This window comes from Pristiophorus japonicus, chromosome 14 (genome assembly GCF_044704955.1).
Source record: "Pristiophorus japonicus isolate sPriJap1 chromosome 14, sPriJap1.hap1, whole genome shotgun sequence".
Lineage (NCBI taxonomy): Eukaryota > Metazoa > Chordata > Chondrichthyes > Pristiophoridae > Pristiophorus > Pristiophorus japonicus.
In genome coordinates, this window is record NC_091990.1 from 131,640,377 (window position 1) to 132,793,809 (window position 1,153,433).

The following is a 1,153,433-nucleotide window of genomic DNA, read 5'->3' on the forward strand; positions in this document are numbered from 1 at the left end:
TTGTTTAAGGTCTCAGCCATTTCCACGTTTCCCATTATTAAATCCCCCTTCTCATCTTCTAAGGTACCAACATTTACTTTAGTCACTCTCTTCCATTTTATATATTGGTAAAAGCTTTTACTATCTGTTTTTATATTTTGCGCAAGTTTACTTTCGTAATCTATCTTTCCTTTCTTTATTGCTTTCTTAGTCATTCTTTGTGGTCGTTAAAATTTTCCCAATCTTCTAGTTTCCCACTAACCTTGCCCACCTTATACGCATTGGTTTTTAATTTGATACTCTCCTTTATTTCCTTGGTTATCCACGGCTTGTTATCCCTTCTCTTACCACCCTTCTTTTTCACTGGAATATATTTTTGTTGAGCACTATGAAAGAGCTCCTTAAAAGTTCTCCACTGTTCCTCAATTGTGCCACCGTTTAGTCTGTGTTCCCAGTCTACTTTAGCCAACTCTGCCCTCATCCCACTGTAGTTCCCTTTGTTTAAGCATAGTACGCTCGTTTGAGACATTACTTCCTTACCCTCAATCTGTATTACAAATTCAACCATACTGTGATCACTCATTCCGAGAGGATCTTTTCCTGGGAGATCGTTTATTATTCCTGACTCATTACACAGGACCAGATCTAAGATAGCTTGCTCCCTTGTAGGTTCTGTAACATACTGTTCGAAGAAACAATCCCGTATGCATTCTATGAATTCCTCCTCCAGGCTACCCCGTGCGATTTGATTTGACCAATCGATATGTAGGTTAAAATCCCCCATGATTACTGCCGTTCCTTTTTCACATGCCTCCATTATTCCCTTGATTATTGCTCGCCCCACCGTGAAGTTATTATTTGGGGGCCTATAAACTACGCCCACCAGTGACTTTTTCCCCTTGCTATCTCTAATCTCCACCTACAATGATTCAACATTTTGTTCATTCGAGCCAATATCATCTCTGACAACTGCCCTGATATCATCCTTTATTAACAGAGCTACCCCACCTCCTTTCCCTTCTTGTCTATCCTTCCGAATTGTCAGATACCCCTGTATGTTTAATTCCCAGCCTTGGCCACCCTGCAACCACGTTTCTGTAATGGCCACCAAATCATACCCATTTGTAATGATTTGTGCCGTCAACTCATTTACTTTATTTCAAATGCTGCGTGCGTTTAGGTAGAGTGTTTTAATACTAGTTTTTAAACCATGATTTTTAGTTTTGACCCCTCCTGTAGTCCCCTTATATTCATACATACTGTCCCTTCCTATCACCTTGTGGTTTACCCTTACCCCAGTGCTACTCTGCTCTGTTGCCTCCTGCCTTTTGCATTCTTTATTGGGATCCTGTTCATCTGAGCTCTCACCCACTCTAAATAGCACTGTCGGCGCGAATACACGACCTCATCTCTCATCTGGAGGGAGGAGAGCATGTCGGGAGATCTCGGAGATGCAGTGATCATGACCATCTTTAAAAAATGGGACAAGTCTGACTGCGGCAACTACAGAGGAATCTCCCTGCTATCAGTCACTGGGAAAGTCGTCGCTAGAGTCCTCCTCAACCGTCTTCTCCCTGTGGCCGAAAAACTCCTCCCAGGGTTGAAGTGCGGATTTCGTGTCCTATGGGGCACAATGGACTTGATTTTTGCAGCACGACGGCTGCAGGGGACAGCGCCAGCCCTTATACATGGCCGCCTTCAACCTTACAAAGGGTTTTGACACAGTCAACCACGAGAGTCTATGAAGCGTCCTCCTCCGTTTCGGATGCCTCCAAAAGTATGTCACCATCCTCTGCCTGCTCCACGACGACATGCAGGCCATGATCCTTACCAATGGATCCATCGCAGACCCAATTCACGTCCAGACCGGGATCAAGCAGGGCTGCGTCATCGCCCCAGCCCTCTTCTCAATCTTCCTCGCTGCCATGCTCCACCTCACAGTCGTCAAGCACCCCGCTGGAGTGGAACTAAACTACAGAACCAGTGGGAACCTCTTCAACCTTCTCTGTCTCCAAGCCAGGTCCAAGACCACCCCAACGTCTATCGTCGAGCTACAGTATGCGGACGACACCTGTGTCTGTGCACATACTGACACTGAACTCCAGGGCTTAGTTGACATATTTACTGAGGCGTACGAAAGCATGGGCCTTGCGCTAAACATTAGTAAGACAAAGGTCCTCCACCAGCCTGTCCTCACAGCACAGCACTGCCCCCCAGTCATCAAGATCCATGGCGCGGAGCCTCCTGTGAACAAGAGCAGGCATTGATGACTAGATCCAACACCGCTTCCAGTGCACCAGTGCAGCCTTCAGCCGCCTCAGGAAAAGAGTGTTTGAAGACCAGGCCCTCAAAACTGCCACCAAGCTCATGGTCTACAGGGCTGTAGTAATATCTGTCCTCCTGTATGGCTCAGAAACATGGACCATGTACAGTAGACACCAAGTCGCTGGAGAAATACCACCAACGATGTCTCCACAAGATCCTACAAATCCCCTGGGAGGACAGATGCACCAACATTAGTGTCCTCGACCAGGCCAACATCCCCAGCATTGAAGCACTGACCACACTTGATCAGCTCCGCTGGGCAGGCCACATCGTTTGCATGCCAGACATGATACTCCCAAAGCAAGCGCTCTACTCTGAACTCCTTCACGGCAAACGAGCCAAAGGTTGGCAGCGGAAACGTTACAAGGATACCCTCAAAGCCTCCCTGATAAAATGCAACATCCCCACTGACACCTGGGAGTCCCTGGTCAAAGACCGCCCTAAGTGGAGGAAGTGCATTCGGGAGGGCGCTGAGCACCTCGAGTCTCATCGCTGAGAGCATGCAGAAATCGAGAGCATGCAGAAATCAAGCGCAGGCAGCAGAAAGAGCGTGCGGCAAACCAGTCTCACCCACCACTTCCCTCAACAACTATCTGTGACAGGGACTGTGGTTCTCGTATTGGACTGTACAGCCATCTAAGAACTCATTTCAGGAGTGGAAGCAAGTCTTCCTCGATTGTAAGGGACTGCCTATGATGATGATGATGACAATTAGCTTAAAGGTAACTGCAGAAATTTTTTACATGCCTTAATCTGACAGTCAATATATCGCAACTCGCTGGGCAGGCCACATAGTTTGCATGCCAGATATGAGACTCCCTAAGCAAATGCTTTATGTGGAGCTCCTTCATGGTAAACAAGCTAAAGGTGGGCAGCGGAAGTGTTACAAGGACCCTCTCAAAGCCTCTCTGGTAAAATGCGACATCACCACTGACACTGGGAGACCCTGGCCGAAGACCACCCGAGGTGGAGAAAGTGCATCCGGGAGGGCTTTGAGCTCTTCAAGTATCAATGCAAAGAGCGTGAAGAGGTCAAGCACAGACAGCGGAAGGAGCGCGCGGCAAACATGCCCCACCCCTTCCCTCGACGAATGTACCAGGGTCTGTGGCTCTCGTATTGGACTGTTCAGACACCAAAGAACTCACTTTGGGAGTGGAAGCAAGTCTTCCTCGATTCTGAGACTGCCTATGATGATGATGATGATGAGCGACAATGATGTCCACACCTTCCTGTTTATGTTTTTCGGTAGGTTATTTTCAAAAATCTATTTTATTATCCAATCCTTCTTTGCAGCATTACAGTTTTAGCAATGGTAATCTGGACTCTCAACAGCTTGGCTGTTCCATCAATCCATTTAGCACAGCACGCTAATAACCTACAATAACTCATTTTAAGAGTGGAAGCATGTCTTCCTCGATTCTGAGGGACTGCCTATGATGATGACTAATAACCTGAAGTAAAAATGGAAATGCTGGAAAACGCAACTGGTCCTCCAGCATCTGTAAAGATTAATGTTTTAAATGTTGACTCTTCAGCATTTTTTTTCTCCAGCATTTGCAAATTTCAAATTGCATATTTCTTTTTGCCTTTTTATGTTTTTACTGCAATAACCCACAAGTCTATTTAAAAAAAAAAATAAAACCTAAGGATCGTTGTTGACTAAAAAGTATAAACCCAGCAACAACTTGTATTTATATAGTGCCTTTAATGTAGTAAAACGTCCCAAGCACTTCATGGGAGTATTAGAAGACAAAAAATTTGACATCGAGCCATGTAAGGAGAAATTAGGGCAGGTGAACAAAAGCTTGGTCAAAGAGGTAGGTTTTAAGAATCGTCTTAAATGAGGAAAGAGAGGTGAAGAATTTTAGTGAGGTGATTCCAGAGCTTGGGGCCGAGGCAACAGAAGGCACGGCCACCAATGGTTGAGCGATTCAAATCAGGGATGTTCAAAAAGGCAGACTTAGTCCTTCAGTAAAGGGCACTTTGGTAGCCGCATTTTAGAGCGCTGTTCGAGAAATGATTGGCACAGGAAGCCGATTGTGGGGAAAAAATATATAAAGGAGCCGTGGCTGCAGCAGTGGCTGGAGGTGAGGCGAGGGCACAGTGAAAATGAAGGCGATGGGTGGATTGGGTGGCGTGGGGGCGGGGCAGGTTTCAAATCACATTCCTCCTGCCGATTGGTAAAAGCCATGTGACCAGCGCCTCATATTGAGCGCACATCCTCTGGCGCCGCACAGCGAGCTTTGCGTTTGCACCGTGCTGATTGACTCTCTAACTAGCGGCTTTTAAAGAGAAAATTTACCTTTACTATCTGCAGCTATTAGCTTGATGAAACGTTGACCACTTCGTCCTTTCAAGAGCTGCAGATTGTTTTCCTTCCCTTCCACTGACGTTTACATTTTTTTAAATATATATATTTAAAACTGTACTTTTTGACGTATAGTTCAAAAGGAATAATTTTAAAATAGGGTTTTTTTTTCTTGGGTGCGGTTGTTTTGATGAGGTTTGATTTTTCTCTCTCTTCTCACTCCCTTTGTCTTTCTGTTTTGAGCACCTTGACATTGCTGGAGTAAGAGTGACGGGGGTTTATTTCAATCGTTAGGGAGTCTTTACCCCCTTCCCCTCCCCCCTCATCTCTCTCTCTCTCTCTTTCTCTCTCCCCCTCCCCAAGTTATAATTGCAATTTTATTCTTTTCCGATACCGCGTCAATATAAATGAAAACCAAATTCTCCAGCGCAGTGGACACTCCGGGGATGGGGCTGCTGATCGCACAGAATGGGCTCCGCGTCCAGCATGAAGAAGTAACCGAATACAAAGCGGGAAGACAGGACGCACCCGACCAGCAAACCAAGCACAAAGCTTATCTTTGGTGCAAAGAGTTCCTTCGAGGTGCTTGGAAAACCTTGTCCGAGAACGAATTTCAAATTAGTATTATAAGGTTTGTATATATGTATGTGCGTGTCTCTTTTAATTTTTTTCCCCATAAGATTTGGGGGATTTTACAGTGTGATTTTTAAAATGGAGTAGCCTTGGTTTCTGAATGAATTCGTGACGGGGGAAGAAAAAAGGATAGAGAAAAAAAAATTAGACGAGTTGGTTAAAAATGGAGCCCATACAACACCCTCCAAAAGGGGTAAAGGATCCCAGATGAGATGGCGGTTGTTAACCGAGTACAATCCAGACCAATCATTTAAAAAATTCAAGATCTCAATGCATAGTTAGAATTTTTCAACCGGAACTGTCAATGAGGCGTGCAGAAAGAAAGGAAACCGTGAGTGGTCGAAAAGGCTGCCATTAACTCCATGGTAACACGATCTGCTCAACGTTTTGCGTTATGATTAAATGGTGAAGGAAATTATAAAATATTAGGGGGGGGGGTGCAATAACTTTTTGGATTATTTAAAAATCACTGACAGTCCAAATACTAAGTGTTTGTAATGGTGGAGGACAGGATTGGAAAGATTATAGAATTAAATAAATGCGCATTTTCCAAGATAGGGTATTTTTGACGAGGTGAATTTGATCCTCCTCAGCATTTATTTCACAAGTTCCGCAAATCATGATGCTCAGAATGCATTCCATTTGAAGCCTATTTCTACTGGACTTGTAAATGCTTATTTGATAGGAATTTGAAGTTTGCCGTTAATATATTTACAAATACAAAAAATTTAGTTAATTAGTCTTCTAATTTGGATAATAAAGTTCCACATGGGTTTGGGGCTAGATGGTATTACAAAGCAAGAATTTGGGGTATAAATAGAATAACTATATTTATGTAAAACTCTCTCGTTTTTGCAGCAAGTAAACACTTAACAGGTACATCAGCCTTGTCATAGGTTCACAGGAGTAGGCCATTCATCCCCTCGGGCCTGCTCTGCTTTTCAATTAGATCATGGTTGATCTGCAACTAACGCCATTTTCCCACCTTTGCTCCATATCCCTGGATACCCTTGCCTAAAAAAATCTGTCTCCATCTTGAAAGCTCCATTTTTCCTAGCATTCACAGCCTTTCGGGGGAGAGAGTTCCAAATTTCTACTACCCTTTGTGTGGAAAAATTACTTTCTGATTTTGCTCCTGAATGGCCTAGCTCTAATTTTAAGATGATGTCGCATGTTTGATCAGTTCAGCCGTCAATCTCCTATACTTGAGGGAATACAAACCAAGTTTATGCAACCTGTCCTCTTAATTTAACTCTCTGAGCCCCAGTAATTTTCTGCCAACTAACAAAAATAAATCATTGCACAGGTAAGTGGAAATGCTGAACATTCGCTCTGGATAGTTAATATGACATGGTTACAGAGCTTAAAACATTCATGTGATGCAGAATACATTGTAGTAATGTGAAACACTGGGAATAAACAGTAATGTAGAATTCCTCAATGTGTGGCTCAGAATGCATAGCAGATGATTGAGAAAAATATTTGTTGCATGTGTTGTAAAACATCCAATTGCACCAATGCATAAATTACACTGCCAAGTTTGCCAGTCATAAAAAAAAATTTTGCATCAATTTGTGACTTATTCACCAAATTTTTGTTTTCAGTAGCATAGCATTCACATTTAACTTGGTAAGACTTGATCGAAACAAGTTCTTTTGGAGGTCAAAAATCATGTTTGGACATTGTTACAGTTCAGGTTTTCTTCCAGTGCTTTTTTGCCTTGCGGTCACAGTAGAGATAGTTCTCATAAGCAGGCCAAGTCTCCTATGAATTGAAACCTGTAATCTCTTGCATGATGGGTGCCACAGAACAAACAATGAAGGTAAAACACTATGTGGATGCTTGTTACATTTCTATGTCGATTAACGGAGATAAATGCCACTAGCAGACCATTGTATCCAGATTTACAAGTAAGATTATACACAGAAGCAGTAAGAAATGTAAACTGTATCATATTGGATTTTATAACCTAATATAATATAAACTGATTTCAAGGAAAGAATCCCAAAACTTTTTAGTTTTTTTTTAAACTGAGTCTCCTGCCCTTTAAGTGGGATATACCTCCAGTGGTCCCCTGTTAGCTTTTCCACATGGTATAGACAGTGGGAAGCAGGGAATATGGGGACCACAGGGCTGCTCCCCAATTATGTCTGTTATTTTGATGATGGAGCAGGTGCATTGGACTATCAAATAAATTCTTCTTGACGGTAAGTGTAATTTAGATATAAGGTATGAACAGTCATGTCCCGTTTTTAATAACTGCCAACATGTGAAATTGTGTCTTGTCTAGTTCTTGCGTATCTGTCACTGCTCTTGGAACAAATTTCCCTTAATGGTTCAATAATTAAAGATAATAAATGTTTCTATGTCCCCAGTCTTTGGACTTGCATCTGTTAACATTTCAAAGCGGGGGTGTGCAGCCAGCAAGCAAACTTTGATCTAATTAAGTTGTTGAGTACTACCTGTGGTGCCAAAAAATAACTTTCATCCCTGGGTTCCAAAGGAATTGGCTCAAACAATTGCAATTTCTCTTTCACTCAGGCCAAATCCTAGAGGGTTCAAAACTAGCAAATATGACTCGTGTTCAAAAAGGTGCAAGGGATGAACCATCAAATTATAGTCTTGTTAGCCTTAATTCCAATGTTGGAAAAGTGTTTGAAAATATTATGAAGGATAATATAAGGGAGTATCTTGAGGGGCATGAGCTAATCAGACAGTCAGCATGGTTTTAGGGGTGGGAGGTCATGCTTGACTTACTGGATTTCTTTGAGGAGGTAACTGACTTAGTAGATAGGGGAGAGACAGTGGATCTTGTGTGCTTGGATTTCAAGAAGGTATTTTTCACAATCACACAAAATAGGCTAATATATAAATAAGGTCCAAGCTCATGGGATAGATGGGAGTGTATTAAAATGGACTGGCAAACAGTTGGTAGAAAATGAGTAGTAGTGCATGGGAAGGTATCTGTTTGGCATCCAGTTATAAATGGAGTGCCACAAAATTCAATGTTGGGGCTACTGTTTATATATTTTATTCATGATTTAGAAGAAGGTATTGTGTTCAAATTTGAAGACCATACCAAATTGGGAACAGTGGCAAATGATAAATATCAATGCGCACAAATTCAAAAGGATTTTGACTAGCTGAATCGATGGGCGAAAAGGTTGAGATTCAGTAGAGGGATGGTTGATGTCTATTATTTGCTAAATGGAAATATACTTGTGGTATTGGCGCTGGAGAGAGATATTGGCATTTTAGTGGACAGGTTATTAAAACAGCACAATGTTCCCAGGTTTTTTTTTAAACAATAGAATTTAGGGTTGCATTACAAGCGGTATAAACCTAGGAATCCAGAGAGGTCATTTTAAGAAGTCTTTTGGCCCGTGTGAAACTGCGCCTGGAGTACTGCATGCAGTTTTGATCTTTCTATTTTGACGAATATTCAGTTGTTCGAGGGACTACATTGTTGGTCCCAGAACTTGAGGGAATGATGTATGAGGAAAGATTAACTACCCTGCTTCTTTACTCTCTCTTGAAAAGAGAAGACTAAAGATATGATATAAGTGTTTAAAATCATGAAAGGTTTGGAGAAATTTGATGGAAGTAAGAATTTAAGCAGAAGTGGTTATATTTATAGATTAAGGACAGCAATAGGAAATACAGGATTAGTCTTAATTTTTTATTAAATGGGTGGTAATTATGTAGAACTAAGCATCAGCACAGATTCAGGGTAATTGGAAAAGCACGAAGGTAATAATAGATGGACTGAAAGTCTTCTCCAAGCTGAAACTCTAGCTATGTTTAAGGAAGGCTGGTTAACTCTGATTTTGAGGATGGATCTGCCAGTTTCGTGTATTGGATATCCCCTCTCCCCATACACCCCGACAGTGACAGAGGAGTTACTTTTCATCTGCAAATGGCTGAAACTACATTTTAAATAACATTTATCCCACTTATCTGAAGATATAAAAAATGCAATCCAGAAATTTTCCTTCTGATGCAGGAGAAAAAAATCTGTTGCCTTCATCACAGTAAGTTTGTGGGAAATATTTCGGCAGGCAGTCTCCTAAATCATCATCCAACCCTAATTAATTGGATAAAAGTGGCATTTTTAAAAAGATTTTCTTATTTCCGTATAAATTTTCTGTCCTCCGCCTCCTGAAAGAGTTGCTTTGTTGCTGATGTATGGTTAAAATGGCAATGTGTGTTTTCTCACATCTACCCAGTTGGCCATTATTAACATGTAACAGTGAGATTTGGCAAGCTATTCAACTTTTGGGAACATCACAGCTGAGCCCAATCCTGTCCTCATTCAACATGTACACGTGCAATTCCAGCAGGGCTCACTGGATATCAACAAGAAATGGGAACTGTAGATTGATGTTTCCACCCTAGCTCAGGCACTGAGCTTAGTTGTAGCACCACTACTGCCACCCGGTCTGATATCAGTGGACTCGGTAAAGATTGGGGATTAGGCCTGGGAGGGGTTAGCTACTCGCAAGTAAAATTTGTGGAGGCATTATGGCAGACTCAGGAGCATTTTAAAAATGAACTTTATATCAAGAGGCCATTAATTTCAAAAAAGGGGTACATTAGTATAGTGGTTATCGTAGTGGGCCAGAAACTCAGATTGAGTTCAAGTCCCATCGTAGAAAATTGGATAATAACATTCAATAAATCTGGTAAATTGTGAGTTACAACCAGAAACAATCAATTACTGGATTGTTGTAAAGACCCATTTGGTTTAATAATGTCCTTCGGGAAAAGGAATGTTCCATCCCTACCTGATCTGATCAACACATTCAAGAATAGACTGAATGGGACTCTGAGTCTTCTGAATTGGTCTAGTAATTGCAATGACCCACCAGAACCTCTTTGGGCAACTCAGGATGGGAAATAGATGTGGCCTTGCTCGGGTGACTTATGTCCTGAGAACAAACCAATCCAATAGTAATGTAGATTTGCATATATATCTCTGATTTTTGTTATGTTGTACAATTGTCGGGCTATTCTAGTTCCTGCAAAACCTAAAATGTTTCATAAGACAGAAACAGGGAATCACAAAATATACAGAAAGTCCATCAGCATTTGACACATAAGAAACAAGTTAATGTTTTGTATATGGAACTTTGTTACCCAAATTATTCATCCCTTTTTCTTTCTGATGTCGGCTGACTTGTCCATTTCTAGCATTTTCTGCTTTATTTTATATTCTCTGAATTTGCAGTTTCTTCAACTCTTTAAAAAGTTGCAATGATTGAGAACAAAGTTGAGCAATGTGATTAGAACTTTGATTTGAAATGTGAAACTAAATGGCTAGATTCAAAATTCTTGCTCTTTGTGAAATATACAAATATCCAGTTCAGATCATGTGGTCCTATTGTTACACCCCTTAGTTAATATTATTGTTCAGTTAGATATTGGGCAGTATGGGCACAGCCCTAAACATGAGGAGGTGCAATTTCTGGTTTGGGCACAAATTACGCCCACAATTATGCTAGTTTTGAGAAGTTTTTTTTCTTCGTTTCAAAAGTTTGCTGGATTCTGTGCTATATTTAAGAATGGTAACTTGATGCAGTTTGATTAATACAACTGGGTTTATCACAAAAAGAAGCATTTTAATCCGTGTCAATCCACCACCTGTGAGTATATCGGTTTTAAATGACTGAAAATGACTTAAAAATTATACAGAGCCATTTTCTAGTTATATTGGGATACAGTAGTCAGTTTTTTTTAGTAAATTGAGAAGAAATGATATTGAAAAGCTTTTAAAATGTGCTAATTGGCATCCATGCGTCCAAAAGAACCAGCTTAATTTTTAGAGCCACCTCAAACAAGCGCAATTAGCAGAAACTTCCAATCGTGACTAATTCAGCCTGGGGCCATGGCCAGTTTTGTGGACAGGGCCTGCTTCTAGCGTGATGATTTTTTTAGACTAGCGCAAAAGATGGCAGAAACTCAGTTTGCGCTTAAAATTCCATAATCTTTTAAGCGGATTATGCTGATCCAGGGCGAATAGCGCTGAAAAACTAGTACAACCAAGCAGAAACTACCCCAAGATGGTTAGACCACTTGTAGGAGTAACCAGCACTGCTGTACCTGTGAGAATATCGAAAGCAAGATCTGAATTTGTAACAATTATATAATAAAACATTTTTGTCTTGCTTATGATAGGAAATCTTCAACCATCCCATTTTTAATAAGTGTACTGGTCTTGTTTAATTTTCTTTTCTTATTACTTTGCAGGGGTGGCCTTAGTAATCTACTTTTTCTGTGCTCATTACCTGATACTAAAAGCTGTGTAAAGGATGAACCACGATGTGTTCTCCTTCGATTGTATGGTGCGATTCTTCAGGTGAGATTGGGTTTCTGGAGGTGTGATGTTCATTTATGATGTGTGTCTGTCTAAGAGCTAAAGTTGTTTCCATTGAGTATTAGAAACTAGTGGGAAATTGTAGTGGAGTAAATGATTTGTTTGAGTAATCAGTTTTCATTTTGATAACCATTTTTATCAATTAAGAATTTTTATTTCTGTGTCTACATATGAATCAAAGCCATTCTGTATCAACAATGAAGTTTTAAAATGTTGTAGTGTTAAAATTGCACAAACTATTCTTTTGCTTTGCTCTAAGCAAGAGTAAATGACAATATTGGAACAAATGTTTCTCATTGTTGAAACTTCTTTAGTATTAAAACAATATACTCTGAGCTACAGTTCTAGTGTTAATCTACAAGATGAACAGAAACAGAAAATGACCCACATAATAGATTGAGATGCTGGATAACATTAGAAAATGTCTTTATAATTAAATTAAAGATTTGTATTACCCAGTTTGCAGAGAAGTGCATTGAAAAATAAGGCAGATTCGTCATTTTGAGAGACATGGAACATTTTAATATCCAATAACTGGTGAAGGTGTAGAATAGAGTAAATGGCAATCTCGGTTGATGTAAAGCTTAATGAAACATTTAATAGTTCACAGGAATTGAGAAATATAGTAGCTAATAAGAAATTTGCTTCTTTTCAGAAAATGTGCAAGTGAAAATGACCACTTACCCAGCAGATTAATGAAACATTAATCATGGAAATGCATATAAAGGAAAATTCTTTTTTTTTAATATTTCATTTTGAGTACTGTAAACTGCTAGGCATGTCACTGATTGGCTTTGCAAACTTCAGGTCGTTATGACACAACTGTTTGGCTTAGTTCATGTTCTTTAGAATAAAGACCAATAAACAAATCTTTGAGTTTAGAAGAGACACCTGTTACAAATGGTCAAAAGGTAGGATTCTACATTTATACAGTCACGTCTGTGTTGAACTTTATGCTGAGTGTTCTAAAAATTCATGATAGTAGTGCGCTTATTGGATACGTGGAAGAGTAAAAACAGCAAAGATGATTCATTCATCTTATGATGACCTTTGTATATTGCTATGGCAGTTAATCATTACAAGAAGTGCACATTGCCGTTGACTTGCAGTGTTTGTCATACAATTGGCAAATAATGGGAACAGATGCAATTAGAGAATTTTGGATGTTCCTCTTGTAGGTTAAAATGATCTGCAGACCACCACGCATGCATTCAAGCCTTAAGATCCTAATGATAATACACACAGATCTGACTGATCCCTACATATTACTGATAGAAACAATAATGGAACTACTGCATTATTTATAAATACCTCTGTAAATATAATGCATTGACCAATTTGTAGCTGTTGTAATTGACTTGTCACAGAAATGCTATGAAATGACTAAAATTTAAACACTGATTGACGAGTGAAAAAACAAATTATTTTCAAATATTGATTGGATGAACTTTGCACTAATAGTCATAAAAATTATCCTGAAACATGCCATCCAACTTTTTCTTAACTTTCTCCCTATCCCCGTCCATCTTTTCTTGAACTTGTTGGCGTGTGCTGAGATAGAAGCATAAATTTGGTTACACTCCACTTGAGCCTCGCTTGACCTAAGGGCAGGTTGGAAATCGGTGTGTCCGAGTCATAGCACTCCTAATTTTCTGACGATTTGATGGAGCACAGAGGTCTTCTTTCTGTGTATGGCTGAGACCTATACCATATGGTACATTTTCACCTTTAATGTTCTGTGGCAGAGCTTTCATGTTGGGAATTCAGCCCCCCTAAAATGTACTTCCAGCATGCAAAGCTCTGTGCCAATGCGAAACCAAAGATTTACCTTGTGTTTACTGACTGACCATCAGAAGCTGGCTATCTGACTTGATCTTTTCTATTGCATCTAACTTGCGTGCATTGCAAAAACAATTATCTGTTACATCCACAAGACTGTTCCCATATGATTTACAGAACTGGAAGTTACATTTTACAACAACATACAATTGAAGTTTCATAGTCTGATGACCCCAATCCTCATTGTACACTAATGTCAATTGTTTTTGGCAGTGAATAGATTCCTTGGGAAAATAGGAGCACGTGACATTCAGCACCTCGAGCCTGTTCCACCATTCAGTTAGATCATGGTTGACCTGCACCTCAACTCCATTTACCCACCTTTGCTCCATATTCCTTGATACCTTTTACCTAACACAAATCTCAATCTCAGCCATGAACATTTCAGTTGACTCAGCTATTTGGGAGAGACAATTACAGATTTCCCCTTGTAGAGAGATTTTTGTTTGTGGTAAATTAAACTTGATTTTTTTGTCTTCAGTTACCATAGTGCTTTAATTATGCATGTATGGGACTTATATTTTGGTGACTATGTTCCTCTATTGCGACTTGCATAGTCAGATGGCAAATGAAATTAATGATTCCAAAGAAGTGGTGAATCAATGAATGGATCAATTTTTCAAAATATGGAGTGGGCATATGCACATGATCAAAAAATGGAGTCATCCAGTTAAAAGACAAAATTGTCAAGTCTTTCATTCCGTCAATTATCACATTGTCCATTTCGGAGCACAAAGTTAGAAAAACAATTTTACGATTGCAGTATGATCCATTAAATGGGATGTTTCAAATATGTATTGGATCAATATTTAAAAAGATAAAATTAACTTGTGAAGCAATTGAACTAGCACATCCATCACGTAAAATAGAGTGACTTCTTGAAATTGTAGCACATTAAGTGTTATAAAAACCAAAGTAATCAACATCATACAAAAGAAAAATTGAAGAGGGGAGTGGGGGGAGAGGAGGAGGAGGGAGGAAAAAGCTGCTTAGTGGGACTGAGTATGCCCAGGGATATACAGCTGCACCTGCACATTTGATAAAATGTTGTTAAAAGCATTTATGGCTCCACAATATTTATTGCAGTAGAACTGAGGTAAGAATGCTATATTCAACCAAATTATGAAGCAGAAAAATATTTTGTGGCTCATACTGAAATGTAGCAATGTGTAACAAACCTTTCTTCAGTAATTTCAAAATATGAGCATTTATTCCTTATACCATTGTGCAGAACAATCTTGTTGATCACAAGCACAGTAAGTTTTCTTTCAAAGTTTCAACAGTTTATTCATTGATGTGAGTGGAAAGTGTGTTTTTGTAAACTGCTATTTTAATCTGATGTAGATTCCGAACAGAACATTTTCCACTGATGCTTTATGACACTGACATTTTTAAATCCGCATTTTATCTACACAAGGGTTCAAAACTATGATTCCTGCCCCCCCCCCCCCCCCGCTACCACATTTTTAGGGTGATCAAAATAATTAGCGTGCTTGAGATTTTCCCCACAATTTTGATATTTTATACTGATCTCTCGATCATTAGTAAACTGTTGTGTGTGATAAATTTACTATGACTTTTGCTTATCATTTAGCAAAAACAAGTACTGAATGTTTATGTAACAGTGACAGTACAAATCTTCACTGGCAATAAAAACACCCTTCATTTGAGACATGCTTATGATGGACCAACAGAAATGGAATCCTAGCTGGAGCCATGCGGTTCCAGCTTGGGCAATTGTACAAATTAACTCCCATTTACATTGGAACTAGTCATTTTCACTATTTGGCTCCAAAATACAATTTGCTTGCCCGATGAGAAAAGGAGACAAGAATCTGGATATGTACTGGAGGGGTTTGCGAAGGCAGGGGGGCAGAATTTCAGACGGAAAACCTGGAAGTCTGGGTTTCTCTGCATGCTGTGGATATTTAAGTCTTCCAGTCAGGCAGAGAGTTCCAGAGGATGCTGCAGGACCAGATAGATCCGATCCCCAACCCGGGTTTGGCGGGGGCAGGGGGGGGGGGGGGGTCCCGAGCTAGGGAAACCCAGCCAACCACAATAAAACCTGCAAAACCAATTAAATCCGAAGCCTCCTGGGAGTGGGTTGGCTGCTCACCACCTGTCCCACCTTAGTAAAACCCAGAAATGGCCGGGTTGGAGCTGGCTTCCCAACATGTTTGTAATTTTGGGCCCCTTTAAACCCCGTATCTACATCCGCTCACCCAATTCCTCCCGATGTGTCAGAATTTCAGTGTGATTCATGATTGGTTATTTACAATATCTGGTCTGCATTTTCATCAGCAAGCAAAATTAATGTTCTGACCAAATATAGGATTAGGGCATTCAGCCCTTTGAGCCTATTCTGCCATTCAATTATATCATAGATAATCTGTATCTGCTCCAGATTTCCCCAACCCTTTGTGAAGAAATGATTCCTGAATGGCCTAGCTCTAATTTAAAGCTTATACCCACTTGTTCTGGACTCTCCCACCAGAGGAAATAGTTTCTCTCTATCTACCCTATCAAATCGTTTGATCATCTTAACATCTCAATTAGATCCCTTAATCTGCTAAACTCAAAGGAATACACGCCTAGTCTATGCAACCTGTACTCGTAATTTAACCCTTTTATCTCCGATATCATTCTTGTGAATTTGCACTGAACCCACCTCCAAGGCCAATATGTCCCCCTGAGGTGCAGTGCCCTAAACTGAATGCAGTTATTAGCATAAACTTTGTGGAAGTTCAATACAGCTTGGATCCAAAGGTTGCTTTATTGAGTTGGAGGTTAACTTCTTAATATTTTGTTTTGAAGGCAATTAAACCTTAGAATCAATTTAAAGTCTGCCTATATGAGTCTAGTTTGTTCACTGCTGTGTCTCAACTTTCATTTTAATTGTACACACGAGACTTCAGACTGCAATGTTACAAGGCTTGTGTGCAGCAAAATGCCAAATGAAAGTAATTAGCAGTTCGCTAATTGGTAACTATTTTTCAGTAGGCTTTAGGCTTTTAAAGTAAACTACAGTCTTTATTTAAGAGAACTGAAGTCCCGTATTTCTATCTTGTTGTAAAAAGTTGATATTTTTTGATATCTTAGCACTTTGCCTGAGTACGTTGGATATCGTAAGTTGAATAAAGTTTGTTCCTTTTTTGTTAAAGCTTTTTTACAGAATAAAGCAACGGTGGCTATTCTTTGCTTATTTCCTATGATAGTTTGAGAAAACCGAATAGTAATGGGCGATTCTAATGTGTTGCCAACTGTATTATTTCTGATTTTTCAAATATGTTTAGAGTTTTCTTTCCCTGAGATTCTAGCCAATGCTTTATTTAGTTCACCTAAGAGTTTGGTAGACCACAAAGCAAAAAGGTAAAGTAACTTGAGACATTCTTGTTGTAAATTACAAGTTGAAAGTCAAACAGTTGTATCTTGTAATTCTTACCAATTCCAACTATAGGAATGTATGGGGTTTAATAATTAGCTTGGAAGAAATGCCCATGGCGTTTACTAGCTTAATTGTTCCAGTTGGTGTGCAACGGCCACCACGCGTAAAAAAAAAAAAAAATTCACGCACAGGCATCTTCCACCCTTCAGGATATAGTTCGGGTTCTTCATTCGAAACACCTGTGAACTCATCCTTTTTTTTGGCGTGGAAGCAAGTCATCCTCGCTTCAAGGGATCACCTAATGATGTTCCAGTTCATTCTGTCTAGGTGAGGACTGGCATAGATCATACATTTTGCCCAACAATAAGAGAGATCTGTGGCTCTTTTCAGGTGTTACAGTACTAGCTATGCTGTAGCAGTTTAAATGTTTGCTCCTAATTTTGTTTTTTATACAGCTTTTCATAACATTTTAAAAAGCGAGTTGGATGAAGTGCTGTCTTTCTAATTTTGTCAGTGTCAAAATTTTCATCAGTTCAATTCAAAGTACCAGATTTGTATGCCCACTGCTACTTATCTATTCATTATGTATCTGTGTAGAAATTGTACTGTTAATTACTTTCAAAAACATTCCCAACAGTGAATATGAATTTTGTGTTTGAAATAACAGACATGTTCAGTGGTAAGCTTAATCTGTTCAGCATTTTCACACCACAGAGAAAAGTTGAATAAGCACTAAGTTTTTTTTATTAGGACCTAAAATTAATTTACAAGACTGCTGCAGTTTAGTTTGTTTGAACACAGAACTCCTCTTTGCCATTTGAATGGATCTTGCCAACAAAAACAGATATGGGGGTGGAGGCAGAGGGAGCGAATCATATGACCAAGTGAAGTTGCTATAACCCTGAAGCTTTGTAATAAGTAGATTACATTGTTGTGCAAGACATTATTAAGAAACCTGAAATAAACTTGTGTACAATATACCCCCAAAATCTTAAGTGGCATTTTAGTTGGCAAGATTAAACCATTTTAAATTTACTCAACATAGCTGCAAACAAATGTGACAAACAAATTTATCATGTCACTGTTAAAAGTTCAAGATCAAGGATCAAGTAGCTCCAGTGGTTGGACGCTCAACTCTTAACTCAATGTTATCTATTGAAGTCCTATCAAACAGGAATTTCTGTCATGCACCACACAATGTTAGGGGAGGGGAACAGAAAATGCATTTTTCTGGCTTTCTGTACTTGCATTACACATCCAGCCAGCCTGTTTGTAGTACTTGGAAGTATTTGTGGAAAGTTCTCCAGGACAGTTAGCTGAATATTTATGCTATAGCACTTCTGAATGACTAGTTAGAAGTTATGTTTTAGTAATATTTGTGGAAGCTTTAAGAAGGTTTTCCTGGTAAACGATAACTGGGTTATAAATTCTGTAGAAATTAAACAGAAAATTGATGACAATGATACTTAGATTCTGAAACTGTGTGACATTGGAGTGAATTACAGTTTGTAAACCTACAATTCAATTGAGTATTTAGGAAAATCAGTTTTGTAATGTTTATGGTCTCCACCAACGTTCAATTTTTTAATTCTTCAACATACTTTCAATTGTAAATGTTTGTTGTAATCAAATGAAACATTGACAGTAAAAGTCAACGTGGCCCAATTTTGTAATTGTAGCTCTAGATTCTATTTTATGTTGATACTTCTGATTGCATTCTCTACAGAATGATGCAGTAAGTATTCTACAATATATCTTTTTTCCTATTTTATCTTTCTACAGAAATTCCGGATAGTATCAGAACTTCATGTGCCAAAGCTGACATGATATGTCGCATGTATGCTTGCAGTTCTAACTGTACAAGAGTGCACATTTTTTTAACTTGTATAATGCAGTATTGAAACCATGTTGATTGCTGTATGATACAGCCTTTATTAAGATTGTGCTTTCTCCATTTTTCCTTTCAGTAAATATTTGATCTTAGTTGCTGTGTTTAGGGAGGTGTAAATTGGAAACAAGAAGGTTGTCCAGAGGAACAGAAAAATTAAGGGTCTGTGACTAAAACCTTGCCTCCCACCCTGGCCCCACAATCTCTTGTACATTACTTTGCACCAAATCTGATTGTGGAAGAGGTATGGGAGCAAAGTGCCTGTCTGTCCTTTTTACTCACTGAATGGTGCGGATGGACATAAGAGGCAGAGATAAATTACCTTTATGTAAAAAAAAAAAGGACCCATTTTTTCCAAATAAAAATTGAATAAAAATGGTAAATTATATATAATGCTTGCCATTTTAGAGCATGTACTGAATAGAATGATGCATAATGTCCTATAACTTATTTCAAATTGGGCTTAGAAGGTTCAAGTTAAATATTTAAATCAAGATGCCAGTTATTCTGTCAAGCATTATAAAATGAGGCAAAGTTCAGCAATGTCAAATTATTGTCACATGGTCACCTCCACAAACTGAATAGTCATAGTCCCTTTCCCTCTTGAAGCCAATAAGTAATCCATTATTGAAGACTTAAAATGAGCTTTAGACTTCATCTAATACTTGTTTTGCAGTCCAACTTAATGGTTTGGGGTTTGATTTGGGAATAACTGTTCTATTGGAAATAACATAGATCTTTTTTGTTTCTGTAGCTGATGTGAGAATCCATGCCAACTTGAGATTAAATGTTCGGGTTCAGAATGACAGGGCATAGATTTTTTCTTTCTGTACCTAATGTTGAGATTAAATGTTCGCATTTCAGAATTACAGGGCATAGAAAAGGCAACTTTTTTCACCAGTTTTCTCGCCTGCCTCTTTCTTGAATGTGCTGATTTATGCAGGTGGTAGTTCCTTGTGTGCTGGCAGCCCTCCGGTGGCTCATTCAGGTATGCGCCTAAACAGTTAATGCTGCAGGCTGTTTGCCCTGGGGATGCGGTTATAATGGAGTCTGATTCTGACCTTCACCATTGATCACATGCACATGTTTTCCAACAGGATTTCTGAAAAATGATTAGGAGCAGGATCCTTGGTTGATTTCCACCTCTCTTTCTGCTCGCAACCACCCCCTCCCTGTACACACACACACACACACACACATGTTTTTATACCTTGCATAAGGGAAAGTTAATCTTCAAAACTGTTTGAGAAAATAATATTGTTTATATTCTCAAAGGATCATGCTTGTTTGTACCTTCTGTAGAATTTCTCAGCTCTGGCTATTTACAAGAATCCATTTTCTAACTACCAAGTTTGATTTGAAATATATTTAATTTGCTGTGTACATGATTTTTATATATTCAAATTATACTTGCAAAATCCCAGTGCCTCCAGTAACCATAATAAAGGTTTAAAAGTAAATTGAAAAAAGCATTGTCGTGAAATTGTGATAGTGTCACCTTATCGTCATGCTACATTATGCATTCAATTAATGACTAAAAAGGGCAACTGATTAATGAAAATCATAGATACATATGTTGGTGATTTTACTTTGTGGATATGCTATAGTACAAATTGGTATTGAAATATATGACCTCAGTATGAAAGATGATCATCCGTTTTATTGTGTGCTGTGTTTGGTTAAGCTAATGTTATGGCACCAAAGAAATAAATGTATTATAAAGTAAGTAAGTGTATTATAATCATAAATGTTACAGATATCTGTACATCGTCTCGGTGTCTCTCGCAACTTCTTGTTTCCTTGTTTAATGCTTTACGACTACTGGCTCAAAGCCTCCTGGAAGCAGACAATTTGTGTAAAACTACCCCTACAGTGGATATTGGGCAATGTTCCTGATTTTACTGGAGCAGAATTTTGTAATTTTGCATGAAGGATTGTTCAGTACAGCATGTCTCCTTCTAGGCTGCCTTGAAACATAAAATGTGGTAACAAGACATGGAGAGACGTGGATAAGTATATAGTTAGCTCCCTTAGTAAGATTTGGATTTGTCAGGCAATTTAATAGAGTATACTTCACCTTTAAACATCGATATCCTTGTGCTGGCATGTAACACACAAAATAGTCACAATCATTTTTTTCTTTAATTGCAAAAATCTTAATGGGGATAGTTGTAGGAGTTCTATACAAGCTCTCGGTGCTTACAGGCTTTATTTAGGATGAAAAAGCCACTTTTTTTGAGTACTTGCAGAGGATTTCTGATTGGGGAAGAGGTGTGATGAGACTTAATCCACAATTCCAAAGGGTGAGTGAGTTATGTTCCTGATGGCATGAGTTGAATTTGTTTCCAGTAGATCTCAACTCAAGTTGGTAATTTTATTGTAACCCTGTAATTATTCTGTACAATAGAATAACATTATAATAAAACAAATGACACCCCAAAAGTCTCAGCAACCATCCAGTGCATAGCAAGCTATGCAAAGCAGAAGATCACAGGTTCAATCTTAAATCTCTGCATAGCTAGCTAATTTCAGGTTGAGAACTGCAATTGACCTCTGATCTCTTGGTTAGATTGGTTCCTGAATCTTTGCTGTTCCTGACCTCAATCTAGACTTCCCTACTATAAGTGTATGAATTTGAACATTAGATGATGACAGGATCAGCTCAACTGTGATGCTCCCCCACAACCAAATAGTCTGCTGACACTCATGGCTCGGTTCACACATGATGAATGGCCACTTGGGCAAGGTATCGGAGGGAGCCTGTAACCTGTCGGAATGTAATAGGAGAAAAATTGGCAAGACAAAAGCTTGGAATTAAAAAAAAAAGTAAATGTTGGTTACATGGCCTGAAATCATGTGACAAACTTTTACTTCTGAGTGCATAATCCAGAGCAAATAACTTGGGATATCTATGATAACACACACACTTCAAATTCGAGCACAGGTTTATCACCTAATTATACTTGTGTTGTGCAAGAAAAAAACTTCTGTTAAATGTGTATTAATTGGAGACTAGCAGCCATGTATACTGAAATATGAAGTATAGTTGTAACTTTAAAGGCACTGGTAAGTAAATCTAGCCGCCTTCTGATGGTAGGAAATTAAAATAGTTTGCCAAACTAATTTCATTACAGATTTCTAACTAATAGAAATTTATGGAACATGATAAAAAGCACAAATTTGTGTCTCTTCCATTTTGCTGTTATATAATGTTGCATGGTGAATGGGTGAGTTGTAGTGGCTTGTAAGAAGTTTCACGTCCAAATAACATGGCAGTGTGCTGAACATAACATCTTTGGATAGCAAAATGGAAGATTGATGTGTAAATTGCTGTTTGTGTAGTGAGTTAAAAGGCTGAAACACAATGGAGAAGATTGGATGACTCAGTAAATCTTTTGCTGTTGCCATATCTTTTACAGCTTTGAACCTTGAGTTCCACCATTCAAACAAGCTACAGTTGTGTAGTATGCATTGTTCTTTTTCAAGATAAACAGTAAAAATACTTGAAAAAACATCAATTAAATCTGCTTACATAACAGTTTAGAAAATAACTATAAACAAGAACAATATGGCAACTAACAAAACACTGAGGCTGCAATTTTGTGTATAAGATGGTAAATATTTTATTTCAACAAATTGGATGTTTTTCAAGAAAACCTCACGATGTCCAGAATTATACTTGATTTTATCTGCTTACATTAGTAATGCATTTTTAAAACAAATTGTGTAACTTGGATTTAGTTAATTTGCCTAGGAAAAGCCATCTGGACCCATATACAAGACTGAGGTAGCCTCATCTAACATGATGGGCCATCCCTCAAGAATTGAAATATGACCAGGTGAAATCTGACTAGGCAAAAGCAGCTGGTTAATTTATTGGTGACAGTTTTTAACATATCTTGTAAATATTACATCATTTAAAATGATCTTTTTGTGAAAGAAACCAGATCTCAGACCTCAATCTGTGATGAGTCTTTCCAGTAATGGCTGTTGTGTGGAGTTGAGTATGTTGTGGGGGTTCTATACCACCTTGGCTGTACTTGCATATGTTCTCTGCTGCAGGCTTGCCCATGCGATCGTGCCTTTGCGATCGTGCCTTGAGCACTCTGGTTTCCAGGTGACAGACACGATTCACGGTACAGTATCTGACGTTGCAGCATCTTCTACAGTTGTAAACAAATCCTACTTTATTAATTTTTGTCTCTATTTAAATTGGACCTTTAAGTTCATTGTAAAATATTTTGCTCATCTGTTGAGTTTTTTCTGTACTTTCGGAAGTCATTTCTACATAGGCTTTTGTATAACCGGTTTACATAAGTTTTGTAATGTGCTTGTTAGCAGACAGTACAGTACAGCAGACAGCTTAGCACAAAAAAGTCTTTCTGTTCTCAAACTTCAAAAATAAGATGGCCACGTAGTACAATTCATTGACTTATTAAAGGAGAGTGTCACAGAGTGGTCGGATACAGGGCCATAACCTGTGATTCCTCACATCGTGAGTTCCCAATCTCAGAAGAGAGGAGCACTGCCAAGTGAAAGAAAAGCATGTCCTTTGTGGGTGGGTGGGGGGGGGGGGGTTGTGGGCAGGGGGGGAGGAAAAGTAAAATTGGAGAGCAAGTCACCCTGGGCTGCTCTCTCATACAGCTACTTTAGCTGACCAACAGTGGCATTGGTAGATCTCTGGGAGCAGGGTGCTTGATTGCCCTCGGTCAGAGAATAATGCAAGGGGACAGAAAGATAGAGAAAAATTATCTTTTGTAAAGAAAAGAGAAGAATGAATTAAATATTTTTTTTTTGTGTAAAAAGCTACGTGCCACCTAGGGAAAAGCTAAACCTAATAAAGCATTATACATGTAAATAATAATGGATGGCTGGTTAAATTAAATATAGTTTTATTGTTTGTATATCTTGGAAAACAAAAAACTAGCATAAAATTTCAATAATGCTGAATATTTGGCAAATTATTAACCATGAATATGCTCTGAGTCTTGCACTTAAATTCCTCTCTATCCAATGAGAACCTGTATTGCTAGTACGGTCAATGGAGTCCATAGGTAACTGCTGTTTACAATTGTTTATATTGATGATAATAATGTGAATTTAGTCAAATTTCTGACATCAAATCTGCTTTAAAACATCTCTGGTGTCTCCATCATACTAGCTTTCACTTTCTACTTTATAATCCAAACCTATAACTGCCTCCTTGTGAAGTGATTAAAATGAATATGAATTTTTGTGGCATTCGACTCAAATACTTATTTCATTAAAATTCTCATACTCGTTCATAAAAGCGTTGTTCCTATGGATGTCAGTTGAAAGACTTATGAAATCTTCAGTTTTTCTAATTTCTGTTAAATTTGATTTTAAAAATTCTTACTATTTGAAATACATTGTTTTCCCCAAGGTTTCAAAAAACCCTGGTTTTAAAAAAAAGTATTTTTTGGGGAAGTACTATTTACCCATATATTAAAAAAAATTAAAATGTTACTATAAATTAGCAGTATGGTTCCCTGTGCATGTGTTCTCTTGTGCACTTTCTCTGTGTGTGTCTGTCTTTACCTATCATTTGTTTATCTATCTCTATAGTATAGGTACTTGTGTGTGTCCATCTAGCTGTAACACACACAGATTTTATATGGATATCTTTTTTTTTAACCTTTAAACTTCTAAACTTAAAAAAACCTGTATTGTATGGAATGGCTCTGTGCATTTCTTTTGCACATTGTGTATGTGTGTCTCTCTCCTCTCTATGCTTTTCCAAATGTTATTCTTGCCAAAGATTCCATTTTTGATAACAAGTGCTACCATAAGATTCTAGGGGGAGTGTAACATAATGCAAGTAATGACAGTAGAATAGTAACAGTGTACTTTCTTCTCCAAAGGACCCAGCTCAAACCCAGATGGCACTACTTTTTACAAAATTTACAGTAACCAAATTAAGCAGTTGTCTTTAATGGCACAGCATTGTATTTGTGCCCTAGCATTAGAATGTTATATTTTGGATCTCAGATCAGTTTTAATAAAGATATTAGTGTTTTTTTTTCTGGGGGAAGGAGAGGAGCAGCTAATATAAATGGAACTTAGGCTTGCTTTACACTTTATTTTTTTAAAAATGAGTTGCTTTCTGTCTTGTTGATAGATGACCTGTAATAAAGGGGAGTCCAAACAGAATAACCAGGACAGATATGATATTCGGGTAAGTTCGCCTTAATTTGAAATTGTCTTCAGGGATTAATATATTTTTGTACGCATTTGTAAGGGAGGCTTCCTTTTTCCCCCAAACACTCTCAGCTTGTACTTGTTCAGTTGCGCTTCCCTTTCTTCCCCAGTCCACCGGATCAAATTTCCTCGAAAGTTCTTCTCTGCCCGAGCCCAGAACTCACATCTTTCTCTCGTTTCTCTTCTATCTCGTTTCTCTTCTATCTCCCTCCATGCTCTCTGAGCTCATCTAGTCCATGAGACCCACCTCCTGTTCCCAACCCTATTCCTGCTAAATTGCTGACCGCTCAACTTCCTTTCTTGCCCCCATGTTAGCTGATAATTGTTAATGGTTCTCCTCCAGTACTGCCCCCCCTTCCTCTTCCAATCTGCAGTCATCACCCTGCTCAAAAAAGAAACCCTTGACCTCTGTGACCTCGCAAACTACTACCTCATCTCCAACCTTCCTTTCCTCTCTTGTCCTTGAACGTGATGTCGCCGCCCCCGCCCCCCCCCCCCCCCCAATCTGTGCCCATCTTTCCCAGAACTCCACGTGTGCATCCCTCCAATCAGGTTTCTGCCTCTGCTGAAACAGTTCTTATCAAAGTCAGAAATGACATCCTATGTGACTGACCATGGTAAACTATCCCTTCTTGTCATGTCTGCATGCAGCTGTTGACAGGGTTGACCACATCATCCTCCTTCAATGCCACTCTGTCATCCACCTTGGTAGGACTGCACTCATTTGGTTCCATTCTTATCTATCCAGTCGTAGTCAGAGAATCACGTACAATGACTTCTATTCCCAATCCTGCACCGTTGCTTCTGGTGTCCCCCAAGGATCTATCCTTGGCTCCTTTCTATTTCTAATCTACATGCTGCTCCTCCGTGACATCCAAAAGCACGGCAGGTTCCATGTATACACTGATGACGCCCAACTCTATCTCACCACCATCTGTCTCTACCCCTCCACTGTCTCTAAATTGTCAGATTGCTAGTCTGACATTCAGTACTGGATGAGCAGAAATTTCCTCCAACTAAATATTGGGAAGACTAAAGCCATTGTCTTGTCCGCCACTGATTCCATCTCTCTCCCTGGCAACTGACTGAGGCTGAACCAGACTATTTGCACCCTTGGTGTCATATTTGACCCAGGAATGTGCTTCTGACCACATAACCGCGCCATCAATAAGACAGCCTACCTCTAATATCACCCAACTCCGTCCCTGCCTCAGCTCGTTTGCTGCTGAAATCCCCATTCATGTCTTTAACCTCTAGACTTGACTATTCTAATGCACTCCTGGTCGAACTCCCATCTTCCCCCCTCCATAAACTTAAGCTCATCCAAAGCTTTGCTGCCCATATCCTGACTCTCACCAAGTCCCATTCAACCATCACCCCTTTACTCACTGACCTACGTTGACTCCCAGTTGAGCAATGACTCAATTTTAAAATTCTCATCCTTCTTTTCAAATCCCTCTATGGTCTAGCCCCTCCCATCTTTGTCACCTCCTCCAGCACTACCACCCTCCGAGATATCTGTGCTCCTCCAATTCTGGCCTCTTGCGCATTCCTGATTTTAATTGTGCCACCATTGGCGGCCGTGCCTTCAACTGTCGAGGCCCAAAGCTCTGGAATTCTCTCCCTAAACCTCTCCGTCTCTCTACCTCTCTTTCCTCTTAAGACGTTCCTTAAAACCTATCCCTTTGACCAAGCTTTTAGTCATCTGCCCGAATATCTCCTTATGTGCTCGGTGTCAAATTTTGTTTGAGAACGCTCCTGTGAAGCACCGTGGGACGTTTTACTACATTAACGGCGCTATATGAATGCAAGTTGATAATGTACTTGATGTGCGATATAGCTCTCAAGTTTTAGAAGTATTGAATTGGGGTGACCATCTTGTCTGGCTGTAGGGGATTTATGTGAAATGAGTTTGGACAGTCTCAATCCAGTTCCAAGTGGTCATTGGTCCACTACACCTAGTTTGTATTAAACTGACCATCTCACTCAAGCCACAGGAAATGGAGAAGTGATATAGTGGGCAGTGCCTTTGAGGTTAGAGTTGAAGTATATTGCTGGAGCAGCACAGAGGGAGCTTAACAGATGCTATATTTTATCTGGGATTGCTTGATGTGGAGACTGAATGCTTGAAAAAAATGTTCCATTCTTCAGTACTAATATACCTTGCATTGATGCACACAAAATTCAGGAAAAAAGGGAGAAGCATCAGAATCTTTTGTTGTCGCTCATTACAGACAAGCGTCCTCGACCAGGTCAACATCCCCAGCATTGAAGCACTGATCACACTTGATTAGCTCCGCTGGGCAGGCCACATTGTTCGCATGCCAGACATGAGACACCCAAAGCAAGTGCTCTACTTGGAACTCCTTCACGGCAAACAAGCCAAAGGTGGGCAGAGGAAATGTTACAAGGACACCATCAAAGCCTCCCTGATAAAGTGCAACATCCCCACTGACACCTGGGAGTCCCTGGCCAAAGACCGCCCTAAGTGCATATGGGAGGGCGCTGAGCACCTCTAGTCTCATCGCCGAGAGCATGCAGAAATCAAGCGCGTGCAGCAAACCTGTCGCACCCACCCTTTCCCTCAATGACTATCTGTCCCACCTGTGACAGGGACTGTGGTTCTCGTATTGGACTGTTCAGTCACCTAAGGACTCCTTTTAAGAGTGGAAGCAAGTCTTCCTCGATTCCGAGGGACTGCCGATGATGATGATGATGATGATGAGACACACAATGCATAAAGTTTACAACAGTCATTAAACTTCAGTATTGATCCACCATCTTTGACAAACATGCAAGAACCACAATAGTGAAGTGGCAGGCAGGCAATTACTAATCTTGTATAGACACACAAAAAATCATTTATATAGCGCCTTTCACATCCTCAGGATCCCCAAGGAATTACTTTTGAAGTATAGTTGACTTGTTAGCTAGGCAAATTTGACACATCACGGACCCATAAACAATAATGGCATATCGACCAGTTAATGTTGGCCATTACACTTTTATAATTGTGGATGAGATAGAAAGTCACTTACTATTAGAAAGCCATCAGAAATTGCAGGTACTTCAACTGGGTAGTGAAAAGGAGAGACAGGGTTAATATTGATGTGGTAACACACTGGAACAGGTTAAGCTGTTGCCACAGTAACACTATCTCCTGAGGTCATCAATAATTCTAAACACAGAACCATGCTTAATTTGCTTTCACTCTCCAGTCAATAGTCGTAGAGACTGCAGGCTTATACATTGTAGCTGTAAATGTTGTTAAGTATCATGTTGGCACAATTGAGATGGTTCAGATTTAATACCTGATGCACATTCAAGATGGTTGGCAATAGTGAATGGCTGTTCTACTTCATATTTTTATGTCACTAATCCCTTATCAATTGGCACATCTGTTACTGAATTTGCTTCCAGTTGTCTATATTATTAGAAATTTGAAAGGCTGTGAACCAGTATATTCTACTGCAATTGCTTTTGTATCTGGTTTAAAGAAAATCTAAAAATGTTGATAAAATAAGATTGATGCTGCCACTGCCTTTCGTTTATTGCACATTACCAGTCACAGCAGTTGTTGTTATGCCAACCTATAAAAGTCAGTGACAAGCTCAACAGCTTCAAAACAGCTAACCCAGCCTCCTAAAAAGCTGACAATGCAAAAACCAATGTATAACTGAGAAGTATCCCTGAATAAAGGTCTTGTGACTAAGGTCACTGTTTCAGGGTCATTGAATAAATTCAATTACTCTTTATTACATTAGATTTAAAGGGCTAGAAATTTATTTTTTGGCAAACGGTATTTTTTTCGCCAAAAATACCGCCTTCACAATTACTATGAGGCCTAAAATTCAAGCTTCAATTTGCGCAGCGGTAAAAATTGGCGTTGCATGAGGATTCATGGCGCAAACTGCGAATTTTCTGCAACTTGACTCCAAGGCTGATACTGCGAAAAGGCCTTGGGAGGGGGGAAAACGCACACAAAAATTACAAAAAATCACAAAACATTCACAACATTGAATTATCGAATCGCTGAAAAAGAATTAAATAAAAACTTTTAACTTATCTTTTTTGCTGCTCTAAGGGCTGCAACACAGCTTTTTAACCTGCCGGTATTTTTCACGCTAAATACGGGTGTGCGCTGAGCCACATCTTTGGCGAAAGCGATATTTCGAGTTTTGCACGGCGGCGGTCCACTCCCCAGCGGTACATAAAAAGCACCACCGTAAGGCGTCTCTGAATTTCCCACTGACTGGTTTTTCGCCAAAAATGGCAATGTTGGCAAAAATCCGGTTGCAAGTTTGGCGAATGTTTAGACCATCGATTTTTATTCATGCTTTGAGATCACATTCCACAATTATGTTTGTGTTTCTGCAAATACTGTGGATGATATAGAAAAAGTAGTTAAGAATGGGAGTGCAGTGAGACATGAACTTGTGACTACTTGCTATATGCAATGTTCTAGCAGCTGTATTATTGGGAAATAAAACCTAAAATAGGCGTGTTATTTTTGCTGTGGTGGATTAATTTTTTTAATGAACATCTCTGGCGTGAAACATTAACTGAGGAAGTATGACTCCAGACTTCCATTAGAGATTTTGACACTTTTTTTTGCATTTTGAAGATTATTATGATTTTAACATTTGAAACAAATAATTTATTTTGTAGTAGTTGTATATTAAATGTTAAAACAAAATGGGTTACAATTTGCAATTATCTCTTGATATTTGCACCATCAAAGCTTATCCAAACTACTGAAAATGGCAAATTTCTGTCTTCACTTGCATTGAGAAACTAAAGCCATTGTCTTCAGCCTCTGCCACGAACTCTGTTCCCTAGCTATTGATTCCAGCCCCCTCCCTGGCCAATATTTAAGGCTGAACCAGACTGTTCACAATCTCGGCATTCTGTTTGACCCTGAGCTGACCCCATATCCTCTTCATGTCAGTCAGTGGCTCTGTTGGTAGCACCCTCACCTCTTGTGTCAGAAGGTTGTGGGTCCCACTCCAGGACTTGAGCACAAAAATCTAGGCTGACACTCCAGTGCAGTACTGAGGGAGTGCTGCACTGTCAAAGATGCCGTCTTTCGGATGACGCATTAGACATGTCTGCCTTCTCGGGTGAACGTAAAAGATCCCATGACACTATTTCTAAGAGCAGGGGAGTTATCCCCGGTGTCTTTGCCAATATTTATCCCTCAACCAACATCGTTAAAACAGATTGTCTGGTCATTATCACATTGCTGTTTGTGGGAGCTTGCTGTGTGCAAAAGGCTGCCGCGTTTCCTACACTTCAAAAAGTTCTTCATTGGCTGTAAAGTGCTTTAGGATGTCCGAATAGTGAAAGGCGCTAAATAAATGTCTGTCTTTGTCTTTCACCAAGACTGCTTACTTTCATCTCTCCGTAATATCGCCCATCTGTGCTCCGATCTCGGCTCCTCTGCTGCTGAAATCCTCATCCATGCTTCTGTTGCCTCCAGAGTTGACTATTCCAATGCTCTCCTGGCCGGCCTCCCATCTTCCACCCACCATAAACTTGATAACATCTAAAATTCTGCTACCCGTATCCTAACTCGCACTAAGTAGGACCTCAAAAGTAGTAATCTCAGGATTGCTACCAGTGCCACGTGCTAGTCAGAGTAGGAATCGCAGGATAGCTCAGATGAATACATGGCTTGAGCAGTGGTGCATAAGGGAGGGATTCAAATTCCTGGGGCATTGGAACCGGTTCTGAGGGAGGTGCACCTGGGCAAGACCGGACGATCTGCACCTGGGCAAGACCGGAACCAATGTCCTAGGGAGCGTGTTTGCTAGTGTTGTTGGGGAGGAGTTAAACTTAATATGGCAGGGGGATGGGAACCTATGCATGGAGACAGAGGGAAATAGAAGGGGGGCAGAAGCAAAAGATAGAAAGGAGAATAGTAAAAGTGGAGGGCAGAGAAACCAAAAGCAAAAAGGGCCACATTACAGCAAGATTCAAAAGGGGCAAAGTGTGTTTAAAAAGACAAGCCTCTGAAGGCTTTGTGCCTCAATGCGAGGAGTATTCGGAATAAGGTGGATGAATTAACTGCACAGATAGCAGTTAACGGATATGATGTGATTGGCATCACGGAGACATGGCTCCAGGGTGACCAAGGCTGGGAACTCAACATCCAAGGGTATTCAGCATTTAGAAAGGATAGACAGAAAGGAAAAGGAGGCGGGGTGGCGTTGCTGGTTAAAGAGGAAATCAATGCAGTTGTAAGGAAGGACATTAGCCTGGATGATGTGGAATCGGTATGGGTGGAGCTGCGGAATTCCAAAGGGCAGAAAACGCTAGTGGGAGTTGTGCATGACCACCAAATAGTAGCAGTGAGGTTGGGGACAGCATCAAACAAGAAATAAGGGATGTGTGCAATAAAGGTACAGCAGTAATCATGGGCGACTTTAATCTACATGTAGATTGGGCTAACCTAACTGGTAGCAATGCGGTGGAGGAGGATATCCTGGAGTGTATTAGGGATGGTTTTCTAGACCAATATGTCGAGGAACCAAACAGGGAGCTGGCCATCCAAGACTGGGTGATGTGTAATGAGATGGGACTAATTAGCAATCTTGATGTGCGAGGCCCTTTGGGGAAAAGTGACCATAATATGGTAGAATTCCTTTATTAAGATGGAGAGTGACAAAGTTAATTTGGAAACTAGGGTCCTGAACTTGAGGAAAGGTAACTTTGACGGTATGAGGTGTGAATTGGCTTGAATACACAGGTAGAGAATTCTTACAGGGTTGATGGTGGATAAGCAATGGCAAACATTTAAAGATCACATGGATGAATTTCAGCAATTGTACATCCCTGTCTGGAGTAAAAATAAAACTGGGAAGGTGGCTCAACCGTGGCTAACAAGGGAAATTAAGGATAGTGTTAAAACCAAGGAAGAGGCATATAAATTGGCTAGAAAAAGCAACAAACCTGAGGACTGGGAGAAATTTAGAATTCAACAGAGGAGGACTAAGGGTTTAATTAAGAGGGGGAAAATAGAGTACGAGAGGAAGCTAGCAAGGAACATAAAAACATATGTGAAGAGAAAAAGATTAGTAAAGACAAATGTAGGTCCCTTGCAGTCAGATTCAGGTGAATTTATAATGGGGAACAAAGAAAAGGCAGACCAATTGAACCAATACTGAGACCTTAAACAATTATTTTGCTTCTGTCTTCATAGTGAAAGACACAAAAACCATGCCAAAATTTGCAGGCCACAGGAATGTGGGAAGGGAGGACCTTGAGACAATCACTATCACTCGGGGGGTAGCGCTGGACAGGCTAATGGGACTGAAGGTAGACAAGCCCCCTGGTCCTGATGAAATACATCCCAGGGTATTAAAAGAGATGGCGGAAGTTATAGCCGATGCATTCGTTATAATCTACCAAAATTCTCTCGACTCTGGGGAGGTACCAGCGGATTGGAAAGCAGCTAATGTAACGCCTCTCTTTTTTTTAAAAAAAAAGGGGGCAGGCAAAAGGCAGGTAACTATAGGCCAGTTAGTTTAACATCTGTAGTGGGGAAAATGCTTGAAACTACCATTAAGGAAGAAATAGCGGGACATCTAGATAGGAATAGTGCAATCAAGCAGACGCAGCATGGATTCATGAAGGGGAAATCATGTTTAACTAACTTACTGGAATTCTTTGAGGATATAACGAGCATGGTGGATAGAGGTGTACCGATGGATGTGGTGTATTTAGATTTCCAAAAGGCATTCGATAAGGTGCCACACAAAAGGTTACTGCAGAAGATAGAGGTACACTGAGTCAGAGGAAATGTATTAGCATGAATAGAGAATTGGCTGGCGAACAGAAAGCAGAGAGTCGGGATAAATGGGTCCTTTTCCGGTTGGAAATCAGTGGTTAGTGGTGTGCCACAGGGATCAGTGCTGGGACCACAACTGTTTACAATATACATAGATGACCTAGAAGAGGGGACAGAGTGTAGTGCAACAAAATTTGCAGATGACACTAAGATTAGTGGGAAAGCGGGTTGTGTAGAGGACTCTGAGGCTACAAGGAGATTTGGATAGGTTAAGCGAATGGGCTAAGGTTTGGCAGATGGAACACAATGTCGGAAAGTGTGAGGTCATCCACCTTGGGGGGGGGGGGGGGGGAACAGTAAAAGGGAATATTATTTGAATGGGGAGAAATTACAACATGCTGTGGTGCAGAGGGACCTGGGGGTCCTTGTGCATGAATCCCAAAAGGTTAGTTTGCAGGTGCAGCAGGTAATCAGGAAGGCGAATGGAATGTTGGCCTTCATTGCGAGAGGGATGGAGTACAAAAGCAGGGAGGTCCTGCTGCAACTGTATAAGGTATTGGTAAGGCCGCACCTGGAGTACTGCATGCAGTTTTGGTCACCTTACTTAAGGAAGGATATACCAGAAATGAGGGGGTTACCTTATGATAGATTGAGTAGACTGGTTGGAGTTCAGAAGGATGAGGGGTGATCTTATAGAAACATTTAAAATCATGAAGGGGATAGACAAGATAGAGGCAGAGGGGTTGTTTCCATTGGTAGGGGAGACTAGAACTAGGGGGCACAGCCTCAAAATACGGAGGAGCCAATTTAAAACTGAGTTGAGAAGGAATTTCTTCTCCGAGTGTTGTGAATCTGTGGAATTCTCTGCCCAAGGAAGCAGTTGAGGCTAGCTCATTGAATGTTTTCAAGTCAAACAGATAGATTTTTAACCAATAAGAGAATTAAGGGTTACGGGGAGCGGGTGGGTAAGTGGAGCTGAGTCCACGACCAGATCAGCCATGATCTTGTTGAATGGCGGAGCAGGCTCGAGGGGCTAGATGGCCTACTCCTGTTCCTTGTTCTTATGTTCTTAATACTTCGGTTCTGTCTTCACAAAGGAAGACACAAATAACCTTCCGAATGTACTAGGGGACAGTGGGTCTAGTGAGAGTGAGGAACTGAAAGATAAGCTTATTAGGTGGGAAATTGTGTTCGGAAAATTGATGGGATTAAAGGCTGATCAATCTCCGGATCCTGCTAGTCTGCATCCTAGAGTACTTAAGGAAGTGGCCCTAGAAATAGTGGATGCATTGGTGATCATTTTCCAACAATCTATCGACTCTGGATCAGTTCCTATGGACTGGAGGGTAGCTAATGTAATGCCACTTTTAAAAAAAAAAGAGGGAGAGAGCGAGCGCGTAATTATAGACCGGTTAGCCTGACATCAGTAGTGGGGAAAATGGTGGAATCAATCATTTAAGGATGAAATAGTAGCCCATTTGGAAAGCAGTGACAGGATCGGACCGAGTCAGCATGAATTTATGAAAGGGAAATCATGCTTGACGAATCTTCTGGAATTTTTTGAGGATGTAACTAGTAGAGTGGACAAGGGAGAACCAGTGGATGTGGTGTATTTGGACTTTCAAAAGGCTGTTGACAAGGTCCCGCACAAGAGATTGGTGTACAAAATCAAAGTGCATGGTATTGCGGGTAATGTACTGACGTGGATAGAGAACTGGTTGGCAGACAGGAAGCAGCGAGTCGGGATAAACTGGTCCTTTTCAGAATGGCAGGCAGTTACTAATGGGGTGCCGCAGGGCTCAGTGCTGGGACCGCAGCTCTTTACAATATACATTAACGATTTGGATGAAGGAATAGAGTGTAATATCTCCAAGTTTGCGGATGACACTAAACTGTGAGGAAGACGCTAAGAGGCTGCAGGGTGATTTGGACAGATTAGGTGAGTGGGCAAATACATGGCAGATGCGGTATAATGTGGATAAATGAGAGGTTATCCATTTTGGAAGCAAAAACACGAAGGCAGAGTATTATCTGAATGGCGGCAGACTAGAAAAAGGGGAGGTGCAACGAGACCTGGGTGTCATGGTTCATCAGTCACTGAAAGTGGGCATGCAGGTCCAGCAGGCGGTACAGAAGGCAAATGATATGTTGGCCTTCATAGCTAGGGAATTTGAATATAGGAGCAGGGAGGACTTACTGCAGTTGTACAGGGCCTTGGTGAGGCCTCATCTGGAATATTGTGTTCAGTTTTGGTCTCCTAATCTGAGGAAGGATGTTCTTGCTATTGAGGAAGTGCAGTGAAGGTTCACCAGACTGATTCCAGGGATAGCTGGACTGTCATATGAGGAGAGACTGGATCAACTGAGCCTTTATTCACTAGTGTTTAGAAGGATGAGAGGGAATCTCATAGAAATATATAAGATTCTGACAGGACTGGACAGATTAGATGCGGGAAGAATGTTCTCGATGTTTGGGAAGTCCAGAACCAGGGAACATAGTCTTAGGATAAGGGGTAGGCCATTTCGGACTGAGATGAGGAGAAACTTCCTTCACTCAGAGTTGTTGATCTGTGGAATTCCCTGCCGCAGAGAGTTGTTGATGCCAGTTCATTGGATATATTCAAGAGGGAGTTAGATATGGCCCTTACGGTTAAGGGGATCAAGGAGTATAGAGAGAAAGCAGGAAAGGGGTACTGAAGGAATGATTAGCCATGATCTTATTGAATGGCGGTGCAGGCTCGAAGGGCCGAATGGCCTACTCCTGCACCTATTTTCTATGTTTCTAACTCATTCACCCATCACCCCTGTGCTCCCTGACCAACATAGGCTCCAGGTCCCTGAGTCTCGATTTTAAAAAAATTTGCAAACTGTTTAAATCCCTCCATGGCTTTGCCCCTCCCTATCTCTAACCTCCTCCAGCCCTACAACCCACTCAGAACTGTTTTTTGCTCCAACTCTGGCCTCTTGTCCATCCTAAACTTCCATTACCACATCATTGGCACTGTGCCTTCAACCGTCTAGGCCCTTAACTCTAGAATTTCCTCCCTAAACGTCTCCACCTCCTTTAAGACCACATTTTTGGTCATCTGTCCTAATGTCTCCTTTGGCTTGTCTGATTATGCTCCTATGAAGCGCCTTGTGACATTTTGCTATATTAAAGGTACTATAAAAATGCAAGTTGCTGTTGTAAAATCAGTAACAGAATTCAATACCTCGTTGTTACAGTGGTTGAGAAATGCTATATTACAGAAAAAAAGTTTTTTTATTGTAAATGGCAACCAAAGCTGCAGATATCAATGTTTGCAACACTTTGAATAGTAATTTAGAATAGCCAACTTTAGGTGCTTTCCATCTGAGCAGATCGAACAAAGGAATTCGAATAGGCTTTAGATCAGCAGCACCTCAAATCAATGGGACAAACTCTAAAGAGCTCAATAATGTAATCACTCATGAAAAAGGACATAAGAATACCTCACCCTTTCCCCTCTGGAATTCATAGTTCAGTTAGTTTCTTTTGACCAAGCATTTGGACATCTATCCTAATATCTCCTTATGTTGCTCGGTGTCAAATTTTCTTTGGTAACGCTCCTGTGAACGTCCTTGGGATGTTTTACTAAGTTAAAGGTGCTTTATAAATGCAAGTTGTTAAACTTTCTTTTTTGGAAAAAAGCGCTAGTTGTTACTGATTTGTTGCATCACAGTAAAAATATGCAATACAATATAATGTTGTTAGATAATACATTTTTGGTCTTTTGTAAACAAATATAAGTTGATTTTGTTGAGAAACTGCATAGCTTGCACATTACGTAAGATGGCAACCCTTTCAGATGTGGCAACTCTTGATAGGGTGACACCTAGCCACCTCCTATAAAAATAAGCACACGCATGAAGTATGATGCCTTGGTACACAAATTCAAGGTTAGTGAAAGATTTCCACTGGTTGGGGAATTGATATTTTGGTATAGAGTGAGGAATATTACTGGAACAGTGAATTGGCAAATTTAGAATTCTATTGACACATGATTATTAGAACATGCAAGTGGCCAATAAAGCAGAAGATGCATCATTTAAAAAGGATTTGGAGAAGTATGTGAAAGGAGAATGAGGATTTAAGGAAAGGGTACAGAAATGGGGATCAGTGTGGATAATTCTGGTTGAAGATCCAGCCACCAGTTCAGGTGCAATTGATAGAAATATCTCATTCTACTGCACTTTCTATGATTTATTTGATTCTAGAGCAAATAATATAATCCATTTAAATAAGAAATGCCTTTGGGAACATCAATTGCACTTTTATGGGGAGTGAGCACTGTTTTTAGTTCTTATGTTACATGTTTAGAGGAAAAAGCATGTTTTTCATGCATAATAGATGGCCCAGGAGTGTGAGTCTCCGAACAAATAATACACTATGCTCGTACAATACCGAATCTGATCAATCAGGCCAAATGTATTTTATAGAAACACAAAATATTTAAAGAAATTGGATGGGTTATACAAACATTGAGGTTTAGGTGATGTACCTTTTACAACATCAGCTTTACCTTGATTGTGCATTTATCTCATTACTCTGAGATTCATCCATGATTGTATGTGCACAACAGTAACCGCTAGTTTCCACAAATGGTTGATATTTGTTCTCTGATCTTAGTGGTTAAATAGGAATTAAACCACTATCTGCCATCACAGTAAACCAGTTAAAGCTGACCTATAAATTCATTGCCAACAAATTTGGAATGCAAAGAACTTGTGCAAATAAGACCATTGAGCCAGTAATTCAAACATACAGAATTACTGGCTAATACATGGTTGTGCCTTGCTGTATTAGTTGCTACATTGTCCTGATCTGGCTGGTAATAGCTACCAAAGCAGTTGATTTATACTGAAATTTGCAGAACATTTGGAATCCGCCTAATTGCTCTCTGCGTGGCATTCTGTGTTTCCATATCTCCTGGGTTCTAATCGCACCCCAATGACCTAGTGGCCTGCCTTTATGCAAGTAGTTGGCCACTATGCAGTTGCTGTATTGAATGAACATTGTCTGGACAACTCACCTGCTTTTCTTCAAATAGTACCATAAAATCTTTCATATTGCCCTGAGAAGGCAGATGGGACCTTAACATTTGATCTAAACAGTGGGTGCACTCTATCAGTACTGCATTAAAGTGTCAGCATAGAATATCGGCTCAAGTCCTGCAGCGGCACTTGAACCCGTGACTTTCTGACTCTGGCGAGAGTACTACCACTGAGCCAAGTCTGCCACTAACCGGCATTATAGGGTAAATGTACACTTACTGATCTCTTATAAATGTCGTCTTTTCTTGTTTTTCTTCTCATTTCCTGGAGACACTGACTTGTGGAGGGATACAAGCCAAATGGTGTTTTTCATGAGAGCTATTTAACTATCGGGGACAATGTAGCAAAATCCAAACTGTTCCAATATTCACACACATGAACCTTCAGCAAGGGTGATTGGGATACTGATAAGGATTTACTTAAAACATTTTTTTAATTACCCTCTTCCCCCAAACTCGAGCAAATGTAGCATCGTCCGTGCCACCTAGCTCAAATCAGTTAAGTTAGCCCAGACCAGAAATTGACCCGAGAACCTTGCCGACTCTACATTTTGGGCTATATTCTGCAGTTAATTTACTCAATTATCAAGGCAATCACTTTTTTTTAAAATACAGAAAATAATAAAACTACTTAGGGAAAGTAGTTACTTTTGAGTTTGTTAAAATGTAAGCAATTTTTGTTGTTGACTAGCACCCTGGAGTATATTTCTTTAAGAATTCCAGCTTTATCTCACTATAACTTGGCAGTAGTTGAAGTGCCAGTTAAATCGAGTAGCTTTCTGTGCATTTTAAATGTCTAACAGTTCGTCCTAGCGTAATATATTTTCATTTCAAATATTTCTGAACCAAAAGTTGTGAGCAACTTTCTAATTTTTATCGGCACAGTGGCAGAGAAGAGGCTGAGTTTTCAAGGTCAAATTCCAAAGCTGGCATTTTTGGCATAATTATGAACCAGGTGCATTAGCACAGAAAATGAACACAGATTATGAGAAATGGTCTCAAACATTTCTAGGTATCAGAGGTTTAGAAAAAAAACTCAATCTGAAAGAAACTTAGGATGAGCAAAATGGTTGTGGATTGAATCACAGAAAGGTGACTCTTAATGTGTAGAGATAAAAAGCAAAATGAGTGGTGGAATAGAGAACAGTACTACACATTCTTATAAAGCAGGAACAATGGAAATTACAATGAAAAGGCTGTTCTGATTGTATTTGGATTATACAACTTATTATTGAATCAGCAGATTTATGAAATCCTGGATGGAAAATGTGTGGATTGCTAACAGTATTCAGGTGGCTCAACAATGGCTAACAAGGGAAATTAAGGATAGTGTTAAAACAAAGGATGAGGCATATAAATTGACTAGAAAAAACAACAAACCTGAGGACTGGGAGAAATTTAGAATTCAACAGAGGAGGACTAAGGGTTTAATTAAGAAGGGGAAAATAGAGTACGAGAGGAAGCTTGCAGGGAACATAAAAACTGACTGCAAAAGCTTCTATAAATATGTGAAGAGAAAAAGATTAGTAAAGACAAGCGTAGATCCCTTGCAGTTGGATTCAGGTGAATTTATAATGGGGAACAAAGAAATGGCAGACCAATTGAACCAATACTTCGGTTCTGTCTTCACAAAGGAAGATACAAATAACCTTCTGAATGTTCTAGGGGACAGTGGGTCTAGTGAGAATGAGGAACTGAAAGATATCCTTATTAGGCGGGAAATTGTGTTAGGGAAAATGAAGGGATTAAAGGCCGATAAATCCCCGGGTCCTGATAGTATGCATCCCAGAGTACTTAAGGCAGTGGCCCTAGAAATAGTGGATGCATTGGTGATCATTTTCAAACAATCTATCGACTCTGGATCAGTTCCTATGGACTGGAGGGTAGCTAATGTAACGCCACTTTTTTAAAAATGAGGGGGGGAGAGAAAGCGGGTAATAAAAGACCGGTTAGCCTGACACTCAGTAGTGGGGAAAATGGTGGAATCAATCATTAAGGATGAAATAGCAGCCCATTTGGAAAACAGTGACAGGATCGGACCGAGTCAGCATGAATTTATGAAAGGGAAATCATGCTTGACGAATCTTCTGGAATTTTTTGAGGATGTAACTAGTTGAGTGGACAAAGGAGAACCAGTGGATGTGGTGTATTTGGACTTTCAAAAGGCTGTTGACAAGGTCCCGCACAAGAGATTGGTGTGCAAAATCAAAGCGCATGGTATTGCGGGTAATGTACTGACGTGGATAGAGAACTGGTTGGCAGACAGGAAGCAGAGAGTCGGGATAAACTGGTCCTTTTCAGAATGACAGGCAGTTATTAGTGGGGTGCTGCAGAGCTCAGTGCTGGGACCGCAGCTCTTTACAATATACATTAACGATTTGGATGAAGGAATAGAATGTAATATCTCCAAGTTTGCGGATGACACTAAACTGGGTAACGGTGTGAGCTGTGAGGAGGACGCTAAGAGGCTGCAGTGTGACTTGGACAGACTAGGTGAGTGGGCAAATGCATGGCAGATATGCAGTATAATGTGGATAAATGTGAGGTTATCCATTTTGGGGCAAAAACTCGAAGGCAGAATATGATCTGAATGGCAGCGGACTAGAAAAAGGGGAGGTGCAACGAGACCTGGGTGTCATGGTTCATCAGTCACTGAAAGTGGGCACGTAGGTGCAGCAGGCGGTAAAGAAGGCAAATGGTATGTTGGCCTTCATAGCGAGGGGATTTGAGTATAGGAGCAGGGAGGTCTTACTGCAGTTGTACAGGTCCTTGGTGAGGCCTCACCTGGAATATTGTGTTCAGTTTTGGTCTCCTGGTCTGAGGAAGGACATTCTTGCTATGGAGGGAGTTCAGCGAAGGTTCACCAGACTGATTCCAGGGATGGCTGGACTGTAAAATGAGGAGAGACTGGATCAACTGGGCCTTTATTCACTGGCGTTTAGAAGGATGAGAGGGGATCTCATAGAAACACACAAGATTCTGATGGGACTGGACAGGTTAGATGCGGGAAGAATGTTCTTGATGTTGGGGAAGTCCAGAACCAGGGGACATCGTCTTAGGATAAGGGGTAGGCCATTTAGGACTGAGATGAGGAGAAACTTCTTCAGTCAGAGTTGTTAACCTGTGGAATTCCCTGCCGCAGAGAGTTGTTGATGCCAGTTCATTGGATATATTCAAGAGGGAGTTAGATATGGCCCTTACGGTTAAGGGGATCAAGGGGTATGGAGGGAAAGCAGGAAAGGGGTTCTGAAGGAATGATCAGCCATGATCTTATTGAATGGCGGTGCAGACTCAAAGGGCCGAATGGCCTACTCCTGCACCTATTTTCTCTGTTTCACATCCGTTGCAATTGTTTGTTGGTTACTATAGCTGAGTTTGACCTGATGGGTTAAGCTTTACTAAAATTGAAATACCATGGCTAGTCCATAATATTGAAACATTTGTGTACAAGAGTGAGCAATATCTTTTGTACCAGTGCCACCATCCTAAATCAAAAAACTATTTTTTTAGAAAATGAAAATCCAAATACATTGACAATTGTCCAACAAGTGGGAGGGACCATTTTATGGTCGAGTACCACACATACCAATCAGTTAGGATCTTGATGACCTAAGCAGTTAATTTTTACAAAGAATACCAGTCCTTAATGTACATGTTATTTAAACAAACAAAATCATCTGTTATAGATTTGAAATTCGGTCTGATGTGCCAGTGCAGACATAGAAACACTGCCACATGGTGATGTTTGAAGGGGACTAAATTTGGTGTTTGTGGGGGGCCGAAAGTAAAAAGAAAACAAATGTTTGAGCTCGCTCATATAAATAGTATACACCTTGAGGGAGGGTCTTTTACAGAAAAATATAACTAGTGGTTTAGTGCAGGCATTAATCAGTAATATAACCTAAGTTATATTAATGGTTTATACCTTGATAATACTGCATAAATAGCTTGATAGAAATGGTGTCTGACTTTACGGGTGGAAAATTCTGATCGTCCATTCGTTACCAATGTATCTCTTAGCAGCACTCCTAGTTTGAATAACCATCTCTTAATTTGAAGCGGGATGTGTATGTAGCTTATTTGCAACAAGGAGTAAATCAAATTCATAATCGGGAGATAATGGGATTGTGCTGCGCTACCTTCTGGTGACATTCACTAACTCTCAGGATCATGGGGAAAGTGCGTATGTTTATATAAATGTCCTGCCACTCCTTCCTTAATAATCAATTCCAGCATTTTCCCAATGACAGGTACCCTGTATTAGGCTAACTGGTCTATAGCGGATTGGAAAACCGCAAATGTAACACTCCTATTCAAGAAAGGAGGGAGACAGAAAGCAGGAAACTATAGACCAGTTAGCCTAAAATCTGTCATTGGGAAAAATGCTTGAGTCCATTATTAAGGAAGTAGTATCAGGACATTTAGAAAATCACAATACAATCAAGCAGAGTCAGCATGGTTTTATGAAAGGGGAATCATGTTTGATATGAGTTCTTTGAGGATGTAACGAGCAGGGTGGATAAAGGGGAGCAAGTAGATATAGTGTATTTGGATTTCCAGAAGGCATTCGACAAGGTGCCGCATAAAAGGTTACGGCACAAAATAAGTGTTCACGGGGTTGGGGTTAATATAATAGCATGGATTGCGGATTGGCTAGCTAACAGAAAACAGTCAGGATAAATGGGTCATTTTCAGGTTGGCAAACTAACTAGTGGGGTGGCGTAGGGATCAGTGCTGGGTCCTCAACTATTTACAATCTAAATGATTTAGATGAAGGGACCGAGTGTAATATAGCCAAATTTGCTGATACAAAGATAGGTGCGAAAGCCATTTGTGAAGACGACACAAAGAATCTGAAAAGGGTTATAGATCGATTAAGTGAGTGGGCAAAAAATTTGGCAGATGGAGTATAATGTGGGAAAATGTATGAAGAATAAAAGCAAATTATTTAAATGGAGACTACAAAATGCTGCGGTACAGTGGGATCTTGGGGTTCCTTGTATATGAAACACAAAGTTAGCATGCAGGTACAGCAAGTAATTGGGATGGCAAATGGAATGTTGGCTTTTATTGCAAGGGGGATGGAGTATAAAAGTAGGGAAGTCTTGCTACAACTGTACAGGGTGTTGTGAGACCACATCTGGAGTACTGCATACAGTTTTGGTCTCTTTATTATCTCTTTATTTAAGGAGGGATATACTTACATTGGAGACAATTCAGAGAAGGTTCACTTGGTTGATTCCTGACATGAAGGAATTGTCTTATGAAGAAAGGTTGGGCCTATACTCATTGGAGATTAGAAGAATGAGAGGTGATCTTATTGAAACGTCTATAAGATTCTGAGGGGGCTGGACAGGGTTCGATGCAGAGAAGATGTTTTTCCTCGTGGGGAATCTAGAAATAGGGGACATAGTTTCAGAATAAGGGGTCTCACATTTAAAATGGAAATGAGGAATTTTTTCTCTGAGGGTCATGAATCTTTGGAATTCTCTACCTGAGAGCTGTTGAGGCTGTGTCATTGAATATATTTAAGGTGGAGAAAGACAGATTTTTGAATGATAGGGGGTCGAGGGTTATGTGGAGTGGGCAGGAAAGTGGAGTTGAGGCCAAGATCAGATCAGCCATGATCTTATTGAGTGGCGGCGCAGCCTCGAGGAGCCAAATGGCCTATTCCTGCTCCTATTTCTTATGTTTAGGGCAGATTGTTATATTTTTAAAACAACTGACCTGCTTTCATGCTCTTGTGATGTTTTATTATCCGTCTGTAAGTAATAACTGCAGTGCGCAATTCGTACGAGATGATGAGCAACATCTGATCTCAGTTTCTCACTGCAGAATGTACTATTATTTTGCTGACTGGAACAGGAGTCAAGAATGAACTCCATTTTATACTGCATTGCAGTCCAGAGTCTATTGTCCTCTATTTTGTAAGTACTGTTCTGTTCTTAGTCTGGCTTCTGAAAGAAACATTGTGATAAAACAGAAGGATTATAATTGTTGGTCTTGATTCGAAGCTCGCTGTTTGTTCAAACATCAATTGCTTCTATTTTAAAATATTTTCTGTAGAAATATGTTAACATAGAAAATTTACTGTGACTATTTGAAACCCCTCAAATATAAAGTATGCATATTATACTCATCTGTGTGGTCTCTGCCCTAACCAGCCTCCACAAAGAATAATATTCACGAGTGGAATAATCAGCAAAAGATCTGCGCAACTATCATCAGGAATTCATATTTGCTGTTAAATCATAGATTACATTAAAAAAATAAATGTCTTTTACCAGAAATACTCCTCCTCCTGCTCATATTTCTTATGTTAAATTATTTGAAAAAGGTCTGAATTACTATGCCAATTTTTGACTGGCAGAAAACTGGGTTACTTACAATCCCTCTGCGCTAAAGGTGTCTTGAGATGTTAAAATATGACAGATTTCTATACTGTAGTTCGGACCCATCATGCTAGCAATGTTTTTTTTTGTATTTTTCAACAAGGCCATATTCAAAGCTTAACAGATGTTGGAATTTGGTGTTCAGACGCATCTCTGGATTCTGTACAGACTATATGCTCTAGCTGTGAGACTGTCATATCTGTTATGGCTAGGGTAAAACCTTGAATTATTTCAATTAAGAATTGGTCAGTTTAAGTGCTCCAGGGTAGCAAGATATGTAGAATAGTTCAGGTTCTATTTGCGTCGAGAGCCTGTGAAACCATGGGGAGTGAATAATATTTGCATAGAATCTCATTTAGTCTGCTTGAATAAACCACAGTGGAAAAACATTGTATGTAAGTAGACTATGAAAAGAAGTAGGCACAGTTAAACGGATCAAGGGGGAAAACTGGCAGTGGATGGCAAACTGCAAAATATTGGAAAAGAATTAGTTTTGTTAACAGCTGCTGAAGGATTATACATTGTTAATAATAGTAAAATTTCCCAGTTTGAATTGTTTTATGTAATGCCAGTACACACAAGATTTAGTTGGCAAGTAATTTGTGTTGGGTTTTCAGGAGGTAGCATTGCGCCATTGCATTTGCACTTGCTCTATGCATTCCCTGTTGTAACGTGGCATTTTTAGTGGTTTCCGAGCTGTGCTAGTATGTGTCTCAACTGTTGAGATTATAATGACAAGAATGGCACATTGGTATGCTATTTGTGGCTCTCCCACTGCCTGCAGGGATTTAATGGATTTCTGTAAAGCTGAAGCTAGCTGACAATGGAAAAACTGATGTACCATAAAAATGTTGCAACTCAGAATTTGAAATTGGACAATACTTGATCTAGATATTCTCATTATTGAATTTTTAAAAAAATTGGTGCAGATTTTTCTGTTCCTAGCTTGGGCATATTGAATCGCCTATGAGCAGTGCATAGAGAAAAATTGGATGGGCAGATCATATGCCCATGAGGGAGCCAGCCAATTTCCCATCCATTCATTTAAATGGACAGAAAATTGGGCTGGTTCCTTCATGACCCTCTCAACCAATTTTTAATCTTTGTGCTGTGCCCAGGTGAATCGGTACCCTCAGGTGCAGGAACAGGAAAATCTGCCCTATTGCATTTTAAAGGAAAAACTGAAAGCCAATTCCTGGTGGCTTACCTCTATATGTATTGCTCGCATGTTTGAAATGGGTGCTTGGTGATTTCCATACTGTTTGCTTAGGATCACCCAGGTAGAGGTAGAATCGACTGTTTTTGGGAAAGTTGTTCTTTGCTTTTTTTCGACCTGCCACATTACATAGCTGTTTCTACATTATTACTTTCACAAGTTATTTCAGCTGTTTGCTGCTGACTATTTGTAATACAAGGCTCCCTTTGTACAGACCTCCAGGCTCAGCATTGTTGCTGCCACCAGGTGTCAACCTCCGCTCCAACCACAGTGCTCAGTATTGGCATTCCATTCAGCCTGCTAATGGCCATCATGGATTTGCAAAAAGAGTACAGGCAGAGGCAAAAAAAATGTTTGCACCTCTGGTATCTGGTGCCCACTTTCATTTGGTCCAGGAATTATGTGTTTAGACTCTGGCACACCAATTGGCCTTCTCTGCTTCACAAGAGACATGGTGATCGAGTTATACTGTCTGCTGGAGTCTGATCTGCAGACAAGATCTAACACATGGATAGCCCTGCCTGTTGCTGTGCAAGTTATTACTGGATTGAACTTTTATTCCACTGGATCCTTGCAAGCCACCAGTGCTGCGTTAGTCCACCGATTATTTGAGCAAGTAACAGAAACCATGTTTATCTGGGACAATGTTTTTGTTACTTTCACCATGGAACGGAGGTGACACTATTAGAGGATGCAGTACTTTTTAAGCAAGTGTCCGGCTTTCCTAAAATATAGGACTTTCATTGGCACACATGTAGACATCAAAGCCTTCGCCCACTCCCTCTACGGCCTCCATCCAGTGATTTGGTGGATGAGGCATTGAAATTTGGCATGTCTGTCACTAGTGCGATAAGTTTGGGCAGCCTTCTTTAAAATCAGACAAAACAGATGTTTTCAGCATTAGCTGTGACATGAGTTGCACCTCAATGGCCAGCCTACCAAAAGTGTGAAAGAAATATTACAGATCATGCAAGTAGTTTGAGAAGCCATTGTTGGCCTGGTCGAGGACGCTAGCGTTGCTGGCAAAACATGCAACAATTGGGTGAGGCAAAGGTTAACTTTCCTTTTTGGCACCCACACTTTATAGACATGATAACTTGGGGGCAAGGGTGATGTGTGAGGGGCACGGCCAGTGCTTTCTAGGCTGTGCTGTTGTGGCACCACGCTCTGCTCAGTGCACACACAGGAGATGCATTACTATTATTTTGAATGGGCATATGTTCGAGAACCGTACCTTTGGCGGTACTCTTCCTCAGACTGGAGAAATTGCTTCTTCTTTTCTCCCACAACTTATGGACGTGGGAAACTGCATTTACATGGTTGACCACCTCTTGCCATGCTATCTGTACATTAACTTAGATGGGCCATCTACTTCTGCTGCACCTCAAAAGGATAGTGATGCTTCTGCTGCACCTCCCCATGCTCATCTCGACTTTCTTCAGTGAAAGGGCTGTTCTCCCACTAGCTCCGCACATCTAGCCTTATACCTAGTCAGGCACCACGCAAAACAGCCAGCAAGCTTGTAAGAATCACTGGACACTTATTTTTTTTTCCTCGAATGTTGCAGTAGTGCTCTCTGCTTACCTAGGAAATGCACAGAACATTTAAAATATTTTGCCTAACACAGAGGTTTGCACATTGGTCTAGGAGCATGGGAGCTGATCCAAAAGCAACAATCCTGGATGCCTTTACCTAAAATCAAGGAGTCGTCCCTGAGGCCTGCATTAAGATCAATACCTTTTATCAGGTCCAAACTATCTTATTGAGAAAAGGCACATGACTGGTAGCTATGGGTCCCATTTCCTAATACCCTTTTGTGGGATACTGTTTATTTCAAACTAGTGCCAAATGTCAAGCTGACGATTGGAAAATTATTTAAAGGAGTACAGTACAATGTGCAGTGGTGTGTCCATGCATGTGCATTTTGGAACTTTTCCAGAAGGAATTTGTACCCTGCTAATTTTTAGATTGTTTGAAAGTAGATGTACCTTTGTGAATGGCTTAAAATTGTATAACTGGAGCTACATTGAACCTATTGACTTCATAGTTCCAAAAATTTTAATTACATATATAAGGTTTAAGTTGAATAACATGGCACATGTTGCTATGACTTAAATGTAGTTCTGGTTGATCATATTTGTGACCTTAGATTGTGGGAAATAAAAATGCTTTTTGATGTCGTGACATTACAATGACAAATTAATCCTTTTAAAAAGAAAATGCTACTCAGCCCAAGTGTTTAATTCTATGCTAAACTAGGGTGGTAGTCATATTGGAGGAAACCGTCGGGGATCTACAAAAGGAGTTGTATAATATCTGTAAAGAGGCAACATAATGGTAGACGAAACAGGGTTTTTGTCAAACCTGTACCAATGTTACAGCGGCAGAGAGGGAGTAGCTCCAAGGAATTTCCCCATGGTATTCTAAATATGTTTTGTTAATGAATTACAAGTTCTCCCTATTTTTATTTGGAATTATATCTGATATCTACCTAGATATTTATAGTTTGAAATTATATAGCAATTTTCCCCCTCCACTATTTTAATTGAGCATGAGCTCGTTTAAGTTTTCGTACAACTTTATCTTACAGTAATTTCAGTTTTGTAGACCCAGTTAAATAAAATCTTCTTTTTAATGCTGGCCAAAACTTGAAGGTTCTGTTCACAATGTACTCTTAAAGGCCATTGAGAAAAAAATGAGAATAACCAAGACACTCCGGCTGATCTCTGGGACTTTGCTTATCACAATGTGCCAATTTCAATGGGGCAGAAATCTTGACCTCCCCGGGTCCGTAGGGGGAGTGTACGGATCCGGGAAGGAATCGCAAAAGCCGGTTTTCGGCACGCAATGCGCATGTGCTGAAAACCGGCTTTTCCAATTTGTCAAGCTCTGGTTTGACAGATCCTCCGTCTCCCCACAGCCAGGACAGTCACATGGGCAAGATTGCAGTATTTACCCATCTCTTGCCCAGCAAATGTCCTGAAAAATCTTGCGCCTGGTAAAAGCAATAGCCTACTTTTACCAGCGTAAGAGTTTTTAAAAACATACAAAAACATAAAAATTAAATTTTAAGAACACATTTGAATGTTTTAAAAACCCTGCCAACTAAGGTAAATTTATTTTTAACCCTAATTACAAAACTTTTTTAAAAAATCGTGTGTGTGTGTGTATATATATATATATATATCTAAAACATTTATTAACTTTAATTTCAATTAAATTTAATTGAGATATTTTTTATTTTGTGTTTAGTGTGTTTTTTTTCTGATTAATAGCAATGAGAACTCATGGAGTTCTCATTGCTATCAATGAGAATGGTGTGGAATACTTTACCTGATGGTGCAGTCACGTGGAGGATGGGAGCATGCTCCGTAGCCTGGGAAGAGAAGGCCTCCCCACCGGATCCCAGGTGCCTCTGGGACCACCAGGTAAATTTGTAAAAATTCTCCGGTCGGAGGCATTTGTTTGAAAGAAGCCTCCGACAGGAATTTCAGGGCCATTAGCTATTATTTATAATTACTGTCTGCTTTCTGTGAAGCCATTCTTGTATGCATTTTGCTATTTTTATGCCTGGAGATTTCATTTTAAGTTTCATTTCTTTTGTTGGGGACCTTGTGGGGAAAAAAAATGTCAGTTTTATAATGGTTGCTTTATCATTCATTAATTATTACTTCCTCAAACTGGATGATCGTTAGATATCACTCCCCTCTCATAGACCTGCAATGGCTTCCAATTCTTCTGACATATGTAAGTGTGTAGCAAGGAGGATTCCAGTCTAGGAGTTGTGGTATTCTATGTGTCTGATGTTTGAGACTTTAAATCAAACCATTGAGAAATTCATGTAAATAGAGTTTCTGTTTGACTGATATGTTGTGCACACTTTATCACCATAGGGAAGTTCTCTAGTAACCTAAAATTAGGCACAGGTTATTGAATATTGGCGTTTAACCAGTTAAAATTACACTTTACAATTGGAGTACTGGTAAACATCCCGCTGCTTGTCCTGTTAGAACCACCCTAAATGTGAAATATTCCAATGCCCTGTCATTGGTCTATTTCTCACATCCTATCATTGAACCAGAGTGCTGAGGACCTGTCTGGCTCAGGTATTGGATTATCAAGTCTGACACAGAGCAGTGACTTGATCCCAATCATCCATCTTGGAGTCAATTTGACTTGAGTCCAGCTTCCCCCTCAAAGGATGGTCATCATTCAGAAAACTTGAAATGATCAGTGGTAATGTCCTAGTGATGAGGTAGGACAGGCTATTCTTGAGGTTGGGATCAAATAGAGTGTTCAGGTGTTGCAGGTGTTACCCTGAAATTCCAACCCATGTTACATTCGTCTTGGTGAGCATAAAAGTTCCCAAATTTAGTTTTAATTTCATTTTTTAATAATGAAAGGGTTTAGTTAGATCCAAAACTCATTTCAAAACATCGATCTAATGTATTACTAAAAAGTTTTTTTTAGATCATTAAAAATTAAATTGTGGTATTCACTTGTCTCTTGCATAGGGAACTGAAGCCATGGTGTTGGAAAGTGTTATGTTTGCTATCTTGGCAGAACGATCACTTGGTCCGAAGCTATATGGAATCTTTCCTCAGGGTCGTTTGGAACAGTTCATTGCAGTAAGTCTGATTATCTTTGATAATGCGAATCATTGATTGTGTTCTGTTGTCTTTGCGTTTTCACTAGGCTACAGCTGCTTGTGGGAAAAATATTTTGGCAACCAGTGTGCTGTTAGATTTTTTGATAATAGCAATACTATCAGTCTCGGCCTTGAGTATACTCAACGACTGAGTCTCCACCGCCCTCTGCGGCAGAGAATTCCAAAGATTCATCACCCTCCGACTGAAGAAATTTCTCCTCTTCTCTGTCCTAAAATGGCTGACCCCTTACCCGGAGACTTGAGACCCCTGGTTCTAGACTCCAGTCAGGGTGGGAAACCAGCCTCTCCGCATCTACCTTGTCAATCCCTCCCTCAGAATCCTGCGTTTCACCGCGATCGAGCCTCATTCTTCTAAACCCCAGGGAGTGTAGGTCGGGAGAGGGAGGTGGAGCACAGCCATACTGTGCATCCCACCATGGTGAGTGCAATCGAGCTCCGCCTAGTGGCCGGCTGTGGTAATGCAACTGCTGCTGTAAACGTGATTAAAGTCACACGAACATAAGAAGCAGGAGGAGGTCATATGGCCCCTCGAGATGGACTTGGGTTCACTTCCCTGCCCGTTCCCCATAACACCTTATTCCCTTATCGGTTAAGAAACTGTCTATCTCTGTCTTAAATTTATTCAGTATCCCAGCTTCCACAACTCTGAGGCAGCGAATTCCACAGATTTACAACCCTCAGAGAAGAAATTCCTCCACATCTCAGTTTTAAATGGGCGGCCCCTTATTCTAAGATTATGCCCCCTAATTCTAGTCTGCCCCCATCAGTGGAAACATCCTCTCTGCATCCACCCTGTCAAGCCCCCTCATAATAGAAACATAGAAAATAAGTGCAGGAGTAGGCCATTCGGCCCTTCGAGCCTGCACCGCCATTCAATGAGTTCATGGCTGAACATGCAACTTCAGTAACTCATTCCTGCTTTCTCTCCATACCCTTTGATCGCTTTAGCTGTAAAGGTCACATCTAACTCCCTTTTGAACATATCTAACGAACTGTCCTCAAGAACTTTCTGTGGCAGAGAATTCCACAGATTCACAATTCTCTGAGTGAAGAAGTTTCTCCTCATTTCGGTCCTAAATGGCTTACCCTTTTATCCTTAGACTGTGACTCCTGGTTCTGGACTTCCCCAACGTCGGGAACATTCTTCCTGCATCTAATATGTCCAATCCCATCAGAATTTTATGTTTCCAAGAGATCCTCTCTCATTCTTCTAAATTCCAGTGAATATAAGCTTAGTCGATCCAGTCTGTCTTCATATATCAGTCCTGCCATCCCGGCAATCAGTCTGGTGAACCTTCGCTGCACTCCCTCAATAGCAAGAATGTCCTTCCTCCGATTAGGAGACCAAAACTGTACACACTATTCAAGGTGTACAACTGCAGTAAGACCTCCCTGCTCCAATGCTCCAATACTCAAATCCCCTAGCTATGAAGGCCAACATGCCATTTACCGCCTTCACTGCCTGCTGTACCTGCATGCCAACTTTCAATGACTGATGTACCATGACACCCAGGTCTCGTTGCACCTTCCCTTTTCCTAATCTGTCACCATTCAGATAATAATCTGTCTCTCTGTTTTTGCCACCAAAGTGGATGACCTCACATTTATCTACATTATACTGCATCTGCCATGTATTTGTCCACTCAACTAACCTATCCAAATCACCCTGCAGCTTCTTAGCATCCTCCTCACAGCTCACACTGCCACCCTGCTTAGTTTCATCTGCAAACTTGGAGTTATTACATTCAATTCCTTCGTCCAAATCGTTGATGTATATTGTAAATAACTGGGGGCCCAGCACTGAACCTTGCGGTACCCCACTAGTCACTGCCTGCCATTCTGAAAAGAACCCGTTTATTCCTACTCTTTGCTTCCTGTCTGCCAACCAGTTTTCTATCCACGTCAATACATTACCCCCAATACCATGTGCTTTGATTTTGCACACTAATCTCTTGTGTGGGACCTTGTCAAAAGCCTTTTGAAAGTCCAAATACACCACATCCACTGGTTCACCCTTGTAGACTCTACTAGTTACATCCTCAACAAATTCTAGAAGATTTGTCAAGCATGATTTCCCTTTCATAAACTCATAGACTTGGACCGATCCTGTCACTGCTTTGCAAATGCGCTGCTATTATGTCTTGAATAATTGATTCCAACATTTTCCCCATTACCGAAGTCAGGCTAACTGGTCTATAATTCCCTGTTTTCTTTCTCTCCCTCCATTTTTAAAAAGTGGGGTTACATTAGCTACCCTCCAATCCATAGGAACTGATCCAGAGTCTATCGAATGTTGGAAAATGACCACCAATGCATCCACTATTTCTAAGGCCTCTTCCTTAGACTGCATCCCAGAGTACTTATCAGGCCCTGGGGATTTATCGGCCTTCAATCCCATCAATTTCCCAACACAATTTCCTGATTAATAAGGATTTCCTTCAGTTCCTCCTTCTCGCAAGATCCTCAGTCCCCTAGTATTTCCGGAAGGTTATTTGTGTCTTCCTCAATGAAGACAGAACTCAAGTATTTGTTCAATTGGTCTGCCATTTCTTTGTTCCCCATTATAAATTCACCTGATTCTGACTGCAAAAGACCTACATTTGTCTTCACTAATCATTTTCTCTTCACATACCTATAGAAGCTCTTCCTTGGATTTAACACTATCCCTAATTTCCCTTGTTAGCCATGGTTGAACCACCTTTCCTGTTTTATTTTTACATCAGACAGGGATGTATAATTGTTGAAGTTCATTCATGTGATCTTTAAATCTTGTACGTTTCGATAAGATCACCTCTCAATCTTCTGAATTCCAATGAGTAGAGGCCCAACCTACTCAACCTTTCCTCATAAGTCAACCCCCTCATCTCCGGAATCCACCTAGTGAACCTTCTCTGAACTGCCTCCAAAGCAAGTATATCCTTTTTGTTATTATGGAAACCAAAACTGCATGGAGTATTCCAGGTGTGGCCTCACCAATACCCTCTACAGCTGTAACAAGACTTTCCTGCTTTTATACTCCATCCCCTTTGCAATAAAGGCCAAGATTCCATTGGTCTTCCTGATCACTTGCTGTATCTGCATACTATCCTTTTGTGTTTCATGCACAAATACCCCCAGGTCCCGCTGCACTGCAGCACTTTGCAATCTTTTTCCATTTAAATAATAACTTGCTCTTTGATTTTTTTTCTGCCAAAGTGCATGACCTCACACTTTCCAACATTATACTCCATCTGCCAAATTTTTGCCCACTCACTTAGCCTGTCTATGTCCTTTTGCAGATTTTCTGTGTCCTCCTCACACATTGCTTTTCCCCCCCATCTTTGTATCGTCAGCAAACTTGGCTACGTTGCACTCGATCTCTTCTTCCAATTCGTTAATACAGATTGTAAATAATTGGGGTCCCAGCACTGATCCCTGAGGCTCCCCACTGGTTACTGATTGCCAACCCGAGAATGAACCATTTATACCGACTCTTTTCTGTTCGTTAGCCAATCCTCTATCCATGCTAATAATATCCCCAGTCCTGTGAACTTTTATCTTGTGCCGTAACCTTTTATGTGGCACCTTGTCAAATGCCTTCTGGAAGTCCAAATACATGATGTACTGGAGCCGTTTTGTAGAGTCTGTGTTTGTGATGTTGTAAAAAATATATCAGTGGGAGTGTGGCGATTTTGGGGGGAGTCCCGGTGGAAAATGTTTGGGGGAGAGGTGTGCAGGGGGTGAGAGGTTTGCAGCCCATGCCCCAAAGACCTGCTGCATTTGCACCCTGGAATATCGGAGGACGAGCGTGTCTGGAGCAGTCCCCAATAGCGGGGGCTAGTGGGGAAGCGGGGGGTGGGGGGGGCGGTGGTATTCAGTCCAACTGCAGCCTCCTGTGCTGAGTGTCTCGTTTCGTTTCCCGCACCGACCATCGTGCATCGGCTCCATATTAATTCTGCCGTTGCTGCTGCTGTTCACATCCCTACTGAATTGAATTCATTTTGTTAGTTGGTGTTTGTTTCTGCTGATGATAACCCTTGAACTAGGCTGGAGTTTAATATTTTTATATTTCAAATAACAGTGTCGATATTTGATGTCTCCAAGATAAGAGGAGACTAATTCATGTCCTGTTACTGACTGCTCCATTTTTGATCGGAGCGGAGGAGTGGAGAGTGTTCGGGGCCCAGAAGAGGCGAGGGCCCAGGGGCAGCACGGGCCAGCCCACACTGCGGTCTATGCACAGTAGGAGTATGCGTGGGCACTAGGTCCATGCAGCAGAGCTTGGTCTCCAGTCGTCTTGGTTAACCCTTGCCACTGGTGATGCCTGTGTGGTGGCTGGTGTGCAATGACCATCCCACGTTAAAAGAATCCAAGCACAGGCATCTTCCACCCTTCAACATGTAGTTCTGGACCTGGAATGTCGGGTCCCTCATTGAACCACCTGTGAACTCGCCCCTTTTTGGTGTGGAAGCAGGTCATACTCGATACGAGGGTCTGCCTAATACGAATATTAGATATTGCACAGTAAAAATTCTGGATCTCTTCCAAAAGAACTATCTTAGTTGAGCACAATTAAACAGAAAACTCAGTTATTGCAGTTACATTTTACTAAGGCAGTAACACCTGCCTGCATGGAGGAAGAAATCGACTCCTCACCAAAACAGAAATTGCTTCCCAATCTCGAAGTTACAAATTTGTTTTTGTGCCGAACTACGGAGCAGTACAATGAATATAAACATATAAAATATATACTTACATAGTTAAAAACCAGTGAACACCTTTAATTAGAAAATAATTTGTAATCAACAAGATATTTACTGAGGTAAATTTCATGGGATTTTCATAAGAAGCCCCAATTCAATTAGATTTCCTTGGTGCGCTGCAAGTGTTTCCAAATAGCAACATTAGTTGAGAATGATTATACAAAAGCAAAATACTGCGGATGCTGGAGATCTGATCTGAAAACAGAAAATGCTGGAAAGGCTCAGCAGGTCAGGCAGCATCCGTAAAGAGAACTATTAATGTTTCAAGACAATGATCTTTCGTCAGAACTGGAATATTAACTGTGCTACCTGACCTGAGTATTTCCAGCATTTTCTGTGTTTATTTTGGAATGATTATGTTCAGCTATTAGGCCTTGTAATTGATTCAGGGTTTCATCGTCTCCTGTATTTGTATACCCCTTGTTACCAGTTTGGTGCATACCAACAAATTGATTGCAGATAATATTCGTCAGGCAATATATAATAATGAGTAAATGTGCCAGAGTTATCAGATGTTTCAATGAACAGGCAGGAACGGTGAAGATGCTTGCCGTTTTCTCCAGATTTGAGATTACACTTCCCAGTCTTTTATCTATGATATACATGTAGGTATTTGAGTACAATTAATAGAAGAGGTAGCGTCTAAAGTTAATTACAAAAAGCGTTTTGCATTTAAATGTATGAAAAGTTGTGAATGTTAAAGTATACTAAATGTTTTCGGACTGTACTCTGGCAGTTTGCATACATAGACATTTACTGTATATAAATGCTGTGTATTATTATAAAATAACAGCTAGAATTCAGCATATTGTAAGTATTTGACTTACTACATGAATATTGTATCACTTTACTTTAGAGTCGGAAATTGGAGACCAGAGAATTGGCTATTCCAAGTATTTCAGCAGAAATAGCAAAAAAGTTGGCCACATTCCATAGAATGACGATGCCATTTAACAAAGAACCAAAGTGGTTGTTTTGTACTATGGAAAAGTGAGTACTTAACTGGCACATTTAGCCTGTACAAAATATTTGAGTATGACTTTTTTTATGGGCGAAGAAAGTACATTTTTGAAGGAAAATTTAGATTGACATGGTTCATTGTATTTGTATAAATTTTAGAGAATTAAAAGTAGAAAGTAACCAAGCAAGTACAGACCCCTCCACTTACACTGGCCACATTTATAACCGGCAATTAACAATAGCCATTTCCATCACCATATTACAAAGGCGCTGGCTATTTTTGGCAGTTCAGTAAGCTAAATGTGAGACCATGATAGGCCATTTGCCTAGAGAGATCATCAAAGCCAAGTCCAATCTGACCTGAATCCCCATTCACATAAATTCAATGATCACTCCAGGAGAGGGAATTGTGGCACAATTATTTCGCCCTCCCCCCACCCCAGCCTGGGAATTCTAATGCCAATTGCCGTACTCCACTGCTGCCTAGTTGAAATTACACAATTTAACACAGACCAGGGATTCAACCTTGGTCTTTGGTACCTTCGCCTTTAATAAACTAAATGGCAATTTTTGGTTGCTATTTATTGTATAAAATAATGATTCTTTTGAACATATCCCAGCTTTGCTATTCAATTTAAATTGAACAGATTGATTTATCTATTTGTTTTAATTGTATTTAACAAAACATAATGGGTTCTTCAGATTGGTATGTGTAGTAATATTGTCAATGTGCTTGTGAAGATTTCTTTTGTTATTTCTAATGGAACCATAAATATGTGATTTTGATACACATAGTGAACAGAGATCTTCACAAACACAGTTATCATAGGCAGTCCCTCGTATTCGAGGAAGACTTGCTTCCACTCTTAAAATGAGTCCTTAAGTGGCTGAACAATCCAATACGAGAACCACAGTCCCTGTTACAGGTAGGACAGATAGTCGTTGAGGGAAAGGGTGGATGGGACAGGTATGCCGCACGCTCTTTCCGCTGCCTGCACTTGCTTTCTGATGCTCTTGGCGATGAAACTCGAGGTGCTCGGCGCCCTCCCGGATGCACTTCCTTCACTTAGGGGGGTCTTTGGCCAGGGACTCCCAGGTGTCGGTGGGGGTGTTGCACTTTATTAGGGAGGCTTTGAGGGCGTCCCTGTAATGTTTCCTCTGCCCACCTTTGGCTCGTTTGTCGTGACGGTGTTCCGAGTAGAGCGCTTGCTTTGGGAGTCTCGTGTCTGGCATGTAAACGATGTGGCCTGCCCAGCGGAGCTGATCGAGTGTGGTCAGTGCTTCAATGCTGGGAATGTTGGCCTGGTCGAGGACGCTAGCGTTGGTGCGCCTGTCCTCCCAGGGGATTTGAAGGTTCCTGCGGAGGCATCGTTGGTGGTATTTCTTCGCGACTTGAGGTGTCTACTGTAAATGGTCCATGTCTCTGAGCCATACAGGAGGGCGGGTATTACTACAGCCCTGTAGACCATGAGCTTGGTGGCAGTTTTGAGGGCCTGATCTTCAAACACTCTTTTCCTCAGGCAACTGAAGGCTGCACTGGAGGCGGTGTTGAATCTCGTTGTCAATGTCTGCTCTTGTTGATAAAAGGCTCCCAAGGTATCGGAAATGGTCCAATTTGTGCTCCAAATAGCAACCAGAGAAATTCTTCCCCCAGGGGCACAATCCACGTCAAAAAGAACACTCAAACTATTCACGTATTCCTGTTGAGACAAATGATATTTTGCACTCCATAAATCTTCAGAATTCTTGAAAGCCTCACCCAATAAAGCATGTCTTGAGGATTATGGATTTATATTTTAGAATTATATTTGGAAGTTCAATGCTTATATTGCTTTCTGCAATTCAAGCAAAAATTACTTGCGTGGAAACAAAGCATTTGCAGTTTTTTAAAATCTCAACAATATCCTTGTTTATTGTTAATGACAGGTACTTGCAGCAAGTGATGCGAATCAGCTTCACAACAGAATCTCACATTGTAGCATTCCATAAACTTCTCAGTTACAACCTGCCACAGGAGATTGAGAAGCTGAGGTAAGGCTTTAATGAATTAGTAATATTTACATTTGTGCTTTTAAAACCTTAAATACTACCTTTTACATTTTAACAAATGAAACGGATGAATTCATGTTGAGTGGGACTTGACTGTTGTAAAGTTCTTACAAATTTCACAGGTCTGACACTATATAGGTTCCGTGTCTGCAGTCACACTCATCAGCAGATCTTCTATCTCCTATGATCTGGAATGCACCTTTACAAACCAATATCTAATTTTTGAAAAGTAGTGACCCAGGGATCGCAACAGTACCCTTATTGTGTGTAGTGGCTATGGTAATCTCTCGTGTGTTGCCACTTGTGTTCTAATTTTATGAAGGCAGACTGAAAAATACTTTAGTGAAATGAGGCATAATTGTAAACCAATAAATTGTTTGTTTTACATAAATACACAATTGACCAGAATACAGTTTTCACACTGTGATTCACCTATTTCCTATGCTTCTTGTACCAGAAAGGTGACAAACACTCAAACTAATTGGCTTTGAGTTCCTGTTACAGTCTGTACCTCCTTCTTTGTCACCTTGGAGACAGATTGAGACACAAAATTAGCCTCTGACCCTTCTCTCAACTGTGTGCGGACGATATTGGTCTGCTGAGCTGTCAATTAAAGTTATCACTTTTAATGGCATGCCTCCCATTTGATGTAGGTGCTTGCAGTGCCTGTGTGTGTGATCAGATAAGACCACTACCAGATGTTTTCAATGAAAATCTTTCCATCCTAATTGTGAGAAGTACTTGGTTTTAATTCTAACGACCCTAATGGTCTCAAAGCTAAAATAATTTGCAAAAGTAAAGAGTCTCATGGTTGCTCCTCTCATTTTGAAAAGCTCATTTGTACATCAAATCATGCTAGTCCCATGTCTGCTGACTTTAAATGTTAAGTCAAAACATGCAGTGTCTCTGGCAAGTAACCTTTTATAACATAAATTAATACAAACTACCAAAGTGCTACAATAGAATCTCGTTTATTCTTAGACTTTTTTTTTAGATTAGCTATACCAAGTGGCCTCATTGTTTGGTTTCTCCCTATCAGTCTGGTTTTATATTTATTATAAGATATGTCACACCATTTCACAAATAGCAGAGACAGTACACAGGGTGCATTGGCATAGCACCTGGATTCTATCAATCCTTCATCAATATTCACAGATGCATCGCCATCATTTAGATTTTTGAAAATAGAACAAATTTCCAAGAGTGACATGGGGACCAAAATTGCACCTTTCCTGAAGGCCTCTTACCACCTGAAATTGGCAGCCACGCTGCGGTGTGCAATGGCCGCTGAATTTTTGTGGAATGGCCGCCGTTTTGAAAATTCCGCTCCTGTGGTATCCCGGCAGTGACCCCCTTCCCCCACTACCACTCCGCTGCTGCCAATCTGTCCTAAGTGCTTCATCAGAGCGTGCACCGCCAATGCCTCTCTCTTTCTTTCCCCCCCCCCCCCCAATGGCATAATTTCCCCCAAAAAATCTTGCTGCCGCTGCTTGGTGCCACCACAACTTTTTCTGCTGGTGCACTGAGCTTGGAGAGTGCTCAAAATGGCAATGCCACTGCCAGTAAAGGGAAGGACCTACTGCCGCGACCAGCATCTTTTTTATTGGCAGACTGCCAGGTCAGGCCAACAATTATTCCTTCAGGTTCAGCCGGGCCATCAACAGGCAGCCTGGCACCCCCTCTTAGGTGGCCCAGTGGGCCGAACTTAAATAATCGCACCAATCTCTCCTTTAAGTGAAGGGGAGAGACGTGGTGACGCGGCACCGCGGTGACGTCATCAGCGCTACACTGATGACTGACAGTGGCGGACACGCTTCCCGCCTCCCCAACTTCCGCTCCTGTAGTGTGCGAACTTCTGCTCACCGCCGCACATCCGCCTCCATTATGACCGACTTCTGGTCTGCTGGAAAAAAAAAAGCCAAAGAGCGAAATTTCGCTTGAGGCCACCGCATCAACCGCGTCGGTAAAAACAGATGAAACACAGTAAGTGCGCCCTGTTTCCAGTGGTAGACAATTTCAGCCCCATGGAGTCTTAACGATTTAGTAGGAAATTCTGCCTAGCAGATCAAATCTTCCAGAAGTCAATGTGAATAATTATTCTAGTTTAAAAAAAAAGGTACATGTATAGTTAACTCCAAAGAAGAAAACTTAAAACATCCAAAATTGTGACTATTCAGTTGAATTTTGCTACTTTCCTTTAGATAGGTTAGTAGAGGCTGCTTCTTGGGGAGAACAAAACTAATGATGCCTATGCTGTTGCTTGGCACAGAGGGTAGTGCTCCCACATAAACAAGCATTCACTCCAGAGATAGGCTGCCATCTTTTCAAATGCTCTCCAGTACACCTGCAGATGCGGGTGTTTTATGGTATCTTGGTTAAATTTCAGAACTCTCTCTTCTGGGGTTAGCCTATCTGAACTGAAACTGCAACATTAGGCTTCACCTGAGTTGGTAGAGTCGGGTAAATTTTATGAATACGTGTTGTCGACATCGAGTGTTGCTCACCGAGATTAATCGCAGAGGAGTTCCTCAAGATTTTTCATCCACGAATGGACGGATAATAAGAACATAAGAAATAGGAACAGGAGTAGGCCATACGGCCGCTTGAGCCTGCTCCGCCATTCAATAAGATCATGGCTGATCTGATCATGGACTCAGCTCCACTTCCCCATCCGCTCCCAATAACCCCTTAATCCCCTTATCGTTTAAGATCAAAATATTTGGTTTTCAGAATGGGGATGTCCCTGCGATTTCCTGATCTGCACCCGCTGCAGTTGAGGCATCACACCAGCAGTGCATGCTTATGAAATCAGAATCTGCTCTAATAGCTATACCAGTAAAACACTCGCGCCATGAATAAAATTCCCAATGCTTCTTCAAATATATGGAATAACACTGACACTCGACAGAACAGGGAAGGTCTGAGAATTATTTTATTCCAGATCAAATAAATTAGTAATTTAAAACTCTGTTTATAGATGTGCAATGTTGCTATTTACTGCATATGCTGCACCTATAGCTGGCAGAATTTTAATAATTCGTTCATGAGGTGTGGGTGTCGCTGGCAAGGCCAGCATATAATGCCCAATCCTAATTGCCTTTACCCTTGAAAATAACACATTTTAATCTACCTAATGGGGAAGATAGCTTTAATGTTTTAAATTGCAAAAATTTTTCTAACGAGCACAACTTTTAAATAGCAAGATTTGTACCTGTTTTACCATCAATCCTTCAAATTAATTGGGTCTGCCATTATATTCTCTCCACTGGCTAAGGAAAGGTATAGTTATTTTCAGATAGAACAGTAAGTTTTCCAAGGAAGTGGTATCTGTTTAGAGAATCCAACGTTGGAAGCACAACTTTTACCATGTTGTTTAATGTCATTATTTCATTCTGCTCAGGTCTTTGCTTCAAGCAACTCCTTCACCAATTGTTTTCTGTCACAATGACTGTCAGGAAGGTAAGAGTTTATACTTTATGGTTGATTCATTTGTTGTACCATAATGTTTAATCTCCTGATCATTTTAAATTGGAAATATTTGTAGTGCCTAATTAGACCAAGTGTAAATTCCTCACTAAGTTCATATCTCAGCATCACGAAGATAACTGGTGTGGAAAATGGAAGTGCAGATTGGGTCAAGGCAGATTGTCGGGCAGTGCATCCTGTGTCTAATGATTTGACTTTTACTTTTCATCCCAGGTAATCTGCTGCTGTTGAAAAACACTGAGAACTCTGATGTTCAGAAGCTGATGCTCATTGACTTTGAATACAGCAGCTACAACTTCAGGTAATTGCAGTTCTGTTTTAAATGCAGATGAGATTAATGGAAGGAAGCTGTATTGTAACTCTAAATGTGCACTCAGCTACTTGGAGCCTTTCAGTGTCTGATAACCAACTGTCACCTGACAGTTGAACAAATAATCAGATGTAACATTCATATATGAAATCTTAACTTTTAGAATGATATGCTCAACCTTTTCTGCCAATCCCATTAACCCTTTAAATTTGAGTATTTATCGCATTTCTTTTTGGATCTTGGATCTAGAATTCAGTCTCCTGGTTATAAAGTCCCAAATGATTGACTGGGCATTTTATCAGTTCCGGGTATAGGATTGAGAATATTACTACAAGAAATGTTGTGGTTTCAAAGATTGTGTCCACTTTAGCAGAAGCATTTTGGGGGCGAAATTGTTCCTTGCCCCGTTTGGGGTGGTAAGCTTCTGGGGCTGGGACTCTCTCACCCAGCCCGGAGATCTAGTCCCCAACGTGGAATTGGGCCTAGCGCCCCTCAAAGGAAGTGGAGTGCTTTCTTCGCAAAGCTGGTGTTGACATCCGCCCGCGCCAGTCTCCTGACCCGTGGGGCGTTAAAGGGTCGGAGCGGTGAGGGGTAACTGCGCATGAAAATGACATCATCGCCAGTTGCACGGTGGCCTGGGGCATGGTGCTGCCGGGACAGCACCTCCCAAACCACCGGGGCAATTTCCCGGGAGATGGTCGTGTCCCCCCCACACCTCCCCGGGCGAAAACTGCCAACTGGACTTTACATGACTAACTCAAACATGCGCCATATCTTAATCTATTCAATTTGATCGAAAATTGAAAAAAGAAACAGGAAATGCTGAAGATACACACCATTTTTATTTTGATGAAAATTGGGGAGTAAATGTATACACAAATGAGGGTAATTAGAAAACAGACATTTCCATTGATCTCAAACTGTTAGTTCTATCTTTATGGAAAAAGAAAAACTGTTAATTATATAGTTTTGTTGAATTAGATATGGTTTGCATGTGGAAGTTGAATTTGAAGTAGATTCTCCTGTCACTTACAAACTAAAGGTCTACTGTATAAAATTAAAATAGTTGTAATGCTAACCTAGTATGCTGTAGCCTTTTAAAAATATTTTAATTAATGTTTAATCATTTTTTATACTTTTTCTACAACCTTTCACACGTGAAGGAATCTTTTTCCAATTACACAAACTGAACCGGTGTAATAATTAATGGGGCTGGTATTCCTGAGCAAAGACCAATCGTGGATCCTTTGGTCATACCTTATGAAGTTATTAAGCAACAACACAATTTTGTGTTATGTTGTAGAAACATGGGTTGTAGTTTCTCCCTATTTTCCACTATTAGTAGTGTATGACAACGCCATTCTAAGTGGAATTGATTCTTTCAATTTAAATTTCAAATTCAGAGGCAATATAATAATTTATGCATCTAATCATTTTATTGTTTTCTCAAACATGAACGATGCGCATGTGGAAAAATGAAATACCATGACTGAAAGGGTTAACAAAAGTACAGACTTAATTCCTTGTACCAGAAGTGTAGCATTTTTGTATTTTGAAGGCTGCTTCGGAATGGAGCTTTGAGGGCCACATATTCTGTTTAAATCAATGTTCCCATTAACTTGCATACATCTCAACTTACTGATGTTAACAAGTAATAGTGTTCTAATTTAGGATTTATCAAGAAGGCAACATTACCAAGGCTCTTTCCAAACTTTTAGACCCACAAAATTCATACAGGACAAACCACCAAATAAAAATAAAAGCACTTAGAACGGAGTGCCTGGGCTCCATAGAGACCAGATTACCATAATTTGGGGTTACATGCGGCCCACAGGTCTATTTGGACACCTCTGCCTTACACTATTTAGGTGGTGTGCTGCTGTTGCCTTTATAATAGACCCCTTTTGTAAGAGTATTCTTCAGGGAATCATGAAATGCTATGGCTAAAATAATAAGCCAGTAGGTCTTATCAGGTCTATGCCAATGTTTATTTTTCTCCACACGAGCCACTTACTCTAATCTGACTCACCTGCTTGCTTCCCATACCTTTTAATAATCCTCTTTTTCAAGCAACTACCTAATTTCCTTTTAAAATAATTTATTGGCTCTGTTTCAACAATAGTTTGTGACTGCAAATTCTACATTCTAACTACCCTTGTGGAAACCTCCCCATGAATTATTTTTGTGCTTCATCATATGCTTATGCCCTCTTGTTACTATCTTGCTGACTAGTTTAAATGATCTCTTGCTGGTGACCGTATCATAACCTTTCTTAATCTTAAAAACTTCTATCGTATCTTCTCTTACCCTCCCTGGCCAGTGCCTGAGGCTAAACCAGGCTGTTCTCAACCTCGCCGTCCTATTTGACTGAGCTGAGCTACCGACCCCATATCCTTACCATCACCAAAACTCTGTACTTCCACCTCCCTAATATCGCTCGTCTCCACCTCTGCCTCACTCCTTTGCTGCTGAAACCCTCATCCATATCTTTTATTACCTCGAGACTTGATGGTTCCAATGCCCTCCTCTTCGGCCTCTCGCCTACCACCCTCTTTAAACCTGAGCTCATCCAAACCTCTGCTGCCCGTATCCTAACTCTCATCAAGTCCTGCTCACCCATCACCCCTGTGCTTGCTGACGTTGGCTTCCAGTCCGTCAACACTGATTTTTAAAGTTCTTGTGTTCAAGTCCCTCCATGGCCTTGCCCCTCCCTATCTCTATAATCTCCATCCCTTTATGTAGCTCGGTGTCAAATTTTGTTTGTTAACTCTCCTGTGAAGTGCCATGGCACATTTTACTACGTTAAAGGCACTATATAAATGCAAGCTGTTGTTTAACCACCTCTGCTCTTGTGAGAAGAAACCTAAACTACATGAGTGTCTCTCCATAACTGTAACTCTCATCCCTGGTACCATCCTAGCAAAACTGTGCTGCATCTTTTCCATTGCTTTTATATCCTTTCTAATACGGTATGCCCAAAACTGCATGCTATTAATTTTGGTTTTAAAGCCTTTCACAAGTACAACATCGTTATTTCCACACCATGGTTACTCAACTCCGTTTAAAATCTAGCCATTTAAGGTGCACTTTCTTCCCCTATCATTCCATGCAAAATAATTTACTTCACATTTTTCTACCTTGAACTATACCTATCTGCCCACCAGCTAGAATATCTATATTAAGAACGTAAAGAACATAAGAAGGAGTAGGCCATCTAGCCCCTCGAGCCTGCTCCGCCATTCAATAAGATCATGGCTGATCTGGCCGTGGACTCAGTTCCACTTACCCACCCGCTCCCCGTAACCCTTAATTCCCTTATTGGTTAAAAATCTATCTATCTGTGATGCACAGTGTTATGGGTTAAGTGTCAAGCAAAGACCAGGCATTTCCTCACCAGGAAGGAAGGGCAACAGAAGGTTAATCGTGTGTAGGCCATATGTTCTAATGCTGGTTCACAGTGACATTAGTGGAGAACTTTTGCCCAAAGTTGGTATATGATCCAGGGTGACTAGAAAATGAGGAAAACATCAGAGGGAGTCTTGCCCTCAAATATATACTTTTAAATTTTGATGCAAATGGGTCAGTCCTGGCAAAAATATGACACTAACAACAATAAAAATACAAAGACCGTGTTTCTTATGTCTATGTTTATAGTGATTAATATTTGTTGTTAAAGATGTAGATAATGGGTGAGGATCAAGTCCAACTATTAGGTTCTCTACAGTGGATTGGTTGTAGTCGATACGGCAATATTAATTGAACTAACTCTAAATTGTAGGTTTTTTTTGTTGGTCAATATGCTGATAGCAGCTTGTCTGATACATGATTTGTGCAACTAATGCAACAAAATTAGTCTTGGCTTCCTCCCCAAAAAACACATTTCTCATCATCCAGTTCTGATTAATGTTATAGAAGAGCTTAAATAATTACCTGTCAGTATTTTCTTAGCAGCCCTAGTGGGTCAAAATTGAAGAGTAGATTTTTACCAGAAGAGACAGTTGCTAAGAATATAAAATGCAGCCTACTGTAGGCTAGGAGTTAGACTGTTATCAGTCAATATTCATTTTGCAGTTAAATTCCAATATATGTAAATCAGCATGCACAATAATTCACATGAAGTTGTTCTCTTGCTGTCTAACAAGACTAATTCTTGACCACTATTATTAACTAGATATTCTCCTGCAGTGTTTCACTGTTTGCTGTACCATACCCCCAACCAATTTGATGTCCTTTGCAAATGTTGATAATTTCACCCTCCATTCATGAGTCCATTATAGTGGGTTAGAACACACACCTTGTGAAACACCACTCACCACTTCTTTCCAAACCAGAATAACAAAATACATTAATGAGTTTTCTGTTGGCAAGGGATGTGAACTATATCTAAAGTAAGTATTGTAGTAAGGGGCTAAGAGACTAATTGGGTAACCTCACTTATAGAAACTGGGAAATGCTCACAGCAGAGATAACATAATATCAATGCAGAATCACCATAAATATTCAGCTGTGACAGTTTTTGGTTCTTCGTTTCATGCAGTAGTGGGTGTGATGCTGAATAAATAAAACACTCCAGTTGCCAATAATTTTTTTTGTATTCTAGAGGGTTTGATTTTGGGAATCACTTCTGTGAATGGATGTATGACTACAATTGTGACGAGTATCCATTTTTCAAAGCTGATATCAAGAAATATCCCACCAAAATGCAGCAGGTATGTTCTTTGAGTACTGAAATTTCAAGTGAGTCCTCCTTAATCCAATTTAGAAGTGCAGAGAATCAAAGGATTTATTTTCATTTCATTTCAAAGCACAATCTGTAATGATTCTACATCTCATCCTAAAGCTTTCGATCATAATGCTGATGGTAAATCATTCATTTTCGTGGCTTACTGTTGACATTACAATCAGACACTCTCAACCCTTGTGCTATATTTCTAGATTGTCACATATAACAATTTAATAGATAAAGGAAAGGGACCGATATTGGTCTCCGCCCCAAATGGCGCACTTACCGTTTTTTAAATGTTTAGTTCGCTGCAATGCATGGGGCGGATAATCCGGTGAAATTCAGGACTTTACTTTTTTTTCCCTGGTCGGAGTGGTGTTGCAGTCGTCAGCGTGGCGGATCGGAGCGGCTGTCGTCAGCGGTGCAGAAGTGCGGGCGGGTCGGAGCGACACTCACTTCCAAGTCATCAGCGTCGCGCTGACACATCACAACATCCCTCCCCTTCAGTTAAAGGGGAGGGCTGCTGCAAACTCTGCAGCCACTTTAGTGGCATGAACTGGGCCACCAGGAAGGTTTCGGCTGAACCCGTGGGTATAATTGTCGGCCCGACCTGGCAGTCAGCCAACAATAAAAAATAACATGGAGTCGCCGGCAGCGTGACCTCCCCTTTAAGGGCAGACGCGCCGCCCAGCCACTCTCAGCTCCCCGCTGGGGAAAGCTCCCAGTAGCACTGACCGGCGGCACCACCTCTCCCGCTGGGATCGGAAAGGGGGTTGCGCCGGTCAGTAAGGAGTCGGCGCATGCTCGATGCAGCGGGAAAACTGGCAGGGCGGTAGCCCATTCCGGCCTGGGGGCAACTTTAGTCGGTCGGCTCCCAGTCGGTAAGGCCTCTCCACTCCAATCCCACCTCTTAGAGGTGGTAATGGTGGTAATGGAGCTTATGGAGGGGGCGATTTTGGCCCCAAGATCTCTTCAAATGGAGATTTAAGATAATTAATGGATTACATTGCATTTTCTGGGACCTATGGCCTACTCCTCACCTGATGTACTGATCACTGTACAATGTGAGCAGGAGGTGCTTGAAGCATCAGGAGTCTATGCACCTACTGTGTGTAAGCCTCATCAAATTGGCCCTGCTCTCCATTATACATCTGGCATGCATGAGAAAGATACCAACCAATCAGTGAAAATAGTCACTGCAAGGGCAGGAAAGGGAGACATTTTTATGTAAATGACCTTGACTCCCTGCTTGGGCTACCAAGGTTAGCTGCCCCTAAGCAGTTTGGCCTGAAATGGGCAACATAGTGACATCATCACCTGCAACCCCAGAAAATGATAGTCATGGGGCCAGCAGATATATGTAGGCTGCTGATGCAGGAAATCCTGCCCCATGACCTCAGTGATGTTCCTGCATGCTATGAACAAAGTGTTGGAAACAACATTGAAATATTGGCATGAGCTGAACATTATCATGCTCACTCATTTATGACAAGCTACACATAGAAGCTCTGGAACAATCACCTAGCATTGCACATCTGGGGTTGCAGGTGGAGGTGGATTTCCATGTAGGGAATGTTCGTGAAATAAGATAAGTGAAGATGAGGGCGGCATTGGCCCATCTACCTCATCCCCAAACCCCCATTAAAACCTACAATTTCATACATCAAAACATCCAATTGTTTCTTAAATATTCAACTCGAATTTTTGCCTCCACCTTTCCACTTGGAAAACCATCCTGGGTAGTAATTACGCTTTGTTTAAAGAAGTGTCTCGTAATATTAGTCCTGAACTTGCTATTTGCCACCTTGTACCTACATCCCTTTTATCTTGCAGTTGTCGTTTAACTCAAAATAGTGTTCAGGATTAACCTCTCCTACTCTACCTAATTCACACGTATCTCAAGCTGCAGTTATTAATAGATCGAGGTGTTAGATCTGATGAGAAATTTATCTACCAATGGGGTCCAGCCAACAAATAAAAAAAATACAGCTAGAACTGAGTTGCATGGGCTTTGTTTAATTTGGATAACTCTGTTCCAGACCATATAAAGTGTACCAGACTGATTTATCATCAAAATAAATCTCTTAATAATGTTGCATTCCATGACAGCTCCGTTTTATCAGAGTTTACAATTCTGAGTGCCAGAATGAGTTTGACGACTTAGATGACAAACAGATGGCAAAAATGGAGGACCAAATGCTGGAAGAAATAAATAGGTAATTATTATAATTGGTGATACTTTGCTTAAAAATAACCTTTATTTATCCACTGTGCAGTTTAACCACACATATGGTTAAAAAGTACAACCTGCTTATTATGAATTTGTATGGTAAAACCTAATTTCAAAGTGAGAAAACATTCCAATGAGTCAATTCACTTAATGAGTAACTGGATGCAATAACGCTCCTGTTAAAGTAAACCTACTACCCACTTAGGAACTTTTATACTGATCTTGGTGCCAGTATTGGGGAAATTGAACACATTTGCAGATTTTTCTGATTGGTTAACGCCAAATTAATGAATATAAAGTGCACATAACTGATCAGAAATATGGGGAGAGAGCTGTTGGCTACTTAAGTGTTTAGTCATCTAGCTGTAGAAGTCCAGGAAGCTTGCCATCCACCTCACCCCCCCCACCCCTGCAGTCACACAACTCCTGCCCTGAAATAAAATCTGCACTTGTATATCTATAGTAATGGTAAAATAGATTTCCAAATAGGAATGCCTATTTGCTCACTTCTTTGGAAGAGGACTGCTAATGGAAAATACTAGGCAGGTCAGGCTGCACTAATAAGTTGACTCTGGTTACCTGCTGAAACCCAGCCATTTACATTTGCAGCTGTGGGCGCAATGACCATAGGACAGCTTTGTGACATGCCAATACCATTCGAGTCAGTTGCACCCTTTCAGCCTTTTTCTCCACTTCCTTTCAAGGGTGCTTCGATGCTGTACTATTGAGAGGGCTCTCTGAATAGCAAGCTGAACTTCCCTCCTTGCTGCCACCTCAATCTGCGTTATCTCTACTTTACCAGCCAACAGATTTGAGTGCTGCCTTGCCACAGACTCTGATTCCTGCCCCAACATTTATTGTGCCGGCCACTGGTTTTTGCAAGTCATTCTTGTTACCCAAATAATCTTTGCAGAGGCTGAAATATACATTAAATATTACTGAAATGAATACTTCCATATGTAGCTAGTTATTTTTGGGAGGCTGGACTTCCTTGTAAGCAGCCACAACATGCAATTACGTGTTACCAACACCAGGCCCAACATGCACTTGGGAGAGTGCAAGTGCAATTGACCCCGAGCAGGATCAATGCACTAATGATGTGGGTGCCAATAAAGCCTGATTAATGTTAGATGTGAAAATTTACCTAATTAACTCCGGACCTCGAGCACTCCTTGCTCAGGTACCATATATATAGCCAGATACACAATAAATCTCCTCCTCTCACACTGTTAAGTCAGCTTTAGAAGAGAATCTCCTACTGCACCAGTGTGAATTTTACCATTTCCCACACACCACATCCCTTTTCAGGGTTCCGCTTTTTAAATTCAGTGGTGATCATCTGTGCTGAATTATGATCAGCTTTGTGCCATATACTGATGAATTAGGAACTGTTCTGAGGTTGTTATAGTCAACGGATACAAAGTTGATTTTCATCCCATTAGATCCAGTTGGATTCAAACCCAGCGTTTAGTGCTGCAAGGACAGTATTTGAATCCATTGTAATCTCCAGTCCTCTGGCACACTATTATCTGTCATTCAAAACATCCTCTGTCACAATATATAAATTGAGCTATTTTCTCCTGAGTAAAACATTCTTTAAATTCTGTTGCTTCCAAATACTTTTTAAAATATAAAATCTGTCCCATGGTTTGCTTAAAGCACACGGAATATAGGCTATATGGAGATAATGCAATAGGCAGCAAAAGCAACATAGCCATTGCTTCATATTACAAAATTCCATCATCCCAACTGCAGAATATAAATGGTGATTCTAGCAAGTTTTTAAATGATATTTTAATAACTAAAACATTACTAGTAAGAATTGGAATTGTATTTTTATTGCAATACATTTAACCATTTTAATCACTTAATTAGCAAATAAGTTGTATCTGGGATATTTATGGCACATTGTCCTTTTTAAAATACTTAAATGCACATCTGCTTTTGACAAATTAGGATAGTTCTTTGGTGGCAAAAAAAATACAAGAGTAATGAGGTAGTGTATGGAATAGAATAGGCGGTGAAGAAGGCAAATGGTATGTTGGCCTTCATAGCTAGGGGATTTGAGTCTAGGAGCAGGGAGGTCTTACTGCAGTTGTACAGGGCCTTGGTGAGGCATCATCTGGAATATTGTGTTCAGTTTTGGTCTCCTAATCTGAGGAAGGACGTTCTTGCTATTGAGGGAGTGCAGCGAAGGTTCACCAGACTAATTCCAGGGATGGCTGGACTGTCATATGAGGAGAGACTGGATCAAATGGGCCTTTATTCACTGGAGTTTAGAAGGATGAGAGGGGATCTCATAGAGACATATAAGATTCTGACAGGACTGGACAGGTTAGATGCGGGAAGAATGTTCCCAATGTTGGGGAAGTCCAGAACCAGGGGACTTAGTCTTAGAATAAGGGGTAGGCCATTTAGGACTGAGATGAGGAGAAACTTCTTCACTCAGAGTTGTTAACGTGTGGAATTCCCTGCCGCAGAGAGTTGTTGATGCCAGTTCATTGGATATATTCAAGAGGCAGTTAGATATGGCTCTTACGGTTAAGGGGATCAAGGGGTCTGGAGAGAAAGCAGGAAAGGGGTACTGAGGGAATGATCAGCCATGATCTTATTGAATGGCGGTGCAGGCTCGAAGGGCCGAATAGCCTACTCCTGCACCTATTTTCTATGTTTCTATTAAGTATCTGTTGAACTTTGGGACCAGTAGAATGGCCTGTCATGATCCTTTCCGGTCCTGTACTTTCCTATGTTGCCATGTTAAATAAAGCTGTTCCTTTTGTGATTTGTTGTTTCAGCTATGCACATGTGTTGATATTGTATGTATTTAAAATTTGCAGATATGCACTCGCATCGCATTTCTTTTGGGGCCTATGGTCCGTTATTCAGGCTCGAATTTCAGCAATTGAATTTGGATATTTGGTGAGTGAAATATAACGGTTAACAGTTATCTTTTGGTGAAATGATACACATGGCTTTCATTTACTTTTATATACTTATTATACAAGCAAGTAGTAGTTTTGTTCTTGGCAGGGGGATGGGAACCTGAGCGTAGATTCAGAAGGGAGAGAAACAAAGCTGGAAATGGAAGTCAGTAAATTAGTAAGTGAGTTTGAAGGCAGAGGAAACAAAGGCTAGAAAATAGACAACAAAGGGGTTTGGCAGTGCTTAATGATATATACTTCAAATCAAGGAATCTAGAAAGTAAGATAGTTGAGTTAAGGGCACAGATAGACATGTGGAAGTATGATCTAACTATTACTGAAACATGGCTGAAAGAAGGGCAGGAATGGCAGCCCAACATTGCTGGTTACAGGGTTTTCAGACAAGATCGAGAGGGGGATAAAAAAGGAGCAGAGATTGCAATATTGGTGAAAGAAACAATTACAACTGTGCGGAGAGATGATATGTTAGAAGGACTATCAAATGAGATCGTGTAGGTCGATTGCCCCTTTTTTTTTCTTCAATCACATTGCTAGGAGTGTGCTATCGACCCCCAAATAGCCAGTGGGAAATAGAAGAGCAAATATGTAGGCAAATTGCTGCGAAGTACAAAAACAAGAGGGCAATAGTAATAGGGGAATTCAACTACCCGAATATTAACTCTGATAGAATCCATGTAAAAGGTATAGAGGGTACAGAATTATTGAAATGCATTTAGGAGAGCTATTTTAGCCAGTACGTAGCAAGCCCAGGAAGAGAGGGGGCAGTTCTGGACTTTGTTTTAAGGAATGAAGCTGGGCAGGTGGAAGGGGTATCAGTAGGAGAGCATTTTGGTGGTGGTGATCACATTTCAGTTAGATTTAGCATAGTTATGGAAAAGGACAATGGTAGACCAGGAGTAAAAGTTCTCAACTGGGGAAAGGCCAATTTTACTAAGTTGAGATGTAATTTAGCAAAGGGGACTGGAAACACCTACTTGAAGGTAAATCACTGGGAGGCGTTCAAGAAGGAGATAGCGGGTTCAGAGCAAGTATGTTCCCAATAAGAAAAGGGCGGGATTCCCAAATCCAGAGCCTCCTGGCTATCGAGGGGCATACAGGGTAGGATAAGGCAAAAAAGGTAAGCTTGTGTTAGACACTGAGGGCTAAATACTGCAGAAAGCCAAGAGGAGTACAGAAAGGGTGAAATTAAATAGGAAATTAGGAATGTCAAGAGTGGGCATGAAAAAATATTGGCAAGGAAAACTCATGTTTTATAAATACATTAGGAGCAAGAGGATAACTAAAGAAAGAGTAGGGCCTATTAGAGACCAAAAAGGTAACTTGTGTGGAGGCGAAAGACGTAGATATGGTTTTTAATTACTACTTTACATCTGTCTTCAGAAAAGAGGGGGAATGATGCAGACATTGTAGTTAAGGAGTGTGAAAAATTAGATATTTATATTAGAAACATAGTGAAAGAGGCAGTATTACAGTGTTTAACAGCTTTGAATGTAGATAAACTACCAGGCCCAGGTGAAATGTATCCCAGGCTGTTAGAAGTAAGGGAGGAAATAGTGGAGGCTTTGACCATCATTTTCTAATTCCCTCTGGCTGCAGGTGTGGTGCCGGAGGACTGCTAACGTTGTACTGTTTAAAAAGAGAGGGATAGACCGAGTAATTACAGACCAGTCAGCCTAACCTCGATCCAAATTATTGGAAAAAATTCTGAGACAATGTGTTCATCGTCATTTAGAAAGGCACGGATTAATCAAGGACAGTCAGCATGGATTTGTTAAGGGAAGGTCATGTCTGACTAACTTGGTTGAATTTTTTGAGGAGGTAACAAGGAGGGTTGATGAGGGTGAAGAGGTTCATGTACTCTACATGGATTTTAGCAAAGCTTTTGATAAGATCCCAGATGGCAGACTAGTCAGAAAAGTAAAAGCCCATGGGATCCAAGGGAAAGTGGCAAATTGGGTACAGAATTGGCTCAGAGGCAGGAAGCAATGGTTAATGGGTGTTTTTGTGACTGGAAGGCTGTTTTCAGTGGGGTTCCACAGAGCTCAGTACTAGGTCCCTTGCTTTTTGTGGTATACATCACTGGTTTAGACTTTAATGTAGGGAGCATGATTAAGAAGTTTGCAAATAATATAAAAATTGACCGTGTGGTTGATAGTGAAGAGGAAAACTGGAAACTGCAGGAATATGACTGGACTGGTCAGGTGGGCAGAAAAGTGCCAAATGGAATTTCAATGTTGAGAAGTGAGGTAATGTGTTTGGGGAGGGTTAACAAGGCAAGGGAATACACAATAAATGGGTAGGACACTGAGAAGTGTAGAGGAACAGAGGCACTTTGGAGTACATGTTCATAGATTCCTGAAGGTAGCAGACCAGGTAGATATGGTGGTTAAGGAGGCATACAGGATATTTTCCTTTATTAGCCGAGGCATAGAATATAAGAGCAGGAAGCTTATGCTTGAACTATAAAACACTAGTTAGGCCACAGTTAGAGTACTGCGTACAGTTCTGGTCACCACATTACAGAAAATATGTGTTTGCACTGGAGATAATACAGAGGAGATTTCCGAGAATGTTGCCAGAACTCTCGAGAATTTTAGCTGTGAGGAAAAATTGGAAAGGCATAGATTTAACGTAATTGGTAGAGGGATTAGAGGGGAGTTGAGGAGAACTTATTTTGCCCAGAGGGTGGTGGGGTCTGGAACTTGCTATCTGAAAGGGTTGGCGAGGCAGAAACCCTCAGCACATTTATAAAGTACTTTGAAGTGCTGTAACCTACAAGGCTACGGACCAAAAGCTGGACAATCGGATTGAGCACGAACACGATGGGTCAAATGGCCTCCTTCTGTGCCGTAAATTTTTATGATTCTTGGAATAAAACATTTTCTGAATAATGAGACCGAATATAAACAAATCATGAATTTCCATTCTGAAATATTTTTGTTAATTGTAATGGATTTCTTCCACAGGATTATGCTTTAGCAAGATTTGAAATGTACTTTGAACAGAAGAAGCAGCTGAATGTTTGATGATTAGAAACCCTGTGGGAGGAGCCAGTGGTGTGAAGTGAAGACAAAGACAGGAGAATAATTTCAAGTGCCAGGACCAACTATGGAAAGCCACAGCAGTGTCCAGCAGAGATGACTGTGTGGATTTGTTTCATGTGGTAGAAGTTTAGAATGCGGATTTGTAGACTTAAAAACAAATAAAATAAATTCATGGACTGCAAAAGTTATGACATGTTTACTTTTTTAGAAATTGCTTTATGAATAGAACTTTGAAAACGCACTAATGTAACATTAATTCAGTACAACATTGCTAATTAATTCTCTGACTGGAGTAGCTTCATTTGTTAGGTAGATGTTCAGTGAACAAAGTATTGGGTAGTGTACATCAAGATATTCCGCTAGCTGGAAAATTTGATTAGTTGTCTTATTTAAATGCTTTATACATGTTTTTTTTTGGCAAAGCAACTTTTAGGTGAAGTAACAATACAGGTCACAGAAAAGTTGATTTTAAATTCTGAAATACTTGCCTATAAATCTCGATTAAAAGACAGATTAATCGCTTTATGTAGTACAATGTGGAAAACAGTAAAACTACTGAAGTTAAAAAGTTTGGGTAGACAAAACAATATAATTTTGCTTTGTTAATGATGACACACCTAGTGAAGGAAGATTGGAACCAAGCTGTTCCAATTCAGCAGACTGATACTTGAGCCAGACAGGGTAGCAGTACCCAAGCCCCTGTTGATGATTGACCAGTTAGCTTGGCTGACTGATGGGACCTAGAGGGGTAGACCTGTCACTGGGGACTGGAATCTTCCCAGTTGTCTCCAGATAATCTTGCAATAAGATGGTCCTCGCTGCTTAAGCTCCAGAATGTTTTTTGGTGATCTGTGCTGGTATCTGCACAGTTTTAGCCAGTTAAACTCTAGACTATTCCCACACACACTTGGATAATCTCTAGTTCTTAGCTGGTGCCAACCTGTGCCTACTTTTGATCTTGTATGTCGCTGTGGGGAGAACGTGCACTCCACACCTGGCAAATAGAAAGTCCACTAATGTGCATTTCTCAGTAGATTGATTGGGAGAATGTGAAGTGTGATGATGGTTTCTGACATGTTAGTCAGCCAGCTGATGTTCTTAAAAACAAATTATAGTTTAGAATATCAAGTTGTGGTGGTTTTGATTTTTTTCTTTGATTTGTTTGTGTTATGTCATTACATAGTTATGCCTCTGCTTTAGAAAATATACAGTCGCATTAACTTTGCTGTTCCCTCATACTAAATAATAAATGTAGAATAAACAAGGTAATATGCGCTTATACTATTAATAGTTGGTAACGGGTTGAGAGTTTTGAACCTGTATTATTTGCACCCAAATCCCTGAGATGAATTTGCATAGATTCTCTTCTGCTTCAAAACTAGAGCCAATAGCAAATATGTTGATGTCAAAACAAATCAGGAAGGATGTATAACGGGCTGCTATTTTGCTACTACGTGTGCTGCGCTTTTGTTGAAACTGAAATTTTAGCCCCAACACGTCACTTTCTAACATTTTCTGGAATGACCTATTCTGCAGTTTCATTGGCAATTTTTAGTTTCCTGACCAACTGCGTTGTGAACTTTGAGTACTACTGTTGTCAGTTTGCTGCGCATGAGGTAGAGCAACAGTGACTAATATTTATTCAAAATTTTGTATTCTATTGCTTATTGTCTGTAGCTCATTGATGTGCCCACATGGAGGCAAATAAGCTAACACCTGAGCCATTTCCTTTGTCTTGTTAAACATGGTATATTTTGTAAATAGTATGGTGGAGCTCTGAAGTTAAGACCAAAGCCAAAACTGATTGGAACGAGGTATTTTCCAAATTAATTAAGAACGTTTCTGATGATGCGTCTGCATTGATGCTACTTACTGAAATATCTTGAGCAAAATATTAATGAGGCTACCACTGACATACAAGTTAATATGTACGTATGTTTGTACATTTTTTTTGAAGTAGGCGATGATTAGGTTTTAACTCGTACTGGTTGAATTTCTTACTAAGATGCAGACATAATAAAAGCCAGTGTCCAGTAAAATTCTAAATCATATTTAAAAAAAAAAGTTTTGTAATAACTTATTTGTTTAAAATGCTATTTCCAATTCAAACTATGCGAATAAAACTAAGATTGAAGTTTAAAATTTTAGTACAGTATTTTGTTTGGTAGCACTGAATAAATCTTGGTGTAACAGTTGCACTGTTTGTGACAATAGCCAACAATGTTACTTTTGTGTAATACTTCTGCTTTACTGGTCAGGTGCTGGGGAAGGTACGTGGCAACCTTAATCCCATCCTTTTCAGTAAGACAGTAATTGCACTTGTGGAATTGCAGTATAAGCAATCAGAATTTACCTTGTGTGTTGAGGTATGATTTGTTTATTGCTGTAAAGAAAATTGATGATTGATTTTAATTTTTTAATGCAGTGATGTGGTGCATTATGTTTATTATGTTAATGCCAAATCAGTTGTATTTTTGTAAAATGTCATTGTATGCACAGTTTATGTACTGACATCAAATCTTTTAATAAAGCTTTCTTTCCTAATGGCATAAGGAAATACGAGTCGAAGGGTGCACTTTACTGTCTTAAAGTGGCTAAAGATGATGATCAATTCCTATAAAAGTAATGAACATTTCTGAATGCAATTGGTTCCATTTGGTACTGTGCTTGCAATGAATGCAGTGCTTAAACTAAAATCTCCATAAAGTGGATACAATCTCATTGTTCTTTCCTGCCTTTTTTTAAAATTGTGATTCCCACAACTCAATATGGCATATATATGTGCAGCAGTTCAGATCTTGTTGCTGAGTCTCAAATAGGAAACGTGAAAAGCTAATAAAACAAAAATGATCAAGTCATATAGTTCCTTTCCAAATCCGGGATGGAAAACCATAATATACTTTTACTACCTGTGTAAACTATAGCTCTCAGATCTTTTGTTCTGCCTGGTGACTGTATTTTCACTGTCAGATATCTTCGGGAAACATGAAAAATGTTGCCTCTGGTCAGCTTATGACTATTGGGCTGTTTCAAACTAATAGATGCTACCCCTTCAACTATTGGAGTAGATTTTCATTTTCCCACCTAATGTAAAACTGCGTGGTATATGTATTAGCCACCTTTTGTGGGAAACTGCCTGATTTTCATTGAATTTTGCCCAGGTAACACATTGAAATTCTTCTCCATTGTTGCATTCCCAACCATCGGTGACACTTCCAGATAGCTGCCATCTGAGTAGAAAATTTGCATTTAGAAAAAAGGTTCACATTGTGGAGTTTTTCTGCAGGAACTAAGTTTAAGCTGTGATCTAGTTTGAGTGCACACAGTGGCTATTGCCTGTTTTTCAAGTACCTGTGGGGTGAGAATCCCTAGGGAACTATACCATAGGATGTTATCTGAAAATCTTTCTCCAATCTACATTAATGTGAGTGGGAAATACACAAAATGATCAATCTTTCAATATCATGGTTGTTGTAGATGTTGAGCTACTACCTTGAAAATTTAGTACCTTCAGCTTACCCAATGTGAACTCTTAATTTGGGGTGGTTGCAACAGCTTGCCGAGGGGATGAGAATGTTACTTTGTATAGCTATAACTTAACACCCAAAAATCAAAACACATTTGGCACATTGTGCCTGTGCCAGGTCTTTTGAAAGAGCTATCCAATTAGTCCTACTCTGCATAATTGTTCATAACAGATGCAGATGGGTCAAAGAGGGCATGAATCATGAGTGGAAAATTTGATGCAAGTCAAATATAAAAGGATTGCAACAATTTAAAAGTGAGTACCATAATGGCGGTCCAAAAATTCCAAAAACTTTGGAGATTTTCAAAAGACATCTCAGTCCATTAGCAGCCTACACAAAGGCTGAAGGACCATTAATTAAGAGGCAAAAGTCCAAAATCAAGGATCGAGAGACCAGGAATAGAGCAGCAATTTTCTTTTGCTGCCTACCAGAGGTGCATACTCTAACAGTGCTCTAAATGGTCTTGGCACTCAACTAAAATATTTGAAAGCTTCTGATACCAGGACATGAGCTTACAATCCCAGAAATTGTCACCATTGCGGTAGACCATCAGCCCCAGTTGCTTCAACTGAATGAGTATTTTTACCATTTTTTCTCATTCAAATGTATCGGTCAAGGGGTTTTTTAAGGACTGATTTGGGTCAGTTTTCATCATCATACTCTTAACAAAATCAACGTTGCTATGGGAATTCTTTTTGGGGTTGCTTGAAAGATGAAGAATGCATGCATGCAAGGGAAGCCAATTTGCATTACAGGAGAAGAGCTCTAACGCCTTGTCTGTCAACTCATCAATCGTCAATGGTGGATTTATGTGGACTTAGTATGTGCAAACAATGCTGTCACATACTTCTATTTGGCAAGAAAGTGGTGACAAAGTTGTGTTGCATGCTTCAAGATGACTGTTGGATAACTCGAGGGCACACATGACACTGCCCGTTTAACCCTGAACTTTTTTGCTTTTGACTCTAAGGCTGGCATAGAGTAGATCTGCAATGTCAACTCAATCATTTATTAATCAGGTGACTGACACACTACCAGAGCAAGCAGCTTAAACCCTTTACCCATGCAGAACTGGCTGTAGCAGAAGAGAGCTGTCCATTTTTCTTAAAGCCTCCAAAATGAAGAGGAAAAAAATGACAAAAGACCTATCTAAAGTTTCCAGCATCTGCAGTAAGTTGCTTTTATAAATCTAACAGCACAAAGAAACAACAATTCATCTTTAAAGATTCCAGCCTTAGGTGTGGTTCTTAGTTACCTCTATAATAGGTGAATAAGTTAGATGGGTGACCCTAGGGCAGATATGACAGAAGTTAGGATTGATGATGCAATTTGTGCCTAAGCCCATCATTTGTCTTACTGCATCCTTATAATGGAGGATACATTTTATACCCTCCCCTACTTCTGATGGAACATGTGGCAGAATTTGAATGATGTAAAACTGATGGTTCCTGTCCCCTCCTCAAATTCTGTTGTGTATCTGTAAAGCATGCACTCCCATGTTTCACCACCAGGGAGTGCATCCCCGGAAGTCTCAAGGGATCCCAGCATCCCTTGGGAGCACTGTATATAAGTCGGCCCCGAAGGCCTGTTCCTCTGGAGTGTCTTAATAAAGACTGAGGTCACTGTTATTTTATCCTCCTTGTCTGCACCCTCATCTGTGTTAGGAACACAATAACTGGCGACGAGAATACGAATCCAACGCAAAGATGCAGCAAACTGGAGAAGTTCTCGGAGGGTGAGGACTGGGAAGCCTATGTCGAACGGCTAGACCAGTACTTTGTAGCCAACGAGCTGGATGGAGAAGGAAGCGCTGCAAAAAGGAGAGCGGTCCTCCTCACGGTCTGCGGGGCACCGACCTACAGCCTCATGAAGAATCTTCTGGCTCCATTGCAACCCACAGATAAGTCATATGAGGAGCTGTGTACACTGGTTCGGGAGCATCTTAACTCGAGGGAGAGCGTGCTGATGGCAAGGTATCGGTTCTACACGTGGCAGCGATCTGAAGGTCAGGAAGTGGCGAGCTACGTCGCCGAGCTAAGGCGACTTGCAGGACAATGTGAGTTTAATGGCTACCTGGAGCAAATGCTCAGAGATTTTTTTGTACTGGGCATTTACCATGAGACCATCCTACAAAAACTTTTGACTGTAGAGACACCGACCCTCAGTAAGGCCATTGCGAAAGCACAGGCGTTTATGTCCACCAGTGATAACACCAAACAAATCTCTCAGCACACAAGTGCTAGCAATGTTCATAAATTAACGGGAACTGTGTTTGCGAGCAGAAATGTACAGGGCAGAACCCACAAGTCTGCAACTGCCAGCAGGCCTCAGGTGACCCAGATGACTCAAGAGTCCCCAACAAAGGATGAATGCAAGGCATTCACACCTTGTTGGCGTTGTAGAGGCTTCCATTCAGCCTATTCATGCCACTTCAAAGGGTGTGTTTGCAACAGCTGTGGAACAATGGGGCACCTCCAACGAGCTTGCAAATGGGCTGCAAACCTGCTAACCACCACATGGCAGAGGAAGATCGGTCCATGGTGGATCAAAGCAATTTCGAGCCTCAGAGAGAGGAGGCAGATGCTGAAGTACACGGGGTGCATATACTTTCGACTAAATGTCCACCTATAATGCTAATCGTAAAATTGAATGGCTTATCCGTAGCCATGGAACTGGACACTGGCGCTAGCCAATCCATCATGAATAAAAAGATGTTTGAGAGATTGTGGTGCAACAAGGCATTCAGATCAGCCCTGAGCCCCATCAACACGAAACTGAGAACGTACACCAAAGAGCTTATCACTGTTCGGTGCATGGTCACCTACGAGGGCACAGTGCACGAACTGCAACTCTGGATTGTCCCGGGTGATGTCCCCACACTGCTTGGAAGGAGCTGGCTGGGCAAAATCCGCTGGAACTAGGATGACATCCGAGCGCTATCACATGTTGATGAGGCCTCATGTACCCAGGTTCTTAACAAATTTCCTTCCCTTTTTGAGACAGGCATTGGAAACTTTTCCGGGGCGAAGGCGCAGATCCACTTGGTCCCAGAGGCACGACCCATTCACCACAAGGCGCAAGCAGTACCTCACATGATGAGGGAGAGAGTGGAAATCGAGCTGGACAGGCTGCAACGCGAGGACATCATTTCCCCAGTGGAATTTAGCGAGTGGGCCAGCCCGATTGTTCCAGTACTCAAAAGTGATGGCACGGTCAGGATTTGCGGCGATTATAAAGTAACTATTAATCGTTTCTCGCTACAGGACCAATACCCGCTACCTAAGACAGACGACGTATTTGTGACGCTGGTAGGAGGCAAGACGTTCACCAAACTTGACCTGACTTTGGCCTACATGACGCAGGAGCTGGAGGAGTCTTCGAAGGGCCTCACCTGCATCAACACGCACAAGGGACTGTTCATCTACAACAGATGCCCGTTTGGAATTCGATTGGCTGCAGCGATCTTCCAGAGAAACATGGAGAGCCTACTCAAGTCGGTACCACGCACGGTGGTTTTTCAGGATGACATATCACCGCCGAGCACCTACAAAATCTGGAGGAGGTCCTCCAGCGACTGGATCGCGTAGGGCTGCGGCTGAAGAGGTCGAAATGCGTCTTCATGACAACAGAAGTGGAGTTTTTGGGGAGAAAGATTGCGGCGGACAGCATTCTGCCCACAGACGCCAAGACAGAGGCTATCAGGAACGCGCCCAGCCACGGAATGTCACGGAGCTGCGGTCGTTCCTGGGACTCCTCAACTATTTTGGTAGCTTCCTACTGGGGTTAAGCACCCTCTTAAAGCCCCGATGTGTGTTATTGCGCAAAGGTGAGAACTGGGTATGGGGAAAAAACCAAGTAATTGCTTTTGAGAAAGCCAGAAACATTTTATGCTCCAACAAGCTGCTTGTATTGTACAACCCGTGTAAAAGACTTGTGCTAGCATGTGACGCATCGCCGTATGGAGTTGGGTGTGTATTACAACAAGCTAACGTTGCGGGGAAGTTGCAACCTGTCGCCTATGCCTCCAGGAGCTTGTCTAAGGCCGAGAGGGCCTACAGCATGATTGAGAAAAGGGCATTAGCATGTGTGTTCGGGGTAAAGAAAATGTATCAGTACCTGTTTGGCCTCAAATTTGAGCTGGAAACCGATCACAAGCCCCTCACATCCCTGTTCGCTGAAAACAAGGGGATAAATACTAATGCCGCAGCCCATATACAAAGGTGGGCACTCGCGCTATCAGTATATAACTATACCATCTGCCACAGGCCAGGCACTGAGAACTGTGCGGATGCTCTCAGTCGGCTACCATTGCCCACCACGGGGGTGGAAATGGCGCAGCCTGAAAACTTGTTGATGGTGGCGCAGACGGCAGATTTGTTGATGGTCATATAAGCGTTTGAAAATGATAAATCACCTGTCACGGCCCGCCAGATTAGGACTTGGACCAGCCAAGCTCCTCTGCTGTCCCTCGTAAAAAAAACTGTGTACTGCATGGGAGTTGGGCCAGTATCCCCATTCAAATGCAAGAGCCAATCAAGTCGTTCCAGCGGCGAAAGGACGAGCTGTCCATTCAAGCACACTGCCTGTTGTGGGGCAACCGCGTAGTGCCACCGAAAAAGGGCAGGGAGACGTTCATCTCGGATCTCCACAGCACACACCCGGGTATAGTAATGATGAAAGCGAATGCCAGATCCCACGTGTGGTGGCCCGGTATCAACTCTGACTTAGAGTCCTGTGTACGGCAATGCAGCGTATGTGCTCAGTTGAGTAACGTGCCCAGAGAGGCACCATTAAGTTTGTGGTCCTGGCCCTCAAGACCATGGTCGAGGATCCGTGTCGACTATGTGGGCCCGTTTCTCGGTAAAATGTTCCTGGTGGATTGAATGTGAAATAATGTTGGGAAGCACTGCCACCGCCACCATTGAAAGCCTGAGGGCCATGTTTGCCACCCATGGCCTGCCTGACATACTGGTCAGTGACACGGGCCATGTTTCACCAGTGCCGAATTTAAAGAATTCATGACCCGCAATGGGATCAAACATGTCATCTCGGCCCTGTTTAAACCAGCCTCCAATGGGCAGGCAGAGCGGGCAGTACAAACCATCAAACAGAGCCTTAAATGAGTCACAGAAGGCTCACTCCAAACCCACCTGTCCCGAGTACTGCTCAGCTACTGCACGAGACCCCACTCACTCAATGGGGTTCCCCCGGCTGAGTTACTCATGAAAAGGACACTTAAAACCAGACTCTCACTAGTTCACCCCAACCTGCATGATCAGGTAGAGAGCAGGCGGCAGCAACAAAATGTAAGCAATGGTCGCGCCTCTCTGTCACGGGAAATTGATCTGAATGACCCTGTGTATGTGCTAAATTATGGACATGGTCCCAAGTGGATCGCAGGCACGGTGATCGCTAAAGAAGGGAATAGGGTGTTTGTAGTCAAACTAGATAATGGACAAATTTGCAGAAAGCACCTGGACCAAACGAGGCTGCGGTTCACAGACTGTCCTGAACAACCCACAGCAGACACCACCTTTTTCGAGCCCACAACACACACCCAAAGGATCAACGACACCACGCCGGACCAGGAAATCGAACCCATCACGCCCAACAGCCCAGCAAGGCCAGGCTCACCTAGCGGCCTTGCAGGGTCAACAACACGCCAGCCCAGCGAGGGCACAGCCAACACACCAGAACAGACATTTGTACCGAGGCGGTCCACCAGGGAAAGAAAGGTTCCTGACCGCCTCACCTTGTAAATAGTTTTCACTTTGACTTTGCGGGGGGAGTGATGTTGTGTATCTGTAAAGCATGCACTCTCATGTTCTGCCACCAGGGAGTGCATCCCCTGAAGTCCCAAGGGATCCCAACATCTCTTGGGAGCACTGTATATAAGCCAGCCCCTAAGGCCTGTTCCTCACTCTGGAGTGTCTTAATAAAGACTGAGGTCACTGTTACTTTAACCTCCCTGTGTGCAGTCTCATCTATATTAGGAACACAATAAATTCCAACCCCATTCCACCCCCACCCCCATAGTTTTACTGAATTTACACCTTATCAAATCATCAGATTTTTGGGGCCCAGATATTCTTATGAGACCAAGCAACATTTTATTAGAATCATAGAATGATGCAGCACATAAGGAGGCCATTGGACCCATCCTGCCTGTTCTGGCTCTTTGGTAGAGCTGTCCAATTAGTCCCACACCCCTGCCCTTTCCCCATAGCCCTGCAAAATGTTCCCCTTTGAGTATTTATCCAATTCTCTTTTGGATAAGAAAGCTATTATCGAGTCTGCTTCCACTCCTTTCAGGCAGTGCATTCCAAATAATAACAACTGTTGAAAAGAAAATTCTCATTTTGCCTCTGGTTCTTTTGCTAATTATCATAAATTTGTGTCATCTGGTTACTGACCCTGCTGCTACAGGAAACAGTTTCTCTTTATTTACTCTCTCACAACCCTTCCTGATTTTGAACACCTCGATTAATTCCATTTCACCTTCGCTGCTCTAAGGAGAACAATTCCAGCTTCTCTAGTCTCTCCATGTAACTGATCCCACATCCCTGGTACCATTCTAGTAAATCTCCTCTGCATCCTCTTTAAGGCCTTGACATCCTTCCTAAAGTATAGTGCCCAGAATTAGACACAATACTTGAGTTGGGGCCTAACCAGTATTGCACGTTTGATGCCTTTTCTGTGTTTTAAGAATATAATTTAGCGGGCATGTTGCTGCCATCTCCTGGTTACTTTAATGTTATCATTAAGATTCGAATAACCTTATTATTTAAAGGTGAAAAATGTTTAAGCCTTCCAAGATCATTGTGGCCACCTTGAAAAATCCTTAGTTGATAAGCAAATTGAATGCCCTGCAACCTATCATTATCCAATACTTAATTGCATTTTGATCACACCTTTTTTCAAATTATGTAAGCTCAAATTGCTGGGAAATTTCACTCATTAACTCAGAGTATGTGTATACTATATTTCAGATACAGGAAAGCAAAAATAGAGAACTATGCTGGTAGTACAAGAGCTAGCTCACTTTGATTGACATTGCACTGAGTAGAATCAAGTTTACAGGAGAGGGACAAATGGCGGAAGTGACACTGACAATACTTTGTGGTGTTGCCAAGCCAATGCGGTGCTGGGGTAGGATTTGCGATTCACAATGACATTACCATAAAGTTGGATTGCCTGCCAAAAGCCATCAACGTACATCTGATGCCTGCGAGACTCATCATCATCATTATAGGCAGTCCCTCGGAATCGAGGAAGACTTGCTTCCACTCTTAGCATGAGTTCTTAGGTGGCTGTACAGCCCAATACGAGAATCACAGGTGGGATAGTTGTCGAGGGAAGGGGTGGGTGGGACTGGTTTGCCGCATGCTCTTTCCGCTGCCTGCACTTGATTTCTGCACGCTCTCGACGACGAGACTCGAGACTACCACTGAAACAAAAGCACCACTTTCATTCGCGTCTATGTAACAACAATGGCATCATTGCTGAAAAAAGGTGGTGCAGCAGAGATCTGATGCTATGCTTATTTCATCACCATTTGCATGCAAACTAATCATCATGGGAGACTTCAATGCATAGCTTGGCAGGGATGTCAGCAGCTGGGGTGTTGTCATTTGTATTAACGGTACCAGAAAGGCCAACAGTAATGGTTTCTGTTTTGAAAGCAAAATGTGTTGAGCATGAGCAGGCCATCACCTGTATAGTCTTCCACCAACTAGGTACCCTGGGCACCATTTTCTGCTGGAATTAGGCCGGTTCCACCCCGCACTTCCAGGAATTTCTGCCGGAAGTGATAGCAGACATTGAACATGTCACACTCGACCATGGGCAGGCACATTCTAATAAGATACAAAATATGTCATCCAACATATTTCCCATCATCTGCACCCTAATAATGCTGGACCTGTGTGGTCCTGGCATTTGGAGTTGCTCTGGAGCAAGGTTGGGGAGTTTAAAATTAATGGGCTGCCTAATATACAGCCTAATATAAAGCCAGTGATCGAGAGATCTACATCGGCCCCAATCAAAATTTCAGCGTTTATGGCTCTGGGTACAAAACATTTTTATGTCCTTCTCTACTTGTGTCATTTTTAATGAAATGTGAATCTGCAAACCATTCCCCTTAATTTGCCATAAGTTTCTTTTGTTGGAGGATGAGACCGGGGAATTAGTAATGGGGAACATGGAGATGGCAGAAACCCTGAACAAATATTTTGTATCAGTCTTTACGGTAGAGGACACTTAAAAATATCCCAACAGTATGTAGTCAACGGGCTATGGGGGAGGAGGAACTTAACACAATCACAATCACTAAAGAGATGGTACTCAGTAAGATAATAGGACTAAAGGCAGATAAATCTCCTGAACGTGATGGCTTGCATCCTAGGGTCTTAAGAGAAGTAGCAGCAGGGATAGTGGATGCATTGGTTGTAATTTACCAAAATTCCCTGGATTCTGGGGAGGTCCCAGCTGATTGGAAAACTGCAAATGTAACGCTTCTATTTAAAAAAGGAGGCAGAAAAAAAGCAGGAAACTATCGACCAGTTAGCCTAACATCTGTGGTTGGGAAAATGTTGGAGTCCATTATTAAAGAAGCAGTAGCAGGACATTTGGAAAAACATAATTTAGTCAGGCAGAGTCAGTATGGATTTATGAAGGGGCAGTCATGTTTGACAAATTTGCTGGAATTCTTTGAGGATGTAACGAACAGAGTGGATAAAGGGGAACCAGTGGATGTGGTGTATTTGGACTTCCAGAAGGCATTTGAAAAGGTGCCACATAAAAGGTTATTGCACAAGATAAAAGTTCACGGGGTTGGGGGTAATATATTAGCATGGATAGAAGATTGGCTAAATAACAGAAAACAGAGAGTCGGGATAAATGATTCATTCTTGGGTTGGCAATCAATAACTAGTGGGTTGTCGCAGGGATCAGTGCTGGGATTACAACTATTTACAATCTATATTAACGACTTGGATAAAAGGACTGAGTGTAACGTAGCCAAGCTTGCTGACGATACAAAGATGGGAGGAAAAGCAATGTGTGAGGAAGACACAAAAAACATGCAAAAGGACATAGACAGGCTAAGTGAGTGGGCAAAAATTTGGCAGATGGAGTATAATGTTGTAAAATGTGAGGTTATGCACTTTGGCAGAAAAAATCGAAGAGCATGTTATTATTTAAATGGAGAAAAATTGCAAAGTGCTGCAGTACAGTGGGACCTGGGGATCCTGGTGCATGAAACACAAAAGGATAGTATGCAGGTACAGCAAATGATCAGGAAGGCCAATGGAATCTTGGTCTTTATTGCAAAGGGGATGGAGTATAAAAAAAGGGAAGTCTTGCTACAGTTATACAGGGTATTGGTGAGGCCACACCGGGAATACTGCATGCAGTTTTGGTTTCCATATTTAAGAAAGGATATACTTGCTTTGGAGGCAGTTCAGAGAAGGTTCACTAGGTTGATTCTGGAGATGAGTGGGTTGACTTATGAGGAAAGGTTGAGGAGTTTGGGCCTCTACTCATTGGAATTCAGAAGAATGAGAGGTGATCTTATCAAAACGTATAAGATTATGAGGAGGCTTGACAAGGTGGATGCAAAGAGGATGTTTCCACTGGTAGGGGAGACTAGAACTAGGGGGTATAATCTTAGAATAAGGGGCCGCCCATTTAAAACTGAGATGAGGAGGAATTTCTTCTCTCAGAGTGTTGTAAATCTCCGGAATTCACTGCCTCAGAGAGCTGTGGAAGATGGGACATTAAATAAATTTTAGACAGAGATAGACAGTTTCTTAAGCGATACGGGAATAAGGGGTTATGGGGAGTGGGTAGGGAAGTGGAGCTGAGTTATGATCGGATCAGCCATGATCGTTTTAAATGGCCGAGCAGGCTCAAAGGGCCATATGGCCTACACCTGCTCCTATTTCTTATGTTCTTATCAAATGCTTTTTCTTTATCTTCAAAAAATTCAATTAAGAAAAATAACCTCACTGTTCCAATGAAAATATTTTAATTAAGATTTATATTTTAAATATACAATATGTTATTAGTTTAACTGATAATTGATGTCAAATAAACAGATCATTGGAATAGTATATCATTGATGGTACCAGTGATTTATGAGTCATCGAAACTTGCTAATTAGAGCAATATATGTTAAAACCACACGATAACCATAATTAAAGCCACAATAAGAAGGAACAATTTTCATTTCCTCTAATTTTCCATGTAGCGAGATTACAGAAAAAATGCAGAATATGTCACCTGTACTCAATTTTAAAAATATTTGTGGATTTTAGTTCTGATCCACTAATGTGGACAGCATGTTTAAAGACTGGAGTAGTGGGCAAGGAAATAAAAGATGATTGCTTTAAATTCAGTTCAAGCCCTGGTTGCTTACTTTTATGAGAGTTATGGATTTCAGTAATCGAAACTGTGGGTTGGCGGAATGTTTAATTTGTCCCTCCAATTGTCTCCCTTTTTCTTGTCAAGGTGTTGACACCTGCTGGGTATGGTTCCTCAGATGTTGGGTCAATGGATGCTTCCACTTTTACAGAGCCTTTCCTGTTTCAGGTACATTTTTGATATTCATAGGAACCCAATTGCCATTTTAAGATAGCACTGACTCTGACTAGTTTTACTGGCATTAGAGCCCGAGAGGCTTGGGGGTAATATACCAGCATGGATTGAGGATTGGTTGATGGACAGAAACAGAGAGCAGGAATAAATGGGTCATTTTCGGGTTGGCAGGCTGTAACTAGTGGGGTGCCGCAGGCCCAGCTATTCACAACCTACATCAATGATTTGGATGAGGGGGCCAAATGTAATATATCCAAGTTTGTTGATGATACAAAGCTAGGTGGGAATGTAAATTGTGAGGAGGATGCAAAGAGACTTCAAGGGGATATAGACTGGCTAAGTGAGTGGGCAAGAACATGGCAAATGGAATATAATGTGGAGAAATGTGAAGCTATCCATTTTGGTAGGAAAAATAGAAAAGCAGAGTATTTTTTAAATGGTAAGAGATTGGGAAATGTTGGTGTTCAGAGGGACTTGGGAGTGCAACAAATGTTCACCAGACTCATTCCTGGGGGATGGGGGGATTGTTTTATGAGGAGAGAATGAGTAGACTAGGCCTATATTCTCTAGAGTATAGAAGAATGAGAGGTGATCTCATTGAAACATACACAATTCTTACAGGGCTTGACAAGGTAGATACAGGGAGGATGTTTCCTCTGGCTGCGGAGTCCAGAACTAGGGGTCACAGTCTCAGAATAAAGGCTGGCCATTTAGAACTGAGATGAGGAGAAACTTCTTCACTCAGAGGGCAGTGAATCTTTGGCATTCTCTACCCCTGAGGGCTGTGGAGGATCTGTCTTTGAGTATAATCAAGACAGAGATTGATAGATTTTTGGATATTAAGGGAATCAAGGGATATGGGGATAGTGCAGGAAAGTGGAGTTGAGGTAGAAAATCAGCCATGATCTTATTGATGCATCTTATCTTATAGGTGCAGGAGTAGGCCATTCGGCCCTTCGAGCCTGCACCGCCATTCAATAAGATCATGGCTGATCATTCCCTCAGTATCCCTTTCCTGCTTTGTCTCCATACCCCTTGATCCCCTTAATCATAAGGGCCATATCTAACTCTCTCTTGAATATATCCAATGAACTGGCAGGCATCAACAACTCTCTGCGGCAGGGAATTCCACAGGTTAACAACTCTCTGAGTGAAGAAGTTTCTCCTCATCTCAGTCCTAAATGGCCTACCCCTTATCCTAAGACTATGTCCCCTGGTTCTGGACTTCCCCAACATCAAGAACATTCTTCCCGCATCTAACCTGTCCAGTGCCGTCAGAATCTTATATGTTTCTATGAGATCCCCTCTCATCCTTCTAACTGGGGAATTCATGATAGGAAACAGGAAATGACAGAGATTTTGAACAAATATTTTGTATCAGTCTTCACGGTAGAAGACACTAAAAGCATCCCAGTAATAATAGATAATCAAGGGACTATAGGGCGGGGGAGCTTAAAACAATCACTATCACGAGAGAAAAGTACTAGACAAACTAATAGGACTAAAGATGGACAGTCCCCTGGACCTGATGGCCTACATCCTAGGGTCTTAAAAGAAATGACGTCGGAGATAGTGAATCTATTGGTTGTAATCTACCAAAATTCCCTGGATTCTGGAGAGCTCCCAGCGGATTGGAAAACCGCAAATGTAACGCTATTCAAGAAAGAAAGGAGACAGAAAGCAAGAAACTATAGACCAGTTAGCCTAACATCTGTCATTGAGAAAATGCTGGAGTCCGTTATTAAGGAAGTAGTAGCAGGACATTTAGAAAATCATAATGCAGTCAAGCAGAGTCAGCATGGTTTTATGAAAGGGAAATCACGTTTTGACAAATTTACTGGAGTTGTTTGAGGATGTAACGAGCAGGGTGGATAAAAGGGAACCAGTAGATGTAGTGCATTTGGATTTCCGGAAGACATTCGATAAGATGCCACATAAAAGGTTACTGCACAAGATAAGAACTCAGGGGTTGGGGGTAATATATTAACATGGATAGAGGATTGGCTAACGAGCAAAAAACAGAGAGTCGGGATAAATGGGTCATTTTCAGGTTGGCAAACATTATGAACGGGATGCTATAGGGATCAATGCTGGAGCCTCAATAATCTATATTAATGACTTGGATGAAAGGACCGAGTATAATGTAGCCAAATTTTCTGATGATACAAAGAGTTGTGAAGTGGACACAAATAATCTGCAAAGGGATATAGATAGGTTAAGTGAGTGGGCAAAAATTTGGCAAAATGTGAAGTTACCGCTTTGGTGGGAAGAATAAAAAAGCAAATTATTATTTAAATGGAGAGAGACTACAAAATATTGCGGTACAGAAGGATCTGGGGGTCCCTGTACATGAAATACAAAAGGTTAGCATGCAGGTACAGCAATTAATTAGGAAGGCAAATGGAATGTTGGCCTTTATTGCAAGGGGATGGAGTGTAGAAGTAGGGAAGTCTTGGTACAACTGTACTGGGCGTTGGTGAAACCACACCTGGAGTACTGCATACAGTTTGGGTCTCCTTATTTAAGGAGGGATATACTTGCATTGGAGGCAGCTCAGAGAAGATTCACTAGGTTGATTCCTGAGATGAAGGGATTGTCTTATGAAGAAAGGTTGAGCAGTTTGGGCCTGTACTCTTTGGAGTTTAGAAGATGAGAGATAATCTTATTGAAACGTATACTTTTCTGAGAGGGTAGATGCAGGGAGGGTGCTTCCTCTCGTGGGAGAATCTAGAACTAGGGGGCATAGTTTCAGAATAAGGGATCGCACATTTAAAACTAAAATGAGGAGGAATTCCTTCTGGCAGAGGGTCGTGAATCTTTGGAATTCTCCACACCAGAGAGCTGTTGAGGCTGGGTCATTGAATATATTTAAGGTAGAGATAGACGGATTTTTGAACGATAAGGGAGTCAAGAGTTATGGGGAGCGGACAGGTAAGTGGAATTGAGGCCGAGATCAAATAAGCCATGATCTTATTTAATGGCAGAGCAGGCTCGAGGGGCCAAATGGTCTACTCCTGCTCCATTTCTTATGTTCTTATGAAAGGCTTTGGGGAGTCAGGAGGTGAGACACTCGCCACAAAAAACCCAGCCTCTGACCTGCTCTTGTTGCCACAGTATTTATGTGGTTGGTCCAGTTAAGTTTCTGGTCAATGGTGACCCAGGATGTTGATGATGGGGGATTCGGCGATGGTAATGCGTTGAATGTCAAGGGGCGGTGGCTCTACTCTCGCTTGTTGGAGATAGTCATTGCCTGGCACTTGTGTGGCACGAATATTACTTGCCACTTATCAGCCCAAGCCTGAATGTTGTCCAAGTCTTGTTGCATGCAGGCATGGACTGCTCCATTATCTGAGGAGTTGTGAATGGTGCATTCACCAGCAAACATCGGCACTTCTGACATTATGATGGAGGAAAGGTCATTGATGAAGCAGCTGAAGATGGCTGGGCCTTGGATACTGCCTTGAGGAACTCCTGCAGCGATGTCCTGGGGCTGTGATGATTAACCTTCAACCACCACAAACATCTTCCTTTGTGCTAGGTATGACTCCAGCCAGTGGTGAGTTTTCCCCCTGATTCCAATTAACTTCAATTTTACTGGGGCTCCTTGATGCCACATTCGGTCAAATGCTGCCTTGATGTCAAGGTCAGTCACGCTCATCTCACTCTGGAATTCAGCTTTGTTGTCTATGTTTGAACTAAGGCTGTAATGAGGTCTGGAACGAATGGTCCTGGCGGAACCCAAACTGGGCATCGGTGAGCAGGTTATTGGTGAGTAAGTGCCGCCTGATAGCACTGTCGATGACACCTTCCATCACTTTGCTGATGATTGAGAGTAGACTGATGGGGCAGCAATTGGTCGGATTGGATTTGTCCTGCTTTTTGTGCATAGGACGTACCTCGCAGTTTTCCACATTTATTATTTTTATAACTAATACACAAATGTCTTCAATGAAAATTTCTTTAGTGCTCCTGTGAATTTCTCCTGGGTTGCTCGCAACAGTGCTTTGGAGATTAATGTTCCATTCCTGCAGACTCCAGGACAATCCTGGAGGGTTTACAAACCTAGACAAATCACCTTTGACAAAATAGATTGTGAATAACCACTGCACGTGCCGTGAATGATGCTGTCGATTTCTGCACATAATCCAGGCTGATACTTCAGTGCAGTACTGTGACAATGCTGCACTGTTGGATGTGGCGTCTTTCAGATGAGACGTGAAGCTGAGGCCTGTCTGCCCTTTCAGGTGGACGTAAAAGATCCCACGGCATTATTCAAAGAAGAGCAGGGGAGTTCTTCAGATGTCCTGGCCAACATTTCTCTCAACCAACACCTAAAGTAGATGATCTGGTCATTTATTTCATTGCTTTTTGTGGGTGCTTGCTGTGCGCAAATTGGCTGCTGTGTTTCCTACGTTACAGCAGTGACTGCACTTTTAATTGGCTGCGGTGCACTTTGGGACTTCCTGAGGTTGTGAAAGGTGTTATCGAAATGTAGAGACAATTCCCCCGCTCTTACAATGTTTTTCCCTCGACCAGCATCACTCAAACAGATTATCTGGTCATTGTTACATTGCTGTTTGTGGGAGCTTGCTGTGCGCCATTGGCTGTCACATTTCCTACGTTGCAACAGTGGCTACACTTCAGGGGGTACGTCATTGGCTGTAAAATGCTTGGAGGATCCCGTGGTCGTGAAAAGCGCTATAGAAATGCAAGTCATTTTCTTTCTTAACATCTGTGTCATAGAACATCGCAGCATTCTCTTGGCCACAATGCTGAAATGAAAGCCACCACAAAACAAACATTCCAAACCATATTTGTAAACCATTCAATCCAATACTACAAACAAAGTCAACTAGTCACCCTGGTGCATTCCCTTAGTGCCTGTCGTCTGTCTGTCTTTGCCTGTCTTGGTGCTTCTACGAAGTACTACACTCGTGGCTGCAGCATGGCTGCTGGAAGGCTGCTGAATTTTAATGGGGGAGACGACTTTTGAAGGTGCATTCACTGACTTTGACCACTAGTGTGAGGTCATTAAACTTCTTTCGGCACTTGATTCAGGTCCTCGGGCAGGACTGCTGGGCTTGACTGCTTCGAACAACTGATCCCACTACCTTCTGACTGTGAATCTGGAGGACCTCCTGTTTCCTCCTTTCTACCCCCTGCACTAAGACCTCTAGTGCTGCATGTGAGGGTCTTGGTACCCTATCTCTGCCCTGTTGAGCCAATACTGAATCGCAGTTGCCTTGACAAGCATTTCTGCTGAATGCAGAATGCATCTCACTTCTAAAAGTGGAGGCTAGCTTTAAATAGAGTTAGCCTCACACGAACTTCGGCCCCCTGCTGAGCGCTCAGCCATGATTAAGGCTACATGCATTAATCATGGTAATTAGCAGGCCTTCCCTAATGCAGAGGAGCGGAAGCAAGCACTTGATTCACTGCTCAGCTAATTCAGTACGGATATGATAAGCTCTTAATAAAGGATGAAACTGAGTACTGTTTACAATGAGCAAGTGTGACCTTAGCTCCTTTAATGAGACTCCAGAGTGCAGGTACCTCGTGGGTGACCTGCTTATATACCGTGCTCCCAAGGGATGCTGGGATCGTTTGGGACTCCAACAGGTAGGCCCTCTGGTCGTAGTATAATACAGGTTGCAAGGGGTTAAATACAGAATATCACTCCCCTGTGAAGTCAATAGTACACTTATTTACAAGGTGAGAAGATCTGGGGCTTTTCGCTCCCTTGTCGATCGTCTCGGTATAAGTGTGAGTGTGGCTGAGTTGGTTAGTTCTTCACTGGGCTGCTGGGGATGGTGAGTTCGGCTTCGTGGTCAACCATGATGTCAGTTGCCACTTATGTGTTTGTTGGAGGGTCAAAGTTGGTGGTGTCTTCTTCGGTTTGTTTGTAGCTGTTGGTGAACCGCAGTTTGACTTGGTCCAAATGTTTTCTGTACGTTAGTCCATTGGCCAATTTGACCTGAAACACCCTATTCCTCTCCTTGGCTGTGACCGTGCCAGCGAGCCATTTGGGACCATTTCCATAATTGAGTAAGAACACAGGATCAGTGATCTCAATATCGCGTGACAAATTTGTGCGGTCATGGTACACACTTTGTTGAAGCCGCCTGCCCTCCACGTGATCATGGAGATCAGGGTGGACAAGAGAGAGCCTTGTTTTGAGCGCCTTTTTCATGAGCAGCTCGGCTGGGGGAGCTTCGGTGACTGAATGGGGTCTGGTGCGATAGCTGAGCAGCACTCGGGACAGCCGGGTCTGCAGGGAGCCTTCCGACACACGTTTCAAGCTTTGCTTGATGGTCTGAACTGCCCGTTCTGCCTGGCCGTTGGATGTGGGCTTGAACAGGGCAGATGTGACGTGCTTGATCCCATTGCGGGTCATGAATTCCTTGAATTCAGCACTGATGAAACACGGCCCATTGTCATTGACCAGGACATCAGGCAAGCCGTGCGTGGCAAACATGGCTCGTAGGCTTTCAATAGTGGCCGTAGACATGCTTACAGACATTGTCGCACATTCAATCCATTTTGAGTAGGCGTCCACGACAATCAAAAACATTTTGCCTAGAAATGGGCCTGCATAGTCCACGTGGATCCTCGACCACGGTTTGGAGGGCCACGACCACAAACTTAGCGGTGTCTCTCTGGGTGCATTGCTCAGCTGAGAGCAAGTGTTGTACTGGTGCACGCATGACTCTAAATCTGAGTCGATGCCGGGCCACCACAAATGGGATCTGGCTATGACTTTCATCATTACGATGCCTGGGTGGGTGCTGTGCAGTTCACAAATGAACGTATCTCTGCCTTTCTTGGGCAAGACCACACGATTACCCCACAACAGACAGTCCGCCTGCAGGGACATTTCGTCTTTGCGCCTGTGGAACGGCTTAATTGCCTCCTGCATCTTCGCTGGGACACTGGACCAGCTCCCATGGAGGACACAGTTTTTTTACCAAGGACAGTAAAGAATCCTGGCTGGTCCAGGTCCTGATCTGGCGGGCCGTGACGGGGGACTTACGTTCTCGAATGCATCCAATACCAGGAGCAAGTCAGATGGCTGTGCCATTTCCACCCCGGTGGTGGGCAATGGCAGCCAACTGAGAGCATCTGCGCAGTTCTCTGTGCCCGGTCTGTGGCGGATTACATAGTTGTATGCCGACAGCGTGAGCGCCCATCTCTGGATGCGGACAGAGGCATTGGTGTTAATCCCTTTGCTCTCAGAGAACAGCGATATGAACGGCTTGTGGTCAGTTTCAAGCTCAAACTTGAGGCCAAATAAGTACTGGTGCATTTTTTACCCTGTAAACGTATGCCAGAGCCTCTTTTTCAATCATGCTGTAGGCCCTTTCGGCCTTGGACAAACTCCTGGATGCATAAGCGACCGGTTGCAAAATCCCCTAATCGTTAGCCTGTTGTAACATGCACCCGACCCCGTATGATGACGCATCGCAAGCCAGCACTAATCTTTTACAGGACAAGCAGTTTGTTTGAACACAGCAGATTTCTGGCTTTCTTAAAGACAGCCTCTTGTGAATTCCCCCATACCCAGTCGTCTCCCTTGCGCAGTAGAGCATGTAGGGGTTCTAGCAGGGTGCTTAACCCAGGTAGGAAATTATCGAAATACTTAAGGAGTCCCAGGAACGACCGCAGCTACGTCACGCTCTGTGGTCTCGGCGCGTTCTTGATGGCCTCCGTCTTGGCGTCGGTGGGTCTGATGCCATCTGCTGGGATTCTTCTTCCCAAGATCGCGACCTCCTGCACCAGGAAAACAAACTTTGATCATTTCAACCTGAGCCCCATGCGATCCAACCGACTAAAAACCTCTTCCAGGTTCTGCAAGTGTTCGATGGAGTCCCGACCTGAAACCAATATGTCGTCCTGGAAAATCACGGTGCGAGTAACCGACTTTAGCAGGCTTTCCATGTTCCGTTGGAAGATTGCCGCGGCCGACCGAATCCCGAATGGGCATCTGTTATAGATGAACAGTCCTTTGTGCGTGTTGATGCAGGTGAGGCTTTTCGAAGACTCCTCCAGCTCCTGCGTCATGTAGGCCGAGGTCAGGTCCAGCTTGGTGAACGTCTTCCCTCCAACCAGGGTCGCAAATAGGTCGTCTGCCTTGGGTAGCGGGTACTGGTCCTGCAGCCAAAAATGGTTAATCGTTACTTTATAGTCCCCATAAATTCTGACCGTGCCATCCTCTTTAAGTACCAGGATATTCAGACTGGCTCATTCATTGAATTCCACTGGCACGATGATGCCTTCTCGCTGCAACCTGTCCAGCTCAATTTCCCCTTTCTCACGCATCATATACGGTACCGCCCATGCCTTGTGGTGGATAGGTTGTGTACCGAGAACCAAATAGATCTGCACTTTTGCCCCCGAGAAGCTTCCAATGCCTGGCTTGAACAACGATGGAAACTTGTTCAGAACCTGGGCACATGAGGCATCGTCGGCAGACGAAAGCGCTCGGATGTCGTCCCAGTTCCAGTGGATTTTTCCCAGCCAGCTTCTGCCAAACAATGTGGGGCCATCCCCTGGCACAATCCACAGCAGGAGTTCATGTACTGCTTCATCATAGGAGACTTTGACTTCTGTACTGCCAATTACAGGGATTAGTTCCTTGGTGTATATCCTTAGTTTGGTGTGAATGGGGCTGAGTTGGGCCTGTGTGCCTTGTTGCCCCACAGCCTGTCGAAGGCCTTTTTTACTCAATATGGACTGACTCGCACCCGTGTCCAGTTCCATCGATACTGGAATTCCGTTCAGTCCAACTTTCAACATTATTGGTGGACATTTCGGGGTGGATGTGTGTACCCTGTACACTTCTGCCTCCCTGGTTCGAGTCTACAATTCAGTCTGATGCACAGTGGATCGATCTTCCTCTGCCACGTGGTGGTTTGCAGGGTTTGCAGCTCACCTGCACATTCGCTGGAGATGTCCCATTGTTCTGCAACTGTTGCATGCATAGTGCTTGAAGTGGCATTAATGGGGCCGATGATCACCTCCACAGCGCCAACAAGGTGTTAACTGCCTCGCATTAACGATTGATGGCAGACTCTGGGTCATCTGAGGTCGGGCAGCAGCAGCAAGCATGTACGTTCTGCCATGTATATTCTTGCTCGAAAATGAGGTTACTTTTTTCACAGTACTGGCCGAAACTTCTTCACTCTGCAAAATCTGTTTGGTGTTGTCGCTGGTGGACATTAATGCCTGGGCTATCGTTATGACTTTACTTAGATTCGGAGTTTCAATGGTTAACAGTTTGCGAAGGATTGCCTCATGGCCAATGCCCAGTACAAAAAAGTCTCGAAGCATTTGTTCTAGGAATCTCTTAAATTCACAATGTCCTGTGAGGCGCCTTAGTTCGGCGACATAGCTCGCCACTTCCTGGCCCTCCAACCGTTGACAAATGTTAGAACCGATATCTCGCCATCAAAACGCTTTCCTTAGGATTTAGGTACTCCCCGACCAGCATACACAATTCTTCATAGGATTTAGCTGTTGTTTTGCCGGAGCTAGGAGATTCTTCATGGGGACATAGGTTGTTGCTCCACAGACCGTTAGGAGGATCGCCCTTCATTTGGCAGCGTTCTCGTCCCCTTCCAGCTCGTTGGCCACAAAGTATTGGTTGAGTTGCTCCACGAAGGCCTCCCAATTGTCCCCTTCTGAGAACTTCTCCAGGATACCAACTGTTCCTTGCATTTTCGCGCGGTTGTTTGTTACCTCGTTGCTAATTGATAAGCTCATAATAAAGGATGACACTGAGTACTGTGTGCAATGAGCAAATGTGACCTTAGCTCCTTTAATGGTACTCCAGAGTGCAGGTATCTCGTGGGTGGCCTGCTTATATACCGTGCTCCCAAGGGATGCTGGGATCCCTTGGGACTCCAACAGGTAGGCCCTCTGGTGCTGTGTAATACAGGTTTCAAAGGGGTTAAATACATAACAAGATAGGCATCAAAATTCATTTTTTTCCAGCTCAGGAATGGTGATGTTATGTTTAAGCCATTGGGTGTGGTGAATGGCAGAGAAGAGTTGAACATAGCTGCTTTTGACATTACAACAGCCTTCGACTGTCTGGCACCAAGGAACCCTAGATAAACTGAATTCCTCAGGGAAACATTTTCAGCTGCTTCATCATTCACCTTCCCTCCATTATAAGGTCAGCTCTAACTAAAGGAAAACACGAGCCATTGTTTATTCTGTGCCCCCACACACACACAACTCTCCCATCAGACAATATCAGTGGGCAAATCTGGTGGAAAGTTAGAAAATTGTTGCAGTACTGGTTTTCTCTAGCATTTGAATAGCTCACATCCAGTTTCCAATTATGAAACTAAGCAGACTGTTACGTTTTGTCATAGATTCATAGACACTGTCAAGTACTTGCAGGTTTACTTGGGTGGAAAGAGGACTCTATCCATGCTTGGTTTGGACGGCATTCAGTAGTCTATGATCAACTGTAACTTGTAATAAAGAGCGCGCATTGCTTCTAGCTCCCTCTCTAATATTGAAACCATGTTGGATACACTGCTCTTGGTGCATTGCCACTCAGTGATTTCTGTAATTACTAAACTGACTGAGAAAGGAGGAACAAATCTCTGTCCTTTGTAAGCTCACACTTGTGTGTGATGTTTAGTTTTTCTTTTATGGCCCCGACCTGCCACTGGTGTTTCCTCGCAGGTCGGGGCCTCGACGATGCTCCCAGGGCCGCACGCCGCCTCCTTTTATGGGCGGTACATCAGGAACGTTGTGTTTGGGGCGCAGGAGTGGCGAAAGATCGTGGAGTGCAGGAGAAGGATGAGTTCGGGGCCCAAACAGGCGAGTGCCCAGGGGCAGCACGGGCCAGCCCACATTGCGATATGTGTGCGCACTAGGTCCATGCAGCAGAGCTGGTCTCCAGTCGTCTTGGTTAATCCTTGCCACTGGACCAAGACCTAGCTCTGCCAAGCCTGTGTGATGGCTGGTGTGTAATGGCAACCACACGTTAAAAAAATCCATGCACAGGCATCTTCCACCTTTCAGGATGTAGTTCGGGACCTGGAATATAGGTCCTTCATTGAAACACCCATGAACTCATCCCTTTTTGGCGTGGAAGCAAGTCATCCTCGATACGAAGGACCGTCTATGACGATGATGATATAAATGTAGATTTTTTTGTTTCTTTTTTCTTTTTTCAGGCGCACAGCAGCCAAGCCAGTAGTCCTTCAAGGGACTGCTCAAGGCTGGCACTCTTAAGCTAAGTCTTAAGTTTTTTGCTTACCTTAATGTGGAGCCAGGGGACGCAAGCCTGCTCCTCCCAACTCCACACTGGAACCGCAGGCCACTGCTGGCCGCAGAATACCCAGCCTCTGACCTGCTCTTGTAGCCACAGCATTTATGTGGCTGGTCCAGTTAAGTTTCTGGTCAATGGTGAACCCCCCCCACACCCCCATAGTACGTGGATGGTGGGGGAGTCAATGATGGTAACACTGCACTTGCTGTGAATGCTGCTGTCGATTTCTGCACAAAATCTAGGCTGACACTTCAGTGCTGCACTGTTGGAGGTGCCGTCTTTCAGATGAGGCGTGAAGCTGAGGCCCCGTCTGCCCTTTCAGGTGGACGTAAAAGAACCCACTACATTATTCAAAGAAGAGCAGGGGAGTTCTCCAGATGTCCCGGTTGTAGTCAGCTTATGGGACAGTAATTGGCTGGATTGCCTATTCTCCTGAGACCCTTGGCTAGTATCTAAGCCGGGCGATTTTGCTGCCTCCCTGCGAACTGTCTCTGGGGCCGCGAATGGCAACCCCAGCTCCACAAATCTGTCCTAATGATGCCGTCAGACCTTTTTGCCTTAGGCCTGCCGCCGGCCTCCTAAGGTGCATGTACTGTGTGCCGCACCAGGATTGTACCCCGATTCAGGTACAATCCAGTTTCTAGGCCAACATCTCCATGTTTCACATACTGCCTCACTAATGATGCACCAGCTTAGGTGTCAACTGTCTGTGGCATGAATGCTATAGTCCAGTAGTAATAGTCGTCCAAATCTGGCCAGTTGCATTTTTTCACTTTCTTGATACCAAAAACCTTTTCTGCAATGCTAGATTCCCCCAATAAAGTGTACGCATAACTTTGGCGCCAATTTTTCACAGAATATTTGCATTATCTGAAAGAAATCATCGCAATATAATGGCCATGAAATTCATTTTGGCCTTCCCGCGGGCATTTTAGAGAAAAAGAGACTTTCGACTATCCGATGCTGAGGCCTGAGCTGACTGCGAGTCGCAGCGCGTGCACGTGGGGACATGCGCAGGCCTGGAGCTGGAATCACATGGCTCTGGGCAGCCAAATCAGGAAAAGTATCACAGTAATAGGAGTTCCGAAAGGTCCTAAACTATTACATTGATTGAGAAACAGCCCCAAACACCGAAAACACTCATAAAAAATAGAAAATATACACTACATTCATTTAAATTAAAGTTATTAATGTCTTATATTTTCGTGATTTTTTAAAAAGGTTTTTAAATAAACTTACCATTGTGGGAGGGTTTTTAATGATAAAATATGTTTTCATAACTTTATTTTTATATTTTTTTGTGTTTTTTAAAACACTTGCACCTGTAAAAGTAGGCTATATGCCTGCTTTTTCAGGCGCAAGATTTTTGAGGGCATTTGTATGCATAAATATCGTAAATTTGCAGTTACAAATGTCCTCGCTCCCGATCTGCGGAGGATCAGTCAAGCCAGAAACTTGACAGATCGGAAAAGCCGGTTTTCAGCACATGCGCATTGCACGCCAAAAACCGGCTTTTCCAAAACTTCGCATGGACCCGGTGAGGCCGGAATTTCAGGGCCAATGTTTTATATGACAGGCATTCTTCTGCAGATAAAGATATTAATCCGTTCTATATTAAATTGTATTTTATTACTGTTGAGAGTCTGACTTAAGCAAAATATGTACCCTTGGTTCTGGCAATCATTCCACTCTCATTAGTTGTTGATTACTTCAATAAACAGCAAATATTTTATCACATGAAATGGAGATGCATTTCTACAATTTTTAAAAATGTATTCATTCACAGGATGTGGGCATCACTAGCAAGGCTAGTATTTATTGACCACCCCTAATTGCTCTCGAGAATGTGCTGATTTTGCCTTCTTGCAGTCCGTGTGGTGAAGATATAACACTCTTAGGGAGGGAGTTCCAGGATTCTGACCTAGAGATGATGAAGGAACAGTGATATACTTCTAAGTCAGGATGGTGTGTGATTTGGAGTGGATCACGAAGGTGGTGGTGTTACCATGCGCCTGCTGCCTTTATCCTTCTAGATGATAGATGTCGCAGGTTTGGGAGGTGCTGTCGAAGAAGTCTTGGCAAGTTGCTGCAGTGCATCTTGTAGATGTACATTCTGCAGCCACTTTGCACTGGTGGTGGAGGACGTGAATGTTTAAGGTGTTGGAAGGTGCTGATCAAGTTGGCTGCTTTGTCCTGGATGTTGTCAAGCTTCTTTAATGTTGTTGGAGCTGCACTCACCCAAGCAAGTGGAGAGTATTCCATCACATTCCTGATGTGCCTTATAGGTGGTGGAGAGGCTTTGGGGAGTCAGGAGGTGAGACACTCACCGCAGAATACCCAACCTCTGACCCGCTCTTGAAGCCACAGTATTTACGTGGCTGGTCCAGTTAAGTTTCTGGTCAATGGTGAGCCCCCCCCCACCCACAACCCCCTAGTACGTGGATGGTGGGGGATTCAATGATGGTAATGCCATTGAATGTCAAGAGGAGGTAGTCACTGGTTGTAGTCAGCTGATGGGGCAGTGTTAGCGTGAATGTTTTCTCAGAAGAATCACTCAACACTCAGAGTCGGTTCCAACGCCAATGCGGCCTTTATTAACGCCAGCGGGGAGGAAGCCTCAGGACTGGATCCAGGCACTTCACTCCGCAGAACAAAGGGTTTCATGGATCTTTATATGTTTTACAACAGTTTACTACAGTTACATACAACAGTTTACTACAGTTACATTAGACCAATAGATAGAGTTAGTCTCTAAACGTAAAGTGGCTCATGTGTTGCCAAGAGATGTGTTGCTAAGGGGTGTATTGCTAGGAATGACTCATGTATCTTGTAACATGGCCTGGGCCTCCCTTATCTTACTGTCCTTGGATGCTGTCTTTGGTAGCCTCCTTATTAGAGTTACATATTCGGTTCTTGTCAGCTCGGGCTGATTCATGCCCTCGATATGTGATGTAGGCCCCCCTTATCTCTATTTCTCGGGGCTCTGCTGTGTGGAGTTATAATGGTTTGTTATAGTTATCTTGTATCCAAGGCATTCCTGGCAGTGGGCCTCACAGGGTTATTGCTCGGTCAGCCTCAGTCAATAGTTCACAGCTTGACTACCTGATTTCCCATCATGCCTGGGCAGCCATTTTATGTGTGGCCACTTTAAACTTATATGAGTTTAGATATATTCAGCAGGTGCCTAATGCCTACAACAGGCAGTAATTGGCTATATTGGATTTGTCCTGCTTTTTGTGGTCTGCATCTACCTGGGCAATTTTCCACCTTGTCGGCTGGATGCCATTCTTATAGCTGTACTGGAACAATTTGGCTAGAGGTACTGGAGCATCTGGAGCACAGCAGCTGGGATGTTGTTTGGACCTTTGCTGTATCCAGTGCGTTCCGCCATTTCTTGATATCATGTGGAGTGAATTGAATTGGCTGAAGACTCGCATCTGGAGGAGGCCAAGTGGGATCATCCACTTCTGGCTCAAGATGATTGTGAACGCTTAACCTTGCGCTCATGAGCTGGGCTCCACCATCTTTGAGGATGGGGATATTCATGGAGCTTCTTCCTTCCATTAGTTGTTTAATTGTCCACCACCTTTCATGACTGGACTGCAGAGCTTTGATCTGATCCAGTGCTCTGTCTGCTGCCTCCCACCCAGAGTGTACTTGCTCACTGTCCTTCTGTGCCCTTGATCAGTGCTTCCCTTAAGTGGTGTTCACCATAGAGGAGTACTGATTCATCAGCTGAAGGCTGAAGGAGGGCGGTAGGTGGTAATCAGCACAGGAGTGTAATGTTACAGAGCTGGAAGTAAATAGTCTTAATGATGGATAGGACATTGGGTTTGAAACTGAACTCTGGTTGAAAAGGATGTATAGATTTTGCATGACAAGGGATAACAATCAATTCATTGTACGTGAACCACTTTGACATGTTCCTGAGAAATACAGTACGGTGCTATATAAATACATCTTTCTCTGGGACAGAAGGAGGGAACAATAATTTATGGAAAAAGAAAAAAAGGCAAGGGTGGGGGTGGGGGGAGTTAATGAGAATTTTGAAGAAGCCTTAAGCAATAAAGACAAAAGCAATAAACTGTCACCACTTCTCCCCCCACCCGTCCCCCCCCACCACCCTGCAAGAATGATTCTAAAAATATGAGCAATAGTGTAAAATAAGTATTTATATTTAAAAGATCTGTCTAGTTGTTGTTATTATGGTACCCCAAACATCGGAAAGATAAATCTTCATATACTAATGAAAGAAAAAAAAGCAAGACTCACATTTATATAGTGCCTTTCACGACCACCGGATGTCTCAAAGTACTTTACAGCCAATGAAGTGCTTTTGGAGTGTAGTCACTGTTGCAATGTGGAAAACATGGCAGCCAGTTTGCGCACAGCAAGCTCCCACAAACAGCAATGTGATAATAACCAGATAAACTGGTTTGTAATATTTATTGAGGGATAAATATTGGCCAGGACACTGGGGATAACTCCCCTGCTCATCTTTGAAATAGTGCCATGGGATGTTTACATCCACCTGAGAGGGCAGACGGGGCCTCGGTTTAACGTCTCCTCTGAAAGACGGCACCTCTGACAGTGCAGTACTCTCTCAGCACTGCACTGGAATGTTAGCCAAATTTAAGTGCTCGAGTCCCAGGAGTGGGGTTTGAGCCCACAACGTCTGACTCAGAGGCAAGTGTGCTACACACTGAGCCACAACTGACACACTAGTGTGCACCAATTCAAAAAGTTAGTCCCTAATTAATAAGCACAGGTATAGCTACCAAAATTAAATAGTAGATAACCTCCCCACAGAGAGAAGTGGGAAATCTAATTTGTTCTTGGCAAGAAGCCTGGATAAAGCAGTATAATAAGGCTCCTCACCCCTTGATTGATCTCATAATAGAGTAATAGCAGCCTAAGTTCAGGGACCTGACTCAGGTTGTTATCAATAGAAGATTCTTCCCATTCGACCGCCAGGTGGAGTCTTGAAAGCAAAGAAGAAGTTCAAGATGAAGAGTGATGATCCCATTGTGAACAAAGAATAGCATGGCAGCATCAGGTAAGGAAATCATTTTGACTGCACCAAAATTAAAGCATTGTTCAAGGAAATGAGTACAGATCTTCATAAATATAGACTACCCACTCGTGCCAGAACAAGTTAACTCGAACTCTTGCTTTGAAAATGACCCTTTCTTAAGATTGGAAAAGTGTGAGGTAAACCATAATCATCTGTGGCTGTTTCAGGCCATGAGTTGTGAGAGGGCCACTGATGACTTATTTGGGTCCCTGAAAAGCTAGCTGGTATCAATCAGTTTATACAAAAAGGAGATGGTGTTGTTCTCAGCACTTCTGAAATGAAATTTCTCATTCCCACTGGATTTATTATCACAGTCATTAACGTTTGTGGAGAGGGCCTTTTCTCAATCCATAATCAAGATGAAATCCAGTTTGGCATACATTTAAATAAAGGCTGAATCTGTTTGAGACGTCAGTCCCTCAGCTATACCTAGGCCGGAATTTTCCCGTTGCCATGCGTTCGGGTTTGGAGGGGGGTCGGTTGTAAAAATTGCGGGAAAAGGCAGTGCGTCGGGAACCTGCCCTCATCCCGCCTCCCTGTGCCTTTAAGTCGGCACGTTTGCCAACGCGCCACAATCCGATCGGGGGAATGGGGGGGGAGGGGGGGGCCTAATTCAATTCATTAAATCCTTGTTATCAGACCCTCAACAGGGTTTTAAACTGCAGCTTCTGAATTTAACAGAATGAGCACGGGAAGCTCATCTGTGATGGGGAGGCGGAAGTTCTGTGGCTATTGTGTGAGGACAACAATTGACAGCTGGGATTACCACATAAATACATCTTACACCTCATTAGTTGTTTGAGGGGAAAGCAGTTGATGATGCCAGGCTGTGCACAGATTTAGGTTTCTGGAGTTTGCAGGTCATTTCTGCAACCTCCGAAGCCACTCTCACCACACTGCTACTCAATATTAGAACATTGAGGGATTGGCCCTCTGATCTCCACTTCACCTGCTATCTACTACATCAGCATGGGTGCTGCTTATATTGTCGCACCCTGGTCCTTAGACCAAGATGAGCACTACCACCAAAAACACCCGCAGCAACAGCAGCAATCACAACAGCAGAAATCACAACAGCAACCTTCTCTTCAATGATCTTACGAAGCGATACCCCCAACACTAGGTATACAGGCAGAGCATAAGCTTCCACAACATGACTGAACAGCAGTGCTTCAGGAGGCTCAGGCTATTGCGCCAGGTCATTGCAGACATTTGTAGTTTGCTGGAACAAGACCTGCTGCCCAGAGATCCTGGTGGACACTCCTTGCCAGTGGCTGTCAAAGTCACTGTCGCCCTCAATTTCTTCACCTCAGCCTCCTGCCAGGGATCTGCAGCAGACATTTGCGGCATCTCACAGATACATCACCCAGGTCACCGTGCCATGTTTCACAAGTCAACCAATTATATCAACGTTGCCACTGATGAAGCCAGTGTTACTGAGTGGGCGCTCTGCTTTGCGGCTCTGGCTGGCTTTTCACAGGTGCAGGGCATCATCAACTGCTCACATGTGGCCATCAAGGCACCCATCATCACCCAGGAGTCTTTGTGAACTGCAAAGGCTTCCACTCCTTCAATGTGCAGATCGTTTGCAACCATAGGAAGATGTATGCGCCAGATTCCCTGGCAGCTGTCGTGACTATTTCGTGCAGCGCCAGTCCACCCTTCCTCAGCTCTTCGCACCAGCTGGCTGCTTGGAGGCAAAGGCTATCTACTGACGACATGACTCATGACACCCCTGAGGAGGCCAAGTACCAAGACCGAGGAGCGTTATAATGAGAGCCACATCTCCAACAGATGTGTCATAGAACAAGCAATAGACATGCTGAAGATACGCTTCAGATGCCTTGACAGATCTGGAGGAGCCCTTCAGTATGCTCCAGAATCATCGTCGTCTGCTGCGCGCTTCACAACATAGCGCAGCAGTGAGGATTGGAGCTGCAGGAGGAGCATGGCACATAGTACACAGCCTATTCAGAGGAGGAGGAGGATAAACAGGTGGAAGACAAGAAGGAGGAGGAAGCTGAGATGTAGATGCTACCAGCAGTAGCACACATTGCTTTCCAGGAGGCCTGGGATGGCCTCATCATGGCCAGATTTAATTAACTTGCACCAATTCAGCCACATGGCTGCCACATGCTGTACTAAGTTCCCCCCCACGCTCCTCCCCCCCCACAAAACACAAAAAGATATCCTTACAATGACCAAGCCATTGCTCTTACCCAAAGCCCCAATGCTCGAGGTTAAGTAATATGTCACCAATCACTCCAACTGACAAAGCCACTTCCAAGGTTTGAGGCAAAAATGGACAAGAACCGAAAGTGGTGCAAAGAAAAACATTTATGTGTCCAATCAAAACAACTGAAACTTAGTACTAACATTTATTGATACACCCACGTGCTTACCCTTGTGCATCTACTTTTATGTCATTTGTTCTTTTGCGTGTGCCTCTACGAGGTTCAACCCCGGTGGCTTTAGCAGAGGTAGTTGCAGGCTGCTCACTTCCCTGCTGCGACTGTGTAGACATTTTTGGGGGACGTCCTTTGGGTTTAGGAGCCTGTGATGGTCCCACCAAAGTCTGGTCCTCCTGCGACTGTGCAGAGGCAGACTCTGCCATCAGGATCCGAGGAAGCATGTGGGGCTCTGACTGAGGGGGTGGCAATGGGGGAGAAGTGGGAGTGTTTTGATAAGAGCCCCCATTCCATGTCTCATCTCACCATCATCCCTCTCATGGACCACCCGCACTTCCCTGCTGGCAAGGATCTGGCAAGCACCTTACTCACAGCAGTGGGGCAATGAAGGCTGCATCAACGTTTACATCCCTCCTTGCGAGGAGGTCTATGAGTGCCTGCCATCTGTTGTCCACAGCTAGCATGTGGTCATGTGACTGGCGCATTAGTTGCTCCATGCAAGTAGCCATCCCTTCTCATTGTCTGCAACATGGTGGTGCTCATGTTAAAGATGGACTCCTCCATTCTCTGACATCACGACTGCAAAAGATGCCAGAGCCTTATGCAATTGTTGCTGCCCCTCCAGGATCACCCTCTTTCTCGATGGCCCCCGAGGCGCAGTGTTTGCATGCAGCTCAGCAGAGCTTGGAGTGTCCTGCGCCCTCCGGCGAGGAGTTTCCACTGCTGTCCCTGTCAACACCACCTGTGGGACACCACTGGTGACCAGTCTCCAAACAGATCCAAATCCATCTATAACTGCTCTTTGCCCGCGTCCTGTCAGCCAGTTCTGAATCCAACTCAATAACGTTCCGCCAATACCAGAGGCCCTAATCTTATGCGGTATCTTGTCAAAAGCTTTATAGAAATCTAAGCAGATAATGTCTACTGGCTTCCCTCATCCACCAACTTTGTAACCTTTTCAAAAAAAACAATTAGATTTGTGAGACATGACCTCATTATTATGAAGCCATGTTGGGTGTCCCTAATATATCCCTCCCCATCCAAGTATTCATATATTTCATCCCTTGTGATTTCTTCAAGTGTCTTACCTATTACTGATGTTAAACTGATGGGCCTATAGTTACCCGGGCCTGTCGTGTGACCTTTCTTAAAACTGGGGACTACATTAGTCTCCTTCCAATCTGTAGGAACCATCCCAGAGTGTAGTGAGCTATACAGGCCAAGGGTTCACACAGCATGTGTCCCATTTCCCGGAGAACCCTCGGGTGGATATCAGATTCTGTCACCGGGTTGCTGGGATGTGCCCCTCTCTCCGTCTCCCACTGCCAGCGTCTCTCTCAAGGTCCTAAAATTTCCAGAGCCATCTCCTCTGTTGCTCTGAGTTGTGCAATTATTGAAGGGCCATCTCCAGTTCTCTCCCTCTCCCTGTTGTGGGCTCTCTTGTCCTGCAAGGAGGGAAAGAAGAAAAGTGATGGAATGAGTGTAAGGAATGGATGGGTTACATCTGTAGAGGGTGACTAGAGAAGGAGTGGGGTGCCAATGCCAAATGGTCTCCCTCCGTGGTATTACTATGATTGCATTAGGAGGAGGGTGAGTTTGAGGGGTGATTAGTCACATGGGGATGTATGTACATAGAGAGAGGGATGGATGGGCGTGCAAGGTATGTTGGTGTGAGGAATGATGTGCAGGAGTAGGCTTGGGAAGGCAGAATGATAGAGATGGGTTGACAGGCACATCAGGATAAGGGTGAGTGTGGCATTGCACTCACCTTTCCTGACCTCATGAGATCATTGAAGTGCTTCCTGCACTGTAATCAGGTCCTCCTGGCCACAGCCCTGCTGCTGAACTCCTCAGCAATATCCAGCCAGGCTCTTTGTTGCTTGTGGAGGTCTCCTTTGTCTGTCAATGGGGAAGAGGACCTCCCCACGTGTTCTGACAGCCTCCACAAGAGTATGCGAGGAAGAATCTGCCTTGGGTTATCCATGTGTCAAAGGTTTTATCTCTCCTGTGGCCTTTCTTTCACACCTTCAAGTGAGTTCAGTGCAAGTCTGCTTTAAATATGGGCGCTGGAAATGAGTCATTGATGACATCATCAGACACGCACCATTTAATACACCGGGAAACGCACATAACTCTTTCACTTGGGGCCATTAAGTGAAAGTCGCTCTAAGCAGCACGTTGCTCAGAACATCGTGTTCCCGACCCGCTACGCCATCTGCTCGCACCCAACCCAATGCAAAGGTGATTATTCTGGCCAGAGTTTTCCTTTGTCTTTGGGAAAATGTTTGGGGATTTCTGATGCCTCTACTTTGAAACCAGTGATAACAGAAAACTTTATTTTATGGATTAAAGTTGCACAAGAAATTCTAATGTGAGCTGAGAAGCAACAAGAATCCTGGACCTGTGATGATTACTATCAGCTGGCCCTACAGGCATCAACTGAGAAGGTGAGTGGGGGAGACACCAAGGGCTGGATTTCCCTCTTACCACTTCTATATGGTCGGGCTAGAACATATCCCCGTCTCCCCGACTCCAGTCTAGTTTCCTGGGTTAGAGGCCATTCAGAGTCCTCAAAGACAGTTCAACAAAGATCAGTGATGATGAACTTCAGTTATGTGGAGAGACTGGAGAAGCTAGGATTGTTCTCCTTAGAGCAGAGAAGGTAAAGAGAAGATTTGATAGAGGTGTTCTAAATTATGAACGGTTTTGATAGAGAAAATAAGGAGAAACTGTTTCCAGTAGCAGAAGGGTCGGTAAGCAGAGGACACAGATTTAAGGTAATTGCCAAAAGAACCAGAGACGACATAAGGAAAAATGATTTCACACAGCAAGTTGTAGTGATCTGGAATGCACTGCTTGAACGGACGGTGGAAGCAGATTAAATGGTAACTTTTAAAGGGGAATTGGATAAATACTTGAAAGGAAAAATATACAGTGCTATGGGGAGAGAGCAGGGGAGTGGGACTAATTGGATAATTGGAAAGCATTTGACAAGGTGCCACATAAAAGATTACTGCACGAGATAAAAGTTCACGGGGTTGGGGGTAATATATTAGCATGGATAGAGGATTGGCCAACTAACAGAAAACAGAGAGTCGGGATAAATGGTTCATTCTTGGGTTGGCAACCAGTAACTAGTGGGGTGCCGCAGGAATCAGTGCTGGGACACCAACTATTTACAATCTATATTAACGACTTGGAAGAAAAGATCGAGTGTAATGTGGCCAAGTTTGTTGACGATACAAGATGGGAGGAAAAGCAATGTGTGAGGAGGACACAAAAAATCTGCAAAAGGACATAGACAGGCTAAGTGAGTGGGCAAAAATTTGGCAGATGGAGTATAATGTAGGAAGGAGTTAGGTCATGCACTTTGGCAGAAAAAAAAATCAAAGAGTAAGTTATTATTTAAATGGAGAAAAATTGCAAAGTGCTGCAATACTTGTGCATGAAACACAAAAGGTTAGTATGCAGGCACAGTAAGTGATCAGGAAGGCCAATGGAATCTTGGCCTTTATTGAAAAGGGGATGGAGTAAAAAGCAGGGAAGTCTTGCTAGTTATACAGGGTATTGGTGAGGCCACTGGAATACTGTGTACAGTTTTGGTTTCCATATTGTAAGTGGTTTCCTTTAGGTGTTTTCAATGCACCCCCACGCTACAATAGTTCTCGACCTGGGAGTGATTACTATACTGAATCACTGGCAATGCTTAATTCAAGTTAAAACACACCTGCACCCAGTAAGAACACATCCTGGCAGTGTAATACAAACAAACACAGTACAACACACAATCTGGCCTGTCTAAAGAGGCCCCTATCGTGAAGTACCCCAATGTCTAAAACCTCCCCCTTAAAACCCTTACTAAGATTTGGTTGGGCGAATACACAATACTCCCTCACACGGTGGTTGTGATCTTAAAATTGCATGGGCAGAGATGTTGCTCACCGATTCGTTGGCTTATTCGGTGAAAACATGTCTCTTCTGGTTTCTTCTCTCCGTCCCACGCGGAGTGCTCAGTTCTTGTAGAAACGAAGCAGCGAGAGCAAGAGAGAGAGAGATGTGGCCACACGGCTCCTTTTATATCCCCACACTGTTTGCCTTTACAGGCCGAATAAAGTTTGTTCTTGTTTCGAAGCTTCCTGTTTGTGTGGCTTCTGGGTATTCCACTGATGGCTGGTGTGGGGTCTGGGGCTTAATGACTTTCTATTGTTGGTATTCCCGTCTTTCGGGGTTATCATCCAGGTAATGGCTTGCTGACTGATTAGTTCATCTGAGAAATCCTGACCGCTCCGGTAATCCCACCACCCTGACTAGCACGCACCCAGCCTGAGTACCTGTGTTCGCTCACGTACGATGAGTGGAGTAGACCATGCATGAGGATGAGGGGTGGAGACACCAGGGCTTTGAGCACGGTGATCCATGCGAGTAACCCGACCGATTCACCCTGGTCCAGCAAGGTTCCATTCACAGCAGCATCTATCCTTCCCTGCTCTGGCACAAAAACTGTCCGAAGGGCGGCCACCAAAACAAATTGTTCCGCGATCGGTCCCTTCGCCTTGGCAGGTTTCGTCTTAGGCACTGGAGGATCCACTTTGCCTTGCCCCCTCCTCGGGGCCGGGCAGCCTTTCCTCCAGTGGCCTGGCTCCCACACCTGAAACACGTCCTAACCCTCTCTGAGCTACCTCCTTCCTGGCGCCATTCCCTTTTTCTACCCCCACTGGGCTTCATCTCGTGAACCTTCCCTTTAACTGGTCTGACCCCCTCCTCCACGCCGGCCTTAACTGCCAGACTCATGTGACGGAGCACATCGGCCATGTTCTGGAGATTCTCAGGGTCAAACCAGTTCTCGGACTTTACCCTAATCCGGGGCAAACTCTTTGATACTAGGGTCCTGAGCCAATGGTTCCTTGGCTCCCCCGCAACTGTGCTCGGTCCAGCATTCCATGACAGGATTTATTATAGACCGGCCAGAGCCAGTCCACAAAAGCCTGAGGTGCTTCCCCGGCCAGTTGCAGCGTCCTTTCCACCCTGGAGAATGGACTACCTTGGGTGTGACCCATGGATCTTAGGATTTCCTCCTTTAAGCCCTCTATGGTTCCCTACCCTCTCTTGCTTTCAGCAGATAGGGCCTGATACATCTTCCCCTCCAGGGAAAATAATAGCAGCTTGTGAACCTCCGCTTCGTTACAGCCATTAATCCCTCCCACCTGATCGACCTCTGTGAACTGGACCAATGGGTCTCCTTCGTTGGTAAGCTTGGGCACCCCTGAAATCATATTTTGCAGCTGTGGGGTTGTGAATGAGACCACAAAATCGCTTTGCAGCGCCCCCTGACCTTGGCCGTCTGTGGGCGCACTGTATTTCTCCTGCCATATGGGATATATGGGTCCCGGCGCCTCTGACGGAGGTCATGTGTCCCTGTCCAGCTCCCAATCCTCACTGTCTTCCCTTTCTTCTTCCTAGTCCACCCGGGCTCCCCCCAGGGTCATTCGGCAGACCATTCCTTTGGCCTTGGATAGAGTGTGGGTCAAGCTTTAGATTTTCTCTTGGCAGGACCCCTGATTCCCACTCTCAAAACTCTTACTGGTGGCTACCCTATATGCTGTCTTAATGTCCTTCAGTTGCCCCTCCAGCCTGTTCATTTTACCCGTTAGACGAGCGGTCTCCTCACGTGCAACCTGCTCATTGAGCTTGGCCTTTGTTACCTGACACTGCAGGTACTCCCTTTTGTTGAGGGGGGTTTCCTCCTGAGTGTGCCTCTCCTGCTTTTCTTCATTCAACTCATCTAAAAGCCCCATTCCTACCATGGCCCTTGCAGCTGACTACTTTTTGGACTCTTTGAACTCTCCCTAAGCAGTTGGACTTGCTTCTGCAGACACAGGGGCCAGATGGCCTTTTCTTTTGCCTTTCTATGCTCCTTACTCCCCATCCACTCAGCAGCTTTGTCCTCCGGATTCTCAGCCCGCAAAAGGTCTAGTACCCACTGTTGTGTTACGTTAACTTTCCCAAAGATATATGAGGAAATCCTATCCCCCATTGCCGATCTCTTGGCCTTAATATCTTCCATAACTCTCTGTTCAGTACACCCAGGTCCTACCGCGATCACCAGATTCTGTAAGTGGTTTCCCTTCGGTGTTTTCAACACACCCCCACGTTACAATAGTTCTAGACCTGGGAGTGATTACTGTACTGAACAGATGAATGAGTCACGAACAAATACCCCGGTTTCAACCGGCAATGCTTTTACACCTGCACCCAGTAAGAACACATCCTGGCAGTGTAATACAAACAAACAAAGTACAACACACAATCTGGCCTGTCTAACGAGGCCCCTATCGCAAAGTACCCCAACGTCTAAAACCTCCCCCTTAAAACCCTTACTAAGATTTGGTTGGGAGAACACACGATACCCCCTCACACCATGGGTGTGATCTTAAAATTGCATGGGCAGAGATCATGCTCACCGATTCGTTGGCTTACTCGCTGCTTCTCCTGTTGAAAATCTGTCTCTTCTGGTTTCTTCTCTCTGTCCCACGCAGAGTGCTCGGTTCTTGTGGAGGCGAAGCAGCGAGAGCAAGAGAGAGAGAGAGATGTGGCCACACAGCTCCTTTTATATCCCCACACTGTTTGTCTTTTCAGGCTGAATAAAGTTTGTTCTTGTTTTGAAACTTCCTGTTTGTGTGGCTTCTGGGTATTCCACTGATGGCTGATGTGGGGTCTGGGGCTTAATGGCTTTCTATTGTTCTGGTATTCCCGCCTTCCGGGGTTATCTCATCCAGGTAATGGCTTGCTGACTGATCAGTTCATCTGATCTAACTCTGACGAGTTCACATTACTTAACAATGGAACCTCCATTTCAAGTCCAACATGGAAAAGTACCTGGGCCCCTCCCTCAAACAGTCTTCCAGTTTTTCTTTGCAGTGAGAAAATATTAAAACGCAATGTCCAGATAATGTCCAACAATTCTTGGGGACCCGATGATTACAATATTTACGAAAGGATATACTTGCTTTGGAGGCAGTTCAGAGAAGGTTCACGAGGTTGATTCCGGAGATGAGGGGGTTGACTTATGAAGAAAGGTTGAGGAGGTTGGACCTCTACTCATTGGAATTCAGAAGAATGAGAGGTGATCTTATTGAAATGTATAAGATTATGAGGAGGTTTGACAAGGTGAATGCAGAGAGGATGTTTCCACTGATGGGAGAGACTAGAACTAGAGGGCATAATCTTAGAATAAGGGGCCACCCATTTAAAACTGAGATGAGGAGGCATTTCTTCTCTGAGAGTTGTAAATCTGTGGAATTGGCTGCCTCAGAGAGCTGTGGAAGCTGGGACATTGAATAAATTTAAGACAGAGATAGACAGCTTCTTAACCGATAAGGGATTAAGGGATTATGGAGAGCGGGCAGGGAAGTGGACCTGAGTCCATGATTGGATCAGCCATGATTGTATTAAATGGTGGAGCAGGCTCGAGGGGCCGTATGGCCTACTCCTGCTCCTATTTCTTATGTTCTTATGTTATGTTCTAGTTATACAGGGTATTGGTAAGGCCACACCTGGAATACTGCATGCAGTTTTGATTTCCATATTGAAGAAAGGATATACTTTCTTTGGAGGCAGTTCAGAGAAGGTTCACGAGGTTGATTCCGGAGATGATGAGGTTGACTTATGAGGAAAGGTTGAGTAGGTTGGGTCTCTACTCATTGGAATTCAGAAGAATGAGAGGTGATCTTATCGAAATGTATAAGAACTTGAGGGGGCTTGACAAGGTTGATGCAGAGAGGAAGTTTCCACTGATAGGGGAGACTAGAACTAGGGGGCATAATCTTAGAATAAGGAGCCGCCCATTTAAAACTGAGATGAGGAGGCATTTCTTCTCTCAGAGGATTGTAAATCTGTGGAATTTGCTGTCTCAGAGAGCTGTGGAAGCTGGAACATTGAATAAATTTAAGACAGAGATAGATAGTTTCTTAACTGATAAGGGAATAAGGGGTTATGGGGAACGGGCAGGGAAGTGGACCCGAGTCCATGATTGGATCAGCCATGATCGTATTAAAAGGTGGAGCAAGCTCGAGGGGCCGTATGGCCTACTTCTGCTCCTATTTCTTATGTTCTTATGTTCTTATAACTTCAGCAAAGAACCAGCACAGACACAATGGGCCAAATGGCCTCTTTCTGTGCTGTATCATTCTATGATTCTATAAGATCAAGGTTTGGGGCATAAAGTAAAATTTGAGGTTCCTGCTTGCAAGGTGTATATAAAAGATGGAAAATATCAGCCAACATGGACCTTTAACTTCGATAAAAGCTCAAAAATGTCAACAGCTTTTATTTGCAGTTTTGGCAACATATGCTTACATCATGTAAATAGAATATGATTCATGTGCTAATGAAAGCTTCTTACATGTTTGAGTATTTAAATTCTTGCTAAATCGAGTTGATGGTTGTCATTAAAACGATAATTAACATTGAATAATATTTTTACTAACTTTTGGACTTCAGCATCTTAGCTGTTGCTACTTTTGTACAAAATAAGCAGCAGTTCTGTATAAAAATGAAATTGTTTTATAAGAAGCTGTGGTGGACAGCTATGTCCTTTTCTATGTGTATACTATTATGGTGATTAAAACTTACACAACATAAAAATATTTCCGTCTTCCAATTTAACTTATATTTTTCTTAATAACAGCAGTAGTGTCCTGGAGATTGTTTGCAGGAGAGTCTCCTATGATTTAATCTCCAACATTATTAAAAACAGGCTAATCACAGATTCACACTAATGAGATGCTACTTGTCCTGACCTTCTCGTGTCGATATACGGTCACATATGAGTCACGAGGCCAAAGTCATGTGAGCTTGGCAACAAAAGTTATGGGGCTAGAAGCTCCACTTTGAGCTTATCGCCCAAAAATGGGCGTTATTTCTGGTGTGGGCAGTAAAAAAGGGTTTTCAGATCGCTGGCTTCTCGGCCATTCTCAAAACACCTAGTTTACATTTTTGAAAATGGGCGTTACTGCGAGCGATATCAAATGGGCGGTAGCATTAAATTTTTCTGACCTTCTGCTGTAAAGTGTGGCCGTCCTTAGCAATGGCATGGCAACGCTCAATTTCCGCGATTCAGGAGGTCAAGGCAGAAGAGGAGACAGAGAGAGAGGGAGCTCAGAGGTACTGAAAGCGTGTGTGGCTGTACTGTGTGCTTGTTTGGGTGTTGTGGGAGGCATGAGGGAGATTCACCAGTAGCAAAAAGCGCACTAAGCACCAAGAACATAGTTGGCACTGAGTTTTTGTCCAACAAATAACATATAAAATGGAAGACCCTGGAGCTGGTAGCCAGGAATACTGGTGGTAGAGGGCGCCCAGTGGTCCCGGTGTGCCGCACTGCATCCCAAGGCGATGCACCTCTATTGCCAACCACACATAGAGCCAACAACAACATCTTGCTTATGGCTTGGAGCATGCTCCCACCTTGGGACTGTCCTCTTCCGTATTTGTCCAAGTAGCACTTCGGCCGTCACCGCCCACCCCCCCCGCTCTCCAATGAAGCATCGCCTGAGGACCTCCTCGGCCAGGCGGCTTAGAGTCAGGAGGGGAAGTGGTACAGGTGGGGAGGAGAAGCGGGGGGGGGGGGGGGGGGGTGGGGGGGGAAGGGTTGTTTTGTACAGAAATACTAATTATTATAGACTAATGTTTGGTTTTAATGTTTTTTATTTAACAAAACCTTGCAGCACATTGGCTCAGATAGCTGCACCATTTCACACTGGTGATTCCTTAACATCAAAGGGTATAATCACACTTAATTTCAAGGGTCAACTTAAACTTTAACTGTCACCAAGATGATGCCCACCATTGATGTATGACCCGCACACCCAACAATGTGTGAGCCTTGTAAATAACACCAACGTTCTTTCAGGCAAATCAGCATCATCCTGATTGGCCTGATGTCAGTGTCCGCCTCCTTGTCCTCCTCTTCCTCTCTCTGGTGAGGTGGACTGTCAGACTCATCAGGCAATTCTTGTCCCCTCCTAATAGCCAACTTGCGCAACATGGAGCAGACCACCACGAATTCAGCTACCTGCTCAGGATGGTATTGGAGCTCGCCTCCTGAGTGGTCCAGGCATCTGAAGCGCTGCTTCAGCATTCCAATTGTTATCTCCACGATATTGTGAGTTGCTCTGTGGTTCCCGCTGTATCGCCTCTTGGCCTCGGTATGGGTGTCATGCAGGGGGGGTCATCAGCCAGCTGGCGAGGCCATATCCTTTGTCCCCAAGCATCCAGCATTGACCTTGTGGCTCATTGTTAAACAAGTCAGATACAGTGCTCTCAAGCAGGATGTGTGCATCATGGGTGCTGCCGGAAATTGAGCATTCACTGCCAGTATAAGTTGCTGGTGGTTGACAACCAGTTGGATATTCAGGGAGTGGAATTGCTTGCAGTTCCTGAAAACCGCAGCATCCTGAACAGGTGCCTGCATCGCGATGTGCGTACAATCTATTGCTCCCTGCACCTTGGGGAAATTTGCAATTCTGGAGAAACCTAGAGCCCTCTCATTCTGTGCCTCCCTGGTCATACGGAACCTGATCAAGTCCCTCCTGCATGTGTACAGGGCTTCAGTGACCTGTCTAATGCAGCGATGTGTGGCATGCTGAGAAAGTCCGCAAATGTCACCAGCTGTGGCCTGAAAAGAACCCGAGGCATAGAACGACAGTGCCGCGGTGACTTTGACCTCGACGGACAGTGCAGTTCTGATGGCGGGGCAGGCTGCAGATCTGCCCTTATCAGCTGGCATACCTCAGTGATAACCTCTTTGTGGCAGTGCAGTCTCCGAAGGCAGGTGGTGTCGGGCAAGTTGAGGTAAGAATGCTTCTCCTTGTACTTGCGGTGGGTGTAACGTCTGGTCCTCCTCGTCTGTCTGTCACCTCGTACATTGGGCACGTAATGCAGTACAGCGTTCCTTCGGCGATGTCGAGTCTGCTGCATGTATTTGGTCACCAAGAGAGGGTGAGAAAGGACAGGCCCCATTGCAGTAGCCCTCTGTTTCCCATCGATTACACACAAACAAGGAATGTCCCGACGAACAAACCTCTTCAATTCCAATCGGTCACAGTGTGGTCAAGATGTTTTTAGAGATGTTCACATCAACTCCAATGACCTGCAGAGTACATCCGCCAAGGTTGAAGCATAGCAGCCTTTTAAAGGACGCAACATGTGATCTACAACATGGCATCCATAATGCTGTGATTCGTTCCGGTTAATTCCACTTTTTATGGGCGGTTTTTTGAGCGAGCGAAATTGTGGCCGATATGTGTGCAAGGTGGTGAAATTGACGAAGGGTGATCTCCATAGCCGCTAGTTTGGGTAAATATGCTCTTTACGACAAAAAACAGTCGCCGGGCGCTAACATTGAATCTCGCCGTTAATTCTGTGCGGAAAGTAACGCTGGGCGATATTATGGCCGTTAAATCCTGCTGATTCCGCCCCAAAAACGTGGGCGGGCGGTAATATTTTTTCTCAGCGTTAACTACATGGGGAAAGTAAAGCTCGGCGAAAAGTTTCTGAAAAATGCCCGCCAGTTTCCATTTTGTGCCAAAATGGCCAATATATGGGTGTTATACGTCATTTCAGCGGTAAAATGGGCGTTAAGTGGGCATTAAGCAGGCAAAAAAAGTGGAGGTTCTAGCCCGTGGAGTCAAAGATTATGAGGGTGGAAGGGGCATATCTCATCAAATTCCAGTTCAACCACTGCATAATCCAACATTCTCTTCCAATAATGAACTTGGTTAAAAGTGATTTTGCTGTTGCTTTGACAGGTTAAGATATTTTTTAGACATTAGCAATTGAGACAAAAGATGTATTTTTTCTCGTGAGTAACATTGAGGGACGAAAGATGTTAGTGGGAATAATTTACATTTCAATAGAGATGGTTTTGGGAACCATGGGGCATTCTAATATTTATGAGTCAGGAGTGACTTGCATGACAACATTGCAACACAGCCCAAGATGGTACTGATTTTTATGTCCAAAGTGACTACTAGTTCATCCAATCACTCAATGTGTAAATGTGCAGTTAAATCCTACAGATTAGGAAGGTTGCAGATTCAGTCACTGGTCTTCGATGATTTAGTTGATCATACAAAGCATTACAAAGTATTTACAGCACAGAAACAGGCCTTTCGGTCCAATAGATCCATGTCGGTGATTGAGCTCCACACGAGCCTCCTCGCACCCTTTTTCATCTAACCCCATCAACATATCCTTCTATTCCTTTCTCCCTCATGTGCTTTCTAGATTCCCCTTGAATGCATCTATGCTATTCACATCAACTGTTACCGACAGGTACAGCGTCGAAAATCCAGAGTTCCGGAGTCTGTACAGTTCCGGAATCTGGACACCATGATGATCCGTGGTGGGATCGTCCGGAATCCGAAAAATATTCCAGAATCTGGATCCCCGCATTGGGCCACTGCTGACCTCTCCCCGGCCAACCTCCCCCTGCCGACCTCTTCCCCGCCTCGAGCCACCGCTGACCTCTCCCCAGCCGACCTCTCCCCACCGACCTCTCCCCCGCCTCGAGCCACCATCGACCTCTCGCCCGTCGACCTCTCCCCCGTCGACCTCCCCCGCCTCGGCCACAAATTTTGAAATTGTACTCCCAATTCCAGAGTCCAAATCGTTTATGTAAATGGTGAACAGAAGTCCCAGCAGCCTTGTGGAACACCACTTCCCACTATTTGCCAGTCTGAGTAAGTACCTTTAACCCCTACTCTCTGTTTTCTATTTTGTAGCCAGCTTTTCATCTATTCTGCTACATGACCCTTGACTGCACATGTTCTTACCTTAGGCATTAGTCTACTGTGCAGTACCTTAACGAAGGCTTTTTGGAAATTCAAATATATTATGTCTACTACATTACCCGTATCTATCCTTTCTGTTGCTTCTTCAAAGAATTCAATAAGGTTGGTCATGCATGATCTTCCCTTTTGGAATCCATGCTGACTACTCTTTATTATATTTTCAGTTTCTAGATGTTTTTCTATTACGTTTTTGAGTCAGGATTCCATCTTAGTGCATTGTGTGGAATGTTACAACGGGCCTCAGAACTCTTGGATTTGGGCTGATATCAGGCATGGCTCCTGCTCTTGATTGCTAGCTCATAACTCCTGCTGGAAAACATATATAAAAGAATGGCAGATGAGGACAAGGACTGGCTCAGGTGTGATACAATCAAACAGCCTGCTGGCATTCACTGTCAATGTTCACATATAAAGAGTGGCCATATGGATGAGACACTAGAGCGGTTGGTGCAAGTACAACAGAATGTTCATGAGAGGAGGAGAACAAAGTTGGAAAAAGAAAAAGTCAGCTACTATTTAGGCTTTATTCTAACTGCTTAAACCTCTAATATTGATACAGAAGGGCAGATTGCAATCGTAAAGAAATATGTGATGGTTTAAACAGTACATTTTAATAATTCTGGTTCAAATAGGATTGTTTTCATACAATATTAAGTGGAATTATAAAAAAATGAATCAGTGAAGATTACTGCTTGACACTATTCATACATTAACTAAATGCTTAGAATAAAACTGTTTCTAAGCAATTCGATGGCTGTACCAGTCACAAAAATGAACCATACACGAATCATGTCCGGTTAATGCCCAGATCTATGAAACAAAATCCTTCTTGCTACACAAAAGGCTACACTGCCGATGGTTCATTTGGAATTTTCTGTTTGAACCTCTGAATAAGCATTCCACAGTTCAACAGAAAGCTCAATATTTAAACACTATTTTTGTTTAGTTACCTGACTTACTTTAGTAAGTTTGGTGAGTTTCCCTTTGATCATTAATGGCCTGCAAGTGAGTCATGCCTTGATGTGTTGACATTATGAGCAATTGCAAAGTGATAAGTGGTAAAGTATTAATATTTCACCCTGTCGGACACAATCTCAAACCTTCAGCAATTGAATGGTACTTAGTTGACATATCTTTTTGAAGAAAAAGCAGTGTCAGTTTTATTGTGTTCAATGAATACTAAAAATACTAAAGAAATAAATGCAGTAATTTAGTGGCATGTTTAAAATAATACTAGGTTGTATCAGTGTGACATTGGAATGATTCTGCAATAAGTAATCTTATAACTGTTAGATCAAAGGGTCAAAAAGATATGGTAGAAGAGTAGCTTTGTAACGACAGCAGTTAACATGGCGACCTGATGGAACCTTGCCAGTTATATTATCAGGATATGTAGAAGAACTAGTGAAGTATGAATCCCTACATGCACATTATGGTGATATTGTTAAAATAGAAAAGTAATAATAATCTTGGCTGGCCCCAATAGGGTCTTCTTCAGTATTGCTTTTCCTTATTATCTAAAAGGAGAAAACAAATTAATCAGCTTTCTCAGTGAGATCTATATTGTGCGTGGAATAAATACATTGACTGCAGACTTTGCTTTACATTCTGCCACTGAATCTTCAAATGTCTTGCCACACTTAATTGAAATTTCAGGTTTAAAGTGTAAACAAAGGATTTCTTCTGAAAATATAGCCACAGTAGTTTGAAGGAACACATTTATGTTACACAAGATAGGCACATTTAAAAATAACATTCTCACCCTGTCTGTAAAAATAGAAATTCCTAAGAATACATTTCAGTGTGGAAGAAATGAGTTGTACCTCTACAAAATCATCTCCAATTCTCTGTTACCATTCCTTTATTTACCCAGCACAGAATGGCATTTACCAGTCTCCTCTTCTGCCCTCTAAAAGCTTGCATTTACGATGGATTCTTCCACAGAATCATAGAAATTTATAGCACAGAAGGAGGCCATTCGGCCCATTGTATCTGCGCCGGTTGAAAAAGAGCTTTTCTAGTCTAATCCATCTTCCCAATAGAATCATAGAAATTTACAGCACAGAAGGAAGCCATTCAGGTGCAGAAGGAGATTATTTGGGTACAGAAGGTCTTTCAGGCACTGAAGGAGGTCATTCCACTTCCCAAACAAATACTACAGTAAATAACCAAACTAAGAACTTTGTACATAGGATTATATAGTATTTACAGCACAGAAACAGGCCATTCGGCCCAACAGATCTCACCCGATCAACAGATTCTTCTATTCCTTTCTCCTTCATATACTTATCTAGCTTCAGACTGTTCGCCACCTTGATGTCATATTTGACCCTGAAATGAGCTTTCGATCACATATCTGCAGCATAACTAAGACCGCCTATTTCCACTTACGTAACATTGCCTGTCTCTGCCCATGCCTCAGCTCATCCGCTGCTGAAGCCCTGATCCATGCCTTTGTTACCTCTGGACTTGACTATTCCAATGCATTCCTGGCTGGCCTCCCACATTCCACCCTACGTAAACTAGAGATGATCCAAAATTCGGCTGTCCGTGTCCTAACTCACACCAAGGCTCGCTCACCCATCACCCCTATGCTCGCTGACCTACTGTGGCTTCCGGTTAAGCAACACCTCTCTTTCAAAATTCTCATCCTTGTTTTCAAATCCCTCCAAGGCCTCGCCCCTCCCTATCTCTGTAATCTCCTCCAGCCCCACAATCCCCGCGGGATGTCTGCGCTCCTCTAATTTTGCTCTCCTGAGCATCCCGGATTAAAGGCGCTATATAAATACAAGTTGTTGTTGTTTCCCTTAAAAGCATCTACACTATTCGTCTCAACCACTCCATGTGGTCATGAGTTTCACGTTCTCTGAGTAAAAAGGTTTCTCCTGAACTCGGTATAGTCACTATCTTGTACTTATGATCCTTAGTTTTGGCCTCACCACAAGAGGAAATATCTTCTATATGTCATAATTTTAAAGACTCTATCAGGTCCCCTCTCAGTCTTCTCTTTTCCAGAGAAAAGAGCCCCAGTCTGTTCAGCCATTTCTGACAGTTGTACCCACTCAGTTCTGGTATCATCCTCGTAAATCTTTTTGCACTGTCTCCAGTGCTTCTATATCCTTTCAGTAATATAACAACCTTCCATGTGTATGTGGAGAGACAAGCATCAACAGCTCCAAACAGAATGTGAATAATAACTAAGAGAGAAATAAAAGAACTGAGGCTCACTTGTTTCCTCTTTCTTGCCATTCTCTTTGCCTGTTTTACACATGAAGAAGGAGGGAAGAGGGATTGGAAGGAGGGGGAGGAAGGTGGAAGAGGGCGAAAGGTGGGAGGGAGTGAGAAAAGGGAGAAGGAGGGTAGGAAGGAGAAAGTATAGGAGCAGAGAGGGAGGGTAGTAAGAAGGATTAGGGATGACGGGCAACGGAAGGAGTGACAAAGGAAAGGGGCGGACGGGATGAAGGAATGGAAGAGAGTGAAGGAAGAAATGCAAGGAGGAGAAGGGGAGTAAGTAACAGTTATTTAATGCCCTTCAACCAATTTTTTTATCCATTCTTTCCACACTGCACTTGGGATGTCAGGAGACACAGGATATTCAAACAGGATCTTCACCTTCGACATCTATGTTGACACCTTTTTTATTAGTTCCTCGGAAGTGGGTGTCGATGGCCATCCCTAATTGTCCTTGAGAAGGAGGTGGTGAGCTGATTTCTTGAATCGTTGCAGTCTATGTGATGAAAGTACTACCATGGTTTTCTTAGGGAGGGAGTTCCAGGATTTTGACCCAGCGATGATGAAGGAACGGCGATATATTTCCAAGTCAGTATGATGTGTGACTTGGAGAGGAACTTGGAGGTGATGGTGTTCCCATGCGCCTGCTGCCATTATCCTTCCAGGTGGTAGAGGTTGCGGGTTTGGGAGGTGCTGTCGAAAAAGCCTTGGCGAATTGCTGCAGTGCATCTTGTAGATGGTACACACTGCAGCCACGGTGCGCTGGTGGTGGAGGGAGTGAATATTTAAGGTGATGGATGGGATGCCTATCAAGCCGGTTGCTTTGTCCTGGATGGTGTCGAGCTTCTTGAGTATTGCTGGAGCTGCACTCATCCAGTTCCACTCCTGACTTGTGCCTTGTAGATGGTGGAAAGGCTTTGGGGAATCAGGAGGTGAGACACGCATCGCAGAATACCCAGCCTCTTGTAGCCACAGTATTTATGTGGCTGGTTCAGTTAAATTTCTGGTCAATGGTGACCCCATGATGTTGAAGTTGGGGGATTCAGAGATGGTAATGCCGTTGAATGTCAAGGGGCAGTGCTTGTTGGAGATAGTCATTGCCTAGCAATTGTGCAGTGTGAATGTTCAGCCCAAGCCTGAATGTCATCCAGGTCTTGCTACATGCAGGCATGGACTGCTCCATTATCTGATGAGTTGCAAGTGGAATTGAACATTGTGCAAACATCAGTGAACATCCCCATTTCTGACCTTATGATGGAGGGAAGGTCATTCATGAAGCATCTGAAGATGGTTCGGCTGAGGACACTGTCCTGAGAAACTTCTGCAGCGATGTCCTAGGGCTGAGATGGTTGGCCTTCAACAACTACAACCATTTTCTTTTGTGCTAGGTATGACTCCAGCCAGTGGAGAGTTTTCCCCCTGATTCCCATTGACTTCAATTTTACTAGGGCTCCTTGATGCCATACTCGGTCAAATGCTGCCTTGATGTCAAGGGCAGTCACTCTCACTTCACCTCTGGAATTCAGCTCTTTTGTCCATGTTTTAAACAAGGCTGTATTGAGGTCTGGATTTGAGTGGTCCTGGCATAACCCAAACTGAGCATCAGTGAGCAGGTTATTGATGAGCAAGTGCCACTTGATAGCACTGTCGACGAAACCTTCCATCACTTTGCTGATGATTAAGAGTAGACTGATGGGGCGGCAATTGGCCAGATTGCATTTGTCCTTTCTTTTGTGGACAGTTTTCCACATTATCGGGTAGATGCCAGTGTTGTAGCTGCACTGGAACAGCTTGGCTCGAGGCGCGGCTAGTTCTGGAGCACAAGTCTTCAGCACAACAGCCGGGATGTTGTCGGGGCCCATAGCCTTTGCTGTATCCAGTGCGCTCAGCCATTTCTTGCTGTCACGTGAAGTGAACGGAATTGGCTGAAGACTGGCTGCTGTGATGGTGGGGACCTCTGGAGGAGGCGGAGAGGGATCATCCACTCGGCACTTCTGGCTGAAGATGGTTGCAAATGCTTCAGCCTTGTCTTCTGCACTCACATGCTGGGCTCCATCATAATTGAGGATGGGGATATTCATGGAGCCTCCTCCTCCCATTAGTTGTTTAATTATCTACCAGCATTCATGACTGGATGTGGCAGGACATCCAGTCGGTTGGTTGTAGGATCGCTTAGCTAGCTGTTTACGCTTTTTAGCATGCATCTAGTCCTGTGTTTCAGTTTCCCCAGGTTGGCACCTCATTTTTAGGTACGCCTGGTACAGCTCCTGGCATGGTCTTCTACACTGCTCATTGAACCAGGGTTGGTCGGCTGGCTTGATGTTAATGGCAGAGTGAGGGATATGCCAGGTCATGAGGTTACAGATTGTGGTGGAATACAATTCTGCTGCTGCTGATGGGTCACAGATGCCCAGTTTTGAGCTGCTAGATCTGTTCTGAATCTATCTCATTTAGCACAGCGGTAGTGCCACACAATACAATGCAGGGTGTCCTCAGTGTGAAGATAGGACTTCGTCTCCACAAAGACTATGCGGTGGTCACTGCAACCAATACTGCCATGGAGAGATGCAATTTGGACAGGTAGATTGATGAGGACGAGATCAAATAGGTTTTTCCTGCATGTTGGTTCTCTCATCATATGCTGCAGGCCCAGTCTGGCAGCTATGTCCTTCAGGATTCAGCCACACGGTTAGTAGGTGCTATCAAGCCACCCTTTGTGATGGACATTGAAGTCCCCCACCCAGAGTACATTCTGTGCCCTTGCTACCCTCAGCGCTTCTTCCAAGTGGTGTTCAACATGGAGGGGTACTGATTCATCAGCTGAGGGAGGGCAGCAGGTGGTAATCAGTAGGAGGTGCTCTTGCCCATGCTTGACCTGAATCCATGACACTTCATGGGAGTCAATGTTGAGGACTCCCAGGACTACTCTCACCTGACTGTATACTACAGTGCTGCCTTCTCTGGTGGCTCTGTCCTGCCGGTGGGACAGGACATACCCAGGGATGGTGATGGAGAAGTCTGGAACATTGGCGAAAAGGAATGATTCTGTTAGTATGACTATGTCAGGCTGTTGCTTGACTAGTCGGTGGGACCATGTTCCCACTTTTGGCACAAGCCCTCAGGTGTTAGTGAGGAGGACTTTGCAGGTCGACTGGGCTGGGTGTGCCGTTGTTGTGTCCGAAGCGGATGCTGAGGTCGATGTCGGGTGGTCTGTCCGGTTTTCTTATTATTATTGTTTCTTGTAGCGGTTTGTTACAATTGAGTGGCTTGCTAGACTATTTCAGAGGGCAGTTAAGGGTCAACCAGATTGTAATTTACCAAAATTCCCTGGATTCTGGGGAGGTCCCAGCAGATTGGAAAACTGCAAATGTAACACCCCTATTTAAAAAAAGAGGCAGACAAAAAGCAGGAAACTATAGACCAGTTAGCCTAACATCTGTGGTTGGGAAAATGTTGGAGTCCATTATTAAAGAAGCAGTAGCAAGACATTTGGAAAAGCAAAATTCGGTCAGGCAGAGTCAGCATTGATTTATGAAGGGGAAGTCATGTTTGACAAATTTTCTAGAATTCTTTGAAGATGGAACGAGCAGGATGGATAAAGGGGAATCAGTGGATGTGGTGTATTTGGACTTCCAGAAGGCATTTGACAAGGTGCCACATAAAAGCTTACTGCACAGATAAAAGTTCACAGGGTTGGGGGTAATATATTAGCATAGATAGAGGATTGGCCTGCTAACAGAAAACAGAGAGTCGGGATAAATGGTTCATTCTCTGGTTGGCAACCAGTAACTAGTGGGGTCGCAGAGATCAGTGCTCGGACCCCAACTATTTACAATCTATATTAACGACTTGGAAGAAGGGACTGAGTGTAACATAGCCAAGTTTGCTGATGATACAAAGATGGGAGGAAAAGCAATGTGTGAGAAGGACAAAAAAAATCTGCAAAAGGGCTAAGTGAGTGGGCAAAAATTTGGCAGATGGAGTACAATGTTGGAAAGTGTGAGTCATGCACTTTGGCAGAAAAAAATCAAAGAGCAAATTATTATTTAAATGGAAAAAGATTGCAAAGTGCTGCAGTACAGTGGGTCCTGGGGGCATGAAACACAAAAGGATAGTATGCAGGTACAGCAAGTGATCAGGAAGGCCAATGGAATCTTGGTCTTTATTGCAAAGGGGATGGAGTATAAAAGTAGGGAAGTCTTGCTACAGCTATATAAGGTATTGGTGAGGCCACACCTGGAATACTGCGTGCAGTTTTGGTTTCCATATTTAAGAAAGGATATACTTGCTTTGGAGGAAGTTCAGAGAAGGTTCACTAGGTTGGTTCCGGAGATGAGTGGGTTGACTTATGAGGAAAGGTTGAGTAGGTTGGGCCTCTACTCATTGGAATTCAAAGGAATGAGAAGTGATCTTATCGAAATGTATAAGGTTATGAGGGGGCTTGATGAGGTGGATGCAGAGAGGATGTTTCCACTGATGGGGGAGACTAGAACTAGAGGGCATGATCGTAGAATAAGGGGCTGCCCATTTAACACTGAGATGAGGAGAAATTTCTTCTCTCAGAGGGTTGCAAATCTGTGGAATTCGCTTTTTCAGAGAGCTGTGGAAGCTGGGACATTGAATAAATTTAAGACAGAAATATCATTTTCTTAAATGATAAGGAGATAAGGGATTATGGGGAGCGGCAGGGAAGTGGAGCTGAGTCCATGATCAGATCAATCATGATCTTATTGAATGGCGGAGCAAGCTCGAGGGGCCAAATGGCCTACTCCTGTTCCTATTTTCTTATTGCTGTGGGTCTGGAGTCACATATAGGCCAGACCAGGTAAGGGCGGCAGATTTCCTTCCCTAAAGAACATTAGTTAATCAGATGGGGCTAGAACCCCCACTTTCTTTGCATGCTTAACGCCCAATTAATGCCCATTTTACCGCTGAAATGACATATAACACCCATATATCACCCATTCTAGCACAAAATGGAAACTGACGGGCTTATTTAGGAGACTTATCGCCAAGCGTTATTTTCCCAATGGGCTTAACGCCGAGAAAAAATATCACCGCCCATCCAATTTTTTGGGGCGGAATCAGCAGAATGGATGAATTCAACGCCCATGATATTGCCCAGCGTTACTTTCCGCACAGAATTAACGCCGAGATTCAATATTAACGCCCGGCGACTGTTTTTTGTCGTAAAGAGCATATTTACCCAAACAAGTGGCCATAGAGATCATCCAGCATCAATTTCACCACCTCGCACACATATCGCCCACAATATCACTCGCTCAAAAAACCTCCCACAAAAAGTGGAACTAACCGGAACGAACGCCAGCAGTGTGGCTGGCATTTGTTCAATCCCACTCTTACATGAGGAGCTGATATCGGAAAGATTTGATTGAAAGAGCGCTGATGTGAGTGATAATGCTGGCACACTGCTGTGTGTGTGCAGCTCAGAAATCAATGGTGCCCATCACCTTGGTGCCAGTTAAAGTTTACGTTGAATTATGTTAAGTTGTATTTAACTCTTTCGTGGTAAGGAATCACCAGTGTCTTAACGGTCCAGCTATGTGAGACAATGCGCAACAAGGTTACTTTCAATAACAAAAGGTTTAATACCAACATTGGTCTGAAATCATAAGTATCACAGCCAAAAACACCCAACCCCCGCCCACATACTTTTCCCACTATTGACATGTCCAACATGTCCAGCATCACAGAATACAAAGACAAAGCAGGAGCATGGTCCCCACCCCCCATACATTGCAACAAAATTGCATACACCCAGATGGAGATATAACACAGTCATCATCTGCGCACATGCACCTCACTTTCCTTCCTCCCTCTCCTTCTTCTCCCCACCTCCACCCCTTCCCCATCTCGCTCCATGGTGCCTGGCCGAGGAGCTTCTCAGACGGTGACTCATTGGGGGGGATGAAGGCAGCTGTGTTGGTTGGACGGGTACGGGAGCGGGAGGTGCTGAGGGGGCAACATTCTCTGATGCAGAAGCAGGATCTTGGTCCTTGCTCTCATCTGTCATTTGCAGTGGTGGTGTAGAACCTAGGGGTGGAGTGCCGCGCTCTGGGATCACTGGCAGGGCTGTGGCAGCTGTGTTCCTGGCTGTCGCATCCAGGGACTCCGCCATGCGCGGAATGTACTCGGTCACGGTGGCCAGGTGTCGGGATATGCCCCCCAAAGCTTCGATGAGCTGGTCACCAATGTCTACAGTCCTCCTGGACAACTGTACCATCTCTCTGCTGTCATGTCGCGCTCGTGGAACAGACCTGCCATGTCCACAAGATTTCCGTGAGGTTGGCGCCGTCCTGGGGACAAATGGGTGTCCTGTGGAGAGGTGCTTGTGGCCGGGCACCTCCAGAGTGGAGGCAGGAATGACCGGAGGACCTTGGGGTGAAATGGGTTCTGGAGCGTGGCGATGCAGGATCTTTGAAGTCCGAACTCTCATCTGTCAAGAACAGACCCAGCAGATTGACGGGCGACAATCGGAGCTCCTCAGCACCAGATTTAGCAGCATCGTCTGCCGACTCCTGCCCCGCGCCCCCATCTTCTGGCCTCTGTGGCCTTGCCTGGCACCGTGCTGCTGGCTGAGCTGCAAGACACAAATGAGGTTGTTAGAGGAGAAGGGGGTGCTAGGGTGACAAGGTGAGTCCAGCGCTATACACAGCATATGCACAACAAAAGCACCACCGCTCTCAAAATCATCGCAGACATCACAATTCATCACCATCAACACATTGTGCATTGCAATGATTTTCATTAGGCCAGCATTATTTCTATGATACTTTTCGAAATCATCTATCATATATGATTGGTCGCATATGAGTTGGTGTGGCATCTATTGACTTTACATCACGCAATGATGTAAGCTTTACTCACGTGCCATCACTTCAGGATCTACAGATGCATCTGTGGCTGTCTGGGGATGCTTCCCCATGAGTGCTAGCAGTCGCTCCTCTATCTCTGTGATGTCACTGGGGACTGGTGGCCCCCCCCACCCCACCTGTTCGCCTCTGCAAGGACCTCATCGTCGATAGCTTCTTCTGTAAAAGGTGACAGGATGACATGGCATGAGATCATTGTGTGATATCATTGCTAGGTACTGTCACAGAGACTGATACAACACATAAATGACAGATGTAATCATTATTATTATGATTATTATCATTCTTTATCTAAAGACGTACACCGTGACCGCAGGCTTTGAGTAAAACATTCCCGGTAAAATCAATGTAATACTTACGCTTGCGGATCCCACAAGGTCGTTTCATCGTTTGCGGCATTGGTTGCCCTCATGCACCTCGTTGTTCGCTGACGAGACCACCTCTGCTATCTTGGTTCATATCCTCTGGTAGGCCTTTGGTGTGGGCTTCCCACACCCTCCCCGTGTCAAATCACCCCAGCGTGACTCGACCTCCTGCAGGAGGGAGGCATTTGCCTTATCCGAGCACCTCCTTGCTCTTTTGCGCCCTCCAATGTGCTCCTCTCCCATCTTACTGCGTCAGTCTCCACAGCGTGCTGTGATGCCTCCTCCTCTCCCTCCATTATAGGGCAAATTCAGTCAAATATGTGGCTGATAACAGCTACTTTTTGTTTGCCTAATTGCTGTGAAGCTCTAAAGTTTCCCTCCCTCCTTCCAAAGCAGCCACACCACATCCAGACACATCTTCAGTCCCTCTGAGCTCCCTCTTTCTCTGTCTCCTCTTCTGTGCATGTCATGGTGACCCTTGACCTCCAGAATCACGGGAATCGAGTGTTGCCATGCCGTTGCAAAGGACGGCCACACTTTACGGCAGAAGGTCAAAAAAAATTTAACGTTACCGCCCATTTGATAGCGCTCACGGTAACAACCATTTTCAAAAATGTAAACTAAGTGTTTTGAGAATGGGCGAGAAGCTGGAAATCTGAAAACCCTTTTTTACCGCCCACGCCGGAAATAACGCCCATTTTTGGGTGATAAGCTCAAAAGTGGAGGTTCTAGCCCATGGATTTTTACAACAATCCAATAGTTTCATGGTCACCATTACTGATACACTGGGGGGGTGAAATTTGATATTGTCCTGTTTGGGAGTGTTAACTGTGGCAAGGTGGAACTTCCTGTGTCCGGCGCTCCGGCTGCAGAATTGGGGTTACACTCCCCGACAGGAAGTGGAGCACAATGTCAGTCGCTCCACTTCCCCTCAGGGGTGGGACCAGGGCGGAAAGCATACAAGTTTTCCAGCGCTACGGGGGTCTCTCTGCATAGCGCTGGTGCGAGCACAGGACCCTCCCCTTCTATTAAAAGAAGGGCACGCTGCGAGCTCTGCAGTGGGGCGAGGGGGCCACCACGATGCACCCAGGGAGCAAGGTGCTGTGGCCGCAGCCTGGCAGAGAGACAGAGTGCCGGGACACACCATCACAGCACGGAACTCGCAAAAATCAGCAGCAAAAGATCCGACCGGTAAGTCGGGAGAAAGAAAATTGCGTCGCACACGTCCCCTTTACTTTTTGCTCTGTAAGATTTCTAAATCACTGGCATTAAATTTGAGAGTGAGACAATTGTTTTAAAACAATTGAACAGTTTATTAAAAAAAACACACACACATGCACACCCACCTTAGTTACAACAGATACAATGGGGTTATAATAAAGAGTGATATACGTTACTTCCCTTTGGCTGGCTGGTTCAGGAGAGAGAGAAGAACCTTTGGCTGAGTTCTTTATACCTCTCAAAAGCCATTGTCCCTCAGAAAGCCTCAGGATTGGCTCTCCTCACACATGTGGCTGTCTGGCCTGGCTCAGCCATCTCTTGATTAGATTAAATGCCTTTCCAATACACAAAACCCATATGGCAGCTCTGTGGGCTTCCATTTTGTTTCAACACAAACAGGCCTCTCCGTATAATCTACACTTTTAACATTTATACATACACAGAATCAATTTTAATCATTAATTAACACTTTTATTCTTACAGCTCTGCGAGTGGAGTGCAGCCCGATTCGCAATCCATGAGACTGGCGCTGGCATCGCACTCCGCGGCCTTACGGGGCACTACCCAATTTCCGCTCCGGGACGAAAACAGGCCGCTGTGCACAGCGGTGACATTATCATTGCTGGCGCAGCGACCCGGGGTGCTACTTGCGAGAGAGGGGCGCTGCCTGTTTGCGCCTCCACAAACTCCAGCACAATTTCGAGGGAGGCGGTAGCAACTCCCAGGTGAGAAATCATTTGCGCCTTGTCACCGCGCCCCCCCGGCAGCGCTAACAGGAGGTGCAAACTATGCTTATTTCACCGCCTAGCTTTTTATTCCAGATTTATTTAATGGACTGAATTTAAATTCCACAACTGCCGTGGTGGGATTTGAACTCACGTCTCGGATTATTAGTCCAGGCCTCTAATAATAATAATCTTCTCATAAGTAGTCAAGGTTTGCTGCTTGGAAGAACCTCCTCCTGACTGCATGTGCTGCCTTCTGTTACGTGCAGTCTTTTCCTGTAAGCAGCTATAAAAGAGACACATGTTGGAAAGAGGAATGCAAGAGTAGATGTGTGCTATCCAGGAGCTCAAGACAGTAGCCACCTTATATGAATGTGTTAACCCGAAGCATTAAAGAACCTTATACTGGATTCCCACCCACTTTTGGATCTGTCTGGATTTTGCACTCCAATTTTTCATGTGGGCAGGAAGCAACTGGCAGCTTGTGGCCAGATACACACAGATGAAGCTAAAATTATATCATGACATTCCACAAATAATTTGCTGTTGCTTGCAGCTGGTTAGCACGATTTTCTTACTCACTCATATAAACTGGGCTGCTTGGCACTGAGCTTCTAAATAAATACATTTAAGGAGCATAGTAAAAAAAATTGGCAAATTGTCAGGCCATTTATCAACAGCTTTGCTTTTTTCCCTGTTGTAATTTAAGTTTTTGGGCGTCTTTTTGCCAATATTTTTTGCCATTGGCCCTCCCCCACCCCTCCCCCCGCAACTGCTCCAAGAATGCAGTAGTTGGTTTCCCTTTACATCTTTGCATCCTGGGAAATATAAGAGACAATGGAAGTATGCCAGGCAGGCCAGGCTACAACAAAAGCACTCTGTACGCACACACACCCCGCACTGGAATCTACAGACTGAGGCAGAGGAGCATTACTTGCAATGTACAAAGGACACTGTTACGTCTAGAATAAAGAATCTGACCAGATACTGTAAGCTCAAAATAATGTGTGACCGTAGTCCTTTATTACAGGTCTCCAGAGTGCTTCTCCAGCCTGTGAGGCCTCCTTTTGTACAGGTGCTCCCAAGGGATTGTGGGATCCCTTGGGACCCCAGGAGATGAGCCCTCTGGTGGTTAAACAAGATATTTACAGATTTACATATATAACACTCCCCCCGCCCCCCCAACCCCCTCCCCACCCCAAAGTCAATAGTGTAACTATTTACAATGTGAGTCGATCTGGGGCCTTCCTTTCCCTGGTTGATCGTCCCGGTGCAAATGCTGGTTTTGGTGAGTCGTTTGTTGGGCCCTCGCTGGGCTACTGTGCAGCTGGCCTTGCAGGGCTGCTGGGTGTAGTGAGTCCTGCTGGGCTGCTGCAGGTGATGGGTTCTGCTTCGTGGTCAACTGCTGGGTCGGTTGCCACTGGTGTGTGTGTTGGGGGGGTTGAAAAAAGTAGAGTCTATTGTGGGTTGCTCTGGATAGTCCATGAATCTGAGTTTGGTTTGGTTCAAGTGTTTTCAGCAGGTGAGTCCATTTGAAAGTTTGACCAGAAATACCCTACTCCTCTCTTTGGCCACAACTGTGCCGGGAAGCCACTTGGGACCTTGCCCATAGTTCAACACAAATACAGGATCATTAATCTCTATTTCGCGTGACACATTTGCACGATCATGATATGTATTCTGTTGAAGCCGCCTGCTCTCTACCTGTTCATGTAGATCAGGGTGGATCAGGGGAGCCTTGTCTTAAGTGCCCTTTTCATGAGCAGTTCAGCGGGGGGAAGCCCAATGAGCGAGTGGGGTCTTGTGCAGTAACTAAGCAGGACTCGGGATAGGCGAGTCTGCAGTGAGCCTTCAGTTACCCTCTTCAAGCTCTGCTTGATTGTTTCCACTGCTTGCTCTGCCTGACCATTGGACGCTGGTTTAAACGGGGCAGATGTGACATGTTTGATCCCATTGCGGGTCATGAACTCTTTGAACTCAGCACTGGTGAAGCACGGCCTATTGTCACTCACAAGGACATCAGGCAGGCCGTGCGTGGCAAACATGGCCCACAGGCTTTCAATGGTGGCAGCGGACGTGCTTGCCGACATTATCTCACATTCAATCCATTTGGAGTACGCATCTACAACCACAAGGAACATTTTTCCCAAGAATGGACCTGCATAGTCGACATGGACCCTGGACCACGGTTTGGAGGGCCAAGACCATAAACTTAGTGGCGCCTCCCTGGGTGCATTGCTTAACTGTGAACATGTGTTACATTTGTGCACGCAGGACTCTAAGTCTGCATCGATACCGGGCCACCACACGTGGGATCTGGCTGTCACTTTCATCATTACGATGCCTGGGTGGATGCTGTGGAGATCACTAATGAAGGTGCTTTGCCCTTTTTTGGCACCACTACCCAATTACCCCATAGGAGGCAATCTGCCTGTAAAGACATTTCATCTCTGCGCCGCTGGTACGGCTTTATTTCTTCCTGCATCTCTAACGGGACATTAGACTAACTCCCGTGGAGCACACAGTTTTTTACTAAGGGGTCCTGGCTCGTCCAGGTTCTAATCTATCGGCGGTAACAGGTGATTGCTCACTCTCGAATGCTTCCATTACCATAACTAAATCTGCGGGCTGTGCCACCTCCACCCCTGTGGTGGGAAATGGCAGCCTACTGAGAGCATCGGCACATTTTCCTGTGTCTGGCCTGTGGCGGATGCCGCAGTTGTATGCGGACAACATGAGCGCCCATCTCTGGATGCAGACTGATGCCTTCATATTTATCTCCTTACTTTCAGAAAAGAGGGATATAAGTGGCTTATGGTCAGTTTCCAATTCAAATTTGAGCCCAAACAGATATTGATGCATTTTCTTTACCCCATAAACACATACTAACGCTTCTTTTTTGATCATGCTGTAGGCCCTCTCAGCCTTAGACAGACTTCTGGATGCATAAGCAATCGGTTGCAATTTCCCAGATTCATTAGCTTGTTGCAATACACACCTGACACCGTATGACGACGCATCACATGCTAGTACCAAACGCTTACATGGATTGTACAACACAAGCAATTTGTTTGAACATAACTGCTTCCTAGCTTTCTCAAAGGCATTTTCTTGGCTTTTACCCCATACCCATTCATCTCCTTTACGCAGTAAAGAGTGCAGTGGTTCTAACAGTGTGCTAAGACCCGGTAAGAAGTTACCAAAGTAATTCAGGAGTGCTAGAAATGACCGCAGTTCCGTCACGTTCTGTGGTCTCAGTGCGTTCTTGATTGCCTCCGTCTTCGAATCGGTGGGCCTGATGCCGTCTGCCGTGATTCTTCTCCCCAGGAACTCCACTTCAGGTGCCAGGAAAACGCACTTTGAGCGTTTTAACCTGAGCCCCACGCGATTAAGCCAACTAAGAACCTCCTCCAGGTTCTGCAGGTGTCCTGACCTGTAACCTGACCTGGAAGACCAGGGTGACGGGATCGACTTCAGCAAGCTTTCCATGTTCCTCTGGAATATCGCCGCGGCTGATCGAATCCCAAACGGGAATCTGTTGTAAATGAATAGACCTTTGTGCATATTGATGCAGGTGAGGCCCTTCGATGATTCCTCTCGCTCCTGTGTCATGTAGGCCGAGGTCAAGTCCAGCTTCGTGAACGTTTTTCCTCCCACCAGCGTCGCAAATAGGTCGTCTGCTTTTGGTAGCGGGTATTGATCCTGCAGGGAGAAACGATTGATAGTTACTTTGTAATCATCACAGATTCTGACGATGCCGTCTTCCTTGAGGACTGCACAATCGGATTGGCCCACTCATTGAATTCGATCGGCAAAATGATGCCCTCTCGTTGCTGCCGGTCCAGCTCGATCACCACCCTCTCTCTCATCATGTCCGGTACCACTCTCGCCTTGTGATGGATGGGTCACACCCCCATAATCAAGTGGATCTGCACTTTTGCTCCTTGGAACTTCCTGATGCTCAGTTCAAACAGTGAGGGGAACTTGTTTAGGACCTGGGCACATGAAGTGTCATTGACGGACAAGAGCGCTTGGATGTCGTCCCAATTCTAGCGTATCTTTCCCAGCCAGCTCCTGCCGAACAGCGTGGGACCATCACCAGGTACCACCCAGAGTGGTAAATTGTGCACCGCTCCAACATAGGAGACCTTTACGTTAGCACTGCCGATTACGGGAATCAATTCCTTTGTGTACGTTCTCAGTTTAGTACGAATGGAAGTTAGGACTGGCCTTGAGGCCTTGCTGCACCGCAATTTATCGAAAGTCTTTTTGCTCATTATGGACTGGCTCGCGCCTGTGTCCAGCTCCATTGACACCAGGCGTCCATTTAATTCAACCATCAGCATTATTGGGGGAAACTTTGTGGTAAATGTGTGCACCCCATATACCTCTGCCTCCTCAGTCTGAGGCTCTGCTTCGTCATGATCCACCATGGATCTGTCCTCTTCTGCAACATGGTGGTTTGCAGGATTAGCAGGGTTTGCAGCTTGTCTGCACATACGTTGGAGGTGTCCCATTGTTCCACAGCCCTTGAAAACGTATCCTTTGAAGCAGCATGAATGGAAACGATGATCACCTCCGCGGCGAAAAAAGGTGTTAATGGCCTTCTTTCACCATCCTTGATGGTGGACTCTGAGCCATCTGCGGACGTGCAGCTGCAGGCATGTGAGTCCTGCCATGTACATTACGATTCGAAAACAACATTACTTTGTTCACAGTACTTGCAGCAGCACTCGTGTGCTGATAGATTTGTTTGGTATTGTCACTGGTGGTGATGAACACCTAGGCTATCGCTATGGCTTTACTCAAGGTTGGGGTCTCTACAGTCAAAAGTTTGCGAAGTATTACTTCATGGCCAATGCCAAGTCTAAAGAAGTCCTTGAGCATGTGCTCCAAGTGTCCTTCAAATTCACAATGTCCTGCAAGGCACCTTAGCTCAGCGACGTAGCTCGCCACTTCCTGGCCTTCAGGTCTCTTATATGTGTAGAACTGGTACCTCGCCATCAGAATGCTTTCCTTCGGGTTTAGATGCTCCCGGACCAGTGTGCACAAATCATCGTACAACTTCTCTGTGGGTTTCGCTGGAGTGAGCCGATTTTTCATGAGGCCATACGTTGGTGCCCCGCAAACGGTGAGGAGGATCGCCCTTCGTTTGGCAGTGTTCGCTTCTCCTTCCAGCTCGTTGGCCACGAAGTATTGGTCGAGTCGCTCCACGAAGGTTTCCGAATCATCTCCCTCCGAAAATTTCTCCAGGATGCCCACGGTTCTCTGCATTGTTGCATTGGGGGTTTGTCACCTGTATCTCGTTGCCAGTTGTTACATCTACAATAAAGAATCTGACCAGATACTGTAAGCTCAAAGTAATGTGTGACCGTAGTCCTTTATTACAGGTCTCCAGCATGCCTCTCCAGCCTGTGAGACCTCCTTCTGTACAGGTGCTCGGAAGGGATTGTGGGATCCCTTGGGACTCCAGGGGATGAGCCCTCTGGTGGTTAAACAAGCTATTTACAGGTTTACATACATAACAGACACTATGATGTAGTTAGGTTGCATACTCCAGTCAGAACTGCAGCAAAACTGCTCCTGATGGACAATGCTGCCAGTAATTCTATCAAGGTCACAACTGCCCTGAGTTTTTATGTTTTGAGATTTTTTAGGCTTACACTGGGGCCATCAGCAACATAATCGACATCAGCACCATAGCGACAGCCAATCAGCTGTCGATAGTTGTGTCAAGCAAGTGACCAATGCCTTGTTTGATTCATAGTTTGGAGGAATATCCTGCCGTTGATGGGGCTTTGGAAAAGCCTATTCATGCACAAGGCAGCCTCTAAATCACTGAAGCACATTATCACAGGGTCATCAAGGCAGCCACCCCGATCTGTGGACTGTCAGATAAGGATCGTCATAGAAAGATTTCGAAAGAAAATAAACTTCTTGGATTTCTGTAGTATTGTCTACTCTTAAGACATGCTGCCACTGGTAGAGTAGGATTGTGGGTGAATAGGTGGGACACATTTACCGCGAACATATTTTAAGATGCATTGATGGAGATGTTTTGATTTCTAATTTCGTGCAGAATGCTCCTTTTGTGGACATTTCAGAGAGCTTTGCAAGAGGAGGAAGGTTGAGTTCTGACAGATGAGCTTCTCATCAATCTCTCTGTGCCATCCCTCTTCTACTTTTCAATGTATTTTTCCATTTTCTGCAATCCTATCTTACAGGCTGAATTGTTTATTTCGGGCAATGTCTTTTTTTTGTATGATGTCTAATCTGGGTATGTCCCTATTTGTATTCTTAATCATTCATCGCCCCCACGGCCCTTCAAAGTGGAGAGGTTCCCTCAGAGGGTGGTGTGGGTCTGGAACTCACTGCCTGAAAGGGTGGTAGAGGCAGGAACCCTCGCCACATTTAAAAGATACTTGGATGTGCACTTAAAGTGTCATAACCTACATGGCTACGGACCAAGAGCTGGAAAGTGGGATTAGGCTGGATAGCTCTTGGTTGGCCGGCATGAACACGATGGACTGAAATGGCCTCCTTTCGTGCTGTAAATTTCTATGATCCTATGATCTCTTTCCCCATGGACAAGCATTCTGATCAAGAATCTTGAGCAATTTTATAGTGTCCCAGAGGGTAAACGATTGTGCCCATTTGGTTCTATAAGAACATAAGAACATGAGAAATAGGAGTAGGAGTAAGCCATTTGGCCCCTCACGCCTGCTCCGCCATTCAATAAGATCATGGCTGATCTGATCCTGGCCTCAACTCCACTTTCCTGCCCGCTCTCCATGGCCTCCTTGACTCCCTTAACATTCAAAAATCTATCTATCTCCATCTTATGAATCAGCCTCCATGGCTCTCCGAGGTAGGGAAATCCAAAGATTCACGCCCCTCTGAAAGAAGAAATTCTTCCTCATTTCCATTTTAAATGGGCGACCCCTTATTCTGAAACTATGCCCCCTAGTTCTAGATTACCCCATGAGAGGAAACATCCACTCTAATCATCATCATCATAGGCAGTCCCTCGAAATCGTGAGTTCTCAGATGACTGAACAGTCCAATATGGGAATTACAATCTCTGTCACAGGTGGCACAGACAGTGGTCGAAGGAAGGGGTGGGTGGGGAGTCTGGTTTGCCGCACCCTCCTTCTGCTGCCTGCGTTTGGTTTCTACATGCTTTCGGCGATGAGACTCGAGGTGCTCAACGCCCTCCCAGATGCTCTTCCTCCACTTAGGGCGGTCTTGGTCCAGGAATTTCCAGGTGCCGATGGGGATGTTGCATTTAATCAAGGAGGCTTTGAGGGTGTCCTTGAAACGTTTCTTCTACCCACCTGGGGCTTGCTTGCTGTGTAGGCATTCCGAGTAGAGCACTTGCTTTGGGAGTCTCGTGTCGGGCATGCGGATGATGTGGCCCTCCCAACGGCGCTGGTCGAGTGTGGTCAGTGCTTCGATGCTGGGGATGTTGGCCTGATTGAGAACATTGGCGTTGGTGTGTCTATCTTCCCAGTGGATTTGCAAGATCTTGCGGAGGCAGCGCTGGTGGTATTTCTCCAGCACTTTGAGGTGTCTACTGTAGTTGGTTCACATCTCTGAGCCATATAGGAGGGCGGGTATCACTATTGCCCTGTAGACAATAAGCTTGGTGCCAGATTTGAGGTCCTCTCTACATCTACCCTGTCAGGCCCCCTCAGAATCTTATGTGTTTCAATAAGATCACCTCTAAGTCTTCTAAACTCCAATGAATATAGGCCCAACCTGCTCAACCTTTCTTCATATGACAACCTCTCCATCTCAGGAATTAACCTTGTGAACCTTCTCTGAATTGCCTCCTGTGCAAATATATCCTTCCTTAAATAAGGAGACTAAAACTGTACACAGTACCTCAGGTGTGGTCTCACCAACCCTGCTCGTTACATCCTCAAAGAACTTGAGCAAATTTGTCAAACATGATTTCCCTTTCATAAAACCATGCTGACTCTGCTTGACTGCATTATGATTTTCTAAATGTCCTGCTACTACTTCTTTAATGATAGACCCCAGCATTTTCCCAATGACAGATGTTAGGCTAACTGGTCTATAGTTTCCTACTTTCTGTTTCCCTCCTTTCTTAAATAGGCGCGTTACATTTGCAATTTTCCAGTCCGCTGGGACCCCTCCAGAATCTAGGGAATTTTGGTAGCTTAAAACCAATGCATCTACTATCTCTGCAGTCACCTCTTTTAAGACCCTAGGATGCAGGCCATCTAGATCAGGGGACTTGTCCATCTTTAGTCCCATTAGTTTGCCTAGTACTTTTTCTCTAGTGATAGTGAATGTTTTAAATCCCCTTCCCCCCCCCCAATAGCCCTTGATTATTAATTATTGGGATGCTTTTAGTGTCTTCTACCGTGAAGACCGATACAAAATATTTGTTCAAAGTCTCCGCCATTTCTCAGTTTCCATTATTAATACCCCAGTCTCATCCTCTAAGGGACCAGTGTTACTTTAGTTACTCGCTTCCTTTTTATTTACCTATAGAAGCTCTTACTGTCTGTTTTTATATTTCTTGCTAGTTTACTCCCATAAGTTATCTTCTCTCTCTTTATCATTTTTTGAGTCATCCTTTGCTGGTTTCTGAAAATTTCCCAATCCTCTGGCCTTCCAATGTTGTTCGCAACATTGTATGGCTTTGTTTTCAATTTGATACCATCCTGTACTTCCTTAGTTAGCCATGGATGGTTCATCCTTCTCTTAGAGTCTTTCTTTCTCACTGGATTATATCTTTGTTGAGAGTGTCTTAATTTTAAGGCAGTTCACGGTCCCACCATTATTTGATCCACAAAGGCAAGTTTCAGGGTAACTCCTTAATGATTCAGGTAACACGCTGGAGCTACAACTCATAGCACATTTACAATATCCCAGGACATCAGACGAGCACAGGAATAATGAGGTGCTGGTATATACAATACTGATCATCATGGATACCCATTAATAGGTTCAAGGAGTGCTTCAGATCTGGGAGCATTCGACAACACAGCCTGACAAGTGTTTCAAGGATTATTGGTATATGGTGTACAATTTTGCCCTGCAAAGAGGTACCATCATGGAGAATCAGGCGGAGAAGGCTGCCTGGCACATCACAGAGATGGCAAAGAGAAGAACAGGAGGAGGGCACAGAGCAGCAACTAGTGTTGGCTACTGCAACTATTTGGCAAGACACCTAGGGCTGGATTTTCATTATTTTTTACACCGTTTTTCAGGCAGTGTTTGCCGGTAGAATGTGATGGTATGGCATACCACCCCAAAAAGGTGGCATTAAGATTCTCCTCCTTACAATGCACCAGTCTTCAGTGCTGGCACCCAGAGCCCACCCTACTGTATGTAAGTGAGGTCAAGTGGGAATGGCCCTTATTATAGCCTAAACTTGACTTCTGAGAATAGCACTACTATGTAAGTGGTGATATGAGCAGCACTGCAGCATTCCTGAGGCAAACCCCTCATGGAGGATTTTGGATTGCCCGACTGCAGCTTGCCAAATCTTTACCAAAACAGTGACATTTGGTTAGTTCTTGCTCTCGAGTTTCTCTGATGACTTCTTCTGAGAATTTCTGTCAGTACTTGAGAAAGCTGCACTAGGACACTAGATTTCCAAATGGAAATCTAGCCATTCCTGCTCTAAGAAGGGAAGAAAGTTAGATTAGAAACTCTTAGAATGAAGCATCATGGAAGAGATTTCCTACACGTCATTGTGTGTGAGGAGGACATACAGAGGCTGCAGGAGGACATAGACAGGCTAAGTGAGTGGGCAAAAATTTGGCAGATGGAGTATAATGTTGGAAAATGTGAGGTCATGCACTTTGGCAGAAAAAATCAAAGAGCAAGTTATTATTTAAATGGAGAAAGATTGCAAAATGCTGCATTGCAGAGGGACCTGGAGGTACTTGTGCATGAAACACAAAAAGATAGTATGCAGGTACAGCAAGTGATCAGGAAGGCCAATGGAATCTTGGCCTTTATTGCAAAGGGGATGGAATTTAAAAGCAGGGAAGTCTTGTTACAGTTATACAGGGTATTGGTGAGGCCACATCTGGAATACTGTGTGCAGTTTTGGTTTCCATATTTACAAAAGGATATACTTGCTTTGGAGGCAGTTCAGTGAAGGTTCACTAGGTTGATCCCGGGGATTCGGGTTGACTTATGAGGAAAGGTTGAGTAGGTTGGGCCTCTACTCATTGGAACTCAGAAGAATGAGAGGTGATCTTATCGAAACGTATAAGATTATGAGGGGGCTTGACAAGGTGGATGCAGAGAGGATGTTTCCACTGGTGGGGGAGACTAGAACTAGAGGGCATGGTCTTAGAATAAGGGGCCGCCCATTTAGAACTGAGATGAGGAAAAATTTCTTCTCTGAGAGTTGTGAATCTGTGGAATTCACTGCCTCAGAGAGCTGTAGTAGCTGGGACATTAAATAAATTTAAGACCGAAATAGACAGTTTCTTGAGTGATGGGGGGATGAGGGGTTATGGGGAGCGGGCGGGGAAGCGTAGCTGAGTCCATATCAGATCAGCCACGATCTTATTGAATGGCGGAGCAGGCTCGAGGGGCCTTATGGCCTACTCCTGCTCTTATTTCTTATGTTCTTATTATCCACCCCACAGAATGCACAGACTTAGAAGGTATTATTTAGGTTTCTCTGTCTGTCAATGCCCCAGAAGGCTGCACCTCCACCAGAAGCTATTGGGGAGTATAGCCAGCTGCTGGTTGAATATCTGCAGTCTACTTCCACCAGGAGAACAGCATTGTGTGTAGTAGTGACAGAAGCCACTACAATACCAGCTGAGGCAGTCTTGCATTACCTCTGCCACATTACGAGCATATGAAATTGACGGGCAGGAAAAGACCAACTGGACCATCAAGCATGCCCCACACCTCATGATGGCTGAATCATGATGACTCGGCACATCCCCTCACCATCCCCCATGTAATTGCCTGGGAGAGGCAAAAAACAAGAAAAAAAATCAGACAGCAGCACACAGAGTACTGCACAAAGAAGATCACTGATACCCTATTCAGGTGGGCATCATAGGTTATTACCTTGCTCATGGAACCTGTGAAAGAGAGAGAGCAAATCATCCAACTGTGTAGATTGGAAGGGTTCCCACAGGTACAAGGAACAATTGATGGAAAATGTGGTATTAAAGGCCCCATACGATAACCCTCTCAATTTCATTAGTAAGGAAAGCTTTCATTTAATGAACGTCAAGCTAATGAGTGATGCCAATCATCTTAGTATACATATTAGTACCCCCTACCCAGGAAGCTGTTCATCGTACCAGTTCTGAAGACTCAGACCATATATCAGGATGGTTGATTTGGTGATCAGGAAATCCCTGTAGTCATGGCTTATGATCCCAGTAAGGCATTCACAGGGGAAGGGAAGGGGAACAATTATAATAAGGCCCATGGGACTAGTAGAATTTTAATAGAGCAGACCATATATATTTTTAAGCCTAGCCATCCCTCTGGCAGAAGTTATCAAATTCAACTTGTGAACCAGGAAGGTTAGTGGGACAAAATACCTAAAAAAACATATGTGCACATTTAACTATTTACCTTTCCTACTTTTTGTCATCATTGAGTTTCCCCAAGTCTGATATTCTTAAGAATGAAACAAATAAAATAAATGGGACCCAACAAGATCCTCAAATGCAGTCAAATCGTTGAGAAAAATGCTTTTTATATATTTTTTTATCCGTTCCTGGGATGTGGGCATCGCTGGCAAAAATACAAAACTACAAGCAGTGAAGGACTTTGAAAGCACATCAAAAATGGAAAATTACTGCATATCTTAGATTGATCTTTAACAGAGGTTATACAAAGGTAAGAATGTGCCATTTATCACCTTTAGCAAACCAATTGCACAAAACAGTTTAATATTTAACATCTACACCAGCAGTGGTCAATAGTGAGGCAACAATTTAAGCTTGTGCAGCAACTTTATTGTTAATAAATGCCCCAAGGTGATTCACCAATGACTGTATAGGCACTGAGCCAGGAAGAGAGAAAGATTGGGAGGGGTGCTGAAACCTTGGTTAAAAAGATGGGCCTTGAGAAGATTTTTCAAGATGGAGAGAGGTTTAGAGGGGGAGTTCTAGAGAACTCTAGATGGTCGGAAGTTGGGCAGAAGGAGGGAGATGATGAGCAGGATTCCAGAGTCGAAGGAATGGAACATTCTCAATGGTTTATAGGGCTGAAAGAGCTTGCAGAGGTAGGGTTGAGAGAGGCTGTGGAGGGAATTAACGTTGAGGGGCTGGATTTTCGGTTGTCTATAGCCTCAGTTAGCAGCCAGACGGGGCATTAATGCGAGCGTTAGAGCTTAGCGACTGGGCGCACAGCTTTTAGTGCCCCGATGGAAAATTCATTAGAGACTCATTGGGGACACAAACCATTAGCGCCTGGCTGCTGATGATCACGCCGATCATGGCGTATTCCTGATGCAACATGCATGCTTGCGCCCCGGTTGGTAAATTCGGTGCGTGCGCCTCATTGAGTGCCCGCCAATAACAATGTCTGGAAAAACAGTCGGTACAGGCTTGCAGAGTCGCTAACTGGTGGTTACTTAAAGGGATGAGGAAGCGCTTCTCTTGGAGGTCACAGTCAGTGCAACGTTTACACACAGAGCACGGTGCGTGAGCCTCTGAGTTTGCAGCGGCAGACAGACATAATAGTACAGGTTGAAAAATTTTATGGGTGCATTACTATGCTGCACCTTTGAGACTCGGTTTTTCCTGGGATCTGATTCGGAGTTCCGCACATGCACAATGGGTCTGCAATATGTACTGACCAATCTTTCGTTAGCGACCCCCCAGTTCTGGTGTGCAACGGCTGATTTATCACCCCTGTCAGCTCTTCGACCGATTCAGATGAATTTCTGGCCGGGAGGGCGCAAACTTTTTCAGGCGCTAAAAGTACCGCTCTGCCTGGATTAATGCCGCTACAGAGGCACAACCGAATTTCTCCCCCGAGGAGTTTAACCGTAAAATGTTAAGGGATGGGGAACCAGTGAAGCTTGGAGAAGGCCGCGTTGGGCTTATTGTGGGACAGGACATGATTGGTAGAGTTAATGGAGGAAGGAGAATGGGAGACCAGTCCCATCATCAGAGGCAGTCCCTCGAAGCGAGGATGACTTGCTTCCACACCCAAAAAGGGATGAGTTCACAGGTGTTTCAATGAAGGATCTAATATTCCAGATCCCGAACTGAATCGTGTAGGGTGGAAGATGTCTGTGCGTGAATTTTTTTAACGTGTGGTGATCGTTGCACACCAGCCACCACACGGGCTTGACAGAGCTAGGTCTTGGTCTCGTGACAAGGATTACCCAAGACTAACTGGAGACCAGCTCTGCTGCACAGACCAAGCACGCACGCATATCGCAGTGTGGGCTGGCCCGTGCTGCCCGTGGGCCCTTGCCTCTTCTGGGCCCCAAATTCACGCCGCTCCTGGGCCCCGGTCACTTCCCTCTACAAACTCTTGCCGCTCCTTCGCCCCTCCTGCTGTGCCTGCCCGCACGGCAATCAGCGACCTGGCTTTGTAGCCATCGCCCTCCTGCAGCAGCACGTGCTGCTCCCTGCAGTGGTATGCCGTCGAACGCTGCTCCCTCCAATGGTTCCGGCCTGCTGATGGTCTTGCAGGCCGGGACCATGCCGATTTCCGGGCCGGGCTACCGCACAAACACACACACACAGAAACACACACATACATACACACACAGAAACACAGACACACACAGAAACACACAGAAACACAGACACACAGAAACACACACCACAGAAAAACAGAAACACACACACACAGAAACACACAGACAGAAACACAGACAGACAGAAACACACAGACAGAAACACACACACAGAAACACACACAGACAGAAACACATACACAGACAGAAACACACAGACAGAAACACACACAGACAGAAACAGACACAGACAGAAGCACACACACACACAGAAACACACACACAGGCAGAAACACACACACACAGACAGAAACACACAGACAAAAACACAAACACAGACACACACACATACACACACACACACACATACACACAGACTCACACACACACAGAAACACACACACACACAGAAACACACACACACCAACAAGAAAGGGTTGAATAACCAAGCCTGGACATGACAAAGCTATGTATAAGTGTTGTGTATCTGTAAAGCATGCACTCCCAGGTTCCACCACCAGGGACGCATCCCCTGAAGTCCCAAGGGATCTCAGCATACCTTGGAAGCACTGTATATAAGCCGACCCCTAAGGCCTGTTCCTCACTCTGGAGTGTCTTAATAAAGACTGAGGTCACTGTTATTTTAACCTCCCTGTGTGCAGTCTCACCTGTGTTAGGAACACAATAATAAGGGTTTCAGGGTGGCAGATGAGGTGAGGTAAAGGTATAGGCAGGCAATGATGCAGAGATGGAAGAAGGCAGTCTTGGTGATGAATAAAATGTGAGGTTAAAAGCTTGGCCAGGATTGAACAGGATGCTAAGGTTGCAAATGTTCTAATTCAGCTTCAGAGAGTGGCTATAGAGGAGTGATGCCATCAGAGGCAAGAGATGGAAATTTGTGGGAGGTAAAAAAGACAGTGGCTTTGGTCTTACTGATGTTAGGCTGGAGGAAGCTGTAACTCAGACCTGACGTCAGACAAGCAGTCTAACTGCACAAAGGCATTCGGTTGGTGGTTGGGGGGGAGGGGTTGGGGGGGGGAGGTGGCAGAAATGATGGAGAGATAGAGCTGGATGCCAACAGAATACATGTGAAAGTTGGCTCTGTGTCTGCAGATTATGTTGTCTAAGGGCAGCATGTAAATCAAGGAGAAAGCCATGGCTCGACCCTTGTGGGACTCCATAATTGACAGTGCAGGGGAAATTCTGCATGTGCTCTGCTTGGGTTTGGATAGGTACGAATGGCACCATGTGAGGATAGTCTCATGGTGTGGGCTGGCAGAGGAGAGGCATTGGAGGAGGATGGCAGAATTAACCATGCCAAACTCCACAGAAAGACAAGGAGGTATGATGCACCCGGATCATAGTCACAGAGGATGTCATTCATGACTTTGACAAAGGCCATGTTTGAACAGGGAGCTTTGGTGAGGTAGCCATGAAGCTGGGAGTGATAAAGAGCCTTCAAGTGGAAAGGAAGGTTGGAGATGAGGTGATAAATTGTAGGAGAAGTGCCTTAAGAATTGTTTCAAATGTGTCCTCAAAATGGACTCAGAAGTCAGACTGAATGATGGGGGATAAAATTGCAAATGCTAATTAAACTATGAAGCCTGATACAATCACAACATTCCTTACCAGGAACAGAAGATAGGCTTTCAAGACCGCAGGCTGAGAGACAGCATGTTAAGGGGGGACACAAAATGTCCTGCCTTATCTGGACCTGTATGCAACCGCTTTGTAAGCAAAGACTTGAGAAGCTAAGGAGTAAACAATTTCTTGTAGTAATCGTTGTTGTAAAAGGTATAGGAGATCTTTGTCTTGTATATGTAGAACGGTGTCTCTGTAAAATTAGCAATTGCGGAGGCTAAATTCGATAGCGCCAAGAAAAAGGATGCGCGATGCGTGATTAACCCGCGCCTGTTTTTTCTGATGTAGGCACCACGTAAACTTTTTGTAAAACGTTCCCATTATTATCAATGAGAATACTGCAGAGTGATTGCTGGCCCAGCTTTTTCAGACGTACGGGGAAGCTGTCTTCCCGTTCGCTGCGCATGGAATGAAGGCCTCCGACCGGAATTTTACCCCCCATGATTATTGGAACATTTTATTTTTAAACAGTGGGTCAGATTTTGAGGCGGGTATAACGGCGTACTCTGAGCGTTTGCGTAACATCATCTTTGAAATTGACCGCAAGGTCGGGATTTCCGCATGAGCTTGCGAACTTGCAATCTGATCCGCACCGACGGGGAAATCCTCATTGCTGGCGCAGAGTTGGACTAATTGCCCACCAACTGCCCAGTAATTACGGATGCGTCTCGGATGAAAATGTTACGGTTACTGAAAGCAGGCACAGGAGCCTGTTACACTGTGAAAGGAACCCGGAAGACCTTGCAGACATTTTCTGCCGTGGTTCCTGACAGCGGTCGCACTTTGCAAGTTGCCGCCGAAGTTTGTAGAGTGACTTCAATCATTTCATATTGTCTGCAAAATTGCCCACCAAACATAATTTGATTAAGTAATAAATACCATTTAGCCATATGGTAATGACATGATTCTCAATTACTATAACCAACATTTTAAGTGGCAGAATAAAATGTAACTGTGTACATATACTTTCCAATTACTTTAAAACTTAAGTATTGCTTCTTATGTCATTGTATGCAGACCGGAATAATTGTTACTTTCCGTTTTCATCCTCATCGTTCTCCTTTTTCTTTAAACTTGCGGAAAGTCCAGTGAATACTGTTACAGAACTGAGGTTTCTGAACCACTAACACAGCAGCACCTAACAAAAGTACAAACGACTGCATTCACATTCGTTAATCACCGCGAAATGTGCACCTCACATTTGGTTATAAAAATGACCAGAGGCGCCATGAAGCTGATAATTCACAATATATTTGTTGCTGCACATGGCACACTGACAGGGGACGGTGGCCTTTCTGAAAACTTCCAACATTTCCCTTGCACCACCTGTACAAGCCTGACCTTCCCCACACTATTTAAATCTGAAGAAGCTTCAGTGTGCGACATCAAGTTAGCTTGTGTGTTTTTGTTTCAAGCTTCGTTATGTTTCCATATGTTCGAATGCAGCAAAATCCAGGTCACGTCTGATCCTGCATTGCAAATAATGGGCTGTTATGCGCTATTATGGTTGCAAATGGCTGCCTATTAGATTTATTTATTAATGATGTACATCTACATATTTTTACTCACATACATACATGCTCCGTTTTAAAGAATTTGAGTATGCATATTTCAAATAAAAATATAGGAACTTTTAAAATTTTAGTCAGGGAAATGCCAATAAAGAAAATTTAAAGGCAAAAAGATGTTGATATTGTCTGAGCACGATTGTCTAAAGACTCAACAAAGAACAGATATTGCATTTCAAAAATCAACATGTTGGAATATTTTTATATCATTTTAATAAAATGCTGATATATGAAATAAGGCCAAGCACTAGTTTTGGTAATTGCAGTTCTACATATTTTGCCAACAATTTTATCTTCTCCATTTGTTTTTGTTTAATGCATTCAGTAACTGCCTTGCAATGAAATATGTAACGTGAATGTTCTCTAAAGTACATTTAAATTTAACATTAAGGAACAATTTTCCGTTTAATAAAAGTCTTTAATGGGAAACAGGGAAATGGCAGAGACTTTGAACGAATATTTTGCATCAGTCTTCATGATAGAAGACACTAAAAGCATCCCAATAATAATAATCAAGGGGCTATAGGGAGGGAGGAACGTAAAACAATCACTGTCAATAGAGAAAAAGTACTAAGCAAACTAATGGGACTAAAGACGGACAAATCCCCTCGACCCGATGGCCTGCATCCTAGGTTCTTGAAAGAAGTGGCTGCAGAGATAGTGGATGCATTAGCTGTAAAATACCTTGAATATACTCAACAACTGAGCCTCCACAGCTCTCTGGGGTATAGATTTCCAAAGATTCACCACCTTCTGAGTGAAGAAGCTTCTCATCTCAGTTGTAGGTTATCATCATCATAGGCAGTCGCTTGGAATCGTGGAAGACTTGCCTCCACTCTTGAAATGAGTCCTTAGGTGGCTGAGCAGTCCAATACGAGAACCACAGTCCCTGTCACAGGTGGGACAGATAGTTGTTGAGGGTAAGGAAGGGTATGATAGGTTTGCCGCACGTTCTTTCCGCTGCCTGTGTTGATTTCTGCATGCTCTTGGCGATGAGACTCGAGGTGCTCAGCGCCCTCCCGGATGCACTTCCTCCACTTAGTGCGATCTTTGGCCAGGGACTCCCAGGTGTCGGTGGGGATGTTGCACTTTATCAGGGAGGCTTTGAGGGTGTCCTTGTAATGTTTCCTCTGCCCACCTTTGGCTCATTTGCCGTGAAGGAGTTCCGAGTAGAGTGCTTGCTTTGGGAGTCTCGTGTCTGGCTTGTGGACAATGTGGCCTGCCCAGCGGAGCTGATCAAGTGTGGTCAGTGCTTCAATGCTGGGGATGTTGGCCTGGTTGAGGATGCTAATGTTTGTGCGTCTGTCCTCCCAGGGGATTTGTAGGATCTTGCGGAGACATCATTGGTGGTATTTCTTCAGCCACTTGAGGTATCTACTGTACATGGTCCATGTCTCTGAGCCATACAGGAGGGCAGGTATTACTACAGCCCTGTAGACCATGAGCTTAGTGAAAGATTTGAGGGCCTGGTCTTCGAACATTCTTTTCCTCAGGCGGCCGAAGGCTGCACTGGCGCACTGGAGGTGGTGTTGAATCTTGTCATCAATGTCTGCTCTTGTTGATAAGAAGCTTCCGAGGTATAGGAAATGGTCCACGTTGTCTAGGGCCACGCCGTGGATCTTGATGACTGGGGGGCAGTGCTGTGCGGCGAGGACAGGTTGGTGGAAGACCTTTATCTAATGGATGTTTGGCATAAGTCCTCTGCTTTTGTATGCCTCAGTAAATACGTCGACTATGTCCTGGAGTTCAGCCTCTGTATGTGCACAGATGCAGGCGTCGTCCGTGTACTGTAGCTCGACAAAAAAGGTTCGGGTGGTCTAGGATCTGGCCTGGAGATAGCGAAGGTTGAACAGGTTCCCACAGGTTCTGTACTTTAGTTCCACTCAAAGAGGAGCTTGTTGACTGTGAGGTGGAGCATGGCAGCGAGGAAGATTGAGAAGAGGGTTGGGACAATGACGCAGTCCTGTTTGACCCCGGTCCAAACTCCCAAAGTCCCACCCCACTGCTGGCCAAGAACGGGAAAACACTCATCAAGAATACCGAGGCAGACAGGGCCTGCTGGAAGATCTCCTCAATCAAGACTCTGCCTTTGACTCGAGTGTTCTCGACTCCATCCCGCAGCATGCTATCTGCCACCACCTCAGTAAAACCCCAACACTGCACGAGGTAGAAAAAGCCATAAGACAGCTTAAGAACAACAAGGCTACGGGAGCAGATGGAATCCCTGCTGAGGCACTGAAGTATGGCGAAGAGGCACTGCTGGTGCGAATACACAACCTCATCTATTGTGTTCCTAACACAGATGAGACTGCACACAGGGAGGTCAAAGTAACAGTGACCTCAGTCTTTATTAAGACACTCCAGAGTGAGGAACAGGCCTTAGGGGCCGGCTTATATACAGTGCTCCCAAGGGATGCTGGGATCCCTTGTGACTTCAGGGGATGAGCTCCCTGGTGGCGGAACATGGGAGTGCATGCTTTACAGATACACAATATCACTCCCCCCCCCCAAAATCAAAGTGAAAACTATTTACAAGGTGAGGCGGTCGGGAGCCTTTCTTTCACTGGTGAACTGCCTCGGCACAAATGTCTGTTTTGGTGTGTTGGCTGTGCCCTCGCTGGGCTGGCGTGTTGTTGGCCCTGCAGGGCTGCTAGGTGAGCCTGGCCTTGCTGGGCTGTTGGGCATGATGGATTCGATTTCCTAGTCCGGTGTGGTGTCGTTGATCCTTTGGGTGTGTGGTGTGGGCTCGAAAAAGGTGATTACGGCTGTGGGTTGTTCAGGGTAGTCTGTGAACCGCAGCCTCATTTGGTCCAGGTGCTATCTGCAAATTTGTCCATTGTCTAGTTTGACTACAAACACCCTATTCCCTTCTTTAGCTATCACCGTGCCCGCGATCCACTTGGGACCATGTCCATAGTTTAGCACGTACACTGGGTCATTCAGATCAATTTCCCGTGACACAGTGGCGCGACCATCGTTTACATTTTGTTGCTGCCGCCTGCTCTCTACCTGATCATGCAGGTTGGGGTGAACCAGCAAGAGTCTGGTTTTAAGTGTCCTTTTCATGAGTAGCTCAGCCGGGGGCACCCCTGTGAGCGAGTGGGGTCTCGTGCGGTAGCTGAGCAGTACTCGGGACAGACGGGTTTGGAGTGAGCCTTCTGTGACTCGTTTAAGGCTCTGTTTGATGGTTTGTACTGCCCGCTCTGCCTGCCCATTGGAGGCTGGTTTAAACTTGGCCGAGGTGACATGTTTGATCCCATTGCGGGTCCATGAATTCTTTAAATTCGACACTGGTGAAACATGGCCCATTGTCACTGACCAGTATGTCAGGCAGGTCGTGGGTGGCAAACATGGCCCTCAGGCTTTCAATGGTGGTGGTGGCGGTGCTTCCCGACATTATTTCACATTCAATCCATTTTGAAAAAGCATCCACCACCACCAGGAACATTTTACCGAGAAAAGGGTCCGTATAGTCGACATGGATCCTCGACCATAGTCTGGAGGGCTAGGACCACAAACTTAGTGGTGCCTCTCTGGGCGCGTTGCTCAACTGAGCACATACGCTGCATTGCCGTACACAGGACTCTAAGTCAGAGTCGATACCGGGCCACCACACGTGGGCCCTAAGTTTCCACATGATTTGCTCCTGATTTTTAGGAGCAACTGGTGGAGAACGGAGTATCTTAGAAATCGGAATTCTCCACATTTAAGTTTTCTGCAGTTCTAGTCAGGTAGAACAGTTTCACTTTTGAACAGAATTTTTTTTTCAAAAGGGGGCGTGTCCGGCCACTGACGCCTGATTTGAAAGTTTCCACAGTGAAAACGTACTCCAAACTAACTTAGAATGGAGCAAGTGAAGATTTTTGTAGGCTTGAAAAAACCTTGTCTACACATTAAAAAATCAGGCGCAGGTTACAAATTAGGCGTCCGGAATGAGGTGGGGGGGGGGAAGGGAAGTCATTACATTCTACAATAAATCCTTAGTTATACTTATACAAATATTATACAAATAAATCCAACCTGAATAAAAATGTATAAGCAAAGAAAATATTAAATAAATCATGTTCCTACCTGTGTGAAAGTGCTTCAGGCATGCCTTTCAGGCAGCAGTTTGCCGTCGGGACTGACCGATGGCAGGGGGAGGCAGGGAGAAGGCTGCAGGAAGCCTCAGAACTTGAGGCAGCCGTTCCCGACGGCAGGGAGGGGGAAGCCTCATTACTTGAGGCAGCCGTTTGCCGTCGGGCCCGACGGACGGCAGGGGGAGAAAGCTGCAAGAAGCCTCAGTACTGATCATGGAAGGGCAATGTGGTTTTATTAAAAAATGTTAAAAATTTCAATCGTCTCAAACAAGTGCATGTGTCCCGTTTATCACAGTCTATCTTTAATTACAGAATGCACTCCCTCACCCTCACACACAGAAATATCAAGAAAATTAAAATACAAGGGTTCAATAAACAAATTTTCACTTTTTCTGCAGCACTTTTTAAAATGGGTGAGTGCCAATGTTTCTTTCACACTGCGTGTGCGCGAACGCTCCAACGCGCACGCACAGGGTTGCCGGCACGAAAAAAACTAATTTAAATTGTACCCGCCCCCTGCCTACTTACAAAATCGGCGTGAGTGATAGGCTCCGCCCCCTGGGCGCCGCGCCAAGCAGACATCGAGCTGCAAAGCGCTCGAGAATAGCGCGTTTTTTTTCAGACGCCGTTTTCGGCGCGAAAAACAGGCGCCCAGCTCGGAGGGGTGCCTGTTTTGCCGCGTGTGGAAACTTGGGGCTGTGGGATCTGGCTATTGCTTTCATCATTACTATACCCGGGTGTGTGCTGTGGAGATCCGAGATGAACGTCTCCCTGCCCTTTTTTGGTAGCACTACGCGGTTACCCCACAACAGGCAGTCTGCCTGAATGGACAACTCGTCCTTTAGCCGCTGGAACGGCTTGATTGTCCCTTGCATTTCAACGGGGATGCTGGCCCAGCTCCCATGCAGTATACAGGTTTTACTAGGGACAGCAGAGGATCTTGGCTGGTCCAAGTCCTAATCTGGCGGGCCGTGGCAGGTGATTTATCATTTTCAAAAACTTCCATGGCCATCAACAAGTCCGTGGGCTGCGCCACCATCAACACGTTTGCAGGCTGCGCCATGGTGGGCAATGGTAGCCAACTGAGAGCATCCGCACAGTTCTCGGTGCCTGGCCTGTGGCAGATGGTATAGTTATATACTGATAGCACAAGTATGCGAGCTGAGGCATTAGTATTTATCCCCTTGTTTTCAGCGAACAGGATGTGAGGGGCTTGTGATCGGTTTCCAGCTCAAATTTGAGGCCAAACAGGTACTGATGCATTTTCTTTACCCCGAACACACACGCTAATGTCTCTTTCTCAATCATGCTGTAGGCCCTCTCGGCCTTAGACAAGCTCCTGGAAGCATAGGCGACAGGTTGCAACTTCCCCGCAACGTTAGCTTGTTGTAATACACACCCGACACCGTTCGACGACGCGTCACATGCTAGCACAAGTCTTTTACATGGGTTATACAATACAAGCAGCTTGCTGGAGCATAAAATGTTTCTGGCTTTCTCAAAAGCAATTACTTGGTTTTTTTCCCCATACCCAGTTCTCACTATAAAGTCCTGTCCCCTCAGTACAGATTCACACAAGGCATGTAGTGAAGTCAAGGTCACTCTGGACCTGCACCTTTATTTCACAGCTCTGGAATGCTGCACTTGCCTGAGACCTGCCCTTATATACCTGTCTCTTACAAGTGCACCCCCGGTGGTAAGGTATGCTGGTGGTTACAGGTCATATCTTATTACAGTCATGTTTTGCATGTTAGGATACAGTTATATATAATAATGTAAGATACATGACATCACCCTCCCCCAAGGTCTTATTGTCTTTATAGGTTCAGTCTCTCAGGTGGTCTACGCTCTCGCATGGAGCGTCTGAGTTGTGGTTCAGTTGTTTGCCTTGGTGTCTGTTTTTCTTTGGGTGTGGTTTCTTTGGGTGTGGTATCTCGCCTGGGCTGTCTGTTTTGATTGGTGTGATTGTTGTTGACTCGCCTGGGCTGTCTGTTGGGATTGCCCTTTCCTCAGGTTGTTCCCTCTGTCTGTCCACCAGGTGTGGTGCGAGTTCCACATTGTAGTCTGCCTCTGGTTCCGCAGTGTTGTTGGTAAATCTGCTTTTGACTTGGTCTACATGCCTCCGGCAGGTTTTGCCATTGTCCATTTGTACTACCAGTAGCCTGTTTCCTTCCTTGCCCGTTACTGTCCCTGCAAGCCATTTGGGACCCCTGCCATAGTTTAGTACAAACACTTTGTTCCCTATCTCATTCCATCTCCCCCTCGAATTTCTGTCATGGTATTCAGTCAGCTTACGGCGCTTTGCCTCAACTATTTCGTGCATGTCTGGGAGGATTAATGAGAGCCTTGTTTTTAAAGTCCTTTTAATCAACAGTTGCGCAGGGGGGGATCCCAGTCAGTGAGTGCGGACGAGATCTGTATGCCAGCAGCAGTCGCGACAGGCGACCCTGTAGCGTGGGACCTTACATTTTAAGCATGTCTTGTTTAATGAGATGCACTGCTCTCTCCGCCTGGCCGTTGGAGGCCCGCTTGAACGGTGCCGTCTTGACGTGATTTATGCCGTGGTCAATTATAAAGTCTTGGAATTCTGCGCTGGTGAAGCATGGACCATTGTCACTGACCAATATGTCAGGGATTCCGTGCGTTGCAAACATGGTTGCGAGGCTCTCCACAGTGGTGGAGGTTGTGCTCGAGTTTAAAATGATGCATTTGATCCACTTTGAAAATGCATCCACAACTACGAGGAACATTTTGCCCATGAATGGGCCGGCCTAGTCTACGTGCACCCGCGACTACGGTTTGGTAGGCCAGAGCCAGGGGCTCAATGGAGCCTCCCTAGGGGCACTGCTGAGTTGGGCACAAATGGTGGACCTTCGGACGCAGAGCTCCAGATCCACGTCAATACCAGGCCACCAGACGTGGGATCTGGCTATGGCCTTTATGAGAACGATCCCCGGGTGCACGCGGTGGAGTTCCTGGACAAATGCCTCTCTGCCTCTCAGAGGCATGACTACTCGGCTGCTCCACAGCAGGCAGTCTGCTTGTAGTGATAGCTCATGCATGCGCCTGTGAAAGGGTTTTAATTTCTCGGGGCAGGCATCGCGAGCCTCTGCCCAGTCACCGGTTAGGACACATCTTTTTACTTAGGATAACGTGGGGTCGCTGGCCGTCCAGGCTCTGATTTGGCGAGCCGTCATGGGTGAACCTGTGGACTCAAAGGCATTGATTGCCATGACTATCTCACAGTCCTGTTCGTCAGACCCTTCCGTGGTCGCCAGGGGTAGCCTGCTGAGCGTGTCGGCACAGTTGTCTGCGCCTGGTCTGTGCCTTATGTTATAGCGTAGGATGCCAGCATGAGTGCCCACCGTTGAATTCGCGCCGAGGCGTTGGCGTTTATTGCCTTGCTCTCGGATAGGAGGGACGTGAGGGGCTTGTGGTCGGTTTCTAATGCGAACTTGGCCCCGAAAAGGTATCGGTGCATCTTTTTGACACAGTACACGCACGCAAGCGCCTCCTTCTCGACCATTCCGTACCTGCGCTCCGCCCGCGAAAGTGACCTGGAGGCATAAGCTATGGGTTGTAATTTGCCCGCACTATTGAAATGTTGCAAAACGCACCCGACCCCATACGCTGACGCATCGCATGTGAGAACTAGCTTTTTACCTGGGTCAAAGAAAGTCAAAACACTGTTGGAACACAGAAGGTCGCGTGCCTTATTGAAGGCGCGTTCCTGGGCGTCCCCCCAAAACCAATCGCACCCCTTCCTGAGTAGCACGTGGAGAGGCTCCAGCAGCGTGCTTAAGTTCTGCATAAAGTTCCCAAAGTAATTGAGTAGCCCGAGAAAGGTACGCAGTTCTGAGACATTCCGGGGCCTGGGTGCCAGGCGAATTGCTTCTGTTTTGGACTCTGTTGGACGGATTCCATCAGCGGCAATCCTTCTGCCCAAAAATTCAACCTCGGGTGCGAGAAACAGGCACTTGGATTTCTTGACTCGTAGGCCTACCCGATCCAACCGCTTTAGTACTTCCTCCAAATTACGGAGATGGGAGTCGGTGTCCCTGCCCGTGATAAGTATGTCGTCTTGAAATACAACCGTCCCCAGGATGGACTTGAGCAGACTCTCTATGTTGCACTGGAATATGGCAGCTGCCGACCTGATGCCGAATGGGCATCGATTGTACATGAAAAGGCCTCAATGTGGGAATGCTGGGGAATCTCCGGGGACAATCCACAGGGGAAGTCGGTTCACTGTCCCTTTGTGTGTGACAGAGAGCATGGCGCTGCCGAGGACTGGTACGATTTCTTTGGTACAGGTCCTTAGTTTGGTGTTGACCCTTGTGAGTTTTGATCTCTCTCTTTTATGCGGCCACAGTTGTTCAAATTGTTGAGCGCCCATGAGAGATTGACTCGCTCCCGTAACCAGCTCCATGTTGACAGATATCCCGTTGAGTAGGACCCTCATCATTATAGGAGGCGTCCTGTTGTAGGAGCAGTGGCCATTGATCTTGTTGACCCGCTGTACACCGGTGTCCCGGGTACTGTCCCCACCATCTTCTGGTCCGCTTTCCGACCCATCCGATTCGTATACCAGCCGAGCTGTCGTTTTTTTGCACATGCGGGCCAAATGCCCTGTATATTCACAATTTCTGCAAACAGCCTGCTGAAATCGACATCCCCTTGCCGAGTGCCCACCCCCACACCTCCAGCACAGACCTGTTCCATTGTTCAAAGTGTTTCCAAAGAATGAGCTGCGTCTGGCTGATCTCTCTTGAGCTTCTCTCAGTTTGTAGTTGATTGCTCGCATTGTGGGTTGATGAGATGTGAACGGCCGTTCCTGTGGCCCTTGATGGCTTCTACCTGCTGTCGAGAACCTGTTCTCCCGGTTTTGTCTGTGTGTGGGGGTAGCAGCTTGTTTAATGCTATGAACTTCTTGTTCCAATATTTCGTTAGTTGTCGTACCTGCATTGTAAATCAACCTCGTTTCTTCTTCCCCGACCAAGAATGTCTGTGCAACCAGTGCTGCTGCCTCTAAGGTCAGGTTCTTGGTCTCTATGAGCTTTCGGAATATGCCTGCGTGACCTATTCCTTCAATGAAAAAGTCTCTCAGCATTTCTCTCCTCAGTTCATCGGAGAACTCACATAAACTAGCCAACCTCCGAAGTTCCGCCACGAAGTCGGGTCTGGCCCACACAGCGTCTGTAGTTGTAGAACCTGTGTCTGGCCATGTGTAGGCTGCTCACTGGCTTCAGGTGGTCACTTACCAGTGTGCTCAATTCTTCAAACGACTTGCTCGCTGGTTTCTCGGGTGCCAACAGATCTTTCATTAAGGCGTATGTTTTCGAGCCACAGCTGGTCAAGAGATGGGCTCTTCTCTTGTCTGCCTTATCGTCGCCTAACCAGTCTTTGGTTACAAAGCTTTGCTGGAGCCTTTCTATAAAGTCCTCCCAATTGTCTCCCACATTGTACTTTTCATCTGATCCGTTGTTTGCCATTCTGTGGATTCTGTAATCCCGTAACCCGTCGCCACTGTAAAGTCCTGTCCCCTCAGTACGGATTCATGTGAGGCATGTAGTGAAGTCAAGGTCACTCTGGACCTGCACCTTTATTTCACAGCTCTGGAATGCTGCACTTGCCTGAGATCTGCCCTTATATACCTGTCTCTTGCAAGTGCACCCCTGGTGGTAAGGTATGCTGGTGGTTACAGGTCATATCTTATTACAGTCATGTATAGCATGTTAGGATACAGTTATATATAATAATGTAAGATATATGACACTCACCTTTGTGCAATAACACATGTAGGGGCTCTAACAGGGTGCTTAACCCCGGTACATAAGAACATAAAAACATTAGAAATAGGAACAGGAGTAGGCCATCTAGCCCCTCGAGCCTGCTCCGCCATTCAAAAAGATCATGGCTGATCTGGCCATGGACTCAGCACCACTTACCCGCCCGCTCCCCATAACCCTTAATTCCCTTATTGGTTAAAAATCTATCTATCTGTGATTTGAATACATTCAATGAGCTAGCCTCAACTGCTTCCTTGGGCAGAGAATTCCACAGATTCACAACCCTCTGGGAGAAGAAATTCTTCTCAACTCGGTTTTAAATTGGCTCCCCCATATTTTGAGGCTGTGCCCCCTCGTTCTAGTCTCCCCGACCAGTGGAAACAACCTCTCTGCCTCTATCTTGTCTATCCCTTTCATTATTTTAAATGTTTCTATAAGATCACCCCTTATCCTTCTGAACTCCAACGAGTAAAGACCCAGTCTACTCAATCTATCATCATAAGGTAACCCCCTCATCTCCGGAATCAGCCGAGTGAATCGTCTCTGTACCCCCTCCAAAGCTAGTCTATCCTTCCTTAAGTAAGGTGACCAAAACTGCACGCAGTACTCCTGGTGCAGCATCACCAATACCCTGTACAGTTGCAGCAGGACCTCCCTGCCTTTGTACTCCATCCCTCTCGCAATGAAGGCCAACATTCCATTCGCCTTCCTGATTACCTGCTGCAGCTGCAAACTAACTTTTTGGGATTAAAGTTTAATTTGTTTTAATTGCCGGTGCTTTTAGTGTCCCCCTTCCCTTTTATAGGGGGCACTGGGGAAAAATTGCGATTTTAGTGCCCAAAAAAAAAACCAAAAAAAAAAAGAAAAACACAAAAAAAAAACCAAAAAAGGAGAAAAAAAAAAAGGGCTTTGTAAATGTCTGGTGTGTCACCCAGGTCGGGTGGCACGGTTTAATGTTTTTTGTTTTGCAGATAAACTCCAAAAAGAGTTTCATGCAAAAGGACCCCCAGGTCCCTTTGCACCGCAGCATGTTGTAATTTCTCCCCATTCAAATAATATTCCCTTTTACTGTTTTTTTTCCCAAGGTAGATGATCTCACACTTTCCGACATTGTATTCCATCTGCCAAACCTTAGCCCATTCGCTTAACCTATCTAAATCTCTTTGCAGCCTCTCTGTGTCCTCCACACAACCCGCTTTCCCACTAATCTTTGTGTCATCTGCAAATTTTGTTACACTACACTCTGTCCCCTCTTCCAGGTCATCTATGTATATTGTAAACAGTTGTGGTCCCAGCACCGATCCCTGTGGCACACCACTAACCACCGATTTCCAACCTGAAAAGGGCCCATTTATCCTGACTCTCTGCTTTCTGTTAGCCAGTCAATTCTCTATCCATGCTCATACATTTCCTCTGACTCCACATACCTTTATCTTCTGCAGTAACCTTTTGTGTGGCACCTTATCGAATGCCTTTTGGAAATCCAAATACACCACATCCATCGGTACACCTCTATCCACCATGCTTGTTATATCCTCAAAGAATTCCAGTAAATTAGTTAAACATGATTTCCCCTTCATGAATCCGTGTTGCATCTGCTTGATTGCATTATTCCTATCCAGATGTCCTGCTATTTCTTCCTTAATGATAGCTTCAAGCATTTTCCCCACTACAGATGTTAAACTAACCAGCCTATAGTTACCTGCCTTTTGTCTTCCCCCTTTTTTAAACAGAGGCGTTACATTAGCTGCTTTCCAATCCACTGGTACCTCCCCAGAGTCCAGAGAATTTTGGTAGATTATAACCAATGCATCTGCTATAACTTCCGCCATCTCTTTTAATACCCTGGGATGCATTTCATCAGGACCAGGGGACTTGTCTACCTTGAGTCCCATTAGCCTATCCAGCACTACCCCCCTAGTGATAGTGATTGTCTCAAGGTCCTCCCTTCCCACATTCCTGTGACCAGCAATTTTTGGCATGGTTTTTGTGTCTTCCACTGTGAAGACCGAAGCAAAATAATTGTTTAAGGTCTCAGCCATTTCCACATTTCCCATTATTAAATCCCCCTTCTCATCTTCTAAGGGACCAACATTTACTTTAGTCACTCTTTTCCGTTTTATATATCTGTAAAAGCTTTTACTATCTGTTTTTATGTTTTGCGCAAGTTTACCTTCGTAATCTATCTTTCCTTTCTTTATTGCTTTCTTAGTCATTCTTTGCTGTTGTTAAAAATTTTCCCAATCTTCTAGTTTCCCACTAACCTTGCCCACCTTATATGCATTGGTTTTTAATTTGATACTCTCCTTTATTTCCTTGGTTATCCACGGCTTGTTATCCCTTGTCTTACCGCCCTTCTTTTTGACTGGAATATATTTTTGTTGAGTACTATGAAAGAGCTCCTTAAAAGTTCGACACTGTTCCTCAATTGTGCCACCGTTTAGTCTGTGTTTCCAGTCTACCTTAGCCAACTCTGCCCTCATCCCACTGTAGTCCCCTTTGTTTAAGCATAGTACGCTCGTTTGAGACACTATTCTCTCACCCTCAATCTGTATTACAAATTCAACCATACTGTGATCACTCATTCCGAGAGGATCTTTTACTAGGAGATCATTTATTATTCCTGTCTCATTACACAGGACCAGATCTAAGATAGCTTGCTCCCTTGTAGGTTCTATAACATACTGTTCTAAGAAACAATCCCGTATGCATTCTATGAATTCCTCCTCCAGGCTACCCCGTGTGATTTGATTTGACTTTTAGGAAGTTCCCAAAATAGTTGAGGAGTCCCAGGAACAACCGCAGCTCCGTGACATTCTGTGGCCTGGGCGCGTTCCTGATAGCCTCTGTCTTGGTGTCTGTGGGCCGAATGCTGTCCGTCACGATCTTTCTCCCCGAAAACTCCACTTCTGTTGCCATGAAGATGCATTTTGACCTCTTCAGCCGCAGCCCTACGTGATCCAGTCGCTGGAGAACCTCCTCCGGGTTTTGTAGGTGCTCGGCAGTGTCCCAACCCGTGACCAATATGTCATCCTGAAAGACCACCGTGTGTGGTACTGACTTGAGTAGGCTCTCCATGTTTCTCTGGAAGATTGCTGCAACCGACCGAATTCCAAACAGGCATCTGTTGTAGATGAACAGTCCCTTGTGCGTGTTGATGCAGGTGAGGCCCTTCGATGACTCCACCAACTCCTGCGTCATTTCGGCCGAAGTCAGGTCGAGTTTGGTGAATGTCTTGCCTCCTGGCAGCGTCGCAAATAGGTCGTTTGCCTTAGGTAGCGGGTATTGGTCCTGTAGCGAGAAACGATTAATAGTTACTTTATAATCGCTGCAAATCCTGACTGTGCCATCACTTTTGAGTACTGGAACAATCAGGCTGGCCCACTCGCTGAATTCCACTGGGGAGATGATGCCCTCGCGTTGCAGCCTGTCCAGCTCGATTTCCACTCTCTCCCTCATCATGTGAGGTACCGCTCGCGCCTTGTGGTGAATGGGTCATGCCTCTGGGACCAAGTTCATCCCGGAAAAGTTTCCAATGCCTGTCTCAAAAAGGGAAGGAAATTTGTTAAGAACCTGTGTACATGAGGCCTCATCGACATGTGATAGCCCTCAGATGTCATCCCAGTTCCAGCGGATTTTGCCCAGTCAGCTCCTTCCAAGCAGTGTGGGGCCATCGCCCTGGCAATCCAGAGTGGCAGTTCGTGCACCATGCCCTCGTAGGTGACCTTGACCATGGCGCTGCCCAGGACAGTGATAAGCTCTTTGGTGTACGTTCTCAGTTTCATGTGGATGTGGCTCAGGGCTGGTCTGAATACCTTGTTGCACCACAGTCTCTCAAACATCTTTTCACTCATGATGGATTGGCTAGCGCCAGTGTCCAGTTCCATGGCTACGGGTAAGCTATTCAATTTTACGTTTAGCATTGTAAGTGGACATTTCGTCGAAAATGTGTGCACCCCGTGTACTTCAGCATCTGTCTCCTCTCTTTGAGGTTCGAAATTGCTTTGATCCACCATGGACCGATCTTCCTCTGCCACGTGGTGGTTAGCAGATTTTGCAGAGCTTGCAGCTCGTTTGCAAGCTCGTTGGAGGTGCCCCATTGTTCCACAGCTCTTGCAAACATACCCTTTGAAGCGGCATGAAGAGGCTGAATGCTAGCTTCCACATGCCAACAAGGTGTGAATTGCCTTGCATTTATCCTTTGTTGCGGACTCTGAGTCATCTGGGTCACCTGAGGCCTGCTGGCAGTTGCAGACTCGTGGGTTCTGCCCTGTACATTTCTGCTCGCCAACTAAGGTTCCAGTTAATTTATGAACATTGCTAGCACTTATGTGCTGAGAGATTTGTTTGGTATTATCACTGGTGGACATAAACGCCTGTGCTATCGCAATGGCCTTACTGAGGGTCGGTGTCTCTACAGTCAGGATGGTCTCGTGGTAAATACCCAGTACAAAAAAGTCTCTGAGCATTTGCTCCAGGTAGCCATCAAACTCACATTGTCCTGCAAGTCGCCTTAGCTCGGCGACGTAGCTCACCACTTCCTGACCTTCAGATTGCTGGCACATGTAGAACCAATACCTCGCCATCAGCACGCTCTTCCTTGGGTTAAAGTGCTCCCAAACCAGTGTACACAGCTCCTCATACGACTTATCTGTGGGTTTCACTGGAGCCAGAAGATTCTTCATGAGGCTGTAGGTCGGTGCTCCGTAGACTGTGAGGAGGACCGCTCTCCTTTTTGCAGCGCTTCCTTCTCCATCCAGCTCGTTGGCTACAAAGTACTGGTCTAGCCGTTCGACATAGGCTTCCCAGTCCTCACGCTTCGAGAACTTCTCCAGGATGCCCACAGTTTGCTGCATCTTTGCGTTGGATTCGTATTCTCGTCGCCAGTTATTGTGTTCCTAGCACAGATGAGGCTGCACACAGGGAGGTTAAAGTAACAGTGACCTCAGTCTTTAATAAGACACTCCAGAGTGAGGAACAGGCCTTAGGGGCCGGCTTATATACAGTGCTCCCAAGGGATGCTGGGATCCCTTGGGACTTTAGGGGATGAGCTCCCTGGTGGCGGAACATGGGAGTGCATGCTTTACAGATACACAATATCATCCCTCTCATCTGGAGGAAGGAGAGCATGCCGGGAGATCTCAGAGATGCAGGGATCGTGACCATCTTTAAAAAAGGGGCGAAGTCTGACTGTGGCAACTACAGAGGAATTTCCCTGTTGTCAGCCACTGGGAAAGTCGTCGCTAGAGTCCTCCTCAAGCGTCTTCTCCCTGTGCTGAGGAGCTCCTCCCGGAGTCACAGTGCGGATTTCGTCCCCTAAGGGGCACAACGGACATGATTTTTGCAGCACGACAGCTGCAGGAAAAATGCAGGAAACAGTGTCAGCTTTTATACATGCCCTTCTTCGACCTTACGAAGGCCTTTGACACTGTCAACCGCGAGGGTCTATGGAGCTTCCTCCTCCATTTCAGATGCCCCCAAAAGTACGTCACCATCCTCCGCCTGCTCCACGACGACATGCAGGCCGTGATCCTTACCAGCGGATCCATTGCAGACCCAATCCACATAAGGTTATAAATTTTCAGAAAGACACAGAAGGAGACCATGAACAAAAAATTGATTAACACAAGCTTTTGGAATTTAATACAAGCTTTTGGAATGAAACTGGACACTGGGAGCAAAAAGGCGCCAGCCTTAGGGCAGGTGATGACTCTCCCCAATTAAGAACACTCTGTGGTCAGGAACCAAAACTGACTTCATGCATAACAACAATGGAGTTGTTACATGAGGCCCTGAACTTGATTAACCAGCGTGGGGAAAAACAAGCTCACTGGAGACGCCAAGTCTGCAAAAAAATCAGACAACAAAGGAATCACCACAGGTGCACATTTTTGGGGAATGAGGTTTTAAGATGTGGAGTCATTTTGAGTCTCCCAGGCTCTATGTGCAAACTGGGAACAGTGGAGTCCATTATTGCAGTCAATCAACCAGGATCACCACAAAGCAACGTATCGATACAAATACTTTATCAGAAACCACAGTGGCGGAAGATCAGTCAAAACATGAATATAAATATGGAAGCTAGGAGCAGCTCAGTGTGCATGCACAGAAAGACATACAAGAAGAACATACATGGGAGGAACAGCATTGCAGAGAACGGCCAGAAGAATAACCAACCGGTCACGGAACCAACAATCACGAACTTGCAAGCTACAACCAGGAAGGGTGATTGTATGTCTCTGGTCGATTTCTCTCAGAAGTCTAGTTCTGTAGTTTTGGTAAGTTTTTCTATGTAATAAAACTGACACTGGGTTAAGCCTAAATTTTGTGCCACGTGTTGTCCTTTTCCTCTAAGTTCCGAGGTCAAAGAATCAGGGTAGAGGGAAAAACAAATACACGCCCTACACAGTACTAAATGGCCGACCCCTTATTCTGAGACTGTGACCCCTGGTTCTAGCCTCCTCAGCCAGAGGAAATATTCTCCCTTCATGTGCCCATGCTGCCAGTAATAACATGCAGATGTGGTTCACTGTTAAATTAGAACCCCAAACACATTTCACGTTTGAAAGGGACATTATCCACAGCCAAGTTAAACTGCCACAGGCTTTACAGACCGGGCGGGAGAAGTGTACTTTTGTGCTCCTTCTCTCTGTGACTATCAGACCCTGATTCAGAGCAGAAACCCCAAAAATATTTTTGTCAAGCATTTTTAGTCAGGACAAAGCTCAAGGATCCAGTGTTGACAACTGGAAGAACTTTTGTATATGTCTTCTACCCACATTTATATGGCAAAAGTTAAATCAAGAACAAGCAGTAAGTCATTTGCCCTACGAAAAGTGCAGTTAAGAGTCAACTGCATTGCTCTGGGACCGGAGTCACATATCAGGGTAAGGATGGCAAGTTTCCTTCCCTAAATGTGGTGTGGTTGGCGTGGCTCCGGGTTGGCCGGGGCTGGGAACTCGACATCCGGGGGTGTTCAGCATTTGGGAAGGATTCTGACGGGACGGGGCAGGTTGGGTGCGGGGGGAGTGTTCCCGGTATTGGGTGGGTCCGGAGCCGGGGGGTGGGCTGTTTGGGGCTGAGATTGGGAGAGACTTCTTCACTCAGGGAGTTGTTGGCCTGTGGGGTTCCCTGCCGCGGAGAGTTATTGATGCCAGTTCATTGGATGTGTTCGGGAGGGAGTTGGATGTGGTCTTTGCGGCTGGGGGGGTCTGGGGGTGTGGAGGGGGGGGCTGCTGGGGTGGGTGATCAGCCATGATCTTGTTGAATGGTGGTGCAGACTCGAAGGGCCGAATGGCCTACTCCTGCACCTATTTTCTATGTTTCTATGTTTCTAAAGGACGCTAGTGAACCAATTGGGTTTTTATGACAATTTGACAGCTTATGATCACTTTTACTGAGACCAACTTTTTATTTCCAGAATTGCTTTTTAAAAAACTGAATTTAAATTCTCAAACTGCCATGGTGTGATTCTTTGGAGTATTAGTCCGGGCCTGTGGAGAGCTAGTCCAGTAATATAATCAGTACACTACTGTACTCGCAAGAGGTGCATGTACTGCTTTTGTCCGAGATCACAGGCCAATCATCAGCAAAGCAGCGGTGAAAAAATTCAGCTTCAGGTTTAAATTAATTGTTGTCCTGGATTGGTGCTGGGCAGATCTCCTTGGGTTTTGTCCTCGGTCTGGTGGTCACATTGTGCAAACTATGGGAAGATTGAGAGTGCGGGATGCCATAAGCAATGTTTGCTTCCAATGTTCCTCTCTTTATACATTGAGTATTCCCATGACTTCAAAGTTCTTGCCTTCAGTGTTTAATTACAAGTTTGATTTCTTCGGATGAGACGTTAAATCGAGATACCATCTGCGCTCTCAAATGGACGTAAAAGATCCCATGGCCCTATTTCGAAGAGCAGGGGAGTTATCCACGGTGCCCTGGTCAATATTTATCCCTCAATCAACATAACAAAAACAGATTATCTGGTCATTATCACATTGCTGTTTGTGGGAGCTTGTTGTGTGCAAATTGGCTGCCGCGTTTCCACACTACAACAGTGACTACACTCCAAATGTACTTCATTGGCTGTAAAGCATTTTGAGACGTCCAGTCACTCTGCCTGCTTCTCTCTGGCAAGAAAGAATTAAATATATTCACCTCTCTTTGCCTACAGAGCCTCAGTGGCCTCCCTTATGCAACAGTGAATGGTGAACAGTGAGATGTTGCAAATGGCACCTGCTCCAGCCTGGAAAGAGCCCAACGCATAAAAATTCACAGCCACTGATAATGATGTCCTCACCATGCTCTACTACCCAGGTTGGTGAGCACCTCTTTAGTGAAGCAGAGACATCAAATGCACTATTCTTCGCTGAGGTTGAGGTAGGAACATGCTCTCTGAAGATCCTGGGTGGATATGGCTTCCTACTGAGAACCCTTCTTCCGCTCCTCCCTCTTGGAGCAGCTTGTCCTCCTCTGTGTCGCCTCTGCTCATTCTCCCTATCATGCTTATGGCCAAGGGGGATACAGCACCCATGTCTGAGCAGAAGTCTTGCAGTAACCTGCCACACCACTCCCATGACACTTCAGTAACTTCAAACCAAAAAACACCTCTACAAACTCACCAAGGGCCAGTAGAAATCAATCAGCAACTAAGCTGAAAGCAGGCGATGATCCTGTTACATAGCACTTGTGGGTGTTCCTTACTGCTGCTGAACGCATGTTCAGTTGTGCGAGGTTAAGATGTTGGTTGCAGCATTGAGGTCAAAAATGGCAGGGCTGGCGTCAATTCAGCATTACATGCTGGCATCACAATCTGCATACTCTGCATACTTCTGGAGCATGCTCCCAGTGCCAGTGCTAGCAGCCTCAGCAAAATGGCGTCCGGCACAGCCTGCACCAATAGTGCACGTGTGCGGTGCGAACACTAATTTGGGCATGAAACAGCACCCGCACCGCCTGAAAACCGGGCTCTATGGTGCCAAATTTCACAGCCATTATGTAGGATAGTTAGGAATTATACTGATACTAAGATGTTTGGAACAGTTAAAAGTATTTGTGATACATGGTTAATCCTATAATATAACTCAAGATTGCTTTGATCCTTCCTATCATGCCTTAACACATAACTCAGAATGTCCCAAAGTGCGACACACCCTATAAATTACAAAAGATTAAAGTAAAAGAAATCTGAATGAAAGGGACTGCGAACTGACATCTACAGACAATCTGCAGAATATTTTGATAATGCATTAGCCTGTCTGTCAAATGTTTTGTTCAAAAATGTTTTGAGTTACTTCTTAAACACATGGTAGCTGTAAAATATTTTATGAAATTAGTTGGGCTCTGCCAAAGGTTTATTTAGTGATGTTTGCTGTTAAAGTAATATCGCTTGCAGCTGTCGCGCTGTAAAAATCATGTCTGTTGTGCCCCGTAGGGGCCGAAATCCATACAGTGACTCCGGGAGGAGCTCCTCAGCCATAGGGAGAAGACGGTTGAGGAGGACTCTAGCGATGACTTTCCCAGTGGCTGATAACAGGGAGATTCCTCTGTAGTTGCCGCAGTCGGACTTGTCCCTTTTTTAAAAGATGGTCACGATCACTGCATCTCTGAGATCTCCCGGCATGCTCTCCTCCCTCCAGATGAGAGAGATGAGGTCATGCATTCGTGCCAACAGTGCCTCTCTGCCATACTTCAGTGCCTCAGTGGGGATTCCATCCACTCCCGTAGTCTTGTTGTTCTTAAGCTGTTTTATGGCTTTTTCTACGTCGTGCAGGGCTGGGGTTTTACTGAGGTGGTGGGGGTAGCATGCTGCGGATGGAGTCGAGGACACTCGAGTCAAAGGCAGAGTCTCGTTTGAGGAGATCTTCGACGTGCTCTTTCCAGCGGGCCCTGACTGCCTCGGTGACCTTGATGAGTGTTTCCTTGTTCTTGGCCAGTAGGGGTGTGGGGCCTTGGGTGTTTGGGCAGTAGGTGGCCTTGACTGCGGTGAAGAATCCTCGCACATCATAATTTTTACAGCACGACAGCTGCAAGAAAAATGCAGGGAACAGCGCCAACCCTTGTACATGCCCTTCTTTGATCTTACAAAGGCTTTTGACACTGTCAAGCGCGAGGGTGGATGAAGCGTCCTTCTCTGTTTCGGTTGCCCCCAAAAGTTCGTCACCAACCCCCGCCTGCTCCACGACGACATGCAGGCCGTGATCCTTACCAACGGATCCATTACACACCCAATCCAGGTCCGGATCGGGGTCAAACAGGGCTGAGTCATTGCACCAACCCTCTTCTCAATCTTCCTCGCTGCCATGTTCCACCTCACACTCAACAAGCTCCCTGCTGGAGTGGAACTAAACTACAGAACCAGTGGGAACCTGTTCAACCTGCACCGTCTCCAAGCCAGATCCAAGACCACCCCAACCTCTGTCGTCGAGTTACAGGACATGGACAACGCCTGCGTCTGCGCATATACAGAGGATGAACTCGAAGTCATATTCTACATATTCACTGAGGTGTACGAAAGCATGGGCCTTACACTAAACATCTATAAGACAAAGATCCTCCACCAACCTGCCCCCGCCGCACAGCACTGCCTTCCCCAGTCATCAAGATCCACGGCGCGGCCCTGGACAACGTGGACCATTTCCCATACTTCAGGAGCCTCTTATCAACAAGGGCAGACATTGACGACGAGATTCAACACCGTCTCCAGTGCGCCAATGCAGCCTTCAGCCGCCTGAGGAAAAGAGTGTTCGAAGACCAGGCCCTCAAATCTGCCACCAAGCTCATGGTCTACAGGGATGTAGTAATACCCGCCCTCCTGTATAGCTTAGAGACATGGACCATGTACAGTAGACACCTCAAGTCACAGGAGATATACCACCAACGATGTCTCCGCAAGATCCTGCAAATCCCCTGGGAGGACAGACGCACCAACGTTTGCGTCCTCGACCAGGCCAACATTCCCAGAATTGAAGTACTGACCACACTCGACCAGCTCCGTTGGATGGGCCACATTGTTCGCATGCCTGACCCAAAGCAAACACTCTACTCAGAACGCCTTCATGGCAAATGAGCCAAAGATGGGCAAGAGAAAACATTTCAAGGACACCCTCAAAGCCTCCCTGATAAAGTGCAACATTCCCACCAACTCCCTGGCCAAAGACCACCCTAAGTGGAGGAAGTGCATCTGGGAGGGCGCTGAGCACCTTGAGTCTCATCGCCGAGAGCATGCAGAAATCAAGCGCAGGTAGCGGAAAGATCTTGCGGCAAACCTGTCTCACCCACCCTTTCCCTCAACGACCGTCTGTCCCACCTGTGACAGGGACTGTAACTCTCGTATTAGACTGTTCAGGCACCTAAGGACTCATTTTTAGAGTGGAAGCAAGTCCTCCTCAATTCCGAGGGACTGCTTATGATGATGATGAATATCGCTAAACTTGTACCACTTGTTTTGATTTAATTAGTGAAAGGTTCTGCAAAACCAACCACGGAGACATGTGGCAGGGAGAATGGGAAGAAGCCATGTTTAAAATGACCAACTGCAGCCAACAGCCTGTAAACCGCGGAGGATGATGGGACTCTGGCCACCCTGTACAGTAACAGACAGTGTTGCAGGGGCACAGAACCGGACGGGGGATGAGCTAGCTCCCGGAAGGGGGAAGAGTGTACATTCGGTTCTTCCAGGAAAATGGATACAAGGCAACTTTATATTTTAACAGGACATTTCTCCAGCTTTTCGTGTAAAACCCTCACAGAAGAGGCAACATGTCCAGGCAAAATCTCCCCAGTAATACACAAGGCAACACAAAGCGTACCAGTTTGAATAATTAAACAAAGATCCACAGGTCTGATGCAATCATTTTGGCCAGCCCAGACAGAGTGGCACCTCTGTCGAGATAGTGGACAATCATCTTCATTCACCCCACCAGCGAGCGACAGGATACAGGAGGTGTGGCTAATCTCCCATTCCAGACAGATCGATACACATCGAACTGCCATTCACACCCCATGTTATTCAAGGAAGACCCAAGACAATGGCCTGCAGTTTTGGCGCGAAGATGAACAGACTATAGGAAAAGCTGCAAAAACACACAAGGAGGTTGGAGGTTGGAGTCAGCTTTTGCATTGAGTTGTAGAGTTGAGTTAAGAAGGTGGGAGTCAGTTTTCGTTGTGGTTGAGTTGAGTTAAAGGGGAGTTGAGTCAGCTCTTCACAGGACCCTCACTCTGGGGAAGGTGTGCTTAACTCCAGCAGCTTTTTTGCTTAGGAGCCAACCGAGAGGCAAATAGAAGAAACCGACGCAACATCGAGGAGGAAAACCGAACTGACCAACAACGTAAAACCCACCCCAGAGGGACCCCGAGCTGAAATAAGTGCCCCCCAGAACCCCGGAGTTGATAGGATTGAGAGTGTAGCCCAAACCCCCTCACAGACTCAATTTAGGATAGGAATTGGTAGGAAGGGTGGAAGTGGGAGGTGGGATTGTGTGTGGGTGGAATGTTTCAACCTCTTATCTTCCCCTTCCCTGTTGCGAGAATGGTTCGTGGTGTTGAGTGAGATTGTGCCATTACTGTTTTTACGACCTCTTCCTATGCCCTCTATCTTTGTTTTTACTATTCTAAATAAACAACATTAGCCATTTTGCACTCTTACCCACTGTGTCTGGTGCCTCGTTACTCACCCATCCTCATAAATCGCACGTACAGAACCTCCGGGGAGTGTAGATTCGAACCCACACCCCAAGCTCCCCTTACAATGGCGACCGCGGCAGGACGTGCATTGAGTGAGGGTGAAGAGACAGTCAGTCTTGGTGGAGAGGAGTATAAAATGGAGGGGAGGATAGCTAGGTATGTAACAGCAAGGATAAACTGCTCAAGGAAGTGGGTGCAGGTGCTGCTGAGGGCTGAACGGCCTGAGGACGCAGCAGCCAGGTGGACCCAGAGTAAAGATCATAAAAGATCAGTGGAAAAGGCAGTGTGGCTGATTTGCTTTTGGAAGCAAATACAGGTCTTGGACAGGCAGGTAGACATCCTGCAGACAGAGTTAGCTGAGCAGAGAGAGGAGCTAGTAAAGACCAGCAAAGAAAGGGAAAAGCTGGATCAGGATTTAAAGTGGGAGAGGCAGGAACGGGAGAGAGATAGACAAAGCTATCGCAACCACTGGGAGTACCTTCAGTCCCAGGTAACTGAGGGAATAGGTCACATCAGGGGATTGCAGAAGGAACTTGCCCAGGCTCAGAACCAGGGAAGGTTGGGGGAGGGCAAGACTCTCCAGCTACAGGCTGCGCTTCAGGCGTGCCACAGCAGGGCAGAGGCAGATCATCGTTCCTTTCAGGAACAAATTGATCGGCTCACCCTGGCTCTGGCTGAAGCCAAAGCAGCCCTTGTTCTAGCCGGAGCAAAAGCTCTGGAAGTGCCCGAGACTCGAATCCCCACCCGGCCCGACACCAAAGCTCTGGCCCTAGCTGAGGCAAAAGCCCTTGGCTGGGCTGAAAGCAAGGCACCCAGTAAAGGGGTGGTGTGCCTTATCAGCCCAGCCGAGGTGCGGAAGGGGGAGCATAGTGAAACAGGCTGTGGGGAGGAAGATAGGGAGGAAGAATCCTACAGGCCCTCTCCCACAGCCCCATTGGGGATCCCGGAGGAGAGGCAGGGTGAAATGCTGGAATCTAAACCTCCGGGACCAGCCCCAATGTGCCCCATCAGGCAGAGTAGATTCGGACCACCCGCAGTGGGTCAGGCTGAGGGTCCCCTACAGAACCAATACGTGCTTCCCCACAGTGCGACCCAGCTGCGGCAGATGGTGGCCCATGTGTATAAACTTACCCGAAAAGGAGACCCCTCTGTCCACTTTATGGAAGTAGAGCAGGTAGGAGACATAAATGACTGCAATGAGGCCGAACGGAGCAAACTGCTCCTGTTCTCACTGGACCCAGCCCTGTGTCAGGCTCTCTCTGCTGAGAGCAAGAGGGGTCAGCGAACAGAGGCTACTCTCCAGGAGGATATCCTGGAGGCCATGGGGTTGAATGACGGCTGTCCGTTCGACCGGGTACAGGCCACTGTCCAGAGACCCGGGGAGACCCCCCCAGGTGTTCGCTGATCGACCGTGGCCAATGTATGAGAGAGCCAGTGGGGGGAATTTAGACCAAACCCAGCTGGATGCACACCGACGTGGTCGCTGGCTGCGTGCACTGGTGGCAAACAGCCTCCCGGAGTTGTGCACCCAGGCCAACCTGTGGTTCGATTTCAGAGACCCCCAAGCCACAGAGGAGACGGTGCTGAGGCAGCTGACCCTCTCTTTTCGCAATGGCAGAATCGGGGGGGGAGAAACCCACCAAGGGGAAGGTGTGTGAGATCCGCCCCGGCTCTGATAAGAGAGAGTGGAGGCAAGAAGGGAATTGGCAGGCAGGCAGAGAGGTGGTTTGCTACGGGTGCGGGAAGACAGGGCACATGAGGAGGGAATGCCGGGCTCCGAGGCAGGAAAAGAGAGATCCACAGGCCCCAACCTCAGCTCCAGTCCCTGCGGCCGCAAGCCCTCCCAAACCAGCTGTGCCCAGCCCTGCCGCCCACTCGAGGCTCTCCTTGCGGCTCTGCAGACACTCTTTACCCAGACTGGGAAGTTCGCAGCCGTGACCGGGGGAGAAGTCCCTCAAGCCCAGACCAACACCCCCCAATAACTAGACCCCAAGGAACTCGTGTACCTCTGCCCGGTCACCCATGATGCGTGGAGCAGACCACGAGACATGATGGGGGTTGAGGGGGTACAGGGGGAGTATCTGCTGGACACAGGGGCCTCGTGCACCCTGGTTCATGTAGACGACCCGACCACCTCACCCCTACCCAGTGGGATCCCCTACTGCCTAACCAGCTTCACTGGAGAAGAACGCGAGGGCTTCTCCTCCAAACCGCTGCAGATACACATAGGCACCCTCCACACCATGTGGAAGTGTGTCCTTCTGCTGTGGGAGGGAGTGAGTAAAGGCATCCTAGGGGCAGATTTCCTCAGCGGCCAGAAAATTCTGGTCGACCTGAGGAACCACTGTCTGTGGGGCACAGCAGACACCGGGGAGGGGGAAGGTACAGCAGTCATCCAGGGGAAGCAGGGGAAGGGTTCCTTCTACACTGTAAAGCCAAAGGCACCCCGATGATCTATCAGGCTTTTGTGCGGGCCAACCTGGCGGCATTTACCAGGCATAAGCACGACTGTGGACGGGTAAATGGGGTCGAGGTCAGAGTAGATGTATAATTTTCCCAGGGAGGCTGAGGCAGACCTAGAGGTCGTATTGGGATCTCTAGTCAGAAAGGGACACATGTGAACTCTCCACTTTGTCCGGTTAGGAAACCGGACAATTCTTGGAGGGCCACGGTGGACTACCGAGTCCTCAATAAAAATATCCCTGCCTGTGCGCCCACAGTGGCAGCCGTAGCCGACCTAGTCGCAGCCATCCGCAGCCGTCTTTACGGTGCTGGACATCTCGAATGGGTTCTGGTCCATCCCGCTGCGGCGGGAGGACCAGTACAAATTGGCCTTTACATTCAAAGGACAGTAGTATACCTGGAACTGTCTTCCCCAGGGCTTCCACAACAGCCCGAGCATTTTTCATCAGTGTATGGCCAACTGCCTGAAAGAGTTCAGCAGACCCAGACAGCTAGTCCAGTATGTGGACAACCTGCTGCTATTCTCCGATTTGGAGGAAGAGCACGGTCCCCTGCTGGCAGAGCTGTTGGGACTGCTGCACGAGGAGGGTTTTAAAGTAAACCCTAAGAAAGCACAGATCAGCCAGACAGAGGTAAAATTCCTGGGGCTGACTGTGTGGGCAGGGGAGAGAGCTATTGATGAGGCTAAGAGGAGGGCAGTTCAGGAGTTACTGGCTCCGACTACAGTTACAAGGTCGTTCCTGGGTCTGACCAGTTACTGCAGGGACTTCATTGAGGATTACACAGCCATTGCAGCCCCCCTACTCCGGCTCCTGCTCAAAGGTGTGGAGAGGGAGTGGGATGAGGACTGTGATGCAGCGTTTACCCGCCTCAAGGGAGACCTGCAGAAAGCTCCGGCCCTGGGAGCGGTAGATGAGGGCGAGGAATTTTTCCTGGAGGTAGCAGCCAGCGGGGATAGCTTTAGTGCTGTGCTGATGCAACAGCGGCACGGCCAGCTGAGACCAGTGGTCTACTCCTTCAGGGTCCTCACTGAGGTTGAGAGGGATTACTCAAACTGTGAAAGGCATCTGCTGGCCACCCACTGGGCTGTGAAGCAGTCGCAGGTGTTTACAGGAGTGACCCCAATCACCCTCCTCACTCATCACACCCCCACTCAGATGCTGCTGGATGGGACAGTGAGCAGCGCTGGACCCTCGTGCTCTCACAGATGGATTTGAGAGTAAAAGGGATGTGTGAGCCCCGACTGGCAGCCAACATGCTGTACCCCGGGAAAGCCCACCATTGCTCTGTTGAGGGGGTCTGGGACGTGGACATAGGGCTCCGGGTGGGGATCCATCCCCACGGCCGCGAGATCTATGTTGACGGGTCCAGCGCGGTGGTGGCGGGGGAAAGGCTCACAGGGTGTGGGATTTATGATCCCCAGGCAGGCATTGCCAGGGCCATAAAGCTCCCAATCACCATGAGCGCCCAGCATGCTGAACTGTCGGCAGTCATGTATGTAGTCACCCACCCCGATGAATTCCCACAGCCCTATACCATCTGTTCAGATAGTATGTTCACCTGCAATGCCTGCACGGAGTACCTAGCCATCTGGTTCCGTCTCGGGTATACATCTGCAGACGGTAAGCCCCTAGTCATAAAACCCCTACTGCAACACATCATGCAGGCAGTAGGGACCGGGGCAGACACTTGCATTCACAAAGTAAAGGCCCATTACAAACATGAGCTCAGGGCGGCAGGGAACCAAAAGGCAGATCAACTGGCCAAAGAGGGAGCCCAAACGGGAATCAAGTGGAACTCGCTCGAGGCAGGCCCCATAGCAGCTATCCGAGGCGGACAGGGGACACAAGGGAGCGCAGGGGTGGCTTTGGCCCCGGACCTCCAGCAGGTACAAGCGCGAGATCCCGTCCTCAAGTCCGTCATGGACAAGCTGACTGCGGGAGAAAAGGTCGAAGGACCGTATGGAGGCACAGGCATGTTAGGGAGAAGATGTTGTTTAAAGGAGAGCAGTGGATAGTGCCCCAGCAGCACCAGAGGGAGTTCCTTCAGCTGGCCCACGCAGGCCCTGGAGCTGGACACCCCGGACCAGAGGTAACCTGGCAACAGGTGGAACAGGTTGGGTGGTGGCCCCAGCTCCGGGAAGACAGTCGTGAATTTTACGCGAACTGTCTTGTCTGTGCAACCAATAATCCAGATCCCCAGAAAAGAAAGGTGTCTCTAGGACATGCAAGGAGGGTAGAGGGACCACGGCAATCGATACAAATCGATTACATAGGGCCCCTACCTGTGGCTAAGGGAGGGTACCGCTATTGCCTGGTTTTGGTGGACACTTTCACAAAGTGGGTTGAAGCCTTCCCTTGCCGAACAGCCACAGCAGCGGGGACCGCCAGAGTATTGGTTAGGGAGGTGTTCTCCAGGTGGGGACTTCCACAGTACGTGGAGTCCGACCGGGGGAGCCACTTCACGGGACACGTCATGCAGGCAACCCTTAAGGTGCTGGGGATTGAGGGGAAGTGGCACGTCGCCTACAACCCCCAGTCCTCGGGGCTAGTGGAGCGTATGAATAAGACCTTGAAAGAAAAACTGAGGAAGGAGACTGGAGATTCACCGCAGAGGTGGGTGGAGAGGTTGCCCTGGTTTTGATGGGGATCTGGGCTAGCCAGTCGAAAAGCACGGGTATTCTCCATACAAGCTCATGACTGGAAGAGCCATGCGAACCCCCACCCATGTACTTTCCCCGGTCCGGACAGAAGCTCAGGTAATCGAGGTGAATAGGGACCGCTTTACCAAGAGTATGTTGGAGCACCTCAAGCAGATTCACTGGCAGGTGGCCACTAACATGGGGAAGCAGCATCAGACCAACCGATTGCTGCTGGAACCGAGCAAACACCACGAGTGGCAGGTGGGGAACCAGGTCATGGTCCGCAACTTTGCTAGGGTGGGAGTCTTTGAGCCACTATACATGGGGCCTTACAGCATTGTCGACAAGGCAAGCCCCATGGTATACGCAGTCAAGATGCCCCGCCAGGTTAAATGGTTTCACATTACCCCAACAAGGCAAAACCTCGTGGGAAAGGGCAGCCCAGAGGGATAATCCCGACGGGAAGCCCAGGCCCTCAACCCACCACAGCAGCCCCACCGATCCCACCACAAGGAGCAGTGAGTTGCTTCACAGGTACAAACTACCCACAGATTTGGGACCCACAGGAAGGGGGATTCCCACCTTACATATGGGATGAGGACTCACCTCCACCCGTTAGGAGATCCGCTCGGACTCCGCAGCCAAGGGTGCCACCGTCCCTAGCAGCCTGTTTTACTTTCCCGAGAGGTACTAGGGGAAAAAGGCCGCGCAGGGCAGGCAGCCAGTCACTGGACGTGACCCCGCAGCCAAGGTCTCCTGACGGGGAAGGGGTTGTACCGGAGACAGGGGCCGCCGACAGTGAGGAGCCTGGCGGGGATAGCCTAGCCTTCGGTGCGGACAGCCTAGAGCCTGCAAGCGACATAGTGGCGGCAGGTCCCAGCAGTGAGTGGTCCCTGGAAAAATGAGAGTCTCCTGACAGGGAAGGGGTTGTACGGAGGAAGGGGCTGCCGACAGTGAGGAGCCTGTCGGGGATAGCCTAGCTCCTGGTGCAGACAGCCCAGAGCCTGCGGGAGAGAGGGTGGCGGCAGGTCCCAGTGATGAATGGTCCCTAGAAGAACTGAGGAAACGCTGTGAGAGTATCAGCTGCGAGTGGTTTCGGGTGGAACCCTTGTACAACCCAAAGCCCCCAGAGGATATAGGAGTCCCCGGCAGTGAGGAGCCTACCGGGGGAATTTTCGTTGCTCCCGAGGGCAGTGAGCCATCCCTGGAGGGGGTGAGGGGCTGTACCAGCCCAGTGAGCACCACCCGAAGCTCGGGGGACACCTTGGCAGGGGAGACAGAGGGGCCGCGGAGGTCGGTCCGGCCCAAGAGGCCAAAGGAGAGGTAGTCTCCCCCCTACATTCCCCCGCATAAAAGAAAAACCAAGGAGCGTCCCAGGGATTAGCACAGCCACCTGGGAAGGGCGGCAAGCAGGTTAAAAAGGAGAGCAGTAGGTGTGTACAGATATATATATATAAAGATTTCTCTAGTGTAGTGGAGCTCAGGTGGCCTCTGCAATATAGGGAGTATAACAGTGAGGCTTTTGAGCCAATAGGATAGAGAGCCTGGACTTCTTTTTTTCTCTCACTTCCTCTTTTGTGTAAAGTTTGTTTGTTGTTTCAAGTGTTTATTAGTTGAAACCCCTTGACTTCCACAGTAAAATTGAGGCTTGCGGTCAGACCGATAGGCACACACAGTTTAAATCCGTGCAGGGGTATTGTGAGGTGTAGACAAAGTGGAAAATGGGGAAGGGGGGCACAGGGTTTTGAACCAAATGAGGTTTTGTCTTTCAGAAGAGGAACCAGAGATGAGGTAAATCCTGCTCCTGTGCACCTACATCAGAATGTGCATCGGCTACCCGGGAGAGACTGAAGAAGCCTTCATTTTTGGATGCTCAGGGGGGGCAGGCACCGACTGTCACCACAGGAGCAGGGACACCAGGGGTAGAGGAGACCGCAATATATACCCACAGGGGAAGGTGGCCAGGGTGGTTGGGGTCCAATTCCACTAGATACTAAAGCCACCCCGGGGTCACGTATGGGGAAGCATCAGTCTCCTGCCCCAGCATTGAGGTGACCGCATCCCGGGTTAGGGTAGTGGTTGGGAAGAGGGTTTGCCTGACCTGTAATGGGCACATCCCGGTGGGAAGATGGTGGTGACTCAGGAAGCTGAGCAAGGACATGGGAAACCCGACAGCAGATTGGGAGAGACTGAACAACAGCACCTACCGGACCATCACGGGCACCCGGGGGGAGTGAGTGTGTGTTGGGATAAATGGTGGAAGGCGGAGTTAGGAGTGTGTGTGTGCATGTGGGGATCAGAGAAGATATGCCCGGCAGGCATCTCCATAGCATTCTCCCGACAGTGGCGGGATGAAGGGGAGGGGATGGGATGGGACCGGAGCATGGTCGCATGCATAGTAAGCCACCCCAGCTCCATCCACGCCACCGAGTTAAGCGCACACCCCAGACAGCCCCTGCCCACAGCCCCAACCGAACCAACTGAGACGGACAGATGCCCTACCACCACCCAGGACCAGATAACGGTTTGGTTTTGGTTCCCACGGACAAGCTGCTATACCAGGGGGTCCACTACGCCGTGGCCTCCGTATTCCTAAACCTTACCGAGGTGCACCTACCTGAGTGGTGCCCAAAAGAGACACAACGCCTCTATCAGGCTCTCCTTCGAGAAATGTTCAGGACATTCTACGAGCTCGATTTTGGCTATTTGAATAAGACTTTGCTGTACCGTCTACAACCCAAAGACAATGTCAAACCGAAAAGACACAGAAGAGGGATCTGGAATGATGTTTCAACATCGGGGCATCAATGATTAATAGCATGGACAATTATGTAGCACATTTCAGATACCACATTCCATTTTTACCAGAGCACCTGACAGATCTGTTCAAAGCAGCACAAAAATCCCAGAAACATTATTTCACCCTACAAGAAAAATAACAATAAAATTGGAAGCCCAGGTAGCTGACTTAAATTCAAGGCCCTGGTGGGATTGGGGGTTGGACGTAGATGTCCCGGCCTGGGGCCGCATCCTCTCTCATGCCCTGGTAGTGGCACAGCTGATCATCGTAGCCGATTTGCTGGCAATCCGCTGCCAGCTTAGGATAAAGGGCCGTCGTTTAAAAATTGAGAAAGCTATGCGGGAGGCCAAGTCAAAGGCCAAATGAAAAGGGGAGGGCTAGCAAAATCTATGCAGTATGATGGGACTGATTGTACGAGCCGAATGTATTGCACTGTAAAGAAAAGTCTGTACCTTGTAAAAGGTCCGTACCTCCCTATCTGTAATACTATGATGTGTGATACTATGTACTATTATGATTTTGGTGAAGGGTATACTTGGCCATCTCAATTGTTCACTACCTCTTGGTACTGTCTGTTACTGTACAGGGTGGCCAGAGTCCCATCGTCCTCCGCGGTTTACAGGCTGTTGGCTGCAGTTGGTCATTTTAAACATGGCATCTTCCCATTCTCCCTGCCACATGTCTCCGTGGTTGTTTTTTCAGAACCTTACAGTCCCCCATTAAAACACTCTGTCTCAGGGTGTTTTCAAAATGTGAAGCAAAACCTTTTCCCTCTCACAGAGCCAATCTTCCCCAAATTTTTCCTAAACCCACGATAAAACATTAAAATACACCAATGGCATTCATACATTTGGAATCAATACAATACTGAAAATGTAAAAATGCTTCTCAACCAATACCCTTCAAACACTCGCCGTGTTATTTTCACTCAGGCACTGACTCACACCACACACACACACACACACACAAGTTTCCTTTGTCCAGCAGCTGGAGGTGTCCAACGATAGACTCCTGCTCAGCAGCAGCTGCCAGATACAGGGAGTGGTCGCTTCTCGCTGTGCACCGAACTCTTCCATGTTGAAAGTGAAAATGCATTGCTAAATCTGAAACTACCAGAGACTGGCGGTTGCACTTTCCCGAGACTGGGGGTTGGGAGGGAAGGCAGAGATCTGGGCCAGGCGCCAGCACACCCTGCTGGTAGCTCACTCACAGCGCTGTGCAATGTGCTGCAAGCGAACGGCGAGGGGCAGGCTCTCGAAAAACCACACGTTAAACTTTAGAAACATAGAAACATAGAAAATAGGTGCAGGAGCAGGCCATTCAGCCCTTCTAGCCTGCACCGCCATTCAATGAGTTCATGGCTGAACATGAAACTTCAGTACCCCCTTCCTGCTTTCTCGCCATAACCCTTGATCCCCCGAGTAGTAAGGACTTCATCTAACTCCCTTTTGAATATATTTAGTGAATTGGCCTCAACTACTTTCTGTGGTAGAGAATTCCACAGGTTCACCACTCTCTGGGTGAAGAAGTTTCTCCTCATCTCGGTCCTAAATGGCTTACCCCTTATCCTCAGACTGTGACCCCTGGTTCTGGACTTCCCCAACATTGGGAACATTCTTTCTGCATCTAACCTGTCTAAACCCGTCAGAATTTTAAACGTTTCTATGAGGTCCCCTCTCATTCTTCTGAACTCCAGTGAATACAAGCCCAATTGATCCAATCTTTCTTGATAGGTCAGTCCCGCCATCCCGGGAATCAGTCTGGTGAACCTTCGCTGCACTCCCTCAATAGCAAGAATGTCCTTCCTCAAGTTAGGAGACCAAAACTGTACACAATACTCCAGGTGTGGCCTCACCAAGGCCCTGTACAACTGTAGCAACACCTCCCTGCCCCTGTATTCAAATCCCCTCGCTATGAAGGCCAACATGCCATTTGCTTTCTTAACCGCCTGCTGTACCTGCATGCCAACCTTCAATGACTGATGTACCATGACACCCAGGTCTCGTTGCACCTTCCCTTTTCCTAATCTGTCACCATTCAGATAATAGTCTGTCTCTCTGTTTTTACCACCAAAGTGGATAACCTCACATTTATCCACATTATACTTCATCTGCCATGCATTTGCCCACTCACCTAACCTATCCAAGTCACTCTGCAGCCTAATAGCATCCTCCTCGCAGCTCACACTGCCACCCAACTTAGTATCATCCGCAAATTTGGAGATACTGCATTTAATCCCCTCGTCTAAATCATTAATGTACAATGTAAACAGCTGGGGCCCCAGCACAGAACCTTGCGGCACTCCACTAGTCACTGCCTGCCATTCTGAAAAGTACCCGTTTACTCCTACTCTTTGCTTCCTGTCTGACAACCAGTTCTCAATCCACGTCAGCACACTACCCCCAATCCCATGTGCTTTAACTTTGCACATTAATCTCTTGTGTGGGACCTTGTCGAAAGCCTTCTGAAAGTCCAAATATACCACATCAACTGGTTCTCCTTTGTCCACTTTACTGGAAACATCCTCAAAAAATTCCAGAAGATTTGTCAAGCATGATTTCCCTTTCACAAATCCATGCTGACTTGGACCTATCATGTCACCATTTTCCAGATGCACTGCTATGACATCCTTAATAATTGATTCCATCATTTTACCCACTACTGAGGTCAGGCTGACCGGTCTATAATTCCCTGTTTTCTCTCTCCCTCCTTTTTTAAAAAGTGGGGTTACATTGGCTACCCTCCACTCCATAGGAACTGATCCAGAGTCAATGGAATGTTGGAAAATGACTGTCAATGCATCCGCTATTTCCAAGGCCACCTCCTTAAGTACTCTAGGATGCAGGCCATCAGGCCCTGGGGATTTATCTGCCTTCAATCCCATCAATTTCCCCAACACAATTTCCCGACTAATAAAGATTTCCCTCAGTTCCTCTTCCTTACTAGACCCTCTGACCCCTTTTATATCCGGAAGGTTGTTTGTATCCTCCTTAGTGAATACCGAACCAAAGTACTTGTTCAATTGATCCGCCATTTCTTTGTTCCCCGTTATGACTTCCCCTGATTCTGACTGCAGGGGACCTATGTTTGTCTTCACCAACCTTTTTCTCTTTACATACCTATAGAAACTTTTGCAATCCGCCTTAATGTTCCCTGCAAGCTTCTTCTCGTACTCCATTTTCCCTGTCCTAATCAAACCCTTTGTCCTCCTCTGCTGAGTTCTAAATTTCTCCCAGTCCCCAGGTTCGCTGCTATTTCTGGCCAATTTGTATGCCACTTCCTTGGCTTTAATACTATCCCTGATTTCCCTAGATAGCCACGGTTGAGCCACCTTCCCCTTTTTATTTTTACGCCAGACAGGAATGTACAATTGTTGTACTTCATCCATGCGGTCTCTAAATGTCTGCCATTGCCCATCCACAGTCAACCCCCTAAGTATCATTCGCCAATCTATCCTAGCCAATTCTCGCCTCATACCTTCAAAGTTACCCTTCTTTAAGTTCTGGACCATGGTCTCTGAATTTACTGTTTCATTCTCCATCCTAATGCAGAATTCCACCATATTATGGTCACTCTTCCCCAAGGGGCCTCGCACAATGAGATTGCTAATTAATCCTCTCTCATTACACAACACCCAGTCTAAGATGGCCTCCCCCCTAGTTGGTTCCTCAACATATTGGTCTAGAAAACCATCCCTTATGCACTCCAGGAAATCCTCCTCCACCGTATTGCTTCCAGTTTGGCTAGCCCAATCTATGTGCATATTAAAGTCACCCATTATAACTGCTACACCTTTATTGCATGCACCCCTAATTTCCTGTTTGATGCCCTCCCCAACATCCCTATTACTGTTTGGAGGTCTGTACACAACTCCTACTAACGTTTTTGCCCTTTGGTGTTCTGCAGCTCTACCCATATAGATTCCACATCATCCAAGCTAATGTCTTTCCTAACTATTGCATTAATCTCCTCTTTAACCAGCAATGCTACCCCACCTCCTTTTCCTTTTATTCTATCCTTCCTGAATGTTGAATACCCCTGAATGTTGAGTTCCCAGCCCTGATCATCCTGGAGCCACGTCTCCGTAATCCCAATCACATCATATTTGTTAACATCTATTTGCACAATTAATTCATCCACCTTATTGCGGATACTCCTTGCATTAAGGCACAAAGCCTTCAGGCTTGTTTTATTAACACCCTTTGTCCTTTTAGAATTTTGCTGTACAGTGGCCCTTTTTGTTCTTTGCCTTGGGTTTCTCTGCCCTACACTTTTCCTCATCTCCTTTCTGTCTTTTGCTTTTGGCTCCTTTTTGTTTCCCTCTGTCTCCCTGCATTGGTTCCCATCCCCCTGCCATATTAGTTTAAATCCTCCCCAACAGCACTAGCAAACACTCCCCCGAGGACATTGGTTCCAGTCCTGCCCAGGTGCAGACCGTCCGGTTTGTACTGGTCCCACCTCCCCCAGAACCGGTCCCAATGCCCCAGGAATTTGAATCCCTCCCTGCTGCACCACTGCTCAAGCCACGTATTCATCTGCGCTATCCTGCGATTCCTACTCTGACTATCACGTGGCACTGGTAGCAATCCCGAGATTACTACTTTTGAGGTCCTACTTTTTAATTTAGCTCCTAGCTCCTTAAATTCGTTTCGTAGGACCTCATCCCTTTTTTTGCCTATGTCGTTGGTACCAATGTGCACCACGACAACTGGCTGTTCTCCCTCCCATTTCAGAATGTCCTGCACCCGCTCCGAGACATCCTTGACCCTTGCACCAGGGAGGCAACATACCATCCTGGAGTCTCGGTTGCGGCCGCAGAAACGCCTATCTATTCCCCTCACAATTGAATCCCCTATCACTATCGCTCTCCCACTCTTTTTCTTGCCCTCCTGTGCAGCAGAGCCAGCCACGGTGCCATGAACTTGGCTGCTGCTGCCCTCCCCTGATGAGTCATTCCCCTCAACAGTACCCAAAGCGGTGTATCTGTTTTGCAGGGGGATGACCGCAGGGGACCCCTGCACTACCTTCCTTGCTCTACTCTTCCTGCTGGTCTTCCATTCCCTATCTGGCTGTGGACCCTTTCCCTGCGGTAAGACCAACTCACTACACGTGATACTCACGTCATTCTCAGCATCGTGGATGCTCCAGAGTAAATCCACCCTCAGCTCCAATTCCGTAACGCGGACCGTCAGGAGCTGGAGGCGGATACACTTCCCGCACACATAGTCGTCAGGGACACCGGAAGCGTCCCTGAGTTCCCACATGGTACAGGAGGAGCATAACACCCGACCGAGCTCTCCTGCCATGACTTAACCCTTAGATACACTTAAACTGGTAATAACAATGTTAAAAGTTACTGACCAATATAAGAAGAAAAAGAAAAACTACTCACCAATCACCAGCCAATCACTTACCCCCTAGGCTGTGACGTCACCTTTGTTTTTTTTTTGCCTTCTCCCTGTAGCTGCACCGGTACGCCTCTCGCCGACCCCGGACTCGCGCTGCTCCGAGCTCCCGCTGGCCTTTATAGGCCTCTCGCCGACCCCGGACTCGCGCTGCTCCGAGCTCCCGCCTCCTCGACTGACTGCTCCGAGCTCCCGCTGGCCTTTATAGGCCTCTCGCCGACCCCGGACTCGCGCTGCTCCGAGCTCCCGCCTCCTCGACTGACTGCTCCGAGCTCCCGCTGGCCTTTATAGGCCTCTCGCCGACCCCGGACTCGCGCTGCTCCGAGCTCCCGCCTCCTCGACTGACTGCTCCGAGCTCCCGCTGGCCTTTATAGGCCTCTCGCCGACCCCGGACTCGCGCTGCTCCGAGCTCCCGCCTCCTCGACTGACTGCTCCGAGCTCCCGCTGGCCTTTATAGGCCTCTCGCCGACCCCGGACTCGCGCTGCTCCGAGCTCCCGCCTCCTCGACTGACTGCTCCGAGCTCCCGCTGGCCTTTATAGGCCTCTCGCCGACCCCGGACTCGCGCTGCTCCGAGCTCCCGCCTCTTCTGGGCCCTAAACTCACACCTCTCCTGGGCCCCAATTACATCGCTCTGCAATCTCTCGCCACTCCCTCGCTATGTGGTCAACTGATACAGACTCCCACTGTGGCTATTGTCGAATCACAACAGGTAAACTACTTCACATGACCAAGAAACATTGTCATTGGTTAAAAAGCAAATTGCCACATTTAAAAAAAAGCCATTATGGCTTTCATTATTCAAAAACATTATTCACAATATTGAAAGCCCCTCAAGTTTTTATAAAAACAACTTAGAAAAATGATCAGGGAGTCAAGGGTTATGGAAAGCAGGCAGGGAAGTGGAGTTGAGGGCAAGATCAGATCAGCCATGATTTTTTTGAATGGCGGAGAGGCTCGAGGGCCCAAATGGCCTATTTCAGCTCCTATTTCTTATGTTCTTAAAAAAAACACAGTTAAAAAGTACAGTTCAACACACTGACCAAAAACAAGGTCACAAGATACATACTTGCCAACCTAAAAATAATCATAAAGGCAAACAAGCAAACAACTCAAACACAGCCTTAACGTCTGTGACTTTAACGTGACAGATTGATGAATTCTGCAATTTACTTTGTTTTTCCGTGAGAGCCCGAAGGCCTCATCTATGACAACAACTTGCATTTATAGAGTACCTTTTAATATAGATAAATAGACCAACATGTAATCTTTGAAAATTCACTTTATAGCTTTTAAGCTATAGTCTTTCCATTATTATCGCTATCGCCCAAAAATGGCCGATATTTCCGGCGTTAGTGGTCGTTTTATTTTTCAGGATCGCCGGAATATCGCCCATTTTAAAAACCGCTAGTTTCACCTTTTTAATTTGGGCGATAGCCTTAGCGATGTGGAATGGGCGATAGCAATGTATTGAGTCGTGCAAGGCCAGCGTCCATAGCAAAGGCCATTTTGCTCATGCGCATTTTTGTTTGATTGGTCAATTAACTTTTCCTGCGATTTGGGTGGTCAGGGGTCGTCAGGGAGGGAGAGAGAGAAGGAAGGTTGTGTCGAGGCAATGGAGATGGAAGATGAGGAGTCGGGAGAGAGTGATGTTGTGGAGGTTGCAGGGACAAGGAGGGCGGAAGTCTTTTCTGATGAAGCCAACGAAGCTCTGGTCCACGAGGTGGAGACTCGGTGGGGCCAATTAACCTGAGGTGGACGGGGAAACCCTGCTCCGGATATACCAGCAAATATGGGCAGATATCGCCGAAGTGGTAACTTCAGCAGCCCACGACGTGAGAGCACTAAACCAGTGCCACAAGCGCTGGAACATTCTGGTGGCTTCTGCAAGAATAATTATTAAATTATTACATTTATAATTTAATGATGCACTGACTCATTAATTAGAATGAAAATCTGCCGGATTGTAATTAAGCTGGTTAATCTTGGGTAGCATCCTTGTTAAGATTTGGATTAAGGTCAGAACCTGCACCCCCAGAACTCTAACCCTGGGAGGGCAGGGCCCAGGACTCTAACCCTGGGAGGGCAGGGCCCAGGACTCTAACCCTGGGAGGGCGGGACCCAGGACTCTAACCCTGGGAGGGCGGGACCCAGGGCTCTAACCCTGGGAGGGCGGGACCCAGGACTCTAAACCTGGGAGGGCGGGACCCAGGGCTCGAACCCTGGGAGGGCAGGTGTCCCAGGGCTCTAAACCTGGGAGGGCAGGTGTCCCAGGGCTCTAACCCTGGGAGGGCAGGACCCAGGGCTCTAACTCTGGGAGGGCAGGGCCCAGGATTCTAACCCTGGGAGGGCAGGGCCCAGGGCTCTAACCCTGGGAGGGCAGGTGTCCCAGGGCTCTAACCCTGGGAGGGCAGGTGTCCCAGGACTCTAACCCTGGGAGGGCAGGTGTACCAGGACTCTAACCCTGGGAGGGCAGGGCCCAGGATTTTAACCCTGGGAGGGCAGGTATCCCAGGACTCTAATCCTGGGAGGGCAGGTGTCCCAGGACTCTAACCCTGAGAGTGCAGGTGTCCCAGGACTCTATCCCTGGAAGGGCAGGGCCCAGGACTCTAACCCTGGGAGTGCAGGTGGACCAGGACTCTAACGCTGGGAGTGCAGGTGTCCCAGAACTCTAACCCTGGGAGGGCAGGTGTCCCAGGACTCTAACCCTGGGAGTGCAGGGCTCAGGGTCTAACCCTGGGAGGGTGGGACCCAGTGCTCTAACCCTGGGAGGACGGGGCCCAGGACTCTGACCCTGGGAGGGCAGGGCCCAGGGCTCTAACCCTGGGAGGGCAGGTGTCCCAGGGCTCTAACCCTGGGAGGGCAGGTGTCCCAGGACTCTAACCCTGAGAGGGCAGGTGTCCCAGGACTCTAGCCCTGGTAGGGCAGGTGTATCAGGACTCTAACCCTGGGAGTGCAGGTGTCCCAGGACTCTAACCCTGGGAGGGCAGGTGTCCCAGGACTCTAACCCTGGGAGTGCAGGTGTCCCAGAACTCTAACCCTGGGAGGGCAGGGCACAGAACTCTAACCCTGGAAGGACAGGGCCCAGGACTCTAACCCTGGGAGGGCAGGTGTCCCAGGACTCTATCTCTGGGAGGGCAGGGCCCAGGACTCTAACCCTGGGAGGGCAGGTGTCCCAGGACACTATCTCTGGGCGGGCAGTGCCCAGGACTCTAACCCTGGGAGGGCAGGTGTCCCAGAACTCTAACCCTGGGAGGGCACGGCCCAGGACTCTAACCCTGGGAGGGCAGGTGTCCCAGGGCTCTAACCCTGGGAGTGCAGGTGTCCCAGAACTCTAACCCTGGGAGGGCACGGCCCAGAACTCTAACCCTGGGAGGGCAGGGCCCAGGACTCTAACCCTGGGATAGCAGGTGTCCAAGGACTCTAACCCTGGGAGGGCAGAGCACAGGACTCTAACCCTGGGAGGACGGGACCCAGGACTCTAACCCTGGGAGGGTGGGGCCCAGGGTTCTAACCCTGGGAGGACCGGGCCCAGGACTCTGACCTTGGGAGGGCAGGGTCCAGGGCTCTAACCCTGGAAGGGCAGGGCCCAGGGCTCTAACCCTGGGAGGGCAGGGCCCAGGGCTCTAACCCTGGGAGGGCAGGGCCCAGGGCTCTAACCCTGGGAGGGCAGGTGTCCCAGGGCTCTAACCCTGGGAGGGCAGGTGAACCAGGACTCTATCCCTGGGAGTGCAGGTGTCCCAGGACTCTAACCCTGGGAGGGCAGGTATCCCAGGACTCTAACCTTGGGAGTGCAAGTGTCCCAGAACTCTAACCCTGGGAGGGCAGGGCCCAGAACTCTAACCCTGGGAGGGCAGGGCCCAGGACTCTAACCCTGGGAGGGCAGGTGTCCCAGGACTCTAACCCTGGGAGTTCAGGTGTCCCAGGACTCTATCCCTGGGAGGGCAGGGCCCAGGACTCTAACCCTGGGAGTGCAGGTGTCCCAGGAGTCTAACTCTGGGAGTGCAGGTGTCCCAGGACTCTAACCCTGCGAGTGCAGGTTTCCCAGGACTCTAACCCTGGGAGGGCAGGTGTCCCAGGACTCTATCTCTGGGAGGGCAGGGCCCAGGAGTCTAACACTGGGAGGGCAGGTGTCCCAGGACTCTATCTCTGGGAGGGCAGTGCCCAGGACTCTAACCCTGGGAGGGCGGGTGTCCCAGGGCTCTAACCCTGGGAGTGCAGGTGTCCCAGAACTCTAACCCTGGGATGGCACGGCCCAGGACTCGAACCCTGGGAGGGCAGGTGTCCCAGGGCTCTAACCCTGGGAGTGCAGGTGTCCCAGAAATCTAACCCTGGGAGGGCAGGGCCCAGGACTCTAACCCTGGGAGGGCAGGGCCCAGGACTCTAACCCTGGGAGGGCAGGTGTCCCAGGACTCTAACCCTGGGAGGGCAGGTGTCCCAGGACTCTAACCCTGGGAGTGCAGGGCGCAGGGTCTAACCCTGGGAGGGTGGGACCCAGGGCTCTAACCCTGGGAGGACGGGGCCCAGGACTCTGACCCTGGGAGGGCAGGGCCCAGGGCTCTAACCCTGGGAGGGCAGGGCCCAGGACTCTAACCCTGGGAGGGCAGGTGTCCCAGGACTCTAACCCTGGGAGTGCAGGTGTCCCAGGACTCTATCTCTGGGAGGGCAGGGCCCAGGACTCTAACCCTGGGAGGGCAGGTGTCCCAGGACTCTATCTCTGGGAGGGCAGTGCCCAGGACTCTAACCCTGGGAGGGCGGGTGTCCCAGGGCTCTAACCCTGGGAGTGCAGGTGTCCCAGAACTCTAACCCTGGGAGGGCACGGCCTAGGACTCTAACTCTGGGAGGGCAGGTGTCCCAGGGCTCTAACCCTGGGAGTGCAGTTGTCCCAGAACTCTAACCCTGGGAGGGCACGGCCCAGGACTCTAACCCTGGGAGGGCGGGTGTCCCAGGGCTCTAACCCTGGGAGTGCAGGTGTCCCAGAACTCTAACCCTGGGAGGGCAGGGCCCAGGACTCTAACCCTGGGAGGGCAGGTGTCCCAGGGCTCTAACCCTGGGAGGGCAGGTGTCCCAGAACTATCCCTGGGAGGGCTGGGTCCAGGACTCTAACCCTGGGAGGGCAGGGCCCAGGACTCTAACCCTGGGAGGGCAAGTGTCCCAGGACTCTAACCCTGGGAGGGCAGGTGTCCCAGAACTCTAACCCTGGGAGGGCAGGACCCAGGGTCTAACCCTGGGAGGGTGGGACCCAGGGCTCTAACCCTGGGAGGACGGGGCCCAGGACTCTGACCCTGGGAGGGCAGGGCCCAGGGCTCTAAACCTGGAAGGGCAGGGTCCAGGACTCGAACCCTGGGAGGGCAGGGCCCAGTGCTCTAACCCTGGGAGGGCAGGTGTCCCAGGGCTCTAACCCTGGGAGGGCAGGTGTCCCAGGACTCTAACCCTGAGAGGGCAGGTGTCCCAGGACTCTAACCCTGGGAGGGCAGGTGTACCAGGACTCTAACCCTGGGAGGGCAGGGTCCAGGACTCTAACCCTGGGAGGGCAGGTGTCCCAGGACTCTAACCCTGGGAGGGCAGGGCCCAGGACTCTAACCCTGGGAGTGCAGGTGTCCCAAGACTCTAACCCTGGGAGTGCAGGTGTCCCAGGACTCTAACCCTGGGAGTGCAGGTGTACCAGCACTCTAACCCTGGGAGGGCAGGGCCCAGGACTCTAACCCTGGGAGGGCAAGTGTCCCAGGACTCTAACCCTGGGAGGGCAGGTGTCCCAGAACTCTAACCCTGGGAGGGCAGGACCCAGGGTCTAACCCTGGGAGGGTGGGACCCAGGGCTCTAACCCTGGGAGGACGGGGCCCAGGACTCTGACCCTGGGAGGGCAGGGCCCAGGGCTCTAAACCTGGAAGGGCAGGGTCCAGGACTCGAACCCTGGGAGGGCAGGGCCCAGTGCTCTAACCCTGGGAGGGCAGGTGTCCCAGGGCTCTAACCCTGGGAGGGCAGGTGTCCCAGGACTCTAACCCTGAGAGGGCAGGTGTCCCAGGACTCTAACCCTGGGAGGGCAGGTGTACCAGGACTCTAACCCTGGGAGGGCAGGGCCCAGGGCTCTAAACCTGGAAGGGCAGGGTCCAGGACTCGAACCCTGGGAGGGCAGGGCCCAGTGCTCTAACCCTGGGAGGGCAGGTGTCCCAGGGCTCTAACCCTGGGAGGGCAGGTGTCCCAGGACTCTAACCCTGGGAGTGCAGGTGTCCCAGGACTCTAACCCTGGGAGTGCAGGTGTCCCAGGACTCTAACCCTGGGAGTGCAGGTGTACCAGCACTCTAACCCTGGGAGGGCAGGTGTCCCAGGACTCTATCTCTGGGAGGGCAGGGCCCAGGACTCTAACCCTGGGAGGGCAGGTGTCCCAGGACTCTGTCTCTGGGAGGGCAGTGCCCAGGACTCTAACCCTGAGAGGGCATGTGTCCCAGGACTCTAACCCTGGGAGGGCAGGTGTACCAGGACTCTAACCCTGGGAGGGCAGGGCCCAGGACTCTAACCCTGGGAGGGCAGGTGTCCCAGTACTCTAACCCTGGGACGGCAGATGTCCCAGGACTCTAACCCTGTGAGTGCAGGTGTACCAGGACTCTAACCCTGGGAGGGCAGGTGTCCCAGGACTCTAACCCTGGGAGGGCAGGTGTCCCAGAACTCTAACCCTGGGAGGGCAGGGCCCAGGGTCTAACCCTGGGAGGGTGGGACCCAGGGCTCTAACCCTGGGAGTACGGGGCCCAGGACTCTGACCCTGGGAGGGCAGGGCCCAGTGCTCTAATCCCGGGAGGGCAGGGCCCAGGACTCTAATCCTGGGAGGGCAGGTATCCCAGGACTCTATCTCTGGGAGGGCAGGGCCCAGGACTCTATCTCTGTGAGAGCAGTGCCCAGGACTCTAACCCTGAGAGGGCAGGTGTCCCAGGACTCTAACCCTAGGAGGGCAGGTGTACCAGGACTCTAACCCTGGGAGGGCAGGGCGCAGGACTCTAACCCTGGGAGGGCAGGTGTCCCAAGGACTCTAACCCTGGGAGGGCAGGTGTCCCAGGACTCTAACCCTGGGAGTGCAGGTGTCCCAGGACTCTAACCCTGGGAGTGCAGGTGTACCAGAACTCTAACCCTGGGAGGGCAGGTGTCCCAGGACTCTAACCCTGGGAGGGCAGGTGTCCCAGAACTCTATCCCTGGGAGGGCAGGGCCCAGGGTCTAACCCTGGGAGGGTGGGACCCAGGGCTCTAACCCTGGGAGGACGGGGCCCAGGACTCTGACCCTGGGAGGGCAGGGCCCAGGACTCTAACCCTGGGAGGGAAGGTGTCCCAGGACTCTAACCCTGGGAGTTCAGGTGTCCCAGGACTCTATCCCTGGGAGGGCAGGGCCCAGGACTCTAACCCTGGGAGTGCAGGTGTCCCAGGAGTCTAACCCTGGGAGTGCAGGTGTCCCAGGACTCTAACCATGCGAGTACAGGTGTCCCAGAACTCTAACCCTGGGAGGGCAGGGCCCAGGACTCTAACCCTGGGAGGGCAGGGCCCAGGACTCTAACCCTGGGAGGGCAGGTGTCCCAGGACTCTATCTCTGGGAGGGCAGGGCCCAGGAGTCTAACACTGGGAGGGCAGGTGTCCCAGGACTCTATCTCTGGGAGGGCAGTGCCCAGGACTCTAACCCTGGGAGGGCGGGTGTCCCAGGGCTCTAACCCTGGGAGTGCAGGTGTCCCAGAACTCTAACCCTGGGAGGGCACGGCCCAGGACTCTAACCCTTGGAAGGGCAGGTGTCCCAGAACTCTAACCCTGGGAGGGCACGGCCCAGGACTCTAACCCTGGGAGGGCAGGTGTCCCAGAGCTCTAACCCTGGGAGGGCACGGCCCAGGACTCTAACCCTGGGAGGGCAGGGCCCAGGACTCTAACCCTGGGAGGGCAGGTGTCCCAGGACTCTAACCCTGGGAGGGCAGGTGTCCCAGAACTCTAATCCTGGGAGGGCAGGGCCCAGGGTCTAACCCTGGGAGGGTGGGACCCAGGGCTCTAACCCTGGGAGGACGGGTCCCAGGACTCTGACCCTGGGAGGGCAGGGCCCAGTACTCTAACCCTGGGATGGCAGGTGTCCCAGGACTCTATCTCTGGGAGTGCAGGGCCCAGGACTCTAACCCTGGGAGGGCAGGTGTCCCAGGACTCTATCTCTGGGAGGTCAGGGCCCAGGACTCTAACCCTGAGAGGGCAGGTGTTCCAGGACTCTAACGCTAGGAGGGCAGGTGTACCAGGACTCTAACCCTGAGAGGGCAGGTGCCCCAGGACTCTAACCCTGGGAGTGCAGGTGTCCCAGAACTCTAACCCTGGGAGGGCAGGACCCAGGACTCTAACCCTGGGAGGGAGGGACCCAGGGTCCTAACCCTGGGAGGAACGGGCCCAGGACTCTGACCCTGGGAGGGCAGGGCCCAGGGCTCTAACCCTGGGAGGGCAGGGCCCAGGGCTCTAACCCTGGGAGGGTGGGACCCAGGACTCTAATCCTGGGAGGGAAGGGCCCAGGACTCTGACCCTGGGAGGGCAGGTTTCCCAAGACTCTAACCCTGGGAGGGCAGGTGTCCCAGAACTCTATCTCTGGGAGGGCAGGGCCCAGGACTCTAACCCTGGGAGGGCAGGTCCCAGGACTCTAACCCTGGGAGGGCAGGTGTCCCAGGACTCTAACCCTGGGAGGGCAGGGCCCAGGACTCTAACCCTGGGAGGGCGGGTGTCCCAGGGCTCTAACCCTGGGAGTGCAGGTGTCCCAGAACTCTAACCCTGGGAGGGCAGGGCCCAGGACTCTAACCCTGGGAGGGCAGGTGTCCCAGGGCTCTAACCCTGGGAGGGCAGGTGTCCCAGAACTATCCCTGGGAGGGCTGGGTCCAGGACTCTAACCCTGGGAGGGCAGGGCCCAGGACTCTAACCCTGGGAGGGCAAGTGTCCCAGGACTCTAACCCTGGGAGGGCAGGTGTCCCAGAACTCTAACCCTGGGAGGGCAGGACCCAGGGTCTAACCCTGGGAGGGTGGGACCCAGGGCTCTAACCCTGGGAGGACGGGGCCCAGGACTCTGACCCTGGGAGGGCAGGGCACAGGGCTCTAAACCTGGAAGGGCAGGGTCCAGGACTCGAACCCTGGGAGGGCAGGGCCCAGTGCTCTAACCCTGGGAGGGCAGGTGTCCCAGGGCTCTAACCCTGGGAGGGCAGGTGTCCCAGGACTCTAACCCTGAGAGGGCAGGTGTCCCAGAACTCTAACCCTGGGAGGGCAGGTGTACCAGGACTCTAACCCTGGGAGGGCAGGGCCCAGGACTCTAACCCTGGGAGTGCAGGTGTCACAGGACTCTAACCCTGGGAGTGCAGGTGTCCCAGGACTCTAACCCTGGGAGTGCAGGTGTACCAGCACTCTAACCCTGGGAGGGCAGGTGTCCCAGGACTCTATCTCTGGGAGGGCAGGGCCCAGGACTCTAACCCTGGGAGGGCAGGTGTCCCAGGACTGTGTCTGGGAGGGCAGTGCCCAGGACTCTAACCCTGAGAGGGCATGTGTCCCAGGACTCTAACCCTGGGAGGGCAGGTGTACCAGGACTCTAACCCTGGGAGGGCAGGGCCCAGGACTCTATCTCTGGGAGGGCAGGGCCCAGGACTCTAACCCTGGGAGGGCAGGTGTCCCAGGACTGTGTCTGGGAGGGCAGTGCCCAGGACTCTAACCCTGAGAGGGCATGTGTCCCAGGACTCTAACCCTGGGAGGGCAGGTGTACCAGGACTCTAACCCTGGGAGGGCAGGGCCCAGGACTCTAACCCTGGGAGGGCAGGTGTCCCAGTACTCTAACCCTGGGACGGCAGATGTCCCAGGACTCTAACCCTGTGAGTGCAGGTGTACCAGGACTCTAACCCTGGGAGGGCAGGTGTCCCAGGACTCTAACCCTGGGAGGGCAGGTGTCCCAGAACTCTAACCCTGGGAGGGCATGGCCCAGGGTCTAACCCTAGGAGGGTGGGACCCAGGGCTCTAACCCTGGGAGTACGGGGCCCAGGACTCTGACCCTGGGAGGGCAGGGCCCAGTGCTCTAACCCCGGGAGGGCAGGGCCCAGGACTCTAATCCTGGGAGGGCAGGTGTCCCAGGACTCTATCTCTGGGAGGGCAGGGCCCAGGACTCTAACCCTGGGAGGGCAGGTGTCCCAGGACTCTATCTCTGTGAGAGCAGTGCCCAGGACTCAAACCCTGAGAGGGCAGGTGTCCCAGGACTCTAACCCTAGGAGGGCAGGTTTACCAGGACTCTAACCCTGGGAGGGCAGGGCGCAGGACTCTAACCCTGGGAGGGCAGGTGTCCCAAGGACTCTAACCCTGGGAGGGCAGGTGTCCCAGGACTCTAACCCTGGGAGTGCAGGTGTCCCAGGACTCTAACCCTGGGAGTGCAGGTGTACCAGAACTCTAACCCTGGGAGGGCAGGTGTCCCAGGACTCTAACCCTGGGAGGGCAGGTGTCCCAGAACTCTATCCCTGGGAGGGCAGGGCCCAGGGTCTAACCCTGGGAGGGTGGGACCCAGGGCTCTAACCCTGGGAGGGCACGGCCCAGGACTCTAACCCTGGGAGGGCAGGGCCCAGTGCTCTAACCCTGGGAGGGCAGGTGTCCCAGGGCTCTAACCCTGGGAGGGCAGGTGTCCCAGGACTCTAACGCTGAGATGGCAGGTGTCCCAGGACTCTAACACTGGGAGGGCAGGTGTACCAGGACTCTAACCCTGGGAGGGCAGGGCCCAGGGCTCTAACACTGGGAGTGCAGGTGTCCCAGGACTCTAACCCTGGGAGTGCAGGTGTCCCAGGACTCTATCCCTGGGAGGGCAGGGCCCAGGACTCTAACCCTGGTAGTGCAGGTGTCCCAGGACTCTAACCCTGGGAGTGCAGGTGTCCCAGGACTCGAACCCTGGGAGGGCAGGGCCCAGGGCTCTAACCCTGTGAGGGCAGGGCCCAGGGCTCTAGCCCTGGGATGGCAGGTGTCCCAGGGCTCGAACCCTGGGAGGGCAGGTGTACCAGGACTCTAACTCTGGGAGGGCAGGTGTCCCAGGACTCTAACCCTGAGAGGGTGGGACCCAGGACTCTAATCCTGGGAGGGCAGGGCCCAGGACTCTGACCCTGGGAGGGCAGGTGTCCCAAGACTCTAACCCTGGGAGGGCAGGTGTCCCAGAACTCTATCTCTGGGAGGGCAGGGCCCTGGACTCTAACCCTGGGAGGGCAGGTCCCAGGACTCTAACCCTGGGAGGGCAGGAGTCCCAGGACTCTAACCCTGGGAGGGCAGGGCCCAGGACTCTAACCCTGGGAGGGCGGGTGTCCCAGGGCTCTAACCCTAGGAGTGCAGGTGTCCCAGAACTCTAACACTGGGAGGGCAAGGCCCAGGACTCTAACCCTGGGAGGGCAGGTGTCCCAGGGCTCTAACCCTGGGAGGGCAGGTGTCCCAGAACTATCCCTGCGAGGGCTGGGTCCAGGACTCTAACCCTGGGAGGGCAGGGCCCAGGATTCTAACCCTGGGAGGGCTAGTGTCCCAGGACTCTAACCCTGGGAGGGCAGGTGTCCCAGAACTCTAACCCTGGGAGGGCAGGGCCCAGGGTCTAACCCTGGGAGGGTGGGACCCAGGGCTCTAACCCTGGGAGGACGGGGCCCAGGACTCTGACCCTGGGAGGGCAAGGCCCAGGGCTCTAAACCTGGGAGGGCAGGGCCCAGGACTCGAACCCTGGGAGGGCAGGGCCCAGTGCTCTCACCCTGGGAGGGCAGCTGTCCCAGGGCTCTAACCCTGGGAGGGCAGGTGTCCCAGGACTCTAACCCTGAGAGGGCAGGTGTCCCAGGACTCTAACCCTGGGAGGGCAGGTGTACCAGGACTCTAACCCTGGGAGGGCAGGGCCCAGGACTCTAACCCTGGGAGTGCAGGTGTCCCAGGACTCTAACCCTGGGAGTGCAGGTGTACCAGCACTCTAACCCTGGGAGGGCAGGTGTCCCAGGACTCTATCTCTGGGAGGGCAGGGCCCAGGACTCTAACCCTGGGAGGGCAGGTGTCCCAGGACTCTAACCCTGGGAGGGCAGGTGTCCCAGAACTCTATCCCTGGGAGGGCAGGGCCCAGGGTCTAACCCTGGGAGGGTGGGACCCAGGGCTCTAACCCTGGGAGGACGGGGCCCAGGACTCTAACCCTGGGAGGACGGGGCCCAGGACTCTGACCCTGGGAGGGCAGTGCCCAGGACTCTAACCCTGAGAGGGCATGTGTCCCAGGACTCTAACCCTGGGAGGGCAGGTGTACCAGGACTCTAACCCTGGGAGGGCAGGGCCCAGGACTCTAACCCTGGGAGGGCAGGTGTCCCAGTACTCTAACCCTGGGACGGCAGATGTCCCAGGACTCTAACCCTGTGAGTGCAGGTGTACCAGGACTCTAACCCTGGGAGGGCAGGTGTCCCAGGACTCTAACCCTGGGAGGGCAGGTGTCCCAGAACTCTAACCCTGGGAGGGCAGGGCCCAGGGTCTAACCCTGGGAGGGTGGGACCCAGGGCTCTAACCCTGGGAGTACGGGGCCCAGGACTCTGACCCTGGGAGGGCAGGGCCCAGTGCTCTAATCCCGGGAGGGCAGGGCCCAGGACTCTAATCCTGGGAGGGCAGGTATCCCAGGACTCTATCTCTGGGAGGGCAGGGCCCAGGACTCTATCTCTGTGAGAGCAGTGCCCAGGACTCTAACCCTGAGAGGGCAGGTGTCCCAGGACTCTAACCCTAGGAGGGCAGGTGTACCAGGACTCTAACCCTGGGAGGGCAGGGCGCAGGACTCTAACCCTGGGAGGGCAGGTGTCCCAAGGACTCTAACCCTGGGAGGGCAGGTGTCCCAGGACTCTAACCCTGGGAGTGCAGGTGTCCCAGGACTCTAACCCTGGGAGTGCAGGTGTACCAGAACTCTAACCCTGGGAGGGCAGGTGTCCCAGGACTCTAACCCTGGGAGGGCAGGTGTCCCAGAACTCTATCCCTGGGAGGGCAGGGCCCAGGGTCTAACCCTGGGAGGGTGGGACCCAGGGCTCTAACCCTGGGAGGACGGGGCCCAGGACTCTGACCCTGGGAGGGCAGGGCCCAGGACTCTAACCCTGGGAGGGAAGGTGTCCCAGGACTCTAACCCTGGGAGTTCAGGTGTCCCAGGACTCTATCCCTGGGAGGGCAGGGCCCAGGACTCTAACCCTGGGAGTGCAGGTGTCCCAGGAGTCTAACCCTGGGAGTGCAGGTGTCCCAGGACTCTAACCATGCGAGTACAGGTGTCCCAGAACTCTAACCCTGGGAGGGCAGGGCCCAGGACTCTAACCCTGGGAGGGCAGGGCCCAGGACTCTAACCCTGGGAGGGCAGGTGTCCCAGGACTCTATCTCTGGGAGGGCAGGGCCCAGGAGTCTAACACTGGGAGGGCAGGTGTCCCAGGACTCTATCTCTGGGAGGGCAGTGCCCAGGACTCTAACCCTGGGAGGGCGGGTGTCCCAGGGCTCTAACCCTGGGAGTGCAGGTGTCCCAGAACTCTAACCCTGGGAGGGCACGGCCCAGGACTCTAACCCTTGGAAGGGCAGGTGTCCCAGAACTCTAACCCTGGGAGGGCACGGCCCAGGACTCTAACCCTGGGAGGGCAGGTGTCCCAGAGCTCTAACCCTGGGAGGGCACGGCCCAGGACTCTAACCCTGGGAGGGCAGGGCCCAGGACTCTAACCCTGGGAGGGCAGGTGTCCCAGGACTCTAACCCTGGGAGGGCAGGTGTCCCAGAACTCTAATCCTGGGAGGGCAGGGCCCAGGGTCTAACCCTGGGAGGGTGGGACCCAGGGCTCTAACCCTGGGAGGACGGGTCCCAGGACTCTGACCCTGGGAGGGCAGGGCCCAGTACTCTAACCCTGGGATGGCAGGTGTCCCAGGACTCTATCTCTGGGAGTGCAGGGCCCAGGACTCTAACCCTGGGAGGGCAGGTGTCCCAGGACTCTATCTCTGGGAGGTCAGGGCCCAGGACTCTAACCCTGAGAGGGCAGGTGTTCCAGGACTCTAACGCTAGGAGGGCAGGTGTACCAGGACTCTAACCCTGAGAGGGCAGGTGCCCCAGGACTCTAACCCTGGGAGTGCAGGTGTCCCAGAACTCTAACCCTGGGAGGGCAGGACCCAGGACTCTAACCCTGGGAGGGAGGGACCCAGGGTCCTAACCCTGGGAGGAACGGGCCCAGGACTCTGACCCTGGGAGGGCAGGGCCCAGGGCTCTAACCCTGGGAGGGCAGGGCCCAGGGCTCTAACCCTGGGAGGGTGGGACCCAGGACTCTAATCCTGGGAGGGAAGGGCCCAGGACTCTGACCCTGGGAGGGCAGGTTTCCCAAGACTCTAACCCTGGGAGGGCAGGTGTCCCAGAACTCTATCTCTGGGAGGGCAGGGCCCAGGACTCTAACCCTGGGAGGGCAGGTCCCAGGACTCTAACCCTGGGAGGGCAGGTGTCCCAGGACTCTAACCCTGGGAGGGCAGGGCCCAGGACTCTAACCCTGGGAGGGCGGGTGTCCCAGGGCTCTAACCCTAGGAGTGCAGGTGTCCCAGAACTCTAACACTGGGAGGGCAAGGCCCAGGACTCTAACCCTGGGAGGGCAGGTGTCCCAGGGCTCTAACCCTGGGAGGGCAGGTGTCCCAGAACTATCCCTGCGAGGGCTGGGTCCAGGACTCTAACCCTGGGAGGGCAGGGCCCAGGATTCTAACCCTGGGAGGGCTAGTGTCCCAGGACTCTAACCCTGGGAGGGCAGGTGTCCCAGAACTCTAACCCTGGGAGGGCAGGGCCCAGGGTCTAACCCTGGGAGGGTGGGACCCAGGGCTCTAACCCTGGGAGGACGGGGCCCAGGACTCTGACCCTGGGAGGGCAAGGCCCAGGGCTCTAAACCTGGGAGGGCAGGGCCCAGGACTCGAACCCTGGGAGGGCAGGGCCCAGTGCTCTCACCCTGGGAGGGCAGCTGTCCCAGGGCTCTAACCCTGGGAGGGCAGGTGTCCCAGGACTCTAACCCTGAGAGGGCAGGTGTCCCAGGACTCTAACCCTGGGAGGGCAGGTGTACCAGGACTCTAACCCTGGGAGGGCAGGGCCCAGGACTCTAACCCTGGGAGTGCAGGTGTCCCAGGACTCTAACCCTGGGAGTGCAGGTGTACCAGCACTCTAACCCTGGGAGGGCAGGTGTCCCAGGACTCTATCTCTGGGAGGGCAGGGCCCAGGACTCTAACCCTGGGAGGGCAGGTGTCCCAGGACTCTAACCCTGGGAGGGCAGGTGTCCCAGAACTCTATCCCTGGGAGGGCAGGGCCCAGGGTCTAACCCTGGGAGGGTGGGACCCAGGGCTCTAACCCTGGGAGGACGGGGCCCAGGACTCTAACCCTGGGAGGACGGGGCCCAGGACTCTGACCCTGGGAGGGCAGTGCCCAGGACTCTAACCCTGAGAGGGCATGTGTCCCAGGACTCTAACCCTGGGAGGGCAGGTGTACCAGGACTCTAACCCTGGGAGGGCAGGGCCCAGGACTCTAACCCTGGGAGGGCAGGTGTCCCAGTACTCTAACCCTGGGACGGCAGATGTCCCAGGACTCTAACCCTGTGAGTGCAGGTGTACCAGGACTCTAACCCTGGGAGGGCAGGTGTCCCAGGACTCTAACCCTGGGAGGGCAGGTGTCCCAGAACTCTAACCCTGGGAGGGCAGGGCCCAGGGTCTAACCCTGGGAGGGTGGGACCCAGGGCTCTAACCCTGGGAGTACGGGGCCCAGGACTCTGACCCTGGGAGGGCAGGGCCCAGTGCTCTAATCCCGGGAGGGCAGGGCCCAGGACTCTAATCCTGGGAGGGCAGGTATCCCAGGACTCTATCTCTGGGAGGGCAGGGCCCAGGACTCTATCTCTGTGAGAGCAGTGCCCAGGACTCTAACCCTGAGAGGGCAGGTGTCCCAGGACTCTAACCCTAGGAGGGCAGGTGTACCAGGACTCTAACCCTGGGAGGGCAGGGCGCAGGACTCTAACCCTGGGAGGGCAGGTGTCCCAAGGACTCTAACCCTGGGAGGGCAGGTGTCCCAGGACTCTAACCCTGGGAGTGCAGGTGTCCCAGGACTCTAACCCTGGGAGTGCAGGTGTACCAGAACTCTAACCCTGGGAGGGCAGGTGTCCCAGGACTCTAACCCTGGGAGGGCAGGTGTCCCAGAACTCTATCCCTGGGAGGGCAGGGCCCAGGGTCTAACCCTGGGAGGGTGGGACCCAGGGCTCTAACCCTGGGAGGACGGGGCCCAGGACTCTGACCCTGGGAGGGCAGGGCCCAGGACTCTAACCCTGGGAGGGAAGGTGTCCCAGGACTCTAACCCTGGGAGTTCAGGTGTCCCAGGACTCTATCCCTGGGAGGGCAGGGCCCAGGACTCTAACCCTGGGAGTGCAGGTGTCCCAGGAGTCTAACCCTGGGAGTGCAGGTGTCCCAGGACTCTAACCATGCGAGTACAGGTGTCCCAGAACTCTAACCCTGGGAGGGCAGGGCCCAGGACTCTAACCCTGGGAGGGCAGGGCCCAGGACTCTAACCCTGGGAGGGCAGGTGTCCCAGGACTCTATCTCTGGGAGGGCAGGGCCCAGGAGTCTAACACTGGGAGGGCAGGTGTCCCAGGACTCTATCTCTGGGAGGGCAGTGCCCAGGACTCTAACCCTGGGAGGGCGGGTGTCCCAGGGCTCTAACCCTGGGAGTGCAGGTGTCCCAGAACTCTAACCCTGGGAGGGCACGGCCCAGGACTCTAACCCTTGGAAGGGCAGGTGTCCCAGAACTCTAACCCTGGGAGGGCACGGCCCAGGACTCTAACCCTGGGAGGGCAGGTGTCCCAGAGCTCTAACCCTGGGAGGGCACGGCCCAGGACTCTAACCCTGGGAGGGCAGGGCCCAGGACTCTAACCCTGGGAGGGCAGGTGTCCCAGGACTCTAACCCTGGGAGGGCAGGTGTCCCAGAACTCTAATCCTGGGAGGGCAGGGCCCAGGGTCTAACCCTGGGAGGGTGGGACCCAGGGCTCTAACCCTGGGAGGACGGGTCCCAGGACTCTGACCCTGGGAGGGCAGGGCCCAGTACTCTAACCCTGGGATGGCAGGTGTCCCAGGACTCTATCTCTGGGAGTGCAGGGCCCAGGACTCTAACCCTGGGAGGGCAGGTGTCCCAGGACTCTATCTCTGGGAGGTCAGGGCCCAGGACTCTAACCCTGAGAGGGCAGGTGTTCCAGGACTCTAACGCTAGGAGGGCAGGTGTACCAGGACTCTAACCCTGAGAGGGCAGGTGCCCCAGGACTCTAACCCTGGGAGTGCAGGTGTCCCAGAACTCTAACCCTGGGAGGGCAGGACCCAGGACTCTAACCCTGGGAGGGAGGGACCCAGGGTCCTAACCCTGGGAGGAACGGGCCCAGGACTCTGACCCTGGGAGGGCAGGGCCCAGGGCTCTAACCCTGGGAGGGCAGGGCCCAGGGCTCTAACCCTGGGAGGGTGGGACCCAGGACTCTAATCCTGGGAGGGAAGGGCCCAGGACTCTGACCCTGGGAGGGCAGGTTTCCCAAGACTCTAACCCTGGGAGGGCAGGTGTCCCAGAACTCTATCTCTGGGAGGGCAGGGCCCAGGACTCTAACCCTGGGAGGGCAGGTCCCAGGACTCTAACCCTGGGAGGGCAGGTGTCCCAGGACTCTAACCCTGGGAGGGCAGGGCCCAGGACTCTAACCCTGGGAGGGCGGGTGTCCCAGGGCTCTAACCCTGGGAGTGCAGGTGTCCCAGAACTCTAACCCTGGGAGGGCAGGGCCCAGGACTCTAACCCTGGGAGGGCAGGTGTCCCAGGGCTCTAACCCTGGGAGGGCAGGTGTCCCAGAACTATCCCTGGGAGGGCTGGGTCCAGGACTCTAACCCTGGGAGGGCAGGGCCCAGGACTCTAACCCTGGGAGGGCAAGTGTCCCAGGACTCTAACCCTGGGAGGGCAGGTGTCCCAGAACTCTAACCCTGGGAGGGCAGGACCCAGGGTCTAACCCTGGGAGGGTGGGACCCAGGGCTCTAACCCTGGGAGGACGGGACCCAGGACTCTGACCCTGGGAGGGCAGGGCACAGGGCTCTAAACCTGGAAGGGCAGGGTCCAGGACTCGAACCCTGGGAGGGCAGGGCCCAGTGCTCTAACCCTGGGAGGGCAGGTGTCCCAGGGCTCTAACCCTGGGAGGGCAGGTGTCCCAGGACTCTAACCCTGAGAGGGCAGGTGTCCCAGAACTCTAACCCTGGGAGGGCAGGTGTACCAGGACTCTAACCCTGGGAGGGCAGGGCCCAGGACTCTAACCCTGGGAGTGCAGGTGTCACAGGACTCTAACCCTGGGAGTGCAGGTGTCCCAGGACTCTAACCCTGGGAGTGCAGGTGTACCAGCACTCTAACCCTGGGAGGGCAGGTGTCCCAGGACTCTATCTCTGGGAGGGCAGGGCCCAGGACTCTAACCCTGGGAGGGCAGGTGTCCCAGGACTGTGTCTGGGAGGGCAGTGCCCAGGACTCTAACCCTGAGAGGGCATGTGTCCCAGGACTCTAACCCTGGGAGGGCAGGTGTACCAGGACTCTAACCCTGGGAGGGCAGGGCCCAGGACTCTAACCCTGGGAGGGCAGGTGTCCCAGTACTCTAACCCTGGGACGGCAGATGTCCCAGGACTCTAACCCTGTGAGTGCAGGTGTACCAGGACTCTAACCCTGGGAGGGCAGGTGTCCCAGGACTCTAACCCTGGGAGGGCAGGTGTCCCAGAACTCTAACCCTGGGAGGGCATGGCCCAGGGTCTAACCCTAGGAGGGTGGGACCCAGGGCTCTAACCCTGGGAGTACGGGGCCCAGGACTCTGACCCTGGGAGGGCAGGGCCCAGTGCTCTAACCCCGGGAGGGCAGGGCCCAGGACTCTAATCCTGGGAGGGCAGGTGTCCCAGGACTCTATCTCTGGGAGGGCAGGGCCCAGGACTCTAACCCTGGGAGGGCAGGTGTCCCAGGACTCTATCTCTGTGAGAGCAGTGCCCAGGACTCAAACCCTGAGAGGGCAGGTGTCCCAGGACTCTAACCCTAGGAGGGCAGGTTTACCAGGACTCTAACCCTGGGAGGGCAGGGCGCAGGACTCTAACCCTGGGAGGGCAGGTGTCCCAAGGACTCTAACCCTGGGAGGGCAGGTGTCCCAGGACTCTAACCCTGGGAGTGCAGGTGTCCCAGGACTCTAACCCTGGGAGTGCAGGTGTACCAGAACTCTAACCCTGGGAGGGCAGGTGTCCCAGGACTCTAACCCTGGGAGGGCAGGTGTCCCAGAACTCTATCCCTGGGAGGGCAGGGCCCAGGGTCTAACCCTGGGAGGGTGGGACCCAGGGCTCTAACCCTGGGAGGGCACGGCCCAGGACTCTAACCCTGGGAGGGCAGGGCCCAGTGCTCTAACCCTGGGAGGGCAGGTGTCCCAGGGCTCTAACCCTGGGAGGGCAGGTGTCCCAGGACTCTAACGCTGAGATGGCAGGTGTCCCAGGACTCTAACACTGGGAGGGCAGGTGTACCAGGACTCTAACCCTGGGAGGGCAGGGCCCAGGGCTCTAACACTGGGAGTGCAGGTGTCCCAGGACTCTAACCCTGGGAGTGCAGGTGTCCCAGGACTCTATCCCTGGGAGGGCAGGGCCCAGGACTCTAACCCTGGTAGTGCAGGTGTCCCAGGACTCTAACCCTGGGAGTGCAGGTGTCCCAGGACTCGAACCCTGGGAGGGCAGGGCCCAGGGCTCTAACCCTGTGAGGGCAGGGCCCAGGGCTCTAGCCCTGGGATGGCAGGTGTCCCAGGGCTCGAACCCTGGGAGGGCAGGTGTCCCAGAACTCTATCTCTGGGAGGGCAGGGCCCTGGACTCTAACCCTGGGAGGGCAGGTCCCAGGACTCTAACCCTGGGAGGGCAGGTGTCCCAGGACTCTAACCCTGGGAGGGCAGGGCCCAGGACTCTAACCCTGGGAGGGCGGGTGTCCCAGGGCTCTAACCCTAGGAGTGCAGGTGTCCCAGAACTCTAACACTGGGAGGGCAAGGCCCAGGACTCTAACCCTGGGAGGGCAGGTGTCCCAGGGCTCTAACCCTGGGAGGGCAGGTGTCCCAGAACTATCCCTGCGAGGGCTGGGTCCAGGACTCTAACCCTGGGAGGGCAGGGCCCAGGATTCTAACCCTGGGAGGGCTAGTGTCCCAGGACTCTAACCCTGGGAGGGCAGGTGTCCCAGAACTCTAACCCTGGGAGGGCAGGGCCCAGGGTCTAACCCTGGGAGGGTGGGACCCAGGGCTCTAACCCTGGGAGGACGGGGCCCAGGACTCTGACCCTGGGAGGGCAAGGCCCAGGACTCGAACCCTGGGAGGGCAGGGCCCAGTGCTCTCACCCTGGGAGGGCAGCTGTCCCAGGGCTCTAACCCTGGGAGGGCAGGTGTCCCAGGACTCTAACCCTGAGAGGGCAGGTGTCCCAGGACTCTAACCCTGGGAGGGCAGGTGTACCAGGACTCTAACCCTGGGAGGGCAGGGCCCAGGACTCTAACCCTGGGAGTGCAGGTGTCCCAGGACTCTAACCCTGGGAGTGCAGGTGTACCAGCACTCTAACCCTGGGAGGGCAGGTGTCCCAGGACTCTATCTCTGGGAGGGCAGGGCCCAGGACTCTAACCCTGGGAGGGCAGGTGTCCCAGGACTCTAACCCTGAGAGGGCAGGTGTCCCAGGACTCTAACCCTGGGAGGGCAGGTGTACCAGGACTCTAACCCTGGGAGGGCAGGGCCCAGGACTCTAACCCTGGGAGTACAGGTGTCACAGGACTCTAACCCTGGGAGGGCAGGTGTCCCAGGACTCTATCTCTGGGAGGGCAGGGCCCAGGACTCTAACCCTGGGAGGGCAGGTGTCCCAGGACTTTCTCTGGGAGGGCAGTGCCCAGGACTCTAACCCTGAGAGGGCATGTGTCCCAGGACTCTAACCCTGGGAGGGCAGGTGTACCAGGACTCTAACCCTGGGAGGGCAGGGCCCAGGACTCTAACCCTGGGAGGGCAGGTGTCCCAGGACTCTAACCCTGGGAGGGCAGGTGTCCCAGAACTCTAACCCTGGGAGGGCAGGGCCCAGGGTCTAACCCTGGGAGGGTTGGACCCAGGGCTCTAACCCTGGGAGTACGGGGCCCAGGACTCTGACCCTGGGAGGGCAGGGCCCAGTGCTCTAATCCCGGGAGGGCAGGGCCCAGGACTCTAATCCTGGGAGGGCAGGTGTCCCAGGACTCTATCTCTGGGAGGGCAGGGCCCAGGACTCTAACCCTGGGAGGGCAGGTCCCAGGACTCTAACCCTGGGAGGGCAGGTGTCCCAGGACTCTAACCCTGGGAGGGCAGGGCCCAGGACTCTAACCCTGGGAGGGCGGGTGTCCCAGGGCTCTAACCCTGGGAGTGCAGGTGTCCCAGAACTCTAACCCTGGGAGGGCAGGGCCCAGGACTCTAACCCTGGGAGGGCAGGTGTCCCAGGGCTCTAACCCTGGGAGGGCAGGTGTCCCAGAACTATCCCTGGGAGGGCTGGGTCCAGGACTCTAACCCTGGGAGGGCAGGGCCCAGGACTCTAACCCTGGGAGGGCAAGTGTCCCAGGACTCTAACCCTGGGAGGGCAGGTGTCCCAGAACTCTAACCCTGGGAGGGCAGGACCCAGGGTCTAACCCTGGGAGGGTGGGACCCAGGGCTCTAACCCTGGGAGGACGGGACCCAGGACTCTGACCCTGGGAGGGCAGGGCACAGGGCTCTAAACCTGGAAGGGCAGGGTCCAGGACTCGAACCCTGGGAGGGCAGGGCCCAGTGCTCTAACCCTGGGAGGGCAGGTGTCCCAGGGCTCTAACCCTGGGAGGGCAGGTGTCCCAGGACTCTAACCCTGAGAGGGCAGGTGTCCCAGAACTCTAACCCTGGGAGGGCAGGTGTACCAGGACTCTAACCCTGGGAGGGCAGGGCCCAGGACTCTAACCCTGGGAGTGCAGGTGTCACAGGACTCTAACCCTGGGAGTGCAGGTGTCCCAGGACTCTAACCCTGGGAGTGCAGGTGTACCAGCACTCTAACCCTGGGAGGGCAGGTGTCCCAGGACTCTATCTCTGGGAGGGCAGGGCCCAGGACTCTAACCCTGGGAGGGCAGGTGTCCCAGGACTGTGTCTGGGAGGGCAGTGCCCAGGACTCTAACCCTGAGAGGGCATGTGTCCCAGGACTCTAACCCTGGGAGGGCAGGTGTACCAGGACTCTAACCCTGGGAGGGCAGGGCCCAGGACTCTAACCCTGGGAGGGCAGGTGTCCCAGTACTCTAACCCTGGGACGGCAGATGTCCCAGGACTCTAACCCTGTGAGTGCAGGTGTACCAGGACTCTAACCCTGGGAGGGCAGGTGTCCCAGGACTCTAACCCTGGGAGGGCAGGTGTCCCAGAACTCTAACCCTGGGAGGGCATGGCCCAGGGTCTAACCCTAGGAGGGTGGGACCCAGGGCTCTAACCCTGGGAGTACGGGGCCCAGGACTCTGACCCTGGGAGGGCAGGGCCCAGTGCTCTAACCCCGGGAGGGCAGGGCCCAGGACTCTAATCCTGGGAGGGCAGGTGTCCCAGGACTCTATCTCTGGGAGGGCAGGGCCCAGGACTCTAACCCTGGGAGGGCAGGTGTCCCAGGACTCTATCTCTGTGAGAGCAGTGCCCAGGACTCAAACCCTGAGAGGGCAGGTGTCCCAGGACTCTAACCCTAGGAGGGCAGGTTTACCAGGACTCTAACCCTGGGAGGGCAGGGCGCAGGACTCTAACCCTGGGAGGGCAGGTGTCCCAAGGACTCTAACCCTGGGAGGGCAGGTGTCCCAGGACTCTAACCCTGGGAGTGCAGGTGTCCCAGGACTCTAACCCTGGGAGTGCAGGTGTACCAGAACTCTAACCCTGGGAGGGCAGGTGTCCCAGGACTCTAACCCTGGGAGGGCAGGTGTCCCAGAACTCTATCCCTGGGAGGGCAGGGCCCAGGGTCTAACCCTGGGAGGGTGGGACCCAGGGCTCTAACCCTGGGAGGGCACGGCCCAGGACTCTAACCCTGGGAGGGCAGGGCCCAGTGCTCTAACCCTGGGAGGGCAGGTGTCCCAGGGCTCTAACCCTGGGAGGGCAGGTGTCCCAGGACTCTAACGCTGAGATGGCAGGTGTCCCAGGACTCTAACACTGGGAGGGCAGGTGTACCAGGACTCTAACCCTGGGAGGGCAGGGCCCAGGGCTCTAACACTGGGAGTGCAGGTGTCCCAGGACTCTAACCCTGGGAGTGCAGGTGTCCCAGGACTCTATCCCTGGGAGGGCAGGGCCCAGGACTCTAACCCTGGTAGTGCAGGTGTCCCAGGACTCTAACCCTGGGAGTGCAGGTGTCCCAGGACTCGAACCCTGGGAGGGCAGGGCCCAGGGCTCTAACCCTGTGAGGGCAGGGCCCAGGGCTCTAGCCCTGGGATGGCAGGTGTCCCAGGGCTCGAACCCTGGGAGGGCAGGTGTCCCAGAACTCTATCTCTGGGAGGGCAGGGCCCTGGACTCTAACCCTGGGAGGGCAGGTCCCAGGACTCTAACCCTGGGAGGGCAGGTGTCCCAGGACTCTAACCCTGGGAGGGCAGGGCCCAGGACTCTAACCCTGGGAGGGCGGGTGTCCCAGGGCTCTAACCCTAGGAGTGCAGGTGTCCCAGAACTCTAACACTGGGAGGGCAAGGCCCAGGACTCTAACCCTGGGAGGGCAGGTGTCCCAGGGCTCTAACCCTGGGAGGGCAGGTGTCCCAGAACTATCCCTGCGAGGGCTGGGTCCAGGACTCTAACCCTGGGAGGGCAGGGCCCAGGATTCTAACCCTGGGAGGGCTAGTGTCCCAGGACTCTAACCCTGGGAGGGCAGGTGTCCCAGAACTCTAACCCTGGGAGGGCAGGGCCCAGGGTCTAACCCTGGGAGGGTGGGACCCAGGGCTCTAACCCTGGGAGGACGGGGCCCAGGACTCTGACCCTGGGAGGGCAAGGCCCAGGACTCGAACCCTGGGAGGGCAGGGCCCAGTGCTCTCACCCTGGGAGGGCAGCTGTCCCAGGGCTCTAACCCTGGGAGGGCAGGTGTCCCAGGACTCTAACCCTGAGAGGGCAGGTGTCCCAGGACTCTAACCCTGGGAGGGCAGGTGTACCAGGACTCTAACCCTGGGAGGGCAGGGCCCAGGACTCTAACCCTGGGAGTGCAGGTGTCCCAGGACTCTAACCCTGGGAGTGCAGGTGTACCAGCACTCTAACCCTGGGAGGGCAGGTGTCCCAGGACTCTATCTCTGGGAGGGCAGGGCCCAGGACTCTAACCCTGGGAGGGCAGGTGTCCCAGGACTCTAACCCTGAGAGGGCAGGTGTCCCAGGACTCTAACCCTGGGAGGGCAGGTGTACCAGGACTCTAACCCTGGGAGGGCAGGGCCCAGGACTCTAACCCTGGGAGTACAGGTGTCACAGGACTCTAACCCTGGGAGGGCAGGTGTCCCAGGACTCTATCTCTGGGAGGGCAGGGCCCAGGACTCTAACCCTGGGAGGGCAGGTGTCCCAGGACTTTCTCTGGGAGGGCAGTGCCCAGGACTCTAACCCTGAGAGGGCATGTGTCCCAGGACTCTAACCCTGGGAGGGCAGGTGTACCAGGACTCTAACCCTGGGAGGGCAGGGCCCAGGACTCTAACCCTGGGAGGGCAGGTGTCCCAGGACTCTAACCCTGGGAGGGCAGGTGTCCCAGAACTCTAACCCTGGGAGGGCAGGGCCCAGGGTCTAACCCTGGGAGGGTTGGACCCAGGGCTCTAACCCTGGGAGTACGGGGCCCAGGACTCTGACCCTGGGAGGGCAGGGCCCAGTGCTCTAATCCCGGGAGGGCAGGGCCCAGGACTCTAATCCTGGGAGGGCAGGTGTCCCAGGACTCTATCTCTGGGAGGGCAGGGCCCAGGACTCTAACCCTGGGAGGGCAGGTGTCCCAGGACTCTATCTCTGTGAGAGCAGTGCCCAGGACTCTAACCCTGAGAGGGCAAGTGTCCCAGGACTCTAACCCTAGGAGGGCAGGTGTACCAGGACTCTAACCCTGGGAGGGCAGGGCGCAGGACTCTAACCCTGGGAGGGCAGGTGTCCCAAGGACTCTAACCCTGGGAGGGCAGGTGTCCCAGGACTCTAACCCTGGGAGTGCAGGTGTCCCAGGACTCTAACCCTGGGAGTGCAGGTGTACCAGAACTCGAACGCTGAGATGGCAGGTGTCCCAGGACTCTAACCCTGGTAGTGCAGGTGTCCCAGGACTCTAACCCTGGGAGTGCAGGTGTCCCAGGACTCGAACCCTGGGAGGGCAGGGCCCAGGGCTCTAACCCTGTGAGGGCAGGGCCCAGGGCTCTAGCCCTGGGATGGCAGGTGTCCCAGGGCTCGAACCCTGGGAGGGCAGGTGTACCAGGACTCTAACTCTGGGAGGGCAGGTGTCCCAGGACTCTAACCCTGAGAGGGTGGGACCCAGGACTCTAATCCTGGGAGGGCAGGGCCCAGGACTCTGACCCTGGGAGGGCAGGTGTCCCAAGACTCTAACCCTGGGAGGGCAGGTGTCCCAGAACTCTATCTCTGGGAGGGCAGGTCCCAGGACTCTAACCCTGGGAGGGCAGGGCCCAGGGTCTAACCCTGGGAGGGTTGGACCCAGGGCTCTAACCCTGGGAGTACGGGGCCCAGGACTCTGACCCTGGGAGGGCAGGGCCCAGTGCTCTAATCCCGGGAGGGCAGGGCCCAGGACTCTAATCCTGGGAGGGCAGGTGTCCCAGGACTCTATCTCTGGGAGGGCAGGGCCCAGGACTCTAACCCTGGGAGGGCAGGTGTCCCAGGACTCTATCTCTGTGAGAGCAGTGCCCAGGACTCTAACCCTGAGAGGGCAAGTGTCCCAGGACTCTAACCCTAGGAGGGCAGGTGTACCAGGACTCTAACCCTGGGAGGGCAGGGCGCAGGACTCTAACCCTGGGAGGGCAGGTGTCCCAAGGACTCTAACCCTGGGAGGGCAGGTGTCCCAGGACTCTAACCCTGGGAGTGCAGGTGTCCCAGGACTCTAACCCTGGGAGTGCAGGTGTACCAGAACTCGAACGCTGAGATGGCAGGTGTCCCAGGACTCTAACACTGGGAGGGCAGGTGTACCAGGACTCTAACCCTGGGAGGGCAGGGCCCAGGACTCTAACACTGGGAGGGCAGGTGTCCCAGGACTCTAACCCTGGGAGGGCAGGTATCCCAGGACTCTAACCCTGGGAGGGCAGGGCCCAGGACTCTAACCCTGGTAGTGCAGGTGTCCCAGGACTCTAACCCTGGGAGTGCAGGTGTCCCAGGACTCGAACCCTGGGAGGGCAGGGCCCAGGGCTCTAGCCCTGGGATGGCAGGTGTCCCAGGGCTCGAACCCTGGGAGGGCAGGTGTACCAGGACTCTAACTCTTGGAGGGCAGGTGTCCCAGGACTCTAACCCTGAGAGGGTGGGACCCAGGACTCTAATCCTGGGAGGGCAGGGCCCAGGACTCTGACCCTGGGAGGGCAGGTGTCCCAAGACTCTAACCCTGGGAGGGCAGGTGTCCCAGAACTCTATCTCTGGGAGGGCAGGTCCCAGGACTCTAACCCTGGGAGGGCAGGTGTCCCAGGACTCTAACCCTGGGAGGGCAGGGCCCAGGACTCTAACCCTGGGAGGGCGGGTGTCCCAGGGCTCTAACCCTAGGAGTGCAGGTGTCCCAGAACTCTAACACTGGGAGGGCAAGGCCCAGGACTCTAACCCTGGGAGGGCAGGTGTCCCAGGGCTCTAACCCTGGGAGGGCAGGTGTCCCAGAACTATCCCTGCGAGGGCTGGGTCCAGGACTCTAACCCTGGGAGGGCAGGGCCCAGGAGTCTAACCCTGGGAGGGCAAGTGTCCCAGGACTCTAACCCTGGGAGGGCAGGTGTCCCAGAACTCTAACCCTGGGAGGGCAGGGCCCAGGGTCTAACCCTGGGAGGGTGGGACCCAGGGCTCTAACCCTGGGAGGACGGGGCCCAGGACTCTGACCCTGGGAGGGCAGGGCCCAGGGCTCTAAACCTGGGAGGGCAGGGCCCAGGACTCGAACCCTGGGAGGGCAGGGCCCAGTGCTCTCACCCTGGGAGGGCAGCTGTCCCAGGGCTCTAACCCTGGGAGGGCAGGTGTCCCAGGACTCTAACCCTGAGAGGGCAGGTGTCCCAGGACTCTAACCCTGGGAGGGCAGGTGTACCAGGACTCTAACCCTGGGAGGGCAGGGCCCAGGACTCTAACCCTGGGAGTGCAGGTGTCCCAGGACTCTAACCCTGGGAGTGCAGGTGTACCAGCACTCTAACCCTGGGAGGGCAGGTGTCCCAGGACTCTATCTCTGGGAGGGCAGGGCCCAGGACTCTAACCCTGGGAGGGCAGGTGTCCCAGGACTCTGTCTCTGGGAGGGCAGTGCCCAGGACTCTAACCCTGAGAGGGCATGTGTCCCAGGACTCTAACCCTGGGAGGGCAGGTGTACCAGGACTCTAACCCTGGGAGGGCAGGGCCCAGGACTCTAACCCTGGGAGGGCGGGACCCAGGACTCTAACCCTGGGAGGGCGGGACCCAGGGCTCTAACCCTGGGAGGGCGGGACCCAGGACTCTAAACCTGGGAGGGCGGGACCCAGGGCTCGAACCCTGGGAGGGCAGGTGTCCCAGGGCTCTAAACCTGGGAGGGCAGGTGTCCCAGGGCTCTAACCCTGGGAGGGCAGGACCCAGGGCTCTAACTCTGGGAGGGCAGGGCCCAGGATTCTAACCCTGGGAGGGCAGGGCCCAGGGCTCTAACCCTGGGAGGGCAGGTGTCCCAGGGCTCTAACCCTGGGAGGGCAGGTGTCCCAGGACTCTAACCCTGGGAGGGCAGGTGTACCAGGACTCTAACTCTGGGAGGGCAGGGCCCAGGATTCTAACCCTGGGAGTGCAGGTGTCCCAGAACTCTAACCCTGGGAGGGCAGGTGTCCCAGGACTCTAACCCTGGGAGTGCAGGGCTCAGTGTCTAACCCTGGGAGGGTGGGACCCAGGGCTCTAACCCTGGGAGGACGGGGCCCAGGACTCTGACCCTGGGAGGCCAGGGCCCAGGGCTCTAACCCTGGGAGGGCAGGTGTCCCAGGGCTCTAACCCTGGGAGGGCAGGTGTCCCAGGACTCTAACCCTGAGAGGGCAGGTGTCCCAGGACTCTAGCCCTGGTAGGGCAGGTGTATCAGGACTCTAACCCTGGGAGTGCAGGTGTCCCAGGACTCTAACCCTGGGAGGGCAGGTGTCCCAGGACTCTAACCCTGGGAGTGCAGGTGTCCCAGAACTCTAACCCTGGGAGGGCAGGGCACAGAACTCTAACCCTGGAAGGGCAGGGCCCAGGACTCTAACCCTGGGAGGGCAGGTGTCCCAGGACTCTATCTCTGGGAGGGCAGGGCCCAGGACTCTAACCCTGGGAGGGCAGGTGTCCCAGGACACTATCTCTGGGCGGGCAGTGCCCAGGACTCTAACCCTGGGAGGGCAGGTGTCCCAGAACTCTAACCCTGGGAGGGCACGGCCCAGGACTCTAACCCTGGGAGGGCAGGTGTCCCAGGGCTCTAACCCTGGGAGTGCAGGTGTCCCAGAACTCTAACCCTGGGAGGGCACGGCCCAGGACTCTAACCCTGGGAGGGCAGGTGTCCCAGAACTCTAACCCTGGGAGGGCACGTCCCAGGACTCTAACCCTGGGAGGGCAGGGCCCAGGACTCTAACCCTGGGATAGCAGGTGTCCAAGGACTCTAACCCTGGGAGGGCAGAGCACAGGACTCTAACCCTGGGAGGACGGGACCCAGGACTCTAACCCTGGGAGGGTGGGGCCCAGGGTTCTAACCCTGGGAGGACCGGGCCCAGGACTCTGACCTTGGGAGGGCAGGGTCCAGGGCTCTAACCCTGGAAGGGCAGGGCCCAGGGCTCTAACCCTGGGAGGGCAGGGCCCAGGGCTCTAACCCTGGGAGGGCAGGGCCCAGGGCTCTAACCCTGGGAGGGCAGGTGTCCCAGGGCTCTAACCCTGGGAGGGCAGGTGAACCAGGACTCTATCCCTGGGAGTGCAGGTGTCCCAGGACTCTAACCCTGGGAGGGCAGGTATCCCAGGACTCTAACCTTGGGAGTGCAAGTGTCCCAGAACTCTAACCCTGGGAGGGCAGGGCCCAGAACTCTAACCCTGGGAGGGCAGGGCCCAGGACTCTAACCCTGGGAGGGCAGGTGTCCCAGGACTCTAACCCTGGGAGTTCAGGTGTCCCAGGACTCTATCCCTGGGAGGGCAGGGCCCAGGACTCTAACCCTGGGAGTGCAGGTGTCCCAGGAGTCTAACCCTGGGAGTGCAGGTGTCCCAGGACTCTAACCCTGCGAGTGCAGGTTTCCCAGGACTCTAACCCTGGGAGGGCAGGTGTCCCAGGACTCTATCTCTGGGAGGGCAGGGCCCAGGAGTTTAACACTGGGAGGGCAGGTGTCCCAGGACTCTATCTCTGGGAGGGCAGTGCCCAGGACTCTAACCCTGGGAGGGCGGGTGTCCCAGGGCTCTAACCCTGGGAGTGCAGGTGTCCCAGAACTCTAACCCTGGGATGGCACGGCCCAGGACTCGAACCCTGGGAGGGCAGGTGTCCCAGGGCTCTAACCCTGGGAGTGCAGGTGTCCCAGAAATCTAACCCTGGGAGGGCAGGGCCCAGGACTCTAACCCTGGGAGGGCAGGGCCCAGGACTCTAACCCTGGGAGGGCAGGTGTCCCAGGACTCTAACCCTGGGAGGGCAGGTGTCCCAGGACTCTAACCCTGGGAGTGCAGGGCGCAGGGTCTAACCCTGGGAGGGTGGGACCCAGGGCTTTAACCCTGGGAGGACGGGGCCCAGGACTCTGACCCTGGGAGGGCAGGGCCCAGGGCTCTAACCCTGGGAGGGCAGGGCCCAGGACTCTAACCCTGGGAGGGCAGGTGTCCCAGGACTCTAACCCTGGGAGTGCAGGTGTCCCAGGACTCTATCTCTGGGAGGGCAGGGCCCAGGACTCTAACCCTGGGAGGGCAGGTGTCCCAGGACTCTATCTCTGGGAGGGCAGTGCCCAGGACTCTAACCCTGGGAGGGCGGGTGTCCCAGGGCTCTAACCCTGGGAGTGCAGGTGTCCCAGAAATCTAACCCTGGGAGGGCAGGGCCCAGGACTCTAACCCTGGGAGGGCAGGGCCCAGGACTCTAACCCTGGGAGGGCAGGTGTCCCAGGACTCTAACCCTGGGAGGGCAGGTGTCCCAGGACTCTAACCCTGGGAGTGCAGGGCGCAGGGTCTAACCCTGGGAGGGTGGGACCCAGGGCTCTAACCCTGGGAGGGCAGGGCCCAGGACTCTGACCCTGGGATGGCAGGGCCCAGGGCTCTAACCCTGGGAGGGCAGGGCCCAGGACTCTAACCCTGGGAGGGCAGGTGTCCCAGGACTCTAACCCTGGGAGTGCAGGTGTCCCAGGACTCTATCTCTGGGAGGGCAGGGCCCAGGACTCTAACCCTGGGAGGGCAGGTGTCCCAGGACTGTATCTCTGGGAGGGCAGTGCCCAGGACTCTAACCCTGGGAGGGCGGGTGTCCCAGGGCTCTAACCCTGGGAGTGCAGGTGTCCCAGAACTCTAACCCTGGGAGGGCACGGCCTAGGACTCTAACTCTGGGAGGGCAGGTGTCCCAGGGCTCTAACCCTGGGAGTGCAGTTGTCCCAGAACTCTAACCCTGGGAGGGCACGGCCCAGGACTCTAACCCTGGGAGGGCGGGTGTCCCAGGGCTCTAACCCTGGGAGTGCAGGTGTCCCAGAACTCTAACCCTGGGAGGGCAGGGCCCAGGACTCTAACCCTGGGAGGGCAGGTGTCCCAGGGCTCTAACCCTGGGAGGGCAGGTGTCCCAGAACTATCCCTGGGAGGGCTGGGTCCAGGACTCTAACCCTAGGAGGGCAGGGCCCAGGACTCTAACCCTGGGAGGGCAAGTGTCCCAGGACTCTAACCCTGGGAGGGCAGGTGTCCCAGAACTCTAACCCTGGGAGGGCAGGACCCAGGGTCTAACCCTGGGAGGGTGGGACCCAGGGCTCTAACCCTGGGAGGACGGGGCCCAGGACTCTGACCCTGGGAGGGCAGGGCCCAGGGCTCTAAACCTGGAAGGGCAGGGTCCAGGACTCGAACCCTGGGAGGGCAGTGCCCAGTGCTCTAACCCTGGGAGGGCAGGTGTCCCAGGGCTCTAACCCTGGGAGGGCAGGTGTCCCAGGACTCTAACCCTGAGAGGGCAGGTGTCCCAGGACTCTAACCCTGGGAGGGCAGGTGTACCAGGACTCTAACCCTGGGAGGGCAGGGCCCAGGACTCTAACCCTGGGAGGGCAGGTGTCCCAGGACTCTAACCCTGGGAGGGCAGGGCCCAGGACTCTAACCCTGGGAGTGCAGGTGTCCCAGGACTCTAACCCTGGGAGTGCAGGTGTCCCAGGACTCTAACCCTGGGAGTGCAGGTGTACCAGCACTCTAACCCTGGGAGGGCAGGTGTCCCAGGACTCTATCTCTGGGAGGGCAGGGCCCAGGACTCTAACCCTGGGAGGGCAGGTGTCCCAGGACTCTGTCTCTGGGAGGGCAGTGCCCAGGACTCTAACCCTGAGAGGGCATGTGTCCCAGGACTCTAACCCTGGGAGGGCAGGTGTACCAGGACTCTAACCCTGGGAGGGCAGGTGTCCCAGTACTCTAACCCTGGGAGGGCAGGTGTCCCAGGACTCTAACCCTGGGAGGGCAGGTGTCCCAGAACTCTAACCCTGGGAGGGCAGGGCCCAGGGTCTAACCCTGGGAGGGTGGGACCCAGGGCTCTAACCCTGGGAGTACGGGGCCCAGGACTCTGACCCTGGGAGGGCAGGGCCCAGTGCTCTAATCCCGGGAGGGCAGGGCCCAGGACTCTAATCCTGGGAGGGCAGGTATCCCAGGACTCTATCTCTGGGAGGGCAGGGCCCAGGACTCTAATCCTGGGAGGGCAGGTGTCCCAGGACTCTATCTCTGTGAGAGCAGTGCCCAGGACTCTAACCCTGAGAGGGCAGGTGTCCCAGGACTCTAACCCTAGGAGGGCAGGTGTACCAGGACTCTAACCCTGGGAGGGCAGGGCGCAGGACTCTAACCCTGGGAGGGCAGGTGTCCCAAGGACTCTAACCCTGGGAGGGCAGGTGTCCCAGGACTCTAACCCTGGGAGTGCAGGTGTCCCAGGACTCTAACCCTGGGAGTGCAGGTGTACCAGAACTCTAACCCTGGGAGGGCAGGTGTCCCAGGACTCTAACCCTGGGAGGGCAGGTGTCCCAGAACTCTATCCCTGGGAGGGCAGGGCCCAGGGTCTAACCCTGGGAGGGTGGGACCCAGGGCTCTAACCCTGGGAGGACGGGGCCCAGGACTCTGACCCTGGGAGGGCAGGGCCCAGGACTCTAACCCTGGGAGGGCAGGTGTCCCAGGACTCTAACCCTGGGAGTTCAGGTGTCCCAGGACTCTATCCCTGGGAGGGCAGGGCCCAGGACTCTAACCCTGGGAGTGCAGGTGTCCCAGGAGTCTAACCCTGGGAGTGCAGGTGTCCCAGGACTCTAACCATGCGAGTACAGGTGTCCCAGAACTCTAACCCTGGGAGGGCAGGGCCCAGGACTCTAACCCTGGGAGGGCAGGGCCCAGGACTCTAACCCTGGGAGGGCAGGTGTCCCAGGACTCTATCTCTGGGAGGGCAGGGCCCAGGAGTCTAACACTGGGAGGGCAGGTGTCCCAGGACTCTATCTCTGGGAGGGCAGTGCCCAGGACTCTAACCCTGGGAGGGCGGGTGTCCCAGGGCTCTAACCCTGGGAGTGCAGGTGTCCCAGAACTCTAACCCTAGGAGGGCACGGCCCAGGACTCTAACCCTTGGAAGGGCAGGTGTCCCAGAACTCTAACCCTGGGAGGGCACGGCCCAGGACTCTAACCCTGGGAGGGCAGGTGTCCCAGGGCTCTAACCCTGGGAGGGCACGGCCCAGGACTCTAACCCTGGGAGGGCAGGGCCCAGGACTCTAACCCTGGGAGGGCAGGTGTCCCAGGACTCTAACCCTGGGAGGGCAGGTGTCCCAGAACTCTAATCCTGGGAGGGCAGGGCCCAGGGTCTAACCCTGGGAGGGTGGGACCCAGGGCTCTAACCCTGGGAGGACGGGTCCCAGGACTCTGACCCTGGGAGGGCAGGGCCCAGTACTCTAACCCTGGGATGGCAGGTGTCCCAGGACTCTATCTCTGGGAGTGCAGGGCCCAGGACTCTAACCCTGGGAGGGCAGGTGTCCCAGGACTCTATCTCTGGGAGGGCAGGGCCCAGGACTCTAACCCTGAGAGGGCAGGTGTTCCAGGACTCTAACGCTAGGAGGGCAGGTGTACCAGGACTCTAACCCTGAGAGGGCAGGTGCCACAGGACTCTAACCCTGGGAGTGCAGGTGTCCCAGAACTCTAACCCTGGGAGGGCAGGACCCAGGACTCTAACCCTGGGAGGGAGGGACCCAGGGTCCTAACCCTGGGAGGAACGGGCCCAGGACTCTGACCCTGGGAGGGCAGGGCCCAGGGCTCTAACCCTGGGAGGGCAGGGCCCAGGGCTCTAACCCTGGGAGGGTGGGACCCAGGACTCTAATCCTGGGAGGGAAGGGCCCAGGACTCTGACCCTGGGAGGGCAGGTTTCCCAAGACTCTAACCCTGGGAGGGCAGGTGTCCCAGAACTCTATCTCTGGGAGGGCAGGGCCCAGGACTCTAACCCTGGGAGGGCAGGTCCCAGGACTCTAACCCTGGGAGGGCAGGTGTCCCAGGACTCTAACCCTGGGAGGGCAGGGCCCAGGACTCTAACCCTGGGAGGGCGGGTGTCCCAGGGCTCTAACCCTGGGAGTGCAGGTGTCCCAGAACTCTAACCCTGGGAGGGCAGGGCCCAGGACTCTAACCCTGGGAGGGCAGGTGTCCCAGAACTATCCCTGGGAGGGCTGGGTCCAGGACTCTAACCCTGGGAGGGCAGGGCCCAGGACTCTAACCCTGGGAGGGCAAGTGTCCCAGGACTCTAACCCTGGGAGGGCAGGTGTCCCAGAACTCTAACCCTGGGAGGGCAGGACCCAGGGTCTAACCCTGGGAGGGTGGGACCCAGGGCTCTAACCCTGGGAGGACGGGGCCCAGGACTCTGACCCTGGGAGGGCAGGGCACAGGGCTCTAAACCTGGAAGGGCAGGGTCCAGGACTCGAACCCTGGGAGGGCAGGGCCCAGTGCTCTAACCCTGGGAGGGCAGGTGTCCCAGGGCTCTAACCCTGGGAGGGCAGGTGTCCCAGGACTCTAACCCTGAGAGGGCAGGTGTCCCAGGACTCTAACCCTGGGAGGGCAGGTGTACCAGGACTCTAACCCTGGGAGGGCAGGGCCCAGGACTCTAACCCTGGGAGTGCAGGTGTCACAGGACTCTAACCCTGGGAGTGCAGGTGTCCCAGGACTCTAACCCTGGGAGTGCAGGTGTACCAGCACTCTAACCCTGGGAGGGCAGGTGTCCCAGGACTCTAACCCTGGGAGGGCAGGGCCCAGGACTCTAACACTGGGAGGGCAGGTGTCCCAGGACTCTAACCCTGGGAGGGCAGGTATCCCAGGACTCTAACCCTGGGAGTGCAGGTGTCCCAGGACTCTATCCCTGGGAGGGCAGGGCCCAGGACTCTAACCCTGGTAGTGCAGGTGTCCCAGGACTCTAACCCTGGGAGTGCAGGTGTCCCAGGACTCGAACCCTGGGAGGGCAGGGCCCAGGGCTCTAACCCTGTGAGGGCAGGGCCCAGGGCTCTAGCCCTGGGATGGCAGGTGTCCCAGGGCTCGAACCCTGGGAGGGCAGGTGTACCAGGACTCTAACTCTGGGAGGGCAGGTGTCCCAGGACTCTAACCCTGAGAGGGTGGGACCCAGGACTCTAATCCTGGGAGGGCAGGGCCCAGGACTCTGACCCTGGGAGGGCAGGTGTCCCAAGACTCTAACACTGGGAGGGCAAGGCCCAGGACTCTAACCCTGGGAGGGCAGGTGTCCCAGGGCTCTAACCCTGGGAGGGCAGGTGTCCCAGAACTATCCCTGCGAGGGCTGGGTCCAGGACTCTAACCCTGGGAGGGCAGGGCCCAGGATTCTAACCCTGGGAGGGCTAGTGTCCCAGGACTCTAACCCTGGGAGGGCAGGTGTCCCAGAACTCTAACCCTGGGAGGGCAGGGCCCAGGGTCTAACCCTGGGAGGGTGGGACCCAGGGCTCTAACCCTGGGAGGACGGGACCCAGGACTCTGACCCTGGGAGGGCAGGGCCCAGGGCTCTAAACCTGGGAGGGCAGGGCCCAGGACTCGAACCCTGGGAGGGCAGGGCCCAGTGCTCTCACCCTGGGAGGGCAGCTGTCCCAGGGCTCTAACCCTGGGAGGGCAGGTGTCCCAGGACTCTAACCCTGAGAGGGCAGGTGTCCCAGGACTCTAACCCTGGGAGGGCAGGTGTACCAGGACTCTAACCCTGGGAGGGCAGGGCCCAGGACTCTAACCCTGGGAGTGCAGGTGTCCCAGGACTCTAACCCTGGGAGTGCAGGTGTACCAGCACTCTAACCCTGGGAGGGCAGGTGTCCCAGGACTCTATCTCTGGGAGGGCAGGGCCCAGGACTCTAACCCTGGGAGGGCAGGTGTCCCAGGACTCTAACCCTGAGAGGGCAGGTGTCCCAGGACTCTAACCCTGGGAGGGCAGGTGTACCAGGACTCTAACCCTGGGAGGGCAGGGCCCAGGACTCTAACCCTGAGAGGGCAGGTGTCCCAGGACTCTAACCCTGGGAGGGCAGGTGTCCCAGAACTCTAACCCTGGGAGGGCAGGACCCAGGGTCTAACCCTGGGAGGGTGGGACCCAGGGCTCTAACCCTGGGAGGACGGGGCCCAGGACTCTGACCCTGGGAGGGCAGGGCCCAGGGCTCTAAACCTGGAAGGGCAGGGTCCAGGACTCGAACCCTGGGAGGGCAGGGCCCAGTGCTCTAACCCTGGGAGGGCAGGTGTCCCAGGGCTCTAACCCTGGGAGGGCAGGTGTCCCAGGACTCTAACCCTGAGAGGGCAGGTGTCCCAGGACTCTAACCCTGGGAGGGCAGGTGTACCAGGACTCTAACCCTGGGAGGGCAGGGCCCAGGACTCTAACCCTGGGAGGGCAGGTGTCCCAGGACTCTAACCCTGGGAGGGCAGGGCCCAGGACTCTAACCCTGGGAGTGCAGGTGTCCCAGGACTCTAACCCTGGGAGTGCAGGTGTCCCAGGACTCTAACCCTGGGAGTGCAGGTGTACCAGCACTCTAACCCTGGGAGGGTAGGTGTCCCAGGACTCTATCTCTGGGAGGGCAGGGCCCAGGACTCTAACCCTGGGAGGGCAGGTGTCCCAGGACTCTGTCTCTGGGAGGGCAGTGCCCAGGACTCTAACCCTGAGAGGGCATGTGTCCCAGGACTCTAACCCTGGGAGGGCAGGTGTACCAGGACTCTAACCCTGGGAGGGCAGGGCCCAGGACTCTAACCCTGGGAGGGCAGGTGTCCCAGTACTCTAACCCTGGGACGGCAGATGTCCCAGGACTCTAACCCTGTGAGTGCAGGTGTACCAGGACTCTAACCCTGGGAGGGCAGGTGTCCCAGGACTCTAACCCTGGGAGGGCAGGTGTCCCAAAACTCGAACCCTGGGAGGGCAGGGCCCAGGGTCTAACCCTGGGAGGGTGGGACCCAGGGCTCTAACCCTGGGAGTACGGGGCCCAGGACTCTGACCCTGGGAGGGCAGGGCCCAGTGCTCTAATCCCGGGAGGGCAGGGCCCAGGACTCTAATCCTGGGAGGGCAGGTATCCCAGGACTCTATCTCTGGGAGGGCAGGGCCCAGGACTCTAATCCTGGGAGGGCAGGTGTCCCAGGACTCTATCTCTGTGAGAGCAGTGCCCAGGACTCTAACCCTGAGAGGGCAGGTGTCCCAGGACTCTAACCCTAGGAGGGCAGGTGTACCAGGACTCTAACCCTGGGAGGGCAGGGCGCAGGACTCTAACCCTGGGAGGGCAGGTGTCCCAAGGACTCTAACCCTGGGAGGGCAGGTGTCCCAGGACTCTAACCCTGGGAGTGCAGGTGTCCCAGGACTCTAACCCTGGGAGTGCAGGTGTACCAGAACTCTAACCCTGGGAGGGCAGGTGTCCCAGGACTCTAACCCTGGGAGGGCAGGTGTCCCAGAACTCTATCCCTGGGAGGGCAGGGCCCAGGGTCTAACCCTGGGAGGGTGGGACCCAGGGCTCTAACCCTGGGAGGACGGGGCCCAGGACTCTGACCCTGGGAGGGCAGGGCCCAGGACTCTAACCCTGGGAGGGCAGGTGTCCCAGGACTCTAACCCTGGGAGTTCAGGTGTCCCAGGACTCTATCCCTGGGAGGGCAGGGCCCAGGACTCTAACCCTGGGAGTGCAGGTGTCCCAGGAGTCTAACCCTGGGAGTGCAGGTGTCCCAGGACTCTAACCATGCGAGTACAGGTGTCCCAGAACTCTAACCCTGGGAGGGCAGGGCCCAGGACTCTAACCCTGGGAGGGCAGGGCCCAGGACTCTAACCCTGGGAGGGCAGGTGTCCCAGGACTCTATCTCTGGGAGGGCAGGGCCCAGGAGTCTAACACTGGGAGGGCAGGTGTCCCAGGACTCTATCTCTGGGAGGGCAGTGCCCAGGACTCTAACCCTGGGAGGGCGGGTGTCCCAGGGCTCTAACCCTGGGAGTGCAGGTGTCCCAGAACTCTAACCCTGGGAGGGCACGGCCCAGGACTCTAACCCTTGGAAGGGCAGGTGTCCCAGAACTCTAACCCTGGGAGGGCACGGCCCAGGACTCTAACTCTGGGAGGGCAGGTGTCCCAGGGCTCTAACCCTGGGAGGGCACGGCCCAGGACTCTAACCCTGGGAGGGCAGGGCCCAGGACTCTAACCCTGGGAGGGCAGGTGTCCCAGGACTCTAACCCTGGGAGGGCAGGTGTCCCAGAACTCTAATCCTGGGAGGGCAGGGCCCAGGGTCTAACCCTGGGAGGGTGGGACCCAGGGCTCTAACCCTGGGAGGACGGGTCCCAGGACTCTGACCCTGGGAGGGCAGGGCCCAGTACTCTAACCCTGGGATGGCAGGTGTCCCAGGACTCTATCTCTGGGAGTGCAGGGCCCAGGACTCTAACCCTGGGAGGGCAGGTGTCCCAGGACTCTATCTCTGGGAGGGCAGGGCCCAGGACTCTAACCCTGAGAGGGCAGGTGTTCCAGGACTCTAACGCTAGGAGGGCAGGTGTACCAGGACTCTAACCCTGAGAGGGCAGGTGCCCCAGGACTCTAACCCTGGGAGTGCAGGTGTCCCAGAACTCTAACCCTGGGAGGGCAGGACCCAGGACTCTAACCCTGGGAGGGAGGGACCCAGGGTCCTAACCCTGGGAGGAACGGGCCCAGGACTCTGACCCTGGGAGGGCAGGGCCCAGGGCTCTAACCCTGGGAGGGCAGGGCCCAGGGCTCTAACCCTGGGAGGGTGGGACCCAGGACTCTAATCCTGGGAGGGAAGGGCCCAGGACTCTGACCCTGGGAGGGCAGGTTTCCCAAGACTCTAACCCTGGGAGGGCAGGTGTCCCAGAACTCTATCTCTGGGAGGGCAGGGCCCAGGACTCTAACCCTGGGAGGGCAGGTCCCAGGGCTCTAACCCTGGGAGTGCAGGTGTCCCAGAACTCTAACCCTGGGAGGGCAGGGCCCAGGACTCTAACCCTGGGAGGGCAGGTGTCCCAGAACTATCCCTGGGAGGGCTGGGTCCAGGACTCTAACCCTGCGAGGGCAGGGCCCAGGACTCTAACCCTGGGAGGGCAAGTGTCCCAGGACTCTAACCCTGGGAGGGCAGGTGTCCCAGAACTCTAACCCTGGGAGGGCAGGACCCAGGGTCTAACCCTGGGAGGGTGGGACCCAGGGCTCTAACCCTGGGAGGACGGGGCCCAGGACTCTGACCCTGGGAGGGCAGGGCACAGGGCTCTAAACCTGGAAGGGCAGGGTCCAGGACTCGAACCCTGGGAGGGCAGGGCCCAGTGCTCTAACCCTGGGAGGGCAGGTGTCCCAGGGCTCTAACCCTGGGAGGGCAGGTGTCCCAGGACTCTAACCCTGAGAGGGCAGGTGTCCCAGGACTCTAACCCTGGGAGGGCAGGTGTACCAGGACTCTAACCCTGGGAGGGCAGGGCCCAGGACTCTAACCCTGGGAGTGCAGGTGTCCGAGGACTCTAACCCTGGGAGTGCAGGTGTCCCAGGACTCTAACCCTGGGAGTGCAGGTGTACCAGCACTCTAACCCTGGGAGGGCAGGTGTCCCAGGACTCTATCTCTGGGAGGGCAGGGCCCAGGACTCTAACCCTGGGAGGGCAGGTGTCCCAGGACTCTGTCTCTGGGAGGGCAGTGCCCAGGACTCTAACCCTGAGAGGGCATGTGTCCCAGGACTCTAACCCTGGGAGGGCAGGTGTACCAGGACTCTAACCCTGGGAGGGCAGGGCCCAGGACTCTAACCCTGGGAGGGCAGGTGTCCCAGTACTCTAACCCTGGGACGGCAGATGTCCCAGGACTCTAACCCTGTGAGTGCAGGTGTACCAGGACTCTAACCCTGGGAGGGCAGGTGTCCCAGGACTCTAACCCTGGGAGGGCAGGTGTCCCAGAACTCTAACCCTGGGAGGGCATGGCCCAGGGTCTAACCCTGGGAGGGTGGGACCCAGGGCTCTAACCCTGGGAGTACGGGGCCCAGGACTCTGACCCTGGGAGGGCAGGGCCCAGTGCTCTAACCCCGGGAGGGCAGGGCCCAGGACTCTAATCCTGGGAGGGCAGGTGTCCCAGGACTCTATCTCTGGGAGGGCAGGGCCCAGGACTCTAACCCTGGGAGGGCAGGTGTCCCAGGACTCTATCTCTGTGAGAGCAGTGCCCAGGACTCTAACCCTGAGAGGGCAGGTGTCCCAGGACTCTAACCCTAGGAGGGCAGGTTTACCAGGACTCTAACCCTGGGAGGGCAGGGCGCAGGACTCTAACCCTGGGAGGGCAGGTGTCCCAAGGACTCTAACCCTGGGAGGGCAGGTGTCCCAGGACTCTAACCCTGGGAGTGCAGCTGTCCCAGGACTCTAACCCTGGGAGTCCAGGTGTACCAGAACTCTAACCCTGGGAGGGCAGGTGTCCCAGGACTCTAACCCTGGGAGGGCAGGTGTCCCAGAACTCTATCCCTGGGAGGGCAGGGCCCAGGGTCTAACCCTGGGAGGGTGGGACCCAGGGCTCTAACCCTGGGAGGACGGGGCCCAGGACTCTGACCCTGGGAGGGCAGGGCCCAGTGCTCTAACCCTGGGAGGGCAGGCCCAGGACTCTAACCCTGGGAGGGCAGGGCCCAGTGCTCTAACCCTGGGAGGGCAGGTGTCCCAGGGCTCTAACCCTGGGAGGGCAGGTGTCCCAGGACTCTAACGCTGAGATGGCAGGTGTCCCAGGACTCTAACACTGGGAGGGCAGGTGTACCAGGACTCTAACCCTGGGAGGGCAGGGCCCAGGACTCTAACACTGGGAGTGCAGGTGTCCCAGGACTCTAACCCTGGGAGGGCAGGTATCCCAGGACTCTAACCCTGGGAGTGCAGGTGTCCCAGGACTCTATCCCTGGGAGGGCAGGGCCCAGGACTCTAACCCTGGTAGTGCAGGTGTCCCAGGACTCTAACCCTGGGAGTGCAGGTGTCCCAGGACTCGAACCCTGGGAGGGCAGGGCCCAGGGCTCTAACCCTGTGAGGGCAGGGCCCAGGGCTCTAGCCCTGGGATGGCAGGTGTCCCAGGGCTCGAACCCTGGGAGGGCAGGTGTACCAGGACTCTAACTCTGGGAGGGCAGGTGTCCCAGGACTCTAACCCTGAGAGGGTGGGACCCAGGACTCTAATCCTGGGAGGGCAGGGCCCAGGACTCTGACCCTGGGAGGGCAGGTGTCCCAAGACTCTAACCCTGGGATGGCAGGTGTCCCAGAACTCTATCTCTGGGAGGGCAGGGCCCAGGACTCTAACCCTGGGAGGGCAGGTCCCAGGACTCTAACCCTGGGAGGGCAGGTGTCCCAGGACTCTAACCCTGGGAGGGCAGGGCCCAGGACTCTAACCCTGGGAGGGCGGGTGTCCCAGGGCTCTAACTCTAGGAGTGCAGGTGTCCCAGAACTCTAACACTGGGAGGGCAAGGCCCAGGACTCTAACCCTGGGAGGGCAGGTGTCCCAGGGCTCTAACCCTGGGAGGGCAGGTGTCCCAGAACTATCCCTGCGAGGGCTGGGTCCAGGACTCTAACCCTGGGAGGGCAGGGCCCAGGAGTCTAACCCTGGGAGGGCAAGTGTCCCAGGACTCTAACCCTGGGAGGGCAGGTGTCCCAGAACTCTAACCCTGGGAGGGCAGGGCCCAGGGTCTAACCCTGGGAGGGTGGGACCCAGGGCTCTAACCCTGGGAGGACGGGGCCCAGGACTCTGACCCTGGGAGGGCAGGGCCCAGGGCTCTAAACCTGGGAGGGCAGGGCCCAGGACTCGAACCCTGGGAGGGCAGGGCCCAGTGCTCTCACCCTGGGAGGGCAGCTGTCCCAGGGCTCTAAACCTGGGAGGGCAGGTGTCCCAGGACTCTAACCCTGAGAGGGCAGGTGTCCCAGGACTCTAACCCTGGGAGGGCAGGTGTACCAGGACTCTAACCCTGGGAGGGCAGGGCCCAGGACTCTAACCCTGGGAGGGCAGGTGTCCCAGGACTCTAACCCTGTCAGGGCAGGTGTCCCAGGACTCTAACCCTGGGAGTGCAGGTGTCCCAGGACTCTATCCCTGGGAGGGCAGGGCCCAGGACTCTTACCCTGGGAGTGCAGGTGTCCCAGGACTCTAACCCTGGGAGTGCAGGTGTCCCAGGACTCTAACCCTGGGAGTGCAGGTGTACCAGGACTCTAACCCTGGGAGGGCAGGTGTCCCAGTACTCTAACACTGGGAGGGCAGGTGTCCCAGGGCTCTAACCCTGGGAGGGCAGCTGTCCCAGGACTATAACCCTGTGAGGGCAGGTGTACCAGGACTCTAACCCTGGGAGGGCAGGGCCCAGGACTATAACCCTGGGAGGGCAGGTGTCCCAGGACTCTAACCCTGGGAGGGCAGGTGTCCCAGGACTCTAACCCTGAGAGTGCAGGTGTCCCAGGACTCTAACCCTGGGAGGGCAGGTCCCAGGACTCTAACCCTGGGAGGACAGGTGTCCCAGGACTCTAACCCTGGGAGGGCAGGGCCCAGGACTCTAACCCTGGGAGGGCGGGTGTCCCAGGGCTCTAACCCTGGGAGTGCAGTTGTCCCAGAACTCTAACCATGGGAGGGCAGGGCCCAGGACTCTAACCCTGGGAGGGCAGGTGTCCCAGGTCTCTAACCCTGGGAGGGCAGCTGTCCCAGAACTATTCCTGGGAGGGCTGGGTCCAAGACTCTAACCCTGGGAGGGCAGGACCCAGGGCTCTAACCCTGGGAGGGCAGGGCCCAGGACTCGAACCCTGGGAGGGCAGGGCCCAGTGCTCGAACACTGGCAGGGCAGGTGTCCCAGGGCTCTAACCCTGGGAGGGCAGGTGTCCCAGGACTCTAACCCTGAGAGGGCAGGTGTCCCAGGACTCTAACCCTGGGAGGGCAGGTGTACCAGGACTCTAACCCTGGGAGGGCAGGGCCCAGGACTCTAACCCTGGGAGGGCAGGGTCCAGGACTCTAACCCTGGGAGTGCAGGTGTCCCAGGACTCTAACCCTGGGAGTGCAGGTGTACCAGGACTCTAACCCTGGGAGGGCAGGTGTCCCAGGACTCTATCTCTGGGAGGGCAGGGCCCAGGACTCTAACACTGGGAGGGCAGGTGTCCCAGGACTCTATCTCTGGGAGGGCAGTGCCCAGGACTCGAACCCTGAGAGGGCAAGTGTCCCAGGACTCTAACCCTGGGAGGGTAGGTGTCCCAGGACTCTAACCCTCAGAGGGCAGGTGTCCCAGAACTCTAATCCTGGGAGGGCAGGGCCCAGGGTCTAACCCTGGGAGGGTGGGACCCAGGGCTCTAACCCTGGGAGGAACGGGCCCAGGACTCTGACCCTGGGAGGGCAGGGCCCAGGGCTCTAACCCTGGGAGGGCAGGGCCCAGGGCTCTAACCCTGGGAGGGTGGGACCCAGGACTCTAATCCTGGGAGGGAAGGGCCCAGGACTCTGACCCTGGGAGGGCAGGTTTCCCAAGACTCTAACCCTGGGAGGGCAGGTGTCCCAGAACTCTATCTCTGGGAGGGCAGGGCCCAGGACTCTAACCCTGGGAGGGCAGGTCCAAGGACTCTAACCCTGGGAGGGCAGGTGTCCCAGGACTCTAACCCTGGGAGGGCAGGGCCCAGGACTCTAACCCTGGGAGGGCGGGTGTCCCAGGGCTCTAACCCTGGGAGTGCAGGTGTCCCAGAACTCTAACCCTTGGAGGGCAGGGCCCAGGACTCTAACCCTGGGAGGGCAGGTGTCCCAGGGCTCTAACCCTGGGAGGGCAGGTGTCCCAGAACTCTATCTCTGGGAGGGCAGGGCCCAATGCTCTAACCCTGGGAGGGCAGGGCCCAGGACTCTAACCCTGGGAGGGCAGGGCCCAGGACTCTAACCATGGGAGGGCAGGGCCCAGGGCTCTAACACTGGGAGGGCAACTGTCCCAGGGCTCTAACACTGGGAGGGCAGGTGTCCCAGGGCTCTAACCCTGGGAGGGCAGCTGTCCCAGGACTATAACCCTGGGAGGGCAGGTGTACCAGGACTCTAACCCTGGGAGGGCAGGGCCCAGGACTATAACCCTGGGAGGGCAGGTGTCCCAGGACTCTAACCCTGGGAGGGCAGGTGTCCCAGGACTCTAACCCTGAGAGTGCAGGTGTCCCAGAACTGTAACCCTGGGAAGGCAGGTCCCAGGACTCTAACCCTGGGAGGGCAGGTATCCCAGGACTCTATCTCTGGGAGGGCAGGTGTCCCAGAACTCTATCTCTGGGAGGGCAGGGCCCAGGACTCTAACCCTGGGAGGGCAGGTCCCAGGACTCTAACCCTGGGAGGACAGGTGTCCCAGGACTCTAACCCTGGGAGGGCAGGGCCCAGGACTCTAACCCTGGGAAGTTGGGTGTCCCAGGGCTCTAACCCTGGGAGTGCAGTTGTCCCAGAACTCTAACCCTGGGAGGGCAGGGCCCAGGACTCTAACCCTGGGAGGGCAGGTGTCCCAGGGCTCTAACCCTGGGAGGGCAGCTGTCCCAGAACTATTCCTGGGAGGGCTGGGTCCAAGACTCTAACCCTGGGAGGGCAGGACCCAGGGCTCTAACCCTGGGAGGGCAGGGCCCAGGACTCGAACCCTGGGAGGGCAGGGCCCAGTGCTCGAACCCTGGCAGGGCAGGTGTCCCAGGGCTCTAACCCTGGGAGGGCAGGTGTCCCAGGACTCTAACCCTGAGAGGGCAGGTGTCCCAGGACTCTAACCCTGGGAGGGCAGCTGTACCAGGACTCTAACCCTGGGAGGGCAGGGCCCAGGACTCTAACCCTGGGAGGGCAGGGTCCAGGACTCTAACCCTGGGAGTGCAGGTGTCCCAGGACTCTAACCCTGGGAGTGCAGGTGTACCAGGACTCTAACCCTGGGAGGGCAGGTGTCCCAGGACTCTATCTCTGGGAGGGCAGGGCCCAGGACTCTAACACTGGGAGGGCAGGTGTCCCAGGACTCTATCTCTGGGAGGGCAGTGCCCAGGACTCGAACCCTGAGAGGGCAAGTGTCCCAGGACTCTAACCCTGGGAGGGTAGGTGTCCCAGGACTCTAACCCTGGGAGGGCAGGTGTCCCAGAACTCTAATCCTGGGAGGGCAGGGCCCAGGGTCTAACCCTGGGAGGGTGGGACCCAGGGCTCTAACCCTGGGAGGACGGGTCCCAGGACTCTGACCCTGGGAGGGCAGGGCCCAGTACTCTAACCCTGGGATGGCAGGTGTCCCAGGACTCTATCTCTGGGAGTGCAGGGCCCAGGACTCTAACCCTGGGAGGGCAGGTGTCCCAGGACTCTATCTCTGGGAGGGCAGGGCCCAGGACTCTAACCCTGAGAGGGCAGGTGTTCCAGGACTCTAACGCTAGGAGGGCAGGTGTACCAGGACTCTAACCCTGAGAGGGCAGGTGTCCCAGGACTCTAACCCTGGGAGTGCAGGTGTCCCAGAACTCTAACCCTGGGAGGGCAGGACCCAGGACTCTAACCCTGGGAGGGAGGGACCCAGGGTCCTAACCCTGGGAGGAACGGGCCCAGGACTCTGACCCTGGGAGGGCAGGGCCCAGGGCTCTAACCCTGGGAGGGCAGGGCCCAGGGCTCTAACCCTGGGAGGGTGGGACCCAGGACTCTAATCCTTGGAGGGAAGGGCCCAGGACTCTGACCCTGGGAGGGCAGGTTTCCCAAGACTCTAACCCTGGGAGGGCAGGTGTCCCAGAACTCTATCACTGGGAGGGCAGGGCCCAGGACTCTAACCCTGGGAGGGCAGGTGTCCCAGGACTCTATCTCTGGGAGGGCAGGGCCCAGGAGTCTAACACTGGGAGGGCAGGTGTCCCAGGACTCTATCTCTGGGAGGGCAGTGCCCAGGACTCTAACCCTGGGAGGGCAGGTGTCCCAGGGCTCTAACCCTGGGAGGGCAGGTGTCCCAGAACTATCCCTGGGAGGGTTGGGTCCAGGACTCTAACCCTGGGAGGGCAAGTGTCCCAGGACTCTAACCCTGGGAGGGCAGGTGTCCCAGAACTCTAACCCTGGGAGGGCAGGACCCAGGGTCTAACCCTGGGAGGGTGGGACCCAGGGCTATAACCCTGGGAGGACGGGGCCCAGGACTCTGACCCTGGGAGGGCAGGGCCCAGGGCTCTAAACCTGGAAGGGCAGGGTCCAGGACTCGAACCCTGGGAGGGCAGGGCCCAGTGCTCTAACCCTGGGAGGGCAGGTGTCCCAGGGCTCTAACCCTGGGAGGGCAGGTGTCCCAGGACTCTAACCCTGAGAGGGCAGGTGTCCCAGGACTCTAACCCTGGGAGGGCAGGTGTACCAGGACTCTAACCCTGGGAGGGCAGGGCCCAGGACTCTAACCCTGGGAGGGCAGGTGTCCCAGGACTCTAACCCTGGGAGGGCAGGGCCCAGGACTCTAACCCTGGGAGTGCAGGTGTCCCAGGACTCTAACCCTGGTAGTGCAGGTGTCCCAGGACTCTAACCCTGGGAGTGCAGGTGTACCAGCACTCTAACCCTGGGAGGGCAGGTGTCCCAGGACTCTATCTCTGGGAGGGCAGGGCCCAGGACTCTAACCCTGGGAGGGCAGGTGTCCCAGGACTCTGTCTCTGGGAGGGCAGTGCCCAGGACTCTAACCCTGAGAGGGCATGTGTCCCAGGACTCTAACCCTGGGAGGACAGGTGTACCAGGACTCTAACCCTGGGAGGGCAGGGCCCAGGACTCTAACCCTGGGAGGGCAGGTGTCCCAGTACTCTAACCCTGGGACGGCAGATGTCCCAGGACTCTAACCCTGTGAGTGCAGGTGTACCAGGACTCTAACCCTGGGAGGGCAGGTGTCCCAGGACTCTAACCCTGGGAGGGCAGGTGTCCCAGGACTCTATCTCTGTGAGAGCAGTGCCCAGGACTCTAACCCTGAGAGGGCAGGTGTCCCAGGACTCTAACCCTAGGAGGGCAGGTGTACCAGGACTCTAACCCTGGGAGGGCAGGGCGCAGGACTCTAACCCTGGGAGGGCAGGTGTCCCAAGGACTCTAACCCTGGGAGGGCAGGTGTCCCAGGACTCTAACCCTGGGAGTGCAGGTGTCCCAGGACTCTAACCCTGGGAGTGCAGGTGTACCAGAACTCTAACCCTGGGAGGGCAGGTGTCCCAGGACTCTAACCCTGGGAGGGCAGGTGTCCCAGAACTCTATCCCTGGGAGGGCAGGGCCCAGGGTCTAACCCTGGGAGGGTGGGACCCAGGGCTCTAACCCTGGGAGGACGGGGCCCAGGACTCTGACCCTGGGAGGGCAGGGCCCAGTGCTCTAACCCTGGGAGGGCAGGCCCAGGACTCTAACCCTGGGAGGGCAGGGCCCAGTGCTCTAACCCTGGGAGGGCAGGTGTCCCAGGGCTCTAACCCTGGGAGGGCAGGTGTCCCAGGACTCTAACGCTGAGATGGCAGGTGTCCCAGGACTCTAACACTGGGAGGGCAGGTGTACCAGGACTCTAACCCTGGGAGGGCAGGGCCCAGGACTCTAACACTGGGAGGGCAGGTGTCCCAGGACTCTAACCCTGGGAGGGCAGGTATCCCAGGACTCTAACCCTGGGAGTGCAGGTGTCCCAGGACTCTATCTCTGGGAGGGCAGGGCCCAGGACTCTAACCCTGGTAGTGCAGGTGTCCCAGGACTCTAACCCTGGGAGTGCAGGTGTCCCAGGACTCGAACCCTGGGAGGGCAGGGCCCAGGGCTCTAAACCTGTGAGGGCAGGGCCCAGGGCTCTAGCCCTGGGATGGCAGGTGTCCCAGGGCTCGAACCCTGGGAGGGCAGGTGTACCAGGACTCTAACTCTGGGAGGGCAGGTGTCCCAGGACTCTAACCCTGGGAGGGCAGGTGTCCCAGGACTCTAACCCTGGGAGTTCAGGTGTCCCAGGACTCTATCCCTGGGAGGGCAGGGCCCAGGACTCGAACCCTGGGAGTGCAGGTGTCCCAGGAGTCTAACCCTGGGAGTGCAGGTGTCCCAGGACTCTAACCCTGCGAGTGCAGGTGTCCCAGAACTCTAACCCTGGGAGGGCAGGGCCCAGAACTCTAACCCTGGGAGGGCAGGGCCCAGGACTCTAACCCTGGGAGGGCAGGTGTCCCAGGACTCTATCTCTGGGAGGGCAGGGCCCAGGAGTCTAACACTGGGAGGGCAGGTGTCCCAGGACTCTATCTCTGGGAGGGCAGTGCCCAGGACTCTAACCCTGGGAGGGCGGGTGTCCCAGGGCTCTAACCCTGGGAGTGCAGGTGTCCCAGAACTCTAACCCTGGGAGGGCACGGCCCAGGACTCTAACCCTTGGAAGGGCAGGTGTCCCAGAACTCTAACCCTGGGAGGGCACGGCCCAGGACTCTAACCCTGGGAGGGCAGGTGTCCCAGGGCTCTAACCCTGGGAGGGCACGGCCCAGGACTCTAACCCTGGGAGGGCAGGGCCCAGGACTCTAACCCTGGGAGGGCAGGTGTCCCAGGACTCTAACCCTGGGAGGGCAGGTGTCCCAGAACTCTAATCCTGGGAGGGCAGGGCCCAGGGTCTAACCCTGGGAGGGTGGGACCCAGGGCTCTAACCCTGGGAGGACGGGTCCCAGGACTCTGACCCTGGGAGGGCAGGGCCCAGTACTCTAACCCTGGGATGGCAGGTGTCCCAGGACTGTATCTCTGGGAGTGCAGGGCCCAGGACTCTAACCCTGGGAGGGCAGGTGTCCCAGGACTCTATCTCTGGGAGGGCAGGGCCCAGGACTCTAACCCTGAGAGGGCAGGTGTTCCAGGACTCTAACGCTAGGAGGGCAGGTGTACCAGGACTCTAACCCTGAGAGGGCAGGTGTCCCAGGACTCTAACCCTGGGAGTGCAGGTGTCCCAGAACTCTAACCCTGGGAGGGCAGGACCCAGGACTCTAACCCTGGGAGGGAGGGACCCAGGGTCCTAACCCTGGGAGGAACGGGCCCAGGACTCTGACCCTGGGAGGGCAGGGCCCAGGGCTCTAACCCTGGGAGGGCAGGGCCCAGGGCTCTAACCCTGGGAGGGTGGGACCCAGGACTCTAATCCTGGGAGGAAAGGGCCCAGGACTCTGACCCTGGGAGGGCAGGTTTCCCAAGACTCTAACCCTGGGAGGGCAGGTGTCCCAGAACTCTATCTCTGGGAGGGCAGGGCCCAGGACTCTAACCCTGGGAGGGCAGGTCCCAGGACTCTAACCCTGGGAGGGCAGGTGTCCCAGGACTCTAACCCTGGGAGGGCAGGGCCCAGGACTCTAACCCTGGGAGGGCGGGTGTCCCAGGGCTCTAACCCTGGGAGTGCAGGTGTCCCAGAACTCTAACCCTGGGAGGGCAGGGCCCAGGACTCTAACCCTGGGAGGGCAGGTGTTCCAGGGCTCTAACCCTGGGAGGGCAGGTGTCCCAGAACTATCCCTGGGAGGGCTGGGTCCAGGACTCTAACCCTGGGAGGGCAGGGCCCAGGACTCTAATCCTGGGAGGGCAAGTGTCCCAGGACTCTAACCCTGGGAGGGCAGGTGTCCCAGAACTCTAACCCTGGGAGGGCAGGACCCAGGGTCTAACCCTGGGAGGGTGGGACCCAGGGCTCTAACCCTGGGAGGACGGGGCCCAGGACTCTGACCCTGGGAGGGCAGGGCACAGGGCTCTAAACCTGGAAGGGCAGGGTCCAGGACTCGAACCCTGGGAGGGCAGGGCCCAGTGCTCTAACCCTGGGAGGGCAGGTGTCCCAGGGCTCTAACCCTGGGAGGGCAGGTGTCCCAGGACTCTAACCCTGAGAGGGCAGGTGTCCCAGGACTCTAACCCTGGGAGGGCAGGTGTACCAGGACTCTAACCCTGGGAGGGCAGGGCCCAGGACTCTAACCCTGGGAGTGCAGGTGTCCGAGGACTCTAACCCTGGGAGTGCAGGTGTCCCAGGACTCTAACCCTGGGAGTGCAGGTGTACCAGCACTCTAACCCTGGGAGGGCAGGTGTCCCAGGACTCTATCTTTGGGAGGGCAGGGCCCAGGACTCTAACCCTGGGAGGGCAGGTGTCCCAGGACTCTGTCTCTGGGAGGGCAGTGCCCAGGACTCTAACCCTGAGAGGGCATGTGTCCCAGGACTCTAACCCTGGGAGGGCAGGTGTACCAGGACTCTAACCCTGGGAGGGCAGGGCCCAGGACTCTAACCCTGGGAGGGCAGGTGTCCCAGTACTCTAACCCTGGGACGGCAGATGTCCCAGGACTCTAAACCTGTGAGTGCAGGTGTACCAGGACTCTAACCCTGGGAGGGCAGGTGTCCCAGGACTCTAACCCTGGGAGGGCAGGTGTCCCAGAACTCTAACCCTGGGAGGGCAGGGCCCAGGGTCTAACCCTGGGAGGGTGGGACCCAGGGCTCTAACCCTGGGAGTACGGGGCCCAGGACTCTGACCCTGGGAGGGCAGGGCCCAGTGCTCTAACCCCGGGAGGGCAGGGCCCAGGACTCTAATCCTGGGAGGGCAGGTGTCCCAGGACTCTATCTCTGGGAGGGCAGGGCCCAGGACTCTAACCCTGGGAGGGCAGGTGTCCCAGGACTCTATCTCTGTGAGAGCAGTGCCCAGGACTCTAACCCTGAGAGGGCAGGTGTCCCAGGACTCTAACCCTAGGAGGGCAGGTGTACCAGGACTCTAACCCTGGGAGTGCAGGTGTCCCAGGACTCTAACCCTGGGAGTGCAGGTGTACCAGAACTCTAACCCTGGGAGGGCAGGTGTCCCAGGACTCTAACCCTGGGAGGGCAGGTGTCCAAGAACTCTATCCCTGGGAGGGCAGGGCCCAGGGTCTAACCCTGGGAGGGTGGGACCCAGGGCTCTAACCCTGGGAGGACGGGGCCCAGGACTCTGACCCTGGGAGGGCAGGGCCCAGTGCTCTAACCCTGGGAGGGCAGGCCCAAGACTCTAACCCTGGGAGGGCAGGGCCCAGTGCTCTAACCCTGGGAGGGCAGGTGTCCCAGGGCTCTAACCCTGGGAGGGCAGGTGTCCCAGGACTCTAACGCTGAGATGGCAGGTGTCCCAGGACTCTAACACTGGGAGGGCAGGTGTACCAGGACTCTAAACCTGTGAGTGCAGGTGTACCAGGACTCTAACCCTGGGAGGGCAGGTGTCCCAGGACTCTAACCCTGGGAGGGCAGGGCCCAGGGTCTAACCCTGGGAGGGTGGGACCCAGGGCTCTAACCCTGGGAGTACGGGGCCCAGGACTCTGACCCTGGGAGGGCAGGGCCCAGTGCTCTAACCCCGGGAGGGCAGGTGTCCCAGTACTCTAACCCTGGGACGGCAGATGTCCCAGGACTCTAACCCTGTGAGTGCAGGTGTACCAGGACTCTAACCCTGGGAGGGCAGGTGTCCCAGGACTCTAACCCTGGGAGGGCAGGTGTCCCAGAACTCTAACCCTGGGAGGGCAGGGCCCAGGGTCTAACCCTGGGAGGGTGGGACCCAGGGCTCTAACCCTGGGAGTACGGGGCCCAGGACTCTGACCCTGGGAGGGCAGGGCCCAGTGCTCTAACCCCGGGAGGGCAGGGCCCAGGACTCTAATCCTGGGAGGGCAGGTGTCCCAGCACTCTATCTCAGGGAGGGCAGGGCCCAGGACTCTAACCCTGGGAGGGCAGGTGTACCAGGACTCTAACCCTGGGAGGGCAGGGCCCAGGACTCTAACCCTGGGAGGGCAGGGCCCAGGACTCTAACCCTGGGAGGGCAGGTGTCCCAGTACTCTAACCCTGGGACGGCAGATGTCCCAGGACTCTAACCCTGTGAGTGCAGGTGTACCAGGACTCTAACCCTGGGAGGGCAGGTGTCCCAGGACTCTAACCCTGGGAGGGCAGGTGTCCCAGAACTCTAACCCTGGGAGGGCAGGGCCCAGGGTCTAACCCTGGGAGGGTGGGACCCAGGGCTCTAACCCTGGGAGTACGGGGCTCAGGACTCTGACCCTGGGAGGGCAGGGCCCAGTGCTCTAACCCCGGGAGGGCAGGGCCCAGGACTCTAATCCTGGGAGGGCAGGTGTCCCAGGACTCTATCTCTGGGAGGGCAGGGCCCAGGACTCTAACCCTGGGAGGGCAGGTGTCCCAGGACTCTATCTCTGTGAGAGCAGTGCCCAGGACTCTAACCCTGAGAGGGCAGGTGTCCCAGGACTCTAACCCTAGGAGGGCAGGTGTACCAGGACTCTAACCCTGGGAGGGCAGGGCGCAGGACTCTAACCCTGGGAGGGCAGGTGTCCCAAGGACTCTAACCCTGGGAGGGCAGGTGTCCCAGGACTCTAACCCTGGGAGTGCAGGTGTCCCAGGACTCTAACCCTGGGAGTGCAGGTGTACCAGAACTCTAACCCTGGGAGGGCAGGTGTCCCAGGACTCTAACCCTGGGAGGGCAGGTGTCCCAGAACCCTATCCCTGGGAGGGCAGGGCCCAGGGTCTAACCCTGGGAGGGTGGGACCCAGGGCTCTAACCCTGGGAGGACGGGGCCCAGGACTCTGACCCTGGGAGGGCAGGGCCCAGTGCTCTAACCCTGGGAGGGCAGGCCCAAGACTCTAACCCTGGGAGGGCAGGGCCCAGTGCTCTAACCCTGGGAGGGCAGGTGTCCCAGGGCTCTAACCCTGGGAGGGCAGGTGTCCCAGGACTCTAACGCTGAGATGGCAGGTGTCCCAGGACTCTAACACTGGGAGGGCAGGTGTACCAGGACTCTAACCCTGGGAGGGCAGGGCCCAGGACTCTAACACTGGGAGGGCAGGTGTCCCAGGACTCTAACCCTGGGAGGGCAGGTATCCCAGGACTCTAACCCTGGGAGTGCAGGTGTCCCAGGACTCTATCCCTGGGAGGGCAGGGCCCAGGACTCTAACCCTGGTAGTGCAGGTGTCCCAGGACTCTAACCCTGGGAGTGCAGGTGTCCCAGGACTCGAACCCTGGGAGGGCAGGGCCCAGGGCTCTAACCCTGTGAGGGCAGGGCCCAGGGCTCTAGCCCTGGGATGGCAGGTGTCCCAGGGCTCGAACCCTGGGAGGGCAGGTGTACCAGGAGTCTAACTCTGGGAGGGCAGGTGTCCCAGGACTATAACCCTGAGAGGGTGGGAACCAGGACTCTAATCCTGGGAGGGCAGGGCCCAGGACTCTGACCCTGGGAGGGCAGGTGTCCCAAGACTCTAACCCTGGGAGGGCAGGTGTCCCAGAACTCTATCTCTGGGAGGGCAGGGCCCAGGACTCTAACCCTGGGAGGGCAGGTCCCAGGACTCTAACCCTGGGAGGGCAGGTGTCCCATGACTCTAACCCTGGGAGGGCAGGGCCCAGGACTCTAACCCTGGGAGGGCGGGTGTCCCAGGGCTCTAACCCTAGGAGTGCAGGTGTCCCAGAACTCTAACACTGGGAGGGCAAGGCCCAGGACTCTAACCCTGGGAGGGCAGGTGTCCCAGGGCTCTAACCCTGGGAGGGCAGGTGTCCCAGAACTATCCCTGCGAGGGCTGGGTCCAGGACTCTAACCCTGGGAGGGCAGGGCCCAGGAGTCTAACCCTGGGAGGGCAAGTGTCCCAGGACTCTAACCCTGGGAGGGCAGGTGTCCCAGAACTCTAACCCTGGGAGGGCAGGGCCCAGGGTCTAACCCTGGGAGGGTGGGACCCAGGGCTCTAACCCTGGGAGGACGGGGCCCAGGACTCTGACCCTGGGAGGGCAGGGCCCAGGGCTCTAAACCTGGGAGGGCAGGGCCCAGGACTCGAACCCTGGGAGGGCAGGGCCCAGTGCTCTCACCCTGGGAGGGCAGCTGTCCCAGGGCTCTAACCCTGGGAGGGCAGGTGTCCCAGGACTCTAACCCTGAGAGGGCAGGTGTCCCAGGACTCTAACCCTGGGAGGGCAGGTGTACCAGGACTCTAACCCTGGGAGGGCAGGGCCCAGGACTCTAACCCTGGGAGGGCAGGTGTCCCAGGGCTCTAACCCTGGGAGGGCAGGTGTCCCAGAACTATCCCTGCGAGGGCTGGGTCCAGGACTCTAACCCTGGGAGGGCAGGGCCCAGGAGTCTAATCCTGGGAGGGCAAGTGTCCCAGGACTCTAACCCTGGGAGGGCAGGTGTCCCAGAACTCTAACCCTGGGAGGGCAGGGCCCAGGGTCTAACCCTGGGAGGGTGGGACCCAGGGCTCTAACCCTGGGAGGACGGGGCCCAGGACTCTGACCCTGGGAGGGCAGGGCCCAGGACTCTAATCCTGGGAGGGCAAGTGTCCCAGGACTCTAACCCTGGGAGGGCAGGTGTCCCAGAACTCTAACCCTGGGAGGGCAGGACCCAGGGTCTAACCCTGGGAGGGTGGGACCCAGGGCTCTAACCCTGGGAGGACGGGGCCCAGGACTCTGACCCTGGGAGGGCAGGGCACAGGGCTCTAAACCTGGAAGGGCAGGGTCCAGGACTCGAACCCTGGGAGGGCAGGGCCCAGTGCTCTAACCCTGGGAGGGCAGGTGTCCCAGGGCTCTAACCCTGGGAGGGCAGGTGTCCCAGGACTCTAACCCTGAGAGGGCAGGTGTCCCAGGACTCTAACCCTGGGAGGGCAGGTGTACCAGGACTCTAACCCTGGGAGGGCAGGGCCCAGGACTCTAACCCTGGGAGTGCAGGTGTCCGAGGACTCTAACCCTGGGAGTGCAGGTGTCCCAGGACTCTAACCCTGGGAGTGCAGGTGTACCAGCACTCTAACCCTGGGAGGGCAGGTGTCCCAGGACTCTATCTCTGGGAGGGCAGGGCCCAGGACTCTAACCCTGGGAGGGCAGGTGTCCCAGGACTCTGTCTCTGGGAGGGCAGTGCCCAGGACTCTAACCCTGAGAGGGCATGTGTCCCAGGACTCTAACCCTGGGAGGGCAGGTGTACCAGGACTCTAACCCTGGGAGGGCAGGGCCCAGGACTCTAACCCTGGGAGGGCAGGTGTCCCAGTACTCTAACCCTGGGACGGCAGATGTCCCAGGACTCTAAACCTGTGAGTGCAGGTGTACCAGGACTCTAACCCTGGGAGGGCAGGTGTCCCAGGACTCTAACCCTGGGAGGGCAGGTGTCCCAGAACTCTAACCCTGGGAGGGCAGGGCCCAGGGTCTAACCCTGGGAGGGTGGGACCCAGGGCTCTAACCCTGGGAGTACGGGGCCCAGGACTCTGACCCTGGGAGGGCAGGGCCCAGTGCTCTAACCCCGGGAGGGCAGGGCCCAGGACTCTAATCCTGGGAGGGCAGGTGTCCCAGCACTCTATCTCAGGGAGGGCAGGGCCCAGGACTCTAACCCTGGGAGGGCAGGTGTACCAGGACTCTAACCCTGGGAGGGCAGGGCCCAGGACTCTAACCCTGGGAGGGCAGGGCCCAGGACTCTAACCCTGGGAGGGCAGGTGTCCCAGTACTCTAACCCTGGGACGGCAGATGTCCCAGGACTCTAACCCTGTGAGTGCAGGTGTACCAGGACTCTAACCCTGGGAGGGCAGGTGTCCCAGGACTCTAACCCTGGGAGGGCAGGTGTCCCAGAACTCTAACCCTGGGAGGGCAGGGCCCAGGGTCTAACCCTGGGAGGGTGGGACCCAGGGCTCTAACCCTGGGAGTACGGGGCTCAGGACTCTGACCCTGGGAGGGCAGGGCCCAGTGCTCTAACCCCGGGAGGGCAGGGCCCAGGACTCTAATCCTGGGAGGGCAGGTGTCCCAGGACTCTATCTCTGGGAGGGCAGGGCCCAGGACTCTAACCCTGGGAGGGCAGGTGTCCCAGGACTCTATCTCTGTGAGAGCAGTGCCCAGGACTCTAACCCTGAGAGGGCAGGTGTCCCAGGACTCTAACCCTAGGAGGGCAGGTGTACCAGGACTCTAACCCTGGGAGGGCAGGGCGCAGGACTCTAACCCTGGGAGGGCAGGTGTCCCAAGGACTCTAACCCTGGGAGGGCAGGTGTCCCAGGACTCTAACCCTGGGAGTGCAGGTGTCCCAGGACTCTAACCCTGGGAGTGCAGGTGTACCAGAACTCTAACCCTGGGAGGGCAGGTGTCCCAGGACTCTAACCCTGGGAGGGCAGGTGTCCCAGAACCCTATCCCTGGGAGGGCAGGGCCCAGGGTCTAACCCTGGGAGGGTGGGACCCAGGGCTCTAACCCTGGGAGGACGGGGCCCAGGACTCTGACCCTGGGAGGGCAGGGCCCAGTGCTCTAACCCTGGGAGGGCAGGCCCAAGACTCTAACCCTGGGAGGGCAGGGCCCAGTGCTCTAACCCTGGGAGGGCAGGTGTCCCAGGGCTCTAACCCTGGGAGGGCAGGTGTCCCAGGACTCTAACGCTGAGATGGCAGGTGTCCCAGGACTCTAACACTGGGAGGGCAGGTGTACCAGGACTCTAACCCTGGGAGGGCAGGGCCCAGGACTCTAACACTGGGAGGGCAGGTGTCCCAGGACTCTAACCCTGGGAGGGCAGGTATCCCAGGACTCTAACCCTGGGAGTGCAGGTGTCCCAGGACTCTATCCCTGGGAGGGCAGGGCCCAGGACTCTAACCCTGGTAGTGCAGGTGTCCCAGGACTCTAACCCTGGGAGTGCAGGTGTCCCAGGACTCGAACCCTGGGAGGGCAGGGCCCAGGGCTCTAACCCTGTGAGGGCAGGGCCCAGGGCTCTAGCCCTGGGATGGCAGGTGTCCCAGGGCTCGAACCCTGGGAGGGCAGGTGTACCAGGACTCTAACTCTGGGAGGGCAGGTGTCCCAGGACTCTAACCCTGAGAGGGTGGGAACCAGGACTCTAATCCTGGGAGGGCAGGGCCCAGGACTCTGACCCTGGGAGGGCAGGTGTCCCAAGACTCTAACCCTGGGAGGGCAGGTGTCCCAGAACTCTATCTCTGGGAGGGCAGGGCCCAGGACTCTAACCCTGGGAGGGCAGGTCCCAGGACTCTAACCCTGGGAGGGCAGGTGTCCCATGACTCGAACCCTGGGAGGGCAGGGCCCAGGACTCTAACCCTGGGAGGGCGGGTGTCCCAGGGCTCTAACCCTAGGAGTGCAGGTGTCCCAGAACTCTAACACTGGGAGGGCAAGGCCCAGGACTCTAACCCTGGGAGGGCAGGTGTCCCAGGGCTCTAACCCTGGGAGGGCAGGTGTCCCAGAACTATCCCTGCGAGGGCTGGGTCCAGGACTCTAACCCTGGGAGGGCAGGGCCCAGGAGTCTAACCCTGGGAGGGCAAGTGTCCCAGGACTCTAACCCTGGGAGGGCAGGTGTCCCAGAACTCTAACCCTGGGAGGGCAGGGCCCAGGGTCTAACCCTGGGAGGGTGGGACCCAGGGCTCTAACCCTGGGAGGACGGGGCCCAGGACTCTGACCCTGGGAGGGCAGGGCCCAGGGCTCTAAACCTGGGAGGGCAGGGCCCAGGACTCGAACCCTGGGAGGGCAGGGCCCAGTGCTCTCACCCTGGGAGGGCAGCTGTCCCAGGGCTCTAACCCTGGGAGGGCAGGTGTCCCAGGACTCTAACCCTGAGAGGGCAGGTGTCCCAGGACTCTAACCCTGGGAGGGCAGGTGTACCAGGACTCTAACCCTGGGAGGGCAGGGCCCAGGACTCTAACCCTGGGAGGGCAGGTGTCCCAGGGCTCTAACCCTGGGAGGGCAGGTGTCCCAGAACTATCCCTGCGAGGGCTGGGTCCAGGACTCTAACCCTGGGAGGGCAGGGCCCAGGAGTCTAACCCTGGGAGGGCAAGTGTCCCAGGACTCTAACCCTGGGAGGGCAGGTGTCCCAGAACTCTAACCCTGGGAGGGCAGGGCCCAGGGTCTAACCCTGGGAGGGTGGGACCCAGGGCTCTAACCCTGGGAGGACGGGGCCCAGGACTCTGACCCTGGGAGGGCAGGGCCCAGGGCTCTAAACCTGGGAGGGCAGGGCCCAGGACTCGAACCCTGGGAGGGCAGGGCCCAGTGCTCTCACCCTGGGAGGGCAGCTGTCCCAGGGCTCTAACCCTGGGAGGGCAGGTGTCCCAGGACTCTAACCCTGAGAGGGCAGGTGTCCCAGGACTCTAACCCTGGGAGGGCAGGTGTACCAGGACTCTAACCCTGGGAGGGCAGGGCCCAGGACTCTAACCCTGGGAGGGCAGGTGTCCCAGGACTCTATCTCTGGGAGGGCAGTGCCCAGGACTCTAACCCTGGGAGGGCAGGTGTCCCAGGGCTCTAACCCTGGGAGGGCAGGTGTCCCAGAACTATCCCTGCGAGGGCTGGGTCCAGGACTCTAACCCTGGGCGGGCAGGGCCCAGGAGTCTAACCCTGGGAGGGCAAGTGTCCCAGGACTCTAACCCTGGGAGGGCAGGTGTCCCAGGACTCTATCTCTGGGAGGGCAGGGCCCAGGACTCTAACCCTGAGAGGGCAGGTGTTCCAGGACTCTAACGCTAGGAGGGCAGGTGTACCAGGACTCTAACCCTGAGAGGGCAGGTGTCCCAGGACTCTAACCCTGGGAGTGCAGGTGTCCCAGAACTCTAACCCTGGGAGGGCAGGACCCAGGACTCTAACCCTGGGAGGGAGGGACCCAGGGTCCTAACCCTGGGAGGAACGGGCCCAGGACTCTGACCCTGGGAGGGCAGGGCCCAGGGCTCTAACCCTGGGAGGGCAGGGCCCAGGGCTCTAACCCTGGGAGGGTGGGACCCAGGACTCTAATCCTGGGAGGAAAGGGCCCAGGACTCTGACCCTGGGAGGGCAGGTTTCCCAAGACTCTAACCCTGGGAGGGCAGGTGTCCCAGAACTCTATCTCTGGGAGGGCAGGGCCCAGGACTCTAACCCTGGGAGGGCAGGTCCCAGGACTCTAACCCTGGGAGGGCAGGTGTCCCAGGACTCTAACCCTGGGAGGGCAGGGCCCAGGACTCTAACCCTGGGAGGGCGGGTGTCCCAGGGCTCTAACCCTGGGAGTGCAGGTGTCCCAGAACTCTAACCCTGGGAGGGCAGGGCCCAGGACTCTAACCCTGGGAGGGCAGGTGTTCCAGGGCTCTAACCCTGGGAGGGCAGGTGTCCCAGAACTATCCCTGGGAGGGCTGGGTCCAGGACTCTAACCCTGGGAGGGCAGGGCCCAGGACTCTAATCCTGGGAGGGCAAGTGTCCCAGGACTCTAACCCTGGGAGGGCAGGTGTCCCAGAACTCTAACCCTGGGAGGGCAGGACCCAGGGTCTAACCCTGGGAGGGTGGGACCCAGGTCTCTAACCCTGGGAGGACGGGGCCCAGGACTCTGACCCTGGGAGGGCAGGGCACAGGGCTCTAAACCTGGAAGGGCAGGGTCCAGGACTCGAACCCTGGGAGGGCAGGGCCCAGTGCTCTAACCCTGGGAGGGCAGGTGTCCCAGGGCTCTAACCCTGGGAGGGCAGGTGTCCCAGGACTCTAACCCTGAGAGGGCAGGTGTCCCAGGACTCTAACCCTGGGAGGGCAGGTGTACCAGGACTCTAACCCTGGGAGGGCAGGGCCCAGGACTCTAACCCTGGGAGTGCAGGTGTCCGAGGACTCTAACCCTGGGAGTGCAGGTGTCCCAGGACTCTAACCCTGGGAGTGCAGGTGTACCAGCACTCTAACCCTGGGAGGGCAGGTGTCCCAGGACTCTATCTTTGGGAGGGCAGGGCCCAGGACTCTAACCCTGGGAGGGCAGGTGTCCCAGGACTCTGTCTCTGGGAGGGCAGTGCCCAGGACTCTAACCCTGAGAGGGCATGTGTCCCAGGACTCTAACCCTGGGAGGGCAGGTGTACCAGGACTCTAACCCTGGGAGGGCAGGGCCCAGGACTCTAACCCTGGGAGGGCAGGTGTCCCAGTACTCTAACCCTGGGACGGCAGATGTCCCAGGACTCTAAACCTGTGAGTGCAGGTGTACCAGGACTCTAACCCTGGGAGGGCAGGTGTCCCAGGACTCTAACCCTGGGAGGGCAGGTGTCCCAGAACTCTAACCCTGGGAGGGCAGGGCCCAGGGTCTAACCCTGGGAGGGTGGGACCCAGGGCTCTAACCCTGGGAGTACGGGGCCCAGGACTCTGACCCTGGGAGGGCAGGGCCCAGTGCTCTAACCCCGGGAGGGCAGGGCCCAGGACTCTAATCCTGGGAGGGCAGGTGTCCCAGGACTCTATCTCTGGGAGGGCAGGGCCCAGGACTCTAACCCTGGGAGGGCAGGTGTCCCAGGACTCTATCTCTGTGAGAGCAGTGCCCAGGACTCTAACCCTGAGAGGGCAGGTGTCCCAGGACTCTAACCCTAGGAGGGCAGGTGTACCAGGACTCTAACCCTGGGAGTGCAGGTGTCCCAGGACTCTAACCCTGGGAGTGCAGGTGTACCAGAACTCTAACCCTGGGAGGGCAGGTGTCCCAGGACTCTAACCCTGGGAGGGCAGGTGTCCAAGAACTCTATCCCTGGGAGGGCAGGGCCCAGGGTCTAACCCTGGGAGGGTGGGACCCAGGGCTCTAACCCTGGGAGGACGGGGCCCAGGACTCTGACCCTGGGAGGGCAGGGCCCAGTGCTCTAACCCTGGGAGGGCAGGCCCAAGACTCTAACCCTGGGAGGGCAGGGCCCAGTGCTCTAACCCTGGGAGGGCAGGTGTCCCAGGGCTCTAACCCTGGGAGGGCAGGTGTCCCAGGACTCTAACGCTGAGATGGCAGGTGTCCCAGGACTCTAACACTGGGAGGGCAGGTGTACCAGGACTCTAAACCTGTGAGTGCAGGTGTACCAGGACTCTAACCCTGGGAGGGCAGGTGTCCCAGGACTCTAACCCTGGGAGGGCAGGGCCCAGGGTCTAACCCTGGGAGGGTGGGACCCAGGGCTCTAACCCTGGGAGTACGGGGCCCAGGACTCTGACCCTGGGAGGGCAGGGCCCAGTGCTCTAACCCCGGGAGGGCAGGTGTCCCAGTACTCTAACCCTGGGACGGCAGATGTCCCAGGACTCTAACCCTGTGAGTGCAGGTGTACCAGGACTCTAACCCTGGGAGGGCAGGTGTCCCAGGACTCTAACCCTGGGAGGGCAGGTGTCCCAGAACTCTAACCCTGGGAGGGCAGGGCCCAGGGTCTAACCCTGGGAGGGTGGGACCCAGGGCTCTAACCCTGGGAGTACGGGGCCCAGGACTCTGACCCTGGGAGGGCAGGGCCCAGTGCTCTAACCCCGGGAGGGCAGGGCCCAGGACTCTAATCCTGGGAGGGCAGGTGTCCCAGCACTCTATCTCAGGGAGGGCAGGGCCCAGGACTCTAACCCTGGGAGGGCAGGTGTACCAGGACTCTAACCCTGGGAGGGCAGGGCCCAGGACTCTAACCCTGGGAGGGCAGGGCCCAGGACTCTAACCCTGGGAGGGCAGGTGTCCCAGTACTCTAACCCTGGGACGGCAGATGTCCCAGGACTCTAACCCTGTGAGTGCAGGTGTACCAGGACTCTAACCCTGGGAGGGCAGGTGTCCCAGGACTCTAACCCTGGGAGGGCAGGTGTCCCAGAACTCTAACCCTGGGAGGGCAGGGCCCAGGGTCTAACCCTGGGAGGGTGGGACCCAGGGCTCTAACCCTGGGAGTACGGGGCTCAGGACTCTGACCCTGGGAGGGCAGGGCCCAGTGCTCTAACCCCGGGAGGGCAGGGCCCAGGACTCTAATCCTGGGAGGGCAGGTGTCCCAGGACTCTATCTCTGGGAGGGCAGGGCCCAGGACTCTAACCCTGGGAGGGCAGGTGTCCCAGGACTCTATCTCTGTGAGAGCAGTGCCCAGGACTCTAACCCTGAGAGGGCAGGTGTCCCAGGACTCTAACCCTAGGAGGGCAGGTGTACCAGGACTCTAACCCTGGGAGGGCAGGGCGCAGGACTCTAACCCTGGGAGGGCAGGTGTCCCAAGGACTCTAACCCTGGGAGGGCAGGTGTCCCAGGACTCTAACCCTGGGAGTGCAGGTGTCCCAGGACTCTAACCCTGGGAGTGCAGGTGTACCAGAACTCTAACCCTGGGAGGGCAGGTGTCCCAGGACTCTAACCCTGGGAGGGCAGGTGTCCCAGAACCCTATCCCTGGGAGGGCAGGGCCCAGGGTCTAACCCTGGGAGGGTGGGACCCAGGGCTCTAACCCTGGGAGGACGGGGCCCAGGACTCTGACCCTGGGAGGGCAGGGCCCAGTGCTCTAACCCTGGGAGGGCAGGCCCAAGACTCTAACCCTGGGAGGGCAGGGCCCAGTGCTCTAACCCTGGGAGGGCAGGTGTCCCAGGGCTCTAACCCTGGGAGGGCAGGTGTCCCAGGACTCTAACGCTGAGATGGCAGGTGTCCCAGGACTCTAACACTGGGAGGGCAGGTGTACCAGGACTCTAACCCTGGGAGGGCAGGGCCCAGGACTCTAACACTGGGAGGGCAGGTGTCCCAGGACTCTAACCCTGGGAGGGCAGGTATCCCAGGACTCTAACCCTGGGAGTGCAGGTGTCCCAGGACTCTATCCCTGGGAGGGCAGGGCCCAGGACTCTAACCCTGGTAGTGCAGGTGTCCCAGGACTCTAACCCTGGGAGTGCAGGTGTCCCAGGACTCGAACCCTGGGAGGGCAGGGCCCAGGGCTCTAACCCTGTGAGGGCAGGGCCCAGGGCTCTAGCCCTGGGATGGCAGGTGTCCCAGGGCTCGAACCCTGGGAGGGCAGGTGTACCAGGAGTCTAACTCTGGGAGGGCAGGTGTCCCAGGACTATAACCCTGAGAGGGTGGGAACCAGGACTCTAATCCTGGGAGGGCAGGGCCCAGGACTCTGACCCTGGGAGGGCAGGTGTCCCAAGACTCTAACCCTGGGAGGGCAGGTGTCCCAGAACTCTATCTCTGGGAGGGCAGGGCCCAGGACTCTAACCCTGGGAGGGCAGGTCCCAGGACTCTAACCCTGGGAGGGCAGGTGTCCCATGACTCTAACCCTGGGAGGGCAGGGCCCAGGACTCTAACCCTGGGAGGGCGGGTGTCCCAGGGCTCTAACCCTAGGAGTGCAGGTGTCCCAGAACTCTAACACTGGGAGGGCAAGGCCCAGGACTCTAACCCTGGGAGGGCAGGTGTCCCAGGGCTCTAACCCTGGGAGGGCAGGTGTCCCAGAACTATCCCTGCGAGGGCTGGGTCCAGGACTCTAACCCTGGGAGGGCAGGGCCCAGGAGTCTAACCCTGGGAGGGCAAGTGTCCCAGGACTCTAACCCTGGGAGGGCAGGTGTCCCAGAACTCTAACCCTGGGAGGGCAGGGCCCAGGGTCTAACCCTGGGAGGGTGGGACCCAGGGCTCTAACCCTGGGAGGACGGGGCCCAGGACTCTGACCCTGGGAGGGCAGGGCCCAGGGCTCTAAACCTGGGAGGGCAGGGCCCAGGACTCGAACCCTGGGAGGGCAGGGCCCAGTGCTCTCACCCTGGGAGGGCAGCTGTCCCAGGGCTCTAACCCTGGGAGGGCAGGTGTCCCAGGACTCTAACCCTGAGAGGGCAGGTGTCCCAGGACTCTAACCCTGGGAGGGCAGGTGTACCAGGACTCTAACCCTGGGAGGGCAGGGCCCAGGACTCTAACCCTGGGAGGGCAGGTGTCCCAGGGCTCTAACCCTGGGAGGGCAGGTGTCCCAGAACTATCCCTGCGAGGGCTGGGTCCAGGACTCTAACCCTGGGAGGGCAGGGCCCAGGAGTCTAATCCTGGGAGGGCAAGTGTCCCAGGACTCTAACCCTGGGAGGGCAGGTGTCCCAGAACTCTAACCCTGGGAGGGCAGGGCCCAGGGTCTAACCCTGGGAGGGTGGGACCCAGGGCTCTAACCCTGGGAGGACGGGGCCCAGGACTCTGACCCTGGGAGGGCAGGGCCCAGGACTCTAATCCTGGGAGGGCAAGTGTCCCAGGACTCTAACCCTGGGAGGGCAGGTGTCCCAGAACTCTAACCCTGGGAGGGCAGGACCCAGGGTCTAACCCTGGGAGGGTGGGACCCAGGGCTCTAACCCTGGGAGGACGGGGCCCAGGACTCTGACCCTGGGAGGGCAGGGCACAGGGCTCTAAACCTGGAAGGGCAGGGTCCAGGACTCGAACCCTGGGAGGGCAGGGCCCAGTGCTCTAACCCTGGGAGGGCAGGTGTCCCAGGGCTCTAACCCTGGGAGGGCAGGTGTCCCAGGACTCTAACCCTGAGAGGGCAGGTGTCCCAGGACTCTAACCCTGGGAGGGCAGGTGTACCAGGACTCTAACCCTGGGAGGGCAGGGCCCAGGACTCTAACCCTGGGAGTGCAGGTGTCCGAGGACTCTAACCCTGGGAGTGCAGGTGTCCCAGGACTCTAACCCTGGGAGTGCAGGTGTACCAGCACTCTAACCCTGGGAGGGCAGGTGTCCCAGGACTCTATCTCTGGGAGGGCAGGGCCCAGGACTCTAACCCTGGGAGGGCAGGTGTCCCAGGACTCTGTCTCTGGGAGGGCAGTGCCCAGGACTCTAACCCTGAGAGGGCATGTGTCCCAGGACTCTAACCCTGGGAGGGCAGGTGTACCAGGACTCTAACCCTGGGAGGGCAGGGCCCAGGACTCTAACCCTGGGAGGGCAGGTGTCCCAGTACTCTAACCCTGGGACGGCAGATGTCCCAGGACTCTAAACCTGTGAGTGCAGGTGTACCAGGACTCTAACCCTGGGAGGGCAGGTGTCCCAGGACTCTAACCCTGGGAGGGCAGGTGTCCCAGAACTCTAACCCTGGGAGGGCAGGGCCCAGGGTCTAACCCTGGGAGGGTGGGACCCAGGGCTCTAACCCTGGGAGTACGGGGCCCAGGACTCTGACCCTGGGAGGGCAGGGCCCAGTGCTCTAACCCCGGGAGGGCAGGGCCCAGGACTCTAATCCTGGGAGGGCAGGTGTCCCAGCACTCTATCTCAGGGAGGGCAGGGCCCAGGACTCTAACCCTGGGAGGGCAGGTGTACCAGGACTCTAACCCTGGGAGGGCAGGGCCCAGGACTCTAACCCTGGGAGGGCAGGGCCCAGGACTCTAACCCTGGGAGGGCAGGTGTCCCAGTACTCTAACCCTGGGACGGCAGATGTCCCAGGACTCTAACCCTGTGAGTGCAGGTGTACCAGGACTCTAACCCTGGGAGGGCAGGTGTCCCAGGACTCTAACCCTGGGAGGGCAGGTGTCCCAGAACTCTAACCCTGGGAGGGCAGGGCCCAGGGTCTAACCCTGGGAGGGTGGGACCCAGGGCTCTAACCCTGGGAGTACGGGGCTCAGGACTCTGACCCTGGGAGGGCAGGGCCCAGTGCTCTAACCCCGGGAGGGCAGGGCCCAGGACTCTAATCCTGGGAGGGCAGGTGTCCCAGGACTCTATCTCTGGGAGGGCAGGGCCCAGGACTCTAACCCTGGGAGGGCAGGTGTCCCAGGACTCTATCTCTGTGAGAGCAGTGCCCAGGACTCTAACCCTGAGAGGGCAGGTGTCCCAGGACTCTAACCCTAGGAGGGCAGGTGTACCAGGACTCTAACCCTGGGAGGGCAGGGCGCAGGACTCTAACCCTGGGAGGGCAGGTGTCCCAAGGACTCTAACCCTGGGAGGGCAGGTGTCCCAGGACTCTAACCCTGGGAGTGCAGGTGTCCCAGGACTCTAACCCTGGGAGTGCAGGTGTACCAGAACTCTAACCCTGGGAGGGCAGGTGTCCCAGGACTCTAACCCTGGGAGGGCAGGTGTCCCAGAACCCTATCCCTGGGAGGGCAGGGCCCAGGGTCTAACCCTGGGAGGGTGGGACCCAGGGCTCTAACCCTGGGAGGACGGGGCCCAGGACTCTGACCCTGGGAGGGCAGGGCCCAGTGCTCTAACCCTGGGAGGGCAGGCCCAAGACTCTAACCCTGGGAGGGCAGGGCCCAGTGCTCTAACCCTGGGAGGGCAGGTGTCCCAGGGCTCTAACCCTGGGAGGGCAGGTGTCCCAGGACTCTAACGCTGAGATGGCAGGTGTCCCAGGACTCTAACACTGGGAGGGCAGGTGTACCAGGACTCTAACCCTGGGAGGGCAGGGCCCAGGACTCTAACACTGGGAGGGCAGGTGTCCCAGGACTCTAACCCTGGGAGGGCAGGTATCCCAGGACTCTAACCCTGGGAGTGCAGGTGTCCCAGGACTCTATCCCTGGGAGGGCAGGGCCCAGGACTCTAACCCTGGTAGTGCAGGTGTCCCAGGACTCTAACCCTGGGAGTGCAGGTGTCCCAGGACTCGAACCCTGGGAGGGCAGGGCCCAGGGCTCTAACCCTGTGAGGGCAGGGCCCAGGGCTCTAGCCCTGGGATGGCAGGTGTCCCAGGGCTCGAACCCTGGGAGGGCAGGTGTACCAGGACTCTAACTCTGGGAGGGCAGGTGTCCCAGGACTCTAACCCTGAGAGGGTGGGAACCAGGACTCTAATCCTGGGAGGGCAGGGCCCAGGACTCTGACCCTGGGAGGGCAGGTGTCCCAAGACTCTAACCCTGGGAGGGCAGGTGTCCCAGAACTCTATCTCTGGGAGGGCAGGGCCCAGGACTCTAACCCTGGGAGGGCAGGTCCCAGGACTCTAACCCTGGGAGGGCAGGTGTCCCATGACTCGAACCCTGGGAGGGCAGGGCCCAGGACTCTAACCCTGGGAGGGCGGGTGTCCCAGGGCTCTAACCCTAGGAGTGCAGGTGTCCCAGAACTCTAACACTGGGAGGGCAAGGCCCAGGACTCTAACCCTGGGAGGGCAGGTGTCCCAGGGCTCTAACCCTGGGAGGGCAGGTGTCCCAGAACTATCCCTGCGAGGGCTGGGTCCAGGACTCTAACCCTGGGAGGGCAGGGCCCAGGAGTCTAACCCTGGGAGGGCAAGTGTCCCAGGACTCTAACCCTGGGAGGGCAGGTGTCCCAGAACTCTAACCCTGGGAGGGCAGGGCCCAGGGTCTAACCCTGGGAGGGTGGGACCCAGGGCTCTAACCCTGGGAGGACGGGGCCCAGGACTCTGACCCTGGGAGGGCAGGGCCCAGGGCTCTAAACCTGGGAGGGCAGGGCCCAGGACTCGAACCCTGGGAGGGCAGGGCCCAGTGCTCTCACCCTGGGAGGGCAGCTGTCCCAGGGCTCTAACCCTGGGAGGGCAGGTGTCCCAGGACTCTAACCCTGAGAGGGCAGGTGTCCCAGGACTCTAACCCTGGGAGGGCAGGTGTACCAGGACTCTAACCCTGGGAGGGCAGGGCCCAGGACTCTAACCCTGGGAGGGCAGGTGTCCCAGGGCTCTAACCCTGGGAGGGCAGGTGTCCCAGAACTATCCCTGCGAGGGCTGGGTCCAGGACTCTAACCCTGGGAGGGCAGGGCCCAGGAGTCTAACCCTGGGAGGGCAAGTGTCCCAGGACTCTAACCCTGGGAGGGCAGGTGTCCCAGAACTCTAACCCTGGGAGGGCAGGGCCCAGGGTCTAACCCTGGGAGGGTGGGACCCAGGGCTCTAACCCTGGGAGGACGGGGCCCAGGACTCTGACCCTGGGAGGGCAGGGCCCAGGGCTCTAAACCTGGGAGGGCAGGGCCCAGGACTCGAACCCTGGGAGGGCAGGGCCCAGTGCTCTCACCCTGGGAGGGCAGCTGTCCCAGGGCTCTAACCCTGGGAGGGCAGGTGTCCCAGGACTCTAACCCTGAGAGGGCAGGTGTCCCAGGACTCTAACCCTGGGAGGGCAGGTGTACCAGGACTCTAACCCTGGGAGGGCAGGGCCCAGGACTCTAACCCTGGGAGGGCAGGTGTCCCAGGACTCTATCTCTGGGAGGGCAGTGCCCAGGACTCTAACCCTGGGAGGGCAGGTGTCCCAGGGCTCTAACCCTGGGAGGGCAGGTGTCCCAGAACTATCCCTGCGAGGGCTGGGTCCAGGACTCTAACCCTGGGCGGGCAGGGCCCAGGAGTCTAACCCTGGGAGGGCAAGTGTCCCAGGACTCTAACCCTGGGAGGGCAGGTGTCCCAGAACTCTAACCCTGGGAGGGCAGGGCCCAGGGTCTAACCCTGGGAGGGTGGGACCCAGGGCTCTAACCCTGGGAGGACGGGGCCCAGGACTCTGACCCTGGGAGGGCAGGGCCCAGGGCTCTAAACCTGGGAGGGCAGGGCCCAGGACTCGAACCCTGGGGGGGCAGGGCCCAGTGCTCTCACCCTGGGAGGGCAGCTGTCCCAGGGCTCTAACCCTGGGAGGGCAGGTGTCCCAGGACTCTAACCCTGAGAGGGCAGGTGTCCCAGGACTCTAACCCTGGAAGGGCAGGTGTACCAGGACTCTAACCCTGGGAGGGCAGGGCCCAGGACTCTAACCCTGGGAGGGCAGGTGTCCCAGGACTCTAACCCTGTCAGGGCAGGTGTCCCAGGACTCTAACCCTGGGAGTGCAGGTGTCCCAGGACTCTATCCCTGGGAGGGCAGGGCCCAGGACTCTTACCCTGGGAGTGCAGGTGTCCCAGGACTCTAACCCTGGGAGTGCAGGTGTCCCAGGACTCTAACCCTGGGAGTGCAGGTGTACCAGGACTCTAACCCTGGGAGGGCAGGTGTCCCAGGACTCTATCTCTGGGAGGGCAGGGCCCAGGAATCTAACCCTGGGAGGGCAGGTGTCCCAGTACTCTAACCCTGGGACGGCAGATGTCCCAGGACTCTAACCCTGTGAGTGCAGGTGTCCCAGGACTCTAACCCTGGGTGTGCAGGTGTACCAGGACTCTAACCCTGAGAGGGCAGGTGTCCCAGGACTCTAACCCTGGGAGTCCCAGAACTCTAACCCTGGGAGGGCAGGGCCCAGGGTCTAACCCTGGGAGGGTGGGACCCAGGGCTCTAACCCTGGGAGGACGGGGCCCAGGACTCTGACCCTGGGAGGGCAGGGCCCAGTGCTCTAACCCTGGGAGGGCAGGGCCCAGGACTCTAACTCTGGGAGGGCAGGGCCCAGTGCTCTAACCCTGGGAGGGCAGGTGTCCCAGGGCTCTAACCCTCGGAGGGCAGGTGTCCCAGGACTCTAACGCTGAGAGGGCAGGTGTCCCAGGACTCTAACCCTGGGAGTGCAGGTTTCCCAGGACTCTATCCCTGGGAGGGCAGGGCCCAGGACTCTAACCCTGGGAGTGCAGGTGTCCCAGGACTCTAACCCTGGGAGTGCAGGTGTCCCAGGACTCTAACCCTGGGAGGGCAGGGCCCAGGGCTCTAACCCTGTGAGGGCAGGGCCCAGGGCTCTAGCCCTGGGATGGCAGGTGTCCCAGGTCTCTAACCCTAGAAGGGCAGGTGTACCAGGACTCTAACTCTAGGAGGGCAGGTGTCCCAGGACTCTAACCCTGGGAGGGTGGGACCCAGGACTCTAATCCTGGGAGGGCAGGGCCCAGGACTCTGACCCTGGGAGGGCAGGTGTCCCAAGACTCTAACCCTGGGAGGGCAGGTGTCCCAGGAATCTAACCCTGGGAGGGCAGGGCCCAGGACTCTAACCCTGGGAGGGCGGGTGTCCCAGGGCTCTAACCCTGGGAGTGCAGGTGTCCCAGAACTCTAACCCTGGGAGGGCAGGGCCCAGGACTCTAACCCTGGGAGGGCAGGTGTCCCAGGGCTCTAACCCTGGGAGGGCAGGTGTCCCAGAACTATCCCTGGGAGGGCTGGGTCCAGGACTCTAACCCTGGGAGGGCAGGGCCCAGGACTCTAACCCTGGGAGGGCAAGTGTCCCAGGACTCTAACCCTGGGAGGGCAGGTGTCCCAGAACTCTAACCCTGGGAGGGCAGGGCCCAGGGTCTAACCCTGGGAGGGTGGGACCCAGGGCTCTAACCCTGGGAGGACGGGGCCCAGGACTCTGACCCTGGGAGGGCAGGGCCCAGGGCTCTAAACCTGGGAGGGCAGGGCCCAGGACTCGAACCCTGGGAGGGCAGAGCCCAGGGCTCTAACCCTGTGAGGGCAGGGCCCAGGGCTCTAGCCCTGGGAGGGCAGGTGTCCCAGGGCTCTAACCCTGGGAGGGCAGGTGTACCAGGACTCTAACTCTGGGAGGGCAGGTGTCCCAGGACTCTAACCCTGGGAGGGTGGGACGCAGGACTCTAATCCTGGGAGGGCAGGGCCCAGGACTCTGACCCTGGGAGGGCAGGTGTCCCAGGACTCTAACCCTGGGAGTGCAGGTATCCCAGGACTCTAACCCTGGGAGTGCAGGTGTACCAGGACTCTAACCCTGGGAGGGCAGGTGTCCCAGGACTCTATCTCTGGGAGGGCAGGGCCCAGGACTCTAACCCTGGGAGGGCAGGTGTCCCAGGACTCTATCTCTGGGAGGGCAGTGCCCAGGACTCTAACCCTGGGAGGGCGGGTGTCCCAGGGCTCTAACCCTGGGAGTGCAGGTGTCCCAGAACTCTAACCCTGGGAGGGCAGGACCCAGGACTCTAACCCTGGGAGGGTGGGACCCAGGGTCCTAATCCTGGGAGGACCGGGCCCAGGACTCTGACCCTGGGTGGGCACGGCCCAGGGCTCTAACCCTGGGAGGGCAGGGCCCAGGGCTGTAACCCTGGGAGGGCAGGGCCCAGGGCTCTAACCCTGTGAGGGCAGGGCCCAGGGCTCTAGCCCTGGGAGGGCAGGTGTCCCAGGGCTCTAACCCTGGGAGGGCAGGTGTACCAGGACTCTAACTCTGGGAGGGCAGGTGTCCCAGGACTCTAACCCTGGGAGGGTGGGACGCAGGACTCTAATCCTGGGAGGGCAGGGCCTAGGACTCTGACCCTGGGAGGGCAGGTGTCCCAAGACTCTAACCCTGGGAGGGCAGGTGTCCCAGAACTCTATCTCTGGGAGGGCAGGGCCCAGGACTCTAACCCTGGGAGGGCAGGTCCCAGGACTCTAACCCTGGGAGGGCAGGTGTCCCAAGACTCTAACCCTGGGAGGGCAGGTGTCCCAGAACTCTAACCCTGGGAGGGCAGGGCCCAGGACTCTAACCATGGGAGGGCAGGTGTCCCAGGACTCTAACCCTGGGAGGGAAGGTGTCCCAGAACTCTAACCCTGGGAGGGCAGGTATCCAAGGACTCTAACCCTGGGAGTGCAGGTGTCCCAGGACTCTAACCCTGGGAGTGCAGGTGTCCCAGGACTCTAACCCTGGGAGTGCAGGTGTACCAGGACTCTAACCCTGGGAGGGCAGGTGTACCAGGACTCTATCTCTGGGAGGGCAGGGCCCAGGACTCTAACCCTGGGAGGGCAGGTGTCCCAGGACTCTATCTCTGGGAGGGCAGTGCCCAGGACTCTAACCCTGGGAGGGCAGGTGTCCCAGAACTCTAACCCTGGGAGGGCACGGCCCAGGACTTTAATCCTGGGAGGGCAGGTGTCCCAGAACTCTAACCCTGGGAGGGCATGGCCCAGGACTCTAACCCTGGGTAAATGCGTTGGGTAAAAGGTCTCCTCCTCCTAGGCAGTCTGCCACCTCTTTGATTGGGAATGCTTTTCAATGAACCTTCTCCCATCTCTCTTCTGCAGCATGTGAGTAGTTATCAATACTGGTTGAGAAATGACAGGCCCCATCTGTCTTCAAATATTCTTAAATCATCCTCAACAAATACAATATAAACTCAAAATTGACCACAATGTGATTAGATCATTGGCAAGATTCTAAATGCCCTTAAAATCACTCAAGAATTACTTTAATGCTCCCATCCACTTCAAGCAGTCTTTTATTAAACTTCCTCTGATTTACAAAATGGTGTCAATACTGGGTTAAGGTCAGGTGAGTGCAGCTTTTCTTGAGCGTTTTTTTGGGCGAGTGATCATTTGGGTGCAATATGGACAAAATGCTGAAAGTAGCGCTCGGCGATATCTGGGCACTAGTTTCCATTGTAAACCGTATTCTGGGCCTTGCACGAGTGATGACGTCAGATTTTATTTTAAAAAATAGGCCGGGTGACTCAGCTCATTCCTGTGTGCAAAAGTTGCGCCAGCAATAAATGGGCGATAATCAGGTGCTAGTTTCTATTTATCATCAAATATGGGCAATAGCCTGCATCTCGGCACTTATATGGGCGCTAAATGGGCAAATATGTACCGAAAGTCTAGCCCTATGGACTTCCTGTTTCCTGCTTCTTGTAGCCTTAAAAATTCTTGTCCCTGGAAAGGATTCTCCCTGATTCTGTTCTCATTAGAAATGCTCTCTTATATGCATTACAATAATACCAAGAATACTTTGTCAGAGAATATACTACATTTATTGATTGCAATAAACTCCTATTAAATGGGAATAGCAAGGCCCACAATTCGTCCAAAATGTTATCCTGTGGATCAACTTAAAACAAAATTGTGGGGAAGTTACTGGAATCTATCATGAGGGACAGAGTGAACCATTAGATAGGTGTCTGCTGATCAAAGAGAGTCAGGATGGATTTGTGAATGGTAGATCATATCTGACTAATCTAGTTGAATTTTTTGAGCAGGCACTAGCATAGTGGGTAGGGGAGTGTCGATGGATGTTGTCTGTATGGACTTCCAGAAGGCATTAGATTATTAGCAAAAATGAGAGTGCTTGGAATCATAGATAATCATGTGATGTGGGTCGCGAACTTGGTGGAAGCTAAGTTCCGCTCAAGTGCCGCCCAAAGGTCCGCTGACATCTTGACGGTACTTTGGGCGGAACTTTCATGAAAAAGACCTGCAAAGACCACCCGGCAGCAAAAAAAGGACTTACGCCATGAATCTGGGAGGCAGCGGGCGGGTGCTCCCATTCTCGGCGGCAAATGCAATCCTCAGCGAAGTACCGCTGAGGATTGAGTTGGGCCCAGGGAGGGAAGAACAGATAAAAATTAAAATTTCCAAAAATAAAAAAAAACACAGGAAAAGCTTCAGGGGAACCCATCCACCTGAATCGCTGGAAAAAAATTAAAGAAAACAAGTTTACTAACCTTTTTTTACAAGTCTTCATCCTTACCATTGAGGTTAGACCTGCCTCCACGTGGCGGTCCTTCTCCCTGCTGCAGCGGACTCCCGCCTGGACCAAATTGGCATCTCAGCGGGCGGGAGGAAACTTATGCATGTTGCACGCCAGCGGATGTCAGTGGGTGGTCTCCAGCAATCTTCCCTCCCACTGGCGGGAGGCCTCCACCAAACTCGCTCTGAGGGAAGACCGCCCAGAAAACGCGAAGACAGCAGGCGGCAGCGGGCGGTAATTCCACCAAGTTCAGCCCCATGGGTTCGTAATTGCTTGGGTGGTATGAGAGTAGGGATAAAGGGCTGGATTTTCGGCTTTTCCGATTTCGGGGCGGTAATCGCGGTGGGGCGGTAAAGATACTGCCTGAAAAAAGTTTGCAATCTCGACTGGAAGATTCGGCCAAAGATTAAGATGCATGAGCATTGGTGTTAAATCAGGCGTTACACAACGGACTTTGTGCGCCCCAGCCAAAACTCGCAGTGGTAAAATAGATGGCCATTTTAAGCACGTGCAGTTGTTTTTTTTTCCAGTCGCAAATGCTAATTCAGGGCACGACAGCTTCCAGCGCACATGCGCATATGATCCGCCCCACTTCTGCCACATTTGCAGAGATGGAGCTGCAGGAGGAAAGGCAGCGTGCCAGCCACTTTTTGAATGAGGCTTCTGAGGCCTTAGTGGACACTGTAGAGAGGAGATGGTCTTCACTCCATCTGGCTGGGGGAGCCAGACTGCTGCCATCAATCTTCAAGCGATTATGGAAAGAAATTATCCAGGAGGTCTCTGCAACAGACACTGTTTCCAGAACTGGGACATAATGCAGAAAAAGTTCAACGACCATACCAGATTCATCAGGGTGAGTACCATTCAACTGAAGTATGCCTCCTATCCTTCTAACATGAATCTCAGAGACTATGTGAAGTCTTTCATGCATATGGCCAGTCTCAAAATTTTGCAGTCTGTGGGATGGGTTTCACAATCATAAGAAAGATGAAGGATGACCTCTCTACCTATTGCTTCTTAATGAACGAAGCACATACACTTTTTGTCCCTATTCATTGAGAACCTTCCTCACAATACACTCCCACTGCTGTTATGAGTTTCATAAAGATCACCTGCAGCCCCTATATTACATCCCTCTCTCCTCCTAACAATCACTCACAAAGCTCATGCAACATCCACACAGATTGAAGTGAAGTCATGAGAACATCCACACAGTCTCACCTGTTGAATTATGGTAGGCAATTGTGGCACAACAGGAGATGAGCCCTTTCTGAACCCCTCCTATTTTTCTCTTTGCAGTCGAACCACTCTCACAACAGGAGGGAGCAACTGTGCACAGGCGGGGGTCTGCCTTAAATTCTTCCATTGACTGATGGCACTCATTGGAGCACCAAATCAGGCAGTTTCCGGGGACGATGCCGAGTTCCCTTCAGGTAGTGAGGGTATGTAAATTGATTGCGCGACTGATGTGACTTCATTGAGACATATAATGAAGTGACGGCAGGCCTTCAAATGTACATGTGCAATGCCACCTTCCTCCTGTCACCCCCTTCCCTGATGCTAGCCACACGTATGTTTTTTTGTGCTTGCAGAAGAACAGCTACAATCACAACAGCCTTCCCATGAGGCATCAACATCTGGCCATGGCGGAGATGATGAGGCTGGTGAGGAAACTCAGATGGCTGAACCACCAAGCAAGACATCAGATCTGGGGACGAGGACAATTTTGCAGGTTTCGAGTCGTTGGAGGCTCCTGACCCCAGTCGCCCATAGCAACGCAGTGCGAGAGGGGAACCTTGCAGGCCTGCTCTCCAGAGGGTGAGTCGGCAGAGTAGGTTTGCTCAAGAACAGGCAGACATGGAACTGGATTTTGGTGGAAATGTCCAGGGAGAACACAGGCATGTACCGTGAGGCAGCGAGGCCATCATTGCCCACACACAGTACACACCCCAGCCACCAGTGACTGCTTCCGCCGATGATGAGGCACAGCAGTCCACAGCTGAGTCTTCTAGGCCAAGCGCTGGTCCAGGGCATTGTCATATGCCATCTACCCCCCTAACACAGCAACCTTCAAGCAGCCTTGCTGTAGGCACTGAGACCTCATTGAGGAGGAGCAGCAGGCGTGGGAGGAAATGAGCGTAAGGAGCGGGGGGTGGGGGGATATGTCAGGGAACGTCCCATTAAGGGGTGGCACAACGTTATGCAGATGCATAGCTCAAGAATGAGGAGACCTGTAAATAGTTGTGTTTGAAAAATGTACTTGTTGTTCAATGACTTGATGTACACAGTTTATTGTTTAGTTTGGTTTTGTTTGTTCATTGTATCATTTGGTGTTGTTGGGGGGTATTATTTCTGACTAGTTTTAATAAAAATTTTACTTTGACCTTTGCCATTGATGTTGTGTGCCTCATTCCAGAATTCAGTGTAGATGAGCCTTTATGGTGACACAGCTGCATCCCCACTTTCCCCATTCAAGTAAAGCAGTCCATTATGAGCTGGCGATGTGCGGCTCTTGCTGCGGCAGCATCATCACGCTGCCTCCCCTGTGGATGGGGCGGCTCTGCAATCGGTGCCTCGCCAGGCTCCTCTTCATCCTCCTCCTCCTGAGCTGGGCCTGCAATCCCCACTGGCAATGCCTGGCCCCTCATGATCGGCAAGTTGTGTAGCATGCAGCACACCACAATGAATTCGGAGATCTGTTGAGGGGTGTATTGAAGGCTGCCTCCAGACTGGTCCAGACATCGGAAGCTCTGCTTCAGCAAGTCAATTGTCTGTTCGATGATGTTGCGGGTGGTTGCATGGCTGTCATTGTAGCGCTGCTCGGCTTCTGTGGTGGGGTTGCGGAGGGAGTCATGAGCCAGGTAGCTAGGCCGTATCCTTTGTCCCCAATCAGCCAGCCGTGCCCTTGCCTTTTCCGCTGAAACATTCATGAGACACTGCTCTCGTGCAAAATGAAAGCATCATGTGCGCTCCCTGGATAGCGAGCATTCACTGCTAGAATGCGCTGTGTTGTGTATTGATGTCCGCAAGGCGACATGTGTGCAGTCAATGGCTCCTTGAACCTTCGGGAAGCCTGTAGTTCTGCCAAACCCTAAAACCCTCTCATTCTGGCTGTCCCTGTCCATAGGGAACTTTATAAAATCCATTCTGCGAGCGTACAGAGCCCTTGTAACCTGGCGAATGCAGCTATGTGCAGCGCGTTGAGAGATGCTGTATGTGTTCCCTGCTGCTACCTGGAAGGAGCCAGAGGCATAGAAGGCCATTGCCACAGTCACCTTCACTGCGACGGGCAGCGCAGCCCTGTTAGCGTTGGTAAACTGTAGGTCTGCCTGTAAGAGCTGGCATATCTCTGTCACCACTTCCTTTCGGAAGTGCAGCCTTCTGACCTACTACGCCTCAGAGAGCTGGAGGTATGAGCGATGATCCCTTTAAACCCGTGGGGGGTAAAGCCTCCTGCCCAGATGTCTTCGACCTCTCCTCATTTGACATGGCCATGAGCCCTTCTTCTAGCTTGAAACTGCCTGCCAATAGCAACCAGCATGATACGCTGGCGAACTAGTAATGCCTCCATTCAAATCTCTCACTGACCTTGTAAAGGAACTGTAATGGCACATAAAAGTACCGCTTGAAATTCGGAGCGTCACACAGTGTGCTGTGCGCAACCGTAACAGTCAATGACAACTGCGATGTCTGATCCTCCAGCCTCCTTTTAAATTTCGTGCCAATACCGCCTGCTGCACCCTGGGAATGCCTGTTTTTTTCAGGCGTTTCCTGGAGCAGGTGTTAAATGAAACGTAAGAGCTGAATGTTCCATCTGGGGCGCTAGCACAGCATTGCACGACGATTGACGTCATCATCTCACTAAAAATGGATGGCAGGATGGTAAGTTTTTGCACAGCCGTAAATGAGTAGCCGAATCTACTGACTGGGCGGTAAATCCTGGGCATCCAATAACAGCATTTACCGTCCAACCGGGGGGCAAAACAGAGGCGCAAAAGAGCCGAAAATCTGTTCGCTCTCTGGTTGGCAGGATGTGACAAGTGGTGTTCCCTAGGGATCTGTACTGAATCCTCAGCTTTTTACCATATATTTCAATGACTTGAATGAAAGAACAGAGAATTATATATCCGTGTGTATATGGGGCGGTTAGCTCAGATTGTTAGAGTGTGGTGCTAAGTTGCAGGTTCAATCACAGTATTGGCCTACTATACTGCCTGATGTCACTTTGCCTGAAATGCAGTGATTCATTTTCATGAATGACTTGGACTTTGGGATATCGGGCACAATTTTGAAATTTGAAGATGGCATAAAACTCGGCAGTGTACTGAACAGTAAGGAATACAGCAATAGACTTCAAGAGGACATAGACAGACTGGTAGAATGGGCGGATACATGGCAGATGAAATTCAGTATAGAAAAGTGTAAGGTGATACATTTTGGTAGAAAGAATGAGGAGAGGCAATGCAAGCTAAATGGTTTAATTTTAAAGGGGGTGCAAGAACAGAGAGACCTGGGGGTGTTTCTGCACAAATCTTTGAAGGTGGCAGGACAGGTTAACAAAGCAGTTAATAAAGCATGTGGGATCCTGGGCTTTATAAATAGAGGCATAGAATACAAAAGGCAGGAAGTTATGCTAAACCTATAGAAAACACTAGTTTGGCCCCAGCTGGAGTATTGTGTCCAATTCTGGGCACCACACTTTAGAAAGGAAGTGGAGGCTTTGGAGAGGGTACAGAAGAGATTTACGAGAATGGTTCCAGGGATGAGGGATTACGGTTACGTGATAGACTGGAGAAGCTGGGGTTGTTCTCCTTCGAGCAGAGAAGGCTAAAAGGAGATTTGATAGAGGTGTTTAAAATCATCAAGGACTTAGATAGATTCAGTAAATGGTTGAAGGGCCAATAACCAGAGGGCACAGATTTAAAGTGATTGGCTAAAGAACCTGAGACAACATGAGGGAAAAACATTTTACGCAGCGAGTGGTTAGGATTTAGAATGCACTGCCTGATAGGGTGATGGATATAGATTCAATTGTGGCCTTCCAAAGGGAATCAGATAAATATGTGAAGGAGGAAAAATTGCAGAAATATGGGTAAGGAGAAGAGTGCGACTAACTGGATTACTCTTCGAAAGAGCTATCGCAGACTCGATGGGCCGAATGGCCTCCAGTTAGGAGGCAGAGATAGTTGTGTAGATGGGAACAAAAAGTTACAAAGTGACATAGAATAACTGAACTATGGCAGGTGGAGTTCAATGTGGGGAAGTGTGAGGTTATCCACTTTGGATCTGAGAAAGACAAATAGGAATATTTTCTTAATGGTGAGAGATTGGGGGCTGTGGATGAGCAAAGGGATTTAGGTGTCCATCTACACAAGCCACTCAAAGCCAGTGCACCGGTACAAAAAATAATCAAGAAGGATAATGGAATGTTGGCCTTTAACTCAAGTGGGCTGGAATTCAAAAGTGAGGAAGTGAAGTTTCAGTTGTATGGAGCCTTGGTCAGACCCCATCTAGGTTCAGTTTTGGGCACTGAACCTCAAGAAAGATATATTGGCCTTGAAAGGGTACAGGGCAGTTTCACTAGCATAATACCAGGGCTTAAAGGGTTAAATTATGAGGACAGGTTACATAAACTTAGCTTGCAGTCCCTTGAGTTTAGAAGGCTCATTTGATTATCTAATTGATCTGTTTAAGATAATAAAGGGATTCGGCAGATTCAACACAATTAAACAATTTTCTCTGGTGGGGAAATCCACAACAAGAGGACATAATCTTAAAATTAGATCTCGGCCATTCGGAAGTGAAATCAGGAAACAGTTTTTCACACAAGGGGTAGTTCACTCCTCTAAACGCTATGGGTGCTGGGCCAATTAAAACTTTCAAAACTGAGATAGATAGATTTTTGTTACATAAGAGTATAAAGGGATAATGAACAAGGGTAGGCAAATGGAGTTAAGGTACAGAGCAGCCATGATCTAATTGAATGGAGGAACAAGCCTACTTCTGTTCCTATGTTCGTCAGATATTTTAAGGATGAAGTTGAACCAATTTAAAATAACAGAAAGACATTTCAAACACATGTAAATGTTCTTATGATGGTATCCTGCAGCATATTTTCAAGGCCAAAAATATTATTTGGCTCCATTGCAATGCCATACGCCTAACTAAAATGGAAAAGACTTCCACCTGGTGTATGTAAAGGATTACTACATGAGACTTCAGCAGAAGCAAACTCGCAGTGCTATCCACAGACTATCATTTTCGATTTTCTCTACGACATACAGGAATTTTGTTCCCCAAATTAAGTTTCAAAATTATAAGTTATAAAATTAATTGATAGACTGTTGATAGTGGAATGCTCTGCTGTGGCCTGTTGATAGTGGAACTTGGTGATTAGAACATAAGAACATAAGAAATAGGAGCAGGAGTAGGCCACCTGGCCCCTTGAGCCTGCTCCGCCATTTAATAAGATCATGGCCGATCCGATCATGGACTCAGCTCCACTTCCCTGCCCGCTCCCCATAACGCTTTATTCCCTTATCGCTCAAAAATCTGCCTATCCCCGCCTTAAATATATTCTATGATCCAGCCTCCACAGCTCTCTGGGGCAGAGAATTACATAGATTTACAACCCTCTGAGAGAAGAAATTCCTCCTCATCTCAGTTTTAAATGGGCGGCCCCTTATTCTATGTCCCCTAGTTTTAGTTTCCCCCATGAGTGGAAATATCCTCTCTGTATCCAGCTTGTCGAGCCCCCTCATTATCTTTTATGTTACGATAAGATCACCTCTAATTCTTCTGAACGCCAATGAGCCCAACCTGCTCAACCTATCCTCATAAGTCAACCCACTCATCTCCAGAATCAACCTAGTGAACCTTCTCGGAACAGCCTCCAATGTAAGTATATCCTTCCTTAAATACGGAGACCAAAACTCGTAATAAAGGATGAAACTGAATATTGTGTACAATGAGCAAGTGTAACCTTAGCTCCTTTAATAAGACTGTAGAGCCTTATTAAAGGTGGCCTGCTTATATACCGTGCTCCCAAGGGATTGTGGGATCCCTTGGGACTCCAACAGGTGGGCCCTCTGGTGGTCAGGTGTCATGCAGGTTACACAGAGTTAAATACATTACATCACTCCCCCATGAAGTCAACAGTACACTTATTTACAAGGTGAGACGATCTGGGGCTTTTCGCTCCCTTGTCGATCGTCTCGGTACAAATGCAGATGTGGGTGAGTTAGTTAGTTCTTCACTGGGCTGTTGGACAGCGGGCCTTGTCGGGCTGCTGGGGATGGTGAGTTCAGCTTTGTGGTCAACCATGATGTCAGTTGCCACTTGTGTGTGTGTTGGAAGGTCAAAGTTGGTGGTGTCTTCTTCGGGTTGTTCGTAGCTGTTGGTGAACCGCAATTTGATTTGGTCCAAATGTTTTCTGTACGTTTGTCCATTGGCCAATTTGACCTGAAACACCCTACTCCCCTCTTTGGCTGTGACCGTGCCAGCGAGCCATTTGGGACCATGTCCATAATTGAGCACAAACACGGGATCATTGATCTCAATATCGCGTGACAAATTTGCGCGGTCATGGTACATACTTTGTTGATGCCGCTTGCCCTCCATGTGATCATAGAGATCAGGGTGGACAAGAGAGAGCCTTGTTTTAAGCGCCCTTTTCATGAGCAGTTCGGCTGGGGGAACCCTGGTGAGTGAGTGGGGTCTGGTGCGGTAGCTGAGCAGTACTCGGGACAGCCAGGTCTGCAGGGAGCCTTCCGACACACGTTTCAAGGCTTGATGATCTGAATTGCCCGTTCTGCCTGGACGTTGGATGTGGGCTTGAACGGGGCAGATGTGATGTGTTTGATCCCATTGCGGGTTATGAATTCCTTGAATTCAGCACTGGCGAAGCACGACCCATTGTCACTGACTAGGACATCAGGCAAGCCGTGCGTGGCAAACATGGCTCGCAGGCTTTCTATAGTGGCCGTGGACGTGCTCACTGACATTATTGCACCTTCAATCCATTTGGAGTAAGTGCACGACAACCAAAAACATTTTGCCGAGAAGTGGGCGTGTATAGTCCACATGGATCCTCGACCACGGTTTGGAGGGCCACGACCACAAACTTAGCGGTGCCTCTCTGGGTGCATTGCTCAGCTGAGAGCAAGTGTTGCACTGGCGCATGCATGACTCTAAATCTGAGTCGATGCCAGGCCACCACACATGGGATCTAGCAATGGCTTTCATCATTACAATGCCTGGATGGGTGCTATGCAGTTCACATATGAACGTATCTCTGCCTTTCTTGGGCAAGACCACGCGATTGCCCCACAAAAGACAATCCGCCTGCAGGGACAACTTGTCTTTGCGTCTGTGGAACGGCTAATCGCCTCCTGCATCTCCGCTGGGACACCGAACCAACTCCCATGGAGGACACAGTTTTTTACCAAGGACAGTAAAGGATCCTGGCTGGTCCAGGTCAAGATCTGGCGGGCCGTAACTGGGGACTTTTTATTCTCGAATGCCTCCACGACCATGAGCAAGTCCGCTGACTGTGCCATTTCCACCCTGGTGGTGGGCAATGGCAGCCAACTGAGAGCATCTGCGCAGTTCTCTGTACACGGTCTGTGGCGGATTACATAATTGTATGCCGACACCGTGAGCGCCCATCTTTGGATGCGGCAGGCGTCGGTGTTAATCTCTTTGCTCTCAGAGAACAGCGATATGAACGGCTTGTAGTCAGTTTCAAGCTCAAACTTGAGGCCAAATAAGTACTGGTGCATTTTCTTTACCCCATAAACGCATGCCAGAGCCTCTTTTTCAATCATGCTGTAGGCCCTTTCGGCCTTGGACAAACTCCTGGACGCATAAGCGACCGGTTGCAAAATCCCCGATTCGTTAGCCTGTTGTAACACACACCCGACCCCATATGACGACGCATCGCAAGTTAGCACTAATCGTTTACAAGGGTTATACAGGACAAGCAGTTTGTTTGAACACAACAGATTTCTGGCTTTCTTAAAAGCAGTCTCTTGTGAATTCCCCCATACCCAGTCGTCTCCCTTGTGTAGTAGCGCGTGTAGGGGTTCTAGCAGGGTGCTTAACCCAGGTAGGAAATTACCGAAATAGTTAAGGAGTCCCGGAACGACTGCAGCTCCATCACGTTCTATGGTCTCGGTGCGTTCTTGATGGCCTCTGTCTTGGCGTCGGTGGGTCTGATGCCGTCTGCTGCGATTCTTCTTCCCAAGAACTCGACCTCCTGTGCCAGGAAAACACACTTCAAGTGTTTCAAGCTGAGCTCCACGCAATCCATCCAACTAAGAACCTCTTCCAGATTCTTCAAGTGCTCAATGGTGTCCTGACCTGTAACCAGTATGTTGTCCTGGAAGACCACGGTGTGAGGAATCGACTTTAGTAAGCTGTCCATGTTCCACTGGAAGATAGCACGGCCGACCGAATCCTGGACGGGCACCGGTTATAGGTGAACAGACCTTTGTGCGTGTTGATGCAGGTGAGGCCTTTCGAAGACTCCACTAGCTCCTGCGTCATATAGGCCGAGGTCGCAAATAGGTCGTCTGCCTTGGGTAATGGGTACTGGTCCTGTAGCGAAAAATGGTTAATCGTTACTTTATAGTCCCCACAAATTCTAACCATCCTCTTTAAGTACCGGGGCAATCGGACTGGCCCAGTCGTTGAATTCCACTAGCACACTGATGCCTTCTCGCTGCAGCCTGTCCAGCTCAATTTCCACCTCATGTACAGTACCGCCCGTGCCTGGTGGTGGATGGGTAGTGTACCGGGAACCAAATGGATCTGCACTTTCGCCCCTGAGAAGCTTCCAATGCCTGGCTCGAACAACGATGGGAACTTGCTCAGAACCTGGGCACATGAGGCATCGTCGACAGACGAAAGCTCTCCGATGTCGTCCCGGTTCCAGCAGATTTTTCCCAGCCATCTTCTGCCAAACAACGTGGGGCCATCCCCTGGCACAATCCACAGCGGGAGTTCATGTACTGCTCCATCATAGGAGCCTTTGACTTCTGCACTACCAATTACAGGGATTAGTTCCTTGGTTTGGTGTGAATGGGGCTGAGCTTGGGCCTGTGTGCCTTTTTGCCCCACAGCCTATCGAAGGCCTTTTTACTCATTATGGAATGACTTGCACCCGTGTCCAGTTCCATAGATACTGGAATACCGTTTAGTTCAACTTTCAACATTATTGGTGGACATTTCATAGTGAATGTGTGTACCCTGTACACTTCTGCGTCCTCGGTACAAGTCTCCAATTCAGCCTGATGCACAGTGGATCGATCTTCCTCTGCAACGTGGTGGTTTGCAGGGTTTGCAGGGTTTGCAGCTCACCTGCACATTCGCTGGAGATGTCCCATTGTTCTGCAGCCGTTGCACGCATAGTGCTTGAAGCGGCAATGATGGGGCCGATGATCACCTCCACAGCGCCAACAAGGTGTTAACTGCCTCGCATTAACGATTGATGGCAGACTCTGGGTCATCTGAGGTCGGGCAGCAGCAGCCGGCATGTACGTTCTGTCATGTATATTCCTGCTCGAAAACGACGTTACTTTATGCACAGTACTGGCCGAAATTTCTTTACTCTGCGAAATCTGTTTAGTGTTGTCACTGGTGGACATAAATGCCTGGGCTATCGTTATGGCTTTACTTAGATTCGGAGTTTCTACAGTCAACAGTTTGCGAAGGATTGTCTCATGTCCGATGCCCAGTACAAAAAAGTCCCGAAGCATTTGTTCTCGGAATCCCTCAAATTCACAATGTCCTACAAGGCGCCTTAGTTCAGCGACATAGCTCGCCACTTTCTGGCCCTCCGATCGTTGACACGTGTAGAACCGATATCTCGCTATCAAAACGCTTTCCTTAGGATTTAGGTGCTCCCGGACCAGCGTACACAATTCTTCATAGGATTTCTCTGTTGGTTTTGCCGGAGCTAGGAGATTCTTCATGAGGCCATAGGTTGTTGCTCCACAGACGGTTAGGTAGCACTCTCATCCCCTTCGTTTGGTAGCACTCTCATCCCCTTCCAACTCGTTGGCCACAAAATATTGGTCGAGTATCTCCACAAAGGCCTCCCAATCGATCTTCTTCTGAGAACTTCTCCAGGATACCGACTGTTCTTTGCATTTTCGTTACCTCGTCGCCAATTGGTACACTTGTAATAAAGGATGAAACTGATTACAGTGTACAATGAGCAAGTGTGACCTTAGCTCCTTTAATAAGACTCCAGAGTGCAGGTACCTCATGGGTGGCCTGCTTATATACTGTGCTCCCAAGGGATGCTGCGATCCCTTGGGACTCCAACAGGTGGGCCCTCTGGTGGTCAGGTGTTATACAGGTTACAAGGGGTTAAATACATAACAAAAACTGTACACAGTACTCTAGGTGTGGCCTCACCAATGCCCTATACAGTTGTAGCAGGATTTCTATGCTTTTATACCCTACCCCCTTGCAGAAAGGCCAACATTCCATTTGCCTTCCTGATTACTTGCTGTACGTGCATACTAATTTTTGTGTTTCATGCACAAGGACCCCCAGGTCCTTCTGTACTGCAACACTTTGCAATTTTTCTCCATTTAAATGTTATGTAGCCTGTCGATATTAGAATGTCAATACAGGGCCTGGAGCGCTGAAGGCACAGTTGCCAAAGGCGGGGGGAAGGGCTGGGGAGATGCAAGGCAGGCCAGAATCAGAGGAACGCAGAGTCTGGGAAGGGTTGTAGGGCTAGAGAGGTTTCAGAGATAGCGAGAGCGAAGCTGTGAGGAATTTAAACATACGGATGAGAATTTTAAATTGGAGGATTTAGGGAAGCAGGTGTCAATGTAGGTCAGCAAGGACAGGAATGATGGACAGCAAAATTTTGGTTGAACTGAAGTTTATAGAGGGTGCATGATTAATCTAATGGCGGGGGGAAGGGAAGGGGGTGGGGGCTGCAAATGAGACCAGAATCAGAGGAATGCAGGGTCTGGGAGGGGCTGTGGGGTTAGAGAGGTTTCAGATTCAGGGAGCTCAGAATTCAAACTGACATTTCAGTGCTTGCTGCATTGTCAGTGGTGCTGTCTTTTGTATGAGATGTTAAGCTAATCTTCCATTGGCTAAGGTGGATATTAAAGACCTTGGGACTGATTTTCACTTTCGGTACGGGCGGAAAGCTAGCAGTAGCGGATCGGCTGCCCATTATACACTCCGCCTGATTTTCCTTTCCGTTGAACTCCTGGCCAACATTCCTCCCCAATCAACTCCACCAAAAACATAGTAACTGGTCACTCAGCTCATTGCGAGATGATGATGGGGTAGAATCGTTGCTGTATTTGTCTTGACACAGTTATAGCACTTTAAAGTAATTCATTGCACAAACTGTTTTGAGATGTTTTGATGTGTACAATGCAAGTCTTATTTGTTACTAATTGCTGATTAAGAACCTGTGGGGAATCTGCTAGTTAAAGTGAGCAATGTATGACATCCACCTGAGGTGGTGAAAGCCTTTTCAACAAGACCTTCTCTACCAACTATATAACACGTCCTCACAGAGAAAGGACAGGGAGGTGCATTTGAAAAAAAGTACCTTGATTGAAAGAAAATTTTGAACATTGAAGTTAAGAAGTTAAACTTAATGCTTTACTTAAAGTTTTCACAACGGATCAAATTTTGCTGTAGCAGGTCACCTAGAGGCATTTGCGCTAGTTAGATTCACCCTTTCATGTTTAGGTTTTAGTATTTGTTTCATGGCAAGTTGATGAAAGTGCGTGCAGCGAGGGAAACAGGTCATCTGGGACCTGAGTGAACAGGGCAAGCAATTGTGTATCGCCTGCATCAGATTGAAGGATTGCGAAATTAACAGAGCAAGGACTGAGAAGGAAGTGTACATTAGAGCGGCTGAATTCAATGTCAAATCAGGTACAGAAAGAGAAATAAAGAGGAAAAGAAAGATCGGATTAAGCGAGATATAAAAAAGTAAAGTAAAAAAAGGTTTAATCTTAAATTTGACATTTTTAAAATCTCCAACAATTAAAACCTGAAGGAATGAGATTCCAAACTTGTAATAATTATTTTTCGGTGCCAGAAAGGTTGATTGACAGTAATTATCACGTCTTAAAAGGATATTTAGACTTGAAATGACTAGACTTAACTTTCTGTGGCAAGTTTAGGTGCAAATACTGAACTTCACAACATTCAATGTATTGCAATGATAAGGCAGATAGCGAGATGCTTGTTTCTTGTGAAGCTAACAGTGGAGCTGGGACAGTAGCTTTTGGAGTTTAATCGTGTATCTGCACCTTGCCTGAAGTTGCTGTACCATTTCCGCATAAATGATGGAGTGTCATTACCCTCAACATTATTTTGACAGCAAAATCTGAGCCTATGTTCCAATTTTTTAAGAACATAAGAGATAGGAGTAGGAGTAGGCCATCTGCCCCTCGAGCCTGCTCCACCATTGGCTGATCATCGACCTCAACTCCACTTTCCCGCCCCATCTCCATGTCCCTTGATTCCTTTAATCTAATCCAAAAATCTATCTATCTCAGCCTTGAATATACTCAAGCACTCAGCATCCACAGCCCTCTGGGGCAGAGAATTCCAAAGATTCACAACCCTCTGAGTGAGGAAATTTCTCCTTATCTCGGTCTTAAATGGCCTTCCCCTTATCCTGGGATTATACCCCCTAGTTCTTGACACTCCAGCCAGAGGAAACAACCTCTCAGCATCTACCCTGTCAGTCCCCTTTCAGATTCTTGTATGTTTCAATGCGATCACCCCTCATTCTTCTAAACTCCAGAGAGTAGAGGCCCATTCTACACAATCTCTCATCATAGGACAGCTCTCTCATCCCAGGAATCAATCTAGGGAACCTTTGTTGCACCGCCTCCAAGGCAAGTATATTCCTTCTTAGATAATGAAACCAAAACTGTGCACAGTACTCCAGGTGTGGTCTTACCAAGGCCCTGTACAATTGTAGCAAGACTTCCTTCCTCTTATATTCCAACCCCTTGCAATAAAGGACAACATGCCATTTGCCTTCCTTATTGCTTGCTGTACCTGCATGCTAGCTTTCTGTGTTTCTTGTACGAGGACACCCAAATCTCTCTGAACACCAACATTTAAGAACATAAGAACATAAGAATTAGGAGCAGGAGCAGGCCATTCGGCCCCTCGAGCCTGCTCTGCCATTCAGGAGATCATGGCTAATCTTCTACCTCAACTCCACTTTCCTGCACTATACCCATATCCCTTGATTGCCTTAATATCCAAAAATCTATCAATCTCTGAGTTGAATATAATCTAAGACTGAGCCTCCACAGCCCTCTAGGATAGAGAATTCCAAAGATTCACCATCATCTAAGTGAAGAAGTTTCTCCTCATTTCAGTCCTAAATGCCGACCTCTTATTCTGAGACTATGACCACCGGTTCTAAACTCCTCAGCCAGAAGAAACACCCTCCCTGCATGTATCCTGTCAAGCCCTGTAAGAATTTTTTATATTTCAATGAGATCACCTCGCATTCATAATGTGAAATTCTATCATATTATGATCACTCTGCCCCAGAAGATCCCTTTACTATGAAATTGCTAATTAACCCTGTCTCATTACACAATAAAATTCTAAAATAGCGTGTTCCTTGGTTGGTTCCATGACATATTGTTCTAGGAAATGATCCCGAATGCATTCCATGAACTCATCCTCCAGACTACCTTTGTCAATTTGATTTGTTCAGTCTATATGAAGATTAAAGTCTCCCACGATTCGTGCATTACATTTGTTATAAGCTCCTACTATTTCTTGATTAATATTCTGTCCAACAGTATAGCTACTGGTAGGGGGCTTATATATTACTCCCACCAGTGTTTTCTGCCCCTTGTTATTCCTTATCTCCACCCATACTATTCTATTTCCTGATCTTCTGAGCCGAGATCCTTCTCTCTACTGTCCTTATGTCATTCTTTATTATCAGGGCTAGCCCCCTCCTTTTCCATTCTGCCTGTCTTTTTGAAATATCAAATACCCTGGAACATTTAGTTGCCAACCTTGGTCACCTTGCAACCATGTCTCTGTAATGGCTATTAAATCAAACCCATTTATCTCTATTTGTGCCACTTGTTCATCTATTTTGTTGCGAAAGCTTCACGCATTCAAATAAAGAGCCTTTAATTTAGTTTTTTTTACCATTATTCCCTGCTTTGACCTTATTCTCTGCTGCACTGCTAGCGGTAAACTCTGTCCCTTCCTGTCACACTTTGTTTATTTTTACCCAAATCGCTACACTGCTCTATTTGCCTTGACTTTTCTCTTTAGATTTCAAAATTTCCCCTCACCTGACTGCACACCACCTTTGCTAGTTTAAAGCCCTGTCTACATCCTTAGTTATTCAATTCGCCAGGACGCTGGTGCCCGCCTCGATGGAACAGCTCCCTCTTTCCCCGGTACTGGTACCAATGCCCCATGAATTGAAACCCTTCTTCCCACACCACTCTTTGAGCCACACATTTAACTCTCTGATCTGCTTGACCCTCTGTCAATTTGCACATGACTCAGGTAGTAATCTAGAGATTATTATCCTTGAGGTTCTGCTTATTAATTTAGACCCTAGCTTCTCAAACTCCCTCAGCAGAACCTCATTTTTAGTTCTATCTATGTTGTTGGTTCCTACATGTACCACGACAACTGGATCCTCCCCCTCCCACTCCAAGATCTTCTTCAGGCGCGAGGAGATGTCCTTAACCCTGGCAACAGGCAGGCAACACAGCCTTCGGGACTCTCTTTTGTAGTTCCGGGAATAGTATCTATGGCCTTGACTATACTGTCCCCTACCACTACCACATTCCTTCCTTCTCCCCCCCACACCCCCCCCCCCCCCCCGCTTGAATGGCCTCCTGTGCCACGGTGCTGTGGTCAGTTTGCCCATCCTCCCTGCAGTCTTTTTCCACATCCATACAGGAAGCCTCGTACCTGTTGGACAAGGTCAAGGGTTGAGGCTCCTCCATCACTACATCCTGGGTCCCCATACCAGCCTGACTTACAGTCGCACCCTCCTGTCCCTGACCACTGACATACTCCAAAGTACTACTTAACCTAAAGGGTGTTACTGCCTCCTGGAACAAAGTGTCCAGGTAACTTGCCCCCTCCCTGATGCATCACAATGTCTGCAGTTTGTTCTCCAGCTCAACAACTCTGAGCTGGAGTTCCTCGAGTTTCAGACACTCACTGCGGATGTAGTTGCTCGGAATCGCAATGCTCTCCACAAACCCCCTCATGCTGCAGTTACAACACACCACCTGCCTTGCCATCTCTAACCTTGTTTTATTTATTAATGAATTAGTTAAAGCTTTTATTCAATCGATATTTTAGTTTTATTGTTTGATTATTTTATCTAGTTTAAGTTATTAATTTAATAAATACTAGCAAGTTACAGTTTCTCAGCTCTTAATTTAACCCCCTTCCCTAACTTACAGAGCAAAAAAAAGCTGTAATACTCACCAACCAATCACCTACCTGCTCTCCTGTGACATCACTTTTGATTTTTTTTTAGTTGTTTTTGAATCCAAGCCTCGGCACTGCCTCTGATTTAATTTAGGTTCGCTCTCGGGCCTGTTATATGTGCAGACTATAGATATACTCTCTGTGTCCCGACCTGTAACCAGACTCGAGCAATATTTCGTAGCAAACGACCTGGCAGGGGAGACGGACACATTGGCGGAGAAGCGCAAGGCTATACTGCTCACCAGTTGTGGGCTCGAGATCTGCCACCTCGTCAGGGATTTGCTGGCACCCACGAAGGCCAAGGATAAGACATACGATGAGCTGACTGAACTAATTCGCGACCAACTAAAACCAAAGCAGAGCATCCTCACGGCCAGGCACAGATTCTACACTCACCGCAGACCTGAGGGCCAGGAGATTGCAAAATATGCTGCCAACCTCAGGAGACTTGCGGCACCGTGTGATTTCGGCATGCACCTCAACGAAGCATTGCGAGACATCTTCGTTATGGGAATTGGCCACGAAGGCCTCCTTCACAAGCAATTATCTGCCAACACCACAGTCCACCTGCAGAAGGCCATCAGCACCAGTCAAGCGTTCATGACCTCGACCTGCAGCACCAAGCAAATTATTCATCCTGTGGACTCAAACCCAGCAAGTACTGTACACAGAATGGTGCCTTTCACAGGCAAGACTGTAGAACGTGGCTCTGCCCAGGGCAGAGAGCACAGACCTCAGGGTTTCAGAACTCAGAGTCCGCCGAGAGGTGCTAATCGAGTAGCACCATGCTGGCGCTGCGGAGGAAACCATAGGGCTCACCAGTGTCGGCTTGCTGAGTACGTACGCAAAGCCTGTAACATGAAGGGCCACCTCCAGCGTATGTGTAAAAGAAATACGACTCACTGTCTAACAGAGGAGTTGGTAGATGACTTTGAATCCAGTTGGTAGATGACTTGGCCAGAGAGGCAGCTCAGCCCCAAGAAGAAGTGTATCGAGTGTATACCTGCACCACCGATTGTCCTCCAGTGAAGATGGAAGTCGAAATAAATGGCGTTCTAGTCTTCATGGAATTGGACACGGGAGCGAGCCAGTCAGTGATGAACCAGGATGCCTTTGAGAGGCTATGGAACGAAAACCGACTCGAGCTGGTTCCAGTACAGGAAAAGTTGCGCACCTACACCAAGGAGCTGATCCCAGTCCTTGGTATTGCGGATGTAAGTGTAATCCATAATGGCGTGGTGCACAAGTTACTTCTGTGGATTGTTGCAGATGATGGTCCAACATTACTCGGAAGAAGGTGGATGGGGAAGATCCAGTGGAAATGGGAAGACCTCTTCACTCCAGCAATCGATGTCCCCCCTGCTCAGAGGCAGAACGAAACCTCAGCTTCGCTTGGGCCAGGCACCAGTGAACAGACCAGCGCAGTACCTGAGGCACAGACTGTCCATCTCGACTGTGTGACAATGATCTGACTGGAACGACCTAAAAATACCTTCCTGGCTCCAGTGGCAGGACTCCTGGGGAGGAAGATCGAATTCACAGGCACTCTTCCAGCTTTTCTGGCAGAATCGCGGGAGAGAAGGATCAAGGCAGTCGACCTTGAGGACAGAGGCAAGTTGGCGTCCCTGCTGCAGCGAGGGGCAGTGTGGCTGAAAAAAAAGATGGCCACAGCAATATCATGAGGTACAATGCTGAGGGACCAACACGTGGTCTCTAACAAAGGATTTGATTGGGGTAAGGCCAGCAGGGTTCTCTTAAAGGAGACCTGCAACCAACTGAACTTAAAGAGACATTGTATGCATGGCAATCAATGTAACGAATCGATTAAGATTGTGAACAAAATGTTGTTGCGAGATGTCGGGAATAGAGTGTCCTCAAAAGTAGCAAGCGAGTGAATTCGGGAAGGTAAAGGCGTTGATCCTGATGCCCTGCCCCAGGTGTCCCCACAAGTTATAGGCCAGCGACCTCAGGAGAGTGAAGGCACTGATCCTGATACCCTGCCCCAGGTCTATCCCATGCTGCAGGCATCCGATGGCACTCCTCGCCACGGACCTGGAAACGAAAGCGGCGCCAATACGCGCAGTCGGCCGCCGTTGCCCACTACCCGGGTGGAGACGGCGCAGCCCCCAGACCCAGTCGCTACCTCGGCCATGTCCGGAAGCAAAAGTTCAGAACCAACGAGTTCCCTAAACGGGACCTGGAACAGCCAGGTTCTCAACACCATTAAAGAGCAGGTAGAAGATTCTGCAGCCCTCAAAGGAGGACAGTGAGGCCACACACATCTGTGGCTCTGCCCACCGCAACCGCAAAGGCCCTGAGTCCTGGCTAGGTGAGTGAACCAAGTCCACCCCGCTAGTAGGGGGCGAGGCGCCGCTCTCAGAAGACTAGGACCCCATCCGTTTGCTCTGGAATCTGCGTCCTCGCATACCTGTGCTGCTACCTCAGTACTTACCATGACTGAACCATGAATGCAATCTACCCAATCCTGGCGCACAACTGCAAAACGTAACCAATGTAAGTCACTGAACTAAGGTGTCACAATACAAACTGTAACTTCCTTTCTTTGTACTTGCACTGTGTCCGATCCTGTATGTTAGTGTAATGGGCCCGTTGCATGATCTCGCTGTGGGGGGGAAATAGATGTATGTAGCCATGGACACACACATGGATCACACCCAGAACCCATTGTAGCCGCCACTGCATCATTGTTATATATGTATACATGTATTTACTCTGTACAGCCACCAGAGGGCTCATCCCCTGGAGTCCCAAGGGATCCCACAATCCCTTGGGAGCACAGGTATTTATGGAGAGACACTCTGGAGACCTGCAATAAAAGACTATGGTCACACTTTACTTTGATCTCACAGTATTCAGTCTGACTCTTTCTTCATACATAACAGTTACCTTGTAGTCTCCGCAGATTCTGACCGTCCCATCACTCTTTAGCACCGGCACGATTGGACTGGCCCACTCGTTGAACTCGATTGGCGATATGATTCCCTCTCGTTGAAGTATGTCCAGCTCGATCTCGACTTTCTCTCGCATCATATATGGGACTGCTCGGGCCATGTGATGAATGGGCCATGCCCCAGGAACAAGATGGATCTGCACCTTGGCGCTTGTGAAGTTGCCTGGCTCAAATAACGTCGAGAATTTGTTTAGCACCTGGGCGCACGGGGCATCATCCACCAAAGACTGTGCTTTGATGTCGTCCCAGTTCCATCACAGGTTGGAGAGACACTCTGGAGACTTGCAATAAAAGACTACGGTCACACTTTACTTTGAGCTCACAGCGTTCAGTCTGACTCTTTCTCCATACATAACAACTAGCGACGAGATACAGATAGCGAACCCAAAGATGCAGAGAACAGTGGGGATCCTGGAGAAATTCTCGGAAGGAGACAATTGGGAAACTTTTGAGGAGCAACTCGACCAATACTTCGTGGCCAAGCTAGATGGGGGAAGAGAGCGCTGCCAAACGAAGGACGATCCTCCTCACCGACTGTAGGGCACCAACGTATGGCCTCATGAAAAATCTGCTCACTCCAGCAAAACCCACTGAGAAACCGTACGACAATTTGTGCACATTGGTCCGAGAGCATTTGAACCCGAAGGAAAGCGTTCTGATGGCGAGGTACCGGTTCTACACCTACAAAAGGTCTGAAGGCCAAGAAGTGGCGAGTTATGTCGCCGAGCTAAGATGCCTTGCAGGACATTGCGAATTTGAAGGACATTTGGAGCACATGCTCAGAGACATTTTCGTACTTGGCATTGGCCATGAAACCATACTTCGCAAACTTTTGACTGCAGAGACCCCAATCTTGTGTAAGGCCATAGCAATAGCCCAGGCGTTCATTGCCACCAGTGACAATACTAAGCAAATCTCTCAGCACACAAGTGCTGCTACAAGTACTGTGAACAAAGTGATGTTGTTTTCGAATCGTAACGTACAGGGCAGGTCACACATACCTGCAGCTACACGTCCGCAGATGTCTCAGAGTCCACCATCAAGGGCGATGAATGCAAGGCCATTAACAGCTTGTTGGCGCTGTGGGGGTGATCATCCTTTCCATTCATGCCGATTCAAAGAGTACGTTTGCAAGGGCTGTGGAACAATGGGACACCTCCAACGAGTGTGAGGGCGAGCTGCAGAGCCTGTTAAACCTGCAAACCACCATGTTGCAGAGGAGGACAGATCCACGGAGGATCACGACGAACCAGAGCCTCAGATCGAGGAGGCAGAGGTACATGGGGTGCACACATTTACCACGAATTGTCCCCCGATAATGCTGAATGTTGAACTAACTGGACTCCAGGCGTCAATGGAGCTTGGCACGGGCACGAGCCAGTTCATCATGGGCAAAAAGACTTTCGAAAGATTGTGGTGCAACAAGGCCTCAAGGCCAGTCTTAACTCCAGTTCGCACGAAACTAAGAACTTACACGAAAGAACTGATTCCTGTAATCGGCAGTGCTACCGTAAAGGTCTCCTACGATGGAGCGGTGCACAAGCTACCACTCTGGGTGGTACTGGGCGATGGTCCCACGCTGCTCGGCAGGAGCTGGCTGGGAAAGATACGCTGGAACTGGGACGACGTCCGAGCGCTATCGCCCGCTGACGACACTTCGTGTGCCCAGGTCTTAAACAAATTTCCTTTGCTGTTCGAACCAGGCATCAGGAAATTCCAAGGAGCAAAAGTGCAGATCCAACTAATTCTGGGGGCGCGACCCATCCATCCCAAGGCGAGAGCAGTACCATACATAATAAGAGAAAGGCTAGAGATTGCGCTAGACCGGCTGCAAAGAGTTTCCCCGATCGAGTTCAACGAGTGGGCAAGTCCGATCGACCCAGTCCTCAAGGGAGACGGAACCGCCAGAATCTGTGGCGATTACAAAGTAACTATCAATTGTTTCTCCCTGCAGGACCAATACCCACTACCAAAGGCCGATGACCTCTTTGCAACGCTGGCGGGAGGAAAGATGTTCACGAAGCTGGATCTGACTTCATCCCACATGACGCAGAAATTGGAGGAATCATCAAAGGCCCTCACATGCATCAACACGCACAAAGGTCTTTTTGTTTATAACAGATGCCCGATTGGAATCCGACCAGCGGCGGCGATATTCCAGAGAAACATGGAAAGCTTACTGAAGTCGGTCCTGCACACCGCGGTCTTCCAGGACGACATCTTGGTCACAGGTCGGGAACACAGTCGAGCATCTGCAGAACCTGGTGGAGGTTCTTAGTCGACTCAACCGCATGGGGCTCAGGTTAAAACGCTCGAAGTGGAGTTCTTGAGAAGGAGGATTGCGGCGGACAGCATCAGGCCCAACAACGCGAAGACGGAGGCAATTGAGAACGCACCGAGGCCACAGAACGTGACGGAGCTGCGGTCGTGTCTGGGACTCCTGAACTACTTTGGTAACTTCTTACCGGGTCTCAGCACACTGTTAGAACCACTGCATGTCTAACTACGAAAAGGGGACGAATGGGTTTGGGGCAAAAGCCAAGAAAATGCCTTTGTAAAAGTGAGAAAATTGTTATGCTCGAACAAATTGCTTCTGTTGTATGATCCATGTAAGCGTTTGATACTAGCATGTGATGCGTCGTCATATGGCGTCGGGTGTGTATTGCAACAAGCTAATGATTTCGGGAACTGCAACCAGTTGCTTATGCATCCAGGGGTCTGTCTAAGGCGGAGAGAGAGCCTACAGCATGATTGAGAAAGAAGTGTTAGCGTGTGTCTATGGGATAAAGAAAATGCATCAATACCTGTTTGGGCTAAAATTCGAATTGGAAACTGACCACAAGCCACTTATATCCCTGTTCTCCGAGAGTAAAGGGATAAATACCAACGCATCGGCCTGCATCCAGAGATGGGCGCGCATGTTGTCCGCATACAAATATACCATCCGCCACAGGCCAGGCATAGAAAACTGCGCTGATGCTCTCAGTAGGCTGCCATTGCCCAGCATGGGGGTGGAAATGGCGCAGCCCGCAGATCTAGCATTTGAGAGTGAGCAATCACCCATCACTGCCCGACAGATCAAAACCTGGACAAGCCAGGGCCCCTTATTATCTCTAGTCAAAAGCTGTGTGCTTCACGGGAGCTGGTCCAGTATCCCAGTGGAAATGCAGGAAGAGATAAAGCCGTTCCAGCAGCGCAAAGATAAAATGTCTATACAGGCAGGCTGCCTTCTGTGGGGCAATTGAGCAGTGGTCCCCAAGAAGGGCAGAGACACCTTCATCAATGACCTCCACAGTACCCACCCAGGCATTGTAATGACGAAAGCGATAGCCAGATCTCACGTGTGGTGGCCCGGTATCGATGCGGACTTAGAGTCCTGCGTTCACAGATGTAATACATGCTCGCAATTAAGCAATGTACCAAGGGAGGTGCTGCTAAGTTTATGGTCTTGGCCCTCCAAACCGTGGTCTAGGGTACACGTCGACTATGCAGGCCCGTTCTTGGGTACAATGTTCCTTGTGGTTGTAGACACGTACTCCAAATGGATTGAATGTGAGATAATGTCGGCTAGCACGTCCGCTGCCACTACTGAAAGCCTGCGGGCCATGTTTGCCACACACGGCCTACCCGATGTCCTGGTGAGCGACAACGGGCCATGTTTTACTAGTGCTGAGTTCAAAGAATTCATGACCCGTAACAGGATCAAACATGTCACATTTGCCCCGTTTAAACCAGGGTCCAATGGTCAGGCAGAGGGAGCAGTGCAAACCATCAATCAAGGCTGGAAGAGGGTAACTGAAGGCTCACTACAGACTCGCCTATCTCGAGTCCTGCTTAGCAACCGCACGAGACCCCACTCACTCACTGGGATCCCACCTGGTGAACTGCTCATGAAAATAGCACTTAAGACTGTAAGGGGAGCTTGGGGTGTGGGTTCGAATCCACACTCCCCTGAGGTTCTGTACGTGCGATTTATGAGGATGGGTGAGTAACGAGGCACCAGACACAGTGGGTAAGAGTGCAAAATGGCTAATGTTGTTTATTTAGAATAGTAAACACAAAGATAGAGGGCAAAGGAAGAGGTCGTAAATACCAGCAATGGCACAATCTTACTCAACAACACGAAAAATGCTCGCAACAGGGAAGGGGAAGATAAGAGGTTGAAACGTTCCACCCACACACAATCCCACCTCCCACTTCCACCCTTCTTACCAATTCCTATCTTAAATTGAGTCTGTGAGGGGGTTTGGGCTACACTCACAATCCTATCAACTCCGGGGTTCTGGGGGCACTTATTTCAGCTCGGGGTCCCTCTGGGGTGGATTTTACGTTGTTGGTCAGTTCGGATTTCCTCCTCGATGTTGCATCGGTTTCTTCTACTTGCCTCTCGGTTGGCTCCTAAGCAAAAAGCTGCTGGAGTTAAGCACACCTTCCCCAGAGTGAGGGTCCTGTGAAAAGCTGACTCAACTCCCCTTTAACTCAACTCTACAACTCAGTGCAAAAGCTGACTCCAACCTCCAACCTCCAACCTCAAAAACCTTCTTTGTGTGTTTTTGCTGCTTTTCTTATAGTCCGTTCACCTACGCGCCAAAACTACATGCCATTGTCTTCGGTCTTCCATGAATAAAATGGGGTGTGAATGGCAGTTCGATGTGTATCGATCTGTCTGGAATGGGAGATTAGCCACACCTCCTGTATCCTGTCGCTCGCTGATGGGGTGAATGAAGATGATTGTTCACTATCTCGACAGAGGTGCCACTCTGTTTGGGCTGGCCAAAATGATTGCATCAGACCTGTGGGCCTTTGTTTAATTATTCAAACTGATACCCTTTGTGTTGCCTTGTGTATTACTGGGGAGATTTTGCCTGGACATGTTGCCTCTTCTGTGAGGGTTTTAAACGAAAAGCTGGAGAAATGTCCTTTTAAAATATAAAGTTGCCTTGTATCCATTTTCCTGGAAGAACCGAATGTACACTCTTCCCCCTTACGGTAGCTGGCTCATCCCCCATCCGGTTCCATGCCCCTGCAACACTGTCTGTCACTGTACAGGGTGGCTAGAGTCCCATCATCCTCCGCAGTTTACAGGCTGCTGGCTGCAGTTGGTCATTTTAAACATGGCATCTTCCCATTCTCCCTGCCACATGTCTCCGTGGTTGGTTTTTCAGAACCTTACAGTCCCCCATTAAAACACTCCGTTTCAGGGTGTTTTCAAAATGTGAAACAAAACCTTTCCCCTCTCACAGAGCCACCAATCTTCCCCAAATCTTACCCACGATAAAACATTAAAATACACCAATGGCATTCATACATTTGGAATCAATATAATACTGAAAATGTAAAAATGCTTCTCAACCAATACCCTTCACCAAAATCATAATAGTACATAGTATCACACATCATAGTATTACAGATAGGAAGGTACGGACCTTTTACAAGGTACAGACTTTTCTTTACAGTGCAATACATTCGGCTCGTACCATCAGTCCCGCCATACTGCATAGATTTTGCTAGCCCTCCCCTTTTCGTTTGGCCTTTGACTTGGCCTCCCGCATAGCTTTCTCAATTTTTAAACGACGGCCCTTTATCCTAAGCTGGCAGCGGATCGCCAGCAAATCGGCTACGATAATCAGCTGTGCCACTACCAGGGCATGAGAGAGGATGCGGCCCCAGGCCGGGACATCTACGTCCAACCCCCAATCTCACCAGGGCCTTGAATTTAAGTCAGCTACCTGGGCTTCCAATTTTACTGTTTTTTTGTTGTAGGGTGAAATAATGTTTCTGAGATTTTTGTGCTGCTTTGAACAGATCTGTCAGGTGCTCTGGTAAAAATGGAATGTGGTATCTGAAATGTGCTACATAATTGTCCATGCTATTAATCATTGATGCCCCGGTGTTGAAACCGGTAAAAACATCATTCCAGATCCCTCTTCTGTGTCTTTTCGGTTTGACATTGTCTTTGGGTTGTAGACGGTACAGCAAAGTCTTATTCAAATAGCCAAAATCGAGCTCGTAGAATGTCCTGAACATTTCTCGAAGGAGAGCCTGATAGAGGCGTTCTGTCTCTTTTGGGCACCACTCAGGTAGGTGCACCTCGGTAAGGTTTAGGAATACGGAGGCCATGGCGTAGTGGACCCCCTGGTATAGCAGCTTGTCCGTGGGAACCAAAACCAAACCATTCTCTGGTCCCTGGGTGGTGGTAGGGCATCTGTCCGTCTCAGTTGGTTCGGTTGGGGCTGTGGGCAGGGGCTGTCTGGGGTGTGCGCTTAACTCGGTGGCGTGGATGGAGCTGGGGTGGCTTACTATGCATGCGACCATGCTCCGGTCCCATCCCATCCCCTCTCCTTCATCCCGCCACTGTCGGGAGAATGCTATGGAGATGCCAGCCGGGCATATCTTCTCTCATCCCCACATGCACACACACACTCCTAACTCCGCCTCCCACCATTTATCCCAACACACACTCACTCCCCCCGGGTGCCTGTGATGGTCCGGTAGGTGCTGTTGTTCAGTCTCTCCCAATCTGCTGTCGGGTTTCGCATGTTCTTGCTCAGCTTCCTGAGCCACCACCACCTTCCCACCGGGATCTGCCCCTTACAGGTCAGGCGAACCCTCTTCCCAACCACTACCCTAACCCGGGATGCGGTCACCTCAATGCTGGGGCAGGAGACTGATGCTTCCCCATACGTGACCCCGGGGTGGCTGGAGCATCGAGTGAAATTGGACCCCAACCATCCTGGCCACCTTCCCCTGTGGGTATATATTGTGGTCTCCTCTACCCCTGGTGTCCCTGCTCCTGTGGTGACAGTCGGTGCCTGCCCCCCCTGAGCATCCAAAAATAGTTGCTTCTTCAGTCTCTCCCGGGTAGCCAATGCACATTCTGATGTAGGTGCACAGGAGCAGGATTTTCCTCATCTCTGGTTCCTCTTCTGAAAGACAAAACCTCATTTGGTTCAAAAACTCTGAGCCCCCTGGCTTCCCACATTTTTCACTCTGTCTACACCTCACAGTACCCCTGCACGGGTTTAAACTGTGTGCCTATCGGTCTGACCGCAAACCGCAATTTTACTGTGGAAGTCAAGGGGTTTCAACTAATAAACACTTGAAACAACAAACAAACCTTACACAAAGAGGAAGTGAGAGAAAAAAAGAAGTCCAGGCTCCCTATCCTATTGGCTCAAAAGCCTCACTGTTATACTCCCTATATTGCAGAGGCCACCTGAGCCCCACTACACCAGAGAAATCTTTATATATATCTGTACACACCTACTGCTCTCCTTTTTAACCTGTTTGCCACCCTTCCCAGGTGGCTGTGCTAATCCCTGGGACGCTCCTTGTTTTTTCTTTTATATGCGGGGGAATGTAGGGGGAAGACCACCTCTCCTTTGGCCTCTTGGGCCGGACCGAACTCCGCGGCCCCTCTGTCTCCCCTGCCAAGGTGTCCCCCGAGCTTCGGGTGGTGCTTACTGGGCTGGTACAGCCCCTCACCCCCTCCAGGGATGGCTCACTGCCCTCGGGAGCAACAAAAATTACCCCGACAGGCTCCTCACTGCCGGGGACTCCTGTATCCTCTGGGGGCTTTGCGTTGTACAAGGGTTCCACCCGAAACCACTCGCAGCTGATACTCTCACAGCGTTTCCTCAGTTCTTCTAGGGACCACTCACCACTGGGACCCACCGCCACCCTCTCTCCTGCTGGCTCTGGGCTGTCTGCACCGAAGGCTAGGCTAGCCCTGACAGGCTCCTCACTGTCGGTGGCCCCTTCCTCCGGTACAATCCCTTCCCTGTCAGGAGACTCTCATTCCTCCAGAGACCACTCACTGCTGGGACCTGCCACCACTATCTCGCTTGCAGGCTCTAGGCTGTCCGCACCGAAGGCTAGGCTAGCCCTGACAGGCTCCTCACTGTCGGCGGCCCCTGTTTCGGGTACAACCCCTTCCCCGTCAGGAGACCTTGGCTGCGGGGTCACGTCGAGTGACTGGCTGCCTGCCCTGCGCGGCCCTTTTCCCCTAGTACCTCTCAGGAAAGTAAAACAGGCTGCTAGGGACGGTGGCACCCTTGGCTGCGGAGTCTGAGCAGATCTCCTAACGGATGGAGGTGAGTCCTCGTCCCATATGTAAGGTGGGAATCTCCCTTCTTAAGGGTCCCAAATCTGTGGGTAGTTTGTACCTGTGAAGCAACTCACTGCTCCTTGTGGTGGGATCGGTGGGGCTACAGTGGTGGGCTGGGGGCCTGGGATTCCCGTCGGGATTATCCCTCCGGGCTGTCCTTTCCCACGAGGTTTTGCTTTGTTGGGGTTAAACAGTTTACATTGGTTTATGTGAAACCATTTAACCCGGCGGTGCATCTTGACCGCGTATACCATGGGGCTTGCCTTGTCGACAATGCTGTAAGGCCCCATGTATAGTGGCTCAAAGACTCCCACGCTGGCAAAGTTGCGGACCATGACCTGGTTCCCCACCTGCCACTCGTGGTGTTTGCTCGGTTCCAACAGCAATCGGTTGATCAGATGCTGCTTCCCCATGTTAGTGGCCGCCTGCCAGTGAATCTGCTTGAGGTGCTCCAACAGACTCTTGGTAAAGCGGTCCCTATTCACCTCGATTACCTGAGCTTCCGTCAGGACCGGGGCAAGTACATGGGTGGGGGTTCGCATGGCTCTTCCAGTCATGAGCTCGTGCTTTTCGACTGGCTGGCCCGGATCCCCATCAAAACCAGGGGCAACCTCTCCACCCACCTCTGCGGGGAATCCCCAGTCTCCTTCCTGAGTTTTTCTTTCAAGGTCCTATTCATACGCTCCACTAGCCCCGAGGACTGGGGGTTGTAGGCGACGTGCCACTTCCCCTCAATCCCCAGCACCTTAAGGGTTGCCTGCATGACGTGTCCCGTGAAGTGGCTCCCCGGTCGGACTCCACGTACTGTGGAAGTCCCCACCTGGAGAACACCTCCCTAACCAATATCCTGGCAGTCCCCGCTGCTGTGGCTGTTCGGCAAGGGAAGGCTTCAGCCCACTTTGTGAAAGTGTCCACCAAAACCAGGCAATAGCGGTACCCTCCCTTAGCCACAGGTAGGGGCCCTATGTAATCGATTTGTATCAATTGCCTCTACCCTCCTTGCGTGTCCTAGAGACACCTTTCTTTTCTGGGGATCTGGATTATTGGTTGCACAGACAAGACAGTTCGCGTAAAATTCACGACTGTCTTCCCAGAGCTGGAGCCACCACCCGACCTGTTCCACCCGTTGCCAGGTGACCTTTGGTCCGAGGTGTCCAGTTCCAGGGCCTGCGTGGGCCAGCTGAAGGAACTCCCTCTGGTGCTGCTGGGGCACTATCCACTGCTCTCCTTTAAACAACATCATCTCCCTAACATGCCTGTGCCTCCATACGGTCCTTCGACCTTTTCTCCCACAGTCAGCTTGTCCATGACGGACTTGAGGACGGGATCTCGCGCCTGTACCTGCTGGAGGTCTGGGGCCAAAGCCACCCCTGCGCTCCCTTGTGTCCTCTGTTCACCCCGGATAGCTGCTATGGGGCCTGCCTCGAGCGGGTTCCATTTGGTTCCTGTTCGGGCTCCCTCTTTGGCCAGTTGATCTGCCTTTTGGTTCCCTGCAGCCCTGGGCTCAAGTTTGTAATGGGTCTTTACTTTGTGAATGCAAATGTCTGCCCCGGTCCCTACTGCCTGCATGATGTGCTGCAGTAGGGGTTTTATGGGCAGGGGCTTACCGTCTGCAGATGTATACCTGAGACGGAACCAGATGGCTATGTACTCCGTGCAGGCATTGCAGGTGAACATACCATCTGAACAGATGGTAAAGGGGGAATTCATCGGGGTGGGTGACTACATACATGACTGCCGACAGTTTAGCATGCTGGGCGCTCATTGTGGTTGGGAGCTTTATGGCCCTGGCAATGCCTGCCTGGGGATCATAAATCCCACACCCTGTGAGCGTTTCCCCCGCCACCACCGCGCTGGACCCGTCAACATAGATCTCGCGGCCGTGGGGATGGATCCCCGCCGGGAGACCTATGTCCACGTCCCAGACCCACTCAATGGAGCAACGGTGGGCTTTCCCGGGGTACAGCATGTTGGCTGCCAGTCGGGGCTCACACATCCCTTTTACTCTCAAATCCATCTGTGAGAGCACGAGGGTCCAGCAAACAATGTGTGTGCTGCTCACTGTCCCATCCTTAATTCTCCCATCCAGCAGCATCTGAGTGGGGGTGTGATGAGTGAGGAGGGTGATTGGGGACACTCCTGTAAACCCCTGCGACCACTTCACAGCCCAGTGGGTGACCAGCAGATGCCTTTCACAGTTTGAGTCACCCCTCTCAACCTCAGTGAGGACCCTGGAGGAGTAGACCACCGGTCTCAGCTGGCCGTGCCGCTGTTGCATCAGCACAGCACTAAAGCTATCCCTGCTGGCTGCTACCTCCAGGAAAAATTCCTCGCCCTCATCTACCGCTCCCAGGGCCGGAGCTTTCTGCAGGTCTCCCTTGAGGTGGATAAACGCTGCATCACAGTCCTCATCCCACTCCCACTCCACGCCTTTGCGCAGGAGCCGGAGTAGGGGGGCTGCAATGGCTGCGTAACCCTCAATGAAGTCCCTGCAGTAACCGGTCAGACCCAGGAACGACCTCACCCTTGTAACTGTAGTCGGAGCCAGTAACTCCTGAACTGCCCTGCTCTTAGCCTCATCAATAGTTCTCTCCCCTGCCCACACAGTCAGCCCCAGAAATTTTACCTCTGTCTGGCTGATCTGTGCCTTCTTAGGGTTTACTTTAAAACCCTCCTCGTGCAGCAGTCCCAACAGCTCTGCCAGCAGGGGACCGTGCTCTTCCTCCAAATCGGAGAATAGCAGCAGGTCGTCCACATACTGGACTAGCTGTCTGGGTCTGCTGAACTCTTTCAGGCAGTTGGCCATACACTGATGAAAAATGCTCGGGCTGTTGTGGAAGCCCTGGGGAAGACAGTTCCAGGTATACTGCTGTCCTTTGAATGTAAAGGCGAATTTGTACTGGTCCTCCCGCCGCAGCGGGATGGACCAGAACCCATTCGAGATGTCCAGCACCGTAAAGACGGCTGCGGACGCGGGAATGGCTGCAACTAGGTCGGCTACAGCTGCCACTGTGGGCGCACAGGTAGGGATATTTTTATTGAGGACTCGGTAGTCCACCGTGGCCCTCCAAGAATTGTCCGTTTTCCTAACCGGCCAAAGTGGAGAGTTCACGTGTGTGGCTATTGGTCTGAACTCTCCCTTTCTGACTAGAGATCCCAATGCGACCTCTAGGTCTGCCTCAGCTTCCCTGGGAAAATTATACTGCTTCTGGGGCTTAGACATGGAGTCCCCATCTACTCTGACCTCGACCCCATTTACCCGTCCACAGTCGTGCTTATGCCTGGTAAATGCCGCCAGGTTGGCCCGCACAAAAGCCTGATAGATCATCGGGGTACCGTCTACCAGAGCGTCGAGGTCATATCCCTCCTTCGGCTTTACAGTGCAGAGGGAACCCTTCCCTGCTTCCCCTGGATGACTGCTGTACCTTCCCCCTCCCCGGTGTCAGCTGTGCCCCACAGACAGTGGTTCCTCAGGTCGACCAGAATTTTCTGGCCACTGAGGAAATCTGCCCCGAGGATGCCTTTACCCACTCCCTCCCACAGCAGAAGGACACACTTCCACATGGTGTGGAGGGTGCCTATGTGTATCTGCAGTGGTTTGGAGGAGAAGCCCTCGCGTTCTTCTCCAGTGAAGCTGGTTAGGCAGTAGGGGATCCCACTGGATAGGGGTGATGTGGTCGGGTTGTCTACATGAACCAGGGTGCACGAGGCCCCTGTGTCCAGCAGATACTCCCCCCGGACCCCCTCAACCCCCATCATGACACGTGGTCTGCTTCTCGCATCATAGGTGACCGGGCAGAGGTACACGAGTTCCTCGGGGTCTAGTCATTGGGGGGTGTTGGTCTGGGCCTGAGAGGCTTCGCCCCCGGTCACGGCTGTGACCTTCCCAGTCTGGGTAAAGAGTGCCTGCAGAGCCGTGAGGAGACCCTCGAGTGGGCGGCAGGGCTGGGCACAGCTGGTTTGGGAGGGCTTGCGGCTGTGGGGACTGGAGCTGAGATTGGGGCCTGTGAACCTCTCTTTTCCTGCCTCGGAGCCCGGCATTCCCTCCTCATGTGCCTTGTCTTCCCGCACCCGTAGCAAACCACCTCTCTGCCTGCCTGCCAATTCCCTTCTTGCCTCCACTTATCAGAGCCGGGGCGGATCTCACACACCTTCCCCTTGGTGGGTTTCTCCCCCCGCCCCCCGATTCTGCCATTGCGAAAAGAGAGGGTCAGCTGCCTCAGCACCGTCTCCTCTGTGGCTTGGGGGTCTCCGAAATTGAACCACAGGTTGGCCTGGGCGCGCAACTCCGGTAGGCTGTTTGCCACCAGTGCACGCAGCCAGCGACCACGTCAGTATGCATCTAGCTGGGTTCGGTCCAAATTCCCCCCACTGGCTTCCTCATACACTGGCCACAGTCGATCAGCGAATGCCTGGGGGGTCTCCCCGGGTCTCTGGACAGTGGCCTGTACCCGGTCGAACGGACAGCCGTCGTTCAACCCCGTGGCCTCCAGGATATCCTCCTGGAGAGCGGCCACTGTTCACTGACCCCTCTTGCTCTCAGCAGAGAGAGCCTGACACAGGGCTGGGTCCAGTGAGAACAGGAGCAGTTTGCTCCGTTCGGCCTCATTGCAGTCATTTATGTCTCCTACCTGCTCTACTTCCATAAAGTGGACAGAGGGGTCTCCTTTTCGGGTAAGTTTATACACATGGGCCACTATCTGCTGCAGCTGGGTCGCACTGTGGGGAAGCACGTATTGGTTCTGTAGGGGACCCTCAGCCTGACCCACTGCGGGTGGTCCGAATCTACTCTGCCTGATGGGGCACATTGGGGCTGGTCCCGGAGGTTTAGATTCCAGCATTTCACCCTGCCTCTCCTCTGGGATCCCCAATGGGGCTGTGGGAGAGGGCCTGTAGGATTCTTCCTCCCTATCCTCCTCCCCACAGCCTGTTTCACTATGCTCCCTCTTCCGCACCTCGGCTGGGCTGATAAGGCACACCACTCCTTTACTGGGTACCTTGCTTTCAGCCCAGCCAAGGGCTTTTGCCTCAGCTAGGGCCAGAGCTTTGGTGTTGGGCCGGGTGGGGATTCGAGTCTCAGACACTTCCAGAGCTTTTGCTCTGGCTAGAACAAGGGCTGCTTTGGCTTCAGCCAGAGTCAGGGTGAGCCAATCAATTTGTTCCTGAAAGGAACAATGATCCACCTCTGCCCTGCTGTGGCACGCCTGTAGCGCAGCCTGTAGCTGGAGAGTCTTGCCCTCCCCCAACCTTCCCTGGTTCTGAGCCTGGGCAAGTTCCTCCTGCAATCCCCTGATGTGACCTATTCCCTCAGTTACCTGGGACTGAAGGTACTCCCTGTGGTTGCGATAGCTTTCTCTATCTCTCTCCCGTTCCTGCCTCTCCCACTTTAAATCCTGATCCAGCTTTTCCCTTTCTTTGCAGGTCTTTACTAGCTCCTCTCTCTGCTCAGCTAACTCTGTCTGCAGGATGTCTACCTGCCTGTCCAAGACCTGTATTTGCTTCCGAAAGCAAATCAGCCACACTGCCTTTTCCACTGATCTTTTATGATCTTTACTCTGGGTCCACCTGGCTGCTGCGTCCTCAGGCCGTTCAGCCCTCAGCAGCACCTGCACCCACTTCCTTGAACAGTTTATCCTTGCTGTTACATACCGAGCAATCCTACCCTCCATTTTATACTCCTCTCCACCAAGACTGACTGTCTCTTCACCCTCACTCAATGCACGTCCTGCCGCGGTCGCCATTGTAAGGGGAGCTTGGGGTGTGGGTTCGAATCCACACTCCCCTATGGTTCTGTACATGCGATTTATGAGGATGGGGAGTAACGAGGCACCAGACACAGTGGGTAAGAGTGCAAAATGGCTAATGTTGTTTATTTAGAATAGTAAACACAAAGATAGAGGGCATAGGAAGAGGTCGTAAATACCTGTAATGGCATAATCTCACTCAACACCACGAACCATTCTCGCAACAGGGAAGGGGAAGATAAGAGGTTGAAACATTCCACCCACACACAATCCCACCTCCCACTTCCACCCTTCTTACCAATTCCTATCCTAAATTGAGTCTGTGAGGGGGTTTGGGCTACACTCACAATCCTATCAACTCCGGGGTTCTGGGGGGCACTTATTTCAGCTCGGGGTCCCTCTGGGGTGGGTTTTACGTTGTTGGTCAGTTCAGTTTTCCTCCTCGATGTTGCGTCGGTTTCTTCTATTTGCCTCTCGGTTGGCTCCTAAGCAAACAACTGCTGGAGTTAAGCACACCTTCCCCAGAGCGAGGGCCCTGTGAAGAGCTGACTCAACTCCCCTTTAACTCAACTCTACAACTCAATGCAAAAGCTGACTCCAACCTCCAACCTCCTTGTGTGTTTTTGCAGCTTTTCTTATAGTCCGTTCATCTTCGCGCCAAAACTGCAGGCCATTGTCTTGGGTCTTCCTTGAATAACATGGGGTGTGAATGGCAGTTCGATGTGTATCGATCTGTCTGGAATGGGAGATTAGCCACACCTCCTGTATCCTGTCGCTCGCTGGTGGGGTGAATGAAGATGATTGTTCACTATCTCGGCAGAGGTGCCACTCTGTCTGGGCTGGCCAAAATGATTGCATCAGACCTGTGGGTCTTTGTTTAATTATTCAAACTGATACCCTTTGTGTTGCCTTGTATATTACTGGGGAGATTTTGCCTGGACATGTTGCCTCTTCTGTGAGGGTTTTAAACGAAAAGCTGGAGAAATGTCCTTTTAAAATATAAAGTTGCCTTGTATCCATTTTCCTGGAAGAACCGAATGTACACTCTTCCCCCTTACGGTAGCTGGCTCATCCCCCGTCCAGTTCCGTGCCCCTGCAACACTGTCTGTTACTGTACAGGGTGGCCAGAGTCCCATCATCCTCCACGGTTTACAGGCTGTTGGCTGCAGTTGGTCATTTTAAACATGGCTTCTTCCCATTCTCCCTGCCACATGTCTCCGTGGTTGGTTTTGCAGAACCTTACAAGAAAAGGCTCTCGTTCGTTCACCCTGATCTACATGAACAGGTAGAGAGCAAGTGGCTTCAACAAAGTGCATACCATGATAGCGCAAATGTGTCACACGAGATTGAAATCAATGATCCTGTATTTGTATTAAATTATGGACAAGGTCCCAAGTGGCTTCCTGGCACTGTCGTGGCCAAAGAGGGGAGCAGGGTGTTTCAGGTTAAACTTTCAAATGGACTCATTCACCGGAAACACTTGGACCAAATCAAACTCAGATTCATGGACTATCCTGAGCAACCCACCTTGGACCTTACCTTTTTTGATCCCCCAACCGGCACTACGGTTGACCACGAAGCAGAACCCATCAACCACAGCAGCCCAGCAGGGCCCAATACACCAGGCAGCCCAGCAAGGCCAGCTGCACAGCAGCCCTGCGAGGGCCCAACAAATGATCCCACAACAACAGCTTTCACACCGAGACGATCAACCAGGGCAAGAAGGGACCCAGATCGACTCACATTGTAAATAGTTACACTCTTGACTTTGGACGGGGAGTGTTATATATGTATACTTGTATTTACTCTATACAGCCACCAGACGGCTCATCCCCTGGAGTCCCAAGGGATCCCATAATCCCTTGGGAGCACAGATATTTAAGGAGGCTTCACAGGTTGGAGAGACACTCTGGAGACCTGCAAAAAAGTCTAAGATCACACTTTACTTTGAGCTCACAGCGTTCAGTCTGACTCTTTCTCCATACACAACAGGACCATCGAAACTGGTAACTACTGCCCAACGTTGTGACAAAAGGACTCGGGGGGTTAACAGGGAGAGAGCCAAGCCAAAGCACAGCCAAGGTGCAAGGGCCATTGGCACTTAAGTCTGGGGAGAGCTAAGCCAGAGCACATTGTGCAACGGTAATCAGGACAAAGGACTTGGGGGAGTGTGATGTTATATCTGCAGACTATAGATATACTCTCTGTGTAGTCACTGTATAGTTGCATAAGATGGAGACTTGTTACGTGATGTACTATCAATAAGGTTTACACTGTGTATATACTATGCTGGCACCACTAGAGAGAGCAACTGGTGGAGACTGGGGTTTCCTGCCCCTGTGGCAGAGGCTGTCCACCAGAGGGCACTGCGGTGGGAGACCTGAGAGTCACCTGCATAGGTGTGCAGGGCCCAGTATAAAAGGCTGCCCACCATGCTTGTGCCTCACTCTGGAGTTACGAAAAAAGGACCAAGGTCACTACAGTTTGAGTACAACACATTGCCTCGTGGAGTCATTCATAAGTGCATTACAGACATAACAGAGCCACTCTTTACCCTCTCACCACTGCTTTAATTCAGGGCCGCTCTTTACCCTCTCGCAGCTGCCGTTGCTTCTCCTAATACTTGTAGTTTAAATATTACAAGGCTGGACATGGAAAAATATTGCAAATTTCATTTTTTTCTTTCTTAATACAAAACAAATCTCAAGTCATGATGGTTAGAGAAGAATCAATGTTTGCATCTTTGGTATTTGCAACTGTGTTGCAATCAACTAATTGAGTGTCTCCTGAGCAATATTCCAGAGCAGTATGCTATTCAGTATTGACTTGCAATGGAACACTGCCTGCTCGAAGACTCGGTGCATCACATATCGTATGATAAATGTGAAAGAATTTAAATTCACTCACAGCAACAGGAGCAGTAACACTGTGGAGAGGGATTTTCCTCGACATAGAGAAGCAGCTATGATCAGAAAAGTGTGAAATCTCTGATGATCAACAATATTCCTTAAAAAATTTGAAGTTTTAGGACACCTAAATGTATTTTGGACCATGTGACAACTAGGAATCCAGCAGGTCCTCCAACTTGCCCCCCCCCCCCCATACAATATGTAATTAATTAATGAATGGACTGGTACATAACATTTTAAATAGCATCATACTCTTCTCTAAAGTGCAAAACAGCACCATCTAGAGGATAAAGAGTATCATTGTGTTACTGAGAAGTTGCATCTGAAAATAATCAGATTTTAGTCCTTGGTAGTTTGCAATATTTTCCAATTTAAAGAGTACGCATATAATTGTGGGTCATGCAGGGATAGATGTTTAGGGCATGAGAAACTATTAATTTAAAAAGAGCTGGGCACATTTACCACAGAGAGTTGGTTTGTAAGAAACCATACTGAAAGGTGTGATTTTTTTTAAATTGCTGTGGACTAAGTGAAGAATGGAACTATACAGATTGGTAACTTTGCAAGTCACAATTTTCCCCTGTGTGCCATAAAGATTTTATTTTAAAATTTGCAAGTATAGTATTTGAGTGACTGGACACCATATCAATATTATTTAAAGCTTGCCAGAATACAGAAAAGTTTACCTCACAATATTTGATTTAAAAGGTTGTTTCCCTTAGGCTCCATTACTTATCCTTTTACTTAGTCCTGAACATAACCCCACTGAAATTATTGCCCTGGGATTCTTCCCTGGGACCTGAGGCAAAAGCAGAACTTGTATGGCCACCATCTTTTCTCCCTTGAGTCCAAGGGGCGCCGACATGACTGGTTTAGCCATCTATCACCAGTTCTGGCTGGACCACATCAAGTGTTATTGGGTCTTACTCTCCTCTGACAAAACCTTTGGCTGCACAAGGTTCATCCTGGAGAGCAAAGATAACCCCTGGCTTCCAGGGATGGATGAAGGATGCCTCTGGACCCGGACAGTACCCCGACCATGGGCCCCCTACTCCCATTCACATCCTGCAGTAAATTACATTAGTGAGCTAAGTCACAGGGCACTATACTGAGTCTGCATCAGGTCAAGATCAGGTCAGGTCTACATCTCAGTTTATGTTCTCATTGATACCATGACGACACTCATTTAATATTTTATTACGAACAATCAAACCGATACCTTGATGAAATCCTGTATAAACAGTAAACAACAACACTTTAATAAAAAAAAACCTTACATTTTGAAACCAAATCGACAATGATAACAATTTAGAACAAGACAGCGCAATTCTGTTGGAAGACCATCATTTATCATTTGCATTCCATTTTCTCCACAGAGGCAACTACAAGTATAACATTACATCGGTCTTTACCAAGATTTTTGTCGCTAAACTTGTCAATGATTTTTGAGAAGTCAAGTCCTCTCATTACTTCGCTCTTGATGCTCATGATTGAACGACTATTAAGTTGATCTTGTCCCATTCGGTTCCTGACCCCATCCTTGATGTGTTTTAGTTTCGAGAAGGACTGCTCACCGCTGCAATTTGATACCATCATCGACAGATATATCCGAAGAGCTATTCCAATGTTAGAAAAGGTTTGGGTGAGGGCTTGTGTATGGAGGAATTGGTACATTCTCAGCTCTGCTGACTTAGTTTGTTTGACACAAATTGAGGTTTGAATCTCTGTTGAGGATGCCCCCAAACTAGAAAACTGGATGAATTCACTTTCAATCATAGGTTCCAGATCTTTGGGATAGGAGCGGACAAGATTTGCTGCAGCTTGCTTAATTTCATGAGTCGAGAGAGTGGCTAGCTTGGACAGGAATCCAAACTTACAGTTGATTTACTTGTATGCTTCAAGGCAGTATTTCAAGCTACTGATTAGTTGATCAATGATGACAAGGAACACTTCAGTTTTGAATTTCCCCTTGGGTGATAGCGCAGTGTTTTCAGCATCTCCATCGTCATAGCGGCAGTTGCATACCCGGACACGTCTCTGAGCTGAATTGTACTCGTTGTAGCCATACAGTTTAATCCCTAGGTCTTTGAAGTCCTCAAACTCTGTCTGCTGGGTCTTGACAAAATCGACAAGGGTCTCGAGTAAAGGCACCATGACATTCAGATTCAAGCCGGTCTCTTGAAGCGAGAGATTGGTCAGATGAAAGCGCTTCAAGACTGCTCCAAATAACAATGAGAATAGCTGAATCCAGTTCGCCCAGTTTGTCAAGGATCAACTGAGCTTCATTTTGGCATTCAACTTTCTGTTCCACGCAGTTGCCAGGGATTCCAACCTTTGAGCAGGGCTGACACTGCTTCATACCTTGCTGACCATTGAGTTGCAGAAAGCTGACGACAAACAGCCCTAAAGGTTTTATAAAGCCAGTGATACGTTGATGCAGAGAGAAAAGTGTACAACTTTTGTGCAATGTCAAACAATCTGACTATCACTAGGCTACATTCGGCACTGTTTTTCCCCACAAGGTTGAGTGAGTGCGCTACGCATGGTATACACATCGCATATGGGCATTGCTCTTTGATGATAGTTTGGACACCAATGTATTTCCCACTCATATTTGAAGCATTATCATAAGATTGTCTGCGACAATTTTGTATGTCGATCCTGTTCTCATCCAGAAAGGCCAGCATTATTTCTGCTATTTCTTGTCCAGTATGACCGATTATCAGCAAGAACTTTAGGAACCTTTCCTCAGGACTAGTCGGTAGAATATAGCGGACGGCAAATGTCAGCTGATCTGAGTGTGTGACATCTGGCGTTGAATCAACAGATACTGAATAGAACTTCACTGATTTCAAGTCCTTTGCCACCCATCAGACTAATCAGTTCTTCACAAGTGGTGGGAGACAAGTATGAAGTATGCCCCTTGATGTGTTCAGCAAGAAATGCATCATAGTTTGCGAGAACCTCCAACATATCCAGATAATTACCATTACTTGGAGACCCAACAATTTTGTCTCTGCCTCACGATGAAAGACCTCGTTCACAGAGAAACGTTATCACACAGACAGCCTGCCATTTATTTTCAAACTTGAAGACAATATGACCATCCACACAACCAGTGCCTGCTGGTCTAGTGCACATTACTACCATGGCTTCTCTATGCTGGTGGCTGTTTTCGTGAGATGCAATCCTCTCATCTCCATGTTTCCAGTCATTAAACCCATGAGTAAAGTGGCTATTTGTCTGTGCTGTGACCTTGCAAGCAAAGCCGTATACTCTCTGTTTGAAGGGGAATAACAGAGCCACGTTCGCTCCACACGTTCCCCTGTCAGCGGGTGCACACGTGTGAAGAAGGACTTCAAGCAGTATCGGCGACATCCTTCCTTGGCATGAATCACGCCAGAGTTCTGAAGTCTTCATCACAGTTTCAGCAGTCCACATTACCTTTTGAAATCCAATGGTTTTGCATGTCTTCTGAGATATTGTCTCCCCACAGCCCAATGTCACTCGTAAGTTGCGCCTCTTTCAGCTCAGTATGCACCAGTTGGTTTTTATCTTCTTCAACTTTTTGGACTTGGAGCTCCAAATCAGCCAACTCCAGGTCCGGTGCCACTAGTGGTTTCATTGTTAAAGTTGACTGCACAGTGTCGTCTTGGCCTTCATCTCCATGATCTTGAGTTTTTAGTTGGAAAAGATTATCTAGTTTACACAGTTTAGCTACTTCTCGTCTCTTTTGCTCCTTGTGTAGCTGGTGCTCTTTCCTTTTTTCGCCCCTGATTTGTATGCAGAATGCATCTCTAGAAAAAGGGCATCGAGAGTCTGTTTACATCAAGTCGAGAATAACATGTGCCTGAGCCCTCGTGGCTTCGCTCTGCTCTTGCTACGTCACTTATGTCAATACTGTTTACCCTTAAACCGACCCTGTATGGGCCCCACTCTCGGCTTGGGCCCCGGCAACTGCCCCATCTGCCCCCATTAATCGATCCCTTCTGGCTTCTGTTCTCCACTATCAACCATCTCATTAAATCCTTCTCCTTTGCTCCTTCCACCTTCACCATCAACTGCAAGTGTTAGGAATTAATGGACATATTTGTCACTAAGGTGAAAATCATCTGTCAACAGAAGAACATAAGAACGTAAGGAATAGGAGCAGGAGTAGGCCATTTGGCCCCTCAAGCCTGCTCCACCATTTAATAAGATCATGCCTGATCTGATCTTGGGCTCAGCTTCACTTCCCTGCCCGCTCCCCATAACCCTTCACTCCCTTATCGTTCAAAAATCTGTCTATCTCCGCCTTAAATATATTCAATAAACCAGCCTCCACAGCTCCCTGGGGCAGAGAATTCCACAGATTTACAACCCTCTGAGAGAAGAAATTTCTCCTCATCTCAGTTCTAAATGGGTGACCCTTTATTCTTAAACTATTCCCCCTAGTTCTCGATTCCCCCATGAGTGGGAAACATCCTCGCTGCATCTTCCTTGTCGAGCCCCCTCAGTATCTTATATGTTTCAATAAGTTCACCTCTCATTCTTCTAAATTCCAATAAGTATAGGCCCAACCTGCTCAACCTTTCTTCATAAGTCATCCTCTTCATCTCAGGAATCAACCTCGTGAACCTTCTCTCAACTGCCTCCAATGCAAGTATATCACTCCTTAAAGAAGGAGACCAAAACTGTACACAGTACTCTAGGTATGAACTCACCAATACCCTGTACAGTTGCAGCAGGACATCCCTGCTTTTATATTCCAACCCCCTTGCAATAAAGGCCAATATTCCATTTGCCTCCCTAATTACTTGCTGTACCTGCATACTAACTTTTTGTGTTTCATGCACAAGAACCTCCAGGTCCCTCTGTACCGCAGCATTTTGTAAACTCGCTCCATTTAAATAATAATTTGTTTTTTTATTTTTCTTGCCAAAGTGGATAACCTCACACTTTCCCACATTATACTCCAGCTGTCTTCTGCTTCCCCCCGCCCCACCCCCGGTCACCAAACCAATACTCTCCCATGTCCCCCTGGCCCAGCACTGTAGCCGCATTGTATTCTTGTGTCCTTCCCATCTCCCCATATGCCCTCTCCAAGCTCATCTTATCCGTGAGACCCACCTAAAATTTAGTTTAGATTTTTAAGACAGAAAGGTTGAGCCTCACTCCAAATAAATTAGACTTGATGGATTTGACCTCTAGATTTGAGACAATTTTAAGTTTCCTCGTTCAATTTGGAAAAAATGTCTGGAGAGCCGTTCTAATTGGCAGCGGCCAATCTGTCAGCATGCTCAGCCTTTAATCCCTTTTGTGCATGTCATGATGGGAGATCACTATTTGTACACCCAGCCTCTGCAGTTTGCTCACTTCAGTTTTGTTAAGCATGTCTCTGGGAGAACACTGTTGCAGTGTGCTCTATTTAGATGTGTCAGCACCTTGGCTCTTTTTACCAGATACCTATCACCACATTCCAGGACATGTTTGTCAATCATTTTGTTAGGCTGTATGAGACTCATTTCCATCTCTGAAACATTCCAGCTGTTTATTGCAGCGAGCAGGGTGTAATTTGTGCATCTGTTCACCAATGGAGAAATGTTGTATTTTGTTCATTGTCTCCACGAACAACACAAAAAGCAAAATAAACCAGCTGACCACTTGAGATCTCCACAACCTCTCTGAGGTGAGGATAACAGAAAAACGCAAGCAAACAAATTTAGACCTCAAGAGGACCAGAGGAACCATTTCACTAATGCCCCATGTCCCGTGCTGGATTATAGTTGGAAGAATATAACCAGCTCAACTACTTTTTTGGGGCTAGACTCTCCACCATGCTCGCTGGGCGATATTTCTGGCCATAGTGTTTTTTTTATTTTTCAGGATCGCTGGAATATCGCCTGTTTTAAAAACCGCTAGTTTCGCCTTTTTAATTTGGGTAACCTTAGCGATGTGAAATGGGCTTTAGCGATGTATTCAGTCGTGTAAGGCTGGCGTCCATAGCAACGGCCGGTCTGCAATTCGGGAGGTCAGGGGTCATCTGCACATGCTCAGAAGACTGAAAGAGAGGAAGAGAGAGAAGGAAGGTGGAAAGAAGTGTGGGGAATGGTCAAGATGTCAAACGAAGAATCTACAGATATTATGCAACAGAAGCTTTCAGGGAGAAGGCGAGTGAAAGCCTTCTGCAATGAGGCCCTGGTGAATGAAGTGGAAAATTGGTGGGGCCAATTAACCCGGGGTTGGTGTGAGAAACCTCCCCCCCGCATTTATCAAAAAATATGGGGCGATAGTGCCGCCTTGGTATCATTGATGACCCATAACAGGCGTGAGGAAGACCAGTGCAGCAAGCGATGGAACAGTCTTGCTGCATCGGCAAAAGTATTCAATTTTTACATTTTAAATTGTAATGATGCACTGATTCATTAATTAGAATGTAAATCTGCCAGATTGTAATTAAGCTGGGTAATCTTGGGTAGCTTCTTGCTAAGATTTAGACTGGGATCGGAACGTGCGCCCTTTAAGTCTAATTTTGCTGAGATGCCTTACATTTAATCAACAGTATTAATTATTATTATTTAAAGGCTTTGATTGAAAATTGTGGCCAAAGGAATGACTGGAAACAGACAGACTGCAAACATTCGGCATTTCTACCACTTTAGTTTAGAAGGAGAATTCTTGTGTACCGTGAGCAACTCTTTAACTTGGGCACCATCTCCTTTTTGGTTTCGTTGATGGATGGGGCATGACTGAGCACTGAGAGGTTCGGTCAGCTTTGCCCAGACTGTGTGAGTCGCTCTGCTGCTGTCACTCATACAGTGACCCAGCCTGCACTGGGGGAGCGCTGCCTTGGCTCACTGTCTGCCCTGGGACACTTTGGGATATTAGCTCCGCCCACATGGAGGTCTCCAAGCACAGCCCAGGGACATGGTGCCCCCTCCCATTACAGTCCTGTCATTGCCGAGCTCACCAGCTCACCAACAATCCTGATTCCCTCCCCACGGGAGACCGCCATCGATTCAAATAAACTGTCTACTTCCCTTCAGGCGCCGAATGGCATGGCCCGTGGATGGGGCCTTTCCTGGAGATTGTACGCGAGATGTTTGTTCATAACCACGATCTTATTAAATATTTTCTTTGAATGTAGATGTTATAACCATGCATCCATTGTGGATACAAATCGTATTAGCATATAACTTTAACAATGAATAGCATGTGGGGTGACTAATTGTGGATTACAATATCTGTTGTGTTTCCATAATAGTACTTAGTCAATTAGCTTATGCCATGCTCTTGTCACATTTGCAGAGGAAGATATCTAAGAATCATGCCAAGCAGAGGCGAACCAGAGGAGGGCTTGTTGAGCTGCACCCACTCACCGATCTGGAGGAATGTGCCGCAGCATTAGTGGGCACCCATAATCGTTCTGCCACTCGTGGTGTTGCGGATTCTGTTGTTGCGCCACGTGAGTAATGTGTAAAGCAGTGGTAATTTAAAGTAATTTAATGGCATTTGATTATAATATTTGAATGATGTAATGTTATGCATGCAGTTTCTGTACTCTTCTGTGCTCTCATGTTAATCATATGTAACATCTCTCGTTCACATTTATTGCAGTAGCATTGCTCCTCGTACATATGCCTGCGCAGCGCAAGCATTCTCAAGTCTCTCCTCCTCTTCTAATAACCTCAATTATGTTTTTGAGTTCCCCAGACTCCGCCGGCGCAACGGGAGGCCCCTGGAGCATCACCTGTACCGCTGCAGGTCATCATCACCACGGGTGACAAACAGCAAAGTGAGGAGGAGGAGGACAATTCCGAGCCTGATGTCTCAGCTGCAGTACCTGCGGCCACGTCATCCTCAACGGATGAAGTAGCGGGGCTAAGCGGCTTGCAACAGGCCACTCCAAGTCGTCCAGTGCCCACACCGACCCTGCCGAGGTTGAGTCGGCGAGGTAGGCACGCGCTGCGATGGGCAGATGTCAATGAGGACATGGTGTCACTGTTGAGGACGAGCGTCGACATTGGTCGAGAGCTCCTCCAGGCGATTGGTGGGTTGACCAGCAACATTGCCACGCTGTCTGCGAGAATTAAGGAGAGCATGGAGCAGATAGTTGCGACAATGGGGTGAACGGCCGACTCTGTCGAAGCCTTGCGGCACACGATATTTTCGGGATACGGCACTGCACCCCAAGGTGCCGTACCACCAACCACCACGACAGATGCGAGACAGGAGGAAGAACTTCCTGCTGACTCGGAAGATGTTTCTTCGCAAACGTCTTCTCCTCAATCCACTGAGGTCATTCTGCTGACGTCACCCCCCTCCCCACGGCAGTAACCCTTGAGGTGCTCTGCTGCAAGACGTCTTGGTCCCATTACTCGGGGATTACGTGGGAAATGGGAGGTTACAACAAGGGCGGATCAAGTTACAGGAGGGAAGCATGGCCGCAAGTAGAGGAGGGGGGGGGTTTCTTATTGTTACTAAAAAAAAATTGTTGAATGTTGACTGATGGGAGGGTATTCTTGTTATATTGTGTTAAAAATGTTGTTCACTGTTGGGGGTTGGGGGAGGGGGCGGTGTTATATATGTTTGTTAAAACAATTTTTAAAGTACCTGTTAAATTATTGAAATTTTTTATTTAACTTTACAATTGTTGTGAAGTGTCTTCTAATAACCATGGCCAGCCCAGGCAAGGATGAAATGTAACACAACTGTAACTGTCACCAAAGTAACTTCACGCAAAGCGTTAATTTATCAGCTGCTGACGCAAGAGTTTTGCAGCTGTGTAACTACCACAGGGCTTTTCCAGTGGTGTGGGGGGGCCATGGGAGCATGGGTTCATCGCCAGACTGATTATCCTCCCTGAGATCCTCGTCCTCCTCTTCTGCCTCCCCTTTCTGCTGAGGTGGACCAACGGTCCCATCTGGCAATTGTTGTCCGCTCCTGATAGCTAGGTTATGCAACATGCAGCACACCACAGTTAACTCAGCGACCTGTTCAGGGTGGTATTGTAGGTTGCCTCCTGAGTGGTCCAGGCATCTGAAGCGCTGCTTCAGAACCCCAATTGTCTTTTTGACGATATTGCGTGTAGCTATATGGCTTTCGTTGTAGGGGAGTCATGAGCCAGCTGGCAAGGCAATATCCTTTATCCCCAAGCATCCAACCATGACCTTGTGGCTGACTCTTAAACAGGTCAGAGACAGTGCTGTCATGCAAGATGTGTGCATCATGGATGTTCCCTGGAAAATTTGCATTTACTGCCATGATTATTTGCTCGTGGTCGACAACGAGCTGCACATTCAGGGAGTGGAATCCCTTTCGGTTCCAAAACACCTCTGCATCTTGTAAAGATACTCACAGGGCGATGTGTGTACAGTCTATTGCTCCCTGCACCTTGGGGAAGTTTGCTATTCTCAAGAACCCTAAAGCCCTCTCGCTCTGTGCCTCCCTGGTCATAGAAAAGTTTATAAAGTCCATCCTGTCTGCGTAAAGGGCTTCAGTCACCTGTCGAATGCAGTAATGTGTGGCGTGCTGAGAGATACCGCAAATGTCGCCAGCTGAGGCCTGAAAGGAGCCCGATGCATAGAAGGCAAGTGCCGCAGTAACCTTGACTTCAACGGGCAGTGTGGTCCTGATGGTGTTGGTAGGCTGCAGATCTCCCTTAATTAGCTGGCATATCTCACTGATGACATCCTTTCAGAATCGCAGCCTTCTAACATACATGCTATTGGACAAGTCCAGGTATGATCGCTTATTGTAAATACATTGGGTGTAACGTCTCCTCCTCGTGAGCAGTCTGCCATCTCTTTGATTGGGCACATAAAGCTCTTCAATATACTTTTTCCCATCTCTATTCTGCAACATGTGATTAGTCATCAATACTGGTTGAGAAATTACAGGACCCATCACTATAAATCACTATAAATGCCCTTAATCTCTCTTCTTAATTTGTCCTCAACAAATACAAATCTGCTTAGATGAGTGGCAAGAGTCAAAAAAGCCCTTAAAATCACTCACAAATTGCTTCTCCTGACAAGCACTTCAAGCAGCCTTTTGTTAAAGATCCTTCGAATTACAAAATGGCATCTGTATTGCTGAGTTAAGGTCAGGTGATTGCAACTTTTCTTCAGCGTATTTTTGGCCAGCGATCATTTGTGCGAATTATGGGCAAAATGCCGAAAATAGCACTCGGCGATAATCAGGCGCTAGTTTCCATTATAACTAGTATTCTCAACCTTGCATGAGGATGACGTCATATATTTAAAAAAAATAGGCCGGGCGATTCAGTTCATTCCTGTATGCCGAAAGTTGCGCCGGTGATAAATGGGCGATAATCGGGCACTAGTTTCCATTTTTCATCAAAAATGGCCGATAGCCTGGATCTCAGCGCTTATATGGGCGGTAAATGGGCGATGATGTGCCAAAAGTCTAACCCTTGGTCAAGTGAATTTCATAGTCATTAAGTTGAGGAGCAATAGTGTGGAGACTTAGATAATTTTCCCAACTTTGCAATTGGCTTCAGCATCCATTATTCCTGTGTCAAGTGGGGCTTAGGTCTGATGTGGAGTAAAACTTCCCTAATGAAAGACCTTAACTTGAATCTCAGGAGAGAGTAGCAGTATGCATCTTTTTGCCCCAAAGCTATTTTTGTGGACCCTAAATGAGACTGTCAATTTAGTGGCAATTATGTGCCCATTAAAGCCAGATTGGGATGTCATTTATTTTTGTTTTGCACTGATGCAGAGCAGACAGCACAAGCAGCAGAAACAGAATACAAATGATACTATAGCACAGCTTTTATCAGTAATAAATGCCAGAACCATTATTTAAAGTTTTGTCATTTTTATTGTTATTTCTCACTTTTTTTACACTAAATTTTCAAACACATTAAATCTTTATTGTCCTCGCATTGTACATATTAATGTAAGTACATAGTGCCCAAGTTTTAAAAATGAATTTGAATGAAATTCTTAAGAACGCGAATAATGCCAACTTCATTCTCACCCCCACAATTTTGTTTTTGAAATTTGTCTCCTGCTCGCTTGAATGCATTGATTCATTGCTGGAATGTGAGTTTGAAGGCATTGGATACCCAAGTTGTTATTATTTATGTATGAACCAAGATGACCTGTGTCAGGAGACTAATCAACTATCGGAAGTACTACAGCAAGAATGAATCCTGTATTTGCCCAACATCTATATGGGCATGTCCCTGAATAGCAGTCAGTCAGGAACCCTGGCTGTTGGTTTATTTCCTTTCAGAGCCACGAGGTGCAACAGCCAATTGTAGTACATGTACTGTACCTTTACCACCATTGCAGCTGATATCAGTAACTGTGGATCAAACCTGGGAGCTATCTGCTCACTATCACACTCTGTGATGCACTTACCAACTGAGCCATCAGGAGAAGCCAGGCACCATTTTTCGCATACTTTGAGAGAGTTTGAGCAGTGAAATTATTGAATATCATGCATCATTTTGTATTTGTGACAGAAAATCAAAGTCAAGACAGAAAGGTGTAAATGTAAATAATAAAGTAGTGCAAAATTCACAAATATCATAAACAGTGCAATGGGGGATGAGGTTGTAAGGACAGCAAAATGATGGTGAGATCAAGCAGTCAGTAAGATTTGGCAGTCAGTGAGATTTGGCCGTGTTTGCAGATCACTGTGTGCAGAACCAAACTCCACTGCAAAAAGCGATCTGATTTATTGTGCGTTGATGTTACTGTAAGATGGTTCTTCGAAATATCTCTTAGAGGGAAAGTAGGTCCTATTGGAGTGAAGCCATGTTATCACATTGGGCCAGAAGTTACTGGCAAAGTAACACCAAGTTTAATGTGCATGCTGCTATTAGTGTGCAGAAAATCCATCAATTTGTGGCGAGAAAGAGAAACGCCGTGAGTTGCGAATACCACAAATTGCTGGATTATATGTGCTGCTCCACTGTTAACCTCGCAAAAATGGGAGCTTGCTGTCAATCTCCCTGTGAGTTTCAAGAAATTGCTGCAGAAAGTTAAAGCTGGTATTTCATGATGTATCAACCCTTTTAATAATGAGATTTATGTTCTTGCATTGCCACTGAACCTCCTTGGCCCAGAAAGGGAACAATTCGTTCTGTGGAGTCTCACTCCTGTAAATTTATCCTAGAGGTTTTGAAAATGTTTATTTTTTTTCTTACTTTTCCTTTCTGTCTCCTCTTTTTCTCTCTCTTAATCTAGTCGTTCTTTCCCTCTCTTTATTTCTCTTCCTGTATCTATTGCGACTTTAATTCACCCTATTTCCTTCTCCGTTGTTCACTATTTCTTTCTCTATCCTTCAAGTTAATTGGTTAAGGTGATTGACTGTTGGTCCCATCTTTCCCCAAGGTCCCAGATGCCCCGTTGACCTTACTGCACCGATAGCAATTCGCACTTCCAGGAATTTGCGGCGCAAAATTAATTGGAGCTGAAAGGTGAGGAAAAGAATCCAACGGTATTCAGTGCACGATGCCCAGCTCCAGCAAATTCGGGACCATTATCTGTGTTGCTATGGCAAATCAAAAGTGTCACTAATTAGAATGAATACAGTTTTAAACTGTTAGTTTGGTTGTCTTTTATTCTTACAAATATCTGGAAGTCATTGATGTATTTACCCAAAGATTCTGCAGCCCTAATTGTGGGTTTTGTCCAAATATGATATTTGTATGGCAGAGCTCTGTGGGTTGTGGGCCACTAAACAGAAAACAGACAGCTGTGGTAAACTCAGAGATGCAAATAGCCTGGCTGGTAATTTCTTCCAGTCAGGATGTTAGAAGAAGCATTAACTCCATCCAACTAAAACACCATTGCCGAACCACCCCAGAAGAAACCTCTTAAGAGGTAAGCATATTCGACTGGTATTTGCATTTACCTTTTGTGAGAGATTGTATTTCATCTATCTTCACCATGGGTCTGAACCTGTACTCTTCAAAAATGACAAATTTGATTCGTACAGCTTTTTAAATTAGCTATTTGATTGTAAACTGGATCTCGTGATTTGATTTCATAAATGTAAAAATACATAATTTGATGTTTTTAACAAGCCTCTGATTGACTAAATATTGTTCTTCAAACTTGATTGAGAACAGTTGTGAAAACACTAGAGATACATGAATAAATGATGAGCTGTCAATCAGCCAGTGTCAGTGGAGGCTTTTCCACAACTGCTCCGCTGGGGGGGGGGGGGGGGGGGTTCTAGCTGGCTCAGCTACTTCTAAAAGCTGCAGTAACCAGAAAGAACGTAGCTCATGCAGTGATTGAATAGGGATGCTGGATTCTCTTTGTGCTATTATCATTTAGTCATACAAGCTAACTCCTGGTTAACAGGCATGGTGCTGTAGAAGCACTCAGTGTTCAATGTTCTTTATTTTACGATTCAGAATCAATCCTCTGATTCCATTGCATATGTAATTTCTCTTCAGGTTTCATGAACATTTGTGAATATTTCAGTTTATGCTTTTTGCAAAATCATACGTTACACACAATAAAGAACTGAACTGGCTTGAAAAGAGAGTGTGTACCCTGTGCTCTCGGCTTCTGCTGCCACATTTCTGCTGTCTTCAAGAGATAATTAATGGTGATGGTGAGACAGATCCCAGAGGGTGAGCTTAGATTAAGAGGGGATGCCACTTTGGCACAGGCTGCCGTAAGGACCGCAACATAGAGTGCCAATGATCATCCTCTTTGGATTTCTTCCTTCCCACGTATGCACGACCTAAAAGACGCCTTGCACTGTCTTTGGAGAATGAAGTTTCATACACAGAGGTTATAATCATGGACTGATTAATAACAGAATCTGACACAGTGAACAAAATAACTTCATCAAACACAGTTATTTCAGACTTGGGCTTTGCTGGTGTTTTCAGGTGCTTCACTTTGCGTTGCTTGACATAGAAATCTACTCTTGTGTAAATACCTGAAAGGAAAAGAAGCAAACAAGGTCAGACTGAACCAGCTGGGCTTATACCGGGCAACAGCAAACCCTATACGACACTGCCACAGTATCTATATTCTAAGTTGATAATACACAATATTCAGTCGACCAGAACACGATGAATATTTTTCAGCAATACCATTTATTTTGCTTTATAGAGATGCTTCTGTTAGAAATAATTTTCAATTTAAGAGCAGATTTAGTTCAAAAGTTTAACTATCCATCAGGCTAATCCACAGGTCACAGATATTGTGACTGTCAAGTTTAAATTAGGGACGCAGAGGCACACAAGTACAACAACAACCCCTTGCATTTATGTAGTGCCTTAAATGTAATAAAACATCCCAAGGCCCTTCACAGGAGCATAATCAGTCAAAGGTTTACACCGAGCCAAAGGAGGAGACATTAGGAGAGATGATCAAAAGCCTGGTCAAAGAGGTAAGTTTTAAGGAGCAAACAAGGTCAGACTGAACCAGCTGGGCTTATACCAGCCAACAGCAAACCCTGTACAACACTGCCACAGTATGTATTTTCTAAGTTCATATTGAGAGAGAGGTAGTGAGGTGGTTTCGGGAGGGAATTTCAGACCTTAATGCCTCGACTGCTGAAGGGACAGCTGCCGATGGGAGGACAAAGAAAGCGGGATGCACAAGAGGCCAGAATTGGAGGAACGTGGAGTTCTCGGAAGGTTGTAGGCAACGTGTCCTCTAATTTTCTTTTGTGCGCAGTCCCTTTAAATTTGCTGCCCAGCGGCGGCTGTGCCTTCCACCGGCAGCAGCTTGTGAGCGGTCTGCGTGGGACTTCCCGACTGATGCGTGGCCGTGCGTGGCCGTAGAGGGAACATTGGCTGTGGGGCTGGAGGAGGTTACAGAGATAGGGAGGGGAGAGACCATGGAGGGATTTGTAATCGAGGATGAGAATTTTAAAATCAAGACAGCTAGCCAATGTGAGACTGCGAGCACAGGGGTGTTGGGTGAATGGGACTTGGGACGAGTTAGGACACGGGCAGCAGTGAGCTGACGTTTACGGAGGGCAGGAGAGCATTGGAATAGTCGAGTCTGGAGGTAACAAAAGCATGGATAAGGGTTTCAGCAGCAGATGAGCTGAGACAGGACTGGAAATGGGCGATGTTACGAAGATGGAGGTAGGTGGTCTTGGTGATGGAAAGAATTTTGGGGTCAGAAGCTCAGCTCAGGTTCAAATAGGACATTGAGGTTGCAAACAGTACAGACACTTACAGAGAGACCCGCAAAAACAAACCGATGGACAACAAATAGAAATGCACAGATACCATCATCATAGGCGGTCCCTCGTACTGAGGATGACTTGCTTTCATGCCGAAAAGGGATGATTTCACTGGTGTTACAATAAGGGACCTGATCTTCCAGGTCCCGAACTACATGTTGAAGGGTGGAAGATACGTGGATTTTTTTAACGTGTGGTGGCCATTGCACACCAGCCACCACACGGGCTTGGCAGAGCTAGGTCTTGGTCCAGTGGCAAGGATTAACCAAGACGACTGGAGACCAGCTCTGCTGCAGGGACCTAGTTCGCACATACATATTGCAGTGTGGGCTGCCCTGTGTTGCCCCTGGGTCCTCGCCTCTTCTGGGCCCCGAACTCGTGCCTCTCCTGGGCCCCGATCACATCGCTCCACGATCACTCGCCGCTCCTGCGCCCCAACCTCACCACTCCTGCTGTACCTCTCCACGCTTCAATCAGCGCCCTGGACCAATCCAGTCGCCCTCTTCACAGCCGTCGCTCCCTAGTACGCGCTGTACCTTGAAGTGGTATGCTCCTTTGAAGGCCCCGACCTGCTGATGGCCCTTGCAGGACGGGGCCACCGCACCAACACTACAGAGATTTGCATACAGACATGAACATGGATATACATACACAAGCACACATAGATATTGGTACACATGTGCAGAGACACCCAGACACCCACACATGTCCAAATATACAGCCACAGAAATAAAGAATCTATAGATATAAAAGCAATCCCATTGTTATAAATATGCACGTAGACAGATAGATATTCACACATACATAGCTGCATTAGCACATTTGCTGATACGAGCATAAGTACACACACAAACTTACCATGACAGAGATTTGCAGAGATGCACACTGTCTTATAGATAGAGGCATGCTGTACAAATATGTTCTTTCAGACCTCAGTAATACACAAACACAAAGAATCCAGTTGAATATAAATGTCTATAACCTTTTTGCCTTTCATATTATACAGATCACTCCACACTGATGTAAATGACTTAACCTTCAAATTTTGTCTTATTTCATAAATGGGGACTTGCAATATCTGAACATTGGTCCTCTCACATATCGCAACTCGATGGAGTGGAATATTTTTTTTTAAATCATAATATTTATTATTGTGTTCCTAACACAGGTGAGACTGCACACAGGGAGGTTAAAGTAACAGTGACCTCAGTCTTTAATAAGACACTCCAGAGTGAGGAACAGGCCTTAGGGGCCGGCTTATATACAGTGCTCCCAAGGGATGCTGGGATCCCTTGGGACTTCAGGGGATGCACTCCCTGGTGGCGGAACATGGGAGTGCATGCTTTACAGATACACAACATCACTCCCCCCCAAAGTCAAAATGAAAACTATTTACAAGATGAGGTGGGCGGGAGCCTTTCTTTCCCTGGTGGACCACCTCGGTACAAATGTCTGTTCTGGTGTGTTGGCTGTGCCCTCGCTGGACTGGCGTGTTGTTGGCCCTGCAGGGCTACTGGGTGAGCCTGGCCTTGCTGAGCTGTTGGGCATGATGGGTTCAATTTCCTGGTCCAGCATGGTGTCGTTGATCCTTTAGGTGTGTGTTGTGGGCTTGAAAAAAGTGGTGTCTGCTGTGGTTTGTTCAGGGCAGTCTGTGAACCGCAGCCTCGTTTGGTCCAGGTGCTTTCTGCAAATTTGTCCATTGTCTAGTTTGACTACAAACACCCTACTCCCTTCTTTAGCTATCACCGTGCCCGCGATCCACTTGGGACCATGTCCATAGTTTAGCACATACACAGGGTCATTCAGATCAATTTCCCGTGACACAGTGGCGCGACCATTTTGTTGCTGCCGCCTGCTCTCTACCTGATCATGCAGGTTGGGGTGAACCAGCGAGAGTCTGGTTTTAAGTGTCCTTTTCATGAGTAGCTCAGCCGGGGGCACCCCTGTGAGTGAGTGGTGTCTCATGCAGTAGCTGAGCAGTACTTGGGACAGGCGGGTTTGGAGTGTGCCTTCTGTGATGCATTCAAGGCTCTGTTTGATTGTTTGCACTGCCCGCTCTGCCTGCCCATTGGAGGCTGGTTTAAATGGGGCCGAGGTGACATGTTTGATCCCATTGCGGGTCATGAATTCTTTAAATTCGGCACTGGTGAAGCATGGCCCGTTGCCACTGACCAGTATGTCAGGCAGGCCGTGGGTGGAAAACATGGCCCTCAGGCTTTCAATGGTGGCGGTGACGGTGCTTCCCGACATTATTTCATGTTCAATCCATTTTGAGAAAGCATCCACCACCACCAGGAACACTTTACCGAGAAACGGGCCCACATAGTCGACATGAATCCTCGACCATGGTCTGGAGAGCCAGGACCACAAACTTAGTGGTGCCTCTCTGGGCGCATTGCTCAACTAAGCACACACGCTGCATTGCCGTACACAGGACTCTAAGTTAGATTTGACACTGGGCCACCACACGTGGGATCTGGCTATCGCTTTTATCATTACTATACCCGTGTGTGCTGTGGAGATCTGAGATGAACGTCTCCCTGGCCTTTTTCGGTAGCACTACGCGGTTACCCCACAACAGGCAGTCTGCCTGAATGGGCAGCTCGTCCTTTCGCCGCTGGAACAACTTGATTAGCTCTTGCATTTCAACGGGGATGCTGGCTCAGCTCCCATGCGGTGCACAGTTTTTTACTAGGGGCGCAGAGGATCTTGACTGGTCCAAGTCTTAATCTGGCGGGCCGTGATAGGTAATTTATCATTTTCAAATGCTTCCATGACCATCAACAAGTCTGCGGGCTGCGACACCATCAACAAGTTTGCAGGCTGCACCATTTCCACCCCTGTGGTGGGCAATGGTAGCCGACTGAGAGCATCCGCACAGTTCTCGGTGTCTGGCCTGTGGCGGATGGTATAGTTATACGCTGATAGCGCGAGTGCCCACCTTTGTATGCATTGAGGCATTAGTATTTATCCCCTTGTTTTCAGCGAACAGGGATATGAGGGACTTGTGATCAGTTTCCAGCTCAAATTTGAGGCCAAACAGGTACTGATGCATTTTCTTTACCCCGAACACACACGCTAATGCCTCTTTCTCAATCATGCTGTAGGCCCTCTCGGCCTTAGACAAGCTCCTGGAGGCACATGCGACAGGTTGCAACTTCTCCGCAACGTTAGCTTGTTGTAATACACACCCGACTCCGTACGACGACGCATCACATGCTAGCCCAAGTCTTTTACACGGGTTATACAATACAAGCAGCTTGTTGGAGCATAAAATGTTTCTGGCTTTCTCAAAAGCAATTACTTGTTTTTTTTCCCATACCCAGTTCTCACCTTTACGCAATAACACATGATGGGGCTCTAAGAGGGTGCTTAACCCCGGTAGGAAGTTACCAAAGTAGTTGGAGTCCCAGGAACAACCGCAGCTCCGTGACTTTCTGTGGCCTGGGCGCATTCCTGATAGCCTCTGTCTTGGCGTCTGTGGGCCGAATGCCGTCCGCCGCGATCTTTCTCCCCAGAAACTCCATTTCTGTTGCCATGAAGACGCATTTCAACCTCTTCAGCCGCAGCCCTACGTGATCCAGTCGCTGAAGGACCTCCTCCAGGTTTTGAGGGGCTCAATGGTGTCCCGACCCGCGACCAATATGTCATCCTGAAAAACCACCGTGCATGGTACTGACTTGAGTAGGCTCTCCATGTTTTTCTGGAAGATCTCAGCCGACCAAATTCAAAACGGGCATCTGTTGTAGATGAACAGTCCCTTGTGCGTGTTGATGCAGATGAGGCCCTTCGAAGACTCCTCCAGCTCCTGCGTCATCTAGGCCGAAGTCAGGTTGAGCTTGGTGAATGTCTTGCCTCCAGCCAGCGTCGCAAATAGGTCGTCTGCCTTAGGTAGCGGGTATTGGTCCTGTAGCGAGAAACGATTAATAGTTACTTTATAATCGCCGCAAATCCTGACCGTGCCATCACTTTTGAGTACTGAAACAATCGGGCTGGCCCACTCGCTGAATTCCACTGGGAAGATGATGCCCTCGCATTGCAGCCTGTCCAGCTCGATTTCCACTCTCTCCCTCATCATGTGAGGTACCACTCGCACCTTGTGGTGAATGGGTCATGCCTCTGGGACCAAGTGGATCCGCACCTTCACCCCGGAAAAGTTTCCAATGCCTGGCTCAAAAAGGGAAGGAAATTTGTTAAGAACCTGGGTACATGAGGCCTCATCGACATATGATAGCGCTCGGATGTCATCCCAGTTCCAGCGGATTTTGCCCAGCCAGCTCCTTCCAAACAGTGTGGGGCCATCGCCCGGGACAATCCAGAGTGGCAGTTCGTGCACCGTGCCCTCATAGGTGACCTTGACCATGGCGCTGCCCAGGACAGTGATAAACTCTTTGGTGTACATTCTCAGTTTCGTGTGGATGGAGCTCAGGGCTGGTCTGAGTGCCTTGTTGCACCACAGTCTCTCAAACATCTTTTTACTCATGATGGATTGGCTAGCACCAGTGTCCAGTTCCATGGCTACGGGTAAGCCATTCAATTTTACATTTGGCATTATAGGTGGACATTTCGTCGAAAATGTATGCACCCCGTGTACTTCAGCATCTGCCTCCTCTCTCTGAGGCTCGAAATTGCTTTGATCCACCATGGACCGATCTTCCTCTGCCACGTGGTGGTTAGCAGGTTTTGCAGAACTTGCAGCTCGTCTCCAAGCTCGTTGGAGGTGCCCCATTGTTCCACAGCTCTTGCAAACATACCCTTTGAAGTGGCATGAATAGGCTGAATAGAAGCCTCCACAACGCCAACAAAGTGTGAATTGCCTTGCATTCATCCTTTGTTGCGAACTCTGAGTCATCTGGGTCACCTGAGGCCTGCTGGCAGTTGCAGGCTTGTGGTTTCTGCCCTGTACATTTCTGCTCGCAAACACAGTTCCAGTTAAGTTATGAACATTGCTAGCACTTGTGTGCTGAGAGATTTGTTTGGTGTTATCACTGGTGGACATAAGCGTCTGTGCTATCGCAATGGCCTTACTAAGGGTCGGTGTCTCTACAGTCAAAAGTTTTCGTAGGATGGTCTCGTGGCCAATGCCCAGTACAAAAGAGTCTCTGAACATTTGCTCCAGGTAGCCATCAAACTCACATTGTCCTGCAAGTCGCCTTAGCTCGGCGACATAGCTCGCCATTTCCTGACCTTCAGATTGCTGGCACGTGTAGAACCGATACCTCGCCATCAGCACGCCTTCCCTCGGGTTAAGATGCTCCTCCACCAGTGTACACAGCTTCTCATACGACTTATCTGTGGGTTTCACAGGAGCCAGAAGATTCTTCATGAGGTCGGTGCCCCGCAGACCGTGAGGAGGACCACGCTCCTTTTTACAGCACTTCCTTCTCCGTCCAGATCGTTGGCTACAAAGTACTGGTCTAGCCGTTCGACATAGGCTTCCCAGTCCTCACCTTCCAAGAACTTCTCCAGGATGCCCACAGTTTGCTGCATCTTTGCATTGGATTCGTATACTCTTCGCCAGTTATTGTGTTCCTAACACAGATGAGACTGCACACAGGGAGGTTAAAGTAACAGTGACCTCAGTCTTTATTAAGGCGCTCCAGAGTGAGGAACAGGTCTTCGGGGCCAGTTTATATACAGTGCTCCCAAGGGATGCTGGGATCCCTTGGGACTTCAGGGGATGCGCTCCCTGATGGTGGAACATGGGAGTGCATGCTTTACAGATACACAACATTTATTATTTGCTTTTGGTTAATATTTAGTCTGGGAACATTTTTTAAAATTGCTACGGATTGTTTAAAAAGCAGCAAAATCTTCAAAATAAAATGTTTCTAGCTAAAAATATAACTTGCTCAGAAATGTTTTCACACACAGTTATGTGTGCCTTTTGGTAAATGAGCAGAGGTCGAATAAAGTTCAGAATATAACAGGTCAACAATCGGGAAAGCGAGCACAGCATGTGAAAGTGTTTGTAATCTATGATGTTAGATACCTGTTGTGTGCTGAGTAACATGTAGAACAATATATAATTAACTAAAGAAGGGCAATGGTCCTGTGACAGTTAAAGCACGATGAGTAAGCACAATTAACATCTCACTCTATAAATAAGTAATCTAATGTTCCTCTTATTGTCATTCTGGGATTTTGACCAACTGGACTGGAGATTTTAATGTAGTTCCCAGAATAGAATGAGGAGCGACTGGGCATTCACGCACATGCCTTCTACCTTGATCACATCCATTTAATGAGATTTTCCTTCTTTAAACAAGGGAGGGAAGGGATACCCTGTACTGAAATGCATTTTCTGTTGTATTCTGAATTGTATCAATCATTTCTTCAACTATGCCGAATATAGATGTCTCAGTTAAATTGAAACAGAAGATAGTGATATATAGAGTAAAGTCAATCCTCTTAGCCAGATGTTAGCCAAATTTATCTATGATTTAAGAACATAAGAACATAAGAAATAGGAGCAGGAGTAGGCCATTTGGCCCCTCGAGCCTGCACCGCCATTCAATAAGATCATGGCTAATTTGATCATGGACTCAGCTCCACTTCCCTGCCCGCTCCCCATAACCCCTTATTCCCTTATCGCTCACAAATCTGTCTATCTCCGCCTTAACTATATTCAATGACCCAGCCTCCACAGCTTTCTGGGGCAGAGAATTCCACAACCCTCTGAGAGAAGAAATTTCTCCTCATCTCAATTTTAAATGGGCAGCCCCTTATTCTAAAGCTATGTCCCCTAGTTTTAGTTTCCCCTATAAGAGGAAATATCCTCTCTGCATCCACCTTGTCGAGCCCCCTCGTTATCTTATAAGTTTCAATAAGATCACTTCTCATTTTTCTGAACTCCAATGTGTATAGGCCCAACCTACTCAACCTATCCTTATAAGTCAACCCCCCCCATCTCCAGAATCAACCTAGTGAACCTTCTCTGAACAGCCTCCAATGCAAGTATATCCTTCTTTAAATACGGAGCCCAAAACTGTACGCAGTACTCTAGGTGTGGCCTCACCAATATCCTGTACAGTTGTAGCAGGACTTCTCTGCTTTTATACTTTATCCCCCTTGCAATAAAGACCAACATTCCATTTGCCTTCCTGATTACTTGCTGTACCTGCATACTCACTTTTTGTGTTTGATGTACAAGGACCCTCTGTACTGCAGCACTTTGCAATTTTTCTCCATTTACATTATAAATTACTTTTTTATTATTTCTGCCAAAGTGGATAACCTCACATTTTCCCACATTATACTCCATCTGCCAAATTTTTGCCCACTCACTTAGACTGTCTATATTCCTTTGCAGATTTGTTGTGTCCTCCTCATAATTTGCTTTCCTACCCATCTTTGTATCATCAGCAAACTTGGCTACATTACACTCGGTCCCTTCATCCAAGTCATTAATATAGATTGTAAATAGTTGAGGACCCAACACCGATCCCTGCAGCACCCCACTAGTCACTGTTTGCCAACTGGAACATGACCCATTTATCCTGACTCTCTGTTTTCTGTTAGTTAATCAATCTTCTATCCATGGTGATATATTACCCCCAACCCCATGAGCTTTTAGCTTGTGCAGTAACTACTTATGTGGCACCTTATCGAATGCCTTCTGGTTCCTCCTTATCCACCCTGCTCATTACATCCTCAAAGAACTCAAGCAAATTTGTCAAACATGATTTCCCTTTCATAAAACCATGCTGACTCTGCTTGATTGAATCATGTTTTTCCAAATGTCCTGCTACTGCTTCCTTAATAATGGACTCCAGCATTTTCCCAATGGCAGAAATTAGGCTAACTGGTCTATAGTTTCCTGCTTTTTGTCTGCCTCCTTTTTTAAATAGGGGCGTTACATTTGCGGTTTTTCAATCTGCATAGACCGCTCCAGAATCCAGGGAATTTTGGTAGATTACAACCAATGCATCCACTATCTCTGCAGCCACTTCTCTTAAGACCCTAGGATGTATGCCATCAGGTCCAGGGGACTTGTCCGCCTTTCGTCCCATTATTTTACCTAGTACTACTTCATTAGTGATAATGATTCCTCCCTAACTATACCCCCTTGATTATCTACTATTGGAATGTTCGTAGTGCCTTTGACCATGAAGATCAATTCAAAATATTTGTTCAACGTCTCTGCCATTTTCCTGTTCTCCATTATTAATTCCCCAGTCTCATCTTCCAGGGGACCAACATTTACTTTAGCCACTCTTTTCCTTTTTATGTACCTGTAGAAACTCTTACTATCTGTTTTTCTATTTCATGCTAGTTTACTTTCATAATCTATCTTCCCACTCTTAATCATTTTTTTAGTCGTTCTCTGCAGGCTTTTAAAAATTTCCCGATCCTCTGGCCTCCCACTAGTTTTGGCCACATTGTATGCCTTTGTTTTCAGTTTGATACCCTCCCTTATTTCCTTAGTTAGCCACGGATGGTTATCCCTTCTCTTACAGTCTTTCCTTCTCATTGGGATATATTTTTGTTGCGCGTTATGAAATATCTCCTTAAATGTCTGCACTGCTCATCAACCACCCCATTCTTTAGTCTATTTTCCCAGTCGATTTTAGCTAACTCTGCCCTCATACCTTTATCGTCTCCTTTATTTAAGCGCAGGATCCTGGTTTGAGAACCAACTTTCTCATCCTCCAACTGAATTCACAATTCAACCATATTATGGTCACTCATTCCTAGAGGATCTTTTACTACATTTATTAATCCTGACTCATTATACAGTTCTAGATCTAAGATAGCTTGCTCCCTGGTTGGTTTCGCAACATACTGTTCAAGGAAACTATCCCAGATGCACTCTATGAACTGCGCCTCAAGGCTATCCTGGCCAATTTGCTTTGTCCAATCAATATGAAGGTTAAAATCGCCCATGATTATTGCCGTACCTTTATTACAAGCCTCGATTATTTCTTGATTTATACTCCGTCCAACAGTGTAGCTACTGTTAGGGAGCATATAGATTATGCCCACCAGCGACTTCTTCCCTTTATTATTCCTTACCTCCACCCAAATTGAATCAACATTTTGATCCTCTGAGCCAATAGCGTTTCTCACTAATGCACTGATCTCATCCTTTATTAACAGCGCCACCTCCTTTTCCTTTCTGTCTGTCCTTCCGAATTGTCAAATATCCCTGAATATTTAATTCCCAGTCCTGGTCACCTTGCAACCACGTCTCTGTAATGGCTATCAGATCATACCCATTTGTATCTATTTGTGCTGTCAACTCATCTATTTTGTTACGAATGCTATGTACATTTAGACAATGAGCTTTTAAATTAGTTTTTTTACACTTTTTTCCTGCTTGTTTCCTTTGTCCTTCAAACTCACTTTCTTTATTTTTGCTTTCTAATTCCAGCTTTACTTCCCTCCCTACTGAATCTATTCTCAGGTTCCCATCTCCTTGCCAAGCTAGTTTAAACCCTCCCCACAGCACTAGAAAACTCACCTCCACCCCCCGCCCCGCGAGGATATTGGTCGCTGCTCTGTTGAGGTGCAACCCGTCCGGCTTGTCCAGGTCCCACCTCCCCCAGAAGTGGTCCCAATGCCTCAGGAATCTAAAGCCTTCCCACCTGCACCATCTCTCCAGCCATGTATTCATCTGCTCTATCCTCCTGTTTCTGTACTCACTAGCTCGTGGCACCGGGAGTAATTGTTCTTGTTTCATTCCTCAGCTGAATCTCAATTGTATGCAAAAGTAACCTGTATATCGTAAACACCTTGGGCTGGATTTTCTTGTTTCAGGGCAGAATAGCAGTGGGATGGGAGTACTTCTCCCTGCACCTCCAACTCCACCATAACACATTTCCCTGGGGTTAGAAACATAGAAACATAGAAAATAGGTGCAGAAGTAGGCCATTTGGCCCTTTAAGCCTACACCTCCATTCAATATGATCATGGCTGATCATGCAACTTCAGTATCCCATTCCCGCCTTCTCTCCATACCCCCTGATCCCTTTAGCCATAAGGGCCACATCTAACTTCCCTTTGAATATATCCAATGAACTGGACTCAACAACTTTCTGTGGTAGAGAATTCCATACGTTCACAATTCTCTCGGTGAAAAAATTTCTCCTCATCTCAGTCCTGTATGGCTTATCCCTTATCCTTAGACTGTGACCCCTGGTTCGGGACTTCCCCAACATCGGGAACATTCTTCCTGCATCTAACCTGTTGGAGGTCATTTGGGATGTACAGCGGGCTCCCGACAGAAGAAGCTCAACAGTTGCAGTGAATGGAAGGTGGTGGTGCAATGCGACTATTGCTGCATCAGCAGAAGAGGCGGCAAGGGACCTTGGACCCAAGTTTCCCTAAAAAAAAAATGGTGTTCACTTACCTGGACGCCCGTTTTTATTTGGCCCCTCAGCGCTGAAAATAAAAAAAACGAGGTCTCCTTCCATCATGCGCACCTTCTGGCACCGGCACTACCCGAGGTTAACTGGCAGGGTGTGGCTTCAAGTGTGCGCCGGAAGCGCACAGCACACGCGTGCCAGAAAAAAAAGGGCAAGTTGCGCATGCGCAAAGAATTTAAAAAAAACGCACAGCGCATGCGCACAAAAACACCCTGCGCATGCGCTGTACAATGTATAAAAAACAGCACACGGGGACTTTGTGAATCACCATTGGGAATCCATAGGTGGCAGAGGTGGATTTGCAGGTAGGAAATACATGAAATGGCTGCAATCGAAGAGCGCAGAGAGGGCAAAAGGGGCAGAGATGGAGAAGGGGAAGCAGTAAGGGCGAAGAGATTTCTCGTGGAAGAAATTGAGCCCCTGTTAGACGTAGTTACGACTAGGTGGGAAGTTATTGAAAATAAAGGGAGCTTCGGTAAAAAGAAACTTAAATCCCCTGTACTCGCAAAAGTTTGGGATCAGGTCGCAGTCGAGTTTAATGGAATGTCCCTCACCCCGAGAACTGAAAAAGTGGTAAGACCTCGGACAAGCAGTGACTGTAAGTAAAAGTTATATTTACATTTATGTGGGTTTTTAAGCATATGTATATTTATGCACTGTAATATCATTTGTAAATGTGATCCGAGTGTGTTTGTGTGCTCATGTGTTCAGAAGGACCCTCTCTTTAAAAGTTCCATTTTCATCTTTGCAGAAGATGGTTTCACAGATCAACCAAGAATGGTCACAAACTGAAGGAGGTCCACTAAGTAGGCTGCAACTAACAGCCGTGGAGCAGAGAATAGCCTCAATGATTAAATGTCACAGGAGAAGACCAACCATCAATGCGGAAGCTGGTCCCAGTTTCCCAATTGAAGAGATGGCAAAGTTTCTGTTTAAAGAAGGAACTTAGTCGAGAATATTTTGTGGATTTTATTTTTTTCTGAGGGTATTTTCCCTGTGCTGGGGTCACCCTGTGCAGATAAGTGAAAAAGCTGTTTTTTGTTAAAACTCCAGAGACCGCATGGCAGTTAGCTGTGACAAAAGAACTGTCAGTCATCCATTGACAAAAGAGCTGTTGACAAAGCCACTCTACTATGCAAAAGCACCTCTCACCTCCACCTCAGAAGAAGAGCAGAAAAATGAACCCACTAGCCTGGCCAGCCAAAGAGGAGCCAGGTCTTTCCCAACACAAAGACTGAGAGAAATGTCCAGACTAAGGGCCATCAGTCCAATACACATGGGTTGGATGGCCCATCACTGACTAAGTACACATGCTTAGAAACAAAAGGATTTTAAAGATTAGCGGGAAAGATAGGGGGTAGCACAACTCCCATAAAGACAGGCTCTTTGCACTTTATTTTTAGCTTGGAGCTTGGAGCTTGCAGCTTGAAGCTTGTATCTAGAAAGAGCTCTCTCTCCCTCTCGCTCTCGCTCCACCAAGATCGATGTACCAGAGGAAGAAGCCGCAGTTCCGCAGAATAAGCCGCCGAGACTGAAAACCAGGTAGTGACTTCCCACAGCTGAGCTGAGCGAGGAAACCAACTGTGTGTGTAGTGGTGAGCATGATCGCTAGTGTCCCAAGCCAATAACCAGATCCCAGGTGAGCTGGGTGAGACTAAGGGCTCAGGGTTTTCTCAGAAGTGAAGCTTTTCAGGGCTATTCTGGGGAGGAAGCTTCGACTGGGTAATTCGTTGATAGAGGAGGAGTTAGAATCCACCAGGGAATTACTGCCTGTTACTAGATCTCAGTTCTGTACTGTATGTATGTTGTTTGTAACCTGGATTTTATTCTCCACAGAGACAGTGATTTTGTTTTAGTGGTGCATGTTTTTAATCAGTGTATGTTAGACCAAATAAATAAGTGCAATTTTTCACTGGAGCATTCCTGACTGTGACTTAATCTATTTACACTCTGAATAATAATCCCTGGGTATAGAATTTTCATAAGGCGGGGGCGATTTGAACCGTCCGTCTAGCAATTGGGCTCGTATTAAAACCGCTTACACAATAGAGGGTAAGCCCTGCAAATGGCACAGTCTGGGTTGGCTAAATGTTACGTACTGTGTGTGCTGCCTACGCTTCTCCTTCCTCAATGCTGCTAACCTGCCATCTATCTTTTGTTTCGCAGAGGTTGAGCATCAGGAGGAGACAGAAGGTGCTCCTGAGGTTGAAGGAGAGAATGTTCAGGAAACTGCCATTCCAGATATTCCAAATCAGGAGAATGATGGGACACTAGAAAATGTCAATGACGATGACATGGTTACCTTGGATTTGGAGATGATGAGCCCCTTGAGCATTCCAAGCCCTCTCATGAGTGAGTCAAGCGACGGGACTTTTCTGGGTGTGATGTCTGAGGGCTACGGGTCCAGGTGTGTCGCAACAAGCCACACCTGCGTGACATCAAAGGAGGATGCACTGTAGATCTGATGCAGAAAGAATGGATTCGGAGAACATAGGGCACCTTGTGGGGATGAGCGGGGAGAACATCCAACAATCGTGCTTGCTTCTGGAAGCCATTGGTGAGGGCAGATTTGGGGGGGACTGTCATTACAGGATGAAAGACTTTCAGGACAGTTGAGCGAGGTTGTAGCGGCAATAAGGGGGCTCACCCATGCTGTCATTGATGCGAGGAACGCTTTCTGTTCTGCAACAAAATCAAGGGTTGATCCTGAGGCTGAGGATGGTAACGAAGAGCAACCTGGGCCTTCCACAATGACTCTGTCCCTGTTGTAACCCAGCAGCAAGAAACACCGCAATGGAAAAAATCCAGATTAAACCTGGGGTTAAGGGGGCCAAGGAAGCAGAAGTCTGCAACTACTGGCACGCGCGGGGTAGCGGCATCTACTGGGGCAAGATTGGCGCACAGCGCTAAGGAGGAGGATTGATGGCTTGCTTATTTGTTTTTTGGTTGGTCCGGTTGATTGCTTTTTATAAAGTTTGCCACTGTAATCATTAAAGTTTCTAAAGGTACAAAGGTTTTAATATAAATCATGTTCAGCTAATTACCACTGTGCTGTACAAATGTTTGATAAACATTTATTTTGGACTTTTAACCTGACTCCTGCACTTCATTTCTTAATACTGCACTCAAACGTATTATAGGATAAAGGGATGGACACAACATGTAAAATGGCCTCAACCCTTGGAACATATTAGTGTAAATGATACAGGGGCAGGTTCCACTACAGAGGTGTTCATGGATCCTAACCTTTTCTGGGTCACTGATACATGAACCGCAGGACCATGGTGCATGTATCAGTGACCCTGACCCAGTGTTATAAGATCCATCAACAAACTTGCACAGGAACATGCAAATGTAATATCTCCACAAATATATTGTTGTACATTATTGTTCACACTCCATTTAAAGATTAAAAATTTATGATGGGATTATTTAATAATAATGTAATGTCCAATCTTTATTATAAATCACTGCTGCTTTCCCATGAGCCTGGAGTGTCTTGCACTTTCTTCTGTGTGTAGACCTTTGGCCTGGGATATCAACGGGGCCGTGTGGATGGAGGACCTGCGGCCTGGGATAGCCGCGTTGGTGGAGGACCTTCGACTGGGATAGCCGTGTGGATGGAGGACCTGCGGCCTGGGATAGCCGCGTTGGTAGAGGACCTTCGACTGGGATAGCCGTGTGGATGGAGGACCTTCGGCCTGGGATAGCAACGGGGCCGTGTGGATGGAGGATCTTCGGCCTGGATAGCCGCGTTGGTGGAGGACCTGCGGCCTGGGATAGCAGCGGCTGCAGTCGAGGAGGAGAAACAGCAGAAGGCTGCCCTTGCTGCTCACAGAAGAAAACTTCATTTTTCCAGCTTTTTTGAAAAACCTGATGGATGTCTTGGAAGATGGAGCCTGGTGGATTAACTTTGAAGAATTTTTGAAGATTTTGGTTGATTTTGGGACCCAGAAACATCGATGGAAAAAGGTTACATTTTTAAAAATTTGATTGCCTGAATGCAGTTTAACATCGCAGGAGCAGCATTATTGGTAAGTTTTCATTTAACATTTTTATTTTTATACTTACTGACAGATAATGTAGCACTTTTAATTGTGCTGAAAGTTAAAGTATTAGTGAGGGAGTCCATTCTGCCGGAAATAGGAGCGTGCCAGCGCGAGTTTCTCCAACTGAAGGTAAGGCTTTTTCCTGTGGTGATTTTAGGTGTGCGCCGGCTTAAAAATATTTGTAGGGTGGAAACTTGACCTTAAGCCCAGAAATGGGGCAGGAACCTTCGCAGGTACACCAGTGCCAGAATGTATGGCACCAAACATTCTGGCGCTGGTAGTAGACGTTGGCGCCCCAACACTGGGAATCTTTGAACTGGGCTTCGGTGCCAAAAAGCTCACTGGGTGCCGAATAAACGATGCCCAGTGCTGAGGAAAATTTGGGCCCTTAGAAGAAAAGAAGAGCCCTAAAGATGAACAAACTTATTTGCTTTGTAGGATTTGGCAGATACCGAGACCCACTTAGCTGTGAGCTAAGTTAGAGGGAATGGAGGCCTCTCCTTGGTCTTCTCCCTCAACCAGGAAACTTTGGAACCATTACCTTGGGCCTTTCTTCAGGTGGCCCCGAGGAACAAAGGTAAGAGATGTGGACAGATGGAAAAATCTTCTGGGAACCCAGGCTCCACCTCCCTGCTGGCTTTTGCATGCGACAGGCAACGAGGGGCTGCCTGCAGTGGCCCTGGAGGAGGGAAGGGAGGGGATGGAAAATCCAGCTCACCGTTGTCTCCGTGACCCATTTCTGGCTGTTTCTGCTGCTATCCCGCCAGATCAGGAGTAGGATAGTGGAGGAAAATACAGCCCATTATCTGTCCCAGACAACAGATAGATCAGACCCGAGCCCTTGGTGTCATATATTTTCCCTATTTTGATTCAATATTAGTATTGATAATTAGTGGTGCTTTGGAACCGAAAGTAAGAAGTGCTATAAGTTGGATGTTCCCAAAGCTGACAATATCATGAGTCTCTTTATACCACCAGTAATTCTGAACATATTTCTCCCTTCCTCTGCTCTGGCTGTAACGCTATGCTATGGAAAGCAAGCTTATTGACCTGCACACAAGAGCTCCCTCTTCCCCAATAAATTATCAGCATTACCTATAAAAACGGATCCAGACTTTAGACTAGAAGAAATCAGTCCACCGAAAGACACACACATGGACATACTCTCACATATACAGTAGACCCGGGTACATGATTATTGGGGATCAGATGCCCTGTTATTATGTTGATAAAGATTAGGCATCTTTCAGAAGCCTACATAAAAAATGAAACAAATTTATCTCTGGACCATCAGAGATGCAGTACATTACAATAAACCAATCAGACTACAAGACAACCAGCTCATTATATTAAATAACTGTCGGGCTTGGATCATGCAGTGTATTAGATACTAACATTTCAGCTTTGCCAACTAGTTTCAAATCCAGCCTAAACTCGTGGAATGAAAATCCCCGCCATCAGCTGGCTGTAAAGGTCCTAAATGAAAAGCAGTTCACCTTCAATCCAGTTCCTACTTGGCATGGGCCACAGCACTAGCACCCCACAATTCAGAACAAAATTGGCTCTGAGAGTGAGAAAAAGAAAAATATCAGACTAACGGAGTAGAGGGTGCTCTTCTAAGGTTGGAGCTGAGGCACATTGTTTAGGTAAAATGAGGGAGCTTTACTCTGCATTTTACCGTACTACACCTAGCCTGGGAAGCATCGGATGTCTCAAATGAAAAGTGTCCAATTCCCAAAGCTAGCATCCATCACTTTAATGGGCACAAATATATCAAAGAATTAAACAAAAAGCTATCGAGCGAACTAAAAGTTGTAGTTAACTCTCCTTGTTGCTGTGGCTTCAGACACAGTTGGCAACTTACTTTCCATGTGGGTGGCAGACTAGCGGTGGGATATACGCAGTGGGATACAAACATTTTATGAAGGAACAGTTCAACCCAAAATGAAGATTAGCAGAACTGGAAAAAAATATCAGTATTTGCAGATCGATCCGAACTTATCCAATTTCTGGCCCTTCAGATTCTGAATCTGGCTGGTGCTTATCCCTACCTGGCAAATGCACAAATTCCTCAATATTTTCCAAGATTTATTTCATCTCTACCTGTGTTTGCCGCATTAATGAATATCTGAACAGAGTCTGAAATTTGTTTCATAGCCAACACGGCACCCACCCCCATTTCATAATATTAATAAGGTACTGTGTGCTGAACAACTTTAATTTTTACAAATCCCACTTAATCAACCTTCATTAACCTTTCAATATATCTTCCAGATGTCTATGAAATTGATATAGAGGAGGGTTATGTAGTTATAGCTCCCATGCTGTGTAGAATCATTGTCTTGTTTGGGGCTGAAATAATTACCTGATTAAATCTAAGTGGAACTAATTGCTTAGATTGAATTTCCTTGTGAAACTTTAAATGACTGAATGCTGGTAGAGTATTAAGTACATAATGGCCCAAAAATCCCAGTCGGCTACTTCCCACAGGCGATTGGGTAAAAAACTTAAAAAAGAAGCGCACTTACCTGAAGCTGCTGTGCCCTGGTCCTGAGGCCTCCATTGACTGTGAGTCGCAGCGCGTGCACGTCAGGACATGCGCAGGGCTGGAACTGCAGTCACATGGCTCTGGGCAGCCAATCAAGTAAAATATGTTCTCGTTCATAATAAAGGGAACTGAGTTTGAGTTCCCATTATTATGAATGAGAACCCCCCCAAACATCAAAAACATTAATAAAAAATAGAAAAACTACACTGCATATTTAACATTAATTTAAATTAAAGTTATTTATGTATTATTAAAAATATATATTTTTCCGATTAAATTTTTTTTTTAAATTATGCTTTAAACTAAATTTAATGTAGTGGGCAGGGTTTTTAAAAAATAAAATGTGATTTTTAATTTAATTTTTTATGTTTTAAGTGTGTTTTAAAACTCTTACGTTTGTAAAAGTCGGCTACGTACCTGCTTTTATCAGGCGCAAGAGTTTTCAGGATATTTGCTGGCAAGATATGGGTAAATGTCCAGGCTGTGGGGATACAGAAGATCTGTCAAGCTTGCGCTTGACAGACCGGAAAAGCCAGTTTTCAGTGCATGCGCATTGCGTGCTGAAAGCCGGTTTTTGCGATGCCTTCCCAGGTCTGTACACACTCAGTACGGACCCAGGAGGCCGGAATTTCTGCCCCAATAAAATTCTACTGTCCACCTGTGCAGGGGGGCGGGGACCTTGAGAGGAGAATGTAATTGTTTTCTGAATTTCCAAAGCTGAAATTTGTTCTTGCATTTTCTTATATTCAGGTAACATGTTACATAAGAACATAAGAATTCGGAGTCGGCCATTCGGCCCCCCGAGCCTGCTCCACCATTCAATAAGATCATGGCTGATCTTCTACCTCCATGTTCCTGCATGATCCTCATACCCCTTGATTTGCTTAATATCCAAAAATCTATCGCTCTCTGTCTTGAATATACTCAAAGGCTGAGCCTCCACAGCCCTCTGGGGTAGAGAAGTCCAAAGATTCACCACCCTCTGAGTGAAGAGGTTTCTCCTCATCTCAGTCCTGTATGGCTGACCTCTTATTCTGAGACTGTGACCCCTGGTTCTAGACTCCCCAGCCAGAGGTAACATCCTCCTTGCATCCATCCTGTTAAGCCCTGTAAGAATTTTGTATGTTTCAATGAGATCATCTCTCATTCTTCTAAACTCTAGAGAATATAGGCCTAGTCTACTCAATCTTTCCTTATAGGACAATCCCCCCATCCCAGGAATCAGTCTGGTGAACCATCATTGCACTCCCTCTGTAATGTATTTGCTTCATGGGTTCTTTGCTTGAATTCATAGCAACATAGTTGACTTATGAGCAATGGTTTAACAATCACACCAGGCTCACAATCACCTGCCTCATCGTGGATCCCCTGAGCCCAACTGGCTGGGGTTTTATTGGGTCTTGTGAACTGGTTAATTCACTTCCAACTCAGCAGCTCTACAAACCTGTGAGCATAATCGGATGCATACATTACACCCTCTATGGCAAGTATATCCTTCCTTAGGTAAAGAGACCAAAGCTGTACACAACACACCAGGTGCAGTCTTACCAGGGCCCTGTATAATTGCAGTAAGATATCTTTACTCTTCTACTCAAATCCTTTTGTAATAAAGGCCAATATACCATTTGCTTTCTTAATTGCTTGCTGTATCTGCATGTTAACTTTCAGTGATTCGTGTACAAGGACACCTCTGAACACCAACATTTCCCAATCTCTCACCATTTAAAAAATACTCTGCTTTTCTATTTTTCCTACCAAAGTGGATAACTTCACATTTCTCCACATTATATTCTACTTGCCATGATCTTACGCACTCACTTAGCCTGTCTATATTGCTTGAAGCCTCTTTGCATCCTCCTCACAACTTACATTACCACCTAGCTTTGTATCATCAGCAAACTTGGATATATTACATTTGGTCCCCTCATCCAAATCATTGATGTAGATTGTGAATAGCTGGGGCCCAAGCACCGATCCTCGCGGCACCCACTAGTTACAGCCTGCCAACCCAAAAATGACCCGTTTATTCCTACTCTCTGTTTTCTGTCCATTAACCAATCCTCAATCCATGCTCATATATTACCCCCAATCCCATGAGCCCTAATTTTGTTTAATTTGTTTTCAAATGCAGGGGATATGTTAGTCATTCCGAGCGATGCAATTTCCGGAGAATTCAATATGCCAATTTTCCCATGGACTTGCCCTCTGCACAGGAATTGTCCTTCGTTTTCATAAGCTTCCCTGGAAGCAACATTCCTACCTAATTGCCTTGTGTAGTCTCTTGTCTCAATATAATATGAATCCTGAATTGGTGATAATTATTGAATTTAGATTATACTAGTTGATTTTTTATGCATCGCACATGGAGAAAGCCAAGAAAAATATTGGTTTGGACTAGTTTGGTGTCTTTGTCGATTAGTTTTAATAAATAGTAATGAAATATATTTTTTTAATCTTTCAATTTCAATAAAATGACAGTTTTCCACATTGAAAAAGTAAATAGGTAGAACATTTTTAATTCAATAAAATATTTCTTGTTTTTGTGTTGAACAAAGTGAAATCTTTCAAAAAGCCTGCCACAACCAGGTCGATATTTAAAAATGCATCCAACTTCTGTCAAGCTTGGGAAGGTTTGAAGCTGTTTTCTGATGCCATCCATGGATATATAATTATTTCCACTGTTTGTCTATTCTCACAGACCAATTAAAGCACTCATAAATTATCATTGTGCAAAACAACATTCAAAATGAGTACGTTTATGTTTCAATTTGGATTTTGGTCTCAATCCATTTTTTAAATAGTTTTAAAATTAATTTTTCACTTTATCGAGGTGAGGGATGTGCTGGGGATGGGCACTCAGGTACAGCACAGTCAGCTGCACAGCAAAGCTCCTTTCATCTTGCCTTAGCCTCAACTTTAACAGAGTGCCTCTACAACACTAGTGTGGCATGTTCCATTTCCCACAATCATCACTGCTCACCAAATCAGTTTATGAATTTATCCTACAAGAATTGGGTGGTAGTTGATTCAAATGTATTTAATGTAGGACCATTATAGTAGGCCACACATCCCACCAGTCTAGTCTAGCTTCAAACACATATCTCAGAGGTTAACATGTAAACTCACCATGGCATTCAACAACAATATATATTTATATAGCACCTTTAATGTAGTACAATGTCCTGCAAAGGAGCAATGGATGCTGAGCAGTAATGGAAGAATGAAAATAGGTTGAAAAATTGGTTGCGAGGAGGCTTTTAAATACAGAGAATGCAATATTAAGGTGAAGGGATTTAGAGAGGGAGATCAGACAGTAGCGCTGAGGCAGCTCAATGCTCTGGTACAAATGATGTGCTAGAGTCTGGGCTCTCAGACTTGAGTGGGCGGAGGTAGGAATTGCACTGGGGAATGTAGGAGTGAGAGCCTGTGAGTGACTTTGTGGGGACAAGGGTGTAGTCTGAAGAGATAGAGGTAGTGGAGGGCAAAATGAGTGTGAGTTTGAAGTTAGAGTTGACGTTAGTAAGGCAGCGAGGGAGGAGTAACTGTTTAGAGGTGGGCAGGGTCAGGGATGGCGAGGGAGATGGAGAATTCATTGGAGACGGCTGTTTTGGTGATTGAAACCTCAAAGATGGTGAGGCCCCGCATGATAGCAAGGTTGAGAGGGTGATTAACGGTTTGGGTGAGGTTAGATGAGGACAGAGAAGTAATCAGAAAAAAGGGCCCGCAGAATTTAGATGAAGGTTGAATCACTCAGCGCAAAGGCGAAATGACAAATCCAATCCTTTGTAATCAGTATTTTCGTAGGATGTAACGTGAGGGGCATCCCAGTGAGCAGCCTGCATTCCGCTTGGTGCAGAAAGAGGAGTACACAGCTTGCAAGTAGTTTGAGGATTCACGGTGACTGGGTGACAAAACATGCAACAGTTACATGAGGCAAAGGAAGCCTTTATCTTTGGCAACCATCAGGTTGTAGCTGCAGCTTTGCAGGCATGGTAGTGAGAAGTAGGGGTAAGATGTGTTTCGGGTGCATTGCTAATGTGGCAATATGCTGTGGGCTGAGTGCTTGGTGTATGCATAATATAGGCATTCCCTTCCTTTGAGTTGGAGCACTTTAAACAACCCTACCTTGGCATTCTTCCTCAGCCCAGAGAACAGATTTTCTATTTGTATCCATGACCTATGGGCATGGGATGGGTGACTGCACTTTAATGCTGGCTACCTCTTGCCATGCGCACACAACCCATTGGAACTCTAAAATGGCAGCGAGGTTCTATCTATGTCCTCGGACCCGATTTGCATTAGTTAATGAAGCTCCTGCAAGATCCTTGTCTGCTTATTTCCTGGCCTGGGTCAAAATGGGAGAAGCCAGACATTGGCTGCAATGTCCAGTAAATCTCTTAGAAAGTTTGAGTATAGTACTACCCCAATCCCATCGAGAAATGATTCCATAGAGGGATCAAAATTGTATGCTAGAAATTCCAGACTGCTCAGCCATTCACATTCCACAATGAAGCTTAAGATGCAAAAATGCATTTTATTTTCATTATCAGCCACATGCCTGGGAGAGATGATCACGCCCGACTAGGTTTTGCCTGAGAACTGTTCATATGCTCCCACTGAATAACTTATTCCAAACCTGCCCTACAATTAATTCTTAACATACTAAGAAATAATTGTAGGGCAGGTTTTGATCCCTTTGTTTCCACACTGTTATTGTTACTTTTCGGCCAATAAATCCCCACAGATAAAGGTTAAACAGTTGAAAAAGGACATGAATCTTCTTTTCAATTTAGAACCTACAAGGTCTCTCATAATGTTGTTACCACTTGAGATCTAAACCATGAATATAGTAATGACGGGTCTTCTCGTTGCTGTTTTAATTTCTACACATTTTTCTCTGTTCTCCCTGCTCCTCCCTGCTTGTTCGATCCTCCAACATACAGTCCTCTTCATTCTGATCACTGATCCTCTTGGGCCTTTTTACAAAATATTATTATTTTCTCAACCATTGCATCTATTGTTTGACTATTGCTTCCTTAGAATCATAGAATCAAATTTTACAGCACGGAAGGAGGCCATTTCGACCCACCGTGTCCGCGCTGGCCAACAAAGAACTATCCAGCCTAATCCCACTTTCCAGCTCTTGGTCCATAGCCCTGTAGGTTACAGCACTTCAAGTGCACATCAAGTATTTTTTAAATGTGGTGAGGATTCCTGCCTCTGCCATCCTTTCAGGCAGCGAGTTCCAGACCCCTACCATCCTCTGGGTGAAGAAATTTCCCATCAAATCCCCTCTAAACCTCTTACCAATTACTTTAAATCTATGCCCCCTGGTCCTTGACCCCTCTGCTAAGGGAAATAGGTCCATCCTATCCAGTCTATCTTGGCCCCTCATAATTTTATACACCTCAGGTCTCCCCTCAGCCTCTTCTGTTCCAAAGAAAACAACCCCAGTCTATCCAATCTTAAATAATTGTGAAAACATACTCAAATTCACTTCATTGTGAATATTACTTTTGTTCACTCAGCACAGCCTTTCCATTGCCATCGAGAAACAGTGTCCTCTAGTGCCCTTAAAACTATTTGTCTTTCAGCTCTGTTACTAGCCTTTTAGGATATGTTGTTAATCATTAGCTTTCTCATACCTGGTGTTTATCAGCCTATTATAATGGCTGAATCGATAAGCAATTAATTAATGTTAAGTTCCACTCAGAAAAATGTGCTTTACTTTTTTTAAAGATTTATTTTTATGTGCTCCTGTTATTTTCCTTGCTCTTTCGGGTTCAACACACAATTTGAATCACGAGAATGAAAGCTGACCTGACCCAAGCCTGTACCAGTGCAACTCTCTCCACCCCCACTCCACTCAATAATTATTTCCCGATATTTTAGAGTTTGGGAAGAAAAGAAATATTCATTAAGTGATAAAAATGAACCTGGTTTCCTCGCTTATAGTTTTCATCGCTGCAGTAACTGAACCTTGAAGGGTTTGTTTTACTAAAGGAAGATAGGAGAACCACTTCTGATAATCTCAATCACACATCACTGTGATTAACCTAGCTTCTCTTTGGGTGTACGAGTAATTACACCATTATTGAGCTGACAGTGTACATTAATAAGTGTACACTTTGGTGTATGGACCTAGTCCTTCAGCCATACTATTCCTTCCTGATTGCCCTCCTTATCTAATCAGGGTTTTAATGCCTGCACAGTTCCCATAGGAGCATTAAACTTTAATAAGCAGCTGTACTTTTGTTAGCACTGGAAGCCGCCACAAAACAACACTCACATAAAGCAGAAATCACTGTGTATGTTATAGGAACATAGGAACAGGAGTAAGCCATTCAGCACCTCGAGTCTGTTCTGCCATTCAATGAGATCATGGCTGATCTGCGACCTAACTCCATATACCCGCCTTGCCCCATATCCCTTAATACCTTCGGTTAACACAAATCTATCAATCTCAGATTTAAAATTAACAACTGATCGAGCATTAATTGCCATTTGCGGAAGAGAGTTCCAAACTTCTACCACCCTTTGTATGTAGAAGTGTTTCCTAATTTCACTCCTGAAGGGTCTGGTTCTAATTTTTAAACAATGTCCCCTAGTCCTAGAATCCCCAATCAACAAAAATAGTTTCTCTCTCTCTCCTCTATCTCCCCTATCCCCATCATTTCTTGAAAACTTCGATCAAATCACCCCTTACCCATCTAAATTCTAGGGAGTACAACCCTATTTTGTGCTAAGACACAAAGATAGGATCTCATTTTCTAATCAGCATCCAGGCACTGGAACCAGTATTCTCAACTTGCTCAACACTGGAGCAGTGAAAGAATACAGTAAAACAGGAGAACAATTAGCCTTGTTGTCTGTGAGCATTTGATCTTAGAATCCTTTAAGTTATGTTTAAGCATGTCTCTTCAGATTTTTGAGACGTCGCAATATTCATTTCTGCCTTCACATGTCTATGTTGTCTGTGAACGGTCTCCAGCAAGTTTTAATTCCTTTTTATTATCTCTCAGTTTATCTCTTTTCACTGCCTTGGGCTAATGTTCCATCTATCCACTCATCATCATAGGCAGTCCCTCGGAATCGAGGAAGACTTGCTTCCACTCTTAAAATGAGTCCTTAGGTGGCTGAACAGTCCTATTTGAGAAACATAGAAACATAGAAACATAGAAATAGAAACATAGAAACATAGAAACATAGAAACATAGAAAATAGGTGCAGGAGTAGGCCATTCGGCCCTTCTAGCCTGCACCGCCATTCAATGAGTTCATGGCTGAACATTCAACTTCAGTACCCCATTCCTGCTTTCTCGCCATACCCCTTGATCCCCCTAGCAGTAAGGACCTCATCTAACTCCTTTTTGAATATATTTAGTGAATTGGCCTCAACAACTTTCTGTGGTAGAGAATTCCACAGGTTCACCACTCTCTGGGTGAAGAAGTTCCTCCGCATCTCGGTCCTAAATAGCTTACCCCTTATCCTTAGACTGTGACCCCTGGTTCTGGACTTCCCCAACATTGGGAACATTCTTCCTGCATCTAACCTGTCTAACCCCGTCAGAATTTTATATGTTTCTATGAGGTCCCCTCTCATTCTTCTGAACTCCAGTGAATACAAGCCCAGTTGATCCAGTCTTTCTTGATAGGTCAGTCCCGCCATCCCGGGAATCAGTCTGGTGAACCTTCGCTGCACTCCCTCAATAGCAAGAATGTCCTTCCTCAGGTTAGGAGACCAAAACTGTACACAATACTCCAGGTGTGGCCTCACCAATGCCCTGTACAACTGTAGCAACACCTCCCTGCCCCTGTACTCAAATCCCCTTGCTATGAAGGCCAACATGCCATTTGCTTTCTTAACCGCCTGCTGCACCTGCATGCCAACCTTCAATGACTGATGTACCATGACACCCAGGTCTCTTTGCACCTCCCCTTTTCCTAATCTGTCACCATTCAGATAATAGTCTGTCTCTCTGTTTTTACCACCAAAGTGGATAACCTCACATTTATCCACATTATACTTCATCTGCCATGCATTTGCCCACTCACCTAACCTATCCAAGTCGCTCTGCAGCCTCACAGCATCCTCCTCGCAGCTCACACTGCCACCCAACTTAGTGTCATCCGCAAATTTGGAGATACTACATTTAATCCCCTCATCTAAATCATAAGGAACAACAGTCCCTTTCACAGGTGGGACAGATAGTCGTTGAGGGAAAGGAAGGGTGGGACAGGTTTGCCACACACTCTTTCCACAGCCTGCGCTTGATTTCTGCATGCTCTTGGCAATGAGACTCGAGGTGCTCAGCGCCCTCCCAGATGTACTTCCTCCACTTAGGGCGGTCTTTGGCTAGGGTCACCCAGATGTCAGTGGGGATGTTGCACTTTGTCAGGGAGGCTTTGAGGGTGTCCTTGTAACGTTTCCTCTGCCCACCTTTTGGCTCGTTTTCCGTGAAGGAGTTCTGAGTAGAGCGCTTGCTTTGGGAGTCTCATGTCTGGAATGCGGACAATGTGGCCTGCCCAGCGGAGCCGATCAAGTGTGAACTATGAATGGGAGGAATTTCTATGTCTATCCCTTGAATTAACATGGTAGAAATTCCAGTCTGCTTCGCCAGTTGTGCTTGTGTGAATCATGTGATCAAAGGTCAGAATATCAGGTAATCAGGCCTGAGGCCTGTGTCTCAGGCAATTCTAAGTACACATTATTTTGTGGTGGTATGTGAGCCTCATTAACGAGCACCAAATTATTTTAAAATATTTAAATTGAGCGAAGGTGCAGATACCTGTATTTTTCCCCACCAGAATTGTGCTATTTGCTTTAGATTGAGCCAAGGAAAGCTCCATGTGCAATGGGACTCTATGGCCCCAAGTTTCCACACGCGGCAAAACAGGTGCCCCTCCGAGTTGGGCGCCTGTTTTTCGCGCTGAAAACGGCGCCTGAATAAAAACGCGGTATTCTCGAGCGCCTTGCAGCTCGATGTCTGCTTGGCGCGGCGCACAGGGGGCGGAGCCTACCACTCGCGCCGATTTTGTAAGTAGGAGGGGGCGGGTACAATTTAAATGAGTTTTTTTGGTGCCGGCAACCCTGCGCATGCGCGTTGGAGCGTTCGCGCACGCGCAGTCTGAAGTAAACATTGGCACTCGGCCATTTTAAAAAGTGCTGCAGAAAAAGTGAACATTTGTTTATTGAACCCTTGCAAAGGCTTGTATTTTAATTTTCTTGATATTTCTGTGTGTGAGGGAGTGCATTCTGTAATTAAAGATAGACTGTGATAAACGGGACACATGCACTTGTTTGAGACTATTCAAATTCTTTGTAGCTGTTCAATTTTTAACATTTTTTAATAAAACCACATTGCCCTTCCGAGATCAGCACTGAGGCTTCTTGCAGCTTTCTCCCCCAGACGTCCGTCGGGCCCGACGGCAAACCGCTGTCCGAAAGGCCTGCCTGAAGCACTTTCACACAGGTAGGAACATGGTTTATTTTTTCTTTGCTTATAAATTTTTATTCAGGTTGGATTTATTTGTATAATATTTGTATAAGTATAACTAAGAATTTATTGTAGAATTTAATGACTTCCCTTCCCCCCCCCCCCCCCACCTCGTTCCCGACGCCTCATTTGTAACCTGCGCCTGATTTTTTAAAGTGTAGACAAGGTTTTTTCAAGCCGACAAAAATCTTCACTTGCTCCATTCTAAGTAAGTTTGGAGTACGTTTTCACTGTGGAAACTTTCAAATCAGGCGTCAGTGGCCGGACACGCCCCCTTTTGAAAAAAAAATTCTGTTCAAAAGTGAAACTGCTCTACCTGACTAGAACTGCAGAAAACTTAAATGTGGAGAATTGCGATTTCTAAGATACTCCGTTCTCCACCAGTTGCTCCTAAAAATCAGGAGCAAATCATGTGGAAACTTGGGGCCTTAAAGTGGGAGGAGCTTTTTAGGTCAATTTTTATTTCCACTTTTAGAATATATTTTTAGTATGGGGTTGTGTTATTAAGTTTTTTTGTCACTTTTAATTTAAAATTTTAGGGGGAGAAATTTTGTAAATTTTGATAATTTTGATAATTTAGCACCAGGCGCAAAGGATTCTCAACTTCTTCTAAATTGGGCTTTATCGCTCCAGTAAGGAAGGGGGCAGTAAATCAAGAGCTAATGATCTCAGTGGGGCGATACAGGGGTGCTACCACCAGAGCACTACCCAATTTCAGGTGACTTGCATTCAGCAATCATCCTTCAGTCCTTCACATTGGCTCATTCCAGCTCTTAAAGGGGCAGTTCTATCTGTCACATATGTATGCTTGGGGTTACTAGCCACCAGGTGGCGCCACTGTCGGAGGTCATTGGGCTGTACGCACATGTGTGTGGCCCAGGTATAAAAGGCAAGCCATCATGTAATGTAATCACTTTGGGCCCTGATAAAGCAGAGCCAGGTTTGTACCTGTGTTAGTTTATGGTATTCAGTCGATCGAGTTATTACATACATAACATTTGGTGATGAGGTAACTTAAGAACCTCCCCATACAAAAAATGAGCACAATTGGAATTCTGGAGAGATTCGTGGAGGGAGAGGATTGGGCAGATTTTGTAGCTCGCCTGGACCAGTACTTCTTGGACAACAAAATGGAGGAACCCATTGATTCAGTTAGGCGCAGGGCGGTCTTCCTCACGGTTTGCGGTCCGAAAATCTATGGATTCATAAAGAATCTTCTCTCGCCTGCAAGTCCAACGGACATGGACTATGAGGAATTGTGTGCTCTGGTATGTAACCATCTCAAACCAGAAGAAGGCATCATCATCTCACGATATCGATTCTACATGCACGTTTGTTCTTAGGGCCAGGATGTGTCAGAATTCGTTGCCGACCTAAGACGTCTAGGATCGTGTAAGTTCGAAAACGCGTTGGGAGACATGCTGCGGGACTTCTTTGTAATCGGCATCAACCAGGAGGTGATCCCGGGTAAGCTACTGGCGGCAGAGATGCTGGATTTGAGCAAGGCCATCACGATCGCCCAGGCATGCATGACAACGGACAAAAACTTAAAACAGATATCATCGAAAAATCGAAACTCGGCATGTACTGTAAACAAGATTGTATCGTCGTTTGGCAGAGCTGCATATGGCAGGGCCTACTCGACTGCATATGCGAAACCTGTGGCTGGCCAAAGCCCAACAATGGGAATGAATCCGATTTCACCGTGTTGGCATTGTGGGGGCAATCATCGGCTTCATCAGTACATTTGCAAAGGCTGTTCGAGACTGAGGCATCTCCGGCGCATGTGTCCGCAACTGAGCAAGCGTGTTGCAACACACCACGTGGAGGATGATGACCAGTGTAGCGCGGATCCGGATATGCAATCCGAGATACCAGAAGAGGAAGTGTATGGACTGTATTCATTCCTAACAAAGAGCCAACCGATAATGATTAATGTGAAACTTAACGGTGTGCTGATACCAATGGAATTGGACACGGGTGCGAGTCAATCAATAATGAGCCAGAGAACATTCAACAAGCTGTGGGATACTAAGGCTGTGAGGTCTAAGCTGAGTCCAGTCAATGCCAAATTGTGTACGTACACTAAAGAACTCATAACGGTGATTGGCAATGCAGTAGTCAAGGTGTCGTATGATGGTGCAGTTCATGATTTACCGTTATGGATTTTTCCAGGGAATGGTCCAATGCTGTTCGGCAAGAATTGGCTAGAAAAAATCAAATGAAATTGGAATGATATCAAAGCATTGTCGTCAGAGGATGATACTCCATGTGCTCAAGTGTTGAGCAAGTTCCCCTCACTGCTTGAACCAGGCATCAGCAATTTCATGGGATGCAGATCCATTTGGACTTGGATGCAAGACCCATTCATCATAAAGCTCGGGCGGTTCCATACACGATGAGGGAGAAGGCCGAAACTGAACTGGACAGACTCCAGTGTGAAAGGGCCACATCACCAGTCAAATTTAGCGAATGGGCCAGCCCCATTGTTCCTGTGTTGAAGAGTGATGGCACTGTCAGGTTTTGTGGAGACTACAAGGTTACGATCAACTGAGTTTCAAAACAGGATCAGTACCCGATACCAAAAGCTGATGACCTGTTTGCAACGCTACTGGAACTGATGTTGGCCTACATGACACAGATGGGGGGGGGAGGAGGTGGAGGCCCAGTAGCCAGGTACAGCCGCCCAGTCGCTGCAAGAGGTCCAGCTGGGAGGTCCAGGTCAAGTCGAGTCGTCCAGCCACTGCTGGAGGTCCAGCCAGGAGGCCCAAGTCGCGTCGAGTCGCCGCAGGAGGTCCAGCCGGGAGGTCCAGGTCACGTCGAGTTGTCCAGTCATTGCAGGAGGTCCAGCCGGGAGGCCCAAGTCACATCGAGTCGCTGTAGGAGGTCCAGCCTGGAGTCGACGAGGTGCGGTGTGGCGGGAGGCCTGAGGTAGGCCTCTTTTGGGATTCGCGGGGTTGGGGTTAGGGTGGGGATTTAAGTCTTTAAAACCTCCACCTCCCCCCATCTGGACCTCTCCTTCCCCACTGATGACCTGGTCTCCTCTCTTCCTCCAGCACATGATGAGCACAATGGCTGAGACCCCCCTGCCCCCCCATTCTGAACCCAGTGCACCACTGGCCCCCCCCAATGCCTGCCCCCAACTAAGCCTTGGACCACCTAACATCAAGGACGCTACCCAGCACCGAGCCTGCAGCCAACACCTCGCTGTAGGCAAATAGGCCCATATAGCAGTGCCTGGTCTCCAGTCGTCCTGGACCCCCTTGTCACTGGACCAAGACCTCGCTCAGCTAAGCCTGTGTGGTAGCCGGTGTGCAATGATCACTCCACGTTGAAAGAAATCACGTACAGGCATCTTCCACTCCTCTAATATGAAGTTCGAGACTTGAACGTCAGGAAACTTATGGACAACATAAGAACTCATGCTAAGTCTTCCTCGATTCCGAGGGACTGCCTATGATGATGATGATGATGATAACATGACACAGGAGCTGGTCGAGACGTCGAAGAAACTTGCATGCATCAATACTCATAAAGGACTGTTTATCTACAACAGGTGTCCTTTTGGAATTCGCTCGTCTGCAGCCATACTTCAGAGGAACATGGAGAGTCTACTGAAGTCTGTCCCTAGAACCGTCGTGTTCCAAGATGACATCCTGGTCATGGGTTGTGACACCGCCGAACATCTGAACAATCTGGAAGAGGTTCTACATCGTCTGGACAAAGTGGGACTCAGACTGAATCGTTCGAAGTGCATCTTCATGGCACCGGAAGTCGAATTCCTGGGGAGGAAAATTGCTGCTGATGGCATCAGGCCTACAGACTCGAAAACCAAGGCCATCAAAAATGCACCCAAGCCTCAAAATGTGACAGAGCTTCCTTGGTCTACTCAACTACTTTGGTAATTTCCTGTTATGTATCCAAACCTCACCAATGTGTAAGACTTGCCACTAGGGGGCACACCTGTGGGAGACCTAAGGGTCACCTGTGCACCCTGGGCAAGCAGGTATAAAAGGCAATCCATCATGCTGCTGCCTCACTTTGGAGTTACATTAAAGAGATCAAGGTCACAATGGTTTGAGCTTACAACACAGTCTCGTGGAGTTATTCTGAACTTAACAACTGGCGATGAGTTACAGATCATGAACTTTCACACGATATTGGCCCAACACTTTTTGGCATAAGCTTGCTAGGAAATATCCGATGGAACTGGGACGACATCAAAGCACAGTCTTTGGTGGATGATGCCCCGTGCGCCCAGGTGCTAAAAAAATTCTCGACGTTATTTGAGCCAGGCAATTTCACAGGCGCCAAGGTGCAGGTCCATCTTGTTCCTGGGGCACAGCCTATTCATCACAAGCCCGAGCAGTCCCATATATGATGCGAGAGAAAATCGAAATCAAGCTGGACAGACTTCAGCGAGAGGGAATCATATCGTCAATCGAGTTCAACGAGTGGGCCAGTCCAATCGTGCTGGTGCTAAAGAGTGATGGGACGGTCAGAATCTGCGGAGACTACAAGGTAACTGTTACGTATGAAGAAAGAGTCAGACTGAATACTGTGAGATCAAAGTAAAGTGTGACCGTAGTCTTTTATTGCAGGTCTCCAGAGTGCCTCTCCAACCTGTGAGGCCCCCTTAAATACCTGTGCTCCCAAGAGATTATGGGATTCCCTTGGGACTCCAGGGGATGAGCCCTCTGGTGGCTGTACAGAGTATATACAAGTTTACATATAAAACAACAGTCCCCCCACAAAGTCAGCAGTGTAACTATTTACAAGGTGAGTCGATCTAGGGCCCTTCTTGCTCTGGTTGATCGTCTCAGATTAATTGCTTGTATTGGTGAGTCGTATGTTGGGCCCTCGCTGGGCTGCTGTGCAGCTGGCCTTGCTGGGCTGTCTGATGTGGTGAGTTCTGCTGGGCTGCTGTGGATGATGGGTTCTGCTTCGTGGTTAACCGCGGTATCGGTTGCCACTGGTGTGTGTGCTGGGGGGTCAAAGAAGGTAGGGTCCAAAGTGGGTTGCTCAGGATAGTCCGTAAATCTGAGTTTGATTTGGTCCAAGTGTTTCCGGTGAATGAGTCCATTTGAAAGTTTAACCCTAAACATCCTGCTCCCCTCTTTGACCACAACAATGCCGGGAAGCCACTTGGGACCTTGTCCATAATTCAATACAAATACAGGATCATTAATTTCAATCTCGCGTGACAAATTTGCGCTGTCATGATATTGACTTTGTTGGAGTCGCCTGTTCTCTACCTGTTCATGTAGATCAGGGTGAACTAATGAGATTCTTGTCTTAAGTGCTCTTTTCATGAGCAGTTCAGCAGGTGGGATCCCAGTGAGCGAATGGGGTCTTGTGCAATATCGAAGCAGGACTTGGGATAGGCGAGCCTGCAGTGATCCTTCCGTGACCCTCTTCAAGCCCTGCTTGATGGTTTGCACTGCTCTCTCTGCCTGACCATTGGATGCTGGTTTAAACGGGGCAGATGTAACAGGATTGATCCCATTACGGGTCATGAATTCTTTGAACTCAGCACTGGTAAAACATGGCCCGTTGTCGCACACCAGGACATGGCAAACATGGCGCGCAGGCTTTCAGTGGTGGCAGCGGCCGTGCTTGCCGACATTATCTCACATTCAATCCATTTGGAGTACGCATCTACAACCACAAGGAACATTTTACCCAAGAACGGGCCTGCATAGTCGACATGGACCGTAGACCACGGTTTGGAGGGCCAAGACCATAAACTTAGTGACGCCTCCCTGGGTGCATTGCTTAGCTGCAAGCATGTGTTACAGCTGTGAACGCAGGACTCTAAGTCGGGCCACCACACGTGGGATCTGGCTATTGCTTTCATCATTACGATGCCTGAGTGGGTACTGTGGAGGTCACTGATGAAGGTGTCTCTGCCCTTCTCTGCCCATTACCCGATTTCCCCACAGAAGGCAGTCTGCCTGTATAGACATTTCATCTTTGCGCCGCTGGAATGACTTTATCTCTTCCTGCATTTCCACTGGGACACTGGACCAGCTCATGTGAAGCACACAGTTTTTGACTAGGGACAATAAGGGGTCCTGGCTCGTCCAAGTTTTAATCTGCCGGGCTGTGACGGGTGATTACTCACTCTCAAATGCTTCCATGACCATGACTAAATCTGCGAGCTGCGCCATTTCCACCCTCGTGGTGGGCAATGGCAGCCTACTGAGAGCATTGGCACAGTTTTCTGTGCTTGTCCTACGGCAGATGGCGTAGTTGTATGCGGACAACATGAGCACCCATCTCTGGATGCGGGCCGGTGCATTAGTATATATCCCCTTCGGAAAACAGGGATATAAGTGGCTTATGGTCAGTTTCTAATTCAAATTTTAGCCCAAACAGATATTGATGCATTTTCTTTACCCCATAGACACACGCTAACGCTTCTTTTTCAATCATGCTGTCAGCTCTCTCAGCCTTACACAGACTCCTGGATGCATAAGCAATTTCCCAAAATCATTAACTTGTTGCAATACACACCCGATGCCATATGACGACGCATCACATGCTAGTACCAAACGCTTACATGGATCATACAACACAAGCAATTTGTTTGAGCGTAACAATTTTCTAGCTTTTACAAAGGCATTTTCTTGGCTTTTGCCCAATACCCATTCATCCCCTTTACGCAGTAAGGCGTGCAGTGGTTCTAACAGTGTGCTGAGACCCGGTAAGAAGTTACCAAAGTAGTTCAGGAGGCAGGGAGACGGACTATTGTCTGAATGGTGACAGATTAGGAAAGGGGGAGGTGCAGGGAGACCTGGGTGTCATGGTACATCAGTCATTGGGGGTTGGCATGCAGGTACAGCAGGCGGTTAAGAAAGCGGGTGGCATGTTGGCCTTCATAGCGGGGGGATTTGGGTGCAGGGGCAGGGAGGTGTTGCTACAATTGTACAGGACCTTGGTGGGGCCACACCTGGAGTATTGTGTACAGTTTTGGTCTCCTAGCCTGAGGAAGGACATTCTTGCTGTTGAGGGAGTGCGGCGAGGGTTCACCAGACTGATTCCCGGGATGGCGGGACTGACCTGTCGGGGGGGACTGGATCAGCTGGACTTGTATTCACTGGAGTTCAGAAGAATGAGAGGGGACCTCATAGAAACGTTTAAAATTCTGACGGGGTTAGACGGGTTAGATGCAGGAAGAATGTTCCCAATGTTGGGGAAGTCCAGAACCAGGGGACACAGTCTAAGGATAAGGGGGAAGCCATTTAGGATCGAGATGAGGAGGAATTTCTTCACCCAGAGAGTGGTGAACCTGTGGAATTCTCTACCACAGAAAGTTGTTGAGGCCAATTCACTAAATATATTCAAAAAGGAGTTAGATGAAGTCCTTACTACTAGGGGAATCAAGGGGTATGGTGAGAAAGCAGGAATGGGGTACTGGAGTTGCATGTTCAGCCATGAGCTCATTGAATGGCGGTGCAGGCTAGAAGGGCCGAATGGCCTACTCCTGCACCTATTTTCTATGTTTCTATGTTTCTATGTCCTAGAAACGACCGCAGCTCCGTCACGTTCTGTGGCCTCGGTGCGTTCTCGATTGCCTCAGTCTTCGAATCAGTGGGCCTGATGCCGTCCGCCGCGATCCTCCTCCCCAGGAACTCCACTTCAGGCACCAGGAAAACGCACTTCGAGCGTTTTAACCTGAGCCCCATGCGATTGAATCGACTAAGAACCTCCTCCAGGTTCTGCAGATGCTCAACTGTGTCCCGACCTGTGACCGAGATGTCGTCCTGGAAGACCACGGTGTGCGGGACCGACTTCAGTAAGCTTTCCATCTTTCTCTGGAATATCGCCGCCGCTGATCGAATTCCAAACGGGCATCTGTTATGTCATGTATGTAACCACAATGTAACACTACTGTATTACTGTATACACTCAACCGAGATGCACACCTTGACCACAAGGGGTGAACTTGTGGGAGACACTCCTTACCTGATCACACGGGTATAAAAAGGGAGGTCCCATGCAGGGTCATCGTCTTTGGAGTCCTGTGAATAAAGAGTTAAGGTCACAGAGTGACCTTGCCCCCAGAATGTGCCTCATGTGGTTTCATACTGTAGAGTAAGGACTTTACATTGGCGACGAGAAACGGGAATTCACGACCCACGAGAATGGCCACCGGTAGCACAGAGGAACGGTACTGTGTTGGGGAAGACTGGGACAATTTTGTCGAGAGGCTTCAGCAAAGCTTCGTTATGAAAGAATGGCTGGGGGATGCAGCGTCCGACAAGCGAAGGGCTCATCTTTTGACCAGCTGCGGACCAAAGACTTAAGCGCTCATGAAGGACTTAGTAGCAACTGAAAAGCCAGCGGACAAAACCTTTGAAGAACTTAGCAAATTGTTCGGGGAGCACCTCAAACCGGTGAGTAGCATACATTTGGCCCGACACAGATTCTACATCCACCGACGTCATGAAGGACAGAGCATACCGGACTTCATAGCGGACCTCCGGCGTTTGGCCAGCCTCTGTAAGTTCACAGACGCCTGCAGGGGGGAGATGCTAAGGGACTTCTTTATCGAGGGCATCGGTCATGCGGGAATTTTCCGCAAATTAATCAAGACCAAGGATTTGACCTTGGAAGCGGCGGCGTTGATGGCTCAAACTTTCATGGCGGTGGAGGAAGAGACGAAAATAATATACATGTGCAATTCTGCCTCTAACGCGGCGATGGATTAGGGAGTCAACATCATCAATGCGACTCAAGGACCCATCTACAATGCCGCTTATCGTGCCTCTTGCTGGCCTATAGATCCCGCCGCACTCACTCATGGAGGTCCTGTCCGCAGAGCTACTAATGAAACGGACACTCAAAACTCAGTTGTCCCTCATTCACCCAGTCCTGACCGACATAGTTGAGGGCAAGCGCAAGTCACAAAATGAGTACCATGACCGTAATGCGAGGGGGAGATGTATAGAAATAAATGATCCTGTATTCGTCCTCAATCACGCCATGGGGCCCAAATGGCTTGAGGGCACTGTAATTGACAATTGTGGTAAAACTCAACAATGATCAGATATGCCGTAAGCATCTGGACCAAGTGAAAAAAAAGTTCAGCATCGACACGGAGGAACCTGAAGAAGACCATGAGATGGAGCTCACAACACCGCCAGTGAACGTGCAACAAGAGCAATCAGAAGAATGCACAGTCCCTGCGGTCAGCCCGGTCAGGCCGGAATCACCACAGGTGACAGACACTCACGTCAGTGTCCAACAACCAGAGCCCCAACTGCGGCGCTCCACGAGGGAGCGTAGACCACCTGAAAGACTAAACCTATGATCCCAATAAGACTTTGTGGGGGGAGGTGATGTCATGTATGTAACCGCAATGTAACACCACTGTATTACTGTATACACTCAACCTAGATGCACACCTTGACCACAAGGGGTGAACTTGTGGGAGACACTCCTTACCTGATCACACAGGTATAAAAAAGGAGGTCCCACGCAGGGTCATCATCTTTGGAGTCCTGTGAATAAAGAGTTAAGGTCACAGAGTGACCTTGTCCCCAGAATGTGCCTCGTGTGGTTTCATGCTGTAGAGTAAGGACTTTATATGTTATAAATGAAGAGACCTCTGTGCGTGTTGATGCAGGTGAGGGGGGCCTTCGATGATTGCTCCAGCTCCTGAGTCATGTAGGCCGAGGTCATGTCCATCTTCGTGAATGTCTTTCCTCCCGCCAGCGTTGCAAAGAGGTCGTCGGCCTTTGGTAGTGGGTATTGGTCCTGCAGGGAGAAACGAATGATAACTTTGTAATCGCCACAGATTCTGACGGTGTCGTCTCCCTTGAGGACTGGGACAATCGGACTGGCCCACTTGTTGAATTCGATCGGTGAAATGATGCCCTCTCTTTGCAGCCGGTCTAGCTCGATCTCGACTCTTTCTCTCATCGTGTACGTTAAGACCTGGACCAGCCAGGGCCCGATATTATTGGTTGTGAAACATTGTGTCCTTAGTGGCGATTGGTCTGCCATACCCAAGCAAATGGGTGATGAGACCAAACCTTACAACCGTCGCAAAGACGAACTATCCATTCAGTCAAATTGTTTACTGTGGTGTAATCGTGTTGTTATGCCGAAGAAAGGCAGAGAGAAATTTGTACATGATCTACATAGCATACATCCCGGTATTGTCATAATGAAAGCCATTGCCAAGTCTCATGTATGGTGGTCCAGAATTGACTCTGATCTGGAATCATGTGTGCATCAGTGCAACACTTGCATGCAGCTAAATAAAGCACTAGTGGAATCGCCGCTGAGTCTGTGGTCGTGGCCATCTAAACCATGGTCCAGGATCCACATCAACTTTGCAGGTCCCTTCCTGGGAAAGATGTTTTTAGTTGTGGTGGATGCATATTCCAAGTGGATAGAATGTATAATCATGTCATCCAGTACATCCACAGCTACCATTGAGAGCCTTCGTGTCATGTTTGCCACTGGGTTTGGGGTAAATCTCAAGAGACAGCCTTTAACAAGGCCAGAAATCTGCTCTGCTCTAACAAGCTACATCGTTGTAAACGACAACTTGCTTCACTAGTCCGGAGTTTCAAGAGTTCATGAAACTCAATGGTATCAAACATGTGAGGTCAGCACCATTCAAACCTGCATCTAATGGTCAAGCAGAGCGTGCTGTCCAAACCATCAAGCAGAATATGAAATGTGTAACTCAAGGTTCACTGCAGACTCACTTGTCATGCATATTGCTTAGTTACAGGACAAGACCCCACATGCTTACCGGGGTCCCCCCTGCTGAACTATTGATGAAGAGAGGTCTCAAGACCAAGCTCTCTCTTGTCCACCCTGTCTTGAACGACCATGTTGAATACAGACGTCAAAGTCAGCAATGATATCATGATCATGCTGCCATGTCACGCGACATTTCTGTTAACGACCCTGTGAATGTATTAAATTATGGTCAAGGTCCCAAGTGGATCACTGGTGTTATGTATGCAACCCTTAGTAACCTGTATCATATCGCCACCAGAGGGCATACCTGTTGGAGTCCCAAGGGATCCCAGCATCCCTTGGGAGCACTGTATATAAGCAGGCCTCCCATGCTGTACCAACACTCTGGAGTTTGAATAAAGGAGCTAAGGTCACAATTACTCATGTCTACAGTACTCAGTTACATTACTTTATTATGAGCTTAACAGCTGGTACTGTTACGGCGAAGGAGAGTAACATAGTGTTTATCGTCAAGGAGGGAAGCGCTCTTCCTGGCAAGTGGAAAGAGGCCAGTGCCCAGGTCTTCAGGGCAATGCGGAGAGAAGTGGCGCAGGAGGTCTCGGCCAGTAGTATCATGGAACGCAGCCTCACACAGTGCCGTAAGAAGTTCAACAACCTCAGTCGGGTGGTCAAGGTGAGTACATGCTTCAACAGGTCCTATATACCAGCCTCTGAACCTCTGTCTGTGCACACTGCGCAAACTACCATTCCCCACCACTTGCTCACCAAACATCTGCAACTACTCATCTCATGTCGTGCCTACATTCAGGGCTATTCAACGACGGCAGGCATATCTCCGAGACACATAGCTGGACTTTGACTCACACACATTTCATTTTTTTGCAGGCCAAGATGTCACACAATAGGAGGGAGCAGCAGAGAACAGGCGAGGTGAACCTCAGCTCCAGCAGCTCTCTGACCTTGAGGAGCGAGTGCTGCAGCTCTTTCTGCAGCAGGTGGTGGGAGCTGTGGCCGCTGGGGGCAACAACGATATCTTCATCCACTTTTCTTTTCTTATCCCATTTCCCCCTCAAAGAAGATTTTATCTCATTCCAGCTCCTGATACTGTCTGCATTCCTTGCTCCATTCCTGCCATTTATGCTTTCAGATAATCGGCCAGCAGATGACCAGCCTGTCCCTGAGTCCCCTAATGACAGTGATGAAGGAGAAGAGGAGGAGGACCCAAGCACCGCGTCAGTGCATCATACCCGCAGGCACCACCTCAGAGACAGGTAGTACCCATTTGTTAGAGGCAAGCTTCGTAGAGGGGTCTATACTGGGTGATGCACCAGGGATGAGCAGGCTGCAGCAAGGCCAGGGGTAGCTCGGGGGCCAGCTCCCGAAGGGAGAGTTCGCACGTGAGTTCTGCTGCACAGAACTCAGATGAAGACATCGATGGGGAGGCATGATGGCCATGCACTCCGAGATGATAGGTGCAATGGCAAGGGTGCCCGAGAGCCTCTCGGCAATGGTAAGGAGCATGGAGGAATCTGCCTCCAGCATTGCAGAGAGCTCTGCGCACACCAAGGAGCCCATCATTTGCAGTCTGCAGACGACGGTGGACTTCCAGAGAGACCGTGCAGATCCAGACCTCATGATGCGTGTCATCGGCAATGTGGCAGCTTCCATTGCAGCACGTAGAAGCAAAGCAACGTCTTAGTGCAGTAATGCAGACAATGGTTACTGGTATCGCAGCTCAGCCTGCTCTCATGCAGTCTCAGCTGGATGCCATGCGAGCTCTGACTGCTGCCATCGTCACTGGGGCCACCACAGTCGACCGGGGATCTCACGGTGTTGCAACAGGCCACCAATCTGTGCTCCAGCAAATTGGTGGGGATGTTGTGGAGCTCCCCCGGGGGAGAGGCAGTGGGTCAGTGGAGCAGTAAACTGCTGTCCTCTCTCAGGATGACAGCATTCTAGAGCCCACCACTCCACCATTGCACTTGTTGCTGCCTACACCCACCTTGAGGTGGTGCAGTCTACAGCCGGGCCTTCCAGGCCCACAGCTGGTCGAGGGCGTCCTGCAAGGTCATCTGTAGTCTCTGACCCTGATACTCAGCAGCTTTCCACCAGCCCTGCTGTAGCCACTGGGGAGACACTACATAGGAACGGTAAAGGCAGTGTTAAGAGAGGATATAAGATTTTGCACAAGGGCGAATAGTAAATTTAATTGTATATATATATATGTGGCTCATGTTTTATGATAAAAATTTAATAGCGATATTGCATATTTGGTGCTGTCTCTCATTTCAGTTTTGGGGCTCTGCCATGGAATGAGAAATTGATGTAATGATGGGGACGTGCAGACCAACCAGGAATTGGCGTGGAATTCATTGGAACCGAAGTCTGATGAGGTACTTGTGGAACTCCCTTGCAGAAGGCCGATTGAGAGCCTGGCTCCTCCATCGCTACTGCTGCAGCTCTTGTCCCTCCTCCTCCTTGTCCTCATCCTCCTACTCGTCCTGCTCCTCCTCATCCTCGTCCTCCTCATTCTCCTCCACCTGTGGTAATGGAGCTATGCCTGGTGGCAATGGCTGTGCCCTCATGATGGCCAGGTTGTGCAGCATGCAGCAGACCACGACGAAAAGGGACACCCACTCAGCCGAGTACTGGAGGACTCCTCCCGAGCGGTCAAAGGAGCGGAACCATTGCTTGAGCACTCCGATGGTCTGCTTAATGATGTTTCTGGTGGTAGCATGGCTCTCATTATATGAGTGCTGGGCAGGCATGTTGGGGTTGTGGAGAGGAGTCTTGAGCCAGGTGGAGAGCAGATAACCCTTGACTCCCAGCAGCCAGCTGCGAGCTTGATGTGGGGGATGAAAGAGAACTGACACACAGGTCTGGCGCAGGATGAATGCACTGTGGCTGCTGTCAGGACAGCGGGCATTGATGGTGAGCCGCACACCAACTGCACATTAAGTGAGTGGTAGCCTTTGCGGTTACAGAATACCTCAGTATTGTGATGCGGTGCCCACAAAGTGACGTGGTTTCAGTCAATGGCGCCCTGCACCATGGGGAAGCCCGCTATCCTGGCAAAGCCACATGCACACTCGTGCTGCTTCTCTCTGGTGATGGGAAAGGAAATGTATTCCCTCCTCCTTCTGTACAGAGCATCTGTGACCTCGCATATGGAGGAATGCGCGGTAAACTGGGAGATGTTGGAGATATCTCCTGTTGCACACTGGAAGGATTCGCTGGCATAGAAATAGAGCAGGATGGTGACCTTGACTGCCGCTGAGAGAGCTGTCCTCACCCTGGTCTGAGGCTCCAGGTCTGAGACTATGCCCCCTAGTTCTAGTTTACCCTATGAATGGAAATATCCTCTCTGCATCCACCTTGTCGAGCCCCCTCATTATCTTATATGTTTCGATTAGATCACCTCTCATTCTTCTGAACAGGCCCAACCTACTCAACCTATCTTCATAAGTCAACGGAATCAACCTAGTGAACCTTCTCTGAACTGCCTCCAATGCAAGTATATCTTTCCTTAAATACGGAGACCAAAACTGAGCTCTAGGTGTGACCTCACCAATACCCTGTACAGTTGTAGCAGGACGTCTCTGCTTTTATACTCTATCCCCCTTGCAATAAAAGCCAACATTCCATTTGCCTTCCTGATCACTTGCTGTACTTGCATACTAACTTTTTTTTTCATGCACAATACCCCCAGGTCCCTCTGTACTGCAGCACTTGCAATTTTTCTCCATTTAAATAGTAATTTGCTTTTCTATTTTTTCTGCCAAAGTGGATAACCTCACATTTTCCCACATCATACACCTTCTGCCAAATTTTTGCCCACTCACTTAGCCTGTCTATATCCCTTTGCAGATTTTTTGTGTCCTCCTCACAATTTGCTTTCCCACCCATCTTTGAATCATCAGCAAACTTGGCTACATTACACTCGGTCCCTTCATCCAAGTCATTAATATAGATTATTAATAGTTGAGGCCCCAGCACTGATCCCTGCAGCGTCCTACTAGTTACTGTTTGCCAACCGGAAAAAGACCCATTTATCCCGACTCTGTTTTCTGTTAGTTAGCCAATCCTCTATCCATGCTAATATATTACCCCCAAACCTGTGAACTTTTATCTCGTGGAGTAACCTTTTATGTGGCACCTTCTGGAAATCCAAATGCACCACATCCACTGGATCCCCTTATCCATCCTGCTCATTACATCCTCAAAGAACTCCAGCAAATTTGTCAAACACGATTTCCCTTTCATAAAACCATGCTGATTCTGTTTGACTGTATTATGCTTTTCCAAATGTCGTGCTACTCAACCGTCTTCTTCCCGTGGCTGAGGAGCTCCTCCCAGAGTCACATTGCGGATTTCGTCCTCTACGGGGCACAACGGACATGATTTTTACAGTGCGACAGCTGCAGGAAAAATGCAGGGAAGAGCACCAGCCCTTATATATGGCCTTCTTCGACCTTACAAAGGCCTTTGACACTGTCAACTGCGAAGGTCTGTGGAGCGTCCTCCTCCGTTTCGGATGCCCTCAAAAGTTCGGCACCACCTCCGCTTGCTCCATGACAACATGCAGGCCGTGATCCTTACCAACAGATCCATTACAGACCCAATCCACTTCTGGACCGGGGTCAAACAGGGTTGCATCATCGCCCCAACCATCTTCTCAATTTTCCTTGCTGCCATACTCCACCTCACAGTTAACAAGCTCCCCACTGGAAAGAAACTAAACTACAGAACCAGTGGGAACCTGTTCAACCTTCGCCGTCTCCAGGCCAGGTCCAAGACCACCCCAACCTCTGTCGTCAAGCTACAGTACGCGGAGGACACCTGCGTCTGCGTACATACAGAGGCCGAACTCCAAGTCATAATCAACGTATTTACTGAGGCATACAGATGCATGGGCTTTATGCTAAACATCCGTAAGACAAAGCACCTCCACCAACCTGTTCCCGCTGCACAGCACTGCCCACCAGTCATCAAGATCCACAGCTTGGCCCTGGATAACCTAAACCATTTCCCATACCTCAGGAGTCTCTTATCAACAAGAGCAGACATTGACGGCAAGATTCAACTCCGTCTCCAGTGCGCCAGTGCAGCCTTCAGCCGCCTGAGGAAAAAAGTGTTTCAAGACAAGGCCCTCAAATTTGCCACCAAGTTCATGGTCTACAGGGCTGTAGTAATACCCGCCCTCCTGTACGGCTCAGAGACATGGATCATACATAGTAGACAGCTCAAGTCGCTGGAGAAATACCACCAACGATGTGTCCGCAAGATCCTACAAATCCCCTGGGAGGACAGGCGCACCAGTGCTAGCATCTTCGACCAGGCTAACATCCCCAGCATTGAAGCACTGACCACACTTGATCAGCTCCGCTGGGCAGGTGATAGAGAATTCAAGCTCTGCAGCCCGGCTGCAGTTTTGAAAAAACACAGACCACATTGCATTAAGTCATCAATCAACTTGACATTTTAGGACCTTGGGTAGCGAGCCAATTAAAGGTTAACAGACTATCAATTGAGCCAATAAGGTCAAAGAAGGCGAGTTCTTTTCTGTAAATTGAACCAGGTATAAATACAGCCATTTTGGCCATGTGGTCTCAGAAGGACAAAGGCCAGGCTTAAAACCAGAAGCTTGTTGCTGCTGCCAGAATAAAGTTACATTAAAACTACAACCGGAGTTCGTATTTCATTGGGAATTAAGAGATCTAACAATTTTGGCGTCACGAACAGGATAGCTGAGGAAAGAAACTGAATTTTGGACATCGGACCTACATACTGAGGTAAGGACTCCTCTTTATAAAAGTCCTCGGTCAAAAGTCTAAATTCGCCTCTCCTTCTACACGATTCCGAAAGCCTCCGGTTTGCGAACCGTCCGGTTGGTAGTCGGCTTGAGTTCCCATAGACGTCTAACTTCGGCGGTGTGTTAGTTAATTAATCACCAACCCACTGATCAGCTGGAAAGCCTACGACTCGAGACCCCAGTAAAGAAATCAGTATTATGGCAGCAGGAGGTAAGAGCAAAGAAAGGTGGGCAGGCACCACCTGAGGTTTCGATAGATGAAATCCTCCAACAGTTGAAAGAATACATAGAGCAACAATTCAACTTATCTAAATCCTGTATTAAGATCGAACAAAAATACGGTACCTCCAAAGGACAATGGTCCTTGGACGAGATTAAAAGGGTCTGGGGAAAAACGACCCGTGTGAAAAATAAAGAGAGAACTTACCCAGGATAGAACTGCAGCCATTCGGGCTGCTAAAAAACCCACCACTATTCAGGAACTAAGGTCTTTTTTGGGATTGTGTGACTTTAACAGAAATTGGATTGACTCCTTTACACAGCTTGCTCAGCCATTGAATGATATCTTAAAGGGGAAACGTGCCTCTAAAGAAGCCATCACCCTCACTCAGGAACAGCAAGAGGCCTTCCTGAGTTTGAAAAAGGCTTTGTGTTCGGCACCGACTTTGGGAATCCCCGACAGTTGTAAGCCATTTACCCTGTTTGTCCATGAGAAAGAAGGCTATATGACAGCTATACTGACACAAGAACATGGGGATCGGCAAAGACCTATTGGCTATTATTCGGCAAAACTGAATGCGGTAGCCCTCGGATGGGGAAGTTGCCTAAGGGCCATGGAAGCTACATGTCGAGCGGTAATGACCACTGCGGGTTTAGTCCTTGACCAAAAGCTGATTGTCAAGTGTCCCCACACCATACACGTTTTGCTGTCTATGAATAGAATGTCTCAGATAACGGCAGCTAGATGGACCCGCTGGACAGCAGTTTTGGAAGCTCCTAATCTCCATATCGTCCGGGCCAGCCCGGTTAATCCCGCAACTATGCTCCCGATGTCAGAATCAAGGGAGCAAGAGGGGGGAGAATGTGAAGAGCATGACTGCGTGGAGATTTTAAAAGAAACAGAAGAAGCAGTATTAGCAGCAGAGGAGCCACTGCACAACCCAGACCTCATCCTGTTTACAGATGGTTCCTCCTTTGTTGACAATGGTACCAGAAAATCAGGATGGGCAGTTACAACCTTATATGAGGCAGTGGCAAAAGGATGTTTACCCTCAGGAACGTCAGCACAACAAGCCGAGTTACGGGCCCTGTCAGAAGCATGTCGAATAGCAAAAGGACAGACAGCTAATGTCTACACAGATTCACGTTATGCTTTTGGAGTCGCTCACGACTTTGGTCTGTTATGGCGGAAAAGGGGATTCCTCACTGCTGCTGGTACACCTATCCGAAATGGAAAAGAAGTCCGAGACTTACTGGAGGCCATACAATTACCTCAGGAAGTGTCCATCCTGAAGTGTAAGGCCCATACCAAGGAAAATACCATGGAAGCACAGGGAAATGCCCTAGCCGACCAGGCAGCTAAAGATGCCGCCTCACAGGGTGTTCCCCCAGAAGAACCAACACAGATGTGCAGATTGAAAGCACTCAGGACTCTGATATGAGACCTTCAAACAATGCAAGGCGAGTGTTCCCGAGAGGAAAAATGGACATGGATTGAGGCAGGAATTAAGCTATGTGAAGATGGTGTCAGGAGACAAAGAGTTACCGACAAGCCAGTCGCGCCACAAGCACTTATGCCTTTTTTAGCCCAACAGATCCACTCGTGGGGACACTTGGCCTCACAACAGATGACGGCATGGTTCCAGAAAAGCTGGTGGGGTCGGGGATTTAAAAAACATGCCCAGCTGGTAGAAGACCGCTGTGTGGTCTGCCAGAAAAATAATTCTGGATCCATCACGGTAATGCCCCAACTGAGGCCCCCTGCCCCTGTCGGACCATTCCAGCATCTGCAGGTTGATTATATATCTCTTTCTTCATGCCAAGGATACACTAACATTCTTGTCATGGTCGACAGATTCTCTAGATGGGTAGAAGCTGTCCCAACTAAAAGAGCCATAGCCAATCACACTGTCAAGGTCTTGTGTAAGGATTACATTCCCCAATGGGAAGTCCCGAGTAGCATTGACTCAGATCAGGGAACACACTTCACAGGTGCTGTCTGCCAAGAAGTCTGTAGGTTATTGAACATTACGTGGGATTTACACTGCCCTTATCATCCATAATCATCAGGACAAGTAGAGCGAATTAATCGAACTCTGAAACAACAGCTTGCCAAATATCACCAAGAAGGAACACCATGGCCCCAGGCACTACCAATAGTGCTATGTAGCATTAGGGCAACCCCGAACAGAACTACAGGTCTAAGCCCATTTGAAATTATAACAGGAAGAACCATGTCGCTGCCAAGAACTATTGATTTACGGAAAGCTGATGTTCACTTAATGAGTGACACTTTTTTATCATACTGTCAGAACCTAACCAATGCTATTAGTTCTGTTTCCCGACAGGTATCGGCAGCTTGGGGTAATCCACCCGAAGGAGGACACGACATTGTCCCGGGAGCCTGGGTGTATGTGAAAAAGTTGCATAAAGAACCTTTGGGTGCCAAGTGGGAGGGACCTTATCAAGTGTTATTGACCACCCAGGCAGCTGTTAAAGTCCAAGGAAAGAAAGCCTGGATCCACGCTTCACACGTTAAATGAACACCCGTAACTGAAGCTGAAATGTAATAAGGACAATTACTTTTTGCCAAAATGTATAAATTTACTGTATTACTAACTGTAGGTATTCTAGGCATTTGCCTACTTCTTACTAGCCAACCCGCTGCACCAAAGGGAAATAGTAGGGTAGCAAGGGAATTACATGTAAATACCTTTTTATATATGTCATACATTTATGCTAAACAAGGTAACATTTCTAGTTGTTGGGTATGTGCGCATATTCCTATTCACTCAAAGGGAGGGATTCCCTTGAGGCCAGTTGCCTTGAATATCTCGGAAATGGCTGAGTGGATAATTAATCAAAACAAAACAGGCAATGCGTTTCAGGATACGGAAAACTGGGCACGTAAATGGAAGTCAGCAGGTTACAATCTGACTACCTTTGAAGGGGGATACCAACCGTGCTACAATAATTCCAAATGGCCCCCATTTTTTGTTATCACTAATACAACGGGAATAGGAAGATCGGGGGAATCGGTCTGTCTGATTAGAAACATCAAAGGAGGCCAAAATATGGGGTATAGTAACTGCTCCCGGAATTATAATGTAATCAAGCCACAGAACCGTCCAAACTGGGCCGATGTGGGAGTTCTTAACGCAACAGGGATTCTGAATAAAACAGATGGAAAAGCCTGGACAGGCCCCGGAGTGTTGCTGACAAAGAAACAGCTAACCTTCATTGCTTATAATGGCACCTATTGGGTGTGTGGCCACAAGGCCTACCCTTGGCTGCCCCAGAATTGGACGGGATCCTGCTATTTAGCCTACATTGTGCCATATATGTATCATATAAAGTCACTGTCAGAACATTTACACCGTCCTAAGAGAGCTATCACAGAAACAGAGAGGTTCTTTGCCATTCTGATCCTCACGTATGGGACCGCCAGACTGGCAAGGGAATCCATTAACATGGCATCTGTTGTGGAACGGGTAGCCAATGATACCTCAGAGGCCCTAGTTAAAATCAATGCAGAAATGGTAGCAATCCGCACAGTAGCCCTACAGAATAGACTGGCCCTTGATTACATCCTGGCTGAAAAGGAAAGTACTTGCGCCCTACTCGGAACTGAGTGTTGCACATATATCCCAGATAGCTCCGAAGAAATTACCCACTTAGCGGAGCATATCCAAAAGGAGGTAAGCAACCCCCATCATTCACTTTGTGGAGCGGACGCACTGAATGGCTAGGTTCAATAGGAACTTAATTGGTGGAAGGTTTAATTCTATTCATTGTAATTATTTTACTTTTATATTGTTTGTTTATGTTGATTAAATATTGTTGCGACCAGGCGGCTGCAGCTGCTGTCCCGCAGGTGAGACACCTTGCAGGTCCCAGCAGACTGTCTGTACATGGCACAGGGGTATGTTATGCTTAAGGTAAGGTTGTTTACTGGTTGAATTAAGATATTGATTTGCATTAAATTGGAATAAGGTTAATTAACCTACTAAAACCAGACTTCCATTGTGGCCACGATGGAATTCGGGTTGGTGTACATTTGTGTGGAAGCTACTAGTCCGGACATGTGGCGAAACACATCAATGAATTTTAAAAGGAAACTCTATTAACATGTATGAAATTATTTTTTAGAATGTTTAACCAGTGATACCTGATGTTTTATGATTCAGTTTGTGAAAGAATCAAAGGGGGAATTGATAGAGAATTCAAGCTCTGCAGCCCGGCTGCAGTTTTGAAAAAACACAGACCACATTGCATTAAGTCATCAATCAACTTGACATTTTAGGATCTTGGGTAGTGAGCCAATTAAAGGTTAACAGACTATCAATTGAGCCAATAAGGTCAAAGAAGGCGAGTTCTTTTCTGTAAATTGAACCAGGTATAAGTACAGCCACTTTGGCCATGTGGTCTCAGAAGGACAAAGGCCTGGCTTAAAGCCAGAAGCTTGTTGCTGCTGCCAGAATAAAGTTACATTAAAACTACAACCGGAGTTCATATTTCATTGGGAATTAAGAGATCTAACAGCAGGCCACATCGTTCGCATGCCAGACACGAGACTCCCAAAGCAAGTGCTCTACTCGGAACTCCTTCACAGCAAACGAGCCAAAGGTGGGCAGAGGAAACGTTACAAGGACACCCTCAAAGCCTCCCTGATAAAGCGCAACATCCCCACTGACACCTGGGAGTCCCTGGCCAGAGAACACCCCAAGTGGAGGAAATGCATCCGGGAGGGCGCGGAGCACCTCAAGTCTCATCGCCAAGAGCATGCAGAAATCAATCGCAAACAGTGGAAAGAGCGTGCGGCAAACCTGTCCCACCCACCCCTTCCCTCAATGACTATCTGTCCCACCTGTGACAGGGACTGTTGTTCTCGTACTTGACTGTACAGCCACCTAAGGACTCATTTTTAGAGTGGACGCAAGTCTTCCTCGACTCCGAGGGATTGCCTACGATGATGATGCTACTGCTTCCCTAATAATGGACTCCAACATTTTACCAATGACAGATGTTAGGTAAATTGCTCTATCGTTTCCTGCTTTCTGTCTGCCTCCTTTTCTAAATAGGGGCGTTACATTTGCGGTTTTCCAATCCGCTGGGACCTCCCCAGAATCCAAGGAATTTTGATAGATTACAACCAATGCATCCACTTTCTCTGCAGCCACTTCTTTAGCTTAAAGTAACTTGCTGCCAGTTACTGCTATGTTTGTTTGCAGCTATCTCTGCGGATCTTTGGTGTTTTGTAATTGTTAACAAAATCATCTGTTCAGCTTCCAGAAATTATTTCAGAGACAGCATCTTAAAGGTACACCTCATCTGTATCTATTCCAGTGAAAAAGAAGGGCGGTAAGAGAAGGGATAACCAGCCGTGGATAACCAAGGAAATAAAGGAGAGTATCAAATTAAAAACCAATGCGTATAAGGTGGCCAAGATTATGGGAAACTAGAAGATTGAGAAAATTTTAAACGACAGCAAAGAATGACTAAGAAAGCAATAAAGAAAGGAAAGTTAGATTACGAAAGTAAACTTGCGCAAAACATAAAAACAGATAGTAAAAGCTTTTACCGATATATAAAACGGAAAAGAGTGACTAAAGTAAATGTTGGTCCCTTAGAAGATGAAAAGGGGGATTTAATAATGAGAAATGTGGAAATGGCTGAGACCTTAAACAATTATTTTGCTTCGGTCTTCACAGTGGAAAACACAAAAACCATGCCAAAAATTGCTGGGCACAGGAATGTGGGAAGGGAGGACCTTGAGACAATCACTATCACTAGGGGGGTAGTGCTGGACAGGCTAATGGGACTCAAGGGAGACAAGTCCCCTGGTCCTGATGAAATGCATCCCAGGGTATCAAAAGAGATGGCAGAAGTTATAGTAGATGCATTGGTTATAATCTACCAAAATTCTCTGGACTCTGGGGAGATACCATCGGATTGGAAAGCAGCTAATGTAACGCCTCTGTTTAAAAAAGGGGGCAGACAAAAGGCAGGTAACTATAGGCCGGTTAGTTTAACATCTGTAGTGGGGAAAATGCTTGAAGCTATCATTAAGGAAGAAATAGCAGGACATCTAGATAGGAATAATGCAATCAAGCAGACGCAACATGGATTCATGAAGGGGAAATCATGTTTAACTAATTTACTGGAATTCTTTGAGGATATAACAAGCATGGTGGATAGAGGTGTACTGATGGATGTGGTGTATTTAGATTTCCAAAAGGCATTCGATGAGGTGCCACACAAAAAGTTACTGCAGAAGATAAAGGTACGCGGAGTCAGAGGAAATGTATTAACATGGATAGAGAATTGGCTGGCTAACAGAAAGCAGAGAGTCGGGATAAATGGGTCCTTTTCGGATTGGAAATCGGTGGTTAGTGGTGTGCCACAGGGATCGGTGCTGGGACCACAACTGTTTACAATATACATAGATGACCTGGAAGAGGGGACAGAGTGTAGTGCAACAAAATTTGCAGATGACACAAAGATTAGTGGGAAAGCGGGTTGTGTGGAGGACACAGAGAGGCTGCAAAGAGATTTAGATAGGTTAAGTGAATGGGCAAAGGTTTGGCAGATGGAATACAATGTCAGAAAATGTGAGGTCACCCTCCTTGGAAATAAAAACAGTAAAAGGGAATACTATTTGAATGGGGAGAAATTACAACATGCTGCGGTGCAGAGGGACCTGGAGGTCCTTGTGAATGAATCCCAAAAAGTTAGTTTGCAGGTACAGCAGGTAATCAGGAAGGCAAATGGAATGTTGGCCTTCATTGCGAGAAGGTTGGAGTACAAAAGCGGGGAGGTCCTGCTGCAACTGTACAGGGTATTGGTGAGGCCGCACCTGAAGTACTGTGTGCAGTTTTGGTCACCTTACTTAAGGAAGGATAGACTAGCTTTGGAGGGGGTACAGAGACGATTCACTAGGCTGATTCCGGAGATGAGGGGGTTACCCTATGATGATAGATTGAGTAGACTGGGTCTTTACTCGTTGGAGTTCAGAAGGATGAGGTGTGATCTTATAGAAACATTTAAAATAATGAAAGGGATAGACAAGATAGAAGCAGAGAGGTTGTTTCCACTGGTCGGGGAGACTAGAACTCGGGAGCACAGCCTCAAAATACGGGGTAGACAATTTAAAACCGAGTTGAGAAGGAATTTCTTCTCCCAGAGGGTTGTGAATCTGTGGAATTCTCTGCCCAGGGAAGCAGTTGAGGCTAGCTCATTGAATGTATTCAAATCACAGATAGATAGATTTTTAACCAATAAGGGAATTAAGGGTTATGGGAAGCGGGCGGGTAAATGGAGCTGAGTCCACGGCCAGATCAGCCATGATCTTATTGAATGGCGGAGCAGACTCGAGGGGCTAGATGGCTTACTCCTGTTCCTAATTCTTATGTTCTTATGTTCTTGTAATATTTCTGGAATTTTGAGCCAGTTCTTCTTTAAAGATGACGAACAACTCTTTAAGTGCTGCTGGTGTTGCATAACCTGTGTGCTCTGAACTCATAATGTGCTTTGTGCCAAGAGCATCATGCAAAGACTTAACTAAACTAACCTTACATTATAGCACACTTGTAGGTATTCCTGAGAAATGTTTCTGTGATGTGTGTTTGTCTGTGTGACAGTGATTAAGAAGGGGCAAAGAAACTGAATAGTACTAACCCTGAGATTGAGTTGACCTGCATCTTTACCTTTCCCTACTCCATCATGCTCTTATATGCAAGATGTCCGAGATGGTCTTCTCCAAGGAAATCTGGCGCTTGGAGTTTTTGAGCTGCCCTCCATTCGAGTCTGCTCCCTCTTATTATGTGCCATGTTGTCATGCAAGCAGAGAATTAGCCCTAAGACATTGTAAGTTGAAGGTGTCATACTTACGGACAGACGTATAGCCAACCTTTAATCCATCCTATATGTCAGTAAGTCATCATGCATCACGTGACTAAGGTGTATTACAATGATTTGAAGACCCATGGCAATGTGAGTATACTAAGGCTTTCTTTTGTAATTTCAACCTTGAATGTGTGTCTTGTGGGTATATGGGTAGCATGGCAAGCAATGAAAGCACCATAAGTTTGTGTGAGGGCATGGCATGGGCCAGTAGCAAATGCAGAACAGGTTGACAGGTAACATTTTGTTACATATATATTTCGGCCATCTACCTGATAATTAGTACAGCTGGGTAGTTTTGTTTTTGCAGCTTCCTTAATGGATGCCACTGCCTTCTGCAACTTTTCCCAAATTATGTTGGTGAGCGTGGCATTGAGACTGGCCGCAATCTCCTGCAAGAATTCTGCTGTGGTTCTCTGGAGTGCCAAGCTTGCACCCAAATCATGCAGCAACATGCCCGCTTCACCAGCTGTGAATCAGGGCGGACAAGCACTGCATCACTGTTACAGTCGCTCACAGACTCCGTTTCTTGCCTCCACATTTGTTACGCCTCCCCTTGGTATTTACCAGCATCTTCTTTCTTTCCAACAGCTTTGGAGAGGTTGGTTTTCAGCCTTTAGAAAGGCTATAACTGTTATGTATGTAAATATTACCAAAGTGTAAAACTTGCCACTGGGGGCGCACCTGTGGGAGACTCAAGGGTCACCTGCACACCCTGGGCAAGCAGGTATAAAAGGCAGTCCACCATGCTGCTTCCTCACTCTGGAGTTACAATAAAGAGACCAAGGTCACAACAGTTTGAGCTTAAGATGTACAGTCTTGTGGAGTTATTCTGAACGTAACAATAACAATTCTTGTCCCTTTAAATATTTGCTGCAGCCCTTTAGAGGCTGCTTACCTGTCTCAGTTTCCATCCCCGTCAACAAACTCTCAGGTGCAAGCACAAAACAGATAGAAAACTGGATAATCAGGCCAATGGTTGGTTGTAGGACTGTCATTATTTGCCACAAAGGGGGTGGTGAGGTGGGGGGAGGAGGGGTGGCGGGGGCTTAATAATAAAGGGGGCACTGCTACAGCTGCTTTCAGAGGATTGGTTCAGCTTGATGTTTGACCATCATTCCACTGTGGTATAATTAGCTTCCAGATATTAGGGTTTAGTTCTGTGCAGATATTGGACTTTCTTGTATTTTTTTAAGTTAATTTAGAATGATTTTCTCATGAATATTGTCACAAGATTCTTCCAGCAAACAAACTTTCAATTTATAAATTACTGGTTAGCCCTCAGCTGGAGTATTGTATCCAAATCTGGACACCACACTTTAGGAATGATGTCAAGGCCTGGCAGAGGGTGCAGAGAAGATTTAGTAGAATGGCACCAGGGATGAGGGACTTCAGTTATATGGAGAGACTGGAGAAGCCAGGATTGTTCTCCTTTGACAGAGAATGTTAAGGGGAGATTTAATAGCGATGTTTAAAATTATGAAAGGCTTTGATAGAGTAAATAAGGAGGAACTGTTTCCACTGGCAAAAGGCTGGTGCGCTTCAACGCCCAGCCCTTCGGTTAAAGGGGAGGGCCATAGCGCACTCTGCAAGGCCTCTAATGGCCTCCACTAGCCTACCAGGGCAGCATTGGACCTGGCCAGCACCCCGTGCCCAAGACGGAGTGCCGGGCTGCACGATGGTGGCCCGGATCACGCTAGGGCCACTATCATTGAACCGACCCAAGAGTCGGCTGACAAAAAAAGATAGTGGCCCGGGGCGCTGGCGCCCTCCCCTTTAAGGAGCGCCCCGAGAGCAGTTGTCCGCCCACTTCACGACCCACAAGGCTGATGTTGACATCCGCTCGTGGCAATTTCCCCCACGGGGTGTTGAGTCGGTGCGGGGCGGTGAGGGGTCGCGTGCACAGTGATGACGTCATTGCTGGTTGTGCAGTGGCTCAGGACGCTTACTGCGGGGCACGCCATGGGTAAGTTCATTTTCTACAGCGGGATGGAGCCAGCAGTGACATCATATCCTGCCACCGACACCAGCCGCATTGGACCCACCAAAGTAAGGAGAATTCTGGCCACAGTGTTGTAGGGTCTGTTCCTCCCCCAACGGTAAAAATTGGACTATGAAATATAAAATCCAGAACTGCATTACAGCCTGCAAAAGGAGCTGGGCAGTAAGGGGTTAATTCAGACATTGCAGCCGAAAACCATGAATTCTTAAGAACTGGACAATCCACAATGGGACAGATTGCTATACAAATGTTTTCTGTCTGAAAAGATACAAGAACATTTACACATTTGTTTACCTTAAGGGGTTGCATTGTTAAAGGACGGTACTGTGGACCATGGCCCCAGACAGGCTGCTACCAGTAAAGGCCCAGTCAAGGGGCCGGATCCACGAGACATTTGAATACGAATGCTACTAAAAGCAACATTTACATATGCAGTTACCTTTGGAAGGTTGCATGGTCAGAAAGACCTTATCATACAGACAGGCTGTGGTCAAGTTAATCATGGACCTTAAACGAGGGACAATTAGCATCAAGAGTGTTTCTGCGAGAGACATTCACACATTTAATACAGCACATCAACTGCCATCGTTCACACGAGGTCAACAGGAAATCTGTTTCAAGATATTGCAAGTTGGATTTTGTATAAGCAGGAACCACCTCAAAGAGGGAAGAGCAATTTGGACAGTCGAGAAGAAGGACGCAAGCTGGTAACAATGGTCCAGGCCTACAATCAACATCAGGAAACAACCGATGAGAGGTGATTGTATGTTTCAGTCAAATCATAGAAGGTTTTTTGTGATTCAGTCTGAGTAATTGTGTGTATGTAACAGTCGAATCGCGGATGGGTTTAACTGTGTCATATTGTGTTGATGCAAATTACCCTTGTGTAGGGGTTTGTATTTTGGGTTTTGTTATTCCGATATAAATCGTAGGGATTTATACTGGGGAGGTAATTGTGTGTATGTTCAAAAAACAACAAATCTAAGGTTGAGCCAAAACCCTATGTGTTTTGTTCTTATAACTCCGGAAGTCAAACAACTGTGTGTAATGGGGGACTAGTATTTGAAAACCTTACAGTGTGGGACTGGAGTCACATGTAGGCTGGACCAGGGAGGGATGGCTGGTTCTCTTCCTTGGAGCATAAAAGTGAACCAGTTGGGTTTTTACAACAACCCATCAACTTTCATGATTATTTACTGGTGCGAGCCCACAAATGATCAGATTCATTGGCCGGAACTTTCAGTAGCTGAGCAGGTTGCGTGCGGGCGGTCATCGTGTTGGGTCATATCATGCCACGACTAAAATCGACCTCTATTAATGGCACCTATTAGGCCCGCCCTGCGCGTTACCCAGCCCTATTATATGGTGTGGGTCTGATAACGTCAGTGATGATGCGTTTTCAGCTGGGATATTTAAAGCAGCAATGGCCACATTGCATTTGATGGTTCATCTAGGATAGTGCAAGCAGCACACTACATTATTGGACTTCTACAAATAGTGCCAAACATGACTGCAATCAGACAGAGGGCACCCAGGTTCTCAGATGATACCCTTCATATCCTTGTGGAGGGAGTCAGAGCAAACAGGAGACAAAAGGAGCCTGGCTCCAAATTGCAGAGGAGGTCAACAACAGAGATGCGGTCAGGAGGTCCTGGGTGCAGTGCCGAAAACGTTTCAATGATCTCATTAGATCAGGAAAGGTGAGTGCAAAGCCACACTCAACTTCATCCTGCTGTTCCTCACATCACGTCCCCATCACTCTGCCTTCCCAACCCTACTCCTGCACATCATTACACACACCAACAAACCTTTAACATACACTGATCTCTCCCTTTTTACATTATCACATCCCCACACTAAATAACAGTACACATGAGGCCACTTGGCTTTACCACCCCACTCCATCATAGCCACCTTCTACAGGTGTAACCCATTCATTCCTCACACTCATTCCATCACTCTCACTCAACCTTCTCTTCTTTCACATGTTTATCATGTGCATAATGGTATCTGTACCCATTCTTCATAGAACATATTTCTTTACTCTCTCATAGAGCCCCTCCCCCCCCCCCCCCCACCCCACTGTCCAGGAGGAAGAGGAAGATGACTCCTCAGAGGAGCCTCCAGCCTCTGACGGCACACCATCACCAGACATAAGTGCAGCCAGCACCACGCAGATACGCACACTTTAGTGGATTCCACGGGACATAGAGTTGTGATGCCACCTGTTGTCTCACAACTCCTCGCCAGAGGGCACAGGACACTCCCAGCTCTGCTCAGCTGCATGCAGACGCTGAGCCTTGGGGGCCATCCAGAAAGAGGGTGATCCTGAAGGTGCAGCAAGACGTGCAGAAGGCTGTGACAGGTTTTGCAACCGTGATGTCTGCAAATGTCCTGAAAATGTCCATCTCCAACAGGAGCACCACTGTGTCGCAGGCAATAGCGACTGTAGGCTCTTCCATGGATAGGATGGCCACCTGCGTGGAGTAGCTAATGCACCACTCACAGGAGCACATGGTCTCTATGGAGAATAGATGGCAGAGGCCCATAGACCTGCTCTCTAGGAGGGGTGTCAATGTAGATGTAGGTCCTCATGGCCTCACTAATGTGCAGCAAGGTGCTCTCCAACTCCTTGCTAGCAGGGAAGTGTGGGTAGCTCTCAAGAGGGATGATGGTGAGAGGGAACCTGGAATTGAGGGCTCCTCTCAAAGCGCTCACACTTCTCCCCCGTTTCCTCCCCCTCAGTCAGAGTCTCCTGGGGATTGCGATGGCCGAGTCTGCCCCTGCAGGAGGAGCAGACTTTTGGATCACAGGCTCCACAACCCAGAGGACATCAAGCAAAAAGGTCTGTGAGGTTGCAGCAGGGGAGTGAGCAGGCTGCCTCTATCTCTGCTGAAGCCACAGGGGTAGCAGCTCGTAGAAGCACGCACAAAAGAAAGATGACACACAAGTAGATTCACAAGGGTAGCCATTTGGGTGTTTTATTAAATGTTTCTGTAAAGTTTCTGTTACCGTGATGTCACAGATAAAAATCTTTATTTTCACCACTTTCCAATCATGGACAAATTTGTGTGCGGCTTTGGAAGTGGTTTAGTGAGTTGGAGTGAATGATGAGACATATGTTACCTCCAGCAATGGTTATCAGTGTGAAAGGAATGGCCTGGTCATTGTAGGGATGCTTTATGATATTGCTGTAGGGTAGTGGGAACCTGGCGCAGCATGTGGCAGCCATATGGGCGTAATGCCTGAAGTTAAGCAAATCTCACCATGATGATCCCATCCCTGGCTTCCTGGGCGCCATGTGCTCGGTTGCTGGTGGGATCTGGACCTCAGGTTCATTCTCCTCCTCCTCCTTCTCTGAAGAGGCTGTGTGCTCAGTACCTTGCTCCTCATGCAGCATTAATCCTCGCTGCTGTGCTATGTTGTGCAGGGTACAGCAGACCACGACGATTCTGGAGACCCTGCTGGTGTGTACTGAAGGGCTCCTCCAGATCTGTCCGGGCATCTGAAGCGGATTATCAGCATGCCTATTGTCTGCTCTATGACACATCGGTGGACATGTGGCTTTCATTATATCTCTCCTGGGCCTCAGTACCTCTTCACTGGATAGCCCTTGTCTCCAAGCAGCCAGCCATAAAGTCTGTTTGGAGGAGCGAAGAGCTGAGGGAGGGTGGACAGGCGAAGAACGAAAGAGTCATGACAGCTGCCAGGGAATTTGGAACACACATGCATGATGATCTTCCTATGGTTGCAGACCAGTTGCACATTGAGGGAGTGAAAGCCTTTGCGGTTGACAAAGATGTCTGGGTGATGAAGGACTGCCCTGATGGCCACATGTGTGCAGTCGATGATGCCCTGTACCTGTGGGAAGCCAGCCAGAGTGGCAAAGGCCAGCGCCCATTCAGTAACACTGGCTTCATCGAGTGGCAAAGTTGATATAATTGGATGACTTGTCAAAGGGGGCATTGGTGACCTGTGTGATGCATCTGTGCGCGGCTGACTGCGAGATGCCACCACAGGGTTCAGTGTTGGGACCCCAGCTATTTACAATATACATTAATGATTTAGATAAAGGAATTGAATGTAATATCTCCAAGTTTGTAGATGACACTAAGCTGGGTGGCCGTGTGAGCTGTGAGGGGGACGCTAAGAGGCTACAGCGTGACATGGACACGTTAGGTGAGTGGGCAAATGCATGGCAGATGCAGTTTAATGTGGATAAATGTGAGGTTATCCACTTTGGTGGCAAAAATAGGAAGGCAGAATATTATCTGAATGGTGACAGATTAGGAAAAGGGGAGGTGCAATGAGACCTGGATGTCATAGTACATCAGTCATTGAAAGTTGGCATGCAGTTGGCGGTGAAGAAGGCAAATGGCATGTTGGCCTTCATAGCAAGAGGATTTGAGTATAGGAGCAGGGAGGTCTTGCTGCAGTTTGTACAGGGCCTTGGTGAGACCACACCTTGAATATTGTGTACAGTTTTGGTCTCCTACTCTGAGGAAGGACATTCTTGCTATTGAGGGAGTGCAGCAAACGTTCACCAGACAGATTCCCGGGATGGCAGGACTGACATATAAAGAAAGACTGGATCGACTAGGCTTATATTCACTGGAATTTAGAAGAATGAGAGGGGATCTCATAGAAACTTATAAAATTCTGACGGGATTGAACAAGTTAGATGCAGGAAAAATGTTCCCGATGTTGGGGAAGTCCAGAACCAGGGGTCATAGCCTAAGGATAAGGGGTAAGCCATTTAAGACTGAGATGAGGGAAACTTCTTCACTCAGAGAATTGTGAACCTGTGGAATTCTCTACCACAGAAAGTTGTTGAGGCCAGTTCGTTAGATATATTCAAAAGGGAGTTAGATGTGGCCCTTACAGCTAAAGGGATCAAGGGGTATGGAGAGAAAGCAGGAATTGGGTACTGAAGTTGCATGATCAGCCAGTGGTGCAGGCTCGAAGGGCCGAATGGCCTACTGCTGCACCTATTTTCTATGTTTCTATGTCTGCTGCAGATCTCTGGAAAGTGCCTGAAGTGAAGAAGTTGAGGGCGCTTGTGACTTTGACAGCCACTGGAACGGCATGTCCACCCGTTACTCTGGGCTGCAGGTTTTGCTCCAGAAATCTGAAAATGTCTGGTGTGCTAGCCTGAGCCTCCCTTGGCACGGTTGCTCCATCATGTTGAGGAAGCTCATCTTCTGCCTTATAACCTGTGTTTGGGGTATCACCTCTGGCACGGTGCAGCCCTGCGCTGATGCCTTCTGTCCTGTGCAGTATCTGGTGGTTGCGGAAAAGGATGTTGGTGGTGTTGTTGCTGCTGCTGGTGTGCCCGGTGCTGCTGGTGTTGGGGCTCATCATGGTCTGATTGTGAGGACCAAGGTGAGACAGTATAAACAGCACCTATGCTGATGGAATAGATTGCAGGACAAGTAGAGAAGACAAAAGTAAGCTGTCAATGGTGTGATAAGGTTCTACCAATGAGGTGACATTGGATACTGACATTACTGGAAACACTTGCAACCACTAGAAAGCTAAAGATGTGCTGACAATGGAGTCAGCAACAGCATCTGTCTTAGGAAGGTGGGCAGCTGTGAGGTGGGAGCTTTGATAGTACATTTCATGCTGTCAACTAATCAGCTGGAGCAATGGCCACTTAACTGCTGCCTCAGGTTCACAGATGTGGTTCCTGAGCTGCGTGATTCCTGGGCTCATCCAGGGAAATTTGAAAGGTAGGGTGAAAAAGGTGCTTAAGTATCTGACAAGTACCTCATAATGATTTAAATTAACTTGCCCTCCTCTGCCACTCAGGTCACTGGCAAACACGCCCGAAGGAAATGCACATGGGGGCAGGATGACAGCAGGTTCCAGACCCGCTGCAAGATATTTCAAATTTCTCACCTGACATGCCTCCAATTGTGCACGCACAGACCCAGGAAATTCCAGCCATTGACTTCGATTTCACAACTTTGAACTCCGAACCTGTTTTTTTAGTCCAGTGCCATAACCAGTGGGCTATAGTATCCTATCTTAATTCATCCATTTGAAAATTATGACTTAGCTCATCTAACTGGATCTAAGGTTTTATCCTGCACAATCCTGCACAATCACGCTTTGCAGGAAGAATTTTTTCTTGACATGAGTCTTAAATTGACCTTTCATCAATTTAAATCTATATTCCCTTGCTCTAATGTATGGGCAGACCTTCATTTAGTACTCCAGATTGTCTTGTATCTACTTTATTTTCAGCACTTATCTTAGCAATGCTACTTTCAAAATTACTGCATCAAAGGAACAACCTAAACAAAGTAATACTGACAAACGCAGTATATATTGTACAAAATAAATGGCAGTTAAAGACAGTAATCCCATCTCGGGTATTACTCCAGCTTTGTTCTTTCAATTTTTACAATGTCTTTTCCAACCCTTCTATGGAATCAGTGTTTTCTAATTACTCTCTTGTATCTATTCTATATATTAAGCGGTTGAAATTTGGTTCTGTACACCTTTCGTCACTGCGCGCGGGACGTGGCTAACGGACGGCAAAGGCCTACCGTCGTCGGTAAGCGGTGTCGACACCTCACCCTAAATTGAGCCGACTCTTTGGCAGAAGCACCAAGAGGCAATGCTGCGCCGGCTAACGCCACCCGCGTGGTGACGTCATCCAGCCTCTTTGACACCTCTGTCGCGACATTTGCTTTGTACAGCTGTCATGCAAACTGGCGGCTACACAGCCAGGAAAAAGTGGTCGTAACAGATCAGATCTCGGGCAGAATCGCCTAGAAAGGAAGGTAAGTTTTTCTCTTTATTTATTTCTGCATGTTTTCATTTGTTTTCAGAGTGCGGAAATGTGTCTGTGGATCGGAGAAGTTTTAGTTATTTTTCTTTTCTTCCAGTTTTTCTTCGAGCATGGCGGCAGCCTTCTGTCAGCAAATTCAGTCAGCCACTTTTAAGCGCTGCTCCCTCACCTTTGGGCGTAAAAACTGAATTTAAGACTTTGAGGCTGAACCTGACGTCCAGCACTCAGCAGGTGACACCGCATCAAAAACGGCGGTACCAAATTTCGACCCCTAAGTTTTCTATAAGGTGTAATATGCTCATTTTAAAAAAATGTGCCACTATTGGGTGCCATTTTTTGGCCTCCACTGATTTTTTTTGGAACAATCATGATTTTGCAATTTTGTTCAAGGTTTGTACCCCAGCGGCGACTGTCAGCGTTGGATTTTTGTACGCAAGATTTTTTGGCGCAGGTCTGGTTCGAAAAACTGATTTCCGCGCCGTGTTTGGTCCTTTAAATGATTTTCGCCAACAACGATTTTTTTCAGGGCGGCGCACAGTGGCCTTAAGTACCAATCAGAAAAACCCTACGTTAAGTTAAGGAAATCGGCGCAAAGTATATTTCTGAGTTTTTGGAACTAGGGAAGAAGACAATTTAAAGCACAAATTCATGATGATTTTTGCAGAGGGAATTCGGAAAATAATTCGGAAAGTACATTTTTCCCAAAGAATGTTTTTGAGAATGGGCAAATTGCGATTCCACCCCACCACACCACTGAATCTCTGCTGACGGGGCTCCAGGCATGGGTCGGAAGAGTGTCAGCCGGCCAAAGGATCGTTCTCTCGGCCGGACACAAGCACAGGAGCTCAGTGCTTGTATCCCACCCACGCCCCCCCACCCTGGGCTTCTTTCCAAGCGGAGCGACCTGAGTGGCAGAGGCGGGCGAGCTAATTTAAATCATTATGAGGTACTTGTCAGACACTTAAGCGCCTTTTTTACCCTACCTTTCATATTTCCCTGGATGAGCCCAGGAATCACGCAGCTCAGGAACCACATCTGTAAACCTGAGGCGGAAGTTGAGTAGCCATTGCTCCAGCTGATTATTTGACAGCATGAAATGTACTATAAAAGCTCCCACCTCACAGCTGATCACCTTCCTAAGGCAGATGCCGTTGCTGACTTCATTGTCGGCGAAGTTTTAGTTTACTAGTGGTTGCAAGTGTTTCCAGCAATGTCAGCATCCAGTGTCACCTCATTGGTAGAACCTTATCACACCACTGACAGCTTACTTCTGTCTTCTCTACTTGTCCTGCCATCTATTCCATCAGCATGGGTGCTGTTTATACTGTCTCACGTTGGTCCTCACAATCGGACTATGATAAGCCCCAACACCAGCAGTACCAACAACACCAACATCCTTCTCCTCAACCACCTGATGCACCACAGGGGGACAGAAGGCATCAGCACAGGGTATAAGGGCAGAGGATGAGCTTCCTCAACATGACGGAGCAACCCCGTGCCAAGTGAGGCTCAGACAGTTGCAGATTGCTGGAGCAAGACCTGCAGCCCAGAGGAGCAGGTGGACATGCCTTGCCAGTGGCTGTCAAAGACACCAGCGCCCTCAACTTCTTCACCTCAGGCACTTTCCAGAGATCTGCAGCAGACATTTGTCGCATCTCACAGTCAGCCGCCCACAGATGAATCACACAGGTCACCAATGCCCCCTTTGACAAGTCATCCAATTATATCAATTTTGCCACTGATGAAGCCAGTGTTACTGAGCGGGCGCTTGGCTTTGCCCCTCTGGCTGGCTTCCCACAGGTGCAGGGCATCATCGACTGCACACATGTGGCCATCAGGGCACCCCATCATCACCCAGAAGACTTTGTCAACCGCAAAGGCTTTCACTCCCTCAATGTGCAACTGGTCTGCAACCATAGGAAGATCATCATGCATGTGTGTGACAAATTCCCTGGCAGCTGCCATGATTCTTTCATTCTTCACCTGTCCACCCTCCCTTAGCTCTTCCAAACAGATTTTACGGCTGGCTGTTTGGAGACAAGGGTTATCCAGTGAAGAAGTACTGAGGCCCAGGAGAGATATAATGAAAGCCATATCTCCATCAGATGTGTCATAGAGCAGACAATAGGCATGCTGAAAATCTGCTTCAGATGTCCGGACAGATCTGGAGGAGCCCTTTAGTACGCACCAGCCAGGGTCTCCAGAATTGTTGTGGTCTGCTGCGCCCTGCACAACATAGCGCAGCAGCCAAGGATTAGTGCTGCATGAGGAGCAAGGCTCTGAGCACACAGCCTCTTCAGAGGAGGAAGAGCAGGAGCAGGAGGAACCCGAGGTACAGATTCCACCAGCAACCGAGCACATGGCTGCGCAGGAAGCCAGGATGGGATCATCATGGTGAGATTTACTTAACTTCAGGCATTACGCCCATATGGCTGCCACATGCTACGCCAGGTTGGCACTCCCAACAGTAACACCATAAAGCATCCCTACAATGACCAGGCCATTCCTTTCACACTGATAACCATTGCTGGAGGTAACGTTATGTCTCATCACTCACTCCAACTCACAAAACCACTTCCAAAGCTGCACACAAATTTGTCCATGACTGGAAAGTGGTGAAAATAAAGATTTTTATCTGTGACATCATGGTAACAGAAACTTTACAGAAACATTTAATAAAACATCCAAATGGCTACTTTTGTGAATCTACTTGTGTGTTATCTTTCTCTTACGCATGCTTCTACGAGGTGCTACCTCTGTGGCTTCAGCAGAGATAGAGGCAGCCTGCTCACTCCCCTGCTGCAACTGCACAGACCTTTTTGGCTGATGTCCTCTGGGTTGTGGAGCCTGTGATGGCCTCGCAAAAGTCTGCTCCTCCTGTGACTGTGCAGGGGCAGACTCAGCCATCGCGATCCCCAGGAGGCATGTGGGGCTCTGACTGAGGGGGAGGAAACGGGGGAGAAGTGTGAGCACTTTGAGAGAAACCCCCAATTTCATGTCCCCTCTCACCATCATCCCTCTCGAGGGCCACCCGCCCTTCCCTGCTAGCAAGGAGTCGGAGAGCACCTTGCTGCACATTAGTGGGGCCATGAGGACCCACATCTACATTGACACCCCTGGCCATGAGGATCCACATCTACATTGACACCCCTCCTAGAGAGCAGGTCTATGGGTCTCTGCCATCTATTCTCCATAAAGACCATGTGCTCCTGTGAGTGGTGCATTAGCTACTCCATGCAGATGGCCATCCTATCCATGGAAGAGCCTACAGTCGCTATCGCCTGCGATACAGCGGTGATCCTGTTGGAGATGGACATTTTCAGGACATTTGCAGACATCACGGTTGCAAAACCTGTCATAGCTTTCTGCACATCATGCTGCACCTCCAGGATCGCACTCTTTCTGGATGGCCCCCAAGGCTCAGCGTCTGCATGCAGCTGAGCAGAGCTGGGAGCATCCTGCACCCTCTGGCGGGGAATCTCCACAGCTGTCCCTGTCTCCAGCATCTCCCCTTGCTCACTTGTGAATTGTGAGACACCAGGTGGCATCACAACTCTATGTCCCGTGGAATCCACTAAAGTGTGCGTACCTACGTGGTGCTGGGTGCACTTATGTCTGGTGACGGTGCGTCCTCAGAGGCTGGAGGCTCCTCTGAGGAGTCATCTTCCTCTTCCTCCTGGACAGTGGGGGGGGGGGGGGGGGAGGGGGGAACGGGGGGGAAGGCTATTGATGGACAAGTTGGAGAGTAAAGAGATGAGTTAGATATGTCATATAAAGAATGGGTACAGATACCATTATGCACATGATAAACATGTGAAAGAAGAGAAGGTTGAGTGAGAGTGATGGAATGAGTGTGAGGAATGAATGGGTTACACCTGTAGAAGGTGACTATGATGGAGTGGGGTGGCAAAGCCATGTGGCCTCATGTGTGTTGTTAGTTGGTGTGGGGATGTGATAATGTAGATAGAGAGGGAGGCATGCAAGGTATGTTGTTGTGAGTAATGACGTGCTGGAGTAGGGTAGGGAAGGCAGAGTGATGGGGATGTGATGAGTTGCACAGCAGGATGAAGTTGAGTGTGGCTTTGCACTCACCTTTTCTGATCTAATGAGGTCATTGAAACTTTTTTAACACTGCACCCAGGACCTCCTGACCACATCCCTGTTGTTGGCCTCCTGTGTTTCTGTCCTGCCAGCATGCACTCCGAACTGTGCATCGGAGATGGCACAACACAGCAGCAAACATAAGCATTTCGGCACAAGCTATAATTAAAGTGCCATAAATCTCTGTGCATCACGTCTCCATAGAGACAGAGCTTAGTGTTACAGATGCGTGCAGACCATGGTGTGGTCCGTTCTGCTCGGGTGTCACGCAGCAAAGGTGTGCGCGTGTGCTGTGCTTCAGTAAGTCTCACAATAACAAGAATAACAAAGTTAAGAATAAGAATTATGGGTGCAATTTGTCATATATCTTACATTACTATATATAACTGTATCCTAACATGCTATACATGACTGTAATAAGATATGACCTGTAACCACCAGCATACCTTACCACCAGGGGTGCACTTGCAAGAGACAGGTATATAAGGACAGGTCTCAGGCAAGTGCAGCAATCCAGAACTGTGAAATAAAGGTGCAGGTCCAGAGTGACCTTGACTTCACGACATGCCTCGTGTGAGTCTGTACTGAGGGGACAGGACTTTACAATGGCGACGAGTTAGGGATTACAGAATCCACAGAATGGCGAACAACGGATCAGATGAAAAGTACAATGCGGGAGACAATTGGGAGGACTTTAAAGAAAGGCTCCAGCAAAGCTTTGTAACCAAAGACTGGTTAGGTGACGATAAGGCAGACAAGAGAAGAGCTCGAAAACATACGCTTTAATGAAGGATCTGTTGGCACCCGAGAAACCAGCAAGCAAGTTGTTTGAAGAATTGAGCACACTGGTAAGAGACTACCTGAAGCCAGCGAGCATGGCCAGACACAGGTTCTACAACTACAGACGCTGTGTGGGCCAGAGCATACCCGACTTCGTGGCGGAACTTCGGAGGTTGGCTAGTTTATATGAGTTCTCCGATGAACTGAGGAGAGAAATGCAGAGAGACTTTTTCATTGAAGGAATAGGCCACGCAGGCATATTCCGAAAGCTCACAGAGACCAAGAACCTGACCTGAAAGGCAGCAGCACTGGTTGCACAGATATTCTTGGTAGGGGAAGAAGAAACAAGGTTGATTTACAATGCAGGTACGACAACTAACGAAATATCGGAACAAGAAGTTCACAGCACTAAACAAGCTGCTACCCCCACACACAGACAAAACCGGGAGAACAGGCTCTCTACAGCAGGCAGAAGCCATCAAGGGCCACAGGAACGGCCGTTCACACCTCATCAACCCACAATGCAAGCAATCAACGACAAACTGAGAGAAGCTCAAGAGAGATCAGCCAGACGCAGTTCATTCTTTGGGAACACTTTGAACAATGGAACAGGTCTGTGCTGGAGGTGTGGGGGTGGGCACTCATCAAGGGGATGTCGATTTCAGCAGGCTGTTTGCAGAAATTGTGAATATACAGGGCATTTGGCCTGCATGTGCAAAAAAACTGGTATACGAATCGGATGGGTCGGAAAGCGGACCAGAAGATGGTGGGGACAGTACCCGGGATACCGATGTAAAGTGGGTCAAAAAGATCAATGGCCGCTGCTCCTACAATAGGACGCCACCTATAATGACGAGGGTCCACTCAATGGGATATCTGTTAACATAGAGCTGGATACAGGAGCGAGTCAATCTATCATGGGCGCTCAACAATTTGAACAACTGTGGCCACATAAAAGAGACAGACCAAAACTCAAGAGTCGACACCAAACTAAGGACCTATACCAAAGAAATCGTACCAGTCCTCGGCAGCACCATGCTCTCTGTCACACAAAGGGACAGTGAACCGACTTCCCCTGTGGATTGTCCCCGGAGACCCCCCCAGCACTGCTGGGGAGAAGCTGGCTGGCAAAACTAAACTGGAAATGGGATGATGTCCATGCCATGTCATTAGAGGAACGGACCTCCTGCTCAACAGTTATAAAACGATTTGAACATCTCCTTCAGCCAGGTGTGGGCACTTTCAAAGGGGTCAAAGTCAAAATCTACATCACACAGGATGCTAGACCGGTCCATCACAAGGCCAGAGTTGTACCCTATGTGATGAGGGAAAAGATTGAACACGAACTAGACAGGCTTCTGCGGGAAGGCATTATATTACCTGTGGAATTTAGCGACTGGGCAAGTCCCATCGTCCCAGTCATGAAGCCTGATGGATCCGTACAAATCTGTGGGGACTACAAATCTACCATAAACAGAGTCTCCCTACAGGACCAGTACCCGCTGGCCAGAGCGGAGGACTTATTTGCCACATTGGCTGGAGGTAAACTTTTCTCAAAATTAGACCTCACATCTGCGTATATGACGCAAGAATTGACTGAGGAATCCAAGCTACTTACCACCATCAACGTACATCGAGGCCTTTTCATGTACAATCGATGCTCATTCGGCATCAGGTCGGCAGCTGCCATATTCCAGCGCAACATGGAGAGTCTGCTCAAGTCCATCCCGGGGACGGTTGTATTTCAAGACAACATACTTATCACGGGCAGGGACACCGACTCCCATCTCCGTAATTTGGAGGAAGTACTAAAGTGGTTGGATCGGGTAGGCCTACGAGTCAAGAAATCCAAGTGCCTGTTTCTTGCACCTGAGGTTGAATTTTTGGGCAGAAGGATTGCCGCTGATGGAATCCGTCCAACAGAGTCCAAAACAGAAGCAATTCGCCTGGCACCCAGGCCCCGGAATGTCTCAGAACTGCGCGCCTTTCTCGGGCTATTCAATTACTTTGAGAACTTTATGCAGAACTTAAGCATGCTGCTGGAGCCTCTCCAAGTGCTACTTAGGAAGGGGTGCGATTAGTTTTAGGGGATGCCCAGGAACGCGCCTTCAATAAGGCACGCAACCTTCTGTGTTCCAACAGTGTTTTGACTTTCTTTACCCAGGTAAAAAGTTAGTTCTCACATGCGATGCATCAGCGTATGGGGTCGGGTGCGTTTTGTAACATGTCAATAGTGCAGGCAAATTACAACGCATAGCTTAGGCCTCCAGGTCACTTTCGCGGGCGGAGCGCAGGTACGGAATGGTAGAGAAGGAGGCGCTCGCGTGCGTGTACGGTATCAAAAATATGCATCAATACCTTTTTGGGGCCAAGTTCGCATTAGAAACTGACCACAAGCCCCTCACATCCCTCCTATCTGAGAGCAAGGCAATAAACACCAACGCCTCGGCGCAAATTCAACGGTGGGCACTCATGCTGGCGTCCTACGACTATACCATAAGGCACAGACCAGGCACAGACAACTGTGCCGACGCGCTCAGCAGGCTACCCCTGGCGACCACGGAAGGGTCTGATGAACAGGACTGTGAGATAGTCATGGCAATCAATGCCTTTGAGTCCACAGGATTGCCCATGACGGCTAGCCAAATCAGAACCTGGATGGCCAGTGACCCCACATTATCCTTAGTAAAAAGATGTGTCCTAACCAGTGACTGGGCAGAGGCTCACGATGCCTGCCCCGAGGAATTAAAACCCTTTCACAGGCGCATGCATGAGCTATCACTACAAGCAGACTGCCAGATGTGGGGCAGCCGAGTAGTCATGCCTCTGCGAGGCAGAGAGGCATTTGTCCGGGAGCTCCACCGCGAGCACCCGGGGATCATTCTCATGAAGGCCAGAGCCAGATCCCACATCTGGTGGCCTGGTATTGACGCGGACTTGGAGCTCTGCGTCCGAAGGTGTCCATTTGTGCCCAACTCAGCAATGACCCCAGGGAGGCTCCACTGAGCCCCTGGCCCTGGCCTACCAAACCATGGTCACGGGTGCATGTAGACTATGCGGGCCCATTCATGTTCTTCGTAGTTGTAGATGCATTTTCAAAGTGGATCGAATGCACCATTTTAAACTCGAGCACAACCTCCACCACTGTGGAGAGCCTCACAATCATGTTTGCAACGCACGGAGTCCTGACATGTTGGTCAGTGACAATGGTCCGTGCTTCACCAGCGCAGAATTCCAAGACTTTATAATTGACCACGGCATAAATCACGTCAAGGCGGCACCGTTCAAGCCGGCCTCCAACGGCCAGGTGGAGAGAGCAGTGCAAATCATTAAATAAGGCATGCTTAAAACCCAAGATCCCACGCTGCAGGGTCGCTTGTCGCGACTGCTGCTGGCATACAGATCTCGTCTGCACTCACTGACTGGGATTCCCCCCCGCGCAACTGTTGATGAAAAGGACTTTAAAAACAAGGCTCTCATTAATCCTCCCAGACATGCACGAAATCATTGAGGCAAAGCATTGTAAGCTGACTGAGTACCATGACAGAAATTCGACGGGGAGATGGAATGAGATAGGGGACCACACCTGGTAGACAGACAGAGGGAACAACCTGAGGAAAGGGCAATCCCAACAGACAGCCCAGGCGAGTCAACAACAATCACACCAATCGAAACAGACAGCCCAAGCGAGATACCAGCAACCACACCCAAAGAAAAACAGACACCAAGGCAAACAACTGAACCACAACTCAGATGCTCCACGCGAGAGCGTAGACCATCTGAGAGACTGAACCTATAAAGACAATAAGATCTTGGGGGAGGGTGATGTCATGTATCTTACATTATTATATATAACTGTATCCTAACATGCTATACATGACTGTAATAAGATATGACCTGTAACCACCAGCATACCTTACCACCGGGGGTGCACTTGCAAGAGACAGGTATATAAGGACAGGTCTCAGGCAAGTGCAGCATTCCAGAGCTGTGAAATAAAGGTGCAGGTCCAGAGTGACCTTGACTTCACTACATGCCTCGTGTGAGTCTGTCCTGAGGGGACAGGACTTTACACAATTATTACTATGCCTCATGTAGTAAGTTTGGTTTACATGCATGCCATGCAGAGGCGACGAATGATACGACTCCATCGCACAAACCAGATCACTCGGGCATTAATGGGGAGGAGGCCATACCCTGTCAAATCTACATGGACAGGCGCTCAAAGCTACACTTGAGTGAAGCAGACTGCATTCGCAGGTTGAGATTTAGAAAGGAGGTCATCAATGAGATCTGCCAGTTAGTCAGGTCAGTCATACAGCCAAGAAATGTCAGGAGGACTGCCCTACCTGTGGAAGTGAAGGTCACTGCAGCACTTGCCTTCTATGCTTCAAGCAGAAACTGGGGACATATGATGCATCTCGCAGCATGCCACACATTGCTGCATTCGACAGGTGACTGCTGCACTGTATGCCAAAAGGGATCAGTTCATCAATTTCCTTGTGACCACACAGGCAATGCAAGAGAGGGCTGTGGAATTCGCCAGAATTTCTGGCTTCCCAAAGGTACAGGGTGCGATCGACTGTACCCACATCATCTTGAGAGCACCTTTGGACAATTCCGAAGTTTATCAGAACAGGAAAGGGTTCCATTCCCTAAACATGCAGCTTTTCTGCGATGATCTGCATCGGATCATGGCAGTGGATGTCAAATACCCAAGGAGCATCCATGATGCTTTTATCACACGCGAGAGCATTATATCATTATATCCACCATGTTTCAGGAACTGCCTGGTTGCTCAGGGACAAAGGGTACGGGCTCGCCACCTGGCCTATGACCCCCCTACACAATCCCCGCACTGATGCAAAGCGTCGAAAGAACATGTCGCACATAACAACACGGAGCATCATAGAGCGGACAATTGGCATACTGAAGCAGCGTTTCCGATGCCTGGACCACTCTGGAGGCTACCTGCAATACGCCCCTCACCACATCGGTCAGTTCACTGTCGTGTGCTGCATTCTGCACAACTTGGCCAACATGAGGGACCAGGCCCTCGACATTGAAGATCCTCCTGAGGGGAGAAGGGGGTGGGGGAGGAAGAGGAAGATGAGGAGGCTGACAACAAGGTCAAGGAGGAGGAGGAGTAGCAGCAGGAGGATGAGGAGAACCAGAAGCAGGAGGAGGAGGACGAACCCATGCCACCACCGCAACCCGCAGGAGGAGGAGACGGCCTCGTGCACCTATAGCCATAGCTAGAGACTTGCGTCAGCGGCTAATCCGTGATCGCTTTGGTACCTGAAGGCTAAACGGCCTGATAGTATTGATTCTTTGCACCTGTTAGTGTGAAAAAATAATGTACATCATACGTACGCGCGAACGGGCACAAAAAAAATCGGCCGTACATTCTCCTGGGTGTCAAAAATCGGCAAAGAGGAAAATAGAGCCTTTCGTGTGCTAAAACAGGCACTTATTCTTGAGCTTGTGAAAATCAACAGGATTTAAAACATAACTCGCCATTTAAGATTTATATTCTCCAATTTAATTTTGCTTGCCCTGCATCATTTTTAGACCTCCTCAGTTTTTGGATGTGCAACTGCTGATACAGCCACTAGGTGGTGTGCAAGGTTACCCATGGTAATTTGCCAGCAATCTTCTGATGGAGCATCATGTGCCCGCTATGTGGCACCTCCACTTGACAGTATGGTCCAAGATCAATAACTTACTGGCCCGACCTGAAAAACACATCCTATCTTTACGCACAGAAAGATCAGTGCGTGCGCCCATCGACTCACAGCACTGTCTCCAGTCCAAATAGAACATTTAACGATTCAGTCTTGAACAGTCATTATAAACATATCTGTCTTAGAAGAACAATAAGGATAAAATCACCTGAGAGGTAAAGAGTTTATTGTATACAAATTTAAATGAAAACACGTCTGCTAAATTCTGTTATCATAAAATATTATCCCTAAATGGCCCAGGATCAAAGTCATGTAAAAGTTAGAGCCTTGAATACCTGTATCTGGACTGTTGCTCAGACAGCCAATTTTCACCTTCAGCAGTGTAACTTCCAATTTCCGGGCTGTTGGAAGATATTTAAGGGACACAAAAATTTCCCCAACGATATCCTGAAGGAAGAAAATACAAATAAAATGATAGTTGACCTGATGTTTATATATGTGCCTTAGTCATTTTGCCTTCTGTCAATTCTAAGCAATTATGAAATCTGGTGGACAAGCTGTTTTTAGCACTGGAGTGCTGGAAGTGTAACTTCTGCAAACAATCTCTTGCTAGCTTGCCGGTTCCTGGAAAAAACATCACATTGCATTACATTACAATGGTTCTTCTGATTTGACTTTTGGCCAGTTATGGTCTACACCACATTCACAGGTGGCTCACAATTTATTTGCTACTTCTGACTTGCTGTGGGATGTTGACTTTCCTCTCCTCCTCTTGGGAAAGTCACGCTTATCCCAGCTTCCATACAGCAAATAAAAGGGCTCAATTAGATTAGAAGTATGAAATAGAACTATAATAGATCATTTTTTTCTCTTCCTCTGGGAAATTCAACTCAGCAACACACCACAGTGGCACAATTAAACTGTGTGGCAAACTGCAAGTACAGATGAGCAACCCTTCACTGCATCTTGCAGTCTTCACTGAGAAAGATATTGGTTTGAATTGTGCTGCTAAAACAAATGTCTAGTGAAAAGCACTGGCATAATAACATAAGAATTACAAGCGGGAATAGGCCATTTGGCCCTTGGAGCCTGCTCCGCCATTCAATAAGATCATGGCTGATCTTCTACCTCAACTCTACTTTCCTGCACTATCCCCATATCCATTGATTCCCTTAATATCCAAAAATCTATCGATCTCTGTCTTAAATATACTCAACGACTGAGCCTTCACAGCCCTCTGGGATAGAGAATTCCGAAGATTCACCATCATCTGAGTGAAGAAATTTCTCCTCATTTCAGTCCTAAATAACCTAAACAATCTTAAATAAAGGATACTAATGTAGTAGTTAATGACATAATGTGTACCTTTTGGGCCTTCTGTAATTCCTTATGGAATTCTACTGTGTTTGATAAATCCAAGTTGCCGAATGACATCCGCACTTCTCCTAGAACATCACGTCGGGAATATTTGTCAAAATCCCAGACCTGGCAAAACAATATTCACTCAGACTTATATTGCTCAAAGGATGGAATTTCAGAGAAGACAAACCATTAAATGTCAACAAGAGCTGCATACACAGACTGTCAACTTCTGTCTGTTGGTGTATTGAACGTGTTTGCTTTAAACCGGTTAGTCAAGTGAAGTTTAAACATCGTAAAAAAAAAACAGCGTAATTATTACACACATGTACTCAAGGGAAATGAAATAACAAAAGTGTACACAGATTAGAAATTTTGAGCATTGTCAGAGAATGCTCTGAATTACAAAACATTTTGTGTGGTTCTGCAATTTTCTCACATTTTTTCTGAAATGGTAACAGACGGCTTTGGATCAGAACACCGCTTTGGCGAACTACAGCAAAATACAGAGGTGCTAAAATCTACAATATGGACCTGAACACTTGGTATAAAGCAATAGTCAGTATAGAGAAGCAAATGGTTGCTGTTTTAATCTTGTTACTGGCCATGCCAATGGGGAGAGATGTTGAACACAGGCCAGGTACAACCTCACAAGGATGAGTCACTGTAAGCTCCTTCACACACCTCCTCAAAGCTGTGATGGAACAGCAGTGACAGAAGCCTGGGAATCTATTCAGCCTCTTAGTCAGTGAATAGTGAGCGGTGCTGGGGGCAGTTAAAACCAGGGGGGGATACTTAAAAAAAGGATTCAAATAAAATGACCACTTCTGTTTTATTGAATCTTTCTCACTTTTGAAACCTTTTTCAAATACAGGAGTGTGCCTGTTCACCAATTATAACAAAAAAAGAGGTGCTGTCAAAGGAACCTTGATGAGTTGGTATAGATCTTACATACTGCTGCCACAGTGCAGCGACGGTGGAATGGGTGGACATTGAGATATTGAGGTCAGTCTTACAGGGACTGAGGGAGGAGATTACTCTGCCCTGGATGATTGAGTGCTGTTGCAGCTGTGCCTGTTCAAAGGAATGGCAAGTCATCCATCAAACACCTGACCTGAGCTTTGCAGATGATGGAGAGGTTTTGAGGGGGCAGGGGGTGAGCACCTTTGAGGGGGCAGGGGCTGAGCATCTTTGAGGGGACAGGGGGTGAACACCTTTGAGGAGGCAGGGGGTGAGCACCTTTGAGGGGACAGGGGGTGAACACCTTTGAGGGGGCAGGGGGTGAGCACCTTTGAGGGGGCAGGGGCTGAGCATCTTTGAGGGGGCAGGGGCTGAACACCTTTGAGGGGGCAGGGGGTGAACACCTTTGAGGGGGCAGGGGCTGAATACCTTTGAGGGGACAGGGGGTGAACACCTTTGAGGGGGCAGGGGGTGAACACCTTTGAGGGGGCAGGGGGTGAGCACCTTTGAGGGGACAGGGGGTGAACACCTTTGAGGGGGCAGGGGGTGAACACCTTTGAGGGGGCAGGGGGTGAATACCTTTGAGGGGGCAGGGGCTGAACACCTTTGAGGGGACAGGGGGTGAACACCTTTGAGGGGGCAGGGGCTGAACACCTTTGAGGGGACAGGGGGTGAACACCTTTGAGGGGGCAGGGGGTGAGCACCTTTGAGGGGGCAGGGGCTGAGCATTTTTGAGGGGGCAGGGGCTGAACACCTTTGAGGGGGCAGGGGGTGAATACCTTTGAGGGGGCAGGGGCTGAGCACCTTTGAAGGGACAGGGGGTGAACACTTTTGAGGGGGCAGGGGGTGAGCACCTTTGAGGGGGCAGGGGCTGAGCACCTTTGAGGGGGCAGGGGGGTGAACACCTTTGAGGGGGCAGGGGCTGAGCACCTTTGAGGGGGTAGGGGGTGAACACCTTTGAGGGGGCAGGGGGTGAACACCTTTGAGGGGGCAGGGGGTGAACACCTTTGAGGGGGCAGGGGGTGAACACCTTTGAGGGGGCAGGGGCTGAGCACCTTTGAGGGGACAGGGGGTGAACACCTTTGAGGGGGCAGGGGCTGAACACCTTTGAGGGGGCAGGGGCTGAGCACTTTTGAGGGGGCAGGGGCTGAGCACCTTTGAGGGGGCAGGGGCTGAGCACCTTTGAGGGGGCAGGGGCTGAGCACTTTTGAGGGGGCAGGGGCTGAGCACTTTTGAGGGGGCAGGGGCTGAGCACCTTTGAGGGGGCAGGGGCTGAGTACTTTTGAGAGGGCAGGGGCTGAGCACCTTGTTGCAGAGTTTCCAGACTTTGCGCTGCTCAAGTAACTAGAGTGTTCTTTTTGGCCCATTCAGTTAAGCTTCTGGTCAATGATGACATCCAAGATGTTGATGGTGGGGGACTTGGTAATGGTGGTGCCAGTGAAGATCAGGGGGGGAGATGGCTGGGCTTTCTATTGTTTGAAATGATCATTACCTGACACTTCTGTGAATTTTACCTGTCATTTGTCAGCCCAGGGATCATTATTGGAGGAGTAGTGAATGGAACTGAACAGCAAACAGTCCCACTTCTGAGCTTATGATAGAGGGAAAGTCATGAATGATGCAGCTAAAGACGGTTGGTTCAAAGATGCTTTTTGCAGAACGCCTGCAGTGACCTTCTGGGGTTGCAATGATTGCTCTCTGACAACCACAACCATCTTCTTTTGTATCAGGTATCATGCAAACCACTGGAGGATGTGACCATCATTGAACCTCAGTTTTGCTCGAGCCAAATTCCCTGGTGCCAAACTCGGTCGAATGTTAAGGGTAGATACTCTCACCTCTCGCATCTCCTACATGGTTATCTTTTAATGCCTTATTAAGTTGCCTAGCAAGCCATTCAGTTGTTAACAATGACTGCAAAGTTTAAAAATAAGGAATGACTAGTTCTTTTAGGTAGAATTTAACTGCAGCTTTATGTGATCACAGCCAACCAAATTAGCATATGTTTGGTTCAGGGAATATATTTTTGATGTTTTAAAAAATATTTATTTTCCTTATTGTCCCTAGTTCATAATCTCCTGTATCCCAAACCATCTCTGTGTGAGAAGGCAAGCTTATTCGTTTCACCTGCGGGCCTGACTGACTTCAAGGCGTACATGTTGATTCTAATAATTTAGGGATTAATATTTTGACTTTCATCAAATTAGGGTAGCAGTTTGTCTGAGTTAAGGTGTGACTGATCCAGTTAAGGGTTAATAATAATCTGTGATAAGGATTTGACTCAAGTCAATATTAACAGCAATACAAGCTATTTGTACATTAATCTATTTGTTATCTTGAAAATACAGCTGCAATAAGCAGAAGTAAATGCCACTTCAATATTCCTTGCTACATAAAAATGTTACATTAACAAACCAAGCCAGGTTGATTTAATTAGAGCCAATGGTGTTGTTACAAAGTAGTTGCAGGAGAGAGAAGACAATCGATTATTTCTCTGGAAAAGCTGAAGAACCGTAATTACAATATGCAGTCTTCAATTTAATAGTGAATTTGATATCTAAATTATTATAACTTGTTTTAGTGTTTTTGTGCCATACTTAGTGAAGCACTGAAAGAATGTTACGACAAAAAGTTGTTACAGATAATAAAATATAAAAACATCATAACTTCACAACGATTCATAATTCAAAACCATAGCACTTGTTATACAAGGAACAGAAGCATTCAGAACCAAGAAATGAGGTGCATCGCTAAATTCATTCATACACAGATGTCTGTGATCTCTCCTCTGGTGAACAATATACAGCAATAAACTATTCAGTCTATGATTGTCACACAAAGCAGGAACCTGACAACAGGAGGAGGACAGCGAGCAGACAGCAGCGATGAGAGAGCCTCCCTCTATGGCCAAGATATAACAGAACACTTTACCTGAGCCCCAAGCTCAGTGGCTTGTTGACATTGGTAAAAAAAGACTGCGATAATGAGGTCTTTGAATAAACATAAAAAGGCAGCAGGAGGATTTAAGTACTAGAATAAAAAAAATATACCTCAAGTTTTAAAGTAGCCTTCCTGCGGATATTCTTTTCAATAGAACAGGTAAACTGGTCTCCGAAAGTGGGATTTCTAGTGTTCTTCACAATCTTCGTGTCCCACTGGTGAAGAATGCATTGGTATTGTGGTAAACTGGTAAATAGCTTTACCCGAACAAAAGTGTCAGCACTCTGATTGAAGTGTCGAGCAGAAAGATCAGATGCTTCTGAAACTGTCAGTTGTAATTTTGATTGTTTTTTATCATATGTTAGAGAAAATGTCAACTTTCCTGTAACTTCATCCTTTAAGTCAGTGGTGAGATCGTCGTTCGATTGAATCAGTTTAAGAACATCAGGGTCTCTACTTTGAAGATAAAGGTTTAGCTTTTGTATACTCTCTTGCAGCCTGTATACCTTAAAAAAGACACATACACACACAACCACATTGTAAGAATGCATTAATCAATGTGTAACATATTTTGTTTTAACTTGTCAAGTCAAAGAATAAATATATTAACAATCCTGAAATTCACTTGCCTTGTAATCGTGTTTTTTCACATCTGAATACTCATCTTCATCAGACATGCCCAGAAAGTCTGTAGAGTTGCTGCGTGAAGATAAGTTGCTTTTTTCTGTATAGTGCTTCTTAGGATCAGTGTCGCCCACAGGCTTTTTTGCTACAAACACAATATTAGTTGAAAGTTACACAGGAAATATTAATGGAATGATTAAAATCAGGCACTACATGGGAAACCACAGTCCCAAACCTGGACCCATCACCCCCTGGTGCAGCATATTGGAGACTGACTCACAAGCACCATTTTTTATATTATTATGTGTATATTCTTGGTAGCCTTTCAATGTTTTTGGTGCAATGTTCAGTGACATGCACAGAATGATATTACACTCGTTCTTGATATCATTCATGGACGTATAGGGTACTGGGAATTTCATACCTAGTCTTTATATCGTAAGTGAGGGTCTACAAAACCTAGAATTTATTTGTGTTACGTTACAACATATTTCACAAGTTCACATGATAGATTTGGAGAGCTCATCCAACCGCAAAGAACTTACAGAACCTGTTTTGTAAAGGATTCCAGGGATTTTGTTTACTGCTACTATACTCAGAAATACATTCTGTATGTTGATAACCCTGTGCAACTTCCTGCCGTTGGTTCTAAGTTTACTTTTTGTTATTCTAAACCTTGACTTACTGTCATGGTGTAATTTAAATTGGTGTTCCAGATTTACCTTTTTTCTACTGTTCACTGTCTTATACAACTCTATAAGGTGCCCTCTCAGTCACTCTCTTTGATCCTGAAAGTACTGAGTTTCTCCAACCTTCCCTCATACCCTGATGCTAGCGTGTAAACTGAGCGGGTCGGCAGTTAAAATACCATGCCTTACTTACCAGCCCTGCAGTTCCCAGGATCCCACTGTCCATGATTTTAATCTGCTCTCCTGAGCAGGTGGAAAGGACACCCACCAAAATCGGGCAGGATCCTTCTTTACATATGCATGTTGCATACTGATGATGTGCACGGGCAACTGCAATTTTAACTCAGGCCTGAGTTGGGGAAATCCTAGCTTTCCCACCAAGCCGACCAGGATAGAAAAGGATCAGCTCCGAAAAGACTAAAAAATATATGTTTGTGGGGCAAAAGTGCTCCTCCAAGCCCCAGAAGGAAAGTTTAGGCCTCCCTGCCAGGAGTGGACCCTCACACAATTATTCTTTATCTCCTAACTATTAAATCCCCCAAAATAATAAAAGAATATGAGGTTAAATCAATCACAATGTATCCTGCAGTGCTCAGATTTGTGCGATTAACCTCACGTTAGGGTCTGATATCACGACTGCAAGTTTATGAAAAAGTTTTGGGGAAAATTTAAATGAACCTGCTTCTTTTCTGACTGGCTCCTCCTTCTCCATGATTCAAGATTGTTTCTGGCCTACTTTCATGCTCTATCATTTTGCAAATGTCACTGGGCAGAGAAGGCTTTGTGTGGCACATGCAACCATTTCCTGCCTTGCCGCAGTTTCCTGTGTTATTTAGCACAAACCCTAACCTTTCTGGGTCGATAGAACTAGCAGGGGACAAAATAGGAAAATACCATTTTGACAACACCTCCAAGGTGGGAGCAGCTGTGTTGAGGTAATGTTGTGGCACAAGACTTGTGGGACTGAGGTTGTGCATGACTAAAAACTAATTAAATGCCACTCTGTATCTCACTGATGTTTGAATGTGACTCTCACTGTCCCATACTACTGCAATGTAATAATCTAGTGCTGCCATTAATAATATAAGAACATAAGAATTAGGAGCATGATTAGGCCATTTGGCCCCTCGAGCCTGCTCTGCCATTTAATATCATGGTTGATCTTCTACCTCAACTCCACTTTCCTGCCCGATCTCCATATCCCTTGATTCCCTTAATATCCAAAACTCTATCGATCTCTGTCTTGAATATGCTCAACGACTGAGCCTCCACAGGCCTCTGTGGTAGAGAAACATAGAAACATAGAAAATAGGTGCAGGAGTAGGTCATTCGGCCCTTCGAGCCTGCACTACCATTCAATAAGATCATGGCTGATCATTCCCTCAGTACCACTTTCCTGCTTTCTCTCCATAACCCTTGATCCCCTTAGCCGTAAGGACCATATCTAACTCTCTCTTGAATATATCCAATGAACTGGCATCAGCAACTCTCCGCGGCAGGGAATTCCCCAGGTTTACAACTCTCTGAGTGAAGAAGGTTCTCCACATTTCAGTCCTAAATAGCCTACCCCTTATCCTAAGACTGTGTCCACTGGTTCTAGACTTCCCCAACATCAGGAACATTCTACCCGCATTTAACCTGTCCTGTCCCGTCAGAATTTTATACGTTTCTATGAGATCCCCTCTCATCCTTCTACACTCCAATGTATAAAGACTAAATTGATCCAGTCTCTCCGCATATGTCAGTCCAGCCATCCCGGGAATCAGTCTGGTGAACCTTCGCTGCACTCCCTCAATAGCAAGAACACCCTTCCTCAGATAAGGAGACCAAAATAATATGGTGGAATTCTGCATTAGGATGGAGAATGAAACAGTTAATTCAGAGACCATGGTCCAGAACTTAAAGAAGGGTAACTTTGAAGGTATGAGGAGTGAATTGGCTAGGATAGATTGGCGAATGATACTAAAGGGGTTGACTGTGGATGGGCAATGGCAGACATTTAGAGACCGCATGGATGAACTACAACAATTGTACATTCCAGTCTGGCGTAAAAATAAAAAAGGGAAGGTGGCTCAACCGTGGCTATCAAGCGAAATCAGGGATAGCATTAAAGCCAAGGAAGTGGCATACAAATTGGCCAGAAATAGCAGCGAACCCGGGGACTGGGAGAAATTTAGAACTCAGCAGAGGAGGACAAAGGGTTTGATTAGGGCAGGGAAAATGGAGTACGAGAAGAAGCTTGCAGGGAACATTAAGACGGATTGCAAAAGTTTCTATAGATATGTAAAGAGAAAAAGGTTAGTAAAGACAAACGTAGGTCCCCTGCAGTCAGAATCAGGGGAAGTCATAACGGGGAACAAAGAAATGGCGGACCAATTGAACAAGTACTTTGGTTCGGTATTCACTGAGGAGGACACAAACAACCTTCCGGATATAAAAGGGTTCGGAGGGTCTAGTAAGGAGGAGGAACTGAGGGAAATCCTTATTAGTCGGGAAATTGTGTTGGGGAAATTGATGGGATTGAAGGCCGATAAATCCCCAGGGCCTGATGGACTGCATCCCAGAGTACTTAAGGAGGTGGCCTTGGAAATAGTGGATGCATTGACAGTCATTTTCCAACATTCCATTGACTCTGGATCAGTTCCTATGTAGTGGAGGGTAGCCAATGTAACCCCACTTTTTAAAAAAGGAGGGAGAGAGAAAACAGGGAATTATAGACCGGTCAGCCTGACATCGGTAGTGGGTAAAATGATGGAATCAATTATTAAGGATGTCATAGCAGTGCATTTGGAAAGAGGTAATATGATAGGTCCAAGTCAGCATGGATTTGTGAAAGGGAAATCATGCTTAACAAATCTTCTGGAATTTTTTGAGGATGTTTCCAGTAGAGTGGACAAGGGAGAACCAGTTGATGTGGTATATTTGGACTTTCAGAAGGCTTTCGACAAGGTCCCACACAAGAGATTAATGTGCAAAGTTAAAGCACATGGGATTGGGGGTAGTGTGCTGACATGGATTGAGAACTGGTTGTCAGACAGGAAGCAAAGAGTAGGAGTAAATGGGGACTTTTCAGAATGGCAGGCAGTGACTAGTGGGGTACTGCAAGGTTCTGTGCTGGGGCCCCAGCTGTTTACACTGTACATTAATGATTTAGACGAGGGGATTAAATGTAGTATCTCCAAATTTGCGGATGACACTAAGTTGGGTGGCAGTGTGAGCTGCGAGGAGGATGCTATGAGGCTGCAGAGCGACTTGGATAGGTTAGGTGAGTGGGCAAATGCATGGCAGATGAAGTATAATGTGGATAAATGTGAGGTTATCCACTTTGGTGGTAAAAACAGAGAGAGACAGACTATTATCTGAATGGTGACAGATTAGGAAAAGGGGAGGTGCAAAGAGACCTGGGTGTCATGGTACATCAGTCATTGAAGGTTGGTATGCAGGTACAGCAGGCGGTTAAGAAAGCAAATGACATGTTGGCCTTCATAACGAGGGGATTTGAGTACAGGGGCAGGGAGGCGTTGCTACAATTGTACAGGGCCTTGGTGAGGCCACACCTGAAGTATTGTGTACAGTTTTGGTCTCCTAACTTGAGGAAGGACATTCTTGCTATTGAGGGAGTGCAGCGAAGGTTCACCAGACTGATTCCTGGGATGGCGGGACTGACCTATCAAGAAAGACTGGATCAACTGGGCTTGTATTCACTGGAGTTCAGAAGAATGAGAGGGGACCTCATAGAAACGTTTAAAATTCTGACGGGTTTAGACAGGTTAGATGCAGGAAGAATGTTCCCAATGTTGGGGAAGTCCAGAACCAGGGGACACAGTCTAAGGATAAGGGGGAAGCCATTTAGGACCGAGATGAGGAGTAATTTCTTCACCCAGAGAGTGGTGAACCTGTGGAATTCTCTACCACAGAAAGTTGTTGAGGCCAATTCACTAAATATATTCAAAAAGGAGTTAGATGAAGTCCTTACTACTAGGGGAATCAAGAGGTATGGTGAGAAAGCAGGAATGGAGTACTGAAGTTGCATGTTCAGCCATGAACTCATTGAATGGCGGTGCAGGCTAGAAGGGCCGAATGGCCTACTCCTGCACCTATTTTCTATGTTTCTATGTTTCTAAAACTGAACACAATATTCCAGGTGAGGCCTCACCAAGGCCCTGTACAACTGCAGTAAGACCTCCCTGCTCCTATTCTCAAATCCCCTAGCTATGAAGACCAACATACCATTTGCCTTCTTCACCGCCTACTGTACCTGTATGCCAACTTTCAATGACTGATGTACCATGGCACCCAGGTCTCGTTGCACCTCCCCCTTTCCTAATCTGCCGCCATTCAGATAATATTCTGTCTTCGGGTTTTTGCCACCAAAGTGGATAACCTCACATTTACCCACATTATACTGCATCTGCCATGCATTTGCCCATTCACCTAACCTGTCCAAGTCACCCTGCAGCCTCTTAGCGTCCCTCTCACAGCTCACACCGCCACCCAGTTTAGTGTCATCTACAAACTTGGAGATATTACACATAAATTCCTTCACCTAAATCATTGATGTATATTGTAAAGCACTGAGCCCTGCGGCACTCCACTAGTCGCTGCCTGCCATTCTGAAAAGGACCCATTTATCCCGACTCTCTGCTTCCTGTCTGCAAACCAGTTCTCTATCCACGTCAGTATATTACCCCCAACACCATGTGCTCTGATTTTGCACACCAATCTCTTGTGTGGGACCTTTTGAAAGTCCAAATACACCACATCCACTGGTTCTCCCTTGTCCACTCTACTAGTTACATCCTCAAAAAATTCCAGAAGATTTGTCAAGCATGATTTCCCCTGCATAAATCCATGCTGACTTAGACCGATCCGGTCACTGCTTTCCAAATGCGCTGCTATTTCATGTTTAATAATTGATTCCAACATTTTCCCTACTACTCTCCCTCCCTTTTTAAAAAGTGGTGTTACATTAGCTACCCTCCAGTCCATAGGAACTGATCCAGAGTCGATAGACTGTTGGAAAATGATCACCAGCGCATCCATTATTTCTAGGGCCACTTCCTTAAGTACTCTGGGATGCAGACTATCAGGCCCCGGGGATTTATCGGCCTTCAATCCCATCAATTTCCCTAACACAATTTCCTGCCTAATAAGGATATCCTTCAGTTCCTCCTTCTCACTAGACCCTCGGTCCCCTGGTACTTCCGGAAGGTTATTTGTGTCTTCCTTCGTAAAGACAGAACCAAATGATTTGTTCAATTGGTCTGCCATTTCTTTGTTCCCCATTATAAATTCCAAAGATTCACCACTATCTGAGTGAAGAATTTTCTCCTCATCTCAGTCCTAAATGGCCAACCCGTTATTCTGAGACTGTGCCCCCTGGTTCTAGACTCCCAACCAGAAGAAACATCCTCTCTACATCTACCTTGTCAAGCCCTGTAAGAATTTTGTATGTTTTAATGAGATCATCTCTCATTCTTCTAAACTCTAGAGAATATTGGTCTAGTCTACTCAAATCTCTCCTCATAGGACAATCCCCCCATCCCAGGAATCAGTCTGCTGAACCTTTGTTACACTCCCTCTATGGCAAGAATATCCTTCCTTAGGAAAGGAGACCAAAACTGTATACAATACTCCAGGTGCAGTCTCACCAGGGCCCTATATAATTGCAGTAGGATGTCTTTACTTTTATACCTGTTTCCTACATTACAATAGTGATTACACTTCAGAAGTACTTGACTGGCTGTAAAGTGCTTTGAGATATTCGGTGGTCGTGAAAGGAGCTATATAAATCCAAGTCTGTCTTTCTTTACTCAAATCCTCTTGATATAAAGGCCAACATACCATTTGCTTTCTTAATTGCTTGTTGTACCTGCATGTTAACTTTCAGTGATTCGTGTACAAGGGCACGAGGGATGATATGGCTTTCATGTTACTACATGGCATTACTGTCATAGATTATGATGGCAATGGCATTTAGCATTGCATTTAGTGTCAAACAGGTAAGGATTAACATGAAATGCGATGCATTGAATAATCTCAGACATTTTCTTTTTAGAATTTACCCAGAACCCACCTTGTGTTTTCTTTGCTTTTCTGTGTTTGCAGTAATGGTAGATCTGCCACCCTAGAATGATCATGGATACCAAAAGAAAAAGGGCGGCTGCAACCAACAGGCCGATTTTCATTGTGTTGCTCAGATTAATGTTCATGTTTTGAATAAAAGCCAGGAATTTGCTGGTACTACCCATGTTCCACTTGTGCCTGAAAGGTAAAACAAAGTTCCATGAAGAGAACACTTTAGTGAATGCAGCTGGTAGGTTTCTGCTAATAGGTTTTTAAGGCAGTCGGAAAAAATACTGTACAATCAATTTAAAACTCTTGTTTATAATATGTCCGGGAACACAGAAGGTAAGAGCTGTTGTGAGCTTTATAGTCACATGCAGTGCCGTGGCTTTGAATGGGTTTGGCTGCAGGCCACTTTGCAGCATACGGCCCAATTCAATCACATTGGCCGGACTTTTTTCAATCCCGAGTGTGTGGACCTGCTCAGCAGAGGCCTGCAACCTCATTGAAGTACTTAAATGCTTGCTTTGAGACCCTTAAGAGGCTTTTTAACAGCAGCTTTTGGCTTTAACTTCTTGAGCATAGGATTCACGCACCTCGGGAACCTCAACTGTGAAGGTCAATGGAGATTGTGTGAGTCCATTCATTGACAGCTGGGAAAAACACACCGGCCATGATTTTGCCGGCGCTCAGCGGACAGCTTGGGTGGCAAGTCAGCTGTGAAATTTAAAAATGGTTGACAGCAGATCGGGCACCTGCTGTCAAAACGCGCACATCTACATTTCCCAATATCGTGTCTGCCAGCACTGAGCAGACCCAACACTCAGCGGCAGGGCACCCAATAAAAAGCATTAGTGCCTTGTTTACAGACACTTAACTGTGTTTTTTTCCCCAGCTTTTTGAATTTGACAGGTCGCCCACTGGTTTCCCGATGTGCCTAGACCTCGCCTGTGAAACTGAGGCAGGAGGTCAGCTGATGAGTTGACATCTTCAAATGTCAAGTCAAAGCTCCCAGCTGATTGAGAAATGTTCTCTTAACCATTAGCTTCCCTAAAGTGCATTTCCACAACAGATTCAGAATGCTGCAAGTCTTTACACAAGTCTCCATCCAGTCTGACTCCATGACCTCTCCCACCATTGACAGATCACTACTGTCATCTCTACTTTAGCTGCCATCTATTCCATCGGCACGAGAGCACTTTATACTCTCTCACCTTGGTCCTCAGAATCTGACCATGATCAGCCCCAAAACCAGCATCACCAGGCACACCAGCAGCACCAATAACAACACCAACCTTCCCCGCAGTGCTGCACAGGACACAGGGCATCAGCATCCGACCACATCGTTGCCCAGGATGCCAGGGATGGCCTCACCATGGCCCGATTTACTTCACTTGATACTGTACACCCTGGCTGCCACATGATGCATCAGGTTGGCACCACCCCACACCAACATCATAAAGCATCCCAACAATGCCAAGCCATTCCTTTCACACTCATCAGCATTCCAGGGGGTACCATTATGTCTCACCATTCACTGTAACTCACTAAGCCACTTCCAAAGGTGCTCACAAATCTGTTCAAGAACGCAAAGTGTTGAAAATAAAGATTTCAATGTTTGACAGCACATTAATATAAACTTCAGATGAACATTGATTAAAACACCCAAGTCTCTACCCTTGTGTGTTGTTATTTGGTATGATTGGCCTAGGATGAGGGTGAGTGTGAGGGGTGACTAGTGAGATGGGGAAATGATAATGTAGATAAAGAGGGATGGGTGAGTTGCAAGGTAAGTTGGTGTGAGTAAGGACATGCAGGAGTAGGGTAGGAAAGGCAGAGTGATAGGGATATGATGAATAGTACAGTAAGATGAGGTTTAGTGTGGCTTTGCAGTAATGTTTTGTGATCTATGGAGTCAGTCATGGGAGAGCCTGGGTGCAGCCATGCACCCCTGTACAGTGTTTGTCAGTGTTTGCAGCACCTCAATGCTGTGGACCACTGACAGCACAAATGTCAAAGTAAATTTACACATGGTCCCTTTAAGGAAACTGGCTGATTTACTTTGACACAGTTCCTTCAATTGACCAGGAAAATTGCTGGGTGGACTTAACAAGCCCAATCAGAGGAAAGTCATGTCAGAGGCTGGGATGCAGCCAACAGCGAGGCCACGACCTACCACCGATGTCACCCGCCACAGACCCACCGATGTAGGAAAAACCACAGCCATAAATGCTCCAACATTATTCCTGCTTACTTGGCTAATGGAAAGGCTCTCACTGACTCCAATTTGTGCTGAGATTTAGCTTTTTGTTTGCCGGTCATTTCTGCAACCTTGGAAGCTACACTCACCACGTTGCTAGTCATTATCACTATATTGAGGAATGGGCCTCCGATCTCCACTTAACTTGCCATCTATTAGATCAGCATGGGTGCCACTTCTGCTGTCTCACCTTGGACCTCAGAATCAGACCAAGATGAGCCCCAGCACCAACATCACCAGCCACACCAGCAGCAACAACACCAGCAGCCTTCTCCTCACCGACCTGATGCTCCACAGGAGAGGGGATCAGCACAGGGTTGGACCATGTCAGAGGCAATACCCCCAACACAGGGTACAGTCAGAGGATGAGCTTCCTGGACATGACGGAGCAGCAGTGCTTTAGGAGGCTCAGGCTATTGCACCAGGCCATTGCAGATATTTGTAGATTGTTGGAACAAGACTTGCTGCCCAGAGGACCTGGTGGACACTCCTTAACAGTGGCTGCCAAAATCACAATTGCCCTCAACTTCTTCACCTCCGGTTTGTTAGAAATTAGGGTTATCTGAAAATGATACTGTGTTTATTGATTGTATGTTTCTGCTCGAGGAAAGAAAAGGGTTAATGTATAAGCTATGTTTTACCTGAGAATGCTTAAGTTTCGCTTTCCTGAGACAGTGTTTTTAATTAGTTAGATTAGAGAATGCATAACATTTTGACTTAGTCTTTAATTTGGCCAATGAAGGCCCAGCCTTCTATCATTATTACTAATAACCAATTATAATGCCAAGGTAGAATTTGGAATTTGTTTAACAGATATTAAAAGTTAATTGGTATAAAAGACATTGAAGGAATGTGAGATAGGGTATCGATGACGCCTGGCTGAAATAAGATAGTTCGAGCTTGGGATTCCTGATTGAAAGGCCTAAGGTTGCCCTGAGACATGCACCGGTTGGAGCAGGCAGACAAGGCAGGATGCGATAAGAGACTATAGCTATGAGGGAACTGGGCTTGACAGATAAGAGGTGTCCAGATGGATGGATTGGTCTTCAAAACTGTAAACTAGAAAGATGCGTAATGGTTGTAAAGATCCCTCCTTCAGGGTGGGTCTTCATCGACAAGTGGAGACAAAGAACTAAAAGTACTATTGGGTAATAAGTTTTTAAGGGTGCCTCCATAGGTCGAATAGCCCTGTCAATAATTCGATTACAGGTCACCCCTAAAAAGAGGATAAAAGAAGCACCATTAGGTCGGGAAGGGAAAACCACACCAAGGTGAGCTGGTTGAATGCTCTTTCGAGAGTGGACCCTGCTCATCGAAGTTAACACTCTTGGGGTTCTAAAGGAAAGGAAGAGATGGATATTTGCCATGTTATGTATGCAACCCTATGTAACTAGCATTCCTCCGCCACCAGAGGGCATATCTGTTGGAGTCCCAAGGGATCCCAGCATAAGCAGGCCTCCCATGCTGTACCAACACTCTGGAGTTAGAATAAAGAGACTAAGGTCACACTTACTCACGTCTACAGTACTCAATCACATTAGATTATTCTGGACATAACATGTTGGAGAACTGCTTGTCACGGTCGTATGCTTTTGCTGTATAACTCATGTGCTATATTCCGTCCTGAACTCTGAATAAACACAATATATCCACCTTGTTGGTTTGCATCGAACCTGATTATTAAGGTAACCAGAGATAGACACTGCTTTTTCAAGCTAACAGGCTCCTACCAGAGATCTGCAGCAGACATTTGCAGGGATTTGCAGTCAACCCCCCACAGATGCATCACCCAGGTGATCGATGCCATGTTTGACAAGTCAGCCAATTATGTCAACTTTGCCACTGATGAAGCCAGTGTTACTGAATGGGCGCACAGCTTTGCGGCACTGGCTGGCTTCTCACAGGTGCAGGGCATCATTAACTGCACACATGTGGCCTTTAAGGTACCCCCACATCACTCAGGAGAACCGCCAAGAGCATCCACTCCCTCAATGTTCTTAGGCAATCCCCCGGAGTCGAGGATGTCTTGCTTCCACGCTAATATGAGTTCTAAGGTGATTGATGAGACCAATGCGGATCTACAGTCTCTGTCACAGGTGGGGCAGGTGGTGGTCGAAAGGACGGGTGGGTAAGGTGCTTGATTTGTCGTACGCTCCTTCCGCTATTTGTACTTGGCTTCCGCATGCTCCCGGCAAAGAGACTCAAAGTGTTCGGCGCCTTCTCGGATGCTTCTCCTCCACTTTGAGTGGTCATGGGCTAAGGATTCCCAAGAGTCGGTGGCAATGTTGCACTTTTTCAAGAAGGATTTGAGGGTGTCCTGGAAGCGTTTACTCTGCTCTCCTGGGGCTCACTTGCCGTGTCGGAACTCGGAGTAGAGCGCTTGTTTTGGGAGTCTAGTATCGGGCATGCAGACGATGTGGCCCATCCTTGGAGCTGCTCAAGCATGGTCAATGCTTTGATGCTGGGGATGATGGCCTGAGCGAGAACACTGGTGTTAGTGCATCTATCCTGCCAATGGATTTGCAGGATTTTGCGGGGGAAGCGTTGGTGGTACTTCTCCAGCGTATTGAGGTGCCTACTGTACATGGTCCATGTCTCTGAGGCATATAGGAGGGAGGGTATCACTACTGCTCTGTTGACCATGCGCTTGGTGCCGGGTTTGAGATCTTGGTCTTTGAACACTCTCTTCCTCATATGACCAAAGGCGGCGCTGGCGCATTGAAGGCAGTGTTGGACTTCGTCATTGATGTCTGTTCTTGTTGACAGTAGACTCCCAAGGTATGGGAAATGGTCCACATTGTCCAAAGTCTTATCACGGATCTTGATAATTGGACGCAGTAGTGTGTGGCGGGGCAGGTTGGTAGAGAACCTTTGTCTTATGGATGTTTAATGTAAGGCCCAAACTCTTGTACACTTCGGTGAAGGTGTCGACGATGGTTTGGAGTTCGACCTCCAAGTCAGCATAAACGCAAGTGTCATCTGCATGCTGTAATTCAATGACAGAGGTTGGAACAGCAACCATAAAAAAAACATCATGCATATGTGTGCCAGATTCCCTGGCAGCTGCCATGACTCTTTCGTGCTGTGCCAGTCCACCCTCTCTCAGCTCTTCACACCTCCAAACGGACTTACCAGCTGGTTGCTTGGAGACAAGGACTATCCACTGAAGATGTGGTTCATGACACCCTGGAAGAGGCCAAATACTGAGGCCCAGGAGCATTATAGTGACAGCCACATGTCCACCAGATTTGTCATAGAGCAAGCAATAGGCATGCTGAAAATGTGCTTCAGATGCCTTGACAAATCTGGAGAAGCCCTTCAAAAGCCAGAGTACTGCGTGCAGTTGTGATCACTACATTATAGGAAAGATGTGATTGCACTAGAGATGGTACAGAGGAGATTTACGAGGATGTTGCCTGAACAGGAGAATTTTAGCTATGAGGAAAGATTTGATAGGCTGGGGTTGTTTTCTTTGGAACAGAGGAGGCTGAGGGCATACTTAATTGAGGTGTATAACATTATGATGGGCCTAGATAGAGTGGATAGGAAGGGACTTATTTCCCCTAGCAGTGAGATCAATAACCAGGGGGCATGGATTTAAAATAATTGGTAGGAAGTTTACAGGGGATCTGAGGAGAAATTGTTTCACCCATAGGGTGGTGGGTGTCTGGAACTCACTGCCTGAAATGGTGGTAGAGGCAGAGACCCTCAGCATTTAAAAAGTACTTAGCTATGCACTTGAAGCGCCGTAACCTACAGGGCTATGGACCAAGAGCTGAAAAATGGGATTAGGCTGGATAGCTCTTTGTCGGCGGCACAAGACATGATGGGTTTTATGACCTCCTTCTGTGCTGTAAATTTCTATGGTTCCCCAGAATCATTGTTGTTTGTTGCACGCTGCACAACATAGCGCAGCAGCAAGGATTGGAGCTTCTGGAGGAGCAAGGTGCAGAGCACATAGCCGCTTCAGAAGAGGAGGAGGAGGAATCTGAGGTGGAGATGGCACCAGCAGTGGCGCACATTGCTGCCGGGGAGGCCCGGGGGTGGCCTCATAATGGCCAGATTTACTTAACTTGCTCCAATGTACCCAGATGCTGTACTAAGCTCCCCCCTCCCCAACAACACCATAAAGCAGCCCTACAATGACCAGCCATTCCTCTCACCCAAATCCCCATTCGCTCCAAGTGACAAGGCCACTTCCTGGGTAGTAGACAAAAATGGATAAGGCTGAAAAGTGGTGAAAAGAAATATATTTATCTGTGCCAATAATATAACTGAAACTTATCACTAACATATTTTCATACACCCATGTGCTTACCCATGTGCATCTACAATTGAGTCTTTTCTTTTCCACGTGTTTCTACGAGGTGCAACCCCAGTGGCTTCAGCAGAGATAGAGGCAGGCTGCTCACTTCTCTGCTGTAACTGCTTTGACACTTTTGGCAGATGTCCTCTGGGTTTTGGAGCCTGTGATGGCCCTGCCAAAGACTACTACTCCTGCGAGTGAGCAGGGGCAGACTTAGCCATCAGGATCCAAGGAAGCATGTGTGGCTCTGACTGAGGGTTAGGCAATGGGGGAGAAGTATGTCGCTTTGAGAGGAACCCCCATTTCCAGGTCCCCTCTCACCATCATCCCTCTCATGAGCCACCCGCACTTCCCTGCTCGCACGGAGCACCTTGCTGCACATTAGTGGAGTGATGAAGGCCAAGTCTATGTTTATACCTCTCCTCGAGATGAGGTCAATAAGCATCTGCCATCTGTTGTCCACAACTAGCATGTTCTTGTGTGACTGGCACATTTGCTGCTCCATGCAATGGAGCAGCACATTGTCCCCATCGCCTGCAAGTTGGTGGTGCTCATGTTGGAGATGGACTCCTCCATTCTCTGCACATTTCCACAGATCACAGCTGCAACAGCCTTATGCAACTGTTTCACCAGGGATAACACTTCTTCGAAATAGTGCTATGGGATCTTTTACGTCCACCTGAGAGAGCAGACATTTCATCTGAAAGATGACACCTCCCTCAGCATTGCACTGGAATGTCATCCTAGATTTCTGTGCTCCAATCCCTGGAGTGGGACTTGAACCAACAACTTTCTGACTCAGAGGCAAGTGTCTACCCACTGAGCCACAGCTGACACTTACAATGTGTTAGAAGGATCAGCAAGTGACGCCATATAGGTTGAACTGAAGAACAAAAAAAGGGCAATCACACTGCTGGGAGTATACTATATAGCCCCAAATAGTCACAGGGAGCTAGAAGAACAAATATGTAGGCAAACTTCTGAGAAGTGCAAAAATAATAGGGGATTTCAGCTACACTAATAATAGCTGGGATAGAATCAGTGTATAAGTTATAAAGGGCGCAGAATTCTTGAAATGCATTCAAGAGAATCTTCTTAGCTAGTACGTAGCTAAAGAGAGGGGGCAGTTCCGGATTTGGTTTTAGGGGATGAAGCTGGGCAGGTGGAAGGGGTATCAGTGGGAAAGCATTTTGGTGGTAGTGATCATAATTCAGTTCGATTTAGTCTAATAATGGAAAAGAACAAAGATAGACCAGGAGTAAAAGTTCTCAATTGAGGAAAGGCCAATTTTACTAAGCTGAGATGTGATTTCGCAAAAGTGAATTGGAAACAGCTACTTGAAGGCAAATCAGCATCAGAGCAATAGCAGGCATTCAAGGAGGAGATAGTGAGAGATCAAAGCAAATATGTTCCCACAAAGAAAAAGGGTGGTGTTCCCAAATGTAGAGTCCCCTGGATGTCAAGTGGCATATAGGGTAGGATAAGGCAAAAATGGGAAGCTTATGTCAGATACTGAGAGTTAAATACAGCGGCAAGCTTAGAAGTAAAGCAAGTGCAGGGGTGAAAATAAAAAGGAAATTAGGAATGCAAAGAGAGGGCATGAAAAACTATTGGCAAGTAAAATCAAAGAAAACCCAAAGATGTTTTATAAATACCTAAAGAACAAAAGGATAACTAAAGAAAGATTAGAGCCGATTCAGTCCAAAAAGGAAATGTGTGTGTGGAGGCCGAAGACGTGGGTATGATTCTTAATGAATATTTCCATCTGTCTTCACAAAAGAGAGGGACGATTGTAGTTAAGGAGGAGGAATGCAAAATATTAGATATAAACAAAGTGGGAGAGGAAGTATTAAGGGATTTAGCATCTTTGAAAGTAGATAAATCACCAGGCCCGGATGAAATGTATCCCAGGCTGTTAAGAGAAGCAAGGGAGGAAATAGCGGAGGTTACAGGTGTGGTGCCGGAGGACTGGAAGACTGCTAACATTGTACAGTTGTTTAAAAAATAGAGAAAGGGATAGACCAAATAATTACAGGCCAGTCAGCCTAGCCTCACTGGTGGGAAAATTAATGGAAAAGTTCTGAGGGACAATATTAATCATCATTTAGAAATCCACGGATTAATCAAGGACAGTCAGCATGGATTTGTTAAGAGTGGTTGTGTCTGACTCACTTGATTGAATAACTTGAGGAGGGTCAATGAGGATAGCGCGTTTGATGTAGTCTACATGAATTTTAGCAAGGTTTTTGACAAGGTCCCACATGGCAGATTGGTCAGAAAGTAAAAGCCCATGGGATCCAAGGAAAAGTGGCAAGTTGGATCGAAAATTGGCTCAGTGGCAAGAAGCAAATGGTCAGCGTTGATGGGTGTTTTTATGACTGGAAGGCTGCTCCCAGTAGAGTTCCGCAGGGCTCACTGTAGGTCCCTTGCTTTTTGTGGCCATATATCAATGATTTAGACTTCAATGTAGGGCATAATTAAGAAGTTTGCAGATGATACTAAAATTGACCTTGTAGTTGATACTGTAGAAGAAAGATGTAGACTGCAGGAACTGGTCAGGTGGGCAGAAAAATGGCAAATGGAATTCAATGTGGAGAAGTGTGAGGTAATGCATTTGGGGAGGGCTAACAAGGCAAGGGTATACACAATAAATGGTGGGATACTGAGAAGTGTAGAGGAACAGAGAGCCCTTGGGTGGGACACAGAATGTGCATGTCCACAGATCCCTGAAGGTAGCAGGACAGGTAGAAAAGAAACAAAGGCATGCAATGTGGCCAAGACTAGTAGGAGACCAGAGGATTGGGAAATTTTTAAAAGCCAGCAGAGAACGACTAAAAAAATGATTCAGAGGGAAGATAGATTATGAAAGTAAACTAGCACAAAAAATAAAAACAGATAGTAAGAGTTTCTACAGGTACATGAAAAGGAAATGAGTGGCTAAAGTAAATGTTGGTCCCTAGAGGATGAGACTGGAGAATTAATAATGGAGAACAGGGAAATGGCAGAGACGTTGAACAAATATTTTGTATCATGGTAGAAGACACTAAAAACATCCGAATAGTGGATAATTAAGGGACTATATGTAGGGAGGAACTTAATACAATCACTTTCACTAATGAAGTAGTACTAGGTAAAATAATGGGACTAAAGGTGGACAAGTCCCCTGGACCTGATGGCTTACATCCTAGGGTCTTAAGCGAGATAGTGGATGCATTGGTTGTAACCTACCAAAATTCCCTTGATTCTGGAGCGGTCCCAGCAGATTGGAAAACCGCAAATGTAATACCCCTATTTAAAAAAGGAGGCAGACACAAAGCAAGAAACTATAGACCAGTTAGCCTAACATCTGTCATTGCAAAAATGTTGGAGTCCATTATTAAGGAAGCAGTAGCGGAACATTTGGAAAAGCATGATTCAATCAAGCAGAATCAGCATGGTTTTATGAAAAATTTGCTGGAGTTCTTTGAGGATGTAACGAGCAGGGTGGATAAGGGGGAACCAAGTGGATGTGGTGTATTTGAATTTCCAGAAGGCATTCGATAAGGTGCCACATAAGAGGTTACTACACAAGGCAAAAGCTCACAGGTTTGGAGGTAATATATTAGCATGGATAGAGGATTGGTTAACTAACAGAAAACAGAGAGTCAGGATAAATGGGTCATTTTCTGGTTGGCAAACAGTGACTAGAGGGGTTCTGCAGGGATCGGTGTTGGGTCCTCAACTATTTACAATCTATATTAATGACTTGGATGAAGGGACCAGTGTATTGTAGCCAAGTTTGCTGATGATTCAAAGATGGGTGGGAAAGCAAATTGTGAGGAGAACACAAAAAATCTGCAAAGGGATATAGCCAGGCTAAGTGAATGGGCAAAAATTTGGCAGATGGTGTATGATGTGGGAAAATGTGAGATTATCCACTTTGGCAGAAAAAATAGAAAAGCAAATTACTATTTAAATGGAGAAAAATTGCAAAGTGCTGCAGTACAAAGAGACCTGGGAGTCCTTGTGCATGAAATGCAAAATGTTAGTATGCAGATACAGCAAGTAATCAGGAAGACAAATGGAATGTTGGCCTTTATTGCAAGGGGGATAGAGTATAAAAGCAGAGAAGTCCTGCTACAACTGTAGAGGGTATTGGTGAGGCCACACCTGGAGTACTGTGTACAGTTTTGGTCTCCGTATTTAAGGAAGGATATACTTGCATTGGAGGCTGTTCAGAGAAGGTTCACTAGGTTGATTCCGGAGATGAGGGGGTTGACTTATGAGGATAGGTTCAGTAGGTTGGGCCTATACTCATTGGAGTTCAGAAGAATGAGAGGTGATCTTATTGAAACTTATAAGATAATGAGGGGGCTCGACAAAGTGGATGCAGAGAGGATATTTCCACTCATAGGGGAAACTGAAAGTAGGGGACATCGTCTCAGAAGAAGGGGACGCCCATTTAAAACTGAGATGAGGAGAAATTTCTTCTCTCAGAGGGTTGTAAATCTATGAAATTCTCTGCCCCAGAGAACTGTGGAGGCTGGGTCATTGAATATATTTAAGGTGGAGAGAGACAGATTTTTGAGCGATAAGGGAGTAAAGGGTAATGGGGAGCGGGTAGGGAAGTGGAGCTGAGTCCATGATCAGATCAGCCATGATCTTATTGAATGGCAGAGCAGGCTCGAGGGGCCAAATGTCCTACTCCTGAGCCTATTTCTTATGTTCTTATGTGGTTAAGAAGACATACCGGATACTTTCCTTTATTAGTCAAGGCATAGAATATAAGAGCAGGGAGATTATACTTGAACTGTATAAAACACTAGTTAGGCCACAGCTAGAGTACTGTGTACACTTCTGGTCACCATGTTACAGGAAAGATGTGATTGCACTAGAGAGGGTACAGAGGAGATTTAAGAGGATGTTGCCAGGACTGGAGAATTTTAGCTGAGGAAAGATTTGTTAGGCTGTTGTTTTCTTTGTAGTAGAGGAGGCTGAGGGGAGACTTAATTGAAGTGTATAAAATTATGAGGAGCCTAGATAGAGTGGATAGGAAGGACCTATTTCCCCTAGCAGATAGGTCAATAACCATAGAATTAAAGTAATTGCTGTAGAAAGATTAGAGGGGAGTAGAGGAGAACATTTTTCACCCAGAAGGCGGTGAGGGTCTGGAACTCACCGCCTGAAAGGTTGGTAGAGGCAGAAATGTTCATCGTGTTTAAAACGTACTTGGATGTGCACTTGAAGTGCAGTAACCTACAAGGCTATGGACCAACAGCTGGAAAGTAGGATTAGGCTGGATTTTTCTATGATTCGATGATAGGTGGAGGTTGTAACTGCGAGTGCAGGGGCCAGTTGCTGGGTGTAGAGCACCTTGTTGCAGCCAGACCTGTCTTGCATCCTTCTATTGGTCCTGCTCTTCCAAATAAGCGGGATTCTCATTTGGAAACCCATTTTAGTACTATTAATGAGATTGGTGGTAAATGCCATTGGCCCAATGGTTGCCACAAAAATACCTGAACTCCTCAGAAGAAGAAACAAAAAAAGACACAAGAAAATATATTACAATATGGACTGTAAATTCTAGTTGTCTCAAGGAAGGACTCTTTAAAAACATTATTCGCAACAGTTTACACGTGCAGGTGTATGAGTCAACAATATCCCAGCAGAAATGCTGGGAAACTGTGAAAGGAATGTTAATAAATCATTCATTATCATCATAGGCGGTCCCTCAAACAAGGATGACTTGTTGCATGATCTTATTGAATGGTGGTACAGGCATGAAGGGCCGAATGGCCTACTCCTGCACCTATTTTCTATGTTTCTATGTTTCTATGACTTGCTTCCACACCAAAAGGGATGAGTTCACAGATGTTTCAATGGAGGACCCGATATTCCAGTCCTGAACTCCAGGGATGGAAGATATCTGTGCGTGGATTTTTTTAACGTGTGGTGACCGTTGCACATCAGCCATCACACTGGCTTGACAGAGCTAGGCCTTTATCCAGTGGCAATGATTAACCAGGACGACTGGAGACCTGCTCTGCTGCACGGATCTAGTGCGCACTCATATCGCAGTGTGGACTGGCCCGTGCTGCCCCTGGGCCCTCGGCTCTTCTGGGCACTGCAACCTCATTTGCTGCACTTCCGCTACGATCTCTCGCCGCTCTTCCGCCACACCTCCACCACGATCTCTCAACATTCTTCCGCCATGATCTCTTACCGTTGATCTCTGACCACTCCTCTGCCACAATCTCTCGCCACTGCTCCACCACAAAACATTCGGCACACTTCCGCCACGATCTCTCACCAGACCTCTGCACCAAACATTTGCCGCACCTTTGCCACGATCTCTTGCCGCTCATCTCTTGTCACATCTCAGCTACGATCTCTCACTGCTCCTCCACCTCAATCATTCGCCGCACCTCTGCCACGATCTCTTGCCGCTCATCCGCCCCGACCTCCCCGCTCCTCCGCTGTGCCTGGGCCCCGCTGATGTTCCTGTCCACACTCCAACCGGCGACCTGGGCCTTGATGACGTCACCCAGCCACCCACCTCGAAGTCGTAGCACACTTGGGACGACTCGTGCTGGAATTGGAGTGGTATGCCCATGATGTTTCAGGGCCCACGCTCCAGCTCTTATACTCCCGACCTGTGGTGGTGTCCTCTCGCAGGTTGGGGTGGCCCATGATGTTTCAGGGCCCACGCTCCAGCTCTTATACTCCCGACCTGCAGTGGTGTCCTCTCATTAGCACCTCATTTGCATATGAAAACTGGCAGGCACCCAAAAGGCTAAACCTTTCTCTTCCAGCCCAGGCTGATGAGATGAAAATCTCCTTTATATGCTGCACTGTAAATGAGTTTAGATAGTCTCAATCCTATTCCTGGTGGACATTGAATAATTGCAATTCCTAACCTAAAAATTTTCATTTTTTCTTAATTTCCCCAATTTAAATAAATATTTTCTCTACTTTTTTGAGTCTTTTTATTCTAACATAGGAGACAGGTAAATTCCAGGAGCATCATTTGGATTGAAACCCAATTATCCTCAATTCCACTAATTGGTAATCTCACTCAGAGAATCCACAGGATGGCTGATGTGAGAAGTGAATAAAATGTCACACTGGAAGGATTTTTTTCTTTTCTGAGGTTGGGGCCGGCACGCAGTTGGGGCGGGGTAGAGGGCAGTTTGATCTGAAACTGGCTGTGTTATATCTGACCTGGAATGTCTGACGCTGATTATCTGTCTGAAATGGGAAGAGACCGTTCTCCAGCAGCAACTTTACAAGACTAGAATGTCATAGCCTGCAATTTATCATTAAACAAACAGTATTTTACATTAGTGCTGTTATATCCTATTCAGCATTTGTTTAACAAAAGTAGATGTCCAAAAGATATGGAGAATGCCTTAAGAGATGCATGTACAATTCCCATTACATTTCACAAAGATACTAACTCCCTACTGAAAAATATTAGAAGAGGAAAAATTGGCAGGCATCACCTGCAGCAGAAGAGAATGGTGTCAGAAGTTGCGTGGAGCACTGAGTGGTTGGGTAATGGGTGGGTGGCGGTTCTCCGCCCTGATTTCTGGTCATTGATGCCCGTTTTTCAGATGAAACCGATCACAAAATCTAACATTTTGGTGTTCAGTTTGCATTTTATAAATGTCTACATAGCCCATTAAAAGCTAGATTCCCCAATCTAAATCCAGATGGGAGGCAACCCTACATAGGGAGCCATTTCAGAGCATGATGCCAGCAGAGTCCATTGTTTGACACATTTATAATCTAATTGAGCCTGTTAAAGGGTTTAACTGTAGAACTGCTTTTTCATTTAAAGCAGTGGTTAACTCTCGGGTACATGTTGTGAATAGTGCATGCACCTGAAGTGTTCTGATTACATTGCCATCAATAATAGGAAGTAAACCCACTGTAAAGGTTTTTTTGGATTACACCACTCCAGGGTATCTGAATCATTGCATAATGAAATGTACAGGCTTCTAGGAGAAGCCTTTAACCTTTTTGAAAGTTCATTGTTAAAAAAACCTTCTTGGATACATTTTAGACAAAGGATTTACTGTTTGAAGGGCTATCGCTTGTGGTAACTCTCCCTTTAATGCCACATGCACACATTTCCCTTTAATAAAGTATTTGCATTGCATGATGGTGTGCAGTTTAGGTCAAGATCATTTCAGCTTAGATTAATAAATATTATTTTAGCCTCCAAATTGATAGTATCAACATAGTGTTGATAACAATGGCCAAAACCCTCCTACATGTGGGTGTAACGATACACTCACCAGACATCATTACTGCTAAACAGAACAGAAGAGATATTCTCCCTTTTCACATGGTAACTTAAGACTAACAGTAAATTGAACCATCAAAATTTATATATGTTGTCAACAAGGGGTTTGCCCAGGTTAATTCTCTTGAATCCTATGAGTTAGTGTGTTAACATTTCACACTTTATTATTTCAGAAAATAACATCTTTATGAACACATCCACGAAGCCAAGGCATACAAAACAGAAAGCTGATTTACTATTTAGGAGCACCATAAATTCTAAAACCTATAGAACAGCTATTGAGAAGTTGACAGTAATCTCTGACAATAAAATACCCTGGCAGGATACTCGGAATTATACCAGGAAAAACCACATTCAACCTCCAGGCTCATGGGAAAACCGAGGAGGAATCCCATCCTGATAGCACGATACATGCGGACGGTGATTATGAAGCTGGTGATTTTATTTGTTCACAAGATGTGAGTGACGCGGCAAGACCGCATTTATTCCTAATTGTCTGGGCCTTCTTCTTGAACCACTGCAGTCTTTGTGCTCAATTTTCCCCAGTGATTTGAGCAGTTTTTTTGGCGCGCGACGCTTTTTTTGTCCTAAATTTTAAAATCTAAGTTTCCCCAATCTTTGTGCGCCAGCGTAACTCAGTTAGTTAGGATTTTTTTAAGTTATTTTTTTTTGTGTAACCTGATGTCTGCGCCTGTTTTTCACAATTATGCAAGTTTGGATCATTTAAATTTCTCCTCGGACGGCGTATGTGACCACTCCCGAAAAACTGTCTGGGCACTTAAACAAAACCAGCACACACTAAAAAATCAGCACAAAACAACACCATTGTTTTTAGGCGAAGTTTTCGAGGGAGTCAAGAACACATAAATATGCATAATCAAGCTTAACTTTTTAAAACTTAAAATGCAGGAAATGGAAGTTTAATGGAATTCTTTAAGTTTTGATTTTTAAAAAACTGACATGCCACCACTGAACGTCTCTAAACTGGACTCAAAGGTCGGAGCGTCGGCCGGCAGAATCGGTCCCTCACCCGGACACGGGCTCGGGGCTCGGCTTGAAAAGATGCCCTGGGGGGGGAGGGGTGGCTGTGGAAGGCGAACGGAAGGCATGAGAAGCCTTACACTATGCATCAAATGAAGCCCTGAGTTGGGGGAGGGGTACCCGATCATTGTGCCTGTTCAGACCTGGGTGTGGTCCATATTAGGGCGTCGACCTTGGGGAGAGAGAACAAAGAACCTTGTCCCGCTGCCATTTTGAGCTTCTTGCAAAGGTACAATTTACTGATAATGCCATACCTTGTGCAAGCCTTCTGCATGATGGTGCTGCAGAGGAGACAATTGATTCGACGTCATCGCATGAGGAACCTCAGAACACGTAGGGTGATGGGCAGGAGGCCTTATGCACATCGGGTAGATCGAGACAGGCGTTCATACCTGCACCTGAGTGATGCAGACTGTGTCAGAAGGCTACATTTCCACAAAGAAGTTGTAACCGAGATCTGTGAGTTAGTAAAAGCAGACCTGCAACCTAGAAGCGTCACGAGGACTGCTTTTTCAGTTGAAGTGAAAGTTACAGCTGCACTTTCATTCTATGCATCTGGATCGTTACAGGCCACAACTGGAGATGTGTGCACCATTTCTCAACATGCAACAAATATCTGCATTCAGCAGGTCTCTGCTGCACTATATGCCTGGAGGAATGACTACATAAAGTTCCCCATGACCACCCAGGCAATGCGTGAAAGGGCTGTGGGTTTCTCCAGGATTGCTGGCTTCCCAAAGGTACTGCATTGATTGTACCCACATCATCTTGTGGGCACCTTTGGAGGATTCCAAGATGTACAGGAACAGCTCGTGTATGACGACATGCATCGCATACTGTCAGTTGATGTAAGATACCCTGGGAGCACCCATGATGCATTCATCCTCCATGAGAGCATTATATCTGCCATGTTTCAGCAGCAGACAGAAGAGCAGAGCTGGCTACTGGGAGACAAAGGGTACGGCCTCACCACCTGATTCAAGACGCCCCTATGCGTAACCCAGACAGAAGCTGACTGGGAATATAACATGTCGCACATTGCGATGCATAGCATAATAGAAAGGGCTGTTGGCATCTTGAGTCTCAAAATGGCTGGCCTTTATACCTGAGCAGCACCATGTGCATGCTGCTCAGTGGCCTCCAACAATGTCGCCATCTGGTGGTTATAAACAGAATGTACATGCATGACAATACCCCCCAGTGAGATCTTATCACAGTCTTTCACAGGTTGAGACAGTCAAAGTGCTTTGCGCTCCCGGGTTGACCATCTCAGTTCGATTCCAGCCTTGGGTGAGTGTGCAGGGTTGTGGCTGATGGCTGGATGACTGATTTGTTGGAGGTGGCAGTGGCCATGTCAGGAATTGCAAGTCCATTTTTATTGAACAAGTCCGTGATGGGTTCAATGATGACCCTTGAGTCCTCTGAAAACTGCTGGTAGGTTGGTTGGTCGTTGATGGTTTCTTTGTCCGTTTGTTCTGGCTCATCTGTGTGCCTCAGCTTTGTCTGATCCATGTGTTTCCTGCAAGTTTGCCCATTCTTGAGCTTAATAACGAATAATCTGTTGCCCTCCTTGGCCATGACCGTACCAGCTATCCATTTGGGACCCTGACCTGAGTTCAACACATATATAGGATCATTAACAGAAATCTCGCGTGACACAGTTGCGCGATCGTGATACCCTTGTTGACTTTGTCTTCTGTATTCAACATGATTATTTAAATCCAGGTGTACTGTAATGTCTGTAAGCTTGTGATGTTATAGCTCCACACTGTGACTGTGGACGAATTGTGTTACTGTAACTAAAGGTGAATAAATGAGTCAGCAGAACAGAAGCTTCCAGAACTTCTGAGATAGCTTGGTCTTAAGACCTCTTTTCATCATGAGCTCAGCAGGCGAGACCCCTGTGAGTGTGTGGGATCTTGTCCTGTAACTCAGCAGTATGCAGGACAAGTGGGTCTGCAGTGACCCTTGGGTTACTCTCCTCATGCTTTGCTTGATAATTTGTACTGCACGTTCAGCTTGCCCGTTGGACGCATCGTACTGATCTTACATGTTTTATGCCGTTAAGTTTCACAAACTCCTGAAACTGCTGACTGGTGAAGCACGACCCATTGTTGCTCACCACTATGTCAGGCAGACCATGTGTCGCAAATATGACATTGAGATTCTCTATGATTGCCGTGGACGTGCTGGATGACATGATTATGCATTCTATCCAATTCAAATAAGCGTCCACAATCACTAAAAGCATCTTCCCCAGGAAGGGACCTGCAAAATCTACATGGATCCTGGACCATGGTTTGGATGGCCATGACCACAGACTCAACGGCGATTCCACTGGTGCTTTGCTGAGCTGCATGCAAGTGTTGCACTGATGCACGCATGATTCCAGCTCAGAATCAATTCTTGGCCACTATACATGGGACCTGGCGATGGCCTTCATCATCACTATACAGGATGTGTGCTGTGTAACTCACGCACGAACTTATCTCTCCCTTTCTTGGGCATTACAATGCGATAGCCCCACAATATGCAATCTGCTTGAATAGACAGTTCGTCCTTGCGACGAATATACGGTTTGGCCTCCTCACACATTTGCTTAGGTATAGCAGACCAATCCCCTTTGAGGATGCAACCCTTTACCACCGATAAAATTGGGTCCTGGCTGGTCCAGGTCTTAACTTGCTGAGCCGTGACAGGGGTTCCTTCACTCTCAAAAACATCCATGATTAACATTAATCCGCTGGTTGTGGCATTTCCACCTCCGGTGTGGGCAGCGGCAACCAGCTCAAAGCATCGGCACAATTCTTTGTACCAGGTCTGTGGCGAATGACATAATCATAGGCAGATAAGGTCAGCGCCCACCTTTGGATGCGGTAAAGCATTGATAGTGATACCTTTGCTCTCGGAAAATAATGAAATGAGCGGCTTGTGATCAGTCTCTAATTCGAACCTCAGACCGAACAGGTATTGATGCATCTTTTTAACGCCGTACACATGCGCTAAAGCTTCTTTTTCTACCATGCTGTAGGCCCTTTCCACTTTAGACAAACCTTTCGCTGCATACGCGACAGGTTGAAGTTTCCCCGACTCATTGGTTTGTTGGAGTACGCAACCAATTCCATATGATGATGCATCACAGGCCAAAACTAAACATTTACATGGGTCATAATGTACAAGCAGCTTGTTTGAGCAAAGCAGATTGGTGGCTTTCTCGAAAGCTCTGTCTTGCAATGCGCCCCACACCCAGTTGTTGCCTTTTCTCAATAGCATGTGCAGTGATTCTGGTAAGGTGCTTAATTTATGTAGGAAGTTATCAAAGTAGTTGAGTAGACCCAGGAACGAATGCAGCTCCATCACATTCTGCGGCTTGGCTGCATTCTTGATGGCCTTGGTTTTCATGTAGGTAGGTCTGATGCCATCAGCGGCGATTTTCCTCCCGAAGAATTCGACCTCCGGTGCCATGAAGACACACTTTGAGTGTTTCAGTCTGAGTTCCACTTTATCCAAACGCTGTAGAACCTCTTCCAGGTTGTTCAGATGTTCCTTGGAGTCATGACCGGTGATCAGGATGTCATCTTGGAACACGACGGTTCTGGGAACGGACTTCAGTAGACTTTCCATATTCCTGTGGAATATTGCTGCAGCCGAGCGAATTCCAAAAGGGCACCTGTGGTAAATAACAGTCCTTTGTGCATGTTAATGCACGCAAGTCTCTTCGACGTCTCGACCAACTCCTGTGTCATATAGGCTGACGTCAAGTCCAGTTTTGTAAACGACTTCCCTCCGGCTAACGACACAAACAAGTAATCAGCCCTCGGTAACGGGTACTGATCTTGTTTCGAAACCCTGTTGATCGTAGCCTTGTAGTCTCCACAGATTCTGACTGTGCCATCACTTTTCAGCACAGGAACAATGGGGCTGGCCCATTCATTAAATTCGACCGGTGATATGATCCCTTCACGCTGAAGTCTGTCTAGTTCAATTTCGACCTTCTCCCTCATCATATATGGCACTGCTCGAGCTTTATGATGGACAGGTCTTGCATCTGAGTCCATGTGGATCTGCACCTTGGCTCCCGTGAAGTTGACGAACAACGAGGGGAACTTGCTCAATACATGGGCACATGTATCTTCCTCCGATGACAACGCCTTTATGTCATTCCAGTCGCATCTAATTTTCTCCAACCAGCTCCTGGCGAGCAGCGTTGGGCCATTGCCTGGAACAATCCACAGCGGTAACTCGTGAACCGCACCGTTATATGAACATTAATTTGTGCACTGCCAATCACCTTTATCAGTTCTTTGGTGTACGTGCGCCGCTTGGCATTAACAGGGCTCAGCCTGGGCCTCACAGTCTTAGTATCCCACAGCTTATAAAATGCCCTCTCGTTCATGATCGAATGCCTCGCCCCCGTGTCCAGTTCCATCAATAGCGGTATCCTGTTAAACTTCACATTAATCAAAATTGGTTTACTCTTGGTTATGAAGGAGTAGAGTCCATACACTTCCTCCTCTGGCATCTCGGATTGCGTATCCGGATTCGCGCTAGTCTGGCTCTCATCCTCGTGGTGTGTCGCAGCTCGCTTGCTCATCTGTGGACACTTGCGCTAGAGATGCCCCACACTCAGACAGTCTTTGCAACTATATTGCTTAAATCAGCACTGCTGGTGCCAATGATTTCCCCCACAACGCCAACACGGAGAAGTCGGATACATTCCCGCTGGCGGACTTTGGGCAGCCACAGGTTTCGCGAATGCAGCCGGATAGGCCCTGCCATGTGCCGCTCTGCCGAGCGCCGAATCAATCGCATTTACAATACTTGCCGAGGTTCGGTTCTTCACCGCTATTTACTTTAGGCTCCTGTCTGTGGTCATACATGATTGAGCGATCTGGATGGCCCTTTTTAAATTCAACTCCTCCACCGCCAGAAGTTTGCGCAGGATCACCTTGTGGTTGATACCGATAACAAAGAAGTCCCGCAGCATGTCTGCCAACACCGTCCCGAACTTGCATGGTCCCGCTAGACGTCTCAGGTCGGCAACGAATTCCGCCGCGCTCTGGCCCTCTGATCGAATGTGTGTATAAAACCTGTATCTCGAGATGATGATGCCGTTGTCCGGCTTGAGGTGGTCCCGTACCAATGTAAACATTTTCTCTGTTGGATCACTAGGCATGAGTAGATGCTTTATCAGACTGTAGATCTTTGAACCGCACACAGTGAGGAACACGGCCCGGCGCCGATCTGCATCGTCGACCCCTTCATTTTGTTGGCCACGAAGTACTGGTTCAGCAGCTCACATTCTGTCCAATCATCTCCCTCCACAAATCGCTCTAAAGATCCAATCGTGTTCATTTTGCAAACAAAGGTTCTTGTGTTCTCGTCGCCAAATGTTATGTATGCAATAAAGGTTCAAACTGAGTACTGTTTAACTAAGCAAGGTACAACCTTGGCTCTGCTTTATTTAGACCCGAAGTGCCTGACTCTCAAAATTGCTGGCCTTTTATACCTGAACAACACCATGTGCGTGCTGCTCAGTGGCCTCCAACAATGCCGCCACCTGGTGGCTACAAACAGAATGTACATACATGACAGTGCAGTAGATCATATGCCCTGCAATCACAGTATGCTGATGGTGGAGGGGCTGGATACAGGTGCAGTGTCGAGAATCCGGAGTCCCGGAATCTGGAATGTTCCAGAATCCAGACTCTGGACCGATTGGTGGCCGGGTCGTCTGGAATCCGTTAAATGTTCTGGAAGCCGGATCCAACGACCCTGCCGACCTCGGGGCCCCGCCGCTGCCCGACCGCGAGTCCTCACCTCGCCCTGCTCACCTCCACAGCTGCTGCCCTTACCTCGGGGCCTCCTTGCCGGCCCACCCGAACACCTCCTCGGCAGGGCCTGCCCGAACACCTCCTCGCCGAGGGCCCGCCTGACGCTAACAGCTCCTCGGCGGGGCCCGGCCGATGGGAACCTCCTTGGCGGGGCCGGACAACCCGAACAGCTTCTCGGCGGGAATGCCCCTCGATGTTCTGAAATCCAGAAATACCTGAACCTGGGTGTGGCTGTTTCCGGATTCGTGACCTCAGAAAGCAAATCAAAAGTCCGGAAAAGCCCCGAATCCAGAACGGCCTTGGTCCCAAGGGTTCCGGATTTTAGGCGTTGTATCTGTACTGAGTTCAGTGGCAGAAAATAGGGGAAGCCACTTGTCTCAGAATACTCAGCCTCTGCCTTGCTCTTGTAGTGATGGTGTTGATATTCTTGCTCCTGTTAATGGTAACTCCCAGGTTGTTGATGGTGAGGGACTCAGCAATAGTAGTGCTGTTGAAGGTTGGGGATTTCACTTGTTCTCTATGGTATGAATGTTACCTGCAGCAGTGATTTTGCTAAGTGCATTTACCTACTAAGACACCATGCCTGGAATTTCTCTCGCTAGCCTACTGTAATTTTGGCGGATGTTGGCAGAGCCACCAGAGAAACACCAGAGAAATAGCATTTCTGCTGAAGTTATGCAAGTGATCATTTAAACCCAGTGGAAATTCTCACCCTGGATTTTTTAAATTACATTTATGCTCTGCAGGACTATGACTATTACATACTGGACTCGATAGGGTAGATAAAGAGAAACTATTTTCTCTGGTGGGGAATCCAGAGCAAGAGGGCATAATCTTAAAACTACAGCCAGGCCATTAATGAGTGAACTCAGGAAGCACTTTTCACACACAGGGCAGTAGAAATCTGGAACTCTCTTCCCCCAAAAGGCTGCGGATGCTGGGTCAATTGAAACTTTCAAGACTGAGGCTGATAGATTTTTGTTAGCCAAGATTATCAAGGGATATAGATTAAAGGCAGGTAAATGGGATTGAGGTACAGATCAGCCATGGTCTAATTGAATAGTGGAGTGGGCTCACTCCTGTTCTCATGTTTCTATGGTTAAATAGCACCATCATCATCATCATCATAGGCAGTCCCTCAAAATCGAGGAAGACTTGCTTCCCCTCCTGAAGTGAGTTCTTTGGTGGCTGAACAGCCCAATACAAGAGCCACAGATTCTGTCACAGGTGGGACAGATATTCGTTGAGGGAAGGGGTGGGTGGGACTGGTTTGCCGCACGCTCTTTCCGCAGCCTGTGCGTGATTTCTGCATGCCCTCGGTGTTGAGACTCGAGATACTCAGCGCCCTCTCTGATACGCTTTCTCCACTTAGGGCGGTCTTGGGCCAGGGACTCCCAGGTGTCAGTGGGGATGTTGCACTTTATCAGGGAGGCTTTATCAGGAATGTTTAAATAACCAAAGTACTGCTCTAAATGAAAGTCACGTAGGTTCCGGTTTTCTGCATCATATTCCACACCATCTAGTAGTAGACTTGTGATTTATGTAAGCTACCTCTATGACATTATGTTATGGTGCTCGAGTCCACTACATCCAGAATCTGTGAAAACTCTACTACTGAATAAAATTACTACCTGTTGCACGTCATCGTTAGGAAAACATAAATCTGGAAGCTGTCATGAATATTAGGCTGTGACCTGCTGAATTACTTGGATGCAATGGCAGTATAATTCACTCCAGAGCCTGGAGGATCCTCTAATGTAGATACTCATGGCTACTGTAATACAACGGTAATCAAAGAGGCTGGTGCCAGGTAAGCATATAACTGAGGCCATATATTATTGATTATGTCACTCAAGAGGTGAAGATAACAAAAACGGTGTTGCTTGTTCAATGCCATTCCTCATCTCTACAATCACTTCCCTTTTCCTCTATTGTCTTTCTAATCCAACAAAGTTCCATTAACCATAAATGTACCCTACCTCGTAGTAGACTTATAGCTAATGGCACTGTCAGACATGTCATCAGCTAGGCAATACAGCCAACATCCCAAACAGAGATTTTCTCATTAAGGAGTTGCAAGCCTTTAACACCTGTAGCAGATATCAATTCCCTCCTTTGAATGGGAGTGCTTGCAATCCCAGGCACTATGCCTGCAAAATACAATGAGCCGTTCCCAGGAATATGGGCAGGTGCAGTTTTGTTCCGCAGTTCTGCCTGACATACACTAAGGTGTCGGGGAGCGAGGAAAATCAGCCCCTACAAGGGGATACAGACTCATGATTACCAATGAAATAGAGGATTATTAGAACATAGAATGCTTTATCACAAGTGGCTATGGAGGCAGGGACTATAACATAATTCAGTAGGGAATTAAATAAGTATTTGGGAAGGAAGCATATGAAAGGATAAAGGGATTAGAGTAGTTAGCTTCAATTAAAGAGCCAGCACTGGCACAGGCATTTGTTCCCAATTCTCCAGCTGTAGCTGAATAGCCTCATTTTATAATTTCTATGATTTTAACGTGGGCTACTAACTCACTGGCTAGCAAGCAGAAGTTAAACTAACTACAGTTGGGTTGATATAGTACATCAACTAATAACTAGTATTTCTATGGGTAATTAAATATGGTTGTGTTTTAATTCAGTAGGGAAAATATGACCGTGAGGTAATTGCACCAAAAGTTACATTGCTGCCAAAGTAATTCTGTCAATCCAAGCTATCGTATGTAAATATCGTTTGTCTTGGAGTATAATTTTAAACCCGTGATTTCTCACATGGCAAGTTCTTGATCATGAGTAAGATACTGGGGGAGGAGATAAGTAGAAACTGAAAATCAGCCCACAGAAGGAAGGCAAATCAAAGGAACACAGCTATCAGGTCACCCTCAAGCACTTACAAGGGGCTAGATACAGAGCTCCTAAAAACCCGGGGGAGAGTCAATATACTTCTAAAATAAACATGGGAAGTTCTTAGTGGCCGAAATGGCCCCTCCCGAAAAGGCCTCTGGCCACCGACTCTCCGTGGAGGGACCGCCATTTTATAAATTGTCCTACCTCAAGAGCGGAGCGATGTCCGGGACCCTCCGCCTGTTTCCTCGCCGCGGTGTGCATGCGCCAACCCTTTACCGACTGGCGGGGACCTCATGCGAAATTTCCCTTGCAAAATTGCCTTGTACCCGAAATTGCCCCACGTGAGAGGCCCCGCCACAGGCCGGTGCCCCCGACAGCTTTTGCTGTCGGTGCACTCTCTAGGAAATGGCGGCACAGCCACCCTTAAAGGGGAGGGCACACTGTTGCGGCCATCATGTTATTTTTTTTTTGTCGGCCGACTTCCAGGTACCAGGCAGATGGCCGGCCCGAAACCCTCCCTGGTGGCCCAGTGGACCTGACTAAAATATCTGCAGAGTTCGCAGCAGCTCTCCCCTTTAACTGCGCGCTGATGACTGACAGCTGCGGACACTCCGTCCCGTCCCCACTTCCGCCCCGCTGGAAAAAAGTCGCTAGGAGCTGAATTTCTCATGATGGGCCACCGCAATGGATGCGGCGGCCAGAACATTTCAGAAAGGTAAGGTGCGCCCCATTTCCGGTGGAGGGCAATTTCTACCCCTTAATGTTTCTTTCCAAAAAATAAATAAATAGAGTAAATCTTGCCCCAACCCCCTTTTGTTTTGTTTTCTGACATTTTCGCAACAATTGATTTACTTCCAGAAAGATAACAGCTGGGTGAACTTTAAATGCACCAATATCACCTTGACACAAAAAATACCTGATTTGGCAGGAGAACCTTCAATAAAACATATATTTTCTGCTGGATTAAAACTGAGGAATAAGAATTTTTAAAAAAATACTTTAAGTAAGGCTGCATATTAATGCTTGTGTTTAACTGAGTGAATGCTTTTTTGTATATTGTTATACATAGCAAAAGATACAGACACAGACATTTTCTGAAGTCACTATACAGTTTTATCACACAGAGGATACAGTGGTATTTCAGGCTTGTCATTACAGTTGGGCACATGATTTCAATGCTTGCTTCTTTTTAAATGAACGCTGTAGCTTCAGATTAATTTGACGCAATGCCAGGCCTCTGTCACCCACTATTGACCTAGTTCATTAAAACAGCCACTTCCTGGCAATTTTCCAATAATTTATCACAGGGGTTTTGCAAGCAGGACCCTCAAAGTCATGGAAGCCTTGTGACAAGGTTTAATTATCCATGTCAGGCTCCTAATGTCAAATCAACAAATCACTGATTTCTGTGTAAATAACTTATAGAGTTAAGGGTTGTGTTGAGTTAAGGAACCTTGGGCTATTCTGCCTTTCGGGACGATGAGAATGGCAGCAAGATTGTAATCATTGTAATACCTGTTGTGATGTATGTAGCACTCAAATCACTGACTCCACATAGTCTGGTGTTGTAGTAACTGCTGTGACCTGAGTCCTTTATTGTGTAACTCCAGAGTGCCTCTCAGGTGTGGTGGCCAGCCTTTTATACTCTGTCTTGCAGGTACTTCCAGGTCTCCCACCACAGCGCCCTCTGTGGCGCACCATTGTAACCATACATTTAATGTACCTGGACAATACATAACATCTCACTCCCCCTCCCCCCAGTTCCAAAAGCCATTGCCGTTGACCTCAGCCTTGTTTGTCCTGGTTGATTTGTGAGTGTGAGTCCATGACCATCCACTTCCCTCTTCTCCCCCATGTAGAGATTATGCTTGCGATCCGGTGCAAGCATATGGTATTTGCAGTCCTTACATGGGTGATGAAGTACACGAGCACAACCTCCAACAGAAAGCAGGTATACATAGACAGTGCATTTGTATGGTACATATAGATGCATTGAAGAATTATAACAAAAGGTTGCAGGTACACTGAATAGTTATTTAATCCCAGCTCCACTGGGTGAGGTACGGTGGCGGCATACAGCCCCTTTTTGCCCGAGGTAATGGGCTGCGCTGAGACAGGGTATTGCAACTAGTGCATTGCCTCTGTTCTCAGAAAGTAGTCGCCTTTGCTGCTCATCTGCCGCCGCTGAACCACATTATGAATCACATAAAATTGGAAATCGCATTAGTCCATTACAGATCCATTAACCCTTTTACTTGTACCTCGTGGTATTAACCCTTTTTGTAAATCACCTATCATTTTAAACACAGTAACCATTTCAGCATCAAAATATTAACTCCTGTCTTAAATCACGTCATCATACAAATCACATTACTCATTTAGACTCACTCTTGCCTTACAAAAGTCTCTTTGTGGGGACCGGCAACGGTGTATGGCCCTTTTAAGACTCCCGGGTACATTTCCCTTTTAAGAAGCCATCTTGTTGTTCCCATGAGGCTTCTACTGGGCGTCGCTATTTTAGTTGCTCTGCTTGCCTTTCTCTGCAGACTTCTGCTGCCACGAGGCTCGCCACCATCTTGAGCTCGCTGTGCTCCTTTTAAGGGAATTAAGGGTTACGGGGAGCGGGCGGATAAGTGGAGCTGAGTCCACAGCCAGATCAGCCATGATCTTGTTGAATGGCAGAGCAGGCTCGAGGGGTTTCCTAATTCTTATGTTCTTATGTTCTTATCATCGATGCACAGATATGTCTGCAAGTACCACACTGATAGTTTCTATGTAATTCTGTGGTCGATGAGATGATACATCTGGGAGGTTCCACAAGGGATTCAAGAACGAGGTGAAAACGTGCACTGCTGTGACTGGACGGGTCTAGGAGAGGTGAAACAGTGTGAAGTGAGAAGAGGTAAGAGGCTAGTATCCAATTCACACTGTGCAATGCCAAGAACTGGATGCTGACGATCAGACTATATTTGGCATCATTTGGGAGGACATAAGTAGTGCTGAACTCGTAAGAAAGATTGGTCAAAATCCTGGAACTCGCTCTCTAACAGCACTGTGGGAGCACCTTCACCACACGGACTGCAGCAGTTCAAGAAGGTGGCTCACCACCACCTTCTCAAGGGGCAATTAGGGATGGGCAATAAATACCAGCCTTGCCAGCGATGCCCACATCCCAAGAATGAATAATAAGAATGCAATAATAGAGCATGTTACAGTGTAACGATTGTGATGGATAGGATATGTATCCTGTATGGCTGGAGATTGGTACCCCAGCGTTTGGTGGATTGCATCCAAACTGGAAAAATACTACTTTTAAAGCCAAGGTTGTGATGGTGGGACTATTTACAGGAAGCTCTGAACACAGTGAAAGTGGGGAGACAGCTGGCAGAGGATCTGTGGCATCTATGGCGAGACTCTGACATAAAGCCGATCATCGCATGGCTCTGGGTGGGGTGGAGTGTAAAATGTTGCAATACACAGGTTATCGCGGTTGTGTGCAGCGGACTGGTTGGAACGGATGCACTTTACCTGTCCGCCGTTGTTCATAGGTTTATATGTAACCTTCAGGGCTGCTGACCGAGGGCCGTGCAGCTCTTTGTTGGCCGGCGCCGACACGATGGGCCGAATTGGCCTCCTTCTGCACTGTAAATTTCTATGTTTACCGAGAAACAACTCCGCCAACAGTTGCAGCTGATTACAGAAAAGGAGGTTCCAAGCCAAAAGAGACGGAGTGTGCCTGAAGAAATGGTACAGAAAAGGCGTAGGTTAAACACTCATTTTGTTGAGGAGGAGCTTCCTGCAATTACTGAACCAATTGAGGATGTGAGTCGCTTGACTGCACTGCTGAGCGAGTTTGAGAAGAAAAATGTGAATCCCGTTTCTGTCTACATCTGTTTTTCAAGCGCAGAAGATGCCGTCTGCATTTCCAAGAGGTGGCGAATTCAGAGGCTTCTGGCATGACATGTTACTCTCTTCGTGCAGTTGTGGATGGGGTTGAGTTTAAAGAAGGATTAGGTGTCAGCAAAAACAAACGGCCACAAACATTTGTGCTGAAGCCGAACCCACGGGACGCTTGGGTGTCCTTGATCACTCGCACCTCGGAGATCTGCCCGTACCTGGAGAGCACTTCTTCCAGGGCCTGCTCGTCTGTGTCGAGGTTTAGACCGCCGATGAACAGTTTTCCTTCTCCAGACCCTTTTGCGAGGTTGGTTTCCCTGCTGAACTCTAGCCTGCTGCTGCCTACCAGTTCGCTCTCGACTCTCTCTCGGGACCCACCACACTTCGACCGCACCCGGGAGCCACAACGCACCGGCCCCCGCACTGCCGCATCCTCCGGAGCCGGCCTCTGCCTGCGGGCCGACAGTGCCTGCTGGAGCAGCCCGTCGAAACCCTTCTTTCTCCTCCAGCTCGGTCGGCGCTGCTCTTGGGAAACCCAGGGGACAGCGGTCTGTGGCGGAATGAAGTCTTCCCAGCTCCCACGGACCTTCCCTATCCACCTCCTGCCGAGTAGCGTCGGCCCATCGCCTGCAATGATCCACAAAGGTAAACCGTGCGTCTCGCCCCCGTGAGATACCTGCACATTCGCTCTGCCAAGAACAGGTATCAGTTCCTTTATGTCGGTGCGCAGCTTCGCCATACCAGGACCAGCTTGGGTCATGCAGCTTGGTTGATCCACAGTTTATCAAAAGTTTACTGACTCATCAGCGAATGACCCGATCCAGTGTCCACTTCCATATTCACTGGGACTCCGTTAATCTTGACTTCCAAAACCACTGGGGCCGAATTATCGGTACAAGTATACAGTCCAAATGCCTCATCTTCTTCTGCCTGCTCCTCGTTGGATGGTGGATCATCTACCATCTCCTCAGCCACACGGTGAGTCAGGTTTCTTTTGCACATACGCTGAAGGTGGTCTTTCGTGTGGCAGGTATTGCACGTATACTCCACAAACCTGCACCGATGAGCCCCATGGCTTTCTCCGCAGCGCCAGCATGGTGCTACTCGATTAGCCCCCCTTGGCAGACTCTGAGTTCCAGGACCCCGAGGTCCGTGCTCTCTGCCCTGGGCAGAGCCACGTTCTGCAGTTTTGTCCGTGACGGGGCGCTATCCTGTGGACAGTGCCTGCCGGGTTCGAGACTGTGTGGGGGATCATCTGCTTGGTGCTGCAAGTTGAGGTCATAAATGCCCGGCTGATGGTGATGGCTTGCTTCAGGGTGACTGTAGGTTCAGTGCATAGCAGCTTGTGAAGGAGACCCTCATTTGTTTATGGCCAATCCCCATAAAAAAAATGTCTCGCAACGCCTCGTCAAGGTGTGTGCCAAAATCACACGGCGCCGCGAGTCTCCTGATGTCCGCAGCATATTTGGTGACATCCTGGCCCTCAGGTCTGCAGTGGTGGTAGAATTTGTGCCTGGCCGTGAGGATGCTCTCCTTCGGTTTCAGTTAGTCATGAATGAGTTCAATCAGCTCCTCATATGACTTGTCCTTGGTGCTCGCGGGTGCCAGCAAATCCCTGACGAGACAGTAAACCTCAAAGCCACACTACTGGACAGCAATATCGCCTTTCGCTTCTCTCTCAGTGCGTTCGTGTCCTCCGTCAGGTCGTTTGCTATAAAGTAGTACTCGAGCCTTTCCGTAAAGGCCTCCCAATCATTGCCCACTGTAAAATCCTTTAGCGAGCCCAGAGTAGCCATGGTTGTGTGAAGCTCGTCCATGTCCTCATCGCCAATGTGACGTATGTAGCACACAGTCTGGTGTTGTAGTAACTGCTGTGACCTTAGTCCTTTATTGTGTAATTCCAGAGTGCTTCTCAGGTGTGGTGGGCAGCCTTTTATACTCTGTCTTGCAGGTACTTCCAGGTCTCCCACCACAGCACCCTCTGTGGCGCACCATTGTAACCATACATTTAATGTACCTGGACAATACATAACACCTGTGATTCAGTTTTCACTTGGCTTGAAAAGTCTGATACACAGAGGTGCGAGCATTTAATTTTAAGTTCCATAAAGAAGAGTAAAATTACAAAGGTGATATGCAATTATGATATTCAAAGAATGACCACATAACACATTACAATAGAAAAGGTATTACAGCAGTCATGAGATGCCAATGTACATTGTGTACCTTTTACTCCTGGCTAGCAACTTGTTCACCAGTGCAATGTATACCAGTGACTCAGTGAATGTGCACATAAACATTCAATTTTTTTAGTATGGGTTATGTCCCCTCTCTCTTCTAAGTCAAATATCTCCTAATATCCCTTTCCAACTCATGGAGAAGCATTCACCAAGTCAGATAAATTGAGAAAGAAAATAAATAAAAATATATGGCTCCAAGTTTCGGCTTGAGTTGCTCCTATTTTTTTGGAGCAATTAATTTAGTATGCAGTATCTTAGAAATCGCAATTCTCAGCATTTAGTTTGCTCCAGTTCTAGTTAGTTAGACTAGTTTCGTTTTAGTAGTTTTTTTTTTCAAAAGGGGGCATTACCAGACACTTTCGCCTGTATTGCAAGTTTAGGCAGCGAAAAGTTACGCCAAACTAACAGAACAGAGTGTCGTTTTTTGTACGCTCAGAAAAACCTTGCCTACACTTTATAAATTAGGCGCAGGTAGCGAGAGATAGGGAGTGGAAAGGAAGCTAGACGGAAGTTAGGGGATTTTACAAAGCATTAAACACTTCACTTTTACCAATAAAAAGCCATCATCAATAATAAATGATAAATAAATCAATAAATCAACCAATAAATCAATCAATCAAAAAAAAATTTAAAAAGAAAAAAAAACAATAAATAAATAAAAAATTAAAAGTTTCCACTCACCTACTGCAGCAGGGGGAGCCCTCCAACAACCTGCTGAGGAGCTGGTCGGGCGGGCCCCGCCGCCGAGGAGATAAGGGCAGGCAGGCTACTCGGCCTGGATTAGGGGTGACGTCCCTTCGGCCAGAGATAGGGTCGTTGCCCGGAGACAAGACGCGCTGGGAGGGCCAGGAGCTACTGCGCACACGCGCAGCCTGCACTGCGCACGCGCGCAGCAGCCAGCACTCTTTTTGGCGCAGGGTTGTAGCTCCGCCCCCCCAGCAGCTCTGCCCCTGAGCTGCAAACGGGCCTACAGATATCGGAGAATCGCGAGGTAAGTATTTGGCACTTTTTCAGTTCTAGAAATTAGGCGGGCCTCTCCGCGGTGTGCCGGTGATCCGAAACTTGGGCCCTATACATCGGTTAAGTGCTTGTGTTACCACAAACCAGACATGTTATATTTACTTTTCACTTGCAAAACTGAATGATTACATTATGGTCTTAAATTATGATGACGAGGAAATGTTTTAATTAATAATTATTAGATTTCAGTTCTTTAATTAGACAACAACATATCCTAAGTAGTCTTAACTTCAGTAAAAGACTACAAAGAGGATATTATGCAGGCCATTGTAAATTGAAATGTACACAGCTGTGTCGCAGGTTAATTAAATATCTACAAACATTTGCCAACAAAGCAAAGAAAAATATTAAAGTGCTGTGGCGCCTCAGGCTTTCTCAACTTTATACCTGGCAGACAGAGTATTGTGGATAATCCACAACTCGTGGCATTTACCAACAACAAAGGATTTTGTAAGTTAGTACTTCCAATAGTTTAATGCAGAAGATCAGGTTATGCTACATTCCTACACCACTTCCAAGTTTGCCCGATTTGTCTGCAAAGCCTCGATGATGATGGAAGGTAGTATTCAAAGTTTCAATCTTTGATCATTGTGGGTCACCTAAGGAGGCAAAAGTCTTGGCAAGGTGGATGTTAAAGATAGATCTTATAGCAGTATTTATAGAAAAGCAAGGAGTTCTCCTGGTGCCCTGGCCAAAACTCCTCCCTCAGCTAACACCACCAACAAACAGATTATCACTCATTGATTTGCTGTTTGCGAGATCCTGCACAAATTGGCTGTTGACTTACAATAGTCACTGCACCTCAACAGTAATCCATTTGGCTAAAAATCTTTTCTGCTACAGTGATCAAGAAATTATGGTGGCCTCATACAGTTCACGTGGTTATCAATATTTACACATCTCCCTGATGTGGCAGGGAACAGCAAGGGCCAAGTAATCTTTTTCCAAAACATATTTTTTACCACATTTTATTGAATAACTATTTGCAATATAACTTTTTGTACCAAATTTGTCTTAAATTTGTCTCATCTACACTGGGTTGTCGATTCAACAACAGCAATTGTCAGGAAAAAAAGGGAAGCAGCAGAATAGGAAAGCTTCTATATTGACAACAAGTGCTCAAAGTAGCTCAGTGAGTTAATCAAGTGAGCAAGAAATGATACCGACCAGGAAAATTCAAATGCCTCTTGGTTAAGGAAGGGAAAATCATCTAGAGTATCTGCTCATCCCATCATCCAGTGACCCATGCTGGAAATGTGCTTGTTTGAATGTTGCGTAAAGATAGCCAGCCAGCGCCGCTTGTCTGGGCTCACATATTAATAATGGTAGTGGAGGATGATGGATAGGAGCTGGGGTTGAAGCTCAGAGCTGGATTTAACAGGACAGCAATGTTGGCATTCTCTGGTTCAGCTTGAGTAAGCAGTCAGGGAGAGGACTTTAATCTTGTCAAGAGTAGATTGGAGGAACATAACATATCTTAATATGGAATTGAAGATACCTCAGAGAAGTTGAACTGGGTGCCATCATCTAACATAAAGATGTTATTCCCAATGTACTGAATAATGTCAATTAGAATTAAAGGAACATATAAGACCAGAAAGTATTTATCTAAATGAAGTAAAATGTCAAAACCACAGTTACATTTTTAGTTTAGTAACTAAAATGCTACCAAAATCTTCTAAGCATTAAACTCCAATTATCTGCAGCTCACAGTGAACTACACTTGACTCCCTGCTAGAGTCTTCAAGCACAACATTGTCTCCTTCCTGCATTCGTGGCAAGCTTGCCAAAACCTCATCATTGAATGTTGATGAACAGCTCAGTTATCTGTGGAAATTATTACCTGTCACATGTATGCAAATTATTACCTGTCACATGTTCACACAAATTCTGATGAATTGTCCTTTTCCGCTCTATTGCCACTGAGAAATTATATTGTCTCAGAAGGTCATGAGAAATTATATTGGCTCAGAAGATCAAGATATAGAAGCAGTTTGGGGAGGACTGATCTATAGGCCCCCCAACAGTAGCTACACTGTAGCACAGAGTATAAATCAAGAAATAATGGAGGCTTGTAATGTACAACAATAATCATGGGCGATTTTAATCTTCATATTGATTGGACAAATCAAATTGGCAAAGGTAGCCTTGTGAAAAAGTTCATAGAGTGTATTCATAAAGACATTTAAGATAGAGGATAAAAAACCCCTGCTCCAGATGGATTGCATCCACGCATATTAAAAGACGTTAGGGAAGAAATAGCAGAGGCACTATTACATACACATATATATGTATATTATTAGAAAAGGGAATAGTGCCAGAGGACTGGTGGATAGCTAATGTGATTCCTATATTTAAAAAAGGGAGATAGAACAAGTCCAGGGAACTATAGACCAATTAGTTCAATGTTGGTAGTAGAAAAGATACTGGAATCTTCACTCGAAGATGTAATAGAAAAGCATCTAGAAACTGAAAATATAATAAAGAGTAGTCAGCACGGATTTCAAAAGAGAAGGTTATGCTTGATCAACCTTATGGAATTCTTTGAAGTACAGGTAGTAATAAAGGATGAGATCAGTGCAATAGTGAGAAATGATATTGGCTCAGAAGATCAAGATGTAGAATCAGTTTGGGTGGAGATGAGAAATAATAAGGGAAAGAAGTCACTGGTGGGAAATAATAATGGGAAACAGGGAAATGGCAGAGACTTTGAACAAATATTTTGCATTGGTCTTCACGGTAGAAGGCACTAAAAGCATCCCAATAATTGATAATCAGGGGGCTATTGGGAGGGAGGAACTTAAAACAATCATTATCACTAGAGAAAAAGTACTAGGCAAACTAATGGGACTAAAGGTGGACAAGTCCCCTGGACCTGATGGCCTGCATTCCAGGGTCTTAAAAGAAGTGGCTGCAGAGATAGTGAATGCATTGGTTGTAATCTACGAAAATTCCTTGGATTCTGGAGAGGTCCCAGCGGATTGGAAAACCGCAAAAACTCCTATTTAAGAAAGGAGGCAGACAGAAAGCAGGAAACTATATACCAGTTAGCCTAACATCTGTCATTAGGAAAATGCTGGCGCCCATTATTAAGGAAGTAATAGCAGGACATTTAGAAAATCATAATACAATCAAGCAGAGTCAGCATGGTTTTATGAAAGGGAAATCATGTTTGACAAATTTGCTGGAGTTCTTTGAGGATGTAACGAGCAGGGTGGATAAAGGGGAACCAATAAATGTGGTGTATTTGGATTTCAAGATGGCATTCGATAAGATGCCACATAAAAGGTTGCTGCACAAGATAAGAGCTCACGGGGTTGGGAGTAATATATTAGCATGGAAAGAGGATTGGCTAACTAACAGAAAACAGAGAGTCGGAATAAATGGGTCATTTTCAGTTTAGCAAACTGTAACTAGTGGGGTGCCACAAGGATCAGTGCTGGGGCCTCAACTATTTACAATCTATATTAATGACTTGGATGAAGGGACCGAATGTAATGTAGCCAAATATGTTGATGATACAAAGTTATGTGGGAAAGCAAGTTGGGAGGAGGACATAAAGAATCTGCAATGAGATATAGATAGGCTCAGTGAGTCGGCAAAAATTTGGCAGATGGAGTATAAAGTGGGAAAATGTGAGGTTATCCACTTTGGAAGGAAAAATAAAAAAGCAAATTATTATTTAAATGGAGAGATTACAAAATGCTGAGATACGGAGGGATCTGGGAGTCCTTGTACATGAAACACAAAAAGTTAGCATGTAGTTACAGCAAATAATTAGGAAGGCAAATGGAATGTTGGTCTTTATTGCAAGGGGGATGGAGTATAAAAGTAGGGAAGTCCTGCTACAACTGTATAGGGTATTGGTGAGACCACACCTCCTTATTTAAGGAAGGATATACTTGCATTGGAGGCAGTTCAGAGAAGGTTCACGAGGTTGATTCTTGAGATGACGGGGTTGTCATATGAAAAAGGTTGAGCAGGTTGGACCTATACTCATTGGAGTTTAGAAGAATGAGAGGTGATCTTATTGAAATGTAAAAGATTCTGAGGGGGCTTGACTGGGTCGATGTAGAGAGGAAATTTCCCCTCATGGGGAATCTAGAACTAGGGGGCATAGTTTCAGAATAAGGGATCGCCCATTTAAAATGGAAATGAGGAGGAATTTCTTCTTTAAGAGGTCGTGAATGTTTGGAATTCTCTACCCCAGAGAGCTGTGGAGGCTGGGTCATTGAATATATTTAAGGTGGAGGTAGACAGATTTTTGAATTATAAGGGAGTCAAGGATCATGAGGAGCAGGCAGGGAAGTGGTGTTGAGGCCAAGATCAGATCAGCTATGAATGGCGGAACAAGCTCGAGGAGCCAAATGTCCTACTCCTGCTCCTATTTCTTATGTTCTTATGCCACCTACACAAAATCCTTAAGTTACACCTTGTAGTGTAACTTAAGGATTAAAATTCATTTCATTAAAATACATTTTTACTCGATAAATTGGTTCAAGCAGTTCAAACCAGAAACGTACTGGTAACATGTGGTGTACTCCATGTTAAAGCTGATATCGATATGCATATCAAAGGTATAGAATTGGAAGTCATTTGCATTCTGTACCAACAGAATGGAGCATAAAGCATTCAGCTGACTCCTTTATATTCATCTGGTATCAAAACCTTGGCATCAGCAATATGACCTTGTTAGCAGCTGCTACCTGGTATGCCATCTAATATATAAGAAAAATCAAAGCAAAGTTGGAAATAAACAGAGATTGAATGTGGTTCCATCTTCACAACAGAGCCATGCACAAGTGTTTGTGATGACAGTCTGTATTATGTTTTTTCTTTGTTGGATTTTGATGCACAGAAAGTTGAGTGATGTTACTGCTGGGGAATAAACACTTTTTCCCATTTTTGAAACCTATTCCACTCAGACGTGAGCTTGAATGGATGTGGTGTGGAGAGGTGACACTCGTGCAATTTCCAGAGTCAGCCTCATTGGAACAGAAATATTGTGCAGCTGCAGGATTAAAGGCCTGCAGCAGCTTAAAGGGGCAGGCATCAACAGAATTGTTTTAGCTTCAACAATATTCAGAGAGGGGCGTAGATTGTATCGTCAAGTGGACTTGGGAGGGAAGTGCAACAGGAACCAATCTGACATCTCCCTGCTCACCCCCGCTGTTTTCATATATGAGCAGGCATATTGCTACGATTGGCAAATGATGGTAAATTTGAAAGAAAATGTAAAACACATTTTTGGATTTACACCTGCAGCACTGAGGCCAAAGTAACAGTATGCTATGGCAAATCTCCGCCCCCAGCCCAGATGGACATCGCAGTGGAAGAGAAAGAGGTCAGCATGGATATTTGTTTAGTGGTTTCTAAACATATTGCATGAATGAGATTCAAAAGGGTAGTTCCTGAAGGGTCAACAAATGTCAGTGCAATGATCTCTGAAGCATTCAGGCCACAACCATTACTATCCCAGAGCCTGCACCTGGAACGTCAGAAGAATCTGATTACAGAAATGACATCATAAATGTTTGGGTGGCAGTTCTCCAGGAAGCAATTGTGATGCTTTCATTATGCAGCTACTATTTGAAGGAGATTAAATATTGGGCAGGTGGCAATTAGGAAAACGGGACTATCCTCCACATCTATGGCTGCTGAGTTAACTGAGATGGTCCAAACAGCAAAGAGGCACTTCATCCTGGACACATCACCATCCGTTTGCTGCTCCTCAGCTACCACCGCTACCATCAACAAAAGTATGCCATGCAACTTAGGTTCATTGAACTGTGCGAGCAAAAGGGTTGTGCTTGACATGGTACCTCAAAGAGAGTGTAGCAATTCCCAACTTACATCTGTGCCTTGCTGGATGGACCTCATTAGATATGTATACAGATGTGAGGAGCACACTTACCTTTACCTTGTTCCAGATAGCAGCACACACCACCTCCTCATTTACAGACAGGTATGAAGGAGCTGGGTGGCTATATTGACTCAATTGGCGACCTCCATTCATGCAGCTGCCATCTGTATTTTTACTGGAGAGTGACCTTCAGTCTAAAATAAAAGCACCTTCTTTACTCCTCCTGCAGCATGATCTCCAACTCTTCAGCAGCAAAGAGAGCAGTGTTACATACATGTCTCCACTGCACCATTGGAAACAATAGGGTAAATTTTCATCCTCACCGGAATGCAAATCGGGTAGCTTCTACTATGGGCAGGAAATCACTCTGTTCGATTACTGCCCAATGGTGAGGACAAAACTTACCTCAATTAGTTCACTTTTTACCACTACCTTAACTCACTTTAATAGTGAGCTGAAGCTGTTTCCTCATCTGATTTTGCACTTCCCTGAATGTGCGTTAGGTCAAGCTCTCTGGGAAAGCTTTTCCTGTGCCTGCAGCTGATTCAAACTAGGAGTTGGGCTAAAATTCCATGCCCGCCACGTGCCGCCCCCACCCCATGGGCGCAGGCGTGCAGACCCAATTTTGCTGTATTTGGAAAATCAGGTCTAATTGGTATTAGAAAGGTTTGGAAGTTGCTTTCATCAGGTAGCGTGAATGGAAGCTTGTTGTGTTACTTGCAGGGAAGGGTCTGCAGATGATGGCATATTTGTAAATGGAACAGGGAAGATGTAGACATCATTGTTAATGTAGTGGTTGATATGGAAATGAAGAAAAGGTCTCATGTATGAGAATGGCATAAATGTCTCCTGCAACCGGCAACAGATTGTCTTTCATATCCTCTTCAGGATACTGCTGCTCTCCTTGCTTCCTCCTCCAATGCTTCTATGATCTGGTTTCTTAGTAAGGCAGAGTTATGCAGCAAGAATATATTTCAGGATGCCCCCAGATTAATCCAGGCACTTGAAGCACACCAACACCATGCCAATGGTGTGCTCAGCTTTTACTCTGGTATATGAAAGGACCTCATTATGTTCAGCTCACGTCAGATTTCATGAGCCATCAGTGCAGAGGTTGGCCTTGATCTCCCAGAAGCTATTCACTTCTGGGTTAAAGAGAACTGGCGTGATGGACTGATTTAAATGAAGGCTTTGTGGCAGATCGCAGAGAAGTGAGCATTCTCTTTTATAACATTGTGCTGCTGGTCACAGGCAAGCTGTACATTGAAAGAGTAGAATTCTTTCCTGTTACCTGGAGCAACAGACCTTGTAGTGCAGCATGGGTGTAATCTAAGACTCCTTGGTCCTTTGGGAATCTGTAAAATTGTAGTGATCTATCATGCTGGAGTCGATAGTCCACAGGGAAGGAAATTAAAATTGCTTGTTCTAATACTTCAATATATTGATCACTTGCTTCATGCATTTGTGTACAGCTGAATGGCTAAAGTTAAGTGACAACTTCAGTGGGAGCATGGATCAACTCCATTGCATAGACGTTCAGGAAGTTTGCTAGATCACTGCCTACATTTATTGACAGATCAAATAATATATTGTAGCACAAAAACTGACGAGAAACTATTCAGTGCAGTAATCAAGCTTACATGACATGCACTAAACAGAGTTCAAGGCCTCTCAACAAAGTATTTGGTGTTATATACATAAGATTATTTTTCTTACAAAGTGTCACCTTTCTGTTCTGTGTAGAGGTCAGGCAGATATAAAAAATTTTTCGAGCATGCGATAGATTCTAGATTATAAGGATGTTTTCCTTTAGAGTTCAGGCATAGTCATTGAAGATGATGCCATCTATCAGCTATGATTGCTAGTCATCAAAATAATAATGACAGGAGAATAATCCTAACTTCACAATGGATTTACATTTGGTTATATTTGGTCACCAAGAGCATGATGCCATTGCATCCAGCAATTAAATCACAGTTGCTGGGGAACAAGAGTAATTGCACCTACCTCTGTCAAGGTGCATGAAATAACATGATTTGAACTTTTAGTGTCAGGATCAAAGTATCATTATCTGAATTGATTTATGAACAAAAGGCATTTCCTTATTTCTCGCAAACGAATCACCTTTTGTCTTACATTTTAAAATTTAGTGAAGGAGAACAACCTATATTACAACACAAGTTATTGTTAAAATCGTATAAAATAAATTTCAGTTTTTGCCACATCACCCAGCAGAGCAGGACAAAGTGTTTAATTAGGAGGGGGAAAATAGAGTATGAGAGGAAGCTTGCTGGGAACATAAAAACTGACTGCAAAAGCTTCTATAGATATATGAAGAGAAAAAGATTAGTGAAGACAAACGTAGGTCCCTTGCAGTCAGAATTAGATGAATTTATAATGGGGAACAGGGAAATGGCAGACCAATTGAACAAATACTTTGGTTCTGTCTTCACGAAGGAAGACACAAATAACCTTCCGGAAATACTAGGGGACAGAGGATCTAGCGAGAAGGAAGAATTGAAGGAAATCCTTATTAGTCAGGAATTTGTGTTAGGGAAATTGATGAGATTGAAGGCCGATAAATCCCCAGGGCCTGATCGTCTGCATCCCAGAGTACTTAAGGAAGTGGCTTTAAAAATAGTGGATGCCTTGGTGATCATTTTCCAACAGTCTATTGACTCTGGATCAGTTCCTATGGACTGGAAGGTAGCTAATGTAACACCACTTTTTAAAAAAGGAGGGAGAGAAAACAGGGAATTATAGACGGGTTAGCCTGACATCGGTCATGGGGAAAATGTTGGAGTCAATTATTAAAGATGAAATAGCAACGCATTTGGAAAGCAGTGACAGGTTCGGTCCAAGTCTGCATGGATTTATGAAAGGGAAATCATGCTTGACGAATCTTCTAGAATATTTTGAGGATATAACTAGTAGAGTGGACAAGGGAGAACCAGTGGTTGTGGTTTATTTGGACTTTCAAAAAGCTTTTGACAAGGTCCCAAACAAGAGATTGTTGTGCAAAATTAAAGCTCATGGTATTGGGGGTAATGTATTGACGTGGATAGAGAACTGGTTGGCAGACAGGAAGCAGAGAGCCGGGATAAACAGGTCCTTTTCAGAATGGTAGGCAGTGACTAGTGGGGTGCCGCAGGGCTCAGTGGTGGGACCCCAGCTATTTACAAGATACATCAATGATTTAGATGAAGGAATTGAGTGTAATATCTCCAAGTTTGCAGATGACACTAAGCTGGGTGGTGGTGTGAGCTGTGAGGAGGATGCTAAGAGGCTGCAGGGTGACTTGGACAGGTTAGGTGAATGAGCAAATGCATGGCAGATGCAGTATAATGTGGATAAATGTGAGGTTATCCACTTTGGTGGCAAAAACTTGAAGGCAAAATATTATCTGAATGGTGGCAGATTAGGAAAAGGGGAGGTGCAAAGAGACCTGGGTGTCATGGTACATCAGTCATTGAAAGTTGGCATGCAGGTACAGCAGGCGGTGAAGAAGGCAAATGGTATGTTGGCCTTCATAGCTAGGGGATTTGAGTATAGGAGCAGGGAGGTCTTACTGCAGTTGTACAGGGCCTTGGTGAGGCCTCATCTGGAATATTGTGTTCAGTTTTGGTCTCCTAATCTGAGGAAGGATGTTCTTGCTATTGAGGGAGTACAGCGAAGGTTCACCAGACTGATTCCCGGGAGAGAAGGACTGACATATGAGGAGAGACTGGATTGACTGGGCCTTTATTCACTGGAGTTTAGAAGAATGAGGGGATCTCATAGAAACATATAAAATTCTGACGGGACTGGACAGGTTAGATGCAGGAAGAATTTTCCCAATGTTGGGGAAGTCCAGAACCACGGGTCACAGTCTAAGGATAAGGGGTAAGCCATTAAGGACCGAGATGAGGAGAAACTTCTTCACTCAGAGAGTTGTGAACCTGTGGAATTCTCTACCACAGAGAGCTGTTGATGTCAGTTCGTTAGATATATTCAAGAGGGAGTTAGATATGGCCCTTATGGCTAAAGGGATCAAGGGGTATTGCCCTCATAGGCAGACCCTCGGAATCGAGGAGGACTTGCTTCCACTCCCAAAGTGAGTTCTTTGATGGCTGAACAGTCCGATACGAGAGCCACAGACCCTATTACAGGTGGGACAGACATTCGTCGAGGGAAGGAGTCAGTGGGGCTGGTTTGCCACGCGCTCCTTCCGCTGCCTGCGCCTGGCCTCTTCACGATCTTTGCGTTGAGACTCGAAGAGTTCAATGCCCTCCTGGATGGACTTTCTCCACCTTGGGCGGTCTGCGGCCAGGGTCTCCCAGGTGTCAGTGGTGATGTCGCACTTTACCAGGGAGGCTTTGAGGGTGTCCTTATAACGTTTCCGCTGTCCTCCATTGGCTCGTTTACCATGAAGAAGCTCCGCATAAAGCATTTGCTTAGGGAGTCTCGTATCTGGCATGCGTACTATGTGGCCTGCCCAGCAAAGCTGATTGAGTGTGGTCAATGCTTCAATACTGGGGATGTTAGCCTGGTAGAGGACACTGATGTTGGGGCACCTGTCCTCCCAGGGGATTTGCAGGATCTTGCAGAGACATCGTTGGTGATATATCTCCAGCGACTTGAGGTGCCTTCTATACATTGTTCATGCCTCAGATCCATACAGGAGGTTGGGTATTACTACAGCTCTGTAGACCATGAGTTTGGTGGTAGATTTGAGGACCTGGTCTTCAAACACTCCTTTCCTCAGACGGCCGAAGGCTGTGCTGGTGCTCTGGAGGCGATGCTGAATCTCCGCATCAATGTCTGCCTTTGTTGATAAGAGGCTCCCGAGATTTGGGAAACGGTCTACATTGTCCAGGGCCGCGCCGTGGATCTTGATGATTGGAGGGCAGTGCTGTGTGGCGGAGACAGGCTGGTGGAGGACCTTTGTCTTACGGATGTTAAGCGTAAGGCCTATGCTTTCATATGCCTCAGTGAATACATTGACTATATCCTGAAGTTCAGCCTCTGAATGTGCACAGACACAGGCATCGTCCGCATACTGCAGCTCAAGGACAGAGGTTGGGGTGATCTTGGACCTGGCCTGGAGGCGGCATAGGTTAAACAGCTTCCCACTGGTTCTGTAGTTTAGTTCCACTCCAGCGTGCAGCTTATTGATTGTGAGGTGGAGCATGGCGGCGAGGAAGATTGAGAAGAGAGTTGGAGTGAAGTGATGACGCAGCCCTGTTTGACCCCGGTCCGGATGTGAATTGGGTCTGTAATGGATCCATTGGTAAGGATCACGGCCTGAATGTCATCATGAAGCAGGCAAAGGATGTTGACAAACTTTTTGAGGCATCCGAAACGGAGGAGGATGCTCCATTGACCCTTATGGTTGACAGTGTCAAAGGCCTTTGTAAGATTGAAAAAGGACATGTATAAGGACTGGCGCTGCTCCCTGCATTTTTCCTGCAACTGGCGCGCTGCAAAGATCATGTCTGTTGTGCCCCGCAGGGTATGAAATCCGCATTGTGATTCCGGCAGGAGCTCCTCAGCCACAGGGAGAAGACGATTGAGGAGAACTCGAGCGACAACTTTTCCAGTGGCTGAAAGCAGGGAGATTCCTCTGTAGTTGCCGCAGTCGGACTTGTCCACTTTTAAAAAATGGTCACAATCACTGCATCTCTCAGATCCCCTGGCATGCTTTCCTCCCTCCAGATGAGAGAGATGAGGTCATGTATCCGCGCCAACAGCGCCACTTTGCCATATTTTAGCGCCTCAACAGGGATTTCATCCGCACCCGTAGCCTTGTTATTCTTAAGCTGTTTTATGGCTTTACCTACCTTGTGCAACATTGGAGTTTCGCTGAGTTTGTGGCAGGTCGCATGCTGCGGGATGGAGTCGAGAACACTCGAGTCAAAGGCAGAGTCTTGGTTGAGGAGATCTTCAAAGTGCTCCTTACATTGGGGCCTGACAGCCTCGGTGTCCTTGATGAGTGTTTCCCCATTCTTGGCCAGGAGTGGGGTGGGGCCTTGGGAGTTTGGACCATAGGTGGCTTTGACTGCAGCGAAGAATCCTCGCATATCATGGCTGTCGGCCAGTTGTTGTATCTCCTGTGCTTTCTCCATCCACCACCTGTTCTTTAGGTCGCGGGTTTTTTGTTGGACCTGAGCCTTGAGCCGTCTGTAATGTTGTTTGGCAGCTCCCAAATTGGGATGTTGCTTGAGGTTCAGAAATGCATTGCGCTTGCGATCTATTAGTTCTTCGATCTCCTGATCATTTCATCGAACCAGTCCTGATGTTTTCTGGTTGAGTGACCAAGTGTCTCTTCACAGCCACTGGTTATAGAGGCCTGGAGGGCAGACCAAGCGCTATGGGGATTCAGCATCTCAGGGTCATCAAGGGACACCAGATTGGCTGTGAGGCACTGGCTGTATAGGACTCTCTTAGCTGGGTCTCTAAGTGCCCCGACATTAACTTTTTTGCAGAATTGCTTCTGCTGTCCCCTATGCTTTGGGGCAATTTTAATATTGATGATGGATCGGATTAGGTGATGGTCCATCCAGCAGTCGTCAGCCCCTGTCATGGCACGGGTGATGCACACATCCTTGCGATCCCTGGCTCGGATGATGGCATAGTCAAGCAGGTGCCAGTGTTTGGAGCGAGGGTGTTGCCACGATGCCTTGTATTTGTCCCTCTGGCGAACAGGGTGTTGGTGATCCGCCAGAGGGACAAATACAGGAGTTCATGTGCTCGACATTTTGTCAGGAGTAGGGTACCACTGGAGTTGGCTTTCCCTATCCCCTCTCTGCCAATCACGGCTCCCCAGAGGGCTGTGTCTTTGCCGACCCTGGCATTAAAACCACCCAGGAGGATCAATTTGTCGCCCGTTGGGACAAGGATGTCTCGAGGGTGGAATAAAACCCCTCTTTAGCCTCATCTGTTGCATCGAGTGTAGGGGCATATGCACTGATGACTGTGGCACATTGGTTCTGAGATAGGGTAATATGAAGAGTCATGAAGCATTCGTTAACCCCACAGGGGGAGTCTTTGAAGCGGTCGACCAACTCATTCTTGACGGCAAAGCCGACTCCATGAAGGCGGTGTTCTGCCTCTGGTTTCCCTTTCCACAAGAAGGTGTACCCTCCACCATGTTCCTTCAACTGGCCTTCCCCTGCCCGCCGGGTCTCGCTTAGGGTGGCGATGTCAATGTCGAAACGTCTGAGTTCCCGGGCAACTATAGGCGGTGTGGCGTTCCGGCCTGTTGCTGTTGGGATTGTCCATGAGGGTCCTGACCTTCCAGGTCCCGAACTTCATACTGATGAAGTGGAAGATGCCTGTGCATGAGTTCTTTTAACGTGGGATGACCGCTGCACTCCGGCAACCACACGGGCTTAGCTGAACAATGTCTTGGTCCAGTGGCAAGGGGTCCAAGAGAACTGGAGGCCAGGCACAGCTCTATAAGCCTAATTGGTTGCAAGCTCGGCGTCGAGTAGCGCCATTGATGGTAGATGGCCCGAGGCTAGGTTGGGGGGCAGGCATTAGGATGGTGTCTTCCAAAGTTATTTTAAAAGTTAAAAGTTGATAAAAATTCCCAATTTATTTCAAAAGTTTCTAAGAGTTGTTAAAAAGTCCAAGATGTAAATCAATAATAGGTTATAAAAGTTTCCCCAGTTTAAAAAGTTTCTTAAGATTATTAAAAAGTCAAGGATGTAGATCAGTAATATATGTTTATAAGTATCTAGATTAAAAGTCTAAACAAGTTGGGCTAACTTTTAAAACTTACAAGGGGTATGGAGAGAAAGCAGGAAAGGGATACTGAGGTGAATGATCAGCTATGATCTTATTGAATGGTGGTGCAGGCTCGAAGGGCTGAATGGCCTACTCCTGCACCTATTTTCTATGGGCTAGACTTTCACTAGGTGGCTAAGGCCCCAAAAAATGGGCCTTGTTCCAGCGATGTGGGATGTCTCACCCATGCACATCGCCAGCACAAGGCCCATTTTTTTTGGCGATTTTCCACTCGGCCTTACCCCAGCGATGTCAAATGGGTGATCTGATTTTTCGGTGATCTCATGATCGCCCAAAAAAAGCGGAAGTCAAACGGAAGTAATTGAAAACAAAAGCTTGCCTAGCAACACTATTGTGCGCATGTGTGGGATTTTTTTTTTGGATTGATTTTTTTTGCCGCGTTTGGAGAGTTCATGGGTCATCGCACATGCTCAGAAGCACAGGGAGGGTTGGAGAGAGTGGAGAGAGAGAAGGAGAGAGAAGGAGAGAAGGAGAGAAGCAGTGAGGAAAATATCGATTACTGTTTGACAAATCTATTAAATTTATTTATTAAATTTGATTGAAGTAATAGCTAGTAATAGCTAGAATAGGAGGTGTTATCTTTTTTCTATTGGCTATCTATTATCTATTATATATCATCTATTCGATGCCAATGCAAGCGCAAAAGCAAAAGGAGATGGAGAGGCAAAGGGCCAAAGCTTTTAGTGAGGAGGCCAACGAGGCCCTTGTTAATGTGGTCTCAACGAGGTGGGAGAACTTAACACAGGGTGGGCAAGGGAAACTTCCACCACATGCGTATAGGAGAATTTGGCTGGAGATTGCCAATGTCATTACATCGGCATCAAATGAAGTGCGGACGACTGATCAGTGCCGCAAGAGATGGAACAGCCTGCTGGCTGCTGCCAGAGTAAGTTGGATTATATATTCTATATTTAAAACATATTTAAAAGTCATATTTAAAATCAAACATATGTATTATTTACTTGATGTTTATAAATTATTATGTATTATTTACTTGATGTTTATAAATTGTAAATAAAATCCTCAATGTAATTTATTTATAATGTAAAGTAATTAAATTAATTTAAAATTACATTAAATTAAAAATTCCATTTATTCACCCTAACAATAAGTTGAATGTTATAGTTATAGTATTAAAAATTATTCATATGCAGCTACCAGAGTAAGTTGCATTTTAAATTCTATATTTAAAACATATTTAAAAGTCATATTTAAAATCATACATATGTATTATTTACTTGCTGTTTATAAATTGTAATTAGAATCCTCAATGTCATTTATGTATAATATAAAATAATTAAATTAAAAATTACATTTATTCTCCCTTGAATCTTATAGTATTAATATGCACTACAATGTTATGCAATAATTGAACATTTAAATCTGTCAGTCTTCAATGTTTATTGTCAAGTACATTAGCTTATGTCGTGCAATGTTAAATTTTCATTTACAGAAAAAGATAAGTATCAACCGCGCGGAGCAAAGGTGGACGGGTGGAGGCTCCGCGACAGTACACATTCTCACTCCATACGAGGACCTTGGTGGGGCCTGAAAGCCGTTCAGTCATGACCCGTGGCGTGGCCGAGCCCACCCTTCAGTCTCGTGAGTAATAGGAACTGTGTAATGTGTCAAACATTACTAAATACATACGAAAAATGTCATAGTTACGCATGTAATGTTATGCAATTATAATTCAATAATTTCGATGTAGTCTTGATCTACGAATGAGGCCATGTTAATCCTGATGAACCCTTGTGCATATGGGGTTTTGAAAAGTATTACAATGTTTTGGGTTATTGAAATATTGAAATATTGATATTGATGTTGAAATATTGATATATATTGATATGTATTGTTATGAGTTGTTTAGAAATTTCATTCATCTTTCTAAGGTGAAGTGTCCGTTGAGCATTGCGAGGTAGCGGAGACATCCGCAAATATAGACCCCTCCAGGAGGAAGAGACGGAGGAGGCGGAGGACGTGACAATGCACTCCGTCACTCTACTTGAGGCAGAGCAAGAGGAGGAGGAGGAGGAGGAGGAACAGGAGGAGGAGGATGAGATCTTTTTGTGGGGGGGGGAACAACCTGCGGCCATCTCGATTGAGATGGAAGAGGCACCGAGACCAAGCTGTGTGCAGGTGGCGACGCCAAGGCGTGTCATTTTGCAAACGCCGACCCCACGAGGGTCCGCTCAGCGTGGTGAGCAATCGCCTATCATGGAGGGCCAGACAGAGAGCTTGATATCCCTGTGCAGGGAGACGATTGCGATCGGTCGCGACCTTATCCAGGGTTTCGCGGGATTCTCTGCGAACTGGAGCCTGTTTCCAGCATCCTGGAGTGAGTTCTGCACTAACTTCTCCAACTGGTCTTCCGAGCAAGCTCAGACTGCAACAGACTGCAACTAATGCCCTACGGCATGCGTTGCTGGCTGGACACGGCGCTGCACCCCAAATGTCGTGTCTGCTCGCAAGCAAGTACGGAGGACACAGTTCCTCCTGACTTGGAAGTGGAGCGTCAGGCTTCCGCTTCCGCTCCGTCAACTCCACCACGGCAGGAAGTCTTGCCGTCCCACTCTGCACGATGTCTTGGTGTCGGTCTGCGTAGACCAAAACGGGCGGGTGGGGTACGAACACAAGGTGGGAAACGTGGAGCTGGAGGAAAACGTGGCCGCAGGTAGGGAGGGGGGAGCTTTTTCACAAAGTTTGTTCACTTGTTCTATTGTTTTTGTTAGTTGTTATTTGTTAATTGTTCATTGTTAATTGTTAAGATTTTGTGTATTTGAGGGAAGGGTGGGTTGGTGTGGGGGGGTGGAGGAAGGGGGTTGGAGGGATAGTTTATCAAATTTTTTTTGCCTATTTGTTAATAAAAAATGATTTGTTAATAAAAAAAAATTAGCTTTGATTCAACAAATTGTGTGTCTTCTCTCTTAGTTACATTAGTTATCAACTATACAGTTGTTAATCCATATTTGTTTATTCTTTTAATATACAAATACTTTAGTAACAACTTCACTATGTAACAGCTATTTAATGATTTCAATATTAACCAAAAATAACGTAATAATACCTATTTATATTCCCTGTCCCAATATTCTGAGTACAACTAACTCACAATTAATGCTCCATCTTTCCTCTGAAGTCAAAATGGCATCCGTAGTGCCCATTTTCCTTCTATTAGGCCCAGAAAAAGCAACTATTTCTCAGCACTCTTTTGGGCCTTACATCGGCCCAGCGAAGTGCATGCTCGGTGCTGAAACTTGGAATGGGCTTTGTTTGGGCTATAATTTTGGCGATCTTCTCGGCGATCAAAGTGGAAACTGTTTTTCGGGCAATACTTTGTTTCCACTTTTTGCTCAAAATGAGCGATAGAAGTCCGTTTTGGGCCATGTATGGGCCATAGATGGGCGATGTGAAGTGGAAAGTCTAGACCTATGTTTCTATGTTTCTATGTCATTCCCTAAACTATCAGGGTAGTTTTGAAAAAGCAGGACCTCAAAGGTAGTAATCTCCGGGTTACTGCCGGTGCCACGTACTAGTGAGAATAGAAATAGGAGGCTAGAGATGATGAATGCGTGGCTGGAGAGATGGTGCAGACGGGAAGGCTTTAGATTCCTGAAGCATTGGGACCATTTCTGGGGCAGGTGGAACCTCAACAGAGCCGGGACCAGTGTTCTTGCGGGAGGGTTTGTTAGTGATGTTGGGGAGGTTTTAAACTAGCTTGGCAGGGGGATGGGAACCGGAGAATAGATTCAGTGGGGAGAGAAGGTGTTTCTTTAATAGTCTAGTATTGTACTTGAGCTGTTGTGACCTTCGTCCCATTTATTGTAACTCGAGAGTAAGGCACAAGCATGGTGGGCAGCCTTTTATACTGGGCACTGCACACCTATGCAGGTGACCCTCAGGTCTCCCATCGCAGTATCCTCTAGTGGCACACCTTATGTGACTATACAGTTAGTATATATGGTCTACATACATTACATCACTTCCCCCCCAAGTCTTTAATGCAAATTGACTCATACACTGACGGTGACCTGGGCTTTGCTCTTCCTGGTTGACCATTGGAGGGTCGCTTCTAGCTTGGGTGGGTTGGTAGTGAGATTTGTTGCCAGTGGAGGTCCCAGTGGTTTCTGGTTGTGAGTCCATGACTATTCCATTCTCACCCCCACACTGAGATCATTCTAATGGCCCGTTACATGCAAGTTGCATTCAAGTTCATCACATGGGTTTTACATTTACATCTTGGTACATTTGTTGGGTGGATTACAGTTGCGTTTCTTTTTGTGTGATACATTTACATGATCAGTACAGGTATATCAGTACAGGTACACAAGGACAGTCTAGTTCCAGCAAGGCCGGATGAGATCCGGGTCGTCTGGTGGTGGCGCAGCGCCCCATGCTAGTGGGTCTGTGGGCTAGGTGAGCTAATTTTACTCGAGTTACCGGAGCTCAGGGCTCTTGCCGTTACTTCTAGTGGCAGGCAGGCCCAAAGTCAGCTGATGTGTCTGTGACCTCCCTGTCCTTTTCGTTTGTGCAGTGATGCTGTTGCTCCCTGGGAAGCGGTCTGAGCGAGTGAGCATTTCATCTAAGCGACAGTGGGGCTGCCTCGTCTTGTCTAGCAGTTTGCAGGGGACTGCTGACTCGCTTTCCTAGAGGGCACCATTGTGAGCACTCTCTAGTTTGGGATCCTGGCTGGTCCGGGTCCTGTTCGGAGGCGCCGTTGCGGGTGACCCTTCGCTCTTGGGCATTGCCGTGGTGGCGAGTGAGTTTGTGGGCTGCGCCTTTTCCACCCGGGTGGGGGGGGGGGGGCGAATGTAGCCGACTGCGAGCATAGGCGCAGTTTACTGTTTCTGGCCCGTGGCGATTCATGTCATTGGGTTAAACCGATCTGAGGCAGGGTATCGCTACCCGTGCCTCAGCTCTCCAGGGTTCGTTTACTCTGCGGCTTGTCTACTTCTGTCAGCTGTGGGGACACTTTATGATTCATTGTTCTGGTCCTGGGGACGCAAGCTACAGCATTGGGTAGCCCGCTGGACGTGTATACGACCGTTAGGTGTTCGCTCGCTACATTGGCTGATTGCAATTTACACCTGACATCGCTCAATAACAGTTTGCTCGTTACAGCTGGACTTTTACATTGGTTACCAATTTCAAGCAGTTAATTCAAAAATGGCGGGTTGCTGGCCTCCTTTAAAATGGCCTTACTACTTTTACCTCAATCGTCTTCCTTGTGTGGAACCACGTGTCTTTGCTCCATTAGCACTGCACCTCGTAGTTTGGACGCCATCTTTTCCCTATCCATGCCGTGATCTTCTTTCCCAGGGATTCTGCCACTGAAGCTGGGAAGGCGCCCTCAGATCCAATCTTCCTCCCCAGGAGTCCTGCCACTGAAACCGGGAAAGTGCGTTCAGGTCGTCGTGGCTGGATCATCGCCACGCAGTCGTGATGAGCGGTCTGTGCCTCGGGGGCTGTGTGGATCTGCTCTCCGGTGCCTGGTCCAACCGAAGGTGGGGGCTTGCTCTGCCTCTGAGCACGGAGGACGTCGATCGCTGGAGGAATGAAGTCTTCCCAATTCCAATGAATCTTCCCCATCCTTCTTCTTCCAAGCACCTGAAACAATCCACAATGGTAAATTGTGCACCATGCCATCATGGGATACACTTACATCTGCACTACCAGCAACTGATATCAGTTCCTTGATATAGGTGTGCAGCTTTGCCTGAACCAGGACAAGCTTGGGTCATTCAGCTTGATCGTTCCATAGCCTTTCAAAGGCTTCCTGGCTCATTACTGACTGACTCGCCCCCGTGTCCACTTCCATGAAGACTGGAACGCCATTTATCCCAACTTCCATTATCACTGGAAGACAATCTGTGGTGCAGGTATATACTCCATACACTTCGTCTTGGGACTGAGCTGCCTCTCTAGCCATCTCCTCGTAATCCGCGCTGGATTCACAGCCATCTGCTGACTCCTCTTCCACGTGGTGAGTCACAGCTCTTTTGCACATTCACTGGAGGTGGCCCATTGTGCTGCAGCCTTTGCACACATAGTCTCTGAACCGACACTGATGAGCCCTGTGATTACCTCTGCAACGTTAGTAGAAGTTGTGTACAGACCTCCAAACAGTAATAGGGATGTTGGGGAGGGCATCAAACAGGAAATTAGGGGTGCATGCAATAAAGGTGCAGCAGTTATAATGGGTGACTTTAATATGCACATAGATTGGGCTAGCCAAACTGGAAGCAATACGGTGGAGGAGGATTTCCTGGAGTGCATAAGGGATGGTTTTCTACACCAATATGTTGAGGAACCAACTAGGGGGGAGGCCATCTTAGACTGGGTGTTGTGTAATGAGAGAGGATTAATTAGCAATCTCATTGTGCGAGGCCCCTTGGGGAAGAGTGACCATAATATGGTGGAATTCTGCATTAGGATGGAGAATGAAACAGTAAATTCAGAGACCATGGTCCAGAACTTAAAGAAGGGTAACTTTGAAGGTATGAGGCGTGAATTGGCTAGGATAGATTGGCGAATGATACTTAGGGGGTTGACTGTGGATGGGCAATGGCAGACATTTCGAGACCGCATGGATGAATTACAACAATTGTACATTCCTGTCTGGCGTAAAAATAAAAAAGGGAAGGTGGCTCAACCGTGGCTATCTAGGGAAATCAGGGATAGTATTAAAGCCAAGGAAGTGGCATACAAATTGGCCAGAAATAGCAGCGAACCTGGGGACTGGGAGAAATTTAGAACTCAGCAGAGGAGGACAAAGGGTTTGATTAGGGCAGGGAAAATGGAGTACGAGAAGAAGCTTGCAGGGAACATTAAGGCGGATTGCAAAAGTTTCTATAGGTATGTAAAGAGAAAAAGGTTAGTAAAGACAAACGTAGGTCCCCTGCAGTCAGAATCAGGGGAAGTCATAACGGGGAACAAAGAAATGGCAGACCAATTGAACAAGTACTTTGGTTTGGTATTCACTAAGGAGGACACAAACAACCTTCCGGATATAAAAGGGGTCAGAGGGTCTCATAAGGAGGGGGAACTGAGGGAAATCTTTATTAGTCGGGAAATTGTGTTGGGGAAATTGATGGGATTGAAGGCCGATAAATCCCCAGGGCCTGATGGACTGCATCCCAGAGTACTTAAGGAGGTGGCCTTGGAAATAGCGAATGCATTGACAGTCATTTTCCAACATTCCATTGACTCTGGATCAGTTCCTATAGAGTGGAGGGTAGCCAATGTAACCCCACTTTTTAAAAAAGGAGGGAGAGAGAAAACAGGGAATTATAGACCGGTCAGCCTGACCTCAGTAGTGGGTAAAATGATGGAATCAATTATTAAGGATGTCATAGCAGTGCATCTGGAAAATGGTGACATGATAGGTCCAAGTCAGCATGGATTTGTGAAAGGGAAATCATGCTTGACAAATCTTCTGGAATTTTTTGAGGATGTTTCCAGTAAAGTGGACAAAGGAGAACCAGTTGATGTGGTATATTTGGACTTTCAGAAGGCTTTCGACAAGGTCCCACACAAGAGATTAATGTGCAAAGTTAAAGCACACGGGATTGGGGGTAGTGTGCTGACGTGGATTGAGAACTGGTTGTCAGACAGGAAGCAAAGAGTAGGAGTAAACGGATACTTTTCAGAATGGCAGGCAGTGACTAGTGGGGTGCCGCAAGGTTCTGTGCTGGGGCCCCAGCTGTTTACATTGTACATTAATGATTTAGACGAGGGGATTAAATGCAGTATCTCCAAATTTGCGGATGACACTAAGTTGGGTGGCAGTGTGAGCTGCGAGGAGGATGCTATTAGGCTGCAGAGTGACTTGGATAGGTTAGGTGAGTGGGCAAATGCAAGGCAGATGAAGTATAATGTGGATAAATGTGAGGTTATCCACTTTGGTGGTAAAAACAGAGAGACAGACTATTATCTGAGTGGTGACAGATTAGGAAAAGGGAAGGTGCAACGAGACCTGGGTGTCATGGTACATCAGTCATTGAAGGTTAGCATGCAGGTACAGCAGGCGGTTAAGAAAGCAAATGGCATGTTGGCCTTCATAGCGAGGGGATTTGAATACAGGGGCAGGGAGGTGTTGCTACAGTTGTACAGGGCCTTGGTGAGGCCACACCTGGAGTATTGTGTACAGTTTTGGTCTCCTAACTTGAGGAAGGACATTCTTGCTATTGAGGGAGTGCAGCGAAGATTCACCAGACTGATTCCCGGGATGGCGGGACTGACCTATCAAGAAAGAGTGGATCAACTGGGCTTGTATTCACTGGAGTTCAGAAGAATGAGAGGGGACCTCATGGAAACGTTTAAAATTCTGACGGGTTTAGACAGGTTAGATGCAGGAAGAATGTTCCCAATGTTGGGGAAGTCCAGAACCTGGGGTCACAGTCTGAGGATAAGGGGTAAGCCATTTAGGACCGAGATGAGGAGAAACTTCTTCACCCAGAGAGTGGTGAACCTGTGGAATTCTCTACCACAGAAAGTAGTTGAGGCCAATTCACTAAATATATTCAAAAGGGAGTTAGATGAAGTCCTTACTACTCGGGGGATCAAGGGTTATGGCGAGAAAGCAGGAAGGGGGTACTGAAGTTTCATGTTCAGCCATGAACTCATTGAATGGCGGTGCAGGCTAGAATGGCTGAATGGCCTGCTCCTGCACCTATTTTCTATGTTTCTATGTTTCTATGGTGCTACTCGACTTACGTTTGCACCCCTCGGCCAACTCTGAGTTAAAGGACTCGGGGGCTTGTACGCTCTGCCCTGGACAGATTCACGTTCAACAGTTCTGCCTGTGAAAGGTGCCATTCTATTTACAGTACTTGCCGGGTTTGAGTACTGAGTGTGAGTCATCATCTGCTTGGAGCTGCAGCTTGAGGTCATGAATGCCTGACTGATGCTGATGGCCTTCTGCAGAGTGACGGTGGTTTCGGCAGACAGTAGCCTGTGAAGAAGGGCCTCATGACCGATGCCAATTACGAAGACGAGGGATGTGCTGCATTCACACGGTCCTGCCAGCCTCCTGATATCGGCAGCATACTTCGCGATTTCCTGGCCCTCGGGGCGGCGGTGTGTATAAAATCGATGCCTGGCCGCGAGGATGCTCTCCTTCAGTTTGAGTTTGTCCCGAATTAGCACTTTCAGCTCCTCATATGACTTGGTCATTGTTTTCTCTGGTGCAAGCAAGTCCCTCATGAGACCGTAGACCATTAGCCGACAACTGGTCAACAGGATAGCTCTGCGCTTATCTGCCAGCATGGCCGAACCATCGCCGACCTGGTCGTTTGCTATGAAATATTGGTCGAGCCACTCCATAAAGCCTTCCCAATCTTCACCCTTTGAGAACTTTTCTAATGCACCAACGTTATTCATTTTTGCGTGAAAGTTCGTAATCTCCTCGCCAGTTGTTATATCTTTCATACTCTTATGAATGACTCCACGAGGTCTAGTATTGTACTGGAGCTGTTGTGACCTTAGTCCCATTTATTGTAACTCCAGAGTGAGGCACAAGCATGGTGGGCAGCCTTTTATACTGGGCCCTGCACATCTATGCAGGTGACCCTCAGGTCTCCCACCGCAGTGCCCTCTGGTGGCACACCTTATGTGACTATACAGTTGGTATACATGGTCTACATACATGTCAGAAGGAAATCTGGAATTGGGCAGCAGAAAACTAGAAAGTGAATTTGGAAGACAGAGGAAACAGAGCTGGAAAAATAGGTTTGGCATCACTAAATGTTATATATTTCAATGCAAGTTGTCTTGGGAATAAGGCAGATGAGCTGAGAGCACAGACAGACACTTGGCAGTACGATATTATAGCCATTACTGAGAAATGGCTGAAAGAAGGACAGGTATGGCAGCTCAACATTCCTGGTTACAGGGTTTTCAGATGGATTAGAGAGAGGGGTAAAAAAGGAGGGGGGAGTCACAGTATTAATTAAAGAAACAATTACAGCTGTGAGAAGGGATGATATGTTAGAGGGATCATCAAAAGAGGCCATATGGGTTGAATTGAAGAACAAAAAAGGGTCAATCACACTATGGGAGTGTACTATAGAGCCCCCAAACAGTCAGAGGGAGATAGAAGAACAAATATGTGGGCAAATTGCTGCAAAGTGCAAAAACTATAGAGCTGTAATAGTGGAGGATTTCAACTGAGGAAGAGAGTGTTCGAAGACCAGTTTCTCAAATCTGGCACCATGCTTATGGTCTACAGGGCTGTAGTGATACCCGCCCTCCTATATGGCTCAGGGACATGGACCATATACAGTAGACACCTCAAATCGCTGGAGAAATACCACCAACAATGTCTCTGAAAGATCTTGCAAATCCCCTGGGAGGACAGATGCACCAACATTAGTGTCCTCGATCAGGCCAACATCCCCAGCATCGAAGCACTGATCACACTCGACCAGCTCCATTGGGCGGGCCACATTGTTCACATGCCTGACACACGACTCCCAAAGCAAGCACTGTACTCGGAACTCCTACACGGCAAGCGAGCCCCAGGAGGGTAGAGGAAACATTTCAAGGACACCCTCAAAGCCTCCTTGATCAAATGCAACATCCCCACCGACACCTGGGAGTCCCTGGCCAAAGTCCGCTCTAAGCGGAGGAAGAGCATCCAGGAGGGCGCTGAAAACCTCGTCGCCGAGAGCATGCAGAAAGCAAGCGCAGGCAACGGAAGGAGCGTGCGGCAAACCAGACTACCCGCCCACCCTTTCCTTCAATGATTGTCTGTCCCACCTGTGACAAAGACTGTAATTCCTGTATTGGACTGTTCAGTCACCAAGAACTCACTTTTAGAGTGGAAGCAAGTCTTCCTCGATTTTGAGGGACTGCCTATGATGATGGGATTTCAACTACCCTAATATTAACTGGGAAACAAAGCAGTGTGAATGGTATGGAATTCCTAAAATGCATTCAGGAGAACTTCTTTAGCCAGTATGTAACAAGCAGAGAGGATGTTTCCACTGATTGGGGAGACTAGAATTAGAGGGCATGATCTTAGAATAAGGGGCTGCCCATTTAAAACAGAGATGAGGAGAAATTTCTTCTCTCAGAGGGTTCTAAATCTGTGAATTCACTACCTCAGAGAGCTATGGAAGCTGGGACATTGAATAAATTTAAGACAGAAATAGACAGTTTCTTAAACGAAAAGGGGTGATGGGGAGTGGGTGGGGAAGTGGAGCTGAGCCCATGATCAGATCAGCCATGATCTTATTGAATGGTGGAGCAGGCTTGAGGGGCCGTATGGCCTACTCCTGTTCCTATTTCTTATGTTCTTATGTTCTTATATTCTTATGTAAGCCCAACAAGGGAGGAGGCGGTTCTGGACATGGTTTTGGGGAATGAAGAGGGGCAGTGGGAGAGCATTTTGGTGCAAGTGATCATAATTCAGTAAGATTTAGGGTAGTTATGGAAAAGGACAAAGGTGGACCAGGAAAAAAGGTTCTCAATTGGGGTAAAGCCAATTTTGCTGAGTTGAGTTGGGATTTGGCCAAAGTGGACTCGAAATGGCTACATGATAAATCAGTGTCAGAGCAGTGGGAGACGTTCAAGGAGGAGATCCTAAGGGTACAGAGCAAGTATGTTCCCTTAAAAAAAAGGGTGCGGCTAACAAATCTGGAGCCCCCTGGATGTCAAGGGACATGCAGGGTAAGATAAAGAAAAGAAGGGAAGCTTATGACAGATTCTGAGAACTCAATATTGCAGAGACTCTAGAGGAGTACAAGAAGTGCAGGGCTGCTTTAAAAAATGATATCAGGAAAGCAAAGAGAGAGCATGAAAGAATGTTGGCAAGTAAATCAGGGTAAACCCAAAGATATTTTATAAATTCATTAAGAGCAAGAGAATAACTAGAGAAAGAGTGGGGCCTATTAGAGACCATAAAGGAAATCTGTATGTGGAGGCAGAAGATGTGGGTATGATTCTTAATGAATACTTTGCATCTGTTTTCACAAAAGAGAGGGGCGATGCAGACTTTGCAATGAGGGAGGAGTGTGAATTATTAGACGAGATAAACATAGTGAGAGAGGAAGTATTAAGGGGCTTAGCAACTTTGAAAGTGGATAAATCTCCAGGCCTGGATGAAATGTATCCCAGGCTGTTAAGCGAAGCGAAAGAGGGAATAGCAGAAGCTCTGACCATTATTTTCCAGTCCTCTCTGGCTACAGGTGTGGTGCCAGAGGACTGGACGACTGCTAATGTTGTACCTTTGTTTAAAAAGGGGGAAAGGGATAGACCGAGTAATTACAGGTCAGTCAGCCTAACCTCAGTGGTGAGAAAATTTTTTAAAAAATCGTGAAGGACAGGATAAATCTTCATTTGGAAAGACATGGATTAATCAAGGACATGGATTTGTTAAGGGAAGGTCGTGTCTGACTAACTTGATTGAATTTTTCGAGGAGGGTCGATGGATTTTAGCAAAGCTTTTGATAAGATCCCACGTGGCAGATTGGTCATGAAAGTAAAAGCCCATGGGATCCTGGGCAAAGTGGCAATTTGGATCCAAAATTGGTGTTTTTGTGATTGGAAGGCTGTATCCAGTGGGGTTCTACAGGGCTCAGTGCTGGGTCCCTTGCTTTTCGTGGTATATATCAATAACTTGGGGCTAAAACCTCCACTTTTTTTGTATGCTTAATGCCCACTTAACGCCCATTTTACAGCTGAAATGCCCTTATATCACCCAGTTTGGCATAAAATGGAAACTGACGGGCATTTTTAGGAAACTTATAGCCGAGCGTTACTTTCCTCATGTGCTTAATGCCGGGAAAAAATATTACCGCCCGCCCAATTTTTTGGGGCGGAATCACCAGAATGGGCGAAATCAATGCCCATAATATTGCCCAGCATTACTTTCCACACTGATTTAATGCCAAGATTCAATAATACCGCCCGCCCACTTTTTTTTGTCGTAAAAAGCATATTTACCGAAACTAGCGGCCATGAGATCGGCCAGCGTCACTTTCACCACCTCGCACACATATCATCCACAATATTGCTCGCCCAAAAAACCGCCCTGAAAAAGTGGAAGTAACCGGAATGAATCACAGCGTTATGGATGCCATGTTCTAGATCACATGTCGCATTCTTTAAAAGATTGCTGTGCTTCAACCACGGCGGAGTTCGGATGTACGCAACAGGTCGTTGGAGTTGATGTGAACATCTCTAAAAACATCTTAACCATACAGTGACTGATTGGAATTGAATAGGTGTCTTCGTCGGGACATTCCTTGTTTGTGACCAAGCGGTGGAAAACAGAGAGCTACTGCAATGGGGCCTGTCCTTTCTCACCCTCTCTTGGTGAAAGTCTTTGACTTTTAACAACTTTTAGAAACTTTTTAAATTGGGGAAACTTTTATCATCCATTATTGGTTTACATCTTAGATTTTTAACAACTCTGAAAAACTTCTTAAAACGTTTTAACAACTCTTAGAAACTTTTGAAATAAATTGGGAACCTTTATCAACTTTTAATCTTTTAAAATAACTTTGGAAGTCACCTTCCTAATGCCTGCCCCCCAACCTGGCCTCGGACCATCTAACATCAATGGCGCTACCCAGCACCGAGCTTGCGGCCAACACTTCGCCGTAGGTAATTAGGCTTATTGAGCTGTGCATGGTCTCCAGTTGTCTTGGACCCCCTTGTCACTGGACCAAGACCTTGTTCAGCTAAGCCTGTGTGATTGCCGGTGTGCAGCGGCCACCCCACGTTAGAAGAACTCACGCACAGGCATCTTCCACTCCGTCAGTATGAAGTTCTGGACCTGAAACATCAGGACCCTCATGGACAATCCCAACAGTAACAGGCCGCAACGTCGCACCGCCATAGTTGCCCGGGAACTCAGACATTTTGACATTGACATCGCCGCCCTAAGCGAGACTCGGCGGGCAGGGGAAGGCCAGTTGAAGGAACATGGTGGAGGTTACACCTTCTTCTGGAAAGGGAAACCAGAGGCAGAATGCCGCCTTCATGGAATCGGCTTTGCCGTCAAGAATGAGCAGGTCGACCGCCTCAAAGACTCCCCCTGTGGGGTCAACGAAAGCCTCATGACACTCCGTATCACCCTATCTTGGAACCAATGTGCCACAGTCATCAGTGCGTAGGCCCCCACACTCGATGCAACGGATGAGGCTAAAGAGGGTTTTTATTCCAACCTCGAGACATCCTTGTCCCGTGTCCTCACGGGCGACAAATTGATCCTCCTGGGTGATTTTAATGCCAGGGTTGGCAAAGACATATCACTCTGGGGAGGCATGATTGGCAGAGAGGGGGTAGGGAAAGCCAATTCCAGCGGTACCCTACTCCTGACAAAATGTCTAGAACATGAACTCCTCATTACCAACACCCTGTTCCGCCAGAGGGACAAATACAAGGCATCGTGGCAACACCCTCGCTCCAAACACTGCCACCTGCTTGACTATGTCATCATCCGAGCCAGGGATCGCAAGGATGTGTGCATCACCCGCGCCATGACAGGAGCTGACGACTGCTGGACAGACCACCGCCTAATCCGATCCATCATCAACATTAACATTGCCCCAAAGCAGAGGGGACAGCAGAAGCAGTTCCGCAAAAAAGTTAATGCCGGAGCACTTAGAGACCCAGTTAAGAGAGCCCTATGCAGCCAGTGCCTCACAGCCAATCTGGCGTGCCTTGATGACCCTGAGATGCTGAATCCCCATAGCGCTTGGTCTGCCCTCCAGGCCTCTATAACCAGTGCCTGTGAAGAGACACTTGGTCACTCAACCAGAAAACATCAGGACTGGTTTGATGAAAATGATCAGGTGATCGAAGAATTAATAGAGCGCAAGCGCAAAGCATTTTTGAGCCTCAAGCAACTGCCCAACTCGGGAGCTGCCAAACAACATTACAGATGGCTCAAGGCTCAGGTCCAACAAAAAACTTGGGACCTAAAGAACAGGTGGTGGATGGAGAAAGCACAGGAGATACAACAACTGGCCGACAGCCACGATAGGCGAGGATTCTTCGCTGCAGTAAAGGCCACCTACGGTCCAAACTCCCAAGACCCCACCCCACTCCTGGCCAAGAATGGGGTAACACTCATCAAGGACATCGAGGCTGTCAGGGCCCGATGTAAGGAGCACTTTGAAGATCTCCTTAATCAAGACTCTGCCTTTGACTCGAGTGTTCTCGACTCCATCCCGCAGCATGCCACCCGTCACCAACTCAGTGAAACTCCAACGTTGCACAAGGTTGGCAAAGCCATAAAACAGCTTAAGAATAACAAGGCTACGGGTGCGGATGAAATATGGCGGAGAGGCGCTGTTGGCGCGGATACATGACCTCATCTCTCTCATCTGGAGGGAGGAAAGCATGCCGGGAGATCTCAGAGATGCAGTGATTGTGACCATTTTTTTTAAAAGGGGACAAGTCCGACTGCGGCAACTACAGGGGAATCTCCCTGCTTTCAGCCACTGGGAAAGTTGTCGCTCAAGATCTCCTCAACCATCTTCTCCCTGTGGCCGAGGAGCTCCTCCCGGAATCACAATGCGGATTTCGTCCCCTACGGGGCACAACAGACATGATCTTTGCAGCGCGCCAGTTGCAGGGAAAATGCAGGGAGCAGTGCCAGCCCTTATACATGGCCTTTTTCGATCTTACAAAGGCCTTTGACACTGTTAACCGTGAGGGTCTATGGAGCGTCCTCCTCCATTTCAGATGCCCCCAAAAGTTTGTCAACATCCTTTGCCTGCTTCACGATGACATGCAGGCCGTGATCCTTACCAACGGATCTATTACAGACCCAATTCACGTCCGGACCGGGATCATACAGGACTGCGTTATCGATCCAACCCTCTTCTCAATCTTCCTTGCCGCCATCCTCCACCTCACAATCAACAAGCTGCACTCTGGAGTGGAACAAACTACAGAACCAGTGGGAAGCTGTTTAACCGACACCGCCTCCAGGCTAGGTCCAAGATCACCACAACCTCTGTCCTTGAGCTGCAGTATGCGGACGATGCCTGTGACTGTGCACATTCAGGGGCTGAACTTCAGGATATAGTCAATGTATTCACTGAGGCATATGAAAGCATGGGCCTTACACTTAACATCCGTAAGGCAAAGGTCCTCCACCAGCCTGTCATCACCGCACAGCACTGCCCTCCAATTATCAAGATCCACAGTGCGGCCCTGGACAACGTGGACCATTTACCATATCGCGGGAGCCTCTTATCAACAAAGGCAGATATTGATGCAGAGATTCAGCATCGCCTCCAGTGCGCCAGCGCAGCCTTCAGCCGCCTGCGGAAAAGAGTGTTTGAAGACCAGGCCCTCAAATCTACCACCACGCTCATGGTCTACAGGGCTGGAGTAATACCCCCCCTCCTGTATGGGTCTGAGGCATGGACGATGTACAGAAGGCACCTCAAGTCGCTGGAGATATATCACCAACGATGTCTCCGCAAGATCCTGCAAACCTCCTGGGAGGACAGTCGCACCAACATCAGTGTCCTCGACCAGGCTAACATCCCCAGTATTGAAGCACTGACCACACTCAATCAGCTTCGTTGGGCAGGCCACATAGTACGCATGCCAGATACGAGACTCCCTAAGCAAATACTTTATGTGGAGCTCCTTCATGGTAAACGAGTCAAAGGAGGTCAGCGGAAACGTTATAAGGACACCCTCAAAGCCTCCCCGGTAAAGTGCGATATCACCACTGACACCTGGGAGACCCTGGCCGCAGAACGCCCAAGGTGGAGAAAGTCCATCCGGGAGGGCATTGAGCTCTTTGAGGCTCGACACAAGGAGCATGAAGAGGCCAGGCACAGGCAGCGGAAGGAGCCCATGGCAAACAAGCCCGAATGACCCCTTCCTCCGACGAATAATTGTCCCACCTGTAACAGGGTCTGTGGCTCTCCTATCGGAATGTTCAGCCATCAAAGAACTCACTTTGGGAGTGGAAGCAAGTCCTCCTTGATTCCGAGGGAGTGCCTACGATGATCTCTTAGTGACCAATTACATGTAGCAGACCCAACATCGCCGAAGGAATGCTCTACTGCATTATGTGCCCAATATAAGAAGTGGCAGACAGATGCGGAGGACCAGACGTTACACCCCCCGCAAGTACAAGAAGAAGTATTCTTACCTCGACTTTCCCGACACCACCTGCCTTTCGGAGACTGTGCTTCCACAAAGAGGTTATCACTGAGATATGCCAGCTGATAAGGGCAGATCTGCAGCCTGCCAGCACCATAGTACTGCACTGTCCGTCGAGGTCAAAGTCACCGTGGCACTATCGTTCTACACCTCGGGTTCTTTTCAGGCCACAGCTGGAGACATTTGCGGACTTTCTCAACATGCTACATTAGAAAGGTCACTGAAGCCCTGTACGCATGCAGGAGGGACTTGATCACCTTCCCTATGATCAGGGAGGCACAGAGTGAGAGAGCTCCATGATTCTCCAGAATTGCAAACTTCCCCAAGGTGCAGGGAGCAATAGACTGTACGCACATCGCGATGCGGGCACCTTTTCAGGATGCTGAGGTTTTCAGGAACTGCAAGGGATTCCACTCCCTGAATGTACAACTCGTTGTCGACCACCAGCAAATTATACTGGCAGTGAATGCTCAATTTCCGGACAGCATCTATGATGCTCACATCCTGCATGAGAGCACTGTATCTGACTTGTTTAACAATCAGCCACATGGTCAATACTGGATGCTTGGTGATAAAAGATATGGCCTCGCCACCTGGCTGATGACCCCCTACGTGACACCCACACCGAAGCTGAGAGGCGATACAACGAGAGCCACAGAGCAACTTGCAATGTCGTGCAAAAAAACCATTTGAGTGCTGAAGCAGCGCTTTAGATGCCTGGACCACTCAGGAGGCGAGCTCCAATACCACCCTGAGCAGGTAGCTCAATTCGTGGTGGCGTGCTTCATGCTGCACAACTTGGCTATCAGGAGGGGACAAGAATTGCCTGATGAGTCTGACAGTCCATCTCACCAGGGAGAGGAAGAGGAGGATGAGGAGACGGGTGCTGACATCGGCCCAGACAATCAGGCTGACGCTGAAGCCATGCACTCACCCCACTGTAGACCGCCTGAAAGGGCCCGTGGTGGCATGATAACTGCAAGAGCCTTACATCAGGAGCTCATCAATGATCGCTTTGCCTGAAAGAACGTTGGTCTTATTTACAAGGCTGACATACTGTTGGGTGTGCAGGTGATACATCAATGGTGGGTATCACCTTGGTGACAGTTAAAGTTTAAGTTGATTGAAATTAAGTGTCATTATACCCTTTGATGTTAAGGAATCACCAGCGGTGCAGCTATCTGAGCCAATGTGCTACAAGGTTTTGTTAAATAAAAAAAACATTTAAACTGAACATTCGACTGAAATCATCAGTATTTCTATACAAACCAACTCTTCCCTCCCACCCTCCACTTCTCCTCCCCACCCCTACTCATTCCCCACCTGACTCTAAGCGGCTTGGCCGAGGAGCTCCTCAGGCGACGCTTCATTGGACGGGGGCAGAGGGGGTGACGGCCGAAACGCTGTTTAGACGGATATGGGAGAGGATGGTCCTGAGGTGGGAACGTGCTCTGAGCCAGAAGCAAGATGTTGCTCCTGGCTCTCATGTATCATTGACAATGGGGGTGTGGCACCTTGGGGTGCAGTGCCACGCTCCGGGACCACTGGGAGCCCTCTGCCACCAGTGTTCCTGGATACCATCTCCAGGGCCTCCTCCATCCCTTCCGTGATATATCTTATTTGTTGGACAAAAACTCGGTGCCAACTATGTTCTTGGTGCTTAGTGGGCTTTTTGCTACTGGTGAATCTCCCTCATGCCTCCCACAACAGCCAAACAAGCACACACTACAGCCACATGCGTTTTCAGTGCCTCTGAGCTCTCTCTCTCTCTGTCTCCTCCTCTGCGCATGTCATGATGGCCCTTGACCTCCTGAATCGCAGGAATCGAGCGTTGCCATGCCGTTGCTAAGGACGGCCACACTTTACGGCAGAAGGTCAAAAAATCTTTGCGCTACCGCCCATTTCATATCGCTCGCGGTAACACCCATTTTCAAAAATGGAGACTAGGTGCTTTGAGAATGGACAAGAAGCCAGCGATCTGAAAACCCTTTTTAACCGCCCACGCCGGAAATAACGCCCATTTTTGGGCAATAAGCACAAAAGTGGAGGTTCTAGCCCATTGACTTGAATGTTGGGGATATGATTAAGAAGTTTGCAGATGACACTAAAATAGGCTGTGTGGTTGATAATGACGAAGAAAGCTGCGGATTGCAGGACGATGTCTATGTACTGGTCAGGTGGGCAGAACTGTGGCAAATGGAATTCAATCCAGATAAGTATGAGGTAATGCATTTGGGGAGGTCTAACAAGGCAAGGGAATACACATTAAATGGCACAACACTGACAAGTGTAGAGGAACAAAGGGACCTTGGAGTGCAGGTCCACAGATCCCTGAAGGTAGCAGGCCAGGTAGATAAGGTGGTCAAGAAGACATATGGAATACTTGCCTTTATTAGTCAAAGCATGGAATACAAGAGCAAGGAGGTTATACTTGAACTGTATAAAACACTGGTTAGGCCGTAGCTGGAGTACTGTGTGCAGTTCTGTTCATCCCATTACAGGAAAGATGTGATTGCACTGGAAAGGATGCAGAGGAGATTTACAAGAATGTTGCCTGGACTGGAGAATTTTGGCTTTGAGGAAAGATTGAGGATGCTGGGTCTGTTTCCTTTGGAACAGAGGAGGCTGAGGGGAGACCTGATTGAGGTGTATAAAATTATGAGGGGCCTGGATAGAGTGGATAGGAAGGACCTGTTTCCCTTGGCAGAGGGGTCAACAACCAGGGGACATAGATTTAAAGTAATTTGGGGGAGGTTTAGGAGATATGAGGGAAAATGTCTTCACCCAAATGGTAGTGGGGGTTTGGAACTCACTGCCTGAAAGTGTGGTAGAGGCAGAAAGCCTCATCACATTATAAAAAATACTTGGATGTGCACTTAAAGTGTCGTTAGCTACAGGGCTACAGACCAAGAGCTGGATAACTCTTGGTTGGCGGGCATGGACACGATGGGCCGAAATGACCTCCTTCTGTGCTGTAAATTTCTATTATTCTATGATTCTATGACTAGAGTGTCCTTGTACACGAATCACTGAAAGTTAACATGCAGGTACAGCAAGCAATTAAGAAAGCAAATGGTATGTTGGCCTTCATTACAAGAGGATTTGAGTATAAGAGTATAAGAGTAAAGATGTCACTGCAATTATATAGAGCCCTGGTTAGACCACACCTGGAGTATTGTGTACAGTTTTGATCTCCTTATCCAAGGCAGGATATATTTGCCATAGAGGGAGTGCAATGAAGGTTCACCAGACTGATTCCTTGGATGGAAGGATTGTCCTATGAGGAGAGATTGAGTTGACTTGGCCTATATTCTCCAGAGTTTAGAAGAATGAGAGGTATTCTCATTGAAACCTACAATATTCCTGCAGGGCTTAACAGGGTAGATGCAGGGAGGATGTTTCCCCTGGCTGGTGAGTCTAGAACCAGGGGTCACAGTCTCAGAATCAGGGGTCGGCCATTTAAGACTGAGATGAGGAGAAATTTCTTCACCCAGAGGGTGGTGAATCTTTGGAATTCTCTACCAGAGGGCTGTGGAGCCACAGTCGTTGAGTATATTCAAGACAGAGATTGATAGATTTGGGGATATTAAGGGAATCAAGGGATATGGGGATAGTGCAGGAAAATGGAGTTAAGGTAGAAGATCAATCATGATCTTATTGAAAGATGGAGCAGGCTCGAGGGGCCAAACAGCCTACTCCTGCTCTTATTTCTTATGTTCTGGTGTTCTTATGTTCATGTGTATACGTTTCACATTTTCTCTTCAGCACATGATACGTTTCATGTTTTGTATTCCCTAGCAAATTTTTGCACCTTTTATACTGTAATAAATCTTTCCATCCAAGCATGTCCAAAAAGGACAAGATTTCTGGAGCAGATGCCTGTTGTAGCCTGGAGTGAAATGGGTTACTAGTCTACCTGTCTCAACATTATGCTTTTGTATGTTGACCGAAACATTATCAGGAAAACAGCACATGGTTGAAAGTATTATTTTATATGTTTTATTGCCAGTTCAATTGTTTAACTTGTATTACTAAAGTAACAAACTTCATTGAGCTTTGTCTTTTAAGATTTTCTCTATTTTAACTTACCAACCCCAATTAACCAGCTACAATAAAAGCAAGCCAAGAGAGCATCTGACTTAGCAGCTTATTCCAAATTTATATCTTGGCATTCAGACAAGATTCTATGTTAAATATTTGGCTTTCCTAAAATATGCAAAAGGTGCAGCTCTTGACTCTCATTGTGAAGTTTAAACAAGCATAAGATAAGTCTTCCCATAAATAACATTTACTATATTAAGCTGTAGCTTAAGGAAACCCAAGTATTAGCAAGATCTCCAAACTTAAGAAACATCTTTCTGTATTTCAGACTAATGTAGTTTCAGCAACCGTTTATGGCTAATATCAAACATTAAAGCTGTAAAATGCAAGTTTTTGTACTTTTTTTCTTTACTCAGCAATCTTCTCCCCTCCTTTCCTTTCCTGATGGCAATGATTATTCGCTGGGGTGCAGTTACAGAGATTTCACCCTCTGGTGCTTCACCTAAGTGGCCATTATTCACATGTGAGCCATGACAACATCCATACAAACTTCCAGTGGTTGTAGCTGGATTACAGCCAAGAATGGGAACCCATGACAATTTCCCCCTTCCTAAATCAGGGGTGCTGGAGCCAATTATAACACCTCTGGCACAGCACAAACCAGGAATCAAACTTCAGATTTCTTGATCTGTATGGCTGAGCTGGATAAATTCTCAGAGCTATAAATGAGCCTGTAAACAACCATTTATTGAGTAGTAATTTGAAATTGCCCAGTTTTGTAAATAACCACGGTACCTGTAACAAAATCCAGAAAACTGCGGCAGCAAACTGATGTAGTGATGACGCACACTGACATCCACGAATTTGCTAAAGATTTTAAATGCATATAACTTAATAATGATTCAACAAAAAGAACAACTAACTTTATTGTTTTAGCAAAACAGGCTAATTATTTTCAGTATTCAGTATTGGGTTTCACATGCTGTAAAAAGTAAAAAGATTAGCAGACCGACATTATGTAGTCAGGTTTCTGGTTACAAGTTGCCCTAACCTTAGTTTAGATTCATACACAAGCAATAAAAATAGCTCAGTCAAATTTTAAGTTTAGGAATATAGAAAGTCCATTCACTTTACCTTCAAATTAAAATCTACTGGGAAAAAGAATCTTCTCTGACCTTGTCAGCCATCTTCTGTTCCTGAGAATCAAATGTAGACGGATAAAAGTAGTAGAACAAGTGAGGCAATATTCAAAGCAGCCAGTGACGCCTTAGTTAATATTTAAACTCACTTCCTTTAGTTCATAAGGTGCTTATATTCTAGTTAAGCAAGAATACAGAACCAAAGAGTATTCTTGGTGCTTTGGAGGTTATTTGATTTCAGTGAACTGAATCAGGAAACAAGGTGCAAAATACTCTGAAACAAAAATGCTGGCAATAACAACAGTTGAGTTGATTGATTATATACCATGATGAATGTGCGATGTCAAAATTTGTTTTGTTCATGGGAACTGTTCCAGGATTTTGAGTTAGACATTAATGTCAAAATCATTTTGCCTGCAAACAGTATTCGGTTTTGTCACTTATAGGGTCACCAGAGACACAGTAGTATAATGTCAGTATGTTCCTCCCTCCTCAGTCACAGGCAGTAGTTCACTGAGTCTAACCCACTTTAGATGTTTTCCAATACCACCTTTGATTTAAAGTGGTCAAAACTAAACTGAACTGATTGCTTGCATTTTACAAAAGTAAAATACTGCAGCTGCTGGAAATCTGAAATAAAAATAGAAAATGTGGATATACTCAGCAGGTCAGGCAGCATCTGTGAAGGGAGAAACAGTTAACGTTTCAGGTCGATGAACTTGCGTTAGAACTGGAAAAAGTTAGAGATGTAACAGATTTTAAGCACGTGCAGGGGGTGGGGGAGGAAAGAATAAAAGGGAAGATATGTGATAGGGTGGAAGGCAGGAGAGATTAAATGACAAAAGGGTTGATGGTGCAAGGCAAAAGGAGATGGTAATGGCACAAGTAAAGAAATAAAAATTGAGTCTAGATGACGTGTAAATGAGAATGGCAGAATCATCAACAGCTGCGATGTAAAAAAAAATAGGGACAGATGCTGGAGAGGACGGAGTGGTGTTGCCATTTTACCTCCTCCCTTCCCACTGTCCAGGGCCACAAACACTCCTTCCAGGTGAAACAGTGATGTACTTGCACTTCCCTCCCCCACACTTGCTTAAAATCTGTACATCTCTAACTTTTTCCAGTTCTGACAAAATGATAACTCTGTTTCTCTCTCCACAGATGCTGCCTGACCTGTTGATTATTTCCAGCATTTCTTGTTTGTATTTTACTTATAGGTACAATTTTTAGTGGGTTTTCTGCAATACATCGGAAATAACAGTTTGAGAGAAAACAACCTCCCATTTTATCTCACAAGGCTTTCAAGGTCAATTTAATTTATGAATAATCATCTGCATTTTTAAAATACGCATATGCTAATCTCATTGCTTAATGTACTGGTATAATTTGTATCGAACAGAGTAAATGAAAGGTTTTGCTGCAGCCTATAGTTAGTGGGGATCTTAAACAGACTCTGAATACCCAGCAAATTTAGCTACCACTAAGCCAAGGCTGAGGGCAAGATTAATCAGAGCTTAATTTTTAATTATTGATGAAAGGTCTACAACCTGAAACATTAACTCTGTTTCGCTCTCCACAGATGTTGCTTGACCTGCTGAGTATTTCCAGCATTTCCTGTTTTTATTTCAGATTTCCAGCATCCGCAATATTTTGCTTTAGTTTTAGAGTTTAATTTTTGTTCGCCAAGGAACATTGAAGACTGGAATGAGCTCATCAGCTTTAAGCTGCAGTACAGAAGCATATACTGTAATGTATGCACCGGTGAGTATGCTCACAGGTTTGTTGAGCTGTTGAGTTGGGAGTGGCTTAGCCAGTCACGTGATATCAACAAGACCCAATAAAACCCCAGCCAGTTGGGCTTGGGGGATCCATGATGAGGCAGTTGGTTGTGAGCCTGATGGATGAACTGGTAATGTGAAATGTGAAATGTGTTGCTAATAAACCAACTAGTTCTTAATAGCAATGTGTTGCTATGAATTCTTAAGCAAAGAACCCATGAAGCCAATACATTACACAGATCATCGTTCATAAAGTGCGGCATCTGAAATGTCACAACTGCATTCACTAGATGTACTGTTGTTAATATGTTAGTGTAATTCTCACAACGTTGCACATGATGGCTGGAATTATCTTTACTTGGGCGGGGCGGGTGCGGGAGGCCGACGTGGCTGGTCACAACCCTGTTGCTGTTTCCATGCCGCAACAGAAATCGACTTTGCACTATTAAGCCTGCCCAGCATGTTACCCGGCTCAATTAAATGGTGCGGGTCAAATGACGTCATCCATGACCTGTTTTCAGCCGGGATATTGAAAGAAACCATGGCCACATTACATTTGAAGGTTCATCTAGGAGTATGCAGTCACTGCACTGGAGCTTTTGATTCTTCCAAGCACTTGACTGCATAGAGGCCCAGGTTCTCCGATGACTCCCTCCATATGCTTGTGGAGGGAGTAAGAGCACACAGGGAGATCCTCTTCCCTTTAAAAAAATTTTTTTCACGGGATGTGGGCATCACCGGCATTAATTGCGCATGGTATTGGGGGTAATGGACTGACATGGATAGAGAACTGGTTGGTAGACAGGAAGCAGAGAGTCGGGATAAACGGGTCCTTTTCAGAATGACAGGCAGTGACTAGTGGGGTGCTGCAGGACTCAGTGCTGGGACCCCAGCTATTTACAATATACATTAATGATTTGAATGAAGAAATTGAGTGTAATATCTCCAAGTTTGCAGATGACACTAAACTGGGTGGCGGTGTGAGCTGTGAGGGGGACGCTAAGAGGCTGCGGGGTGACTTGGACAGGTTAGGTGAGTGGGCAAATGCATGGCAGATGCAGTATAATGTGGATAAATGTGAGATTATCCATTTTGGGGGCAAAAACACGAAGGCAGAATATTATCTGAATGACGGCAGAATAGGAAAAGGGGAGGTCCAACGAGACCTGGGTGTCATGGTTCATCAGTCATTGAAGGTTGGCATGCAGGTACAACAGGCGGTGAAGAAGGCAAATGGTATGTTGGCCTTCATAGCTAGGGGATTTGAGTACAGGAGCAAGGAGGTCTTACTGCAGTTGTACAGCCTTGGTGAGGCCTCACCTGGAATATTGTGTTCAGTTTTGGTCTTCTAATCTGACGAAGGCGTTCTTGCTATTGAGGGAATGCAGCGAAGGTTCACCAGATTAATTCCAGGGATGGCTGGACTGTCATATGAGGAGAGACTGGATCAACTGGGCCTTTATTTACTGGAGTTTAGAAGGATGAGAGGGGATCTCATTGAAATGTATAAGATTCTGATGGGACTGGACAGGTTAGATGCGGGAAGAATGTTCCCGATGTTAGGGAAGCCCAGAACCAGGGGACATATCTTAGGATAAGGGGTAGGCCATTTAGGACTGAGATGAGGAGAAACTTCTTCACTCAGAGAGTTGTTAACCTGTGGAATTCCCTGCCACAGAGTTGTTGATGCCAGTTCATTGGATATATTCAAGAGGGAGTTAGATATGGCCCTTACGACTAAAGGGATCAAGGGGTATGGAGAGAAAGCAGGAAAGGGATACTGAGGGAATGATCAGCCATGATCTTATTGAATGGTGGTGCAGGCTCGAAGGACCGAATGGCCTACTCCTGCACCTATTTTCTATGTTTCAATTTTTCTATCCCTAATTGCCCTCGAGAAGGTGGTGGTGAGCTCCCTTCTTGAACCTCTGCAGTCCTTGTGGTGAAGACACTCCCACAGTGCTGATGGTTTGCTAGGTCATTTCAGAGGGCAGTTAAGAGTCAACCACATTGTTGTGGGTCTGGAGTCACATATAGGCCAGACCAGGTAATGACGGCAGATTTCCTTCCCTAAAGGAGATAGAGTAGTGTTGTCACCTGGTGACTCACAACTCAAAAGTGAGCAAGTGCAGATGGTGAAGACAGGGACAGCAGTGGAGATTCCTTGCCGGAGGGTGCAGGACGATCCCAACTTGGCTCAGCTGCATGCAGATGCTGAGCCGAAGGCCATCCAGAAAGAGTGCAATCCTGGGGGTGCAGGAAGACGTGCCGGAAGCGTTGACAGATTATGTGACCGCGATGTCTGCAAATGTCCATGGAATGGAAGACTCCATCTCCAACATGAGCACCACCATGTCGCAGGTGATAGCGACTGTAGGCTCTTCCATGGAAAGAATGGAGCAGCTGATGTGCCACTAACATGAGCACATGGAGAATAGATGGCAAAGGGCTCATAGACCTACTCTCTAGGAAGGATGTAGATGTGGGTCCTCGTGGCCCTACTGATGTGCAGCAAGGTGCTTTCCAGTTACTTGCTAGCAGGGAAGTGCGGATGGCCCATGAGAACAATGATGGTGAGAGGGGACATGGAAGTGGGAGCTCCTTTCAAAGCGCTTACACCTCTCCCCCATTGCCACTCCCTCAGTGAGAACCCCAGATGCCTCCTCGAACAGCGATGGCCAAGTCTGGCCCTGCACAGTGACAGGAGGAGCAGACTTTAGCGGGGCAATCACAGACTCCAAAATGCAGAGGATGTCCACCAAGAGTGTCCAAGCAGTCGCAGCAGGGAAGTGAACAGATTGCCTCCACCTCTGCTGAAGCCACAGGGGTAGCACTTCGTAGAAGCACGCGTAAGAGAGAGATGACACACAAGTATATTCACAAGGGTAGTCACTTGGGTGTTTATTTCAAGTTTTAGGTAATGTGATCTCAACCATAAAAATCTTTACTTTCACCACTTTGCAGTCTTGGAGAAATTTGTGTGCACCTTTGGAAGTGGCTTAGTGAGTTGCAGTGAATGGTGAGACATAACGGGAGCTCCACCAATGGTGAATGGCTTGGTCATTGTGCTATTTATGGTGTTGCTGTGGGGTGGTACCAACCTGGCGCAGCATGTGGCAGCCATATGGGTGTACAGTGTAAAGTTAAGTAAATCTCTCCATGATGAGGCCATCACTGGCCTCCAAGGCAGCAATATGCTTGGGTGCTGATGCCCTCTGTCCTGTGCAGCATCAGGTGGTTGCAGAGAAGGTTGGTGGTGATGTTGTTGGTGCTGCTGGTGTGCCTGGTGCTGCTGGTGTTGGGGCTCATCGTGGTCAGATTCTGAGGACCAAGGTGAAACAGAATAACCAGCAGCTGTGCTGATGGAATAGATGGCAGGTCAGGTGGAGTTGACAGAAGCAATCTGTCAATAGTGAGGAAGGTTCTTCCAATGAGGTGACACTGGACGGAGACCTTGCTGGAAAGACTTGCAGCCTGCAGAAAGTTAAACCTGTGCTGGCAATGGAGTCAGCAACAGCTTTTGCTCGAGGAAAGTGATCAGCTGTGATGTCGGTGCATTTATATTACATTTGATGCTGTCAAGTAACCAGCTGGATCAATGGCCTCTCAACTCCTGTCTCAGGTTGATTCCCGAGCAGTGTGAATCCCATGGCCTTACAGGGAAATTTGAAAGGTAGGGGGAAAAGATGCTTAAATATCTGACAACAAGCTGACAATGATTTCAATTAGATCGCCCACCTCTGCCGGTCATGTCGCTGCCGCTACGGCAAACACGCCCGAGGGAAAGGCGCGTGGGGGCGGGCTGACAGCAGGTTCCCGACCCTCTCCAACTTATTTCAAATTTCCCATCCAACCAGCCTCCAATCACACCCACACGGATCTCAGAAAATTCCAGCCAATATGTCAGACAATATAATCTCTTTCTTACCTGTCTGTTATCTTTGTGTTATTGTTTCTCTCTCTGTCTCTCAATTTCCACTTATTTTTTCTATGTTTATCTTTTGCTAACATTTCCTTAGCTCTCCTTTTTGCTTCTCTCTCTCTCGACAGAACATATTTTAATGGCCTCGGAGTCAGAATGTCTGTAAGAGCAAAAATGCCAATCTGACCTCTCACTGGTGCAAGTACTGATTCCAAGAAGGCAGCACAATTATAACTTGCACTCGTGGAGAGACACATAGCGGCACTCTAGCAACAGAATTATTGCGGTTTGATGTCCCTGACCTTATAAATCACCACATCCTGTGACTTAGAGTGAAAAATATCACAGCGATCAGCTCGTGCATATATAAAAATGATGGCGGTGCCATTTTTCAGGTGAGACGTTAAACTGAGGCCGTGTCTGCTCTTTCAAGTGTACGGAAAAGATCCCATGGCACTATTTTGAAGAAGAGTAGGGGAGTTATTTCCAGTGTCCCCCAATCAACATCACAAAAAATACAGATTATCTGGTCATTATCACATCGCTATTTGTGGGAGCTTGCTGTGCGAAAATTGACTGCCATGCTTCCTACATTACAACAGTTACTACACTTCAAGAAGTACGTTACTGGCTGTAAAGCGCTTTGGGACGTCCTGAGGATGTGAAAGGTGCTATATAAATGCAAGTTCTTTATTTTATCAGGTGTTTGAATTCATCATCCTCATACGGGTTGTGAGGTTGAATGTTTGCAGGGTTGCCACCTGTTGCAGCGGTTATGGTCTGTCTTGTCCTTGAAACATAAAGCAAAAAGTTACTTTTTGAAGGAGACTAACAAAGCTGACTTTTGACCTAAACCCTGGAGCTCACCAGAAATATTAAAATATGGCTGACTCCAGAAATTATGGTGGAGTCAGCACTCATAATGTCAAGTTGGTGTGATTCATGATTTGTCCTATTTTTGGTTAGGAATCCATCCTATCAGATTTCGAGTGATTTAAGATACTGTTAGATGGTGTGATAGGGAACTGTCCATTTGGAGATTATCTAAAATGAGCTGGACCACTTTCCTCATCTGTAAGCTTATGGTTATCTGCCCTAATTTCTCCTTTAATGGCTTGGTGTCAAATTTTTTGTCTTATAATATTCCTGTGAAGTGTCTTGGGACATCTTACTACGTTAAAGGCACTATATAAATACAAGTTGTTGTTGTATGTATCGTGATTTACATTTGAATAAAGTGCGAACCAAGACAAAGGCAAGTGAGGACTCAGCAACACAACATTACAGGAGACACTCTGACAGTCAATTAATTTAGTTGTTAAGGAAGTATGAGACCATTTTTTAAATTCATTCACAGGATGAGGGCATTGCTGGCAAGGCCAGCATTTATTGCCCATCCCTAATTGCCCTTGAGAAGGTGGCAGTGAGCCCCCTTCTTGAACCACTGCACTCTGTGTGGTGAAGGTACTCCCACAGTGCTGTTAGGGAGGGAGTTCCAGGATTTTGACCCTGCAACAATGAAGGAATGGCGATATATTTCCACGTCAGGATGGTGCATGACTTGAAGAAGTACTTGGAGGTGATGGTGTTTCCAAGCACCTGCTGACCTTGTCCTTCTCGGTGTTAGAGGTCGCGGGTTTGGGAGGTGCTGTTGAAGAAGCCTTGGTGAGTTGCTGCAGTGCATCTTGTGGATGGTACACACTGCAGCTACAGTGCACCGGTGGTGGAGGGAGTGAATGTTTAAGGTAGTGGATGGGGTGCAGATAAAGCAGGCTTGCTTTGTCCAAAATAGTGTTGAGCTTCTTGAGTGTTGTTGGAGCAGCAGGCAAGTGGAGAGTATTCCATCATGCTCTTGATTTGTGCCTTGTAGATGGTGGAAAGGCTTTAGGGAGTCAGGAGATGAGACGCTTGCCACAGAATACCCAGCCCCTGACCTGTTCTTGTAGCCACAGTATTTATGTGGCTGGTCCAGTTAAATTTCTGATCAATGGTGACCCGCAGGATGCTAATGATGGGGGATTCAACAATGGTAATGCCATTGAATGTCAAAGGGAGGTAGTTAGACTCTTTCTTGATGGTGATGGTTATTGCCTGGCACTTGTGTGGCGCGAATGTTACTTGCCACTTATCAGCCCAAGCCAGGTCTTGCTGCATGTGGCCAAGGACTGCTTCATTAGCTGAGGAATTGCGAATGGAGCTGAACACTGTGTATCATCAGCGAGCATCCCCACTTTTGACTTTGTGATGGAGGGAAGGTCATTGATGAAGCAGCTGAAGATGGTTGGGCCGAGGACACTGCCCTGAGGAACCACTGCAGCAATGTCCTGGGGCTGAGATGATTGGCCTCTAACAACCATCTTCCTTTGTACTAGGTATGACTTCAACCAGTGAAGAGTTTTTCCCCCCGGATCCCAATTTTACTAGGGCTCCTTGATGCCACACTCGGTCAAATGCTACCTTGATGTCAAGGGCAGTCACTCTCACCACAATATGTCGCTGGTGATGTCATACCAGATTTCTTGCCGGTACAAGGTGCCTGCAGGTCAGCCTTTAGGAAATGGCACAGCTACATGGCAGTCTCCTTCATGAGTGCGGCTGCATCAAGCTGTGCACCAACTCCCGGTATGCAAACACCAAGTGTCACTACGTGCTGAGGTTCTACCTGTCCCCGGTGTTGCGAAGGATGGGTCTGGCCACGCTGCCACAAAACGCCCCCACCAGTTGCACCATGCCTGTCCACCTGTCCTTCGTGGAAAAGTTTTTCAGAAAAAAACCCTTTGACCACAAGGCCATAAAGCAGTGGTCGGCACATAAGGTTCTGGACGCCCTACAAAAGGAGAGGGTGAACCCTGTCGGGTGGTTCCCCGAGCAAACTGTCGAACTCGTCTGGCAGAACATCTCATCGCCAGAGCTTTCACACAAGCACCAAGATGTAGCTTGGTTGGCGGTGAGGAGGGCCCTACCCGTCAGATCCTTCATGCACAGCCGGGGTTTCAGAGACATGGCACTGTGCCCCCGAGTTGGCTGTGGTGCGGATGAGACAGTCATCCATCTCCTTTGGGATTGCCCCTTTGCAAGGCAGGTCTGGATGGAGATGCAGTGGTTGCTGTCGAGGTTCATCCCAAGCAGCTCCGTAACACAGGACTCTGTGCTCTACGGGCTGTTCCCAGGGAGACACACCGAAACAGACATCATCTGCTGCTAGAGGGCCATCAACTCGGTGAAAGACGCACTTTGGTCTTGCCGAAACTTGCTGGTCTTCCAGAGCAAGGAGATGTCCACATCTGCGTGTTGCAGACTGGCGCAATCCAAGATCCAGGAGTACGTGCTGAGGGACGCACTAAAAATTGGTGCAGTCACCGCAAAGGCACAGTGGGGAAAAGCCACAGTTTAAAGCCCTTCCACCACGATAAACCCAGGGGCTGGAATCAGTATAAAACTCCCCTCGGGCTGTACTTGTAAACTTTTTATATACATAGAGCACCGTGATCTGAAAAAACCTATGTAGTGCCATGTATAATGCAAGTTCTGTTTAGTAATGTATGTTGCAAAGAAATGTAACTGTACCTTCACCCATTCCGTGTACCATATAGTGCCACTAGTAAAGTAATTTGATGACTGTATTACAATGTATCCTAGATTGTACTGAAATGTACCTTGAAATGTAAAGCAAGCAAATGAATTGAATGGAACTGCCGTCAGCATCCAAATGTATTGTACGGAATTGCTGACCGCATCCAAATGTACTGAACTGTCTTCCAATGTGTTGTGCAATTTTTTTATATGAATAAAGTATATTTTGAAATTTAAAAAAAAGGCAGTCTCCTTCATGAAATGGAGGGATGAAAAATAGGTCCCCTTTGAGATGCCTAGGAAGGGGCAGTAAATGCAGATTCCTGGGTTACTGATGGCTACATAATGCATCAGGTGACTTTGCACTTGCATTTGGTATCCATTTAGGAACTTGTTTCCCTCATGTAAATCAGGAAGCGCTGTAAGAACTCATAAAACCATTCCCATCCTCAGCAAATTGAACTGCAGCAGCAAGTCACAATACTATAGAAAAGTATGAGGGATAAACCTTACAACAGAAAAGTGGCATTCTTTACAGCAACAGAAACTAATGCAGGGAGCAAAATATAACTACATTTCAAGGTTTCTTCAAAAAAAAATTACAAGCAACTTTTCCAACTCAGTTTTAACAATCTGGATTCTGCAGGCCAGGCCTGTGCATTTTATATTGGCAAAGTTAACACTGGGAGTGGAGCTTAACTGAAGAACAGGAAATTTGGCATGGGATCTGAATTGCATAATTTTGCTATTGAAATGAGGCGTGCTTAGCCACTAGTGCAGCTTCCATTCCCCTGCCCATTTCCTTTGCCATGCTGCAAATTATCATGACAAAACTTATATAACTGGGATTTTCTGCCCATCTGACTGACCCGTCTCTGACTTTGGCACATTTTCCAGAATCAACTTTATTTAATTTTTGTGGACGATATTTCTGTTATAGATGTAAACCTGTATATACATTTTGTAGCCACCAGAGGGCTCATCCCCTGGAGTCCCAAGGGATCCCACAATCCCTTGGGAGCACAGGTACTGAAGGAGGCCTCACAGGTTGGAGAGGCACTCTGGAGACCTCCAATAAAAGACGAAAGTTTCACTTTACTTTGAGCTCACAGCATCCAGTCAGACTCTTTATTCATACATAACAACTGGCGACGAGATACAGATGAAGAACCCAACGATGCAGAGAACAGTGGCCACCCTGGAGAAATTCTCGGAGGGAGATGATTGAGAAACCTTCATGGAGCGACTCGACCAATACTTCATGGCCAACAAGCTGGAAGGAGAAACAAATGCTGCCAAACGAAGGGCGATTCTCCTCAATGTCTGCAGGGCACCAACGTATAGCGTCATGAAAAATCTGCTTGCTCCAGCAAAACCCACAGAGAAATCATACGGTGATTTGTGCACGCTGGCCCGGGAGCATCTGGACCTGAAGGAAAGCGTTCTGAAGACGAGGTACCAGTTCGACACCTACAAATGGTCTGAAGTGGCGATTTATGTCGCCGCATTAAGAGACCTTGCAGGACATTGCGAATTTGAAGGACATTTGGAGAACATGCTCAGAGACTTTTTCATACTTCGCATTGGCCATGAAGTGATACTTCGCAAACTTTTGACTGTAGAGACCCCAACCTTGAGTAAAGCCATAGCGATTGCCCAGGCGCTCATTGCCACCAGTGACAATACTAAGCAAATCTCTCAGCACACGAGTGCTGCTACAAGTACGGTTAATAAAGTGATGTTGTTTTCAAATCGCAACATACAGGGCAGACCCCACATGCCTGCAGCTGCACGTCCGCAGATGTCTTACAGTCCACCATCAAGGGTGATGAATGCAAGGCCATTAACACCTTGTTGGTGCTGCGGGGGTGATCATCGTTTCCATTCATGCCGCTTCAAAGGGTACGTTTGCAAGGACTGTGGAACAATGGGACTCCTCCAACGTATGTGCAGGCAAGCTGCAAACCCTGTTAATCCTGCAAACCTCCATGTGGCAGAGGAGGACAGATGCACGGTGGATCACGACGAACCCAGAGCCTCAGACCGAGCAGGCAGAAGTATATGTGCACACATTACCACAAAGTGTCCCCCAATAATGCTGAAGGTTGAATTAATGGACTCCTGGTCAATGGAACTGGACACGGGCGCGAGCCAGTCCATTATGAGCGAAAAGACATTCAATAAATTCTGGCGCAGCAAGGCCTCAAGGCCAGTCTTGACTCCCATTCGCACAAAACTGAGAACTTACAAAAAGGAACTGATTCCCGTAACCGGCAGTGCTACTGTAAAGGTCTCCTATGATGGAGCGGTGCACAAGCTATCACTCTGGGTGGCACTGGGCGATGGTCCCACGCTGCTCGGCAGGAGTTGGCTGGGGAAGATATGCTGGAACTGGGACAACGTCCGAGCGCTCTCGTCCCCTGACGACACTTTGTGTGCCCAGGTCTTAAACAAGTTCCCTTCACTGTTCGAACCAGGCATCGGGAAGTTCCAAGGAGTAAAAGAGCAGATCCACCTAATTCTGGGGCTGCGACCCTTCCATCACAAGGAGAGAGCGGTACTGTGCTTGATGAGAGAAAGGGTAGAGATCGAACTAGACCGGCTGCAATGAGAGGGCATCATTTTGCCGATCGAATTAAACAAGTGGGCCAGTCCAATTGTTCCAGTCCTCAAGGGAGACGGCACCGTCAAAATCTGTAGTGATTACAAAGTAACTATCAATCATTTCTCCCTGCAGGATCATTACCCACTACCAAAGGCTGATGACCTTTTTGCTATGCTAGCAGGAGGAAAGACGTTCATGAAGCTGGACTTGACCTTGGTCTCCATGACGCAGGAGCTGGAGGAATCATCGAAGGGCCTCACCTGCATCAACACACACAAAGGTCTCTGCATCTGCAACAGATGCCCGTTTGGAATTCGATCAGCTGCGGCGATATTCCAGAGAAACATGGAAAGCTTACCGAAGTCGCTCCAGCGCACGGTGATCTTCCAGGACGACATCTTGGTTACAGGTCGGGACACAGTCGAGCATCTGAAGAACCTGGAGGAGGTTCTTAGTCGACTCAACCGTGTGGGGCTCAGACTAAAATGCTTGAAGTGTGTTTTCCTGGCACCTGAAGTGGAGTTCCTGGGGAGAAGAATCGCGGCGGACGGCATCAGGCCCACCGATTCGAAGACAGAGGCAATCGAGAACGCACCGAGGCCACAGAACATTGACGGAGCTGCGGTTGTTTCTAGGACTCCTGAACTACTTTGGTAACTTCTTACCGGGTCTTGGCACACTGTTAGAACCACTGCATGTCTTACTGCGTAAAGGAGACGCATGGATATGGGGCAAAAGCCAAGAAAATGCCTTTGTAAAAGCTAGAAAATTGTTATGCTCAAACAAATTGCTTGTGTTGTATGATCCATGTAAGCATTTGGTACTAGCATGTGACGTGTCGTCGTATGGCGTCGGGTGTGTATTGCAACAAGCTAATGAATCTGGGAAATTGCAACCGGTTGCTTATGCATCCAGAAGTCTGTCTAAGGCTGAGAGAGCCTACAGCATGATTGAAAAAAGAAGCATTAGCATTTATTTATGAGGTAAAGAAAATGCATCAATATCTATTTGGGCTCAAATTTGAATTGGAAACTGACCATAAGCCACTGATATCCCTTTTTTCTGACAGTAAGGGGATAAATACGAATGCATCGGCCCGCATCCAGGGATGGGTGCTCACATTGTCTGCATTCAACTATGCCATCCGCCGCAGGCCAGGCACAGAAAACTGTGCCAATGCTCTCTGTAGGCTGCCATTGCTCACCGCGGGGGTGGAAATGGCACAGCCCGCAGGTTTAGTCATGGTTATGGAAGCATTCGAGAGTGAGCAATCACCCGTCACAGCCCGACAGATTAGAACCTGGATGAGCCAGGACCCCTTACTGTCCCTAGTAAAAAAATTGTGTGCTTCACGGGAGTTGGTCCAGTGTCCCAGTGGAATTGCAGGAAGAGATAAAGTCGTTCCAGCGGCGCAAAGATGAAATGTCTATACAGGCAGACTGCCTTCTATGGGGTAATCGGGTAGTGGTCCCCAAGAAGGGCAGGGACACTTTCATCAGTGACTTTCACAGTACTCACCCAGGCATTGTAATGATGAAACCATGTGTGGTGGTCCGGTATCGATGCGGACTTAGAGTCCTGCGTGCACAAATGTACCACATGCTCGCAGTTAAGCAATGCACCCAGGGAGGCGCCACTAAGTTTGTGGTCTTGGCCCTCCAAGCCGTGGTCCAGGGTCCATGTCAACTATGCAGGCCCATTTTTGTGGTTGTAGATGCGTACTCCAAATGGATTGAATGTGAGATAATGTCAGCAAGCATGCCCGCTGCCTCAACTGAAAGACTGCGGGCCATGTTTGCCACGCACAGCCTGCCTGATGTCCTTGTGAGCGACAACGGGCCATGTTTCACCAGTGCCGAGTTCAAAGAATTCATGACCCATAATGGGATCAAACTTGTTACATCTGCCCCGTTTAAGCCAGCGTCCAATAGTCAGGCAGAACGAGCAGTTCAAACAATCAAGCAGGGCTTGAAGAGGGTAACTGAAGGCTCACTGCAGACTCGCCTATCCTGAATCCTGCTTAGCTATCGCATGAGACCCCACTCGCTCACTGGGATTCCACCTGCTGAACTGCTCATGAAAAGGGCACTTAAGACAAGGCTCTCGTTAATTCACCCTGATCTACATGACCAGGTAGAGAGCAGGCGGCTTCAACAAAGTATATAGCATAACAGCGCACGTGAAATTGAAATCAATGATCCTGTTTTTGTGTTGAACTATGGACAAGGTCCCAAGTGGCTTCCCGGCACTATTGTGGCCAAAGAGGGGAGCAGGGTGTTTTGGGTCAAACTGTCAAATGGACTCATTCACCAGAAACACTTGGACCAAATCAAACTCAGATTCACGGACTATCCTGAGCAACCCACTTTGGACCCTACCTTCTTTGATCCCCCAACATACACACCAGTGGCAACCGACACCGCGGTTGCCCACGAAACAGAACCCATTACCCGCAGCAGCCCAGCAGGACTCACCACACCAGGCAGCCCAGCAAGGCCAGCTGTGCAGCAGCCCAACGAGGGCCCAACAAACGATTCACCAACACCAGCATTTGCACTGAGACGATTAACCAGGGAAAGAAAGGCCCCAGATCGGCTCACCTTGTAAATAGTTACATTGTTGACTTTGGTGGGGGGGAGTGTTGTTATATATGTAAACCTGTATATACCTTGTGTAGCCACCAGAGGGCTCATCCCCTGGAATCCCAAGGGATCCCACAATCTCTTGGGAGCACAGGTACTTAAGGAGGCCTCACAGGCTGGAGAGGCACTCTGGAGACCTGCAATAAAAGACTACGGTCACACTTTACTTTGAGCTCACAGCATCCAGTCAGACTCTTTATTCATACATAACAATTCCTGTGTACACTTGGGAACTCACTAAAGCCTGCAGCAGGTTACAGATTCAGGGAGCATGCAAGATTACACCAATAAGGATATTTGCCTTGAACCTCCCTCTCTTGATTAAGGTGGCTGTTACCGAAAGCACTTTTTTCTGGATCGCCCCTTTATCTAGTAACACTGGATGCTTGTTGTATACATATGCAAATAGTGTATCGTATTACTAAGTCGATAATGATAGAAAATCTGACAAATAACATCACTGATTACAGGTAAGGATTGCTTCCCTCTCCAAACAAAAAATGTTTGCCTCTTTTAAATCGTTCTCATGAAAAAGGTGATTTTTTTTTTGTTTAGAAGGGGCGGGCGGGGGGGGAGCAGCAGAGTCCCAGGCTGTTTTTGTCAGAATTATGTCACATACCAGTGACATAATAACACATTTCAATACAACATACAGTATCGTGTGTGCTGGTAAACATTTGATAAAAGATTGCCAGACATTTTTCACAATGATATTCCACATTTAAGAAAAGGTATTTCAGTAATATCAACAGCACAGGACTGAAAGGGATCTCATGTAATACATGCTCATTGAGGAGAGGAAAGGCTAGGATATATTGCACTAGAGAAAATTACATGTAAGTTGGCTTGTTTCTACTAAACAGTGCTCCTTAGTGCAGTTTTGGTTAACATATAGGACCACAAACAGAATCCAGAAGACCAAATTATGAAGTACCAGAAACAGGGAAAAATAGTGAAAAACAAAATAATTGACAGGGAGAGAGGTAAGAGAAAGGACTCAGCATTCTGGTGCTTTAAAGCACGATGCTGCAAAGATCCTGGTCCGTAATTCACCACACATTGGCCCCAAGTTTCCACATGATTTGCTCCTGATTTTTAGGAGCAACTGGTATAGAACGGAGTATCTTAGAAATCGGAATGCTCCACATTTAGTTTGCTCCAGTTCTAGTTAGTTAGAACAGTTTCACTTTGGAACAGAATTTTTTTTTCAAAAGGGGGCGTGTCCGGCCACTTACGCCTGATTTCAAAGTTTCGTGAGTGAAAACATACTCCAAACTAACTTAGAATGGAGTAAGTGAAGATTTTTGTACGCTCGCAAAAAACCTTGTCTACACTTTAGAAAATCAGGCGTAGGTTACAAATCAGGCGTAGGGAATGGTGGGGGGGTTTTTACAAATAAAGAGCCATCATCAATAATAAATGATAAATACATCAATAAATCAACCAATAAATCAATCAAAAAAAATTAATAAGAAATAATTTTTTTTTCAATCAATAAATAAAACATTTTCTACTTACCGACTGCAGCACCGGGAGCCCACCAACAGCGTGCTGGGATGCCCCCCCTCAGTGTGTCTCTGTCAGTGTCTCTATCTCTCTGTCTGTCTGTGTGTCTCTCATTCTCTGTCTGTCAGTGTCCGTGTTTCTGACAGCGAGGGGGGAGGGAGGAGGGGTGTAGAGAGAGAGAGGGGGGGAAGCAGAGGGAGGGAAGGGGGAGGGAATGGGGAGAAGGGGGAGAGATGGGGGAGAAGGGGGAGGGGGGGAGAAGGGGGAGGGATGGGGAGAAGGGGGAGGGATGGGGGAGAAGGGGGAGGGATGGGGGGAAGGGGGGGAGAAGGGGGGAGGGGGGAGAAGGGGGAGGGATGGGGAGAAGGGGGAGGGATGGGGAGAAGGGGGGAGGGTGGGAAGAAGGGGGGAGGGGGAGAGAAGGGGGAGAAAGGAGATTGGGGGGGAAGGAGATGGGGGCAGAGGAGATTGGGGGGGGTGGGGGGGAAGGAGAAGGGGAAGGGAGGCTGAACGGGCCGGGCCCGAGACTTCGGGCAGGGCCCGTCCCCAGCACCAGATTTACAGGTAGGTGGCGTTGGGTCGGGTCGGGTGGGTGGTGGGAGGGAGGTCGGTTCGGTTCGGGTCGGGGAGAGGGAGGGAAGGAGGGAGAGGGAGGTCAGGTCGGATACAGTCCGGAGGCGGGGGGGGGGGGAAGCGGGTGTCGGGTCTGGTCCGGGGGCGGGGTGGGGGGGGGCGGGGGGAGCGGATGTCGGGTCCGGTCCGGGAGGGCGGGGGGGAGCGGGTGTCGGGTCCGGTCCGGAGGCGGGAAGCGGGAGTCGAGTTGGGTCGGGAGGAAGCAGGAGCTGGCCGTGGGATGAGCCTTATTCACGCAGCCCCAGTGAGGCCATTGGGCCAGGGCTAGGGGCTGCGTGCTTCGGGCCCCTCCCACACAGTTTCGGGCGCCTGGAGCTACTGCACTTGCGTGCCCACTGTAGCGCGCATGTGCAGAGGTCCCGGCACTGTTTTCAGCGCAGGGACCTAGCTCCGCCCCCTACAGCTCCTGCTGCGCTGCGCCGAGGGCCAGAGGACCTGCAGGGAGGTGGAGAATACGGAGGTTTTTTTTAGGCGCACTTTGTGGCGTGAAAAACAGGCGTCCAGGTCGGGACTGCGCCGTTCTAGGCGCGGCTCGAAACTTGGGCCCAATAAATGAACTTCTGATGCTTGTCATGTTGTCAGGGAAAAAAGGCAAATCACCACATACTTCTGTGATTCATTCCTTGAGTAAAACACAGATATTTAACACATGAAATACTAAGATGGAGGCACAGCCACTGAGATTCAATAGGCTGTACACCTCAGCTCTGATGGGAGCTGTTTTGTTTCCTCATGAAAAACATGGGAGCTGGAAGAACCAATTCACTAAGTAATGTCTCTATGATTTCTGTCATCTCAACACCCTGACTTCCTGATTGCAGGTTTGGAGAACTGGCTAGGACTAAAGAAGAAGTAAGTCGATTTAATAAGCTTAAATAAATTAATTTGTAAGGAATGGTGAAATGTACAAGTTTTAAAGCGTATATGTACCTAGACTTTTTCAAGCCTGAACCAATGGCATGACAAAAGGTGCTGCTGTCATCTGGCGAATTCAGCTCCCAATAATCAGATGAAACATCTGCACTTTAATCTTTCCTCGGCAAATGTAAGGTTCCTGTGCACAGTATATAATTTCTTCATAGAAATACCCACACTAATCCACTACTGCTGTTCCAGTCTTGTACCACATTAAAAGGATAGTACCCTCCTTTGATGATCTACATAAACTGTTTAAAACTGCAAAATATCCTTTTAACCCCTTGAACATTCAGCTTCCAATTTAGAAACATAGAAACATAGAAAATAGGTGCAGGAGTAGGCCATTCGACCCTTCGAGCCTGCACCACCATTCAATGAGTTCATGGCTGAACATGCAACTTCAGTACCCCATTCCTGCTTTCTCACCATACCCCTTGATCCCCCTAGTAGTAAGGTCTACATCTAACTCCTTTTTGAATATATTTAGTGAATTGGTCTCAACAACTTTCTGTGGTAGAGAATTCCACAGGTTCACCACTCTCTAGGTGAAGAAGTTTCTCCTCATCTCGGTCCTAAATGACTTTCCCCTTATCCTTAGACTGTGACCCCTGGTTCTGGACTTCCCCAACATTGGGAACATTCTTCCTGCATCTAACCTGTCTAAACCCGTCAGAATTTTAAACGTTTCTATGAGATCCCCTCTCATTCTTCTGAACTCCAGTGAATACAAGCCCAGTTGATCCAGTCTTTCTTGATGTCAGTCCCACCATCCCAGGAATCAGTCTGGTGAACCTTTGCTGCACTCCCTCAATAGCAAGAATGTCCTTCCTCAAGTTAGGAGACCAAAACTGTACACAATACTCCAGGTGTGGCCTCACCAAGGCCCTGTACAACTGTCGTAACACCTCCCTGCCCCTGTACTCAAATCCCCTCGCTATGAAGGCCAACATGCCATTTGCTTTCTTAACCGCCTGCTGTACCTGCATGCCAACCTTCAATGACTGATGTGCCATGACACCCAGGTCTCATTGCACCTCCCCTTTTCCTAACACGACTCAGAGCCCAGCAGGCAGGCAAGGGCAGTTCGACACACCCCAGGCAGCAATAGACCCCAGAACAGGTTTTAAACACAGACAATGGACATTTACGCCATCCCAGTGGACAATGCGTTCTGGGATGGGGCCATTTAATTTAATTCCTATATCTAAAGATATCCGAGCAAGTTTATTGACAAAAATTCCCTCGTGTAGATTTATGATCTTGGATTACAAAAAGTAGAATTGGAGCAGCATTTAGAGCCAAATAGCATTATTAGCAAATAGCATTTAATTTCATTATATTCTGATTGTCTTGTTTATAAAGCAGAAATCATGCTGCAAGGCTTGAATAGTTAAATGCTGCAAGAATTACAAGGCTAAATTTTGCAGTGCTGTTGCAGTGGGAGGACTACACATTCCACGATATCTTGCAAAGTCCCCTCATTTAAATATATACATTAATAACACAATCTTAGTGGAGCAAAAGTAGCTTGGAGGAATATCCTGGCCATTTATCTTTGCTCGTGAGTGTATCAGGGAACCATTTTGGATAGATTAAAAAAAGCAAAAAAAATGTAGATGAAATAGGATATTTGATCTATCTAACCTCTTCCAGCTAGAAAAACCCAGTGCTGCTATCATAAACAATTCAAGGGTTTGTGCCTCCACTGTCCTTATTTGTTCTGACATCAGCTTTAACCTATGGCTTTGTCCTACTATCAAGAATTACCTTGAAATAGATTTACCTTTTCCATCTTTAATAGCTTACATACCGCTATAAACTTTTTTCTCAGTCATTTCCTTCTATATATGGTCTATGAAAGGAATGTGCTTGATGGGATAATGGCCTTTTCTATTCCAAGCTTTCTGATGTTCTAAACCTGTAGTTAGGTTTTTAACTTGTTTAATATATAGTCAAAAATCTATAACCTGATTCTCAGTGCAACAAATACCATTATTTAGCCATATTAAGGGTAAACATTTCAAATACCCAGTCCTGGCATGTGACAGGAGTGCATATTACAAAACTGCGCTCCCAGCCCATGGTCTTGCAATATGCACCGCAGGCGCATACTTCAGCCCATTTTTGCTACTCTAAGGCTGCGATTATATAGACCATTTTTAAGATAATTGGAACCAGGGGTGAGATGAGGAGAATATTTTTAAGCAGCGAGATGTTACGATCTGGAAAGCATTGCCTGAAAGGGTGGGGAAAGCACATTCAATACTACCTGTGAAAAAGGAATTGGACGTTTACCTGAAAAATAAAAATTTGCAGGACTATGGGGTAAGAGCAGGACAGTGGGACTAATTGGATAACTCTTTCAATGGTGGCACAGGTTCAATGGGCCGAATGGCCCCCTTCTGTGCTGTATGGTTCCATATCGTCAATTTTACATTGATTCAGAACAATTTTGTGTGTGCATTGTTATGGGAGTCAGGCAGTAACTTGACTCCCAAGTGCACTTAACCCAGGATGTGTAAGACCACCTTCAAGGTGACCTTTACTCCGGTTTCAGCCAGTGTAAAATTATGTTTAAGAGTGACAGGGAGTCTGTTGGAGCTTGAAGGCACTTCAAAAATTTACATTTCGATATTTTAATATTACAAGAAAGTGGCTCCTCCACCTGGGGAGTGGATCCCTGTGCATGTATCGAAGCATACGTGCAGAGAGTTTGAGGTTGTCAGGAATTATGTGCTAGGTTATGCTCCTGACATATTACTTGTGACATCCCATAGCAATGTCTCAGGGCCATAGTAGTCTGTGACGTTTGTACTGCTGGTCCAAGGCCAGTAGCTGCAGTGTAACATCAGCCTAAGATTATTAAAATTGTGGCGGAATATTTTTGTACTACAGTACACTTTATTTTGCAAGCCTTTGCTTACAGCGTAGAATATCACTCGATGTGAGTGTGAAATGGAGAATTAGGTACTAAAGTCATCTTATTTGCACTGCTCCTGATTTTCCAGTCATTAAATGAAAAAAAAAAGTCAGGAATGCAGAAATTGGGCATACTGACCTTCGCTATACACAACTAGTTGGAAACTCAATTCTACATTTGACAAAATATCAATTCCCTGCATTCAAAGGGAATTGAAAGAATTTTAAATCAAATTGTGCCATCTAGTGGTTTCATTCTGTCAACAAAATGTTTTCTGTAAAATTGCACTTCTTTCGGTCTTAAACCCTGCTTAATGCATACAAACTTCTTTTGGATTTAATACATTTCTTACAATTGCCGATTATCAAAAAGTTGGTCTCAAGGCACTTCCTTCACAATATGCGGTTGAAGATATGTTGAAAATATATCTACATTTTTTTGTTACAGCTCTTTGTGGTAGAAATTTGGTCGTTTAGCGAGCTGGAAAGGGTTGGAACAGGGGCACTAAAGGGGTTGGGGCTGTGAGCACCAGCATTTGCGCCGTTCGGCACATTCAGTGTGCCGGTGCTGGTGGCACTGACCAGTACTGCCCGGGAGCGTTGAACCAGTGTGCAACGGCACCAGTTTCAACAGCATTTCGAAATTAAGTTCTAGCGGCTCCTGTAGCACCCTGTGGTGACAGCACCTTTGAAAGCTGCCGTACAGAACCGGGCACCATGGGAAGGAATGGTGGAAAAATGTAAATTAATTTAATATTAGACCGACTTATTTTTGCAATTCACCTGTATTTGAGGGTTGTAATTTATCGGGAATGTTTTTTATCCTGATTGTTTTTTTCCAGCGAGGCATCTCATAGAGCGCTCCGAGGCCGGCTCTTTAGCTCAGGATTTTCAGTTGCTCACCCGGCCTAGTGCCCGAAGAGAGATGTGGACGCCTCCCTTAGTGCTCCACTCCATTCTCAGGGCGCACCAATTGAATTTTTTGCCTGCTGTCGCAAACCATTTTCCGGTGAAAAATTTACCGTCCCACCATCATTAGCGCCCTAAGTAGCCTCCAACCTAATTTCCAACCCTTTCTCTTTTATTTTTGTGCCAAAAATGTCAACGGGTCAAACCTGAATCCTATTAAGTTGTGCATAATGTGTTTTATTTAGTTCACATGAGAGCATGAATGGATGGCCCTACCTGGAGAAGGTATGGTAATGTATCAATTTAAAAAAATGATTTTGTGGAATTTAGCCAACACTTTTGACTATATTTTGTGATCCAGGAGGCACATTCAACTGTAACCTTCAGTTTGCAGGGGGGTGGGGGGGGGAGATAAGGAATGGGGGTTGGAAGGCAGGAGAATTAAATCTTTAACTGAGTGAGCCATTGATAAGGATTGTGAGAAGTTCATTTTGTGCCTGCTGTTCCTCACACTATGGATGCTAACCTGTTTGAGCAAAGGTAAGGGGCTAGAAATTTGGCTCTGTAGCGCCCAAATTTTCAGCACTACAAGTGACATTTTGTGACAAAAATGGCGTCTGTGCCACACGTGCACACTTCTGGTGTGTATTATGCCGGACGCCATCTTGATGAGAGCGGCCAGGTGGGCGTTAGGAGTGTGCGCCAGAAGCAGACAGAGTCTGCAGATGTAACGTCAATCAGAATGCAATGCTGATTTGTCACCAGCGCTGACTTTTCATCATTGTTATGTATGTAATAACTCGATGGACTGAATACTGTAAATTAACATAGGTACAAACCTAGCGTTGCTTTATTAGGGTCCAAAGTGATTACGTTACATGATGGCTTGCCTTTTATACCTGGGCCGCACACACGTGCGTACAGCCCAATGACCTCTGACAGTGGCGCCACCTGGTGGCTAGTAACTCCAAGCATACATACATGACAATATCCCCCTTTAAGATATTAATAAGTCTTTTTACAAATTGAGATGATCTGGGGCTTTCCACCCTGAGTTGATCGTCTCGGTTCAATTCCAGCCTTGGGCAAGCTTTCTGAGTCTGTTATGACTGGTGGCTGGGTAGCTGATCTGATGGGAGTGGCAATGACCATGTCAGGGATTGGAAGTCCAGATTCACTGATGACAGCGGAGTCCTCTGATTACTGAGGGTAGGTTGGTTGGTCACTGATTGTGTCTTCCTCAGACTGTTCTGGTTCATCCGCGTGCCACAGCTTTATCTGATCAACATGTTTCCTGTATGTTTGTCCATTCTTGAGCTTGACGATGAACACTCGGTTACCCTCCTTGGCCGTACCAGTACCATCAATCCACTTGGGACCTTGACCATAGTTTAGTACATACACAGGATTGTTCACAGAAATGTCGTGTGACACAGCAGTGCGATCATGATACCGCTGCTGACTTTGACGTCTGTATTCAACATGATCGTTCAAGTCAAGGTGGACAAGAGAGAGCTTGGTCTTGAGACCTCTCTTCATCATTAGTTCAGCAGGGAGGACCCCGGTAAGCATGTGGGGTCTTGTCCTGTAGCTAAGCAATATGCATGACAAGCGAGTCTGCAGTGAACCTTGAGTTACATGTTTCATACTCTGCTTGATGGTTTGGACAGCACGCTCTGCTTCACCATTAAATGTGGGGTTTGAATGGTGCTGACCTCACATGTTTGATACCATTGAGTTTCATGAACTCTTACAATGATGTCGGGAAGACCATGAGTGGCAAACATGACACGAAGGCTCTCAATGATAGCTGTGTATGTACTGGATGACATGGTATTGGGGGTAATGTATTGACGTGGATAGAGAACTGGTTGGCAGACAGAAAGCAGAGAGTTGGGATAAACGGGTCCTTTTCAGAATGGCAGCCAGTGACTAGTGGAGTGCTGCAGGGCTCAGTGCTGGGGCCCCAGCTATTTACAATATACATTAATGATTAGGATGAAGGAATTGAGTGTAATATCTCCAAGTTTGCAGATGACACTAAACTGGGTGGCGGTGTGAGCTTTGAGGAGGACGCTAAGAGGCTGCAGAGTGACTTAGACAGGTTAGGGGAATGGGCAAATGCATGGCAGATGCAGTATAATGTGGATAAATGTGAGGTTATCCACTTTGGGGGCAAAAACACAAAGGCAGAATATTATTTGAATAGCGGCAGATTAGGAAAAGGGGAGGTGCAACGAGACCTGGGTGTCAAGGTACATTGAAAGTTGGCATGCAGGTAAAGCAGGCGGTGAAGAAGGCAAATGGTATGTTGGCCTTCATAGCTAGGGGATTTGAGTATAGGAGCAGAGAGGTCTTACTGCAGTTGTACAGGGCCTTGGTGAGGCCTCACCTGGAATATTGTGTTCAATTTTGGTCCCTTAATCTGAGGAAGGACGTTCTTGCTATTGAGGGGGTGCAGCGAAGGTTCACCAGACTGATTCCCGGGATGGCTGGACTGACATATGAGGAGAGACTGGATCGACTGGGCCTTTATTCACTGGAGTTTAGAAGGATGAGAGGGGATCTCATAGCAACATATAAAATTCTGACGGTACTGGACAGGTTAGATGCAGGAAGAATGTTCCCGATGTTGGGGAAGTCCAGAACCAGGGGACACAGTCTAAGGATAAGGAGTAGGCCATTTAGGACTGAGATGAGGAGAAACTTCTTCACTCAGAGACTTGTTAACCTGTGGAATTCGCTACCGCAGAGAGTTGTTGATGCCAGTTCATTGGATATATTCAAGAGGGAGTTAGATATGGCCCTTACGACTAAAGGGATCAAGGGGTTTGGAGAGAAAGCAGGAAAGGGGTACTGAGGTGGATGATCATCCATGATCTTATTGAATGGCGGTGCAGGCTCGAAGCACTGAATGGCCTACTCCTGCACCTATTTTCTATGTTTCTATGTTTCTATCCACTTGGAATATGCATCCACCGCAACTAAAAACTTATTTCTCAGGAAGGGACCTGCAAAGTCGATGTGGATTGTGGACCATGGTTTAGATGGCCACGACCACAGACTCAGCGGCGATTCCGCTGATGATTTACTTAGCTGAATGCAAGTGTTGCACTGATGCACACATGATTCCAGATCAGAGTCAATTCCAGACCACCATACATGGGACCTGCAATGGCTTTCATCATGATAATACCGGGATGAGTGCTATGTAGATCATGTACAAATTTCTCTCTGCCTTTCTTAGGTATAACAACACGATTACCCCACAGTAAACAATCTGACTGAATGGATAGTTCATCTTTGCGACGGTTGTAAGGTTTGGTCTCATCATCCATTTGCTTGTGTGTTGCAGACCAATCACCACTAAGGACACAACGTTTCACAACCGATAATATTGGGTCCTGGCTGGTCCAGGTCTTAACTTGTTGAGCCGTGACAGGGGTTCCTTCACTTTCAAGAACATCCATAACTAACAGTAGATCTGCAGGTTGTGGCATCTCCACCTCGGGCAACGGCAGACGGCTCAGTGCATCGGCACAATTCTTGGTGCCAGGTCCATGGCGAATGACATAATCATAGGCAGATAATGTCAGCAGCCACCTCTGGATGCGGGACGATGCATTGGTCTTGATACCTTTGTTTTCCGAAAACAATGAAATGAATGGCTTGTGATCTGTTTCCGGTTCAAACCGAAGACCAAACAGGTACTGATGCATCTTTTTAACCCCATACACGCAGGCTAAAGCTTCTTTTTCTACCATGCCGAAGGCTCTTTCTGCCTTTGACAAACTTTTAGAAGCATACGCAACAGGTTGTAGTTTACCCGACTCATTAGCTTGTTGGAGCACGCAACCAACTCCATATGACAAAACATCACAGGCCAATACTAGACGCTTACACAGATCATAATGTACCAGCAGCTTGTTAGAGCAAGGCAGATTAGCTGCTTTCTCAAAAGTTCTATCTTGAGACGCACCCCAAACCCAGTTGTCGCCTTTTCTTAGCAGCATGTGGAGTGGCTCTAATGAAGTGCTCAATCTAGATAGGAAATTACCGAAGTAGTTGAGTGGACCAAGGAACGAACGCAGCTCAGTCATATTCTGAGGCTTGGCTGCATTTTTGATGGCCTTGGTTTTCGAGTCCATAGGCCTGATGCTGTCAGCATCAATTTTCCTCCCCAGGAATTCGACTTCCGGTGTCATGAAGACGCACTTCGAATGTTTCAGTCTGAGTCCCACTTTGTCCAGATGATGTAGAACCTCTTCCAGGTTGTTCAGATGCTCGGCGGTGTCATGATCTGTGACCAGGATTTCATCTTGGAACACGACGGTTCTAGCGACAGTCTTCAGTACACTCTCCATGTTCCTCTGAAATATGGCTGCAGCCAAGCGAATTCCAGAAGGACACCTGTTGGAGATAAACAGTCCTTTATGAGTCTTGTTGCACGTAAGTTTCTTCGACGTCTCGACCAGCTCCTGTGTCATGTAGGCCGATGTCAGATCCAGTTTAGTGAATGACTTTCCCCCGGCTAGCATTGCAAACAGGTCATCAGCCTTCGGTAACGGGTATTGATCCTGTTTCGAAACTCGGTTGATCGTAACCTTGTAGTCTCCACAAATCCCGACAGTGCCATCACTCTTCAACACAGGAACAATGGGCCTGGCCCATTCGTTAAATTCAACCGGTGATATGACCCCTTCACGTTGGAGTCTGTCCAGTTCGATTTCGACCTTCTCCCTCATCATATACGGAACCGCCCGAGCTTTATGATGGACGGGTCTTGCATCCGAGTCCACGTGGATCTGCACTTTGGCTCCCGTGAAATTGCTGATGACTGGTTCAAACAGCGAGGGGAACTTGTTCAGCACTTAAGCACATGGAGTATCATTCTCCGACGTCAATGCTTTGATATCGTTCCAATTCCATTTGATTTTTTCTAGCCAATTCCTGCCGAACAGCATTGGACCATTGCCTAGAACAATCCATAACGGTAAATCATGAACCGCACCATCATACGACACCTTGACTACTGCACTGCCAATCACCATTATGAGTTCTTTAGTGTACGTTCGCAACTTGGCATTGACTGGACTCAGCTTAGGCCTCACAGCCTTAGTATCCCACAGCTTGTCGAATGTCCTCAGGCTCATTATTGATTGACTCGCACCCGTGTCCAATTCCATCAGTACCAGCACACCGCTAAGCTTCACATTAATCATTATTGATTGGCTCTTTGTTAGGAACGAATACAGTCCATATACTTCCTCTTCTGGTATCTCGGATTACAGATCAGGATCCATGCTATACTGGTCATCATCCTCCACGTGGTGTGTCGCAGCACGCTTGCTCAGTTGCAGACACATGCGCTGGAGATGCCCCAGTCTCAAATAGCCTTTACAAATGTACTGTTTAAAACGACACTGATGAGGCCGATGATTGCCTCCACAATGCCAACATGGTGATATCGGATTCATTCCCATTGGCAGACTTTGGGCAGCCACAGGTTTCACATATGCAGTCGAGTAGGCCCTGCCATATGCAGCTCTACCAAACGACGATACAATCTTGTTTACAGTACTTGCCGAGTTCCAATTTTTCGATGATATCTGCTTTAAGTTTTTGTCCGTCGTCATACATGCCTGGGCAATCGTAATGGCCTTGCTCCAATCCAGCGTCTCCGCCGCCAGTAACTTACGCAGGATCACCTCGTGGTTGATGCTGATTATAAAGAAGTCCCGCAGCATGTCTCCCAACGAGTTTTAGAACTTACACGGTCCAGCTAGACGTCTTAGGTCGGCAATGAATTCCGACACATCCTGGCCCTAAGAACGAACGTGCGTGTAGAATCGATATCGTGAGATGATGATGCCTTCTTCTGGTTTGAGATGGTCACGTACCAGACACACAATTCCTCATAGTCCTTGGCCATTGGACTTGCAGGCGAGAGAAGCTTCTTTATGAGTCCATAGATTTTCGGACCGCAAACCATGAGGAAGACCGCCCTGCGCCTAACTGCGCCAGTGTGTTCCTCCATTTTGTTGGCCACGATGTACTAGTCCAGGCAAGCTGCAAAATCTGCCCAGTCCTCTCCCTCCACGAATCTCTCCAGAATTCCAATTGTGCTCATTTTTGCATGCGAAGCTTCTTAAGTTACCTCGTCACCAAATGTTATGTATATAATAACTCTATAGACTGAATACTGCAAACTAACACAACTACAAACCTGGATCTGCTTTATTAGGGCCCAAAGTGATTACATTACATGATGGCTTGCCTTTTATACCTGGGCCGCACACACATGCGTACAGCCCAATGACCTCTGACAGTGGCGCCGCCTGGTGGCTAGTAACCCCGAGCATACATACATGACAATCATCCACCCTGGAGCTAACGCCCTATCTTAACCTCGCGCAGCTGAACAGGCATTCAGCAGCAGCAAGGACCCCTATCAGCGTTATTTAAAGGGATCAGCAACCACTCTAAGGTCCGCTGCTGATTGATTTCCACTGGCTCTGTCTAAGTTTGTGGAACAGTTTGATGCTTTATAGAGTTATTCAAAGTTGGTGAAGTGACAGGGAATGGTGCTGCAAGTGGAGTTGGCTTTGCTTCTGAGTTCAAAGGTTCTGGCCAGACCAGTTGCTGGTCTGACCAGAACCCTTGAACTCAGAAGAAAGGTTGTTCCAGTTGTCATCCCCATTGGCCTGCAGCATGACAAGGAGATGGAGCAGAAGCAGTGAAGAAAAGGACATGCTGCTCACAGAAAGAGGAGGGGGGGTGAGAAGGGCTCTCAGCAGGAGACCCTACCCACCTAGGGTCACCCGAGAGCAATTCTCTTACTTCAGCCTGAGCCAGAAGCAGAACGTGAGGCGTCTGTGCTTTACAAAGTTGGTGCTTACAGTATTCTGCCATCCCTTGCAACCAGACCTGCAGCCTCAGGGCAAGGGCAGCGCTGCCAGTGGTTGTGAAGGTGACCATGACCCTGAATTTCTTCGTGTCGGGATCCTTCCGGGCTGGAGCAGGCGACATATGTAACACCTCCCAGTTTGCCATTTACTGCTGCACAAGAGAGGTGATAGACGCTCTTTATGCCAAAAGAGGGGAGTTCAGAAGCAGACGGAGTGTGCACGTGGCTTTGCCAGGATAGCGGGCTTGCCCATGGTGTAGGATGCCATCGACTGCACGCAAGTGACTTCATCTAAATGCTGAGATATACCACAACTGCAACGGTTTTCACTCACTAAATGTGCAGTTAGTATGCAACCATGCTCAGCATATCATGATGGTGAATGCTCAGTAACCTGGCAGCAGTCATGATGCTTTTATTCTGCGTCAGTCCACTGTTACCTCAGTCTTTGAGGCACTAAGTCAAACCTGAGGCTGGCTGCTGGGCGACAAGGGCTAGCCCTTGACCACCTGGCTCATGACTCCACTCCGCAATCCAAGCACAAGTGGCCAGCATGCTGGCATACGAAACATCATAGAGCAGACCACTGGAGTGCTGACCCAACGGTTCCGCTGCCTGGATCGCTCTGGAGGAACCCTGCAGTACTTACCAGAGTGTGTCTCAAGATTTGTCGTAGTCCGATGCGGAAGAGGAGGAAGCGAAATGGTGGAGGCAAACCAGGCAGCCCCTTTCTGCCTGGGCTGCCTGTGATTGACTCATCTGACTATGGTTACAGTGAATGCAATGCCAATTCCACATTCATCTATAGTCCCACACCTTATTGTCCCTTTGATACAGACCATCACAGTGTACTCTTAGCCACAATGCTGAAATGAAAGCCACCACAAAACAAACATTCCAATCCAACTTTATACATCAATCCACCCAATATTACATAAAAAAGTCAACTAATCACCCTTGTGCATTCCCTTAGTGCCTGTCTTCCGTGTGACTTTGCCTATCCTAATGCTCCTACAAAGTGTTGCGCCAGTGACTGCATTATGGCTGATGGAAGGCTGCTGACTATCAGTGGGGATACTGCAGATGACCTTGTAGAATGACCTCGAGCAGCTGTGGGCCTAGAAGGCCCAGGTGTAGACTGCACCACCTTGGCATGAGTGGCAGCAATCTGTGCTGGCTGGTGACAGGCACCAGCAAGTGCTCTGGTATGGCAGTGGTGAGAGCCTGAGAGGACAGTAGGTTTGTGCTCCATGGAGCCACTGCCATTCCCCCAGGACGGTGCCTCAGCAATCCGAGTAATCTGTTGGAGGACAGCTTGCTGGACTGCTGTGATACCCTGCAAGCCCCTTTCAACATTGGTAAATGCAGCCACGATGGCAGCAGTCTGAGCTTGCATGGCAGTAAGCTGAGCCTGCATGAGAACAGTCTCAGCCTGCATGACACAAGTCTGAGCTTCCACTACAGCCCTCAGACGTTGGGTCGTTTCCGCCACTACTGCAATGGATGTTGATACATCAGCTATCAGATCCTGTATTATGTTGGGTTCACAATGTTGTTGGCCATCAATTCCATGCTGGAAATCATGGTTTCTAAGCTTTGAGCAAAGTCCTGTGCAAGGTTGGTGCTGGACTCCTCCATGGTCCTTGACATTGCACTCAGACTTTCTGGCAGGCCTGCCAATGCACCAAGCATTTCATTATGCATGCACATCAGCCTTCTTCTGTAGGCCGCACTATCAAAGTACTCATCTGAGTCCTCTGCAGCAGAACTCATGTGCGACCTCATTACCCTTTCCCCCTGCCCTGGCTGCAGGCCGCTCATGCCTAGTCTATTACCATGGGCAGATCCCACATCTAACCTATCCTCTAAAGTACGCAGAGTATCAGAATCTGAGCTGGTGGCTGGGAGTGTGAAATCGAGTGACGCTGTGTCTTCATGATCACTGTCTTCCTGCTCCTTCACCAGTGCGTGGACAGGTTGCAGTTCTTGGCTATCTGAAAGGATAAAAGCACAAAGGTAAGGTTGTAATGAGGGGAGGGGGGAAAGCAAGACGTGTCTGCAGGCGGGGTGGGCAGGGGAGCGGGGGGTGAAGTGGGATGTGAGAAGGAGGATTAGGTAAGAGGATACATCATCTTGGATTGCTTCAGCCCCGCTGCTGGCCACAGGCTCAGCGATTGCCCTCCCACGAATGGCCAGCACTGTCTCCTCCATGGGAATGAGATTATATAGGCCGCCTATGCCCCTTCGAGTAGCCCCTGCTGGCTCTGATTGCAAGCCATCTTTCCCTATGTGACTGTTTCCTCTGAGACTCAATCATTCAGACACTGGGCAGGCAACTTTCTTCAGGATGACCAGATCTCAATTAATGACACACTGCCACTAACATCTAGGCTCGAGTGGACTTGTATGTTGTTAGCATCATCTCCAAGGAAGTACCTAGGACTAGAAATTAGATTGCCTCCGAAAACACGTGCGGGGATCGTGATGCGCGATTAACTCGCGCTCCTTAAAAGGAATGCAAGCAGCACGTGACCTTTGTGTTCCCTGCTAATTATAATGGTTGTGGGGTTCAGCCCAGCGCTGAACGCGCTGCTGAGTCGCTGAATGCTCAGCAGGGGTCCAAAGTTTGTGTGAGTCTAGCACCAATGAAAGCTAGGCTGCACTTCTTAAATGCACCTCTTAAAAGCTCATTCGACTGGCTGGGGAATTGTTGCCAGTAGGTTTGTAGACAGTTTACGTAGTAGGTATTTAGTCACTGCAGTCGCAACAATTTGGTGGGACTTCGAGTATTGAAAGAAAGTCGTCGACAAACGTTATGTTTCAGCAAAACAAACTTTATTTCCCAAAGTAGAATTAAAGTACAAACAATGTATAAAATAGCACATAAGTCTCACTACTTGTGCTCGTATTACCTGTTAGCAGAGGTGACCAGTCTCTGCCACTGGTGTCCTGCTTTACGCTCCCAGCTTAAGGTCCGGCTTCTCTCGTGTCCTGCTTTAAGCTCCCAGCTTAAGGTCCAGCTTCTCTCGAGGGTGGGTGGAGTTTCTCCTCCTGGTTTATACCATTCTATAATCGGTCCCATCTCCTTTGACTACACATTTATCTGTGTCCTGGTGATTGAGTTATTCTAGTTACAATCTGTCCTATTTCCTTGATTACATTTTGCCTGTACCCTGCTGATTAGTATATTCTGTCCCATTGATTACATCTTGTCTATATCCTTATGATTAGTATATTCTAGTTACTGGCGATGCTAAGGAAGCCTGACTAATCAAAATTCAATTGGTAATTCATTTTATGTTCAAGGCACCTTACTCTCGGGGGTCTTTCCATTTTATGTTGCCATAGCCTGCATATTTCTACATTCCTCCCTTTGATCATGTTAAATCGGAGAGTATCGTGATCACCAGTTCATTTTGTCATAGGGCTTCTCTTGTCTTAATGTTTGCAAAGCTTGATAAACCTCAACACTTTCAAGTCTCAGCTTCAGCCCCTTTTCTAGTTTTAACATATTTCTCCATGTGAGGCATAAGCACATGAACACCACCACGATTAGGATCATTGTGACGTGTGGGAATATTCTGATCCAGGGATGGATCTTGATGCTGTTTCCCCAATTCCATATATCGTCCCACCAGGTGTCTACTGGAATATTTTTAATGTCCTTTCCTATTTGTTTGGTATTTTGTTCTACCTTTAAATAGGTTTGCTATATCAATTCCAGCTGGCTGTGGATCCTAAACAAAAGTTCCTTTTCCAGTGTGATATAATTATCATATTTGGCAAAGTAGTCTCTCAGATGTCCCTTTAGTTCGTCAGTCACATTGATTTCAATGGCTGGCCTTCTTTCTATGTTGATGATTTCCTCATGGAGATGTAGACAAAAGGTGGAATCCTTTATGGGGCATACTCTATTCCTGTAATGGTAATTTTTTTCGTTGTGGTAATGTAGTAAGCCCCATCTCCTTGGTAACTGGTTCTCACGATGGATTTCGTAGTTGTTTCAATCCTCATGGTGCAATTTACGGATAGATTTCCTTTGAACCCTCACCTGGCGGTCTTGGTGGAATAGATTTTGTATGGACATATCATTACTCACTCTGTTTGTTCGCATTGATCAAGTCTGGTGCCGATCAAAGTATCATTCTGTTCTATATGGCAACAGATGGTCATACCTTACCCAGACTCCTCCCTGTATTCTCCCTATATTCTGGATCTCCACCAAATTCATCTTTCCTTGCTCGATCATAATTGGGATACCTATTACTAGACCCAAGGCGCTACTACTGCTACTGCCCTTGCAATCCTTGTTGAACCAAACTTTACTAAGTTTCCTCAGTTCACAATTTTTAATGTGACCATCATAATAATCCTTGCTTCTGACTAGTCTAAACAGTTGGGTTTTGTTTATCGAGGTTGGTACTTTCCCCTGGTTAACTAACATCAAATTTTCTCTTAGTTGATTCAAAACCCAGTCCCCATAAATGCTACATAATGTTTGGCTTTGGGTTATATTGTCCTGTCTCTGAATTACCGGGATTATTTTGGTTTGAGCATATCCTTCTAAAACTCTCACTATCTCTTCCTGTGTCTGAGCATCTTCCTTGCCTGTCTGTGATGAGGTTCGCTGATTGTTGTTCAAATCCTTTAGGACTCCCTTGATCCGATTAGTCAAAGTTTTAATCTTATTGTTCAAATTTGTTATATCCAAGGTATTTACAGTAGCCATACCGGCGCAATATTTAGTGCCCATATCGTTTGCTAATCCTCTCTTCCTTCTCATTTCTCCCTCGGTGGTACTATCTCCTACTTCTTGCTTGAGCAACACCTTAACTAAACTCACATAGATCTGTTTCTGCTCCTTTGGACACCAGTCGGGCAATTTCATATTTAACATATTTAGCACAATGGGTACTAGTTCGTACTGAACATTGTCATACACAACCTTTCTTGCTGGTCTTATAACAATGACTCCCTTTGGACCTGGCTTGTGTTTGGGGCAGTCCCAAACCGGAAGCGGGGTCGTAGTAATTGTGGTGGTGGTCTGAACAATAAGTGGGGTGGTTGGCTTGGTAGTGGTAGGTGTCTAATACCTGAACCACTATCTACCCTTGGTGTATACATGAGCACGTTGGTTTTAAGCTCTTCCGTGGGTTACTGATTATGAGCCCAAATTTGCCCCCAGGGTTAGAACTGTTATGTATTGTCTAGGTACATTAAATGTACAATATAAGTACAACGGTGCACCACAGAGGGCGCTGTGGTGGGAGACCTGAAAGTACCTGCAAGAGGTAGTATAAAAGGCTGCCCACCACACCTGAGAGAGGCACTCTGGAGCTAAACAGTAAAAGACCAAGGTCACTGCAGTTATTACAACACCAAACCATGTGGAGTCAGTGATTTGTGTGCTACATACACTCCATTAGCAATGAGGACACGGACGAACTTCACGCAAACATGGCTACTCTGGGCTCGCTAAAGGACTTTACCGTGGGCAATGATTGGGAGGCCTTTACGGAAAGGCTTGGGTACTACTTCACAGCTAACGGCCTGACGGGGAGCACGGACGCACTGAGAGCGTAAGGCGATATTGCTTTCCAGTTGTGGCGATGAGGTTTACTGTCTCGTCAGGGATTTGCTGGCACCCGCGAGCGCCAGGGACAAGTCATATGAGGAGCTGGTCGCACTCATTCGTGACCAGTTGCTACTAAAGGAGAGCATCCTCACGGCCAGGCACAATTCTACCATCACTGCCGACCTGAGGGCCAGGATGTCACCAAATATGCTGCGGACCTCAGGAGACTTGCAGTGCTGTATGATTTTGGCACACACCTTGACGAGGCGTTGCGGGACGTTTTTGTTATGGGGATTGGCCATGAGGGCCTCCTTCACAAGCTGCTAGCCACTGAATCCACAGTCACCCTGACAAAAGCCATCACCATCAGCCGGGCATATATGACCTCGACTTGCAGCACCAAGCAAATGATCCATACAGTCTTGAACCCGGCAGGCACTGTCCACAGGATAGCGCCCACCATGGACAAAACTGCAGAATGTGGCTCTGCCCGGGGCAGAGAGCACGGACCTTGGGGTCCTGAAACTCAGAGTCCGCTGAGGGGGGCCAATCAAGCAGCACCATGCTGGCGCTGCGGAGGAAGCCATGGGGCTCACCGGTGCAGGTTTGCGGAGTACATGTGCAATACCTGCCACATGAAAGGCCACCTTCAGCGTATGTGGAAAAGAAATCTGATTCACCATGTGGCTGAGGAGATGGGGGATGATCCACTGTTCAGCGAGGAGCAGGTAGAAGAAGATGAGGAGTTGGGACTGTATGCGTGCACTGACGATTCGACCCCAGTGATTATGGAAGTCAAAATTAACGGAGTCCCAGTGAGTATGGTAGTGGATACTGGATAGGGTCCGTCGTTGATGAGTCAGAGAACTTTTGAAAAACTGTTGGTCAACCCGGCTGCATGACCCAAGCTGGTCCCGGTCCTGGCAAAGCTGCGCGCCTACACCAGGGAACTGATACCTGTTCTCGGCAGAGTGGATGTGCAGGTATCTCATGGGGGCGAGGCGCATGGTTTACCCTTGTGGGTCATTGCAGGCGATGGGCCGACACTATTCAGCAGGAGATGGATGGGGAAAGTCCGTGGGAGCTGGGAAGACTTCATTCCTCCACAGACTGCTGCTCCCCGGGTTCCCAAAGAGCAGTCTTGTAGGTGCGGGCCGATTACTGGGGTGCGGGCCAGCGGAGCGCTGCAGGCAATGAGCGGGAGGTCCATCGATGGCCGACAAACCGGGGGGGCCCACGCAGAGAAAAAGTCAGGCGGTGGTAGAGGCTACAGCGGCGGCCGGAACGGCAGGAGAGGAGGCTGCAGCGGCGGCAGGTATGACCCGGGAGAACGCGACAAGTTTCATTGCTAAGATCTTTCCGGGCGGGCTTCTCTCTCCGCACGCATAATCGCACAATCGATCCAGCCTCCTTAAAAGCTTCCACTGCTTTGCTATACTTCCCTTACATCTACAACAATTACCCGAAGGACGCAATCATTCCACCGCAGTCCCTCCGACCATGATTGTTGTAATGAGAGGGCTCCGATCATCACCAACATGCGGATTATCGGTGCTACCTGCAATGCTGGAGCCGAGGCCAGAATTTCCCTCCTTCAAGCTTGATTTTATACTTTCTTTCTTCTTTGTCAGCGAGCTCAAGATGGCGGCGGGCCTCGTGGAAATAGTGCTCGGCAGACAAAGGCCAGCAGAGCGACGAAAATGGCGAAGCCCAAGGAAAGCCTCATGGGAACCACAAGATGGCGTCTTAAAGGGGTAATGCACCTGGGAGCCTTAAAAGGGCCCTACACCATTGGTGGTCCCCACAAAGAGATTTTTGTAAGGCAAGAGCGAGTCCAGAGGAGTAATGAGACTGGTATGGTGATGTGATAGGATAAGAGTTAAATTTTTTTGTTGATGCTGGTTGTTTAAAAGGTTGAAACGAGGGATGTGAAGGATTTACAATACTGAATGGGTACTGTGTTTAAATATGATGGACACGAATGATTTACGGAAAGAGTCATGTCACGGGGTACAAGTAAAACAAGTAAAAGGGTTAACGGACCCGTGACTAATAATGCAAGGGTTTAGCGGCTGCAGATGAACCGCTAAGGCAACTACTGAGCACAGAGGCAACGCACCAGTTGCGATACCCTGTCTCAGCGCAGCCTAGTAAAAAGGGGGCAGTATACCATCATCGTACCTTACCCAGCAGAGCTGGGATTAAACAACTGTTCAGTGCACCTGCAATCTTTTGACATACCAGCTGTACCACATATTGTATGTACCATACAAATGTACCGTCTATGTATACCTGTTTTCTGTTGGAGGTTATACCCGACACTTCATCACTCATGCGAGGACTGCAAACACCACAGGCTTGCACCGAATAATCTCTGCATGGGATGGTCATGGACTCACACTCACTAACCCACCAGGACGAACAAGGCCGAGGTTATCAGCAATGGCATTTGGAACTGTGGGCGGGGGGGTGGGGGGAGGGGAGTGAGATGTTATGTATTGTCTTGGTATATTAAATGTATAATATAAGTACAATGGTGCACCACAGAGGGTGCTGTGGTGGAAGACCTGAAAGTACCTGCAAGAGGTAATATAAAAGGCTGCCCACCACACATGAGAGGCACTCTGGTGCTAAACAATAAAGGACCAAGGTCACTGCAGTTATTACAACACCAGACCGTGTGGAGTCAGTGATTTGTGTGCTACATACACCACAAGAACGGTGCATCTCCGTGTGGTGCGCCAACTTTTTAGAACAGAAACGGTGCCTATTATTTACCTTGGTATTCTCCCCTCCATCCGGTCGATCCAAGCCCTTGGTGCAGCGCAGCAGAACGCATGGAGGATGGAGCCAGGTCCCGGCGCTGAAAACAGTGCCGGGATATCTGCATATGCGCTAGAGTGTGCGCGCATGTGCAGTAGCTCCAGGCCCTCGAGGTTGTGTGGGAGGGGCCCGAAGCACGCCGCCCCTAACCCTGGCCGAATGGGCTGCCAGGACGAAGATCGGACTCAGGCCTTCTTCCCTCCCTCCTGTTTAGCTCCCGCTCCCCCCCTCCCTCCCTCCCGTTTAGCTCCCGCTCCCCACCCCCCCTCCTCGTCGTTGTTAGCGGGGCCCGCCCGCCCGCCTGGCATCTTGCTGGGGTGGCCCCGCCCGGAGTCTTCGGTGCGGCCCATTCAGCCTCCCTCTCTCCCTCTCTCCTCTTTCTCCCTCCTCCCTCCTCTCCCCCTCCCTCCCTCGCCCTCCTCTCCCCACCTCCTCTCCCCTTCCCTCCCCCTCCTCTCTCCCTCCCCCCTCTGTCCCCTTCCTCCCCTTCCTCTCCCCCCTCCTCTCTCCCTCCTCTCACCCTTCACCTCCCTCGCTCCTCCTCTCCCCCCTCCCTCCCTCCCTTTCCCTCCTCTCCCCCTCACTCCCTCTACTCTTACCCCTCCCTCCCCTTCTCTCCCCTCCATCCCTCCCCCTCCCCTCCCCCCTCTCTCCCTCCCTCCCTCTCCCCTCTCTCCCTCCTCCCCTCTCTCACTCCTCCTCTCCCTCCCCCCTCTCTCCCTCCCTCCCCCTCCTCTTCCTCCCTTTCCCTCCCCCCCTCCTATCCCCCTCCTCCTCCTCTCCCCCTCCTCCTCCTCTCCCTGCCCTCCTCCTCTCCCCCTCCCTCCCCTCCTCCTCACTGTCAGAAACACAGAGAGACACTGACAGAGAGAGAGAGAGGGAGAGACACTGACAGAGAGAGGGACACGGGGGGGCCCCACCCCAGCATGCTGTTGGAGGGCTCCCGGTGCTGCAGTCGGTGAGTAGAAACTTAATTTTTTATTTATTGATTGATTTTTCATTATTTTATTAATTTTTAATTTTTTAATTTTTTTTGATTTTGTTGGTTGATTTATTGAGTTATTTATCATTTATTATTGATGATGGCTCTTTATTTGTAAAAGTGAAGTGTTTAATGTTTGTAAACACACCCCCACCTTCCCCCACCCCCCCATCTCTTGTTCTCTATGCCTGATTTCTAAGTGTAGGCAAGGTTTTTCTGAGCATACAAAAATCTACACTTACTCCATTCTAAGTTAGTTTGAAGTAAGTTTTTGCTGCTTAAACTTGCAAAACAGGCGTAAATGGCTGGACACGCCCGCCCCCTTTTGAAAAAAAAATCTGTTCTACAATGAAACTATTCTAACTCACTAGAACTGGAGCAAACTAAATGCCGAGAATTGCAATTTCTAAGATGCTCCATTCTAAACTAATTGCTCCAAAAAAAATAGGAACAACTCAGGCCGAAACTTGAGCCCTATGTTTCTTACAGTTGGATTTCTGCTACATCACACCATAATCTGTAAGGAGGTGCTTGTCTTGCTTATATTGCACACAGTTGTTTATCTATCTTTTATCACATACTCCGAATCAACAGGATTTGCCCCCGATAAAACCTTATTGGTGCCCCCGTGTTCCGCATCGCGATCCATATTATGGGCTTAAAATAATTTCCCATGCAAGTAATACACACAAAGTTCAGTTGAGTTTCAGTTGCCGTCTCAAAACAGATTTTCCACTCCTATTATTTCCTGAACCTTGTCCTCGCTAAATTCAGGTAGGGTGTCATCCTCAGTGTCCTTGTCTTCTGTAGGAATGGATGCCTTTTCTTCTTCCTCCAAAGCATCCATCATAACATGATGTTGGTGCGAGCGAGGCCATTTTCCCAAAGTTTTTTAACTGGTTTATATGGTGCCATCGACACCTTCCTTTGTCGTCCATGACTTTGCATACCGAAGCACTAGCTTGATCCATTACACTGAAGGGTCCCGCATATTTTGGGCTTAAAAAGGTTCCTTCCTTCTGTAGCTTAACCATGGCCTGTTCCCCAATCTTATATTCCATGGGTTTTGTCTTTCCGTCAAAATAGGCCTTGCTCTTGTGGTGTTTTGTTCCCATTTTCACTGCAGCTGTCATTTTTGCAATTTCCAAATATTCTAATAAGCTGGTCATGTATTTCTCAGATGATGCAGAGGTCCTTTGAAGTACACTCATGTCCATTCCCATGAAGGCCTCAACACCCCTCATAATCCTGCCAGTCATCAGCTCATGTGGAGAGTATCCAGTAGATGCTGCTATGGTATTGCGGATATTCATCAACACATACGGGAGGACTTTGTGCCAGGAGGCGTGGTTCCACTGTACCATTCTCCTTATCATTGTTTTCAATGTTCTATTCATTCTTTCGACTATCCCACTGGATTCCAGGTGATAAGCAATGTGAAATTTCTGCTTTACTCCGGCTAACTGCATGACCTTCTGCATCACTTGTCCGGTAAAATGGGTTCCTTGATCTGAGTCAATGCATTTGGGAAGTCCCCATCGGGAGACCACTTCTTCCATAAGGATTCTGGCAGTGGTGGTGGCTGAATTGTTATTAGTTGGGAAGGCCTCTATCCATTTTAAGAAGACATCTATAATCACCAGAATATACCTTTTTCCTCCAGGGCAGGTGGATAGTGGTCCAATGTAATCAATTTGGAGTTGGGTCCAGGGGCCCTTTCCTTGTCGAGTATATCCTAATAATGCCTGATTCTTATATTTGCCTTGATTGTTTTGTGCACAAATTAGACAGTTCTTGACATATTTCTCTACGTCCTTTTGTATATGTGGTCACCAAGGATACGTCCTTGATCTTGGTAGTTGTTCCATCTATTCCTTGGTGTCTGCATACATCATGGGACTGATAAATTATTTCTGATCTATCTATCTCCGGTACTACGTACTTTCCGTTTTTCAGTACCACTCCTTCCTTTAGCGTCAGGCTAGTTCTATATTGATTATAACTTTCAGAGTAGGGTTCTCCCAATTGAATTTGCTTCAAGTTTGGATCAAGGGCTTGGCTTTCTTTCAAGTCAGTCGCAGTTTTGGAGGCCAGTTTGACGGCTGAGAGGGCTTCCGTTTCTTCCTGATTTTGTTTATCGAGAGGGTTCCATGGGTAACCGTCCATGGCCCCTTGTTTTGCAGCTTCGCCTGCTAGTTGGTTTCCTAACGGAGTTGTTTTTGTATGGGCCTTTCCTTTGGTCATTACATATTTCCCCTGACCTTTTGTGGTTGCATCACAGATTATTGTTAGGAGTGGGCCAGTTGTCAATGGGGGTTTTCCATCTGCTGAGATGAAGCCTCTGGCTTGCCATATTGGTAGGAAGTCTGTCAGGCTGTTGCATGTGTAGCTATTGTCCGAATAAATTTGGGGTGGGAACGATCTTGGGTGTGTTACCACATATGCTACCGCACTTAGTTCTGGCAACTGGGCTCCCTTTAGCCCTTCTAGTTTAATTGGGATAGTTTTGAGGGCTTTCTTGCCGTCTTCTGTCATTATTACTATTCTGAATCCTATTTGTTGTTGCCCCTGATTTATTGACGAAGAGCCATCTACATAAGCGTGGGTTTTAATTATTTCACCGTCATCCTCCCTTAATTTTGTCAGAAATGGTCCTGAAAGGGAACTTGATGGCAACATTTTGCAATAATGTGGGTCTCCTGGGTACAACAAGTTTTGTGCGAAGGTAGTCAGATTAGGTTGGTACTGGATGTGGAAATCTCACCCCTGTAAAAGTAATGTCCATCGAGCTATCTGCTGTGAACTGACTGATCCGTCTTTGAGGTTGCCGTCGAGAAGCATTTTAATAGGCGTATGGGCAGTCAGAATGATCAATGGATCATACGTTCTTATCTGCCCGTGTCCCATAAAAATGTGGTATCGCGACCTCCTTCGGTACCTGACACTGTAGGCCGTCCATGTTCTTCATGCCCTGTCTCACACACGATGTCCGAGGTTGAGTTCTGTCATTGGGGACTTTGGTCAAACTGGTCATAGTACAGTGCCATAGACATACATCCAGAGCTTCCTGTTTCCCCAATTCTGTGGGTTTGTCTTGGGGATTTACACTCCCTAGCCCGGTGACCCGTCTTCCCACAGTTGAAATAAGTGCCCTTTGTTCCTCCGGGTCTCTGTGCGGGGTGTCCCAGAGACCCTCGGGATCCTCCCTGATACTTAGGTGGACCTTCTGCCTTCCAGGCCGGGGAATCATATGCCCCGGTGTGTGACTGATAGGCATGCAATTTGCCCTTCTGTCTATTTTCGTCTTGTTGCCACGCCACTGTCATTCTCCGCAGTATCCACGCTTCATTATGAGTAGTATCAGCAGGGTCATACATCTGACAAGAGCGTTGGGCTGGTTCAGTAGCGTGTGAGATTATAGACTTATGCCAATTGTGTTTATTTAATCCGTCGGCTAAGTTTTGATGATCTAAATCTCCCATTACCACACAGAAAAACACCCATAATCGCTCTGCATAGGTACGGGGGTGTTTTCCCAGGGCCTGTCTAAAGTTAGCCAATTCCATGACAGGGTCCTTACTGTTGACCCCTGACACATCCTGTATAGTGATCCACAATTCCACCAAGGTTCCTCCTCCCAGCCTCTGTGTCTGCGGCACAGCCCCAAAAATAACCGGTCCCAGACACAAAGTTACCAATTTCCTTTGTTCTGCTTCGTCTAATCCGTGGGTCTCAGAGGTCTGTTGGACCGATGCTTTCCATAGTTCGAAACTATTTTTGCCATCATATTTGGTGATACCTTTGGAAATTTCACTAAGTTGGGAGACACTCAACGGGGTGGAGCACCGTATGGGTACGTCACCCTTGGCACCCGTACCCCTAGTAGTTATCATGGGATTCATGGGGGCCTGACATGCTGGGGGGTCAGGGGATTTAGGGGTAGGGGGGGGCATAAGGTGGAGGCCTTCTCCTTTCCTCTAATTCTGGGTCATGTTCATACTCATAGGCTGTCTCGGCCAAATCAACATAGTTAATTTCGGAACCCCCTTGGTCAGAAAAAGCGCAAATAATTCCTCTGTGGGAGGATAATTGTGCTTTTAATTTATCAATTTCTTTACGGCAGGGAACATGGCCCGATCTATCATACTTCTCCCTTTGGTGAGACTGCTGCATTACCCTAAGGGCTGACTTCAAGTCCTGGCATTCGGTTGCCAGGCGATCTTGGGCCAATCCCGATGCCCTTAATTCTTCCTTTAACCTATTACACTTACACTCAAATACACTTGTGTCTACGACACGCAGACTAGCCACCATATGGACGGTATGTAACTGTTTTTCGTCTTGGAGCTGGGTCCAGGAGCCCTTTCCTTGTCGAGTATGGTCTAATAATGCCTGATTCTTATATTTGCCTTGATTGTTTTGTGCACAAATTAGACAGTTCTTGACATATTTCTCTACGTCCTTTTGTATATGTGGCCACCAACATACGTCCTTGATCATGGTAGTTGTTCCATCTATTCCTTGGTGTCCGCATACATCATGGAACTGATAAATTATTTCTGATTTAACTCCGGTACTACCTCTATTTCCCTTTTTAGTTGAAGGGAGGAATGGGTATTTTCTTCCTTTAATTCCTCTATTTCCCTTTTGACCCTTTCCAATTCGCATGTTTGCTCCTGGAGTTGGGTTCATTCATTCCGTAACTCGTGATAACAGGCTCCCATTAGTACATATTTGTAATTTTTACCTTTCAGGGTTTTATTAGCGTCTGTAAAGTAGTTTCTAAAAATTTTGGGCCTGCCTGTGACATGGACATTGTCGACATCCAACTGTGAAATTTCTGAATCATTACTTGGTTAAACTGCTCTTCCCAATCTTGGGAGGTCAGTTCCTTAGTTTTTTCTCTTTTAGTCGCCATACAGACTTTCCTTAGTCCTGGTCCCTAACCAGTTCAAAGGCTGATCAAATGTTTACTTTCTTTCTTTCAATACTCTTTAAATTCAAAGTCGAAGTCCCATCTGGGGTGCCAATCTGTTGCCAAAAACTCACTGTAGGTTTGTAGACAGTTTACGTAGTAGGTATTTAGTCACTACAGTCGCAACAATTTGGTGGGACTTCGAGTATTGAAAGAAAGTCGTCGACAGATGTTATGTTTCAGTTAAACAAACTTTATTTCCCAAAGTAGAATTAAAGTACAAACAATGTATAAAATAGCACATAAGCCTCACCACTTGTGCTCGTATTACCCATTAACGGAGGTGACCAGTCTCCGCCACTGGTGTCCTGCTTTATGTTCCTAGCTAAAGATCCGGCTTCTCTCGTGTCCTGCTTTAAGCTCCCAGCTTAAGGTCCAGCTTCTCTCGAGGGTTGGTCCTAGGTTCTCGCTGCCTGGGTGGGGTTTCTCCTCCTGGTTTATACTATTCTATAATCGGTCCCATTTCCTTTGACTACACATTTATCTGTGCCCTGGTGATTGAGTTATTCTAGTTACAATCTGTCCTATTTCCTTGATTACATTTTGCCTGTACCCTGCTGATTAGTATATTCTGTCCCATTGATTACATCTTATCTGTATCCTTATGATTAGTATATTCTAGTTACTGGCGATGCTAAGAAAGTTTGACTAATCAAAATTCAATTGGTAATTCATTTTATATTTAAGGCACCTTGCTCTCGGGGGTCTTTCCATTTTATGTTGCCATAGCCTGCATATTTCTACAGAAGACAGTGCAAAACAATTATAGATGTCACAATAAGGGAGAGAGCGTGCATCAAGGTTCCCTGATGCAGCACTGGAGGCCTTGAGCAGAAGTTGGATAGGAGATGAGAGGTCCTATTTCCACAAGGGGCCAGGAGTCCGCCCGGGCAAATTCAAAAACGCCAATGGGAGCAGATAACATAGAAACATAGAAAATAGGTGCAGGAGTAGGCCATTCGTCCCTTCGAGCCTGCACCACCATTCAATATGATCATGGCTGATCATGCATTTCAATACCCCATTCCTGCTTTCTCTTCATACTCCTTGATCCCTTTAGCCGTGAGGGCCACATCTAACTCCCAGCATTGTCGTCTGAGGACCTGGCTGCAGTGCCTAAAATGTTTAATGACATTACATGAGTGGTCAAGGTGAGTGAATGCATCTTCAAATGCCATGTCCCACCAGCTGTGCCACAAGCCTCATACATGGCTCAATGCACCACACCCGCATCATTCACCTACCAACAATCTCTATCTATCACCACTCATATCTCACAATCAGAGCTTCACTTCAACCTCATACACTTACTACTGCTGTACCATTCACACCCACAACTCAGACCTTGCAGACTCTGCTAGCTATTCAACTATGGCTGGCACATCACCCAAACACATTGCACCACACTAACTGACACACTTCCCTTTCTCTTGCAGGGCAAGACGGCGCAAAACCGCCGGAAGCACCAGCAGATGGGTGGAGGGCAAGCCAGAACTGAGAACCTCATGGATCTTCAGGAAGCAGTGCTCGCAATAATTGGAGGGGCAGTCACAGAGTCTGTGGCGAACAGGAAAGTGGAAAGCATTGCTGATGATGATGGTATGCTCACACCATATCCTTCTTCTCACATCCCACAATCTCTTCTCACTTACAAGCTGCTGATGGTGTATGTTACTATCACTCGTCACCCCTAACCACAACCCGACCCTTGTGCATTTCACCTTTCAGCTACCCAAGAATTGTCAGCAGCCCAGCTTGTCCCCGACGTTGTAAAGGAGGAGAGTGAAGAAGAGGCACCATCATTCCATCTCACACACGCAGACATCAGAAAATGACACTGCATGTACTTTAAAGGGTAGTATAGAGGCAGGATCTGCACCCGGTGAGTCACCGGGCACGAGTGGTCTGCAGCGGGGCAGGGGGAAAGGGTAGCTCAGGTGCAAGCTCCCCAGAGGGAGAGGTCGTACACAAGTTCTGCTGAACAGAACTCAGATGATGACCTCGATGGGGCAGCTTTCATGCCTTCAGCATGCACACAGAAATGCTTGGTGCAATGGCAAGCCTGCCAGGTAGTCTCTTGTCAGTGTCAAGGAGCTTGGAGGAGTCCAGCTCCAACATTGCACAGAGTTTTGCACAGAGCTTGGAGCCCATGATTTTCAGGATAGAAATGATGGGCAACACCATTAGAGGAGTTGTGGACCCAACCATGAGGCAGGCTGTGATGGACGATCTTGCAGCTTCTATTACAGCACAGGCAGAAGAGACCCAATGTCTCAGTGCTACTGTGGAAGCCCAGACTGCTCTCCTGTCGTCTCAGCTTGTTGCCACGCAAGCTCAGACTGTTGCTGTTAAATCCTGACTCTAATGTACTGACTTACACGAGACACATGCTGAAGTCAAGGTCACTCAGGACCTGCACCTTTAATTTCAGCTCTCCAATGCTGCACTTGCCTGAGACCTCCCTTTATATACCTCAGTGGGACAGGTATGGAGTGTCTCCTGCAAGTGCACCCCTAGTGGTAAGGCATGCTTATTGTTACAAGTCAAATCCAGTTAGAGTCATGTATAGCATGGTAAGATAAAGTTATATATAGTAATGTGAGATACATGACATCACCCTCCCCCAAGGTCTTATTGCCTTTATAGATTCAGTCTCTCAGGTGGTCTGCGCTCTCGCGTGGAGCGTCTTAGTTGTGGTTCAGTTGTTTGCCTTGGTGCCTGTTTTTCGTTCGGTGTGATTGCTGGTATCTCGCCTGGGCTGTCTGTTGAGGCTGCCCTTTCCTCAGGTTGCTCCACCTGTCTGTCCACCAGGTGTGGTGTGAGTTCCACATTGTAGTCTGCCTCTGGTTCTTCAGTGTTATCAGTGAATCTACTTTTTACTTGGTCTACATGCCTCCGGCAGGTTTGGCCATTGTCCATTTGTATAACCAGTAGCCTGTTTCCCTCTTTGTCTATTACTGTCCCTGCAAGCCATTTAGGACCCCGGCCATAGTTTAGCACAAACACTTTGTCCCCTATCTCATCCCACCTCCCCCTCGAATTTCGGTCATGGTACTCAGTTAGCTTTTGACGCTTAGCCTCAACAATTTCATGCATGTATGGGTGGATTAACGAGAGCCTGGTCTTTAAGATTTGTTTCATCAATAGTTGCGCGGGGGGAACCCCAGTCAACGAATGCGGACGAGATCTGTATGCCAGCAGCAGTCGCGACAGGCGGCTCTGCAGCGTGGGACCTTGGATTCTGAGCATGCCTTGTTTAATGATCTGCACTGCTCGCTCCGCCTGGCCATTGGAGGCCGGCTTGAAAGGTGCCATCTTAACGTAATTTATACCGTGGTCAACTATAAAATCGTGAAATTCTGCGCTGGTGAAGCACGGACCATTGTCACTGACCAATATGTCAGGAATGCCGTGCGTTGCAAACATGGTTCTAAGGCTCTCCACAGTGGTGGAGATGGTGATCGAGTTTAAAATGGTGCACTTGATCCATTTTGAAAATGCAGCAATGACTACGAGGAACATTTTGCCCATGAATAGGCCTGCATAGTCTACATGCACCCGCGACCACGGTTTGGTGGGTCAGGGGCTTAGGGGGGCCTCCCTGGGGGCATTACTGAGTTGGGCACAAATGGTGCACCGACGGACGCAGAGCTCCAAGTCCGCGTCAATGCCAGGCCACCAGACATGAGATCTGGCTATGTCCTTCATAAGGACGATCCCCGGGTGCTCGCGATGGAGCTCCCGGACAAACGCCTCCCTGCCTCGTAAGAGCATAACTACTCGGCTGCCCCACATCAGGCAGTCTGCCTGTAGTGAGAGTTCATGCATGCGCCTATGGAAGGGTTTGACCTCCTCGGGGCAGGCATCGTGAGCCCCTGCCCAGTCATCGGTTAAAACGCATCTTTTAACTAGAGATAACGTGGGATCGCTGGTCGTCCAGGCTCTGATTTGGCAAGCCGTCATGGGCGAACCTGTGGATTCAAAGGCATTGATTGCCATGACCATCTCACAGTCCTGTTCGTCGGACCCTTCTGTGGTCGCCAGGGGTAGCCTGCTAAGCGCGTTGGCACAGTTGTCTGTGCCTGGACTGTGCCTTATCGTGTAGTCGTAAGCCGCCAGCATGAGTGCCCACCGCTGAATGCGCGCCAAGGCGTTGCCGTTGATTGCCTTGCACTTGGATAATAGGGACGTGAAGGGTTTGTGGTCAGTTTCTAACGCAAACTTGGCCCTGAAAAGGTATTGGTGCATCTTTTTGACACCGTACACGCACGTGAGCAGCTCCTTCTCAACCGTACCGTATCCGCGCTCCGCCTGCGAAAGTGACCTGGAGGCATAAGCAATGGGCTGCAATTTACCCGCATCATTGATGTGCTGTAAAACGCACCCGACCCCGTACGCTGACGCATCACACGTAAGGATTAACATTTTACCTGGGTCAAAAAAGGCTAAAACATTCTTAGAACATAGAAGGTTGCGTGCCTTATTGAAGGCGCGTTCTTGGGCGTCCCCCCAAAATCAATCGCACGTGGAGAGGCTCCAGCAGCGTGCTCAAGCTCTGCATAAAGTTCCCAAAGTAATTGAGTAGCCCGAGTAGCGCGCAGTTCCGAGACATTCCGGGGCTTGGGTGCCAGGCGAATCGCTTCGGTTTTGGATTCGGTTGGGCGGATTCCATCAGCGGCAATTCTTCTGCCCAAAAATTCAACCTCAGGCCCGAGAAACAGACATTGGGATTTCTTAACTCTTAGGCCTACCCGATCCAATCGACTTAGTACTTCCTTAAGATTGCGGAGATGAGAGTCGGTGTCTCTGCCCGTGATGAGTATGTCATCTTGAAACACAACCGTCCCCGGGATGGCTTGAGCAGACCTTCCATGTTGCGCTGGAATATAGCAGCTGCCGATCTGATGCCGAATGGGCATCGATTGTACACAAAAAGGCCTCGATGTGTGTTGATGGTGGTGAGTAGCTTAGACTCTTCGGTCAGTTCTTGCGTCATATACGCAGATGTGAGGTCAAGTTTCAAGAAAAGTTTTCCTCCAGCCAACGTGGCAAATAGGTCCTCCGCTCTGGGCAGCGGGTATTGGTCCTGTAGGGAGACTCTGTTTATGTTAGACTTGTAATCCCCACAGATTCGCACGGATCCATCAGGCTTCATGACAGGGAAGATGGGGCTTGCCCAGTCGCTGAATTCCACGGGAGAAATTATGCCTTCCCGCAGAAGCCGGTCCAATTAGTTTTCAATCTTTTCCCTCATCACATAAGGCACAGCTCTAGCCTTGTGATGGACTGGTCTGACATTCTGTGTAATGTAGATTCTAACTTTAGCCCCTTTGAAGGTGCCCACACCTGGCTGAAAGAGATGTTCAAAACGGCTTAGAACTGTTGAGCAGGAGGTCCATTCCTCTGACAACATGGCGTGAACATCATCCCATTTCCAATTAAGTTCTGCTAGTCAGCTTCTCCCCAACAGGGCTGGGAGATCCCCGGGGACAATCCACAGAGAAAGTCGGTGCACCATCCCTTTGTGTGTGACTGAGAGCATGGCGCTGCCAAGGACTGGGATGATTTCTTTAGTATAGGTCCTCAGTTTGGTGTCGATCTTTGTGAGTTTTGGTCTGTTGCTTTTGTGCGGCCACAGCTGTTCAAGTTGTTGAACGCTCATGAGGGATTGACTGGTCCAGTGTCCAGTTCCATGTTGACGGGTATCCCGTTGAGTAGAACCCTCATCATAATTGGAAGCGTCTTGGTTTAAGAACAGTGGACATTGATCGTGTTAACCCGGTGTACCTCGGCGTCCCGTGCACTGTTCCAACCGTCTTCTGGTCCACTTTCCGACCTTTCCGATTCGTATACCAGCCGAGCTGCTGTTTTTCTGCACATGCGAGCCAGATGCCCTGTGTAGTTGCAGTTTCTGCAAATGGCATGCTGAAATCGACACACCCTGGTTGAGTGCCTTCCCCCACATCTCCAACACAGACCGTTTCCATTGTTTCCGAAGGATGAGCTGCGCCTGGCTGATCTCCCTTGAGCTTCTCTCAATCTGTTGTTGATTGCTCGCATTGTGGGTTGATGAGGTGTGATCGGCCGTTCATGTAACCCTTGATTTTGATGGCTTCTGGCGCCACTGTCTGCTGTTGAAGGCCTCCTCTCCTGCCTTTCTCTGTGTGTGGGGTAGCAGTTTGTTTCACAATGTGAACCCCTTGTTCCGATGCCTCGTTGGTTGTCGTACCCGAAGTATAGATCAGCCTCGTTTCTTCTTCGCCTGCCAAGAACGTCTGTGTGACCAGTGCTGCTGCCTCTAGAGTCAAGTTCTTAGTCTCTATAAGCTTTCGGAATATGCCTGCGTGGCCTTTTCCTTCAATAAAAAAGTCTCTCAGTACTTCTTTCCTTAGTTCATCGGGGAACTCACATGAACTAGCCAGCCTCCGAAGTTCCGCCATGAAGTCGGGTATGCTTTGGCCCACACAGCGTCTGTAGTTGTCGAACCTGTGTCTGGCCATGTGTAGGCTGCTCGCTGGCTTCAGGTGGTCTCTCACCTGTGTGCTCAATTCCTCAAACGACTTGCTTGCTGGTTCCTCGGGTGTCAGCAGGTCTTTCATTAAAGCGTATGTTTACGAGCCACAGCTGGTCAAGAGATGGGCTCTTCTCTTGTCTGCCTTATCGTTGCCCAGCCAGTCTTTGGTCACAAAGCTTTGCTGGAGCCTTTCTATAAGGTCATCCCAATTGTCTCCAGCATTGTATTTCTCATCTGAGCTGTTGGTAGCCATTCTGTGGATTTTGTGATCCCGTAACTCGTCGCCACTGTTAAGTCCTGACTCTAATGTACTGACTTACATGAGACACATGCTGAAGTCAAGGTCACTCAGGACCTGCACCTTTAATTTCAGCTCTCCAGTGTTGCACTTGCCTGAGACCTCCCTTTGTATATCTCAGTGGGACAGGTATGGAGTGTCTCCTGCAAGTGCACCCCTGATGGTAAGGCATGCTTATTGTTACAGGTCATATCCAGTTACAATCATGTATAGCATGGTAAGATACAGTTATATACAGTAATGTGAGATACATGACAGTTGCCATCGTGGCTGGGTTTACAAGTGTGGAAAAGGACTTGCAAGGTGTCACAGCAGTCCAGCAATCTGCTCCAACAGATGGCTAGGAATGCTGAGGCGCCGCCCCGGGGGAATGGCAGTGGCTTCGAGAAGCAAGAACCTGCTGTCCTCTCTCAGGATGACAGCATTCCTACTCCCACCACTGCCACTCCGCCAATGCCTTTGCTGCTGCCTGCCATCCAGTCAGCCTGGATTGGTGCCGCCCATGCCGAGATGGTGCCAGAGCTGCTCAAGTTCGTCCTGTAAGGCTATCTGTAGTCTCCCTCACTGAAAATCAGCAGCCTTGGGGGAGCATGAGAGTAAGAAAAGACAAACGAAAGACAGACACTATGGGAATGCACAAGGGTCATTAGTTGACTTAGTTCTTTTGATTTGAATTTGATAAATTTATAAATTATGTTTGGAATGTATGTTTTGTGGTGGCTCTCATTTCAGCTTTGTGCCCAGGAGGATGCTGTGATTTTCCGTGACAGAGGGATGGTAAGATGGGGAAGTGGTGACCAACAGGGATCTGGGGCTTCATTCACTGGAACCGAAGTCTGATGAGGCGGTCACAGGCAACCATGTTGGCACTGCGGGGGCAGTCAGAGTCCATCAATGTCGATTCAAGCACTATGTGTACAAGGGCTGTGGAACAATAGGGCACCTCCAGCGAATGTGCAAACGACCTGTGACTCACCACGTGAGAGAGTCAGGAGAGGACGACCGATCCAGCGAGGATCACGCTGAACGTGCAGGAGAGGCAACACAACCTGATGATGAAGAGGAAGTATATGGGATACACGCCTTCACCACCAAAGGCCCTCGAATATGTTAAGATTTAAACTCAACGGCACTCCAGTTTCCATAGAATTGGACACGGGGGCGAGTCAATCAATAATGAGCCAGAAGGCATTCGAGAGGCTGTGGGGCGACAGAGCACAATGACCCAAGCTGATCCCGATTCAGGCAAAGCTGCGCACCTACACCAAGGAACTGATACCAGTTATTGGTAGTGAGGACATAAGAGTATTCCATGAGGGAGCAATGCACGATTTACCACTGTGAATTGTTTCAGGTGATGGGCCAACGCTGCTTGGTAGAAGGTGGATGGGGAAGATTCGATGGACTAGGAAGATCTCTGTGTACCTTCTCCAGCGAATGATGTCTCCTTTGTTCAAAGGCTGAGCAAGCCCCCACCTTCAGCTGAACCAGACATCGAAGTGCAGATCCATTTGCAGATCCCCGAGGCACAGGCCGCTCATCACGACCATGAGGAGGTAAATGTAAAGTCCTGTCCCTGCAGTACAGACTCACACGAGGCACATGCTGAAGTCAAGGTCACTCAGGACCTGCACCTTTATTACACAGCTCTCGAATGCCACACTTGCCTGAGACCTGTCCTTATATACCTGTCTGGGACAGGTATCCAGTGTCTCCTGCAAGTGCACCCCTGGTGGAAAGGTAAGCTTGTGGTTACAGGTCATCTCTAGTTACAGTCATGTATAGGATGGTGAGATACAGTTATGTACAGCAGTGTGAGATACATGACATCACCCTCCCCCAAGTTCTTATTGTCTTTATAGGTTCAGTCTCTCGGGTGGTCTACGCTCTCGTGGGGAGCGTCTTAGTTGTGGTTCAGTTGTTTGCCTTGGTGCCTGTTTTTCTTTCGGTGTGATTGCTGGTATCTCGCCTGGGCTGTCTGTTGGGATTGCCTTTCCTCAGGTTGTACCCTCTGTCTGTCCACCAGGTGTGGTGTGAGTTCCACATTGTAGTCTGCTTCTGGTTCAGTAGTGTTGTTGGCAAATCTACTTTTGACTTGGTCTACATGCCTCCGGCAGGTTTAGCCATTGTCCTTTTGTACCACCAGTAGCCTGTTTCCTTCCTTGCCTGTTACTGTCCCTGCAAGCCATTTGGAACCCCTGCCATAGTTTAGCAAAAACACTTTGTCCCCTATCTCATTCCACATCCCCCTCGAATTTCGGTCATGGTACTCAGTTAGCTTACGGTGCTTTGCCTCAACGAGTTCATGCATGTCTGGGAGGATTAATGAGAGCCTTGTCTTTAAGGTCCGTTTCATCAATAGTTGCGCAGGGGGAACTCCAGTCAATGAATGCGGACGAGATCTGTATGCCAGCAGCAGTCGCGACAGACGGCTCTGCAACGCGAGACCTTTGATTTTGAGCATGCCTTGTTTAATGATCTGCACTGCTTGCTCTGCCTGGCCATTGGAGGCCGGCTTGAACGGTGCTGTCCTAACGTGATTTATGCCGTGGTCACTCATAAAATCTTGGAATGCCGAGCTGGTGAAGCATGGACCATTATCACTGACCAATATGTCAGGAATGCCGTGCGTTGCGAATATGGTTCCAAGGCTCTCCACAGTGGTGGAAGTGGTGCTCGAGTTTAAAATGGTGCATTCGATCCACTTTGAAAATGCATCTACAACTACAAGGGACATTTTGCCCATGAATGGGCCCCGTATAGTCTACGTGCACCCGCGACCACGGTTTGGTGGGCCAGGACTCAGGGGGGCCTCCCTGGGGGCAGTACTGAGTTGAGCACAAATGGTGCACCGTCGGACGCAGAGCTCCAAGTCCGCGTCAATGCCAGGCCACCAAATATGGGATCTGGCTATGGCCTTCATGAGAACGATCCCCGGGTGCTCGCGGTGGAGCTCCCGGACAAATGCCTCTCTGCCTCGCAGAGGCATAACTACTCGGCTGCCCCACATCAGGCAGTCTGCTTGTAGTGACAGCTCATGCATGCGCCTATGGAAAGGTTTGATCTCCTCGGGGCAGGCATCGCGAGCCTCTGCCCAGTCACCAGTTAAGACACATCTTTTTACTAGGGATAACATGGGGTCGCTGGTCATCCAGGCTCTGATTTGGCGAGCCGTTATGGGCGGACCTGTGGACTCAAAGGCATTGATTGCCATGACTATCTCACAGTCCTGTTCGTCAGACCCTTCCGAGGTCGCCAGGGGTAGCCTGCTAAGCGCATTGGCACAGTTGTCTGTGCCTGGTTTGTGCCTTATGGTGTAATCGTAAGAGGCCAGCATGAGTGCCCACCGTTGAATGCACGCCGAGGCATTGGCATTTATTGCCTTGCTCTCAGATAGTCGGGACGTGAGGGGCTTGTGATCAGTTTCTAACGCGAACTTGGCCCCGAAAAGATATTGGTACATCTTTTTGACACCGTACACGCACGCGAGCGCCTCCTTCTCCACCATTCCGTACCCGTGCTCCGCCCGCGAAAGTGACCTGGAGGCATAAGCTATGGGTTGTAATTTACCCGCACTATTGACATGTTGTAAAATGCATCCGACCCCGTACGCTGATGCATCACATGTACGAACTAGCTTTTTACCTGGATAAAAGAAAGCCAAAACACTGTTGGAACACAGAAGGTTGCGTGCCTTATTGAAGGCGCGTTCCTGGGCGTCCCCCCAAAACCAATTGCACCCCTTTCTGAGTAGCACGTGGATATACTGTGCATATACTGTGTGTAGCGCTGAACTCACCTTGTCACCCTAGCACCCTTCTCCTCTAACAACCTCATTTTTGTCTTGCAGCTCAGCCAGCAGCATGGCCCCAGGCAAGGCCACAGAGGCCAGAATGTGGGGGCGCAGGGCAGGAGTCGGCAGACGATCCTACTACATCTGGTGCTGAGGAGCTCCGATTGTCGCCCGTCAATCCGCTGGGTCTGTTCTCAACAGGTGAGAGCGCGGACTTCAAAGAACCTGCATCGCCACGCTCCAGAACCCACCCACCCTAAGGCCATTTAGTGCACCTCTGGTCATTCCCGCCTCCACTTTGGAGGTGCCGGCCCCAAGCACTTTTCTATAGGGCACCCCATTTGTCCCCAGGACGGCGCCGACCCCGCGGAGGACTCGTGGACGCGGCAGGTCTGTTCCACAAGCGCGACAAGACAGCAGAGAGATGGTACAGTTGGCCAGGAGGACTGTAGACATTGGTGACCAGCTCATCGAAGCAGTGGGGGGCCACCACGACCGAGTACATTCTGCGCATAGCAGAGTCCCTGGCTGCGATAGCCAGGAACACTGCTGCCACAGGCCTCCCAGTGGTCCCCGAGCGCGGCACTCCACCTCTAGGTTCCGCACCTCCACTGCAAACAACAGATGAGAGCAAGGACCAAGATCCTGCTTCAGGATCAGAGAATCTTGCCCCCTCAGTGTTATGTATGGAGAAAGAGTCAGACTGAACACTGTGAGCTCAAGGTAAAGTGTGACCTTAGTCTTTTATTGCAGGTCTCCAGAGTGCTTCTCCAACCTGTGAGGCCTCCTTAAATACCTGTGCGCCCAAGGGATTATAGGATCCCTTGGGACTCCAGGGGATGAGCCCTCTGGTAGCTGTACAGAGAAACTACAAGTTCACATATATAACACTCGGTATCCCCGCTCCCGAACCCATACAACCAACGCATCTGCCTTCATCCCCCCCAATGAGGCACCGCCTGAGGAGCTCCTTGGCCAGGCGCCATGTAGCAAGGAGAGGAAGAGATAGAGGTGGGGAGGAGGTGGGGAAGGAAAGTGAGGTGCATGTGCGCAGGTGATGGCTGTGTTATATCTCCATCGGGGTGTATGCAATTTGTTGCAATGTATGGGGGCTGGGGATAACGCTCCTGCTTTGCCTTCATTTTCTGTGTTGTTGGACATGTGATGTATGTCAATGGTGGAAAAAGTGGGATGTGGGCCAGGTTTGGGTGTTATTGGCTGTGATACTTATGATTTCAGAGCAATGTTGGTATTAAACTTTTGTTATTGAACATAACTTTGTTGCGCATTGTCTCAGATAGCTGGACATTGGTGATTCCTTACCATGAAAGGGTTAAATACAACTTAACATCAATCAACGTAAGCTTTAACTGGCACCAAGTTGATGGGCACCATTGATGTCTGAGCTGCACACACACATCAGCGCTCTTTCAGGCAAATCTTTCTGATATCAGCTCCTCACGCAAGAGTGGGATTTAACAAATGCTAGCCACGCCACTGACGTTCGTTCCGGTTAGTTCCACTTTTTGTGGGCGGTTTTTTGAGTGAATGATATTGTGGGCGATATGTGTGCAAGGTGGTGAAATTGAAGATGGGCGATCTCCATGGCCGCTAGTTTGGGTAAATATACTCTTTACGACAAAAAACAGTGGGCGGGCATTAATATTGAATCTCGGTGTTAATTCCATGTGGAAAATAATGCTGGTCGATATTATGGGCATTGAATTTGCCCATTCTGCTGATTCCGCCCCAAAAAAGTGGGCAGACGGTGATATTTTTTCTTGCCGTTAAGCCCATTGGGAAAATAACGCTCGGCAATAAGTCTCCTAAAAAAGCCCGTCAGTTTCCATTTCGTGCCAGAATGGGCGATATATGGGCGTTATACATCATTTCAGCGGTAAAGTGGGCATTAAGCATGCAAAAAAAGTGGAGGTTCTAGCCCTATGTTCCCTAGTCTTAGTTTCCCCTATGAGTGGAAATATACTCTCTGCATCCATCTTGTCGAGCCCCCTCATTATCTTATAAGTTTCAATAAGATCACCTCTCATTCTTTTGAACCCCAATGTGTTAAGGCCCAACCTATTCAACGTATCCTCATAAGTCAACCCCTTCATCTCCGGAATCAACCTAGTGAACCTTCTCTGAACAGCCTCCAATGCAAGTATATCCTTCTTTAAATAAGGAGACCAAAACTGTACACAGTACTCCAGGTGTGGCCTCACCAATACCCACTACACTTGTAGCAGGACTTCTCTGCTTTTATATTCTATCCCCCTTGCAATAAAGGCCAACATTCTATTTGTCTTTCTGATTACTTGCTATACCTGCATACTAACTTTTTGAGTTTCATGCACAAGGACTCCCAGGTCTTTCTGTACTGCACCACTTTGCATTTTTTCTCCATTTAAATTATAATTTGCTTTTCTATTATTTCTTCCAAAGTGGATAACCTCATATTTTCCCACATTATCACTCCATCTGCCAAATTTATGCCCACTCACTTAGCCTGTCTATATCCCTTTACAGATTTTTTGTGTCCTCCTCACAATTTGCTTTCCCACCCATCTTTGTATCATCAGCAAACTTGGCTACATTACACTCGGTCCCTTCATTCAAGTCATTAATACAGATTGTAAATAGTTGAGGGCCCAGCATCGATCCCTGCGGCACTAGTCACTGTTTGCAAACCGGAAAATGACTCATTTATCCCGACTGTTTTCTGTTAGTTAGCCAATCCTCTATCCATGTTATTACCCCCAACCCTGTGAGCTTTTATCTTGTGCAGTAACCTCTTATGTGGCACCTTATCAAATGCCTTCTGGAAATCCATATATACCACATTCACTGGTTCCCCCTTTATCCACCCTGCTCGTTACATTCTCAAAGAACTCCAGCAAATTTGTCAAACATGATTTCCCTTTCATAAAACCATGCTGATTCTGCCTGATTGAATCATACTGTTCCAAATGTCCCGCTACTGCTTCCTTAATAATTGACTTCAGCATTTTCTCAATGACAGCTGTTAGGCTAACTGGTCTATAGTTTCCTGCTTTTTGTCTGCCTCCTTTTTTAAATAGGGACGTTACATTTGCGGTTTTCCAATCTGCTGGGACCGCCCCAGAATCCAGGGAATTTTGGTAGATTACAAGCAATGCATCCACTATCTCTGCTGCCACTTCTCCTAAGACCTTAGGATGTAAGCCATCAGGTCCAGGGGACTTGTCCGCCTTTAGTCCCATTATTTTACCTAGTACTACTGGGACCCCAACTATTTGCAATCTATATTAACGACTTGGAAGAAGGGACTGAGTGTAACATAGCCAAGTTTGCTGACGATACAAAGATGGGAGGAAAAGCAATGTGTGAGGAGGACACAAAAAATCTGCAAAAGGACATAGACAGACTAAGTGAGTGGGCAAAAATTTGGCAGATGGAGTATAATGTTGGAAAGTGTGAGGTCATGCACTTTCGCAGAAAAAAATCAAAGAGCAAGTTATTATATAAATGGAGAAAGATTGAAAAGTGCTACAGTACAGCAGGACCTGGGGGTACTTGTGCATGAAACACAAAAGGGTTGTATGCAGGTATAGCAAGTGATCAGGAAGGCCAATAGTATATTGGCCTTTATTGGAAAGGGGATGGAGTATAAAAGCAGGGAAGTCTTACTAGAGCTATATAAGGTATTGGTGAGGCCAAACCTGGAATACTGCAGTTTTGCAATCTTTGCAATCAGTGCAGTTTTGGTTTCCATATTTATGAAAGGATATACTTGCTTTGGAGGCAGTTCAGAGAAGGTTCACTAGATTAATTCCGAGGATGAGGTGGTTGACTTATGAGGAAAGGTTGAGTAGGTTGGGCCTCTACTCATTGGAATTCAGAAGATTGAGAGGTGATCTGATAGAAACGTATAAGATTATGAGGGGGTTTGACAAGGTGGATGCAGAGAGGATGTTTCCACTGATGGGGGGACTAGAACTAGAGGGCACAATCTTGGAATAAGGGGCCACCCATTTAAAACAGAGATGAGGAGACATTTCTTCTCTGAGGGTTGTAAATCTGTGGAATTCGCTGCCTCAGAGAGCTGTGGAAGTTGGGACATTGAATAAATTTAAGACAGAAATAGACAGTTTCTTAAACGATAAGGGGATAAGGGGAGCAGGCGGGGAAGTGGAGCTGAGTCCATGATCAGATCAGCCATGATCTTATTGAATGGCGGAGCAGGCTCAAGGGGCCATATGGCCTACTCCTGTTCCTATTTCTTATGTTTTTATTAGTGATAGCATTAAGTTCCTCCCTCCCTATAGCCCCTTGATTATCCACTATTCGGATGTTTTTAGTATCTTCTACTGTGAAGACCGATACAAAATATTTGTTCAATGTCTCTGCCATTTCCCTGTTCTCCATTATTAATTCCCCAGTCTCATCCTCCAGGGGACCAACATTTATTTAACCACTCTTTTCTTTTTTATGTACCTGTAGAAACTCTTACAATCTGTTTTTATATTTCGTGCTAGTTTACTTTCATAATCTATTTAATCATATTTTTAGTCGTTCCCCGCTGGCTTTTAAAAATGTCCCAATCCTCTGACCTCCCACTAGTCTTGGCCACATTGTATGCCTTTGTTTTCAATTTGATACCATCCCATATTTCCTTAGTTAGCCACGGATGGTTATCCCTTCTTTTACAGTCTTTCCTTCTCATTGGGATATATATTTATTGCGAGTTATGAAATATCTCCTTAAATGTCTGCCACTGCTCATCAACCATCCCATACCTTGCTCCAAATACTGGCACCTGCTCGACTACGTCATCGTATGAATCAGGGATCGCAAGGTCGTGCGCATCACCCACGGCATGACAGGAGCCGACGACTGCTGGACGGACCACCGCCTAATCCATTCCGTCATCAACATAAATATAGCCCCAAAGCAGCGACGACAGCAGAAGCAGTGCCGCAGAAAAATCAATGCCAGGGCACTCAAAGACCCAGCTAAGAGAGCCCTATACAGCCAGCGCCTCACTACTAACCTGGCGACCCTTGAGCGCCCACAGCGCTTGGTCTGTCCTCCAGGCCACCATAACCAATGCCTGCGAAGAGACGCTCGGTCATTCAACCAGGAAACACCAGGACTGGTTTGATGAGAATGTCCAGAGCTCCAAGAGCTAATAAATAGCAAGCGCAAGGCATTTCTGAACCTAAAATAACCGTATATGTCTTTAATACTCTTATGAATGACTCCACGAGGTCTGGTATTGTACTTGAGCTGTTGTGACCTATTTATTGTAACTCCAGAGTGAGGCACAAGCATGGTGGGCAGCCTTTTATACTGGGCCCTGCACACCTATGCAGGTAACCCTCAGGTCTCCCACCGCAGTGCCCTCTGGTGGCACACCTTATGTGACTATACAGTTAGTATACATGGTCTACGTACATGACATCACTTCCTCCCAAGTCTTTAATGCAAATTGACTTGTACATTGACGGTGACCTGTGCTTTCCTCTTACTGGTTGACCATTGGAGGGTCGTTTATAGCTTAGGTGGGTTGGTAATGAGATTTGTTGCCAGTGGAGGTCCCAGTGGTTGCTGGTTGTGAGTCCATGACTACTCCATTCTCCCCCCGTCCCCACCCCACACAGAGATCATGCTAACGGCCTGTTACATGCAAGTTGTTTTCAAGTTCATCACATGGGTTTTACATTTACATCTTGGTATATTTGTTGGGTGGATTACAGTTGCATTTCTATTTGTGTGGTACATTTACATGATCAGTACAGGCATATCAGTACAGGTACACAAGGACAGTCTAGTTCCAGCATGGCCGGATGAGATCCGGGTCGTCTGGTGGCGGCGCAGCGCCCCATGCTAGTGGATCTGTGGGCGAGGTGAGCTAATTTTGCTCGAGTTACCGGAGCTCAGGGCTCTTGCCGTTACTCCTAGTGTTGGGCATGCCCAAAGATAGCTGATGTGTCTGTGACCTCCCTGTCCTTTTCGTTTGCACAGTGTTGCTGCTGCTCCCTGGGAAGTGGTCTGAGAGAGTGACCGTTTCATCTAAGCAATGGTGGGACGTATCTAGCAGGGGGCCGCTGACTCGCTTTCCTTGAGGGCATTGTTGTGAGCACTCTCTAGTTTGGGATGCTGGCTGGTCCAGGTCTCATTCGGAAGAGACATTGCAAGTGACCCTTCTCTCTTGGGCATTGCCGTGATGGCGAGTGGGTTTGTGGGCTGCGCCTTTTCCACCTGGGTGGTGGGCGACGGTAGCCGACTATGAGCACAGGCGCAGTTTACTGTTTCTGGTCTGTGGCGGTTCATGCCATCGGGTGCCTTCCATGTTAAACCGATCTGAGGCAGGGTATCGCCACCGGTGCCTCTGCTCTCCGGGGATTGTTTACTCTGCGGCTTGTCTACTTCCGTCAGCTGTGGGACCATTTTATGATTCATTGTTCTGGTCCCGGGGATACAGACTACAACATTGGGTAGCCTGCTGGACCTGTATACGACTGTTAGGTGTTCGCCCGCTACATTAGCTGATTGCAATTTGCACCCGACATCGCTCAACAACATTTTGCTCGTTACAGCTGGACTTGTACATTGGTTACCAATTTCAAGCAATTCATTCAAAAATGGCGGGTTGCTGGCATCCTTTAAAATGGCCTTACTACTTTTACCCCAATCGTCTTCCTTGCGTGGAACCAAGTGTTGTTGCTCATTAGCGCTGCACCTCGTGGTTTGGACGCCATCTTTTCCCTGTCCATGATGTCGACTGCCGCGATCTTCTTTCCGAGGGATTCTGCCACTGAAGCTGGGAAGGCGCCCTCGGATCCAATCTTCCTCCCCAGGAGTCCTGCCACTGAAACCGGGAAGGTGCGTTCGGGTCGTCTCGGCCGGATCATCGCCACGCAGTCAGTGCTTGTGCCTCGGGGACTGCGCGGATCTGCTCTCTGCTGCCTGGTCCAACCGAAGGTGGGGGCCTGCTCTGCCTCTGAACATGGGGGACGTCGATCGCTGGAGGGATGAAGTCGTCCCAGTTCCAATGAATTTTCCCCATCCATTTTCTTCCAAGTAGCGTTGGTCCATCATCTGAAACAATCCACAATGGTAAATTGTGCACCACGCCATCATGGGATACACTTACATTCGCACTACCAGCAACTGATATCAGTTCCTTGGTGTAGGTATGCAGCTTTGCCTGAACCAGGACAAGCTTGGGTCGTTCAGCTTGATCGTTCCATAGCCTCTCAAAGGCTTCCTGGCTCATTACTGACTGACTCGCCCCCGTGTCCACTTCCATGAAGACTGGAACGCCATTTATCTCGACTTCCATTATCATTGGTGGACAATTTGTGGTGCAGGTATATACTCCATTCACTTCGTCCTGGGACTGAGCTGCCTCTCTAGCCATCTCCTCATAATCCGCGCTGGATTCACAGCCATCTGCTGACTCCTCTTCCACGAGGTGAGTCACAGCTCTTTTGCACATTCGCTGGAGGTGGCCCTTTGTGCTGCATCCTTTGCACACATAGTCTCTGAACTGACACTGATGAGCCCTGTGATTACCTCCTCAATGCCAGCATGGTGCTACTGACTTATGTTTGCACCCCTCAGCGGACTCTAAGTTAAGGGACTCAGGGGCCTGTATGCTCTGCCCTGGGCAGATTCACGTTCAACAGTTCTGCCTGTGAAAGGCACCATTTCTATTTACAGTACTTGCCAGGTTTGAGTCCTGAGAGTGAATCATCATCTGCTTGGAGCTGCAGTTTGACGTCATGAACGCCTGATTGATGCTGATGGCCTTCTGCAGAGTCACGGTGGTTTTGGTAGACAGTAGCCTGTGAAGAAGGGCCTCATGACCGATGCCAATTACGAAGACGTCCCGCAACACATCAACGAGGGATGCAGTGAATTCACACGGTCCTGCCGGCCTCCTGAGGTCGGCAGCGTACTTCGCGATTTCCTGGCCCTCGGGGGCGGCGGTGTGTATAAAATCGATGCCTGGCTGTGAAGATGCTCTCCTTCGGTTTGAGTTGGTCCCGAATTAGCACTTTTAGTTCCTCGTATGACTTGGTCATTTTTTTCTCTGGTGCAAACAAGTCCCTGACGAAGCCATAGACCGTGGGCCCACAACTCGTCAACAGAATAGCTCTGCGCTTACCTGCCAGTGTGGCCGGATCATCGCCTAACAGGTCGTTTGCTATGAAATATTGGTCGAGCCGCTCCATAAAGGCTTCCCAAAATTCATTGTCTGAGAACTTTTCTAATGCACCAACGTTAATCATTTTTGTATGGAAGTTTGTAGTCTCGTCACCAATTGTTATGTCTTTAATACTCTTATGAACGACTCCACGAGGTCTAGTATTGTTCTTGAGCTATTGTGACCTTAGTCCCATTTATTGTAACTCCAGAGTGAGGCAGAAGCATGCTGGGCAGCCTTTTATATACTGGGCCCTGCACACCTATGCAGGTGACCCTCAGATCTCCCACCACAGTGCCCTCTGGTGGCACACTTTATGTGACTATACAGTTAGTATACATGGTCTACATACATGACACAACCCAACTCAGGAGCAGCAAAGCAGCTTTACAGATGGCTTAAGGCCAAGGTCAGGCAAAAAACTCGCGACCTAAAGAATAGATGGTGGGTGGAGAAAGCACAAGAGATTCAGCAGCTGGCCGACAACCATGATGTGCGAGGATTCTTCACCGCAGTCAAGTCCACCTACAGCCCAAGCACCCAAGGCCCCACCGCACTGCTGGCCAAGAACGGGGAGACACTCATCAAGCACACCGAGGCAGTCAGGACCCGCTGGAAAGAGCATTTCAAAGATCCCTTTAATCGACACTCTGCCTTTGACACTCGTGTCCTTGACTCCATGCCGCAGCTACCCACCACCACCTCAGTGATACCTCAGCACTGCATGAGGGAGAAAAGGCCATCCATCAGCTCAAGACCAACAAGACATTGGGAGCAGATGGAATCCCCGCTGAGGCACTAAAATATGGTAGAGAGGCACTACTGGCACAAATGCATGACCTCATCTCTCTCATCTGGAAGGAGGAGAGCATGCTGTGAGATCTCAGATGCAGTAATCGTGACCATCATTAAAAAAGGGGACAAGTCCGACTGCGGCAACTACAGAGGAATCTCCCTGTTATCAGCTACTGGGAAAGTCATCGCTAGAATCCTCCTCAACTGTCTTCTCCCTGTGGCTGAAGAGCTCCTCCCGGAGTCACAGTGTGGATTCCTTCCACTACGGGGTACAACGGACATGATCTTTACGGCGCGACAACTACAAGAGAAATGCAGGGAACAGCACCAGCCCTTGAACATGGCCTTCTTTGACCTTATAAAGGCCTTTGACACTGTTAACCACGAGGGACTATGGAGTGTCCTCCATGTTTTGGCTACCCCTAAAAGTTTGTCACCATCCTCCGTTTGCTCCACGGCGACATGCAAGCTGTGATCCTGACCAACAGATCCACCACAGACCTCCCCGCTGGAGTGGAACTAAACTATAGAACTAGTGGGAACCTGTTCATCCTTCATCACTGTTATATATGTGGACTTGTATTTACTCTGTACAGCCACTAGAGGGCTCATTCCCCGGAGTCCCAAGGGATCCCATAATCCCTTGAGAGCACAGATATTTAAGAAGGCTTCACAGGTTGGCGAGGCACTCTGGAGACCTGCAATAAAAGACTAAGTTCACACATTACTTTGAGCTCACAGTATTCAGTCTGACTCTTTCTCCATAAACAACAACTGGCGACGAGATACAGATAGCGAACCCAAAGATGCAGAGAACCGTGGGCATCCTGGAGAAATTTTCAGAGGGAGATGATTGGGAAACCTTTGTAGAGTGACTCGACCAATACTTCGTGGCCAAAGAGCTGGATGGGGAAGAGAACGCTGCCTAACGAAGGGCGATCCTCCTCACCGTCTGTGAGGCACCAACGTATGGCCTCATGAAGAATCTGCTCTCTCCAGCGAAATCCACGGAGAAATCATACGACAATTTGTGCACACTGGTCCGAGAGCATTTGAACCCGAAGGAAAGCGTTCTGATGACGAGGTACCGGTTCTACACCAACAAAAGGTCTGAAGGCCAGGAAGTGGCGAGTTTTGTTGCCGAGCTAAGACGCCTTGCAGGACCGAGCGAATTTGAAGGACATTTGGAGCACATGCTCAGAGACTTTTTCGTACTTGGCATTGGCTATGAAACTATACTTCACAAACTTTTGACTGTAGAGACCTCAACCTTGCGCAAGGCCATTGCGATAGCCCAGGCGTTCATTGCCACCAGTGACAATACGAAGCAAATCTCTCAGCACACAAGTGCTGCTACAAGTACTGTGAACAAAGTGATGTTGTTTTTGAATCGTAATGTACAGGGCAGGTCACCCATACCTGCAGCTACACATCCGCAGATGTCTCAGAGTCCACCATCAAGGGTGATGAATGCAAAGCCATTAACACCTTATTGGCGCTGCGGGGGTGATCATCGTTTCCATTCATGCAGAGTCAAAGGATAGGTTTGCAAGGGCTGTGGAACAATGGGACACCTCCAACGAGTGTGCAAGCGAGCTGCTAAGCCTGTTAAACCTGCAAACCACCATGTTGCAGAGGAGGATCACGACAAAACCGAGCCTCAGGTAGAGGAGGCAGAGGTACATGGGGTACACACATACACCACGAATTGTCCCCCGATAATGCTGAATGTTGAACTAAATGGTCTTCCAGTGTCAATGGAGCTGGACATGGGCACGAGCCAATCCATCATGGGCAAAAAGACTTTCGAAAGGTTGTGGTGCAACAAGGCCTCAAGGCCAGTCTTAACTCCAGTACACACGAAACTAAGAACTTACACAAAAGAACAGATTCCTGTAATCGGCAGTGCTACCGTAAAAGTCTCCTATGATGGAGCGGTGCACAAGTTACCATTCTGGGTGGTACTGGGCGATGGTTCCACGCTACTCAGCAGGAGTTGGCTGGGTAAGATACGCTGGAACTGGGACGACGTCCGAGCGCTATCGCCTGCTAATGACACTTCGTATGCCCAGGGCTTAAACAAATTTCCTTTGCTGTTCGAACCAGGTATCGGGAAATTCCAAGGAGCAAAAGTGCAGATCCACCTAATTGCGGGGGCGCAACCCATCCATCACAAGGAGAGAGCAGTACCATACATGATGAGAGAAGGTAGAGATCGAGCTAGACCGGCTGCAAAGAGAGGGCATCATTTCACCGATTGAGTTCAGCGAGTGGGTCAGTCCTATTGTCCCAGTCCTCAAGGGAGACGGCACGGTCAGAATCTGTGGCGATTACAAAGTAACTATCAATCATTTTCCCTGCAGGGCCAATACTCACTAGCAAAAGCCCACGACCTCTTTGCAATGCTGGCAGGAGGAAAGACGTTCACGAAGCTGGATCTGACTTCAGCCTACATGACGCAGGAACTGGAGGAATCATCGAAGGTCCTCACCTGCATCAACACGCACAAAGGTCTTTTTGTTGATAATCGGTGCCTGTTTGGAATCCGATCAGCGATGGCGATATTCCAGAGAAACATGGAAAGTTTACTGAAGTCGGTCCCGCACACCGTGGTCTTCCAGGACGACATCTTGGTCACAGGTCGGAAGACAGTTGAGCATCTGCAGAACCTGGAGGAGGTTCTTAGTCGACTCAACCGCGTGGGGCTCAGGTTAAAACGCTCGAAGTGCGTTTTCCTGTCACCTGAAGTGGAATTCCTGGGAAGGAGGATTGCGGCGGATGGCATCAGGCCCACCAACGCGAAGACGGAGGCAATCTAGAACGCATCGAGGCCACAGTCACAGACGGAGCTACGGTCATTTCTGGGACTCTTGAACTACTTTGGTAACTTCTTACTGGGTCTCAGCACCCTGCTAGAACCACTACATCTCTTACTACAAAAAGGAGGTGAATGGGTTTGGGGCAAAAGCCAAGAAAATGCCTTTGTAAAAGTGAGAAAATTGTTATGCTCAAACAAATTGCTTGTGTTGTTTGATCCATGTAAGCGTTGGTACTAGCATGTGATGCGTCGTCATATGGCATTGGGTGTGTATTGCAACAAGCTAATGGTTTTGGGAAACTGCAACCGGTTGCTTATGCATCCAGGAGTCTGTCGAAAGATGAGAGAGCCTACAGCATGATTGAAAAAGAAGCGTTAAAGTGTGTGTATGGGGTAAAGAAAATGCATCAATACCTGTTTGGGCTAAAATTCAAATTGGAAACGGACCATAAGCCACTTATATCTGTTTTCCGAGAGTAAAGGGATGAATACCAACGCATCGGCCCACATCCAGAGATGGGCGCTCACGTTGTCCGCATACAACTATGCCACCCGCCACAGGCCAGGCTCAGAAAACTGCGCCAATGCTCTCAGTAGGCTTCCATTGCCCACCACGGGGGTAGAAATGGCGCAACCCGCAGATCTAGCCATGGTCATGGAAGCATTTGAGAGTGAGCAATCACCCATCACTGCCCGGCAGATCAAAACCTGGACATGCCAGGACCCTTTATTATCTCCAGTCAAAAGCTGTGTACTTCACGGGAGCTGGTCCAGTGTCCCAGTGGAAATACAAAAAGAGATAAAGCCGTCCCAGCAGCACAAAGATGACATATCTATATAGGCAGACTGCTTTCTGTGGGGCAATCGAGTAGTGGTCCCCAAGAAGGGCAGAGACACCTTCATCAATGACCTCCACAGTACCCACTCAGGCATCGTAACGATGAAAGCGATAGCCAGATCCCACATGTGGTGGCCCGGTCTCAATGAGGCCTTAAGAGTCCTGCGTTCACAGATGTAATACATGCTCGCCGTTAAGCAATGTACCCAGGGAGGCGCCGCTAACTTTATGGTCTTGGCCCTCCAAACCGTGGTCTAGGGTACACGTCGACTATGGAGGCCTGTTTTTGGGTAAAATGTTCCTTGTGGTTGTAGACGCGTACTCCAAGTGGATTGAATGTGAGATAATGTTGGCTGGCACGTCCGCTGCCACTATTGAAAGCCTGCGGGCCATGTTTACCACACATGGCTTACCCAATGTCCTGGTGAACGACAACGGGTCATATTTTACCAGTGCTGAGTTCAAAGAATTCATGACCCATATTGGGGTCAAACATGTCACATTTCCCCCGTTTAAACCAGCGTCCAATGGTCAGGCAGAGAGAGCAGTGCAAATCATCAAGTAAGATTTGAAGGTAACTGAGCGCTCACTGCAGACTCGCCTATCGCGAGTCCTGCTTAGCTACCGCACGAGACCCCACTCACTCACTGGGATCCCACCTCCTGAACTGCTCATGAAAAGAGCACTCAAGACAAGGCTCTCGTTAGTTCACCCTCATCTACATGAACAGGTAGCGAGCAGGCACTTCAACAAAGTGCATACCATGATAGCGCAAATGTGTCACGCGAGATTGAAATCAATGATCCTGTATTTGTTTTAATTTATGGACAAGGTCCTGTCGTGGCCAAAGAGGGGAGCAGGGTGTTTCGGGTCAAACTTTCAAATGGACTCATTCACCGGAAACACTTGGATCAAATCAAACTCAGATTCACGGACTACCCTGAGCAACTCACCTTGGACCTTACCTTTTTTGATCCCACAACACACACACCAGTGGCAACCGACACCACGGTTGACCACGAAGCAGAACCCATCATCCACAGCAGCCCTGTAGGTCCCAACACACCAGGCAGGCCAGCACGGCCAGCTGCACAGCAGCCCAGCGAGGGCCCAACAAATGATTCAACACCACCAGCTTTCACACCGAGACGATCAACCAGGGCAAGAAGGGCCCCAGATTGACTCACATTGTAAATAGTTACACTATTGACTTTGGGGGGGAATGTTGTTATATATGTGGACTTGTATTTACTCTGTACAGCCACCATAGGGCTCATTCCCCGGAGTCCCAAGGGATCCCATAATCCCTTGGGAGCACAGGTATTTAAGAAGGCTTCACAGGTTGGAGAGACACTCTGGAGACCTGCAATAAAAGACTAAGGTCACACGTTACTTTGAGCTCACAATATTCAGTCTGACTCTTTTTTCATACACAACAGTCGCCTCCAGGCCAGATCCAAGACCGTCCCATCCTCTGTCGTCGAGCTACAGTACGCGGACGACGCTTGCGTCTGCGCACGTTCAAAGGCTGAACTCCAAGTCATCGTTAACATTTTCACCAAGGTGTACGAAAGCATGGGTCTTACATTAAACATCCGTAAGATAAAGGTCCTCCACCAACCTGACACAGCACTGCCCCCCAGTCATCAAGATCCACGGCATGGCCCTGGACAATGTAGACCTCTTTCTGTCATGTCTTTAATACTCTTATGAATGCCTCCACGAGGTCTAGTATTGTACTTGAGCCGTTGTGAGCTTAGTGCCATTTATTGTAACTCGAGTGAGGCACAAGCATGGTGGGCAGCCTTTTATATTGGGCCCTGAACACCTATGCAGGTGACCCTCAGGTCTCCTACCGCAGTGCCCTCTGGTGGCACACCTTACGTGATTATACAGTTAGTATACATGGTCTACATACATGACATCACTCCCGCCCCCGCCCTCCCCACCCCCACCCCCCCTGCCAGTCTTTACTGCAAATTGACTCGTACATTGACGGTGACCTGGGCTTTGGTCTTCTTGGTTGACCATTGGAGGGTCACTTCTAGCTTGGGTGGGTTGGTAGTGTGATTTGTTGCCAGTGGAGGTCCCAGTGATTTCTGGTTGTGTCCATGACTACTCCATTCTCCCCCCCCACACTGAGATCATACTAATAGCCCGTTACATGCAAGTTGCATTCAAGTTCATCACATGGGTTTTACATTTACATCTTGGTACATTTGATGGGTGGATTACAGTTGCGTTTCTTTTTGTGTGGTACATTTACATGATCAGTACAGGTATATCAGTACAGGTACACAAGGACAGTCTAGTTCCAGCAAGGCCAGATGAGATCCGTGTCGTCTGGTAGCGGCGCAGTGCCCCATGCTAGTGGGTCTGTGGGCGAGGTGAACTCATTTTGCTCGAGTTGCCGGAGTTCAGGGCTCTTGCCGTTACTTCTAGTGTTGGGTAGGCCCAAAGACAGCTGATGTGTCTGTGGCCTCGCTGTCCATTTCGTTTGCACAATGTCGCTGCTGCTCCTTGGGAAGCGGTCTGAGTGAGTGAGTGAACATTTCGTCTAAGCGACGGTGGGGCTGCCTCGTCTTGTCTAGCAGTTCGCAGGGTCTGCTGACTCGCTTTCCTTGAGGGCACTGTTGTGAGCACTCTCTAGTTTGGGATCCTGGCTGGTCCAGGTCCCGTTCGGAGGAGCCATTGTGGGTGACCCTTCGCTCTTGGTCATTGCCATGGTGGCGAGTGGGTTTGTGAATGCGCCTTTTCCACCTGGGTGGTGGGTGACAGTAGCCGACTGCGAGCATAGGCGCAGTTTACTGTGTCTGGCCCGTCGCGGTTTATGCCATCGGGTGCCTGCAATGTTAAACCGATCTGAGGTAGGCTATCGCTACCGGGGATCGTTTATTCTGAGGCTTGTCTACTTCTGTCAGCTGTGGGGACACTTTATGATGCATCGTTCTGGTCCCGGGGACGCAGACTACAGCATTGGGTAGCCCGCTGGACCTGTATACGACTGTTAGGTGTTCGCCCGCTACATTGGCTGACTGCAATTTGCATCCAACATCGCTCAACAACATTTTGCTTGTTACAGCTGGACTTGTACATTGGTTACCAATTTCAAGCAGTCCATTCAAAAATGGCGGGTTGCAGGCTTTATGTGACTATACAGTTAGTATACACGGTCGACATACATGACACTTTCCATACCTTGGGAGCCTATTATCAGCAAGGGCAGACATCGACGAAGAAGTTCAACACTGCCTCCAGTGCGTCAGCGCAGCCTCCAACCACCTGAGGAAGACAGTGTTTGAATATCATGCCCTCAAATCTGGCACGGAGCTTATGGTCTACAGGGCTGTAGTGATACCCGCCCTCCTGTATGGCTCAGAGACGTGGACCATATACAGTAGACACCTCAAATCGCTGGAGAAATACCGCCAACGATGTCTCCGCAAGATCCTGCAAATCCTCTGGGAGGACAGACGCACCAATGTTAGCGTTCGTGATCAGGCCAACATTACCAGCATCGAAGCACTGACCACACTCGACCAGCTCTGTTGGGTGGGCCACATTGTTCGCATGCCCGACACAAGACTCCCAAAGCAAGCGCTCTACTTGGATCTCCAACATGGAAGCGAGCCACAGGCGGGCAGAGGAAACGTTACAAGGACACCCTCAAAGCTTCCTTGATAAAGTGCAACATCCCCACCAACACCCGGGAGGCCCTGGCCAAAGACCGCCCTAAGTGGAGGAAGAGCATCCGGGAGGGCGCTGAGCACCTCGAGTCTCATTGCCGAAAGCATGCAGGAAACAAGCGCAGGCAGCGGAAGGAGCATGCGGTTAACCAGACTCCCCATCCACCCTTTCCTCCAATGACTGTCTGTCCCACCTGTGATAGAGACTGTAATTCCCGTATTGGACTGTTGAGAACTCACTTTTGGAGTGGAAGCAAGTCTTCCTTGATTTCGAGGGACTGCCTATGATGATGATGACTTTCGTCTATTTTCCCAGTCTACTTTAGCCAACTCTGCCCCCATACCTTTGTAGTCCCCTTTATTTAAGCTTAGGACACTGGTTTGAGAACCAACTTTCTCTCCCTCCAACTGAATTTGAAATTCAACCAAATTATGGTCACTCATTCCTCGAGGATCTTTTACTACGAGATCACTTATTAATCCTGTCTCATTACACAGTACCATATTTAAGATAGCCTGCACCCTGGTTGGTTCCGCAACGTACTGTTCAAGGAAACTATCCCGGATACACCCTATGAACTCCTCCTCAAGGCTACCCTGGCCAATTTACTTTGTCCAATCAATATGAAGATTAAAATCACCCATGATTATTGCCGTTCCTTTTTTACAAGCTGCATTATTTCTAGATTTATATTCCGTCCAACCGTGTAGCTATTGTTAGGGAGCCTATAGACTACGCCCATCAGCGACTTTTCCCCTTTATTATCCCTTATCTCCACCCAAACTGATTCAATCTCTTGATTCTCTGAGCCAATATCATTTCTCACTAACGCACTGATCCCATTCTTTATTAACAGAGTTACCTCACCTCCTTTTCCTTTCTGTCTGTCCTTCCGAATTGTCAAATACCGCTGAATATTTAGTTCACAGTTCTGGTCACCTTGCAACCACGTCTCTGTAATGTCTATCAGATCATATCCATTTGAATCTATTTGTGCCGTCAACTCATCTATTTTGTTACGAATGCTACGTGCATTTAGACAAAGAGCTTTTAAATTTGTTTTGTTACCCATTTTTCCTGCTTGTTTCCTCTTCTTCAAACTCACTTTTTACATTTTTGCTTTCTAATTCCAGCTTTACTCCCCTCCCTACTGAATCTATTCTCAGGTTCCCATCCACCTGCGAAGTTAGTTGAAATCCTCCCCAACAGCACTAGCAACACCCGCCACCCCCCCCCACCCCAACCAACCACGAGGATATTGGTCCCAGTTCTGTTGAGGTGCAACCCGTCCGGTTTGTACAGGTCTCACCTCCCCCATAAGCTGAATAGAATACAATAGCAAGGAAGTTGTGCTAAACATTTCTAAAACACTGGTTGGGCCTCAGCTGGAGTATTGTGTTCAATTCTGGGCACCACACTTTAGGAAGGATGTCAAGGTGTTGGAGAGGGTGCAGAAGAGATTTACTAGAATGGTACCAGGGATGAGGGACTTATGTGAAGAGACTGGAGAAGCTGGGTTGTTCTCCTTGGAGCAGAGAAGGTCAAGAGGAAATTTGATAGCGGTGTTTAGAGTGTCAGTGGGGTCAGTAACCAGGGAACACAGATTTGATTGACAAAAAAAAATCAGAGGCGACACTCGGAAATTTTTTTTTGCACGAGTTGTTGTGATTTGAATGCACTGCCTGAAAGGGTGGCTGCAACAAATTCAATTGTAATATTCAAAAGATAATTGGATGAATATTTTGAGTGGAAAAATACAGGGCTATGGGGAAAGAGCAGGGGATAGGACTAATTGGATAGCTCTGCCTGAGCCGGCACAGGCACGGTAGGCCGAACGGCTCTTTCTGTACTATATCATTCTATGATTCTATAATATTATTAAAACAAACTGCTTAGGAAAGATACTGGTATGACAGAAGTGTTTCTCAGAATGCAAAACAGATTCGTAAAGCAGCCTTTTACAAGAACTAAACTTGTCTACAAAAAAACTACCCACGAAAGGTAGTTTTAAATCAGGACTCCTGTCCCCTTTGAAAAGCTCTCCTGTTTTCATTTTCTCTCTCCTCGACCAGTCAGCTGTGTTCAAAGACTTCCGTCATTTCTCTTCCTGAAACATTATCCTTTCTCCCCTCCTTGCTTTCGCCAAAATAAACTGTTGGCATATTTTCTGATTGACGTCTGCTCCGCCCATTGACAAACTGCGTCCGCCGCGCGGCCATTTTCCGTTAGCAACCAGACGGGGCCTGAGGGGCGGGGTCTGGCCGCGGCTCAAGCGCACGTTTTGATTGGACGGTTTCGATTCACTCGTGACTGAAGCCTTTCAGTTTTGATTGAGAACGTCAGTGGGCAGGTTCTCCCCGCCGATTGGTTGCTTCTCCGGGGAGGGCGTGGTTTCGTCGGAAGAACGCTTGGATGTCCTGGTTCGAAAGGGGCGGGTTCAGAGCGAATCTGCCGCTTGATTGACAGATTCGATTTGCCTCGGCGCAGAGGGTGCTGGGATTGTCAAAACAAGCCGCATCCGTCCGCTCGGAGGCTTGACCCACACAGGCAAAGGCGCCATCTTGAAAAACGGGGCTTGTTGCTGTTCTTTCCCGCCGAGCTCGTTACATATACAGATCTATATTTTTAAACTTAAGTAAATACTTTCTTTCAACGCTCTCTCTTTTTACGTGATTCTCAATAATAATTTCTTCCGTTTTAATAACTACGCGTAATAGATTTATGAAACCGTTGGGTACGTATCAATGTAATGTTCTTCTACTCACTGTATTTTATTTCACAGATAAGGAAGAAGGGAGAAGGGGGAGGGAGGTTGTGTTGCGGCCGGGCCCTGTTGCTTGTGTTTCAGCTTCTGTAACTGCAGAGCGGAGGTTGTTGCTGTCCCACTGATATCGCTTCCCCCCCCCCCCCCCTTTCTGTTGTTGGGAAAACCTAATGGGCAGAAGCTCCCGTACAGACGAAGTGTTTTATTTTTCTTTAAAGTATTTTTGCCGAGCTGCTTTCTAATACATTTATCGGTAAGTGTTAGGTTGATGCATTTCTGAGTTTTGCTCCTTACAGAAGGAAGGTTGAGGTTGACTGTCAAAACAGTCTGTGCTTATGGCAACAGTGCAGGTTTGACACCTTACAAAATTCACATCTAAACAATTACTGTACTTTATTTTTGTAGCCGTATATTTTATTTTAATTTACAAGTTGCAGTAAATCAGATGGATCATTTTTTTGGTTCTCTGAAATAACCGGCTTTATACTTGAGCAAATTGTAATTTTCTGGTAAAATACTGCACACTAACTTTTAAGTGTGCGTGGTGGTGTAAAAAGCACTTTATAGGACGTTAAATTATGAGTTGATCTACATTTGCTGTGTCATGCTATTTTAAAGTTTTCAGTTTGGAATTTTGAGAATATTTTCTTGTCTGGCTAGCTACTTTATCAAATTTAATGTTTAAAAATGATCAGCTCTTGATGTATATATGTATGGTATACATAATGTTTCTTCTCCTTTTGTAATGTATGGTCAATAGACAACATTATGCAGTCATGAATATTAAACTTTGCATTCTATACTTAATTGCTAATTGTTCAAAACTCATCATAGATTAGGAATGTATAATCAAATTATGATGTCCACTTGTCTGAGAAAATGAGATCTGAGGCCCACAATTGTTTTGTATTAGAGCATCTTGGTGCATTCAGGTTTCAGTTTGTTTTGGGGAATAATTGTGACTCTCAAATGCTTGAAGTTGTGGGAACTAAATTTGATGTGTAAGATGATGGAACGTGTTAAATAAACCATGGATTAAGACTGTTGAGAATTTTGTGCCATACTTAACTTATAGTAAATACAGTACAAACTTCCCAGACCCAAAGCAATTCCAACCGTCCATGAAGATCCACCCGTAATGTGGTCTAGTTGAGTCACATGTTGATTCTGGTATGAAAAATGGACCTGGTGCTGAACCCAATGAGTTGGGCTGTGTTTCCATTGGCTTACTGGTGAGTTTGACTTTTTTTACTCCCCTCTTTCAACTCCCTGTCCACATCATAATGTGATGGGTTTCTCCATGGTATGTAAATTATATACCATCTGCTATTGCTTACTATAAATTGTGAGCAGAATATCAAAATTACATTATGTGTGATGCACACTTTTGGAGCCTGAGTGGTCAATATAACTTGACATGATTGAAATTATATTAAATACTCTTCAATAGCAGTACTGGAATAGATATTGCAAGAGGATCAGACCTTTTTTTTTTTGCACCCTTGCTATAGCCAACTATGATAAAGTGATGCTTCAGGTCTTGCATCATGGTTAACTTTAATGCCTTTTGCATCATGCTGCCTTAACTACAATAAGAAGGAAAGCATAATGGGTGGATCTTCCAAAATTCCCTAGATTCTAGAACAGTCCCAGCGGATTGGAAGGTAGCAAATATAACACCGCTATTCAAGAAAAGAGGGAGAGAGAAAACCGGGAACTACAGGCCAGTTAGCCTGACATCAGTTGTCGGGGAAAATACTAGAATCCATTGTTGGGGAAGTGTTATCTGGGCACTTAGAAAATCATAACATGATTAGGCAGGGTCAACATGTTTTATGAAAGGGAAATCTTGTTTGACAAATTTATTGGGAGTTTTTTGAGGATGTAACTAGCAGGGTGGATAAAGGGGAACCAGTATATTTGGATTTCCAAAAGGCATTTGAAAAGGTGCCACACATAAGATAAGGGCACATGAGATTGGAGGTAATGTATTAGCATGGACAGAGAGTAGGGATAAACAGGTCTTTTTCAGGTTGGCAGGCTGTAACTAGTGGGGTGCCGCAAGGATCAGTGCTGAGGCCTCGGCTATTTACAAATCTATATTAATGATCTAGATGAAGGAACAGAGTGAAATGTATCCAAGTTTGCTGGTGATACAAAGCTAGATGGGGCATTAAGCTGTGAGAAGAGTGTCTGCAAAGGGTTCTAGATAGACTAAGTGAGTGGCCAGTAAGGTGGTTGATCGAGTATAATGTAGGGAAATGTGAGGTTATTTACTTTGGTAGGAAGAATAGAAAAACAGAATATTTTTTAAATGGTGAGAAACTTTTAAATGTTGGTGTACAGAGAGATTTGGGTGTCCTTGTGTAAGAAGCAGAAAGCTAGCATGCAATGTCTGAGGGGGAGTGTTTGCTAGTGCTGTTGGGGAGGAGTTAAACTAATATGGCAGGGGGATGGGAACCAATGCAGGGAGATAGAGGGAGACAAAAAGGAGGCAAAAGCAAAAGACAAAGGAGATGAGGAAAAGTGGAGGGCAGAGAAACCCAAGGCAAAGAACAAAAAGGGCCACTGTACAGCAAAATTCTAAAAGGACAAAGGGTGTTAAAAAAAACAAGCCTGAAGGCTGTGTGTCTTAATGCAAGGAGTATCCACAATAAGGTGGATGAATTAACTGTGCAAATAGATGTTAACAAATATGATGTGATTGGGATTACGGAGACGTGGCTCCAGGATGATCAGGGCTGGGAACTCAACATCCAGGGGTATTCAAGATTCAGGAAGGATAGAATAAAAGGAAAAGGAGGTGGGGTAGCATTGCTGGTTAAAGAGGAGATTAATGCAATAGTTAGGAAAGACATTAGCTTGGATGATGTGGAATCTATATGGGTAGAGCTGCAGAACACCAAAGGGCAAAAAACGTTAGTGGGAGTTGTGTACAGACCTCCAAACAGTAGTAGTGATGTTGGGGAGGGCATCAAACAGGAAATTAGGAGTGCATGCAATAAAGGTGCAGCAGTTATAATGGGTGACTTTAATATGCACATAGATTGGGCTAGCCAAACTGGAAGCAATACGGTGGAGGAGGATTTCCTGGAGTGCATAAGGGATGGTTTTCTAGACCAATATGTCGAGGAACCAACTAGGGGGGAGGCCATCTTAGACTGGGTGTTGTGTAATGAGAGAGGATTAATTAGCAATCTCATTGTGCGAGGCCCCTTGGGGAAGAGTGACCATAATATGGTGGAATTCTGCATTAGGATGGAGAATGAAACAGTAAATTCAGAGACCATGGTCCAGAACTTAAAGAAGGGTAACTTTGAAGGTATGAGGCGTGAATTGGCTAGGATAGATTGGCGAATGATACTTAAGGGGTTGACTGTGGATGGGCAATGGCAGACATTTCGAGACCGCATGGATGAATTACAACAATTGTACATTCCTGTCTGTCGTAAAAATAAAAAAGGGAAGGTGGCTCAACCGTGGCTATCTAGGGAAATCAGGGATAGTATTAAAGCCAAGGAAGTGGCATACAAATTGGCCAGAAATAGCAGCGAACCCGGGGACTGGGAGAAATTTAGAATTCGGCAGAGGAGGACAAAGGGTTTGATTAGGGCAGGGAAAATGGAGTATGAGAAGAAGCTTGCAGGGAACATTAAGGCGGATTGCAAAAGTTTCTATAGGTATGTAAAGAGAAAAAGATTAGTAAAGACAAACGTAGGTCCCCTGCAGTCAGAATTAGGGGAAGTCATAACGGGGAACAAAGAAATGGCAGACCAATTGAACAAGTACTTTGGTTCGGTATTCACTAAGGAGGACACAAACAAAACTTCCGGATATAAAAGGGGTCAGAGGGTCTAGTAAGGAGGAGGAACTGAGGGAAATCTTTATTAGTCGGGAAATTGTGTTGGGGAAATTGATGGGATTGAAGGCCGATAAATCCCCAGGGCCTGATGGACTGCATCCCAGAGAACTTAAGGAGGTGGCCTTGGAAATAGCGGATGCATTGACAGTCATTTTCCAACATTCCATTGACTCTGGATCAGTTCCTATCGAGTGGAGGGTAGCCGATGTAACCCGACTTTTTAAAAAAAAAAGGAGGGAGAGAGAAAACAGGGAATTATAGACCGGTCAGCCTGACCTCAGTCGTGGGTAAAATGATGGAATCAATTATTAAGGATGTCATAGCGCATTTGGAAAATGGTGACATGATAGGTCCAAGTCAGCATGGATTTGTGAAAGGGAAATCATGCTTGACAAATCTGGAATTTTTTGAGGATGTTTCCAGTAAAGTGGACAAAGGAGAACTAGTTGATGTATATTTGGACTTTCAGAAGGCTTTCGACAAGGTCCCACACAAGAGATTAAGGTGCAAAGTTAAAGCACATGGGATTGGGGGTAGTGTGCTGACGTGGATTGAGAACTGGTTGTCAGACAGGAAGCAAAGAGTAGGAGTAAACGGGTACTTTTCAGAATGGCAGGCAGTGACGAGTGGGGTACCGCAAGGTTCTGTGCTGGGGCCCCAGCTGTTTACATTGTACATTAATGATTTAGACGAGGGGATTAAATGTAGTATCTCCAAATTTGCGGATGACACTAAGTTGGGTGGCAGTGTGAGCTGCGAGGAGGATGCTATGAGACTGTAGAGTGACTTGGATAGATTCGGTGAGTGGGCAAATGAATGGCAGATGAAGTATAATGTGGATAAATGTGAGGTTATCCACTTTGGTGGTAAAAACAGAGAGACAGACTATTATCTGAATGGTGACAGATTAGGAAAAGGGAAGGTGCAACGAGACCTGGGTGTCATGGTACATCAGTCATTGAAGGTTGAAATGCAGGTACAGCAGGCGGTTAAGAAAGCAAATGGCATGTTGGCCTTCATAGCGAGGGGATTTGAGTACAGGGGCAGGGAGGTGTTGCTACAGTTGTACAGGGCCTTGGTGAGGCCACACCTGGAGTATTGTGTACAGTTTTGGTCTCCTAACTTGAGGAAGGACATTCTTGCTATTGAGGGAGTGCAGCGAAGATTCACCAGACTGATTCCCGGGATGGTGGGACTGACCTATCAAGAAAGACTGGATCAACTGGGCTTGTATTCACTGGAGTTCAGAAGAATGAGAGGGGACCTCATAGAAACGTTTAAAATTCTGACGGGTTTAGACAGGTTAGATGCAGGAAGAATGTTCCCAATGTTGGGGAAGTCCAGAACCAGGGGTCACAGTCTGAGGATAAGGGGTAAGCCATTTAGGACCAAGATGAGGAGAAACTTCTTCACCCAGAGAGTGGTGAACCTGTGGAATTCTCTACCACAGAAACTAGTTGAGGCCAATTCACTAAATATATTCAAAAGGGAGTTAGATGAAGTCCTTACTACTCGGGGGATCAAGGGATATGGCGAGAAAGCAGGAAGGGGGTACTGAAGTTTCATGTTCAGCCATGAACTCATTGAATGGCGGTACAGGCTAGAAGGGCTGAATGGCCTGCTCCTGCACCTATTTTCTATGTTTCTATGCAGGTACAGCAAGCAATAAGGAAGGCAAATGACACGTTGGCCTTTATTGCAAGGAGTTGGAGTATAAGAGTAAGGAAGTCTTGCTGCAATTGTACAGGGCCTTGGTGAGACCACACCTGGAGTACTGTGCACATTTTAGGTCTCCTTATCGAAGGAAGGATATTCTTGCCTTGGAGGTGGTGCAATGAAGGTTCACTAGATTGATTCCTGGGATGAGAAGGCTGTCTTATGAGAGATTGTGTAGAATGGGCCTATACTCTCTGGAGTTTAGACAAATGAGAGGTGATCTCATTGAAATATACCAGATTCTGAAGGGGATTGACAGGGTAGATGCTGAGAGGTTGTTTCCCCTGGCTGGAGTGTCTAGAACTAGGAGACATAGTCTCAGAATGAGGGGCAGGCCATTTAAGACAGAGATGAAGAGGAATTTCTTCACTCAAGGTTGAGAGTCTTTGGAATTCTCTGCCCCAGAGGGAGGGCTGTGACTGCTGAGTCTCTGAGTATATTCAAGGCTGAGATAGGTCTTTGGAGTCTGGGGGGATCAAGGGATATGGAGATCGGGCGGGAAAGTGAGGTCGATGATCAGCCATGATCTTATTGAATGGTGGAGCAGGCTCGTGGGTCTGTATGGCCTACTCCTGCTCCTATTTCATATGTTCGTATGTGGAAGAGCATATTTCTGGAATATTTAATGAGGAAAGGATAACCTGTAATTTCATCTTCGGGTTCAGATGCTCAACAGTGTAGTTTTTTGCTGGAGCTGATTTGACTGAATAGCAGTTCTCCGTGTTTTCTGTGCATATTTATATCACCTATATATTATATATGAAAAGGTGCTACCTGTGATTTTTATGGGTTTCGAGTGCTGTTCCTGGAGCAATTTTTAATTGCCTGTAAACTTCATTTATGGACTGTTCCCTTTTTGTCTATGGTATTCTGATTCTTCTGATCTGACTCCAACTATCATGCTTCGTATTTTAGAGCTCCCAAGTCTAAACGGTGGATTGGGTGAAAGCAAATGAATGCTTTGACTCACTGACCTTTGGACTTATTGTTGAAAATCACTACCTATACGTGCAGTATCTCGGTGCAGAAACAGCTTTTTGTGCCTAAACTGAAATAATAGATTTTTCAAAATGTTTAGCAGTGGCATAGTTAATTTCTATATTTGCATTTAGTTTTTTTTTGTTGCTTGGACTGTTGGTGTTTGAATAGAACCTAGTTTCTAATGTTCTATAATTGCTGATGTCTTGCTCCTGCATGTACACATTCTGAATACCACATTCACAGGATTATTTTAAAACTACTTGAGCTCTAATATTTGTACTTTTATATACTAACAAACATATATAGTTTAAACATAGAAACATAGAAAATAGGTGTAGGAGTAGGCCATTCGGCCATTCAATAAGATCATGGCTGATCATTCCCTCAGTACCCCTTTCCTGCTTTCTCTCCATACCCCTTAGTCGTAAGGGCCATATCTAACTCCCTCTTAAATTGGGTGTTCGAATTTTAAAACCAAAAACATAAGTTACTTAAGTTATATAATTTGATATTTAATAGAAATTGAATTCTATCTACTAACTTGAACTGTAGTACTGATTGTAAATGTTAATGTGCCATCTTGTTTATGATTACCTGATTCCTAACTTTCTACTGAAATATTATTACATTATTGAAATAGGATGAGTCAAAGCTGTTAAGTGTTAACATTCAGAGACTGTGGCCTTCAAAACATAGGTTTCAAAAACTATCATTGCGTCAATATGGAGTGACGAGTTGAAAGAGCAGGAAAGTGTATGGGGCTGCTTTCTTTGTTCCCTCTTCTTTCCCTTCTCAGAAATCTGCGACTCCCTGCTGAGGTACAGTCTCAACTTGCTGGTGCTAGGGTCAAATGTGAAGGTTGATGGTAAGGATTGCAAGGCTATTCCAATGAATGCATGTCACGGATGAGCCTGATCCAGTCCTTGTCCAATATTCTTGTATGCATTTCTAGCAGGGTTCCTTGGATAGCAATCGGGACCTGATTTTTTTTTTCCCTTTCTTAACACAACACCACGGACAATTGTAGATTCTTTACCACCTCCCCAGCTTTGCTCGGGCTAACTCAACCTAGACCGGTGATTGAACGTGTGACATTCCTGGTCTTTATAGCACAGCTACATACTAGATAAACTTGGTGAGCAATCAGGGAACCAAGTGCTTTCCTCATTTTTATTTTTTGGAGCCGATAATTCTTTTCCCTAGTATTTCTTTGTCCTGAGGAGAATGGTTGGTTATTTTGGTCCTCTGAACATCAGGGAGTTCTTTAGCTGGCAACAGCGTCAACTAGCAGATATACTGCAAATAAATTTGATTGACCTCATGACCTCTTTGCTAGTCAGGAGGCATCTAAGCCAGGAAAATTAAAAGCCACTGTGTTTATCCTGTACTAAATGGTGGTATTTGCAATATTTGTACCATTGACTTCAGCTGAATATCTTCCTAATGACCTGGGATCCAAAATACTAGGTATCTTGGATGGTGCAATAAGGTTCAAGTAGAATTGTGTATTTAAAACAATATATATTTTAAAATTATAATTTTCTTCCTTTCAGCATCTTAGAACAATTGAGTGGTGGCCCATTGTTCTGCATTTCTATTTCACTGCCAACTTCCTTTCAAATCCTAAGTAACATTTGTAAAAGTTAACTTTAAATGGAATTTTTCATTTCTCAGTGAAAATTAGTGTTATTCCTTGTAAGTTAGTTGAATAGATCAGTAGTATCGGTGTTTCTAATCCCCTACATTGCTCTCCTCAGCTAGAAGGGAGTTTAAAAAATAAAAACACTTTCAACTAGGACAGTATTGTCTTACATTAGCCACTAACCGCATGTGGCTAATTGGGAATGCATATGTGGGTAATTGCATTTTTGATTAGCTAATAGACACATCATTGGCATGTGATCTTAATTCTCATTTACATGGCATATGCATGTGTACTTGTGAATTTTCTGGTAAAATGGCAAGCCAAGTGAGGATATAAGAACATAAGAAATAGGAGCAGGAGTAGGCCATTTGACCCCTCAAGCCTGCTCTGCCATTCAGTATCATGGTTGATCTGATCCTGGCCTCAACTCCACCTCCCCGCCTGCTCCCCATAACCCTTGACTCCCTTATCTTTCAAAAATCTGTGTCTCCGCCTTAAATACATTCAATGACTCAGCCTCGACAGCTGAGTTAGAGAATTCCAAAGATTCACAACTCCCTGAGAAGAAATTCCTCCTAATTTCAGTTTTAAATGGGCGATCCCTTATTCTGAAACTATGCCCCCCTAGTTTTGGATTTCTCCATGAGGGGAAACATCCTCTCTCTATCTACCCTGTCAAGCCCCCTCAGAATCTTATACGTTTCAATAAGATCACTTCTCATTCTTCTAAACTCCAATGAGTATAGGCCCAACATAACATAAGGAATAGGAGCAGGAGTAAGCCATGCGGCTCCTTGTGCCTGCTCCGCCATTTAATACGATTATGACTGATTCGATCATGGACTCGGGTCCACTTCCCTGCCCGATCCCCAAAACCCCTTATTCCCTTATCAGTTAAGAAACTGTCTCTCTCTATTAAATTTATTCAATGACCTAGTTTCCACAGCTCTCTGAAGCAGCGAATTCCACAGATTTACAACCCTCAGAGGAAATTCCTCCTTATCTCAGTTTTAAATGGGCGGCCCCTGATTCTAAAATTATGCCCCCAAGTTCTAGTCTCCCCCATCAGTGGAAACATCCTCTCTGCATCCACCTTGTCAAGCCCCCTCATAATCATATGTTTCGATAAGACCACCTCTCATTCTTTGCATTCCAATGCGTAGAGGCCCAACTTACTCAACCTTTCCTCATAAGTCAACCCCCTCATCTCCGGAATCAACCTTGTGAACCTTCTCTGAACTGCCTCCAAAGCAAGTATATCCTTTCTTAAATATGGAAACCAAAACTGTACGCGGTATTCCAGGTATGGCCTCACCTTGCTGTACTTGCATACTAACCTTTTGTGTACCTGCTCAACCTTTCTTCATATGACAACGCCTTAATCTCAGGAATCAACCATGTGAACCTTCTCTGAACTGCCTCCAGTGCAAGTATATCCTTCTTTAAATGAGACCAAAACTGTACACAGCACTCCAGGTGCGGTCTTGCCAAAGTCCTGTATAGTTGTAGCAGGATTTCCCTACTTTTATACTCCATCCCCCTAGCAACATTCTATTTGCCTTCCTATGTTTTTTGATCAGTGAGTTCTTTACTTCCATGGTTACCGAATGGTAGATGTTTAAGTAAATATACTCAAAGTACATGTACGTGTGTTCTAAAATTTTAGTGCATGTGGTTAAAATGGTATTGCCATAGCCATACCTGTGGCTAGTCAGTGATTTCTATTGGATAACACTGAAGTAAGAAACAAATTGAGACTAACTTAGGAATTGTCAACATTTCTATTCAATTTTTTTTGCTTCTCGAAATAAATGCCCTACCTACTAATTTTGGAATCCTTCCACTTTCCATTCTAAAATTAAGTTTCTGACTCTTTTTTGCAAAATATCTCAGCAGAAAATATTGTTGGTCACGAGCTTATTTCAATCATTTTTTTTTTGTTTCTCCCCCCCCCCCCCCCCCAAATCTGCATTGCTAGAGAATGTTCTGCCTGTCACTTTGTTTCAATTCGTGCGTAGTGCAAAATATCGATGCAGAGTTGTTTACACTGAAGCAGTTTATTTGGTTGCAATGTGGTTTTGGTGAAAGACAGTATTTGCTGAACTAGTGTGTGGAAAGATTATTGATTTTTATAATGCAAAGCAAGACTTATCTACCAGTGCAGTGCACTATCTTTTGAGTATCAGTATTTGTATTTGGATAAGTGACCTTAGAATAATGATTCATGCAAATTATTTGTTTTTTTATGCTTAGTTTTTGTATGGCAATTCAAAATTAGTTCTATTCAGTATACTTCATATTCTACTTCAAAATGTTTTGTTTGTAGAATTTAATCTCTGGGATTCTAATCATCAAAATTTGCTTATTGCCATCAGCAAAGGATGGGAAATTGGTTATTCTTGCATTGTTTTGTGATCCAGCTCATATAATCTCTATATAGTGAACTTTACTTGGAAACTTTGACAAGGTGTACATTCTTATGTGTGCATTCATGAGTAGATTATAGAATTTTACAGCACAGGAGGAGGTGATCTGTGCACTCTGAGGTAGCAACTTTAAAAAAAAAAAGCTTTTAGGAATGTTACTTCCACCACTGCTTTAAAAGAAAATTATTCAACATCTCCTTCATATATTTGGTGATGGTCTTAAATTTATGTGCCCTAGTTACTGATTCACCGAATGGTGGAAGTAATTTTACCCTATTTACCGTATCAAACTTTGTAATTTTCAATACCTCTATCAGCTTTCCTCTTAAATTTTTTTTATAATGAAAAGATCCCAGTTTCTCCAATCTCTCTCCGTAACCAAACTAATCTAAAAGGCTAATGCAATTTTGGCCGATATCTCAAGGGGGCTGGAATGCAGATGTGAAGTTGTGCTTCAGTTATATAGGCCCCAAGTTTCCATACGTGGCAAAACAGGCGCCCCTCCGAGCTGGGCGCCCGTTTTTCACGCCGAAAACGGCGCCTGAAAAAAAACCGCGCTATTCTCGAGCGCTTTGCAGCTCAATGTGTGCTTGGCGCGGCGCCCAGGGGGCGGAGCCTACCACTCGAGCCGATTTTGTAAGTAGGAGGGGGCGGGTACCATTTAAATGAGTTTTTTCCGTGCCGGCAACTCTGCGCGTTGGAGGAAACATTGGCACTCGGCCATTTTTGTAGTTCTTAGCAGCTGTTCATTTTTTAATAAAAGCACATTGCCATTCCATGATCAGCACTGAGGCTTCCTGCAGCCTCCCCCCCCCCCCCCCACCCCGCCGGCGGGAACGGCTGCTGCCGTCGGTCGGTCGGGCCCTCACTGCGTTTTCCCCCCCGTGGGAACGGCTGCTGCCGTCGGTCGGTCGGGCCCTCACTGCCTTCCCCCCCCCCGCGGGAACGGCTGCCTCCTCTCTGCCTTCCCCCCCCCTTGCCGTTGGGAACGGCTGCCTCAACTTGTGAGGCTTCCTGCAGCATCCTCCCTGCCTGAAGCACTTTCACACAGGTAGGAACATGGTTTATTTAATCTTTTCTTTGCTTATAAATTTTTATTCAGGTTGGAATTATTTGTATAATATTTGTATAAGTATAACTAAGGATTTATTGTAGAATTTAATGACTTCCCTTCTCCCCCCCCCCCCCCCCCCCCCCACCTCGTTCTGGACGCCTAATTTGTAACCTGCGCCTGATTTTTTAATGTGTAGACAAGGTTTTTTTCAAGCCTACAAAAATCTTCACTTGCTCCATTCTAAGTTAGTTTGGAGTACGTTTTCACTGTGGAAACTTTCAAATCAGGCGTCAGTGGCTGGACATGCCCCCTTTTGAAAAAAAATTCTGTTCAAAAGTGAAACTGTTCTAAATGACTAGAACTGCAGAAAACTTAAATGTGGAGAATTGCGATTTCTAAGATACTCCGTTCTCCACCAGTTGCTCCTAAAAATCAGGAGCAAATCATGTGGAAACTTGGGCCCATAGAACCTTTGTCAGACCCCATCTGGAGTACTGCGTTCAGTGCTGGGAACCTCACGCCAAGAAGGATATATTGTCACGCTGGTTGTCCGACCTCCAGTATTGGATGAGCAGAAATTTCCTCCAACTAAATATTGGGAAGACCGAAGCCATTGTCTTTGGTCCCTGCCACAAACTCCGTTCCCTAGTCACTGAATCCATTCATCTCCCTGGAAACTCTGAGGCTGAACCAGACTGTTCGCAACCGTGGTGCCATAATTTCACCCTGCGATGAGTTTCTGACCACATATCCACGCTATCACTAAGACTGCCTATTTTGACCTCCGTGACATCGCCCGACTCTGCTCCTACCTTAGCTCATCTGTTATAGAAAGCCTCATGCCTTTTGTTACCTCCAGACTTGACTATTCCAAAGCACTCCTGGCTGGCCTTCCATCCTCCATAAACTTAAGCTGATCCAAAACTCTGCTTTCCTAACTTGCACCAAGTCCTATTTGCCCATCGCCTTTGTGCTTGCTTAGGGTACAATGGCTCCTGGTTAAGAAATGCCTCGATTTTAAAATTCTCACCCTTTTTTTTTTCAAATCCCTCCGTGGCCTCTCCCTTCCCTATCTTTGTAACCTCTTCCCGCCCTACAATCCTCCGATATCTGCGCTCCTCCAATTCTGGCTCCTTGTGTATCCCCGATATTAATTACTCCACTATTGGTGGTCATGCAGTCAACTACCAAGGCATCATAATCTGGAATTCCTTCCCTAAACCTCTCTGTCTCTCGACCCCCCCCCCCCCCCCACTCCCTTTCCACCTTTTAAGATGCTCCTTAAAACCAATATCTGCTTGATTGGCTCAATGTCAAATTTTGTTTGATAATGCTCCTGTGAAGCACCTTGGGATGTTTTACTACGTTAAAGGTGCTATATAAATGCAAGTTGCTGTTACATTAGCTTTGGAAGGAGTGCAGTGCAGATTTACCAGAATAATACTGGGGCTTAAAGGATTACATTATCACTTGTACATAAACTTGACTTGTATTCCCTTGAGTATAGAAGGTTGAGAAAGGGAAAAAAAAAAGAGACTTGCTTTTATATAGTGCATGTCATGGCCTCAGGATGTCCCAAAGTGCATTACAACCAATGAAGTACTTTTGAAGTGTAGTCACTGTTGTAATGTAGGAAATGCGGCAGCAAATTTTCATACAGCAAGCTCCCACAAACAGTAATGTGACAATGACCAGATAATCTGTTTGTGATGTTGATTGAGAGATTAATATTGGCCATGACACTGTCCCGATCATCATCTTCAAAATAATGCAGTGGAATCTTTTGAGTCGACCTGAGAGAGAAGATGTGGCGTACCTCCGACAGTCCAGCACTCCCTCAGTGCTGCACTGGAGTGTCAACCTAGATTTTTGTGCTCCAGTCCGTGGAGTGCAACTTGAACCCACAACCTTCTGACTTGGGTAAGAGTGCTACCAACTGAATCCTGGCTGGCACGGCTGAAGGATTATCTAATTAAGCTGTTTAAAATGACAACAGAATTCAGCAGAGAAACTATTTCCTCTGGTGGTGGAATTCAGAACAAGGGGCACAATCTTAAAATTAGATTCAGGAGTGAAATCAGGAAACAAAGGTTGGTGGCAATTTGAAACTCTCCCTCCGTAGGCTGTGGATGCTAGGTCAGTTGAAATTTTAAAGGCTGAGATCGATAGATTTTTGATTGGTAAGGATTTTAAAGGATGTTGGTCAAAAGTGGATAAATGAAGTTGACATACAGATTAGTCATGACCTGATTGGCAGAACAAGCTTGAGGGGCTGAATGGCCTCCTCCTGTTCCTATCATCCTTGATATCAAATGGAATCTCATTTGCACCTTCTCCATTGCCTTGACATCCTTTTGTAAAGTTAGGCACCCAAAACTGAATACGATATTCTGGCTGTGACTTAACAAATGATTTCTATAGGCTTATTATTACCTCTTTGCTTTTGTACTGTTAATCAAATGTAGGAATTTTAACAGCTTTATCAACTTGAGCTTCAACTTTAAAATATCTGAAACCCTAAATCTCTCAACTCCTCTACTTTTAAAGTTTTACCATTTAATGTATATGTCCTCTCCTTTCCAAAATGCAGCATTTCACATTTCTCTGCTTTGAATTTTATTTGACATCCATCTGCTAAGCTGTCTGTTCTCCTGAAGTTTTATTTTGTTGTCATCAGTTAACCACAATTCCACCCACTGCAATTTTTGAACGAGTCTCAAAATAGATCGGGCAGTACTCATGCCCAAAGCAGGCAGTAACCTCTTTAAAATATTTAAATCAGGACACTGCACCATATTTAGGAACTGAATCTAGTCTCCGTATTACAAAAAAGATACGGAGGCACTGGAGAAGGTACAAAGATGATTTACAAGGATGGTACCAGAACTGAGAGGTTCTAACTACCAGGAAAGACAAAATAGGTTGGGGCTCCTTTCTCTCGAAAAGAGAAGGCTGAGGGGTTACCTAATCGAAGTCTTAAAAATTATGAAGGGGTTTTATAGGGTAGATGTAGAGAAAATGTTTCTGCTTGTGGGGGATCCAAAACTAGGGGTCATAACTATAAGATAGTTACAAATAAATCCAATAAGGAATTCAGGAGAAGCTTCTTTATCCAGAGAGTGGTTAGAATATGGAACTTGCTACCACATGGGGTTGTTGAGGTGAATAGAATAAATGCATTTTGGGGAAAGCTAGATAAGTTCATGGGGGAGAAAGGAATAGAAGGTACGCTGATGGGGTTAGATGAAGTAGGATGGGAGGAAGCTCGGGTACAGCATAAAGACTAGCATGGACCTATTGGGCCGCATGGCCTTGTTTCTATGCTGTAGATGTGATGTCATTTTATGATCTATGTTCCCTGTTTTTGTCATGTGTAAATGTTGATCGTATCCCCCAGTATAGAATAAATTGCAAGTGTGAAGATGATTTGCATATTACAGTGGCTTGTATGAAGCATCAGCATTGCAGTTAGGACCATGTATCAACTCTATACCTATTCCTTATGCACAATGCCACTAGACATATATATTCAGTTCTTAAATGGGAAAAGACCACATCACACAAAAGTGCCCATAGTTTGACATGAATTGGCAATCATATCCTTGAGCTTGTGTAACATCTTTAACAGAGCAAACATTACAAAGAATTACTTAGGCCTGTTGCTGTGCCATCATTTCTTTCAGCCCAACCAGTCCATTTTGGTATTTATCTTCCTCATGAACAGTAGTCCTAATCCCAGAGCCTCCCATATCCCTTTTCTCTCTCTTCCTTCAACCACATATATAACCTATTCTTAATGTTGACATGATCTCTGCTTCATCCATCAGCTCCAGAAGCACATTCAGCTTCACAACCCTCCTTGTTTAAAAAAAAACCTCTGCTCAGTCCTAAATCTCATCATTAATTTTATATATATATATATATGTTCCCTGGACCACTCAATGACTGGAAACGGTCTACTCCTATCTATTCTGTCCTACCCCATCATAATTAGGTTGCACATGTTACAAAATTGTTTTCCAGTTCTGAATGTAAAATATTACCTGTTCCACTGATGTGAAATGTTGCAGTCACAATAATTACTGCTAAGAATCATTCCTCTTGTCGTACAATTATACGTTCCTTTAAGAGGTAATAACTATAAGTACTTAACAATAGATCATTTTCTTTCATTTAACAAAAAAGTTGTATATCAAATAGCATTCCATATACAAGTAAATAGCTGGTGAGATCAAAAATAGCCTCCAAATAGACTGACTCCATTATCAGTAACATAGAATTACATAGATTTTGCAACACATGGGCATTTGGGCCTGACTAGTCCGTGTCTGTTTATCCTCCAGCTGAGCAGTAGTCCTAATAACACATGTTCACTTTGTTCAGCATATCCCTTTTATTTCTATTTCCTTCAACAACTTATCTATTAAATTTTGACTTCGTCTCCGCTTCAACCACTAATTCTGGTGGTGCATTCCACAGCCTCACACGCCTCTCTGTGGTCGACTGGAATGTGGGGTTTGAATCTAAGTTCTGGATCAAATAGAACACCAGGGTTGCACACTGATGGATTTGACTTGAGTATGCAAGAAAGGAGAGAGGTGGAATATGTATCATAAGGATGGCTAGTGTTTAACTTTGAAAAGTTCAGTGGTGTAGTACAATGTACTCTTCAGAGGTTATGTTTAAGGCACATAGGACTGAGGGAGGAAGCTTCACAATCCAGTGGTCTGTACAATACCTGACCTGCAGAGTTATAGTGACACTGAAGGGTCAAGATTTAAAATATGGTATATTACCAATTGAAACCTGAGTGCGAGATGAATTAAGAAATAGTGGTTGGATACTGCAAAGTTTAGGTTTTAAATGCTTATCGATTTTGTGTGGAACAGGAATTGAGAGAGACCAAAAGAGTTCTACAGTTGAGCTACAGTACTAGTAAAGAATGAGCAGGAATTGGAGATTGTGCTGAATTAGATTTAAGTGCAGGGAGCAAGATCATGTAGATTGTTGCATTTAGAGCTTGAAAAAATAGAAATAAGTACACAGGAGTAGTGGCCCTAGCATTGGGTGGCTAGCTTTGTGTAAAAATGCTTTATTCCCCACTTACTGCTAACACAGGAAAAAAAGAGAAAATGTGATGCTGATTGTTTTAAACTAGTCTAGCAAATAGGATGGACAAAACTAACATTCAAAGTTTTTTTTTAAGGTTTGGTTTATCCTACTGAAAGTGTGATGTTGGGTTTTGACTAATAACTTATTAATGGTTTCTGCTGCATTCCAAAAATAAGCTTCTGATCTTGTATACTAGAGTTCCATTTTGCATTTTTCTCTTCTCCTGGCGTAAGGGACTCACACTGGACTACATGGGTGCCGGCAATGCTGTTTGTGGCCATTCATCACCTGTAAGCCATCAGACTATTTGATTTGTTTGGCGGGGAGGTGGGGTCGGGGGCGGTGGAGGTTGCAAGAGAGGGATTGATGATAACCTTCTGTTTGATCTTTACTGTCACCATGCATTTACATTCTACCCCAGATTAATTAGAAGTTTGAACCATGGCTGTTTTTTTTTGCCTTTTCATAAGTATACAGTACAGGCAATAGAATTAGCACAGTGCTGCTTGGAAAGAGATAGTAACGGACTCCTAGGAACAGGAGTAGGCCATTTAGCCCCTTGATACTGTCCCGTCATTCCATGAGGTCATGGCTGATTTGTGACCTAACTCCATATACCCACATTTACCCCATATCCGTGAATACCTTTGGTTAACAGAAATCTATCAAAGAAAAAGACTTGCATTTATATAGCGTCTTTCACAACCATTGGATGTCCCAAAGCACTTTCCAGCCAGTGAAGTACATTTTGAAGTGTTGTAATGTAGGAAACACGACAGCCAATTTGTGCACAGCAAGCTCCCACAAATGGCAATGTGATAATGACCAGATCATCTGTTTTAGTGATGTTGATTGAGGGATAAATATTGGCCAGACACGGGGGATAACTCTCCTCTTCTTGAAATAGTGCCATAGGATCTTATCAATCTCAGATTTAAAATTAACAATTGACTGAGCATCGATTGCCATTTGTGGAAGATTGTTCTAAACTTCTACCACCCTTTGCGTGTCGAAGTGTTTCCTAACTTCACTCCTGAAAAGCTTGGCCCTATTTTTTTTAAGACTATGTCCCCTAGTCCTAGACTCTCCAACCAGTGGAAGTAGTTTCTCTCTATCTATTCTCAGTTATCCTTAATACCTTGAAATATCTTCACTTACAATGTTGAGAAAATATGGAGAAGAACTTTAAAACAATGTTGAGATCCATAGTTGCATTTTAGTTGTTGATGCCTGTTAGATCTCTTAATTTCCAATGAAATATGAACTCTGATGGTAGTTTTAACTTTTTAATCTCGGCAGAGAGTAACAAACTGCTTGGCTTCAAGCCAGGTCTTTGTTCTTACTGAGACACATGGTCAAAATGGCTGTACTTTATACCTGGATCAATTTACAGAAAAGAACTTGCCTTCTTTGACCTTATTGGCGCAATTGAAAATCTTTTAACGTTTTATTGGCTCGCTACCCAAGGTCCAAAAATGTCAAGTTGATTGATGAGTTAATGCAATACGCTGAGCAGCATGTAGCAGCCTTGACTTGGGGTCTGTGAATTTTCACAGTCTGTCTAAATGAGCCTGTTTGAATACTCTATCAATGCCAGTTCATTGGATGTTTTCGGGAGGGAGTTGGATGTGGTCCTTGCGGCTGGGGGGTTTGGGGGGGGGGGGGGGGATGCTGGGGTGGGTGATCAGCCATGATCTTTTTGAATGGCGGTGCAGGCTCGAAGGGCCGAATGGCCTACTCCTGCACCTATTTTCTATGGTTAGGATTTACTAAAACTTTCATTTTGAGATGAATAACAGATCTTAGGATGTGGGAAGTAGACATACTGTGGGGACTGAGGAGTGTCGCCACATTGTTTCAGCTTCTCTTTGCTGTCTTGGAGTGGAATCAGTGTAGAAACCAGTAGGCATTTCCAGGGGAAGTTCCCTGAATTCTAAACCTCCCAATTGTCCAGACATAACTTTATAGTTCAGTGCCTTTGGATGGCAATTCAGGGGTGCCGAGGGACAATCCTGATTGGAGAAGGGTTAGTGTTGGATCCATTTTGGTTATGAACATATGAAAATGACACAGTAAAAGATACACTGGTCCATCTAGCTTGTCCCACGTGGTTGTGATGACTCGCAATACAGACATTGGCCATCCGCCAGGAGTCATGAAACCTCCTGGGATAGACGAAAAATCAGTTTAAAAATCCAGCCCAATTAGGGAGAAAAATTCTGATAAATTGCTCTCCAATCTGTTTGGGCAATTGAAAATAGTCCAGGAGATCACATAGATCCTAACTTATCTTCTTTATGAATTGATCTCCACCCTAGCCAGAACAGATTCAGCTCTCTTGAAGGAATACATAAAATCAGCATTCACCACACAAGCCGGCAACCTGTTCTACAGGTCCACTGTTCTCTGGGAAAAGAAGAATCGCCCAACATCAACCTAGTTTTGCCTTGTGTAACTTGTATGTGTGACCCCTGGTCCTCCTATTCAGTTGAAATAATTGGTCCACATAAACATAGTCTTGTCCCTTCATTATTTTATGAACCTCGCTAAGATTGTCCCCGAGTCTACGCTCTTCTAAAGTATCCATACCCAGCTCTTTGAGCCTATCTTGAGTAACTAAGGTGTTTTAAACTGGGTTCTTGATGTGTATATAATACATATTAAAACAAAAATAGGATGTTTTAAGAGGAGGACTGCAAACAAAACTTCAGTTGGATTAACGGAATGGGTAGACATGGCAGGTGTAATTTACTGTGGAGAAGTGTGAAGTAATGTATTTTGGGGGGAAAACCCAAGAAGACAGTGAAGATGTTGAACTTGTGTCCCATCAGAGGCCAATGACAACTTGTATATCATTAGGCACAGTTGATGCAATGTTTGCCCAGTTGGTAATTTTTCAGAGGTTGGCAGAAAGAAATGGGATATGGAGTGCTACTCAACAGGAACTGAGAAACCTAAGCAAGAATAGATATGAGTTCTTTATGGTTGGCTCCTGCCTATTCTGAAATTGAGTTAAATTTAGCTTGTGCTTATGTTTTTTTTTGTAGTACAGGGTGGCAGTAGTTTTGCAAAACAGTTATGCTTCCAGGATAACAGGTCACCATTCTAAGCCTCCGTTAATACAGGTCGACCAGAACGAGACAAATACACCTAGAAATTGACTTGACCACAGCTGGGCTAGTCCATGTATTCCAAGTGTCTGCATGTGTGTATATGTATGCATAGATGTCTTAAATTTCTCCCTCCTACCTGCCTAAAAATGAAAGTTGGCATCTAGTCTCCTTTTCTGAGTGGAGCACTTTATTTCAGTTTTTTCCCTCACTCGCCTAGCTGAAAATTAGAAGTTTGCTGTATGAAAAATTGTATGTGCATATTAGTGCCCTAACACTGTTGGAATTGTTTAATATGCCACTGACCTGCTTAAATAACTAGTCTTCCCATTTAATGTATCTGTCATAATTTTTAGTCCTGAATGTATTTTAATTTGCCTTTCTTTTTTTTCTGCCAAAGTGGATAACCTCACAGTTTCCCACATTGTACACCATCTGCCAATTTTTTGCCCACTCACTTAGCCTGTCTATGGCCCCAAGTTTCCACATGACTTGCTCCTGATTTTTAGGAGCAACTGGTGTAGAACGGAGTATCTTAGAAATCGGAATTCTTCACATTTAGTTTTCTGCAGTTCTAGTCAGGTAGAACAGTTTCACTTTGGAACTGAATTTTTTTTTCAAAAGGGGGCGTGTCCGGCCACTGACACCTGATTTGAAAGTTTCCACAGTGAAAACCTACTCCAAACTAACTTACAATGGAGCAAGTGAAGATTTTTGTACACTTGAAAAAATCTTGTCTACACTTTAAAAAAATCAGGCGCAGGTTACAAATTTAGGCGTAGGGAACGAGGTGGGGGGGGGGGAAGGGAAGTCATTAAATTCTACAATAAATCCTTAGTTATACTTAGACAAATATTATACAAATAAATCCAACCTGAATAAAAATTTATAAGCAAAGAAAAGATTAAATAAACCATGTTCCTACCTGTGTGAAAGTGCTTCAGGCAGGCCTTTCAGGCAGCGGTGTGGTGTCAGTGTCTCTCGACGGCAGCGGCAGCAAGCAGCCTTCGAGCTGCAGTGCTTGAGGCAGGGGTGTAGCGTCAGTGTCTCTCGACGGCAGGGGCAGGCAGCAAGCAGCCTTCGAGCTGCGGTGCTTGAGGCAGGCCTTCATTCCCCATGAAGATGCAGCACCCGGACGGACTTGAGGCCATTCGGCCATGGGATTGCAGCGGCGTCAGTGGCTGGCCGGGAGCTGAAAAATCAGGAGCGGACGTGAGGCCATTCGGCCATGGGATTGCAGCGGCATCAGTGGCTGGTCGGGAGCAGCAGCAGCCTTCGAGCTGTGAGGGGGACTGACTGAGGCCATTTGGACAGGGAGAGGCAGCCACATCGACATCTTTATATTTAAATTTTCAGAATCGGTGCACCACACATTATGCAATGGTTTGCTTCCTCATGCAAGAAATTCTTTGTTCTTGGTGGAAGTTGATCCATTGCAAAGTTGAATTGGCACTTTTATTTCTCCAAACACACAGTCCTTAATTTGCAGGCACCGGTTCTGCAAGTTTAGCAGTGAAAAGCTGAACTCACTGATTTCAGCAGGTGATTTATTCAGCAGTGCTGCTAAAAGCACTCCCTCACACACAGAAATATGAATAAAATTAAAATGCAAGCCTTTGCAGGGGTCCAAGAAACAAATCTTCACTTTTTCTGCAGCACTTTTAAAAATGGCCGAGTGCCAATGTTTACTTCAGACTACGCGTGCGCGACCGCTCCAACGCGCACGCGCAGGGTTGCCGGCACCAAGAAGCCTCATTTAAATTGTACCCGCCCCCTCCTACTTACAAAATCGGCGCGAGTGGTAGGCCCCGCCCTCTGTGCGCCGCGCCAAGCAGACATCGAGCTCCAAAGAGCTCGAGAATACCGTGGTTTTTTTCAGGCGCCGTTTTCAGCGCGAAAAACAGGTGCCCAGCTCTGAAGTGCGCCTTTTTCGCCGCGTGTGGAAACTTGGGGCCAATGTTTGGTTAAATCTTATGGATTCATCTCTCCTTAACCTTGCCAGAACTGCCATTTTGTAACTGCATTTCCAAAACAGGTGAGTATCCAATGTTGTACTGCAATAAATTACATTTTGAAAATAAAATTATTTATGTATTTACTAAAATACTAGAAAATAGTAGGTATTCCAGTGCTGCCTTTAATTTAAAAAGTTTTGAACTAAAAGTAAAGCATGTGACTGTTTGTTTTTGATATTTTTCTCGATTCCTGCTTCACCCTTGTGCATACCATCTGCCGTTATTATTAAATGTTTCAATTGGGCTTTCTGCAGACTGGAATTTTAGTCTTAAGTTATGAATTACTTCAGGATTTTTTGTTCTACTTTTGAATTTAGAAATTAAATACATTAGAAAAACATGACGATTTCTCTTGGCAAAGTTACACAAGATATAACTTTGAATTATATATCTGCCAGTTAAAGAGTAAAAAAAGTGGATCCGTATTAAGGGCTAGAAATTCCATTTTTGGTCATGGTGGTATTTTTCCACCAAAAATACTGGTATGACTCCGCTGTGATTCCGAGGCATAACATTTGGTTAAAAAATGCTCCCAGTGATAAAAATCGGCATTGCATGAGGATTCGTGGCGCAAACTGCAAATCTTCTGCAACTTTTCTCCGAGGCAGATACCGCTGCGAGTTGGGCCTAGGGAGGGAGGAAAACCCCCCCCAAAAATTCCAAAAAACAAAAAAATCACAAAACATTCACACGATCCTTTTCTATCGAATCACTGCAAAAGAATTAAAAAATAAAAACTTTAACTTCCTTTTTTTTTTGCAGGTCTTCATACCTACCGCCATTACAAGGGCTGCTATGCAGGTTTTTTCTCTGGCGTTTTTTTGGTACTATCTACGGGTGCACTGTGAGCCAAATATCCGGCGAAAGTGCTTTTTCCAGTCTTGCATGCCAGCGATTCGTTTCCCAGCGGTACTTAAAAACCGCCGGTGCAAGACTTCAACGAATTTCCCGCCGCATCGTATAGCGCCGAAAAACCCAGCACAAGGTTGGGGAATTTCCAGCCCATAGTATTTCTACAATCAACGAATGTTTTAGCCCAATAATCTAGTATAAATATTCTTTGTACAGTTGAGAATTAATCATTACTGAGAACTTGAAATTTATTCTCCATCTGTTCGCATGTTAGCTATTCCTACAGAGATGCCCATGTCCTTTTTATTTAAAAAAATTTTGGAATCCCCAGACCTTTTTATAATTTGCAGCCACATTTAGTACTTCATTTTCTCTTTAGCACTAATCATCTGTGAGTTACGAATAATCTAACAATCTACCTCCCGATAGATCTAGAATTTAATTTTCATTGTTCTGGATTTTGAGGAATGCATTGTTTCATCCAAGTGCATGTTTTAAAATCTGGTGGCTATTGGGAGCCTTGTATGATACTAATTCTTCATGCACGTAAAATTTTCAGAATTCATGTTTGATGTATTTAGGAAGGTTACAGTGAAATTTGTGCGCAAAATTGTGCAACAAAAAAAACACACTTGCACCCAGAAGCACAAGACATAAATTATCGTTATGTTTTGGGCACACTTAGATTCAGTACAAAGATCTGCTTCCACAGGTAAATCCACATTCCTTATACACACAAACACCATCTTATGCACAAAGTAATATGAGGTAGCGGGTTACAGGGTGAACAATGAATCCTTTTGTACCCATTATACTTTGGAAATTATACAAATTGCGACTGGAAGCTCCTGATCCCTGCAATTGATGGACACAATGGAGACATAGATTACAAACGCGAGAAAGTTATGCTATTCCTATATAAAACACTAGTTCGGCCTCAGCTGGAGTATTGTGTCCAATTCTGGGCACCACACTTTATGAAGGAAGGCTTTGGAGAGGGTACAGAAGAGATTTACTAGAATGGTTCCAGGGATGAAGGAATACAGTTATGCATATAGACTAGAGAAGCTGGGTTGTTCTCCTTAGAGCAGAGAAGGCCAAGAGGGGATTTGATAGAGGTGTTTAAAATCATGAAGGGTTTTGATAAAGTAAATAAAGAGAAACTGTTTCCAATGACTAAAGGGTTGATAACGATAGGGCACAGATTTAAGGTGATTGGCAAAAGGACCAGAGGCGATATGAGGAAAAACTCTTACGCAGAGAGTGGTTAGGATTTGGAATGCACTGTGTCCTAGGATGATGGCTACAAAGTCAACAGGAGCCTTCAAAATTGAATTGGATAAATATTTTGAAGCAGGGAAAAATGGCAGAGATATGGGGAGAGAGAGAGGGTGTGAGGCTAACTAGATTGCTCTTCGAAAGGACTGGCACAGACTTGCTGGGCCAAATGGCCTCCTGAACTGAACTATTCTATGATTCTATAACACTGACCGATCGTAGATCTTGGGCTACACACTATTAAGAAGTAGAACATGTGGAGTCAGGGGACAAGTAGCAATATAGATAGCAAGCTAGCTACAAAACCGAAAACAAGAGAGTAGTGGTTAAAAGTAGTTACTCAGATTGGCGAATGGGAAGTGGTGTTCCACAAGGATCAATGCTGGGAACACGTAGTTCACCATTTACATAAACAAATTGGGAATCAGAAGTAAAATTTCAAAATTTGCGGATGACACCAAATTGGGTGGTGTAGTTAATATAGAGGTGCACTGCAACAAAATACAAGAAGACGTTAATAAATTGCAGAATGGGTGTGTAATTGGCAAATGAACCTCACAACAGATTAGTGTGAGATAGTACATTTTGGTTGGAAGAGTTAGGAGGTCACATACTCCTTGGAAAATAAGTGTCTAAAGGGTAGTAGAACAGATGGATCTTGGGGTACAGATACACATCACTAAACGTAGCCATGCAGGTTAATAAGGCCATAAACAAACAGTGCTGAGATTCATTTCTAGAGAGACGTAATTGAAAAGCAGAAAAATGATGTTAAACTTGTATAGTACCTTGGTTCGACTACGCTTGAGTTCTGGTCTCCATATTATAAAATGGACGTAGAGGCACTGGAGAAAGTGCAAAAGGATTTACCAGATTGATAACAGAACTGAGAGCTTATCATTATCTGGAAAGGTTGAGCAGGCTGGGGCTTTTTTCCCTAGAAAAGAGAAGACACAGGGATGATCTGATAGAGGTCTCTAAGATTATGAAAGGATTTGATAGGGTAGATGTAGAGAAGACGTTGCCACTTGCAGGTGAGATCAGAACTAGAGGTCATCAATGAGAGTCACAAATAAATTCAGTAGAAACATTTTTACCCAGAGAGTGGTTAGAATGTGGAACTCGCTACCGCAAGGAGTAGTTGAGGTGAATAGCATAGATGCCTTTAAGGGAAAGCTAGATAAACAAATGAGGAGAAAAGAATCGTATATGTTGATAGGATTAGATGAAGAGGGGTGGGAGGAGGCTTGTGTGGAGAGAAAACACCGGCATGAATCTATTGGGCCAAGTGTCTTAATTCTGTCCTGCAAATACTTTGTAATACTTCGTAATATTAAACCGAAGCCAGAGCAAATACAACAGATTCACAGTGTTTCATGCAACTTGGTATTTCTTTCAAAACAAAAGTCCAATTTGTAATTCTGTGCAACATTTTGAACAACATGCAAAGCACGATCGAAGGTATTTTTCACAATTAAAGCAGTCATTCACAAATGATTGTTATACAGTGTGTCTGACTGGTTTTCTTGATGCAATCTTTATACTCGTGAGACACAGCAGCTTTCTCGCCTCGAGGACTAGCCAGTACCCTTTTCAGGACAGCCCAGAATCCCTGAAATGGGCATTTGTAAAAGCCATGGACAGATAGAAAGAAACGTGCATTTCTATAGTGCCTTTTATGTCCTTAGTACATCTAGAAGCGCTTTCGTGTCAATGAAGTACTTTTGTGGTGTAGTCACTGTTGTAGGGATAGGTGGCAGACAATTTGCTCACAGCAAGGTCCCACAAACAGCAATGAGATAAATGATCAAATAATTACTGATACTGGTTGAGGGTTAAATATTCGCCAGGACACCATGGAGAACTCTGCCGCTCTTCTTTGAATATTGCCATGGGGTCTTTTACATCCGCCTGAGGGGGCAGACGGGGTTTCGGTTTAACATTTCATTCGAAAGGCGGCAGCATCTCCAAAAGTGCAGCAGTCCCTCAGTACTGCACTGAAGTATCCGCTTGGATTTTGTGTTGTAGTCTCTGGAGTGGGATTTAAAACCTTTGGACTCCGAGAGTACAACTACTAAGCCAATGCTGATACCTAAATATAGCCAATTAAAGCCCCAGTGGTCAATATTAATTGTTCCCAACACCTGGGTTAAGTGATTCACCTAGACAGAGGCACCCATATTGTTACAATCCACATACACTTGGCTGCTTTCAGCAAGCAGAAATTTAGATTCAAGTGGTCTCAATACTGGGCAGCTATGATTTCTTATTACGAATTATTAAAACAGTCTCTTATGAAATGAAATAAGGTAGGTCTCCGATCATGTATTCTTCCAAGTTCGTTTAGGTATTTGTAACTGAGGAACATTAGGAGAATTGCACACAGCGCTTTGTTCAAGTTTGCTGCTTAATTCCGTCAAGTCTGTATTTGGTAAATGCTTGAAGATGTCAACATGTTGAGGAAAGCTCCCACGTGCACAGTAGTGCAAGATTCCTTTACAGAATGATCTGCATGAGACCTCCTCCAAGCTAATGAGTAGGGTATTGAAATCCTCCATCAGTTTTGAAACATCTTGAGGCCCTTCCAGGATGAAATTAATTGTGTAGTGCAGTCTCTTTGAAGACTAAAGTCTTGTAAAAGCAGCCAGCTGGGTTCACCCCCCCCCCCCCCCCCCCCCAAAGTTTCTGGGTGTAGCTAGGCTATCAAAGGAAGGTACCTCATCTGGAGTTCTATGAAGTGCATTTTATTGGGCCAGAATTTGCTAACAAAATAATAACAAGGCTAATGTTGTTAGGTGCATGGTTAAATGTGAATGTGCAAAAGTTGCTATTTGAGTATTGCCACTTTGCCATTTGCTTTGTGAAAATGACATCTCACTCTTGGCCTCCCCCTTTTTTCGGAACTTGCTGCATTTGCCCGTTAAACTTGCCGAAACTCACAGGTCAGTCTTTTAATGTGATGAGTTAATTACTGCTAATCAACCTTTCCGGCACCGAAAATTAACTCTTACCAGTGTGAAGTCGCACTCCTTCGGGTGTAGAATTATTTCGGGAGATTATAACATTTAAAAAAAAAAAAAAATTCCTTTCTGTCTTATTATATCCCAATTCAATCTTTCATTCCCTCTCTTTATTTCCCTTTCTCCACCTTATTTGACATTGAATTCATGGACTTCAATTCACCTTCCTGTGTTTATTTCCCAATCCTTATATCTCATTAGTTAAGGAGCTACCCTGTCGGTTGCCCTGTTCACTCCGATCCCAAATGCCATTTTCCTTGCTGCGCTGTTATCGGCTCACACTTTCAGCAACATTGTGGCAAAATATTTTTGAGTCAAAGGGTGCAGGCGCAAGTGTACCGATCGGCAGATGCTGTTAGATGCCCTGTTGCAGTAAATTCTGGCCCTATCGTTTGTTTGGGTTGAATAAATTGGAAAGTCTTCATTCTTTGAAGTTAATTCTCCATATATGAAGTCCTCTCCTTATCCTACTAATTGTCTCTTTCTAACTTGGTATGGCTTGGAGCTTTTTTAATGGTTAAATGGTTGTCGTTAGTAAATTAGTCTATTAATTCTGTGTCAGGAGTCAGGATACATGGTTTGTGTGTTCTTTGCCCGCTAACCTTAATTGTACCATGTTGTGTATATAGGTTGCACCCTGACCTTGAACCTTCAAGTGAATATTATAGGCACATTTAGGTTAGTGATACATCCAACTGATGTCGTGAAATTGTGAACTCAGACCATTCTACCCTCTGGGTAGAATATCATTTTAATCCTTTGGTTGGCTCCCTGTTCATTAAGACTGGGTATAAGAATGCGGGCCATATTCCTTGTCTCAGATTTTATTGCAAACTCCAGTCTCGTGCCTTATTACTGGATCTGGTCTTCCCAAGTGGCACTGTGCCCTTGCCTAGATCACAATGTGCTCCTCATTGAAGGATCTCTAATGTTACCCACGAGGTCCTATTCTGTGGCACACCACCTTGTTCTTGTATACTGTACTTCTGGCTGTGAGTTGCCTCCCGCTTTACTTGAGGAATCTGATCACCTGTTTGGCTTCTAGGGGCTAGCATTCTTGAGTTAAGTGATCTCACTTGCTTACTACCTTGAGGGCTTTCACTCCTGATCAAGCAATCGTTTCTGTATGTCATCTGAAACAGCTCATAGAAATCAATCCTTTATAATCAGTTAATACAGATTCTTCATTTCTAGTCAGAATTTACAACTATCTTCTAGTTCTATGACTAACTTGCTGTAAATTGCTTTTTACAATTTCTTAAATTCTTAAATCCTTTGTGACTGTGACAAAGGCAACTATTCCTCCTCGTCCTTCTTGACTTGTCTGCAGCCTTTGACACAGTTGACCATTCTATCTTTCTCCAACGCCTCTCTTCCGTCTTCCAGCTGGGTGGGACTCGTCTGATTCCATTCTTATTTATCTAATCGTAGCCAGAGAATCACCTGCAACGGCTTTTCTTCCCGCCCCCCGCATTGTTACCTCGAGTCTCCTCAGGATTTATCCTTGGCCCCCTCCTATTTCTCATCTACATGTTGTCCCTTGGCGACACCATCCGTAAACAGAGTGTCAGTTTCCACATGCACGCTGATGACACCCAGCTCGACCTCACTACCACTTCTCTCAACCCCTCCACGGTCTCTAAATTGTCAGACTGCTTGTCTGACATCCAATTCTGGATGAGCAAAAATGTTCTCCAGTTGAATATTGGGAAGATCGAAGTCATTGTTTTCGGTCCCCGCTACAAACTCCACATTCTCTAGCCACTGACTCCATCCCTCTCTCCAACTTCTGTCTGAGGCTGAACCACACTGTTCACAACCTTGATGTCATATTTGCCCCTGAAATGAGCTTTCGACCCCACATTCGCAGCATAACTAAGACCGCCGATTTCCACCTCCGTAGCATCGCTTTGCCTCAGTTCATCCGCTGCTGAAGCCCTCATCCATGCCTTCATTACCGCTAGACTTGATTATTGCACTGCAGACCTGGCTGGCCCTCCCACATGCTACGTAAACTAGAAGTGATCCAAAACTCGGTGGCCTGTGTCCTAACTCTCACCAATACCTTCTCGCCCATCACTCCTGTGCTGGCTGACCTATATTGGCTTCTGATTAAGCAACGCCTCGATTTGAAAATTCTCATCCTTATTTTCCCTCCATGGCCTTGCCCCTCCCTCTCTCTGTAATCTCCAGTTTTCTTCCCCCCCCCCCCCCCCCCCCCCCCAAGATATCTGCGCTCCTCTAATTCTGCTCTCTTGGGCATCCCTAGTTATAATCGCTCAACCATTGGTAGCCGTGCCTTCTGTTACCTAGGCCCCGAACTAAACCTCTCCGCCTCTCTACCTCTCTTTCCTCCTTCAAGTTGCTCCTTAAAACATACCTCTTTGACCAAGCTTTTGGTCACCTGTGCTAGTTTATACTTGTGCAGCTCAGTGTCAAATTTTCTATCTCATCATACTCCTCTGAAGCCCTATGGGATGTTTCACTACATTAAAGGTGCTATTTAAATACAAAGTCATAACTAGTAAGAACAGCAGATCTTCCAATTTAATAGTCCTCACTATCAATTGGTTTGATGAGAAAATGTGCCAAGTGTATTATTGCTAAGTGATGCTGTGTCTTTTAGCCTGAACTCTTTGTTTAACTTGATAGTTTTCTAATTCAAGAGCACGTATGAAACTGTTGCCCACTTCTGTGCAAATTGGCTGCTGCATTTCCCTATATTACAACAGTGACCAAACTTCAAAAATACTTCATTGGCTGTAAAGTGTTTTTGGATTTCCTGGTCATGAAAAATGCCAGATATATATGCAAGTTCTTTTTCTTTTCTTTAGGAGTGCCTGGATATTTGTTGGAAGTGTGATTCCTGGCTGTTTCTTTTGCATCTTGCTTGCCCCTAAACAACTTTGAAACGCAAATGTAATGCCTGTCCTGTTTACCAAGCTACGGTGAGATCACTCCATGCAGGCTAGAGATTGAACTTCGATCTTTCCTGGTTGATATGACTTTGCCTTGTATTGTGTGATGCATTTACTCACTGAGCTACCAAGAAAAGCACACCCTGTTTTCTGATATGATCAGAATAGTGTTTTTTCTGTTGAAGCAAAACTGCACTCCTTGTGACTTTGTCTTTTTATTATCTTCTAAATCAGTGCACCATGTTTTGGAAGTTTGATCTTCACACATCATCCCATATAGACACGCTCCTGGAGAAGGAAGATGTGACCCTTACTGAACTAATGGATGAGGAAGATGTTTTGCAGGAATGTAAAGCTCAGAATCGTAAACTGTTGGACTTTCTGGTCAGATCACAGAGTATGGAAGACCTAGTCACATACGTCACCCAGGAGCCACCAAACGATATGGATGAGAAGATGAGATATAAGTAAGAAAGTGGTTATAGTAAGGAATGTCTTTCAAATGAATGTTTCCAGAGCTGAGTGAAGTATATTAAGCTAGATTTGATTTTTGAAAAGGGAGGCTTGCTAAATGGCATTAATGTGGAGGCTAGAAATATCTTGTCATTTTAATTCTCACTTGCTGAGGATGGGAAATGTTTGCCCCATTAAATATTTGCTTCAGAAAGGAAAATTCATCCTGTACTAATGTATTGCCAGAAGATATTATTAGTTTTGTAAAGTACATTAAAGGTGATGAGTCTGGTATCTTTAAGGAATGTTCTTAAGTCCAGACTTTTGTGTTTTTCAGTTATTTTCATATATTGCGTGTCGACGTTTGTATAAATTAGATTACAATCTAGTACATTAGCCGTGTAATGGTTGTGAATTTGTTTGTGGTTCAAGTGGTGAAGCAGCACCAATGCTGAAAATATTTGTATGTAACTTCTCTTCCGTCCCCCCAGCCCCCCCCAATACCATCTGGTTGTCCACTGATATCTCACAAGTGATCATTTTCATATGTGAAACGAGGCAGTGATTTTGACGGGCTGAGAGTTCAATCCTGTCCTTGCTTAATGACCATACATGTACTTCTAGTGGGCATTGAAAAATGATCAGGAGTCAGAACCACGGTGAAGGAATGCTTTATTGGGTTTATAACAGCATTGATAACAGCAATACAACAGCTGCAGTTACACGACCTACTCACACTTATCAAATGGGAGAAGTTAGACTTCTACACATGCTCATTTTGGTAAATGCATGGAGCTAATCACATTCTGCTGTTACCCCTGATGAGATTTTCATTGATTGAAAAGAACTAGCAGGTCAGGTGGCTCCTTTCAATAATTAGAAATGGAAAGGTAGCACAGTGGGCTTCACAAAGGTGTTTAAACTTATTAAGAATCGATGTGTTCTGAAAATGATGTGTTGTGCTAATTTTTCAAGTAGTGTCCCAAACATTACTGCAGTACAGGATCAGCTGAAATGTACTGCAGAGAAGATCACAGCACTTCAACACAATAGTGGTAATATAACTGGATCATGAAAAATTTGAATGTAAAAGGTTTGCAATGTAATGAGTATTGCAGCAGAATCATGGTACATTGAAATAGCTGATGAGAAATGTGATCTAAATGGTTGCGACAATTTTGATTTTGATCCAAAGTTAGAAGTTCAGGATTCAATATTAGACATGCCTAAGTGGCCATTTTGAAAAATCTTGCAAACTTTCATACTCTTGAGGTTTACATTATTCCATTTGGTAGTCTTCTACAATTGAACCGACACGTTCATCTGAAATCCTCATTTTCGACTGCTACAAAAATGACAAGACCATCCTTCTGTGTTTAGCATATATCTAAATGTAAGTTTTTTGAGATGTCACGCGGACAAATTTTTATCAGTTAATTATTATCTGATTTCTTCATTCCTGCAATTGACCTCGATCTTTCTATAAGCAATGCTAACCCTCTAAGTGACGTTGGGAAGACAATTATTAGACTTTCTGGACTTGAATGAACAATACAATGGTCCGTGATTTGCGGTCAGCAGCGAAGCAAATGCAGTTGCAGGTGGCCTTGAAGAAAGTTTCCCATAAAGATCTTATGATCTCTGGCAAGAAGTTTAGCTTTTTCGATGTTCAGTTGAGATCAGTGCAAGATAATGAGAAATCCCTAGTGTGAGCTGCTGTGACATTGGCAAGCTGTCTAAGCAGCCAACCACAATGCAGAATTCTCAGTGAAGAAGCTCCTTTTATTCTAACTTTAAAAAAAATGTTAGAGCAAAACAAAAATTAGTGCACTCGTATAGGGAAATGGTAAACTTGAAATAAATATGAACAACTTTTATTTAAAAAAAAAAAATGAACATGTTTCAAAGTTTCTTTAAAAATTGTAATTTTTATTAAAATGGAGAAATTTAACACTCCATAAAATTAAAATTAGTTTTTCAGGGCCATAGTATTAAGAGGGTGAAAATAAGAGTACGAGAAGAAGCTTGCCGGGAACATAAAAACTGACTGCAAAAGCTTTTATAGATATGTGAAGAGAAAAAGATTAGTCAAGACAAACGTAGGTCCCTTGCAGTTTGATTCAGGTGAATTTATAATGGGGAACCAATAAATGGCAGACCAATTGAACAAATACTTTGGTTCTGTTTTCACGAAGGAAGACACAAATAACCTTCCGAAAATACTAGGGGACCGATGGTCTAGTGAGAAGGAGGAACTGAAGGATATCCTTATTGGGCGGGAAATTGTGTTCGGGAAATTGATGGGATTGAAGGTCGATAAATCCGTGGGGCATGATAGTCTGCATCCCAGAGTACTTAAGGAAGTGGCCCTAGAAATAATGGATGCATTGGTGATCATTTTAGAAACATAGAAATAGGTGCAGGAGTAGGCCATTCGGCCCTTCGAGCCTGCACCGCCATTCAATGAGTTTATGGCTGAACATGCAACTTCAGTACCCCATTCCTGCTTTCTCGCCATACCCCTTGATCCCCCTAGTAGTAAGGACTACATCTAACTCCTTTTTGAATATATTTAGTGAATTGGCCTCAACAACTTTCTGTGGTAGAGAATTCCACCAGTTCACCATTCTCTGGGTGAAGAAGTTTCTCCTCATCTCGGTCCTAAATGGCATACCCCTTATCCTTAGACTGTGACCCCTGGTTCTGGACTTCCCCCACATTGGGAACATTCTTCCTGCATCTAACCTGTCTAAACCCGTCAGAATTTTAAACATTTCTATGAGGTCCCCTCTCATTCTTCTGAACTCCAGTGAATACAAGCCCAGTTGATCCAGTCTTTCTTGATATGTCAGTCCCGCCATCCCGGGAATCAGTCTGGTGAACCTTCGCTGCACTCCCTCAATAGCAAGAATGTCCTTCCTCAAGTTAGGAGACCAAAACTGTACACAATACTCCAGGTGTGGCCTCACCAAGGCTCTGTACAGCTGTAGTAACACCTCCCTCCTGCTGTACTCAAATCCCCTCGCTATGAAGGCCAACATGCCATTTGCTTTCTTAACTGCCTGCTGTACCTGCATGCCAACCTTCAATGACTGATGTACCATGACACCCAGGTTTTGTTGCACCTCCCCTTTTCCTAATCTGTCACCATTCAGATAATAGTCTGTCTCTCTTTTTACCACAAAAGTGGATAACCTCACATTTATCCACATTATACTTCATCTGCCATGCATTTGCCCACTCACCTAACCTATCCAAGTCACTCTGCAGTCTCATAGCATCCTCCTCGCAGCTCACACTGCCACCCAACTTAGTGTCATCCGCAAATTTGGAGATACGACATTTAATCCCCTCATCTAAATCATTAATGTACAATGTAAACAACTGGGGCCCCAGCACAGAACCTTGCGGTACCCCACTCGTCACTGCCTGCCATTCTGAAAAGTACCCATTTACTCCTACTCTTTGCTTCCTGTCTGACAACCAGTTCTCAATCTACGTCAGCATACTACCCCCAATCCCATGTGCTTTAACTTTGCACATTAATCTCTTGTGTGGGACCTTGTCGAAAGCCTTCTGAAAGTCCAAATACACCACATCAACTGGTTTTCCCTTGTCCACTCTACTGGAAACATCCTCAAAAAAATTCCAGAAGATTTGTCAAGCATGATTTCCCTTTCACAAATCCATGCTGACTTGGACCTATCATGTCACCTCTTTCCAAATGCGCTGATATGACATCCTTAATAATTGATTCCATCATTTTACCCACTACTGATGTCAGGCTGACCGGTCTATAATTCCCTGTTTTCTCTCTCCATCCTTTTTTAAAAAGTGGGATTACATTGGCTACCCTCCACTTCATAGGAACAGATCCAGAGTCTATGGAATGTTGGAAAATGACTGTCAATGCATCTGCTATTTCCAAGGCCACCTCTAAGTACTCTGGGATGTAGTCCATCAGGCCCTGGGGATTTATCGGCCTTCAGTCCCATCAATTTCCCCAACACAATTTCCCGACTAATAAGGATTTCCCTCCGTTCCTCCTCCTTACTAGACCCTCTGACCCCTTTTATATCCGGAAGGTTGTTTGTGTCCTCCTTAGTGAATACCGAACCAAAGTACTTGTTCAATTGGTCTGCCATTTCTTTGTTCCCCGTTATGACTTCCCCTGATTCTGACTGCAGGGGACCTATGTTTGTCTTTACTAACCTTTTTCTCTTTACATATCTATAGAAACTTTTGCAGTCCGTTTTAATGTTCCCTGCAAGCTTCCTCTCGTACTTTATTTTCCTTGTCCTAATCAAACCCTTTGTCCTCCTCTGCTGAACTCTAAATTTCTCCCAGTCCCTGGGTTCACTGCTATTTCTGGCCAATTTGTATGCCACTTCCTTGGCTTTAATACTATCCCTGATTTCCCTTGATAGCCACGGTTGAGCCACCTTCCCTTTTTTATTTTTACGCCAGATAGGGAAGTACAATTGTTGCAGTTCATCCATGCGGTCTCTAAATGTCTGCCATTGCCCATCCACAGTCAATCCCTTAAGTATCATTCGCCAATCTATCCTCGCCAATTCACGCCTCATACCTTCAAAGTTACCCTTCTTTAAGTTCTGGACCATGATCTCTGAATTAACTCTTTCATTCTCCATCCTAATGTAGAATTCCACCGTATTATGGTCACTCTTACCCAAGGGGCCTCGCGCAATGAGATTTCTAATTAATCCCCTCTCATTACACAACACCCACGCTAAGATGGCCTCCCCCCCCCAGTTGGTTCCTCGACATATTGGTCTAGAAAACCATCCCTTATGCACTCCAGGAAATCCTCCTCCACTGTATTGCTTCCAGTTTGGTTAGCCCAATCTATATGCATATTAAAGTCACCCATGATAACTGCAGCACCTTTATTGCATGCACCCCTAATTTCCTGTTTGATGCCCTCCCCAACATCACTACTACTAATGTCTTTTGCCCTTTGGTGTTCTGCAGCTCTACCCATAGATTCCACATCATCCAAGCTAATGTCCTTCCTAACTATTGCATTAATCTCCTTTAACCAGCAATGATACCCCACCTCCTTTTCCTTTTTATTCTATCCTTCCTGAATGTTGAATACCCATGGATGTTGAGTTCCCAGCCCTGATCATCCTGGAGCCACGTTTCTGTAATCCCAATCACATCATATCTGTTAACATCTATTTGCACAGTTAATTCATCCACCTTATTACGGAATACTCCTTGCATTAAGACACAAAGCCTTCAGGCTTATTTTTTTTAACACCCTTTGTCCTTTTAGAATTATGATATAGTGTGGCCCTTTTTATTTCTTGCCTTTGTTTACTCGGCCTTCCACTATTGCTTTTTACCTTTCTACCATCTGTTTCTGACTCCATATTACTTCACCCTATCTCGCTGCATAGGTTCCCATCCCCCTGCCATATTAGTTTAAACACTCCCGAACTGCATTAGCAAATGTTACCCCTAGGAAATCAGTTCCAGTCCTGCCCAAATGCAGACCATCCCCTTTGTACAGGTCCCACTTCCCCCAGAACTGGTTCCAATGTCCCAGGAATTTGAATCCCTCCCTCTTGCTCCACTGCTCAAGCCACGTATTTATTCTAACTATCCTGCTCCCTCTACTCTGATTAGCACGTGGCACTGGTAGCAATCCAGAGATTACTATCTTTGAGGTCTTACTTTTTAATTTAACTCCTAGCTCCCTAAATTCAGCTTGTAAGACCTCTTCCCACTTCTTACCTATATCGTTGGTACCTACATGTACCACGACAACTGGCTGTTCACCCTCTCCAGAATGCTCTGCAGTCGCTCCGAGACATCCTTGACCCTTGCACCAGGGAGGCAACATACCATCCTGGAGTCTCGGTTGTGGCCGTAGAAACTCCTATCTATTCCCCTTACAATAGAGTCCCCTATCACTATAGCTCTCCCACTCTTTTTCCCACCCTTCTGTGCAGCAGAGCCACCCACGGTGCCATGAACCTGGCTGCTGGTGCATTCCCTAAAAAGTCATCTCCCCCAACAGTATCCAAAACGGTATATCTGTTTTGGAGGGAGATGACCACATGGGGACTCCTGCACTACCTTCCTGCTCTTGCCTTGTCTCTTGGTCACCCATTCACTATCTGTCCTAACCCTTGCCTGCGGTGTGACCAACTCACTAAATGTGCTATCCACAACATTCTCAGCATCACGCATGCTCCAGAGTGAGTCCATCCGCAGCTCCAGTGCTGTCATGCGGTCTGTCAAGTGCTGCAGCTGGACACACTTCCCGCACACATAGTAGTCCGGGACACTGGAAGCGTCCCTGACTTCCCACATAGCACAGGTGGAGCATGACACTGGTCCGAGCTCTCCTGCCATGACTTAACCCTTAAATTAAGTCTATTGACTCGGGATCAGTTCCTATGGATGAGGGTAGCTAACGTAACACCACTTTTTAAAAAGGGAGGGAGAGAAAAAGCAGGTAATTATAGACCAGTTAGCCTGATATCAGTGGTGGGGAAAATGTTGGAATCGATTATTAAGGATGAAATAGCAGCGCATTTGTAAAGCAGTGACAGGATCGGTCCAAGTCAGCATAGATTTATGAAGGGGAAATCATACTTGACAAATCTTCTGGAATCTTTTGTGAATGTAACTAGTAGAGTGGACAAGGGAGATCCAGTGGATGTGGTGTATTTGGACTTTCAAAAGGCTTTTGACAAGGTCCCACATGAGATTGGTGTGCAAAATCAAAGCACGTTGTATTGGGGGTAATGTACTGATGTGGATAGAGAACTGGTTGGCAGACAGGAAGCAGAGAGTCAGGATAAACGGGTCCTTTTCAGAATGGCAGACAGTGACTAGTGGAGTGCTGCAGGGCTCAGTGCTAGGACCCCAGCTCTTTGCAATATACGTCAGTGATTTGGATGAAGGAATTGAGTGTAATATCTCCCAAGTTTGCAGATGACACTAAACTGGGTGGCAGTGTGAGCTGTGAGTGGGACGCTAAGAGGCTGCAGGGTGACTTAGACAGGTTAGATGAGTGGGCAAATGCTTGGCAGATGCAGTATAATGTGGATAAATGTGAGGTTATCCACTTTGGGGGCAAAAACACCGACAGAATATTATCTAAATGGCGGCAGATTAGGAAAAGGGGAGGTGCAACGAGACCTGGGTGTCATGGTTCATCAGTCATTGAAAGTTGGCATACAGGTGCAGCAGGCGGTAAAGGCAAATGGTCTGTTGGCCTTCATAGCTAGGGGATTTGAGTATAGGAGCAGGGAGGTCTTATTGCTGTTGTACAGGGCCTTGGTGAGGCCTCACCTGGAATATTGTGTTCTATTTTGGTCTCGTAATCTGAGGAAGGATGTTTTTGCTATTGAGGGAGTGCAGCGAAGGTTCACCAGAATGATTCCTGGGATGGCTAGACTGACATATGAGGAGAGACTGGATCAACTGGGCCTGTATACATTGGAGTTTAGAAGGATGAGAGGGGATCTCATAGAAACATATAAGATTTTGACAGGACAGGTTAGATGCGGATAGATTGTTCCCGATGTTTGGGAAGTCCAGAACCAGGAGACAGTGTTAGGATAAGGGGTAGGCCATTTCAGACTGAGATGAGGAGAAACTTCTTCACTCAGAGTTGTTAACTTGTGGAATTCCTTGCCGCAGGGAGTTGTTGATGCCAGTTCATTGAATATATTCAAGAGGGAGTTAGATATGGCCCTTACGGCTAAGGATCCAGGGGTATGGAGAGAAATCAGCAAAGCGGTACTGAGGGAATGATCAGGCTCGAAGGGCCGAATGGCCTACTCCTGCACCTATTTTCTATGTTTAGTAGTCAATATACTGTTAAAACCCCAGTTACACCTAATCCTACAAAGACAAACATTTAATGGGGTATTTAACAGCGATAATACCGCGGAAAAGGCAAAGTTTTCGTCCGTTTCACAGATTTTCCATGATTACCAGCTGTGTGGGCTGTGGCGCACCTAGTGTTTGAGCAATGAATGACTGACTGCAACTTCAGGATTTTAGCAACTTCAGATGTGCATGTGCTAAATCCTGAGTTGCAGTCAGTTTCAAAGGGGTAATAACAGTGAACACTGTTCGTTCGCTGTTATTACCCACTGCAAATTCTGGACCATTGTGTTTTATGTGGTATAATATTGGGCTCAAGTTTTGGCCTGAGTTGCTCCTATTTTTTTTTTTGGAGCAACTAGTTTAGAATGGAGTATCTTAGAAATTGCAATTCTCAGCATTTAGTTTGCTCCAATTCTAGTGAGTTAATATAGTTTTGTTTTAGAACAGTTTTTTTTCCAAAAGGATGGCATTACCAGCCACTTATGCCTGTTTTGCACGTTTAGGCAGCGAAAACTTACTCCAAACTAACTTAGAATGGAGTAATTGTAGATTTTTCTACACTCAGAAAAACCTTGCCTACACTTTATAAAATTAGGCGTAGGGAGCGAGGGGCGGGGGGGGGGTGAAGTTTACAAGCATTAAACACTTCACATTTACAAATAAATAGCCATCACCAATGATAAATAAATCAACCAACAAATAATCAAAAAAAATTAAAAATAATTTTTAAAAAAATCAAATAAATTTTTTTTAAAGTTTCTACTCACCTACTGCAGCATCGGGTGCCCTCCAATAGCCTGCTGGGACGTCCCCCCCCCAGGTGATGCCGGTCGGGCGGGCCCCGCCCCCGCCGAGGACTTTGGGTGGGGCCCGCCCCCAGGTGATGCCGGGCCGCTGCCGAGGACTTTGGGCGGGGCCCGCCCCCAGCGAGATGCCGTGCGAGCCCTGTCGCCGACGGGGAGTATGGGCGGGGCCTGCCCCCAGGAGATGCCGGGCGGGCCGCCGCGGAAGAGGTGTAAGGGCATTCAGGCCACTCAGCCTGGGATAGGCGCGACGTCCCTTTGGCCAGGGATGGGGTCGTTGTCCGGAGACGGGATCTGCTGGGAGGGCCAGGAGCTACTGTGCACAAGCGCAGCCCCCACTGCGCACGTGCAGGTGCCGGCACTGTTTTTGGCGCAGGGCTGTAGCTCCGCCCCCAGTAGCTCCTGCTGCACCGCGCCGAGCTGGAAACGGACCTACAAATATCGAAGAATCGCGAGGTTAAGTATTTGGCGCACTTTCTGTTCTACAAATTAGAAGGGCCTCTCCGATGTGTGCCGTTCTAGCGGGGTTCCGAAACTTGAGCCCAATGCTTCGATTCTTCTTAAACATATCCAGCTAATATCAGTAATGCTATTGGAGTTTAGAAAGATACTGCTTATCATTTTCATACAGCTGAGGGCATCAAATCGAATAGAATGATGTACAAGCTGCACTTTTGAATTTTGAAAGGATCTGTTTGGAAATGAACTGAGTATTTTGTTAAAAAAAATTCAATTATTTTTGGAGGACTTGGAATTTTAAAAAAATAGTAAATTTATGACCCAGAATTGTTTCTCAACAATCACTTCTTTCCATTTTAATTATGCAAATTACGTTTTTTAACAATACAGATTTATTTTGGGTTTGTGATAAACCAATGAGGAAAAATTGGTATTTTCCCCCACTGAGTAAGCTTAGTGAGTTATTGCAGTGTATTCTGCAGATAGTACATAATGCAGCTACAGTGAAAGGGATGGATATTGAGCCCAGTAGTCGGACTTGTCCTGGATAGCGTCAAGCTTTGAGTGGTGGTTGTTATTGTGACGACAGCTGTCCAGGCAAGTGGTGAGTCATGACTTGAGCCTTGCAGCTGATGGTGAGTTTTTGAAGGGTCAGAAGGTGAGCCACTTGTCACGGAGTATCCAGCCTCTGCCCTACTCTTGTAACCCCATTAATGATATGGTTGTCCAGTTAAGCTTCTGATCAGAAGTCATTCTCCCCAAGATGTTAATCATTGTCATTACCTGGCACTTGTGTGGCACAAGCACACATAGTTTGATTTGTCAGCTGAAATCCAAGTGTTCTGCTTTTAGGGTAGTGTGGAATGCGTCATTATCGCAGGACACTTAGCATTGACGACACAGTACATGTTATCATGGGCAGAAAGGACTGCGACAGATAGGTTGATGACATAGTAAGGTAGGCTACTTCTTCATGTTGGTTCCTTCACTACCTGATGCAGGCTCTGACAAATATGGGCTTCCAGTACTACTGAGCCATTCTTGGACATTGAAATTCCCACACCCAAAGTGTATTCTGTGCTTTTGTTTCCCTTGGATCGCCCTCCAAGTGCTGGTCAACATGCAGGAGAACGGATTTGACAGCTATGGGAAGGAATAGTAAGTAATCAGAGGTTTTCTTGGCCTTGTTTGACCTGAAGTCATGAGCCGTCATTGGATCCAAAGTGAGATCTCGCGTAGGACAAGATGTGGGTGTTGTCTTTTTGACAAGGTGGAGTTGACATAGGGAAGGAGTTCAGGAGGCTGGCGGGGATTCTCTTCCTCTGAAGGCATTGATTACCTGCTGGGATACAATTCTACAGACACTGTGTGGCCTCTAATATGTTGCCCATGTGACCTTAACTCACATGTAAGGGTGGAATGTTTGTAGTCTATTCCACCTTGGGTGGGGTTGGGGGAAGAGAATCAAAGTTAAGCCTAATCCTTTTCTCACCTGATGTTCACATGTAGATTTTCCATAGAGGTTGTTTGGCAATTAGAAATATGAACCCTAGCTGTGTTTCTCTTTCTCCACTTTGCAACCTCCACCACACCACCACCACCAAAAAAAACAGGGGTTGTGAGGCCAATCGTCATACCTGGTTACTATAACATTGGCTGAAGTCACTCACCACTGACTGGGTCAAACCTGGGATTGTCCTGCTCTATATCTTACAGTATCTCATTGTTTAAGCTTGTTGAATTATTAGGGAGGCAGCTTGGATTTTCAAGCAATATTGGTTGCAAGACTCCTGGGAGGTGGAGAAAAATTCTCACTGACTCTCTTCTACCCATCCCTTCCACACCCCCAACTTTCAATATCTAGTTTTTTTTTAAATCCACATAGCTCACAAAGTTGCTTGAGTACATTGAATTTTATTACCATCCTGATCAGAATCCATTAAGGGGAAAGAAATAACTTTCATTGATGCATCTTTCTTGTCCTCTTTGTGTCTCAAAATGTTTCAAAGTCGAGAATTATTTTTGAAGCATAGTCACTTAGTATGTAGGAAAATGTAGCAATCAAGTTATACACAGCATGATTTTGCAAACAGTAAATGAGGTAAATGATTAGTTGATCTATTTTCATGATGTTCGGAACATTGGAACAGGAGTAAGTCATTTAGCCCCTCGAGCCTGTTCCACCATTCAGTTAGATCATGTCTGATCTGTGACCTAACTCCATATACCTGCCTTTGTCCCATATCCCTTAATACTGTTGGTCAACAAAAAATTATCCATCTCAGATTTAAAATTAACAATTGACCTAGCATCAGTTGCCACTTGCGGAAAAAGTTTAAACCTCTACTATGCTTTGTGTGTAGAAGTGTTTCCTAACTTCACTCGTGAAAGACCTGGCTCTAATTTTTAGGCTATGTCTCCCAGTCCTAGACACTCTAACCAGTGGAAATAGTTTATCTCTCTCTACCTATCAGTTCTCCTTAATATCTTAAACTTCGATCAAACCACCCCCTAACCTTCTATATTCCAGGAAATACAACCCTAGTTTGAATAATCTTTCCTCTTAATTTTGCCCTTGAAGTCCAGGTATCATTCTGGTAAATCTATGCTGCACTCCAAGGCCAATATATGATTCCTAAGGTGTGGTGCCCAGAACTGAACACAGTTCTCCGGATGTGGTCTAACGGAGGCTTTGTATAGCTGTAGGATAACTTCTACCCCCTTGTATTCTAGTCCCTGAGATATTATAGAAGCATAGAATAGTTACAGCACAGAAGGAGGCCATTCGGCCCGTCAAGGCCACGCCAGCTCTCTGCAAGTCCCACTCCCCCGCCCTTTCCCCGTAGCTCTGCAATTTATTTTTCCTTGAGGTACTTGTCCAATTCTCCTTTGAAAACTGCGATTGAATCTGCCTCCATCACCCTTTCACCAGTACATTCCAAATCACAGAATAGTTACGGCTCAGAAGAAGGCCATTCAGCCTGTCGAGCTCGTACAAACTTTGCTTGCTCCACTCCCCTGTCCTTTTCCTGTAGCCCTGAAAATGTTTTTCCTTCAGATACTTATCCAAGTTCCTTTTGAAAGACAAGATTGAGTCTGCGTCCACCACATTTTCAGGCAGTGCATTCCAGAACCAAACCACTTGCAGTACCTTTGGTCCTTTTGCCAATCACGTTAAATGTGTATCCTCTGGTATCGATCCATCTGTCAATGGGATCAGTTTCTCTGTATCTACTCTGTCTAGACCCCTCATGATTTTGAACACCTCTATCAAATCTCCTTTCAATCTTCTCAGTCTGCTCCAAGGAGAACAACCCCAGCTTCTCCAGTCTATCAACATAACTGAAATCCTTCATTGATGGAATCATTCTCGTAAATCTTTTCTGCACCTTCTCTTGGGCCTTCACATCCTTCCTAAAGTGTGGTGCCCAGAATTGGACACACTAGTCCAGTTGGAGCAGAATGCCAAACCAGTGTTTTATACAGGTTCTTCATAGTTTCCACACTTTTGTACTCTACCACTATTTATGAAGCCCAGGATCCCGAAAGCATTTTTAACTGCTTTCTCAACCTGCCTTGCCACCTTCAACGATTTGTGCACACATACCCCTAGGTCTCTCTGTTCCTGCACCTCCTTTAGGATTGTACCATTTAGTTTATATGTCCTCTCCTCATTCTTTCTACCAAAATGTATCACTTACATTTTCTGCGCTAAATTTCATCTGCCACGTCTCCGCCCATTTTACCAGCTTGTCTGTCATCCTGAAGTCCATCACTCCTCCTCACTGTTCACTATACTTCCAAGTTTTGTGTCATCTGCAAATTTTAAAATTGTGCCCTGTACACCTACATCCCAAGTCATTCATATATATCAAGGAAAGCAGTGGTCCTAGAACCGACCCCTGGGGAACACCACTGCATACCTTCCTCCAGTCCGAAAAACAACTGTTCACTACTGTTTCCTGTCACTTAGCCAATTTTGTATCCATGCTGCCACTGTCCCTTTTATTCCATGGGCTTCAATTTTGCTGGCAAGCCTATTGTGTGGCACTTTGTTGAACGCCTTTTGGAAATCCATGTGCACTACGTTAACCGCATTGCCCTCATCAATCCTCTCTGTTATCTCATCAAAAAACTTGATCAAGTTGGTTAAACTCTATTTGCCTTCAACAAATCTGTATTGACTGTCCTTAATTAATCCACACCTATCCAAGTGACTGTTAATTTTGTATCTGATCACTTTCTAAAAGCTTTCCCACTATTGGAGTTAAACTGACTGGCCTGTATCTTAACACCTTTTTTGAACAAAGGTGTAACATTTGCAATTCTCCAGTCCTCTGGCACCACCCCCGTATCTATGGAGAGTTGGAATATTATGGCCAGTACCTCCTGTGATTTATGCCCTCCATTCCCTCAGCATCCTAGGATGCATCCCCTCCACTCCTGGTGATTTATCTACTTTAAGTACAGACAGCCTTTCTAATATCTCTCAGTTTTTATCCTATCAAGTGTCTCCTTCATTTTGTCTGTGGTAGCATCCTCTTGTTTAGTGAAGTCAGATACAAAGTACTCGTTTAGTACCTCAGCTATACACTCAGCTTCCATGCATAGGTCTCCTTTTTGGTCTCTAATTGGCCCCACCCCTCCTCACTACCTTTTACTATTTATGTGCCTATAGAAGAATTTTGGATTACCTTTTATGTTGGCTGCCATTCCATTCTCATACCCTCTCTGCCCCTCTTATTTTCTTTTTCACTTCTCCTCTGATCTTTCCATATCTAGCCTCATTCTCAGATGTATTAGCAACCTGACAGCTGTCATACATGCTCTTTTCTGATTCGCCATATTCTCCATCTGTTTTGCTCTCCAGGGAGCCCTGACTTTAATAGCTCTGCCTTTCCCCCTAGTGGGAATGTACCTCAACTGAACCTGAACCATTTCTTCTTTAAAGGCAGACCATTGTTCCATTGCAGTTTTGCTTGCCAATTTTTCATTCCAGTTTACCCGGGCCAGATCCATTCTCATCCCACTGAAATTGGCCTTCCCCCAGTTTAACATTTTTACTCTAGATTGCTCCCTGTCCTTTTCCATAGCCAATCTAAACCTTATGATACTATGATTGTTTCCTAAATGTCCACCTATTGATACTTGCTCCACTTGACCTACCTCATTAACCAGTTCCAGGAATGCCTCCTCCCTCATCGGGCTGGAAACATACTGATCAAGGAAGTTCTCCTGCACACACTTCAGAAATTCTTCCCCATCTCTGCCCTTTACACTATTATTATCCCAGTTAGGACAGTTGATGTCCCCCATTTTCACTACTCTATAGTTCTTGCATTTCTCTACAAATTTGCTCCTCCATATCTTTCCCACTATTTGGTGGTCGATAGAATACACCTAGTAATGTAACAGTACCTCTACTATTTCTTAACTCTAGCCATATAGATTCTGTCCTTGAACCCCCAGGACATCCTCCCTCTCCAGCACTATTATTGTCCTTAACCAATACTGCCATACCACCTCCCATCTTTCCTTCCCTACCTTTCCTGAACACCTTATAACCAGGAATATTTAATACCCAATCCTGCCCTTTTTTGAGCCAGGTCTCTGTTATTGCCACAACAACATATTCCCATGTGGCTATTTGTGCCTGCAGCTCACTTGTCTTGTTTACTGCGCTTCGTGTGTTCACATACATACACTGTAAACTCATCTTAGACCATCCTGTATTCTTAGTTTGACCCCACCTTACGATTTCTTTCTTTAGTGCTCTCTGCCTCTCCCAATCCTTTGAGCACTTTATTTCCCCTTTCTAATGTTATATCCTGGTGCCTACATCGCCCCGCCAAATTAGTTTAAACCCTTCCAACAGCAATAGCAAACCTCCCCGTGAGGATATTTGTTCCAACCCTGTTGAGGTGCAACTTGTCGGGCCTGTACAGGTCCCATCTCCCCCAGAACTGGTGCCAATGCCCCAGGAATCAGAAACACTCCCTCCTGCACCATCTCTCCAGCCATGCATTCATCTGCTCTCTCCTCCTATTTTTATACTCACTTGCGTGGAGCACCGGGAGATTGCTACCTTTTTAAGGTCCTGCGATTTAATCTCTTTCCTAGCTCCCTAAAATCTGCCTGCACAACCTCATCCCTCTTTCTACCTCTGTCATTGGTACCGATGTGGACCACGACCTCTGGCTGTTCACCTTCCCCCCCCCCCTCAAAATGTTCTGCAGCCGCTCAAAGACCTCCTTAACCCTTGCACCAGGGAGGCGACATACCATCCTGGAGTCATGTCTGTGGCCGCAGAAATGCCTGTCTGTTCCCCTAACTATGGAATCCCTATTGCGCTCTCTTCTCCTCTCTTTCCCCCCCCCCCCCAGGGTACAGCTGAACCACCCATGGTGCAGTGGACTTGTCTCTGGTTGTACTCCCCAGAAGAACCATCGCTCTCACCAGTACTCAACAGAATACTGATTGGAGAATGAGATGTAATCAGAGGACTCCTGCACTACCTGCCTGGTGATCCTCTTCTGTCTAGCAGTCACCCATTCCCTCTCTGGCTGCACACTCTTGAGCTGTGGGGTGACCACCTCCTGAAACGTGCTATCCACAAAGCTCTCAGCCTCACGGATGGATTGCAGTGGCGCCAGCTGTTGCTCAAACTCTGAAACCCGGAACTTGAGTTGCTCCAGCCAACGACACTTCTTGCACATGTGGTTGTTCAGGACACCGGATACGCACTCCAAGGGACTGAGCTGCCCTGCCATGCCTCTATTTAATGACTATGAACTGGCTTAGCAGAAATAAACTTAAAACTTCAAAAAAAAAACAGGTCCTTTCCTTGTGCCGAGGTCATTTTAGGTTTTTTACTCCATCATTCTTTCAAATTCCGCCTGTGTTGAGTTGCTCTGCTCTTGGCTCGAGTCCTGCTCAGGTCCGCTGCCTCTGCTCTCGGGTCTCCTCTGCCACGCTCTTTTTCTCTCACTCGCTTCAGCTTGGGTCCGCTGCTTCTGATCCTAACCACTTGCTGCATTTAAAAAAAAAAATGTAAAATGTTTTTCCTCATGTCACCTTTGGTGCTCCTGCCAATCACCTTAAATCTGTGCGCTCTGGTTTTCAACCCTTCCGCCAATGGAAACAGTTTCTCTCTATCTACTCCGACTAAATACCTCATTATTTTGAACGCCTCCATCAAATCTCCTCTTAACCTTCTCTGCTCGAAGGAGATCAACCTCAGCTTCTCCAGTCTATCCACGTAACTGAAGTCCCTCATCCTAGGAACTATTCTTGTAAATCTTTTCTGCACCCTCTCTAAGACCTTCACGTTGTTAAAGTGCGATGCCCAGAATTGGACACACTACTCCAGTTGAGGCTGAACCAGAGTTTTATGAAGGTGGTTCATAACGTCCTTGCTTTTGTACTCTGCCTCTATTTATGAAGCCCAGAATCCCGTAAGCTTTTTGAACCGCTTCTTCAACCTGCCACAGTCGATGATTTGTGCACATATACCCCCAGGTGTCTCTGTTCATGCACCCCCTTTAGAATTGTACCCTTTAGTTTATATTGCTTCTCCTCATTCTTCCTACCAAAACGTATCACTTTGTACTTTTCTGCATTAAATTTCATCTGCAATGTGTCTGCTCATTCCACCAGCCTGTCTGTCTCTGTCTTGAAGCCTTATCACTATCTTCCTCACTGTTCACTATACTTCTAAGTATTGTCATCGTCAAATTTTGAAATTGTGCTCTGTACACTCAAGTCTATGTCTTTAACTGTGGTCTAAGTACACCACTGTATGCTTTCCTCCAGTCCGAAAAACAATTGGTCACCACTACTGTTTCCTGTCACTTAGCCAATTTTGTATCCATGCTGCCACTGTCCCTTTTATTCCATGGACTTCAACTTTGCTGGCAAGCCTATTATGTGGCACTTTATCAAATGCCTTTTGGATGTCCATGTACACCACATCAACCGCAATGCCCTCATCAACCCTCTGTTACCTCATCAAAAAACTCAATCAAATTAGTTAAATACGATTTGTGCTTGACCAATCCATGCTGGCTTTCTTTAATTAATCCACACTTGTCCAAGTGACTGTTAATTTTGTCCCGGATTATCGTTTCTATAAGCTTCCCCAATACTGAGGTTAAACTGACTGGCGTAAAGTTGCTGGGTTTATCCTTGCACCCTTTTTTGAACAAGGGTGTAACATTTGCAATTCTCCAGTCCTCTGACACTACCACCGTAGCCAAGGAGGATTGGAATATTATGGCCAGTACCTCCGCAATTTCCACCTTTACTAACCTCCACATCCTAGGATGCATCCCATCTGGTCCTGGTGACTTATCTACTTTAAGTATAGCCAGCCTTTCTAGTACCTCCCATTTATTAATTTTTATCCCATCCAGTATCGCAGCTACCTCCTCTTTCACTGACTTTCGCAACACCTTCCTTGGTAAAGACCGATTTTAAAAAGTACATTTCGTACCTCAGCTATGCCCTTTGCCTCCATGTGTAGGTCTCCTTTTTGGTCCTTAATCGCCCTCCCCCTCCTCTTACTACCCGTTTATTATTTATATGCCTATAGAAGACTTTTGGATTCCCTTTCATGTTAAGCTGCCTGTCTATTCTCGTACTCTCTCTTTGCCCCTCTTATTTCCTTTTTCACTTCCCCTCTGAACTTTCTATATTCAGTCCGGTTCTCACGTATTCTCAACCTGACATCTGCTATATGGTCTCTTTTTCTGCTTCATCTTACTCGCTATCTCTTTCGTCATCCAGGGAACTTTGGATTTGGCTGCTTTACCCTTCCCCCTTGTGGGAATATACCTTGACTGTACCTGAATCCTCTTAAAAGGCAACCAATTGTTCGATTACAGTTTTGCCTGCCAATCTTTGATTCCAATTTACCCGGGCCAGATCCGTTCTCGACCCACTGAAATTGGCCCTCGTTCCAGTTAAGTATTTTTACTCTAGATTGATCCTTGTCCTTTTCTATAGCTAATCAAAAACATAAGATACATGATCACCGTTCCCTAAATGTTCCCCTATTAAAATTTGCTGCACTTGACCTACCTCATTTCCCAGAACCAGATCCAGCAATGCCTCCTTCCTTGTTGGGCCGGTCAAGAAAGTTTTCCTGAACACACTTCAAAAATTCTCCACCCCCCCACTCTGCCCTTTACGCTATTACTATTCCAGTCTATATTGGGATAATTTATGTCAGTACTGCCACCCCACCTCCTTTCTTTCCTTCCCTATCTTTCCTGAACACCTTGTATTTAGTACCAATCCTGCCCTTTTTTTGAGCCAGTTCCCTGTTCTATCCTTTTTTGGTCCAAAGTGAATGACCTCACATTTGCCTACAATGAAATCCATTTGCCACAGTTTTGCCTTTCACTACATTTTGAGCTTCCGAAATCCAGAATTCCGAAATTTGGAATGTTCCGGAATCTGGACACTGGGCCAATCCGTAGTGGGGTCGTGCGGAAAATGTTCCGGAATACGGACATTTTTTTAAAACCAAATTAACTGCTGAAAAATAATTTAAAAAAAATTTAAACTTTAACTTACCTTTTCTGCAGGTTTTCAACGCAGGTTTTTCCTGGCCATCGACCCCTGATCTGCCGGACCCTCTTGGCCTCGCTGGCCCTGCTGATCCTTACCTTATCCCCCCCCCCCCCCGCCCCCCCCTTACCTCGGTCCGAGCGTTTCTGGTTTTGGGATGTCTGAAACACCTGTATTAGTATCTTTTTGTAATTTTATGCTTCCATTTACACTGCCTACAATGCCACCTATCTTTGTCATCGACAAACTTCGATATGTGGCTCTCTATCCCATTGTCTAAGTAGTTAATAAATACAGTGAATAGTTGAGGCCCCATCACAGATCCCTGTGGGACACCACTTGTCACATCTTGCCAATTAGAGTACCTACCCATTATCCCTACTCTGTCTCCTGCCACGCAGCCAATTTCCTAACCAGGTCAATAATTTGCCTTCAATTCCATGAGTTTCAACTTTAGCCAGCAGTCTCTCAGGAGTGGCATGTGCAATTTTCCAATCTAAAGAAGCGGTTCCCGAATCGAGAGAACTTTAGAAGATTATAGTTGGGGCATCTGCAATGTTCCCATCTACTTACTTTAAAACCCTAGGATGGAAACCATCTCCTCTTGGGGATTTGTCACTCTTTAGTGCCATTATTTTCTTTGTTGCTGTTTTGCTTATGCTAATTTTGTTGAGTCACTATCCCCAATTCAATATTAATTTTCTTGGGATGTCCGGCATGCTATCCTCTTCCTCTGCTGTACATACTGATGCGAAATAATTATTCATGTCTGCCATTTCCTTACTTTCATTTACAATATTGCTTTTCTCAGTTTTCAAGGGGCCCACTGTCAGTTTTCATACCACCCTCAAGATTTTTATGTTGGTTTTTGATATCGCTTGCAAGTTTCTTTTCGTACTCTATTTTTTTAGCTCTTATCTGTTTTGTCACCTTTTTATTCTTTGTATCTCTCCAAGTTGCCAGGATCTGTGCTATTTTTTGCATTCTTATATGCTATTTCTTTTATTTGACGTCCATGGCTGCTTTTTCTTTTGGCAATTGAAGATCTTGCCCCTTCGGGCTATAAATAAACTGGTTCTGTATTACATTAAATTCTTTTTTGAACACATCCCACTGATCTTCTGTCATTTTGCCCATTAATAGATTTGCCCAGTTTACAGATGTCTGTCTCATCCAGTCGACCTTTCAAACACAACTTTGAACTTGATCATATGATTGCTATTAGATAAATGTTCATGCACCGTTAGGCTGTTAACTAAATAGAGTTCATTACTCATTATTAAATCTAATATGGCCTGTCCCCTTGTTGGTTCTAGGTCCTATTGTCACAGAAACCTATCCTGAACACACAAGAAATTCACTACCTTTCTGATATGAGCTAACCAGCCTATCCCAATCTATAAGAAAGTTAACATCCCTCATTAAAACCACTCTGCCTTTACTACATGCTTGTCTAATCTCCTGCATCTATATATTCTGCCACTTCATAGCTGCTACCATGGGGCTATACACAACTCCCACTACATTCCAAATACTTTTCTATTAATTCTACCCATAAAGTCTCCTCTGCCTGCTTACCTCTCCCTCTCAGTATATCCTCTCATCATTGAAGTAATTTCATTCTTAATCACCTGAGGCTACTCTTCCACCACCACCCCCCCCCCCCCCAATCAGTTTTCCTATCTTTCCTGTAGACCTTATACCATGATATATTCAGTTCCCAGTCCTGCCTACCTTGCAGCCATATCTCAGTAATGGCTACCATGTTGTACTTTCTAAGTAGAATTGGCGTTTGCAATTCATTCAATTTGTTCCTTATACTCCATGCCTTTGTAGAAATGCTTATTTGGGCCACACACCATAACCTATTGTTCTGCTCTAATGTTTTTCTCCACATTTCTTGTTTCTGTCTCCTGATTTACTTTACATCTTTTAGTTTTTCTTTTACCTGTAGTGCCTAAAGCACAATTTCTGATTATTACTTTGCTCTCTTCCCTCATTTGTTTTAGAATTATTATTTATACTACCGTTTCCATCTGAGCCCTCTTAAGGTGACGTATAAATGTTGGCTAGGACCCCTGGGGAACTCCCAAACTCCCCTTTAACTAGTGTCAAGGCATCTTTTGTGTCCACCTGAATGAGAAGATGGGGCCTTGGTTTAATATCTCATCCAAAAGGTGACATCTCTGACAATACACTAGTCTCTCAGTTCTAAACTGTCCTGTCAGCTTAGATTATGCATTAAGTCCAGGATTGAGACTTGAACCAACAACGTTCTGGCACAAAGATGAATGTGCTACCACTGAGCCAACCTGGCACTTAAAAGAATGGTGATTAATATTTTCCCAAAGAGGTTACTTGCGAAGAGCCCTGTAGCGAACAGCAGCTGAGCAGTTTATTTTGATGGAGAGACACCTAAAATTGAAAATGTCTGTTGTGCAGGGAACTATCTTTTATAGGCAAGTTAATGTTTTAAAATACAAGTAGGATGGGCTGTTAGAATGAGATTGTACTATTGTAAGATTGTACTATTGCAAAATTAAGTGCAAGTTATTGCAAAATACTAATTGGGAGTTGCTTAATTAAACTTAGAATCTAATGTTTTAAAATTCTTTTTCTTCTAGGTACCCCAACATATCGTGTGAACTACTTACTTCAGACGTCGCACAGCTAAATGACCGACTGGCAGAGGATGAACCTTTGTTGACACGACTTTACAGCTTCCTGCAGAATGAGCCACCTCTTAACCCTTTGCTTGCCAGTTTTTTTAGTAAGGTGCTAAGCATTCTTATCAGCAGGAAACCTGACCAGGTAGGGACACACAGGTCTAGATTGCATGATTTACGTAGTTTTTAAGAACTATTGTCTGATATTTCCAAGTTTCATTCATATAAAGCATAGAATGAAAATCACTGCAGATTTACTTGATGCAAATGATTAAGCTTTTGGTTGTCTGACCTAATATCTCCTTATGTGGCTCACTTTCAAATTGTGTTTGATACCACTACTGTGAAACGCCTTGGGACATTGCACTATGAATATCTTCTGGGATTTTTTGGGGGATATTTCAGTATGTAGTTGAGTAGAAAGAAAAATAATTAATACTGAAAGTCCATAAATCTATATTGACTTCCTTTTAAGGAAGGCCTTAAACTCTCACCTATCTTTAGACAGCACTGTGGCATAGCTGCAAGCATAAGTGGCTTGGCAGATGATCAACTTTTGGGGCCCAAGTTTCCACATGATTTGCGCCTGATTTTTAGGAGCAACTGGTGGAGAACGGACTATCTTAGAAATCGCAATTCTCCGCATTTTTTTTTCTGCAGTTCTAGTCAGGTAGAACAGTTCTACTTTGGAACAGAATTTTTTTCTTCCGGCCACTGACGCCTGATTTCAAAGTTTCCACAATGAAAACGTACTCCAAACTAACTTAGAATGGAGCAAGTGAAGATTTTTGTAGAACTGAAAAAACCTGTTCTACACATTAAAAAATCAGGCGCAGGTTACAAATTAGGCGTCCAGAACGAGGTGGGGGGGGAAGGGAAGTCATTAAATTCTACAATAAATCCTTATTTATACTTGTACAAATATTATACAAATAAATCCAACCTGAATAAACATTTATAAGCAAAGAAAAGATTAAATAAACCATCTTCCTACCTGTGTGAAAGTGCTTCAGGCACGGAGAATGCTGCAGTCAGCCTGAGGCGCCCGTTCTTCCTGGGGCGGGGGTGGGGAGGAGGCGCCCGTTCTTCCCGTGGGGGGGAGGAGGCGCCCGTTCTTTCCCGCGGGGTGGGGGGGGGGGGAGGAGGCACCCGTTCTTCCCGCGGGTGGGGGGGGAGGAGGCGCCCGTTCTTCCCGCGGGTGGGGGAGGAGGCGCCCGTTCTTCCCGCGGGGGAGGGGGGAAGGAGACAGCGAGAAGGCTGCAAGAAGCCTCAGTGCTGATGGCAATGTGCTTTTATTAAAAAATGTTCAAAAATTAAACCGCTACAAAGAACTACAAAAATGGCCGAGTGCCAATGTTTGCTGCATCACGCACGCGCAGCGTTGCCGGCAGGAAAAAAACTAATTTAAATAGTACCCGCCCCCTCCCACTTACAAAATCGGCGCGAGTGTAGGCTCCGTCCCCCTGGGCGCCGCGCCAAACAGACAAGGAGCTGCAAAGCGCTCCAGAATCGCGCGTTTTTTTTCCGGCGCCGTTTTAGGCGCTAAAAACGGGCGCCCAGCTCAGAGGGGCGCCCGTTTTTTATCGTGTGGAAACTTGGGCCCTTGGTATTGACATTCTAATTCTCTGACTTGAGGTACTTTCACAATTATTGGACAAAATTTGTTTTTGTCGAGTTGATTTCCCCTGCAGGTCCACTATTCTAATGTATGTCTTGTGTTCAAAATAGAAATGATTGCTCCCTCGGGTCCAAGGGCACAGACGTGAGCGTGTCTGCTTTACATCTGGTTTAGCTGTCCATCACCAGATCTGGCCAGGCCACACCTAGCATTATTGGGTTTTGTATTCCTCTGTCAAAACTGCCCACTACTCCAGAATCAGCTTGGAGAGCAACAATAACCCCAGCCTTGCTTCTCCTTTGGCAACCATCTCCATAAATTTCTGCCCCTCCACCCTCACCTCTACAACAACAAGTGAACTTCTTTGTCACAAAGATTGAGAGAATCCATTAAGCTGCCTCTGCTGCTTTCCCTTTCCTGTTGCTCACTAAGCCATGCCTCTCAACAGTTTCTTCTCCCCTGAACCCATGTCTCTATCTAGTTTCTCTCCTATCTCCACTTATGCTTTTACCAAACTCATTTTGTCCATGAAACTCCACTCCTGTTCCCTTAACCCCATTTTTACTAAACCGCTGACCGCCCGTTTCCCTTCTTTGCCCTCCTGCTAGAGCTGACATTATAAATGGTCCTCTTTCCCCCAGCCCCCCTTCAAAAATGACATCACCACGACCAACCCCCCCCCCCCCCCCCCAGACTGAAAAAACAAATCCTCAACACCTCTGACCTGGCAAACTAAAACCCTATCTCCACCCTCTCCCCTCAAATACTTGAATGTGTTGTCGCCTCCTAAATTGGTGTCCTTTACCCCCGTAACTTCACGCTTGAATTTCTCTCGTTAGGTTTCCATCCCTTCCACGGCCCTAACCAAGGTCACAAATGTCATCCTACTCGACCTCTCTGCAGCCTTTGACACAGTCAACCACATCATCTTTCTCAAATGATTCTCCTCCATTTTCCACTGCCTTTCAGCTCCAGCAATAGTTTTTCTTTCCACCCCCTCAGTTGCCTCTTGAGTCTCCCACAGATCTATCTTTGCACCCTTCCTCATCTACATGCTGCCCTTGGGAGACGACATCCTCTGACATGGGGTCAGCTTTCACGTGTGCGCTGACACTTGGCTCTGCCTCTCCTACATCACTTGACTCCTCCACTGTCTGTTTGGTCATTCTGATTGGCTGACATCCAGTCCTGGATGAGCAACAATATACTCCAGTTAAAAATTGAGAAGACTGACTCCATTGCCTTTGGCCCCAGTCACAAACTGTATATCCTAGCCAGCTATTCCACCCCTTCCTGGCCATTGTCTCAGACTGATCCAGAATGTTTAAATTCTCGGTGTTCTATTGCCGTTCTATTCAACCCCGAGCTAAATTTCTGACCCCATATCCCCTCCATCACAAAGACCACCAAGTTAACATCATCTGCCTCAGTCCATCTGCTGCTGATACACTCAACCATGATTTTGTTACAACTATTCCAATAGCTTCCCATCCTCCACCTTCTGTAACCTTCAGCTTGGCTCACTCAAAAATTTGTTGCCCATATGGTATCCTGCCCCAACTCCCACTCTGTCTTTGCCTACATTGGCTCAGTGTTCCCCTATCCCCAAAGCCTATAATTTAATATTCTCATCCACATGTTTAAATCTCCATGGATTTTCCCCTGCCTAAGGCAGTAATCTCCTCCAACTCTACAACCCTCCACCCCCACCTACACCTGCACCCAGCCCCAAACACACACTACCTCGGATTCTGACCTATTGTGCATCTCCCTTCCTTCTTTCCACCTTTGGCAGCTGAGCTTTCAGCCATCAAGACTGCTGGTTTTTAGTAGGTAAGGGTATCAGGGGATATGGAGCTAAGGTGGGTAAATGAAGTTGAGGCACAGATCAGCTATGATTCAATTGAATGGCAGTGCAGGCTCGAGGTGGTGAATAGCCTGCTTCTGTTCGTACGTCCCTATCTTCTGGAATTTCCTCCCTAAATTATTCTTCTCCATTTCACTCCTTTTAAGACCCTTCTCTTTAACCAAGCTTTTGGTTATCCCTCCTAATATCTCCTCCTTTGGGTTGGTGCCAATTTCTTTCTAATTATGCCTCTAAGAGGCCCCTTTGGACAATGTTTCTACGTTAAATGCGCTATAAAAATGCAAGTTGCAGAAACCAGAAATGTAGACTATATTGTAAAACTCATCTGAACTGTTTTTCTTTGAAGGTTTCTTTAAATGTGCTGTACTAGAACAGGAAAACTATACTTAATACTTGTATAAAAGAAAATATTTCTGAACACTTGTGAAGCTGGAAATAGAGATCTTGCTGATTGCCTCCAAGATGGGTGTTTGGTTTTGGCGGTGGGTGGGGGAAGGAGAGAATTATATCATTTCTGCTTGCAGGTATTAGAACTGGATTATGATGCACACTGTTTCAATATGATTTTTTTCTTCAGATTATTGCATTTTTGCGAAAGAGGGATGCATTTGTAAGCTTGATGCTGAAACACATAGGGACCTCAGCGCTCATGGATTTGCTGCTCAGGTTGTTGACCTGCATTGAACCACCACAGCTGAGGCAGGATGTTTTGAATGTAAGTTGAGACATTTTGGATATATGCTGTATAGATAATGTAATGCTGTACAGAGCTGTGTTAACTGGTTGTTTTGGCTTCAATAATTGCCAGTTTTATAGCGCTTGGAGTACTTTGCAGAAAGATGGAAGAGGGGAGTTGGGGAACGTGTGAAAACACAGTTAAAGAAGAGCTTTTGAAAGCACACAGGTTGCAAGACACAGGGATTTCCAGAGGGTGCTGGGAGGATCCGGGAGTGGATAGTGAAGGGGATAGGTGTAATCCAGTATTGGAGAAAAAGAGGCTGCATGCAGAAACAAAAGTTTGAACAGCAACATCAATAACTAAGTAGTGCACAGTGAAACTGGTGTACCAGAATAATAGAAAAAAAATATACATGTGATATACAGTGTAAATTGATTAGGGTATGTGCTTCCATGTTCAGGAAACACATTATAGTAGCCAAGTATTGTTAGTTATGCAGGTTAAATTATAGGTGAAGAAAGTTTCTAATTCAGCATTAACTTCCGCTTTATTTTTGCAATTATCTTTTATTTTAACTGGTGATTTTTATATTTTTGCAGTGGTTGAATGAGGAAAAGATTATTCAGCAACTAATAGAAATGGTACACCCATCTCAGGATGAAGATGTAAGTCGATATAAACATGTATTGCTGCTAAAAGTTCATTTTCATCACAAATCAACTCCATGGAGCAAAATACAGTTCCACATTATGTCTTTTCCATGTAGTTCAGGTTGTACCAGACAAGTGGGTCATGTAGGCATTGGCTGTACCTGGAGAAGATTGAGGAGAGTTCCATCTTTCAGATGAACTAAAGTTTAAATCTATGCCAGTCATTCCTGATGGAAGCTATCTATCATCTTTCACTTAGAATGTGACGTATGGAATGAGGCTTTTCAGCTCATAACTTGCTCACTACAAAAGCCCTCTAGTTAGCTTGCATTCTACCAGGATCTGCAGTTAGTACCCAGTCTGCTGTCTCAGTTGGAATAAAAGATATTTGCCCAAATTTAAGACAATTTCCCTTCATTCCCACTACACCCCCACCCACCTCCAAGGGATCATTTTTTTTAAATTGAAGGACAGTACAGTGGTCAAGAGGGACGGTGGGCAACCTAATTCTAAGATTCTGCCCAAATGGGATTTTGATTGGCCTGCTAGGAGCTTCCAGTGATGTCCTGGAATGACTCTTCAGTTTTTCTCTCTTCTGTTGGGAAGTACCTGGCATCCACTTGGTAATACCACGTTAACCCTGATGCCACAATTGATGTCAGTGAACAACTTGTTGCAGATCTCCTGAATTGAATTTTAATTGCATAACCAACAATTTTATGTAAAGTTTATGCAGTTCTTTTTTTTGCTGTGAATTATAGTTGACTCCCACTGCAAAGGTAATGAGAGTGGGTATTTTCATCCTACAAAGTAGGTACATTTAAGGCATTTGTCACAGTAGAGGTAATATATTACCTCTAGGAGTGTTAGGATGGTTTTAAAAAAAAAAGTGGTTATTGCACTGTGCTGCACAGCAGAATAGTGAATGGAAGATTGTGGGATGTATTAAGTCAGACTTTCTCGTGCTATTATAAAGTACTCTTACTGGTTCACCCTCCATATACAAATATGACGCTGCTTTCCTCACATTGGGGGTAGGATGGCTGGATTCTTGTTCTGAATGGTCAGGTGATCTTCTACTCCATGTAAAAGGTCTTGTTCAAGGGCAGCCCCCTCTTATTTTTTTTTGCATCCTGATGAGATTTCTGCCTCCCATACAAGAAACATTTTGAATCCCAAAATTGGTTCTTGGTTTTAAAAAATTGTTTTGCACTTTATGGAAAGATTATTTTATTTATAGTTCTTTTGCAAAGTTCATACACCATCTCTTACTAATACTATACTGAGCTGCGGCTTATTCTGATTGGACTGACTTTGATTGACCGTGCCTTTGCCATTTTCTGATTTTTAAATTTGTGGGAGTGCTATGGATCCTGCCAAATGATGCACTTAAACGATACATCTCATTGCTGTGTTCCATCATTCACTGAATTTGAACACTGATTCGGTATGGCTGTCCTCCAGGGAGATGCTGATTGTGATCCAGCAGGACCTCGTTCTGCTACCACATTTGGGATTGTTGATCAACAAAAACAAATTCCAGTTGGAGCTAACTCGAGACCCATCATTCAGAGAAGCTTATTTGCAGATGGTCAAGTGTACCTTCTCTCTTCTTGCAGTTAGGATTAGCACCATTAATGCACACAATTAACGCTCTAATTCGGGAAGAGATTTTGGGTGCAGTGTTAGCTTTGTATTCTAGGTCGGATTGCATCAGCAATTTTTTATTATGCTGTACACAAGATGATATTCAGCTATCCAATGCAACTGAACTTTCTTGCATACTGGCCCTCTTCAGTGTCCCTGTTGTAGGTTGGAGTGAGTTTGACATATTTTACCAGTGATCATGACATAATTGTGTTGCAGCTATAGCCCTCTGATCCCTGCTTTGTAGGGTGGGAGCCCATCTGGATGTAGGTGAATTTTGTGACGCCTTCCACCTAAATTGACTCCAGCTTTGAGCACACTGACTGGCCTTGGAACTCTTCAGAGGCTGAGTTTAACATCAATGTTGTGAAAATATACTGATCATGTGATCATTGTCAGTATATCAATAAACAGTCTTTCATCTTGATGCCATGGTACTTAATGTGATCCAACGTCTGGATTGGGGTTGGTACAGAACAAGACATGTGCCTTTGGGAGAGTCGAGCAAAATAAACACATCATTTTGATTTTTGGCAAAAGGAATTTATCAAGACAAACTCCACATTTCAGAACAAATGTCTGAAGTTCTGCTGCAAGTTCTGAGCTATCATCTTAGTGGCTGGCAGTCTCTTTTCCCCCCCCTGCCCCCCCTCCAGATTATTCGCACTATTTAATTGATTGAAGACACAGTCCTCCAGTATCAACCAACTTGTATCCTGACCTATTCGACCAGTCAAATGTAACAAAGTAACCAGAAGTTTCAGAGCTGCTGAAAAGGGTTGGTTGAGAGGAACTGGGAGTACAATGGTTAATTGTTGGACCATGTTGACTTCGAGAATCCTGCACTTTATAAACTGATTACACCAAATGGGAGTAGTTTTGTCCACTGCAGCTATGATTACCATGTCTGTTTGAGGTGTGATGTGTCAGGAATTTTACACTGGTATAATGTCCGGAATCCTCGGGACTGAGTCCGTGCCAGATTTTGAGTTTTTCCGGAATTTGGACAAGAAAATAATAGTCTGAAATCCAGAATCCTCGGCTGAACCCGTGACGGATTTTGGGTTTTGCTGGATTTCTGATCTCCGCTCGCACTGGTTCTCTGGGCTATCTGGAGCTGAGGGATAGATTCTCGATCGCAGTGATGGCTCAACTCCTCCAGGGAGGGTCAGTGAGTGTTAGATCTCTTAATTTCCAATGAAGTACGAACTCCGATGGTAGTTTTAACTTTTTAATCTTGGCAGAGAGCAATAAACTGCTGGCTGATTGCCAGTTTCTTTGTCTTACTGAGACACATGGTCAAAATGGCTGTATTTTATACCTGGATCAATTTACAGAAAAGAACTCGCCTTCTTTGACCTTATTGGCTCAATTGAAAGTCTTTTAACGTTTTATTGGCTCGCTACCCAAGGTCCGAAAATGTCAAGTTGATTGATGAGTTAATGCAACATGCCGAACTGCATGTAGCAGCCTTGACTTGGGGGTCTGTGAATTTTCACAGTCTGTCTAAATGAGCCTGTTTGAATTCTCTATCAATCCCCCCTTTGATTCTTTCACAATCTGAATCATAAAACATCAGGTATCACTGGTTAAACATTCTACAAAATAATTTCATACATGTTAATAGAGTTTCCTTCTAAACTTTGTTGATGTGTTTCGCCACATGTCCGGACTAGTAGCTTCCACACAAATTTACACCAACCCGAGTTCCATCATGGCCACAATGGAAGTCTGGTTTTAGTAGGTTAATTAACCTTATTCCAATTTAATCCAAATCAATCTCTTAATTCAACCTGTAAACAACCTTTCCTTAAGCATAACATACCCCTGTGCCATGTATAGATGGTCTGCTGGGACCTGCAAGGTGTCTCACCTGTGCGACAGCAGCTACAGCCGCCTGGTCGCAACAACATTTAATCAACATAAACAAACAATTTACATGTAATTCCCTTGGTACTCTACTATTTCCCTTTGTTGCAGAGGGTCGGCTAGTAAGAAGTAGGCCTATGCCTAGAATACCTACAATCAATAATACAGTAAATTTATACATTTTTGCGAAAAGTAATTGTCCTTATTAGATTTCAGCTTCAGTTACGGGTGCTCGTTTAACATGTGAAGCGTGGATCCAGGCTTTCTTTCCTTGGACTTTAACAGCTGCCTGGGTGGTCAATAACACTTGATAAGGTCCCTCCCACTTGGCACCCAAAGGTTCTTTATGCAACTTTTTCACATACACCCAGACTCCCGGGATGATGTCGTGTCCTCCTTCGGGTGGATTACCCCAAGCTGCAGATACCTGTCGGGAAACAGAACTAATAACATTGGTTAAGTTCTGACAGTATGATAAAGTGTCACTCATTAAGTGAACATCAGCTTTCCGTAAATCGATAGTTCCTGGCAGCGACATGGGTCTTCCTGTTATAATTTCAAATGGGCTTAGACCTGTAGTTCTGTTCGGGGTTGCCCTAATGCTACATAGCACTATTGGTAGTGCCTGGGGCCATGGTGTTTCTTCTTGGTGATATTTGGCAAGCCGTTGTTTCAGAGTTCGATTAATTCGCTCTACTTGTCCTGATGATTGTGGATGATAAGGACAGTGTAAATCCCACGTAATGTTCAGTAACCTACAGACTTTTTGGCAGACTGCACCTGTGAAGTGTGTTCCCTGATCTGAGTCAATGCTACTCGGGACTTCCCATCGGGGAATGTAATCCTTACACAAGACCTTTGCAGTGTGATTGGCTGTGGCTCTTAGTTGGGACAGCTTCTACCCATCTAGAGAATCTGTCGACCATGACAAGAATGTTAGTGTATCCTTGGCATGAAGGAAGAGATATATAATCAACCTGCCGATGCTGGAATGGTCCGACAGGGGCAGGGGGCCTCAGTTGGGGCATTACCGTGATGGGTCCAGAATTATTTTTCTGGCAGACCACACAGCGGTCTGTTACCAGCTGGGCATGTTTTTTAAATCCCCGACCCCACCAGCTTTTCTGGAACCGTGCCGTCATCTGTTGTGAGGCCAAGTGTCCCCACGAGTGGATCTGTTGGGCTAAAAAAGGCATAAGCGCTTGTGGTGCGACTGGCTTGTCGGTAACTCTTTGTCTCCTGACACCATCTTCGCATAGCTTAATTCCTGCCTCAATCCATGTCCATTTTTCCTCTCTGGAGTACTCTCCTTGCATTGTTTGAAGGTCTCGTGTCAGAGTCCTGAGTGCTTTCAATCTGCACATCTGTGTTGGTTCTTCTGGAGGAACGCCCTGTGAGGCGGCATCTTTAGCTGCCTGGTCAGCTAGGGCATTTCCCTGTGCTTCTGTGGTATTTTCCTTGGTATGGGCCTTACACTTCAGGATGGACACTTCCTGAGGTAATTGTATGGCCTCCAGTAAGTCTCGGACTTCTTTTCCATTTCGGATAGGTGTACCAGCAGCAGTGAGGAATCCTCTTTTCCGCCATAACAGACCAAAGTCGTGAGTGACTCCAAAAGCATAACGCGAATATGTGTAGACATTAGCTGTCTGTCCTTCTGCTATTCGACATGCTTCTGACAAGGCCCGTAACTCGGTCTGTTGTGCTGACGTTCCTGAGGGTAAACATTCTTTTGCCACTACCTCATAAGGTTGTAACTGCCCATCCTGCTTTTCTGGTACCATTGTCAACAAAGGAGGAACCATCTGTAAACAGGATGAGGCCTGGGTTGTGCAGAGGCTCCTCTGCTGCTAAGGCTGCTTCTTCTGTTTCTTTTAAAATCTCCACGCAGTCATGCTCTTCACATTCTCCCCCCTCTTGCTCCCTCGATTCTGACATCGGGAGCATAGTTGCGGGATTAACCGGGCTGGCCCGGACGATATGGAGATTAGGAGCTTCCAAAACTGCTGTCCAGCGGGTCCATCTTGCTGCCGTCACCTGAGACATTCTATTCATAGACAGCAAAGCGTGTATGGTGTGGGGACACTTGACAATCAGCTTTTGGTCGAGGACTAGACCCGCATTGGTCATTACCGCTCGACATGCAGCTTCCATGGCCCTTAGGCAACTTCCCCATCCGAGGGCTACCGCATCCAGTTTTGCTGAATAATAGCCAATAGGTCTTTGCCGATCCCCATGTTCTTGTGTCAGTATAGCTGTCATATATCCTTCTTTCTCATGAACAAACGGTAAATGGCTTACCACTATCGGGGATTCCCAGAGCCGGTGCTGAACACAAAACCTTTTTCAAACTCAGGAAGGCCTCTTGCTGTTCTTTAGTGAGGGTGATGGCTTCTTTAGAGGCACGTTTCCCCTTTAAAATATCATTCAGTGGCTGAGCAAGCTGTGTGAAGGAGTCAATCCAATTTCTGTTAGTTACACAATCCCAAAAAATACCTTAGTTCCTGAATAGTGGTGGGTTTTTTAACAGCCCGAATGGCTGCAGTTCTATCCTGGATAAGTTCTCTCTTTCCTTGTGAAATCTTTTGTCCCAGGTATACAACCTCTTCTTGGGATATTTGTGCCTTGTCGATGCTGGCTTTATGTCCTTTCAGCCGAAGGTGATCCAGCAAAGCTCGTAAATCTTGTTCATGCTGTTCTTCCGTGTTTGAAGCTAGCAGGATATCGTCTACATATTGGATGACTGTGGATGACGGGAGGTAATTCTCGCAAATGGCTTTGTAAAGCCATGTGGAATACCGTAGAGCTGTTGTGGAAACCCTGCGGTAACAGGGTCCAAGTATACTGTTGTCGTTGGACAGTGAAAGCAAACCACTGTCGAACCTCCGGTGCCAGAGGCACCGACCAAAATCCGTTGGCCATATCTATAACCGAGAAATATTTATGTTCCGGTTTGAGGGCATTAAAAATGGTGGAGGGATCTGCGACCAAAGGAGCTTTTTGATCAATACACTGGTTAGCTTTCCTATAATTGACAGTCAAATGCCAAGTCTCATTAGATTTCTGTACCGGCCACACGGGGCTATTGGAGGAGCTATGCGTTTTAATAAGCACCCCTTGTTTCTCCAATTGCTGAATAACCGGTAAGATTCCCGCGATGGCAGTTGGACTGATGGGATACTGTTTAGTGCATGGAGGCTTGGTCCCTGTAAATGACGCAGGCTCCATCTGGAGTAGGCCACAATCGTTCTTATCTTTAGCCCATATCGGGTGTTCCTTCAATTCTTCTTTCTTCAAAGTTCTAATTGACCATGTCACCCGACCATCCTCGAAATGCAACGATGAATCTACTTGGATTAGAACGTCCATTCCCAAAAGGAGTTGATCTACTGGGCCTATCCAGACCGGCGAGGTTAGTTCATGTGGACCCGCCCTATAAGTACCGGTGGTGTCCTTTTAATTTCCATTTTATGGCCCCCAACTCCATAGGCTGTACGTGCCCTACCATCCAATGGCAAAAAGTCTCCATATTGTCGGGGTAATCATGTTAATTCCGCCCCTGTGTCTAAAAGACAGTCCACATCCTTATCGCCCACCCTCAGTTATATATAGCCCATCTCCCCTTTGTTGTATTAGTGCGAGGAGGGGGGCCAGGGTGGGCTCTAATCGTTTTTTGCTATCCCAAGTAACTCCTTCTGTTGTTGTATTGTCAGTCGCTTAAATGCTTCTATGAGGTCGTTATCTTGTGACAAGCCTGGCTTGTTGGCTGAATTGTATCCCTGGCTGCGTCCTCTTCCCCAGCCACGACCTTGCTGTTTTGCCCTGCACGTCTTGGCCCAGTGACCTTCTTTCCCACAATAATGACATTTTCCGGGTAATTTTCCTAATGACTGTTTATCAGAATCCTGGGATTTCCATCCCATAGCCTGTACAGCTCGGACTTTAGCTCCCATATCCCGGTCTAATTGGTTACATCGATCCACCAATGCTGCAAAGGTAGTTCCTCTACCTTCCCAGTCCGGTAACACTACCTTAAGCATTTTGGACAGTTCTGGCTTTAGACCTGCCACGAAAGCTGCTTTCAGGGGTCCAAACACTTGTTCATCCATTTCCTCATCCGTATTATTCATACCCGAATGTTCTAGCCACGTGCATCTAAACCGCTCGTCATACTCCAGGACCTCCTCTGTTCCTTTCTGTTGGCAAGCTGCAATTTTTCCCCAGTCTGTCTTAGCTGGACTGAAGGCTTGCAGCCAGTGTTTAATCGCCTCCCACCCTGCGTCTAATTCTTGCTTGTCCTGCCCCAAAGCTTCATCTACCTTGTCGTGCAATTTTCCTCCCTGTGTTTTTGGCACCATTATGGTCAAAATTTGCACTCCGTCCCAGGGATGAAGTTGATATATATTTTTTAAGCGGTCCAATTGGTCCCACGTTTTTACTCCCCCTTTCTTTGGATTGGGCAATTCCTTGGACCATTTATCAATTTTCTCTGGGTCTGCCGGATCATGAACTAAGTATTCTTCGTATACCCTTCTCTTTGTTTTTTTGGTTCCGCCCTCATCCGCAGTCTCTTCTGATTTGACTACAACTCGTCTTTTTTTAAACGGGGCAAAGCGCACCCCTAATTCTTCATCATCCTCCGACACTGTATTGTCGGAGGATTCAGAAACCGTATCTATTCCTCGGTCGTGTCTTCGGGTTTGCGCTTTTAATTTATCCAAACATGGGTACCCTGGGAATTGATCAATACATTTTCCTTTTCCTATTACTGTCTCTTGACCTAATGATTTTTTCCATTCTTTAATTTCACCTTTAAGATCTTTAACTTCCGCTTCCAGCTTTTCAAGTTCAAGCTTTTTCTGTCGCAGCTGTGCACAAACTGCTTGCAATTGATCCTTTGTACTGGTCAGTTCTCGATCATGTTGGGAACGCATTATAATTTCATTCCAGTTTCGGATCTGTCTCATAACAGCTAAGGACCATCGGGTTCGCTCTTTATTTTTCATACGGGTCGTTTTTCCCCAGACCCTTTTAATCTCTTCCAAGGACCATTGTCCTTTGGAGGTTCCGTACTTTTGTTCGATCTTAATACAGGTTTTAGATAAGTTGCTCTATGTATTCTTTCAACTGTTCGAGAATTAAATCTAGCGAATCTTGAGGTGGTACCTTTAACAGTTGTAGGCAATTCTTTGCCCTTATCTCCTGCTGCCATTTCTTTACTGAGTTCTTTACTGGGGTCTTGAGTCGTAGGCCTGCTAGCCGATCAATAGGTCGGTGATTAATTAACTAACACACCGTCGAAGTTTAGACGTCTATGGGACCTCGAGCTGACAACCCACCGGAGAGTTCGCAAACCGGAGGCTTTCGGAATCGCGTAGAAGGAGAGGCGAATTTAGACGTTTGACCGAGGACTTTTTTTTAAAAAAGAGGAGTCCTTACCTCAATATATAGGTCCGATGTCCAAAATTCAGTTTCTTTCTTCAGCGATCCTGTTCGCAGCGCCAAAATTGTTAGATCTCTTAATTTCCAATGAAATACGAACTCCGATGGTAGTTTTAACTTTTTAATCTTGGCAGAGAGCAAAAAACTGCTGCCTGATTGCCAGTTTCTTTGTCTTACTGAGACACATGGTCAAAATGGCTGTATTTTATACCTGGATCAATTTACAGAAAAGAGCTCGCCTTCTTTGACCTTATTGGCTCAATTGAAAGTCTTTTAACGTTTTATTGGCTCGCTACCCAAGGTCCAAAAATGTCAAGTTGATTGATGAGTTAATGCAACATGCCGAACTGCATATAGCAGCCTTGACTTGGGGGCCTATGAGCCTGTTTGAATTCTCTATCAGTGAGCCTGGTGGCTGGTCATCGATGAGCAGGTCCCTGGGTGAGTACATACTGTTGGCGGGACTCGCTCATCTCCTCTGCACCTTACATTCACGCAGCTCTGATTCCCGCGGCCCTCTTGGCACTGCATTTTTTTGTGTTCTTGTTCCTCGCTGCCTGATGTCGTCATCTTAGCCACCTCAAAATGTCCGGTTTTCGGAGAATGATTCCGGAGTACTCCATTCACGATGCGCAAAACGTCCAGTTTTTGGACAATTCCAGCTTTCGGAGTTTAGGATTCTGGACGTTGTACTATAGCAATTTTAATTGATGCATGTTCAGTTTTAACTTCCAGTGGGAAAACATCCCATGGTGCACCCTGTCTTAATCTGCAACCTTTTTCTTGGTTACTTCTCCAAGGATTTGGTGCTGAGCAAAATAATGCCAACCCTATTGACCTGAGTTCCTATAAATTAGTTTTGTTTTCAAACTCAAGACAATTGCTTTACTATCCCTCACCTTTTGCTCGGAAGATTAGTGAATTGCATGCATTTGTGATAGATATATCTTTCCTTATTTGGAAAAGAGCAGTTCTTGAGCCCGTCCTAGTTCCTTGAAACTGTTAAAAATTTAATTTTTCTTATCTTCATTTTTATTCACTGGAAGGAAAAGTCAATTAAAATCTGCACAGTAATAGCTTTTACAAGAAGATTTTCATCGTTCTAAGCTGTTGTTCCCCAAAAAAACATTGTTGGGTAACCCACTACTAAACAGTAGGTAGTGAAGTGTATCTCTTTGGGCTCTTTGGTGCTGCAGTGTTCCAAGCTGGCCTAAAAGATCTAGATCTTCAGAATACCACTGCCAAATTCTGTACTACTTTTGGTATGTTCCTATTTGTCTATTTGGTGGTTTGAACAAATAAGGAAGAATGTTATATTTACCTACTTTAGGTATGGTCCTTTTTTTTTCTGGAAAAAAAAAAAGTTGAGCCTTCATTCACAAAACAGGTTCCTATTCTACCCCTCACTTTTCTCTTCAGTACTATTGCTGTCTTCTCTGGACAAAGAACTAAAGGTATAGGATAAGGTCACAAATGCAGCAGAGAGTGGGAGAGGGTCTCTGATTGCAGCCGATTCTAATTCTTTAGATGGGTATGGTCCTTGTGTGTTTTTCTCAAGGATGATGGTGATATATTTGTATGTGGAGGTAGAACTTCCTTTTTGAAGAGGGAGACCATACCGAGGGTAACTAATCTAGCATTCTATCGTGTTTTTAGTATCATACCACACTGCATTTTGTTATATTTGTATAATTTTTAAAAGAAAGATGGTAACTGTAAGCAGTTAGTAACTTGGTGAAATAAAATGCTAGAAATACTCAGCAGGTCTGGCAGCATCAGAGCTAGTAACTTGGTGAATTTGTTACTCTGGATGGTACCCTATTAAAACAATTAACTAAGTTTAAATTTCAGGCTTGTATGTGGAAAAAATGTCTGCTTTACTCTCTTTTGAATGCAACTGAATTTTTGCTGAGTTCTAAAATAAATGACTTCAAATATCCAACATATTTTATTTTTTAGAGGCACTCAAATGCATCGCAATCATTGTGTGAAATCATCCGCCTTAGCAGAGACCAGATGATTCAAATGCAGAGCTCTCCAGAACCAGATCCACTTTTGTCCACGATAGAGAAGTATGCAGTTTGATAGAAATTGTTTAAATGTTAACTTAAAAATTGTTTTAATTTTATTGTAGTCTTAATGATAGAGGCAAATTATGTGTAAGGAAAATTATTCGATTTCAAACTTTATATAAGTCGGAAAACAATGATTTTACTCTTTGAAAGAATGGGAGCAGTGTATTTCTAGGATATATATTTTTAGACTTTGTATTTGATTATTTAAAATTGATAAATTATTTGATCCAATTTACAAGTATTTTACAATCAACATTTCTCATAAAAAGCATTGTAACCGTTGAAATATTTTAATAAATATCAAAAGTAGTAGTCAATTTTTTTGAAAATCATATAAAATGATGGATTTTGGTGGCGTTAAACTATATTCATGATGTACTGAATTCTGAACAAAAATGCTTTGAAATGTAAATTGCCTAGTGTGGTTAGTTCTTTATTACAATATCCTTCTCATGATTGCGAGTATGCTCGGGTCACCAAAAGGAAAATCATGAGCAGCATACTTTTCCTAAAATAATCTTATAAATATCTTGGATATTTGTCTTCCCATCACTTGCTGTTTTAGCTCTCCACTTCCCTGCCCCCTACATTCCCAGAGCTGCTTTGGTGATGGGTCAACTTGGCAAGTCTTGTCCAGAATAGTTCCATCCTCTTCAGTGGGAGTGATGCTTCAAACCAGCTTGGGGCTAAAATACAGCTAGTGGTAATTTTATCTCTGGAATTGGGTGGCGCACATAACTTGCACCACTCGTCCAAAGTGCTGCACCTTTTCTCTCTTTTCGGAGTGACACTGGAGTTTAGTGCTTTGAATTTTATATCATCAGAAGGCAAAGATATTTTCAACAAGGTAATCTATATAAGGACTAATTTTTGAGGAAGATGGAGGAAGGGAATGTATTTTGAATAGAAAGTACTCCCTCTCTCAATTTTGCCTTTACGTTCGCTTGTTAAATGCTAAAATCCATTGTCTCAGATTTGTGACTATTCCTTTGTGACATCACAGTAGCCTCAATTGTTAATCCATAAAACTTTAGCACTTCCTGGAACTAGTTCCTATTTGATCCATCCTCCCTTTTCTCTACAAAGTCCTTGACCTTATTGTCCCCTCCTAAATCAATGGTATTCTTTCTTGCAACTTCATTTTTGAATCTCCAATTAGGTTTCAACCTCTGCTGCAGCATTGAAACAGCCCTAATCCAATTCACAAATGACATCCTCTGTGACTGTCCTTGATGCGTTATCACTCCTCGACTTCTCTACAGCCTTTGACACGATCATCCTCCAACACCTCTCCTCTGTTATCTAGCTGAGTGGACTGCCCTTGTCTGGTTCCACTCTTGCTTATCCAAAGCATCTTCCCGCCCCACAATGTAACCGTGAGTTCCTCAAGGGTCTACCCCTGGCCTCCTTCTCTATCTCATCTAAATGCTGACCCTCGGCGACACCATCTGAAAACATGGCATCAGGTTCCACATGAGCGCTGAAGACATCCAGCTCTCGTTCCCAACATCTCTTGAAACTTCCACTGCTTCTGTATTGCCAGACTGCTTGTTTGACATCCTGTATGGATGAGCTGCAAGTTCCTCCAGTTAAAGATTTGCAGGACCGAAACCATTGACTTTTACCCATTACGAACTCTGTACCTTTATCACCAATATTATCCCTCTCCCTCTGCACTCTCCGGTTGAACCCGACCGTTAGCAACATTCGGCGTACTATTCGTCCCCAAGCTGATCATCTGACCCCATATCTTTTCCCTCATAAAGACCGCCTACTTCCACCTCCATAACACGATCCATCTACTGCCAAAACCCAGATTCATACCTTTGCTACCTCCAGATTCGACTATTCCTATGCTCTCCTGGTTGACCTCCCAACCTCCACCCTCCATAAACTTCTGTTTATTCAAAATTCTGGGTCCCCTATCCTAATCTGCACTATGTCCCGTTCACTTACCACTCCTATGCTCACTGACCTCTTGGTTCTGCACCCCTCAACACCTCCAGTTCAAAATTATTATCCTCGTGTTCAGATCCTTTCCTGACCTTCAACTTATTTCTGTAACCTCCTTCAGCCCTACAATCCTTGGAGAACTTTGCGTTCCTCCAACTCTGCCTCTTGTACATCTCCAGCTCCTTTCACCCCACCGTTAATGGCTGAGCCATTCTATCTTCCCCATCTAAGCCCTAATCCCTGGAATTTGCTTAACTTCTACACCTCTCTCCTCCTTTATGTCCCTCCATTTAAAATCTACTACTTTGACAGCTTTTAATCTCTCCTCTTAATGTCGTCTTCATTGACTGTCAATTTCTGTCTGATTATGCGTCTGTGGATCACCTTGGGACATTTTTATAATATTATAGGCACTTTATAAATGTACATTTTTTTTATTATAAAAATAAAAAACGCACACTGGTCAATCTCATAGCTTTGCACCTGAGTTAAGACCATATAGTCTTCAAGTGAAGCAGGGTTAGAGGGCAAGGAATAATAGAATCTGCAGACATAATTCAGTTACCATTTTGAAGTTCTATATGATGTATTTTTTATATTTCCATTGTAAATGTCCATGTATCTATAATGAAAAATGCTGCTGTCAACTTGACCTGTTGTAATTATAGTTTGAAGGTTGAATGGGGTTACAGGTGGGGAAAAGTAGAGGCAGATGCTGGAGGCAGGGAAGAAGATAAATCAGTGTTAGATGTTGAAGGGGAAATGGAAGTTAGTGAAGGATTAAAGGATAGGGGAGAAGACAAGAGTAGAGTGGATGGAGGCCTCTGGATGTGGGGGTGGGAATGGGAGGGAGTGAAAAATAAGGGACACTGGATGGGGGTTAGAAACCAGAGGAAGCTGCTATATGGCTGTAACCATGTTGTCGTCATCATAGGCAGTCCCTCGGAATCCAGGAAGGCTTGCTTCCACTCTAAAAGTGAGTTCTCAGGTGGCTGTACAGTCTAATGTGGGAATTACAGTCTCTGTCACAGGAGGGGCAGACAGTGGTTGAATGAAAGGGTGGGTGGGGAGCCTGGTTTGCCGCACGCTCCTTCCGCTGTCTGTGCCTGATTTCTGCATGCTCTTGGTGACGTGACTTGAGATGCTCAGCGCACTCACAGATACTCTTTCTCCACTTTGGGCGGTCTTGGGTCAGGGATTCCCAGGTGCCGGTGGGGATGTTGCACTTTATCAAGGAGGCTTTGAGGGTGACCAGAGTATGGTAACCCTGGCCAGTGCAGAATTTGGTGGTGGTGGGGGAGGGAAGGGGAAAGAAGAATTTTACTACTTCCAACTGTCATTGGTTATATTTCCATATGTAAATATATGGACTTTATTTCATAATGCCTGAGACGTTTTGGAAGAGTATCCTAGAACCGACGCTATTTTTGAGATTAGAAAAGCAAATTCGTTCCTGAGCTTTGTTTTAAAATTTATGTCTAATATATAAGTTAATACGAGTCACAGAACCTGTTGGACACACTGCATCAGTGAAACTGCTAGAATAGTTGAATGAATTGCATTCTACCCTTAACTTAAAAAGTCAAAATTAAAATCAGTTTGGGGACAGGTTAGATATAAATGGTTTTATATGAAGACTCTGTTCCTGTGTATCCCAGTGATATTAATTTGGTAATAATTGATTAAGTACAAGCTATGTTAAATGGAAAACTGAACTTGTAAAAGTGCTGTTTGTCATTTAAATAATGGCCCAGAAATCCCGGTCGGCTGCTTCCCACAGGCATACCCTCTGAAATCTTTGTATTCCCCATTACTAATCCACTTCTCCCATTCTGCACAAACCAGCCCTCCTCCATGTGCTTCCAAATCCCAGCATCATCCTCCCAACACCACCCAAGCACACAGCCCTTTGGACTCCCAGTTGCAATACTTGCAACCTACATGTTACCTAACTATCCTGGAACATCTTCCCTCCCATCTTCATCTATATACATAGTTAGAAAAGGTGGGAAATAAAATCAACTACATAGTTGAATGAATAGAAATCAAGCTTATCCTTTCCATATATGCACATAATTATGAATTCAATCCAAAAATACCATTAATACAACCACAATGTACTTATTTGCTTCACAGGATATAATGGAACTCTTGCTTTTGGGAGCAAAATTATGAGATAGTAGTATGTAAAGAAAACATGAGGCATAAGTAAGGAGTACTAAAATATACATATGGGAGCACAAGTTTAAAGATGCCATACCACACTGGAAAATCTCTCTCATTTATATCCGCAATATATTACAGTTTTGACTGAGCAAAAGTGGTTGTGCAGAATAAATTGGTATCACTTAAATTTTGTAAGGTATTCATATACCCCCACACCCACTCTCTTATTAGCTGGAACTGCCATTGAATGCCAGCTAGGATTTTAATTTGATTATCTGAAAGGAGTAATTTGTTCTATGCAAGACCGTTGGATGACCAAGGAAGATGGATTCAAACCTTGCAAAGAAGCTTGAATGATGTGGTGATTATGAAGAATTTAGTGGCCGAATTGGTTGCCTTAAATCTCCACGGTGGGTTTGATTGTAGGCTTTCTATGTGCTCAGCTTATGTTAATGCTAATAGTAGTGGTTAAAATAGAAGCTTGTTTAATCTTTTTAAATTACCTGTTTTTTCCAGGCAAGAAACTTTAGAATACTTGCTTACAAATGTCCTCGATAAGGAGAAGACTGAATCAGCAATTGTGAATTGTATTCAAATATTGTTAACATTACTGGAGACTCGAAGACCAGCGTAAGTCAAAGATCTTTCTGCATATAATTCAGAGCTCTAACATTAATTATAACACTTGATGTCTAATGTATAATTACACTTTAATTGGGCTGTACAAAGGCGCAATTCTCTGGATCAATGCAGTGTGATTCATTTGGGTTTAGGAAAATCCAAGCAAATGTATACAATGCAGAAGTAACGTCCAGGCATGCGTATATAATGCAGGGATATCTGTCAAAGGTTATGGAACAAGACGGGGATGTGGGGTCATAGTGAACAAATCATTGGAGACCCACAAGCAGTGTGATGAAGAATTGGGAAAGAAATTAGGGTTTTAGGTACTGGGTGTTTGGATTATGTATTGACAATGCAATATAAAACTAAGTGGTACATTTGAGCTGTAACAAGTCTTGGTATGGCTGCATTTGGAGTATTGCATCTGATTTTGATCACCATATAGAATGGGGGATATGGAGGCCCCAGAGAAGCTCCAGAGGAGGGCAATTAAAATGATACCTGGTTTGAAAGCTCTTGTCTATCAAGGTGGGTTTCAGGGTTGAGCTGTTTTCATTAGAGAAAGATAGACTTGACAGGAATTATAATTGAGGTTTTTAAAATGATGAAGGGAATGTATTCTGTCCAGTTGGATGTCTTATTTAAAATGGAAAAGGATAACAATGTGCCATAATTATAAATTACGTAAACAAAGAGTTGGGTTAGTTGCCAGGATATCTTTTCATAGAATGTCATCACCTACTAAAACAGATTCTCGAAATATGCAGTGACTGGACTTCCTGCAGCCTTTCAAAAGGGAACTAGATGAATTCCTGAGAGGAAGACATTCAAGTTCTAAAATGGTATGTTGCGGGGTGATGGGTAGACCTCTGAATTACTATAGCCTCCTGGAGCTTGCTTGATTGCCTTGGGGGATTGGGGAGGAATACCCAAGAGTGTTTTCCTAAATTGGATACAGATTTTTTCTTTCACGCTTCCGAGGAAATAACTGAAGGGATGGGCTTTAGGTGAATCTGCTGCTCCATATCTAGTTTGGGGTAGGCTTGATGGACCGGGTGGTTTTTAACCATCCTTTTCTGTATGTGTACAACAATAATGCAAAACCTATTTTCACTTGTTTTTCAAGTTTTGAAGGTCAGCTAGAGATCTGTCCAACTGGTATGAACCATGCAGCCTTTTCTGTGAGTAATAGCACATTGCAAGCCATTAGACAAAGACTTAAAGACTTCCATCAGATACTACTTGAGCCTCCTAAGGTAAAATGGATTTAATAGATTTCAATAGTTTGATAAATGTTAATTTATTTAAGGTACAAGAACATAAGAAATAGGAGCAGGAGTAGGCCATTTGGCCCCTCAAGCCTGCTCCACCATTCAATAAGATCATGGCTGATTTTCCACCTCAACTCCACTTTCCTACACTATTGCCATATCCCTTGATTCCCATAATATCCAAAATTCTATCTATCTGTCTTGAATATACTCAACGACTGAGCCTCAACAGGCCTCTCGGGTAGAGAATTCCAAAGATTCACCACCCTCTGAGCGAAGACATTTCTCCTTACCTCAGTCCTAAATGGCCAATCCTTTATTCTGAGACTGTGAACCCTGGTTCTAGACTCTCCAGTCAGAGAAAACATCCTCCCTGTATCAACCTATCAAGCCCTGTAAGAACATTGTATGTTTCAATGAGATTATACGTCATTCTTCGAGAATGTAGGCCTAGTCTACTCAAGCTCTCCTAGGACAATCACTCTCTTCTCCTCCCCTTCCCCCCACACCCCAAATCCCAGGAATCAGTCTGATGAACCTTTGTTGCACTCCCTCTATGACCAGTATATCCCTCCTTGGGTAAGGAGACCAAAACTCCAGGTGTGGTCTCACCAGGGCCCTATCTAATTACAGTAAGACATCTTTACTTTTGTACTCAAATCCTCGTAATAAAGGCCAACGTACCATTTGTCGCCTTAATTGCTTACTGTTCCTGCATGTTAACTTTCAGTGATTCGTGTACAAGGACACCCAGGTCTCTCTGAACACCAACATTTCTCAATCTCTCACCGTTTATAAAAAAAAATTCTGCTTTTCTATTTTCCCTACCAAAGTGATAACTTCACATTTCTCTACATTATATTCCATTTGTCATGTTCTTGCCCATTCACTCAGCCTGTCTATATCCCATTGAAGCCTCTTTGCATCCTCCTCACAACTTGCATCCTCCTCACAACTTGCATTCCCTCCTACCTTTGTATCATCAGCAAACTTGGATATATTACATTTGGTCCCCTCTTCCAAATCATTGATATAGATTGTGAATAGCTGAGGCCCAAGCAGTGACACTTACGGTACCCCACTAGTTACAGTCTGCCAACCTGAAAATTACCCGTTTATTCCTACTCTGTTTTCTGTCCGTTAATCAATCCTCTCCATGCCAGTATATTACCCCCAATCCCATGAGCCTTAATTTTGTTTAATAACTGCTTGTGTGACACCTTATAAAATGCCTTTTGAAAATCCAAATGCACCACATCTACTGGTTTCCCTTTATCTATTCTGCTAGTTACAACCTTAAAAAAAATACTAACAGATTTGTTAAACATGATTTCCCTTTCATAAATCCGTGTTGACTCTGCCCAATCCTATTATTATTTTCTAAGTGGCCTGTTACCATGTCTTTAATAATAGATTCTAGCATTTTCCCTACTACCTGTACTGATATCAAGCTTAACTGGTCTGTAATTCCCCATTTTCTCTCCCTTCTTAAGTAGCTGGGTTACATTTGCGACCTCCTAATCCGTGGGAACAGTTCTAGAATTTATGGAATTTTTGAAGATGATAACCAATGCATCCACTATCTCTATATAAACCAGTTTTTTCAAAATCCTAGGATATAGGCCAATGGGTCCAAGGGATTTATCGACTTTCAGTCCCATTAATTCCTCCAGTACTATTTTTTTTTTTTTACTAATACTAATTTCTTTCAGTTCCTCAGTCTCGCACGACCCTTGGTTCTCCACTGTTTCCGGGAGCTTTTTTGTCTTCCGTGAAGACAGACACAGTATTTGTTTAATTTCTCTTCTATTTCCTTATTCCTCATAATTTCTCCTGTCTCAGCCTGTAAGGGGCCCACATTTATTTTCGCTAATCTTTTCCTTTTTACATACCTATAGAAGCTTTTACAGTCTGATTTTATGTCTCACTAGTTTACTTTCATTCTATTTTCTCTCTCAATTTCTTGGTCCTCCTTTGCTGAATTCTAAAATCCTCCCAATACTCAGGCTTACTGCTTTTTTGGCAACATTATAAGCCTCTTCCTTTGATCTAATACTACCTTTAACTTCTCTTGTTAGCCACAGTTGGACCACTTTTCCTGTGGAGTTTTTGTGCTGTAAAGGAATGTATATTTGTTGTAAATTATGTAATAATTCTTTAAATGCTAGCCATTTCTCATCTACCATCATAACTTTTAATGTAGTTTCCCAATCTACCATAGCCAACTTGCTCCTCATACCTACGTAGTTTACTTTGTTTAGATTTATGACTTTGTTTCAGATTTAACTAAATCACTTTCAAACTTAATATAAAATTCTATCATATGGTCCCTCTTTCGCGCTCGCTCTTTCCTCCCGCCACCCCCCAAGACTAGATCTAAAATAGCCTGCTCCCTAGTTCCTCAACATCCTGATCTAAAAGTATCTTGTATACATTCCATGAATTCATCCTCCACATTATTACTGCAAATTTGGTTTGCCCAGTCTGTATGTAGATTAAAGTCCCCAGTGATTACCATATTACTCTTGTTACATGCACCTCTAATTTCCTGATTTATATTCTGCCCTACATTACAACTACTGTTTGGGGGCCTATAAACACCTCGCTTCAATGTTTTCTGCCCCTTGCTGTTTCTTGGCTCCACCCAAACTGATTCTAATTGATTTTTGGAGCTAAGATCCTTTCTCTCTACTGTTTTATCCCATCCTTTATTATCGGGGCTACTACCCCCCCTCCTTTTCCAATTTGCCTACCTCTTCTAAAAGTTAAATATCCTGGAATATTTAATTCCCAACCTTGGTCACTTTGCAACCACATCTCAGTAATGGCTATTCGATCAAACCTATTTATTTCTATCTGCGCTATAAATTCACCTATTTTGTTGCGAATGCTTCGTGCATTGAGATATAATGCCTTTAGCTTTGACTTTAAAATTTTTTTCCCTGATGTCACCTTAATCGTTGCCCTATTACCTTTGTTACACTCTGTCCTTTCCTGACCCACTCTACTTATTTTTACCCAAAACTGCTCTACTCTAGAGCCTTGACATTTCTTTTGCTGCTTTTAAATTTACTCTTTCCTGAATCCTCCCACACCCCTTCATTAGTTTAAAGCCCTGTCTGCTGCCCTAGTTATTAATTTCACCAGGACACTGGTTCCAGTATCCCTAGCTCGTCCTTGGCTTGTCTGCAGCCTTTGACATGTTGACGACTCCATCCTTCTCTAATGCCTCTCCACCCAGCTGGGTGAGACTGCACTCACCTGGTTCCATTCTTATCTATCTAATCATGCCAGAGAATCACTTTTAAAATGTATTCATTCAGGGGATGTGGGTGTCACCTGGCAAGGCCAGCATTTATTGCCCTAGAGGAAGAGGTGGTGAGCCTTCATTTCAGAGGGCAATTAAGAGTCAACCACATTTCTGTGGGTTGGGAGTCAGGGTAAGGACAGCAGATTTCCTTCCCTGAAGGACATTAGTGAAGCAGATGGGTTTTTACGACAATCCGATAGTTTCATGGTCACCATTACTGATCCAGGTAGAGCATCCGGTGTTCCAAAAACCGGACACCATGCAGTTCGCATGAGTTGATGCCCAGAATCCGTTCCGAAAACCGGACATTCTCCTGACAACAGTGATATAAACGGCACAAAAATTCCAAACAGCACAGCACTACACAGTGAAACCTGTACAAACAATACTCTCAAAAAACAAGACACTCACCGGCACTCCCAAACAACTCGCACTGCAAAAGACACAAAAGGCACTCTGAATCCCCAGGCACCCATAAATCCAAAGCGCCGACCGCTGGATTGCTGTTGGGCTCCTCCTTGTCCCCATCGATGAAGTGGTCTGAATCTTCCCCACAGCTGCTGACCCTGTTGGCATCTGGACCACGATCCGCCCCCCCCACAAGTCCCCGTCGGTATTCGGATCCGAATCTCCTACCCCCACCCCTCCCTTATCCCCCGCCGATATCTGGGTCTCAATCCCCTCCCCTGCCCCCTGCAGCCGCTGTCCCCGCCGCATCACGGCCCGAATCGCCCACAGCATCTGTCCCTGTCTACCTCGGGGCCCGAATCACCCGTGCAGCTGCTGTCCCCGCCATCATCCGATCCCGAATCACCCACAGTCGCTATCCTGTCTCCGAAATCCGAAAGCACTGGAACTCGGCCCAGGGGTTTCCGGATTCAGGATGTCTGATTTCTGCTCCGGAAAAAACGGAATGGCCTCGGTCCCGAGGTATCTGGATTTCGGAGGTTGTACCTGTACTAGACTTTTATTCCTGATTTTTAAAAAAATTTATTGATGAACTGAATTTAAATTCCGCAGCTGCCAAGGTGGGAAACGACTTCTCTTCCCGCTCCCGCATCGTTGCCTCTGGTGTCCCCCAAGGATCTATCCTTGGCCCCCTCCTTATTCTCATTTACATGCTGCTCCTTGGCGACATCATCCGAAAACACAGCGTCCGTTTCCACATGTACGTCGATGACACCCAGCTTAACCTCACTACCACTTCTCTCTGCCCCTGTACAGTCTCTCAATTGTCAAACTGCTTGTCCGACATCCAGTTTTGGATGGGCAGAAATTTTCGCCAATTAAATATTGGGAAGAACAAAGCCATTATTTTTGCTCCCCGCTACAAACTCTGTTTCCTAGCTACTGTCTCCATCTCTCTCCCCAACTTCTGTCTGAGGCTGAACCAGACTGTTCGCAACCTTGGTGTCATAGTTGACCCTGAAATGAGCAATTGACCACATCTGCAGCATAACTTAAGACTGCCTTTTTCCACCTCCGTAGCATTGCCTCCTCCTTTGCCTCAGCTTATTTGCTGCTGAAACCCTCATCCCATGCCTTTGTTACCTCTTGACTTAACTATTCCAATGCACCGCTGACCTCCCACATTCTACCCTATGTAAACTTGAGGTGATCCAAAATTCGGCTGCCCGTGTCCTAATTTACACCAAGTCCAGCTCACCCGTCACCACTGTGCTCGCTGACCTACATTTCAAAATGATCTACCCTTAAAATTGGCTATTTCATTAATGTGACCAAACTAATTCAAAAGCTTTTGTTCCCTGTTATGTAAGAACTCAAAACTGTTGTTTTTGTGGTAATTTGGCTTCCACCTGCCACTCTTAACTTGGGAAAGGAGTCAAGGCTACTATAATGTTGAACTAGCATGCAGATTTATTATAGCAAAGATCCTACTAGTGCCAGGGAAGTATGGTTATTAAAAATGCCTAAACTTGTGCTTAATTGTAAGAATTAAAGGTCAGTAACACTGCTGGTGAGTTCCCTTCAGATACTGTCTTGCAGAGCACACAACTTTTTTTTTTAAAGTATGTGAACAGTTCAAACATGAAAATAAGCTTTAAATTTGGGATGGTTAGTCTGTTCTTAAAGGGTTAGGACTCGTCAGGGAGGAAGGGGGTCAGTAGGAATGTGTGTACGCACGCTAGGCCCATGCAGCAGAGCCTTGTCTCCAATCGTCTTGGGTCCCCTTGCCATTGGACCAAGACCTTGCTCTGTCAAGTTCTTGTGATAGCTGGTGTGCAACGGCCACCCCATGTTAAAGGAATTCACGCACAGGCATCTTCCACCCTCGAGAATGAAGTTCGGGACCTGGGATGTCTGGCACCTTAGAAAACTCATTAGTGTGGAAGCAAGTCATCCTCGACTCCAGGGGGACTGCCGAAGATAATATTTTGAATAAACTTAATTTACACAATCTTAAAATTGGATGGAAGGAAAGAAAGAAATAAAATCTCTTGGGTTTTATATTAAAATGTTACCATCAACCAGAATTATATCACTATAAAGTGTTTAACATAAAATTAGATACCCAATTTTAGAAGTAATAAATTAATATCTATTACAGCCAATGGAATGGCGATATCAGGAAGAGTTAGAGAAAGGTGAAAAATCTTAGATACAGACAAACACATGTAAAGATAGCGAGCTACTTTTTAAGGTGTTTGGTTGCATTTCATTAAAGAACTTTGCATAAAAATGTGACCACTTTGATTTTATTTGATAATCCGTATGATCTGGTCTTAACCCTGTGTTCCTTTATTTGTAGAAAAGTGCAATGAAAACTACCTGGGGAGTATTAGACACACCAGTGGGGAATACGCGTCTGAATGTGGTCAGACTTGTAGCCAGCCTTCTGCAAACAAACACACACAGCATTAATGCAGAGTTTGTAGAACTTAACACTATGGATGTGTTATTGGTGAGGATCTAACCAGTGCTTTTGTTTTATGTTCCATTTATGGAAACTAGTTTAATAATTTGAACAAGGAATAGATTATATTATAAACAATTTTTTGTAGTAATCTATGGAGGTAACCTTAAGTCTGACAGGAGTTAGAAAACCACATTTGGATGGGGTGCAGAGGAGAGCAAGGATGTCAAGGCCTTGAAAAAGGTACAGAAAGAGATTTATTAGAATTGTACCAGGGATGAGGGACTTCTAGTGGCGAGACTAGAAAAACTGGGATTATTCTCTTAGAACAGAGTAAGTTAAGGGGAGATTTAATAGATGTGTTCAAAAATCTACGGGGTTTTGATATAGATGGGGAGAAACTGTTTCCACTGACAGGAGGGTCATTAATCAAAGAAGATTGAAAATAATTGTTTTAAAAAAAAAACTGGAGGTGGGGGAGAGGGAGAGATGAGAATTTTTTTTACACAGCCATTTATAATCTGGAGTGCATTGCCTGAAAGGATGGTGGAAACAGATTATATAAAACTTCAAATGGAATTGGGTATCTACTTGAAAATGAAAAATTTGCAGGGCTATGGGGAAAGAGCAGGCAAGTGAGACTAATTGGATAGCTCTTTCAAAGCTGGCAGAGTCATGATGGCTCAAGTGGCCTCCTTCTGTGCTGTGTGATTCTATGATTTGATTGTGTAAACAATTATCAGTGCAACTCTCTATCAATGTTCAATTATTTTAAGAACTTAAAGCTAATAGTTTATTAAAATTAATTTTTGCTGTGCACTGAAACCAGAAATTTAATTTATGCTTTTATTTTTTTAAAGGATATGTACTTCAGATACGTTTGGAATAATTTCCTTCATGTACAAGTAGAAATTTGCATTGCAACAATCTTGGGAAGCCCGCCACCCCATGATACCAGCACAGAAAACAACATAGAGGATAATCCTGATACTGCCAGAGAAAATATATTAATAAAACATGTAAGAGCCTTTATCTTAACTTATTGCAATGCCCAATAACACAACATTGGATCATTTGATTGGTGAAAGTGAATGTTGGTCAGGTGTGCTGTCAGTTATGCTGGTATATGTTTCTCCCCAGTCAATCTTGATTCACGTTAAAAACCTCTTGTTACGGTTGTACTTAAAAAGAAATTGTGTGTGGGGTGTTTTTTTTTAAATGTGTAGTGTTTGAGGTATCTTGAATGAGCTTTCTGATGGTTCATTGTAGGTTTGTGTTTATGCTTTCTGATTGGCTCATTGTTTCTGCTGTGGAAAAAAAAACCTGAGTTTAATCCAGAAGCTTTCTGACTGATTTACTATTCCACTCTGAAACAAGCAATTGGATACCAATCCAGGAATAAAATGCAGTCCCTCTTTAATTTGGTCAGTGTTTGGTTCTCGAACCAATTGGAAATCATAGAAATTTATGGCACAGAAGGTTGCTATTCGATCAATCGTGTCTGTGTCGGCCAGTGAGGCTCCTAGGTTAATATATTATTGGTTGTTTCTTAGTACACGATTGGTTCATTGTTTCCAAGAAAATTTTAGCTCCCTTTCAGCTGTCATTCGATTTTTCCAGTTTAAAGCCCAACAAACCTACCAAGAGAGTCAAGTCATAATTCATTTGCATATATCTGCTAGTATGTTGCTGACTCCATCACCAACATATATTCTGTGTAACCAGGACACTGCTGCTCCTACCCTTTACTTATCTACTATTTGATACTTGGACCTTCTGTTCTGTGATAGACCACTTCCCTTGTGCACCAGTTGTTCCCTGCACTCTTACACACTGATTGTCCTCAGTCTGCCCAGTTGCCCTGATTGTTCCCTGTTGCTCCTGGATCTTTGCTGCTCATCCTATGAGCAATGATGTGAGGGATTTTCTAGTGTATTTAAAAGGATGATTTTCTTTGCTACCAGTTTGTAGAATTGTCTGAAATGCTCTGCCTTTTGAATAAATCGAGTTTTTTTGTGGGAGGGGATTTTGTCCTTTGTGACTTTTTAGATTTTTTTGTCCATTTATGGGCAATGTGTTCCAAGGGATTCTGAATTATAAACCAGAAATTGCCTTTTAAAATAGGAAGCTTGGAGTGTCTAAGTTGACGGCAGAATCTACTATTTTAGCAGGAAAGCTGAAAAATGGGATCTAAAGTTTTTTTGTGAACTTTTTATTAAAAACTGGCATTTATATTATAAAATTGTTGCAGTTGAAAAATAGTTTGTTTTTTATTTTTCATTTAGTTAAGCTTTTTTAAATAGGCCTTTCACCTATTCAGATTGTCTGGTGCCTCAAAACAGTGGAGTCTGAAACTTTTTTAAAAGTTCATTCCTGGGATGTGGGTGTCTCTGGCAAGGCCAGCATTTACTTCCCATCCCAAATTGTCCTTGAGAAAGAGGTGGTGAGCCACCTTCTTGAACTGCTGCATTCTGTGTGGTGAAGGTACTCCCACAGTGCAGTTGGGGAGGGAGTTCCAAGATTTTGACCCAGCAACATTGAAAGAATGTCTATATATTTCCAAGTCAAAATGCTGTGTCTTGGAGGGGTACTTGCAGGTGGTGGTGTTCCCATGCACCTGCTGCCCTTGTCCTTCTAGGTGGTAGAGGTCGCGGGTTTGGGAGGTGCTGTTGAAGCCAGGGCGAGTTGCTGCAGTGCATCTTGTAGATGGTACACACTGCAGCCATGGTGCACCGGTGGTGGAGGCAGTGAATGTTTAAGGTGGTGGATGGGGTCAGTAAATCCATGAAAAAAAAATATTTTTAGTTTTGATCACTGAATATATATTAACTCAGTTTTTCATTATCTAGCTGTTTCAGAAGTGCCAATTAATTCAGAGAATACTCGATGCGTGGGAAAATAATGAAAAAGAACAGTAAGTGATGTATTGCTTTGTTTGAAGTCATTTAGAAAATGTCTTGAGTGCATATTGAGCTGAAATCAACAGTAATGGTTTTAACAGTATAATCTAAGAGAAGAAATGCTTTTTTTGGGGGGCGGGTGTGTTGGGAGTTGTGATTTGCGCTCTTTTGGACCTGGGTTTGAATCCAACCCTGATTGATGAAGTTGACATTTCTTTTGCTGTAAGGATTCTATGTGAAGTGAGGCCCTAGTTGAGTTCAGTCAATGGCACAATTAGCACTCTTCTTGAGAGGCCATTGGAGTGATTTGATGAGAAAAACATCTGTGTTGGTGCAGAGGCATGTTGTTAGGATATAGTAGAAGGAGGTTTACGCTACATCTTGTCTGAGCTATTTTGTCTGGCAGTGCTAGTGCTGGATGCCAGAATGCTGCATTCCCCAGCATTGACATTCCTCACCTGGGAGTACAAAAAATGTGTCCAAATTAATGTTCAGTTGTACAGGTCAAGAGAATTTCCTGAACCACGGGAGGTCTCGCTTACCGGTACCGGTGGACAGCTCGGGGCTCCTGTGTGTGCATGCTGGCTGCCTGTGAGCGGCTCCCTCAGCACCCGCACTCACTGACTGACAGCCACTCTCAGCTGATCGGCGAACACACTGATAGCAGCCATTACAGCCGATGATAACTTTAAAAAAAAATAAACCCTCCATTCCCTCAGGCCCAACTAATGCCGAGCCACGGATGTATCAGGATGAGAGTCCCGGACTGGAGAAGTACAAACTGTATTTAAACTTTGGCTTTTAAAATCTGCCAACATACACAGATAGCTTGGCATGATCTGTATTATCCTGCCCATTCCAATTCTTGGCAATTCAAGAGCATGCAGAATAAGTTGTCTATTGTTTTACACACTGATAGGCAGCCATGCAAACATTGATAACAACAACTTGTATTTGTATAACACCTTCAACGTAGTAAAACGTCCCAAGGTGCTTCACAGAAGAGTTGGAAAACAAAATTTGACACTGAGCCACGTAAAGGGATATTGGGGCAGACCAAGGTAGGTCTTAAAGGAGGAAAGAGGTGTTTGGGGAGTGAATTCCAGAGCTTAGGACTATGGCAGCTGAAGGCATTGCCACCAATGGTGTAGAGGTTAAAATGAAGAGGCCAGAATTAGAGGAGCACGGATATCTTGGAGGGTCATGGGGCTGGAGGAGATTAGAGATAGGGCGCGCGAGGCCATGGAAGGATTTGAAAACAAGGATGAGAATTTAAAAACTATTTGTTTCTCTTCGTAACAAAATAATATCATTTTTAATAGTCTCAGTTAAAATGACTGAACGATAAACTTTGTCTAAAGTTCTAGCTGGTATTAAGGTGGTGGGGGAGGGAAAGCTCATGATGTCAATTTGAGATGCAGCCAAACAATAATATGAAGCTCTTAAAATGGTTTGAACTTCCAAGCTAGGAATGCAACTACAAAATTGTCTGATTTTGACTAGCTACAGGGTGTTGAGTGCTGTGGCGGCTGTTTTTGCAACAACAAATTGTATAGCAAATCAAGCTCTAACTATATTTTGGCAAATTTTAGTGTATTTTCACTCTAGGAGCTGGCATGCCATTGTCCCTGGATTGTGTGTCTGTTAGTACCTTTGCTCCTATAGATTCATAAAACATGTTACTTCTGTAAATGCTTTTCATTTGCTACCTGCAGCAGTTGGGTTAGTGTATTTTGTGAATGTATCACTGCATTTATAAAATTGTGAGTTGTACTGGAGGTGGAAATACTAGTTTGCACATTGTGGATTTGTGCTATTTGCTGTTTCAGATGTAAACTCTCTAGGTTGAATTGCTGATTTTGCTTATTACTTGGCTTTCAACTATTTTGCTACAGTTTCCTGCTGATGTTTTACAAGTTGTCCTGGATTCAAGCAATCATAATTACAGGCGTGAATACAGAACAGGGTCACAGCTTCAGAACTGCAAAAAACGCTAGTCAAAAATGTAAACTGGAGAGGATGTACCAATAGCTGTAATAACTCTGAACTTTTAGGTTGTTCATGTTTTTAGTGCACTGTTCTGCTTATTTTTCATAACTTGACTGACTTGTTTACATGGTTTATTAAATATAATCTGCATTTTAAAATGTTCAAGCTTTCTTGACTGCTTCTTAGTTCCTTATTGCCAGGTTTCAGGCAAAGCTGTACAGTGTGACTTGCAGATCTTTAGAAAAGTGGTTGTACTTTGGTCAGTACAAATCTGATAAGTGCTGAAAAAATATTAACTTCCTTAGATACACCAAAATAGATACCCAATTACTTTTTGGCTGTGTCCCAATTTCTGCTGCAGCTAAGTTTAGGTGTTGTAAAAAAAATCTAAATGAATAGTTGTGTCATCAAATATATGAATTGAAGTGGCCTAAATGTTGTTGAAAATAAATTCCACTCTAATAAGGTCATTGCTACATGAAATTTATGTGGCTGAGTAAGGCAGACTTTGCAACAAGACTCTGCAATATGATTGCATACAGTTTTGGTTACTGAGACATAAGCGATTATTCCTTAAATTGGTCCTTTGTAGAGACACTAGACTGATTACTGAACTGAGTTGTCAGGAAAGACTGGAAAAGTTGGGGTTCTTCAACCTCGAAAGGAAGGTAAATTCGCAACACACTTGACTTAAACTGAAATAGAAGTCCTAAGGACATGGGTACAAACTGGCATAGGGTAGATTCAAGACTGATGTTAGGAAGTCCTTCACACAAAATAAGGGAATGGACTTCTGAGTATGGTATTCGAGACAAAAACCTTGGAATCATTTGTAAAACCACAGATATGATTGACGGTTAGAGGGTGTTAAGTTTTTGTCTGGATTGGTGAGCTAAAATAGTGTTCTTCACTTATATCTATCTTTTAATCTTGTGAAAATTCATTTTCTCTGAATATTTTCTAGCTTGTTGACAGCTTATCTAGGTCCAGTGTCAAGCAGGTTCACTGTTGAATAGTTAACTGATGAATAATATTTAAACTCTTAACTCCTTTATTTTAGATTACTGTTTTCATATCTTGTGTTGCTACAACAAAAGATTATAGGTCCCTATTATCATGCATAAAGTTGTCATTCAGTAATCTGAAATGCCAGCCCTCTTCAGTCAGAGTTACTATATCATTATTGTAGTCTATTTTACCTTTTGTCTTTGTACAAATTATATTGAAAAATCTCATGGTATGGATCCTAGCATCAAAAAGGAGACCGTGCTTCAGCCACAGTAATGGTGTATATTTTTAATCAAACTCTGATCTTTTTGAGGGGAGGGCATTAATAAAATCTGTAGTGCTTATTATTCTCAGCCTGTGTGTGTGTGTGTGTGTGTGTATAAAATTGGCAACTTTACATATTGCTAAAAACATTCTTTTGAAACCTTCTCTTCCCCCTCCCTTTCGCCACCGCTTTTTGCTTTGGCTAATTTAGCTTGGAATAAATGCAAGTACCTTGTCCAGTGGATAAATTCAGGTCATTGTTTTTCAGATCAGAAGGTGGAAGACGGAGAGGGTACATGGGCCACTTAACACGGATAGCCAATGCTGTTGTACACAATGCTGAGAAGGGGCCAAACAGTGTACTAATGAATCAGCTGCTTAAAGGTACAATATTTTACCCATTTGTTTCTTTTGTGAACATGTGTTTCAGTACAGCTGCTCCTCATCTTTATACTATTGCGCTTAAAACGCATTTTTAGTTGGATATTTTAGCATACAAGTGTGACGTCCGAAATTCAGAAACCTTGGGACCGAGGCCGTTCCAGATTCTGGGTATTTCCAGATTTTGGAACGTCTTTACCTGGGCCGAGGAAGGTGGGGAGGTGGGGGCTGGTCGGGCCACCGGAGATCAGGGTTGGTGGGGGGTCGGTGTTGGTTGGGCCGAGGCCAGGGGTGGTCGGTCGGGCTGCCGGAGATCGGGGGTGTCGATCAGTCGGCCGGGGGAGGTAGTGCCGAGGCCGACGGAGGCCAGGCCACCGGGGGTCGGGCCGAGGCAGGGGGGAGTCCAGATTTCAGAACATTTTCCGGTTTCCGGATGACCCTGCCACGGATCGGCCCAGATTCCGGAACATATTCCGGATTCTGGAACTCCGGATTTTGGACACGCACCTGTACTGCAATGAATTGAACTCTTGCATGGCAATTTAAATTCCATGACTCTTCATTTTGGGAAGGGTGGAGAGAAAAATCAAACTGTATTTAATTCCAGGATGTATAGAGATTGTGAAGATTTGGGCTCTGCCCTTTCTCCTTTTCCTCTGTAAACAACTTGACAACAGATTCTTTAAGCAGAATATATCAATTACGAACTGAAAGCTGTGGCTTCTAGTCTCTTCTGCATTGACTTTGTATAGCCCAGCTCTTAAAAAACAAAATCCCGATTGAGGTTGCTGGAGAACAGAAGGATGCTATTATAATCTCCTGTCAATTTGGAAAAAGAATATACTGTCATGCTAGGTTACTGTATTGGCTAAACTACTGATTAAGTTTGTTTACAATTAAAAATTATTTGCAGAATCAAAAGTGAATACAGACATAAAAGCGAAACAACAAAATACGGTAAAAGAGCAGGAAACCATCTGCAAGGGGTTAACCTAACATTTAAAAAAATGCTGCTTTCATCTTAGTTTCTTGGAATGGAACATTTCTGGGTTAATCAGACAAAGCTTTTCTTGTTGCTTGGTATGTGTCTGTATGTCTTTCGGGTTGAGCTGTTAAACATCTTGTCCATAAGCCTCAGATGCCCATAAAGGTCGGAGCATTTATGACGGAATTTAAAAAGTAGCACCCAGTCCTGGGACATTTATTTTTCTGACCCTATTTGTAAGATAATTTCTAGAAAGAACTCATGCAGACAAAATTTTGTCTACAACCCTTGGTAAACAAGCAAACCTGTGCCACTTACAATTCCGTTTCTGCTTTTTGCCACATTTCAACCAAACTGTTTTAACATGGGGCAATATTTGGAAATTACATATGTTAACATTTTAGTTATGCTGTTTCCTTTTGATGGGAACGTTTTTTTAAAAAAAAACTTTTTTGAGTAAATAAACCAATGGCAGAAGTTTTTTGGTTGAACTGATCATGACCTTGACCAATTGTTTCAATTCTACAATCTTGTGCTTCATGAATAAGCCAGATAATGGTGATTTTTTTTAAAAACAATGCCTTCAATAATATTTGCATTTTCAGATCTTAGTGAGGACTACAGGGAAAGATGGGAGACATTCACTACAGGCTCATTGGCAGAAACCAATAAGAAGAATACTGTAGACCTGGTAGGTTTCAGAAAACACATGCAGATATTGAAAGGTGTTTAGGAAAAAGTAGAAACTTAAAGCAATTTGGGCATAAACATGACTATGCAATTTTATGAAGGTGGAAGCAGATAATCTTTGTGAGAAAGATATGAAGTTGGAAGCTCAGCTCGGTCAATAGGGCTGCAAACAGTTGGCTTTAGCGTGTGACACTGATCAGGGAGAAGGGTGAAGTTGGTGGCGAGGGTGCAGAATTTGTAGCAGGGTTGAAGATGATGGCTTCAGTATTTCTAACGTTTAACAGTGCTATTTGAACTAAAATTACGGTCAGGAACATTGCATTAGATATGGCTAAATGTACATTGAAATTATGGTCACAAAGTTGACTGTCATGAATGGATCAACATTAGCTAAATAAATGTTCCCCTTATTTCAAAAGAGGTTATGTAGAATATTCCTATAATTTGAATTGGAGACTGTTTTTTTAGATCATCTGCACTGTTCTGAAAGTATGAAGTTAGTGTCTTCAAATTATTCTGAAGTCAGTTGACCAGTCTAGAGTTCTTAGAAATGGGCTCTTCTGTATTCTGTTTTTGGATAAAAGGCAAATCTAACTTTCTTCCATAAAGTGAGATGAGTTTTGAAATGTGGAGAAACACTTGGGTTGAGAGAAAATTGTTCAAACCTGGGTTACTTTTACAAAAATAACACTTTTTCTGAGAAATGGAGAAGGTTTATGGGGAAAGAGGTGACAAATGTAATCCATGTTCTACTGTATGTAGTTCAAGTATTGAACTTGAAAGGACTTTGGAATTGTAAAATATTGTTAAACAATTAAGTATTGTATTGTGTGGTAATTGCATGAGGATGTTAATAGAAAGAAAATTGTGTTTGTAGTGGAATCAATTGGGTTTGTCGTGGAATCACTTTATCCTGTTAATTATATTCCAGGTTAGCACACACAATATACATTCATCAAGTGATGATGAAGTTGATTTTAAAGAACCGGGTTTTGCTCCGGACTCAGGGTTACAGCAAGTAAGTATTTTCTTTACTGAGTGGTTCACACCATTCTTTTTTGCTTGTAAAATACAAGTACAAGGTTTGCATGAGTATAAATATAAATGAAAAAGCTTCTAAAATTAACCATAGCTGTTTATCCTCCCCCATATATATTAAATATTAAAGTTCTGATGCATTATAAGAGATGTTTTACTGAAAATGCAAACTAAGTACATTACTTGCTCATGAATTTTCATTAAAGTTTCCAACATTTTCTCTGGTCTTAATTTTTTAAAGAATGTTAAACTTAATCTGTTTTGGTTTCACTTTTATCATATCCATGATTACTTATTATGTACCAAGGGCCAAGTTATGTACTTCATCTTCATTAAAGACTTTGGGGCATATGGTTCATCAGCTGGAGTAACTTTTCAAGTAAAGGCTCCCAATTTGAGGAGAGGGAATAAAAACAAAATCCCAACTATTGAAAGGACCTTAATCCTTGGAGATTGAAATGAAAGATTATGGGCAAGCGAACTTACTTTAAAAAAAAATCATCTTGTGAAATAAAAACAATAACATCTTGTAAAGTACAAACTGCTAAAAAGTCCACTGGTTATTTTTCAGTGTTATTGTGGAAAGCATAATGTCCTGTTGAGTTCACCAAGAGGTTACACACGGCATTGTTTACTTGATTTCAGATTAACAAGCAATTGGTGTTTTTAAAATAAGAAACACTTAAGAGAACTCAAACATAATCAAAAAGTTGTTTTAGAAAAATTTCCGTGGCTGTAAATATTGAGAATATCTGAGATTTTTAAATACACAGGCTAGTTTAGTTGCTATAAAACACCTGGTACTAGAATTTGACCAGGTTTTCAGGGAGGAGAAGGATATGTAGAATTAAACTGGTTTAATGTTTGAGTGAATAGCTTTAATCAAGAATCATCTTAAATGAGGCTTTGAAATTCAATTCCTGATTGTGACTGAAACTGCATCTCAGCTAGGGGGTTGAATTTCAAATCTCACATTTGACTAAACTAAACAGATTTCTGGAGAGGGGGCAGGGCTGAAACTTGACGTCCAGCACAGATCACTGGTAAGATTACCAGTGGTTGTCCAACTAGGACCATTCTACTTATTAGCTTATTGGCTTGCAGGGTTATCTGGAGCTGAAATATACCAGCTGTAAGGGTCAACCACTCTTTGATCAGCCAGCCAGAGTCAAAATGGAACAACCAGCAACAGAGCCCTGAGTTTCTGTAGACCTGTCCTGCTCAGGTATTGGATTACCATGTGTACCGAAGAGAATTGACTGGTTCCAAACTACCAGCATCAGGTGCATCAGCTATCTTTACCCCAAAGAAGCCGCCTTATTTATTTTGTTCTGTGTGGCCCACAATTCAACAATAAATAAATGAATAAATAAATTTACCTACCTTTTGAGCCTCTTCTGGCACTGGCTACTCCTGCCGGATTGTCCTGGCGGGGAAAACAAAACGGTGTCCCCATGCAGGCCTCCAGTTAAAGTTGCACTCGCACCTTGTTGATGTCATTTAAACCAGATCTGCATATTTAGAGATGGACTCTGCAGCATTCTGGCAGGTGTTCCTCTCTCCTGTTCAAAAGAGCAGCTTAAAATACAACCCACAAGAAGGAAGTGAGTCGCTGCAGCCATTTTAACTGCCCACCTGCTGCAAATACTGCTGCGTGGGCAGTTATAAAATTGGCTCTAATGAATTCCATTTGCTTGGCTCAGTCTGAGAACTTCACATCCATGAAAGAGCTGTATAAATGCAAGTCTGTCTTTCTTTATTGCAAAAGGGATGGACTATAAAAGCAGGGAAGTCTTACTACAGTTATATAAGGTATTGGTGAGGCCACACCTGGAATACTGCGTGCAATTTTGGTTTCCATATTTACAAAAGGATATACTTGCTTTGGAGGCAGTTCAGAGAAGGTTCATTAGGGGATGAGGGGGTTGACTTATGAGGAAAGGTTGAAAAAATTGGGCCTCTACTTATTGGAATTCAGAAGAATGAGAGGTATAAGATTATGAGGAGGCTTGACAAGGTGGATGCAGAGAGGATATTTCCACTGATTGGGGAGACTAGAATTAGAGGGCACGATCTTAGAATAAGGGGCCGCCCATTTAAAACAGATGAGAAGAAATTTCTCCTCATGAGGGTTGTAAATCTGTGGAATTCATTGCCTCAGAGAGCTGTGGAAGCTAGGACATTGAATAAATTTAAGACAGAAATAGACAGTTTCTTAAACGATAAGGAGATAAGGGGTTATGGGGAGCGGGCGGGGAAGTGGAGCGGAGTCCATGATCAGATCAGCCATGATCTTATTGAATGGCGGAGCAGGCTCGAGGGGCCATATGGCCTACTCCTGTTCCTATTTCTTATGTTCTTATATTCTCAATGTCCCAAAGTGCTGTACAGCCAATGAAGCACATTTGAAGTGTACTCATTATTGTAATGTAGGAAATATGGCAGCCAATTTGTGCAAGCAAGGTCCCACAAACAGTAATGAGAGAAATGACCAGATGGTCTGTTTTGGGTGTTAGTTGAAGGATAAATATTTGCCAGTACGTTGCAGAAAACACCCCATATCTTCATCAAAAAAGTGCCATGGGATCATTTACGCCCACCTGAGAGGGGCCTCAGTTTAACATCTCATCTGAAAGACAGCATCTCCTACAGTGCAACACTCCCTCTCAAAGATCTGAGCACAACATTGAGTAATATTCTGACATGGTTACCTTTTGAATGCAGAGAACAATAGAGAGCAAAGGAAATTAGCTAGGCCAGATGGGCACTGTGGCAATGTGGTTAATTAGCCAGATTTCGCTATTGGCTACTTGGCCGCAGACAGAGAGTGCCACTCGGACGCAGCCAATTAAAGCTATTTGTAAAATCGTATTTAAGAATGATGTACAGTGTTTATTCTTTGAACCATAACTGATTTCCGCTGTTGTCGATATCCTTAGCACCTTCGCGATGTGTGTTGAACCTCTATCTAGGCTGCAGTTAGTATCTATTTAGGAAATCCCCCCCCCCCCCCCCACCACTTTGAATTAACACGAGTCAGGTGCTCCTGTATGTTCTATCCAGTACTTTGAGATACCCTTGAGCCCACTAGTTAGTCTATTGTTCAAGGTAGTGAGTAGAATGTACTACATTCCGAGGTGAATTCACCAATACTGCAGTATCATCTGTGAAGAGGCGCAGCCAGTAATTTTGTAAATGCCCAAAATAGACACTTTTGAGGTAGCTCCTTAATGGTGCCATCCAATGCATCATTGATTAAGGCACTGGATAGCATGGAAAACATTGCTGTAGTCTTGTTTTGAGATGGATGTTTAGAGAATTTACTTTTGCTGTTGATATTTGGCACATAAAATCCTTTTTTGAAGTTACCATGGTCATAAATCATCTAAACGGATGTAGTTTGTTTTTCCCTTGCCTTAGAAGAGGTATGATGCTACATGTGTTCAAACAATAATTTATGGATTTATAAGACCTGCAACCAGAATTTGAGTGGGAAGTATTCTAGCAAATTTAGTCACAAATGATTTGAACTGCTGTGCAGCGAGTGAGAATAGGATTTGGCTACTTTTTGCAACAGTCATGGGATAAGGGAATGTACTATTCCCTTTTATATTACTAAACCTCTTACAACGTGTCCACGTGGCTGAGTGGTACCACCCTTACTACTAAGTCGGACTTGTTTTGTGTTCAAGCCCTAAACTGGGCTTGAGCACGTAATCAAGGCTGACGGTCACTGCAGGGTTGGAGCAGTGTTGCATTGTCCAGGATGCTGTCCTTCAGATCAATTGTAAAAGCCAAAGATTAATTTGCATACTTTGCTGGTTCAGGTGTACATGAAAATCCCATGGCACTATTTGAGTTTTCTAATGGTGTCCTGTCAACATTTCTTCCTCAAACAACACCACCAAAACCAGTAACTGATCATTAATTTAATTGTTGTTTGTGGAATATTGATGTGTGCAGAATGGCAGCTTGCTTAAGCCACTGCACTTCAAAGTCGTTCATTGTATGTGAATTGCTTTGAGATGTTTGTGAGACATGTTGCAAGATGTTACATAAATGCAAGTCTATCTTTTGTTATGACAGAAGTTCAATAATGTGTGCTGGTTTCTGTTTATTCTCTTTTTCTAATTCCGCCCGCATTTGATAAGACCGGAGAATCTAAAGCACAAAGCAAGCCCAAAGCCGCTTTTGAAACCTTGCCAGACTATTTGCAGACCTTACTTGATATCTGGAAGGCCAGAGTAGGGTGAGACTGAGCTCCACTTAGGCAGGCAAAAGGCTTAGCCATTTGCGGACCAGACATAATAGACCATGTTATCACCAGGATGTTCTGTTCATACTTTATACCACTTTTGGATCGAGGCAGCAAGTGAAAATCTCATTTCAAGAGAGCTCCACTGATGTCTTGGGCAGATCTATTGTCTAAAGGGGGCACCGGAAAGTTAAAATTGAACAAGATTACAAAGCAAATTCAAACTATTTGTGCATTTAGACATTCAGAAATATTTTTCTTCATTCTTCAGGATGTGGGCATGGTTGGCATTTATTGCCAGTCCCTAGTTGTTGCCTTTCAAAAGGTAATGGTATGCTTTCTTGAGTCGCTGCAGTCTGTGTGGTGAAGGCACTACCACAATGCTGTTTGGTAGGGAGTTCCAGGATATAGATTTTGCTAAATAGGGTGGATGTAAAATAGATTTAGTTCCCTCCCATGTTAATTTTTGTTATTTGGTGATCTGGTTTAATCTCTCATTTGATCTTTAAATTGGGCTCTATGACTGCAGTGTGAATTTAGCTTATTCCCTGATCTGGGCTGAGTTACAATCTAGGATGTGTCAATTGGCCTCTAACTGGGCGAGCGAGAGAACTCCACTGTGGTGCCACCCATGTTATGATTTTTAAAAAAACATTGTGAAAATGCGGCTTTGTAATTCTCAAATTTACAGCCATGGAGTCTTGTTAAAACTTAGCTTTTTGAAATCTCTGGTAGCTGCTGTTTCTACTAGAAGGTTTGGGTCCCCTTTAAGTGAATTTCCTTATATGACTGAATATCAAGATTATATCCCTGTCATTGGTCCTGGGTTTGCCAGGCCTTTTCTGATTATCAGATGCAACAAATGACGTCCAATTTTATTGACCAGTTCGGCTTCAACGATGAGGAGTTTGCTGATCAGGAGGACATAGTGAAGTAAGTATGCCTTGTTTGAAACTGGTTTAAATAGCTTGATTTGGGTGGCTACCTATGGATCTTTATGCAGTAGCATGAAATTTGTTGAAATGGAAATATGTAAATAATTGGGGTGAAATTGGTACTATCCTTCTGTTTTCCCTTTCTATTTTACTGCTTGTACAGCAATCTTCCATTGGGTATGTTGAAGCTTTAATTTTTAACAATCCTACATGTTTTGAAAACTGCTTTGGTGCTTTGGGCTTTTTTTTTCCTTCTTTGGGAACAGAACTTAGTTCTGTCTAGCATGCAATGCACAGCTGATATATTTTAATCTTGTGCTTGAAACTTCAAATCATGAATCTCTGGTTCTGCATTTATTTTGGTTTACTAAGATAACAGGAACACGGTATGGGGTGTCCAACTTTGCGCAGCTGGGTGCTGGATACACATGTCCAAACCAGTAACTAGGCTGCATTGATTATACAGAAATGTGAGCCCCCGTGCACAGAAAATCCAAACACCCCAATGTGCAAACATTCTCATCTTTACAAAATTGAGATCAATTATCTTTCTTCCGCCCCCCCCCCCCCAAAAAAAAAGCCCTCATACAAAAAATTATTCAAGCACCCTCCTTTTCCTCCATCCTATCCTCCACTTTCCCATAAGCTTGAAAACTGGGAACCTCTAGCATCTGCTCTATAAACGCTCATGCCTGGAGGACTGGTAAAGGCATTTTCCTAATTGGTGAAAAAAGGCTTTCCTTGATTGGTAAATTTAGACAGGTGGAAGGTCCTTTTACAGATCTTCAGGCCTCAGAGGTTTAACGGACTGGGGATGAAGCTGAGCTGAAGTTGAAACCAGCTTTGTGCACAAAGATGAAAGCAACTAGCAGAGGCCTTGTGTGTTGGACATCCCTGTTGTGTATTAAATTAAACAATTCAGATCAACATTCTTGATTATTGATTAGTAAATTTTAAAATCTGACCTCAATTGGTCCTAATAGAAATATTGCTGAATTATTCATGAATTGTGGTTAATTAACTCTTGATATCTCCTCTGATTTTCATAGTAACTTCTAGGTACATAAAATGTAAGATGTGCATAATGCTTTTGGCTCAAATGCCCAAACTGTATAACTGTAGTTCAGCTTTCAGCTGCACTAGCTTATAATCATTTTCATTTTCACACTTTAAAAACAAAATTAGCTATGCCTCATTCATTTAACCTCAATAGAATGTAGCTGACCCAATATATGGGGGAAATGGTCTGGTGCATGGTCCCTCAAAGGGAATTGAATCTTGAGCAGTCACTTCATATTGCTTTTCTCCACTCTGTAATTCTCGGCTTTATACTGTACCATTGTTCCTTCTGTACCATCATCAACAGGACCTCTCCAACAACAACACCAGAAAAGTCTTAATAGTGGTCGGGCATACACTTGTTTCAAATCTTCCCTGTGATCCCTGGATTTGTAGAGAGACAGTTGTATTAAAGTTCTTTTGGGCTTTAAGAGTTCACTGTAAAATTTTAATCTGAGGTTCGAGTGCCATACTTCAACATTTTAAGTTGCATCCTACTAAGGCCATCTTCAGACAGATCTAATGGTAAATGCTGATCAGGGTTATCTCCTGGCATTAAAATATTGCATTGCTGCTGACTCAATTGCTTGACTCCCATAGCAACTCTGTTGTCTTATCAGATGCAGCGTAAGTAAATGTGTAAAGACATACTTAATTATGTCATTTACATCTCCCTGCAGTTGAGCAGCCCACTGATGCTTAGTGTCCATGTCCAGACATATAGCAATGCCCACTTGAATGAAATATTGAAGAGTTGTCTCAGCCTATTGAAATGTACGCTAATGATTGCTCTGTTTAAGAAGAGTAAAGAGGTGAAAAATTGGAAGGAAGTTTGTACTGATTTAGAGTAAAACCATGATTTTTTTAGTCAACACGAGACCCTGTCCCATTTTTCTATTGGTGTGCGAATTTTGTACAAATTTCCTGTATAATGCAGAGCTTCTTTCTTTATCCCCAACCTAGTAAGTATAGTTTATTTTAGAACTTGTTTCCGTGTCTTTTTACTTTGGGTCTGCATCTATTGACTGGCCATGAGTGCTGGACATAGCTGTACTTACTACTTTATTTCCCCTGCCTTATGGGGAAATGTCACAGCCTATACTTGCCACCTTCCTGTGGTACATTAGTGAATCCTTTGTTAAACAGAGCTGTGGACTGCAACCTTAATCTTCCCAATCCATAAATATTTGCATTAGCGTTAAACATTTAGTGCCACTTCAACCGTGCTCAATTATTTTCCCACACTATATATCGTTCCTTGCCTAGGAAGGCTAACCCTTGAGATTTCTGCCACTGTTACATTTGAACCTATCACAACAGGTATGCAAAAGCACTGATGAGTGATTTATTTCCTTCTCTTGTAATAATATACCTCCCTGAAATATCTCTAAGATGGAGAACTCAGTATGTGGCAAACTGTATGAACATGTCTCATTTTGGGGGGCAGAGTGCAGGAAGTTACTGTCCAAATATTTGTTCAAAAATTATTGGACTTAGTTCTAATGTAGATGCCTGCCTTTTGTACAAATCTGATTTTGTTTCAATTAAGAGATGCTGTTCCAGGTTTAGTAACACAGGAATTTTGTTCTCCATGGTTTATCTTAGCACAGAAAATTCTGTCCTTTTTGACACCCCCCCCCTGCCCCCACATGATTGAGGGCAGGAGTGAAATGCCTGAAATGATGGACCACAAACTTGGGGCTTGGACAATGTTACTGGAAATTCCCTCCCTAATTAATTTGCAAGGAGAACTTTCACCAGGAGGAAATTCTAATGTTCTCCTGATAGATTTCAGTCAGTGGTCTCTCCATTAAAGCCAACTGACTCAAGGTCTTATAAAAGTGTCTGATATGTGACCTCTAAAACCCTGGCTGCATAGAAGCTCAAATGTCACTTGCATGAAACAAACTTTTACGGTGGTCCTTATTTAAAGCACCAGTTTCAGTCACAGCTCTCAAATGACCTGGAACTAGAATTAACACTGGTTTTTTTCAGCGATGCTGTTCTCTCCCTGCTGAAGTCTTTAAGGACTTTCTTGTTAAACTTTTAATTTTGTCCCAATCTCGAGAAACGTTGAGTTTGGACTTGCCTTCGGAGTATTTATGGAGTCATCTTGGTCAGTGTTCAGCTATGGCTTTTGATGCTGACAATGTTTGCTGCACAGACTGATTTTTTTTTGTCGCGTCTTGCTGAATTTTAATTGAAATTCCTAAACAATGGGAAGGAATAGGTGAGAACCTGCTTTTTGGCTCACCTGCATATGCAGCAATTCCTCAAATATAATGGCCATATGACATCCATTTTGGATATATCCTTTACTTGCTATTCTTGAAGTTTGATTGTGGTTCTTCCTTGGATATTGAAGTTACTTACCTGCCAGATCTTTTCTGTATTCAAGTTCCATCTTCCCAATGGTCTGCCATAGATTCTGTTCCAAAGTTCATAAATCGATTTCCTAGCAGTGGGCAAAGTTTAGAGCCCTTTTTACTTCTGTTACAGACTTCTCAGTGATAGTCCAAGTACAAACAGAGTATGATCTGTTACCTGTAAAGGGAAGAACCTTGTACCCCTAGAGGAAATTGAATAATTGGACATAAACCGATGTATTCAATGACTGAGAACCTAAGCCCTTGTGAAAAGATGTTTCCACTGCTGGATAATATATAAACTCATGAACTATTTCAACAATATGCTGTTGATTCTTGTTATGATTCGGGCCGTTAAAGTATAATTTTCTCTTCCCACAGTTGTACAGTGCTTCCTGTGAATGGAAGGGTACATCTTGCGTTTTCTGCCTGTGCAGAGGTTTAACGCAGCCCGGGTCTAACAATTAGCTTAATTGAGGTAAACTCCTATTGCACTTTACGTGGACTTGATCTAATGTATTTTTCTATCTCCTCAGAAAATGGAATATTGCCACATAAATTCATAAGCTGGCAAACTAAAATATTTTCAAATTCAAATATGAGCATCCTAATTAAGCAAATAGTATAAAATATTTGTTTTAAATTTTTTTTAACCTGGATTTGAAGTTTGTTTTATACATACCAGAGGTTTCTGTATCTTGCCACAAGTCTGCACCTAAAAAAAAACTTGGAGAATTGTCCTTTTGGTAGTTTAACTCCGTGTCCAACTTTTTATCATCTTGGGTGTATACCATGAAGCTTTAAGAGGCCGTATGAAGTTTTAATGAATGTTCACGTTAATTTGAATGCACAGTCTATTGCTAATTAAGTAATTTTTACCCAAAATTTGAAGAGCAATGTAAATAAACCACAGGAGCTACTTTTTTGCCCAATTTCAGTTTGAATTAAGATTATTCAAGTTGAACTTTTAATTAAGAGTAGACTATAATCTCAAGTTGCAGAAACTAACAAATCTGCTCTGATTAAGTTTCAGCCATCAGTGAGGCAACAGCACTAAAAAGAAAAAGTTATTCCAAACCTCCAGCTTCACAAAATTCAAACAGGGTAAACCAGCAAATGAGAGATCTAAGCACAAAAAGGATAGAGTTGCCTGTCTTTCAAGGACTGAGATGGTTAAGGCTTGGGGTGTTGCAGGTGGCCTTAGGGATGCATTTTGGACGCACATGTTTTGAATCTCATAGTCCCATCAAAACACCTTGCCTCAAAATTTGGTTGGCAAGCACTGATCTCGCCCTTGCAGCAAAAAAATTTCCATCTTATCAATCTAATTTTCCTTTTAAAGATGGGCTTGAAGCTAAACATTGTCAATATCAACACTAATACATAATTAAAAAGGTCGTTAGTTGGATGGACAAAATATGTCTCAATTCCAGGATACAGTTAATAAAGATGCAGTACGATTAATGTGCTTTTACAAAGGAAGCACTATAGAATTTTATACAAGGCATTGCACATTTTTATGGATGTAGCAGCACCAAATGTTGACTAATCTTTAGGCATTAGTCCCACTTGGGTCAGTGCCGATTTCAGTAATGCATATCGTTTAAGAAAATGTATTTTGTTTTTCTTGTAAGTTAAATTGGTCATCTGCATCATGCCCATCATGTTGGCATTGTTTTTTTCTCATTGGTTAAGTGTCTATCGTGCACTCTCCCTCTTTTCTAATTGACTTTCTACTTTTGTTATTCAGCTATAATGTGTGCCTATTTATCCCCACAATTTGAAATTTTCCCACCATAGAAGATCTACGCAATCACATTCCAGAAAAAGAATTCCAAGATACAGCCACGATGACAGTTTTTTTTTTTTACCCACCCCACTTTATTCCCATAAAGCTAAATACTAATATATAAATTTGGCTCCCAACTGTTCCACAAGCTGCCAAAGCAACCAACTGGGCCTCTTAGTAACGTGGTCTGCTTACTGTATGATCACCATCATGACCAGTTGATTATTCAGTTTTAGAGGCCCATTGTAAGGGCCTCAACAATCAGTCAAGACCTGAGAGAAAAGACAGATCTGGACATAAGTATAATTTGCATGCTGTGGCCACTTCACTTGCACATCATATCTATGTTGGTGTGTTCGTCTGGAGATTAGTTCAATCTCGTATTCATCTACTAATGGTTTTGGTCAGTTGAGTCCAAGCCAGTACTGACAAAATGACAAACTTCAGGAATGGGGTGCAAGCCCTCTATATAAAGAACTGTAACTGCAGCACAAGTAATTACCTAGAGAGAAGACTGCTGACACGGGACAATATAGTGAGAACTATTAAATACTGCAAACGAGGGAAAGAGAAATACAGATGAGAAAAAAAGTAAAGTACTAAGAATATTAAATGATCCATAACAGATACAGGAGAGAGACATTGTTTAGCCAACTTGGCAATATCAGCATTCACTGTTCGAGGGATATATGAACCTTAGAATTTATTTTGATGGGACGAGCCTGAAGTTTGACAAGCTGTTAAAAATTGACATTGATTCTGATTTGCATGTGCACAGAAGTAAGCTTCTGATGAACAAGCTTTATTTCAACAGTGCTGCTTGGCTATGGGGAGAAAAGAGAGACACTAGTATTTTGGGAGAAGGTAGAAGGAGAAAGACTAGTGAGTAAAGGGTAGAAAGATCTTGAAGAAAAAAAGGAGATAGACCCTCTTTAAATTAAAAGAGAAAGGGATTCTTGAGAAAGTGACTAAGGAAGGGCAGTCAGAGAAATAGACCTCGTTAGGGAAGAAAACTTGTACGGTAGGGGAAAAGGAGCAGATTTGGTAAGGGCAAGAAGATCTAGGGGTGGATCTAAAGGGAATGGAGAGCCTGTGGAGATGGGAAGGGGAAAGAGGAACTAACCCTATTATAAGGACAAAGGAGCACCTGTGACTTTGCTTGAAGCAGAATGGTCAATTGCTGTTGAGGCGTTGGGCGGCTCACATTATCAAATAGAAAATCCTCTGACTCACTGAAATGCCACAGAAGCTGAAGTAGTATATATTGATCATAACCAAATTTACCAAGATCAAAGGTTACTGGTTGCAGTGCCAAGGCATCTAGTACGTAATTTGCACTTCCATCCCATTGCATTACTTAATTACTTAAAGCAAAAAAAGGCTATCTTGTTCCCACTGTGTCAACCTTTTGGGTTCAAGGAAAAGACTTTGGGCTAGAATTTCGCCGACTGCAAGCGGGTTTTGGTGTGATTTGACCCTCCGCGGGGCAAACCCAGTCGGCGGGATCCTCGGGCACCTTTTGCGGCGGTGCTTCCATGTAATGCCGGTGATTGCGTTACCATCGTAATTTCGGCACACTCCACCACACCCAGAATACCTACAGGGTCAAACCTGCGGTGTAGCCCTGCCAGCAGTGGTAAGTATGCAGACTTGCAAAAATGGTAAGTTAAAGTTTTTATATTTTAATAATTTTTCAGCGATTTAGGTAAGGGTTGTGAATTTTTTTGCTTTTTTTTTTTGCTTTCCACCCTCCCAAGGCGCCTATCGGCCTCTGACTAATGTTGCCAAAACTCGCGGTTTGCGCCGTGAATTGTCGTGCAATGCCGAGTTTACCAGAAATAAAGGCTGAAATTTAGGCCTAACAATGGTAGTGCCTAGACATCCTTGATTACAAATCACTCCATGGACTTGCCTCTCCCTATCTCTAATCTTTTTCAGCCTCACAATCCCACAAGATATCTGCGCTCCTCAAATTCTGGCCTCTTCAACATCCCTCATTATAACTGCTCAACCATCGGTGGATGGGCCTTCAGCTGCCTGGGCCCTAAGCTCTGGAACTCCATCTCTAAACCTCTCTGCCTCTACCTCATTTCTCCTTTTAAGACACTCGTTAAAACCTACTTCTTTAAACAAGCTTTTGATCATCTGCCTCCATTTCTTCTGTGGCTCGGTGTCAAATTTATCTGTCAGTAACACTGTTGTGAAGAGCCTTGGGACATTTTACTACGTTAAAGGCGCTGTATAAATAAAAGTAATTATTATTATTACTCCATGAAGACATCATTTCTCAGCTCTGTTAGAGCTGGTTCTCTTGATAACTGCGTCCACTGACTTTGAAAGTTTATTTTGAGACTTTCTATGGATGGTGGTGCTTTTGAGAGAGACACTTAACTGTAGGTCTTTGATCTTCAATGGTGGATATCTTACACACCAAAAATATTCACTCAAAAGGCATGTGAACAAATGAACTGTTTTAGTAGTTTCAAAGCAACTCTTGTAAAATTATTTATTGCGACATTCTTGCTTATTTTCAGCATTTATTTGCAATGACAGCATGAGCTTCATTGGAGTTCATCTGGCACTCATCACAACCTTCCACCTGCACTTAATGGCAAGCACAAAAAAAAGAGCATGCTCAGTTTCGGCATGTTGCATCAAACTTGAGTGTTAAAGCCATCATATTTTATGTCAGACTTGGATTGAGGCATTCTCTTTTTTAAGTGAAAATTAAATTGGATTTATTTTAAAAACTTATCTATCTTGCTAAAAACTGAAACTTGTATAAACCTAGATTGTTTCAATTAGTGCCGAAACATTAGACAATTCCATGATGCAAAAATGCATTGCCAAATGCACTATAGAATATCTTGCATACTGGAAAATTGATAATCAAATTGAGCAAGAAGTCATTTCATTCTTGTTTCAGCCACCTTTTGACGCAGTATCGTGTCACTGTAGACTGCCATTTATTAGTTGGTTGTGTGGAAAAATTCTCATACCTTTTTTGAGCACTATTTTCTGGACGTGGCTTCCAAAGAAAACTCCTGTTCGTCAATCCTTGAGGTGGGCCTAATCTTCAAAAGATTTGTAGTCCGTCCTTTTTTTGCACCGTTGATACAATCCTGGTATTTGGAAGATAAATGATTTAAGTTTCCTTCGATTGCCTTCCTTGTTCTTTGAATGCAGCTTATTCTTTACGCAAGTTCTTATCGTCCTCCTTCATCACCATTTCTTACCTGGAGTTAATTTTGATATTTTTAGTTTGCTGGCTGCTTTGACCCGTTGTCCCCATCCTATTCGTGCTTGGATCTGACCCCAACTGTGAAGCGCCTTGGTATGTTTAATCAAGTTAATGGTGCTATATAAATGGAGGTATTATGTAAGAGTAACTTGCACCGTAGGCTGCCTCTGAAAAGAACTTGGGTTTGGTCTGCTGGCAGGCCTTTTATACTTTGAGAACAGAAAAGACACCTATGGAGTATAAATTCCATGTGATGCTCTAACTTGTGGACAGTAGGCCTATACTATCATATGTGGTCGACAAACTACATTCAAAGAATGATGATACAGAAGGTAGGTAATTTATTTAGATATTTTATTTCTAACCCGACATCTAAAATATCTCTAAGTAATATTTGTTTAAGTTTTATGTTTGCTGTTGAAGCCTAAAATGTCTGCCGAAAAATAAGTTACTTGGTTTTTCTCATTGTACATAATGCAAAATGCAAGCAGTAGTAAAGAATTACTTTGTAATATTTGTATGAACTGACATGGATCAATTACAGGTTTTCTTGTGCCTTTTATTAACTGATAAACTTGGGTAACTTCTCAATTAGCATTTTAAAGGTGCTCTGTACCAAGACAGAAACTGTATATGATAACTGTATTCTTTATAAAACCACTTAGTTCACATTGCTTAGTCAGTTTAGTATTGTAACTAAAGTATTGTAACCCAAGACAACATTTTGAATCATTTGCAGCGTTCCCTTCGAAAGAATTGCTGATATCAACTTTTCATTGAATACAAATGAGAGTGTAAGTATTTTCTCTTTGTTACATTTGGGAGGGTGTATGTTGTGGACAACAATTTGGGCAAGAAGAAATTGCAAAATATTGCCACCAATGTTTTAAGGTCTTCTGAAACCCAGTGAATAGCTGAGCCATGCAAAGCAGGAAGGCTCCAAATTTGATTTATCTCTGGTGAACTAGCTGATCTCATCCAGGTTAGGCTGTAGGAACGCTGTAATTGTCCGCATCTGTGTTAGATAGCAGAGCTGCATCAAATGGAAGTACAGAACTATATTGAAATATTTCACCTCCAGATTTCTCTGCTGTAACTTTGTACACTAGTAGCAACATGGCACTGTTCATAGAATAGTACAGCACAGAAGGAGTACATTCAGCTCATTGAGTCTGCGTCAGCTCCTTCGAAGAGTAATCCAGTTAGTCCCACTCCCATGCTCTTTCCTTATATTCCTGGAATTTATCCAATTGTCCTTTGAAAGCTACTATTGAATCTGTATCCACTATCTACCACCCTATCAGGTAGTGCATTCTAAATCTGACCACTAGTTAAGTTTAAAAAAAAAAAGTGTTTCCTCATGTTGCCTCTGGTTCTTTTGCCAATCACCTTAAATCTGTGACCACTGATTCGTGACCCTTCGGCCATTGAAAACAGTTTCTCTTTATTTACTCTACCTCAACCTTTCATGATTTTAAACATCCCTATTGAATCTCCTCTTGGCCTTCTCTGCTCCAAGGAGAACAATCCCAGCTTCCCCAGTCTATCCACGTAACTGTAATCCCTCATCCCTGGTACCATTCTAGTAAATCTCTTCTGTACCCTCTCCAAAGCCTCCACTTCCTTTCTAAAGTGTGGTGACCAGAAATAGCCACAATACTCCAGCTGGGGCTAAAAGTGTTTTATATAGGTTAATCATAACTTCCTGGCTTTTCTACTCTATGCCTCTATTTAGAAAGTCAAGGATCCCATCTGCTTTATTAACTGCTTTGTTAACCTGTCTTACCACCTTCAAAGATTTGTACTTAAGCATCCCCAGGTGTCTCTTCTTGCAGCGACTAAAATTGTACCATTTAACTTGTATACCTCAGCCTTCCTAACAAAATGTATTACCTCACACTTTTCTGCCATGTATCCGCCCATTCCACCAGCCTATCTATGTCCTCATGAAGCCTATTGCTATATTCCTCACTGTTTACTACTTCCAAATTTTGTCATCTACAAATTTCAAAATTGTGCCCTGTACCCCCAAGTCTAAGTCATGAATGTATATCAAAAACAGCAGTGATCCTAGTACTGAACATTGAACTCTACTGTATACCTCCCTCCAGTCTGAAAGATAGCCATTCACCAACTCTTTTCTATCCCTTAGCCAATTTTGTATCCATGCTGCTACTACCTCTTTTATCCAATGGGCTTCAATTTTGCCAACAAGCCTAATATGTGGTACTTATCAAACGCCTTTTGAAAGTCCATATACATAATATAACTGCATTGCCTTCATCCACCCACACTGTTGCCTCATCAAAAACTCAATCAAGTTAGTCAAACACATTTGCCCTTTACAAATCGTGCTGTCTCTCATTTATTAGTCCATGCTTATCCAAGTGGCTGTTAATTTTCTCCTGGATTATTGTTTCTAAAAGCTTCCCCACCACCAGTTGACTGGCCTGAAATTGCCAGGTTTATCCATCTCCCCTTTTTGAACAGGTGTATAACATTTGCAATCCTCCAGTCATTTGGAAACATGCTTGTATCTAAGGAGGATTGGAAGATTTTGGCCAGCATCTCCACAATTTACATCCTTCCCTCAGCAACCTAGGATGCATCCCATCTGGACTGGGTGACTTACCTACTTTAAGTACTGCCAGCCTTCCTAGTACCTCCTCTTTATCTATTTTTTTAATCTCATCCAGTATTCCGGCAACCTCCCTGTTTACCATAGTGTTGGCAAAGTCCTCTTCCTTGGTAAACATTGATGCAAAGTACTTATTTAGTACCTTAGCCATGCCTTCTGCTCCACCAATAGATCTCCATTTTTGTCCATAATCACCCCCACTGCTTGACAGACAGCCCTTTTACTGTTCATATGCCTATAGAAGACTTTTTGGAATCCCTTTTAGGTTAGCCATGAAGTGAGGATGACTGCTGGGAGATGGGTTTCTAAGTGAAAGATTAACACTTGCAAGTTTTTTTTATGTTGGATCCAATAAGTGATAGACCATTGGCTTAAATAAATACCTATATCTCAAAGAAATTACCTATTGAATCAGTTCACGAGAATATGTTTTCATGCTCTGTTCAGTAGACCCTAGGGAGCACCAGTCATTAGAGTTTGATATCTTTTTTGTATTTGTTAACTTACGTTAATGTGTGTTCTGAAATTGAAGCACTATTTTCTTTTGGAAGTTGGGATAGTGTGTTCCCAGGAGTGTGTAAATATTTGCAGGTGACTCTCCCACGCGTGTACACACGCATCTTTGTGCTTTTTTTTTCCTCTTCACTTAATTTGTATGAAGGATTCAGTTTAGGTTTGAAATAGTGGCTGGTTTGTTGCATTTTGGAATCTTAAATTAAAATAATTTAAATTGAATTTTATCCTGTTGGGAACTTCTGACATTTTTCCATCTTGGTCCAGGCTAATGTAGCTCTATTTGAGGCCTGCTGTAAAGAGAGGATTCAGCAATTTGATGACAGCGGTTCTGATGAAGATGATATTTGGGATGAAAAGGATGTAACTTTTGCACAAGATACACAAAATCGACACCGGTAAGTTGGCGTGTGGCGATAACCTAACTTTTTGGTAAAAAGACAGAAATCATTCATTAGTAGATTTCCTGCTAATTTAACAGCATGGTTTCTAGTGATTGGGACTTGAAATGCATTTGAATCCATTATTGCCGTTTAACTGCATTGATATCTCAGCGATCTCTCCTTCCCTTCAACAAGGCCAAGTATTTGTGTTGGCTCTCTTTTGATGGCATTCAACCGTTTCACTCCCTTTCCTGCCCATTCATTCGGTCTGTTCTCATCCCCCTCTCTCCCCACCTCCCCGCTCCCTTCCCCCTCTTCCTCCCTCACCCGCCCCCTTTCCCTCTCTTCCCCTCTCACCCTCCCCTTCCTCCTCTTCCTCCCTCAACCCCTTCCCCCTTGCCTTGAATTGATTCAGCTAATCCCAAGAAATACAAGTCTTAAAGCTATTTTGATAGTTAAATCAGAATTTACTACAACTTTATTTTCTATTTTGTGCAGAAGTTCGGGTAGCACAGACAGTGAAGAAAGCACAGATTCTGAAGATGAAGATGGGGATAAAAGGAATAATTCATTTGAGCCCAGTAGTGCCAATCCAGATGATAGAATGGAAGTAGATATAAATGATGGCAAGTAGTGATTGTAATGCAACCCTTTGCATTTTGGTGAAAAATATTTGAGGAAAGCTCTTAACTACAGTTGCTCTTAAAGGCCCCACGTTTCCACACGATAAAAAACGGGCGCCCCTTCGAGCTGGGCGCCCGTTTTTCGCGCCGGAAAAAAAACGCGCGATTCTGGAGCGCTCTGCAACTCCATGTCTGCTTGGCGTGGCGCCCAGGGGGGCGGAGCCTACCACTCGCGCCGATTTTGTAAGTGGGAGGGGGCGGGTACCATTTAAATTAGTTTTTTTCCTGCCGGCAATCCTGCGCGTGCGCGTTGGAGCGTTCGCGCACGCGCAGTGTGAAGGAAACATTGGCACTCGGCCATTTTTGTAGTTCTTTGTAGCTGTTTAATTTTTGAAAATTTTTTTAATAAAAGTACATTGCCATCAGCACTGAGGCTTCTTACAGCAGTGAGAAGGCTGCAGGAAGCCTCAAAGTTGAGGCAGCCGTTTCCCTCCCCCTGCCCCGCCCGCCGTCGGGAACGGCTTCTTCCTCACCCCCCCTCCCCCCCCGCGGGAATGAACTGCTGCCTCCTCCCCCCTCCCCCTCTCTTCCCCCCCATGGGAACGAACGGCTTCCTCCGCCTTCCCCCCCCCCCCCCTGCGGGAACAAACGGCTGCCTCAACTTATGAGGCTTCCTGCAGCATTCTCCCTGGCTGAAGCACTTTGACACAGGTAGGAAGATGGTTTATTTAATCTTTTCTTTGCTTATAAATTTTTATTCAGGTTGAATTTATTTGTATAATATTTGTATAAGTATAAATAAGGATTTATTATATAATTTAATGACTTCCCTTTCCCCCCCCCCCCCCCCCCCCCACCTCATTCCGGACGCCTAATTTGTAACCTGCGCCTGATTTTTTAATGTGTAGACAAGGTTTTTTCAGGCCTACAAAAATCTTCACTTGCTCCATTCTAAGTTAGTTTGGAGTACGTTTTCACTGTGGAAACTTTGAAATCAGGCGTCAGTGGTTGGACACACCCCCTTTTGAAGAAAAAATTCTGTTCCAAAGTGAAACTGTTCTAACTGACGAGAACTGCAGAAAAAAAAATGTGGAGAATTGCGATTTCTAAGTCCGTTCTCCACCAGTTGCTCCTAAAAAATCAGGCGCAAATCATGTGGAAACTTGGGCCCATAATTCTTAAATTAAGTACTCAGTTTGTGCCATGGAGATCTTTTAATATAACTTCTTGTCTTTCGTCATTGTATTCCATAGCAAGGTTATTTCAGTTTGAATACAATGTGCGTTTTTTCTCAACCCTTGAGGATTTGTTGGTTGAAGAAAGTGTTTTTTTTACCAAATATCAGTATCAATCATTCCCTGGTGTACTGGTTATGTACACTTTAGAACCTCTGGGACACTATGTAAATGCACTCTGTAGTCTCAACTATGATGGCATTTTTCATTTTATGTTGGACCTCTGCTGTTTTGTGCCTATTATTCTAAATTTGTGTTAAGTTCTAGCTACAGGAAAGGACATAATGAGGACATAGTAAGCATAGGTTAGATTTAGATGTTGTAACAAACATTGTTGCCATTAAACTATTAAAATGCAACTTTAGTGACTCTGGGTAAAATGCATTGGAACATTCCAATGTACTGCCTTGAAACATTCCAGGTCTGTACCAAGTTAGCAGATCTCAGCCAAAATGATGGTAGGGGTGATCGGGAGCGGATGGAATCCCTGCTGAGGCACTAAAGTATGCCGGAGAGGCGTTATTGGCATGAATGCATGACCTCATCTGGAAGGAGGAGAGTATGCCTGGAGATCTCAAAGATGCAGTAATCGTGACCATCTTTAAAAAAGGGGACAAGTCTGACTGCGGCAACTACAGAGGAATCTCTTATCAGCCACTGGGAAGATCATTGCTAGAATCCTTCTCAACCGTCTTCTCCCTGTGGTGGCTGAGCTCCTTCCGGAGTCACAGTGTGGATTCCGTCCATTACGGGGTACAATGGACATGATCTTTACAGCGTGACAACTGCAAGAGAAATGCAGTGGACAGCACCAACCCTTGTACATGGCCGCCTTTGACCTTACAAAGGCCTTTGACACTCTTAACCGTGGGGTCTATGGAGCATCCTCCTCGGTTTCTGCTGCCCCTGAAAGATTGTCGCCATCCTCCGCCTGCTCCACAACGACATGCAAGCCATGATCCTGACCAATGTATCCACCACAGACCCAATCCACGTCTGGAACGGGGTCAAGCAGGGTTGTGTCATCGCGCCAACCCGCTTCTCGATCTTCCTTGCTGCAATGCTCCACCTCACACTCAACAAGCTCCCCGCTGGAGTGGAACTAAACTACAGAACCAGTGGGAACCTGTTCAACCTTCGTCATCTCCAGGCCAGATCCAAGACCGTCCCACCCTCTGTCGTCCAGCCATAGTACGCGGACGGCACTTGCATCTGCTCGCAGTCAGAGGCTGAACTCCGTCATAGTCAACATCTTCACCGAGGCATACGAAAGCATGGGCCTTACACTAAACATCCGTAAGACAAAGGTCCTCCACCAACCTGACCCCGCCACACAGCACTGCCCCCCAGTCATCAAGATGCACAGCGTGGCCCTGGACAATGTGGACCACTTTCCATAACTCTGGATGGAGCCTGTTCTCAGCAAGGGCAGACATCATCGACGAGGTTCAACACCGCCTCCAGTGCGCCAGCGCAACCTTTGGCTGCTTGAAGAAGAGTGTGTTTGAAGATCAGGCCCTCAAATCTGGCTCCAAGCTTATGGCCTACAGGGCTGTAGTGATACCCGCTCTCCTGTATGGAACAGACGTGGACCATATACAGTCGACGGCTCAAATTGCTGGAGAAATACCACCAATGACGTCTCCGCAAGATCCTGCAAATCCCCTGGGAGGACAAGCGCACCAACGTTGGTGTCCTCGATCAGGCCAACATCCCCAGCATCGAAGCACTTACCACACTCAACCAGCTCTGTTGGGCGGGCTACATTGTTCGCATGCCTAATACAAGATTCCCAAAGCAAGCGCTCTACTTGGAACTCCTACCCGGCAAACGAGCCAAAGGTGGGCAGAGGAAATGTTTCAAGGACACCCTCATAGCCGCCTTGATAAAATGCAACATCTGACACCCAAGAGTCTCTGGCCAAAGACCACCCTAAGTGGAGGAAGAGCATCTGAGAAGGGTGCTGAGCACCTTGATTCTCGTCGGCGAGAGCAAACCGAAAGCAAGCAGAAGGAGCGTGTGGCAAACCAGACTCCCCACCCACCCTTTCCTTCAATGACTGTCCCATCTGTGACCGAGACTGTAATTCCCGTACAGGACTGTTCAGTCACCTAAGAATTCACTTTGAGTGGAAGCAAGTCGTGATTTCGAGGGACTGCCGATGATGAGGGATTAATCAATTGGATTTAGTATTATTAGTTCTGATTGTATCATGACCCTTGCTGGAAATATGTATGTGTATGTAAGAACAAGATTAGGCTTGACTGTGATGGCTCCTATAATCCTCATCAGAGGCAGTCCCTCGGAATCAAGGAAGACTTGCTTCCACTCTTGACATGAGTCCTTAAGTGGCTGTACAGTCCAATACGAAAATCACAGTCTCTATCAGAGGTGGGACAGATAGTCGTTGAAGGAAGGGGTGGGTGGGACTGGTTTGCCGCACGCTCTTTCCGCTGCCTGTGCTTGATTTCTGCACGCTCTCGGCGACGAGACTCGAGGAGCTCAGCGCTCTCCCAATGCACTTCCTCCACTTAGGGCAGTCTTTGGCCAGGGACTCCTAGGTGTCATTGGGGATGTTGCACTTTTATCAGGGAGGCTTTGAGGGTGTCCTTGTAATGTTTCCGCTGCCCACCTTTGGCTCATTTGCCGTGAAGGAGTTCTGAGTAGAGCGCTTGCTTTGGGAGTCTTGTGTCTGGCGTGCGAACTATATGGCCTGTCCAGCGAAGCTGATCAAGTGTGGTCAGTGCTTCAATGCTGGGGATGTTGGCCTAGTCGTGGACGCTAACATTGGTGCGTCTGTCCTCCCAGGGAATTTGTAATCCCCTATAATCATAAACCTGCTAAATCACATGATGAACTATTGGCACTTATGCCAAGTACTGGAGACCTTGATAACCCTCCCCACTGCCAGAGGGGAGAATTAGTGTATTGACTACTTGTGTTAACATAGCATTGATAGAGGCCTCTGGCACAGTTGCCTGTCTCCATTTGTTAGACAATGGGGTATGGGGGTAAATTCGGAGGTTGTTAGAGAAATAAGTTATAAAATAGGAAGCTAAGGAATGAACAACAATTAGAACTGTTAAAGTATATTAACTATAATTTGAAAAGACTGTATTTCCCAGAACTACCCAAAGGTTTTATTCACTGAGACACACGAGCACCTTTTTTTATGCATGAATTAAAGACCATGATTATCATGGATTGTTTTGTTACAGTAAAACATTGCAAATTGTTTTACAGCCCCAGGATGGACAGCAAACTTTGAAGTGCCTATGGAAACTGCAAATGTAACTGCAGCAAATTCTAGTGAACCTACTTTGTGGAGTTCAGGCGATCCAGCATCACAGGAAACTGGATGGGCTACATTTTCTGATTTTTCATCTCAATTAAGGTAATATTTATTCTGTACATTCCCAAAAAATGTCCTGTTGCGCTTTGTAATCGTGGTTATTAATACTCCCCTCCAATCTACTATTGGAGGCCGATCATTAAGCACCAGTCCTGGAACTCCCTCCAATAGTATTTTACCACATTACTTCTTTCCAGGCTTTAGGATCATCTTAAAACCATATCTCTGATATTGCCATTGGTCTCTTGCCCGCACACCAATTACCTTTCCTTTAGTGCGTAATGTAATATTTATTGTAAGACATTATACCTCGTGCACCAAGATTTTGTCCAACCTACCTGGTGCTATTAAAATAAATGTTTTGTGTTACATTGCATACCGTGTTTCTTGAAATTGCTGCTACCCTCCGCTGTCAAAGAATGTTTCAAAATAAGCTCTTGACTACATTGGAGTAGGGAACGATCATCTGATCAAAATAACATCAAGGTTGAAGACGTTTTAGCTCCGTAAGCTCCAGTGACTGATCCAAAACCAACTGTTAAAGAATCTGTACCCTAATTAATGTGACTTAAAACCCAAAAGGAGTGAGGCTCCTATCTTGCACCACTCCCCTCGAGTCGGGTTGAGATGCAAAAACGGTACCATAAGTGTAATCTTAAAGGGCACCTAATGTTTTTCTCTCTCCTCTTCCTCTCCTTGCACTAACATTCTGTGAATCTCTTCCCATGGGAGACAATATTTTAGGTGAGAAAATAGAAATTGCCCCACTTAAAAGAAAAAAGTGCATCAAGGCATGCAGTTTCAAATGTTGTCATGGCCATTATATGGTTAACAGATTCATGTCCGTAATGTTACATGTGTAAAGGAGTATGCATTTGGTAAATATTGCACTATTGTATCAAGGAGTAAGTTGAAATAAACCAAATATTTTTCCTTTCAGTTCAAATGATCCTTTAAGAAGTAGCTCCCCAGTTGATATGGAAACCAGTTCTGACCCAGTGGATCCCCATCACAATAGTGTAACAGCACGTCCTGAAGGTAATCTTCCTCCTTGCTTGTCACAGATGTTTAATTGATAAAAAAATGTTATAGAAAAAGCTGTATGAAAAACTTATCTATAAACTGAAAACTACTGTGACTGAATAATTATAATGTAATATGCAAATCAGCCTGTTTGAAATTGGCATTCTACATCGATTCAGTGCGGAGAAAAGCAAAGCTGGAATTGGGCAGCAAAAAAGTAGAAAGTGAATTTGGAAGACAGAGGAAACAAGGGCTGGGAAATATACAGTGAGAGTTTGGAATCACTAAATGGTATATACTTCAATGCAAAGAGTATAGGCAATAAGCTGATGAGCTGAGAGCACAGATAGACACTTGGGAATATAATATTATAGCTATTACTGAGACATGGCTGAAAGAAGGGCAGGTATGGCAGCTCAACATTCTTGGTTACAGGGTTTTCAGACAGGATAGAGAAGGGATAAAAAAGGAGGGGGGGTTGCAGTATTAATTAAAGAAATAATTACAGCTCTGAGAAGGGATGATATGTTGGGGTCATCAAACGAGGCCATATGGGTTGAATTGACGAAGAAACAAGAGGCAATCACACTACAGGAAGTGTACTATAGATCCCCCAAGCAGTCAGAGGGAGATAGAACAAATTGCTGCGAAGTGCAAAACCAATAGAGCTGTAATCGTGGGGGATTTCAACTACCCTCTTATTAACTGGGGAAAAAGTAGTGTGAATGGTACAGAGGATGCGGAATTCCTAAAATGCATTCAGGAGAACTTCTTTAGCCAGTATGTAACAAGCCCAACAAGGGTGGGAGCAGTTCTGGACTTGGTTTTGGGGAATGAAGGGGGTATCAGTGGGAGAGCATTTTAGTGCCAGTGATCATAATTCAGTAAGATTTAGGGTAGTTATGGAAAAGGACAAAGGTGGACCAGGGGAAAAAAAGGTTCTTAATTGGGGTAAAGCCAATTTTGCTGAGCTTGAGGTAGGATTTGGCCAAAGTGGACTGGAAACGGCTACTTGATAAATCACTGTCAGAGCAGTGGGAGGTGTTCAAGGAGGAGATTCTGAGGGTACAGAGCAAGTATATTCCCTCAAAGAAAAAGGGTGGAGCGAACAAATCTGGAGGCCCCTGGATGTCAAGGGACATACAGGGTACGATAAGGAGAAAAAAGGGAAGCTTATGACGGATACCAAGAACTCAGTATTGCAGAAATGCTAGAGGAGTATAAGAAGTGCAGGGGTGCAATTAAAAAAGATATCAGGAAAGCAAAGAGAGAGCATGAAAGAATGTTGACAAGTAAAATCAGGGAAAACCCAGAGGATAACTAGAGCAAGAGGATAACTAGAGAAAGAGTGGGGCCTATTAGAGACCATAAAGGAAATCTGTGTGGAGGCAGAAGTCATGGTTATGATTCTTAATGAATACTTTGCATCTGTTTTCACAAAAGAGAGGGGCGATGCAGTCATTGCAATGAAGGAAAAGGAGTGTGAAATATTAGACAAGATAAACATAGTGAGAGAGGAAGTGTTAAGGGGCTTAGCAGCTTTGAAAGTGGATAAATCCCCAGGCCCTGATTAAAAACATGGGATACATTTCAAGGGAAGCAAAATAGGAGATAGCAGAGCCTCTGACCATCATTTTCCAGTTCTCTCTGGCTACAGGTGGGGTGCCAGAGGATTGGAGGACTACCTAATGTGGTACCTTTGTTTAAAAAGGGACAAGGGAATAGACCAAGTAATTACAATCAGCCTAACCTCAGTGGTGGGAAAATTATTTGAAAAAATCGTGAGGGATAGGATAAATCTTAATTTGGAAAGATATGGATTAATCAAGGACAGTCAGCATGGGTTTTAAGGGAAGGTCGTGTCTGACTAACTTGATTGAATTTTTCGAGGAGGTAACCAGGAGGGTCGTTGAGGACAGTGTGTAGATGCAGTGTATATCGATTTTAGAAAAGCTTTTAATCGGGTCCCACGTGGCAGACTGGACATGAAAGTAAAAGCCCGTGGGATCCAGGGCAAAGTGGCAAGTTGGATCCAAAATTGGCTCAGAGGCAGGAAGCAAAGAGTAATGGTTGATGGGTGTTTTTGTAACTGGTAGTCTGTATCCAGTGGGGTTCTCCAGAGCTCAGTGCTGGGTCCCTTGCTTTTTGTGGTATATATCAATGACTTGGACTTGAATGTTGGGGGTATGATTAAGAAGTTTGCAGATGACACTAAAATAGGCTGTGTGGTTGATAATGAAGAAGAAAGCTGCAGACTGCAGGAAGATATGTAGCAGAACAGTGGCAAATGGAATTGACTCTGGATAAGTGTGAGGTAATGCATTTGGGGAGGCCTAATAAGGCAAGAGAATACACATTAAATGGTATGACACTGAAAAGTGTAGAGGAACAAAGGGACCTTGGACTGCAGGCCCACAGATCCCTGAAGGTAGCGTGCCAGGCTGATAAGGTGGTCAAGAAGACCTATGGAATACTTGCCTTTATTAGTCGAGGCATGAAATACAAGAGCAAAGACGTTCTGCTTGAACTGTATAAAACACTGGTTAGGCTGCAGCTGGAGTACTGTGTGCAATTCTAGTAACCACATTACAGGAAAGATGTGATTACACTGGAAAGGGTGCAGAGGAGATTTACAATGTTGCCTGGACTGGAGAATTTTGGCTGAGGAAAGATTGTAGATGCTAAGTCTGTTTTCTTTGAAACAGAGGAAGCTGCGGGGAGACCTGATTCAGGTGTATAAAATTGAGGGGCCTGGATAGGAAGGACCTGTCTCCCTTGGCAGAGGGGTTAACAACCAGGGGGCATAGATTTAAAGTAATTGGGTGGAGATATAGAAGAGATATGAGGGGAAATTTATTTACCCAGAGAGAGGGCGCTAGGGGTCTGGAACTCACTGCCTGAAAGAGTGGTAGAGGCAGAAAGCCTCACCACATTATTAAAAATACTTGGATTTGCACTTAAAGGGGCCCAACTTTGGCCATGAATGTATCAATTATTTTGGAGTAAGTTGTTTTTTCTGGCGTAAGTTTAAAAAAATACCATTTTCCCCCAAAAATTTGCTCTAGAGTAAGTCAGTTAGGTACGATTTTTTTTTTAGGTCAGTTTTTTTTTCAAAAGGGGGCATTCCCAGACACTTACGTCAGTTTTGGCCACTAATGCCATTTTGGCCAGCAAAAACTTACTCCAAATCGACTTAGGTCAGCGTATGTGGCCAGTTCTGAAAAACCTTGTGGGCAGTGAAGAAAAAGCAGCACACATTCGACAGACATTAGGGCAAGGATAGGGAAGGGAACTGGAGAGGACCTCAACAACCAAGCACCAAACATTGCAAGGAAAAGCTCAAACCATTAAAATACTAATTAAAAAAATGAAGAAAATCCTACCGTGATCTTTGAAGTTGGCCCGGGAAAGGCAGCGGGCCGGTCTGTGCGTGAGGCCATTTGGCCTGGGATAGGGGAGGGAAGACACGTACCGGGAGTCCAGAGCGACCGGAGAACTGCGAGCTGCTGGCCGCGATGTCACTGGAGGGGGGCCGTCGAGCGACCAGAGAAGTGCAAGCTGCTGGACGCCGGGGTGGGGTGGGTGCTGAGTGACCGGAGAAATGCGAGCTGGAGGGGGGTGTTATTTTTTTTGGAGCTGTTCCTAATCTTGTGTTGTTTAATTGAACATGATTCATTTTTAATGTAAAATATATTTTATTCAAAACTTTGCAATATACTTAACTTTAGTGTAATAAAAATATTCTTGTATCAAACTTTACTCTTTATCACTTAAACGTTAAGATCACTTATAAACATGAAATGTTACATAACTCTCAAAAAACACCCAATGTGAGAACAGTTAGAACAGTGAGTGAAGTGACATAAACAACAGCAGCAAAGAAAAGCTGCATCCATCTCTCCTCCCCCTTAGTCTAAGGCCTCCCGCTGCGCTTGGTCTCGGGCTCTCCACCACCCCTGCCCGCAGGCGGTGGCGCAGTGTTTCTGGGGTGCACACCAAGATTCTATTTTCTAACAGCTTGGCCACTGGGCACCTCTTGAGGGTGGGGGGGTGTCAACGTCACGTGGCAAGTTGGAGGGCCCAGTTGGCAAGCTGGAGGGCGCAGCCTCGGCCTATTCAGAGCTTGGTGCGGGGATTGGAGTGGGAGTGGCAGTTGATTCTGTCCATGGGCGTGGGGTCTGGGCCTGTTCCCTTACTGCAGCAGCTAACGGACATTCCCTCCCTCATGGCCTTGGTCATTGCAATTGTAGTCCTTTCCACTACCTCTGACATTCCATCCCTCATGGCCACCATTCCCTCACTGATGTTAGTGGACACGGTTCCCATTTCCTGTGTCATTACTGTTACTTCTCCCGACAGTCCTGCTACCTTCTCACTCACCCCAGTTATGGTGCCCAGGAGTGATTGGGTAAGCTCAACGCTCACCCCACCCAATGCCATCATCTGAACCACATCTGTTGCATCCTGCAACTCAGGAGAGTGTGGTTCATATCTCCTTCCCCTCCCCCTGGATCTGGCTCGCAGCATCCCACTGGGAGGCGCAGGCTGGGACCTTGGGACCCTGGGTGTTCCCTGCTGATTTGCATCAGCACCACCACCACCACTGCTGGGACCTGTAACCTCGGAAGGTGGGGCCACGAGTGTGCAATGCTGCGGCACAACGCCACCACCACCACCACTGGGACCTGCAACCTCAGATGGTGGGAAACCATAGAATGTCGAACCACTGATCACAGAAGAGCCTGGCAAGTGAGATGTTGACCTCCAAGATTCAGTAGAACACTCCTGTCATCGAGCCCCTCCCACATCCACTCAAGTGCCCCTCACCCCCATGTTCTGGGGGGTTGCTCTCCTCTTCAGGCTCGTCCACGTCTGAATTTTGATTTGGATCATCAGGAGGATTGTCCTCAAGTTCTGCAACATATAACAGAACAGTGAAATGGGTGGCATGAGTAGGCTCACACATAGCAGGCCAGGCAGCAGGTTGAGTTGACTTTTCATGACATACCCACTCCCTCACGTGTGGGCCTAGCTTGTGTAGTACTGATGGTTTTTTTCCAGGCAAGACCCATCAAAGCAGCGATCCTCTCTTCCAAGGGTGTCAGTGGGTGCAGATTTGCCAGTCCTCCTACTGTTCTAGTTGTTTCCCTTTTGTTGTGGGCCAGATGAAAATGCAACTTTTTAGAGGGTATCTTTCTGCTGGGTGGGACATATACAGCTCTTCACATTTACAATTGAAATTACATTGAATAAATGGAAATATTACTTACACTAACTACTTTTTACACTGCCTTCCAAATCTCTTGTTGTTCACCAATCCGCAGAATTCTTCTGCAACTTCCTTTCAGCGTTTCTTCATCTCTTTGGGTGGCACTTTTGTGTGACCTCTGCTGGTATCCAGGTGCTGCCATCTGTTCTCAATGACAGTAACTAGTGACTCGACTTTGTCATGCAAGCAATTCTTTGTTTTTGGTGGACTGCATTATTGCTGCAACTGCTCGGAGACACTAACAACACTTTTTTGCAATGCTCTGACACACTTTTCCACTGCACTTAGTCAAACTGTGATTTATCAAAACACACAGTCCTCTGAGACACTTAACAGCACTTTTGCAATGATCACAAACACTGTTCCAGGCATGCAACAGTTAATTTCAGGCAGGGCACTGCTGTTTGCATTCAGCACAACAGCTATTTCAATTCAGAGCTCTCCTGGCACGCGACGAATAGCAGCTGCGATGCACTTCAAAAATGGCCGAGTGCCAAGTTTTGCCGCTATTGCGCATATCTGGCCGACACCATTGCCTGTGTGCGCAGTTGCTGGCCTGTTACTCCGCTCCCACCCCCCCCCCCCCCCCACTTCAGAATGTACGCCACGCTGGGACTCCGGGGACTCTGAAGTGCGGCGAGGGTGGGGTGACTTTTTCCCGGCGCCCATTCCAGTGCGGAAAGTCAGCGCGCCGAAAAAAGGGGTTGGACAAAGTTGGGCCCAAAGTACCGTAACGTATGGGGCTATGGACCAAGGGCTGGAAAGTAGATTAGGCTGTATAGCTCTTTGTTGGCCGGCGTGCGCACGATGGCCCAAAATGGTCGTCTTCCGTGCTGTAAATTTCTATGATTCTATAATACATAGTATTTACACCAAAGAAACAGCCCATTCAGCCCAACAGGTGTAAGCTGGTATTTATGCTCCATATGAGCCTCCTCTCTCCCTTCTTAATCTAACCCCATCTTCATATCATTGTATTCCTTTCTCCTTCATGTGTTTATCTAGCTTCCCCCTTACAGAAAGTAGTTGAGGCCAATTCACTAAATATATTCAAAAGGGAGTTAAATGAAGTCCTTACTACTCGGGGGATCAAGGGGTATGGCGAGAAAGCAGGAAGGGGGTACTGAAGTTTCATGTTCAGCCATGAACTCATTGAATGGCGGTGCAGGCTAGAAGGGCTGAATGGCCTGCTCCTGCACCTATTTTCTATGTTTCTATGCATCCAAGGTATTCGTCTCAACTGCTCCTTGTAGTGAGCTCCACAATTTCACCACGCTCTGGGTAAAGAAATTCCCAATTGATTATTCGTGGCTATTGTATATTTATGGCCCCTAATTCTGGTCTTGCCTGCAAGTGGTAACATCTTTGGTGGTAAAGACAGAGAGACAGACTATTATCTGAATGGTGACAGATTAGGAAAAGGGGAGGTGCAAAGAGACCTGGGTGTCATGGTACATCAGTCATTGAAGGTTGGCATGCAGGTACAGCAAGCGGTTAAGAAAGCAAATGGCATGTTGGCCTTCATAGCGAGGGGATTTGAGTACAGAGGCAGGGAGGTGTTGCTACAATTGTACAGGGCCTTGGTGAGGCCACACCTGGAGTATTGTGTACAGTTTTGGTCTCCTAACCTGAGGAAGGACATTCTTGCTATTGAGGGAGTGCAGCGAAGGTTCACCAGACTGATTCCCGGGATGGCGGGACTGACCTATCAAGAAAGACTGGATCAACTGGGCTTGTATTCACTGGAGTTCAGAAGAATGAGAGGGGACCTCATAGAAACGTTTAAAATTCTGACGGGGTTAGACAGGTTAGATGCAGGAAGAATGTTCCCAATGTTGGGGAAGTCCAGAACCAGGGGACACAGTCTAAGGATAAGGGGGAAGCCATTTAGGACCGAGATGAGGAGGAATTTCTTCACCCAGAGAGTGGTGAACCTGTGGAATTCTCTACCACAGAAAGTTGTTGAGGCCAATTCACTAAATATATTCAAAAAGAAGTTAGATGAAGTCCTTACTACTAGGGGAATCAAGGGGTATGGTGAGAAAGCAGGAATGGGGTACTGAAGTTGCATGTTCAGCCATGAACTCATTGAATGGCAGTGCAGGCTAGAAGGGCCGAATGGCCTACTCCTGCACCTATTTTCTATGTTTCTATGTTTCTCTGTCTAATACATCAAAATCTTTCATAATCTTAAAGGTCTCTATCAGGTCTTCTCTTTTCTAGAGAAAAGAGCACCAGCCTGTTCAATCTTTCCTGATCGTGATAACCTCTCAGTTCTGGTATTCTAGTAAATCTTTCTTGCACCTTCTCCAGTGCCTCTATATCCTTTTTATAATATGGAGACCAGAACTATTCACAGTACTCCAAGTGTGGTCTACATAGAAACATAGAAAATAGGTGCAGGAGTCGGCCATTCGGCTCTTCGAGCCTGCACCACCATTCAATATGATGATGGCTGATATTGCAACTTCAGTACCCCATTCCTGCTTTCTCTCCATACCCTTTGATCCCTTTAGACGTAAGGGCCACATCTAACTCCATTTTGAATATATCTAGCGAACTGGCCTCAACAACAGGTTCACAATTCTGAGTGAAGAAGTTTCTCCTCATCTCAGTCCTAAATGGCTTACGCCTTATCCTTAGACTGTGACTCCTGGTTCTGGATTTCCCCAACACTGGGAGCATTCTTCCTGCATCTAACCCATCCAATCCCGTCAGAATTTTATGTTTCTATGAGATCCCCTCTCATTCTAAATTCCAGTGACTATAAACCTAGTCGATCCAATCTTTCTTCATGTGTCAGTCCTGCCATCCCGGTAATCAGTCTGATGAACCTTCGCTGCACTCCCTCAATAGCAAGAATGTCCTTGCTCAGATTAGGAGACCAAAACTGTACACAACATTCAAGGTGTGGCCTCACCAAGGCCCTGTACAACTGCAGTAAGACCTCCCTGCTCCTATACTCATCCTCTCGCTATGAAGGCCAATATGCCATTTGCCGCCTTCACCGCCTGCTGTACCTGCATGCCAACTTTCAGTGACTGATGTAGCATGACACCTCGGTCTCGTTGCACCTCCCCTTTTCCTAATCTGTCACCTTTCAGATATTTTGCCTTCCTGTTTTTGCCACCAAAGTGGATAACCTCACATTTATGCACATTATAACACATCTGCCATGCATTTGCCCACTCAACTAACCTGTCCAAGTCACCCTGCAGCCTCTTAGCATCCTCATAGCTCACACTGCCACCCAGCTTAGTGTCATCTGTAAACTTGGAGATATTACATTCAATTCCTTCGTCTAAATCATTAATGTATATTGTAAATATCTGGGGTCCCAGCACTGAACCTTGCGGTACCCCACTAGTGACTGCCTGCCAATCTGAAAAGGACCTGTTTATTCCTACTCTTTGCTTCCTGTCTGCCAACCAGTTCTCTATCCACGACAATACATTACCCCCAATACCATGTGCTTTAATTTTGCACATTAATCTCTTGTGTAGGACCTTGTCATAAGCCTTTTGAAAGTCCAAACCACTGATTCTCCCTTGTCCACTCTACTAGTTACATCTGCAAAAAAGCCCAGAAGATTTATCAAGCATGATTTCCCTTTCATAAATCCATGCTGACTTGGACCGATCCTGTCACTACTTTCCAAATGCACTGCTATTATATCTTTAAGTGATTCCAACATTTTTCCCACTACTGATGTCAGGCTAACCGGTCTATAATTCCCTGTTTTCTCTCCCTCCTTTTTTTAAAAAGTGGGGTTACATTAGCTACCCTCCAGTCCATAGGAACTGATCCAGAGTCTATAGAATGTTGGAAAATGATCACCAATACATCCACTATTTCTAGGGCTGCTTCCTTAAATACTCTGGGATGCAGACTATCCTGCCCATGGGATTTATCGGCCTTCAATCCCATCAATTTCCCCAACATAATTTCCTGACTAATAAGGATTTTCCTCCATTTCGCCTCCTTGTTAGACCCTCAGTCCCCTATTATTTTCAGGAGGTTATTCGTGTCTTCCTTAGTGAAGACAGAACCAAAGTATTTGTTCAGTTGATCTGCCATTTCCTTGTTCCCCATTATGAATTCACCTGATTCTGACTGCAAGGGACCAACATTAGTCTTCACCAATCTTTTTCTCTTCACATCTATAGAAGCTTTTGCATTCTAACCAAGGTTCTCTCCAAGTTTAACATAACTTCTCTGATTTTCAATTCTGTCTCTCTAGAAATGAACGCTAATGCTTTGTTTTTTTAATGCCTTTATTAATCTGTGTCGCTACTTTGTTATTTGTGTATCTTTCCCCAGATCCCTCTGTTCCTCTACCCGTATATAGACACTTATTTTCCAAGGAGTATGAGGCCTTCTTATTCTTCCGACCAAACTGTAGCACTTCGCAGTTATCTATATATTTTTTAAATTAATTTACGGGATGTGGGCATTGCTGGTGAGGCCAGCATTTATTGCCCTCGAGAATGTGGCGATGAGCCGCCGCCTTGAACTGCTGCAGTCCATGTGGTGAAGGTACTCCACAATGTTGTTAGAGAGGAGGTCCAGGATTTTGACCCAGGAACAATTATATATTTCCAAGTCAGGATGGTGTGTGACTTGGAGGGGAATGTGGAGGTGATGGTGTTCCCATGGGCCTGCTGTCCTTGTCCTTCTTGGTGGTGGAGGGTCATGGGTTTGGGAGGTGCTGTCGAAGAAGCCTTGGCAAGTTACTGCAGTGCATCTTGTAGATGGTACACACTGTAGCCACAGTTTTCTAGTGGTGGAGGGAGTGAATGTTTAAGGTGGTGAATGGGGTACTAATCAAGCGGGCTGCTTTGTCCTGGATAGTGTCAAGCTTCTTGAGTGTTGTTGGAGCTAAACTCATCCAGGAGAGTATTCCATCACACCTCCTGATTTGTGACTAGCAGATGGTGAAAAGGATTTGGGGAGTTAGGACATCAGTCACTTGCCACAGAATATTTAGCTTCTGGCCTGCTCTTGTAGCCACAGTATTTGTGGCTGGCCCAGCTAAGATCCTGATCATTGGTGACCCCCAGGATATTGATGGTGGCGGATTCGATGATGGTAATGCCATTGAATGTCAAGGAAGAGGTGGTTATACTGTCTCTTGTTGGAGATGGTCATTGCTTGAAACTTATGTGGTGAGAATGTTACCTGCCACATATCAGCCCAAGCCTGAATGTTGTTGTCTTGCTGCATGCGGGCACGATCTGAGGGGCTGCGATTGATTGGAACCGAACATTGTGCAATCATCAGCGAACATCCCCACTTCTGACCTTATGATAGAGGGAAGGTTATTGCTAAAAGCAGCTGAAGATGGTTGGGCCTAGGACACTAACCTGAGGAAATTTTCACAGTGATGTCCTGGGATCGAGATGATTGGCCTGCAACAACCACAATCATCTTCCTTTGTGCTAGATCCCCATTGACTTCAGTTAACAAGGGCTCCTTGATGCCACACTTGGTCAAATGCTGCCTTGATGTCAAGGGCAGTCATTCTCTTCTCACCTCACCTCCTAGAATTCAACTATATTGTCCATGTTTGGACTAAGGCTGTAATGCAGTCTGGAGCTAAGTGGTCCTGACACAACTCAAACTGAGCTGCTTGATAGCACTCCCAATGACTTCTTCCATCACTTTACTGAGAGTAGGCTTTAAGGGGTGGTAATTTGCCGGATTGGATTTCTCCCTTTTTTTGTGGACAGGATGTACCTTGGCAATTTTCCACTGCTGGGTAGATGCCAGTGTTGTAACTGTACTGGCATAGCTTGGCTAGAGGCGAAGCTAGTTCTGGAGCACAAGTCTTCAGCACTGCAGCTGGAATGTTGCTGGGGCCCATAGCTTTTGCTGTATCCAGTGTGCTCAGCCGTTTCTTGATATCGTGGAGTGAATCGAATTGGCTGAAGACTGGCTTCTGTGATGGTGGGGACCTTAGGAGTAGGCCAAGATGGGTGTATTTGCCAATTATACACCCGTTCTGCAAGTTTATTAATGTCTTCCTGTTTTTTGTCACAGTCCTCCTGTATTAACTACACCGTCAATTTCATGTAAATGGCCAATTTCAAAATTGGACCTGATTCTCGAGTCCAAGTCAGTTATGTGAATGTTGAACAATAGTAGTCCCAGCACCGATCTTTGTGGGAAAACTACCTTTTGCCAATCTGAGTAACCACATTTAAGCCCTACTTACTGTTTTCTGCTTTGTATCCAGCTTGCTATCCATTCTGCTACTTGTCCCCTGACTCCACATGTTCTGACCTTAGTCATGAGTCTATGCATACCTTATTGAAGGCCTTTTGGAAATCCAAATATATTGCGTCTACTGCATTACCCTTGCCTATCCTTTCTGTTACTTCAAAGAATTTAGTGATTTGGTCAAGCATGCCCTTTCCTTTTGGAATCCATGGAGCTGCATTTTCACCGACTTTGCGACCGGGTTTTCGCCACAATTTGACCCTCCGTGGTGAAAACCCGGTCGGCGGGATCCTCAGGGCACCTCTTTGCGGCGACGCTTCCAGGTACCGCCGGGGGAGAGGTGAGCCGACGTGCAACAACGCCGTTTGCGTTGCACTTTCAGCACTCTTCCGACCCTTATGCCACGCCCAGAATACCGACGGGGTCAAATCTGTTGGTGCCACCCTACCAGCAGCGGTAAATATGAAGACCTGTAAAAAGGTAAGTTAAAGTTTTTGTTAATTATTTTTCAGTGATTTAGTAGCTAAGGGTTTTTGAATTTTTTTTTTTTTGCAATTTTGTTTTGTTTCTCTTCTCCTCCTCCTCTTCCTCTTCTCTTTCCCCCCCCCCCCCCCCCCCCCCCCCCCCCAGGCCTTTCTTGCAGCGCTACTGGCCCCGGACTAAAGTTGCTGAAACTCGTTGTTTGCGCCGCAAATTCTTGTGCAACTGATGGCGCAGATGTAAGTTAGGCCTAAAAACGGTAGCGCAGCGAAAATAGTAATTTTGGCATAAAACTACCGTTTTCACCGAGAATCTAGACCCATGTTGTCTACTCTATTATATTTTCAGTTTCTAGATGTTTTTCTAGAGAGAGGATTTCTGAATAAGGATTACAATATCTTTCCTTCTACTGACGTTAAGCTAATTGGTCAATAGTTCCTTGGACTTCTATCTCCCTTTTAAAATATAGGAATCACATTAGCTGTCCACCATTCTTCTGGCACTGTTCCCTTTTCTAGTTGTTTATATACGTAACAGGGTCTCTGCTATCTCTTCCCTAACTACTTTTAATGTGTGGATGCAATCCATGAGGACCAGGTGTTTTATCCTTTCTAGTTTGATTAGTTTATCAAATATTCCCCCCCCCTTTATCTTTTTTTTTAAACTCATGAAATTTAAAGATTTGCAGGTTGAGATGAAAATACATTTGATAATTTAGAGGAAGGAAATAATAATATAATGAAACCTAATAAAAATTATAAAATATCACGTGTTATATATTCTGATTTTTTTTTTCTCGGTAAATTGTACTCTTCAATTGTGCTTTAAAAAAAATTGTTACCTGTGCTAGCAGATAAGCTAACATATTAAACACATTATTTATAATAAAACACATATTACACCATTGTACATTGTCTGAGGTAATGGTAAACCAAGTTTTCAAATGTGATCTCCATCTACATGCCTAGTTGTGGAGCTCTACAGATCTTTAATCCTGTCTTCAAACTACAGATTTTGTTGCAACCTCACAGCTTGCCTGCAAGGAACAAAGAGCAGTGTCAACCACCTTAAATGTAGAAGCCAACTTGTCTGATGGAGAGGATGAGGAGGTAACTACTGACCAAATAACAGAGACAGTTACAAATGGCTCCATGAAAGAGACAGTCAGCCTTACTGTAGATGCCAAAACTGAAACTGCTGTGTTTAAAAGGTAGGTTCCAAATTAAAACCCCACAAAATTGAATTGGGGCATTTCATGATTTTAGTCAGATTCTCACGATGAAGATTAGTGTATAGACTTCAGTGATTGTCAATAATATTTGGACTCGAAAGTACTGACATTACAAAATGACATTCCAACCTTTTTCTAGATTCATTGAATTTGATTTGCATTTTGACTGTAGATGAGGGAGGGGATGAATTATGTGATGTAAAGATTATTATTTGATGGGTGATAAATGTTTCAGAAACATCTGTCATAAACAGAATAGTAAATGTTGGTGCATGGGGCCTTTCCATTCTTAAACTCCAGTTTTATTTGTCTTGCATTTTATTGATACCCTCATTTTTTCAGATATTGCAATTTACAGTTAAATAGATATTTGCACCTTGCATCATCAAACTGTTCTCAGTGCATTTATGACTGGATTTCTGCGAGGAATCAAATGAAGACCTACTGAATCATTTATTACATCCATGAGAATAACAGGGCATTCTCTGAGTTGAATTGCACAGAATTACATCGAATCTACAGCACAAAAAACATGCCCTTTGGGCCAACTTGTCTTTATCAGTGATTATGCTCCATGAGCTTTCCTCCCACTTTAATTACCTCCTCCCACCCTGCTCCCATACCCTTCTATTTCCTTCTCCCTTATATTGGCACAGGCTCAGTGGGCCAAATGGTCGTCTATAATTATATATCAACCCTACCCTTAAATGTGTCAATGCTATCCGCTTCAACCAATCCAATATTGGGTTCAATAATTTTATCACTGTAAATAATTCTTAAATTCTTTATTTGATCTGTTAGTGGCTATCTTATATTTATGCTCTCTTGCTCTGGGCTCATCCATAAATGCCAATGGTTTCTTGAAATCCACCCTATTGAACCATTTGATAATTTTAAAATTCTCTATAAGGTCTGTCTCTCTCTCTTTTGTTTTCCAGTGAAAAAAGCCACAGCCTGCTCAGTCTCTTCTGATAGTTACATCCTCTCAGTTCTGATAATATTTGTAAATGTTTTCTGCATCATTTCGAGTGCTTCAATGTAGAAATTTTGTAGTATGGGGACCAGAATTGCACAGTACCCCCAAAAGTGGTCTAACCAAGTTTCTGTATAAATTTAACATTATCTTCCCAGCTTTTGGGTGGGCTTTTGGTCTTTAAGGAAAATTTTAATGTATATATTTTATTCAGACAATATTACTTTGTGTTGCAGATGCTGTTGTGCATGGTCTGTTTGCTATACCTAACTAAAATATTATATTGTATGTGTGAAAATGCATACATTGCACATCTGGTGATGTATTGGTACCTGAAGTGCAATGTAATGCAACTCCGTTCTGAGTATTTGCTATACTGTAGCGCAATTCTTTAAATATCCAAATGTTCCGCAGTCACTTTACTTTTAGCAGAATACAAGCCTGTCTTTCTATTATCTCCTGATACGAAAAGAAATCATGCAACAGTTACTTCTTTCAAATCAGTCAAAGATTACTGAAGTACAGGAAATTCATAATTCTTATTCATGTGTTTGAATGTACAAAAACCATCGAGAATAACTACATGCTCCCCACGCGCACCTCTGCGTAAATGATTCAAGAACTGTAGTAGTATAAGTACAAGGTTGGTATTTTTAAAAGCTGAATTTGTGATTGGGTCTTTATCCTAGTTAATCTTGATCACAAATGCCTGAATTTTAGCTGATAAAAAAAACTAAGCTGTTTTTATATATCCATATAATTGCCCTGAATGTTTTGAAAAAAGAAATGGCTTTAATTTTCACATTTATAATTTTCTCGCGTATATATGATTTCTAAAACTAATACTAATGAGGCGAATATTGATAGCATGGAATCATTACATTGAGGTAGAGAAAGGTAACCATTCCCCACACAAGTAACTTGAATACAATTTTTAAATACTATCACTGGGGTTTATTTAGATAAGGTGAAATACATTTGAAATGTGCTTTGTCATACAAGTTTAAAAAAAAAATTGTGAAGCTGGGACTTTGTGTAGTAGCACATAGTCTGTGAATATCTACCATTTATTGCAGCTGTATATTTAGTTTATGATCTAATTGTATTTTAGCGTATTTCACTTTTGTAACAAAACTAAAGCTTTCCTTACAGCAAAATATTATTTGTTCTGCTTATGATGAAAATTTTGATCTATAGTGTTTTTTCCAACCTCAATTATGTGTTTGGAAATATTTAGGTAGTGGCTTCTTCCAGTATAATGCAAGTATGCCAGATGTTGTAATGCAACTGTATTCAGTAATATTTGAGTGAAACTTTTGAAAAACAAGATCATTCTAGCTTAGTTGGAGTCTTTCAAAATTTAAGCATCCTTTCTCTTTCTCTCGTGCTTGTGGCTTCAGAGTGTTGAAATCCTATCGGTATGTATTACAATTAAGTGTAACTGAACTGAATGCTGTATGTGTAAACAAGCAGCCGTATGTGATCATAGATTTATTTTCATATTGTGGCATGATTTTGAGACAACATCCAAAATACCACATTAAAGTTTAAAGTGTCTGCAAGCTGATCCTCATTTATTCATGCTTTCTTTCATTTGCATGTGAAGATTTTCTCACACTGCATGATTGGAAAGTGACTTTCATAACACTTGTATGAGAGGACATGCATTTTATTGTTTTGAAAACTTTATAGGTATTTGATCAACTTGGTTTTTTTTTCTGATTAGTGAGGAAGTAAAGTTGTCTACCTCTGAAGATGTTTCTTCAAAATATGTATTATCAGAAAACTTAGAAGCTCCGAAAGTGACTCACACATCACAGTCTAATGATTATCGATCAGATGGGTAGGCACATTTCAAATTATAATGAATTTAACTGTGCATGATATAACTTGTAGTTTACTAGCTTGCTGAGAGCAACCCATTGATTTGTAGATGGATATGCAAGCAGGCTTGAATCTTGGGCTATTTGTTGCATCTGTTTTGTTTCTACTATATTAAACTTTAGTTTAAAGCCTTAATTGGCATCTTAATTTACCTGTATTTTGTGTGTGAAATTCAAATAATCAACTGCATGAGTTATAGAAGAATTTCTAATTGTCTAATGAAATCCCTCTTAACTGGCATAAGAACCATAGATTCAGTACAGAACAGGGTATTGATGCTCTACGTTACTTATTTTTTATATGGAAACTGGTGGGGGGGTGCAGTGGTGAATCTCAAGTTTAAGTTTTCAGAGTTAACCAATTGCAGTTGACACAACAGCACTTGCAAAGAATGAATACAAACGAGCTTTTGCTTTAAATAGTACAAAATGACTATTAATTATACTATAGCGTGGATTGTAACATTTCAATTTTTTTCTCCACACAATCTTTATATTGGAATGATTTATGGTTTGCCCTTTCAGTAAAGTGATCGATGTCATATATGCATATATCAGTACTAAAAGCAGATGATTTTCAGTTTATCAAGAGTAAAGATTATGATAGAATTAATTAGTATTTTATACTGCGGTTAAGTCTCTATTTAACACAAACTATTTTATCAACAGCTTGAAGCCTTCTGAAGAGAGTATAAAATCGCGAGGAAAAGATACCTTGAATGGGCCTGTTGACGATGTGACGTCAATGCAAGAAGTCAAGTAAGCTTCCTCTGCAGTCTGTGCATTATATTCACACAGTATTATAGCTTCAGTATTGCTAATTTATATTTGTAATGGAAAATGCAGTGGGCACTCATTGTGCAAATGAATGTGGATCACAATGCATTATCTAACTGTCATCTCTGGCAACTACTTTCAAATACTTCTGAGTTATGCATTATCAAACAAGAATTAAGTACACTGTTACTATTTAGTTTAGGTTTTAATACTATGTGAGGGTATACCTGTTGGGGAAAGGATGAACAGGTTGATTTCTTTTCTCTTTAAAAGAGAAGGCTGAGGAGTGGCCTAATAGAGATCTTTAAAATTATGAAATGTTTTGATAGAGTAGATAGTGTTTCCACTTATGGGGAAGAACAAAACTAGAGGCCATCAATATAAGATAGTCATCAAGAAATCAAATAGGGAATTCAGAAGAAACTTTACCAAAAGAGTGGTGAGAATGTGGAACTCACTACCACAGGGAGTGATTGAAGGGAATAGTATAGATGCATTTAAGGGGAGGCTAGATAAGCATATGAGGGCTATGCTGATGAGGAAAGGTGAGAGGAGGCTCGAGTGGAGCATAAACGCCGGCATGGACTGGTTGGGCTGAATGGCCTGTATATGTGATGTATATCCTATGTAATCCTAACAAACTAGGGTATTGAATACCTCCAGAAACGGAAAATTACTTATTACATTGGTTTAAATTATAAGCATGGATTGCTTAAGGTCATAATCTTAGCCATTGATATTAGGAAACATGGAAATCTCATTCTAAAACAAAAATCTGTTTGTTTATAAATTGTCAGGGAAACATTTCTACGTAGCATATAATGTATAAAGTAATTAAACTAGCACATTGGGTCCATTATTTGTACAGGTATTGTCGAACTGCAAGTGAGTGATTTTTGTTTGTTCGGTGTAGAGTGCTATTAAAGGCTTGCTCACTTAATTAGAGTGACTCGTGCAGTTCAGCTGTCACTGATGTAAGCAAGTTGCCTATTTTTTCCTTTGTATAGAAATAGTTCCCTGTTTTGAATATTTAAATACATCACCTATTATGTTGAATTTTATAACCCACAAATACATTTGGGGGTAAATACAGTGTATGCCATTATACTGTAATGTAATTACAAGACTTTCATGTAAGTTATTTGCACATCTGCAGATATATTTCAATAGTGTATGAGTTCATATCAGTTGCATGACACCAGAGAAAATGGAGACACGTATATGTCATCCTTGTTATTCCTGAATAAAGTAACCAGTATTGATGGAAAAATGAACATTGCCGTTCCAACTTCCTGAGCAGAAAATGTGATTCTGGCCCTAGATTGCTTGGGCTGGACCCTGGTGTTTCACTAATTTTGGAGAATTGTGAATATGGATATTCACCTCTTGGCATTTCTGCCAATTTGACACATGCTCGTTGGTATAGCAACCCTATGGGCAGTCTACTGGACTAACACTAGTTTTGTTTACGTAAAGCACAATTGCAAAATTTCACTGGTATATGATTAATCCTACATTACAACAGTGGCTACATTTCAGAAGTACTTCATTGGCTGTAATGCGCTTTGGGACGTGCTGAGGCTGTGAAAGGCGCTATATAAATGCAAGTCTTTTAATACACTACTTACACTGAGGAGCATACCAGGACACGTGCTTTCCTGTTGCACTAAATCCAGAACTTGAATTCTATTTAAAGTAACTGGTGTCAACTTCGCAGCATGCACACCAGTACTCTGTCCTCCACCCTTTCCACAATGAGACACTAAACTCATTACTTTGAGCTTATATGCTGCTGTTCTATTCCCCATTTCGCCAGCAACATCTTGTCCCTGTTGCCTTAAAGGCAATCTGCATTTCTATACTGTGGAGTGTGTACTTGGCTATGTTTTCATGGCTACCTGTGTCTTCACACACAGCTTCAGAGAAGATCTTGATTTTCTCCAGCTGGTGATGGCAGATGATGTGAAAGAAACAACTTCAAGTATAGTTTTTAAGTTTAAATTAAAAATGCATGTAATGCACAGCTGAGTTCTGTGAGTGATTTTTTTTTTCCCTTTCTCAATGTAGCATGATGTGCTTTATATATGAAAGATTGTGATGGTTTTCGAATAATATTTCGCATACTTAATTTACTTTTTGACCGAGTGGTTAAATTGGATTAATTTAGATTGACTGGTTAAAATGTAACTAAGGTTACATGGTATAAGACACGTTTGTTATCCAAGAGGAGAGAGACAAAGGAAGTGTGATTTCACATTTGAATTTTTTTTTATAGATGGGCAGATTGTGCTCTTTATTGGAGGCTTGTCATTATCGCTGCATTAAGTACATTACATCAAATTTCACAGCACCAGCAACAGGCCTCATTAGTGACTTTTATATTTATGGCCCCTAGATTTTTCTTGTCTCCCAGATAGTTGTGCGCTCAGTTCTGGCATCATCCTTGTGCACCTTTTTTGCACTTTCTGGACATTCTATGTCCTTTTTGTAATATGGAGACTGGAATTCTGCACAGTACTCTGGTTTAATTGAGGTTCTATACAAGTTTAACACACTTTCTCTGCTTTTGAATTCTATCCCTCTAGAAATGAACCCCAGTGTTTTGTTTTCACTTTAAAGGCTGTTATGCTGTGTTGTTACTTTTAATGATTTGTGAATTTGTACCCCTTAATCCCTTTGTATCTCTCCCCTATTTAGACTCTCTATTTTCCACATAGTATTTTCTTTATTCCTCCTACCAAAATGCACCACCTTACACTTAACTATATTCAAATATATTTGTCATTTACATATCCATTCTGGAAGTTTTTGATGTCTTTCTCTATTTTGTTGCAGTCTTCCTTAGTATTAACTATACACCCCAATTTGGTGTCTTCTCCAAATGTTGATACTGTATTTCCAATTCCAAGTAACTGCTTTGTTGAAGTATTGTCTATTCTGGTGTCTAAATGGATTTCAAGTTGTAAGCACTTTGTATGTCTAAAGATTGTATACAATAAGCTTGTCTACTGTTGCTACATTTGGAAAAGGCTATTCTGTCTGCACCTTGGGTTTTATGGGATGAGCCAGATGAACTTAACATGTATCTCTTGGTGAAGATGGCCTTTCACAGCTGTATCCTAGCTGACAATTTCCTATTCTTCCAGCTGTGTTTTGTAGCACGATGGTGCTCAACAACCAGGTTAATATGGTGGATCTGTCAGTAATTGTCATTATTGTCGTATGATCACTAATCCATCTGAATTTAAGATTAAATTAGATAATCTCTCTCCCCCATGCTATTTTTTCTCCTCCTCCTCCTCCCATCCACAGATGAATTCTAAAATTAGCATCAATATCTCCAGATTTTGCTGAGTTTAACATTAGCATTCTGGTGATGTACTATTTAGTTTGGCAGAGTGCACTTCACCTTCAGCAATGTTGCCCATCAGTGTATTATGGTACATTCAGATTGCTGAATGAAGTTCATTGGGCAAGAGGTGCTAATGCTGCAAGTTGACTTTTAGCATTATATTTTGTTGTGGAAAAATATTTCCAAGACTGTATAATATATAAAGAGAGGTTTATTAAATCGGAGACAAAGCTTTGGGAGAAGTGTTAGAGACCCCTGTCTCTGAACCACGACTCAATTTGGTATCTCCAGTGAGGTTCTTTTATCTTACAAATCACATTGGAGACAAAGCTTTTCATCCAAGGCTGAGTTTTTTGATATAAACCAGCCTGCATTGTGACAGGGCATTATAAACAAGGGCAGGCCTTTTGGCACCAGTATAGACAAACATACTCAGAACTTATCTCTCCAGTCGTTCATTATCTCACTTTCCTATCTCCATAACTCAAGGCCAGCATACCTTGAAGTCTAACTTTTTTTATATAAAGCATAATGCATCAGTATTGTCCCTTACAAAATTCATTAAAGGGGAAAATAAAAGCAAATGTTTGGTCCCGTATACTAGTCAAGTATATGTCCAAAAATCCGCTCCAACAATATTCCCCCTTTTGGTCATGGAGGATGTTCACGAAATCCAGATGACCACAATGATAGTATCATATTGTCATATATTCGTCCTTTGGGGTATGTTACTTCCCTGATGTTCCGTATGTCCACCTTGCCTGTAGCTCCAGGCTACCCTTCAAAGATAGTGGTCGGTGTCAACTTCGTCTGTTTCTTCATCCTTGGTGTCTTCAGGTATTTCCATCAGGTGTGCTTCTTCTTCGACGATTACACTGGCTACTGGCATCAGTTGAGCCATCATAACTTTACAGCAGATATCAAAACACCCGATAATCAGACAGCAAGTAATTATTATTACAACCAGAACAATTACTCCATGCATAAGATAGGACCCCCAGGATTCCCCTAACAGCCAGTCAAATCAGCCAGATCCTCCTGCTGTCGTGGATAACTTCATTACCTCTCCCCTTATGTGATCAGCGAGGTTGGTTATGTTTTCTGAATTATCGGGAATGTAAGTGCAACATTCAGCTCCAATTAAGGCACATGTGCCCCCACTTTGTGCTAGTATCTAGGGCCATTCGGTTCTGGAGTACCATTGTGCGTATGGCTACCATTTCAGCCGTTATGCCCTCCATTGCTTCAGCAGTGTCGTTGACTATCTGTTCCAGTACCCTCTCTAGGTTACGTAATTCATCCATGGTGCGTCCTATCCCGAATGGGAGCATCATGACCCCAAATAGCCTCTCTACCGGGGTAAGATCTCGTCTTAGTCGACCTGGTGTCTGTACTTCTGCTAAAGTAAGTACCCGTCTGATAAAAGGGGACCACATATCCCAAATAACAGGACCCCCTCCAGTCCTGTGGCAACCAGGGGTAGGCCTTGTGCCCGCACACAAAATACGTGCCATTGTGTGCTGTTAGATTCGATCCCAATCTCTCTCTTAGCCCCCCCGTCGCTACCTAATCTTAGGGTCCCAGTCCTGACTACTTGTCTGATTCTTCAAACCCTCTATTTCAAAGAACCCCTGGTTTGTTGTTTCGGTGGCTATTATGTTCCACCTAGTGAGGTTAAAGTATCCTGCTACAAAACCTGTTTCCTCACCGGTCAGGTTTCTAGTGAAACAAATGTCAGCGGTGGGCCTTCCAACTCCTGAGGTGTTGGTCAAAACCAGGAACGGGGGTCGTACCGACCTATTGTATTCCAGCTGGTACCATCCGTCAAATGCATCCAAAAGGTAACCCCCCCGATCTCCACGTTTCTTTATCCCCACTCTGGTTCCAAGTATCATTTACTTCCCCTGTACCGTTTTGTCGCATTACCCACTCCGCTACTTCCGAAATGTTAAGGGAGATTGACCTCAAAGGGATGCCTCCTTTGCTATGTATGGGGATAAGCGAACATACCCAGCAACTGGAAAAGTTCTCATTTTGCGCATAAACATAAGACATGTACAAAAAGGTATTCACATGTAACTCTTGTTTCGGTCTAGCTAGCAGGCCGGACCTAACACGAACCATGATAATTGCACCGATCGCAATATATAGTTTCATCTTATTACTCTATAATTAACAAATAGTTAAAGGCAAAATGGCCATATGGCTTGCTTGAAGAATCTCTCGCTGTCAATCTGTAAATAGACAAACAACAACAACTAATACGTGTGCTAAACGGCTGGTTCAAAAACCTTAAGCTGGGTCCGATGCTTCCATTGTCCGTTCCCTTTAACATCGATGCAGGCACAAATGTCCCTGCTGATTATAACCTCATACGGTCCTATCCATTTTTGGGGCAAACCCCGGTTTTCCCGGGAGGACCCTTACCATAACGCGACTTCCCGCCAACGGGACTTCAGGGAGCTTTGTAAGCTCTGCTTCCGCGTCTCTTTCTTCCTGATTGTCCCTAACTAATTTACGCATCCCTTTTAATTGAGTACTTAATTCCAAAACATACCGTTTTATTTTGTCTTTTAATGGGCCTACATCGGCCCCCCCCTGTTATGATGTTCTCTGGTAATTGCATCGCCCTTCCAGTCATTAGTTCATAAGGAGTTAATCCGGTTGTCCGGTTTGTTGTGGCTCTTAACTTCATCAATATAATGGTAATACTTCTGTCCACGTTTTTCCTGACGTTTGCACGGCCTTTGCCAGGGTGTTCTTAAGGGTACGGTTCGGTTCATGCACTCTACTATTCCAGAACTCTGCGGGTGGTAGGGGATGTGGAATTTTTGTTTTATGCCCATCAGCTGGCATATTGTTTTTACAATTTTTTCCAGTGAAGTGGGTGCCTTGGTCGGAATCTATTTGAAGAGGCACTCCCCATCTGGGAATTACCTGCTCGGTCATTATAAGAACATAAGAATTAGGAACAGGAGTAGGCCATCTAGCCCCTCGAGCCTGCCCCGCCATTCAATAAGATCATGGCTGATCTGGTCGTGGACTCAGCTCCACTTACCCGCCCTCTCTCCGTAACCCTTAATTCCCTTATTGCTTAAAAATCTATCTATCTTTGACTTGAAAACATTCAATGAGCTAGCCTCAACTGCTTCCTTGGGCAGAGAATTCCAGATTCACAACCCTCTGGGAGAAGAAATTTCTTCTCAACTCTGTTTTAAATTGGCTCCTCTGTATTTTGAGGCTGTGCCCCCTAGTTCTAGTCTCCCTGACCAGTGGAAACAACCTCTCTGCCTCTATCTTGTCTATCCCTTTCATTATTTTAAATGTTTCTATAAGATCACCCCTCATCCTTCTGAACTCCAAGGAGTAAAGACCCAGTCGACTCAATCGATCATCATAAGGTAAACCCCTCATTTCTGGAATCAGCCTAGTGAATCGTCTCTGTACCCCTTCCAAAGCTAGTATATCCTTTCTTAAGTAAGGTGACCAAAACTGCACGCAGTACTCCAGGTGCGGCCTTACCAATACCTTATACAGTTGCAGCAAGACCTCCCTGCTTTTGTACTCCATCCCTTTCGCAATGAAGGCCAATATTCCATTTGCCTTCCTGATTACCTGCTGCACCTGCAAACTAACCTTTTGGGATTCATGCACAAGGAAACTCAAAAGAGTTTCATGCACAAGGACCCCCAGGTCCCTTTGCACCACAGCATGTTGTAATTTCTCCCCATTCAAATAATATTCCCTTTTACTGGTTTTTTTTTCCCCAAGTGGATGACCTCACACTTTCCGACATTGTATTCCATCTGCCAAACCTTAGCCCATTCGCTTAACCTATCCAAATCTCCTTGCAGTCTCTGAGTCCTCTACACAACCCGCATTCCCACTAATCTTAGTGTCATCTGCAAATTTTGTTGCACTACACTCTGTTCCCTCTTCTAGGTCATCGATGTATATTGTAAACAGTTGTGGTCCCAGCACTGACCCCTGTGGCACACCACTAACCACTGATTTCCAACCGGAAAAGGACCCATTTATCCCGACTCTCTGCTTTCTGTTCGCCAGCCAATTCTCTATCCATGCTAATACATTTCCTCTGACTCCGCGTACCTTTATCTTCTGCAGTAACCTTTTGTGTGGCACCTTATCGAATGCCTTTTGGAAATCTAAATACACCACATCCATCGGTACACCTCTATCCACCATGCTCGTTATATCCTCAAAGAATTCCAGTAAGTTAGTTAAACATGATTTCCCTTTCATGAATCCATGCTGCGTCTGCTTGATTGCACTATTCCTATCCAGATGTCCCGCTATTTCTTCCTTAATAGTTTCAAGCATTTTCCCCACTACAGATGTTAAACTAACCGGCCTATAGCTACCTGCCTTTTGCCTGCCCCTTTTTTTAAACAGAGGCGTTACATTAGCTGCTCTCCAATCCGCTGGTACCTCCCCAGAGTCCAGAGAACTTTGGTAGATTATAACGAATGCATCTGCTATAACTTCAGCCATCTCTTTTAATACCCTGGGATGTATTTCATCAGAACCAGGGGACTTGTCTACCTTCAGTCCCATTAGCCTGTCCAGCACTACTCCCCTAGTGATAGTGATTGTCTCAAGGCCCTCCCTTCCCACATTCCTGTGGCCTACAAATTTTGGCATTGTTTTTGTGTCTTCCACTATGAAGACGGAAGCAAAATAATTGTTTAAGGTCTCAGCCATTTCCACATTTCCCATTATTAAATCTCCCTTCTCATCATCTAAGGGACCAACATTTACTTTAGTCACTCTCTTCCGTTTTATATATCGGTAAAAGCTTTTACTATCTGTTTTTATGTTTTGCGCCAGTTTACATTCGTAATCTATCTTTCCTTTCTTTATTGCTTTCTTAGTCATTCTTTGCTGTCGTTTAAAATTTTCCCAATCTTCTAGTTTCCCACTAACCTTGGCCACCTTGTACGCATTGGTTTTTAATTTGATACACTCCTTTATTTCCTTGGTTATCCACGGCTGGTTATCACTTCTCTTGCCGCCCTTCTTTTTCACTGGAATATATTTTTTTTGCGCACTATGAAAGAGCTCCTTAAAAGTCCTCCACTGTTCCTCAATTGTGCCACCGTTTAGTCCTTGTTTCCAGTCTACTTTAGCCAACTCTGCCCTCATCCCACTATAGTCCCCTTTGTTTAAGCATAGTACCCTCGTTTCTGATACAACTTCCTCATCCTCAATCTGTATTACAAATTCAACCATATTGTGATCACTCATTCCGAGAAGATCTTTTAAGAGGAGATCGTTAAAAGATCGAGAAAAAGGCCCAGCGGGAGATCGAGAGCCAGCGGCAGTTGGTGAGAGGCGGGAGCGGCCTATAAAAGGCCCAGCGGGAGATCGAGAGCCAGCGGCAGTTGGTGAGGGGCGGGAGCGGCCTATAAAAGGCGTACCGGTGCAGCTACAGCGGGAGAGAAAGCAAAATAGAAGTAGAAAGGAATCACCCTTGCCACTGTTGAGGCAGTGCAATCACGTGTGGGAAAAGCTTCCACCCACCGGGTAAATTGATCTATAATCACTAGGCAATATCTTTTTTCCATGGGATGGGGGCAAAGGACCTGTGAAATCAATTTGTACGTGTTCCCATGGCCCCTGTGGATGGGGCTGGTGTCCCATTTTAATTTTAATGGGGATGCCTGGATTATATTGTGCTCATGTAACGCATCGATGGCAATATTTGGCAATATCTCTCCCCATCCCCTTCCACCACCAATCTTTCCCAAGTCTCCCGGTCATGGCCCCTCATCCTGAATGAGACAGGCCATAATGCAACTCCAATAAGTTATTCTGTATGCATTCAGGCACCATTACCTTGTCGTTTCGTCTCCAAACGTTATCCTTCCCTTGCGTTGCGCCCTGCTTTGTCCACATACCTATTTCTTCCTCAGAAGTGTCCTGGTGTAGTTTCTCAATACTTATCTGTTCGTCTCGGGCCCCAGCGGCACTGACTTAATTTTAATAATTTAAAATCATTATCAATTGTTAGATCTCTTAATTTCCAATGGAATACGAACTTCGATGGTAGTTTTAACTTTTTAATCTCGGCAGAGAGCAACATACGTCTTGGCTTCAAGCCAGGTCTTTGTTCTTACTGAGACACATGGTCAAAATGGCTGTATTTTATACTTGGATCAATTTACAGAAAAGAACTCTCCTTCTTTGATCTTATTGGCTCAATTGAAAGTCTTTTAAAGTTTTATTGGCTCGCTACCCAAGGTCCGAAAATGTCAAGTTGATAAGTTAATGCAACATGCCGAACTGCATGTAGCAGTCTTGACTTGGGGGTCTGTGAATTTTCACAGCCTGTTTGAATTCTCTATCAATCCCTCCCCTTTGATTCTTTCACAAACTGAATCATAAAACATCAGGTATCACTGGTTAAACATTCTACAAAATAATTTCATACATGTTAATAGAGTTTCCTTCTAAAATTTGTTGATGTGTTTCACCACATGTCCGGACCAGTAGCTTCCACACAAATTTACACCAACCCGACTTGATAGAGAATTCAAACAGGCTGTGAAAATTCACAGACCCCCAAGTCAAGACTGCTACATGCAGTTCGGCATGTTGCATTAACTTATCAATCAACTTGACATTTTCGGACCTTGGGTAGCGAGCCAATAAAATGTTAAAAGACTTTCAATTGAGCCAATAAGATCAAAGAAGGAGAGTTCTTTTCTGTAAATTGATCCAAGTATAAAATACAGCCATTTTGACCATTTTGACATCGTGGCCACAATGGAAGTCTGGTTTTATTTAGTAGGTTAATTAACCTTATTCCAATTTAATCCAAATCAATATCTTAATTTAACCAGTAAACAACCTTTCCTTAAGCATAACATACTCCTGTGCCACGTACAGACGGTCTGCTGGGACCTGCAAGGTGTCTCACCTGCGGGACAGCAGCTACAGCTGCCTGGTCGCAACAACATTTAATCAACATAAACAAGCAATATAAAAGTAAAACAATTCCAACAAATAGAATTAAACCTTCCACCAATGAAGTTCCTATTCAACCTAGCCATTCAGTGGCTCCACTCCACAAAGTGAATGATGGGGGTTGCTTAAGTTTTTCTACCTCCTTTTGGATATACTCCGCTAAGTGGGTAATTTCTTCGGAGCTATCTGGGATATATGTGCAACACTCAGTTCCGAGTAGGGTGCAAGTACCTCCCTTTTCAGCCAGGATGTAATCAAGGGCCAGTCTATTCTGTAGGGCTACTGTGCGGATTGCTACCATTTCTGCATTGATTTTAACTAGGGCCTCTGAGGTATCATTGGCTACTCGTTCCACAACGGATGCCATGTTAATGGATTCCCTTGCCAGTTTGGCGGTCCCATACCCAGGGATCAGGATAGCAAAGAACCTCTCTGTTTCTGTGATGGCTCTCTTAGGACGGTGTAACTGTTCCGACAGTGACTTTATATGATACATATAAGGCACAATGTAGGCTAAATAGCAGCATCCCATCCAATTCTGGGGCAGCCAAGGGTAGGCCTTGTGGCCACACACCCAATAGGTGCCATTATATGCAATGAATGTTAGCTGTTTCTTTGTCAGCAGGCTTTTTCATCTGTTTTATTCAGAATCCCCGTTACGTTAAAAATTCCCACATCGGTCCAGTTTGGACGGTTCCGTGGCTTGGTTATGTTATAATTCCGGGAGCAGTTACTATACCCCATATTTTGGCCTCCTTTGATGTTTCTAATCAGACAGACCGATTCCCCCAGTCTTCCTATTCCCATTGTATTAGTGATAACAAAAAATGGGGGCCGTTTGGAATTATTGTACCACGGTTGGTATCCCCCTTCAAAGGTAGTCAGATTGTAACCTGCTGACTTCCATTTACGTATCCAGTTTTCCGTATCCTGAAACGCATTGCCTGTTTTGTTTTGATTAATTATCCACTCAGCCATTTCCGAGATATTCAAGGGAACTGGCCTCAAGGGAATCCCTCCCTTTGAGTGAATAGGAATATGCGTACACACCCAACAACAAGAAATGTTACCTTGTTTGCAATAAATGTATGACATATATAAAAAGATATTTACATGTAATTCCCTTGCTACCCTACTATTCCCCTTTGGTGCAGAAGGTCGGCTAGTAAGAAGTAGGCCTATGCCTATAATACCTACAATCAATAATACAGTAAATTTATACATTTTCGTAAAAAGTAATTGTCCTTATTAGATTTCAGCTTCAGTTACGGGTGCTCGTTTAACGTGTGAAGTGTGGATCCAGGCTTTCTTTCCTTGGACTTTAACAGCTGCCTGGGTGGTCAATAACACTTGATAAGGTCCCTCCCACTAGGAACCCAAAGGTTCTTTATGCAACTTTTTCACATACACCCAGACTCACGGGATGATGTCGTGTCCTCCTTCGGGTGGATTACCCCAAGCTGCCGATACCTGTCGGGAAACAGAACTAATAGCATTGGTTAAGTTCTGACAGTATGATAAAGTGTCACTCATTAAGTGAACATCAGCTTTCCGTAAATCAATAGTTCCTGGCAGCGACATGGGTCTTCCTGTTATAATTTCAAATGGGCTTAGACCTGTAGTTCTGTTCGGGGTTGCCCTAATGCTACATAGCACTATTGGTAGTGCCTGGGGCCATGGTGTTCCTTCTTGGTGATTTGTGCTTTGTCGATGCTGGCTTTATGTCCTTTCAGCCAAAGGTGATCCAGCAAAGCTCGTAAATCTTGTTCATGCTGTTCTTCTGTGTTTGAAGCTAGCAGGATATCGTCTACATATTGTTGGGGTAAGCATGTTAATTCCGCCCCTGTGTCTAAAAGACAGTCCACATCCTTATCGCCCACCCTCAGTTATATATAGCCCATCTCCCCTTTGTTGTATTAGTGCGAGGAGGGGGGGCCAGGGTGGGCTCTAATCGTTTTTTGCTATCCCAAGTAACTCCTTCTGTTGTTGTATTGTCAGTCGCTTAAATGCTTCTATGAGGTCATTATCTTGTGACAAGCCTGGCTTGTTGGCTGAATTGTATCCCTGGCTGCGTCCTCTTCCCCAGCCACGACCTTTCTGTTTTGCCCTACATGTCTTGGCCCAGTGACCTTCTTTCCCACAATAATTACATTTTCCGGGTAATTTTCCTAATGACTGTTTATCGGAATCCTGGGATTTCCATCCCATAGCCTGTACAGCTCGGACTTTAGCTCCCATATCCTGATCTAATTGGTTACATCGATCCACCAATGCTGCAAAGGTAGTTCCTCTACCTTCCCAGTCCGGTAACACTACCTTAAGCATTTTGGACAGTTCTGGCTTTAGATCTGCCACGAAAGCTGCTTTTAGGGGTCCAAACACTTGTTCATCCATTTCCTCATCCGTATTATTCATACCCGAATGTTCTAGTCACGTGCATCTAAACCGCTCGTCATACTCCAGGACCTCCTCTGTTCCTTTCTGTTGGCAAGCTGCAATTTTTCCTCAGTCTGTCTCAGCTGGACTGTAGGCTTGTAGCCAGTGTTTAATCGCCTCCCATCCTGCCTCTAATTCTTGCTCGTTCTGCCCCAAAGCTTCATCTACCTTGTCGTGCAATTTTCTTCCCTGTGTTTTTGGCACCATTATGGTCAAAATTTGCACTCTGTCCCAGGGATGAAGTTGATATATATTTTTTAAGCGGTCCAATTGGTCCCACGTTTTTACTCCCCCTTTTTTTGGATTGGGCAATTCCTTGGACCATTTATCAATTTTCTCTGGGTCTGCCGGATCATGAACTAAGTATTCTTCATACACCCTTCTCTTTGTTTTTTTGGTTCCGCCCTCATCCGCAGTCTCTTCTGATTTGACTACAACACGTCTTTTTTTTAAACGGGGCAAAGCGCACCCCTAATTCTTCATCCTCCGACACTCTATTGTCGGAGGATTCAGAAACCGTATCTATTCCTCGGTCGTGTCTTCGGGTTTGCGCTTTTAATTTATCCAAACATGAGTACCCTGGGAATTGATCAATACATTTTCCTTTTCCTATTACTGTCTCTTGACCTAATGATTTTTTCCATTCTTTAATTTCAACTTTAAGATCTTTAACTTCCGCTTCCAGCTTTTCAAGTTCAAGCTTTTTCTGTCGCAGCTGTGCACAAACTGCTTGCAATTGATCCTTTGTACTGGTCAGTTCTCGATCATGTTGGGAATGCATTATAATTTCATTCCTGTTTCGAATCTGGCCCATAACTGCTAGGAACCATCTAGTTCGCTCTTTATTTTTCATACGGGTCGTTTTTCCCCAGACCCTTTTAATCTCGTCCAAGGACCATTGTCCTTTTGGAGGTTCTGTACTTTTGTTCGATCTTAATACAGGTTTTAAATAAGTTGAATTGTTGCTCTATGTATTCTTTCAACTGTTCGAGAATTAAATCTAGCGAAACTTGAGGTGGTGCCTGCCCACCTTTAACAGTTGTAGGCAATTCTTTGCCCTTTTCTCCTGCTGCCATTTCTTTACTGAGTTCTTTACTGGGGTCTCGAGTCGTAGGCCTGCTAGCCGATCAATAGGTCGGTGATTAATTAACTAACACACCGCCGAAGTTTAGACGTCTATGGGACCTCGAGCCGACTACCAACCGGAGGGTTCGCAAACCGGAGGCTTTCGGAATCGCGTAGAAGGAGAGGCGAATTTAGACTTTTGACCGAGGACTTTTTTTTTAAAGAAAAGAGGAGTCCTTACCTCAATATATAGGTCCGATGTCCAAAATTCAGTTTCTTTCTTCAGTGATCCTGTTCGCAGCGCCAAAATTGTTAGATCTCTTAATTTCCAATGAAATACGAACTCCGATGGTAGTTTTAACTTTTTAATCTTGGCAGAGAGCAACAAACTGCGGGCTAATTGCCTGTTTCTTTGTCTTACTGAGACACATGGTCAAAATGGCTGTATTTTATACCTGGATCAATTTACAGAAAAGAACTCGCCTTCTTTGACCTTATTGACTCAATTGAAAGTCTTTTAACGTTTTACTGGCTCGCTACCCAAGGTCCGAAAATGTCAAGTTGATTGATGAGTTAATGCAACATGCCGAACTGCATGTAGCAGCCTTGACTTGGGGGTCTGTGAATTTTCACAGTCTGTCTAAATGAGCCTGTTTGAATACTCTGTCATCAATGAGAGTGTTTTTTACCTCTTCAAATTCTTTTTTTTTCCCAATTAAACCAATATCTTTTTCACAGCTGATATCAACTGGTATTTAGTAAGTTATGTCTTTATCCATTGCAAACGTCCCTTCTCCCCCATGCTGTCATATAATCGTGTACTACCCCGAATGCATATCTACTGTCCGTGTAGATATTAATCTTATTTTCCGATAATTCCAGTGCCCGGGTAAGGGCTACCAGTTCTGCCACTTGAGCTGACGACCCCCCACTAATTCGCCCTGATTCAACTGTCTCTAGATCCTGGTTAACTATGGCCCATCCGGTACGAGGTAGTCCCTCTACGTATTTTCGTGAGCCGTCCACAAACAAGGTTTGTTCTGTGGTTTGAAGGGGGGAGTCTTTTATTCTATCCTCTTCCATATCCTCACATACCTCTTCGCAAAAGTGGGGTTCCCCCTCACCCATCATACCTTCTGCGAGGTTGTTTCCTACATCCCTAATTATGGTTACCGCTTTGTTGGGTGTTAAAAGGACTGCTTCCCACTTTGCCCGTCTCATATTAGATACGGTTCTCAGTTTTCCCGTGTTTAACATTTCTACCAATGTGTGTTTAGTGTGGAGAATGATGAGAATCACAGGCTCGCTTAATTTTTACCACCCAAGCTGCGCAATCTAGCACGGCTATACATCTGGATTGGTAATTGATATTGAGGCTCCCGTGTTCACTAGCATCTCACACTGTCAACCCCCTACTAGTGCAGACACATATATCCTTCCCTCCTTTTTACTTTGTACAGGGGCCGCCGGACATCACCGGGTGGCTTTGTACGCCTGCCACTGCTGGTATTCCTGTTCTGACAGGGTCCTTGCCTTATTAGGATAGCCATTTTTACCATAGCATGTCGCTTCCAGGTGCCCTTTCTGACCACAATACGTACATTGCTTTTCACTGCCTTTCCCTTTGCATTCCCTGGCAAAATGGCCCGGTTTTCCACAATTATGGCAAGTCCCCCTTTTCTGCCGCCCTCCTGCTCCCGTGGCAGAGACCTTTTCCTGCTTTATCTTTTTCTTTTCTAAACTGCTAAACGCTTACTGTTTTAGCCTTTTTCAAAAGTCCCTTTTACACCTTCACAGATAGCTCACCACTCGCCCAGGAGTTTGACCTGATCCCTGAAGGTATTTCTAAATTTAAAACTCTTTTTTTTTTACTGAGCTAGAAGCTTTCATGTCAAGGTTTTACACAAAGGAAAAATGGGAGTGTTTTAAAGGGCATTCTTTATATCATTCCGAGACTAAATTTATGTCTTTCAACCCAATTGCATGTTTTCTTTCGACAAGTAAGTGAGCGTGTCAAATAAGTTTTTTTTTTTTTACTACCGGGGCCATGTATTTTTTATCTTTTACTCAACAAACCTATCCTTTGTGCATTTCCTAGCTCCGTAACTTATCATCCGAATATATCCACACCTTCGTTTCTAACTTAAAATGTAATACCATAAGGTTCACAGTTTCTTAAACTTCACACATACAGGACAACACTACAAAGGGTTAAAAAAAAAATGTCACTGTGTTTGGAAAGAGTGGGTGGAGCTAAAACAGGCAGGTAACTCCACACCTTCCCAAGCAGGCTTTCATTCATTCCACAGTCAAAATCACTCGAGTACTCTCTTCTTTCAAAATAGACACTCACAAAAGTCTCTCTTCATTCAACAAAGCTTATGTCTGGATCCATATATCACTTAAGATAGGCACTATCAGCTTTTTTTATGGCATTACGTAATTACACAAGTTACAATTAATGATAGGAATTAATTAATGACCCGGGCAGCCCGCGTTTTACATTCCCTTCCTTACCTTCCATGTTCGCCAGTTTCGGACGTTTCACTTTGTTTCTGTAATACTCACGGCCACGACTACTCTGTGGAGACCCTTTGTCTTCGCAACAAAGCTGGCGTGTTTCCTTACCACCGGAGTTTTCGGCTCTAGGTTGGAATGATCAGTTCCCTTCCGCACCGGCCTTATTTACTAAAGGGACAACTCAAACTGGTTCGTCAGCCTCTTCCCGCTATCTACTTACTCGTATCTTATACACTATCCCGTCGTGCCCATACACCTCTCTTTTCAGTCTCTAACACCAGATTCCAGATACTGTCTTAAGTGATCACGTCTGATCAGACAGTATCCTGTTCGTGACGCCATTTTGTTGTGGAAAAATATTTCCAAGACTGTATAATATATAAAGAGAGGTTTATTAAATCGGAGACAAAGCTTTGGGAGAAGTGTTAGAGACCCCTGTATCTGAACCACGACTCAATTTGGTATCTCCAGTGAGGTTCTTTTATCTTACAAATTACGTCACTTTACATCACATCGGAGACAAAGCTTTTCATCCAAGGCTGAGTTTTTTGATATAAACCAGCCTGCATTGTGACAGGGCATTATAAACAAGGGCAGGCCTTTTGGCACCAGTATAGACAAACATACTCAACACTTATATCTCCAGTCGTTCATTATCTCACTTTCCTATCTCCGTAACTCAAGGCCAGCATACCTTGAAATCTAACTTTTTTTATATAAAGCATAATGCATCAGTATTGTCCCTTACAAAATTCATTAAAGGGGAAAATAAAAACAAATGTTTGGTCCCGTATACTAGTCAAGTATATGTCCAAAAATCCGCTCCAACAACTTCATGAAGATGGTTAAAAGTATGCCAAGTGTCTCTTCAAAAATTGTTTTTCTGATTAAACCTACAGTTCTGATTATGAACACTACCTTATTTTTGATCCGAGAAAGGTCTTCCTGTTCACATCTGATTTTGTCTTTTATTTTAATCCTTATTAGCCATGATCTTATTGAATGGCGGAGCCGGCTTGAAGGGCTGCTCCTATTTCTTGTGTTCTTATGTTCTAATTCAGGGAGAAATATAAAACTGGAAAAGAGTGGCAAAGTGGTTTAGCATGCAATTCTTGTACTTCTAGAATCAGGCTTAAAATCTAGCTAAGACTACAAAACTGTTTAGACTTGTGGATGAGTCCAGAACAAGGGGCATAAATATAAGATGGCCACCAACTGATCAAATAGAGAATTTAGGAATAGTTTTTTTTTTTAAAGAGTGGAACACGCTGCCACATGGAGTGGTTGAAGCAAAAAGCATTGATGCATTTAAGGAGAGGTGTGTTGCATATATGAGGGAGGGGGGGAGGAAGGGAATAGTGGGATACGGGGTTGGGGGGGATGGGGTGAGTGAGAAGAGGTCATTTGGGTGGGAGAAGGTGTGTATGGCATATAAACATTGGGCATAAGCTAGTTGGGCCAAATGACCTGTTTCTGTGCAAATCAAAAGGCCCAATAATGCACTTTCATTCCACCTAGCAGCATAGCCAAGAACTGATCAAACTAATTATCATTGAGGTAAGTAGATTCAAATTAATGCTAATGCTTCTGAGAGACAAACTCCAAAACCTGTTGTTCAGAAGCTAATGGGACCTGGGCAATTTAATGATCTCTTGCATAATTTTAATTAAGTTTAAAAACCATATAATTCCTACTTGGCTGTTGTAAGTTATAAATATTCCTTGTAGTCTTCAATAAGTGCACCATGTGTGGGAAGAAAAGAGCTAATTTATAGTATGTCACTGATAGCTATACGAAGTTGCTTTTTCCTTTGCTCTAGCTAGAAATGTTTGTTTATAATTGAACACAAATGTGACTATTTTTACTCATGAATATAAAATGTCATCTATCTTGCTGAAAATTTGCTTTTTCTGTGTGTTTTTTAGGGCAACTCAACAGGTCCTGTCCACTGAAGCTTCAGTTAATGGCCCTGCATGATGAATTCTGTCTGATGTTGTCTACTCCAGCTTGAGCAGCTACCATCCAGGGGTATCAGTGGGGTTCACTGGAGGCACTGGGCCTAGGCCTGTCAAAGCCAGTCACTGCTGCACTAAATTCACATGGGATCAGGACCAGCAATATTCTTATCAGATTTTTTAAGATGGATGTGCAAAGAAGAGTTTGAATGAAATGTATAAATGAGGGTATTACATGTTGGCAGATACAAAGAACTCTTGCGTGCATTTGTATCAAATACATGTTCTTATAAACAGGATGATCAGTCCATTAAATATCTTGCCACTCACGTGATAATTAGTATTGTTGCCATAGTTAAATGGTTATAAGAGTAGAGTATTTTATAAAAATGTGTATACTTAAATCTGACGTATATAATTGAAGTATACCAATTGGAACACATAGTGTGACCAAAGTGTTTAGAAGTTTTCATACTTTTTTTCATCTTGTATAAAATTTTAACTTTCAGTGTTTCTTCCAAGTGGGCAGAGTAAATTGTAGAAGTGAAATGCAAATGTAAAAGTGTTATTTTGATCGAGTTGCCTATATTAAACCAATTGCTAGAGAAAAGTCTAATTGTAAATGTTCAACAGTGGTTCTTTGCTTCAGGTTTTATTTGTAAACATTTCTTGAATTCTAGAACATTAGTATTGAAAGCTCTTTGATACAGAGTTTAAACATATTTGTTACTGGACTAGTTGGTCATTTGGTATGTCACTGAACAGCCATAAGCTTGTTCATCCCTCTTTTACATTTTCAGACCAAGAAATTGTTCAAATCAAAGGTGAAGAATGCTGAAGATTAGCCTTGAATTGCATGTGGCTTGTGTGTGTTCCTCTTTGCTAAAGGTCTGCATCAGTACATTGCCTGAAACCAATCTTATTTTTACTATTTTTAAAAATTCTATTGAACCAACTAATTGATTTTGTTTTTAACATGACCCCTTTATTTCAGTTGCCAGGGCAATAGAACTTAATCAGGGTGAACTGATAACTGAGCACTTAATGTAACATTAGTTGGCTAAAAGTGGCTCTGTTGGCATAAACTTCTAAGGAGTGGAGAAGAGCCCTACTTTGATAAAGTATGACAATAACTAAAGAGGTTAACTCCAACTTTTAAATTCAGGGATTTAAAGTGTTATGACAGGTTGACCCTTATTCATTGGGACCTTACTGTACTGTTAATGGAAGTGGCAGCTAGTATTGGGTTAAGCTAAGGCAGTTTTGAAAAAGTGTCATTTGACAAAGTGCCTATGGTACTGGTTTAAGTCAGAAAAGAGATGATGGTAATGCATGATGAATTTGTGGAAGAAATCTTTCACATTAGTAAATAGTGTCTGTTCCAGGAAAGTAAAATGAGATGTGCACTCACCTATTTGTGTGGCCTGTTCTTTGCAGCATCTACAGTAACTATATTGTTGGACCCTCCAAGCACCTTAATACATTCAAAGTCAATGGAATATTTTTTGTCAACTTCATCACTGGTTTTTAAAAAAAATGACAACTTGGGTTTAGAGTTCCACATGTATTTGAAAAAAATCATCACACCAAGCAATGCAATTTTCTGTGATCTTCCTAACTGCTTTGGGGCAATGACATCCAAATTAAGCTGTCAATGCTTGATTCACCACTTAAACTTCTGAAATAGCTGATCACAGATACTTGAAGGCTGGGATGTTGAGACATCCCAGTGTAGCAATCGTTTGAAACTGTGGTAGCATTATTGCATACAATTTTTTTAAGTGTTCTAAAAGATGGGAGGTGGATGGGAGGAAATGTTTCCAAACCAAAACATTGGGAATAGCGGTGTTATTTGGCTGTGGCCGCCAAATAGAAAAAAATAATCTTCTGTCTTGACAATCTTCATTTGCAATGTTTATGTTTAGTTGCATGAAAACAAGGCAACAATTTTTTAAATACTGCGCTAGGATGGACATTAACCACTCACGCAAGCAAGTACAAAATGTAAAAAGTATTGGCTTCTTACTGTCAGATTATTCTGGTTGTATGATACATTTTTCATTTGTCCTATTTCAGATGTACATCCAATATACAATGTAAATATACCTTGTTAAAATTAATATGCCATTAGTTGAAGTTTGCAATAAAGTGAATTGCTTAAGTTGTACAAAAGTGAATTGTTTAAGTTATATGAGCATGAGGACCCAATAATTATTCGTCACGTGTCCAGCGGAGCAAATTAGTGCCAAATGCTTCCTCATTGCTTGGATGTACGAAAACAAACGCGTCCATAATTGGATTGCCAATACCATTCTTGAGCTTACTATTTGAAATGTATCCACAAAAGTAGCTGCAATCCCTTGGGAACCTGTCTTTAAAAAAAAAACTTATATAAATATATATATATATATATTTAAACTTATCGTGCACTATAAAGTGAACTAAAGTAATTTTTAGTAACATGCCCCTTTTTAAAGGATGTATAATGGTTTGATTAAAATGTTGGGTTGCTGAATAAAAAGGGTTGCTTACAAGTTGCTTTGAACTGCTTTACTTAAAAAAAAAAAAATGGATTGCATTTGGTTGCTCAAAGGATCCGGTAAGGTTTGGTTTTCATACACACACGCCTGAGTTAATCAGCAGGGTGTTCCATGCAGTTAACTTTATAAATCTCTACTTTGGAGTAAATTCAGGTCCCACTGGTTTGGACTGACGCACAGTAATTAATTGGTTACGTAAGTAGTGTAATAATTTATTTTTTAAACTGTGGCAATTGGGCGAGTTAAGACAGTGCAGGCTTGAGCTTAATGGTGACCAATTAGTCTTGAACAACAAGATAACAGTTAAATATAAAAGGCGACGAGTGTAGAAAGCTTCGGTGAGAGTTTAGCCTTAGAGGGAGTGGGCCTAAAGTTAAAATTGATGGATTAAATCACACTGTTGAGAAACAGTTTAGTTCAGTATCGGGACTGCTGCAGCTTATGATTGTAAGAGGTCCTGGGATGACCACATGTACTGTCTCTGCTTGAATTTGAACAAAGTTTCAGAGCTTAAGGATCAGCTGGTGACGTTCCTTAACATTGGGAGGATGAAGGGTTCTTGGTATGCACATTCTAGAAGATGGGTCATCCTGCAGGCACAGTGAGTTAGTAACCATTGGAGTAAAATGAGATAATAGGCAGTGCAGAGCTCCCTTGAGTGTTAATTTGACATAGGTATTCAGTGCTGAATATGTGTGACAATGACAACTCCCGAGGACAACAAACAAAAACTGAGGAAAAACTGATTGCCAGATTGCTAAGTGAAGTGCAGAAGCCGTCACAACAGGGGGTTCCTGGGGAATAGACTGGTACCATTGCAGCTATAACCAAGAGTCCTGAATGTTGTGTTGCCTACCAAATGTAAGGTATATTACAAAATGTGTGTAAAAGCTTTTGGAGAGTAAATAGGAACAGCCAACAGTAGTTGATGGCGGAATCAATTACATTGGAGGTCCTCAAAGGGAGTTTCAGCAATTAGGAGATAGTTTAAAGAGCAGGACTTTGCGTATAGTAACCTCAGGACTACTCGTAGTGCCACACGCTAATTAGAATTGTAAAATAAGTGAGTTAAATGCAAAACTGGAGGGTTGAGACACATTAGACATTGAATGAGTTTGAGGGCAGGAATGGCCTGTACAGGATATATGGGCTTCATGCAAATAGGGCTACAACCAGCATCCTCACTGACCAAGTAATTAATGCCGTGGTGGATGGTAAAAACTAATATGGCATTGAGAAGGGGAAAAATAGAGGAGCAGAAAGAAAAGCAAAACTAGTTGTATAGGATAACAAAGAGCTGATCAGAAGAAGGGTTAAAACAATGAAGACTGGCAAACAGACAAGGTTGGATTGTAGGAGGATGTAAGTGCACCAAGTATTGTGACTACCGTGAGCTTGATGCACAAATTGAAGGGAGATAATGTTATTAGTGGTAGGCTAGAACAGGAGTTGGAGCTGAACATTCCTGGTTACAAAATATTCAGAAGGGATAGAGTTGCGAAAAAGGGAGGAAGGGTGGCTGTTAACAAAAATTCCATTACAGCAATAGTGGGGATGGTGCAAAAGCTGAATCAATTTGGTTAGGGTTAAGGAATAAGAAGGGAACTGATGCTCTTTTGGGAGTATATTACAGACTTCTGAAGAATAGAAAGAAGATAGACGAAGAGATGTATAGATAAATTATAGAAAAATTCAGCAGCAACAGACATAATTGTGGGTGACTTGAGTTATCCAAAGCAAGTGGCAAAACAAAAAGGAAATCTGCAAGTGATGGCAGTCGAAAATACAACAGGAAATGCTGAAACCCAGTTCTGAAAGGGTGCACAATCAAAATGTCATAGTGTGGCTTTTCTGTTCAAACATGCTGACTGACTTTCTTTGTATGTTCAGCATTTTCTGTTTTTATTTTAGGGGTTTCAACAATGAGTCCAGAAAGTGTAACAAGTAGGTAAGTTGTCTATCTAGAGAATAGCAACCATAACATAATTAGGCTCAAAGGAGAGGGAGCAGTCAAAGATAAAGATACTTAGTGGGAAATGCAGATTTCACTGAGAAAAGGGGAACTAGCCTTGATATATTGGAATGAAAAATTGGCAAATGAGACCATGCACAAACACTAGACATATTAATACAAGAAGAAAAGATATTGATAGCAAATATTGGTGTTCTTGTACTAATACATGCATTAAAATGAGACAGGCATATGATAAATCGACAGCTAATACAAAAAATTAGCAAAATATAGAGGCGAAGCAAAACAGATTAGAAATGTTAAGAGCGGACATGAAAGACTTACCGGGGGACCAAAGAAATATAGTAAAGGATTTTATAAAGTAAAATATAGTTGAAGAAAATAAAGAGGAAATCTTATGAAGGGTAAAGGATGTCAAATAATAAATTGGACTTAATTTTCAGAAGTGTGATTGTTAGAATGAAAGGGTACAACAGGAAATGATGGGGTAAATGTAGATGAGTGGTATATTCCTGTGGATGGGAAGTAGTTGTGAAGAAAATGGTGGAAAAAGCAATGGGCCCTGAAGGCACACTTTTTGAATGCTCAGTGGGTGAAGCTTTGACCACAATTTTTCAAACAGGGTTGCCAATGTAGCACCTCTGTTCCAAAAGGGAGAAAGGGTTAAAACAGGTAATTATATAGACTGGTCTTCCTAATATTTAGTGAGTAAGCTTCTCGAGGCCATAATACAATAAAATTGAAACCTAATTAAGAACAGGCAATGTGGGTTTGTAAAAGGCAAATAGTGCCTGACAACATTAGTTCTTTTTGAGGAAAGAGTATATAGATCAAGGAAATGCAGTGGGTGTTGCCTGAATTTTCAGAAGGCATTTAATGAGATATTGCTTAAGAGGCTTGATGATGGAATTAAGGCATTGAAATCCATTCTGCTAACTTGCCCTGTCTGTCATTTAACACAACTGCTGCTTTTAACAGCACTCGCTGTTTGCCAAACTCCCTACTTTTGTGTGTCAGTAAATTTCAAGATTGTATTTACTATACCCAAGTCAGATCATTTTTCACAAAACACTGACTCCGAGGGCGCACCATTTCCAACCCTTCTCCATTCTGAGCAACACCTATTTATTGCATCATTCTTTCTTGTCCATCAACCAATTTGCTACATGATACATTTCTTAGACATAATCCCCCCCAAAGCCTCTTGCTTGGTTCCTGAAAATTCATACAGACTACATTAAACTGTATTCCTTTATCTGTCCAATTGATCACTTCTTCAAATAAAAAAACTCGTAAACTTGTCAAATATGACTTTCCTTTAAAAATGTCATGTTGGCTATCCTTGATTAACCCATGCATTTCAAATACTCACTAATTTTATCTTGAATTATGTATTCTAAACATTACATTTTATCATTCACCCTTCTTGAACAATTTGCGTAGTCGAGAAATGAATAGTTGTGGCCAGAGCCTCTACTATGTCATCTGACTTTTTCCAGCAGCTTAGGAGGCATGACATCAGAGCCCATTGACTTATCCACCCTTAGTTCTGCTTTTTTTCCCCCAAAATAACTTATCTATATCCCACCTTTCACATTCTCAGATGAAGTACTTTTACTCAGTTGTAATATGAGCAGATATGTTGTGCACAGCAAGGTCCCACAAATGACCATGAGTTAATGTTTTTTTTTATCATTTTTATCTTGCTTGATAGCTAGCCTTTTTTTCATATTCCTGCTCAACTCTTCTGTTGCAAGTTTAGGGTCTGTCTTCGATGTTCTCTCAGCTACAGTAGTGATGATTATACTCCTGTAATCTATCTTTGCATCTTGCTTTTAGAAGTATGCCCATGGTACTCAATAACTAGATAATGTAACAGTTTGAGCTGCATTGGATATTGTGTTTTTCCAATCTTTTTGAAGGTAGACTGAGAAACACTTGGTAAGATGAGGCCACATGAAGAGATGAGCTGCTTTATTTCATCATCATAGGCAGTCCCTCGAAATCGAGGAAGACCTGCTTCCACTCAAAGTGAATTCTTAGGTGACTAAACAGTTCAATATGGGAATTACAGTCTCTGTCACAAGTGGGACAGAAGTCATTGAAGGAAAGGGTGGATGGGACTGGTTTGCTGTACGCTCCTTCCACTGCCTGCACTTGGTTTCTGTATGCTCTCGGCAATGAGACTCAAGGTGCTCAGTGCCCTCCCGGATGCACTTCCTTCACTTCGGGCGGTCTTTGGCTAGGGACTCCCAGATGCAGGTGGGGATGTTCCATTTTTTCAAGGAGGCTTTGCGGGTATCCTTGAAACGTTTCCTCTGCCCACCTTGGGCTCATTTGCCATGTAGGAGTTCCGAGTAGAGCCCTTGCTTTGGGAATCTTATTTCAGGCATGCGAACAATGTGGCCCAGCAGCGGAGCTGGTCGAGTGTGGTCAGTGCTTCGATGCTGGGGATGTTGGCCTGATTGAGGATGTTAATGTTGGTGCGTCTGTCCTCCCAGGGGATTTTCAGGATCTTGCAGAGACATCGTTGGTATTTCTCCAGCGATTTGAGGTGTCAACAGTATATGGTCCACATCTCTGAGCCATACAGGAGGGCGGGTATCACTACAGCCCTGTAGACCATGAGCTTGGTGGCAGATTTGAGGGCCTGATCTTCAAACCACCTTTTCCTCAGGCAGCCGAAGGCTGTGCTGGCACACTGGAGGCAGTGTTGAATCTCGTCGTCCATGTCTGCCCTTGCTGATAATAGGCTCCTGAGGTATGGAAATTGGTCCACATTGTCCAGGGCCGCGCCGTGGATCTTGATAACTGGGGGGCAGAGCTGTGTGGCGGGGTCGGGTTGGTGGAGGACCTTTGTCTTACGGATGTTTAATGTAAGGCCCATGCTTTCGTACGCATCAGTAAAGATGTTGACTATGACTCTGCGTAGACGCAAGCGTCGTATGCATAATGTAGTTTGACGACAGGTTGGGACGGTCTTGGATCTGGCCTGGAGACGACGAAGGTTGAACAAGTTCCCTCTGGTTCTGTAGTTTAGTTCCACTCCAGCGGGGAGCTTGTTGAGTGTGTAGACAGCAAGTGAATGTACAGTCAAAGAAAATTCCACTTGGCTCAATCTCATTTCTTTGCTTGAATATATTTGAAATAATAATTATCCATGTTCCCTATTCCTTTTGTGGGCTGTTACTTGTTTTTGGCATTACCTTTCCTTCAAAACTGCAAATACAGACCACTTGCATTTTTAGCTTCCAACTTTGGACCAAGGACTGTGTCTCAGTTCTCTGATCATTGAAACATAGACATAGAAACATAGAAAATAGGGGCAGGAGTAGGCCATTCGGCCCTTCGAGCCTGCACCACCATTCAATAAGATCATGGCTGATCATTCACCTCAGAACTCCTTTCCGACCTTCTGTCCATACCCCTTGATCCCTTTAGCCGTAAGGGCCATATCTAACTCCCTCTTGAATATATCCAATCAGCTGGCATCTACAACTCTCTGCGGTAGGGAATTCCACAGGTTAACAACTCTGACTGAAGAAGTTTCTCCATGTCAGTCCGAAATGGCTTACCCCTTATCCTTAGACTGTGTTCCCTGGTTCTGGACTTCTCCAACATCGGGAACATTCTTCCTGCATCTAACCTGTCCAGTCCCATCAGAATTTTATATGTTTCTATGAGACCCCCTCTCATCCTTCTAAACTCCAGTGAATACAGGCCCAGTCGATCCAGTCTCTCCTCATATGTCAGTCCTGCCATCCCGGGAATCTGTCTGGTGAGCCTTTGCTGCACTCCCTCAATAGCAAGAATGTTCTTCCTCAGATTAGGAGACCAAAACTGAACACAATATTCCAGGTGAGGCCTCACTAAGGTCCTGTACAACTGCAGTAAGACCTCTCTGCTCCTATATTCAAATCCCCTAGCTATGAGAACAGATCCTTCCATGTCTTCCTTAAGTCAAATAATGGTACAGGCAAATAACACATTTGGGAATAGGAAAAGGTAAACTGTTCTATCCTTTTTTGATTGATTTCAAGCTCGTCTACATCATGTTTTATCACTCACTTTTTTTTCGAGAAACATTTACATGCTATTAACTCCAGATTTGGTGGCAGTTTAATGTAGAATTGATTATTTTCTCAGTAAATTTAAGTTTTCACTTTGTGAGGAAATCCAGTCAGTAAAATTATACTTGCCATAACAGAGATGTGACGGTCTGAATTGTAATTTTAAACTTAGTGTAAATGCACATCACCACCCCTCTAGAAATCTTATATTGATTTGAAGCATTTTCTTTTGTCTAGTGGTTTTCTATTTTAAAAAGTGATAACTGATTTTATTTCTCTCATTAAGTAATTTTTAGCTGGTGTTTGCATATTTCAATATAGTGACTAATTTGCCTGCACCAAATTGTCAATCTCCTTTGTAATCTTAAACTCCAGTTAGGTCACCTGAATGTTCACAATTTCTTAACCTTTCCTCATATTTTGCAATTTGTTAAGACTTGGTAGTTAAAACCAAAGAAAATGTTGAATGCAGATGACTAGGGAACTAAATTAAGATGAAGTAGGCCATTGAAAACTGAGAAATACACTGTCTTTTCCAAAACATTTCATTTGTCTCTGGTAAGGTTAGATCTTGTTACCCAAGGAAAAATATTTTTAGAGCTGTACAGCTCTCCATTGCATAGTCAGGTCTCTATTGAATCTAAGGAATCAGCTGAGTCAAGCTATACAAGGCAATACATTGACCTAGCAGAATTGCAGAGGTGAATTTCCTTGCTGTTTCAGGTGCAGGAACAGCATAATAAACATTAACAAGGTGGATGGAAGTCCCACAACCCAATTTCTGCCTTTGAATGGCTTCTCCTGAGTTTCCTTGCACTTCTGACCCCTTCCATTATTTGCTGGTTGAGTGGACATATTTACATGTCAATTTGAGACCCAGTGGTGAAGCAACTGAGTTTCCTGTGCTACTGCAATTGGGGTAAGTTGCACTAAATTCTATCAGGCACAGCAGCTGCTAGGATCAGCAGATCATAGTGGAAATGAATATTTGACACATGAGAAACTGGAGCTCTTTAAATGGAGATGTACAGGCAGGAAGCAATTTTACAGCCATTGTTTTCTATTATACCTACAGCCACCAGCACTTGCTTCTTTCAGGCCTTCTCAAACAGATGGTATTCCCTATAGGCATACTCTTGTATGTTGTGATTGGGGGGGAGGAAGAGAGGGGAGAGGGGAGGGGGGGAGGAGGGGAGGAGGGGAGGGAAAAGGGGGGGGAGGGAGGGAGGGAGGGAAAAGGAGGGGAGAGGGGGAGGGGAGGGGAGGAGGAGAGCGATCATTGCCACAGAATGGAGCAAAGGGAACGTGCAGCATTTACTGTAAGTGGTAAGGGTGGCTAAAGAAAAAAAAAGGAGAGATGTGATGTACCTTCTCTGCCCAGCTGAGTATGTGGAACTTTTTGTAGCACTTGTGTCCTGGAAGTGAGGGTGTTGGCAGTCATCCCTCCAAAGGGTATGAGTGATGAGCTGGCGCTTACATCCAGGAATCTTTGTCCTGCCTTCAGCCCCCTCCAGGAAGGTTTGGATGTCTGAGTGAAGTTGTGTGTTTTTGTTGGACTTGGTGCCCTCTAGGCGCAGATGTTACTTGTGTGGTCATAATTCTGTACAAGTGTAATAAAAAAAATGAGACATGCATTGAAGTTATTGGAAGGTAAAGTGCCTGTCTACTGCTAGAGAGTGCAGACTGAACGGTGTAAAGGCTGCAGAGCTTTTCAGGTCATTCAGCTGCTTACACCAATTTTACCACCAATGGAAATGCAAATGAGCAGAACCCAAAAACCTAATTCACTCCCTCTAGCCTATATTTCAGGGCTTTATTAAGAGTGAATGTGCATTGGAGGAGTGGCCAATGTAATACTCCTTTGCAAAACAGGAGGCAGTGCTAACCCAGATAATTAAAGGTCAGTTAGTTTGTGATCTGGAAAATTTTGGGACCTTTGAAGATAAAATTACTAGATGAATAGAAAATAATTAGAAGCAGCCAACTCCGATTTCAGAAAAGATTTTGCTTAACAAACCTGAGGGGCATAATAAAGTGGATGTGTGTATGCCATTCAGAAATTCTTTGATGAGCTATCTTGACATTAAGGGGTATAGGATTAGGGGAAGGTAGAAAATTAGATAAAACCTGGTTAGAAGGGAGGGAACAGAGTAGGAATTTTGGATAGCCTCCAAGAGTGGCTGGAATGGAATAGTGGTATTCCACAGGGATCTGTTCATGTCAATTAAGATATAAGGCTAGAGGGAGTAGTGTGCAAATTATACTAAAAAAGTAATTATTCTAATTTGAATGGGGAAGGCTAGATTATTTAGAAGAATAGAGGTTCACAAGACCGAGGCCAGATTGCAAGTTTGGAATTTAGCGCAGTGTGCTGAGTACACAGTCAAACCTAAACCACAAGGGACAGAGGTGACTGACTGACTAATATTATGGAAGTGGAAGTAGTGTTGCCAATGGTTATGTTGTTGAAGAATAAAGGGATTATGGGGTTGGGGGAGGGTAGAGTTCCAAAGAGTACAAGTGAAGGCTGAGGTATCAAAATAGGTGATTATTTCAAGTTAACAGAAGATGGTGAATTCTTTATCAACTTCTCAGCTTGGTTTCCTTTCACTTTTCTCCTTGTCTGTCCACTCCTGAAGATGACATGCTGGTACAGTTTGGTATATCATCTTCCAAGATTGCACTTTTGGTGAACCAGATCATTTGCAGTCATATTGAATGCTGCTTCTAGTCTCATGCATTAAGTTAGTGTGTGTTTTATAATGGAATGCTTCAATCCATGACAATTTCAACTCTGGTGCAAGATTAAAACCAACTGCATATTTCCAATTAATATACATTTTTAATAAACTCTGAAATAACAGACAATTGGTCAAAGCACTTAACAGGTGGAGGATCTGCAGAATGCACAAAAGACATACTTCAAAAACATAAGCATCGAGTTCAACTAAGCTCAGTAGGGAAACTTTGGGTATACAATAACCACACAAGATATGATTTTATGAGCCTTTCTGAACTTAAACATTTGCACTTAGATTATGGAATGCTCTTTATGTTTAATACAGTTACAAACTTTGTACAATGTGCTGTTTACCGGACACGTGCATTCTTAAACAAGAACAATCTGCAGTGAGAAAGCTCAAAGTCTTTGATGCAGAGATACGTTGGTTATTATGGGGCCTTGGCAATATTGACACCAGTGACTGCACATACTCCTAGGATTCTTCATTGATCTGGAGCAAAGAATTAATTGCTGCATCCTTGTTGCCCCTCTGTGCTTCCAGCACTGAGCGGATCACTTCTCTGTCCATGTTAGGGAACATATCCTGGATGGATTTGAGATCTTCCTCACTGTACAGACTTTGTGGAGCAGATACCTGTGTTGGTGCTGCAACTGGGATCATTCCTTGTGTGTAGACAGTTGGCATTCCTGGTAAATGAAGGAATATGGTATTTAATACAATGACATTCAGGAAATCAAGAGTAAATGGCAACTTTAGCAATGATATGGAAAATGGCTTAGCATGCATCTTTCAAGCCATAAGCAGTGACATTTCAGATACAGGTAAGTTACCAAATGCTAAAAACAGAAGAATCAATTAAGAGATGTCAGGCTGGATTTAATTTACTGCATGTAAGTACCTAAACATGTTTGCAGATGACACTAAACTGAGTGGCGGTGTGAGCTGTGAGGGGGACGTGGGCAAATGCATGGCAGATACAGTATAATGTGGATAAATGTGAGGTTATCCACTTTGGTGGCAAAAACACAAAGACAGATTATCATCTGAATGGTGGCAGATTAGGAAAAGGGGAGGTGCAATGAGACCTGGGTGTCATGGTTCATCAGTCATTGAAAGTTGGCATATAGGTGCAGCAGGTGGTAAAGGCAAATTGGTATGTTGGCCTTCATAGCTAGGGGATTTGAGTATAGGAGCAGGGAGGTCTTACTGCAGTTGTACAGGGCCTTGGTGAGGCCTCACCTGAACTATTGTGTTCAGTTTTGGTCATCTAATCTGAGGAAGGATGCTCTTGCTATTGAGGGAGTGCAGAGATGATTCCCAGGATGGCAGGACTGACATATGAGGAGAGACTGGGTCTTTATACACTGGAGTTTAGAAGGATGAGAGGGGATCTCATAGAAACATACAAGATTCTGACAGGACAGATTAGATGCAGGTAGATTGTTCCTGATATTGGGGAAGTCCAGAACCAGGGGACACAATCTTAGGATAAGGGGTAGGCCATTTCGGACTGAGATGAGGAGAAACTTCAGAGTTATTAACCTGTGGAATTCCCTGCCGTAGAGAGTTGTTGATACCAGTTCATTGGATATATTCAAGAGGGAGTTAGATATGACCCTTACGGCTAAATGGATCAAGGGGCATGGAGAGAAAGCAGGGAAGGGGTACTGAGGGAATAATCAGCCATGAATGGTGGTGCAGGCTCAAAGGACCAAATGGCCTACTTCTGCACTATTTTCTATGTTTGTTACACACTATACGTATGTATAATAAACACACACATTGGCACTGTTGCAAGCTACATTATGGTATTTTACTTTATACTATAATATTTGCAGACCAATTTATTTAGACAATGCTTGCAATGCCAGTCTACTTAGTTGTTATGCAAATTGAACATGATACTTTAATCAGCAATTTTCATCCACATTCAAATATTAAATACTAAAAATTAAGGTATTGTTTCCTTTGGGTTTTTAAAGGAAATAGTAATTGGTCAATACTACATTAAATAATCTTTCCTGCTAAAAGGGCAATATGATTTTGTCCAAAACATTGCACTTTAAGGAAGCTGCAATTTTACAAGTGGTTCCGATTAGTGGGTTTCCAAAATTCTAAAAGGAAGCAGAATATATAAAGCCAGTTCTAAACATTACTTTTGAAAGTTAATTCATGCACACTGGTTGTTCAACATTGTCACTTTGTTTAAATGTTAAGTGAACTTGAATTTCCTGTCTGTTATATTACACCTAGTGTAAATTGTTGAAACCAGTACCTCAACAAATCACCACAGGCTTGTGCACAAACTTTCAGCAAAAGGGGGATTTCAATGCCACTTTTACCCGACCGAATAAAGTTTGAAGCGAAGAAATGTGCATTTTTAAAGTCTGCACCCACTATATAGTAGAACATAGTATCTGTAATTTATTTGTTGGTGGTGTAGATTTAGTATATAAAGCACAGCAAAATTACCAAATTGGTTACACTATAAGCCATCCATCATTTACTGATATCTTGCAAACAAATGCTTATGCAACAGCCACTTAAAGTACACAAGCAAATGGTATACTGAATGTGTTCATGCCTGTGATGAAAGGCAGTAAATGTCTCAAAACTTACCCAATGCAAAATACTCAAGCCCTGAAGTGGGTAATAAGGAAATTAAAGCAGCAAAACACCAAAAAGCAACATTAATAACATGTCAGAAAATTTAGAATTAATTAGAAAGCATGTCATACCCAGTTTTTTTTTAAGGAAAGAACTTACAAGCCATAACTAACATTTTCCCATGCATTACAGATTCTAACTCTCAGCTGTGATTCTTAGGAAAAAGACAAACTATTAGGTCCATTAGGTCTGGTCTTCATTCTCTAAATGCAGTTAAAGTTGCAGGGAAAAGAACTATTGGGCCAATGCCTTAACAGTATGGCACGAGACAGGGGCCGTATTAGTTGCCATGGGCTAAAAAGCGTTTCAAGTGGTTGAATGGCAGGTTATGCAATGTTAATCTGTTCAACCTCCAAAAACAAAATCAGATCAGTATAGTGCAGACATTAAAGCCATGGTTTTACTTTGGTGTTTGAGGTAGGAAGATAAGAGATTTTACACTCTAAGCTAATGTGAGTGTTTTTCTTGACTTCAAAGATTGAGACCACCCGTTTGGAGCTGCAGCTACCTCTTACCTCATCCCAGACTCCATTTCCTCCTCCTCCCCACTCGCTTCTTTCACAAGACCAACTTTTAAGTGTCAGTCACGGCTCATTGGTGGCATTCTTGCCTCAGAGTCAGGTGGTCGTAGGGTTCATAGAATTGAACACATATTCCAGTCTGACACATCTGAGCAGTAGGAGGGAGTACTACATTGTTAGAGGGGCCACCTTTTGACAGACATTAAACCAAAGCCCCATCTGCCCTTTCAGGTGAAGATAAAAGATCCTATGGCACCTTTTGAAAAAGAGCAGGGAAGTCTCCCCGTGTCCAGGCCAACATTTCTCACACCAGCACCAACAATGTGTATTTATATAAAACAGATTATTTGGTCATTTATCTCATTGCAGGACCCTGCTGTACGCAAATTGGCTGCCACATTTCTCTACATCAGTGACTACTTCAAAGGCTGTAAAGCAGTGAGATTATAAAAGGCACGATATAAATGCAAGTTTTTTTCCTTTTCTTCATGCAGGAGTCCACTGAGTGTTGGTAGCCTATGTGGCCATGGAGTGGGGAAACCATAGCTGAACTCAATCCTGTCCACAACAATCAGAAGCAATAACCTCTCTTCAGCTGCCAAGCCCATGCAGGAAATTGTCACACAATGCCTCAGCTGAGAAATAAATTCATAAAATATGGGCAATGAATCTGGAATTTTCCAAGTTGATAATAGTTTAGTGTCAGATGATGAAATGCCATGAGGTCAATAAGCCATACAAGTTCCAGTTTTGAAATAACTTTATGGAACCAATACTGTTAAGAAAAGAGGAAGTACAGGTATAGCATTGAGAATCCGTACTATTCTGGAATGATCCATGGAGGAGGTAGTCCGGAATCCAGAAAATGTTCCCGCTGCTCGAACCCCCCTCCCCTCCTACCTTGGCCCAGGAGTTTCCAGACTCGGAACATTGGAATGACGTTCCGAAGTCTGGAAATAAACAAACCTGGGCTCGGGCGTTTCCGGATTCAGGACGTCAAAGACGTTCCCAAGTCTGGAAATGTACAGAATCTCCGCGGAGCAGCCTCAGTCCTGAGGCTTCCGGATTCTCGACGCTGTACCTGTATTATATATTCTGTATATAGAAGTAAAGCAATACCAGCCTGTTAACAGCTAAATTATACTTCACAGGTTTATTTTGCAGAGCCAGTGTACAATGTTGAACAATGTAAGAACATGCAAAAACCTCTCCTGAATGGAGATGCTGTAGGGAAGAAAATACAAGAACCCGAACTAGAGTTGGAAATCTGCATAAATGCTGAGGAATGAACCAGTGTCCTATCTAACCTGTTTTTATTTGGATTCTCAGTAATTTATCATCTGAATATATTGCAGAAAGAATGCAATCATCACAAGCCTTGCCATAATTTAAAGGTACATTTTCCACAGCTCTGCTCAATTAAATGCAGATGGAAGAACAGGGTGCGGAGGTCATTATATCCAGTCCTCAGAACTCTAAATTTTTCAGTCAATACTAGAAATCGCGAGCTGTAGATCTGACATACTCAACTTTGCACCCAGATCGCTGATCCACATCTCAAATGAGTGAGACTCCATGTTGAAATGGGAGCCCGACACAATCTACTCAAATTTGGGGTAAAGTTTTGGGTCTTTTTATTTTACCATTAAATCTATGGAATAATGGTATTTTTGGCAGTCCTACAAAAGGATGCATCTACTAAATAACAGATGTAGAAACTCTGGTTACTGCAGCATGGGTGTCCAATCTTCTGCAGCAGAACAGAGCCCATCTGCTACAGCTATAGTAATAACTGCTGCAAAAGCTCAGAATAATTATTTATTTGAGGCTACCACCGCCACTTAGAGCTGTAACCACCAGTACTTTCACTAGTGCAAGAACAAAATCCTGAGTACTAATGGGTATTATCATACTACAAGTGGACACAATGAAAATTTGATTTATTTTACGGAAATTCTAGTGGGTAAATAAACTGCTTCAATACAGCTGTGCAAACATTTAGTGTGCTCACCATTACATTTTTGTGCTGACCCTTAGTACAATACTGAAGGGATGAAAAACGAGCAACACCATTAGCTGGCCAACCAACCAATGAACTTCAGCATATACTTGCCTATTTAGATACAAATAAACTCAATTGCTACTTTATTTTAGTAGCACATATAGTTACAATTATATATACTTTCAGATACAATGCAACTGTACTGCATTTTGAAATTAATGAACTTCCATATCAAGCGTACAAAAGCATTTAGAGGCCGATTATCTTATGCCAGTGACTCAAAACACCACAGGCCTTAGAGCTTGGGATGCCTGTACTGTCAGGTATGGAGGCCTGAGGCCTACTACACATCCTACATGCTGGAGCAGTGTGTAGTGCATGAGGTGCCTGACATTTAGAATGTGTATTTTAAGGGTTTCTTTAATCTTTTGTTTCCTCAATAGCTCTCTCCCTCCAAAAGGGCCATCCTTCCTTTCTCCACCATGCTTCTTTGGCCTTCAAAAGGTCAAATAGGTTATTGCATCTCAAACTTCTTTTCTGTTGAAGAAACATAGTGGCTCTTTAGGAGTAGCCAACAACCCTTAAAAAGGATGAGGTGCAGGGAGAGTCACAAAGGTACGTCAAGCCCAACTAGGCACAGCACACGATTCATGGTGGCCCCAATGCTGCTGCACCAGATCTGCATCATCAGCCTCATTACGTTAAATGAAACGGCAATGAAAAATAAATGTCAAATTTCAGCAATTTTGAATGGATATATCTGAAAGTTTACTTGGTCTTTACATTAGTTAGATCGTGGCTAGCAAGAAGGCAACAATCATATCTCATCTCTTTCAGCCATCCGCAACAATCAATACCAAGCCACACCCTTTTTGGGTAGGGCTAAGGGAAAGACCAAAAAAAACTCCCTCCTCACCTTAAAAGAAGTTGGATAGGTTTAACCATACCTGTAATAGGCACATATCCTAGTCCCTGTTGGTAGACAGTGGGCATCAGCACCACTGGCTGTGGCTGCATCAACATGTTTGGCGGCAGTGTCTGGTGGAATGCAACAAAAAAATAATTAAGGAAGGAAAGTATTTTCCTCCCAAAGGCGAGGTAAAAATTAAGATATTGGGAGAATTTGATCATCAAGTTGTGTCACACAATTCTCATTTCAACTGTGTACAGCTACAAATAAAACCTACACACCTACACAGAAGACAAATTATCTGAATATGAGAAAAATGGGTAAAACTTACAAAAATTTCTCAAAGAAAATTCTGTGTTGGACAGAACCCAAACATTTAGAAAATGTACAGAAGGATTAAATTAAGTTATATGGGTTGAACTGAAGAACAAAAATGGTCAATCACACTGTTGAAAGTGTACTATAAACCCCAATCATGAGAGACAGAAGAGCAAATATGTAGGCAAATTTCTGAGGTGCAAAAACAATCGGGCAGTAATAGTAGAGGATTTCAACTACCCCAATATTAACTGGGATAGAATCAGTGTAAAAGGTGTAGAGGGCACAGAATTCTTAAAATACACTCAGGAGAACTTTTTTTTAGCCAGTATGTAGCAAGCCCAACAAGAGAAAGGGCAGTTCTGGACTTAGTTTTAGGGAATGAAGCTAGGCAGCTGGAAGAGGTATCAATGGAACAGCATTTTGGTGGTCGTGATAATTCAGTTAGATTTAGGGGAGTTATGGAAAAGGATAAAGGCAGACCAGGAGTAAAAGTTCTCAATTGGGGAAAGGCCAATTTTACTAGGAGGAGATATTGAAGGTTCAGAGCAAATATTTTCCCACAAAGAAAAAGGATGGGACTCCCAAATCTAGAGCCCCCTGGATAAGGAAAAAAGGAAGCTTTAATCAGATACCGAGAGCTCAATACTGCAGAAAGCCTAGAGGAGTATAGAAAGTACAGAGGTGAAAGAAAAAAGGAAATTAGTAAAGCAAAGAGAGGGCATGAAAAAATATTGTCAAGGAAAACCCAATGATGTTTTATAAATACGTAAAGAGCAAGAGGATAACTAAGGAAAGAGTAGGGCCTATTAGAGACCAAAAACATAACTTGTGTGTGGAGACAGAAGACGTGGGTATGCTTTTTAATTAATACTTTGTGTGTGTCTTCACAAGAGAGGGACAATGCAGACACTGTAGTTAAGGAGGAGGATTGTAAAATATTAGATGAGGTAAACATAGTGAGAGAGGAAATAGTAAGGGGTTTAGCATCTTTGAAAGTAGATTTGCCAGGCCCGGATGAACCGTTTCCCAGTCTGTTGAGAGATGCAACGGAGGAAACAGCAGAGGCTCTGGCCATCATTTTCCAATCCTCTCTGGCTACAGGCGTGGTGTTGGAGGACTGCTAACATTGCACCGCTGTTTAAAAAGGGAGAAAGGGATAGACCGTGTAATTGCAGGCCAGTCATCCAAACCTCATTGGAGGACAAATTATTGGAAAAAATTCTGAGACACAATATTAATCGTCATTTAGAAAGGCACAGATTAATCAATCAGCATGGATGTGTTAAGAGAAGATGGTGTCTGACTAACTTGATTGATATTTTTGCGGAGATAACCAGGATGGTCGACAAGGGTAGCACGTTTGATGTAGTCTACATGGATTTTAAGCAAGGATTTTGACAAGGTTCCACATGACAGACTGGTCAGAAAAGTAAAATCCCATCAGATCCAAGGTAAAGTGGCAAGTTGAATCCAAAATTGGCTCAGTGGCACGAAGCAAAGCGTAATGGTTGACTGGTGTTTTTGTGACTGGAAGGCTGTTTCCAGTGGGAGTCCACAGGGCTCAGTACTAGGTCCCTTGCTTTTTGTGATATACATCAATGATTTAGACTTCAATGCAGGGGCCATGATTAAGAAGTTTGCAGATGATACAATATTTGGCCATATGGTTGATAGTGAGGAAGAAAGCTGTAGACAGCAGGAAGATATCAATGGACTAGTCAGGTGGGCAGAAAAGTGGCAAATGGAATCCAATCCAAAGAAGTGTGAGGTAATGCATTAGGGGAGGGCCAACATGGCAAGGTAATACACAATAAATGGGAGGAAACAGAGGGATTTGGAGTGTATGGTCACAGATCCCCGAAGGTAGAAGGACAGGTGGTTAAGAAGGCATACGAGATACTTTCCTTTCATAGCCGAGGCATAGAATACAAGTGTCGGGAGGTTATGCTTGAACTGTATAAAACACTAGTTAGGCCACAGCTAGAGTACTGGTCACCAAATTACAGGAAAGATGTGATTGTACTAGAGAGGGTACAGATTTACGAGGATGTTGCCAGGACAGGAGAATTTTAGTTATGAGGAAAGATTGGATAGGCTGGGGTTGTTTTCTTTGGAACAGAGGAGGCTGAGGAGTGACCTAATTGAGGTGTATAAAATTATGAGGGAGACCAAAATTATGAGGGGCCTAGATAGAGTGGATAGGAACAACCTATTGCCCTTAGCAGAGAGGTCAATAACCAGGGGGGCATAGATTTAAAGTTGAAGGAATAGAAGCGACGGCTGATTGGAGTGCAAGCAGGAGTGGCGAGGTCGGGGCGAAGGAGCGGCAAGTGTTTGTAGAGGGATGTGATCTGTGCCCAGGAGAGGCGAGGGCCCATGGGGCAGCATGAGCCAGTTCACATTGCGATGTGTGCGCGCACTAGGTCCGTGCAGCAGAGCAGGTCTCCAGTCATCTTGGTTAACCCTTGCCAATGGACCAAGACCTAGTTCTGTCAAGTCGATGTAGTGGCTGGTGTGCAACGGCCACCACATGTTAATAAAATTCAAGCACAGGCATCTTCCATCCTTCAAGATATAGTTCGGGATCTGGAAGATTAGGTCCTTCATTGAAACACCTGTGAACTCATCCCTTTTCGGCATGGAAGCAAGTCATCCTCATTTCGAGTGACTGCGTATGATGATGAGAGGGGAGGCGGAGAACTTTTTTCACCCAGATGGTGGTTGGGGGTCTGGAACTCACTGCTTGAACGGGTGGTAGAGGCAGAAACCCTCGTCCCATTTAAAAAAGTACTTGGATACTTAAGTGCCGTAACCTACAAGGCTACGAACCAAAGGCTGGAAAGTGAGATTCGGCTGGATAGCTCTTTTTCATCCTGCACAGACACGATGGCCAGATATCGTAAACATCTTTCATTCTATGATTCTAAGATTTGTAATTTGAAATATATAAAACATTTTAAAGGTGGCTTAAGAGTAGCCCAATTAAAATTGTGAACAAAATACTGCAGATAATCTTCTACAACAGGCAACTTAACATTCCAAAAAACAAAACACAGGAGCATTATGGTCTTAAACACAAATTGAAGAGTATATACAAGATTCAAACTCAAAAGTAGTGTAAGTTCAAAGAGAATAGTTAACCCCATTCTGTATCTTAATCAGACAATAGGCTTGAATCTTCCAGGGACAGGAAGTTCTATGGATTTTTTAATACATTAAATACACACACGGGATGGAATGCTGCAGCATTCGCTAAATTAATGAACATAGCTCGGTTTGAAGCTGCAAAATAAAACATTGTCGCCTACGGTTATATCATGAAACATTTTGTCTACATCCCACTGTGTGCATTTATGACAGATAATTTTCTAGACAGAGTACTTGTCACTGAAAACAGACAACCTTTACTTAGCAGTCGGTTTCCCTAAACAGTCAAACATAGAAAGATTAGGCCATTCGGCCATCAAGCCTACTCTTCCATTTTGTTAGCCACAGCTGCTTTTATCTATTTAATTTCAAATCCCTACCCTTTCTGCGTATCCTTTAATACTATTACTTCCCAATTGGGCATCCATCTCCCTTTTAAAAACCTCAATTGATTCAGCAAATACAGCCCTATAGGGCAATGCATTCTGCATTCACACAACCCTTTGCATGAAGATTTCACCCCCCGCTAAATTTGCTTTAGTTTACCAGAGGAAAGTGTCATTCCTTATCTACACTCCTTGCTTCTAACATCTCAATTTAATTACCCCTTAACTTCTATCTCCAGGAACTATAACCCAAGTTTATCTAGTGTCTGATCATAACCAAGTCTTTTATCTCCGGTAGTATCCTGGTGACTCATCAATGAGCTTCCTGGAAGGCTAGTAAATTCTTCCTAAGGTGGGGAACCTTAAACAGAGTACAATGCTTCACAAGATATGAATGACCAGCATGCTGTTACAGCATCAGTGGGGGGTTTCGACTACAACTGTGCCAAATCATCCAAGGACGGTAGACCCAGCTTGTGAGGTTAAGTCATGCCTAGTTTTAACATATCTGAGAATTGAGGCTTTGGAAAAAGGTTATACGTAACAATTATTTTTAGAATAACTTTCAGAAAACTCCTTAAATTACAATACGTAATTTAGGTTAAGAGAGTGAAAATTTAATAAGCTTATGTTTGTTTCTATTTTTTAAACTAATTTTGATTCCAGTTTTCTAATGGAAGTCTTTAAATATCACCTACAGCATTGTTCTTGTAATCCACATTTTTAATCTTAAATTGTAGTGCTTATCTGTTAAACATCTCTTGAAATGCATCACTCCATCACAACCTTAGCACCAAAATATTTAAACTAAAAGTGAAATCGACATGTTCCACTTACTGCGTAAGACATAACGAGGTTGATCATTCCTTCTTTGTCATCACCCTGCCTCCCACTAAGGCTGTACCACTCATCTACTACTTTCCCTTCTTTTAGAAGTTCTGGGACAGTTATGTGAGTCCAAGCAATTCTATCATCCATGGAAAAAGCTCGCTGCAAGTATAAAAATACAAGTCATGTTTCACTAGAAAAGGTACACTGATGTAATAACAGGCAAGTTTGAAAATAGATTTTTATTCTTCTGAGTTGGTACGTTACAAGAGCTTTTAAAAAGGAAGGTTCGAACAGAGAGGGGACGACATGAAATTTAAATGCATGTAAATTTGGGGCACCACTGGATAGATCAATTAACCCATCATTCCATGAGGCATTGCAAAATACTTCCGGATATTGGGATAGAATCAAAAATACGCAACTGCTTAGCACAGAAAAACGGTATCTCTGGCTCAGCATCCTTCATTCCCATCTTAGGACATAGAAACATAGAAAATAGGTGCAGGAGTAGGCCATTCGGCCCCTCGGGCCTGTTCCGCCATTCAACAAGATCATGGCTGATCTGGCCGTGGACTCAGCTCCACTTACCCGCCTGCTCCCCATAACCCTTAATTCCCTTATTGGTTAAAAATCTATCCATCTGTGATTTGAATACATTCAATGAGCTAGCTTCAACTGCTTCCCTGGGCAGAGAATTCCACAGATTTACAACCCTCTGGGAGAAGAAATTTCCTCTCAACTCGGTTTTAAGTTGCTCCCCCGTATTTTGAGGCTGTGCCCCCTAGTTCTAGTCTCCCTGACCAGTGGAAACGACCTCTCTGCCTCTATCTTGTCTATCCCTTTCATTAGTTTAAATGTTTCTATAAGATCACCCCTCATCCTTCTGAACTCTGAGTAAAGACCCAGTCCACTCAATCTATCATCATAAGGTAACCCCCTCATCTCCGGAATCAGCCTAGTGAATCATCTTTGTACCCCCTCCAAAGCTAGTATATCCTTCCTTAAATAAGGTGACCAAAACTGCACACAGTACTCCAGGTGCGGCCTCACCAATACCCTGTACAGTTGCAGCAGGACCTCCCTGCTTTTGTACTCCATCCCTCTCGCAATGAAGGCCAACATTCCATTCGCCTTCCTGATTACCTGCTGCACCTGCAAACTAACTTTTTGGGATTCATGCACAAGGAGAGGAGTCCGTGTTCCATGTTTTTATTGAGTGCACAAGGTTGCAGCCCCTGTTCCATTATTTGAAGGGGCTGCTCCTGAAATTCTGGCTGCACTTCAGTCCCACTCTCCTGATCTTTGGGCACCCTGTGCGGAGGGGAGCGGGTAGGTCCGAAGGCCTCCTCGTAGGACTGCTCCTGGGCACGGCCAAGGGTGCCATCAGCCGGTCCAGGCAGCGGGCGGTCGAGGGGGTCGTTCAACCTGACTGCCTGCCTCTCTTCCACTCTTACATCCGGTCCAGGGTGTCCTTGGAGATGGAGCACGCGGTGTCCACCGGTACGCTCGCGGCCTTCCGCGAGAGGTGGGCACCGGAGGGACTGGAGTGCATCATCACGCCCGGCAACCAAATTTTAATTTGATTTTACGTTTTAAAGTTAATTTGTTTTAATTGCCGGTGCTTTTAGTGTCCCCTTCCCTTTTATAGGGGGCACTGGGGAAAAATTGTGATTTTAGTGCCCAAAAAAAAACACAAAAAAAAAAAGAAAAAACACAAAAAAAAAAAAGGGGGGAAAAAAAAGGGCCTTGTAAATGTCTGGAGTGTCACCCAGGTCGGGTGGCACCGTTTAATGTTTTATGTTTTGCAGGTGAACTCCAAAAAGAGTTTCATGCACAAGGAGAGTCCGTGTTCCATGTTTTTATGGAATGCACAAGGTTGCAGCCCCTGTTTTATTATTTGAAGGGGCTGCTCCTGAAATTCTGGCTGCACTTCAGTCCCACTCTCCTGATCTTTGGGCACCCTGTGCGGAGGGGAGCGGGTAGGTCCGAAGGCCTCCTCGTAGGACTGCTCCTGGGCACGGCCAAGGGTGCCATCAGCCGGTCCAGGCAGCGGGCGGTCGAGGGGGTCGTTCAACCTGACTGCCTGCCTCTCTTCCGCTCTTACATCCGGTCCAGGGTGTCCTTGGAGATGGAGCACGCGGTGTCCACCGGTACGCTCGCGGCCTTCCGCGAGAGGTGGGCACCGGAGGGACTGGAGTGCATCATCACGCCTGGCAACCAAATTTTAATTTGATTTTACGTTTTAAAGTTTAATTTGTTTTATTGCCGGTGTTTTTAGTGTCCCCTTCCCTTTTATAGGGGGCACTGGAAAAATGTGATTTTAGCGCCCAAAAAAAACCTCCAAAAAAATGAAAAACACAAAAAAAAACCAAAAAAAGGAAAAAAGGGCCTTGTAAATGTCTGGTGTGTCACCCAGGTCGGGTGGCACGGTTTAATGTTTTATGTTTTTGCAGGTGAACTCCAAAAAGAGTTTCATGCACAAGGACCCCCAGGTCCCTCTGCACCGCAGCATGTTGTAATTTCTCCCCATTCAAATAATATTCCCTTTTAATGTTTTTTTTTCCTCCAAGGTGGATGACCTCACATTTTCCGACATTGTATTCCATCTGCCAAACTTTAGCCCATTCGCTTAACCTATCTAAATCTCTTTGCAGCCTCTGTGTCCTCTACACAACCCGCTTTCCCACTAATCTTTGTGTCATCTGCAAGTTTTGTTACACTACACTCTTCCAGGTCATCTATGTATATTGTAAACAGTTGTGGTCCCAGCACCGATCCCTGTAGCACACCACTGACCACCGATTTCCAACCTGAAAAGGATCCATTTATCCTGACTCTCTGCTTTCTGTTAGCCAGCCAATTCTCTATCCATGCTAATACATTTCCTCTGACTCTGCATACCTTTATCTTCTGCAGTAACCTTTTGTGTGGCACCTTATTGAATGCCTTTTGGAAATCTAAATACACCACATCCATCGGTACACCTCTATCCATCATGCTCGTTATATCCTCAAAAGAATTCCAGTAAATTAGTTACACGATTTCCCCTTCATGAATCCATGTTGCATCTGCTTGATTGCACTATTCCTATCTAGATGTTCCGCTATTTCTTCCTTAATGATAGCTTCAAGCATTTTCCCCACTACAGATGTTAAACTAACCGGCCTATAGTTACCTGCCTTTTGTCTGCCCCCTTTTTTAAATAGAGGCATTACATTTGCTGCTTTCCAATCCGATGGTACCTCCCCAGAGTCCAGAGAATTTTGGTAGATTATAACGAATGCATCTGCTATAACTTCCGCCATCTCTTTTAATACCCTGGGATGCATTTAATCAGAACCAGGGGACTGGTCTACCTTGAGTCCCATTAGCCTGTCCAGCACTACCCCCCTAGTAATAGTGATTGTCTCAAGGTCCTCCCTTCCCACATTCCCATGACCAGCAATTTTTGGCATGGTTTTTGTGTCTTCCACTGTGAAGACCGAAGCAAAATAATTGTTTAAGGTCACAGCCATTTCCACATTTCCCATTATTAAATCCCCCTTTTCATCTTCTAAGGGACCAACATTTACTTTAGTCACTCTTTTCCGTTTTATATATCGGTAAAAGCTTTTACTATCTGTTTTTATGTTTTGCGCAAGTTTACTTTTGGAATCTATCTTTCCTTTCTTTATTGCTTTCTTAGTCATTCTTTGCTGTCGTTTAAAATTTTCCCAATCTTCTAGTTTCCCACTAACCTTGGCCACCTTATACGCATTGGTTTTTAATTTGATACTCTCCTTTATTTCCTTGGTTATCAATGGCTGGTTATCCCTTCTCTTACCGCCCTTCTTTTTCACTGGAATATATTTTTGTTGAGCACTATGAAAGAGCTCCTTAAAAGTCCTCCACTGTTCCTCAATTGTGCCACCGTTTAGTCTGTGTTCCCAGTCTACTTTAGCCAATTCTGCCCTCATCCCACTGTAGTTCCCTATGTTTAAGCATAGTACGCACGTTTGAGACACTACTTCCTCACCCTCAATCTGTATTACAAATTCAACCATACTGTGATCACTCATTCTGAGAGGATCTTTTACTAGGAGACCGTTTATTATGAGTCCATGATCAGATCAGCCATGATCTTATTGAATGGCGGAGCAGGCTCGAGGGGCCGTATGACCTACTCCTGTTCCTATTTCTTATGTTTAAATAAGTCCGCTATCTACTAAGTCAAAAAGTCTAAAAACTTCAGACATTTAAAGTAGCAGCCTAAAATTTGACATCTTAGCATAGTTTGCTATACTGAAAAACAACATACATAATTTATGAATATGTAATAAAAACCCAATTCAGAACCTCACCTCATCAAATATCTCCAAGTAAAATGAATCAACACCAGGTGGCACAGTACACTGAATAACTTTGTTCCATCTTGGGTTTTTTGCCCCATTGTGTGCTGTAGGTGTCTCATATACCGCATATCCGAGACGTATTCTGCAGTACGGGTCCATGCGGGTCATCCCATAGTTTTTTGCCAGCTTTGCCTATGGAATTTACAGACAGAATTAGATCATTTCTATGCAATGCAGAAAATATGGTTGAGTTTTACCAGATACAGGTTGAACCTCCCTTATCCGGCAACCTCGGGACCTAGCCTGTTCCAAATGAGGGATATTTCCGGATAACTCGGGAGGTCACGTGTTTTCAGTATGTGTGTACGCAAGTTGGCTGGAATGACTGTCAGTCAAACAGTTGAGTCAGTCTCAGTTCACATTGGAGTCCAAACTATTCTAGAGTTTTAGAGTTAGGATATTCTCAAAATCTATGGAATGGTTATTAAAAATATTAAAAAGGTATGTACTTTGAAAACATTTCTGAACAATTTTTATTCAAATTTCCATCAGTGTGGTGTTGGCAGGCAGTCAGGCCCCGAGATGCCAGTGGGCCATCGGGCACCGAGGTTTTCTAGGTTGAGAGGGTATCTGCTACTGCTGATCACTTTCTTTCTAGTAAGTGTGTTAATTTTCTGTTTAGGTGAATGATTTAATAAAATAATAAAGGAAAGTTATCAACTAAAAAGAGAATGGGGGGAGGGGGAGGGGGGGGGGGGAAGATGAGTCAGAGTTCTACGCATGCGCCACCTGGCGGCCGAGAATGGTGCTGGATAAGGGAGTTCAACTTGTACCAGTTGAATAAACTCTTATCCCAAAGAGTCCAAGAGAGAGCAAGATCTCTTTCCCAAAGCTTCACAATTCATCCAAGTCAACCATTGTAAAATGTGGGGTACCAAGGGGTCAAAATTGAGCTCTAACCTATCTTAAATTGGTAGGTGACACTTTTCTGCCGGAAATCTGTAGCTAAAACAGATCCCAATCAGAGTCTGGACTAAAAAGATTTCCAGGAGGTGATTTATAAGTTTATGGATTCACAATTCACTATTCATATAGGGGGCAATTAATTTCAAACCAAAGATGCACATAAAACAAACCCATATTCTCTATGAAGTACAAAGACCGATGCTACAAATCACTGAAGCATGCATCACTTTGTGCTGCTCTTAGGCTGCTATTGCTTCAAATGGATGTCAGACCAGGTAATGCTGTTTCCTTCCATTAGTGAATGGCATGTTATCTTTTTGCTGGAGGGAGGAGAGGAATGGGAAAGAGACTAAAGGAGAGTGAATAATTACATTTCCCTATATATTTAAACTCTTGTTTCAAAGCCAAACATTTAATGCGGCTGGGAGTCACAGATCGCTACCTAAATGTAGCTATCAGCATAATAGTGATCCAGATGGCAGCTTTTCTGAATCACTGAACACAAATAGTAATTTTGTAAACAAACATTTTCTTTTGTAGAGAGGATATCAAAAGCTTTCAATTTTGGGGGGTTTGCAGGGGGGGGGGGGGGGGGGGGGGGTGAAGAGTAGAAGGCACAGCAGGGATGGAGTAGTTTTGTCTATCTTCAGCTACAGAAATGAACTTGATTTCTTTCTAATCTTCTACATAATTAGACAATGTGTTTTTTAAATCCAGTAACTACTCATTGCCACTTGTAACTGTCTACAGGACCACATTTTTCCAAACAATTACATTCGGCCCTTTGAGCCCGCAGAATTACTTGCTTAGACTTCAAAGTTCAAACCCGAGTAGGTAATTTTTCATTGTCTGTTGTTACTTGAGCCTCTACACATTAACAATTGCTGAAAATTGCCCCCTCTGTATCTCCATCCTTCTAGATCCCCCCCCTCCCCCCTCCATACGCCCAAGAGAAAGCTGTAACCTGTGGCAACTTTAATTGACATTTGGTGGTGTGTGTATGTGTGTATAAAACAGTGGGACTTCTAAACAATTGCCTGTTTTCTAGTTATTTCCTCAAACATTACTTAAGAACTTTGTGCAGGAACATTAACCATAAAATCCTCAATCTTCTTACCAAGACCAAAAATGTTCAGGCCACAAGTTTAATAAAGCAATAGGAGAGAGTTAGCTTCAGTCACTGTACTCTTCCCATAATAACTGGGGTATGCTTAATCCGCACAAACCTACAAATGGCCACTTTTATTGAAACATGCTCAGAAATCCATCACCATATTTAAGAATCTCCAAACCAAGATACTTACAAATACACATCCGTAGAGTTTCCAGTAGTTTGCAATTAACTGCACACTTTGTCCCTACAAGGATACAGCCCACAGAAGCCGGGCATAGGGAACCCAAAGTGTGCACAGGAATACAGCTGGAGTTTAACCAGCTAAAATTGGGCAGTCTTGTCCAGCCAGAACCACCCTACTCATTGAGGCATCTGAATTACCATCAAAGCCTCATCTTGAAGCCACCTCAACCCCAAAGAGACCTTGTATATCGCCTTCAATATCCTAGAATGATAGTCATACACTGATGACATCTAGCTATACCTCAACCCCTCCACTGCCTATGTATTGTGAAACAGCTTGTCTGACAAAGTCTTGGATGAACTGCAATTTTAAATAGTTGGAAGACCAAGGCCATCATTTTCGGCCCTTGCTTCCAATTTCATCCCTCTCCTCAGCAGATTGTTTGCAATTGCAGCATTTCCATACCTTCTCCAATACAAAGCCCGTCTACTTCCACCTCCATAACAGTGCTGCATCTAACCCTACCTCAGCCTATCCGCTGCTGAAACCCTCATCCATGTCTTAACTCAACTATCAGTGCCGGCTTCTCCAGCCTCCGTAAATGTCAGCTCAACCAAAACCCTTCTGCCTGTATCCTATGCCACACCAAGTCCTGCTCACCCCTCATCTATATTGGTTCCTGGACCCCAACACCTTTAATTTATAGTTCTCATCTTTGTGTTTAAATCCCTTCAGAACCATGCCCATCTCTAACCTCCTTCAGCCTTACCAACCTCTCCATTCCTCAGACTCTGGCCTTTCATGGATACCCATACCTTCAGCCATCTAGGTGTCATGCTCTGGAACTATCTCGTTAAATGCCTATGCCTTTCCACCTCCCTCTCCTCCTTTAAGGCCCTCTTTAAAACCAACTTTTTGGTTTTAAGTCCCAATACTCCCTCCTTTGGCTTTTATGCACACATAGTGATGCTTTTATTCAAATTAATTTGCTGTTTTCTAATGGTTATTTGAGAAACATTCTTTTGGCATTTGATCCAATACACCAAGAATTCTATCACATAGACATTACACATCATGTGGCTTAACCCAAATAACCTGGCAACAATAAGGAAAGATTAGAACTAAACAATTACGATATGTGACCAAAGCCCCAGATTAGAAGAGAGAAATGTAAAGATTAGCCAATTCGCCAACCTTTGTAACTGTAACCAGCTCAGAGTGTTCATACCCAGTCACTTTCTCTTCTGAATCTCACTATCAGAGCAGCAGAGGCACTGAAACAGCATATATTTGTGTGTGTCTTTGTTGAGGACAGCAATATAACAATTGATTTAAGTACCAAAAATCCAGTGGTTACAACCATTCAGATTTTTTTTAAATATTCAGCTCAGTCACGTTGAAAGTATCTGTGATTTTAGCTATATAAAAGGTTTATACTTTATTAAATGCAACTTTACACAACTGATGTATACTGACAGTTCAAGAAACCAACTGCTTCAACGTTTCACTATGATGCCAACAACAAGGGCATATTTTCTTTACAATTATATAAACCGTCTTCATAGTTGTGCTCAGGTCTTTCGTCAGTCTGTTATACTTCTCATTGAAGAAAATGGAACCAGATACCATATTTTGCTAATTAAAATACATAATTAAAAGGAACTAGTGAGCCAGCCAACTGTCAAATATACCTGGCTGTGAGTGCATTAGTAGCTATATCACAATCTGTTCGAAGAGCTGCATAGCCACTCAAACTTGCAGCTATGACTCTCCAGACAAATGTTATTAATACACAAATCTGCTCTGACCCTATTGTTCTAGTATACAATTAGCAGATTTTCTAACCTTGTAAGAAAATGTGGTTCAATGTGCAGATGAGAAAAATGAATGGCTCATAATTTGTGGTCTGCAGTGATGCAACTGCAATCACCACTGACCTCGGAAAAAGCTGCCCAGAGATCTTTATGGCAAAAACTTTAGGTTTCTCAACATGCAATTGATTGTGAACAGGGGATTCCTAACTTAGAGCAGCAGTTATCTCATCAAGCTGTCTAAGCAGCCAATCACATTGAAGCATTCTCTCAGACAGCAAACTAGGAAATGAAAAGCACTGATTATCTGCACTTTAAAAAAATGTTAGAGAGCGAAATAAAGATTGGGACATACACATTGGGGTTAAGGTAGAAGCTGAAATAGCATTAACAAATTTAAAATATATTTTTTTTAATTGTAATTTTTTTAATTGCACCTATTCCAACGAGGCTCAACATTTAATGGGGTATTTAATAGTGATATTAACAAAGAAAAGCTTAAGTTTGCCAGTTATTTGGGGGTCCACAGCGCAACCTGTTTTGCAGCAGTAAATGGCTGACTGCAACTTCAGGACTTCTGCATTTAGATGTGCACGTACTAAATCTTGACGTTATGGTCAGTTCCAGAGAGGTAATAACGACAAATACTGACAGTTTGCTGACATTACTCACCGCAAAATCCGGGCCAATATATTTAAAGTATTACTCAGCAGCTAAGAAAGCAATGCAATGAATGCTGTAAAATACCTGTATTTTAATCTAATTCAAGCTTAATTAAAATGTTTGTATATAAATAATTAATATGCTTAACTCATCAAAAAATGAGTTCCAAGATTGAGTAATTGTTAAAAAAGGAAATAAAGTGTTATGATACTGTACATATATCCAAATGTTATCATAAACAAAAGTGGACAAAATTTCAAATATTTAACAATCTGCTCTTAGATTCATGTGAAGGTTGGGAATGCCTCAACAAAAAGGTACCCAGGAGCTAGCATTTGGGACTGACTGGTCACTGAGTGGTGTCTAAATACAACAGCGGCTATATCACAATACCAGCTTGGAGGTACCCCAATTCACACTGGTCCCTAATGTTACTCCATTGAACTCGCTATGAAGATGACTCCTGATAGACCTCTAACAGACCTTAGCAGTGCATTTCCTTGATGTAAGGAGAATCCTGAAGTGGTAGGTCTTAGGAAGGAGAAGGAAAAGAAAAGCAAGCAACAAACAACAAAAGGTTTAATTTGATGGAGTCTTTTATTTTAGTTTCTCCATACGATAGCACTAAAATATGAATTTCTTGCTCCTAAAAAAAGAGGGAAAGCAAAGATTGCAATTTGACTTTCATTAATTCCAATATACCCATCTATATCTGTTTAAGGCCATTAGTAATCATTTTCATGAGAAAATTAGCAGGATCACAGCAGGATCCTCAAAACACTGGCATAAATTTTCAAATTACATATTCAATAAAAATGGATATTAACTTATTCAGTCACTGCAGATTGGTGGCCCGGTCTATGATCTACGCTCCAATAATATAGCAAAATTCTAAAATAATTCCTATTTACTACTGCTATATAAGAATTATTGATCCAAGGATATTCAATTAAATCATGTTCCATTAAATACTCTATTGTTCAAAAATGGTAATTTCTTTCATAATATCAAGTGAAAACAGAACATCTTAGTCATGTGTGTGAAATATAGGTTTTTATTGAGTGTTTTATGTAGATTACATTTGAAATTGCTGGTTAAATGAATTGGGATACAAAGATTTTCAAATTTGTTCTTCTGAATCCAATTTACAGAAATCATGATTCAGAACATATTTCTTAAAAACCAAGTTAAACTGTCCTTGTAAAATGACCTGAAATCAATTCTTCCCACCACAAGGAAAATGTCAGGCAGCATACTGCAGTATATAGTCCAGTTCAGATTCAAAAACAGCAATAAATCAATTTGATCTGTACTGAGCTCCAAGTTTAGGTAGCACAGGCAAGATAAATTGTCTTCTAGTTAAATTACAGCAGCACTTCAGTTATCAAGGGTAGCACAAGAATGGGCTGAAATGATTTACCCTGTCACAGAAGAAAACAGTCATGAGGTCATGGAAGCAAAGATGGCTACTTTACTACAGGGTACTTGTGCTGCTTTGAACTGGCACATCAACCTTTCTTTATTATTGCGAGCAAATAAGTAGATCTGGATGTACACAGTTTACACAAGCATCCTTACATGGACCGAGAAAACCCTCCATTTACACCTCGTAACAAAGTAAGGTTTCTGTGCATATAAAAAAAAATGGAGAAAGCAAACATTCCCTACCTGCACTACAGTAATGCTTAGTCTGCCCATAGTAGCCATACCAGTTCCAAACTGTAATTGTTGCGCTGCCTGTGCATCGAGTTGTACTTGCTGTTGTTGCTGAGTTGGTACAATGCGAAGGAAGTCTTGTGGCAACTCTCCAATGAACACCTTAAATGAAAAAGCAAAATGTATTTATCTATTTCGCTGCTTGCCACATACTCCACATCAACTGGCAGTAAAGCATCATAAATGTTATTACCTGTCAATAGGTTGATGCTACTAGCTGCAATGCTAGCCAATTATTTTGCTACATTCATCACATCACTTGACAACATTCAGAGAATAAATAAACAGAATTTGTCGACCCATGCCACTAGAATGGCAATGCCTACCAAAGAGACCATGTATTTCTAGGTTTTCTGTCATTCAAATCTGCCAGTCTCCATTACAATATTCACTGGCTCTCAGTCAACTTGATAATGGTTTTAGCTGTGCAATTACATTGGTACCTAGAAAACTCCAGCATTGTTGAACAAGCATGAGAAATGTCTTGGTTACATAGTGCGGTAACTGCAATGCTGAAATATGTTGAAGCATAAAATACAGAAAATTATATAAATTGGAAAAATCCTTTCTACTAGCCAATTTTGAAGTAAAACCCAGCAGTTCAAACGAAATCAACCAATAACCTTAAAAAGGAATGTCCTGTCATCTTTGTTGAATATTCCCTTCTTTTAATTTCCTGCTACACATCAATTTGGATAATGCCTCATTTATTGAGTTGGTCATGTATAGTATACACTGCCAACTGCTGTATTATCTATCAATTCAGAACTCGAGCCTTAGTCAAAGTGGAAACAAAAACTGAAGTTCTTAACACTCTTGCTATATTCTCAATATGAATGGAAAGCTGATCCAAAAATTCAGCTATTGGGTGATGTGAGCTGAATAATTTAACTAATGGACAGAATGGAAATGTTTACTGCACAAAGTCATTCTTTTCATCAAAATGGTGGCAAATTATTGAGTTGGTTGAGTAGACCCCTACTTATTCTCTCGCAAGATAGATTATGGTTGGCAACTCTGCAAGATTGATCTGGAGTCTCCAGAAATTAAAGAGTTACTTGGACACTGTTGCAAGCAACCAGAGAAAAATCAATGGGTCATTAAAAAAAAGTGTGCACTTTTTCCATTTTTTTTGAACACTATTAGTTATAAAAAAATATTGGAGATGGAAAAAGACTTTGACTAACTCAAGAATCATCCAATCAAGTAATTAAGAGTCTGTTTAATTTTCAACTAGCGAAGGAAGGTGGTGCAGTGAGGGTGAATGCATCAGGCGACCAACAGTGGGAGCGGGGGGACGGGGTGGTTGGTGTCAGGGAGTCATGTGATGAAACCTCCAGGAATACAGGCAACCCTACAATAGATGGAATTGTTTTAACCCATTCCTCAGCGCACCACTGTAATCTGAAAAAACACCCAAAGGATGGCTTGGCCTTCATGAGGCAGACTAAGCAAACGGTATTTACAAACAGTGACTGTCTCCTCAAAACACATCCCAACTATAATTTATTGGCCATATCCTGATGAAAATGACAGTTTTTCAGCTTCCCAGGCAGAACCTGTCCAAGTTTTGTTTTCCTGAAGACCACCGTGATCCTTTAAGCAATCTTAAAACACATAAGCTAATAACCAGAGTCAGGCTCCTTCTGCTTTTACATTTCACACAACGAATTGCGAACCAGCTGTAATTTTTTAACCCAAAGGCACTGACTCCAGGGTAGATGAGCCGTGGCCTGGTAACCGCGGCAGGATGGTGCATCCGACCTCCGAGGGACCTGCCGCAGTGGGGCTGGTCCCCCCGGGAATCCGGACAGTCCGCTCACAAAAAGGCCGGGAAGGAGGGAGGATGTCACCGGCACTCTGCCCCGGGGCCGCAGTATTCAGTGGGAAGGAGGGAGGAGGAACAACAGGCCCAGCCTCACTTGACAGTCGGGCAGTACCTGTCGTGAGAAGGGAGGGTGAGAGAGAGAGAGATCTTACCGGGCCTCTCTGGGTGGTGATGGTGGTGGCCGCCATATCGCGGAGGCTGTGCGAATGCAGGCGGCTTGTGCGGGTGTTGTTGTCGCTGGTGCCGCCGCTGGCCTGCGCTCTGGGTGACAGGGTGCGCAGCCGCAGCGCCTCGCGGCCTGAGCCCCGCCCCTCGCAACCGCCGCGCCCCGCGCCTCCCGCGCACTAACGTCAGCTCACGGCGCGGCCCTGTGTCTCCGAGCCCTTGCTGCGCACTAATGTCGCGGACCAGTGTCTCCGAGCCCCGCGCACTGACGTCAGCACCTGCGCGTTCACGGCGCGGCCCAGTGTCTCTGAACCGTGAAAGCCCATTCATATCATTAACAAGAATTAATTCGTCCCAAGGGCGCTTCACAGAAGTATCGTTGGACAAAAATCAAAATTGACACCGTTTGAGTCCAAACGAGGAGTTATTGAGGAAGGGGTGACCCAAAGATTGGTCAAAGAGGTAGGTTTTAAGGGGGGTCTTCAAAGGAGGAGAGAGGGATTTCGGGAAGGGTCCATTAAAATGACATAGATCATTAAAATGTCGTGGACAGGTACAGAAAATAATCAAGACGACGACTGGATTGCTGGCCTTTATACCTCGAGGTGTAGAATACAAGGGGTTAGAAGTTATGTTGCAGCTATACGAGCAGCTGAGCACCTCGAGTCTCATCGCAGAGAGCATGCAGAAACCAAGCGCAGGCAGCTGAAGGAACGTGCGGCAAACCAGTCCCACCCTTTCCTTCAACGACTGTCCCACCTGTGACAGAGACTGTAATTCCTGTATTGATTTGTTCAGTCACCTAAGAACTCATAGTTCTAGATTTCTCCCGAGGGGAAACAACCTCTCTGCATCTACCCTGTCAAGCCCTCTCAGAATCTTATACGTTTCAATAAGATCACCTCTCATTGTTCTAAACTCCAATGAGTATAGGCCCAACCTTCATAAGACAACCCCTTCATCTCAGGAATCAACCTCGTGAACCTCTGAACTGCCTCCAATGCAAGTATATCCTTCCTTCCTTAAATAAAGAGATCAAAACTGTATGCAGTACTCCAGAAGTGGTCTTACCAACGACCTGTACAATTGCAGTAGGACTTCCCTACTTTTATACTCTATCCCCCTTGCAATAAAGGCCAACATTTCATTTGCCTTCCTAATTACTTGCTGTACCTGAATGCTAACTTTTTGTGTATCAAGTACAAGGACTCCCTCTGTACCCCAGCATTTTATAATCTCTCCCCATTTAAATAATTTGCTTTTTTATTTTTCCTACCAAAGTGGATAACCTCAAATTTTCCCACATTATACTACTTCTGTCAAATTTTTGTCCACTTACTTAGCCTAGCTATACCCTTTTGCAGATTCTTTGCAACCTCCTCACAACTTGCTTTCCCAACTATCATCAGCAAATTTGGCTACATTACACTCAGTCCCTTCATCCAAGTCATGAACATAGATTGTAAATAGTTGAGGCCCCAGCACCGATCCCTGTGGCAACCCATTAGTTAGTTTGTCAACCTGAAAATGACCCATATATCCTGATTTTCTGTTTTCTATTAATTAGCCAATCCTCTATCCATGCTAATCATCATCATCATAGGCGGTCCCTCGAAAGAGGATGACTTTCTTCCACACCAAAAGGGATGAGTTCATAGATGTTTCAATGAAGGACCCGATATTCCAATCCTGAACTCCAAGGGTGGAAGATGCCTGTGCATGGATTTTTTTAACGTGGGGTGGCCGTTGCACATCAGCCAGCACACAGGCTTGACAGAGCTAGGCCTTTATCCAGTGGCAAGGGTAAACCAAGACGACTGGAGACCAGCTCTGCTGCATGGACCTATTGCACACACATATCACAGTGTGGGCTGGCCCGTGCTGCCCCTGGGTCCTCGGCTCTTACATAGAAAATGGGTGCAGGAGTTGGCCATTCGGCCCTTCGAGCCTGCACCACCATTAAATAAGATCATGGCTGATCATTCCCTCAGTACCCCTTTCCTGCTTTCTCTCCATACCCCTTGATCCCCTTAGCCTTAAGGGCCATATCTAACTCCCCCTTGAATATATCCAATCAACTGACATCAACAACTGTCTGCGGCAGGGAATTCCACAAGTTAACAACTCCCTGAGTGAAGAAGGTTCTCCTCATCTCAGTCCTAAATGGCCTACCCCTTATCCTAAGACTGTGTCCCCTGGTTCTGGACTTCCCCAACATCAGGAACATTCTACCGCATCTAACCTGTCCCATCCCGTCAGAATCTTATATGTTTCTATGAGATCTCCTCTCTTCCTTCTAAACTCCAATGTATAAAGGCCCAGTTGATCCAGTCTCTCCTCATATGTCAGTCCTGCCATCCCGGGAATCAGTCTGGTGAACCTTCGCTGCACTCCCTCAATAGCAAGAACGTTCTTCCTCAGATTAGGAGACCAAAACTGAACGCACTATTCCAGGTGAGGCCTCACCAAGGCCCTGTACAACTGCAGTAAGACCTCCCTGCTCCTATACTCAAATCCCCGAGCTATGAAGGCCAACATACCATTTGCCTTTTTCACTGCCTGCTGTACCTGTATGCCAACTTTCAATGACTGATGAACCATGACACCCAGGTCTCATTGCACCTCCCCTTTTCCTAATCTGCCGCCATTCAGATAATATTCTATCTTTGCGTTTTTGCCCCCAAAGTGGATAACCTCACATTTATCCACATTATACTGCATCTGCCATGCATTTGCCCACTCACCTAACCTGTCCAAGTCACCCTGCAGCCTCCTAGCATCCCCCTCACAACTCACACTGCCACCCAGTTTAGTATCATCTGCAAATTTGGAGATATTACACTCAATTCCTTCATCCAAATCATTGATGTATATTGTAAAGAGCTGGGGTCCTAGCACTGAGCCCTGCGGCACTCCACTAGTCACTGCCTGCCATTCTCAAAAGGACCCATTTATCCCGACTCTGCTTCCTGTCTGCCAACCAGTTCTCTATCTACATCAGTATATTACCCCCAATACCATGTGCTTTGATTTTGCACACCAATCTCTTGTGTGGGACCTTGTCAAAAGCCTTTTGAAAATCCAAATACACCACATCCACTGGTTCTCCCTTGTCCACTCTACTAGTTACATCCTCAAAAAATTCCAGAAGATTTGTCAGGCATGATTTCCCCTTCACAAATCCATGCTGACTTGGACCGATCCTGTCACTGCTTTCCAAATGCATTGCTATTTCATCCTTAATAATTGATTCCAACATTTTCCCCACTACTGATGTCAGGCTAACTGGTCTATAATTGCCTGCTTTCTCTCTCCCTCCCTTTTTAAAAAGTGGTGTTACATTAGCTACCCTCCAGTCCATAGAAACTGATCCAGAGTCGATAGACTGTTGGAAAATGATCACCAATGCATCCATTATTTTTAGGTCCACTTCCTTAAGTACTCTGGGATGCAGACTAGCAGGCCCCGGGGATTTATCGGCCTTCAATCCCATCAATTTCCCAAACACAATTTTCCGCCTAATAAGGATACCCTTCAGTTCCTCCTTCTCACTTCTGGATCCCGCACCCTCATTTGCCGCACCTCCGTCAAGAGTTTACTTCAAGACAATGGAACCTCCACTTTAAAAATGGGCTAAATTCTACTCAATACATCAAGTTGTACGGCATGCTGAACTCTATAAACCCGAGTTAGTGAGCATGTATCACAGTCTGAACTCTATAAACCCGAGTTAGTGAGCATGTATCACAGTCTGAACTCTATAAACCCGAGTTAGTGAGCACGTATCACAGTCTGAACTCTATAAACCCGAGTTAGTGAGCACGTATCACAGTCTGAACTCTATAAACCCGAGTTAGTGAGCACGTATCACAGTCTGAACTCTATAAACCCGAGTTAGTGAGCACGTATCACAGTCTGAACTCTATAAACCCGAGTTAGTGAGCACGTATCACAGTCTGAACTCTATAAACCCGAGTTAGTGAGCACGTATCACAGTCTGAACTCTATAAACCCGAGTTAGTGAGCATGTATCACAGTCTGAACTCTATAAACCCGAGTTAGTGAGCATGTATCACAGTCTGAACTCTATAAACCCGAGCTCTATAAATCCATGCTAATATATTACCCCTAACCCCGCGAGCTCTTGTGCAGTAACCTTTTATGTGGCACCTTATTGAGTGCCTTCTGGAAATCCAAATACACATCCACTGGTTCCCCTTTATCTACCCTGCTCGTTACATCCTCAAAGAACTTTATCAAATTTGTCATAGACTTCAGCATTTTCCCAATGACAGATGTTAGGCTAACTGGTCTATAATTTCCTGCTTTCTGTCTCCCTCCTTTCTTAAATAGGGGTGGTTTTCCAATCCGCTGGGACCTCTCCAGAATCCAGGGAATTTTGGTAGATTACAACCAATGCATCCACTATCTCTGCAGCCACTTCTTTTAAGACCCTAGGATGCAGGCCATCAGGTCCAGGGCACTTGTCCATCTTTAGTCCCATTCATTTGCCTAATACTTTTTCTCTAGTGATTGTTTTAAGTCTCCCCTCCCAATAGCTCCTTGATTATCAATTATTGGGATACTTTTAGTGTCTACTACCATGAAGACCGATACAAAATATTTGTTCAAAGTCTCTGCCATTTCCCCAGTCTCATCCTCTAAGGGACCAATGTTTACTTTAGCTACTCTCTTTTTTTATATACCTGCAGAAGCTCTTACTGTCTGTTTTTATATTTCTTGCTACTTTACTCATAAACTATCTTCTCTCTCTTATTTTTTTAGTCGTCCTTTGCTGGTTTCTAAAAATTTCCCAATCCTCTGGCCTTCCACTATTCTTCGTAACATTGTATGGCTTTGTTTTCAATTTGATACCATCCTTTACTTCCTTAGTTAGACACGGATGGTTCATCCTTCTTTTAGAGTATTTCTTTTTCACTGGAATATATCTTTGCTGAGAGTTATGAGATAGGGTAGATAGAATCTATTTCTGTTGGTTGGGGATTCTCGAACTAGGGGGCATAGTCCACAAATTAGAGTCAGACCTTTCAGGAGTGAAGTTAGGAAACAGGATGGTAGAAGTTTGGAACGCTCTTCCGCAAACGGCAATTGATGCTAGATCATTTGTTAATTTTAAATCTGAGATTGATCAATTTTTGTTAACCAAAGGTATTAAAGGATATGGGGCAAATGGAGTTAGATTGCAGATCAGCCATAATCTCGTTGAATGGCCTACTCCTGTTCCCATGGAATGCCAGGGCTTAGGGTCTCGGCAGTCGAAGGCACAACCACCAAAGGCGAAGGTGGTAGGGGAGGCACAAGAGGCCAGAATTAGAGGAACATAGCGTTCTCAGATGGTTAGAGGAGTTTACAGAGATAAGAGGTGAGGCCATGAAGGGAGTCGAACTCGAGGATGGGAATTTTAAAATGCAACTTTCCTTTTTATGTATCTCATGTTTCAAAATATGAATAAAACTGCTGCAGTTATTTAAACAGGATTGTCATCATCATCATCGGTAGTCCCTCGACATCGAAAAAGACTTGCTTCCACTCTAAAAGTGAGTTCTTAGGTTACTAAATAGTCCAATACGGGAATTACAGTCTCTGTCACAGGTGGGACAGATAGTCCTTGAAGGAAAGGGTGGGTGGATGGGACTGGTTTGCCGCACGCTCCTTCCGCTGCCTGCGCCTGGTTTCTGCATGCTCTCGACGATGAGACTCGAGGGGCTCAGCACCCTCCCGGATCCACTTCCTCCACTTAGGGCGGTCTTTGGCCAGGGACTCCCAGGTGTCGGTGGGGATGTTGCATTTTATCAAGGCGGCTTTGAGGGTGTCCTTGAAATGTTTCCTCTGCCCACCTTGGGCTCGCTTGCCGTGTAGGAGTTCCGAGTAGAGCGCTTGCTTTGGGAGTTTTGTGTCAGGCATTCGAACAATATGGCCCGCCCAACGGAGCTGGTCGAGTGTGGTCAGTGCTTCGATGCTGAGGATGTTGGCCTGATCGAGGACGCTAACGTTGGTGCATCTGTCCTCCCAGGGGATTTGCAGGATCTTGCGGAGACATTGTTGGTGGTATTTCTCCAGCGATTTGAGGTGTCTACTATATATGGTCCATGTCTCTGAGCCATACAGGAGGGCGGGTATCACTACAGCCCTGTAGACCATGAGCTTGGTGCCAGATTTGAGGGCCTGATCTTTGAACACTCTTCCTCAGGCGGCCGAAGGTTGCGCTGGCGCACTGGAGACGGTGTTGAATCTCATCGTCGATGTCTGCCCTTTCTGATAATAGGCTCCCGAGGTATGGAAAGTGGTCCACGTTATGCAGGGCCGCGCCATGGATCTTGATGACTGTGTGGCAGGGTCAGGTTGGTGGAGGACCTTTGTCTTACGGATGTTTAGTGTAAGGCCCATGCTTCCGTATGCCTCAGTGAAGATGTTGACTATGACTTAGAGTTCACTATCTGAATGTGCGCAGACGCAAGTGTCGTCCGTGTACTGTAGTTCAACGACAAAGAATGGGACGGTCTTGAATCTGGCCTGGAGACGACGAAGGTTGAACAGGTTCCCACTGGTTCTGTAGTTTAGTTCCACTCCAGCGGGGAGTTTGTTGAGTGTGAGGTGGAGCATTGCAGCAAGGAAAATCGAGAAGAGGGTTGGCGCGATGATGCAGCCCTGCTTGACCCTGGTCCGAATGTGGATTGGGTCTGTGATGGATCCGTTGGTCAGGATCACGGTTTGCATGTCGTCATGGAGCAGGCAGAAGATGGTGACGAACTTTTGGGGGCAGCCGAAACGGAGGAGGACACTCCATAGTCCCTCGCGGTTGATAGTGTCAAAAGCCTTTGTATGGTCAAAGAAGGCCATGTACAAGGGTTGGTGTTGTTCCCTGCATTTTTCTTGCAGCTGTCGCGCTGTAAAAATCATGTCTGTGGGAGGATTGTCATATGGTAATATCAAAAGCTGAGTTTATTTTAGTTCATTTGTTCAAGTTCATTTTTAAGTAAGGATTCTTTAAAACACCGATTCATACACTTATTATTATAAAAAAAAAATCACAGGAAATATTTTTACAATTAAATGCCCCTATTTTTGCACAATTAGTACCATTAAAATAAAAGTTGCTTTTCTAGTTCATTCCTTTAGCCACAATAATTTTTTCAATGGGGGTATTGGTCCCTGTCGTGCCTGTTTTTGGGCACAAAATGGACATTGAGCAGACCAATTTCCAGATGCAACATCCTGCGCCGATTCTCCCCCCTGAAATGGAAAATTGGTGAGCAGGATACCTGTTGGATGGTTTGGACAGGTTGGAGTTTAAGGAAAGGTGTTGAATGGGAGACCAGAAATGAGAACGTTGGGCAATCATATTTAGAGATGATGAAGGTAAACATAAGAACATAAGAAATAGGAGAGGGAGTAGGCCAATCGGCCCCTCGAGCCTGCTCCGCCATTCAATAAGATCATGGCTGATTTGATCATGGACTCAGCTCCACTTCCCTGCCCACTCCCCATAACCCTTTGCTCCCTTATCGCTCAAAAATCTGTCTATCTCCGCCTTAAATATATTCAATGACCCAGCCTCCACAGCTCTTTGGGGCAGAGAACTCCATAGATTTACAACCCTCTGAGAGAAGAAATTTCTTCTCATCTCAGTTTGAAATGGGCGACCCCTTATTCTAAGACTGTGTTCCCTAGTTTTAGTTTCCCCTATGAGTGGAAATATCCTCTCTGCATCCACCTTGTTGAGCCCCCTATTATAAATTTCAATAAGATCACCTCTCATTCTTCTGAACTAAATGTTTCAACAGCTTTGGGGCTGACGTCGGGTGGAGAGGGTTAATGCAGCAGATATGGAAGGAATGGAATGTTTTATAGAAAGGATACTGGGTCTGAAGCTCACCATAGTAAATTTCTTAACAGCAAAGGTACAGTCACGGAAAAGGTGACATACTTGAAGTATTCTAAATGGGGATGAAACCGAGAATGAGCAGAGAATAGTTAATATAGTAATAAATACTTACTTGAGTATTCAACAACAAAGAATGTGACCTGCATTGACAGAAATATTGTATTTAAATTTAAGGACTTTGCAGTCAAGACTGTGGTCTGAGTCTGACTTAAAGGACTCAAAACTAACATCTCTGGGAATGGATGGCCTTTAGAAAGGCCTCATAGGAACTGAGCTGGCAAGAATTCCACTGGGTCAATTCTGGGGTAGCTTGGGAACACCCCCAAATATGCTCCAAGGCAGTTTTAGAACATAGCGATTGGGCAGAGGACTCGCATCCATTTGGGACAGAGTGGAAATGGGGTGGAAACCCAGAGGATCCAGGTTCCACTCCAAATTCCCATCAGAAATCTCCTTTTCTGCCCTCCTTCAAACCAGACTGTTGGCCCCTTTATGTACGGTGACTGGATTTAAAGGAAACATCACCAAGCCAAAACAAGACCAAAAAAACCTTCAATGTTTTCACAAAGCCCTGGAGGCAATTCAGAGACCCGATACAAGATATTAAACAGCAAAGACAAGGTATATCTGAGCACTACTTCAAAGTATATCAGGATATTAGAACAAGGGGGAATAGGTTAAAATTTAAAGGGGAAAGTCAGGACAGATATCAGGAAGAAATTCTTCTACAAAGAGTGACCAGCACTTGGAATGATCTGCTAGGTTGTGTAGTGGAGGCAAAAATCTTCGATTCCGTCAAGGGACAGTCAGATGATGTGATAAGAGAAATATAAGCTTTCAAAATTTTGATTGGATGAGTTCAGATTTGTATCTCTCGTGATTTTTATGAAATTAATTCAAGGTAAATTGAGGCATAATTACTTTGATTTTGCTATACACTGCAGGATTCTACCATTTTTGAAACAGCAGTGTTTATATTTAGCAAGGCAATGTATGTTGCAGTTTTCCGTGCCATTAAAAAAACCTGTTGTATGTTAAATAGTGCTGTAAAATTTAGGGCCCAAGTTTCCACATGATTTGCGCCTGATTTTTAGGAGCAACTGGTGGAGAACGGACTATCTTAGAAATTGCAATTCTCCACATTTTTTTTTCTGCAGTTCTCGTCAGGTAGAACAGTTCTACTTTGGAACAGAATTTTTTTTTCAAAAGGGGGCGTGTCCAGCCACTGACGCCTGATTTCAAAGTTTCCACAGTGAAAACGTACTCCAAACTAAAGTAGAATGGAGCAAGTGAAGATTTTTGTAGAACTGAAAAAACCTGTTCTACACATTAAAAAATCAGGCGCAGGTTACAAATTAGGTGCCCAGAACGAGGTGGGGGGGGGGAAGGGAACTCATTAAATTCTCAATAAATCCTTATTTATACTTCTACAAATATTATACAAATAAATCCAACCTGAATAAACATTTATAAGCAAAGAAAAGATTAAATAAACCATCTTCCTACCTGTGTGAAAGTGCTTCAGCCACGGAGAATTCTGCAGGCGTTCGTTCCCGCGGGGGAGGGGAGAAGGGAACAGCCGCTTCGTTCCTGTGGAGGGGAGGGGGGGAATTAAACAGCCGCTTTGTTCCTGTGGAGGGGAGGGGGGGGAAGTAAACAGCCGCTTTGTTCCTGTGGAGGGGAGGGGGGGGGAATTAAACAGCCGCTTTGTTCCTGTGGAGGGGAGGGGGGGGAAGTAAACAGCCGCTTTGTTCCTGTGGAGGGGAGGGGGGGGGGAAGTAAACAGCCGCTTTGTTCCTGTGGAGGGGAGGGGGGGGGAATTAAACAGCCGCTTTGTTCCTGTGGAGGGGAGGGGGGGGAAGTAAACAGCCGCTTTGTTCCTGTGGAGGGGAGGGGGGGGGGAATTAAACAGCCGCTTTGTTCCTGTGGAGGGGAGGGGGGGGGAATTAAACAGCCGCTTTGTTCCTGTGGAGGGGAGGGGGGGGGAATTAAACAGCCGCTTTGTTCCTGTGGAGGGGAGGGGGGGAATTAAACAGCCGCTTTGTTCCCGTGGAGGGGAGGGGGGGGAAGTAAACAGCCGCTTTGTTCCCGTGGAGGGGAGGGGGGGGGAAGTAAACAGCCGCTTTGTTCCTGTGGAGGGGAGGGGGGGAATTAAACAGCCGCTTTGTTCCCGTGGAGGGGAGGGGGGGGAAGTAAACAGCCGCTTTGTTCCCGTGGAGGGGAGGTGGGGGGAAGTAAACAGCCGCTTTGTTCCCGTGGAGGGGAGGGGGGGGGAAGTAAACAGCCGCTTTGTTCCTGTGGAGGGGAGGGGGGAAGTAAACAGCCGCTTTGTTCCCGTGGAGGGGAGGGGGGGAATTAAACAGCCGCTTTGTTCCCGTGGAGGGGAGGGGGGGAATTAAACAGCCGCTTTGTTCCTGTGGAGGGGAGGGGGGAATTAAACAGCCGCTTCGTTCCTGTGGAGGGGAGGGGGGGAATTAAACAGCCGCTTCGTTCCCGTGGAGGGGAGGGGGGGAAGTAAACAGCCGCTTCGTTCCTGTGGAGGGGAGGGGGGGAATTAAACAGCCGCTTCGTTCCCGCGGGGGAGGGGGGAAGGAGACAGTGAGAAGGCTGCAAGTGCTAATGTGCTTTTATTAAAAAAATGTTCAAAAATTAAACAGCTACAAAGAACTACAAAACTGGCCGAGTACCAATGTTTTTTTCACTCTGCGCATGCGCGAACGCTCCAACCCGCACGCGCAACGTTGCCGACAGGAAAAAAAACTAATTTAAATAGTACCCGCCCCCTCCCACTTACAAAATCGGCGCGAGTGTAGGCTCCACCCCCTGGGCGCCGCGCCAGGCAGACAAGGAGCTGCAGAACGCTCCAGAATTGCGAGGTTTTTTTTAGGCGCCGTTTTAGGCGCGAAAAATGGGTGCCCAGCTCGGAGAGGCGCCCATTTTTTATCGTATGGAAACTTGGGATCAAAGTGCTGTGCTGTTAGAGAAAGGTTGAGGACAGGTATAATAAGTATAGATAGCTGCAATAGATCAAATGCACCAGTTGCATCTGGTGAAAGCAATGGCTTTGCAAAGGCCTGAGCTGAGTTTAAAAAATGTTTTTTAAATTTATTTGTTGATGGGATGTGGGCATCGCTGGCAAGGCCAGCATTTATTGCCCATCTCTAATTGCCCTTGAGGTGATGGTGAGCCGTCTTATACAACTGAGTGACTTGCTAGGCCATTTCAGAGGGCAGTTAAGAGTCAACCACATTGCTGTGGGTCTGGAGTCACATGTAGGCCAGACTAGGTAAGGATAGCAGAATTCCTTCCCGAAGGGACATTAGTAAACCAGATGGATTTTTACAATAATCTGATAGTTTCATGATCACCATTACTAATACTAGCTTATTTTTTAAATTCCAGATTTTTCTATTAAATTAAGTGAATTCAAATTTCCCTTATAGTTGAACTCATAGTTCCCAGATCATTAGTCCAGGTCTCTGGATTATTAGCCCAGTAATATAACCACTATCGTTCCCCATATTAATATTGTTGGTAATGTAGTGGAAGCCACATGCCACAATTTTCCATTGGAATCCAGAAATACTTTGATATGTATATAAACCTTGTGGCTTGGTCTTAATGGCAGTTTTTATGACCATTCACCAGCAGAATGAATGGCATACAAATAAAAATGTACGTATGTGCAATTGCAGTTTTGGGTGGCATCTCACTGTCTAAAGGAATACCATGTTTTCATAATTAATCTTTCCCACAGTGTCAAGTGAAAAATAGCATGATATTTTGAGTGCTATCTCAACCACATCTAAGATTGTCTAGAGGCAGCTAAGTATCAGGGGCATGGAAATAATAGCCAGCATCAACTCAGTTTATTTTAAAGGAAGCTTACTGAGGGCTTATGTTGCTTCATGTACTGTTGAAACATATAAAATTGTGACGGGATTGGACAGGTTAGATGCAGGAAGAATGTTCCCGATGTTGGGGAAGTCCAGAACCAGGGGTCTCAGTAAGGGGTAAGCCATTTAGGATCGAGATGAGGAGAAATTTCTTCACTCAGAGAATTGTGAACCTGTGGAATTCTCCACCACAGAAAATTGTTGAGGCCAGTTCGTTAGATATACTCAAAAGGGAGTTAGATGTGGCCCTTACGGCTAAAGGGATCAAGGGGTATGGAGAGAAAGCAGGAATGTGGTCCTGAAGTTGCATGATCAGCCATGATCATATTGAATAGTGGTGCAGGCTCGAAGGGCCGAATAGCCTACTCCTGCACCTATTTTCTATGTTTCTAGATAACAGTATGGTAAAATCCAGTCAAATATAAGCTGTGCATATGTCGGGAAACAGTGTGGTGAAATGGATTAGCATGTTAGGTGGTAGAAACTGGACCTCGTTGCACCTGTTTTACATCCTGTACCCCTAGGACACCAGAAAGACATGCAACCTGATATTTGGTCAGGCCACTTTTCTGGCGTCCGGGCCAACTGTCTAAAACAGATGTTACGCCCATCACTCATGATGGGGCCTGACGCCTCAGAGAAATTGGACGCCTGCTCTGCTCAGGTATTCCAGGCACGGATGTGAACTAGCAAGCGACCACCACCAAAAAAAGTGAGTAATATTTTTGGAGGTTTGATGTGGAGCCAGGAGGAGCAGCAGTGTTCCACCCAGCCCCACAGCACTCACAAGGGTCACTGCTAGTCTTATGATCGTAAGGAAATTAGGACATTTGGGGATTAGTTTAACTATGCTGAGTCATGCATTATTGGCAACCATGGTTTCCAGTAGCTTGCTTGGTTGTCTTAGTGAGTCAAGGCAGAATTTCCTGAGCTTTACTTGAAATTGGCCAATTTTCTTTTCTTTGCCTCCCCCAGGGGTTAACGTTACCAGCAACTGGGGAAGGGAGTGCATGGGATTAATAGACAGGGTGAGGATGGATAGGCCTGATGGTATTTTCTAACCTTTCTGTTTGTATGTTCATTGTGGCAAGATGAAATATAATTTTTTAAAAAAGGAAAATTGTGTTATGTAAATTTTTAGCTTAGTTTCTTTTTATTATCGGGGCTGTTTTTAAAAATTAAATAGTTCCCAAGAATTATAGTCAACTCTAATATCTATTTGTTTGGTTCACTTGGTAAACAGCATTTTTCAGCAGTGAATGCTGAACATTCTTCTTGTTTGTCATTTGCGTTTGGATAGTTTTTGGTTACAACATTTGCCCTGAGCAAGCGCAGGCGGCGGAAGGAGCGTGCGGCAAACCAGACTCCCCACCCACCCTTTCCTTCAACGACTGTCTGTCCCACCTGTGACGGTGACTGTAATTCCCGTATTGGACTGTTCAGTCACCTAAGAACTCACTTTTAGAGTGGAAGCAAGTCTTCCTCGATTCCGAGGGATTGCCTATGATGATGATGATGATGATGATGATGAATGAAGCTCAGTAACAGGCAACTGGATTAACATTAGCAGAGACAACCAGTAATGTAATGATCCTGCAGCATCAACCATACCTATTAGTTTGGTTTCGACACAATGTAGAACTTGGTGACTTTCCAGGCTGGTATCCGGTGATGTCATCAACACTCATCACTGAACTAACTGTTTATTAAGTCAACAAAACAAATGAGTCGTTAAATTGATCATAATTTTTTGCAATATTGTTTCAACAGGAGTACGGATAGAGTACAGAGAATCTAAAGGGTAAATCTTCAATTGAATGGAATTAGAGACTATCAGTTATTTATTTTTCCACAGAACCAGGAAGAACTTTTTCTGTGTTACATTCTCTTCTATGTACAGGCTTTTTCACTCTCTTTTCCCCTGTGCTACCACTCACTAGCATCAAGTGATTCATTTCTTCCTTTACCTGGGAGAGTTTATTTAGATTGTCGTTTCCTTTGTATTCTCATTTTTCTCCACATTTTGGTAAAAAGCCTAATTCTTCCATATTGTAAGGAAAATCAGTTCCACCCTGACCAGGTCGCTGAATTTATTGTGGTGTGTTGCATGCTGCATAACCTAGCTATAAGGAGAGGACAAGTAATGCCAGATCAGGCTGCAGGTCCATCTCCAGAAGGAGGGGAGACAGAAGAGCCAGCCGACGAGGAGGAAGAGGTGGCAGGTGAGGACCTAGGGGAGCGCAATCAGCCTGGCGATCTAACACTGGTACTACCATCCCCTCCCGAAGACCCGTACCCAGTGGCAGTTACACGGCTGCTAAGCTGTTGTGTCAGCAGCTCATTTATGAACACTGCATGAACTTTCATTGTGGATATTCACATTTGCATTTACAGTTACGGTTAATCAAAAGTTGCATTTGCATGGGGTTTCACTTTTGCCTTGCCTGCACTTGCCTGGCATCTGCATTAATGCTTAGCTTAAGTAAAGTGAGGCTATAATAAAAGACTGAACAAATAATGATGAACAACTGTAAATATGTTATATGAAAATGTTATGCTTAATGTAACGAATGTAACTAAGAGAGAAGGCACAACAATTGTTGAATTCAATAAAACATTTATTTTAACACAACGAATTAATTTAAAAAAATGAGTAAACAACACCCTCCCCCTCCCCTCCCCAACCCAACCCACCCTTCCCCCCAACCCCAAACAACCATGAACAAAACATTAACAATTTAACAATGTAATTGAAAAATACCCCCCCCTCCCCTCCTTACCTGCGGCCACATTTCCCTCCAGGTCCTTTCCCACCCGGTGTTCTTACCTCACCCACCCGTTTTCGTCGACGCAGACCGACACGAACGTGGTGTGCAGCGTGGGACGGCAAGACTTCCTGCCGTGGTGGTGGAGTGGATGCAGAAGCCTGAGGCTCCACTTCCGAGTCAGAAGGAACTGTGTCCTCCGTACTTGCTTGAGCGCTAGGGGTCTCACTTCGAGCCGACACGACACCTTGGGGTGCAGCGCCATGTCCAGCCAGCAACGGTCTGTTCTCGGATCGCCTCCGACGTCTCCCGTGCTATCTCCGTTTGCATGGAAGACCAGTTGGAGAAGTTCATGTTGAACTGGCTCCAGGTTGTTGCGAACTGGCAATAGTTTGTGGACAACTGGCTCCAGTTTATGGAGAAACCCTCGAACCCCTGGATAAGGTCGCGACCGATCGCGACCGTCTCCCTGCAGGGATATCAAGCACTCCGTCTGCCTGTCTGAAGTAGGTGATTGCTCCCCTCGCTGACCACATTACAGCAAAATCCTAAAGGGGCAAAGGGTGTTAAAAAGACAAGCCTGAAGGCTCTGTGCCTCAATGCGAGGAGTATTCAGAATAAGGTGGACGAATTAACTGCGCAGATAGCAGTTAACGGATATGATGTAATTGGCATCACGGAGGCATGGCTCCAGGATGACCAAGGCTGGGAACTCAACATCCAAGGGTATTCAACATTTAGGAAGGATAGACTAGAAAACAAAAGGAGGTGGGATGGCGTTGCTAGTTAAAGAGGAAATTAATGCAATACTAAGGAAGGACATTAGCTTGGATGCTGTGGAATGTGTATGGGTGGAGCTACGGAATACCAAAGGGCAGAAAACACGAGTGGGAGTTGTGTACAGACCACCAAACAGTAATAATGAGGATGGGGACAGCATCAAACAAGAAATTACAGATGCGTGCAATAAAGGTACAGCAGTTATCATGGGCGACTTTAATCTACATATTGACTGGGCTAACCAAACTGGTAGCAATGCGGTGGAGGAGCATTTCCTGGAGTATATTAGGGATGGTTTTCCAGACCAATATGTCGAGGAACCAACTAGAGGGCTGGCCATTCTAGACTGGGTGATGTGTAATGAGAAAGGACTAATTAACAATCTTTTTGTGCAAGGCCCCTTGGGGAAGAGTAACCATAATATGGTAGAATTCTTTATTAAGATGGAGGGTGACACAGTTAATTCAGAGACTAGGGTCCTGAACTTGGGGAAAGGTAACTTCGATGGTATGAGAGGTGAATTGGCTGGAATAGACTGGCGGGTGATACTTAAAGTGTTGATGGTGGATAGGCAATGGCAAACATTTAAAGATCACATGGATGAACTGCAACAATTGTACATCCCTGTCTGGAGTAAAAATAAAATGGGGAAGGTGGCTCAACCGTGGCTAACAAGGGAAATTAAGGATAGTGTTAAATCCAAGGACGAGGCATATAAATTGTCCAGAAAAAGCAGCAAACCTGAGGACTGGGAGAAATTTGTAATACAGCAGAGGAGGACAAAGGGTTTAATTAGGAGGGGGAAAATAGAGTATGAGAGAAAGCTTGTTGGGAACATAAAAACTGACTGCAAAAGCTTCTATAGATATGTGAAGAGAAAAAGATTAGTGAAGACAAACGTAGGTCCCTTGCAGTCAGATTCAGTTGAATTTATAATGGGGAACAAAGAAATGGCAGACCAGCTAAACAAATACTTTGGTTCTGTTTTCACGAAGGAAGACACAAATAACCTTCCGGAAATACTAGAGGACCGAGGGTCTAGTGAGAAGGAGGAAGTGAAGGATATCCTTATTAGGTGGGAAATTGTGTTAGGGAAATTGATGGATGGAAGGCCGATAGATCCCCAGGGCCTGATAGTCTGCATCTCAGAGTACTTAAGGAAGTGGCCATGGAAATTGGTGATCATTTTCCAACAGTCTATCGACTCTGGATCAGTTTCTATGGACTGGAGGGTAGCTAATGTAACACCACTTTTTAAAAAAGGAGGGAGAGAGAAAATGGGTAATTATAGACCGGTTAGCCTGACATCAGTAATGGGGAAAATGTTGGAATCAATTATTAAAGATGAAATAGCAGTGACAGGATCGGTCCAAGTCAGCATGGATTTATGAAAGGGAAATCATGCTTGACAAATCTTCTGAGGATGTAACTAGTAGAGTGGACAAGGGAGAACCAGTGGATGTGGTGCGTTTGGATTTTCAAAAGGCTTTTGACGAGGTCCCACACAAGAGATTGGTGTGCAAAATCAAAGCACATGGTATTGGGGGTAATGTACTGACGTGGATAGAGAACTGGTTGGCAGACAGGAAGCAGAGAGTTGGGATAAACGGATCCTTTTCAGAATGGCAGGCAGTGACTAGTGGAGTGCCGCAGGGCTCAATGCTGGGACACCAGCTCTTTACAATATACATTAATGATTTAGATGAAGGAATTGAGTGTAATATCTTCAAGTTTGCAGATGACACTAAACTGGGTGGCAGTGTGAGCTGTAAGGAGGACGCTAAAAGGCTGCAGGGTGACTTGGACAGGTTAGATTGGTGGGCAAATGCATGGCAGATGCAGTATAATGTGGATAAATGTGAGGTTATCCACTTTGGGGGCAAAAACACGAAGGCAGAATATTATCTGAATGGCGACAGATTAGGAAACGGGGAGGTGCAACGAGACCTGGGTGTCATGGTTCATCAGTCATTGAAAGTTGGCATGCAGGTACAGCAGGCGGTGAAGAAGGCAAATGGTATGTTGGCCTTCATAGCTAGGGGATTTGAGTATAGGAGCAGCAAGGACTTACTGCAGTTGTACAGGGCCTTGGTGAGGCCTCACCTGGAATATTGTTTTAAGTTTTGGTCTCCTAATCTGAGGAAGGACATTCTTGCTATTGAGGGACTGCAGCGAAGGTTCACCAGACTGATTCCCAGGATGGCGGGACTGACATATGAGGAGAGACTGGATCAACTGGGCCTTTATATACTGGAGTTTAGAAGGATGAGAGGGGATCTCATAGAAACTTATAAGATTCTGACGGAACTGGATAGGTTAGATGCGGGAAGAATGTTCCCAATGATGGGGAAGTCTAGAACTAGGGGACATGTCTTAGGATAAGGGGTAGGCCATTTAGGACTGAGATGAGGAGAAACTTCTTCACTCATAGAGAGTTGTTAACCTGTGGAATTTCCTACCGCAGAGAGTTGTTGATGCCAGTTGATCGGATATATTCAATAGGGAGTTAGATATGGCCCTTACGGCTAAAGGGATGAAGGGGTACGGAGAGAAAGCAGGATAGGTCAGCCATGATCTTATTGAATGGTGGTGCAGACTCGAAGGGCCGAATGGCCTACTCCTGCACCTATTTTCTATGTTTCTATGACATCATTCGTACATCAAGAGTACATCACAAGTATATTTCATTATAATTACAGGGCATTACATGCGTAACTAAGATAGATTTTTTAAATGTCTTTAATAATGTTTGACACATCACACAGTTCCCATTACTCACGAGACTCCAGGCTGGGTTCGGCCAGACCACAGGTTGTGACCGAACGGCTGTCATGTCCCACCAGCGCGACCGCAAGCTCCTCAATTTCTGACAGAGGCTGGAGCTGATCAGAGCTGCCCCCGTCCTCCTCTGCTCCGAGCGGTTGATAGATATCTTCTTCTGCAAATGAGAAGAGAACATGGCATGGCAGAAGCTAATGGACTTGGTAATAAACATTTAAGAATGACAGACTTAAATTCAATGCCGGAGATGCAATGTCGATTAAAAAATTGCATTGCATTGCATATAAACAATATTTCATAAATATAAAATTACTGTTAGGATGCATAAATTAATTCATAATTTAATTTATTAATACAATAAAGAAATAAAATTCAAGATTCCAATTAAAATTTGCATGCATCATTAAAATATTACATATAACATTTTAAATATAACATGCAACTTACTCTGGCTGCTGCCAACAAGCTATTCCACCTTTTCCGGCACTGGTCAGGTGTCCACATCTCATGGGATACAGATGTGATAATATCGGCAATCTCCTGCCAGATTTTTCGGTAGGCACGGGGTGGAGGTTTCCCATGCCCACCCCGTGTCAAGTCGTCCCATCTGCCATAGACAATATTGACAAGTGCCTCGTTGACCTCCTCGCTGAAGGGTTTTGCCTTTTTCCTTTCGCTTTCGCCCTCCATTTTGATATATAATTTTAATAATAAAGTTTAAAATTAATTTTGTAACTTTCCGGCCACTTCCACAATAATAAGTATAACAATATAAATTTTTAAAGTTAAAATAACTATTTTTGATCGCAACAAATTCAAACAAGCCCAACAATTCTCCTCTGCCTTCCTTCATTCACTCTATCTCCACTCTCTCTTTCTCTCTGACCCTCCCTGTGCCTTCTGAGCATGTGTGATGACCCCTGACCTCTCAAAACGCGGCAAAGAAAGTCAACCTAAAAAAAAAATACCACACATGTGCAGAATAGCGTTGCTCGGGAAGCTTTTTTTTTACTTCCATTTTCGGTGGGCGATCGTGAGATCGCCGAAAAATCACATTGCCCATTTGACATTGCTGGGGTAAGGTCGAGTGGAAAATTGCAAAAAAAATGGGCCATGTCCCGGCGATCAGCAAGGCTGAGACGTCCCACATCGCTGGAACAAGACCTATTTTTTTCGGCCTTAGCCACCTAGTGGAAAGTCTAGCCCATTATTTTTAGGTAAAGAGCATATGCATCAAGAATCCTACTTTAAAAAACGCAGTCCCAATATTTTTACCTCTATTGGCAGACACATTTGTGAACATGCACGTGGGCCCTGAGTATTTGTGCATGTAATTCAAACATTGGCAGTGTACAAGAGTTTATTACTACAATGCTGTTCTATGTAGTTGGGGAAATAAATGGTGTAGTGGGTTAGCTATTGGTGCTGCGCTCCAGGGGTGGGCTCAAATCCAGCCCAGACTAATGTAATGAAAATCTCCTTTTGCTGCAAGCTGGAAAGGCCCCATGTGCAATGTGATTACCAGTTTCAAACTTGTTTAGAATGGGTTTTACTGCACAGATCAAAACTACCTATAATTTAGCACAAGTTGACAGTAAACTTCAAATACCTTCAGAAGCCTAAAGGTTGGGTGGTGTAATCGGAAGTGCCTTACTGAGGTTGGAGCCAAAGCTCATTGGAAAAAGAAAGTGAAGAGAGATTTATTCACCACCTGGCCGTACAATACCTCACCTGTGCATAACATCTTAGAGTGCGTTATTCTTGCAATGTTTTAACTTTAGCATTGCATTTTACTCCCTCTAGTGGAAGCAAACCTGAAGTCAATGATTTTCGGATATTTATGGTGTAGGATGCAGTTAGAAATTTTAAGTTGATCACTTTTAGATTTGTTGCAGAATGCAAAGGGGCAGTGAATGGGAATTATGTTTTAGTTCGAAATATTAATGTATTATAAAAAGGAGTGAATGTACTTTTTGGCATGTTGGAAAAATGATTAAACTAACATTTTTATTCAGTGATGTGTACACAGCGCATACATTCAGTTTCATTTTAACCACTTTTGAATGTGTTTTGAATGTGTTTGTTTCAGTAACATTTTTGATAGTGCCACTTCTGTACACAGAAAAAAAGTAGATTTATTACTGCCACCTGCTGGATAAGTAATATTCTTGCAAAATATATTTCCAAGAGGAATGAAAAAGTACAGCAAAATCAACACACAATAAAAAATTGTTTATTTGGCACTACAATGCATTTTGCATCACAGAATAGAATAAAAAAAATACAGGGTGCAAAAGCATAGTGCTCTGGTACACATTTATTTATTTATAAACTAGAGTTCAGCCCTTAATCTTTTGGAATCTTATAGAATCATGGAATCATACAGCACAGAAGGAAGCCATTCGGCCCATCGTGCCTGTGCCAGCTCTTTGAAAGAACTCGCCAATTAGTCCCACTCAATGTTCCCGTTAAGCTGCGCGGACACACAGCGGTCTGGAAGTCCCGTGCAACCAGCTCACCGGCTTTTAAATGGAAAAACCGTGCATGCGTGAAAATATTAATGGGCCCGCAGCCCACTAAAGATGCTGCACACCCAAAAAAAAATTAATGGGAACATTGGTCCCACTCCCCTGCTCTTTCCCCATAGCCCTTCAGATTTTTCCTTTTCGAGTATATATCCAATTCCTAGTATAATCTGCAGCTGCCTGCGATGCCAAAAGTGCTCTCTTTTAAATCAAAATAAGCAATTGCTGTGTTTTCAGTATTAGTGCACTGTTGTACCTGATAAAGACATGGTTTGTATTTCACATTATAAGTCTTGATTTTAACTCGGGGTGGAAATTGGGCGGGTGAGAGCTTCCTGACCTCGCAGCATGAGATTTTAATTCCCAGGCCCTATCTGCATTCCTTGATCCATTTCTTGCCTGAAACCGCAGAACTTTATGTCGGGCGACAGGAGGACTCTGCTGAGGACCAAAGGAGTTGGTTCGTGTCAGTTTATCGAAGAGGGGGAGCCCGGGGTATAGGCCACTTAAACTTTCCTTGGAGCACTCTGGCCCCTTCTGGCCCCACAGGGAGAGTTTAAAAAAGAAAGTAAAAATGCTTTGCCTTTCTGGGCTTTTTCTAGCTCCGACTCCTGTTTCCGTTAGGTTGGCCTGGCGGAAAGCCATAAATGATGCACCAATTCCATCTTGGGAGCCTGACCGCAAATTTAAAGAAGGATCCCACTGATTTCCTGCAGGTGTCCTTCTCGCCTGCTCAGAAGAGCAGGTTAAAATTGTAGCCTGTGGGATGAGTGGAAATCGATTTTAACTGCCTGCCGCCTGGGTTCCACCAGGTGGATGGTTACAATCAACCCTATCATTTGGGTTTTGGTACAGAAAGCAAATCTGCTACTTTGGATACTGGATTACAGAGTTTAAGCTAATCTGGGTATGGAGACATTTTTGTTGAAATAAATGAGTGAAGGGAGATAGTTTAGTTTGAAACAGTTGACTCTTGGCTGTTTCAAACTAAACTGCCTCCCTTCTGTTTTTTAAATTCCAATTATGTTGCTCACAGGAAACCTGGCTATCAAGAGGATGGTTGTGATGTTTAACAGCGAACCTGGTCTACCCCTTGCTCAAGTAGTCCCTGTGGAGAAGTGATCTCAACGGACAAATCTAGGTAATTATAGTAGCTTGTTTAGAGGACAGTCATAGCTGCTTGTAAATTTCAGGCTGTAGGTCAATGGAAAGTTTTTGATTCAAAATGTTATTTTGCATTTAACAAAGTTTGTCACCTGGAGTGTGATGATATTGGATGTAAGATTTGTTTAATCGATTAGTGACATTGCTTACAGAAAGTCAGAAGATTATGGGCTCAATTTTCCCTGGTCATTTGCGCCGTTTTTTTGGTGCGCACTGTTTTTTTTGGTGTATCGATTTTTTTCCAAGTTTCCCCCTGCGATCTGCGCCAGCGTAACTGACTTAGTTACGATTTTTCTAGGCCAGATTTTTTTAATGTCAATAGGGTGGGGACATTCCCTCATGTCTGCATTGGTTTTTATAATTTTTCGCAGTTTTGCCAACATTTTTTCCTCCTAGATCATTGGCCACTCCCGAAAAACCTTCTGAGCACTTAAGAAAACCAGCGCACATTGAGAAATCGGCGATGAAAGATGCCATTGTTTTTAAATTGAAGATTTTGGAGGGAGTCATGAACACTGTAAAAATCAATGCTAAAGTTCAACTTTTTTTTACCTGTGTATGTAGTAAATGTAAATTTGTTAGATTTCAGAAGTTTGCTCATTTTTTTACTCACATGCCACCACCGAACGTCTTGAAGCAGGGCTGGAGGGTTGTAGCTTTGGCTGGCAGAATCGGTCCCACGGGGCTTGGTTAGAAAACAAGCCGTGGGGGAGGGGAGGGGGGAGGAGAGAGAGAGAGCGAGGTACCAATCAGAAGGCTTTGAGCCTGGGGAGCAAGGTGCCAATCAGAAGCCTTCTGCACTGAGGCCGGGGAGCAAGGTGCCGATCGGAAGGCTTCTGAAGACTGCAATCAGTGGGGGAGTGGAGGGGGGGGATGGGGAGGCAGTGGGGGGGCAGTGTTGGTGAAGAGAGAAGAGGAAAAGTCACAAGACTGCAATTATTTAAGGGGTGGGGGGGGGAGAGGAGAAGTCACAAGACCTTGGGTGTGGTCCATCCATACAGACCTTGGGGAGAGAGAACTGTGAACCTGTCCCGTCTGCTTTCCTGACGTTTTGAGCTTCTTTCAAAGGTTAAATTAAAGTATGGGGGCAATACTGACAATGCCATACGTTCTGCATCATGGTGCTACGTAGGTGACAATTGATTCGATGTTATTGCATCAGGAACATCTGAGCCCGTAGGGTGCTGGGCAGGAGGCCTTACCCACCTCGGGTATATTGAGGCAGCCGTTTGTACCTCCACTGTGTCAGAAGGCTGCGTTTCTGCAAATAAGTTGTAACTGAGATCTGTGAGTTAGTCAAAGCGGACCTGCAACCTAGAAGCATCAGGAAGACTGCTTTGTCAATTGAAGTGAAGGTTACAGCTGCACTTTCATTCTATGCCTCTGGCTCGTTTCAAGCTACAACTGGGGATGTGTGCGTCATCTCCCAACATGCAACACATGTCTGCATTCGTCAGGTGACGACTGCACTGTATGCGCGGAGGAATTACTTCATAAAGTTCCCCATGACCTTTCAAGCATTACATGACAGGACTGTGGGCTTCTCTAGGATTGCTGGCTTCCCAAAGGTACAGGGCTGCATTGATTGTACACACATCGCCTTGGGAGCAGCTTTGGAGGATTCCAAGATGTACAGGAACAGAAAAGACTTCCACTCCATTAATGTACAGTTCGTGTGTGATGACATGCAACATACCATGTCAGTCGATGCAAGATACCTTGGGAGCACCCATGATGCGTTCATCCTACGCGACAGCGTTATATCTGCCATGTTTCAGCAGCAGCAGCCAGAAGGGCAGAGCTGGCTACTGGGAGACAAAGGGTACGGCCTCGCCACCTGGCTCATGATGCCCCTATGTATAATCCGGATGGAAGCTGACTGGGAATACAACATGTCGCACATTGCAACACGCAGCATCATAGAGAGGATCATTGGCATCTTGAAACATAGAAACATAGAAACATAGAAAATAGGTGCAGGAGTAGGCCATTCGGCCCTTCTAGCCTGCACCGCCATTCAATGAGTTCATGGCTGAACATGAAACTTCAGTACCCCATTCCTGCTTTCTCGCCATACCCCTTGATCCCCCTAGTAGTAAGGACCTCATCTAACTCCTTTTTGAATATATTTAGTGAATTGGCCTCAACAACTTTTTGTGGCAGAGAATTCCACAGGTTCACCACTCTCTGGGTGAAGAAGTTCCTCCGCATCTCGGTCCTAAATGGCTTACCCCTTATCCTTAGACTGTGACCTCTGGTTCTGGACTTCCCCAACATTGGGAACATTCTTCCTGCATCTAACCTGTCTAACCCCGTCAGAATTTTAAATGTTTCTATGAGGTCCCCTCTCATTCTTCTGAACTCCAGTGAATACAAGCCCAGTTGATCCAGTCTTTCTTGATAGGTCAGTCCCGCCATCCTGGGAATCAGTCTGGTGAATCTTCGCTGCACTCCCTCAATAGCAAGAATGTCCTTCCTCAGGTTAGGAGACCAAAACTGTACACAATACTCCAGGTGTGGCCTCACCAATGCCCTGTACAACTGTAGCAACACCTCCCTGCCCCTGTACTCAAATCCCCTTGCTATGAAGGCCAACATGCCATTTGCTTTCTTAACCGCCTGCTGCACCTGCATGCCAACCTTCAATGACTGATGTACCATGACACCCAGGTCTCTTTGCACCTCCCCTTTTCCTAATCTGTCACCATTCAGATAATAGTCTGTCTCTCTGTTTTTACCACCAAAGTGGATAACCTCACATTTATCCACATTATACTTCATCTGCCATGCATTTGCCCACTCACCTAACCTATCCAAGTCGCTCTGCAGCCTCACAGCATCCTCCTCGCAGCTCACACTGCCACCCAACTTAGTGTCATCCGCAAATTTGGAGATACTACATTTAATCCCCTCATCTAAATCATTAATGTACAGTGTAAACAGCTGGGGCCCCAGCACAGAACCTTGCGGTACCCCACTAGTCACTGCCTGCCATTCTGAAAAGTACCCATTTACTCCTACTCTTTGCTTCCTGTCTGACAACCAGTTCTCAATCTATGTTAGTACACTACCCCCAATCCCATGTGCTCTAACTTTGCACATCAATCTCTTGTGTGGGACCTTGTCGAACGCCTTCTGAAAGTCCAAATATACCACATCAACTGGTTCTCCCTTATCCACTCTACTGGAAACATCCTCAAAAAATTCCAGAAGATTTGTCAAGCATGATTTCCCTTTCACAAATCCATGCTGACTTGGACCTATCATGTCACCTCTTTCCAAATGCACTGCTATGACATCCTTAATAATTGATTCCATCATTTTACCCACTACCGATGTCAGGCTGAACGGTCTATAATTCCCTGTTTTCTCTCTCCCTCCTTTTTTAAAAAGTGGGGTTACATTGGCTACCCTCCACTCCATAGGAACTGATCCAGAGTCAATGGAATGTTGAAACAGCATTTCCGATGCCTGGACCATTCTGGAGGCTACTTGCTGTACTCCTCTGAGATTCACTGGTCAGTTCACTGTTGTGTGCTGCATGCTGCATAACTTAGCCATCATGAGGCAGCAGAACCTGGTAGTGGAAGACCCATCTGCGGTGAGAGTTGCTGATGCAGATGATGAGCAGGAGGATGACCATGAGGAAGACATGCAAGTGCCTGAGGCCGGAGCACAATGGCGGAGGAGGGCGGGCCATCGTGCCCCTTTAATGGTTGCTCGAGCCTCATCCGTGAACACTTTACTGATGCCTGAGAGCTCAGTGACAACTGTTCCACACGGGCCATGTTTAACGTTTGGAGCTTTTCCGTAATGTTGTGTTGTGTTAATGGAACAAATAATGGAAATTATTCAGTTTTAATGCAAAATATATTTTATTCAAAAGTTTAACAAACAGTTCTTTTATACTTAACTTAACTTTAATAAAAATTATTCTTGTATCAAACTTTACTTTAAGATCACTATTTAAGATCACTTAAAAACTTTAAGATCACTTACAAACTTTTAAGCTTGTAAATTTACATAACTTACAAAAAACTTTTAATTTGAGAACAGTTACAACAGTAATAACAACAACAAAGAAAGGCTGCATCCACCCATCTCTCCTCCAAGACTGCCCGCTGCGCTTGGTCTTAGACACTCCACCATTCCTGCCCGCTGGCGGTGGCGCAGTGTTTCTGGGCTTTGTACCAAGTTTATTCTTTCTGAGATCTCGGGTACTGCGCACCTATTTGGTGGGGTGGCGGGGTGGGGGGCATCGGCAGCAGGCAGCAAGTTGGAGGGCCCAGGCGGCAAAATGGAGGGCCCAGCTTTGGGTTCTTCAGAGGCTGGTGTGGGAGTGACAGTTGATTCTGTCAATGGCCGTGGGATCTAGGCGTGTTCCCTTATTGTAGCAGCTAACTCCAACATACCGTCCCTAATGCGCACTGACAGTGTCTCAACGACCTGCAACATTCCCTCCCTCATGTTGAGCAAAACTGTCTGAACTACCTGCAACAATCCCTCCCACATGGTCAGTGACAGTGTTTGCACTATCTCTGACATTCCCTCCCTGATGGTCACTGACAGCGCATCAGCTACCTCTGACATTCCCTCCTTCATGTCCACTATTCCCTCACTGATGGTCCCAGACATCATTCCCTTTTCTCGTGCCATTGCTGTTACTTCTCCCGACAGTCCTGCTTACCTCATCACTCACCCCACTGATGGCATCCAGGGAAGCGTGGTCGAGTTTTCCTTCCCCTCCTCCCCATAGGTGTGCCTCGCTGCACCCCACCATGGGATCAGCAGCCTGAAACAGTGGGGTTCTGGATATGCCTCACTACACCACACCACTGGGACCCGCAACCTCGGAAGGTGGAGCCCTGGGTCTGCCTCGCTGCACCCATCACTGGGACCCGCACCTCGGAAGGTGGGAAACCATGGAATGTCCCACCAGCACTCAAACCGCTAGTCATGGAAGGGGCTGTCACCGCAATGAGTGGCATCTCCTCCAAAGTCAGTAAAACAGTGGGAGCTTCATCCAGCTCCATCCCCTCCCCCTCCCCCTCACCTGCATGTTCTTGGTCTGGAAGGTTGGATTGGAAGATGTTCTCCTCTTCAGGCTCGTCCGTGTCTGAATCTTCTTCTGCATTGTCAGGGTTGGCTTCAAGTTCTACAAAATATAACAGAACATTCAAATAGTTAGCAGCAGAGGAGGGGACAGGGTGGTTGGCATGATTAGGCTCACATCGCAGGCCAGGCATAAGGCTGATTTGAAGGGCAACGATGAATTTGCAGGACTTACCCTCTCCCTCGAGTGTGGCCCAGCTTGTGCAGTGGTGATTGCTTTTCTCCAGGCAGGACCCATCAAAGCAGCGACCCTCTCTTCCAAGGGTGTCAGTGGGTGCAGATTTGCCAGGCCTCCTCCTGTTCAAGTACTTACCCTTTTATTATGTGCCACCTTCCTCTGCAAAGATGAAAACCTAACTTTTTAAAGAGGGTGTCTTTCTGCTGGGTGGGACATACAGGTGCTCACGTTTACAATTGCAATTCCATTGAATAAATGAAAATATTACTTACACTAACTACTTGACCAAGGTCCTGCCACTTCTTTTTACACTGGCCTCCAGATCTTGCGGTGGTCACCATTGCACAGTAATCTTCTGCAACTTGGTTCCAGCGTTTCTTCATTTCTTTGGGTGGAACTTTTATGTGACCTCTGCTGGTGTTCAGCTCCTGTCATCTGTTCTCAATCACAGTAACTAGTGCCTCCACTTCTTCCCGTAAGAAATTCTTGGTCCTTGCACTGCGTTGCGTCTTGTACTGCTGCAGCTGCGATTTTTCCAATGCTCTCACACAGCACTCCTTCTCACACACACAACTAGCTCTTTAAAAATGGCTGATTGTCAACTCGGAGCTGTACTGCGCATGCGCGTCCATTGCAACTACGTCAGAAACGTGGCCTTTTTTTCCCGCGCATGCACAGAAGGTGTGGCATCGTTTTTCGGCGCAGACAGCAGGCTCCACTCCCACCCACCCCGAGGCACTGGACACACTGCGTGGCGCCAAATTCGAATTATACAGCAGGGGAACTTTGTCACATTATTTCCAGCGCATTTCTGGCCTAGAAAAATCGGTGTAACGCTGGCAATATGCCAGAAAACGGGCTTGGGCAAAATTGAGCCCGTTACATGGATAGGAGAATTATATGATTATAGCTTTGTGGGTGTTGGGTATAAAGTAAATGCTTGGAAAATAGAAATGTGTATATGTATAAAATATATATGTATATAATATATATTTATTTTACTGACTGAAGAATTATATTAAATTGGGCTGTTATATAAAGATTTGACAAGAAAAGGACAGTTTCAGTTAAAAGTAACCGAATGTGAAATAAATTAAATAGCAAATAGTTATTTATAGAATAGTTCATAGAATTTGTATAAATAAGTACATTTACTATGCGTATATAATATTGTTATAAATTTACATATATAAGGGCTCAATTTTCCCCAATGCTGTTTTTTGGCGTATTTGAAGAGTTATGCCCATTGTTTTGGGGCCCGACTACGCCAAAAACAAAACTTGAAAGTTTCCCCGTCTAATTTTTGAAACTGGCACCACGCAGCCTATCCTTTAGTTTTGGGGGTGGAGCCTAATGCCTGCGCCGAAAAAAGGACCTGCTGCACATGCGCGAAAAAAAAAGTGATGTTTTCAATGTGACTGGTATGGCGAGCATGCTCAGTACACCTCCTGGTCTGCATTCAACCGTTTTTAAAGAGTCAGTTGTGTGTGAGAACTTTGAGTGGTGTGTGAGAACTTTAATTCTGAATGGAAAAAATCGAAGTTGCAACGTGGCTCAAGGACCAAGAATTTCTCACAGGACGAAGTGGAGGCCTTGCTAGCTGTAATTGAGGCCAGATGGCATGAGCTGGACCCCAGAAGAGGTCAAATAAAACTTTCACCAAAAGAAATGAAGAAACGCTGGAACCAACTTTCACAAGATTACTGTGCAATGGTGACCACCCGAGGTCCGGAGGCCAGTGCAAAAAGAAATGGCAGGACCTTGGTTAAGCAGCTAGTTTAAGTAATATTTTCATTTATTCACTGGAATTACAATTTTAAACGTGACCACCTGTATGTCACACCCAGCAGAAAGATACCCTCTCTAAAATATTATATTTTCACCTTTGCAGAGGAAGGTTGCACACAACAAAAGAGAGGGAACTCAAACAGAAGGAGGCCCGGCAAATCTGCATCCACTGACACCTGTGGAAGAGAGGGGCGCTGCTTTGATGGGTCCTGCCTGGTGAAAAGCAACCACCACTGCTCAAGCTGGGCCCACACTTAAGGGAGAGGGTAAGCCCTGCAAATTCCACAATCTGGCTTTGCTAAATGTTAAGTACTGCGCGGGCTAGTTGTGCTTCTGTTCATGGGGATGTCTCTGTCAGCTACGCTTCGGTTGATGCAAAGTTCTATCATTCATCGTGGTCCTTCAAATGAGCCTGCTGCCTGCACTGTGTGAGCCTACTTATGCCACCCTGCCCCCTCCTCTGCTGCTAACCATTTGTCTGTTCTGTTCTATTTTGCAGAACTTGAGGCCAACCCTGACGAGGCTGAAGCCAATGCAGAAGAAGATTCAAACACGGACGAGTCTCAAGAGAAGAACATCTTCCAATCCCACCTTCCAGACCAAGAGCATGGTGGGGAGGGGGAGGGGGAGTGGGAGGATGAAGGCCTCACTGTTGTACTCACTCTGGAGGAGATGCTGGTGCTGCCCATTGAGGTGCCAGCCCCTTTCCTGAGTGGTGCGAGTGTTGGAACATTTCATGGTTTCACACAGTCCAAGGCTGCGGGTTCCAGTGGAGTGCAACGAGCCACACCCAGGGTGAGGAGGGGAAGGAGAGCTCTATAGCACTCTCCTGAGGTGCAGGATGTAACTGATGTGGTTCAGATGATGGCAATGAATGGGGAGAGCATTGACCTTACCCGATCACTCCTGGACACCATCAGTGGGGTTGGTGATGAGGTATCGGGACTGCCGGGAGAAGTAACAACACTCTTGCGAGAAATGGGAACATTGTCCGGGCACGTTAGGGATGGAATGTCGAAGGTAGCTGATACACTGTCGGTGAATATGAGGGAGGGAATGTTGCAGGTAGCTGCAGCAATAAGGGAACACACCCAGACCCTGCGGCCATTGACGGAATCAACTGCCACTCCCACTCCAATCTCCAGACCAACCTCTGAAGAGGCCCAAGCCGGGCCTGCCACATTAACGCCTGCCCCCACCCATCAAGAAGTGCGCCTTACCCGAGATGCTTGAAAGAATAAGCTTGGTACCAACCCAAGAAACGCTGCGCCACCGCCTGCGGGCAGGGGTGGAGTCACCAAGACCAAGCGCAGCGTGCGGTCTTCGAATAAGGTGGAGAAGAGATGGGTGCAGCCTTTATTTGCTGCTGTTGTTGTTACTGTTGTAACTGTTCTCAAATGAAAATATTTTTGTAAGTGATGTAAATTTACAAGTTTAAAAATTTGTAAGTGATCTTAAAGTTTGTAAGTGATCTTAACTGAATAGTTTAAAGTTTGATACAAGAATATTTTTATTAAAGTTAAGTACAAACAGACGTTAACATTTTACATAAGATATATTTTAAATTATAACTGAATCATTTACATTATTTGTTCCATTACTAACACAACATTTTGAAATAAAGAAGAATCATTTACATTATTTGTTCCATTATTAACACAACACAACACAACATTACGGAACAGATCCAAACAGTAAGCATGGTCCCTTTTGAATAGTTGCCGCTGAGCCTTCAGGCAGCAAAGCATTCACGGATGAGCTGCCGGCGCAAGGCTCGAGCAATCGTTAAAGGGGCACGACGGCCCACCCTCCTCCGCTGTCGTGCTCCGGGTTCAGGTAGTTGCATGGCTTCCTTGTCCTCCTCCTCCTCGTCACCTGCATGTTCCTCCTCATCATCAGCCACTCTCACCTCAGGTGGGTCTTCTACTACCAGCTGCTGCTGCCTCATGATAGCTAAATTAATCAGCATGCAGCAGACAACAGTGAACTGACCGACAATCTCAGGGGAGTATTGCAACTAGCCTCTGGAATGGTCCAAGCATCGGGAATGCTACTTTAAGGTCCTCATGGTCTTCTATTATGCTGCCTGTCGCAATGTGCGACATGTTGTATTCCCGCTCAGCTTCCATCCGGGTTACACGCAGGGGCGTCATGAGCCAGGTAGTGAGGCTGTACCCTTTGTCCCCCAGCAGCCAGCTCTGCCCTTCTGGCTGCTGTTGAAACATGGCAGATATAGCGCGCTCGCGTAGGATGAACACATCATGGGTGTTCCCAGGGTATTTCGCATCAACTGCCATGATGCGATGCATGTCGTCACAGATGAACTGCACGTTCATGGAGTGGAAGCCTTTTCTGCCGTACATCTCGGAATCGTACAAAGGTGCTCGTAAGGCAATGTGGATACAATCAATGCAGCCCTGTACCTTGGGGAAGCCAGCAATCCTGGAGAAGCCCACAACTTTATCACACATTGCCTGAGCAGTCATGGGAAACTTTATGTAGTCAGTCCTCCAGGCACATAGTGCCGCAGTCAAAGTCACCTGCCGAATGCAGATATGTGTTGTATGTTGAGAAATGGCAAACACATCTCCAGTTGTAGCCTGGAATGATCCAGATGCATAAAATGAAAGTGCAGCTGTAACCTTTACTTCAACTGCCAAAGCATCCTCTTGCCGCTTCTAGGGTGCAGGTCTGCTTTTATTAACTATCAGATCTCGGTTACAACTTTTTTGAGGAAACGCAGCCTTCTCATATAGTCTGCATCACTCAGGCGCAGGTATGTACACCTGTCTCGATATACCCAATGTGGGTAAGGCTTCCTGCCCATCATCTTACGTGCTCTGAGATACCTCAGGTGATGCTGCCTAATCAATCTTCTCCTCCGCAGCACAATCATGCAGAAGGCTTGCACGAGGTATGGCATTGTCAATATTGCCCCCATAATTAAATTGTAGCTTTGCAACAAGCTCAAAACAGCAGGACAAAGCACTCACACCTCTTCTTCCCTCTCCAAGGTACGCACCCTAGTATGGACAACACCCTGGTCTGCGCATGCGCAATAGGCTTGCTTAGAACAGGTAGCAAAGCATTCAATGAAGACATTTGGGGCAACAAAGTGTAATGCAATTCTTGAAGTTTTGATTTTTTTTTGAAGTACCACCCCACCACCGAATGTCTCCTCACCGGACTCGAGGTTCAGAGTGTTGGCCGGCAGAATCGCTCCCTCACCTGGACACGGGCTCAAGGCTTGGCTTCTTGGCTTCCCCCCCCCCACCCCGGTCTTCTTTCAAAGCTGCTGAGGTAGGACAGCATTGAGGATGAAAACAGAGCTTTTAGACATTGATAATTTATAGCCTAAGGTTTCTCATCTATTTTATAAGTGGCTGGCAGCTCAGTTCGGCTTCCACCCCACTCCCAGGCTTCTCTGAAGCCGAGCCCCTGTGTCTGGGCGAAGGAGCGATTCTGCCGGTCGACGCTCAGACATTCGAGCCCGGTGAGGAGACGTTCGGTGGTAGGGTGATACTTTGAAAAAAATCAAAAATTCAAGAATTGCATTAGACTTAAATTTCTCCCTTTTGACTTTGAAAAAAATTTACATTTATGATGCATATTCTCTACCTTCTTGACTCCCTCCAAAACCTCAGCTAAAAACAATGGCATTTTTCTGTGCTGATTTTGTAATGTGCGCTGCTTTTTTTTAAGTGCCCAGAAGGTTTTTTGGGAGTGGTCACATACGCCGTCCAAGGAAAAATGTAAGTTGGCCAAACTTGCTCAAATGTGAAAAACTGGCACAGACATCAGGTTACGCCCCCTTTGATGCAACAAAATCGTAACCTAAAAAAATCGTAACTAACTGAATTACGCTGGCGCAGAAACTTTGGGGAAACTTGAGATATTTTGTTTACTCCAAATAAAACAGTGCACGCCAAAAAAACGGCGCAGATAATTGGGGAAAATTGAGCCCATAATATTGGTGAGTTTTTGGAGTACTACTAAAGGAGTAGAAGGGTGGAGGAGTGAGGCATTGGTAAATATGCAAAAGGCAGCGGAAAGGACTGGGGGAGGTTGAAAGGCTGATAGATATGGAGTATAGATGAAAGATGTGAGATTGGTAAAATGATGGATGGGATAGGAAGGAGTCCAGTGCAGTGGTCGTGGATTGCACTGGTAGAGGAGAGTGCGGAGATGCTGAGTGAAAAGAATGTGCCTAGTGTGTGGTGCTGGGAGAAAGGTGGCTGCAGGTAAAAGGATGGCAGTGATTCAGGGTGCTGGGTATAAGTTTGTCAGTTCTTGCCTATGTAGTTTCCCTGCTGTCTGCCTCAGAGAAAGTCATCGCAAGAATCCTCCTCAATCATCTTCTCCCAGTGGATGAAGAGCTCCACCGAGAGTCACACTGCGGATTCCACCCACTAAGGGGCACAATGGACATGATCTTCACCGTGCGTCAAATTCAAGAAAAATGCAGGGAACAACATCAACCTCTGTACATGGCCTTCTTTGACCTCACAAAGACCTTCGACACTGTCAACTGTGAGGGATTATGGAGTGTCCTCAAATTCGGCTGCCCTCAAAAGTTTGTCATCATCCTCCGCCTGCTTCACAATGACATGCAAGCCATGATCCTGACCAACGGATCCACCACAGACCCAATACACGTGCGGACTGGGTTCAAGCAAGGCTGTGTCATCACACTAATGCTCTTCTCAATCTTCCTTGCTGCAATACTCCATTTCACCCTCAATAAACTCCCCGCTGGAGTGGAGTTAATCTACAGAACAAACGGGAAACTGTTCAACCTCTATCGCCTCCAGTCCAGATCCAAAGTCACCCCATCTGTCATTGAATTGCATTATGCAGACGCGCTTGCATTTGCGCACACTCGGAGGTCGAACTCCAAGCCATCGTCAACATCTTCACCGAAGCATACGAGAGTATGGGCCTTACATTAAACATCGATAAGACAAAGGTTCTCTACCAACCTGCCCCGTAACACAGTACTGCCCCCCGATTATCAAGATCCATGATGAAGCCTTGGACAACGTGGACCATTTTCCATACCTCGGGAGCCTACTGTCAACAAGGGCAGACATTGATGACAAAGTCCAACACCGTCTTCAATGTGCCAGTGCAGCCTTTGGTCACCTGAGGAAGAGAATGTTTGAAGACCAGGATCTAAAACCCAGCACCAAGCTCATGGTCTACAGAGCAGTAGTGATACCCGCCTTCCTATATGCTTCAGAGACATGGACTATGTACAGCAGGCACCTCAGAACACTGGAGAAGTACCACTAATGCTGCCTCCACAAGATCCTGCAAATCCATTGGCAGGATAGGCGCACCAACGTCCCCAGCATCGAAGCATTGACCACGCTTGACCAACTCCGATGGACGGGCCACATCGTCCACATGCCCGATACTAGACTCCAAAAACAAGCACTCTAGTCAGAGCTCCGACACGGCAAGCGAGTTCCAGGTAGGCAGAGGAAATGCTTCAAGGCCACCCTCAAAGCCTCCTTGAAAAAGTGCAACATCCCCACCAACACCTGGGAATCCCAGGCCCCAGACCGTTCAAAGTGGAGGAGAAGCATCTGGGAAGGTGCTGAACATCTCGAGTCTCTTCGCCGGTAACATGTGGAAGCCAAGCGCAAACAACGGAAGGAGCGCATGACAACCCAAGCACCCCGTCCCAACCACCGTCTGCCTCACCTGTGACAGAGACTTTAGGTCCTGCATTGGTCTCATCATTCACCTGAGAACTCATATTTGTGTGGAAGCAAGTCATCCTCCACTCCGAGGAACTGTCTAAGAAGACAAAGATGTAGTTTTGGATGATGTCTGTAGCTGTATTCAGAAATTGGGCAGAGAAGGAGGAATGGCATTAATGTGGAGCTGCAGGTATGCAGTGGTTACATTGCTACATTTGACATCGTCACTCTCTCTTAACAATGTTCTTTGGCTCCAACCTCTGCAGGGCACTTCTGATTACACAACCCAACCTTTGGGCTTCTGAGGGTATGTGATGATTACTGTCAATTTGTGCTATCTTATAGATAGTTTTGATCTGTGTACTAAAACCAAGATAAACTGGTTTGAAACTGGTAATCACATTGCACATGGGGCTTTTCCAGCTTGCAGCAAAAGGAGATTTTCATTACATTAGTCTGGGCTGGATTTGAGCCAACCCCTGGAGCGCAGCACTAATAGCTAACCCACTCACCCATTATCCCTGTCCTCACTAATCTACCATTGGCTCCCAGTCCCCCAAATCCTCAGCTTTAAAATTCTCATCCTTTTGTTTAAATCCCTTCATGGCCTTACCCCTTCAAACTCTGTAACCTCATCCATGTTGGGAGGAGGTAGAGCGTTGAACATTAGAGATACAGAATGCGCACATGCACCATTTAGAGGGATGTTAAGGAGAGGTGGTGGTGAGCTGCCTTCTTGAACCGCTGCAGTCCGTGTGGCGAAGGTACTCCCACAGTGCTGTTAGGGAGGGAGTTCCAGGATTTTGACACAGTGACGATGAAGAAACGGTGATATATTTCCAAGTCAGTATGGTATGTAACTTAAAAGGAAACTTGCAGATGATGGTGTTCCCATGCTCCTGCTGCCTTTGTCCTTCTAGGTGGTAGAGGTCGCGGGTTTGGGAGGTGCTGCCAAAGAAGCCTTGACGAGTTGCTGCTGTATATCTTGTAGATGGTACACTATGCAGCCACGGTGCGCCGGTAGTGGAGGGAGTGAATGTTTAAGGTGGTGGATGGGGTGCCAATCGAGTGGGCTACTTTGACCTGGATGGTGTTGAGCTTCTTGAGTGTTGTTGGAGCTGTATCACACTCCTTACTTGTGCCTTGTAGCTGGTGGGGAAGCTTTGGGTAGTCAGGAGGTAAGACACTTGCCACAGAATACCTAGCCTCTGACCTGCTCTTGCTGCCACAGTATTTATGTGGCTGGTCCAGTTAAGTTTCTGGTCAATGGTGACCCCCAGGATATTGATGGTGGGGGATTCGGCGATGGGAATGCCATTGGATATCAGGGGGCGATGGTTAGACTCTCGCTTGTTGTAGATCGTAATTGCCTGTGACGTAAATGTTACTTGCCATTTATCAGCCCAAGCCTGAATGTCATCCAGGTCTTGCTGCATTCGGGCAAAGAGTGCTTCATTACCTGCGGAGTTGTGGATGGAACTGAACACTACAATTATCAGCGAACATCCCCACTTCTGACCTTATGATGGAGGGAAGGTCATTGATGAAGCAGTTGAAGATGGTTGGGCCTAGGACACTAACCTGAGGAACTTCTACAGCAATGTCCTGGGGATGAGATGATTGACCTCCAACAATCACAACCATCTTCCTTTGTACAAGGTATGACTCCGGCCAGTGGAGAGTTTTTCCCCTGATTCCTATTGACTTCAGTTTTACTAGGGCTCCTTGATGCCACACTCGGTCAAATGCTGCCTTGAGTTCAAGGGCAGTAACTCTCACCTCACCTCTGGAATTCAGCTCTTGTCCTGGACAATATTTATCCCTCAATCAACATCACTATAAATAAAACAAATTCCTTTTCATATTGCTGTTTGTGGGAGCTTGCTGTGTACAAATTAGCTGTCACGTTTCCTACATTACAAGAGTGACTACACTTCATTGTCTATAAAGCATTTTTGGGCCTTCTGGGGTTGTGAAAGTCTTTTTCTTTGAAATGTCCCATCTCCATCATTAATGTTGAACATAAATCATGATCGTTAAAGCAGTGTTGCTAAGCAGTGAAGAAAAATCGGAAATTAATTTAAAGGGCTCACAATATACTTTTAAAATACTTATAAAAATGTTAGTTCTGAAGCAATTATATATTTTATATCTTTTTCTTTCCTGACTCCTGCTTTGTCATCTACTTGGGTATTTTCAGCTATGAGATTTCCATTCATCCCCTCCCTAGTCTAAAAAAAACCTCAATGAGAATACTTCTGTATCTGCTGTTTTTTGTAAGAGGAAGAATAGGAAGAGCAACAGAGGGAGGACAGGCGGATCAGGAAAAACAGGCAATCCACAGCAACTACTAGAGAATATACAGACCAAGCTGCTCCTACCTCCACTTGACACAGGAACAGGGCTTGCAGAGGCTGCGCTTCATGAATAAAGTCATGAGGTAAGTCACGTGCTTCAACTCTGCCTGCAGTTCACCTCCACCACAGTCTACTCCCATTGGCTGTTAAAATCATAACCTCATCTATGAACCTAGAGAGCTTTTCATTCATTTTACTGACTGTCAGACATCTTAGCTTTCAGAGCTGTTAGAAATTTTCAAATTTATTGTGCTGTCCTTTTAAATTGCCTTTAAATCCTACGGCAGCACACAAGATTCCACCCCTCACAAAGGCAAGCTCTCAATGGCTGACTCTGGAAAGTTCGACCGGGTCAGCATACTTTTTGTTCCGTGGGCAGGAATCATATTTTGCTCTTTTTCCATTTGGGATTTTGCCGGAGTGGAAAATCTACATTTTTAAATCTCCTACACCATGAACCATTCACTGGGACTGGGTGAAGGACCATGCAGGCTGCTACTGCATGCATCATGTGGAAGCTCCTATGGGAAGATGGGGATAGTATTCCTTAGAGAGAGGGAGTAAAGCTAGAGAAGAGTTTACTGGAGGTCAATCTTGTGCAGCTCTTTATGGTTAATTATCACGCAGCTTTGTTCAAGGCAGATCTCGAGTCCCACCTTTTGGGTAAGATGCTGTGAGGTGTAGGGAATTCATTCATTCATAGGCAGCCCCTCGGAATCGAGGAAGGCTTGCTTCCAGTTCTGTAATGACTCAAGAAGCTTGTTACTGTAAACGGCCTCAGTGGTAAACCTGATCCAACTTTATTCGCGCCCAAAGTACCTGCGTGACATAGTACCCACGCTTATATACCACGCACACGCGCGTACAGCCCGAAGACCTCCGACAGTGGTACCCCCTGATGTCTGGCATCAATACATAGCAACATCCCCTTTCAAGATCTTAATATCAGTCTCTTTACAAATTAAGACTGCCTGGGACTTTCCACTCACGAGTTGATCGTCTCAGTTCAACTTTAGTTCTAGACAAGCGTTCTGAGTCAGTTGTGACTAAAGGCTGAGTAACCGATCTGATGGGAGTGGTAATGACCACATCAGAGACTGAAGGTCCAGGTTCAGTAATGACAGCAAAGTCCCCTGATGAATGAACATTGGTTGGTTGGTCACTGACTGTATCTTCCTCAAACGGTTCCAGTTCATCCGTGTGCCACAGTTTTACTTGATCAACATGTTTCCTGCGTGTTTACCCATTCTTGAGCACGACAATAGACACTCTGTTACCCTCCTTGGCTGTAACAGTACTGGCAATCCACTTTGGACCTTGACCATAGTTCAGTACATAAACCGGATTGTTGACCGAGATGTCACGTGACACAGCAGCACGATCATGATACCATTGCTGACTTTGACGTCTGTTTTCAACACGATTATTCAGATCAGGATGAACAAGAGAAAGCTTGGTCTTGAGATTTCTCTTCTTCAATAGTTTAGCAGGGGAAAGTCCAGTAAGCGTATGAGGTCTTGTCCTGTAACTGAGCAATATACATGACAAACGAGTCTGCAGTGAACCCTGAGTTACACATTTTAGGCTTTGCTTAATCATTTGAACAGCATGCTCTGCTTGACCATTAGAAGCAGGTTTGAATGGAGCTGACCTCATGTATAATACCACTGAGTTTCATGAACTCCTAAAACTCAAGACTTGTGAAGCAAGATCCGTTGTCGCTCACAACAATATCAGGCAAACCATGAGTAGCAAACATGACACGAAGGCTCTCAATAGTAGCTGTGGATGTACTGGATGACATAATAATACACTCTATCCACTTTAAATATGCATCCACCACAACAAAAAACATATTTCCCATGAAAGGGCATGCAAAATCAATGGTTTAGATGGCCTCGACCAAAGACTTAGCGGCGATTCCACCAGTACTTTACTTAGCTGCATGCAAGTATTGCACTGATGCACACATGATTCCAGATCAGAGTCAATTCCAGGCCACCATACATGAGACCTAGCAATGGCTTTCATCAAGACAATACTGGGATGAGTGCTATGATGGTCATGTACAAATTTCTCTCTGCCTTTCTTAGGCAGAACAACATGATTACCCCATAGTAAACAATCTGACTGAATGGATAGTTCGTCTTTGCGACGGTTGTAAGGTTTGGTCTCATCACCCATTTGCTTGGATATGGCATACCAATCACTACTGAGGACACAATGTTTCACAACCGATAAAATAGGGTCATGGCTGGTCCAGATCCTAACTTGTTTAGCAGCGACAGGAGTTCCTTCGCTCGCAAAAGCATTTATCACTAACAGTAGATCTGCAGGTTGAGGCATCTCCATATCAGGTGTGGGCAAAGGCAGATAACTCGGTGCATTAGCAAAATTCTCAGTGCCCGGTCTATGATGAATAACATAATCATAGGCAGACAATGTCAATGCCCACCTCTGGATACGGGACGATGCATTGGTATTGATATCTTTGTTTTCCGAAAACAATGAAATGAGTGGCTTGTGATCCGTTTCGAGCTCAAAACGAAGACCAAACAGGTACTGATGCATCTTTTTCACCACATACACACAAGCCAAAGCTTCTTTTTCTACCATGCTGTAAGCTCTTTCCGCCTTTGACAAACTTCTCGAAGAATACGCAATAGTTGTAGCTTACCCGACTCATTTGCTTGTTGGAGTACACAGCCACCCCATATGATGAAGCATCACAGGCCAATACAAGACGCTTACACGGATCATAATGAACAAGCAACTTGTTTGAACAGAGCAGATTCTTAGCTTTCTCAAAGGCTCTATCTTGAGACACACCCCAGACCCAGTTGTCGTCTTTTCTGCAGTGGCTCTAATAAAGTGCTCAATCTGGGTAAGAAATTACCGAAGTAGTTGAGTAGCCCAAGGAATGAACGCAGCTCCGTCACATTCTGAGGCCTGGGTGCAATTTTGATGGCCTTGGTTTTCGAATCAGTAGGCCTGATGCCATCAGCAGCAATCTTCCTCCCCAGGAATTTAACTTCAGGTGCCATGAAGACACACTTCGAACGTTTCAGTCTGAGTCCCACTTTGTCCAGACAATGTAGGACTTCTTCAAGATTGTTCAGATGTTCAGCAGTGTCGCGACCTGTGACCAGAATGTTATCTTGAAACACGACAGTTCTAGGAATGGACTTCAATAGACTCTCCATATTCCTCCGAAATATGGCTGCAGCCGAACAAATTCCAAAAGGACACCTGTTGTAGACAAACAATCCTTTATGGGTGTTGATGCAGGTGAGTTTCTTCGAAGTGCCAACAAGCTCCTGTGTCGTATAGGCCAATATCAGATTTAGTTTAGTGAATGACTTTCCACCAGCTAGCATGGCAAACAGATCATCAGCCTTTGGTAACGGATACTGATCCTGTTTTGAAAATCGGTTAATCGTAACCCTGTAGTCTCCACAAATCCTGACTGTCATCACTCTTCAATACAGGAATGATGGGACGGGCCCATTCGTTAAACTCGACCGGTGATATGATCCCTTCACGTTGGAGTCTATCAAGCTCAATCTCAACCTTCTCCCTCATCATGTAAGGAACAGACCGAGCTTTATGATAGACAGCTTTGCATGAGAATCCAGGTGAATCTGCACCTTGGCTCCAGTAAAATTACCAATGCTCGGTTCAAACAAAGAAAGAAACTTCTTCAACACTTGAGCACACGAAGTGTCATCCACCAAGGACAACGCTTTGACATCATTCCAGTTCCACTTGATTTTCTCGAGCCAATTCCTGTCGAACAGCGTTGGACCATTACCTGGGACGATCCATAATGATAGAACATGAATCACATCATCAAATGACACCTTGACTACTGCACTGCCAATCACCGGTATGAGTTCCTTAGTGTAAGTATGCAACTTGGCATTGACTGGACTCAAATTAGGCTTCACAGCCTCAGTGTCCCACAGCTTGTCGAATGTCCTTTGGCTCATTATCGACTGACTCGCACCTGTGTCCAGCCCCATTGATACAGGCACCCCATTCAGCTTCACATTAACGATTATCGGTTGGCTCTTTCCCAAGAACGAATACAGACCATACACTTCCTCCTCGGGTAGTGTATCCAGGCCAGCACTGGACTGGTCATCATCAGCAATGTGATGAGCGGCTGCATGCTTGCTCAGTTGTGGGCACATTCTCTGAAGATGCCCCACTTTCGAACAGCCATTACAGGCATATTGTTTAAACCGACACTGATGAGGCCGATGATTGCCCCCACAATGCCAACAGGGTGAAATCAAATTCGTACCAGTTGGTGGACTCTGAGCAGCTACAGATTTCACATAAGCAGTCGAGTAGGCCCTGCCATAAGCAACACTGCCAGAGGATAACACAATCTTGTTTATAGTACCTGCTGTGGAGCTCCGACTCTTCGATGATATCTGCCTCAAATTATCATTAGTCGCCATGCATGCCTGGGCAGTCACGATGGGCTTTCTCAAATCCAGTTTCTCTTCAGCCAATAACTTCCGAAGAAGCACATCATGGTTGATGCCTATTACGAAGAAATCTCGCAACATGTCTTCCAACACGTTCCCGAACTTACACGGCTCAGCAAGACCTCGTAGGTCGGCGATGAATTCCGACACACCCTGGCTCTCATCACGAACATAGAAACATCGAAAATAGGTGCAGGAGTAGGCCATTCGGCCCTTCGAGCCTGCACCGCCATTCAATGAGTTCATGGCTGAACATAATGCGTATAGAAGCGATAGCGTGAGATGATTATCCCTCTTTTGGCTTAAGATAGCCACGCACCAAAGCACACAAATCCCCGTACTCTTTGTCTGTTGGATGTAAAGGCAAGAGAAGGTTCTTCATAAAGCTGTAAAGTTTCAGACCACAAACGGTGAGGAAAACCGCCCTGCGCCTAACTGCATCAGCCTCTCCCTCCATTTTGTTGGGCACAAAATACTGATCCAGGCGGTCGATAAAATCCACCCAATCCTCGCCCTCTGCAAATCTCTCCAGAATTCCAATAGTGCCCATTGTATATGCGAAGGTTCTTAAGTTACCTCGTCGCCAAATGTAATGACTCAAGAGTCTTGTTACTGTAAACGGCCTCAGGTGTAAACCTGATCCAACTTTATTCGCGCCCAAAGTACCCGCATGACATAGTACCCGCACTTATATACCAGTGACCGTGCACACGTGCGTACAGCCCGAAGACCTCCGACAGTGGCACCCCCTGGTGTCTGGTGACCCCAAGCATCAATGCATAACAACTCCTAAAGTGAGTTCTTTGGTGACTGAACAGTCCAATACGAGAGCCACAGACCCTGTCACAGGTGGGGCAGACATTCGTCAGGGAAGGGGGGGGGGTGGGACTGATTTGCCGCACTCCTTCCGCGGCCTGCGCCTTACCTCTTCACGCTCGTGGCGTTAAGATTCGAAGAGGTCAATGCCCTTCCGGACGCAATTTCTCCATCTAGGGTGGTCTTCGGCCAGGGTCTCCCAGGTGTCAGTGGTGATGTCGCACTTTACCAGGGAGGCTTTGAGGGTGTTCTTGTTACATTTCCGCTGCCCACCGTTTTATTATTGGAGTAAGAGTGTCAAAATAATGCCAAATCTATTTAGTAATGCATGCAGGCAGTCTTACCGCCTTGAAATATAATTTCCATGAGGATTCCCTTATATCCTGCCATATCTTCGGTGAAAATGCATAAATAGCTGTTTACATTGTCTTTCGGGTTTTATCAATCTTCCGCTGATGTTTCAGTGGGAAATGAGAAAAACTGCGAAATTACTGGTGCTCATTTTGAACAACAAAAAGTCAACAAATATTAGTCAATCAATTTTAATAAAGTACTAAAATAACTCCAGGGTTACTTCACCATGAAATTGTGTGGACAAGTTCATTGGAAGATAACTACCAATCTCCATTATATTTATTTTGACTAAAAGAAATGCTGACAATTACTTGAATTTAAAAGTAAATATTATAGGCATAAAATAACTAGAGTGCCTCAGCAACTCACAATATTTTACAAAATCACTAAAGATTAATCTTCTTTCAAAGGTGAATTTGTCATAACAGAAATTAACTAATGAAACTCTTCACTGTGCTATGACTGGAAGAAAAATGGACCTGCATTATAAGATTGTATTTTACTGCTGGCATTCTTTATAAATAAGCAATCAGCAATTCTGCGGTTATCAGATATCCTATGTGACTTCAGGACAGGATTTGTGTTCTTGTTAGTCGCTCTGTTAAAAATAGATTTTCTTTGAAGTGGAATCAAATGAATATTCTGCATCTGGCAACCCAGCCAAGAACTGACAAAACTCACCCACTCCAAATAGTCTAGTTTGAGCGGAACATGAGGCTTCAACCTCAGGCCTTTTAAGATGAAAGCCTAGCATTCTACCACTGGAGCTACAGGTGGGCTGCCAATGCTATAAAATTAATAACATACTTATTTAAAGTCACTGTCGAAAAGCCCAAGGAAAATATGGATAAATATAAGACCAATTTCAAAATCCTAATGAGGCCAATATGAGTGTATTTACACAGGGGTCAGGTCTCTCATATCACACTCAGGACGTTTGTATTTGTTCTTCAGCCACAGGTGTGGCCTAGAAGATGCTGAATTATTGAAAGCTGCTGCACTTTGGACGTCATTCTTCAGACATGATCATCTCTATAACCCACCATTTTCTGAACCTTTTTGTACACTTGTGCAGCTCAATTTTTCTTTTATGCCACAAAGTATGTTTGTGCTGTCTGACATATTTAAATCAAAAATCAGGTTTGCAAAGGTTTTGTACAGGTTTTAATTAGCACAAAGAGACCAGAGTAAATTGTAAATAAAGTGGTATTAGAAGGAATTGTGATAGGTCCACAATCATATTACAATGAGCTAACAATGAGCAAGATGGATTGGCAGTAATCCCAGTGGTGTAGTGGCCAGTGTGGAATTTTATTTATTGATGATAATTGCAACTTCCATCATATTTGAAAATGGCCTTGTTAGCTAGGACTGAAGCAATAGAAATAGTCTGGTATTTGTGAAGTATAGAATTAGTACTAAAATTGCTAATGTGGATGGTGGAAATTCATTAGCGTACTAGGCAAGCAAGAACTGGGGACGCAGGGAGCTGTTGACGCCTTCCTGCACTTGCCCAGGCAGTTGGCTGGTGAAGCGAAGGCCAAATTTGGACTGTTGTTATGCCAGCATAGGAGCACAGTTAAGTCCTGGAGGGCTGGGAGGGGGTGGGGTGGGGGGTGGAGGGGGATTGCGTGTGGGTGATGCAAGGAAAACGTGAGAGGGGGATTTGTGTCGTCCGGTAGCAGGCTCCAGGAGCTGAGAGGAGCAACCCTGCATCCATCAGCTCCATGGAAAGTTAAGTTTAAAAATGAAAATACCTTTTTGGTAGTTGCCTCTTTAAGTACCACTACCTAGGCCCCATGTGGAACCAAACCAAAAAATCCAATGCCTGCTCTGCTCAGTCCCAGAAAGGTCCATGTACAGGTACAACCTCCCAGATCCAGAGTTCCAAAATCTGGAATGTTCCGAAATCCAGACATTTTTTTTAACCGCGCCTCTCTGTATAATCAGTCCACACCGATATAGCCAAATTCCTCTTGATCAAATTAAACTCACGTCAACTCAACCAGAACTCTTACACAGTACTGTACAATTACTGTTCTCATTTCTGCCCACCACCCCAAATCTTTTCCCAACCTCCTGACAAGAAAGAACGACTTGCATTTATATTGCGGCTTTGATGATCTCAAGACATCCAAAAGTGTTGATCTTTCCTGAGGCATGGTTCCAGAGATGTTGAGGAGATGGTTATTGGCTAGAAACACGCGATACTGTCACTAGAAGTAAGACAGTAGTCCACCTATTTTTTACCTAACCTAGAGGTGTTTCAACTTGTCAATCCCCTACACAAAAAAAAGGAACGACTAGATAATCTGAGGGTAGAAGTGCCCATCAGTGAAGTTTGCATACAAGCACTTATTGCACTCAAAGACCTGGAAATTCATTTTTTGGTGATGGTGGTATTTTATCAGCATTTTTCGCCAAAAATAACGCTAATCACTCCGCTATTTTTTAAAGGCCTAAGTTTTGTTAGAAAATGCGCCCAGCGGGAAAAATCGGCGTTGCATGAAGATTCGCCAACTTTAGCCCAATGCTGATTACCGCTGTGAGAGAGGCCTTGGGAGGGGGAAAACACCAAAAAAATTGTAAAAAACAAGACATGCTTAAAAAAAATGAAAAAATTAAAACTTTAACTTCCCTTTATTAAGGGTTTCTCTCGGGCGTTTTTTTTCGTCCAGAATACGGGTGCGCCAAAAATCAAAATTAAGGCGAAAGATTCGAGACGTCAGATATCTGTTCCAAAATCCGGAAAACCCCAAAAAGCAGAGGTTTCCGGATTTCGGAGGTTGTACCTGTACAGGCATCAGGCCCTTCATTAACATATTCAAGGGCCTGTTTAAAGGTGGCTGCCTGAGACACCTGCAAAGTTGCCTTTACCAATATGATGACACCCATAACACAGTCGCAGGATGCTGAACCCCGTAATTGGTCTATTTTGCCCCTGGAAAATGGGTGCAATGAGAAACAATTTCTACCCCTTGCCAATGACTCCCACATTGTGAGAATGAATATGTGAAAAACTTTTTTAAAATTTCCAAATTCAATTTTGTCTTGGATTAATTTCTCTTAAAGTTTCCCCACCACCGACATTAGCTTGACTAGCCTGTTGTTGCCGGGTTTATCCACCTCTTTTTTGAACAGGGGTGTAACATTTACAATTCTCCAATCTTCTGGCACCACTCCCATATCGAAGGAGGATTAAAAAAAAATTCATTCTGGGATGTAGGCGTTGCTGACAAGGCCAGCATTTATTGCCATTCCCTAATTGCCCTTGAGCCACTTTCTTGAACCACTGCAGTCCATGAGGTACTCCCACAGTGCTGTTAGGGAGGAGTACCAGGAGTTTTGACTGAGCAACGATGAAGGAACGTCAATATATTTCCAAGTCAGGATGATGCATTACTTGGAGGGGAACTTGGAGGTGATGGTGTTCACATGTGCCTGCTGCCCTTGTCTTTCTAGGTGGTAGAAGTCGCAGGTTTTGGAGGTGCTGTCAAAAAAGCCTTGGCGAGTTGCTGCAGTGCATCTTGTAGATTGTAGGATTGGAAGATTGTGCCCACAGCTTCCACAATTTCCACCTTGCTTCCCCCCAGCAGCTGGATGACTTTCCTGCTTTAAATTGCCAATCTCTTTATCTGTTTTTATCTTATCCAATTTCTCTATTACTTCCTCCTTTAGTGAAGACATATGCAAAGTACTCATTTTGTACCTCAGTCATGTCCTCTGCCTCCATAAGAAGTTGTCCCTAATAGGTCCCATCCTTCCTTTAACTACTTTTTTTTTTACTATTTATGTGGTTATAAAGACTTTTGGGTTCCTTTTTAATTTACTTGCTAATCGATTCTCATACACTATCTTTGCCTCTCTTATTTCCTTTTTCAGCACCCTCCTGTACATTTTATATTCAGCTTGGTTCGCTACTGAATTATGAACTCAACATTTATCAATTTTTCTACTCTGCTCGCTCTAACCTACCTCTGTCCTCTCAGGTCCTACTCTCACATTGTCATTAAACCTGCTGACAAGGATGGCACTGTTGTTGTTTGGTGAACCAGCCTCTACCTTGTGGAGGCTGAACACCAACTCTCTGACACCACTTGCTATCTCACCCTTGGCCATTATCCCACCACCGAACATCAAGTCATCGTTTCCCAGACTTACATTCCCAGACGCATCTTCTCTGGAGATCTTCCCTCCACAGTCGCCAGCCTCATAGTCCCTCAATTCCGCACAGCTTGCTTCTACCCCCTTCCCCAGATCCACAAATGGGACTGCCCTGGTAGACCCATTGTTTCAGCCTGTTCTTGCCCCACGGAACTGATTTATTCCTATCTCAAAGCTATTATTCCTCCCCTCGTCCAGTCTCTTCCCACCTACATCCCCGGCTCTTCTGATGGCCTCCGCCACTTTAATAGTTTCCAGCTTCTTGGCCCTAACCATCTTCTTTTCATCATGGACATCCAATCCCTCTACACTTCAATCGCCACCAGGATGGCCTGAGGGCCCCTGCTTCTTCATTGAACGGGGCCCAACTAGTCCCCATCCATCACCACCCTCCTCCGCCTGGCTGAACTTGTTCTCTCATTGAACAACCCCTTTGATTCCACTCACTTCCTTCAACTAAAAGATGTTGCTATGGGAACTTGTATGGGTCCTAGCTAGGTCTGCCTTTTTGTGGGATATGTGGAACATTTTTTGTTCCAGTCATACTCTGGTTCCCTCCCTCACCTCTTTTTCCACTACATTGCCGCCTGAGGAAAAGAGTGTTTGAAGATCAGTCCCTCAAAACTGTCACCAAGCTCATGGTCTACAAGGCCGTAGTAATACCTGCTCTCCTATATGGCTCAGAGACGTGGACCATGTACAGTAGACACCTCAAGTCGCTGGAGAAATACCATCAGCGATGTCTCTGCAAGATCCTGCAAATCCCCTGGGAGGACAGATGCACAAACATTAGCGTCTCCGTCCAGGCCAACATCCCCAGCATCGAAGCACTGACCACACTTGATCAGCTCTGCTGGGCAGGCCACATAGTCCGCATGCCAGACCGAGACTCCCAAAGCTCTACTCGGAACTCGTCCATGGCAAACGAGCCAAAGGCGGGCAGAGGAAATGTTACAAGGACACCCTCAAAGCCTCCCTGATAAAGTGCGACATCCCCACTGACACCTGGGAGTCCTTGGCCATAGACCGCCCTAAGTGGAGGAAGTGCATTCGGGAGGGCGCTGAGCTCCTCGAATATCGTCGCTGAGAGCATGCAGAAATCAAGCGCAGGCAGCAGAAGGAGCGTGCGGCAAACCAGGCCCACCCTTTCCCTCAACGACTATCTGTCCGACCTGTGACAGAGACTGTGGTTCTCATATTGGACTGTACAGCCACCTAAGAACTCATGCTAAGAGTGGAAGCAAGTCTTCCTCGATTCCGAGGGACTGCTTATGATGATGATTATTTTCTGTTGAGCAAATGTGCTGGTTAAACTTGTAGGTTGTTCTGTGCTTTCGAAGACCGGACAAAATCAATGGTTGTGACTGCAGAGGGTATTCATAGATAAACAAATCCTTTTGTTTAACCTGAGAGAAGTTCCAGACGAAGTGTTTCCAATGGAGAGTCCACATAAAACGAGACATTTGAGACTAAAGGGAGAAAACATAACTTGGGAATTCTGCAAAAGCCAGAATACAAGGTAACGACGTGTGATGTGACCATATGGTTTACTGCTCTTCTGCAAACTCTTATGAATAACTGAACAACTAGGAATTTGCTTGGAGGAATGCCTCTCACAATCTCTGAATGATTAGGAGAAGAGGATAAAAAACGACATCGGTCATTACCTATGCTGGATGAAAGATGTACACACAAAGGGACGGCCCAGGTTTTATGGGGGTATAAAACAGTGCTGTGAAAGGACATTGGGTACTGCTGCAGTCAAAAGGCAACCTGGTCAGTTGCCAGTTAAAGAGCCACAACTAGCCACCGCCGAATTGACCACTCGCTGGTGTTAGTATGTATGAGTCTTTGCTTATGATCACTTAAATTTTAAGTAAAGGAATAGACCTATGCATGCTTATTCGTAATCCGTGATTACTGGGTGTGTAATGGTACTATTAGATGCTTACTTGTAATCTTTTGTTGACTTTAAGTAAAGAGAACTTATTCCAGAAATCGTTGTCTTGAGTTGTCTGTTCCACAAGTCCGAACTCTATAAACTGTTGGACGGGGTGAAGGGAAATTCCGCACGTCCTACAGCCTTCACTGTCTATGTCCCAGAGAGTGCTTTTACTTGCCCAGATATCTTGGTAAATTTGTAGCATGCTAAGGATCAAACATAAAACTTCTTCCTTTTATTTTGACTTATTGGCTTTATCAAAGACCCTCGTGTGGGGCCAGATTTTGGTGTAGCAGGGCATCTAAAGTTATCTTTTGCCCACTAAGTTGCTGAAAGTGCAAACTGATATCAATGCAGCGTTAAACAAGTCATCTGGGACGTGAGTGAACAAGATCACCAACAATGCATCTCCTTAACCAATGAGATTTAAGGGTTGGGAAATAAACACAGGAAGGACTGAGAAGGAGGATGAATTAAATGTGGTGAATTCCAAGTCAAATCAGGTACAGAAAGAGAAATAAAAGCGAGGGAAAGAAAGATTGGATTACGAGAGAGAGAGAGAAGAGACAGAAAAGAAAAGTAAGAAAAAAAATTAGCATTTTTAAAATCTCCAACACCAATTCACAGCCTGAAGGAACATGATTCCACACTTGGATTAGTTAATTTTTGGTGCCAGACAGGTTGATTGGCAGTCATAACACTTATCACATCGTTAAACGGGTACTTACGTTTATAAAACTAGCCCTCAATATCTGCGGCGGCTTTAGTTCGTATCCACCGTGCAAATACTGCAACTTCATGACAATCAATGCATGGTAATGGTGCAGCAGACAGTGAGATGCCTTTTTCACAAAGCTAACGATGGGGTGGCGCAACTCAGACAGCAACCTTTGGATATTCGCATTTAACCGCGCATCTGCCACTTGTCTGATGTTGCTGTACTATTTACACATAAATAACGGCGAGCGCCATTAGCCTCATCATTATTGTGACCGCGGAATCTGGCCTGTGATCTTCCTTGACTTCCAAAGGTGTCAGAATAAACACTACATTAAACTGTGACTTAGCATTTAACTGACAAACATTTATTGAACAGTGAAGAATAATTCAACAGTAGCAATGACACAACATGGATTTACAGCAGTTATTAAACTTAACTATATCCTTGAGTAAGCAGAAAATAATAATTAGTCATGATGACTGTGCTACATTATGTATTCTTAATGGTAATTCTGTTTCTTTTCTCGCCGTGCATGGAAACTATCTGGCCTGACTCTTCAAGGACTTTACTCATGTTCTGATTTAAGAATCAGCCAAGCTGAGAAATGCTTTCCAGAAAACAACCAAAACCAAATAACTTAAATTTAAAATAAATTGCCATTCAAACCATATTTGAAGAAATCCCACAAGATGATTATATTGTAGTGAATGGCTTGGCTCCTCCCTCAGATAGCTGCTTAAGACAAAATGAACAAAATCTGTAACATTTGTATCAAAATAAACCAGGGAGATTTTCTGTGAATGAAGCTGGTTTTTAATCTCTTATACGTCATGGCAGAATTGAACAAGTCAACACCATATTAAATAGACCAAATGCTTTTTTGGCACATCCATAAGTAGACTGCATCTCCTAAAATCTGAAACCTGTGCACTTATAAAGTATTTCAAAGTATTTACTTACAGCACAGAGATAGGCCTTTCGGCCCATCTGGTCCATGCTGGTATTTATGCTCCACACGAGCCTCTTCCCACCCCTCTTCATCTAACATATCCTTCTATTCCTTTCTCCCTCATGTGCATATCTAGCTTCCCCTTGAATGCATCCATGCTATTCGCCTCAACTACTCCCTCTGGAAGAGAGTTCCACATTCTCACCACCCGCTGGGTAAAGAAGTTTCTCCGGAATTCCCTTTTGGATTTATTAATGACTATCATATATTTATGGCCCCTAGTTCTGGGCCACCCACAAGTGGAACATTTTCTCTACATCTACCCTATCAAACCCTTTCTGGAAGACCTCTATCAGGTCAACCCTCAGTATTTTTTTTCTAGTGAAAAGAGCCCCAGCCTATTCAATCTTTCCTGATAGGTATAACCTCTCAGATCCGGTACATCCTAGTAAAAAAAAATTTGCATCTTCTCTAGTGCCTCTATAATATGGGGAGCATGCAGCGAGGAAGATTGAGAAGAGGGTTGGGGCAATGACGCAGCCCTGTTTGACCCCGGTCCGGACGTGGATTTGGTCTGTAATGGATCCATTGGTAAGGATCACGGCCTGCATGTCGTTGTGGAGCAGGCAGAGGATAGTGACGAACTTTTGGGGGCATCTGGAATGGAGGAGGATGCTCCATAGACCCTCATAGTTGACAGTGTCAAAGACCTTTGTAAGGTCAAAGAAGCCATGTATAAGGGCTGGTGCTGTTCCCTGCATTTTTCCTGTAGCTGTCGCGCTGCAAAAATCATGTCTGTTGTGCCCCGTAGGGGACGAAATCAGCACTGTGACTCTGGGAGGAGCTCTTCAGCAACAGGGAGAAGACGGTTGAGGAGGGCTCTAGTGATGACTTTCCCAGTGGCTGATAACAGGGAGATTCCTCTGTAGTTGCCACAGTCGGACTTGTCCCCTTTTTTAAAGATGGTCATGATCACTGCATTTCTGAGATCTCCCAGCATGCTGTCCTCCCTCCAGATGAGAGAGACGCACCAACATTAGCGTCCTTGACCAGGCCAACATCCCCAGCATTGAAGCACTGACCACACTTGATCAGCTCCGCTGGGCAAGCCACATTGTTCGCATGCCAGACACGAGACTCCCAAAGCAAGCGCTCTACTCGGAACTCCTTCACGGCAAACGAGCCAAAGGTGGGCAGAGGAAACATTACAAGAGCACCCTCAAAACATCCCTGATAAAGTGCAACATCCTCACTGACACCTGGGAGTCCCTGGCCAAAGACCTCCCTAAGTGGAGGAAGTGCATCCGGGAGGGCGCTGAGCACCTCGAGTCTCATCGTCGAGAGCATGCAGAAACCAAGCGCAGGCAGCGGAAAGAGCATGCAGCAAACCTGTCCCACCCTCCCTTACCCTCAACGGCTATCTGCACCACCTGTGACAGGGACTATGGTTCTCGTATTGGACTGTTCAGCCACCTAAGGACTCATTTTAAGAGTGGAAGCAAGTCTTCCTCGATTCCGAGGGACTGCCTATGATGATGATAATATGGGGACGAGAACTGTTCACAGTACTCCAAGTGTGCTGTACAAGGACACCCTGGGTTAGCATGTCCAGGGTTACAATTAAATCATGGAGATTGTCCACTCTGTTCTCTTGTCTCCTATGAAAGATGACAAATATCACATTGACAAACCACTATGTATAGGTCCAAGTTAGACACTCTTGCCACATATTGCCCAAAATTATAATCCTGAAAATCTGCAGACTGCATTCCTGATGCTTACATCTGTCAGTGTCCTCGAGCACTGACCTGACCAGATTTTGCAGGATAAGTAGGATGTTCTCCTAAATAGCATGGAGCAGGAACCTCCTTCTTACCCTGCAAAATCTGGTTAGGTCAGTGCACCACTATAAGTACATCTCTGGGGCCCACCTGCCCCACACTGCCTGGAACTCTTACGCCTGACTGCCACTGGGGAAGGCCTAGTATTTCCCCTTCCCCCTTCTTCCAATGCCCTATTTCCCTCCCCGGCCCTGCTCAGGCTCCAGAATTTATTTTTAACTGTTCTACACAGAGAGTTTGGGCCACTTCCCTGGCACTTACCCCATTCCCTTGATTGGTATGCCTCATCTCTTTTGGTGTTCCTGCCTTCAATCTTAAGCTAAAGCCCTTCGGGGCTGGGAAGTGGTCTCATTGGCCTTGTAAGGGGTTTGGTCCCTTAAAAGGCTAACCAGGAACTCCCAGGCCCGGTGTTTCCAGATCACTGTTTGTTTCCGGGATGTTGTGCCAGACTCACGAGCTCCTACCCTATAGAAAATAACTGACCTATACCAAATATGTGTATACCAGTGTCAGAATACACCCTGTATCATGCAGACCTATTGTTACTCATCATTCATGGAGATTAGAGTGCTGCATCATATTCTGCAAGCTTGGGATCATTAGACAGTTCAGGACAATCTCATGTTATGGTAGCATTTGGTGACCCCAGATCTCCCTCTCAGCCTTGTTTTGTTTCCCATCTTGCTGCATTTAGAAGATTTTAATCTCGATAGAAGCTCTGATCTATTGAGCTGTACAGTGTCTGGCTTGCTGGGTGTCAGCAGTTCAAACTTCAGTGAGTCGACTGATAACTAATCAGTGTGGGACATCCATCTTCCCAACTGCTCATCAGCTTTTCACCACTCACAAGGTCACAAAATGATTGTCCCACTCGACCATTTGACTGAAGGTCCTGGTCAAGCAATTATACCCTTAAATCATCCTAAACATTTTCTGGAAAATTATCTCTTAATATTAACTCACATGTGTTATCATAAGCCATCACATTGTCTACCTCTAACCACAGTTTCTGTACATTTTTCATTTCTTTTGCCAGTTCTCTAACTTTGGGTTTGTAGATATTTTTGTAACATCATAGGCTGGATTTTCGGTTGTCTAACGTCCCAGTTAGCAGCCAGAGGGGGCGTTAATGGGAGCGTAAGAGGTTATCGACCAGGAGCGCAGCGTTTAGCACCCCAAACGAAAATTCATTAGAGGCTCACCGGGGGTGCAAACTGTAAAGTCCTGTCCCCTCAGTACAGATTCACACGAGGCATGTAGTGAAGTCAAGGTCACTCTGGACCTGCACCTTTATTTCACCGCTCTGGAATGCTGCACTTGCCTGAGACCTGTCCTTATATACCTGTCTCTTGCAAGTGCACCCCTGGTGGTAAGGTATGCTGGTGGTTACAGGTCATATCTTATTACAGTCATGTATAGCATGTTAGGATACAGTTAGCAATAATAATGTAAGATACATGACATCACCCTCCCCCAAGGTCTTATTGTCTTTATAGGTTCAGTCTCTCAGGTGGTCTACGCTCTCGAGTGGAGCGTCTGAGTTGTGGATCAGTTGTTTGCCTTGGTGTCTGTTTTTCTTTGGGTGTAGTTGCTGGTTTCTCACCTGGGCTGTCTGTTTTGATTGGTGTGATTGTTGTTGACTCGCCTGGGCTATCTGTTGGGATTGCCCTTTCCTCAGGTTGTTCCCTCTGTCTGTCCACCAGGTGTGGTGCGAGTTCCACATTGTAGTCTGCCTCTGGTTCCGCAGTGTTGTTGGTAAATCTGCTTTTGACTTGGTCTACATGCCTCCGGCAGGTTTTGCCATTGTCCATTTGTGCTACCAGTAGTCTGTTTCCTTCCTTGCCCGTTACTGTCCCTGCAAGCCATTTGGGACCACTGCCATAGTTTAGTACAAACACTTTGTCCCCTATCTCATTCTATCTCCCCCTCGAATTTCTGTCATGGTGCTCAGTCAGCTTACGGCGCTTTGCCTCAACGATTTCGTGCATGTCTGGGAGGATTAATGAGAGCCTTGTTTTTAAAGTCCTGTTCATTAACAGGTTGCATTGGGGGGATCCCAGTCAGTGAGTGCGGACGAGATCTGTATGCCAGCAGCAGTCGCGACAGGTGACCCTGCAGCGTGGGACCTTGGATTTTAAGCATGACTTGTTTAATGATTTGCACTGCTCTCTCCGCCTGGCCGTTGGAGGCTGGCTTGAATGGTGCCGTCTTGACGTGATTTATGCCGTGGTCAATTATAAAGTCTTGGAATTCTGCGCTGGTGAAGCACGGACCATTGTCACTGACCAATATGCCAGAGATTCCGTGCATTGCAAACATGGTTGCGAGGCTCTCCACAGTGGTGGAGGTTGTGCTCGAGTTTAAAATGGTGCATTCGATCCACTTTCAAAATGCATCTACAACTACGAAGAACATGTTGCCCATGAATGGGCCCGCATAGTCTACGTGCACCCGCGACCACGGTTTGGTAGGCCAGGGCCAGGGGCTCAGTGGAGCCTCCCTGGGGACATTGCTGAGTTGGGTACAAATGGTGCACCTTCGGACGCAGAGCTCCAAGTCCGCGTCAATACCAGGCCACCAGACGTGGGATCTGGCTATGGCCTTTATGAGAACGATCCCCGGGTGCTCGCGGTGGAGCTCCCGGACAAATGCCTCTCTGCCTCGCAGAGGCATGACTACTCAGCTGCCCCACATCAGGCAGTCTGCTTGTAGTGATAGCTCATGCATGCGCCTGTGAAAGGGTTTTAATTCCTCGGGGCAGGCATCGCAAGCCTCTGCCCAGTCACCGGTTAGGACACATCTTTTTACTAAGGATAACGTGGGGTCGCTGGCCATCCAGGCTCTGATTTGGCGAGCCGTCATGGGCAAACCTGTGGACTCAAAGGCATTGATCGCCATGACTATCTCACAGTCCTGATCGCCAGACCCTTCCGTGGTCACCAGGGGTAGCCTGCTGAGCGCGTCGGCACAGTTGTCTGTGCCTGGTCTGTGCCTTATGGTATAGTCGTAGGACGCCAGCATGAGTGCCCACTGTTGAATTCGCGTCGAGGTGTTGGCGTTTATTGCCTTGCTCTCGGATAGGAGGGACGTGAGGGGCTTGTGGTCGGTTTCTAACGCGAACATGGCCCCGAAAAGGTATTGGTGCATCTTTTTGACACCGTACACGCACGCGAGCGCCTCCTTCTCCACCATTCCGTATCCGCGCTCCGCCCGCGAAAGTGATCTGGAGGCATAAGCACTATTGACATGTTGCAAAACGCACCCGACCCCATACGCTGACGCATTGCATGTGAGAACTAGCTTTTTACCTGGATCAAAGAAAGTCAAAACACTGTTGGAACACAGAAGGTTGCGTGCCTTATTGAAGGCGCGTTCCTGGCGTCCCCCCAAAACCAATCGCACCCCTTCCTGAGTAACACATGGAGAGGCTCCAGCAGCATGCTTAAGTTCTGCATAAAGTTCCAAAAGTAATTGAGTAGCCCGAGAAAGGCGTGCAGTTCTGAGACATTCCGGGGCCTGGGTGCCAGGCGAATTGCTTCTGTTTTGGACTCTGTTGGGCGGATTCCATCAGCGGCAATCCTTCTGCCCAAAAATTCAACCTCGGGTGCGAGAAACAGGCACTTGGATTTCTTGACTCGTAGGCCTACCCGATCCAACCACTTTAGTACTTCCTCCAAATTACGGAGATGGGAGTCGGTGTCCCTGCCCGTGATAAGTATGTCGTCTTGAAATACAACCGTCCCCGGGATGGACTTGAGCAGACTCTCCATGTTGCGCTGGAATATGGCAGCTGCCGACCTGATGCCGAATGGGCATCGATTGTACATGAAAAGGCCTCGATGTGTGTTGATGGTGGTGAGTAGCTTGGATTCCTCGGTCAATTCTTGCGTCATATTCGCAGATGTGAGGTCTAATTTTGAGAAAAGTTTACCTCCAGCCAATGTGGCAAATAAGTCCTCCGCTCTGGCCAGCGGGTACTGGTCCTGTAGGGAGACTCTGTTTATGGTAGATTTGTAGTCCCCACAAATTCGTACGGATCCATCAGGCTCCATGACTGGGACGATGGGACTTGCCCAGTCGCTAAATTTCACAGGTGATATAATGCCTTCCCGCAGAAGCCTGTCTAGTTTGTGTTCAATCTTTTCCCTCATCACATAGGGTACAGCTCTGGCCTTGTGATGGACCGATCTAGCATCCTGTGTGATGTAGATTTTGACTTTGGCCCCTTTGAAAGTGCCCACACCTGGCTGAAAGAGATGTTCAAATCGCTTTATAACTGTTGAGCAGGAGGTCCGTTCCTCTAATGACATGGCATGGACATCATCCCATTTCCAATTTAGTTTTGCCAGCCAGCTTCTCCCCAGCAGTGCTGGGGGGTCTCCGGGGACAATCCACAGGGGAAGTCGGTTCACTGTCCCTTTGTGTGTGACAGAGAGCATGGCGCTGCCGAGGACTGGTACGATTTCTTTGGTATAGGTCCTTAGTTTGGTGTCGACCCTTGTGAGTTTTGGTCTGTCTCTTTTATGCGGCCACAGTTGTTCAAATTGTTGAGCGCCCATGATAGATTGATTCGCTCCCGTATCCAGCTCCATGTTAACAGATATCCCGTTGAGTAGGACCCTCATCATTATAGGAGGCATCCTGTTGTAGGAGCAGCGGCCATTGATCGTGTTGACCCGCTGTACATCGGTGTCCCGGGTACTGTCCCCACCATCTTCTGGTCTGCTTTCCAACCCATCCGATTCATATACCAGCCGAGCTGCCGTTTTTTTGCACAAGCGGGCCAAATACCCTGTATATTCACAATTTCTGCAAACAGCCTGCTGAAGTCAACATCCCCTTGATGAGTGCCCACCCCCACACCTCCAGCACAGACCTGTTCCATTGTTCAAAGTGTTCCCAAAGAATGAGCTGCATCTGGCTGATCTCGCTTGAGCTTCTCTCACTTTGTAGTTGATTGCTTGCATTGTGGGTTGATGAGGTGTGAACTGCCATTCCTGTGACCCTTGATGGCTTCTGCCTGCTGTCAAGAGCCTGTTCTCCCGGTTTTGTCTGTGTGTGGGGGTAGCAGCTTGTTTAGTGCTGTGAACTTCTTGTTCCGATATTTCGTTAGTTGTCGTACCTGCATTGTAAATCAACCTCGTTTCTTCTTCCCCTACCAAGAATGTCTGTGCAATCAGGGCTGCTGCCTCTAAGGTCAGGTTCTTGGTCTCTATGAGCTTTCAGAATATGCCTGCGTGGCCTATTCCTTCAATGAAAAAGTCTCTCAGCATTTCTCTCCTCAGTTCATCGGAGAACTCACATAAACTAGCCAACCTCCGAAGTTCCGCCACGAAGTCGGGTATGCTCTGGCCCACACAGCGTCTGTAGTTGTAGAACCTGTGTCTGGCCATGTGTAGGCTGCTCGCTGGCTTCAGGTGGTCTCTTACCAGTGTGCTCAATCCTTCAAACGACTTGCTTGCTGGTTTCTCGGGTGCCAACAGATCCTTCATTAAAGCGTATGTTTTCGAGCCACAGCTGGTCAAGAGATGGGATCTTCTCTTGTCTGCCTTATCGTCGCCTAACCAGTCTTTGGTTACAAAGCTTTGCTGGAGCCTTTCTATAAAGTCCTCCCAATTGTCTCCCACATTGTACTTTTCATCTGATCCGTTGTTCGCCGTTCTGTGGATTCTGTAATCCCGTAACTCGTCGCCACTGTAAAGTCCTGTCCCCTCAATACAGATTCACACGAGGCATGTAGTGAAGTCAAGGTCACTCTGGACCTGCACCTTTATTTCACAGCTCTGGAATGCTGCACTTGCCTGAGACCTGTCCTTATATACCTGTCTCTTGCAAGTGCACCCCTGGTGGTAAGGTATGCTGATGGTTACAGGTCATATCTTATTACAGTCATGTATAGCATGTTAGGATACAGTTATATATAATAATGTAAGATTCATGACACAAACCAGTAGCGCCTGGCTGCTGCTGATCACTCTGATCATGACGTATTCCTCGTGCAACGCCCATGCTTGCACCCCGGTCGGAAAATTAGGTGCAGCTGCTTCATTTAGCGACCATCAAGAACAACGTCTGGAAAAACAGTCGGTACAGGCTTGCAGAGTCATTAACTGGTGGCTACTTAAAGGGATGAGGAAGCGCTTCCCTCGGAGGTCATAGTCAGTGCAACGGTGACACAGAGCACGGTGGTGAGCCTCCAAGTTTGTAGCAGCAGACAGAAATAAAAGTTCAACTTGAAAAAAAGTGATTTTGAAAACTTTAATGGGTGAATTACTAAGCCGCGCCTATATGACTCGGCTTTTCACGGGATCTGAAACTGAGTTCGGCGCATGTGCAATGACTCGGTTAAATTTAGCGCCAGCATTTTCGTTAGCACTCCCCAGCTCTGGTGTGCAACGACTGATTTAGCACCTGTCAGTTCTTTGACCGATTCTGACAAATTTCTGGGTGGAGGGCACAAACCTTTTCAAGGCACTAAATTTACCGCTCCGCCTGGGTTACCGCCCCAAATGAGGTGCAACCGAATTTCTCCTCCTTTATGTATAAATCTAAGGGCTGAGTTGTTCATTCATTTTGTTACATTATGATCCATACTGTAACTGTGAAGAAAGCTATGTGATATTTCCAGCCTTTTTGCGCAGAATTCTCTTCACCCATCTGCCATGGTTTCTAATGATTCAAGTGTCCTTAAAAATTAGTCTGTCATCCCCTGCTTTAAAATTTGGAATGGTAGATATTGCAATTATTTTAAACAGAATTATGGGCTGAGTCCACTGGACTCCCACTCACTCGTAGCAATTAAGCCTCTCTGCCAATTTGAGAGCACGCCAGTGCTACCTTTTCGATTTCCTTCTCCTTGTGCTCGCACAGCTGCTCCTTTTCTTCAGTCTTGTGCTTGTGCTGCTCTGCCTCATGCTGGTCCTGATGCTCATTTTCTTCCCGTAGTGTCAGTCTGTGTATTTTAGATTCACAATGGCACTGGACTAACTCCACGGCAGACCAGCCGATTCTAACTCTGTCCGCATCTTGAGATTCTGTGCTCATAGTAACTGCTCTTTGATTCTGAGAGTTTACTTTCATTCAAATCATTAAAAAAGCTGTTTCCGTCAATGTGTACTATTTAACTAGACTTTGAGCTGCCACAACATTCTTGTCATGATAACTGCCTTTTGACATAGAAACATAGAAACATAGAAAATAGGTGCAGGAGTAGGCCATTCGGCCCTTCGAGCCTGCACCGCCATTCTATGAGTTCATGGCTGAACATGCAACTTCAGTCCCCCATTCCTGCTATAGAAACATAGAAAACATGAGCGTAACCAACATGAATCTTTTATGATCTGAGACCCGGATCCTTGCACCTGCAGTGAATGGGATAGCGTGCTCACCGAATCACCGAATATTTTTGATTATAGATCATGATATTAACTTGTCTCTTTCAAAAGGCAGACAATACCAAACCAATCAATGTCTCTCAACTAAAACTAGCTAGATTTATTTACAGGTTAAGAAATAGAAAGCAAGACTTGCATTTATATAGTGCCTTTCACAACCACCAGACGTTTCTAAGTGCTTTACAGCCAGTTAAGTACTTTTGGAGTGTAGTCACTGTTGTAATGTGGGAAATGCGGCATCCAACTTGCGCACAGCTCACGAACAGCAATGTGATAATGACCAGCTAATCAGTTTTTGTTATGTTGATTGAGTGATAAATATTGCCCAGGACACCAGGGATACTGCTCTGCTCTTCTTCGAAATAGTGCCATGGGATCTTTTACATCCACCTGAGAGGGGGTCTCAGTTTAACATCTCAACCAAAAGACAGCACAACACTCCCTCAGCACTGGGGTGTCAGGCAAGATTTATGTGGTCAACTCCCTGGACAGGGAATTGAACCCACAACCTTCTGGCTCAGACAATGACCCACAGCTGATACATGAAAGAATTCAAATGATACAAGATATTGAGTCAGCACAATTCTTTAAAACATTAAAACTAGAATCAATCAGCAAGGACTTAATATACTCTTTTAGAACATATTTCTCAGAGCCTGATAAACAGCAGGTGACTTGGATGAAAGTCTGATTAGTCGCTTGCTAAACCTTACAAATGCAATACATGCGGAATATGTGAATCCCAGTTTATCCATGGAGTTTTGCACTCCTTCTAGAACTAAAGCTGAACAACAAGAGCTGCAATTTATGCCATGCAATTTATGACATGTTAGAACCATCTTCATAATAGATTTCACATTTTGTGACATGAGCTGCCAAATTCTCCTCCCATTTGTAAATCAGCAAAACAACAGGAATACCATCCTCCCATGTGAATCCGCCACGAACATAAGAACATAAGAAATAGGAACAGGAGTAGGCCATACAGCCCGTCGAGCCTGCTCCGTCTTTCAATAAGATCATGGCTGATCTGATCATGGACTCAGCTCCACTTCCCCGCCCACTCCCCATAACCCTTTATCCCCTTATCGCTCAAGAAACAGTCTATTTCTGTCTTAAATTTATTCAATGTCCCAGCTTCCACAGCTCTCCAAGGCAGCAAATTCTACAGATTTATAACTCTCTGAGAGAAGAAATTCCTCCTCATCTCTGTTTTAAATGGGCGGCCCCTTATTCTAAGATCGTGCCCTCTAGTTCTAGTCTCCCCCATTAGTGGAAACATCCTCTCTGCATCCACCTTGTCAAGCCCCCTCATAATCTTATACGTTTCGATAAGATCACCTCTCATTCTTCTGAACTCCAATGAGTAGAGTCCCAACCTACTCAACCTTTCATCATAAGTCAACCCCCTCATCCCCGGAATCAACCTAGTGAACCTTCTCTGAACTGCCTCCAAAGCAAGTATATCCTTTCATAAATATGGAAACCAAAACTGCACGCAGTATTCCAGGTGTGGCCTCACCAATACCTTGTATAGCTGTAGCAAGATTTCCCTGCTTTTATACTCCATCCCCTTGGCAATAAAGGCCAAGATACCATTGGCCTTCCTGATCACTTGCTGTATCTACATACTATCCTTTTGCGTTTCATGCACAAGTACCCCCAGATCCCGCTGTACTGCAGCACTTTGCAATCTTTCTCCATTTAAATAATAACTTGCTCTTTGATTTTTTTCTGCCAAAGTGCATGACCTCACACTTTCCAACATTATACTCCATCTGCCAAATGTTTGCCCACTCACTTAGCCTGCCTATGCCCTTTTGCAGATTTTTTGTGTCCTCACACATTTCTTTTCCTCCCATCTTTGTATCGTCAGCAAACTTGGCTACGTTACACTCAGTCCCTTCTTCCAAGTCGTTAATATAGATTGTAAATAGTTGGGGTCCCAGCACTGATCCCTGCGGCACTCCACTCGTTACTGATTGCCAACCAGAGAATGAACCATTTATCCCGTCTCTCTGTTTTCTGTTTATTAGCCAATCTTCTATCCATGCTAATATATTACTCCCAATCCGTGAACTTTTATCTTGTGCAGTAACCTTTTGTGTAGCATCTTGTCAAATGCCTTCTGGAAGTCCAAATACACCACATCCACTGGTTCCCCTATAACCACCCTGTTCGTTACATCCTCAAAGAATTCCAGCAAATTTGTCAAACATGACTTCCCCTTCATAAATCCATGCTGACTCTGCCTGACCAAATTTTGCTTTTCCAAATGTCCTGTTACTGCTTCTTTAATAATGGACTCCAACATTTTCCCAACCACAGATGTTAGGCTAACTGGTCTATAGTTTTCTGCTTTTTGTCTGCCTCCTTTTTTGAATAGTGGCGTTACATTTGCAGTTTTCCAATCTGCTGGGACCTCCCCAGAATCCAGGGAATTTTGGTAAGTTACAACCAATGCATCCACAATCCCTGCCACTACTTCTCTTAAGACCCTAGGATGCAAGCCATCAGGTCCAGAGGATTTATCTGCCTTTAGTCCCATTATCTTACTGAGTACCACCTCCTTAGTGATTGTGATTGTGTTAAGTTCCTTCCCCCCTATAGCCCCTTGACTATCCACTGTTGGAATATTGTACGTGTCCTCTACCGTAAAAACTGATACAAAATATTTGTTCAGCATTTCTGCCATCTCCATGTTCCCCATTTCTAATTCCCCGGTCTCGTCCTCTAAGGGACCAACATTTACTTTAGCCACTCTTTTTCTTTTTATATACCTATAGAAACTCTTGCTATCTGTTTTTATATTTTGTGCTAGTTTACTTTCATAATCTATCTTCCCTTTCTTAATCACCATGCAATTTCCTCTTGAGGCTCTCATTTACTATTCAGGGCAGGTTTGGTGCGGTAATACCATTCCTAACTGGTTTACTGCTGTTGTGTAGGAGGGGATTTCAGTTCTGGTGCAGCTGTTGCAAGAATGGCTGATGCAACAACAGGTTCGAGGTGTCAGCAGATCCCAGATTCTAGGACACATCCCTGGAGATCCTTCAGGCAGAAGGAAGGGCCAGAAGAGCATAGTTATTGGACAGAGGACAAGAAGGCCTACAAGAGGGTGGTGCAGGCCATATGGAGGGAACTGGCAGACACAGTCAGTGTTACTTCCACCATTCCAAATACCACACAGTACTGTCAACAGAGGTTCAATGACCCCACAAGGATTAATGCAAGTTTAGGCACTGGTGCCAATATACATCTCCTAACAATCATTACCTTCATTTACCTCTTTACTGATCATACTCTTTCTCTTTCAGCACCTAGGTGTCAGGGAAACTCGACTATGAGTCCAGTCGGTGGAGTCCAGGCCAGAGAAGCAGCTTGGATCCCCAGAGAAAAGGACTTCTTAAAAAAGTAAAGATTGGCCCCATTACACAGCGGGCTGTAGAGATCATGGCTAGGTAGGTGCGTGCTGGAATTTGCAGCCACCATGGAGAGGTGGGCACGGGAGATGAACCTGAAGTGGCACTTGCACCGGCTTGTCCCATGCTAATGAGGTGCCCTCCCACTGACTCCACAAACTAAAGCCAGGTCGGCACTGGTGTGCACTGAGATCGAAACCTGTGATTTTCGGTCCCTGTGAATATAGCATCGGAATAAAACAGTTGTGGTGTACACGGATGCTGCAGTTTTCAGGCTAAATTTTCTGAGATGCTGACCTCAATGAAATCAATAGCCAGTAAACGGGAGAACATTTCCGCTAAACTACTTCCTGCTTGCAAGACTGCACCAGTGTCACAAGGTCCTGGAAAATGTTGCCCTCGCATAAATGCAGCCAGAATCCAGTGTATGGACCTTAATGCTCAATTAACATCCTATGTTTAGAATTGGCGATAAACCACTTCAGCTTTGCACCAATGCTGCATTTGTGGAGTGTGAAATCACTGTCAGGCTTTTATCAGTTGACTTGTGACCTCAATTTTAACACCAGTCTCATCAAATGTTTAAGTTCAACTTCCTAAAGGCCACATTTCACTAGTTTTTCCCGATTTGTTAGACAAAGTGAGAGAAATGTTAACATGTTAACAAAATAGTTCCATGGCCTCTGACAATGCTGCTCCAGTACCAGCTGGTAGGTGGTGCTAAAATGCAACCTGAGATGGAAGATTTGTTGATGTTCCCTCTTTCTAGTTAGCTGGGCACTTCATATGTGCTGTCTGTGCTAACTTGGTTGAAATGTGGTAGTATTCTGCCTGTAGAAGTCCAGGGTCAAGTGCCAGTTGACTCAAGGTTTATTACCCAGGATTCCAAGTGACAGCTGAAGAACACAAAATACATTAAATTGTTGTTAAACAACTTTTTTACTGTGGATTTTCTGTATGTACTTAATACTGAAAAGAACACATTGAATCAACTGAATATTTAATTTGTAAGGATATAGCTTACACATGCTTTTTTGCACTGATTAATCGAGTTCTAGTTATAATTTATAATTTGGGTTTAGATTATTTAAGTTTTTACTATAGAGCATCTTCAGATCTCTTTTGTTGTCTACATGGAGCAAATTTTGGTATTTCTGAAATGAGCTAATAGGGATCATTTTGAGTTTAGGAATGTTTCGAAGCTTATCGCTGATAATTCAAAATATCTAATGCTTTTGAAATGCACAGAAATTATCACATGGTAACTGTAGAAAATAGTAATAATCTATCAAAAGGATTATGTGTCACAGTTGTGTTTATGCGCACTCAATGTGTTTAAATGTATGTAGATAAAGTACTTCTCTTAAAAATATGAAGCAGGATCACTCAAAACACCTTCCCAAAAAAGTATCATGCCCTTAACTTATCAAATTTATTACAACAATATCAGACTCTCCACCTTCAGCAGCATCTTGTTTCGCATAAAGTAGGCCCATGTTATTTGGATAGTAACTTGTCAGATTCCTGAATGGTATGGTGATTTAACCAAAATAAATCACAGTCACACTTTCTGCATCACATTGTTGATAATACTTCTATTCTTATAATACAGTGTATCCTTCAACTAATTGTGAACCATTCTAGGGAGATCTGCTAGTCTAGTTAATTAAAGAATGTGCTTATTTGTACTGCAAAAATGGCCACCATGCTCCACTCTTTGTTTATGATTGGTCCCCTTGGAGGATAAGCCACACCCTGCAGTTTCACAGGAATGTGTAACTGGAACCGCCCATCCCAAGGTCTCACTGACTTTGCAAATTGTAACTCGATCTACTTTGACTTCCTGAAGCGACAGAGGACAGAGCTCCCCAAAAGACAGCAAGGACCAGCCAAACTGCCTTACACCAGTCCAAGTGCATGCCTCCCCCAGCCAAAGTGCCTTACCCCAGTCCAAGTACATCCCTCCCCCAACCAAAATGCCTTACCCCAGCGCAAGTGCATCCTTCCCCAACCCCCACCCCACCACAGATGGGGCAGGCATTGTGTACGGATTGTTAACAGATTTATTGGGTATGAAGTGAATAGTGACAGTGTCGTGACTTCTGGATATCATCCACTCCAACGATGTCCCTTGTAGATGGTTGGCAGAACGTGATACATCTTCCCCCGTGGTCATTTAATAGATAAATGGTTATTTGACAATTTAATCATTACATGCTCCACTATGACTTTTGAAGTGTGACATCTCTGGCTACACTTTCAGGTGCTTTTGTTTGATGTGATGTCACAGATGTGTGCTAGATGAAAGACCTTTAATTATCAATGTAACTATTTGTACTGCACCTTTTTTGACAGAAAGGCGCCTGTCCAGCCCCCGCCCCACCCCGGCCCGTACTGCACATTTTTGACAGACATATGGCAAGCCCTGCCCCTGTCAAGCTCCACCACCCGCCTTTTCGGCACAAATCATTCCATCCACGTGGTGCTGAGAGGAATTACCAGTGTATCTTCTCCCCTCCCCCCCATCCGTGTCTCTCTCTCTCCCCCCCCCACCCCAGCCTCTCTCTCCCCCCCTAGCCTCCCTCACTCTCCCCCAAGCCCCTCTCTCTCCCACCAGCCTCTGTTACTCTCCCACCAGCCTCTCTCACTCTCCCCCCAGCCTCTCTCACTCTCCCCCCAGCCTCCCTCACTCTCCCCCCAGCCTATCTCACTCTCTCTCCCCCCTCACTCTCCCCTCAGCCTCTCTCACTCTCCCCCCAGCCTCTCTCACTCCCTCTCCCCCTCACTCTCCCCCCAGCCTTTCTCACTCTCTCTCCCCCTCACTCTCCCCTCAGCCTCTCTCACTCTCCCACTGGCCTCTCTCACTCTCTCTCCCCCCTCACTCTCCCCTCAGCCTCTCTCACTCTCCCCCCAGCCTCTCTCACTCCCTCTCCCCCCTCACCCTCCCCTCAGCCTCTCTCACTCTCCCCCCAGCCTCTCTCACTCTCCCCCCAGCCTCTCTCACTCTCTCTCCCCCCTCACTCTCCCCTCAGCCTCTCTCACTCTCCCCCCAGCCTCTCTCACTCTCCCCCAGCCTCTCTCACTCTCTCTCCCCCCTCACTCTACCCCCAGCCTCTCTCACTCTCCCCCCAGCCTCTCTCACTCTCTCTCCCCCCTCACTCTCCCCTCAGCCTCTCTCACTCTCCCCCCAGCCTCCCTCTCTCCCGCCAGCCCCTCTCACTCTCCCCCCAGCCTGTCTCACTCTCCCCCCAAGCCTCTTTCACTCTCCCCCCAGCCTCTCTCTCCCGTCAGCCCCTCTCACTCTCCCCCCAGTCTCTCTCACTCTCCCCCCCCCCCAGCCTCTCTCACTCTCCCCCCAGCCTCTCTCTCTCCCCCAGCCTCTCTCACTCTCCCCCCAGTCACTCCCTCTCCCCTAGCCTCTCTCACTCTCCCCTCAGCCTCTCTCTCTCCCCCATCCTCTCTCCCTCGGCCCCAGGAACGCCGGCCGGGGGGATGGGGTGGGGGTGGGGGAAGAGAGTTGGGGCCTCAGGTCCTGCTTCGCGGCACCACATGGATGGAATGATTTGTGCCGAAAATGGGTGGTGGGGGGTGGGTGGAGTTTGACAAGGGCAGGGCTTGCCGCATGTCTGTCAAAAAAGTAAAGTCCGGGCAGGGGTTGAGGCTAGACAGACAACTGTCTGTCAAAAAGAGTGCAGTACAAATAGTTACATCGATGATTTAAGGTCTTTCATCTAGCACACATCTGTGGCATCACATCAATCAAAAGCACCTGAAAGTGTAGCAGAGATGTCACACTTCAAAAGTCATAGTGTAGCTCGTAATGATTAAATTGTCAAATAACCATTTATCTGTTAAATTATCAATCAAATATCTAATTGACAAAGTGTGCAAAAATCAAAAAATGTCAATGGGAAACATATAACTAGCAGAAAGCTGAACAAATCTAATTTAAAAAAAAATCTACCATTCATGAATCACCAAGTACAAGAAAACCAAACTGCGGCTCTTTTCTCTAGAAAAGAGAAGACTGAAAGGTGACCTGATAAAGTCTTTAAAATTATGAAGGGGTTCAATAGAGTAGACGTAGAGAAAATGGGGTCAAGCTTCGGCTTGAGTTGCTCCTATTTTTTTGGAGCAACTAGTTTAGAATGGAGTATCTTAGAAATTGCAATTCTCGGCCTTTAGTTTGCTCCAGTTCTAGTGAGTTAGAACAGTTTCGTTTCAGAACAGATTTTTTTTTTCAAAAGGGGGCGTGTCCGGCCACTTACGTCTGTTTTGCAAGTTTAGGCAGCAAAAACTTACTCCAAACTAACTTAGAATGGAGTAAGTGTAGATTTTTGAACGCTCAGAAAAACCTTGCCTACACTTAGAAATCAGGCGTAGGTTACAAATCAGGCGTAGGGAACGAGGGGTGGGGGGGTTAACAAACATTAAACACTTCACTTTTACAAATCAAGAGCCATCATCAATAATAAATGATAAATAAACCAATAAATCAATCCAAATAAATGACAAAATTAAAAATTAAAAAAAAATTAAAAATCACTCAATAAATAAAAAAATGATTTCTACTCACCTACTGCAGCACCAGGGAGAAGAGGAGAAGCGAAGATGATGGGGCGGGGTTGGGGGAAGAGAAGATGGGCAGAGGGAGAGAAGAAGATGGGGCGAAGAGAAGAAGATGGGGGCGGAGAGAAGAAGATACCGGGCTTCTGCCGACGCCGCCGACACTTCGGGCGGGGTCCGCCCCAGAAAGATGCAGGGCAGGCGGGCCCCGCCGGCGATGAGGAAGCAGGGCCCCGCCGCCGAGATAAGATGCACAGGCCACTCGGCCGGTGATAGGGTCGTCGCGCCGAGACAGGACGCTGGCAGCTACTGCGCACGCGCGCAGCTGCCGGCACTGTTTTGGGTGCAGGGCTGTAGCTCCACCCCCAGCAGCTCCTGCTGCACCGTGCCGAGGTGGAATTGGGCCTACAGCTATTGGAGAATCGCGAGGGAAGTATTTGGCTCAATTTTTGTTCTATAAATTAGGCGGGCCTCTCCGATGTGTGCCATTCTAGCGGGTGGCCGAAACTTCACCCCAATGTTTCCACTTTTGCGGGAGTCACCAAGAAATCCAATAAGAAATTCAGGAGAAACTTAAACAAAACACTGGCCCTTTTACATCCTCCCTTCCCATTGTCCAGGGCCCCAAACACTCCTTCCAAGTGAAACAGCGATTTACCTGTAATTTAGAATACTGTATCCACTCCTCACAATGCGGGCTCCTCCACACTGGGGAGACCAAAGGCAGATTGGACGACCACTTTGTGGAACAGCTCCTTACAGTCCGCAAGCGTGACCCCGAGTTTCCGGTTGCTTGTCATTTTAATTCTCCGCTCCATGCCCACTTTGACCTCTCTGTCCTCAATTTCAGATCATAAACACAGCTCCCATTTTTTTGGACAACAGTTGCTGGTAATTGTCCTGTATCCAAACATGTTGACTGCTTGTACTATTACATATGATGCGCCACCAGAGGGCACTACTGTGGGAAACTTGTACACCAGCTGTATGGTCACTAAGGTGTGTCACCAGAGAGCACTGCAGTGGGAGACTTGTAGGTTACCTGTACAGGTGTGCCAGGCCTAGTATAAAAGGCAGGCCACCATGTGTGATACTCACTCTGGCGTTACATTAAATGGACTAAGGTCACTACAGTTCAAATATAATACATTGCCTCGTGGAGTCATTATCAGAGCATCTAAAGACATAACTATTGGCGACGAGATTACGGACTTTCGCGCGAAAATGGCTAACCTTGGTACGTTGCAGCAGTTCGCCGATGGCGATGATTGGGATGCCCTTGTGGAGAAGCTCGACCATTTCTTCACAGCAAACGACCTGGCAGACGACAAGCCAGCCACACTGGCTGATAAGCGCAGAGCTATCCTGCTAACCAGTTGTGGGCCCACTGTTTATGGCACCAGCGAGTACAACAACCAAGACATACGAGGAGCTTGTAACGCTGATCCAAGAACAACTGAAGCCCAAAGAGAGCATCCTCACAGCCAGACACCAGTTTTATACCCACCGACGGCCCGAATCAGCAATTGTACATCCCTGTCTGGAGTAAAAATAAAACGGGGGAGGTGGCTCAACCGTGGCTAACAAGGGAAATTAAGGATAGTGTTAAAACCAAGGAAGAGGCATATAAATTGACTATAAAAAGCAACAAACCTGAGGATTGGAAGAAATTTAGAATTCAACAGAGGAGGACAAAGGGTTTAATTAAGAGGGGGAAAATAGAGTACGAGAGGAAGCTTGCAGGGAACATAAAAACTAACTGCAAAAGCTTCGATAAATATGTGAAGAGAAAAAGATTAGTGAAGACAAATGTAGATCCCTTGCAGTCGGATTCAGGTGAATTTATAATGGGGGACAAAGAAGTGGCAGACCAATTGAACAAATACTTCGGTTCTGTCTTCACGAAGGAAGACACAAATAACCTTCCGAATGTACTAGGGGGCAGTGGGTCTAGTGAGAAGGAGGAACTGAAGGATATCCTTATTAGGCGGAAAATTGTGTTAGGGAAATTGATGGGATTGAAGGCCGGTAAATCCCCGGGGCCTGATAGTCTGCATCCCAGAGTACTTAAGGAAGTGGCCCTAGAAATAGTGGATGCATTGGTGATCATTTTCCAACAGTCTATCAACTTTGGGTCAGTTCCTATGGTCTGGCGGGTAGCTAACGTAACACCACTTTTCAAAAAGGGAGGGAGAGAGAAAACGTGTAATTATAGATCGGTTAGCCTGACATCAATAGTGGGGAAAATGTTGGAATCAATCATTAAGGATGAAATAGCAGCGCATTTGGAAAGCAGTGACAGGATCAGTCCAAGTCAGCATGGATTTATGAAAGGGAAATCATGCTTGACGAATTTTCTGGAATTTTTTGAGGGTGTAACTAGCAGAGTGGACAAGGGAGAACCAGTGGATGTGGTGTATTTGGACTTTCAAAAGGCTTATGACAAGGTCCCGCACAAGAGATTGGTGTGCAAAATCGAAGTGCATGGTATTGGGGGTAATGTACTGACGTGGATAGAGAACTGGTTGGCAGACAGGAAGCAGAGAGTCGGGATAAACGGGTCCTTTTCAGAATGGCAGGCAGTGACTAGTGGAGTGCCGCAGGACTCAGTGCTGGGACCCCAGCTCTTTACAATATACATTAACGATTTAGATGAAGGAATTGAGTGTAATATCTCCAAGTTTGCAGATGACACTAAACTGGGTGGCAGTGTGAGCTGTGAGGAGGACGCTAAGAGGCTGCAGGGTGACTTGGACAGGTTAGGTGAGTGGGAAAATACATGGCAGATGCAGTATAATGTGGATAAATGTGAGGTTATCCATTTTGGTGGCAAAAACACAAAGACAGAATATTATCTGAATGGCGGCAGATTAGGAAAAGGGGGGTGCAACGAGACCTGGGTGTCATGGTTCATCAGTCATTGAAAGTTGGTAAGCAGGTACAGCAGGTGTTGAAGAAGGCAAATGGTATGTTGGCCTTCATAGCTCGGGGATTTGAGTATAGGAGCAGGGAGGTCTTACTGCAGTTGTACAGGGCCTTAGTGAGGCCTCACCTGGAATATTGTGTTCAGTTTTGGTCTCCTAATCTGAGGAAGGACGTTCTTGCTATTGAGGGAGTGCAGCGAAGGTTCACCAGATTGATTCCAGGGATGGCTGGACCGGAATATGAGGAGAGACTGGATCAACTGGGCCTTTATTCACTGGAGTTTAGAAGGATGAGAGGGGATCTCACAGAAACGTATAAGATTCTGACGGGACTGGACAGGTTAGATGCGGGAAGAATGTTCCCGATGTTGGGGAAGTCTAGAACCAGGGGACATAGGCTTAGGATAAGAGGTAGGCTATTTAGGACTGAGATGAGGAGAAACTTCTTCAGTCAGAGAGTTGTTAACCTGTGGAATTCCCTGCCGCAGAGAGTTATTGATGCCAGTTCATTGGATATATTCAAGAGGGAGTTAGATATGGCCCTTACAGCTAAGGGAATCAAGGGGTATGGAGAGAAAGCAGAAAAGGGTTACTGAGGGAATGATCAGCCATGATCTTATTTAATGGCAGTGCAGGCTCGAAGGGCCGAATGGCCTACTCCTGCACCTATTTTCTATGTTTCTATGAAGGCCAGGAAATCCCGAAATATGCTGCAGACAGGAGGCTGGTGGCACCATGTGATTTCGGCGACCACCTTACCGAAGTGCTGCGGGATATCATTGTCATCAGAATCGGCCACAAGGGCCTTCATCACAGGCTACTATCTGCAGATACCACAGTCGCACTGCAGAAGGCCATCACCTTGAGCCAGGCACTCATGACCTCGACCTGCAGCTCTAGGTGGATGACTCATCCTCAGGACTCAAACCCGGCAAGTACTGTACACAGAATGGCGCCTTTTAGAGGCTGGTCTGTAGAACATGAATCTCCTCAGGGGAGAGGGAACAGGTCCCTGAGTCCCTTAACTCAAGAGTCCACCGAGGGGGGCTAATTGAGTAGCACCATGCTGGTGTTGCGGAGGGAATCACAGGGCTCACCAGTGCCATTTTAAGGACTATGTGTATAAAGGCTGCAGCACAAAGGGCCACCTCCAGCGAATGTGCAAAAGAAATATGACTCACTGGGTTGATGAAGAGTCTGCGGATAGCCTTGAATCCAGCGCGGATTATGAAGTGATAGTCAGAGAGGCAGCTCAGCCCCATGATGAGGTGTATGGCATGTTTACCTGCACCACAGAATGTTCCCTGTTGAGGATGTAAGTCGAGATAAATGGCGTTCCAGGCTTCATGGAAGTGAACACGGAAGCGAGCAAGTCAGTAATGAATCAAGAAGCCTTTGAGAGGCTATGGGACAATCAAGCTGAACGACCCAAGTTGGTCCCGGTTCAGGCAAAGCTGCACACCAACACCGATGAACTTATCCCAGTCGTTGGTAGTGCAGATGTAAAGGTACTCCATGATGGCGCGGTGCACAAGTTACCACTGTGGATTGTTGCAGGTGATGGACCACCGCTACTCGGGAGAAGGTGGATGGAGAAGATCCATTGGAAGTGGGAAGATTTCACCCCTCCAGCGATCAACGTCCCCCGCGCTCTGAGGCAAAGCAAACCCTTACCTGAGGTTGGATCCGGCACCAGAGAGCAGACCAGCACAGCACCCAAGGCACAAACTGCTCAGCACGATTGCGAGGAGATGATCCAGCTGAGACGACCCAAACGCTCCTTCCGGGCTCCAGTGGCAGGACTCCGGAGGAAGAAAATCGGATCCAGAGGCAGAACCCAGGGAGAAGAGGATCACAGCAGTCGACATCATGGATGGACGAAAGATGGTGCCTGTTATATATGTAAAACTGTATATACCTTGTGTAGCCACCAGAGGGCTCATCTCCTGGAGTCCCAAGGGATACCACAATTCCTTGGGAGCACAGGTACTTAAGGAGGCCTCACAGGCTGGAGAGGCACTCTGGGGACCTGCAATAAAAGACTAAGGTCACACTTTACTTTGTGCTCACAGTATCCAGTCAGACTCTTTATTCATACATAACTGGCGTCAAGATACAAATGATGAACCCAATGATTCAGAGAACAGTGGGTATCCTAGAGAAATTCTCGGAGGGAGATGATTGAGAAACCTTCATAGAGCGACTCGACCAATACTTCGTGGCCAATGAGCTGGAAAGGAGAAGCGAACGCTGCCAAACGAAGGGCAACCTCCTCACCGTTTGCGGGGCACCAACGTATGGCCTCATGAAAAATCTGCTTGCTCCAGCTAAACCAACAGAGAAATCGTACGATGATTTGTGCACACTGGTCCGGGAGCATCTGAACCCAAAGGAAAGCGTTCTGATGGCGATGTACCGGTTCTACACCTATAAAAGGTCTGAAGGCCAGGAAGTGGCGAGTTATGTCGCCGAGCTAAGACGCCTTGCAGGGCATTGCGAATTTTAAGGACATTTGGAGCACATGCTCAGAGACTTTTTCGTACTTGGCATTGGCCATGAAGTGATACTTCGCAAACTTTTGACTGTAGAGACCCCAACCTTGAGTAAAGCCATAGCGATAGCCCAGGCGTTCATTGCCACCAGTGACAATACTAAGCAAATCTCTCAGCACACGAGTGCTGCTACAAGTACTGTGAACAAAGTGATGTTGTTTTCAAATCGTAACGTACAGGGCAGGCTCCACATGCCTACAGCTGCACGTCCGCAGATGTCTCAGAGTCCACCATCAAGGGTGATGAATGCAAGGCCATTAACACCTTGTTGGTGTTGTGCGGGTGATCATCATTTCGATTCATGCCGCTTCAAAGGGTACGTTTGCAAGGGCTATGGAACAATGGGTCACCTCCAACATATGTGCAGGCAAGTTTCACCAGGTTAATCCTGCACACCACCATGTTGTAGAGAAGGACAGATCCACGGCTGATCACGACGAACTAGAGCCTCAGACCAAGGAGGCAGAGGTATATGGGGTGCACATATTTATCGCAAAGTGTCCCCCGATAATGCTGAAGGTTGAATTAAATGGAATCCTGGTGTCAATGGAGCTGGACACGGGCGCGAGCCAGTCCATTATGAGCAAAAGGACTTTCAATAAATTGTGGTGCAGCAAGGCTTCAAGGCCAGTCTTGACTCTCATTCGCACGAAACTGAGAACTTACACAAAGGAACTGATTCCCGTAATCGGCAGTGCTACTGTAAAGGTCTCCTACGATGGAGCGGTGCATAAGCTACCACTCTGGCTGGTACCGGGCGATGGTCCCACGCTGCTCGGCAGGGGCTGGTTGGGAAAGATACGCTGGAAATGGGACGATGTCCGAGCGCTCTCGTCCACTGACGACACCTCATGTGCCCAGGTCTTAAACAAGTTCCCGTCTCTGTTCGAACCAGGCATCAGGAAATTCCAAGGAGCAAAAGTACAGATCCACCTAATTTCGGGAGCGCGACCCATCCATCACAAGGCAAGAGCAGTACCATACATGATGAGAGAAAGGGTAGAGATCGAGCTAGAATGGCTACAACGAGGGGGCATCATTTTGCCGATCGAATTCAATGAGTGGGCCAGTCCGATTGTTCCAGTTCTTGAGGGAGACGGGCACCATCAGAATCTGTGGTGATTACAAAGTAACTATCAATCATTTCTCCCTGCAGGATCAATACCCACTACCAAAGGCTGATGACATTTTTGCTACGCTGGTGGGAGGAAAGACATTCACGAAGCTGGAATTGACCTTGGCCTACATGATGCAGGAGCTGGAGGAATCATCGAAGGGCTTCACCTGCATCAACACGCACAAAGGTCTCTTCATCTGCAACAGATGCCCATTTGGAATTCGATCAGCCGCGGCGATATTCCAGAGAAACATGGAAAGCTTTCTGAAGTCGGTCCTGTGCACGGTGGTCTTCTAGGACAACATCTTGGTTACAGGTCCGGACACAGTCGAGCATCTGCAGAACCTGGAGGAGATTCTTAATATACTCAATCGCGTGGGGCTCAGGTTAAAATGCTCGAAGTGCATTTTCCTGGCACCTGAAGTGGAGTTCCTGGGGAGAAGAATTGTGGCGGACGGCATCAGGCCCACCGATTCGAAGACGGAGGCAATCGAGAATACACTGAGGCCACAGAACGTGACGGAGCTGCGGTCGTTTCTAGGACTCCTGAACTACTTTGGTAACTTCTTACCGGATCTCAGCACACTGTTAGAACCACTGCACGCCTTATTGCATAAAGGGGACGAATGGGTATGGAACAAAAGCCAAGAAAATGCCTTTGTAAAAGCTAGAAAATTGTTATGCTCAAACAAATTGCTTGTGTTGTACGATCCATGTAAGCGTTTGGTACTAACATGTGATGCGTCGTCATACGGCATCGGGTGTGTATTGCAAAAGCTAATAAATCTGGGAAATTGCAACCGGTTGCTTATGTATCCAGAAGTCTTTCTAAGGCTGAGAGAGCCTACAGCATGATTGAAAAAGAAGCGTTAGCATGTGTTTATGGGGTAAAGAAAATTCATCAATATCTGTTTGGGCTAAAATTTGAATTGGAAACTGACCATAAGCCACTGATATCCCTTTTTTCCGAAAGTAAGGGGATAAATACGAATGCATCGGCCCGCATCCAGAGATGGGCGCTCACGTTGTCCGCATACAACTACGCCATCCGCCACAGGCCAGGCACAAAAACTGTGCCGATGCTCTCAGTAGGCTGCCATTGCCCACCACGGGGGTGGAAATGGCACAGCCCACAGATTTAGTCAAGGTTATGGAAGCATTCGAGAGTGAACAATCACCCGTCACAGCCCGACAGATTAGAACCTGGACAAGCCAGGACCCCTTACTGTCCCTAGTAAAAAATTGTGTGCTTCAGGGGAGCTGGTCCAGTGTCCCAGTGGAAATGCAGGAAGAGATAAAGTCGTACCAGCGGTGCAAAGATGAAATGTCTATACAGGCAGACTGCCTTCTGTGGGGTAATCGGGTAGTGGTCTCCAAGAAGGGCAGTGACATCCACAGTACTCACCCAGGCATTGTAATGATGAAAGTGATAGCCAGATCCCACGTGTGGTGGCCCGGTATCGATGCGGACTTAGAATCCTGCATGCACAAATGTAACACATGCTCGCAGTTAAGCAATGAAGCCAGGGAGACGCCACTAAGTTTATGGTCTTGGCCCTCCAAACCGTGATCCAGGGTCCATGTCGACTATGCAGGCTTGTTTTTGGGTAAAGTGTTCCTTGTGGTTGTAGATGTGTACTCCAAATAAGGTGAATGTGAGATAATGTCGGCAAGCATGTCCACTGCTACCACTGAAAGCCTGCGGGCCATGTTTTCCACGCATGGACTGCCTGATGTCCTTGTGAGCGACAACGGGCCATGTTCCACCAGTGCCGAGTTCAAAGAGTTCATCAGGCAGTCCGTGCGTGGCAAACATGGCCCGCAGGCTTTCAGTGGCGGCAGTGGATGTGCTTGTCGACATTATCTCACATTCAATCCATTTGGAGCACGCATCTACAACCACAAGGAACATTTTACCCAAAAACGGGCCTGCATAGCCGACATGGACCCTAGACCCGTAATGGGATCAAACACGTTACATCTGCCCCATTCAAACTAGCATCCAATGGTCAAGCAGAGAGAGCAGTGCAAACTATCAAGCACGGCTTGAAGAGTATAACTGAAGGATCACTGCTGACTCGCCTATCCCAAGTCCTGCTTAGCTACCGCACGAGACCCCACTCGCTCACTGGGATTCCACCTGCTGAACTGCTCAAGAAAAGGGCACTTAAGACAAGGCTCTCATTAGTTCACCCTGATCTACATGAACAGGTAGGAGCAGGCAGCTTCAACGAAGTACATATCATGATAGCGCAAATGTGTCATGTGAAATTGAAATCAATTATCCTGTTTTTGTGTTGAACTATGGACAAGGTCCCAATGGCTTCCTGGCACTGTCGTGGCCAAGGAGGGGAGCAGGGTGTTTCGGGTCAAACTTTCAAATGGACTCATTCACCAGAAACACTTGGACCAAATCAAACTCAGATTTACGGAATATCCTGAGCAACCCACTTTGGACCCGACCTTCTTTGACCCACCAACATACACACCAGTGGCAATAGACACTGCGTTTGGCCACGAAGCAGAACCCATCTCCCGCAGCAGCCCAGCAGGACTCACCACACCAGACAGCCCAGCAAGGCCAGCTGCACAGCAACCCAGCGAGGGCCCAACAGACGATTCACCAAAACCAGCATTTGCACCGAGATGATCAACCAGGGAAAGAAAGGCACCAGATCGACTCACCTTGTAAATAGTTACACTGTTGACTTTGGCGGGGGGGGGGGTGTTGTTATATATGTAAACCTGTATATACTTTGTGTAGCCACCGGAGGGCTCATCCCCTGGAGTCCCAAGGGATCCCACAATCCCTTGGGAGCACAGGTATTTAAGGAGGCCTCACAGGCTGGAGAGGCACTCTGGTGACCTGCAATAAAAGACTAAGGTCACACTTTACTTTGAGCTCACAATACCCAGTCAGACACTTTATTCATACATAACAGCGCCCAAACCACGAGGTGAAGCGCTGAAGAAAAAATGGCGGTGGCCAGACCAAGAGATACAGCGCTGATGGAGCAACACGTAGCTCCAAGGTTGGGGTAAAGATAGCAAGGCTCTCTTAAAGGAGGCCAGCAACCCACCACACTTAAAGGGACATGTCCACATTCTCATTCAATGTAATAGCAACTATGAGTTAAATGTAAAGCTTGTAATTGATGATCAGAGTTTTATACATGTAATAAGCAAGGAAAAGTTGTGCGATTGAGATCGGAGCTTCAGTTTATCCACAATGAGTAATGAAACGTTGTGCGATGTAGGATTTCAACTGTATTCAGTTAATGTAGCGGACAAACATCTATCGGGAGCACACAGGTCCAGCGAGGTACCCAATGCTGTAATCTGCGTCCTTGGGATCAGAGTGATGCACCACGGTGTGTGGCCACAAGCAGCCAAAATAGACAAGCTGGAGAGCAAGCGATGTCTGGAGGGCAACAGCATCAGTATCGATACCCTGCCCCTGATCGGCTCCACCTCTCGGGCACCCAATGATACCAACCGCCATGAGCCTGAAAGAGCAAACCATGCTAAAGCTCAGCCCCCAGACCCTATTGCCACCAAGGCTACACCCGGGAATGAAGGGTCACCTGCAACGGTTCTCCCAAATGGGACTGGGACCAACCAGGATCCCAAACCAAATAATGCCCAGGCAAGCGAGTCAGCAGTTCCCTGCACACTGCTAGATGACTGCTCCTCAGGGAGAAGCAGTGACCCGGGCGCAAGGAAAGGACAGGGAGGTCACAGGCATCTGTGAACCTGCCCGATGCTAGAAACAATGGCAAAGGCCCGAGAGCAGGCATGTTGAGCCAACCGGGTTCCCACTGCCAGCACTGGGCACCGCGCCACCACCAGACTACCTGGACACCATCCAGAAGTTCTGGTACTAGTTTGTCCTTATGCAATGGTGCTGACACCAGTACTGATTCCACATATGTATCAAGTATGTACCTCACCAGTCAAATGTACTTGCCTCACAACTGTACCACAAATGTAATGCTGTAAATGCAATTTTTTTTTCCTGGACTTGAATGTATATGAATGTAATGAGCCACCGGCATAATCTATATGTTGGGGGGAGAGAATGGAGTGGTCAGGGATGCACAATCAGAAACCACCAGCACCTCTACTGCCAACGAACCACCACCTACTCACCCAAGATGGAAACGACCCTCCAAGGGTCAATCAGATAGAGCTAAGCCCAGAGCACAGTCAATGTATGAAGGCGATTTGCACTAAGGACTTGGGGGAGAGTGATGTCATGTATCCAAACATGTTTACTGCTTGTACTATTACATATGATGTGCCACCAGAGGGCACTACTATGGGAAACTTGTACACCAGCTGTATGGTCAATAGGTGTGCCACCAGAGGGCACTGCAGTGGGAGACTTGTAGGTTACCTATACGGGTGTGCCAGGCTTAGTATAAAAGGCTGGCCACCATGTGTGATACTCTGGAGTTACATTAAAGGTCATTACAGATCAAGTACAATACATTGCCTCGTGGAGTCATTATCAGAGCATCTAAAGACATATCAGTAATGATTTTGCTTTTGTCATTTTCAGCTCTAGACCCATCTTTTCTTTTTTTTATTGTCTTATTACCACCTCCTTTGCCTTGCTCCATCATCTCTTTTGTCATTTAATCTCTCCTGCCTTCTACCCTATTACCTTTGTTCTTTCCTCCCCTCCCTTCCCTTTCCTTGGCTCTATACTTGCTTAAAACCTAGTACATCTCTAACTTTTTCCAGTTATGATGAAAGGCCATTGACCTGAAACATTAACTCTGATTCTCTCTCCACAGATGCTGCCTGACCTGCTGAGTATTTCCAGCATTTTCTGTTTTTATTTCAGGAGAAACTTTTTTGCTCAGAGAGTGGTGAAAATGTGGAACTCATGGAGCAATTGAGATGAATTTGCATAGAAGTATTTAAGGGGAAGCTGGATAAATACATGAAAGAGAAAGGAATAGAAGGATATGTTAATAGGATGAGATAGAGCATCAACACCGGTATAGACCTGTTGGGCTTATTGACCTGTTTCTGTGTTGTAAAATTCTATGTAATTAAATCACTCAGATAAATTTCACACTGTTGTGCACCATTTGCCACCTTCACTCAGGTCAGTCTATACAGCTAGAAATAATGTAACTTTTTCCTGTCCCACTGGGATCAGAAGGTAATGAGTATTACATTTTTGTGTTTTTACACTAGATATATCACCTGGGTTCAGCAGCAATGACCACTCCATATCCCTTCCAAGCCAAAATGTGTCTTTATCCAATGAATATCTAAGTAAGTATAGTGACACTCAGGCATTGAACAGAGGACCCTTGACACTGTATTCTGTGTTACTGGAATACATCACATGTCGCACAGGACCTCATTTTCAGTTGGTAGATGAATATACTCTCTAGCGGACTGAGGTTCAAGCTTAGTCTATCAACCATCAGACAGATATATTTTAACATTCAACAGGTAAGTAACCATATTCAGTACATACAGTATATTTATAGTAGTTAAAACCTTTAATATTCACCTCAATGTCAAAACAGCAAAGATACTTCTGCAATGGTACCTTTCAACATGGCATTGATCCCTGAAACAAAGCTACTCACTTCTTGGGGCCAAAATTTGGCTAGTATAGATTTCTGGCACACTCACCAGAGGTGCGCCGCTTTTGTAGAACTCCAAAGGTGCCAAAAATCGTTGGGCCAATTTTGGCCACTCCCCAGCCTCTCCTCCATAGTGGCGTAGCATGGCAACTGGATTCTGGGGCAGAGCCAGGTCCCTGTGCTGAAAACAGTGCCGGGACTTCTGCACATGTGCGCTAAAGTGTGCGCGCATGCGCAGTAGCTCCTCGCCCCCAGAATCTGTGGGTGTGCTGCAGGCTGTGTGGGAGGGACCGATGCTTGCTACCCCTATCCTGGGCCGAGTGGCCTGCCACACAGGCTGGCCGCTGTCTTTCCACACTTAGGGCTACAAGAGACAGATTGGTGGGGGGCAAGAGTTTTGATCGGGGCGGGATGGGGGGGGTGGGAGGGGAAGAGTTTGGGTGGGGGAAGGGGAAGAGTTTTGATGGGGGGGAGGGGAGAGTTTTGATGGGGGAGGGGAGGGGAGAGTTTTGATGGGGGAGGGGAGGGGAGAGTTTTGATGGGGGAGGGGAGGGAAAGAGTTTTGATGGGGGAGGGGAGGGAAAGAGTTTTGATGGCGGGGAAGGGAAGAGTTTTGATGGGGGAGGGGAGGGGAAGAGTTTTGATGGGGCGGGGGGAGAGGAAAGAATCTTGAAAGAATTTCCAGTACTTTAATATCTAGCTATCTTTAATAAAAATATACTCAGTTTAATCAGGCTGATAGCTCCTACACCCTGTCCAGTCTTGCTGCTTGGGATTTTAAAAAAAACTCGCATTCCTATCATAACACTGTCATTTGGAGGCTACCTGCGCTGATTTCTTAAATCACCGCAAGGTTTTTCTGAGCAGACACAAGTGGCTTCATACACTGGCCTAAGTTAGTTTGGAGTAACTTTTAGCTGGCTAAACTTGCTTAAGTGGCCAAAACAGGCGTAAGTGGCTGGTAATGCCCCCTTTTGAAAAAAAAACTAAACTAAAAAAAACCTAACCAACTCACTTACACTGAAGGAAATTAAATGGGGAGAATTGCGATTTTTAAGTTACTCCAAAAAAATCTAGTTGCTCCAAAAAAAACGGAGCAACTCCTGGGGAAACTTGGGCCCCTTATGTGGTGAAACACTACCAGGGGACAGCATTGGGCATAGTACAAAGCACAAGTGAGGAACAGCAAATGGAGGTGGCTGAAGGACCAGGAGCCTACAGACTGGAAGGCTATCTGAAGTTATAAGAACATAAGAACATAAGAAATGGGAGCAGGAGTAGGCCATTTGGCCCCTCGAGCCTGCTCCGCCATTTAATAAGATCATCGCTGATCTGATCTTGGTCTCAGCTCCACTTCTCTGCCTGCTCCTCATAACCCTTCACTTGGGGCAGAGAATTCCACAGATTTACGACCCTCTGAGAGAAGAAATTCCTCCTCATCTCAGTTCTAAATGGGTGATCCCCTTATTCTTAAACTATGTCCCCTAGTTCTAGATTCCCCTATGAGTGGAAACATCCTCTCTAGAGATACCTTGTCGAGCCCCCTCTGTATCTTATATGTTTCGATAAGATCATCTCTCATTCTTCTAAACTCCAATGAGTATAGGCCCAACTTGCTCAACCTTCATAAGTCAATCCCTTCATCTTAGGAATCAACCTAGTGAACCTTCTCTGAACTGCCTCCAATACAAGTATATCCCTCCTTAAATAAGGAGACCCAAACTGTAATCAGTACTCCATGTGTGGTCTCACCAATACCCTGTATAGTTGTAGCAGGACTTCCCTGCTTTTATACTCCATCCCCCTTGCAATAAAGGCCAACATTCCATTTGCCTTCCTGATTACTTGCTGTACCTGCATACTAACTTTTTGTGTTTCATGCACAAGGACCTCCAGTTCCCTCTGTACTGCAGCATTTTGTAATCTTTCTCCATTTAAATAATAATTTGATTTTTTATTTTTCCCACCAAAGTGGATAACCTCACCCTTTCTCACATTATACTCCATCTGTCAAATGTTTACCCACTCACTGAGCCTATCTATATCCCTTTGCAGATTCTTTGTGTCCTCCTCACAATTTTCTTTCTCACCTATCTTTCTATCATCACCAAACTTGGCTACATTACACTCGGTCCCTTCATCCAAGTCATTAATATAGATTGTAAATAGTTGCGGCTCCAGCACCGATCCCTGTAGCACTCCAGTCAATCCTCAGCCGTCAAGGTCATGGGTTCTGAGTGTGAAAATCATCCTGCAAGATAGGATGGCTACTCATCATCATCATCATCATAGGCAGTCCCTTGGAATCGAAGAAGACTTGCTTCCACTCTTAAAATTAGTCCTTGGGTGGCTGAACACTCCAATACGAGAGCCACAGACCCTGTCACAGGTGGGACAGATAGTCGTTGAGGGAAAGGGTGGATGGGACAGGTTTGTCGCACGCTCTTTCCGCTGCCTGCGCTTGATTTCTGCATGCTCTCGGCGATGAGTCTCGAGGTGCTCAACGCCCTCCCGGATGCACTTCCTCCAATTAGGACGGTCTTTGGTCAGAGACTCCCAGGTGTCAGTGGGGATGTTGCACTTTTTCAGGAAGGCTTTGAGAGTGTCCCTGTAACATTTCCTCTGCCCACCTTTGGCACATTTGCCGTGAAGGAGGTCCGAGTAGAGTGCTTGCTTTGGGAGTCTCGTGTCTGGCATGCGAACGATGTGGCCTGCCCAGCAGAGCTGATCAACGATGTCTCCGCAAGATCCTACAAATCCTCTGGGAGAACAGATGCACCAACATTAGCGTCCTCGAGCAGACCGACATCCCCAGCATTGAAGCACTGACCACACTCGATGGCTACTGCACAGCAATGCATTGACTGCATTTGTGCAGTGATCTTTGGCAATGTTACAGAACTGCAATGCACCCTCAAGCACCCATATTCCATTAACGCATCTAAGCGCAGCAGTACTTCCCCCAAGAAAATTCTGACTGAGGCTGTAGAGACCTTGGGCTCAAATATACAAAAGTCTGTCTTTATCTGGATTAACCACGATGAACAGAACCATGAATCACGGTTTTACTGACTTCAGTGCAGTCCCTGTGTGTTGAGGAGACATCTCTCTTTCTCCTGAGCGATCCACTGAGATAATGGATCGACACTCTCGATGTATGACACTCTCAAAGAGATAGTTTCGAAACGATTTATTCCGACATATGCAGGGGAAGGTCTGTTCTTAGTTGCCCAAGACAGACTCTTCAAAAACCCAAAAGTCTCCGAGGCCTTTATACAGATTTTAGTGGGCCGGTCTATAACGGATCTTTTGAAGTGACAGTGATCAAGAATGCTACCCGTGACAATAACACAGATATCTCTACAATGTTTGAAATGACAATTTAACTGCCACAAATAACACAGATGTAAGGTAGAGACAAATAACGGAATTTGTTACCGCATTTGGTTCAGTCAAAGAAAACATTCAATTCACAAAGCACAGAAACATTTGTTCACATGAAAGACAGGAATTTTAGTTCGATCTCAGCACGGCATTATTTGTTAACACATTTGTTGACATGAAAGGCGGGAATTTAGTTCAGCTAAACATTAGTTTAAAACATTTATTAATCGTTATCAGACTGCCTGCTATGTGAGCTGATCCCTTCATCTTCCTGAGCATTTGGTTTCCCTCTTGGCTTCTTTGAATGTGTTATCTCTGCCTCTCGGAATGTGTTTGTTTCTACAGGTTTGACTTTATGGGCTTCTCAGCCTGCTCCACCATTCTTTAAGAGTTAAACACACAAACTGTTCTATGTATTCCTTCAAAATCTAAAGTTCATTTTCCTATCATAGTTTTACATATATTCTGTCGATAATTCCTAAACCTACTACAATCCCCCCTTATGGCCTTTGGTTATACACAAGTAGGCCATACCGTTGAGATTTGTTGAAGAACACCTTCCAGTTTTCCTTGACTAGTGGCCATCTAGCCTGGAGTACCATCACGTGTCTCTCCAAACCTCAAACAGTGCTCCTCTTGTCCGTCCTCTGTTCATAAAGATTTTCATGCCCCGAGATTGACCTAGCCTTAATTGCCCTTACTCATCGTCGGGCCTTCCGTTTTCTTGCTACAGCACATTGCAAACACAACAAATATAGCACAATTGAATTACGATAAGTCCATGAGATATTATCCTTATCCAAGGATGAATTTGAATGTTCAGTCCCCAGTTCCATAGGTCATCACACCATGTGGTGACCTTAATGTCCTCGATATCCCCTTCTGAATGTCCTGATTGTTCTGCCTGAGAGTATAGTAGACCCTCTGACTCTTGGCAACTGTTTCTCGCAGTTTGACGAGATGGTCTGGTAATGGGGGTACCTCATACCCAAACATGTTCACGTACTTGGCAAGTTCCTCCTTTATGTCTCCTGACACCTGTATTGATGTTGACTCTCATCGATGGATGTCCACTACTTCCTACTTTCTGATTCTGACAGGTATTTCCGGAACAGAGCAGAATATAGCAGTGGAGATCTGGCATTCCTGCTGATTGTACTTAAAGGATTTCTGATTAGTCGTTACACAGTATTCTCCATTGCTTACATACGCCACGTTTGTCTTGCCCCATTGCGCGCCCACAGTTTCCATAGTACAATTTACCTGCATACTATTAATATTAAATCCGCAAGCCACCTCAGGATCATAACTAATTTTATGAGGGCATATCGTAGTGTCCTGATGAGTAACACATCCTTCCAATTTTGTTCCTATCAAACTGTTTCCGTATGATATGGTAACATCTCGTGATAAGCTACATACACACCTTCTCTAATAATCCCTATGTTTTGTACTTCATACAGTTCCTTTGGGTTATCTCCTTCCATAATTACTGGAATGGTCAGTACCAATCCTATTAGTCCCCTTGTATCATATTACATTCCACTTGCGTGGGATATACATGTATCAGTCCCCTGAGTTGGCATCCTTGTATTTCCTTCGAATGCATGGTCAAATTGACCAATTGGTCATTGCTGATCCACAGGGGAACTTCCCCTCTGTGGATCTGTGCCAAATTTTCCCTTGTCTGTTCTACTACCCAGGTCCCGATTGCACTGCAGACATCATCGTTACTTTGTCTGAGAATTTGTTGTACCAGTCTTCGGAACAACTGCTGCGTTCTTTTAGAACACCATTCAGGGAGTTCCAGATTAGTCAATTTTAACACAATGGGAACCAATTCATAGTGTACATTATCATATACTATCTCTTCACGTTTTACTAACTCTAACCTTAAACTTAGTCGTTGTCTTAGTTGGGGAATCTGCATTGTCGTGTCAATCAGATGTTTCTCACTTTGGCGTTCCCGGGTCATACTCTCCCTGGCTTGTTGCTTACTGCTGTTTGGTATCGTATGCCAGTATAAATGGAACAGATGTCCCCGAACATGTTATACATTCCGTTTTCTAGCATTCTATCCCAACACCTCTATGTCTCATGGTACAGTTTCTTACAGTCGTCCCTTGCTGTTTTGTTTGGCTATTATGTGTGTTATGGGCGTATTATCATAATATATAATTTCCCATGGCTCATTCACCCCTTGTGCCAGCATTAATATGTACTTCATTTGTGGGTTAACACAGGACGAGGAGCCGGAAGCTACATTCCTTTTACGCCGTCTCATTGGTGTGGTCTTAGGTTTGCATTTCACCCGGACCTGACTGGTCTGTGCTGTCTGCGGGTGACTATTACCCACCGTCCTGTAGGTCACTCGGTTGCCATCCTTGTTCCACCTCACCACAATGGATTCCCCATTGGTGTGGAGGAAGAGGCCGTGAGACCGATCTTTCCTTGAATATAGGGTTATTGTGCCTTCACATGTCAGCCGAAGTCCCGTATCAGCTGGCACGGATATAGTAATATCGGGGGTATAGTATACCTCCAAACTGGTACCCATGCTCCCTGGAGGATCTGGATCACCGATGTTATCATTATCTGCATTTTATACTGGCACCAGCTCTAACTCCAGCTGGTGATTGATGCCTCTCCACTGTCGTCTTTCTATCCAGACCTTCCAAAATAGCACAATTATTACAGCTACCGTTATGATCCCCACTATTGACCATATAGTTCCGTCAATGAGTTCATTTTCCCAGCCTGGTATCTAATGTAGTACTCCTCAGTTTCGTCATATGAAATTATAGCAGGATCGCCCCTCAACTGTAAGAAAAGATAATCCGGTCATCACTGGTTAATTATTTGTAGAAGTTTTAGCTGTGTCCAGTGCTTCCATCTTCCCTTTACTCTCATGTCTACACATACACAGGTGTCAGTGGTCATAAGCACCTCATATGGGCCCTGCCACTTTGGTGCAAATCCTGGTTTTCAGGGGTTATCTTAACCATCATCTTCTCACCCACCCCAGGGGTGTTTCCCTGTTGCTTATCTGCATTCTATGTAATATCCTTAATTATTTGTTGATCCTGCGCTTCTTGCTTTAAGGTATGCAATTGCTCGCATAATTGTTTAATAAACCTCCTGAATCTATCCCTTGCCGGTCCTACATCCTCCCCTCCTGTCATTATTCCCTCCGGTAGTCTCATAGCTCTACCCATCATCAATTCGAAGGGAGTCAGTCCTGTCATTCTATTCAGGGTGGACCCAAGTCTCATTAGAGCAAATCTGCCTATCCCTTCCCGGACTCCTCTATAGCTTTAGCTAAGGACAATTTCAGAGTTCGGTTCATTCTTTCCACCATCCCTGAGCTTTGCGGGTGGTATGGGATGTGGAATCGTTGCTTAATCTCTAGCAAGGCGTATATATGTTCGATTACCTTCCCGGTGAAGTGTGTCCCCTGATCCGAATCTAACTGAAGGGGAACACCCCAACGAGGGATTATTTCTTCTGCAGATATTATTGCTACGGTGGTAGAGATGCAATCCCTTGTGGAAAACGTTTCCATCCATCGAGTAAATTGATCACCACTAGACAATGGGCTAGGACCCCCACTTTTTTTGCATGCTTAATGCCCACTTAACGCCCATTTTACCGCTGAAATTATGTATATCGGCCATTTTGGCACAAAATGGAAACTGACAAGCTTTTTTAGGAGACTTATCGTCGAGAGTTATTTTCCCAATGGGCTTAACGCCGAGAAAAAATATTACTGCCCACCCAATTTTTTGGGGTGGAATCAGCAGAATGGGCGATTTCAACACCCATATTATACTTTCCTCACGGAATTAACGTTGAGATTCAATAATAACGCCCGGCGACTGTTTTTTGTTGTAAAGAGCATATTTACCCAAACTAGCGGCCATGGAGATCGCCCACTGTCAATTTCACTAACTCGCACACATATTGCCCAGAATATCGCCCACTCAAAAAGCCGCCCACAAAAAGTGGAACTAACCGGGACAGATGCCAGTGGTGTGCTTGGCATTTGTTAAATCCCACTCTTACGTGAGAAGCTGATATCGGAAAGATTTGCCTAAAAGAGCACTGATGTGAGTGACAGTGCTGACACACTGCTGTGTGTGTGCAGCTCAGACATCAACGGTGCCCATCACCTTGATGCCAGTTAAAGTTTACGTTGATTGATGTTAAGTTGTACTTAATCCTTTCACGGTAAGGAATCACCAGTGTGTAAAAATCCAGCTATCTGAGACAATGCGCAACAAGGTTATGTTCAATAACAAAAAATTATTACCAACATTGGTCTGAAATCATAAGTATCACAGCCAATAACACCCAACCCCAGCCCACACCCAACTTTTCCCACCATTGACATAAATCACATGTTCAACATGTCCACCAACACAGAATACAAAGGCAAAGCAGGAGCATGGTCCCCAGCCCCCATACATTGCAACAAATTGCATACGCCCAGATGGAGATATAACACAGCCATCACCTGTGCACATGCACCTCACTTTCCTTCCCCCCTCTCATTCTTCTACCCACCTCTACCCCTTCCCCTCCTCGCTCCATGGCGCCTGGCCGAGGAGCTCCTCACGCGCAGCCTGATTGGGGGGGATGAAGGCAGATGCGGCAGGGTACGGGAGCGGGGGGTGCTGAGGGGGCAACATTCTCTGATGCAGAAACAGGATCTTGGTCATTGCTCTCATCTGTCGTTCGCATTGGTGGTGCGGAACCTAGGAATGGAGTGCCGAGCTTGGGGACCACTGGGAGGCCTGCAGCAGCAATGTTCCTGGCTATCGCATCCAGGGACTCCACCATGCGCGGAATGTACTTGATCATGGTGGCCAGGTGTCGGGATATGCCCCTGAATGCCTCAATGAGCTGGTCACCAATGTTTACAGTCCTCCTGGACAACTGTACCATCTCTCCGCTGTCATGTCGCGCTCGTGGAACAGACCTGCCCCAGCCACAAGGCCTCCGTGGGGTCGGTGTTGTCCTGGGGACAAATGGGGTGTACTGTGGAGAGGCGTTTGGGGCCAGTACCTCCAGAGTGGAGGCGGGAATGACCGGAGGACCACTAGATGGCCTTGGGGTGGAATGGCTTCTGGAGCGTGGAGATGCAGGTTCTTCGAAGTCCGCACTCTCATCCGTGGAGAACAGACCCAGCGGATTTATGGGCGAGAATCTGAGCTCCTCAGCACCAGATGTAGTAGGATCGTCCGCCGACTCCTGCCCGCTCCCCCACCTTCTGGCCTCTGTGGTCTTGCCTGGTGCCGCGCTGCTGCCTGAGCTTCAAAACACAAATGAGGTTATTAGCGGAAAAGCGGGTGCTAGAGTGACAAGGTGAGTCCAGCGCTACACACAGCATATGCATGACAAAAGCACCACCACTATCAAAATCATCACAGACATCACATTTCATGACCATCAACACGTTGTGCATTGCAATGATTTTCATGAGACGAACATTATTTCTATGACACTTTTAGAAATCATCTATCACATATAATTGTTCGGATATGAGTTGGTGTGGCATTTACTGACTTTAGACCACGCAATGATGTAAGCTTTACTCACGTGGCATCACTTCAGGGTCTGCAGATGCGTCCGTGGCTGTCTGGGGGTGCTCCCGCACAAGTGCGAGCACTCGCTCCTCCATCTCAGTGATGTCGCTGGGGACTGTGACCCCCCACCCGTTCGCCTCTGCTCGGACCTCATCGTTGATAGCTTCTTCTATAAAAGGTACCTGGACAACGTGGCATGAGATCATTGCGTGATATCATTGCTAGGTACTATCACAGACACTGATACAAGACTTAACCGACAGATGTAATCATGATTATTATGATTATTATCATTCTACCTAAAGACGTGCACCGTGACCGCAGGCTTTGAGTTAAACATTCCCGGTAAAAGTGAAAGATCTCACATCTGCTGATAGTCACTCATGACTGTTACAAATCAAATTATATAAATACATAAGTACATGTAAATCAATTTAATACTTATTCTTGCGGATCCCGCAAGGTCGTTCCATCGTTTGCGGCATTGGTAGCCCTCATGCATCACGTTGGTCGCCGACGAGACCACCTCTGCTATCTTGGTCCATATCTTCTGGTAGGCCTTTGGGGTGGGCTTCCCACACCCTCCCTGTGTCAAATCACCCCAGCGTGAATCGACCTCCTGCAGGAGGGAGGCATTTGCCTTGTCCGAGAACCTCCTGGCTCTTTTGCGGCCTCCAATGTGCTCCTCTCCCAGCTCACTGCTCTCTCCAGCATCAGTCTCCACAGCGTGCTGTGATGCCTCCTCCTCTCTCTCCGTTATAAGGCAAATTCGGTCAAATATGTGGCTGGTAACAGCTAATTCTTGTTTGCCTACTTGCTGTGAAGCTCTAAAGTCTCCCTCGTTCCTCCCAAAGCAGTCACACCACACTCAGCCACGCCTTCAGTCCCTCTGAGCTCCCTCTCTCTCTGTCTCCTCTTCTGCACATGTCATGGTGACCCTTGACCTCCAGAATCGCGGGAATCGAGCGTTGCCATTTCATTGCTAAGGATGGCCACATTTTATGGCGGAAGGTCAGAAAAATTTAATGCTACCGCCCATTTGACATCACTCGCGGTAACGCCCATTTTCAAAAATGTAAACAAGGTATTTTGAGAATGGGCGAGAAGCCGGCGATCTAAAAACCCTTTTTTACTGCTCACGCTGGAAATAACACCCATTTTTGGGTGATAACCACAAAAGTGGGAGTTCGAGCCCAATATGATTTTCCCCTAGATTTCGGGAGGGATCCAGTAAAATCTATCTGTAGTTTTTCCCACGGTCCTGTGGGCCTTAGCTGGTGTTCCATTTGTACCTTTATGGGCTTCCTGATAGTCACCTACTTAAAACAAAAGAAACAGAGAATCTCTGGTGATTCTCTTCAAAGTAAGAAGATTTCCCATATTCAAAAGTTATCACTCACTAAGTTAAAACAGAGTTCACAGCTGCCTGTGAAAGAGTAAACTTCCTTTGTTTCGAAAGCTGACAAACACAGACACCATCAATCAATGATAACTTCAGCCTACAGCCTTTTTCAGGTTAAAACTTCCAGTTAATAATCTTACTTTTGTAAAGTCTCTCGGCTAGAACCTCCACTTTTTCTGCATGCTTAATGCCCACTTAACGCCCATTTTACCGCTGAAATTATGTATAACACCCATATATTGCCCATTTTGGCACAAAAGGGAAACAGGCGGCCATTTTTCGGAAACTTATCGCCGAGCATAACTTTCCCCATGTGCTTAACGGCGAGAAAAAATAGTACCACCCACCCACTTTTTTTGGGCAGAATCAGCAGAATGGGCGAATTGAACGGCCATAATATCGCCCAGCGTTACTTTCCACACAGATTTAATGCTGAGATTTAATATTAATGCCCGGCGGCTGTTTTTTGTCGTAAAGAGCATATTTACCCAAACTAGCGGTCATGAGATCATCCAGCATCAATTTCACCACCTCGCGCACGTATCGCCCACAATATCGCTCACCCAAAAAACTGGAATTAACCGGAACGATTGCCAATGGTGTGGCTGGCATTTGTTAAATCCCACGCTTATGTGAGGAGCTAATATCTGAAAGATTTGCCTGAAAAAGCACTGATTTGAGTGACAACACTGACACACTGCTGTGTGTGTGCAGCTCAGACATCAATGGTGCCCATCACCTTGGTGCTAGTTAAAGTTTACATTGATTGATGTTAAGTTGTATTTAACCCTTTCATGGTAAGGAATCACCAGTGTGTAATGGTCCAGCTATCTGAGACAATGCGCAACAAGGTTATGTTCAATAACAAAAATTTATTACCAACATTGGTCTGAAATCATAAGTATCACAGCCAATAACACCAAATCTACGCCCACACCCCATTTTTTCAACCATTGACATAAATCACATGTTCAACATGTCCAGCAACACAGTTTACAAAGGCAAAGCAGGAACATGGTCCCCAGCCCCCATACATTGCAACAAATTGCATACACCCAGATGGAGAGAACACAGCCATCACCTGTGCACATGCACCTCACTTTCCTTCCACCCTCTCCTCCTTCTCCCCACCTCTACCCCTTACCCTCCTCGCTCCACAGCAGCTGGCCGAGGAGCTCCTCAGGCAGTGCCCTCATTGGGGGGGGATGAAGGCAGATGCGGTGGTTGCATGGGTATGGGAGCGGGGGTTGCCAAGGGGGCAACATTCTCTGATGCAGAAGCAAGATCTTGGTCTTTGCTCTCCATCTGTCATTTGCAGTGGTGGTGCGGAACCTAGGGGTGGAGTGCCATGCTCAGGGACCACTGGGAGGCCTGTGGCAGCAGTGTTCCTGACTATCGCATCCAGGGACTCTGCCATGCGTGGAATGTACTCGGTCATGGTGGCCAGGTGTCGGGATATGCCCCCCAATGCTTCGATAAGCTGGTCATCAATGTCTAGAGTCCTCCTGGATAACTGTACCATCTCTCTGCTGTCATGTCGCACTCGTGGAACAGACCTGCCGCGTCCATGAGGCCTCCACGGGTTCGGCGTTGTCCTGGGGACAAATGGGGTGTCCTGTGGCTAGGTGCTTGGGGCCGGTACCTCCAGAGTGGAGGCGGGAATGACTGGAGGACCAATAGATGGCCTTGCGGTGGAATGGCTTCTGGTGCATGGCGATGCAGGTTCTAAAAAGTCCGTGCTCTCATCCATGGAGAACAGACCCAGCGGATTTACGGGCGAAAATCGGAGCTCTTCAGCACCAGATGTAGTAGGATCGTCCGCCGACTCTTGCTCTGCGCCCCCATCTTCTGGCCTCTGTGGTCTTGCCTGGGGCCACGCTGCTGGCTGAGCTGCAAAACACAAATGAGGTTATTAGAGGAGAAGCGGGTGCTAGAGTGACAAGGTGAGTCCAGCGCTACACACAGCATATGCACGACAAAAGCACCACCGCCATCAAAATCATCAGACATCACATTTCATGACCATCAACACATTGTGCATTGCAATAATTTTCATTATTTCTATGACACTTTTAGAAATCATCTATCATATATGATTGTTCGAATATGAGTGTCCGTGGCATCTATAGACTTTACATGATGCAATGGTGTAAGCTTTACTCACGTAGCTTCATTTCAGGGTCTGCAAATCTGTCCGTGGCTGTCCCGGGGTGCTACTCCACAAGTGCGAGCAGTTGCTCCTCCATCTCTGTGATGTCGCTGGAGACTGGTGGCCCTCCCATCCATTCTCCTCTGCACGGACCTCATCGTCGATAGCTTCTTCTATAAAAGGTGACAGGACAACATGGCATGAGATCATTGCGTGATATCATTGCTAGGTACTGTCACAGACACTGATACAACACATAACTGACAGATGTAATCATGATTATGATGATCATTATCATTCTTTACCTAAGGATGTACACCGTGACCGCAGGCTTTGAGTAAAACATTCCCGGTAAAAGTGTAGGACCTCATATCTGCTGATAGTCACTCATGACTGTTACAAATCAGATTATATAAATATGTATGTGCATGTAAATCAATGTAATACTTGCACTTGCAGATCCTACAAGGTCGTTCCATCGTTTGCGGCATTGGTTGCCCTCAAACACCTCGTTGGTCACCGACGAGACCACCTCTGCTATCTCGGTCCATATCCTCTGGTGTGCCTTTGGTGTGGGCTTCCCACATCCTCCCTGTGTCAAATCACCCCAGCTTAACTCAACCCCCTGCAGGAGGGAGGCATTTGCCTTGTCCGAGAACCTCTTGGCTCTTTTTCAGCCTCCAATGTGCTCCTCTCCCACCTCACTGCTCTCTCCAGCGTCGGTCTCCACAGCGTGCTGTGATGCCTCCTCCTCTCTCTCCATTATAGGCCAAATTCAGTCAAATATGTGGCTAGTAACAGCTACTTCTTGTTTGCCTACTTGCTGTGAAGCTCTAAAGTCTCCCTCGTTCCTCCCAAAGCAGCCACACCATACCCAGCCATGTCTTCAGTCCCTCTGAGCTCCCTCTCTCTCTCTGTCTCCTCTTCTGCGCATGTCATGGTGACCCTTGACCTCCAGAATCGCGGGAATCGAGCATTGCCATGCCGTTGCTAAGGACGGTCACACTTTACAGCAGAAGGTCAAAAAAATTTAAAACTACTGCCCATTTTATATCACTCGCGGTAACGCCCATTTTCAAAAGTGGAGACTAGGTGATTTGAGAATGGGCGAGAAGCCGGCGATCTGAAAACTCTTTTTTACCACCCACATCAGAAATATCACCCATTTTTGGCCGATAAGCACAAAAGTGGAGGTTCTAGCCCTCTGTGTTTTTATTGATGTGAAATGCCTTACGTCCGGAACTAAAGGCTCTCCACACAATTACACCAACCTAATTTTAAAAGTTTGGTTTGTAATAGGTTAATTAACCTCAATAATGCCAATCTTAAACTACCCAATGCCGCTTGGAAAAAGGGGAGGAGCCACAGCCAAAATTCTCCAGTCCAGGCCACACTCTAGCAACTCTCCTCCCCACCCTTTCCAGTGTAATCACATCTTTCCTGCATTGTGATGACCCAACCAGAGCTTTCTACAGTTCAAGCATGACGTCCCTGCTGTTGTATTCTATGCCTCGATTAATAAAGGCAAGTATTCCATATGCCTACTTAATCACCTTATCTACCTGACCTTCTAGCTTCAGGGGTCTGTGGACCTTAACTCCCTTTTCAGTGTTGTGCCATTTAATATTTGTTTTATAACCTGCACCATAATCTGTTTTTTCCCCTGTAGCTTTTAGCACATTCCTCTGCTATATGCCTACAATTCATGGTTTGGATTCCCACTGAATATCTCTTTTTAAATAAATTCCTCCCTGCTTTTTTAAAACGGTCACCATAACAACTAACTTCGACTCTTATTTTTTGCATTTCAACGAGCCCCTTTCTACTTTCACACCACGTTTGTCGGAGTCTGTTGCAGTTATAACAGATTTCAGGTGTCCTATCCTCCTCCCTGTTTCTAATTAATGGGGGCTGCTGGCAGTTGTTACTTTTCATGTGTCCTGCCTTTCTTTCTTGAAACTGGCTACCTCATCTTTTAATCTTTTATTCTCCTCCTCCAGCTTTCTTTCCCTTTCTCTTAACAGTTGTGGCTGAGCCAAACCGCCTTCTCTTTTGACGCTTTGTGGTTGCTACTGACTGTCCACTCTGCCGCTTTTTCCTGTGGATCCCCAGAGTGCAGCATTTCCCATGCCCACGGCTTTGAAATGCCCAATTTGTTGCCTATATATGCAGCTACCTTAGCCTCCATGGACTTTCTACCACTGCTCTTAGCCACGGGCTCTACCGCGTTTTGCTGCGGTGAGTCCATTTCCAGTGCCTCTGGCTGAGAAATTCTCCCTGACTATTTTGGTCTCCCCTGAGAACACCTCGCAGTGACCTGCGGTTCCTGTTACTCAGGCATCTGTCTTTGGCTACCCTATTTGACCCGAGACTACTCTGGTCTGTCAGAGACTGCTTTTCTCCTGGTCCCCTAGTTGCCTTTGAGATCACCCTTGATATCACCCTGAGACCCCTGTTTGCAGACTACCCGCGACTACCTTTTGGTTTCTCTCCGTGACTACCCCAGTCAACCGGGATTACTCCAGCCTATCCGAGACTATCCTTCTTCTGGCTGCCCTGCTGTCCGTGAGATTACAATGGTCTCCCTGAGACCCCTGTGCAGACTACCTGCGACTTCTTTTCTCCATGGTTACCCTACCCAATTGTCTAGTCCGTCTACTTAATTCATAATACGCGCGAGTGACTAAAACAAGGGCTTTCTCCTTCTTTTGTTTCTTTTCCGACTGGCACGTGGGAAAACATTCACTTCCAATTAAGAAACTTAAATTAATAATGTCCAATATTTTAAAATTGATTTGCTTGCAATAACCAAATTCAAATTGATAAACCGAACCTGAGTTTCTAACTTATAATCTAGTTCAATTCTAAGTACACAATGAACATTTATTCATACTTTCCCATTTCCAGGACAACATTACAAACGGTTAAAAAGGCTTTCGGCTCCATATCCGAAAGGTGGCTGGGAGGGGGGGAGGGCTAAAACAAATAAAAGATTCTACTTTCTTTTTAAAAGACAGATTTTAAACAAATGAAAAATTCATTAACTCCCACCCCAAACATTCCACAGTCAGGAAAACTTCCACACATACACACACTTTCACATCTTTCTCTTTTTTTCCTCTCTCTGCTAAGAACTTAATAATCGACCCCTCTCCCCCCACCCCACCCCCCTCCCCCCGGGTCCCCAATCCATAGTTGTTCCGGCCATCCCTTTTAAATTGTAAGCCTAGTGGGTTTCTCCCTACCACTGCTTTCGGGTGGCTCTGCGCAACTTGCGTTTCTGCTCTTTAATAGATCTGACTCTCTGGTTCACTCTATAGATATGCAGCTTTACAAATACGTTCTGACCCCGATCGCACCTTCTCCTGAGTCTGTCTCAAATTTGTTCGGATACCTCGGTCTCGACCAGCATTGGGTTGAACCCTAACTATTGGGTGGTAACTTAAAATACTCACTTTTGGTTCACCTTTGCTGGCCACACAGGTTCCTGTCGACTATGCCAAATGTTGAGGAGAAATCTCCCTTTCTCTCTAGTGGATCCACTGAGATAATGGATCGACGCTCTCGATGTACGACAGAGTCAAAGAGATAGGTTCAAAACGATTTATTCCGACATATGCAGGGGAAGATCTGTTCTTAGTTGCCCAAGACAGACTCTTCAAAAACCCAAAAGTCTCCGTGGCCTTTATACAGATTTTAGTGGGCCGGTCTATAACGGATCTTTTGAAGTGACAGTGATCGAGAATGCTACCCGTGACAATAACACAGATGTCTCTACAATCTTTGAAATGACAATTTAACACAGATGTAAGGCAGAGACAAATAACGGAATTTGTTACCGCATTTGGTTCAGTCAAAGAAAATATTCAATTCACAAAGCACAGAAACATTTGTTCACATGAAAGACGGGAATTTTAGTTCGATCTCAGCACAGCATTATTTGTTAACACATTTGTTAACATGAAAGGCGGGAATTTAGTTCAGTTAAATATTGGTTTAAAACATTTGTTAACCATTATCAGACTGCCTGCTGTGTGAGCTGATCCCTTCATCTTCCCGAGCATTTGTCTTCCCTCTTGGCTTCTTTGAATGTGTTATCTCTGCCTCTTGGAATGTGTTTGTTTCTACATGTTTGACTTTATGGGCTTCTCAGCCTGCTCCACCATTCTTTAAGAGTTAAACACACAAACTGTTCCATGTATTCCTTCAAAATCTAAAGTTCATTTTCCTATCATAGTTTTACATATATTCTGTCAATAATTCCTTAACGTATTACAGTCTGCTCCCATACAGATCACTGGACATGCTAATGGAGCGTGCAGCAGAAGGAGCATGATAAAATTGGACACAGATGAGGGAACAATTTCCCAGGGCAATGCCACATCAGTGCCACCTAGTTGCCCTGCTTAAATGACAGAAGCTGAAGCAGGATTTAATTACCTTACACATTCAGCAAAGCAAAGCACCACACTAAAATCTACACTAAGCACACAAACACATTTAACTTATAGGGAAATAAACTTGTTGGATTTAATTTCCACTTTGTCCAGAGTGTTCATAGTTAATGGTGCAGATTTAGTTAGCAGAAGATGACTGATGGGCATGAATGTTAAATGAGGTGAAGTGGAGGACAGTGTTAGGCTTGGTATATTTTGGGCCAGCTCATTTTACTGTTGTGGTCAGGACTGCTTAGGCATTGTAGCCTTCTCAACTCAACTAAAACTTTAGTAAATGTTATTGAACCAATGAACATAATATAAGATAAACCAATTCAGGCTATTCTTAATTATGGATGTTTGTAGATTATTGTCAACAAACCCACTTACCAATCTATTGTTGTTGGTCATGAATCTCGTGTGAAGCTCCACCACAAGCGCACTCGGTTATTTCCATTTAATACAATGGCACCTCATTTTGTGCTCACAACTCTGGCAAGCAAGTAGCCTCAGCTAATGTGTTTGTTATGAAGGAAAAGCTTGGTTGTCTACTTGGCCTACCTATAGTTCAAGCACTGCAACTCACTAGACTACCCTCAGCATTATGTAGCTAATGTAACGCCCCTGTTTAAAAAAGGGGGCAGACAAAAGGCAGGTAACTATAGGCTGGTTAGTTTAACATCTGTAGTGGGGAAAATGCTTGAAACTATCATTAAGGAAGAAATAGCGGGACATCTAGATAGGAATAGTGCAATCAAGCAGACGCAGCATGGATTCATGAAGGGGAAATCATGTTTAACTAATTTACTGGAATTCTTTGAGGATATAACGAGCATGGTGGATAGAGGTGTACCGATGGATGTGGTGCATTTAGATTTCCAAAAGGCATTCGATAAGGTGCCATACAAAAGGTTACTGCAGAAGATAGAGGTACTCGGAGTCAGAGAAAATGTATTAGCATGGATAGAGAATTGGCTGGCGAACAGAAAGCAGAGAGTCGGGATAAATGGGTCCTTTTCGGGTTGGAAATCGGTGGTTAGTGGTGTGCCACAGGGATCGGTGCTGGGACCACAACTGTTTACAATATAGATAGATGACCTGGAGGAGGGGACAGAGTGTAGTGTAACAAAATTTGCAGATGACACAAAGATTAGTGGGAAAGCGGGTTGTGTAGAAGACACAGAGAGGCTGCAAAGAGACTTGGATAGGTCAAGCGAATGGGCTAAGGTTTGGCAGATGGAATACAATGTCGGAAAGTGTGAGGTCATCCACCTTGGGGGAAAAAACAGTAAATTATTATTATTTGAATGGGGAGAAATTACAACATGCTGAGGTGCAGAGGGACCTGGGGATCCTTGTGCATGAATCCCAAAAAGTTAGTTTGCAGGTGCAGCAGGTAATCAGGAAGGCGAATGGAATGTTGGCCTTCATTGCTAGAGGGATGGAGTACAAAAGCAGGGAGGTCCTGCTGCAACTGTATAGGGTATTGGTAAGGCCACACCTGGAGTACTGTGTGCAGTTTTGGTCACCTTACTTAAAGAAGGATATACTGGCTTTGGAGGGGGTACAAGACGATTCACTAGGCAGATTCCAGAGATGAGGGGGTTACCTTATGATGATAGATTGAGTAGACTGGGTCTTTACTCGTTGGAGTTAGAAGGATGAGGTGTGATCTTATAGAAACATTTAAAATAATAAAAGGGATAGACAAGATAGAGGCGGAGAGGTTGTTTCCACTGGTCGGGGAGACTAGAACTAGGGGGCACAGCCTCAAAATACGGGGGAGCCAATTTAAAATTGAGTTGAGAAGGAATTTCTTCTCCCAGAGGGTTGTGAATCTGTGGAATTCTCTGCCCAAGGAAGCAGTTGAGGCTCATTGAATGTATTCAAGTCACAGATAGATAGATTTTTAACCAATAAGGGAATTAAGGGTTACGGGGAGCGGGCGGGTAAGTGGAGCTGAGTCCACGGCCAGATCAGCCATGATCTTATTGAATGGCGGAGCAGGCTCGAGGGGCTAGATGGCCTACTCCTGTTCCTAATTCTTATGTTCTTATGTTCTTATGTAGCTTCAATATACCAACATCAGAGGGGGTTATTTGCATAAATTCTTTCAGGCATTTGATACTATAGGCCAGCTGATGGACTGGCAGGTTAAATTCCTTATTAACAAGTCTGTTATCCCTATTGGTCTGTGTCTGTGCAAGAAACCATTTTCTATTCAGAAGGAATTGATGTAAAGCCAAAAGGGTTGGAGGAAAGTGGTATAACTGAAAATGCAGATGGTCCTACACTTTGGCTCTTGCATCTAGTAATCCACCCCAATCCCAAAAATCCTAATGATATATGTCTTTGTGTTAATATGCCATCAAAGCATTTAATCATGAACAGCATGATATTATCAGAGAGGTAAATGAACCATTTGTTTTCTCAAAAGTAGAACTGAAATCTTGGTTTTGACTAGTTTTATGAGCCATTACAGTACATCGATGTACCTTGTTCTGAAGTAATACAAAAGGCTAATTTTCAGTATAGCTTCAACAATAGAGGGATTTCAATGTAGCATCAGATACATTATTGAAGGAATTCCAGGTTCTTGAACCTAAACAATGATATTCTGAAACATGCACCCAGCCAAGAAGAAACTTTCACAGCATTCTTCACAAGCTACAAGAAAGTGGCCTTGTCTTCATAAAGCAGAGAATATTGCCAAATTCCAATGTCAATGCAATCTTCAATGAAGCAGCTCCAAGTAATGCATCAGAGCTCCTTGTGTCTTCTAGACATGATAAATTAGTGTTCCTGTTTTATTGCTAGCTTGGCTACCATTACAGAGCCAGTGCAAAAACTATCAACTAAAGGTAGTATCTTCAATTGAGAAGATACATGTAGTTATGCCCCACTTCAGATCACACAATCACTATCTGGTCATACAGTAATCAGAATCATAGAATGATACAGCACAGAAGGAGATCATTCAGCTCATTGTGCCTGTGCCGGCTCTTCGGTTGAGCTAGCCAATTAGTCCCATCCCCCTGTCCTTTCCGCATAGCCCTATAATTTTTTTCCCTTCAAGTATTTATCCAATTCCTTTTTGAAAGTTACCATTGAATGTGCTTCCACCGCCCTTTCAGGCAGTGCATTCCAGATCACTACAACTTCCTCATGCCACCTATATTTTTTTGCCTATCACCTTAAATCTGGCAACCAACCCTTCTGGAAACAGTTTCTACTTATTTACTCTACCAAAACCCCTCATGATTTTGAATGCCTTCATCAAATCTCCTCTTAACCTTCTCTGCTCTAAGGAGAACAACTCCATCTTCTCCAGCCTCTCCATGTAACTAAAGTCCCTCAACCCTGGTACCATTCTAGTAAATCTCTTCTGCACCATCTCTAAGGCCTTGACATCCTTCGTAAAGTGTGGTGCCCAGAATAGAACACAATATTCCAGCTTAGGTCTAACCAGCGTTTTATAAAGGTTTAGCATAACTTCCTTGCGAATGTACTTTATGCCTGTACTAATATAGCCAAGGATCTCATATGTTTTGTAAACACCTTTCTCAACTTGTCCTGCCACCATCAAAGATTTGTGCAACATATACTCCAAAGTCTCTCTGTTTCTGAACCCCCTTTAAGATTGTACCCTTTAGTTTATACTTCCTCTCCTCATTCTTCCTACCAAACTGCATCACTTCACACTTTTCTGCATTAAATTTTATCGGTCATGTGTCTTCCCATTTCACCAGTCTGTCGATGTCCCCCTGAAGTTTGTTACTATCCTCCTCATTGTTTACTACATTTCCGAGTGATGGTTTATTTCAATACACATCGGCCAACAAACATCAATGTTGATGCCAGTCTCATGGGCTAAGGAGCCATCCTTATAATGTAGTATAATGTTGGAAAGTGTGAGGTCAGGCACTTTGACAGAAAAAAATCAAAGAGCAAGTTATTACTTAAATGGAGAAAGATTGCAAAGTGCCGCAGTACAGCGGGACCTGGAGGTACTTGTGCATGAAACACAAAAGGATAGTATGCAGGTACAGCAAGTGATCAGGAAGGCCAATGGTATCTTGGCCTTTATTGCAAAAGGGATGGAGTATAAAAGCAGGGAAGCCTTGCTACAGCTATATAAGGTATTGGTGAGGCCACACCTGGAATACTGCGTGCAGTTTTGGTTTCCATATTTACGAAAGGGTATACTTGTTTTGGAGGCAGTTCAGAGAAGATTCACTAGGTTGATTCCGGGGATGAGGGGGTTGACTTATGAGGAAAGGTTGAGTAGGTTGGGCCTCTACTCATTGGAATTCAGAAGACTGAGAGGTGATCTTATCGAAGCATATAAGATTGTGAGGGGCTTGACAAGGTGGATGCAGAGAGGATGTTTCCACGGATGGGGGAGACTAGAACTAGAGGACATGATCTTAGAATAAGGGGCCGCCCATTTAAAACAGAGATGAGGAGAAATTTCTTCTCTCAGGGGGTTGTAAATCTGTGGAATTCGCTGCCTCAGAGAACTGTGGAAGCTGGGACATTGAATAAATTTAAGACAGAAATAGACAGTTTCTTAAACGATAAGGGGTTATGGGGAGCGGGTGGGGAAACGGAGCTGAGTCCATGATCAGATTAACCATGATCTTATTGAATGGTGGAGCAGGCTCGAGGGACCGTATGGCCTACTCCTGTTCCTATTTCTTATGTTCTTATGTTCTTATCCAAAAAGATGATTTTGGTATGAGCCGACCTATTATCTACGCCAGTTGTGCATTGAATTACACAGAACAATGCTCCAACCAGAGTGAAACTTTGGCAATGCAACAAATCTACAGTCAACAATTTATGGTGCTCACAGATCATAAGCCTTTGTTCCCAACACCCTCCAAGGCACACTTTAAACCTTATTCTAAGATCCAGCTGTGGTTGCTGAAAGACCAGTCCTGTGACTTTCTGTACCCAGGCGGGTCAGGTGTGGGCGGTAGCCGTGGCGGGTAACGACCATATTCTTCATTCCATCCCGCTGTTGAGATCGACTTTCCATTAATGGCGCCTATTAAGGCGTTACCCGGCCCTATTAAATGGTGCGAGTTTGATGATGTCATCGATGATGCGTTTTCAGCCAGGATATTTAAAGGAGCCGTGGCCACATTGCATTTGAAGGTTTATCTAGGATAGTGCAATCACTACACTGCAGCATTGGAGTGTTCCAAACAGTGCCAGACATGACTGCACAGAGACAGAGGGCTGCACACAGGTTCTTAGATGACACCCTCCATAGGCTTGTGAGAGCATACAGGGAGATCCTCTTCCCTTCTGATGAGCGGAAGAGATTTCCCCAGCAGAACAAAGCAGCCGTGCTCCAAATAGCAGAGGTCAACAGCAGGGATATGGTCAGGGGGACCTGGGTGCAGTGCAGAAAATGTTACAATGATCTCATTAGACTAGGAAAGGTGAGTACAAAGCCACATTACACTTCAACCTGCTGTGCCTCTCATCACATCCCCATCACTCTGCCTTCTCAACCCTACTCCTGCACATCATTACTCACACCAACATACCTTGCACGTCCACTCTTCCCTCTCTATCTACATTATTACATCCCCATCTGACTAACTAGCCCTCACACTCACCCTCATCCTAATGCAAGTGCTTCCACGAGGTGCTACCCCACACTATCATAGTCATCTTCTAAAAATCTAACCCATCCATTCGTTATACTCATTCCATCAGTCTCACTCAACCTTCTCTTCTTTCCCTCCTTGCAGGAAAAGAGAGCCCACAATAAGAGGGAGAGGGAGAGAACCAGAGATGGCACCCCATCATTTGCCACCTTTACAACAGCAGAGGAGGTTGCCCTGGAAATGTCCCGAGTCGCAGAGCTGCTAGAGGTGGAAGACGGAGAGAGGGGGACCTCTCAGTAAACTGGTGACAGAATTGCATCTCGTACAACCACATGGCGTACATCAGTCATTCATATGGGGACTGATGTCAGCAGCCAGTGAATGATCATCATGTGCATGATGGTATCTGTAGCCATTCTTCATATGACATATCTAAATCATCTCTTTACTCTCCCGCAGGTCCATCAAGAGCACACCCCCCCCCCACTGTCCAGGAGGAAGACGACTTCTCAGAGGAACGTCTGAGGGTGCACCGTCACCAGACATAAATGCACCCAGCATCAGTGCAGTGTTGCATACCTCGGTGGGAGCCACGTGGGATAGAGTAGTGTTGTCACCTGGTGTCTCACAACTCACAAGTGAGCAAGAGCAGATGGTGGAGACAGGGACAGCAGTGGAGACTCCTCGCTGAAGGGCGCAGGACACTCCCAGCTCTGCTCAGCTGTGTGCAGACACCGAGCCTTGGGGGCCATCCAAAAAGAGGGTGATCCTGGAGGTGCAGCAAGAAGTGCAGGAGGCTGTGACAGGTTTTGCAACTATGATGTCTGCAAATTTGCAGAGAATGGAGCAGTCCATCTCTAACATGAGCACCACCTTGTCGCAGGTGATGGTAACTGTAGGCTCCTCCATGGATAGGCTGGCCACCTGCATGGAGCAACTAATGCGCCACTCGCAGGAGCATATGGTCTCCATGGAGAATAGATGGCTATCTCTGGAGAATAGATGGTAAAGGATCATATACCTGTCTAGGAGAGATGTCAACTTGGACGTGGATCCTCATGGCTCCACATGTGGAGCAAGGTGTTCTCCAGCTCCTTGCTAGCAGGGAAATGCGGGTGGACCATGAGAGGGATGATGGTGAGAAGGGACATGGAAGTGGGGGCCCCTCTCAAAGTGCTTACACTTCTCCCTCGTTGCCCTCCCCCGCTCCCTCAGTCAGAGCCCCAGATGGTTCCTCGGAACGTGATGGCTGAGTCTGCCGCTGCACAGGCGCAGGAGGAGCAGACTTTGGCAGGGCCACCACAGACTCCAAAACACAGAGGACATTCACCAAAAGTATCTATGCAGTTTAATGCCTCTGCTAAAGCCACAGGGGTAGTACCTCGTGGAAGCACTCGTAAGAAAAAGATGAAACACAATCACATGCACAAGGGTAGTCACTTGGGTGTTTAATAAATGTTTGTGTAAAGTTTCCATTACTGTGATACAAATATTTATTTTCAGCACTCTTTGGTCATGGACAAATTTGTGTGCAACGTTGGAAGTGGCTTTGTGAGTTGGAGTGAGTGGTGAGACATAACATTACCTCCAGCAATGGTATCAGTGTGAAAGGAATGGCTTTGTCATTGTAAGTGTTATGTATGGAGAAAGAGTCAGACTGAACACTGTGAGCTCAAAGTAAAGTGTGACCTTAATCTTTTATTGCACGTCTCCAGAGTGCCTCTCCAACCTGTGAGGTCTCCTTAAATACCTCTGCTCCCAAGGGATTATGGGATCCCTTGAGACTCCAGGGGATGAGCCCTCTGGTGGCTGTACAGAGTAAATATAAGTTTACATATATAACAACACTCCCCCCACAAAGCCAATAGTGTAACTATTTACAATGTGAGTCGTTCTGAGGCCCTTCTTGCCCTGGCTGATCGTCTCGGTGTGAAAGCTGGTGTTGTTGAATTATTTGTTGGGCCCTCACTGGGCTGCTGTGCAGCTGGCCTTGCTGGGCTGCCTGGTGTGTTGGGCCCTGCAGGGCTGCTGTAGATGATGGGTTCTGCTTCATGGTCAACCATGGTGCCGGTTGCCACTGGTGTGTATGTTGGGGGATCAAAAAAGGTAGGGTCCAAGGTGGGTTGCTCAGGATAGTCAGTGAATCTGAGTTTGATTTGGTCCAAGTGTGTCCAGTGAATGAGTCCATTTGAAAGTTTGACCTGAAACACCCTGCTCCCCTCTTTGGCCACGACAGTGCTGGGAAGCCACTTGGGACCTTGTCCATAATTTAATACAAATACAGGATCATTGATTTCAATCTCGCATGACACATTTGCTCTATCATGGTATGTACTTTGTTGAAGCCGCCTACTCTACCTGTTCATGTAGATCAGGATGAACTAGCGAGAGCCTTGACTTAGGTGCTCTTTTCATGAGCAGTTCAGCAGGTGGGATCACAGTGGGCGAATGGGTTCTTGTGCAGTAACTAAGCAGGACTCGGGATAGGTGAGTCTGCAGCGAGCCTTCAGTTACCCTCTTCAAACCTTGCTTGATAGTTTGCACTGCTCTCTCTGCCTGACCATTGGACGCTGGTTTAAACGGGGCAGGTGTGACACGTTTGATCCCGTTACGGGTCATGAATTCTTTAAACTCAGCATTGGTAAAACATGGCCCGTTGTCGCTCACCAGGACATCGGGTAGGCCTTGTGTGGCAAACATGGCCCGCAGGCTTTCAGTAGTGGCAGCGGACATGCTAGCCAACATTATCTCACATTCAATCCACTTGGAGTACGCATCTGCAACCACAACGAACATTTTACCCAAGAACGGGCCTGCATAGTCGACGTGTACCCTAGATCATGGTTTGGAGGGCCAAGACCATAAACTTAGCGGCGCCTCCCTGGGTACATTGCTTAACTGCGAGCATGCATTACATCTGTGAACACAGGAGTCTAAGTCCGCATCAAAACCGGGCCACCATACGTGGAATCTGGCTATCGCTTTCATCATTACGATGCCTAGGTGGGTACTGTGGAGGTCATTGATGAAGATGTCTCTGCCCTTCTTGGGAACCACTACACGATTGCAGTCTGCCTGTATAGACATTTCATCTTTGCGCCACTGGAACGGCTTTATCTCTTCCTGCATTTCCACTGCGACACTGGACCAGCTCCCTTGAAACACACAGCTTTTGACTTGGGATAATAAGGGGTCCTGGCTCGTCCAGGTTTTGATCTGCCGGGCAGTGACGGGTGATTGCTCACTCTCAAATGCTTCCATAACCATGGCTAAATCTGCGGGCTGCGCCATTTCCACCCTCGTGGTGGGCAATGGCAGGCTACTGAGAGCATCGGCGCAGTTTTCTGTGCCTGGCCTGTGGCGGATGGCATAGTTGTATGCGGACAACATGAGCGCCCATCTCTGGATGCGGGCCGATGCGTTGGTGTTTATCCCTTTACTCTCGGAAAACAGGGATATAAGTGGCTTATGGTCAGTTTCCAATTCGAATTTTAGCCCAAACAGGTATTGATGCATTTTCTTTCTTTACCCCATAGACACACGATAACGCTTCTTTCTCAAACATGCTGTCGGCTCTCTCAGCCTTAGACAGACTCCTGGATGCATAAGCAACCGGTTGCAGTTTCCCGAAATCGTTAGCTTGTTGCAATACACACCCGACGCCATATGACGACGCATCACATGCTAGTACCAAATGCTTACATGGATCATACAACACAAGCAATTTGTTTGAGCATAACAATTTTCTCGCTTTTACAAACGCATTTTCTTGGCTTTTACCCCAAACTCATTCATCCCCTTTGCGTAGTAAGACATGCAATGGTTCTAACAGTGTGCTGAAACCTGGCAAGAAGTTACCAAAGTAGTTCAGGAGTCTCAGAAATGTCCACAGCTCCGTCACGTTCTGTGGCCTCGGTGCGTTCTCGATTGCCTCCGTCTTCATGTTGGTAGGTCTGATGCCGTCCGCCGCAATCCTCCTTCCCAAGAACTCCACTTCAGGTGCCAGGAAAACGCACTTCGAGCGTTTTAATCTGGATCCCATGTGGTTCTGCAGATGCTCGGCTGTGTTCTGACCTGTGATCAAGATGTCGTCCTGGAAGACCACGACGTGCGGGACCGATTTCAGTAAGCTTTCCATGGTTCTCTGGAATATCGCCGCCGCTGATCGAATTCCAAACGGGCATCTGTTATAAATAAAAAGACCTTTGTGCATGTTGATGCAGGTGAGGCCCTTCGATGATTCCTTCAGTTCCTGCGTCATGTAGGCTGAAGTCAGATCCAGCTTCGTGAACGTCTTTCTTCCCGCCAGCATTGCAAAGAGGTCGTTGGCCTTTGGTAGTGGGTATTGGTCCTGCAGGGAGAAACGATTGATAGTTACTTTGTAATCACCACAGATTACAGGAACGATTGGTGAAATGATGCCCTTGTGTTTCAGCTGGTCTAGCTCGATTGCTACCCTTTCTCTAGTCATGTATAGTACTGCTCTCGCCTTGTGATGGATGGGTCGCGCCCCCGGAATGAGGTGGATCTTCACTTTTGCTGCTTGGAATTTCCCGATGCCTGGTTCGAACAAAGAAGGGAACTTGTTTAAGACCTGGGCACACGAAGTGTCGTCAGTGGGCGATAGCGATCGCACGTCATCCCACTTCCAGCAGATCTTTCCCAGCCAGCTCCTGCTGAGCAGCGTCGGACCTTCGCCCGGTACCACCCAGAATGGTAGCTTGTGCACCGCTCCATCGTAGGAGACTTTTACCGTAGCACTGCCGATTACGGGAATCATAAACATAAGATAAGAACATAAGAATTAGGAACAGGAGTAGGCCATCTAGCCCCTCGAGCCTGCTCCGCCATTCAACAAGATCATGGCTGATCTGGCCGTGGACTCAGCTCCACTTACCCGCCCGCTGCCCATAACCCTTAATTCCCTTATTGGTTAAAAATCTATCTATCTGTGATTTGAATACATTCAATGAGCTAGCCTCAACTGCTTCCTTGGGCAGAGAATTCCACAGATTCACAACCCTCTGGGAGAAGAAATTCCTTCTCAACTCGGTTTTAAATTGGCTCCCCTGTATTTTGAAGCCGTGCCCCCTAGTTCTAGTCTCCCCAACCAGTGGAAACAACCTCTCTGCTCTACCCTTTCATTATTTTAAATGTTTTTATAAGATCACCCCTCATCCTTCTGAACTCCAACTAGTAAAGACCCAGTCTACTCAATCTATCATCCGGAATCAGCCTAGTGAATCGTCTCTGTACCCCCTCCAAAGCTAGTATATCCTTCCTTAAGTAAGGTGACCAAAACTGCACGCAGTACTCCAGGTGCGGTCTCACCAATACCCTATACAGTTGCAGAAGGACCTCCCTGCTTTTGTACTCCATCCCTCTCGCAATGAAGGCCAACATTCCATTCGCCTTCCTGATTACCTGCTGCACCTGCAAACTAACTTTTTGGGATTCATCAGTTCTTTCGTGTAAGTTCTTAGTTTCGTACGAATTGGAGTAAAGACTGGCCTTGAGGCCTTGTTGCACCACAATCTTTCAAAAGTCTTTTTGCCCATGATGGACTGGCTCGCACTCGTGTCCAGTTCCATTGACACTGGGAGTCTATTTAGTTCAACATTCAGCATTATCGGGGGACAATTCATGGTGAATGTGTGCACTCCATGTACCTCTGCCTTCTCGGTCTGAGGCTCTGGTTCATCGTGATCCTCCATGGATCTGTCCTCCTCTGCAACATGTGGTTTGCAGGTTTAACAGAATGAGCAGCTCGCCTGAACATATGTTGGAGCTGTCCCATTATTCCACAGCCCTTGCAAACATACTCTTTGAATCGGCATGAATGGAAACGATGATCACCCCTGCAGCGCCAACAAGGTGTTAATGGCCTTGCATTCATCACCCTTGATGGTGGACTCTGAGACATCTGCGGACATGCAGGTGCAGGCATGTGTGACCTGCCTTGTACATTGCGATTCGAAAACAACATCACTTTGTTCACAGTACTTGTAGCAGCAGTTGTGTACTGAGAGATTTGCTTCGTATTGTCACTGGTATATATTACTAAATATATTCAAAAAGGAGTTAGATGTTGTTCTTACTACTAGGGGGATCAAGGAGTATGGCGAGAAAGCAGGAATGGGGTACTAAAGTTGCATGTTCAGCTATGAACTCATTGAATGGCGGTGCAGGCTCGAAGGGCCGAATGGCCTACTCCAGCACCTAGTTTCTATGTTTCTATGTTTCTATGGTGGCAATGAACGCCTGGGCTATCGCTATGGCCTTTCTCAAGGTTGGGGTCTCTACAGTCAAAAGTTTGCGAAGTATGGTTTCGTGCCCAATGCCAAGTACGAAAAAGCCTCTGAGCATGTGCTCCAAATGTCCCTCAAATTCGCAATGTCCTGCAAGGCGTCTTACTCGGCGACATAACTCGCCACTTCCTGGCCTTCAGATCTATTGTCGGTGTAGAACCGGTACCTCGCCATCAAAACGCTTTCCTTCGGGTTCAAATGCTCTCAGACCAGTGTGCACAAATCATCGTACGATTTTTCCGTAGATTTCGCTGGAGTGAGCAAGTTCTTCATGAGGCCATACGTTGGTGCCCCACAGATGGTGAGGAGGATCACCCTTCATTTGGCAGCATTCTCTTCCCCATCTAGCTTGTTGGCCATGAAGTATTGGTCAAGTCGCTCCACAAAAGTTTCCCAATCATCTACCTCCGAGAATTTCTCCAGGATGCCCACTGTTCTCTGCATCTTTGGGTTCGCTATCTGTATCTCATCACCAGTTGTTATGAATGGAGAAAGTGTCAGACTGAACACTGTCAGCTCAAAGTAAAGTGTGACCTTAGTCTTTTATTGCAGGTCTCCAGAGTGCCTCTCCAACCTGTGAGGCCTCCTTAAATACCTGTGCTCCCAAGGGATTATGGGATCCCTTGGGTCTCCAGGGGATGAGCCCTCTAGTGGCTGTACAGAGTAAATACAAGTTTACTTATATGCTTTATGGTGCTGCTGTGGGATGGTGCAGTCTGTGGCAGCCATATGGGTGTAATGCATGAAGATAAGTAAATCTGGCCGTGATGAGGCCATCTCTGGCCTCTCGGGCAGCAATGTGCTTGGGTGCTGGTGGGATTTGGACCACAGGCTCCTCCTGATCCTCCTCCTCTGAAGAGGCTGTGTGCTCAGAGCCTTGCTCCTCATGCAGCGCTAATCCTCGCTGCTGCGCTATGTTGTGCAGGGAGCAGCAGACCACGACTATTCTGGAGTCCCTGACTGGTGCATACTGAAGGGATCCTCCAGATCTGTCAAGGCATCTGAAGTGCATTTTCAGCATGCCTATTGTCTGCTCTATGATATATCTGGTGGAAATGTCGCTTTCATTATATCTCACATGGCCTCCTTCAGGGTGTTATGAGCCATGTCTTCAGTGGATAGCCCTTGTCTCCAAGCAGCCAGCCGGAAAGTCTGTTTGGAGGAGCGAAATGCTGAGAGAGGGTGGATTGGCAAGGACGAAGGAGTCATGGCAGCTGCCAGGGAATTTGGTGCACACATGCATAATGATCTTCCTATGGTTGGAGTCGAGCTGCACATTGAGGGAGTTAAAGCCCTTACGGTTGACAAAGACTTCTGGGTGATGATGGGGTGTCCTAATGCCACATGTGTGTAGTCGATGATGCCCTACATCTGAGGGAAGCCTGTCAAAGTGGCAAAGACCAGCGCCCGCTCAGTAATACTGGCTTCATCAGTGGCAAAGTTGATATACTTGGCAGACTTGTCAAACAGGGCATCAGTGGCCTGTGTGATGCATCTATGGGCGGCTGACTGCGAGCTGCCACGATTGTCTGCTGCAGATCCCTGTAAGGAGCCTGAGGTAAAGAAGTTGAGGGCGCTGGTGACTTTGACAGCCACTGCTATGGTGTGTCCACCCACTCCTCTGGGCTGCAGGTCTTCCTCCAGCAATCTGAAAATGTCTGCGATGACCTGGGCCTCCTTTGGCACCGTTGTCAGTCATGTTGAGGTAACTCATCCTCTGCCCTTATACCCAGCCGGAAAGTCTGTTTGGAGGAGCGAAATGCTGAGAGAGGGTGGATTGGCAAGGACGAAGGAGTCATGGCAGCTGCCAGGGAATTTGGTGCACACATGCATAATGATCTTCCTATGGTTGGAGTCGAGCTGCACATTGAGGGAGTTAAAGCCCTTACGGTTGACAAAGACTTCTGGGTGATGATGGGGTGTCCTAATGCCACATGTGTGTAGTCGATGATGCCCTACATCTGAGGGAAGCCTGCCAAAGTGGCAAAGACCAGCGCCCGCTCAGTAATACTGGCTTCATCAGTGGCAAAGTTGATATACTTGGCAGACTTGTCAAACAGGGCATCAGTGGCCTGTGTGATGCATCTATGGGCGGCTGACTGCGAGCTGCCACGATTGTCTGCTGCAGATCCCTGGAAGGAGCCTGAGGTAAAGAAGTTGAGGGCGCTGGTGACTTTGACAGCCACTGCTATGGTGTGTCCACCCACTCCTCTGGGCTGCAGGTCTTCCTCCAGCAATCTGAAAATGTCTGCGATGACCTGGGCCTCCTTTGGCACCGCTGTCAGTCATGTTGAGGTAACTCATCCTCTGCCCTTATACCCTGTGTTTGGGGTATCACCTCCGGTGCGGTGCAGTCCTGTGTTGATGTCTTCTGTCCTGTGTGGCATCAGGTGGTTGAGAAGAAGGATGTTGATAGTGTTGCTGGTGCTGTTGGTGTTGGGGCTCATCGTGGTCTGATTTTGAGGACCAAGGTGAGACAGTATAAACGGCATCCATGTTGATGTCATTGATGGCAGGTTTTTATTGTACTTTTCATGCTGTGTATTAATGAGCTGGATCAATGGCCACTCAACTTCTGCCTCAGACATGGTTCCTGAGCTGTATGATTCCCGTGCTCATCCGCGGAAATTGAAATGGTAGGGTTACAACGACTCTTAAGGGCCTGACAAGTACCTAATAATGATTTAAATTAGCTCACCCGTCTCTGCCATTCGGGTCGCTGCCGTGCTAGCAAACACACCCAAGGGAAAGGCGCGTGGAGGCGGGATGACAGCGGGTTCCCGACCCGCTCCAACTTATTTCAAATTTCCCGCCTCACCCACCTTCGATCGCGCCCGCATGGACACCAGAAAATTCCGGTGTTAATTGTCACCTGGGATCTGATAATCCTACTGTCCAACATTTGACATAAGCAAATCTACCGGATCGAACAAATCTGATGCCACTATTCCATGACTAGACAAGGAGGGTTTACGTCAGAAAAGGATCAACATTTGAGTTTAGAATTCTAGGAATTTGCAGAGTACCTGTGGATTTTTCCACAATTGAATCAGACTGCAAAATCTAGCTACAAACGCTGATGCTGAAAGACTCATGCAGACATTCAAGAAGGACAGCTTATCTTCCAGCAGCAACTTGGCATTCCTGTGCAACCACATTCCACCACATCACCTGCAACAACGTTGTTCTATCGCAATTGAGAATCATAGTAACTCACACTATCACTTCCCAGCAACATAACATAATGAAGGTACATCACAGTGTTAGGCAAAAGTGAAGGAGAATGCTGACCAAAAGTATAATTCCTGAATTAGTGGAAACAAAGTTGGTGATCACATACTGAGAAATAATAAGTGAGCAAAATTATTAACACAATACAAACGACTTGTCCACATCGCAATTCGCAGATTTGGTTCCACTATAACTGCTCAAAGAGATCCCTATTAAATGACCAGGCATGGAGGTTTCTTCAGAAAGGTAACTGCATTGCTGGATTCTCCACATACCATGCAGAATGAACAAAACACTGATTTCAGTGGTTATGGAAGTAGGTGATGTAGCCATCAATATGCAGAATCAAGCACTGCTGACTTGCATTCTCATTTTCAGGTACATGAAACTCCCATATTTCTTGGAGAACTGTGTTGTTTAAATGTTTGCCTGCTATTTCTCAGAAAGTTTGACTATTTGCTTAAAAGGGTGTGCTATTAGTTGATCTTAATAGAAAAAAAGGTTGTATTGTATTTAACTAGACACTAGAGGGAGAACTAGGAGTTTTTGTTGGAATAAAACGGTGTGGTGATGCTATCACTTGTAACAACCGCGTACTTTCTCAGAAAAATAAATAGTGGCCCAGAATTTGCTTCACTAAGGTCCCAGGTAACCTGTTGCCCTCATCACAACGTTTTCAAGCTCACACTTCCAGCAATTTACAGGGCAAAACATTTTGAGCAGAATGGTGAAGGAGAAAGTGTAATTAACAGGCACGTTGTGAAATGCCCTGCACCAGCAAAATCTGGGCCATATAGATTTTATAAAGACAGACATTACACTGAGGATCTCAGAAGTCTTTTAGATATTTATTGATGTTTGACATCATCATAAAGGTCAATCCTGCTGCCACATGCCCACGTGGCCTGGCTTGGCTATTTATTTCATGAATTTTAGTTCCTTTGCCTCTGTGGGTCAGTCCTGTATTAATAAAAAACATGTTGCCACGTTGGTTTATCCTGTATACCTCAAATAAAAAATGAAAATGAAACTCATGAGCCATCACATCTGAGGATCTTCTCGCTGTTTTTCACATAATTAGATAGCCCCTTTAATAGTCTTGAGAGGAGGCAGGGCACACAGAAGTACCAACCCAAAACACAGAAAAATGTGTTATAATCACTGCTCCACCTCTCATAGGTCTCTGTAAACTTATGCTGTGTCTTCACACATATTAAAGTATAGATTAAATCAATCCTTTCTAATCAGTGCCACACTAATAGCTATTTACCCCCGCGGTTATAAGATTAAATTAAAATGTAATAGAATACCAGGAACCTGGCAAAAGAAATGCACATGAATAGCCAGTCACCCCTGGGCTGTGTGAACCGAGTATAAAGAGGCATGGCATAAACTAGAAACCAGGATCAAAGGGGAAAAAAACAAATTCCTCAGGCAAAGCAATATCATTTCTGTTTCTTAGGCATTATCTGTACAGTGTTGTTCAGGTGTACAATGCTATCATAAGCAACCTATGGATGAGCAATAAATGCTGGCCCTGCCATTGAAGCCCACATCTTGTGAATGAATAAATAACAAAAAAAAATTAATGATTTACCTTTCTGGGTCCCACTTTTTGCAATTTCCCTATTTTTCAGTAGTTTTTCTACTGACATCTTCCACCTCTTCAGGAGCTCAGAGAGATGTCAGATAAATTGCAGCACTGAAAGATGAATACCTCACAATGGGTCTCAATTCTCTTCAGTGTTTGCCTCTTCCTTCTGCAATAATGCTGAACTGTAGTCTGATCCTCATACCTTATGGTGTATTTGCTCTATGCCATCTCAGCAATTCGTTCTAGCTAACTGCCTAGCAGAATCTCATTTGGAGTAAACTGAACGTAAGATTAGTTAATGACATGAAGTGTACATAGACAAAAATAATAATCATGGGAATGTAGAATACCAGAAAATATTATTCAAAGACCATCTGGCCAACTAAGAGTGGTTCACAATCTATAGCCCTCTTAATATTATTGATATCTGTCTTAAGAACCAATCTGAGCCATTCCATTAAGAGTCCATTCCAAACATTCAGTACCCTCTGTGTGAAGTAGTTACATCTAATCTGCCAACTCACATTCCCTCTTCTGAGCTTCAACCCATGCCCTCTCATTATTATTCTAGGGTCATACTCAACAGTTACTAAACAACTTAGGGATACTCTTAAAGGTCTGAATACCTGAATAAGGCCCCCCCCCCTCCCTTTTCTCTTTTCTAACACCATTTAGTTTATATTTCCAATGTTTATTCTTTTTCTCGAGCCTCATCACTTTGCATTTGTCAGCACTGAATTTCATTTGCCATTTCTCAGTCCAACTTCCCAATCTATCCACCTTCTCTTCTCTGGTGTAAGCACAGTTATTGCAATCTCTCTTTGTTGCTCATGTGTCTGATGCCAGGTTTCAGGTGAGTAGTCCTTTGGTACATCTTTTCCAGAGAAACTATGTCCTCCCTATAATATAGTGGCCAGAACTGCACACAGTAATCCAGATGGTGGCAAACAAATGACCTATATAAGCTGAGTATCACATCCTATGATTTATATTCTATTCCATGGGATATACAACCCAATAATTTATCCTGCTGCTGCAGGACACTGTGCAGCCTATCCACTAATACCCCAGATCCTTTTTCCAAGAAGTATCCTGCAGACTAACCCCATTTAGTTTATATTCCCAATGTCTATTCTTCTTCTTGAGCCTCACCACTTTGCACGGGTCAACACTGAATTTAATTTGCCATTTCTCAGTCCAAATGCTCAATCTATCTACAGAAAATGCTGGAAGTACTGAGCAGGTCAGACAGCAACTGTGGAGAGAGAAACAGATTTAACGTTTCCGGTCGATGACCTTTCATTAGAACTGGGAAAAGTTAGAGATGTAACAGTTTTTAAGCAAGCACAGAGACTGAGAAAGACGGAAGGAGGAGGGGAGGAAAGAACAAAAGGGAAGGTCTGTGATAAGGTGAAAAACAGGAGATTAAATCACAAAGGCCTTCCAGCTGTGAAAGGACTGAAACATTAACTCTGGCTCTCTCTCCACAAATGCTGCCTGACCTGCTGAGTATTTCCAGCATTTTGTTTTTTATTTCAGATTTCCGGCATCCACAGTATACTAATGACGGCAACAAGTAGAGACTGCGGTCAGCAGAAGGAAGGGCGAAGGTTTGCTTGACGGGCTGGGTGAAACACTCCTGGTCCACAGGGAATCCTCTAAAATGCACTTACCTGTTAGAGCTGGCTGCTCCCGTCTCCATTCAGCAGTCGGATTTCCCGAGCCCTGTTAAATTTAAATCAGACTCCCAACTTCATTGTAAGGGCCTGATTTAAATATTATAAAGAAGTATATTGTGACAACAGGCATGTACATAGCTGGTTGGGGACACGTTCCCTGATTTTTAATTTTCATCTCCTACCCCCAGCCGAATTTCTCCCACCCATCGCGGGGGGCGGGGGTTAATATTGACCCCAATGTAATGTATCATCACATGGTTTGGTATGAGCATGTTCAGTTCGCTCTTGCGGGGGGCTCAGTGGGCGTGATCGGTGGCGGGTTGGGTGGGAAAGGTTTTTTTTCCTCAGCGGGTCAGGACCCCACTGTGAACCCACTGCCACGCGCCTTTAGCAAATGTTGGGTCTGTCAGCACTGAGCAGACCCGACACGTAGTGGCGGGCAAGTCAATTAAATTCATTAGTGGCTTGTTTACAGACACTTTTTTTCCCCCCAGCTTTTCGAATTTGATAGATCACCCACTGGCTGTGCCTAGACCTCTTCTGTGAAGCTGAGGCGGGAAGTCAGTGGTCATTGAATCAGCTGATGAGTTGACAGCTTCAAATGTTAAGTCAAAGCTCCCAGCTGATTGAGAAATGTTTCCTTAACCAGTAGCTTCTCTAAACTGCATTTTCACAACAGATTCAGAATGCTGCAAATCTTTCCACAAGTCTCCATCTAGTCTGATCTCATTACCTCTCCCACCATTGACAAACCATCAGCACGGGTGCCGTTGAAACTCTGACACCTTGGTCCTCAGAATTCCACCACAATCACCAGGCACACCAGCATCACCAGGCACACCAGCATCACCAGGTACATCAGCAGCACCAACAACAACACTAACCTTCTCCGTAATCAACTGATGTTGCACAGGACACATGGCATCAACACCCAACCACATTGCTGCTCGGGAGGCCAGGGGTGGCCTCACCATGGCCAGATTTACTTCATTTGACGCTGTATACCCTGGCTGCCACATATTGCGCCAGGTTGGCACCACCCCACACCAACACCATAAAGCATCTCTACAATGCCCAAGCTATTCTTTTCACACTCATAATCATTGCGGGGGTTATTGTTATGTCTCACCATTCACTAAGGTACTTCCAAAGGGGCACACAAATCTGTCCAACAATGCAAAGTGTTGAAAATAAAGGTTTCAATGTTTGACACCACATTAACATTGTCTTCCTGTACAATATGCAACCAGGCTATGCTGATCTCCTCGGAAGGCCTCTTCTGCCCATTGGAAGGGAAGAGAACCTCCCTGTGTACTGTGATTCCTTCGCTAAGCAAATGGAGGAAGTCATGGGAGAGCCTGGGTGCAGCCCTGCACCTCTGTGCAGTGATTGTCAGAGTTTGCAGCACCTCAATGCTGTAGAACACCGAGAGCACAAATGTCAAATTAAAGTTGGCTATCAAATAATGTCACTATACTCACTTCCTCTAATTGGCTGGGAGCCTTGCTGGGCAGACTTAACAAGCCCAATCAAGGTAAATTCATTCTACGCAGTGGGCTGGAGCCGACAGCAGGGTCAGGACCTGTCACTGACGTCACCTTCCACAGACCCACCGAGGCTCGTAAAATCCAGCCCATTGTGTCTCTGTCCTTAATTTGTTCTACCCAAATATATTACATTTTGGTGATAAGGAGGTGATCCGAAGCCATTTTTAGGGATCATGGAAGGGCACATTGTTCAACCTTGGTTTGTCAATTTGTGACACCTAAACTGAATTTTTGCAATGTTTTACCATTAATGCTGATGCAGAATTGTCTGTGCTTCGCCTTTGTGTATATGTATACATAGCAACAGCAGTGTTAATTCACATAGGTACACAGATAGAGTGTACGGGATCGGGAAAAAAGTGGCTGAGCATATGGGATTCATCGGAAGCCTCAGCATGTATAATGAGCGAGCTTGTGAACCATTCAGTTCTTACATTGAGGGTGGAGATTTTTTTAGGGCCAATAACATTATTGAAACCAAAGGTGCAGATGAGAATGTTCAACGTCAAAATAAAGTAATTTGTGAATGGCAGAAAGCAATTTTTCGAATGGAGGTCGGGCCAAATGGTGACAGAACATTGACAAACCTACTCACGCCGTCGAAAGTGAAGGATGCGTCATTTGAAGACATTGTCGAGAAACACAAGGACCATTTTGACCCAAAGCTGTTAGAAATAGCAGAGCGGTATTAGTTTGGTACCAGAAACCCAAAACAAAGTGAAACCATCAGTGAGTACATTATAGCTCTTGAGAACCTGTCTTTTCATTGTAACTTCAGCACATTATTGGATCATGCATTGCGAGATAAGTTTGTGTGTGGACTGATGGATGAGCCCCGGACCATCTCAATTTGTAAAAAAGACTGTTACTAATATCTTAAAGGGGGATATTGCCATGTATGTATGCTTGGGATTACTAGCCATCAGGTGGCGCCACTGTCGGAGGGCATTGGGCTGTACGCACGTGTGTGCGGCCCAGGTATAAAAGGCCAACCATCATGTAATGTAATCACTTTGGCCTGAATTAGCGACCATGATAGTTCCATTGCACGAACTCCTGAAGAAGGATGTCCAGTGGAAATGAACAAAAGTGTAACAGGGAGCTTACGACACTTAAGAGAAGTCTCTCTAGTGATGCTGTACTTGTGTATTATGACACAGAGCGTGAGCTTAAGTTAGCATGTGATGCTTCCAGCTATGGTATGGGAGCTGTCATAAGTCACATAATGGATGACGGCCAAGAGAAACCAATTGCATTCACATCGCGAACCCTCACAAAGAGCGAAAGAAACTACGCGCAAATTGAAAAGGAAGCACTCACCATAGTGTTTGGAATCAAGAAATACCAACAGCAGAAAGTTTACCCTATTAAGCACTTACAAACCTTTCCTAACAACATTGGGGCACAAATCTGTCATCCATGCAATGGCTGCATCAAAAATGCAACTTTGGCTATTATTGATGTCACAATATGACTACACGATTGAATATCGCACTTCAAAGCAAAACGCAATCACAGATGCCTTGTCCAGGTTGCCACATAACGACTCATGAGTTGGGAGTGAAGGTGTGATTTTCACGCTAGGTGAGAGCTCCGACACGGCAAGCAAGACCCAGGAGCAAATGCTTCAAGGACACCCTCAAAGCCTCCTTGAAAAAGTGCAACATCCCCACCGACATCGGGGAATCCCTGGCCCAAGACTGCTCAAACTGGAGGAGAAGCATCCGGGAAGGCACCGAACATCTCAAGTCTCTTCGCCGGGAGCACGCAGAAGCCAAGCGGAAACAGCGGAAGGAGCGCACGACAATCCAAGCACCCCACCCACCTATCCATCCTTTCAACTACCATCTTCTCCACCTGTGACAGAGGCTGTAGATTCTGCATTGGTCTCATCAGTTACCTGAGAACTCATATTAGTGTGGAAGCAAGTCATTCTCGACTCTGAGTGACTGCCTAAGAAGTAGAGGTATTTCGCAATACGTTTCTTTGGGATAATCGTTAAAATTTCATATGCTAAGATATAATATAAAATTGTATAACTGCAATGAAATAGATGCAGCTTATGAGAAACTGGCTGAATAACTAGGACATTACAACAGTAATAAAATCTTTATTAATAGAGATATCTGGTTCCATCACACTTGGATCATTGTGTACAATTTTGGCCATTGTACTTCAAAAGGAACATAGGTATCCTGGAGAATGAGAATGTTAATGGAAACTGTTTCAGAATTAGGATTTGTGTTCTAATTTAAAATAAATGCAAACCTACTTCCATCCTGGAATAAAGTTAGGAATTACATTTTTAATCTTTTTTTTAGCTTTGAATGTCACTGCTTTACCCAATTTTGTTTAATTCCATTGATATCAGCCAGGATTATATACTATGTGTAATGCTCTGTTTATAGCTTGACTAATCTAATCTAATCTATTTTAGAAGCAATCTATATCTTTACTATCTAGCCTATGCTGTACTGTGACAGTGATTTGATGTGTTCCTCACTTTCAATGTGACCCAAGTCTGCACTATAGATCAACTAACTCACTTTGAGACTTCATACCACCCTAAATATTGATTCTGGCCTTTTCAAATTGACCCCTGGCCTGCATATCATTCCCCAGTGGAACCCTGTTCACTCACAATGTGCTCTGACCTCTGATCGTCATGAGCTTGCAACTCAGCATCATGGAACATAAGAGGCATTTTAATCCGTTGAGGATTACTGTGCTATTTTTCATTATTTCATATGGTGTAAGAGTTCACAGTTTTCATTTGATTTCTACTAATAAAGACATAAATGTTTTGTTTCTTCTCATTTCCTGCTGTGGTGTTTCAGCAATCTAGCATTGCGGAATATGATTCTAACATGTGTTTGGTAATGGAAAACATGGTCTCATACTGAAAAACACAAAAGGAAATCCAGTCCTCATAAAGCTAGCCTACTAAATCATGCTGCAGCAGACAGGAGTGTTATTAGTGCATTTGCAGGCCAGTGCATGCAGATGGATTATTGGGGCACATGGAGCTTTCTTAAGTGTTATGGGAAAACACAACATATGTAACAAAGCAGCAGGAATGCAATGATCAATTAGTTTAAAGTAAAAGATTATAGCAATTCCAAGTGTGCTGGTCGATTAAAGTCTAATAGTTATATTCAATGTGTTACATATTTTAAGGATGATCACTGGGTTTCAGTTTTATGTTTTTGATCTTAGTCGTTGACTGAGAAGTATTTTAATTTTCTCATTTGCAGTAGAGAAAAAGAACTACTATGTGCTCCTGAAACAGCCATTGAGATTTTTCTTTAATTCCATTGGTCCTTCATACAATGTACTTTTCTTAGCATATATTGAGTGTCCGTCTTTGATGATTTTCCCATCAATTTTCTATATTCCTCAATTCGAACGGACCATTTGAAAACTTAATGGTCCAGATTTTGTATTGGTGTGAAAGGCGCTATAGAAATGCAAGTCTTTCTTTCTTTATGTCCTTTAGGGAGGGAAATCTGCTTGTCTTGCCCGGTATAGCCTATATGTGACTCCACTCACACACCAATGTGGTAACTGTTAACTGCCCTCAGAGCTGGGGGCACAGTGTACATTCTGGGGAGAGTGGCCCTTCGACTTAACATTGATGGCAGACCCCATGAAGTCTCAGGGCTTCAGGTCAAACCTCCTGCTGAATAGGAACATAGGAACAGGAGTAGGCCATTTATTAAGGATGTCATAGCAGTGCATTTGGAAAGAGGTGACATGATAGGTCCAAGTCAGCATGGATTTGTGAAAGGGAAATCATGCTTGACAAATCTTCTGGAATTTTTTGAGGATGTTTCCAGTAGAGTGGATAAGGGAGAACCAGTTGATGTGGTATATTTGGACTTTCAGAAGGCGTTCGACAAGGTCCCACACAAGAGATTGATGTGCAAAGTTAGAGCACATGGGATTGGGGGTAGTGTACTGACATGGATTGAGAACTGGTTGTCAGACAGGAAGCAAAGAGTAGGAGTAAATGGGTACTTTTCAGAATGGCAGGCAGTGACTAGTGGGGTACCGCAAGGTTCTGTGCTGGGGCCCCAGCTGTTTACACTGTACATTAATGATTTAGATGAGGGGATTAAATGTAGTATCTCCAAATTTGCGGATGACACTAAGTTGGGTGGCAGTGTGAGCTGCGAGGAGGATGCTGTGAGGTTGCAGAGCGACTTGGATAGGTTAGGTGAGTGGGCAAATGCATGGCAGATGAAGTATAATGTGGATAAATGTGAGGTTATCCACTTTGGTGGTAAAAACAGAGAGACAGACTATTATCTGAATGGTGACAGATTAGGAAAAGGGGAGGTGCAAAGAGACCTGGGTGTCATGGTACATCAGTCATTGAAGGTTGGCATGCAGGTGCAGCAGGCGGTTAAGAAAGCAAATGGCATGTTGGCCTTCATAGCAAGGGGATTTGAGTACAGGGGCAGGGAGGTGTTGCTACAGTTGTACAGGGCATTGGTGAGGCCACACCTGGCGTATTGTGTACAGTTTTGGTCTCCTAACCTGAGGAAGGACATTCTTGCTATTGAGGGAGTGCAGCGAAGGTTCACCAGACTGATTCCCGGGATGGCGGGACTGACCTATCAAGAAAGACTGGATCAATTGGGCTTGTATTCACTGGAGTTCAGAAGAATGAGAGGGGACCTCATAGAAACATATAAAATTCTGACGGGGTTAGACAGGTTAGATGCAGGAAGAATGTTCCCAATGTTGGGGAAGTCCAGAACCAGGGGTCACAGTCTAAGGATAAGGGGTAAGCCATTTAGGACCGAGATGCGGAGGAACTTCTTCACCCAGAGAGTGGTGAACCTGTGGAATTCTCTACCACAGAAAGTTGTTGAGGCCAATTCACTAAATATATTCAAAAAGGAGTTAGATGAGGTCCTTACTGCTAGGGGGATCAAGGGGTATGGCGAGAAAGCAGGAATGGGGTACTGAAGTTGAATGTTCAGCCATGAACTCATTGAATGGCGGTGCAGGCTAGAAGGGCCGAATGGCCTACTCCTGCACCTATTTTCTATGTTTCTATGTTTCTATTCAGCCACTTGAGCCCATTCCGCTATTCAATGAGATCATGGCTGATCTGCAACCTAACTCCATATACCCGCATTTACCCCTAAGCCCTTAATTTCTTTGGTTAACAAAAAGCTATCAATCTCAAAATGAATGTTTTTGTGGCGGAAGATCATGACGGAAGAATGGTAAGAGATCGTGGCGGAGGTGCGGCGAATGTTTGTGGCGGAGAAGCGACGAGAGATCGTGGCGGAGGAACAGTGAGAGATCGTTGCAGAGGTGTGGCGAATATTTGTGATGGAGGAGCGGCGAGAGATTGTGGCAGAGGTGTGGCAAATGAGGATACGGGGCCCAGAAGAGCTGAGGGCCCAGGGGCAGCACGGGCCAGCCCACACTGCGATATGTGTGTGCACTAGGTCTGTGCAACAGAGCAGGTCTCCAGTCATCTGGTTAACCCTTGCCACTGGATAAAGGCCGAGCTCTGTCAAGCCCGTGTGGTGGCTGATGTGCAACGGTCACCACATGTTGGAAAAAATCCATGCACAGTCATCTTCCACCTCTTCAATTGGAGTTCAGGACTGGAACATCAGGTCCTTCATTGAAACATCTGTGAACCCATGTGGAAGCAAGTCATCCTTGTTTGAGGAACCACCTATGATGATGATCAATCTCAGATTTAAAATTTAAAATTGAACTAGCACCAATTGCCATTTGCGGAAGAGAGTTCCAAACTTCTACCACCCTTTGGTGGGAATTTTTCAGGGGTGGTCAGCAGACATGTTTGGTGGCGGGTCGGGTGGGAAATGTTTTTTTTTGACAGCAGGTTGGGGCCCCGCTGTCAACCCACTGCCACGTGCCTTTCCCAAATGTCGAGCCTGTCAGCGCTGAACAGACTCGACATGCAGCGGCGGGGAGGCAAATGTACCAATTATTGGCTTGTTTAGAAGCCCTTAAGAGTGATATTTTACTCACCCACCAGGTCACCCACGGATTTCACGCTGCTCCTGGACCGGTCGGGTGCTGATGTCCTGTGTCCTGCAGCATGACGGACAAGGTTGGTGTTGTTGTTGGTGCTGCTGGTGTGCCTGGTGATGCTGGTGTTGGGGTTCATCGTGGTCAGATTCTGAGGGCCAAGTTGACAGAGTGTAAATGGTTCCTATTCTGATGGAGTAGATACCAGTTGAAGGTGATATGACAGAAGCACTCTGTCAAAGCTGAGGGAGGTTGCTGCAATGAGGTGAGCCTGGCTGGAGAGTTTGCTACAAAGACGTGCAGCCTGGATAAAGCGCAATCTGTCTTCAAAAGGGAGAAACCAAAGCCTTCTGATACACATTTCAAGCTTTGCTTGATGGTCTGAACTGCCTGTTCTGCCTGGCCATTGGATGTGGGCTTGAACGGGCAGATGTGACGTGTTTGATCCCATTGCGGGTCATGAATTCCTTGAATTCAGCACTGGTGAAGCACAGTCCATTGTCGCTGACTAGGACATCAGGCAAGCCGCGCGTGGTAAACATGGCTCGTAGGTTTTCAATAGTGGCCGTGGACGTGCTTACAGACATTATCGCACATTCAATCCATTTTGAGTAAGCGTCCACGACAACCAAAAACATTTTGCTTAGAAATGGGCCTGCATAGTCCACGTGGATCCTTGACTACGGTTTGGGGGGCCATGATCACAAACTTAGCGGTGCATCTCTGGGTGCATTGCTCAGCTGAGAGCAAGTGTTGCACTGACGCACGCATGACACTAAATCTGATTCGATGCCGGGCCACCACACATGGGATCTGGCTATGGCTTTCATCATTCCAATGCCCGGATGAGTGCTGTGCAGTTCACACATGAACGTATCTCTGCCTTTCTTGGGCAAGACCACGCGATTGCCCCACAACAAACTGTCCACCTGCAGGGACATTTCATCTTTGCGCCTGTGGAACGGCTTAATAACCTCCTGCATCTCCGCTGGGACACTGGACCAGCTCCCATGGAGGACACAGTATTTTACCAAGGACAGTAAAGGATCCTGGCTGATACAGGTCCTGATCTGGCGGGCCATAACAGGGGACTTTTCGTTCTCGAATGCCTCCATGACCATGAGCAAGTCCGCTGGCTGTGCCATTTCCACCCCGGTGATGAGCAATGGCAGCCAACTGAGAGCATCTGTGCAGTTCTCTGCACCCGGTCTGTGGCAGATTACATAGTTGTATGCCGACAGCGTGAGTGCCATCTTTGAATGCGGGCAGAAGCATTGGTGTTAATCCCTTTGCTCTCAGAGAACAGCGATATGAATGGCTTGTGGACAGTTTCAAGCTCAAACTTGAGGCCAAATAAGTACTAGTGCATTTTCTTTACCCCGTAAACGCACGCCAGAGCCTCTTTTTCAATCATGCTGTAGGCCCTTTCGGCCTTGGACAAACTTCTGGATGCATAAGCGACTGGTTGCAAAATCCCCGATTCATTAGCCTGTTGTAACACACACCCGACACCGTATGACGACGCTTCACAAGCTAGCACTAATCTTTTACAAGGGTTATACAGGACAAGCAGTTTGTTTGAACACAATAGATTTCTGGCTTTCTTAAAGGCAGCCTCTTGTGAATTCCCCCATACCCAGTCATCTCCCTTCCGCAGTAGCGCGTGTAGGGGTTCTAGCAGGGTGCTTAACCCAAGTAGGAAATTACCGAAATAGTTAAGGAGTCCCAGGAACGACCGCAGCTCCATCACGTTCTATGGTCTCGGCGCGTTCTTGATGGGCTCTGTCTTGGCGTCGGTGGGTCTGACGCCGTCTGCTGCGATTCTTCTTCTCAGGAACTCGACATCCTGTGCCAGGAAAACACTTCGAGCATTCCAACCTGAGCCCCACGTAATCCAACTGACTAAGAACCTCTTCCAGATTCTTCAAGTGCTCAATGTTGTCACGACCTGTAACCAGTATGTCATCCTGGAAAACCACGGTGTGAAGATCCGAATTTAGCAGGCTCTCCATGTTCCGTTGGAAGATTGCCGCGGCTGACCGAATCCCGAACGGACACCTGTTATAGATGAACAGTCTTTTGTGCGCGTTGATGCAGATGAGGCCTTTCGAAGACTCCTCCAGTTCCTGCGTCATGTAGGCCGAGGTCAGGTCCAGCTTGGTGAACGTCTTCCCTCCAGCCAGGTCGCAAATAGATCGTCTGCCTTGGATAGTGGGTATTAGTCCTGTAACGAAAAACGGTTAATCGTTACTTTATAGTCCCCACAAATTAAGTACCGGGACAATCGGACTAGCCCACTCGTTGAATTCCACCGGCGCGATGATGCCTTCTCGCTGCAGCCTGTCCAGCTCAATTTCCACTTTCTCACGCATCATATATGGTACTGCCCGTGCCTTGTGGTGGATGGGTCACGTACCGAGAACCAAGTGGATCTGCACTTTTGCCCCCGAGAAGCTCGAACAACGATGGGAACTTGCTCAGAACCTGGGCACCTGAGGCATCGTCAACGGATGAAAGCGCTCGGATGTCGTGCCAGTTCCAGCAGATTTTTTCCAGCCAGCTTCTGCCAAACAATGTGGGGCCATCCCCTGGCACAATCCACAGCAGGAGTTTGTGTACTGCTCCGTCATAGGGGACTTTGACCTGTACTGTCAATTACAGGGATTAGTTCCTTAGTGTAAGTCCTTAATTTGGTGTGAATGGGGCTGAGCTTGGGCCTGTATGCCTTTTTGCCCCACAGCCTGTCGAAGGCCTTTTTACTCATTATGGACTGACTCACACCCATGTTCAATTCCATAGATACTGGAATTCCGTTCAGTTCAACTTTCAACATTATTGGTGGGCATTTCGTAGTGAATGTGTGTACCCTGTACACTTCTGCCTCCTCGGTACGAGTCTCCAATTCAGCCTGATCCATAGTGGATCGATTTTCCTCTGCAACATGGTGGTTTGCAGGGTTTGCAGCTCGCCTGCACATTCGCTGGAGGTGTCCCATTGTTCTGCAACCATTGCACGCATAGTGCTTGAAGCGGCATTGATGGGGCCGATGATCACCTCCACAGTGCCAACAAGGTGTTAACTGCCTTGCATTAACGATTGATGGTGGACTCTGGGTCATCTGAGGTCGGGCAGCAACAGCCAGTGTGTACGTTCTGCCATATATATTTCTGCTCGAAACCGACGTTACTTTATGCACAATACTGGCCGAAACTTCTTTACTCTGTGGAATCTGTTTGGTGTTGTCACTGGTGGACATAAATGCTTGAGCTATCGTTATGGCTTTACTTAGATTTGGAGTTTCTACAGTCAACAGTTTGCGAAGGATTGTCTCATGGCCAATGCCCAGTACAAAAAAGTCTCGAAGCATTTGTTCTAGGAATCCTTCAAATTCACAATGTCCTGTGAGGCGCCTTAGTTCGGCGACATAACTTGCCACTTCCTGGCCCTCTGATCGTTGACACGTGTAGAACCGATATCTCGCCATCAAAACGCTTTCCTTAGGATTTAGGTGCTCGCGGACCAGCATACTCAATTCTTCATAGGATTTCTCTGTTGGTTTTGCCGGAGCTAGGAGATTCTTCATGAGGCCATAGGTTGTTGCCCTACAGACAGTTAGGAGGATCGCTCTTCATTTGGCAGCATTCTCGTCCCCTTCCAGCTCGTTGGCCACAAAGTATTGGTCGAGTCTCTCCACGAAGGCCTCCCAATCATACTCTTCTGAGAACTTCTGCAGGATACCAACTGTTCTTTGCATTTTCGCACGGTTGTTTGTTACCTTGTCGCTAATTGATAAGCTCATAATAAAGGATGAAACTGAGTACTGTGTACATTGAGCGAGTGTGACCTTAGCTCCTTTAATGCGACTCCAGAGTGCAGGTACCTCGTGGGTGACCTGCTTATATACTGTGCTCCCAAGGGAAGCTGGGATTCCTTGGGACTCCAACAGGTAGGCCCTCTGGTGGTCAGGTGTCATGCAGGTTACAAGGGATTAAATACATAACAGAAACCATCTGGTCCTGGGGATTTGTCACTCTTTAGTGTCATTATTTTCTTCATTACTATTACTTTACTTACGTTAATGTTATTGAGTCCCTGCCCCTGGTTGAATAGTAGTTTCCTTGGGATTTCTGACATACTATCCTCTTCTTGTACTGTAAATACTGATGCAAAGTAATAATTCAACATGTCCACCATTTCTAATTACTAGTTTAAAGTTCCTGTTCACGCCCATTTATCCTTTCCGATATGGACCCTGGCCCCAGGCCGGTTCAGGTGGAGCCCATCCCAATGGTACAGTTCCTTGCTGTCCCAATTCTGGTGCCAGTGCCCCATGAAATGGAACCTGTCTTTCCAACACCACTCCTTTAGCCACATGTTCACTTCCCTAATCATCTTATCCCTATGCTAATTTGAACGTGGCTCCAGAGATTATAACCCTTGAGGTCCTGTTCTTTAATTTACCAAGTTCCTGGTGCTCCCCAAACAGGACCTCTTGCCTACGCTTTCCTATTTTGTTAGTCCCAACATAGACCACATTGACTGCATCCTCCCCCCTCCATCTCCAATATCCTTTCAAGCTGATTCGAGATGTCCCTCACCCTGGCACCAGGTAGACAACATACCATGTGGGACTCTCAATCTCGACTACAAAGGATGCTATCTGTCCCCTAATTATAGAATCCCCTATAACTACCATGTTACACTTCTCTCCTCTTCCTCTTTCCTCCTTTGGATAGCCTCCTGCTCCAAAGTGCCATAGTCTGCATCCTGGTTGTCCTTCTGACAGTCTTTATTCTTATCCTCACAGGTAGAAACTACATTGTACCTGTTGGATATAATCAGTTTCTGTGCATCCTCATTCTCTTTCTGACCTGGGTTCCCTTACTCTGTGTACTATCAGTCACACCAACCCCATTCTGATCCTGCACCTCTCTACAAGGTGTGACTGAAGTCTGGAGCAAACTGTCTAGATACTCCTCCCTCTCCCTTATGTGTCGGAATGTCTCTAGCTCAATGGCTCTGAGACAGAGAAATTCGAGATGGAGACATCTCCTGCAGACGTGTTTTCTCGGGACAGTCTTGCTGTCCACAAACTCCCACATACTGCAGTCCAGACACACATCCTACTCTGCCATATCTTAGTCGAACCTTATTTTTTTATTTTAATTAGTTTATTCAATGACTATATATAGTTATATTAATTACTTTAACGAGTTAAGTTATTAATTTAATAAAGTGTGCTATAGTTTGCCAGCTCTTAGTTTAAACCACTGACCTAGCTTAGAGAGGAAAAAACGTTAATACTCACCAACCAATTATCTACCTGCTTTCCTGTGATTCACTCCTTGTTTGTTGTTGCTTTTGAATTAGCTGGTTTTGAACCAGGGGACATAGTCTTAGGATAAAGGGTAGGCCATTTAGGACTGAGATGAGGAGAAACTTATTCACTCAGAGAGTTGTTAACCTATGGAATTCTCTACCACAGAGAGTTGTTGATGCCAGTACATAGAAACATAGAAACATAGAAAATAGGTGCTGGAGTAAGCCATTCGGTCCCTCGAGCCTGCACCGCCATTCAATGAGTTCATGGCTGAACATGCTACTTCAGTACCCCATTCCTGCTTTCTCGCCATACCCCTTGATCCCCCTAGTAGTAAGGGCTACATCTTACTCCTTTTTGAATATATTTAGTGAATTGGCCTCAACAACAGGTTCACCACTCTCTGGGTGAAGAAGTCTCTCCTCATCTCGATCCTAAATGGCTTACCCCTTATCCTTAGACTGTGACCCCTGGTTCTGGACTTCCCCAACATTAATAAGAACATACGAACATAAGAACATAAGAATTAGGAACAGGAGTAGGCCATCTAGCCCCTCGAACCTGCTCCGCCATTCAACAAGATCATGGCTGATCTGGCCGTGGACTCAGCTTCACTTACCCGCCCGCTCCCCGTAACCCTTAATTCCCTTATTGGTTAAAAATCTATCTATCTGTGATTTGAATACATTCAATGAGCTAGCCTCAACTGCTTCCTTGGGCAGAGAATTCCACAGATTCACAATCCTCTGTGAGAAGAAATTCCTTCTCAACTCGGTTTTAAATTGGCTCCCCCGTATTTTGAGGCCGTGCCCCCTAGTTCTAGTCTCCCCGACCAGTGGAAACAACCTCTCTGCCTCTATCCTGTCTATCCCTTTCATTATTTTAATGTTTCTATAAGATCACTCCTCATCCTTCTGAACTCCAACGAGTAAAGACCCAGTCTACTCAATCTATCATCATAAGGTAACCCCCTCATCTCCGGAATCAGCCGAGTGAATTGTCTCTGTACCCCCTCCAAAGCTAGTATATCCTTCCTTAAGTAAGGTGACCAAAACTGCACACAGTACTCCAGGTGCGGCCTCACCAATACCCTGTACAGTTGCAGCAGGACCTCCTTGCTTTTGTACTCCATCCCTCTCACAATGAAGGCCAACATTTCATTCGCCTTCCTGATTACCTGCTGCACCTGCAAACTAACTTTTTGGGATTCATGCACAAGGACCCCCAGGTCCCTCTGCACCGCAGCATGTTGTAATTTCTCCCCATTCAAATAATATTCCCTTTCACTGTTTTTTTTCCCAAGGTGGATGACCTCACATTTTCCGATATTGTATTCCATCTGCCAAACCTTAGCCCATCCGCTTAACCTATCTAAATCTCTCTGCAGCCTCTCTGTGTCCTCCTCACAACCCACTTTCCCACTAATCTTTGTGTCATCTGCAAATTTTGTTACACTACACTCTGTCCCCTCTTCCAGGTCATCTATGTATATTGTAAACAGTTGTGGTCCCAGCACCGATCCCTGTGGCACACCACTAACCACCGATTTCCAACCCGAAAAGGACCCATTTATCCCGACTCTCTGCTTTCTGCCCGTCAGCCAATTCTCTATCCATGCTAATACATTTGCTCTGACTCCGCGTACCTTTATCTTCTGCAGTAACCTTTTGTGTAGCACCTTATCGAATGCCTTTTGGAAATCTAAATACACCACATCCATCGGTACACCTCTATCCACCATGCTCGTTATATCTTCAAAGAATTTCAGTAAATTAGTTACACATGACTTCCCCTTCATGAATCCATGTTGCGTCTGCTTGATTGCACTATTCCTATCTAGATGTCCCACTATTTCTTCCTTAATGATAGCTTCAAGCCTTTTCCCCACTACAGATGTTAAACTAACCGGCCTATAGTTACCTGCCTTTTGTCTGCCCCCTTTTTTAAACAGAGGCGTTACATTAGCTGCTTTCCAATCCGATGGTACCTCCCCAGAGTCCAGAGAATTTTGGTAGATTATAACGAATGCATCTGCTATAACTTCCGCCATCTCTTTTAATACCCTGGGATGCATTTCATCAGGAACAGGGGACTTGTCTCCCTTGAGTCCCATTAGCCTGTCCAGCACTACCTCCATAGTGATAGTAATTGTCTCAAGGTCCTCCCTTACCACATTCCCGTGACCAGCAATTTTTGGCATGGTTTTTGTGTCTTATACTATGAAGACCGAAGCAAAATAATTGTTTAAGGCCTCAGCCATTTCCACATTTCCCATTATTAAATCCCCCTTCTCATCTTCTAAGGGACCAACATTTACTTTAGTCACTCTTTTCCATTTTATATATCGGTAAAAGCTTTTACTATCTGTTTTTATGTTTTGCGCAAGTTTACTTTCGTAATCTATCTTTCCTTTCTTTATTGCTTTCTTAGTCATTCTTTGCTGTCGTTTAAAATTTTCCCAATCTTCTAGTTTCCCACTAACCTTGGCCACCTTATATGCATTGGATTTTAATTTGATAATCTCCTTTATTTCCTTGGTTATCCACGGCTGGTTATCCCTTCTCTTACCGCCCTTCTTTTTCACTGGAATATATTTTTGTTGAGCACTATGAAAGAGTTCATTGGATATATTCAAGAAGGAGTTAGATACGGCCCTTATGGCTAAAGGGATCAAGGAGTATGGAGAGAAAGCAGGAAAGGGGTACTGAGGGAATGATCAGCCATGATCTTATTGAATGGTGGTGCAGGCTCGAAGGGCCGAATGGCCTACTCCTGCACCTATTTTCTATGTTTCTATATTTCTATTAATACTGCCTCCTTGGTGCTTCCGCCACTCAGGCCAGCACTATCCCTGCCTCCCGTTTGGTTTAAATACTGCCTCCTTGGTGCTGACACCGCTCAGGTCCGCAATATTACCTATGGTCCTTCCTCAGCTGATGTTGAACACTACTTGGAGGAAGCACTGAGGATAGCAAGTGCACAGAATGTACTCTGGGTGAGGGACTTAAATGTCCATCACCAAGAGTGGCTCAGTAGTAGCAACAGTGACCGAGCTGGCCGGCTCCTGATTAACATTGCTACTAGACTGTGAGAGAACCAACATGAGAGAATAACCGACTCCTCACCAATCTACCTCCGAAGATGCATCTGTCCATGACAGCATTGGCAGAATTGACCACCACACAGTCTTTCTGGAGGCAAGTCCTGTTTTCATACTGTGGACACCCTTGGGTTGTGTGGCACTATCATTTTGCTAAGTGGGATAGATTACAACAGATCTAGCTTCTCAAAACTTGCCATTTATGAGGAGTTGTGGGTTATCAGCGACAGCAGAATTGTATACCACCACAATCTGTAACCTCACGGCCTGGCATATCCCTCACTTTACCATCAACTCTGATTCAATGAACAATGTAGAAGAGCACACTGGGAGCAACACGAGGTGTACGAGAAAATGAGGTGCCAACCTCATGAAGCTACAACACAGACTACAGGCAGGCTAAAGAACGAAAGCAGCTTGCTATAAATGCTACAAGCCTCAACAATATCTCAGGTGCTATGGTTGCAGTGTGTACTATTTACAGAATGCACTGCAGCAACTCGCCAAAACTTCTTTGGCAGTACCTTCCAAGCCCACAACTGCCACCACTCAGAAGAACAAGGGTAGCAGGGAATACCAGCATTTATAAGTTCCCTTTTGAGCACACACCATTCTGAGCTGGACATATATCACAATTCCTTCATTATTTCTGTGTCAAATTCCTGGAACTTCCTATGTAACAGCACTGTGGGACCACCTTCAACACACAGACTGCAGCGGTTCAAGAAGAAGGCACACCACTAGCTTCTCAAGGGCAACCAGGGATAGACAATAAATGCTGGCCTTACCATCGATCCTCACATTTCAAGAATAAATAAAAAAGAAAGCTTAACTCCAAGAAGGCGAGCAACCTGCTGGAAACAACCCATCTGACTTTCCTTCTTCCTGTGGTGAGGCAACTGGCTCCACTCAACCAAATGCTAATTCCTAATACTATACTGGCATAAATTAGAAAATTAACTTATGAAAATAGAACTTGGAAGAAAGATACAATTGAGGTGTGCTAAAAATTTCTCCTCCCTTTTTGCTCTCCTCCTAACCTGAGCCTTTCTGAGATATGGTTCAATTACACTGGCAGCCCTCTCGTACCTGGGCCAAGCATCCAATCTCCATGTACAGGCTTACACAGTGAGTTCTTGACTATGGAGTGTATCACAAATAAGCCTAATTTTGTTCTGACCTGACATCCAAACTGCATTTTCCAGTAGGCCAATTGGATAATAATTAAGAGCAAAGATCTTGTGTCAGCTGTGGCTCAGTGGGTAACATGCTTGCCTCTGAGTCAGAAGGTTGTGGGTTCAAGTCCCACTCCAGGGACTTGAGCACTTAAATCTCGGCTGACAGTGCAGTGCAGTGGGAGCATCATCATAGGCAGACCCTTGGAATCGAGGAGGACGAGTTCTTAGGTGACTGTAACAGTCCAATATGAGAACCACAGTCTCTGTCACAGGTGGGACAGATAGTTGTTGAGGGAAGGGGTGGGTGGGACTGGTTTGCCGCACGCTTTTTCCACTGCCTGCGCTTGGTTTCTGCATGCTCTCGGCGATGAGACTCGAGGTGCGCAGCGCCTTCCTGGATGCACTTCCCCCAATTATGTTGGTCTTTGGCCAGGGACTCCCAGGTGTCAGTGGGGATGTTGCACTTTATCAGGGAGGCTTTGAGGGTGTCCTTGTAACGTTTCCGCTGCCCACCTTTGGCTCGTTTGCCGTGAAGGAATTCCGAGTAGAGTGCTTGCTTTGGGAGTCTTGTGTCTGGCATGCGAACAATGTGGCCCGCCCAGCGGAGCTTCAATGCTGGGAATGTTGGCCTGGTCGAGGACGCTAACGTTGGTGCATCTGTCCTCCCAGGGGATTTGTAGGATATTGCGGAGACATTGTTGGTGATATTTCTCCAGTGACTTGAGGTGTCGATTGTACATGGGAGCACTGTGGGAGCACTGCACTGTTGGAGGCGCTGCCTTTCAGATGAGACTTTGAACTGAGGCCCAGTCTGCTCCCTCAAGTGGATGTAAAGATCACATGGCACTATTTTGAAGAACAGCAGGGGAGTTATCCCCGGTGTCCTGGGCACTATTTATCCCTCTATCAACATCACTAAAACAGATTATCTCATCATTATCACATTACTGTTTGTGGGAGCATGCTTGTGAGCAAATAAGCTGTCGCGTTTTCTACATTACAACAGTGACTACACTCCAAAAGTACTCCATTGGCTGTAAAGCGCTTTGAGATGTCCGGTGGTCATGAACGGCGCTATATAAATCCAGGTCTTTCTTTCTTTCTTGTTTCTTTCCAGTTGCATTCCAATTACTGCCCTAGTTGGGATCAGCTATATTAAACCTGAGGGGATCAGGGGCCGGTGGCTGATGATCAAAGGCTGGGAGGTGGTGGGGGGGTTTGAAGGTCGGAGGCCTCATGGTTGAGCGGGGCGGGGGGTAGGGGGACCTAAGAAGGAGTTCAAGGGCAGATCAGAAGGGTTGGGTGGTGTCTGATCACGGTGGGGTTGGCGCTGGATCCAGCGGGTAAGTGGAAAGGCCATTACCTGCTGGATCCAGCAGTCCTCGCCTCCATTTAGCTGGCGGGTTCCCCAAGGCCTGGGAAACCCGGCTGCCCAGAGTTAAATTTAAAATGGTGGATCACCATGAGGCAATCAGCCTCACCGGAGGAGGCAGCGGACTGGGCTAGACCAGAGCGGGAGCAGCAGCAAATCAGCAGAGGCAGAATTCGACAGAGTGACATCAGAGCAGAAAACGTGATGTCGGCACAAGGGAAGGAGCTGATTGGTGAGTAGCTGGTGAGTGTTTTTTTTTTTGTTTTAAGTTTATTTCTGCAAGTTAGTTCTTAATCTATTAAATAGAGGCATTGCAGGGCAGCTCAGTCCCATGGAGTGCACATCCTGTGCCATGTGGGAAGTCTTGGATGCTTCTCATGGCCTGGACGATCACATGTGCAGGAAGTATCACCAGACACAGCAGCTCGAGATTTGTATTTCGGAGCTTGAGCAGCAGCTGGAGTCACTGCAGTGCATTCACAAGGCTGAGAAATTCGTGGATAGCACGTTTCTAGAGGTGGATACCCTGCAGCTTAAGAGCATGCAGGCAGAGAGGGAATGGATGACTGCCAGACAGAAGGGGAGGACGAGGCAGGTGCTGCAGGAGTCCCATGAATGCATCTTGCTCTCCAACCAGTATTCTGTTCTGAGTACTGGTGGGAGCAATGGTTCCTCTGGGGAGTGCAGCCAGAGCCAAGTCCACGGCACCACGGGTGGCTCAGCTGCACAGGGAGGGAGGAAGAAGAGTAAAAGAGCAATAGTGGTAGGGGATTCGATAGTTAGGAAAGCAGACATGTGTTTCTGCGGCTGCAGATGTGACTCCAGGATGGTATGATGCCTCTCTGGTGCCAGGATCAAGGATGTCACTGAGCGGCTGCAGGACATTTTGTGCGGGGAGGGTGAACATCTAGAGGTCGTGGTCCATATCAACACCAATGACATAGGAAGAAAGAGGGATGAGGTCCTGCAGGCAGATTTTAGGGAGTTAGGAGAGAGATTAGAAAGCAGGACCCAAAAGGTGGTAATCTCGTGAGCACAGAAATAGGAGGATAGAAGGGATGAATGTGTGGCTGAAGAGATGGTGCAGGAGGGAGAGCTTTAGATTCCTGAGGCATTGGGACCATTTCTGGGGGAGATGAAACCTGTACAAGCCGAATGGGTCACACCTCAACAGAGCCGGGACCAATATCCTCGTGGCCGGGGGTGGGGGGGGGGGGAGGGGGTTGCTAGTGCTGTTGGGGAGGGTTTAAACTAGCCTGGCAGGGTGATGAGAACCTGAGAGCATTGGCAGAGGGGAGAGAAGCCAAGCTGGAAATCGAAGGCAGAAAATTAGTAAGCGAGTTTGAAGGCAGAGGAAACAAAGGCTAGCAGATGGACAACAAGACAGTGAGGCGATGTTAAATGGTATACACTTTAATGCAAGGAGTCTAAGAAATAAGGCAGATGAGCTAAGGGCACAGATAGACACATGGGATTATGATATAATCATTACTAAGACATGGCTGAAAGAAGGGCAGGAATGGCAGCTCAACATTCCTGATTACAGGGTTTTCAGGCGAGATAGAGAGGGGGTTAAAAAGTGAGGGGGGTTCGCAGTATTGATTAATGAAACAATTACAGCTGTGAGGAGGGATGATATGTTAGAAGGATCATCAAAGGATCATCAAATGAGTTTATGGGGTGGAACTAAAAAACAAAAAAGGGGCAGTCACTCTGCTGGGAGTGTACTATAGACCTGCAAACAGTCCAAGGGAGATAGAAGTGCAAAGTTGTAGGCAAATTACTGACAAGTGCAAAAACCCTAATAGTAACTGAGATAGTATCAGTGTAAAAGATACAGAGGGCACAGAATTCCTAAATTGCATCCTAGAGAACTTTTTTTTGCCAATACGTAGCAAGTCCAACAAGAGGGGGGCAGCTCTGGATTTAATGTTAGGGAATGAAGCTGGGCAGGTGGAAGGAGTAGAAGTGGGAGAACATTTTTGTGGTAATGATCATAATTCAGTTAGTTTTAGCATAATTATGAATAAGGGCAAATAAAAAACAGGAGTAAGGGTTCTAAATTGGGGGAAGGCCAATTTTACTGGGCTGAGAAGTGATTTAGCAAAATTGGACTGGAAACAATTACTTGAAGTTAAATCAGTACCAGAGCAGTCGGAGGCATTCAAGAGGGAGGTACATGGAGTTCAGGGTAAACATGTTCCCACAAAGAAAAAGGATAGAACTGCCAAATGAAGACCCTCCAAGATGACATGGTGCATACAGGGTAAGATAAAGCAAAAAAGGGAAGCCTATATCAGATATGCAGAATGCCGAGAAGAGTATAGAAAGTGCAGGGCTGAAATTAAGAAGGAAATTAGGAAAGCAAAAAAGGGCATGAAAAAATACTGGCAAGTAGAATCAAAGAAAATCCAAATATATTCTACAATTACATAAAGAGCAAGAGGATAATGAAGGAAAGTGTAGGGCCTATTATGGACCAAAATGATGATCTATGAGTGGAGGCGGAGGATGTGGGTAAATTCCTGAGGTACTAAATGAATACTTTGCGGCTGTCTTCACAAAAGAGGGGGACGATGCTGATGTTGACTTTCAAAAGGAAGATAGTGAAATATTGGACTGGATAAACATAGTAAGAGAGGAAGTTTTAAGGGGTTTAGCATCCTTGAAAGTAGATAAATCACCAGGATCGGATGAAATATATCCGAGGCTACTGAAAGAAACAAGGGAGGAAATTGTGGAGGCTCTGACCATCATTTTTGAATCTTCCCTGGCTACAGAAGTTGTGCCAGAGGATTGGAGAACTGTTGACGTTGTACCATTGTTTAAAATGGGAGGAAGGGATAAACCGAGTAGATTAACCTCGGTGGTGGGAAAATTACTGGAATCAATTCTGAGGACAATATAAACCTTCATTTAGAAAGGCACAGATTAATCAAGGTCAGTCAGCATGGATTTGGTAAGAAAATGTCTGACTAACTTGATTGAGTAATTTGAGGAGGTAACAAGGAGGGTCGATGAGGACTGTGTGTTTGACGTAGTTTACATGGATTTTAGCAAGGCTTTTGGCAAAGTCCCACATGGTAGGTTGATCAAAAGTGTAAAAACCCATGGGATCCAAGGGAGAGTGGCAAATTGGATCCAAAATTGACTCAGTGGCAGGAATTAAAGGATAATGGTTGAGGGGAGCTTTGTGACTGGAAGGCTTTTTCCAATGGGGAAACAGGCTCAGTACTCAGTCCCTTATCTTTTGTAGTATATATTAATGATTTGGACTTAAATGTAGGGGGCATGATAAATAAATTTGCAGATGATACAAAAATTGGCTGGGTGGTTGATAGTGAGGAGGAAAGCTCCAGACTGCAGGAAGAAATCATGGACTGGTCAGTTGGGCAGAAAAGTAGCAGATGGAATTCAATCGGGAGAAGTGCGAGATAATGCATTTGGGGAGGACTAACAAGGCAAGGGAATACACATTAAATGGGAGGATACTGAGAGATGTGAAGGAACAGAGGGACCTTGGAGTATATGTCCACAAAGGTAGGAGGACAGGTCGATAAAGTAGTTAAAAAGGACAAAGAAAAAATAGGAATGCTTTCCTTTATTAGCCGAGGCATAGAATACAAGAGCTAGGAAGTTATGCTAGAACTCTTTACAATATTAGTTAAGCCAGAGTTTGATTACTGCAAGTAGTTCTGGTCACCACATTACAGGAAGGATGTGATTGCACTAGAAAGGGTGCAGAGGAGATTTACGAGGATGTTGCCAGGACTGGAAAACTTTAGCTATGAGGAAAGATTGGATAGGCTGGGGTTGTTTTCCTTGGAACAGAGTAGGCTTAGGGGAAATTTAATTGAGGTGTATAAAATTATGAGGGGTCCAGATAGAGTGGATAGGAAGAACCTATTTCCCTTAGCAGAGGGGTCAATAACCAGGGGGCAGAGATTTAAAGTAGTTGGTAGAAAGATTAGAGGGGAGATGAGGAAACCTTTCTTCACCCAGAGAGTGGTGGGAGTCTGGAACTCACTGCCTGAAAGGGTGGTAGGGGCAGAAACACTCATCACATTTAAAAGGTACTTGGATATGCACTTAAAGAGTTGTAACTACAGGGCTACGAACCTAGTGCTGGAAAGTGGGATTAGGCTTTTTTGACTTGCACAGACACGATAGGCTGAATGGCCTCCTTCTGTGTCGTAATTTTCTATGATTCTATGGGCTGGATTTTAGGCTTTTCTGTTTTCGGGTGAAAACGGAGGCCGGAGGACGGGCGGGGGGGAAAGTTACTGGCGGGAATAGTCTGCGCTTTGGTAAGAATGTTTTGACATCTGGGCCTTGCGTCAGAGGGCGCAGTGCGAAGTGAGGCGTGTACACTTTTCGTGGCACAAAAATGGGAAACACGCGAACTGAACTACCGGGCCGTGTGCTGAGAGAGGCCTGGGGGTGGGGCGGGTGGAGTGCGGGCAGGGGGGCGGGTGGGCACCTTAAAAAAAATCCACAAAAACATTCCCAAAACATTGCCCCGCCACCACAACACAAACCGCTAAAAAAATTAAAAGAACAAATACTCGCACTTAGCTTCGGAGTACTTTACCTTCCTCGCTGCTGCCGGCATGGCTGTACCGCACTGATTTGCCAGGCGGTCATTGCGGGCGCTCTTCTGGGTGCAAGGGTCGGGGAAAAGTCCAATCTCCTGCCGGTGTCGCAACGAGAGGCGCTGCTCACTCGGCGCAGCTCTTCCCGGCGGTGCTGCTGTGTGCTACCGCAGAAATGGACCGGAGGATCGTGAAGGGGCGCAGGAGACCTGAACGCTGCTCCTCCCCCAACCCCCCCACCACCATCCCGCCTCTGTTAAAACGGGAATTGGACGGGTTGGGGTCGGGATTCACATTTTTATCTCTTTAATGTCCCACCTGACCCCAACCCACCCGTTTTTTGGGTTTAAAATTCCCCCATTTTCTTAGAGGACAATGCATTTACCTACAATTGAAGGAATTTAAAAAAATGGCTTCAATACTAAACTAAAAATAACTTCTCTGCAAAAATTAATTAGACAAAAATTGAATGTCACAACTGATCTTGTAGGGCAGCAAGCCTGTTAGAAATTGAGTTTGTAAAGCAATTCTGATTCCAAGTTAGTCATCAAGAAACGGTCCCTGAAGGAATATTTGTGCTAGTAAATGGGACATTGGGCTCTAATTCTATAACCTGACTATGTTTATATGCCTTTAATGGAGATTCTACTGGTTTTTAAACGTCAATTCAACTCATCCCAGTTTATCGATTCTCCATTAATAGTTGATGGAGATTTTAAGCTCTTTTTAGATCTTTAGTTGGATAAATAGAGTAAGCACACTCGATATCATGTTAAAATCTCATAACATTGCAATGCAAATGAGGAATGGAGTAGGACTGGTAGATATCAGAAGGATGATGAATCCAGTGGCGCAGGCATATTCATTCCCTCAGCACCTTCCCACGTTCATTCTTTTTCTAATATCCACTGTTACTATGCTGGAAACTAATGAGTTATCTTTTGAATCTGTTTTTGTATCAGACCACACCTTTCTTTTGTTTTAAATTGGGGCCAAATCTTTGCAAAATAAAAAAGATAGAATTTGAATAATTTTCTCATGTAAGATAAAAATGTTTTGGATTTTCATTTTTATTAAAGATGAACAAGGAGTCTGTCAGTTCTTCATCAATTTTATGAGAACATTTAAACTAGCAATGAGAGACAGCGTTATCAGTTCTGAGCTAAAAAGAAAATGATAGGCGAAGTAGATGAATTACTGCCAAAAATATGCATTCCCGAGGTTAAACCTACAAAAAAATAAATTGCCACAATTATTGCAGAAACTTAGAAACTGGAAGACTGAGTTTAATGGATTACTATTAGTTCAGGCAGAATTTTCATCTGTCAGAACTATGGAGACAGAACAGGTAAGTTGTTGCTTCAAAGGTTTCAGAAAATAGAAGCACACACTTTCTTTGCAGCTAGTGAGAAATAATTTTACAGAATGTCTTGCAATAAAAAAGGATAGGGGAGCTGAAAACCCCCAGCCATTCCTGTGCATTTGTGCCATAACTCTGGCATGAGTGGAATGGAATGGATAGAATATAGGCTGTGACCCAGATAAGCCAGGCCTCGGCCTCACATCGATGATCCTGTGTCCTTTGGCACGAAGCAGGGACAGGCAGTCCCTATGTTGGGATCCATGTATCCACAGCTTTTCAGTGCATCTTTGAAGGCCGGTACGTTAAGAAGAGTTGTAAGGCCTATTCCACGGTGGTTATGGGTCTCATTTTGTAGGCCCAGACTGAGGACTGAAACTGCAAATACTCTTTTTTTTAAGGTGTATCCTGCAACCCCCTTAGAAAGGGGGTTACTGGAGGCACAATTAACTTCCTTCTGAATGGGGCTGCATTTTTTGGTCTTTTCTGGTAGCTGGATGCCTGGATTGTGTCGCTAGTGGCACAGGTACCTGCCGGCTGTTTTTAGGCAAGGTGACCTCCCACTGACCCCACATATTGCAGAGGTGTCAGCACCAGTGCTCATTAGCAGATGCAATCCTAGTGTAATTTCCAAGCCCAAGGAATTTTAGGGCCTAAATCTTACAAATCCACTTCCTCTAGGATAGGGTAACTGTTTGGTTCATTAATTACATGAAAACTGGAGGTTGATGTGGGTTTTCTGTGGATCTGAAGCGGGAGAAATTCGGTCGCACCTCTGTTGCACCATTAATCCAGGTGGAGCGATACTTTTAGCGCCTTGAAAAAGTTTGCATCTCCCACCCAGAAATCCGTCAAAAACAGTCGAAGATCTGACAGGGCGATAAATCAGCCGTGCACACCAGAACTGGGGATCGGGGGGGGGAGGGGGGGGCGATAAGGAAAGTTTGGTCGGTACTTTTTGCAGATCCATTGCACATGTGTGGAACTCCAAATCAGATCCAGAAAAAGCTGAATCATAAAGGCGCAGCGTGGTGATGCACCCATTAAAGTTTTCAAAGTCACTTGTTTCCAAAGTGTACTATTATGTCTGTCGGCCGCTGCAAGTGTGGAGGCTCACGCACCGTGCTCTGTGTAAACGTTGCACTGACTGTGACCTCCGAGGGAAGCGCTTCCTCATCCCTTTAAGTAACCACCAGTTAACAACTTTGCAAGCCTGTATCGACTGTTTTTCCAGACGTTGTTATTGGCGGGCATTCAATGAGGCGCTCGCACCGAATTTACCAACTGGGGTGCGAGCATGCACGTTGCATCAGGATTACGCCATGATCGGAGTGATCATCAGCAGCCAGGCGCTAATGGTTTGCGCCCCCGGTGAGCCTCTAATGAATTTTCTGTTGGGGTGTAAAAGCTGCGTGCCTGATCACTAAGCTCTAACGCACACATTAATGCCCCCTCTGGCTGCTAACTGAGGCTATAGACAACTGAAAATCCAGCCCAAAGAGTTTGTAGGTATCATTTGTTTAGTTATTTTTTGGTATGTTAAAGGAAGAGGTAATGTCTGAAGCAATAATATGTGTAGTTCGAAAAATAATATTCAATGGGACACAGCAGTACAGTCCTATTTCACTTCTCAACATTAATTATAAAATATTGGTAACATACTGGCTAATTGCTTAGAGTGTGTTCTCCCAGAGGTCATATATCTGTACAGGTATAAGATGGGATTTATAGGCAACATTTTCAGCACATGTTATCTGCAGCCTGTAGGCTCTTTAACTTGATTATAAAATCCCATTGGATACTGAGAGGTCGCTCTGTTAGACTAGGCGGCTGTATTTATGGACACTTGAAGTAATTTGGCCTTCGAAGGAGCTTTGTAGTAGATTCTACTTTTGTATCATAGACCTGTAGCACTAGTCAATGTAAATGGTTTATTATTAGAAACTCCAAGGGACAAATGCGGTACTAGACTTGGCTATTCCCAAGTATCATTGCTTATTGTGTTAAATCTGAAATTCTCATTATTGGCCATTCAATGGGAACTAGATATCCAAGGCTTTAATGAAGATAATTGCTGTCATATATTGTGTGTAAATAATTCTGATGGCATTTCTGATTTCCCATAAAAAGCAAGGGCCTATTTTCTCTTATTGAATCTGATTTAGTTGCGTGAGCATTGTCTGGATATAAAGCTGAATGGCATGAATTAGAAATGCTTCCTCTCTCACAAATACTTTTTGAAATTTTGAGTGTGCGCACGCCTGTGTAACAGGCCATGTTGAATATGTGCCGCTTTTTATTTTGAGGAGATTGCAGACAAAGGAAAAACTTACAACAAAGCTTTTGGCTTTGCTGAGTCACAAAATCTGGTGCAGGAGCAGCACTTCAAGGGCTGGATCGAGCAATAAAAGGTGAAGCTCTGGTGGTGACAGGAAAGTTGCCTAATTGTTCAAACAAGCATGGTGGAGATATATAGGCAACATTGTTCTCATTGATGCTGAAGATTTGGAAGTACTGCTGCAGAAAGTGCCCTAAAGGAGGGTTTGGGCCGAAAGACCACCCTCAAATAAAAGTATAGGTGCCACCTGCAAAGAGGGAGAACACCATTGCCGTCATACAGAGTCCTTGCACCTAGCTGCAAATGAGGAAGTAATGCTCTGCTATGAGAAAAAAGTTGAAAGTAATCTGTATCCCTCTGTTTTACTCACATTTCTTTTTGTCAAGCCTGTCAACTATTGCACAAACCTAAGTTGGGAACTTCCTCTTCCCTCTGAGAAGTACCATGTCAAGCATTGCACACAATCATTTCCTTTTTGCACACACTTTTTCACTGTGCCCAAGTTGCATAGTATGTTTTTGTTGAAGGTGAAGATGGCATCTAAAGGTCAGAAAACAGATTGTGAGGTGTACAAGCTGAGAGGCTCCACTGCTGACAGGGGCACTCTCATTGGGCTTATTAGGTACTGATGTAGACGATAGCCTTGGCCTTTGAACAGCAATCCACCCCAAATTGCTTCTCCTTGAAATAATAGAAATACCATGCACAGCTGCACAAGGAAGGCATCATAGCTGCTTCCGGGATAGAAAATTATGTTTCTATGAATATTACTTCAGTGCAAACACTTTCTCTTCTTGAAGGCTTTGCGGTTTACTTGAAGGGTCCTGATGCACATATGGGTATCATATGTGACTCTTTGCACAAGAAGGAACCCTGCTATCCACTGAAAGGTGTGCGTCCTGTCCAACTAATGTCGCCTTCCCACATAAGTGATGAAAGTGCTGCCCCTTGCAAACATAGCAGTTGTCAGTTGTCTGATACATGTGTATACTGCAAACTACCTGATGTGGCAGATGTCTCCTATGGCGACTTGGAAGGATACAGTGGCAGGAAAGCTTCATGCTGTGCTAACTGTCACTTCTACAGGAAAAGCCGTATCAGATTCAGATGATGCGTGCAGATCATTGAGCAGCAGACGGCATAACTCTCTGACAGCCTGTCTTCTGAATTGGAGGCAGTGAAAACAGGACTCCACTGACATATGCAGTTATAGGTCCTGGGGCACTGATTGTCATGGCCAAAGTGCCTTAGGATTTGTTGCATCTGCATTTGCTGGTCCTTCACAAACTCCCCTATCATTTCAATTATACAGTATGTTTGGAATCCCAAAAGAAATATCCTTTCTCAACTCTTTGTAAGATGCCTTGTCAAAGCCAGCAGTAATCAAGAATAATGAAGGGAAGTATTAGTGGAGGGAAAAAAGAAAAACAAAAATGGAGGCCTTCCCAGAAAAGCCAAGTAATGCATAAACCAATGTGCAGGCAAGAAAATGTAACAACGCAGGAAAGCATAATAGAAAAACCTACCTTCTGTCTTTATGATGCCTCCTGGAGCTGACAAGCTCAAGGAGACCCAGTTTTACTACAGCAAGGAGACTTAAGCATTAGAGGCAATGCAGAACAATGCAATCAACCTGATACATAGCTTAGGCATCTGAGTATGGGGAGAGGTTGAAGAGCCGGGGGCTGTTTACTTTGGAGAAGAGAAGGCTCAGGGGAGATATTTTCAAGATTGTTAAGGAAACCCTGTCAATATGGTCAAGATTGCCACAAACCAGAGAACCAGGGAACACAGGCTCAAGCTGAGCAGAGCAAAGGTGCACAGACAGGTTGGAAAAATTTAAGGGAGAATTGGACAGATGTTTGACAGAATGGGCGATTGAGAAGTTTTAGTTTTTGGAACCAACCAGATGAACCACAGATTCTTTTCTGGTCCTGTACTTTCCTTCCTATATTTCTATAAAATACAAGCACATCTAGCAATTTGCCTCTATTTTAGAGTATATATATGGATATAATAAATATTGTATATTACCTGGGATTTGCTCTTTATTTGTGTCTATTCCCGTGAGAGTATTCGGGCTTATTCAGCAAGTTGATAGATTGCGCACAATTTTCTGAGGGAGCAAAAGAGTAACCTTATAAGCTTGGCTAAACTGTGCTGCAGTAAAGAAATAGGAATAGTTAATTTAACTGACCCCAGGTCTTTGTAGGATTAGCTATCAGATGATAGATTTATGCATGTGGATTTTCCTACCGAAATACCCAATCCAGTCACTGGAGACCATGTAGCATTCTGTTGAATTGTCAATCTCAGCCGTTCCTCTGGGAGAAAAAAATAGAGAAAGGCGCAATGGAAAGTCATACGCATGATTCTTAAAATGCAGTGTTTTGTAAGATTGAAGTGAGAAAGCCATTGATGATTTATGGAAGCTGCTGCAACTTAAAAAATCTTCATATCATATTAATCAGCTAGTATTAACTAATCTATATAACATTTTCTGTGTCTATCGTGATTGTAGTGTCTGTTATAAAATTCTTCAATTTTCTTCCTCAAATATTTCATCAATTTACCTCATTGAATATGTCTCTTTTTTTTTTCTTTCTAACTGGTTATTTTTCCTTTCATTATTCACCATTTACGCTGCACAAAACCTTTCTCCTGCACGTAAAGGGTTCTGCAGAAAAAGATCTGTCCAATCACATTGCAGCAAAAAACACGATCTAGCCACCTGACAACACCTCACCCTGCCAATTATCAAGTTATCAACTTAAAATGGGGAGGAGTGTAACAATAAGAATATCAGAAAGAAAATGAAAAAAAAAAGAGGAGTAAAGAAACATAAGAAAATAAAGGAGAGCGATAGTGTGAAAGTTGTCCTGCAGGTGTTTCTAAGATGGAAACACAAGCCACAGCAGTGATGTCTTCCCCCAACTCCCAGATGTTTGTCATTCAGAAAGCACAAAGCACTCCACAGTAGCACCATGGGAACCAGTCAGACCACAGCCTGAAGGCCCCGAATGCTCCCAGTCCCATGCTGACGAATAAATGGAACACTTTTTATGCTGAAAAACCGACAGTGCAAATTCAGTTTCTAGGCCTACATCTTTTCTTGCGGTGCTTCCAAATATCTTCCAGCCTAATCATTGATGTACCTTATGTTATGTATGAATAAAGCATCTGACTGGATACTGTAAGCTCAAAGTAAAGTGTGACTGTAGTCTTTTATTGCAGGTCTCCAAAGTGCCTCTCCAACCTGTGAGGCCTCCTTAAATACCTGTGCTCCCAAGGGATTGTGGAATCCCTTCGGACTCCAGGGGATGAGCCCCCTGGTGGCTACACAAAGTATATACAAGTTTACCTATATAACACTCCCCGCACCCCCCAAAGTCAACATGTAACTATTTACAAGGTGAGTCGATCTGAGGCCTTTCTTTCCCTGGTTGATCATCTCGGTGCAAATGCTGGTTTTGGTGAATCATTTGTTGGGCCCTTGCTGGGCTGCTGTGCAGCTGGCTAGGCTGCCTGGTGTGGTGAGTCCTGCTGGGCTGCTGCGGATGATGGGTTCTGCTGCGTGGCCAACCGCGGTGTCGGTAACCACTGGTGTGTATGTTGGGGGGTCAAAGAAGATCGGGTCCAAAGTGGGTTGCTCTGGATATTCCGTAAATCTGAGTTTGATTTGGTCCAAGTGTTTCCGGTGAATGAGTCCATTTGAAAGTTTGACCCGAAACATGCTGCTCCCCTCTTTGGCCACAATAGTGCCGGGAAGCCACTTGGGACCTCAGCACAAATACAGGATCATTGATTTCAATTTTACGTGACACATTTGCGCTATCATGATATGTACTTTGTTGAAGCCGCCTGCTCTCTACCTGTTCATGTAGATCAGGGTGAACTAACGAGAGCCTTGTCTTAAGTGCCCTTTTCATGAGCAGTTCAGCAGGTGGGACCCCAGTGAGTGAGTGGGGTCTCATGCGGTAGCTAAGCAGCACTCAGGATAGGCGAGTCTGCAGTGAGCCTTCAGTTACCCTCTTCAAGCCCTGCTTGATTGTTTGCACTGCTCTCTCTGCCTGACCATTGGATGCTGGTTTGAACAGGGCAGATGTAACATGTTTGATCCCGGTACGGGTCATGAATTCTTTGAACTTGGCACTGGTAAAGCATGGCCCGTTGTCGCTTACCAGGACATCAGGTAATCCGTGCGTGGCAAACATGGCCTGCAGGCTTTCAGTTGTGGCAGCGGATGTGCTTGCCGACATCTCACATTCAATCCATTTAGAGTTCGCATCTACAACCACAAGGAACATTTTATCCAAAAACGGGCCTGCATAGTCGACATGGACCCTGGACCACAGTTTGGAGGGCCAAGACCATAAACATAGTGGCGCCTCCCTGGATGCATTTCTTAACTGCGAGTATGTGTTACTTCTGTGTACGCAGGACTCTAAATCCGCATCGATACCTGGCCACCACACATGGGATCTGGCTATTGCTTTCATCATTATAATGCCTGGGTGGGTACTATGGAGGTCACTGATGAAGGTGTCTCTGCCCTTATTGGGGACCACTACCTGATTGCCCCACAGAAGGCAGTCTACCTGTATAGACATTTCATCTTTGCGCCGCTGGTACGGCTTTATCTCTTCCTGCATTTCCACTGGGACACTGGACCAGCTCCTGTGAAGCACACAATGTTTTACTAGGGACAGCAAGGGCTCCTGGCTCGTCCAGGTTCTAATCTGTCGGGCTGTGACAGGCGATTGCTCACTCTCGAATGCTTCCATAACCATGACTAAATCTGAAGGCTGCTCCATTTCCACCCCGGTGGTGGGCAATGGTAGCCTACTGAGAGCATCGGCACAGTTTTCTGTGCCTGGCCTGTGGCGGATGGTGTAGTTGAAAGCGGACAATGTGAGCGCCCATCTCCGGATGTGGGCCGATGCATTATTATTTTTCCCCTTATTCTCGGAAAACAGGGATATGAGTGGCTTATGGTCAGTTTCCAATTCAAATTTTAGCCCAAACAGATATTGATGCATTTTCTTTACCCCATAGATACACGTTAACGCTTCTTTTTCAATCATGCTGTAGGCTCTCTCAGCCTTATACAGACTCCTGGATGCATAAGCAACCAGTTGCAATTTCCCGAAATCATTAGCTTGTTGCAAAACACACCCGATGCCACACGACGACGCATCACATGCTAGTATCAAACGCTTACATGGATCACACAACACAAGCAATTTGTTTCAGCATAACAATTTTACAAAGGTATTTTCTTGGCTTTTGCCCCAGATCCATTCGTCTCCTTTACGCAGTAAGGCGTGCAGTGGTTCTAACAGTGTGCTGCGACCCGGTAAGAAGTTACCAAAGTAGTTCAGGAATTCTAGAAATGACCGCAGCTCCGTCACATTCTGTGGCCTCGGTGCGTTCTCGATTGCCTCCGTCTTCGAATCGGTGGGCCTGATGCCGTCCGCCGCGATTCTCCTCCCCAGGAACTCTACTTCAGGCGCCAGGAAAACGCACTTCGAGCGTTTTAACCTGAGCCCCACACGGTTGAGTCGACGAAGAACCTCCTCCAGGTTCTGCAGATGCTCGACTGTGTCCCGACCTGTAACCAAGATGTCGTCCTGGAAGACCACCATGCGCGGGACCGACTTCAGTAAGCTTTCCATGTTTCTCTGGAATATCACCGCGGCTGATCGAATTCCAAATGGGCATCTGTTATAAATGAAGAGACCTTTGTGCGTGTTGATGCAGGTGAGGCCCTTCGATGATTCCTCCAGCTCCTACGTCATGTAGGCCGAGGTCAAGTCCAGCTTTGTGAACGTCTTTCCTCCCGCCAGCGTAGCAAAAAGGTCATCGGCCTTTCGTAGTGGGTATTGATCCTGCAGGGAGAAACGATTGATAGTTACTTTATAATCATTACAGATTCTGATGGTGCCAGACTGGACTGGACTGGAACGATCAGACTGGCCCACTCATTGAATTCGATCAGTGAAATAATGCCCTCTCTTTGCAGCCAGTCTAGCTCGATCTCTACCCTTTCTCTCATCATGTGCGGTACTGCTCTCGCCTTGTGATGGATGGATCGCGCCCCCGGAATTAGGTGGATCTGCACTTTTGTTCCTTGGAACTTACCGATGCTTGGTTCGAACAGCGAAAGGAACTTGTTTAAGACCTGGGCACATGAAGTGTCATCAGTGAATGAAAGCGCTCGGACATCGTCCCAGTTCCAGCGTATCTTTCCCAGCCAGCTCCTGCCGAGCAGCGTGGGACCATCGCTTGGTACCACCCAGAGTGGTAGCTTGTGCATCACTCCATCATAGGAGACCTTTACAGTGGCACTGCCGATTACGGGAATTAGTTCCTTTGTGTAAATTCTCAGTTTCATGCGAATGGGAGTCAAGACTGGCATTGAGGCCTTGCTGCACCACAATTTTTTGAAAGTCTTTTTGCCCATAATCGACTGGCTCGCGCCTGTGTCCAGCTCCATTGACACATGGAGTTCATTTAATTCAACCGTCAGCATTATCAGGGAGATACTTTGTGGTAAATGTGTGCACCCCATATACCTCTGCCTGCTCGGTCTGAGGCTCTGGTTCGTCGTGATCCACCGTGGATCTGTCCTCCTCTGCAACATGGTGGTTTGCAGGATTAACAGGGTTTGCAGCTCGCCCGCACATACGTTGGAGGTGTCCCATTGTTCCACAGCCCTTGCAAATGTACCCTTTGAAGCAGCATGAATGGAAACATTGATCATCCCCACAGCGCCAACAAAGTGTTAATGGCCTTGCATTCATCACCCTTGATGGTAGACACTGAGACATCTGCGGACATGCAGCTGCAGGCATGTGTGACCTGCCCTGTATGTTGTGATTCGAAAACAACATCACTTTGTTCACAGTACTTGTAGCAGCAGTTGTGTGCTGAGAGATTTGTTTAGTATTGTCACTGATGGCAATGAACGCCTGGGCTATCGCTATGGTCTTACTCAAGGTTGGGGTCTCTACAGTCAAAAATTTGCGAAGTATCATTTAATGGCCAGTATCAGTACGAAAAAGTCTCTGAGCATGTGCTCCAAATGTCCTTAAAATTCACAATGTCCTGCAAGGCATCTTAGCTCGGCGACATAACTTGCCACTTCCTGGCCTTCAGATCTTTTGTAAGTGCAGAACCGGTACCTCGCCATCAGAACGCTTTTCTTCGGGTTGCTCCTGGACCAGTGTGCACAAATCATCGTATGATTTCTCTGTAGGTTTCACTGGAGCAAGCAGATTTTTCATGAGGCCATACGTTGGTGCCCCGCAGACGGTGAGGAGAATCGCCCTTTGTTGGCAGTGTTCGCTTCTCCTTCCAGCTCATTGCCCATGAAGTATTGGTCAAGTTGCTCCACGAAGGTTTCCCAATTGTCTCCATCCGAGAATTTCTCCAGGGTGCCCACTGTTCTCTGCATCGTTGGGTTTGTCATCTGTACCTTGTCGCCAGTTGTTATGAATAAAGAGTCTGACTGGATACTGTGAGCTCAAAGTAAAGTGTGACCGTAGTCTTTTATTGCAGGTCTCCAGAGTGCCTCCACAGCCTGTGAGGCCTCCTTAAGTTCCTGTGCTCCCAAGGGGTTATGGGATCCCTTGGGACTCCAGGAGATGAGCCCTCTGGTAGCTGTACAAGGTATATACAAGTTTACATATATAATCCCTTACCCAACCAAGTACTGTTTGTTCCTCCAGACTGATATGCTTGGATTTGGTTCTGTTTGTTTTCGTGGCTTCTAATTTTCATAATTCTTCAGCATTTTAATGTTTAATTTTAAATATAATTTTGATTCGCTCTGCAATTTAAAAAAAATGGTGAAGGGGAGCGGAATTAAAACAAAAGATTGTTACAGGAAGAACTGAAGTGTAACCACATTTTGAAACAGTCGGGGAACATCCAAGATTTGAAATGGAGGGCAGAGGAGGACATAATCCATCGCTAAATATATCTCCCTCCTCACTCTGTTCAGTAACTGCATGTATAAATGAGGGTAAGATTTTATTGCTTCCAAAGTGGAATATAGAAATGGGGCTCAATTTTACCCAATGACGTTTTTTGGTGTATTTCAAGAGTAATGGCCGTTTTTTTTGGCCCTGACTACTCCAAAAAAAAAACTTGAAAGTTTCCCCATTCTAATTTTTGAAATTGGCACCGCGCAGCCTGTCCTTTAGCTTCGGGGGTGGAGCCTAATGCCAAACAAAGGATGCTTCCCCTTCTGCGCATGTGCGGGAAAAAAAGAGTACTTTTTATATGACGGCTGTGGGCGCGCATGCCCAGTACACCTCCTGGTCTACATTTGGCCATTTTTAAAGAGCCAGTTGTGTATGAGAACTTTGAGTGCTGTGTGAGAGCTTTAATTCTGAGTGGAAAAGATCTGAGCTGCAATATGCAACATGGCTCAAGGACTAAGAATTTCTCACAAGAGGAAGTAGAGGCCCTGGTTACTGTAATTGAGGCCAGATTGCACAAGCTGGACACCAGCAGAGGTCAAATCAAAGTTTCACCAAAAGAAATGAAGAAACGCTGGAACCAACTTGCACAAGATTGCTGTGCAATGGTGACCACCCCAAGGTCTGGAGGCCAGTGCAAAAAGAAGTGGCAGGACCTTGGTCAAGTAGTTAGTATAAGTAATATTTTCATTTATTCACTAGAATTGCAATTTTATATGTGACCATCTGTATGTCCCACCCAGCAGAAGGACACTCTCTTTAAAAGTTATAGTTTCATCTTTGCAGAGGACAAAAGCGAGAGAACTCGAACAGGAGGAGGCCCAGCAAATCTGCACCCACAGACACCCTTGGAAGACAGGGTCACTGTTTTGATGGGTCCTGCCTGGAGAAAAGTAACCACTGCACAAACTGGGCCCACACTCGAGGGAGAGGGTAAGTCCTACAAATTCCACAGTCTGGCTTTGCTAAGAGTTTTATGTACTGCGCGGGCTAGCCATGCTTCGGTCCATGGAGATGTCTCCGTCAGCTGTGCTTTGGTTGATGTAATGTGCTATAATTCATCGTGGTCCTTCAAATGAACCTTCTGCCTGTGTTGTGTGAGCCTACTCATGCCACCCTGCCCCCTCCCCTGCTGCTAAACAGTTGTCTGTTCTGTTATATTTTGCAGAACTTGAGGCCAACCCTGACGAGGCTGAAGCTGATGCAGAAGAAGATTCAGACGAGGACGAGCCTGAAGAGGAGGACATCATCCAATCCCACCTTCCAGACCAAGAGCATGGGAGTCAAGGAGAGGGGGAGGGGCAGGGGAGGTGGTGGGGATGAAGTCCTTACTGTTGTACTCACTCTGGAGGAGGTGCTGGTGCCGCCCACTGAGGTGCCAGCCCCTTTCCTAAGTACGAGTGTTGGGACATTTTATGGTTTCACACAGTCCGAGGCTGCGGGTTCCATTGGGGTGCAGCAAGACACAGCCAGGGCCCCACCGTCCGAGACTGCAGGTCCCAGTGGGATGCAGCGAGCCACACTCAGGGTGAGAAGGAGAAGGAGAGCTCGACTGTGCTCTCCTGAGGTGCAGGATGTAACAGATGTGGTTCAGATGATGGTAATGAATGGGGAGAGCTCGACATTATGCAGTTACTCCTGGACATCATCAGTGAGGTTGGTGATGAGGTATCGGGACTGTCGGGAGAAGTAACAACACTCTCGCGAGAAATGGGAACACTGTATGGGCACAAGTGAGATGGAATGTCGCAGGCAGCTGATACACTGTCATTGAACATGAGGGCGGGAATGTCGCAGATAGCTGCTGCTATAAGGGAACACACCCAGACCCCGTGGCCATTGATGGAATCAACTGCTGCTCCCACTCCAATCCCCAGACCAGCCTCCCAAGCCAGGCCCTCCACATTACCTCCTGCTCACGACCCCCATCAAGAAGTGTGCATTACCCATGATGCTCGAAAGAATAAGCTTGGTACCAACCTGAGAAATGCTGCGCCACCTGCAGGCAGGGGTGAAGTCACCAAGACCAAGCACAGCGGGCAGTCTTAGAATACGGTGGAGGAGAGATGGGTGTCGCCTTCCTTTGCTGCTGCTGTTGTTGTTATTATTATTGTTGTTACTGTTGTAATGATTCTTATTGTGTTCCTAACACAGATGAGGCTGCACACAGGGAGGTTAAAGAAACAGTGACCGCACTGTTACTTTAATAAGACACTCCAGAGTGAGGAACAGGCCTTAGAGGCTGGCTTATATACAGTGCTCCCAGGGGATGCTGGGATCCCTTGGGACTTCAGGGGATGAGCTCCCTGGTGGAGGAACATGGGAGTGCATGCTTTACAGATACACAACAGTTCTCAAATTAAAAGTTTTTTGTAAGTGATGTAAATTTACAAGTTTACAAGTTTGTAAGTGATCTTAAAGTTTGTAAGTCATCTTAACTTAAAACTGTAAAGTTTGATATAAGAATATTTTTATTTAAGTTAAGTTAATTACAAACAAGTGTTAAACTTTTGAATAAAATATATTTTAAATCATAACTGAATCATTTACATTATTTGTTTCATTATTAACACAACTTTTTAAACTAAAGAAGAATAATTTCCATTATTTGTTCCATTAACACAACACAACATTACAGAACAGGTCCAAACAGTAAACATGGTTCATTGGCAACGTGCGACATGTTATATTTCCAGTCAGCTTCTGTCCGGGTCACGCGTAGGGGCATCATGAGCCAGGTAGCGAGACCGTACCCTTTGTCCCCCAACAGCCAGCTCTGCCCTTCTGGCTGCTGCTGAAACATGGCAGATATAGTGCTCTCGTGTAGGAAGAAAGCATCATAGGTGCTCCCAGGGTATCTCGCATCAACTGCCATGATGCGATGCATATCGTTACAGACGAGCTGCAAAATCATGGAGTGGAAGCCTTTTCTGTTCTTGTACATCTCGGAATCCTCCAAAGGTGCTCGCAAGGTGATGTGGGTACAATCAATGCAGCCCTGTACCTTTGGGAAACCAGCAATTCTGGAGAAGCCCACAGCCTTGTCATGCATTGCTTGGGCGGTCATGGAGAACGTTATGTAATTATTCCTCCATGCATATAGTTCAGCTGTCACCTGCTGAATGCAGGCATGTGTTGCATGTTGAGAGATGGCACACACATCACCAGTGTAGCTTGAAACGATCCGGAGGCATAGAATGAAAGTGCAGCTGTAACCTTCACTTCAACTGACAAATCAATTTTCCTGATGCTTCGAGGTTGCAGGTCTGCTTTCACCAACTCACAGATCTCAGTTACAACTTTTTTGTGGAAACACAGCCTTCTAACTCAGTGTGCATCACTCAGGTGCAGGTACGAATGCCTGTCTCGACGTGGGTAAGGCGTCCTGCCCAGCACCCTATGGCCTCTGATGTTCCTCATGCGATGACATCGAATCAATTGTCTCTTACGTAGCACCATGATGCAGAAGGCTCGCACAAGGTATGGCATTGTCAGTATTGCCCCCATAGTAAAATCTTACCTTTGCAATAAGCTCAAAATGGCAGAAAGGCAGGCAGGACAGATTTTTCCCCAAAATCTGTATGGATGGACCACACCCAAGTCTTGTGATTTCTCCTTCCACACCCCAACTCATTGCAGTCTTGTGACTTCTCCCCTTCTCCCGCCCCCCGCCCCAACTCATTGCAGTCTTGTGACTTTTCCCTTCTCCGCCCCTCCCCCCCCCTCCCTCCACCCCTCCCCCAAACTCATTGTAGTCTTGTGCCTAGTGCAGCAGCCTTCCGATCGCCACCTCCCTCCCCGGACTCAATGCCGAAGCCGTCCAGTGATACACTTAAATCCCATAGATGTACACTTAACAAACACAGAGCAGAGCTGTAGAGAAATATATTTAAGTTAGGAGCAATTAGTTTTGGTTGTTTTTTTAGTATTACACAAATTGGAAAATTCATATATATAAGAATATATGTGTTAGACTGTTTGCATGTCTGTTTATATAAAGATGTATAATTTATGCATAATTGTTCACAATCTTGATGGATATATTGGCAATATTTTGGTTTAATTTAGGTGCTGAAGTTCTGAACAGGATAGTGACAATGTCATTTTTGATATTTCTATTCAGTTTTTCAGAGGTCTAATAAAATTGAATTTTAAACTATTGGTTTGGGCATTCCCTGCATGACAGAAAAAGAGTTAAGATATGCAAGGTGGCTCTTTTTGAAATAAAACCAAACATGAAATTTAGACAAATCCTTAAAACTCACAGGTGGAAGTAACAACACAGTTGTGATAGAAACAAAGAACAGAGTTGCATCTGTCTGTCTCCTGTGCTATTGATTTTGTGAGGAAAAATACAACTCTCTGTTTTACCTCTCTGTGGGGAAAATACATAGTGACCTTGTATTTTTCCTCAAGATATTTGTCATCATATAATGTAGTAATATTGAGCTGACTTTTTTATTAGTAAATATGACAGAAGACAAGTCATTTTATGCCACAAAACTCATAATATTTTGTGACCTTAGTACCTTAAAGAAGTTGCACAAAACTTTACACCTGGCAAATTCCTACAGTCTCTTTATCCTCAAATATATCTCTCCATTTTACTTTTAAAGTGTCCAATTTTATGTGTTTATTTTTCACTTTTTTATATTTCATTGTTGCCTCTTGTCACAATTGTTATGTATTTAACCCTTTGTAACCTACATGACACCTGACTATCAGAGGGCCCACCTATTGGAGTTCCAAGGGATCCCAGCATCCCTTGGGAGCACAGTATATAAGCAGGCCATCCACGAGATACCTGCACTCTGGAATCATATTAAAGGAGCTAAGGTCACACTTGCTCATTGTACACAGTACTCAGTTTCATCCTTTATTATGAGTGTACCAATTGGCGACGAGGTAACGAACAACCGCGCGAAAATGCAAAGAACAGTCCTGGAGAAGTTCTCAGAAGGGGATGATTGGGAGGCCTTTGTGGAGAGACTGGACCAATACTTCATGGCCAACGAGCTGGAAGGGGACAAGAATGCTACCAAACGAAGGGCGATACTCCTAACTGTCTGTGGGGCAAAAACCTATGGCCTCATGAAGAATCTCCTGGCCCCGGTAAAACCAACAGAAAAATCCTATGAAGAATTGTGTACGCTTGTCCGGGAGCATCTAAATCCTAGGAAAGCATTTTGATGGCTAGATATCGTGTCAACGTGTCAACAATCGGAGGGCCAGGAAGTGGCGAGCTATGTCGCCGAACGAAGGTACCTCGCAGGACATTGTGAGTTCGAAGGATTCCTAGAACAAATGCTCAGAGACTATTTTGTACTGCGCAATGGACATGAGACAATCCTTTGCAAACTGTTGACTGTAGAAACTCCAAATCTAAGTGAAGCCATAACGATAGCCCAGGCATTTATGTCTACCAGCGACAACACCAAACAGATTTCGCAGAGTAAAGAAGTTTCGGCAAGTACTGTGCATAAAGTAACGTCAAGCAGAAATGTACATGACAGAACGTACATGCCAGCTGCTGTGGCCCGACCTCAGTTGACCCAGAGTCCGCCATCAATCGTTAATGCGAGGCAGTTAACACCTTGTTGGCGCTGTGGAGGTGATCATCGGCCCCATCAATGCCGCTTTAAGCACTATGCGTGCAATGGTTGCAGAATAATGGGACACCTCCAACGAATGTGCAGGCGAGCTGCAAACCCTGCAAACCCTGCATACCACCACGTTGCAGAGGAAGATCGATCCACTGTGGATCATGCTGAATTGGAGACTCGTACCGAGGAGGCAGAAGTGTACGGGGTACACACATCCACTACGAAATATTCACCAATAATGTTGAAAGTTGAACTGAACGGTATTCCAGTATCTGTGGAACTGGACACGGGGGCAAGTCAGTCCATAATGAGTAAAAAGGCCTTCGACAGGCTGTGGGGCAAAAAGGCACACAGGCCCAAGCTCAGCCCCATTCACACCAAGCTAAGAACTTACACCAAGGAACTAATCCCTGTAATTGGCAGCGCAGAAGTCAAAGTCTCCTATGACAGAGCTGTACACAAACTTCCGCTGTAGATTGTGCCAGGGGATGGCCCCACATTGTTTGGCAGAAGCTGGCTGGGAAAAATCCGCTGGAACTGGGACAGCATCCGAGCGCTTTCGGCCGTCGACGACGCCTCATGCACCCAGGTTCTGAGCAAGTTTCCATCGTTGTTCGAGCCAGGCATTGGAAGCTTCTTGGGGGTGAAAGTGCAGATCCATTTGGTTCCCGGTACGTGACCCATCCACCACAAGGCACGGGCGGTACAGTACATAATGCGTGAAAAAGTGGAAATTGAGTTGGACAGGCTGCAACGAGAAGGCATCATCGCGCCGGTGGAATTCAACGACTGGGCCAGTCCGATTGTCCCGGTACTTAAGGAGGATGGCACGTTTAGAATTTGTGGGGACTATAAAGTAACGATTAAAAGTTTTTTGCTGCAGGGCCAGTACCCGCTACCCAAGGCAGATGACCTTTTTGCAACCCTGGCTGGAGGGAAGACGTTCACCAAGCTGGATCTGACCTCGGCCTACATGACACAGGAGCTGGAGGAGTCTTCGAAAGGCCTCACCTGCATCAACACGCATAAAGGTCTGTTCATCTACAACCGGTGCCCGTTCAGGATTCGGTTGTTCGTGGCTATCTTCCAGCGGAACATGGAGAGCCTGCTAAAGTCGGTTCCTTGCACCATGGTTTTCCAGGACGACATATTGGTTACAGGTCGGGACACCATTGAGCACTTGAAGAATCTGCAAGAGGTTCTTAGTCGGTTGGATTGCGTGGGGCTCAGCTTGAAACACTCGAAGTGTGTTTTCCTGGCACAGGACGTTGAGTTCCTGGGAAGAAGAATCGCAGCAGACGGCATCAGATCCACCGACGCCAAGACGGAGGCCATCAAGAACGCGCTGCGACCACAGAATGTGATGGAGCTGCGGTCGTTCCTGGGACTCCTTAACTATTTCAGTAATTTCCTACCTGGGTTAAACACCCTGCTAGAACCCCTACATGCGCTACAGCGCAAGGGAGATGACTGGGTATGGGGGAGTTCACAAGAGGCTGCCTTTGAGAAAGCCAGAAATCTGTTATGTTCAAACAAACCCTTGTGAACGATTAGTGTAAGCTTGCAATGCGTCGTCATACGGAGTCGGGTGTGTGTTACAACAGGCTAACGAATCGGGGATTTTGCAATCGGTTGCTTACGCGTCCAGGAGTTTGTCCAAGGCGGAAAGGGCCTACAGCATGATTGAAAAAGAGGCTCTGGTGTGCGTATACAGGGTGAAAAAAATGCACCAGTACTTATTTGGCCACAAGTTTGAGCTTGAAACTGACAACAAGCTGCTCTCATATCACTGTTCTCTGAGAGCAAAGGGATTAATACCAATGCCTCTGGCCCACATCCAAAGATGGGCGCTCACGCTGTCGGCATACAACGATCTAACCAACCACAGACCGGGCACAGAGAACTGCGCAGATGTTCTCAGTTGGCTGCCTTTTCCCACCACCGGGCTTGTTCATGGTCATGGAGGCATTTGAGAACAAGAAGTCCCCCGTTATGGTCTGCCAGATCAGGACCTTTACTGTCCTTGGTAAAAAAAACTGTGTCCTCCATGGGAGTTGTTCCAGTGTACCAGCGGAGATGCATGAGGCGCTTAAGCCGTTCCACAGACGCAAAGCTGAGTTGTCCCTGCAGGCGGAATGTCTATTGTGGGGCAATCACGTGGTCTTCCCCAAGAAAGGCAGAGATATGTTCATATGTGAATTGCACAGCACCCACCCAGGCATCGTAATGATGAAAGCCATAGCCAGATCCCATGTGTGGTGGCCTGGCATTGACTCAGATTTAGAGTCATGCATGCGCCAGTGCAACACTTGCTCTCAGCTGAGCAATGCACCCAGATAGGCACCGCTAAGTTTGTGATCGTGGTCGAGGATCCACGTAGACTATGCAAGCCCATTTCTAGGCAAAATGTTTTTGGTTGTCATGGACGCTTACTCAAAATGGATTGAATTTGCAATAATGTTTGTAAGCATGTTCACAGCCACTATAGAAAGCCTACGAGCCATGTTTGCCACGCACGGCTTGCCTGATGTTCTAATCAGCGACTATGGGCTGTGCTTCACCAGTGCTGAATTCAAGCAATTCATGACCAGCAATGGGATCAAACACGTCACATCTGCCCCGTTCAAGCCACATCCAACGGCCAGGCAGAACAGGTAGTTCAGACCATCAAGCAAAGCTTGAAACGTGTATCAGAAGGCTCCCTGCAGACCTGCTGCTCAGCTACTGCACCAGACCCCACTCACTGACCGGGGTTCCCCCAGCCGAGCTGCTCATGAAAAGGGTGCTTAAAATAAAGCTCTCTCTTGTCCACCTTGATCTCCATGATCACGTGGAGGGCAAACGGCATTAACAAAGTGTATATCATGACCGCGCAAATTTATCACGTGATATTGAGATCAATGATCCCGTGTTTGTGTTCAATTATGGGCATGGTCCCAAATGGCTCACTGGCACAGTCATAGCCAAAGAGGGTAGTAGGGTGTTTCAGGTCAAATTGGCCAATGGATAAGTGCACAGAAAACATTTGGACCAAATCAAATTGCGGTTCACGAACAACCACAAACTACCCGAAGATGACACCACCAACCTGGGCCCTCCAACACACACACAAGTGGCAATTGGCATCATGGTTGACCACGAAGCCAAACTCATCATCCCCAGCAGCCCAGCAAGGCCGGCTGCCCAACAGCCCAGTGAAGAACTGACCAACCCACCCACGCCCGCATTTGTACCGAGACGATCGACAAGGGAGCATAAAGCCCCAGATCGTCTCACCTTGTAAATAAGTGTACTGTTGACTTCATGGGGGAGTGATGTTATGTATTTATCCCTTTGTAACCTGCATGACACCTGACCACCAGAGGACCCACCTTTTGGAGTCCCAAGGGATCCCAGCGTCCCTTGGGAGCACAGTATATAAGCAGGTCACCCACGAGGTACCTGCACTCTGGAGTCTTATTAAAGGAGCTAAGGTCACACTTGCTCATTGTATACAGTACACAGTTTCATTCTTTATTATGAGTGTACCAACTATCAGTCCCTTTTTTGCGCAATGGGTTGAGATATTCTGAATTATCTGTGACTGCTGTTAATTGGCCACCATTTCTGTAATGTTGGACTGGTCCTAACAGACTTTCTTCTCTCCGACTTCGATAATTTGTTGCAGTACTCCATCTGGCAGCCTAATTGAGAATAGTAAGTTCATATGAGATTGAAGATTAGGGTTCAAACCTCACTCTTTTGGACAGGAGCTCAGTGTTGTCCATTAGAGTTACAGGGTCATTTACAGAGCTGTGAGGCAATGAGGCAAAGCGATGCTTTTCAGTAATTAGTCCAAAAAGGTCAAATGTACACCACTTTAATTTATATTTCAACAGGACCCCTAGGTCATTTGAATACATACATTGAAGAACTGCAAGCATACTACTCTATACCGTTGCATATTGCTGTGTTTTTTGACAGTCCTAGAAATGATTGTTGTCACAAACCTTTATGTTGGCAGCAAATGTGCATGCATGCCAACCTACAAATCTCTGAAAAGCTGACTAACAGTTTCAAAAGACCTGACACAGCCCCAAAAAAGCTGATAGTGTACAATTGAAAAGCAGTCCTGAATAAAAGCCTCTGACCAAGGCTTCAAGGCATCTGATAAGTTAAATTTTTTTTATTACATTGTGTTTAGAATTTTTAATATTTGAAGAAAACACAGCCCGGTCTTAGTTTGGCAGCATTGGATGCCCTCTAAATATCAATATGTAAGGATCGGAAAGAATAAGCCAGTTTTAATTATGTTTTCAGAAAAAGTCAGTTTTAAAATTGAATTACCTCGTTTAAGTATCTTGTCTGAAGCCTAGGGTCAAATTACAGTGTTGGTACATGACTTTATAAATATTACAATATCAGAATATTGAAATTAAGTGATTGAAATTATCTTCTGTCAATAGGCATCGCTGATTTATGCTGCACTGATGAGGAGGGTTGGATTTAGAATGGGGAAACTGCAAGGACATTTGTCCCAGATTCAACAATGGAGTGGGGGCAAAGGGGAGAAATTAGTTAATTTTCCAGTTCTAGTAACTGCAGTAGAAAACACTCGATACAGGAAGTATGGTGTTCTGTACAATGGGAAAAAACATTGGATATAAAAGGGGTCGGAGGGTCTAGTAAGGAGGAGGAACTGAGGGAAATCCTTATTAGTCGGGAAATTGTGTTGGGGAAATTGATGGGATTGAAGGCCGATAAATCCCCAGGGCCTGATGGACTGTATCCCAGAGTACTTAAGGAGGTGGCCTTGGAAATAGTGGATGCATTGACAGTCATTTTCCAACATTCCATTGACTCTGGATCAGTTCCTATGGAGTGGAGGGTAGCCAATGTAACCCCACTTTTTAAAAAAGGAGGGAGAGAGAAAACAGGGAATTACAGACCGGTCAGCCTGACATCGGTAGTGGGTAAAATGATGGAATCAATTATTAAAGATGTCATCGCAGTGCATTTGGAAAGAGGTAATATGATAGGTCCAAGTCAGCATGGATTTGTGAAAGGGAAATCATGCTTGACAAATCTTCTGGAATTTTTTGAGGATGTTTCCAGTAGAGTGGACAAGGGAGAACCAGTTGATGTGGTATATTTGGACTTTCAGAAGGCTTTCGACAAGGTCCCACACAAGAGATTAATGTGCAAAGTTAAAGCACATGGGATTGGGGGTAGTGTGCTGACATGGATTGAGAACTGGTTGTCAGACAGGAAGCAAAGAGTAGGAGTAAATGGGGACTTTTCAGAAGGGCAGGCAGTGACTAGTGGGGTACCGCAAGGTTCTGTGCTGGGGCCCCAGCTGTTTACACTGTACATTAATGATTTAGACGAGGGGATTAAATGTAGTATCTCCAAATTTGCGGATGACACTAAGTTGGGTGGCAGTGTGAGCTGCAAGGAGGATTCTATGAGGCTGCAGAGCGACTTGGATAGGTTAGGTGAGTGGGCAAATGCATGGCAGATGAAGTATAATGTGGATAAATGTGAGGTTATCCACTTTGGTGGTAAAAACAGAGAGACAGACTATTATCTGAATGGTGACAGATTAGGAAAAGGAGAGGTGCAACGAGACCTGGGTGTCATGGTACATCAGTCATTGAAGGTTGGCATGCAGGTACAGCAGGCGGTTAAGAAAGCAAATGGCATGTTGGCCTTCATAGCGAGGGGATTTGAGTACAAGGGCAGGGAGGTGTTGCTACAATTGTACAGGGCCTTGGTGAGGCCACACCTGGAGTATTGTGTACAGTTTTGGTCTCCTAACCTGAGGAAGGACATTCTTGCTATTGAGGGAGTGCAGCGAAGGTTCACCAGACTGATTCCCGGGATGGCGGGACTGACCTATCAAGAAAGACTGGATCAACTGGGCTTGTATTCACTGGAGTTCAGAAGAATGAGAGGGGACCTCATAGAAACTTTTAAAATTCTGACGGGGTTAGACAGGTTAGATGCAGGAAGAATGTTCCCAATGTTGGGGAAGTCCAGAACCAGGGGACACAGTCTAAGGATAAGGGGGAAGCCATTTAGGACTGAGATGAGGAGGAATTTCTTCACCCAGAGAGTGGTGAACCTGTGGAATTCTCTACCACAGAAAGTTGTTGAGGCCAATTCACTAAATATATTCAAAAAGGAGTTAGATGAAGTCCTTACTACTAGGGGAATCAAGGGGTATGGTGAGAAAGCAGGAATGGGGTACTGAAGTTGCATGTTCAGCCATGAACTCATTGAATGGCGGTGCAGGCTAGAAGGGCCGAATGGCCTACTCCTGCACCTATTTTCTATGTTTCTATGTTTCTATAATCTATACTTTTGCTGCTTCAGGATTGTCACATGGATTAGCAGACATAATTGATTACATTCTGTGCAAGGTGTGAGGACCAAGCGTGTGGGGAAGGGAATCTGAGGGGCTAGGGTAGGAAGCACTATTTGGTGGAGTGAGGAAACCAGAAGAGGATACAACACATATGTAAATAACAAATATGAACTCTATGCCAGGATTGCCAACAACTACAGCAAGTGACCATGTGGGCACTAAGGAGACCTCACCATTGATTTTGTTGTATGGAGGGAGGAGAGAGGAGGAACAAATAAACTTAATTTCCCACACTGTTAATCAGGTTTGGGTTTTAATCTAGCCTTGTTGTGCTGAGTTATGAATGTTGGGTGAGTTCATTGGAACTCAATTGCTGCAGACATGTCTGGAATGATCTCAAGATAATTACGGATGAGGAAAGCCATTCGGTCCTTGTTGATTTGTCCATTCTGAGAGATTGCAACATCACCCATTGGAGCATCCAATTGTTTCTTAAATGATTTCAGGGTTTTTGCCTCCACTACTCTATCTAGAAGTGCATTTCACATGTTGATCACTCTTTGGAGAAGAATTTCCTGCTATATCTGCTAAAAGTACCTTTATCTAGACCTGTGTCCCCTTGATCTACTCCTGCAGTCTAAAGTAATATTCTGGATTAATTTTTTCTCTACCCTAAACAATCCTATATACCCCTCAGATGCCTCCTTCCAGGTTGAAAAGCCCATTTCTCCAGTCTTTCCTCATATCTCAGACCGCTGACACTGGTGATCAGCAGCATGGTTTTCCACTGCACTGCCTGCAGGAGTTGAATAGCTATCGTGTTTTTGGCAACCAGAACTGAATGCAGTAGTCAAGGTTCAGTCTCACCATAGCACAATAAAGTTTGATCATTACCTCCTCTGATATATTCCACTGTTTTTGGCTATGTACTCCAACATACTGCTGGCTTTGTTCATTTCTGGTCTGTATTGCTTGGACATATTGAGCACTGAATCTTCGAAGACTCCTGGGTCTCTTTCAATTTCATCCTTAGCTATTTCAACACCATGCATGGAGAATGTGTGTTGTTTATTTTTTTTCCTATGTGCAGCACTTCGTCTGCATTACATTTTGTCTATCCTTGTTTGCTTATTTATATATCTTGTCCAAATTATTCTGTAGTTTCTGAGAGGCTTCTTCCAATTCCACTGACCGCACCCCCCTCCCCCACCCCCCCGCCACTCCAGTATATCATCTGCAAATTTGACCACTTTGCATTGAGTTTCTGAATCCAAGTTAAGTATGTAAATTGGAAACAGTAGTGGTCTCAGCACAGAGCCCTGAGACTCTCCATTCAGTACATCCCCTAACACTGATATAACTCCTCTAATGAGTACTCATTGTTTCCTATACTTCAACTTGTTTCTTATCCATTCCCAGGCCTTACCCTGAATCCCCACAGCTAATAGTTTAATTAATAGCCTTGCATGCGGAACTTTGCAATAGCTTTTTGAATGTCAAGGTACACCATAGTCCACTTGGGTTGTTGTTTCCTCAAAGAGGTGAGGAGGTTTGTCAGAAAAGATCTTCCCTCTCTGAATCCATGCTGATTGCTAGTACCAGCCAAAGACAGAACTTAAGTACCAATGGAACAAGGCCACTACATCCACCAGCAAATCTTTGGCATCTTGAAGCTGCTCTTCAGATGTCTGGACAGATTAAGAGATGCAATACAGTACAGTCCACACAAAATCTCCAGGCTCTTCAACATCTACTGCACAATCTACCACTTTGCTACATTAAGAACTAGAAATCCGGTATCGCCCATTTTGAGGTGGTAATCCCAGCTGGACGGTAAGTGTAGCTAGCGTCTTGTGAAAGTTAGCGCCGTCTATCGCGAAATTCGGTTTCAGCGCCCCAAGAGGGCAATGGATCGGTAAATCAGTCGTTGCACAGTTCTCTTAGGGCGGCGAAGATAAAATTCATTGCTATAAATTCTCAGAGTGATTGTGGATGTCAGACATTCCGGCGCCAGCCGCCTCTTAAAGGGGAGGTAGGATGACTCTGCGCAGGCGCAGTTTTACAATGGCAGCCTGGTCATAGCTGAGACTGGAGGTCACCAGCGTACCCACTGGTTTTCCAACGTGGCTATGGAGGCTTTGATCGAGGCTGTGGAGAGCGAATGGATGTCCTGCAGTCTGAGAGTGGCAGGAGACCACTGCCTAGAGTTTTCAGATGTCTGTGGAGGGAGGTGGCACAACACATGTCGGCAAAGAGCACGGTGCCCAGAATTGCAACACAAGGCCGCAAGAAGTTGAACGATCTCACTCGGGTCATCAGGGTGCGTACCCTTTCTATTAACCTTACAATGCCATAATGTGAACCTCACTGTCTCACACAATGTACAGTATTTGCAGCACCTGCTCCTTCAGTATGTGTACCAGGCCATGCTCTTCGTTGGTGAGGAGAGCTGCGAAGTTCCGCTGCAGTTCAGCAGCCATACCCTGGGCCTCCATGCGTAGCTCTCCTTCTCGGTCCCTACTCAGCCCAACCCCTCCTCTTACTACCTTTTCACTCTTTATATGAGTTTGCAAAACTTTAGCCTTAGCCTTAATCTTAGCTGGTAGTCACCAAATCCCACCATTCACGCAGCCACTCTGCGCAGCTACTGAGAGTCAAATGGACATCTGCACACTTCCATACAGTAGCAGCTATTCAACTCTGCAAGGCACATGTGGCAGATGCTGCACACTTACTCACACCTTCTTCTGTTTGTTATTGCAGGCCAAACTCACTCATAACAGGCGGCAACAAATGTGGACTGGAGGAGGGGATCCAGACCTCCACACCCTAGGAAGAGTTCTGTGCCAGTCCGGCAGGATTCATCTGCTGCAGACAGCACCTCAGAGGATGAGCCGATCTTCCTGGGGTTTGACAAGCCTGAGATTCCTGGACCCAGTGGCCTGCAACAACGCCCAGCATGAAGGGAAGCTCGGGGGCCAGCTCCAAGGAGGGTGAGTCGGCGCCTGAGTCCTGCTGAGTGTGAATCAGATGTGGACCTGGATTTGGAGGGTATGGCGACAGAGTCTCAGGGGATGCAGCATGGCCTTATGGGTGCATTGGCAAGGGCCCTGCAGAGCATAGATGCACTTGCAGTGAGGTTGGGGGAGGCTGCCTCAAGCATTGCCCGTGCCTCTGAGCATCCCATCGAGCCCATCCTTGGCAAGTACCAAAGGATGTTGGAGTCGACGAGTGACTGTGCGGACCCAGAGGTGATGGCGCGTGCCATGGCTTACGTGGCAGCAGCTATCACAGCACAGGCCGAAGCAACACAAGGCCTTCGTGATGTGATGCAGTCACTGGTTGGTGGCATCAATTCTCAGTCTGCTGTGTTGTAGACTCAGTCTGCTCTCATGCAGACTCAGATTGATATCATGCAGACTCAGATTGATGCCACGCAAGCATTGACTGCTGCCCATCCTCTCTGGATTCCCCACAGTCCAACTGGGAGCTCACGATGCCAAAGCAGGCTGGCAATCTGTGCTCCAGGCGATTGCTCCGGATGCTGAGGCTATGCACTGGGGACGTGGCAGTGCGTTGATGGAAATGGAAGGAGTTGTCCTCTCTCACGATGATAGCATTCCGCCTCCTACCACTGCCACTCTGTTTTGAACCTGCACTCCACCCATACCAGACTGCTGCCGCCCATGAGGTGGTGCAATCTGCAGCCGGGTCTTCCAGGCCTAGAGCTGGTCCAGGGTGTCCTGCTAGGCCATCTGCAGTCTGCCTCACAGGCACAGCAGTCTTCAAGCAGCCTTACTGTAGGCACTGCGGCCACATTAAGGAGGGGCATTAGGCATGAGGGTGGGGGGAAATGGAAGGGGTGGGAAATATACGAGCAAGTCCCAGTAAGGACTTTTGAAACCATGGCCAGATGTCCACAACTTGTAAATTTAATTGTACATATTTCGTTGCTGATGTATGACACCTGTTACTTGTGGAATAGTCTTGGCATAATATGGTTCATGGGAGCTGGTTTGGCATTTCAGATGGCAGGGGCTTTTGTATATATAATCATGATGTTGATTGTGTGTTATGCTGTTTCAAGGGGCATTTGTTGCATTCTTTATTAGTTGCTGGTGAAGGGTTATTGGTGTGCTGCTTGAGGGCACTCTTGTTAGAGAGAATAAAATGTTGATTTGGCTGTTTGCATTGCCATCATGTGTATTATTGTGAATTTGACAGAGCTGCGCCACGAGTCTCGCACATAGCGATATGACTATGAAGCCCAGTCGTCATCTGGTGGTTGATTCTTCGGAATCGATGCAGGATGAGGCACTGATGTGTGGCCCTTGCAGCGGCAGCATTGGCACGGTGCCTCCTCTATGGCTGCTGATCCTCCTCCTCGTCTGCCTCGCCATGCTGTGCATCGTCATTGTCATGTATCTCACACTACTGTACATAACTGTATCTTACCATGCTATACATGACTGCAACTAGAGATGACCTGTAACCACAAGCTTACCTTACCACCAGAGGAGCACTTGCAGGAGACAGTGGATACCTGTCCCAGACAGGTATATAAAGACAGGTCTCAGGCAAGTGTGGGATTCGAGAGCTGTGTAATAAAGGTGCAGGTCCTGAGTGACCTTGACTTCAGCATGTGCCTCGTGTGAGTCTGTACTGCAGGGACAGGACTTTACAGTCATGCTCCTCTTCCTCTTCCTCCTCCTGAGGTGGAGCTGCAATCCCCAGTGGCAATACCTGGGCCCTCATGATGACCAGGTTGTGCAGCATGTAGCAGACAATAATGAAGAGTGAGTCTTGATCAGGGCAGTACTGAAGGCTGCCTCCAGAGTGGTCAAGACATCGGAAACGCTGCTTCAGCACCCGGATAACCTGCACCATGAGGTTAGAGAAACATAGAAACATAGAAAATAGGTGCAGGAGTAGGCCATTCGGCCCTTCTAGCCTGCACCGCCATTCAATGAGTTCATGGCTGAACATGCAACTTCAGTACCCCATTTCTGCTTTCTCACCATACCCCTTGATTCCCCTAGTAGTAAGGACTTCATCGAACTCCTTTTTGAATATATTTAGTGAATTGGCCTCAACAACTTTCTGTGATAGAGAATTCCACAGGTTCACCACTCTCTGGGTGAAGAAATTCCTCCTCATCTCGGTCCTAAATGGCTTCCCCCTTATCCTTAGACTGTGTCCCCTGGTTCTGGACTTCCCCAACATTGGGAACATTCTTCCTGCATCTAACCTGTCTAACCCCGTCAGAATTTTAAACGTTTCTATGAGGTCCCCTCTCATTCTTCTGAACTCCAGTGAATACAAGCCCAGTTGATCCAGTCTTTCTTGATAGGTCAGTCCCGCCATCCCGGGAATCAGTCTGGTGAATCTTCGCTGCACTCCCTCAATAGCAAGAATGTCCTTCCTCAGGTTAGGAGACCAAAACTGTACACAATACTCCAGGTGTGGCCTCACCAAGGCCCTGTACAATTGTAGCAACACCTCCCTGCCCTTGTACTCAAATCCCCTCGCTATGAAGGCCAACATGCCATTTGCTTTCTTAACCGCCTGCTGTACCTGCATGCCAACCTTCAATGACTGATGTACCATGACACCCAGGTCTCTTTGCACCTCCCCTTTTCCTAATCTGTCACCATTCAGATAATAGTCTGTCTCTCTGTTTTTACCACCAAAGTGGATAACCTCACATTTATCCACATTATACTTCATCTGCCATGCAGTTGCCCACTCACCTAACCTATCCAAGTCGCTCTGCAGCCTCATAGAATCCTCCTTGCAGCTCACACTGCCACCCAACTTAGTGTCATCCGCAAATTTGGAGATACTACATTTAATCCCCTCGTCTAAATCATTAATGTACAGTGTAAACAGCTGGGGCCCCAGCACAGAACCTTGCGGTACCCCACTAGTCACTGCCTGCCATTCTGAAAAGTCCCCATTTACTCCTACTCTTTGCTTCCTGTCTGACAACCAGTTCTCAATCCATGTCAGCACACTACCCCCAATCCCATGTGCTTTAACTTTGCACATTAATCTCTTGTGTGGGACCTTGTCGAAAGCCTTCTGAAAGTCCAAATATACCACATCAACTGGTTCTCCCTTGTCCACTCTACTGGAAACATCCTCAAAAAATTCCAGAAGATTTGTCAAGCATGATTTCCCTTTCACAAATCCATGCTGACTTGGACCTATCATATTACCTCTTTCCAAATGCACTGCTATGACATCCTTAATAATTGATTCCATCATTTTACCCACTACCGATGTCAGGCTGACCGGTCTGTAATTCCCTGTTTTCTCTCTCCCTCCTTTTTTAAAAAGTGGGGTTACATTGGCTACCCTCCACTCCATAGGAACTGATCCAGAGTCAATGGAATGTTGGAAAATGACTGTCAATGCATCCACTATTTCCAAGGCCACCTCCTTAAGTACTCTGGGATGCAGTCCATCAGGCCCTGGGGATTTATCGACCTTCAATTCCATCAATTTCCCCAACACAATTTCTCGACTAATAAGGATTTCCCTCAGTTCCGCCTCCTTACTAGACCCTCCGACCCCTTTTATATCCGGAAGGTTGTTTGTGTCCTCCTCAGTGAATACCGAACCAAAGTACTTGTTCAATTGGTCCGCCATTTCTTTGTTCCCCGTTATGACTTCCCCTGATTCTGACTGCAGGGGACCTACGTTTGTCTTTACTAACCTTTTTCTCTTTACCTATCTATAGAAACTTTTGCAATCCGTCTTAATGTTCCCTGCAAGTTTCTTCTCGTACTCCATTTTCCCTGCCCTAATCAAACCCTTTGTCCTCCTCTGCTGAGTTCTAAATTTCTCCCAGTCCCCAGGTTCGCTGCTATTTCTGGCCAATTTGTATGCCACTTCCTTGGCTTTAATGCTATCCCTGATTTCCCTTGATAGCCACGGTTGAGCCACCTTCCCTTTTTTATTTTTACGACAGACAGGAATGTACAATTGTTGTAGTTCATCCATGCGGTCTCTAAATGTCTGCCATTGCCCATCCACAGTCAACCCCTTCAGTATCATTCGCCAATCTATCCTAGCCAATTCACGCCTCATACCTTCAAAGTTACCCTTCTTTAAGTTCTGGACCATGGTCTCTGAATTAACTATTTCATTCTCCATCCTAATGCAGAATTCCACCATATTATGGTCACTCTTCCCCAAGGGGCCTCGCACAACGAGATTGCTAATTAATCCTCTCTCATTACACAACACCCAGTCTAAGATGGCCTCCCCCCTAGTTGGTTCCTCGACATATTGGTCTAAAAAACCATCCCTTATGCACTCCAGGAAATCCTCCTCTATCGTATTGCTTCCAGTTTGGTTAACCCAATCTATGTGCATATTAAAGTCACCCATTATAACTGCTGCACCTTTATTGCACGCACCCCTAATTTCCTGTTTGATGCCCTCCCCAACATCACTACTACTGTTTGGAGGTCTGTACACAACTCCCACTAACGTTTTTTGTCCTTTGGTATTCTGCAGCTCTACCCATATAGATTCCACATCATCCAAGCTAATGTCCTTCCGAACTATTGCCTTAATTTGCTCCTTAACCAGCAATGCTACCCCACCTCCTTTTCCTTTTATTCTATCTTTCCTGAATGTTGAATACCCCTGGATGTTGAGTTCCCAGCCCTGATCATCCTGGAGCCACGTCTCCGTAATCCCAATCACATCATATTTGTTAACATCTATTTGCACAGTTAATTCATCCACTTTATTGCGGATACTCCTTGCATTAAGACACAAAGCCTCCAGGCTTGTTCTTTTAACACCCTTTGTCCTTTTAGAATTTTGCTGTACAGTGGCCCTTTTTGTTCTTTGCCTTGGGTTTCTCTGCCCTCCACTTTTCCTCATCTCCTTTCTGTCTTTTGCTTTTGCCTCCTTTTTGTTTCCCTCTGTCTCCCTGCATTGGTTCCCATCCCCCTGCCATATCAGTTTAAATCCTCCCCAACAGCACTAGCAAACACTCCCCCTAGGACATTGGTTCCGGTCCTGCCCAGGTGCAGACCGTCCGGTTTGTACTGGTCCCACCTCCCCCAGAACCGGTTCCAATGCCCCAGGAATTTGAATTCCTCCCTGTTGCACCACTGCTCAAGCCACGTATTCATCTGCGCTATCCTGCGATTCCTACTCTGACTATCACGTGGCACTGGTAGCAATCCCGAGATTACTACTTTTGAGGTCCTACTTTTTAATTTAGCTCCTAGCTCCTTAAATTCGTTTCGTAGGACCTCATCCTTTTTTTACCTATGTCGTTGGTACCAATGTGCACCACGACAACTGGCTGTTCTCCCTTCCTTTTTAGAATGTCCTGCACCCGCTCCGAGACATCCTTGACCCTTGCACCAGGGAGGCAACATACCATCCTGGAGTCTCGGTTGCGGCCGCAGAAACACCTATCTATTCCCCTCACCATTGAATCTCCAATCACTATTGCTCTCCCACTCTTTTTCCTGCCCTCCTGTGCAGCAGAGCCAGCCATGGTGCCATGAACTTGGCTGCTGCTGCCCTCCCCTGATGAGTCATCCCCCTCAACAGTACCCAAAGCAGTGTATCTGTTTTGCAGGGGGATGACCACAGGGGACTCCTGTACTACCTTCCTTGCACTGCTCTTCCTGTTGGTCTTCCATTCCCTATCTGGCTGTGGACCCTTTCCCTGCGGTACGACCAACTCGCTACACGTGATACGTCATTCTCAGCATCGTGGATGCTCCAGAGTGAATCCACCCTCAGCTCCAACTCCGCAACGCGGACCGTCAGGAGCTTGAGGTGGATACACTTCCCGCAGATGTAGTCGTCAGGTACACTGGTGTCGTCCCCGAGTTCCCACATGGTACAGGAGGAGCATAACACCCGACCGAGCTCTCCTGCCATGACTTAACCCTTCGATACACTTAAATTGGCAACAGCAATGTTAAAAGTTACTCACTGATATCGAAGAGAAAAAAGAAAAACTACTCACCAATCACCAGCCAATCACTTACCCTCTTGGCTGTGACGTCACCTTTTGATTTCTTTCTACTTCTTTTTTGCCTTCTCCCTGTAGTTGCACAAGTCCCGCCTTTTATAGGCCTCTCCACGCACCTCCTCGACGCTGCTCCCGACTGCCGCCGACGCTGGGCCCCGGACTCCCTGCTGTGCCTTTTATAGGCCTCACCAATGGACCTCCTCGACGCTGCTCCCGACTGCCGCCGACGCTGGGCCCCGGACTCCCTGCTGTGCCTTTTATAGGCCTCACCAATGGACCTCCTCGACACTGCTCCCGACTGCCGCCGACGCTGGGCCCCGGACTCCCTGCTGTGCCTTTTATAGGCCTCTCCACGCACCTCCTCGACGCTGCTCCCAACTGCCGCCGACGTTGGGCCCCGGACTCCCTGCTGTGCCTTTTATAGGCCTCTCCACGCACCTCCTCGACGCTGCTCCCGACTGCCGCCGACGCTAGCCCCGGACTCCCTGCTGTGCCTTTTATAGGCCTCTCCACGCACCTCCTCGACGCTGCTCCCGACTGCCGCCGACGCTAGCTCCGGACTCCCTGCTGTGCCTTTTATAGGCCTCTCCACGCACCTCCTCGACACTGCTCCCGACTGCCGCCGACGCTAGCCCCGGACTCCCGGTTCTGTGTGGTCGCATGACTCTCGTTGTGCCGATGCTCAGCACGGGTGATTGGGTTGCGGAGGGGTGTCATCAGCCAGGTAGGAGGAGCATAGCATTTGTCGCCGAGCAGCCAGCCGCGACCTTCATGTGGTAGCTGGAAGAGTCGTGGCACGGTGCTCTCCCACAGGATGAAAGCATCGTGAGCGTTGCCAGGATAGCGGGCATTCACAGCGAAGGTTTGCTGTGTGTGGTCGCACACCAATTGCACATTGAGAGTGGGGTAGCCCTTGAAGTTGCAAAACATCTCCCCATTCTGGTGTGGTGCACGCAATGCCACGTGGGTGCAATCAATGGCACCCTGAACCATCAGAAAGCCCATTATCCTGGCGCACCCACATGACTGTTCCTCCTGTTTCTCCCTCGTCATGGGAAATTTGATGTAGTCCATTCTCCTGCAGTAGAGGGCGTCTGTGACCTTGCAGACGCAGCAAAAAACAGCAAATTACGACACGCTGCAGATGTCCCCTGCTGCAGCCTGGAAGGAGCTGGAGGCATAGAAACTGAGCATCACAGTGGCCTTTACTATGACGGACAGCGAAGTCCTGGTCCCAATATCAGTCTCTAGGTCTGGCAGCAGACGATGGCATAGCTCAGTGACATTCTTCCTACGGAATGGCAGCCTTCTAACACACAGCTCCTCAGACATGTTTAGGTATGAGAAGTGCTCCTGATAACCCCGTGAGGGTTAAGGCCTCATGCCCCGATGTCTATGGGGTTGCCTCATTCATGGCCCCACATTCCCAATCTCCCTTCTCTGTAGACGCCGCCTACCAATTGCTTGGAGGAGGCGAAGGTGGCATGTTAGCCCTGCACCCATCTAAATGCACACCTAAAATTGCCGCAGCAATCCATGAGATACACGCACTGAGCTATGTGGAAATGTAGCACTCACTGTGACCTCTGAGTAACCCGATTGCTCATCCCTTTAAATACCCTCCCGGCATCGCCCAAAGAAGCCGGGACTGCCTGCTTTCTCTGGTGTTTGCAGTGGCTATCGGTAAGTGAGACGCACAAACCGAAGTTCGCATCCGGGGCGCTAGCGGGGTGTTGCACGTGTACTGACGTCATGATCTGGCTGGTGTTAGAGGGCGAGGTGATAACTGTTAATGCAGTCGCTAAAAGCGAACCAAAGTTTGCGGGCGTCGCTAAATTCTCCGCCGCTAAAAGCCATGAGCGACGCTTTACCACCACTCCGGGGCGCTAATGGGAGGTGATACCCAACCGAATTTCACGTCCCAGGAGTCCGATTCATGAAAGAGGAAGAGACCAAGCTGGAATCAGTGTCAGTGCAGGAGGCAGACAGTGACCATGAGTATTTTGTTCCTGAAACACCAGTGCAATCAACTTAGATTGAGCTATGTGCCGAGCTGCCCTTTTAAGGATCTCCTGTCCACATGTACAAATGTCTCCAAACATTATCTGCAACACTGTCCTCTATACTCCCTCAGTTAACATTAATGCCTATCCTTTGCTGAATAGCTGCCTTATTCTTCACAATCACAAATAAAATCTCAGCAGAAGGTACAAATCAAGTGCAACCAATTTATTTTCCTACTTTCTTTGATGTATGAGGGACGTTGCTGTGTTTTACCACAGTGCTTCTCAGTGTTGGTTGATTGTGTGTTACATTTAACCCCCAGCAAACTACTTTTAAGTGATTCTCCTGTGGAATGAGTTAAGTGTGCCAGCTGGCTGCAGGGTTTCAGTGACAGCTTGTTGGGATTTGGATAGCCTTAAACATCCTTGGGCTGTTTTATGTGATGGCCTTGCATTTGATTCAGCAATCTCCACTGCTGCTGGCTGGTTCTGCTGGCTTGTTGGCAGATCTACTGACACATGGTTACTGAATGGGTTGGGTGTAGTTTCGCCCAAGAGACAGTAATATCATCTGTATGCCTACTCCGAGTGTGCCACTGTTGGTGGAAACTCCCTCAGACGGATGCCCTGCTTCAGCTTTCTTTGAATCTGATCCCCAAGCATGTTGAAGTCAGACAAGAATGGCTCATTTAGATTTGAGCCCAAAGACCAGTTCTGATGAAAGGTTATCAACATGAAACATTGGGCTAGATTTTAAGAGGAAGGCAGGCCGGGGGCCGGGGTGCTCCGGGAGGCTGCTTTTCTCGCAGGCCTTGCCGACTTTAACGGTAAGGCTTGATTTGCATGCGAGGCCTCGGTTTCCCGCCAGCAGCCAGCCAGATGGAGAGGCTGGCTGTATATGGGTAGGCCTGCGGCACTGGGCCGCACAGAGAAGGGAAGCAGTGATTGCGTGGGGCCGGTGCCGGCCTCTGGAGGATGGAGCAGCGTGGTCGATGAAAGATCGGGGATGTCCTTGGACCAGGTTGGGGGGAAGAGTAGATTGGCGACATTGTGGAACCAGTGGTGGTGGTGGGGGGGGGGATGGGGAGTGAAGATCGGCGACACTGTGGGACTGGTGCGCCGGGGGAGAGTGGGGAGAGAAGCTCACTGACAACGTTGGAATAAGCAGAGAGAATATCGGAGACTTCATGGGAGCCGTGAGGCGGTGGAGGGGGGGATGAGAGAAGATTACCGATATCATGGGACTGGGGAGAGAGAAGATCAGCAACATTGTAGGACTGGTGCTGGGGGGGGGGGAGGGAAGAGGGTGGGGAGAGAAGATTGACGACATCGTGGGACTGGGGAGAGAGTGTAATATATTCTTTACGACATCATTAACACACATTCTACAAGGTGGCTCCAGTACATCATGTGACTTTTATTGTATTTACAACAGCAATTGCGTTAACACAGTAGTCCATTAGGTGGAGCAGAAGTAATTATAACAAAATAATTATGGTACATAACATGCATGGTCATACACAACAAATAACGGCACATTATTTTGCCATATTTACAAATCAAACTTAATTACTGGTATTCTGTTTCGAAGAGGATACCTTCACTCTCGAACAGGACTTTCCAAACACGGTGTTGAACTTAGACTCATTCTAGGCTGAGCCTGAGGAGAGTTTTTCTCCAAGGGCAACCCTTGATCTATATTTGAACTCTCTACAACTTCAGACTGTTTGTCTGCCTGACTCAGACTCAGATTTAAATTCTGATTTTCTCTTGGACATATTTCTAGTACATCTGACGTAGGATTTACTACTGGTACTCTACTTGTAATAAGACTATCTGACTCATCAGAAATAATCGAATCATTCGAACTTTCAACTCCTTCCACATCTGAAGGTAAAATATGATCAATGTGGACAAACCTAATCTTTCCATGATCAAACATCTTGACCAAATATGTGCGAGGATCACATATCTTCATTACTCTTCCTGGTAACCACTTTAACCATTTTTGGTGATGGTTCTAACTCTAACCTTCTGATTTAATTTCATACTTCTCTCTCTTACTCTACCTCTATCATTATTCTCTTTCTGTCTTAATTGTTTCTCTTCTACTGACTGTGCCAAGTTTGGCTTTAACACGATGAGGGTCGATGAGGGCATATGATGTATTGTATATGGATTTTAGCAAAGCTTTTGATAAGGTCCCACATGGCAGACTCATCAGGAAAGTAAAAGCCCATGGGATCCAGGGCAAAGTGGCAAGTTGGATCCAAAATTGGCTCAGAGGCAGGAAGCAAAGGGTAATGGTTGATGGGTGTTTTTGTGACTGGAAGGATGTTTCCAGTGGGGTTCCGCAGGGCTCAGTACTAGGTCCCTTGCTTTTTATGGTATACATCAATGATCTGGACTTGAATATAGGGGGTATGTTTAAGAAGTTTGCAGATGATACCAAAATCGGCTGTGTGGTTGATAATGAAGAAGAAAGCTACGGATTGCAGGAAGATATCAACTGGTCAAGTGGGCAGAACAGTGGCAAATGGAATTTAATCCGCAGAAGTGTGAGAGAATGCATTTGGGGAGGGCTAACAAGGAAAGGGAATACACATTAAATGGTAGGACACAGAAGTGTAGAGGAACAAAGGGACCTTGGAGTGCATGTCCACAGATCCCTGAAAGTAGCAGGCCAGGTAGATAAGGTGGTTAAAAAGGCATACAGAATGCTTGCCTTTATTAGCCGAGGCATGGAATATAAGAGAAGGGGGGTTATGCTTGAACTGTATAAAACATTGGTTAGGCCACAGCTGGAGTACTGCATGCAGTTCTGGTCACCGCATTACAGGAAGGATGTGATTGTACTGTAGAGTGTACAGAGGAGATTTGCGAGGATGTTGCCAGGAGTGGAGAATCTTAGCTACAAGGACAGATTGGATAGACTGGATTTGTTTTCCTTGGAACAGAGGAGGCTGAGGGGAGACCTCGTTGAGATGTATAAAATTATGTGGGGTCTAGATATAGTGGATAGAAAGGGCCTATTTCCCTTAATAGAGGGGTCAACAACTAGGAGGCGTAAATTTAAAATAATTGGTAGAAGGTTTAGGGGGAATTTCAGGGGAAATTTCTTCATGCAGAGGGTTGTGGGGCTCTGGAACTCACTGCCTGAAAGGGTGGTAGAGGCAGAAACTCTCACCATATTTAAAAAGTACTTGGATGTACACTTGAAGTGCCATAACCTGTAGGGTTACAGACCTAGAGCTGGAAAGTGGGATAAGGTTGGATAGCCTCTTGTTGGCCGGCATGGACATGATGGGCCAAAATGGCCTCCTTCCATGCTGTAAACTTCTATGATTCTATGATTCTAACGAGAACCTGGTTCGTGGCTGTCATTTGAGAAGCAACTCTGTTGGTGTTCTACCAGTAGTTGTATGAGGAGTATTATGTAAAGTAATCAGAAAAGTTGCCTATTTGTGGTCCAAAGACAACTGCCGTTTCTTTGGATTTGGATCCAACATTTGTTTGATGAGAGCACGTTTTACAATTTGTACTGTATGCTCTGCTGCACCATTTGAAGCAGGGTGGTATGTTGGAACCTTGGTATGTTTCACACCATTTCTGCTCGTGAACTGTGCAAATTCTTCTGAACAAAATTGCGGCCAATTATCAGACGCAATTTCTTCTGGGTGGCCAAATGAAGAAAACAATCTTCGCAAATTGTCTAGTGTTTTACTTGTTGTTATTTTCTGCATCAGAAACACCTATACCCATTTTGAATGGCTATCAATCACAATGAACAATTGTTGTCCTTCTAGTTCAGCAACATCTACATGTAACCTTTGCCATACCCTGGGAGGTCATTTCCATGGCTGTAATGGTACTGATGGTGGTTTCTTGCTTACCGATTGACATGTTGTACACTGACTAATGATGTACTCTATATCTTTATCTGGAACTGGCCACCATAAGTAACTGTGTGCAAAGTTCTTGGTCAAACACATTCCCAGGTGCTGGTCATGAAGATCTCCTAACAATTAGGACTTGAATTTATTTGGAATAACCTCTCTTGCACCCCACATGATACAATCTTTATCCACTGATAATTCATTCTTATGAACGAAGTATGGATGAATATCTTTCTCTGATACTTAGTTTGGCCAGCCATTTTCTATGTAATCATACACTTTTGACATTACTGGGTCACGTTTGGTTGCTCTACCAATCTCTTCAGCTGTGGCTGGCAGCTCATCAATGTATGAAAAATAGAACATTTCTTCCCTATTGGGTGTGACTTGTGATGGGAATGGCAACCTGGACATAGCATCAGCATTACTATGATCAGCTGATCATCTGTATTCAATGTCATACGCATATGCTGACAAAATCAAAGCCCATCTCAGCATTCGGGCTGCAGCTAAGGTTGGAATTCGGGACTTTGGATGGAGGATTGCTGTCAGGGGCTTATAGCCAGTAATGATGGTAAACGTACGACCATACAAGTATTTGTGGAACTTCTTGGCCCCAAAAATCAATACCAAAGCTTCTCTTTCGATTTGCGCATAATTACGCTCCCTGGCAATGAGAGTGCGTGAAGCAAAAGCAATTGGTCTCTCTTCCCCACTAACTAGTACATGATAGATCACTACTCCAAATCCATAAGGAGAGGCGTCACATGCTAGCTTGATCTCCTTAGATACACCATAGTGAACTAACATGATACTCTCTACCAACTGGCTTTTACACTCTTCGAATGCTGCGTCACATTCTTCTGACCACTTCCAATGGACCTGTTTTTTCAACAGCTCATTCAATGGATGTACACTGTAGCCAAATTTGGTAGGAACTTCCCATAATGTTCAAAAGACCCAAAAATGATTGAAGTTCAGTGACATTCTTGGGAGTGAGTACATTTCTGATTGCATCCAGCTTTCCCTTGGTTGGATGTAAACCATCTTTGTCTACTCAGTGCCCTAAGTACTCCTCTGTGTTGTGAAATAACTCACACTTGTGAGAACTCACTCGTACTCTGTGCGTCTCTTAGCCGTTTGAGCACTTCATTTAATACGTTTTTATGAATTTGCCTGTTTGGTGCTGAAATGAGTATGGCATCTAAATAACATACTACCCCTTTGATGCCTTGCAAAATCTGGTTTATCACTCCTTGGAATGTGGCGGGGGCGGAAGACACTCCAAATGATAGCCTATTAAATTGATATAGTTCTAGATGAGTATTTAAATTCAAGCATGACTTGGACTCCTCATCTAGTTCAAGTTGTAAGTAGGCATTTGTGAGATCTAACTTTGAGAAAATCTGGCCATCTTTCAGCGTTGTGAACAAATCTTCTACATTTGGCAAAATATTGGGTAGATTACCCTCTAGAACCTGGTTTACGGGTACTTTATAATCACCACACAATCTTACCTTACCATCGGACTTAGGTACAACAACAATGGGTGTAGTTCAATTACTTAGATCTACCTTAGAGATAATATTCTCAGTTTCTAGTCTTTTGAGTTCTTGCTCAACTTTCTCCTTGAGTGCATATGGTACGGGACATGGCTTGCAGTAAACTGGTCTAGTGTCCTTCTGTACTCTGACACTCACCTTGAAGCCTTGGATCGGACTGCCTGTTTCACAGAACACCTTCGGATACTTCTTGATGATGTCATCTTTTGATGTAAATCTCGTTTCTACACAAAAAATCTCATTCCAATCCAGCTTCAGTGATCCCAACCAATTTCTACATATTAAGGCAGGCTAGTCTCCTGCCATTACTAAGAGAGGCAAGCTCTGAAGCTGATCGTCGTATTTCACCGGTACAGCGATACATCCTACCACAGGGATTTGCTCTCCTGAGTAGCCTCACAGCTCTATCTTCGACTTCTCCAGTGGAAAATCACTCAACCTGTCGAGATATAGCGATTCCGGTACAATGCTCATGGATGCACCAATGTCGATTTTCATGGATATCCTGGTTCTTGCAACGTCTAGATACCCTTGTATCTCCAGAACCTCCTCGTCCTGTTGCTTCTCTTCAATGCTTTGTAGTTTCTGGTGTTTTCTACTTATATTATTGAACATTGGTTTACTCTTCAGTCGAAATGCCTTTGCAAGATGCCCAGTTTTCTTGCCGTAGAAACACTCTGCCTTCACATATGGACAACTTTGAACAATGTGTTGTCCCAGACACCGATAGCATGACTTCAATGCCCTATTACCTTACCCAGTTGCTGAGGCATTGTGGCTCAACTGCCTTGTATTTTTAACCTTAGTTGTCTGACGACTGGAAATGGCATGAAATTCTCGGGAGTATTGATGGGCCATATCCATCAACATAGCTGTCTGATAAGCTAAATCAAAAGTCAAGTTAGAGCTTGTCAACAACTTTCTTCTGATTTCATCATTTTTCATCCCACAAACAAAGTGGTCATGCAATGCTCGGTCCTGAAAGTTTCCGAAATGTAAAGCTACAATGTACTCACTGATACCCTCATTGGTTAATTGATTTTGTATTCCAAAACGATAACATTCAGCAATTTCCAGTGGCTCAGGACTGTAGTGCTGGAATCTCCATCAGTGGCGTTACCTTTGGCTTGAAAGAAACAAGAAAATTTTTCAAGGTTTCATACACCTCGGAGCCTGCTTCAGTCAAAAAAGTAGCCCATTTTCTTTCAAAAACCACCCGGTTACGGTTTTCATCATTGGTGACTTTGACGATACTTTCCGTGGTGAAAAACATTTCTAGCCACTCTACATACGCTCCGAATGTCTCTCGGTCATGATGGAACTCACCCAAGTACCCTATTATTCCCATAGGTGTGGCCATCTGGACTCTGGCAATGTCAATAGCGTGCTTGACATTTATCTTGGATTTTAAGCTGTGCTGCAAAACAAAGAACCTATCAAAGTCTCTCTGTTGGTTGGCAGGAATCATCCACCAACAAAAATTTCAGCTAGGGAATCCAGAAATCCTATCCTACATTGCCAATGTAATATAGTCTTTACAACATCACTAACACACATTCTACAACATGGCTCCAATACATCATGTGACTTTTATTGTAATTACAGCAGCAGTTGCATTAACACAGTAGTCGACTAGGTGGAACAGTCATCCATGAGGTGGAGCTCTATATTACAGAGAGAAGATCGACGACATCGTGGGACTGGAGAGGGAGAAGGTCAGCGCCATCGAGGGACCTGGAGGAAAAAGATCACTTCAGGGCCTAGCAGTAGAGGATCATGGATGGTCTGATGCTGACGTGGGGGTAGGGTAAAGAAAATCAGGACCAGCCTGAAGATCATCGGTGGGGGGTGGGGGGCAGCGGGGATAAGATCACATCGGGTCCAGCCACCAGAGGATCGGGGCTAGTCTGATATCATATGGGGTGGGTGTGGCATGAGAAAGATCAGGCTGGCGACTGGAGGATCGGGGCTGTCATGTTTAACCTTCACTTAACTGTAACCTTTATGTAACAACACTGTATACTGCATACACCTGAGTAATGCACACCTTGACCACAGGGGGTGAACTTGTGGGAGACACTCCTCACCTGGTCATCCAGGTATATAAAGGGAGGTCCCACGCAGGGTCAGCACTTCTTGGTCCTGGGAATAAATGTTCAGGTCACGTAGTGACTTTGTCTGCAGTACATGCCTCGTGTGATTCTATAGTAAGGTGTAAGGGTACCACATCTGGCGACGAGAAATGGGAATCAACGACCCATGAGGATGGCCACTGGTAGCAGAGAGGAACGGCACTGTGTTCGTGAGGACTGGGACGATTTCATTGAGAGGCTCTAGCAGAGCTTTGTCATGAAGGACTGGCTGGGAGAGGAAGCGGCTGGCAAGTGGAGGGCGCATCTACTGACCAGTTGTGGATCCAAGACGTATGCGCTGATGAAAGACCTGCTCGCACCCGAGAAGCCGGTGGACAAGTCTTTTAAAGAGCTCAGTACTCTGATCGGTGAGCACCTCAAACCGGCAAGCAGCATACACATAGCCCGGCAGTGATTCTACACACACCGGCGTCAGGAGGGACAAAGCATATCGGACTTCGTTGCGGACCTTCGGCATTTGGCCAGCCTCTGTAAGTTCACAGACGCCTGCAGGGGGGAGATGTTAAGGGATTTCTTCATTGAGGGCATTGGTCATGCCGGGATTTTCAGGAAGCTTATTGAGACCATGGACTTGACTTTGGAAAGGGCAACATTGATAGCTCAGACCTTCATGGCAGGGGAAGAGGAGACCAAGATAATTTATGCATGCAGCTCTGGTTCCAACGTGGCGATGGACATTGTTAACATTGTAAATGAGATTCAGAATCCCGCAGGCAGGCAAGGGCAATTTGACACCACCCAGGCAGCAACAGGCTCTAGGGTGGGCCAGCAACAGAGACAATGGCGGGGGGTATGGGCAATTCACGCCATCACAAAGGACAATGCGTCCCAGGATGGGACCATTGACACTCAGCAACAGAGTGCTCAGGAGTAATCAAAGAGACAATCAGAGAGGAATGCCTGTTAACAGTTCCTTTGTTCACAACAATCTCAGCTCATGCTGGAGGTGCAGTGGAAAACATGCTGCGAGAACCTGTAGGTTTCAACAATTTATCTGCAGAAACAGTAACTTCAGTGCACGTCTGGCCTGAATGTGCAGAAAGCCCATAGCGAGGCTAGTTTACGAGGCAGAGGAACCAGACGAGTGGTTTACAAGGCAGGGTGATGCTTGGGGCAAAGCTATGGACGCTAAAGCCCAGCGGGTGGCAGACGTCTACAGCTCGTATACCAAAACACCACCTATGATGATGAAAGTTCGATTAAATGGCATCCCGGTATGCATGGAGCTGGACACAGGAGCCAGCCAGTCATTTATGAGTGCCCAACAATTTGAAAAACTATGGCCACTCAAAGCTAACAGGCCCAAACTGGAACGCATTGACACGCAGTTACCAACGTACACCAGAGAGATCATCCCAGTAATAGGCAGTGCAAACTTGGTGGTCACACACAATGGATCGGAGAACCGCCTGCCACTCTGGATTGTCCCGGGGAATGGTCCCGCGCTCTTGGGGAGGAGCTGGTTAGCCGAGATGAACTGGAAATGGGGGGATTTGCACACCATTTCATCTGTGGAGCAAAGTTCATGCTCACAGGTCCTACAGAAATTCGAGCCACTTTTTCAACCATGTGTCAGGACTTTTAAGGGCACCAAAGTAGTGATACGCATCACCCCGGACGCCAGACCAGTGCACCACAAAGCCAGAGCCGTGCCGTATGTGATGCGTGAGAGAATTGAGAGTGAGTTGGACAGGCTGCTAAGAGAGGGCATAATTTCGCCTGTTGAATTCAGTGACTGGGCAAACCCCATCATTCCTGTCCTTAAGGCGAATGGCTCGGTCAGGATTTGTGGCGACTACAGGGCCACCATCAACCAAGTGTCACTACAGGACCAATACCCGCTTCCGAGAGCGGAGGATCGTTTTGCCACGCTGGCAGGTGGCAAGCTGTTCACCAAGTTGGACATCACTTCAGCCGACATGACTCAGGAACTGGCTGAAGAATCGAAGCTTCTGACCATCATCACTACGCACAAGGGGCTATTAGTTTATAACAGGTATCCGTTTGGCATTCGTTCAGCGGCCGCTATCTTCCAGAGGAACATGGAAAGCTTGCTTAAATCCATCCCTGGAACAATCGTATTCCAAGATGACATCCTAATCACGGATCAAGACACCGAAGAACACGTCCACAATCTGGAGGAGGTGCTACGCCGACTGGACCGGATGGGCTTGCGACTAAAGAAGTCCAAGTGTGTGTTTTTGGGCAGGAGGGTTGCCGCAGACAGGATCCGGCCTACCGAATCCAAAACGGAGGCGATCTGTCGTGCGCCCAGGCCCAGCAACACATCAGAGTTGCAGTCATTTCTGGGACTATTGAACTACTTCGGGAACTTTCTGCCGAACTTAAGCACATTGTTGGAGCCGCTGCATGTGCTCCTGCGTAAGGGTTATGAATGGTTTCGGGGGGACTGTCAAGAACGGGCTTTCAATCGGGCGCGGAATCTGCTTTGTTCTAACAAGCTGTTGACCTTGTACAACCCCTGTACAACCCCTGTAAGAAACTGGTTTTAACGTGTGATGCATCATCCTATGGGGTTGGGTGCGTGTTGCAGCAGAATAATGATGAGGGCCAACTACAACCTGTGGCTTATGCCTCCAGGTTGCTCTCCCAGGCAGAACGGGGATATGGTTGAAAAGGAAGCACTCGCATGTGTCTATGGGGTGAAAAAGATGCACCAGTACCTTTTCGGCAGAAGGTTCGAGTTAGAAACGGACCACAAACCGTTAACATCCCTGTTGTCCGACAGCAAGGCTGTCAATGCCAATGCGTCAGCTCGCATGCAGCGGTGGCCCTCATGCTGGCTGCGTATGACTACACCATACGGCACCGACCAGGAGCCGTAAATTGCGCTAACGCGCTCAGCAGGCTCCCACTGGTGACCACCGAGTGGGCGCCTGAGCAAAGCGCGGAGATGGTCATGGTCGTTGAGGCTTTTGACACCACAGGCTCCCCCATCACAGCCCGCCAGATCAAAATCTGGACCAACAGAGATCCCCTCCTATCCCTGATAAAGAAATGTGTCCTGAACGGGGATTGGGCACCCGCACACGGAGCGTGTCCCGAGGAGGTCAGGCCATTTCACAGACGGATGGACGAGCTCTCCATCCAAGCCGACTGCCTACTATGGGGCAGCCGGGTAGTCAAGCCCCAGAAAGGAAGGGAAGCATTCATCAGGGAACTCCACAGCGAGCACCCAGGCATCGCGCTAATGAAGGCCATTGCCGGTCACATGTATGGTAGCCGGGAATTGACTCAGACCTGGAACACTGGGTTCGCAGGTGCACGACGTGTGCTCAGCTGGGAAATGCCCCCAGGGAGGCCCCACTCATCCCGTGGCCCTGGCCCAGCAGGCCATGGTCATGTATTCACGTAGACTACGTGGGCCCGTTCATGGGAAAAATGTTCCTGATTGTTGTCGATGCGTACTTGAAATGGATCGAGTGCATCATATTGAATTCGTGCATGACATCCACCACTGTGGAGAGTCTGCGTACGGTCTTTGCGACCCACGGCTTGCCGGACATCCTGGTTAGCGACAACGGCCCGTGTTTCACTAGCTATGAATTCCAGGAGTTTATGTCGGGTAATGGGATCAAACACGTCAGGACAGCACCGTTCAAGCCGGCTTCCAATGACCAGGCGGAACATGCGGTTCAAATCATAAAACAGGGCATGCTCCGGATTCAAGAACCCTCCCTTCAGTACCGCCTATCGCGCCTCCTGCTGGCCTATAGGTCCCGGCCGCATTCGCTCACGGGAATCTCACCCGCGGAACTACTCATGAAACATCACGCTTAAAACGCGGCTGTCCCTCATTCATCCAGCCCTGTCAGACATTGTTGAGGGCAAGCGCCAGTCCCAAATCGAGTGCCATGATTGCAACTCAGTGGGGAGATGCATAGAAATCGATGAGCCTGTTTTCATTCTCAATCATGCTTTGGGACCCAAGTGGCTTGAGGGTATTGTAATTGGCAAAGAGGGGAATAGGTGTCATAGTGGTCAGACTTAACAATGGGCAGATATGCCGCAAACATCTGGACCAAGTAAAGAAAAGGTTCAACATGGACACTGAGGAACCTGAGGAAGATCATGAGATGTCACCCACACCACTGCCAGTGAACGAGCAACAAGGGCATTCACCAGCTTGCACAGTCCCTGTGGCCAGCCCGGACAGGCCGGAATCACCGCAGGCGATAGAAACGCATGCCAAGGCCCAACCACCAGAACCCCAACTGCGGCGCTCCACGAGAGAGCGTCAACCGCCTGAAAGACTCAATCTTTGACCCAAAGACGTTGGGGGGAGGTGATGTCATGTTTATAACCTTCACATAACTGTAACCCTTATATAAGAACATAAGAACATAAGAATTAGGAACAGGAGTAGGCCATCTAGCCCCTCGAGCCTGCTCCGCAATTCAACAAGATCATGACTGATCTGGCCGTGGACTCAGCTCCACTTACCCGCCCGCTTCCCATAACCCTTAATTCCCTTATTGGTTAAAAATCTATCTATCTGTGACTTGAATACATCCAATGAGCTAGCCTCAACTGCTTCCTTGGGCAGAGAATTCCACAGATTCACAACCCTCCGGGAGAAAAAATTCCTTCTCAACTCGGTTTTAAGTTGGCTCCCCCGTATTTTGAGGCTGTGCCCCCTAGTTCTAGTCTCCCTGACCAGTGGAAACAACCTCTCTGCCTCTATCTTGTCTATCCCTTTCATTATTTTAAATGTTTCTATAAGATCACCCCTCATCCTTCTGAACTCCAACGAGTAAAGACCCAGTCTACTCAATCTATCATCATAAGGTAACCCCCTCATCTCCGGAATCAGCCTAGTGAATCGTCTCTGTACCCCCTCCAAAGCTAGTATATCCTTCCTTAAGTAAGGTGACCAAAACTGCACACAGTACTCCAGGTGCGGTCTCATCAATACCCTATACAGTTGCAGAAGGACCTCCCTGCTTTTGTACTCCATCCCTCTCGCAATGAAGGCCAACATTCCTGATTACCTGCTGCACCTGCAAACTAACTTTTTGGGATTCATGCACAAGGCCCCCCAGGCCCCTCTGCACTGCAGCATGTTGTAATTTCTCCACGGTGGATGACCTCACACTTTCCGACATTGTATTCCATCTGCCAAACCTTAGCCCATTCGCTTAACCTATCTAAATCTCTTTGCAGCCTCTCTGTGTCTTGTACACAACCCGCTTTCCCACTAATCTTTGTGTCATTTGCAACACTGTAACAACACTGTACACTGTATACACCTGAGTAATGCACACCTTGACCACAGGGGGGGAACTTGTGGGAGACACTCCTCACCTGGTCATCCAGGTATATAAAGGGAGGTCCCACGCAGTGTCAGCACTTCTTGGTCCTGGGAATAAAGGTTCAGGTCACGTAGTGACTTTGACTGCAGTTCATGCCTCGTGTGATTCTATAGAAAGGTGTAAGGACACCGCAGGGGCTGTCCTCAGGATGATCGTGCGATGTGGGGGGTGGGGGGAGCTCCGGAAAGGGCATTCCCACGGTGGGTTGGTTAGGAAGGGACTCTGGATCCTGGAGGTAAGTGTAAAGGCATTTCCCTCCTGGATCCAGTAGTCCCCATCTTGCTGCAACTGCCGGGTTTAACGAAGTGTGTAAAATCCATCCACATGCAGTTAAAAACAAAATGGAGGTTAAAAAAGAGGCTTCCAGTCTCTTGTTTAAATTGATGTCCCGCCTCCTGACAGTGGGTAGGCTGCCCTTCCCTGACGTGATTCCCGTCCCACCTCCGTTAAAACTGAAAGTAGGCAGGTTGGAGGCGGGGTTCAGGTTGGGAATCCAATTTTTAACAATTTAACTATCCCCACTTCCACACCCACCCTTTTTATATGTTAAAATTCCCCCGTTCTCTCTGTTTCTCTCTCCATTGATGCTGCTTAACCTGCTGAGTGTTTCCCAGCATTTTCTGTTTTTATTTCAGTATTTAAAAATAAGATTGCATGGCACACAAGGTTTCCTGTTCCCAAGCTTCAAATGCATGTCTGTTTTGAACAAGAGGGGCTTTATTAGCTGCAGGCTTCTAGGATTGTTGTGGCAGTGGTGTGGACCCAGAAATATTTGGGGGGAGGGGCGCAGGGGAGAATCGGGTCCTATGCAAATGTTCATCATACAGAGCTTGCATAGGAGGCCACAGAATTTCTTTTAAAATTTCAATTTCTGCAGGCAGCTGGAGACTCTCCTGCAAAGCTTGGAACAGCAAAACTCTACCCTAGTCTGGCATGACTCCCCACAGAGGCTGGAAAGTGCTTAATCGCCTAATGGATGGTAGGTCGACTGTAATCAGATGCACATCTCTTTTACGGGCAGAAGTTCCAACCTCCCTCCTCTTGTGATGCAGCCAGATCAAAGGAGGAAAGACGATCTTGGCTTTGAGCTTCCAACTGCTAAACTACCCCCAATGGGGAAAAGCCACAAGTCGGCATATTTTAAGGTCAATGAGTGACCTTAGGTCAATTGTTGTTTTTTTGTAAAGATAAATTGTGAACTTCCATTGAGATGTTACTTGTGCATTGGCAAGTTCCCTACCTTCTCAGTTCTTGTTATTATTATCTGAATATAATTGAGCAATTGTGATATACACTTTCAAGTGTAAAACTCTCCAGTGTGATAATTGGAGTTGTAACACTAGAAGCAAAACATTTTATTATATGTCTCGATTGTACTTTTATTATTTGCTGACTATTGTGCTTCATATTACTATTTATTTGTAAATAAATGTGTTTACTTCAATCTTGTAAATCTTTAATCTGTGCGGTAATACCTGTCATTTCAAAGAAAATGTGTTAGTGTTGTATATGTCTACATTAAGGAAGTTGAGAAGCTGTGGGCAATGTATGTTCACGTTTCCAATGTGTTAAGATGGGCAATGCTCCCAGGTGGCAGCATGGACTTCTAACATTACACCTTACTATGAGTAATTGTTCGTTCCACGGGAATGCACTTCTACAAGGACAGAGTGTCAAAAAAGGACAGCTTCCGAACTGTCATGGACAAGGTTCATTTATGAGAACTGCTGTTAGAATGTTAAGAGAAAAGAAGGTTATGCAAGGGCAAACCGTAACATGTACAATGACACAAAAATGTATTTCCCTTTCTTGTATCAAATATACTTTGGTTTTATCCCATTTAACCCTTAACTAAAAATCCTGTAAATGTTTATCTGTTGTATTCCTGCTAGGTGTTCTGTGCCTATTGGTTAAAGAATTTCCATAAGAAATGTGCTGTAAGTTTACGTACCAGGATATAGATTCTCTGGAGAATTATCCTGCAAGGAAACTGCATGATATTGCGATAATCATAAAAGATGCCATTGGCCTTTCTGATCACTTGCTGTACCTGCATACCTATCCTTTTGTGTTTCACGTACAAGTATCCCCAGGTTCCGCTGTACTGCGGCACTTTGCAATCTTTCTCCATTTAAATAATAACTTGCTCTATAATTTTTTTTCTGCCAAAGTGCATGACCTCACACTTTCCAGCATTATACTCCAAATTTTTGCCCACTCACTTAGCCTGTCTATGTTCTTTTTGCAGATTTTTTGTGTCCTCCTCACACATTGCTTTTCCTCCCATCTTTGTATCGTCAGCAAACTTTGAATCAGTACGGAGCCCCCACCTGATATTCAAAGGGATGTACTTTCTTGTCAAAGTACCTTTTAATTTGTTGTCTTGACGTTCCCAATTTTGTGGCTACAAATCAATTCATCTGATCGGTGTGATCTACCACTTGTTCCAGGCACTTGGAACAACATGGTTTCATGGCCAGGGGACTCATCCTTGTTAATGTTAGCTGGCCTGGCATTCTCATGAGCCTCCCCGTCATGGCCTGATATGGGGAGACCCTTGTTGTTTTATGAGGTATGAACCTCATTGCCATTAAGCACATTGGCAGCATGTTAGCCCATTGAGTGGGGTGGACGGCGCACAATTCTTTTAACATTAACTTAAGGGTCCTGTTCCCCATTTTGATCCCTCCGGATGACTGGGGATGATGAACAATATGTAGTTTGTGTTTTATCCCCAACATTTCCTGCAGGTGGGTAAAAATTTTACCGGTAATGTGTGAATTTTGATCACTGTCCACTTGTACTGGTACTCACCATCGACAAAACACATGATTTAATAGTGTTTTGGCTGCCGTGATTGCGGTGTTGGAGTGGCAGGGGAATGCTTCGATCCATTTAGTGAATTGGTCTACCACCACTAGGGCATGCTGAAAATTGCCTTGTGCCTATGGAAGTGGCCCAATGAAGTCTATCTGGAGGTGAGTCCATGGCACATGAGGTGGAGGCACGCTTTGAAGCAAGGCTCGGTTAGTGCATGTGGGAGGATTGTGCTGCAGGCACGGTAGGCATCGTGCCACATATTGGTTGATTGTTTCTATCATGGAAGGCCACCAAGCTGTGTATGCTACCTTATAGAAGGTTACCAGGGATGAATAGTACCCTGCTGTGGGGTGGGAGTGAAAGAGGGAGAGCAGTTCCTGACCCACCTCTGGTGGCACACACACCACCGGGCTGGTGTTTGGCTTTCTTTTGAACATCAGCAACTGCTCTGCTGAGTCAGGGGCAGTGGCTAGTATGGTACTGGGAGCCCAGGCTGTTGGTTGAGGAAGGGGTCTGTCTTCCTCGTGCCAGGTGCTTACAACAGCATATGACCAGTTTTGCTGCAGCAAGGATTTTAAATCTAGGTGATATGTTGGGAAGGCCTTGCTAACAGCATTGCAGGACTCGACAACTATATCCTCTACCTCCCCATCAATCACAGCGTCCTTGGCTGCTCTGTCTGTTCTGGAATGTTCCTCATTATGTGGACCCCCTTTTCTATGGGCTGCTACCTTTTGGACTTTCAAAAGGCTTTGACAATGTCCCACACAAGAGATTGGTGTGCAAAATCAAAGCACATGGTATTGGGGGTAATATACTGACGTGGATAGAGAACTGGTTGGCAGACAGGAAGCAGAGAGTCGGGATAAATGGGTCCCATTCAGAATGGCAGGCAGTGACTGGTGGGGTGCCGCAAGGTTCAGTGCTGGGACCCCAGCTCTTTACAATATACATCAACGATTTAGATGAAGGAATTGAGTGTAATATCTTCAAGTTTGCAGATGACACGAAACTGGGTGACGGTGTGAGCTGTGAGTGGGACGCTAAGAGGCTGCAGTGTGATTTGGACAGATTAGGTGAGTGGGCATGGCATGGCAGATGCAGTATAATGTGGATAAATGTGAGGTTATCCACTTTGGGGGCAAAAACACGAAGACAGAATATTATCTGAATGGCGGCAGATTAGGAAAAGGGTAGGTGCAACGAGACCTGGGTGTCATGGTTCATCAGTCATTGAAAGTTGGCATGCAGGTACAGCAGGCGGTGAAGAAGGCAAATGGTATGTTGGCCTTCATAGCTAGGAGATTTGAGTATAGGAGCAGGGAGGTCTTACTGCAGTTGTACAGGGCCTTGGTGAGGCCTCATCTGGAATATTGTGTTCAGTTTTGGTCTCCTAATCTGAGGAAGGACTTTCTTGCTATTGAAGGAGTGCAGCAAAAGTTAACCAGACTGATTCCCGGGATGGCTGGACTGACATATGAGGAGAGACTGGATCAACTGGCCTTTATACATTGGAGTTTAGAAGGATGAGAGGGGATCTCATAGAAACATATAAGATTCTGACGGGACTGGACAGGTTCCGCCACGAAGTCAGGTATGCTCTGGCCCACACAGCGTCTGTAGTTGTAGAACCTGTGTCTGGCTATGTGTAGGCTGCTCGCTGGCTTCAGGTGGTCTCTTACTAGTGTGCTCAACTCTTCAAACGACTTGCTTGCTGGTTTCTCAGGTGCCAGCAGATCCTTCATTAAAGCGTATGTTTTCGAGCCACAGCTGGTCAAGAGATGGGCTCTTCTCTTGTCTGCTTTGTCGTCTCCTAACCAGTCTTTGGTTACAAAGCTTTGCTGGAGCCTTTCTATAAAGTCCTCCCAATTGTCTCCAGCATTGTACTTTTCATCTGATCCGTTGTTCGCCATTCTGTGTATTCTGTAATCCCGTAACTCGTTGCCACTGTAAAGTCCTGTCCCCTCAGTACAGAGGCTTGTAGTGAAGTCAAGGTCACTCTGGACCTGCACCTTTATTTCACCGCTCTGGAATGCTGCACTTGCCTGAGACCTGTCCTTATATACCTGTCTCTTGCAAGTGCACCCCAGGTGGTAAGGTATGCTGGTGGTTATGGGTCATATCTTATTACAGTCATGTATAGCATGTTAGAATATAGTTATATATAATAATGTAAGATACATGACACATTGCAATGCAGAATGTGGTGATGGTCATGAAATGTGATGTCTGTAATGATTTTGATAGCGGTGATGCTTTTGTTGTGCATATGCTGTGTGTAGCACTGGACCCACCATGTGACCCTAGCAGCCCCCTTCTCCTCTAATAACCTCAATTGTGTCTTGCAGCTCAGCCAGCAGCGCGTCCCAAAGCAAGATCACCGAGCCCAGAAGGTAGGGCGCGGGGCCGGATTCGCCAGACAATCCTACTACATCTGGTGCTGAGGAGCTCCGATTCTTGCCTGTCAATCTGCTGGGTCCGTTCTTAATGGATGACAGCGCGGACGTTGAGGAGTCTGCATTGCCAGGTTCCAGAAGGCATTCGACCCCAAGGCTATCTAGTGTTCTTCTGGCCATTCCCACCTCCACTCAGGAGGTATCGGGCCCAAGCACCTCGCCACAGGGCACCCAGGTGTCCCCAGGACGGCGCCGCAGAGGTTTCGTAGACGCAGCAGGTCTGCTCCACGAGTGCCAGATGAGAGGGGTGACATGGTAGAGTTGTCCAGGGGGACTGTTGACATAGGTCACCAGATCCTATAGGCATTGGGGGGCATATCCCAAAAGCTGGCCAGCATCTCCGGCACCATGACGGAGTACGTTCCGTGGATGGCGGAGGCCCTGGAGGCGATAACTAGGAACGCTAGTGGCACAGGCCTCCCAGTGGTCCCGGAGCCCGGCACTCCATCCCTAGGTTCCGCCCCACCACTGCAAATGACAGATGAGAGGCAGGAGCAAGATCCTGCTTCTGAATCCGAGAATGTTCCCACCTCGGCACCCCCCCGCTCCCATACCCATGCAACCACCGGCTCTGCCTTCATCCCCCAATGAGGCACCGCCTGAGGAGCGCCTCGGCTAGGCGGCGTGGAGCGAGGAGGGGAAGGGATAAAGGTGGGAAGAAGAAGGGGAGAGGGGAAGGAAAGTGAGCTGCATGTCCACAGGTGATGGCTTTGTTATATCTCCATCTCGGTGTATGCAATTTGTTGTAAGGTAAGGGGGGAGTGGGCCACCCTGTTGGTTTGCATTTGTGTTCTGTGTTGTTGGATATGCTGACCATTTGATTGATGTCAATGTTCTAAAATGTGTTGTGGGGTGGTGTGGGATGGGGGTGGGGTGTTTTTGACCGTTATACTCATGATTTCAGACTAATGGTCGTATTAAATGTTTTTTTATTTAACATTACCTTGTTATGCATTGTCTCAGATAGTTAGACCGTTACACACTGGTGATTCCTTAACATGAAAGGGTATAATTAAACTTAACTTTAATCAACTTAAACTTTAACTGGCACCAAGGTGATGCCCACCATTGATGTCTGAACTGCACACACAGTAGTGTGTCAGCTTTGTCAATAACAGCAACGTTCTTTCAGGCAAAGCGTTCATTTATGAGCTGCTGACGTAAGAGTTTTGCAGCTATGTAGCTACCACGGGCCCTTTCCTGCGGTCTGGAGGGGGGCGGGGGCATGGTTGCATCGTCAGCCTGATTGTCTGGCCCTAGGTCAGCGTCCAGCCCCTCGTTCTCCTCTTCCTCTCTCTCCTGAGGTGGACCATCAGTCCATTCTGGCAATTCTTGCCCCCTCCTGATAGCCAGGTTGTGCAGCATGGAGCACATGACCACGAATTGAGCTACCTGATCAGAGTTGTATTGTAGCTCCCCTCTTGAGTGTTCCAGGCATCTAAAGTGCTGCTTAAGCACACCAATGGTTTTCTGGACCATATTGCATGTGGCTCTGTCGCTCTTGTTGTATCGCTTGTCGGCATCAGTGTGGGTGTCACGCAGGGGGTCATCAGCTGGGTGGCTAGGCCATATCGTTTGTCACTAAGCATCCAGCATTGACCTTGTGGCTGACTAGTAAACATGTCAGATACAGCACTCTGGCGCAGGATGTGGGCCTCATCGATGCTGCCCGGAAATTTGGCACACACTGCCATAATTATCTGGTTGTGGTTGACAATGAGTTGGACCTTCAGGGAGTGAAATCCTTTTCTGTTGCGAAAAAGCTCTGGGTCCTGAGAAGGTGCCCGCATGGCGATGTGCGTACAGTGTATTGCTCTCTGCACCTTGGGGAAGTAAGCAATTCGGTAGAATACTAGAGCCCTGTCAGTCTGAGCCTCCGTGGTCATAGGGAAGCTGATAACGTCCATCCTACATGCGTACTGGGCTTCAGTGAGCTGTCTAATGCAGCAATGTGTGGCATGCTGAGTGTCATGTGTGTACTTTTGGGATCACTAGCCACTAGATGGCGTCACTGTTAGAGGCCGTGTGTGCAGCCCAAGTATAAAAGGCCAGCTATTTTGTATATTAGTCACTATGGGCCTGAATAAAGCAGAGCCAAGGTCATATCTCTTGGAGTTAAACAGTACTCAGTCTAACAGTTATTGCATATACAATATTTGGCGATGAGAGAACAAGAACCTTTAATGCAAAAATTAGCACAATTGGATTGTTGGAGCGATTTGTGGAAGGAGAAGTTTGGGCAGACTTTGTGAGCTGTTTGAGCCAATTCTTCATGGCCAACAAAATGGAGGAGGTCGGCAACACAGATCGGCGCAGGGCGGTGTTCCTCACGGGTTGCGGTCCAAAAATTTATGGTCTGATAAAGAATCTACTCCTGCCTGTGAGTCCAATAGAGAAGACGTATGAAGAATAGTGTACATTGGTACAGGACCACCTTAAGCCAGATGAAGGCATCATCATCTCGAGATACAGATTTTATACGCACATTCGCTCAGAGGGCCAGAATGCGGCGGAATTCGTTGTCGACCTGAGACGTCTAGCGGGACCGTGTAAGTTCGGGGCTATGTTGGCAGACATGCTGTGAGACTTCTTTGTAATCGGCAATAAACCACGAGGTGATCCTGCGTAAACTACTGGTGGTGGAGACGTTGGACTTGAACAGGGACATCACGATCACTCAGTCATGCATGACGACGGATAGAAGTCTAAAGCAGATATCAGCGAAAAATCCAAACTCGGCAAGTACTGTAAATATGATTGATTTAGCATTCGGCAGAGCGGCACATGGCAGGGCCTACTGGACTGCATATGCAAAACCTGTGGCTGCCCAAAGTCTGCCAGCGGGAATGCATCCGATTTCTCCGTGTTGGCATTGTGGGGGAAATCACCGGCACCAGTCGTGCCAATTTAAGCAATATAATAGCAAAGGCTGTCTGAGAGTGGGGCATCTTCAGTGCAATTGTCCGCAGATGAGCAAGCAAGCTGCGACACACCACGTGGAGGATGATGGTCAGACCAATACGGATCCGGATACGCAAACCGAGATACCAGAGGAGGAAGTGTATGGACTGTACTCGTTCCTAACTAAGAGCAAACCGATAATGATCAACATGAAATTTGATGGGGTGCTGGTATCGATGGAACTGGACACAGGAGCGAGTCAATCGGTAATGTGCCAGAGGGCATTCGACAAGCTGTGGGATACTAAGGCTGTGAGGCCCAGGCTGAGTCCAATCAATGTCAAATTGCACACATACACCAAAGAACTCATAACAGTGATTGGCAGTGCCACAATTAAAGTGTCGTATGACAGTGCGATGCACGAGTTACCACTATGGATTGTCCCAGGCAATGGCCCAACACTGTTCAGCAGGAACGGGCTTGAAAAAATCAGATGCGACTGGAACAACATCAAGGCATTGTCGGAGGAGGAATATACATGTGCCCAAGTACTGAGCAAGTTTCCCTCGCTGTTCGAACCAGGCATCGGTAACTTCACGGGAGCCAAGGTGCAGATTCACGTGGACTCGGATGCAAGTCCATCATAAAGCTCGGGCAGTTCCGTACATGATGAGGGAGAAGGTCGAAATCAAACTGGACAGACTCCAGCGTGAAGGGATCATATTACCGGTTGAATTTAATGAATGGGCCAGCCCCATTGTTCATGTGCTGAAAAGTGATGGCACAGTCAGAATCTGTGGCGACTACAAGGCTACGACCAACAGGGTTTTGAAACAGGATCAGTACGTTACCGAAGGCTGATGACTTGTTTGCAATGCTAGCGGGGGGGAAGTCGTTCACCAAACTGGACTTGACGTCGGCCTACATGACACAGGAGCTGGTCGAGACATCGAAGAGACTTACGTGCATTAACACGCATAAAGGACTGTTTATTTATCACAGATGCCCTTTTGGAATTCGCTCGGTTGCAGCAATTTTTCAGAGGAACATGGAGAGTCTACTGAAGTCTGTTCCCAGAACCACCGTGTTCCAAGATGACATCCTGATCACAGGTCATGACTCCGAGGATCATCTGAACAACCTGGAAGAGGTTCTACATCGTCTGGACAAAGTGGGACTCAGACTGAAACGCTCGAAGTGCGTCTTCATGGCACCAGAGATTGAATTCCTGGGGAGGAAAGTTGCTGCTGACGGCATCAGGCCCACGGACGTGAAAATCAAGGCCATCAAGAATGCACCCAAGCTGCAGAATGTGACGGAGCAGCGTTCGTTCCTGGGTCTACTCAACTACTTTGGTAACTTCCTACCTAAATTGAGCACGTTATTAGAACTACTGCACATGCTGCGAAGAAAAGGCGACAACTTAGTGTGGGGTGCGACTCAAGACAGAGCTTTTGAGAAAGCCACTAATCTGCTTTGCTCTAACAAGCTGCTGGTACATTATGACCCATGTAAACATTTAGTATTGACCTGTGATGCTTCGTCATATGGAATTGGTTGCGTACTTCAACAAGCTAATGAGTCGGGTAAACTTCAACCAGTCGTGTATGCTTCAAAAAGTTTGTCTGAAGCGGAAAGAGCCTACAGCATGGTAGAGAAAGAAGCACTAGTCTGTGTGTATGGGGTTAAAAAGATGCATCAATACCTGTTTGGTCTTCGGTTTGAATTGGAAACAGATCACAAGCTGGTCATTTCACTGTTCTCTGAAAACAAAGGTATCAATACCAATGCCTCATCGAGGATGCTATGAGGCTGCAGGGGGACTTGGACAGGTTAGGTGAATGGGTAAATGCATGGCAGATGCAGTATAATGTGGATAAATGTGAGGTTATCCACTTTGGTGGCAAAAACAGAGAGACAGACTATTATCTGAATGGTGACAGATTAGTAAAAGGGGAGGTGCAACGAGACCAAGGTGTCATGGTATATCAATCATTGAAGGTAGGCATGCAGGTACAGCAGGCAGCAAAGAAAGCAAATGGCATGCTGGCCTTCATAGCGAGGGGATTTGAGTATAGGAGCAGGGAGGTCTTACTACAGTTGTACAGGGCCTTAGTGAGACCACACCTTGAGTATTGTGTGCAGTTTTGGTCTCCTAATCTGAGGAAGGACATTCTTGCTATTGAGGGAGTGCAGTGAAGGTTCACCAGACTGATTCCTGGGATGGCAAGACTGACATATGAAGAAAGACTGGATCGACCAGGCTTATATTCACTGGAATTTAGAAGAATGAGAGGGGATCTCATAGAAACATATAAAATTCTGACGGGATTGGACAGGTTAGATGCAGGAAGAATGTTCCCAATGTTGGGGAAGTCCAGAACCAGGGATCGCAGTCTAAAGATAAGGGGTAAGCCATTTAGGACCGAGATGAGGAGAAACTTCTTCATTCAGAGAATTGTGAACCTGTGAAATTCTCTACCACAGAAAGTTGTTGAGGCCAATTCATTAGATATATTCAAAAGGGAGTTAGATGTGGCCCTTACAGCTAAAGGGATCAGGGGGTATGGAGAGAAAGCAGGAATGGGGTACTGAAGTTGCATGATCAGCCATGATCATATTGAATGGTGGTGTAGGCTCGAAGGGCCGAATGGCCTACTCCTGCACCTATTTTCTATGTTTCTATGTTTATGATTATGTCATTCGCCATAGACCTGGCACCGAGAATTGTGCCGATGCTTTAAGCCGTCTGCTGTTGACCACACTGGAGGTGGAAACGCCACAACCGCCGGATCTATTGTTGGTTATGGATGCTTTTGAGAGTGAAGGAACCCCTCTCACGGCTCAACAAGTTAAGACCTGGACCAGCCAGCGCCCGATTTTATCGGTGGTGAAGAGTTGCATCCTCAAAGGTGATTGGTCTGCAATACCCAAGAAAATGTACGAGGAGACCTGTAGTGTATGTAGGCACCTTTAGTAATGACTCCACGAGTCAGGGTGTGATACTTAAACTGTGTAGACCTGTAGTCCTTTATTTGCAGCTCCTGAGTGAGGGCAACAAGCTGTGAGTTCCTTTTTATACTGGGTTACCTGCAGTGTGCAGGTAGCCCTTAGGTCTCCAGCAGCAGTACCCTCTGGTGTACAGGTAAGGTGTGTACTGTGTAAGGGTACATTCAGTGTGGCATAACAGTGTTACAGACATCACACAGTAAACAGGCATGCATACACAACAAGACCAAACCTTATATTCGTCACAACGACGAACTGTCCATTCAGTCGGATTGTATACTGTGGGGCAATCGTGTTGTTATGCCGAAGAAAGGATGAGAGAAATTTGTACGTGAGCTACATAGCACAGATCCTGGCATTCTAATGATGAAAGCCATCACCAGGTCTCATGTATGGTGGCCAGGAATTGACTCTGAGCTGGAATCATGTGTGCATTAGTGCAACACTTGCATGCAGCTCAGCAAAGCACCAGCGGGATCGTCGCTGAGTCTGTGGTCGTGGACGTCGAAACCATGGTCCAGGATCCACATAGACTTTGCAGGTCTCTTCCTGGGGAAAATGTTTTTAGTTGTGGTAGATGCATATTCGAAGTGGATAGAGTGTATAATCATGTCATCCAGCACATCCACAGCTACTATTGAGAATCTCAGTGTCATGTTTGGGACACATGGTCTGCCTGACATCGTTGTTAGCGACAACGGATCATGCTTCACCAGTTAGGAGTTTCAAGAGTTCATGAAACTTAATGGTATCAAACAGATAAGGTCAGCACTGTTCAAACCTGCATCCAATGGGCAAGCAGAACGTGCTGTCCAAATCATAAAGCAGAGTCTAAGCGAGTAACCCAAGGGTGACTGCAGACCTGCCTGTCATGCATACTGCTTAGTTACAGGACAAGACCACACACGCTTACCGGGGTCTCGGCTGCTGAACTAATGATGAAGAGAGTTTTAAGACCAAGCGATCTCTTGTACACCCTGACTTGAATAATCATGTTGAGTATAGAAGACAAAGTCAGCAAGAGTATTACGATCGCACAGCTGTGTCACGTGATACTTCTGTAAATGATCCTGTATATGTTCTGAATTATGGTCAGGGTCCCAAGTGAATCGCTGGTACTGTCATGGCCAAGGAGGGCAACAGAGTATTTATTGTGAAGCTCAAAAATGGGCAAACATGCAGGAAACATACAGATCAGACAAAGCTGCGGCACACAGACGAACCGGAACAGTCGGAGGAAGAGACAATCGACGACCAACCAATCTACCCCTAGTCATCAGTGGTCATCAATCAGGACTTTCAATCACTGGCATGTTCAATGAAAATGGACTTTCAATCCCTGACACAGCCATTGCCACTCCCACCAGGTCACCCACCCAGCCACCAGTCACATCAGACTCTGAACACTCACCTAAGGCTGGAGTTAAACTGGGACGGTCAACCCGGGAACGTAAAACACTGGACCGTCTCAATTTGTAAAAGACTGTGTTAATATCTCAGAGGGAGGTATTGTCAGGTATGTACTTTTGGGATCACTAGCCACTAGATGGTATCACTGTTGGAGGCCATTGGTCTGCACGCATGTGTGTGCAGCCCAAGTATAAAAGGCCAGCCATTTTATATATGAGTCACTTTGGGCCTTAATAAAGCAGAGCCAAGGTTATACCTCTTGAAGTTAAACAGTACTCAATCTAACAGTTATTGCACACACAACACTGAGATATAGTGCAAATGTCGATCGCAGAGGCCTGAAAGGAACGACCGCAGTGACCTTGACCAGGACTGTGATGTCCTGAAGGTGCTGGCAGGCGGCAGCTCTGCCCTGATGAGTTGGCATATCTCTCTGACAACCACTTTGTGGAAGCACAGTCTCCGATGGCTAGCGTTCTCGGATAAGTCGAGATAAGACTGCTTCTCCCTATAAGTGCGGGGGGTGTATGGTCTGGTCCTCCTCATCCGTCTGGCACGTCTTAGATTGGGCACATAATGCTGTGGATTAGGCGTTATGCCATTTGCACTCTGCAGCATCTGCGTTGTAATCGATGCAGGCTGAGAAATGGCTGGTCCCATTCCAATAACTATAAGTATAATGCCGATTGTTCACAAGCAATAAATTTACCCATTAAGACACCTAACGTAAAATCCAATCGTCCACAGTATGATAAGATGTCTGTTCAGATGGTCACATCACCTGAAAAGAACTCCAGAGTCAATCCAAACTCCCCCGAAGTTGAAGCGGCCTTTTCAATGAAGCGACCTGCGATTTACAAAATGCCGTCCACACCGCTGTGATTAGTTCAGATCAGTTCAACTTTTTCACAGTGGTTTTTTTGGCGAGCAAGATCGTGGGCGATATGTGTGCGAGGTGCTGAGAGTGACGTTGGGCGATATACTGGGTGTTAGTTTTGGTAAATGTGATCTTTACAACAAAAAAAATGGGAGGTCGGTATTATTGAATCTCAGCGTTAAGTACATGCCGAAAGTAACGCTGGGCGATATTATGGGCGTTGGGTTTACCCATTCTGATGATTCCGCCCAAAATAGTTGGCTGGGCGGTATTTTTTCTCGGCGTTACATACATTGCCAAAAGTACCGCTTGGCAATAAGTGACCGAGAAATGGACGCCAGTTTCCATTTTGTGGATAAATGGGCGATATATGGACGCTACGCCTCATTTCAGCGTTAAAATGGATGTTAAGTGGGCGGTATGCATGCAAAAATAATGGAAAATCTAGCCCAATGTCTCTTTCCATAAATTTCAATGTCCGTTTGCTGAGGCGCTGTGAGGAAACTAGCGAATCCCCAGGTTTCATCAGTAGTTTCAGAGGTGTGTGTCATCTGTGCAGGATTGTAGCCTGTAACCCAGTAATAAAAGTAAAGTGATGTACCGCCCTGAAGACGGTCAGCAGGTGGCGCTCACATGTGGTATATGTTCTTTCTGCCCCCTGCAGGACTCGCATTTGGCACAGAACTGCAGTGAGGCTTTCTTTTGTGGCCCCGACCTCCAAATGAAAGGGCTGCATGGGATCGGGAGAGATGAGACATGCGGCTTGTATCACTACAGTTTTTAATTTAGCCATGGACTGGGTGTGAGCATCAGTCCATGCTGGGCATATGTCATCACCTTGCAGTTTTATTACATCATACAGGGGCTTTGTGCACTCTGCAAAACCTGGGACAAAGTTCCTTTGGTACCCCACCAAACCCAAGAATGATCATAGGGATGTCTTAGAAATGGGTAATGGCAGTCGCTGTATTATCTCCACCTTGTGAGAGTCGGGGGATGATCCCTCTGGAGAAATGGACACTCCTAGAAAGTTGACCCGTTCTTTTACCAATTGAGCCTTATGGGGATTCATCTTTAGTCCCACCTGAGCCAACAATGTCAACAGTTCTTGCAAAAGGACAGATGCTTCTCCATGCTATTGGTTGCCAGCATTAGGTCGTCTACATACTGTAGCAAGCAGGTAGGGCGGAAAAAGTCTTTTAAGACTGCAGCCACTCTTTTGTGGAAGATCGTGGGGGCATTGTGATACCCCTGAGGCAGGCATGTCCAGGTGTAGCTCAGGTCCTCAAATGTGAACGCAAATCTGTTTTAGTGATGTTGATTGAGGGATAAATATTGGCCAGGACACCAGGGAGAACTCCCCTGCTTTTCTTTGAAATAAGATCTTTTACATCCAACTGAGAGAGCAGACAAACCCTCGGTTTAACTTCTTATCTGGAAGATGGCACCTCCGACACGGCAGCGCTCCCTCAGTACTGCACTGGGGTGTCAGCCTAGATTCTGATTCAGAGGCAAGAGTGCTGCCAACTGAGCCATGGCTGGCACAATAAAGAGTAGTGTGCAGGAGACCAGACTCCGCCGCATGTGCCAATACATACACACAAACTCAACCATACTGCCTATGATGATGATGGAGTGTACAGGCTAGTAAAACGGAAAAGAAACCATACTGAATGCAGTATAGTATCACAAAATCCAGCAGGAACATCCAAAAGCTACGAAGCAGGAAGAGAAAATAGGAATGGGTTTGAGTATTGCCAACTTCATCACAGTAGCAAACGGAGAAAGATCTGGAGAGCAAAGCCAAAATACATTTCCATGGTATATTTACTCATTTTAAAAAGGATTTTCCATGAACACCGCAAAAGGGCTACAAGACTGCCCCGATATACTAACTAGAAAATTCACACAAGAGAACAGTGGGTGCTACAAGAACTCGTTGTGAACTCAGATTGGTTTCAGTTGTCGGTAGGATCATTGTTCATCACCACAAGATCTCTTCTTGCATCTTTTTGGAATTCTTATAAAAGAAGTAGCTAACATTCACAGAACAGGAATCACCAACTTGCATTTTACAAATTAATGTGAAGCCAATGGAAATGAAAATTGGGAGAAATGGCTGCCGATTCACTATCACCCATTTTACACAATATATCCCAATCCCGGCCTAATTTGGTGGTTTTCTGCTGCTGGACTGATGTGATAGATAACATTTACTAAGCAGAGTGAATCCGTGTAACAAGAGTATTGGCTAGAAAACAGCATGAGATAAAATAAAATCACTGCTTATCAAACACAAATATCTCAGGATAGATGAACTGAAATAGGTTAACAACCTTCAATGTCTTGGAGCAGACATCATCAGAAATAATAACATCTGAGAACAGATCACAATCAGGAAAGCTGTGGCTATGAAGCTACTTAATCAGCTCTGGAGGACTTGGTAGGATGTTAGTGTCAGTCAATTCACAAGCTCTGTTTGATGAAGGTCTCATCAGACTAATCAATGCCAATGGATGAGACACCAACCACACAGAGAAAGCAATGTGCTTTTGAAATGTTCTGGTGACAGATACTGAAATAGAAGCACTGATGAGTTGCCAAAAATATCCCTCCGTCTCCAAGGTAATGTTATTTCATGAGTAGTCTTATTAAAATTGATACTGAGTACTGCAGTAACAAAATGTAAATAACTGAAGGAAAATGGCTCAAAGACATAGGGCTAGATTTTCCACGTTTTTTGCATGCTTAACGCCCACTTAACGTCCATTTTTCCGCTGAAATGACGTATAACGCCCATATATTGCCCACAAAATGGAAACTGATGGGCATTTTTTGGAAACTTATCAGCGAGTGTTACTTTCCCCAAGTGTGTAACACCGGGAAAAAATATTACCACCCGCCTCCTTTTTTATGGCGGAATCATCAGAATGGGAGAAATCAACGCCAATAATATCGTCCAGCATTACTTTCCGCACGGAATTAACGCCGAGTTTCAATAATACTGACCGCCCATTTTTTTTTGTCGTAAAGAGCACATTTGGTGAAACTAACGCCCAGGAGATCGGCCACCGTCACTTTCACCACCTCGCACACATATCGGCCACAATATCGCTCTCCCAAAAAAACGCCCGGAAAAAGTGGAACTGTTCTGAACTAAAGCCAGCGGTGTGGCTGCCATTTTTAAAATCGCAGTTCGCTTCATTCAAAAGGCTGCTTCAACTTCAGGGGAGTTTGGATTGACTCTGGATTTCTTCTCAGGTGAAGTGACATCTCAACAGACATATTTTCATACTCTGGACTATTGGGGATTTACTCTAGGTGTACTTTAGTAAGGAAATTATTGCTTCTGATCAATCGCTATTATGCTTTCATTGCAATGGGGCCAGCCATTTCTCAGCCTGCATCGATTAATACGCAGATGCTGCAGAGTGCAGAAGGCTCAATGTGTGATGCACATCATTATGTCGCCAATTTAAGATGTGCAAGAATGAGGAGGAGGGCCAGACCATACACACTCCACACTTACAGGGAAAAGACCCCGACGTGTCCGACCACACCTGCCTTCGGAGACTGCGCTTCGACAAGGTGGTGATCAATGAAATATGTGAGCTCATCAGGTCACATATGCAGCCTGGCATCAGGACATCAGTGTCAGTCGAGGTCAAGGTCACCATGGCACTGTCTTTCTATACATCCGGTTCCTTTCGGGCCTCTGCAGTCGAGATTTTCCCTCTGTCTCACCATCGCTGCATTAGACAGGTCATGGAGGCCCTGTACGCACGGAGGATAGACTTTATCAGCTTCCCCATGACCATGGAGGCTCAGACTGACAGGGCTGGAGCATTCTACCGTATTGCTAAGTTCCCCAGGGTGCAGGGAGCTATACAGTGCACTCATATTGCCATGGGGACACCTTCTCAGGACCCGGAGCTTTTCATAACAGAAAAGGATTTCACTCCCTGAAGGTCCAACTAGTTGTCGACCACAACCAAATCATAATGGCAGCGAATGCCAAATGTCCGGCCAGCTTCAATGAGGCTCACATCCTGCGTGAGAGCGCTGTCTCTGACATCTTTAAGAGTCAGCCACAAGGATAATGCTGGATGCTTGGTGATAACCGATATGGCCTAGCCACCTGGCTGATGACCCCCCCTGCATTACACCCACCCTGAGGCCGAGAAGCCATACAACCAGAGCCACAGAGACACATGCAATGTGGTCCATAAAACAATAACTGTGCTAACCAGCGCTTCAGATGCCTGGACCACTCAGGAGGGGAGCTACAATACAATGCTGAGCAAGTAGGTAAATTTGTGGTCGTGTGCTCCATGCTGCACAACCTGGCTATCAGGAGGGAACAAGAATTGCCAGAAGGGACTGATGCTCCACCTCAGGAGAGAGAGGAACAGGATGACGAGGGGCTGGACGCTGACCTAGGGCCAGATAATCAGGTTGGCTATGCAACTATGCCCATGACCCTCTCCAGACCGTAGGAAAGGGCCCGTGGTGGCGACATAGCTGCGTGAGGAGCTGATATCTGAACGATTTGCCTGAAAAAACATTGCTGTAAGTGACAACGCTGACACACTGCTGTGTTGTGCAGCTCAGACATCAATGGTGCCCATCATCTTGGCGCCAGTTAAAGTTTAAGTTGATTGAAGTTAAGTTTTATTTAACCTTTTCATGTTAAGGAATCACCAGTGTGTAACGATCCAGCTATCTGAGACAATGCGCAACAAGGTTATGTTCAATAAAAAAACTTTTATACCAACATTGGTCTGAAATCATAAGTATCACAGTCAAAAACACCCCACCCCCACCCACACCCCACTTTTTCCACCATTGACATCAATCAAATGTTCAACATGTCCCGCATAACAGAATACAAATGCAAAGCAGGAGGGTGGTCCCTTCACCCCATACATTACAACAAATTGCATACACCCAGATGGAGATATAACACAGCCATCACCTGCAGACATGCACCTCACTTTCCTTCCCCCCTCCCCTTCTCCCCACCTTCACACCTTCCCCATCTCGTTCCATGGCGCCTGGCCGAGGAGCTCCTCAGGTGGTGCCTCAATGAGGGGGATGAAGGCAGAGGCCGTGGTTGCACAGGTACGGGAGCGGGGGGTGCCGAGGGGGCAACATTCTCTGATGCAGAAGCAGGATCTTGGTCCTTGCTCTCATCTGTCGTTCGCAGTGGTGGTGCAGAACCTAGGAGTGGAGTGCCGCGCTCGGAGACCACTGGGAGGCCTGTGGCAGCAGTGTTCATGGCTATCGCATCCAGGGCCTCTGCCATCCATGGAATGTACTCGGTCATGGTGTCCAGCTGTCGGGATATGCCCCCCAATGCTTTGATGAGCTGGTCACCAATGTCTACAGTCCACCTGGACAACTGTACCATCTCTCCACTCTCATGTGACGCTCGTGGACCAGACCTGCCACATCTATGAGGCCTCCGCAGATTCGGCGCCATCCTGGGAACAAATGGGGTGCCCTGTGGCGAGGTGCTTGGGGCCAGTACCTCCAGAGTGGAGGCGGGAATGACCGGAGGACCACCCAGCGGATTGACTGGCGAGAATCGGAGCTCCTCAGCAGCAGATGTAGGATCGTCCGCAGAGTTATGTCCCGCGCCCCCACCTTCTGGCCTCTGTGGTCTTGCCTGGGGCCGCGCTGCTGCCTGAGCTGTAATACACAAATTAGGTTATTAGAGGAGAAGGGGGTGCTAGGGTCACAAGGTGAGTCCAGCGCTACACACAGCATATGCACAATAAAAGCACCACTGCTATCAAAATCAGCACAGACATCACATTTCATGACCATCAACACATTTGCATTGCAATGATTTTCATTAGGCCAGCATTATTTCTAGGACAATTTTAGAAATCATCTATCATATATGATTGTTCGGATATGAGTTGGTGTGGCATCTATTGACTTTACATCACTCAGTGATGTAAACTTTACTCACGTGGCATCACTTCAGGGTCCGCAGATGCTTCTGTGGCTGTCCAGGTGTGCTTCCCCACGAGTGTGAGCACCCGCTCCTCCATCTCAGTGATATCGCTAGGGACGAGATCCGCTGGGTCTGTTCTCTACTGATGAGAGCACGGACTTCAAGGAATCTGCATCGCCATGCTCCAGAAGCCATTCCACCCCAAGGCCATCTAGTGGTCCTCTGGTCATTCTTGCCTCTGCGCAGACCTAATCGTCGATAGCTTCTTCTGTAAAAGGTGACAGGACGACATGGCATGAGATCATTGCGTGATATCATTGCTAGGTACTGTCACAGAGACTGATACAACACATAACCGACAGATGTAATCATGATTAGTAAGATAATTATCATTCTTTACCTAATGACGTACACCGTGACCGCAGGTTTTGAATACAACATTCCCGGTAAAAGTGGAAGACCTCACATCTGCTGATAGTCACTCATGACTGTTACAAATCAAATTATATAAATACATAAGTACATGTGAATCAATGTAATACTTACTCTTGCAGATCCCACAAAGTCGTTCTATAGTTTTGCGGCATTGGCTGCCCTCACGCACCTCATTGGTCGCCAACAAGACTACCTCTGCTATCTCAGTCCATATCTTCTGGTAGGCCTTTGGGGTGGGCTTCCCACGCCCTCCCTGTGTCAAATCACCTCAGCGTAACTCGACCTCCTGCAGGAGGGAGGCATTTGCCTCATCCGAGAACCTCCTCGCTCGTTTGCGCCCTCCAATGTACTCCTCTCCCACCTCACTGCTCTCATCAGCATCAGTCTCTACAGCGTGATATGATGCCTCCTCCCCCCACTCTATTATAGGCCAAATTCGGGCAAAAATGTGGCTGGTAACAGCTACTTTTTGTTTCCCTATTTGCTGCAAAGCTCTAAATTCTCCCTCCTTTCTCCCAAAGCAGCCACACTACACCCACACACGCCTTCAGTCCCTCTGAGCTCCTTCTCTCTCTGTCTCCTCTTCTGCGCATGTCATGATGACCCTTGACCTCCTGAATGGCGGGAATCAAGCGTTGCCATGCCGTTGCTAAGGATGGCGACTTTACGGCAGAAGGTCAGCGAGATTTAACGCTGCCGCCCATTTCATATCGCTCGCGGTAACGCCCAATTTCAAAAATGGAGACTAGGTGCTTTGAGAATGGGCAAGAAGCCAATGATCTGAAAACCCATTTTTACCACCCATGCCGGAAATAACGCCTATTTTTGGGCGATATGCACAAAAGTGTAAAATCTAGCCCATACAGACTACAGACGGTAGCGGGGCGAACCCAATGGAAAGTCTAGCCCTGTGAGTTAGTTAAAATCAGAAGACGTATAAGAGATTTGTGATAGTGGAGTGGGGCTCATCCCCAACAGAATATTGTACCACCCTGCTCCTTATTTTTAAATTCTCCTCCTTGTTTTCAAATCTCTCCATGATCTTGCATCCCCCCACCCCCACCTATCTCTGTAACCTCATCCAGCCCTGCAACCCACCAAGATCTCTGTGCTCCTCCAATTCTGGCCGCTTGAGCATCCCCGATTTTAATCGCTCCACCATTGGCAGTAGTGCCTTCAGTTAGGCCCTTCGCTCTGTGCTTGTCTCTGGAGTTGTACTAAGAACCCACAATCTCATGACTCAGAGGTGAGAGTGTTACCAACTGAGCCACGGCTGACACATAAATGGGATTTGTGCATATATGTGCCAGTAAGCTATCCATAATCGTATTAGCAGTAACCTCAGTTTAATGGCATATTTAATTATCTAAATGCATATTTGTCCAGCGTCCTGGCAGAGATTGCTAATGCTGTTCCGGATTTGGCTAATTTGATGTACTGTACTTTTTGTGGATAAATTGACTCCCTCTTTTTAGTCAAGCCAATAACAGAAACCTGAGCGTAGAAATTGGATAAGGCCCGAAAACGGGTGTGGGTCGCGTGAAGCACAATGTTCCTGCATCCATTCAACATGCAGCATGCAAAATTGTCTGCACTAGTTAAAGGGGAATTGCTTTGTTGCAGAAGCATCTCATTGTGAGTGCGGCTAAAGCCATGGCCCAACAGGCAAGAGAGAGGTCGAAGAGGTTTTCGGGTGTGGCACTGTAGGTCTTGCTCCTGGGGGTTTGACGATGACATCAGGTCCTCTCCCTGCAGGGGATGTGGGAGGAGATAGTTCCAGCTGTCCCCAGGACCTGGATCCAGTGCCACAAGAAGTTTAATGAACTCACATGAGTGGTCAAGGTGAGTGAATACATCTTCAAATGCCATATCCCACCAACTGCACCACAAGCCTCACACACGACTCAGTACACCACACCTGCATCATTCACCTACCAACAATTTCTAGCAATCACGACTCATACCTCACAATTATAGCTCCACCTCACCCTCACACACTTACCACTGCTGCAAGACTTACACCTACATCGCACACCTTCCACACACTGCCAGCTATTCAACCATGGCAGGCATATCACCCAAACACACTGACACCCTTCCCTTTCTCTTGCAGGCAAAGGTGGCTCACAACTGCTGAGAGCAGCAGCAGATGGGTGGAGAGGTAGCCGGACTGCAGACCTCACAGAGCTGGAGGAAGCAGTGCTGAAGATAATTGAAGCATACGTCACTGGGTCCGTGGTGAGCGGCAAAGATGAAAGCATTGCTAATGACGACGGTGTATTCATACATGATCCTTCTTCTCATAACCCATTTCCCCCTCGCCCCACAATCTTTTCTGTTACAAGCTGCTGATGGTGTATTCGTGGATATCTTGCTTTCCCCCCCACTCTCCTCAGCACAACTCGACCCTTATGCCTTCCTCCTTTCAGATACCCAAGAAGACCCTCCAGCCCAGCCTGTCCCCGAAGTGATGGAGGAGGAGAGTAAAGGAGAAGAAGAGGCACCATCACTTGATCTAACACTCGCAGGTACCAGCTCAGAAAATGACATTGCACGGACTTTGGAGAGTAGTATGGAGGTGGGATATACACGTTGTGAGTTTTATGGGGTCGAAATTCAGTTTCTACCGCCATCCGTTACCGCGCACGGGAGGCGGCTAATGGGCAGCAAAGGCCTACCTTCGACAGTAAGTGGTGTCTATGCATGCGCAGAAATTCAATCGTCTCTTTGGCAGAGGCACCAAAAGGTAATGCTGCGCCGGTTAACACTACCCGCGTGGTGACATCATCCACCGTACAATGCCTCCTTGGTGCCTCTATCGCGATATTTAGTTTGAATGTCGGCCTTCCCAGCAGGTGTTCTTACAGCCTGGAAAAAGTGATGAGTAAAGAGCGGAGCTCGGGCGGAATCGGCCAGAGAGCAAGATAAGGTTTTTTCTTTATTTATTTCTTCATTTTCTCATTAGTTGTAACAGTGGGGAAGTTTGTGTGTTGGTCGGAGAAGTTTGAGTTTTTTTTTCTTCCTTCCTTTTTCTTCCTGTTTTCCAGTGAGCACGGCGGCAGTCACCCGATGCAAAATTCAGTCGGCCTCCTGAGCTCCCGCCCGAGGATGAGTGTACAATGCCATTTATTAGTGCTGCTCTCTCATCTTTGGGCGTAAAAACTGAATTTAGCAGTTTGCTCCTGCACCTAATGCCTGGCGGTAAAATCAGCACTCCGGCGGTAACACCGTCTCAAAAGTGGCGGTACTGAATTTCGACCCCTATATATTTAAGTATCTCGTATATCCCAAATAGTCAGATGCTGCATGGAGTTAATTTTAAGATTTAATCAAAAATATATGGCTCAGTGGTAGCATTCTTGTCTCTGAGTCAGAAGGTTGTAGGTTCCACCCCCACTCCAGCACAGTACAGAGGGTACTGTCTGTGAAAGATTGTCTCATGAGATGTTAAACCGAGGCCCTATCTGGCCTCTCAGGTGGATGTAAATGATCTTATGACACTATTTGAAGATGAGCAGAAGCGTTGTCCTCACTAACGTTTAGCCCTTCAGCGACACCACTAAAGCAGTTTAATTGGTCATTAATCTCATTACTGTTTGTGTACAAATTGGCGGCCACATTTTCATACATTACAACAGTGACTGCACTTCAAAAGTAATTCATTGATTGTGAAGCACTTTGGGACATTGTGACAGATGCTATATAAATGCAAGTTTTTCCTAATGAAAGAAATCATGCACAAAAGACTAACCACCATGGGACTATTTAACTAATTTTTCCATATTTTAATAGCCTGGTATCACACTTTTCATTAAATACTACATTTTAATTATGGCTGCATATTACATCAGAATGAAGCAAAAACTTGGATAGCATTTTTATATTAAAAAGAAAATTGGCATAAATACAAGAAATTATTCTAACGAGTGTCTGTTTAACAGTTTATAATTCCATACATTCTGAGAATATTTTTCTGAACAACACATGTAGTACTGCTCCACATATGAGATCTAGTCAAAAATCCAAACTAATTAAACTAATCTTTTAAACCAAGTGGGCGAAATTGCCCCTTTTTAGAGCCCCATTAGCGCCCCTGTTTTTGACTGGGAGAGGGGGCACTACCGCCTCCCAGAAAATTGCCCCGGAGGTTTTGGAGATGCTGCCCTGGCAGTGGTGCACCCCGTGGTTAGCGCCCTGGGCCAGTGCGCAACCGGGGATGACATCATCACCTTGCACACTGACCCCTTGCTGCCCTGCGCCGACCTCGTCACGCCCCACAGGCGAAACTGCCCCACGGGCCGCGGGTCTGGCGTGAGCGGATGTGAACACCAGCATTGCGGGTCATGAAGCTGGCGGACATCCACTCCCGGGGCCCTGGTGAAAGGGAAGGCCTGCAGCACCCCGGGCCGCCATCTTTGTTGGTCGGCTGACTCTTGGGTCGGCCAGACCATGTTGGCCCTAGCATGGACTGGGCGACAATCGTGCAGCCTGGCACTCCGTTTTGGGTGCCGGGTCACTGGCCCAGTCTTGCGTGTACCTTGTGGCCCAGTGGCAGCCACCAGAGGGCCATACAGAGTGCGCAGTGGCCCTCCCCTTTAATGGAAGGGGAGGGGCGTTGTAGCGCGTACACGGCTGCACTCAGGGCCTCGCCAGCGCCCCGGGAGCGCCCTTCAAAGGAAGCGGAGCGCCGGAGACAGCGCTCCACTTCCTTTGAGGGGCTTAAAGCCCAAGTCCGCGTTGGGGGCAGGACTTTCGGGCTGGGCGATAAAACTCACGGCTGCGGAAGGTTACCGCCCCCAGTCGGGGCGCAGGGCAATCTCGCCCCGCCCGCAAATGTTTCTTATTTCTTTATTTTAGATAAATCTAAGCCTCACAAAATACAAGGAAGAAATAAATCTTTACAGATATGTTGGTGTCCAGGACCTTGATTCTCTTGCAACCTGAAGGTCATGGCCTAGAAATTCGATCACGCTTAAAAATGGTAATGGTTCGGGGCTCGGAAGAGAAATAATTGCTGAAGGTGCTGTTCCTATGAACAGTTAAATAATAATGGAACCAGGAGAGGACAGTCCCTTTGAGATGGACAACAGAGGCGAGGTGTTGTAGGAGGATGGTGCTGGTAACCATGTCAAAGTAAACAGTGAAGTTGAGGAACATGAGGGGAGATAGTGTACCATAGTGTGATTGCCGACTTTGGATAGCGATATTTCAGTGATGTGGCAGAAGCAGAAACCTGATTGGAGAGATTAAAAACAGGGAGTTGCATGTGAGATAGGCTCAGATGTAGGAAGCAATAACAGGTTGTCTCTCTGTACCTGTTGTCAGAGGTGTATGGAGCAGGAGGTAGGGGTTTAAGGAGACAGTTGGTAGTGGAGAAAAAAAATTGGGAGTTATGTTAGATCTCCTGGAAGATTCTGGAATAGCTGGTGGTTTTGGCCGAGAGAGTTAGACCTGGTAGGCTTGATGTGGTCCAGCTAAATCTGATGATGAATGGCAGACAGTTGTGCATCAGATACACTCAAATCTGCGCTCCTTGGCCTTGAGGAAGCAAAGATGGGGCCCATACCTGGGGAATGACTGGGTTAGGAGACATTGAAGGCTTTGCCAGAGATAAGGATATCAAAGGTAGAGGTGATGGAATGGTTCAGCAAATCGATAGCTGCAGAAGTATCATGTTGAATGGAGAGCCAAAGGCTAGTCAGTTAGAAGCTTGAAGATGCAGTAGTAAATTACTCTGGGGGTGTTTTTCCCAGTGTGGATATAGAAGTTGAAAGTTGAAAGTAGGTATGGAGTACAAGGCGGTGAGAGACACGAGGACATGGCCAGAGATGACATTGTCAATGATCGAAACCTCAGGAGTAGAGAGGCCACAGGAGATGGCTAGGTTGTGGGAGTGGCTGTGAAAATAGGTAGTAGAGTTTACATGGAGGGCTAAGTTTAGGAAGAAAAGGAGGATGATGATATCAGAGGAGAAAATGCAAAGGGAGCTGAGATGGATACTGACATCATGTGGATATGAAGTAACGCAGCGCAGAAAATGAGGATTTTAAAGGAGAGACAAATTGTGACTTGGTGATAAGGGCCACACTGCTACTACAGTTGTTTAGGCAGGGCAGGTGGTGGAAACATAACCAAGCAGGGGGAGCTTTGGTAAGGGGTAAGATGTTGCCACCCTAGAGCCAAGTTTTAGTCAAAGGCAGGATGTCAGTGCAATCGTCCAGAATAAGATTGTGGATGTTATGGACCTCGTTTGCGAGCGAATGGACATGCTGGAGGAAATTTCAAGAAATGGTGATTCTTGATCTACCAGCAGAGTCCAAGAGATGAGAGTCCAAGAGATCGGTGATGGGTGTGATGAGGAGGATATTGGTATGGTTAGCCCCAAGTGGGCGTTCTGGGCAAGAAGGTTGGCAAGAGAGGTGGATGGCCATTTGGATTGACCTTGTAAGAAGACAGGGGTAGTGCCTTGATGGACTCTTCGAAGAAAGTCAAGAAAGATTCATAGAGTAGCCATGGATCTATTCACAGAGAATTCAAGCCTGGGATTGCTTGGCATCTCCCTCAAATAAGCCTACAACATGAATATTGGACTGGGTGGGGGAGAAATATACAGGGTAGCCTAAATGAAACCTGATGTTTGATATTACCATTGACTATTTTTGTTCCATCTACACTTGAACTTCTGTTGTCAGTTTCAGGTACTAACTCAGGCCTTTAAGGAGCCAACATCCTTTTTGCAATAAATGCGAGGCAGGCCTGGTTTTCAGCTTTATCAACAAACCCTTATAGAAACATGGGGATACACAATTTTGAAATCTGTAATTGCTATGAGAAAGCTCTCATTAGCAAAAAGCTCAAATATTAATGCTGTAACAAGGATTCTTTAACACTTCCTAACAGCAAATGAGTCACTTGACCAGTATAAATGTCACTAACTTCATTAATCCAACTGTGCAGTGCAGAATTGTTCTGTTAATTGGCTCAACAAGTGAGCGCAGCTACTGATTCGAATGCACATGGTACTATCAGACCTAACTATAATGTATGTCTCCCTACTGACACTATTCTAAAGAAAATTAAAATCTTTATTTAGACTGAGATAAATCATTTCATGGGTAGAATTGGCACTATTCCCTAGCTGGTTCTTTAATGTGTGCTAAGATGAACGTTGACAGAAATTTCAATATGCACCTTTGTTAAGAGAAAGATTCACAGACTGACATATCTATGAAAAGTGCAGTTATTAACTCTGGCCAATTGAGGGCCATTCAACTTTATTTTTATCTCTAGGACTCGTTTGTACTTAATGCCAATAATAATCATCTTGTGGGTAATTTTAATCTCACCAGCCGGGTGGGAAACAGCTGTTTTACACCGGTCTGACTGCACTCTCCTTTGAAGTCAATGTTTTAAGTACCTTCAGCAGACAATAAAAAGTAGATTACAAAGATAGAATTGTCTTGAAAACCTCAGTTAATGATGTGCTTTTTTTCCGTTCAAAAAGCTTTACATTCTATTGAAGTCAACGGAGAGTTTCCTGCCGGCAGGTTACGTTAATATGTTTATCTCACTGACATTTTTAAGACAATTCTAGTCCTTGTAATTTACTTTTTAAGTGCCCGCCGAAGGTACTTACAACCCAGCCAACATGTAAATCTGATCCTTTAGCCAAATGGCTAAAAAAAAGGGCCCTAAAAATCGGTGGGGCTATTTACACCAGTGCTGCGCCCTGAGCTGGAACTCCGCGTTGGCCCTGTTGTAAAGACTGCAGCAGTAAGTAAGTGTGATTGACACACAGTTTCTGGGAATTTCCTCAGGCCTTCTGCTCCACTGCTGAAACTTTGGGACAAGTTTGGCAGAACTTCAGTTTTTGTACAAATTATAGTTGTATTAAAGCTGCACTACACCCTCAAAATAATCATTGCCCCACAGCCTCCCTGAGTTGGGACCTGCATTCTGTAATGTTTGCAATATTTGGACCACTTTCCCATTAGGAAAAGCTGAGTTTGTCTCTGATTTGACAGCCACACTATACATTTCTCTCCACTCTCCCACCTCTTCTCCACAGGACAGTTCAACAGTTTCCTCTTTGTTAAACTTAATGTCAGATCTTATCTGGAGTTAAATGATTTTCAAAAAGTTTCTAATCTCATATAACGTTACATAAGAACATAAGAAATAGGAGCAGGAGTAGGCCATTTGGCCCCTTGAGCCTGCTCCGCCGTTCAATAAGATCATGGCTGATCGAATCCTGGCCTCAACTCCACTTCCCCGCCCGCTCCCCATAACCCTTGACTCCCTTATCATTCAAAAATGTTTGTAATATTTGGACCACTTTCTCATGTTGTATCTGTACAAGTTTCTCATAATTAACATTTAACAAGCCCTTTATAAGCATACAATGGCTTTGTTCCAAATCTTTTGTTAAAGTTTGTGCTAGGAATCATCAGAGAATCATAACTTAGCCCCACCTCTTTTGCAAACTTCTACTTTTTTGATAAATGTGATTGAATGAGGAATCTCAGCCCTAAGTACAAATATGATGTCAGAAACCATACTTCTGCTGAGTCAGATCCCCCACTGATAAGCCGCTTTGTTAATAGTGTCCTCTGATAGACTATTCGCATCCAATCAATCTGCTGTTTTAGATTTCTGCTCTTTACGTGTTGGTTTTACTGGGAGCGGAGATAAGACGGACTGGAGGCTGGTCTTATTCCTGCTATTGCAGATAATGTCAATTCCCTGGACACTTGTAGGTATGATTATGGTCTAATGTCTTACCTTGTCTCGTCAAAGTTCAGCTGTACATTTTTCAGGAGGAAAAGCACGCCAACAATAACAGAAAAGTTTTTAAATACTGTAAAAAATCACACACACTGCACACACATGCTTGCAGTAAAGCTAGACTGATTGTTCACTGCCCATTGATGGTGGAAGGGGAGAATTGTGATCTGAATGTGTAAAGTCATGTTGACAGATATTTAAAAAAGGAACTTGGAGGGATTTTACCTTTAGCTAATTTCACAGCATATCTGTTCATAGATATTTCATTACCAATTGTGAGAGGGTTATCATGTATTGAATATAAACAGAATTCATGTTCTTGTGTAATGTATCTAGATAAAATAAAATAATTTTATGATAGGATTTAGTCAACCAAAAGAAAAATTATTATAGTGGCTTAATGCCACAATGTTCTAGCAGAATTTTAATTGCCCTGTAAAAAGAAATACTAAATAGAAATTCAAATGATCTAAAATATCAAAATGGCAAAATATTTATTTTTACAAGTAGAGTGACAACATATTTTTATTAAAATGAATAATTACTCTCATTCTATTCATCAACAATTGATGTTCCTTTTGTGTCCTCTGATATTCCCTTGAATTTTCTTCTTTACCTCTTTCTTTATGGTCAGTGGCTACTGCTGGCGTACAGTTCCAAGGGTACCATCAGCCTTATGGTAGGTCACCCAAGTGGCCGTTTGTCATATGTGAGTCTCTAGACAGTAAGACTTAGATTTACAATATCAGCATTATTTTAACATCAGTGGAGCCACCAGGGAGCTCATCCCCTGAAGTCCTAAGGGATCCCAGCATCCCTTGGGAGCACTGTATATAAGCCGGCCCCTAAGGCCTGCTCCTCACTCTGGAATGTCTTATTAAAGACTGAGGTCACTGTTACTCTAACCTCCCTGTGTGCAGCCTCATCTGTGTTAGGAACACAATAACCTGCGACAGGAATACGAATCCAACGCAAAGATGCAGCAAAGTGTAGGCATCCTGGAGAAGTTCTCGGAGAGTGAGGACTGGGAAGCCTATGTCGAATGGCTAGACCAGTACTTTGTAGCCAACGAGCTGGACGGAGAATGAAGCGCTGCAAAAAGGAGAGCGGTCCTCCTCACAGTCTGCGGGGAACCGACCTACAGCCTCATGAAGAATCTTCTGGCTCCGGTGAAACCCACAGATAAGTCGTATGAGGAGCTGTGTACACTGGTTCTGGAGCATCTTAACCCGAGGGAGAGCGTGCTGATGGCGAGATCTCGGTTCTACATGTGCCAGCGATCTGAAGGTTGGGAAGTGGCGAGCTACGTCGCCGAGCTAAGGTGACTTGCAGGACAACGTGAGTTTGATGGCTACCTGGAGCAAATGCTGAGAGACTTTTTTGTACTGGGCATTGGCCACAAGACCATCCTACGAAAACTTTTGACTGTAGAGACACTGACCTTCAGTAAGGCCATTGCAATAGCACAGGTGTTTATGTCCACCAGTGATAACACCAAACAAATCTCTCAGCACACAAGTGCTAGCAATGTTCATAAATTAACTGGAACTGTGTTTGCGAGCAGAAATGTACAGGGCAGAACCTACGAGTCTGCAACTGCCAGCAGGCCTCAGATGACCCAGATGACTCAGCGTCCCCAACAAAGGATGAATGCAAGGCGATTCACACCTTGTTGGCGTTATGGAGGCTTGCATTCAGCCTATTCATGCCGCTTCAAAGGGTATGTTTTCAAGAGCTGTGGAACAATGGGACACCTCCAACGAGCTTGCAAATGAGCTGCAAGCTCTGCAAAACCTGCTAACCACCACATGGCAGAGGAAGATCGGTCCATGGCAGATCAAAGCAATTTCGAGCCTCAGAGAGAGGAAGCAGATGCTGAAATGTCCACCTATAATGCTAAACGTAAAATTGAATGGCTTACCCGTAGCCATGGAACTGGACACTGGTGCTAGCCAATCCATCATGAGTAAAAAGATGTTTGAGACACTGTGGTGCAACAAGGCATTCAGAACAGCCCTGAGCCCCATCCACACGAAACTGAGAACGTACACCAAAGAGCTTATCACTGTCCTGGGCAGCGCCATGGTCAAGGTCACCTACGAGGGCACGGTGCATGAACTGCCACTCTGGATTGTCCAGGGCGATGGCCCCACACTGCTTGGAAGGAGCTGGCTGGGCAAAATCCGCTGGAACTGGGATGACATCCGAGCGCTATCACATGTCGATGAGGTCTCATGTACCCAGGTTCTTAACAAATTTCCTTCCCTTTTTGAGCCAGGCATTGGAAACTTTTCCGGGGCGAAGGTGCGGATCCACTTGGTCCCAGAGGCACGACCCATTTACCACAAGGCGCAAGCGGTACCTCACATGATGAGGGAGAGAGTGGAAATTGAGCTGGACAGGCTGCAATGCGAGGGCATCATCTCACCAGTGGAATTCAGCAAGTGGGCCAGCCCGATTGTTCTAGTATTCAAAAGTGACGGCACGGTCAGGATTTGCGGCGATTATAAAGTAACTATTAATCGTTTCTCGCTACAGGATCAATACCTGCTACCTAAGGCAGACGACCTATTTGCGATGCTGGCAGGAGGCAAGATGTTCACCAAGTTCGACCTGACTTCGGCCTACATGATGCAGGAGCTGGAAGAGTCTTCGAAGGGCCTCACCTGCATCAACACGCACAAGGGACTGTTCATCTACAACAGATGCCCGTTTGGAATTCGGTCAGCTGCAGCGATCTTCCAGAGAACCATGGAGAGCCCACTCAAGTCAGCACCACACACGGTGGTCTTTCAGGACGACATATTGGTCATGGGTCGGGACACCGCCGAGCACCTACAAAACCTGGAGGAGGTCCTCCAGCGACTGGATCGCGTAGGGCTGCGGCTGAAGAGGTCAAAATACATCTTCATAGCAACAGAAGTGGAGTTTTTGGGGACAAAGATCGCGGCGGATGACATTCGGCCCACAGACACCAAGACAGAGGCTATCAGGAATGCGCCCAGGTCACAGAACGTCACGGAGCTGCGGTCGTTCCTGGGACTCCTCAACTATTTTGGTAACTTCCTACCGGGGTTAAGCACACTTTTAGAGCCCCTACATTGTTATTGCGCAAAGGTGAGAACTGGGTATGGGGAAAAAACCAAATAATTGCTTTTGAGAAAGCCAGAAACATTTTATGCTCCACCAAGCTGCTTGTATTGTATAACCCATGTAAAAGACTTGTGCTAGCATGTGACGCGTCGTCGTACGGAGTCGGGTGTGTATTACAACAAGCTAACATTGTGGGGAAGTTGCAATCTGTTGCCAACTAGAGAGCTAGCCATCCTAGACTGGGTGTTGTGTAATGAGAGAGGATTAATTAGCAATCTCGTTGTGCGAGGCCCCTTGGGGAAGAGCGACCATAATATGGTGGAATTCTGCATTAGGATGGAGAATGAAACAGTTAATTCAGAGACCATGGTCCAGAACTTAAAGAAGGGTAACTTTGACGGTATGAGGCGTGAATTGGCTAGGATAGATTGGCGAATGATACTTAAGGGGTTGACTGTGGATGGGCAATGGCAGACATTTAGAGACCGCATGGATGAATTACAACAATTGTACATTCCTGTCTGGCGTAAAAATAAAAAAGGGAAGGTGGCTCAACCGTGGCTATCTAGGGAAATCAGGGATAGTATTAAAGCCAAGGAAGTGGCATACAAATTGGCCAGAAATAGCAGCGAACCCGGGGACTGGGAGAAATTTAGAACTCAGCAGAGGAGGACAAAGGATTTGATTAGGGCAGGGAAAATGGAGTACGAGAAGAAGCTTGCAGGGAACATTAAGGCGGATTGCAAAAGTTTCTATAGGTATGTAAAGAGAAAAAGGTTAGTAAAGACAAACGTAGGTCCCCTGCAGTCAGAATCAGGGGAAGTCATAACGGGGAACAAAGAAATGGCAGACCAATTGAACAAGTACTTTGGTTCGGTATTCACTAAGGAGGACACAAACAACCTTCCGAATATAAAAGGGGTCAGAGGGTCTATTAAGGAGGAGGAACTGAGGGAAATCCTTATTAGTCAGGAAATTGTGTTGGGGAAATTGATGGGATTGAAGGCCGATAAATCCCCAGGGCCTGATGGTCTGCATCCCAGAGTACTTAAGGAGGTGGCCTTGGAAATAGCGGATGCATTGACAGTCAATTTCCAACATTCCATTGACTCTGGATCAGTTCCTATCGAGTGGAGGGTAGCCAATGTAACCCCACTTTTTAAAAAAGGAGGGAGAGAGAAAACAGGGAATTATAGACCGGTCAGCCTGACCTCAGTCGTGGGTAAAATGATGGAATCAATTATTAAGAATGTCATAGCAGCGCATTTGGAAAATGGTGACATGATAGGTCCAAGTCAGCATGGATTTGTGAAAGGGAAATCATGCTTAACAAATCTTCTGGAATTTTTTGAGGATGTTTCCAGTAAAGTGGACAAAGGAGAACCAGTTGATGTGGTATATTTGGACTTTCAGAAGGCTTTCGACAAGGTCCCACACAAGAGATTAATGTGCAAAGTTAAAGCACATGTGATTGGGGGTAGTGTGCTGACGTGGATTGAGAACTGGTTGTCAGACAGGAAGCAAAATGGGTACTTTTCAGAATGGCAGGCAGTGACTAGTGGGGTACCGCAAGGTTCTGTGCTGGGGCCCCAGCTGTTTACATTGTACATTAATGATTTAGACGAGGGGATTAAATGTAGTATCTCCAAATTTGCGGATGACACTAAGTTGGGTGGCAGTGTGAGCTGCGAGGAGGATGCTATGAGGCTGCAGAGTGACTTGGATAGGTTAGGTGAGTGGGCAAATGAATGGCAGATGAAGTATAGTGTGGATAAATGTGAGGTTATCCACTTTGGTGGTAAAAACAGAGAGACAGACTATTATCTGAATGGTGACAGATTAGGAAAAGGGAAGGTGCAACGAGACCTGGGTGTCATGGTACATCAGTCATTGAAGGTTGGCATGCAGGTACAGCAGGCGGTTAAGAAAGCAAATGGCATGTTGGCCTTCATAGCGAGGGGATTTGAGTACAGGGGCAGGGAGGTGTTGCTACAGTTGTACAGGGCCTTGGTGAGGCCACACCTGGAGTATTGTGTACAGTTTTGGTCTCCTAACTTGAGGAAGGACATTCTTGCTATTGAGGGAGTGCAGCGAAGATTCACCAGACTGATTCCCGGGATGGTGGGACTGACCTATCAAGAAAGACTGGATCAACTGGGCTTGCATTCACTGGAGTTCAGAAGAATGAGAGGGGACCTCATAGAAACGTTTAAAATTCTGACGGGTTTAGACAGGTTAGATGCAGGAAGAATGTTGGGGAAGTCCAGAACCAGGGGTCACAGTCTAAGGATAAGGGGTAAGCCATTTAGGACCGAGATGAGGAGAAACTTCTTCACCCAGAGTGTGGTGAACCTGTGAAATTCTCTACCACAGAAAGTAGTTGAGGCCAATTCACTAAATATATTTTAAAGGGAGTTAGATGAAGTCCTTACTACTAGGGGGATCAAGGGGTATGGCGAGAAAGCAGGAAGGGGGTACTGAAGTTGCATGTTCAGCCATGAACTCATTGAATGGCAGTGCAGGCTATAAGGGCTGAATGGCCTACTCCTGCAACTATTTTCTATGTTTCTATGTTTTCTATGTATGTGCTCAGTTGAGCAATGCGCCCAGAGAGGCACCACTAAGTTTGTGATCCTGGCCCTCCAGACCATGGTCGAGGATCCATGTCGACTATGTGGGCCCGTTTCTTGGTAAAATGTTCCTGGTGGTGGTGGACGTTTTTTCAAAATGGATTGAATGTGAAATAATGTCAGGAAGCACCGTTACCGCCACCATTGAAAGCCTGAGGGCCATGTTTGCCACCCACGGCCTGCCTGACATACTGATCAGTGACAATGGGCCATGTTTCACCAGTGCAGAATTTAAAGAATTCATGACCCGCAATGGGATCAAACATGTCACCTCGGCCCCTGTTTAAACCAGCCTCTAATGGGCAGGCAGAGTGGGCAGTACAAACCATCAAACAGAGTCTTAAACGAGTCACAGAAGGCTCACTCCAAACCCGCCTATCCCGAGTACTGCTCAGCTACCGCACGAGACCCCATTCGCTCATAGGGGTGGCCCCGGCTGAGCTACTCATGAAAAGGACCCTTAAAACCAGACCCTCGCTGGTTCACCCCAACCTGCATGATCAGGTAGAGAGCAGGCGGCAGCAACAAAATGTTAACGATGGTCATGCCACTCTGTCATGGGAAATTGATCTGAATGACCCTATGTATGTGCTAAACTATGGTCATGGTCCCAAGTGGATTGCGGGCACGGTGATAGCTAAAGAAGGGAATAGGGAGTTTATAGTCAAACTAGACAATGGACAAATTTGCAGAAAGCACCTGGACCAAACAAGGCTGCGGTTCACAGACTGCCCTGAACAACCCACAGCAGACACCACCTTTTTCGAGTCCACAACACACACCCAAAGGATCAACGATACCACGCCGGACCAGGAAATCGAACCCATCACGCCCAACAGCCCAGCAAGGCCAGGCTCACCTAGCAGCCCTGCAGGGCCAACAACACGCCAACCCAGCAAGGGGCACAGCCAACACACCAGAACAGACATTTTACCGAGGCAGTCCACCAGGGAAAGAAAGGCTCCCGACCGCCTCACCTTGTAAATAGTTTTCACTTTGACCTTGCAGGGGGAGTGATGTTGTGTATCTGTAAAGCATGCACTCCCATGTTCCGCCACCAGGGAGCTCATCCCCTGAAGTCTCAAGGGATCCCAGCATCCCTTGGGAGCACAGTATATAAGCTGGCCCTAAGGCCTGCTCCTCACTCTGGAGTGTCTTATTAAAGATTGAGGTCACTGTTACTTTAACCTCTCTGTGTGCAACCACATCTGTGTTAGGAACACAATAGTAGCCACAACCATTTGACTAACACTAATTGGAAAATGTAGGCTTAATTGTTGGAAGATATTCAATCATGGAAGCCATTACAACCAAACCCAATCGTCTGCTCTTGATATCCCTGCAAACACATTAACAGCAGATAGTATGTCCTTTCGCCACTAGTACTTGGGAGAGAGAAAGCGTCCCTTAAATATGGGATCTTTCTGATCTATAAGGCTCAATAATAACTGAAGAATTCTGAAGAACACTTGGAAGTGTGCTGGAATATTCTGTCTGGCATTCAATATAACAATACACCAATTCAGGTCCTTGACATTAAATGCTAATCACTAGGATGAAAATTCTGTCAATCTAAAATAAACAAAGTATATCAGAATGTCTTATGGTTTATCCTTTCAAAAACTGTCCAATATAATCGTTGATGAAACATACATGGGACAGGATCATTATAGTCAACCAATCATACACCATACAGCTTAATTTCTGGTTTACAACATTCCACATTAACATTTGGAGAAATACAAACTATTAAATGTCTTTCTATTTAATACCAAAAAAACAATGCAGATTACCCTTTAAATATTGGGGAAAGTACTTGGTACAAACAATATTACAGGGACAGAATTATATTTTTTCATTGAAAATGCAGTAGTACAAGATGCACTCAATTGTTGTGCATTGGACTACCATTATACTCTATTACATAGTGATCATTTCGGGATTTATATTGTGCCTTTGCGACGAGGCCTCTTTCAAAATCAGAAAATGAGAAGCCATTCAACTAGCCACACAACAACGTGGTGGGGAACCCTGCTACAAGATGGTATTTGCAGATGCCTGGGAGCAGTTCTGCAGCTCATCTTGGGAAAGTAAACTGTAAAGCAAGGTGGGAAAGTAAGCTGTGAGGTGGACGCAAAGAGCCTGCAAAGGGATATAGACAGGTTAAGTGAGTGGGCAAGAAGGTAGCAGATGGAATATAATGTGGGGAAATGTGAAATTATCCACTTTGGGAGGAAGACTGGGAAAGCAGAATATTTTTTAAATAGTGAGAGACCAGTAAATGTTGATATTCAGAGGGATTTGGGTATTCTTGTACATGAATCACAGAAAGTTATCAAGCAGGTACAGCAAGCAATTAGGAAAGCAAATGGTATATTAGCCTTTATTGCAAGGGGGTTGGAGTATAAGAGTAAGGAAGTCTTACTGCAATGATATAGAGTTTTGGTGAGACCACATCTGGTGTAATGTGTACTTTGGTCTCCTTACCTAAAGAAGGATATACTTACCTTAGAGGGGTGCAATGAAGATTCATTAGAATAGATTTTTTAAATATTCATTAATGGGGTGTGGGCGTCGGTGGCAAGACCAGCATTTATTGCCCATCCATAATTGCCCTTGAGAAGGTGTTGGTGAGCCGCCTTCTTGAACCGCTTCAGTTTGTGTAGTGAAGGTACTCCTACAGTGCTGTTAGGGAGGGAGTTCCAGGATTTTGACCCAGAGACAATGAAGGAACGGTGATATATTTCCAAGTCAGGATGGTGTGTGCCTTGGAGGGGAACTTGGAGGTGGTGGAGTTCCTATGCACTTGCTGCCCTTTTTTGGGGGGGCGATAGTTGTTGCAGGTTTGGGAGGTGCTGTCCAAGAAGTCTTGGTGAGTTGCTGCAGTGTATCTTGTAGATGGTACACACTGCAGACACAGGTGGTGGAGGGAGTGAATGTTTAAGGTGGTGAATGGGTGGCAGTCAAGTGGGCTGCTTTGTCCTGGATGGTATTAAGCTTCTTGAGTGTTGTTGGAGCTGAACTCATCCAGGCAAGTGGCGAATATTCCATCACAATCCTGACTTGTCCCTAATAGATGGTGGCAAGGCATTGGGAAGTCAGGAGGTGAATCACTTGCCGCAGAATACCCAGCCTCTGACCTGCTCTTGTAGCCACAGTATTTATGTGGCTGATCCAGTTAAGTTTCTGGTCAATGGTGACCCCTAGGATGTTGATGGTGGGGGATTTGATGATGGTAATGCTGTTGAATGTTAAGAGGCAATGGTTAGACTCTCTCGTGTTGGAAATGGTCATTGCCTGGCACTTGTGTGGTGCAAATGTTACTTGCCATTTATCAGCCTCAGCCTGAATGTTGTCTAAGTCTTGCTGTATAATGGTTCCTGGGTTGATAGGGTTGTCCTTTTAGGAGAGATTGATTCGAATGAGCATACAATTCCCTGGACTTTAGAAAAATGATAAGTGATCTCATTGAAACATATACAATTCTTACAGGGCTTAACAAGGTAGAAGCTGAGAGGCTGTACCATGGCTGGAGTGTCTAGAAATAAAGGTCATAGTCTCAGGATAAGGGGTTAGTCATTTAGGATTGAGACGAGGAGAAATTTCTTCATCCAGAGGGTTCTGAATCTTTAACATTTTCTACCCCAGAGGGCTACGGATGCTCAATTATTGAGTATATTCATGACTGAGATTGATAGATTTTTGGATACTACGGGAATCAAGGGATATGGGGACAGGGCAGGAAAGTGGAGTTAAGATAGAAAATCAGAAGATTTTATTGAATGGCAGAGCAGGCTCGAGGGGTCGTATGGCCTACTCCTGCTCCCCATTTCATATGTTCTTCAAGGTTAGGTGAGATGCAGAAATCAAACAGACATTAGGTTGTGAAAAGGAAATTACAAGGAAAAGGAGAAAACTAAAAAATAAATGTATTCTGCTGATTACAATGGGAGCTGTTTAAAGATAGCCCCAAAATGCCACGACGAAGCCTTTAATAACTTTGAAAATAGTATTTGCAGGTGTTAAGCCCAATAATTAAAACAAATAATAAATCCTATTAATTATACAGAACTATAGCTCTGGTATGTGTTTCAATATAATGCATACCAAAATATCTCTCAAAAAAAATTTAGACTTAGAAAATATGTAAGAATATACATGCGGCCATGGAAGATTTACAAAGTAATTTTTATCACAACTTTAGCTTAATTCACCTGAAATGCTATAAGGTGGAGTGGAGTCTAGGGGTGGGAGAGGGGTGTGGACAATGGGTAAGAAGTGGAAACGCCTTGAGTGGAGTCCCCATTGCTATGTCCCCTTTCACTATCATCCCTCTCATGGCCCAGCGGAATTTCACTTCTACCACTGTGTTAGAGAGAACTTTGGTGCAGATCAGTGACGTAGTGTAAGGCCAAGGCTAAGGTATCTGTCATCCTACTTAAAGTGGCAGACATGTTGGCATTCAGAGTCTGCACTCAAGGCCTCGTCACGCCTGTTGTTGATTGGACAGGAAACCCAGAAATAATGTGTTAATGAGGTGGTTGAGTTAAAAAGCCACAGACTGATGCGCTGAACATACTTCCGGGTCTCCCATATAATATCGGACCCCAGAGCGTCTCAAATTTAATATCCAGGTCTGTGTAACTGAATGGCGCAATGTGGGATAGTTGCCTGGAGTTGAGTCAGCTTCTGATTTCTCCTAATTAATATGTTCAGGTGGATGTAAAAGATCCCATTGAAGTATTCCCAGAAGCGCAGGGAATTCTAGAGGGGAAAAGTTCATCCCTTCAGCACCACCCGTTAGCGCCTTTAGATAGCACTAATGCGATGTTGAGACCAGTGCCGACCGGGCAAGGCAAATCAAGCACCGTACACCAAGTCAGGACCCCCAGTAGTGCTGCTGGTAACAGCAATCACCGAGGACCTCAACGCCAGGGAGCTCGTGACATCAGTGAGTGTGCAACATAGTGCGGCAACACTCACTGAATGCCCGATTTCCCAAATTGCTTTTAGCTCCTTACCTCACCACATAGAGTAAACATTGACAGGGAGATCTGACATGCAGCACCAGGAAGCCGGATGCAGGGATGTTATTTAAAGGGATCATCAGTAACCACTCACACCTGTCAAGTCAGTACAGTTTCAGTGGCTTTTTGTTAGTTTCAGATGCTGCAACAGTTTCATTGAGTAATTTCAAGGTTTTTTCTATCAGGAGTCTTGTGGCAAGTACAAAGTAGCTACATGTATTCTTCAAAGATTCAAACTGCAACACTTGGTAAGATTAATGGAGTCTGTACTGGCATGCCACCTCACCCTCCAGGATCTACGGTGGAGGGAGAAGAGGCAGCGAGAAAGAAGAGAACATGTGCGCAGAGGGAGGAAGAAGAAGATGAGGAGGAAGAAGATGAGGAGGAAGAAGATGAGGAATAGGAGGAAGGAAGAAGGCAGCCAGACAATCAGGTTTCTGGACAGATGTCCGTGATGAGGTGTGCCACCTCCCTCCACATAGTGCGGCAGATTGTGGCGAGGGCCCCCTGTCCGTTGGTACAGGACTGCCCGCCTTCTCTCCAGTGCTAAAACCAATGCCTCCAAAGCTTCATGGGAAAACCTGTGGGTTCTCTCCCTGGGGCGGCGATCTGCCATGAGGATTTGTAAATAAGTGCTCCTTTTCCTTGTCCATCATCTTATGGTTGTTGAGGCAGTTGCACAACCAACAGTGCTAAGAATGAGGTGCTGCAGCTTCAATGAACCTTCCCTTTAAGTAGTGAACAAAGCCTGTGACAATCATGAGTTGTGATTAGACTGCACCAAATATTGGTCCAGCTTTTGGGCTCAATTTTCCCCAATGCCGTTTTTTGACGTATTGCCAGAGTTACGCTCATTTTTTTTGGCCCCAACGACTCAAAAAAAAGTAGCAAGTTTTCCCGTTCTATTTTTTGAAATTGGCGCTGTGCAGCCTGTCCTGTAGCCTCAGGAGGTGGAGCCTAATGTCTGCGCCGAAAAAACGATGTTGCCCCATCTGCGCATGCGCAAATAAAAAGGACCTTTTTGACGTGATTCTTATGGGCGCACATGCCCAGTACAGCTCCCGGTCTACATTCGGACATTTTTAAAGAGCAGTTGTGCGTGAGAACTTTAATTCTCATTGGAAAAATTGGAGCTACACTGCAAGATGCAACACGGCGCAAGGACCAAGAATTTCTTACAGGATGAAGTGGAGGCACTAGTTACTGTGATTGAGGCAAGATGGCAGGAGCTGGACTCCAGCAGAGGTTACATAAAAGTTCCACCAAAAGAAATGACGAAACGCTGGAACTAACTTTCAGAAGATTACTGTACAATGGTGACCATCCCGAGGTCTGGAGGTCAGTGTAAAAAGAAGTGGCAGGATCTTGGTAAAGCAGTTAGTGTAAGTAATATTTTCATTTATTCACTGGAATTGCAATTGTAAATGTGACCATCTGTATATGTCCCACCCAGCAGAAAGACACCCTCTCTAAAAAGTTATATTTTCATCTTTGCAGAGGAAAGTGGCACACAACAAATAAGAAAGAACTCGAACAGGAGGAGGCCCGGCAAATCTGCATCCACTGACACCCTTGGAAGAGAGGGTCGCTGCTTTGATGGGTCCTGCCTGGAGAAAAGCAACCACCACTGCACAAGCTTGGCCCACACTCGAGGGAGAGGATAAGTCCTGCAAATTCCACAGTCTGGCTTTGCTAAATGTTAAGTACTCTGCGGGCTAGCCATGCTTCGGTTCATGGGGATGTCTCCATCAGCTACGCTTCGGTTGATGCAATGTGCTATCATTCATCGTGGTCCTTCAATTCAGCCTGCTGCCTGCGCTGTGTGAGCCTACTCATGCCACACACCCTGTCCGCTCCTCTGCTGCTAACCATTTGTCTATGCTGTTATATTTTGCAGAACAAAAGGCCAACCCTGATGATGCAGAAGAAGATTCAGACGCGGACGAGCCAGAAGAGAACATCTTCCAATTCTACCCTCCAGACCACGAGCATGGGGGTGAGGGGGAGCAGGAGGGGGAGGGGATGGATGAATCTCCCACTGTTGTACTCACTCTGGAGGAGGTGCAGGTGCTGCCCATTGAGGTGCCAGCCCCTTCCCTGAGAGGTATGTGTTGGTGGGAGATTCCATGGTTTTCCACCGTCTGAGGCTGGGGATTCCAGTGGGCTGCAGTGAGGCACACCCAGGGCCCCACCATCCGAGGCCGCAGGTCCCAGTGGGGTGCAGTGAGGCACACCCAGGGCCCCACTGTCCCAGGCTGCGGATCCCAGTGGGATGCAGCGAGCCACATCAAGAGTGAGGAGGGAAAGGAGAGCTCAACAGCGCACTCCTTGGCCCCAAGTTTCCCCAATCCCTTTTTCCAGCGCACTTACCCGTGGTGCGCCGACTTTCTACTCCAAAAATGGCACCGAAAATGTAGCTGTTGATTCTCCCCGCCCCATGGACCATCCTAGGGTCTGGCACGGCATGGCAATCACAGTGGGGGGCGGAGCTACAGCCCTGCGCCAGAAACAGTGCCGGCAGCTGTGCGCTTGCGCAGTGGAGTCTGCACGCATGCGCAGTAGTTCCTCGCCCTCCCGATGCTCGCCGCCCGTATCCCTGGCCGAAGGGACGACGCGATGTTCGCCGCACCTATCCCGGGCCTAGTGGCCTGCCGCACAGGTTGGCCGCTGCCTTCTTGCGCTCACTTAGATTCTAGTTCATTGTTGTAACCTCTCGCACCCCTATTGCCTGCATCCTCTGCTGCCAGTGCTGCTCCTCCCGTTCAGTTGGCGGAGTGTGTGTACGGTGTGTGCCAAGGGAAGCTTGCCAGGGAGTCCGGGGGAGCAGGAGCAGGAGCTGGAGGAGCCTGGGGGAGAAGGAGCTGGAGGAGCCCGGGGGAGCAGGAGCAGGAGCTAGAGGAGCCCGGGTGGAGCACGGCTCGAGTCCGGGGCACCAGAGCAGCACCAGGAGTCATACAGCATGTTTGCGGCGGAATTCTTCGAGACAGCACACTGGGGGGGATGAAGCTACTGGTTTGTGTCACTGATCACATCTATGTCAAGAAATTTCAAAGCATTAATGCGTAAAAACAATATCCCTTTTGGATTTTATAAATCGAGTTCAAGACTCAATCTACTCTGAGGACTACAAGGAAAAGGTTGGTGCGGGAGACTTTTGATTGGGGGGGAAGAGTTTTGATTGGGGGGGGGGTGGGGAAGGAGGAGAGTTTCTTTAAATGATTTAGAAAAAGAACAAGCTGTTCGAAATAGAAAAGTTGGCCCTAGACTGTCTGCTGATAAGAACAGTAAGAAAGACAGTCAGCACCATCAAAATTCAACTTCTGATAGAAATGATATTTAAAAATACATATTTTATGAAGCTTTATATAGAGGAATGTGTAAATTATGCAAAGGTTACAGTACAAGATCTGTATTAGTTGTTGTGAAGGTGTTTAGTGCTTTGCAAGGTCGTCTGTGCTTCCCTTCCGCGCCCCCCCCCCCCCCCGCCCCCTCCATCTCTGTCCACCTGCGCTGATTTCTTAACACTCCCTGAGGTTTTTCTGTGCGGACATAAGTGGCCACGTACACTGGCCTAAGTTAGTTTGGAGCAACTATTAGCTGGCCAAACTGGCTTAAATGGCCAAAACAGGCGCAGGTGGCTGGTAATGCCCCCTTTTGAACAAAACTAAACTAAACTAAAAAAATCCTAACTATCTCACTTATACTGGAGCAAATTAAATGTGCAGAATTACGACTTTTAAGATGCTCCAAAAAAAACGGAGCAACTCCTGGGGAAACTTGGGCCCCTAAGTTGCAGGATCTAACAGATGTGATTCAGATGATGGCAATGAGTGCGAAGAGCATTGACCTTACCTGATCACTCCTGGACACTATCAGTGGGGAGGATGATGAGGTATCGGGATTGTCGGGAGACATAACAACACTCTCACGAGAAATGGGAACACTGTCCGGGAACATGAGGGAGGGAATGTCGCAGGTAGATGACACACTGACAGGGCACATGAGGGAGGGAATGTCGGAGTTAGCTGCTACAATAAGGGAACATGCCCAAACCCTGCGCCCATTGACAGAATCAACTGCCACTCCCACTCCAATCCCCAGACCAGCCTCTGAAGAGGTCCAAGCTGGGCCCTCCACATTACCGCCTGTCCCTCCATCAAAAAGTGCGCATTAGCCGAGATGTTTGAAAGAATAAGCTTGGTACCAACCCGAGAAAGGTTGCTCCATCGCCAACGGGCAGGGGTGGAGTCACCAAGACTAAGCGCAGCTTGTGGTCTTAGAATAAGTGGAGGAGAGATGGGTGCAGCCTTTCTTTGCTAATGTTGTTGTTATTATTATTGTTACTGTTGTAACTGTTCTCAAATTAAATGTTGTTGTAAGTTATGCAAATTTACAAGTTTAGAAGTTTGTAAGTGATCTTAAAGTTTTTAAGTGATCTTAGAATTTGTAAGTGATCTTAAAATTTGTAAGTGATCTTAACTGAAAACTTTAAAGTTTGATACAAGAATATTTTAATTAAAGTTATGTTAAGTACAAACAAATGTTTATTAAACTTTTGAATAAAATATATTTTACATTATAACTGAATCACTTACATTATTTGTTCCATTATTAACACAACTTTTTGAATGAAAGAAGAATAATTTCTGTTATATCTTCGATGCTCTGATAATGACTCCACGAGACAATGTGTTGTAGTTGAACTGTAGTGACCTTAGTCCATTTAATGTAACTTCAGAGTGAGGATCCACATATGGTGGCCTGCCTTTTATACTAGGCCAGGCACACATGTACAGGTAACCTATAAGTCTCCCACTTCAGTGTCCTCTGGTGGCACACCTTGTAATAGTACAAGCAGTAATCATGTAAGACACATGACATCACTCCCCCCCAAGTAATGCAAATCACCTTTGCATTGACTGTGCTCTGGGCTTAGCTCTATCTGGTTGACCCTTGGAGGGTCGTTTCCATCTTGGGTGAGTAGGTGGTATTTCGTTGACAGTAGAGGTGCTGGTGGTTTCTGTTTGTGCGTCCATGACCACTCCATTCTCTCCTCCTCCACATATAGAGTACGTTCATATACATCAAGTCCAAAAAAAAAATTTGCATTTACAGTATTATATTCGTGGTACCGTAGTGAGGCAAGTACATTTGAATGGTGAGGTACATACTTGGAATATACTTGGAGTCAGTGCTGGGGTCAGCACCGGTGTGTGAGGACAAACTAGTGCCAGAACTGCTGGATAGTGTCCAGGTAGTCTGGTGGCAGTGCGGTGCCCAGTGCTGGCAGTGGGAACCCGGTTGGCTCAAGTTGCCTGCTCTCAGGGCTTTTGCCATTGCTCCTAGCTTCGGGCAGGTTCACAGATGCCTGTGACCTCCCTGTCCTCTCCTTGCACCCTGGGTCACAGCTGCTCCCTGAGGAGCAGTCGTCTAGCAGTGCATAAGGAACTGCTGACTCGCTTGCCTGGGTGTTATTTGGTTTGGGATCCTGGCTGGTCCCAGTCCCATTTGGGAGAACATTGCAGGTGATCCTTCATTCTCGGGTGTGGCCTTGGTGGCGATAGGATCTGGAGGCTGCGCCTTAGCGCAGTTTGCTCTTTCAGGCTCGTGCCATCGGTGCCTGAGAGGTGGAGCCGATCGGGGGTAGGGTATCGATACCGGTGCCGTTTCCCTCCTCAGATCGCTTGCTCTGTAGCTTGTCTATAGTAGCTGCTTGTGGCCACACTCCGTGTTGCATCACTCTGGTCCCAGGGATGCAGGCTACAGCATTGGGTAGCTTGCTGGACCTGTGTGCTCCCGGTGGGTGTTTGCCCGCTGCATTGACTTTACGCAGTTGAAATCCTACATCACACTATGTTTCATTACTCATTGTAAATAACCTGTAGCTCCAATCACAATCGCGTGACTTTTCTCTCCTTATTGCAAGTACACAACTCTGATCATCAATTACACACTTTACATCTAACTCACAGTTGCTATTACATTGATTGAGAGTTTGGAACTGTCCATTTAAGTGTGATGATTTGCAGGCCTCCTTTAAGAGAGCCTTGCTATCTTTACCCCAATCCTCTTCTTCGCTTGGTGCCACATGTTGCTCCATCAGCGCAGCACCTCATGGTCTGGCTGCCGCCATCTTTTTCTTCAGCGCATCACCTTGTGGTTTGGGCGCCATCTTTCTTCCATCCATGATGTCGACTGCGGTGATCGTCCTCTCCCCGGGTTCTGCCACCAAGGCTGGGAAGTCGCCTCTGGATCCGATTTTCTTCCTCCGGAGTCCTGCCACTGGAGCCTGGAAGGTGTGTTTGGGTCGTCTCAGCTGGATTATCTCCACGCAGTCATGCTGGGCGGTCTGTGCCTCGGGTGCTGTGCTGGTCTGCTCTCTGGTGCTGGATTCAACCTCAGGTGAGAGCTTGCTTTGCCTCTGAGCGCGGAGAACGTCGATAGCTGGAGGGATGAAATCTTCCCAGCTCCCATTGGATCTTCTCCATCTACCTTCTTTCGAGTAGTGTTGGTCCATCACCTGCAACAATCCACAAGGGTAACTTGTGCACTGCGCCGTCATGGAGTACCTTTACATCCGCACGACCAACGACTGGGATAAGTTCATCGGTGTAGGTGCACAGCTTTGCCTGAACTGGGACCAACTTGGGTCGTTCAGCCTAATTGTCCCATAGCCTCTTAAAGGCTTCTTGATTCATTACTGACTGGCTCGCCCCCGTGTCCATTTTCATGAAGACTGGAGCGCCATTTATCTCGATTTCCATCTTCAGCAGGGAACATTCTGTGGTGCAGGTAAACATGCCATACACTTCATCATGGGGCTGAGCTGCCTCTCTGACTATCGCTTCATAATCTACGCTGGATTCATGGCCATCTGCAGACTCTTCATCAACACAGTGAGTCATATTTCTTTTACACATTCGCTGGAGGTGGCCTTTTGTACTGCAGCCTTTACACACATAGTCTTTAAAATGGCACTGGTGAGCCCTGTGATTCCCTCCGCAACATCAGCATGGTGCGACTCGATTAGCCCCCCTCGGCAGATTCAGAGTCAAGGGACTTGGGGGGGCCTGTTCTCTCTCCCCTGAGAAGATTCATATTCTACAGTCCAGCCTCTAAAAGGCACTATTCTGTGCACAGTACTTGCCGGGTTGAGTCCTGAGGATGAGTCATCCACCTAGAGCCGTAGGTCGAGGTCATGAATGCCTGGCTCATGGTGATGGCCTTCTGCAGTGTGACTGTGGTATCTGCAGATAATAGCCTGTGAAGAAGGCCCTCGTGGCCGAGTCCAATGACAAAGATATCCCGCAGCGCTTCGGTGAGGTAGTTGCTGAAATCACACGGTGCCGCCAGCCTCCTGAGGTCTGCAGCATATTTTGGGATTTCCTGGCCTTCGGTGTGTAGAAAACTGGTGTCTAGTTGTGAGGATGCTCTCTTTGGGCTTGAGTTGTTCTTGGATCAGTGTTACAAGCTCCTCGAACGTCTTGGTCCTTGTCTTCGCTGGTGCCAGCAAGTCCCTGACGAGGCCATAGATGGTGGGCCCACAACTGGTTAGCAGAATAGCTCTGCGCTTATCAGCCAGTGTGGCCGGATTGTCGCCTGCCAGGTCGTTTGCTGTGAAGAAATGGTCGAGCCTCTCCACAAAGGCATCCCAATCATCATCATCGGTAAACTGCTGCAATGTACCAAAGTTAGCCATTTTCACATGAAGCTCCATAATCTCGTTGCCAATTGTTATATCTTCGGATGCTCTGATAAAGACTCCGCGAGATAATGTGTTGTACTTGAACTGTAGTGACCTTAGTCCATTTAATGTAACTCCAGAGTGAGGATCCACATATGGTGGCCTGCCTTTTATACTAGGCCTGGCACACCTGTACAGGTAACCTACAAGTCTCCCACTGCAGTGCCCTCTGGTGGCACACCTTGTAATAGTATAAGCAGTAACCATGTAGGATACATGACAATTTCCATTATTGTTCCATTATTAACACAACTTTTTGAAGTAAAAATGCATCATTTCCATCATTTGTTCCATTAACACAACACAACATTACGGAACAGGTCCAAACAGTAAACATAGTCCATTTGGAATAGTTGCCGCTGAGCCTTCAGGCAACAAAGCATTCACGGATGAGCTGCTGGTGCAAGGCTCGAGTAATCGTTAAAGGGGCATGATGGCCCGCCCTCCTCTGCCATCGTGCTCCAGGTTCAGGTAGTTGCATGCCTTCCTTGTCCTCGTCCTCCTCCTCATCATCTGCATCTTCCTCATCATCATCAACCACTCTCACCTCAGGTGGGCATTCCACCACCAGCTGCTGCTGCCTCATGATGGCTAAGTTATGTAGTATGCAGCACACAACAGTGAACTGACTGACAATCTCAGGGGAGTATTGCAAGTAGCCTCTGGAATCGTCCAGGCATCAGAAATGCTGTTTCAAGATGCCAATGATCCTTTCTATTGTGCTGCGCGTCACAATGTGCAACATGTGGTATTCCCAGTCAGCTTCCGTCCGGCTTACACGTAGGGGCATCATGAGCCAGGTGGCAAGGCTGTACCCTTTGTCTCCCAGTAGCCAGTTCTGCCCTTCTGGCTGCTGCTGAAATATGGCAGTCATAATGCTCTTGCGTAGGATGAACGCATCATGGGTGCTCCCAGGGTATCTCGCATCAACTGACATGATGTGATGCATATGAATGGAGTGGAAGCCTTTTCTGTTCCTGTACATCTCGGAATACTCCAAAGGTGCTCACAAGGCGATGTGGGTACAATCAATGCAGCCCTATACAGTTGGGAAGCCAGCAATCCTGGAGAAGCCCACTGCCCTGTCACGCATTGCTTGGGCGGTCATGGGGAACTTTATGTAGTCATTCCTCCGGGCTTACAGTGCAGCAGTCACCTGTCGAATGCAGATATGTGTTGCACGTTGAGAAATGGCGCACACATCCCCAGTTGTAGCCTGGAGAGATCCAGATGCATAGAATGAAAGTTCACTTCAACTGACAAAGCAGTCCTCCTGACACTTCTAGGTTGCAGGTCTGGCTTTTACTAATTCACAGATCTCAGTTACAACTTCTTTGCAGAAACGCAGCCTTTTGACACAGTCTGCATCACTCCGGTGCAGGTACTAATGCGTGTCTCGATATACCCGACGTGGGTAAGGTCTCCTGCCCATCACCCTACGTGCTCCGAGGTTCCTCATGCGATGACGTTAAATCAATTGTCTCCTCCACAGTACCATCATGCAGAAGGCTTATACGACATTTGGCATTGTCAGTATTGCCTCCATAATTAAATTGTACCTTTGCAAGAAGCTCAAAATGGCAGGCAGGACAAGGTTCTTTGTTTTCTCTCCCCAAGGTCGACGCCTTAGTGTGGACCAGACCCAGGTATGAGCAGGTGCAATGATCGGGAAACCGCCCCCACCCCAACCCCCTGGCTTCTTTTGATGCATAGTCTAGGCTTCTCATGCCTTCCGTTCGCCTTCCAAACCCCAGTCCCCCCGCTCCCCGGGCTTCTTTTGAAACCGAGCCATGAGCCTCTGAGTCTGGGCGAGAGACCGATTCTGCCGGGTGATGCTCCGACCCTCGAGCCCGGTTTGGAGACATTCTGTGGTGGGGTGTCAGTTTTAAAGAAATGAAAACTTAAATAATTCCATTAAATTTCCATTTCCTGCATTTTAAGTTTTAAAAATTTAAGCTTGATTATGGATATGTATATGTTCTTGACTCCCTCCAAAACTTTGCATAAAAACAATGGCGTCTTTCTGCACTAATTTTTTAATGTGCGCTAGTTTTTCTTAAGTCTCCAGAAGGTTTTTCAGGAGTGGTCACATACGCCATCCTAGGATAAATTTAAATTGGCCAAACTTCCATAATTGTGAAAAATTAGCACAGACATCAGGTTATGTCCCCTATGTCGCAAAAAAAAAACTAACCTAAAAAAATCGTAACCAACTGAGTTATATTGGCGCACAAAGATTGGGGAAACTTGCATTTTTTAAATTTAGGCCAAAAAAAGCAGCACGTGCCAAATAACTGGCACAAATCACTGGGGAAATTTGAGCCCAATAAGTGTAACACCAATGAGCTTGGGTTTTTAGACTTGATTTAAGACTCCAATCATTTTATTGAGCAGTGAGGATAATTCATCATCTTTTGTCCTAACTCCGCCCATTCCTGGTCTATAACAAATTTCTAGCCCTTTAGCGTCCTGGCAAACATTTCTCCTCCAATCAGCACCACTAAAAATAATGATTAACTGGCCATTAATCTCATGTTCTGTTTGTGGGATCTTGTTGTATGCAAAATTGGACTGCTGCATCTGCTTACTAAACAATAGTGATTACATTTCAAAAGTAATTCACTGTATGTGAAGCGTGTTGGGAAGTCCTGAGGACATGATAAGGTACCATCTAATTGTAATTATTTTTTTAATGAAAAAAAGCTTCTAGCCTCCAGATTGTGCCACCCACTGACTGTACTGCTGAGAAAGTATGAGGAGGTGAATGATCAAATCCATCACATACATTGGAGTCTCAAGGCATTATACTATCACACCATAATAAAACTCTTCTTTAGTCTCTTTTTGTTCCGATGTAATATAATTCTCGCAGTTGGGTAATTTTGCCAATTGATGAATAACTTTGGGATTATCCAAAGCACACCTACCATTAACAATTACAGAAGAATATTTCAAAACTGTTCAATTTAAAAACCATGAGAAACAGTCGCAAATCTATTTCCAGGAATGTTAGTAACCATTTCTAGATTTGACACTTTTGTGCAGATCGCCCAAAAATGGGCGTTATTTCCGGCGTGGGCAGTAAAAATGGGTTTTCAGATCGCTGGCTTGTCGCGCATTCTCAAAGCCCCTAGTCTCCATTTTTTAAATTGGGTGTTACCGCGGGCGATATGAAATAGGCGTTAGCGATAAATCTCTCTGACCTTCTGCTGTAAAGTGTCGCCGACCTTAGCAACGGCATGGTTACGCTCGATTCCCATGATTCAGAGGTCAAGGGTCATCATGACATGCGCATAAGAGGAGACAGAGAGAGATGGAGCTTAGAGGGACTGAAGACGTTTGTGGGTGTGGTGTGGCTGCTTTGGGAGGAAAGAGGGAAAGTTTTGAGCTTTATAGCAAATTGGGAAAAAAATTAGCTGTTACCAGCCAGATATTTTCCCTAATTTGGTGCCTATAATGGAGGAAGAGGAAGAGGCGACACAGCAGCTGTGGAGACTGATGTTGGTGAGAGCAGTGAGCTGGGAAAGGAGCACAAAAGAGCGAGGAGGTTCTCAGACGAGGCAAGTGCCTCCCTCCTGCAGGAGGTCGAGTCATGCTGGGGTAATTTGACACAGGGAAGGCATGGGAAGCTCACCCCAAAGGCCTACCAGAAGATATGGGCCGAGATAGCAGAGGCGGTCTTGTCGGCGACCAACGAGGTGAGTGAGGGCAACCAATGCCGCAAGCGATTGAACAACCTTGTCAGATCCGATTTGTAAGAATCATGAGTGACTATCATCAGATGTGAGGTCCTTCACTTTTACAGGAAATGTTGTACTCAAAGCCTGCGGTCACGGTGCACGTCTTTAGGTAAAGAATGATCATTATCATAATAATCATGATTACATCTGTTGGTTATGTGTAGTATCAGTCTCTGTGACAATAGCTAGCAATGATATCACGCAATGATCTCATGCCTTGTCGTCATGTTGCCTTTTACAGAAGAAGCTATCGACGATTAGGTCTGTGCAGAGGCGAACGTGTGGGGGGACCACCAGTCACAAGCGACATCACTGAGATGGAGGAGCAGGTTCCCGCCTCCACTTTGGAGGTACCAGGCCCAAGCACCTCACCACAAGGCACCCCATTTGTCCCCAAACCGGAGGTTTCGTGGATGCAGCAGGTTTGGTCCACGAGTGCCAGATGAGAGTGAAGAGATGGTAAAGTTGTCCAGGAGAACTGTAGACATAGATGACTAGATCCTCAATGCTTTAGGAGGCATATCCCGACAGCTGGCCAGCATCTCCGGTACGATGACGGAGTATGTTCCGCGGATAGTGGAGGCCCTGGAGGCGATAGCCAGGAACACTGCTGGCACAGGCCTCCCAGTGGTCCCGGAGCACGGCATTCCACTCCTAGGTTCTGCACCACCACTGCCAATGGCAGATCCTGCTTCTGGATCTGAGAATGTTCCCACCTCAGCACCCCCCGCTCCCGTACCTGTGCAACCACCAGCTCTGTCTTCACCCCCTCCAATGAGGCACAGCCTGAGGAGCTCCTCGGCCAGGCGGCGTGGAGCAAGGAGGGGAAGGGGTAGAGGTGGGGAGAAGAAGGGGAGGGGGGAAGGAAAGTGAGGTACATGTCCGCTGATGACAGCTTTGTTATATCTCCATCTCGGTGTATGCAATATGCTGCAATGTATGGGGGGAGGGGGCCACCCTCCTGCTTTGTATTTATGTTCTGTGTTGCTGGACATGTTGACCATTTGATTGATGTCAATGGTCGAAAAAGTGGGGTGGAGGTGGAGTGTTTTTGCCCGTGATACTTATGATTTCAGACCAATGGTCGTATTAAATGTTTTTTATTCAACATAACCTTGTTGCGCATTGTCTCAGATAGTTAGACCGTTACACACTGGTGATTCCTTAACATGAAAGGGTATAATTAAACTTAACTTGAATCAACTTAAACTTTAACTGGCACCAAGGTGATGCCCACCATTGATGTCTGAGCTGCACACACACAGTAGTGTATCAGCTTTGTCAATTACAGCAACGTTCTTTAAGGCAAATTGCTCATTTATGAGCTCCTGATGTAAGAGTCTTGCAGCTATGTAGCCACCACGGGCCCTTTCCTGCGGTCTGGAGGGGGGCGTGGGCATGGTTGCATAGTCAGCCTGATTGTCTGGCCCAAGGTCAGCATCCAGCCCCTTGTTCTTCCTCTCTCTGCTGAGGTGGACCATCCGTCCCTTCTGGCAACTCTTGTCCCCTCCTGATAGCCAGGTTGTGCAGCATGGAGCACATGACCATGAGCTACTTGCTCAGGGTTGTCTTGTAGCTCCCCTCCTAAGTGCTCCAGGCATCTAAAGTGCTGCTTAAGCACACTAATTGTTTTCTGGACCACATTGCATGCGGCTCTGTGGCTCTCGTTGTATTGTTTCTCAGCCTCGGTGTGGGTTTCACGCAGGGGAGTCATCAGCCAGGTGGCTAGGCCATATCAGTTGTCACCAAGCATCCAGCATTGTCCTTGTGGCTGACTGAAACATGTCAGAGACAGCGCTCTCACGCAGAAAGTGAGCCTCATCAAAGCTGCCCGGACATTTGGCATTCACTGCCATTATTATCTGGTTGTGGTCGACAACTAGTTGGACCTTCAGGGAGTGAAATCCTTTTCTGTTACAAAAAAGTTCTGGGTCCTGAGAAGGTGCCCGAATGGCGATGTGAGTACACTGTATTGCTCCCTGCACCTTGGGGAACTTAGTAATATGGTAGAATGTTCCAGCCCTGTCAGTCTGAGCCTCTGTGGTCATGGGGAGGCTGATAAAGTCCATCCTACGCGCGTACAGAGCCTCCGTGACCTGTCTAATGCAGTGATGTGTGGCATGCTGAGACAGAGGGGAACTGTCGACCGCGGAGGCCCGAAAGGAACCAGACACATAGAATGACAGTGCTGCAGTGATCTTGACCTCAATGGACTGTGATATCCTAAAGGCGATGGCAGGCTGCAGATTGCCCTAATGAGCTGGCATAGTTCAGTGATCATCACTTTGTGGAAGCACAGTCTCCGAAGGCAGGTGTTCTCGGACACGTCGAGCTAAGACCTCTTCTCCCTGTAAGTGCGGGGTGTGTATGGTCTGGACCTCCTCCTCAGACTGGCACGTCTTAGATTGAGCACATAATGGTGTGTATTAGACGTGTGCCATTTGCACTCTGCAACATCTGCGTAGTAATCGATGCAGGCTGAGAAATGGCTGGCCCCATTCCAATAAAAGTATAATGCCGATTGTTCAGAAGCAATAATTTCAACACTAAAAGGCATCCACAGTCTGAAAAAATGTCTGTTCAGATGGTCACTTCACCTGAGAAGAACTCCAGAGTCAATCCAAACTCCCCCGAAGTTGAAGCAGTCTTTTCAATGAAGTGATCTGAGATTTGAAAAATAGTGCCACACCACTGTGATTAGTTCAGAACAGTTCCACTTTTTCTGAGCAGTGTTTTGGGTGAGCGATATTGTGGGCGAGATGTGTGCGAGGTGGTGAAAGTGATGCTGGGCGATATACTGGGCGTTAGTTTCGGCAAATGTGCTTTTTACGACAAAAAAAAGTGGACGGTAGGTATTATTGAATCTCGGCGTTAATTACGTGCCGAAAGTAACACTGGATGATATTATGGCCGTTAGTTTTGCCCATTCTGATGATTCTGCCCAAAAAAAGTGAGCGGGCGGTATTATTTTTTCCCAGAGTTATGTACATGCCGAAAGTAACGCTCGGTGATAAGTGTCCGAAAAATGGGCATCAGTTTCCATTTTGTGGCTAAATGGATGCTATCTGGGCGTTATACCTCATTTCAGCAGCAAAATGGACGTTAAGTGGGCGTTATGCATGCAAAAATAATGGAAAATCTACCCTATGCGGTTTCCTGAAAATCTCTATCGAAGATTCAATCATGGCACAACCTCCAGTGCCTCATTTATACTATGGAAGAGTGCTTGTTGTTGGAAAGACCCATATCCACGGCAGCATACATGTTTCACAAGACACAGAGCACCATCTGGTGAGGCAGTTTTACCTCCTGGAAAAGCCACCAGCAACAAATAACAACAACAACAAACTTGTATTTATATAGTGTCTTTAACGTAGTAAAAGATCCAAGGCACTTCACAGGAGTATTATAACTAAGTTTGACACCAAGCCACATAAGGAGAAATTAAGGCAGATGGCCAAAAGTTTGGTCCAAGAGGTAGGTTTTAAGGAGCCTCTTAAAGGAGGAAAGGGAGGTAGAGGGGCGGAGAGCTTTAGAAGGAAATTTTAGGGCTGAGGGCCTGGCTACCAATGGTTGAGCAATTAAAATCAGGGTGCTCAACAGGCCAGAATTAGAGCAGCACAGATATCTTTGGGGGGGGGGGGGGGCAGGTTGGGGCTGGAGATGTAAGATGTGTCTATCCTGCCTCCATCTAGTAGTATATAGAGTTTGGGCCCATAGTGGAACAACTTGAGACAAAATACTTCAGGGTAACTTTTTGTCATGTATCTTACGTTATTATATATAACTGTATCCGAACATGCTATACATGACTGTAATAAGATCTGACCTGTAACCACCAGCATACCTTACCACCAGGGATGCATTTGCGAGAGACAGGTATATAAGGAGAAGTCTCAGGCAAGTGCAGCATTCCAGAGCTGTGAAATAAAGGTGCAGGTCCAAGGTGACCTTGACTTCACTACATGCCTCGTGTGAATCTGTACTGAGGGGACAGGACTTTACAGTGGCGACGAGTTACGGGATTACAGAATACACAGAATGGCGAACAACGAATCAGATGAAAAGTACAATGCGGGAGACAATTGGGAGGACTTTATAGAAAGGCTCCAGGAAGCTTTGTAACCAAAGACTGGTTAGGCGATGATAAGGCAGACAAGGGAAGAGCCCAGCTCTTGACCAGCTGTGGCTCGAAAACATACGCTTAAATGAAGGATCTGTTGGCACCCGAGAAACCAGCAAGCAAGTCGTTTGAAGGATTGAGCACTCTGGTACGAGACCACCTGAAGCCAGTGAGCAGCCTACACATGGCCAGACACAGGTTCTACAACGACAGACGCTGTGTGGGCGAGAGCATACCCGACTTCGTGGCGGAACTTCGGAGGTTGGCTAGTTTATGTGAGTTCTCCGATGAACTGAGGAGAGAAATGCTGAGAGACTTTTTCATTGAAGGAATAGGCCACGTAGGCATATTCCGAAAGCTCATAGAGACCAAGAACCTGACCTTAGAGGCAGCAGCACTGGTTGCACAGACATTGTTGGTAGGGGAAGAAGAAACGAGGTTGATTTACAATGGAGGTACGACAACTAACGAAATATCGGAACAAGAAGTTCACAGCACTAAACAAGCTGCTACCCCCACACACAGACAAAACCGGGAGAACAGGCTCTCGACAGCAGGCAGAAGCCATCAAGGGCCACAGGAACAGCTGTTCACACCTCATCAACCCACAATGCAAGCAATCAACTACAAACTGAGAGAAGCTCAAGAGAGATCAGCCAGACGCAGCTCATTCTTTGGGAACACTTTGAACAATGGAACAGGTCTGTGCTGGAGGTGTGGGGGTGAGCACTCGTCAAGGGGATGTCGATTTCAGCAGGCTGTTTGCAGAAATTGTGAATATACAGGGCATTTGGCCCGCATGTGCAAAAAAACGGCAGCTCGGCTGGTAGACGAATCGGATGGGTCGGAAAGCAGACCAGAAGATGGTGGGGACAGTACCCGGTTCACCAATGTACAGCGGGTCAACACGATCAACGGCCGCTGCTCCTACAACAGGACGCCTCCTATAATGATGAGGGTCCTACTCAACGGGATATCTGTTAGCATGGAGCTGGATACAGGAGCGAGTCAATCTCTCATGGGCGCTCAACAATTTGAACAACTGTGGCCGCACAAAAGAGACAGACCCAAACTCACAAGGGTCGACACCACACTAAGGACCTATACCAAAGAAATCATGCCAGTCCTCGGCAGCGCCATGCTCTCTGTCACACACAAAGGGACAGTGAACCGACTTCCCCTGTGGATTGTCCCTGGAGACCCCCCAGCACTGCTGGGGAGAAGCTGGCTGGCAAAACTAAACTAGAATTGGGATGATGTCCATGCCATGTCATTAGAGGAAAGGACGTCCTGCTCAACAGTTATAAAGCGATTTGAACATCTCTTTCAACCAGGTGTGGGCACTTTCAAAGGGGCCAAAGTCAAAATCGACATCACACAGGGTGCTAGACCGGTCCATCACAAGGCAGAGCTGTACTCTATGTGATGAGGGAAAAGATTGAACACGAACTAGACAGGCTTCTGCGGGAAGGCATTATATCACCTGTGGAATTTAGCGACTGGGCAAGTCCCATCGTCCCAGTCATGAAGCCTGATGGATCCGTACGAATCTGTGGGGACTACAAATCTACCATAAACAGAGTCTCCCTACAGGACCAGTACCCGCTGGCCAGAGCGTAGGACTTATTTGCCACATTGGCTGAAGGTAAACTTTTCTCAAAATTAGACCTCACATCTGCGTATATGACGCAAGAATTGACCGAGGAATCCAAGCTACTTACCACCATCAACACACATCGAGGCCTTTTCATGTACAATCGATGCCCATTCGGCATCAGGTCGGCAGCTGCCATATTCCAGCGCAACATGGAGAGTCTGCTCAAGTCCATCCCAGGGACGGTTGTATTTCAAGACGACATACTTATCACGGGCAGGGACACCGACTCCCATCTCCGTAATTTGGAGGAAGTACTAAAGCGATTGGATCGGGTAGGCCTACGAGTTAAGAAATCCAAATACCTGTTTCTCGCACCCGAGGTTGAATTTTTGGGCAGAAGGATTGCCGCTGATGGAATCCGCCCAACAGATTCCAAAACAGAAGCAATTCGCCTGGCACCCAGGCCCCGGAATGTCTCAGAACTGCGCGCCTTTCTCGGGCTACTCAATTACTTTGGGAACTTTATGCAGAACTTAAGCACGCTGCTGGAGCCTCTCCACGTGCTACTCAGAAAGGGGTGCGATTGGTTTTGGGAGGAAGCCCAGGAACACGCCTTCAGTAAGGCACGCAACCTTCTGTGTTCCAACAGTGTTTTGACTTTCTTTGACCCAGGTAAAAAGCTAGTTCTCACATGTGATGCGTCAGCGTATGGGGTCGGGTGCGTTTTGCAACATGTCAATAGTGCGGGCAAATTACAACCCATAGCTTATGCCTCCAGGTCACTTTCGCGGGTAGAGAAGGATGAGCTCGTGTGCGTGTACGGTGTCAAAAAGATGCACCGATATCTTTTCGGGGCCAAGTTCGCGTTAGAAACCGACCACAAGCCCCTCACGTCCCTCCTATCTGAGAGCAAGGCAATAAATGCCAACGCCTCGCCGCGAATTCAACGGTGAGCACTCATGCTGGCCTCCTACGACTATACCATAAGGCACAGACCAGGCACAGACAACTGTGCCGACGCGCTCAGCAGGCTACCCCTGGTGACTACGGAAGGGTCTGACGAATAGGACTGTGAGATAGTCATGGCAATCAATGTCTTTGAGTCCACAGGTTCGCCCATGACGGCTCGCCAAATCAGAGCCTTGACGGCCAGCGACCCCACGTTATCCTTAGTAAAAAGATGTGTCCTAACCGGTGACTGGGTAGAGGCTCGCGATGCCTGTCCCGAGGAATTAAAACCCTTTCACAGGCACATGCATGAGCTATCACTACAAGCAGACTACCTGATGTGGGGCAGTCGAGTAGTCATGCCTCTGCGAGGCAGAGAGGCATTTGTCCGGGAGCTCCACCGCGAGCACCCGGGGATCGTTCTCATGAAGGCCATAGCCAGATCCCACGTCTGGTGGCCTGGTATTGATGCGGACTTGGAGCTCTGCGTCCGAAGGTGCACCATTTGTGCCCAACTCAGCAATGCCCCCAGGGAGGCTTCACTGAGCCCCTGGCCCTGACCTACCAAACCATGGTCGCGGGTGCATGTAGACTATGCGGGCCCATTCATGGGCAAAATGTTCCTCGTAGTTGTAGATGCATTTTCAAAGTGGATCGAATGCACCATTTTAAACTCGAGCACAACCTCCACCACTGGAGAGCCTCGCAACCATGTTTGCAACGCATGGAATCCCTGATATATTGGTCAGTGACAATGGTCCTTGCTTCACCAGCGCAGAATTCTAAGACTTTATAATTGACCATGGCATAAATCACGTCAAGACGGCACCGTTCAAGCAGGCCTCCAACGGCCAGGCGGAGAGAGCAGTGCAAATCATTAAACAAAGCATGCTTAAAATCCAAGGTCCCACGCTGCAGGGTCGCCTGTCGTGACTGCTGCTGGCATACAGATCTCGTCCGCACTCACTGACTGGGATCCCCCCCGCGCAACTGTTGATGAAAAGGACTTTAAAAACAAGGCTCTCATTAATCCTCCCAGACATGCACGAAATCGTTGAAGCAAAACAGCGTAAGCTGACTGAGTACCATGACAGAAATTCAAGGGGGAGGTGGAATGAGATAAGGGACAAAGTGTTTGTACTAAACTATGGCAGGGGTCCCAAATGGATTGCAGGGACAGTAACAGGCAAGGAAGGAAACAGGCTACTGGTAATACAAATGGACAATGGCAAAACCTGCCGGAGGCATGTAGACCAAGTCAAAAGCAGATTTACCAACAACACTGCGGAACCAGAGGCAGACTACAATGTGGAACTCGCACCACACCTAGTGGACAGACAGAGGAAACAACCTGAGGAAAGGGCAATCCCAACAGACAGCCCAGGCGAGTCAACAACAATCAGACCAATCGAAACAAACAGCCCAGGCAAGATACCAGCAACCACACCCAAAGAAAAACAGACACCAAGGCAAACAACTGAACCACAACTCAGATGCTCCACTCGAGAGCGTAGACCACCTGAGAGGCTGAACCTATAAAGACAATAAGACCTTGGGAGAGGGTGATGTCATGTATCTTACATTATTATATATAACTGTATCCTAACATGCTATTCATGACTGTAATAAGATATGACCTGTAACCACCAGCATACCTTACCATCAGGGGTGCACTTGCAAGAGACAGGTATATAAGGACAGATCTCAGGCAAGTGCAGCATTCCAGAGCTGTGAAATAAAGGTGCAGGTCCAGGGTGACCTTGACTTCACTACATGCCTCGTGTGAATCTGTACTGAGGGGACAGGACTTTACACTTTTCTTTACTTAAAAATCAATCTATGATTACAAGCAAGAACAAGCATACATATGTACTAACATCAGCGAGTGACCAGTTCGGCGGAGACTAGTCAGCCCTTCTTCCTGAGCGACCGGTTAAGTTGCCCAACTCACTGCAACAAACCCAAGCGTTTTTCTAACTGCGTCCTTTACACCCAAAACTTGGCAGGCCTCCCAATGCATATGTGTCTCAGACCACTTTGGCTATTGTTCAATCATTTGTATCTCTTCTGCCTCAGACCACGTTGACTTTTGTTCAATCATTTTAAAACAGCTTAAAGGTTTGTTTTGCGGAACTCTCGAGGTCATGTAGATTATCCTAACTGTAGATTTGTAAACCGCAGCAGTTCTATCTTTAGAGCGTTTGCTCAGCAACACAACTTCTTAGCCTCTCAAAGCATGCTGGTACATCAAATTCAGTCAAGTTACAATAAACAGTGTACTTTGTACAGAGAATATTACAGAGATAGGGAGGGATGAGGCCATGGAGGGATTTGCAAACAAGGATGAAAATGTTTTAATCGAGGTATTTCTTCACTGGGAGCTAATGTAGGTCAACGAGCACAGGGTGATGGGTGACCAGAACTTGTTGAAATTTAGGACACAAGCAGCCAAGTTTTGGATAACCTCAAGTTTATGTAGGGTAGAATGTGGGAGGTCACCATAGGCATGGATGAGGATTTCAGCAGCAGCAGATGAGCTGAGGCAGGGGTGGATGCAGACAATGTTACGGAGGTGGAATTAGGCAGACTTCATTATGGCATGGGTATGTGGTTGGAAGATGACATCAAGGTTGCGAACAGTCTGCAGACAGATGCTAAGGAGTGGGATGGAGTCGGTGGCTAGGGAATTGAGTTTGTGGTGGGGACCGAAGACAATGGCTTCGGTCTTCCCAATATTGAATTGGAGGACATTTCCGGCCATCCAATACTGGATTTTGGACAAGCAGTCTGACAATTTAGAGACAGGGGAGGGGTCGAGAAAAGTGGTGGTGACGTAGAGCTGGGTGTCATCAGCGTACATGTGAAAACTGACGCTGTATTTTCGGATGGTGTCGCTGAGGGGTAACATGTAGAAGGGATCCATGGATAGATCAAACATCAATAGATCAAACATCAATAGTTACCTCTCAAAGTGTCAATTTCTGCTGGTTGTCACTTTTTTCTAGCCTTGGGCAGGCTGAGCTCTCAGACCACCCATATAGGCTAGCAAATTACTTTTCACAATTGCCAGCCTGTATGGTCAATGGTGAAGGTTTGCATTCAAAAACTTAAAGTCATTGCTTCAGTGTTGTCATTTGTTCTTTGAATCCAGCCGGAAAGTAAACAGGGCAAATTCAGAGCACGTTGTAGTCTCACCATGTAGTTGAACTGGTTCCACTTCCATATTCAAATTTCCTTCACAGCCAAGTAGTTCATGAGAGTCTAATAGGGTCTAATATTCTTTCAGCGGAATCTGTATTCTTCAGGAAATGGAATTAATCATCATTATTCTACTCAACTATATTCATTACATGCAGTGGTTTTGCTTCACTCAGCAGAGCATTGTTTTTTCCTTGATAATTTAGCTAATCCTGTCTGTTCCTGGTGCAATCAGCTAGAAGATGCATGCAAATCAATAACTATAGGTTGGCACTGGAAATAATTTCATGTCCAAGTGGAGCTGGATCCTTGATGTCATACATATCCTTTTATTCTCTAGTTTCTCTATTAACAGGCCTTGCACACAAATCAGCCTCCAATCAGTATAATTTTGAAAGGATTGTTACTCCAGACTAAGGCAGCGCTCATAGAGAACTTCATTCTTATTAATATAAAACAGAAAATGCTTGAAATACTCAGCAGGTCAGGCAGCATTTGTGGAGAGAGAAACAAAGTTAATGTCCCTGAAATCCCAGTTTCTTCTTCCTGCGGACGTTCGACTAAAAATAGGACAAAAGATGCGCACTGACCTTTTGGTCGAATGCTCGCCAGAGATCCCGGACTCGAGGCCTCTTCTTCTTGCGCAACGGAGCGCGTTCACGTTGGGACGTCCGTAAGAGTCACGTGAGCCTGAACACCCAATCACTGTAAAGTATTTTCTCATTCATAGCAATAGGAGTTTTGTAAGTCCGAATGTTTTTGAAAAAAAATATTTGCCGATTAAAAAAAAAAATTTTCATTATGATTTAAAATAAAATTACCTGAGTGGGGAGGGTTTTTTAACATAAATATGTATTTTTAAATTTTATTTTAATATGTTTTTGATATGTTTTTAAACTCTTACGCTGGTAAAAGTAGGTGCGAGAGTTTTAAGGACATTCGCAGAGCAAGAGATGGGCAAATAGCCCAATCTCTGCTGTGGGAATGTCCTCGTTCCCGAGATGCGTGCAATCTGTCGAGCCAGAAACTTGACAGATTGGAAAAGCCGGTTTTCAGCGCATGCGCATTGCGCGCTAAAAAACGGCTTTTCTGGTGCCTTCCCGGATCCGTACACACTCTGTACGGACCCGAGGAGGCTGGAATTTCAGGGCCTATGTTTCAGGTCAATGACCTGTCATCAGAAATGAAAAAAGTTAAGAAATGTATTAGATTTTCAGAGGCAGGGAAAAGGGGGAGGGAAGGAAAGAACAAAAGGAAGGTCTGTGACAGGGTGAAAGGCAGGAGAGATTAAATGACAAAAGGGATGATGGTGCAAGACAAAGGGGGTGGTAATGGGACAAGTAAAGAAACAAAAAGATGGGTCTAGAAGAGGTGTAAATGGCAACAGCAGAATCATTACCAACAGTTGCTGTCCGAAACAATGGGAGATGTGGTTATAATGTGAAATTGTTGAATTCAATGTTGAGTCTGGAAGGCTGTAAAGTGCCTAATCGAAAGATGCGGTGCTGTTCCTTGAGCTTACGCTCAGCTTCGTTGGAACAGTGTAGGGGACCGAGGACAGAGAGGTCAGAGTGGGAGTGGGGGGAGAATTACATTGACAGGCGGCCGAAAGCACAGCATCATGCTTGCAGACTGAACGGAGGTGCTACGCAAAGTGATCACCCAATCCGCGTTTGTTCTCCCCAATGTAGAGGAGACCGCAACATGAGCAGCGAATACAGTATTGAACTAAGTACAAGTAAATCATTGTTTCACTTGGGTGGTGGGAAGGGAAGAAGTAAAAGGGCAGGTGTTGTATCTCCTGCGCTTGCTCAGGAAAGTGCCGTGGGAAGGGGAGGGGGTGTTGGGGGTGATTGAAGAGTGGACCAGGGTGTCGCGGTCCCTTTGGAATGCTGGGAGGGGAGGGGAAGATATGATTGGTGGTGGCATCACACTGGAAGTGGCAGAAATCTTTTCCTTAGGTTGGCTGTCAGATGACATCTATTCTGTGATTTGCTTTACTGGTACACACTCTGAATTACCGACTCATTTACTGTTAGGATGTGCTTTGCCCTCTCAGAAAAACAAAGATCTCTAAGGTAAATGGGAAATGTTGCAAATCTTCTATGTTGTCACTTTTACATTCAACCACAGTTCCTATTCGCTACCTGGATAGTTATATCAAATTAGTGGGCTCAATTGTCCCAACCCCGTTTTCTGGCATATTGCCAGAATTATGCCCGTTTTTCTGGTCCAGAAATGCACCAGAAATATTTTGCCAAAGTTTCCCCAATGTATAATTGAATTTGGCGCCACGCAGCGTGTCCAATCGCCTCGGAGGGTGGAGCCTGCTGTCTGCGCCAAAAAATGATGCCGCACCTTCTGCGCATGCGCGGGAAAAAAAGTTATGTTTTTGATGTCGTTCCAATGGACGGACATGCTCAGTACAGCTCAGATTTGGCAATCAGCCATTTTTAAAGAGCCAGTTGTGTGTGTTAAAAGAGTTGCGAGAGCATTGGAAAAATCGCAGCTGCAGCAGTACAAGATGCAACGCAGTGCAAGGACCAAGAATTTCTTACAGGAAGAAGTGGAGGCACTAGTTACTGTGATTGAGAACAGATGACAGGAGCTGGACACCAGCAGAGGTCACGTAAAAGTTCCATCAAAAGAAATGAAAAAACACTGGAACCAAGTTGCAGAAGATTACTGTGCAGTGGTGAACACCATGAGATCTGGAGGCCAGTGTAAAAAGAAGTGGCAGGACCTAGGTCAAGTAATTAGTGTAAGTAATATTTTCACTTATTCAATGCAATTGTAAATGTGACCAGCTGTATATGTCCCTCCCAGCAGAAGACACCCTCTCTAAAAAGTTGCATTTTCATCTTTGCAGAGGAAGGTGGCACATATTAAAAACGAAAGAACTCGAACAGGAGGAGGCCCTGAAAATCTGTAGCCACTGACACCCTTGGAAGAGAGGGTCGCTGCTTTAATGGGTCCTGCCTGGAAAAAAGCAATCAGTACTGCACAAATTGGGCCCACAATCAAAGGAGAGGGTAAGTGCTGCAAATTCATCATGGCCCTTCAAATCAACCTGCTGCCTGGCCTGCGATGTGTGAACCTACTCATGCCAACCACCCTGTCCCCTCCTCTGCTGCTAACTATTTGACTGTTCTGTTATATTTTGCAGAACTTGAGGCCAACCCTGTTGATGCAGAAGACTCAGACACAGACGAGCCTTAAGAGGAGAACATCTTCCAGTCCATCCCTCCAGACCAATAACATGGGGGCGAGGGGTAGGGGATGGAGCTGGATGAAGCTCCCACTGTTGTACTGACTTTGGAGGAGGTGCCGCTCATGGAGGTGACAGCCCCTTCCGTGACTAGTGGTTTGAGTGTTGGTGGGACATTCCATGGTTTCACACCTTCCGAGGTTGCGGGTCCAAGTAGTGTGGTGCAGCGAGGCACACCCAGGGCCCCACCTTCTGAGGTTGCGGGTCCCAATGGTGTGGTGCAGCAAGGCACACTGGGGGCCCCACCTTCCGAGATTGCGGGTCCCAGTGTTGGGGTGCGAGCCACACCCATGAGGAGGAGGGGAAGGAGAGCTCAACCGCGGTCTCCTGAGGTGCAGGATCTAACAGATGTGGTTCAGATGATGTCATTGAGTGCAGAGAGCATTAAGCTTACCCAATCACTCCTGGACGCCATCAGTGGGGTGAGTGATGAGGTAGCAGGACTGTCGGGAGAAGTAACAATACTCTCACGAGAAATGGGAACGATATCCGGGACCATCAGTGAGGGAATAGTGGCCATGAGGGAGGGAATGTCAGGGGTAGTGCAAACCATGTCACTGACCATGAGGGAGGGAATGCTGCAGGTCGTTGAGACACTGTCAGGGCGTATGAGGGACGATATGTTGGAGTTAGCTGCTGCAATAAGGGAACACGCCCAGACCTCGAGTCCATTGACAGAATCAATTGTCACTCCCACTCCAATCTCCACTCAGTCTCTGAAGAGCCGGGCCCTCCAACTTGCCACCTGTTGCTGATGCCCCCCCACCCTCAAAGAGGTGCACAGTACCCGAGATGTTAGAAAGAATAAGCTTGGAACCAAGCCCAGAAACACTGCGCACCGCCTGTGGGCAGGGGTGGTGGTGTGTCCAAGACCAAGCGCAGCGGGCGGTCTTAGACTAAGGGGGAGGAGAGATGGGCCTTTCTTTGCTGCTGCTTTTATTAATGATTATTATTATTGTTACTGTTGTAACTGTTCTCGAATTAAAGGCTTTTTGTAAGTTATGTAAATTTACAAGTTTATAAGTGATCTTAAAGTTTTAAGTGATCTTAAAGAGTGATCTTAAAGTAAAGTTTGATAAAAGAATAATTTTATTAAAGTTAAGTTATTGTAAACTTTTGAATAAAATATATTTTACATTAAAACTGAATCATGTTCCATTAACACAACACAACATTAAGGAACAGGTCCAAACAGTAAACATGTCCATGTGGAATAGTTGTCGCTGAGCCCTCAGGATTCACTAGAGCGTTCACGGATGAATTGCTGGCGCAAAGCTTGAGCAATCGTTACAGGGGCACGATGGTCCGCTCTCTTCCGCCGTCGTGCTCTGGCCTCAGGCACTTGCATGGCTTCCTCATCCTCGTCGTCCTCCTCCTCCTCCTCCTGCTCGTCACCTGCATCTTCCACATCATTATCATTAACCTCTCTCACCACAGGTGGGTCTTCCACTACCAGGTGCTGCTGCCTCATGATGGCTAAGTTATGCAGCATGCAGCACACAACAGTGAACTGACCGACAATCTCAGGGGAGTACAGCAAGTAGCCTCCGCAATGATACGAACGCCTGTCTCGATATACCCGAGGTGGGTAAGGCCTCCTGCCCAGAACCCTACGGGCTCTGATGTTCCTGATGCGATGAAGTCGAATCAATTGTCTCCTACATAGCACTATGATGCAGAAGGCTCGCACAAGGTATGGCATTGTCAGTATTGCCCCCATATTTAAAGTTAACCTTTGAAAGAATCTCAAAGTGGCAAGAAAGCAGGCAGCACAGGTTCGCAATTGTATCTCTCCAGGTCCGTATGGATGGACCACACCCAAAGGTCTTGTGACTTCTCCTCTCTCACGCACCCCACCCCCCCTTGAGTTTTGTGACTCCTCTCTCCCCCTCCCCCTCCCCAGGCTCCAAGCATTCTGATCGGCACCTGTCCCTCTCTCTCTCTCTCTCTCTCTCCTCTCCTCTCCTCTCCCCCCGCACCCCCAGCCTTTACTAATTGTAGTCTTGTGACTCCTCTCTCTCCCTCCTCCTCCCTCTCCCCTTCCTCAGATTAGGAGACCAAAACTGTACACAGTATTCAAGGTGTGGCCTCACCAAGGCCCTGTACAACTGGAGTAAGACCTCCCTGCTCCTATACTCAAATCCTCTCGCGATGAAGGCCAACATGCCATTTGCCTTCTTCACCACCTGCTGTACCTGTATGCCAACTTTCAATGACTGATGTACCATAGAAAATAGAAACATAGAAAAATAGGTGCAGGAGTAGGCCATTCGGCCCTTCGAGCCTGCAACGCCATTCAATAAGATCATGGCTGATCATTCCCTCAGTACCCCTTTCCTGCTTTCTCTCCATACCCCTTGATCCCCTTCACCGTAAGAGCCATATCTAACTCCCTCTTGAATATATCTAGTGAACTGGCATCAACAACTCTCTGCGGCAGGGAATTCCACAGGTTAACAACTCTCTGAGTGAAGAAGTTTCTCCTCATCTCAGTCCTAAATGGCCTACCCCTGATCCTAAGACTATGTCCCCTGGTTCTGGACTTCCCCAACATCGAGAACATTCTTCCCACATCTAACCTGTCCAGTCCCGTCAGAATCTTATATGTTTCTATGAGATCCCCTCTCATCCTTCTGAACTCCAGTGAATAAAGGCCCAGCCATCTCCTCATATGACAGCCCAGCCATCCCTGGAATCAGTCTGGTGAACCTTCGCTGCACTCCCTCAATAAGCAAGTATGTTCTTCCTCAGACTAGGGATTGAGAGAAATCCTGGAAAGGTAGTATAATATCGCTCTCCTGACACCAGTGCTGAAATAAAAAAATGCCATTAAAGTCACTGTTGCTGGTTCCCAAAGCACAAGCCTAATGCAGCCAGTGCCAACCCCATTGTAAATTTGCCAAGTTCACTTAATCTACATCAGGAAGACCCCATTTAACAAAAAAGTTGGGTCTTTGTGACAACCAGCGTTAAACGAATCAGCATTTGTTTACTGGGGTTGAGTATTAACGTCACAAACACCCATCAACATCAGTGTAAAGCAGATTTAAATGTTCTATAAAAACGGCTGAGGTGTGGTCAACCTATCAATCTTGTCAAAGGAGCCATGAGAATAATTTAACACAACACTATAATGTGAAACCTTGCAACCATGGAATCTGGCAGCATTTTTACGGAAATCTAGGGGTCAAGTTTCGGCCTGAGTTGCTCCTATTTTTTTGGAGCAACTAGTTTAGAATGGAGTATCTTAGAAAACTAGTTTAGAATGGAGTATCTTAGAAATTGCAATTCTCGGCATTTAGTTTGCTCCAGTACTAGTGAGTTATATTAGTTTCATTTTAGAACAGATTTTTTTTTCAAAGCCAGCCACTTACGCCTGTTTTGCAAGTTTAGGCAGAGAAAACTTACTTCAAACTAACTTAGAATGGCGTAAGTGTAGATTTTTGTACGCTCAGAAAAACCTTGCCTACACTTAGAAATCAGGCATAAGGAAGAAAGATGGGGCGGGGGGGTGGGGGGGGGGGCGAGGGGAAGGGACGTTTACAAACATGAAACACATCATTTTTACAAATAAGGAGCCATTATCAATAATAAATGATAAATAAATCAATAAATCAACCAATAAATCAATCAAAAAAAAAAATATTTTATTTTTAAAAGTTAAAAAATCAATAAATAAAAATATTAAGTTTCTACTCACCAACTGCAGCACCGGGAGCCCTCCAACAGCGTGCTGGGACAGCCCACCACCCCCCGCCCCCAGTGTGTCTCTGTCTCTGTCAGTGTCTCTCTCTCTCTACCTCTGTCTGTCAGTGTCTATGTTTCTGACAGCGAGGGGTGGGGGATGGAGGGTGGAGGGGGGGGAGGGGGTGAGAGAGGAGAAGGGGGGGGAAGAGGAAGAGGAGAGGAGAAGAGAGAGGGGGGGGGGGGAAGAGAGAGAGAGAGAGAGAGAGGAGAGGGAGAGGGGGGAGAGACGACAAGAGGGAGGGGGGAGAGGAGACGAGAGGGGGGGGGAGGAGAGGAGACGAGGGGGGGGGAAAGAGAGACGAGAGGGGGGGAAGGGGAGACAGAGGGGAGACGAGGAGGAGGGGGGAGAGAGGAGAGGGGGGGAGAAAGAGAGGAGGGGGGAAAGAGGAGAGGAGGGGGGGAAGAGAGGAGAGGAGGGGGGAAAGGAGAGGGAGGGGGGGAAAGGAGAGGGAGGGGGGAAAGGAGAGGGAGGGGGGGAAAGGAGAGGGAGGGGGGAAAGGAGAGGGGGGAGGAAAGGAGAGGAGGGAGGAAAGGAGAGGGGGGGGAAAGGAGAGGGAGGGGGGAAAGGAGAGGGAGGGGGGAAAGGAGAGGGAGGGGGAAAGGAGGGAGGGGGCGAAAGGAGAGGGAGGGGGGGAAAGGAGAGGGAGGGGGGGGAAAGGAGAGGGAGGGAAGGAGGTGGGGAAGGAGAGGGAGGGGGGGGGAAGGAGAGGGAGGGGAAGGAGAGGAGGGGGAAGGAGAGGAGGGGGAAGGAGAGGAGGGGGAAGGAGAGGAGGGGAGAGGAGAGGAGGGGGAGAGGAGAGGAGGGGGAGAGGAGAGGAGGGGGGTGGGGGTGGAGAGGAGGGGTGGGGGTGGAGAGGAGGGGGGGTGGGTGTGGAGAGGAGGGGGGGTGGGGGTGGAGAGGAGGGTGTGGGGGTGGAGAGGAGGGGGGGTGGGGATGGAGAGGAGGGGGGGTGGGGGTGGAGGAGGAGGGGGGGTGGGGGGTGGGGGTGGAGAAGAGGGGGGGTGGGGGGTGGGGGTGGAGAGGAGGGGGGAGAGGGGAGGGAGAGGTGAAGGAGGGCGGGGAGAGATGTTGGGCGGGGCGGAGGAGGGTGGAGGAGAAAGAGGAGAGGAGGGAGGGGAGAGAGAGGAAGGAGAAGTGGGGGGGAGGCTGAACACGCCCGGCATCCTCTTGTCGGCCTGGCTTAAGACTTTGGGCAGGGCCCGCCCGCGCCGCCGAAGACGTGGAAACGGACCGGACCGGGAGCAGGAGCTGGGGGGGAAGATCCGGACCAGGAGCGGGAGAGAGCTAAGCTGGAGGAGGGGGCAGGCGGGAGAGAGCCAGAGCTGAACGGTGGGGTGGGGGAGCCGAACCGGGAATGGGAGCTGGGGGGGGGGGGGGTGGGAGCTGAATGGGGGCGGGGGGATGGGAGCCGGAGCAGGAGCTGAAGAGGAGGAAGGTCCAGTCCGATCTTCGCCGCTCAGTGAGCCCATTCAGCCAGGGTTAGGGGCGGCGTGCTTCAGACACCTCCCACACATCCTCGGGGGCCCGAAGCTACTGCACATGCGCGCACACTCTAGCGTGCATGTGCAGAAGCCCCGGCACTGTTTTCAGCGCCATGACCTAACTCCACCTCCCACAGCTTGTGCTGCGCTGCACTGAGGGCCTGGAACATTCCAGCAGCGGGGAGAAGTGCCCTGGGGTTTTAACATTTCATCCAAAATGCGGAACCTGCAGCAGTTCCTTAATATTACACTACATTATGTGTTCAAGTCCTAGAGTAGGGCTTGAATCCACAGCTTTTTCATTTAGGAGAAGGAAGTGCTGAGTGGCAGCCATGCTAGCTCCACCTTTCCGCAACCCTTGTCACCAAATTCCCGAGCTTACACGTGTCCTCTTGATCAGCTAGAGGGAGAGGTTGGAAACAGTTCTCCCTTTAGGCATCTTTTCACCCGAAGAGATTTCAACAATGAAATGGGAGCAGAAAGAATTTACATATATCACCAGCATTGCTGAAATTTCAAATTCAGATGGAGGGTGAGTAAGTTGGATCTCAAACCAGCATACTAAGCTTAAATAAAGGAGACTATGAAGGTATGAGGGCGGAGTTGGCTAAAGTGGACTGGGAAAATAGATTAAAGTTTAGGATGGTTGATGAACAGTGGTGTACATTTAAGGAGATATTTCACAAACCTCAAGAAAAATATATTCCAGTGAGGAGAAAAGGGTGCAAGAGAAAAGACAGCCATCTGTGGCTAACTAAAGAAATAAAAGACGGTATCCAATTAAAAACAAGGACATACAAAGTGGCCAAAACTAGTGGGAGGACAGAAGATTGGGAAGCTTTTAAAAGCCAGCAAAGAATGACTAAAAAAATGATTAAGAAAGGGAAGATAGACTATGAGAGTAAACCAGCACGAAATATAAAAACAGATAGCAAGAGTTTCCACAGGTATATAAAAAGGAAAAGGGTGGCTAAAGTAAATGTTGGTCCCTTAGAGGACGAGACCAGGGAATTAGTAATGGGGAACATGGAGATGGTAGAAACTCTGAACAAATATTTTGTATCAGTGTTTACGGTAGAGGACTCTAACAATATTCTGACAGTGGATAGTCAAGGGGCTTTGGGGGGGAGGAACGTAACACAATCACAATCACTAAGGAGGCGGTGATAATGGGACAAAAGGCAGATAAATCCCCTGGACCTGATGGCTTGCATCCCAGGGTCTTAAGAGAAGTAGCGGCAGGGATTGTGAATGCATTGGTTGTAATTTACCAAAATTCCCTGGATTCTGGGGAGGTCCCAGCAGATTGGAAAACTGCAAATGTAACGCCCCTATTTAAAAAAGGAGGCAGACAAAAAGCAGGAAACTATAGACCAGTTAGCCTAACATCTGTGGTTGGGAAAATGTTGGAATCCACTATTAAAAAAGCAGTAGCAGGACATTTGGAAAAGCATAATTCGGTCAGGCAGAGTCAGCATGGATTTATGAAGGGGAAGTCGTGTTTGACAAATTTGCTGGAGTTATTTGAGGATGTAACAAACAGGGTGGATAAAGGGAACTATTGGATGTGGTGCATCTGGATTTCCAGAAGGCATTTGAAAAGGTGCCACATAAAAGGTTACTGCACAAGATAAAAGTTCATGGTGTTGGGGTTAATATATTAGCATGGTTAGAGGATTGGCTAACTAACAGAAAACAGAGAGTCTGGATAAATGGTTAATTTTCTGGTTGGCAATCAGTAACTAGTGGGGTGCCGCAGGGATCAGTGCTGGGACCCCAGCAATTTACAATCTATATTAATGACTTGAAAGAAAGGACCAAGTATAAGATAGCCAAGTTTGCTAACGATACAAAGATGGGAGGAAAAGCAATGTGTGAGGACACAAAAAAATCTGCAAAAGGACATAGACAGACTAAGTGAGTGGGCAAAAATTTGGCAGATGGAGTATAATGTTGGAAAGTGAGAGGTCATGCACTTTGGCAGAAAAAAAATCAAAAAGAGTAAGTTATCATTTAAATGGAGAAAAATTGCAAAATGCTGCAGTACAGTGAGACCTGGGGATACTTGTGCATGAAACGCAAAAGGTTAGTATGCAGGTACAGCAAGTAATCAGGAAGGCCAATGGAATCTTGACCTTTATTGCAAAGGGGACAGAGTATAAAAGCAGGGAAGTCTTGCTGCAGTTATACAGGGTATTGGTGAGGTCACACTTGGAATACTGTGTGCAGTTTTGGTTTCCATATATACAAAAGGATATACTTGCTTTGGAGGCAGTTCAGAGAAGGTTCACTAGGTTGATTCCGAAAATGAGAGGGGTTGACTTATGAGGAAAGGTTGAGTTGGTTGGGCCTCTACTCATTGGAATTCAGAAGAATGAGAGGTGATCTTATCGAAACGTATAAGATTATGCGGGGCTTGACAAGGTGGATGTAGAGAGGTTGTTTCCACTGATAGGGGAGACTAGAAGTAGGGGGCATAATCTTAGAATAAGGGGCCGTCCATTTAAAACTGAGATAGAAGGAATTTCTTCTCAGAGTTGTAAATCTGTGGAATTCGTTGTCTCAGAGAGCTGTGGAAGCTGGGTCATTGAATAAATTTAAGACAGAGATAGTCAGTTTCTTAACCGATAAGGGAATAAGGGGTTTATGGGGAGTGGGCAGGGAAGTGGACCTGAGTCCATGATCGGATCAGCCATGATCGTATTAAATGGCGGAGCAGGCTCGAGGGGCCATATGGCCTACCATGACACCCAGGTCTCGTTGCACCTCCCCTTTTCCTAATCTGTCACCATTCAGATAATATTCTGTCTCTGTTTTTGCCACCAAAGTAGATAACCTCACATGTATCCACATTATACTGCATCTGCCATGCATTTGCCCACTCACCTAACCTGTCCACGTCACCCTGCAGCCTCTTAGCATCCTCCTCACAGCTCACACCGCCACCCAGCTTAATGTCATCTGCAAACTTGGAGATATTACATTCAATTCCTTCATCTAAATCATTGATGTATATTGTAAATAGCTGGGGTCCCAGCACTGAACCCTGCAGAACCCCACTGGTCACTGCCTGCCATTCTGAAAAGGACCCGTTTATTCCGACTCTCTGCTTCCGGTCTGCCAACCAGTTTTCTATCCACGTCAGTACATTACCCCCAATACCATGTGCTTTAATTTTGCACACTAATCTCTTGTGTGGACCTTGTCAAAAGCTTTTTGAAAGTCTAAATACACCACATCCACTGCTTCTCCCTTGTCCACTCTACTTGTTACATCCTCAAAAAATTCTAGAAGATTTGTCAAGCATGATTTCTCTTTCATAAATCCATGCTGACTTGGACCGATCCTGTCACTGCTTTCCAAATGCGCTGCTATTTCATCTTTAATAATTGATTCCAACATTTTCCCCACCACCGATGTCAGGCTAACCAGTCTATAATTCTTTGTTTTTCTCTCTCCCTCCTTTTTTAAAAAGTGGTGTTACATTAGCTACCCTCCAGTCCATAGGAACTGATCCAGAGTCAATAGCATGTTGGAAAATGATCATCAATGCATCCACTATTTCTAGGGCCACTTCCTTAAGTACTCTGGGATGCAGCCTATCAGGCCCTTGGGATTTATGGGCCTTCAATCCCATCAATTTCCCTAACACAATTTCCTGACTAATAAGGATTTCCTTCAGTTCCTTCTTTTCGCTAGACCTTCGAACCCCTAGTATTTGCAGAAGGTTATTTGTGTCTTCCTTAGTGAAGACAGATCCAAAGTATTTGTTCAATTAGTCTGCCATTTCTTTGTTCCCCATTATAAATTCACCTGATTCTGACTGCAAAGGACCGGCACTATGTTGGTTTTTCTCTTCACATAGCTATAGAAGTTTTTGCAGTCAGTTTTTATGTTCCCTGCAAGCTTCCTCTCATACTCTATTTCCCCCCTCATAATTAGACCCTTTGTCCTTCTCTGCTGAATTCTAAATTTCTCCCAGTCCTCAGGTTTGCTGCTTTTTCTGGCCAATTTATATGCCACTTCCTTGGATTTAACACTATCCCTAATTTCCCTTGTTAGCCACGGTTGAGCTACCTTCCCCATTTTATTTTTACTCCAGACATGGATGTACAATTGTTGAAGTTCATCCATGTGATCTATAAATGTCATTGCCTATCCACCGTCAACCCTTTAAGTATCATTCTCCAGTCTATCCTAGCCAATTCACGTCTCATACCATCGAAATTACCTTTCCTTAAGTTCAGGACCCTAGTCTCTGAATTAACACTGTCACTCTCCATCTTAATAAAGAATTCAACCATATTATGGTCACTCTTCCCCAGAGGGCCACGCACAACAAGATTGCTAATTAGTCCTCTCTCATTACACAACACCCAGTCTAGGATGGCTAGCTCTCTCGTTGGTTCCTTGACATATTGATCTAGAAAGCAATTCCCAATACACTCCAGGAAATCCTCCTCCACCGCATTGCTACCAGCTTGGTTAGCCCAATCTATATGTAGATTAAAGTCGCCCATGATAACTACTGTACCTTTATTGCACGCATCTCTAATTTCTTGTTTGATGTTATTCCCAACCTCGCTACTACTGTTTGGTGGTCTGTACACAATTCCCACTAGTGTTTTCTGCCCTTTGGTATTCCGCAGCTCTACCCATACAGATTCCACATTATCCAAGCTAATGTCCTTTCTTACTATTGTGTTAATTTCCCCTTTAACCAGTAACACTACCCCACCTCCTTTTCCTTTCTGTCTATCCTTCCTGAATGTTGAGTTCCCAGCCTTGCTAACCCTGGAGCCATGTCTCCATAATCCCAATTACAACATAATCATTAATAGCTACCTGCACAGTTAATTCATCCACCTTATTATGAATACTCCTCGCATTGAGGCACAGAGCCTTCAGGTTTGTCTTTTTAACACTCTTTGTCCCTTTAGAATTTTGTTGTAATATGGCCCTTTTTGATTTTAGCCTTGGGTTTCTCTGCCCTCCATTTTTACTATTCTCCTTTCTATCTTTTGCTTCTGCTCCCATTTTATTTCCTTCTGTCTCCCTGCATAGGTTCCCATCCCCTTGCCATATTAGTTTAAACCCTCCCCAACAGCACTAGCAAACACTCCCCCAAGAACATTGGTTCCGGTCCTGCCCAGGTACAGACCATCTGGTTTGTACTGGTCCCACCTCCCCCAGAACTGGTTCCAATGTCCCAGGAATTTGAATCCCACCCTCTTGCACCACTCCTCAAGACACGTATTCATCTTAGCTATCCTGCTATTTCTACTCTGACTAGCACGTGGCACTGGTAGCAATCCTGAAATTACTACCTTTGAGGTCCTACTTTTTAATTTAACTCCTAGCTCCCTAAATTCAGCTTGTAGGATCTCATCCTGCTTTTTACCTATATTGTTGGTACCTATATGCACCACGACAACTGGCTGTTCACCCTCCCCCTCCAGAATGCCCTGCAGCTGCTCCGAGACATCCTTGACCCTTGCACCAGGGAGGTAACATACCATCCTGAAGTCTTGGTTGCGACCGCAGAAACGCCTATCTATCCCCCTTACAATAGAATCCCCTACCACTATAGCTCTCCCACTCTTTTTCCTGCCCTCCTATGCAGCAGAGCCACCCACGGTGCCATGAGCTTGGCTGCTGCTGCCTTCCCCTGGTGAGCCATCTCCCCCAACAATATTCAAAGCTGTATATCTGTTTTGGAGGGAGATGACCACAGAGGACCCCTGCACTGCCTTCCTACTCCTGCTCTGCCTGATGGTCATCCATTCCCTATCTGCCTTTGTAACCTTTACCTGCGGTGTGACCAACTCATTGAACATGCTATCCACGACATCCTCAGCATCGCGCATGCTCCAGAGTGAATCCATCCGCATCTCCAGTGTTGTCATGCTGGATACTGCAGCTGGATACACTTCCTACACACATAGTCGTCAGTGACACTGGAAGCGTCCCTGATTTCCCACATGGCACAGGAGGAGCATAACACGGGTCTGGGCTCTCCTGCCATGACTTAACCCTTAAAATAACCTAATTTGGCACCAATGCCAAAGGGTTCTTACTGACAAAATAAGGAAAAAATAAAAACTACTCACCAATCAACCAGCCAATCACTTACCCTCTTGGCTGAGTCGTCACACTTCGTTTTCTTTTCCTCCCAGGTCGGGGAGTCAGTACTGGTGGGGAAAACAAGACAAAGCAACATCTCCCGCTCCCACTTGCCCAAACTCTCCCACTTACCAAACTCTTACCTTTGCACTCTGAGCTCCTGCTGCACTCCGTGCAGGTCTGCACAAAGCCCTCTCTTTTTATACTGTTTCTGTTTATGGAACCACTTTTTACTAGCTGGCCAATTAACTAAGCTACTGGTACTTTCGTAGCATCTGATCCTTGTCCATTAACAATAAGAATTGGGATACCAATACTATAGTTGACAATTTTCCTCTGCTTTATGCCCATGCAATGCTAATTCCCCAAGCATAAAGTCAGGAAAAAAGGGTGGAGAACTCTAATGCTGGGTCTATGCCTCCTTTACAATGTCCTGGGATTTCTGGGGTTTTCCTAGGGCTGTGGTGGAATGCGCCTACAATTGCAGGCTAAGGGTGATTATGTTAATGAGACAGGAGAGGGTGCCCCCCCCACCCACCACCGCCTTATTTTCCTCTTAAGTCACCAGTGCGACATCTAATTTAAGTGGTTTCCAGAAGAAGTAGGACCAGCACGCAACCTCTCTTCAATCAGAAAGTTGGAGAGGAGGAGACAGCATGTATAGACTATGAAAATCAAAATGAAAAAAAGGACTTCATTGGCTGTAAAGCCAGCATGGATTTGTGAAAGGTAGGTCATGCCTGACAAAGCTGATTGAATTTTTTGAGGAGGTGACTAAAGTAGTGGACAGGGGAATGTCTATGGATGTTATTTATATGGATTTCCAGAAGGCATTTGATAAAGTCCCACTTAAGAAACTATTAGCTTAACTCATGGAATTGAGGGCAAATTATTGACCTGGTTAGGAGACAGGCAGTAGAGATAATGGGTAGGTATTCAAATTGATAGGATGTGACTAGTGGTGTTCCGCAGGGATTTGTGTTGGGGCTTCAACTATTCACAGTAACTCTTAACGACTTAGATGATGGCATAGAAAGTCATATATCCAGATTTGCTGATGACACTAAGATAGGTGGAATTGTAGGCAGTGTAGATGGAAGCATAAAATTACAAGGGATATCAACAGATTAAGTGAATGGGCAAAACTGTAGCAAATGCATTTCAATGTAGGTAAATGTGAGATCTTCCACTTTGGACCTAAAGAGGATAGAACAAGGTATTTTCTAAATGGTGAAAGGCTAAGTGAAGGTCCAAAGAGACTGAGGGATCCAGGTATATAGATCATTAAAATGTCACGAATAGGTACAGAAAATAATCAAAAGACTCATGGGATATCTAGAGAACTAGAATTCAAGGTGGTAGAAGTTATGATTTTTAATATTTTTTTAATAGATTTTTAACCAATAAGGGAATTAAGGGTTATGGAGAGCGGGCAGGTAAGTGGAGCTGAGTCCACAGCCAGATCAGCCATGATCTTGTTGGGTGGCGGAGCAGGCTCGAGAGGCTAGGTGGCCTACTCCTGTTCCTAATTCTTATGTTCTTATTAATGTTGGGGAGGTCCAGAGCCAGGGATCTGTGGATGGGGGGTGAGCCGTTTGGGACCGGGATGGGGGAGAACTTCTTCGCCCGGGGAGTGGTGGACCTATGGAGTTCTCTACCGCGGGGGTTGTTGAGGCCAGTTCACTGGGTGTATTCAGGGGGGAGTTGGATGTAGTTCTTACTACTAGGGGGATCAAGGGGTATGGCGAGAAAGCAGGAATGGGGTACTGAAGTTGCATGTTCAGCCATGAACTCATTGAATGGCGGTGCAGGCTCGAAGGGCCGAATGGCCTACTCCTGCATCTATTTTCTATGTTTCTATGTTTCTATGCTGCAGCTATACAAAGCCCTGATGTGACCACACCTGTGAGCAGTTCTGGACACCACACCTTGGGAAGGACATAGTAGCCTTGGAGGGAATGCAGCGTAGGTTTACCAGAATGATATCCGGACATCAAGAGTTAAGCTACAAGGAGAGATTACACAAATTAGGGTTGTATTCCCTAGAATTTAGAAGTTTAAGGAGTGATCTGATCGAAATTTTCAAGATATTAAGGGGAACAGATAGGGTAGACAGAAATATTTCCACTGGTTGGAGATTCTAGGACTAGGGAGCAGTCTAAAAATGAGAGCCAGATCTTTCAGGAGTGAAATTAGGAAGCACTTCTACACAAAGGGTGGTAGAAGTTTGGAACTCTCTTCCATAAATGGCAACTGATGCTAGGTCAGTTGTTAATTTTAAATTGGAGATTGATAGCTTTCTGTTATCCAAAGGTATTAAGGTATTTGGGCCAAAGGTGGGTATATGGCGTTAGATCGCAGATCGTAGATCAGCCATGAGCTCAATGAATGGCGGAGCAGGCTTGAGGGGCTGAATGGTCTACTCCTGTTCCTACTATGTTCTTATGTTCCTATGACAAATGGTGGAAATCTGAAATAAGGACAGAAAATGCCTGAAATACACAACAGCCTTTGTAAAGAGAAAAGCCTGGTTATGACATTACAGGCGAACTGTTCGGATGAAGGGATACATCCAATATCAGCTGAGCTGCTGTATATTGTCTATAGAGTTAGACTTTCGGCACATCATCGCCCATTTAGCGCCCATATAAGTGCTGAGATGCAGGCTAACGCCCATATTTGATGAAAAGTGGAAACTAGCGCCCGATTATAGCCCATTTATCACCAGCCCAACTTTCGACACGCATGAATAAGCTGCACCGCCCGGCCTATTTAAAAAAAAATATGACGTCATCCTCGTGCAAGGCCGAGAATAGTGCTTATAATGGAAACTTGCGCCCGATTATCGCCGACCGCTACATTCGGCATTTCGTCCACAATTCACCCAAATGATCGCTGGCCAAAAAAGGCGCTGAAGAAAAGCTGCAATCACCTGTCCTTAACTTGGCAATACAGACACTATTTTCTAACTCAGAGGACCTGTAGTAAAAGGCTGCTTCAAGTGCTTGTGAGGAGAATCAATTTGTGAGTGATTTTAAGGGCTTTTTTGACTTTTGTATTTACAATCACATTTGTATTTGTTGAGGACAAATTAAGGGCATTTATAGCGATTTATAATGATGGGATCTGTAATTTCTCAACCAGTATTGATGACTATTCACATGCTGCAGAATAGAGATGGAAGGTTCATTGAAGAGCATTATGTGCCCAATCAAAGAGATGGCAGATTACTGAGGAGGCGGAGACGTTGCACCCAACGCATTTACAGGGATAAGCGATCATACCTGGACTTGTCTGATAACACATGTATTAGGAGACTGTGCTTCCGAAAGGAGATCATCCGTGAGATATGCCAGCTAATTAAGGGAGATCTGCAGCCTACCAGCACCATCAGGACCGCACTGCCCGTTGAGGTTAAGATTACTGCGGCACTTTCCTTCTACGTATTGGGCTCCTTTCAGGCCTCAGCTGACGACATTTGCGGTATCTCTCAGCACGCCACACGTTGCTGCATTCGACAGGTGACTGAAGCCCTTTACGCACACAGGATAGACTTTATAAACTTCCCTATGACCAAGGAGGCACAGACTGAGAGGGCTTTGGGTTTCTCATGAATAGCAAACTTCCCCAAGGTGCAGGGAGCAATAGACTGTACACACATCGCCCTGCGAGCACCTTTACAGGATGCAGAGTTGTTTCGGAACCAAAAGGGATTCCGCTCTCTGAATGTGCAGCTCATTGTCGATCACAAGCAAATAATCATGGCAGTAAATGCAAATTTTTCAGGAAGCATCTATGATGTGCACATCTTGCGTGAGAGCACTGTGTCTGACCTGTTTAAGAGTGAGCCATAAGGTCACGGTTGGATGCTGGAGGATAAAGGATATGGCCTTGCCAGCTGGCTCATGACTCCCCTGTGTAAGCCCCAGATGGAAGCCGAGAAGTGCTACAACGAAAGCCATACCGTTAAATGCAATATCATCAAAAAGACAATTGGAGAGCTGAAGCAGCGCTTCACCTGCCTGGACCACTCAGGAGGCAAACTACAATATCACCTTGAGCAGGTCGCTGAGTTCATTGTAGTGTGCTGCATGTTGCATAACCTAGCTATGATGGGAGGACAATTGCCAGATGGAAGTTCTTCCTCCTGTTTTGAATCTGTCATGGTGCTTGGTGGGACGGCACCTTGGGGTGCAGTGCCATCACCCGAAACTATTGCAAGCTGCAGACATCGATAGCGTCGGTTGTTCGCCCCATTGCCACAACTATCCGCTCCATGCCCTTCGTTATTCGTGCAGACAGTGTGGCAATGTTGCCGGTCAACCCACCAAACGCCTGGAGGAGCTCTCGACGTATGTCGATGCTCGCCCTTGACAGTGAGATCATGTCCTCATTTGGATATGCCCATCGCAGCGTGTGCCTACCTCACCGACTCAACCTCCATGGATCGGCATGGGCACTGGATGCCTTGGAGGGGCCTGCTGCAAGTCACTTGGCCCCACTACTTCATCCGTTGAGGATGACATGGCCGCAGGTACCACCGATGAAAGCTGGTCATCTTCCTCCTCCTCGGTTTCTTCTTCTGCACCCATGGTGATGACCACCTGCAGCGGCAAAGGGGTTGTTGCAGGGGCTTCCTTTGCGTCTCGGGAGTCTGGGTAGCTGCAAAACATAATTGACGTTATTCGAAGAGAAGGGTAGACCTGGGAATGCTTGCATTGCGCTGGCATATGTACGAGGAACAACACTGCTGCAATAAATGTGAACAAGAGACGTTACATATGATTAACCTGAGAGTACAGAATCTTCATGCATAACATTACATCACTCATATGTTATAATGAAATGCCATTAAATTATTTTAAATTACCACTGGTTTACCACTGCTTTACACATTACTCATGTGGCGCAACAACGGGATCTGCACCACCACGGATGGCAGAATGGTTGTGGGTGCCAACTAATGCAGCGGCACATTCCTCCAAATTGGTGAGTGGGTGCAGCTCAGCAGGGCCTCCTCCAGTGCATCTCTGCTCCGCCCGATTCTTAGATATCTTCCTCTGCAAACGTGATAAGAGCATGGCATAAGCTAATTAACTAGGTACTATTACGGAAACATAACAGATATTGTAATCCACAATTAGTCACCCCACATTTTATTCATCCATAACTTTAACGTTATATGCTAATACGGTTTGTATCCACAATGGATGCATAGTTATAACATCAACGTTTAGAGAAAATATTTCATAAGATCGTGTTTAGGAACTAATGCTTGACACCAAACATCTCGCGTACAATCTCCAGGAAAGGCCCCATCCACGGGCCGTGCCATTCGGCGCCTGAGGGGAGATAGACAGTTTATTTGAATCGATGGAGGTCCCCCGAGATTCCCCGTTGGTGAGCTCGGCAATGGCAGGACTGTAATGGGAGGGGGCACCGTGTCCGTGGGCTGTGCTCGGAGACCTCCGTGTGGCCGGAGCTAATGTTCCACAGTGCCCCAGGGCAGACAGTGAGCCAGGGCAGCTCTCCCCCAGTGCAGGCTGGGTCACTGTGTGACTTGACAGCAGCAGCTGGAGAGACTCACACAGTCTGGGTAAAGCTGACCGGACACCTCAGTGCTCAGTCATGCCCCATCCATCAACCTAACCAAAAAGGAGATGGTGCCCACAGCACACAAAAATTCTCCTTCTAAACTAACGTGGTACAAATGCCGAATGTTTGCGGTCTGTCTGTTTCCAATCATTCCTTTAAATAATAATAATTAATACTGTTGATTAAGTGTAAGGCATCTGAGCAAAATTAGACTTAAAGGGCGCAGGTTCCGACCCCAGTCCAAATCTTAGCGGGGAAGCTACCCAAAATTACCCAGCTTAATTACAATCCGGCAGATTTACATTCTAATTAATTCAGTGGATCACTACAATTTAAAATGTAATAATTTAATACTTACTCTTGCCGAAGCAACCAGGCCGTTCCACCTCTTGCGGCACTGGTCTGCCTCACGCCTATCGTGGGCCACTGAAGATACAACGGTGGCGATATCGCCCCATATTTTTTGATAGGTGCAGGGGGGAGGTTTCCCATGCCCACCCCGGGTTAATTGTCCCCACCAACTTTCAATCTCATTTATGAAGGCCTCATACGCTTCATCTGAAAAGGCTTTTGCCCTCCTTCCCCTGACAGCCCCTCTTCATGAACACTTGTATCGCTGGACATATTTTTATATAAACAACTCCAAGATTTAAGAATAAACAGAGAATACTCAAATTAGAACTATCAACTCCGATGACTGCTCTTCTTTCTTTCTCCTTCTCTCCCTCTCTTTGACTCGTCTGTGCAAGCGCAGATGACCCCTGAACTCCCGAATCACGAGAAAACTTCTTTGCTAAGAAAAAACGCGCATGCGCAGAACGGCCGTTGCTATGGACGCCAGCCTTGCCCGACTGAATACATCGCTAAGGCCCATTTCACATCACTAAGGCTATTTGACCAAAATAAAAAGCCGAAACTAGCAGTCTGTAAAATGGGCGATATTCCAGTGATCCTGAAAAATAAAAAGACGTTAAGGCTGGAAATATCACGATCATAGTGGAAAGTCTAGGCCCTAGTGTTTAAGAAAGTTTTATCATTGTATAAGTTTTTTAAAATAAATATATTAGAAGGTATTTTATTAAAGATACCTTTTGCATTCTGTAGTTTAACAAATTTTGTTTGGACATGTAATGTTGAGGCCAAAATGTTAATTAGGATGATGATATGCGCACTAATGTGCTGACATTCTAGACTCGGAACTGGAATATCTTATGAGCTTCACTAATTCATTTTACAGACAGCTAGTGTATATAGGTTCATTGTTGACGTTTTTTCTTTGAATTAGTGATGTAGAAGCAGAGGTTGGTTTAACTGCTGTTTAATTTGCAAGATTGACGATCTTATTGGTATTTTTTGACAAATTCTAAAAAACTAAAACTTCCTGCCTCCATTTACATCTGCTGATAAGTCATGGAAACTTGTTGCTATTTGATTAATAGATTGTTTATGGCAGACATTAGCTATTAGTTGTTTTGGCTTCATGTACACAACAAATGTTGGAAAATTCCAGTATTTGTCAATAATTCAAGATTTATTAATACAAAGGAATTAACAAAACATCAACCTGATAAACTGGTTCAAGGATCAAACATTGATTTTTCATGTTTTAATGTCTTGTCTCAAAATAATTGACAGAGGACTTGCTTATCTGTCATTCCAGCATGTCTGCTCTAACTTAATGATGTCTTGAGGACTCCATTGAGGAACCTTACCATTGAGGAGTCCATAAAATTATTGTTTTCAATTAAAACGAGACAGCAACAACTTGGAGCACGTGTAGAGGGAAATAATTTTTGTCGTCATATTTACCACTAGATGCCCTTACTCCTGTAAATCATTAAAATCGGCTTTTGCCACACTAATATTCCTGAATTAAAGTTTAAAATGATTATATAATAAAAATACTAATAGCCACATTTACTATACTAAAGTCGATGTAATTTTCCCCAGTTTTCTCATAATCATCTTGAGCTGGGGCAAACTATTAGCTTAAGCAGCTCTCTGATTTTTCAAGTGTGAGCCTAGGTGATCGGATAACGGAATGTCAACAGGTTATTTGACTGTGGGAAAAATAATGGTAAATAATATTTGTATTTATATATCATATCAAAATGTTTCAAGCACTATATGCAATGAATTTGTTTTGAAGTGACCGGGCTGTTACGCCAGCAAACACAAGAGCTCATCTGCTCCAGCAGCGTCCCACAGAGAGCTATAAGGTGAATCACCAGTCAATATGGCTTTAGACACTATTGGTTATCTTAGCCAAGTACCTGGGACAATTCACTGCTTTTATTCAAAAAGTGCTATGGATATTTAGTGGCCTTGTGAACCACCGGAACAGGTAGATAGGATTTCTGTATCATATTTCATCTAAGGCACTTCACTGCCAACAATGCAGCAGTCCCTCATTACTGCATAGGAACATCAATCTAAATTATGTTTTCATTCTCTAATCACAGTCAAGCCCAACTCTAACATTACATGCACACACACATACACGCACATACACAGAGCTGGATTACAATCAGGAGTGGGAATTCTATGGCCTGTAATTTGTAAAGCAACAGCGATCACTGCTGATCACGAAGAAATCTGCCCACAAAGATCTCGTGATCTCTGTGCCGAAAACTTTAACCTTCTCGACATTAATTTGATTGTAGCACTGTCTATAGGGGATCGTTAGCATCCAGCAGCAGTGACGTCATCATGCTGGCTAAGCAGTCAATCATATTGAAGAAATGTCACAGACAACAAACCAGGAAATAAAAAGCAGGTTTTACCATTCACTTTTTAAACAATTTACAGAGAGCAAAATGAATATTGGGACATACATAGCATCATCATCATCATAGGCAGTCCCTTGGACTTGAGGAAGACTTGCTTCCACTCCTAAAGTGAGTTCTTTGGTGGTTGAACAATCCAACACGAGAGTCACAGACCCTGTTACAGGTGGGACAGACATTCGTCAAGGGAAGGGGTGTGTAGGACTGGCTTGCCGCGCGCTCCTTCCACTGCATGTGCTTGACCTCTTCATGCTCTCGACGTTGAGACTCGAAGAGCTCAACGCCCTCCCGGATGCACTTTCTCCACGTAGGGCGGTCTTCGGCCAGGGTCTCCTAGGTGTCAGTGGTGATGTCGCACTTTACCAGGGAGGCTTTGAGGGTGTCCTTGTAATGTTTCTGCTGCCCACCTTTGGCTCGTTTGCCATGAGGGAGCTCCGCATACACATGGGATCAAGATAGAAGCTGAAATATCAACAAACTTCCCCCAATTTCTAACTTTTAGTTATTTTAAAAGTCCAGTCATTTTTATCACAATGGAGAAATTTGACATTCCACAAATATAAAATTAGTTTTTCAGGGTCAGAATGGTTGTTCGGCAGTAGTTGTTACTTAGAATGCTGTCAAAAACCCAGTTACACCTCATTGATCAAGGCTTAACTTTGTATGGGGTTTTTAACAGCGATATTAGAGTGGAAAAGGGAAAGTTTCCATCAGTTCAAGTGATTTCACTGATTGCCAGCTATGGGGAATTCCACAGCGCAGCCTATGGCGGAGTAGGGAATGACTGACCGCAACTTCATGATTTCCACGTTTATCTGCGAATGCACTAAATCCTGAAGTTACGGTCAGTTTCAGAGGGGTAATGACAGCAAATGCTGACAGTTTTGCTGCCATTACCACCACAAAATCCGGGCCATGATTTGAAGAGCAGCTTTCTAGCCTCCAAACGTTCCTGCCTGTCATATTGAGGGGTCTGTAAGCAAACAACAGCGGTTTCATATTGGCACATGTTAGGACCCCCGCATCACAAACCCGCCAACAGGTGCAGAATCCAGATTGTAATTGCCATGTATTTCACTCTTTATATAATTCATTTGCATGTGTAGTGTGCAGGTGGAAATGCATGAGGATTATGCAACAATATTGATTCTGGCTGCTTAACTAACTGGCCTTGCTGACTTTGAACTTAATTTAATGGACATGTGTGCAAATTATGGAATGCATGGAAACTAACAACCAACAAATCAATGGGAATGGAGTTTTGTTATATGGTTATGGGACTGAAGTAGCAACCCAGTTGTGAGTTTCCTATATAAGAGTCAGCTGAGACTCAGTCAGTAGCACTCGTACCCCTGAGTCAGAAGGTCGTGGGTGCAAATCCCACTCCAGGGACTTGAGCACAAAATTCCAGGCTGACAGTCCAGTGTGGTGCTTAGGAAGCGCTGCACTGTTGGAGGTGCTGACTTTCGAGTGAGATGATAACCCTCTTAGGTGGGCGATAAAGATCCCATGGCACTATTTCGAAGAAGACCAGGGGGCTTGTCCCTGGTTTCCTAACCAATATTTAATCCCTCAACCAACATCACTAAAAACAGATTATCTGGTGATTATCACATTGATATTTGTTCGACCTTTCTATGTGCAAATTTGCTGCCGCATTTCTTACATTACAATCAGAATATCAGCTTGATGTATAAACCCTACATTAATGTCCTTCAGAGAAGGGACTTGCCATTTCTACCCAGTCTGACCTGCATGTGACTGTAGTAAACAATTTATGTTGACCTCTTAATGATTTTCGGAAACATTTGGCTTTATCTCATTAAAGCGTAAATCAGCCTGCCTACCAAAAGATGGTAGGTGCGCTTTTTGGGGCTAGTGCAAAGGACACGCTGTCCAGCTTACATCACGAGGATACTATTGTTACACCATTGGGTTACGCTATTGTATAATTAGATGTGGAGCAGGTTAAACTCCTGAATGTAAGAGAAGCAGGATCTGCTTCTGGAAGTGGCCATTGCTGCAGAACCCAAGAAAATATCAAAGGCACGTCAGAAATTTGTAATGCCGGTTTAATGGTAGGTATGGACGGTCTGTCTTTGGTGTCATCTGATCTCCCTGGCATAATTTCCTGCATGAAATCTGTGGTGGTGGGCATGGGGGAAGGGGAGAGGGTCCACCAGACTGAATATAAGTGCTATGATGTCTCAAGGAGTCCCCATAACAGCCACTGATATCAATAAGTTCGTTTGTAGTTTTCAGTCTTAGCCTCACAATGCACTGCAGCATTATCTGCCTCTGCTCTCGATTACTCCAAAAAAGCTTCAAAAGCTGATTTGGGACGTCGTCAGCACTTACCGGACAGTATTTTTGAATGGAGAAGGACAGTGTATCCCAGAAACAAAACAATTCTTTATCCATCCACATGAATTTTCCTGTAGGATTTGAAATTGCCAGTGCATATTTTCTTGCTCGCCCACCTATGCTGCAGCTCTGGACAGGGGCAGAGTACCTGATGTGTGCTGCTCCCATCCAGCCCTAGGACTGCCTGGATTTCCTGTCTATGGACCAGGGGCACCCTGGCACAGGTCCCTCCCCGGCCGGGCTAATGCCAGAAGAGACAGGAATAGGAGGCACTGCTGCAGACACACACTTATCTGTTTCAGTTCTGAACTTCATATCCCCATTTTAAATGCTGGTGAAAATGTGGGCCCCTTTTTCCGATCTATTTTGTCCTAGTTGCGACAATTTATGGGTCGTAATACAAACATAAATTGGATGTATTGTTTAGTTTTCCATACCCTGGTATTCTCAATTGCTCTGCATTGGCTCAGCAACGACCAGTCTTGTACTATATACAATAGCTAACAGAACAAAACAATTCACAATAATGAGATATTATAATTTATTCCGTCATCCTTTTTCTTCTAAACCACAAATGTATGTTCAATACTGATGATTTTATTGATTTAATTGTAGTCAAAGCCTAAAACCACAGTAAATTCCTGCTGATGTTATATTTTATGTGCTGATATGCTCAGTTCACATTATTCCCTAATAATCGTATTTTTTTTAAACTATGTTTTGACTGGAGGGTTTCCCTTATTTCTCTCCACTTCACACCCTTCCTCATGTTCTACTAGGATAGGCAAACAAGATATATAGATTCTGACACTGCTATATGCACTAGCTGAGCTATCGGAAAGTACCAATACCTCAAGGAATGTAACTAGTTCCCTGAGGAAAGGCATCCTACCCAATGACTCTGGCAAAACTCATACATGATAGATGGTTCTCATCATCCACTGTGGCCCACGACCTGCCCGTTATGTCACTAGATTTCGCTAATGAAGTTAAATACCACGTATGAAATGATGTATGTTGTGAAGTTGACTATTTTACACCGGATATTTAGTCAAACAGAAAAACATATGGCATTAATATCTCAAACTAATATGAAAATGATATTTTAGTCATTTACTCAATTAAATTAAATGGAAAATTATTTAGTTGTGATTTTTACCATTCCAGAAAAGTAGATAAATATATCACAGATTGACATGATGAATTGCTGGTTATTCTTAAATGAAGTTATGGTATTTTTCCCCGAGTAATTTATGTGATAATTTCACATAAGATGCCATTTAATGATTATCTTCAGCCTGATGCACATAATTAGCAATTTATAAAATTATGATCAATTGAAAATGGAATATTCACTTCATTAGTCATATCGCATTGATGCTGCTTGTTTAAATTGAACATATCAAAGAAAAATAACTTTGGGTAGCATATTCTGCCTTGAAATTGTACAATGTGCTTCATATCCGGTTTAATGTTGAATATATTTAGGTGGTCACTGATGCAGATAAAAAAAAGTTAAGAATACTAAAATAACAGGAAAACGTATTTAGTAGACACCAACTAACCACATTTGGATGCTGTATAGATTAACAAGTCATGACATTTTGATAAATGAAAGTCCTTTTTGTGCACAAAATCACACAGGGGCCATTTGGGATATGGTAGGATAATAGTTGAACCACTTTCCTTTCCGAGAAAATGTATGGCCAGCATAATTGATGCAGCCAAATTTTTTCTGATGCACCTTTCAGTGTCATTATGCATTATGAACTAAAGTCTAAAAGTTGCTGGTGCTAATATTATCAAACTGACACTTAATTTGTTCCTATGAGAGCCCTCTATTTTCTGCTATTGTAACACTGGTATAAACCTGCTTATTTTAAATGGGATAGTGCCTCTGCTGAAATAGCAGACAAAGAATTGCATTCAATAATTGCTATACCTAAATATCTACAAAACACCTGGGCCAGATGGAATGCACCCAGGAATTTTCATGGAAATGAAACAGTCAATAAACTAATATAAAGGATTTAAAGTTTTTGAAGATATCTAAGCACAAAGTAGGACAGCATATGTTATCTAAGTATTCAAAAAAGGAGTGAGACCTGAAGCTAGACCAGTTACCTTAACACTTCTAATGGGGAAGATGCTTGAGAGCATTGTACAGGATAGTACTAGGATGTCATTTTGACCTAACCTGTCTGGCGGGATACTAGCGAGATCAGATAAACCGCCCATTTTACACCCTATGCAATTTTACTTTCCATTTCCAACAAGTTAGGTTAAAACTAACCCCCCGGGCTCACCTTAACAATACAGAAGGCATTAGGGTCACGCCAAATTAATTTAGAAATAAAGATCTAGATTCTCGCCAGTTTTATGAGCAGATTGATTTGGGGAACCTTAGTGCCAAAACCTCAACCATTAAAAACCTGAAATTACAGCAGGAGATTGGGAGAATCCCTGGGGAAAATTCTACCCTGAACTGTTAAACTAAGGCCCTGTCTGCCTGTTCAGACTAATGTCAAGCTCTATTTAAAGAAGAGCGGAGAGATCTCCTAGTCAACATTCCTCCCTCAACTAATATCACCAAAACAGATTATTTGGTCATTCATTTGTGCTTTGTATCTTCTTGCTGTGCATAAATTGGCTACTACCTTTGCCTACATAACAACAGTAACTGCACTTCAAAAGTAATTCATTGGCCATAAAGTGTTTTGGCATGTCCTGAGGATGTGATAAGGTGCTATATAAATGCAAGCTTGTTCCTTCTTTCTTACTGGTTTGCAGTCCTATAGAAGGAGATTCCAAGTTGGGGTAAGATCGAATATCTTTTCAGAATCTCAGTGGTGTTCCTCCAATGGCTTAGTGTATAAATATGCTACATGATGTGGTACTGAGTCACGCAAACCACCAAGATCTTGGGTTTGATGCCCAACCTCTGCCAGATTAGTTGATCTCCACTAAGGCAGTGTGCCCCTGGAACAGGGAAGGGATCAATCACCCAAAGTTCTTGCTCCTGATTGCTAGCTGGTGATGTTAATTTCTAAAAATCAGTACATGATCACTACAATGTCCTCATTCAATAATGTACTTGTCAATTTTACATCAATTTTATAAATTAAAAACAGCTAGGGTCTCTGTGTATTCCATTTGACAGGAGCTGGCCAAAGCTGTCACTCGCTGGATTACTGTAATATACTCCAAGTCATAGTCAACGTATTTACTGAGGCGTAAGAAAGCTTGGGCCTTACGCTAAACATCCGTAAGACAAAGGTCTTCCACCAGCCTGTCCTCGCCACATAGCAGTACCCCCCAGTCATCAAGATCCACGGCGCGGCCCTGGACAACGTGGACCATTTGCCATACCTCGGGACCCTCTTATCAACAAGAGCAGACATTGATAATGAGATTCAACACCACTTCCAGTGCGCCAGTGCAGCCTTCGGCCGCCTTAGTAAGAGTGTTTGATGACCAGGTCCTCAAATCCACCACCAAGCTCATGGTCTATGGGGCTATTGTAATATCTGCCCTCCTGTATGGCTCAGAGACATAGACACCTCAAGTCGCTGAAGAAATACCACCAACGATGTCTCCGCAAGATCCTACAAATCCCCTGGGAGGACAGACGCACTAACATTACCATCCTTGACCAAGCCAACATCCCCAACATGGAAGCACTGACCACACTTGATCAACTCCACTGGGAAGGCCACATCGTTCGCATGCCAGACACGAGGCTCCCAAAGCAAGCGCTCTACTCGGAACGCCTATACGGCAAGCGAGCCAAGGGTGGATGGAGGAAACGTTACAAGGACACCCTCAAAGCCTCCCTGATAAAGTGCAACATCCCCACCGACACCTGGGAGTCCCTGGCCAAAGACCGCCCTAAGTGGAGGAAGTGCATCCAGGAGGATGCTGAGCACCTCGAGTCTCATCGCCGAGAGCATGCAGAAATCAAGCGCAGGCAGCGGAAAGAACATGCGGCAAACCAATCCCACCCACCCTTTCCCACAACGACTATCTGTCCCATTTGTGACAGAGACTGTGGTTCTCGTATTGGACTATTCGGCCACCTAAGGACTCATTTTTAGAGTGGAAACAAGTCTTCCTCGATTCTGAGGGACTGCCTATGATGATGTGATATAATGCAAATGGCTTTTGAAGGTAATCAGATGAAATAACTGCAATAATTCAGACATGCAATAATAGATTTGTTTATTTTTCCTCCCTGCTTTGTTTCTTTGTTAACTTACATCATTTTGGCACGAATGGAGCGAATCATGAATGGTGAAGCGGGAAATAATTAAATTGGGCTTTCAACGGAAGATCCAGTAGCACAACAGTTCCTGTTATTTATCTACTGACATGCAAATCTGCCAAACATATGTGTGACGACTTTGGTTACCATTCAGTTTGGCCTCTAGGTGAAACGATTGAACTCAGGTAACAATTGGCACTCTATTAATCTTTGTATGTATACTTGTCAGCAAAGCTATGGTGTGGTACTGGTTTCATAACTCAGAGGAGTCCGCAACCTTTTAAAGTGCTGTTCCAACTGATTGCAAAGAATTGATTCCCCATACATATAGAGGAAACAGACTGATTCAAAACCACCAATGAAGGATTTTGAAATATTGCAACTATAAAATCACCTGGTTCTTAAAAAAATTGAATATGAAGGAAAGTGATACGGTCCCTGTTTCTAGTTTTCCAGATTTTTGTTGCAGAAAGAATGCACTAAATGTACTCCAATTATTACTATTTTACATATAATGGATATTGTAGTTTCACAGGAGGAGGGTGAAAACTACAAACATCCACTATGAATCTCTCTTGCCCATAGAAGTTCACCACGGGAGTTAGAGCTCTCTGCTCTTTATCTACCTGGTTGTCCTATGGCATACTTTGTCACTTTTGATAGACATGAGGTGTAACACACTGGAAATATACAGAGGCACCATTTTTATATTATATGCAGATCTCCTGTGGCATTGCTGATAGTAAGTCAGTTAGGACACTATTTTATTAAAGCAGGCATGTTACACCATTTTTATTCTACCACTAAGATGAAGCTGCGTCCCTTTAAGACTGCTATTAAGCAAATACTGGATGAAGTCATGAGTTTAATTGCTCTTCAGGCTGCAGGTCAGAATCTCTGCTTTCTTTTTTTTAACGTGTGAATAAAGGCAATGAAAAAACTACAGATTTTCTGACCTAGTATTTTCTGTTCCTGGAAAGTTTTATCTGCACATTCTTAATGACGGACATTGTTTCTTTGAACTCTTTTTGAAGTGTGTCATGGATGTTTGAGTGTGCCACTTGAAGTGTGATGGAGAAGTACAGAAACTGGAGCTGTGATACATTATAAGTATCATTTTTATTATGTTACTAAATGATTTCCTAAGGCATTGTTCATGGTGAGTAGGAGGGTGTACTCTTTATCATAACAATAGTGTTTGCCATGTAATACACCACATAGTGTTTGGGTCACTGATTTATGGTGACTGAATAAGTGAACTTACATTATTAATGCATATCATTCTGAGATATCATCAAATATCTCTGGGATCAAATTCCATTACTCTCCATTTTTCTGTAAAACATTTAAATCAGCGGCCTTGATTATTATTATTATATGTTCCTCTAGCAAACAAGGATATACAGCAATATACCAGGTTGGAGGTAAGTACTGGTGTTCAGCAGCACCTGAAAAGAAAGTGGTTTTAGAGTTTAGCAGTATTTTGGGAGGGGTATCCTGCACTTTGATAGCACTGAGAAAGGTAGTCCTGGAGTTCTGTAGATTGGCAGCACTGTGTTGAGGGTCCTGGGATTTTTGATTGACTGAGAGGGTGGTCCTCGGGTTTGGCAGTGAGGCTCTTTAGGGTTTTGCAGTATTGTAGAATAGGAATGGCATGTGGAATTTGGTTCTGTAGGGGATTCTTGGGGTATAGCAGCACCTTTTTGGGAGATGGCAAATGTAAAGATTCCACTGTGTTCCTAGGCCCGATTATAACCCTGCATACCCGGTGCGAACAGAGTGGGCAGGTGGTTAAATTTGTGGTCGAGTATTTGCCACTGTGTTCACAATGCACTCCCGTCCGACGTCATCTTAACTATGCAGGTGTCCGAGTCACCTAGGATTGTCAACTCTGGTTGGGTGTATTCCTGGAGGTTTCATGATTACCCTCCTTGAACTGCCCCACTCCCACACTCGCTGCATTGATCCATCCTCCAGGCACACTGACTGCCCACGCCAATTGGAAAGGGAACAGACTTTTTTTTTTAACCCAATTGAATTAATCTTAGCTGTTAGTGAAACAGCCTTTCTCACCCCCACCACCACTACAACCCCCCACCCCACCCCCACCATCTCCAATATTTTTATAACTAATAAGTGTTCAAATAATGTGTAAAAAGCACAATTCTGTTTAATTTCCCTATTATTTTTCTCCTGGTTTGCTCCAGGGCAATCTCGGAGGGTTAGCGACCCCAACCTGAAGAGCCCACCCACATCAGGCAGGGGCCTCGTGAACACACGTAAATGAAGCAATAGGACCCTGATGATATTTCAACATGAAATCACGGAAATCCTGCCTAGTGCACATCCCACCGGTGAAACTTAGCGGGAATGCTCTCTTGGGGCCACTGAAGTAATATCTAAAGAGGCACTGATCTGAGGATAATTGGATCACAGTTATCTATGTGCGTTTATGCTGTTCGGATAGCTGGGAGAGCATCCCACTTCCAGACTGCTTCCTTCTGATATTTATTTGCCTTACTTTCCATCAGTGAGCTCTATCTGCTTTTCAGGGCAGCTACTATTGCCAGTTTCATTTGGATGGAGAATCTATTGAGGAAGAGGAACAGCAGCCTCAGCAACCAGCACAAACAGCAGCTGGGCCTATTGGAAGATAGCAAGTGAGTTTACTTGCAGGAGGCCATACTCAGCACACAAGGTACACAGGACAAGAGTCACTTTCTTGGATCTATCCGGAGCAGTGTATCAGGATGATGCGCTTCTCCAGTCAGACTATTGTAGGCCTCTGCAACCTTCTGCAACAGGTCCTGTTGCCAGCAGGGCCAGGGAGCAATGCTTTACCAGTGGCTCTCAAAGTCACCGTAATGCTCGATGTCTTTGCCACTGGCTCCTTCCATTCTACTACAGGGGTAATTTCCTGGCTGCAATACACAGCTCCATTAAGCAGATCACCGATGCCCTGTTTGCTTGGGCTAACCAGTACATCACCTTCCCCATTGACCTCAACAGTGAACATGAGCAAACTCGGGATTTGCAGCAGTGGCCAGCTTCTCTCGCACCCAGGGCATCATTTATTGAACGCATGGAGTCATCAGAGCACTGCATCAGCAGTCAGCAGCATGCATGAATAGAGAGGGGACTACCACTCAGCAATTATTGTTCAGCTCGTCTCTGCTCAGAGAAATAGGATCGTACAAGTTTGGGCAATGTACCCAGGGAGCTGTCACTATTCTTTTAGCATGTGACAGCCAACAATCCCCCCCAACATTTGACCCTTCCAGGAATGTGACATGATGACTGCTGGGGGACAAGGGCTAAGCACGTGGCTCATGACATCCCTCCCCAACCCCATCACACCTGAGTAACACAGGTATAATCAAACCCAGGCCACGACCAGAATGATTCTTGAGCACACCGCAGGGCTGTTGCAGCAGTGATTCAGGTGTCCGGACCAGTCTGGGGGCTCCCTACAATATGTCCCAGAAAGAGTCTCCCACATCATAGTGGTACGCTGCATTCTGCACAACGTAGCCATGCCAAGAGGCATGCATTTGGAGGAGGCGAAGCAGTGGCAGCAGTCCTCATTGGATGGGGAAGACCAAGGTGAAGGCGAGGAAGCAAAAGGAAGGACACCTGAACATCTTGCGGTAAAAGATGTGAGCGATAAGTTAATTGCTCTGTGATTTCGGTGACCTGCTCATTCCCCTGCCCTGAAAACTTACACAAAACCCCGCTGCATTAACAATCCTGTTACATCCTTCACCACTCAGTTAATGCAGTATTAAAACACATTGAAACCATTTAGCCAGTTTCTATATGAATGACATGCCCATCTTTTGGATAAGACATTGAACCGAGGCCCCGTCTGCCCTCTCAGGTGGACATAAAAGATTCCAGGACACTATTTCGAAGAAGAGCAGGGGAGATGTCCCTGGTGTCTTGGCCAATATTTATACCTCAATCAACATCACAAAAACAGATTATCAGGTCATTATCACATTGCAGTTTCAGGGAGCTTGCTGTGCCCAAATTGACTGCTGCATTTCCTACACAGTGACTACACTCCAAAAGTACTTCATTGGCTGTAAAGCACATTGGGACATCCTGAGGTTGTGAAAGGTGCTATATAAAAGCAAGTCTTTGTTTTCCTTCTTTAGCTGGTACGGGCACAATATGCCAAATGGCCATCTTCTGTGTTGTATTATTCTATAACTTACTGACGACACAGTCTCCACAACAAGGCTTTGACTGAGTGCTAGCATATCCTCCCATGAGTCAGAAGGTGTAGGTTTTGAACCCAGCTTACGAAAGTCCTAAAGTGTGCAGACTGGAGTTCTGGCTCTGATTTCGAAACATGGGTTTTAGGAACCAATAAAACCCTCCTGTTGTATAGGACTAACGGCCCTATTGGCTGTTATAAAGAGGTTATGACCATAGAATGAGTGTTCACGCTGCAACATGTCAGACTGTTAATCAGACTTTCAATTCTTCCACTACTTCACATTATTCAGCAGTAATCATGGGTGACTTTAATCTACATATTGATTGGGCTAACCTAACTGGTAGAAATGCGGTGGAGGAGGATTTCCTGGAGTGTATTAGGGATGGTTTTCTGGACCAATATGTCGAGGAACCAACCAGAGAGCTGGCCATCCTAGACTGGGTGATGTGTAATGAGAAGGGACTAATTAGTAATCTTGTTGTGCGGGGCCCCTTGGGGAAGAGTGACCATAATATGGTATAATTCTTTATTAAGATGGAGAGTGACAAAGTTAATTCAGAAACTAGGGTCCTGAACTTAAGGAAAGATAACTTTGATGGTATGAGGCGCGAATTGGCTAGATTAGACTGGCAAATGATACTTAAAGGGTTGATGGTGGATAGGCAATGGCAAACCTTTACAGATCATATGGATGAACTTCAACAATTGTACATCCCTGTCTGGAGTAAAAATAAAACGGGGAAGGTGGCTCAACTGTGGCTAACAAGGGAAATTAAGGATAGTGTTAAATCCAAGGAAGAGGCATACAAATTAGCCAGAAAAAGCAGCAAACCGGAGGACTGGGAGAAATTTAGGATACAGCAGAGGAGGACAAAGGGTTTAATTACGAGGGGGGAAATAGAGTACGAGAGGAATCTTGCCGGAAACATAAAAAATGACTGCAAAAGCTTCTATAGATATGTGAAGAGAAAAAGATTAGTAAAGACAAACATAGGGCCCTTGCAGTCGGATTCAGGTGAATTTATAATGGGGAACAAAGAAATGGCAGACCAATTGAATGAGTACTTTGGTTCTGTCTTCACAAAGGAAGACACAAATAACCTTCCGGATGTACTCGGGGACCGAAGGTCTAGTGAGAAGGAGGAACTGAAGGATATCCTTATTAGGCGGGAAATTGTGTTAAGGAAATTGACGGGATTGAAGGCTGAAAAATCCCCAGGGCCTAATAGTTTACATCCCAGAGTACTTAAGGAAGTGGCTCTAGAAATAGTGGATGCACTGGTGATAATTTTCCAACAGTCTATCGACTCTGGATCAGTTCCTATGGACTGGAGGGTTGCTAATGTAACACCACTTTTTAAAAAAGGAGGGAGAGAGAAAACGGGTAATTATAGACCAATTAGCCTGACATCAGTGGTGGGGAAAATGTTGGAATCAATCATTAAGGATGAAATAGCAGCGCATTTGGAAAGCAGCGATAGGATTGGTCCAAGTCAGCATGGATTTATGAAGGGGAAATCATGCTTGACAAATCTTCTGGAATTTTTTGAGGATGTAACCAGTAGAGTGGACAGGGGAGAACCAGTGATGTGGTGTATTTGGACTTTCAAAAGGCTTTTGACAAGATCCCACACAAGAGATTGGTGTGCAAAATCAAAGCACATGGTAATGGGGATAATGTACTGACATGGATAGAGAACTGGTTGGCAGACAGGAAGCAGAGAGTCGGGATTAACGGGTCCTTTTCAGAATGGCAGGCAGTGACTAGTGGAGTGCCGCAGGGCTCAGTGCTGGGACCCCAGCTCTTTACAATATATTAATGATTTAGATGATGGAATTGAGTGTAATATCTCCAAGTTTTCAGATGACAATAAACTGGGTGGCGGTGTGAGCTGTGAGGAGGACGCTAAGAGGCTGCAGGGTGATTTGGACAGGTTAGGCGAGTGGGCAAATACATGGCAGATGCAGTATAATGTGGATAAATGTGAGGTTATCCACTTTGGGGGCAAAAACATGAAGGCAGAATATTATCTTAATGGCGGCAGATTAGGAAAAGGGGAGGTACAGCGAGACCTGGGTGTCATGGTTCATCAGTCATTGAAGGTTGGCATGCAGGTACAGCAGGCGGTGAAGGCGGCAAATGGTATGTTGGCCTTCATAGCAAGGGGATTTGAGTACAGGAGCAGGGAAGTCTTACTGCAGTTGTACAGGGCCTTGGTGAGGCACCACCTGGAATATTGTGTTCAGTTTTGGACTCCTAATCTGAGGAAGGACGTTCTTGCTATTGAGGGAGTGGAGCGAAGGTTCATCAGACTGATTCCCGGGATGGCTGGACTGACATATGAGGAGAGACTGGATCAACTGGGCCTTTATACACTGGAGTTTAGAAGGATGAGAGGGGATCTCATAGAAACATATAAGATTCTGACTGGACTGGACAGGTTAGATGTGGGAAGAATGTTTCCGATGTTGGGGAAGTCCAGAACCAGGGGACACAGTCTTAGGATAAGGGGCAGCTATTTAGGACTGAGATGAGGAGAAACTTCTTCACTCAGAAAGTTGTTGATGCCAGTTCATTGGATATATTCAAGAGGGAGTTAGATATGGCCCTTGCGGCTAAAGGGATCAACGGGTATGGAGAGAAAGCAGGAAAGGGGTACTGAAGGAATGATCAGCCATGATCTTATTGAATGGAGGTGCAGGCTCGAAGGGCCGGATGGCCTACTCCTGCACCTATTTTCTATGTTTCTATGTTACTATTCACCAAGGGAAGAGATCCAAAAACAACAATATAGACTCAGAAAGTTCTACAAAAACTACACTGCTGACCAAAGTGCCAAATGTGATAAAAGCGATTAATTTAATTTCCAACACAAATAATGCCTTCCATTCATTTCTCATCCAAGTGTTTTCTTTATTAACTCTACTGCTCCTATGAGGTGTTCCCCTAGTGACGTCAGCAAAGCTGGTGGAAGGCTGCTGTTTTCATGTTGGGTCCCTTGAGATGCTTGTGGCTGGTAACTTCTGGGTGCTCGAGCCTGTGAGGGACCAGCTGTAAACTGCTGCACCATGGCTGCTGCCAGAGCAGATTGGTCCAGCTGAATTACTAGCATCATGGTGGGTATTGAATAAGGGGTTGGTGAAGGAGAAGACATGCTGACATCCTGAGAGAGGACAACAAGTGCTGCTCCCATTGCGCCACTGCCACAGAGTGAGTCTGAGGCTTATCGCTGCTACTGAACCGCGGGAGAGCCTCAAAGTGGATATTTGTCCGGAGTGATTATCTGCACAAACACTTTTGCAGCCTTCTGCGCATGCACACGGTATCCCAGAGCCGTGCATGTGCACCCGATTGACTTCTGTGTATGTGCGCTGTTTACCGAAGGTACGCATGTGCAGTAACCAATGGTTGTGGCCTACATCATGGGCCACACTTGCCTCGTCTCTGTGAGAAGTTCACTGTCATTCATTGATGGCCCGCGGGTTGGGGGGGAGCTGGGAAGGGAGAGGATCGACAGGGGAGAGAGATGGAATCAGATGAGGGAAAGAGAGGGGAGAGAGAGAGAGAAGATTTGAGGGAGGAGAGAGAAGGAATCGGAGGGGGGAGAGAGAGAGGGGAGATCAGAGGTGTAATAGAGCTCCCACTAGTGGACTACTGCTCCACCTAGTGGACGACTGTAGTAATCATCTACTGATGTAAGTACAATAAGAGGGTCATGTGGCAAAGTCACATGATGACAGTTTTCTGTGTTAAGAGCCATCTTGTAGGATAGGATTTGGATTCCCCAGTTGATATTTTTGTTGGTGGATAATGCTGCATTCCGACAGAGAGACTTTGAGACGTTCTTTGTTTTCTAAGAACAGCTAAACATCCAAGGTAAATTTCAAGCACACTTAGCTGAACTGTCCACATTGCCAGAGTCCAGATGGCCATGCCTATGGGAATTATCGGCCGTTTGGGTGAGTTCCATCGTGGCCGAGAGACTTTCGGAGTGTATGTGGAGCGGCAAGAAATGTTTTTCACCACTAATAGTATCATTGGAGTCCCCGATGATGAAAACTGTAACCAGATGGTTTTAGAAAGAAAATGGGCTGTTTTTTTGACTGAAGTAGGCCCCGAGGTGTATGTTTCTGTCAAGCCAAAGGTCATGCCACTGACAGAGATTAGAAGTTAGAACAGCACTACAGTCCTGAGCCCCTGGTAATTGCTGAAAGTTAACGTTTTGGAATACGAGATAAATTAATTGACAAGGGTATAGAAACATAGAAAATAGGTGCAGGAGTAGGCCATCCAGCCCTTTGAGCCTGCACTATCATTCAATATGATGATGCACTTCAGTACCCCATTCCTGCTTTCTCTCCATACCCCTTGATCCCTTTAGCTGTAAGGGCCACATCTAAATCCCTTTTGAATATATCTAATGAACTGGCCTCAACAACTTTCTGTGGTAGAGAATTCCACATGCTCACAACTCTCTGAGTGAAGAAGTTTCTTCTCATCTCGGTCCTAAATGGCTTACCTCTTATCCTTAGACTGTGACCCCTGGTTCTGGACTTCCCCAACATCGGGAACATTCTTCCTGCATCTAACCTGTCCAATCCCATCAAAATTTTATATATTTCTATGAGATCCCCTCACATTGTTCTAAATTCCATTGAATATAAGCTTAGTCGATCCAATCTTTCTTCATATGTCAGTCCTGTCATCCCGGGCATCAGTCTGGTGAACCTTCGCTGCACTCCCTCAATAGAATGAATGTCCTTCCTCAGATTAGGAGACCAAAACTGTACACAGTATTCAAGGTTTAGCCTCACCAAGGCCCTGTACAACTGGAGTAAGACCTCCCTGCTCCTATACTCAAATCCTCTCGCTATGAAGGCCAACATGCCTCACATTTACCCACATTATACCGCATCTGCCATGTATTTGCCCACACACCTAACCTATCCAAGTCACCCTGCAGCCTCTTAGCATCCTCCTCACAGCTCACACTGCCACCCAGCTTAGTGTCATCTGCAAACTTGGAGATAATACATTCAATTCCTTCGTCTAAATCATTAATGTATATTGTAAATAGCTGGGGTCCCAGCCTGCCATCCTGAAAAGGATCCGTTTATTCCTACTCTTTGCTTCCTCTCTGACAACCAGTTCTCTCTCCACGTCAATACTTTACCCCCAATACCATGTGCTTTAATTTTGCACACCAATCTCTTGTGTGGGACCTTGTCAAAAGCCTTTTTAAAGTCTAAATATACCACATCCACTGGCTACCCCTTGTCCATTCTACTAGTTACATCCTCAAAAAATTCTAGAAGATTTGTCAAGCATGATTTCCCTTTCATAAATCCATGCTGACTTGGACCAATCCTGTCACTGCTTTCCAAATGCGTTGCTATTACATCTTTAATAATTGATTCCAACATTTTTCCCACCACCGATGTCAGGTTGACCAGTCTATAATTCCCTGTTTTCCCTCCCTCCTTTTTTAAAAAGTGGTGTTACATTAGCTACCCTCCAGTCCATAGGAACTGATCCAGAGTCCATAGAATGTTAGAAAATGATCATCAATGCATCCACTATTTCTAGGGCCACTTCCTTAAGTACTCTGGGATGCAGACTATCAGGCCCTGGGGATTTATCGGCCTTCAATCCCATCAATTTTCCTAATACAATTTGCTAACTAATAAGGATTTCCTTTAGTTCCTCCTTCTCCCTCAGTCCCCTAGTATTTCCGGAAGGTTATTTGTGTCTTCCTTAGTGAAGACAGAACCAAAGTATTTGTTCAATTGGTCTGCCATTTCTTTGTTCCCCATTATAAATTCACCTGATTCTGACTGCAAGGGACTTATATTTGTCTTCACTAATCTTTTTCTCTCCGAGTTCATTTTAGCTTTAGAAAAGCCATCCATTGACTGTAATTTCAGAAACTGTCAGGACTGAGCATTGTGTGACCGCTTTGTTTGTGGGATGAAAAATGAAGCAATCAGAAAAAAGTTGTTGACAACCCCTAGCTTGACTTTTGATTTAACTTGTCAGACAGCTATGTCGATAGATATGGCCGACCAATACTCCTGAGAATTTCGCACCATTTCTAGTCATCAGACAACCGAGGTGAATCGCCTGCAGGCTAAAAGTAAAAGGCAGCTGGGCCCCAAGGCCTCAGCAACTGGTCAAGGTAACAGTGCATTGAAGTCATGCTATTGGTGCCTGGGACAACACATCGCTTAAAGCTGTCCATATGTAAAGGCAGAGTGTTTCTACTGCAAAAAAAATGGGAGTCTTGCGAAGGTGTGCTGACTGAAGAGTAAACCAACTTTCAATGCTAGAAGTAGAAATCGCCAGAAACTACATAGCATTGAAGAGAAGCAACTGGACAAGGAGGTTCTGAAGGTACACATCATTAGGAGCACAAAGGTATCGTCATCCAATTAGACATTGCAGGAACTAGGATACCCATGGGAATCGGCACTTGTGCATCCGTGAGCATAGTACCGGAATCGCTGTATCTCGACATGTTGCATGATTTTCCACTGAAGAAATCGAAGATAGAGCTACGAGGCTACTTAGGAGAACAAATTCCTGTTGTATCACCATACCAGTGAAATGCAACGAAAAGTTTTAGAGCTTGCCTCTCATAGAGATTTTTCATTTGGAAATGAAATTTGCATCAAAAGATGATGTCATCAAACAGTATCCGAAGGTGTTCTGCGGAACAGGCAGTCCGATCCAAGACTTCAAGGCGATTGTCAGAGTGCAGAATGACGCTAGACCAGTTTACTGCAAGCCACGTCCCATACCATACACACTCAAGGGGGAAGTTGAGCAAGAAACCAAAAGACTAGAAACTGAGAACATTATCTCTAAGGTAGATCTAAGTCATGCTGATCACAGTAATGCTGATGGTATGTCCAGGATGCCATTCCTATCACAAGTTACACTCAATAGGGAAGAAGTGTTCTATTGTTCATACATTGATGAGCAGCTAGTCACAGCTGAAGAGATTGGTAGAGCAACCAAATGCAACCCAGTTATGTATGATTACATAGCAGATGGCTGGCCAAATCAGAGGAAGATATTCATCCATACTTCATTCGTAGGAATTAATTATCAGTGGTAAAGATTGTATCGTGTGGGGTGCAGGAGTGGTTATTCCAAATAAGTTCAAGTCCAAATTGTAAGGTGATCTTCATGACCAACACCTGAAATGTGCTTGACCAAGAGTTTTGCATGCAGTTACTTATGGTGGCCAGTTCTAGATAAAGATATAGAGTACATTGTTAGTCAGTGTACAACATGTCAATCGGTAAGCAAGAAACAATCATCAGTACCATTACAGCCATGGAATTGGCCTCCAAGAGTGTGGCAAAGGTTACATGTAGATTTTATTGAGCTAGAAGGACAGTAATTGTTCATTGTGATTGATAGTCATTCAAAGTGGGTAGAGGTGTTTCCAATGCGGAAAATAACAACAAGTAAAACACTAGACAATTTGCGAAGATTGTTTTCTTCATATGGCCTCCTAGAAGAAATTGTGTCTGATAATGGGCCGCAATTGTGTTCAGAAGAATTTTCACAGTTCACAAGCAGAAACGGTGTGAAGCATATCAAATTTACACCGTATCATCCTGCTTCAAATGGTGTAGCAGAGTGCACAGCCCAACTTGTAAAAGCTGCCCTCATCAAGCAAATGTTGGATCCAAATCCAAGGAAATGGCAGTTATCATTGGACCACAAACTAGCAAATTTTTGAATTACTTATCATAATACTCCTCATACAACTACTGGTAGAACACCAGCAGAGTTGTTTCTCAAACTACAGCCACAAACCAGGTTCTTGTTGTTAAAGCCAAACCTGGCACAATCAAGACAGAAAGAGAATCATGATAGAGGTAGAGTAAGAGAGAGAAGTGTGAAATTGAATCAGAAGTTTAGAGTGAAGAACCATCACCATAAATGGTTAAAGTGGTTACCAGGAAGAGTAGTGAAGATATGTGGCCCTTGCACATATTTGGTCAAGATGTTTGATCATGGAAAGGTTAGGTTTGTTCACATTGATCATATTTTACCTACAGATGTGGAAGGAGTTGAAAGTTGGAATGATGAGTCAGATAGTCTTGTTACAAGTAGAATACCAGTAGCAAATCCAACATCAGATGTACTAAAAACAAGTCCAAGAGAAAGTCAGAATTTGTCTGAGTCTGAATCAGGCAGATAATCAGTCTGAAGTTGTAAAGAGTCCAAATGTAGATCAAGGGCTGCCCTTGGAGAAAAACTCTCCTCAGGCTCAGCCCAGAATGAATCTAAGTTCGACACCAAGTTTGGAAATTTCTGTTCGAAATAGAAAACCAGTTGTTAAGTTTGATTTGTAAATATGAAAAAATAAGTTCACATCTTTTGTTGTGTATGACCATGCAAGTTATGAATGATGATTGCTTTGTTAAGATTACTTCTTCAATAAGGAGGGAGAAGTGTAATAGAGCTCCCCCTAGGGGGCTACTGCTCCACCTCGTAGACTACTGTGGTAAAGCAAATACTGATGTAAATACAATAAAAGGGCCATGTGGCAAAGTCACACGATGAGAGGTTACTGTATTAAGAGCCATCTTGAAGAATGTGTTTGTTAGTGAAGTCGTAAGAATATATTACAGGAAGGACGAAAGGTTCGGAGGGGGTGAGAGAGAGTATCTGAAGGGGAGAGAGTGAGGGGAGGTCAGACGGGTGAAGGAAAGATAAGATCAAGGGGAGGGAGAGGGGATCGGAGGGGGCAGAGAGAGGGGAGCTTAGAGGGGTGAGAGACTGGGGAAAGCGAGGGAATTGGAGAGGGAGAGTTAGAGGTTTAACAAGAGAGGGAATCAGAGGGAGGAGAGAGAGGAAAGGTCAGAGGGGGGAGTGAGAGAGGAGATTAGAGGGGGAGAGAGAGGATTGGAGGGGGTAGCTCGGAGGGTGGAAAGAGGGGAGATCGGAGGGGTAAGAGACTGGGGAAAGAGAGGGAATCGGAAGGGTACAGTAAGAGGGTTAGAGAGAAAGGGAATCAGAGGGGGGAGAGAGGGAAAATCAGAGCAGGGAGAGAGAAAGAGAGGAGATTAGAGAGGGAAAGAGAGGGGATTGGAGGGGGAGCTCAGAGGGTGGAGAGTGGGGAGATCAGAACGGGGAGAGAGAGAGAAAATCAGAGGGGGGAGAGAGAGAAAATCAGAGGGGGGGGAGAGAGAAGGGAGCTTGGCTGAGTGAGAGAATTTAAAAAGTGATGTTACATTAGCTACCCTCCAGTCCATAGGAACTGATCCAGAGTCGATAGACTGTTGGAAAATGATCATCATTGCATCCACTATTTCTAGGGCCACTTCCTCAAGTACTCTGGGATGCAGACTATCAGGCCCTGGGATTTATCGGCCTTTAATTCCATCAATTTCCCTAACACAATTTCCCGCCTAATAAGGATTTCCTTCAGTTCCTTCTTCTCACTGGACCATCGGTCCCCTAGCATTTCCGGAAGGTTATTTGTGTCTTCCTTCGTGAAGACAGAACCAAAGTATTTGTTCAACTGGTCTGCCATTTCTTTGTTCCCCATTATAAATTCACCTGAATCTGACTGCAAGGGACATATATTTGTCTTCACTAATCTTTATCTTTTCACGTATCTATAAAAGCTTTTGCAGTCAGTTTTTATGTTCCCGGCAAGCTTCCTCTCATACTCTATTTTCCCCCTCCTAATTAAACCCTTTGTCCTCCTCTGCTGAATTCTAAATTTCTCCCAGTCCTCAGGTTTGCTGCTTTATCTGGCCTATTTATATGCCTCTTCCTTCGATTTAACACTATCCCTAATTTCCCTTGTTAGCCACGGTTGAGCCACCTTCCCAGTTTTATTTTTATTCCAGACAGGGATGTACAATTGTTGAAGTTCATCCATGTGATCTTTAAATGTTTGCCATGCCTATCCACCGTCAACCCTTTAAGTATCATTTGCTAGTCTATGCTAGCCAATTCACGTCTCATACCATCGAAGTTACCTTTCCTTAAGTTCAGGACCCTAGTCTCTGAATTAACTGTGTCACTCTCTATCTTAATAAAGAATTCTACCATATTATGGTCACTCTTCCCCAAGGGGCCTTGCACAAAAAGATTGTTAATTAGTCCTTTCTCATTACACATCACCCAATCTAGGATGGCCAGCCCTCTAATTGGTTCCTCGACATATTGGTCTAGAAAACCATCCATAATACACTCCAGGAAATCCCCCTCCACCGTATTGCTACCAGGTTGGTTAGCCCAATCTATATGTAGATTAAAGTCGCCCATGATAACTGCTATACCTTTAATGCACGCATCCCTAATTTCCTGTTTGATGCTGTCCCCAACATCACTACTACCATTTGGTGGTCTGTACACAGCTCCCACTAACGTTTTCTGCGCTTTGGTATTCCACAGCTCCACCCATACAGATTCCACATCATCCAAGCTAATGTCCTTCCTTACTATTGCGTTAATTTCCTCTTTAACCAGCATTGCTTCCCCACCTCCTTTTCCTTTCTGTCTATCCTTCGTGAATATTGAATACCCCTGGATGTTGTGTTCCCAGCCTTGGTCACCCTGGAGCCATGTCTCCATGATGCCAATTATATCATATTCATTAATTGCTGCCTGTGCAGTTAATTCGTCCACCTTATTATGAATACTCCTCGCATTAAGGCACAGAGCCTTCAGGCTTGTCTTTTTAACGCACTTTCCCCTTTAGAATTTTGCTGTAATGTGGCCCTTTTTGATTTTTGCCTTGGGTTTCTCTGCCCTCCACTTTTACTATTCTTTTTTCTATCTTTTGCTTCTGCCCTCATTCGACTTCCCTCCGTCTCCCTGCATAGGGAGCAGCCTGGGATAAGTCAGTGACAGCCTTCAAGGAAGCTGTCCTGGTAGTCATAGGAGACAGTTTAGATGACACCCTTGGTACTGGCTTTCAGACAGTTGCAACTGGGTTGAAGGCTGCAGTCTCTCAGGGACTTCATGATCTGACAGCTGTCATTAGACCAGCTAGCCCGCTGGTCAGTGTACATAAAGGTCCAGGGCCCAGGACGGTTGGAGTGGATCTGTATGAGGCTGCCATTTCTCTGGACAGTCGCATATGCCTTCGTCCTTAGAGCAGCTCATACGGAGCACATAGAAGGCGTCACCAGACTGCCCACGCACAAGCGCCAGAAATGCAGCCAGTGGCTCTCTCCCAGACTCAAGCTGCCACAATAAGAGGACCACCTCAGTCCCGTGAATATATTGTACTACAGTAGCAGGTAATGACCTCTCATGATACTGAGCCTCAGATTATACATAGAAGAAGCAATAGAATAGGAGGTAGAAAGGCCATTTAGCCATTTGTGAGGTCATCCATTTTGGACCAAAAATTATAGATCTGTGTATTTATTAAATGGTGAAAAGTTAGGAACAATGGAGATCCAAAGAGGTTTAGCGGCCCATGTACATAGATCACTAAAATGTAGTGACGAAGTGCAAAATAATCAAAAAGTCTAATGGAATGTTAGCCTTTATATCTAGAGGACTAGACCAGAAAGGGGAGGATGTTTTGCTACAGTTGTACAAAATCCTGGTTAGACCACATCTGGAATACTGTGTTCTGGGCACTGCACCGGAGCAATGATACATCGGCCTTGGATGGAGTATAGCGCAGTTTCAGCAGAATGTTACCAGGGATCCAAGGGTTAGATTATGAGCAGAGATTACATAAACTAGGCTTGTATTCCCCGGAATATAGAAAGTTAAGGGGTGATTTGATTGACGTCTTTAGGATTTTGAAAGGAATTGATAGGGTAGATAGAGAGAAACTGTTTCCACTGGTGAGGAGGTCCAGGTCAAGGGAAATATAATCTTAAAATCAGAGCCAGGCCTTTCAGGAGAGAAGTTAGGAAACACTTCTTCACACAAGGTGTGGTAGAAGTATGGAAAAAGCAGTAGATGCTAGTTCAATTAATCATTTTAAATCTGAGATCGATAGATTTTTTGCTAGCCAAGGAATATGGAGCCAAGTCAGGTGGATCAAGATAGGATATTGATCAGCCATGATCTCAATGAATAGCGGCATAGGCTCAAGAGGCTGAATAGCCTACTCGTGTTCCTAGATACCCAAGAGAAGCACGGTGTGAGGAAAGAGTTGGGTGGCTTCTGCTCACTTCTGAGTTGCTTGTAATAAAGGAGAATGCACACTTAGTTTGTGCTGTGCTATTCATGGGCATTACAGTCATACAGGAAAGGGAGCACTTACGTTTAGCTCAATTATTTATTCATATTATATAGACTTGCATCAGGATGCAGCCTGCTAACACTCAGGGCTTGCAGGATCCGACAGCTGCCTTTAGACCAGCCAGCCCATTGATCGGCGGGGACACAGATCCAGGACTCAGTGGAATGGTGACAGCTTAAGTCGACCTGCCTAAGGCTGCTGTCACTCAGAACAGTGGCACATGCCTTCCTCTCAGAGCACTATGCCAGTGGCATGTAGAAGGTGCACCAGGTTGCAAGCTGCCATGGGAGGAGGGCTATCTTAATCCCATGAGCCTTTCATATCACAAGAGCAACCTCTCCTGACACTGGTCTTTAAGTTGTATCTAGGTGAAGCACTAGAATAGGAGAAAGAAAGTCTTACAAAAGCAAAATACTACGGATGCTGGAATCTGCAATAAGAACAGAAAATGTTGAAAATCTCAGCGGGTCAGGCACATCTATGGAGAGGAACAGAGTTAAGGTTTCGGGTCTGTGACCCTTCGTTAGAACTGGAAAAGTTTGAGATGTAACAGATTCTTAAGGAAGTGCAGGGCAGTGAAAGGGGGAGGGAAGAACAAAAGGGAAGGTCTGTGATAGGGTGAAAGGCAGGAGAGATTTAAGAGAAAAAAGGGATGATGGGCAAAACTGAGATGGTAATGGAACAAGGTAAGAAACAAAAGATGAGTCTAGATGGGGTGTGAATGGCGGAATCATCACCAGCTGCCGTGGGAAAGAGAAATAAAGATGGGTAGGGCAGGGGAGGGGAGTTATAAAAAATAGGAGGAATGGGAAAAAAAATATGAGTAGAGGTTATGGTCTGAAATTGTTGAACTCGATGTAAAGTGCCTAAACGAAAGATGACGTGTTGTTCCTCGAGCTTGCGTTGAGCTTCATTGGAACAGTGTAGGAGGCAGAGGACAGCGAGGTCAGAGTGGGAGTGGAGTGGAGAATAAGCACAGTCACAGGGAAGCATAGGATGGTTTCTGTTCATTTTGGAATATTTTTGCATTAAAGGGAATGTCCATGTAAGGTTTTGCTATGTTATTCGTGGACATTATGGTCATACAGGAAAAGGTGCACTTATTTCATGCGATTACTATTTACATGGTCCTATAAAGAAAAGAGGTCTGATGTGTTATCATGTTTTAGAATGGGTACTGAATTGAAGGATTTGTCTTTTATTTGAAGGTGGGGGAGAAGGAGTTACGACAATAGTGACAAAGATAGACCGTGTTAAAGGGAAAATAAGTCTTCAGTGATTTAATGCACTCTGAAGCGACTTGCAGCAGTCACTGAGGAGTCCTCTGTTTGATGGGCATTACATGCTGTTTCTCATGTACTTCTGTCCCCAAAGCAACTAGGAATGCCGATGAATAGACCTTTTTGGATTGTGAAGTTGTGCATTACACAGCAGGCTAAAGCTACATGGGACAAGCTAGAGAATAGTGCAGAATTATCAAAGCAGCAAAAGTACCCCATTAAGACCCAGCAGTCCTTTCAATGACCATTCTGGCAAAGGCAAGTGTCTGATTATAGTGCTGTTCTGCAGCTGTTCTCACAACATTTACTGTGGTCATTATCCGTGGGAGTAGGGGATACACCTTGTCGCCACAAGCCAATTGTTAGCAAATTTTATTCCTTGAAGTGCTCAAGAAGGAATTAATTCTGATGGATTAATGCATTGTGACAACTTCCAACAAACCTCACCGAGATGTGCAGGATATATTACATGTTGTCACACAAGATCAGTGCAACCCTTTCAGTTGAGGGGTTTGGAAGTAGGAGTTTACAAAGCAACATGGGTGCCACCTATTGCACCCTGAACCTTGACAAAACCAGCAACCCGATAAAACTGGATAGCCCGACCTTGCTGTCTAGTGCTTCAATCACTTGATGAACACATGCCCATAATGCTTTCTGACTGATATTACAGAGATCTCCAGGGGTGGTAGGTCCCCCAGTGATTTCACAACGTCATAGGCAATCAGAAGCAAGACCAAATCCAAAAATAATGGCAAATTAATTTGCAATTCAGATTTTTTGCAAATTTACTACAACGGAAAGGCAATCAGGTCAAATCAGTCAAAATACTTTCGAAAATTATTGGCCGGGATTTTGCGGCGAAGGAACAGCACTCACCGCTCGCCTTGAACAAAAGCTACCAACAAAGATGTAGCAGGCTCCAGAAGATAAACTTCCTCTTTTCTGACCTCAGTTTCAATTTGGATCTGTGACATCCAGCAACTGATCAGCCAATCAAATTGAAGAATTCTTACAGACAGCACATCAAAAAGCAGGGAATATAAATCACATTTTAAATCATTATACAGGAAATGAAATAAAGATTGGGACATACAGATGGGGTTAAGGGAAAAACATAAATGAAAAAATTATTTCATTAAAAATCTGCAATTTTTAAACATTCTTCTGAGGGAATGAGATGCCACGCTTGTAAAATTAGTTTGTCAGGGCCAGAGAGGTTGTTTAGCAGTAATTATGACTTAGTACACCATTAAAAACTCAGTTACTCCTGATTGAACAAGGATTAACTTTATCATTGCTTCTTACAGCAAGAATAGTGTGTAAATAATTGAAGTTCACAACAAATCAGTGATTTCTAAATGATTCCATTTGCGAAGACTGCAACAGTGAACCCTATGGAGGAGCAGGGTATCGCCAACAGCAACAACAAGATTTCCGCGTTTAACTTTGCATCTGCGAACGCCAGAACTGCTGTCAGTTTTACACAGTAATAACAGTGAGCGCTGAGAGCCTCGTCATTATTACTACCACAAATTCTGGGCCAGTGGGCCGTAAATTGCGGCCTCTCCGGGTGTGTACGATGTGTGCACTCGCCAGAAGAGGCTCCGCAAGTTCCGGGTTTAGACGCGTGAAGAACATGCGCCTAAACCCGGCACTTGCAATCTGTAAAAATTTCTTTTGACAGATCACACGCATCCCGGGAGAAGAGGCTTCGCGGGCAGAGATTTGGGCTATTTGCCCAACGCATGCCCAGCAAATGTCCTTAAAACTCTTACGCCTGCTGCTTTTACCAGCGTAAGAGCTTTAAAAGATAGAAAATTTAAATTTTAGCACTAATTTTTATATTAAAACCCTGTCCATTAAGATAGGTGCATTTTAGTCCTATTAAACCTTTTAAAAAAACATTTTAAAATATATCTTTCTTAAAAACATTTAATTTAATTCAATTTCAATTAATTTTTAATATGGAAGATGCTTTTTTTATTTATGTATTGTGTTTCTGAGGGTATTCTCATTGATAGTAATCAGAGCTCCGTACAATCGGAACTCACCATTACTATCAATGAAAATAATCCATTTTCATTGGTGGTAGAGGCCCACGTGATCCCAGGATGCCCGTACGCTCCTGGGCTATGAAGGCCTCTGCGCTGTGCTGCCAATCTAGGCCTAGGAGCTGAAGTGTTCGTTCCTCCGGGAACCACCAGCTACTTTCATTTAAAAAATTTCGGAGGGAGACATCCGCCTGCGGGAAGCCTCCGACCGCAATTTCTGGCCCAATATGTTCACCATTTTGTTCTTCAGCTATCCAGCTACACAATAATTAAACAGTGCAATTTTAAATTTACAAACATTTAAAAACTCCAAAGTGTTTCAAGGTTTAAGTCATTACCCGAGACCTGATATTCTTCAGTGAAGGTCTGTCCTTGCACCTGGAAGCAGAGGAGAAAAGACAAACACTGCTATATTCTTGAGAAGCCTACTGCAGTGGTGATGGACCTATTTTAAGATCTGCTGGCTATTGTCCAAAAACAGCCAAAAGGTCTCTACTTCCAATGGCCATGCTGCTAACCCTGAAAGAAAAAGGGATTTAATGTTTTTCTACTTACAGGGTTTTTTTGCCTACTCTATTCACATCCTGGATTCTAAGGGTGCCTGGACATAGACTCTGGGGGCTAAATTGGGCAATGTCGTGCCGACTACTATGGTGCTGTGAGGTCAACTAAGGCTCAAAAATAGGGTCTAAAATGTGTGCGCATATTTTTGACGGGAAGTGCGCAGGATGCCATCTTGGTAAAGGGGTTTGTGTGCGTGCCTAATGATTGGCGGCAGCATGCAGAGCAGTGAGGTGATGACACAAATGAGTGTGCAATGCTAATTTGAAGCCATCGCTGCCATTTTGCAACTCCACTCTCCAGCCAACCAGTCCAAACCTCACACAGCTGAACACGACATTAAATGGAATGAAGGATCCCACACCAGCACTATTTTAAGGGATCATTAAGTACTTACAGGTTAGTTGCTGGAATGGTTCTTCTGGCTGCTGGTACAATTGTATGCATTTTTGGAGATTACTTATACTTGGTTCTCTCGCATGTTTAGCAATTTTGCAATATATTACAGCATAGATTTAGTTCACAAAGGACTCACATCACTACTTGCAACCAAATAGCAACTCCCCTTTAAGAGGTGCAGGCTGCCTTTAAGTAGCACTAGCTACCTGCGATTTTGGGCCCCATGCTGATGCATGCTGCCAATGAACAGCGCGGGGAGCGCTGGCTGCACACAGCAATTGTGTAAAACAGCAGGCAACATGAATTTAATGTGCTGCCTGGCAATGCAATGACCAGCTGCCGGTTAATCATGTACTTTGATCCTCATGTCCATTTTTGGGTGTTAATCATGTACTTTGATCCTCATGCCCATTTTTGGGGGTTATCCAATTTAAACTCCAAAGACGAAGGGCCAATTGTTGTTGTCGCCCCTCCACATGGGTGTATGCCAAGTCGAGAATCAGGACGGTGAGGCAGGCATGTGCTCACATCACTCCTACTGTGTTTGCCTGGCCTTTGAATGTTTGCGCTACTCCAGGTGCAAGAACACAACCTTCCCTCGGGGAAAATGCAAAGTAGGTCGAGACCCAGTATAACAGACCTCAGGCTCTTTTTCCTTTGCTTTACTCCCAGGAAATGAGCATTCCGCAGGCAGAGGAAAATCGATCTTCAATATTTTACACCAAATATGTAGCTTGCCTGTAAGGGATAAACTATAGCAGGCAAAAGAGCAGACAGGTAGGTGGTCAGAACACAATGCTGAAGGTGGTGAACTAATCAGTATTAGGGGGGTCTGAGAAATTGCCTATGTATGTAACACTTGCTTATGTAGGTATAGCACACTTATAATGCATTAAAACTGTATCCTTAACCTTAGTAACACATACAAGTCAGCAGTTACAATTTTGATTTGAAGTCTCTGAGGAAGAGATAAGACGGTTAGTATTTCGAGAACAGTTACTTTAGGTGACGTGCAGACTGGGGCAGAGGGCAAATAATGGAACAACACAATGATGGACAGTTGCATATACCACTCAGAGCCAGTGTGATAAGAGTCGACAAATCAATGTAACTCCGCTGATAGCAATAGACCTATCGATGATTTTGTAGGAGGGTAGCTCCTCTCCAAAGCCTGTATAAATTATACTCAAAACCTCATGTATTTTGAAGATTCCACGACCGAACCTTCCCTTTGCTTGAAATAAAGCCGGTTAAACCTAAGCAACAGTGGGGACTGAGGGCAACAAACTGACCTGACCAGACGAGGGTGCTGTCTGTGAGAGACAAAAAAATTAAAGAAGTTAAGGGGGGGAAAATTGCAATTACAGATAAATAATTTAAAGGGGAGCTCAATCCTCATGAGAAACCCTGATACAGTGACATAGCAACCAATTGCAGAGTGGAGTTTCTTGTTGGAAGCTCTTCCAGTAATGGAAATAACCTGTGAAGGAAGCCATGTATCTTTAAGATCAAAAACAATTAGGAATTTTCGTTGCCACTATCATTAAGACAAACCAACCCCAAAAGAAACAAGAATGGAAAATGAAATGGCCTTTGAAGGAAAACTGAATTCTTTTTCCATATTTTAATTTCGTTCTTTAGTCCTGCTTTTTAAATTTAATGAATGGAGGCATGATCTGTGTGGTTGTTATAAAGAGGGAAGAATTAAGAATTGCGCTGCTATTTTGGTCCTGCTGTACTGTAAGTCTGCTGTTTATAAGTTTCAATCGTTCTGGAGTTGGAATTCCTCTTTTGATGAAAAGTGTGAGAGAGCCTTTCTTTTTTACGATAATCATGAAATGAGGGGATGCACAAAATTCTGCAAGAAAGATTTTGCTGGTGGTAACGAACAAGTATCAACCAATTATCGTGCACCTGCAATAATGATGCCTTAACACTTCTCAAACAGCTAATGAGCCACTTTAGCAGTATAAATCTCCCAGACTTCATTAATCCAGTTGTGAAGTGTGCAATTGTGATAGAGAATGGCAAGTTACAAAATGATATTTCAGGGACAATACACTACAAGTTATCATGAGCAGAGCCATTGATTTATGGTGCGTGAATAAGTTCAATTCTGTTTTTATTCCATGAGATTTTTGGATTTTTGCTGCTGTTTTGGAAATCGGTTGTATAATTCCATTTGTTTACGATTGAAGCCTTTGGTTTATAGCAGCTGAGTAATACAAATTCTGTATTTATTATATGGGATTCTTATGATCTTTCTCAGTGTTTTGGAGATTGAATTCCAAGATTCCATCATTTTCCATGAAAACCATTAAGCAGTGGCCTTGCTCACAAATGTTGTAATGGAGTGCTGTGACAACATTTTTGCTGAGCCAAGACAAGTCCCAAATATGCAAAGAAGGCGGCATATATGGGACAATGCCACACAGATGATGAACACGGTCACTGGGATAAATGGATAGAAAGCGGCAGTTGTGAAACAAATGCTAAAACTACTGATCAAGGAATGTTTTTTTTAATTCATTCATAAGATGTGAGCTTCGCTGGCAAGGCCAGCATTGATTGCTCATCCCCAATTGCCCTGGAGAAGGTGGTGATGAGCTGCCTTCTTGAACTGCTGCAGTCTGTGAGATGAAGGTACTCCCACAGTGCTGTTAGGGAGTTCTAATGACGATGAAGGAATGGTGATGTATTTCCAAGTCAGGATGGTGTGTGACTGGGAGGGGAACTTGCAGATGGTGCTGTTCCCATCTGCCTAATGCCCTGGTCCTTCTAGGTGGTAGACGTCACGGATTTGGGAGGTGCTGTCGAAGAAGCCTTTGCAAGTTGCTGCAGTGCATCTTGTAGATGGTATACACTGCAGACACGGTGCACCAGTAGTGGAGTGAGTGAATGTTTAAAGTGGTGGATGGGGTGCCAATCAAGTGGGCTGCTTTGTCCTGGATGATGTCAAGCTTCTTGAGTGTTGTTGGAGCTGCACTCATCCAGGCAAGTGGAGAGTATTCCATCATGCTCCTGACGTGCCTTGTAGATGGAGAAAAGGCTTTGGGGAGTGAGGAGGTGAGTCACTCGCCACAGAATACCCAGCCTCTGACCTGCTCTTGTAGCCACAGTCACCATTTACCAGTTAAGTTTCTGGTCAATGGTGAGTTCTAGGGTGTTGAGGGTGGGGGATTCGGTGATAATCCCATTTAATGTTAAGAGGAGGTGGCGAGACTCTCTCTTGTTGGAGATGGTCATTGCCTGGCACTTGTGTGGCACAAATGTTACTTGCCACTTGTAAAGTCCTGTCCCTGCAGTACAGATTCACACGAGGCACACACTGAAGTCAAGGTCACTCAGGACCTGCACCTTTATTACACAGCTCTCGAATGCCTCACTTGCCTGAGACCTGTCCTTATATACCTGTCTGGGACAGGTATCCAGTGTCTCCTGCAAGTGCACCCCTGGTGGTAAGGTAAGCTAGTGGTTACAGATCATATCCAGTTAAAGTCATATATAGCATGGTAAGATACAGTTATATACAGTGGTGTGAGATACATGACATCACCCTCCCCCAAGGTCTTATTGTCTTTATACGTTCAGTCTCTCAGGTGGTCTACGCTCTCGTGTGGAGCGTCTTAAATTGTGGTTCAGTTGTTTGCCTTGGTGCCTGTTTTTCTTTCGGTGTGATTGTTGGTGTCTCGCCTGGGCTGTCTGTTGGGATTGCCCTTTCCTCAGGTTGTTCCCTCTCTCTGTCCACCAGGTGTGGTGTGAGTTCTACATTGTAGTCTGCTTCTGGTTCAGCAGTGCTGTTGGTAAATCTACTTTTGACTTGGTCTACATGCCTCCGGCAGGTTTGGGCATTGTCCATTTGTACCACCAGTAGCCTGTTCCCTTCCTTGCCTGTTACTGTCCCTGCAAGCCATTTTGGACCCCTGCCATAGTTTAGCACAAACACTTTGTCCCCTATCTCATTCCACCTCCCCCTCGAATTTCGGTCATGGTACTTGGTTAGCTTACAGCGCTTTGCCTCAATGATTTCATGCATGTCTGGGAGGATTAATGAGAGGCTTGTCTTTAAGGTCTGTTTCATCAATAGTTGCGCGGGGGAAACTCCAGTCAATGAATGCGGACGAGATCTCTATGCCAGCAGCAGTCGCGACAGGCGGCCCTGCAGCGTGGGACCTTAGATTTTGAGCATGCCTTGTTTAATGCTCTGCACTACTCGCTCCACCTGGCCGTTGGAGGCCGGCTTGAATGGTGCCGTCCTAACGTGACTTATGCCGTGTTCACTCATAAAATCTTGGAACTCTGCGCTGGTGAAGCACGGACCATTATCACTGACCAATATGTCAGGAATGCCGTGCGTTGCAAACATGGTTCCAAGGCTCTCCACAGTGGTGGAGGCGGTGCTCGAGTTTAAAATGGTGCACTCGATCCACTTTGAAAATGCATCGACAACTACGAGGAACATTTTGCCCATGAATGGGCTCGCATAGTCTACGTGCACCCGCGACCACGGTTTGGTGGGCCAGGGGCTCAGGGGAGCTTCCCTGGGGGCATTACTGAGTTGGGCACAAATGGTGTACCGTCGGACGCAGAGCTGCAAATCCGCATCAATGTCAGGCCACCAGACGTGGGATCTGGATATGGCCTTCATGAAAACGATCCCCGGGCACGCGCGGTGGAGCCCCCAGACAAATGCCTCTCTGCCTCGCAGAGGCATAACTACTCGGCTGCCCCACATCAGGCAGTCTGCTTGAAGTGACAGCTCATGCATGCGCCTATGGAAAGGTTTGATCTCCTCGGGGCAGGCATCGCGAGGCTCTGCCCAGTCACCAGTTAAAACACATCTTTTTACTAGGGACAACGTGGGGTCGCTGGTCGTCCAGGCTCTGATTTGGTGAGCCATCATGGGCGAGCCTGTGGACTCAAAGACATTGATTGCCATGACTATCTCATAGTGCTGTTCATCAAACCCTTCCGTGGTCGCCAGAGGTAGCCTGCTAAGCGCGTCGGCACAGTTGTCTGTGCCTGGTCTGTGCCTTATGGTGTAATCGTAAGAGGCCACTGTTGAATGCTCACCGAGGCGTTGGCATTTATTGCCTTGCTCTCGGATAGCAGGGATGTGAGGGGTTTGTGGTCAGTTTCTAACGCGAACATGGCTCCGAAAAGGTATTGGTGCATCTTTTTGACACCATACACGCACGCGAGCACCTCCTTCTTCACCACTCCGCCCGCGAAAGTGATCTGGAGATATAAGGTATGCGTTGTAATTTACCCGCACTATTGACATGTTGTAAAACACACCCGACCCCGTACGCTGATGCATCACACGTAAGAACTAGCTTTTTACCTGGATCAAAGAAAGCCAAAACACTGTTGGAACACAGAAGGTTGCGTGCCTTATTGAAGGCGCGTTCCTGGGCGTCCCCCCAAAACCAATCGCACCCCTTTCTGAGTAGCACGCGGAGAGGCTCCAGCAGCGTGCTTAAGTTCTGCATAATGTTCCCAAAGTAATTGAGTAGCCCGAGAAAGGTGTGCAGTTCTGAGACATTCCGGGGCCTAGGTGCCAGGCGAATTGCTTTGGTTTTGGACTCTGTTGGGAGGATTCCATCAGCGGCAATGCTTCTGCCCAAAAATTCAACCTCGTACACGAGAAACAGGCACTTGGATTTCTTAACTCTTAGGCCTACCCGATCCAACCGCTTTAGTACTTCCTCCAAATTGCGGAGATGGGAGTCAGTGTCCCTGCCCGTGATAAGTATGTTGTCTTGAAATACAACCGTCCCTGGGATGGACTTGAGCAGACTCTCCATGTTGCGCTGGAATATAGCAGCTGCCGACCTGATGCCGAATGGGCATCGACTGTACATGAAAAGGCCTCGATGTGTGTTGATGGTGGTGAGTAGCTTAGACTCGTTGGTCAGTTCTTGCATCATATACGCGGATGTGAGATCTAGTTTTGAGAAAAGTTTTCTTCCAGCCAACGTGGCAAATAAGTCCTCCGCTCTGGGCAGCAGATATTGGTCCTGTCGGGAGACTCTGTTTATGGTAGATTTGTAGTCCCCACAGATTCGTACGGATCCATCAGGCTTCATGACTGGGACGATGGGACTTGTCCAGTTGCTAAATTCCACGGGTGAGATAATGCCTTCCCGCAGAAGCCTGTCCAGTTCATGTTCAATCTTTTCCCTCATCACCTAGGGCACAACTCTAGCCTTGTGATGGACCAGTCTAGCATCCTGTGTGATGTAGATTTTGACTTTAGCCCCTTTGAAGGTGCCCACACCTGGTTGAGAGAGATGTTTAAATTGACTTAGAACTGTTGAGCAGGAGGTCTGTTCCTCTGACGACATGGCGTGAACAACATCCCATTTCCAGTTTAGTTTTGCCAGCCAGCTTCTCCCCAGCAGTGCTGGGAGATCTCCGGGGACAATTCACAGGGGAAGTCGGTTCACTGTCCCTTTGTGTGTGACTGAGAGCATGGCGCTGCCAAGGACTGGGACGATTTCTTTGGTATCGGTCCTTAGTTTGGTGTCGACCCTTGTGAGCTTTGGTCTGTCTCTTTTGTGCGGCCACAGCTGTTCAAATTGTTGAGCGCTCATGAGAGATTGACTCGCTCCCGTATCCAGCTCCATGTTGACGGGTATCCCGTTGGGTCGGACCCTCATCTTTATTGGAGGCGCCTTGTTGTAAGAGCAGTGGCCATTGATCAGCAGTTGGCCCGCTGTACCTCGGTGTCCCGGGTACTGTCCCCACCGTCTTCTGGTCCGCTTTCCAACCCTTCCGATTCGTATACCAGCCGAGCTGCCATTTTTCTGGACATGCGGGCCAGATGCCCTGTATAGTCGCAATTTCTGCAAACAGCATGCTGAAATCGACACCCCCTTGATGAGTGCCTTCCCCCACATTTCCAGCACAGACCGCTTCCATTGTTTCCAAAGGATGAGCTGCGTCTGGCTGATCTCTCTTGAGCTTCTCTGAGTTTGTAGTTGATTGCTCGCATTGTGGGTTGATGAGCTGTGAACGGCCGTTCATGTGTCCCTTGATGGCTTCTGGCACCACTGCCTGCTGTTGAGGGCCTGCTCTCCTGCCTTTGTCTGTGTGTGGGGATAGCAGCTTGTTTCACGCTGTGTACCCCTTGTTCCGATGTTTTGTTAGTTGTCGTACCCGCAGTGTAGATCAACCTCGTTTCTTCTTCTCCTGCCAAGAATGTCTGTGCAACCAGTGCTGCTACCTCTAGGGTCAAGTTCTTGATCTCTATGAGCTTTCGGAATATGCCTGCGTGGCCTATTCCCTCAATAAAAAAGTCTCTCAGTACTTCTCTCCTTAGTTCATCAGAGAACTCAAATAAGCTAGCCAACCTCCGAAGTTCCGCCACGAAGTCGGGTATGCTCTGGCCCACACAGCGTCTGCAGTTGTAGAACCTGTGTCTGGCCATGTGTAGGCTGCTCGCTGGCTTCAGGTGGTCTCTTACTAGTGTGCTCAACTCTTCAAACGACTTGCTTGTTAGATTCTCGGGTGCCAGCAAGTCCTTCATTAAGGCGTATGCTTTCGAGCCACAGCTGGTCAAGAGATGGGATCTTCTCTTGTCTGCCTTATCGTCGCCTAACCAGTCTTTGGTTACGAAGCTTTGCTGGAGCCTTTCTATGAAGTCCTCCCAATTATCTCCAGCATTGTATTTTTCCTCTGAGCCGTTGGTCGCCATTCTGTGGATTCTGTAATCCTGTAACTAGTCGTCACTGTAAAGTCCTGTCCCTGCAGTACAGATTCACACGAGGCACACACTGAAGTCAAGGTCACTCAGGACCTGCACCTTTATTACACAGCTCTCGAATGCCTCACTTGTCTGAGACCTGTTCTTATATACCTGTCTGGGACAGGTATCCAGTGTCTCCTGCAAGTGCACCCCTGGTGGTAAGGTAAGCTAGTGGCTACAGGTCATATCTAGTTACAGTCATGTATAGCATGGTAAGATACAGTTATATACAGTGGTGTGAGATACATGACACCACTTAACAGCCTAAGCCTGAATGTTGTCCAAGTCTTGCTGTGGGTGGGCATGGACTGTTTCATTATCTGAGGAGTTGTGAATGGAACTGAACACTGTGTAATCATCAGTGAAAATTGTTAACAGGAATATTAACAAGGATGTAGAAAGTAAATATTATGATAGCAACTTATTATATATTACATATCCCATGATGAGAAAAAGAATGTAATGCTGGAAACAATTTCCATGGGCTATCCAACCTGTATTAATCCTTTCTGTTCTTATGTTTAAAGGCATAGCTCTCATATGCCTAAAGAGACAGATATTGAAGTTCCGGACCAGAAAGTTCTAACACCCTAAATGAGGTCATTATTGATCTTTTAGGAAGAAAGAGTTCGGAAGACACGGGAAGGTTGATTTTCCTGGGGACCGTGGTGGTGAGTGGTATGCATGGCAGTGTACTGGAATCGCACTGTGCTCAAGGTCACTTCTCTGCTTCCTAATACCTAGTAAGGGCAAATTATATTGTAGTGAGTATTCTGTGTGAGGGTGCTATTAGAAAAATGCCAGGTTAAGGCTATCTCTATTCACTTTAATAATCTAGATCGACTGTAAACCAATCTGGTGGATATATTGTGTTTAATCAGAGTTTAAGACAGAATATAACACATTAGATATATAGCAAAAACATACAATCGTAACAGGTAGTTGATACCGATTCCGATCGGACAAAGGAGAAAAATAAAAGTGGAGGGCAGAAAAGTCAAAGGCAAAAATCAAAAAGGGCCACATTACATTAATTCTAAAAGGACAAAGAGTGTTAAAAAAAACAAGCCTGAAGGCTCTGTGTCTCAATGCGAGGAGCATTTGTAATAAGGTGGATGAATTAAGTGCGCAGATAGCTGTTTACGGATATGATGTAATTGGGATTACGGAGACATGGCTCCAAAGTAACCAAGGCTTGAAACTCAATATTCAGGAAAGATAGACTGAAAGGAAAAGGAGGTGGGGTAGAGTTGCTGGTTAAAGAGGAGATTAATGCAATAGTAAGGAAGGACATTAGCGTGGATGAGGTGGAATCTGTATGGGTAGAGCTGCGGAACACCAAAGGGCAGAAAACGCTCGTGGGAGTTGTGTACAGGCCACCAAACAGTCGTAGTGAGGTTGGGGATGGCATCAAACAGGAAATTAGGGATGCGTGCAATAAAGATACAGCAGTCATCATGGATGACTTTAATCTACATATAGATTGGGCTAAACAAACTGGTAGCAATATGGTGGAGGAGGATTTCCTGGAGTGTATAAGCAATGGTTTTCTAGACCAATATGTCGAGGAACCAACTAGAGAGTTGGCCATCCTAGACTGGTTGTTGTGTAATGAGAGAGGATTAATTAGCAATCTTGTTGTGCGAGGCCTTGGGGAAGAGTGACCATAATATGATAGAATTCTTCATTAAAATGGAGAGTGACACAGTTAATTCAGAGACAAGAGTCCTGAACTTCAGGAAAGGTAACTTTGATGGTATGAGACATGATTTGGCTAGGATAGACTGGCGAATGATAGTTAAAGGGTTGACGGTGGATAGGCAATGGCAGACATTTAAAGATCACATGGATGAACTTCAACAATTGTACATCTCTATCTGGCGTAAAAATAAAACGGGGAAGGTGGCTCAACCGTGGCTAACAAGGGAAATTAGGGATAGTGTTAAATCCCTTGAAGGGCCGAATAGTCTACTCCTGCACCTATTTTCTATCCAAGGAAGAGGCATATAAATGGGCCAAAAAAGCAGCAAACCTGAGGACTGGGAGAAATTTAGAATTCAGCAGAGGAGGACAAAGGGTTTAATTAGGAGAGGGAAAATGGAATATGAATAAGGTTGCAGGGAACATAAAAACTAACTGAAAAAGCTTCTACAGATAGGTGAAGAGAAAAAGATTAGTGAAGACAAATGTAGGTCCCTTACAGTCAGAATCAGGTGAATTTATAATGGGGAACAAAGAAATGGCAGACCAATTGAACAAATACTTTGGTTCTGTCTTCACTAAGGAAGACACAAATAACCTTCCAGAAATACTAGGGGACTGAGGATCTAGCGAGAAGGAGGAACTAAAGGAAATCCTTAGTCAGCAAATTGTGTTAGGAAAATTGATGGTATTGAAGGCCGATAAATCCCCAGGGCCTGATAGTCTGCATCCCAGAGTACTTAAGGAAGTGGCCCTAGAAATAGTGGATACATTGGTGGTCATTTTGCAACATTCTATAGACTCTGGATCAGTTCCTATGGACTGGAGGGTAGCTAATGTAACCCCACTTTTTAAAAAAGGAGGGAGAGAAAACAGGGAATTATAGACTGGTCAGCCTGACATCGGTGGTGGGGAAAATGTTGGAATCAATTATTAAAGATGTAATAGCATGGGTGTCATGGTACATCAGTCATTAAAAGTTGGCATACAGGTACAGCAGGCGGTGAAGAAGGAATATGGCTTGTTGGCCTTCATAGCGAGAGGATTTAAGTATAGGAGCAGGGAGGTCTTACTACAGTTGTACAGGGCCTTGGTGAGGCCACACCTTGACTATTGTGTACAGTTTTGGTCTCCTAATCTGAGGAAGGACATTCTTGCTGTAGAGGGAGTGCAGCGAAGGTTCACTAGACTGATTCCCGGGATGACAGGACTGACATATGAAGAAAGACAGAATCGACTAGGCTTATATTCAATGGAATTTAGAAGAATAAGAGGGGATCTCATAGAAACATATAACATTCTGACGGGATTGGACAGGTTAGATGCAGGAAGAATGTTCCTGATGTTGGGGAAGTCCAGAACCAGGGGTCACTGTCTAAGGATAAGGGGTAAGCCATTTAGGACCGAAATGAGGAGAAACATCTGCACTCAGAGAGTTGTGAGCATGTGGAATTCTCTACCACAGAAAGTTGTTGAGGCCAGTTTATTCAAAAAGGAGTTAGATGTGGCCCTTACAGCTAAAGGGATCAAGGGGTATGGAGAGAAAGCAGAAATGGGATACTGAAGTGCATGATCAGCCATGATCATATTGAATGGTGGTGCAGGCTTGAAGGGCCGATTGGCCTACTCCTGCACCTATTTTCTATATTTCTATGTTTCTATGAAAAACGGCTGGCGCACGTGAGCAGTTCTCTTTAGCTTGCAGTATCTTTCTCTGTCTTGAGCTTCCTTTGGTAAAGCATGGGATCACTCTCGAAGAGTGTTCGACCAGCTTGACTTCTGATCCACTCTCCCCTCACACCGTCTGTGACTATAAGCTTCCAGGAGGTCACTTTTAACCTATTTTTAGGAGTGGGCCTGAACCTGGATATTGAAAAGACCTTTTGACCTATAGAGGTTCCCCTAAAACCTTAATATCCAATAAGACTTCTAGTTCTTTGTCTCGAAGCTCAAAACAAAATCCAGCCTTAAACATGTCTTACGATTCTGGTCATATGTCATTGTTTATACCTTATCGAAGTCGCTTTTCTGTAGAATTCCTTTCATCTCTCTCTCTTTATACTAACCCAGGATTTCTTCCTGTGGAAAATGTTTCATCTATCTTGCCCCTATTTCCTCAACACAAAGCTTAGTCCTTTGAACTATTAGGCCCAAACCAGATCTTTGTCACCTTAACCAGTCTTTACGACATAGCAAAATGTTTACGTTTATACCTACAACTCCCATTCATTATCTTCGCCAGCAATTTTGTTAAGTTAACTTCAAACCCTACTCTTCGCATTATACATAAAATACATAAACAAGGTTCAAGTCTTAACTTAATCAACAGATAATCGCTTCGCCACAGAGAGACTGTATATAGTACAAAGAACTATACCCTCCATTTCTAAGCATTTCTCTGATACTTTCCATCTGCAGTTCAAAACATAGCATTCGTATCAGTTTTATACGTTCGTATTAGTTTTATACATTTTTAGGCATCCCTGATTTCTAACATATTCCCCTCCTTGAGAGAGAGAAAACTCTTTCGATCTCACTTTTCTGGTTTTGCATCCATCATGCCAACTCTAGATTTTGATAAGAGAGACTCAGAAATGTAGATTTCCTTCTTACTAAAGTCCATTCCTTTGAAGGGGAGGAGCAACCTCTGATCCCTTACTCAAATTCAATTCACTGTCCAATGTTCCAATTCTGCCCTGCCTAGGGTATCCTCTGTTTCTTGTATCTTCCCTGATCCTATCCCACCTTGGGTCTCCTCTACATTTCTTCAGATCTTCTCTTTCATTGTGTTCAATTAATTAAATATCAAATACCCTATAATTACAAGTTGGAAAACTACCAGAGCGTGTGAGATAATTTGAACCTAAGGATGTGCTGATATATCAAGCCCAATATCCCACCATTATGAATGTTGTACCAATTGTGCCACATAATTGTGTAGCTTATAGTTAAGTATCTCATTTACTATTGGTTTCACTTGAGCATCGGTTTTGAAACAAGTTCTGTAGACCTGTAAAACATGGTACAGGAGGCACTATCAAAACCCTCATATTGGATTCGTACTGGCTTTTCTCACGTTCTGATGCCTACAGAACATAATCACAGTTAAAGTTATAATAAATTTTTACAATCACTATAAGTATATACATTCCCAGCAAAATTAATGCAAACCACGAAAGCAGACATTGTAAAGAAAGTTGAAATTTAACATGTAATCAACAAGTAATGGACTTAAAAGATTCTCCAGATCTATTTTTTTTTCGCGTATTCATTCATTGTGGATAATTCTTATTAAATTTATTTCTCCCTAGCCTTCAATTGTCCCAATCTAAATTCTATATTGTTTTTACTTAAACACACCTTCAGTCCTTTTTTTTCATTAATTAGATAGTTTCTCGAATGGAGTATGTATCAATGCTTTAAAAATTCTCTCAATTCCTTGAGCCACATTAACTATTTCATGTCGTCTGTTGTCAAGTAACTCAGCATGTCTTGAGACCCGTTCTTCAGTGCAAATGCACCATATATTTCCACATGCTAGTTGCCTCATGCGCAACAAATCACGACTGCACTCTTACACACCGCGGTATCTCTATGCCATTCGATACAACACAAGCCATCTCGGCCTTTGAGATAATCTTATCAAAAGATTGTCTAGAGATCGTTGCTCATCTTCTATTGCATGTTTCAGGTTGTGGTCAGGTTATCAATGCAACTTTCTTAAAAAGTTCATAGGCAAGGACACAAATGTCTTCAAGAGAAAACTATCAATTTATTATTCTTAACTACACTTCCCTGACTTTCACGAGAATGTTAGAAAAATTCCCAATTGGTGGTGTCATTTTCCTGCTTCTATTTTCCATCTAAGTAGACATCCCATTAATTACTATTCATATTCATGAGCTCTGGAGTAACCTTACTATCCAATACAATATTAAAGATCAACATTTTCAAAATTATAACCAGCTTCTTTATGCCCGAATCCATTTTATCATTTCAAACTTAGCACAAATGCAAACAGCCTATTGTTGCACTGACAGGTTTTTTCACTGTACAATTATTTTTCCCCACAAACTTTTTCTCTTGATACACAGCATTTAGTAGGACAACCTAGATTGTTCTCAACCAGTTTCTTTTAATAAAGAATTATCCCTTTAAACTTCAGTTAGATTTCCCTTCTCAAGTGCTTGAAACAGCAACTCATATCAATTTATTTTTATCTTTTATTAATTCCAATTTCAGAAGCAAGTTTTTGCCAAGCTTGGTAGTTCATAAAGTGTCTTAAGCATTAGAGACAAAAGTGATCGCAATTCATTTACAAGGTAACTTCCATATCTCATCGACTCCACCTCGAGCATGTATTATTTCTCATCAGAGAAAACAGCATTTTAGATTGTGTCTAAACTTTTTAGTATTACTTCTTTTAAAAAGGTTTCCAAACCCAAGATTTTCCAATACAACCAAAATATTTAACAAAGAAAAATCACCTCAAATGTCTCAAAATTACAATTTATAATTTCAAGAAAACTTTCAGTAACCAAATTAGGCAGTGCTTTGTTACAATTTGAATTCAGTTAAAATGAAACCACATATGTTAATTCACAAACTCAACAGCACACAAATGGTTAATCAGCTCTTCCTTCTCAGCACACAAAAGTGGGTGGAACTGAAACAAACCCCTTTTTTTTTTAAAGACAGACTTTCACACAAACTGAAATTCCAGCATCTCTTTTAAGGTTAACAGACACTCAGGAAATCTTATACTTTATCTTTCTGGCACAAAAGCTAAAGATTCATGTCGGTTTCATTTCCCTTTTTTAAAATTCTCATCTCAGTAACTTATTATCTAATTCTCTGTTTATTTTTCCTGACTTTGTTGAGTTCTCACAAGGGTTTGTATTCAGCTTAGATCTTTGTTTCTGTTTACCTCCCAATCTCTCTCCTGCTCTTTATCTTGTTTGTTTCTCAAGTCTGCACGCTTCGCACAGAAGTGGGTGTGTAAGCCAGTTGTTATCCAGCTTCTTTAAGTTTAGTTCGTTTCGCATTCACTTGGGATACTATCACATTCAAGCGCTTGGAGTAACTACATCCATCCTCTTGGATGACTCCGATAACCTCTGAGAAACTGCTCACAATTTTATCTCTACAATTAGCACCCGCCATTCTGTTTTTGGTTTCAATGGTGAAACATACCCACTGACGAGATTTCCTGCCCAGTTGTCCCGCCTGGCGCCTTGTAATGACGTTATAGACTAAGTCCATCTTCAACTCATTTCTCCACATTAACCCTTTTTACAGTCCTGCCGTGGTCGCCAATTTGTTAGAAATATGCCAGGTTGAGGCTATCTCTATTGACTTTAATAATCAGGATCGACTGCAAACCAATCTGGTGGGTATATTGTGTTTAATCTGAGTTTAAGATGGAGTATAACACATTAGATATATAACAAAAACATACAACCGTAACAGGTAGTTGATACCGATTCCGATCGGACAAACGGCTGGCACACGTGAGCAGTTCTCTTCAGCTTGCAGTCTCTTTCTCTGTTTATAACTTCCTTCGATAAAGCATGGGATTACTCTCGAAGAGTGTTCGCCCAGCTTGACTTCTGATCCGCTCTCCCCTCACACCGTCTGTGACTACAAGCATCCAGGAGGTCACTTTTAACCTATTTTTAGGAATGGACCTGAACCTGGATATTGACAAGACCATTTGACCTATAGAGGTTCCCCTAAAACCTTAATATCCAATAAGACTTCTAGTTCTTTGTCTCGAAGCTCGAAACAAAGCCTGCCTTAAACATGTCTTACAATTCTGGCCATATGTCATTGTTTATACCTTATCGAAGTCGCTTTTCTATAGAATTCCTTTGATATCTCTCTGTTTATACTAACTCAGGGTTTCTTCCTGTGGAAAACGTTTTATCTATCTTGTCCCTATTTCCTCAATACAAAGCTTAGTCCTTTGAACTTTGAGGCCCAAAGCAGAGCTTTGTCACCTCAACCAGTCTTTACATCAAAGCAAAATGTTTACGTTAACATCTACAACTTCCATTCATTATCTTCGCCAGCAGTTTTGTTAAGGTAACTTCAAACCCTATCCTTCGCATTATACATAAAATACATAAACAAGGTTCAAGTCTTAACTTAAAAGCAACAGATAATTGCTTAGCAACAGAGAGACTGTATATAGTACAAAGAATTATACCATCCATTTCTAAGCATTTCTCTGATTCAAATAGACATTCCGTCTGCAGTTCAAAACAACACAGCATTCGTATCAGTTTTATATTTTCAGACATCCCTGATTTCTAACAGTGCGGAGGCCTCTGATTGGGTGCATTTATGAGGGTACAGGAAATTGTACCACTTATTCAGACCTTAAAAGACCGTTGCTGCTTAAAGGAGCTGCTACACCTTCAGTCTTTGGGTAAGGGGTAAGCCAGGGGACACAGTCTAAGGATAAGGGGTAAGCCATTTAGGACCGAGATGAGGAGAAACTTCTTCACCCAGAGAGTGGTGAACCTGTGGAATTTTCTACCACAGAAAGTTGTTGAAGCCAATTCACTAAATATATTCAAAAAGGAGTTAGATGAAGTCCTTACTACTATGGGGATCAAGGGGTATGGCGCGAAAGCAGGAATGGGGTACTGAAGTTGCATGTTCAGCCATGAACTCATTGAATGGCGGTGCAGGCTCGAATGGCCGAATGGCCTACTCCTGCACCTATTTTCTATGCTTCTATGTTTCTAAGTCTGTAGAAAATACTGTAGCCTGAGCAAAGTTGAACATTTGGAAAGCCTGCAACTCATAGTCAGGTACCCTGGTCAGCTTCTGAGAGGTCTTCTTCTTCTTTCGTACGAAAGTAGCAAAGCAAATCAAATGTCAACATCGGAATCAGAAATCCAGGTCAAAGCTTCCAGTGTAACAGCTTGGATATCTTGTAGGTTGCCTGTGAATTTACATAGGATTACTTAGGATATATGGCACAGAAATAGGCCATTCAGCCCAACCAGTCCATGCCGGCGTTTATGCTCCACTCAAGCCTCCTCCCGTCTTTTCTCATCTAAATCTATCAGCATAACCCTCTATTCCCTTCTCCCTCATATGCTTGTCCAGCCTCCCCTTAAATGCATCTATACTATTCGCTTCAACCACTCCCTGTGCTAGCGAGTTCCACATTCTCACCACTCTATGGGAAAGTAAGTTTCTTATGAATTCCCTATTGGATTTCTTGGTGACTATCTTATATTGATGGCCTCTAGTTATGCTCTTCCCCATGTGGAAACATTCTCTCTGTATCCACTCTATCAAAACCTTTCAGAATATTAAAGATTTCTATTAGTCCACCCCTTGGCTTTCTTTTTTCAAGAGAAAAGAGACCCAGTGTGTTCATCCCTTCCTGCTATGCATACCCTCGCATTTCTGGTATCATCCTTGTAAATTTTCTCTGCACCCTCTCCAGTGCCTCTAATTTCCTCAGTGCTCAATGATGTGCTCCAGGGTCTGATTAAGAGCTCCACAATCACATGATGAGGATGCTTTAATCTTCCATCTATGGAGAAGGTGTTTACTGTTTGCGAGGAAGGTTTCATCCTTCAGGTTGTACTGTGGGGTTCTCTATAAGGAATCCATTCCATATGTTACAGTTCTTCCTATCATTTCAGCATCAGTCATCAAAGCTGAGGGGAGATCGCTGAAGGGCTTCGGCGACGGTCAAAATGACCTTCTAGATTTGAGACGGGTTGGTGGCAGGTTGTTCAAGTTGGCCTGGATCGGCATGTCTTTGAAGATGTAGCGGTTGTATTCTCTGAAGACTGCATATTTGAGGCTTAGGTGTGGTGGTGCACGGACAGCCAAGGTGTTTATGTCGATAAAAGTGTACTGGTGATAATTCTCATAGTAGAATTCAACTGGACATCAACGGATTTGACATGTGGATTTGATAGCCATGCCGGAGAGCAGTACTCCACTGTAGAGTACATCAGGGCGCGTGCTGCTGACTGAAGGGTTTGAGCGTCTGCTCCCCATGTGGATCCAGCGAGTTTCTGGATCAAGTTGATCCTACTCTTTAGTTTCTTCCCAAGGTTCTGGAGATGTTGTCTATAAGACAGGGTGCGTGACTTCTAACTGGGAGAGATTTTTGGCATGGTTTACCTCTGTGCCGGAAAAGGAGACGTTCAAAGCTTAGTTTGCTTGATGGGTGTTATGTCGAGGTGATGGCCTTTTGCAGGTTTGGCCGAAGTCGCCATCGGTGGAAGTAGGCCTCCATCCTCTGTAATTCACTGGTCAGGATCTTCTGGGTCGCAGCAGTTACAGTCGCTGTGGAAGCGTGCTTGCTCCTTAGGAATGGTTGGCTCGATGATGGGCGCTAGTCTGTGGAGTAGTATCCTCTCCAGCACTTTATTGTTATTGCTACTAGCAGATCATTTTTAAAGTGAAATTGGCAAGGAGGGTTCAATAAATTTCTATGATCCTATGACGGAAAATTTTATGGCTATATTGTAATCCATCACCGTGTCAGTCACCAGGGCTGATTGTACCCTGCTTTGATAATGAGGCGATTGAGCTGCTGCTGCAGCAGTTGCCGCACACAAAGGTTGCCCACGACGGAAGGAAGACACTGAAGGCTGCAGTATGCAAAGCTTGGCAGGAGATGGTTGAAGCCATCAACAACAGCAGCACTGTCCAGAGGAATTTAATGCAATGCCAAAAGACCTCACCAGGAGGGAGGAAGTAAATGCAAACCTTTTTACATATTTCAAGCTGTTTGAGAGCTCTGTGGCAAAAACCTAGTGTTCCCCATCACATAAGAAGAGTATGTGCTCATTCAAATTACGTAATATAAGCCAGGAGAGTGTCATGCCCACTTAGGCAAATCTCCCGAGTCACAATTTACATGCGCTCCACACAAATACTTGGAAGGCTCTAATGCACGAAATCAGCATCAATTGTAACTTCACTACAACTTCTCTTTATGCAAAAGGTGATGAGTGAGCTACTGCTCTAAGGTGTCCTGACACTGCAGTCTGCAGTTAGTAATGCAAGTCTCATATTTCACTCCAGGAAAAGGTAGCTTTTAACAGAAGACAGACCACCATGATCAGAGGAACTCTGCTATAATACAAGCTTGAGGAAAGGGCTATAGCACTGCAAGAACGGAACTCGACAGAGCTGGTGCTAACAGTGGGCAAGTCCCTACAGAGGGTCCACGTTCTTTTATCTTCTCCACTTCCCTTTGCAATAATCATGTTGACTTGGCATTATGGTTTGTGCAAAGTTCTTTTGAAGTGACCTGGAGTTGAGGTTATTGCATTGGGTTAAATGGTGCTGACAGGGACTGTGGAAGGATTCCTTGTCGGTTTTTCAAGAATGTTTTAATTTTCAGGAAGATAAAGAGGGAAGGGAAAGATAATGAGGGAAATCTGGGGATTATACTGAATGACATGTTCAGGTGACAGTTTCAAAGGTGTGGATGGGATTGAAGGCCGATAAATCCCCAGGGCCTAATAGTCTACATCCCAGAGTACTTAAGGAAGTGGCCCTAGAAATAGTGGATGCATTGGTGATCATTTTCCAATAGTCTATCGACTCTGGATGAGTTCCTGTGGACTGGAGAGGAGAATTCAACTGGACATCAACTTCTTCACTCAGAAAATTGTGAACCTGTGGAATTCTCTACTGCAGAGAGTTGTTGATGCCAGTTCGTTAGATATATTCAAGAGGAAGTTAGATATGGCCTTTATGGCTAAAGGGATCAAGGGTATGGAGAGAAAGCAGTAAAGGGGTATTGAGGTGAATGATCAGCCATGATCTTATTGAATGGTGGTGCAGGCTCGAAGGGCCGAATGGCCTACTCCTGCACCTATTTGCTATGTTTCTATGTTGACCCTTGCACCAGGGAGGCAACATAGAAACATCCTGGAGTTTCGGTTGTGACCGCCGAAACGCCTACCTATCTACGCCTACAATAGAATCCCCTATCACTATAGCTCTCCCTTTCTTTTTCCTGCCCTCCTGTGCAGCAGTCACCCATGGTGCCATGAACTTGGCTGCTGCTGCCTTCCCCTGATGAACCATCTCCCCAACAGTATTCAAAACGTACTGTCGCCCAATGGAAATGACCAAGGTATGCAATTTCTACATTGTCGGGTTTCAGGGGGCAGCCAGGGACATAGCTTGGATAACAGGTGTCTTATTTGCTAGGGCAAATCAATTGATCATCTTCCCTGTGAACGTTTGGGAGCAGAAAGCACCTACTCTTGGTTTCTACTGACTTGCTGGTTTGCCCAGGATGCAGGGCTTGATTGACACAACCATTTTGGCTTGAATGCTCCTGCAGAGAGAAGTGCTCCAGACATGAATCAAAGAGATATTATTATTCTATCAAAGTCCAACTAAGATGTGAGCATCGCCACAAAATTATAGCTGTGTGTATGCCAAGTTCCCTGGCAGCTTGCATGATGCCTTCATCTTCAGACAATCCTCCACTCTGCCCATGTTTGAGGAAGGGCATGGATTGAAGGCTTGGCTGCTAAGGGACCTTGACTATCCATTGTTGCTGTCTTTAGTGATACCTCTGTGATGAAGTAGAGCAAAGTTATATTAATGCTTTCATGAGAGTCATCATTAAGAACGTTATTGGCATTCTGATGCAGAGGTTCCAATGTCTTGATCGTTCCTAGAGTATCCTGCCATATAATCAAGGGAAGGTATCCAGGATCACAGTGGCCTGTTGTGTGCTCTACAACTTTACATTTGACAGGGGCATTCACCTGGCGAAGCAAGAAGTGAGCTAGGTAGAGAACGAGTAGGATGATTTGCAAGATGAGGAAGTAAAGGTTCCAGAGAGAACATGGGGCAATTAGATTCAATTTCCCAAAAACAATTTCCTGACTAATCAGGATTTCCTACAGTTCTACCTTCTCGCTAGATCCTCTGTCCCTTAGTATTTCCAGAAGGTTATTCGTGTCTTCCTTCATGAAGACAGAGCCAAAATATATGTTCAATTGGTCTGCCATTTCTCTGTTCCCCATTATAAATTCACCTGTTTCTGCCTGCAAGGGACCTACATTTGTCTTCACTAATCTCTTTCTCTTCACCTATCTGTAGAAGCTTTTGCAGTCAGTTTTTATATTCCCAGCAAGCTTCCTCTCATACTCTATTTTCCCCCTCATAATGAAACACTTTGTTCTCCTCTGCTGGATTCTAAATTTCTCCCAGTCCTCAGGTTTGCTGCTTTTTCTGGCTAATTTATATGCTTCTTCCTTGGATTTAAAACTCCCTAATTTCCCTTGATACCACAGTTGAGTCACCTTCAGGGATGTACAATTGTTGAAGTTCATCCATGTGATATTTAAATGTTTGCCATTGCTAGGCTGCCACGTTGCTCCTTCCGCTCCCCGGCCTGCTCCAATGGCAGAAGGAGCAGTGTGGCAGCATACCACTCCAGGGAGCAGCACGTGCTGGAGCAGGAGAGCAACGGCAGTGAAAAGGGAGTTCACCAAGATCCAGGTCGGTGATTGGAACGTGGGCAGGTACATCAGGAGCAGCGAGATCGGGGCGAAGGAGCGGCGAGAGACTGTAGAGGGATGTGACAGGCGAGGGCCCAGGTGTAACATGGGCCGGCCCACACTGCAATATGTGTGCGCATTCGGTCCGCGCAACAGAGCAGATCTCCAGTTGTCTCGGTTAATCCTTGCTACTGGACCAAGACCTAGCTCTGTCAAGCCCGTGTGCTGGCTGGTGTGCAACGGTCACCACATGTTAAAAAAAATCCAAGCACAGGCATCCTGAACTTAAGGAAAGGTAACTTCGATGGTATGAGACGTGAATTGGCTAGAATAGACTGGCGAATGATACTTAAAGGGTTGACGGTGGATAGGCAATGGCAGACTTTTAAAGATCACATGGATGAACTTCAACAATTGTACATCCCTGTCTGGAGTAAAAATAAAACGGGGAAGGTGGCTCAACCGTGGCTAACAAGGGAAATTAGGGATAGTTTTAAATCCAAGGAAGAGGCATATAAATTGGCCAGAAACAGCAGCAAACCTGAGGACTGGAAGAAATTTAGATTTCAGCAGAGGAGGACAAAGGGTTTAATTTGGAGGGAGAAAGTAATGTATGAGAGGAAGTTTGCTGGGAACATAAAAACTGACTGCAAAAGCTTCTATAGCTATGTGAAGAGAAAAAGATTAATGAAAACAAACGTAGGTCCCTTGCAGTCAGAATCAGGTGAATTTATAATGGGGAACAAAGAAATGGCAGACCAATTGAACAAATACTTTGGTTCTGTCTTCACGAAGGAATACACAAATAACCTTCCGGAAATACTAGGGGACCGAGGGTCTAGTGAGAAGCAAGAACTGAAGGAAATCCTTATTAGTCAGGAAATTGTGTCAGGGAAATTGATGGGATTGAGGGCCGATAAATCCCCAGGGCCTGATAGTCTGCATCCCAGAATAATAAGGAAGTGGCCCTGGAAATAATGGATGCATTGGTGATCATTTTCCAAAAGTCTATCGTCTCTGGATCAGTTTCTATGGACTGGAGGGTAGCTAATGTAACACCACTTTTTAAGAAAGGAGGGAGAGAGAAAACGGGGAATTATAGATCGGTTAGCCGGACATCAGTCGTGGGGAAAATGTTGGAATCAATTATTAAAGATGAAATAGCAGCGCATTTGGAAAGCAGTGACAGGATCGGTCCAAGTCAGCATGGATTTATGAAAGGGAAATCATGCTTAACAAATTTTCTAGAATTTTTTGAGGATGTAATTAGTAGAGTGGACAAGGGAGAATCAGTGGATGTGGTGTATTTGGACTTTCAAAAGGCTTTTGACAAGGTCCCACACAAGAGATTGTTGTGCAAAATTAAAGCACACGGTATTGGGGGTAATGTATTGACGTGGATAGAGAACTGGTTGGCAGACAGAAAGCAGAGTTGGGAGAAACGGGTCCTTTTCAGAATGGCAGGCAATGACTAGTGGGGTGCCGCACGGTTCAATGCTGGGACCCCAGCTATTTACAATATACATCAATGATTTAGATGAAGGAATTGAGTATAATATCTCCAAGTTTGCAGATGACACTAAGCTGGGTGGCGGTGTGAGCTGTGAGGAGGATGCTAAGAGGCTGCAAGGTGACTTGGAAAGGTTAGGTGAGTGGGCAAATGGATGGCAAATGCAGTATAATGTGAATAAATGTGAGGTTATCCACTTTGGTGGCAAAAACAAGGAGGCAGAATATTATCTGAATGGCGACAGATTAGGAAAAGGGGAGGTGCAACGAGACCTGGGTGTCATGGTACATCAGTCATTGAAAGTTTGCATGCAGCAGGCGCTGAAGTTGGCAAATGGCATGTTGGCCTTCATAGCTAGGGGATTTGAGTATAGGAGCAGGAAGGTTTTATTGCAGTTGTACAGGGCCTTGGTGTGGCCTCACCTGGAATATTGTGTTTAGTTTTAGTCTACTAATCTGAGGAAGGACTTTCTTGCTATTGAGGGAGTGCAGTGAAGGTTCACCAGACTAATTCCTGGGATGGCAAGACACAATATGAGGAGAGACTGGATTGACTGGGCCTGTATTCACTGGAGTTTAGAAGAATGAGAGGGGATCTCATAGAAACATATAACATTCTGATGGGATTGGACAGGTTAGAGGCAGGAAGAATGTTCCCGATACTGGGGAAGTCCAGAACCAGGGGTCACAGTCTAAGGATTAGGGGTAAGCCATTTAGGACCGAGATGAGGAGAAACTTCATCAGTCAGGGAGTTGTGAACCTGTGGAATTCTCTACCGCAGAAAGTTGTTGAGGCCAGTTCGTTAGATATATTCAAGAGGGAGTTAGATATGGCCCTTACGGCTAAAGAGATCAAGGGGTATGGAGAGAAAGCAGGAAAGGGGTACAGAGGTGAATGATCAGCCGTGACCTTGTTGAATGGTGGTGCAGGCTCGAAGGGCCGAATGGCCTACTCCTGGCATCTATTTTCTGTTTCTATGTTTCTATGAAGGCTCCAAACCAGACGTTCATGTCCTTCCTCAGCAGGTGATGCAACTCTGATGACCTCCCGACTAAACAGAGCCAATGGAGGCTTTGCTCTGCACTAAGGTTCAAGAACGTCTGTCAGATCTGTAAACCTGCAAGCTGAGTAGCTCTGACTTGGTGCTATCCTCCTTTGATTCTGCCTTACTGCTCATGCATCCAAAAAAGATTTCTACTACTCCTCCTCCTCCTCCTTTTCCAGAGAGCATATGTACAGAGGGATTCCAAACTGCAGCTTTCATACAATCTCAGTACAGACAAAACTTGTGAGAGACACAATCCCTTTAATAGCTAGAATAGCAAATGAAAAAATAAGTATTCTTAGTAACTGTAAAATTCCTCTACTTCAAAGTTATTTTGGGCTCAGACCTCACAGTGCTCAGAAATCTCTTTGCATAATTGATAGGAGGTTTAGAGGAGATTTCAGGGGAAATTTCTTCATCCAAAAGATGGTGGGGGTCTGGAACTCACTGCCTGAAAGGGTGGTAAAGACAGAAACGCTCACCACATTAAAAAAATACTTGGATGTGCACTTGAAGTGCCGTAACCTACAGGGCTACGGACCAAGAGCTGGAACGTGGGATTAGGGGATAGCTCTTTGTGGGCCGGCGTGGACACGATGGGCCGAAATGGCCTCCTTCTGTGCTGTAAATTTTTATGATTCTATGATTCCCATAGCACCCTATTTTTACATCTGAAGACAATCAGGTTCATTAAATTGTTCCAGCAACATTCACAAATAATATGCTGGAATGCTTCATTTACTTGAACCCAGCGCAGAGGCAGTTATCAGGAACCTGAAACTAAGCGGGTGGTAGCAGCTCACCTGGCCAATCCCCAGGCATGGTGAGCTGGAGAGGGTCGGATGTTAAATCTGTGGCTTCCTGTCTAACTGAGACATAAGGACCCCAATATTAACTGCGAGGCATGTTGGGATGGGTGAGCGGGCAATGGGTGCCGGGTGCCAAAACACGGAGGAAACCCGGAAGTCATTTCAGAGCGCGTGTGGCATTTTAACGCAGCCACCTCATTATTATTTGACTTCCAGGTTTGGCATCGAATTTGTGGCAGTGGGCATGGTGCAGAGCCACATGACTGGAGCTCAACTCCAGTATTTAAAGGGCCAATCTGAAGGTGGCGTTTGGAGGAGTTGGGAGATTTGACACCGAGACATCGATTCCACAATGGACTCAGGATGCTCAAAGGCTGCGCCCAGCTTTATTGACGGCTCACTTGATGTGCTGCTCGGGGCAGTAGGAGTCGGAGAGAAATACTCTTCCCCAGTAATGGGAGGAAGAAACCTGCTGCTACATGAAGGCGTGGCTGGAGGTGGCCCAGGTGGTCAGCAGCTCGAGCATTGTGGCATGCTCCTGGCTCCAGTGGAGGAAGCGATTTCATAATCTAAGCAGGTCAGATAAGGTGAGTACCGTTGCATATTAACCCACATCTTGCTGTGAGCATCAGCAACCCCTGCAGCCCCCTGCCCCCCACACCGTGCCTTCAATTCAATCCTCACAACCCATCCTTCTCTTCCTATCCATTTCCTCGCATCCTCCTCTATCCATCCACTACTGCCACTCATCCACATCCTTATGCAATTTCCTGCCTCACCAAACACACTGCATCCATCGGGTGAACACATGCCATTACAGTCACTCCTAGAATCACAGAATAGTACAACACAGGAGGAGGCCATTCAGCCCATCGGGTCTGCATCCGGCAGGCTCTTTCGGAAAGCAATCCAGTTAGTCCCACTCCCCCACTCTTTCCCCACATCCCTGCAATTTTTTATTCTTCAAGTACTTATCAAATTCCTTTTTGAAGGCTGCTATTGAATCTGGCAGTGCATTCCAAATCCTAACCACTTGTTGCGTAAAAAGGTTTTTCCTCATGTCTCCTCTGGCTCTTTTGCCAATCACTTTAAATCTGAGCCTTCTGGTTATCGACCCTTCAGCCATTGGAAACAGTTTCTCTTTATTTATTCTATCATTTTATGAGTTCATGATTTTAAACACCTCTATCAAGTCTGCTCTTAGCCTTCTCTGCTCTAAGGAGAACTCCAGCTTCTCCAGTCTATCCACATAACCGTAATCCATCATCCCTGGAACCATTCTCGTAAATCTCTTCTGTACCCTCTCCAAAGCCTCCACTTCCTGTCTAAAGTGTGGTGCCCAGAATTGGACACAATACTCCATGTGGGGCCGAACTCGTGTTTTATATAGGTTTCTCACAACCCCTTGGCTTTTGTACGCTATGCCTCTATTTATAAAGCCCACGATCCCACATGCTTTATTAACTGCTTTGTTAACCTCTCCTGCCACCTTCAAAGATTTGTGCACAAACACCCGCAGGTCTCTCTGTTATTGCAGCCCCTTTAAAATTGTACCATTTAATATGCATTGCCTCTCCTCATTCTTCCTACCAAAATGTATCACCTCACACTTTTCTGCATTGAATTTCATCTGCTGTGTATCTGCCCTTTCCACCAATCTGTCTATGTCCTCTGGAAGTCTATTACTATCTTCCTCATTGTGTACTACACTTCCAACTTTCGTGCCATCTACAAATTTTGAAATTGTGCCCTGTACCCCCAAATCCAAGTCATTAATGTATATCAAAAACAGCAGTGGTCCTGGTACTGAACATTGGGGAACGCCACTGTATACCTCCTTCCAGTCCAAAAAACAGCCAGTCACTACAACTCTATTTTTTCTGTCCCTTAGCTAATTTTGTATCCATGCTGCTACTGCCTCTTTTAACCCATGAGCTTCAATTTTGCTAACATGCCGAATATGTGGTACTTTATCAAACGCCTTTTGGAAGTCCATCTCCACAACATCAACTGCATTGCTATCATCCACCTTCTCTGTTACCTCATCGAAAAACTCAGGGCTAAAAATTCAGGGGCATTACGCCACCCATAACCACCAAAAAATCATGAAGAGGGTGGCCGCAGCTCTTTCACCAGCTGGTGGTGAGTCCTGCGGCATCCTCTATTTTCCTAGGCCTGGCAGCGGTGCCGGTAAGATGCATTGCCCTACAAAGTAAAATGAAGGAGCAGTGATGTACACACCAACTTGACGTCACCACAGCAAACTTGGATCTTTGCGCTGAGTTCTGCGCTGGGTCCTAAGCTCGGCATGTAACAGCGATGTCAGTTGCCAGGTATGTCTGCAGGTGGCAGAGCTCCGTCACCACCTCTTTGCAGAATCTCAGCCTTTCTTAGGCACTGGTCCTCGGACATCTCAAGGTAACAATAATGTGCACAGGAAACCCTGCGCCTTTACAACATTCTGTCCCTCGGTCTGGGGTCTGTCCTTTGGCGACCATCCACATTTGCCATTAGCCGTCTCTGCAGCCGGCACCTTTGAAGTCGTTGCCGCAGGACAACATGGTGTCGCACCATTGCCCCCATAACTTTACAGAGGTAACAGCTACATGCTAGTTCCAAATGATCCGATGGTGAAGGCAACAATGTCTCCGTGATGCTAGTACTGAAGCTTAGGAGTCAGTAGTCACAGGGCGCCAGCACCTTCGAACTGTGCGAGCAGCCAACGGAGCATGGACCGCGAGCTCTCTGTGCCGGCTGCAACCCCCTGTAAATAACGCCCTGGATTAGTTTCCCGCCTTGTGCACGCCAACTTTTTCAGGTGTCATCGCCGCCAACCGGTAAGTGAGGCGGGAAAAGTGAATGTGGCACCAAGGTGACGTTGCATGCATACTGACGTCATGATTTCCGTGGCGGTAGTCAGCGGGGCAGAAAAGCTTTATACCCTTGAAAAGGGACAACCAAATTTCCCATCAGGCGGCACCCACACATAATGCCGGCGGCCAGCCGTTCATGTCCTGTTGCCACCACACTCAGGCAGTATCAGCTGGCGGTAGCAACCGAATTTCAACCACTAAGTGCTGAAGACTCCCTTTTGGCACGTTTTAATGTTCATTTTTTTTTTAAGGCTGTAAAGGCTAAAAATTGCATTTTTTCATTTAATTTTCATTTTTATTAGTTCTGAAGACATTGCAATGTTAATTCATTGCCCTTTTAATTTCCCACAATTCTGAGAAAACTCCCCAGCCGCCCTCCCAGAGGCTGTTAGCAGCTGGAACGCTGCTTCAGGACAGGAAATTTGACTCCCATGCCTGCACTAACGCCACTAGGAGGGCTCAGCTAAAAGTCTTTAGCATCCAATGAGAATTTTTCACTGGTAGTGTTTCGTCCATTTTCAGCATGTCGGAACGGTAGGAAAAGGAAGAGTAAACGCTTTGCAGTTGCACCCGGGGTAGCACACGGGAGTGAGACAAAATGTTATGTTGTTAAGTTTCCGTTTTTTAGTATAATCACATAAAATTTATTACTTTGCATCATTTTACCGTGTTGACCATTCTTGGTTCCTGGGTGGCAACTCGTCTTTTCAGTTGTTTTTTGATGATTGGGAAGACATCAATTGATGGGTATCAATGGGTGGTTGGTTGGTAGCAGGACTCCTTTGGGTCAGTGGGATTGTGGGAATGAAATTTGCCATTGGATGTGGTAACTAACTCAACTATACAGCCATAAAGGAATCCCTGATATTCCGCCAGCAATGTGAGCAGCTGGTGTTGTGATGAGGTTGCCATCTTCCTCCCCCTCGGATTCCTCCGCAGATGATGGGTGCTCAGCTGCTTGTTCCTCCTGCAGCTCCAATCTTCACTGCTGTGCAATGTTGTGCAGAGCACATCACAGCGCACCATCATCATTCTGGATACCCTGGCTGGTGAGTTCTGAGGGGCGCCTCCAGAACTGTCCAGGCATCTTGAGCATGCCAGATTCCTTGTTCAATGACAAATCTGTTTGTCATATGGCTTTTGTTGTACAGTACCACTTTTGGGCTTCATTGATTGGGTCCCTTGTCAAGTTTGAAGGGGGTATCCTTTATCTATTAGCAGCCATCCCTTAAATCTCTTTGCAGGTCCAAAGAACTGAGGGAGCTTGGACTGCCGCAGGACAAAAGCATCATGGCAGCTCCCCAGGAATCTGGCGCACACCTGCATAACCTTTTTCTTGTGATTGCACACTAAGCTGCACATTTATGGAGTGGCACCCTCTGCGATTAACACGTACACCTAGTTGATCTGGTGGGCACGGTTTGCCATGAGTGTGCTGTCAATAATGCCCTGCACTTGCTCATTCTGACTAGCATCATCACAGTTAAAGGTGACATAATTGCTGACCCTAGCAAACATCCCATCAGTGACCTGCCTGGTGCAGTGTGGGCAGTCCACTGGGAGATCCTGGATATATCGCCGACAGAGCCCTGGAAGGATCCGGAGGCCAATAAGTTGGTACCGGTGGTCACTTTGATAGCCATTGGTAATGTGTGGCCACCAGGTCCAGCAGGGAGCGAGTCTTCTTCTAGGAGGTTGCAGACGTCTGCCACCAACTGATGCGATAACTTCAGCCTCCGGATGCACTCTTCTCAGCAGTCTAGGAGGCAGAGACTTTGCCTGTACACCCTTCTTGCACAGGTAGTGCCTCCTGCGAGCACGGCCTCTCTGCAAATCTCTCAGCAGCAGGCTGTTGGTGCTGGTGCTCCCCTCTGCTGCTCACCACCTGTAGGTTTGATCCTCAGCCGAGGTCCAATGCATGGCAGCTAAGGCGCCACTCATTGTGATCAGAGTCCCAAAACGTTAAACTGTGGAAATTAACCTCTTACCACAAGTACTGCGAACAATCCCTTTCCCAGTCCAATGGTAGGTAACGAAGTAGCTGTGAACACCGAGTATTTATTGCACTATTGGCCTGATTTTTAATGAGCCCCATGATCTTATTTTGTGTTCTCGCCTTGATTTCAATGGCGAGTTTCAAGAAGCCTGGGAAACCTGTGGGTGCACCGTTAAATCGGAAAGTACATTGAACTTTCGCTTCAATCTAGTGATTTGCATATTTAATTGCTGACCCGCTTCTCCAGAGGGGGTACACACAAACGGTGCAGCAAGATGTCACGATCTGCCTACGCTGAATACTGCTGGCACACGCACAAATCACCTGCGCTATCATCCTCACCAAGATGGCGAACAGCGCGGGCCGTACCGGAAGTGGGTGGAAGCAAGGTAGATTATCGGCACGAAGGTACTGAATTTTGCAGCTAATATCTGAACCTTACAATGCTCTTCAACACATTTGTAAGCCCCTTGATACCCTCCTGACCCGGCCAAATCCAGGGATCAGTAAAATTATCATGATTCCCAAGCACAGTTGTCATATTTTGAATTTTATTTACCATTTTTTCCACAGAAAGGATCTGGAAATTAGCTACATTTAACTGGTGAGTTTTAAATTTCAGTAGGTTCATGCAATTTTACAATTCTGCTTACGGTTATATGCTGTAGTCACTGAGACAAAGAGGTGTTTATCTGTCAATGAGTCAGGCAATGTAGATATATTTACGCAACCACTAGGGACAATAGTTAACTTGTTTTCTTGTTTCAGGCTTCCTATGAGCATTCACACCTATTATTGCTGGCCTGTACAGGTCCAAGTCAGAAACCATTAAATTATCACAAAAATGTGGGATAGTGTGGCAGGCTTTATTACTTTTTATTATTTATGAGGAAGAGTTTGATGTTAAGTGAAGTAAGTACTGCGCACAGTTTTGGTCTCCTTATTTAAAGTGGAATATACTTGCATTAGAGGCAGTTCAGAGAAGGTTCACGAGGTTGATTCCTGAGATGAAGGGGTTCAACAAGGTAGATGCAGAGAGGATGTTTCCCCTAGTCAGGGAATCCAGAACTAGGGGGCATAGTTTCAGAATAAGGGGCCGTCCATTTAAAACTGAGATGAGGAGAATTTTTTTTCTCTCAGAGAGTTGTAAATCTGGGGAATTCTCTGTCCCAGAGAGCTGTGGAGGCTGGGTCATTGAATATCTTTAAGGCGGAGATAGACACATTTTTGAGCGGTAAGGGAGTGAAGGGTTATGGTGAGCAGGCAGGGAAGTGGAACTGAGCCCAAGATCAGATCAACCATGATCTTATTGAATGGCGGAGCAGGCTTGAGGGGCCAATGGCCTACTCCTGCTCCTATTTCTTATGTTCTTATACATTTTAATTATAACTGTCACTCTATTCACTTGCTGTCTGTAAAGTTGCTTAACCATTTGTATATGGCCTCAATTCACTAAAGTATCTTTAATCCATCTAATGACAGATTAGAGAAAAGCATGTGAAGCAAGCTTTTAGTCACCTGTCCTAATATCTCCTTCTTTGGCTTGGTGTCAATTGTTGTCCGATTATGCCCTTTGAAGCACCTTGAGATGTTTTATTACATTAAAGATGCTGTATGACTGCAAGTTGTTGCTAATGTGTGAAAGACATGCTATTCAGCTCAGTTCAGATCACAAGGGAATATTATTGTTATGCCTCAAACGTATGCTATTGTTGGTTAAATAAGACATGGAGACCACTGACAGGAGAGCCCAGCACCACTGAACCTAAGAGAATATCAAAGGGAGACCCAACATTTCTAACAGCTTCATTGTTCTCACTGTGTCACACTGTGCTGACTGAAGCAATATATTTCTCGGTAAGTATCATGTGACAAATTGCACTGTGACTTGGTAAAATATATGTATATGTAAACATGAAATTGTTTTACTTATTTCGCTTGGAATTAGATTTTGGTTTAATTTATATCATACTGTTGCTATGAAATGAGATTCATCTCGCAAAGGGTTAACTCGAGTAGAAGCTATCAGGGATGTTGAAATACCAGGCATCCAAGAGTTGTGTATTCTCAAATACTAGATCAGTTTGAGACAATAGGCATCATCTGACACCTCCTACACATATTTGTAGCATTAAAAAAAAACAGCAAACACTGGAGGAACTCAGCAGGTCAGACAGCATCTGTCAAGAGAACACAAATCAGTCGATGTTTCAGGTCTTGAACCCTTCCTCAGAACTGGACTGGAGGTATGTAACATTAGTACCTCTAATGTTGGAAGAGTTTTCACACAAAGGTGACCAGTAGGGGGTTTTAGCTAAACAAGCAATGCAGTTGACATGACTCCACACAGGTTTCTCATGCAATAAGGCAAATTTGATTGGCAGCTCAGTGAGCCAGTCCTTGACAGAGAGAGCTGAGGGAGATGTCAGAAGTCAACCTTTGTCTTGCTTTCTCTCTCTGGAAGAGACAGAATCCAGCCGATTTCAGTCTGGAACTTTAGAAAGATTTCACTTTCTAAAGTTAATGCCAGTCAACTCAGACAATTCTGACTTGTAAAATGAGTTAGGTCTACATCAAAGGACAAGGTTACATATTTTGTTGTGTTTCATGAGGGGTGACAGCTTGACTCTTGCTGTGAAAAATTCTATTCTGTTCGTTTATATATTATACGTTAAATAAAGCAGTTTGTTGGTTTATAATTGGCCTTGGACTCATTAGAATGCTTTTCAGTCCATCTTCCAAAAGATAGAAGAAACACGTGTGTGTAGTGGCGCATTGTGGTATCATAGTGAACACATCAAGAAGTCTTATTGTTATGGTCCTTGAGTCACGTTATCAGTGACAATGTACCTGAGAGAATATCTAACGCAGTTTCAAAATTTGTACTAAGATGCTTGAGGCGTCTTCACAGCAATCAAGAGATGTTCTGCATATAGTTTATGATGCAGTGACTCATGACACCAAAAGGGTAATTTAACGAAAGCACTTGCATTTTCTAGGGAAATGAAGCAGAATAAATGGCTTCCAATCATCTGCAAGGATACACAGATACACAGAACTTATCCTAAATTGTTTTACTATTGGCTAAAGTCGTGTGTCAATCACAGTCAAAGGGTTCCGCTGGACTATTGACAATGACTGGTAAAACTGGTGTCCTCCAGTAAGGCTATCCTTAGGGTCTGGAGAGACCATTATACTGATTTGCCATCTAGCCATAGTAAGGGCCAATTTACATGGATGTTAGAAAGGCCGGTGGTATGTCATCATCTTCATAGACTGTCCCTCAAACGAGGATGACTTGCTTCCACACAAGTTCATAGATGTTTCAATGATGGACCTGATATTCCAGTCATGAACTCCGATTGAAGGGGTGGAAGATGCCTGTGCGCGGATTTTTTTTTTTTTTAACGTGTGGTGACCATTGCACATCAGCCACCACATGGGCTTCACAGAGCTAGGCCTTTATCCAGTGGCAAGGGTTAACCAGGACGACTGGAGGACTGGAGACCTGCTCTGCTGCACGGACCTAGTGCGCATACATATCGCAGTGAGGGCTGGCCCGTGCTGCCCTTGGACCCTCGGCTCTTCTGGCCCCGCATCCTCATTCACCGCACCTCTGTATGTGCTGCACAGATCAAAGGACTTAATGAACCAATTCACTGGGAGAAACTGGACTTCACATGCCATTGCCTAGCTAATAGGATGGCCGGAGGGAGGAAGGCCCGAACGTCGCTGGAGGGAGGAAGGCCCGAACGTCGCCGGTGGAGTGGAGGCCCGAATATGAGGGCTGAGAGAAGGTAGGGCCCAAATCTGTGGTCAGAGCTGGTCGGTGGCTCAGTAGACACCATCTGGGATTGGGTTAAGCAGCTGAGTTGGCCACGTCCAGTGGGGCGCGAAAGGCTTGGCAGCAGGAAGGTTGACCTGGATGGCAAGTCCGATGTTCAGTGATGCCCAAAATGACGGACGGGATGGCAGCTCCCAAGGAGCTCTCCCTGAACAAATTTCCCTATGGCCATCTGCTGCCATCCTTCAACTCTTCTCTCTCCCAATCTGCCCTCCCCTCTGTTTAAGAACAACAAGGCAGATGGAATCCCCGCTGAGGCACTAAAGTATGGCGGAGAACCACTACTAGCATGAATGCATGACCTCATCTGTCTTATCTGGAAGGAGGAGAGCATGCCGGGAGATCTCAGAGATGCCGTAATTGTAACCATCTTTAAAAAAGGGGACAAGTTTGACTGCGGCAACTACAGAGGAATCTCCCAGCTGTTGGTCACTGTGAAAGTCATCGCAAGAATCCTCCTCAACCGTCTTCTCCCTGTGGCTGAAGAGCTCCTCCCAGAGTCACAATGCGGATTCTGTCCACTAAGGGGTACAACGGACATGATCTTCACCGCACGACAACTACAAGAGAAATGCAGGGAACATCATCAACCCTTGTACATGGCCTTCTTTGACCTCACAAACACCTTTGACACTGTTAACTGTGAAGGACTATGAGCATCCTCCTCCGTTTCGGCTGCCCCCAAAAGTTTGTCACCATCCTCCGCCTGCTCAACAACATGCAAGCCATGATCCTGACCAATGGATCCACCACAGACCCAATCCATGTCCAGACCGGAGTCAAGCAGGGCTGTGTCATTGCGCCAATGCTCTTCTCGATCTTCCTCCCTGCAATGCTCCATCTCACTCTCAACAAGCTCCCCACTGGAGTGGAACTAAACCATAGAATCAATGGGAACCTCTTCAACCTTCATCGTCTCCAGACTAGATCCAAGACCGTCCCATCCTCTGTCATTGAACTACATTACACGGATGACGCTTGTGTCTGCACACAGAGGCCGAACTCCAAGCCATCGTCGACATCTTCTCCGAGGCGTATGAAAGAATGAGCTTTACACTAAACATCTGTAAGACAAAGGTCCTCCACCAACCTGACCCCGCCACACAGCACTTTCCCCCGGTCATCAAAATCCACGGTGCGGCCTTGGACAACGTGGACCATTTTCCATACCTCAGGAGCCTACTATCAGCAAGGGCAGACATCGACGACGAAGTCCAACACCGCCTCCAATGTGCCAGCGCAGCCTTCGATCGCCTGAGGAAGAGTGTTTTTGAAGACCAGGACCTCAAATCTGGCATCAAGCTTATAGTCTACAGGACAGTAGTGATACCCGCCATCCTAGATGGCTCAGAGATGTGAACGATATACAGTAGACACCTCAAAGCGCTGGTGGTACCTCTGCAAGATCCTGCAAATCCACTAAGAGGGTAGACGCACCAACGTCAGTGTTCTCGATCAGGTCAACATCCTCAGCATCTAAGCACTGACCACACTCGACCAGCTCCGTTGGGCAGGCCACATCATCCACATGGCCGACATGAGACTCCCAAAGCAAGCGCTCTACTCAGAACTCCTACACAGCAAATGAGCCCAAGTGGACAAAGGAAATGTTTCAAGGACACCCTCAAAGCCTCCTTGATTAAATGCAACATCCCCACCGGCATCTGGAAATCCCTGGCCCAAGACCACCCAAAGTGGAGGAAGAGCTTCCGGGAGGACGCTGAGCACCTCGAGTCTCGTCGCCGAGAGCATGCAGAAAGCAAGTGCAGACAGCGGAAGGAGCGTGCAGCAAACCAGACTCCCCACCCACCCTTTCCTCCAACGACTGTCCGCCCCACCTGTGACAGAGACTGTAATTCCTGTATTGGACTGTACAGTCACCTAAGAACTCACTTTTAGAGTGGAAGCAAGTCTTCCTCGATTTCGAGGGACTGCCTATTATGTTGAATAGGATGGCAATTGGCGATGGTTTTCATGCCAAATTCCTAACAATTGCTCTGGATGCGAGAGAGTGGAAATGGCAAATTACTTGAACATTACTTTCAGGTACTACTGATTTCTCTTGGAGCTGGGAAATTAATTTGAGGCATGAACACACTTAGTAGCCGAAATGCCATATTACTGTACATTTGATTCATGCTCTATTTTTCTTGCGTTGAATTTGATTCAGTAACTCGTGCTCTTTCTTGACTGTTAAATTGGTGTATTAAAGGGAAGTCTGTAATTTTGGAGTAGTGCTATAGGAAGATTGTTCTTGATTGTTGGGCCAAGGTGACTGAAGGACCCGAGTACTTCTCTCATCTCCTTCAAAAACCTCAAAACATAACTTCTTAAACACCTTCCTAAACTTTTCTCCCAACATTTCTTGGTGTCCAATTTCAGCTTTGTGAAATGCTTTGGAACATTTTTGATTACAAGAAAGATGCTATATTGTGCACTTTTACTTTGTGGACTTAATTACCTGACTGGTTAGAAAATGGCCAATCTTATTTTTATGAAAAGGAACATAAAATGGAGCTGTAGTACTAAATGTGCCACTTTCAGAATTTTAAGTGCAGTAAGTGAAACATAGAAACATAGAAAATAGGTGCAGGAGTAGCCATTCGGTTCTTCGAGCCTGCACCACCATTAAATAAGATCATGGCTGATCATTCACCTCAGTACCCCTTTCCTGCTTTCTTTCCATACCCCTTGATCCCTTTAACTGTAAGGGCCATATCTAACTCCCTCTTGAATATATCCAATGAACTGGCACCAACAACTCGCTGCGGTAGGGAATTCCACAGGTTAACAACTCTCTGAGTGAAGAAGTTTCTCCTCATCTCAGTCCTAAATGGCTTACCCCTTATCTTAGACTGTGTCCCCTGCTTCTGGACTTCCCCAACATCGGGAACATTCTTCCTGCATTTAACCTGTCCAGTCCCATCAGAATTTTACTTATTTCTGAGATCCCCTCTCATCCTTCTAAACTCCAGTTGGAATACAGACCCAGTCGATCCAGTCTCTCCTCATATGTCAGTCCTGCCATCCCGGGAATCAGTCTGGTGAACCTTCGTTGCACTCCCTCAATAGCATGAACGTCCTTCCTCAGATTAGGAGATCAAAACTGAACACAATATTCCACGTGAGGCTTCACCAAGGCCCTGTACAACTGCAGTAAGACCTCCCTGCTCCTATGCTCAAATCCCCTAGCTATGAAGGCCAACATACCATTTGCCTTCTTCACTGCCTGCTGAACCTGCATGCCAACTTTCAATGACTGATGTACCATGACACCCAGGTGTCGTTGCACCTCCCCTTTTCCTAATCTGCCGCCATTCAGATAATATTCTGCCTTCGTGTTTTTGTCCCCAAAGTGGATAACCTCACATTTATCCACATTATACTGCATCTGCCATGCATTTGCCCACTCACCTAACTTGTCCAAGTCACCCTGCAGCCTCTTAGCATCCTTCTCACAGCTCACACCGCCATCCAGCTTAGTGTCATCTGCAAACTTAGATATTACATCAATTCCTTCATCTAAATCATTGATGTATATTGTAAGGAGCTGGGGTCCCAGCACTGAGCCCTGCGGCACCCCACTAGTCACTGCCTGCCATTCTGAAAAGGACCCGTTTATCCCGACTCTCTGCTTCCTGTCTGCCAACCAGTTCTTTATCCACATCAGTACATTATCCCCAATACCATGTGCTTTAATTTTGCACACCAATCTCTTGTGTGGGACCTTGTCAAAAGCCTTTTGAAAGTCCAACTACACCACAAGTAGGCTGCTGTCTTCCAGTAATTAATGCAAAATGAGTTTTGAGCCTTCATCTTATTCTGGCAAAAGGAGGTTGGATTGTTTTTTAAATTCAGCAGCTGTTTGAAGCAAAAGGTATGAAATTGGTCGTCATCAGCATTGATTAGACTTCTTAACAACCACGGATGGATTGGAGAAACTTCACTGACAACTGGCACTAAAATGCCCAGATTGTGACATTAGGGGTGGGACTTTGCTCCCCAGGGTGGGTGTGGGGTTATAAATATCAAAATGGACAACCCGCCCACTTCCGTTTTTAACAGAGGCAGGTTGGGGGCGTGCAACCAGCCAGCTCTTTGGAGAAGGTCGGTTATTCAAATATTTTAAAGGCGGCTGCATGCCTACATTTTAACTTTACTTTTAGTTTTAACGTCTGCTCCCTTCCAGCCTCAGTTATCATTGGGACCCAAGTTTGAGTTTTAACTATTAGGGGATTTTCATCTTGCTGGCATTTTCACCCATTATTTAAGTAACTAGTGGATCTCCTGTAGTTTGTTTTATGCAATTTAAAACAATTGGCTTGTTCTCAATGAAATAAAAGCAGCAATTTTGTTGGGTAAAGCAATGGTAGCTGGGGAAGAAATGTTAATTGCACAAACTTGGCAGCAGGCTTCTCAGTGTGCCGGGAGCCTGCATGAGCCTCCCCTCCCTCCTCCCTCCTCCCCCCACCCCTCATTCTCAGAAACAAACAGAGAGACACTCAGAGAGAGACATGGACAGAAACACAGAGAGAGGCTGACAGAAACACCTTCCCTTCACATAAAGGTAGGACTTCTATTTTTTATTTGCTATTGATTGGTTGCTTATTACTTTGGTCTTGGTGCTTTAGGTGCAGGGTTCCTTCTATTTTTTATTTGTTAATTAATTGCTTATTACTTTTTGTGTTTCATTTAGTGCTTAGTGCTTTAAATGTACTTAAGCTGTTAATGTTGTTGTGAAGGTATTTAGTGCTTTGGAAAATCCTCTAACTTCCCTCCCCCCACTGATGTGTCTGCCTCAGCCGGGAGCCTACACTTGCTTATTTATAAAAAGAGAAACAACTGTCCTCACTCAGCAGATATAAGGCAAAATATAATCGCAAGAGGTTTTAGGCCATTTTAAGTGATGTGTTTAATACTTTAGTCCTTTGTGTTTAATGCTTGCCACCTCCCCCTCTCTGGCTGTGCCTGCACTGAACTTAACTCTAGGTAAGGTTTTTCAGAACTTACAAAAGTGGACACTTACTCCATTCTAAGTTAGTTTAGAGTAAGTTTTTGCTGCTGAAACTTGCAAAACAGGCGTAAGTGGCTGGACACACCCCCTTTTGGAAAAAAACGGAACTAAAATGAAACTAAACTAACTCACTAGAACTAGAGCAAACTAAATGCTGAGAATTGCGATTTCTGAGATACTCCAAACTAAACTAGTTGCTCCAAAAAAATTGGAGCAACTCCACCCGAAACTTGGGCCCCCATGGGTTTCTATCTGCAAGAAAGTATCCTGGTGAGTCCAAAAACTAAGAAATTTTGCTGATGTCAGTGGATGCTAATACGATATTTCAGATTTTTATGGCACATGTATGAGGAGCTTTAAAGCTAGTTCTTGTCTGATTCCTCTCCTGTGAAGCACATTGGGACTTTTTACTATATTTGAGGTGCTAAATAAATATAAGTTGCTGTTTAAAAAAAACATTGTTTTCCATTTTTACTTTTAGTATCAAAAATGGGGAGAGAATCAAGGGAGAAATAGGGCCCAAAAACCAGGGTAAATTCGGAGAAAATCAATTTTTATCCTGAGCATCATTAAGTCTCAAGAAAACAAACAAGAGACGAATGAGATGCCATTAAAGTGAAATGATAACCCACAATTATTTACAGTCACAGACATTACTTTTATGGGCCTCAATTGCAGTTTCAAACATTCTGTTTTGAGGCATTTGCTACTCCTTAAATCCTTTGTCATTCCATACATCTCATGATTGGTCAGCTTTTTCATTGCTTACACTCCAACTGTGCTTTTGCTCTCGGTTGCTTTTCCCCAGCTAAACAGTAAGAGAGCAGCTTGTTAAACAGGCTTTAAGAAAAATAACCAGTAATATTTACAAGTGAACTTGCATGAAACGGCTTCACCTCTAAAATGTGACGCTGAAAATCGGTTCCCAGATATGCATGCATTGTGTGCATTATGTGCATGTCATTGTCTCACTCCAGATACTTGAGCACCAAATCTAGGCTGACAATCCAGTGCTGTGCTGAGGGAGTGCTGCATTGTCGGAGATGGCGTCTTTCAGATGAGATGTTAGGGCAGACAGGGCCTCGGCTTATCAGGTGGATGCAAAAGACCATATTATGGCACTTTTTCGAAGAAGACCAGGGGAGTTCTCCTCGGTGCCCTGGCCAATATTTATCCCTCGACCAACAGCAATAAAAGAAGAGATTATCTGGCCATTGTCACATTGCTGTTTGTGGGACCTTGTTGTGCAAAATTGGTTGCTGCGCTTCTTATATTATCAACGTGAATACACCTCAAAAAAGTACTTCATTGTCTGTAAAGGGCTTTGGGGAGTCCTGAGATCATGAAAGGTGCTATATAAAGGCAAATTGTTTTTTTTTTTAAGTCAACCATTCCTGGCACAGGTTTTGCAGGTCTGTAAAAACAAAGCTACTGTCTACTTCCAGAATTATGTGTTTTTAATTGGAAAGTGTAAGGAAAATGTTTTAACAATACAACGAAGGTATCAGTGCACTACAAATCAGACACGATGGTCTGATCGTTCCCCTTCCTGCCCCAGGAAGGACAGGTTGGAACTTCCACTTGCTGCTCTAACCATGCCATGATCCCAGCCCAGTTTCCTAGATCAGGGAATATTATGTATGCACAGCAAGCTCCCGACGGCATCTGTGCCAACAAGCAGGCGGCCACCAGTGGCCCCGAGGAAATGTTGTCAGTGCTGCAGCACCCAAAGAGGCGAGAAAACGTAAGAGAGCATTGAACCCCAAAGATAAGAGGGGCAGACGGTTTCCAGGCCTCACTTAAGGAAGCAAGAGATGTGGCCTAATTGGAGGGAGAAGTGCACAATGTGTGCCTATTTTCCCTCCCAAAAGGGGCATATGCACAGGGATCACCTTCGCTCCTCTCATGGTGGTCTCTAGGAATGACATAAGCAGTGACAGAAGGCAGGGAAATTAGGTGGCTTGCCAGGCCTATCCATGCCCCTATCATAGCTTACATATGGTGGGTGGGGTTAGGGCGGCCAGCGGTTATTATGACGGGAGTCGGGGGTGGGAAAATCCAGGTCAGAGCGAGGCGGCACCACCACATTTTCTGCCGTTTCCACCAATATCCCACCTGGGATAATCGATGAAATTCTGGGTGAATATATCTGTTCATTTACTTGTGTCACATTAAGATAATTTGGAACAGCATTTTATGATCACCATAACCCAAAGATAATCACATTACACTCAAGATGTATGTAATCGTTGTTCAATATATTCAGTGGTGTACTTGTAAAATATTCTACAGGTAACTTTAGGGATGGTAAAATGTAGTAACTGATGACGCTAGAGTGTTCCAAGGTAACCCGGAGATTAAAATCACCTACATAAAATTGATATTTTTGAATATTTATTTTTCCAAATTAAGTATGTTTCCAATATTTATATGGTATTTACCAAATAAGCAAGCAATGCCACTTGTGTCAGAAAAAAAATCCAAAAATTAGATCGTCAGTAAAAGTGTAATTGAAATGGATGTGACTATGGATCTATCCTGGGGCCTCAGCTTTTCACCATATATATTGATGACTTGGTTGAAGGAATAGAGAGTTGTATATCCAAGTTGTAGATAACACTAAGTTAGGAGGCACAGTAAGTTGTGAAGATGAGAGCAGGAAGTTACAAAGGGACATACACAGTGAATGGGGAAAACTATAGCAGATGGAACTCAATGTGGGGAAGTGTGTGGTCATTCACTTTGGATCAAAGAAAGACAAATCGAAATATTTTCTTCATGATGAGAAACTTGGAACTGTGGAAGAGCAAAGGAGTTAGGTGTCTATATGCACAAATCACTAAAAGCTAGTGCACAGGTAGGTTCAAAAAGGAGTGTTGGCCTTTATCTCAAGGGAGTTGGAATTTAAAAAAATGAGGAAGTGATGCATCAGTTTTACCGAGCCTTGGTCAGAACCCATCTGGAGTGTTGCATTCAGTTTTGGGGACCTCGGGAAAGATATATTGACTGTAGAAAGGGTACAACACAGCTTCACCAGAATTAATCCAGGGCTTAAAGGTTAAATTATGAGGACAGATTGTATAAACTTAGCTTGTATTCCCTAGAGTTGAGAAGGTTGAGGGGGTGATCTAATCGAGGAATTTAAAATTATTAAGGGATTCAATAGGGTAGATACAGATAAATCAGGGCTAAAAATTCCAGAATGTTGGAAACCTGCCAGTGCCAACGCAGTTAATGGCTGTCAAAATGAATAGTGCTAGTAGCACTGGTACATTGGTGCTGTTTGCATATTAACATTAGTGCAGTGCTAAACTTACAATGCAATGCTGGGTTTTTTGCCATAGGGCTAGAACCTCCACTTTTTTTGCCTGCGTAACGCCCACTTAACCGCTGAAATGACTTATAACGCCCATATATCACCCATTTTGGCACAAAATGGAAACTGGCGGACATTTTTCAGAAAGTTATTGCCGAGCGTTACTTTCCCCATGGGCTTAACGCCGATAAAAAATATTACCACCCGCCCACTTTTTTTGGGTGGAATCAGCAGAATGGGCGATTTCAATGGCCATAATATCACCCAGCGTTACTGTCTGCACGGATTTAATGCTGAGATTCAATATTAACGCCCGCCCACTTTTTTTTGTCGTAAAGAGCATATTTACCGAAACTAGCGACCATGAGATCGCCCAGTTATCAAATTAACCACCTCGCACACATATCGCCCACAATATCACTCGCCCAAAAAACAGCCCAGAAAACGTGGAACTAACCGAAATGAATCACAGCATTATGGACGCCATGTTCTAGATCACATGTCGTGATGTCGTGTCCTTTGAAAGGCTGCTGTGCTTCTACCTCGGCGGAGTTCGGATGTACTCTGCAGGTCATTGGAGTTGATGCGAATATCTGTAAAAACACCTTGGCCATACTGTGACCAATTGGAATTGAAGAGGTGTCTTCATCGGGACATTCCTTTTTTATGACGAATCGGTGGAAAACAGAGAGCTACTGCAATGGAGCCTGTCTTTTCTCACCCTCGCTTGGTGACCAAATACATGCAGTAGACTCGACATCGCCGAAGGAACGCTCCACTGCATTATGTGCCAACGTAAGACGTGAAAGACAGATGAGGAGGACCAGATGTTACACCCCCCACAAGTATAAGAAGCATACTTACCTTGGTTTGCCCAACATCACCTGCCTTTGGAGACTGTGCTTCCACAAAGAGGTTATCACTGAGGTATGCCAGCAGATAAGGGCAGATCTGCAGCCTGCCAGCACCATCAGTACTGCACTGTCCGTCGAGGTCAAAGTCACCACGGCACTGTCGTTCTATGCCTCGGGTTCTTTTCAGGCCACAGCTGGAGACATTTGCCGACTTTCTCAGCATGCCACACATCGTTGCATTAGACAGGTCACTGAAGCCCTGTATGCACGCATGAGGGACTTGATCAGCTTCCCTATGACCAGGGCGGCCCAGAGCAAGAGGGCTCTAGGATTTTCCAGAACTGCAAACTTCCCCAAGGTGCAGGGAGCAATAGACTGTACGCACATCGCGATGCAGGCACCTTTTCAGGATGCTGAGGTTTTCAGGAACCGCAAGGGATTCCACTCCCTGAATGTCCAACTGGTTGTCGACCACCAGCAACTTATACTGGCAGTGAATGCTCAATTTCTGGGCAGCATCCATGATGCTCACATCCTGCGTGAGAGCACTGTATCTGACTTGTTTAACAATGAGCCACAAGGTCAATGCTGGATGCTTGGTGACAAAGGTTATGGCCTCGCCACCTGGCTGATTACCCCCCTGCATGACACCCACACCGAGGACGAGAGGCGATACAACGAGAGCCACAGAGCAACTCGCAATATTGTGGAGAAAACCATTGAAGTGCTGAAGCAGCGCTTTAGATGCCTGGACCACTCAGGAGGCGAGCTCCAATATCACCCTGAGCAGGTAGCTCAATTTGTGGTGGTGTGCTCCATGCTGCACAACTTAGCTATCAGGAGGGGACAAGAATTGCCTGATGAGTCTGACAGTCCACCTCACCAGAGAGAGAGGAAGAGGAGGACAAGGAGTCGGACGCTGACATCAGCCCAGACAATCAGGCTGACTCTGAAGCCATGCCCCCGCAATCCCTGTCGACCGCATGAAAGGGCCCATGGTGGCATGATAGCTGCAAGAGCCTTACGTCAGGAGCTCATCAATGATCGCTTTACCTGAAAGAACGTTGGTGTGATTTACAAGGATGACACACTGCTGGGTGTGCAGGTCTTACATCAATGATGGGCATCACCTTAGTAACAGTTAAAGTTTCAGTTGATTGAAGTTAAGTGTCATTATACACTTTGATGTAAAGGAATCACCAGTGTGTAATGGTGCAGCTATCTGAGCCAATGTGCTACAAGGTTTTGTTAAATAATAAACATTTTAACCGAACATTAGTCTGAAATCATCAGTATTACACCAACCTTCCCCCCGCAACCCCTCCCCTCCCCCACTTCTCCTCCCCACCTCTACCTCTTCCCCTCCTAATTCCAAGCCGCCTAGCCGAGGAGGTCCTCAGGCAATATTTCATTTGCGGGGCGTGGGGGTGGGGGGTGACAGCCAATGCACTGCTTGGACGGACACGGGAGAGGATGGTCCTGAGGTGGGAACATGCTCCGAGTCAGAAGCAAGATGTTACTGCTGGCTCTCGTGTGGTTGGCAATGGGGGTGTGTCACCTTGGGGTGCAGTGCCATGCTCCGGGACTACTGGGAGCCCTCTGCCACCAGTGTTCCTGGCTACCAGCTCCAGGGCCTCCTCCATCCCTTCCATGTTATATATTATTTGTTGGACAAAAACTCAGTGCCAACTATGTTCTTGATGCTTAGTAGGCTTTTTGTTACTGGTGAATCTCCATCGTGCCTCCCACAACAGCCAGCCAAGCACACACCACAGCCACACATGCTTTCAGTGTCTCTGACCGCCCTCTCTCTCTGTCTCCTCTTCTGTGCATGTCATAATGACCCTTGACCTCCTGAATCGCGGGAATCGAGCGTTGCCATGCTGTTGCTAAGGGCGGCCACACTTTACCGCAGAAGGTCAAAAGAAATTAGCGCTACCACTCATTTGATATCGCTCGCGGTAACGCCCATTCAAAAATGTAAACTAGTTGTTTTGAGAATGGGCGAGAAGCCGGCAATCTGAATACCCTTTTTTAACGCCCACGCCGGAAATAACGCGCATTTTTGGATGATAAGCACAAAAGTGGAGGTTCTAGCCCATAGTCTCAGCAGACGGCTTAATGTAGCGTGCTGTTGGAGCAAGACCAACCTTCTCTTGAAGCAAAGCTGTCATTTTAGAAAGTAATGTTGGTCCCTAAAAGGGGAACTGCCTTCTAAAATGAAAAAATAAAATAAAATAGCCAGTTTTAAGCCCTTAAGAGATAACTGCCTTCTGAAAAAAATCAACATTGAAAATAATTCCCACATGGCAGTCTTCAGCTCTTACAACTGAATGGCCTTTCAACCTAAAAAAAAATGGGAAAATTGCTTCAGCGCTAACACAAATCGCTCAGCAAGCCAGTGAAAGAAACCCAGGGTCTCGCATGCAGTACTCCTGCTTTGTGCAGTGAGTCAACACTGCAAGAGAGGTCCTCTACCCATATGGGCCAGGGGGCCCTCCAGAGAGAAGGATGTGGGACCAGATCACTGAGGATGTCACTGCCAGCAGTGTCACTCCCACCTCCACCCCCCCCCCTCCCCCACCACATGGCTCCAGGGCCCAAAGAAGCTTCATGACCTCAGACCAATGGTCAAGGTCAGTGAATGCATCTTCAAAAGCCGTCTGCTACCAACTGCACCACCAGCATCACACACTTCTCAGTGCACAATTCCCCCACCCCCAATCGCCTACCAACAATCTGAACCAAACACACGACATACCTCCCATTCCTAGCTTCACCTCACCCCCTTGGAGGAAACGGTGCAGAACATTCTTGGCAGGGGCAGGCTGAGCACTTTGCCAGCAGCAGGACTGAAAGGATACAAGATGTTGGTATCCTTATATGTTACCCTCCTTCTCATATGCACCTCTTGCTTTCCCACCCTCCCCTTGCCACAATTCCACCCTTGTGCCTTCCACATATCACACCCAAGAAGTGCAACCTGCCCAGCCAGTGGGTGACCAAGAAGAGGGAGAGGAGAGTGAAGAAGAAAAGAAACATCGTCACTTGATTTCAGTCTCAGCCACCAGCTCCTCAAGGTCAACCTGCAAGGCCATTTGCAGTGTCCCCCACTTAAAGTCAGCAGCCTTCCTCCACCAGCCATGATGCAGCCACTGGTGTAGCACTGTGTGGCATCAGTAAGATAGGCAAAGGCACACACAGGACAGTCACTGCGGGAATGCATAAATTGATTTCTTGATGTCATATTGGATGGATAGATGTATAAAATTGAATTGAAAAGTTTGCTTTAATTTCAGCATTGTGGCCCAGATGACGATGTGATGGTCAGTAACAGAGGGAAGATAAGGTGTGGGACAAATGCTGAAAGGGGAATTGGGGTTGTGGTCACTGGTACCGCAGGCGGATGATTCAATCCTGGATATCCCAACCAGAAAGGGGATGTCTGGGTTGCATCCTCCTCTTCTGCTTCCTCCGCGAGCAGATGCTGGAAATCTGAAATAAAAGCAGAAAATGGTGGAAATACTCAGCAGGTCAGGCAACATTTCGACCCGAGACATGAACTCTGTTTCCTTCTCCACAGATGCTGACCCCAAGGAAGATCTGCTGAGTATTTTCAGCATTTTCTGTTTTCTCAGAAGGTCTTTACCATCCGAGGCAGTGCAAGCATCCAGCAGTACTCCCTACACTCTTTAAAAATCTATTGCACCAAGTCACTACTTGAATATAATATAAAAGATCCAGTCCAAAGGCTTAAATGCAAACTTACTTGAAAGATGGGTGTATCTCTTTAAGAAGCACTGAACGGTTTTTCCCGCCCAGTTTCCTCTGGTGGGAGATCCAGAATAAGGAGACACAATCTTAAAATTAGAGCTCGGCCATTTAGGAGAGAAATCAGGAAACACTTTTCAACGGAAAGGGTGGAGAAATGTGGAACTCACTCCCCCAAAAGGGTGAGTCAATTTGAAATGTTCAAGTCGGAGGTCGATAGTTTTTTTGTTGGGTATGGGTATCAAGGGATAAGGAACAAAGGCAGGTAAATGGAGTTGCGGCACTGATCAACCACAATCTAACTGAATGCTGAGAGAAGCTGGAGGGGTGACTCCTGTTCCTGTGAAAGGGTATGTGAACAATTCACCCTTGCTTTAAGAGGCTAATAAAGTCACTGTTTCTTTAAGAGCAACAGTGCTCCGTTTCTATTCACTACAGACGTGCATTTCGACGGCCCACTGTCGTCGATCATAATTAAATACCTCATTTCTATGCATTTCTTCTTTAAAGATATCAGCGCCCCAAGCTCCAGGCGATGCACCTGATACCCAGGGGAGGGAGAGCGCGTCTGCGCGTCCTCTGGCAGAGGGTGCGGCTCCTCACGACAGCGCCGGGGCTGGAACAATCCTCGCCCTTCAGTGGAGCATCCCGCACAACATGAGGCTCAATATGACAAACACCCCAACTATTGCACCCCTAGCAACAGACCGGCTTAATGCTGAAATCCATTCTGGGTTCTCTGTAAAGTGGATGGACTACTTTTCCCCTCTAGAGAGCGGAAATTTTTAAATGACCAGCCAGCAAGCACTGAACAGGTGCCTTTTAGCAGCAGTGCACGACGGACGTTGTAGTCTTTCTCATTTGCATCAGAAGTATTCTTGTCTATGATTTTCAGAGAAGTTTGCGTTTTCACTCTCGAGGGCATTTCTTTCCCCAGTAACTTTTGTTTTTCTTTTTTAAAAAAGTGATTGCATCCTGAAGTTGCTGGTGCGATGGTATTGCGGCTGGTAATTGGTGCGGTGGCAGTGCCAGAGCCTCCCAGCAGTGTGTGGCTGCTTGTGGTGTCAATCACCACGCGTCAATGCGCTTCCGCTAGCACTCTAGGTTGCCTCAGCGTATAACATCGTATCTACTGTTTCATGGTGTAGAACTGGCTTGTAGCACAATGGTGTATGGATCATAGCCTTTTTACATTTTATTTTTTTTGTTGCAAAAAAAAACAATTTTTTTTAACAGAAAAAAGGAAAATTTAAATAAAAACCTTCCAGTTAGTGGATCTGCAAAGGATTTTTTTTTAAAAACCCGGTCAAAATGTCAACGGGTAAAGAAATCGGGGGAGCCCAACATGCTCAATACGTGGGACCATATCGACTGGAAAAAACGCTTGGAAAGGGACAGACAGGTTTGCGCAAATTTTAATGACATACACTAGTCAACATCAATAGCTGGTCCACTTATTATTGGTATCCGGCTAATGGAATATTTTGTAATCCATCTTGTACTGTAATGAAGTCTTGCATAGTTTGAATGTTTCTTTGTAATAGATTAATAGCATTTATTTTTGCAATTGTTGGGAATTTTATATATACTAATCTATATAGAAACAGTTATATTCTCTGCTAGAAGTGTTGGTGAGCGGTACTAGTGCATGTTCATCTGTGGTGCTACCAGCCTTGCGTATAGTTTGTCGGAACTGGAGTCTGGGGACATCCCTTTCTGTGATTTCTTTTGAACAATGTTGATTAAGTGTAATTAAATTGGGACTTTAAAAATAGAATTGTGATGTAACCTGTTATTTCAACTTGGATTTTGATCATTTTTTTTCTCAGAGCGCAATTTTTAAGTAATTCTGCCCTATTTTCTGATGGTACTTGCCCAGCTTCATTCCGAAAGGAAGTGGGGAGATGTTTTAACGTGGTATTTGATCAATGTTTTGTTGAAGGAATTGATGCATTGTAGCACATAGTCCGAACGCAGAGCTTGTCCATCTGTTGTCTGAGACTACAATAGGCGTTACCTTGCCAGCTGCTGCCCTAGTCGTTCGTAGTCTTAGGGCATGTCCTGCTTCTTTAGCATTGCATTGTAAATCGTGCTCTCCATAATACAACAATGTAGCCTAATCTTTTTGAAAGCGGACTTTCAGTCCATTGCGTTGTGTCGTACAGCAAAGCATTTAGCTTTGTTAATCTCCTTAGGCGGTGGTGGCCTGATACGTCAACACTTCTGCGGTTTTATTGACCGATTACTGTACAGCTACAATCACAACACAGCCAAAGCAGGCAGAAAATGATGTATTCATGGGTGGGTGATGATTTTCAGCACGTTTCGACTGCTACTTTTGGGGTCTCCCATCGTAGGGATGCATTTCAGGAGCACAGTCATGATTTCGTGCAGAAAAGTGCACGGGTTTTCTGGCATTTCACATGATGATCCTTCAGCAGAAACCTTGAAATAAAGTAACCCAGTGCCTCCAGAAAGGTGTGTTCAAGGAGGAGAGGGGGAAAAGGCGAGAGATAGCGGGTTCCCACAAAAGATGAGACTAAATAAAATCTATGCCCGTGTGTAGATTGTTTGAGCGCCGTTGTAATTGTTTGGTTAGTCAGGGAGAGTCCTTCAATCTGGGTTGTTTGAAATTGATTTTTGTTTGTGGGTTCTGCGCAAAGCGGGATTGAATGAATAATGGAGCTTCTACCGGAATGTCCCGTTAGCGGGAAGCAGCGACAGAGCAGGACTGGTTTCTGCATGTTGTGAATACTTATATTTAAATGCCCTCTATCGACCTGGGATGGAAACAATGAACCGGCGTGGTTATATTTAAACCATCTTTTGGACCCACGTGTCGCTGCGGATCTGACTGTATTTCCCCACTTCCCTGAGCTTGGTTTCACCCTTGCAGGAACTGTCCACTTTCTGTCATATCAATATAAGCTGTCGGATGTTGGCGTCTCTGGGTCATGCCACCAGTTTATTTCCTTTGCTTCTTGGTTACCCCCATGCCAGTACTCTGACTGACTGCCACTGTTTGATTTGAAATCTCTTTTTATTAAAATTTAAAAATAACGAACGAACAATTTAAATCGCATTTCTTTGTTTCCGCCAGACAGAAAAAGTAGTATTTGGAGAAACGTCATTTTTTAAGAATGTCTTAACAGATGGGCGATTTTCATTATCCAGGGAAGCTGATTATTTTTTCCTGCTGCTGTTCTTCAAAAGGGGTTAGACAGGATGATCTTGTGATTGAAATCAGTGATGTGCGTGCTGCTATTCTACGGATCGATACTTGCATTGTAATTAAAATGCTTCGTGTCCAATCCCTTTTTGGTAGTGGCGAATAGACCGAATCCAGATGGTCTCGTATTAGGCCGACATCATTCTTATTTTGAAAAAGGTAGCGGTACTTCTAAAGTGGATGGGGTTTTCCAATTCACGCCCCCAACTGGGGCTTTATTTTAATCGCCTATTGCGCAATGGTGAAATGTTCGATTGGAATTTGCGTTGCCAATGTATTTGATGCAGTGATGCTAATGATTTCTCAGGAAAAAGTGACCAACATTATTCCCGCAGTTGTATTACTTTTTGGGAGATATGATGCTTAAAATATAGCCCAGAGTTATATTAACTGGCTGAAGATGTGTTAATAATGGCCAACTGGAGGTGGAGGTTATTTTTGCACAGCTGCGATCACGTGTGTAACCCCAAGGGCACCTATTTAAGCACTTCAACCCATAAAGTTGCAGTTTGTTTTATTACACCCTTTGGCTACAGTTGCTTATTTGGTGATTTAACTCCTTTGCAGACTGCAATAGAATGTCCGCAACAAAATAAAGTAATACAATGTAATTTAAAAAAACCATTTACAGGCTACTGTATGGCAGGAAATATTCGCTAAAGCCCAGTTTGTACTAACTACTAGGGACAGCGCAATATTTTGTGGGAGTTGGGGGAAGGCTGCAAGGCGATTAGATACTAAAAAGTCTATTATATCTAGATGGCATAATAATGGATTGTGGCCGTGGGGAACAGTTCAAGGGTGGAGTGACTCGCTTTTTGACTCACTTCAATGTAATTTGTGTACGTTTGTTTGAATTGTCTTGTTTATACTACAGGAACAGTGTAGAATCTTATTTAGTAATTCATTTTATAGTCGTGAATGACACGGTTAGCAGCTTGTCATTTTACCTGTGTATTGGGGTTAAATCTAGATTGACTATAAGGGTCCTGAGTTAAATGAGTTTTGGTTGTTGGTCATCATCATAGGCAGTCTCTCAAAATCAAGGAAGACTTGCTTCCACACTAAAAGTGAATTCTCAGGTGACTGAACAGTCCAATACGGGAATTACAGTCTCTGTCACAGGTGGGACAGACCGTGGAGGAAAGGGTGGGTGGGACAGGTTTGCCGCACGCTCCTTCCACTGCCTGTGCTTGCTTTCTGCATGCTCTCGGCGACGAGACTCAATGTATGAGGGAAGGGGCATAGCAAAATGGGAGCTTATAATTAAACATAAGGTGGAAATAAACTGGGCATCTTTCAAAGGCCTCGCGGTTAGTGTGGGAAATGGAAACTCCCACATTAGTGCAATGAGGGGTGGTCTGAGGTGTTCGTTAAGTCACTTGGTACAGTACAGATAGTTACTGTGTGACCAGATCTGCAAGCAGTTGATTTGAACACTAGATAGCCAAAAGTTTAATTCTCCAGCATTCACAGCCTCTCTCAACTTGAAGATCAGGAAAATACCCCCATTTTCTTTGAATTGGTACTTTGCATCATATTTCAAGTAAATATTTTTCATATTGAGCCAATTTTGTTTTTGATATGATAAGGGATGGTGGCAGAGAAATGAAGCATTTTCAATTTGGGAACCTAGTATTAGTGTCAAACAGTTCCAGGGTAGGTATGACAGAGATTACATCCTTCCTTCCTTCTACTCTGCTTAACAGTGTGCCACAGCCCTAATTTCAGCAGACTACTCTCTCCTGCACCAGTTTGATGCTTGAGACTGAAATTGTCAAAAATAAGCAGAGATTTGTACTGTGGGCAGCTGAACTTAGTTGAGACTGCTCAGTCACTTCTGGTCAAACCATTGCAGCTAGCAGAGGATATTTTAAACCCATCCGACTGGTATGGATTCAAAAATAGCTCCCCGAAGTGAAAGGTAAGTGTTCAAACTTACTAAATCACCCAGTTACCTGATTGAGCAGAAAAGGTTGAGAGGAGATTTGATCGAGGTGTTCAAAATCTAGAGGGGTCTAGACAGAGAAACTGTTCCCATTGGTGGAAGGCTCGAGAACCAGAGACCACAGATTTAAGGTGATTGGCAGAAGAACCAAAGGAGATATGAGGGAAAACTTTTTTATGCAGCGAGTGGTTATGATCTGGAATGCTCTGCCTGACAGGGTGGTGGAGGCAGATTCAATCATGGCTTTCAAAAGGGAATTGGATAAGTACCTGACTGAAAAAAATTGCAGGGCGACAGGGAAAGGGTGGCGGGTGGGCGGGGGGCGGACTAGTTGAAGTGCTCTTGCAGAGAGCCGGCCTGGGCTTGAGAGGTCAAATGGCCTCCAATGCTGTAAGCATTCTATGATTCTAAATATTACCACTGCTAATGGTGCTTTAAGGACATTATACAGTTTTGTACACAGCGATTCACCTGCTCTGTCAGTATGTAGAGAGTTGGTTATAGTGTGTTCTGTAAGGGTGGGGCTTGGGGCCTTTTTATGGTGGTGCTTGGAGGACTGATACTTGGACTGAGGCATGGAAGGGTCAGTGTTGTTGCCTCCTTTCCCTCCCATTAAGTAGACACATCTTTGAGAGGGAGGGAGGGACACCCAAAGTTGGAAATGGTGCACTGCTAGAAAAGGGCTGGCGTAGCTTAATGTTTGCCCACACATTATCCAATGGAATTGCAGAGTTCCGACAGGTATAATGTCTGGGGGAAGGGGCTGTTCATGCATAATAAGGATTAGGTTGCATGACATTGTTGCTGACCTATATATATATCCTCCTGAGTAAGAATGAAATTTGGAGCTTGAATGGGTGTGGTATGTTTGTCTTGCGGTAGGACCTCCTTAGATCTTATATGTTCTCGGATAATATGATGTCGAATAGGATGCAAGTGGAGTTGTGTCGTGGGTGTGGTGGCAAAGCTCTAAGGGAATAAGTTTCCTTTGGACTTTGAGTACGATGAGTCCCATCTTAGCTCAATGGATTGCTGCTCCTTCTGAACCTGTGATTTCCCCATAACAGTACTTTATACAAAATATTGAATCAGTCCATCTTGGTTAAACCAAACTCACTCTTCTTGGGCAGTAATGGACTATCGCTGATTGTCACCTACATGTTTTTGTTTTTTTACTCTTTCTTGGGTTCAGCATCTGGAACCACTCCCATAGGAATATTTGATTGTAATCTTGCAATAGACGACATCTTGGTTGTTTTTTTGTTCTTGTCTGATTGAGGGGTGGCCACAGGAAGAATAGAATGTAACATTAGAAAAATAGAAATGTTTTGCAGAAAGTATGTTTGTGTTTTTAGAGGCAATAAAGTAGCCACTTATTTCAAAAGCTGCAGTGGCTATTAAATACTTGGAGGGGGTTACCTTAGTTAAACTGAGGTGGTATGTAGAGTTCTTTTAATAGTTTTCATTGTAACATCATTGGTTAAGAGTGCCATATTTAATACTAATGTGTTAAGGCAGTTGTAAAGAGTTCCTTCTGTTTATTTTGTATGTCTCAACTTTCTGTCTGTACGCCAGTTTTGTTCTCTTGCATGCTTTCTCTTTTTATTGTATGCCTCTCTCTCTCCTGTTCCTCTCACTTATAGGGACCTGCAGGTAGACTTGGAATACCACAGACATGTTCCAGTCTCTCGGAACTGGAGGCCTGGAGCATGTTATTTTGTTGCTTTTACCCAAGATATTTGAGGGAGTTAGTGGGGGAGCGGGGAGGGGGAAGGGTGGCAGGGAGAGCGGGCAGATGAACAGTGGATGCAGGCTGAATTGGGTGGGGGGGGCGGGGGGATTGGGCATCTGGGGCTAGATGGAAGTTGGATCATGGCCTAGGTATGGTGGCCATGACATGGTGTTTGGGATGGGCCTTGTAGATATCAGAAAGGTCAGGACCTGGGATTCAGACTTGGAAGGAGGAAGGTGGCTTGTATGAGGATGGGAGAAAGTGGAGAGTCAGATTTGGCTCCAGAATGATAGAACAGGAGCACAGGTTATTGGTGAAGGATAATGTATTAACATTCTTTATTGTACAACCAGATCAGGAATGGACAACTTTGTTTTTACTTGAATAGGTACTGAACAAAGAAATTATTCCAATGTTATAACTTATTACTACATTATAGATCCGCAATTTTTAATATCGAATAATTGTCAAGGTCAATTTGGTGCAGTGACAGTATGGTAATCATAGCATGGTTACAGCACATAAGAAGGCCATTCGGCCCATCAAGACCATGCAGGCTCTCTGCAAGAACACTTCAGTTAGTCCCACTCCCCCACCTTTTCTCTAGTTCTGCAAATCCTCAACCAATTTAGAGGGGTTGGGGCATCGTAAATCATCTAGACAAGGATGAGAGTAATCAAAGTTTTGAATATACCCTTCATGTGCTGAGAATGTTAGTATTGTTAATTTAATATGTTACCAAATGACACAAACTGAAGTCACAATAAATCAACCTTTTCTAAGCTACAGTAAAACAGCAGTTTCAAGTTCTAATGTAGCTAATGTAACACCGCTTTTTAAAAAAGGAGGGAGAGAAAACGGGTAATTATAGACTGGTTAGCCTGACATCAGTAGTGGGGAAAATGTTGGAATCAATTATTAAAGATGAAATAGCAGCGCATTTGGAAAGCAGTGACAGGATCGGTCCAAGTCAGCATGTATTTATGAAAGGGAAATCATGCTTGACAAATCTTCGAGAATTTTTTGAGGATGTAACTAGTAGAGTGAACAAGGGAGAGCCAGTGGATGTGGTGTATTTGGACTTTCAAAAGGCTTTTGACAAGGTTCCACACAAGAGATTGGTGTGCAAAATTAAAGCACATGGTATTGGGGGTAATGCACTGGCGTGGATAGAGAACTGGTTGGCAGACAGGATGCAGAGAGACAGGATAAATGAGACCTTTTCAGAATGGCAGGCAGTGACAAGTGGGGTGCCGCAGGGCTCAGTGCTGGGACCCCAGCTATTTACAATATACATCAATGATTTAGATGAAGGAATTGAGATTAATATCTCCAAGTTTGCAGATGACACTAAGCTGTGTGGCGGTGTGAGCTGTGAGGAGGATGCTAAAAGGCAGCAGGGTGACTTGGACTGGTTAGGTGAGTGGGAAAATGCATGGTAGATGCAGTATAATGTGGATAAATGTGAGGTTATCCACTTTGGTGGCAAAAACAGGAAGGCAGAATATTATCTGAATGGCGGCAGATTAGGAAAAGGGGAGGTGCAACGAGACTTGGATGCCATGGTACATCAGTCATTGAAAGTTGGCATGCAGGTACAGCAGGCGGTGAAGAAGGCAAATGGCATGTTGGCCTTCATAGCTAGGGGATTTGAGTATAGGAGCAGAGAGGTCTTACTGCAGTTGTACAGGGCCTTGGTGAGGCCTCACCTGGAATATTGTGTTCAGTTTGAGGAAGGACGTTCTTGCTATTGAGGGAGTGCAGCAAAGGTTCACCAGACTGATTGCCGGGATGGCAGGACTGACATATGAGGAGAGACTGGATCGACTGGGCCTGTATTCATCTGGAGTTTGGAAGGATGAGAGGGGATCTCATAGAAACATATAAAATTCTGACGGGACTGGACAGCTTAGATGCAGGAAGAATGTTCCCGATGTTGGGGAAGTCCAAAACCAGGGGTCACAGTCTGAGGATAAGGGGTAAGCCATTTAGGACTGAGATGAGGAGAAACTTCTTCACTGAGAGTTGTTAACCTGTGGAATTCTCTACCGCAGAGAGTTGTTGAGGCCAGTTCATTGGATATATTCAAGAGGGAGTTAGATATTGCCCTTACGGCTAAAGGGATCAAGGGGTATGGAGAGAAAGCAGGAAAGGGGTACTGAGGTGAATGATCAGCCATGATCTTATTGAATGGTGGTGCAGGCTCGAAGGGCCGAATAGCGTACTCCTGCACCTATTTTCTATGTTTCTATGTTTCTAATACAGAGTTATCATTATCAATATTAAAAGGGGTGTACTGATTCGTTTTTGTTGAAAAACATGTTGAAATGTGATTGGTGAGTAACTGTGCATATTATTTCAAAGAAAATGTAATTCCAAGAATGATTACTGTAGCCGGATACTGCATTTAAAATTATTAATGCCTCTTTGATCTAGTTTCCTGATATATGAAAACCGTAGTTACTGCAGAGTAGTTTTTCTGAGCAAAACTATTTTCCCCTTCATTTATTGTGTACCTACAGGGTGTAACACTGTCAAATATTTGTTGCTTTTATAGCTTGCAGTCTTTTAAACAATGTTATATTGCAACTCTTCCCAGATGCCACTGGAGAAAATTCCTTGGTAAGGAAGCAATATCTAATTTATGAAGACAGTTGTAAGTAGCTGATCATTGTAGGTGAGGCAGAATTGTTCTAATATACTGTCTGCCACTCACCATTACTTCTCACATCTTCAGTACATGGAAACATCAAAATTCTTAGCAGCTTTATTTCTGAACATTGACACTAATGAAACTTGCATTCAGTCCTTCCCGTATGAAGTCTGTTTTTGGACATCAAGTACCAGACAGAAGCCCCAGTGAGTAACCCTGGATTGTAAATGGCATTCCTTTTGCCTACTCAGCAGAATATATCTCCAGATCCTGCAAATATTTGTCATATAGCTATCAAAAATGCTTTTTTTTTGAGAGTCTTGTAGGATTTTAGTTCGACTATGTAATTGGCTTGCTTTGAGTGCTTAAATGTCCAAATTTGGGAATAGGTATTTTCTGCAGGTAACATTTTACATTGTTGTGTTGGAGTGTCTATTGCGAGTACACAGTGCACGTACAGTAAACACCCTTGAAGATAACTCTTGTACTTGAGTGTTTACTGAATGTGCTATAAAAAAACTGCTGAGTACCATTACCAGTTCTATTCATTATGATAACTCAAACTGGAAAACATAATTGACTTTTTGTAGGATGAAATCATGCATAAAGATCAGTTCAGTTAAGGGGATCATTAACCTTTCCATTCCAGCTCACCTAAATGTATCCCTCGCAAACAATGTAAAAATGGCTGCCTGTGGTTTTTAAAAATTGTTGGAAATGGACAGTGTTGCTGTGAAAAAACTGAAGCCATTCGATAATCATCACTAGCTACATGTTTGCCCCGCCCCCCACAGGCCGTTGCAGGTCTACATTGGAGGATGGTGGTGATATATCCCCTGATGTGGCCACTGTGTAGTATTCCAGTTTTGACATTGCTCACATCACTATTAGTAAAGAAATTTTAATTATTTGGTCTTGGTCAGAGTCATGGTTATTAATGTTTATAAATATGGTATACTCTTAACACTTTATTTACTGTTTATTTTTAACATTTTATTTACTGTATTAACTTGCATACATCCAGTTTTGAGCTGTGCATGCTCAGTTACCATAATTAATGGGCATGGGCAGAGCATTCTTTTTGATAGATTGTAGATTTTACCTGTAAGCATATGCAAATTTTCAATGATTCAGGGCTAAAATACAACTGCGTGCAAGTAAATCGAGAGCGCAAGCACCTGCGTTTACACATACTATGGTAAGTATAGCCCAAGATTTTCAAAAATTCAAGGACACTATTTTTGGTGTCTTTAATTCTTTAAATTACTTGTTGCCTGTGTAGTTAAGATAATTGATATAATATCTCAGCGAACTGAATTATACCGAGAATAAGGGATAGTAGGGAGTGATTACAAGCCAATAGAGAGGTTTTGATAATCCACAGGAGCAAAGCTTGAGCAGTTTACAACTGTCATCTTAAATTTAAGAATAGGTTAGGGACCATCTGTGGAGCAAAGATATAAAAAAAAAATCAATTTTCATCCAGTTTTACAGTATATGTGCATTTGTAAGCGAACATAATGTCGACAAAGCATTGATGTCATGAAGGTGATGAGTGTGAATGGCCCTTTACAACCTTGCAATTTCTGCCTGGTATCTGTGATTGTTTGTAATAAATACCATTTCTATTATATTGTGGGTCTTTCATCCTGTTTTGGTTAGTTCTCGTGCTGGTACTGCCTGTTTGTACAGATCCATACCATATGTTGATTGACTGATCTTTAGTTGATTACTTGGACCCAAAAAATTATATTTCATTATCATTTCATTTTTTTTTAAAGTTCGATTTTTGAATGTGAAATAAATTTTATTTGGGGGTTTGACTCACTATCAACCCCTCTGTCCATCACGGGTATAGCAGCTAATCAAACTTAAAGACTGTCTTTAATAAGGACGACAGTCAGCATAGAAATGGGAGGCTGGCAGTGACCATGTAATTTAGTTACTTCAGTTCATTTTGACCCTGCTATACTGGCAAGAAAGCATTAAGCACCACATCTCCTATCCCTGACTTTCCTGAAATCCAAACAACAATATCCTTAATGTGGCTTTATTTATTGGTAGGTTTGTAAAGGCAAATGGCAGCCCAATCATTTTTATTTTGGTGATTTTTCTCCTGATTCCTGTTGCAAAGGAAGGATTGTTGGGTGCTTCCCTGATGGAGCACGGACAACACTGTGAAACCCAAAGAAGGCTTGGACTATGAACTTGCTGAAATGAGAGCAGCTCCTTTTTCTATTGTGCACGGATTGTGAACTTGGTGCGATGAGTGCATCCTCCTTTTTCTGTTGTACATGAGGAACAATTTGTCGGCTCACTAACCTGAAGAGCATTTCAACTTCTCTGTTGAATTTTGTTTTCCACTGGGCTGCCATTCGTGTAACAGTAGTATGGACTGGAAGTGGTTTGCACATTTATTTTCCAGGGATTTCAACATAGACCCATTTCCAGAATGGATTCTTTAACAGCATCTCCCAAACCTGCGACCTCTACCACCTAGAAGGACAAGGGCAGAAGGCGCCTGGGAACACTACCACCCGAATGTTCCCCACAAAGTCACACATCATCCTGACTTGGAAATATATCGCCATTCCATCAACGCTGGGTCAAAATCCTGGAACTCCCTCCCTAACAGAACTGAGAGTACCTTCTCTATGGACTGCAGCAGTTCAACAAGGTGGTTCACCACCACCTTCTCAAAGGCAATTAGGGATGGGCAATAAATGCTGGCCTTGTCAGCAATGCCCACATCCCAGGAATGAATTTTTAAAATTCCTATAATTAAGTCATCCTGGTCATTGAAGGAAAAATACCATTTAAAAAAAAAAAAAAAAAAATTTTAATTCTGTGTTCACTGTAAAACTAAAACAATGAACGGATGGACAGTAACAGAAAAGAGCGACTAATGTTTAAAAAATATATTTTTGTGATCACTATGGGCCCAAGTTTTGGCCTTAGTTGCTCCTGATTTTTTGGAGCAACTGGTGTAGAACGAGTATCTTAGAAATTCAAATTCTCGGCATTTAGTTTGCTCCAGTTCTAGTCAGTTAGAACAGTTTCACTTTGGAACAAATTTATTTTTCAAAAGGGGGCGTGTCCGGCCACTTACGCCTGTTTTCAAAGTTTCGGCAGTGAAAACTTACTCCAAACTAACTTAGAATGGAGTAAGTGAAGATTTTTGTACGTTCGAAAAAACCTTGTCTACACTTTTGTAACCGACGCCTGATTTTCTAATCAGGTGTAGGGAGTGGGCGGGGGGGCGGGGTTTAAAGGGAAGTTTACAAACATTAAACACTTCAGTTTTACAAATAAAGAGCCATCATCAGTAATAAATGATAAAAACATCAATAAATCAACCAATAAATCAATCAAAATAAATTAATAAGAAATATATTTTTTTAAATCAATAAATAAAACATTTTCTACTTACCGATTGCAGCACCGGGAGCCCTCCAACAATGTGCTGGGATGCTCCGCCCCCCCCCACCCCAGTGTGTCTCTGTCAGTGTCCCTATCTCTCTGTCTGTCTGTCTGTGTGTGCCTCTCACTCTCTGTCTGTCAGTGTCTGTGTTTCTGACAGCGAGGCAGGGAGGCGAAGGGGGAGGAGGAAGGGGGGAAAGGGGGAGGAGGAAGGGGGGAAGGGGGGAGGAGAGGAAGGGAGGGAGGAGGGAGGAGGAGGGGAAGGGAGTAGAGGGGGAGGAGGGGAAGGGAGTAGAGGGGGAGGGAGGAGGAGGAGGAGGAGGAGGAGGGGGAGGGAGGGGGAGGGAGGGGGAGGAGAGGAGGAGGAGGGGGGAGAGGAGGAGGAGGAGGAGGAGGGGGGGAGAGGAGGAGGAGGAGGAGAGGAGGAGGAGGAGGAGGAGGAGGAGGGGGGGAGAGAGAGAGGAGGAGGAGGAGGAGGAGGGGGGGAGAGGAGGAGGAGGAGGAGGAGGGGGGGAGAGGAGGAGGAGGAGGAGGAGGAGGGGGGAGAGGAGGAGGAGGGGGGGAGAGGAGGAGGAGGAGGAGGAGGAGGGGGGGGAGAGGAGGAGGAGGAGAGGGGGAAGAGGAGGAGGAGGAGGAGGGGGGAGAGGGGGGGGGGAGAGGAGAGGAGGAGGGGGGGGAGAGGAGGGGGAGAGGAGGAGGAGGGGGGGGGGGAGAGGAGAGGAGGAGGGGGGAGAGGAGGGGGAGAGGAGGAGGGGGGGGGAGAGGAGGAGGAGGGGAAGGGGGGGAAGAGGAGGAGAAGGGGGAGGGGGGGAAGAGGAGGAGAAGGGGGAGGGGGCGGGTAAGGGGGGGAGGAGGAGGAGAAGGGGGGGAGGAAGAGGAGGAGAAGGGGGGGAGGAGAAGGGGGGGAGGAGGAGATGGGGAAGGGGGGGAAGAGGAGGAGAAGGGGAGAGGAGGAGGAGGGGAAGGGGGGAAGCGGAGGGGAAGGGGAAGGGGGGAGGAGGAGGAGAAGAAAGGGAAGCGGGCAGGGGAAGGGGGAGGAGGAGGAGAAGAAAGGGAAGCGGGCAGGGGAAGGGGGGGAGGAGGATGGGAAAGAGGAGAAGGGAAAGGGGGGGGGAAAGGAGAAGGGGAAGAGAGGCTGAACGGGCCAGGCCCTTCCCCAGCACCAGATTTACAGGTAGGTCGGGGTCGGGGGAGCGTGGGTCAGGGTCGGGAGCGTGGGTCAGGTCTGGGGGGCGGAGGGAGGTCGGGTCCGGTCCGGTGGGGGGGGCGGCGGTCGGGAGCATGGGTTGGGTTGGAGGGGGGGAGGAGGGAGGTCAGGTTGGTTTGGGTAGGGAGGAGGGAGGTCGTTCGGGTCGGGTCCGGTTGTGGGGCGCGGTGGGGGTCGGGGGGGCGGTGGTGGGAGGGAGGTAGTTTCGGTTCGGGTCGGGGGGGAAGGGAGGGAGGTCAGGTCGGGTGGAGGGTTGGGGGGGGTGGGGAAGCGCGGGTCGGGTCCAGTCCGGGGGGTCGGGTCGGGTCGGGTCTGGTCCGGAGGGGGGGGGAGGGGGAAGCGGGAGTCGGGTCGGTGTCGGGGTTGGGTCCGGTCCGGGGGCAGGAGCGGGAGTCGAGTCGGGTCGGGAGGAAGCAGGAGCTGGCCGTGGGAGGCAGCCTTATGCACGCAGCCCCAGTGAGGCCATTCGGCCAGGGCTAGGGGTTGCGTGTTTCGGGCCCCTCCCACACAGTTTTGGGCGCCTGGAGCAACTGCACATGCGTGCCCACTGTAGCGCGCATGTGCAGAAGACCCGGCACTGTTTACAGCGCAGGGACCCTGCTCCGCCCCCCCCACAGCTCGTGCTGCGCCGCGCCCGGCTCCAGAGGACCAGCAGGGAGCCGGAGAATCTGTAAGTTTTTTTTAGGCGCACTTTGTGGCGCGAAAAACGGGCGTCCAGGTCGGGGCTGCGCCGTTCTAGGCATGGCCCGAAACTTGGATCCTATAAAACCCACACTATAAATAAATAGATGAATAAGGGAAACAGCTGTTTTTCCTCATAATGCAGAGATTTATTTTACCTCTCTGTCTGCATTGAGTAGAAAAAAAGTTAAATTTTTTTCCCATGAATTCATGAAAAATGGCTACTTCCAAATGTTTTCAGTACACTCCTCTTCATTTCCACAGCCCAGCAACAGCAAAACCTCACTCAATCAATAGCATCAAATGTGATCTGCCAGTGTTTGACAAATTTCACTCAAAAGAGGGATTTATTTTTTTCAATTCAAACCACATGTAATAATGTTTTGTATTGGTCTGAAAGTTGCATTTTATTAGTTGATGCATCATTTTTTAAAAACATTTTAGACCCAATTCAATTTTCAGGTGTTGAACTTTGGAGTCTATGTTCAAATGGTACCCCCTGATTCCGATGTAAATGCTGCAAGTGCAGCACCTTCAGGGTATGGGTCAATTATTAAAAACTCCAAAAAAAACTGACTAATTCCAGTGAAATTTTATACCAAGTTTAATTTTTGTGGAAGTAGTGACATGTTTCGACTGGTAATTGGTCAACCTCATAGAAATAAAAAATCATGTGCACTCAGTCTATGGAGATGATAAATGTGCCATTTAAAAATGTACCAGAGTTATTGACTATGACTTGGGGTTGATTTGATGTGGTTTATATGGACTATTTGTTTTTATAGTTCTGACTAGGCTGATGGGTGCAGCTGTGACTGCAAGATTCAGTTAGGGCCCAAGTTATCCCAGGAGTTGTTACGTTTTTTTTTGGAGCAACTAGATTTTTTTGGAATAACTTTAAAAAAATCGCAATTCTCCCCATTTAAGTTGCTCCAGTGTAAGTGAGTTAGTTTTTTTTTAGTTTTTTTTTCCCCAAAAGGAGTGTTACCAGCCACTTATGCCTGTTTTGGCAGTTTAAGCAAGTTTAGCCCTCAGCGTGGAAAGGCAGCGGCCAGCCTGTGCAGCAGGCCACTCGGCCCGGGATAGGGACGGCGAGCATCGGCCCTTCCCACACAGCCTGCATCAAACACTCTCAGATTCTGGGGGCTAGGAGCTACTGCGCTTGCATTCACACTCTAGCGCGCATGTGCAGAGGTCCTGGCACTGTTTTCAGCACCGGAACCTGGCTCCACCCCTGAATCCACTTGCCACACTACGCCACCATGGAGGAGAGGCTGGGGAGCGGCCAAAGTCGGCCTGAAGATTGGAGTTCTACAAAAGTGACGCACCTCTGGTGAGTGCACCAGAAATGTGTACTGACCAAATTTAGGCCCTATAATACTATTGTTTTATGTCTACTCACTTTGGATTTAGTCAACTTTTTGTAAAATCCTGAAGATGACAGCATTATTGTAGTGATGATTCTTTTCATAGTTCTGTTAATGTTTCCAAACCATGGAGATGAAAATGTTGAGAGTAATTAAGGAGGCCAAGTGAACACTAAATGGTTGACCCTGTGTACTGCTACAGTTTACACAAGCATAACAATGTGCTAACTCTACACAAATGCTAGTCGACTGGATTATGATCACACCAAACAAACTAATAGGAAGGATTTTTGTAGCACATTCCCACCAATCTCCATACCTGCACACTTATTGCTCATCGGAATTTCAAGATTACTTGTATTGGAGATGTTGCTGTATATTGGAAAGTTAAGGCAAGCTCGAGCTAAATACTCTGCATTTGTCTTGGAGTTGGTAGTCCCGTAACCCCTCTTCTGAAAAGTTAAATTTAGTACCCCATTAAACTGAGCCTTTTAAAATGATGCCATTTACATGTAGTCCCCATAAAGGTAAGCTCCAAGAATCATCATCTTCAGGTGAACTGATTCATGGCATACTATTTATTGCAGCATCGTGCTACAGTTGGCATGAAGTATTTTCAGTCTGTGTGCTGCTAGCCTGTTTAACAGCTATAATCATATTTGCTCTATTCTCCGACAAGTGTATATTGCACTACTGACTACAAATTTGCCAGAGAGTCTAGTCATCACTTTTTCAAATTCTGAAACTGAATCCTAATTTTTATGCAAATTATCTTCATTTTTGATTGTCACCAGAATTTCTGAGAGGTATAATGGCAGGTGTCGCAGTGCGCATAACTGTGAATCATGTTCAAAAAAAGGGCAATTTATATTTTGCTTTTTATCTGTGCTCACATGAATATTCAAAACTTAAATACCGTATATACTCGCGTATCCTACGATCTCACGTATCATGCGACCCCTAAATTTTCATCCCCAAAACATGATTTTATCATATATCTCATGTATCATGCGAGTCACTTTTTTGAGATACCAGATGCCACTAGGCTAGGCTTTCAAACAAGTTTAACAAGTACCCAACACGTAACAAGTACCCTAACACATAACAACGATCGAATACAGACCTTAACAACCGAATCATGAAACATTGAGTGGATTCTGTTGTGAAAGCTGTTCGCGAATCGAACACCGATACAGCAATCATTCCAGCTGGCTTGACTAGCGTCGTTCAGCCACTTGACGTATCCATTAATAAGCCATTTAAAGACAATATAAGAAAGAAATGGAATGACTGGATGATGGAAGGAGAGAAATCATTTACGAAGGGAGGGAATATGAAGGCTCCGGATTTGCCTCTACTGTGTTTGCGGGTAAAAGAAGCATGGGCTGAGATAGATGGAGATTTGATTGTTAAAGCCTCTAATAATGCAGCAAACTTCAGAGGGAGTTGTGGGTGGCGATCTCTAGACCACAGCAAAGATACAGTACAAGTGACAATAGAGGCTGCAATCCAGCCCAGGAGATACCTGCTGAGATTCAGCGTGGATACGGTCTGCTTAACAGCCTAACAGCCTAACAGCCTAATCTTGGCCAGCACTTCACACCCACAAATTTTGTATCTCGCGTATCATGCGACCCCCCAAATTTAGGTTACAATTTAGGTCTTCAAAAGTCGCATGATACGCGAGTATATACGGTAGATAGTTCTCTCTTTAATCCGTATGACTTTGATTTTAAAAGTATTAGGAATTCATCTTGAAACGAATTCAACGTTTTTAGGTTTCCAAAATGTTAGTTTTGAATGTTGCAGTATTTAATGTAGCAGAATATTTCTTCAATTTCAATGTTCTCTGCATGACTTGAAATTGATATTTTTGGTCCAATGTAAAAAATACAACAGCTGCTGGATAATTTTTAGGTGACGTGTATCCTTTAAAACTCTGTTGTTCATTTTGAAAATGTACTTTTAATTGTGTCGTAGATAATTACATTCCCAAAATCAACGAGTTCCAACTAAGCAAATGATTGAGAAGCAAAATTCAGAGAAAGGGAAAGGGCTGGTTGAGATGAGTGCAATTAAAAAAAACAGAAATCCATATAAAAGGATGATCCGAGGAGCAAAGAGAAACATGGAAAAAGGAATAGCAGCTGATGCTAAGCATAACAGTAAAATAAATAGTTCACTGCCACATGAGTAAGCGGCCAGGCGGAGAAGAGGTACAAACCATAAAGCATCCAAATGGGCTTGAAACTGATGAGCACAAAAAAACCTTCTGAATGATTGCTTCCTCCCAGTATTGACAAGGGAAGACCTGAGCACATGCCCTCCCCAAATAACGATATCCCAAGTATAATCAATTACTTTAACATTAATGAGATGGAAGTCCTAGAAAGGCTAAATGTGCTCAAGGCAAATAAATCCCCAGTGATAAATGATATTTTTCCCAGTCCTGAGAGACTCTCGCGTGGTGATTTGTGAGGCACTGATGATGATTATGGGGGAATCAGTGCACGCTAGGGAGGTAGCAGTAGATTGGAAACAAGCTAATGTACCCATATTTTTTTTTAAGTGACAAAACAGACACTGACACCTACCGACCCATTAGGCTTTTTGCCATTCCATGTAAAATAATAGAATCAATTAACCTTGATCATCTGTACATCAATAACCTAGTTAATAGCAGTCAGTATTGATTGAAAGAAGAAAATGCTGCCTGACCAACCTTGACTTCTTTTGAGGAAGTGATAACTAAATGGACTGAAAACCTATGATACGGCATACCTTGGCACTTCAAAGCTGGGGGGATTTGGGGTAAAGCCTGGGAATGGGTAAGAAAGTGGCTGAAGGGTAGGAAACGAGCACTTGTTAGAGGAGTTGTGTTGGGATGGGCTGCCTCGGTTTTAGTGCTGGGACCACATCAGAACTTGAGACAAAGCCATCAAATTTGCAGATGGTACAAAACTGGAAGGATCAAAGGGTTTGCAAAAAGCAGCTCAGAAATTGGAGAGTGAATTGCACAAAATATGTGACTGGGCAGACCAATGGTATTTGTAAGTTAATGTAGACAAATGTCAACTACTGCACATAAGAACGGAAAAATCCATATGCCATGAATGCCGTTGAAATAGGCATGGATAAAGCTGAAAGATGCTAGGGCTTGATGCTAAACATGTCCAACCAATGCATAAGCAGCAATTAGCAAAGCTAATAGGATGTTGAACGACATGTGTGTCAATCCTGGTTTAGTGGTAGCACTCTCTCTCCTTTTTGAGTTCGAAGGTTGTGGGTTCAAGTCCCACTTCAGAGACTTGAGCTTAAAATCTAAACTGACACTTCAGTGCAGTACTGAGGGAGTGCTGCACTGTTTGAGGTGCCGCCTTTAGCTTAAGACGTTAAATCAAGGTCCCATCTCCTCTCGGATGGATGAAAAAAATCCTATGTTACTATTTGTTGATGCTCAGGGAAGTTCTCCTAGTGACCTAGCCAATATTTATCCCTCAACAAACAGATTATCTTGTCATTTATGTCACTGCTGTTTATGGGACCTTGCTGTGTGGAAATTGGCAGTCATGTTTCCCTACATTACAACAGTGATTACATTTCATTGGCTGTGAAGCACTTTTGGGAGGTTCTGAGTGAAAGGTGCTATATAAATGTCATGTATGTACTTTTGGGATCACTAGCCACTAGATGGCGTCACTTTTGGAGGCCATTTGGCTGCACGCACGTGTGTGCAGCCCAAGTATAAAAGGCCAGCCATTTTGTATATGAGTCACTTTGGGCCTTAATAAAGCAGAGCCAAGGTCATACCTCTTGGAGTTAAACAGCATTCAGTCTGACAGTTATTGCATACACAACAAAATGCAAATTCTTCCTACCGAAAATAGTAGAATATATCAGAGGAGGTATTGATCACAGCATATAGTGCTCTGGTCAGACCCCACCTTAAATTTTGTGTGCTGTTTTCGTCACCAAGAAACTAGAGACATTCAACTGCTGGAGGCAGTGCAGAGATGAGCCACAAGGCTGATTTCTAGTGTCAGGGTTCTGAGTTATAAGAAAAGACTGGAGTTATCTGGACTTTTTTTCAGTTTTGAAAGGGAGCATTTGATAGGCTATCTTAGAGGTTTCTAATATTCCGTGTATAGAAAAAGTCAATCTGGAAATTACTTGAAATTTAAACTGTGGGAGTAGAACTTGGGGCACTAGTTCAAATTAGTACAACATACATTTTAAAACTGATAAGGAGATTCTTCACACAGAGTGATCAATATGTGGAATAAACTTTCAGGTTGAGTAGTGGAGGCAAAATCCATGGAATTATTTAAACATTTGGATGCCACAATGGTGGTGGTAGGTGGAGAGAATAGGATCTCTGGATGTATGAATTAACAATTGTCCTCATCTGTATTGGGCCAAAAATTCCGGTCTTGCTGGGTCCATACGAAGTGCGCACGGACCCAGTGAGGCCTTGCAAAAACCGGTTTTCGGGGCGCAATGCGCATGCACCGGAACCCATCGTTTCTGATCTGTCATGATTTTTCTTGACTGATCCTTTGCATCTGCGTGGGAGAGATTGGGCTATTTGCTCATCTCTTGCCCAGCGAATGTCCTTCAAACCTTTACGCCTGCATAGCTTACTTTTACCAGCATAAGAGTTTTAAAACATATAAAAAATTAAATTTAAACACTCCTCTTTTTCGATTTAAAAACCCTGTCCATTAAGGTAAGTTTATTTGTAACACTATTAAAACATTTTTTGAAAAAATCAAAAACTATATTTTTTTCTAAAACATTTAATTACATTTAATTTCAATTAATCTTAAATATGAGGTGTTTTATTTATTATTATGCTGTGTTTCAGTGTTTTAGGGATTTTTTTCATTGATAATTGGAGTCCGTACAAAGAGAGCTCCCATTTTTATCAATGAGAATACTGCAGTGATTGGTGATCCAGGCCCACGTGATTTCCGCTTGTACCCTGAAAGACATCTTCCCATGTGCTGCACAGCAAATCTAGGTCTCCGACCGCAATCTCTACGTTCCTCCGGGACCACCATTTTTTGGGGGTCGGAGGTGTTCGTACGAAGGAAGCCTCCAACCGCAATTTTCTCCCCCCCCCAATATGTTGCGAATAAAACTTTTTTTTGCAGCATGCTCTCGTGCTTTTGGAATGTCAGAGAACGGGAAGATTTACAATACAGAACCTATTTTCAATTGTCCTTCATCTTGACCAGACTCTCTCTCTTCTGGTGAACTCTATTGATAGCTTTGTGTGGACGACATCATCATCATAGGCGGTCCCTCAAACGAGGATGACTTGCTTCCACATGAGTTCACAGATGTTTCAATGAAGGACCCGATATTCCAGTCCTGAACTCCAATTGAAGGGGTGGAAGATGCCTGTGCATGGATTTCTTTTTAACGTGTGGTGACCGTTGCACATCAGCCACCACACGGGCTCGACAGAGCCAGGCCTTTATCCAGTGGCAAGGGTTAACCTGCTCTGCTGCACAGACCTAGCGTGCGCACACATCGTAGTGTGGGCTGGCCTGTGCTGCCCCTGGGCCCTCTGCTCTTCTGGGACCCGTACCCTCATTTGCCACACCTCCGCCACGATCTTGCGCCGCTCCTCTGCCATGATCTCTCACTGTTCTCCCACGATCTCTCGATGATCCTCCGCCACAAAAACATTCGCTACACCTCCGCCACGATCTCTCGCCACTCCTCCACCACAATTTATGTGGACACAGCTATTATGACAGACATTCGAGCTAGTACATCAAAGGGAACCTTTTCCCTTCTACAATATGTGCAGGCTTTTCTTTAAACAGTTCATTAAACATCCATTCTTATGTCTCCAAGTGCACTATTCCCAGCAGAGTGCAGTAGACCTGCTCTTAGGCCTCCACCACTGTGTCTTTGAAGCCAGATATTAGGAAAAGCAAGAATATGCCGCTGGGTGACCTCTCTTTCTTCCTTTGCTGTGAGGTAATATCTTGCTGTTCTATACCTGAGACTAGGGATTTAGCAGATGAAGAATCATTGACATGTTTCCAATATCCTATCAACTTCTGCACTATCTTAGAAAATGTAGATGGTTTTACCTGGTGTATACACCAATGCTTTTTGTCTATTTAGGTGATGGCACTAGTAAAAAATTTCATGAATCCAAATTGCCAGGGAAAAAAATTTTGTTTTAGATTTATTATTCAACATCACTTAAAGTAGATCAATTTCCAATAATCAATACAGTTTATTAAACTGATTAACACTGCAATTTAATACATTTCATTTTTGTACATTATAATTTGATTTAATAATCATGTTGAGCTTCATGACAGATACTTTGAGATTTCACTCTCCATTTTGCATCCTTGCTACAGTTTTAGCACCTACTTATTCAAACTTAATGCATTGGATTCTAATGTCAACATTGACATTCAGGCCTTTTATAGCTCTGCACCCTTGAACTTGTCACTTTCCATTGCATTGTGGTGTAGGTGTCTGCAATAGCAGCTGGGTAAAATGATACTTCCAGTTATATGGGTGGGGGCGGCACAATAAATTTGAGATACTAGTATGTGTATATTAAAATATGTGTGTGTATATATATATATATGTGTGTGTGTGTGTATATATGTATGTATATGTTGATTAATGAAGGATGGATTCAGTTGAAAAATATGATAATCTCATAACCTGATATGTGGCTAGTGAACGAAACGATATTTTAATTAATTTTGAAGGCTGAAGGAAGCAGGAAAGCGAAGCCTATCCCCAACACAGCAGTTTGTAGATGTGTATTTTTACCAACATTTGAGGATAATGAATAGTTTTATATTACAAAAGGTGAGGCCCTGGGCTATTATATTTACTCTGGAATCCAAAAAAAGCACTTTTGAGTAAACTGTTAATTATGGAGAGCAAGTTCCTCTGTTTCCTCATTAGTGAGCCAGTCATATAAATTATGCATGTTATATTGGTTGTAGTATATTAGAAATTGCTAGTTTTTGCATTTTGGTTTTAGTTTTTCTCATTTTTATTATGGATCTATTTCCAAACCAGTGGTAACTGTTGGAGGGTTACAGCAGCACCTTTTTTGGTCAAATAACATCTCTACATGTTCAAGAATTACAGCAAATTCTGTTCTATGGTTCTGATTCACCTCTATTTAATTAATAAAAACTTTCCTGACAGTTATATAATAGAAAATGTGGATGGTTGGTGGAAGCTGGATTTGCGTAGAGAATTAGTGTATTACAATGTTATGATTGTGGTGAGTTTTTCATATCACAGCTAGGCCGTATGGGGGAGACACCGATGGAAGTGTGAGACATATCCATGAAGAACAGGATGGAATGCCTGAGAAGGAGCCCCTTTCACACATTGCCCAAGGGGCTTCAAGCAGCATGGAGAGGGCCAGCAATGGGCTGCATGTCCAAAATACTAGTCCTGTTAAATAGAAGACTACAACAATGAGGGGGTAGGTAGGACTGAGAAAACAAGGATGTCAAAAAATAGTGCAGACTTAGAAAACCACAGAGCACATTGAGTACTTGAAGGGTTCCATTTACAAATACAAATTCAACATTATTTAAATAAACTGTGCTAATTGCCCAGGAAACAAATCTATTTATATGTCTGAGGAAAAAACTAATTTGTCTACGGTATTGCTTTTGTCCCATGTCTGTAGTGTCAAAAATAATCTCTCTTCCTTCTCTCGAAACGCTGCAATCCTCAAGGTTGAATACCCAACAGAAATTGTGACTGGCAGAAGTGTAATCTGTTCGACAAGCTGACATGAAGAACCAGTCGATCCCATTGTGATAATAAATGTGAAGATTTAAATTGATTGAATTATATGCTGAAGAAAGAACAGTTTAACTCGAGTGAATGGATCAGCGCAATTGTTGCCCCTGTGGCAGTGAATTGGCCTTGGTGCTTTTGATCCTCCATAAAGTGTTCTCAGCTGAAGCCCATGCATTGCTGCGGAGTTGCTACTATAATAGTGTTGGCAGTTTTCATTACCTAATGATGTATTACTTTGTATAGTAACACTTGCAAAATGGTTTCCCAGTGTTGTGTAGTGTTTCGTTTTGGAGACGAGCATCTAGTTGTGTACACGGCACAATAAAATAATATTATTGTGCCGTTGCACTTTATTACACATTTAGAAAATAAATGAGTGGGTTAGAGGGTTCAAATTGTAACGTGTCAAAGGAAAACCTATTTTAGGAAATTTAGGTTTAGTACAGCACATGGGGCTTTCTAACACTGTATATAAATATTTTAGCGTTTTCTTTCCTGACCTCTCTGATGAGTCTTAACTCATTTTTGGAGTTGGAACAAATCCTGAAACTTGGCCAGCTAATGTTTTTTGCTGAAGTGTGAGGTGTACAATTTTGTCACGATCACTTTTCCTACATTTACCGGTAGATGTTTTTTTTAATTGTCACCTTACTTGCGGTGGTCTGTGAAGGATTTCTTTTGCAAATGCTTGCCAGTGATGTTGCCCACCTCTTTGCTGGGCAAGAGGGCTAAAGGGCAGCAGCCTCCAGTATATTTTCTGGCACCAAAATTGTACTTTGTGCAAGCTGCCAGGAGCTTTGTTTCTATGAGGTGAGAAGGACGGCATGCATTTATTTTCCTGTTGAACACTCTTTTTATGAACCTTGCCATGCATATTCTATTGAATGAACTATTGGGTTAGAATGTCAAACTTGCTAAATCAGTTGATGCCAGAGGGTAACTCGGATGGAAATTGTGTTTTTATACTTTGGGAATGTACTGTAACACACCGCTAGATCATTGTTTTCATCTATTGAAGAAAGTCATTCCCAGAGATTTTGTCCTCTTTGATAATCACTATCTACTGATCAATGCAACGTAGCAATATTAGTACTGTACTGTGCATTGCAAAATGTCACTAAGCAGCTTCATTAAAATCGCAAGGTGATTAAATATGGTTGCATGGAATGAGAGCTGATGGACTTGAAAGAAAATTGCTCATTGTATACTCATTTTAGGATATTTACTTGAAAATGTACATTTCTACACAGTGACAAATTGCACTACATTTTTTTTAGAACTAGCTGTTAAATGGTAATTAATGAATGTGTATTAAAGATGTGCATGTATTTTAATTGCCAAGTGTTGATGTATAAAGCTATGTTCTTTACAGTTATGCCAGTAAGTGGTGGGGCAGGGAGGTGTGGAGAATTGGAGGAACTGAGCACTGACATAATGGCCCATCAAAGGATATGTTGTTACTGCTTTCCTCTAGCTCGTTTTGTCATGTGGATGAGTTTCTTGCACATGGAATAAATATTGGCATTCCCCTGTGCATCTGTCTATTTAAAAAAAGTTTTGTTTGAGATTTGTTTTATTGAAGTCTATTAAGAAATAAAAACCTGTTTTTAAAGGAATTAAATTATTCCAGTTTTTTTGGATAGCATTTTGATGTTTTGTTCCTTCCATTGGATTTTATATATATTTTTAAAATTCATTCTTGAAATTATGTAAATTTAAGAAGGGGAAAAAAGATTTGCAACATTTATTAGGTTGGGTTTTCTATAAATTGCAATTAAACATAAGGAGCAGGAGCAGGAGTAGGCCATTTGGCCCCTCGAGCCTGCTCCACCATTCAATAAGATCATGGCTGATCTGATCATGGACTCAACTCCACTTTCCTGCCCGCTCCCCATAACCCTTGACTCCCCTATCGTTCAAAAATCTGTCTGTCTATCCACCTTAAATATATTCAATGATCCAGCCTCCATGCCCCTCTGGGGTAGAGAATTCCAAAGATTCCCGACCCTCTGAGAGAAGAAATTCCTCCTTATCTCCATTTTAAATGGGCAACCCCTTATTCTGAAACTATGCCCCCTAGTTCTAGATTCCCCCACGAAGGGAAACATTCTGTCTGCATCTACCCTGTCAAGTCCCCTCAGAATCTTGTATGTTTCAATAAGATCACCTCTCTTTGGGCTCAAAATTGGCCCACCCCTTTATTCGGCACATTCACCAGAGATGTACCGACTTTGTGGGCTGATAACAGCGCCGAAAAAAATCTCCCGATTCTGGCCGCTGTGTTGCCTCTCCCGGGGCTTGGTGTGACGTGGCCAGTCGATTGGGGGGCGGAGCTAGGGCCCTGCACCAGAAACAGTGCCAGCAGCTCTCCACACGCGCGTTGGAGTGTGCAGCTCCTGCCCCCAGCCTCTGTATGCGTGCTGCAGCGTGGGACCCGATGTGTCCCACCCCATCCCAGGCCGAGTGGCCTCCCGCACAGGCTGGCCCGCTGCCTTTCCGGGCTAAAAGGCCACAACAAGCCGGTTGGTGTGGGGCCCAAGCTGGGGCGGCGGGGGAGTTTTGATCCCGGGGTGAGGGGGGATTCTGAACCGCAGGGTGGGTTCGATCACTGACTTCATGGGGGTAGGGGGTTCTTTACCGTGGGCAGTCCGACCTCTAGGGAAGATCTGATCCCCAGACGTGTCCGATCTCTGACCCCGGGAGGTAGGGTTGTTTGTAAGGGCGGGCTGATGATGGGTGAGCTTAGGCGGCTGGGAGAACATAAGATCATAAGAATTATGAGCAGGAGGTACTTCTATTTTTTATTTGGATATTTTTAAAAAAATTATGTAAATATGTTTTGCCTCTACTATTTTTGTAATTTAAACTTCCATGAATACTTCTGTTGTATAGTAAATTAACTTTGCGAAGTTTGTCATATGATGTCCTGTATAGCTATTTGATCCTATTCACATTCTTTAGTCAAGTCAATAAGTTCTGCTGGCCTCCGATGTACCTACCTGTGCTGATTTCTTAACTCTCCCAAGGGTTTTCTGTGTGGCCACATAAGAACATAAGAATTAGGAACAGGAGTAGGCCATCTAGCCCCTCGAGCCTGCTCCGCCATTCAATAAGATCATGGCTGATCTGGTCGTGGACTCAGCTCCACTTACCCGCCCTCTCTCCGTAACCCTTAATTCCCTTATTGCTTAAAAATCTATCTATCTTTGACTTGAAAACATTCAATGAGCCAGCCTCAACTGCTTCCTTGGGCAGAGAATTCCACAGATTCACAACCCTCTGGGAGAAGAAATTCTTTCTCAACTCGGTTTTAAATTGGCTCCTCCGTATTGTGAGGCTGTGCCCCCTAGTTCTAGTCTCCCCCACCAATGGAAACAACCTCTCTGCCTCTATCTTGTCTATCCCTTTCATGATTTTAAATGTTTCTATAAGATCACCCCTCATCCTTCTGAACTCCAAGGAGTAAAGACCCAGTCTACTCAATCTATCATCATAAGGTAACCCCCTCATTTCTCGAATCAGCCTAGTGAATCGTCTCTGTACCCCTTCCAAAGCTAGTATATCCTTCCTTAAGTAAGGTGACCAAAACTGTATGCAGTACTCCAGGTGCGGCTTTACCAATACCTTATACAGTTGCAGCAACACCTCCTTGCTTTTGTACTCCATCCCTTTCGCAATGAAGGCCAACATTCCATTTGCCTTCCTGATTACCTGCTACACCTGCAAGCTAACCTTTTGGGATTCATGCACAAGGACCCCCAGGTCCCTCTGCACCACAGCATGTTGTAATTTCTCCCCATTCAAATAATATTCCCTTTTACTGTTTTTCTTTCCCAAGGTGGATGACCTCACACTTTCCGACATTGTATTCCATCTGCCAAACCTTAGCCCATTCGCTTAACCTATCCAAATCTCCTTGCAGCCTCTCTGAGTCCTCTACACAACCCACTTTCCTACTAATCTTAGTGTCATCTGCAAATTTTGTTGCACTGCACTCTGTCCCATCTTCTAGGTCATCTATGTATATTGTGAACAGTTGTGGTCCCAGTACTGATCCCTGTGGCACACCACTAACCACTGATTTCCAACCGGAAAAGGACCCATTTATCCCGACTCTCTGCTTTCTGTTCGCCAGCCAATTCTCTATCCATGCTAATACATTTCCTCTGACTCCGCGTACCTTTATCTTCTGCAGTAACCTTTTGTGTGGCACCTTATCGAATGCCTTTTGGAAATCTAAATACACCACATCCATCGGTACACCTCTATCCACCATGCTCGTTATATCCTCAAAGAATTCCAGTAAGTTAAACATGATTTCCCTTTCATGAATCCATGCTGCGTCTGCTTGATTGCACTATTCCTATCCAGATGTCCCGCTATTTCTTCCTTAATAATAGTTTCAAGCATTTTCCCCACTACAGATGTTAAACTAACCGGCCTATAGTTACCTGCCTTTTGCCTGCCCCCTTTTTAAAACAGAGGCGTTACATTATCTGCTCTCCAATCCGCTGGTACCTCCCCAGAGTCCAGAGAATTTTGGTAGATAATAACAAATGCATCTGCTATAACTTCCGCCATCTCTTTTAATACCCTGGGATGCATTTCATCAGGACCAGGGGACTTGTCTACCTTCAGTCCCATTGGTCTGTCCAGCACTACCTCCCTAGTGATAGTGATCATCTCAAGGTTCTCCCTTCCCACATTCCTATGACCAGCAATTTTTGGCATGGTTTTTGTGTCTTCCACTGTGAAGTCGGAAGCAAAATAATTGTTTAAGGTCTCAGCCATTTCCACATTTCCCATTATTAAATCCCCCTTTTCATCTTCTAAGGGACCAACATTTACTTTAGTCACTCTTTTCCGTTTTATATATCTGTAAAAGCTTTTACTATCTGTTTTTATGTTTTGCGCAAGTTTACCTTCGTAATCTATCTTCCCTTTCTTTATTGCTTTTTTAGTCATTCTTTGCTGTTGCTTAAAATTTTCCCAATCCTCTAGTTTCCCACTAACCTTGGCCACCTTATATGCATTGGTCTTTGATTTGATACTTTCCTTTATTTCCTTGGTTATCCACGGCTGGTTATCTCTTCTCTTGCCGCCCTTCTTTTTCACTGGAATATATTTTTGTTGCGCATTATGAAAGAGCTCCTTAAAAGTCCTCCACTGTTCCTCAATTGTGCCACCGTTTAGTCCTTGTTTCCAGTCTACTTTAGCCAACTCTGCCCTCATCCCACTGTAGTCCCCTTTGTTTAAGCATAGTACTCTCATTTCTGACACAAATTCCTCATCCTCAATCTGTATTACAAATTCAACCATATTGTGATCACTCATTCCGAGAGGATCTTTTACGAGGAGATCGTTTATTTTTCCTGTCTCGTTACACAGGACCAGATCCAAAATGGCTTGCTCCCTTGTAGGCTCTGTTACATACTGTTCTAAGAAACAATCCCGTATGCATTCTATGAATTCCTCCTCCAGGCTACCCCCTGCGAGTTGATTTGACCAATCAATATGGAGGTTAAAATCCCCCATAACTACTGCCGTCCCTTTTTCACATGCCTCCATTATTTCCTTGATTATTGCCCGCCCCACCATGAAGTTATTATTTGGGGGCCTATAAACTACGCCGACCAGTGACTTTTTCCCCTTACTATTTCTAATCTCCACCCACACTGATTCAACATTTTGTTCATTGGAGCCAATATCATCCCTCACAACTGCCCTGATATCATCCTTTATTAACAGAGCTACGCCACCTCCTTTCCCTTCTTGCCTATCTTTCTGAATCGTCAGATACCCCTGTATGTTTAATTCCCAGTCTTGGCCACCTTGCAACCATGTTTCTGTAATGGCCACCAAATCATACCCATTTGTAATGATTTATGCCGTCAACTCATTTACTTTATTTCTAATGCTGCGTGCATTTAGGTAGAGTGTTTTCATCCTAGTTTTTAAACCATGATTTTTAATTTTTACCCCTCCTGCAGCTCTTTTATATTCAGTGGCCCTTTTTGTTTCTTGCCTTTGGTTTCTCTGCCCTCCACTTTTACTCATCTCTTTTCTGTCTTTTGTTTTTGTCTCCTTTTTGTTTCCCTCTGTCTCCCTGTATTGGTTCCCATCCCCCTGCCATATTAGTTTAACTCCTCACCAACAGCACTAGCAAACACTCCCCCTAGGACATTGGTTCCGTTCCTGCCCAAGTGCAGACCGTCCGGTTTGTACTGGTCCCACCTGCCCCCAGAACCTGTTCCAGTGCCCCACGAATTTGAATCCCTCCCTGCTGCACCACTGCTCAAGCCACGTATTCATCTGTGCTATCCTGCGATTCCTACTCTGACTAGCACGTGGCACTGGTAGCAATCCTGAGATTACTACTTTTGAGGTCCTACTTTTTAATTTAACTCCTAGCTCCTTAAATTTGTCTCGTAGGACCTTATCCCTTTTTTTACCTATGTCGTTGGTACCAATGTGCACCACGACAACTGGCTGTTCTCCCTCCCTTTTCAGAATGTCCTGCACTCGTTCGGAGACATCCTTGACCCTTGCACCAGGGAGGCAACATACCATCCTGGAGTCTCGATTGAGGCCGCAGAAACGCCTATCTATTCCCCTTATGATTGAATCCCCTATCACTATCACTCTCCCACTCTTTCTTTTTTTTATGCCCTCCTGTAGAACAGAGCCAGCCACGGTGCCATGAACTTGGCTGCTGTTGCTCTCCCCTAATGAGTCATCTCCCTCAACAGCACTCAAAACAGTGTATCTGTTTTGCAGGGGGATGACCAGATGGGACCCCTGCACTACCTTCTTTGTACTACTCTTCCTGCTGGTCTTCCATTCCCTAGCTGGCTGTGGATCCTTCTCATGCGGTAAGACCAACTCACTACACGTGCCACTTATGTCATTCTCAGCATCGTGGATGCTCCAGAGTGAATCCACCCTCAGTTCCAATTCCGCAACGCGGTCCATCAGGAGATGGAGGCGGATACACTTCTTACACACGTAGTCGTCAGGGACACCGGAAGCGTCCCTGAGTTCCCACATGGCACAGGAGGAGCATATCACGTGACCGAGCTCTCCTGCCATGCCTTAACCCTTAGAAACCCTTAAATTGGTAATAACAATGTTACAGTTTACTTACTGATATAAAAAGAAAAGCTACTCACCAATCACCAGCCAATCACTTACCCCATTGGCTGTGATGTCACCTTTTGATTCCTTTCTACTTCTTTTTTGCTTTCTCTCCCGCTGTAGCTGCACCGGTACGCCTTTTATAGGCCGTTCCGACGCTGCTCCCGCCTCTCACCAACTGCCGCTGGTTCTCGAGCTCCCACTGGGCCTTTTATAGGCCGCTCCGACGCTGCTCCCACCTCTCACCAACTGCCGCTGACTCTCGAGCTCCCGCTGGGCCTTTTATAGGCCGCTCCGACGCTGCTCCCACCTCTCGCCAACTGCCGCTGACTCTTGAGTTCCCGCTGGGCCTTTTATAGGCCGCTCCGACACTGCTCCCGCCTCTCACCAACTGCCGCTGGTTCTCGAGCTCCCGCTGGGCCTTTTATAGGCCGCTCTGACGCTGCTCCCACCTCTCGCCAACTGCCGCTGACTCTCAAGCTCCCGCTGGGCCTTTTATAGGCCACTCCGACACTGCTCCCGCCTCTCACCAACTGCTGCTGGTTCTCGAGCTCCCGCTGGGCCTTTTATAGGCCGCTCTGACGCTGCTCCCACCTCTCGCCAACTGCCGCTGGTTCTCGAGCTCCCGCTGGGCCTTTTATAGGCCGCTCTGACGCTGCTCCCACCTCTCACCAACTGCCGCTGGTTCTCGAGCTCCCGCTGGGCCTTTTATAGGCCGCTCCGACGCTGCTCCCACCTCTCGCCAACTGCCGCTGACTCTCGAGCTCCCGCTGGGCCTTTTATAGGCCGCTTTGACGCTGCTCCCACCTCTCGCCAATGGCAATTTTGAGCCCATTCTTCTCAACTCCAGTGAGCATAGGCCCAACCTGTTCAAGTTGTTAAAACAATAAAATGCTCAGTGAAAGAACCTGGTAAAATTGTCACCACAATGCAGTACCAATTATAAAATGGTAGAAATGAAAGATAATGAGAAGGAACTGCAGTTCCACTTTCTTTCCGAAAATTTTTTTTTTTTTTTTTAAAAAGGACAATATCTGAAAAGTAGTAATTACATTCAAACACCTTCCAAGATCTTATAGAGGATCTGTATAATAGAACAATTAGGGAAGGAAGTTATTTGTTTTCTTTAGTAGTCACCTATCTTGATCTGTAAGAGTCATATTTAATGTCCAGTGGGAACAACGAAACCGAGCTCAACTTGCACGCATCCTTTTATGATCCTTCAACTGAATGCTTTAAATATACGTGGCATTAACTTCTGATGTCAGTGATGCTTGCACTTGCTTTGAATTGTGGTATTCCTTTTTTTTTAAAAAGAGAGAATTGTAATGATATACACAGCAAAGAAAGGATAGTTTTGGATTTTCTGTCTTGGCGGAAAGGGGGAAAAATGGTCTTTTTTCAGTGAACAAGATTAAAAACATCACATTGTCAAGACGCACAATTGACCATCCACTTGATTGATTTTGGCAGTCTGGCGAGGTTGCAGAACCTTTGCGCTTGATAGACAAGTATTTTGAACCCTGATTTTAGTTTTTTTAAAGAAACTTATTGAATAAATAGAAAGCAGTATAGAGCTTCAGAGCTGATATGATGCATTTTGTTTGACAGTTAGAAATGAAAGCCAAGAATGTCCAATCTATCATTATTTTCATGGCAGGCCACATGCTGATCAACACATTACCTGAATGACATTTGATTGCACAGAAATGTAGAAAGAATGTCGCTTCCAATGAAGAAAGTCTTTGGTTATCAGTTGTGACTAACTGGACACATCACAAGCTAAAATGAAACTCGTGTATTTATAATGTGGTATTAAAACATTTATTGCTGTTGCATTCAACAATGTCCCATGATTATGTAATATGTTGGAATTGGTAATTTTGTTAATTGTCTTGATCCGTTTTACAGTACATCACTTTTTATTGTGATGCGTTCATTTTAGGTCACTCCTACATCTGATCACTTTTTAATATATATGACCATTTCATTACAATTTTATTACTACAGAAGTCCAATATTGCATTGCTTTTTTTTTTGCATGTGTTATAAATGCGAATGAAAAGATTTAGATCAGTTATGGAATCGGGCAGGCATGCAGCAAATTTAATTTAACAGATAATTCTGTACTTGCATCATACATTTTTCGATCTATTGTGTTTTACAATGACTGGAATTAAATTAGCAAAGGGAAATTTAGAAGGGACTTGCTTTCAATGTCTAGACAATAAGGTGAAGCAATTAAAAATGTGAACAGAATGCTAAAATATACAACTAGAACTTATGCTACGGTTTACAATGTACTGGCCTGACCTGATTTAAGTCTGTTTAGTTTTTGCTTTCATGCCTCAAGAAAAGATACTTACATGAGACAGGATGCAGAAAAGAGCAACAAGACGGATCCCAAGAATGAAGATATATGCTCCCTGTATAAGGGAAAAATAAGAAAGCTTAAAGAGGAAGGACAGTCCAGGCCAGTACTTTTTTTCCCCAAGTGTCAGCTGTGGCTCAGTGGGGTAGCGTACTCTCCTCTGAATCAGAAGGTGTGGTTCTTGAATAAAAACATTTTAGGCCAACACTCCAGTGCAGTGCTGAGGGAGTGCTGCACTGAGAGGTGCTGTCTTTCGGATGAGACATTAAACTGAGGTCCCATCTGGGCTCTCAAGTGGACGTAAAAGATCCCATGGCACTATTTTGAAGAAGAGCAGGGGAGTTATCCTCTTGTCTCCTGGCCAATATTTACCCCTCAATCAACATAACAAAAACAGATTATCTGGTCATGATCACATTGCTGTTTGTGGGAGCTTGCTTGTGTGCAAATTAGTTGCCGCGTTTCTCACATTACAACAGTGACTACATTCCAAAAGTACTTCATTGGTTGGTTGTAAAGGGCTTTGAGGCATCCGGTGGTCGTGAAAGGCGCTATAGAAATCCAAGTCTTTCTTTCCAGTAATGGGAGAACTACTTTTACAGAGGAAAATAATAGTTTTGTTTTTGGAAAAAAAACGTTAATTTTCTTACAGGCCTGAACAGCTCCAAGTCTGATCTTAAACAGAAAACACTGGGAACACAAAGTAGGTCAGTCAGCATCTGTGGACAGAACAGACAAGCTAATGTTCTGAAGTTTAACCTTCCTGGTTATATTCTGTCACTAACTTGGAATGTTCCCATGTATTTTGAAGCAGCTCCGTGAAACGTGGGGGACAGCCGAGACCTTTAAGCTTCAGAAGAGTTCTGAAACTGTGGGCTCCTGAGAAGTTGCTCCACAAGTTAGATAATCTGTATTCCCAGCAAAGTGACCTGGGGGTCTCACGGCTCTCTGGCCAGTTTGAAATTGCGGCTCCTCGCTGTTTCCTGTGGAGTTGCCATGGACAGTATCTGTGTGTGCTATCACTGGAGCAGCCTCGGATGGAGGGGAGCCTGACTTGAGAGTCTCTATGCCAGTAAGAAAATTGATATATTTTAAAAACATCACCTTTTCATATCAAATGCATCTTGGTCTGTTGCTTTCTTCTTTAAAATAGAGAACAATTTTGAACAAAAAGTACCTCCTACTAGACTTTCCTTGCCCTTTAAATGTTAGTCTAGGGAACAAAGTGCTTAAGGGTCCCCCGCCTCAAAGTATATCAAATATTAAATGGTGCCAATATCACATAGCATAGCTAACAGGTAATGTGGAATCTGGAGTATGATTGTGATATTTAACATATCCTGTTCTGAGTTGGAGAGAAGAGCAAAATGGGGCCGGGGAGCAGGTTACAGAATTAAAGAAAAAATCAAATCCATGACCTTGAGAAGCAGGGCTTTTCGTGGATAATATTTTTTATAATTGATAAAACTGGCCATTCGGAGCATGCCGTCACTACTTTGTTTCTGCGCTCTACCCGTGCCGTCCATTAGAAGGTGGCAGCCATATATTGCAATCTAACCATGTGACACATAGGGTTACACTGGAATATTTTGGATAATGTCTGGCTGAGCATCTTCATATACTTGGCAACATAGAAAACAAAGTAGAGCACCATTTTGCAATCTTATAACATCTGAAAAGTAGTTACACAGGCTTTGGGCTAGACTTTCCACTTCCCACTGCCACTGCCCATATCTCAGCGGTAAGCGGGCGGTACGAAGATATCAAGTCACACTGACAGCCGAGATCGAAGCCACAACTTTTACCTGATTCCTTCCTGGCGGTGGCGGCAGTGCACGGTCTCAGTCGTTGTATAAGGCTGGCTTCATCTCGAACGGCCTTACCGTGCGAGGTTTTCTTTTGCGCATGTGCAAATTTTTTTTGTTCGTATGCGCGAATTATTTTTTTTCAAATTCCCCGCATTTCAGGGATCAGGGGTCATCCCACACGTGCAATTGAGGAAGGGAGGGGTAAAGAGAGAGAGAGGAAAGCAGTTACTGATTAATATTCTGAGAACTATTCACCAAAATAAAAAATGGGAGATGAATTGATGGTCGCGTTGGAGGTGGAGCCTGAGGCAAATGTGGGAGGGAGGAAAAGAGCTAAAAGATTCACAATGGTCGCCCAAGCTACGCTGGTCCAGGAGGTGGAAATGCGCTGGAACCAATTGACCTGGGGTGGTTGTGGCAAGCCCAGCCCCCGCTGTATATCAAAGAATATGGCCAGAGATTGCCGAGGCGGTGTCCTCGGTCGCCCTTGGGGCCAATCCAATGCCGCAAGCGCTGGAACGACATTGTTTCGGCCACAAAAGTAAGTAATAACTTTAATAACTTTAATCATGCAATGATTCATTAGTTAAAATGTAAAAGTGCCATACTGTGAATTTGTTAATCTTGCTAAACTTGGACTTATTATCAACGATGATATATTATTTTTCTGTAATTCATAAGATGTGTTCATCATGCATCACTTGGATGCTGATGGTGCATTAATGGGGCAGTGTTGAGGGGGTGCTTACTAACACTTGGGCAATTTTATTAAACCATGCTACTGTAATATTTTCAGAAAAAAATCGCTTTCAGCCAAGGCGAACGTCGGTGCACTGGGGGAGGGCCAGCAGAGCTGCAGGAGTTGAGCAACCTGGAGGTGTGGGCCGCAGCCCTCACTTGGACGCATGATCGCTCAGCCACTCGTGGTGGTGCTGATCCAGTGCTGGCGCTACGTGAGTAACGCATGATCCCGGGATGTGCATAATGTATAAATTATAATGTACTGTAAAGCTTGTACCATCATGAAATATTATTAGAATGCCATGTAGTCTCTGTAAATTCTGTTCATGATCATTGCAGGTAATATATCTCGGTGAAATATAATGCAGTAATGTTGCGCCTCTTCATATACCATGCACAATGTAAAAAAGGAGGGAGCGAGAAAACGGGGAATTATAGGCCGGTTAGCCTGACATCAGTAGTGGGGAAAATGTTGGAATCAATTATTAAAGATGAAATAGCAGCGCATTTGGAAAGCAGGGACAGGGTCGGTCCAAGTCAGCATGGATTTATGAAAGGGAAATCATGCTTGACAAATCTTCTAGATTTTTTTGAGGATGTAACTAGTAGAGTGGACAAGGGAGAACCAGTGGATGTGGTGTATTTGGACTTTCAAAAGATTTTTGACAAGGTCCCACACAAAAGATTGGTGTGCAAAATTAAAGCACATGGTATTGGGGGGTAATGTATTGATGTGGATAGAGAACTGGTTGGCAGACAGGAAGCAGAGAGACGGGATAAACAGGTAGTTTTCAGAATGGCAGGCAGTGACTAGTGGGGTGCCGCAGGGTTCAGTGCTGGGACCCCAGCTATTTACAATATACATCAATGATTTAGATGAAGGAATTGAGTGTAATATCTCCAAGTTTGCAGATGACACTAAGCTGTGTGGCGGTGTGAGCTGTGAGGAGGATGCTAAGAGGCTACAAGGTGACTTGGACAGGTTAGGTAAGTGGGCAAATGCATGGCAGATGCAGTATAATGTGGATAAATGTGAGGTTATCCACTTTGGTGGCAAAAACAGGAAGGCAGAATATTATCTGAATGGTGACAGATTAGGAAAAGGGGAGGTGCAACGAGACCTGGGTGTCATGGTACATCAGTCATTGAAGGTTGGCATGCAGGTACAGCAGGTGGCAAATGGCATGTTGGCCTTCATAGCTAGGGGATTTGAGTATAGGAGCAGGGAGATCTTATTGCAGTTGTACAGGGCCTTGGTGAGGCCTCACTTGGAATATTGTGTTCAGTTTTGGTCTCCTAATTTGAGGAAGGACGTTCTTGCTGTTGAGGGAGTGCAGCAAAGGTTCACCACACTGATTCCTGGGATGGCAGGACTTATATATGAGGAGAGATTGGATCGACTGGGCCTGTATTCACTGGAGTTTAGAAGAATGAGAGGGGATCTAATAGAAACATATAAAATTCTGACTGGATTAGACAGGTTAGAGGCAGGAAGAATGCTCCCGATGTTGGGGAAGTCCAGAGCCAGGGGTCACAATCTAGGGATAAGGGGTAAGCCATTTAGGACCGAGATGAGGCGAAACTTCTTCACTCAGAGAGTTGTTAACCTGTGGAATTCTCTACCGCAGAGAGTTGTTGATGCCAGTTTGTTAGATATATTCAAGAGGGAGTTAGATATGGCCCTTACGATGAAAGGGATCAAGGGGTGTGGAGATACTTCGGACTCTCTGGATAGTTCGTCAGACCCTACCACCTCGCCACACTCCCCACACTTGGCACTGCCACGGTCACCCCACCCTCTGTAGCTGCGCTCGGGGCGCACTGCTGCACAAGGCACTGGCAGCAATTCGGGCAGGGGCAGGGGTCAATCCCAGAAACATTTGGGTGTCAGATGGAGTGGGGGGAAAGGCGGTGGTCGCAGATAATAAAAGAAATGTTTTGCTGTTTTGGTTACTGATTGTGGGGGGCGTTTTAATATAAAAAATGTTTGTTGGGTGGTGGGGGGGGGGGGTGTTTGGTGGGTTGGTGGGCATTGGTGCTTTTTTAATAACAAATATTTGCTGTTTCGTTAACTGTGGTGGGGGGAGGGTGGGTGGTTGCTTTTTATTATGAAAAATTATTTACTGTTTGGGGTATTGGTTTAAAGTGTAATGTTTACTTGTTTCAATCTTGTAAATTTTGTTCTTTTTTTTCAAAATGTACTTTTAAAAGAATTATTATTTATTTTACTTTACACAAAACCGTTTTCAAAATTTATATAAATGTGTTGGGTGTAAGATCTCCTCAGCAGTCTGCCACCTCTTTGGGCACATAATGCTCTTCAGTAAACCTTCTTACAGCTGTATTCTGAGGCATGTAATTAGTAAGCAGTATTGGCTGAGAAATTGCAGGCCCCATTTCTTTAAAAGTCCTCTAAATTGTCAAAAAATGATTCAAATTTCCTTCAACTCTCATCAAATTAAAGCAAATACTATAATATACCCTGAAATTATAAGTATTTCTTTCAAACACCTATAAAATGCATTAATAAATGATATATAAATTTCACCTACAATTAAAAAGCAGCCTTTTCCTCTGATTCCAAAACGGTGTCCATATCGCTGGGTCAGGGACACTTACGTGTACCGTTTTCAGGGCGTTATTAATTGCCGACGGTATTTTTGCCGGTAATACAAAAAAATGCCGAAATTAGTGCCGTGCGGTAATCGGGCAGTGAACGACATTATAGGCCGAAAATCGATCAGATCCAATGGGCGGGCAGCTGGGCATATCGCCAGCGTTGATAGGCCCCCGAAACTATTGCCGGCGGTATACGGGCGGTAACTCAGAGCAACTTTCAATCTGAGGCTTAAAATGAGCGGTATGCCGAAAAAACCTTAAATTGGGCGCAAAGATCCCGAAAGTCTAGTCCAATGTAACTTGAACTATAGGTATAGTCAACATTCCTTTACTCACTAAAAAAATAACAGTACAAAGACACTGGACGGAACTTTCAACTTCAGCATGGGAATAAAATGGGCTCCGATAAATGGGCCATCATTGTACACCCCGCCCAAAGTCAATGGAAAAGAAAGTTGCAACTGCCTGTTTTACCCCGCCATTAAAATTGAAGGATCCACCCACAATCTCCTCCTCCAACACTCCCAGTTCATATTGACTCTCTTCACCTTTTTCCACCACAGTTCATTCTGCCAGTCTGTTAACCTTCAAATCCAGTTCAAGTTGTCAGGCTTATTCTCTCCCCATCCCCTCCATTCAAACTAGCATGTCTTCCTCCCTAGCAAAAGCTGACACTCCCTCCTTCCCTCATTTAAAATGGGGACCATTTCTACCTCAGTTAATCCTAGCATTCTCCTTCCTCTGCCTCCACAAAACATTGTTCCCAGTTTCTCCTATTTTTCTTCTTCTCGTGTACTATTCCCCTCTTTCCCCTCCCCTCCCCCCCCCCCCTCCCCCCACCTCTCCAGTGTTGCTACTACCAGAGTTCTTTTGCTGATGGAAGAGATTCTTTCTCCTATAAACTGAAGGCAGGGATTCTTGTTTATGGGAGAATACCCAATGATTGTATCCAGAGGCTGGACTCCCTTCCATCAGTTGAAGGAGTAGATTGAGGGGAGAAGGGCGCACTTTGTGCTGGTTTTTATCAGCAACCATTGACCCATGGATCGAGCCATGGAGGCACTGACTGCCAGCATGGAATGTGGACATTTGGCATGCGAAGTGCCGTGGGACGTTTTATTATGTTAAAGGCCCGTATTAATGCAAGTTGTTGTCACATGTTTCATTTAAGATCAGATACACAATGCAAGCTCTGAAATACAGGAAAAGAAACTTGAGGACTTGCCCCCAGAGAAAAGGATCAGCCTGTGTTTGGAAAATTTTTTGAAGCCATTTTCTAACATACAGTGACTGACTTTATTGATGAGCACCTCGAGTCTCATCGCCGAGAGCTTGCAGAAACCAAGCACAGGCAGCGGAAGGAGTGTGCGGCAAACCTGTCCCACCCACCCCTTCCCTCAACGACTATCTGTCCCACCTGTGGCAGCGACTGTGGCTCTCGTATTGGACTGTTCAGCCACCTAAGGACTCATTCCGAGGGACTGCCTATGATGATGATGATGTATTGAGCATTTTCTTTCAGAATTATTTCAATTCTTCGATATTTATTTTGCATTAACCTCATGGATTGGGCTTTATGGGGAACCAAGATGACCACTCGAGTTGGAGACATTTTTCAGGTATTAGTTGCTGCTTTGAAGTAATATTGGAATGATTTGATTGGCTGATTTTGTAATTGTTGGTTTGAGCTTTAATTGAAACAACATGATTGGGTGCTAGTCACTAGACTTTTAATTATATAACGTAAACTACTAATTATTACTTAAAAGTAATTATTTGTGTCAGCTTGGCACAGCAGAAGATTGTGGGTTCAAGCCGGACTCCAGATCTCGAGTACATTAATTAACACCCCAGTGCATTACTGAAGCTGTCATCATCTGGATGAGTTGTTAAGCCTGGTCCATGTTTGGCTTTTGAGATAGATGTTAAAGATCCCATAGCGGTATTCAAACAACAGGGAGTTTTCCCAGTGTTGTAGCCAACATTCCTCCTTCAATTAACGTCACCACAGACAGAGTAACTGGCCATTTATATCTTTGCAGTTTGTCTAATGTTGCTGTGTGCAATTTGGTTGTGATGTTTGCCCATGTAACAAAACTTAAATTATATGTGAAATGCTATGTGGAAATATAATGGAAATAGTACATTTGAAGCAGATGTCTGGGGAAAACTCAGTAATAAATGTTTAGAATAGAAATGTAAGATAAGAGCATTGGGTGATTAAAAATATGGTGTCATGGGGGGGAGAATATATCAGAAATTATCTTCACTGGGTTGAATACCTTTTTCTCATTGTTCACTTACACTGCAAATTCTGAAATGAATCTAAGCCAATGCTGGATCAGTCTTCAGCAACTTGCTTTTCATGCAGCAGTGAGCAACTGTTGTGCATTGGCCTGACAGCATTATACTTCAGCCTTTGTACAATTCTTGGACCTCTGTTCCTATTGGCAACATGCAGTTTGTCACATTTTAATGAACACAGAAAAGAATAATTTAATTGGCTTGAGGCTACGTTAATGACAAACTTGTTTTACATTAGGTCATTGCCCACTCAAAGAAAGGGTATTCTTTGTAGCTCTTGCGTAGAATGTTGAGGGAGAGGAGCTCACAGCATGTGTGCATTTTGAGCTGTCTGTATTTCAAACCAGTGTGAAGCTGTTCCATTCTTTTGACCTCTAAAATGTATTGTCATTATAAATGAAGCTATTTTAATTTCCCCTGCATTCATTATATGTCCATATGCTAAGCCTGCATCTGTGTAACTTAATTTGTCAAACCAATGCTTCATATTTGCCACGGTTAGACTATTAGAGAAAGTGAGTGACTTTCTTCAATTTAAAAATAGAGTGCTAGGTTGGAAATATTTTAGAATGAAGAGAAATTGAGTTGTTTCTATACACAGACAGGAGTGGAGCAACTTTTTCATAGAATCATAGAATGGTGACAGCACAGAAGATGGCAATTCGGCCTGTTGAGCCCGTGCCGACTCTCGGTTAGTCCCACTCCCTTGGCCTCTCACCGTAGCCCTGCAATTTTTTTTCCTTCAGATTCTTATCCAATTCCCTTTTTGAAAGATGACATTGAGTCTGCCTCCTCCCATCCTTTCAGGCAGTGCATTCCAGATCCTAACCACTCACTGCGTAAAAAAGTTTTTTCTTACGGTCGCCTTTGGTTCTTTTGCCAATTATCTTAAATCTGTGTCCTCTGGTTCTCAGCCCTTCTGCCTATGGGAACGGTTTTTCTCTATCTACTCTGTCTAGACCCCTCATGATTTTGAACACCTCTCTCAAATCGCCTCACAATCTTCTCTGCTCCAAGGAGAACAATCCCAGCTTCTCCAGTCTATCCACGTAACTGAAGTCCCTCATTCCTGGAATCATTGTCGCAAATCTTTTCTACATCTTCTCTAAGGACTTCACATCCTTCCTAAAGTGTGATGCCCAGAATTGAAACAATATTCCAGTTGTGGAAGAAAGTATTTCATGCAGGTTCATCAAAATTTCCACACTTTTGTACTCTATACCTCTATTTATGAAGCCCAAGTCTTTTTAACTACTTTCTCAACCTGCCCTGCCACCTTCAACGATTTATGCATAAATAGAGGTATACCCCCAGGTCTCTCTCTTCGTGCACCCCTTTAGGATTGTACCATTTAGTTTATATGTCCTCTCCTCATTCTTTCTACCAAAATGCCTCATTTCACACTTTTCTGCATTAAACTTCATCTGCCACATGTTCGCCTATTTCACCAGCCTATCTAGACATAACCATTAGTCTCCTCACTGTTCACTATACTTCCAAGTTTTGTGTCAGCTGCAAATTTTAAAATTATGCCCTGTACACCCAAGTCTAAGTCATTAATATATATCAAGAAAAGCAGTGGTCCTGGAACCGACCACTGGGGAACACCACTGTATACCATCCTTCAGTCCGAAAAACTACCGTTCACCACTACTCTCTGTTTCCTGTCACTTAGCCAATTTCGTATCCATGCTGCCACTGTCCTTTTTTATTCCATGGGCTTCAACTTTGCTGGCAAGCCTATTATGTGACAATTTGTTGAGCGCCTTTTGGAAATCCATGTACACTACGTCGACCGCATTACCCTCATCAACTCTCTCTGTTATCATGAAAAAACTCGATCAAGTTGGTTAAACTCGATGTGGCTTTAACGAATTCGTTAAAGTGCTGGCTTTCCTTAATTAATCCACACCTATCCAAGTGACTGTAAATTTTGTCCCTGATCACTGTTTCTAAAAGTTTTCCCACTACGGAGATTAAACTGACTGGCCTATAGTTGCTGGGTTTATCTTTACTCCCTATTTTGAACAATGGTGTAACATTTGCAATTCTCCAGTCCTCTGGTACCACCCCGGTATCTATGGAGGATTGGAATATTATGATTTCCACCCTCAATTCCCTCAACATTCTAGAATGCATCTATCCGCTCCTGGTGATTTATCTGCTTCAAGTACAGCCAGCCTTTCTAATACCTCTGTCAATTTTTAAGTCAATTTTTATCCTATCAAGTGTCTCGACTACCTACTTCACTATCTATGGCAGCATCCTCTTTCTTGGTGAAGGCAGATGCAAATTACTCAGAGTACCTCAGCCATACCCTCTGTCTCCATCCATAGGTCTCCTTTTTGGTCCATAATCGACCCCACCCCTTCTCTTCTTCACTCGGAGTGTTGTTAACCTGTGGAATTCCCTACCGCAGAGAGTTGTTCATGCCAGTTTGTTAGATATATTCAAGGGGGAGTTAGATATGGCCCTTACGGCTAAAGGGATCAAGGGGTATGGAGAGAAAACAGGAAAGGGGTACTGAGGTGAATGATCAGCCATGATCTTATTGAATGGTGATGCAGGCTCGAAGGGCTGAATGGCCTACTCCTGCACCTATTTTCTATGTTTCTATGTTTCTCTCACTACCCTTTTACTATTTATATGCCGATAGAATACTTTTGGATTACCTTTTATGTTAGCTGCCATTCTATTCTCATACCCTCTCTTTGCCTCTCTTATTATCTCTTATTCCTCTGAACTTTCTATATTTAGCCTGATTCTCAGATGCATTTGCAACATGATATTTGTCATACCCATTCTTTTTCTGCTTCATCATCCAGGGAGCTCTGACTTTAGTTGCCCTACCTTTCAGCCTCGTGGGAATGTACCTCGACTGTACACTAACTAACTATTTCCTTGTTAAATGCAGACCATTGTTCCACTACAATTTTGCCTGCCAATCTTTGATTCCAGTTTACTTGGGCCAAATCCGTTCTCATCCCACTGAATTGGCCTTGCCCCCAGTTAAGCATTTTTATTCTAGATTGCTCTCTGTCTTTTTCCATAGCTAATCTAAACCTTATCATACTATGATCACTGTTCCCTAAATGTTCACCCACTGACACTTGTTCCACTTGATCCACCTCATTCCCCAGAACCAGATCCAGCGATGTCTCCTCCCTTGTCGGGCTGGATACATACTGATCAAGAAAATTCTCCTGCACACACTTCAAAAATTCTTCCCCTTCTCTGCCCTTTACACTATTACTATCCCAGTCTATATTAGATGTCCCCCAGTGTCACTACGCTATAGTTCTTGCACCTCTCTGTAATTTCCCTGCAAATTTGCTCCTCCATATTCTACATTTTTCGACACAAAAAAGACCATCTTTGGAAGTATTTGAAACTTGTCAGCATATTCAGCTTTTCCAACAGTTGAGCTTAAATACAAGTAGCAGGAAGATAATGTTTTTAGTGAAAACCAGAGGTGGATTAATAGTACCCGGGGGTCCCAGCCAGAAATGGGACCTCGCAAGGGTCCATGCAAATACGTTTCATTCAAGTACATATTGTGATATGATTTGCTTTATTAATGCATTGTGTAAACATCCTATAGGCCTATTTTTTCATGCCTTTAACTACATCTTTTGAGGTTTAATAGATCGAAGACGGGTGGGGGCGGGGGTGGCTGTGCGGAGGGACTCCCAATATTCTTGGCACCAAGGCCCCAAGAATTTTTAATCCAGCTGAGGTGAAAACTGAAACAAAAATGCAATTGAAAATTTCATGGTCATTATATGTCTCAAGTTTGAATTAATTCATAATTTTTTTAACAGATAAGATTTGAACAGAAATTTGAATTCAGCGTTGAGAGGGGGAAAATTGCAGTCAGAGGTGTCCTTTAGGCAAACACCTCCGAAATTTTTTAACGAAAACACCTGGTGGTCACAGAGGTACCTTTGATTCCGGTCGGAGGCCTTGATTCGATGCGCAGCATACGGGGAGATGACTTCTCCCTGTGTACGGAAATGCTGGAGTCACGTGGGCTTGGACCACCAATCACTAGGTAGTATTCTCATTGATAAAAATAGAATCTCTGTTTTACAGACTCCCATTACTATCAATGATAAAACCCTCCTAAAACAAGAAACACAGCACAATAAATTTAAAAAAAACACCTCACATATTTAAAATTAGTTGAAATTAAATGTTTTAGAAAAAAAAATATTTTTTGGAATTTTTTTAAATGTGTTTTAATAGTGTTAAAAATAAACTTGCCTTAATAGAGTTTTTAACATAAAAATGAATGATTAATTAAATTTTTATATGTTTTAAAATTCTTACTCTAGCAAAAGTAAGTTATGTGCCTGCTTTTACCACGCACAAAAGTTTGAAGGACATTCACTGGGCAAATAGCCCAGTCTCTCTCGCGCGAATGTCCTTCTCCTGGGGATGCAGAGGATCTGTCAAGAGAAATCTTGACCGATCGGAAAAGCCAGTTTTCGGCATATGCGCATCACGTCCCGAGAACCGGCTTTTGTGAGGCCTCGCCGGGTAAGTACGCACCCGGCTAGGCCGGAATTTTCGGCTAATTGTTTTTTAAAGGCCCTATGAAGTTCTCTTCCATTTAGCGTTCCCTTCCCACAAAACACTGTTCAATCCTGTTGAGGCTAGCAGATTAATTTCTCTAGTAAAATCCAAAGTATAATCATGTTCAAAGTTCATTTTAATCTATTATACATTATTTGATCTTGGTAAATTCCACTGTACATTATTGGAGATTTGCACAGCTAACTGAATATAATTGAAAGTGTCTTTCAATAGTCAGTTAGCTGTTTATTCAGTTCCCATAAATATGTGGCATGCTAATATGTCCAGTGAGCATTCCCACACTGTTGTACGAAACATTGAGCCAGATGTCTGATTTGAAGCAAAACTTTGAATATTGGCAATAATTTTATTCCCCCCTCATCCCACCTCCATCTATTTTTCTTTTGTATTTACAAAAGTTTTGAGTTCCTTTCTACAGAGGAAACTATTGCATGACACAAAGATGGAATTGTTCTAAATGTTAATCAGTTTTGCTCAGTGCAGAATATTGCCTTTTGGCATGGAGTTTGTAATACTGTACAAGACATGAGTGTAATTTTTTCCAAAAGCGTTGCAATGTTTTTAGGCCAGACCAGTCAATCAACCTTAAATCTGCCAGGCCTTATGGGCAGTGGCTGATTTTTTTTTATCACCAGCCAACTGAAATCCTGTTTAAAACATCTAATTTGTTGAAGTTTTCCTCTCTACTGCTGGCAGAAGCTTCCTCCATTTTTTAAAAACTGCTGAGAGGAGATTGTGGTGCAATTAGTGGGAGTGACCCTGTCATTTTTGTTTTGTCACAACTCTGCCGCAAGGGCCTTTAACCATAGCCTGCACATAGTGTGTTCTGTAATACACTTGCAAAACGATGAAGATCAACGCAGAATGAAACTTTCATTTATCTCTGCAGCAAAACCATGGAGGCTGCCAATATTGCTTCTAAGTTTTTGTGGGGGATAGATTGGTGGGAAATAACTATAATGCTAAGCAAAGTAATGGTTTACTTTATAATAGACTTTGTATTTTGTAGTAGATAATAAATGTAGAACAGTAGCTCTTTTGAACATTCCACATGTAAATTTTTGAACATGTCCTAAATCTAGCTTTGGTTACATTTCTGTTTTTCTTTTGCACTGAGTTCAGAGAGGAGTTTAAATGAACTGAACCAGAAATTATAGATTGTCTACAATGGACACACTTATTATTCACATTGATATTACAGGCTTTATATAATTGATTACTGTAAATGTACTGCAGCTTTTGTATTGTCTTGTGTGGAGTAAAAAGTTGCTAAATTTTAATGCTCTACTCCATTTTTGTTTAAATCATTTATGTTAAGTTATAATAACCATTAACTGCTAAATGCAACTTTTTGGCGAATTTTTAAAAAGTATTTATATAATTGCTAGTTCAATAGTGGCAAAGATTCTTGTGGTTAAATTAAAAGTATAAATAACGCTAGTGCTTCCTATTCTGAACATATTCAGTATTTAAAATACAACATCTGTACTGCTTCAATCCAGTTGTGCACTTCAGTAATATATATATATGTCCTGCGTATTAAGATTCCTCTAATGACCCGGATTTTGCTTAGATAATAATGGTAAGGCTAACCGTGCTCACCGTTATAATGGAGAAAATCTGACAGCAACCTCTGGCATCTACACATGCACTTTTAAACTCAGAAATCCAGAAGTTGCTGTCAGAGATATCCTGCTCCTCCACAGGATGTACTGTTGCAGTTCTGCCAATAGACTCGACACAGAAATCATGCTATGGTGAAAGGTCGCGATACTTGGTGCATTCAGAAGTAAGTGAATTTTTAATGACGTGATAATTACTGCCAAGCATCCACTCTGGCCTGAAAATTTAATTTTACAAGTGTGGAGTCTCATTCCTTTAGAATTCAATTAGTGTTGGAGATTTTTAAAAAATATATAAATTTAAAATAATTTACATTTTCTTTCTGTCTCTTTTTTTTCTCTTTCTTAACCTCATCTAATTTCCCCAGCTTTATTTTGTTTTCTGTACATGATTTGAATCTAATTTATACGTCCTGGTGTAGATCTGCATGTGTCGGTGAGGATTCGTCAATCTGATTGGTTGAAGAGTCTCGCTGTTGCTTTATCTGCTCGGAGATGCCACAGATCCCTGTAGCAGGCACTGTGCGGGATCAGACCCCCGATTAGAGCAAGTCTCTGTTCAAAAGCACGAGAAAACTTGTGGTCAGCTTTCAGAGTAGTGAATATTGAGCGTTGTTCCTTTGCCGATGATCATAAAATCCAGGGCATTACCTTGCGCATACAAAAAATTAGAGTAACAAAGGAATATAACTGCACTATGTTCTCGAATTCCAACTCCAACTGCATTCAGAATTCTTCATAATTACTGTCTGCCTTTGGTCTTATTTGTCTAGGCAGGTAGACTCCTGTTTTAGAAGTGTACACAGCCTTTCCTTGTACTTCAGCAAATGTAACTGCATTGTTTTGAATAGGTTGGGTACGAATAGGAGAAGTTATATACTATTCGCAAGGATTGGAAGTGAATCTTAAATATAACTTCACTTCTATCCACATTGGATGGATTTCTGGAATTTAGCACTTACTGCTCATACTGTACAGATATTGTTCAAATTCTTCTCAATCATACACTATGGGAAACATTATTTTCTCATTGTTCATAGATTCTTTCTATTTGAGTGAGTGATATTGAGACAATCCGCTGGTTGTCTTTGCATTAGAATTGAACTAAGACCGGATTCTGGTCACACTGTGGTATGATCTCCCTTCTGCAGTGTAATAGAGAATTAATGTCTTTTTTAACCATTTGACTTCATCTACAGCATGATATTGGTGTCTAACCAAAGCAATTGTACATCTTTATCTTCTAGATGTCTCAGTGGTTTAGTTACAGTTAAGCAAAAATTGCAGAAAGTTTGAAAAACCGTTCACCTCATACCGAAGATGCACTTGCTTGAATAGGCATCATGTAGCATAGGTATCTAAAGGATAGTTTGACTTTCTTTCAATCTGCCTTCAACCTCGGCCTGTAAGAATGACTCATGTATGATACTTCTGTAAGCTGTAAATGCAGTTGCTTCTTACTTAATTTCTCAAGTAAGCCATGGACATTTTTATTCTGTTGTGGTACTCTCTGAATCACCCTCTACTCCATAAAGGGAAGTGTCGTCTACATTGACTTCTACTCCCAGAAAACCTTCAAGAGTTTCATCTAGGCTAGATGGCATCTGCAGTGACTGATGCTTTCTAAATGGAGTATTGCAAGTCATCTGCGTTTGCCCACTCACTCAACCTGTCTAAATCGCCTTGCAGCATCTTTGTATCCTCCTCACAATTCACAATCCCACCTCGTTTTGTGTCATCAGCAAACTTGGAAATATTACATTTGGTTCCCTCATACAAATCATTTATTTTTCTATATATATTTTAGCTGGGGTGGCCCAAGCACTGATCCCTGTGGTACCCCACTAGTCACTGCCCACCACCCCGAAAAAGACCGTTTATTCCTACTGTTTCCTGTCAGTTAACCAATTTTCAATCCATGCCAATACATTACCCTAATCCTATATGCTTTAATTTTGCACACTAACCTCTTATGTGGGATTTTATCACAGGCCTTCTGAAAATCCAAATACACCACATCCACTGGTTCTCCCTTATCTATTCTAACATTTACATCCTCTTTTTAAAAAAAAAACGCCAGTAGGTTTGTCAAACATAATTTTCCTTTCATAAATCCATGTTGACTTTGTTAATCCCTATGATATTATCTAAGTGTGCCGTTATCACATCCTTTATAATAGACTCTAGCATTTTCCCTACTACTGATGTTAGGCTAACCGGTCTGTCGTTCTCTGTTTTCTCTCTTTTTTAAATAGTGGGGTTACATTTGCCACCCTCCAATCTGCAGGAACTGTTCCATAATCTATAAATAACCAACGCATCTACTATTTCCATGGCTACCTCTTTTAGTACTCTGGGACGCAGATCATCAGGCCCTGGGGGATTTATCGGCCATCAGTCCTATTAGTTTCTCCAGCACTATTTTCTTACAATAATCATTTCTTTAATTTCTCTTGCTCACGAGACACTTGGTTCCCTAGCATTTCTGGGACGTTAATGAAGTCAGGTAAAATAACACAAGCTTTGAATGGGTTCATGAAAGGGTTAAAAAGACACACCAGTAAGTTGAGTTCCTTTGTCTTTCTTTGCAGATCATTAGGGACAGGTACTTCTCTCCAGGGAAGATGCTCCTGATTCCTTCCAGTTAGAGTCTTGGAATTATGTAAACATTACGCCTGTTGTGGCTAGGTCAAAATTATAACTAGCTGGTATATCAAAAGTATTAGATACTTGTAAACAAAAATCTTTTGAAATATAGTCTTGACTTTGAGTAGTTAACCTATAAGACAGAGGCACTTTACTTCAACAATGGACAGTAAACTCCATTACACATACACAAAAGCATGTCAATCGCCACTTGTGGTTTCTGATGAGCGCTGTCAACAGTAGAGCTATCCTAACTAGATTATATCATTGATTCATAGCCCAATGATGCATGTTAATTGCTTCGAGCAGCTGAGTGAGGTTGTTGACTGTTTTTCCAGACACAGATGTCAGCCTTTTTCATGATTTACTTTTACTTTATAGACATCCAAAAGAATAAAAGCCATTCTCCTTCCTGCAGTCGCATTAGCCATTTTGAAGGCCATATATTTCTTTGAAGTAGTGACACACAATACGAAGAGAACACAAACTGGGCAAAAATACTACATTTTTGCCATATCATCTTTTGACAACTATTATAGAGAAAATCGTATCTTTGCTGACTTTTTTGACACAATCCAACTATTAGCAGTTGATAGTGAGAATATTTGAGTTCATAACTGTCACCACTGCTTTGACTAGCAGAGAAGCAGGGAAATTTGGAATGGGGAAGCCTTCTGCAGGATCCCTGCCCCTCAGCACGTTTTCAGGTATTCCTCCACATACCCCCCCCACCCCAACCCACAGCATGGTCCTTAATGACCCTGACACATTTAAATGTCTGGGGGCAGGGAAACTGGCCAATTTCCCTGCCTTCCTGTTACTGTACTGCTGACCCCAGGTACCAGCAGATGAGATTAGTGCCATTATCAGGGGCACAGTGGGAAACACAATCACTCGCCGCTCCTGCGTCCCAACCTCGCCACTCCTGCTGTACCTGATCACGCTCCAATCAGTGACCTGGACCTTGGTGACGTCGAATCCAGTCGCGCTCTTCACAGCCGTCGCTCTCCAGCATGCGCTGTACCTTGAAGTGGTATGATCCTTTGAAGGCCCCAACCTGCTGATGGTCCTTGCAGGTCGGAGCAGCTGCGACGAATGCCGGGTCGGGCCGCAGGCTGCTTCTTTGAAGGAGAGGCGAGGGCTCGGGGGCCCAGGAAAGGCGAGGGCTCAAGGGCAGCCCACACTGCAATATGTGTGCGCACTAGGTCCATGCAGTTGAGCTGCTCTCCAGTCGTCTTGGTTAATCCTTGCCACTGAACCAATCCTAGCTCTGTCAAGCCCGTGTGGTGGCTGGTGTGCAACGGCCACCACGCGTTTAAAAGAAAATCCATGCACAAGTGACTTCCACCCTTCAATATGCAATTCGGGTCCTGGAATATTAGAGGGCCGAAATTGATGGCTTTGTCGCCGAGGTCCGCTGACATTCCTCTTTGGGTTCCGCCCTGTGCCAGTTTGCACTTGGGCTGGAGCGGGCTGGAGGAGAGAACTGGCGGGAACCGCCCACTGACGTTAGCGGATTGCCAAGTGGCGCAAGTGACCTCCCACCTACCGAGATGCCAGATTGGTGCGGGCGGGAGTCGGCGCCAGAACGGGGAAGGACCGCTGCCTGGAGGTTGTTCTATCCCCGACGGTAAGTATGAAGACCTGCAAAAAATGGTTAGTGAACATTTATTTAAAAAAAAAAATTCTTACAGCGAAATACCTGTGTGAGGTCCACTGAAGGTGTTCCATTTTTTTTTTTGCATTGATTTTTCTTTTTATCTCTTCATCCTCGCTTAGAACCGGCCCTGCATTTTTAATGCGCTCCGGTGACGAATAATTGGTTAGAGTCGGAATGGGATTGTGGCAGCCATTCTGAAACTGTTGCAATTGAATCAGTTGTTGCAATTGGATCATCATTATTTTCTTCTGAATCTTCTTTGGCCTGAGGAATTTTGCCGCCAAGATTGGGAGCTCCCGCCCGCTGCCATCAGATTGATGGTGTAAGTCCCGCTTTTGCTACAGGGCGCCCTTTCAAGGACCTTTTTGCCGAAACTCCCACCCAAAGTAACGTTGGGTATCTTGGCAGCCATCGCAGTCCTTTGGGCGGCCCTTGGCCTTCACTAATTCCGACCCCTAGGTCCTTCATTGAAACACTTGTGAACTCATCCCTTTTTGCCGTGGAAGCAAGTCATCCTCGATGCGAGGGACCGCCTATGATGATGAGTGGGAATCCCACTGATGACCTGATTGGAGGGAGAGACCTGGAAGTGATCCTCTCTCCTACCCCAGTGGCACACCTTTTGTAGGTCTCTGCTTATTCTGAGGCCTTAAGACATTATTTTGCCCCAATTCTTGTGGTGCTTTGGCCCCGTTTGGCTCCTCTTTTGCTGGCACCACTGCATTTCGGTGACCTGCAGTAGCGGGCTTCCTCTGTGTAGTGCAAATCCCACTTGGAACTGGCCTTGCATTTTTAATATGCTCCAGTGCAGAATAATTGGTTTGAGTCAGAATGGGATTGTGGCAGCCATTCTGAAACTGTTGCAGTTGGATCAGCTGTTGCAATTGGATCATCATTATTTTCTTCTGAATCTTCTTTGGTCTGAGGAATTTTGCATGCTAAGCGCACTCACTTTCCCCTTTTTGTCTACTTGAGTGCGCCATGTTCCTTCCAAATGACCCAAGCCTTTAAATTCCTCATCGGCACATGTATAATTTTCTTAAATCAATAGTTAACCGGATGTCTTGTTTAGCAATACTTCAGACCATTTAGTTTCTCGCACATTCTGCAGTCAGCAAAGGTGTGGCATCTTTGTCTACAAAGCAAAACACATGATTGAAGTCACTCTTCTGGTGTGGTTCAATTTTCATTTGCCTATTGGATGCATCAAGATCCATTATATAATTTTAATTTAGCTTTACAATTTTTGAAAATCATCTGGATTTCCTGTAGCCTTTGTGCAATATTTGAGAGGAAATAAATTCTACATGTTAGCTAAAGAATAGCATCTACATTGCGACTGACTCTCATTATCGCAAACCATTTCATTGGAATGTTTTATTCATACTTCCATCTACTCCAATTGTGGTTTATTTCTTATCTTTTCCTCCTTTCCCTCCCCTGCCTCCAATGACCGTTCTATCGTGAATCAGTGATTGAGTTAACCAAGATCACATCACCATTATTTTTCAACAGTTTAATGTAGTAATCAATAAGCTTCCAACTCATTTTGATGTTTTGAATTATATATAATATACACACCCACCACCCACTCATTTCTGTATTACATATTAGCATGTTAGACATATTGTGTTTATCATGGATGATATGTGAAGGATTGCTGTAACCATTAAGTCCACTTCTTTATCTCAAACCTATAGCTAATGCAATTCACCCACTTTTGCTTAAACAATTTCCAGTTCTGCCTTAGATTTTAATTTGGGAACTGTAGTTATTCAGGCAGTGGTAATAGTAAATGGATTAATAGAAATTTATAGCACAGAACAAGGCCATATAGCCCATTGTGTCTGTCATCCTCATCATAGGCGGTCCCTCATATCGAGGATGACATGCTTCCATGCCAAAAAAGGATGAGTTCACAGGTGTTTCAATGAAGGACCTAATATTCCAGGTCCCAAACTACATGTAGAGTGGAAGATGCCTGTGCGTGGGTTTTTTTAATGTGTGGTAGCCGTTGCACACCAGCCACCACACGTGCTTGACAGAGCTAGGTCTTGGTCCATTGGCAAGGATTAACCAAGACGACTGGAGACCAGCTCTACTGCACGAACCTAGTGCGCGCACATATTGCAGTGTGGGCTGACCCGTGCTGCACCTGGGCCCCAATCACGTCGCTCCATGATCACTCACTGCTCCTTCTGTACCTTCCCATGCTCCAATCAGAAACCTGGACCTTGGTGACAGCCAATCCAGTCGTCCTCTTCACAGCTGTCTCTTTAACAGAGCAATTCAAAACTAATCTTGCAGTTCTCCAAACCTGTCTCTGCTTCAAATATTTATCCAATTTTCTCTCAGAAGCTATACTCCCTGTGGCAAAGCATTCCATGTCCATAAAAACTGACTGCAAAAGCTTCTATAGATATGTGAAGGGAAAAAGATTAGTGAAGACAAATGTAGGTCCCTTGCAGTCAGAATCAGGTGAATTTATAATGAGGAACAAAGAAATGGCTGACCAATTGAACAAATACTTTGGTTCTATCTTCACGAAGGAAAACACAAATAACGTTCCGGAAATACGAGGGGACCGAGGGTCTAGCAAGAAGGAGGAACTGAAGAAAATCCTTATTAGTCAGGAAATTGTGTTAGGGAAATTGATGGGATTAAAGGCTGATAAATCCCCAGGGCCTGATAGTCTGCATCCCAGAGTACTTGAGGAAGTGGCCCTAGAAATAGTGGGTGCATTGGTGATCATTTTCCAACAGTCTATCGACTCTGGGTCAGTTCCTATGGATTGGAGGGTAACTAATGTAACACCACTTTTTTTAAAAGTAGGGAGAGAGAAAACAGGGAACTATAGACCGGTTAGCCTGACATCAGTAGTGGGGAAAATGTTGGAATCAATTATTAAAGATGAAATAGCAGTGCATTTGGAAAGCAGTGACAGGATTGGTCCAAGTCAGCATGGATTTATGAAAGGGAAATCATGCTTCACAAATCTTCTAGAATTTTTTGAGGATGTAACTAGTAGAGTGGACAAGGGAGAACCAGTGGATGTGGTGTATTTGGACTTTCAAAAGACTTTTGACAAGGTCCCACACAAGAGATTAGTGTGCAAAATTAAAGCACATGGTATTGGAGGAAGTGTATTGACGTGGATAGAGAACTGGTTTGCAGAAAGGAAGCAGAGAGTCGGGATAAACTAGTCCTTTTCAGAATAGCAGGCAGTGACTAGTGGGGTGCCGCAGGGCTCAGTGCTGGGACCCCAGCTATTTACAATATACATCAATGATTTAGATGAAGGAATTGAGATTAATATCTCCAAGTTTGCAGATGACACTAAGCTGGGTGGCGGTGTGAGCTGTGAGGAGGATGCTAAGAGGCTGCAGGGTGACTTGGACAGGTTAGGTAAGTGGGCAAATGCATGGCAGATGCAGTAAAATGTGGATAAATGTGAGGTTATCCACTTTAGTGGCAAACACAGGAAGGCAGAATATTATCTGAATGGAGGCAGATTAGGAAAAGGGGAGATGCAACGAGACCTATGTGTCATGGTACATCAGTCATTGAAGGTTGGCATGCAGGTGCAGCAGGCGGTGAAGAAGGCAAATGACTTGTTGGCCTTCATAGCTAGGGGATTTGAGTTTAGGAGCAGGGAGGTCTTGCTGCAGCTGTACAGGGCCTTGGTGAGGTCTCACCTGGAATATTGTGTTCAGTTTTGATCTCCTAATCTGAGGAAGGATGTTCTTGCTATTGAGTGAGTGCAGCGAAGGTTCACCAGACTGATTCCCGGGACGGCAGGACTGACATATAAGGAGAGACTGAATAGACTGGGTCTGTATTGACTGGAATTTGGAAGAATGAGAGGGGATCTCATGGAAACATATTAAATTCTGACGGGATTGGACAGGTTAGATGCAGGAAGAATGTTCCCGATGTTGGGGGAGTCCAGAACCAGTGGTCACAGTCTTAGGATAAGGGTAAGCCATTTAGGACCGAGATGAGGAGAAACTTCTTCACTCAGAGTTGTTAACCCGTGGAATTCTCTTCCGCAGAGAGTTGTTGATGCCAGTTCATTAGATGTATTCAAGAAGGAGTTGGATATGACCCTTATGGCTAAAGGGATTAAGGGGTATAGAGAGAAAGTAAGAAAGGGATACTGAGGTGAATGATCAGCCATGATCTTATTGAATGGTGATGCAGGCTTGAAGGGCTGAATGGCCTAGTCCTGCACCTGTTTTCTATGTTTCTATAACTTTCTCTTAACCTAACTCTTCACCATCTTATCAAGGATCTACCCTTGGTTCCCTCCTATTTCTCATCTACATGGTGCCCCTTAGTGACATCATCCAAAAACAAAGCATTTGTTTCCACATGTATGCTGATGACACCCAGTTCTACCTGAAAACCACTTTTCTCGACCCCTGCATAGTCTCTAAATTGTCAGACTGCTTGTCAAACATCCAGTTCTGGATGAGCAGAAATTTTCTCCAATTGAATATTACGAAGACCAAAGCCATTGTTTTCAGTCCTCGCCACAAACTCCATTTCCTAGCCACTGACTCCATCGCTCTCCCCAACTTCTGCCTGAGGCTAAACCAGACTGTTCGCACCCTTGGTGTCATATTTGACCCTGAAATGAGCTTTCAACCACAGATTCGCAGCATAACTAAGACTGCCTATTTCCACCACACCCATCTCTGCCCTTGCCTCAGCTAATCCTCTGCTGAAATCCTCATCCATGCCTTTGTTACATCTAGACTTGACTATTCCAACACATTCCTGGCTGGCCTCCCACATTCTACCCTATGTAAACTAGAGGTGATCCAAAACTCGGCTGCCCATGTCCTAAATTGCACCAAGACCCACTCATCCTGTGCTCGCTGACCTACATTGGCTTCCGGTTAAGCAACACCTCGATTTCAAAATTCTCATCCTTATTTTCAAATCCATCCATGGCCTCACCCCTCCCTATCTCTGTAATCTCCGCCAGCCCCACAACCCTTCGAGCTGTCTGCGCTCCTCTAATTTTACACTTTTGAGCATCCCTGACTATAATCGCTCAACCATTGGTGACCGTGCCTTCTGTTGCCTAGGCCCCAAGCTCTGGAATTTCCTGCCTAAACCTCTCTGCCTCTCTATCTCTCTTTCCTCCTTCACGATGCTCCTTAAAACCCACCTCTTTGACCAAGCTTTTGGTCACTTGCGCTAATTTCTACTTGTGTAGCTCAATGCCAAATTGTTTTATCTCATAATACTCCTGTGAAGCACGACGTTAAAAGGTGCTATATACATACAAGTTGTTGTTAGTGATCATTTTAAATTGATAGCCCCACATCACCAACTCCCCAATTGGAGCAAATATTCTTTCCCTCATCACTCTATCAAAGCTCTTCATAATTTAAAAACCTGTATTAAATTTCCTCAGCCTTCTGTGTTCCAGTAGAAACAATTCCAATATCTTGTGTGTCTCCTAATCAGAAAAGATTCCCATCCCTGGCATCATCCTGATGAATTTATGCTGAATCATCTCAATGACTTTAATGACCTTTTCTGATTAGGGCACCCAAAGCAGCACACTATGGCCTAAACAATGTTTCATATAATTCATCATTACTTCTTCACACTTGTATTGCATGATCCTGTTGTAAAATCCAAAACTCGGTTGGCCTTTTCGTAGCTTTATTGTACCCTGCCATTGTGTATACTCCCATTTCTTGTTTAGTCTCCCAAAATGTGTTACTTTTCTATCTTAAATTGCATCTGGCCCTGTATGCCCATTTCATGAATCTGTCTGTTTTTCTAAAATTTTTTATAGTCTTTCTCATTGTTTCCCAAACCATCTGCTTTTCATTGTCAGCAGACTTTTGAGATTGTGCTCCCTTTACCCAAGACTAAGGGCCCAATTTTCCCCAACCCCTTTTTTCGGCGCACTTACCCTAAATGTGCCGACTTTGCGTGCTGGAAATGGCGCCGAAAAAAAGTGGTCCCATCCTGCCCGCTCTGCCGAGACTTCCGTGTTCTAGCGCTGCGTACATAGTGTAATGGGGGGGCGGAGCAACAGCCCAGCGCAGAAAACACTGCCAGCAGCTGTCCGCATGCACAGTGGAGTCTGTGCGCATGCTCCTCGCCCTCCCAGCATGTCCTGCAGGCTGTGAGCAGGACCCGATGTTCCCAGCCTCTATCCCTGGCCGAAGGGACACCCCGATGTTCGCCTAGTGAGTGGGGAATATCCTGCAGCATTTATTCAGGGTCGCTCAACGTTGTCAGAAACGGAGTGCAAAAGTTGGGAATTTGTTAAGTGGGAATTCAGTGCAGAGAGGGGAAGGAGGTTCTGTTTTTTGGCTTCAATACTTGTAGTGATTCATGTTACATATTTAAATATTTCATATAATCTACCTATAACTTAAACTAAATCAAGTAATGAGTTAAAAAATTATAAGCTAAGTTGATTAAATAGATGTTGAAAGGTTGTTTCCCCTGGTTGAGATTATCCACTTTGGACTCAAGAAAGATAGATGAGAATAAATGGTGTGAAGCTCGGAACTGTGGTACTTTAAATGTACTAACCTGCGCCGAATTCTTAACTGCCCGCAATGTTTTTCAGAGCTGGCCACATATGCTGACCTAAGTCGATTTGGTGTAAGTTTTAGCTGGCCAAAATGGCATAAATGGCCAAAACTGGGAATGCCCCCTTTTTGGGAAAAAAAAACTCAACAAAAAAAATCATTCCTAACTGAGTTACTCTGGAGCAAGTTTATTGAGGAAGATGCCGTTTTTTAACTTACGCCAGAAAAACCAACTTACTCCAAAAAAATTGGAGCAAGTCATGGCCAAAATTGGGCCCTAAATCATTAATGTATGAAGTAGACCCAGCACTGACCTTTGCGTACACCACTTCCAATCCTCTCCCATCTGAGCAACACCCATTTACACTAACCTTTTGTTTCCTCTCTCAACTAATTTTCCATCCATGCTGCTACATTTAATCTTGTACCATATGCCTTGTGAGGCGTCTTACTGAATGCCTTCTGAAAACCTAATATGAACTACATGCACTGAATTCCATTTGTCGATCCAATAAATCTTGCTTCATATTATCTTCTTGAGCGTAACTTGACTTCAAATAATCTATGCAGGTCATCCCATGTATTCTTAAATATTCACTAAGTTCATCTCAAATTATGGATTCTAAAAGTTTGCTTAATAGTTATCCAGTTTATCCTTCTCTCCTTTCCTGAGCAAGGTTTGAAAAATGAAAGCCTTTGGCTAGCTCCTGTCTGACTACTTTTCAGTAGCCTATGGTACATGCCATCAGGGACTTGTGACTCATCCACCTTGAGTTGTACTCATTTTTTTCGAATCAAGGTAGTCTCAGAATTCCATATCTTCTTCTGGTAAACCTACGTTCTCGCATGCACCATCATCAAGCAAAATATTTATTTAGTATCTCTGCCATACCTACATTCTCCACAATTAGTTACCATCCTGAAGTGGTCCTCCCCTCTCTCTTAGCTTTTCTTTTACTTTGTATATTATAAAAGCCTTTCCTTTTTTTATCTGCTAGTCTTTTTTCATATTCCCTTGTATCCATTCTGATCTCCTGTTTACCTCCCTACCGCACTTTCTATCTTCCTCATGATTTACATTTAGTACTGTTAGCCCTAACTATATTGTATGCCTCACTTTAAGATTCTTCTCTTTAAGATTCAATTTAGTTTTAATATCTATTTATCTACATAACTCCATAGTTGTACAGGGTACCCCCTTTTCACCATATAGCAATAGATTTATTTTACTCTATGCATCTCTTATTTGAAGATTGCTCACTACTGATCTGTAAGCCTGCTTGTTAATTTTTCTGTCTAGTTAATTTGGCCCATATCCCCTTTTAGCTCAATGAAGCTTGCCTTTTTCCAGTCCAACATCCTTGTCTTTGATCCTTCATTGTCATTATCTGCTCTTGCATTGAATGTAACTAAGTTGTAGTCACTATTTCACATTTGTTCTCCTACTCTCATGCTAGTTATTTATCCCACTTAATTTCCCAGAACTAAATCAAGCAGTGTTTCTTTTTTTTGTTGGACTAGCAACATATCTACCTAGGAAGCTGAGTTAGATGCATTTTTGAAAACATTCTACACTTTGACCACCTGCATCAGCTTTATTACAGTCTACAGATATTTACAATATTGTTGCTTGTTCATTTTGAATTTGTTGCAGATCTCCACCTCTATCTCAGCTCTACGGTCTGGCTTATAATGCACATCAAGAATTGTCCTATTTCTCTTTATTCCTTAATTCTATCCACATGAATCATATCTTAATGCAATCCCTCGGACTTCCTTACGTCCTGGTATAGTGATAGAATATTTCATTAATACTGCCAGTGCAAACTTTTTTTCTCCCTCACTATCTTGAATGTTATAACGTCTACATTATAGTACAATATAGTATATCTCCATATTTATTAATGCTTCTAACTTTCCAGTTATGTTTTGAATGCTTTGTGCATGCATATACATATCACTTAATCCTAATTACATTTTGGGGGGAATATTGACCCTTATTTTTATTGCTGTTTTTTTCATTTAATTTTTTGATATCCCCTGCCCTTTCTACCACCATTTTTAAAAATCTCTCACTACCTCACAGTTTGTTTTCTTTATCTTTCCCCTCTAACAGTATTTTCTTATTTTAGATAAACCATCTGCTTCTATTCAAAATATTTATTAGTCTTGCTTTCTCTCTGTCATCTCTAACCTACATTTTCTCCACATCCAGAGCAGGGGAAGATATAGGGTTATGGGGAGAGAGGAGGGCAGTGGGATTAATTTTAGATTGCTGCAGCATAGAAGTGACATAGATATAATGGGCCAAATGGCCTCCTGTGCAAATCTTGTATAGTTCTAATCTCTGCACAATCCTTTCCACAAGTTTGTATCTTTGATTCAGCTTCAGTCAGATATTTTCACATTTGCAGCAGAGCATAATATCTCTTGTTCCCATTCAATAGATTCTTGCTATCCAATGGATTCTTCATTTCTTTTTCCCAAAAGTCACAACCCTAATTATATTCTTAACCAACACCTGTGATAACCTGTGATGGTTGGCTAGTCTAATCTGTGCATTGCTGAGAATTTTAAAATTGAGGCATTGGTGGACTGGAAGTCAATATAGGTCAGTTAACGCAGGTGATGGGTGAACAAGTCTTGGTGTGAGTTAGGATATGGGCAGAAAAGTTTTGAATGGTAACTTTATGGAGGGAGGAAGATGGGAGGCTAGTCAGTAGAGTATTGGAATAATCTGGAGGTAACAAAAGTATGGATGAGGTTTTTAGCAGCAGATGGGCTGAAGCTGGGGTGGAGATGGGCAATATTACGGAGATGGAGTAGACAGTTTTGGTGATGGAGAGGATATGGAGCCAAATGTTCAGCTAGGTTATATAGGGCGCTGAAGTTGCAGACAATCTGGAATGACCAGGACGGGGGATGAAATTCGTGGAGGCTGAAGACAATGTCTTCCCAATGTTCGTTTGGAAGAAATTTTGGCTTAGCTCCACTATGGCCAAAGTTCTTGTCTGAATATAAATCACAAGTATTGGTAAGCTAACTGTAAATGGAATCACAATCAATCACACAAGTGCATTTTCCAGATATCTCGAGTGGAAACCACGGCAGAATTTACACGCTCTGTCAGCTGTGGCTCGGGTAGTATTATCGCTTCTGAGTCAGTAGGCAGTGGGTTCAAATCCGACTCCAGGGCCTCGAGCAAAATCTAGGTAGAGGGACTGTTCAAATTTATGTGCTGAAAATTATGAGGGGTTTTAATAGAGTAGATGGGGATTAACTGTTTCCACTGGCGAGGGTCAGTAATCAGAGGGCACAGCTTTAAGATAATTGGCAAAAAATCCATGGGGGAAATGAGAGAAATTATTTTTAGTGATTTGTTGAGATCTGGAACGCATTGCTCTGAAATAGGTGGAGGAAGCAGATTCAATAATAACTTTCAAAAGGGAATTGGATACATACTTGAAAAGGATAAATTTGCAGGGCTATGGGAAAAGAGCAGGGGAGTGGGACTAATTGGATAACTTTCATAGACACTGTTATGTATGTGAACCTCACCTGTGTGTAAGACTTGCCATGAGAGGGCACATCTATGGGTCACCTGCGTACCCTGGTGCAAGCAGGTATAAAAAGCAGGCCACCACGTTGCTGCCTCACTTTGGAGTTATATTAAAGAGACCAAGGCCACAATGGTTTGAGTTTACAACACAGTCTCGTGGAGTTATTTTGAACATAACAGACACGATGGGCCAAATAGCCTCCTCCTGTGCAGTATGATTCTGAGAGTGCTGCACTGTCTGTGTTGAATCGAGGCTCCTTCTACCCTCTTGGGTGGACGTAAAGGATCCCACAGTGCTATTTTGAAGAAATGCAGGGAAGTTTGCCCCGGTATCCTGGCCAATATCATATAACAGGTTTGGTGATAATCACGTTGCAGTTTGTGGGAGCTTGCTGTGCACAAATGGTTGCCACATTTCCCACATTACGACAGTGTATTCATTTTGAAAGTACTTTGGTTGTGAAGGTCTTTGAGATGTCCTGAGGTCGTGATAGGTGCTACATAAATGGAAGTCTTTTCACTAATCCCATCGTGGCCCCACAAAACATTTTAATATACAAGCTTTCCCTTTCTGAGCGGTCTCTAGTAGCCCCATGTAATATCAATATGAATTACATTATTGATGCTGCAGCGCTACCACAGTATCCAAAGACCTCTCTAATGTAGATCATTCAATGTTAAGGAAGAAATAAACTTTGAGTTTGTGGGTCGGTATTCAGGTCTGTTTTGTTGCATTTCAGTAAACTTGGGTGTAATCCATCAATTATTTCTGATTATTCACATCCATTGTAGCCCATAAGATAATGCCAAGTCCCAAAGATTCTTATCTGTAATGTGCAGAGCCTGACAACTTTGACCGAAGAACAGTTTGTGGTGGCAATGATTGTGTTGGCAGAAAATTGTGCTTCAAAGCAATTTTTGTCAATTTCTTGATGTATTGAACAAGAGGCTTTTTATTTTCTCTGCCATAAAACTCAAGACCCTAGCAAGCAGAATGGCGTATGTTGAGATGCAATGAAATTACAGTTGTGAGTTATGTCAGTCAATATTTAATTTCCTTGTACAGCAGCCTTGATCAGGGCAGGCAATAAATAGCCATTCAGAAGATGAAAGCGTGATTCAATGAGCAATTTTTATCTTGAAATGAAATTGTACATCTTTGTGGTAAATCAGTGGAATAGATCTCAATCGTGAATAAACTGAATGAACTCTGACCTGAGGCTATATTAATCTGAAGGTATATGCTGTGGACACACAAATTCTTTCCAAAAAAAAATGCCATGTAACTGCTAAAAATGTTAAGTCCACACATGCCTTTGTAGTCTTTTAGTAGAGTACTGTTAAGATTTGCAAGGTTGTAATAAATTTTTTTCAAATCTGGCGATACAGACATGATTTCACCAGAAAATAGTAGTGATTTAGTTCATTGTGAATCTTTAAGTCTAGATCAATTAAAGGATGTAAAGGCATCTGGCGGTGCGGTAGGTGAAGTTTTTGGTGCTGGCTTCCTCACAAAATGAACATTTTGGACCATGTTCTTTGTGCAAGGGAAGAGACATAAACTTAAGGTGGAGCTGACTTGCATCTTGTACTTTTGCTTTCCTTTTGTGATGATTTTTTTTCTCTCTCTCCTCTCATCCCATCCCCCTTTCTGAAGGTATTCACTCCTGCTAGGGTTTGGTTCCATGGGCAACAGGCTGTGCCCAAGTGGCTGTTCTTCATGTGTTGGCCTCGGCAGTGAGTGTTGGCTGAAAATTTGAAGATGAGACCTAATGATGTCCTCGCCCGATATTCACATACAAGACCACTGAGTGGAAATTAGGAGTGGAAACCATTGGTGATTTTTGCCTTTCCTAGTCTGGGGTCTTGAGGCTAGTTGTTGTTGTTGTTTTGACACTGACGTAATCTGCTAGCTCAGTACCAAGCAAGAATTGAACCCAAAACCGTCTGCTCTGGACACCGAACTTACTTTGTGGTTCTTGGTGCAGTCCAGCGAATCTTTGCTAACTCAGTGCTAGTTTGTATAGCTCAGTGCTAGTTTGTATATTTCAAATAGGCAGATTACACTTATTTAAATGGGACCAGAAAGATGACATGTTCAAAAAGAAAATGGATAATATGGATGACATTCTTTCAAATCTTTTATCATCAAGTGTGGTGTGTTTGGTTGTAGAATATTTGTAGATTAGATTTAAACCAAAGCACCTTAAAATGTAAAAGATATAACTTCTCAGGCGTATCTCCGCTATCTGAAGTGTAAGATGGGAGTCTGGTCTGCATGAAGTTCATATCTATTTCCCTGTCATCTCTATGAAAGCCTGGCAGTTCTGTCAGATGCATAATCGTGAAGGTAATTATTTTACCTGTATAGCTTTACAGTCAGATTTCCACATATAAGTTGTGCTGAACTATCTTCTTCTGAAACTTAAATAGCATGTTACTCCATTTTAATTTTTATGTCTCAGAACTCTATGTACCTCTTTTTATTACATAGTCTGGTTAACTGTGCACAAACTAATGATTTACTTATGTATTGATCAAAAGTGTATGGCTAAATATAGATGTACACCAAAAGGATTCCAACATGAAATAAAATAAATATCTCCATTAGTGAAGCTGACCAGATAATTTCCTTGTGAAAATATTTTGACAATTCACGAGTGCCAGTTTTCCCATTTCCTTGGATTGATTGCGCAATTGTAGTATCATATTCCATCTCGTAGCTTTCTAAACTTCCTCCCCAGCAGTTGCAATGCAAGGTGATCAAATGCGAGGCAAACATTGGACTTAAATAGTCTTGATTAGAGGCCAGCATTCCCAATATGTATAGCAAGAGTTTGACTATTTGGGCAAAAATTGCAAAGTTTGAATTTATTTTTTACCTGTGCTTGATCTCGGTGTATCACGGAGAGGCTGTGCTAAACACAACTGTGCAGGTGGCCTCTCAGAGGTGCACAACAATGACTCAAGGTGATTGTCCCTTCAGTTTTGAATGTATTGCTCTTTGCATGCTCTGTCTGCTTTCTTAATGAGTTGGCTAAGATCACTTTGGGGAACTGTGTCCTTATTGGTGCCACCATTGGCATGTAACCCATTCAAGCTGACATTAAATCGGCATAGGATTGATCAAACCGCTTGTATTCTTGGATATTAGCTATTATTACTCATTACTGATTCTATACTTTCCATCATATTGATCAGGTAAAATTCTGTTGATGTATAACTTGTATTGTGTTATGTCATTTTTTTGAAGCTGAGCACAATGCCGATTAACGCAGTGATTGTGTTGCACCTTCAAACATGGCATCAAACCCTGCCGCTAGTTATTTTGAATCGATACAACATGCTCTGTATGTAAATATGTAACTTTAAAAGTATTACCTATTTGCAGAAAGTCCTCGGGGCCAGTGCCATTACGTGACTGGATTAACAAGATACTGATGACATAATATTATTTGACAGTAAGAGAAGATGAAGTGCTGTGTGTGTGTGAGACACACAAAATAAGTTTGTTCATACAGTAAAGCTTAAATGTTTAAATTAGGCCTTTGTACTTTAAGCAGAATTGACTAACCTTCAGGAACCGGTCAGAAAAAAGCTACTCTGGCTGTGTCATTGAAATTGTGTGATGGTTTCCTTGGGCAGAAAGGATTGTGATGCAATGGAGGTCAGACCTTTGTTTTGTACAATTATGTAATGCCACAGATAAAAATAGCCATATTTCGTTATCACCACGACTTGAGTGGTTAGCCTTGTGCTGAATCATTATAAACTGTAGTGAATTACTGAAGCCATTGTTTGTTTATTCATTATTTATTTGTGGTTATAATCAGTAATGTTTAGAGAGGGGAAATCAAATGTCATTGGTTTTCATACATATTTTAAAACAATGGTAATTTATGTTTTTATTGTGATTTTTTTTTAAATTCAATTTTTAAAAAATATCTCTGCTCCCCTCCTTCCCCTCAGTCTGAGCTGAAAACTAGTACGCTGGTCCCATTTGACACATGCAAGTTTAAAGGTCAGGCTGTCCTCTGCTTCAAACTCGCATCCTACTTGTTGGGATCTGGACTCAATTCGAAAGTATTAAGCCTATTTACTTTCTGGAAAAATAAAAGTTGGGTACATTCATGATTTGAGAGATTATATTTTGCACCAGGCATTTTTTTTTTACATTTGGAAGCAGTTATTTTGCTTACTGTATATTTAAAATTAGTCCTGTGCAAAAATTAATTAAACTGATTTAGGGATCAATATTCTGTCTGCAGATTTGGAGAGTTCAAAATTTGGATCCTCCAAATCCAGATTTAAAATCTGAAAGCTGCACCAGCAAAGAAAAATAATTCCTTTCAATAGCTTAACCAGAACCTTTTGAAGCATGATTATCTCTCCACTAGATTGCTAGCAACTCTCTGAAGGATGCTTACAGCAGAAATACACTCCTACCAAAGATCAAGTGGATATAAATGTGTTTGGTGCAATATTTAATGCCCCCTCCCACCAAGGACTGGATATAAAATTGTTAATTTTAAAACATAGCTGCCATGATTTATTGGGGAAATTGGTTTTTATTTGGCAGTCATTCCTAAAATATTAAAAGGACAACTTCTGTCTGTAGTGTATTTTCATGATGAATGTATGTGTATATTATGTGTTAACTGGCTATAATGCATGTTCCAGTTAATTAGTCGCCTGACTGTATTTGGGAACACCCAGTGTTTATATTACTTTATAGAATATATCAAATTCTTCATTAATATTTTAATAATACATAACTACCTGTTTAACATTTATTAGATGTTAATGATGCTACCTTAGCTATGATCTGCCCTCACAGGCTATAATAGATTTGCATTTGTCTGACTAAGATGCTTAGTATAATAATAGAACCCTTGATCCTTCATGTGTGTCTTTGCTAAATTAGATTGATGCGCATTTTAAGCTACAGAAAACATTTCTGACTTTTTTGAAAGGTAGCTGGTGGAAGCTCCCCTGATGACTTACTGGGTAAATGTAAACTTAGTGTGGTCTTGTGCCTTACAGACCAGATCTTTGGTTTGATCCATGGTCTATACTGAGTTATCTGATTTCGGCTGGCAGCAGTAACAAGGATGCTGCCGTTGGTCCCTGTGCTCCTGGAATAGACTGGGTAAAAATCATCCCAGCTTCTGGGAGCTGTGTGCGCATATCTGGTAAAGAGAGGATTATCCTTGGCCCCTACTATCGAATTTCCTGTGGGAATTCATTGTCTTGGTCCTTGCATGGAAGAATGAGCACTGTGTTTGAAGTCAATGTGAAGTTCCTCACATCTATGGAACTGAGTGCTGTTGGAGGATTTAAACTAATTTTGCAGGGGTGGTGGGCACCAGGATGTAGCATTAGAAAGGAGAAACAAGGTGCACAAAGGATTAGGAGAGACATATAGCACTAGATGAAGAAATAGTACGGTATTGGGTGGGGTACTACAGATAGGCTTGCATGTGTGTAAATGCACGAAGCTTGCAAATAGACACATGGGAATATGATGGGCCAAAAATCGCAGTCCCTACGGGCGAGGACGATGTGCGCACACACCCGTAGAGGCCCCGCAAGTGCCAGTTCTTGGCACATAATGCGCGTGCACCGAAATCCAGCACTTGCAAACTGTCAAAATTTCTATTGACAGTTCCAGTGCATCCCCGGGAGAAGGATCTTCGCAAGGGGAGTTTTGGGCTATTTGCCAACTCTTGCCCAGCGCATGTCTTTCAAACTCTGTGTGTTTTAAAAGATAGAAAAATAAATTACCAATAATTTTTATATTAAAAACCATGTGCATTAAGGTAAGTTTATTTTGCCCTCTACTAAAACATATTAAAAAAAAATTCATAAATACATTTTTGTCAAACATCTTTAATTAAATTCAATTTCAATTAATTTTAAATATGTGAAGTGTTTTTCTTATTTATTTAAAATATTTGTGTTTTAGGGGTATCCCCATTGATAGAAATCTCCATACAAACAGAACTCGCCATTACTGTGACTGGGGATACACCATTTTCATTGGTTGGTCTGGCCCATGTGATCCCAGGCAGCATATACGCTCCTGGAATACATGGACCCCTACGCTGGACTGCACAGCTGGGCCACTGAGCGCAAGTCTATGTTTCTCCGGGACCACCAGGTACTTTCGTAAAAAAAATTTGGTCGGATGTGTCTGCCCGCAGAAAGCTTCCAATTTCTGGGTCGATGTTGTGGCGATAACGGAGACCTGGCTCAAAAAAGGGCAGGATTGGGTATTAAATATTCCTGGATATAAGGTGTTCAGGGAGGATAGGGAAGGAAAGAAAGAAGGTGGGGTGGCAGTTTTGATTAAGGAGAATATTACAGTGCTGGAGAGAGAAGATGTCCTAGAAGGGTCAAGGACAGAATCGATTTGTTTGGAGTTGGAAAAACAATAACGGGCCATTACATTACTAGGTTTATTCTATAGGCTGCCAACTAGTAGGAAGGATATAGAGGAGCACATTTTCAGGGAAATTACAGAGGTGAAAGAATAGAGTAATGATAATGGACTTCAATTATCATAATATAGACTGTGATGGTAATAATATAAAGGGCAGAGAGGGCGAAGAATTTCTCAAGTGTGTTCAGGAGAACTTTCTTGATCAGTATGTTTCCAGCCCAATGAGGAAGGAGACATTGCTGGATCTGGTCCTGGGGAATGAGATGGGTCAAGTAGAACAAGTGTCAGTAGGGGAGCATTTCGGGAACAGTGATCACAGCATCATAAGGTGTTGACGAGCTATGGAAAAAGATGGGGAGCAATCTAGAGTAAAAATACTTAATTGGAGGAAAGCCAATTTCAATGGGTTGAGAATGGATATGGCCTGGATAAATTGGAATCAAAGATTGGCAGGCAAAATTGTAATCGAACAATGGGCTGCCTTTAAAGAGAAGATGGTTCGGGTTCATTCAAGGTCATTCCCATGAGGAGAAAAGGTAGAGCAACCAAAGCCAGGACTCCCTGCATGACAAAAGAGGCGGAAAGTAAGCTGAAGCAGAAAAAGGGCTGGATGACAGATGTCAGGTTGAGAATACGTGAGAACCAGGCGAAATATAAAAAATTCAGAGGGAAAGTGTAAAAGCAAATAAGAAGGGCAAAGAGAATATGAGAATAGATTGGCAACTAACATAAAAGGGAATCCAAAAGTCTTCACTAGGCATATAAATAGTAAATGGGTAGGAGGTGTGGGACCAAAATGGAAACCTACGCATGGAGGCAGGGGGCATGGCTGAAGTACTTTACATTGTATTTAGCAAGGAAGAAGATGCTGCTTAAGTCGTAATGAAAGAGGGGGTAGTTGAGATACTGGATGGGATAAAAATTGATGAGGAGGTAATAGAAAGTTGGGATGTACTTAAAGTAGATTTGTCACCGGATGGGATGCATCCTAGGATGCTGAGGGAAGTAAAGGTGGAAATTGCAGAGGAACTGACCATAATCTTCCAATCCTCCTTGGACATGGGGCTGGTGTTAGAGGACTGGAGAATTTCAAATGTTACACCATTGTTCAAAAAAGGATGTAAAGATAAACCCAGCAACTACAGGCCAGTCAGTTTAACCTCGGTAGTGGGGAAGCTTTTAGAAATGATAATCCAGGACAAGTATGAATTAATTAAGGAAAGCCAGTATGCTTTTTTTTTTCAAAGAAAATAGTGTTTAACTAACTTGAGTTTTTTGATGAGGTAACAGAGAGGGCTGATGAGGGCAATACGGTTGATGTGGTATACATGGACTTCCAAAAGGAATTTAATAAAGTGCCACATAATAGGCTTGCCAGCAGAGTTGGAGACCATGGAAATTCATGGATATGAAATTGGCTAAGTGACAGGAAACAGAGAGTAGTGGTGAACGGTTGTTTTTCGGACTGGAGGAAGGTATACGGTGGTGCTCCCCAAGGGTCGGTACTGGGACCACCGCTTTTCTTGATGTATATCAATGACTTAGACTTGGGTGTACAGGGCACAATGTCAAAATTTGAGGATGAAACAAAATTTGGAAATATATTGAACAGTGAGGAGGAGGAGTTTGAAAGCCGAAACTTCAAGAGGACATAGACTGGGCAAACATGTGACAGATGAACTTTTTCACAGAAAATTGCAAAGTGATACATTTTGGTAAGAAGAACAAGGAGAGGGAATATAAACTAAAGGGTACAATTCTAAAGGGGGTGCAGGATCAGAGAGACCTGGGGGATATATGTGCATAAAGCGTTAACGGTGTTAGGGCAGGTTGAGAAAGCGATTTAAAAAAAACATACGGGATCCTGGGCTTCATAAATAGAGGCGTAGAGTACAAAAGCAAGGAAGTAATGAACCACCTTCATAAAACACTGGTTCAGCCTTAACTGGAGTATTGTGTCCAATTCTGGGCACCGCACTTTAGTAAGGATTTGAAGGCAGAAAAGATTTACAAGAATAGTTCCAGGGATGAGGGACTTCAGTTATGTAGATAGACTGGAGAAGCTGGGGTTGTTTTCCTTAAAGGAAAAAGAAAGAAAGACTTACATTTATATAGCGCCTTTCTTGACCACCTGAAACACTTTTGGAGTGCAGTCACTGTTGTAATGTAGGAAACGCGGCAGCCACTTTGCGCACAGCAAGCTCCTGCAAACAGCAATGTGATAATGACCAGATAATCTGTTTTTTGGATTGAGAGATAAATATTATCCAGGACATCGGGGATAACTCCGTTGCATTTCTTTGAAATAGTGCCATGGGATCTTTGACATCCACCTGAGCGAGCAGACGGGACCTTGGTTCAACGTCTCATCCGAAAGATGACATTTCCAACAGTGCAGCACTCCTTCAGCACGGCACTCGAGTGTCGGCCTAGATTTTATGTACTCCACTCCCTGGAGTTGGAGAAGGAGGTTCCTTAGAGCAGCAAATTATAATTTAAATAGAGAAAAATTGCAAAATGCTGCAGTGCAGAGAAACCTGGGGGTCCTTGTGCATGAAACACAAAAAGTTAGTATGCAGGTACAGCAAGTAATCAGAAAGGCAAATGGAATGTTGACCTTTATTGCAAGGGAGATAGAGTATAAAAGCGGAGAAGTCTTGCTACAATTGTACAGGGTATTGGTGAGGCCACACCTGGAGTACTATGTACAGTTTTGGTCTCTGTATTTAAGGAAGGATATCCTTACATTGGTGGATGTTCAGAGAAGATTCATTAGGTTGATTCCAGAGATGAAGGGATTGACTTATGAAGATAGATTGAGTAGGCTGGGCCTATGCACATTGGAATTCAGAAGAATAAGAGGTGATTTTATAAGATAATGAGGGGGTTCGACAAGGTGGATGCAGAGAGGATATTTCCACTCATAGGCGAAACTAGAACTAGGGGACATCGTCTTAGAATAAGGGGCTGCCCATTTAAAAACTGAGATGAGGAGAAATTTTTTCTGAGGGTTGTAACTCTATGGAATTCTCTGCCCCAGAGAGCTGTGGAGGCTGGGTCATTGAATATACTTAAGGCGGAGATAGACAGATTTTTGAGCGATAAGGGTTATGGGGAGCGAGCAGGGAAGTGGAGCTGAGTCCATGATCAGATCAGCCATGATCTTATTGAATGGTGGAGCCGGGTGGCCTACTCCTGCTCCTATTTCTTAGGTTCTAATGTGAAGGTTGAGAGGAGATTTGATAGAGGTGCTCAAAATCATGAGGGGTCTAGATTGAGTAGATAGAGAGTTACTCAGTTGGCAGAAGGGTTGAGAACCATACGGCGCAGATTTAAAATGATTGGCAGAAGAATCAAAGGCGCCATGAGGAATCACTTTTTTATGCAGTGAGGGGTTAGGATCTGGAATGCATTGCCTGAACGGGTGGCAGAGGCAGATTCAATTGTGGCTTTCAAAAGGTAATTGGATAAGTATCTGAATGAGAGAAATTTGCAATGCTACAGGAAAGAAGAGGCGGGGGTGTAGGACTTGCTGAAGTGCTCTTGCAGAGAGCCGGAATGGGCTAGATGGACCGAATGGCTGCAACCATTCTATGATTCTATGAGAGTTTATGTAAATTTGCATCTCCACAGAATGAGGGGAGAAAATTGAAAGGGGGGATAATTAAATGCACCCAATTAATCTTTAGACCATGGTAATAGTAAATAAATTAAATCGGTCCATTAGAATTAAACAAAAGATTTTTTTCCCAAAAAACTATCTGGTTAGCTGTCCTTCCTGCATGAATTAGGAAATTTAGGGCCTATATTATGCTTGGAAGGACACATGTAATGGTCTTGTTGGTTAGTTCGAAAAATAATTAGACTTTAATTGAAAAACACCATCAACCTTGAGAGAAATGCATTTATAGCGACAGCAATTTGGACCTTTTGGAATGGTGCAGTGTTAGGGAGGATATGGAAATGACTAAAAAACCTTACTGGTAAATTTGCTTCTTCGCTGAAGCAAGTTAATTTCTAAGTCTATGACACCTTTTCTAGCAAGAAATTATTTCACGTTAATAATTTCAATCATAAAATTACATAACCAGTCAAGGCAACTGATTTGAATTAGTATTGTTCAAAGCATAAATCATTAATATGGCCAAATGGATTGGCAAATGTGGTTCAAAGTTCAACGGCTGTCAAGGGACAAGGTGACACTTCCATCTGTGCCATGAATTAAACACCAATACTGCTTTATTTCCTCTACAAAATGCTAGTAAGGAGCCATGTACTTTATTGGCTATAAAGCACTTTGAGACGTCCGGTGGTCGTGAAAGTCGCTATATAAATGCAAGTCTGTCTTTATTCCTTCTCATAGAAACTATAATTCCTTCATTTTGTTTGTGGAAGTCCTTCAAGTGAGCAAGTTTCATTTGAAGGTTGATACAATCAACTGTACTAATTTTAAGAAGGAGCAATAATGGGGAACTGCATTATTATAATGTTTTAGAAGCTTGAATTGATAGAGACAACGTAAGACTTTTGACCTGTATTCCAATCACAGCGCTGCAGGACACAATGCTGATTTATAATCCTAAGTACTTAGTTCACAGCACTTCTCAAGAAAAAAGCAAGCCTAGTAAAAAGGATTAAAAGCCTATTCAGTATGCCCTGATATTTACTAATACTGAGTTAAGTTGATTTTCTGTAAAATCTTAATTGCAGAACAATACTTTGCTCTTTGCACTTATTTTACTGTAAAATGAGCGTTATGTAGTATTTATATCGTTAAAAATGTGTGCTGCTGACACATTAGAGGGGATCTTGTGCGAAAACTACACTTTTATTTACAAAGATTGGTGGGGAACGTGAAATTCAGGTCTGAATTAGAATTTTGTTAGAGATTACCTGTAGCTCAAGAACTGCATAATGATGAGTTTATTCTATGTCTTGGCTCCTACTCCCAAACCATATTTCTGTAGAATGTCCTTGGATTGATTTTGATCTTGGTATCGATAGCTCGAACCTTTATGTATGCATCCTTAATGTGTGCCTGAAAAGCCTTAAAATTATTTACTTTTTAGAATAGACAGAAGCTTTAAATATTAAAGCCATAGTGCATACAGTGTAGATTCAGCGGAACTTTCTGGCTCCCATGTTAGCCGACATTGTTAATGGTTCTCTGTCCTCAGGTACTGTTCCCCTCTCCTTCAAATCTGCTGTCATCACCCCTCTCCTCAAAAAAAAACCCAACCCTTGACCCCACTTTGCTTACTAGCTATTGCCGCATCAACCTCCCTTTCCTGTCCAAAGTACTTGAACGTGATCATCTCTCCATGAATTCAATGTTTGTATCTGTTCAATCTGGCTTTCGCCCCTGCCACAATACCGAAACTGCTCTCATCAAAGTAACAAATGTGACTTTGTGAGTGTGGCAAAGGTAAACTATCCCTCCTCGTCCTTCTGCCTGTCTGCAGCCTTTGCCACAGTTGACCACTTCATCCTCCTCCAATGCCTCTCAACCAATATCCAGCTGGGTGGGACTGCACTCACCTGGTTCCATTCTTCTTTTTCTAATTGTAGCCAGAAAATCTCCCAGCAATGGTTTCTCTTCCTACTCCCGCGTCGTTACTTCTGATGTCCCCCAAGGATTTGTCCTTGGTCCCCTCATATTTCTCATCTATATGTTGCTCCTCGGCGATATCATCCGAAAACACGGAGTTAGTTTCCATATGTACGCAGACGACACCCAGCTCTACCTCTCCAGTGGCACTTCTCTCGACCCCTGCTTGGTATCTAAATTATCAGATTGCTTGTCCAACATCCAGTTCTGGATGAGCAGAAATTTTCTCCAATTAAATATTGGGAAGACCGAAGCCATTATCTTTGGCTCCCGCCACAAACTGCATCCCCTAACCACTGACTCCATTCCTCTCCCTCGCATCAATCTGAGGGTGAACAAGACAGTTTGCAACCTAGGTGTCATATTTGACCCTGAAATGAGTTTCCAGCCACATATCCGCGACATAACTAAAACCGCCTTTTTCCACCTCCGTAATATTGCCGCCTGCGATCTTGCCTCAGCTCTTCTGCTGCTGAAACCCTCATTCATGTCTTTGTTACCTCTAGACTTGACTACTCCAACTCACTCCTGGCCGGCCTTCCACATTCCACACTACATAAACTTGAAGTCATCCGAAACTCATCAGCCCGTGTACTAACCCGCACCAAGTCAAAATCACCCATCTACCCTATGCTTTCTGACCTACATTGGCTCCCAGTTAAGCAGCGCCTCGATTTCAAAATTCTCATCCTTGTTTACAAATCACTCCATAGACTTGCCCCTCCCTATCTCTGTAATCTTTTTCAGACTCACAATCCCACAAGATGTCTGCGCTCCTCAAATTCTGGCCTCTTGAAACATCCCTGATTATAACTACTCAACCATTAGTGGACGTGCCTTCAGCTGCCTGGGCCCGAAGCTCTGGAACTCCCTCCCTAAATCTCTCCGCCTCTCTACCTCTCTTTCCTCCTTTCAGACGCTTGCCAAAATCTACCTCTTTAAACAAGCTTTTGATCATCTGCCTTAATTTCTTCTGTGGCTCGGTGTCAAATTTATCTGTAACACTGTTGTGAAGCGCCTTGGGATGTTTTATTACATTAAAGGCGCTATATACATAAAAGTTATTATTATTACAGTGTAGATTCATCGGGATGATGCCAGGGATGAGGAATTTTAGCTATGAGAAGATATTTGAGATAGTAGGACTCTTTCCACCGGAGCAGTGAAGGCAAACTAATTTCTTGGTTTTTTTAAAAAATTGAAGTCTTGATAGATTGAATAGGGAACGATTATTTCCTCTGCTTGGACAGTCGATACCTCAGCCATCAATTTCAACTGGTTATTGAGAGTGAGGATAGAATTTAGGAGCAATTAGGAGGATTGTTGGAGCATGGAATGCTTTGCCTCAGGGCATGGGCGAGAGGCAGACACCACTGAATCTTTTAAGGGAAAGTTAGATAAATATTTAAACCAGAGGAAGATACTGGGTGAACAGAGCAGTGGGATTAATTTTGGATTGCTCTAGATTAGAGTCTGCATAGTTAAGGTGGGATAAAAGGCCTCCTTTGCTGGAAATGTCACGGTTCTACTAGGACTTGGGAGATGAAACTGATCTTCGGCAATAGCAAATAAAAATATGCATTAGCGAATCGGCAGCCCATTTTACACCCCACCGGATATTTTTTTTTCAGTCCAAAAGCTGAGGGCAAGTGTAATGTATTGGAGCATCTTCCCTTCTCCGCACTCCATCTCCCACCCCAGCCAAACAATGTGCATTTAACAATTCACCGGTTAACTAGGGTAATTAGAATTGGGTTGGTGCAATAATTAGTTACCAGAATTTTCGCCCTCTGTTTGAGCAAATTTTGGCCGAACCTCTAGAGTTTGTTGTTTGGATCAATGGTTCGCATTTTGTTGCAAATTTGGCTCTTTTCTCTTTGTCAATTTCTTGCCAGATGTACATTGCATTACATTTATAAGATGCCTCTTGAGCACTAATGACTGATTGAGTAATGATTTATTGACTTCTCCACACTGACCAGAATTAAAGCAGGCAATGAAGGTTTTTTAATCCCTAGACAGTAGCCTGGCCTTCAGTAATCAATCTCAGAAAGACAGCTTTAGGTCTATAGCAATTAACAAACCTATTTCATGGTGAATGACTGGAGAAGAACCCAATTCTAAGGCGAAAGTGATATTTTTTGCCATTGAACCTTTGCAAAGCAATGTATTCTTCATTGGAAAAGTACTGTTCTTCACAGTGGTCTGATCTGAACAAAGTCACTTATCTGTTATCCTTTTGCCCTTTTATGATGCGGTTGTTCCCTTATTTATGTTGTGAATTATCATCACTAATGTGTAATCTGTCTTACTAGAGTTTAAATATATGAAAATGATGCCATGCTTGATGATGCAAAATATATTGGGCTATATTTTTCTGTGTCTCAATTTCATGAAAAATATTTTCCTAAACTGTCGTAGAAAAAAACACAGAGCAAAAATATTGCCATTAAATTAGTCAGAACTAGAATCAGTATTTAGGATTAGTTGAATCTTTGTTTTTAAAAGGGAACTGCTGTACATTCCTGATGAAACAAGGATGCATTGAATTAAAATTAAGTATATTTATTGAATTGAGGATGAGAATTCCCCAAACTGATTAACTAGAAATCTATTGCCTCACTTTTCAAATTCATTCTGAATCCTAACTGGTTTGTATTGCAGCAAGACCACAAACTCGATTCCTTTTACAATAAAATGTGTGTAGCAAAACTGCAGTCCACCCTGGTCTGAGATCAGACCCTACTTCAGGGCATAGCTGTTGCTTGAACCAGAGTTGTACTGCCGGTCAGAATTTTAGTAAATTTTCATCAATTTCAGAGACAGTTCCAAGCCTGAGAATAGACATCGGCATGATAATGCACGCACGGTCATGCATCATGTGTCCTACCAAAAGCAAGGATTGAAAGTGAAAATGAATGAACTCCAGGGCATGAGCATTCCATTGCTTCTTGCAAACCATTAAACTGAGTTGAAATCCCGAACTGGCACTTTTATCTCCTACTTTAACGCATGACGGTCAGATTGGCTATTTGGCTCTGGCGTTATATTGCTGCTTCTGCATCATCATAAAGCTATTTAGTAGTGATGCAAACAATGGCAGTATAAATGCAGCTAGAGTTCATTAAAGGATCATAAAAAAAACATGTATACAAGAACATTGTACAGCATAATCTTATTACAGTTTCACTTAAAAGTAAGTGGTACCAGGCTGAATCATCTTGTCGATATTATGTTTTCATGCAATCTTTGCAATGGCTTCAGCTACCCTGTACCAAATAAAACCATTTCCTTCCTCCTGCTGGATCAGCTGCCGGTCCTATTTCCGTTCCACCAGTGGTATCATTTTTTTCCTTAATATTTTAAAACATCTGAATATTGTCAGCAAAAGTTTCACACATGGCTCGTCATTGGTCATGCAAAACATTTTGGAGTGAGCTTAACTGGTCATCACTGGCAGTAAGTCCTCCCACCCAGCCACACACACAATGCAACACTTGCATTTATATAGCGCCTTTCACGACCACCAGACATCCCAAAGCGCTTTACAGCCAAAGAAGTACTTTTTGAAGTGCAGTCACTGTTGTAATGTAGGAAAGGCAGCAGCCAATTTGTGCACAGCAAACTCCCACAAACAATGTGATCATGACCAGATAATTTGTTTCTAGATGTTGATTGAGGGATAAATATTGGTCAGGACACCGGGAATAACTCCTGTTCTTCTTTGAAATAGTGCCAAGGAATCTTTTATGTTCACCTGAGAGCGCTGACGGGGCCTCGGTTTAACGTTTCATCCGAAAGATGGCACCTCCGACAGTGCAGCACTCCATCAGTACTGCACTGGCGTGTCAGCCTAGATATTTTTTTTTCGTGTTCAAGTCTCTAGAGTGGGACTTGAACCCACAACCTTCTGACGCAGAGGCAAGAATGCTACCAACTGAGCCACAACTGACACTAGTGCAGATTTGAATACATATACATTATTTTCTGCATTTGGAACTTTCACAATTTGTACTTTCATTTTAGCTAAAATATATTTTATTGTGGTAGGCCTGCTTTGCTACTTGCAGCAAGAAATTATAATTCATTGTCTTCAATAATATCTACAACTTCAGAAAAAATTGATTTAATTTTTGAAAGGTTTGCTTATAGTAAATAAATATAAACTGTGATGTGCATATAATTAGCTGAGGGGTATGAGAAGTTTGGGAGCATTAGTTTACCAAGCCAAATTCATTGACACCTTGAAAATGAGATCAAATTTGGGATACATAGGGTAGTATTCCTTAAGCAACCCATTAATTACCTATAATCAATGGATGTGTCAAGGCCACCAGTCATAAAGGACACCATGTTATACAGCAGCTGTTATGTGTTTGGCAATTTCCTGAGATTTTTATTCAATTAAAGGTTAGAAGAAGTAATTAATGTCACTGTAAACATGTGTAATCGGGTCACAATGAAGACAGCTGATTGTTTTTATTTTAAACATGAATGAAATGGAACGTCGACAGCCGAGAAAGTAATGATCATTGTAGAAATATATCCCTCTGCTCCAGATTGCAATAATGACGCTCAATATTAAAGCAGTGCTAGAATATAGAAATACAATCCTAAGTTAAAGGAAAATTAATTATATTGAATTATTTTCTTTTGTTATAAATAACCAATTGCAAAAATGTTTCAAATACCTAAAGGTACCTAATAGTTTTTGTATATATTATTGGCAGAAATGATCCGTATGTAGCTGTTTAAAAGATCAATTCTAACTGACTATCTGAGATGAGAGAGACCTGTAGATTGTAAGAATGCTACGTATCAACATATGTTTTTTCTTTCCAAAAGTGTTATGCACGGTTGACTTGGGAATCTGTGCAATAAATATCATGAAGGATTTATTCTGAACTCAAATTTAGTTATACCTGTACTTATTTGGTCGTCTTCTTAGGCGGTCCCTCGGATCGAGGATGACTTGCTTCCACTCCAAAAATGGATGAGTTCAATGATTTCACAGGTGTTTCAATGAAGGCCTAATATTCCAGGTCTGAAAACTGCATATTGAAGGGTGCATAATGGTCTAGCCTGGAGCCTAAATGTGATTCTTTCAAAGACTACAATTTCCTGAAGCTCTTTGAGCCACAGGACGTGGTTGATGCCCTGTTGATTTTTCCAATTTTCCAGCACTATTAACGGCTCAGGCAAGGAAAGAAGCTTCATGTTAAGTGTTAGACCACAAGGTTTAGCATCTCAAAAAAGGAATATATATCATTCCCACAAAAGATGAATCATCTAAATTTGATCCCATAAATAAAAAGCCAATAGCAATAGCTACACCATTTCAGCTGAGTACAAGATTGGTGTTTGTGCCAAAAAAAGACTTGTCAAGTTTCATTAACAGCAAGACTTATTTTTAAATTTAGAATTGTCATGTGTTTGATGTATTTTGTGCTGAAAAATAAAGATTCCACCTCCATCCTTTTGTTGCTATACTTGTCTCATTATCACCTCCGTTTGCCATGCACCATCATCACTCTGTCATTTAATCACTCGTGCCATCCACCCCATCACCGACGTCTTCCTTTTGTTCTTTTTCCTGACCCCTTTCCTGTGGTTTTGTACTCACTTAAAAGCTATTCATCTCAACAACAACAACCACTGTATTTTATATCGCCTTTAACGTCATAAAACGTCCCAAGGCACTTTGCATCAGTGTTATAAGACAAAACAAATACATTTGACACCGAGCCACATAAGAAGAAATTACAGCAAATGACCAAAAGCTTGGTCAAAGAGGTAGAGAGGCACAGAGGTTTAGGGAGGGAGTTCCAGAGCTTGAGGCCCAGGTAGCTGCATCTCTTAACCTCCATCCATTAACATCTTGCAGTTCTAATGAAAGGCAGTCGACCTGAAATGTTAACTCTTTTTTCACAGATGCTGACTGACCTGGAGTGTTTCCAGCATTTTTTGCTTTTATTTAAATAGGTTTCTGATTTGTCTTGTTTTTGACCATAGATCATTTTCCTTATATTTCTCTGATGTTCACAGCTCTGAGACATAGGTGTTGAATTCATTTCTCTCTCTCTAACGAACACACTCAAAAAAACATGCATTTATATAGTGACTTTCACAACCTCTGGATATCAGTGTTTTGCAGCCACTGAAGTACTTTTGAAATGTACTCTAACTCTAAAGGTTGGTAACCAATTAACTTTCCAATCTCTGCACAGATTTTGTCAGCCTGAAATGTTACACTTGCCCATCACATCACCCAGCCATTTTCCCTTTGCCGATCTCTTAATCACATCAATTATCCCTGTGACTCCTGAGTAATGTGTCCAAAGAGGTGATTATTTGCTTCTGTTTGGTAAAGTTAGCAACAAAAAAAAAGTGTGAATATAAATAGGTGCTTCTGCTTTATGCTCTTGCCAACTATTTTGCTAACATTGCTGGATAGAGGAAAATCTACCCTTGTGCCATTTTTCTCATAATTAACTCTATTACTTCTCTCTCTTCCTGTTCTATATCCAGTAGTTCCTCTGTCCTTGTTCTTGTCCAGCTAATCTTCCAACATAGTCTGTAGCACAAATCTGAAACGTCTCATGTCAGCTACTTATGTTCGCATAGAAGATCCAGTTTTCACACGTACGATAGTATTGACCACGTTTAACATTCTCTGCTAATTTCACTGCTCTTCTATCCACTTTCAATTTCATATAAATTTCCTTCACCAGCCCTCTCAACCTAGTCATCTGTTGGCTCCCCTCTGATCACCGACTATGCTACCTCCAACCACTACCTTGTCTCCTTTGCCACTCACGTCTCCTGATCATCCTGCAAACCCACTATTTTTACCATCCATCCATGGAAAAATTATGTCCCTTGCAACTTCATTCTGAAATTCCCAAATTCCTCATCTTTGTGTTTCTACTTGTGGTGCCACTTTTGCAGTCGTCCGTTTGCTTAACTACCCCTTCTCCTCCATCATCAATGCCCTTGTTCCCAGTAAAACTATCACTGTTTCCAAACCTTGGCATTCCCTGGTATGTTCCCTATATTTTCTTCCTCAAATCTGAGGGGTGCATATTTGAGATTACCTGGCCTACTCATCCATCACCAGATCCTGCTTGAGCACGTCGAGCACCACCGTGCTAAGAACGCCTACTATAGGATCCCCCTGAGGGACAAGGATAATGCCAGGCTGCTTTTTTGATCTATGGCCAACCACTTCCTTAAACTCTTCTTCTGCCTTTCTCCACCCTCACCTCAAACACCAAGTGCAAGTAGCTCATGGATTTCTTCATCACGAAGATTGCGCCTATCTGTGTAGCTTCCTCCGCTGTGTCCTCCCTTTTCTTTTAACCCCTGTCCCCTAACCACTCTAACCATGAAAACCCATCTTCCTGTGGTTTCTTACACCATCTTTGTATAAATGTAAGTTTGTTTGTTTGTTTGTTTGTTTGTTTGTTCATTCTTTCATTATCTTCCTCATGTCCTCTCCAAGCTCAGCTTGTTCATGAGATCCACTTCCTCCTCCCTCTTCCTTTCCAGTCATTTCCCTTCCTGGCCTATCCTAACTAATCATGTCAATGTCCCTTTCAATACAACTGATAGTGCTTCACGATCACCCCATCTCCAACCTCCTTTTCCTCTCTGACGTCATTGATTGTGTCATTGCCTCCCAGTTCCATGCCCATCACTTCCGTAACTCCCTCTTCGAATACCTCCAGTTCCGCTTCCATCCTTCTCGGAGCAGAAAACACCTGAAACAAAGTCAGAAAATAAGATCCTGAACCTTTCTGCAACATTTGATCTGGCTCATCTCACCATTTTCCTTACAATGCCTGCCTGCATTGTCCAGCTCCATGGTACTGTTCTTCTTTCAAACGTAGCTCGAAGATTCTGCCAATGACATCTCTTCTCATTCCAATGCTATTACCTCTGTAGTCTATGAAGGATCTATTCTTGCATCCTCCTCTTCCTTATCTATAAACTCTATCTTTGTTGACATGAGGAAAGGTTGAGTAGGTTGGGCCTCTACTCATTGGACTTCAGAAGATTGAGAGGTGATCTTATCGAAATGTATAAGATTATGAAGGGGCTTGACAAGGTGGATGCAGAGAGTATGTTTTCACTGATGGGGGAGACTAGAACTAGGGGGCATAATCTTAGAATAAGGGGCCATCCATTTAAAACTGAGATGAGGAGGAATTTCTTCTGAGGGTTGTAAATCTGTGGAATTCGCTGCCTCAGAGAGCTGTGGAAGCTGGGTCATTGAATACATTTAAGATAGAAATCGACAGTTTCTTAAACTATAAGGGGTTATGGGGATCGCAGGGAAGTGGACCTGGTCCATGATCGGATCAATCATGATCGTATTAAAGAGCGGAGCAGACTCAAGGGGCCGTATGGCCTACTCCTGCTCCTATTTCTTAAGCCCTTATGTTACCTTGGTGATTTCATTTTCCACATATACAGTGATGATGCCCAGCTGTACCTCTCCCAACGCCTCCCTCAACTCTGCAACTGTGCCTGTGCTGTTGCATTACTTGTTTACCATTTAGTCTGGATGATTTATCCTTTCCTCCAACTCCATGCTGGGAAGACTAAAACTATCACCTTTGGCACCACAACAAACTCCACTTCCTTGCCACCGATTCCATCTCTTCCCTTGTCACGATTTCTGGTTGAAACAAATTGTTTGTAACCTTGGTGCCTTGTTTCACCTTGAGCTGAACTTCAGACTCTATATCTTCTCCATCACAAAGAGCACTTGCTTCCATCTCCAACATTGCCTACCTCTTAGATATTCTTTTGTCAGTTCCATACTTGACCACTCCAACATTCCTTGATGGTCTTCCATCTTACACCCTTCATGAATTCCAATTTGTCCAAAATTCTTCTCCGTGTATACTTTTTTTTTTTTAAATTCGTAGCCAATCGTTCCAATTCTTTGTCAAATCACAAACGCCAGAGGTCACCTTGCACACGCCAAGGATCACTCTGCGCCAATGCTCTTAGCCAAAAGGCCTAGAGCCACTGCACCGTTCCTGGAAGTACTGCAATACCAGGTTCGTGCCATGGAGGTGGATGGGTCAGGTCCCCCACACACCTCCGTGGAGGTGGATGGGTCAAACCTCCCCACCCACCTCCTGTTTCCAAAAATGCAAGCATATACCTTCCTGACCAGGGAGGAACCACCCTGGGGTCATGGTGGCTGGTCAGAAACGGTACTACACTTGATCTTAGCCAAAACCTCTCTTGCAAATTGTGTTCTCCTTCTAACTTTATTGTTTTGGACATCTGTTATATTCCTCAAGTAATTTTATCCACTTGCTCTATTTTTATATTGTTCACGTCAAGGTTATTTTGGGAAGTCATCTTTCCTTGTGATTACATTGAAAAAATAGAAACATAGAAATTTACAGCGCAGAAGGAGGCCATTTCAGCTCACCGTGTCCGCGTCGGCCAACAAAGAGCTGCACGGTCCTTGGTCAGCAGCCCTAAAGGTTACATATAAACCTATGAACAATGGCGGAAAGGTAAAGAGCACCCGGCCCAACCAGTCCGCCCCACGCAACTGCAACACCCCTTATACCAAAACATGAAACACTCCACACCATGTGATCTCCTGGGAGAGGAAAAAAACAGATTTAAAAATATCAGGCCAATTGGGGGAAAAGAAATCTGGGAAAATTCCTCTCCGCCCCATCTAGGCGATCGAAACTAGTCCAGGAGATCACCCTGGCTGTATTCGATTCCCTGCAGTCCTTACCATCGTATCTGCACCAGCCAACAAGAGGTTATCCAGTCTAATCCCGTTTACCAGCTCTAGGTCTGTAACCCTGCAGGTTATGGCACTTCCAGTGCCCATCCAAGCATCTTTTAAATTTGATGAGGGTTTCTGCATCCACCACTCTTCTAGGCAGTGAGTTCCAGACCCCCACAACCCTCTACATGAAGAAGCCTCCCCTCAAATCACCTCTGAACCTTCCTCTAACCACCTTAAAACTATGCCCCCTCGTAATAGACCCCTCCACCAAGGGAAATAGTCCCCTGCTATCCATTATATCCAGGCCCCTCAAAAGTTTGTACACCTCAATGAGGTCTCCTCTCGGCCTCCTCTATTTCAATGAGAACAAACCCAGCTTATCCAATCTGTCCTCATAGCTAAGATTCTCCATTCTAGGCAGCATCCTAGTAAATTTCATCTGCACCCTCTCCAGTGCAATCACGCCCTTCCTATAATACGGTGACCTGAACTGCACACAGTATTCCCCTGTGGCCTAACCAGAGTATTATACAATTTAAGCATAACCTCCCTGCTCTTGTATTCTATGCCTCGGCCAATGAAAGAAAGCATTCCGTATGCCGCCTTAACCATTTTATCCACCTGGCCTACTTTCAGGGATCTGTGGACAAGCACTCCAAGGTCCCTTTGTTCATCTGCACTATTATGTGGCCTACTGCTTAATGTGTATACCCTTTCCTTATTAGCCCTCCCAAAGTGCATTACCTCACATTTACCCTAATTAAATTCTATTTGCCACTGCTCTGCCCAGCAGATTGATATCCTCCTACAGTCTGTGACTTTCCTCTTCATTATCAACCACACAGCCAATTTTAGTGTCATCTGCAAACTTCTTAATCATACTCCCTATATGCAAATCTAGATCTTCGATGTATACCACAAAAAGCAAGGGACCCAGTACTGAGCCCTGCGGAACCCCACTGGAAACATCCTTCCAGTCACAAAAACATCCATCAATCATTACCCTTTGCTTCCTACCTCCAAGCCAATTTTGGATCCAACTTACCACTTTGCCCTGGATCCCATGGGCTTTAACCTTCGTGACCAGTCTACCATGTTGGACCTTATCAAAAGCTTTGCTAAAGTCCATATACACTACATCGTATGTATTGTGTTCCAAACACAGATGAGACTGCACACAGGGAGGTTAAAGTAACAGTGACCTCAGTCTTTATTAAGACACTCCATAGTGAGGAACAGGCCTTAGGGCTGGCTTATATACAGTGCTCCCAAGGGATGCTGGGATTCCTTGGGACTTCAGGGGATGCGCTCCCTGGTGGCGGAACATGGGAGTGCATACTTTACAGATACACAACAGGAGCCTTTCTTTCCCTGGTGGACCGCCTCGGTACAAATGTCTGTTCTGGTGTGTTGGCTGTGCCCTCGCTGGGCTGGCGTGTTGTTGGCCTTGCAGGGCTGCTGGATGAGCCCGGCCTTGCTGGGCATGATGGGTTCGATTTCCTGGTCCAGGGTGGTGTCGTTGATACTTTGGGTGTGTGTTGTGGGCTCGAAAAAGGTGGTGTCTGCTGTGGGTTGTTCAGGGCAGTCTGTGAATCGCAGCCTCGTTTGGTCCAGGTGCTTTCTGCATATTTGTCCATTGTCTAGTTTGATTACAAACACCCTACTCCCTTCTTTAGCTATCACCGTGCCCGCGATCCACTTGGGACCATGTCCATAGTTTAGCACACACAGGGTCATTCAGAGCAATTTCCCGTGACACAGTGGCGTGACCATCGTTTACATTTTGTTGCTGCCGCCTGCTCTCTACCTGATCATGCAGGTTGGGGTGAACCAGCGAGGGTCTGGTTTTAAGCGTCCTTTTCATGAGTAGCTCAGCCGGGGGCACCCCTGTGAGCGAGTGAGGTCTCGTGCGGTAGCTGAGCAGTATTCTGGACAGGCGGGTTTGGAGTGAGCCTTCTGTAACTCGTTTAAGGCTCTGTTTGATTGTTTGTACTGCCCGCTCTGCCTGCCCATTGGAGGCTGGTTTAAACGGGGCCGAGGTGACATGTTTGATCCCATTGCGGGTCATGAATTCTTTAAATTCAGCACTAGTGAAACATGGCCCGTTGTCACTGACCAGTATGTCAGGCAGGCCGTGGATGGCAAACATGGCCCTCAGGCTTTCAATGGTGGCAGTACTTCCCGACGTTATTTCACATTCAATCCATTTTGAAAAAGCATCCACCACCACCAGGAACATTTTACCGAGAAACGGGCCCACATAGTCGACATGGATCCTCGACCATGATCTGCAGGGCCAGGACCACAAACTTAGTGGTGCCTCTCTGGGCGCGTTGCTTAACTGAGCACACGCTGCATTGCCGTACACAGGACTCTAATTCAGAGTCGATACCGGGCCACCACACATGGGATCTGGCTATCGCTTTCATCATTGCTATATCCGGGTGTGTGCTGTGGAGACCTGAGATGAACGTCTCTTTGCCCTTTTTGGGTTACAGCTTGTCCTTTCGCCGCTGGAACGGCTAGATTCGCTCTTGCATTTCAACGGGATGCTGGCCCAGCTCCCATGCAGTACACAGTTTTTTACTAGGGACGCAGAGGATCTTGGCTGGTCCAAGTCCTAATCTGGCGGGCCGTGACAGGTGATTTATCATTTTCAAATGCTTCCATGACCATCAACAAGTCTGCGGGCTGTGCCATTTCCACCCCTGTGGTGGGCAATGGTAGCCGACTGAGAGCATCCGCACAGTTCTCTGTGCCTGGTCTGTGGCGGATGGTATAGTTATATGCTGATAGCAGTGCCCACCTTTGTATGCGGGCTGAGGCATTAGTATTTATCCCCTTGTTTTCAGCGAACAGGGGATATGAGGGGCTTGTGATCGGTTTCCAGCTCAAATTTGAGGCCAAACAGGTACTGATGCATTTTCTTTACCCTGAACATACACGCTAGTGCCTCTTTCTCAATCATGCTGTTGGCCCTCTCGGCCTTAGACAAGCTCCTGGAGGCATAGGTGACAGGTTGCAACTTCCCCGCAACGTTAGCTTGTTGTAATACACACCCGACTCCATATGACGACGCATCACATGCTAGCACAAGTCTTTTACACGGGTTATACAATACAAGCAGCCTGTTGGAGCATAAAAAGTTTCTGGCTTTCTCAAAAGCAATTACTTGTTTTTTTTCCCCATATCTAGTTCTCACCTTTATGCAATAACATATCTAGGGGCTCTAAGAGGGTGCTTAACCCCGGTAAGAAGTTACCAAAATAGTTGAGGAGTCCCAGGAACGACCGCAGCTCCGTGACGTTCTGTGGCCTGGGTGCGTTCTTGATAGCCTCTGTCTTGGTGTCTGTGGGCCAAATGCCGTCCGCCGTGCTCTTTCTCCCCAAAAACTCCACTTCTGTTGCCATGAAGACTCATTATGACCTCTTCAGCCACAGCCCTACGCAATCTAGTCACTGGAGGACCTCCTCCAGGGTGCTCGACGGTGTCCCAGCCCATGACCAATATGTCGTCCTGAGAAACCACCATGTGTAGTACCGACTTGAGTAGCCTCTCCTTGTTTCTCTGGAAGATCGCTGCAGCCGACCGAATTCCAAACAGGCATCTGTTGTAGATGAACAGTCCCTTGTGCGTGTTTATGCAGGTGAGCCCCTTCGAAGACTCCTCCAGCTCCTGCGTCATGTAGGCCGAAGTCAGGTCGAGCTTGGTGAACGTCTTGCCTCCTGCCAGAGTTGCAAATAGGTCGTCTGCCTTAGGTAGCGGATATTGGTCCTGTAGCAAGAAACGATTAATACCGTATATACTCGCGTATCATGTGACTTTTGAAGACCTAAATTGTAACCTAAATTTGGGGGGTCGCATGATACGCGAGATACAAAATTTGCGGGTGTGAAGTGCTGGCCAAGATTAGGCTGTTAGGCTGTTAAGCAGACCGTATCCACGCTGAATCTCGGCAGGTATCTCCTGAGCTGGATTGCAGCCTCTATTGTCACTTGTACTGTATCTTTGCTGTGGTCTAGAGATCGCCACGCACAACTCCCTCTGAAGTTTGCTGCATTATTAGAGGCTTCATCTATCTCAGCCCATGCTTCTTTTACCCGCAAACTCAGTAGAGGCTGTGGCTGAACGACGCTAGTCAAGCCAGCTGGAATGATTGCTATATCGGTGTTCGATTCGCGAACAGCTTTCACAACAGAATCCACTCGATGTTTCATGATTCGGTTGTTAAGGTCTGTATTCGATCGTTGTTATGTGTTAGGGTACTTGTTACGTGTTGGGTACTTGTTAAACTTGTTTGAAAGCCTAGCCTAGTGGCATCTGGTATCTCAAAAAAGTGACTCGCATGATACATGAGATATATGATAAAATCATGTTTTGGGGACGAAAATTTAGGGGTCGCATGATACGTGAGATCGTAGGATACGCGAGTATATACGGTAGTTACTTTATAATTGCCGCAAATCCTGACCATGCCATCACTTTTGAGTACTGGAACAATCGGGCTGGCCCACTCACTGAATTCCACTGGGGAGATGATGCCCTCGCGTTGCAGCCTGTCCAGCTCGATTTCCACTCTCTCCCACATCACGTGAAGTGCCGCTCGCGCCTTGTGGTGAATGGGTCGTGCCTCTGGGACCAAGTGGATCCGCACCTTCGCCCCAGAAAAGCTTCCAATGCCTGGCTCAAAAAGGGAAGGAAATTTGTTAAGAACCTGGGTACATGAGGCCTCACCGACATGTGATCGCGCTCGGATGTCATCCCAGTTCCAGTGGATTTTGCCCAGCCAGCTCCTTCCAAGCAGTGTGGGGCCATCGCCCTGGACAATCCAGAATGGCAGTTCGTGCACCGTGCCCTCGTAGGTGACCTTGACCACGGCGCTGCCCAGGACAGTGATGAGCTCTTTGGTGTATGTTCTCAGTTTCGTGTGGATGGGGCTCAGGGCTGGCCTGAGTGCCTTGTTGCACCACAGTCTCTCTAGCATCTTTTTACTTATGATGGATTGGCTAGCGCCAGTGTCCCGTTTCATGGCTACGGGTAAGCCATTCAATTTTACATTTAGCATTATAGGTGGACATTTCATCGAAAATGTGTGAACCCCGTGTACTTCAGCATCTGCCTCCTCTCTCTCAGGCTCGAAATTGCTTTGATCCACCATGGACCGATCTTCCTCTGCCACATGGTGGTTAGCAGGTTTTGCAGAGCTTGCAGCTCGTTTGCAAGTTCGTTGGAGGTGCCCCATTGTTCCACAGCTCTTGCAAACATACCCTTTAAAGCGGCATGATAGGCTGAATGGAAGCCTCCACAACGCCAACAAGGTGTGAATTGCCTTGCATTCATCCTTTGTTGCGGACTCTGAGTCATCTGGGTCACCTAAGGTCTGCTGGCAGTTGCATACTCGTGGTTTCTGCCCTGTACATTTCTGCTCACAAACACAGTTCCAGTTAATTTATGAACATTGCTAGCACTTGTGTGCTGAGAGATTTGTTTGGTGTTATCACTGGTGGACATAAACGCTTGTGCTTTTGCAATGGCCTTACTGAGGGTCGCTGTCTCTACAGTCAAAAGTTTTCGTAGGATGGTCTCGTGGCCAATGCTCAGTACAAAAAAGTCTCTGAGCATCTGCTCCAGGTAGCCATCAAACTCTCATTGTCCTGAAAGTCACCTTAGCTCGGCGACATAGCTCGCCACTTCCTGACCTTCAGATCGCTGGCACGTGTAGAACCGATACCTCGCCATCAGCACGCTCTCCCTCGGGTTAAGATGCTCCCGAACCAGTGTACACAGCTCTTCAAATGACCTATCTGTGGGTTTCACCGGAACCAGAAATTCTTCATGAGGCTGTAGGTCGGTGCCCCGCAGACCGTGAGGAGGACCGCTCTCTTTTTTGCAGCGCTTCCTTCTTCATCCAGCTCATTGGCTACAAAGTACTGGTCAAGCCATTTGACATAGACTTCCCAGTCCTCACCCTCCGAGAACTTCTTCAGGACGCCCAGTTTGCTGCATCTTTGCGTTGGATTCGTATCCTCGTTGCCAGTTATTGTGTTCCTAACACAGATGAGGCTGCAGACAGGGAGGTTAAAGTAACAGTGACCTCAGTCTTTATTAAGACATTCCAGAGTAACAGGCCTTAGGGGCCGGCTTATATACAGTGCTCCCAAGGGATGCTGGGATCCCTTGGGACTTCAGGGGATGCGCTCCCTGGTGGCGGAACATGGGAGTGCATGCTTTACAGATACACAACTGTGTATGCACTACCCTCATCGACCCTCCTGGCTACCTCCTCTCAAAATTCAGTAAGGTTAGTCAAACATGATCTTCCCTTAACAAATCCATGCTGACTGTCCCTAATTAATCCTTGCCTTTCCAAATGTAGATTTATCTTGTCTTTCAGGATTTTTTCCAATAATTTTCCTCCCATTGACGTTAGGCTGACAGGCCTGTAATTACTCGGCCTATCCCTGTCTCCTTTCTTAAACAAGGGTACTACATTAGCAATCCTCCGGCACCATGCCCAAATCCAAAGAGGACTGGAAAATGATGGTCAAGGCCTCTGCTATTTCCTCTTTTACTTACCTCAATGGCCTGGGATGTATTTCTTAAGCGAGAAGGGAATAAGAGGTTGTGGTTCGCAGGCAGGGAAGTGGACCCGAGTCCATGATCGGATCAGCCATGATTGTATTAAATGGGGAGCAGGCTCGAGGGGCTATATGGCCTTCTCCTCCTATTTCTTATGTTCTTATGTCCTTATTTTATCCAGGCCTGCGGACTTATCTACTTTCAAAGCTGCTAAATCCCTTAATACCTCCTCTCTCACTGTTTATTTCATCCAGAATTTCACACTCCTCCTTAATAGCAGTATCTGTATTGCCCCTTTCCTTTGTGAAAACCGATGCAAAGTATTCATTCAGGACCATACCCACATCTTCCAGCTCCACACAGACTACCCTTGTGGTCTCTAATAGGCCCTACCCTGTCTTTAGTTATCCTCTTGCTCTTAATATATTTATGGAACATCTTTGGGTTTTCCTTAATTTTACTAGCCAAGAATTTTTCATGCTCTCTCTTAGCATTCCTAATATCCTTTTTAATTTTACCTCTTAACTTTCTATATTCCTCTAAAGATTCTATAATATTTTGCCGTCGGTATATGACATCAGCTTCCCTTTTTTTCTTTATCCTCCCCTATAAGCCCCTAGTCATCCACAGAGCTCTATACAGGCACGTGTTTGGCCTGAGCCTTCTGGATCTCCTCCTTGAATGCCTCCCACTGTTCCGACACTGATTTACCCACAAGTAGCTGTTTCCAGTCCACTGTGACCAAATCACTCCTCAACTTAGCAAAGTTAGCTTTTCCCCAATTTGGGACTTTTATTCCTGGTCTATCCTTGTCTTGGTCCATAACTAACTTGAATCTGACCGAATTATGGTCACTGGCACCCAAGTGCTCTCCCACTAATATCCCTTCCACATTCCCCAAAACTTAATCCAAAACCGCCCCCTCTTGTGTTGGGCTTGCTACATACTGAATAAAAAAGTTCTCGTGAATAGAAACATAGAAAATAGGTGCAGGAGTAGGCCATTCAGCCCTTCTAATGCATTATAAGAATCCCGTACCCTCTATACCGATCACACTATATTTGTCCCAATCAATATTAGGATAGTTAAAATCCCCTACTATTACTGCCCTATGGTTTTTGGACTTCACAGCAATTTGCCTACATAGTTGCTCCTCTATCTCCCTCCCACTGTTTGGGGGTCGATAATATACGCCCAGCAGTGTGATTGCCCCTTTTTTATTTTTCAATTCGACATTGACTTGTGTCTCCTTAGCATTTATTTTCAATTCACGTTCCAAACTTGTCTAATTTACCTTCTCAAGTATCTCTTATAGTCTCTCTTTTGTATCCGCAATCAGTATTGTATCTTTGGTATACATTACATTGTTTCAGTTCTGTTGACTTTGAATTCAGTTGCTAAGTCATCTTGACTGTCTGATAATGAATTCAAGGTACATGTTGAAAATATTGAGCGATCAGACACATTGTTGTTTCATTCTGCTTCTGACCTTTGTCCATTTTGTTAACTCATCAATTTCTTATTGAAGACTTTTGTTTTTTCTCCATCAATTACAACTATTTGGACGTTTTTGAATCTGTGGTGCTTCTCCCTATAAAATGTTTTTTCATAATGTATGAATTATAACAACAACTTGCATTCATATAGCACCTTTACCATAGTAAAACGTCCCAAGGTGCTTCACAGGAGAGTTGTCAAACAAAATTTGACATTGAGCTACATGTGATATTAGGACAGATGACCAAAGAGATGTCTTAAGAGGAGGGAGAGGTGAAGTGGTTTAGTGAGGGAATTCCAGAGCTTAGGGCCTTGTCAGCTAGAGGCATGGCCACCGATGGTGGAGCAATTAAGAGGCCATTGGAGGAGCACAGATTGCAAAGGGTTGTAGGGCTGGAAGAGGTTAGAGAGATGGGGAGGGGCAAGGCCTTGAAGAGATTTCAAAACCAGAAAGAGAATTTTAAAATTGGGGCGCTGTTGGTCCAGGAGCCAATGTAGGTCAGCGAATATAAAGGTAATGAGTGAACGGGACTTGGTGCAAGTTAGGACACGGGCAGCAGAGTTTTGGATGAGCTCAAATTTATGTAGGGTGAAGGCTGGCTAGGAGACGATTGGAATAGTCAAGCCTAGAGGTAACAAATGCATGAATAGAATTTCAGCAGCAGTTGAGCTAAGATGGGGTGGAGTTGGATGATATGGAAGTGGAAGTAGGCAGTCTTGTTGATGGAACGGATATGTGGTCGAAATCTCATTTCGCGGTCAAATATGACATGAAGAACAGTCTGGTTTAGCCTCAGGCAGATGCTGGGGAGAGGGATGGAGGCAGTGGTTGGGGAATGGAGTTTGTGGTGAAGATTGAAGATGATGGCTTTCGTCTTCCCATTATTTAGTTGGTGGAGGTTTCTGCTCATCCAGTCTGACAAATTGCAGACTGTGCAGGGGTTGCGAGAGGTGGTGGTGAGATAGTGCTAGGTGTCCACAGCGTACATGCAGAACATGATGTTGAGTTTTCAGATGAATACTCCGAGGGGCGGCATGCAGATGAGAAATAGAGGGCCAAGGATAGATCCTTGGGGGACGCCAGGGATAACAGTGCGGGAGCAGGAAGAGAAGCCTTTGCAGGTGACTCTCTGGTTATGATCAGATAGATAAGAATAGAGAGGGGTGATGACAGAAGATTTGAAGGGGAGGGGGACAGTACCTGAGGAGAAAGAACCGTTAACAGAATCGGCGAACATGGGAGCCAGTAACTTAATTTGGGCAGTCAGCAGTTTGGTGGGAATAGGATCGAGGGAGCAGAAGCTGGGTCTCGTGGACAAGGTGAGCTCGGAAAAGGCATGATGGGAGATAGGAGAGAAACTAGAGAAAGATGCAATTTCAGGGCCAGGGTAGGGGGGAACTTTGGGGAAGTTTGGCCCAGTGGGCTGGGGGAAGCGGCGGAAGCAGCTGAACAGATGTCCCAATTTTAGTGACAAAGAAGTCCATGACCTCCTTGCACTTGTTGAAGGTCAGGGGAGAGGGGTTTAAGAATACAATTGTAGTGAAGAGAAGCCAGAGTTTATCTTTGCATTCAAGGATATTTCTGGAATAGTGAGCAGTTTGGCAGAGAGCAGGACCCGGTGATGCTTTATGTGGTCCAGCCAGATTTGGTGGTGAATGGCTAAACCAATTGTTCACCATGGACGTTCAAGTCTGCGTCTCTTGGACCTCAGGAAGCAGAGACGAGGGCCGTACAGGTGTAGATACATTTAGTTAATTTCATCAGCCTGCTCACATCAGCCTGAAACCAAATATTCCAATGGCCCCGAAATTGCGGTCGGCGGCATAGCTACGGAGTACACCACCGACATCCAAATGAAATCCGCAGATACCAGGTGCGAGGACCCATATGAAAACTTGCTCTGAAATGCTGCAGAGTTGTGCTCAGCATAGTAGCCTACAGATCCCAGGGGTGCATAGGAGACCGAAATCACTGATGCCTGACATCAATCAAATTTTAAATTAAACGATGTGAATATTTATTTGACGAGTGCAGTACAGTACTTAGCTTTAAAATGCATGGGCAATAGTCTGGAGTAAGTACAGCAATTTACTGGAAGACTCTGCGAGATTAAAAAAAAATGTAAACATTTCATCGTTCAAACCGAGCCTGTACAGTTGCCTGGTAGGTTGATGCACGGCGCTTCTATGTGTTTGTTTCTAATTATACATTTTTCTGACCCATCCCTTACACTGTGCAAACAGGCTCCTGTGCCTGTTTGCACCAGGCCTAATATTTTGCAGCTTAATTGCTGCACAGATGGTGGGCAATTAGCCAGAAATGAGTATTTGATCATCGAAGCGGATGATCTGTCTAGTCAGAACTTGACAGATCGCAGGCGGAAATCCTGAGCCTGCGGTCAATTTCAAAGGTGGTATGCCATCATACCGATTGCAAATTCTGCCCCAATGTGTTCTTTTTCCATTTCTGAAGCCAAATTAATTGCTCAACTTCCACTCCAATTTCCTTTGTCTTTCTAACAGTATGATTTTAGCAGCATTTCTATGGCACAGCTCTTGCATGCTTACTATAAAACATGGCCAGAAACTTGCATGCTCTAAATCCCCCTCCCCCCTCATCTGCAGTTTTGCCTGTGCCTATGCCACACAGTGATCAATTTTCAGGAAGCACAATTCCAAAGACAAATCCTAATCTGTGACCCTTTTCTCGATGAGCAACAATCCTTCTACCTGTGTGGGATTCCACTCGGTAACCTGGGTGAGGAACCAATGCAAAAGGTCTTGAGTTGCAGATTTCTGGTTAGAAACTCGTCCTGCTTGCTGACAAAGTGAACCATACCAGAACCCAATGCTAAATGTATGACAAAGCAGTGCTTACCCTTTCAGTTTCTTGGTGAATATATTAATTTTGAAGCAGTGCCTGATGGTGCGCTCTGCACAATCCACCGACTGTTTAGGCTTAAATAAGAAATGGGTTCATTATCAAACTGCATGCAAAGTGGTTGTTAAACAATATAAATGAAGAAATGACAAAATACCATTCAGCATATTTTTTTTTTCAGCCCTCTTCGAAGACCCAAATGGATCCTTTTTCAACTTTTTCCTACCCCCATCTATTTCTGCACTCCTCATTGTATATCTGGTTGCTTTTGAATCTGGCTGTTAGGTCGGTCTTTACTGCACTAGGTGATCATCTGTAGTAACTGCCTGCACTTGTACTTTTAATCCAACAAAATATCTTGTGGTCCGTCACACGGGTGGATGGGGATGGGGTGGTGGTGGTGATGTGGAAACGTGCACAGTACAGGATTTAAAAGAAGAGTTAATGGAGGTGGTCTAAGACTGCTTCTCGTGTTATTTGAAGCTGGGGGGAGGAGTTGTAACAAAGCTCAAGTGCTTTAAGAAGTGAGTACCAGAGTACAGGGGTGTAATTGATAAAGACTGAGGCTAAATCTAATTTATAAATCAGTGACTCTAAACAGGAAAGTTATTTCTAAGTTCACTAGTACTTTTGTTCAAATTTTTACAGCATAATCAATAAGATGAGAATTGCCTTTTTATTATTTAAAAAAATTTTGATCTCTTTTTTTTCCCCAGCTTCCTTTTTTCATTCTTCATAACTCAGTAATCTAAAACCTGGAATCACCTTTGAACATCGGCCATAAAGAATCACTCTTGCTGCTTTGGTGACATGCAGGGATCTGTTTATGTACAAATATTTTATCTGCCTTTCCAACTGCTACCCTATACCCATA

At 45.9% G+C, this 1,153,433-nt stretch overlaps 4 protein-coding genes and 3 long non-coding RNA genes across 18 annotated transcripts; 4 read left to right on the forward strand and 3 right to left on the reverse strand.

The window, feature by feature from the left end:
- The first annotated feature begins 4,538 nt into the window (after positions 1-4,538).
- Positions 4,539-76,636, forward strand: chka (choline kinase alpha). Of its 2 annotated transcripts, XM_070899620.1 has the most exons (12): positions 4,539-5,243; positions 11,492-11,600; positions 24,870-24,926; positions 49,932-50,045; positions 55,685-55,818; positions 57,715-57,819; positions 61,238-61,296; positions 61,537-61,624; positions 66,234-66,342; positions 68,466-68,572; positions 71,424-71,505; positions 74,495-76,636. In XM_070899620.1, exons 1-12 carry the CDS (start codon positions 5,020-5,022, stop codon positions 74,552-74,554), a joined length of 1,248 nt encoding a protein of 415 aa, XP_070755721.1. In that variant the 5' UTR covers positions 4,539-5,019; the 3' UTR covers positions 74,555-76,636. The 2 variants fall into 2 exon arrangements, with proteins under 2 accessions (XP_070755721.1, XP_070755722.1); XM_070899621.1 differs by lacking the exon at positions 24,870-24,926.
- Positions 76,637-302,705: 226,069 nt separating this feature from the next.
- LOC139280113 (uncharacterized) lies at positions 302,706-322,748 on the forward strand. The gene is made up of 3 exons (XR_011596622.1): positions 302,706-306,546; positions 320,409-321,296; positions 321,824-322,748. It is a non-coding gene; the product is annotated as an uncharacterized lncRNA (long non-coding RNA).
- Positions 304,934-532,558, reverse strand: syt19 (synaptotagmin XIX). 4 transcript variants are annotated; one of them, XM_070899628.1, is made up of 8 exons: positions 532,480-532,558; positions 460,109-460,170; positions 392,420-392,607; positions 385,660-385,799; positions 385,141-385,536; positions 381,137-381,256; positions 380,107-380,218; positions 304,934-308,027 (listed from the first exon to the last, which is right to left on the reverse strand). In XM_070899628.1, exons 3-8 carry the CDS (start codon positions 392,592-392,594, stop codon positions 307,720-307,722), a joined length of 1,251 nt encoding a protein of 416 aa, XP_070755729.1. In that variant the 5' UTR covers positions 392,595-392,607; positions 460,109-460,170; positions 532,480-532,558; the 3' UTR covers positions 304,934-307,719. The 4 variants fall into 4 exon arrangements, with proteins under 4 accessions (XP_070755729.1, XP_070755728.1, XP_070755730.1 ...); XM_070899627.1 differs by lacking the exon at positions 532,480-532,558 and adding an exon at positions 495,559-495,682; XM_070899629.1 differs by lacking the exons at positions 460,109-460,170; positions 532,480-532,558 and adding an exon at positions 531,711-531,766.
- ppp6r3 (protein phosphatase 6, regulatory subunit 3) lies at positions 532,217-682,684 on the forward strand. 5 transcript variants are annotated; one of them, XM_070899622.1, is made up of 24 exons: positions 532,217-532,448; positions 562,702-562,934; positions 584,249-584,435; positions 588,353-588,490; positions 589,054-589,119; positions 600,022-600,134; positions 604,773-604,886; positions 606,007-606,136; positions 612,232-612,384; positions 613,197-613,355; positions 615,186-615,250; positions 618,766-618,881; positions 620,469-620,554; positions 621,485-621,571; positions 626,682-626,779; positions 635,976-636,030; positions 638,655-638,785; positions 639,269-639,396; positions 643,872-644,022; positions 644,921-645,018; positions 657,983-658,181; positions 660,902-661,018; positions 661,728-661,817; positions 680,121-682,684. In XM_070899622.1, the coding sequence occupies exons 2-24, from the start codon at positions 562,708-562,710 to the stop codon at positions 680,170-680,172; spliced, it is 2,760 nt and encodes a 919-aa protein (XP_070755723.1). In that variant the 5' UTR covers positions 532,217-532,448; positions 562,702-562,707; the 3' UTR covers positions 680,173-682,684. The 5 variants fall into 5 exon arrangements, with proteins under 5 accessions (XP_070755723.1, XP_070755725.1, XP_070755727.1 ...); XM_070899624.1 differs by having other exon boundaries at positions 626,700-626,779; XM_070899626.1 differs by having other exon boundaries at positions 626,733-626,779.
- An 8,870-nt stretch (positions 682,685-691,554) lies between these two features.
- On the reverse strand, positions 691,555-715,208 carry tollip (toll interacting protein). Of its 2 annotated transcripts, XM_070899632.1 has the most exons (7): positions 715,027-715,208; positions 712,999-713,148; positions 706,602-706,784; positions 702,268-702,420; positions 697,614-697,704; positions 694,096-694,116; positions 691,555-692,162 (listed from the first exon to the last, which is right to left on the reverse strand). In XM_070899632.1, the coding sequence occupies exons 1-7, from the start codon at positions 715,060-715,062 to the stop codon at positions 691,948-691,950; spliced, it is 849 nt and encodes a 282-aa protein (XP_070755733.1). In that variant the 5' UTR covers positions 715,063-715,208; the 3' UTR covers positions 691,555-691,947. The 2 variants fall into 2 exon arrangements, with proteins under 2 accessions (XP_070755733.1, XP_070755732.1); XM_070899631.1 differs by lacking the exon at positions 694,096-694,116 and having other exon boundaries at positions 715,027-715,196.
- Positions 715,209-715,254: 46 nt separating this feature from the next.
- Positions 715,255-794,521, forward strand: LOC139280115 (uncharacterized). Of its 3 annotated transcripts, XR_011596624.1 has the most exons (4): positions 715,255-715,501; positions 736,729-736,833; positions 777,991-778,134; positions 794,463-794,521. It is a non-coding gene; the product is annotated as an uncharacterized lncRNA (long non-coding RNA). The 3 variants fall into 3 exon arrangements; XR_011596623.1 differs by lacking the exon at positions 794,463-794,521 and having other exon boundaries at positions 777,991-778,936; XR_011596625.1 differs by lacking the exons at positions 777,991-778,134; positions 794,463-794,521 and adding an exon at positions 737,253-737,405.
- Positions 794,522-806,084: 11,563 nt separating this feature from the next.
- Positions 806,085-853,469, reverse strand: LOC139279495 (uncharacterized). The gene is made up of 3 exons (XR_011596489.1): positions 853,382-853,469; positions 807,399-807,556; positions 806,085-807,124 (listed from the first exon to the last, which is right to left on the reverse strand). It is a non-coding gene; the product is annotated as an uncharacterized lncRNA (long non-coding RNA).
- Positions 853,470-1,153,433: the final 299,964 nt, after the last annotated feature.

Excerpts from the sequence above, each read along its gene's own strand:
- chka (XM_070899620.1), top strand. The coding sequence starts at position 5,020 with ATGAAAACCAAATTCTCCAGCGCAGTGGACACTCCGGGGATGGGGCTG. Across the intron at positions 24,927-49,931 it reads AGGACAGATATGATATTCGG|GGAACTGAAGCCATGGTGTT; the intron begins GTAAGTTCGCCT and ends TCTCTTGCATAG. Across the intron at positions 71,506-74,494 it reads CAATTGAATTTGGATATTTG|GATTATGCTTTAGCAAGATT; the intron begins GTGAGTGAAATA and ends TTTCTTCCACAG.
- ppp6r3 (XM_070899622.1), top strand. The coding sequence starts at position 562,708 with ATGTTTTGGAAGTTTGATCTTCACACATCATCCCATATAGACACGCTC. Across the intron at positions 589,120-600,021 it reads ACCCATCTCAGGATGAAGAT|AGGCACTCAAATGCATCGCA; the intron begins GTAAGTCGATAT and ends TTTATTTTTTAG. Across the intron at positions 600,135-604,772 it reads CTTTTGTCCACGATAGAGAA|GCAAGAAACTTTAGAATACT; the intron begins GTATGCAGTTTG and ends TGTTTTTTCCAG.
- tollip (XM_070899632.1), bottom strand. The coding sequence starts at position 715,062 with ATGGCGGCCACCACCATCACCACCCAGAGAGGCCCG. Across the intron at positions 694,117-697,613 it reads AGGATATGTGCCTATTACAG|GGCTTGAGTATTTTGCATTG; the intron begins GTATGGTTAAAC and ends TACCCACTTCAG. Across the intron at positions 692,163-694,095 it reads GCTTGAGTATTTTGCATTGG|GAATGCCAACTGTCTACACA; the intron begins GTAAGTTTTGAG and ends TTCATTTACCAG.
- syt19 (XM_070899628.1), bottom strand. The coding sequence starts at position 392,594 with ATGGGTAGTACCAGCAAATTCCTGGCTTTTATTCAAAACATGAACATT. Across the intron at positions 385,537-385,659 it reads TGAAAAAACACGATTACAAG|GTATACAGGCTGCAAGAGAG; the intron begins GCAAGTGAATTT and ends GTCTTTTTTAAG. Across the intron at positions 308,028-380,106 it reads GAGCAACAGTCCAGATACAG|GTATTTACACAAGAGTAGAT; the intron begins GTATTCAAGGCT and ends TTTTCCTTTCAG.